Source organism: Pleurodeles waltl, chromosome 12, assembly GCF_031143425.1.
Source record: "Pleurodeles waltl isolate 20211129_DDA chromosome 12, aPleWal1.hap1.20221129, whole genome shotgun sequence".
Classification (NCBI taxonomy): Eukaryota; Metazoa; Chordata; class Amphibia; order Caudata; family Salamandridae; genus Pleurodeles; species Pleurodeles waltl.
Genome location: NC_090451.1, coordinates 209,181,362 through 210,334,794, shown reverse-complemented (window position 1 = coordinate 210,334,794; position 1,153,433 = coordinate 209,181,362). Strand labels below are relative to the sequence as shown.

General features: G+C 45.3%; 1 protein-coding gene across 2 annotated transcripts; it reads right to left on the bottom strand.

Annotated features, from left to right (window-relative positions):
- Window positions 1-542,009: 542,009 nt before the first annotated feature.
- CPNE7 (copine 7) lies at window positions 542,010-1,148,107 on the bottom strand. 2 transcript variants are annotated; one of them, XM_069216819.1, is made up of 16 exons: window positions 1,147,951-1,148,107; window positions 1,081,202-1,082,154; window positions 914,069-914,251; window positions 861,481-861,555; window positions 829,432-829,506; window positions 781,868-781,951; window positions 667,477-667,566; window positions 654,702-654,800; window positions 649,088-649,174; window positions 645,790-645,849; window positions 641,175-641,308; window positions 579,399-579,453; window positions 571,410-571,461; window positions 569,696-569,829; window positions 559,000-559,236; window positions 542,010-546,344 (listed from the first exon to the last, which is right to left on the bottom strand). In XM_069216819.1, exons 2-16 carry the CDS (start codon window positions 1,081,379-1,081,381, stop codon window positions 546,207-546,209), a joined length of 1,683 nt encoding a protein of 560 aa, XP_069072920.1. In that variant the 5' UTR covers window positions 1,081,382-1,082,154; window positions 1,147,951-1,148,107; the 3' UTR covers window positions 542,010-546,206. The 2 variants fall into 2 exon arrangements, with proteins under 2 accessions (XP_069072920.1, XP_069072921.1); XM_069216820.1 differs by lacking the exon at window positions 1,147,951-1,148,107 and adding an exon at window positions 1,135,081-1,136,498.
- Between the last annotated feature and the right edge of the window lie 5,326 nt (window positions 1,148,108-1,153,433).

The window sequence follows — 1,153,433 nt, the reverse complement described above, 5'->3', positions numbered from 1 at the left end:
CATCCATACAAATCTACACAGAAGTATCAAAAACCCAATCAATAAAATGTAGGTATAAAATTTGGTCAGCAAATGTGGTCTTAATATGCATATGTATACATGTAAGGAACACATACAAACATGGAAATACAGTAATTCTCAATTTAAATATGCAGACTTCCCGCAACACAATCACCAACCCAAAGCATGTTTAGCAATAAGTAATGAGCCTAAGGTGCATGTATGATCCTATAAAAATCAGGAACAGATTTGAAAGACAGATGTGGTCAAATTATGTCTAGGAATATGTTCTTTGGCTAATAGTGGAGCTCTGCTCATATAGTCAGCCACTTTGCTTTTTACACCCAGTAAATACTGTAACTTATAGTTGTATATTAGTAACCTCCTTGTCAACCTTGCCAACCTTGTAGTAACCTTCTCCATATCTGCTGCTGACTATTTTAATGAAAGGTTTATGATCAGTACAGAAATTAAATTCTGACTCCAAATATATTGTCAAAAATGTGTCAAATCTACACACGTGCCAGCATTTCTGTCTCAAAAGTAAATAATTATTCTCCAGCAGACAAAAGGAAACACAAAGCACAATATATAGTTTCCTTGAGATCATCCTCACTCATTTGGAACAACACCACCCGCAAACCTCTTTCATGATTATCATTAGTTATAACAGCTTTGGCCTCAAGGTCAAAACCTGGAAGGGGAATGGCTGTACAAACATCATTCTGTATGCAGTCAAATGCTGATTACTTCAGTAATTGCCTAATATCAAACTTTTCCGCTGTGAAGTCTTTTAAAAATGTAGCATAAAACTCTGAGAGGCGAGGAAAGGACCTGCCATTTTCTTTTGCTGATGGTGGAGGAGCATTTCTAACAGCTTCTATTAGTTCTTCTTCAATGAGATTCACTTTCCACAAATTTCATGTCCCAAGTTGATACTGAGTTCAAGACAAAGTTAAATTTTTTATTAAACTCAGCCATGAGTACTTTGTCACTTAATCCACTCAAATCAGTTCTCAGTCTCTGGCCATGCTCTTGCCTGCTTTTCTCCATGACAAGGAGGCCATCTTCGTAGAAAATCACCCCTCCATGATTCCTAAAAGATTGCTACATTAATCGGTGTAATACTACAACCAAGGATGCCAGCTCGATTGGCATCCAATTACATTGGAGACACTCACATGGTATTATGAAGGCTATCAATGTTTTGCTATCAGGGTGATGTGGAACCCTCTTTTGTCGCAGCTAGCATCTCATTCATTTTGGAAAAGGAAACTTATCAGCCAATATATATTGAGAATTAGATCATATAAATATATGCATAGCCTAACTCCCTCATTGGCTTGACGTGGCACTTCCAAATGGGCTAGCTAATCACTTGCTTCCATACTCTCTATAATACTACAATTAACTAATTTGTCCAATTCCTCCCTGACTTCATCTTTGTTGCTAAAAGGAATGTTCCTCACCTCATACGTCTCTAGTTTGGAATTGGCTTTTAAGATTATTTTATGGTGAAAACATAAATCACCAACTTTTCCTGAGAATACATTAGGAAACTCTTCACAAATATATGGTGAAAAAATCATCACTAGTTAATAATAACAACACTTGATTAGAGCTTTTTGGGATTTCGGGGCTAATTAGGAGTTTGGTGGATGGGAATGCCGGTCTGCCAAACTCCTGACAGGGTGGCCGCCGCCTTTGTGTCTACCACCCCGCCAGAGTTATTAAGAGTTTCCCGCTAGGTCGGCGGGAGGAAACCTCAGTTTCTGTCTGCCAACCTAGCGGGAAACAGGGTACAGCATTGTCTTGTAATCGAGCCGGTGGCAATGCTGTAGCCCGCAGGGTGCACCAGCACCCTCCCAATGATCACTGTCTGCAAAGCAGACAGTGAACATTGCAAGGATACTGGGCAGAGGCGCCCCTGCACTGCCCATGACAAGCCCATGGGCAGTGCGAGGTCCCCCTGTGGCCCCTACACCTGTTCTCCACCAAACATTTCATGGCAGTGTTACCACCATGAAAAGACTGGTGGAGAACACGGTTGTAATCCACAGGGCAACACTGCATGCAGCACTGCCCTGATGGATTACGATCTCCACCACAGCCAGGCTGCGGGGATCACGGATCCTGGCAGTACGAGAGGTTCTTTGGTGGTCTGTGCGGTGGGTTTTACTGTGGCGGTCTTGATCGCCACCGAGAGTGTGGCGTTCTGAAGACCACCACACTCGTAATGAGGCCCTTAGTATGGTTGCTAAATGTTTTTGGTCTATACACTCAAGGGCAGCCATCTCTTTCTCCTCAACCTACAATTTAACTTCTAAATTTAAATTTTATGATATGATATGATATGATATGAAGAAGGTACTACGGGGCAGATGTATGGAAAGTGGCGCTGCACCGAGTGCAGCAGCACTTTCCCTGTGCCCCTTAGCGACCACCCACCATCACCATGTGTGTGCTGCTTTTAGAATATTGCGCACCATGGCGCAGAGAACGGGGCAGTAGCGTCATTTTTCATGACGCTATTGATGTACTCTGCAGGAATAGCGCCAAAATGTTGGCGCTGCTACTGCTGATTACATAGGGGCCTATTCTAAATAATGTAAGCCCACTTTTAACGCCTGCTCTGAGCAGGCATTAAAAGTGCCCTAAAAATGGCACAGGATAATCTCATAAATTTCAGGGTGCCAGTCGATCCTACAACCTCTTGTTGAGTATGTTGATTTTTTCATTAAACCATTTGTTCCACATGCAAGATCATACACAAAAGATAGTCTTGCAGTTATTATGCAAATTGAGGACCTAGAGTTCGATTCCAAAACTGACAATTTTGTGACAATGGATTTTGAAAGTCTTTATACGGACATTCCACAGTCAGGGGCATTAAAAGTGATTACTAAGGTTTTAGACGGTAGGGGCCTAGACCTCACAATGTACCTAAGGATGTCATTATGAACTGTGCAAGAATTACATTGGAATGGAACTATTTCTTGTTTAATGGTATATTCTTTGAGCAGACCAAAGGTGTAGTTATGGGAGCCATTTTTGCTCCAGATATAGCAAATTTGTATGTAGCTGATTATGAGGAGAGGGTACTTTATATTGATTCTAATCCATTTCTTGCCAATACGAAAATGTGAATATGATATATTGAAAATGTCTTCCTGGTATGGCATGGTTCTAGTACACATTTGTGTGGATTTCATAACTGGTTAAATATTCAAGATACTAATTAACATTTGACATTGGAGTACAATAGTCACTCTATCAACTTCTTGGATTTAAATTTTTTAGTTGAAGACGGTCATCTATGAGTTTGTTCACCAACCCTACATCAAGGAACACTCTTTTGAAATACAGTAGTCATTATCCTAGAAATCATATTTTTTTATTTTTATTAAATGCAATTTTTCCAGAAGGGAGGATTATTTCATTGGGCCAAAGATCTTTTGTTCTAAGTTAGTAAACAGAGGGTATCCCGACCGGCTGGTGAAATGATAATTGAAGAGAGCATAGTACTATGGTCGGGATTCCCTCTTAACGGAAAAAGAAAGACAGGCCTCAAATAGGGTCACTTGCGTGACCTCTTTTAGTACAGAATCCAATAGAATTAGAAGTATCATCTTTAAGAATTGTCATTTATTGAGCACTACTGAAATGTTTCAAGAGAGGCCATTATTTGCATTTAAGAGAGGAAGAAATTTTAGGGACTACTTGGTTCAAGCATATAATGACCCCAAACCCACATCATCGAGACATCTGTGGGATTTCAATCCGGTGGTAGGACATTATCCATGTAGTCAAAACTTGTATGATCAACGATGTATGCTGAACTTTGCAACATCATTCAAATTGTGGTTCTAAGAATGTAGAGTATTGCACAGAGTGTCCTTGTGCCCTTGTTTATATCAGTAAAACTACTCAAGAAGTGTGTAAAAGAATCATGCAAAATCAAATGCGTATCCGATGTAAGGTACAGAATGCTCCCTTGGTTAAACATCATTTGGAAATGTCACATGTTCCTCATGCTAGGAAATGGTTTGGGTTAGAAGTGATAAAATGTTCAAAGCACAGACATGATGTGGCTCGCCTGCTCACAAACCAAGAGAAGAGGTGGATCTGCTTGGCTTACTCAGTTCACAAGGGACTCAACCTACAGGTTGAATGGCAAGTTTTAGCTACATTATAGATGTGATGGGTGACAGGGTTTTGTGACCCTTGTAATTCCGATTGTGGCTCCTGATGAGATTTACAGATTGGTAGCTTAATATATCCCAGGTGCAGATAAGAGTAGTGTGTATTCCTTCTTCTGTGCATCTGTTTTCCTCCTTTGCTCACGCATTACATTTTGTACCCGGATTACATTCCTTTTGTGACTATGGGGCTCTGATGTGGGTATGAGTGGGCCTATGATTTATTGCTAGATTATGGGTTTCAGAGTTTTTGAGACATTTTGGTACTCTGTCCACCTATGGATTAGTCTCTAAAGAGTCATACTGGATTATATGAATTGCCTGCATCAGACTGCATACCTGTTATAGTTATTGAGGTACAGTTGGGCTTAGACACTTTTTTTGTTTTTCTAGTATAATTAGTCTGTCCTTCCTTGAGAGGTTGGGATTTTTTGTTTTTCTGTAGTTTTTCCTCAGCGGTAGTTTCGATTCAAGTTTGATATGACCTGTTTGATTCTCGCGGGTTATTCACATGAGGCTTAGGCATTTTTGCCTACCGCAATTAAGTCTATTCGGGGAGATGTTCATTCTTTGACCTTTGCAGTACGGCTGCCACGTTTTCAAGTAAGTGCCATGTGACATTCGGATCTTACGGGTTATTTAAATTAGGGTTTGACCTTTGCTTCCTATAGCGACTGAGCCAGGTGTCGGCGCCTGCAAGTACGGAGGAGCACTATCGGTGTTGAGGAGCGACTGCAAGCCTCAGTCGGATACCACACAACAACGCTGATTTGTTCAGATGCCATTGGATGAGGTGAGTCTTGTGTGTTTCTGTTTGAGACCGAAACATTGACGATATGTCCTCCATGATATGATTCTGCATAAAGTTGCATCAGTCTACTTTCCAATGATTGGAGTTGACACATGGACTGTGCAAATTATTTTTAATGTTCAGGAGGGAGTAGCCCTTCTATGGTTCCCCAATGACATGGATGGGGGATCTAAGGGGGCACCAGTGCATATTGTGTTCACTCGATTTACATACTGCCTTGAAAAGCTATTTGATACTGTGTTATTATAAAAGATTCTATTTTTGCAGATGAAACAACATGTACATTTTTGATTAATTTGTGTGTTACAACTCTATGCTGAGTATTAAATGAATTGTTAAGATACATGTACTGTTAATTAGAGAGTGAATGACACCTCCATGAACATTTTTTTTGAATAAACGATGTAATAGCACGTCATGAGTGATGTATTATGTGAAGTCATAAGCAGTGCATAGCGGAGTAGCAAGTTACAGTTAGCTCTGCTAAGTATAACAGGTGAATTTCTGTGTTTTTATTTTAGTTCAAAATGTTTATTTTGTCACAGTCACATATTCACCTAACTGTAACATTTGTTTGACCTTTGTTTTTTTCAGTGAATTTCTACGTTTTTTAACGTAAAGTAATATTTTATTACCATAGGTATAGAAATGCATATGTGTGTGTGTGTGTGTATATATATATATATATATATATATATATATATATATATATATATACTGAAAAAAAATCAAAGGTTGCAGGGATGTTATAGTTAGGTTCTGAATTTACTTGTACAAAATCATAGAAATTCTGCAGTAGTAGATAGTTCTTTCAAGCAACTTTAGCTTGCACACCAAAGTAACTATAACTCGCTCCCTTGCCATGCACAGTTTTCTTATCAATAATTTTATTGCAAATGTTGCAGTGATAATATCAGAGATGCCATACAAGATCTCATCAGTGATATAATATGTTGAGTAATTAGCTGTGCATGGCGAAGGCACGAGTTACAGTTACTTTAGGGTGCAGGTTATAGTTACTTGAAATAACTCTAACTATAACAGCAGAATATCTATGGCTTTGTGAAGGGAGCCCAAAGACAGATAAATAACACTGAATGGTACCTTAGGGTGAACAAAACATATTTGTTGGATTTACAACAGAGATATTTTAATTTAGTGCAGGAATGGTATGATGACCAACTATTGAATTGGGACGAATAACAGCGCTTAATAAATGAAACACCTATGACCCCGACATTTTATTTTGCTCCCAAAGGTACATAGGAGTGTGGTGAATCCTCCAGGATGCCCCATAGTTTCATGGAAGAACAGCTTATTTGAAAATATGTCTATATTTGGCAATCACTTCCTTTCTCTCTTTGTGAAAAATTTGAACTCATATGTTAAGGATAGTAAAGATTTTTTACAGAAAGTACAGAATCTTCACTGGGGAGAAGAGCATTGGCTGGTATGCTTGGATGTAAAAAATCTTTATACAAGTATAAGGAACACTGATGGTCTGAGAGCACGTAAGCATTTTTTGATGGCTAGGAGCATCCATATGTTAGAACATACACACATGATTCTCAAAATGGTTGAAATCTGCTTAGCAGAAAATGTTTTCATGTTGAAGGTGAATGGCTCAAACAAATCCAAAGGACTTCTACAGGTACTTGCTTCGCACCCAGTTATCCCAACCTGGTAGTTGGTTGGTGGGAGGAGCAGGTGCTCTGGAGCAGTGATCTGGCGAATTGGACGAGCAAAGTCGATGATTGGCTGAGATACAAAGATGATGTGTTCTTTGTGTGGGAAGGGAGTGAAACTGACTTGAAGGCCTTTCATAGAGAATTAAACAAGACTAATATGAACCTGAAGTTTTCGATGCAGTATAGCCAAAACACAATTTAATTTTTAGATCTGAGGTTATCCATTGTGAATGGAGTATTGATTACTGAGCTATTTAGAAAGAAAATAGTATGGAGTTTGATCTTACATGCTGCTAGTTGTCATCCCCCTGGTTTTAGGTGGAGAATCCCCTATAGCAAATTTCTGCAATCCAGAAGGCACTGCAATGTGGAGCAAACATATAAAAAAACTAAGGAACAGATGTCAAGAAGATTAGAAATAAGGAACTATCCTAAGAAGCCTTGAAATCAGCTAGTGTAACGGCAGATGTAATAAAGAGAGAATATGTGCTGTTTAGATCTCAATGTACCAGAAAAAAATGAAAAACAAGGTGGTGATGGCCCAGTAAGGTTTACAACTAAATACAATAATCAATCAGAAAAACTCAGACATATTTTGAAGAACAAGATTCAGAGCCTGATTATGACCTTGGTGGAGGGGATTACTTTGTCCCAAATGTGAGAGATATCCTGCCTGCCATATTACAAGTTCCATTGTATCCTATGGAACTTGTAACAGGGCGGACAGGATATCCATCACATTTGGGACAGAGTAATCCCCTCCGTCAAGGTTGTAATCAGCCTATTGGTGTTGAAAGATAGAGTAGGGAGTACCCCAAGGATCACTTACCAGAGATAACTTCCTCTAAAGGATGTGTTGGTACATAGTCACTGTACCCCAAGAGAAAACAACTAGTTGGAGCAGATGAAGGGCTTTAGCAGATGTGGGTGATGTAAGGCCTGTTAATATAGATGTAATACACACGAGGTCACCCTACAGAGAGTAAAGAAGAAATGGAGGATCCCCAGATTGATTTATTGTGGCACAGATTTTGTGATATATGCCATTGTTTGCCCTTGTCGGATGTTGTATATAGGATCCACCAACTTCTCAGTTAAGAATTGACTATTAGAACAACGGAGGGCCATCACAAATAATGATCAAAGCTATGGGACAGCGAAACATTAAACAAACAAAAAAAACATAATAATGACAGGAAACTAGCCAAGTAATTTGGTATTGACTTTGTTCCCAAGAATCCTCGAGGGGGGGGGGGTTGAATCTCTACTTTATGAAGATTGGAATCCCGATTTGTCCTGCAGGCCGGGTATGTAATTCCACAAGGAATGACTACTGATGAAGAATTACATTCACATCTGTAATAGAAGCTGGGGTCCTTTCCTACATTAAGCAATAGGACACTATAAATGAGACAATAACAGGAGTTTATGTTAAAAGAACTGAAAAGACATCTTAGGATTAGTATTTATTTGAAGAAAATGAAAGCATGAGATTTATTTTGGATATGTTTTTATAAATGTTTATAAGAATATGCTATATATTGGTGCATTGCAATATCAATAACAGAGTGCATTTAAATGTCCCTATAGGAAGGATGGGGGTGAAACAGGTGAGAGTTGAGCATAGTCAAAAGTTGCCATGGGAGAGGGGACAATTCCAACAAGAGCTCAAGATAAGAAAAATCAAGCTAGTAAAAAACAGCTTGAAATCAGGAAAGAAAAGTGAATGACATTTTTAAGTAAACCCTTAAAGGGTAGCCATGATGAAATAAAGAGTTCATGCGTACAATTATGTTGGTAATTGTAATAAGGAAATGGTACTATACCGTGATTTGTTGAGTGTAACTATCCTTTCTGTTCCAACTAGGCAATGGGAAGAATTAATAATAACAAAGACGTAAAAATAAAAACAGAGGTTTAGTTGTGCCGGTAGAAGTAATCGATGAATGATGAACATGAATAGGATGAGTGATTAACATATCCAGGATGTATAAATTGTTGGGTAATGTGATAAACACAATCATGAGATTTTTTTTAATTTGTGTGGGATACTATAAATGAGACAATAACAGGAGAGTATTTTGAGAGGAATGAAAAGACATTTTAGGATTAGTGTTTATCTGAAGACAATGAAAGCATGAGATTTAATTTTGGATAGTTGTTTTATGTTTTTTTAGAAGAACATAACATTTATTGGTGCATGGCAATATCAATAGCTGAGTGTATTTAAATTTCTCTATAGGAATGGGTGTGGAACACACAAGAGTTGAGCATAGTCAGAAGTTCTTGTGGGAGAAGAGAGAATTCCAACAAGAGATCAAGATAAGAAAAATTCTAGCTAGTAACAGACAGCTTGAAATCAAGAAAGAAAAGCTAATTAATGTTTTAAGTAAAATCTTCAAGTGGTAGCCATTATGAAATAAAGAATTCATGGTTACAATTATGTTGGAAAGTTTAATAGGGAAATGGTACTAAACCGAGATTTGTTGAGTGTAACTTTCTATTGTGTTCCAACTAGCTAATGGGAAGAATTAATAATAACAATGAAGACGTAAAAATATAAACAGAACTTAAGTTGTGCCAGTAGAAGTAATCAATGAATGATGCACATGAATTGGATGAGTTAGTAACATATCCAAGATGTATAAGTTGTTGGGTAATGTGATAAACTCAATCATGAGATGCTTTAATTTACATGGGATTTTTTGTATTAAAAAAATAGGTGTTCACTGTATGTCTGATGATTTTACATATTTGTGTTAATAGGGTAATGATGAAAACTTTTCCGGCTTGACAGCTAAAGAAATTGTAGTTTGAAAGTCTTTTCACCATTTCCCTTGGGTAGTTTGTGTGGGACGCACTGATGTGCTGTTTGTAATCAAGGAAAACAAACTCATGGCTATGTGAGCAAGACCCAGTGTGAGGTCAAAATATGTCTGCCTCTTTACATTTGAGAAATAAATTGTGATATCAAGTTGAATCCAAAGTGGATCGTTATTCGAACCTGAAGTGAGGAGAGTATCTTTGTGAAATATAATGACGGAGGTGGCTGCCCTCAAGCCCCATCCTGCTTGGCTGGGTGTCTACTCACTGTCGATCTCTTTTGAATACATATATCCATATATATATATATATATATATATATATATATATATATATATATATATATATATGTGTGTGTGTGTGTGTGTTTGTGTGTGTGTTTGTGTGTATGTGTATATATATATACATGTGTGTGTATGTATGTACAGGGAGTGCAGAATTATTAGGCAAGTTGTATTTTTGAGGATTAATTTTATTATTGAACAACAACCATGTTCTCAATGAACCCAAAAAACTCATTAATATCAAAGCTGAATATTTTTGGAAGTAGTTTTTAGTTTGTTTTTAGTTTTAGCTATGTTAGGGGGATATCTGTGTGTGCAGGTGACTATTACTGTGCATAATTATTAGGCAACTTAACAAAAAACAAATATATACCCATTTCAATTATTTATTATTACCAGTGAAACCAATATAACATCTCAACATTCACAAATATACATTTCTGACATTCAAAAACAAAACAAAAACAAATCAGTGACCAATATAGCCACCTTTCTTTGCAAGGACACTCAAAAGCCTGCCATCCATGGATTCTGTCAGTGTTTTGATCTGTTCACCATCAACATTGCGTGCAGAAGCAACCACAGCCTCCCAGACACTGTTCAGAGAGGTGTACTGTTTTCCCTCCTTGTAAATCTCACATTTGATGATGGACCACAGGTTCTCAATGGGGTTCAGATCAGGTGAAAAAGGAGGCCATGTCATTAGATTTCCTTCTTTTATACCCTTTCTTGCCAGCCACGCTGTGGAGTACTTGGACGCGTGTGATGGAGCATTGTCCTGCATGAAAATCATGTTTTCTTGAAGGATGCAGACTTCTTCCTGTACCACTGCTTGAAGAAGGTGTCTACCAGGAACTGGCAGTAGGACTGGGAGTTGAGCTTGACTCCATCCTCAACCCGAAAAGGCCCCACAAGCTCATCTTTGATGATACCAGCCCAAACCAGTACTCCACCTCCCACTTGCTGGCGTCTGAGTCGGACTGGAGCTCTCTGCCCTTTACCAATCCAGCCACGGTCCTATCCATCTGGCCCATCAAGACTCACTCTCATTTCATCAGTCCATAAAACCTTAGAAAATCAGTCTTGAGATATTTCTTGGCCCAGTCTTGACGTTTCAGCTTGTGTGTCTTGTTCAGTGGTGGTCGTCTTTCAGCCTTTCTTACCTTGGCCATGTCTCTGAGTATTGCACACCTTGTGCTTTTGGGCACTCCAGTGATGTTGCAGCTCTGAAATATGGCCAAACTGGTGGCAAGTGGCATCGTGGCAGCTGCACACTTGACTTTTCTCAGTTCATGGGCAGTTATTTTGCGCCTTGGTTTTTCCACACGCTTCTTGCGACCCTGTTGACTATTTTGAATGAAACGCTTGATTGTTCGATGATCACGCTTCAGAAGCTTTGCAATTTTAAGAGTGCTGCATCCCTCTGCAAGATATCTCACTATTTTTGACTTTTCTGAGCCTGTCAAGTCCTTCTTTTGACCCATTTTGCCAAAGGAAAGGAAGTTGCCTAATAATTATGCACACCTGATATAGGGTGTTGATGTCATTAGACCACACCCCTTCTCATTACAGAGATGCACATCACCTAATATGCTTAATTGGTAGTAGGCTTTCGAGCCTATACAGCTTGGAGTAAGACAACATGCATAAAGAGGATGATGTGGTCAAAATACTCATTTGCCTAATAATTCTGCACTCCCTGTATATATAATTATATATATATATGTATTTACATGCAATGCACCATTAGAATCAAAGCAATGAACCCCTGCATTTGTTACAAAGCTTCACAGATATAGGGGTTCATTGCTGTGATTCTAAAAGGTGCATCACATGTAAGTAGGTTTTACAAACATCATCAGAGTAACTAGCTCTGCTACAAGAAGAACCTATACCCCTCAGCAACCCTTGTCCTGCTATTGAGGTCAGGAAAAGTTCCCCAGGCTGCACAGCTCCACCTGTTGTGCCCATGTCCTTCTCCCCGCCCTCGCAGCTGCAGCTGAGAGTTCGAGGCCCTCCTCCACCTGCAGGCTCCTGCCTGCGTCTCATCCCTGGTGGTCAGTGGTGAGCCGTAAGTACTGTCTGTTTGCCTTTGTGTCTGTTTCCTTCCCTGTTTTCCTTTCTCTGTTTCTCTGTTATTCTCTGTATATTAGTGCCTTTTTATGAGCTTTTTCTCAGTTTTTGCTGCGTTTCTTGCCTTTTTTGGCTTTTTCCCCTGTGGTTCCCGCCGCTGCGTCCCCTGCGGCCCCGCTCCCCCTTGCGCGCCAATTCGCGCCTCCATCCCGCCTCACAGCTGGTCCTCCCTCCCACCTCCCTCTCTTAATGGCAGCCCATTCGCGGTGAGGAGAGCAACCCTTGATCTGCTATTGAGGTCAGGAGAAGCTCCCCATGCCGCACAGCTCCACCTGTTGTTCCCGTGTCCTTCTCCTCGCCCTCGTAGCTGCTGCTGCGAATTTGAGGCCCTCCTCCACCCGCAGGCTCCCATCCCTGGTGGTCAGTGGTGAGCCGTAAGTACTGTCTGTTTGCCTTTGTGTCTGTTTCCTTCCCTGTTTTCCTTTTTCTGTTTCTCTGTTTGTCTGTGTATTTGTGCCTGTTTTCGATTTTTTCTCTGATTTCGCTGCGTTTCTTGCCTTTTTTGGCTTTTTCCCCCGTGGTTCCCGCCGCTGCGTCCCCTGCGGCCCTGCCCCCCTTGCGCACCCATTCGTGCTTCCCTCCCGCCTCCCAGCTGCTCCTCCCTCACACCTCCTCCTCTAAATGGCGCCCATCTGCGCCTGTCGGTGCCTGGACCGTGCCCAACGCCAGACCCACTGGCTCCCACGACCCCCCGTCACCTGACGCCACTATGACGCCAACTCCCTCCACGCCCTCAACACCAGCCGATCTACCACCTGCTTCCAGGCCTCACCAAAGCTCACCCACTGACCCTTCTCCTGCCGGAGCTGCAGCTTCATCACCACCCCCAGCCACCACCTCACCCACCAGAACTGAATGCAACCACCTCAGATGCATCCTTCTCAACACCCGCTCAGTCCACAAGCATGCCATCGGACCTTCTCCACTCCTCCTTCCCGGACATCGCATTCCTGACGGAGACCTGGATGAACCCATCCTAAGCATCCAACATCGCCATAGCCATCCCAGATGGTTACAAGATCTCCCGCAGAGACCGCGCCAACAGACCGGGAGGAGGGATCGTCATCGTCCACAGGAACACCATCAGAATCTTAACCAACATCAAAGACACCTTCAGCACCGCCAAACACATGCACTTCCAAATCCACATCGATCCCAAGACCACCCTCAGAGGTACCCTCATCTACAGATGCCCCGGACCTCGACCTCAGTTCAGTGACTCCATCGCCGACGTCATCAGCACTTAAGCCCTTGCTTCTACAGACTATATCCTCCTCGGAGACCTGAACTTCCACCTCGAAAACACCAATGACAGCAACTCCAGCGCCCTGCTCGACAACCTCGCCAACCTCGGACTCAAACAGCTCATCACATCTCCCACTGACTCTGCCGGACACACACTCGACCCCATCTTCTCTGCCAGCAGCCACATCGCCTTCAGCCACACCATGAACTCCCCTGGACCGACCACCGCTGCATCCACTTCACCTTCGATAAACCCACCACTCACCACCACCCACAACTGATCCCCCTTCGCAGCTGGAAAAAGGTCACCAACGACCAGCTGATCTCCACCCGAGCCCAAGTCCCACCAGCCGACACCACCAACACTGACACAGCCGCCCACAACCTCAGGCAATGGATCGACGACTGCGCCAATGCTCTGGCCTAAATCAAGAAACCCTTGCACAACCACGCCATCAGAAAGGCCACCTGGTTCACCACCTACCTCAGGACTTCCAAACAGGCTTGCCGAAAACTCGAGAGGAAGTGGCACCAGGAACAGACACCAGCCACCCACACTGCCCTCAAGAACGCCATCTGCAAGCACCACCAACTCATCCGGACCACCAAGAGATCCTCCTTCAAGGAACATATCGACAACAACGCGCACAATAGCAAAGAACTCTTTAACACCGTGAAGGAACTCTCCAACCCCAGCTCCAGCACTAACGACATCCCACCGTCGCAAGACCTCTGCGACTCCCTCGCCACCTTCTTTCACCGCAAGATCGCAGACATCCACGACAGCTTCAACACCAAGACCCCACCAGCACTCACCAACACCTCCGACTCACCGCCTCCCAACCACACCAACCTCCTGCTCTCCTGGACACACGTCAATGATGCTGACACCACCAAATTAATGAGCACCATTCATTCCGGCTCACCATCTGACCCCTGCCCGCACTACATCTACAACAAAGCGAGCTCCATCATCGCCGTATGATCATCAACAGCTCCTTTGAGACCACCACCTTCCCGGAAATCTGGAAGCAAGCAGATATCAACGCCTTACTCAAGAAACCCAAGGCGGACCCTAAGGACCTCAAAACCTACCAGCCCATCTCCCTGCTTTCGTTCCCAGCGAAGGTTATCGAGAAGATCGTCAACAGGCAACTGACCCACCACCTTGAGGAAAACAACACTCTGGACCCATCCCAATCTGACTTTCGCAGCAATCACAGCACCAAGACCGCCCTTATCGCTGCCACCGACGACATCAGGACCTTCCTGGACAAAGGCGAAACCGCAGCCCTCATTCTCCTTGACCTCTCAGCCATTTTTGACACCGTCTGCCACCACACCCTGCGCACACGCCTGCACGACGCAGGGATTCGCGACAAAGCCCTGGACCGGATCACCTCCTTCCTCTCTGACAGAACCCAGAGAGTCCACCTCCCTCTATTCCGATCTGAAGCCACCAAGACCATCTGCGGCGTACCACAGAGCTCCACCCTTAGCCCGACACTATTCAACGTCTACATGGCACCGCTCGCCAACATCGTCCGATCTCACAACCTCAAAATTGTCTCATACGCCAACGACACTCAACTGATCCTCTCCCTGAACAAGAACCCCGCCATCACCAAAACAACCTTCCACAAAGGTATGAAGGCCATCGCCAATAGGATGAAGAACAGTCGCCTAAAGCTGAACTCAGATAAGACAGAGTTCCTCACCCTCGGCCCCACCCCCTCTGCCTGGGTTGCCTCCAGGTGGCCGTCCACGCTGGGAGCTGCACCAACACCCACCAACCATGCACGCAACCTGGGTTTCATCCTTGGCTCATCGCTCTCCATGACCCAACAAGTCAATGCTGTCTCATCCTCCTGCTTCAACACCCTCCGCATGCTCTGGGTGGATCCCTACCGAAACCAGATGGACGGTCACCCAGGCCCTCGTGAGCAGCAGACTAGACTACGTCAACGCTCTGTACGGGGGAACCACGGCCGTTCCCCAGAAAAGACTGCAACAGATACAGAACGCCTCCGCACGCCACATCCTCAACAACCCCCCACACAGCCACATCACAGGCCACCTGAGAGACCTACACTGGCTCCCCGTCAACAAAAGGATCACATTCAAACTCCTCACCCACGCCCACAAAGCACTCCACAATGCTGGACCAGCAGACCTCAATGATCGACTCACCTTCTACACCCTGAACTGTCAGCTCCGTTCTGCCGATCTCGCCACCGTTCCACGCATTCACAGGACAACAACCAGCAGCAGATCATTCTCCTACCTCGCTGCCAAGACCTGGAACACCCTCCCCATCCACCTACGTCAGACCAAGGACCTACTGACCTTCAGGAGACTCCTCAAGACCTGGCTGTTCGAGCAGTAGCAGCTTCTGCCACCCCTCAAGCACCTTGAGACCCTCACGGGTGAGTAGCGCGCTCTACAAATGCAATGATTGATTGATTGATTGATTATAGAATCAGACAGAATCTTAAATGCCACTCAACAGTCATTAGTTATGTGATTCAGTTGGAATGCCAAAGCTGTAAAAACAATGTATAGGACAAAAAGTGAATGACCACTGTACATGGCTCTGGAACCACAAATCTGCAATAATTAATAAGAAAATTACCACATTGTTGCCAATCATTTTAACATAGTGGATCATTTGCTATCACATTTGAAAATTTTCCTTGTGGAACTTATCTTAAAAGAAGAACTACTGGGCTCCAGAGAAAACGTCAGGACGTACTGTTTAAAATAGTTGCATCCTGGTGGACTGAACATCACTGGAAATACCACATGATTACTACATATCGCTAGAGATTTCAGGACTGCATTATTTCTACATTTCAAATGGAATCTTCACTCTTAATGCTTTTTTGAAAATCCAGCAGTGTCAGTTTTGCAGCCACTGAGCAAACAATCTTCTATTATCTGGGGAAGGCAGAAGCAGAAAAGGGGTGGTTGAAATATATTTTTGTTCTTTGGTGAGTCCATCTGTTTGAGTCACTTCTTTTTTGGATAGTTCATTTCTTTGTGACTCATTAAATGTGCTGGGACCCAGAGGTTTCTCTATTAGTAAAAATATAGTTATTGGCTCATTTTAAATATGTATTAATACACTTAATTAAAGTAACATATTTTAAAAAATATACAAATTAGAATTAATTAAAAACATAAGCATGTTTACTACAAATGAAATGAAAAAATATTTGGTGAGTGTGGATAAGTTTATTTTCAAATTAGTGTATAAAATGTGAATCTAAAAATTTAATTAATATGCTTAAATTATTTTAAAATGTAATACAGATTTAATCTGAGTAAGCTATGTGTTGTCGCTTTTTATTTTATTAGTTAATTCGTTCTAGGTTAGTAATATTTAAAATTAGTTTACATTTATATTTTCAATTAAAATATGTGTTTCTTATTTAAATAATGAACTTTAAAATTTTCACTAAATTTTTCTTGTGCCAAGATCTTTACTCTACAGTCAGGGGCCTCCACAAATAGCTGCAGACTTACTAATAGCAACATTAGAATTACAACATGGGTTATAAAAGGTTCCATACTCTCATTTGAGTTGTAAATCTCCTCTCAGAAATAGAATAAAAGTGGAGAGATACAGCTATGTGTAGGAGCAGAGCTACACGTGAATTGACCTACAAATGTAAATGTACCTTTGCAAAGCGGCCCCTCTTGTTTAAAGTGCTCCCGCTACCTTGAAAAGGTTTATGTGACTTTGATGTTCAAAATTTGGAACAAGTGTACTTCATTGGTGATCGGTACATACAAAAGGTCTAATACACATGCAGGGCAAAAGGAATGGATACTTGCATGGGTTTTATGTGTGCATTATCAATGCTTGAAATAATTTATTAAAAAGACATAAAACGCCTGCCCCCAAACAAGCACAGTCCTAATCAGTGTTTCCCAGGTGACTTAGTTTCTGTCTTGATAGAGTGTATCTTTGCTCATTAAGTTATTGCTGAAAGAAAGAGCAAAACTGTTAACATGTGGATTTTAAGAGCTGGAAAGACAAAAGTGGGGGATAAAGAAAACATTGAGAGTAAACAGAGTAAAGAAAAGAACGGTCCGAGATAGGTGAAACAAACCCCTCCAAATAAAGATGGCAACTAAGAATAGATTTAATTGCCCCCCCCACATCCTCCAACAGACGTCAGAGTGTGGAACAGCAGAGGGCACTGCAGAACAGCAGGAGGTGCATCAACAGAGTTGTATGGGAACCACAATACACCAATATTGGTCTGCTTCAGATCACGGTTGGGGGTACAGACAGAACTGTGTCCCAGCCCAGTGCTGGGATAACAGAAAGGCAGCGGGTGAGGAATGAGAACTGAGTGCTGTGTAATTCCTGGTATTGGAATTATTGGATGCTGCAGGTTAGGGTTGAGGTGCACTGACAGAGTTGTATGTGGGCTGTAGTACTGGAATAGTAATGGGCACACAAGCTCAGTAGTGAGGTTTGTTAATTGAGCTATGTGTGGAACCTAGTATTGGTGTGCCAGTGTTGCAGAGTGTTGGCCTGGAGGTGCCCTGGTGAAGCTGCGAGTGGGGCCCAGTATGAGAGTGCCATTGACTCTGAACCACAGAAGCGAGGAGTCCCGAAGGGCATGTATGTGAGTCTTAGTACTGAGATGAAATGTGCACTGAATGTTAGAATTAATGGATTCTGGCGAAGCTGTGGTGGTTCCCATCAACAGTGGAGTTGGATGTTAGACTTGAGGTGCACTGGCTGAAATGTGTTTTGCTTTTTTGGGTCAAGAACTGGCTTGGCAGTGGGACTGAATATTAGAATTGAGCTGCTGTAATGTAAGTGTATGTGAGCGGGGTCCAGGTACAGAAAAGAAAGTGACCTCCCTGGGGTAAACCTGAGGTGTACTGATGGACCTGCTCCCTAGGTCCTAGTACTGGAACAGCAAAGTGTACTGACTGTAAGAACTGAGGTGCTCTGGCAGACTGTGTGTGGGGTTTCCGGCACTGGCACAGCTGAGGGCTTGGATTGTGTGAACTGAAGTGCACTGATGGCTCTGCGAGTGGGATCCCAATTAGGATCATAAGTGGGCACTGTCTCTAAGGATCGCGAAGCCCTGTTAGAGCTGGGCAGCCTAGGCTATAAGCAATTACAAGCGATCCTCCGCCCTTGCTCTCAGCACACAGGCAGGCACATTTGGTAAAGAAAATCCAAGCCAAGGAAGGGCAGGAGCCAGGCAGCTGAGAGAGGGTGCAGAGAGCCCACAAAGACCAAATGTGACCAAGATACCAGCCTGATTTATAGCCCTGTTTACAGCTAAGTTCAGAGGAAGAATGCTCTGCAAATGAAAAGGGGAGCTTCCCCGGACAGGAGCAGGAAACAAAGTAAAAAAAAGTCCCCTACAGACCAGATGAACAGGACAAAGCGTAATTATACAGTAGTTGGTCCCTGCTCCCACACAGAAGAAGGAGGGACAAAGAAGCATAACTGACCACTAGCAAGCAAGGATTTTTAAATGACACTGAAACTAACAAATGAATTAGCTGGAAGCCCACCAAAGAAGTATACTTAAAAGTATACAAAAGGTCGGACACTTGCGCTTGACCTAAACAGGTGTTCCAATCTTTATAAGCATCAATTTGTGCCAGTGAAAGTGTGCCATTCTCCAACCACGGTGTCTTCTGGTTAATTATGGAGTTACTGCATTTTCCACTCAATCTATCATTTGCTGCATAATTTACAGATTTCAACAAACAATTTTCTAGCTCAAACCAATCAAAAGTAGATAAAAGGAACTGTATCATCACAATGCTGAGTATATACGAGTTTTAGCAACAAGAGTAGGAATAAGGAAGGGTGTGTTGATTGTCAGTCAACGTGAGAGCCATCCTGTATAATCAGGACAGAATAAGGGGCAGGAGCTAATAATCCAGATGGTAAATTAAGAGAGCATGGCAGTATCAACCGGGCATAGGAGTATGAGGAAGGCTTGATAACATCAAGACAGAATAGGTGTATCACGAAGGGATGATAGTATCTTGAGGGCATAAGACTATCAGGGGGCAACATTGTACAAAGAAGGCTTCAGAGTGTCAAAGAACATAAGAGAATCAAAATGGTAGGATAGTATCAAATGGGCATTAGGGTATCCTGTGAGTATATGAGTACCAAGAAAGCATGATAGTTTCAAGAGGTAATAAGAGTACCAACAAGACACAATGGTATCAAGAGGGCATAAGAGTGTCAAGATGGCATAAAAGTGTCAAGAGGTCATGATACTCACAACAAGACACAGGAATATCAAGAAGGCATGATAGTATAAAAGGGGCAAAGGTAAAGCAAGAGGGTGCAATGGTATTAAGGGGAATATGATTATCAGGACTGAATGATAGCACACAGAGGGCACAAGTCTTTCACTAAGGCATATAATTTTGTAAGAGGGCATAGGAGTATAAAATGGGCATAAGAGTCTCTTGAGCATGACAGTACGAAGAGGGCTTGAGATTACTAAGAGGTCACTAGAGTACCTACGTCCTGATGTACTAGGGTGCTTTGTTGCAATTCTGGGCTTTAGGCAGGGAAGGTATGTTATTCACAGTGTTGTAGGACATATACACAGAGGCACTGGACCTGTGCAGCAACGGACCAAACTATGTAGCGGGGATAACTTTAGCATGAGGTAGGAAAAGGTTAATTATGATATATAATTTGGCACACTCTGTGGCAGTATTATTTCAACATTCTGCCATTGTAACACACAATAATACTTTCTGCACAAAGGTTTCACTTTAGATGTACCAGTGTAACTCCTTTATACAATGCTGAGCAACTGAAGGGTAACCAGTTAACCTCTGTAAAAGTTTGACCGGTGGGGTACCATGTGTGATGCTTTTTTAAGCACCCTTTGATCAAATTTGGCAGCAAATATATTTTGGTTGAATTGTACAGATTGTGTCACGGTGATTTATGTGACTAGAGCAGTAAATACACAGCTATGTGGAAACGGTTTAGGAAGCCAAAACACACAATTCCAGTGGCCCTCTATATATTAGATATATATACACACTACTTTAATTTTGTGAGTTGTATTTAATTCTAATCTCCACTATGGAGCAATATTATGTCAGTACTTTGGCTCAAAAACACCAATTCAAATTTAGACCACACAGATTCATGGAAATTATGATTTTTCACATTTTTATTATGCAGCTATGGTCTTCTGAAAATTAGGGGTGGGCGATAAATTTCGCTCCACCGGCAGAGTTTGCAGAGCTTTGCTTACTCCGCGTTACACTTGTAACTTGGAGTTCCAGAAAATCTCTGCCAACCTCCGCGTGATGGAGTTTTTTCTCATGCGTAACTCACCAACATTAAGTTGGCAAGCGCAAGTGAGAACTGGCATCCCCTAGCACAGGGGTCTTCAAACTGGGGGGCAAGCCCCCCTAGGGGGTCCTCAAGTAATCCCAGGGGGGGCGCCAGGCTCTGGCCAAAAGAAGCATTTCACAGAAAACAGTGTTTTGTTTTAAGCAGAAACATGTTGTTGCATTTTTAAAATGGCACCAGTTCTTATCTGAAATGTTTAAATATATCTAGACATATTTAAACATTGCCATCTTTATAAAATATTTGTGAAACATACTGAAGTGGGGCCCAGTGATTTTTATTTTTCAACGGGGGGGCGCGGCATTAAAAGTTTGGAGACCTCTGGGCCTAGCACAATTTGCGGTGCTAGAATGGCACTTGGTGAGATTTTCTCAGCGTGGATGTTAATGGGCGGTCACGACCATTCACGGTGTGAAAGCTGCGGCTGAAGTAGACAATCTACTTGAGTGACAGCAAGCAAAGATGCAGCGCCCTCAGGCATGGCACGTGGTGATGTTCGTGCTGATTTTGCAGCCCAGAACAAGCTCCCGGTGCTAAAAATCAGCAGAAGCAGCACAATCTACCGAATTTCCACCCTCTCGCAGAAATCCACTGAATCTTGCGGAGTTTTTATGTAACTCCTTGGAATGCAGAGTGAAACTCCACAAATGTTGTCCACCTGTAGTGGAGATGCTGACATTTAGCCTATTTTGTGAAGTTTCTTCATTTTCCTACACTTATCCACTCACACAGTTCCCATCACAAATTTGGTAATATTTTTATCAAGCGTGGCAAGATTTCCTCACTAAGAATTGAGTTAACTACAAAACTATTTTTCCAATGTCTAAAACTGGGAGGATGTTGGTAATCTTTGTTTCTCTCTAAACAACTTAGGTCATAATTACACGTTGGACGGCGCAGGGGGATTGGCATTTCTGGGACAAGAATTAGTGATTCCAGACAGCAATTCCTACCGTGTAATTACGTGATATTCTGCCTGGAATGTGGAATAGCATGCTAGGTGAGTTTTACTGGGTGAAATCTACATGTGGATCCCACTTCTGTACAGAGTAATGAGCACTTTTGTACTCCCATTTACCACTTACTTTGAGCAGGTGTTAAATGGGGCTGGGGATCTCCACTTGTTGGAATGCTGGTGACAGGCCCCCTCTTACCACTGAGGGCTATCAATGGAGCCTGGAAGCACTTGTACCTGCAGTGTCTGCTCATTATGCAGCTGACTTCTAGCCAGTAAAACCGAACCTATTTATTACACATCTGGTAAACTAGGTGCAAGAAGCAATGGGCCTCCTGGGAATCGATAAAGAGGGTATCTCACCCGCTGATACCACTCTGCCTAACTCATAATCAGTTCCTTAAAAGAGATGTAAGAGTCTTCATCTTAATGTTAGAACACGTGCAGAAAACTGTGTGAACCCCAGATATTACTCGTAGTATTCAGCAGAATATGATAATTTTTCAAGTGCAAATACTTTTAAGAGTTAAGCCCCTGCCAAGTCCATTCTGGAGCTTTTCCCAATGAAGGTAGCTGCCAAGCTTGAATCTGCGTGTCATGAACTGACAGCTTTAAACCTCTAGGTGGCAATATTAATACAAAGTGGAATTCTGCCCCTTCACCCTGGGCTGTCTCGCCATCGTGTTTTGGATGGAATGTTGTATGGGAATGTGTAGCGAGCAGTTTCTGAATTGAATCCCTGGAATCAGCTAGAAGCTGCAGGCTTTTTAATATCTACCATCAAATTGTGAACAGAAACATTATTTCTCAGGAGTTTCTTTCTGTGGCGCTTCAAGCAAGACAACAACACTCACTGAAAACTTAACACCGCTAGATAGAGGGGGCAGACCTGCAGACAGAGGGTGCAAACACACTGAAGTACAACCCTCAGCACATCTTTTCACTGTTGATTGTGTTTTTAACAGTTAATTGCCAATTTAAGGACTTTAAAGGCTCTGTTTGCAGATGCAGCCTACCAGCCAGATGAAGGTTTGTGGCTCTGGGAGGCATGCCCAGACATATAATTATGCTACAGTATACAAGGAAGATTCACAAAAGCATTTTCAAGCATTGGAATTGGTACTACATACACTTACATGCCATTGGGAATCAGCCCCTAACTCCCAACTCCACAGTCCTTTCTAGTTGTACTGATTTGTTGGGACCAGGTCGAACTGGAAACAGAGGACCCATGGATGTATTTTAATTCATTTGTTTGCTCCTTCTACTAAAAGGGCGGAATAGTCTGACCGGGGCCATGAGAGTCCCAAAGGACAAGGGGACTAATGAAAACCTACACAAGACAAGATTTAAAGTCCAAGTCGTGAAGATTTATTTAAAACTAAGAAAGCAAAAGGCAAATGTTTAGTCAATTCAAATCAGCAAGAGGATAACATAAGATGATCCTAAAAAAATAATGAACTGTCATGGGGATTCTTCAGTGTAAAATCTCTGAGTACAAAGTTAGCACGAATACCATCATGAACTGTGTCCCCATTAACTAGGCCCAAAAATCTGGCAGCACATCTTATAGGCTCACCAGCAGAGAATCATGCCAGCCATATAAAATGAGGTGGTAAAATGGACTGAACTAACAAAGTTACAGAAACCAAACAGTAGTGTATAAGTTATATTATGTCAAACAGTCTCATTCTAGAACCCTTTAAAAATTAATAAACAATGAGAACTTCTAACGTACATACAAGGGGAAATGGCATAATGTGATAGAACAATGACCAATTAAAATGAATTAAAGTACGGTTGAACCAGGAGGTAGCTTTATCCATAAACATTTGCAGCATTACAAGCAGGCTTCTGAAGCAAATTAGTTGATACAGTGAAAATAAATAACACCATGGGAGAAGCACATTTGTGTCTATTTTCTCGAAAAGGAAAAGCAAAACATGAGAGGGTGAAGTCATGCACAGTGTTCAACCTTTAAAAGCCATGTCTCTTTGGCGGTCAATGTAACCGGAGAGCCGATAAATTGTTTTTGTGGTTTCTTATCCTTACTTAAATACACAAAAGTGGTCATTAATGTATATTAATAAATCTGCTTTTACGCAGCTTATCTCCGCTAACAGCCAGAGAGACACTATCGAATGACTATTGACTTTTTGGACCCCGGCACACAAGGTTATTTCATCAAACCTCTAAATTGTACACTTCTTACCTGGAGGCTTCAGTCGTGTACAGTTCCTTTTATTTACTGCCCCTGTTGCAGCAGAAGTATAATAAACGTTTAAAATAGCAACAACAACTCCAATAAACCCTGACTATGATCTACTGGCCTCTGCCTCACAAATGGCAGCTATTTCATGAAATGCCCTCTATTTACTGCAGGTGCAGTTGTGATAGAATCACATGACTTAATTGTGTGTGGTTCAAGAGCCAAAAGTGGTGATGTCATTAAAGTACCAGTCGTAGAAAGTGTATGCCCCTAAAGTAGAAACAGTGTCAAATTCTCCATATGTTTGTTGAGAGACAGAGCTAATTCCAGTAGGAATTATAAACGCATCTTCCATAAAGGCAAATGTGGGTGGTAACTGCACTTTTGTGAGAGAGGCATAGGAAAATGGCTTCTGTGGATTTCATCTTTCCTTGGAGAAGGAATCATCTGTGCAAACTCATCTCCCCTCTAGGCTTCCTTTTTCACTCCTTGGTCCCATTTCCACATTGGAGGAGGGGGTGCTATCGTTCCTAGGTACAATCACACATTCAAAAAAAGGATGATGCCTCTTCCCGAAACATTATTTTCACGTCTTCATCCCCACCGATAGGCCTCACTATATTCCACAGGTAAGCCTCAGTTTCAGCCGATAGATTTTCACCCATGCCTGCACAATCACCAAACTTACCTACCAGGACTGCCAAATCATTGGAGTTTGCTCTCTCATCCATGGGTAAGGCTCGGGATTCTGCTGCAGCCCACGAAGTCTCCTCTCTCCAGCACTATGTTTCCTGGATCGTTCTCTGGTTCCAATACTACCCTTTTTTTCCAGGGGACTCCCCAGTTAGGCTCTAAATGCCAGGCCTCCAGGTAAGGTTGACTCTGTTCCTCCCACTTAAGTCCCAGGGGGACCACAATAGGTCACTGCTCGCTTTGATTCGCCACATTATTCAATCAATAATATTGGACCTATGAAGGAATGATATCTTCACTTATTTCAGTGTGAGCTCACCATCATCTGCCTGCTAAGATGGAAGCCTCATGAGAAATTAGACTCATGAAAGGCTGCATAAAAGGAACAAATTGAAAGATTAGTCCAAAGGACGTAACCGTTCATCTGGGAAATTGAAATTTTAAAAATGGGGTGTCTCTTCTACATTTATATTCTGTGGCTTGAGCACCACTCCAGCACCATCAGGTCATACAAATATAGGGATTTCATAGATATGAAGGCAATGTCTCGTTGCTAGACCAACCATCAGAGGTGGAGAAGCCCGTCTGATTGGACCTCTAATTTGGCAAAATTAGGCAAGAATCAGAAAAAGTGGTTCCAAACATCGCCAGTCTACACTGATGGGCTCAAATGTAATTTGCCTCCTTCCACAGATTTTTGAGTTGATTGATAGTTTTGAGGCAAGCTCCCCCAGTTGTTTATCAAGCCTTATGTTTCTTGGGCAACACAAATTCAGCCCTTGGGATTTGAGACAGTGATGAGTATTGTGTTGTATCCAACCCAGAGGCACCTGAATTGGCAACCAAGGAGTAAGGTTTCCATGTGGAAAAGAAGCTCTTTAGTTCTTTAGTGTTCTGCCTTAGACAGAACATCACTAGATAGTTTGTACATTTAACAAGTTAGAGAATAAAGATTAAGCTTCAGGAAGCATACTAACTACAGGCTGGTTTTCACTATGTTTGGGGTCCTCCTCCCACAGCACTTGCCGGTAGTGGGACACAATCATTTTGGCCTTTACCAATGGGGAAAAATTACAGGAGATGCATCAGTTCTCTTTCTCATTCAGGGTGTTAATGAAGTTGTCGTCCCTAATAAACAAGAGTACAGTGTGCAGGGCTAATAGTTGCACTGAGGATTGGCTTGTCAGCACAATTTTCGTGGTGATGAAGAAGGATGACTGTGTTGCATATAGTGTAAAAGCTAATTCATTTGCAGTCACTTCAAGAACAAGAGGCTGTACCTTCTCTGAGACATTGGGGGTTATTCCAACTTTGGAGGAAGTGGTAATCTGTCCCAAAAGTGACGGTAAAGTGACGGATATACCACCAGCCGTATTACGAGTCCATTATATCCTATGGAACTCGTAATACGGCTGGTGGTAAATCCGTCACATATGGGACGGATTACCACCTCCTCCAAAGTTGGAATAACCCCCATTATCCTCAAGCATGCTTAGTTAATAAACCTAGACTGAAGGATGCTTTTCTGCTAGGGCAAAGCTCACGATGAGGGGCATAATAGTGGTCAATGTCTTAACAGCTTTTCCTGATGTGAGAGATCTGGAAACTTCTCATTTTGGCCTTTCAGATGATAACATATGGATGTGCTAAGCTTTATGATAAAAAATACGTTGATTCTAATACTTACTCACGGGCTTTCTCTCTTTTGGGATAGCATCTTAGAAAGTGTCCACAAATCTTTAACTAGTTAGGAAGAATACAAAAAGATGGAACTCAGGGATTGCCTTTGATTTCAAAAGGTGCATTGAAGATCTGCGGCCTATTCCCTATCTATAATGAGATTTTTTCCCACTGCTGCTACTTTTACTTCACTTTCAAAATATATCATCAAGTACCTCACAGAAACTCCTTTCCAGAGAATACATAGTCGTCTTTATCAGACACCATGAAATAATTTCAGTATTCGTTTTAACATATGGAACCTATCTTCGGGTGCCAGATGGATCTTGTCAGTAAATCAGAGATGAAATGTTGAAACTGGGGCATTTCCTACAGAGGAGGTCCGAAGTAGAATAGTGTTCTGCAGAGGAACCGGCCCTGCATATAAATGCTTTTGAACTATTGTCAGGGTCCTGTGGCATCCTCAGCCTAGAAAAGACATAGCAGTTTTTTCAGTGCCATTAAGGCCGGGCAATGTTTTGCTGTTGTGGCTCCAGGGTCCTTCAAATAATTTTTGGGGACCCTGGTCAAAACAGATTTTGTGGCCTCCTGTTCAGAACAATTTTAAATGCATTACCATTTTCAGCTAATTCAACCCCTCATCAAGACAAACAATATTGAATTATATGAAACTAAAAAATGCAGTAGAAAACCCAAAGAACATGGCTGCAATGTCACTTACCATCTTCAGAATGAGATGTTTGATTAAAAAAACTCTCCAAGGTCAGTTGAAAAAAGATTATAACCCATTTATTAATCTTCAAAGTGATGAGTGCCAAAGTGCAAAAAATGAGCATGGAGATCAAAGGTTCCTTCTAACACATTTCAGCCAAACTCCTCAACCTTTCTCTCAAAGAGACTGGACAGCCATGTTCAGTGAGGGGTTTAAATAATGTCAAATTCATTCAAAGACAATTTCTTAAAGTCACAGGAGGGTGATGTCATTGAGGATTGTAATTTATGTACAAAGTTATAGTTTTACTTTACATTCATAGTAGGCACATGCTACTCTATTATGTAACATATTAACTTTTATTTCAAATATACTGTTTACAGTTCTAATCAAACCACATCATGCAACATGATGTTTATCATAAAACCTGGCATGGAATCACTAATCCATTTTGTTCCAAAGCTACTAATTAATGGTTGTTTACACACATCTACCGTAAATTCTTAATAGAAATGTGAAATAATGTTGGGTCAATGGCATTTTATCAAAAGCACAATAAACCTCTAAAAATAACAAACACAACTTGTATAACCCTCACCAGTACTACATTGAGATTTATATAAATACACCTCAAGCAATCACCCTCACTACCTCAATTCAAGAAGAACCTAAATACCTGGCTCTTCGACTGAGCTGTTACTACACTCCCTTTAGCACCCTCAAGACCCTTATGGGTGATTAGCCACGCTTTAGAAGAACATTAATTGATTGATATAATTATATGGGAAATCCTCTTCTGTTTTAAGTCCACCTGAAAACATACAGCCTGATATATAGTTTGGCAGATAAGTAGTCAGAAACTGGGGCCCATGATAACAGCTGAAGGCTCATGCAGTGCAGCATACAGCAGCCAAACAGTACCAAAACAAAGCCTGAGCAGGCATTACACAGCGCCATTTGTTTCATCTCTTTTGTTGATTTTTGTGTCTTACAGCCACAATATTTTCCTTCATTGTAGGAACGCCACCATAAGGGTGTCTTGGTGGTTGTTTGTTGAACTACTGCAATAATATTACAATGCTTGAAATTACTTTAGTAGCATATTTGTCAAATATTCGTAATCACAAATAAATCCCCATTTTCAAATGACACTCTACCTGTAATAAGTAAAATCAAAGTCCCCTGGATGTTCTTTATTTCATCTGGTGTAATCTGATAATGTTCTCCTTAATTCTCTTCCCATGCCTTCTAATGCATCTCCTCTCTCTACGTACACTTTTCTGCCTACACAGTGACCTCCTGTTCTGCATAAGAGAAATGAGAACATACATCTAAAGAGAGGTTTGAAATTGATTGTGGTTTGGTAGAGAGAGGGTTGAAAGAGATGTGAAGAGAGGTGAGATTTAAGAAGATGGGGAAAACGTTAGGTGGGTTGAAGAAAGATATGGATGAGAAGGTTCTGAGGTAGGTGGAGGAGCATTACACATTGGTGAAATCAAAAAATGATCAGTGGGGGCAAAGACGGGGTGAGACAGAAATCAGATAGAGAGTGGTACAGAGTCAGGTGAAGATGTGAGAGACATGATCAGAGAGGTGGGGAAGGGAGGTACATTGAAAGAGAACTAAGGTAGAAATAGATGAGAGAAAGAAAGCTGAGATGAAGAGAAGGGATTTAGTTACACAGAAATGTAAAGATATGTAGAGGGAGATAAGGAAAGTTGGGTGAGATAGAACAAATTAGGTGACGTAAGGAGTGACATGAAACAGAAAGAAATGTGGGATAGAAAGAGGTAGACAAGAATCAAGAGAGTGGGCACTACAGAAGTAAGAGAGAAAGGGAAATATAAAAATGAGGTAGAGAGGGATGAGATACATCAACATAGGAAGGTAGGGAGAAAGTGAGAGAGAGAGGTAGGGAGAGAAAGAGATGATGTAGGGAAAGGAGAACTAGGCAACTGTCTGGGTTTAGGGTCAGTTCAGATTCACCTACTTCGGAATTGAGATGATCTGTCCTCTTTTAAGGGCATCTGGGAAGGTTCCTTGGCTGAGGTAGGAAATGATATTGTTTAAGAGGGGTCTGAGAGTATCTAGTTGAAAGAATTGGACAAAGGTTGAAGGAATGATCTCTTCTTACTATGGGATTCCCTTGGCTGAGTTCTTAATGTTAATAGGTTCACTGTGCAAGGGGGTGGGGGTAGTGAGGATGTCTGTTTACTCTTGTCAATTTACAATCTGATATTGTTAATCCTGTTGGTGAAGAAGGGATTGGTGGCACTGCACGTGTTGAATGACAGGGATTAGCTAGTCAGGCAGCAGCTGGATGCAGTGGCTAATGGCAGAGAAGTGAGCTAAAGGATGTTCCATCAGTGACAGTCGTGTAGAGTTTGGCTTTGGTTGTGGGGGGGGGAGGAATCCATGGGCTTTGAGTTTGGTGATGTAATTGAGGACATAGACCCAACTCCATTTCTTCTTGTGCTTGCATATGGGCACTTTTCTGTGAGTTCTTGGGTGTCAGAAGTGCTGAGGTTTTCTGTTTGGAGGATCATGTTTTTCAGTCTTGAATTGTAGACATGAGAGGGAATAGGTACAGAGAGAGAGAAGATACACAGAAGGTAGTTAACTTTTTAAAGAGGTATACTCAAGGTGGGGAGAGAGAAATCATAGAGCAAGAGATGGGTGATGTAGAGAAAGAGAAGTAGAAAAGTAGAGAAAGGTGAGAGACACAGTCAGGGTAAAGGTAGATGGGGGGAAGATTGCCATACAGATGAAGAAAGAGAAATAGGAGAGAGTTCTTACAGTAGTCATCACTTTATCAGGGTTCCTGCCGAATGCCAGAGGGGCCCTGGCAATAGCCCCCTTTACCGAAGCTTTAAAATACCCCGGTGCAGCAGATCAACTACACAGAAGAGGAATGACAAATGCTTTGATGTTTTCAAATCTCTCTTGCGAGTTCTGGGATTTGTTTCTATGCCATGGGATAGCGGTTCAAGCAGGCCATATCCCTGGTACCTCTGATCTAATGGCAGTTTGGTATTCCAGGTATCCCAATGATTCCAGCAACTAACACCTTCAACTACAGGTGTCTGCCCAAATTAAAGCAAATACCAGGCATCTTTGCTATAGGTCTATTCATGAAGGGAAGGAATGCTAGTACCATTCTTAGGATGGAGACCAGATTCCTCTGTCTACGCTTAAGGTCTCTGCTATGCCTCTTCTCAATCCACTGTGATACCTCGAACACAATCTTACACTTACACTGGGCCGCCCCAACCCTATTGACTGGGGCTTGAGTGAACAAACCCAGAATGGAATGTATTTGCATTTATACAAAAGTATAGGACTGCAAACAGTGTTCATAATGACCTGAAGGGTTTTGACCACCCTAAAGCCACCCGGAGGTGCCCCTAGGAGTAGTGCTAGGTTTACTGGTCTCTAGAGACCAGAGAGCTCGGACTGTTTAATTGTGATAGTACACAAACTCCCTGCCAACTCAACCCATGGTGATGTGCCCCTTCCTGGTTCAGCCATGGCAGCATAGCCTATTCAGAGATGCCCTAATTAACTATGAATCATGATTTAAGACCGTATTTAGAGGTTGGCAGATGGGATAGTCTGTCATAAAAGTGATATATAACCTGTCTGCCGTTTTTCAAGTGCCATTGTATATGACGCACGTGTAATACGACAGACGGGATAGTCGTCACATTTGTGAAGGTTTAACTCATTGGCTAAACTCTAAATCAGGCCCTTCATTTTGAATGATTTTGGCATCCGACTTATACCTGTCTTCAGAAGGTGTTTATTACTCAATTAATCTACGTCATTTTATGTGGTGTAAAACGCATTCCCATCACTGATAGTATCAAAAAATTAAATACTCAAATTGCCAATGTTTTTACAATTTTTGGTAAATGAATATACACATCGACCCCAGATAAAAACAATTGTCACCTCATTACGAAAAAAGAAAATTGAAACAGGAAAGATCCAATACAAAAGTTGTATTGGACTCAAAAATAGTGATAATGCTATTAATCAAAGATATAGTAATAGACCTACACTTTAGTTCAATTACACATGTAAATTTACCTTTGTGAATCGGGACCCCTGTTTAAAAGTTCCTGCTACCATGAAAAGTGTATGTGATTTTTATGTTAAACATTTTGAACGTGTGTTTTTATGCTAGATCCAAAGTGGCCGAAGTTACCGTGTTTTATTTTAAATACGTTATAAAAATTATAGGAATTAGTGTATGAACTTAATGAAATGCAAATATTTGTGAGGTTCTGAGATCTCTTTACCAAAGTCTGAACCGCACACATCAGGATTACCTACATACAAGGAGTCTGACACGCATTCTTTAGTTGGAAACCTGATTCATCTGCCCAGGCATCAAAATAACAAATACCTTTCCCCAGGCCGAGATCGGAGCCTTCTCTGTGCTTCTTATTCCACGATGATACCTCAAATTTAATCACTTATGGACTTATACCGAGTCTCCGCAAACCTGGTGGCTGGGGTTTGACTGAACCAACTCAGAATGTATTCGGTTAATAAACAAAAGTACAGATCTGTAATGAGTTTCCGTAATGACCTGGACGGAAGTGGTCGCCCTAAGACTCCCTGAGGAGCCCCTAAGGGCAGTGCCAGGTTTACTGCTCTAGGGACCAGAGTGTTTGGTCTCTTTAACGGTGGCAGTACACACGCTGCCTGGCAAGCCAGCCTATGCTGTTCACCATTCCTGATTCAGCCATGGCAGCTGAACCCATTCAATGATGACCTAATCAACCAAGAATCATAACTTAATCTTCAATGATATTGGCTTCCGGATTTATTTCTGACATCAGTGGGTACTGTTAACCAATTTGCCCACATTATTTATGTGGTATAACACACATGCCTGCTATGGAAATAAGTTAAAAACATTAAGGGGGTGATTCTGACCCCGGCGGTACTAGACCGCCGGGGCCAGGGTCGGCGGGAGCACCGCCAACAGGCTGGCGGTGCCCCGCAGGGCATTCTGACCGCGGCGGTTCAGCCGCGGTCAGAAGAGGAAAACCGGCGGTCTCCCGCCGGTTTTCCGCTGCCCTTCTAAATCGTCCATGGCGGCGCAGCTCGCTGCGCCGCCATGGGGATTCAGACACCCCATACCGCCATCCTGTTCCTGGCGGTTCGCCCGCCAGGAACAGGATGGCGGTATGGGGTGTCGTGGGGCCCCTGGGGGCCCCTGCAGTGCCCATGCCAATGGCATGGGCACTGCAGGGGCCCCCGTAAGCGGGCCCCACTTTGAATTTCACTGTCTGCATTGCAGACAGTGAAATTTGTGACTGGTGCAACTGCACCTGTCGCACCTTCCCACTCCGCCGGCTCAATTCTGAGCCGGCGTCCTCGTGGGAAGGGAGTTTCCCACTGGGCTGGCGGGCGGCCTTTTGGCGGTCGCCCGCCAGCCCAGTGGGAAACCCAGAATCACCGCAGCGGTCTAATGACCGCGGAGCGGTGTTCTGGAGGGGGGAACTCTGGCGGGCGGCCTCCGCCGCCCGTCAGAGTTAGAATGACCCCCGAAATGTTTTCGTTTCATTTTTTCAGAGCAGGCAGTGGTCCATAGGACCACTGCCTGCTCTGGAAAAATGTTTTTAATGCCATTCACAAAGGGGAAGGGGTCTCATGGGGACCCCATCCCTTTTGTGAATGGGTTAGCACCCATTTGAAATGGGTGCTAACTGCGAGTGCTTTGCAACCGCGTTCGCGGTCACAAAGCAATCTGGTACTGCACTGCACTGCGACTCGCAATTAGGAAGGGGACTCCCCTTCCTAATTGCGACTCGCAAACCCATTTTGCGATTCGGTAATCAGGTTACCGAATCGCAAAAGGGGTTTTGGGCATTGCCAAGTGCAGTTTGCATGTCGCAAACAACGAAATTCGCTGTTTGCGACGTGCAAACTGTGTGCTACATCTGGCCCCCAGTGCCCTAAGAAAAAAACAACCATTAAACAGTAAGGGCGCAATTCAAAATTTGCATTGGACACAACTAATAGTAATAACATCAATAATCATAGCTGTGGGAGTATATATGCATTAGAGTTGAACTACACATATAAATTTACCTTTGTGAATCGGCTCTCTTTTCAAAGTGCTCCTTCTACGAGTAAAGGTTTATGTGACTTTGAGTTCAAAATTTGGAACATGTGTGTTTTTGACCTAGAACCTAAGTGACAGAAGCTGCCTTTTTTTATTCTAAGATCAAAATATGATGGTATATTTCAATTTGTATAAATATTTTAAAAAATATATATTTGGGAATTGTATGACCTTAATTAAATGTAAATTTCTGTGAGATCCTTAGAGCGCTACAATGAAACAATCATAGCCACTCGTCAAGGACAGGTATAAAAAGAGGTCGAACACATAGAGGGAGGACAAGAGGAATTGCTACTTGCATGGGTTTTTCCTCTGATCATTGATGCCTGAAATGCTTTATTACAAAAGACAAAAGACCTCTGCCTCTGCGCAAGCACAGTCCTAATCAGTGTATCACTGGTGGTTTAGTTTCTGTCTTGATAGAAACCGTCTTTGCTCATTGAGTTATCTCTGCCCTTCACATTATTTGCTTAGTTAATGTTTGCATTGCACAGACATTATCCCTTATCATGTTCGAAAAGCTTTTTACATGGGAAACATTTGGCCATCACTTCAGTTATATGGGCAGTACCACATGTGTACTTGACTTCACATGAGATAAAACTAAAGGCAGCATAGAAATAAGATGTTGCAGTCTGTTTATGCATCAGTTTGTGCCACTAGAAGTGTGCCATTCTGCAGCCACGGGGTCTTCTGCTTGATCATGGAGTTACAACATAGTCAAGATATTCCACCATCTGCTGCACAGATGGAAGATTTCATAAAAAGGTTTCTAGCTCAAACTGATAAAAAGTAGGCACAAAACACCACATTGTCACGGGTATGGGTATTTAGGAGTGTTGGCAATGAGGGTAAAGGAAGGGTTTGTTCATTGTCAGTCAATGTGAGAGCCCTGCAATATAATCAGGACATACGAGTATCAAGAGGACCTAAGACTATCAAGAGAGGATGATACCCAGTTTAATGGCAGATGACAGACCTCGATGCTTGGCAAAATCAAGAGTTGTAAAAAAGTACATATATTTGCACAAACGACTATTTAAAAATATAGGGCCAGATGTATCAAAAAAGCCTTTTGCGCTTCGGAAATAGCGATTTTTAAGAAATCGCTATTTCTGAGTCACATAATGCTATGTATCATATTTGCGATTCGGTAATAGCGATTTCTTAAAAATCGCAAATGCTATTACCGAATCGCAAATTGCGATACAGCCCCCATTCGGCCCATATTTGAGAATTTTTTGCATTTCCCAAATTGCGAATTCCTAAAGGAAATTCGCAATTTGGGGAATGCAAACTCCAGGGTGCTGGGGGCCTAAGGCCTCCTCTGCTGCACCCCAAAACAATTTTGGAAGACATGTAAGGTGCACACATGCCAAAAGGGCATGTGTGTTACATGTCAATTTTAAAAATGCATTTTTAATGCATTTTTAAAATTTGCACATGGTTACCACCAAGTTCAACTTGGTGGTAATAGCGATTCCTTAATGCCCAATTCGCATTAAGGAGATGCTTCATACATGTGCTTAAGAAATCGCAAATAAGGATTTCTTATTTGCGATTTCTTATTTAGAGAATCGCAATTTGCGATTCTCTAAATGGGGTCGCAATTTTAAGGAATCACTATTTTAGCGATTCCTTAAAATTGCACTGCGAATGCCTTTCTTACATTCAGAAAGGTGATTTTGCATTCGCACACGGCCAAATTTTGCAATTCGCACCGTTTGCGATTACAAAGTTCTTTGATACATCTGGCCCATAGATCTTTACCAAGGACTACATGCACGTAATAATGGGTGGTGCAAGTCACTGGTAAGACTTGAAGGATTTCTGCCTTGTCCCTGAATTACAAATCTGGTACACTGTCTGAGTGTGTGCTGTGGCTCACACTTAACTAGGTGTATCTGACTACACCAGAGAATGCCCTGCAAACTCTGACAGCTTAAATTTGTACCCAAGATGGCCAATTAATGAAAGTCAAGGCTGAGGATTAAAGCTGCAGCACCATCTTTCATGGAGGCAAATCATGCCTTACAATTGAGGTGTAGCAGGGATCCCCTCACAGTCAGTTGTAGTGCCATACTGTACCTGTCTGCTGGGGGTTCTCTGGGGGGACATCTTCCTGGAGTGCACTACCTGCGAGCCGCCGGCACCTCCATGCGGTGCACAATCAGTTCACCTGTTGATGATGTATTTGCCATTGCCTGAGTGTCTGTAATATGGTGTGGCTGCAATAGCAAAGGGTTAACTCAATTGCACCCCCCCATGCATATGAGGAAATGTTCTCCTGTGGTCGGACTGATGCTTATTTTGCACCAGTGTGATTTGTGTTAGATAAGAGGCTGCACAAGCATGTGTGGGGCTCCATATGTAACATCCAAGTGCCACAGAGGCTCAAACAAATGGAGCACATGCACGTTGCACCCAGCGGCACATCCTATAATACAACCCCAGATCTGGAATCCTGAGTCCTCATACCCAGGATTTTTGAGACAATCAGGGACAGAGTAGGTTAGATATACAAGGCTGCCTTTACTGTTATTGTTAGGTGGTCATTTTAAAAGCCATGGCCTGTCAATGCAATATGTCTTCTTCTCTTACTCAGAGGCTCTGGCTAGGAGTACAAATTAGACAGTGAAGTTGGTCAAAGCCATAACTGATTGTCTTCCAGGCAAAACCCCTAGTTTAATAATCCCATCATGAAATTAAGAGTTGAATGCAACTGAAGAACAATGGTGGATTCAGGATGCCAACTTTATGTGCCAAGCTGAAGGGTACTCGGTCAGGAAACCAGTGCCAGGGCCGACAGAGTTATTTAAAGTTCAGAGTTCAGTTTAGGATGTACAAGGCCACCATATTTCTGGGGAGGATAGTATTGAAGTGGATCAATAATCACACTGGCACCCCTAAGACTACCAGACTTTAGATAGTCGTCCTCCACCTTCGCATTAGCTGTTCATTTTAGCTCTCTCTGCCAAGATGGCGGAGAGAGCAGGCGGGTAACTCTCTGCTCCTCTGTGGCCCGCTGGTCAATGCCAGTGATCCTGCTCAGCATTACTGCAGGGGTGCATCTTACGCAGCCCAAGAGACTTATTAAGAAGGCCTGGGCAGGTTACTCACCTCGGACCACTAGTGTAGCAAGTTTCGGCAGCTCGGTGCTGAGCAGAACAGCGCAGGCAGAGGAACACAGGAGCAGGTCCAAAGGAGGTCCAGTGGTGGCAATCAACTGGAGGCCCCGGCCTGGGTGATGATGCAGCTAGGGGGAGGCGAGGAATCACGGTGCCTCCCTGCTTTGTGGACACCCTTTGTGGCCACCCGTGCCGTCAACGAGAGGAGGCCCTGAGATTGTGAGTCAAGGAAGGCGCTGCGGCCCAGAGAGACTCGATGGAGGCACGGGTGGTGAGGAGCCAGTGGTGCTTCCTGGTGGCCGTCGCTGCAACACCTCTCCCTCCCTGAGAGGCATCTAGTGGGGCCCAGTGCAGCACGTTGAGAGTGCAGAGGCCTACAACAAGAAGCTGGGGGGCTTAGTGGAGCAGCTGACCCCGGCCTCGGTGGCTCCTGCAGGTTGGATTGCCAAGGGGACAGTAGTTGTGCTGGGATTGCTGGCCCTGGCTGGCAGATGAGCGACTGGGACCTGCTGCCAGATGCTGATCTGAGGGTGAGCAGGGAGTGCTGTGCTGACCACGCTGTAACAGGTGTGGAGTTTGGTGAAGGTGCGCAGCCATGGAAGGGGGCAGAGTGGATAGCGCCTGGATTGGAGAACGTTGGGGCCTGGCACTGTGCTCCTGACCCTGGAGACCCAGGCCCCGGTCCTGCGGGAAAATGGTACTAGACGGAGGACTAGCTGCTGCGGTTGCTGTGCAGCCCTCATCCTGCGCTTGATGAGCTCCTGGAATCCCCCTTCCAGGGTCACAGCAGTAGAAAGGGAGTTCTCGGATGTCCCGACCAGCATATCTGATGCACAACTGAGGTTAACTACGATTGAGGATAAAGTCCACACTCTTGAACGACGCACAGAAGATGCTGAAAACCGTTCCATGAGAAACAATATTCATATTGTAGGGGTGCCTGAGAACATAGAAGACCGCAACATGATTGCCTTCCTGAAGAACTGGAAAAAAAATGTTCTTGCTCCCACTAGCCTATCACTATTTTCTGCTCTAAAACGCGCTCATAGGGTCCCTCCTCACCAGCCCCGCCCAAGCCACCACCATGAGTGGTCATCACAAGACTGCTATACTATAAAGATAGGAACTCCATCCTGGCTCAGGCTCAAAAGGAGGGGAACATTACAATGGGCAACAGTAAGATTATGGTGTTCTCTGATTATTCAAGGAAGTTCAGAATCAGTGGAACACGTTTATGTCAGTAAAACTTAAACTTTGTCAAGTGAAAGTTTTGTACGCCATCCTTTACCCTGCCCATGTTAGAGCTGAGTCACAGGGCACCACTCTCTTTTTTAATACACCCCAAGAAGCGTGGACATAGATTGAGGCGCAGTCCATCTGGGAGCCCCGGGGAACCCAAGACTCTTGGAAGCTAGATTTAAAACTACCGAAAAGAAAGAAGAGGATGTTTCCTGGGGCTTCCCCTTTGTCCAAGGAGGCCCGGAGGCCCAGGTGGCAGGCACTCGAAGACTTTGCAGCATTCCAAACTGGGGTGCTGTCTAGCCATGTACTATCACAAGAAGACCCAGATGGACCAGGAGAGGTTAATGGATCCACCTTGAGTAATGTTACGTTTACATCAGACCACTCATGCCCGTCTGACTCTGAACTACAGCTCCCCATTGTCACACCTCGAACCGCAGATGACTTAATTTGAGGACTGACCTTCTTGGGGCCCTGCAGTTGCCATGACTAGATATCTTCTAAGCCTCTAATGGGCGGGTGATGGCAACTTGTTCACTGCACATCTTATTATGAATGTCTGCCGCACTCAGGGGCAGTGGCTATCCCTGCCAGAGTAGCTCGAACCTACACACTAAGGTTAACCTCTCTCATGAAGAGCCCTATCTAGCTCCTTTGTTGGCACAGCAGGCTGCACCAGCCCATCGCCCCACACCACCACTCAAATTGGGGAATGGACGATACCACCAAGTTACCTTAGTTTGGACAGGGAGAGTTCACCAACGGTCCTGGGGAGGGGAGGTGGATTGTTCTACTGTTGTTTTATTTATTTGGGGATTGTTTTGTGCGCAGCGTGGTAGATTGTCTCCTTCATGTATCGAGCATCACTAGGTCTCAGTCTCACATTACTCAGGTGACGAGAGCCCCGTTAGGCCTGTTTTCTCTTAAGCCACAACATGGCTATTTCTACACCTTATAACATAATCTCCTGGAATATAAGGGGGATTCATTCCCTGATTAAAAGCTATCAGGTCTTTTCATACTTATTCCGCCTTCCTTCAGGAAACGCACACTTTACAGAAAGAGGGTCTTGCCTTGCAGCATCGACTGAGAGAACAAGCATATTATACAACATATTCCACCTATGTCAGAGGGGTTTTAATTTGGTTCAGACCCAGGGTCACGTTCCAATGCATGGTCCATAAGGTAGACCCCAGGGGGTGGTATGTTGCAATAATGGGCCGACTGGACAGGAAAAACATTGCGATCATTAACATTTATGCCCCGAATATCAACCAAGCTAGTTTCTTTGCTGAACTGTCCCGACAGCTCTCCCTCTACTTGACAGTTGAAGTGCTCATCGGGGGTGGGGGAATTTTAATTGTGCTGGAGATCTGGACATAGATAGATTGCACCCACCACTGATTGATTCCCTGGTGCATAAACTAGCCCGCACATACACGACCTGGCGAGAAAACTGGAATCTGGTAGACTCCTGGTGTACTTTACACCCACAGAGCAGGGACTACTCCTATTACTCACCTATCTATGATCTTCATGTGCGTTTAGATACGTTTCTGGGCACCCCACCCGTACACCAGAAAATATATAGCATACCTTGCCAAAATTATCTCTGACCATAATCCAGTTCTGCTTCACTTGAATTGGGGCAACTATCCGCCCCCAACACCCACTTGGAAGCTTAAGCCAGAAGCCTTGGCTGACCCCATTTTCAGGACGCAGAATGGCTTATATATCCAACACTACTTCATTGATAATAACTAGACCACCGAATCTAGAAGCAGTGAGTGGGCCGCGTTTAGGACGGCCCTGTTGGGCCGTTGCATGGCTGAGAAGATTGGGTTCCTGCTAACCTTGATTCATAAGGTTCAATCTGCTGAAACCACTCTGTGACATATTGAACTGGATAGGTCGAGGGAACTGGGGGATCACGAGACTCTCCTTGAAGCTAAGGAAAAAGTAGCCGAGCAAGTGGAATGGCTCCGCTGGTTCGACTACCGAAATAACTTGGTTAAGGCACATGCTACCAGGGACAAGGCAGGTCAGCTATTGGCCTGGTTGGCGCATCCTAATATTAGGGGCACCCCGACAGTGGAGATACGAATGGATTCTGGTCACTCAGTGCACAGACAGGCTGGCATCAATAGAATGTTTTACGATTATTATTCTATGCTATACAAAAGCAAATCCGAAGTCACCTCTGACGAGATCACAGCCTTTCTCATGCCACTCACATTCCCCGGGCTGACGCTGGAGTAGGCTGAGCAATTGGGGGGATGAGGTTACTTTGCCTGAGGTGAGCACAGCCATCAAACATATGGCACGACGAAAAACCCTGGTAACTGATGTCTTCCTGATAGAGTTTTATGCCACCTTTATGCAGCAGCTGGTGGAGGTTTTCAATGAAGCTGAGGCACGGAAGGTGCTCCCGCCTACTGCCAGGGAAGCTCTAATAGTACCACTACTAAATTTGATTTACACCTCCACCACTTTCTTGTACATGGGGCCCTGATAACAACAATAAGGCTGCACTAGGGGGTGGGCTGGATGGAACCACCCACTCACAATGGATGTACATACATTACTATAGCTGCGGCACAGTGAAGGCAGTTAAATACCTATACCATAGGACATGCATGGACTCCCTTCCGCCTTTAGCTACCACACGGCAGAAGTGGGAAACAGACATAGGCAGATCTTTTACTGAGGACAGCTAGAAAATATACCCAATGTAACAAGAAATGCCAGATTCAAATTCATCAATATTTACATCTTACACAAAACCTATCTAACTCCTCACAGGTTAAATAAAATGTTTAATTTGGCAGATATTAGATGTCCAAAATGTGATCTCGTAGGGGCTGACTTCTTTCATATGCTCTGGAGTTGCCCACTGCTTACCTATCATTGGCAGGAGATAGTGAACATCCTCTCGGACCTAGCTTCCCCACACCCCGAAGACAAAAATATTCAGCAAGTTCATGAATCTGGGCTTTATCATGGCTAGGTGAGCGATCACCCGTAATTGGAGGTCAGCTACGGGCCCTCAACTGACAACATGGCAAAAGGAACTCCTGCGATGGGCAGATTATGAGGGGTAAACATTGTTCCTAGAAGCCCCGCCAGAATGGTCGTCCTTCAGAGGGGCCTATGGCATTTGCGGCACTGGTGGAAGAGCTTAAACAAGCCCTATCAAATCAAATCAAATCAAATCATTAACATTTATAAAGCGCGCTACTCACCCGTGCGGGTCTCAAGGCGCTAGGGGAAAGGGGGGGTTACTGCTGCTCGAATAGCCAGGTTTTTTAGGAGTCTCCGGAAAGCGGAGTGGTCCTGGGTGGTCCTGAGGCTGGTGGGGAGGGAGTTCCAGGTCTTGGCCACCAGGAAGGAGAAAGATCTCCCACCCGCCGTGGAGCGGCGGATGCGAGGGACGGCAGCGAGTGCGAGACCAGAGGAACGGAGGAGGCGGGTGGGGACGTAGAAGCTGAGGCGTCGGTTGAGGTATTCCGGTCCCTTGTTGTGGAGGGCTTTGTGTGCGTGGGTGAGAAGTCGAAAGGTGATCCTTTTGCTGACTGGGAGCCAATGCAGGTGTCTCAGGTGTGCGGAGATGTGGCTGTTGCGGGGTACGTCGAGGATGAGGCGTGCCGATGCGTTTTTAATGCGTTGCAGGCGATTTTGGAGTTTGGCTGTGGTCCCGGCGTAGAGGGTGTTGCCGTAGTCCAGGCGGCTTGTGACGAGGGCGTGGGTCACGGTTTTTCTAGTGTCGGCGGGGATCCAGCGGAAGATCTTGCGGAGCATGCGGAGGGTGAGGAAGCAGGAGGAGGACACGGCATTGACTTGCTTGGTCATGGTGGGAAGAGGGTCCAAGATGAAGCCGAGGTTGCAGGCGTGGTTTGTGGGGGTCGGTGCGGTGCCGAGGGCCGTGGGCCACCAGGAGTCGTCCCAGGCGGACGGGGTGTTGCCGAGGATGAGGACTTCCGTTTTTTCAGAGTTCTGCTTTAGGCGGCTGAGCCTCATCCAATCTGCGACATCCTTCATACCCTCTTGTAGGTTGGTCTTGGCGCTGGCGGGGTCCTTGGTGAGGGAGAGTATAAGTTGGGTGTCGTTGGCGTAGGAGGTGATGATGATGTCGTGCTTGCGAACGATGTTGGCGAGGGGGCTCATGTAGACATTGAAGAGTGTCGGGCTGAGCGATGAGCCTTGAGGTACGCCGTAGATGATCTCGGTGGGTTCTGAGCGAAACGGAGGGAGGTAAACTCTTTGGGAACGTTCTACGAGGTCCCCGACTCATTCTACATAGATGCAGCGCGGGAGTGAATAACAGCGGAGATCTGGCGCTTTAGGGCTTCTCACTTTACAGTCTCAATTGTTTATTAATTGATGTGCTGGGGAAGTTGAGGCATGTTACCATACCACACTGCGCGTGGCGGGAGGGGTTGAGGGCGGATAGGGAATGTTGGGATTGCCATGTGTGGTTCAGTTGTTCCCGATCCAATACTGCTAAATGGTCATGTGATTACTGTGAACTGTGCACACTAATGGTTTTCCAATGTTTTTTTTGGGGAAAACAATAAAATTTGTTTAAAAAACTGTTCAGTTTGAAGAGGTTTAATCTTGCTCTTTAACCCTCCTGTGTGAGCGGTGATTGGCGTGGATAACACAGTGTATGATTGGGATTCCTCAGATTGTCTACCATTGGGAGGATGCGTTGCAATGTCTGACTTTAGTCAATAGTGCTAACAAATGGGCTGTAGCTCGCAAATGAAGGACGGATTGAATGTATTATCAACAAAATACGTTTGCTCCACCTTCTGAAACTGATTGATGAGTCTGATCTATTTACTATGATTGTTATCATTGTATTGCATTGCCAAAATTACTTGTGCTTTTTACTCTATGCTGCAATGCGTGTAAATCTAGTTTTGGATAAAAGCAAAAAGAGAATAAAAAGTGCATCATTTCAAAAGGCGTCATATTAATTAAAGCATACACTCATTCCCAAACATATGCAAATACTAATAAGATGATAATGTGTAGATTTCACATACACATCATTACACTTTTCGATAGAAACACACTGCTAATCTTTGTTCACATTTTATACACGTTCCATGCAAGCTTCTGTGATTCATTTAATCTTGCATCACTGGTCCTGACGCACAAAAAGCAACGGATAATCTGATTGTTTGCTCCAACACCGAAAAATACAAGCGGCATATCAGCAGAGGGTTTTCCATCTCTCAGCCTTATGAAGGCTCTTCCTCCTGCCTCCTGTACCTTTCTGTTTAACTGATGCAAGTTTTCCCAGATCAAAGTGTTGCATGAAGGGTGGAGTAGAAAATGTGTTTGAGTGATCCAGTACTTGTGCCATCACATTGACTTTCATCTCTCTCTCCCTGCCATTTTGCTCACATTTCTCTAATAGGACGTACACTGAATCTTGCTCTGCTGAGAAGAAAGAGGTCACTCTAAGCAACGTCCTTCATCAAGTATATCCCTATGCCTGGCGACGAGTTGATATTATGGTCGCGAATAAGGGGTGGTTTCTCCGATCAGTTGAGGCTGGTGAGCAGACTGTCAGAACGGAAGGCCTTCTTGAGAACAAGTGGGCAGCTATTAGTTAACCCATTCAATGCCGAGGGGGAATTTTCTGAAAGCATGCCTTGGGGTCATCCATACTTAAGACCTCCATCAGGAACATAACCCCTTTTCTGCTTTACGGTTATAATCTATACGGCACTGGAGTTCAGGGGTGCAGCTTCCATTGGTGCAGCAGGTGCAGTGGCACCAGGGATCAGAGGCTTTTGGATCCCACTGAACCATCATTACGACTATGTTCATAGTTCAAGTTGCAGCCAGGAGGGCCATTTCCTTCCTTGCACCAGGGCCCATGACATACTGGCTACACCACTGCTGAAGGCGTGACTGTGGAAGCAGGATAACACAGCTCTCATCTCTTGTTATCTGTCCAGGTCAAGACAGCTTGATCAGAAAAGGGGGTTCAAGGGATGGTGGTGAAAGCCTTGACAATATATGTTGGCATTCTGGTTATCGTGCTGCTAATAAGATCTCGCTCTCTCTTTCTCTGCTCTCTCTCTGTCCCCTATCTTTTTCTGTCCTACAATTGCAGTGCATCTGTATTCGTCTCTTCCGATTTCTCTCCTTTTCTCTCTGGGTCTGTCCTTATCTCTCTCCTCCACCTCCCATCCTTTCACTGTCTGTATATCTCTTTCAACTATTATCTATATTTCCTCTTTACTTATCTCATAATCTCTCTCTCTTCTTTCCTCTCTCTCTCTTTTTCTGAATGTATCGCTCTTCCTTCTCCCTCTCTCAGTTTCTGTTGCTCTCAGTCTTCGTCTCTGTACCTCTATCTAGCCCGGTCAATCTCATTATTTCTCCCCTTCACTTCTCCCTGTGGCTTTCTACATCTTCCCCCTCTTCTTCCATGTCTCTCTCTCTTTCCCTCACTCCTCCCGTCTGTCTCTTCTCCTCCGTCTTCCCTCTTTTTTATTCCCTTTTCTCTCTCCCTCTCTCCATCTGCCACCTCTCTCTTACCCTCTCTTTATTTGTTTTTATTTCTCTTTCTCTTCCCCTCTCCCTCATCACTCCCTCTGTCCCTGCGCCTCTATGTTTCTCTGTACATTTCACTCCCTCACTCACTCTTACTTATTCTCACACTCTCTCTCTACACCTCTCTGTCGTTCTGTTGCTCTTTCTTTCTGCTTCTGTGTCTCTCTTTCTCTCATTCTATTCTCACTCTTTTTTTCACTTGTCTGTTTCTCTATAGTTCTCTCTGCTTCCGTGCGTGATTGATCAATTCCTGAAGCATTATCAGTATATTTGTTGGATGTCACTTCATCTGCCTTCCATAACTCATAACCATGTGAAGCCTACGGAGGTTGTGGATGGGAGACAAGCAAAGACATTAGACCCACATTTGCGCCTGCAATGCAGACAAAGATGTGATATATCAGCGAGAAAAGTACAGAGCGCTATTAAAACGCACGCACCAACTGGTTATAGCAATCAAGGCTTTTCCACCTGCGTTTGTGTGCACCTATTGTAATGCAAACAGAAATACTGAGAGAGACAGCCGCACACAGAAATACACAGAGCATTGTTATATAGCAATTACATGTAGAGGCAAAGAGGTGTGGGGGTTAGACACGAAGATTGCTAGGTTGGCAGATCTAAAGACAGATAGAAAAAGGCAGACAGAGGATAGATAGTAAGACTGACAAAACTGTAAAAGTGATGGACAGGCATCATTCTATAACTAAAACCCTTATTTCACCACATGCTATAGGGCACACCCCATATGACAGCCACTTAGAAAACAGCAAGTGAAACTCACATTAGGAATAACAGACCTGCAAAAGTTAGTTACAGGCATGTGCCATAGCAGTAAATCAAGTGGGAAAGCTAGTTTTGTAGACTCAGAGGACTACAGACAGGCTAAAGGTCAGAAATGTAGAAAGATTTCTAAGTAGACATAGGAAAATATGAGGACATAAATAAAGTTAGGTAAAAAGATAGCCACGGTTAGGAAAATAGAAGACAGACAAACATATATACAGCTAGACCGGTGGAAAGACTAGCACACAGCTAAACACATAAAAGGACAGACAGGTAACCAGAGCTAGATAGCTCGAGAGGCAGACATGCAGACCGTCTGGCAGAAAAGCGACAGGCAGACAGCTAGGCAGGAATAAAGTCAAATAGGAAGACACAAGGCAGCATACAGTAAAACGGTCCGCAGCGATAAGGAAGGAGAAATGAGTAAAAAAGCCGACTGTTAACAATAAAGATTGCAAAGAGATCTTTTGTATGCATTTTATGATAAAGAGAACAAACTTGCCAGCGGCGAGTGTTATATTGAATTCACAAGAACAACAATGCACCCAGGGGCCAATAATACATAAGACAGGAGGAGAGCAGGGAAGAGAAAACTTGACAATGCAGAGAAGATTACAGACTAGCGATAAACGCCAAAAGAAGGCAGAAAGAAACATAACACAAGGTACACTTAGAACAAGGATTGGCAAAGCTAATAGCTTTAACTTTTCTATAGCGAAAGGAAAGGGTGAGCATGAAACAGGTACAGCAGAGGCAAGAGTAATGGACGTTTTAAGCACACAAGAGGACCAGATATTACAACTGCTTCAGTTTGTGTTGTCCCTAGCATCAGACCCAGTCAATGATTGTTCTTTATTCCCTCACACATTGACTTGAGCGTCTTCATCATGTTGGTCTAAATAATGGAGCAAGAGATATCAGCTGGGTGGAAGACTCTGTTCCCTTTTTGGCTCCATTTGTGCTATATAAGCTCAACATAAATACAACAGAATCTCTTTCAAGGACACTCTACCACATTGCAGTAACAATTCTACTACCTGGTGTTAGACCTGACAGCTTTAGAGTGGTCTTCCCCCCAACTTTTTGCCTACCTCCTCCATTTTTGACTCAATTTGTGCTGGTATTAGGGATCTGGCATTTTCTGACTTTAGCCTTTTGGTGCCCGCTGCCTGTCTCTAATCACTTGTCTAGGGTGGGTGACAGCTGGGCTTTGTGTATTCCCTCTAGACAGCCACACACAATTGGAAATAAGGTTTGAATTGATGGGCCATCCTGGGAGGATCAGAGGGAGGAGCTGAGGACAGCATCACTCACATCTGATTATGCTGTGTTGTGTCCTATTACCACTCAAAGGGCTGCATAACCCCCCTGTAGTGAGTCTGAAGCTAGGGCAGAAGGGCAGGACCTCAGTGCACTTCAATGGCCTGTCTCAGAAGTCTTCCCCACTTCAAAGGCCCACCTGAGTATAAGTAATGGACCTCTGATGCCACCAACTCAGTTCACTTCTTGACCTGTGAATACTCTGCCAGGAAGAAGTACTGCTGGGATGCTGAAGGACTGATACTCTGCTGGACTGTTTCTTTGCTGGATTCCTGCCATGATGTGCTGCTCTGCTGTCTTCCCTTCTCCTGCCTGGGTGAGAAGGACTGGACCTGCATCACTTGAACCCAGAGAGACTCCAAGGGCTGGCTGACCTTCTGATCTAAACTGTCAGAGACATAAAAGACTTCCAACCACCCTGCTACTGCACCTGGACTATGCTATCTGTGAGTCTGCTCTGCCAAGTGGTGCAACCCCAGTCCTGAACCCTTGGAAGTGGGCCTAAGGTGTTTGCTCCAGCAGAACTGGCACGTCCTCTGTTGCGAGACCAGAACCAAGGTATCACCACTGCTGTGTGGATTAGAATTGGCTTATCACCACTAATGAGGGGGTCAGAGCTGATGCAACAGATTTGAATCATCACATCTTGGGACCAGAGCATTGCCTTCAGAACCACCACTGCACTGTGCTTTCTCCGGCGCCAGCACCTCTCATAGCTCATCGGCAGAAGCTTTGACAATGAAACTACAGCTCCACATCGTAGCCTCAGTGCTCATTAGAACAGATGCATCGTCTCAGCTGTGCAATGCATCCCTGGCACCAGCTTTCACATCACAAGTCCTGTCGATGGGATCCTCAATGACGACACAACAGAACCTTGCATTGAAGCCTCACAGGATCCCCAAATCAGCACATCGTCTTGGCTGCACAATGCATCTGTGTTTCTGATCTATGCAATGCTCCACAACCACGATTGAAGATACTTTCATTCAACAAGCCTAACTGGGTCCCAGTTAGCTGTCCCGTGCTCCATAGCAGTCAGTCTGAATGTTTGACTTTCTCCCGGTCCACTGGGACCAGATTGCCACAGTTGACGCTTCTTGCTTTTAAGCACTATTGTCTAGTTCATTCTTTAAAATTAATAATTAAAATTCTTCTTATTGGATTTTTGTCATTTTAGTATTCTTTTATTTGTTAAATTTTGCTCTATTCTTCTACCCTGGTGTAGAATTGTTTTGTGTGGTGTTTTCACTCTTTTACTGTTTGAATGTGTTGCAAAAATATTTTACACACTACCTCTAAGTTAAGCCTGACTGTTCTGTGCCAAACTACCAGAGGGTGAGCACAGGTTAATTTAGGGTTTGCCTGAAACTTACCTTGACTAGGGCTGTGGTTGGTACTTGACCAGGGCTCAAACCCCAATCAGCCAACAACCCACTTTCTAACACCTGGCTTTGAGGCTAGGTTCAAGTAATGGAAATACCACATACATGCATATGGACAGGCAGAGAAATGCAAGTTTCTAAAACAGAAATGGTTTAATGACCAGTATAATCAATAAGGGATGACTATGCTGTGAGTTCAATCCAGCAGTAGAGGACACGGCCTACCATCTTCTCTTCTCTCCCATCACAGTTTCCCTGGTCCATTTACATCTTATGTTCTACGCAACAGGCACTTTTGCCTCCTCATTTGAGACTTCAACATGAGTGTGAAAAGTTTCAAAGTCAACCAACACACTACTTTGTGTTCTTCTGTAAACAGCATGAGCCTTGTGAACCATGACGCTTACTAAGCATAAAAAAGAGAGGCCACTTTGGGAGGCATATCCATTTGACTTGGTTTTGTCCAGCCATGCTTCTTCTGTTGCTTACAGCCATTGCTTGTGGTATTCTCAAATGGTACCGAAACACAAAGCATCTTTCATTTTCTCATTCTATGTGCTGGACCTGCAAGAAAGTTTTGATCATGATGACTTTTCATTGATGGAAATGAGTACTGCTCTACAATCTTTGCAAAACCTCCTTTGTTCAAGTTAACTCTGTAAATAGAAACACATGGTGGATCACCTAATGTGCTCTTGGCTATTAAAGAGATTTACTGCAGAGCACTTGTTTTGAGGTCCTAAACAGAGAGTAGTGTTCTACTATCAACGTATGTCCTGTACACTGCCTGTCAAATGTTGAATGGGAAGGAAATCTGTGCTGTGAACGTGTAATAGGGAAAGAGAACAAAGGTAAGGCTTGGCCAAATTGGCTGGCTAGATTACTGCAGTGTGGCCTGGTCAAGCATGAGATCTGTGTCCCTTCACAAAGGTAGGTGAAGTGTTCTAATTTCAAAGAAGTGAAGTTACATTTATTTTCCCTGCAGCCAGATGTACCACCCAAAAAGGCCAGGACATCAGGATAGGCATTCAGTTCATGCCTCCCTCCGCTACCACTAAGGACTGCCATTTACAGTCTGTGGCATAATCCATTCCCTCTAATCACAGAAACCATTAACCAAACAGTAAACCAAATCTAGGCTAAGGCACCAATCTAATCAAAGAGTGTTATCCCAGTTAGGGAGGACCCAGTTGTTTGTGTCCTAATATGTGTACAGGACCTACAAATTATGCAAAATTGTAAGGCAAGGACTCACACACCAACCTTGGTGCCATGCTTCATCATCGGGTCGGCACATTTACCAAGAATACCTATAATGAAAAATAAGCTCACCATAGTGCAGGGAGTTCTATTTGGCAAAGCGAGGTTATGGGATTCAAAGTGAAGGATAAACACCTTCAAGGTATTCTCCTTCATTACAGGAGGGCCCCAAGATGAATGAGTAACAGAGAGTAAGTAATGTTATGGAATGTTTATTCCTTACACATCATACGGGTCAACATTTATCAGCCATTCACTGGCCCCTGAACAGGGTCTCTGACTTTCATCAGGACCACAATCCTTAGTCTTTTACTGGCTCTGTGTTCATACACTCTCCAGCAGTCACACAGTGAAAAAATCATGGATTAGGTGCCTGGAAACTCTTGTTTTTTTCATGTCACTTGGGGGTCCTGTAATACATAAATAAAAAGTAACCACAAAGAAAGGACATATGAAAAACATAACAATAGGTGCTTTTTTTTCTTGTTGCACACATTGGTGATATTTGTGCCACTGAACTGCATAAACAGGATGCTGAGGCATTTGCTCACACTCACTGATTTGCAGTAGGTTCCTCTCATGTTCACTTTGGAGTAACACAACCACATCAAGCTTTACCTGATAGCACTCCTCTGGTACCCCGTGACGTTCAGGACTAAATTCAAAGTTCTATGCACCATCCTTTAAAGGTCCTGGGACAAGTGAGAAGGATGTAAGGCAAGGTAAAAACTGCTGGTCAACTAAAGCTCTAAATACAAAACAAAAGCGGCAAATCTCCATCACTATGATCTAGAAAGCAATTCATATCCATGATTGCACAGGGGAGTTACATAATTTCCTGGAATCTTCAGAATACGAAGCTGTTCAAATTACCATATGGCAGAGAATTGGAACTAGGCAAAACATCAAATTAGGCCTGAAGGGTAGGCACCAGCCATGGACTATAATGTTAAGCTTTATCCACATGCCACTTGAACATTCCCACATCTAAGTGATGCTCTGCTGATCAACCTTCTGGGCCAGATCCATGGAGCTTAAAGTTAATCATTGAAGGCAAGTGACAAGGATGAAGGCTTCGTGTCTCAGGCAGTCCTCAGTCTACCAGGGTAATGACCAATGAGGGAATCCTGCATGTTCCCCTTCTCTGCATATTCATTAACGGGCAATTAGTACAGCACACTGTGAATCGCCCAGTATGTTTACTATTCATTGCCAAAATCTTTTGCATTAATATAAATATTAATCAGGGTAGATACTGCAATACACACATGGTGGTAAGAATGAAAAGGAAACAACAGGGTGTCATTTAGACCCAACATTAGAACTAAAATAGTCATACATACAATTTGCTTGATTTTAACACCAGCATCTAGCAGCTGTTGAGTGAAAATTGGACTCAAACATTTGTCTGCTCAAGCAAGTAGCATTGGGTCCTACCCAGTGCTTAATTTGTGCTTGTTGTTTCTGGTGCTGAGCACCGGCACTTATTTTAGAGGGCTGGTGCTTATTCTACTGCCTAAACCATTTGCTGCGAGCAAAATACACATTTGGGAAAGACAGAGGAAGAGAAAAACGAAAAAGCGTCAAAATGGGAGAAAACAGAAAGCTGCAAGAGTGAGCAGATCTCTAAATCTGGTGCAAAAAAAGATGGAGAACCTTTTATGCAGGGGTGTCTTTCATGGTATTAAATGGGGCTGGTCTTACCATGTCACAGACCCAAAATTAAAACTTTGAAACAATAACTTTAAAAATCCCCAGATAATCCAAGTCAGCTGTGCAGGTCCTTTTTCATCTTAAATTCCCTAAGAGTGGTTGCTTTTTCCAGTTGTTGTGTTTCTGTAGTTTTTTCGATCAACATAAGACTCTTATATGTACTGTGCACTGAGTACTGAGCCAACTCTAGGTGTCTGGGTGTGTTTAGGTTATGGGTGAGTGTTCATGACAGGTCATGATTGAGTGCTAGGGAGCTGAGGCTGAGAGCTGTGCACATTTCTCACCATGCCCGTGTTAGAAATTGGGTTACTTGCTGACTGGAGTGTGAGCCTTGTTCAAGCAGCAACTACAATCCTAGACTTGGGAAGGCACAGGCAACTCCAAGTTAACCTGTGCTCATCCCCTGGTAGCTTGGCACAGAGCAGCCAGGCTTAATTTAGAGGCAATGAGGAAATGTGTAACGTATTTGTGCAACACTTCAAACAGTAGAACAGTGAAAACACCCCACTAAAAGATCCCACAACAGGTTAGAAAATTGGAGAAAATTCAACACTTAAACAAAATCAAAACAACAAAAATCCAATCAGTAGAATGGGAGTTGTGAATTTTTAAAGAATAAACTGTAAAATTGTGCCTGGGAACAGAAAGCAGTAACCACAGCTAGTCCAGCAGAGTGGCAGTCCTTATAGCAGCACAGCAATCCTACTATCTGGCAGAGTGTCCACAAGTCTATATGTGTAAGGAAGTGGTGGTGTCTAAGGTCTTTCTTCTATACACAGTTGTGCCTATGAAGTGGGGGGAAGCTTCTAGAGGCATGCCTTTTAAGTGCACAAATGCCCTCCCTTCCTGGACCTGGCTCCTGATGAACTACAGGGGGGTATGCATTTGTCTGGAGGCAGGCCACAGTCTCTTCAAATGTAAGTGGGGATGTGCCTAGCTCCGCTCTCCCATCTTACCAGTGATGGCCCATCCCACCACACCTAAGCTTCCACTGTGTGTGGCTGTCTAGGAGAGATATACAAAGCCCAACTGCCAACTACACCCAGTCATGTGATCAAAGACAGGCTGGCTGCAGGCACCAATTGTTTAAGGCAAGAAAATGCCAACTTTCTGAAAGTTAAAAATACACAGGACAACCCATTACTCCCCCAGGAACTCGGTACAGACAACATATAAATAACAAATGTTCCTAGAGGAATTATTTTGATAGAATTTGTGTTAAATCAAAACGGTCACATAGGTCCAATTTACAATAAATGGAACATACACATCCGTACTGTTCAAGTAAACTATATTGGCAAAAGATTAAACTAAAAATATAAGTATACAAAAAAAAAAACAGTGATCATCAACACTGTGCACTGCCCCACTTAGATCACATTATATAAGTATATATAATATCATCTGAAAAACCCAGGGAGGAGGTCCAAGCCACCTCTTAACAAAAGCCTAAAATTATTTAACACAAATTGTATCAAAATAATTCCTCTAGGAGCCATTGTTATTTATACATTTTCTAAAAGTGGCATTTTCAGAATTGTAATTTAAAATCAGACCTTTCCATAAATTAGGATTTCAAATTAGGATTCCAGAGACACAAAACATGAACCAGCCATCTCTTCCCATTTGGAAATTACACTTATAAAATGTAGTAAAGCAACTCCAATGTTATCCTATTGGCAAAATAGGCCTTGTAGTAGCGAAAAATGAATTTAAGAGTTTTTCACTACCAGGACATGTTAAACTTAACTGTACATGTCAATTTTTTTAAATACAATGCACTCTGCCCTCTGGGTTGTCCAAGGCCTACTTTAAAGATGACTTATGTGCATTAAAAAGAAAGGTTTGGGCCTGGCAAACAGTGTATTTTGCCAGGTCGACATGGCAGTTTAAAACTGCACACACAAGGTCTGCAATGGCAGGCCTGAGACAGGTTTAAAGGGCTACTCAAGTGGGTGGCACAATCAGTGCTGCAGGCCCACAAGTAGATTTTAATTTATAGGCCCTTTGCACATGTACAACTTTACTAGGGACATATAAGTAAATTTCATATGCGATTGGGTATAAACCAAGGTTACCATGTTTTGAGTAGAGAGCACAAACATGTTAGCACTGGTTAGCAGTGGTAGAGTGTGTAGAGTCCTAAAGCAAACAAAAACAAATTCAGCAAAAATAGGGTGAGGAAGGCAAAAAGGTCTGGGGATGACACTGCAGAAAGGACCACGTCCAACAGCATGTCAGTGAGTCTTAAGGATGTTTAGTCTCCATGCTCATACAACTTTTGGTCTCTCGTAGAGCGCAAACAGTGATAGTAACATATGTGCCAACTGTGATTATCAATTTGTGTGAAGGAGGTAATTACAGATATGAAATATTGACAGTGCCAAAGGAAATGCAAATGCTGTGCTTTGAAATTAAGAGAGATACAGAGTGAGAAGAAGAAGGAAAATGGAGTTAAAATGGTGATGAAGAGTAGGCAGATGTGGGAGAAAAGGGCATAAGTTACTATCTGTAGAAGACAGTGGTGTGAAGACGAGAGAAGGAATGCTTGAGACACTCTGTTCACTAATACAACTTCCACAGACCATGGGAGTGTTTAATTCACAGTCAGCAATATTATTGTTGCTCGTTTATCTTATACTGCTAACAAGCATTGGCAAAGCCAATAGACTTGGCTTGTTTTAGGTGTATGTCTGTTACTGTGCGGTTTGTTTTGATGCAATAGCAAAAGGTTCACAGAGAGGCACCAAAATACCAGTTGAGCAGCAGGGTATGGGAAGCACAAGATTTTAGCTTGCATGTTTTAAGTCACGCCATTAGTTATATAGGCCACCCCTCTTGGAAAGTATTCTTAGTTACACTTCCTAAGTCATACCTCACTAAGAGACTCCCACGTTTTTCTTTCCACCTAAAGCACTGGTATATTTTCAATAAGGTAGAAATGGGAATATAAGAAAATAAACCAGCGAGCAGAAGAAAACAGAATCAAAGAAAAAGGACGAGAAAGAAGAAAAACACAAATATCTTGGAATTATGAAAGTGAAAATTGGAGGAGAGAACCAGTAACGGTGACCCCAAGGCCCAGCGCGAATGGTTTGCAAAAACGGAGTGCAGGCACATTTGCTAAGGACAGGTGGGAGACAAGCTCACATGAAGCATACGCCACTACCTCATGAAGCGGTGACTCCTGCAATGGCGGCCTGTCAGCTGGGACTCTCAGAGCCCGTGCCACTGCGAACATCCAGTCGAGCGAATCTGGGCTGCCAGCTAATTAGGAGGTTCTGGCGCAGCGCGCGGAAGCTCGAGGGGATTGCGCGCGACATCACTTTGCTCTTATCGCGCCCCTTGGGGTGCGACCGAGTCACAGTCTAAGCCGGTTTTCTCGTCTTATCCTTTCAAGGTCTAAAAATATGACTTTTTCTTGAATCATAACGTGTAATTTCTGATCATTTTATTAAAGCCTGTCCCCAAAGCTCAGAAAGTACCTCACAGCACAGCGTAGGGTAGAGAGGTGGAGAGAAGAAAGTCTGCTTGAAGCATTCCAGTTTCCAGCACCTGCATGGGCTGTCACTTCACTGGCTCGACATTCCTGGCTCTCACAGACCACCATCAGCCATTTCGAGTGTCCCAATTTCATTTGTATCGAATTATACGCCATTCTCTGATGTGAGCAGAAGTCAATCTCCATTGTGTGACTGATGGTGATGAGAAAATACATTTCTGAAGTTTTCCAGAGATGGAGGGAGTATGTTTTTACTTATGTGCAGGGCCAATGGAATTCTGTACAGAGTTTTACGCATCATTATGGATTTCCCTCATTTGTCACATAAACCATTATCTGCTGCATAATCTGCAGATTTCCACCAAAAAAAGGATCAAACAAATCAAAAGTTACTTAAAACGTGGCGACACATGTAACATAGGACTGGAACGTCCTTCACAAAGATCAATTCATTATTTCTGTTGCTTTTTGCTATATTTGGGTTTGAACTGGCACCAATGAGGTGAAACCTTTGCCCAAATAGTGATAACATGTTAAAATGACAAAACAAGCAATACTATGACAAAATGTATCTCAATATGCCATATATTTGTCTTTTGTTAGCATACAATTTGACCCTGCCGCGTAATTTGTCTCTTCCCTGCCAAATAAGTGTAGTGGCCCTGCATTATATGTGACTTTCTGTGTCAAACGTGGACTAAGCAAGTACCAGCCTTGGAGCGCTTTACACTACTAAATTCTATAAGGGAGGAACATAGTATTTTCAACTCATACATATCGGTACAGTGCCTAGAGCCATCTAACATTTTTCAAAGCTATGTACGTAAAAATTGACAGATAAAATAGAGGCTACACGTGCATAAATAGGTGCAGACCGACAGATGGCACACGCAGTTTAAATGTAAATATAGATTGTACGGGGATTATATTTTTTATTCACTTTACCCTATGTCTTGGTTCTATCATGACATCACGCTATGAAATGTAGACATCAAAAGGTAATATTTCTGCACTTTTACATAACTAGATTCAGTTCTGAGAAGAGAAACATTCACACTTGTTGGAAAACAGGTTAAAAATGTTTGACTAGGTATAATTATAGTATTTCACGTGAAGGTAGTTAATCCAGGGTTGCACCCTTCAACCAGTAATGCTTAGCAGCATCAAATATACCTGAAAGCGGATTCTGCAGAAAATCACAAATTGTTAATTCAATGACGCGTAGCAACCAAACTAGGGGCCAGATGCAGGAAATGATTAGCGAGTCGCAAACGGCAAAAATGGCCGTTTTCGACTCGCTAATCGCATTTCCCGATGCAGAAATGCATATTGCGAGTCGGGACCGACTCGCAATATGCATTTCAGAATCGCAAATAGGAAGGGGTGTTCCCTTCCTATTTGCGATTCGGCGTGGCATGCAATATCATTTGCAACCGCATATGCGGTCGCAAATGGTATCGCAGTTACCATCCACTTCAAGTGGATGGTAACCCACTCGCAAATTGGAAGGGGTCCCCATGGGACCCCTTCCCCTTTGCGAATGGACCCAAAACCATTTTTTCAGGGCAGGTAGTGGTCCAAGGGACCACTACCTGCCCTGAAAAAATACCGAATCTAAAGGTTTCGTTTTTTTTTTTAAGTGCAGCTCGTTTTCCTTTAAGGAAAACGGGCTACACTTAAAAAAAAAACACTGCTTTATTGATAAAGCAGTCACGAACATGGAGGTCTGCTGACGACAGCAGGCCTCCATGTTTGCGAGTGCCTAGACTCGCTATGCGGCCGCAATTTGCGACCCACCTCATTAATATTAATGAGGTGGGTCATTGCGACCCCATAGCGACTCGCAGACGGTGTCTGAGACACCGTTCTGCATACCAATTTGCGAGTTGCAAATTGCGAGTCGCAGGGACTCGCAATTTGCAAGTCGCAAATTGGCATTTTCCTACATCTGGCCCTTGGTGCGCTGTGCAAGGAGGACCAACTAGCGCAAGCCACATCTACCTAAATGATGATGCTGTTCTCATTGCTTGAGCTCGCTTTACATGATGCACAGTCTTGCAATATTGTGCAGTGCATATCCTTCCAGTGCAGATTCCTCTGCCTACAGAACCTCGGAAGAATCGCATGTTTTGGATGTGTGCTGTACATTTCAACACACATGCAATACCTGGGTGTTTGGGAGAAATCAAAACATTTCCCCTTGTTATAGCTTGCTTCAAGGAGGTGTTCATGTATGACACAAAGCCCAGTCTGGCTCTTTTAGAAGTTTGGGCTGGGCATCAAGACCTGCATGTGTTTGCTCTGATCCCCTCAAGTAGTGCTCAAGTAACGCCACCAAGAGACACAACAGCTTATACCACTTTTTGCGCTAAAGAAAGAGCATCCTTCAGGCACAAAACACCCTTTGCATTGGAAAGTGAATATCAGTGCAGCATGTAGCAATGACAAAGAGCCAAATAAATCTGAGCCATTATCTTGTATCATAGACGGGGCCACTGGAATTGTGCGGCGGGGGAGCACCATATTATGCAGCAGGGATAGGTAAATTATGCAGCATACTGCAGCAAATTTTTAAAAATATCACTTCATTATTTTATAATTTTCACACATGGTAATACTGGCTGGGCAAAGATTTCAGCTCATGACCTGCTACCTGACCTGCTACAGCTACCTGTTTAACAACAAAATACAGAAATAGGCAACTAAAAATGACCAGTTGATCTTTGTGAAGGGCCTTCCACTGCACGTAAACATCAGAATGTTTTTAATAATTTTGATTCGTATGATTTAGAAACTATTTTTTTAACACAAACTTTATTGCATTTGAGATAATAGCAGTTATGGTACAGTACAGTGTCATATCAGTAGTAAACTGCATTACAAAGAATATGTTAGGTGCACACCTCATTGTAAGAGTGAAGGTTTACCAAAAAAATATATTCTGTAGTGATCATTCAGTATTATCAAACAAAACCCCGCTACTCCCCATAACATAACAAACAGTCAGAGTCACCGGTCATGAAGGTTAACAATGAGGTTTCAGCTTGTGACACAATACGGGGAACCCCATACATCACCAATTGAAAAGGGGGCTCTGGCAACAGTATTGGTAGAGATAATTAGGGCACTGAACAGGGCTTGCCCAACTCGGCATTAGGGAAACAGTGCATGACAGACTGTCAATTCGAGGGACAGAGGGCTTTAAGTTATGTCCCATCGTATGATTCCCAATCAGTAAGATAGTAGGGGGTGTCCAGCCTTACAATTCTCCTTCTGCCTCTTCCATCTGTCCCTTGAATTGTTCCAATAACATATCCCATTCTAAGAAGATGGGTGTCTTGCGTAAACCTCTATATTCTTCCCTTTGTAATGCCCCGCTCTCCACCAGCCCCCAGTTAGCAACTTCCTCATGCTACTGCTCTACCAGAGGTGCCACAGGCAACGTTCATCGCTATGTTATTTCTTGTTTGCCAGGAGTATGGCAAGGTCTGTGAAGCGTGTTGTCACTTTTGAACCTTTGGGTAGAGGCTGTAAGCCTAGTATACACGAGCCTGGTGTGCGCCAGTAATCATGTCCAGTAATTTCATCAGTGATTGTGCAATATCTGACCAATACTTCTATAGGAAGGGGCAGCCCCACACCATACGTAGTAGGTCTGCAGTGACTATGTGACAGCAGGGCATGATGCTGTAGCGGTGAGGAACATTCTATTGATCCTATATGGTGTGAGCTATGCTCAGTGTAGTATTAGGAATTAGATGAATTTAAATTTAAATTCAAATCTCGAGTTGGAAGATGCCTTTTTAGGAAATTCCAACAAAAAGTGCCACTCCCTGTCAGTGAACTCATGGGACAAATCTACCTCCCATTTCACTTTTAACGTCTCTAGGGGACCCCAAGATGTGCCCAAAACCAGTGATAAAGCCAGTCCAATGTCTGCCAGGCCCCGTCATATGGAGTGCCTGAATCAATTCCTGTGTACCAGGTTCCTACCCCTCTGTTGCCCAGTGTTGGTGAACGTATTGCAGAATACTTGGATGCGTTAAGAACAGAGTGGTCAGCAACTCATGAGTATGCACAAAGTCGGAATGTGGCATTAATACGCCATTTGCAAACAGTGAGGACACTGTCAGTGTTCTGTCCTGTTCCCATGTGTATACTCACTATGCTGCCAGCATGCCCAGGGTGATGGAAAGGCCCCACAAAGGGATTTTTGGTGCATAGAATTTTGGGGAGTCTGTGTAGCACAAAGCCATCTTCAAGTAGGCAAGGGCCACTCGCGATAGTAGCCAGGTCGTGCGGGGAACAGAGTTTCTCGGGCATATCAGTTGATGCAGCTGCCCTCGACCGATCTGATCTGCTGTAAAGCCAATTTCCTTTCAATTAAGTCCAGCCAGCTAGTACGCTAACCATTGCAACTGTCAATATGCTTTGATGTCCGGGGCACCCATCCCCCCACCCCATCTGTCGGCAACTGTAGTTTGGCCAATCTAACTCTGCGACAGCCACCTCCCCAGGCCAATTCGAGTAATAATGTGTTCAACAACCAAAGCACAGAACCGGCACTATGAGAGGAAAATTAACAAAGTGGTACAACTGTTGTATTAAAATAACCATCTTCACCAGTGCCAGACTGCCAGCTACCAAAAGTGGTAATGTAGTCCACAATCCTACCTGGGTTCTGAGTGAGTTAATCACATGCATGAGGTTCACATCTAACAAATCCTGTGGCTCAAGGTAGACATGGATGCCTAAGTAATAAAATGTGTAAAGTGCCAACTATATGGTGTTGTTTCCAAGTGCAAGGGTAGACTGTACATGGGTGTCTGCAAAGGAGAAAGCGCATGTTATGTTGGCATTAATGAGCAGTTCAGACAGGTCCCCGAAAACAGATAACATGTGGGCTATCCCTTCCAAGTCCACCTGCAGATCTCTCAAGTACAAGACCATGTCATCTGCGTACAGAGATATGGCGTGTAACATACCATCTATAGGAATTCCCTAGTCCACTGCCTCCTGACGAAACAACTGAGCCATAGGCTAAATTGTAAACACAAAAAGCAGTGGGGATAACGGACAACATTTTCGGGTCCAACGAGATATCACATATGAAGCCGAGATATAGAGGATCATTTGATCGCTTGCCGTGGGCTCTGAATATTGGACGCGTACCCATTTGATAGATGTTGGCTGTATCCCATTTGGGCCTGCACAGCCAGCATAACTTCTCATCCTAGATTATCAAAGGCTTGACATATATCAAGGGAAAGACAGCCGGAGACTAGATAGTGATCCTGTACGGCATCAATTATTCGAAACAGTCGATGTATATTCAGTGACGTGTTTCGCCATGGAGCAAAGCCCCACTGGTCTGTGTGTAGCAAGCGTGGGAGCCTAGGCAGCAGCCGGCACTTGAGGACTTTACTCAGGATTTTATTTTTGGTATTCAGTAATGATAAGGGTCTATATGAGAATAATTCTGTGGGTGGTTTGACTGCTTTCAGTTGAGAGGTAATCACAGCTTGTCTTGTGGGGGGGCTACCTTTTTCTAAAGAAGCTGTGTATTGCTTTTTTAGTTGCAGTAACAAATCTGTGAAATACGTAGACGAGAATTCGATTGGGAGTCCGCCCGAACTTGGTATTTTATTGCGGGCCAGTTCTTTGTTGACCCAATGCATTTCACCTGCTGTTATGAGGGCCATAATGGTCTCCCGATCAGCAGCGGGCACTCTAGGCAAGCGCGTCCGGTCCAGGAATTGAGCCGTATCTATGGGATCTGGTGGTAGAGGAGCGGCATACAGGGCAGTGTAAACGTCATGGAAAGCTGTATTAATCACTAGTTATGTTAGTGCGGAGTCCTGGGCAGGTGTGTTGATTGTTCTGCCTGGATGAGAGGGGCCAGCAAGGTTCCCAGTTTGTCCCCTTCTCTGTGTGTTTTTGCAAATATGTCCCATAGGGTATTAATCTGAGGCATTCTAGAAGTTCTGCATGTGTGATCCTAGCTGCTTGTAATGGTGCCAGATCTTTGTCTTGTCCAGCCACTGCTTGCTCAAGTATGGTCATGCTGTTTCTCACTTTCTCAAGCTCGCCCAGGACTTCCCTGAGGGCTCCAACTAGGGTAAAGATTGAGGTGCACCTTGAACACCTCCCACTCCACCAGTGCAGAAGAGGCCATCCCAGAGTTTTCAGAAAAGTAGTTATCTATTGCAGTGGCTAATGTTTTCGAAAGACTGAATCCTCTAGGAGCAGCAGCTACATACACCAGGTGGGGATGGGGGCAGGTACTCGGCCCCAGGTCAGTGTTGTTTCTAGGGAATTGTGGCTGGAGAACGTTTTAGCTAAGTAAGTGGCATGGGTGATGCTGGTTTGCAGGTGAGTGGAGCACACAAGCCTATTGAGGTGGGAGTGCAGTGTGTGAGGAAACGAAAGGAACAAATATTCACTTATTCCTGCATTCTGGTTACGCTAGGAGTTTGAAAGGTCCCACCCTGTAACCCATTGTTGCAGGGCCTTAGCCTGTCGTATCGGGGCCGTGACTGGCAAAGGGGGGTGCGAGCAGTCCAGAGTGATGTCTATTACCACATTAAAGTCCCCACTCAGCACACATGGGTATTGTGTCCAGTCTGCTAGCACAGCCAATAGGTGGGACCAATACTTGTCCTGGTCTGTGCTGGGCGCATATATGCAGCCTATTACCAGTGGTGCACAATCCAGGGTCCCCTTCACTAGCACATACCGCCCCTGTGTATCAATTCAGGTATCCTGCACAGCAAAAGGAACTCCCTTCCAGAGCCAATTCGCTGCTCTACAAGCAAAGATCGAATAGGACATATGGAACAACTGACCTCTTCACCTCCTTCACAGCTTCTGAGCATCTGATGCTGTGAGATGTGTTTCCCGTAAATAAACAATCTGTGCCCATCTCTGATGCAACTGGGCTAGTACCCTGGGCTGTTTATGGATCGTGCCCAGCCAGGCCTGTGAGTGTAGCCACAGCCTAGTTTGCCCACAAAGGCAGCAACCAGAGTTCATCAGCACGCGGCACTCCTTGGGCAGTCAGGCAGGTCCTGAGGACCCCACGAGGAGTTGGACATTTCACCTGTCTCTCCTCACCTCTAAGGGACGACCACTGCAATCAGACTGTGTGTCGACCATGCAGGCTGTACATTCACCTGGATCCATGTGAGAGAAGGGTGTGCACTCCACCCCCGCCTGAAATAAACAGCTCCGTACTACTGCAACTTTGCCAAGTGTTCTGGCCCTCATGGCTGGAAAACCAGCAGCATACTGGGCACCAGCCCTCTGCACTTGGGATAGGGCCTAGTAAACATGTGGGCCCGGCCGATGTCTCCTCCTTCGGTCGTGGAGCAGTTAATGTTGGCACCTTCGGTTGTCCGCGGTCTCAGTATTGCCTAAAGGGATTGCCGGGCTCTGTGGGAATATTAGTGTGGCCCAGTCATAGCCAGATGCTGCTTTTCATTGCAGGATTAAAAAGATTTAGGTGTCTGGGCCTGGGAGCCACTCCTCTTGGATGGATGGACATGGTCCTGAGTTAGGAACTATTTTTTTGTGGCAATCTGCAGATTATGCAACAGATGGTGGATTAAATGGAAAATATAGCATATCCTTAAGTATGCCAAAAAAGTAGCGGCTGCAGAACTGCATAAATCCGGTGGGCCTGGTAATAGAATTAGACATTTTTTGTGAACAAAGCATCAACTCAATGCATATTGATCTCTGTATGCGGTACCAGTCTCCTTTCATTTTCTCGCAATCTGCACAAAGATGCAGCACTTTGGCGTTTACAGTTAATGACTAACAAACAGATGGGTCTCTGTAGGAAAGTGCCATCTTTTAAATAGTGTACCTCAACATTTTTTGCTCTATCTGTTATTGGTGACTGTAAGATTCTGTGCACTTTAGCCCTGCTAACCAGTAGTAAAGTGTTGGCGCTCTCCTTTAAACATGTGTGAATTGGCATAACCCTATTTCACACATTTAACTTACCCATAAGTTCCTAGTATATTGTACAAAGTGTACCCGAGGCTTGTAAGTTAAATGCACCTAGTGGACTGCAGCACCTATTGTGCAATCCAATACAATATTAGTGTAAAACATGATTTCAGGCCTACCATTGTAGCTTTACTAAAGCAGCTTTTAAACTCTAACTCAACCTGTCAAAATAAACCATTTTGACAGGTCTGAACCTTTGTTTTAAATATTATTAAATCACCCGTAAGTAAGCCTTAGAGCACATAAGAGAAGGGGCCTGGTATTCAAAAGTATAACATGTAGAAATTTATTATTTTTACAGTGACTAGCACCTAAAATATATTTTCACTGTAGCAAGCATGGCTGTTCCATGGAGAAACATTGGGATGCACTATTATATTTAATGGACCAATCTTCAGCTAGGAAACACCTCGAAATGTCATTCTTGGATTCTTTGCAGTATTTTAAAAAAAGACAATTTACTAGTGAAGGAGGTTTTTAAATAAATATTAAGGAAAAGGTACTTTAAGAAAATTATTTTTCCCTCCCTAAAGCCTATGGAGGTTAATTTGCATTGGTCTCCAGCTGCAGCCCTCTGAGTTCTCAAGCCCTGCATGAGCTGTGATAACTGTTCCCAGAGCAGAGTCAAGTGCCAGGGCATGGGGAAGTGTTTCTGTTCCTCTGGCTGGATGTCCATTTGGGCTGTGCACATGAACCTAATTACCTTCAAAGAAACCTCTCCTGTCAGGCAACACCTGGGTATGCCCCTTCTGTTTTACCCTCAGTCAGGCAGACTCCAATCCAAGTGAGGAGGGAGCTGACCCCGGAACTGATTTGAAGTGACTATAGAGGGAAGGAAGTGTTGCTCATTTTCCCAGCCAGCCATCTAGCGTAGTCATATATGCTTTGCATAGGGGTAGGAGGGTTTCACCCTCTTGAATTTAGGCAGAGAGGGGCTCTGTATGGTTGTTTGTAGTAATACACACATGAAATTCTGTAAAAGTGGATGGCATAATCCCTGGGAACCTTTACCCATTTAGCACAAGCTAGAACACTTGTGATACATACTACATGTTAGACCTGACAACCTTCTGTATGGTCTTCCCCCTCCTGCTTGCTGAAATTCCGTTTTGTTGGATTTAGGACACTGTGTACTTTACAACTGCTAACATTTGCTAAAATGTGTGTGCTCTCTCTTTTTAGCATGGTAAAATTACTTTGCACCTGATTGGTACATTTAATTTACATTTGAGTCCGTAGTAATGCAGCATTACATGTACCCAGGGTCTGTATATTAAATGGTAGTATTGGGCATGCAGCACTTATTATGCCACCCACTTAAGTAAATCTCAGGCCTGCCATTGCAGCCTTTGTGCAGTTTTAAACTGCTGAGTGACCTGGAAAAATAAATGTTTTGCCAGGCCTGCCCTAAACCTCCCTTTTTAATACATATACAGCACCCTATGGTAGGCCCTAAACAACTCACAGGCCAGGATGAATTGTATTTAAAAAGTAGGGCATGTGTTTTCAAGTTTCACATGTCCTGGTAGTGAAAAGTCCCATATTTGGTTTTCACTACTGCAAGGCCTACCTCTCTCAATTGATAACATTGGGTTATCTTATTACATTTATTAAGTGTTAACTTCTGAATTGGGACAGGCAGTGCTTAATTTATAAAACCATATGTGTCAGGGCCCTCATCAGGAGCATAGTGCAACTTGCACCACCCATTGCCCCTGCCAGACCTTCCAGTGACAGTACCAACACAACTCCTAACCATCACACTTTAACAAGTGGGACAATTCAGACCATCCCAGGCTCACAAAGCTTTAAGAATGTCTTGAGTGGCCATTTCTTCATGTGAGGTATTAGTCATTGTTAATGTATGGTGAACTGATAAACAACTCTTGTTGTGCTCATCTGTAAATTACACAGACAGAGCCATGATGTGACAGACTATCACAAGTGCCGGTGTTGACAACTAAGTGCCAGTGCTGAGCAATGGAAACTACTTGCTCAAATGAAGGACTAGGGACAGGTAGATAGGTCATGTTTAGTCTCTAAGGAATTGTAATTTAAAATTCTCTTTAATAGTAAATTTGGGTTTTAAGTCACAATTCCAAAAATACCATTTTTAGAAAGTTGCTGTTTTCTTGTCCTAACCATTTGGTGCCTGTAGTCTGTGTCCTGGGCCACATGACTCGGGACAGTTGGTAGCTCCTTTGATTATTTTTCCTAGACAGTGAGTCAAAGGGAGACTAAGTATTGCTAGGATGAGCCATCCTGCCAGGATGGGCGAGGCGGAGCTGTTCTCCCCCCCACTTACAGTCCAAAGGCAGCCTTCAGCACACTCACAAATTAACATGAAACCAGCCTTTTGTCACCCTAGACCACTTGGAACCTGGTCAGGGGAAGGAAGGACATTTCCTAAACCTGATGAGAGAGATAGCCTAGAATTTTCTCCCACTTCAAAGAATGGTACCAATTACAAATATTGGACCTTTAGATCAACTCTTCAGAAGACTCCTGTACCTGTAGGAGAAGTCAATAGGACTTCCTTGTTCCCCAGAGGACTCCCTGCTGTTTGATACATGCCTTGTTTCTCAGAAGACCGACCTGCTGCTTGCAGCCTGCCATGTTCTTCAGAGGACTGCCCTGCTACTTGAAATCTGCCTTGCTGAAGGGGAACTGGACCATCTCCTTGTTTCCATGAAGACCTTAGTGCCGTCGGTAGGTGCTTCAGTGCTGCACAGAGGTAGTATGCGCTAAACAAATACTATACTAATGTAGTACACGCATCACACACAGAGTGCAACGTAAGGGAGAGAAATTGGCATAACAGGCAGAGCTGCTGACTTTGGTGCTGGGGAACCAGGTCCGAGTCTTGGCATCAGGTCAACTTCCTGTGATTCTGGGCAAATCACTTAATCTCCCCAGGCCTACCAAAAATGAATGTGTCCTTGTGTAACATAACCAGTGATCATGTAAAATGCTCCAATCTTTGGGAGAGTTTGCGCAACATAAAACTGCAAAAAAAACAAATTAATTAACCTTTGTCAGGTGCAGATACTGCAAAGAAACAGCGAGATACCCGAATACAAGGTAGAGGAAGAAACAACAAACCACCCCAAAGCGCAAAGTGGCAATGCTGAAGAAAAAAGTAGTGCACCAACACTAAGGTATATGGCACATGTAAAAGGGACAGTCTCCAAGGCGGTACAAAAACAGCCTCAAGGCGGGACAATTGTGAAGCATTTACCTAACAAACCAAAGATATTTTGAAAGGCAGGCCAAGGACCAAATGAAAGTGATGGGCGTGTGATGGGCGTGCTGAAAGCCAACAGAAGCAGATTACAACATGTCGAGAGACAGCACATGCGCGATGCCTAGGCTCAGCCTAAAAATCAAAAGGAAACTTTTCATTTTTCTTTTTTAAATGAATTCCGTTTTCCTTTAAGGAAAACAGCCTGCATTTTTAAAAAAAACATTGCTTTATTTAAAAACAATCACAGATATGGTGGTCTGCTGACCCCAGCAGGCCACCATCCATGTGATTTTTGTGATTCCCAATGAGTCACAAAGCAAGACCTACCTCATGAATATCAATGAGGTAGGTCTATTTTTGCGACCCACTGGAAATCACAGGAAGTGTAAAGCACACTTTCGTGCATGGATGGTTGTGATTACCATTAGAAAATTGCAAAAATTTGCTATTTGGTAATTGCTAACCTGAACCTGCGCTATGTTAGTTGTACCAACACTCTTTATGTTCAAACATTAACATATAACATAGGAGAGACACATCAGAGCATGTGACAAGTCCTCTTTTTTAATTTGGGATACAAAAACTATGCAGTCCAGGATTCAAAAAGCAGGTCCTGATGCATAAAATGATGCACTGATATCGCCCAAAGGCGTAAAGACAGTTTTATTAGTGGAAGATAATCTTTATTTAATTCTCGTGAACATCAACATGCTATACAGCCAGTGCTTTCCTACCAGAAATAATAGGACGTCTTGACAGCTTATGTGTTCACTGTAAACAATTTTTTCTTATTTCCTTGTTTATTAAATTAGTACAAGATCATCCAAACCACCTGCAACATCTGTTGTGCATATTCTTTGGCTGACAATGCAGGGACTGTCACCTTTTTTGTTTATGTTGTTTTATTGTTATTATTATTGTTATTATTCTAATTCTAATTATTATCATTATTATTATTATAATTATTATTATAGTCTTTTAAACAAGAATAGCACAAAAGTGCATCCATTTTTGTAATTCGTCACATGAAAGCTGTTCTAAAAAAGATACAATTTGATACAGCACTTAAAAAGCAACCTGCAGCACAAACAATTATTATTATTCCTACTTTTAAGGGCTTGTAACCCTTGTAGTGCAGTTCACAAACTCTTTCAGATATTTTCCAGGGTTTTCAAACCTCAGGACCTCGCTGGGGTTCACTAACTCTGACCTAAGGTCAACAAAAACTTTAGTGAAATCTATTATTTCATAATAACTGAAGGCGGGGAGGTTGTGGGGGTCAGGGTGCACCGCCTGGGAATAGGGGTCAGGGGATGTAGCTCTTGCCCTGTTATGGCTCATTTATTGCTTTCAAGGATGCAGGGATAAAGCCATGAATTCCTATAAAGGTGGCCCAACAACATTTTCAGATTTGAGGCCAACCATTCAGAGGCTTTTGGCCAACGGTAGTTTGTGCCTGCCATACCCTTTGACTTTCCAGCGGTTAAGGATCAGTAAATTGGTCCTCTTAGCCCTTTTGTTTTGCCCAAGGATGATGAGGGCTTCCCAAAAAACAGGGGAAGTGGGCATGCACTCCTACATCATGCTTCCAACTAAGAAATTATCTTTGTGCAAAATACTCTCCCTAACCATAAATTAGATTGTACACTTTTTTTTTATATATTCAACATGCTAACCTAAATTTACAGCTACCAGCATTTAGGTCAAGCAACATGCACCATTCCAACGCAGGAAAAAGAAGAAACATAAATAGTTTTATTGCATTTTTCTTACAAACAAAAACGTATATAGTCACATAAATGTTTTTTCAAAAACAAACATTAACAGATCCTATGTAATGTACAAATGGGTTATATCCACTGATTGTTTTCAATCATGTGTAGACACGTGCAATCAGTAAATGCTTCATTCATTGAGGTGTTCTTCGACGATACTGTTATGGTGACCTCATTTGGTGTAGTTGTCCATTATAATGATTTAGTGCAGGCAACTTATAAAGTCCATATGGCACAGAGTTCTTCCATATATTTGCCTACACGTTTCAGTCGTTGAACTATGGGACAATATCTCAATGAGATCTTCCTTGGGGCCCAAAATGTGCTTTTTTTAAAGCAAGTCAGGAAACTCCAGTGGTTTGGTACTTTGTATGACGCTGAACATCTCAGCAAAAACATTTCTTACGTTTGGAAAACACTTTGGACCTGATTATAAGTCAGTCAGTGCATTTTGACCCGTGTGTAATCTCTTGCTCAAGAAAGGGTCGGACTTATGAGTTGGAAGGTATTTAATGGTTCCATTAATTATTGGATGTGTTAAATACTTTAAACTTCATTCGATTTTGGCAAGTCAAATCTGCTGAAATATAATGGTGGAAACCATACAATATTTATTGTATCATGAAGATTTTGGTGCGTTATACACCAGAAACTGGTCATAGGTGCTATTTATCTCACTCGACAAAGAATGTACTGTAGTGTTAGTTTCTTTTCTCCATTAGTTTTCACATGCATATATTTTTTTATATATAATATGTTATTTCCTTGTGGGTTTTAACAATGCTTGTTTACATGTTAGTGTTCTATTTGGAACTGTGAATGTATTGGTCATCGCATGGCTGTAGAATCGAGGGATGTCGTTTGTCTGGGTCACTCTCAAGCCTGCTGATGGCTGATGCAGTCGTGGGTCTTTCCTCTCCAATAAACCTACGCTTTTAGTTTAAGAAGCTTGGAGTTTGTTTTTGTGACCTCCTTTGGATCATCGCCTTTCCAGTTTGAGTCCTCTATACTACATATCTTGGAACCAGGAATGAGGTGTTCCTCTATGCTGCGCCTGTTCTGACCCACTGGAAGAAATCCAAGTCACATCATGCACGCTATTTTTGTTTACCTGCTACTTGCTAGGACATTATGTTTATCTTGATCTATTCCAGTTGGAATATCGTGATCTGTCTGACTTAGAAGGTAACGCTCTTACCTGGTGGACTGTTTGTTTTCAAATTGTGGTCTGTATTCTACTCTTTACTCAAGGATCATTTTACTTCTGAAGGGTTTCGTTACTCGACACCCACTTCTCTGCTGCCTGTGGTGGCGTTCAGTATGATGCCTGAAGTCATTCTTGAGCCGAACAGCATAGAGCGTCATCACCTGAAGTCATCTTGGTTCCGTACAGTGTAGAGTGTCCTCACGCCGCATTAAATCACTGTACATAGTGGCCAAATTGGATTTCCAATCAGGTTACTTACGGCCGTGTTGCGTTGTTATTTACAAGTGATTAGCTTTACTTTATGTCATTTTTGCCCAGCGTTTCAACTAGAAGAATACTGATCAGCATAAGGATTCACAGCTACAAAATTACCTTTTGAACTTAAGGTACTGCATCAGCAATTTTTTAAAATGTATTTATCTGTGGCGTCTTCCTTAGTTATACTTTTGGGAATGCTTTTGTTTCATCTTACTATCTGCTGACAGCCACATTTAAAAAAACACAACACCTGTGTCAGTTTACTTCTTGGATATGGCTACCAATCGAAGAGTACTGCAGCCTCTACCATTTTTACAATAAAGAGGGAAACCAGGCATCAAATGAAGCAAGTGGTTGCGCATTTTTTAAAACTATCTAGCTGCAGTAGACACTTGCGAATATCAAACTGCCAGGAAGATGGCAATATTTTTTAATCATTTGCGAGTGGCTGGTCAACATGTGTTTGACAACTTACATCCCATTCCTGCACCTCAGGGTGATGATATATCATGGAATATATAGAAGAGAAGGAAAGAATGAAGAAACAGTATTCTGATGATTCAAGTGTGCTGTTGGAAAGATAAGATTTTGATATGTGCAAACAAACTTGTGATGAGACTGTGGAAGAGTATGTGGCTAAAGTGAGGGTTTTGGCATCCAAATGTGACTTTGGGAACAATGAAGACACTTATATACGTAACCAGTTTGTGTTATATTGTTATTCTACAAAAAATCAGGAACATCTTTTGGCATGTCATAATCCTACCCTTGATATAGTGAAAAGTATATAGAGATCCATCTTTACCTCTAAAGTGTTAGCAGATAATGGGGGCAGCCTTCCTTAAACTGTGTGCTTGAAGAGGATGTGGTATGTGCTGTAAATAACAAATATGTTAGAACAAAGAACGATATACAAGGGCAAGGAGTACGTGATCAGAGAATATGTTATCATTGTGGCTTAAAGAATCATATTGGTAATAGCCTTTCTTGTCCAACCATTAATAAGAAGTGTAATTGTTGTTGCAAAATTGGGCATTTTCAAGGAGTCTGTAGAGGTTCTTTTAGGGGGAATGGTCGTTCTAGAAATGTGAGCATTAGTATTGTGAACACCAATGAATTGCAAGAGGAAACTTTGAAGTGTGTTAACCAGTTTTCACATATGTTGTTGACAGTGGAGATGTCTGATTCTCTTCACAGTAGGTCGGGAAAATGTATCAAAGGACCTATGTGTAAAGCAATTATTGATGGTAGATGCATCACTGTTGTGGCTGATTCCGGAGCACCTGTCACTATATTAACTGATGAAACTTACTACAGATTCTGGCCCAAACATGACCTTGTCCTAACATCAGCCCTAAAGCATTTGGAGATCAAGATACTGATCTTTTGGGGTTCTTTTGGTCTTCTTTACAGGGTTTGGGTAGATCTACTATGACAAAAATGTATGTGGGTGTCAAAGGCAGGGACATTGTAGGATGGAAAGACCTGGCCAAACTAGGTATTATTTTATGTCCTGGTCAAGATGTTCATTTGGTATTGGGAGATATACCTGATTCGAGTATTAGAGATCCTATTTTCAAAGTTGATGTATGCTGCATTGTTCTAGATCACATGATTGGGTTGTTCCCTGAGGTGTTTCTAAACCAGGTGGGCATGGTGCGTGGACTTGAGCATAGTATAAAGCTAAGGAAGAATGCTGTCCCTGTGATGCACAAAGTTAGACAGGTACCATTGAGTGTTAGAAAAAACCTGAAAGAGATTGCAGAACCTGGAGTCTCATGGAATTATAGTTCCAACGGATTCCTCAGAGTGGACTTCTCCGGTGGTGCTTACAAAAAAAACCTCTGGTGAGTACAGGTTATGTGTGGACCTAAGATCTTTGAATCAAAATATATTGGTGAATTGTCATCCACTTCCCTACATTCAAGAAATGATTGCTAATGTGAGGCCTTCAAAATATAGATTGATCTTCACTCAGTGTATCATCAAATACCCTTGAGTGAAGATTCTCAGGCATTAACTACATTTGGCACTCCATTTAGGGCATTCAAATACTTGTGGTTACCATTTGGACTTGCGTATGCCGCAAGTGTCTTTCAAAAAATTATGGTTACCCTGTTTGGAGACATGCCTCACATTCAGGTTTTTCAAGATGATATTTTGATCTTTACAGAGACACAGTAAGAACATGTTCACATTTTGGAAAGAGTATTACATACATTACAATACAGAGGTATGACAGTCAAACCCAGTAAGTGTAAATTGATGGTACAAGAAGTAGAATATTTAGGTCACACTATTTCACAGAAAAGCATAAAACCAAAGTTTTGTATCCTGGAAGCTATAAAGAATGTTCCTCCTCCTGTTGACAAGGATGCTCTACGATCATATTTGGGGCTCTGTGAGTATTATGCCAGATTGTTCCTGGATACGGATTAGCTGTACAACCATTGAGATCGGTACTCAAAAAAGGTAACAAATTAACAAATTTGAATGGAGTAATGAAGTCAACACTGCTTTTGAGAATATCAAGAATTTAGTGGTCACAGCTTCAGCTCTACAGGTTATTGTACTTTCCAGAAAACCATACATTGCTGCGGAGGCTACTTTAAAAGGACTTGAAGCAGTGTTTGGGCAGTGGGTAAATGACCAAGAGATCATCGTTCCTTTCACTTCTAGAAGTCTTTCTGATGCTGAACTTAATTACAGTACCATTGAGAAAGAGGTTTTGGCTTGTGTGTGGGCAGTACAGAAGTTTAAAATCTACATTTGGGGAACCACATGTTTAGTGCATACTGACCACAAACCTCTTGTCTATCTTTTAAATGGTAATGGATTGGGAAAAGCATCTGCTCGTTTAGTACATTTATTGTCTTAGCTGCAAGAATATGATCTAGAGGTGAAATATATACAAGAAGGCAAAAATGTTAGAGCAGACTGTCTATCCCCTATACCTCTGCCACATAATCAAAAGCTGGAAGTAGATTGTGAAGATGAGTGTTTTGCAGCTATCGTGGGTGTACTAGCTGCATGAGATGGTCACATTATACAAGATGAATGGGTTTCAGCTATGTCAAAGGATGAAATCTTAGCTAAAGTATTACAATTTATCAAATTTGGTTGGCCTTCTGAGAAAAAATTAACTGGTGAGCTCAGATCGTTTGGGCAAATCGCCAAGGAATTAACTTGCGAGAATAACATTTGTTTAAGAGGTGATGTTTTTGGTCCACATGGAACTCAGGGACAGAATCATTACGATTGCTCATGAGGGACATATGGGTGTATCAGCTACTTGCAAAAAATTTAGATTGACTTATTGGTCACCAGGATTAGACAAACAAGTGACACATTTTAGTGATTAAATGTCCCCAATGTATTGTTTCTGACAAACATTGGAAGCTTACCACTAAGCCTTTACTTCAAGTGCAGTTTACTGAAGGTGCTTGGGAGAAACTAGCCTTAGATTTTTTCAGGACCTTTTAGTCTGTTACCAAGAGAAAAAATATATCTATTAGTAGACATAGATTATTTCTCAAAATGGATTTACTACACTTTTGTTGAGGCTGCCAATTCTAACACAGCAATTTCCTTCTTGGATAGAATTTTTAGAACAGAAGGATCTCCAAGTACCATTGTTACAGACAATGGTATGCACTTTGTGTCAATACAAATGACTGAGTTCATGAACACACATAACATCAAACATGCACAAATGACTTTGTACAGTACTGCTTGTAATGGTTTAGTTGAAAGGGCCAATTGAATATTGAAAGAGGGAATTCAAATGGCCATAGCAGCTAATATTGATGTTACACAATTTTTGCAAGAAAAGAAGTGGGAGTAACTCCGCATTCTACAACTGGATTTACACCTTTTAGACTTCTTGGAGGTAGAGACCCCAGGGCAAAATATACTCCAGAGAGGATGTTTGACTTGTTAAAGAACAAGTATGAAACACATAGTGAAATTAATGAAACCGCCATGAGGAGCAGAGTACTAAATAAGCAACAAAATGAAAAAAAATATGACAACAACAACAGTGCTAAAGGAATAGTTATCAATGTGAATTATTGGGTTTCAAGTTAGAAGAGGAGAGTCTAAATATTCTCTACCTGTGAAAGTTATCAGGTCCAGCAAAGCTTTTGTGTTATTGGAAGGGAAAGGGTGGTGTATGTACTTCAATAAGGAATCCAATGTTGCCTACCAATGTTGTTGAGTTGTATAATAAAACTGTTTGGATGCTTTCTCATGAGAACATAAACAACACCACAGTGATGACAGGTGTTCAGAGGGAGGCTTATAGTCCTGGTACTATGCTGAAACCTGTGTTCTCACGTAGCTCATGGTCTATTAATTTACCTGATAAGTTTCATGATTACATGATGTATTAGTTTTACTTCTCAATGACCAATACTTGTAATGATTTTTTGTTTTCTTTATTTTCTTTTATTTATTTTGAATTTTGTGTTCTATCGGAAAGGAGATGATGTGGTGTTAGTTTCTTTTCTCCATTAGTTTTCACATGCTTATATGTTTTTATATATAGTATATTAGTTCCTCGTGGGTTTTAGAAATGCTTGTTTATATGATAGTGTTCTATTTGGAACTGTGACTGTATTGGTCATCGTATGGCTCTAGAACTCAGGGATGCCGTTAGCCTGGGTCACTCGAGAACCTGCTGATGACTGATGCAGTTGTGGGTCTTTCCTCCCCAATAAACTTACACTCCTAATTGAAGAAGCTTGAAGATTATTTTTGTGATCTCCTTTAGATCATCGCCTTTGCAGTTGGAGACCTCTATACTACACGTACACCTTGGTATAGTTAAGTATTAGGTGCAATAAACAGCACCTATACTCGTAACAAGGGCCATAGTTCTTTGGTGCTGAGCTGCCATCTACTAGAGTCACGTTGCACTTGCAAAGTCCTCCACGAGCAGAAAGATGTTACCTTAAGAATTCTCCCAGTTGTTTTTTTTTTTTTTGGCAGTTCACGTAGTGGATGAAAAAACTCCCCCAGTCTTTGTTTGGTCAGAAAATGGCTTCTATTGCTTGTCACTATACTTTAGCCATGGTTGGTCTAATTAATCCAATTTGGAAATGATATGGGAGTGGGTGCCATCTGATGTGTTCATCTGTGCTGGCCAAGAAAGAACAGGTCTGGGTCACCTGTCACCCGTCTCTGTGCCCTGTTTCTACTTACAGTTGTGGTTTACATGTGCTCTTTGTGTTTGTGAAACCCCCACGATTAACTGAAACAGTTGAGCTTTGAAAAATCGGCACCAATTTCTGAATACAAAATTACATCTGCAAATTCCAAAGGTTTGTAGAATTCATGAGTTTACCATCCAGTAAAATCATTTTTCCCATTTTTGCACAATTTTTCCTTACTTCTGGTTATGTGTCCACCAGTGCTTACTTTGTAAAAAATGTGTGCCTGTGTCCAAGGCTTTGCTCAAAAATCCTCAGCCGGGTCTATTAAGTGTGGGTACACCACCCAATACAAAGGTTGCTTACACTTGAATCCACCTCACGCCTCTTTAATCCTCTACCAACCTCTCCCTGTCCTTTTATCTGATTCCTGCTACTCCATTTCTGACAGAGTTCCCATATTTCTCTTCTTTTTTCCTCCCCGTGTGGTTCGTTTTACCTCTCCTACTCTTGATCAATGTCTGGTGAGGGAAAATAGGTGTCAGTCCCCAAACATAAGTGTTGGTGTGCCACATCAGCTCAGCTTAAACTCTGGATACCACCCCACTTTGTGATGTAGAACTGGTAATCAGGTTTCCTCCTCTCTGTGTACATATTTTGTCTGTACAAAAAACTCACAAACTTGGGTGAGGTTGGTGCGGGGTGGAACAATTCAATCACTTCATCAGATAATTACATTTGGTATTTAGATTTCAGCTGAAATCACGGTTGCGACGGAGTAACCCTTCCCCAAGATCTAAATCAGGCCCAATATCTTTTGCTGGTAGAAGAATGAATCAGAGTCAATAAATATAATAGAAAAGCAGTGTCCATTCAATGGATAGACCAATTCTCAAATGCATTTCATGCTGCAAAATAACCTGCATAAGTAATGATGTAAAGAGGCACTTCTCAGCTCTTATCTAGCTCTTCTCTCTCACCAGTGGTGTGCTGTTTTCATTAAAGGGGCCATCGGGTAAATTATGTCACAAGAGGTCTCAAAACCCAAGCCGGTCATAAGAAAATGAACAATCTTTAACCTTTTTTACAAATAACTTACATTGATTGTTACGAATGGATGAGTAGGTAGGGAGGGATGCTCGTTTCTGCTTTCTGGGCCACTGTTCTAAGCATGAAGAATAGGCAAGGGCCACTGCCAATAACTTGCTATATTTTATTACTTTCTTAGTCATTATATTTGCTCTTCTTTTAGAAACAAGTGACTCTTGTGAATTTCAGAGACCATCAAACCACTACCATAGCTAAAATATAATTACTGGTACTTTTAGTTCCAATACAGTTTTCCAGATAGTCAACAGGCCTTGGCTCAACCATATTAAAATGGTCAAGATGGCCATATATATCACTCTGGTCCTTATAAATTATGTTTAAAATGGATCTTTAGATTCCGATATCTTGAGTTGTTGATCCTGGTTGAAAAGTAGTAGCCCATTACTGGTGCAGCCGAATTTCGTGGTTCTCGAATTCCTGGATTTATGAATACCAAGGTTACCCAGCCCTAAGTCCACCTCATACCGCTTTCTTTCATATCCTTACATGTCCAGTCTTTTTTTCTCATTCTGGAATGGTTTTTTCATCCCTTATTTTGCTCTGTGTCACTTTTTTCTATCTTTCTCTTCCTCCTTTCTCCCTTTTCTGCCTTACTCTCTTTATTGCTCTGTGTCAAAGTCTAAAGATGTAAAATGAGTCCTGGCCCCCAGACATGAGTGCTGGAATACATATAGGCACTCATAGACTCAACCACAGCTGCACCCTGAGCGAGAAGAAGCTGCTTCTGTGAAGTCACATGCACAAATTCACTGCGCATTTACGAAGAGTGCACCGAAGCAGGACATTCATGTATTTTGACAATCAACCGCTGCACTTTTTCAGAAATATTGCAGCTGATCACAACCTGAATGAAGCTATCCCTTTGCACTATTTCTCTTGTAGCTGATAGTATTGTATTGAGTTCCATTAAAATTAATGACCAGCCTCATGGGTTGCTCCATAAGTCCATGTAAAGATTAGATTGAAAACACTAGTATTTGTTCATATTTTAAGGGTGCCTGCCACTAGGAGTGTTGTGTTATCAGACTGCCCTAAAATAAGAATGACAGATGCCATTGTTGAACTCTTGGAAGTCATCGTCGTACTTTAAGATGGGAACTTAGTTGGAGGAGGTCCTGCTGAGCAAGGTATTCTGACCTTATTAGGGAAACTGAGCCCGATGCCCCGCACAATGGGGTGACCCAATCATCCCGCCTGACTTTAATCACATCGTTCTTAATTACGGGTTGTCACTTTTTACAATAATGAAATGAAATGTGAAACCTTGACATAAGGAACACTTATGGATTTTTTAGATGTGGGTCTGGGGGGGAATTGTTGTACCACCAGAAGCAGGTCTCACAGGAGCGAATTTCACCTGAGTTGCATTTCATCGACTGGGAAGTTCTAAACTCCTTTCCTTTCTCTCTTCAAATTGACCTCTGCTGGAATCAGAATCAATGTAATTTATTAATTACCCTGTTTAAATTATTTCTGCCAGGAAGGCTTTCTCCTGGTTCCCAATGATGAATCTTTGAGTGACTGAATAGTGCAGCTATGATTTCCCCATTCATTTTCCTCTTTCAGCTACACAGTAGCAACAGGCAGGGCCTCCTCAAAGAAATCACAACAGGTTTCCTTAAGCTGCAGATTTTACATAGCCTTAAGTTTTCAGTTGACCCATCAGGGCATGGCAGCATCTAGGGCAATACAGTAGAAGGTTGGTTGACCAGTACGCCACCAGCCTGGAGTACAGGAATGTTCCCACAAAGAAAGAATGCAGCAGAATTGACAATTACCAGGGAGGAGGGCTGCAAAGACGTTTCCACCATCCCTGTGTATTCTGGGAATCCAGTAGAGGAGAAGTGTAAGGAAAAGGGAATTATTCCTTTGGATTGGGGTATAGTGTGTGTGTGTGTGTGTGTGTGTGTGCGTGCATAGTTTGTGTGCTTCTGTGGCATTGCAATTGTATCACAAATTCATTGAATGTTTTGAATGCGGGTTATGTGAACAAGTTCAATGTATGCTTTCAGTATTATATCTAAGTGTGTCCTATTTTTAGTTATTTTTGTAAAGGGCTCACTTCTACTAATTAGCTGCTTTAGCAGACTTTCAGGGAAAGGGGAGGCGAGCGCTATAAATGGTTGGGTGTGAACAAGGCTTACTATGTCACGAGCTCGAGGTGAGTCAATGCATAATTATTTTTGGAGTGCTTTGGACTTATCTTTTTACAAAAAGTTAGCAACTAGATCCCTATTTAGTGGCCACTGAAAGACCCTTACTGCTGCAAGACTTGATCAACTTTGTGTTCTTGGCTTTGATCCCTGATAACTCTGAAGGCCCATGTCACTCATTGGTCAAAACGTCTCACTCCTGGGAGTGTGAAGATTGCAAACTAGTCAGCCAAAGGATAATATTGCGTGTGCAATTTGTAAAAGGTTAAACGCCAGAATCCAAAGTTATTTTCAGATGCCAGGTTCCGGTGCTGCGACTGTTGGATTGCATATACCAAAGCTGTCTAGACGTGGTCCAACCTTATGCCTCTTTAATCCTCAAACGTACACTCTATGCCCCTTCATCTCTTGTTGGTTCTTTTTCATCTCTATTTTCTTAATTATTCACCGTTGTTAGAAATGGGGTCTCTAGTTGGCAGTCAGTTTACACCCTGCCCAAGTAGGGACCCTCACTCTAGTAAGGGTAAGGGAGTCACACTCCTAAAATAACCCCTGCTCACACCCTTGGTAGCTTGGCACGAGCAGTGAGGCTTATCTGAGAGGCAATGTGTTAAATATTTGTACCCACACAGAGTAACACAGCAAAAACACTACAAATGGACACCACACCAGTTTAGAAAAATAGCCAATATTTATCTAAGTAAAACAAAATGAAAACAACAAAAATCTGACATACACAAGCAAAGATATGAACTTTAAAATATTAAATCCCAATAAAAGCACTTAGAAACACAATATCTCCAACTGATTCTATCACAGTGTCATGAAAAAGTTGTTCCAAACAGTCCAACGGTGGAGGACTGCGCTGCCGGTCAAGGGGTCCCACGGACCCCACGATGCATTACCTTTGAAAACGATGAAACAACAATGTTGCATGGAGTCGGGGAGGTGAGGGTTTGGTTCCTTACTGTGAGGCAGGGGAGGTGAGGCACCTGCATCTCACAGCTGCAGGGGAGGTGATACAGCATTGGTGGTGAGGCGTTGGACCCTTACAATCAGGTGGGGTCAAGGAATCCAGCAAGTTAAGATGCAATGGGGCAACCTCTCATGGTTATGGTCACACCACAGGGCCACAGGTACCATGGCGCAGTCGAGTGTCACGGACATCGGTGACATTGCACTCGGGATTCACAATGTTGCAGGACTTCAGAGGCACTGCAGCGGTTTTGGGGCTGTGGGTTCAGTTGCGGTCGTCACACTCCAGTGGTGACCATGGCTTTGGTGCAGGCAGCGGCATGTAGTCGGGCAGCGGTGCCAGTTCTGGAGTCGTCTGAAGTCGATATGCCTGCTTTGTCTTCTTTTTAGGCCAGCTTTAACTCCCAATGGCCCAGGAAGTGGAATGGGCACCATCTGGTGAGTCAGGGTCCTCAGCAGGAGATCCCAGAGGCTGGCAGGTGAAGTCTTTGATGTCCTGAGACTTCTTAACAGGAGGCAAGCTCAGTCCAAACCCTTGGAGAAACTTCACAAACAGGCTACACAGCAAAGTCCAGTCTTTGGTCTCTCCAAAGCAGAAGTAGCAACTGCATGCCAACCAAGCAAAGCACACGCAGCAAAGGGGCAGTACTCCTCCTCACAGCTCTTCAGCTCTTTTCCTTGGCAGAGGTTTCTCTTGATCCAGAAGTATTCTAAAGTTGTGGGGCCAGCAGTCCAATACTTATACTTATTTCTGCCTTTGAAGCAGGCAAACTTCAGAGGAAAGTCTTTGTAGTGCACAAAACCCTGCCTCGTCCTGTCCTGGCCCCCCACACACCCTGGAGACTGTATTGTGTAAGGAGAGGCACAACCCAATTCAGGCACAAGTGTCAGCTCCTCCCTCCACTCTAGCCCAGGAAGACCCATCAGGACATGCAGGACACACCTCAGCTCCCTTTGTGTTACTGTCTAGAGTGGATTCACAAACAGCCCAACTGTCAGTCTGACCCAGGTGTGTATTCAGCAGCCAGGCAGAGGTACAAAATGGTTAAGCAGCAAAATGCCCATTTTCTAAAAGTGGCATTTTCAAACTTACAATTTGAAAACTAACTTCACTAAAATATATATTTTCAACTGTGAGTTCAGAGACCCCAAACTCCACATCTCCATCTGCTCCCAATAGGAATTACACTTAAAAGATGTTAAAAGGCAATCCCCATGTTAACCTATGTGAGAGATAGGCCTTGCAATAGTGAAAACCAAATGTGGCAGTATTTCACTATCAGGACATGTAAATCACATCAGTACATGTCCTACCTGTTAAATACACTGCACCCTACCCATGGGGCTACCTAGGGCCTACCTGAGGGGTGCCTTGGATGTACTAAAAGGGAGGTTTGGGTCTGGTAAGTGGGTACACTTGCCAGATATCCATGGCAGTTCAAAACTGCACACACAGACACTGCAGTGGCAGGTCTGAGACATGTTTACAAGGCTACTCATGTGGGTGGCACAATTAGTGCTGAAGGACCACTAGTAGTTTTTGATTTACAGGCCCTGGGCACACATGGTGCACTATATTAGGGACGTATTAGTAAATCAGATATGCCAATCATGGTTAACCAATCATGATCACAATTTACACAGGGAGCCCTTGCACTTTAGCACTAGCACTGTTCAGCAGTGGTAAAGTGCACAGAGTAGCAAAACCAGCAAAAAATGAAATCCTGCACACAGTCAAAAATACAGGAGGCAGAGTCAAAAGGACAGGGGAAAACACATCAAGGATGACAGGTCTAACAACTTTTTTCCCATTTCTCTTTCCTCTATTTTCACTCTTTTCTGCCTTTTTGTCTCTTGTTCTGGGCCAATGCCTGATGATGAAAATTAAATCCCAGTGCCCAAAAATAAGTGCCACTGAACAGCACCTGCAACCACCAGCTTAACTTAAGCACTGACTATCCCCTTCTACAAGATTTGATTGGATTATTCTAAAATATATAGTAAAAAAACAAAATGTACCAATGGAACTGGTAGCCTGAATGTCTTGCAGTTATTGAACACATTTAGTGATTTTGAGGACAGAATATCAGTAAAGGAAAGTGAAAAGTGCATATCTGTGAGTGTTGTATGTGTGTGTGTGGTGTTTTGTGTGTATGTCGATATGCATGTATGTTCATGATAACTGTTGGCCATGAGCTGAATATGGGCAGTTTATGCTGTGATGATTTGGAATCCAAATGTTGGTGATAAATGTGCATTAAGTGTGTGTTAAATCTATGTGTGTATGTTCAATGTGTCTTGTTTGTGTTGAAATTCTTGATCACTGCGGGAATGATTTCAAGTTGGGCCGGCAATCACCATAAAAGGATTATAAGTGTCAATTCCTTCTGAGCACATATCCACCTACAAAAAGCAATTGAAAATATCCCTCGGAAACCACCGGATTTTAGGAAAAACGTGCGAAAAACAGTGGGGTTCCCCGCCTTCCCCATGTAATAGCGAATTCACATCAGTGGCACACAATACAGTTTCTGTGTCAGGTGGAATTTTAAGATGTTTTAGTCCGTTCAGAAAATTCAGTGGTATCCCTGATGTAAGGTGAGGTCATCTGAATCAATCGTTGTAAAGATTCATCTATTTGTTTACCAATTGGTTCATGACTCTAATCCCATCCAGATACAATCTATCGGAAAGGAGGATATTGGGAATTTTAATTTACTTTTCGTAACATACAAAGGTATGACCGGTGTGGAAATGTAACTTTGAAATTTCTTAGTGTTGCAGGTCAAAATTTCCGCCTTTGAAGAAATACTGACTCCGAAATACATTGGGCATGGTTGGAACGAGATGAGAAATATTATGCATTTAGCAAATTATTATATGAAGATTACAGGTGTGAAACAACAGAATGAATAGAAAGTTGACGAAAAGAATGATTTAAATAAAATGTTGGCTAAAGAGTACAAGGAAGTGGAGCGTCCCACCCCTTCCATTATTGTGTGTTCAAGGATTATATGACCTTTGCATGTAGCTTATAGTTTTATACATAGAAGGATGTGGACAGATGGCCTACTTGAGCAGCACGTTAAGAATGAACATTTTTTAAGAGTGATCACTCACTGTGTGCTTAATGGACATCATATTTTTTTGAAAATTATAATGAACCAGTAAAGGCACAGCAGTAACATCCCAAATCAGGTATTTCATCTATTTCCGTGCATTACTGGCCCAATTGTACTGGATAATGCTGCATGCATGGCCCTTGTGTACGTTTGTGCTTTTTGTCTGTGTCATTGCATGCATTTTTTGTTGTGTCTACACGGCTTGGTTTACAGCTTAGTGGCATGGTCTAGGCAGTGCTTGAAATGGAAAAATAGAAGTGCAGGTAGCCTGTACCATAGTGCCTGCTTAATTCTGAATAGTGCCGGTACTCTCAAATTAAAAGTATTACCTTTTTCTTGAGAAGTGCAGGTACTCTCGCTCTCAAAATAAAAAAAAGTGCTGGTACTCCATACCGGACTGTACCGGCCCATTTAATGCACTGGGCCCAGTTCTACATTTTTATCGTGTACAAACGCGGTGTTGTTTACTAGGGGCCCAAAGGCAGCCAATCAGATCACTCGGTTGCTTCAGTGCACTCTTTTGGACGGAGCCCTCTGGTGTGTGAGGAAGAAGCTGGTATGTGTTCTCTACTGTCCCCCACTCACAACCTTCCTTGATCCGTCGGGGATTAAGCAAAGATTGCTGCCCGTGTACTTCATATCATCTTTCTCCAAACTACCTAGGACCGGGGCCAGTTAATCCAGCACAGATGTTAAATTACATTTTTGCAAAGATTAAAAAGCAAGCCTTTTCCACTAATCCAGAAAATGTTGTTTTCGTTCAGATTGGTTACCGCTTGCAAGAGGTGTCTCGTGCACTCTGACATCTGGATTAATCAAATAGAGATTAAAGGACAGGGAGCTCTCAGGAAGACAAAATACAAGGCTAAGACTTGCTGGGCCTGTGATTACCTTCTTGAGTCGGGATGGGCATAGGCTTGTAGGGGCAGCTTCAGATAGGGAACCCCTTAACTGCTCTATCAAGTTTGTAGCGCGGTTTACCCCTCTAGGTGCGCTTTAGCAGTTGCTGCACCCATTTATCTTGCATGCTTGTGACTGATGCATGAGGATCCCCCGCCATCTTGGATCATGCACGTGGAAGCCACGTCCATCTTGCGAGGTGTAAGTTTAAATTGAATAATATGTGCAACGCACAATTACCATTACTGTAGCAGGGGTATGGGGGCCCAAGGATGTGGGAGGGACACTGTGGCACAATTATGGCAGTATTTTATCGCTCAGCCAGAGGGCAGTGGGTCAATTTCCATTGCTTGAAATATAGCACATGGAACCCTTGCTCTACTGTTAGAGGTGGAGGAGCCAACAAATTAACAAGAAGAGCCGAGCCAGAGCAGAGACAAGTGTCTGGATTGGCTCTTAGATCCCCCACACGAGCTGAACCATGAAAATGTTTGTTATGTGAATTATATAACAAACAACAGGTAAAATATGGTAAAGCCTCTTCACAATTTAAAAATGTGTAGTTCTTACCATGTGGAAGCTTTGACATTAATGTCACATTATGTCACAGTACTGAGAAGAACTTATTAAAGGTGATAGTCTTCAAACATGAACCAATAGTGAATTAAGAGGCAAGGCATTGTCATGCAAACCATGTACAAGGCCAATATTATTATGGAGCAACATCACTTTCTATTAAATCAAACACAATAGTTTTTTGTACAAATGTTATTCATTTCTGAACTGACATATTTGAAAGTGAATTCATGTGCAACAATGAAGAAAAAGGAGTTTTGATCAAATGAAATGTTTGCCTGAGATCACACAATTTAAAAGGGAAAGCCACTATTTATCCAGGGTTTCTGTATTCACTTTGTACAAATCAGCCACGAATTGGGTTTTTTAACTTTGTTTTGCTGCAATGCTCTATTTTTTCTTTTTTGTGCACTTTTCTACAGTTTTTTTGTAGCAAAAACTGGTCCGAAGGTATTAGAGTGCTTTACATGAGCAACAGTTACATTACACAAGGTCACATTCATTTTTAATCGGCACAGAAAGATTAAGGTCCTCATTTACTAGGCCCTATCAGCACACTGCACCACCGGAGCATCATTTTTTTGATGCTCTGGTGGCTGTGACACAGCGTGCCATCCCATATTTACAAGGCCAGAACAAGCCACCTTACATGGATTTTCATGGCCCTGTTAAAATGGACCCTTTTCATGCAAAACACATAACAAGGGTCGTTCCATGGGTGTATTGCCTGTGGTGTTCCCATGCACCACCCATGGAGCTCAAAGGGATCTGGCACATTCTCAGATTTACAAATCTAGGATTGCGTCAGATTGCTATGTCACCTCAAGAGTGGCATAAGAACGACGCAATGGGAAGAAATATCTTTATTCCACCTCGATTTTTCCCCTTTCTATGTGTGCTAAGTGCTATATCTTGTAGATATGGTGCATTTCTGCCCTTTTTCAGTGGTGCACGGTGGTGCTGCAAGGCACTTGCTGGGCCGCCCTGAGTCACAGGGCTCATAAATGAGGCCCTAAGTGTTTTGCCCAGAATCAGACGATGTTGAGGTGATGCAGACACTCAAAGCTGATTCCCCAGTTCCAAAGTCAGCATCTCTGCCTGTAACGCAACCTCCTAGGTAAAGGGTGCATGGCAAGCAGAAGCCACCTGAAAGCTCGGCTCATTGTGGGCTTGAGCATTCAGTAACTCACCTACCTCAGTCCACTTCTATGAGTGGCAACCATTGGATGCTTGTCTGACAGCATCCCATACATGATCATTATAGTAATGGTGGCAGTAGACCTAAGTCAATCCACAAGGCAACAATACGTATATGATACTCAGTTTAGAAAGATATGACATGTTTTTCAGAAATGACTATGTTTCGTGCGGGAGCACAGATGCCTTCTTCAACATGTAAACATTTGAACCATGGATGTGCAGCATAGTTCTGGCAAGGCAGCATTTAAGAAAAACGTACCTTTACCTGACCTTTCGGACCCTCAGGATCTGCAGGTCTTTGCAGTTAAATTATTTGCTGAACAGGAGTCAACTGAACCTGATGAGATCACTACTGATTGCCGAAGAACACTTTATGATTTGCCTGAGCATCCCTTGATTTACCGTCCAGGAGAATGGAAGAATGCTTAATGAGCCACTGTGAGACAGTGTTGGATTGTGTGTTAGCATGTGTGTGTTTGTATGAGTGAGTGTGTTTGAAGAACCATGTCTGTGCCTATTTTTGCTTCTTTGTGCGTATGTGTTTTGTGTTATGCCTAATTCATGGGGGGGGGGGGGGGTGGAAACCCGGTAGATCTCCTAGCTCCCAAAGGATAGTTACTGCCTTTTACGAGAATAAGGTAACTGGCAGGTGTCTCTCATGCCATCTTTACTGGGTTGAGCTCAAGTGAAGTCACAGAATCTCTCATTCACATGTGGCATGTAAGGAGGCCAGCAACCCCGAAATAAGTCAGTAAACACGATAGGTAGTATTTTACTATATGTCTATCTGTTACAGACTACTTGTATGTAATTCATGTGCATTAGAATGATTGTAAACATTATGAACAGCTCAACAACAAATGCATTTTAGTGCAAGGTCAAATACGTCTCAATCATATTTCAGCACACATCCGTATAATAGTTGAGATAGTTTATGTGTACAATAATTTTGTATTATGCCAACACATGTAATGTTTCCTTGTATAAATTACGGTGCTTTCATTTTCGAAATAGTAACTCCATGTTTCTGCCCTCACTCAAGCAACCAGTCTTAGTGGCTTGCCCACCCGTTACATCACCATCTTATTTACCGTTTCCAGTCATTGCTTTTAGTGGAGTGAGAAGGGCGAGCTCATGCTCGCCCCCTGTGTCATTACGCAGGATATTTAAACATGACATTTTGTATACACAGAAGCTCATGGCTACTTTCCTTCCCTCTTCCTGCTGTACGGAACACAATAGGTCAACTGCCTCATAGCTATGTATGAGCTGCTGTTCCAGAGAATAGAAAATGTCCTTCTCGATCAAGTTAGTGTGAGTTATTGAAAACGTGGCTATCCATGTGCGTCTATTAAATGCAAAAATATACAAAAATGCCATCATTGGTCTGCTGTATGCTTTTAAGCTTTTCATTTGCCTCTCACATGAATAGTATTTGATCACCAAAAGCACTGATAAATCAGCAAGCGTTATATGCAAACTGAACTGTATTGTATGCAACTCTAAAAAACATAAAAGTCCTGATGCACATGTGTGTTAGTGTGTTGGTGGGAGTAATACCTGACATTATGATGATAAAAACCTGGCTTTTAATGTGGTAAATACTAGGCCTCTATGAAAAATATAATTCCACTTGCAGAATTGGTGGAATTTGATAACTCTGTGTTAAGCTTGTCGTGCAGAGGTGCTGCCAAATTCCGCCGCATGGCAGAATTATTCTGCCGTTTGGACCTCATGATGTTCATGGGAACAACACAAGGCACCATCATGTGTGCTTGGCACAATTTCCGGTTGCCACAGAGCCTTCCAGCACCATTTTGTAATGCCAGCGGTCACGAGCAGTCAGGCTGCTTCTCGAATAGATTTTGCACTTGAGAAGCAACTAAATCAACTTGAAAATACCTTTTCAAGTGAATATTGTACTCAAAGGGATGGTTCAGGTCGTTTTTGAGGTGCATTGATTTGGTAAATGCCAAGCAGTGGCTTAAATGTAAAACTCCTTTATTTAAGTGGCTGTGTTCTGCAGGCATGGCGGACTGTAACTGTGGACATGTCACATGATGGACGCACTCGGCTGTCATGACAATTGACAGTTGTGAGATTGATCAGCCAGGTACATGCAGCTACTTGTCTGCGAATGGTGGTATATAAAATTGTTCTCACTTCTCAGTTAATCGCACATGACTGAACCAGCCTATGCTCTTGCTCTGTCCTCTAAGTCCTCATCCACCATGAAGCTTACCTTCTTCTTGACTGTAGAATAACAACAACATTTACTTTTTGCAATTCACAGGCCCCTTCTTATTCTGCAAAAAAACACCATAACACTCCTGCTTAGATTCTGGACCAGTTCAGTCCTGCACCCAAAATGGACATTCCAAGAAGAAGGATGCAGGGGCACCATCCATTTTGGCATTTACATACAGTGTAATTTTTCTTTTCTTAACAATCACAATTTTTAAAACTGTGTGAGTCCTCCCTAATTTGTATTTTTCAAATCTAGGTAACAGAATACTTGGATAACTTGGGAATCTGAGGCTGAAGGACTGTTCAAAATGCATTTATTAACTAAACTGTGTAATTCCTTAATTTCCTCCCAGAACAGAGATGATGATGATGTGCTGCTCATAGACCTGATGAATGTTGTATTTGTCTTTGTCACACCTTTCTCAAAATCCCCATTCCCATCCATTCATCAAACCCCTAACACACATTCCCCAGGCTGTGTGATATCTTGAGTGACCAGTGACTTATGAATTTAAACTATAAATAGATCACACTCTTGGCGAGACGGATGTAGTGAAAGCGACACTGACATATTGCACGATCTTTTTACCTATACAGTAGCCAACTACAGCTCTAATTATCCACCCAGACACGAAAGGGATAAAATCATTATAGTGCAGAGTCAGACCAATGTCTGTAACACAACAGGTAGCACTAGTGTGCAATATATGGCCTAATTCAAAGAGGTAAAGTTACACTTTTGGTATAAGTTTACTCTTGCAGTTTAACTGAGCTTAACTTAACTTAACTTATGAGTAGTAAGCTTATGAGCACTAACTAACACTTAGTAATAGTAACTCCTTTTATAGTGATAGGGATTACTTACTACTCGCAGAGTTACCACCTGTAAAGTTACTGAGGGAAACTTTACTAGTCGTACTCGTAAACTTAAACTGAAGGAGTGTAACCTTACCTTTGTGCATCAGGCCCTGTGTTGGTATCAAAATCTACGTAACATGAAGTAACCAAACCTTCTTCTGAGTCCTGATTTAAGGATTATGTAAATATAGTTTTTTCAAATAAATTAAATATTTACTAGTTCCCTGGATCGCTTAGAGGTTATTACTGCTAGTTCTGTAATATGATTTTTTGTGTCTCAATGGTCTGGTCTCAACCTTTGATTACCCACTGACTCTCTGTTTTGTTGGAGTTTAGATGTCTGTGGTGGATTATCTTTTTGAATAATTCCACAGTTGGAGTTAATCTCATTTGGAGTAGGTGGGAGTGGGACTCCATTTGTGATGTCTTCCCTGTTAGCACAAGAACACTGATATCACCACCAGTAAGAAGCCCCTTTGTGAAATCCTATAATAAGTTTTGGGAAGATTGTCAGAGGTAGCTATTATTGCTTAATCTATTCAGGTAAGAACGTGAAGAACTGGTTAATGACTTAGTACTGAAGTTGTACTTTGGAAGGAGAGATAATATTACATTTTTGGGTATGTTGTTTGCTTACCCCATTAGTGGTCAATATTAATTTCAGAGAGAAGGACAAGAGAGGAAACTACACTAACTAGTATACACTATAATTGATAGGCAGATGGGTGCTGCAAAACCTCATCAAGCAATAAAGTGAAACAGAATTAACCTGTTTTTGTTCCCAGAAAGTGCCGCTCTGGGGGTGGGGTATAATTAATTACTGGACTACAGGAAGAAGTAAGTCACCTACAGAAGAATACATACATAGCAAGGGACTTCAGATAGAGAAAGTCTAGGGGGAAAAGTTGATTTATAATGTGACAATTTCAGAGGCCAGCTCTTGTTTCAAAACCTCAATGCTGTACTATGCCAACTAGCAATGGAAAGACAGATAATGACAAAGAAAAAAATTAAAGCTCATTTATTTTTTACATTTCAAACTCAACTTCTCCATCCAAAACAGGCACACCCTACTCCCCAAGCAAGAAAAAAAAAACTTCCACCCTTTCCCCAACTTCCTTTCCTTCCTAACCTCTCCTCCCACAACATACCCTCCCACCAAAACAAATGTTCAATAAAAAATGGCTTTGAGGGCACCCAGTTCTATGGTGAGGTTGGCCGTCTTCTGGGCCATGTTCTTCTGCCAGTGCCAGAGCAGTGCCGTCTTGCTTCTCAGCCAGGCCATCTCATGCGAAGATGCACCAGCTCTCATAGGACGTGATGGAGAAGGTGGTTGGATGTTGATGACAAGAAGGGAAGGATCCTGGTACAGGCGGCAATAGACCACAGCTGCAGGGAGGCTGTGACATGGCTGGGTTGGAGGCAGGCATGGCTGGCAGCCCAAGTAACTGAAGGGCTGTGCCTCCCCCTCTTCTCCCTCCAAAGCCACTGGCCAGCTATAATCAGCAGCCACAGCCTCCAACTTTGCTGCTGCAGCGAGATTGCTATCTCCTGCCATGATGGGAGTTTCTGCTTGTCAGCTGCAATAGCAGAACTAACTATATCAAGAAAGTAAGAACAAAAACATGAATTGGGATGTTCCACACAAAAATGTGTTTATACTTTTTATAGTGGCACAGTAGCATAACATTGCTGATCCCTTAGGGCCATTGAAATTTAATTTGGATGTGATGATTGATTAGTCACACCCTGGGCCAAGTTTTTCACACCCATGTTTCATATCATGGTACTGACTGCAAGGAACTAAGCCAGAACTAGGCCTGGCTGGAACTTCCAGAGTTTCACTCTGTGGAATTCTGCAGAGCTATCCTAAGAACTCTGTGAGGTTCTGCAAAGTTCTGTGAATGGCAGAATTTTGGTACGTTGCGCTGCTTGTTAGTGCCAGGAGCTTGTCCCCTGCTCTAAAATCTCCAACCAGGTAGGCTAGGTCCCGGGAGCAACTTTTTAATGATTATATATGTGGTAATATATATATATATATATATATTAACTTAAAAACCCAAATGTTACTGCAATGTTATAGTTAGGTTTCGGATTTACTTGCACAAAACCATAGAAATTCAGCCGTTATAGTTAGGGTTATTTCAAGAAACTATAGCTCGCACCCTAACGTAACTATAATTCGCACCCCCACCATCCACAGTTTATTCTTCAGTAATTTGACTGCTAATGTTTCATTTATATTTTTAATGACATTATAGAAGATGTCTTGAGTGCTTTAAGATCTGGGGTAATTAGCAGTGCTGAAATCTGCATACCGAAAGCTACCTCTCTGCAAAATTTGGTGTAATTCTGCCTAGTGGTTCGGGCTGTAGTCATGTTCAAAGCTCCTATTGGAATTAACCTGAGAAATGCACTCTTTTTGAAACCCCTCTTTTTCTTGGCCCCCGCTTGACAGATCACTCTGAAACCTCCCATGCACAACAAGATTTGTTTGGAAAAATTGATGAAGATTTATCAATCAAGAGGTAAAAAGATATAGGCAAGTTAAAAAATGCTTTTTCAAAAGAAACTTGTTTCTAACTATGACTACCTACTGGCGGCCTCCAATAGGTAATGTATATATATATATATATATATATATATATATATATATGTGTGTGTGTGTGAGTGATATATATATATATATATATACGTATATATGTGTGTGTCTGTGTGTGTGTGTATATATATATATATATTTCCCAAAGAGTCACTGCATAGCAACGGGAACCAATGTTTGTCAGCCTCTTGCCGCAAGAATGACTCCGGCACCATCAATCAGTTTGAAAGGTATCTCCTTTATTCCATAATGTGAAGTACACAGTGCAGAAAATGCTATCCAAACACTAATGGCCTGGTTTCCATGTGAAACAACCTCATCTCTCCTGAGAAGTCCAGTTTTGGTCCCCCCACCATTTGTACTTCGTCCCCCGAACTTGCATCGGAGCTTTCAATGCTTGAAGATACTCTATATGTTGCAATTGTTCTGTCCATATTTTGCTTACTGTTGAAGGAATCAAAACGTTTTGCAAAGGTGAATATCCTTCCTGTTGAATAGTCTACTTTATCTCTATTAAACTTCTTTGCTTTTTTAAATTGTATCTCTTTTTCATGTTTCTCCAATCTCTTTTTCATTTCTCCTGTCATCTTGTTCACATCTTCAGTATCCTGTATGGACTGTATCTTCTCTTCAAGATCCTTGATTTGTAATAGAGTTTTCTCCAATTTCAGCTCTGCTTGTGTTATAAGCATACGCATCAGTTTCATGGAGCATTCCGTTGTATCCATTTGCCATTGTCTAGGTAAATCTGTGTCCATACATATATACATCATGTAAACTTACCTCACCTGTGATTATGCTGCTTGAACAAAAATATTAGAATTTTTTTTAAACTAAAATATTATTTACTCACTGAACCTTGCAACCTCAACACCCAGCTGGTTGAGCAGGTCCTGCTCCTCATCCAGGATATCTGTCCAGCAGTGTGTCAGCTACTGCTGGGTGTGTGCTATGACAGTCCAGCAGGCTCAGATATTGCAGCACCCACCCTAGAGCACCCGAAGCTCCCACAGGGCACAGCCTTACACATGCTGCCTGCATGAGGGGGAAGTGGTGCTCCACCCACAAAATGAGTGTGGCCACCTCCACCTCAATAAAGATGGGGCAAGGCTGCACCCCTGTCCACTGCCTCACATACAGGAGGTGCGTGTGGCACTGCCTGCTTCTACTGCTATGATGGGAAGGAAGAATTAAGGAGGATTGGAGTTGGGAGAGGAGTTGAATGGGAGGAAGTCTGACTGAGATCGTTAGAAAACAGGAGGATAGGTCTTGGAAGGAAAAGTAAAAACAATGTACAAAAAGTCACAAAACCCAGACCAAAGCGTAAAATTAACACAGGAAAAGTGAGACAGTAACACAAGCAAGTAAATAAAAGTTGTGATTGGGAATTTGGAGGTCAGATGGGGGTAGAATGGGTTACATAGGATTAAGAGTGGAGCAGGCAGCCAGCAGGGAGTAAGAGGAGCAGGCAAAACAAAATGACAGTGCCCTTGCGCACCACCTGGTGCCTTTCACACTCATTTTTCAGCGCAACATGTGCTATTGGCATGAAAAAAACAGCACAAATGGCAGGGTGAGCATTATCTGCCTATTGGTGGAATTCCGCAGAATCTCGCAGAATTTTTTTGTAACTCCACGGAATTCCACAGAGTGGAACTCAGCAAGTTCTGCCCAGGCCTAGTAAGTACCTAAATGTATTAAATTAATGACAGACGTAAGATAGGAGTACCTGGGCATATTACATCATAAATTCTAAAAGGGTGTGAGTAGCAAGGCATATGATGGCAGTGGCTGCCAAATAATGGCTGTACTTGGGCCATTATTTGAAAATATTGTCTAAAAAATAGTTGGAACACTTGGACATACAATGCTGGAATGTGCTATCAATGAGTGGAATATAGTGGTAGTACTAAAACACAAGCTTGTAATTGCTAGCAAGAAGTGAGAGTACTTGGCCTTATGAAGGCAGTACTTGGAATGTGGAAGGCTTATTGATGCAGTACATATGGCAATGACTGGGGCATGGTGGAAGTGCCTGGGCAGACTGGAATGCCTAGAGATATGTCAAGATTTTTTTTTAATGTAAAGCATATTTTATAAATATTATATCTTCATACCTGACAGATGGTGGAGCTATCCAGGCATATGACAGCAATGCATGCAAACACTAGTAGTATTTGGAAATATAATGGTAATGTTTTGCGTGCGCCTCCACTATATAGCATCTGATTAAAAAATACTGTTATATGGGAAGAATACCCAGGGAAATTCTCATCAAAGACATTTTTTAACTTAGGGGGGAGTATCACTCTGAGAAAAGTTATCCCCGTCTGAGACTAGACAAATCAGTAGCTCTTTGTTATCTCCTTTGTATAAATTGCCATCCCCAATGATTTTCGATAATTGATCTAAAAACCAGTCAACTCGCAAAACCTATCTAATTTCTGTACTAGTGCTTGGAAGGAAGTGGCTGGCTCTATTAAAAAGCATTAGATATCATTAGCACAAAGAGTTAGTTTAATTTCCCCAGATTTTTTTACGAGCAGCCTTCATTTGTGGGTTTGCTTGAACATTTAGAAAAAAGGGTTCCATAGAAAGAGCAAAGAGGGATGGTGACATAGGGCCCTACCTAACTATATTGGATGTGTAGAAGGAGATGTGATTTTCAATCAAGCTGCTGGAACTTAAAAATTATCCAAAATTATTCTCTACATGTGGGGGCTCAAGATCGTCTTCTTCAGGGTTTCTGTTAGATATGCCCAATCGGCTCTGTCAACTGCCTTTTCCACATCTAGCGCGGGAAGAAATAATTGATTGTTTTTGATGTTGCATTTGTCCATTCTGCTTAGGACAAATCTAGTGTTATCCCTTTTCTTCCGATCCTTAATAAAACTGGCTTGAAACTGTGAAATAAGGCAAGGCCATAGATTATTTTTTCTAGTTGTAAGAATTTATGTAAGTATGTTAACATCCGTGTTCAAAAGGGCTGTCAGTCTGAATGACCCACAGTCTTGCAGTTCTTTATCTGGTTTCAACAGGAGTGTCAACAGAGCCTCTTTCATAGTTGAAGTGACTGATTGCATCTTACTGAAGAAGTTGAAGACCTTGGCTATCAAAGAGGTTTTGACCGTTAACGTTGAGTAAGCTGTCAATCGAATAGAAAATCTACTCAAGCTGTAGCAAAACCCACTTGAGCTGTAGCACCCTCTGGTGGAGTGCGTGGTGCTGTTTGCGCTGATTTTTCAATGCAGAACGAGCTCCCGGCACTAAAAATCAATGCAAGCAGTGCAACATGCTGATTTCCACATGTTTGCGGAATTCTGCTGAATCTCGCAGAGCTTTCATGTAACTGGATATAATTCCACAACTCACCGAGTTCTGCCCCTTCCCTGCTTTAAACCATGAGGGACATACCCTCTGTAATTACAAAATGGCCACTGCCACTTGTTAACCTGATGAGAGTCCTGTGGATTCATGGAATACTTAGGTTCCTTGACTGAACTCACATGTCTCACATAGTACATTAATTGAAGATGCAAGGCTTCTGTACAAGTGACACTAATACAATGCACTGTCTCTGTATGGAGTTTTCCAAAGGCAATTTTAAAATCTAGAGATGCCAAGAACAATTTATGCTTCTAAGCATTTCTCCAGTACCTACATTCCATTGTAAACCCTGTCTATTCCCAACCCAAATTTTCCGCTCTGCTAATCAAACCTGAATCCTGATTTTGTAGCATATTTCCTCACAGAGTGACCATGGACCAAGTAGGAAGAGTGGTCTGTAGTAGGTCATAATGTTGCTTCCTCATCTTTAACAAAACAGAATCTAGTCAATGTGCTTCCAACAGTATGAGGTAGCCTGGTAGAGCCATGAAATAAGTGCTTTCCAGTAACACTGGTGCCTTCAGGACCAAACATTCTGGAAGAAGATGAATCAGTGATACCATAGCTTTACCTGGGCAGACCTCCCAATAGCTTTCATATCTAAAATGTGTGGTTCACAAAGATTATTTGTAGGTATCTATTCTATTTAACATTAATATTCCATTCTGTGATGTATGTTGTTGAACCACATCAATGGCATTAAGTCATCCCCAGAATGATTCATTTTTACATTCATTGATGGGGTCTTTGAATGCTAGGTTCAGCACTGAATTCCTATAGGTCATGCCAACTCTCCTTTTAATAGATGAGGATGTATCACCCGCTTGTACTGACAACAAATGTTTATAGATAAGGCGTGTCCAGCATCGGCCCAAGAGGGCCAAATCCATGTCAGACTTCTGGAATAGCCATATCACATAAACATACATACAGGCCCTCATTACAACCCTGGCGGTCAAAGTCCGCCAGGGCAGTTTCGACGGAAGCACCGCCAACATGCTGGCGGTGCTTCCCATGTGATTATGACCGCGGCGGAAGTGCCGCGGTCGCACCACCGGGACCGGCGGTTTCCCTCCACATTGGTCCTGGCGGTTGTAATCCCCCAGCACAGCGCTGCTTGGAGCGCTGCCCAGGGGATTACGAGTCCCCCTCCCGCCAGCCTTTTCGTGGCCGGATGAACCACCATAAAAAAGCTGGTGGAAAGGGGAGTCGCGGGGCCCATGCCTCTGGCATGGGCAGTGCAGGGGCCCCCTGCCACGGCCCCATGGAGATTTTCACTGTCCATTTGGAGCCAGCTCCTGTGTTGCGGCCGAGATCCCCGCTGGGCCGGCAGGCGGAAACTAGGTTTTCGCCCGCCGGCCCAGCAGGGATCTCCAAATGGCCACCGCAGGAGTGCAGCCGCATTGGCGGTCACGTGGCGAATTCAAGCGCCGCCCGCCAAAATTGTAATGAGGGCCACAATGTTCTAACTGCAAATCATTTACATAATCAGTGATATCATATAAATCAGAACTAGCAGTAGCTCTATTGTACCTAACTATGAGACTGCAGACAACAAACCCGGAGCTGCTATTATGACGATTTTCCTAAATGGGATCTACTTGTGCAGTGAATGTCTTCAAATTAAATGTGATTATTCATCCAAAAAAGTGACCTTTGAAGCCTTTTATTTAATAGCTGAGGTGAAAACAGACAGAATTTTTATCAGTGATTAACATTCAGGTACGTTTGGAACAAATGCAACATCTAACCTATCCCTGGGATGTTACCACGCCTGATAGATTCTCAGATGTCCACAGGAACTAACATCACCCATCACATGCCCACACAATACCCCATGCACTCCCATCTTCCCACCAGTTGCCTCTTGCTCTCATTATACCACGCAAGGTCCCGCCCCATCTTCTTCCTATCAGAATACGCTGCATCCACTCGCAGCCAGCTGTTGTACATCAAGGTCCACAAAAGTGAAAACAAATTTTACTCAGTTTCATAAATAGACAAACTCATCCGGAATAACCATCAGAAACCTCTGTTAGTTCTAGTCATGAACCCAACATTCAATGGGTTTCCCCAACACAGGAAGCGTTGAAAAGGAGGATCGAGGGGGGAGGAAAGAATTGTAAAAACATGATTGGCCCTCACTAAATTGCACGCACTATATGACACCGGCGCTTTCCCTTTTTATCCCCACTCTCATGTCACATAGTCTACTGACTCAAAATGCATTCTCCTCGCACCTGATAGCGTGTCCAGTCTTTATAAATTACTTGTACTTGGACACGCCGGAGGTCGGTGAACCTTTTAACCGAGTTGGGTTCTCCTCATCCAAATATAGTCGGATCTTTCAAATCAATGGTCAATAATCATTATAATCAATACCCAATGCTCAATTAATTAGATCAAACAACTCATTAAGAATCAATAACAATCGGTATTTTGATGCACCATGACCTTTCAGTCATGAATAACCACACCAGTTTATTAGAAGTTAATGAATTTATTTCCCTATATTAACAAAGCTAGTATGATATAAGTGAGTCTCAAAATCAAATGGTATACATATACGAACATTACTATCTGTCCATAGCGGCGGAAGAAACGCAATCTACGCAAAATCTGGATTATAATGCACTCGGTTATAGCAATACAAATCACTAGTATAAGCAACTGAATTTGACTAATTGCATACATCGGTCAGCATAACAAGATTTCAATTTAGCATGGTGCATCACATGAATACCTCAACTAACCTCTAATTAGCATTGGCATGTGGGGCTTCATGCAAAATGAATTTAGTTAACACAAATTTAGAAAACTCCTAACTTGGGCCCTATCAAAATAAGCAGTTGGTACATAGGAAGGAAAACACAATGCATAATACAATTATCCTTTCATATTTACCAAATACAATCAACATTCAAGAAAAGTCTTCATCCTTCAGGTATCGGTTCGATCAGCATGGGGCAGATTTCAGAGGGGCAAAGTTAAGGGCAAGTTTCCTTGCGACAGCAAGGAGAATGGGGCAAAGGTTATTGCATGGGCAAGACGGGGCAAAATTAAAGTGAAAGTCTCTAGGGTGAGAATTCTTAAAGTCTCTTTCTCTGCGACAGAGAAAAGGCATCAGAGGGCTAGTCCCAAAATGGAGTCTTGGATCAGACTTCAAAATGGCATCGTAGAAAATGGCTGACTTCTCTTTGTCCGGTGGGTTTAAGTAAGAAACATTCCAAATTCTTCAGGGTCTTCCATTGGAGGGTTCATAGGGTGGCTTCCTTTTGACCAATGAATAGTGTCTTTCTCCTAGTACTCATTTATGCATAAGGCTACCTTGGAGCCTTGGAACACAAGTTGCAACAAAGTTTGCCAATTATTTCTGTATCAGTACTTTTATTGTCCGCACCTGCAGAAACTGACCTTGCTTCAAAAGGGATGAAACTAGCCCAGCACGAAACCTTGAGATAAGTGTATTAGTCATCTCTACTGGAAAAATACAACCTTAAAGTAAAATAATGTCTTTGTTAATACAAGTGAAAACCATGCAGTTAAATTTGAGACCAGGCAACTAGGCCAAAGCCTCTGCTAAATTTAAGCTAAGCATATAACAGTTTTGATAAGAAAATCATAGAATACATTTGCAATTATGACGGATTACTACATTTTCAATTCTTCATGATTAATTAAGCTCATTTATAATAATGGCGAACTACCCCGTGGGCACAATTTCCCACGTACATTATTTTTCTTTGTTAAAATCACACTACCGTATACGATTTTGATGACATGATATATGAATATTTGTTAGTCCTTCTTTTTCTGTGTCATCATACCCTGTGCTGTATCTCTTGGCATTTCATGCCAAACGACCCCATCAACCACTAAAATATACTACACAAAGACAACCCATAACTGACATCCCTCCCTCAGAGGTTTAGCTGGCAGGTTGCAGGACCCGCCCCAACTTTATCCCTCTTGACAAACCATATTGCACTGACTGGCTGATCCCCAGCCCCCTGGAGACTGTCCACGGGCAAACCCACAATCGCAAAGTTGCACACTGCATGCTGAAGAGCTGGATAATTGGAAAACAAGTGCGAAATGAAATAAGAAAAACATTACAGTCCCTTGCATCATATACTCAGTTGAAAATGATGGTTTTCTAAGTTTAATTGCAACTACACCATTCTTCACTTCAAACACGTTATTTGACGTGATGTGGTGTCATGTCATGTGATATTATGCAGCATTACGTTAGTTAAGTTACTATATGTAAAGCTAAATATAAACTTTTTCCATGTCCTCATGGCGCTAAGGGACTTTTTAAGGGTCAGTGCTTGTTGTCTTGCCCACATGAGTCTTGTGCCCAGGTTTACGTATTCAATGTCTCCAGATGGATTACTGTGCCAGTGTCTGAGTTGTCTTGGCCGGCTGATAACATCCCGCCTTGAGTAACCGAATACTGTATGTTATATTAATTAATATTGTACTGCTGTCATATCTCAGAATGGCGGGGACATGTGAATTACTAATGAGAGATGGAAGGAAAGTCTGCAATTAGGTCTCAATCTAGAACTGACTCCTCATTTGTTGATTTTAGAATTTTTTAGTAGCACTGGAGTTGAAAAGAGCCATATTCTTGAGGGTGTGTGGTAGATCATATTTTCATAAAGAAACATAAGGGCTGTGTTAGAGAATAGTTGATATATTATGATCAATATCTTACATTTCACCCATTGAGGCACTGAAAGCAAATGGAGTATCTTGTATGCTACATGATCTCTGCACTGAAGGACCATCAAGATTGGCTGCTCTATTCTGCAGCCTTAGCAAACAGCAAAACAGATTATTTGGGAGTTTTTAGTACAACTCGTCTGTATTTGCAGCACAACAATGTCAAGGTAGTGCTCCACGCTGTCTCAGCAAATGCATCAAATACGGAATTAGCACACCAACTGATTGGAGGAGAAATGCCTTGACCACTGACCCTCGGGTACCACAATCAGATAACTAAGGGTTATGAACTGAGAGAGATGCAATTGGACAACTGACTGTATCAGGAAACCAAACATAGAGAAATCACTGACTGGACGCATCCAGCAACTAGATAGCAACATTTTAGTAGGATTGGTTGTTTTATTCACCAAACTAATGTACTGGCTGCACACATTACTCACAAAGAGGGCAGAAGGAACCATAGGTTAAGTATCATCCGAATTTAATGAGAGGGATAAATGGATGTAAATTAACATTAGATAGTGCTAGATAGGGAGTAGATAGTGCTAGAAAGGGGGCTCTGCCCTGTGGTCTTCTGTATGGAGATGCAGGAAAGTCCTGACTGTGGGTATGTACCTAAGAGCGGGCTGGTCAGTAAGGAGGGATTGGTACTATCGCAGTGCTCCACGCTGTTATCCCAGATAGACCAGACACGTCACTAAAATCCAATGGTCTGGGAGACCCTATGCTATGCATGAACACAGTAGCATTAGAGGGATGTTATTTCATTGCTCAGTGTAATAGTGGAGACTATTGAAAATTGCAGCAGAGTTATTTTAGATGGTTGATCTGGATTTTTAGCCTGCCTGAAGCCAAGCCAGTGGGGGCTGAGCACGTTGATGACCATAATAAACATTTGTAGTTGGAGTGTGACTGCTCATTCAACCACTTTGGTGGCTAAGATATATTCAAAAGGAGCCTAAACTTTTCAGGTAGGTGGATTACATTTACACTCCCTAAAAATCAGAAAGTTAGCGCTTTTTGTAGTCTCCAAATATGATTAATTCCCTCAAAGAAAAATTTATAAATGTCAATTCATGCTCTGCTATCACAGACTTTAAAGTAGCTCAGAGTAACTACCAATGGCTCAAATAAGCTTAAGCAGTCCCCCTATTATTTTTTGTTTTTCTTAGTGAGGCACCGTAAGTGCAATGGAAATGCCCAGGTATGGATACCATAGTCTCTGTGCTACAGGACTCAAACTGAACTCTACTGGGGAGGTCAAATAAGGCTGAAACCTTTCCCGGTTTGCCTGGGTTGCCATTCAGAGCAGACGTGCCCAGCAGTTTGGACCAACTTGTTCCTGTGGGAGTATGGTGAAGACTGATTTGCATATGGTTTGCCCTTTCTACATTGGCACAGTTTGGAAAAAAACAATGCACGGGAATGCGGCCCAAAGTTATTACTAATACTGTAATACAACATCGTTTTGTTGTTCTCATTAACATACTGTGCTCTTAGAAGAGGACAGATGAATTCATCAAATATCAGTGAACCACTGCCATTGGAACGTGTGCTCAGATCTCCATCCGTGATGCACATATAACACCTCACAAAGCTGAAGCCGCCCCCATGCTTATCTCTAAGTAGAGGCCAAGGACTTAATCTCTGTGATTATCAGCGAGGATACAACCTCCAGTGTTAAAGCCAAGGCAAGTGTTAATGCCTGGCAGGGTTCCCCATCTAATTAAAATACAGCCTGGCTCCGAGCCTTATTTGTTTCAGCTGCAGCGGCCTGCGGCCCAGGAGCGCCTTACTAAATTGCATTATGGCGAGTTCTCAGTGGCAGACATTATTGGCATGTGGGAGAAAAAGGCACCGGATGAATATTGGTTTCTTTCTGAACTGTCTACTGTTTGCCACAAACCTGGTCATTCTCCTTTACTCTTTACAATAAATATATATTTTGGAGGCAACCATCAAAATACCTTTTTTTTTAAAAAAATGAATCGTGACTACTAATTGGGAACTTATCCAAATCTACGAAGAAAAATGAGAAACCTATATAGCTTGGACGCATGCAGGCAATTGAAGATATTTGCCTCATTTGTGTAGTCCAAGTATTGTGTAACGTGCATCATAGCGGCATGGTTTATACACCAGTTCTTCTAAGCCTGTGCTTGTCTAATGCATGCAGTTCATTGGTTACTCAAGTCAGAGGATAAGAAACAAGCATTTGCAATGCAATGGGTCTCGCGTTTGCTCGAGTTAGAGCTATTAACATAGTAATTTCCTAACCGGACTTTTCTTGCCACATAAATTGAAAATTTTAAGTAAAACAGTTTCACATAACTAACCGGACTTTTCTTGCATTATAAACTGAAAAGTAAAAGTTTCACATAAGCAAGCCGACGGCCGTCATCAGCGCAAAGCAAACACACAAAAAGAAATAAAAGTTTGCTGGCAGTGAAACCTATCAGCAAATGTGCAATTATCTATATAACCGGCAAAAGTGCAATTACCTATGTAACAAGATTGATGTCATGCAAAGCACTAGACTACTGCTCAGCGAGATCGCGCTGCAAAATGAAGAGAAAAAGTAGTCCAGAAACCAGACGGAAAACATCAAGCCTCCTATGTTTTCAGTAGCTGGCCGGTGCGCTCGAGGAGGGCAAGCGGATTTTAAAAGGCAAGCGCACAAACCAATGAAAGTAACTGACATGACATGGGCGAGGTTAGAAGCCCAAACAGAGATTACAACAGGGAAAGGAATGATTTACATATCTTTGTGTACACTATTCTTTTGAGAATTGTAAATAAATACTCCACACATGCATAAACTTCCTAGATATATTCTCAAAGTCTGTAGAGACACTGCACACATTTCTCCCACTTTTTACACTTTTTACACTTGCTTTCTTGAGAAGGAAGTGAGTTGTGGCTTGTTAAGTGCAGTCCATGACCTTAGCATGTCCGCTGACACAGCTGGATGATAGTTCTTATCACTTTGATGTAATCGGTGCACGTGTTTCATATCTAATGTGCACTGATCCCACACTCACATGCAGGTAGTGCATGTGCATTCACATGTTGTGAATCATTCGAACACTGAAAATGGTTCCAGGTAAAAGTTTATCTGCACCCAATAAATAATTATGTGAGTCGACTCCTGATGTTCAAAAACGTGACATATCTGTTGGGAGTGTGTTTTTTATGTAAAGTTCATAGGCGGGTGCATTTTCACCTTGACATAGTGTTTCTACAGTGCATGATTCGTCTTTTTAAAACTGACCTATTTGCAAATAGTTAATACCATGATAATCTTGTGTTATGTATTCTGAACTTATACATTGGTAACTTTTTCATCGCACTAATTTATGTGTGCTTGCTGTTTTTGTGACGAAATCTTACTTTCATCTGGTTCCAGAATCCTTCGCTAGCGCATGTATAAAGAGAGGTTATTAAAGAAGATGTGGAAAAAGGAATAGCGTAATTCTCACACTTTTCCGTTTGAAAACGAACGGAGGCGTGCATTAACTAGCGTCTGTAACAAGTGGTCGGGCAATGGCAACGTATTTACTATTTAAAAGGCCCAGATACGTAGTGTTCAATTAGTTTGCCTCGCGCCCGTGCAACCTTTAGTGAACGTGGGCTCAAGTTTCTTATTCGGAAAACTGTTGGGTGAACGCGGGGGTGCAGCATGTGCTCGTCTCTGAGGCGTCGTGGAACAGCGCGTGTCCCTGTCCAGGGTGCTGAAAAGGCTGCGTTTGTTCTGGTAAGGCTGGCAGAGGCAGCGACTGAGAGTAAAGCTATTTAAGAAGGAACAGCAGAACAGACCAGAGTTTACTTTGTAAAAGAGTGAGTGTCAGGGCACAAAGCGCTGATCAAAAGCCCAGGCTTGTGCTATAAAATGTCGAATACCAACGCTGCATAGTCTTGAATCGACCTCATGCATCTTTAACCCACCACCCTTAGACCCTTTGTCTCACTCTTTTAGGTTCTTGCTTTCTTCCTTTGGTTTTCCGTTCTTCCTTTCCTCCATCTTATCCGTTTGGGTGTTTTTTCCTCTCTTGGTCTCAGGAAATGTCTGATGAGGAAAAGTAAGTGCCGGTCCCCAAACATGAGTGCCAGCAACCCTCACCAGCAACCACCAGCTCAAATTAAGCACTGGAAGAGGCTGTGCTCTGCTTTTATTCCTAAATGTCATCTAATATTAGTCTGGCTACAAAGGCCTCTGTGTACATCTGCCAGCCTGTGGCCTGATAGTAATAATTATAATAGCACAGTAACAGCCCAATTCTGTTCTCGGAACCCAGCTACCGCTTCAATTACTTGTTGACTGTATCTTTACCTTTAGCCTGGTACAGCTGCATGCTGCATTTTGGGTATATTTGCAGCATCCATTGATCCACCCACCCATCCACCCACATCAGATCGCCTGTCTGCCCGTCTATCCATTAATCCTTCCTCAGCAGTAGTAGTAGTAGTAGAATAATTAAATCATTATCAGAATCAGAAATTCTGCACATAGAATGCATGGACATGTAAATATTGGGAAGGTGGGTCCTAAAATGCAGTAAGAGCTGATATTGTTTAGGTTCCTCAAAACTCCCAAACACATGTCAATGAGAGGCCTTCTGACTGCACTTCTATTTATCACATCTAGCTCCTTAATCCCATGATTAGCCTTCCCCAACCCAAAACTTTTATGTCCTGAGACAATTTGAAAGAGTTTTATTGAACCCTTTCAACTCTTAGTCCTATGACCAGAATCGCTTTGTCTATTAGTCCCAGAGAACAGAGGGAAAAGTGTAACATCAGCATGTGTAAAGCAAACAACATTGGTGTATGATCTAAACATTTTCACACCTACCAGCACATGAATTGTAGTATTAAAAACATATTGGGCAAGGAGAAAGAGTTGAAGGACACAAACTGCCCCCTATCCAACCAGCACTTGAACAATGGAACCAAAATCAGATGCATAAATATTGGTTTTATTTCATCAAGCAGATGTAGCAGAAAGTGACTGTGGCAATTTGAGTGCATATAGTGAGAGCTAAGTCAAGCCTAGTGATCTACCAGTGGAGATCAAATTATAAAAATGCCAAGAGGAGAAAGAATATTGATCCAAGGAGATCCAATGGATTGAATTTAAGTAAAAGGTACTCTATTTTTTATTGATTTACTAATAACAAACCAGTGGAGATCAAACTATAAAAATGCCAAGAGGAGAAAGAATATTGATCCAAGGAGATCCAATGGATGGAATTTAAGTAACAGGTACTCTATTTTTTATTGATTTACTAATAACAAATCACAGAGTTTGTTTTATGGATCTAGGGAGCCCTTCAGAAAGAGGGCCACAATTTTTGAAAAATAAATCTTAAGATATGGTTTCATAAAAATACCTGTGAAGGGAGATAACCCTGTTGAACTCTAAGGCCCATATTTATACTTTTTTTGCGCCGCAGTTGCGTCATTTTTTGATGCAAAAGCGGCGCAAACATACTAAATATAATTGTATTTTGTATGTTTGTGCCGATTTTGCATCAAAAAATGACGCAAATGCTGCACTAATAAAGTAAAATATGGGCCTAAGTTCCTTACCAGCCCCATGTAGTTCCTCATTACAAGTCAGACAGAGCAGTACCCCTAGGTATGAGATCACCTTACCCAATTCCAGGTAAGCCAGTGTTCTCATAACAGAATGACTGCTGTGGAAACACCTAGGTGGTCATTACAACATTGGCGGTAAAAGCCGCTTACCGCCGTGCAGAACACCGCCAACACACCGCCGCGGCTGCGGAATTCCGCCACAGCTATTATGACCCACATCTCGAAATCCGACAAAAGTCAGACACCCACACAAGTCCGACACACCAAAGGTCAGTGATAAACTGGCGAAAGCAAAACCTCCACCCTCACGCCAACAGGAATACGCCCACGCTATCACGACCCACGAATCCACGCGGCGGTCTTTCAACCGCGGTATTTCATTGGCGGTACACACCGCCGCGCTCAAAATACACACACATTGACAAAACACGGCCACATTGGACAATTCCAAATACACACACCTGATACACATACACACACCACTCCCACACACCCAATACAATATAAAACACACACTCACATCACCCACAAACCCCTATGACAAAAAATTCAGAAAGAAGGCCAAAGAGAGACACCACCATCCACAAACTAGCAGCCACAGGCACTCAACACCATCACCCACACAACTTCCACGCACAAGACACCACACACCACTACATATCACAACACTTATCACCACACACACCACCCCACACATCACCCACACCACCCCATGGCACGACAAAGACACCCCAGGTTCTCTGAGGAGGAGCTCAGGGTCATGGTGGAGGAAATCGTCCGGGTAGAGCTACAGCTATTTGGATCCCAGGTGCAGCACACCTCCATAGCTAGGAAGATGGAGCTATGGCGAAGAATAGTCAACAGGGTCAATACAGTGGGACAGCACCCAAGAAATCGGGACGACATCAGGAAGAGGTGGAACGACCTACGGGGGAAGGTGCGTTCCGTGGTCTCAAGACACCACATCACAGTACAGCGGACTGGCGGCGGACCCCCACCTCCTCCCCCACAACTAACAACATGGGAGGAGCAGGTCTTGGCGATTCTGCATCCTGAGGGCCTCACAGGAGTCGGTGGAGGAATGGACTCTGGTAAGTCAAACCTTGAACTATCATATCCCCCACCCTACCTGCATGCTATCACAGAGCCCCACCCTCGCCCCCTCCCCTATCACTCCAACTCCTCACAAATGTACTAATAACACAAACCACACATCCCAACACAAGCCCTGCATGACACAACAAAGCATGGACACCCATCACTAAAGCATGCCCACTGCACATACCCATAACACTACCCTCAACCATCATCACACAAGCCCCCACAAAGGAATGCAAGCACTGGGGGACACAGTCACCCACCCATTGCACACCATGACACACACAGATGCAATAATCATGCTTTTACACCCCTGCAGGACCACTACCCAACGTCACCAGACAGGAGGGTCCAGACATCTCCACCCCACCCACAGAAGAGGCCCACAGTGATGACAGCAGCTCTGTCCAACTGGATCTAGATGACCAGCCCGGCCCATCTGGGACCTCAGGACAGTCGGTTCCCCTCACACAGGCACAGCCCACCACAGACCTTCCACTCTCTGGTAACACCAGCACAGCACCCACCCAGCGGGCCCATACCTCCGTCCCCAGGACACATCAATCAGCTGTGTGTCCACCACTACAGGGAACCCAGGATAACCCACCACCCCAACAACAACAGGGACCTGGGGGCAGTGGCAGTGGGCACATGGTCCAGGGGACGGAGGCACAGGGACACAGGGGAACTGGGAGGGCTGCCGTGCGACAGGGGGCGGACTGGCCAAGGGAACCCACTCTCCACGAGGCCCTCTCCTCCATCATGGGAGCATACCACCACTCCCAGGAGACGATGGCAACGGTCCTGGCCAAGTTTCAGGAGACCCAGCGGCTGCAGGAGGAACAGTATTTGGGCTTCAGGGAGGAACTCAGAACCATCAGCTACGCCCTGGGCACCATCGTAGGGGTGCTGAAGGAAATACTTAACACCAGGAGGGACACTGTGGCACTACAAGAGGCCCCTGACACTAGCATGGACGATGAACTACCCACCACCTCCGCCGGCGCTAGTGGACAGGAGGCACCGCCACAGGACCACCACACCAGCACCCCACTCCCTGCAGACGGAGAACCACCCCGCAAGCGGTCCCTGAGATCCAGGAACAAGACAGAGCACGATGCCAAGACCCCCGGCACAAAATGAGACCACCCTGATTGTCAAAACACTGTCCCACTTTGTAACCCTGTCTATATTGGAACTGCCCCAGGTCCACTTCCTATGCCCATATGGGCAATGCACCTGTGAGACTAATAGACTGGACTCTGCCATGGACATTCCTCCACCATCCCCCCTCACCATTTTACTACCCCCTCCAATTTTGAGCACTTCAACAAACACCCTTGAAGCACAAAACAATCTGGAGTCAGTCTGTGATTTTGAAATTGTGTATTAGCAATGACAGTGACAAAATGCTTTTTCAAATGTAATCTCAACATACCTATGTCACACATCTCAAGTCCATGAGGAATGTGAGCAGATGACACACGTTGGAAACCACACCTGTGAAACCGTAAGGGAAAATGACAACTCAGTGACCATACACTGGTTGAAATCGACAGACAGGATAGAGGTAGAAGTGTAAAAGTATTTGTAGTAGGCAGGAATGTTTTCTCACCTGTGTGTCACTGGAAATATTGCTGGATGACTGAGTCCCTGTTGTCAATGACTTCTTCCTCTGCTTCCTCCTCATCACTGTCCACAGGCTCCACAGCTGCCACAACACCGCCATCTGTACCATCCTCCTGCAGAAAAGGCACCTGTCGTCTCAAAGCCAAGTTGTGAAGCATACAGCAGGCCACGATGATCTGGCACACCTTCTTTGGTGAGTAGAATAGGGATCCACCTGTCATATGGAGGCACCTGAACCTGGCCTTCAGGAGGCCGAAGGTGCGTTCGATCACCCTCCTAGTCCGCCCATGGGCCTCATTGTAGCGTTCCTCTGCCCTGGTCCTGGGATTCCTCACTGGGGTCAGTAGCCATGACAGGTTGGGGTAACCAGAGTCCCCCAATAGCCACACCCGGTGCCTCTGGAGTTGACCCATCACAGAAGGGATGCTGCTATTCCGCAGGATGTAGGCGTCATGCACTGAGCCAGGGAACATAGCATTTACCTGGGAGATGTACTGGTCTGCCAAACATACCATCTGTACATTCATGGAATGATAACTCTTCCGGTTCCTGTACACCTGTTCACTCCAGTGGGGGGGGACCAAAGCTACATTGGTCCCATCAGTGGCACCTATGATGTTGGGGATATGTCCAAGGGCATAGAAGTCACCTTTCACTGTAGGCAAGTCCTCCACCTGAGGGAAAACGATATAGCTCTGCATGTGTTTCAGAAGGGCAGACAACACTCTGGACAACACGTTGGAAATCATAGGCTGGGACATCCCTGATGCCATAGCCACTGTTGTTTGAAATGACCCACTTGCAAGGAAATGGAGCACTGATAGCACCTGCACTTGAGGGGGGATTCCTGTGGGATGGCGGATTGCTGACATCAGGTCAGGCTCCAACTGGGTACACAGTTCCTGGATTGTGGCACGGTCAAACCTGTAGGTGATGATCAAACTTCTTTCCTCCATTGTCGACAGGTCCACCAGCAGTCGGTACACCGGAGGATGCCGCCATCTCCTCACATGTCCCGGCGGACGGTGCCTATGAAGGACAACAGCGACCACGGAGTCAAACAACTCAGAGGTTTGTACCCACAGTCTACCCAGAACACCAATCATACACAAAATGTGGCCTGTATTTGTGTTGTGAGACAAGACCTAGATATGTGTGACGCAGTTGGTAATAAGGCCATGTGGGCCCCTGAAATGGCGGCTGCCTGACCTCTAAAGCGGGACATTGGGATGTGAGGTAACTGCGCTGGTGTTGTACACCGTCGCGGTAGGTGGTCGAAGACCGCGGCGCAATGCTGCATTGGTTAACATTGGACCCTATGGGTCCCAGGAGCCAATGACGATGTACGCCGGCGGTGATGGTACGCACCACTGCGGACGTGACCGCAAAGGACGTGACCGCCATTTTTTATCTGTTGAATCACTCGATACCTGATCTTCGACAGGAGAGGACCTACACTGCAAGTACTGCTGTGACCTCGGTCTGGAAGAGACAATGGCTCGTGCGTCCGGGGAAAGGGCCCCTGCCTTCACTGCAGAGGAGTTGGAGAAGCTCGTCGACGGGGTCCTCCCCCAGTACACGCTACTCTACAGTCCTCCAGACCAACAGGTAAGTACACAGGGAGCATGTTGTATGGGCTATGCCCGTGTGGAGAGTGCTTGTTGTAAGAAGGAAGGGGGCACAGTTCTGCGTGCATGAATGACTGTGAATGCATGTGCCACATGGCAAGGGTAGGGATGTGGGCCACTCACTTTGAAGGTGCAGTAGGTAATGACTTCTCTTCTTCCCCTGTACATGTCATGTAGGTCAGCGCCCACCAGAAGAAGGATATTTGGCGTGCCATCGCCAAGGACGTCAGGACCCTGGGGGTCCACCACAGACGGAGCACCCACTGCCGTAAAAGATGGGAGGACATTCGCCGCTGGAGCAAGAAGACGGCGGAGGCTCAGCTGGGGATGGCCTCCCAACGTGGGAGGGGTGCCCGTCGAACCATGACCCCCCTGATGTTCCGGATCCTAGCGGTGGCCTACCCTGAGTTGGATGGGCGCTTGAGGGCATCACAGCAGACACAAGTGGGTGAGTACACTATCATTCAGCGGACTTTGCGTGCAGTGAAGGTGTCTGGGTGGGGGAGGAAGGATGTTGGTTTTTCCTAGGCCAGGGCGAGTTCCTTAGGCTAGGCCCTTCCGTAAGGCAGGCCATGTGGCACCCACCCCACCTCTGTAGAGTGCCAAGTACAGGTATTCATGTCCCTGTGTCATCTATGTGTGCAGATGTCGTCCATAGCCTTGTAGGCCATTTCCCAGGAATTGCATCTGTAGAGCCCAACAGCGCGACGTAGTACAGGGGGCTGCTATGTCTGTATTGTCCGCCAACGGTAGCGGTAAGCCATGCACTCAACCTGTCTTTCTTCTGTCGTCCCCCCCCTTTTTGTGGTCTCCCTGTTCTTGTGTGCATTAGCATCATCAGGCGGAGGTACAGTGGCACCAGAGCACGAGGGAGCTGCATCCCACATGGCCATGGAGGGCCACACTACAGACTCAGAATACACCAGTGGGACAGAGGGCGAGGGGAGCACCACGGCGGTCATAGGATCTGCAACCAGCGACACGGACTCATCCTCCGATGGGAGCTCCCTTGTGGTGGCGGCAACATCTGTGCCCCCCACTTCTAAGGGTACAGCCACCACCCCCCCTACCAGCACCACCCTCCCAGCAGCCCCTCAGCCTTCGCCCCGTGCCCGCTCACCCAGGAGGGTGGGCATCACCTTCGCCCCAGGCACCTCAGCCCCTACCCCTGTCACCTCTGCTGCCCTCAGTGAGGAGGCCATTGACCTCCTCAGGTCCATCACTGTTGGGCAGTCTACCATTTTGAATGCCATCCAGGGTGTAGAAAGGGAGTTGCAACACACAAATGCATTCCTGGAGGGCATTCATTCTGGTCAGGCTGCCCTTCATCGAACCCTTCAAACTCTGGCCTCAGCACTGATGGCAGGCATTGTCCCTGTCTAGCCTCCCCCTCCAACTTCCTCCACCCACTCCCAATCCCCTGCACCTCTGCCTATCCCAAGCATACCATCAGACCAGCCTTCACACACCTCACCACACAAGGGAAGCTCTGGCAAACATAAGCACCACACATCCCACAGGCACTCACGCAAGCATCACACACATACAGACACACCAACATCCACTGCCTCCACTGTGTCCCCCTCCTCCTCGTCTCCCTCCTCCCTCCCAGTCTCGTCTACACTCACACCTGCATGCACTACCACTTCAGCCACTACTTACCGCACAAGCACACCCACCACCACACCCAGCTCAAGTGCACTGACCACCCCCACTACCATTTCCACGTCCCCTGTGTCCTCTCCCAGTGTGTCTGTGACGCCCCCTCCGAAGATACACAAACGCAGGCACACACCCACCCAACAGCCATCCACCTCACGACAGCCTCCAGCCCATGCACCTTCACCCAAATCCACTAAAGTTACACATCCTACAACCACCACCTCTTCCTCCACACCCAAATCCCCTCCAGCTACTCGTCCCAGTGTGTCCCAAAAACTTTTCCTGTCCACCCTTAACCTATTTCCCACCACCCCCCGTCCAACTCATAGGTCCTGTACTAGCACCTCAGTCAAAAAATCTCCGGGACCAGTGGTGCCTGTTGTTACAGGTTTGTGGAGTGCACCGGCCACCAGGCCAGCCAGTGTATCACGGAGCCACAGCACAGCTAGTCCCCCCCCCTGTGAAGCACCAGAAGTTGGACAGTACCCGGCGGGAGAGGGGGAAGACTCCAGCCAGCAAAGCCGCTCACAGGGGTCCCGGGGGGAGTGTCGACTCAGCTGTGACTCCTCCCAAGGTGGGCAAGGGGCAGAAGAAATCTCCAAAGTCTGGGAGGAGCAGCACGGCGGAGAACACCGCCATCATCCGCGCTGGCCAGGAGGCCTCCGTCAGCCCCATCGTCACTGCCCAGGAGGCCACTGCCAGAGTCACTGCCCAGGAGGCCAGCCCCATCGTCACTGCCCAGGAGGCCACCGCCAGAGTCACTGCCCAGGAGGCCAGCCTCATCGTCACTGCACAGGAGGCCACCGCCAGAGTCACTGTCCAGGAGGCCTCCGCTAGCCCCATCGTCACTGCCCAGGAGGCCTCCGCCAGCCCCATCGTCACTGCCCAGGAGGCCTCCGCCAGCCCCATCCTCAGTGCCCAGGAGGCCACCGCCAGCCTCATCGTCACTGCCCAGGAGGCCACCGCCAGAGTCACTGCCCAGGAGGCCAGCCTCATCGTCACTGCCCAGGAGCCCACCGCCAGAGTCACTGCCCAGGAGGCCACCGCCAGAATCACTGCCCAGGAGGCCAGCCTCATCGTCACTGCCCAGGAGGACACAGCCAGAGTCTCTGCCCAGGAGGCCAGCCTCATCGTCACTGCCCAGGAGGCCACCGCCAGAGTCACTGCCCAGGAGGCCACTGCCAGAGTCACTGCCCAGGAGGCCACCGCCAGAGTCACTGCCCAGGAGGCCACTGCCAGCCACAGCCTAGCTGGCCAGGAGGGCCCGCAAGCCACAGCCCAGCTGACCCATGAAGGACTGCCATCCACAGCCCTGCTGGGCAATGAAGGACCGTCTTGGCAAGGACCGCTGAACAGGGCAAAGACCGCCATGGAAAGCACCGCTGAACAGGTCTGACACTGGCAACTCAAGCACCGCTGAACAGGGCAAGCACCGCTGAACAGGGCGAAGACCGCCATGGAAAGCACCGCTGAACAGGTCTGACACTTGCAACTCAAACACCGCTGAACAGGGCAAGCACCGCCATGGAAAGCACCGCTGAACAGGTCTGACACTGGCAACTCAAGCATCGCTGAACAGGGCAAGCACCGCCATGGAAAGCACCGCTGAACAGGTCTGACACTGGGAACTCAAGCACCGCTGAACAGGGCAAGCACCGCTGAACAGGGCGAAGACCGCCATGGAAAGCACCGCTGAACAGGTCTGACACTGGCAACTCAAGCACCGCTGAACAGGGCAAGCACCGCCAAGTCAAGCACCACTAGCCCATGAGCGGCAGGGGCAGTGACGCAACAGGGACCGTCATGGGGTGAGTGATGCACTCTGGGCACCAGTCCCCCTCCAGAACCAGTGGAGACTTGCATCCACTCCATCTGTCCTGCACAGGATGAAGCACTCTGGGCACCAGTCCCCCTCCAGAACCAGTGGAGAACAGCATCCACTTGAGAGACTGTGGCTTAGCACTCCCCAAGATGGAACAGTGGGCAAGCCACCCACTGTAGAGACTTGAGAGACTGTGGCTTTGCACTCCCCAGGATGGAACAGTGGGCAAGCCACCCACTGTAGGGACTTGAGAGACTGTGGCTTAGCACTCCCCAGGATGGAACAATGGGAAAGCCACCCACTGTAGAGACTTGAGAGACTGTGGCTTTGCACTCCCCAGGATGGAACAGTGGGCAAGCCACCCACTGTAGAGACTTGAGAGACTGTGGCTTTGCACTCCCCAGGATGGAACAGTGGGCAAGCCACCCACTGTAGAGTCTTGAGAGACTGTGGCTTTGCACTCCCCAGGATGGAACAGTGGGCAAGCCACCCACTGTAGAGACTTGAGAGACTGTGGCTTTGCACTCCCCAGGATACATCAATGGGCATGGAGCCCCCTCGTGGATCTGGCGTGGTGCACTCATCCGGCGGAGGTGCCCCCCCTTCTCTTCCCCCTGAGGTGCCCGTTGTATTTCGATCTGATGCCCCTGCAGTGTTCTCTCCGTTTGGATCGGGTATCTTGTGTGGGCCTCGCCCATGCATTTTGGGCCCAGTGGTCCACGGACTATGAATGGTGCAATACCTGCACTACTAATCGTGGTGTATATTTTGTTTATTGTGTATATATATATGTACATATTTGCTTACTGTATTTTGATATATTACAATGGTTCCACTCATTTCCTTTTGTCTTTGCATTCTTCCGGGGGGGTTGGGGGGTGTTACTGTAATGTATAGATATGCATTGGTGTGTGTGTTGTAGTGGGTGAGGGTCGGGTTGGGGTGTTGAGTGTGTGTGTCCCTGTGTTTCTGCCTCCACCCTCCCCTATGTCGTAGGTGCAGTACTCACCGTGGTCTTTGCCGCCGGCGTTGATGTTCCTCGTAGAGGAGCAGGAAGACTAGTGCTGGCAGGATATGGAGTTCCGGCTCCATGGTGCCCTCCTTCCTCGTGGAGTGTGTAGAGGTGAGTGTTTTCCCTTTGAAATGGCTGTTTCCGCCGTGCTTTTATCCGCGGTTAATCCGCCCCGGAAAAGGTGGCGGATTGGTAGGTTGTGATACTGTGGGCGGTACATTGTCTTTCGCCTGTCTGTTGGCGGTTACCGCCGCACTGTTTGTTTCTACCGCCGTGGCGGTCGGAGTGTTAAAGTGGCTGTCTTTGTTGGCGGTTTCCGCCACGGTCATAATTGCAATTTTTTTACCGCCGGCCTGTTGGCGGTCTTACCGCCGCTTTAACACCGTCCGCCAGGGTTGTAATGACCACCTTAGTCCAGTTTTAATTGATGCCCATCTATGCATGGTAAATGCATCAGGGCTCTGGTGTAGGCAGAGGGCACTGGCACAGCTCTGCACCAACCTGACCCCTCCAAATGTACAGAGAAGAAAACAAAACTCCCTTCAACCCAGCAGCCCTGACCCTACCCTTCCACCAATAACCTCCCCACCTCACAGTCCTCTGACAGTAATCCACTGTGTCCCCCTCAACATGTATTTACTACCTGCTCAGATCAGGTGACACATTTGAGTAGAAAAATCCCTGGAATCAGTTTTTGCCCGGTAAAGTACATTCCCCATTCACATAACTTCAACTCAGAATGCCTGTGGTTAGGGGTAGAGAAATTAGATAGCATCACAATTCTGGCCCTAGTATCTCTCACCCTTAACTCTGGACAGCTATTAATAATGACAATGGTCAGTGATATTAAAAGTCATACATCGAAGCAGGGTACATTGGATACGTCCATTCGATTGAGTCCCTCACAGACAGGATTGCAGACAACAGCCCTTGTCCAAATGAAAGCCACTCCAGGTGACCTATCTGAAACATCAAATAGTACAGACATTATTCTACAGGCAATTATTTTCTTGAAAGAAGCCCTGGGAACCAAAACTGGTGAGGTGAAAACAGATGCCTCACTGCTTAGACAGGGTCCGAGAAATGCAGTTGAAAGGATTACTGAAACAGAGAGGGAGCTACAGTAAGTGGAAGATACAGTCTTGCCTGACATCAAAACCCAAAATATTGGAAGACTGCTTTGAAGATATTGAGGGTTGAGCGAGGAGGAACAACTCTGTTTCTTCAGATTTTATGAAATCGTCTTGAAGAAGAACATGAAAGCAATGAACATATACTACATGCTAGGAAACCCAAACAGATTAAGGTCGTTTTTTTTATGAATCATGCATTTGTCTTCAGAACTACCCGGAGGCAAATGGGAATGGGAGGAGGAATAGTCTGTCATGAGTCTAGTCCAATCTCCTGCAACGATATGGACAGAATCAATAGCTAAAGGAGCAACTTGACTAAAATACAGTAGAATCACATAAAGAGAGATATACTACCCTAGATCGGCCAACAGAAGAACACACGCATATCTAAAGGACACCATGGACACTCAAGACATGCAAATTACCTCCTGGTACCCTGGTCTCACACATGTATGAACTTGGGGCAATGAAGTTGACCTACCCTCAGCACAAGAAGATAATTGTTGGACCTGGTGCACTCTGCAGGGTCATCCCAAGAATTTTTGCCTTTTCCTTCAACTTTTTGCTGAACTTGGTTTTGTTGGCTTTAGGATTCTGAGTAGGTCTGGGCGGAGTAAACAGTCTGGCTCTGCAGAATTCTGTGGAGTTGAAAAGAAACTCAGTTTTATTCCATGACCCGCAGAGTCCTCCTGAATTTGCCCTTGTTGGAAGCACTGAGTGGGGTCAGCCTGACACTGCTTAGCGCTTCCGAGATAGGGTGCATTCAAGAGGGCCGTAGGCAGTGAAAGCTGCTGTTTCAGGCCTCTTGTGTACTGGCCTGACCCGTGTGCACTGCACACGGGGCAGGCTGGTGCACAAGAAGCCTGAAACAGTAGCTTTCTTTCACTGCCTACGGCCCTGGCCTGAATTCAGGCCAGGGCCGTAGGCAATGAAAGCTGCCATGCCTGTTGTGCACCTGCCACAGGACAGTCTGGTGCACAAGAGGCCTGAAACTGCAGCTTTCACTGCCTACGGCCCTGACCTGAATTCAGGCCAGGGCCATAAGCAGTGAAAGCTGCTGTTTCTCTCCTTGCTAGTGCACCAGTGTGCACAAACAACAACAAAAGAGAGTAAGTGATGAGGACTTACCTGGGTCTTCCCGGGGGTCCTCCTTTCCTTGTCGTCTGAAGGTGACAAGTCTCTCTCCACAGTGGCTGCCTTGCTCTGTGCTCTGGTGCCTGCTGCAGCCCAGTTATGGGCTGCACAGTGCAAGCACAGACTGTTATACCAATCAATCAATCAGTCGCATTTATAAAGCGCGCTACTCACCCGTAAGGGTCTCAAGGCGCTGTGGGGGGGGGGGTTCAATGCTCGAAGAGCCAGGTCTTGAGCTGCCGTCTGAAGTGAAGGTGGTCTTGTATGGCGCGAAGGTGGCTGGGAAGGGAGTTCCAGGTCTTCGCTGCTAGGTAAGAGAAGGACCTGCCTCCGGCAGTGGCTTTGCGAATGCGTGGTACGGCTGCCAGGGCTTGTCCGGTCGAGCGTAGGGTGCGAGGAGGAGTGTAGAAGGAGATGCGGTGGTTGATGAGTTCTGGTCCGCGGTTGTGCAGGGCTTTGTGTGCGTGGGTGAGGAGTCTGAAGGTTATCCTCTTGTTGACTGGGAGCCAGTGGAGTTTCCTCAGGTGTCCGGAGATGTGGTTGTGGCGGGGTATGTTCAGGATAAGTCGTGCAGCAGCGTTCTGGATTCGTTGTAGTTTCCTCTGTAGCTTGATGGTGATGCCGGCGTACAGAGCGTTCCCATAGTCCAAGCGACTGGTGACGAGGGCGTGGGTGACGGTCTTCCTGGTGTCGGTGGGGATCCAGCGGAAGATCTTGCGGAGCATGCGGAGGGTGTTGAAGCATGCTGAGGTCACCGAGTTGACCTGTCTGGTCATGGAGAGGGAAGAGTCCAGGATGAAACCGAGGTTGCGTGCGTGGTCGGTGGGTTGGGGAGTGCTGCCTAGGGCAGGAGGCCACCAGGAGTCGTCCCAGGCGGTAGGTGTAGGGCCGAGGATGAGGACCTCCGTTTTCTCTGTATTCAGTTTAAGCCGGCTGTCTGTCATCCAGTTCGCTACTTCCTTCATGCCTTCGTGTAGTCTGGTTCTTGCTGAGGTGGGGTCGTTGGTGAGGGATAGGATGAGCTGGGTGTCGTCTGCGTAGGATATGAGGTTGAGTCCGTGTTTGCGTGCGATGTTCGCCAGGGGGGTCATGTAGATGTTGAAGAGGGTGGGGCTGAGGGAGGATCCCTGGGGGACGCCGCAGATGATCTCCGTAGCCGTGGATCTGAAGGGGGGGAGGTGGACTCTCTGAGTTCTTCCGGAGAGGAAGGAGGTGATCCATTCCAGGGCCTTGCCTCTGATGCCGGCGTTGCTTAGGCGACGTATCAGGGTGCGGTGGCAGACCGTGTCGAATGCTGCAGAGAGGTCCAGGAGTATGAGGGCCACGGTTTCTCCTTTGTCGGTCAGGGATCTGATGTCGTCCGTGGCTGCGATGAGGGCGGTCTCGGTGCTGTGGTTAGCTCTGAAGCCGAACTGTGAGGGGTCGAGTGAGTCGTTGGTTTCCAGGGCGGTGGTGAGTTGAGCGTTGACGATTTTCTCGATCACTTTGGCGGGGAACGGTAGCGAGCGAGATGGGCCGGAAGTTTTTGAGTTCGGTGGGGTCTGCTGTTGGTTTCTTTAGGAGGGCGTTCAGTTCAGCGTGCTTCCAGTTCTCCGGGAAGGTGGCGGTGGAAAAAGATGTGTTGATGACGTCTCGGAGGTGGGGTGCGATGATGTTGTCGGCTTTGTTGAAGATGTGGTGCGGACAGGGGTCGGATGGTGATCCTGAGTGGATGGAGTTCATGACGCGGGTGGTTTCCTCAGTGGAGGTTGAGTTCCAGGTGTGGATGGTGGTGTTGTCGGTGGCGGGTTCCGGTGGAGGGTTCGAGTTGGTTGTGGTGAAGCTGTTGTAGATGTCGGTGATCTTGTGGTGGAAGAAAGCTGCGAGGGAGTCGCAGAGGTCCTGTGAGGGAGGGATGGAGTTGTTTTCGGCGTCGGGGTTGGAGAGCTCTTTGACGATGCCAAATAGTTCCTTGCTGTTGTGGGCGTTGCTGTCTAGTCTGTTCTGGAAGGCTGATTTTCGTGCTGCGCGGAGGAGTTGGTGGTGTTTGCGGGTGGCGTTTTTGAGAGCAGACATGTTTTCGTCGGTCTGGTTGAGGCGCCAAGTCTTCTCGAGGGTGCGGCATTCTTTTTTGGAGTCCTTGAGGTCGGGGGTAAACCAGGAATTTTTCTTGTGGCTGTTTCTGTTTGCTTGGGTCTTCAGGGGGGCCAGGAGGTTGGCGCAGTCTGAGATCCAGCTCGTGAGGTTGTTGGCGGCTTCGTTGGGGTCTGTAGTGCTGGTGGGTGGGTTCTGAGAGAGGGTCGATATGAGTTGTTCCGAGGAGATTCGGTTCCACTGTCTTCTTGGTGGTTGTTGGGCGTGGTGGTGTACGTTGGTTTTCTTGAAGCTGAAGTGGACACAGCTGTGGTCTGTCCAGGAGAGTACAGTGGTGTGGCTGAAAGAGATGTGTTTGCTGGAGGAGAAGATGGGGTCCAGCGTGTGTCCGGCGTAGTGGGTGGGGGTGTTGACTAGTTGTTTCAGTCCCAGGTTGGCGAGGTTGTCCAATAAGGCGGTGGTGTTGTTGTCGGTGCGATTCTCCAGGTGGAAGTTGAGGTCCCCTAGGAGGATGTAGTTGGTGGACGGGAGTGCGTGTGGGCTGATGAAGTCTGCGATGTCTTCGCTGAACTTTGTGCGTGGTCCTGGTGGTCTGTATATCAGGGTGCCTCTGAGGGTGGTCTTGGGGTCGCTGTTGATTGAGAAGTGGAGGTGCTCGGCGTCGGGCAGTGAGTTGTCGGTGTAGGTTGAGATGCGGATGGAGCTCTTGTGGGCGATGGCGATGCCTCCTCCGGTGCGGTTGGTGCGGTCTTTCCTGATGATTTTGTAGCCGTCGGGGATGGCTATGGCGATGTCGGGTGCCGAGGAGGGGTTCATCCAGGTCTCGGTGAGGAAGGCGATGTCCGGGTTTGTAGAGTCGATGAGGTTCCACAGTTCGATGGCGTGCCTGTGGACGGATCTGGTGTTGACCAGGATGCAGTTGAGGTTGTTTCTGGGCGAGTCGTTCCTGTTGGGTGTAGTGTGAGTTCGTAGGCAGGTGAAATGGCAGTTGCGGCAGGTGAAGGGTCCGTGGGTCCGCTTCGGGGTGGCGCGGCAGCAGGCCGGCGTGCGGCCGGGGTTGAGAGCAGTGAGGAAGGCGGAGTTGTGGGTCAGGCGGGGGAGGTGGGGGTCGCGGGGGCCAGGGGTTGTGGCGCTAGGCGCGGTCCAGGCGCGGACGGGCGCAGACGGGCTTGCCTTAGGCGCGCCTTCGGTGCGCCAGCGGCGCGCCCGCTGCGCGCGTCCGCTGCGCGGCCTCGCAGCGGCCGCCATTTAAGGGTAGCCGGGGAGGAGGGGTCAGCTGGGAGGCGGGAGGCGGGCGGGCGGGGGAATCTGGAGGCGGGAAAAAGAAAAAGCAGCGAAAAAGGCGGCAAAAAGAACGGCGGCAAAAAAAACGGCGAGAGGCCAGGTAAAACTCTAAAGGGAGGGGCTGAAAATGAGGGAGAACGGCAGGAGGGGGCACACGGCACTCAGGGGGACACGCACGGGATACACGGGAAGAAAGGAGGATTCCGGTCAGTCAGTCAGCACAAGCACTCGGGGTACACGGGTAAAGAGGGGGGACACTCGCACACACTCACAGGATGAGAACGGTGAGGAGGGCAGTCAGGGACTGGTGGCGCTGCGTGAGCAGGGGAGCGACCTACCCGAGGGTCAGTGGTCGCTACCTCTGCCTCGCAGCGGCCGCCATTTAAGGGTAGCCGGGGGGGAGGGGTCAGCTGGGAGACGGGAGGCGGGCGGGCGGGGGAATCTGGAGGCGGGAAAAAGAAAAAGCAGCGAAAAAGGCGGCAAAAAGAACGGCGGCAAAAAAAACGGCGAGAGGCCAGGTAAAACTCTAAAGGGAGGGGCTGAAAATGAGGGAGAACGGCAGGAGGGGGCACACGGCACTCAGGGGGACACGCACGGGATACACGGGAAGAAAGGAGGATTCCGGTCAGTCAGTCAGCACAAGCACTCGGGGTACACGGGTAAAGAGGGGGGACACTCGCACACACTCACAGGATGAGAACGGTGAGGAGTGCAGTCAGGGACTGGTGGCGCTGCGTGAGCAGGGGAGCGACCTACCCGAGGGTCAGTGGTCGCTACCTCTGCCTCGCAGCGGCCGCCATTTAAGGGTAGCCGGGGAGGAGGGGTCAGCTGGGAGGCGGGAGGCGGGCGGGCGGGGGAATCTGGAGGCGGGAAAAAGAAAAAGCAGCGAAAAAGGCGGCAAAAAGAACGGCGGCAAAAAAAACGGCGAGAGGCCAGGTAAAACTCTAAAGGGAGGGGCTGAAAATGAGGGAGAACGGCAGGAGGGGGCACACGGCACTCAGGGGGACACGCACGGGATACACGGGAAGAAAGGAGGATTCCGGTCAGTCAGTCAGCACAAGCACTCGGGGTACACGGGTAAAGAGGGGGGACACTCGCACACACTCACAGGATGAGAACGGTGAGGAGGGCAGTCAGGGACTGGTGGCGCTGCGTGAGCAGGGGAGCGACCTACCCTTTGGTCAGTGGTCGCTACCTCTGCCTCGCAGCGGCCGCCATTTAGGGTAGCCGGGGGGGAGGGGTCAGCTGGGAGGCGGGAGGCGGGCGGGCGGGGGAATCTGGAGGCGGGAAAAAGAAAAAGCAGCGAAAAAGGCGGCAAAAAGAACGGCGGCAAAAAAAACGGCAAGAGGCCAGGTAAAACTCTAAAGGGAGGGGCTGAAAATGAGGGAGAACGGCAGGAGGGGGCACACAGCACTCAGGGGGACACGCACGGGATACACGGGAAGAAAGGAGGATTCCGGTCAGTCAGTCAGCACAAGCACTCGGGGTACACGGGTAAAGAGGGGGGACACTCGCACACACTCACAGGATGAGAACGGTGAGGAGGGCAGTCAGGGACTGGTGGCGCTGCGTGAGCAGGGGAGCGACCTACCCGAGGGTCAGTGGTCGCTACCTCTGCCTCGCAGCGGCCGCCATTTAAGGGAAGCCGGGGAGGAGGGGTCAGCTGGGAGGCGGGAGGCGGGCGGGCGGGGGAATCTGGAGGCGGGAAAAAGAAAAAGCAGCGAAAAAGGCGGCAAAAAGAACGGCGGCAAAAAAAACGGCGAGAGGCCAGGTAAAACTCTAAAGGGAGGGGCTGAAAATGAGGGAGAACGGCAGGAGGGGGCACACGGCACTCAGGGGGACACGCACGGGATACACGGGAAGAAAGGAGGATTCCGGTCAGTCAGTCAGCACAAGCACTCGGGGTACACGGGTAAAGAGGGGGGACACTCGCACACACTCACAGGATGAGAACGGTGAGGAGGACAGTCAGGGACTGGTGGCGCTGCGTGAGCAGGGGAGCGACCTACCCGAGGGTCAGTGGTCGCTACCTCTGCCTCGCAGCGGCCGCCATTTAAGGGTAGCCGGGGAGGAGGGGTCAGCTGGGAGGCGGGAGGCGGGCGGGCGGGGGAATCTGGAGGCGGGAAAAAGAAAAAGCAGCGAAAAAGGCGGCAAAAAGAACGGCGGCAAAAAAAACGGCGAGAGGCCAGGTAAAACTCTAAAGGGAGGGGCTGAAAATGAGGGAGAACGGCAGGAGGGGGCACACGGCACTCAGGGGGACACGCACGGGATACACGGGAAGAAAGGAGGATTCCGGTCAGTCAGTCAGCACAAGCACTCGGGGTACACGGGTAAAGAGGGGGGACACTCGCACACACTCACAGGATGAGAACGGTGAGGAGGGCAGTCAGGGACTGGTGGCGCTGCGTGAGCAGGGGAGCGACCTACCCGAGGGTCAGTGGTCGCTACCTCTGCCTCGCAGCGGCCGCCATTTAAGGGTAGCCGGGGAGGAGGGGTCAGCTGGGAGGCGGGAAGCGGGCGGGCGGGGGAATCTGGAGGCGGGAAAAAGAAAAAGCAGCGAAAAAGGCGGCAAAAAGAACGGCGGCAAAAAAAACGGCGAGAGGCCAGGTAAAACTCTAAAGGGAGGGGCTGAAAATGAGGGAGAACGGCAGCAGGCTGCAGCATATACCGGGAGAGCTCTGCTCTGCTGGTGGGGCTAGCGGAGATTTTTAATAGTTCCGTGCTCTACACGGAGTTGCAAAAAACTCTGTTAGCTCCACCAGCAGAGCAGAGCGCCCCACACAGGCCTAATTTTAAGCATTTTACCATTGCTGACCAGTGCTAAAGTGCAGGTGCCTAATATGGTAAAATTGACTCATCCACAATTGTCATATTTGATTGACTTGTAAGTCCCTAGTAACATGCACTATTTGTGCCTAGGACCTGTAAATGAAATACTACTACACTGATTGTGCCACCCACTACAGTAGCCCTCTAAACATGTCTAAGGCATGCCACTGCAGAGCCTGTGTGTGCAGTTTCAACTGCATTTCAACCTGGCAAGAGCATCCACTTGTCAGGCCCAAACCTTCCTTTTTATTACATATACTTTCACCCCTATGTTAGGCCCTGGTTCGCCACAAGGGAAGGATACAGTGTATTTAAAGAGTTGGACATGTACGTTCAAGTTTAACATGATACTGCAAGGCCTATCTCTCCTATAGGTTAACATGGGGTTACCTTGAAGCAACATTTAAGTGTAATTTCCAATTGGGAAAAGATAGAAATTTGGAGTTTGGTGTCTCTTGACTCACAATTAAAAACCACAACTTATGGTGGAGTAGGATTTTAAATTGTAAGTCTAAAGATAGAAATTCAGGCCCTCATTACAACCCTGGCGGTCGGTGGTAAAGCGGCGGTAATACCGGCAACAGGCCGGCGGTGAAAAAAATGGAATTTTGACCACAGCGGAAAACGCCAACACAGACAGCCACTTTAACACTCAGACTGCCACGGCGCTAGCAACAAGCACTGCGGCGGTAACCGCCAACAGCCAGGCGGAAGATAATGTACCGCACACTGTATTATGAGAGGCCAATCCGCCACATTTTCCAGGATGGTACCAACGCCATCAAAAGCACGGCGGAAACAGTACACAGAAGGGAAACAACTCACCTCTCGACACTCAAGGAAGAACCACGACGCCATTGAGCCCGAGTTGCACATATTTCCCATGCTGGTCTACCTCCTCCTACACCAGGAACACGAATGGCGGCGAAGACGACCACGGTGAGTACCGCATCTATCACACAAGTGGGGGGGAGGAAAAAGAGACTGACACACACATGCAACACGCAACTCCCCCACCCCAAACACCATACACACAAACAGATACAACAACATTACATATCTATCCCGTAACCCTCTGGAATAACGCAAGGACAAAAGGAATTGATTAAAGTGAGTGTAATATTAAAAATTTAGATAAATACTTCCTTAAAGCACAAAACAGTATGTACAATATATACAAATGGAGGGACAACGCCCACTCCAAAATGTCCGTGGCCCACAAGGCCATAACACATTGGCCAAGGCCACACTTGATTCCTGCTTCAATACAGAGAGAACACTGCTGGGGCATCAGATCGAAGATACACAGGCACCTCAGGGGGAAGGGGAACGGGAACAGGAGTCACCTCAGCCGCAAGATGGTACACCACCACTGCTCCTGGAGGGTTCACCATGCCCTCTGCGATGTCCTGGGGAGTGCAAAGCCACAGTCTTTCAAGTGGGTGGTTTGCCCACTGCTTGGTCCTGGGGAGTGCAAAGCCACAGTCTCTCTAGTGGGTGGTTTTTCCACTGCTTGGTTCTGGGGAGTGCAAAGCCACCATCTCTCTAGTGGGTGGTTTGCCCACTGCTTGGTCCTGGGGAGTGCAAAGCCACAGTCTCTCAAGTGGGTGGTTTGCCCACTAATTGGTCCTGGGAAGTGCAAAGCCATAGTCTCTATAGTGGGTGGTTTGCCCACTGCTTGGTCCTGGGGAGTGCAAAGCCACAGTCTCTCAAGTGGGTGGTTTGCCTACTGCTTAGTCCTGGGGAGTACAAAGCCACAGTCTCTCAAGTGGGTGGTTTGCCCACTGTTGGTCCTGGGGAGTGCAAAGCCACAGTCTCTCTAGTGGGTGGTTTGCTCCCTGCTTGGTACTGGGGAGTGCAAAGCCACAGTCTCTCTAGTGGATGCCTTCTTCCACAGGTTCTGGAGGGTGGAGTCGTGAGGTAGAGGGGGTCTTGTGCCCAGTGTGCTTCATCCTGGCAAGGAGGGGGTGAGTGGATGCCTTCTTCCACTGGTTCTGGAGGGGGCCTTGTGCCCAGTGTGCTTCATTCTGGCAAGGAGGGGTGACTGGATGTCTTCTTCCACAGGCTCTGGAGGGTGCCTTGTGCCCAGTGTGGTTCATCCTGACAAGGAGGGGTGAGTGGATGCCTTCTTCCACTGGTTCTGGAGGGGGCCTTGTGCCAAGTGTGCTTCATCCTGGCAAGGATGCGGTGAGTGGATGCCTTCTTCCACAGGTGCTGGAGGGGGCCGTGTGCCCAGTGTGCTTCATCCTGGCAAGAAGGGGGCAAGTGGATGCCTTCTTCCACTGGTTCAGGAGGGGGCCTTGTGCCCAGTGTGCTTCATCCTGGCAAGGAGGGGGTGAGTGGATGCCTTCTTCCACTGGTTCCGGAGGGGTCCTTGTACCATGTGATGCAGATCCTGGATGGTGCAAGGTCACAGTCTCTCACCTGTGTGTCACACCTACAGTTGTTGCAGGGGCCAGTACGCACTACAGCCCATGTAGTCACGACTACACACTGCTTGCCGGAGGTGACGGCTGCTCAGTGGTGGCAGGTGGTGGGGCTGGCGGCGGTGCTATCAGTGGTGGGGGGAGGCTCCAACCCTTCCCCTGCAGCCTCGGAGGACTGCCCACTGGGGCTGCTGCTGTTGGCAGTGGTGCTGCTGGCAGTGGTGCAGGTGGCGGTGCAGGTGGCGGTGCTGGTGGCGGTGCAGGTGGCTGTGCTATCAGTGGTGAGGGGAGGCTCCAGCCCTTCCCCTGCAGCGTTGGACGGCTGCACACTGGGGCTGCTGGCAGTGGTGCAGGTGGCGGTGCAGGTGGCGGTGCTGGTGGCGGTGCAGGTGGCAATGCTGGCAATGGCAGGGAGAGGCTCCAGCTCTTCCCCTGCTGCCTCGGATAGCTGAAGTACCATGGCTGGTGTTGTTTGCCCAGATGCTGCTCCAGCCCCAGACACCAGATCCATCCTGTCTGCGGCGTCTGTTCCTTTTACATTGGCCTTGGCATGCGATGTTCCCTTCCTGCCCTTGGCAGCTGGTGGTGTCTCCTTGCTTCTGCCAGCTGGTGTTCCCTTCCTGCCCTTGCTAGTTGGTGGTCCCTTTTTGCCCTTGGCAGGTGGTGCAGGCATACTGACTGTGCTGATGGGTGCCTCCTTGGAGCCTCTAACAACTGCAGTAGCTGCAGAAACTACAGTGGCCGTGGACTGGGTGGCTGAGGTGCTGGGTTGGGTTCTGCTCACCCTGGCCCAAAATGAAGGACAGGGGGGGCAGGGAATAGGTCAAGGATGCAAAGGAAAAGCCTTTTAGGGTCACTGGGGCTGGAAGAGGGTGAAGGTTTGGGAGTGGAGGAAGAGGGAGTGGTTGTAGGAGGTGTCAGTCTGCTGTGTTTGGGTGCAGGTGCATGGGCTGGATGCTGTTGTGAGGTGGATGGCTCTTGGGTGTCTGAGTGCTTGCGTTTGTGTACTTTGGGAGGAGGGGGCACTGACACACTGGGAGAGGACACAGGGGACGTGTGCATGGATGTGGGGGTGGTGACTGCCAGTGAGGGGCATATAGTGATAGGCGTGCTGGTGATGGAGGTAGTGGATGAGGATGTAGTGCATGCAGGTGTGAGTGGAGATGCAACTGGGAGGGAGGTGGACGAGGAGGAGGAGGGGGACACAGTGGAGGCAGTGGATGTTGGTGTGTCTGCATCTGGATGGTGCTTGTGTGAGTGCCTGTGGGATGAAGTGTGGTGCTTGTGTTTGCCTGAGCCACTTCTGTGTGTTGATTTGGGTGCATGCTGGTTTGAAGGTGTGCTTGGGATAGGCTGGGGTTGAGGGGATTGGGACTGGGTATATGAAGTTGGAGGGGGGAGGCTAGAGACAGGGACAATGGCTGCCATCAGTGAGTAGGCCAGAGCCTGGAATGATCTCTGTTGGGCCGTCACACCAGAGTGATTGCCCTCCAGGAATGCATTTGTTTGCTGCAAATGCCCTGCTAGACCCTGGATGGCACTCAGTATGGTTGACTACCCAACAGAGAGGGATCTGAGGAGGTCAATAGCCTCCTGACTGAGGGCAGCAGGGCTGACTTGGGCAGGGCCTGAGGTGCCTGGGGCAAAGGAGATGCCCACCCTCCTGGGTGAGCTGGCACGGCCAACTCGCTGAGGGGCTGCTGGGAGGGTGGTGCTTGTAGGGGGGGGGTGGCGGCTGTACCTGTAGTTGAGGTGGCCACAGAGGTGTCCACCACCACCAGGGAACTTCCATCGGAGGAGGTGTCGCTGTCAGAACTGTCCCCTCCTGTCTCTTTCGTGGTGCTCTCCTCGCCCTCCGTCCCACTGGTGCCCTCACCGTCTGTGGATTCGGCCTCCAGGCCCATGTGGGATGCAGCTCCCTCCGTCATCGTGCCTCTGCTCCTCCGCTGAATGATGCTAATGAACACAAGGACAGGGTGACAAAACAAAAAGGGGGTGGAAGAGACAGAGGATACACTTGCCAATGCCAGCAACAACACTACAGTTGGCGTACACAACTCACAGGGAACAGCCCTATGCACTAGGCCATGCACTACCAGTTACAATGCTAGTCACCAGGCCATGGGGTACAATGCCTAACGCCATTAGCTGCACACCAGAAACCCACAGGACCCTGCCCAGTAGTAGATGCCCACAAGCATTATTGGGGTTGGAGTCCATCTGAGCTTGCCCATTATGGAACCTACCCTGCCATGTTCTCCCTAGCGTGGGGGCACCCACAGACCCACATCCCCCACCCAGGTAACACCTTAACGCATGCAACTTTATGATTCTGAATCTGTACTCACCCCCTTGTGGCTGCTGTGACGCCTTCAAGCACCCATCCAACTCCGGATAGGCCACCGCCAGGATGCGGAACATCAGGGGGGTCAGGGTACGACGGGCACCCCTTCCTCGTTGGGAGGCCATCCCCAGCTGGGCATCCGCCGTCTTCCTTGCCCAGTGGCGCAGGTCCTCCCACAGTGTGCGACAATGTGTGCCCCGCAAAGGGTCCGCACCTCCTTGGCAATGGCATGCCAGATACCCTTTTTCTGATGGGCACTGACCTGCAGAAAAAGATACATAAGAAAAGGTATTAGTCATACCGTCCGTACTGTTATACTCATGGCCCACCAAATCCCTCCCATGCCCTTTCGCACAGACATTGCCCACCAAACATACAGCACTCTGCCCTGGACCCCTCAGCCCCCCCTACACGAGGCTTACACACACAGCACTCCATACATTCATGCCCCACGCATCGTGCTCACAGTGTACTCACCTGTTTGTCTGGAGGACCATAAAGTAGAGGGTACTTGGGTAGGACCTCATCCACTAGTCTCTCCAACTCCTCAGAAGTGAAGGCAGGGGCCCTTTCCCCAGACACTCGAGCCATTGTCGCTTCCAGACACAGGTCACAGCAGGTCCTCTCCTGTTGAAGGTCAGGTAGCAAGTGAGTGAACAGATAGAAAATGGCGGTCACGTCCGTGGCGGTGCGTACCGTCACCACCGGCGTACATCACCATTGGCTCCTTGAACCCTTAGGCCCCAATGATAACCAAAGATGTGTTGCACGGCGGTCATCGACTGCCTCCCGGAATGACGCAAAACGTCAGCAGAATTACCTCATTTCCACTTGTCCCTCCTCACCATTTCAGGGGGGCACAGCAGACATAGGCACATCAACGGACCTACACGTTCACATTAAGTTTCTGTAAAAAAATGCTAGGCATATTAATCTGAGTATATGTTTGAATATGACCATCTGCTCACCGTTTTTCACTCTAGAGTTCAACCGGTGAGTATGAATAGGAGATGGACACATACTCCCGTGTACAGACCCCTGGTGGACCTGGCGACAATGGAGGACAGGCACATTATCCTAACCTACAGACTTGATAGGGCCACAATCCATGAGCTGTGTTCACAATTGCAGCCAGACCTGATCTCAGCTATCCGCCACCCCACTGGTATCCCCCCTCTTGTGCAGGTCCTGTCAGTGCTCCATTTCTTGTCAAGTGGGTCCTTCCAAGCGACAGTGGCCATGGCAGCAGGGATGTCACAGCCTATGTTCTCAAACGCGCTGACCAGAGTGTTATCTGCCCTGATGAAACACATGTGCAGCACCATCGTATTCTCCCAGGTGGAGGATTTGGCCACAGTGAAGGCTGACTTCTATGCACTGGGACATATCCCCAACATCCCCAGCTATTGATGGTACACATAGTGCCTTTGTCCCCCCCCAGAGAAATGAACAGGTGTTCAGAAATAGAAAGAGCTTTCACTCTCTGAATGTGCAGATAGTGTGCCTGGCGGACCAGTACATCTCCCATGTCAATGCAAAGTATCCTGGCTCTGTGCATGATGCCTTTATCTTGAGGAATATGTGATGTCTCAACTCCAGAGGCACAGGGTGTGGCTAATAGGTGAGCCCATGGTCCCCACCCAGTGTCTGTTGGTATATAGGTGTGGGTTTAGCCCTAAGGGTGAGTGTCTGGCTAACAGGTATCCCTCGATATATACAGGTGACTCTGGTTACCCCAACCTCTCATGCTACTGACCCCGGTGAGGAATGCCAGGACAAGGGCAGAGGAATGTTACAATGGGGCACATGGGTGAACAAAGAGGATCATTGAGTGGAATGGTGGTATGCTCCCAGGATGTTGGTGAGTGCCTCCTGGAGAGTCGGTTCCCTTGTCCTCCCCCTGTCAAACAGCAGTCCTCCCAGCGTTCCTGTTGTCCTGTGCCTCTGTCCCCTGAACCGTCTGCCCACTGCTACAGACCCCAGGTCCCTGATCGTCCTGTGTTTGTGGGGTTGCCTGGGGTCCCTGTAGTGGTGGGCACACTGCTGATTGATGTGTTCTGGGGACAGAGGGATGGGCCCGCTGTCCAGAGGTCCCTGATGGGCCAGGGTGGTCATCCTGATCCAGGCATGCTGAGCTGCTGTCATCACTGTGGGCCTCCTCTGTGGGGGGACTGGATGTTGCTGGCACCTCCTCTCCGGAGACGTTGTGTGGGGGTCCTGTGGGGATGTAAATGCAGTGTTATTGTTTTTGCGTGTGACATCTTGTGCATGGGTATGTTCCCCTCTATGGTTGTTATTACCAAGGCAGCTTTCGCTTGTGTGAGTTGTGATTTGGTTGGCTAAGTGATTGTCACTAGTGTGCATGCTGTGGTGATGGGGGTCCATGCAGGTCTGTGATAGGGGTCCATGCATTGGTGTTGCATGCAGGGCTTGGTATTGGGATGGGTGGGTTGTGATGGTGGGGTATATGTGAGGTGGTAGAGTGAGGGTAGGGGTGGGAGTTTGTGATGGTTGCAGGTGGGGGGGGGTGAAAGTAGTAAAGATTTTTCTTACCAGAGTACAGTCCTCCTGCTACTCCTGCCAGGCCTTCAGGATGCATGATCGGCAAGACTTGCTCCTCCCATGTTGTTAGTTGTGGGGGAGGAGGTGGGGGTCCACAGCCAGTCCTCTGTGCAGCTATCTGGTGTCTTGCAACCACGGAAAGCACCTTCCCCTGTAGGTCGTGCCACCTCTTCCTGATGTCATCCCTTGTTCTTGGGTGCTGTCCCACGGCATTGACCCTGTCCATGACTCTCCGCCATAGCTCCATCTTCCTAGCAATGGACGTCTGCAGCACCTGTGATCCGAATAGCTGTGGCTCTACCGGGATGATTTCCTCCACCATGACCCTTAGCTCCTCCTCTGAGAACCTCTGAGAACCTGGGGTGTCTTTGTGGTGCCATGGGTGTAGTGTGAGTGGTGTGTGTGAGGGTGTGTGGGGTGATGTTTTGGGGTGTGTGCTGTGAGGTACATGGATGGTGTATGGGTGATGGGATTCTGTGGCTCTGATTCTGTGGGTGCTCCTGGCGTGTCTCTCCCTCAGTTGTAAGAGGTTGTGGGTAATGTGGGTGGGTGTTTTATAGTGGTGTGGGTGTGGTTTGTGTTGTTTACATTTTCCAATGTGGTGTAGTTTTGTTAGTGTGTGTGCATTTGGAGCGCTGCGGTATGTACCGCCAATGGTTTACCGCAGTCGAATGTCCGCTGCGGTGATTCGTGAGTCATATTGCTGTGGGCGTATTTCTGTTGGCGTAACAGTGTGGGTTTTGGCACCGCCAGTTTATTACTGACCTTTGGGCTGGCAGACTTGCGTGTGTGTCTGTATAGTGGCGGATTTCTATGTGTGGTCATAATACGTGTAACAGTATACCACCACGGTCGCGGTATGTTGGCGGCAGTCAGCATGGCGGTAAGCGACACTTACCGCCAATGTCATAATGAGGGCCTCAGTGTCTCTCGACTCACAATTCAAAATCACAACTTATGGTGAAGTAGGATTTCAAATTGTAAATCTGAAAATGTCACTTTTAGAGAGTTGGCATTTCTTACTTTAACCATTCTTTGCCCCTTCCTGTCTCTGAATAAATGTCTGGGGTGGATGAAAGCTGGGCTCTGTGTATTCCCTCTAGACAGTCACATAAAGGGAGATGGGGTGTGATATTTGCATCCTGAAGGCACATCACCAGGCTAATGAGTCTTCCTGGGCTAACTGGGAGGGAGGAGTTGACAATGACCTAAATAAGGTCATGCCTGTCCTCAAAGGAAGGGCTGCATACCCTCATAGAGTGTCTGGAGCCAGGGAAGGAAAGGCAGGGACCTTGTGATTGCCAAAGGTCTCTTTGAGGTCTCTCCCACTTCAAACGTATATATGGGTATAAGTACTGAACCCAAAACCCCACCAAATCAGAACTCTACTGTAACCAAGGACATCATTACAGGAAGAAGAGCTGTTGTGCTTCAGGAGGGATTGACACTTTGCTATCTGCATTGCTGTGTTGGTCTGCTGCCTGCTGGTTGCTGTGCTACAGGAGTTACTGCCACATTGCAACTTGCTTTGCTGGGTTGGCCTGCTGCCTGCTGCTTCTTGCCTGGGCATCAGAAGGACTAAACCTGTTCTCAACATCCTTGGAACCAAGAGTCTCCAAGGGCCTGCTGGCTTGCCTCCTGTTTTGAAGCCTCACGGTCATCAAGGGCTTCACCACTACCATGGGACTCTGATCATCGTGAGTCCGGCAACTGAACTTTGACTTGCAGTAGATTGTGTCTGATCACCCGCTTGTGCTGTGCTCAAATGTGCATTTTGTTAGGAGAGAGATCGGGCACCTTTTTGCTTGCACTGGACTGTGCCTGTTCACTTGTGCTGTGCCTGTACACTTGTGCTGTGCTCTAAAAACATACTTTGTTGGGCGAGAGATCGGGCACCCTCCTGCCTTCCTGAGTCTGTGTCTGCTGCAGCCGAGAGATGGTACTTGTTGATTTGGAGCATTGCCAGGCAATGCCGGGCTTGCCTACCCTTCGGAAGGGAGACTGTTGCAGCGCTGCATGCACACTGACTCAGCGCTGCCCCACCAGATGACCACTGCATTGACAGCCCGTCTATGAGGTCTCACCCATAAGTAGTTTGCCTTGCTGGAGTCAAGCACCTGGAGAAGGTACTGTGCACAAATGATCGGTGTTGTCCGAGGAGACTCATTGAGGATGCTCATGTTGGTTAGGCACAGCTTGCACTACTACTTTTCAGCCACATAATTCCTGAGCCTCTTTTTGAGGTCAGACTCAATGCAACTCAGTCAGAGGGACCACGCATATCCTACAAAATGCTAGTGTTTTCCCAACACTCAAAACCCGTAAAGCATTATGATGTGATTGTCCTTTTGTATGTTCATAACTTTAAGAAAGACTTATTTTTAAATGTGCATATCTTACAAAGTAATCATTGGATTTTTGTCGTTTTGGTCTAGTTTTACTCAGATTAATAGTGTGTATTGTTCTAAACTGAATTGAAGTCTTGTTGTGGTGTTTTCAGTGTGTTACTGTAATTTAAGTGTTGCACAAATACTTTACACATTGCCTCTTTAGTTAAGCCTGACTGCTCTGTGCCAAACTACCAGAGGGTGAGCAGAGGTGGATTTGGGTTGTGTATCTGACTTACCTTGACGAGGATTGTGGTCCCTACTTTTATGGAGTGCACACCTCTGCCAACTAAAGACCCAGTTTATAACAATAATGATCCTACTGTGATGGACACATGACTGCTGTAATGTATATTCCCTGATGGGGATACTGCTAAAGTTACTCATACATATACATCTTATAACTTCATCAGAATACATGACAAATGGGTGCCATGACTAACATCAAAACACCTACCCTTGTTATTGTTGTTGTAAACACATATTTAGTTTTTGTTTAGGGATCTATTGGGACTGACTGGAGTGAGCTTAGCCTACTCATGGGGCTCCTCCTTATGGACCAAGTCCTTGGTCCGACAAGGATCAAAAGATGCTTCACTGCTGAAAGTATAGACAGGGAAGGAGATGTTTTAGTAGTTTTTAGGACAGATGGTTCAATACATTTAAGGTGCACACATTTATTAGTTAAACTAAAAACTAAAAATTACATGTGGTGCTCTTTAAATACCTTGCACCTCGTCTTTTGGGTTGTCCAGAAACTACCTTAGGGGTGGCATATATGTACAAAAAGGGAAGGGTTGGGTCTGACAAAAGAGTTACTTTGCCACTTCGAGATGGCAGTGTAAAACTGCACACACACGCCTTCCAATAGCAGGCCTGAGACATGGTTAAAGGGCCACTTAAGTGGGTTGCACTATCAGTGCTGCAGGCCAACAAACTAATCAAAAAGAAGGGGAGTATCCTGTCACCCTCAACTGCTTAGGATACTAATTAAACAATGCTCAAACAAAATTTTAGCAGAAGAGGGACAAATTAAGTAATTATTACACAAAACCAATAATAACTCCTGGTTCGGAGGAATAAAACTATTTTCCTTATTTATTATATTTGTAAATATACACACACGTATCAAGGTCAGAGTCAGACTTCCTACCTATACACAAAAGACACTACAGTGGATTAGAATACACTTAAATGTACATATTTACAATCATCCCAAACATGTAAAACATAAAATCCATACAATATAACTACATATGTGCCCTACTCCAACGATTTCTAGAAAAGTCACAACACAAAATATCATAAACGAAGTGATCAACAATTATATGGTGCCCAAGGATCTTGCACCCAGCTGTATACTGCCTTAATTTTCTTTATCCAAGGCAGTAAGAAGTGCTAGATAGGTTTCTTATGGAATCAATTGATTATTTGATCCGACTCCTTGGACCCATTGGAAATATGTCGACGCGTTTCGGCCTGACAACTATAGGCCTCATCAGGACTGTCGGAGAACACTGGCAACACTATAAAAATAAAAACGTACATTATACGTAGCCTCTTACATTCATCTTTTCCACCACCTAACACCCAATGTATCAAGAATCCATGTCAGAATACCTCTACTAGCCCCTTATTTACAAATCCATATTAATCTCAGACACCACCTATCGTGCCTAAAAAGTCACTTTAGAATGAACAATGTATTTGCAGGGCATGCCACTAAGCAGCATCTCATTTACAGGTGCTGGACACATGTAGTGCATTTTACTATGGACGTGTAAGTAAATTATGTATGACAATTGGAGATAAGCCAATGTTGCCATGTTTAGGGGAGCGAGCACAAGCACTTCAGCACAGGTTAGAAGTGGTGAAGTGCACAGAGTCCTAAAGTCAGTAAAAACGAGATCTGAAATGTGGAGGAGGTAGGCGAACAGTTGGGGAAAAAAACACCCTGAGGCTGTAAGGTCTAACAGGAACTAATATTTTAAAAAGGGTAAAAACTCGCAACCTAAAATGTATTAATTTTACTATTCGTGCAACGATAGGGCCACTCAGATGCATTGTTGCTGCTTTTAAAAAATAAACTTTTTGAGTTGCAATCGATGACATTTTAGACCCACAAATCACTGTGTTTTTAGGATGTATATGCATGTCTCGTGCATTGACAGGCCCGCTAAAATAATGAGACCAAATTAAACAGAAAGGTTGACTAAATTATGGTCAATGGAAGATAAATTATCTTAGTAATTAAGCAGCACCTCTTTCAATTACAAATAGTTCTGCAGAACAGTATAGTACATTTCATATTTACTACATATGTGATTTAGTAGAAAGCACAGTCAGGCCTACCGCGATGGAGTTCAATGGATTCAATTTTGGAAACAGATGCAACATGTTTGTGGATCTTCAGACATGTGTGTTCACTGTTAAAATACCCAGAGCTTTTAGAGTTTTATCAGAGACCTCAACATGATACTATTCTTTCTGTGTCATGATTTGTTTCAGTAATATGTACATAGAGTCCCCAAAGTAATACATGAATAAGTGAAACAAAACAAATCATGACACAGAAAGAATAGTTCTCCTCATTCTAATTGAAATCTATGTAAATATTTAAGGTTTTTTTTGGGCTGACGTATCAAACGGGTTTAACCCATTCTGTTTCTTTGGGAAACACATTGATACACAGGTTTCTTCATGCAAACACAACCGTTCTTTGTGGTCTTTTAGAGAAATGTGCTTTTAATGTTCTATGTTGTCACCTCTACACATGGCTGAGGTGACCAGTTAAATATATAAAGTGTCTGGCACAACAGTTCAACCTGTGTGGGAGAATTTTAAAACATTTTGATCTATTTGAGTTAAAATCACTTTTAGTTAAAACCTGTGAATTGTGCAGCAAAAGATGGTTGCAAAAAAAAACAGTATCCAAAAGTAACCTTCCGCAGATGCACAAATGTGTTTTTGGCACTAAATGACAATAATGGCCAGACTTTCTTTTTGTCTTTCTTTTAACTTCTTGATCTTGGAGCTTCCATATATTGCTTTCACATGTCATTGAAGCCTTTCAGCGGTGGTTTGTTCCCGTCATTTGAAATATTTTAGGATTTGTGGGTAGTCAGTATAGAGCCCCCTGGAATTCCCTACCATTAATTGTATCTCGGCCAGCAGCCAACCGTTCATTTTCTTCCCTTCCATCCTGAATTAATATGTTCATAGGGAGAAATTAGATTGAGGCATGAGGATAACTTAGTGGGTTAACAATATTGCAAATGCTCATTCAAGAGGCTGTAATGGCAGACCACTGAACAAGGATTGGAAATTCAGCACTCAAGCTCTGATAACTGGCTATGCATGAAACACAAGTATGTGTCACAGATGGGTCAGAGAAAGAATACAAGTAATGACGGGGAAGGACAGAAGAGGAAACAGGAATTAGAGAAAAGAAGGGGAGTTCTTGGCACTGCATGTTCTCGTTCTTGCATGGTTCGGCAGTGACTGGTTGCCGGGGTCTGAGCAATGGCCTGTGTGATCTCCTGCAGATTTGTCTCTCCAGGCTGTCGTGTAATACTGGCGGTGGCTGCGACTTTGGGGTCCTCTGTATAGGGCTTGCATAAAGCACTTGATAGTGGACATATATTAATATTACTGTTCAGTAATGAGGAATTGACACTATTCTAGAACTTTATTGTGCATTTCCTTAATGATTAAAATCTTATGACCCACCATACCAGTTCCTGTGGATAATCACACCAACACCAGAGAAATGTTGTTTCTTTGCTTCGTCTCGTGGTAGATTATTATTAAGTATTGCAATAGTGACAGCCGGGGTACCTCTGTTGGGTCTTTAGCCAGGTCTGATGCCAGGCCACTGGGGGCAGAGGAAGTTGTTAACCATAATAAAAGGCTATGGCAGGAATATAACTGCTCATTCTAGCAATTTGTTGGGTAGGATATATTTGAAAGGGTTCTTGTACTTCTTAGATCAGTGGATCAAAAAATCGAATATTTCGAAGGCTGAAAATTAGCACTTTTTGAGGTCCGCAGACATGGTTCCTTCCCAAAAAGAAAATTAATAAATCTCAGTATATGCGCATTATTTCTGGACTTGTATACATACTTGCGTAATTGCCAGTGGATAAAGCAAGCATTCCACCCATCACATTTTCTATTTCTTAGTGAGGCACCTTAAGTGCTGTTGACGTGGGTCCCTTACCCATAGCATAGCATTTGTGCGATAGGACTCAAGCTGCATCCTACCAAAGAGGCCCAATAAGGACGAAAAGTGTCCTGGGTTGTCTGGGTTCCCATTCAGAGCAAGCACGCACAGCACTCCACATCTCCCTGTTCCTGTTGGAGCAGGACAAAGGACAAAGGACATTTGTTCCTCTCTATAGTGCCACAGAATGCAAAAAATGATGGACTGGAATGTGACCTAAAATAGTTACCAATGGCTGAGATTAGTTCAAGCATTTCATCCAATCCTTTTTTCTTGTTCTCACTAATATATGGAGCTCAAGAAGACAGACCGTAGGGACAATGATGAGTTTATCAGACACCTGTGACGTGTGCCAAGATCTCCAAAAGTGATGTACATATAACACTTTGCCATTTTGAAGCTCACCAGCATTTTTGTCTCTTTGTAGAGGCTAGACGAGAAGGATGCCATCTTTGAGATAATCACAGAGGAGAGAATCTCCAGTGTTAAAACCAAAGCAAATGTTATTGTCGGCCAGGGCTTACAAGTAATTAAAATGCAGCCTGACTATGAGCCCTTTTTTGTTTGGTCACAGCTGCCTGCAGCCCATAAGGGCCTTCCTAAATTGAATTTTGGAGACTTCTCAGTGGCAAATATAATTGCTTTGTGAGAAAAAAAAGACACCTCATGAATGCTGGTATTTTTTGTCCACTTTTCTCCCTCTCACAAACATGATAATTTCTCCTACCCTTTAAAACAGATACATATTGTTTAAACCACATGCAAATTCCTTTTTGGATGGTACTTGAAATTGGGATCATATGTACTTTTGTATGTACATTGCAATTCTAGAGTGGGAACAGAGCCATAAGGTAGCGGAGTGCTGTAGAAGATCAAAGACAAGCATAAAGTCAGCAAGCGATTGGAGATAAAACTTCTTTGTAGATTGTTAATGCATTGTGATGTAGTGTTCTTGAAAGTGGTGAGCCTTCAACTCTTTTCTAAATTGGAGCTGGGGCAGTCCTGATAAATATGGCGTGTTGTTGCAGATCCTGGATGTATTGATGGAAAGGGCCTGCTGTCTTATTTTTTTTTCTTACACTTCTCAGTCTGCAGTGTGATGGTGTCCGAGGTGCTGGTGTGCTGAGAATCACTGGAGATGGTGAAGCTGAATGCAAGATAAGTGGGGTTGCTGGTTGTGATGAATTTGTAAATGACTAATTAAACAACAATGGCTTTCAGTGGTATCATTTTATAAGATATACATTGACGAGACAGAATTACATAAATGATGGGGAACATCTAAAATAATCAATGAGGAAAAATTAAGGAGATGGATGGTTTCGCACAAAAATGAGCGCAAGTAGGACTAATATTACCTATGATTCCTAATGATTGTGGCGTGGTTAATATAACTGAATCAATCATCCTCAGAGAAATCACCCATGTGCAAGTGCCAGAGGTAAAAATTAATACTCACTCTGGGTGGTGATGCCAATAAAACTTATTAGAAGAAGTGAGCAAAGTAATCTTATAAATTTTAGGAACCTGTATGTGTTCAAGAATAGAGAGTTAACAAAGAGAGCACTTAACCCCGAGTGGAAGGCCCACATTATTGAGGCGTGGTGCCACAAGCAGCATAGGATAGAGCATGTATGGAGTTCTACTGAATAGACTCCAGATGTGGGGAGAAAAACACTCCTTTGTGGCGCCATATAGCGCTGTAGTATGAACTGTCACAGTCACTATAAGAATAGGAAGCATGAGCTGCATGCTTCAATGCAGTGTATACTAGCGCTGCACAACTAGAGTTGGAATGTGAGGTGCATTCCAGAAACCGTCAGTGTCAAGGATAAAACTAAACTAACAGGTGAAGATATTGGATTGGGAAGAACTAATTCATGGTATACAACAAGCAGGGCACAACAGCAAAAACTTTCAAAATATTTTACAGCAATCAGAACCATCAGCATAATAATGAGAAATAAACATAATAGAATTCACAAGAAAGTCCACCAGCATTCTAGCAGCTGTTAGACCTGGCAGCCTTAGGGGGGTCACCCCCAACTTTTTCCTGCCTCCCTCCCTCCACTTTTTGACACTGTTTTCGCTGGTTTTAGGATTCTGCACACTTTACCACTGCTAACCAGTGCTAAAGTGCTTATGCTCTCTCCCTTAAAACATGGTGACGTTAGCTCATACCCAATGGCTTTTTTAATTTGCTTATAAGTCCCTAGTAAAGTGCACTACATGTGCCCAGGGCCTGTAGATTAAATGCTACTAGTGGGGCTGCAGCACTGATTGTGCCACACTCATAGGTAGTCCCTTAACCATGTATAATGCCTGCCATTGCAAGGCCTGTGTGTGCAGTTTCATAGCCAATTTGACTTGGCATTCAAAAGTACTTGCCAAGCCTTAAACCCCTCTTTTTCTACATATAAGTCACCCCTAAGGTAGGCCCTAGGTAACTCATAGGGCGGGATGCTATGTAGATAAAAGGTAGGACATACCTGTTTAGTTTGTATGTCCTGGTAGTATAAAACTCCTAAATTCGTATTTCACTGCTGTGAGGCCTGCTCCTTTCATAGGCTAACGTTAGGGCTACCCTCATATACTGTTTGAGTGGTAGATTCTGATCTGAAAGGAGTAACAGGGTCATATTTAGTATGGCCAGAATGGTAATACAAAATCCTGCTGACTGGTAAAGTTGGATTTACGATTACTATTTTAGAAATGCCACTTTTAGAAAGTGAGCATTTATGTGCACTTAAATCCCTCTGTGCATTACAATCCACATCTGGCTGGGCTCGTTGACAGCTCCCTTGTGCATTTCACTCAGACAACCCCAAATACAGGATGCTCAGTCACACCTACACACATCTGCATACTGAATGGGTTTTCCCGGGCTGGGAGCGTGGATGGCCCGACACTTACATGTCAGAGGACAGTGGCCTGCCCTCACACAATGGACTGCCAAACCCCCTACTGTGACCCTGGCAGACAGGATGGAACTGAAAGGGGACCTTGTGCACTTCTATGCCACTCTTTGAAGTCTCCGCCACTTCAAAGGCACATTTGGGTATTTAAACCGGATCTCTGGCCCTACCAACTCAGACACTTCTTGACAAGATACCTCCTGGGAAAGAAACTCTGAACCAGAACCTGCAACTTGCCAAGAGAAGCTGCATGGCTGCCCAAATGACTCACCTTGACTGCTTTGCTATAAAGGACTGCTGCCTTGCTGGTGCCCTGCTGCCTTGCTGGCCTCTGGCTCTGCTGAGAAGTGCTCTCCAAGGCCTTGGATAGAGCTTGCCTCCTGTTGCTGGAGTCTCAGGGCCAAAAAGACTTCACCTTCTGCAAAGAAATCCTTGTGTGCCGAAAATTCAATGCACAGCCTGCTGGAAACAATGGACAGCCTGCACCGCGATGAGAAAATTGCACACAAATAAACCGGAACAAAGCAGCCCGACTTCCTGAGTGAAGATCGACACAGATCCTCGGTTGCGACCTGAAATTCACTGCACAGCCCACTGGATCGACGCACAGCCGAGCCGGAATGACGCAGCATGACTCTCAGATGGAGAATCGACGCAGTGTCTGCCGTGCAACAGAAAATCTGATACAACGCACTACTGGAACAACGCAAGCCTGTGACTTTGCCCCGCACGCCCAGGATTTCCACGCATTGCCCCTGGGTGCCACAAAGATCCCCACACCACAGTGAAGAACCCGGACCGCACGTTGAAGAAACAACACAAGTCCTGTGTTGCGGGAAAAGAAACCACGCATCGTCTGTGGGCGCTGGAAAATTCAAACCACACCCTCTCATTTTCCACGCAACCTCCTCCTCTGCGATCCCCGTGTGTGTAGTTTTTGACACATACCAGGTACTTTGACAAACCAAGCATTAACTGTTTATTTCTTATCTAAAGACTATTTTACAACTCTGGAAATTCACATTTCAACTTATTGCAAATCTTGATTGTTTTGACCTTATTTTAACCAGATAAATATTCTACGTTTTTCTAAACCTGTGTGGTGTATTTGTGTGGTGTTTATACTGTGTTATTGCATGATTTATTGCACAAATACTTTACACATTGCCTTCTAAATTAAGCCTGACTGCTCAATGCCAAGCTACAAGGGGGTGGCACAGGTTCATTTCGATTGTGTGTGATTTACCCTGACTAGAGTGAGGGTCCTTGCTTGAACGGGGGTAACCTGACTGCCAACCAAAGACCCCATTTCTAACAGCAGCTATATATTGATATTCAAGTGCAAGTCCAGACAATTCTCAATGGGATTACAATTTTTAAGTGCATTTCCCTGTTATGCATCAGCCGTGGTTTATGAAGAGACTCTCAGTCTTGAAGTAATGACACAAATCTATGCCATGCTTCATTAGAGTTCAATCCTTTTTCAATAGAGCCATTCACAGTGATCCATTTACATTCCACCTTTTCCAGGAAGAGGGAAATGTTCCTACCTCTTTCTGGTAATTGTGTCACGTAACATACTTACCATATAATTGCCCTCATTGCAACATTGGCTGTAAAAGCCGCTTATCGCCATGCAGAAGACCGCCAACACACCACCACAGCTGCGGAATTCCGCCACAGCCATTACGAACCACTGCTCGGAACCTGCCAAAATTGAGACACCCACACAAGTCCGCCACACCAAAGGTCAGTGATAAACTGGCGAAAACAAAACCTCCACCGTCACGCCAACAGAAATACGCCCACACTATCACGACCCACGAATCCATGCGGCGGTCTTTCAACCGCGGTATTCCATTGGCGGTACACACCGCCACGCTCAAAATACACACACATTGACAAACCACTGCCACATTGGACAATTCGAAATACACACACCTGATACACATACACACACCACTCCCACACACCCATTACAATATAAAACTCACACCCATATCACCCACAAACCCCTATGACCAAAATACCGAAAGAAGGCCAGAGAGAGACACTACAAACTACTACCAAGCATCCAGAGGCACACAATACCATCACCCACATAACCTCCACGCACCTCACACAACACACCACTAAATATCACCCCACTTATCACTACACACACCACCCCACACATCACCCACACCACCCCATGGAACGGCAAAGACACCCCAGGTTCTCTGAGGAGGAGCTCAGGGTCATGGTGGAGGAAATCGTCCGGGTAGACCACAGCTATTCAGATCACAGGTGCAGCACACCTCCATAGCTAGGAGAATGGAGCTATGGCGAAGAATAGTGGACAGGGTTAACACAGTGGGACAGCACCCAAGAAATAGGGATGACATCAGGAAGCGGTGGAATGCCCTACGGGAGAAGTTGCGTTCCGTGGTCTCAAGACACCACCTTGCGGTTCAGCGGACTGGCGGCGGACCCCCTCCTCCTTCCCCACAACTAACAACATGGGAGGAGCAAGTCTTGGCGATTCTGCATCCTGAGGGCCTCGCAGGAGTAGATGGAGGAATGGACTCTGGTAAGGCAATGCTTTACTACTATATCCTCCACCCTACTTGCATGCCATCACATACCCCCACCCTCGCCCTCACACCCATCACTCCAACTCCTCACAAATGTCCCAATATCACAAACCACACATCCCAACACCAAGCCCTGCATGCAACAACAAAGCATGGACACCCATCACCAAAGCATGGCCACTGCACATACCCATACACCCCCCTAAACCACCATCACACAAGGTCCCACATAGGAATGCAAGCACTGGGGTACACGGTCACCCACCCATTACACACCATGGCACACACAGATGCAATAAACATCCTTTTATACCCCTGCAGGACCCCCACCCAACGTCACCGGACAGGAGCGTCCACACATGTCCACACCACCAACAGAAGAGGCCCACAGTGATGACAGCAGCTCTGTCCAACTGGATCTAGATGACCAGCCCGGCCCATCTGGGACCTCAGGACAGTCGGTTCCCCTCACACTGGCACAGGCCACCACAGAGCTTCCCCCCTCTGGAAACACCAGCACAGCACCCACCCAGTGGGCCCATACCTCTGTCCCCAGGACACGTCAATCAGCAGTGTGTCCACCACTACAGGGAACCCAGGCTAACCCACCACCCCAACAACAACAGGGACCTGGGGGCAGTGGCAGTGGGCACACGGTCCAGGGGACAGAGGCCCTGGAACACAGGGGAACTGGGAGGGCTGCTGTGCGACAGGGGGAGGACAGGCACAGGGAACCCACTCTCCACGAGGCCCTCTCCAACATCATGGGAGCCTACCACCATTCCCAGGAGACAATGGCAACGGTACTGGCCAAGTTTCAGGAGACCCAGCGGCTGCAGGAGGAACAGTATTTGGGCTTCAGGGAGGAACTCAGATCCATCAATTCCACCCTGGGCACCATTGTAGGGGTGCTGAAAGAAGTCCTCAACACCAGGAGGGACACTGTGGCACAACAAGGGGCCCCTGACACTCGCCTGGACGAGGAACTGCCCACTACCTCCGCCGGCGCTAGTGGACAGGAGGCACCACCACAGGACCACCACACCAGCACCCCACCCCCTGCAGAGGGAGAACCACCCCACAAACGGTCCCCTGAGATCCAGGACAAAGACAGAGAACGATGCCAAGACCCCCGCCAAGAAATGAGACCACCCTGATTGTCATCATTTTGTCCCACCTAGTCACCCTGTCCATCCTCACACTGCCCCAGCTCCACTTCCTATGCCCATTTGGGCAATGCACATGTGAGACTAATAGACTGGACTCTGCCATGGACATTCCTCCACCATCACCCCTCACCATTTTACAGCACCCTCCAATATTGAGCACTTAAATAAACACACTTAAAGCACAAAACAATCTGGAGTCTGTCTGAGATTTCGAAATAGTGTATTAGCAATTGCAGTGTCAAAATGCTCTTTCAATTGTACTGTCAACATTTCTATGTCACACAGCTCTAGTCCATGAGGAAACAAAGCAGATGTCACACAGTGGGACCCACATCTGTGAAATCGTAAGGGAAAGTGACAACTCAGTGACCATACACTGGGTGAAAAGTGCAGACAGTAGAGAGGTAGTAGTGTTAAAGTACATGTAGTAGGCAGGTTTGTATTCTTACCTGTGTCTCACTGGAAGTATTGCAGGATCACCGAGTTCCTGTTGTCGATGTCCTCTTCTTCTGCTTCCTCGTCTTCACTGTCCACAGGCTCCACAGCTGCCACAACACCTCCATCTGGACCATCCTCCTGCAGAAAAGGCACCCATCGTCGCAAAGCTAAGTTGTGAAGCACACAGCAGGCCACGATGATCTGGCACACCTTCTTTGGTGAGTAGAAAAGGGATCCACCTGTCATATGGAGGCACCTGAACCTGGCCTTCAGGAGGCCGAAGGTCCGCTCTATAATCCTCCAAGTTCACCCATGGGCCTCATCGTAGCGTTCCTCTGCCATTGTCCTGGGATTCCTCACTGGGGTCAGTAGCCATGACAGGTTGGGGTAACCAGAGTCACCTGCAAATGGCGAGGGACAACTGTTAGACACACACTAACCTGTAGGGATATACCCAGACAAGCATTCCCACTGACTTGCTTTCAGGTGCTCACCTAATAGCCACACACAGTGCCTCTGGAGTTGCCCCATCACATAAGTGATGCTGCTATTTCGCAGGATGTAAGCGTCATGCACTGAGCCAGGGAATTTGGCATTAACCTGGGAGATGTACTGGTCGGCCAAACACACCATCTGCACATTCATCGAATGATAACTCTTCCGGTTTCTGTACACCTGTTCACTCCTGCGGGGGTACCATAGCCACATGTGTCCCATCAGTGGCACCTATGATGTTGGGGATATGTCCCGGGGCATAGAAATCACCTTTCACTGTAGGCAAATCCTCCACCTGAGGGAAAACGATGTAGCTCCGCATGTGTTTCAGCAGGGCAGACAACACTCTGGAGAACACGTTGGAAGACATAGGCTGGGACATCCCTGATGCTATGGCCACTGTTGTTTGAAATGACCCACTTGCAAGGAAATGGAGTACTGACAGCACCTGCACTAGAGGGGGGATTCCTGTGGGATGGCGGATAGCTGACATAAGGTCTGGCTCCAACTTAGCACACAGTTCCAGGATTGTGGCACGATCAAGCCTGTAGGTGATGATCACATGTCTTTCCTCCATTCTCGACAGGTCCACCAGCGGTCTGTACACCGGAGGATGCCGCCATCTCCTCACATGTCCCAGTGGACGGTGCCTATGAAGGACAACAGCGAGCACAGAGTCAACCAACCCAGAGGTACATACCCACAGCTTACACAGAACACGATTCATAATCCGAAATTTGCATGTATGAGTGTTGAGGCAAGGCCTAGGTATATGTGACGCAGTTAAAAATTAAGCCATGTGGGCCCCTGAAATGGCGGCTGCCTGACCTGTAAAGTGTGACAATGGGATGTGAGGTAACTGCGCTGGTGTTGTACACCGTCGCGGTAGGCGGTCGAAGACCGCAGGCAATTCTGCATTGGTTAACATTGGACCCTATGGGTCCCAGGAGCCAATGACGATGTACGCCGGCGGTGACGATACCTGATCTTCGACAGGAGAGGACCTACACTGCAAGTGCTGCTGTGACCTCAGTCTCGAAGAGATAATGGCTTGTGCGTCTGGGGAAAGGGCCCCTGCCTTCACATCGGAGGAGTTGGAGAAACTCGTGGACGGGGTCCCCCCAGTACACGCTACTCTACGGTCCTCCAGACAAACAGGTAAGGACACTGGGAGCATGCTGTATGGGCTATGCCTGTGTGGAGTGGGGCGGATGAAAGATGGGGGGGGAGATTGAGGCGTGCATGAAACGACGGTGAGTGCATGTGCCACATGGCAAGGGTAGGGATGTGGGCCAATGACTGTGACGATGTAGTTGGTACTAACTTTTCTTTTTCCCCTGTACAATTCCTGTAGGTCAGCGGCCACCAGAAGAAGGATGTTTGGCGTGCCATCGACAAGGACGTCTGGACCCTGGGGGTCTATCACAGACGGAGCACCCACTGCCGTAAGAGATGGGAGGACATTTGCCGCTGGAGCAAGAAGACGGCGGAGGCCCAGCTGGGGATGGCCTCCCAACATGGGAGGAGTGACCGTCGCACCATGACCCCCCTGATGTTCAGGATCCTGGCGGTGGCGTACCCGGAGTTGGATGGGCACTTGAGGGCATCACAAGGGGGTGAGTACACTCTCATTCAGCTGATTCAGCGCGCAGTGGAGGTGTCTGGGTGGGGGAGGTGGGCTGTGGGTTTCCCTAGGCCAGGGCGAGTGTGCTAGTTAGGTCCTCTTCTTCTGGCAGACCCTGTGCCACCCCACCCCACCTGTGTACAGTGCCAACTACACCTAGTCAGGCTCCTGTGACATCCATGTGTGCAGATGTCGGCCATAGCCTTGTAGGCCATGTCCCAGGGTCTGAACAGTGGACCACAAGTGCGCAGCGTAGTGCAGGGGGCTTCTGTGTCTGTCGTGTCCACCAACGGTAGCGGTAATGCATGCACTCAACATGTCTTTCTTCTGTCGCCCCCCCCCCTTTTTGTGGTCTCCCTGTTCTTGTGTGCATTATCATCATCAGGCGGAGGAGCAGTGACACCAGAGCAGGAGGGAGCTGCATCCCACATGGCCCTGGAGGGCGAGACTACGGACTCGGAATTCACCAGTGGGACGGAGGGCGAGGGGAGCTCCACGGCGGGGACAGGAGCTGAGACCAGTGATACGGATTCGTCCTCTGATGGGAGCTCCCTTGTGGTGGTGACCACATCTGTGCCCCCCGCATCTACAGGTACAGCCGCCACCCCCCCTACCAGCACCGCCCTCCCAGCAGCCCCTCTTTCCCTAACCTCCCCCACCTGTCAGTCTCCTAGGGCCCGACTCTCCAGGTCCCAACCTAGCACCTCAGCCACAACATCTCCGGGACCAGTGGTGCCAGTAGTCACCGGATTGTGGAGTGCACCAGGCAGCAGGGCAGCCAGTGTGGCAAGGAGCTACAGCACGGACAGACCCCACCTGTCAAGCATCAAAAGTTGGCCAGTGCCCGGCGGGAGAGGGGGGAGACTCCAGCCACCAAAGCCGCTCCCAGGTGTACAGGTGGGAGTGTGGAGTCAGCTGCGACACCTTCCAAGGTGGGGAAGGGGCACAAGAAACTAAGCAAGTCTGGGAAGAGCAGCATGGCGGAGAAGACCGCCATCAGCCCCGCTGCCCAGGAGGCAACCGTCATCATCCCCGCTTCCCAGGAGGCCACCGCCATCAGCCCCGCTGCCCAGGAGGCCACCGCAATCAGCTCTGCTGCCCAGGATGCCACCGCCATCATGCCCACTGCCCAGGAGGCCACCGCCATCATCCCCGCTGCCCAGGAGGCCACCGCTATCATCCCCGCTGCCCAGGAGGCCACCGCCATTAGCCCTGCTGCCCAGGAGGCCACCGCCATCATCCCCGCTGCCCGGGAGGCCTCCGCCATCATCCCCGCTGCCCAGGAGGCCACTGCCATCAGCCCCGCTGGGCCAGAAAGGACTGCCAGCACCAGCCCCGCTGGGCCAGACAGGACCGCCAGCACCAGCCCCGCTGGGTCAGACACAACCGCCAGCACCAGCCCCGCTGGGCCAGAAAGGACCGCCAGCACCAGCCCCGCTGGGCCAGACAGGACTGCCAGCAACTGAGTTGCTGCCAAGGACCCCGCCGCAACATGCACCGCTGGACAGGACACTGCCGCCGCAAGCCCCGCTGAACAGGACACCACCGCCACAAGCACCGCTGAACAGGACACCGCCGCCACAAGCACCGCTGCCAAGGACACCACCGCCACAAGCACCGCTGGCCCATGAGCGCCAAGGGCACTGATGATACTGTGTCCGCCACGAGCAGGATGAAGCACTCTGGGCACAAATCCCCCTCCAGAACCATTGGAGATTTACATCCACTACCTCAGTCCTTGGCAGGATACATCCACTACCTCAGTCCTTGGCAGGATGAAGCACTCTGGGCACAACGCCCCCTCCAGAACCAGTGGAGAAAGGTATCCACTGCCTCTGTCCTTGGCAGGATGAAGCACTCTGGGCACAAAGCCCCTTCCAGAACCAGTGGAGATTTACATCCACTACCTCAGTCCTTGGCAGGATGAAGCACTCTGGGCACTCCCCAGGATTGAACAGTGGGCAACCTACCCACTGTAGAGACTTGAGAGACTGTGGCTTTGCACTCCCCAGGATTGAACAGTGGGCAAACCCCCCACTGTAGAGACTTGAGAGACTGTGGCTTTGCACTCTACAGGATTGAACAGTGGGCAACCTACCCATTGTAGAGACTTGAGAGTCTGTGGCTTTGCACTCCCCAGGATTGAACAGTGGGCAAACCACCCACTGTAGAGACTTGAGAGACTGTGGCTTTGCACTCCCTAGGATTGAACACTGGGCAAACCACCCACTGTATAGACTTAAGAGACTGTGGCTTTGCACTCCCAGGATTGAACAGTGGGCAAACCACCCACTGTATAGACTTGAGAGACTGTGGCTTTGCACTCCCCAGGATTGAACAGTGGGCAACCCACCCACTGTAGAGATTTGAGAGACTGTGGCTTTGCACTCCCCAGGATTGAACAGTGGGCATGAGGCCCCCGTCGTGGATTTGGCATTGTGCACTCAACCTGCTGAGGTGCCCCCCCTTTCCCTTCCCCCTGAGGTGCCTGTTTTATTGCTATCTGATGCCCCTGCAGTGTTCTCTCCATCATGTTCGGGTATTGAGTGTGGGCCTCGCCCATGTCATGTGGGCCCAGTGTTCCACGGACCTCAATGGAGCAATACCTGGACTACTATTCTTGGTGTATATATTTGTTAACAGTGTATATATATTTTTGCGTACTGGATTTTAATATATTACAATGGTTACACTCATTTCCTTTTGTCTTTGCATTCTTCTGGGGGGTTTGGGGGGTGTAACTGTAATGTATCATGCTGTATTAGTGTGTGTGTTGTAGTGGGTGAGGGTGGGGGTGGGGGTGTTGCGTGTTGCGTGTGTGTGTCCCTGTTTTTTTCCTCCCCCCTCCCCTGTGTCGTAGGTGCAGTACTCACCGTGGTCTTCGCCGCCGGCGTTCGTGCTCCTGGTAGAGGAGCAAGAAGATAAGGGCAGGGTAAATGTGCAGCTCTGGTTCCATGGCGTCCTGGTTCCTCGTGGGGTGTGTAGAGGTGAGCGTTTTCCCTTCGAAGTCATGTTCCCGCCCTGTTTTTGTTCTCTGTGAATCCGCCCCGGAAAAGGTGGCGGATTGGTAGGTTGTGATACTGTGGGCGGTACATTGTCCTCCGCCTGTCTGTTGGCGGTGACCGCCATGCTGTTTGTTTGTACCGCCGTGGCGGTCGGAGTGTTAAAGTGGCTGTCTTTGTTGGCGGTTTCCACCACGTTTGTAATACCATTTATTTTTCTGCCGGCCTTTTGGCGGTCTAACCGCCGCTTTAACACCGTCCGCCAGGGTTGTAATGACCACCAATGTCTTCATATGTGTGATTGGCTTCCATATAATGCATAAATTAAAGAGCAAGGACACTACAAACAATATAAAGCATTTGCTGTGTTACAAATTGACATTTGTTTAACTACAGACTAACAGCTTTTGTAAATGATTTAGCTTTTTTGAAGAGGGTGGGAGCCAGTGGCTCTGTTACATCCAGATCTACAAAGAAAAGAGAAAGATACATACACAAAGATTTTATGCATACATCAAAATTAACACATTTACATCGTTCATGTAATTTAAGCATTGCGTAATATGCATAAATATGCTCTGGGGGATATATTAGGGACACACACTGATTGTTCTAAGCCTGTGCTTGTGTAATGTAAGTAATGTATTATTTACTGTAGATTAAGAAAAACAAATGATTTACATATCTTTGAGAACACTAGTATTTTCATAATTATAAATAACTACTCCTCGGGTGCATGGACTTACTACCAATACCATAACTGTGGTGATCTTTCCTCCCAATTTTCACACTCACTACTCCTGTTTTGTTGAGATGGAAAGAATTGTGCGTGTTAAGTGTACTATGGATACCTCATTTCCTTCCTTGCGGATGCTCGTCACATTTTGCATTCTGAGACCTTAGCATCTGCATTGGCATGGCAGGATGGCAATTTTTTTTGTATATAATCTCAGAATGTGTTCCATAACTAATGCATACTCATTCCACACTCACATGCGTGTAGTGCGTGTGCACTGACATCTTGTGAATCATCGTACACTGAAAATAGTTCCAGATAATTTTTCTGCCAAATAAAACATTGGTTACTAAGAAATTATATTTCTTACATCAATCCTGCTGTACTGCTTCTTATTTCTTGCGAGTGGCTTTTCTCTGTGAAGACACAGGCGGGTGTTTTTATTCTTGGCACAGTGCTTCTACAATGCGCGGTTCAGTCTTTCTAGTGGTCTTTGTCTAGGTAAAGCCTAAGACTGACCTATTTGCAAACATTAATATGATTGGATATATATTCAGAACCATTACAATAGTAACATTGCCATGTGACCAATCTCTGCGTGCCAGCTTGGTTTGGGGAATTCAGCTGAGTGTCAGCGAGCATCTGTATCCTTCCCTAGCGCATTTCTATGAGGAGGTTAGTAGGAAAGATGTGCGAAAGTAACAGCAAACACTCTAGCCCAGGGATACTCAAAGTAAGGCCCGGGGGCGCATGCGGCCCTCCTGACCTTTAATTGCTGCCCCCTGGTGAACAGCAGAACTGGGCTGCTGTTCACTTGAAAGAGCAGGAACAGTCAGAAAGCTGTAAACTGGCATAATTTATTTACACATTAGCTATAGTAAGGGTAATAAAGTCTTGATGGCAGACAGAAGTCACATGAAGGCTCGGTTTGTTGTCCACATCTGCATCACGTACCCCTACGCCCACCTTTCATCACCCAGACGATCGCCCTACTGGCATAGGCGCCCCTCGGGCATGTCACAGACAGTACTTTGCGTCCCTGGGGAAATGTTTGAGAGTACCCATGCTCTAGCCTGTACCTTTGTAAACGAATCTAGGTCCTCATTTACAAAAGTTTTGCGCCAGTGCTCAGGCAATGCAAAAGAGTGTCTCAGTTTATTTACCATTTTAAAATTCTATGCGCGCAGTGCTGTATTGCTTTGCCTCGCGCCCGTGCAACCTTTAGGAAATGTGGGCGTAAATTCATTTTTCGGAAAACTGTTGTGTGAACGCGGCGGTGCAGCAACGCTCGTCCCTGGGGACGGCATAGAACAGCTCCGTGTCCCTGTCCAGGGTGCTGAACCTGGATGCGCCTGTGTTAAGCGTGGGACACAGAGGCAGCGATTACCAGAGGAAAACTAATAACCAGGAACGGCGGAAAAGTCTATTCTGGGTGTTTATTTCTAAATGTATTCTAATGTTGATGTGGCTGCTGAAGCCTCGGAGCGCATATGCTTCCAGTAGCCTAATAACGGTATACTTAATGATGATGATAATAATAATAGCAGAGTAACTTTCCAGTCCCACTCTCAGAACCCAGCTACCACTTCAACCACTTGTCGACTGTATCTATATCTTTAGCCTGGCACATATGTCTGTGCGTTCGGCTACTTTCATAGTATATTGATATCTATGATCACCATTATTGTTGTGGTGGTTGTTATTATTTCGCTCTTGGAACCAGCTACCCCTTCAACCACTTGTCAATTGTATCTTAGCTTATAGTCCTGTTCGGCCTTTAGTTCTGCTGCTTTCTGGCTCTATTCATAGTACAATAATATTAACAATAATAATTATTACTAATAATAATAATAATGATAATATTAATAGAGGAGTAACAGTCCATTCCACTCTTAGAACTCAGTTAACCCTTCAACTACTTATCGATTGTATCTTTACCTATTGTCCTGTACTGCACTTAATTCTGCTGCCTTTTAGTTATATTCATAGTATACTGCTATGACCACGACTACTACTAATAATGACGATAATTGTTATTATTGTTATTATTATTATTATTATTATTATTATTGGTAGAAATTGAGTTGGTGGTTGACTGGGGTGTGAGCCCTGGCCAAGCAGCAACCACAATCCTATTCAAGGTAAGAGCCAGGCAAACCCTAAATTAACCTGTGCTCATTCTATGGTAGCTTGGCACAGAGCAGTCAGGCTTAACTTAGAGGCACTATGTAAAGTAGTTGTGCAAAACTTCAAACAGTAAATTGATGAAAACATCACACAAAAAAATTCCACACCAGGTTAGAATTTATATATATATATATAAATTTAATAAATAAACAAGACAAAAATGATAAAAATCCAATAAATAGAACTTGAGTTATGAATTTTTTTTAATTAAACTGTGATCTAGCTCTTTGAAGCAAGAAGTGCCAACCAAGGACAAATGGTCACGTCATAGCGGGACAAATTCCAAAGTTCAGGCCAACTGCGATGGAGCACGGGCCGGCTACAGTAAATCCTGGTTGCCGAGCTTTGCAACGGTTCCGAACCACACAATAGAGGTGATGTGTCGGTTCCAAGATGCGGTGGTGCTATGTTGGTGCAATTTCTAGATGCATTGCCATGGATAATCCATGCACTTGGGCTTGCAAAGTGAAGTCTGTGGTTGAGGATGCATGGTGCAGATGAGGCGATGTGTCAGCTCATATGGGAGCAGAGGCTGAGATGAAGAGTTTTGGCATTGTAGTTGAGGCTGCTGTCGACGTGGATGCAGGGATCAGGCGTGGCAGTATCAGTGCAAAGGTGAAGTGCCGGTTCTAAGATGCAAGGTGCTGTGGTGATGGAGTCTGGTTGTGTCAGTTCTAACCCATCCAATAGAGATGATGCATCAGTTCTGATCCTCACAACATCGGCATTCATCAATTCTGCTCCGCAGCAGAGGATACCTTTGTTCCACTGGAGCAAAACACCTTAGGCCCACTTACAAGTGTTCAGGACTGGGGTGGCACCACATGGCAGGGTAAAGTTACAGATAGCAGAGTCCAACAGCAGGGTGGTTGGAAGTCTTTTTTGTCCCTGGGTCTTCGGATCAGAAGGCCAGCTAGCTAGCCCTTGAAGTCACTCTGGGTTTAAGTGATGTAGGTCCAGTCCTTCTAACCCAGGTAAAGGAACAATAGGCAGTCCAGCACAATAGCAGTCTTTTTCCTGAGAGAATATTCACAGGTCTAAAAGTGTACTCAAGTAGTGGTGTCTAAGCTCTAGCTCCTATACCCAGTGGTGCCTTTCAAGTGGGGGGGGAGACTTCAAAGACAGGCCTTTAAAGTGTACAGAGGCCCACCTCTTCCTGTCCGTGCTCCAGACTCACTATAGGGAACTAGGCAGTCCTTTGTGTGGGGACAGGTCAAAGCTCATTCATATGTAAGTGAGGCTGTGCTCAACTCCTCACTCCCATCCTCCCTGGATGTCCCATTAAGTCAGACCTAAGCTCCCATTGTGTGTGGTTGTCTAGGAGGAATATACAAAGTCCAGCTGTCACCCACCCCAGCCAAGTGATCAAAGACTGGCAGCAGGCACCAAATGACTAAAGTAAGAAAATGCCAACTTTCACCGTCAGTTGTGATTTTAAATTGTGATTCCAGAGAGACCAAACTCAAAAAGTTTGTGTCTTCCAGATCTGATTTACACTTATAAGATGAAATAAGGTAATTCCAATGTTGTCCTGTGGGAGAGACAGGCTTTGCTCTAGTGAAAAATGACTTTGGGAATGTTTTACTACTAGGACATGTAAAACTTAAAAGTACATTTCCTGCTTTTTAAATACATTGCACCCTGCACAGTCCAGTATGTATTAAAAAGAAAGTTTGGGCCTGGCAAAGGGTTTGTTTATCCAGGTAGACATGGCAGTTTAAAACTTCACACACAGGCTCTGCAGTGGCAGGCCTGAGACATGGTTAAGGGGCTACTTAAGTGGGTGGCAGAATCAGTGCTGCTGGACCACAAGTAGCATTTAATTTACACACCTTGGGCATTTGTAGTGAACTTTACTAGAGACTTATAGGTAAATTAAATATGCCAATTGGGTATAAGTCAATTTTACTAACTTTTAACAAGAGACCACAAGGACTTTACCACTGGGTAGTATTGGTAAAGCGCAGAGTCCTAAAGCCAACAAAATGAATACAGTAAAATTAGGAGGAGGATGACTTTGCCAAGAGGGCCATCTCCTAACAATTATTATTGTTAGTAGTAGTATTATTATTATGATTTGTAATAATAATAATAAGAAGAAGAAGAAAAAGAAAAAGAAGAATAAGCAGAAAAAGGAAAAGAATAATATAAACAAATGGGCATATAACCCTCTAGAAGATCCGGCATTGAGAATGGACCGGGATAAAATGGGAAAGAAAGGCTACTTCCAAGCACTATGTGGAAGGAGGGTAGAAGCTGGTTCCCACCAGCAACAACAATGGTCCTCTCTATCTGGCATAAGCTGAATAGAGAAATGAGATGGGAGAGGAGGCTAACTACGAAAACTCCCTTGAGGCTGGGCACAAGACTAGGCCTTGTATCAAGATTACCAGGGCTTAAAAAATAGGACGATATAGGCATCTCCTCCCTGCATAATGAATAGAAATCAAACTGTATTGTACCCCTTAAACACCTGTGGGTCAAATAAGGTACAGTAATGATGCAGACATTTAAATACCTACAACCGTGTCATGAATTGCAGGCCAGAATCCCACCAGGAGAGGAGATCAAAGTGGACTCCCCCTTAGGAAACAGGTTACTAGATGGCTGCATGAATACAAAGGTTATCTCCCTCACCTATGGCACACTGAAGAGGAATACACAGGGAGGACTAGAACAGCCGGGGGCACATTGGCAGAGAAACAATGGACAATTGGAGGGATGCACTTCAAGTCCCAAAAGAAGTGGACGTAAAGGCGAGCTTCCGCTTAGTCCAATTGAAAGTCTTACATAGAATTTATTATACCTGAATCTCCCAGCACCAAATCAGCAGGGTCAGGGATGATAAAAGCATGTAAAACTGTACTCAGAAAGACACTTTCCTCCACACACTGTGGGAATTCCCTAAAACCGCAACAATATATGGGGGAGCCATATGAACACTAGAAGAGGCTACAGGAATAGGTATTGCACAAGCCCCTTTAGTGCTTTTGTGAATCTGAAGGTAGTCAAACGTAACTTTATACAAACGATTATTGATCAATCTAGGATTCTTAATGGTGAATTGAGAAGTCTTAAAAAAATTGGGGCAGAACAGTATGCCCAAGGCTACAAGAATGGATGAAGGAATGGATGTGTATAGAGCAAGGAAAAGGCAGTCTTTGATGGAAGGGGCTGCCTCAAACAATTTGAAAACATGGGGGTAGTGGGATACAGGGACATGGTGAAACAGAGACCTCAAAAAAGAAACAAAGAGATGATGAGTCAGGTAGGGGGAGGACAAAAGGACAAGAGGGACGTATGACTACCGGAACAATGGCGAACAATGAGAAGATGTGCCCCAGGGAGCTGTGTCTGCAATTTGTACCTCGGGGATGGTGCGATGGGGGAGAAATGTATGAGGGTCACTGCAATGTTTTGTGATTTGTTACTGCCTGAAAACTTTCTATCAATCTAAAACCTAAATAAATATTTCAACAATAATAATAATAATATTAATATTAATAATAATAATAATAATAATAATAATAAGCAGAACGCGAAGAGCTTCTTTATGACAAATTCCGCACTAAATCAATGTCATTGAGTTGGTGAGTCTTAAAAAGACAAAAAGAGGTGGTAACGCTTAGGTCCCTCAAGACCAGAGAACACAAGTCACAAGCAGGCCTTCTGGCTGCACCTCTTCTTCTGACGACAATCTATTTCCTTAATTGAATGATTGGTTCTCTCCTAAACCCGTGCCCTGAGACCTTGTCACAGAGCTTTATTGAGTCCCCTTCAACTCTTAGTCCTATGATGGTTACCTCTTGGTCTATCAGTCCTACAGAGCAAAGGGAACAGTGTAATGGCAAGTTTAAACAGTGCCACATTTACCATCACATGAACTGCAGTATTAAATAGATGTTGTGCAGAAGCAAGAGCAAGAGTGGGATGACCCACACATTTCTAATGTCCGACTACTGCCTGGGCGATGGAATCAAAATCAGACGTAGAAATATAGGGTTTTCTTTGATGAAGCAGATGAAGCAAAAAGTGACTGACTCAGCAATTTGAGTGAATATAGCGAGAGCTGAGTCAAGCCTAGTTATTGAACACTGGAGATCAAAATACAAAAAATATCAAGACGACATAGAATCAGATCCAAGAAGAGCCAATGGATTGACTGAAAGTAATAGAAATCCTGTTTAACAGGATGTATTATTAATGAGTAAAAAAATGGCCGAGTTCTTTGTGGGACAAGGCTGTCCTTCGGATGGCGGAGCTCAATTAAAGAGGATATCTTAAAATGTAACTTGGCTTCATAAGCATAATCGTGAAGAGAGATACACACGCTGACCTCCAGGTCCCCAAGCAGCTTACCATAGGCCCCATTACAAGTTGGGTAGAGAAGTGTCCAGAGAGGCAATACCACCCCACCCACTTGTAAACGGGCCAATATCCCCACCAAAAATGACTGGTGTGGGCAAGGTTTTACATAGTCTTAATCCATGCCTGATTAACTATCAGGGTTCAAGGGCAGGCAAAGCAATCAGGACTATGGACTTTTGCAAATGAGGTAGGTTTTATTGACTCTAGTAATGTCATGTAAATGTCGTGTCAGTGGGGTAAAGACTCCCAGTTGTTCATGGGTCTTAAATTCAGAAGGGGCAAAATACCTTGTTTTTCTACAGAGGGATTCCGAATTTATTTATGAATGTTATCGACTTTATCCTTAGGTATCAACTCATTTACCCATAGAAACGTGTCATGTGCTTTGCATATATATTGCTTTGGAGCCCCTCACAGCATTCATTTATTCATATATTCATATATTCATTATAAAGGCATTATTTCATTTTATTGTACTCACTGTATAAAGTGAATCTTTATTATAGGTTGAAGGAGAATATATGTTGCATTGAATATCATGATTTATGAAGCACATTAGATTTAGACAAATGTGCAGGCGAAAATATTTTCTTTCGCACACCTTACATCACACATCCTAAGCCCTGTTTTTCCATAATAATATTGAGAGATTCGATATAAGTTTAATGCAAAGGCATTTTAGCACAAAAGGATCCTCAGATTTCCATAGGAGTATCAAAGATGCACACAATCTGCTTCAAAGTCATACACTGGCGTGGGTTACTGCTATTAATGAATTTCCCAGGCATAGCATGACAAACCAAATAAAGATATTGGCCAAGCTTCTGGAAGCAAGGGTGCAGAAGGAAAACATTGTTTAATCCATGAGATAAAGGAATGTGTGTAAGAGGCACTTCTGGTACTAACATAGACCTTTGCTAGGGGCTCAGAAAGGAGATATTATGATACAGATTGGTTCCAACAATGATTTGATTTACTGATAATCATCTGATTTGTTGCCATTTTTCTCATATTCACATTTATTGCATTTTTTTTCTTCATTTTTTATTTTATTTCTGTAATGACATACATTCATACTTAGTCACCCCTGATTTTTTCACTTTTAGCTAGACCATATATTTTTGCTGGTTTTAGAACTCTGTGCACTTAATCCCTGCTAATCATTGGTAGAGCCCCTCTGAGCCCCCTTTAAACATGGTCAAATTGGCATATTACGAATTTGTATATTTTAACTTACCTATAAGTCCCCAGTATATGGTACAAAGTGTGCCCAGGTTCTTTAAGTTAAATGTCATTGTAGCAGTGTAAAAACTGCAATTCAACCTGTCAAAATAATTTTTTTGGGCAGGTCAATAATTCCCCGTTAAATATTAATGTCACCATACGCAGGACTTGTAGCCAAAAAGGCAGGGTACATGGTATTTAAATGTAGGACATGTTGAAATGTGATGTTCAGTCAACATGTCCTTAACAAGACTCACACCCATAATCTATTTTTCACTGTTGCAGGCCTAGCAGTCCTATGAAGAAAATCGGAGTACAGATTGAAAATTCTAATAGAATATCTCAGGAATGGGCTTGGCTAAAAATTAAACAGCCATTTCTAATAGTTATTAAAAATCCAAACCAATGGTGAAGTCGGATTCTTTGCAAATATAAGAAAAGATAACTGTTAGAAAGTTACTTTTTCCCTTCCTGAAGTTCATAGAAGATTAATCTGTCACCCAGTAATCTGAGTTTGAAGAGGTGTGAAAACTTCTCCCAGAGTAGAGAACAAAGGCCTGGGTGTGATGAGGTGTTGTTGCTTCCTTGAAATGATGACCAGTAGGATTGGGCCCAGGAACTGGATTAACTTTATCCCGGACAATGAAGTGGACTCCAAGGGTCATAAGGCACCTATTAAGCCACAGGGACACAACAAACTACAAAAGGCCTTTTCCTGCAACTGCCCAGTTGATCAGCAGCAGCTGGAACCTGCTGCTTGGCCTATGGCTGACTTCATATAAGTCTATAAGAGCATACCTTGAGTGCCTGGGGGCTTTAGAATTGTATTTGTGTGATGGATTTGGGACTTAAAGCACTGAAATTAGAAGATAAAATGTTTGATCAGGAAAAAACCTGTTTGTCTGTAAAACCTGCCCTCCATCTCAGTCAGTGTCAAATTGCACCTACTGCAACCATTAACTAGCATTGGCACTGTTAGAAATGGGGTCTTTGGTTGGCAGTCAGGTTACCCCCCTGTCCAAGAAAGGACCCTCACTCTAGTCAGTGAAAAGGAGAATCACCCTTAGTTAACCCCCACTCACCCACTTGGTAGCTTGGCACAAGCAGGCAGGCTTAACTTCAAAGTCTAAGTGTAAAGTATTTGTACCAACACATACAGTAACTCAGTGAAAACACTACAAAATGACACAACACAGGTTTAGAAAATTAGGTAATATTTATCTAAACAAAATAAGACCAAAACAACAAAAATCCACCAAACACAAGTCAAGTTATGAATTAAAAAGCAAAAAGAGTCTTAAATCCTTTAGAAAGCAGTGCTAACACTGTTAGCGTGCAAAAGTACCTGGGTAGCATCAAAATAACACCTCATGGACAAGTGTACATCAGAAAAGGCCAGCAATGCGTTGATATCTCACTTGCAAGCGAGACCGTGAGTCGTTCCTCCTACGGTTGGGTCGGCGTGCATAGTTTTTCCTCTTCGCAGGAGAGCGATGCATCAATCCGGACAGGCACCTCAGGTCCGGGCAGGCTGTGCATTGTTTTTCCGTGCCCAGTGAGGTTTGCTTCAAAAATCTGGTTGCACGGTATCAGAAAACCGCGCTATGTGAGGTTGCAACATTAACAGCGCCCACCAGCGGGTGTTGCATGTCGTTTCTCCAGCTGCTTACATCGATCTTCCAGCCCCGATGCAGGTGAAGCATTGATTTCAGCAATGAAGCCAACGGCGCTTCCTTTCTCAGCCACGTCTCGGAAGACTGTCTGTGCGTGGATTTTCAGTCTTTCTCTGCCAGCTTCACCTTTCAAGGGCCCAGGAACTGGATAGGGCACCACGTGGCAGGGGAGGAGTCTCAGCAGAGAGTCCAGGTGCTGGCAGAGGAAGTCTTTGATGGCCCTGACACTTCAACAACAGGAGGCAAGCTCAGGACAAGCCCTTGGACATTTGTTCACAAGCAGGAACAACAAAAGTCTTTGTCCCCTTTCACAGGAAGAAGCATCAACTGCAGAATAGCTCCACAGGCAGGGCAGCACTTCTCTTCAGCTCTTCTCCTTGGCAGAGGTTCCTCTTGATTTCCAGAAGTGATCTAATTTTTCAGGGGGTTGGGTGCTCTTCTTATACCCATTTTGGCTTTTGAAGTAGACTTACTTCCATGAAAAGTCTCTCTTGTTTGTGAGATCCTGCCTTGCCCAGGCCAGGCCCGAGACACACACCAGGGTTTTGGAGACTGCATTGTGTGAGGGCAGGCACAACCCTTTCAGGTGTAAGTGACCACTCCTCCCCTCCCTCCTAGCACAGATGGCTCATCAGGATATGCAGGTTACAACCCAGCTCCCTTTGTGTCACTGTCTTGAGAGAGGTGCAAACAGCCCAACTGTCAAACTGACCCAGACAGGGAATCTACAAACCAGGAGAGTCAGAATGGCTTAAGCAAGAAAATGCTCACTTTCTAAAAGTGGCATTTTCAAACACCCAATCTCAAATCCAACTTTACTAAAATATGTATTTTTAAATTTTAAGTTCAGAGACCCCAAACTCCACATGTCCATCTGCTCCCAAAGGGACTCTACACTTTAATCATATTTAATGGTAGTCCCTATGTTAACCTATGAGAGAGATCGCCCTTGCAACAGTGAAAAACTAATTTTGCAGTATTTCACTGTCAGGACATATAAAACACACAAGTACATGTCCTACCTTTAACAAACTCTGCACCCTGCCAATGGGGTTACCTAGGGCCTTCCTTAGGGGTGTCTCACATGTAAGAAAAGGGAAGGTTTAGGCCTGGCAAGTGGGAACACTTGCCAAGTCGAATTGGCAGCTAAAAACTACACACACAGACACTGCAGTGGCAGGTCTGAGCCCTGTTACAGGGCTACTAGTGCGGGTGGCACAACCAGTGCTGCAGGCCCACTAGTAGCATTTGAGTTACAGGCCCTGGCACCTCTATTGCACTTTACTAGGGACTTATTAGTAAATCAAATATGCCAATCATGGAAATCCAATTACACATACATTTTACATAGGAGCACTTGCACTGTAGCATTGGATAGCAGTGGTAAAGTGCCCAAAGTAACAAAAACAGCAAAAACAGAGTCCAGCACACATCAACAACCTGGGAAACAGGCAAAAAGTTAGGGGAGACCACGCCAAGGATGCCAAGTCTAACAGGCACATTTTGCTTCTTGGTGTGAGTCCTAGTTAACACTTTAAAAAGTCACATTTCTGGTTTCCCTCATTGTTATTTTATTATTTTGGCATCATTTTAAATATAAATTTTTACTCTATTTCTCTAATTTGGTTTGGTAGTTTTTTGTGTTTCATTTCATATTACTGTATTATTGCACAAATAATTTACACATTGCTCTACGTTAAGCCTCTCTGCTGTGTGCCATAGCTACCTGGATGCTGAACTCAGTTTACCTTTAAGAGTTCACTCTGACAAGGGTTGTGATTATTCGTTTAGGGGGGTAGTCACACACCCCAATTAACAATCTAATTTCCTACACATACAATATGCACTAGAACACAGCTTAAACATTTCAGATCCATCTTTATCTAATTATTAAACACAATCATAAAACAGCAGTCTTCACATAAAATACACCATTCACATCATATTAGAGAAAAAGAATTAAGCTGAATAATATAAAAAAATCACAAAGTCACACCACTGTAATGCATTGTTTAAAAAAGCCCCCACAGAAGAACACACAGCAGGATTAGCTACCATACAAAGATAGTAAAATGCAGGCCTGCATTGCCGGAGCCCCAAGGTTTTTAAAAGCGGTAATAAAAACCTGCGTCTAAAACGTTCATAATATTTGCAAAAAAGGGTAAAGTGCATAAGAGTTTGGAGGGAAGTGTCATTGCTGGGGCACATCAGTATACATTAAATGTAGTACTGACCCAACGGGAAGCAAAGATTGCATCTGATGAAGCCCAGAGGAGCAGGAACCTGGTCAGGAGTGATCTTTCTCAAACATTTTAACCTGGGAAAGATAAGATTTGGTACCCTGACATGTCTTATACATAATATAGAGTCTCAGTGATGGTTTCTTAAGTTCCCTCACCTCTCGGCCTCCCTCTTTTCCAGTAAATGTGGGGATAACAAAAACACCGACCTTCCCAATCTGTTGGCTTTGCTTCTGATATAACTTAACCATGGAATTTTATAGCTGAGAACACATTCCAAACAGTCAGATATAGGGGGTTATTACAACTTTGGAGGAGGTGTTAATCCGTCCCAAAAGTGACGGTAAAGTGACGGATATACCACCAGCCGTATTACGAGTCCATTATATCCTATGGAACTCGTAAGACGGCTGGTGGTATATCCGTCACTTTACCGTCACTTTTGGGACAGATTAACACCTCCTCCAAAATTGTAATAACCCCCATAATCTCATTAATAAATTTAGTGTGCATATTCCCTTAAACTGAAATCCAGACGAGGAGTGGTGCAAGCTTGATATGGTCTTCCACAAAACCTAGGCCTAATTTGTTCTGAAAAACAATTGGGTACTACTATGCCCTACTTCGAGCAGCCACCTGCAAAGCCATTCTCTTCCTGCTGCAAACTGGGGCAGTCCCAATAGCCCCATGTAGATGCCTCAAGAGTTAAAATAAGTAAACACTCATGTTTCTTCATCTCCATTAAGGGCAAAATTGGTTTGTTGGCGACTCACGATGCCAGCTCAAAAACAACCCCTACTGAGACATTGAAGTGAGTACAACCCTTCAATAGACATGACAACCAGCTGCCCCTAAAGTCAAAAGTAATCCCCAAATATGAGAACTTATTGACACAGCTAATAATATGCCCCTTCATCACCATGGGCCCGGTTTTGCATTGGGGCTTTCCACACAGCATGTAATGTGTTGTGGATATATTAACTTGAAGGTCTAGGTCATCCATGTAATTGGCAAAGGCATTAATAAGCCCACGTAATCCATTAGGTGTTTGTGAAAGAAAAACCGCCTCATCAGTGTAAAGTAAACTGGCATGTGCTTACCTTTCAATATCCGGAGATCCTTTAATTGAGAAACAAAAAAAGGGTGCAGACCACCAATATATAAAATAAATAAAATAGGGGATAAAATACACCCCTGGTGCACACCTTCAAAAAGATTAGGGGTGGGTGAACAATTTTGCTCCACTGGTGGAGTCTGTGCAGTTTTGCCTACTCTGCTTGTTTCTGGTAAAACTCCACCAACCGATGAGTGGTGGAGTTTTTCCTTGCACATGTGTAGGGAGTTCGGTTCAGGTTGCAGTACCCCCCCACTTTTTGCCTGGTTTTTGGATGCAACTTTGACTGGAGTGCACTGGGGTCATGATAACCAGGTCCCCAGTGCCAGTGTTCTTTTTCCTAAAAACTGCACAGTTGTCTTTACAATTGGCAGCACCTTTAGCTACCACTAAAAGTCCCTAGTAAGTAGTACTGCTAGTATCCAGGGCATGGGGCACTGAAGGGAGACCCCTGAGGGCTGCAACACAAATTGTGCCACCCTCAGGGACCCTGTCACCAAGTGCATACTGCACTGCCATTGCAAGCGAAATGTCTTGGTGCAGAACTAAAATGAAAATATGACATGGCACACAGCATGTGTGCCATGTCCCCTACAACTGCATGCAATAGTAAGTCACCCCTCTAGCAGACCTTACAGCCCTAAGACAGGGTGCATTGTATTACATGTGAGGGCATATCTGCATGACCAGATTTGCCCCTGCTATGTCTTTGTCAATTCTCAGACATAGTAAGTCTCCCGGGAAGCCATTTAAAATGCATGTGCTGGACACTGGTCATTACGAGTTCCCCAGCTACATGATGGCTTCTCTGAATCCTGGGATGTTCAGTATCAAACATCTCAGAATAATAAACCCTCATTGACCCCAGTTATGGATTTATCATAGAATGCACACAGTGGGCACCTTAGAGGTGCCCCCTGAAAATCTACCAACTACTAGTATGTTAACTGACTGGCCATGACCAGTTAAGCCACCACAGACATGTTTCTGGACCCCCTACGGTGACAGCCAGTGCTCTCAAGGCCTAGAGACAAAAGCCTGCACTGGGCAGAGGTGTTACCTCCTCTCCCAGGCAGGATGGAGCTTCTGAGGCCTTATTGCCTTTGTAGTCCAACCCAGGCCTCTGCAAACGGTAGAGAAGAACAACCCCCAGTTCCTGGCCCCACTTTTGGTGGCATGACTGGCGGGAAAATTAGGCAGGTTAGGAGGAGTGCCCACTTCATGCCAGTCCCACCCTAAGGTGGACGAGCTGAACTATCTTTCAAATTCTTCAATATTGTGTGAAAGGAATTAGGCCAATAGGGTGAGGGCTATGCTGACTTCCCAAGGGAAGTGGAAATAGGAAGGGTGTAGTCATCCTAAAGGTGATGAGCCCATTGGCTACCACCTGTCACTCCCTGTAATGCTCCTAAATTCAGTATTTAGGGGGACCACTGAACCCTAGTACTCAGATTCCTGATAACCATGAAGAGCTGGACACTACAGCATTGCCCTAAAAGAGAACACTGATGGCACTACCTGACTTGGCCCAGCCTACCAGCTTGTCTGCAGCCCTCTATGATCCTGCACCAAAAGACGACCAGTCCTGCAGCCCAGCAACCTCCAAAGCCTTGGGTGGACTGCCTGCCTTCAATAAAGACCTAGATCTCCCAAAAACAGTCGACCTATTCAAAGAAAGCAACTCCAAAGACAAAGATTCCTGCCCTAAGGAACCACATAAGAACCCACCTCTGCATCTGACATCCACAACCCCAGTCCAAGTGGCCCACCAGTCCTGAGAAGGTTCCCCAGTGATTCTGAGCCTGAGTCTGCAGTGGGTTGACCCCTGCCGGACTCTCCCTCAAAGCCTGCAGACTCAATCCCAAGACTCCCTCTGACCGCGACCACCCAGTACGCTGGTTTCTGATGTCAAAGGACACCCCTCTATCCAGAGTCCCTGGACCTTGGGGAGCTGCACTGATGGTGTCCCTGAGTACCCCAAGATCAGAACGTATCCGGGCAGCTGTGGGTTTGCTTCATTCAGCCTCTTGGCCCAAGCCTGCAGCCTCTTTCCAAAACCGATCTCCCCATTGTTTAACACTGGGGGCCAGACCCTGTGCTAGCACTCTGCACCCAGCCGCCCCAGTGCCTCCAAAGGTGTAAGTTTGGTTCTACCTTGTGGTCCCCTTTGTACTTGCCTTAACCCCAGGAGGTTGACCCCAGACACCGCTTTACTCACCTGTGAGCAGTGCATCTTCAGTCACCCCCTGTCTCCATTGATTAACATTGGGAGCCCGACCCTGTGTTGGAACTGCACTCAGCTGCCCCCATGCCACTGAGGGTGTAAGTTTGGTGGCTCCCTTTGTGCTTGCCTTAATCCCAGGAGATCGACCCCGGATACTGCTTTACTCACCTGTGAGCAGCGCATCTTCGTGCATCCCCAGTCTCCATTGTTTAACATTGGGCACCTGAGACCAACTCTGACCTCTGCACCTGGACCCCTGTGCTGCTGCGGATGCACTCTTAGTGCTGGCTTGAACTATGCCTGTTGTTGACCTAAAACCCCGGAAACTGGATTTGTAAGTCGTGTACTTACCTGCAAAACTGCATTCTTGTTTTCCTCCCATAGGTTAACATTGAAGACCCTGAAAATTGCACTGTGTCAATTTTTTAACCTGAAAAGTATGTTTAATTTAAAAACTGCTTACCTTATAGTAAAGTTCTTTGGTTTGAAGCATATATAAAAGCAACTGTTATTTTCCTAAATTGGTCCTGGAATTATTATTTGAGGGTGTGTCTCATTAATTGCTTCTGTGAGTACAACAAATGCTTAACATGACTCCTTGTTAAGCATAACTGCTCACCCACACTACCACAAATAGAGCATTGGACCTATCTACTCTTGCCTCTGCAAACCAACTGGGGATTTACAGGACTCTGCACAGTGTAATTCTTTTTTGTACACTATATAGAAAAACAGCTTCCTACAACGCGGTTCACCAATGTTAATTTAGCAAGCAAGAATTTGTAAACCCAAGTGCGAATTTCAGGCACTATAACACCTCCAAGTGAGATTTCTTAACACAAACAATCACAGCAGGCCGTGACCATCAGTGTTGAGAAAGCTGCCACTTGAGTCGAAAATCTACTCAGGAGGCTTAAAGAAGCAGCACCCTCTGACACACAGCATGGTGCAGTTCACAGATTTTACAGCATTGAAGAAGCTTCCAGCACTAAAAACCAGCACAAGCAATGTGACATGCCCAATTCCACCTGCTCCTGGAACTCCGTGCAATCTTGAAGAGTTTTTCTGGAACTCAGCAGGATTCCATGAAGTGAAGCTCTGTGAGTTCTGCCTGGCCTAAAAAGATGAAAAAAGTTGGTGCGCTCACCCTGCACTCACCCTTAATACCATACCTAACAGATGCACTAACCCCCTCAAGCAATGCCTGTAGAAATTCAACTACCCCAGAGCTCTGAACGATTTACCAGATCAACGGTGCTACTAAGATCCATAAAAGCAAGGCACGAGGTTCCTTTTTTTGGCAATCGTATATATTTCCCAATCATCAAATGTGGGCTCAGTCACTGCTCTTGAGTCACAAGGCCTTCATGAAACCCATACTGCAGAAAGTTGAGAATATCATTTTCTTGGGCCCAGTACTCAATTCTGTTTAAAATTGTACATCTCACAATCTGGACCATTGAATCCAATAAAGAGAACGGCATCTAACACTTGCGAACCTCAATTTCCTAATTTTGATGGATTGCTGATATTCTTTCCTGGTGACTGCCACCAACTTCTTATATCTGGGTTCATAACTAAGTGCCAGGCGCAACTTCTCATTTGAAGCACTAGCTCGAGCTGTCAAGCCAACCTGGTTAAGGACTCCTTACAGGGCTGCAGATGCCATTAATCAAGTCCCTAACCAATCTATCCTGTTTCTCAATAGCCAGAAGAATTTCAGACAGAGAGGGGTAATCTACCAATAAATTATCCATAATTAAACCTCATTTAGATCCCACCAGATCAGTCATTATGGGGGGAATATGGGCTCTTCGTCCACCGACCCTAAACCCATTATCCTTTATGCCCAGGTCTAACGGCCCTGCTGGATTATAGAGGCACCTGAAAACAGGTACATCAAGTGCCAATTCCATAGTAATATGGCCACTATGCTCATGCTCGTTGACTCCACCAGCACAGACAAGTCAACTCAGATCCTCTTTAACAAAAATATAATCTATCACTGTACCTTGTCCCATCCCACAAAAGTTGGCATCTGCACAAGTAGATCACCCACCTTTTCAATTATATTGTTCAAACCAAAATTTAAGAGGGACTCCAAAGATTTCCGCCCCTTACAATCAACAGCCTGCTTGTGTCAGTGATTGTCCCTCTGTGAAAGGGGGCAGGTAAGGTGGTATTAGTACCTATTTTGGCATTAAAATCCCCACCTAACGTAGGATGGAATTCATTGGACATACTGGCTGATCTGTGTTTTAAGGTAGTCGGAACAGAAAATAAAAAATCGATCTCACAAACAGGGTTGTAAAAATGAATAACAAAAATGCTACACTTATTAAAAAGAATAACCCATACCATTAAAATCCCCTTATGTTTACATACAACTTGAACGGCCTTATAAACCGTGGCTATGTGAATCAAGTTCACCAGCTGCCTCCCAGGCTCTCTGATCGGGAACATCAATAGCAGGAAAAAAGAAACTATCATAACCATCCGATGTAATATCCCCCGAGGTCCATGTTTCCTGTGTGTCCACTATGTGAAAAATGAAAATATATTCAAACCAATCCTCATCTCAGGGCTTAGTCTGATACCCCGCAACATTCCAGCACACAAGCTGAAACAAAGAACCTGTCCTGTTAGGAGGATCCACAGGGCACAAAACTTGCAGCATCAGTACCCAGTGGCATAACAGAACTTGAGGGGGCCCCCCTACAAAATAAATGGAGGGGGGCCCCCACGCTGCGGACCCAGTCAGGAGCTCTAGTGCAAGTGCCTCAGGGCGCCCCCTTGGGGCTCCCCTTCACTGTGGGGGGCTTCAGGGGCTTTGATACACCACTGCCAGTATCCACTGAGCTGGTAGCACCTGGTCTAATTGGGAATTGCCAGTGGGTGGTAGTCAATGAATATCCTCTAAATCTGACAGGGCGGAGAACCTATTGCTCATCACAAGAGGTAGCCAACCGACCTCCACCCTTGCACTGAGCGGGAGTCGCTGTGGTACCATCTCTGACTTGGGTTGTAAATGTTTGTTTAAAAAAAAAACAGTGATACCAAATTGATGACAGAGGTCAGCTGTCTTTGCCAGGTATTAGAAAAGTTCAGGCGCTGAGCAAACCCTGGGTAACAGCAAATAATGATAATACAATCCCCTTTCAGCTGCTCATCCAAAGAGCCAATGAATCCAATTCTCCTAACAAATAAGACATCGTTATATCCCTTTGGGTGAACGTCAGAGTTCTGGCTTAGCCAAAAACAAACCTGGTTCTTAAGTTCCTCTGCTGATGGCGACATCAATGTAACATTTGTCAATACAGCAACATATGGGCAGCACTTCTGGAGAGATCTAGGTGTGAATGATTCCCATTAAACAAATCAGTACCTGGCCCTTCTTTCTCAGGACTAGTGTGTGGGCCTTCTGCAGTCCCAGTTAAGTTGCCTCTCCTAGCGTGAGACATTGCTATGATTTTGTTATTGCCCTCTTGGGTTATAGAGGGTATAGCATTAATGGAGCCAGGGATGGGTAGCTGCATCATTGGGTGTATCATTAAAAGGTATAGTAGGCATGAAACTTGTCGGCCCAGTCCAGCTTTGTGCAGTTTAAGTAGATCTGAAACAATTACCTCCAGAGAACTCAATTTTCCTTTAGGAGAACCATATTGGCTTAAATGATTTCCTAAAATTGCTCTACTAGATGGGGCAAAACAGATTTGATACTGTCATTAGCTATTGTTTCCTGTGGCCTCGTGAAACCCTTGGGCTAGAGCATCATTATCGGGGCACATTGGAACTTTCTTACTTGTGCTGCAGACTCGGTTAGACTGATGCTCCCGTTTGGTTGGGGGTGGGGTCTTCCTTTACTCGATGGTGAGGTAATCAGGCCATTAGAACCTATCCTTGACAACAGATAGTCCAGGCCCTCCGAAGCAGTCTTAGAACTAGTCACAGAAGCCAGAGCCCCCCCCCCGAAATCTGACATGCCCCAATACCTTTACCACATTTCACTGGTGATTGAACTGCTGCTCAGTGTAAGCTAAAAAAGGTAAACAGAGAGTACCCTTAAAGTAAATTCATTTGCCATTGTGTATCCTTCTTTTTATGATGTGTGAGACCTGAGACATTGCTCACATCAAGAAAGCATCCTCTCTCCTATAACCTGCCTGTCCCTACAGTCATCAGCCTAGACACTGCCCCCTCTTCCGATGCTTGGATTTACATCATTGAGTGGAACCCTTGGGATTCATGTGCTGGACAGTAGCAGCACACAATTCCATTGGTCAGTGAGTAATCAGAAATGTTAATACTAACCCTGAAGAAGGTGCTGCATGTCACACAAGTAGAAGCAGGCAACCTGGACATTCTGATTGCAAAACAGCAATGAACAGGAACTGAAAATCGAACTATTTAGGAAGTCGTTGTGTAGTATGATATCTGGACACATTTTTAAAAACAATATACATGGGGCTATAGCGTGGTGTGCTATTAACCAACGTGGTACACTTCCCAAGTTCTGTGTGAGGCGTTGTCGGGTAAAAAACAATCCAGTGTGCATTCATTGTGCCTATCATACAAGCCAAGGACCACTCAGATTTAAAAATGCTACTTTCTAAAGCCTCCTTTGTGGGAAACATCCTTTTTTACGACTTTTTTATTACGAAAGTCGTGGTTAACGAAAGCGCAACAATGCTTTCTTTAACCACAACTTCGTTTTTTTTTGTGCCTTAACTACGTATGTTCTGAACAAAGAACATCCGTGCTTAAGGTACAAAGAAGGGAGTTGGCGAAGGAGGACGACGCAGGTGACAAGGGGTTGACTAAGGTAAGTAGTGGGTTTAGGTTTTGGGGAGGGGGTGGGGGGTCAGGGGGTTTTAAGGTTTTGGGGTGGGGTTGGGGGGATGGGGCGTTTTTGGTTTTGGGGAGGGGGTAGGGGGTCAGGGGGTTTTAGATTTTGGGGTGGGGTGGGGTTGGGGGATGGGGCGTTTTTGGTTTTGGGGAGGGGTGGGGGGTCAGGGGGTTTTAGGTTTTGGGGTGGGGCGTTTTTGGTTTTGGGGAGGGGGTGGGGGTCAGGGGGTTTTAGGTTTTGGGGTGGGGTTGGGGGGATGGGGCGTTTTGGTTTTGGGGAGGGGGTGGGGGATCAGGGGGTTTTAGGTTTTGGGGTGGGGTTGGGGCGTTTTTGGTTTCGGGGAGGGGGTGGGGGGTCAGGGGGTTTTAGGTTTTGGGGTGGGGTTGGGGGGATGGGGCGTTTTGGTTTTGGGGAGGGGGTGGGGGGTCAGGGGGTTTTAGGTTTTGGGGTGGGGTTGGGGCGTTTTTGGTTTCGGGGAGGGGGTGGGGGGTCAGGGGGTTTTAGGTTTTGGGGTGGGGTTGGGGGGTGGGGCGTTTTTGGTTTTGGGGAGGGGGTGGGGGGTCAGGGGGTTTTAGTTTTTTGGGGTGGGGTTGGGGGGGTGGGGCGTTTTTGGTTTTGGGGAGGGGGTGGGGGGTCAGGGGGTTTTAGGTTTTGGGGTGGGGTTGGGGTATGCGGTGAGGGATGTAGGGTGAATGGTGCCTATTAGTAATGGTTTTATCAGGAATGCCTTTACAACGAAATATTGTTGTTAAGGCATTTGTGGTAAAATCATTAGTAGTAAGGACGAGGTCGGTGTTCCGACCTCGTTGTTAAGGTTAGTAGTTGTTTTTAATTCGGTGTTCCGTCGTATAATCCTCCTTTGTGAGTTAAAATTGATGCAACTATAGAACCAAGAATCATTGTATCTTGAAACTTTACAGTGCCCAATGTGTACAGCCAGGCCACTGGAATGCGAGGCAGTGCTGACCACATTATACAGCAGAGTCAGCTGAAATTAGCGGCAAGGAAAGATGCATTATCTAGCAATTATACGGCACGTCTTTCAATTGCGCTAATCCACATAGTACATTTTATATTTACTATGTACCTGGCACCTTAGGATTCAAGACACAGGGCCCTGGAAAAAGATGCAACATATTTGTCATTCTTTAAACATGTGAGTTCCCTGTTGAAATGCCTGCAGCTTTCAAAACTGCGTCTGAGAACTCAGTAAATAATGAAACAAAATAAATAATGACACAGAGAGAATCGTTCTACGCACAGTGACTGAACTGCATATAAATATTTGACGCTATTTATTTCTTCGTGTAAACAAAATTCATCCCCTTGGTTTGTTAGGGATGTTAGGTCTCACTGAAAAACATCATCCCCTCTAACAAGGAAGGTGGCTAATTACACTATGTGAAGTGTCTGGCGTAAGAGTTGACACTGTGTGCAGAAAGTTTAATACTTTTTAATCTTGAGTTGAAATCGTTAAAAAAAATCTGTGAATAATGCAGCAAATGGCGGATTATATCGTCAGTGAAACAAATCCATATCTACAAGGAAAATGCAGTGGTTGGAAAATAGTGTTTTTCTAGTTATCCCTGACCGTTGATGTACAAGAAAATTATGGCCGGGCTGTCATACTGTATTTCTATTTGCTTTTTAAGGTCGTGCCTACGAGTGCTTGCGCATGCGTCTCGCATGCCAGACGTTGTGTTCAGTATAGGGCTTGTATCCCGCCTGTCCCTCACCATTTGTTGGTTTGCGTGGCACTCTTCTTTACAGCTTCGTAATTCATCAAGGTATGTCTGCCATCATTTCCGTTTCTCTGTGTGGAGCAGAGATCAAGCAATAATTGATTTCACCTTAATTAGTCCCTCGCTTACGTTTTGATTTCACGCTTTTGCGGAGTAAACTGTAGCAGCCGTTGAACTCCTCTTTCCCTTGGTCTCACTCTACCACGGATGCCAATGCACCACCCATCAACCAGACGTGCTTGGCGAACACTGTAAGAACTATTGAAGAGATATTTCCGGAGCAGTGTGTTGTAATTCATCTTGCCTTGCAGCGCTAAATCTCCCTAGAAGGCTAACCTGTTCCCATCAGAAGCAGCCTGGAGCTGCCCTTGTGTTCCCCGAAGGAGTTGTGGTAGCGCCTTGGATGTTTACAGTGCAATTACACACTTCGAAATTAAAGGGAATTTTAAAACATTACAGTGCAACTCTGCTGAGAGGTGCTGTAAATGCAAAAGAAAGCACTTGCAGAGTGAGCTGCATGTATGAAAAAACAGAACAAGGGTGAAACCGGAGGACAACTATTCCCCATAATCTCTGCATTATCAAAATGTTTGCATTTGTCTAAGCGTGGGCACTGAAAGCGAGAGTGGGAAGATGGATGCTCATACCTCTTCTTTCAGAAACTGCACGGTACTCAGAAATTTCTAAAAGGCACTTTTTGGTCATAGCATTAGCTTAGTCCAGGTGTCTCCATCGGGTAGCTCGTGAGCTACAAGTAGTTCTCCAACTACCTGTAAGTATCTCTCCGTGGTCAGCTCACCTACTAATATAGAAGCATTTGCTAGGTTGAATTAATATATGCACAGCAGAATTAAAAAGCGCATATACGAGATGAAAATATGTGTATTTTGAGACCTCATAAGCTGATGTTTGGAGACAAATGGTTGAATGTTCAAAATTTATTTAAAGCTATTGAGTGATAAATCATTTGGTGCTGGAGAGACATATTACTTGTATTATTACCGTGGTGTGCTACTCGGATTACTGTTATGGCTTTTAAGTATTACCCATGTAGTGGCATTTCAAATTGATGATTCTTTTTTTACTTTGCTGCTGACAACCGTGCCGGATCCACTGATGTGATCACTGCTGACAATCTTCGATGGGGTGGTCACTTATACATCAAAAATATTAGTAGCTCAGGGTGATTTTTACTGAACATAAGTAGCTCTTATAACAGAAAAGGTTGGAGACCCCTGGCTTAGTCTCTAAATGCATTAACATCATGTAGTGAGTCTCTGAGCATTTCAGTGGGAATCTTGAAGCAGTAACGTAGCACTAAATGATGGTGCCCCCCGCAAATGTGATGAGGGGCCCCACGTCTCCCATGTCTCACAGATATGAATTTACCTTGGGCTGAATGGGACCCCCTGATGGTCTGGGACCCTTTAAATGGCTGGGGGGCCCTCTGTTCTGCAGGGGCTTCAAGGGCCTGCATTACACCCTGGTCTCGAAGCTGTATCCTATAAGGAAAGGAATCAAAAACTTTAGAGTCTAGTCACAACAGCATTTTGAAGTGCTCTTTTACTTACTCTTACATGCCTTCTTACAATTGCCCCCAAAACATCTAAAAGATTAATAAAATGGGAGTATTCAAGGAATATTCAATTTTAATAAGTACAAATAAAAAGGACTGTGGCAGAATTGTGCTTTTACCCGTGAAAAAGGAATGGTAGGGGTCTCTAAATGGGCGGCTTGGCAAACAAACATATCGAAGAAGCTTTTTGAAGAGACTTGACCTATGTAATCAAGGGTGTGACTCAGTACATGTGAACAAAAATTCTGTGATTCACACAACATGCCATCTGACCCGAATTCGAATGCCACTATTTGAGCTTTCTGTTATTTCATCCACAGATGTAACACAATAATGGGCATGCACTTAAAACAAGTCAGTCCTATTGGCCATGCCAATGCTTATTAGCACTAACAAGGACTTTGCTGTGAATAATTAGCATTGAGAATATATGATTTTGTTGAAAAGGACAGGGGCCCTCAGAGTGTCTCTATCACTCCTGTTCTCTCTTTCACACCACGTTCCTTTGCAGTCTTCTGGTCTCCATAGTCCCACCCTTTTTGTATTCACATCATTCTGAAATCCTTCTTTTCGTGTCTCTTTCCTCTTAAGCACCGCCGTTTTACTCTCTCATTTTTCACATACTTCCTTTCATCTCATCCTTTTAATCAGCCACCCACACACTCATGACCCACTCACTCACCTGTAAGCACTGCAATTTCTTTTCTTTTGATGCTATCGAGATTTGTTCAGCTGTATACTTCTTTCATACACTTTTCCCATTGGTTCACAGTTACAGTTGGTACATATGTGGCCATCACAAACTGCACTCTGCAGAGAAGCCGAGGATCGGATGCACTTTTCTTTTTATCTAAACACCTTTAAGGCCCACTGACCAGGACTATGAGGAACTCACACTGCCTTCAGCTCCAGAACTCTCATTCATGCTAAGTCATAAATACACACTCACAACTCAAACTCACCCAGATGGTTCCTAAATACATTGTACACCAATGATTTTATGACATTTTACTATGGGGCCAACACAATCTTGACACTTCGGTTTGCTCAGCAGTGACTGCTGTTTTTTAGGTCGAGCGAGCAAGCACTTTGCCCTGTTGTAAGTATTGTGGGTTTTTAACCATGCCTATGTGACATCGCTCATCGCTTTCACTTGTTCATGGGCTTGTCTTTTAAAAATCACTTATCATTGATAATTGCTTTACATTTGTCCTCCCTTGAGGCTGTCTTTGTCATGCCTTGCAGACTGCCCCTGTTACATGGATTATTCCATGATTGCCGATATACTTAAATGTGGACAAACTATTTTTTTTGTCTCTCCCCTTCATGCTGCATGGCGGCCATGGCGCTCACAGCGCAAACAGGCACAACAACGTGAACTCGATTGGTGGTTTTGAAGAGCTGGTCATATTGTTCACAGTTACTTAATCAGAGTCATTTCTTGTGGCTCTCCCCTTAAACACTTGAAATTGGTAAATGTCTACATAAAATAGAAAGTCTCAAAGTGAAAGCATCTCTCCCAGCACAGCAGCAGAGCCAATACTGCAATATTCACCGCACTGGGGAAAACTCAACCCATAATGCTTTGCAAGCATTCTTTTTAATAACATTGTTGCCCATAACTCAGCCTGTGGTGGTCCTAGGGCAATGGGGCCACCACAACAACATTCAGCACGACACGCTTTTTCTGTCTAGGTCATCTCTGGGTCTCCACACTGTGGGGACCCCAAAATAATAACCCCTCCCACCATTCAATGTCTTTTTAAGCATTCTCATGGCTGGAACTTTTATTTTCCTGCTGGGAATAGCTTGTGTTTTAAGGTCCTTTTTTGTAATATCATTGCTATAGGCCTGTTACTCCTGAAAATACGTAATGCACTATGCCCTTTAGGGGCTACATATATGGTTACTCTGCATTATTTATTGTAATTTTCTTTTTGTGTGGTTATGCTCTCTAGGGGCTAACTATATAGTCACATGACCCTGTTTCTTACAAATTCTATTTTCATTGTGGTGTCCTTTAGGGGCTGTTCTAAGCATTACAGTCATATCAACATATTAAACTATTTGTGGTACAGAAACTTGCCCCATATTGCTTTGCAGGCCATTACTGTTACAAAACATTTTTGCTCATAACTCAGCCTTTGGTGGCCCTGGGACAATGGGACCACCTCTCAAACATTGACCACAAAATGCTCTTTCTCTCTACATCATCTCTGGGTCCCTACACTATGTTAGTGGGGAATCCAAAGTAATAACCACTCCCGCCATTCAATTTTTAAAAGTTTTTTCATGGCTAGAGCTTTTGCTTTACACGTAGGAGAAATGTTATTTTAAAGGCCTTGTTTGTAATGTCAATACAGTAGGCCTGCTAGTCCTGAAAATGCCCTCTGGGGGCTAAGTGTATGGCTACACTGCATTACTTTCTCCTGTTTTTTTATGAGGTTATGCCCTCTGGGGCTAACAATATGGTTAAATGACCTTGTTTCTTAACAAATTATATTTTTGTTATGGTGCCCTCTCGGGACTGTTTTGAGCATTACAGTCTAATGCCAAAAGTTTATTTATTTTAAAGGTTCAACTTTTAATTGCATATGCTTTAATAATCTCTTCTTATTACAATTATGCCCATAATTCAGGCCAATTTAACTTTCTTATTACACTATGACTATTTGAACAATCTTGATATGTTTGGGTGACCTTTCTAGAATATTTCTCCTCTGTGGATGTCTTGTGTCTTTTTTGGGGGAATTGTGTTAGCCAGTCAGCAACTCTGATGGTGGGGTGGTGAAAGTGGTATTGTATTGGGATTAGCATGGCAGATTTAAATTAGGATGCTAAATGGCAACATTTTAATTTTTTGCTGCAGATAGAGGAAGCGGGTAAATTTAAGTGCTTTAGTTATACTGTATGCAGGCCCTTTGGAATTAAATGGCAGGAAAAGACAACATTATGAGGCATGGTTGACCAATTTATATGGCAAGAAAAGTCCAATTATGTATTTACAATGCCAATAGCTCTAACTCAAGCAAATGCGAGACCTATTGCATTGGAAATGCTTGTTGAATTGGACCTTCCAAATATCTTCTTTCCACATCCTCACACACTTCCATCGGTGTTTCGTACCTTTCCTCTTTTGCAATAATTTAGGATTTGTGTGTTTATTACAGCAACTCCTTGAATTCGCTACCAAAAAACTATCTCTCGACCACTACCTAGATGTACACTCTGTGTGCTTTCATTCTGAATGAATATGTTCATGGGGAGAATTTAGATTAAGTTGATTCGATTAGAAAATGAAAATCTTTATTCGGTACAGTCTTCTAAATAGGCCATAAAAGCGCAGAAACTAAAATACAACAATTGAATTAAAAACAATTAAAACATGAATAGAGCCATTCAATGTTAAAAACAGTGTGGTTAAAAAGATTGAGACATGGAGTCAACTTAGTAGGTTAACAATAAGTGCAAATGTTCATTCAAGAGGCAGTTATGGATGAATATTAAAGAAGGATTGGTAATTATGCACTCAAGCTCTAAGTGGCTCTGTATGAACCATGAAGTGTTGCCACAGATGAGTCAGTGAAATAATACAAATAATGAAGCGGGAGGACAGAGGAGGAAAACAGCAATTAGAAAAAAAGGAGAGGAGTTCTTGGCACTGCCTGTCCACATTCTGGCATGGATTGGGAGTGACTGGTTGCCAGGGTCTGCATGAGGGTCTGCCTAAAATCCCACAAATGCATCTCCGCAGGCTGTCATGTGTTATTGGTTATGGCTGAGGATTCAATTGTACGAAAGTGGCTTATTGCTACGAGGTATTGACCAGGTGATTACTTCTAGCATTTCAATGAAAACTGTATGCAATGCAGGCCAAGTCCCTTGAATACACCCATCTGTTGTCACATCATAAGTTCATCATGAAGGCATAACTTTATGCCGCCTGTTTCCAACTTTCGATGGTGATATTTTCACGACCTTTGGCCTGCAGGCCAAGAAAAGACTACTGATGTTCACAAGTAATGCACACTAGTGAAGAAACTCTCATTAATGTCTAGATACTCTGAGCAGATATAAAAATACTGCCTGGAATATACTGCTTGCCAAACTCAACAACTTTTAAGAGCTGGAAAACACATAACAAATTAGTAATACTACAGTAATATTTTGATAGGGAACATTAGAGGAGTTTTTAATACTCACTCTTCAATGAGGTGGACCACATAAAAGCACCACAGTTTAGCACATTATTGTGTATGGTATTGTGAGAAAGTAGCCTCTTTCCAGCATGGTTACCACCATTTTAGGCCTCTTTTTCAGTGTTTGTCAGTGTGTCTTTACTGTGTCACTGGGAGCCAGATAGTCAGGATCCCAGTGCTCATAGTTTGTGGCCTACATGTCAGTATGTTTCACTGTTTTGTCAGTATGCTTGATAGTGTCACTGGAGTTCTGCTAATCAGAACTCCAGTGCTTATGCTCTCTCTGGTTCCAAATTTGTACTTACATACTGTTAACCCAATATTCCACTCCAAGTTGATATACTGGACCCCCCTTATAAGTCCCTAGTATATGGTACCTAGGTACCCAGGGCATTGGGGTCCCAGGACGGCAGAACAATGCATTCCTTTAGGAGAGGGGTTTTACACCCTCTCCCTTTGGAAATAGGTGTTACAGGCATGGGATGGGTATCCTCCCAGAGCCTCTGGAAATGCTTTGAAGGGCACAGATGGTGCCCTCCTTGCATAAATCAGACTACACCATTTCAGGGATCCCCAGTCCCTCCTCTGGCACAAAACTGGACAAAGGAAAGGGGAGTGACCACTCACCTGTCCATCACTACCCCAGGGGCGGTGCCCAGAGCTCCTCCATAGTGTCCCTGGCTTCTGCCAACTTGTTTTTAGGATTGTCAGGGAACTCTGGGAGCATCTGAGTGGCCAGTGCCAGCAGGTGACATCAGAGACCCCTCCTGAGAGGTGCTTACTTAGTTAGGTGACTAATCCCCCTCTCAGGGCTATTTAGGGTCTCTCCTCTGGGTGTTTCCTCAGATTGGGATTGCAAGACATCAGCAGGACTCCTCTGCATCCTTTGCTTCACCTCCTACCGTTGGATCAACCACAGAACTGCTCCAGGAACTCTACAACTTGTAACAAAGTATCCAAGACAGCTACTGCAATTCTGTAACTCCAGCTCCTGACAGCAACTACAACAGTTTCCAGGTTGTGCATGCTCTGAGGACTGCCTGCCTTTCTCCTGCACCAGAAGAACTGAGGGAATCTCCTATGGAGTGACATAGTCACTTCCCTGCTTCAGCAGGCACCTCTCTGCAGCGACGTCTGGTACTCTGAGTCCTCTCTCCTGATGACTAGCGTGGGTCCTGGAACACAGGTGGTAGACTGTCCAAAGGTTCAACTGTCCAAATTTGGTGGAGATAAGAGCTTGCCTTCACATGCCAGACAGTACCCCTGTGCAATGAGTGTTTTGCAGCTCCTAGGGCTCTTGTGCACTTCTCCAAGAAATCCTTTGTGCACAGCCTAGCCCAGATCCCAAGCACTCTGTCCTGTGATGCTCAGCTCCCTGAGTTGTTCTCCGGAGGCGTGGGATCCCTTTGTGTAGTGCTGCGATGACTGCCATTTGCAACTCCTTTGTCTCCATGTTCTGGGACTCCTGTGGGTGCTGCCTGGTCTTCTGAGGGCTCTCTGATGTGCTGAGAACCCTCTCTGTCTCCTCAGTCCAAATTGAGACCCCCAGGTCCCTCCTGGGCGTGGGCAGCGCCTTTTCCTGCCAAATGCATCTCTTGCGTGAGCCAAGGCTTGTTGGCAGAATCCAATGATGAAAACCAGCCTGCATTCGTCTACTCGATGTGGGACATCACTTGCACCAAGCAGGAACCCACAGCTATCTTCTTTGGTGCATATCTGACTTTTTCTTCCAACTGGAGGTTTCACTTTTGCACCTTCATCCGGGTTGGCAAGGGCTCCTGTTCTCCCTGGACTCTTCAGCAGCTCTTAGACTTGGTCTCCTCTCTCCGCAGGTCTTCAGGTTCAGGAATCCATCATTGATGTCTTGCAGTCTTGCTTGGTTTTTGCATTATTCTTTATCACAACTTCCAGTGTGTTTGGAGGAAACTTTCTGTACTTTACTCCTGCTTTCCTGGGCTCTGGGGTGGGGTACTTTACTTACCTTTGGTGTTTTCTTACACTCCCAGCACCCCTCTACACACTACTCTTGCCTTGGTGGGAAACCGACATTCACATTCCACTATTTTAGTATGTGGTTTGTGTTTCCCCCAGGCCTATTGTAACCTATGGTGTTTTGCGTTATTTGCTCTATTTTATGACCGTTTACTTAACTGATTTTGGTTACTAGTGTGTATTTTGTGTATAATTATTACCTCCTAAGGGAATATAGGTGGTCATTCTGACCTCGGCGGTAAAAGGCGCCTACCGCCGGTCAGAAATCCTCCATAATTCCGCCGCGGTCGCGGTAACCCGCCACGGTCATTCTGACCCGCAGCAGCCAAACCTCCGAAAATCCGACAGCCACAACAGACCGCCAGACCAGCGGTCGGCGGAAAAGTGGAGGTGACCAAACCTCCACCGTCACGCCAACAGAAATACGCCCATGCCATTACGACCCACGAATCCACGCGGCGGTCTTTCAAACGCGGTTTTCCATTGGCGGTACACACCACCGCGGTCAGAATACACACAAACGAACAAAACTCAGCCACATTGGCCGATTTGAATTCCACACACCTGATACACATACACACACCACTCCCACACACACAATACAATATAAAACACACACCCACATCACCCACAAACCCCTACGACCAAAAATTCAGAAAGAAGCACTGAGAGACACATCAGCGATCACAGAATACCATCACACAGAGGCACACTACACCATCACCCACACAATATCCACACACAAAACAACACACACCACCACACTCAACACACTTAACTACACATACTCCACCCCACACATCATACACACCACTCCATGGCACCCCAAAGACACCCCCGCTTCTCAGACGAAGAACTCAGGGTCATGGTGGAGGAAATCGTTCGGGTAGAGCCCCAGCTCTTCGGCACACAGGTCCAATACACCAGCATTGCCCGGAGGACGGAGCTATGGCAGAGGATTGTCGACAGGGTCAACGCTGTGGGACAGCACTCCAGAAATCGGGAAGACATCAGGAAGCGATGGAACGACCTACGGGGGAAGGTGCGTTCCATGGTATCCAGGCACAACATCGCCGTGCAGAAGACTGGCGGAGGACCCCCACCTCAACCCCCACAATTTACAACATGGGAGGAGGAAGTCTTGAACATCCTGCATCCTGACGGCCTCGCAGGAGTCGGCGGAGGAATGGATACTGGTAAGTTGAAGCTTCACTACTGCTTCCCCCCCACCTGCATGCCAAATCATACCCCAACCCTCACCCCCATCCTCGAACCCCACCCTCACCCCCACCCCCATCCTCATCCCCACCCTCACCCCCACCACCATCCTCACCCCCACCCTCACCCCCACCACCATCCTCACCCCCACCCCCAGCACACCTATTCCCTGCCAATGTCTCACCATCACAACTCACACATCCCAAAACCTAGGCCTGCATGCGTCCACTAAGCATGGACACCCATCACCAAAGCATGCCCAATGCATATACACATCCCCCCCACAAGCCACCCTCACCAAAGCCCCCACACACGAATGCCAGCACTTGGGGACACGGGAACCCACAGATACACCCATATGCCACACATTGAAACTATAACCATACCTCTATACCCCTGAAGGACCCGACCGTCAACACACCGCCACGGAGGGCCCAGAATTCTCCACCCTCCCCCACCCAAGAGGCAGTCAGCGATGACAGCAGCTCTGTCGACCTGGACACTGATGACCAGCCCGGACCATCGGGGACCTCTGGACAGTCGGTTCCCCTCACACAGGCACAGGCCACTACAGACCCAAACCCCTCTGGGAACACCAGCACAGCTCCCACCCAGCGGGCCCATGCCTCTGTCTCCAGGGCGCGTCAATCTGCGGTGTGTCTACCACTACAGGGCACCCAGGATAACCCACCACCCCAACAACAACAGGGACCTGGGGGCAGTGGTAGTGGGCACACCGGCCAGGGGGCAGAGGCCCAGGGAAACAGGGCAACTCGGAGGGCAGCTGTGCGACAGGGGGGGGACGGGCCCAGGGAACCCACTCTCCACGAGGCCCTCACCACCATCATGGGAGCATACAACCGCTCCCAGGAGACGATGGCGACGGTACTGGCCCGGTTCCAGGAGATCCAGGTACTGCAGGAGGAACACTATCGGGGGTACAGGGAGGACATCAGAGCCCTCACCTCCACCCTGGTTACCATGGTAGGGCTGCTGCAGGACCTCATCAACACCAGGACGGACACTCAACAACAACAAAGGGCCCCTGCCACTATCCTGGACCAAGAACAGCCAACCACCTCCGCCGGCGCTAGTGGACAGGAGGCCCCCGCACAACAGCAGCCCACCAGACCCCCACCTCCTGCAGGAGAAGAACCACCCCGCAAGAGGGCCCTGAGATCTCGCAAGAAGACAGAGTAGGATGTCAAGACCCCCGCCAGCAAAGGATACCACCTGATGTCAGCCCACTGTCCCACATTGTCACCCTGTCCATCCTTGAACTGCCCATGCTCCATCTCTCCACAGGTCTCTGGACAATGCACCTGTGTGACTGTTACTCTGGACTCTGCCATGGACATTCCTTCACCATAGCCCCCACCCACTTGAAACCACCCATCCCATTTTGAGCACTGAAATAAACACCTATTTTGCACAAAACTATCTGGAGTCTGGCTGTGATTTCAAAATATTGTAATTGACATGACATTGCAAATATGTCCTTGTACATAGTGAAGTCAACAAACAGCTGCCACAAAGCTGTAGTCCATGGGGAAACGAAGCACAGGACTCGTAGTGGGGACCCCAGATCTGAAATAGGGAGGGAAAAGCCACAACTCAGTCATCATACACTGGGGCAAATAGACAGGCAGCAGAGATGCAGGAGAGTAGTTCACATTTACTAAATTATGTTTGAATTGTTACCTGTGTCCTATTGGAAGTACTGTTCAATGATTCTGTCCCTGTTGTCTGTTTCAGCCCCGTCGTCTTCCTCCTCGTCACTCTCCACAGGTTCCACAGCTGCCACAACACCACCGTCTCGACCATCCTCCTGCAGGAAAGGCACCTGGCGGCGCAAAGCCAGGTTGTGAAGCATGCAGCAGGCCACGATGATGTGACACACCTTCTTAGGTGAGTACATTAGGGATCCCCCTGTCATATGCAGGCACCGAAACCTGGCCTTTAGGAGGCCAAAGGTGCGTTCGATCACCCTCCTAGTACGCCCATGGGCCTCATTGTACCGTTCCTCTGCCCTGGTCCGGGGATTCCTTACTGGGGTCAGTAGCCACGACAGGTTGGGGTACCCAGAGTCCCCCAATAGCCATACACGGTGTCTCTCTAGCTGTTCCATCACGTAAGGGATGCTGCTATTCCTCAGGATGTAGGCGTCATGCACTGACCCTGGGAATTTGGCATTTACATGCGAGATGTACTGGTCAGCCAAACACACCACCTGGATGTTCATGGAATGGTAACTTTTTCTGTTCCTGTACACCTGCTCCCTGTCTCTTGGGGGAACCAAAGCCACATGGGTCCCATCAATGGCACCAATGACGTTGGGAATATGTCCAAGGGCGTAGAAATCACCCTTCACTGTAGCCAATTCGCCCACCTCAGGGAAAATGATGTAGCTCCTCACGTATTTCATCAGGGCAGACAACACTCTGGATAACACCTTCGAAAACATGGGCTGAGACATCCCAGAAGCAATTCCCACTGTTGTCTGAAATGACCCACTTGCCAAGAAATGGAGTACTGACAGGACCTGCACCAGAGGGGGAATCCCTGTGGGTTGGCGGATGGGGGACATCAGGTCGGGCTCCAGCTGGGCACACAGTTCATGTATAGTGGCACGGTCAAGCCGGTAGGTCAGGATAATGTGGCGTTCTTCCATTGTCGACAGGTCCACCAGCGGTCGGTACACGCGAGGATTAATCCGTCTCCTCGCCAAACCCAGCGGACGGTGCCTAGGAAGGACAACATGGAGCACAGAGTCAAGCAACCCACAGGTACGTACTCACAGCTTGCACAGTAAACGATTCTCTATGCAGTGAATGGCGTGTCTGAGTGGCTATGCAAGGCCTAGGCCTGTGTGACGCAGTTGAAATTGAGCCATGTGGACCCTCGAAATGGCGGCTGCCTGACCTGTGAAGTGTGACAATGGGATGTGAGGTCAATGCGCTGGCGTGGCAAACCGCGGCGGTCGGCGGTCGAAGACCGCGGCGCGAAGCCGCATTGGTTAACATTGAAGCCTATGGGTTTCAGGAGCCAATGGCGAAGGGCGCCGGCGGTGGCGGTACGCACCGCCGCGGTACGCACCGCCGCGGACGTGACCGCCATTTCCTATCTACTTATCCACTTGCGACTTGAACTTTCACAGGAGAGGACCTATACTGCAAGTGTTGCTGTGACCTCGGTCTGGAAGGGACAATGGCTGCTGCGACTGGGGAAAGGGCCCCTGCCTTCACTGGAGAGGAGTTGGAGAAACTTGTGGATGGGGTCCTCCCCCAGTATGCGCTACTCTACGGTCCTCCAGACCAACAAGTGAGTTTAATTCTATATGGATTTGGGGCCACTGGCTGGCTTGGGGGCCTGGCGGGGGGCCTGGCGGGGATGGGGGGCATGTTGGGGCTGGTGGGGGGCCTGGCGGGGATGGGGGGCATGTTGGGCCTGGCGGGGGGCCTGGCGGGGATGGGGGGCATGTTGGGGCTGGCGGGGGGCCTGGCGGGGATGGGGGGCATGTTGGGCCTGGCGGGGGGCCTGGCGGGGGGCCTGGCGGGGATGGGGGGCATGTTGGGCCTGGCGGGGGGCCTGGCGGGGGGCCTGGCGGGATGGGGGGCATGTTGGGGCTGGCGGGGGGCCTGGCGGGGATGGGGGGCATGTTGGGCCTGGCGGGGGGCCTGGCGGGGGGCTTGGCGGGGATGGGGGCATGTTGGGGCTGGCTGGGGGCCTGGCGGGGATGGGGGGCATGTTGGGCCTGGCGGGGGGCCTGGCGGGGGGCCTGGCGGGGATGGGGAGCATGTTGGGCCTGGCGGGGGGCCTGGCGGGGGGCCTGGCGGGGATGGGGGGCATGTTGGGGCTGGTGGGGGGCCTGGCGGGGATGGGGGGCATGTTGGGCCTGGCGGGGGGCCTGGCGGGGGGGATGGGGGGCATGTTGGGCCTGGCGGGGGGCCTGGCGGGGATGGGGGGCATGTTGGGCCTGGCGGGGGCCTGGCGGGGGGCCTGGCGGGGATGGGGGGCATGTTGGGCCTGGCGGGGGCCTGGCGGGGGGCCTGGCGGGGATGGGGGGCATGTTGGGCCTGGCGGTGGGCCTGGCAGGGGGCCTGGCGGGGGGCCTGGCGGGGATAGGGGGCGTTGGGCCACTGGCAACGAAAATGCAGACAAACTTGAACGTGGTATTTCTCCCTCCCTGTACGTGTCACATAGGTCCGCGCCCATGAGAAGATCGGGATTTGGCGTGCCATCGCCAAGGAAGTCCGGACCCTGGGGGTCCACCATCGACGGGGCACCCACTGCCGCAAGAGGTGGGAGGACATCCGCCGCGGGACCAAGAAGACCGCCGAGTCTCTGCTGGGGATGGCCTCCCAACGTAGGCGGGGTGCCTGCCGTCAACTGACCCCCCTGATGTTCCGGATCCTGGCGGTGGCCTACCCTGATTTGGATGGGCGCGTGAGGGCAGCACAGCAGACACAAGGGGGTGAGTACAAGCATTATCTACTCTGTTGTCGCGCAGTGGAGGTGTCTGGGTGGGGTAGGAGGGCTGTGGGTCCCCCTAGGCCAGGGCGATATCTGTAGGCTGGGCACCCCCGTAAGCTCCTGTGTCCCCAGCCACCACCCTCAGTAGTGTGTCAGTACAGCCATCCCTGGGCCGTGTCATCCATGGGTGCAGTTGTCAACTCTAGGCGTTTAGGGCATGTTCCACGGAATGCGTAGCGGACCCCAAGTGCGCAACTTAGTGCAGGGGGCATCTGTGTCTGTCATGTCCGCTAACTGTACCGGTGATCCATGTACTCAAAATCTCTTTATTTCTCTCTCCCCCCCCCTTTTTGTTTGTCTTTCTGTGCTTGTGTGCATCAGCATCATCAGGCGGAGGAGAAGTGGCATCGGGGCAGGAGGGAGCTGCATCTCACATGGCCCAGGAGGGCCATGCCACAGAGTCTGACTGGACCAGTGAGACGGAGGGCGAGGGGAGCTCCACAACGGGGACGACTGGACCCTGCAGCGACACGGACACGTCCTCGGAAGGGAGCTCCCTTGCGGGGGTGGCACCATCCGTGCCCCCCGCCATTACAGGTACAGCCGCCACCCAGCGCACCATCTCCGCCCTCCCAGCAGCCCCTCAGCGTTCGCCCCGTGCCCGCTCTGCCAGGAAGCCGGGCATCTCCTTCGCCCCAGGCACCTCAGGCCCTGCCCCTGTTACCCCCGCTGCCCTCAGTGAGGAGGTCATTGACCTCCTCCGAACGCTCATTGTTGGGCAGACTACCCTTTTGAATGCCATCCAGGGGGTGGAGAGGGAGGTTCATCGCAGCAATGCGTACCTGGAGGGCATTCATTCGGGTCAGGCTGCCCATCAGCGATCGTTCCAGGCTCTGGCCTCAGCACTGACGGCAGCCATTGTCCCTGTCTCCTGCCTCCCTCTACTAACTCCCTCCTCCCAGTCTCCTGTTCCTCTGCCTGTCCCACCCACACCATCAGACCAGCCTGCACACACCTCAACACCCAAGAGCAGCTCATCCAAACACAAGCACCACAGATCACGCAGACATTCACACAAGCAACATTCCGATGCAGACATGCCAACAGTCACTACCACCTCTGTGACCCCCACCTTCTCGTCTCCCACCTCCCTCCCTGTGACGTCTACACTCACACCTTCATTCACCTCACCATCAGCCAGTGTTTCCATCACCAGCATACCCTCCACTACAGTCCGCACACGTGCAGTCACCACCCCCACTGCCATTTACACGTCCCCTGTGTCCTCTCCCACTGTGTCTGTCACCCCCTCTTCCACACCACACAAACGCAGCCACCCACCCACCCAACAGCCATCCACCTCACGACAGCCTCCCGCTCCTGCACCTGCACCCAAAGACAGCAAACTTGTCTCGCCTACAACCACATCCTCTCCCTCCACTCCCATACCCACTGTACCTACCACTATCCATTGTCCCAAGAAAATCTATCTCTCTACTGCTACCTTCTTTCCTGACCCTGAGCCCCCCCTCCTTCTCGTCGGGGTAAAAAGAGCACCTCAGCCACCACCAGCCCTGCAGCCCCCTTGACAAGGGTGCAGGGGTATTGGAGCCCACCAGCCCGCAGGTCTGGATCTTCGCCCAGCAGCAAGGGGACAGCCAGCCCACCCCCTGGGAAGAGGAGCAGAAGGCGGAAGGGCCGCCGCCGGAGCCCGGATTCGATATCCCCCCAGGACACTAGCCAGCCACCGTCAACAGCCACAGCTCCAAAGGGAGGAAAGGGCCACAGACTCCCGACTAAGGAGGGCAAGGGCAGCAAGGCGGAGAAGTCAGGCAGCAGGCCTGCTGCCCATGGAGGACCCGTCACAGCTGCCCAGGAGGAGCCCGCAACCCCCATAGCCGCTGCCCCGGGAGGAACCGGCACAGCTGCCCCGGGAGAGCCCACCACCCCCATAGCCGCTGCCCAGGGAGGACCCAGCCCAGCTGCCCAGGAGGGCCCCACCACCCACAGCCCAGGTGGGCATTGAAGGAGCACCATCCCCGCTGCCCAGGAGGGCACCACCAGGCAATGAGCAGTTGGCCATAGAATGGCCGCCGTCTCCAGCACCGCTTCGCTGGGGACCGCCGTCTCAAGAACCGCTGAACTGGGCCCTTCAAGGCAAGAACCGCTGAACTGGGCCCTTCAAGGCAAGAACCGCTGAACTGGGCCCCGCCGTCTCCAGCACCGCTCCGCTGGGGACCGCCATCTCAAGAACCGCTGAACTGGGCCCTTCAAGGCAAGAACCGCTGAACTGGGCCCCGCCGTCTCCAGCACCGCTCCGCTGGGGACCGCCGTCTCAAGAACCGCTGAACTGGGCCCTTCAAGGCAAGAACCGCTGAACTGGGCCCCGCCGTCTCCAGCTCCGCTCCGCTGGGGACCGCCGTCTCAAGAACCGCTGAACTGGGCCCTTCAAGGCAAGAACCGCTGAACTGGGCCCTTCCAGGCAGGAACCGCTGGCCCTTTGGCAGACGTGGCAGGGCAGGATCTGTCTCGGGCAGGGCTGCAGGATGTCCTCTGGCCAACATGCCTCCTCCAGTGGCAGTGGAGTCTGTTATGGACTGTTTGGACTGTGGCTTTGCTCTCCCCAGGATGGCCCAGTGGGCAGGGCACCCACTGTATGGACTGTTTGGACTGTGGCTTTGCTCTCCCCAGGATGGCCCAGTGGGCAGGCCACCCACTGTATGGACTGTTTGGACTGTGGCTTTGCTCTCCCCAGGATGGCCCAGTGGGCAGGCCACCCACTGTATGGACTGTTTGGACTGTGGCTTTGCTCTCCCCAGGATGGCCCAGTGGGCAGGCCACCCACTGTATGGACTGTTTGGACTGTGGCTTTGCTCTCCCCAGGATGGCCAATGGTCATGGAGTCCCCTCGTGGATCTGGCGTCGTGTACTCAAGTGGCTGAGGTGCCCCCCCTTCCCTTCCCCCTGAGGTGCCTGTCCTTTTTTCTTTCTGATGCCCCTGCAGTGTTCTCTCCGTGGAGTTCTTGTCGTGGGACTGGGCCTTGCCCCTTTGCTCAGGACCCCTGTGGTCCACGGACAGTGGTTGGACTACATTTAGTAGCTGTATATATTTTGTACATAGTTTATTTATTTATTTGGATTACTGCTGTCCATTTTTCAATATATCTGCCTGTTTGAGATCTCTTCTTTTGGTCTTTGCATTATTTCGGAAGGGGGGGGTTTGTGGGTTGTGACAGTGATCTGTGGGAATGCATTGATGTGTGTGTTGTAGTGGGTGTGGGTGGGTGGGTGTGTGCCGGTAATCTTTTCCCTCCCCTGTGTCGTAGGTGCAGTACTCACCGATGTCTTCCGCGCCGCCGGGCGTGCTCCTGGTACAGGAGCAGGTATAGGAGTGCGGGGATGACCTGCAACTCGGGTTCCATACTGCCGGAATCTCGCGTGGAGTATGTGGAGGTGAGCGTTTTCCCGTTCGTAGTCTGTTTCCGCCGTGTTTTTATCGGCGGTGCTCCCGCCCCGGAAAAGGTGGCAGATTGGTGGGTCGTGATAGGGTGGGCGGTACATTGTCTGCCGCCTGGCTGTTGGCGGGGACCGCCGCGCTGTTTGTTTGTTCCGCCGTGGCGGGCGGAGTGTTAATGCGGCGGGCTGTGTTGGCGGTTCCTGCCAGGGTCAGAATTGCATATTTTGGACCGCCGGCCTGTTGGCGGGTTGGCCGCCGCTTTATCACCGACCGCCAGGGTCAGAATGAGGGCCATAGTCTCTAAGATATATTTGGCATTGTCTCACTAAAATAAAGTACCTTTATTTTTGCTAACACTGAGTATTGTCTTTCATGTGTGTAAGCACTGTGTGACTACAGTGGTATTACAAGAGCTTTGCATGTCTCCTAGTTCAGCCTTGGCTGCTCATCCACACTACCTCTAGAGAGCCTGGTTTCTAGACACTGACTACATTTCACTAATAAGGGATAACTGGGCCTAGTATAAGGTGTAAGTACCTTAGGTACCCACTACATACCAGGCCAGCCTCCTACAGTTATAAAACCAATAACTATATATTATATCGGTATTGCAACTCACTGAAGAGGTTCTATTACCACACAGAAGCAGGAGGCGGCAGGATCAGTGCCTTAGTTAGGTGACAAAGCTGCAAGGTGATATGCAATATCCTTAAACGGGTGACTTGTTCATCATAACATTCAGCCCGTTGCCCCAAGGGTGTCATTTGTACTGCACTAGTTTAATAGAAATCATGTTTGACACTTATAGCTAAACCTGACGTTTTGACCAAAAGCACTTTGCATGCTGCGATTTTTTAATTAAAAAGAACAATGTTAAAATGTAAACAACAAGCCACACAATGTGACATGTTGGAGAAAGTTCTATGGCTGACTTAAGCCTCACATCCGAGATGGGGTCACTTGCATAGAAAAGAGCAGTCCCAAAGTATTAACGAAAAGCCTATGCCCGGGTGTAAAACCTGCACCATTCTTGTATTATGGAAGTGACTATTGGAAGCAGCATATTCTTAAGTACCCCTTTGGGAAGAGAACCCCCTTCCCAAGTACTGACACACCGCTCCTCCATTATGTTCCTTATTTAGAATGAACCTGCTGGCCAGGAAAGCAATCTTGCTGCTTACACCTGCAGGTGAGCTCATTGTGCTGCTCCAGTCTGTCCAAGGGAGGGCAAGGCAACAACACTGTGGGGAAAGAGCTGTGTCCGTTGGTGTTGAAATGCAGAGTTACTGCAATGGTGCCAAGGCAAGAACCTCTAACTTCAGAATGTGTGAGGGTGGAGGCGTGCAGATAGCAGAGATGTCTCTCCGTGCCAGAAGAAGTAGAAGTTTGCCTGTTTCCCCTACATCGTGGAGGGTAATCAAACTGCTCTTAGTGCCTCATGAGAATCACCAAAAGCAAGGCCCAGATTGAGCCTGGACATTATAAGAGGCAGAGCTTTGAGTGAACCCGGATATTATCAGGAGCAAAGCTTTCAGATGGATGAACATGAAGAGTTTTGAGTGAGTCCCTCTAGTATGAGGAGGAGGGCTCTAGGTGAGTCTGTGTTTGTATGATGAGTTGTGAGTGAGTTTGGGTATTGTCAGGAAGAATGCTCAGAGTGAATCGGAGAGTTATCAAGATGAGGGGTCTGAGCAGTCTGGGAAATAATAAATGTAGATCTGTTACTAAGCCTGTGTATTTCAGAAGCACACAACTGACAAACTCTGTCAATTATCAGGAGACATCTAATGATAAAGCGTTGGCACTATTAATAAGGATAGATACTAAGGGTCTGATTTAGAGCTCAGCAGATAGGTTACTCCATAACAAACGTGATTGATAGCCATTTGCCATTTTAAAAGTGCTATATGCTATAGTGCACTTCTAATATAGCGGTCAGAGTAACACTCGCATTTGTGATGGAGAATAACATCCTCAAAACTCTCAATGAGGCCCTAAATCTGTATTGATAGAAGAAGAAATTTAAATAATTCAGTGCCATCAAGAGCAGAACTTTTATGTCAGTCTCGAGGCCTGGGTTATCAGGAGCAGGATCTTGAGCAGGTCGAACCAATGTCAATAAGAGGACTGAGTGGCTCTGGGTATTATCAATAACATGTTTCTGAGGATTCCTAGATTGCTTCTTTAGCAATGCTTAAGGCTGATCTAGTGATTTGAAGGTCAAGGATTTCATTATTAATAAGGTAGACTATGTTTTCTTAAGGTTACTACATTGAGTACCTTAAATTGGGTAATAGTGACAACTGCCACGTACATAGTTTAGAGATTACAGAAGAGTGGTATGACGTGCAAAATAAAAACACATTTTTACTATAAGAGATCTGGGTTAGTCTTTGCATTATCAATAGTTCCGCTAGTACAGCTAGTAGTGATTCTGAGAATTATCCAGAATAAATCAATTATACCGCATTATATCAAACAAGAATAGCACAACGGAATCTCACAAAGTGACTGCTTTATCTAAGCCTACAAAGATAAAACAAAGAAAGGAAATTTGGATTGAATACCCTTTCTTGTTCACCTTCGCAAAATATGCCAATCATCAGTATTATCCTAAAAGCTTTCAGGTGACACAGATTACCTATTAAAATGCACATTCCAATTGCTTCCATAAATCTCTCTTTACTCCAGCAGAATACTATGAAGAGAAAGTAATTCTATCACACTGTATTTGAATGTCATTATCTGTAGCTCAGTCAGACCGTGAGCACTATGTTGCCCCCATTTCATGAGAAACATTTTATCCTGGCACAATCTTCTAAGGGACATATCCCATTTCACAGTACTACTAAGGGCTTTGTTGCATGATACACAATAGTTATGGTGACACCCTTATTTGTGGTTCAGTGTACTTTATTCTATTTTTAACGACTTGACCAAAACATAGTGTTACTGATTTCCAAAACGTCTCCTGTTGCTCAGATAGAAATGATTTTGGTCTCTTCATATTTCAATTAGTCCATTCTCTGCCTTGTTCTTCTGGTCCTGCCCAGACAAGGGGTGGGGGAGGAGGGCCTAATACAATGATCAGTTTAGAACTAGGGGAGGGTAGGACGCACAAAGTTTCCTCTGGGGAATTCAGCGGAGTTTCATAAAAACACCACACGTTTCAGAAGAGATCTGCAACGGGTGGAAAATAAACACATCTTGCTGCTTGAGCTGCAATTTAATGCTGGTAGCACAAGCAGCAATGAAAAAGCAGCACAAACGGCACCATGTGGTGCGCAAGAGCAACAAGGCATTCTAGTTGATTTTGCTGCCACTCGAGTAGAAAATCTACTTGAGCGGCAGCAAATCTGCTCAAGAAGGATCGCTATGACCATGACTTCTCGTGCCCACTCACAACCACCCACATTGGAAAATCATGCTAGGGGATGCCAACTCTCACTTGCACTTGCCAGCTTGCATTTCTGGAACCTTGTGGGGAAAATGTTTGGCTGGTGCTCCACGTTACAAGAGTAACACAGGATCACCCAATTCTGTCAATTCCTTGGGCAGAATGAAAGATTGCTCCCACCTGGTAGCAACTGTATCTCCAGTTATTCTTGACACATTCTGCGGTAGTGTATGACAGATGGAATGAGGAGTGGAGTCATTCTCAGGTTTTAGTGAAGTACTCTGACATGTGCTTGTGCATGTTGTCTTAATCCTGCAAAGTGTTTTTTTCATAGTAACACAGATGCAGTAGAGTTGAGATCCCCATGCTTTAGCTTCTGGAACTGATGACATGAATCCTACTAATACATTTGTTATGTTTATACTAGCATATTGTTTTTACAGACAAACAGCTTGTTAAAATACTGTAATGGAATACAAGGGCAGGGGAGAGGGGTGGAAGGCAGGGAATACAAAGCAAATCAAGTTCAGTGGAGGAAACACATGATGGAAACAAGGAAATAAAATACAGAAAGAGCATCAAAAACAGCCAGAGAAATGTAAGAAATTATGCATAAGATGAGAAAATAAAGAATGATTGGGAGGTATTAACTGAAAAGGAGAAAGGGGTAGAGGTAGGTAGAAAGTATGAATGAAAGGAAGGCATAGTTTAAAGAATGAAGGCAATATGGAAGGAAGGAAAGTTGAAAGGGGGTAAAAGGAATAAAGTAAGAAATGGTACAAGGTTGGGTGGATATAAATGTGAAAGAATGGAGGGAAGAATGAAAGGTTAAATTTCTGAAAGGACATTTGGAAGGGTGAATGTATGAATGGATTGATAGAAGTATGGCCATAAGAGTGAAAAGATGAAAGAGAGAAAGATAGATGGCCAGGTGGATGGATTGGTGAGATAAATATGGTCCAGATAGAAGCATTGACTGGTCAGTGGATGACTGGAATAGTGAATGAATGGATGGTTGGGTAAAAGGATAGATGGATGATAAGATAGAAGGATGGAAAGGTGAAAGTTGAAAGCGGATGGGAGAATGAATTGATAGATGGAAAGTTGTAACTGTCAGAGACACCATTTTAGAAGGAGTTGGGCATTCTTGCTTCGTTTACCCTTTGTAAGTTGGGCATATGGTCGAAAGTGGGGGGTATATAAAATCCTGGCTACTCCCCAGCCCAGATGACAAGGACATTCCTACAAATGCATGGGAATGAAGGACAGAAGAGGCGGGTAATGAAGTCTATGGATTTTAATGGTGGGTAATCATGAGGATCTCAGGGTGAGTTCAAAATACTATGAAAAGCATAACCAAGAAGAGTGATGAGCTTTTGACACACCATGGGAAAGATGCAGATATTGATAAAAACTTTGACACAGAATGTAATGCTCTTTTTAAGAGGGGATAAAACTTGGGGCAAGATATAAAACATGTAAATTGTAAATAAGCATATTCTATATGATCATATACCCATGTATGGAGATCAAGAAGAATTCATGGGACACAGTGGCCCTCATCACATCATTGGCGGTAAAAGCCGCTTACTGCCGTGCAGAAGACCGCCAACACACCGCTGCGGCCGCGGAATTCCGCCACAGCTATTATGACCCACATTTCGGAATCCGCCAAAATTCAGACACCCACACAAGTCCGCCACACCAAAGGTCAGTGATAAACTGGCAAGAACAAAACCTCCACCGTCACGCCAACAGAAAAACGCCCACACTATCACAACACACTAATCCACGCGGCAGTCTTTCAACCGCGGTATTCCATTGGCGGTACACACCGCCACGCTCAAAATACACACACATATACAAAACACAGCCACATTGGACAGTTCGAAATACACACACCTGATACACATACACACACCACTCCCACACACCCATTACAATATAAAACACACACCCATATCACCCACAAACCCCTACGACAAAAAATTCCAAAAGATGGCCAGAGAGAGACAGCACCAGCAAGAACAACAGGATCCACAGGCACACAACACCATCACCCACAGAACTTCCACGCACCTCACACAACACACCACTACATATCAGCACCCTTATCACCACACACACCAACCCACACATCACCTACACCACCCCATGGCACGGCAAAGACACCCCAGGTTCTCGGAGGAGGAGCTCAGGGTCATGGTGGAGGAAATCGTCCGGGCAGAGCCACAGCTATTCGGATCACAGGTGCAGCACACCTCAATTGCAAGGAAGATGGAGCTATGGCGAAGAATAGTGGACAGGGTCAACGCAGTGGGACAGCACCCAAGAAATTGGGAGAACATCAGGAAGAGGTGGAACGACCTACGGGGAAGGTGTGTTCCGTAGTCTCAAGACACCACCTGGTGGTTCAGTGGACTGGCGCAGGACCCCCACCTCCTCACCCACAACTAACACCATGGGAGGAGCAGGTCTTGGAGATTCTGCATCCTGAGGGCCTCGCAGGAGTAGGTGGAGAAATGGACTCTGGTAAGACAAATCTTAACTATTACATCCCCCACCCTACCTGCATGCCATCACATACCCCCACCCTCACCCTCACCCCCAGCACTCCAACTCCTCACATATGTCCCAACATCACAAACCACCCATCCCAACACCAAGCCCTGCATGCAACAACAAAGCATGGACACCCATCACTAAAGCATGTCCACTGCACATACCCATACACCCCCCTAAGCCATCATCACACAAGGTCCACACAGGAATGCAAGCACTGGGGTACACGGTCACCCACCCATTGCACACCATGCCACACACATATGTAATAACCATCCTTTTATACCCCTCCAGGAGCCCTACCCAACGTCACCGGACAGGAGGGTCCACACATGTCCACACCACCAACAGAAGAGGCCCACAGTGATGACAGCAGCTCTGTCCAACTGGATCTAGATGACCAGCCCGGCCCATCGGGGACCTCGGGACAGTCGGTTCCCCTCATCCAGTCACAGGCCACCACAGACCTTCCCCCCTCTGGAAACACCAGCACAGCACCCACCCAGCGGGCCCATACCTCCGTCCCCAGGACACGTCAATCAGCTGTGTGTCCACCACTACAGGAAACCCAGGCTAACCCACCACCCCAACAACAACAGGGACCTGGGGCAGTGGCAGTGGGCACACGGTCCAGGGGACGGAGGCCCAGGAACACAGGAGAACTGGGAGGGCTGCTGTGCGACAGGGGGTGGACAGGCCAAGGGAACCCACTCTCCACAAGGCCCTCTCCTCCATCATGGGAGCCTACCACCACTCCCAGGAGACAATGGCAACGGTACTGGCCAAGTTTCAGGAGACCCAGCGCCTGCAGGAGGAACAGTACATGGGCTTCAGGGAGGAACTCAGAACCATCAGCTCCACCCTGGGCACCATCGTAGGGGTGATGAAGGAGCTTGTGAACACCAGGAGGGACACTGTAGCACTACAAGGGGCCCCTGACACTAGCATGGACGATGAACTGCCCACCACCTCCGCCGGTGCTAGTGGACAGGACACCCCGCCACAGGACCACCACACCAGCACCCCACCCCCTGCAGAGGGAGAACCACCCCGCAAACGGTCCCTGAGATCCAGGAACAAGACAGAGCACGATGCCAAGACCCCCGCCAAGAAATGAGACCACCCTGATTGTCATCCTACTGTCCCACTTTGTCACCCTGTCCATACTTAAACTGCCCCAGCTCCACTTCCTATGCCCATATGGGCAATGCACCTGTGACACTAATAGACTGGATTCCACCATGGACACTCCTCCGCCATCACCCCTCACCATTTCACTACCCCCTCCAATATTGAGCACTTAAATAAACACACTTAAAGCACAAAACAATCTGTAGTCTGTCTGTGATTTCGAAATAGTGTATTAGCAATTACAGTGACAAAATGCTGTTTCAATTGTAATTTCAACATACCTATGTCACACAGCTCTAGTCCATGATGAATCTAAGCAGATGTCACACAGTGGGACCCACATCTGTGAAATCGTAAGGGAAAGTGACAACTCAGTGACCATACACTGGGTGAAAACGACAGACAGTAGAGAGGTAGGAGTGTTAAAGTACATGTACGAGACAGGTCTGTACTCTTACCTGTGTCTCACTGGGAAATATTGCTGGATCATTGAGTCCCTGTTGTTCATGTCTTCTTCCTTTGCTTCCTCGTCTTCACTGTCCACAGGCTCCACAGCTGCCACAACACCGCCATCTGGACCATCCTCCTGCAGAAAAGGCACCTGTTGTCGCAAAGCCAAGTTGTGAAGCATAAAGCAGGCCACGATGATCTGGGACACCTTCTTTGGTGAGTAGAATAGGGATCCACCTGTCATATGGAAGCACCGGAACCTGGCCTTCAGGAGGCCGGAGATCCGCTCAATCACCCTCCTAGATCACCCATGGGCCTCATTGTAGCGTTCCTCTGCCCTTGTCCTGGGATTCCTCACTGGGGTCAGTAGCCATGACAGGTTGGGGTAACCAGAGTCACCTGCAAATGGCGAGGGACAACTGTTAGACACGCACTAACCTGGAAGGATATCCCCAGAACCAGACAACCATTCCCACAGTCTTGCTCCCAGGTGCTCACCTAATAGTCACACACGGTGCCTCTGGAGTTGACCCATCACATAAGGGATGCTGCTATTCCGCAGGATGTAGGCGTCATGCACTGAGCCAGGGAACATGGCATTCACATGGGAGATGTACTGGTCGGCCAAACATACCATCTGTACATTCATCGAATGATAACTCTTCCGGTTTCTGTACACCTGTTCACTCCTGTGGGGGGGGACCAAAGCCACATGTGTCCCATCAATGGCACCTATGATGTTGGGGATGTGTCCCAGGGCATATAAATCACCTTTCACTGTAGGCAAATCCTCCACCTGAGGGAAAACGATGTAGCTACGCATGTGTTTCAGAAGGGCAGACAACACTCTGGACAATACGTTGGAAAACATAGGCTGGGACATCCCTGATGCTATGGCCACTGTTGTTTGAAAAGACCCACTTGCAAGGAAAAGGAGCACTGACAGCACCTGCACTTGAGAGGGGATTCCTGTGGGATGGCGGATTGCTGACATCAGGTCTGGGTACACAGTTCCTGGATTGTGGCGCGGTCAAGCCTGTATGTGATAATCACATGTCGCTCCTCCATTGTCGACAGGTCCACCAACGGTCGGTACACCGGAGGATGCCGCCATCTCCTCACATGTCCCAGCGGACGGTGCCTATGAAGGACAACAGCGAGCACAGAGTCAAACAACTCAGAGGTACGTACCCACAGTTTACACAGAACACCATTCATACACAAAAGGTGGCCTGTATGTGTGTTGAGTCTAGTCCTAGGTATGTGTGACGCAGTTGAAAATGAAGCCATGTGGGCCCCTGAAATGGCGGCTGCCTGACCTCTAAAGTGGGACAATGGGATGTGAGGTAACTGCGCTGGCGTTGTACACCGTCGCGGTAGGCGGTCGAAGACCGCGGCGCAATGCTGCATTGGTTAACATTGGACCCTATGGGTCCCAGGAGCCAATGACGATGTACGCCGGCGGTGACGGTACGCACCGCCACGGACGTGACCGCCATTTTCTATCTGTTCAATCACTCGATACCTGATCTTCGACAGGAGAGGACCTACACTGCAAGTGCTGCTGTGACCTCGGTCTGGAAGAGACAATGGCTCGAGTGTCTGGGGAAAGGGCCCCTGCCTTCACATCGGAGGAGTTGAAGAAACTCGTGGATGGGGTCCTCACCCAGTACACACTACTCTAAGATCCTCCAGACAAACAGGTAAGTACACAGGGAGCATGTTGTATGGGCCATGCCTGTGTGGAGAGGGCTGGATGTAAGAAGGAAGGGGGTAGAGTGCTGCGTGCATGAAAGACTGTGAATGCATGTGCCACATGGCAAGGGTAGGGATGGGGGCCAATCAGTTTGACGGTGCAGTTGGTAATTACTAGCTCTTCCCCCTGTACATTTCATGTAGGTCAGCGCCCACCAGAAAAAACATATTTGGCGTGCCATCTCCAAGGACCTCCGGACCCTGGGGGTCTACCACAGACGGAGCACCCACTGCCGGAAAAGATGGGAGGACATTCGCCGCTGGAGCAAGAAGACGGCGGAGGCTCAGCTGGGGATGGCCTCCCAATGTGGGAGGGGTGCCCGTCGCACCATGACCCCCCTGATGTTCAGGATCCTGGCGGTGGCGTACCAGGAGTTGGATGGGCGCTTGAGGGCATCACAGCAGACATAAGGGGGTGAGTACACTATCATTCATCAGACTTTGCGCACAGTGAAGGTGTCTGGGTGGGGGAGGAGGGCTGTGGGTTTTCCCTAGGCCAGGGCGAGTTCCGTAGGCAAGGCCCCTCCGTAAGGCAGGCCATGTGGCACCCCACCCCACCTCTGTAGAGTGCCAAGTACACCTAGTCATGCCCCTGTGTCATCAATGTGTGCAGATGTCGTCCATAGCCTTGTAGGCCATTTCCCAGGAATTGAACAGTGGAGCCCAAGAGTGCGGCGTAGTGCAGGGGGCTTCTGTGTTTGTCGTGTCCGCCAACGGTAGCGGTAATGCATGCACTCAACATGTCTTTCTTCTGTCGTCCCCCCCTTTTTGTGGTCTCCCTGTTCTTGTGTGCATTAGCATCATCAGGCGAAGGAGCAGTGGCACCGGAGCACCAGGGGGCTGCATCCCACATGGCCAAGGAGGGCCACACTACGGACTCAGACTTCACCAGTGGGACGGAGGGCGAGGGGAGCTCCACGGCGGGGACAGGAACTGACACCAGTGACACGGACTCGTCCTCTGATGGGAGCTCCCTTGTGGTGGGGGCAACATCTGTGCCACCCCCATCTACAGGTACAGCCGCCATCCCCCCTTCCAGCACCGCCCTCCCAGCAGCCCCTCAGCCTTCGCCCTGTGCCCGCTCACCCAGGAGGGTGGGCATCACCTTCGCCCCAGGCACCTCAGGCCCTGCCCCAGTCACCCCTGCTGCCCTCAGTGAGGAGGCCATTGACCTCCTCAGGTCCCTCACTGTTGGGCAGTCTACCATTTGGAATGCCATCCAGGGTGTAGAAAGGCAGTTGCAACAAACAAATGCATTCCTGGAGGGCATTCATTCTGGTCAGGCGGCCCTTCAGCGAGCTTTTCAGACTCTGGCCTCAGCACTGATGGCAGCCATTGTCCCTGTGTTTAGCCTCCCCCTCCAACTTCCTCCACCCCGACCCAATTCCCTGTACCTCAGCCTATTCCAAGCACACCTACAGACCAGCATGCACACACGTCAACACACAAAGAAAGCTCAGGCAAACATAAGCACCACACATCCCACAGGCACTCACGCAAGCATCACACACATGCAGACACACCAACATCCACTGCCTCCACTGTGTCCCCCTCCTCCTCGTCTCCCTCCTCCCTCCCAGTCTCATCTACACTCACACCTGCATGCACTACCTCTACAGCCACTACGTCCCTCTCCAGCACACACACCACCACACCCCGCTCACGTGCAGTCACCACCCCACTACCATTCACACGTCCCCCGTGTCCTCTCCCAGTGTGTCTGTGACGCCCCCTGCCAAGATACACAAACGCAGGCACACACCCACCCAACAGCCATCCACCTCACGACAGCCTCCAGCGCATGCACCTTCACCCAAAGTCAGCAAACGTACACCTCCTACAACCACCACCTTTTCCTCCACTCCCAAACCCCCTCCAGCTACCCGTCCCAGTGTGTCCCAAAAACTTTTCCTGTCCAACCTTGACCTCTTTCCCACACCTCCCCCACCCCGTCTGTCTCCTAGGTCCCGAACTAGCACCTCAGCCACAACATCTCCGGGACCAGTGGTGCCTGTAGTCACCGGAATCTGGAGTGCACCGGCCACCAGGGCAGCCAGTGTGGCACGGAGCCACAGCACAGACAGTCCTCCACCTGTGATGCATCAGAAGTTGGCCAGTGCCCGGCGGGAGAGGGGGAAGACTCCAGCCACCAAAGCTGCTCCCAGCGGTCCCGGTGGGAGTGTGGAGTCAGCTGTGACACCTTCCAAGGTGGGGAAGGGCCACAAGAAACCCGGCAAGTCTGGGAAGAGCAGCATGGCGGAGAAGACCGCCATCATCCCCGCTGCCCAGGAGGCCACCTCCAGCACAAGCCCAGCTGCCCAGGACAGGCCCGCCAGCACAAGCCCAGCTGCCCAGGACAGGCCCGCCAGCACAAGCCCAGTTGCCCAGGACAGGCATGCCAGCACAAGCCCAGCTGCCCAGGACAGGCCTGCCAGCACAAGCCCAGCTGCCCAGGACAGGGCCGCCAGCACAAGCCCAGCTGCCCAGGACAGGACCACCAGCTCAAGCCCAGCTTCCCAGGACAGGCCCGCCAGCACAAGCCCAGCTGCCGAGGACAGGACCACCAGCACAAGCCCACCTGCCCAGGAGGGGCCCGCCAGCACCAGCCCACCTGTCCAGGAGGCCACCGCCAGCACAAGCCCCGCTGGGCCATGAAGGACCACCAGCAAAACCCCCGCTGGGCCATGAAGGACCGCCAGCAAAAGCCCCGCTGGGCCATGAAGGACCGCCAGCAGCTGAGTCCCTGCAATGGAGACCTCCACCTCAAGCACCGCTGAACAGGGCACCGCCATCTCAAGCACCGCTGAACAGGGCACCGCCGTCTCAAGCACCGCTGCACAGGGCACCGCCATCTCAAGCACCGCTGAACAGGGCACCGCCGTCTCAAGCACCGCTGAACAGGGCACTGCCATCTCAAGCACCGCTGAACAGGGCACCGCCATCTCAAACACCTCTAAACAGGGCACCGCTGTCTCAAGCATCGCTGGCCCATGAGCGGCAAGGGCACTGACGCAACTGAGTCCGTCACGGGGTGAATGATGCACTCTGGGCACAAAGCCCCCTCCAGAACCAGTGGAGACTGTCATCCACTACCTCTGTCCTTAGCAGGATGAAGCACTCTGGGCACCATGCCCCCTCCAGAACCAGTGGAGACTGTCATCCACTACCTCTGTCCTTAGCAGGATGAAGCACTCTGGGCACCATGCCCCCTCCAGAACCAGTGGAGACTGTTATCCACTTGAGAGACTGTGGCTTTGCACTCCCCAGGATATGGCAGTGGGCAAACCACCCACTGTAGAGACTTGAGAGACTGTGGCTTTGCACTCCCCAGGATTGAACAGTGGGCAACCCACCCACTGTAGAGACTTGAGAGACTTTGGCTTTGCACTCCCCAGGATTGAACAGTGTGGGCATGTGGCCCCCTCGTGGATTTGGCGTCGTGCACTCAAGCGGCTGAGGTGCCCCCCCTTTCCCTCCCCTTGAGGTGCCTGTTTAGTTACTCTCTGATGCCCCTGAAAAGGTGGCGGATTGGCCTGTCATAATAGTGTGGGCGGTACATTGTCTCCCGGCTGTCTGTTGGCGGTGACCGCCGCGCTGTTTGTTTGTACCGCCGTGGCGGTCGGAGTGTTAAAGTGGTTGTCTTTGTTGGTGGTTTCCGCCACGGTCGTAATTGCAATTTTTTTACCGCCGGCCTGTTGGCGGTCTTACCGCCGCTTTAACATCGACCGCCAGGGTTGTAATGACCACCAGTATGTCCTCCAATTCATTATACTGCTTAGATAAAACATTTCAGTCCCAGTGAGCTGCTAATATACCTGGGGTAAGTATCATTGTTGGAGAATATCAGTTGTTATCACACATGCCTTTACCACACATACCTACACCATACATACAGTACAACACACTCACCTTTACAACATGTTATATTACATCATGATACTTTGCAATGCAATGGCTGTTGTTTATATATATATATATATATATATATATATATATATATATATATATATATATATATATATACATATATATATATATATATATATGTATATATATATATACTGTATATATATATATACATACACACATGTATACCACCAAAAAACCCATACCCACCCTAAACCCTGAACCCTAAAAATTCCCTTATCACCTAAAAACCCAATACCTATCTATCTATCTATCTATCTATCTATCTATCTATCTATCTATCTATCTATCTATAATACACTTAGGCCCTGATTTAAAAGGGCCTAGCGCTATATATCGCCACATTGGCATAATTTTTTTTTTAGAGTAATGTCGTTATTTTTTTACACTAATGTGTCGATATTATGGAAAAAATGCTGCGCCACATTTGCAAAGTGGCACAATGCATGCATTGTGCCACTTTGTACCCCTTGTGCCACATTATGCCTGTGTCAGGCATAATGTATGCAAGGGGGGCTTTCCACTGTTAGGGGACCTGCAAAAATGGAGCAATTACATTTAAAAGATTTATTTGCGTCATTTCTAGCCGCATCTTTAACACCTGCACATAGCAGGTGTTAAAAGGAGACACACCATTGTTTTCAATGGGCCTCAATGTGCTTTGCTGGATTAGCGTCAACATTTTTGGTGCTAATCCTGCAAAGCGCCAAACTAGAGTCAAAAGTTTTGACGCTAGTTCCCTAACTACACCCATGGTGTGCCGTATGTTCAATACAGCGCACACATGGTGACTTTAGGGTGGGTGCTAAGGGGCGCAAGATAAGTTGCGCTGCATCCAATGCAGCGCCACATTTCTTTAAACTGCCCCTTAATACTTACCTGTACTAAATTGTAAAACCTTTACCATGCAGAGGTCTTTTACCATTCATGCCTTTACAAGCACATATCAATCAATCACTCAGGATTTATCAAAAGCGGCTAATCACCTTATAGGGCATCCAGAAGCTTTCAGGCGCTGGAGGCTTATATAAACAGCCAGGTCTTGAGGACACTTCAGAATTCCAGAAGTGAGGTGATGGTCCGGGGCTGTGTGGGGAGGCTGCTCCAGGTTTTTACCATTCATGCCTTTCGAATTAAATTCATTGCAAAGACATGCATGGTAAAGGCATATTTGTGGTAAAGGCATGCGTGGTAATGTCATGCGTGGTAAAGGCAAATGCGTGGTAATGGCTTCATGGTAACAGTCATGCGTAGTTATGACCGCATTGTAATGGCTGTTCACCTACCATTCCACTTTATGCCACCCCTCTCTATACCACACCACTGTACACTATTCCACTCTACGTGACTCTACTCTCTGCCACTCCACTCTCCACCAGCCAACTCTACTCTATTCCAATGTACAGAGCTCCACTGTACGCCACTCCACTCTACACTATTCCACTCAATGCCTCTCCAATATATGCCATTCCACTCTACACCACTTCACTCTACGCCTCTACACTCTTGGCCATTCCTCTATATGCCACTCCACTCTACACCACTCCACTCTATGCTATTCCACTGTATGTCACTCCACTCTATGATTTTCCACTCTACACCACTCCAGTCTATACCCAGGGACGTCTCCTCCCTAAGGGCAGAGGAGCGTTCCCCCCCTCTAGCAGCGAAAAACGTTTTCCACCAAAACTATGATAAACTTTGTTTATTATTGTTTTTGTGTAAAAGGCACGGGCCAAGGGAGTGACGAGCAATGAGGGGGAGTACTCAGCACTCCCCCTCACTGCGCATGTATGTTTGGCTGGCCTTCTCCAGCCGGCCAAACATACATGCGCAGTGGCCTCTCTCAAGCCCGGCAACACAGTCGGGCGCTCACAGCCAATCGTGACGCTACTCTGGGCAGCATCAGGATTGGCACACGGCAGGCTGGGAGCCTGTGCCTGCAGGCAGAGGAGCAGCCTGGTTCGGAAGGCGGCGACAGCCGAACAGGTCCGTCTTTTAATTTTTTTAATTTAATCCTCCCTCTCCCCCTGTTAATATCCCCTCCATCTCCCTGCACACCGCCCCGCCCCTTCACCGTCACGCGAGCCACGACTGTCTAACCACCACACTGTATGCCACTTCACTCTATGTCACTCGACTCTACGCCACTCCACTCTATCCTTTTCCATGCTATGGCATTTAACTCTACTTTATGACATGCTACTGGACTCTACAGCACTCCTTTCTATGTCACTCCACTGTAGGCCACTCCACTCTACTCTATGACACCTCACTTCACTCTACACCACTCCACTCTGATCTGCAACATGCTTCTCCACTGTTCATCACTCCAGTCTATGCCATTCTACTATAGGCTAGTCAACTATATGCCACTCCACTCTATGGTATTCCACTGTACCCCACTCCACTCCACTGTACTCCATTCCACTGTACGCTATTCCACTGTATGCAACTCCACTCTTCGCCACTCCACTCTATGCTTTTTCAATCTATGCCACTGCACAATATGCTATTTCACTGTGGCCCACTCCACTCCACACCACTCCACTCTACACTATTCCACTCTACTCCACTCAGGTCCAGGCCACTCTAATCTCTGCCACTTCAGTCTATGCCATTCCACTCTACGCCACTCAACTCTCTGCTAACTCTACATTTTTCCACTCTACGGTATTCCACTGTACTGCACACTCCTCTACAGCACTCCACTCTATGCCACTCAACTCTATGCCTCTCTACACTACTCCACTATACACTATTCTACTCTATCCCACTCCACTGTATGCCACTTCACTGTACACCAATTCACTGTATGTTGTTTCTAGGGGTGGGTGGTGAACTCCGCTCCGCTCGTGGAGTTTGCAGAGATTTTCCTACTCCATGCTCTGCTTAGAGCACAGAGTTCTGAAAAACTCCACGTAGATGAGCGGAGCTGAGTTTTTTCCTCACTTGAGCTCGTCAGTGATGAGTTGGCGAGCGCAAGCAAGTAAAATCTTACTCAAGGCCACCTCCTGGTGAGATTTCTTAATGCGAGCGGTTGCAGATGGTTGTGACCGCTCGCCTTGAGAAATGTTCCGTTCGCATTGAGGTAGCTGCCACTTGAGTAGAAAATCAACTCAAGTGGCAGAAAAGAAGCAGCCTCCTCTTGCACTGGGCAGGGAGCCGTTTGAGATGATTTTTCAGCACAGGACAAACACCTGGCACAAAAAATCAGCACAAACAGCGTGACCTAATGCACTCTGCCGCTTGCGGAACTCCACGTAGCACAGTGGAGTTTTTTGGCCACTCTGCCAACTCCTCCTGTATGCCACTCAGCTCTACACTACTCCACTCTATGCCATTCCAATCTATGCTATTGCACCCTACCCCACTCTACAGTGTTCCACTCTACACCACTTTGCTCTATGCCACTCCAATCTATGCTTCTCCACTCTGCACTATTCCCCTCTAACCCACTCCACTCTACGCCACTCCATTCCCCACTATTCCACTATACCCCACTCCACTCTATGCCACTCTATGCTCTTCCACTTCATGCCACTCAAGTCTACGCCACTTCACTCCACAACACTCCCCTGTATAGTATTCCACTGTATGCCACTCTACGCCACTCTACACCAGTCCATTGTATGGTATTCCACTCTACTGTATAACACGCTACTCAACTCTATGCCACTCCAGTCTATGCCAGTCCACTGTACGTCACTCTACTTTACTCTACAGCATGCAACACCATTCTATTCCACTCCACTGTACTCTACAACATGCCACTCCACTTTATGACATTTTGTCCACATGTATGCTAAACCACTCCACTCTACTTCACCCCACGCCACTCTGCTCGACATGCCACTGCACTCAATTACACTTTACTCCACTATACAGTATGCCACTCCACTCTACTGATCTGCACCACACTTACCTTACTCTACACCACTGAACAACACTCCACTCTCTGACACACAACTCCACTCTACAATGTGTCACTTAACTCAATGACATGCCACTCCACTGTATGATGCATCACTCACTCTACAACATGCCACTCTACTCTATGCTATTGTACTCTACACCACTCAGTTGTAGACCACTTACCTCTATCCCACTTCATACTAAACACTCTATTCTACGCTTTTGCACAGTACGCTGGCTCACTCCATGCCACTTCACTATATCCCACTCCACTCTATGCCACTCCATTCTATGTACTCCACTCTACAGTATTCCACACTATGACACCCCACTCTACATCAATCCACTCCATGCCACTTCACTTTATGCCACTCCATTCTACATCACTCCACAATGCGCTATTCCACTCTACACCTTTCCACTATATACCACTCCACTCTAGGCCACTCCTCATGCTCCACCACCGTATGCCATTCCACTCTATGTCATTCCACTCTGCACCACTCCACTGCTATTCAACTGCATGGCACTGTACACTACTCCACTCCTCTCTATGCCACTGCATGACACTCTGCTCCATTCTACACAACTTCCATGCCACTCAATCTACTTTACTGCACTATACTCTATAAAAGACCACTTCATTATGCAACTCTAGTCTAGTGTGCTCTATTACTCCACTTGACACCACTCCACTCTACACTATCCTATCCCACTCCACTCTACCACAATATACAACACTCTATTCTACTCCATGCTACTCCACTCTACAAGAATCTAATCAACCCTTTGGCACTCCACTGCACTACACTCTACAACATTTTCAAACGCTCTACTACATGCCAGTCCACTATATATGTATGACACGTCACTCCACTCTAGGTCACTTTACTCCACTGCCGGCTACACAATCCAATTTACTTCACCCCACTCTACTTTAGTTTACAAAATAACACTCCACTCTATGACACTTTATTCCTCTCTATACTATTCCACTCTAGTCAACTCAACTCCACTGTACTTCACTCTACAATACTTTGAATCACTGTACACTACTGTACCACACTCCACTCTACACCGCTTCACTCTACGACACTATGTTCAGCTCTACGCAATTCAACTCTACAAGACTGTATTAAACTCTGTGCCACACTATGACACTCTACTCCACTCTATCCCCCTACACTCTACTGTACAACACTTTGCTCCACTCCTTGGCCATGCATTCCCAAGTACAACACTCTAGTCCACTCTACGACCCTTCCAACATTTTACAACATACCACTCCACTCTACTGTTCGACACACCACTCCAGTTTATGACACTTAACTCGACTCTATGCTGAACCACTCCACTCTATGACACTTGTTGGACCTTCTTCCTTCTATTTTTATTGGCCTATGTTTGCTGGTTTTAGAACTCTGGGCAGTTTACCACTGCTGACCAGTGCTGAAGTACAAGTGCCCCCTGTCTAAATTGTATTGGTGATTGGTGTATCTATGGCATATTTGATTTACCAGTAAGTCCTTAGTATAGTGCACCAGGTGTGCCCATGGACTGTAAATCAAATGCTCCTAGTGGGCCTGCAGCACTGATTGTGCCATCCACATGAGTAGCCCTGCAAACACGTCTGAGGCCTGCCATTGCAGTGTCTATGTGGGCAGTTTTAAACTGCCATAACAACCTGGCAAGTGCACCCACGTTAGCAACACAAAAGGATGATGGACGGAGTGCTGAACAATGCAAACACTCACCCCCAGTCACAGATCTGGGTTTAATCCATCGTACTTTTGCTCACCATGCCACCCCAGTTTGGACCCAGCCATATGCAAATAAGTCTTGACCCCGTCCCTCATGGGAACAGTCCAGCCCGAACTGCCAAGTCAAGTTCTCACTGGACCGGAAACAAGCATCCTGGGACCGGTTTCAGGGTTTCACCCTTCATCAGCCAGGCTAGCTTGAATCCAGTGGCACAGTGAGCAAGGGACCCACGTCTGGGCATACCACTAAGGGCGCACAAAGCAACATCACAAAACAAAATAAAATGATGGACGGAGTGTTGAAACTTTTCAAACACTCACCCCCAGTCACAGATCTGGGTTTAATCCATTGTTATTTTGCCCAGACATGGGCCCCTTGCTCACTGTGCCACTGGATTCAAGCTAGCCTGGCTGATGAAGGGTGAAACCCTGAAACCAGTCCCAGGATGCTTGTTTCCTGCCCAGGGAGGACCTGGCCTAGCAGTTCGTGCTGGACTGTTCCCATGGGGAACAGGGTAAAGACTGATTTGCATATGGCTGGGTCCAAACTGGGGTGACGTGGCAAGCAAAATAACAATGGATTAAACCCAGATCTGTGACTGGGGGTGAGTGTTTGAAAAGTTTCAACACTCCGTCCATCATTTTATTTTGTTTTGTTATGTTGCTAAGTGTACCCACGTGCTAGGCCCAAACCTTCCTTTTTATTACATGTATGTCACCCCTAATCTACGCCCAAGGCTGCCCCATGGGCAGGGTGCAATGTATTTAGAAGGTAGGACATATATTGGTGTGTTTTGCATGTCTTGATAGGTAAATACTGTTACTTTCATTTTTCACTATTGCAAGACCTATCTTTCCCGTAGTGTAACAAGGGGATTGCCTTGAAATATCTTTTAAGTGTAATTTCTCATTGGGAGCAGATGGAGGTATGGAGTTTAGGATCTCTGTACTCACAATGTAAACATACATCTTTTGGTAAAATTTGTTTTTGAATTGTAAGTTTGAAAACACCACTTTTAGGAAGTGGGCATTTTCTTGCTTAACCATTCTGTGCCTCTGCCTGTCTGCTGAATACATGTCTGGGTGACAGATGGGCTGTTTGTGCATTCACTCTAGACAGTCACACAAAGGGAGCTGAGGTGTGCCCTGAACATCCTGATGGCCCATCACCAGGCTGAATGGCCTTCCTGAGCTAGAGTGGTGGAAGGAGCTGATACTTGCACCTGAATAGGACTGTGCCTGTCCTCACACAAAGCAGTCTCCAACCCTCTGGAGTGTGTCTGGGTCCAGGGCAGGGAAAGGCAGGGTCTTATGCACTACATAGACTTCTCTTTGAAGTTTGCCTACTTCAAAGACAGAAATGGGTATAAGTACTGGACCTCTGACATCACAGAATTTTTCTGAACTGAGGATGTTCTGCCAGGAAGAAGGGCTGGATGCTGTAGGAGGGACTGCCACTCTCCCTTTTGCTTTGTTGTGCTGGCCTGCTGCTTGCTGGTTCTGTCCTGGGAGTGAAAAGACTGGACTTGGCTTTTACATCCTACTTCTGAAGGTTCTCCGAGGACCTGGATTGAGCTTGCCTCCTGCTAAGAAGTCTCAGGGACATCAAATAATTCATCTGCCAGGGCCTGGGCTCTTCTGCTGAGAGTCCTAACTTGCCAAGTGGTGCCAACCCCAGTCCCTGGGCCCTTGGAAGTGGAAGTTGGCGATCTGAAAGAGAAAATCCACACATCAATGCACTGAATTGGAAAAATGTACGCACTGCCTGTCCCACGGCTGAAAAATAGATGCCGTGCCTGCCTCCAGGCTGCAGAATCGATGCAACTCCTGTTTCAACGTGGTCCCATCAATATAGCACATCTGAATTTTCCAAGCATCGTCCCTGGGTGCCACTTTTTCTTCAACCCCATACCGCAGTAAGGAACAGAGGTTACGTGTCTCGAAATCGATACATCGCCTTTCCTACGAGGAAAGAATCGATACATCACCTCCCCTGCCAGTAAGGAGCTGAGCAGCATCTCACTTGCAAGGAAAGAATCATTGCATCACCTCCACTGCGCAGTAAGGAACCAACACATTTCTTTGCTTTTCCGATGCCTCACCTCCCCTGTGGTCCGCATCAACTTTGTTTTTGACACATCCCAGGTACTTTCTGCTAAAGAGATACATCCATTGATTCCTATGGATTAAAACTTGATTAAACTTTTAAAAATAAATATTTTGACCTGAGTATGTTGGATTTTTGTCGTTTTGGTCTTGTTTTGCTCAGATAAAAAATTGCTATTTTTCTATACTGGTGTGGAGTCCGTTTGCTGTGTTGTCACTGTGTTACTGTGTGTGTGGCTACACATTCTTCACACATTGCCTCTGAGATAAGCCTAACTGCTTGAGCCAAGCTACCAAGGGGTGAGCAGGGGCTATCCTAGCTGTGTGACTCCCTTACCCTGACTAGAGTGAGGGTCCCTACTTGGACAGAGTGTAAACCACTGCCAACTCGAGATCCCATTTCTAACAACACGTCACTCCACTGTAAGCTACCCCACTCCACTGTACCCCACTCCACTCTTTGACATTACAGTCAATGACACTGCACTATCCAACACCCTCCTCCGCTGTAATGTATGACATTCCACTTAATGACACTACACTCGACGAAACTGGACTCCATGATTTGAAACATATTTTTATTCAAAGAAACATTACAGATCAATGAAAATTACAATGGTGAAAGCTTAGTATTAGTAATGAAAACTTTATTTTTTGTATCTAAACAAACCAAACTTAAACTACACAAACATTAGAAATTCTAAAGGTATAGTTATAACTAAATTTATAAGTTATTCACCACCTTCAAATTATTATAACTTAAGCACCTCCTTGCCCATCGTAGTGAACTCAGTAGCCACACTACATTAACTACATCTCGCACCTCCTCCATGCACTGCTTATACCCTTTCATATTAAATCACTTATTCCATCTGAAATCATAGCATTCATAACAACACTTATGACATCACAAATCACATAATTTGTGAGAACACAGTTCATGGAATGGTGGTGACACTAAATAGACAGCCTCTGAGATTGTTGATTCACAGCCACTGACTGTTGTCACTTCTCCTTCTTGGCCAACACTTCTCCTACCTGCCACATCACCCCTGAGGTACGCATGTAGCACAAACGTAACCAAAACGGGATGGAGTGCTTTACAGATACGCTGCCAAAAAGCAATGCAGGGCTGGCTGGCTTCTGGCAGCCGAAGTTGCATTTAGTGCATAGTGTTGTAGTGCTCTTTACCGGGGTGTGTTTTCAGCTGTTACCTGAACTATATAATGGTTAGGTTAGGGGTCACTGATGGAAACAGAGACATTGCTCCAGATCCTAGGTGGCAAATACTTCCCTCAACAGTGGGCTGGCAACGCTTCCTGTTTGCTTCATCCTCTCATCGTATTGCTTTATGCTTTCCCTCTTCTTTTCGCTCTAATTTGATGGGTTTTTTAAACTCCTCTTTGTTATACTGACTTTTTTGCTCACTTTTCCTGCCCCTTTCATCACTCAACTCCGTCTCTGCTTAACCCAGTCCTCCTACCCAGCACACACTGCAGGTGCGCTCCGCTCCCATGTATCCACCCCCGCCCCATCACTAACCCTCTTGTCTCTCATCCCTTCTCATGGGTTTCCTAACAGAAATTCCATATTACGGCTTCAATTCCCCTAATCCTTCAAGTTTCCAAGACGCCTCGTGTCGTTTAATAAACCCGTGTGCTTTAAAATGGACGGTTAATACAAGTCGAGAGCTGTATGCATTATACTTTTTCAATTTGCCAAGATCAAAATGAAATCAAAACCTGGTCTCTTTCCATCGCCTGGCGAAGAAAGACCCGGACAGGCTGATCTGCCAAACACTGGAAATGCCGAGGAGCCCTTTCCTAGCGATAATAAAACAATTTTCCCTTCTCCACGGAGAGCCTGCCAGTGAATTAGACAGCAGCTGTCACTCCATTTTAGAAGCGCTGTCAAGTAAAAGGTCTCAATCAAAACCTGGAATAGGAATGGAGAAGACTATTTTTCCGTAAATTGAGGTCGTCTAGAACTATGGCAGTGGCAGGCAGAAGCCCCAGCAGAGATTTTCTATTACCAAGCAATGCACCGATTTCGACCAATAGGGAACGCGCTCGTGCTACAATAAGAGGCAGCACAGAAACTCAACTAGAAGGTGCCCGAGGCTCGTCTGACAAAGGCTGGTGCCTGACTGGCGGCCATATGGTTGGTCGAGCTCCTTCCCAGACTTCACACTACCTTCTCTGGAGTTTCCTAAACTAATAATGTCATTTCTGAAACCGTGATGTATTTATTCTTTTTTCTGAGGCTATCATTAATTGATTGATAGGAATTCAAAAAGCACGAACCAAGTCATACATAAATGGTGTCAGCATGATATATAGGAGAGAACGTGGTATTGGAGCAAAGTCAACAACTGCTGACAAAACCAATAGGTTTGCCTTTAATGTGTCACTTTAATGATTGTCTGCCCGTGCAATTTGTGCATCGTGTCTGTGTAACCCAGCTCTTTCTGTGCCTCCTCTGTGTGTCATTTGTTTAATTCTTCTAGCTTAAGGTGCTGCATGGCACCAGTGTCAAGGGTTCGAGACTAAAGTGACTACTGCACCGTAGTTTTGTCACGCCACTGTGAAAATGAACTCTTGCCACAGCTTAGCTTGCATATGCCCTTATCCTTATTCAGCACTAACAAAATTGTTCTCCATAAGATATAATTCATGGAAGATAGTGTTCTATTACTGCACAATGGCATTGTACATAAAAAGCTGAGCAAAAGGTAAACTTGCGGGCAAAAGTTTTGCATGCATCTGTCATTGTGAAAAAAACAGCTTCAGAGATGGTTCATTCGCAGATAAAAAAAAGTGTGCATGTGGCGTCCAGCCTGGGTTAATCTGATTACAGTGACAATGATATCACAACGTGGTGAAAATGTTCTCATAATTCTAAGAAACATTTGCACAAGCATAGTGAAAGTTAATCCATGAAACATCACAAACCACCCACTAGAATCATTTACTGCTCATTGAAAGCTTGCTTTGGGGTGAGCCTGTCTTTCAAGAAAGCCTTCAAAATTGTCCTCTTCCTTTGAACCATAAAATACTTTAAATTGCCCACTTCATCAATAACTGTCTATGTAGCGCTTAGTCAAGCTGGTGTCCCTTCCAAAGGCTGCAAACAAAAGGTCTTGTTATTATCCAGTTCAGTGGTTTTAATGTATCAACCTCGAAAGGATGAAAGCCTGACTTCGCATTGCTGTGATTTAAACTCGTGATCTGCAGGTCAGAGCAGTCCTCGCCGCAGACTGCTCCTCTCACTGAGCCACCTGTAACCAATTCCGTGAGGAAATTGAATACCTAAGGCCGTTGGATGTAGGGTGTCCTGATATTTGTGGTGCTGAATAGATCGATATTAGTGTAGATTTTCACAATCATGTCGCGGATGGTCAGACATTTCGGTCAATATGCAATTTTTTTGTGCAGAAATTACAAAAAATGTTTTTCGGAAGTTCCCATACTTTTGTGCAAATGTTGACCGTCCCTAGTGAACAAGGCATGTAAGAAGCAGGTGGACACAGACTAATCTAAACATAAGAGAAATTATGTCACTGCAAAGGAGAGTTAACCAGGCATGGCTCGAGACTGGGCCAGGCCTTGGTCCTATGGAACACCAAAACAGAACTGGGTCACGCCTTCCAGGCTCTGAGCTTTTAAAACCTCACTAAAGCACCTTCCATAAGACAAAAACCGCTAATTGTTTTTCACTTCCACTTTTCCTTTCATTAAATGTCAGTACGTGCAGTGAAATAATCAAATGTACTAAAATGAAACACGAAGGTTGAAAAATGCCATTTTTCCATTTCAGAGGCTTTATCATATTTTCGCATGACATTTGTTAAATAAACTAAGGCCCATATTTATACTTTTTTAGCGCCGCATTTGCGCCGCTTTTTGATGCAAAAATGGCGCAAAATTACAAAATACAATGGTATTTTGCAAGTTTGCGCCGTTTTTGCGTTAAAAATGACGCAAATGCGGTGCTAAAAAAGTATAAATATGGGCCTAACTCTTTCCATGGCTTGGCTTCTTCTTTGGCTGTTGGCAGTGCTTAGTTTGTAAATAAAAAGGTGGGGTGCCCAAAGCCCGCCTCTTAAACATGAACTACTGCAATTAAATGTGCAAACACGGAACACTGAGGCAGCATAATCCTGAAGCCATCTCGGGCCTCTTCAATCCGTTTACAGCCACTACCTGCCCCTTTAGCTCACCCTTGCAGCTTTCTGCTTTCTACCTTTGTGATGCTTTTTTGTTTTTCTCTTCCTCCGTCTATCCCATATGTGTCTTTTGTTCGCAGTAAATGCTTGATCCAGAAGAAAAAGGCCCTCATTATAAACACGGTGGTAAACACCGTCGACCGCCGTGGCGACAGCGAACAGAAGACCTCCATTGACGGTGAACAGAAACCCGCCATATAATGATGAAAAAATCAGAAACCGACAAAAATGTCCCTGCCACCAGTCACCACCAGGACCTTGTCAGTTGAAATGCTGGACCTCCCACCCCACCACCGCCGAGCACACAAACTCCCCACCCTCCAAATAATTAAGCACATATCACCGCGGCGGTCAATGGAAGCCGAATGACCATTGATGGTACAGACCTCCACGGGTGGCAAGTGGACCCAACAGTAAGAAATGCATACATTGGCAAGTTTGAAACCCACACACCTGACACACATCCACAACACTATAAAACACTCACAGACACACCCCACAATCCTTTGCAACAAAATTAGGCCAACTAATATAGAGAACCCCAGATGCAGACACCGAACGCCACAATACACAATACATACACCCAACCACACAAGAGCACCCTCATCCAGATCCACACAAGAGACTATTCACAACACACACCATGGCACTCCCCCAAACACCCACGCTTCACAGAAAGGGAGGTAAGGACCATGGTCGAGATATTGAAGGTTGAGCCACAATTATTCAGGGCACAGGTCCAGCACACACCCATCGGCAGGAAGATGGAGCTATGGAAGACAATAGTCAACAGGGTCAATGCAGTGGGACACCATGCACACACCAGGGCCGACATCCGCAAGAGATGGAACGACCTGCGTGGGAAGGTCAGGTCCATGGCATCCAGGCACCACATTGCAGTCCAGAAGACTGGGGGAGGACCTCCACCAACACCACCCGACTGGGAGGAAAAGGTACTGGCCATCCTGCATCCTGAGGGACTCACTGGACTCACTGGAGGAATGGACTTGAGTAAGTCATCTACATTTACCCCATATCCATCACACCTGTAATGCATGCACCACCTCACCCCTCCAACTACCACCAGGACCACTACCCCACCTAGGCCACAATCACTACATCCAGGCCCCCTGCATGCCCACAAACCCACTATCAGGCCAACATTCCTCCCCTGTACACAGCCACCCACCCCTGCAAGGAATCACAATGGCCTACAGCACCCACAATGCACCTCCACATCCAAAGCAAAATGTAATGCTAACCTCACAAAAGCACCCTGCATGGCCCCAAAGTGTGAAAACCTGCACAAAACTGCCCAGTCCTGTGCACCCCATCCGATCATGCAATTGTAACAGACATGTCCATTCCTCCTAACACGCAATACCACTCATGCCACCCTGGCAGACAGGACAAGGAGTGGTAGTGCCCCACAGGGAGACAGAGGCACCTCCCAGGACACTGGGGATGGAACCCTGGACATTGACGATCACCCTGGCCTCTCACACAGTTCTGGACTGTCACCATCCAGCAGCCCCACCCAGGACACCATTGACACCCCTACCACCCAGCCAACAACATCAGCCCAGGGCAACCGTCCCCACACCTGTGTATCCAGGCCACAGACTGGTGGAACACATGGACAGAGGCCACAGTCACCCCCTACCAACAGGCAGGAAGATGATGGCCCCAGTACAAGTGGTACCGCCAGACCTGTGCAGGGGACACAGGCATAGGGGGTAAGGCCCAGTGGGAGGGCACCAGTGGCCCGGGGGAGGCCACAGGATGGATGCTGCAGCTCAGGATGTGATCTCTGAGGTCCTGGGAGCATATCACCATACCCAGGACAGATTGGCCCAGATAGTATCCACCCTGGATCAGAGTCAAATGATGCAGCTAGTACACCACCAAGAGGCCATGGAGCAGTGGAAACTGCACAATGCCACAATGGCCAGCATAGCAGGTGCGCTGCTGCACCTTGTCCCAACACAGCCTGAAGCCCACACAGACCAGGAAGCCCCTTCTACAGGCCAGGCTACAGACCAGACAACAACAGCATCAGCAGCAACTTCACATGTTCCACCCTCTGAGGACACACAGGGGACATCCATCTCAGCCCGTACAGGCCAACACCAGGCACCCAAACCGACCCTCAGGCCCAGATATGGCACTGGAACACCTGCCAAGACAAGGCCCCCTCAAAGAAGTGACTCTGGCAAGAACTGCCCTCCAAGTATCCCACTGAATCAACGACCAAACCATATGAAAACAACAACAAACTCTTGTAAACATACATGGACCTACCAGTACTGCCAACAAATGCTGCGACCTTGTTGCCATATTGTACAACCACCAATAGCTCACTCCCATCACTGTAATCTGCATGATTTAATCCCTGCACCAAACAAAACACCAGTTCACCGTTACAATGTCCCCTGTCATTATGTTGAAACAAAGTGAAGTATGGATGCAACTATATTATAACTCATTTATTACTATCTGAGTAGCAGGAAATGCACCACACGCATTACATGTTGTTGTGCCTACAGATGTGTTCAACTATTATACTATAATGTTACCTGTCCTATGCAGACCTGGTCACAGTGGCAATGACTATTGACCCAACACCCCCCCAGATGACAAGGCACACTGACAGTATGCTGCACAGACAGCAATCTCATCCAATAGTCCCACATAGTTACTGGAAGTAGAGTTGTATCAGTTGGGCCCAGGAATTAAAATCTCCCCCCTCCTCATCATCGCCGTCACTCTCATCCCCTCTCTGAGGAAGCTGTTCTGGATATACAGCACCCTCCTCCTCCTCCAAGAGGGGGATAGAATTCCTCACAGCCACGTTGTGCAGCATGCAGCAGGCCACCACTATTCTACACAACATTTCAAGCCCATAGGCCAGGGAACCACCAGAGATATGTAGGCAACGAAATCTAGCCTTCATGAGACCTATTGTGCGCTCTATCACCATCCTAGTATGTCCATGGGCCTCATTGTAATTCCTCTCTGCATCTGTTCCAGGATTCCTCACTGGTTTCAGGAGCCAACGCAAGTTGGGGTAGCCAGAATCACTTAGAAAATGGTGCAAAACAGGACAGTCAATAACAACCCTCAGAGGCAGAGAGCCTGGCTGTCTGCTATGTGGCAATAAGAGTCAGAAACACCTACCTATGATCCATCCTCTGTCCACTTGTAGTTGTTCCATCTTGTGTGGCACACTACTGTTCCTTAGCACAAAGGAATCATGGACTGATCCAGGGAACATGGCATTCACATGTGAGATGTACTGGTCTGCAGTACACTCCAATTGAATGTTCATGGAATGAAAGTTCTTCCTGTTTCTGTACACCTGTTCACTGACTCTTGGGGGGATGATAGCTATGTGGGTGCCATCAATGGCACCTATCACATGGGGTATGTTGTCAAAGGCATAGAAGTCTGACTTGATGGCAGGGGGGTCAGCACTTTGGGGAAACCTCACATAGGACTGCAAGTGTCGTACAATTGCATTCAGGAATCTGGAAAGTAAAATGCTAAACATTGGCTGTGAGAAACCTGCACCCATGCCCACTGTCACTTGAAATGAGCCTGTGGCCAGGAGATGGAGTGCAGAGAGCATCTGCACTTCAGTAGGGATGGCATGCTGATTACGATTAGCCGGTCTCAGTGCTGGATCCTGTAATGTACAATGTTCATGAATAGTAGCACGAGTGAGTCTGTAATTGATAATCATGTGACGCTCCACCATGGTCCGCAAATCAACAAGTGGTCTGTACACCGATGGAGCCCTCCCTCGCCACAAGGTTCGGTACCTAGGATGCGTTGAAAACACGTGTGAGGAACACACATACATCTGCACACATTGTTTCTCATTCAGCACTGCTGGCATGATTGTCGACGACACAAATGCTTAGTGTGTGTGACATTATAGCAACATGACCACAATGATATATCAGGACTGGTCAGGTGAGGTAATGTATATTGTTTCATGGCTATGGGTGTTTAGGGGACAATAGGGCCTGCATTGTGCTGATGAGGGTTTTACAAGTGCATAGTTAAGGTCAAAATATATGCCCCTTTAATCCAGAAGTGTTGTGGTGGAAGTGACCTCATACCGCTAGAAGTTGACGTAATAGCGTAAGGCGGTATTTACCAATGTACGCAAATTCAATGGTTAACATGGTTGTCAATGGCATTCTTAGCGTATCATAATCGCCGGTGGCGGTGATGGCGTACACACCGCCGCGGTGCGTACGCGAACTCATCACCCCAACTTCACTTGACTCCCTGATATTGTGCCTGCAGGTACTCCACTGAGTGTACTGCTGTGTCCTGCCTCTGGTCATGGAAATGGCACATGTTGCAGGGGAAAGGGCCCCGGCTTTCACCAACGAGGAATTGGAGAAGATTGTGGATGGGGTCCATCCCCTGTACGCCAAGCTCTACGGCCGGCTAGAGGTACAGGTCAGTAGGAGGATTGGGGGGCATGGATGTGTGTAATGGTGGTTGATGCCTGCATACATGTGTGCACCTGTGGCACTGTATGGCCCAGGATTTCTGACATGCTGCATGTGTGTGTGCTGTTAGGCTGTTTGAAATGTCTGTCCCATATTTGATGTGTAGCCAGTTGTAAATTATTGGCCATTGTCTGACATCAGTGATTCTTTTTCTGTGTGTCCCTTATTGGTAAGCGCCCACCAGAAGAGGGAACTTTGGCATGCCATCAACAAGGAGGTGCAAACCCTGGGGGTCTGCAACCGGCTGAGCACCCACTGCAGGAAAAGGTGGGACGACCTGCGGCGCTAGGCGAGGAAGAGCTGGAAGGTGCAGCTGGGGAAGTCTTTCCAACGAGGATGGGATGCCCGTCGGGCACTGACCTCTCTTATGCAACACACCCTGGCAGTGGCGTACCCAGACCTGGATGGGCACTTGAAGGCTGCACAGCAGTCACAAGGGGTTGAGTACACATACCATATTTTGGATCCTTGATGGATGTGTGTGTGTGCGTTCACATTTATGCTGTCTAGTGGCAGGGACTCTGCCTGATGTCCATCTACATAATGGCCCCCATGGGGAGTAGGGGTGTAGATTTATATAGCGCGGCTTATCACCCGTGAGGGTCTCAAGGTGCTGTCCATGGGCACAGGGAGATTAAGTGATTTGCCCAGAATCACAGGATGTAGCGCCGTCACGGAGGATCGAACCCCGATCTCTAGCTCCTGAGGCGGTTGCTCTGACCGCTGTGCTACATCCTCTCCCTAAAGGTTAATTCTGCAGTATGTCAGGTCCTTAAGTTCTGTTGGGAATGGCTGTAGAGCAGTGTTCTGGCCACTAGTCAGGGGTATAGCCATGTGTATAGCGATAGGTGCTGCCTGGTGGAATATTTTCAGTTTGGGTGTATGTGTGAACTAGTTCTGTACCTCCATTCAGCTATTACAAGTGTCTCTCCTGTTTGTCTCCCCATCCCTGTTCTCTTGTGTTGTCTGTGTACATCAGCATCATCTGGCGAGGGAGCTGAGGCACCGGCGAGTGGGGAGGCAGCGGCCCACAGATCATCGGAGGCAGAGTCGTCCGACGCCAAGGGGACCAGTGGGTTGGCGGGCAAGGGGAGCACCACGGGGAGGCAACTACCACTAGAGGTAGTGACTCTGATACCTCCTCCGATGGGAGCTCCCTGGCAGTGGCGGACCCTAGTGGGCCTACCCCTACTGTGTCATCTTCTGCCACCCCCATACCATCACCACCCTCCCAGTTGCTCCCCACCGAGTTGCCCGTGCCTGCTCACCCAGAAGGGTGAGCATCTCCTTCGCCCCAGGCACCTCACCCCCTGCCCCAGTCAGCCCTGCTGTACTCACGGAGGAGGCTATTGACCTCCTGAGAACCATCTCTGTAGGGCAGACAACCATTGTCAATGCCATCCAGGGGCTAGCATCAGAGGTGCAGCAGAACAATGCCTATCTGGATGGCATTTACAGTGCAGTGTCTGGCCTACAGAGATCTTTTCAGGCTTTGGCCTCCTCTTGGATGGCAGCCATTGTCCCTGGTCATTCCATCCCCCCTCCAACCATCTCTACCCCTTCCAGCACCCCACTCCCTTCACCCGTCCAAAGCACACATTCTGACACGCAGGCACACACCTCAACACACAAGAAGCACACTTCAAAACACAAGCACCACACCTCCCACCACAAGCATACACACAGCCAACATACACATGCACACACACCAACATCCACTTCCCCCAGTGTGTCCACCTCTTCCGCCTCCCTGTCTGTCCCCTGTACATGCACACTCACAGGCACTGCACCCTCATTCAGTGTTGCTGACCCTATACCTGCAGTCACCACAATAGCACACATCCATTCATGCACCCCAGACACCACACCTGCACTCACCACAGCTACTTTAGTTGACACATACAGCACACACACCAGACTTGCAGACACCCAGACAACATCCATTTACACTGGCAGCCTGTCACACATCCACAACGGCTCAGCATACTGTCCAGTCACCTGCACCCACGTCACGCACACCTACACCTGTCACGACCACTCCCAATACCTCCACTCCCATGCCTTCCTCCAGGTCCACCCCAATTGCACCTAAGAAACTTTTCCTATCCCCTGTTGACCTATTTGAACCCACTGGCTCACCCCGTCTCATCCCTAAACATGCTCACCTCCTTGCCCTGTCCACTCCTCCCACATCACAGCCTGCCCCTGTTCACCCTTCCCATTCCTGTGCTACCTTCCTGTGAGGAAGAGACCCCGTGCTGGCCCAGGAACATCTGCCACACCCAAGGCCAAGTCCGCTCCACCAGCTGCTGTCACAAAACCTAAGCACCCTCCTCCTCCCAAACGGAAATCTAACCCCACCCCTCCCAGTTGTAAATCGCCACCCCCTCCACCTCCTGCCTTGTTCCCTGAGGTGCCTGGATGGCCCATTGTTGCCCCTATTAGGTGGAGTACCATTGCACTTATGGGAGTCAAGTTGGGGTCATTGTAGCCCATCGGACTTCTTTACCTATGGACTGGCCATTGGCCTTATATGCACTTCTGTTGCTCAGTGAACAGAAGAAAGGTTAATGTGTGGCCTGTGTTGTTTAAGGCACACACTGGATCCGTGGTCTCTCGTTTCCTTGTTTGAGGGTGTTGGCCAGATGTATGTACTTTGGGCAGGTTGGATTTGCCTTGTGTCAGGTAAGTACCTCTTGCTGTGGGGTGTATGGCTTGTGCTGCTGTGAAGGGTTGTGGGAGCTTTGCAGGATAGGTGGAGTGGGTGGGTATGTAACTGTGCCCTTTCTTCCCTTGTTTAGTAGGTTGCAGGACTGACCGTCATTGTCTTCGTCGGCGGTCTCGGTCATGGAGGTATATGGCAAGGAGCAGGGCTTGCATGAGCTGCAACTCTCCCTCCATGTCTGCTTCGGCGTGTTGTGTGAGCCTCCGATGAGTGTTTCCTTATATTTGGTTCATTTCCGACTGGCTTTGCGTGGCAGTGATTCCGGCCCCGGAACTGACGGCGGTCTATTGCTTCATTATTTGACGGGCGGGTAGGGCCTTTCCGTCGGCCTGTGGGCGGACTCTGCCGTCATTGTTGGCACTCCTCTTCTGGCAGTGAGAGGTTTTCAGGATGCCTGTGTTTCAGTTGGTTCAATATTTGGCGGTTCAGACCGCACGTCTATTGGCGGTTGTTACCACCGGCGATGCAGTGTTTTCCGCTGTGTTCATGATGAGAGCCCTCAAAAATAAGTGCTGGTGCTCCACACAGGAAACAACAAGCACAAGTTAAGCACTGGCTGTTGGAGCCAAGCCAGAATCTGACTCGGCTCTGGGTGGCTTAGGTGGCCCACCTAAATGTGAATGTGCTATCTTGCCAGTCAGAGAAGGAATGGCAACCAGGGTGGGGTCAAGTGCAGGCTGTGCTCCAGCTGTATTCCTGCCATTCCAATTGGCTCCTGCTCCTGTGCCCCATAGCCACTCCATAATGCAAAGCAAAGAGCACTTTAAAACAAAAGCAGAAGGCTGGTTGGCAGCGATTTAGCTGAGGACAAGGAGTCAGGGCTGTAGGTCAAGAAACAAAGAAAATGCGGGATCTGGATACACTACAATTAGAAGGTGGAATGAAAAAAAGAGAAATTACACCCACGTACGCACAGAAGCATATATATATATATATATATATATGTACACACAGAAGTGAAAACAACTGTGGCCCAATGGAACGTTATTTACAGCAATTTCACTTATAAATGCACTCGCGCACACGTATTAATCAAATTGGAATTTCTACCATACCACAGTATAGTGAAATTCACATAAAAAAAATCACTGTTTACTGCCTAACAGATTCTATTTGGAGCAACTCTCCTTCCAATCAAGAGGTCTCTTTAATGTGATTTTACCTTACTGTCCAAATTTAAAACCTTACATCCTGGTTTTGATTAATTTTCTTCTTTTCAAACAAAAGAGCAATATATAGAAATACATATAGATGTACATATACATATACAGACATATGTGCTAATATTCGTTCGATGTTCTTGTTAAAGGTTATATGAGACTTTTTCTGAGGCCCTTTACATGCCCTTCTAAAAATCATCTCTAGAGACACCACTGCAGAGAAAGACTTATTGTTCAGATACTTCAGGCTTTTCCTTTTCATTCAGACCCTGCTGTCAGTTTCACTGCTCCATAACTCTCAGAACACATCCGTTTCATCTCAGTGACGAGTGACAAAGGGATGCAGCATCTGGTGCTAGGAAAGCTTCAAGCACTGAGTGTACTTCTGTCACTCAACAGCTGTGTGCTACACCCCTCCCGCCTGCACCGCTCGGTGAAAGGGGATCAGAGGCAAACAGTGGGAGATTGGGGGGTCTTTGCAATCATTCCATGTTTTGCATGCCTCGCTGGAGATCACCACCTGCTTGTAAAGAGTCCTAGTAAGGGAAGATAAGCAAAAGTCTAGTTGTAGAGTAACCTGCTAAAATGCAACATTGTTGTTTCGATTCACGAAACCCTTAGCAACAGCAGTGGAAAGTGGGGAAGGGTGTAAGTCCCTGGATCACACTCTTTTTTTATACTAAAAATGCATTATTGCACAGAACAGAACTCACAAAAAGCATTCTTATCTCCATTTGCCATACACACTATTATGTTACTGCCATCAAACTAAAGGCCCAGTTTATTGTTTGGTGGAGAGAGTACTCCGCAAAAATGACTACTCATCGTGACTGTGGTTCCTATATATGCCGGAGAGGTCCGTTGGGCCAATGGGCATCTCTAAATTTGACAGGCAGGGTACCATCACCATGGCGGAAGTAAACTACTCCAACAAGGAGATGGTACTAACACTGTCCGTCAAAGTCAAAATCGGGACGAAAAACATGAAATAACTTCTACTCATCCCACTTCTCTCAACAAATCGACCCACCTCCAACGTGGTTCTAATGGCCCCTCTTCTCCCAATACCACAACTTTCTCAACCTGTGCCTTTCTTATGATGCCTGCCTGTCCTGTCCGAGGCCTACCTGTCCTGATCCACCTTAACCAGCCCCATTTATCTATTCTATCTTCTTGCCACCCACAACCCTGAATTCCAGTGCACTGGCCATCTCGTTTGCACTTGGACCAGGGCTGCCCCGCTCCCTTTTACTCTATATTGCATGTACCTTATTTCCTCAACTTATTGTAAACTGTGAATTTCTATCCAAATTTGGTTTTCCAGTGACTTTTGAATGCCATAAGAGAATCCTCCCTGAGGTGTTTTCTGCCCGTCCCCACTATCATCTCAGGGGGCACTACACCATGCATTCATGTACATTGTCCACTACCCCGACCCCAATCGTGTGAAAAAAAAAACCTGCAACAATATTCCTACTTAACACAAAATGCTGAGACAACACAGCACATGCTCCAACCAAACTTTACCTATTGTAAATTACCTCATTGAATTTACTCTCTGATCCAGTGGCCCAAGCCACCAGTAGCTGCCCCATCGTCTTTCTGATACCTGTTATTGTAGAGGTGCTCACAACCAGTCTGTTACTGTTAGACCTGACAGCCTTTGGTTGGTCTTCCCCCATCTTTTTGCCCGCCTTCCTCCCTCTGTTTTTCTGACCTCGTTTTTGCTGGTTTTAGAACTCTGCGCACTTTACCACTGCTGACCAGTGTTAAAGTGCTTGTGCTCTCTCCCCCAAAAATGGTAACATTGGCTCTTAAAAATATTGGCATATTTAAGTTACCTAAAAGTCCCTAGTAAAGTGTACTACATGTGCCATGGGCCTGTAAATTAAATGCTACTAGTGGGCCTGCAGCACTGAGTGTGCCACTCACATAAGCAGCCCCTTAACCGTGCCATTGCAGAACCTGTCTGTGCATTTTTACTGTCACCTCAACTTCGCATTTAAAACCCTTTGCCAAGCCTTAAACTCCCCTTTCATTACATATGAGTCACCAGTAAGGTAGTCCCTATTTGACCCGCAGAGTAGGGTGCAGTGTACCTAAAAGGCAGGACATGTACTTTTAAGTATTATGGGCCTGATTACAACTTTGAAGGATGGTGTTAATCCGTCCCGAATGTGACGGATATACCACCTACCGTATTACAAGTCCATTATATCCTATGGAACTCGCAATACAGTAGGTGGTATATCCGTCACATTTGGGACGGATTAACCCCATCCTCCAAAGTTGTAATCAGGCCCTATATGTCTTGGTAGTGAAAAACTCTTGTGAAGCTTGCTCCTCTTATAGGCCAGGATTGGGAATTCCTTAATATAATTTTAAGATGTAATTCCTAATCAGAAAGGATTAGCTACATCATGTTTCATATCTTTGGAATGATAATGATAAATTCTCTTTACTGGTAAAGACAGATTTAACATTACTATTTTAGAAATGGCACTTTTAAAAAGTAGGCATTTCTCATTTCTCTGCTCGTACTTCTCTATGCGCCTTACAGCCTGTCTCCATTCCACATCTGATCTGTGCTGGTTGATAGCTCCCCTTGTGCATTCCATCTAGAAAGCCATAAACACATGAAACTTAACTGCATCTGCATTCATCTGCATACTGATGGGTCTTCCTGGGCAGGAAGGATGGTGGCCCTTCACTTTGTCTTCAAAGGCTAGTGGCTTGACCTCACACAAATGACTCCCCACAGTTCTCCTGGCAGACAGGACGGTGCTGAAAGGGGAACTGGTGCACTTCAAAACAACTCTCTGAAGTCTCCCCCACTTTAAAGGCACTTTTGGGTAGAAGTACTCGGTCTCTGACCCCATCAAATCAGACACTTCTGGACCTGGAACTGAATCACTGTCAGAAGGACTACTGTGCTGCTCAAAGGACTCAAGTGGACTGATTTTCTGGAAGGACTGTTGTTCTGCTTGTTTCCCTGCTGCTTACTGCTCTCTGACACTGCCTTCCCACCAGAGTGATCTCCAAGGGCTTGCTGGCATGCCCACTGTTCTCTGGAGTCTCACAGAGATCAAAGACTGCCTGCAACTCTCCTGGTGCTGCTGGACTCTGCCTCTGTGAGTCTCACCCTTGCCTGATGTGCACTCCTCCAAGTTCTGGGCCTCAGAAGTGGAATCTGCAGCAGCTTTCTGCACGAAGCGATGCATAGCCTCAAGTTCAGGAGAAAAATTGGCACATGGTTCTCCAACAGTGATGTAGCTCCTGGCTGACAACAGCAGATCCGCAGCTTGTGCGGCTCACTGACAACACTCTGAGTGGCCCAACAATGATATATCGCATACACCTTCATGGGGTACCGATGACATAGTGACCTGACTGCGTAGAAAACACCAACACATCACGCCCTCAGCATTGACGCTTTGCTCCATCCAAGATACTGTTTCAGCAGACCCTGTGTGAGTTCTGTAACTGGTTCACCCTCCATCACTGTCGGCCTGAACTTTGGATTTGCACTAGTCCCTCATGACCTCAAGTAACCCTTTTGACATCTAGTGACTTCTAAGCATTGTTTACACATATAGGCCCTCATTACAACCCTGGTGGTCGGTGATAAAGCGGCAGTAATACCGCCAACAGGCCGATGGTAACAAAAATGGAATTATGACCACGGCAGAAACCACTCAGACAGACAGCCACTTTAACACACCGACCGCCAGGGCGGAATCAACAAGCACCATGGCGGTAACTGCCAACAGCCGGGCGGAAGACAATGTACCGCCTACTCTATTATGACCGGCCTATCCACCACCTTTTCCGGGGCGGTATCAACGACATCAAAAGCCTGGTGGAAACAGATCTCAGAAGTCAAAGGACTTCCCTGTTGAGACTCAGGGAACAACCACGCCGGCGTGGAGCCTGAGTTGCAAGTTTTCCCCATGCTCGTCTACCTTCTGCTTCATTATGAACATAAACGCAGGCGAAGACGACCACATTGAGTACTTCCGCCTAGCACACAAGGGAGGGGGGAGGAAATAGAGAGTGACACACATGCAACACACACCCCCCCACCCCGACACCATACACACAACCAGATGCAGCAACATAACATATTTACCCCGTAACCCTCAGGAATAACGCAAGGATAAAATGATTTGAAGAAAGTGAGTGTAATACAATAAAATACTATGAATAAGTGCATCAAAATCCAAACGTATATACAAATTTACAAATGTAGGGACACTGCCCAGGCCTAAATGTCCGTGGGCCACAGGGCCACAACACATAGGCCAAGGCCCCACCTAACTTCTGCAACAATATGGAGAGAACACTGCAGGGGCATCAGGTTGAAAATAGACAGGCACCTCAGGGGGACGGTGAATGGGGGGCACCTCAGCCGGAAGATGGTACAACACCACTGGTCCTGGAGGGGGCAACATGCCCTGTGTGCTGTCCTGGGGAGTGCAAGGCCACAGTCTCTTAAGTGGGTGGTTTGCCCACTGGTTTGTCCTGAGGAGTGCAAGGCCACAGTCTCTGCAGTGGATGGCTTCTCCACTGACTTGTCCTGGGGAGTGCAAGACCACAATCTCTCTAGTAGATGGCTTCTCCACTGGTTCTGGAGGGGGGCATAGTGCCCAATGTGCTTCATCCTGGGAAGGATAGGGTGAGTGGATGGCTTCTTCCACTGGTTCTGGAGGGGGCATAGTGCCCAGTGTGCTTTATCCTGAGAAGGATGGGGTGAGTGTATGGCTTCTCCACTGGTTCTGGAGGGGGCACAGTGCCCTGTGATCTTCATCCTGGGAAGGATGGGGTGAGTGTGCTTCATCCTGGGAAGGATGGGGTGAGTGGATGGCTTCTCCACTGGTTCTGGAGGGGGCATTGTGCCCAGTGTGCTTCATCCTGGGAAGGATGGGGTGAGTGGATGGCTTCTTCCACTGGTTCTGGAGGGGGCATAGTGCCCAGTGTGCTTCATCCTGGGAAGGATGGGGTAAGTGGATGGGTTCTCCCCTGGTTCTGGAGGGGGCATTGTGCCCTGTGATGCGGATCTTGGGGTGTGCAAGGTCACAGTCTCTCACCTGGGTGTCAGACCCAAGGATTTGCAGGGGCCAGGCCGCACAGCAGCCCTTGGATGCAGGACTACACACTGTCCGCCGGCGGTGACGGCTGCTCAGTGGTGGCAGTAGCAGTTCTGGTGGCGGTGCTGGCAGTGGTGGGGGGAGGCTCCGGCCCTTCTCCTGCAGCCTTGGATGCTGGGGCTGCTGCTGCTGGCAGTGGTGCTGGTGGAGGTGCCAGCAGTGGTGGGGGGAGGCCCCAGCCCTTCCCCTGCAGCCTCGGACAGCTGCCCACTAGGGCTGCTGCTGCTGGCAGTGGTGCTGGTGGCAGTGCTGGCAGTGGTGGGGGGAGGCTCCAGTCCTTCCCCTGCAGCCTCTGACGGCTGAACCCCCATGGTTGGTGGTGGGGGTTCCGAATGAGTCCCAGCACCAGGCCTCCTGTCCTTCCTGCCTGCTGGTGCAGGCCCCTTGCCCTTCCTGTCAGCAGCCGTGGATTGCTCCTTGCCCTTCCCTGTTGCAGCTGGTGGTGCCTCCTTGCCCTTCCTTTACGCAGCTGGGGGTGCCTCCTTGCCCTTCCTTGATGCAGCTGGTGGTGCCTCCTTGCCCATCCTTTACGCAGCTGGGGGTGCCTCCTTGCTCTTCCTTGAAGCAGCTGTTGGTGCCTCCTTGGCCTTCCTTGCAGCACCTGGTGCAGGCACTCTTTCAGTGCGGCTGCCTGGTGCCCAGTATCCTCTCCCACCTAGAGTAGCTGTCGACACTACTGTGGCCGTGGACTGGGTGGTTGAGGTGCTCGTCTGGGTTCGGACAACCCTGACCCGACGTGAAGGATGGGGGGAGAGGTAGGGAAGAGGTCAATGGTGGAGAGGAAAAGCTTGTTAGGGACATTGGGGCGGGAAGAGGGTGAAGGTTTGGGAGTGGAGGAAGAGGAAGTGGTTTGGGAGGTGTCTGTCTGCTGATTTTGGGTGCAGGTGCATGGGCTGGATGCTGTTGTGAGGTGGATGGTTGTTGGGTGCTTGCGTTTGTGTACTTTGGTAGGAGGGGGCACAGACACAGTGGGAGAGGACACAGGGGACATGTGCATGGATGTGGGGGTGGTGACTGCCAGTGAGGGGCGTGTAGTGATAGGCCTGATGGTGATGTGGTTGTGGATGAGGATGCAGTGCATGCAGGTGTGAGTGTAGACACAACTGGGAGGGAGGTGGACGAGGAGGAGGGGGACACAGTGGAAGCAGTGGATGTTGGTATGTCTGCATCTGGATGGTGTTTGTTAGTGCCTGTGGGATGACGTGTGGTGCTTGTGTTTGCCTGAACCACTCCTGTGTGTTGTCTTGTGTGCATGCTGGTCTGCCTGTGTGCCTGGGATAGGTTGGGTTTCAGGGGAATGGGATTGGGTAGAGGAAGTTGGAGGGGGGAGGCTAGAAACAGGGACAATGGCTGCCATCTGAGAGGAGGCCAGAGCCAGGATTGATCTCTGTTGGGCCGCCATGCCAGTGTGAATGCCCTCCAGGAATGCATTGGTCTGTTGCATTTGGGCTGCCAGACCCTGGATGGCATTCACAACGGTTGACTGCCCAACAGAGATGGATCGCAGGAGGTCAATAGCCTCCTCACTCAGGGCAGCAGGGCTAACTGGGGCAGGGCCTGAGGTCCCTGGAGCGAAGCAGATGCCCACCCTCCTGGGTGAGCGGGCAAGGGAAACACGCTAAGGGGCTGTTGGGAGGGCGGTGCTGGTATGGGGGTGGCGGCTCTACTTATAGTTGGGGTGGGCACAGAGGTGTCCGCCACCACCAGGGAGCTTCCATCGGAGGAGGTATCACTGTCTGAACTGTCCCCTCCAGTCTCTGCCGTGGTGCTCCTCTCACCCTCCGTCCCACTGGTGACCTTACCGTTGGTAGATTCGGCCTCATGGGACCTGTGGGATGCAGCTCCCTCCGTCGCCGGTGCCTCTGCTCCTCTGCCAGATGTTGCTAATGCACATAAGGACAGGGTGACCAAAAAAAAAGCGGGAGGGAGGGGCAAAGGATACATTTGGTCGATGGTGGCAACAACACCACAGTTGGCGTACATGACACACACACAGGGAACACTTGTATGCACTAGGCAATGCACTACCAGTCACAATGTTAGTCACCAGCCCATGGACAGGGACACCTTACGCCAATTGCAGCATACCTGAGACTCACAGACACCTGCCCAGTAGTGGATGCCTACTAGCTTGGTTGGAGGAAGTTTACATCAGACCCTGCCCTAGATGGGACCTACCCTGCAATGCCCGGCCTGGCCTAGGGGCACCCACAGGCCCCACCCGGATACCACCCCACCACACGCAAGTAGTATATTGGGGCACTGTACTCACCCCCTTGTGGCTGCTGTGATGCCCCCAAGTGCCTACCCAGCTCCGGAGAGGCCACCGCCAGTATGTGGGCCATCAGGGGGGTCAGGGTTCGACAGGCTCCCCTTCCTCGTTGGGAGGCTGTCCCCAGCTGGGCCTTTTCCATGCCGAGCGTCTAGGGTCCTCCCACTGTTTCCGACAGTGGGTGCTCCACCTGCCGTAGACCCCCAGGGTCCGCAAGTCCTTGGCGATGGCATGCCATATACCATTCTTCTGATGGGCTCTGACTTGCAGAGAAATACACATAGGAAAAGGTATCAGTCAGACCTTCCTGCCTGTTACACTCATGGCCCACCATAGCCCTTCACATCCCCTTACGCACAGACATGACCAAACATACATGCAGCATGCTGCCCAGGCCCCTTCCACCAACCCCCCTCCACTACACAAGGCCTTCACTCACACCACTCCATGCATTCATGCCCCATGCATCGTGCTCACATTGTACTCACCTGTTGGTCTGGAGGCCCATACAGCGTTCGGTACTGGGGTAGGACCCCATCCACCAGTCCCTCCAACTCCGCCGCTGTAAAGGCAGGGGCCCTTTCCCCAGTTACACAAGCCATGGTCGGTTTCAGACACAGGTCACAGCAGCCCATGCAGTGTCGGTCCTCTCCTGTTGAAGGTCAGGTAGCAAGTGAGTGAACAGATAGAAAATGGTGGTCACGTCAGTGGCGGTGCGTACCGTCACCACTGGCGTACATCACCATTAGCCACTGTACCCGATAGGGCCCAATGATACCAATGAGGATTTGCACAGCGGTTCTCGACCGCCTCCCGCAACGGCACACAACATCAGCGGAATTGCCTCATTGCCACATGTCCCTCCATACAGGAGAGGTGGATGCCATTTAGGGGGAGGGCAGACCATGGCACCTATCTGCGTCACAATACACATACGCACCATTTGGACCTATCCAACAATATACTGTTACAATCACAACATGCAATTAAGTGTAGTGTTTGGAAATATGAGATATTGACCAGCTGCTCACCGTTTTGCCCCATAGATTGCAGCCACTGCAGATGAATAGGAGATGGAGTCATCCCCCGTGTACAGACCCCTGGAGAACTTGGCAACAATGCAGGACAGGCACGTTATCCTCACCTATGGACTGGATAGGGCCACAATTACAGAGCTGTGTTACCAATTGGAGCCTGACCTGATATCTGCTATCCGTCACCTTACCGGGCTCTCCCCTGTTGTGCAAGTCCTATCTCTGTTCCATTTCCTGGCAACTGGCTCCTTCCAAGTGACAGTGGGATTGGCAGCAGGAATGTGACAGCCAATGTTCTCAATAGTGCTGACCAGAGTGTTGTCTGCCCTGATTAAACACATGCACAGTACATCGCTTTCCCACAGGTGGAGGATTTGGTCACAGTGAAAGCTGATTTCTATGCAATGGGACATATCCCCAACATTATTGGGGCACTTGATGGTACACATATTGCATTTGCCCCCCCCCCGAGAAATGAACATGTGTTCAGAAATTGAAAGAGCTTTCACTCAATGAATGTGCAGATAGTTTGCCTGGCGGACCAGTACATCTCCCATGTCAATGCAAAGTATCCTGGGTCTGTGCATGATGCCTTTATCCTGAGGAATAGCAGCATCCCATATTTGATGGCTCAACTCCAGTGGCTAATAGGTGAGCCCTGGTTTCCACCCAGTGGATGTTGGTGTATGGGTATGGTGTGGGACCTAAGGGTTAGTGTGTGTGTCTAACATGTGTCCCTCGATATTTGCAGGTGACTCTGGTTTCCCCAACCTCTCATGGCTACTGACCCCTATGAGGTATCCCAGGACAAGGGCAGAGGAACGTTACAATGAGGCACATGGGTGAACAAGAAGAATTATAGAGAGGACAATCGGCCTCCTGAAGGCTAGGTTTCGTTGCCTCCATCTCACAGGTGGTTCCCTGTGCTACTCACCCAAGAAGGTCTTCCAGATCATCGTGGCATGCTGTACATTGCACAACCTTGCCTTACGTCACCAGGTGCCTTTTCTGCAGGAGGATGAGGCTGGAGATGGGCGTGTGGCAGTAGTGGACCCTGTGGACTGTGAAGATGAGGAGTCAGAGGATGAGGATGTGGACAACAGAAGTGGAACAATTTGTCAATACTTCCAATGACACACAGTTAAGACAGTGTAACTTCACTTTTAATTGACAGTTTTGTGTTTGACAGTCACTGGCAGGCTGATTTTTCCACTTCTATGGCCACTCACTGTACCTTTTGGCACTTCTATTTGCAGATACTTGTGCCCCACTATTGCTCTGTGTGTTGACTGCAGCCAAACACAGGTCATTCCTATGCATACATTACTGTGCAGTAGTATTGTAGTGTTTCAACCTTGTTAAACGAATACATAGTTAAATCATTTGACATATTCCATACTTGTATTTTTTCAAAGGGTGTTTATTTAAGTGCTAATAAGTAGAGGGGGATGTGCAATGGGCTGGGGTGATGGTGGAAGTAAAGTCCAGGATAAGGTCCGGTCTATGTGGATCACAGGTGCATTGTCCAAGGGGGCATAGGAAGGGGAGCAATGGCAGTTCAAGGTGGACAGGGTGACAGGGTGGGACACAAGGGTGACATTCAGGAGAGTCTTATTTCCTGGCGGGGGTCTTGGCAATAGTCTCTGGCTTCTGCCTGGATCGCAGGGAACGTTTGCGGGGTGGTTCTCCTTTTGCAGGGGGAGGGGAGCTGGTGGCCTGTTGATCCTGTGGTGGGACTTCCTATCCACTAGCAGCAGCGGATGTGGAGGGCTGTTCATCGGTTTGGCTAGTGGTAGGGGCCCAGTGGTGTCACACTGCCTCCCTCATAGTGTTGGCCATGTCTGCCAGCACCCCTGCAATGGTCACTAGGGTGGTGTTGATGTCCTTCAAGTCCTCCCTGATCCCCAGGTACTGTCCCTCCTGCAGCCTCTGGTTCTCCTGCATCTTGTCCAGTATCTGGCCCATCGTCTCCTGGGAATTGTGGTATACTTCCAGGATCGCGGTGAGTGCCTCCTGAAGAGTCGGTTCTCTGGGCATGTCTTCACCCTGTCGCACAGCACTCCTCCCAGCTTCCCTGTTGTCTGGTGCCTCTGACCCCTGAACTGTGTGCCCACTTCCACTGATCCTAGGTCCTGTGTTTGTGGGGTGGACTGGGGTCCCTGTAGTGGTGGACACACTGCTGATTGACATGTCCTGGGGACAGAGGTATGGGCCCGCTGGGTGGGTACTGTGCTGGTGTTTCCTGAGGCTGGAGGCTCTGTGGTGGCATGGGACTGTGCTTGAGTAACCGACTGTTCGGAGATCTCTGATGGGCAAGGTTGGTCATCCAGATCCAGGCATCCAGAGCTGGTGTCATCACTGTGGGCCTCTTCTGGGGGGGGACTGGATGTTGCTGGCACCTCCTCTCCGGTGACGTTGGCTGGGGGACCTGTGGGGATGTACATGCAGTGTTATTGTTTCTGCGAGTGACATCTTGTGTATGGGTGTGTTGCCCTCTATGGTTGTTACTGCCTGGCAGCTTTGCCTTGTGTGAGTTGTTCTTTGGTGGGCTAACTTCTTTCCCTCTAGTGTGCATGCTTTAGTGATATGTGTCCATGCAGGTCTGTGATGGGTGTCCATGCATTGGTGTTGCATGCAGGGCTTTGTATTGGGATGGGTGGGTTGTGATGGTGGGGTGTGTGGGAGGTGGTGGAGTGATGGGAGTGAGGGTAGGGGTATGTCATGGCATGCAGGTTGGGGGGTGAAAGTAGTAAAGAGTTGACTTACCAGGGTCCAGTCCTCCTCCTACTCCTGCCAGGCCCCCAGGATGCATGATTGCCAAGATTTGCTCCTCCCATGTTGTTAGTTGTGGGGGAGGAGGTGGGGTCCACTGCCAGCCCTCTGTACAGCTATTTGGTGTCTTGCTGCCACGGTACGCACCTTCCCCCGTAGGTCGTTCCACCTCTTCCTGATGTCATCCCTTGTTCTTGGGTGCTGTCCCACGGCGTTGACGCTGTCCATGATTCCCCACCATAGCTCCATCTTCCTAGCAATGGATGTCTGCTCCACCTGTGATCCGAATAGCTGTGGCTCTACCCGGATGATTTCCTCCACCATGACCCTTAGTTCCTCCTCTGAGAACCTGGGGTGTTGTTGTGGTGCCATGGGTGTAGTGTGAGTGGTGTGGGTGAGGGTGTGTAGGGTGAAGTGTTGGGGTGTGTGATGTAAGGTGCGTGGATGGTGGTGTGTGGCTGTGGTCTTGTCTGTGGTCTTGCTATCTCTCTTGTGGCACTTGTTTGTAGTCGTAATGGGTTGTGGGTAAAGTGGGTGTGTGTTTTATAGTGGTGTGGGTGTGTGGTTGTGGTGTGTGAATGGGTGTCAGGTGTGTAGTTTGAATTGTCCAATGTGGTGTTGTTTTGTATGTGTGTGTGTGTATTTTGAGTGCGGCGGTATGTAGAGCCAATGGTTTAGCGCCATTGAATGTCTGCTGTGGTGATTCGTGGGTCATAATGTTGTGGGTGTAATTCTGTTGGCGTAACGGTGTGGGTTTGGATACCGCCAGTTTATCACCGACCTTTGGGCTGGCGCACTTGTGTGTGTGGCTGTATAGTGACGGATTGCTGTGTGTGTGTCCTAATATGAGTAGCGGTAATCCGCCGCCGCTGCGGTATGTTGATGGCAGTCAGCATGGCAGTAAGCGGTACTTACCACCAATGTCATAATGAGGGCCATAATCTTTGAAAATTCATATCTCAAAACCCACTGGATGGATTTTTGTCATTTTGATCTTGTTTTAATCAGATAAATACTCTCCATGTTCCTAGCCTGTGGAGTCTTTTTGTGGTGTTCTCACTGTGTTACTGCATAAGTTATTGCACAAAAACTTTACACATTGCTTTTAAGTTAAGCCTGCCTCTTCTGTGCCAAGCTACATGAGGGAGATCACAGGATAATTTAGATTGTGTTGTGACTTACCCTGACTAGGATTGTGGTCCCTCCTAGGACAAGGTTCACACCTCTGACAACTTGAGACCCAATTTCTATCAGTTACCATACCACACCTCTCATTGCACCATCACTGAAAGGGCAATGATCACAAATTACCCCAGCATCCTTTAATCCTATACCAAATATTACCTTTACCCAGTACTCCACTTCCACTCCCTTCCCCTTTACTAGAGTCCAACACCACACATCCTGACCCTCTATAATACTGTGCCACTTGATGAGAATCAGAGCACTTGGAATGGTTGTGCATTTACTAATAAACCTATCTGTAAGACAGCCCTTAGTTGAAATCCACCATGCACTTTCAGTCAATCAATCAGGAATTTTAAAGCACGGCTAAGGTATCCAGGCGCTTGTAGGTCCCGGAGGCTTATTCCAATAGTCAGGTATTGAGGTCCCTTTGGAACTCCGGAAGTGAGCTGATGGTCCAGAGTTGCGTGGAGAGGCTGCACAAAAACTGTGGAAAAAGCAAGGAGAAAACACTAAAAATGAGGGAAAAGCAATGAGAATGCACACAAAAATAGGGGAGAATACAAGGAGCAATCAGTGAAAACAAGGGCAAAGAAATGAGAAGGCACAAAAATAGGGGTAAAGGAATGAAAACGCAGTGAGAATGAGGGAACAGGAAGGAGAAGGCACTCTAAAAACATAGGGAAAAGCAAGTAGAAGACAGAAGTAAGAGCGATGCAGCAGCACAAAGAGAGCTGGGTCTGGGATCTGCTCAGTGGGGTCACGCTGCAGCCTCCATTAAGTAGGTCCTCGGAGGAGGGAGAGGCGCTGGGTGGGGCTAGTTGAGAGGTGGGAAATAACAGGAGGCATGTGGGAGTACAATGAGGGAAAAAGGAAGGAGAAAGCAGTGAAAACTAGGGAAAACAAGGAGAAGGCACTCGTAAATGGGAAAAAAGCAAGGAGAAAGCAGAGAAAACAAGGGAAAAGCATGGAGAAGACACACAAAAAGTGGGGGAAAAGCAAGGATAAAGCAGTGAAAAGTAGGGAAAAGCAAGAAGAAGGCACACAAAAAACGGGGGAAAAGCAAGGAGAAAGTACTGAAAACAAGGAAAAAGCAAGAAAAAGGTGCACAAAAAGCGTGGAAAAAGCAAGGAGAAGATAGATGGAAGAGCAGTGCAGCAGTAAGGGGAGAGCTGTGCCTGGGACCTGCACCCATTCAACCCATCAATCTCTGTGGCTGTTCAATTCTTCCGGCTAGCAGGGGTTCAAAAGCATGAGCAAATTACACTGGAGGACAGCAGCAGTGCTTAATTTGTGCTTGTTGTTTCCTGTGCTGAGTACCGGCACTTATTTGTGGGGGCCGGGGCTTATTCTTCTGCCTCAAGCATTTGCTGCGAGCAAAAGACACATTTGGGAAAGACAGAAGAAGGAAAAACTAAAAAGCGCCATAAAGGGAGAAAGTAAAAAGTTGCAGGATGAGCTGAAGGGGCAGGGGTGGCCGTAAATGGGTTGAGGAGGCCAGAGGTGGCTTCAGGATTACGGTGCCTCACTATTCAGGGCTGGCAGATTTAATTACAGCAGCCTCGTGTTTAAGAGAAGGGCTTTGAGCTCTGGCATCTCTTTATTTACAAATTAAGCACTGACTGCCAGCCATGTGTACTTATGACAGTGGCTATGAAGGCACTTTTCAGTCTTGCCACAAACAAGTGTCCAGTTCACTCACACTACAGAGAAATCCTCATTCATTCTTGATCTAAATTCCTCATTTTAAAACAATCACACCAGCAAATAAATCTGTTCTGTGCTGTCCTTATTATGTCCAAATATTTAAATAGTACTATGCTTCTTTCCAGAAACCTTTCGCAGGAGGTAGTGGCATGGATTAAGAACACTGATGCCCAGGTCACTTGTTGGTGGGCACCTTTAGCTGCCTATTAAACACCAACCCTCTTTATACTATGTCTCTCTATGCCACTCAAACCATTGACTCCGTTCTTCCTTTTAATTTTATCTGAATAAAGATGTGAAAGCTTGACCCACAGATAATTTGGTATATTATTGAAAAATCTTCCTTCTCATGAAGTTGAACACTGTTTGTAACAAGAGCTCCATTGTTAGAAATTGAGTCTTTGGTTGACAGTCAGGTTACCCCCTCTTCAAGCAAGGACCCTCACTCTAGTTAGGGTAAAAGAAAATCACCCTCAACTAACCCCTGCTTAACCCCTTGGTAGCTTGGCAGAGCAGTAGGCTTAAATTCAGAGTGCTAAGTGTAAGGTATTTGTACCAACACACACAGTAACTCAATGAAAACACTACAAAATGACACAACACCAGTTTAGAAAAATAGGAAATATTTATCTAAACAAAACAAGACCAAAACGACAAACATCCGACATACACAAGTCAAGTTATGAATTTTTAAAGATTAAACTCAAAAATACCGCTTAGAAACACAAAATGCTTCGATGAGGTGTTAACACGTGACGGAGTCGTTCCCAACAAGCCGACACCAGCGGCACCGGACACGGAGTCGCGTAGACCCCCAAGTACAGTACCTTTGGTGAAGAGTGAAAACGAGTCGATGCTCGAAGTCGGGGATCGTGGCGTCTGTGCGAAAAGTTGATTCCGCGCACTTCAAGCGGTGTCGGTCAAGACTTGGTGGGGCGACTTCCACGGAGTCGCGGACTTCAGCAGGGCTGCAGCAGCGTCGGGCCTGCGAAGATCGCCGCGTTCCAGCGAAGATCACGGAGTCGGGTGCAGGCGGCATCACCAGATTCGGCAGCGCCGTCGGTCCAAAGTCGTCCGAAGTCGATTTTCTTGGATTTCCACCAGCTTTCCTTCCAGGGGCCCAGAGACTGGATAGGGCACCACTTGTCAGAGCAGGGAAAAAACATTACCGCCATGCCCTTCCGACAATTTTTCAAAACAAAGTACTTGTCACTTTATTTTATTTTGTACACTCCACTCAGTTCCTAGGGAAACTTTTTTATTACCTATTTTGCGTAATTTGCACACCCTTTCTTATAAAGAAGGATTGATTGGCATTCAAAGCCTTTCATCCAAACAAATGTGCAGCTCTATTTTAAGTTTGATCAAATCTGCTATGACCATTAGGAATCGATATGAATTAGCAACGTGACTATTTATTAAGGGAATTCAGATATTGTTTTACTGTTGTATACGATTTTATAAGTATTTATTATTCTATATTGATTCAGTAGGCTTAAGTGGTATGCTTAGATTTTATAGACTTGTAGATCGAAGAGTCTTGCCTTTGGATAATGTAATAAGTTCTGTATTTTATGATGATTTATATGTATGTATGTGTACTTTTATGGCAATACGCCGAATAAAGTTATTCTGACTGACTCTGACTGACTCCAGGTGCTGGCAGAGAGAAGTCTTTGCTGTCCCTGAGACTTCAAACAACAGGAGGCAAGCTCTAAATCAAGTCCTTGGAGATTTCTTCACAAGATGGAAGGCACACCAAGTCCAGTCTTTATCCTCTTACTCTGCCAGAAGCAGCAACTGCAGGATAGCTCCACAAAGCACAGTCACAGGCAGGGCAGCATTTCTCCTCAGCTCTTCAGCTCCTCGGCTCTTCTCCAGGCAGAGGTTCCTCTTGTTTCCAGAAGTGTTCTAAAGTCTGTGGTTTTGGGTGCCCTTCTCATACCCAATTTCTCCTTTGAAGTATGCCTACTTCAACGTAAAGTCTCTTCGGAATGTGAAATCCTGCCTTGCCCAGGCCAGGCCCCAGACACTCACCATTGTGTGAGTGCAGGCACATCCCTTTCAGGTGTGAGTGACCACTCCTCCCCTCCCTCCTAGCACAGACGGCTCATCAGGATAGGCAGGCTATACCCCAGCTCCCTTTGTGTCACTGTCTAGTGTGAGGTGCAACCATCCCAACTGTCAAACTGACCCAGACAGGGAATCCACAAACAGGCAGAGCCACAGAAATGGTATAAGCAAGAGAATGCTCACTTTCTAAAAGTGGCATTTTCAAACACACAGGCAGTCATTCTGACCCTGGCGGTCGGTGATAAAGCGGCGGCCAACCCGCAAACAGGCCGGCGGTCAAAAAAATGGTATTCTAACTCTGGCGGGAACCGCCAACACAGGCCGCCACATTAACACTCCGACCGCCACGGCGGGACCGACAAACAGCGCGGCGGTCACCGCCAACAGGCAGGCGGCAGACAATGTACCGCCCACCCTATCACAACTCACCAATCCGCCACCTTTTCCGGGGCGGGAGCCCCGACGATAAAAACACGGCGGAAACAGACTACGAACGGGAAAACGCTCACCTATACACACTCCACGAGGAAGGAGGACAGCATGGAGCCCGAATTACACATCCTACCAGCTATTGTCTACCTGCTCATCTACCAGGAGTACGAACGCCGGCGCAGACGACAACGGTGAGTACTGCACCTACGACACAGGGGAGGGGGGAGGAGAAAAGCTTACGGGCACACACATGCGCCATACAACCCACCACCCCCACCACAAATACCTACACCCCAATGCCGAAATACAAGTCAGAGTGACACCACACAAACCCCCCGGAATAATGCAAAGACACAATTGAAATGTTCGATAAAATATATGTATAAATAGCTCCATTGAAGGAATGGGAAATATGCCATATAAAAGATACAAAAATAAGGAATGAACATAGTCAACAAGATATCCATAGGCAAAAAGTCCGGCACATTCCGTCAAAGTTCCATAGTCCGTGGGCCAATGTGCACAAACACATGGGCAAAGCCCACACAGGAGACCAGATACCATTGGAGAGAACACTGCAGGGGCATCAGATGATAAAACTACAGGCACCTCAGGGGGAAGGGAAGGGGGGGCACCTCAGCCACATGAGTCCACGACGCCAGATCCACGAGAGGCCTCCATGCCCACTGTCCCATCCTGGGGGGTGCAAAGCCGCAGTCCATCAGATGGATTACCGACTCCACTGTTATTGGAGGAGGCATGGTGCCCCGAGTGCTTCCTGAAGCCCTGCTCGACACAGAACCGGCACTGTCAATGGGCCAGCGGTGCTTGAGATGAAGGGCCCAGCGGAGCGGGTGCTTGAGACGGCGGGGCCCAGCGGAGCGGTGCTTGACAGGAAGGGCCCAGCAGAGCGGTGCTTGACAGGAAGGGCCCAGCAGAGCGGTGCTTGAGACGGCGGGTCCCAGCGGAGCGGTGCTTGACAGGAAGGGCCCAGCGGAGCGGTGCTTGACAGGAAGGGCCCAGCGGAGCGGTGCTTGAGACGGCGGGGCCCAGCGGAGCGGTGCTTGACAGGAAGGGCCCAGCGGAGCGGTGCTTGACAGGAAGGGCCCAGCGGAGCGGTGCTTGAGATGGCGGGGCCCAGCGGAGCGGTGCTTGACAGGAAGGGCCCAGTGGAGCGGTGCTTGACAGGAAGGGCCCAGTGGAGCGGTGCTTCAGATGAAGGGCCCAGCGGAGCGGTGCTTGAGATGGCGGGGCCCTGTTCAGCGGTTCTTGTCCCGGCGGGGCCCGTTCAGCGGTTCTTGCCCCGGCGGGGCCCTGTTCAGCGGTGCTCCTCCCGGCGGGGCACGTTCAGCGGTTCTTCCCCCGGCGGGCCCCTGTTCAGCGGTGCTCCTCCCGGCGGGGCACGTTCAGCGGTTCTTGCCCCGGCAGGGCCCTGTTCAGCGGTGCTCCTCCCGGCGGGGCCCGTTCAGCGGATCTTGCCCCGGCGGGGCCCGTTCAGCGGTTCTTGTCCCGGCAGGGCCCGTTCAGCGGTTCTTGCCCCGACGGGGCCCTGTTCAGCGGTGCTCCTCCCGGCGGGGCCCTGTTCAGCGGTGCTCCTCCCGGCGGGGCCCTGTTCAGCGGATCTTGCCCCGGCGGGGCCCGTTCAGCGGTTCTTGTCCCGGCGGGGCCCGTTCAGCGGTTCTTGTCCCGGCGGGGCCCGTTCAGCGGTTCTTGCCCCGGAGTACCCCTGTTCAGCGGTGCTCCTCCCGGCGGTGCCCGTTCAGCGTTTTTTGCCCCGGCGGGGCCCTGTTCAGCGGTGCTCCTCCCGGCGGGGCCCGTTCAGCGGATCTTGCCCCGGCGGGGCCCGTTCAGCGGTTCTTGTCCCGGCGGGGCCCGTTCAGCGGTTCTTGTCCCGGCGGGGCCCGTTCAGCGGTTCTTGCCCCAGCGGGGCCCTGTTCAGCGGTGCTTCTCCCGGCGGGGCCCGTTCAGCGGTGCTTGTCCTGTGTGTCTAGGGAGCCAGACCTGGGCAAGACTTCCCGCTCATTCACCATCCGAACTTGCGGTCGCGGCGCCCTCCTGTGATGGAGTCCTGGGCCCATGGGTGTCGTCCGTCACACCCGGGATGGGGCTCGTGGGGCCCTCCTGGGCAGCTCGCCTGCTGCCTGACTTCTCCGCCCTGCTGCCCTTGCCCTCCTTCGCTGGAGCTCTGTGGCCCTTGCCTCCCTTGGATGATGTGGCAGGTGACGGGGCAAGGCTACTCTCCTTGGTGGCAGCCGTCTCAGGCTTGTCGCGCCGGGCCTTTTTCTTCTTTGTCCTCTTCCCGGGGGGGGGGCTGGCTGTCCCCTTGCTGCTGGCAGATGTTCCTGCCCTAGGATCTGGTGGACTCCAATAGCCCTGCACTATGGTCACAGTAGATGCAGGGCTGGTGGTGGCTGAGGTGCTTTTTTTGGTCTTACCAGATGGAGGGGGTGGGTCGGTGATTGGAACGAGTTCAAGGTTGGAAAGGAAAAGGACTTGGGGAGGACAGGGACGGGTAGGTGTAGTGGGTTTGGGAGTGGAGGAAGAGGATGTGGTTGTAGGAGAGTCAAGTGTGCTGTCTTCGGGTGCAGGTGCTTGTGACAGAGGCTGTCGTGAGGTGGATGGCTGTTGGGTGGGTGGCTGCCTGCGTTTGTGTGCTTTGGAAGAGGGGGTGACAGACACACTGGGAGAGGACACAGGGGACGTGTAAATGGCAGTGGGGGTGGTGACTGCACGTGTGCGGACTGTAATGGAGGGTGTGCTGGTGATGGAAGTACTGGCTGATGGTGGTGTGCATGCAGGTGTGAGTGGAGACGTCACAGGGAGGGAGGAGGGAGATGAGGAGGTGGGGGACACAGAGGTGGTAGTGACTGTTGGCATGTCTGCATCTGGATGTTGCTTGGGTGAATGCTTGTGTGATCTGTGGTGCTTATGTCTGGATGAGCTGCCCTTGGGTGTAGAGGTGTGTGCAGGCTGGTCTGATGGTGTGGATGGGATAGGCAGAGGAACAGGAGACTGGGACTGGGTGGAGGGAGTCAGAAGAGGGAGGCTGGAGACAGGGACAATGACTGCCGTCAGTGCTGAGGCCAGAGCGTTGAACGATCGCTGATGGGCAGCCTGACCCGAATGAATGCCCTCCAGGTATGCATTGCTCCGATGCACCTCCCTTTCTACACCCTGGATGGCATTCAAGAGGGTAGACTGCCCAACAATGAGTGTCCTGAGGAGGTCAATGACCTCCTCACTGAGGGCAGCAGGGGTAACTGGGGCAGGGCCTGAGGTGCCTGGGGCGAAGGAGATGCCCGCCTTCCTGGGCGAGCGGGCACGGAGCGAAGGCTGAGGGGCTGCTGGGAGGGCGGGGCTGGTGCGCTGGGTGGCGGCTGTACCTGTTGTGGCGGTGGGCACGGATGTTGCCGCCACCGCTAGGGAGCTCCCTTCCGAGGACGTGTCGGTGTCGCTGACGTCTCCACGGGTCCCCGTTGTGGAGCTCCACTCGCCCTCCGTCTCACTGGTGTACTCGGAATCTGTCGTATGGCCCTCCGGGGCCATGTGAGATGCAGCTCCCTCGTGCTCCAATGCCACTTCTCCTCTGCCAGATGATGCTAATGCACACATGAACAGGAAGACAAAGAAAATGGAGGGGGGGGGTGGAGAAATGAAGACAGGTTGAGTTCATGCATTGGCAACACCATTGTTGGAGAGGACAGACACAGAAGCCCCCTGAACTAGGCCGCGCAATGGGGGTACACTACTCGGTTATTGTGACTAGTCCTACGGGTCTATGGACGACAAATGCACACATGGGTGAGGCCGGACCATGGGTAGCTGTACTTGGCACCCTACAGAGGTGGGGGGCGGGGGCACAGGGCCGTGTCTAACGGAGGGGCCTAGCCTACAGAATGCGCCCTGGCCTGGAGATAGCCACAGCCCTCCTCCCCCACCCAGACACCTTCCCTGCGCGCAAAGATAGCAGAATGTGCTGATACTCACCCCCTTGTGTCTGCTGTGATGTCCTCACGCGCCCATCCAAATCGGGGTAGGCCACCGCCAGGATCCGGGACATCAGGGTGGTCAATTGGCGGCTGGCACCCCTCCTACGTTGGGAGGCCATCCCCAGCAGAGACTCGGCGGTCTTTCTGGTCCCGCGGCGGATGTCCTCCTACCTTTTTCGGCAGTGGGTGCCCCGTCTGTTGTGGACCCCCAGGACCCGGACGTCCTTGGCGATGGCACGCCAAATGTCGACCTTCTGATGGGCGCTGACCTATGTGACATGTACAGGGTGGTAAAAGAGATCGCATCAGTTTTCTGCCTGGTCAATGTGAGTGGCCCCCCCCTCCCCAACCTTGCCATGTGGCACATGCTCTCATCTTTCGTGCGTTGCAGTCCTCATTCGCTCCCCTCCCCACCATCTTACATACACCCCACTCAACACAGGCATAGCCCATTCAACGTGCACCCTGTGTACTAACCTGTTGGTCTGGAGGATCGTAGAGTAGCGCATACTGGGGGAGGACCCCATCAACAAGTTCCTCCAATTCTTCGGCAGTGAAGGCAGGGGCCCTTTCCCCAGTCGCAGCAGCCATTGTATCTCCCAGACCGAGGTCACAGCAGCACTTGCAGTATAGGTCCTCTCCTGTGGATGATCAGGTCTCGAGTGATTAATCAGATAGAAAATGGCGGTCACGCCCGCGGCGGTGCGTACCGCGGCAGTGCGTACCGCTGGCGCACATCGTCATTGGCTCCTGAGACCCAGAGGGTTCAATGTTAACCAATGCTGCTTTGCGCCGCGGTCTTCGACCGCCTACCGCCACGGTGTGCCACGCCAGCGCAGTGACCTCACATCCCACTGTCACACTTCACAGGTCAGGCAGCCACCATTTCAAGGGCCCACATGGCATGATTTCTACTGCGTCACACAGGCCTAGGCCTTGCATAGCCACTCATACAAGCCGTTCCATGCATAGCGATTTGTGTACTGTGCAAGGTGTGTTAATTAACCTGTGGGTTGCTTGACTCTGTGCTCCATGTTGTCCTTCCTAGGCACCGTCCGCTGGGACTTGCGAGGAGAAGGATGAATCCTCCCGTGTACCGACCGCTGGTGGACCTGTCGACAATGGAAGAACGACATATCATACTTACATACCGGCTTGACAGAGCAACTATACATGAACTATGTGCCCAGCTGGAGCCAGACCTGATGTCCCCCATCCGCCAACCCACGGGGATTCCCCCTCTGGTGCAGGTTCTGTCAGTACTCCATTTTTTGGCAAGTGGGTCTTTTCAGACAACAGTGGCCATGTCATCTGGGATGTCTCAGCCTATGTTTTCTAAGGTTTTGTCCAGAGTGGTGTCTGCCCTGATGAAATACATGCGGAGCTACATTATTTTCCCTGAGGTGGGCGAATTGGCTACAGTGAAGGGTGATTTCTATGCCCTTGGACATATCCCCAACATCATTGGTGCCATTGGTGCCATTGGACCCATGTGGCTTTGGTTCCCCCCAAAGACAGTGAGCAGGTGTACAGAAACAGAAAAAGTTATCATTCGATGAATGTCCAGGTGGTCTGTTTGGCTGACCAGTACATCTCCCATGTAAATGCCAAGTTGCCTGGGTCAGTGCATGACGCGTATTTCATGCGAAATAGCAGCATCCCTTATGTGATGGAACAGCTACAGAGACACCGTGTGTGGCTAATTGGTGACTCTGGTTACCCCAACCTGTCATGGCTACTGACCCCAGTGAGGAATCCCCGGACCAGGGCAGAGGAACGGTACAATGAGGCCCATGGGCGATCTAGGAGGATCATAGAAAGGACCTTCGGGGTCCTGAAGGCCAGGTTTAGGTGCCTGCATATGACAGGGGGATCCCTCATGTACTCTCCAAAGAAGGTGTGCCAGATCATCGTGGCCTGCTGTATGCTTCACAATCTTGCATTGCGATGCCAGGTGCCTTTTCTGCAGGAGGATGGTCCAGATGGTGGTGTTGTTACAGCTGTGGAGCCTGTGGAGAGTGAAGAGGAGGAAGACGACGGGGACGACACGGACAACAGGGATACAGTCATACAACAATACTTTCAGTAGCACACAGGTAAGGAACAGCCACCCCAATTTACATTTACTTGAGGCCTCATGCGTCTCCACTGTCTGTGTTTCCCCCCAGTTCCTGTTCACTGATTTGTGACTTTCCCTTCCCTTTTCAGAGCTGTATGACCCACTGCCTGACTTCAGCTTTGTTTACCCATGGACTAAAGCTTATTGAAATTGGTATGTTGTCATCACAAAGTAACTGGACATTATTGCACCGTTATGTGTAATACATTTGTTAAGAATACAAGCAGACTCCTGTTTTTTTAAGTGGAATAAGTGATTTATTTTAAGTGCTACATATAGGTAAATGATTGGGAAGCGGGGATGGGTGGGGGTGGAGTAATGTCCATGGCAGAGTCCAGTTCTCAGTCGCACAGGTGCATTGTCCATATGCCTGTGGAAGGATGGAGCAGGGGCAGTTCAAGGTTGGACAGGGTGACAATGTGGGACAGTGGGATGACATCAGGGGGTATCTTAGGCTGGCGGGGGTCTTGCAATCCTACTATGTCTTCTTGTGAGATCTCAGGTTCCGCTTGCGGGGTGGTTCTTCTTCTGCAGGAGGTGGGGTTCTGGTGGCCTGTCGTTGTGTGGGGGCCTCCTGTCCACTAGTGCCGGCGGAGGTGGTAGGCTGTTCCTGGCCTGGGCTAGTGACAGGGGCCCTTTGGGGTGCCACATGGTCCCGCAATGTGGTGACAATCTGGGTAAGGGCCAGGACGATGGTCCCCATTGCGGAACCGATGTTCCTCAGTTCCTCCCTGAACCCCATGTACCGTTCCTCCTGCAGTTCCTGGATCTCCTGGAACCGGGCCAGTACCGTCCCCATCGTCTCCTGGGAGCGGTGGTATGCTCCCATGATGGTGGAGAGGGCCTCTTGGAGAGTCGGTTCCCCGGGCCTGTCCCCCCCCTGTCGCAGAGCAGCCCTCCCAGTTCCCCTGTGTTCCTGGGCCTCTGTCCCCTGGACGGTGTGCCCACTACCACTGCCCCCAGGTCCCTGTTGTTGTTGGGGTGGTGGGTCAACCTGGGTGCCCTGTAGTGGTGGACACACCGCTGATTTACGTGTCCTGGAGACAGAGGCATGGGCCCGCTGGGTGGGAGCTGTGCTGGTGTTCCCAGAGGGGGTTGGGTCTGGTGTAGCCTGTGGCTGTCTGTGGGGAACCGACTGTCCAGAGGTCCCCGATGGGCCGGGCTGGTCGCCTGGCTCCAGGGAGACAGAGCTGCTGTCATCGCTGGGGGCCTCTTCTGGGGGTGGGATGGACATCTCTGGACCCTCTGTGGCGGTGTGGTGGCGTTCGGGTCCTGCAGGGGTATAAAGGTATGGTTATTGCTTCTGTGTGTGGCATTTCGTGTGATGGGTGGGTGTCCGTGTACCCATGTGCAGGCATTTCCTTGTGGGGGCTTTTGTGAGGGTGGCTTGTGGGGGTGATGTGTGTGTGCAGTGGGCATGCTTTGGTGATGGGTGTCCATGCTTTGTGGTCGCATGCAGTGCTTGGTGTTGGGATGGGTGGGTTGTGATGGTGAGCCTTTTGCTAGGGGTTGCTGTGATGGGGGAGGGGGTGAGGGTGGGGGTATGATTTGGCATGCAGGTGGGGTGGGGGTGGGAAACAGTAGTGAAGATTTGCCTTACCAGAGTCCATTCCTCCGCCTACTCCTGCGAGGCCCTCAGGATGCAGGATGTGCAAGACTTCCTCCTCCCACCCGGTAAATTCGGCGGGAGTAGGTGGGGGTCCGCCGCCAGTCTTCTGCACCGCAATGTTGTGCCTTGATACCATGGAACGCACCTTCCCCCGTAGGTTGTTCCATCTCTTCCTGATGTCCTCCCGATTGCGTGGATGCTGTCCCACCGCGTTAACCCTGTCCACTATCCTTTGCCATAGCTCCATCTTCCTGGCAATTGTGGTGTGCTGCACCTGTGCCCCGAAGAGCTGGGGCTCTACACAGACTATTTCCTCCACCATGACCCTGAGTTCGGCGTCACTGAACCTGGGGTGTCTTTCGGGTGCCATGGGGTGGTGTGGTTGAGGTGTGGGGTGGCGTTTGTGGTGCTGGGTGTGGTGCGTGGGGTGGTGTGTGGTGTTTGGTGCGTGGATTCTGTGTGGGTGATGGTGTTGTGTGCCTCTGTGTTGTGGGATTCTCTATTCTGTGCTCTGTCTCTCGCCTTCATCAATGTTTCGGGTCGTAGGGGCTTGTGGGTGATGTGGGTGTGTGCTTTATATTGTGTTGGGTGTGTGGGAGTGGTATTAGTATGTGTATCAGGTGTGCGTATTTCGAACTGACCAATGTTGCTGAGTTTTCTATGTGTGTGTGTATTTTGACCGCAGCGGTGTGTACCGCCAATGGAATACCGCGTTTGAAAGACCGCCGCGTGGATTTGTGGGTCGGAATGGTATGGGCGTTTTTCTGTTGGCGTGACGGTGGAGGTTTGGTCAGCGCCATTTTTTCGCTGTCCTTTGGTGTGGCGGATTTTTGTGGATGTCGGGTTTTTGGCGGTTTGCCAGTTGCGGGTCAGAATGACCGCGGCGGTTTACCGCGGCCGCGGCGGTGTTATGGCGGCCTTCTGGCCGGCGGTAAGCACCTTTTCCCGCCGAGGTCAGAATGACCCCCACAATCTTAAATTCCACTTTACTAAAAAGATGTATTTTTAAATTGTGAGCTCAGAGACCCCAAATTCCACATGTCCATCCGCTCCCAAAGGGAATCTACACTTTATTCAGATTCGAAGGTAGCTCCCATGTTAAACTATGAGAGGGACAGGCCTTGCAACAGTGAAAAACTAATTTAGCAATATTTCACTGGCAGGACATATAAAACACATTACTATGGGGGTCATTCTGACCCTGGCGGTCGGTGATAAAGCGGCGGCCAACCCGCCAACAGGCAGGCGGTCAAAAAAAAGGAATTCTGACCCTGGCGGGAACCGCCAACACAGCCCGCTACTTTAACACTCCGACCGCCACGGCGGGACAGACAAACAGCGCAGCGGTCACCGCCAACAAGCAGGCGGCAGACAATGTACCGCCCACCCTATCACAACTCACCAATCCGCCACCTTTTCCGGGGCGGGAGCCCCGCCGATAAAAACACGGCGGAAACAGACTACGAACGGGAAAACGCTCACCTCTACACACTCCACGAAGAAGGAGGACAGCATGGAACCCGAATTACACATCCTACCAGCTATTGTCTACCTGCTCATCTACCAGGAGTACGAACGCCGGCGCAGACGACAACGGTGCGTACTGCACCTACGACACAGGCGAGGGGGGAGGAGGAAAGCTTACAGGCACACACATGCGCCATACACCCACCCCCCCACCACAAATACCTACACCCCAATGCCGAGCAACAAGTCAGAGTGACACCACCCAAACCCCCCGGAATAATGCAAAGACACAATTAAAATGATCTATAAAATATATGTATAAATAGCTCCATTGAAGGTATGGGAAATATGCTATATAAAAGATACAAAAATAAGGAATGAACATAGTCAACAATATATACATAGGCAAAATGTCCTGCACATTCCGTCAAAGTTCCATAGTCCGTGGGCCAATGTGCACAAACACATGGGCAAAGCCCACACAGGAGACCAGATACCATTGGAGAGAACACTGCAGGGGCATCAGATGATAAAACTACAGGCACCTCAGGGGGAAGGGAAGGGGGGGCACCTCAGCCACATGAGTCCACGACGCCAGATCCACGAGGGGCCTCCATGCCCACTGTCCCATCCTGGGGAGTGCAAAGCCACAGTCTCACAAGTCCCTACAGTGGGTGGCTTGCCCACTGTACCATCGTGGGGAGTGCAAAGCCACAGTCTCTCAAGTCTCTACAGTGGGTGGGTTGCCCACTGGACCATCCTGGGAAGTGCCAAGCCACAGTCCATCAGATGGATTACCAACTCCACTGTTAATGGAGGAGGCATGGTGCCCAGAGTGCTTCCTGAAGCCCTGCTCGACACAGAACCGGCACTGTCAATGGGCCAGCGGTGCTTGAGATGAAGGGCCCAGCGGAGCGGTGCTTGAGACGGCGGGGCCCAGCGGAGCGGTGCCTGAGATGAAGGGCCCAGCAGAGCGGTGCTTGAGATGAAGGGCCCAGCGGAGCGGTGCTTGAGATGAAGGGCCCAGCGGAGCGGTGCTTGAGATGAAGGGCCCAGCGGAGCGGTGCTTGACAGGAAGAGCCCAGTGGAGCGGTGTTTGAGATGAAGGGCCCAGCGGAGCGGTGCTTGAGATGAAGGGCCCAGCGGAGCGGTGCTTGAGATGAAGGGCCCAGCGGAGCGGTGCTTGAGATGAAGGGCCCAGCGGAGCGGTGCTTGACAGGAAGGGCCCAGCGGAGCGGTGATTGACAGGAAGGGCCCAGCGGAGCGGTGCTTGACAGGAAGGGCCCAGCGGAGCGGTGCTTGAGATGAAGGGCCCAGCGGAGCGGTGCTTGAGATGAAGGGCCCAGCGGAGCGGTGCTTGAGATGAACGGCCCAGCGGGGCGGTGCTTGAGATGAAGGGCCCAGCGGAGCGGTGTTTGACAGGAAGGGCCCAGCGGAGCTGTGCTCGGGACGGCGGGGCCCAGCGGAGCGGTGCTTGAGACGGCGGGGCCTAGCGGAGCAGTGCTTGACAGGAAGGGCCCAGCGGAGCGGTGCTTGAGATGAAGGGCCCAGCGGAGCGGTGCTTGAGACGGCAGGCCCCTGTTCAGCGGTTCCTGTCCCGGCGGGGCCCTGTTCAGCGGTGCTCCTCCCGGCGGGCCCCTGTTCAGCGGTTCTTGTCCCGGCGGGGCCCTGTTCAGCGGTGCTCCTCCCGGCGGGGCCCTGTTCAGCAGTTCTTGTCCCGGCGGGCCCTGTTCAGCGGTTCTCCTCCCGGCGGGGCCCTGTTCAGCGGTGCTCCTCCCGGCGGGGCCCTGTTCAGCGGTGCTCCTCCCGGCGGGGCCCTGTTCAGCGGTGCTCCTCCCAGCGGGCCCCTGTTCAGCGGTGCTCCTCCCAGCGGGCCCCTGTTCATCGGTTCTTGTCCCGGCGGGGCCCTGTTCAGCGGTGCTCCTCCCGGCGGGGCCCTGTTCAGCGGTGCTCCTCCCGGCGGGCCCCTGTTCAGCGGTTCTTGTCCCGGCGGGGCCCTGTTCAGCGGTGCTCCTCCCGGCAGGGCCCTGTTCAGCGGTGCTCCTCCCGGCAGGGCCCTGTTCAGCGGTGCTCCTCCCGGCGGGCCCTGTTCAGCGGTGCTCCTCCCGGCGGGCCCCTGTTCAGCGGTGCTCCTCCCGGCGGGGCCCTGTTCAGCGGTGCTCCTCCCGGCGGGGCCCTGTTCAGCAGTGCTCCTCCCGGCGGGGCCCTGTTCAGCGGTTCTTGTCCCGACGGGCCCCTGTTCAGCTGTGCTTGTCCTGTGTGTCTAGGGAGCCAGACCTGAGCAAGACTTCCCGCTCATTCGCCATCCGAACTTGCGGTCGCGGCGCCCTCCTGTGATGGAGTCCTGGGCCCGTGGGTGTCGTCCGTCACACCCGGAATGGGGCTGGTGGGGCCATCCTGGGCAGCTCGCCTGCTGCCTGACTTCTCCGCCCTGCTGCCCTTGCCCTCCTTCGCTGAAGCTCTGTGGCCCTTGCCTCCCTTGGATGATGTGGCAGGTGACGGGGCAAGGCTACTGTCCTTGGTGGCAGCCGTCTCAGTCTTGTCGCGCCGGGCCTTTTTCTTTTTTGTCCTCTTCCCAGGGGGTGGGCTGGCTGTCCCCTTGCTGCTGGCCGATGTTCCTGCCCTAGGATCTGGTGTACTCCAATAGCCCTGCACTATGGTCACAGTAGATGCAGGGCTGGTGGTGGCTGAGGTGCTTTTTTTACTCTTACCAGATGGAGGGGGTGGGTCAGTGATTGGAACGAGCTCAAGGTTGGAAAGGAAAAGGACTTTGGAAGGACAGGGACGGGTAGGTGTAGTGGGTTTGGGAGTGGAGGAAGAGGATGTGGTTGTAGGAGAGTCAAGTGTGCTGTCTTTGGGTGCAGGTGCTTGTGACGGAGCCTGTCGTGAGGTGGATGGCTGTTGGGTGGGTGGCTGCCTGCGTTTGTGTGCTTTGGAAGAGGGGGTGACATACACACTGGGAGAGGACACAGGGGACGTGTAAATGGCAGTGGGGGTGGTGACTGCACGTGTGCGGACTGTAATGGAGGGTGTGCTGGTGATGGAAGTACTGGCTGATGGTGGTGTGCATGCAGGTGTGAGTGGAGATGTCACAGGGAGGGAGGAGGGAGATGAGGAGGTGGGGGACACAGAGGTGGTAGTGACTGTTGGCATGTCTGTATCTGGATGTTGCTTGAGTGAATGCTTGTGGGATCTGTGGTGCTTATGTCTGGATGAGCTGCCCTTGGGTGTAGAGGTGTGTGCAGGCTGGTCTGATGGTGTGGATGGGATAGGCAGAGGAACAGGAGACTGGGACTGGGTGGAGGGAGTCAGAAGAGGGAGGCTGGAGACAGGGACAATGGCTGCCGTCAGTGCTGAGGCCAGAGCGTTGAACGATCGCTGATGGGCAGCCTGACCCGAATGAATGCCCTCCAGGTATGCATTGCTCCGATGCACCTCCCTTTCTACACCCTGGATGGCATTCAAAAGGGTAGACTGCCCAACAATGAGTGTCCTGAGAAAGTCAATGACCTCCTCACTGAGGGCAGCAGGGGTAACTGGGGCAGGGCCTGAGGTGCCTGGGGCGAAGGAGATGCCCGCCTTCCTGGGCGAGCAGGCACGGAGCGAAGGCTGAGGGGCTGCTGGGAGGGCGGGGCTGGTGCGCTGGGTGGCGGCTGTACCTGTTGTGGCGGTGGGCACGGATGTTGCCGCCACCGCTAGGGAGCTCCCTTCCGAGGACGTGTCGGTGTCGCTGACGTCTCCACGGGTCCCCGTTGTGGAGCTCCACTCGCCCTCCGTCTCACTGGTGTACTCGGAGTCTGTTGTATGGCCCTCCGGGGCCATGTGAGATGCAGCTCCCTCGTGCGCCGATGCCACTTCTCCTCCGCCTGATGATGCTAATGCACACATGAACAGGAAGACAAAGAAAATGGGGGGGGGGGAGAAATGAAGACAGGTTGAGTGCATGCATTGGCAACACCGTTGTCGGAGAGGACAGACACAGAAGCCCCCTGAACTAGGCCGCGCAATCGGGGTACACTACTCAGTTATTGTGACTAGGCCTACAGGTCTATGGACGACAAATGCACACATGGGTGAGGCCGGACCATGGATAGCTGTACTTGGCACCCTACAGAGGTGGGGGGCGGGGGCACAGGGCCGTGTCTAACGGAGGGGCCTAGCCTACAGAATGCGCCCTGGCCTGGAGATAGCCACAGCCCTCCTCCCCCACCCAAACACCTTCCCTGCGCGCAAAGATAGCAGAATGTGCTGATACTCACCCCCTTGTGTCTGCTGTGATGTCCTCACGCGCCCATCCAAATCGGGGTAGGCCACCGCCAGGATCCGGGACATCAGGGGTGTCAATTGGCGGCTGGCACCCCTCCTACGTTGGGAGGCCATCCCCAGCAGAGACTCGGCAATCTTTCTGGTCCCGCGGCGGATGTCCTCCCACCTTTTTCGGCAGTGGGTGCCCCGTCTGTTGTGGACCCCCAGGGCCCAGACGTCCTTGGCGATGGCACGCCAAATGTCGATCTTTTGATGGGCGCTGACCTATGTGACATGTACAGGGTGGTAAAGGAAATCGCATCAGTTTTCTGCCTGGTCAATGTGAGTGGCCCCCCCCTCCCCAACCTTGCCATGTGGCACATGCTCTCATCTTTCGTGCGTTGCACTCCTCATTCGCTCCCCTCCCCACCATCTTACATACACCCCACTCAACACAGGCATAGCCCATTCAACGTGCACCCTGTGCACTAACCTGTTGGTCTGGAGGACCGTAGAGTAGCGCATACTGGGGGAGGACCCCATCAACAAGTCTCTCCAATTCTTCGGAAGTGAAGGCAGGGGCCCTTTCCCCAGTCGCAGCAGCCATTGTATCTCCCAGACCGAGGTCACAGCAGCACTTGCAGTATAGGTCCTCTCCTGTGGATGATCAGGTCTCGAGTGATTAATCAGATAGAAAATGGCGGTCACGCCCGCGGCGGTGCGTACCGCGACCGCCGGTGCACATCGTCATTGGCTCCTGAGACCCATAGGGTTCAATGTTAACCAATGCTGCTTTGCACCACGGTCTTCGACCGCCTACCGCCACGGTGTGCCACGCCAGCGCAGTGACCTCACATCCCACTGTCACACTTCACAGGTCAGGCAGCCGCCATTTCAAGGGCCCACATGGCATGATTTCTACTGCGTCACACAGGCCTAGGCCTTGCATTGCCACTCATACAAGCCGTTCAATGCATAGCGATTCATGTACTGTGCAAGCTGTGTGAACAAACCTGTGGGTTGCTTGACTCTGTGCTCCATGTTGTCCTTCCTAGGCACAGTCCGCTGGGACTTGCGAGGAGAAGGATGAATCCTCCCGTGTACCGACCGCTGGTGGACCTGTCGACAATGGAAGAACGACATATCATACTTACATACCGGCTTGACAGAGCAACTATACATGAACTATGTGCCCAGCTGGAACCAGACCTGATGTCTCCCATCCGCCAACCCACAGGGATCCCCCCTCTGGTGCAGGTTCTGTCAGTACTCCATTTTTTGGCAAGTGGGTCTTTTCAGACAACAGTGGCCATATCATCTGGGATGTCTCAGCCTATGTTTTCTAAGGTTTTGTCCAGAGTGTTGTCTGCCCTGATGAAATACATGCGGAGCTACATTATTTTCCCTGAGGTGGGCGAATTGGCTACAGTGAAGGGTGATTTCTATGCCCTTGGACATATCCCCAACATCATTGGTGCCATTGATGGGACCCATGTGGCTTTGGTTCGCTCCAAAGAAAGTGAGCAGGTGTACAGAAACAGAAAAAGTTATCATTCGATGAATGTCCAGGTGGTCTGTTTGGCTGACCAGTACATCTCCCATGTAAATGCCAAGTTCCCTGGGTCAGTGCATGACGCGTATGTCATGCGAAATAGCAGCATCCCTTATGTGATGGAACAGCTACAGAGACACCGTGTGTGGCTAATTGGTGACTCTGGTTACCCCAACCTGTCGTGGCTACTGACCCCAGTGAGGAATCCACGGACCAGGGCAGAGGAACGGTACAATGAGGCCCATGGGCGAACTAGGAGGATCATAGAAAGGACCTTCGGGGTCCTGAAGGCCAGGTTTAGGTGCCTGCATATGACAGGGGGATCCCTTATGTACTCACCAAAGAAGGTCTGTCAGATCATTGTGGCCTGCTGTATGCTTCACAATCTTGCATTGCGACGCCAGGTGCCTTTTCTGCATGAGGATGGTCCAGATGGTGGTGTTGTAGCAGCTGTGGAGCCTGTGGAGAGTGAAGAGGAGGAAGACGACGGGGACGACACGGACAACAGGGATACAGTCATACAACAATATTTTCAGTAGCACACAGGTAAGAATCAGCCACCCCATTTTACATTTACTTAAGGCCTCATGCGTCTCAACTGTCTGTGTTTCCCCCCAGTTCCTGTTAACTGATTTGTGACTTTCCCTTCCCTTTTCAGAGCTGTATGACCCACTGCCTGACTTCAGCTTTGTTTGCCCATGGACTAAAGCTTATTGAAAGTGGTATGTTGTCATCACAAAGTAACTGGACATTATTGCACTGTTATGTGTAATACATTTGTTAAGAATACAAGCAGACTCCTGTTTTTTTAAGTGGAATAAGTGATTTATTTTAAGTGCTACATATAGGTACATGATTGGGAAACGGTGATGGGTGGGGGTGGAGTAATGTCCATGGCAGAGTCCAGTTCTCAGTCGCACAGGTGCATTGTCCATATGCCTGGGGAAGGATGGAGCAGGGGCAGTTCAAGGTTGGACAGGGTGACAATGTGGGACAGTGGGATGACATCAGGGGGTATCTTAGGCTGGCGGGGGTCTTGCAATCCTACTCTGTCTTCTTGTGAGATCTCAGGTTCCGCTTGCGGGGTGGTTCTTCTTCTGCAGGAGGTGGGGTTCTGGTGGCCTGTCGTTGTGTGGGGGCCTACTGTCCACTAGCGCCGGCGGAGGTGGTAGGCTGTTCCTGGCCTGGGCTAGTGACAGGGGCCCTTTAGGGTGCCACATGATCCCGCAATGTGGTGACGATCTGTGTAAGGGCCAGGACGATGGTCCCCATTGCGGAACCGATGTTCCTCAGTTCCTCCCTGAACCCCATGTACCGTTCCTCCTGCAGTTCCTGGATCTCCTGGAACCGGGCCAGTACCGTCGCCATCGTCTCGGGTGGTATGCTCCCATGATGGAGGAGAGGGCCTCTTGGAGAGTCGGTTCCCGGGCCTGTCCCCCCCCCCCCTGTCGCACAGCAGCCCTCCCAGTTCCCCTGTGTTCCTGGGCCTCTGTCCCCTGGACGGTGTGCCCACTACCACTGCCACCAGGTCCCTGTTGTTGTTGGGGTGGTGGGTCAACCTGGGTTCACATGTAGTGGTGGACACACCGCTGATTTACGTGTCCTGGAGACATAGGCATGGGCCCGCTGGGTGGGAGCGGTGCTGGTGTTCCCAGAGGGGGTTGGGTCTGGTGTAGCCTGTGGCTGTCTGTGGGGAACCGACTGTCCAGAGGTCCCCGATGGGCCGGGCTGGTCATCTGGCTCCAGGGAGACAGAGCTGCTGTCATCGCTGGGGGCCTCTTCTGGGGGTGGGATGGACATCTCTGGACCCTCCGTGGCGGTGTGGTGGCTTTCGGGTCCTGCAGGGGTATAAAGGTATGGTTATTGCTTCTGTGTGTGGCATTTCGTGTGATGGGTGGGTGTCCGTGTACCCATGTGCAGGCATTTCCTTGTGGGGGCTTTTGTGAGGGTGGCTTGTGGGGGTGATGTGTGTGTGCAGTGGGCATGCTTTGGTGATGGGTGTCCATGCTTTGTGGTCGCATGCAGGGCTTGGTGTTGGGATGGGTGGGTTGTGATGGTGAGCCATTTGCTAGGTGTTGGTGTGATGGGGGAGGGGGTGAGGGTGGGGGTATGATTTGGCATGCAGGTGGGGTGGGGGTGGGAAGCAGTAGTGTAGATTTGCCTTACCAGAGTCCATTCCTCCGCCTACTCCTGCGAGGCCCTCAGGATGCAGGATGTGCAAGACTTCCTCCTCCCACGCGGTAAATTCGGGGGGAGTAGGTGGGGGTCCGCCGCCAGGCTTCTGCACCGCAATGTTGTGCCTTGATACCATAGAACGCACCTTCCCCCGTAGGTCGTTCCATCTCTTCCTGATGTCCTCCTGATTGCGTGGATGCTGTCCCACCTCGTTAACCCTGTCCACTATCCTTTGCCATAGCTCCATCTTCCTGGCAATTGTGGTGTGCTGCACCTGTGCCCCGAAGAGCTGGGGCTCTACACGGACTATTTCCTCCACCATGACCCTGAGTTCGGCGTCACTGAACCTGGGGTGTCTTTGGGGTGCCATGGGGTGGTGTGGTTGAGGTGTGGGGTGGCGTTTGTGGTGATGAGTGTGGTGCGTGTGGTGGTGTGTGGTGTTTGGTGCGTGGATTCTGTGTGGGTGATGGTGTTGTGTGCCTCTGTGTTGTGGGATTTTCTATTCTGTGCTCTCTCTCTAGCCTTCGTCAATGATTTCGGGTCGTAGGGGCTTGTGGGTGATGTGGGTGTGTGTTTTATATTGTGTTGGGTGTGTGGGAGTGGTGTTAGTATGTGTATCAGGTGTGTGTATTTCAAACTGACCAATGTGGCTGAGTTTTCTATGTGTGTGTGTATTTTGAGCGCGGCGGTGTGTACCGCCAATGGAATACCGCGTTTGAAAGACCGCTGCGTGGATTTGTGGGTCGGAATGGTGTGGGCGTATTTCTGTTGGCGTGACGGTGTAGGTTTGGTCATCGCCATTTTTTCGCTGAGCTTTGGTGTGGCGGACTTTTGTGGATGTCGGGTTTTTGGCGGTTTGCCAGTTGCGGGTCAGAATGACCGTGGCGGTTTACCGCGGCCGCGGCGGTGTTATGGCGGTCTTCTGACCGGCGGTAAGCGCCTTTTACCGCCGAGGTCAGAATGACCCCCTATATGTCCTACCTTAACCATACACTGCACCCTGCCCTGGGGGCTACCTGGGGCCTACCTTAGGGGTGCCTTACATGTAAGAAAAGGGAAGGTTTAGGCCTGGCAAGTGGGTACACTTGCCAAGTCAAATTCACAGTAAAAACTGCACACACAGACACTGCAATGGCAGGTCTGAGACATGATTACAGAGCTACTTATGTGGGTGGCACAACCAGTGCTGCAGGCCAACTAGTAGCATTTGATTTACAGGCCCTGGCACCTCTACTGCACTTTACTAGGGACTTACTAGTAAACCAAATATGCCAATCATGGATAAGCCAATTACATACACATTTTGTAAAGGAGCACTTGCACTTTAGCACTGGTTAGCAGTGGTAAAGTGCCCAGAGTAACAAAAACAGCAAAATCAGAGTCCAGCACACATCAACAACCTTGGGAACAGAGGCAAAAAGTTAAGGGAGACCACGCCAAGGATGAAAAGTCTAACATCAATCATTTTGGGAGCCCATTCAGACAGGTGCGATGCTCGTTCCAAATGAGAAATTAACCTACTAGCATAGCATGATACCGGTTCAAGGCTCATGGATTTACATCCTAAATATTGAATACCCTGGAGAGGGTACTCACACTTTCTAGTGTTGGTTCAGGTTTTTCACTGGGAGGGTGTGAACCTTTAATCCTTCTACTCCCCTATTTTGTTGGTGGTATAATTACCACTGAAACCACAACACAGACCCCATAAAGAATCCCACCTCATGGTTTAACCTCATGGTTCCTGAATACTCACCCCTCATGGACACATCTTGTGACTCATGAAGGTTGCAGCTAATTTGTAACCCTCAGACTGAATACTAAACGATCAAGGCCACACCACAAACCCCATGATTAACACTCAAACTTCCTGAATATTCACCACTCGAGTAACGAAAAGTTTGGAACTGTATACGGCACATAAGGTCAATAAATTGCACTATGTGGTAATGTTTCTCAGTTAAATTTTACTTAGATAGTTTGATGCACTGGTAGGGTGCCTTGACGCATAGCACTCGAGGAATATTTGTGAAGTAATCAGAGTCACCAGCCCAGATTGCACCTTTCACACGCTCAGGCAGTGGGGCCCAAAATGTGTACATTTTCTGTTTAACTGATTTTTGCATTACTGTTTTGGGGATCAAGAAGAGTCCATCTTATCTTTTTTCATCTGAGTATTTATTAGTTCTTTTAAGGATCCATGTGCTATGTTTTTCCTGCATTGCACTTCTTCAGGAGCATCACATAAATTACACTGCAACGTAAACCAAGATCATACTACTCATACAAACTAGGGGTGTGTGGGGAGCTCAGCTCCACTGGCAGAGCTAACTGAGTTTTTGGAAATCCGCGCTCTGCTTGGAGCACAGAGTTAGTCCAAAAATCCTACTAGCCCTGCCAGCGGAGCAGAGCTCACCCAGTGCGCACTGCAGCCCATAACTGGGCTGCAGTGTGCACTGGAGCCTGGGAGCAGAGGCCAGAGGGAGGCAGCCGCTGCAGACTCATCGACGAGGACCCCCTGAAAGACCCAGGTAAGTCCCCATCTCTTCTCATTGTTTATGCACACTGGTGCACAAACAAAGACTGAAAAGATTTCAGGCCAGGGCCCTAGGCAGTGAAAGTTGCTGTTTCAGGCCTCTTGCGCACCTGACTGTCCTGTGTGCACTGCACATGCGGAAGGCCATTGCACAACAGGCCTGGCAGCTTTTGCTGCCTATGGCCCTGACCTAAATTTAGGCCAGGGCTATAGGCAGCAAAAGAAAGCTGCTCTTTCAGGCCTCTTGTGCACCGGCCTGCCTCGTGTGCCCTGCACACAGGACAGGCCGGTGCACAAGAGGCCTAAAATGGCAGCTTTCACTGCCTACAGCCTTCTCCTGAATGCACCCGATCTTGGAAGCGCTAAGCAGGGTCAGGCCTGGCTAACCAGACCTGACCCTGCTTAGCGCTTCCGGGATCTGGTGCATTTAGGACTCCACGGGTCAGGGAACTCCACCTCCACAGAATTCCACCAAGATTTTAATTAACTCCACGGAATTCCACGGAGTTGCACTCCGTCAACTCCACCCAGTCCCAATATAAACAGAATATTAATGCACAACATATAATATTGTCCAATTTCTTTTCATATATTTCAGCTATCAGAAGCTACATCAAAAATAATTTTCTTCAAGACAAAGCCAATCCTGACACACTAGATTCATTTTTATAGATTTTTACAAAGTCACACAGAAGCATGTCATATACAGGCAAATACAAATGACGAGATCATGACATTTGTCACCATAAAGGGTCTGAGTGAGTATTGTACAACAAGAGGTCATGGTCCTAAATAATAAACAGGTCAATGAACAACAGAAACTGCCAGGTCATGACAGTCGTACATCCAATGCAGGAACTTAAGGAGCGGTAAATGTGTGTGCTGAGCCCTAGGATGAGCCCCCAGCCTAAAGAGTATCTTACAGTATGGAGGAGTAATGTCATGCACATATAGAGTCAGGACATGTCTTGTATAAAAACAACTGCAACTGGGCTTGGGAGCCCAAATCAAAGGGAAAGGCAGACTTGTAGGTTGTGCAGAGTGGCAGAGTAACAATATGGGTGACTGGTTTAGGGGCTCCCTTAGCTCATTGGTTCTTTTGTGAGTTCTTGCAATTCATGTAGCATATCATCCTATTCCATTACAATGGGAACCCTGCGATGGCTGTGGACTTCTCCCCGCTGAAGGGTCACGGGTTCCGCCTTTCCTCATTTAAGAGTTGCTGAGCACCAATACTGTAATCCTTTTAGTGTGCTGGCTTTCCAGTGCATTGCGTTGGGTCGCCAAACCATCACAATACCAGGTCTAAAAAGTGATTGGTAGCACTCCTTGTTTTTTTATGTTTGAATATAACCAAAAGTCCACACTCCATGGATTACATCTCCGTCCACCTTTTGATGTCAGTCAGTGCATCTGTGACTTCCCGACGCAGTATCGCCACCACCGGGCAGCTCCAAAACATGTGGGCCACATCAGTGTCATGCGCTCCATATCAATGGCAGACTGAGGTGGAGCCAAATGCCTTGTGTAAGCACACCGGTGTGAGATATGCTCTATGCAGGATATGATGCAGAATACATTGGAACTTAGCACTGCAGGAGAGTTTGTGTGGGTACGCTAAAACCCTATCCCAATCCTTCTGTATCAGGCTGCATGCTATGTAGCACTCCCACTTCGGCAATCCTGAGACACTGATGCTTTTCTTGCGCTGATCCATTAAGTTGTTTAGGGTTCCCAGTGACTGTGGGAGCTGAGAATCTAAACTTGGTGAATTCCGGTATGGAAAGAAGTAAGACTTCATGAGAACAAAATGGTTATAATGTCTCTGATAAGTAATAGATGTCCTATATCTGAGAGAAAAAGAGCAGAAATCTTCAATTCTCATTTGTCTAACAACTACTTCGGTGGTAATCCATGTCATTTCTGTATTGTGAGAAAGTCACTATTTTAGCATGGTTACCCCAATGTTTTGTGATTGATACTGGTGGTAACTGACCCTGACTGTGCCATGTGCTCTGCTGAACAGGCCCAGGACCAGTGCTATGAATAAAAGGTATATGGTAAAGTGTCACAATTACAATTGGCAATGACAGACTCCTGTAAGTCCCTGGTAGAGAACAGGGCAAGGGGGATTTAAACCACCTAGAAGTCCCTAGTATATAATATGGCAGGGAATTTTAGAGGCCCAGTAGATTTCATGCACTGGAGAGGGCACTGCTATGTTGCCTGCTGTCATTTTTAAAGGTAGCCCTGCCTTGCAGACTGTCTTTGAAAAGTAAATTGTGTGCAAATTCGACATTGGGAATTAAAGTAATTCCCAAGTGTTAAAGTCCCTTATTTTTACATATGTCCACTAGATGCCCCAGGGGTGGGCTGCCATGTAACTGTACGCAGGTACACTATAAAATATGTTTTATATGCCTTGATGTGGGAAACAAACTGCACCTATAATTTTTTCTAACTGTGGATGCTTACTCGATAGGCTAACATGGGAATATTTTCTATAGGCATAAGTATAACTAGGGAAGAGCTAAATATATCATGGAAGGACTCAAATGAATGGTCACGATAAATCCAACAACACAACTTGCCATTATTGAGTTTATCATAATTAGTACTTTTCCGTAAGCCAAATTCCAGCCTGCTAGTGGTCTCTCCTGATTGGTCAACCCTAACAGATTAGATAGGTGCTTTGGCTAGCTGATATGTGGCCTGCACTGAGCAGAGGTTATCTGATAGGGGAGGTTGGCAGATGCTGAGGCCAGGCCAGGAAGGGGACTGGGTAAATCAAACTCGGCTTCAAAAGGAAGCAAGTCAGAAAGGAATGCAGCCAAGCCTGCCCTCTCACCCTGTACCATACAGATAGATAGTGGGCTTAGGAAAGGAATTTGTAGCTGTCCAGGCTGAGTGTTCCTGGAAATGAGCCACACCAGAAGGTTGGTTTAGCCAGGTCTTGCTCCTCTGGAGGAAAATTGGCCATCTTGGAATGTTAAAGTGCAGTGCTTTTTTTGGAAAGAATATGCCGCGCTTTGGGGGAGGCTGTCATGCTTTTAGGTGGCACACTGCAGCTCATTGGATCAGAGCGCCCCCTGCCTGTCCTCCAAGATGGGTGAATAAAAGTGGCTGATCTGTATTGCAACTCAGATCTGTCACCTGAAACCACAACAAAAAGAGCTGCCCAGCTGGAACCCTGGTCTGCAACCCAGAGGACTGCACTCTGAAGTACTGCTGCTGTTGCACCCTACAACAACATCCCTAAGGACTCTGCCTTTCTTCAAAAAATACCCAGGAGTGGACTCCCTGAAAGCAACAGGTTAACAGAGTTTTCCTGCACCAACCTTCACAAAAGTCCCCAGCCTGTAGTGCTCAGAGTGGATTTTTAAGGATTTGGACAGGTGTGTTGTAGGAATTGTGGTCCCAACATCTCAAGGACCATCTCAAAGCTTATAGACCCTAGGATTAGTGTTGTGGATGCCGAAAGATCACTGCCTGGAAACTAGAAGAAGGGCTGCCCTGCTGACCCCCTGGTCTGCACCAAGAAGGACTGTACTCACAAGGACTGCATCTTCTGCTGCACACTCTGGGCTTCGCAAAAAAGGACTTTGCCTGGCTTCTAAAGAATTTGTGAGTGGATTCCATGTAAACAACAGGTATAAGGAAGCTATCAATAGTCACATGCATCAACTCCTGCCAGAAGAGCCCAGATTGACAGCATCAGTGAACTTTTAAGGATTTGGGCATGTGCATTGAGGGAATTGTAGTCCCCAAATCCCAAGGAATTACTCGGAGATTCTGGACCTTGGATTGGGATATGGACAACTTTTCTGCATCGGGAAACACCTCTGGAAGTAAGTGTAAAAGTGTTACATTGGGTACAGCTGGAACTCTTGACTGTGTCCCAGTCCAGTGCAACTTTTTTTGCAACCATTTGAGCGCTATTCACTTCTAAGCACTAGTTTTACTTTTAATCTTTAAAAATTCATATCTGGTTCCTTACATTCAATTTTCATCATTTTGGTGTATTGTAAACATAAAAATATTTCCTATTTTTTATAAATTGGTGTGGGATTTTTATTGTATGTTCTGTTTTACTGATTTACTGTATTGGTGTATTTAAATGCTTTACATGCCTCCTAAGTTAAGCCTGCCTGCTCGTTGCCAAGCAACCAGGGGATGAGCCAGGGGCCAATGTTTTGAGACCTTGACTGGATCGAACCCTCTCTGGGAGCATTTTTGCTATTGGTATCTCTGCTAATAACCAGCCTCCAACATAATTGGTGTTCAGCGGTGTGGATGGGGACTTGTGTTTGAATCACACCACAGAGTAAAGTGAGTTAAGATAAATCAAAATCAGTTAAATGGACTTAGAACAAAACTTTTGATTTTGGATTTTTAGAATTTGGGCTAAAACTGATTTTTAATCCATTCTTTTGATTTTTCCAAATTTGTTCTATTTCTGATTGTAAAGTTTGTGTGACCTAAAACTAGGGATACCATGGACCTTGATCTGGCAAAGCTGAACAAACTCAAGTTGGCTGAGCCTAGGGTTCAGTATAGGTCCAGGGAGTTACCTAATAGAAACAACATCAGGAAGGCTGAGTTGATTAGGTCCCTGAAAGGCCTGGGGCTGTCAGGATTACGGTCGGAGTCTGTTGGAGCTCCATGCAGAGCATGCCTCAAGGTCACAGAATATCTCCCTTTGGATGTAGTGTGCCAAGGCAGAGGAGCAGAAAAAGGCATACACCAGGAAAGAAAAGCTCTAGGTTGAGCACAGGAACAAGATAGTGAAGGCAGAGCAACCTTAGCATGAACAAACAGAGAATGAACAAAAAATGGACTACACAATGGCAACCACTAAGGTTGTACGAAGGTAAGGCTCAGAACTTCCCACAGTAACAGGGAATGTCAATGCCTCTGTGCAGATTACTCTTACAGATAATCACCCCACAAGCCCCATTGAAGGGAGGAAGCAAAAGCGATTCTGTCTCTGAACCCTTATGGCACAAACAAGGATTGTACTTACATACCTGAGACCAGCCATTGTGGGTTCAACTGGAGACAGTGGCAATTCCTGGAAAGCAGCAATGGCACACTGTCACAGATAAAGCACTTAAGACACCATACAGCACAAGACAAAGAATGGGGTAGGAATTGCCTCCCGGAACCCAGGAGCCTACCCCTGTACAAAGGAAAACACTTATACACAAGTGAGGACTAATAGTTCACTTACCAGACACAATAGCCCAAGAGGAAATTACAGAGCAAGTGCTAGAAAGAAGCCTAAGCACTGTAGCTAATAATTCAGGAACAAGTTACGCAAGGAACAGAATTGGAGAGCAAGTAAGTCATACAAGGATTCTAGGAAACTGTAACAAGCACGAGACTTGAACATCTAGAGACCTAATCCAAGGCATACAAGGATACTGGGAAACTGTAACAAGCAAGAGACTTGAACATCAAGAGAACTAATGCAAGGCATACAAGGATTCTAGAAAACTGTAACAAGCACGAGTCTCGAACTTCAGGAGAACTAAAAACTGCAAAACAATTACAGAGAAAGGGAACAGAAAATTGGGCAAAACCTAAGACACAAAGGTAAAATTACAGGAGTGATGGAAAAAGCAAAATGAATAAGTAATTGGAAAATAATAGCAGGAACAGAAGGAACAAACTAGGAACAGTTATTAAAGGAGCAGCTCAAGGGCTGCACCGAGAGTAGAAACAGCCAGAATAAAGGAAAAAGCAAGCAGGGCTGGGGACATCTGAAGTAGGCTGTACAGGCACAGGGCACAACAAACAGGGCTAGGAAAAATCTGCAGTAGGTTGTACAGGAACAGGACACAGCAAACAGAGCGGAAGCAAGCAGGAACAGGACTGGAAGTGCATTATGGGTCTTGAATTTCATGGAAACAAGTTTAGGTTTTCCGTAGCAAACAATATCGAAATGGGAAGCAAGCAGGAGTCAGAAAGGGACTCTGGATGAGTTTTAATGGTGATTTCCAGGCTGCAAATAATCCGTGTATAGAGTCCCCTAGAGGCAGAACGATGGAGTCATGACAGTATACCCCCTCTTAGCAGCCATCTCCAAAAGAGAAGGCAGTCTTTAGGCTGAAGAAGGTTGAAGAGAAAAAGCCACAGCATATAAATACAACATCAACCTTGGTTGACAAATTTACAGTCCTGCCACAAGTGAATCATCCAATGAGCAAAGCATTTATTAATGCCCATATGGGCTCTGATGTCTTTCCTCTTGATTGTTCGATTGACATGTGAGAAAGAGTCCAAAGAGTTGGTCTCTGGTGGAGTGGATTCAGTACTAAGCAGATCTGGAGTGGTATTAAGGGCAGTACACTTTAGAACATTGGGTTCCTGTAAAGTACTTTTTTCTTTGGAAAGAAAAAACATGATAGGCACATCTATAACAGCCAGCTCTGTAACACCTTCAGAACTGCAGGATAGTTCTGTTTCTGCAGCGTGATTTTCATTGATTGTGGTCTGGGGCTTGTGAGGCATAGAGACTTGGGAAATATGGTTAACTGGTTTTCGCAAGGTAAACATAAAAAGGTCAGACTTTTCTTCAGTTTTGGGTTGCTTCAGATTATCAATTACAGGGTCGACCAGCTTTTTCTACTCTGTAGAAACTGAATAAACAGCTGAAAATGTAGTAGTTATACAAGCTAATTCTTTAGGGTGATCTTCAGACAAGACAGAAATTTCTGCAATACAAAAACTCTGCTGTGTAGTCATGGAATCAGTAATGGTTTCTTTGCAAAGTGTTACTACCACTGGAAGCTGATCTGCAGCTTTGTTAACACTAGAAGGCTGTTCTTCAGGAGGAAACAGAACAAGAATCTCTTCAGAAGCTGTATTTGCATTCTTGTCTTAATTTTCAGCTCTAGCCTTCCAGTTGATGATGGTTTCTTGCAATAGGACACTGATTACAGTACTTATTATCAGATCTACGAATACAAGATTTGAATTAAAGTTGTTAGTTTTGGTGGGAGACATAACATTCTTTAATATTTGTACTTCTATTTCAGAATGCTAGTTTTCAGGAGTCTTTAATTTCAGGTACACAGCAGGTGCCATTGGTGTGGCCGGTTTTAACTCAGGATCAGACACCGGTAGGTCAAGGAGCTGTTCTTCACTAACCTTGGAGCTGGAGATAGGAAGCACAGAGAAAGTGAATAGCAAGTCAGGACCAGTGATTGAGGCTTCAACTGTGCCCAGTTCTAAGTGAAGGCTATCATTCCTTATGGCATGCTGTTGAGTCTCAGATTGCTGGCTCTCTTCATCATCTGAAACTTTCATCATTTGCTTTGGCACAGAAGGAACCTTTGAACTCTTTTAGAAGTCCACCATGTTCTTAGTAACTGCAGGGGTTTCTTCATGGTCAGAAAAATCCATTAACTCACTTAAAAGAGGAACTGTCTGTTTATTGTCTAAAAATTCCCTATTGTCTTTTGGTAGGCCAGGACTATCCTCGTCATCAGAACATTCTGGTGTGTGCATCATTTGAACAGCACGATCTGCAGGTTTATTCACCACGGGGTATGTACTACTTTACCACTAGATTCAAAATCTTCAACACTGTTACACAAAGTGCCCTTTATCGCCAGTAAATTCATATATTGCTTTCTTACTGTGCAACAATTTGAGTCTGCATCAGAATGCTCTTCTTCCTTTGGCTTTATTTGTTCTCGAAGACGGCTGAGACGCTTCCTTTAGATGACTCTGATTCATCCTTTAAATCAACAGGTATCTCATCTCCCAGAGATGTCAGTGAGTCATTCAAGTTTGCAGGGCTATTTTCTGAAGTACTACTCAAAGTGAGAGAGTCTGAAGAAGTGGCTGACATATTAGAAAATGGAGCTGTCTTTTGACCATAATTAATTGGAGGGACAATCTGATCTATTGTAGACTTTTTGAGTGGCTTTAGACATGGCATATGGAGAAGCATAATTTTCTTTGAGCCAAAGCTGGTGAGCATTTTCTTTTTTCAAGTTTTCAATTTGCTCTGCAGTAGTTTCTATAAGCTGCTTTGTTATTGCTTCTCTCTTATAGATAAATAGAATGTCTTGTTCTGTCAACAGTTTAATATGCATGGGTGAAAGAAGCCCATGTGCAAGATCAGCTGAGTACGTCCCAACATATTCATCATAAAAATCTTCTATCTGCTTTTGAATTGGCCTGAACTGCTCTTTTAGTGTGTGTATTTCCATGTTGTTTTCAAACCCACACAAGTTAGAAAAGGGTTTAGCAGAACTTTTAGGTGTTGAGACTGGTGTACTACTATCCAGTTTGGGACATTTGTGTTGAACTGATGCGTCCCACAGTTTTTTCTGATCTCTTGGATACAGGGTCTTTCATGCTGACTTGAGAGCTCTGGGGGACACTTAAAACCAGCCCGGGGGCGGGGTGCACTACAGTATCCAATAGTCCTAGCAGCAGGAGAGCCACCCACTGCCATTTTCGCACCCAGAGGCGCACTTAAGGAATGCCGCAATCCCACTGCGCGGGACACCTAAAACCAGCCCAGGGGGTCACACTACAGTATCCAGTAGTCTGAGTGGCAGGATAGCCGCCCACTGCCATTTTTGCACCTGTAGGCGCACTTAAGGAACGCTGCGACACCACTAGCACGTCTGTGCCCGTCCGCCGCCGTATGAGGCCGGGCTGAGTCCATCCTCTCTTACCCTGTGGACTTGGATACCGCTACCTGTATGGTAAGATTCTTCATGTAGAGTATCTGTAGGCTATCTGTTACCATGGATGAAAGAAAGCAGAACCAAACGGGGACTGGCACTAACACTAAATTCTCCAGTACTGCTACGTGATGACAAACTACCTTACTGATGCAATGGGAAAGTTAAATGAGGAGATTGTCAGCGCTGAAGCAAGACCTGTGGCCACTAAAAGTGCTATGGAAAGTGCCATTGCAGAAACAAATGCAGAAGTTGCCAACTTGACTAATGAACCAGAATTGCTAGAGGACTGTACATCTGGCACAGATTCTGTATTAATTTCACATTTGCTCAAGAGGTTACATAATAAGTTAGACAACATCAAATCTAAAATATTGATAGAAATTAAAGAAATAAAAGATTGTGTGATTAAGATCGAAGACTCTGTCAGCTCAGTATTAAAAGTTCCACCTGCATGGGTCATATGGCTCCGAGCGGAATCTAACAGGCATAGGTGCTTTGAACACCGTAATTGTTGGGAATATAAACTCTAAAACAAGAGAGACTAGCAGAATACACAACAGAAATGACCAGGCAGCACAGAGGGAATTTCCCCAACTGATTCTACCAAGAAGAAATCAAGATGTACAATTTGATGCAAACCATACATGGGAGAGTGTGAATAGAGGGATACCCCCAAAGGATCTTTTACATCTGCCCCCGGATGTAACTCTATACATATTCATACTAAAAAATGTACTCAAATTAAGATCAAATACTGTGGAGTCCTGGTTAGACTTACGCAATAAAGTTGCACACTGGATGTCAATGAAAATATGTGAACCAAATGTTCTGTACCAGGAGATTCTATTCGTGAGACGAGTCCAGTGGGTGGGGTATTTGAAAGAAGAAGAGGGAGACTGTATTGTGGTTAATTTTTGTCATCCTCCATTTGTAAAAAAACTCCTCCTAGATCTATATGAAAGGCAACAAACTTGCCTAGATATGAAGAGAGAGATTATTGCTGTCCCCCTTTTTTTTTTTTTTTTTATAGACCACAAGTCCTGTATGAGACAACTGGGTGATATAAGAGAATCAGCTAGTAACCTGGATGGCTTTGATAACCTAGAATGTTTTAATCGATGTAACCCTTTAGCAATAGCAAGGAATTGGACTGACAGATGGGGTGTACAAAGAGAAAGAGGGTGTCCTCCTCAGATGAAATCTCTACCACGACAGAAGAACTGACAACCAATACTCCTGTTTATGGTAGTCCTGCTGATAGCCCGCAGAGGGCCTCAACAATGACTTCATTTATTTTTTGTCATGGACTATAGCTGGGATAAAAAGTAAAATAGCTAACAAAGAATGACATACAATATTAGCCTCCTCACACATAGGCCCACATTTACACTCGGTTTATGCTGAATTAGCGTCATTTGTTTTTACACTGATTCAGTGCAAACCTAACTCCATATTTATACTTTGGCTCTAGACACATCTAGTGCCAAAGTTATGGAGTTTATGTCATTTTCTGGACATGGAAACCTACGTTGCATCAATGAGCTGCAAGGTAGGCGTTCCCTTGCAGAAAATGACGATATGGCATTAGCACCATATTTATCCCCCGTGCTAAAATCTAGCCCAGGGATGGGGGCCTTAAATAATATATAGATATGGGTAAGTATTTCTTTTTTCCCAAAGTGCCATAGGGGGGCCTAACTGGGGCCCCCCTACATGGCACTGGGCCCAATGAACATAAGTCCCCTCCTGTCTGAAATGAGACAGCAAGCATGTCTCCTGTCTTAACTGAGACAGGAGTCATGTCTATGGGTTCTAACTCTATAACAAACAAGAGGGACAGGGAGATCAATGGTCCAGTGTACTACCTCCCAAGCCTAGTCTATACAAGTATAAGGTACACTGTTCCAGAAAAAAGAAGACACAGGGTAACCCTATTGTTAGGAACAAGTACCCTCACACATCCAATTGGATGTCATGCTTCGTCATTGGGCATGCTCCTCGTCAGACCGGCGCTGCAATGTCTGATGGGTCCCCCATAAAGGGGGCTCTTTACCGGAGATCTTGTTCACTACTTAAGTGCCTTGAGAAGCAGAGAGGCTGGCAGTGCCATCTCACGAGATCAACAAAGGAAGTAGAGCAGGAAAAAATAAAATTGGCTCAAAACCAAGCTTTTCGCCATAAATTTATTGGATCAGCAGAAAGTTAAGGCCAAGAATAAAAAACAGGTGGAGTGTGTTGATAGTAATAATGCTCAACCACTCTCTCAATATAAATCGCACGGCGGATGGAAATTACCTAACACCCTCTCTAATCGGTCAATGGCATGGGGGAAGAACATTACCTACCACCCTCTCTAATGGGTCAACATGTTTTGCTTCTCATGGGTCAAAAGAATCCGGTGACGCTTCTTGAAAAAGATCAAAAATACTTCTCCATCTAGAAAAGGAAGACATTCCGGTGTCTAAGAATGTAAGTCTACTAGGCTCCGGTCACTTACTCTTTGGACTGCGCATCTAGTTAGTCTAGGAAGTAGCGGTCACCCTGTGAACAACAAGAAAAATGGTGAGAAGTGTCACATTTATAATGTTTGCCACAACATTTCATGCACACACAAATGTGAGTGACAATCAGTGAATAAAAAGTTCAAAAAGTGCTAGGTGGTAGTGTCGATAAACGTTGAAAGAAACTAACTGCCTTACCGTCCCAAATTATGACAACGGCTCCCTAGGAATCACTTGCCGGGAGGCAGTCTAGCCCTGCCCCACTATGTTAAGAAGGTCAAAAAAAGTAAATTAACTCAATGACCATGGGATAAAGCGGGGGTAAGGAAAGGCTGGGAAGGAAAGAAAAATGTCAAAAGAAAAAGCAAACATCATCTAGGGAGCTAAGTGCATCATCTCTGGAAGGAGGGTGGCCGTTCAGAAAGTCTTAAGTGCTAAGTTCAAAAATATTGTAGAGAAAGTCAGCCCAATCGGTTGAATGCCTGTAAAAATCCAGGGCTCTCTTTAATGGAACCAGCTACCCAAAATAACTGACCCCATAGCAAAGCGCTGTGCGGTGGCCACAGATAATTCTTGTTGGACTTTGTTCCTTACGCAGGGTCATACCCAGTCTTTTTGCCTCCTCCCTCCTGGTTTTTCTGATCTCTCGCTGTTGGCTCTAGGACTCTGAGCACTTTATCACTGCTGACCAGTGCTAAAGTGCAGGTGCTCTTCCATCTTAAGTTGGTATGATTGACTTATACCTGTTGTCATATTTAATTTACCTATAAGTCCCTTGTACAGTGGTATCTCTATACCCAAGGCCTGTAAAGTAAATACTACTAGTAGGACTGCAGCGCAGGGCCTGTATGCGCAGTTTTCTGCCACTGGACCTGATATCTAAGTTTACTTGCCAGGCCCAGAACTCCCCTTTTACTACATGTAAGTCACCCCTAAGGTACACCGTAGCGAGCCCTATGGGCAGGGTGTCGTGTATGTAGAAGGCAGGACATGTGCCAGGTTGCGTGGCCTGTCCTGGTAGTGAAAAACAGCGTAACGTGGTGTCTCACTGCTGTGAGTGCTGCCTTCTCATAGGATTGCATTAGAAATGCCCTACCTTATGTGTAAGGGGTATTGTCTGATTTATGAGGGGCAGCGTAGGCGTGTTTGGTATGGTTGTGATGGTGATAATAAATGCTGCTTACTGGTGTAGGTGTATGTTTTATTACTATCACACAAATGCCACTTCTAGAAAGTGAGCATTTATCTGTGCTTATGACTCTGGTGTTTTGCAGCTTGACTCCAATCCACGTCTGAGCAGAGTGACAGTTGGGGCTTTGTGCATACTTTTCAGACAGCCTGTACACAGGGAGGGTGGAGGTGTCACAGATGTGTATCTGCATACTGAATAGTCTTTCTGGGCTGAAAGAAGGGAGAGGCGGGGTATGCCTACATTTGTAAAGGCTGTGCCCTGGCCTCACACAATAGGGTCGTTAACCCCTCACTGATGTTTGGAGCCTGTGCTGAAGGAGAGAGGGGGCACTCCCAGAACCAGTTGTAACTGGCTGTAACCACCTTTCCCTACCAATGCAAAACATTTTAAGGACTGAGAATAAGTACAGGGGAATTTTCCCCACAATTTGGAGACTCTTAATCATCTTTGAACTGGACACAGAAATGCTGGAAGAACTCACCAGGAACCGCCATGGACTGCTGTTGCTGTGCTGACCTGTGACCTGCTTGGTCACTGAAAAGGACTTTCCACTGGCTGCATACTCCTTGTGCTGTCCTGTTGTTGGGCCCTCCACCTGTGCGCCTTTTCTGGTAACTTTGCTCCCCAGGGGCAGGGTGCTGTGGCCCCTGACCCCTGCATTTCACCCTGAAGCACGAGGGGTGCTTCACCTTGTTGAAAAGCTAAGCGTTCCTTAAAGGATTCACTTAGTGCTTGAAAGTGCTTCCCCTTGCTTCGTGCTGCTGACCGCGTTTATTCATCTTTTTTGGCAAAAGGAAATCACTGCCGCAGCCAGGCCCCGTGAATTACTGAAGCATGTCAGAGCGTGCTGGGTTTAGGCCCAGGGCACTTCAGGAGAAAGAGAGAAGCCGGCGTGCCCCCGGGGTACAGGCAGGCTCCCCTGTTGCCAAGGGGATCACCGCTGCGACCCGGGAAGGCACAGGATCGGCTCCGGAGAGGAGCCCAGGACGTGAGGGAGAGGCGCGGCCTCTCCCTGATTTTCACAGGCAGCTGCACCGGGGACTAGGGCGGCTGCCTCTAACCTTGCAGAACTCAGGGAAGGCACGGGGAGCACCTCCCTTCCCCGGTCTCTGCAGTAGGAGCAGGACGCTCTGTTTTTCTGTTATCAAAAGGGGCATTTTTAACTACGAAGGGAGACCTCAACAGAGGCCCCCTTCTGCATGCCCCTGATTGTTGTTGGACCTCGCCTGGCCCCCACCCCGAGGACAGGGTGTGAGGAGGCCGAGGCAGGCCCCCATCTAAACCGCGGGTCCCCGAAGGGGCCCGTTTTCTGCAAGGAGCACTGTGTGGCCCCCGTAGTTTGCGCAGAAGTGCCAGGGCCCCCCTCATGCTCTCCTAGGCACTAGGGGTGCCTGCATCATCAAAAACAGGTATTTCCTAGGAAATAAGATGTATCCTAAGTTCTTTCTACAGACTGGAGTATATATATTGCCCACCTGCTTGATGATGTTTTCATATGTATGTAAATGTTCCTTTTATGGACATACCATGCTAATATGTTTTTATGACTTGCCATATGTTGTCTAATGTTCCTACTATGGGCGTTTATGATATTCTTATGACAAGTTCTTTGGTGTAATAACGTGTTTCCTGACTACTGCTTGTGTTGCAGAATCGTGAGTAACCTGTGTGTTATGCTAGCTTGCAGAGTAACTAATATGACAACTGCTAAGGTAGTAGGATAGTACTGATATGTGATGTTTGGTCTAATAATTGTGTTCAATACAGTATATTTTTGTATAATCTGGTGTTGTGTTTCCTTTGTGGTAGGGAGATTGCATCACGTGTGTTGTGTGTGTTGTGCGTGTTGTGCAAACGCTTTACATATTGCCTCTGGGATAGGCCATACTGCTTGTGCGAAGGTAGCAAGGGGGCGAGCAGGGGTTATCTTGGATGTGTAACTCCCTTGCCCTGACTAGAGTGGGTGGGTTCTGCCTGGCTGAGGTGCATACTCTAGCCAACCAGAAACCCCATTTCTAACAATTCTGAATAGCAACAAGGAGAAAAACGGGTTTAAATCATCGTATTTCTCAAATTCAAACTCTGAAATTGTCCATTACAAAAACAGAATGCAGAAGAAAGTCTATGCAGCCCAAACAGGAGTAAATGACAATCGCGGTCACGCACTTACTATTATGCAGCTGGTACATCGCTGGGGACCTACCCTGTGGCAAAGTTCCTGAAAGTGATTTGAAAAAACACACAGCCCCGTAAAAGGACGCTCAAACCCGGAAGTCGGGTTCTGTCACGTGACTCCGGTAGGCTCACTCGAATCACATGAGAAGTCATAGAAATAAACAAGGGATTGAGGCAGAGCACGTCCTTGACTGGGTATTAGAAAGAATGGAAGGACTAAACGGAGTTCCTGTTTAGTCATCCATACCCACGATAATCATTTTCGGCCGTCTCATGCACAGACGGTAAAACATACAGAGGTTATTTAAAAGAGAGATTAGATAAGCTCATGGTCGCACGTTTGCAATTTGCTCAATAACATGTCATTAACACGTTAATTGGAATAGAGCGCATCTTAAGTCTGCATCGAATGTCTTTTTTATATATAAATAACGTAAGAATAGAAGTCAATGAAAAGTACCCAGCATCAATAGTGGTCAGAGCAGCCCTAAAACATTGTGTAGGTATAAGCATACATGGAAACAACTGCTTGGAGCCACAAGTAACTCAAAAGATGTTGAGAGATAGACTAACATAACATAAGGGAGAGTCTAAGCTTCAATGGACGTTTCCTTATTGTATGTCATCCAACAGTGAGTGACCAAGGCGAATGGGTGGCATGAGCTGGAGAAGCCAGGAGACATGCAACTTTAAACCACAGTCGGAAAAGTCCAATGAAAGGGTAGCGGTGGTTGATACAACATAGTGGATGTAGGTGTCTGTGGCATGATCATCGCTGGATTCCTTAAAGCAGAAGTTGTGACCAAGGGTATTTCATTGCTTAACCCTGGGATGTGTGTCCCTAGCTTAAGCACTCAGCATTGTTCTGCCTCAAATAAGGCCCTCTGATTGCTTCCTCTTGCCCCAAGAACGTCCACAACAACCCACCATAAGTCATCAGGACCATGGTGCATGTCTTTAAAGTGTACACTACGTTTGGTCGTAACATGGCCGCACCTGATATTACTGCGGTGTTCATTGATCCTGATTTTGACTGGCCTGGTAGTCATTCCAATGTAACGGAGCCCACATGGACAGGTGATCATGTAAACACAATTCCATGTGTTACAGTTTGTATGTTTGACTAATCGCTAAGTGCCTATCTGTTCCAAGTCGTGTCACCCGGTGTCTCATAAGAGAGCAGACATTGCACATCCCACATGGATGATGGCCTGAGACTGGGGGAAGGTTCCAGAGGGTAGTCTGTTTTGAGGTCTCTTGATCCCTCAATGGTCGAGTGTGGGCCACTATATCCTTAATATTGGAAGTCCTTTTGAATGCAAATAAAGGTTGCCGTACCTCTGCACCTTCACTCAGCAAGATAGACCATCTCTTGTTAATCAGTTTTTTAATATTATTAGACAGTAGAGTGTATCTGGACACACAGGTCAAACGAGGGTCAGGTTCCTTACTAGCAGTCCTAAGTAATGCTTCTCTATTGTTGTTCCTAGCCCTCTTGTGTGCAGTATTTACAACAGAGGGAGGGTAGTGTCTCTCAAGCAGCTTGGTCTTAAGATCACTAGCTTAGGTCTCAAACAACTGGGTCATGCCGCAATTACGGCGTAATCATAAAAATTTACCAAAGGGTAAGTTATCCCGTAAGGCTTTTGGGTGATGACTTTCATAGTGTAGCAAACAATTGTGGTCTGTGGCCTTGTGGTAAGTGTGTGAAGTCAATTTGCCGTTGTCAATACCGATTGTTAAATCCAAAAAGGAAATGTGTGTGGAAGAGATGGAGGATGTGAATTTCAGGAAGGGATCAAGAGTGTTGATCCATGTTGTAAAACGAGTGACACCCTCTAGCTCTCCTTGCCATACAATCAAGATATCGTCAATATACTATCACCATAGAATGTTCTCATGGAAGGGATTCCGGGTGGGGAGGTGTAGGGAGAACAGGGGTTCTAACGTCAGAAAATGACGGTTGTCTGGGCAGAGGCATTTTTTTTGCCTCTGCCCATACTAGCATCATCCTTTGATGCTAAACCCCCTGTTCCCCCTACACCTCCCCCACCCGGCTAGTGTCCCTTTTTATAACGCTAGCCAGGCCTTACTGCCGGCTAGCGTCATACCATAAATATGATGCCCGGCCGGCGTCTTGGTATTGCACTACCCGACGGTAAACTTTTTGACGCTGAACTGTGTTAGCGCAGTTCAGTGTCAAAAAGTATAAATATGGACCATAATTTGCCTACAAGAGACATGACATATGGGACCATTTTATTTCAAAGGATATTCCACATTTGCTACACCAGCTTCTCCTTCATCTAGTAAAAGAGCTAAATGGGTTCTATCTGTGCTAATTTCAACATTAATACCATCCATTTTGGTAAAATTATTTTCTAGTTTTCCCTATTTCCAGTTTTTTTACCTCCGGATAAAAGATACAATAGGAATAGTAGTAATTAACTATTATAATAATTAATATTCGATAACACTAAAAATGCAGTGGTATTTACTCTCCAGGAAGAATTACACATGTTTTTAAGCAATATTATACCACCGTATACTCTGGTATGGGTAGGAGATTTTAATACTGGTGCATGTCAGATTCTATGTCAGGACCGGAGGCTCAGATTATGCTTCTCTTTCCATGCTTTATTTTTAACAGCAGCCAATGAACATCATGGAAAGTAAAAAACTACATCACCCAATATTAGTAATAACACGTGATCAACCATAGAGGAGGAAGCCTATAAAGTGTTGAATCACACCAAGTCACTCCTCTTTCTTTGCTGCTTCGCAGCCAGATAAGTGTGATATTTTTTTCTTACTGTTTTACTGCGTGTTAGGAGCGGGCTTTTCCCCTCCTTATAAGCGTCCATGGATGCTTCTTAATTCGTGGAGTGGGAGCAAGGGAGCAGGACTCGCGCTCCTTCGCAGTTCTTGTCATGCCGTGGAGATGCTTTGTCTAAATTTAACTTTATTAAATTTTACGATCCGCGCTCTGCGTGAGCGCGTTTTATGGGACCCACGTCGTTTCGCACTTCTCTCAGTCTCTAGCCGCGTGTGTGCCTCCCTCTTCGGAGCCTTCGATCGATTCCTAGCGGCCGCGGTATTTTGTTCCACGAGCCCTTCCAGGATTCCTCACGCTCGGCGGAGCGTGTAAGAGAATCGCTGCCTGCCAGGAACCCGTCCGTCCCTTGCGCTCGTGCCGAGCGCTCGTCAAATTCCCTCAGGTCGGTTTTTCTTCCGGCCTGCGCTCGATCGGAGCGCTAAGAGGCAATCTTTCACGCTCATCGGAGCGTTGATTAGATCGGGTATTTAACTTCATTTCCTCACCCCGGTCCCTCAGCGCTCTTCGTGGAGCGCATTTTACGGTCAATCCTTTTATCTCTAATTGTTTAATTTTTCGTGTGGGGGTATTTCAGAGGCACTGCCTCCTAGACTTTCAGCGCATCTGCGCCATTTGACCCCTCGTTAAGAGGATATTTCTCTGAGGCTATGCCTTGTTTTTTCTAAGTGCTACAGCACTTTTAACCCCTGCATCTCCACAGGCTCAGCTCCCCCTACGCCCCGGGGCTTGTACACTGGGGTTGTAACAATTATTATTCAGGCTGGGCCTGGTTTAAAGGTTATTAACCCTTCAGGGCAGCTCCCTCCACATCTGAATTTATTGTAATTTGTTTCTGCCCTGATTTTCTTGTTATTGATATTACTGTTCCTCGAGAGCTACTTTTTTCCTGTTTTTCATTATGGCTGGTTATGATGACCAAGCAGAGGGCTTGTACTATTTTGATGATACTTCTGGCTCTTTTGACCAGGACTTGGTGTATGCTCTTGACGCGGGGATGCGTCATTCAGTCAGTCAGGCCTTGGTTCAGGCCATTCAGCCTATTAAGCATCATCTATTGGGTCTGGTCGATCAACAGACTTGGACAGCACCCGTAGGCGCCCCTGCATTGTGAGACCCTTCCTTTTCAGCAGACCCGCAACCTGCAAAACAAACATCTAACCCGCATGCTGCGGATTTCCAATCCCTGTTAAGGAACATGGCGAAAGAGCATGATTACAATGCAGGATCGCTAAAGAAAGCTGTGGATGCCTCAGCTTCTAACTCCGCTTCATCTGATCACTCTTCCGAGCAGGAGGACGCTCCTCCACGTAAACGCGAGAAGAAAGCACACCACCAGGAGGCCCCTACCCCTAAGGTGTTGACTTTCGAGCCAGAGGACATCGTGCACCCCAGATCTTCCTTGTGGTTACCACCCCCTGAGGTGGCAGATTATGTCGAAGCCCATATCAGACACAGGTTTGATAAAGACATTCGATCTAGATTAAGGTCTGAGTGCCCCAGACCTGATTTCCCCTCTAAGGTTACAGAGACACCAGAGTTAGATCCTACCCTTGTTACATTCCTTAAAAAATCAGCCAAGGATCCTAAGAAGGGTATTGATCGTGCCTGGCGTGGATGTCAAGACAAACTTTTAGACGTCTCCGGACCTCTAACCAAGATTCTGGAATTGGCCTTTCAAGCCAAAGAGTCGGGTGATCCCATTAACCCGGATATTCTTGTGGGTTGGGCTCAGAGAGCTCTATGTTTCTTGGGCAACGCTAATTGCGCTATCTCATCGGAGCGACGCAGATCGGTCTTGAGGAAACTAGACCCCAAACTGGCAGACCTCGCTGCCTCAGAATCGGGCCCCGTGGCTCAGGGTCTACTCTTTGGTTCTCCATTCATGAAGGAACTGGCAAAATTCGTATCCACCTACGCCAGTCTAGACAAGGCACAAGGATCCATTCGGAGAGTGCTGCGTCCACTTTTTCGTGGGGCCGGACGCTACAGAGGGCGTGCCTTCGGCCGTTTCAATCAGCAAAGCCCCTATCGTGGATCCTTCCAACAAGGAAGAGGGGGCTACCAGGGTTATGACCCCTCCTCGTCTACCTTCTACCCGTCAAGGCCGAGGTATGGTCGAGGCAGATTCCGCAGAGGAAAAGCCAGGGGACAACAATCTTTCTCCCAGGACTCGGGAGCCACAGGTGAGCTTGACTTTGAGTTCAGAAGTAATGTTGGGGGGCAGAACTCAGAGGTTTTTAGAGAATTGGCATCTAATCTCAGCAGATGCTTGGGTTTTAGAGACCGTGCAGGGGTTCAAAATGGAATTTTACGAGACTCCTTACCAAACATGTCTTCCCAAGCTGGGATATTTTTCCCATCAAGAACACAGTCTTATTGCCGCAGAAATTGCAGCTCTGCTCAAGAAGGGTGCAGTTATCAAGGCTCCCCTTCGCCCTTCAGGGTCTGTTAGTCCAGTCTTTCTAGTAGACAAAAAAGGGGGCGGCTCCCGTCTAGTTCTAAATTTAAAAGACTTCAACGTTTTTTGCTGTATCATCATTTCAAAATGGAGGGTATCCATTTACTAAGAGATGTTCTCCAAGAGGGGGACTGGTTGGTTCAATTAGATCTAAAGGATGCTTACTTGACCATTCCTATTTTTCCTCCACATCGGAGGTTCCTTCAATTCTATTGGGAGACCGATTATTACGAGTACAAGGTCCTCCCCTTTGGCCTGTCCTCTGCCCCTTGGTGTTTCACGAAGGTCATGCGTCCAGTAGTAGAATTCCTTCGCTCCCAGGGGGTCAGACTTATTGTGTATCTAGACGACATCTTAATCATGGCCCAAGATTGGGATCTCTTATTAGACCACCTCAATTGGTCAGTGTGTCTTCTCCAGAGTCTGGGTTTCATAATCAATGCTCAGAAATCTGTCCTGATTCCCTCACATCAGATGGACTTTCTGGGGTTCCAGATAGACTCTTTACGATCGCTTCTGATTCTTCCTTCGGGGAAGATCCGGTCAATCAAGAGAGAATTGAAGTCTCTATTATCCAGACAGACTGTTTCCTTGAGAGCGATTGCTCGCATGGTGGGCCTGCTATCTTCTTCGATTCAGGCAATTTTCCCGGGTCCTTTGCATTACCAGGCCCTTCAACGTCTGAAGATTTCTCATCTTCAGAAGGGTCTCAGTTATGCAGATCAGGTTCCCTTGTCGAAAGAGTCCCGTGCGGAGATACATTGGTGGCTCGATCATATGGAAGCCTGGAACGGCAGAGCCATATTCAGCTCTCTCCCGGATGTAGTGATAGAGTTCGACGCCAGCCGCTGGGGCTGGGGAGCCCGGTGCAGTTCAGTATCCACGGGGGGCAGATGGTCCAATTCGGAGTTGAATCTCCACATAAATTGCTTGGAACTCCTAGCAGGCGCTTTTGCAATCAGGAGTCTTTCCCCCATCAGGGCGAATTGTTGTATTCTTCTTCGCATGGACAATATCTCGGCAGTGAGATATGTCAACAAATTGGGGGGAACTCGGTCCCGCATTCTGGCAGAAATAGCCAAGGAATTCTGGCATTTTTGCCTTCAGCACAGGATATCTGTGGTGGCGGAGTACCTTCCGGGTTCCAGCAACTTAGTGGCTGATTGGAACTCTCGTCACCTGAGAGACTTCAGCGATTGGAGGTTACACCCCAGAGTTTTCCGGACTCTGTCTGCGAAGTGGGGTCCCTTTTCGATAGATCTGTTTGCATCTCGCCTCAATCGGCAGATGAAGCGGTTCTTCAGTTGGAGACCAGATCCAGAGGCATCGAAGACGGATGCGTTTCTTTAGGACTGGTTACAGGAGCGGAGTTATGCTTTTCCTCCTTTCTTGATGATACCCAGGGTTTTGGCCCAGATCAGGCGTCAACAAGCAGAGTTAGTTCTGGTGACGCCTCTTTGGAGATCGCAAGCTTGGTTTCCGATAGCAATGGAACTGAGTTGCGACCATCCGATCCTTCTCCCATTTCAAGAGAATCTCCTCCAGGACCCTCAGGGTCTGCTACATCCATTGATCCTGTCAGGCAAGCTATCCCTGATGGCGTGGCGTCTTTCAGGCAAAGATGGGTCATCCCAGGACTTTCGCAAGAGTCTTCCGACTTCATCACAGGTTCTTGGTCCTCCAGTACTCACAAGAGATACGCTTCGGCATGGAAGCGATGGAGTACTTGGTGTAGTTCTAGGAGTGCAGCTCCTTCTTCAGCAGGTGTCTGTTTGGTCCTGAATTTCCTTTCCTCCTTAGCGGCATCAGGTTTGGCTTACCGTTCTATCAATAATTACAGGTCCGCAATTTCAGCAGGGCATTTGCCAGTAGAGGGTAAACCCATTGGTGAGTCCCCTATGGTGTGTAAATTAATGAGGGGTATCAGGTTAGCTAATCCTCCTCGTCCACGCTATTCGGCCCTTTGGGATGTTAATGTTGTTCTTAGATTTTTAGAATCCTGGCCGGCTAATAGATATTTATCTAGGAAACAGTTATCAGCTAAACTCACCATGTTATTGTGTTTGATATCATGTAAGAGAGTGTCAGATGTTAGAGCTCTAGATCTAGCGGGGAGAGTTTTTTCTCCTGAAGGTGTTTCCTTCGCCATTTCGCGAAGGACCAAATGTAATTTGAAGTCAGTGACTTACCCTTGTTTTGTGGACAATCCCAAACTTTGTGTGGTTCAATGTCTTAAAGCTTACGAGGTAAGTACAGAAGAGTTTCGTTCGGATATGGGGGGTCAATTACTCATTTCATTAGTTAAACCATATCACCCTGTTTCCTCAGCCACTCTCGCTAGATGGATGCGTTGGTTGCTGAGTGAAGCAGGTGTTGATATTTCTAAATTTGGGGCACATTCTGCCAGAGGAGCTATGGCATCAAAGTCTTTGATTTTAGGTTCTCGTTTAGAGGACATTTTAAAGGCAGCAGATTGGTCTTCGCCTTCTACGTTTAAAACTTTTTATTATAAACCTATTGTGGATATAGCATCTGTTGTGGTGAATCAGCTTTGAACAAGCATAATCTGAACCTCCGGTCCTGACATAGAATAAAAAAAATTCTAGCATTCGCGCTAAGAATTTTTCAATTCTATTAAGGACACGGAGGCGAGGATTATCCCTCAGCACTGTATATAATACGATGTCAGAATGTCATGGTAAATTTGTTGATTTCATGTGCAAAAAATTACTGTACGTCAGTGCTATCCCACCCTATTGTTAATTATATAAGTATTTCTTATGTTATTCAGTTTTTATGGCCTGGATTTTTTCATTTTTTCTAGGAAATGATGAGAAGTAATGCGATCTACCACAATTTCGTTCTTCTTCCAGTCAAGTGGGCTGCTGTTCGTCTCTTTCGAGATTTCGTTTTCAAGTTGATTAAGACTTTGGTTTTTCTGTTACGAGTTGGATTTTGTTTTGATTTTGAATTTTGAATTTTGGACAAAGAAAGAGGAGTGACTTGGTGTGATTCAACACTTTATAGGCTTCCTCCTCTATGGTTGATCACGTGTTATTACTAATATTGGGTGATGTAGTTTTTTACTTTCCATGATGTTCATTGGCTGCTGTTAAAAATAAAGCATGGAAAGAGAAGCATAATCCTTGCCTCCGTGTCCTTAATAGAATTGAAAAATTCTTAGCGCGAATGCTAGAATTTTTTTTATTCTTATTGAGAAAGCATGTGGATATATGGATAATTGGGGAAATGTTCGATCTCATTTCCCATATGACAGTTACGGAGCTGCTCTCAATGAAAGGATATTTAGATATGAGTTGGAAGTGGTAGAACAAAAGGGGACCGCGGAAAAGGAGAAGATTCCAACGTTTAGGGGGTAAGGGCATTTTTCAATTATTGGCCATATATTAATTTCTCAGAATAGTGTCTCCATGATTGATCCACTTAGGATTGTGCCCTCTATTTTTAGCGATCATCATCCTTTGCTAATTGTATTGAGATTAGGAGAATCATATAAACCAGGTGAACGGTTAGCAATAAACCTAGATATTGAAAGGAAAAATTGAATTAGTTTGAGGTGGGTGGGTATAAATGAAGAAGAGATGATGCAGAAAATTGTTACTGGGCATGCACAAGAAATCCTAGTATGCACTAATTTAAACAATGTCCACAGGAACTTCGAGAGTATTTCCATAAGCTTAGTAAGGGCATCTCAGGAAGTTTAAAATTGAGGCTTGAAAATACAGGGAAAAAAACATGGCTGGTTTGACCATAATTGCTCACAAGCAAGTCAAGAACTTAAGTGAGTTCTACAGACCCGGCCCAGAAATAAAGAGGAAGTTATCATCAAGCGCTTCAATTATAAACTTGCATTGGAGAATAGAAAGGCTCAATTGAGGCCAAAGGCATGGGAAAATCTTCAGCAAGCAGCGATTTTGAGGAATAATACCAGATTTTTGAAAACTGTTCACCAGCCGCTCTTGGAAGACACAGATAATCCTGAAATTGTTACACACGTTCAATCGTCTGATTGGCTTTTTCATTTTGGTATGACTTTTAATCCTGATAACCTGGCCACGCATTCTTCAAACACTGAAGTAATTGAGAATAGGCCACCTTTTTCAAAAGCGATTAGTCTGGGAGAAGTAAGATCTGCCCTTATGAAATGCTCAAAAGCTAAGGCCCCTGGCCCTGATGGGTTCCCAATAGATGCCTACATGACATATATTGATTTATGGTGTCCCATTCTGACCCAAGTATGTATGGCAGCTGCAAAAGGATATATATTAACTTCAGGGACAGAAAATATAATCGTCCCCATTTTCAAAAAGGGAAATATGGGAGATCCTAAATGTCATTTACCTATTTGCCTCTTTGCATTCCTCAGTGAAATTACTAGAGAGAATACTCTTAGAAAGGTTGGAGACTTGGCAACTGATACTGATACTCACTGAGGCACAATTGGGAGTCAGGCCTGATGTTGGCTCTCTAGAACAATGTATTAACCTCAACTTAATAGTAAGTAAATACACATTAGCAAAAAAAGGCCATGCATTCCTATGTTTTGCAGACCTCAGCAGCGCTTTTGATCTAGTCAATCATGCAAAACTGTGGAAAGTCTTGACAGATCTGGGTGATCCCTCAGACATAGTTAGTTTCCTGGCACAATTATATAGCCACTTAACAGCTCAGGTGCAGTATGAGACAAACGAAGAGTGTACTCCTGGCTTTAGGATTGGGAGAGGTATCCGCCAGGGGTGTGTACTAGCCCTACTTTTATTCTCTCTTTATATTAACGGGGTGGATGCCCACTTATGACAGCTGGTAATCAATGTACCTAAAATAGGAAATCGCCCAGTCCCAGTCTTCCTGAACGCAGATGATGCGGTTCTATTATCATAGACCGCTAATGGTCTCCAGCATTTGATTGAGGGCTTTGTAGAATTTATGGAGGAAAGAGATATGTGCCTGAATTTGGGTAAAACTGGTGTAATGACCTCTGGACCAGGGAAGACTAGTGAGAAAGCCTACACCATTAAAGGTCAAAAATGTGTGGAGGTGAATAGTTTTACATATCTGGGTGTACACTTTTCTAACCTGGGCCTTTGGAATTGGCATCTAGAAATATTAAAAATGAAATGTGTAAAAGCAACAGAGGCTATTTTCAGGTTCTTGAAAAAATTGGTAATAAATCCGGTAGGGAAATTTTACAGATCTATAGAAGCAAAGCAGTTAGCAGTTTTATGTACGGCTCTGCCCCATTGGGGCTCATCAATAGATATGCAATCTTTACAAGTGATGGAGAATACATTTCTTGGCAGACCGCTTGCTGTGCCAAATAAAACTTCATCATATATGGTACAAAAGGAACTAAGATGTTCCTACTTAGAAGATTCTATATGCATAAATGCATTATTGGCATGGCATGGAGTTTGGTCTAAGGAAGGGACAAGCTTTACAAAAGAGATTATCAGAGATTGTCTAGCCTTAGAACACTGTGATAAAATCCCACGGTTTGCACATTTGAAGAATCTTTTGAAGAGTATAGATCTGACACCGGACCTGGGCGATCTATCTGGTATTCTTCATTTTAGTGAAAAAGAGTTGAAAAATCAATTATTGGGACAGAGAGAGAGAATGAAAGGGTTGCTAGGGAAAGCAGGAACCCCACAGGCATGCGATATATGAGCAGATATATAGATAGCACTGTTCAAAGCTACATGTTAATAATACCAAATACACAAGATAGATTTTTTCTAACTCAATTGCGTTTTAGGACATTGCACTTTGTAGTAGCTTTTCCTAAAATGGGAAAATGGAATAAGAACCTACCAAACTGTCCTTTTGTTAGTCAATTTTCCCAATTCACACAGCATTTTATCATGTCCTGCAAGTTGCATCATGATTTTTAAAACCATTGTTCATTGCTAACAAATTGTTTTATTGTAATGAAGCTTCTACATATTTATGCAAATTAGACACTGTAGACATTTGTTTTGCAGTTACAAAATTTATTGTTTGTGCTATACAACTTAGGAAAATGTATGTGCATTTGGAAAATCTATGTTATGAGAATGAATGATGGTTAATTTGTACATATTTGGAAATGTCTTTGTCTATTGTCAGCATACTGCACTGCTATAATGTAGTTTTTTACTTATTGTATATATTGGATATTGAAGATAGCTAATGTGTAATTATATATTTTTATCATTATTTGCAACAAAATTTACAAAAATTTGTATATATTTGGAGAATTCATGGTACGAGGATGAGTAATATGATGATACTTGGCTACAGGTGTTTTCTTGCAAACTATCTTGATTTAATTGTATATCTTTTATGGATTGATATCCGAATAAAGATTGATTTTGATTTGATTTGATTTGAGAGCTCTGCCTGACTTGCAGGTCTTTATAAGACTCAGCACAATGCTTGGAATTCTGAGGAGCTAACCAAGATGGACTAGAGCACACAACATAAAACAAGGGAATCTTTGGTGTGGTTTCTTCAGCAGTGTATTCTTGTGTGTTTGAAGAGTTCTTTGTTATGGTGGAGTCCTGGAAATGCACTTGAGATACACTAGCATGAGGCAAGGAATTAGCTGGTTTATCAAGAAGATGAGTGTCTTGAGCACATAGCAAAAACACTTCCACTGTTACAGAAATCCTCCCCTGTTTGAGCTAATAGAGTCTGCAAACAAACTCGTTATCTCCTTGTACAGACAGGGATTCGAGGTCATAATCACAATTATCTCAATAGTTTAACATTGATGGATCAGCAAGCCAATCAGTGTAGTACTGAGCTTGCAATCTTTGATTTTCTATCAACAAGTCCATCCTTTAAAATAAGGGCTCCTTTAGAGTTTCAAAGAATGTATAGGTTTGGAAAGGGGTGTCTTAACAAAATAGGAAAGCATCTTAGGTCTGTGTGTGCCTTTCTTGCCTAGAGAGCTTGACATTTTAGGTTTGTGTATTCTGTCAGGACTCTGGGTGGAGTCTGTTGGAACTCCAGGTGGAGCACCCCGCAAGATCACGGAATATCTCCCTATGGATGTAGTGTACAGAAGCAGAGGAGCAGAAAAATGCATAGACCAGGAAAGAACAGCTATAGGTTGAGCACGGGAACAAGATAGCGAAGGCAGAGCAACCCTAGTGTGAACAAACAGGGAATTAAAAAAATTGACAACACACTGGTTACCACTAAGGTTGTACAAAGGTAAGGCTCAGAACTTCCCACAGTAACAGGGAATTTCAATGCTTCTGTGCAGATTACTCCTACAGATAATCACCCCGCAAGCACCATAGAAAGCAGGCAGCAAAAGCAATTCTGTCTCTGAACCCTTAGGGCACAAACAAGGATTGTACTTACATACACAAGACACACTCTTGTGGGTCCAGCTGGAGACACAGTGGCAATTCCTGCAAAACAGCAATGGGACACTGTCACAGATAAAACACTCAAGACTACATACAGCACAAGACAAAGGATAGGGCAGGAAGTGACTCCCGGAAACCAGGTGCCAACCCTTGAACAAAGGAAAACACTTATACACAGGTGAGAGCTAATAGTACACTTACCAGACACAATAAACCAAGAGGAAATTACAGAGCAAGCACTAGAAAGAAGCCTAAGAACTGTAGCTAATATTTCAGGAGCAAGTTATGCAATGAACAAAACTGGAAAAAAGGCAAGTCATATAAGGATTCTAGGAAACTGTAACGAGCAAGAGACTTGAACATCAAGAGAACTAATACAAGGCATTCAAGGATTCTAGGAGCTGTAACAAGCAAGAGACTTGAACTTCAGGAGAACTAAAGACTGCAACAGAATCATAGAGAAAGGGAACAGAAACTAGGGCAAAATCTAAGACACAAAGGAGAAGTTATAGGAGTTAAGGAAGAAGCAAAATAAATAATTATTTGGAAAATAATATCATGAAGACAGGGAACAAACTAGGAACAATCAGAAAAGGAGCAGCTCAAGGGCTGCACCAAGAGTACAAACAGGTAGACTAAAGAAAAAAGCAAAAGCAAGCAGGGCTGGAGAAATCTGTATCAGGCTGCACTGGACTGATCCAACAGGGCTGAAGCAAGCAAAAACAGGACTGGAAAACCATACAACAAGGAAAAACGTAAATGCGCCAACAGGGAGCTTGAGTAAACGGCAGGTTATAAGTAGTTCCAGGCAGCAACAAGCCCAGGGCGGAGTCACATGGCTGCACTGCACAAGACTGATCACAGGTGTGTGCAATCTCAGTCTCTCACAAGCCCTGGAGTCGAGAATCCAGTACAGAGGAACAGCAGGACTATTCGTACAGAGAGCAATGGATAGCAGATTCCAGGTTTTATTTGTTGGAAGCTGGCCTGATGTGTGGTGGACACCTATAGTGTTGGCACCTTATACCAGGTCCAGGCAACCCATATTAGAGAATTAAGACTGTGTCTAGGAAGCAGGGCTCTCTAGAGGTAGCTGTGGATGAGCAGCCAAGACTTATCTAGGAGGAGTGCAAAGCATTTGCTATACCACTGCAGTCACACAGCAACTTATCACACCTGAAAGGAACCACACAGTGTTTAAAAAATAAACGTACTATGTTATAGAGTAACACAACTAGATTCCTTGCAAGCAGTCCGCCAACTGGAGGTAAGTATACTGTATATACATATATATATATATATATATATATATATATATATATATATATATATATATATCAGATAGATAGATAGATAGATAGATATACAATAATAATTAGGAATTAGCATAGAAAACAACAAGTAGTGGCAAGAATTGTAGAAAATAGCTAGAGCCCTAGGGGAGGGCCAAGCCATATACTACAATAGTGGAATGCAAAGTGAAGTCCCCCACCCAAGGTTTTGAAGTAGTTAGAGAGGAGCTGGGAGAAATCGGGACAACAAGAGGTGAGTACCTTTGTGTCCCCAGTGACCAGGAGAGCAGAGGTAAGTACCTGGTCTTCCCAAGGACTAACAGGAGGACTGTGCAAGAACAGGACCAGACCAGAGGAACCCACAGATGGATTCTGGAAGAAGAGGACCGGCAAATGAAGTCCAGTCAACGATGGAGTGTCCAGTCAGGGCAGGAGCCACTACCCACCCTTCTGTGGATGAAGATCCAGGTCGACGAGGAGAGATGAAAATCAGCTGTGGAGCCCAGAAGCTGCAGAGAAATCCTTGGAGCCATGCAGATGATGTCCCATGTCAGTCGCTAGGTTGCAGTTTGTCAGTGGTTAGGAGAACCACCAGCAAGCCTTGGCAAATGCAAGAGGAGGCAAAAGAAGAGTTGCAAGGGTGAAGAGGACCAGCAAGGACCAGGGGACTCGACCCTTGGAGGGGAAACCAGGCTGATCCTCAGCTGCCGGGAAAGCCAGCAGTTGCAGCCCCCATAGGCAACCCACTGGCAGCAAGCACTGTAAGTTGTAGTGAGGCCCAATCAGCATACCTGGAGAGGAGTCCCTCATTGCTTGAGCAGCAGAGGAGAGACTGTCCTTGCAAGGATGAGGTGCTGGTGGTCGGGTTATTCGGAGCCTGAAGATCCCTTGGAGCAGGAGGAAATAAGCCTTGGTTGCTGCAAGAGTCGTGGTGCACAGGGGTGCTGTCCTGCAAGGAGAGGCAGGGGCTCAACATTTCCAAAGCGGTCAGAGAGGACCAAGGGGACCACTCCAGACCACCACCGGTATTTCAGGATCCACACAGATCCAGAGGAGATCACATTCATGCAGCCAGTCGCGGTTGCTGTAGGTGCCCGCAGATGTAGGCGAGTGACTTCTTCACTCCAAGGGTGACTCCTTCTTGCTTCCTAGTGCTGCTGAAGTCTTGCCGACCCCAGAGGATGCATAAGCTTGGAAATGTTGCAGTTCCTGGAAGGAGCCAGGGAAACAATGCCAAGGTTGTCCAGTTGCGGTGCTGGTGGCCAGGAACAGAAGTAGACAATGCAGAGAAGTCCCGGTGGAGTCTTACATGCCGATTCTGGGGATCCACCTGCAAGGGAGTCCCTAATGGCCCTACCAGGGGATTGGTCACTTTGTACCCTGACGACCTATCAGAGCGGATCACTGACGTCACCTGCCTGACCTGGCCACTCAGATGCTCCAAGGGGCCTCTGCACATCTTGTTTTCAATATGGCAGAATCGAGTCGCCACCTGGAGGAACTCTGGGCACCACCCCTGAGGTGATGGACAGGGGAGTGGTAACTCCCCTTTCCTTTGTCCAGTTTCACGCCGGGGCAGTGACCCGGGGTCCCTGGGCTAGTGCAAACCAGTTTATGCAAGGAGGGCACCAAATCCTTTTAACACCTATTTCCAATTGTGGAGTGCACAAAGGTCCAAGGTAACCAAATTTGGAGGGAGAGATCACAATCCCTGGGGTCCTGGTTAGCATGATCCCAGTGAAAACAGGCTAAGCACACTGATAGCAGGCAAAAACTGGGGGTAACCATGCCAAAAAGAGGGCACTTTCCTACATAATTGACTACTAGGCAGTGTATTATGGGTCTTGAAGTCCGTGGAACAAGTATAGGTTTTCAGTAGCACACAATATCGAAATGGGAAGCAAGTAGGAGTCAGAAAGGGACTCTGGATGAGTTTTAATGATGATTTCCAGGCTGCGGATGATCCGTGTACAACATCCCTCGGAACAATGGAGTCGTTACATGGGCACAGACAGCTCCAGAGAATGAAGGAGAGTGGAAAGGTAGCCCCTCTAACATCCTCAACCAAGAGGAGGAGGATCACACCCTGTCCACAATGTCCAGTAACAGATTAGTGCTCCCAGCTAGGGGAGAGAGGGAAGGCTCTCCCAGAGATCAAATCTGTCTCTTGAAGGGGGAAAGTTTCAGGGTCATTTAGAAGCATCAGCTATAGAAAAGAGCTGGAAACTGAGGAGGGCAAGGTAAGAAGAGAGAAGAAATGGTAGCAAGAATAATGAAGAAGGTGCTGAGGTACCAAGGGGGGAAAGGAGGTAGGGGTAAACCCAGGCTTCCGAAGGGAATACTTCCTATGTACACTGAGGGAGATGATATTGATAGTTGACTGCATTTGAGAGGGGCCTTGAGATGCAAGAGGCCCACTCTAAGTATTGGGGTTCACTCCTGTTGGAAATGATTCCAATAGCTGGGAGGGATAGGATCCTGACCCTACAACGGGATGAGGCAAAATCCTTCTCTCACATGAAGCAGTGCTTACTCGATAAATTTGGTCTGACCCGAGAGCAGTACAGGGAGAAGTTCAGGGACACCCAGAGTGTGAGCACATAGTCCTGGGTAGACTTTGTAGATCTCTCAGTGAAGGCACTAGAGGGCTGGAATAAGGGTAACCAAGTGAGTACCTATGAGGGGCTGCATAACTTGATCGTTAAAGAGCACATCTTCAATGTGTACAAGAGAATTTATGCCAGTATCTAGTGGACTCAAAGTTGTCTGGTCCCAGGGAACTGGGGAGACAGCTGATGAGTGGGTAAGAACCCAGGTTTTTAATCAACACCAAGGATGTGATCAAAAGAAAGGAGATAAGGTTCCTTCCCAAGAGAAAGCCAATGGGAAAGAAGGTCAAAAACAGAAAGAGTCCTCACAAGACCCACCTAGAGTTGTACAAGAGGGTGGGACCCAGAGCCATGCCACTTTCATGAAGAAAGGGTATTTGGGGAAGAATTATGATCCTACAAAGCAAGAACGTTTTGTGACCTGATGAATCTCTGTGCTTGACTTATAAAGGAGTGCATGGCTAGGGTCCCAAATATTGGACCTCCAAATTATGTTGGTACAAACCAAAGAGACATCTTAGGTCTTCCACAGCCTATAGCATTCAGGTACCTCGGACTAACAGTGTGAAGTGGGGTGATAAAGCATTTTCTGTAGCTGCAGCTAAGTGCTGGAACTCCCTCCCTCTAAACATTAGGTCAGAAACTAGCTATTTACACTTTAGGAAATTGATTACAACATGGCTTTTTCCTAGTTCGTCCTCTTTTTCTTTTCTGTTGGTTGGGGTGTCTCCTGATGAGTTTGGCATCGTCTTCACCTATGCTAGCGCTTCGATGCTCTTTGTCAGCTGGAATGCGCTTTATAAATGCAACATACACACATACATGAAGGCAGGTCAGTGTTTTGACTGTACCTGCCAGGACTCAAGAGAGGAGATGCTGTTTGCACAAAGAAGCCCCCCACTTGTGGGCAGTCCACAGGGATTGTTAGTGTAGGTGTGGGGGTGGAGAGTGTCACAGACATAGGGAATTAATTAAGATAAGCAACCTTAGTGTCCATGAGTGGGTTGGAAATTGCTGCCCTGCCCCTTTGCCTCCTAGTAAGGAAAGGTACAGGTAAAGGCCTAAAATCAATGGAACAACGGTTGAGGCTCTGGGAGATACAGAAGCCAGTGTGACTTTGGTCAAAGAGAAACTGATTTATCCAGAGCAGAACATACCTGGTGTGTATCAACAGATAACCATTGCAGACAGCAGAGCAAACTTCCATCCCATGGCAATGGTTAGTTTAGAATAGGGAGGTGTAACAGGCCCTAAGCAGGTAGCTGTGTCTCCTGCACTTCCAGTGAGTGTCTACTGGAAAATGATCTTGAACCTTCTGACTGGTCAGGGATGGAGGGAGTGGTCCATGCAAGGATGCTGGATCTTCCTGAGTGGGTATGTGCTGTGACCAGGTCACACGCTGCTCAGCAGGGAAAGGCTAGACACTTGGATTCTGGAATAAAGGGCCAAGTATACAATGACAAGAGAAAGGGCAATGGGTCTGGCGAGCCATCCCAGAGAACTCCAGAGGTGCAGGAGGATCTGACCTCTGAGGGTGGGCATCCACCCCTGCAAGATCTGCCTGCTTGGCAGACATGATAGGAGCTGGTGGGCCCACCAGAGAGATGTTTTGCCAGGAACAGAGAGAGAGTGTCCCATTCTAGAGAGCTTGAGGCAGACTATCTCGAGGCAAGAGGAGGGTGATGTTAGTGGATCCCATAAAGTTTAGTGGGAGGAGGGAGTCCTACACACTGAGACCAGACATCTCAAAGAGAGAGCAACTAGGATGTTGGTGGTACCTCAAAGGTATAGAGAATTCCTCCTCACTTTTAGCCATGAAATCCCCTTAGCAGGTCACTTGGGTCAGAATAAGGCTTGGAAGTAGTTGGTGAACCATTTCTATTGACCCAACATGTCTGCAAAAATGAAGGAGTTCTGTAGCTCTTGTGCAACATCTCAGGGAAGTAGCAAGACAGGGGCATGCATAAGCCTCCCCTGATACCACTGCCAGTGGTTGGGTCTCCCTTTGAGGGGGTGGGGTTGCTATTGTTGGTTCCCTAAAAACACCAACTTAATCAGGAAACAGGTATATCTTGGTGGTAGTGGACCATGCCACAATGTACCCTGAGGCAATTTCCCTCAGAACAGTCACTACAGCTTCAGTGGCTAGGGTCCTACTTGGTATGTTCACCAGAGTGGGTTTCCCAAAGGAGGTTGTTTCAGTTATGGGCACATGTTCAGCTATCTGAAGGAGATGTGAGATTAATGTGGTGTTTCCTACAAGTTCACCACCCCATATCACCCCCACACTAATGGTCTGATGGAAAGATTCAAGAAGACCCTGAAGGACATGATCAATGGTTTATCTGACAAACTCAGGAGGAGATGGGATGTCCTCCTACCATGCTTACTGTTTGCCTACATGGAGGTTCCACAAAATGGGTTGGCTTTAGTCCCTTTGAATTGTTGTTTGGGCACCCTGTAAGAGGCCTTTTGTGCCTGGTGAAAGAGTCTTGGGAAAAGCCTCTCAAAGAAGCCAAGGACAATGTGCTAGACTATGAACTGGGACTGAGATATTGCATGGAAGAGTACATGTACAAAGCAAGCAGGAACTTGGAGGCCAGCCAAGAGCTCATGAAGCTCTGGTATGACGAGAAGACCACCATGCCTGAGTACCAACCAAGACAATTGTTGTGGGTGTTGGAGCCTGTGGCTCCCAGGGCACTCCAAAACAAATGGAATGTGCCCTATCCAGTCCTATTGAAGAAGGGTGAAGTTACCTATCTGGTAGACTTTAACACCCCCAGGAACCCTCAGAGAGTCCTACATGTGAATAGATTGAAACCCCACATGACAGGGCAGACATGACCAAGCTGATGGTCACAGATGAAGAAGGTGAAAAGGAAACTGAGTCACTGCCAGATTTCCTCTCCCACAATGTGCAAGATGAGTCAGTGGAGGGAGTTGTACTCTCTCCCAAATTGACATACCAACAGCACAGAGACTGCAAGCAGGTGCTGGGGCAGTTTGCTGGTTTGTTCACCCTGACACCTGGACTCACCACTTGGTGGGTACATGAGACTGACAGTGGCAACAGCCTCCCTGTCAATAGCAAGTTATACAGGTTGTCTGACCAGGTCAGAGCCAGTATCAAAGATGAGGTAGCTAAGATGCTGGAACTAGGGGTAATTGAGCCTTCTGACAGTCCATAGGCCAGTCCATTGGTGCTGGTACCCAACCCTAATCCCCAGGAGGAGAAGAAAGTGTTGAGGGCCTGTGTCTACTACAGAGGACTGAATGCAGCCACAAAGACTGATGCTCCCCCTATACATAGAGCTGATAATCTCATTGATAGGTTAGGGGCTGCTAAGTACCTGTGTACATTTGATTTGACTTCCGGCTACTGGCAGATTGCCCTAAGTGAAGGAGCCAAGGAGAGGTCAGCATTCTCCACACCAGAGGCACATTTTCAGTTTAAAGTAATACCCTTTTTGCTTAAAGAATGCCCCTTCCACCTTCCAAAGTTTGGTGACCAGGGTCCTGACTGGGCTGGAGCAGTTCAGTGCAGCTTATCTGTGTATAGTTCCCCTTGGGAGGATTACCTGACCCACCTGAAGGATGTGCTTCAGGCACTGCAGCAGGCAGGCCTGACTACTGAGTCCAGTTACCGTCAAATAGGGCATAGTTCAGTTGTGTACCTGGGTCACCTTGTAGGTGCAGGCAATGTATAACCACTCCAGGCTAAAATCAAACCATCTTGGATTGGACTGCTCATACACTCCGGACACAGGTCAGGGCCTTTCTTGATCTGACTGGGTATTATAAAAGATTTGTTTAGAATTATGGGACCATTGTGGCTCCCCTGCCAGAACTCACTTCAAAAAAGGGGCTAAAGAGATTCATATGGACCCCAGAGTGTCAGAAGGCCTTTGACATTCTGAAAGATGCTATGTGCTCAGCACCAGTGTTGCTGGCCCCTGAATACACAAAGGAATGTGGGGTTCAGACAGATGCTTCAGAGCATGGTATTGTGGCAGTGGTGGCACAGGTAAATGAAGATGGCCTTGATCAGTCAGTTGCCTTCATCAGCAGGTGACTGCTCCCCAGAGGGCAGAGATAGAGTGCCATTGAGAGGGAAACTTTGGCTGTGGTTTGGTTCCTGAAAAACCTGGGATCATACTTGTTTGGTACTTACTTTTGAGTTCAAACTGACCTCAGACCTCTCAGATGACTCATGTAGATGAGGGGAGGGGTGATTCCTAAATTGTTGAGGTGGTCCATTGCCCTACAGGGGATGGACTTCACAGTTAAACACAGACCAGAGTTGGCCCATTCTAATGCCAATGGATTTTCCAGGTTTTTCCATTTACCTAATGAGGACTATCAGGGTGTGGGTTAGTTACCCATCACCTTTCACTTGGGAGGGGGTCATGTGAGAAAGTCATCCTTTTAGCATGTTCACCCCAATGTTTTCTGATTGATACTGGTGGTAACTGACTGTGACTGTGCCCTGGGCTCTGCTAAACAGGGCCAGGCTCAGTGCTCTGAATAAAATTAATAAGGTAATGTATCACAATTATAATTGGTAATGACAGACTCCTGTAAGTCCCCAGTAGATGATAAGGTAAGAAAGATTTAAACTACCTATAAGTCCCTAGTATATAATAGGGCAGGGACGTTTAGAGTCCCAATAGATTTCCTGCACTGGAGTATGCACTGTGTTGTCTGTTGTCATTTTTAAGTGCAGATCTGCCTTGCAGACTGTCTTCAAAAAGTAGAATGTGTGCAAATTCGACTTTGTGTGTTAATTTCAGTTACTTTTACTTATAAGTCACCCAAAAGGTCTCCTCTAGATGCCACAGGGGTGGGGTGCCATGTAACTATAAGCAGGGACACTGTAAAAGATGTTTTATATGCCCTTGAAAGGGAAAACATGTTTTCCTCATTGTAGATACTTAGCTCCTTAGGCTAACATGGGAATATTTTACATAGGCATAAAAACTGCTAAGGAAGGAGCTAAATATCTCATGAAAGGACTCAAAGGAATGGCCATGATAAATACAACAACTTACCATTGTCAAATGTATCATAACTAGTACAGAAACCAAGTTATAAGACTTTCTTTTCTGTAAGCCAAATTCCAGCCTGCTAGTGGTCTCTCCTGATTGGTCAGCCTGAATAGGATTAGCCAAGCTGCTTGGATGAGATGATAAGTGGCCTGCACTGAGCAGAGGTTATCTGATGAGGGGGGTAGGCAGATGCTAAGGCCAGGCCAGGAAACCGTCTGGGTAAATGAAACTGCACTTTAAAAGGAAGCAATTCAGAAAGGAATCCAGCCAGGCCTGCCCGCACACCCTGTACCCCACAGATAGATAGTGGGCTTAGGAAAGGAATTTGCAGATGTCTGGAGGGAGTGTTCATGGAAACGAGCCACACCAGAAGGTTAATTTAGCCAGGTCATGCTCCTCTGGAAGAAAATCTTCCATCTTTGAATGTTAAAGGACAGTGCTTCATGGGACAAGAAGATACCACACTTTGGAGGAAGTTGTCATGGTTTTGGGTGGCACCATGCAGCTCATTGGATCAGAGTGCCCTCTGCCTGTCCCCAAAGATGATTGAAAAAAAAGTGACTGCTCTGCATTTCAACCCAGATCTGCAGCCTGAAACCACAAGAAGGAGGACTGCCCTGCTGGATCCCTGGTCTGCAACCCAGAGGACTACATTCTGAAGTACTGCTCCTGTTGCACACTGGAACAACAGCCCTAAGGACTTTGCCTTGCCTCAAAAAATACTCAGTAGTGGGCCCCCTGAAAGCAACTGGTTAGCAGAGCTTGCCTGCACCAACTTTCCTAAAGGTCCCAAGCCTGGAGTGCATCCAGTGGGCTTTTAAGGATTTGACCAGGTGCATTGTTGAAATTGCGGTTCCACCATCCCAAAGATCATCTCAGAGCTTCTAGAACCTTGGATTAGCATTATGAACACCCAAAGATCCCTGCCTGGAAACAAGAAAAAGAAGGACTGCCCTGCCGAACCCCTGGTTTGCACCAAGGAGGACTGCACTCACAAGGAGTGCATCTGCTGCACACTCTGGGCTTCACAAAATAGGACTTAGCTTGGCCTCTAAAACATTAGGGAGTGGATTCCCTGTAAACAATAGGACACTAGCAATTGTCACCTGCATCAACTCCTGCCAGAAGAGCCCAGCTGGACCGTGTAAAGTGGACTTTTAAGGATTTGGGTAGGTGCATTGTGGGAATTGTAGACCTAACATCCCAAGGAGCAACTCAGACATTCTGGACCTTAGATTAGGGTTGTGGGCCACTCTCCTGCATCAAGAAACACTTCTGGAAGCATGTGTAAAAGTGTTACAGTGGGGACAGCTGGAACTCTTGACTGTGTCCTGGTCCAGGGCAACCTTTTTTTAACCGTTTGAGCACTATTTGCTTCTAAGCGCTAGTTTTACTTTTAATCTTCAAAATTTCATATCTCTGGTTCCCTATATTGTTTTTTTGTCATTTTGGTGTCATTTCAAAGTTACAAATATTTCATGTTTTTATAAATTGGTGAGGGATTTTTATTTGTGTTGTGTCTTACTTATTTACTGCATGGTGTATTTAAGTGCTTTACATACCTGACATGTCACCTAAGTTATGCCTGCCTGCTCATTGCCAAACTACAAGGGGTTGAGCCAGAAGTTAATGTTTTGTGACCTTGACTGGACCTAACACTGTCTGGGGGCATTACTGCTAGTGGAGGTACCTCTACTAATAACCAGCCTCCAACATGCAGATAGCAGTGTTTTGTGATTGTGAGTTGCTGCAAAGGTTAACTGTATGCATGAAAAAAGCCATTTGTGTCTGAGTCATGCTAGGGATGCAGGGCTCAGACTTATGAAACAAGGCTGTCTTTATTTTCATGTATTCTCCTTAAGTGTAACATGTTGTTGTTTTACACCTGTAGGAAATGAGAGTTAGTAGGGGCTGACTTTAGTGTTGTCTGGTCTGGTGCCTCAGATTACGTCATGCCCTTACCACTCATGGCTATTCACTCCATTCAGAATCCCAGCTCAAGGTTTATCCTCAGAAATCCAGGGTACTCAACACTTACAGTCATGACTCAAAGTCCTGGAAGAGCCACCAGTTAAGGTTGTAGGTTAGAAGCTGTGTCAAATCACCCCACAGCCTCCTGTTAAGAATGAACACAGTTTTCATAAATCTTAGCAATGTGAAATGTTTATTTCCATTAATGCATTTAGCCCTACGAAGTGCAAAGATCAGCAGTCTCCCTCTATGAGGAACAGGAAGAAATCAAAGACTGCAGATTGATGGGCAAGATGAGCGTGAAAGGAGATATATTTGATCCCAATTTGTACAAAAAAAGGACATTTCTTCACTGTCTTCTGCGTGGTAAGTATGAGCACCAGAGCCGCGCAGGAAATGCTGACAGCTAAGGGTTTATTCTGTAATAGAAGTTAGCAGTAGCTCTTTCCGCGCAGCTTCCAATTTCAGGTGCCCAATGTGATTTAATAAAGCTGTCAAATAAATAATATTGATTCGCTGTTTCCGCAGCTGAACGTCCATCTGGCAATGTAGCGTGCAGAGCGGCCAAGGCGCCTAGCTCAAAGCTAAACTGTGGGGCTGCTTTCACCTGAAGCAGAGCAAAGCAGGCGTAATCCGCTCTCTTGCAGAAGGAGGTAAAGCTAGAGGATGAATGGAGCTGGTACAAGAGTCTGAAGATGGCCTGAGTCTGTGGAGTCATTGACTGAACCTGTGCCTTGGCTAAGGCCTGTCACACTCGTAGTTGTCTGACCATGTGAAAGGAGTGTGATCATGGACATCAATTGTCATTACATCTGTTGCGCCTTTTCAGTGCCCCTGGTGCTGTCCTGTTGCCCCTTGCTCCCTCCCTGACCATCAAAGCAGTAGCAGGAACAGAAGGTGGGTTAGCTTTCTCTTCCTTTCACTCTTTGCCCTTCCTCTGGCAACTCTGGAGCAGATAGGAGGTTCTTGAGGAGGAAAAAGTGCAGCTACAGGTCAGCACTGTTATGTCACCGGGGTCAAAGTGTGCGCGATGCCACTTCCCCTGTATCGACACCCATGGGTGAGGTGGCAGGAGCTACGAGATTACCCCCACCGAACAGATGATCAGTTCTGGGTAAAAAAGCTCAACGGACCCTCATGCAGCCACTGCCAGTGGGCCCCAGTTCTCCGTGATAGGGAATCCTGTAAGGCTTGTGTGTGAGTGCCATCTCAATGTCCTTTCAGCTGATAGGCTCTTCTTCAAGCTCCAGGATGCAGGTCAGGCTCAGGGGAGAGGGAGCTGTATTGGGGACCAACCATCTCACTGAGAATGTGACACAGACCATCAACGCGTTGAACTTATCCCACAGCTCTATCGCTACCCATGCGCCAAGTGGAACAAAAGCAGATGGGCTGCACACATCTAAAAGGCAATACAGAGTGAGCATTAACAGATATAAACAGTTACCTGATGAACAGTGCTGTTTAGCCTTCTATTGAGCTCACGTCTTCAAGAAGGTAAAGATATTCTGGTTCTGCTCACCCGTACCTGTGTCTGGTCAGGTGCAGATAAACATGTGTGCGTGTCAGGTCGTGGGAGCATGACTATTGTGCTCTTCTGTGGGGGCAGGTGTTAACTGCAGCACTTTGGCCACAGCCTACTTGATGCTGACAAACTGACCACCTTATCTTTAAGTTGCTGCAAATACGTGAAAGGTCTCAAACTACCACAGGAATTCTCAAAGATGAGGATGGGACAGATAACAGTAAGACATGAAACTAGGAGAGGCAGTGAGAACCAGAAGTGTGCAGGAAGGATTGAGGCCTGGGCTTTAAGTGAGCCGGATCCCTCAGGGTCTCTGATCCAGTAGTAATTAAAAACGGAGTTTGAGACAGGTCCTTTTGGACCCTGTATTGATGTCTTTAGCTGCAGCAGCAAAGAAACTAAGCAATTTCTGAACAATCAATGTAAAAATCGTTACAGTAATCCATGTCAGTGATTTAGTTCCTGTTTATATTTCACTTACTCTTGCATTCCCTCAGCATTTTATTTCCAGGATGCTGTGTTTCTGTAGTTGTTTTCCGTGTAGCATATTACTTTCGAATAATGCATACCTTGAACTGACCTTTAACTGACCAACTGAGTTGCCTCCTGGTGTTTATAACTGTCCACGATTGGGATCTCTGGAGTTGAGGCTAAAGGCAGTGCTAGTTTCTCACAATGCCTGTCAGTGGGTCAGAAAGGCCCTGTGCCAGGCACCGGGTCAGTGCAGGATCAAAACTGTCTTGCAGGGCAGTTTAGCATGATCGCATTTAATTCATGCAGGTTTAGGATGGTCATAACATTGCAGTAGCAGATTTAAAAGCAGTGGTCCCACCCATTGGATATAGCTTGAGTCATCTCAAGGCTTGGCAGTGATGTAGGGTGACCTTGACACATCAAGGGACAAGAATCAGGGTGGCTGCAGAGATTTTCCTCCTGCAACAGTGAAAGTCTACTGTGGTACTTTAATATGTATGCCAGGGCCCTTGTGAAATCTTCAGTGTAGGGCCGAGCAGCTGTGGACTTGCCTGAGGATATATTATGTTTTTAACAAGACAGATAACTTTAGATGGAGTACTTTAGATGGTATTTAGTGGAGGGAATAAGAACTCAACAATGTCAAATTGGAAAACGTAGTATTGGACCTATGGTTTGACTTACTCAGGAAGAAAGTCAGCTGATATTTTTGTAACTCCTGTTATATGTCACTATATAAAGGTCAGCAATATCGACTATCAAAAATATCATATTCTCTTTTTTCCCCTTTTATTTTTTGTTTTCCAAAGCGGCACGTACAAACAAGATTTTTCATTTCAGTACATTCACAAGACTTGATAAAAAGACATAGTTGGGAAAAGGTCAAAAATCAATATAGACCCCATAGTATCCCGTTCCACTGAATCATAAAACATACAGAGAGACAGGGCACGCCATTGGTGCATAAGTCATTCTATATGTGCATAAAAATAAACACTACACTCCAATCCCCTTGGAACTATGAAATCAAAACCTTATATTTTATAATTTTAAGGATCGGGGTTAACCAATCATCATACTCTAGATGTCCGGTCACACAATAGATCAAAGGGGACCAAATCTTTTTACCCCACTTCTCAGCCCCCCCCACTTACAGATGTACAAAGATCTTTCTAAATTATAAATGTCCAATAGTTGTCCTAGTCAAACCTGAAACGTGGGAAGTCCTATACTTTTCTACACTGTGGGTATTAACAATCAAGCTACTTTCATTGATATAAAGACAAAGTAGGTCTGGGTCAAGCCTCCTCTACAACTATTATGATAGCCGAAAAGCATCATACTGAAAGTAATGCATATCTCTTTCCCAAACAACTGCCTCCAGAATATGTCAATAGCATCCTTTAAAGATTGTAATTTCTGACTGCTATAGAACATGTGTGTCATATCGCCCGGGCCATGTCCTCGCCTAGGACACTTAGCCCCTCATTACGACCCTGACGGTCTTAAGACCGACAGGGCCTCGATGGTGGTCGGACTGCTGCCAATGTGGCGGACCGCCAGCACCGCCATTTCTTCTCCACTAAAGGGGCTGGCGATGCTGGCAGTCTTGATAGGCCAGGGCAGTGCTGCAAAAATCACTGCCTTGGGGTTTACGAGTCCCCTCTCTGCCAGTTTTTACATGGCAATAGCACTGCCATGTAAAGGCTGGTGGAGACAGGGTACACGGGGCCCCATGGGGACCCTGCACAGCCCATGCACTTGGCAAGGGCAGTGCAGGGGTCCCCATGCCGAGCAGCGTCATGCTTTTCACTGTCTGCAATTATGAGCCGGCGTCAATGCTGTGGGCTGTTTCCCACTGGGCCAGCAGGGGGAAGCTCTGTTCCCACTCGCTGACCCAGCGGGAAACTCTTAATAGCGGCCGGCGAAGGGGACCGCATTGGCGGTAACCCGAACGCGGGAGTTTGGCGGGCAACCTTTGCTGCCCGCCAAACTCATAATTAGGGCCTCATTGTCCTCCCTGATACCCCATCGAAACAACTTTATCATAGTAAAATAAAGACTAAAAAACATTTGTGGTGCTGGGCCCTTATATTTGATGAAAGCAGAACCTTCATTCCTAGTCCCATAGAGTGATATAAGTGCACATCCCCTTCCCCTAGCTTCCCTGCCCAATTAGATTCAACCTTCTCAAGGTCATTTGAAACTGTATCCATTAAAAGTGCATACTACTTATCTATCTTACAATCCGAGTGAATTATTACATCCAAAAGGGGATTTTTTTCCAATGAGAACGAGCCAGCACTTATTTTACTCAGAAATGCCCTTGCCTGTAGGTACTTGAAAAGAGAGCTGGCCACTAACCCAAAATCTTGTAGTTCCACAAATGAGATTAATTGGTCAGCAGAAGTAGGTCCCCTACTGTATTGAGGCCAGATTGTTCCCATGTTCCTATGGCCATAATATCATAAAAATTGGCTGGAAATAGCAAGGATCACCAAAGAAGGGCCGGACTCTCCAAGCACAACTCACACTCTTGAAAGCACTTTTTAAAAATATCTCAGTTCCACTTGCTGTCAGAGACAGCCCCAGACTGATCTACTGAGCGGAAGCTCATATATAGTAGGCGGGGCTGTGCCTTGTCCCTGATCCTCCATATTACTCTTTTCTCCAATGAACAATACCCCCATCTGTTATAAAAGAGCCGTCCAATAATAAAACAAAAAATTGGGGGGCTGCCCATCCTTCCCGTGGGAGAGTTAGAAATTTGAGAGGTCACCTAGCCTTCTTATATTGCAATATCAAATGTATACATATGGAATCCAACTTACGAAGCAGGGATTCATCAACCTCAAAAGGGATAGTGTGAAACTGATATAATACCTTGGGTAAAACTGACATTTTAACAACATTACATCTGCAGATAATTGATAGATGCAGTCTGTTAATAAGCCTCAATTCAGTACTGACTTTACTTATCACTGGGTCTAGGTTGATATGATATATAGTAGCGACCTAAGGGTTTATCTTGATCCCAAGATATGCAACTGTATCTGTCCTGCGAGTATTGATAAGACAATGTTTTCAGTACAGACAATTTGTTTTTTTCCTCCATATTGAGTAAATAGCCTGATGTTCTCCTAAATTCACCAGCTAATTGCTCTACCACAGTTATTGTGCTACTTGGATCAGAAGCTATTACTGCAATGTCATCCACGTCTGCTACTATCTTCATGTTGTAATTGTTAATTTGGAAGGGCTCTATCAGCAGACTTTGTGAAATGTGCTCAATAAATGAATCTATATAGAGAGCAAATAAAATTGGGAAGCAGGGACACCCCTGTCTTGTTCCTCTAGTTATATCGATTCTTCCTGACTCTTGGCCCATGAATTGAAGTCTAGCATAGGCAGTAAAGTGGATTGCCCTAATGGCATTTATCAAGCGTGAATGGATCCCCTTAAGTTTCAAAGTTTCCCATAAGTAGCTTCATGATACTCTGTTAAATGTTTTTCCTGCATTGAAGAGGATCATAGCCAGCTGGTCACCTGTTACCTCTGGAATGTCAAATAAGGTAATAGCGTGTCAAATGTGATCTGTTGTTCCTCTGCCAGTGAATAGAGCTTAGCATTAGAATTTATCAAAGAGATGAGCCGATACGAAGCTGGGTTGTACAAGGGTTTGTCTTTTTTTGGGAAGATCACAATGTCCATACCCTGCCAAGACAGAGGGGGTATCCTATTTTGCTGCATTCCATTAAACAAATGCAGTGGGAGCGGGGCTAATTCTAAATTCAACACCTTATAGAATTTGAGTGGGACTCTATCTGGGTCCACAGCCTTTCCTGAGGCCAGAGAGTATAATGCATTAACAACTTCCTCCAGAGTAATATCTGCTTCCAAATTCCCTATTTAAATCTGGATCTATCCTGCCCCGGTCTTCTTCTCATGACCCTACTTCTCTGCCCAAGGGGCTAGCTTGCAGGGTATCTTCATAGTATAACGTTCTATAAAACACTTCGAATACGCTGATGATATCTGTGACAAGCAATCCATCATTCCTTTTGATATTCAGAATATTATTCCTAGCCTCCCTTTGTCTTGTACACAGAGCTAAAAGTCTCTGATCAACTTCCCATGTTCATAACTTTCATATTTATGAGTCTGAAAACTTTTGCCACTGCCTTAATTTAATAGCTATTAATCTCAGCTTTTACCATTGCAATTTCCAGTTGAATTTACACATCCTCCTGCCCCTGCATGATTCTTTCCACATGAGTCTTTTCTAGCGTGGCTAACTTTTACTGTAGTCCCCTAACCTCCCTCCTGTGTTGCTTTCTTCCATGCACAATAAATCTAATGGCCTCCCCTCTCAGTCCCGCTTAAATAGTGTCCCAGACCATCCCCGGTGAGGCACTATATCTGTTCATATCAAAAAACTCAACCACCCATTTCTGCATGTCCTCAGCATATTGGTCATTTAATAGCAATTTCCTATCAAGGATCCACTTAGTCTTTGACTTATACTTGCCCTTCCCAGAGAATTCTAAAACTAAGGGATTCGGATCTGACAAAAGCCTGGAAAGTTTTTTTATTTTCCACATTTCCCACTGTCCCAGCGGAGGCAAAAAATGATCTAATCGAGCATACCTCCTAGGTGGAAAAGAAAAGTACGTGATTCCAGGATCAGGTGTCTTTTTGGCATCCCAAATGTCAACAAGCCCATTACTATCCATGAGTTATGCTAGAGCCCTATAGACTTGGAGTTCTCTCTCATGATATTTAATCATCAAATTCCTTCCACCTCGAGATGCAAATTTTGATCTCCACTGATTATCAATGGGACCAGCCATGTTGCTGGCTCTACTTCTAAATCTTCAAGTACTTTAGGATCGGGTCGTTCTCATTAGAGCCATAGACAGAACAAACCATCAACTCACCTGTTAGTCCTACAATCACCCACCTGCCCCACTTATCCACCAGCTTCCTCTTAGCCTGTCCCATTCTATTTTTGACAAGAATAACAATACCCCTAATCCTGGAGCTCTGAGTTTCACATGCTAATAAGGTATACCCCCTGATTGCCAGCAATTCCCTCTTTCCCCATGGGATATGCATTTCCTGTTCACATACATCCTCAGGACCAAAAGACCTAAGTATCTCTGTCACCCTCTGCTGCTTGAGCTTATCATTTAAGCCTTACACATTGACTGAACAGACAGTTAATTTACCTATTTGAGACCAAGGGTATATCCTTATGCCCGTTCCTTTGCATCGTTATTCTCCAGCAGTCCAAAAAAAAAACCTAATAGCTTGAAGCCCTTTGTACTACCTTTTTGCCCTGTTTGATTTTTGCTCACTCTTTGAGACATTTGTGTACCACCACCATACCTGAACTTACCCTCCACTTACTTCCCTCTCCGAACCCCACAATCAAACCACCTCCAACCCTTCCTAGAACACCTCGCCCCTCTCCATCCATCCAAACACCATCAACACTGGTGCCTTCCACCCCCAACCCTGAGAAGCAGACAGACCAAACATTGGTCTGTTGAGATGAGCGCAATCCATCTAGCCAGCCCCCCCGGACCACCCAGGTATATTTCACAGAAAAGACCTGATTCACACATTACATACCCCTACTGAACAAATAGCGTTAATAAAGATTAATAGAGGAGGTCTGAACAAAAAGGGAAAAAAGGGGAAAGAAACAAAAAAAGAGACAAAATCCCCTCCATCCATCTTGTGGGCTTAATCCAGGCACAGCTCTGAAGCTAGCCCTAGAACATAGACCCCCACCAGTCTATGGAGATTATCTACTTATTTCTGACAAAAAATCCTTTGCTTGTATTTCAGACATAAAAAACTGATTCTGATCCTTCCAGACCAATTTCAGATGTGCCAGCAGGGCCGGCTCTAGGGCTGTGTGACTGGTGACACCACTCCAGGTGCTGACTTCGGGTGGGGGCAGTGTTTTTGCAAGTATTTTATGATTTTGAAAGCACCTGCTGTAGCGTTCCTTGCCTCCATCAATTTTGAGGCAACAATAAAAATGCCAAAATAACTCTAGTGATTAATGTTCTGCCTGGAGAGAGATCAGAGTTTTGAGGGACACTGTTAAAGAGTGGTAGTGAGGCAATCTGTGGCAGAGGTGGTCATTGGGGAGGCACCAACAAACACTGTCACACAGGGCGCCACCAGCCCTGCATGCGGGGTTTAGTAAATAAGCCTGGGCTCCTTTATCCTGAGATGACTTGATCGGTTGTTGTAAGCGCCATTGCCTCTCCACAGTTAAGTGACAGAAATTGAGCATGAAAAAGTTTAGCTTCTGGTCTGGCCTTCCCAAAAATTGACTGTCTCAGTAGGAAATTGCCAATATATTAAAAATAACCTGTGGCTTCCTGTCTTCCCTGACTGGCTGCCTCTGAACAGTGGAATCCTGTGGGCATGTTGAATCTCCTGGTCCCAGTTCCCTCCATCCAACTCTGGAATTGTCTGCTAAAATTAATCCACTATAAATAAGCGGACATCCAACCCCTCTTTGCCTTCTGCTGCACCAAGCACCTGCAAATTGTTGTGCCTTTGGTGATTTTCCTGGTCGTCCAATTTCCACTAGATGTCAATTAGCTACGATTCGTGGGCGTCCACCTAGTCACAAACTCCTGCAATATCAGATTCCAGAGCGGCAGCTCTATGCTCAAGATCAGGTAGGTGCTTCATAATGGCATTGCATGACTTGGCAACCTTCTGGACCCCCCTGTGTAGTTTACGTATAGCTGCCTGACACTATGGCCATCCAGTCAAATCTCCTCTCAATGCTACATGACAGATTAAAAGATAGCCTCTACCGTAGGGTGGGTTTGAGCTAGAGCCATCGTTAGAAACGTCTGACATGCCACCTACCAATTGATCTGTTGATGAATAATACCAGTTGAGGGCCTTTCCACCAGAAACTTGACACCCAATCTTTTGAACTACTTTCTGTGTGGTAGGAGCACTGCTAATAGTATCATCGGGGTTGCTGTCACTAGTCTCGGTGAGGGATCCTGAGCCATCTGCAGACCATTCTGTCCCGTCCGATAAGGAAAAGAAACAATCATTGGTGTCAGGGTCTGAGCCAACCCTACATGCTCCAGTCTGTGAGCTTTTCTTATGCTTATGAGTTTTACCTGGGGAAGACACATTCTTAGAAGCTACTTCCTTCAGAGTATCGCTCGTAAGATACATGGCCTTAAACAAAGGGCCGCGATCACCAGCATCCCGCCATGGTGACTCTCCTAAAAGATTCACATCAGTGTTTGTCGTTATGCCTCTTTCCAAGTCTGATATAGGGCCTATGGGTTCTTGGGCTGACAGTTCAGTGCCACCTACATTCCCTTCCAATGGTGACAAATCAGTAGCACCATTAACATTGCTCTTAAGGGTCTTCAACTCTTGTACAGGTTTCTCTGCTGTAATGCCCCTTCCAAGATCAGGCTCAGTTTGTCCCATAGGCAAAAATTCTGGTGCAGAAGAAGGTAATTTCCCACTCGCCGAACTTCCTGCTATCGTTGTTGGCTGCCGCTGTTCTCCAGTTGATCTCATCGGCCATGTAAGAGCTCCAGAACTGAAGTGCTTGCTGCGCATTGAGCCGGGGAGAGGCCCGCCTATCCCCGTCTTCTCCCTCGCTGAGACAATCCTCCCAGCCTCTAGGAGGTGCCGTCCATTATGGCGTGCTGTGAATGCTGCTTGTCGGCTCTGCCACTCCTGAGCCTGCTGAGCCTGTCGAGATTTGGAGTGTAGCGGCTGTTAGGGAGGTGCCTTTGCCTTTCTGACTGCCTTGTCGTGTGCTGGCCATTTTGGAACCCATTTCGAATGTCAGACTGTAACCACGACAATGACTACAGCCGACGCAGCTCACCACAGCGACCAGTAGGTGTTTACAGCCATGTAAAAGTTCTCTCTGTACAAGCATACTATCCTGTCTCCTTAGTTTCTGCATTACAATGCTCCAAACCTCCACCACAGCCTCTTGTAGCATACTCTGCGTATTTCTTTTCATTTGCCATCAAACACCCATCTTCCTTCTCACCACCTTGCGCCATTCTCAGAAATCTAATATGCTCTACATCACCTATATTGCAAAAGTCAGGGCTGGCTTTAGCGCTGGTGGTGGCCAGTGCAACAATAATTTTTTCTGCCTCCCATGACCTCCTTCTTGGATTCCCTCACTACCACAGCACACAAGTGCCCCTCATCTCTCCATAGCCCCTCTCTCACATACATTTCATTTCTTTAAAAGCACTAAGCTTTACTAACAAAAATTCACATCTACTGAAACTAACCCTTTTTAGCAACACTGGTAATAAATAATGAAAGACTGGGTAAAAAAACATAAAGTCCTAACCTATTTTATTCAGTTTGCATGCAGCTCTTTAATGACAGTTTGTAAAAATCACTGTTCTATATTAGGGTTGTGTCCTATGAACTGTGGTAATGAAAGGATCTCTGTGACAACAGCAGTAATCAACTCCACTGTCCACATAAAATACAGAGCTGTGATCTGAACAGTATGCGTTCTTTGCAGCAGGCATATTAAACCTCTGCACTACTTTATAGTGAGTGAAAACTTTCATTTGACAAAACTTCTATATCTCTCTCTAACAGAAACATTAATCAAAGAGTTATTGTGACATTTTTATTGCTGCCCCCAAAGCTGGATGCTCAAGAAACTCTGCAGCAGGTGTTTTTAAATTGTAAGTTATTGCTAAACACAGCTTCAACCCCTCCCTGAGGTCAGCACCCCCTCCGTAGGTCAGCGCCCAGTGCAGCCGCACCAGTCCCACTGTCCTAAAGCCGGCCCTGGCTAAGGTAAGGATATATTTAATATTCTTAATTCCACATCTATTACCCTTGACAATTTCACGATAGTTGATATAGTGGATGCAATATTTTTGTCATGCAGTTTATCAAATTAAATATGGTGCTCCAGTGGCGCTGTGCACTGTGCCATTTTTACAAGGTGGCGGTAAGCCACTTTTCCTGGCTTAATGCCGCCTTGTAAATATGGGCCCCTCCAATGCAGTTTTCTATGGCAGAGGGACCTGCATTGGGTGTTGCTGTGGGCGGTCCACCACAACACCCATTGATTTTGATGCCGTCCCAGATTGACAAGGAATGGTAAATCTGAGGCAGCGCCAAAAACGAACGCCACTCCAGAGGTGGTGCTAGCATGCCGCAACGAGGATTAAGATTTTTATTTCTCTTTGTTTTTTTCTTTTTCTATGTGTGCTGCATTCTGCAGCACACACAGAAAGAGTAGAAGGTCATTAATGATTTTTTATGTGCAGGAAGGTATTCCTTCCTGCACAAAACAATAATAAAATAATGGCGATTTGCTACTTCTATGTGTGCTGCATTCTGCAGCACGCATTGAAGTGCCAAATCGCCATTGTAGATTGTTTATGTGCAGGAAGGGACACCTTCCTGCACATAAACAATCATTCCCTTCGACGCAAACACCTTTGCACCATGGTGCAAGGATGTCTGTGTTGGCGCTGGCAGCTAAATTTAGCGCTAGGGGAATTAAGGGATGCCCCGTCTTTTTGTAAATACCACCCATCCCTGCATTTCAGAACTGATGCAGAGCAGCGGTGCATATTTTGGTGCAGTGCAGCTCTGCACCAGTTCCATGTAAAAATGCCACTGTGTAATGGAAAGTATTACTTGCGGAATATGCGATGTACTTTCTAAGACGTTCAGGGAAATTCGTTCTGTAATTAAGAATGAGATGGTAAGTGAATTAAGAATAGGAACAAAGGCTATTCCTCGAAATAGATTGCATGAACAATTAATTAAGAATTCTGTACAAAATGTAAATAGGTTGCCCTTCAGAGGATGAAAGTGAACTACTGTGAGAAAATGTGGCCACTGTGAGCTCTATGTTAAAGTCTAAAATGTGCAGAAACCTAAGGAGTCCAATTAAGGAAAAAAATCTTTTAAAAACCACGACTAAGATGAAAATTAAGCAATGCAATGAAAGTGATGGAAAAAGACTGGACTATTTGGTGAATAAAAAGTGCAATGATGTACAATTTGACCAGAGGATAATGTCACAGAGTGTGGGTGCGAGTATATCTCAAAACAGAAATATAAAAGTGGGGCAGGTATCACAAAACAAAACAAAACGCAGCCAAAAATTAAAAGAATCTTCCTTGAAAATCAAAGGTCAATGTCTAACCTCTTTAATACCATTTGGTTTTACTGTAAAAAGACTAGGAATCTGGGTTGTTCCCCCAAGGTAAGTAACGGTTCTTAGCGTGACCTAAGTGAGATGATTATGCCAAGGGCAATAAAAGGGGATTTGTATGTTTGGTAGATCTTCTCAGGAGATTGGCCTGAAGGAGAAAGACGTCAACACAAAAAACAACAGCTAACTGCTCTCAGGTTTGGATAGTCTTAGTCATCAGCGATAAGAGAGCTGTATAAATGATGAGGAGGGAGAACAGACATCTTAGAAGAATTTAGGAGCTGCAACAAAATGATCCGTGATTATGTGCAATAGCAAATGAATGAAGAGATGTTTGTATAGCACAACTGCTGCTTCAAAAGAAGCCTTTGGCTGGGGATGGGGTGGAGGGCAGAAGAGCATTCCAGAGTCCAGGAGCAAGGGCAGAGAAATACCTGCTTCCGATCTGGTTTTACGGAATCTAGGGACGCACAATAGGTTAACATTGGGAAAGCAGAGTGCCCTAGATGAAGAGTAGTGTTCAAGCTTGACTCGGATGTGGATGGGACCCCTCTGGCGGAATGCTCTGTGAGTGATCATAAGTTTTTTTAATTTTATCCTTGACTTGATAGGAAGCCAGTGCAGTTATTTTAGCCCTTGTCTAATGGACATTCCAGAGGATGAGCCTGGCTGCAAAATGTTGGACTCATTGCAATGATGATAGCAGATTCTAGGGGGCACCTACGTAAAGTACATTGGCATAGTCCAGCCTGGAGGCGATAAGTGCATATACAATCCCTTTGCGGTGTCAGGGAAAGTTATTTAAGAAGCTTTCTCAGGTATTTTAATAGGCCAAAGCTGGTATCAGTGGTGGCGTTGGCCTGGGGTTTGAAGGAGAGTGCAGTCTCCAACCAGACTCCCAGATTTCTGACTACTGTGGAAGCGATGGGAGCATGCCCTAAGTTAGATGGCCAGAGACGCAGTGCGTCAAGCAGATCCACATATCAAGATTTCTGTTTTGTGAAGTGGGTGATACACTGTTTTTTTAAGGTCTTCAATTGTACTTCCTGTCTTTTTGCACTTTATCATTCTCCCTATTCTACTTGAGAGCACTTTATTCTTCGTCAATTCACACTTGCCTATTTCATACTAATGGGTTCTTCCTGGTGTCTTGATTGATTTTATTCCATGGCAGTTTATTTCTATGACTGTTAAAAAGATTGAGGGGGTGATTCTAACTTCGGCGGGCGGTGGAGGCCGCCCGCCAAAGTTCCCCCACCAAAATACCGCTCCGCGGTCGAAAGACCGCTGAGGGTATTTTGGGATTTGCCCTGGGCTGGCGGGCAGCCGCCAAAAGGCCGCCCGCCAGCCCAGGGCAAATCAACCTTCCCACGAGGACGACGGCTCAGAATTGAGCCAGCGTGGTGGGAAGGTGCGACGGGTGCAGTGGCACCCGTCGCGTATTTCAAAGTCTGCATAGCAGACACTGAAATACTTTGTGGGGCCCTCTTACGGGGGCCCCTGCAGTGCCCATACTATTGGCATGGGCACTGCAGGGGCCCCCAGGGGCCCCGCGGCACCCCCTACCGCCATCCTGTTCCTGGCGGGAGACCCGCCAGGAACAGGATGGCGGTAGGGGGTGTCAGCTCCGCCGCCATGGAGGATTCTGCAGGGCAGCGGGAAACCGGCGTGAGACCGCCGGTTTCCCGCATCTGACCGCGGCCGAACCGCCGCGGTCAGAATGCCCTGCGGGGCACCGCCGGTCTGTCGGCGGTGCTCCCGCCGACCCTCGGGGTCAGAATGACCCCCTGAATGTGATAAAATTAGCAACGTGCAAAGTACTTTATTTTGTTCCAATTTGTATTTCGCTCTTCAGATTCATTGATCATGTATTATATGTTGAGTAAGTCCCTTTGCATTTTATCACTTTTTATCATGCCATCGGGTGTACTGCTGCTTTAGATGTCCTTTAGCACCAATATTTGTCATCCTGTAAGCACTTTATCTAGCCTTCATTTGCACTTTGTTCTCCGATTTATTATAATGTAAGTCCTATACTCTCCGATGGTTCAACTTTTTCGAATTCAATGCTTGGCTGTTTTTTATATGGTGTATTTTTTGCATTCCAATCTGCCCAAATAAAAATATATATATATATTTTTTAAAGGATTTCTGTTTTGTCAGAATTGAGTTGTAAGCAGCTGTCGTGCATCCACTGAGCAATTGATTGAAGACAGCCCTGAAAGTCCCTGATTACAGTGTCATTGAGCTGATTGAAGGATAGCATTAGTTGAGTATCATCTTGTAATAGATGATATTCATACCCCAAATTCATGCAACAAGAGCTAGGGAAGCCAGAAAATGTTAAAAAGGGTTGGGCCCAAAGATGAGACCTGAGTGGTGCCGAACCCAATAGCTCTAATCTGGGAGGTAAAGGGAGCAAGAAGGACCGCCTGCTGTCTGTCTACTAGAAAGGAACAAAGCCATTTCAGAGCTTGGCCCATAATTCCCATCTGCTCCAGTCTTTGTAGGAGGATCCGGTGCGACACGGTATCGAAGGCTGCAGAGAGATCCAGCAAGATGCCTACCACCATGTTCTCTGAGTCAAGGTTGCCCCTGATATGTTCTGACTCCCAGAAGTGATAATTCCATGCTGAACACAGCATAGAAGCCCAGCTGGGTGGGATGTAAGATCTTGTTCTGTTCCACATGGTTGGTTATTTGATGGTTCACCAGTGATTCTAACATCTTGCCAAGGTGTGGAAGGAGAGAGATGGGCCTGGAATTGCTAAAAGTTCGTGGGTTAGCATTGCCTTTTTTAGCAGAGGGAAAACTAGTGCCTTTTTCAGCTTGACTGCACCCTGACACTTTCTAAAGACAGGTTAAAGAGAGTTGATTTGCGGGTTGACAGGGGCTGCCTTTGCAAGCGTAGAGGGGAGAATGGGATGAAGAGCCAAGCCAGATTTAATTTTGTGAATCATGTACTTCATGTTGGCTAGATTAGATTGAAAGACTCAAGCCACGCCACAGTTGTGACTGCGTAGGCAATGAAAGTTCTCTCGGCGTAGGGGAATCGGGTCATTTGTTGAATTTGGAGTAGATCTTTTCCACTTTTGAATGAAAAAATGCAGAAAGGTCCTTGGCCAGTGATTGGGATGTTGATCTGCTTTATTTGCAGGCCTCTGGTTGCAAAAGGTTATGACAATTTTGAAAAGCATTCTGGGGGCATTGTCAGCGGCTGCAATCTGCAGAGAAAAATAAATATTTTTTGCATTTTTAGTCTTTCTCCAGAACTGTCTGAGGGCAGTGCTAGAAACCCAATTGTCCTCAATGTAATAGTTCCTATTCCACTTTCAGACCAAAATGTCCACTGTCAGAATTTTGATTTTAAAATAATTGAGCATCACAAAAGTACAGAAACCACACACAAATTCAATTCTAAGTCTCTCTAACTAAGAAAATGAATCTGATTAATAAAAGCCTCTATGATGAAAGTCCAGGGCGGGAGCAGAGCAAATTGGATTACAGGACATAAAAACAACACTTAAGACTAGCTTGGTGTTTCAATAATAGCATCACAGACTACAAAACTGGTGACCATGAGGCAAGTATCCTCACACATTTTTAGTGGGTAATTAAAGATCTGAAAAAGTATCAATCAATTGTGGAGATCATTGTTGATACCGTACTTGTGGCCAGAATGGAGACATCTAGCTAAGTAGTCGCCTGTTCAAGTGGATGAAAGTGATTATGCCAGGTAGGGGTGGGCAATGAATTCCGCTCCTCTGGCAGAGTTAGAAGAGTTTTGCATACTCTGCACTCCGTACAGAGTGTGGAGTTCCGAAAACCTCTACAGGACAGAATTTTTCCTCTCTCAGAGCTCGCCAACATTAGGTTGGCGAGTGAGAAAAATCACACGCTAGACCACTTCCCAGCGAGATTTCTCAATGCAGGCGGTCATAACAGAAAATGTACTTGAGCGACAGAAAGAAGCAGCGCCCACTTGTGCTGCACGTTGTGCGGTTCACTGTCATTTTACATTTCGGGCAAACTCCTGGTGCTAAAAATCAGTTTGACCAGCACGACTTACTGCACTCTGCTGCTCGCAGAACTCCGTGGAGCCTGGTGGGATTTTTTTGGCACTCCGCGAAGTTCAGCATAGCAGGACTCCATGAACTCAACCCAGGCCTGATGCCAGGTCATTGCAAAGCATCCACTCTTCAGCTACCGACCCTCCCATTTTGCTCCAGCAAAAATCTACATTTGTCTGCTCCCTGAATGTCTCTCTGTTGTAGGCAAATGAGTCCACTAAAGTTAAGTCACTTCTCTTATATATTCCTAGTCAGACCACTACTTTTTCCATACACTCATGTCAAAGCATCTTAACTTGTAAGCCCCCTTAATTAAGACCATTTTCTAGGCCTACACCAAGCACAAATTGGGCTTGATCGTCTCGTCAAAGTTTAACTGTTTCTGTTCACCTTCCCGTATTTATTTTCTTTTTTAGTCAAGATGGCCTTTATTCTTTCCCCTTTTCAGTTATTTTTACTGTATGGATATTGTGTTTTGGTAATTCCTTTGTATACATGTTCCTCTGATCTCTTTCTGGTAAAGGCTATGCAGCTGAATATATAATAGTAAATGCAAATCGAAACCAAAAAGCGGTTTACTGTTCGGGGCCCTAATAGCAGATTGTCTCTTAAATAAACATGTGTCATCACAGAGCACTATGTATACGCACACATACTATTAACGCTAAAAAATAGCTAATCAGAGCATGTGACATGCAATCACAAAGGTGATGTTAGGACAGGAGACCGAGCCAGTTTGTGCCTACTTCACTGATGCACAATTTCACCTTGATGGGTGATGCCTGGACCCCTCCAACAATGAACCTACTCACTGCCGCATTGTTCCAGTCAATGGAAGACCTGGATCCTGAATGCCAAGTTTGGGGGGGTGAGGCAATGATCCTGCTAGGGAGGTTGGAGCAACAACAAAGTGCTTCACTTAAGGAGCATAGAGATACCAGTTTGGGAGTCTCATTTTACATAGTAGGGGAGAGGCACATTGAAACTGGCTACATTAGATTAGGCCTGGTTAGTTAACGTTAGACAGCTCTGGTTTTCATAAAGCTTAACATACACCAGTACATGTGTTAAGATACTGCTAATACGGCAACAATTCTGTATTTGCTAACAGCTATTGGGAATTGATGTGCCAACAGTAGTTCACATATCAGGATGGTGGTGGAATGTCGGTGATTGTATGAGGGTAGTATTTTATGTACTGCGGCAAATCTCGTATGGTATTGATGCTTTGCAAATCAGAACCTGTCATGACAATGATGATCGGTATGCAAAGCTGAGCATGAAGTGGAGGGCAGCGATGCTTTATGTATTGGGCTAAGAGTGGAACGTGGAGACTAGTATGACAGTTGTGACACGCATAGATGGATTAGGGGGAAACTGGCTTGTCAACGGTGTTTTACGTACTAGAACATCGAAAATGGCTTGACAATATGATTCCCTACCAGGACAGTGTGGAAACTGGGCGGGAAAGCTGGCATTGAATGCTAGAGAATTGTAGAATCTGCAAGGACAGTGGGACATGGTGTATTATTGTGCGCAATTTGTTGCAATCAATTACTTGGTGGGAGAAACCTCCATACCCTGCCACGCAGTCAGACTTGTTGCAATCTGGATATGGTGGAACATTTGTGGAAATGTCCCACCCTTCCTGACATACACGCAACAAATATAACACATGCAGCACCAGTGAAACTCTGATAATACATACGGGCTGTAGAGTCCGTGGGCATCAGAGTGTAGCAAACCTCTCTTATACACAGAGAACATGTACACCACGGGCAGCAATCGTACAAGCACTTTACACACAGAGAGTAGAAAAACGGGCAACAGCGTTTAAACTGCCCTCACGCAGTGAACAGGTACAGCAGGGAAATCAGCAGCAGAGGATTCACTCTCACACTGAATAGGGTTTCAGGGGCAGCTTCTGTGCGAGCTTCGCTAGCTGACAGTACCTATAGGACAAACTGCATCGGTCCAGTGCTTAATTTGTGCTTGTTGTTTCCGGTGTGGAGCATGGAACTTATTTTTGAGGGCCAGCGCTTATCTTTCTGCCGCAAGCATTTATTGCGAGCAAAAAACACATCTGGGAAAGACGGAGTAAGAGAAAAACGAAAAAGCGTTAGAAAGGGAGAAAGCAGAAAGCTGCAAGAGTGGGCCGAAGGGGCGGGGAGTGGCTTTAAATGGATTGAAGAGGCTTGAGATGGCTTCAGGATTACTCTGCCTCAGTATTCCATTTCTCACATTTAATTGCAGAGGCTGCATATTTAAGAGGAGGGTTTTGGGCACTGGCACCTTCTTATTTACAAATTAAGCACTGCATCAGTCCAAGTAAATGCCCATGCAGACAGACACACACAAATACACAGACATGCATACAAACACATACGGCAATTACAGCAATACTTGCAGCAGCATTAGAAGCTTAATTCCCTCCCTTAACTGGTAAATTCAAGTCTCTCAGCCACACACAGAATAGATGCAAGAACAGGACAGGCTACAGTAGGGCAAAGTAGCGGCAGGGCAAGGACACCTCAGGTGCAGAGCAGGTACAGACTGGGAGGAGCACTGGAAGTCTCCCTCGTTGCAGAAGAGGTACAGCACTGCAACAATCGTGTAATGCACACACTCTGTCTCTCGCACACACCAACACACACGCACTATCACTCTTAGCAGGGTGTACTGCCCTTCCAGCTGCAAATCAGGTGGAGCTCAAGTATCAGCAGCCTCACCCACTCAACAACTTACCCAGGGGCATCAGCCGTGTCAGCTTCTTCCCTGTCCAAAGCAGGTATATGAATGGTACCAGCCAGTGCTTAATTTGCCAATAAAAAGGTGCAGGTGCTCAAAGCTCTCCTCTTAAACACAGAACTGCTGCAATTAGAAGTGTGAGCACATAATACTGAGGCAAAGTAATTCTGAAGCCACCTCGGGTGTCTTCAATCCATTTACAGCCACTTCCTGCCCCTTTAGCTCACTCTTGCAGCTTCCTACTTTTCCCCTTTCTGATACTTTTTCATTTATTTCTTCCTCTGTCTTTCCCACATGTCTTTTGCTCGCAGTAAATGCTTGAGACAGAAATCTAAGCGCTGGCCCTCAGAAAATAGTGCCGGAAACAACAAGCACAAATTAAGCACTGGTACCAGCACTGAAGACTTCCCACACATACAAATGTTTCCATGCACACATAATGTAAAAGGCAGCAGCACTGTATGCTTTCATCACACACATAGCAACTTACCAATGCATGCTGATGCCACCACCGGATAAGTCCCCTGGTACCCACATACATTGGCATGGGGTTAGTCTTCTCCTCACCAGTCCAGTATTTCTGCCTATGGGGCCAGGCCTGCAACAATCTCAGCGCAGAACATGGTCTAGTGCCAAGCTAGCAGGCGGTGTTGTATGCAGCATCTGGTAAGAGTTACCTTGCATAAAGCTTTCCCTGACGATGGGCCACAGGGCATTGAGGAACGAAATAATCATGCAAACGTTTGTGTGAAACAAACATTCTTTGTAACACTCGAATACTTTCATTATGGGCGATGCACACATTTGATCACTTATACTTGTGATGAAATAAATGTGAAAATACACCTAAAGAGATTGCAGTTGCAAAATATTTTAAATAGCAAAGAAGTGGTGCCCTGGGGAACACTGTGGATGCATTCAGGCCGTGTTAGACTATCCATCCTTGGCGTGGTCTCCCTTAACTTTTTGCCACTGTTCCCCTGGTTGTTGATGTGTGCTGGACTCTGATTTTACTGTTTTTGTTTCTCTGGGCACTTTACCACTGCTAACCAGTGCTAAAGTGCAAGTGCTACTTCACAAAATGTGTATGTAATTGGCTTATCCATGACTGGCATATTTGATTTATTAGTAAGTCCCTTGTACAATGCACTAGTGGTGCCCGGGCCTGTAAATCAAATGCTGCTAGTGGGCCTGCAGCACTTGTTGTGCCACCCACATTAGTAGCTCTGTAATCATGTCTCAGACCTGCCACTGCAGTGTCTGTGTGTGCAGTTTTAACTGTAATTTCGACCTGGCAAGTGTACCCACTTGCCAGGCCTAAACCTTCCCTTTTCCTACATATAAGACACCCCTAGGTAGGCCCTAGGTAGCCCCAAGGGCAGCATGCAGTGTTTGGTTAAGGTAGGACATATAGTAATGTGTTTTATATGTCCTGACAGTGAAATATTGCTAAATTCGTGTTTTCGCTGTTGCAAGGCCTGTCCCTCTCATAGGTTAACATGGGGGCTACCTTTAAATCTGATTAAAGTGTAGATTCCCTTTGGGAGCAGATGGACATGTGGAGTTTGGGGTCTCTGAGCTCACAATTTAAAAATACATATTTTAATAGAGTTGATTTTAAGATTGTGTGTTTGAAAATGCCACTTTTAGAAAGTGAGCATTTTTTTGCTTATACCATTTCAGTGACTCTGCCTGTTTGTGGATTCCCTGTCTTGGTCAATTTGATAGTTGGGCTGGTTTCACCACACACTAGACAGTGACACAAAGGGAGCTGGGGTGTAGCCTGCATTTCCTGATGAGCCACCTGTGCTAGGAGGGAGGGGAGGAGTGGTCACATACATCTGAAAGGGCTGTGCCTGCCCTCACACAATGCAGTCTCTAACCCCCTGGTGAGTGTCTGAGGCCTGGCTTGGGCAAGGCAGGATTTCCCATTCAAAAGAGACTTTACTTTTAAGTAGGCCTACTTCAAAGGAGAAATTGGGTATAAGAAGGGCACCCAAAACCACAGACTTTAGAACACTTCTAGAAACAAGAGGAACCTCTGCCTGGAGAAGAGCTGAGGAAGAAGAGCTGCCCTGCCTGTGACTGTTCTTTGTGGAGCTATCCTGCAGTTGCTGCTTCTGCCAGAGTAAGAGGGCAAAGACTGGACTTTGTGTGCCTTCCATCTTGTGAAGATCTCCAAGGGCTTGATTTAGAGCTTGCCTCCTGTTGTTTGACGTCTCAGGGACAGCAAAGACTTCTCTCTGCCAGCACCTGGAGTCTCTGGAGAGACTCCTACTCTGCCCTGTAGTGCCCATCCAGTTCCTGGGACCCTGAAAGGAAAGCCTGGCAGCCTAAGAGGAGGAAATCCACACACAGAGCGCCGTGCGGGGAACAGATCGACGAAACTCTGATCTGCGGCTGAAGAAACAACACGCCGCCGGCTTTGCAGCTGAAAATTAGCGCTCGCCTGAAACACGAGTGAAGAATCGTGCTGGAGAAACGACGCGCAGCATCGCGGACGGAGACTCGGAGATCAGAAACCCACGCTGCGTGGTTTTTTAATCATCGTGCAGCTGGATTTCTGACGCAAGCACCGCTATGCCTGTAAAAACAACGCAAGGCCTGCCCGGACCCGAGAGTGCTGACCGGATCGACGCATTGCTCTCCTGCGGAGAGAAGAAATGACACGCCCGACCCGACGAAAGGAGAAACGATGCATGGTCTCGCTCGTAAGTGAAATCAATGCATCACAAGCCCTTTTTGACGCACACTCGCCTGTGTGGGGTTATTTTTGATGCACCCAAGGTACATTTTCACACTAACAGTGTTAGTGTGTGTTTAAAACTACATGAAGACTCTTTTTGCTTTTTAATTGATAACTTGACTGGTGTATTGTGGATTTTTGTCGTTTTGGTCTTGTTTTGTTTAGATAAATATTTCCTATTTTTCTAAACCTGTGTTGTGTCATTTTGTAGTGTTTTCATTAAGTTACTGTGTGTGTTGGCACAAATACTTTACACCTAGCACTCTGAAGTTAAGACTACTGCTCTGCCAAGCTACCAAGGGGGTAAGCAGGGGTTAGCTGAGGGTGATTCTCTTTTACCCTGACAAGAGTGGGGGTCCTTGCTTGCTCAGGGGGTAACCTGACTGTCAATCAAAGGCCCCATTTCTAACACGCCGGTATTTAATTTGCTATTTCCAACACAGCCATATTTGCGTCTATTCTGCATTCCATGCCACCAGCAAGTCCACACTGGGTGGACGATGGCACTTTGTCCATTCTGGTGCCTCCGCTGCTCACAGTGCCCAGTAATGGCAGAAAACAGAATAATAATCTGCGTGAGGCTGGGTTCTCTTGGGGGCTAGTTGGATGGGCCATTATCAACTTGGCATCCTCCTTTTACTTTAAACAATAACATATTCAGAAGTTGGCAAATAGATCCCAGAAAACCAGGACAGGTCCTGCAATCGAACCCAATCACATCCGTCTCCAGCTAGAGAAGACCACATCAGTGAGAGCAACAGTGGGTTACAGCTAGAAGGGAAATGTCTATGGGCCAATCTTCACCTCAGGACGGCCCCAACAACACCATATGTACACCCATTATGCATAATTTCTGTATTTTCAACTTATATTCTTTCACATCTTGACCAAAATAAGTAGGGGCAGCAGATCTGCCTACACACACAAAGCCACCGTATACCACCTTTTAACACTCAACCGGTGATGGACCGATGTCACACAGTGGAACAAAAAGTAAGCTGTAAATTGGAAACCCCTTAGTGGAGTCGGTTTCCAGCTTGTGTTTGGAGGCTCTGCTCAACTGATGTCCACTTGGCGCTTTTAAATCTTCCCAGGATATGTGCAGCAGACTGGATGATTTGAATTCTATTGTTGTGTTTTTGGAAGAGAAGTGAGTGGGTAGAAGTGCCTCAAAAGAGGCAGCGCTGTGCACAACGCGCTTCTCCCACCTTACAGAGTGAAAAAACAATTCTAAGTTGACAGGCTTAGGATGAGTAGGTGAGAAACTGCAGCTCGGGGTGAGATGGTGAAGGATTGTGTGGGAAACAGAGATCTGACTGGACTAAAGGATCTTGGCCCTGCTGAAGCCTCCCCCTACCGGACAGGACCAGCATGGAGCACCTTCCCAACTTTGAAACCTGTAAATATTTCTTCTACAGGTGAAGGGCTTAGAAATAGAAAGTGGGAGGAGACAACATTCCATCAGGGCTTGAAGTACCCGTCCTGCGCAATCGCAAAAATTGGCGAAAAGCCACAGGGTGGAGAATAAGCCCCGTGCCTACTCTAAAATCATGAGGTGATGTTATCTGGTACAAGAACCATGCTGCTTTCGTCCTGGAGGATTCTGTCAGCTACTGACCGGTTTGCACAAAAGAAAAAACACAAATAAGCCCAAAGTAAACACATCCAGCACAACGAAGTCGACAACGAAAACCCAAGCTCCATCAGGACGCTAGTGCGCGCAGGCCATGCCCATGCTCCAGAGAGCACTAAAACAATCCCACGCGATATCAACAATGACTTATATATTGAACAACAATGATAACCCTGCATTGCAGGGGAGATGATGCAAGGACATGTTATCACCTCCCTGGTTAGCGCTCACTCTGCTTGAGCCATCAGAAACAACACCTTTCTCCTAGGAGCCAGATGGACAAAATGTAAAATAGAAGCATCAAAGACAACTGCTGAAAACCTTACAGAAAGAAGTAAGTGGTATAAGATTGAGGGGCTTGCTGAAAACTAAAAAAGAGTTCTAGGGATCACAGTGGGTTATGATTGTGAAACAACTGGAAGTCATAGTGGGCCTGGATTGAGTTTCACTGCTACCATCTTTGTAAATGTTAAAGGCTTTTAGGTGCACACATTTTGCTTGGTGCTCTATATACTCAGTGGCAGAGCAAGGATTCTCTGAGCCCCAGTGCATGTCACTGCACCACTTGGATGGTTCATAAAAGAGAGTGATAACTGGGGATGTGGTGGGTCCCTTATGCCCTCCGGGCCCGGTACTCTTGCACTTGCTGCACTAATAATAGCTACGCACTTAGACTTGTTCAAAAGGATGCATACTCTTTGCTGCAGCTGCATTTATTTTTCAAATGCTGCTGTTCATGCTTTGCATTTTGTAATGTTCCTCGTTTCCTATGGTTTCAAAAGATCTAAAGCTGCTTGCAAATGGGTGGTATGCAGGCCTTACCTGAAACACAAACATATGAATGCTAACTCTAAATACATTATTAATATAGGGCAGCTCAGAAATAAACTTCTGGGTGCTCTGCCCCTCGTATACAGCATCTTTACTTTGCAGTGAGAATTGCCTCCGTCAACCAATGAGAAACCTGATGAGGATTTAGCATTTTTTCCAGGGACTAAAAGATATCCTAAGAGAAGGCTTTTTGTGGAGCAAAGCCTGTAATCTGTGATCAAAGGACTCTGGGTCAATGAATGCCACTCTGGGTCCAAGGATTAGTGTATGGTGTAATACAAATTCTTGGATTGCCCAGGGCAGTGCTGCTGCGTTATTGATTCGGATTCCCTTGAAGCAGCAGGTCACATGATTGTGTCATGCCGGCATATTTCTCTTTTAGACCCACTGCTTTCCTTTCTCCTGCATTTTAAAATTCATGGATTGACATTCTGGGTCACACAGAAGGCCATATTATATGGTTTATAGTAATTATCACGAAGTAATGACAACTGGCATTTTTAAGGATATGTCTCTTTAACTCATGATGGGGGAAAAGTACAGTGTTTTTTTAGGATTGTTTCCCCTAACGACTTGAGACAGGCGGTGTGGCAATCGGATGGCTTAGTACAAATGCAATTGCAAGCCTTTCAGCCATTGGTTCGATCCCGACCTTATGTCGATTCACCCAAATGACAATGGTACAGGAAGTGACGTCAGAGGCTCACTTTAGATTACACTCCACAGGATGTGATATCACATGACTTTTGATCCTAATGAGATGAGAGTCAGTGCTGTTATGTGACACTTGATACTGATGCCATCGGAGGACGTGACATCACCGAAGTAAAAAAAAAAAAAAAACAGGAAATTTTACTAGAGGCTCAACATCTGGATGTGCAGGTTCAGTGATAATCTGATTAGCACAATCATCACGTACCAGCTACTATATTATAGTTGCATTTATATAGTGTTTCATGTCCCTGACAGGGCCTCAAAGCATACTTGAGCAATGGTCTTGTGCTGCTCTGTGGGTGCTTGGATGCAGGAGAGCACGTTCAATGTGCATCTTGGTGTCCAGTGAAGAGTAAGGGCTAGAACTAGGGCTCTTGAGTTTTTCTTTTTGAATCGAGGATTACTTGCCTGGCGGGTGAGCCGTGAGGGCAGGGCTGATATGGTGCATAGATAGATGAAGGCTGATGCTGCAGTTTCGATTTTCTGCAGTCTTTTGAGCAATAAAAACAGGCCCAGATGTAGAATCTGTTTGCATAGTCAAGGCAACGGTTGATCATGGCTGTGCTAGCCTGCCCAGAGTTTCTAAGAGAAATCAACATAAGGAACAAAGCATTAGGGAATTTGCATCGTATAGAACGTGCTACTTTTGACTTGGATTGCTTAGGGCCCAGGCATGAACTGAAGGTCATGATCAGGCTCAAGTTGTTCACTTTCATCCGGGGCAGTGACTGATGTGCCAAGTCCTTGGAGACACATGGCCTTAGTAATCCCATTATCCACAATTTAGGTTCCTTGTTTTGACAAATGTGGTATGAGGAGGTTCCTCAGCATCTATTGGTCAATGGCTCAGAGACAATGCTCAAGTCCTGAGATGTCTAAGTCATATGAATTTCTGGAATTAGGATGATGTGAGTGTCTATTGCATAGTTGCAGCATTTTAGGTTGAAAGACGTGATGAAGTGGGCTGAGAACAGTTGAAGAAGAGCCATGAGATGATCAAGCCTTAAGGTACACTGATGTTGGTGCCGACAGGGGCCAGTGTAAATGGGATCAGTGAGATAATACTAGATCAGTTAGAAATGAAGGACACGATCCAGGATTGTTTTGTGCCATACTCCTTTAGTTTTAATAGGAGACTCTGCTGGTTGGCTCTCGCAACCACGGTGGACCAGTCAGGAATTGTCAATCCAATTCTGTCCATCGTGGTGTTTCTGATTGTAACGTCTGGGAGAGATACAAAAATCTTAGAACAACTTATAATTATTTTGTTATCTCCCTAAACAGAACAATTTCAAAAGAAACAAAATTAAAAGGTACCTTCTCATGTACCACGTCACACTGTTAACACAAATAGAACCACCTTACAAAAAGTACTGCATTGCACCATAAATAGGTGATACAGGTGCAATGCATTTGATTCGTTTTAGGGTCAGTTTGGCCAGCAGTCTTAGGCTGGCCGAACTGACATGCGCACTTAGGATTCTTCAACCCGGCTGTACAACACAACTGCGTTGGAGAAACTGAACAGACCCCAGTGCATTGTCTGAGGGGCAGACCAAGCTGCTCAGACCAATCCTAATGCTGCTTTCAATAGAGCTGCACCAGGATTGCATGGGGAGCTTGTGCTGGTGTCCCACTCACACATACGCACACACACACCTCAAACAGCCCCAAGCAGCAGAAAACAGGAACAGGACAAAACACACAAGCATGCAATCACTCACCGGACACTCACCTCCTTACAACCACCACCCCAACATACCCTGAGACACCACACTCACAGACCCATCCACCAATATATCACCAGACACCACATCCACACCCACCTACCCATCCACCACCCCAACATAGCCCCAGGCACCACACATACACAGACCCATCTACCACCTCACAATTCCCCCAGACACCACATCCACACCCACAGACCCATACACCACCCTCACCATCCCCATGGACAACACTCATACCCACAGACTTATCCACCACCCCAAGCATACCCAGCACATCCACATCACACACCACTAAGAACTGCAAACACCCACACTCACCCATAAAACAGACATCTACAAAACACAAGCATCATACTTCAGACACACAGACAGCAGCACCAGAAACACATACACCCACACCTGACACTTCCATACCCTCAAACTCACAACCCCTAATCCCTCATGTACACCCAACCCTGTTTCCCAAGGAAAGTTTCTTATTTGCCCTTGCCCTTACCCCTGTCAAAACCACCTGCTCCTAAAGCCAAAGGGAGCTCTTCCACACCCGGCCCATCCCTTCCACATCTAAATCCTCCCATGTGAAACCTGATTCCCCACCACTACACCCAGCCCTCCTTAAAAGGAAACCACAACCCCTCCTAAAACCAAGGACACCCCTCCCAAAGCCAAAGGGATCTTTTCCACACCCCAACCCATCCCTTACACATCAAATTCCTTCTCTGTGAAACCTGATCCCCCAACACTAAACCTAGCCATAACCCAAAGAAAACCAAAACCCCTCCCAAAGCCAAGGACGTCCCTCCCAAAGTGAGGTCCACCCCTCCAAAAACCAAAAACATCAGTCCCAAAACCGACCCCTCCCAAATGAAATCATTGAGGTGCCTGGACTGCCCATTAGATGCATCTTCCTGGGGAGGATCCCCTGACAGTGTTAATAGAGGCATGTTTAGTGGCACAGCAGTGTGCTGGAACACACACCATTTTCTTGGACTGGCCATTGGCCTTTTACTTTATTTCTTGATTGTTTAAAATAAAAGACAATTGCTAGTTTTCTTACACATTAGTCCTGACATTACTTTTCTACCATTTTGATGCTCATTGAAACTTTGGGATGGATGACTACAGTTGTGTTTGTTTCATCCTGATTGATGATCCTTTTGATGTGGTTGGTATGATCTTAACCAGTGCTATAGTCACGCAGGACAAAGGGGAAACGTTCAATGGATGGATATAGGGGATGTGATCCAATTGTGCATAACATTTCATTTAGTGGTATTTCATGTGACAAGTATTTCATCTTTGGTTGGCCAATGTCAACATCTATTGATTTACATTTTTCCCTGTGATGTAGGTTGAATATTTGTTTAACGTGTGGAAGCTAAGGATGTTTTTCTCCATACATGGAGGGTGTTCAGTTGTCATAACTTTGTATACATTTTAATGGTCATGTGTCCCTTTTCATGTCTATACCTTCTACCTACTTTAGTTAATGTATAACCCATGCTGCTGTATTTGCTTACATGAATTGCACTTACACATTCTCAAAATATGCACTTGGTTATACTATTGGTTGTCCCTGATATACTTCAAGGCACAGGTCCTGTGACAATAGAGCTTTTGAGGCATGTGCAGAGTGGAATTTGGCCTAGGGCACCAGCCTTCCAGGGGTCCCCCTGATAAAGGTATACCTATTCTGCAGGGAGTCTTTACATTGTGACCTTTGAATGTATCTCACACTGAATATTTAGTACCCCATTTACCTAACATTAACTTGAAATGTGGGTGATATATAGCTGTCCATTACAGAGATTTAGTAGAGAAGGTGTGTTTCAGTTTCGTGGCACATTCAGACAGATGTTTTATATCAAATCATAATGGGGCAGTTGGACCACCAACACTGCAGCATTGCATCTGACGTGGCCACCAAGGCGGTACCAGGACCGCCAAACTCGGTATCAAGCCCTTTGTCTTTTTGTTTTTTTATTTGTTTTGATCTATTTATTTTTTTTAGCATTATTTCACATTCTCTTCTGTGGGTTGTTAGGATTGTGCAGAAGTAGAGTGGGGAGAATTTTACATAATTTTACATAATTTTCTTTACATTAATGAATACATTTTAATGGATATGTTTAAGTACATTATAAGAGTATTTGTATGTTTATAGATATTAGTGTAAAAATACATTATTATGAACATTTTAATTGATTTTTATATAATTATTTAATGTTGTGATTAAAATATATCATAATAATTACTACATATTTTATCTAACACTTTACCAACTGTTGCTTGCTTTGAAGTAGGAGTACCAAATCTGACCACCCCCAACCCCAAATACTAATGCTTTCCCTACTGTTGCTTAGGTTGGTGTGAGAATAGTAAATATTGCAACTCCAAATTCCAATGCTTTCCCTACTCTACCGATGCTTAGGTTGGAGTTGGAATAGTAAATCTGACCCCTCCAAAGTCCAATGCTTTCAATAAAGTTGCTTTGATTGGAGTGGGAGTAGTAAATATGACCTCCCCAAAGTCGAGTTTAATTACACATTAAAAATAAAAAAACAGCACTTACTCACTGGCTGTGCGTCCTCTTCAGTGCTCTTCGCCTCCTCCGGCAGGAAGAGCTTCCCTAACCAATCCAGATGCTGCTATCATGCTGCCTGGTTTGGATGGAGTGGCCTGGATGGATGCTTCTTCAGGCCCTGTAGGCCTGCGCCTGGTCTCCACACAGCTGTCTTAAGACAGTTGAGTGGAGAGTGTTAAAATGGGCATGTCACTTTGGCTGGCTCAAAACAGCCAGCCAAAGTAACATATGCACTTTGGGGTGTCAACTGAAGTCACTGCTCCAGTCCTCTGCTGCTAATTCGCAGCAGAGGACACAGCACACATGTCTCTGGGCTGGTGCGCACTGCGCTGGTAAAAAAAAAAATGGTAAAAAAATCTTTTAATTGCCATTTTATTTCTGCCTGTGTGGCTCACAGCGGGTTGGGGCGATGCTCCCCCACCCCGAGAAGAAACCACCGCTGTGAGATACATGTAGATCCTAGAAGATTTGTGTAAATAGAGTTGCTGTAGCTATAGAGGAGAGTAGCAATGTGCTAGGTGAGCAATCTTGCTCCTTTCCATGGAAGAGGTGGCCCCACCTGGTATACTTTTAAGAAGATGGTAGAAATGTATACCTCTGTAATATATCTAAAGGCTAGACCGCATAGTTTTCGGGACCCACTTTTCACTTTCTAATTGAGAAAAGCGACATAACACACACATGAAGCTAAATATTTACTAGTTCCTGTATGTTTCACTGACCATTAGATTTGGAAGCAGAGACATTTTACACCATTATGCTGAGGTACTCGTATCAGTTGACTCTTCAGAATCATCTCACATGAGAGGCACCTGTGGCCAACCTTATCAATAGAGGATAATTATGTTATGAGATTATATGTATCTTGTAATTGTATCATTTGAAATTGCCTTATGAAGGTATATGAAACATAATCTACCAAAGGCTAATCAACTTGATGTATTGTTTATTTTATTATGTTCTGAACAAAAATATAAAAAAAGAAATCCACATTTTCAAGTTTCAACTGGTGACTTAAAGCAGCCAAAATATCTAGGTGAAGCTTAGGGGGAAAATGAGGAAGTACCTGTGGAATGGGTAATTCCTCATTTCTCAGTGATCTTCGACTTCTACTCCCCGATAACTGAGCATCCCTGGCATAACTGGCATTCCTGGTGACAGTAACTCTGGGCTGAAGTACAATAAAGGCGGATCTTGGCAACGAGGCCAAGAAAACCTAAAAACCAACATGCCGTTGACCTGTGCTCAAACACAAATGTGAGTCCATCAGATCGTCATACAATGTAGCTTTGATCTACATGAAAGCATTGCTATACGTTTACAAGATGAAGCATGTGTCTCTTCTTGTTAATTACTTTCCCTGTCATGGTAAACTCGTCATGACCTTTTATATACCATTTGCCTATTTTACTTTCTATGTTCTGTGTATGTGTGCACAAGGCCAAATAAATAAGGATCTCAAAAAACATGTCGAACTTGTTCCCCTTGATCCATTCTCCCAAGCAGCATTCCAAATGTGTCTACCTCATGCCCTGCCATGCCAGCCATTTCAATGTCTACCCCACACTGAAGGATGAATAATATGACAATTGATTCATCTGATCAGAAGTCTTGCCTGCTTCCATTGCCTCCATCCCCTCTCAATGTAAAGAAGAGTGTTTTCCAGAGTGAGCAGATTCTATGCATGCATGCACTATACAACTCAATGGGGCTGATTTAAGAGCCCTTAGCGCCATTGTAACAACACATTAGCATCATTCTTTTATGCTAATGTGGCATTAGATGGGCAAAAACGCCATGCCATATTTACAAAATGGCGCAATGCATGCATTGCACCACTTTGTAACCTGTTGCGCCACATTATGCCTGCATCATGCATAAAGTATGCAAATGGGACATTCCCCCAATAGTGGGGGCCCAAAAAATGGTGCAAAGAAATCTAAGAGATTTCTTTGCATCATTTTTTTCGGACCTTTTAACGCCTGCTTAAAGCAGGCGTTAAAAGGAGGCACATGATTATTTATAATGGGACTCAATGGGCTTTGAAGGATTAGTGTAAAAAAATGTGATGCTAATCCTCCAAAGCTCAGAACTAGCGTCAAATATTTTGGCACTAGTTCCCCTAACTACTGCCATGGTGCACACACAAGGTAGGGTTAGGGGGCGCTAAGGGTCACAAGAAAAGTGGTGCTGCACTCTGTGCAGCGCCACTTTTCTTAAATCAGACCCAATGTGTTTAACATGCAGTTACTGCTCCAGTGTCTGCTTACCATTTGGATGATGTATCTTGCGAAATGGGAATGGCGTACTCACAAAAGCACTGTCATCTCTAACTTTTCAGGATGTTCCAACAGGAATAGTTTTCAGAAAATTTGCCAAAAATTGGCAACATTTTTCAGAAAAATCACCAAGTTATTGAAGTCCAAATTAGTATGCACATACTTAAGTTATTACACCAAAATAAGATGTGTGCACCATTAAGGTATCCTGACATGCATCCCCAAAACATTCCCTCTCACGCTATTGACGTGATTCTCACTCGCACTAAAGTTGCCAACCCTTAATCCGTCTGCTCCTTCCCCTACTTTCAGTTTTCTTCAGGAATTAGATCATTAGAGAATTTACTTTCGCCTACCACATACACCTTTTTTTTTATTCTGCATATATTCTAAAAAATGTCTTATTTCAGATTTTGGTAATTTTACAAAAATTATACCATATGAGTGTGCTCTATTTGTGATGACAATGTTTTGCTTACACCAGATAGATCCCTTTAGTACTTCCGGGCATGCAGTTGTAGCCTTCTTTGCCCTTAATCCCGGGCCCCTTATACACCACCGTAAAAAAAAATTGTCCATAGATTTTCATTTTTTATATGTGTTTTTGTATCATTAGAGAAGTAATTTACCTTGGTCTGATTTTTTGGGGATGACATTTTTAAAAATGGGGGATGTGTTGCATTGATGATGTAATACTTCAGAAACCATGAGACCTATATACTTCATTTTGGTGTCAAAACATAGCTTTAGGGGGTCGAGTAGACTTAAAGAGTCAGAAAATTACTCCTCAGAGCAACCCTTCTGCCAGCTTACAAAATGGTGGCTATCATAGAGGAAGAGGAGACATATATAAAAATGAAACAAATAATAATGGTATTTTATCCTTTTATGTATACATAAAACAATGTTTATGATCAGAATATGAAATAAAGAATGTTTATCACTCCTGTTTTAGACATATTTTCATAGTTTACTTTATTTGTTTTGACAATCACTTGTGGTATGTGCAGAATGTTGAACATTTGAGAAGAGCATTTCAAAAGGGACATCTTTTTGTAGCACACGTTTTGCAAGTACATGTACATTAAAGTTCTGTGGGTAGAGGCTTTAGAAATTTCATAGGTTTTAGCACCCCATCAATATTTTCTCAACCAAATTCACATGGATCTTTCTCTATAAATGCATGATCCAAAACATTCGCACATCTTCTGGTCAAGTAAAACTATCTTTTAATGTGTCCACACACAGGAAACGCCCTGAAGGCTGACTCCGGAACAACGAAGTCGTGGGCAACGAAAGCCGAACTACGCTTTCCTTAACCACAATTTCGTTGTTTTGTGTCTTAACCACGCATGTGCTGAACAACGCACATGCGTGGTTAAGGCACAAACAAGGGAGTCAGCTGAGGAGGACGACGTGATGAGGCGACGACTCAGGTAAGTGGGGCGGGGGGGTAGGGGATTTAGTTTTAGGGGCGGGGTGGGGGGTTAGGGTATTTTCAGTTTTAGGGGCTGGGTGGGGGGTCGGGGTTTTAGTTTTAGGGGCGGGGTGGGGGGGTCAGGGTATTTTCAGCTTTAGGGGAGGGGCGAGGGTGGGGGGTCGGGGTTTTAGTTTTAGGGGCGGGGTGGGGGGTCTGGGTATTTTCAGTTTTAGGGGTGGAGGTTGGGGTTTTAGTTTTAGGGGCGGGTTGGGGGGTCGGGGTATTTTCAGTTTTAGGGGCGGGGTGGGGGTTGGGGTTTTATTTTTAGGGGCGGGGTGGGGGGTCGGGGTATTTTTAGTTTTAGGGGTGGGGTGGGGGTTGGGGTGGGGGTTGGGGTAGTTTGGGTTTTAGGGATGGGGTGGGGTTTGGGGTTGTTTTAGGGGTGGGGCTTGGGGTGGTGTTAGGTTTTAGGGGTGGGTTGGGGGGTCGGGTAATTTTAGGGGCGGGGTGGGGGGTTGGGGGGTTTAGGGGTTTAGGCTTAGGGGCAGGGTGGGGGTTCGGAGTAGTTTTAGGGGTGGGGGTTGGGTTACCTTAGGTTTCAGGGATGGGGTGGGGGTTGGTGTTGTTTTAGATTTTGGGGGTAGGGTGGAGGTCACGGTAATTTTAGGGAGGAGGTGGGGGTTGGGGTAGTTTTAGGGGCAAAGGTGGGGGGTTGGTGTGGTTTTAGGGGGAGATCACAGTAATTTTTATGGTTTGGGGTGGGTGGTCAGGGGGGATGCATGCAGGAACAATTCATGCCTATCACTAATGCCTTTACCAGGAATGCCTTTACAACGAAAAATCGTTGTTAAGGCATTCGTGGTAAAGGCATTAGTGGTAACAACGAGGTCGTTGTTCCGACCTTGTTGTTCAGGCATTCGTTGTTCCGGCAGGCGTCGTTCCGACATACATTCCTATGACACTGATGGAAGGTCACTTAGCAGGACTGATGTTTTCAACTCACAATACCGAAGATTGTCAAATGTGCGTCAGTCAGAACATGTTTTCAAAACACACACACGTTATTTTTCTACGTCTTTAAAGTTATATTCTTCTGTCTCAGCAAATCCTTTAAAAAAACTTCACAGGTTCAGCAGTTAAAACTCCAAGCTTTGTTCCAATTTTGCTCATAGTGCCATCCCCAGTAAGAATATGTGCCTGTATAAGAATAATGGGCATATCTGAATCAAGTTTTTGTACAGAATATGAAGCAGGATTAAGGCCCTTATTACAACCCTGGCGGTCGGTGATAAAGTGGCGGTAATACTGCCAACAGACTGGCAGTAAATATGGTCAAATTATGACCATGGTGGAAAGAGCTCAGATAGACAACCACTTTACCACACCAAGCACCAGGGTGGAAACAACAGCCACCAGGCAGAAGACAATGTTCCGCCCACTGTATTATGACAACCCAATCTGCCACCTTTTCTGGGGCGGTACCAACGACATCAAAAGCCTGGCGGAAACAGACCTCAGAAGGGAAAGGACTCACCATTGGAGACACAGGGAATAACCACGCCACCATGGAGCCCGAGCTGCAAATATTTCCGATTATATTTTACATCCTACTCCACCACGAACACCAACGACGGCGCAGATGACCAGGGTGAATACAGCTGTCTAGCACACAGGGGAGGGGGGGAAGAGAGTGACACACACACCAACACACACACCCCCACCCCCAAAACCATACACACAATCAGATGCAGTAAGAAAACATATTTAGCCTGTACCCCTCAGGAATAATGCAAGGACAACACGAATAGATGAAAGTGAGGGTTATTATATATACAGTAAAAATACGAACAGTCAATCTAAAAGTATATACATATGTACAATTCAAGGGACACTGCCCAGCCCTCAATGTGCATGGGCCACAGGACCACATGACAAAGTACAAGGCCCCACTTGTCTCCCTCACCAACACAAAGAGAACACTGCAGGGGCATCAGTTGGAAAATAGGCAGGCACCTCAGGGGGATGGGGGGCACCTCAGCCAGCAGATTGAACAACACCACTGGTTCTGGAGGGGGTAACATGCCCTGTGCTTGGTCCTGAGGAGTGCAAGGCCACAGTCTTTCAAGTGGGTGACTGGCACACTGGCTCTGGAGGGGGCAACATGCCCTGTGCTTCTGATCCTGGGGAGTGCAAGGAAACAGTCTTTCAAGTGGGTGACTTGCCCACTGGCTCTAGAGGGGGCAAAATGCCCTGTGCTTCTGATCCTGGGGAGTGCAAGGCCACAGTCCCTCAAGTGGATGACTTGCCCACTGGCTTTGGAGGGGGCAACATGCCCTGTGCTTCTGATCCTGGGGAGTGCAAGGCCACAGTCTCTCCAGTGGGTGTCTTCCCCACTGGTTCTAGATGGGGCATCATGCCCTGTGATCTTCATCCTGGGGAGGATGGGGTGAGTGGCTGTCTTACCCAATGGTTCTGGAGGGGGCATCGTGCCCTGTGATCTTCATCCTGGGGAGGATGGGGTGAGTGGGTGTCTGCTCCACTGGTTCTGGAGGGGGCATTGTGACCTGTGATCTTCATCCTGGGGAGGATGGGGTGAGTGGGTGTCTTCCTCACTGGTTCTGGAGGGGGTATCGTGCCCCGTGATGCAGATCTTGGGGAGTGAAAGGTCACAGTCTCTCAGCTGGGTGTCATACCCACAGGATTTGCAGGGGACAGCCGCACAACAGCCCATGGAGGCAGGTCTACAGAATGTCCGCCGGTGGTGGGGCTGCTCAGTGGTGGCAGTGGCGCTGCTGCTGGTGCTTGTGGTGGTTCTGGGGGTAAGCTCTTGCTCATCCCCTGCAGCCTCAGACAGCTGCCCACTGCTGCTGCTGGTGGTGGTTGTGGGGGGAAGCTCCTGCCCATCCCTTGCAGCCTTAGACAGCCGCCCACTGGTGGTGGTAGTGGTGCTGCTGCTGGTAGTGGTGGGGGGAGGCTCCAGCCCATCCCCTGCAGCCTCAGATGGCTGCATGGCCATGGTTGGTGGAGGGGGTTCTGACTGAGTCCAGCACCAGGCCCCTTGTCGTTCCTGCCTGCTGGTGCAGGCCCCTTGTCATTCCTGCCTGTTGGTGCAGGCCCCTTGCCCTTCCTGGAAGCAGCCGAGGATGACTCATTGCCCTTCCTGGCAGCAGCTGGGGATGGCACCTTGCCCTTCAGGTCAGTAGGTGGGGAGGGCTCCTTGCCCTTCTGGCCAGAACTTGGTGCAGGCACCCTTTCTGTGAGGCTGCTGGGTGCCCTGGATCCTTTACCACCACGAGTTGCTGTGGACACTACTGGGCCCGTGGACTGGGTGGCTGAGGTGCTTGCCTGGGTTTTAGCCACCCTGGCCAGATGTGAAGGACGGGGAGGGGTAGGGAAGAGGTCAATTGTGGAGAGGAAAAGCTTCTTGGGGACATTGGGGCGGGAAGAGGGAGAAGGTTTGGGAGTGGAGGAAGAGGGAGTGGTTGTGGGAGGTGTCTGTCTGCTTTGTTTGGGTGCAGGTGCATGGGCTGGAGACCGTTGTGAGGTGGATGGCTGTTAGGTGTCTGATTACTTAAGTTTGTGTACCTTGGGAGGGGCTGGGACAGACACAGTGGGAGAGGACACAGGGGACCTGTGCATGGCTGTTGGGGTGGTGTCTGCCAGTGAGGTGTTTGATCTGATAGGTGTGCTGGTGATGGTGGTAGTGGATGAGGATGTGGTGCATGCAGGTGTGAGTGTAGACGCAACTGGGAGGGAGGTGGAGGAGGAGGAGGTGGACACAGTGGAGGCAGTGGATGTTGGTATGTCTGCATCTGGATGGTGTTTGTGTGAGTGCCTGTGGGATGAAGTGTGGTGCTTGTGTTTGCCACTCTTGTGTGTTGTCTTGTGTGAATGCTGGTCTGCCTGTGTGCTTGGGAGCTGCTGGGGTTGAGGGGAATGGGACTGGGAAGAGGAAGTTGGAGGGGGGAGGGTGGAAACAGGGACAATGGCTGCCATCAGAGAGGAGGCCAGAGCCTGGATTGATGCCTGTTGGGCCGCCAAGCCAGTGTGAATGTCCTCTAGAAATGCTCCTGGATGGCATTCACAATGGTTGACTGCCCAACAGAAATGGATCTCAGGAGGTCAATAGCCTCCTCACTCAGGGCAGCAGGGCTAACTGGGGCAGGGCATGAGGTGCCTGGGGTGAAGGAGATGCCCACCCTCCTGGGTGAGCGGGCACGGGCAACTCGCTGAGGGGCTGCTGGGAGGGCAGTGCTGACACGGGGGTGGCGGCTATACCTGTAGCTGGGGTGGTCACAGAGGTGTCCGCCACCACCAGGGAGCTTCCATCAGAGGAGGTATTTGTATAGAACTGTCCCCTCCAGTCTCCGCCGTGGTGCTCCTCTCGCCCTCCATCCCACTGGTCACCAGGGCATGGGGAGGGACACATACCGCCAACTGCAGCATACCTGGGACCCATACAGCCCTACCCAGTAGTGGATGCCTACGAGCTAGGTAGGAGGAATATCACATCAGAACCCTGCCCTACATGGAACCTACTCTGCAATGTCAGGCCTGGCCTAGGGGCACCCACAGACACACATCCCCCACCCGGATACCACCCCACCAGGCGTAAGTAGTAATTGTTTTTTTTTTTAAGATCTCTTTTATTGCTTTATAATTGCATGAAAACACATACAGAACAAAATAACTTCCCATCTTTTTGTAACCCCCTCACCCCCTCCCTCTCCCCCTTCGCACTTCCCATCAGTTATACAGAGGTGTTTGTTCGGTTCACATATGAGTCACTTATTGGTCTCTTGTACGATCTTCAACAGGAATATCTTGGTCAATTATACATGATCTGATTCTGATAAATTTGCCTCTGCATCAGAGTTAGAAGTGTCAGGTGTTCTAAAATTGCCCAGTATCGTGTTCCAATGCTGAGCATTGTCTCTAGTTCCTAGGCCCCTGAGTGTTTCCCTTAGTAATACTGTCTCTTCAGTTTCCGCCCACTTGATTAATGCATTTCTCCAACGATTTATCTGTGGTCCCTTCGTATCTTTCCAGTGTGAAGTTATTTCTCTCCTTGCTAGTATCAGAGCTAGGTCTATGAATCGATTTGTGATTTTATGCTTACTGGGTCGAGGGAAATCTCCCAAAACCGCTACCATGGCTGATCGGGATAATGTTCTGCCCGTGCAGGTGGAGAGTGCCTCAAAAAACCCCGTCCAGTAGTCCCTGATTAGTGTGCAGCTCCAGAGCATGTGCAGCAACTCTGCTGCTAGTTCTGCACAACGGGGGCAGCTGGCGTTTTCTACACCATAAATCTTTGATATCATATAGGGGGTTAAGTAAGCTCTGTGATAAACATATATGTTTATTCATTTAAACCTGGCATTTCTGGAAACTGTATATATGTGTGTGGGTATTCTGGTCCACTGTGTGTCATCTATTGTAACATCTAGTTCCCCCTGCCATTTGGTCTTAAGTTTATTTAAGGGAAGACATATGCTGGTTAGTAGAGATATATATATCCCTGATATCAACTTCCCTTGGTCTCTTATAGTGCATATTAGGTCACAGGTATTATGTCTGGGGGGTTCTTCCAGTCCTGTGCCCCATTGTCTACGAAGAGTCCTAGCAATTGCGTTAAAGGTTAGGAACAGCCCTGATGGTATCTGGAACCTTTCCTGCAGTTCTGCATAATTGCACAGTTTCCCATTATTATATAGGGCCCCTATGGTGTCGATCTGAAGTGCCATGAATTGGGTAATACCTCTTATCACATGATTTCCTGTGACGGTTCCTATACAGATCAGGGGGGCCTCTGGTGAGTTCATTTTAGGTATTGTTCCCAACAGTGACGTGATGCTTCCCATTCTATCGGAAGTGGTTTATTCTGTTTCTTGGGGTTTAGTAGAATGCCCAGAATTCTATCACAGGAGCAATGGAGAGGAGCTCTCAGTGCTTCCCCCACTGGGGGTGCTCTGATGAATCGCGCCAGCCATTGGAGTTGGCTCGCCCAATAGTATATTTCAAAGTCAGGAACAGCCAAACCACCCTCTGCTGTTGTTCTCTGGAGGGTGCGCAATGCTATCCTTTGTCTGTTGGTTCCCCATATAAATCCTGTAATCAAGGACGAAATTGTTTTAAATACCACCCTCGGTATAATGAGTGGGATGGTTGCGAAATAATATAACATTCTAGGTAATACTATCATCTTAATCAGTGCAACTCTCCCAGTAACCGCTAGCGGAAGTGTCTGTCAGAATATCATGCTGTTTTTGATACTCCTAATCGTGCTCTGAATGTTCCCTTCTAGTAAATCCTCAGCGGAGTGATAGATATTGACCCCTAAATATTTGAATGTGGACGGGGACCACGGGAGACCCCGATTGTCCATTGGTTCTTCGATACCCCTAGTAGCTGGAAAAATGGACGACTTCCCCCAGTTTATCCGGAGCCCAGATGCAGCTCCAAAGTTGTCTAACATTGTCATTGCTCTTGGTAGATCGGTCTCTGCGTTCCGGAGGAAGAGTAACATGTCATCCGCATAGAGAGCAATATGGTGCGTCCAAGCATTGATTGTAATGCCTTCGTAGAACCTCTGGGACCTAGCTGATTGGGCAAGAGGCTCAACTGCCAACGCAAAAAGCAAAGGTGATAGCGGGCAGCCCTGTCTTGTACCACTACCTATGGCAAAGGAAGGGGATATTGTACGGCCAGTGCGTACTCTTGCTGTGGGGTTTGTGTAGAGAAGCCTTGTCCATTTGACAAACCCTTCTCCTAGTCCTAGCTGCAGCATCACTCGTTCTAGATAGTCCCATCGTCAAAAGCCTTCTCGACATCTATCGAGATGATTACTGCTCGATTTGCGTCAGAGGGCAGGGTATGAAGGAGTGAAATCAATCAACGGATATTTTGGGCAGTGCTTCGCTTTGGGATGAATCCCGATTGGTCCTGATGGATTAATGAGGACATGTATGGTAGAAGTCTGTTAGCCAGTACTCTGCTTAGTATTTTATAATCTAAGTTCAACATTGATAGTGGGCGAACTTCTGTGGGGGGTTTGGTGGGTTTCAGAAGGGGAATCATTATGGCCTCTGTAGTGGAAGGAGGCAAGCTGTTGTTATTCCATGCCTCTGCATATAAGATGCTGAGCTGGGAGGTTAATGAGTCCTGATACATAAGGTAGAACTACAAAGGAAGACCATCTGCTCCCGGTACCTTGCCCTTTGCCATACTCTGGATTGCAGTCTTTATTTCTGTAAGCGATATGGGAGTCGCCAGGGCTATTCTATCTTCCCCTTTCAATGTCGGGAGGTTGAGGTTCCCCAGATCTTGTGATTGAGCGTCACTAAGTACTTCGTTGGGAGGGGCATATAGCTCTGAGTAATATTTAAGAAAGGTGGCATTGATCTCCCTCTGTCCATATACTTTAATACCCGGGGTGGTCTCTAACTCCACCACTATGGTTTGATGTTGTGGCGGTTTGGCCAGCCAGGCCAGTAGGGCACCTGCTCTGTCGCCCTCTGCATGTTGCTTCTGCAAGAATTGTTTGTAGTCGAAACAAGCCAATCTAGTGTTAGTTTCTATTATTCTAGCCCTTGTCTCTTCTAGTTGTGTTGAGAGGTCAGGTTGTGTTGGGTGCTTACGTTCGAGATCTCTAAGGGAGCTCTCGAGATCGGTTAGTTCTATCTCTAGCACCTTCCGTACTCCCACAGTTGTGTTAATACAATATCCCCTGATCACTGTTTTAAAGGATTCCCATTCGACAGATCTGGACGAGGCAGTTCCAGTATTATTCTTGAAGAATTCCGTAATCTGCGTGCCCAGTTGGGCTCTAAAAGCTTCGTCTTCAAGTGACTCTGCTCTCAGACGCCAAGTGGATATCAAAGGTCTCTCGCCGCACCAGGCCAGAGAAATCAATAACGGATTATGATCTGAGATGGTGCGGCCAAGATACTCGGCCTTCGTCACCACAGACTGCACCTCTGGAGATGCCAAAAAGGTGTCCAGTCGTACATGTAGGTCGTGAACTGCTGAATAGTAAGAGTATTCTCTATTGGGGAAATTAAGTTTGCGCCAACAATCCGTTAATTGCCAGTGTTTTTGCCACTGCTGGAAGTGCAGTCCTGTTTTATGGGTTACGGATTGTGACAATGGTGGGTGCGATCTAACCATTGCGGTATCCATTACACAATTAAAGTCTCCTCCTATTAACGTAGTGTTAGTGAGAAGTGTGCTCATGATCAGTGATAATCTGTCTAGGAATCCTCCCTGTTCGTGATTTGGGGCGTATAGTCCTGCAAGAGTTACCTCTCTCCCGTCCAATCTACCAGAAATCACTACGTATCTCCCCTCAGTGTCGATCAAGGTATGAAGAACCTGTAATGGGACGCCTGGTCTGATCCATATCAACACTCCCCTCACAAACGCTGAGTGGGTAGTGGCGAATATTTGTCCCCTCCAGCGCTTTTTCAAGGCCTTGATCTCCTGCTCCAACAAGTGAGTTTCTTGTAAGATAGCTATGTGCACTCCCCTTCATTTAAGAAAGCTGTGAACCTTGTACCTCTTGGACATTTTATTTAGGCCCCTGACATTCCATGTGATTATGTTGTATTCTGTGGTCATAATTTAAGGAGGGATGTAGAGGCGGTCCGCTAATACCGCTCTATTACTACTACTGGACAAACCTATTGAGTTTCGTAATCTAAGGTGTGAACCGTTTGGGTTGCGAGATAGATGTGCCTGATAAACCCCGAAAACAACACAACCAAAATCAAACCCCTTTTGTAACTCCCTCTCCCCAGGACCGGTACCTACAACTCTCCCCGTCCAAACCATTACAACTATTGTAACCTTAATTATCAACCTATTGGAGGGAGGCGGGCCAGAGACCAAGAGGCAGCGTCCCGGACCCTTCCCCAGGCCCGATCATATATAATGTGCCTGTTAAGAAATTACATCTAGGTTCCTATCGCTCTATATTTACGGTTGTGTCCTATTAATGTCCCTAAACAGATTGAGGTTCCCCCACAATTGTCCGCTCACTTGCCAACTTATTCTTTTAGCAAGGTCAAATAATCTCGTCCGCCGTTCCTGGAGTGATCAAAGGCAAGCCGACGAGAGTGTCCTGGAAGGATATTGAGGAATGTTCGCAGTTTGAGTCAACGTCTGATGCAGCATCTGGGGTCCGGTGTGTATGAAAGTCTCCTCCGCTTAACCCTGCTGCTGTTTCCACCGCATCACGCATCTCCTGTTGTGACTGACGTTTCGATGGAGCCGCTTCTGTGGTCTTCTTCCGGGATCTGCTACGTTTCCTCCCGGGGTTTCGGAATGTCCGGTCACAGGTTGCTCTGCAGTGGATGTTCAATGATTGAAGCCATTCCATCGCCAGCTGATGTGTGAGAAAAAAATGGGTTCTGTTATCGTATTCCACTCGGAGTTTTGCCGGAAAGAGCATGGCATATTTTATACCATGCTCCCACATGGCTTGTTTTACTGCGATTTAGGATGCCCTTTGCTCCTCTGTTTCTCTCGTAAAGTCTGGGAATATCATAACCTTTTGGCCATCCAATTGAATCTCTCCTAGTTGGCGGGATTGTGACAGTACATAGTCTCTATCTTTCTGGTGAAGTAATCTAGCGATTATTGGCCGTGGCCTGACTCCTGGTGGAGGTGGTCCGCCAGGGATCCTGTGGGCTCGTTCCACCGCACAAAATGGTGAGAAGCCCTCTGATGCTATCGTGTCTCTGAGCCACTGTTCTAGGAATACTTCTGTATTAGCCGCGGAGGCCTCCTCTACCTCCGGAACCCCCACCAATCTGATGTTGTTCCGTCGGGCTCGGTTTTCTGCATCCTCCGCCCTTGCCTCCAATGTTTTCAGCCGGGTGGTCAGGTCTTTAATTTCTGAGGATGAGTCTTTGTGCGCCGCTAATACCCCTGTCAGCGTAGTCTCGTGCAAACCCACCGTTTCCTTTAATTTACGGTGGTCGTCTCGCAAAAGGGAAAGATCTGCGGTGAGGTTATCGATTTTGCACTCAAGTGCTTCCCGGGAATCTTTAATGGCCAGCAGCACAGTGTCCAGAGTTGTTTCTTGTTGTTCGTGCCCCGTTTGCGATTCTCTGGCGGGCGTTGGGGTGGATTCTCAGTGTGCGAGGAGTCCCCCGCTGGTGATTTGTCTTGTTTTTTTGGTTTTACCATTGTAACAGGTCTCAGACGCTTCTCTTCAATTTTTGAGACCTTCGGTCGTTATTATGGCAGGGTTTAAGCTTTGGGCCTGGATTGTGGCCCGAGGGTGCTGCACTACGCTGTATTCGCTGATGTTCCGCTTCGTACTGTTGCTCTCGTCGCTAGTGGCAAAAGTGTCTGAGTTCTTTGCGTCCTTCAATGGATGGTGTGGGAGATCTCACCTCCACGGGACCTTCGTATTCTCTCAGCCGAGGGCCGCGGCTGTAGCTGGTTCCCTGCTCTGTCACGGCCGCCATTTTATGTCGCGGCAGCCGCAAAATTGTCGGAGGGAATTTTTCGGGCGATCTCTGCCCCCAAGTGGAGCGCCGCGGTTCCTACTTGTGCTGCATATTCTCCAATCACTTCTCTATAGTTTTTAAGACCTCCGGTCGTTATTATGGCAGGATTTAAGCTTCGGGCCTGGATTGTGGCCTGAGGGCGTCACCCTACGTCGCATTCACTGATGTTCCGCTTCGTAATGTTGTTCTCGCCGTTGGTGGCGAAGGTATCTGAGCCCCTTGTGTCTTTCGATGGATGGTGTGAGGGTCCTCACCTCCACGAGACCCTCGTGTCCTCTCAGCCGAGGGCCGCAGCCGCAGCGATCTCACTGTTCTGTCGCGGCTGCCATTTTGGGTTGCAGCAGCCTCAAAGTTTTCGGGGGGAGTTTTCCAGGCGATCTCTGCTCCAGGGTGAGGCCGCGGTTCCTACTTGTGCTGTATATTCTCCGATCACTTCTCTTCAATCCCGGAGACCTCCGGTCGTCACTATGGCAGGATTTAAACTTCGGGCCTGAATTGGGGCCCAAGGGCGACACATTATGCCGCATTCGCTGATGTTCCGCTTTGTACTGTTGCTCTCGCCGTTTGTGGCGAAGGTGTCTGTGCCCCTCGTGCCCTCCAATGAATGGTGTGGGGGCCCTCACCTCCACGAGACCTTTGTATCCTTTCAGCCGCGGGCCGCAGCTGCAACGGGTTCACTGCTCTGTCGCGGCCGCCATTTTGGGTCACGGCAGCCGCAAAGTTGTCGGGGGGAGTTTTCCGGGTAAACTCTGCCCCAAAGTGTATCGCAGTCTCTACTCGTGCTGTATATTCTCCGATCACTTCTCTTCAATTTTTAAGACCTCTGTTCGTTATTATGGCAGGATTTAAGCTTCGGCCTGGATTGTGGTCCGAGAGCGCCGGACTACGCGTGCAGCTCCATTGGTCCCAGTCCACGCCCCCCTCCAGGCGTAAGTAGTAATGATGGGCACTGTACTCACCCCCTTGTGGCTGCTGTGATGCCCTCAAGCGCCCATCCAGCTCCGGATAGGCCACCACCAGTATGCAGGCCATCAGGGGGGTCAGGGTTCGATGGGCACCCCTTCCTCATTGGGAGGCCATCCCCAACTGGACCTCTGCCGTCTTCCGTGCCCAGCGTCTTAGATCATCCCACCGTTTGCGACAGTGGGTGCTCTGCCTGCCGTAGAACCCCAAGGTTCGCACGTCCTTGGAGATGGAATGCCATAAACCCTTCTTTTGATGGGCCCTGACCTGCAGAGGAAATGCACACAGGAAAAAGTATTATTCAGACCGTCCTGCCTGTTACACTCATGGCCCACCATACCCCTTCCCATCCCCATTTGCACAGACATGGCCCAGCACACAAGCTGCACGCCGCCCAGGGAACATCCATCAACCCCCCTACACGAGGCCTTCAGACACACCACTCCATGCATTCTTGCCCTACGCATCGTGCTCACAGTGTACTCACCTGTTGGACTGGAGGCCCATATAGCAGTCCGTACTGGGGTAGGACCCAATCTACCAGTCTCTCCAATTCCACTGAGGTGAAGGCAGGGGCCTTTCCCCAGTCACGCGTGCCATGGTAGGTTCCAGACACAGGTCACAGCGGCACATGCAGTGTAGGTCCTCTCCTTTTGAAGTTCAGGTAGCAAGTGAGTGATCAGATAGGAAATGGCTGAGACGTCCACAGTGGTGCATACCATCACCACTTGCGTACATCACCATTGGCCACTGTACCCCATAGGGGCCAATATTATCCAATGAGGCGTTGCACAGCGGTTCCCGACTGCCACTCGCAACAGTGCACAATGTCAGCGGAATTACCTCATTTCCACCTGTCCCTCCACACAGGATAGGCAGACACCATTTTGGGGGGAGGGCAGGCACTGGTTTTTAACTGCGTCACATTTAACAATTGGACATTCAAGACAAATGCCACTTATATATTTCAAATTAACATCATGCATTGTACTGATGTATCTACAATGTAAAGTTTGTGAGCGGCTCCTCACTCTTTTGCCCCATAGATTGCTACCGTTGCAGATGAATAGGAGATGGAGACATAACCCCATTTACAGACCCCTGGTAGATTTGGCAACAATGGAGGCAAGGCATATTATCCTCACCTACAGACTTGACACGGCCACAATCACGGAGCTGTGTGCCCAACTGGAGCCCAACCTGATATCTGCTATCCGTCACCCCACTGGGATCCCCCTTCTTGTGCAAGTCCTATCTGTGCTCCATTTCTTGGCACCTGGTTCTTTCCAAGTGACAGTGGGTGTCACGACTCACGTGCTGCTTGCGCCTGGAGTTTGCAGATCTTGAGGCGTGGATCTTGAGGGTTCGACTTTGGCCCAAAAAGGGGCGACTCTTTCTGGTAGCCACGGTGCTGTAGGCGAGGAAACGCCAAGGACAGACCGTGACCGTGAGAAAGTAGCGCCAGAGGGAAAAAAAACCTTCAGAAGAAGAGGAAAAAACCTCCAAGATGATTCGCAGGGGATTCCTGGAACAAGAACAGAGGAACAGGAATCAAAGGAACTGACGTAACACAGAAATGGCGAAATCCAGAGCCAAGGGCTAGGAAATCAGGAGCGAGGACACTAACTGAAACAGAGAGTGTTGCAGCGCAAAGAGGAAGAGAAAAACCACCCTTAAATACCATAAAACAGGAAGTGACCCACAGGAAGAAAAAGGACACCATCTTGAATAGGGAAAAGTAGATAGAATAGACTGGAGCAGAAACCATAGAGAATAGGGAAGGAGGAATGCTGGGAAGACAGAGGTAACCTGGGAAGGGGAAAAGACATAAAGGACAGAGGAGAAAACAGACCCAAAAAGGAAGAAAGACAGAAAAGAAGAAAAAGGAGCCCCAAACAGGTAAGAGGGGTCAGGAGACCCCAACAAGACGGAGGGAGAGCGCAGCGCGAGGCCCCTAGTAAGTCCTGGGGCCTCGCAGGGTGCAAGAAAGGCTCGGGGCGCGCCGCGTCTTAGAGACGCGGAGCGCGGCCCAAGCCGAACGCGCGGCTTGTGCCGAACGCTCGGCTCGCGCCGCGCGGTGCGGCGCGACAGTAGGCCCCCCTCCCGAAGGCCCTGGTTTGAAAGGAAATAAACGGTGAAAGCGCTGAGTCAGAAGAGGAGCATGAACCGAAGATGCATCTTACCAAGAACACTCACTGAGAGGATAACCCTTCCAATGAATCAGATACTGCAGACGGGTGTGAAAAAGACGAGAGTCACAAATCTCCTGAACCTCATATTCAGGAACATCATCCACTAAGACAGGAGGAGGACAGGAAAACTGACGGGAGTACGGATCTGGTACATAAGGTTTGAGTTGGGAGACATGGAAGACTGGATGAATCTTCCATGTGTGAGGCAAGTGAAGACGGACAGTGACAGGATTAAGCAACTGGAGAATACGGAAAGGCCCGTAATAGCGAGGTGTGAATTTGTTCTGAGAAAGACGTGAGGGTAAGAATTTAGAAGAAAGCCAAACTTTATCCTGTGGATGGTAGTCCGGAGTGGCCCTACGTTTCTTGTCTGCTACTTTCTTCATATATCTCTTGGTGTGTAAGAGATTAGAACGAATCAGTCTATGGATTTGTAGAAGACGTTTGGAAAAATGAGTAATAGCGGGTAAGGGAGTGGGAGACAGAGAAGAAGTAGGAAAAGAGGTAGGATGAAAACCATAAGAACAGAAAAAAGGAGTGGTCTTGGAGGCACTATGGACTGAGTTATTATAAGAGAATTCAGCGATAGGGAGATAAGTGTTCCAGTTGCTTTGAGTTGAGTTGCAAAAACAACGAAGGTATTGTTCTAAGCCTTGGTTCAGACGCTCGGTCTGTCCATTGGTCTGAGGATGGAAGCCCGATGACAGAGCTCTATCGATGTTTAGTGTCTTACAAAAATACCTCCAAAACCGGGAAATGTACTGAGGTTCTCTATCAGATATAAGAGTATGAGGAAGTCCATGAAGACGGAAGATATGTTCAATGAATATCTGGCTTAATTCTTGGGATGTAGGTAGCTTTTTCAAGGCAGTGAAGTGAGCCATCTTAGTAAAAGAGTCCACAGTGACCATGATTACCCGGTTTCCTGCTGAGAGTGGTAACGAACACATGAAATCGGTGGAGATGGTGTGCCATGGAGTTGGCGGAACCGGCAAGGGCTGGAGTAAACCCGCAGGTCTGGTTCGGGGAATCTTGACTTGAGCGCATGTGGGACAAGCCTGAACGTATGTTTCAATATCCTTTTTCCAAGTAGGCCACCAGAAAAATCGTGATAACAGTTCTTGTGTGGCCTTGATGCCTCTATGACCAGCAACCGGTGAATCATGACACATTTGTAATGCCTTTTCTCTCACTCTGTTAGTGGGGATGAATAACAGATCGTGATAATAATAGTATCCTTGTCTCTTATGTAAAAGAGGCCTTAAGTTCTCTATTTCATCATCAGATAGATTGGGGTACTCCAGTTGTACCTCCTCCAGAAAAGACTGGGCTACCCCAATGATCTTACTAGGTTCCAGTAGGGGTTGAGCTGGGACAGGAGTACAATCTGGATAACGACGCGATAGAGCATCAGCCAGAATGTTTTGAGAGCCAGGAATATATGTAATGTAGAAATCATACTGGCTGAAGAAGAAGGCCCAACGAGCTTGACGACTATTTTGGCATACAAAATTTCGTAAACATTGTAAGTTTCGATGGTCTGTTCTCACTTCAAAAGGTTCCTTGGAACCCATCAGAAACTGCCTCCATTCAATACAAGCTGTTTTCAGAGCCAACAATTCTCTTTCCAATACTGAGTAATGTTGTTCTGCAATAGAGAGTATATGAGACAAATAGAAAACAGGATGTTCAAGACCATCGTCCTCTTGTTGTTGGAGTAGAACGGCACCAATGGCTTTTTCAGAAGCATCGGTGACGACAATAAATCGTTTGTTGGTATCTGGATGTCTTAAGATGGGAGCTTGTGTAAATGCCTTCTTTAATTCCTGAAAAGCTGTTTCAGCAGTTTTAGTCCAGACAAACCCTTTAATAAGATTTTCCTTCTTTAAAGTGTGAGTTATATGGCTAGTTTGTTTAGCAAAGTCTGCGATGAATTGTCGATAGAAGTTCGCCAATCCTAGAAAGCATTGTGTTTCTTTAATGGAAGATGGAGAAGGCCAATCTAGGATAGCTTGTACCTTTTCTTGATCCATGGCTACTCCGGTGGTACTTAAATGATATCCTAGATATTTGACTTCTGTCTGGTCAAACTCACACTTTTCGGGTTTGCAAAATAGTTGATGTGCCCGGAGTCGTTGAAGGACTTGTTTAACATGGGAAGAATGGAGTTCGGGATTTCTGGAATAAATAAGAATATCATCAAGGTAGATTACAACTGTCTGATTCAGGAGATCCGAGAATACTGAGTCCATAAATCTCTGAAAAATTGCCGGGGCATTAGTAAGACCGAAAGGCATTACCCTGTATTCAAAGTGACCAAATGGAGTCCTAAAGGCCGTTTTCCACTCATCTCCTTCTTTAATGCGTAAGAGGTGATAGGCTCCCCGTAGATCTAGTTTGGTAAACCGTTGGGCCCCTCTGACCGCCTCTAAAATGTCCCTTATGAGAGGCAAAGGATAACGATCTTTAATAGTTATTTTATTCAGGCCTCGAAAATCCAGGCAAGGGCGAAGGTCCTTTGTCTTCTTGGGTACGAAAAAGAGAGGAGCCCCGGCCGGAGAAGACGATGGAACAATAAGACCACTTTGAATATTTTCATCCAAATACTCCTTTAGTACTTCCTTTTCAGTTTCCGTGAGGGAATACATCCTGCCAAAAGGAACGATAGTGCCAGGTTCCAAGGGAATAGCACAATCGTAATCTCGATGTGGAGGTAACACAGGTTTGGAAGGTTTTTGGAAGACGTCTTGAAAATCCAAATAGTGTTCAGGAACTCCTTGGACTGTATTTATGGTCGAACCGGTGGTACCCTCCGTGATTATTGACCTCTTAGGCGACCAATATTTGTCTGAAGCAAAACAGTGCTCGTGACAGAACTGTGAAGACAAGGAAACCGTCCGGGTAGCCCAGTTCACATATGGATTATGTCTGATGAACCACGGGATTCCAAGAATGATGGTATGGTTGGGGGAAGTTATAAGATCAAAGGAAATGTGTTCCTGATGGTTACTGATCTGTAGATTCAGCATCAGGGTAGTTGTATCTACTGGACCCGATGATATCAAAGATCCATCCACCGTGTGAACTTGTTCTGGAACCTCCTTAGGTTGTATAGGAACTTGTTGAGTGGTGGCCCACTTCTTATCCATATAAATGCCACTAGCTCCACAATCTAGTAGTGCCATAGTCTTCTCTTGACGGCCATCAGGTAATTGTAACATTACTGGTAAAATGAACAAGGATGTGGTATTGTCGTTGAAAGAACTGATGGAAGGTATAGCTGCTAATCCCGTCCCCTCCCTTCTTACAGAGGACGGGAAGCGGCGTTTCCCGATGGCCTTGATGGACGTACTGGACAGGTACGCAGTATGTGGCCGGCAGATCCGCAGTATAAACACAAACCCTTCTTTCGTCTATCTTCTCGTTCGCTAGGGGAGAGAGGGCCTCGAGTTGTATCCACCTGCATGGGTTCTCCTTCGGTGTCTCTGACAGGAGGGCGAGGTTCCTCAGAACGATGCGGAAAAACTCGTGAGGTGCTTGGTTGAAAAGACCCTCTGCTCTTTCTCTTCTCTGCTCTCCGTTCCTGAAGGCGATACTCGATGGAGAGGGCTTGATCCATCAGGCCACGAAGATCTTCCACTCTGGTGGAATGTACTAGTTCATCTTTGATTTCTTCTTTGAGTCCTCTACGAAACAAAGTCACCAAAGTACGTTCCACCCAGGTGGTCTCTGCCGCTAGTTGACGAAAGCGTGTAATGTATTGAAGGACATCTTGTGAACCTTGATGAATATCGCATAAGGCCTCTTCTGCTGAAGCCTCCAATCCCGGACGACTAAACATCAGCTTGAAGCGGTTCACAAAGGCGGAATAATCCGACAATACCGGATCGTTAGATGATACCATCGGGGTTGCCCAGGCCAAGGCAGGACCAGATAAGGCACTGATGAGATAACCCACCTTTGTTCTGTCATGGGAGAATTGGGTGGGTCGGAAGGCAAAGTACACTGTCAAGGAGTCAAGGAACTCTCGCAGCTTGGTTGGTTCACCCGAAAAACGATGGGTAGAGGCGGAGAGCGTCGGGACATCACCACTGCGGAAAGCCAAGGCCTGTCGCAGCGCAGCATTCTCACTGCGTAGTTGCTGTAATTCTTGAGCTTGTTGCTGAATTGTAGTTAGCAGAGCTTGATCCGGATCCGCAGCAGCTACCACAGTGTCTTCCATGGTGTTAGAAGACGTCGGAATGGTTAGGCGCTGCAATCTGTCACGACTCACGTGCTGCTTGCGCCTGGAGTTTGCAGATCTTGAGGCGTGGATCTTGAGGGTTCGACTTTGGCCCAAAAAGGGGCGACTCTTTCTGGTAGCCACGGTGCTGTAGGCGAGGAAACGCCAAGGACAGACCGTGACCGTGAGAAAGTAGCGCCAGAGGGAAAAAACCCCTTCAGAAGAAGAGGAAAAAACCTCCCAGATGATTCGCAGGGGATTCCTGGAACAAGAACAGAGGAACAGGAATCAAAGGAACTGACGTAACACAGAAATGGCGAAATCCAGAGCCAAGGGCTAGGAAATCAGGAGCGAGGACACTAACTGAAACAGAGAGTGTTGCAGCGCAAAGAGGAAGAGAAAAACCACCCTTAAATACCATAAAACAGGAAGTGACCCACAGGAAGAAAAAGGACACCATCTTGAATAGGGAAAAGTAGATAGAATAGACTGGAGCAGAAACCATAGAGAATAGGGAAGGAGGAATGCTGGGAAGACAGAGGTAACCTGGGAAGGGGAAAAGACATAAAGGACAGAGGAGAAAACAGACCCAAAAAGGAAGAAAGACAGAAAAGAAGAAAAAGGAGCCCCAAACAGGTAAGAGGGGTCAGGAGACCCCAACAAGACGGAGGGAGAGCGCAGCGCGAGGCCCCTAGTAAGTCCTGGGGCCTCGCAGGGTGCAAGAAAGGCTCGGGCGCGCCGCGTCTTAGAGACGCGGAGCGCGGCCCGAGCCGAACGCGCGGCTTGTGCCGAACGCTCGGCTCGCGCCGCGCGGTGCGGCGCGACAGTGGGCTTGACAGCAGGAATGTCACAGCCAATGTTCTCAATAGTGCTGACAAGAGTGTTGTCTGCCCTGACTAAACACATGTGCAGCTACATTGCTTTCCCCCAGGTGGAGGATTTGGCCACAATGAAGTCTGACCTCTATGCAATGGGACATATCCCCAACATAATTGGGGCAATTGATGGCACACATATTGCATTTGACCCCCCTGGCAAAATGAACAGGTGTTCAGAAATCGAAAGAGTTTTCAGTCTATGAATGTGCAGATGGTGTGCTTGGCGGACCAGTACATATCCCAAGTCAATGCAAAGTATCCAGGGTCAGTGCATGATGCCTTTATCCTGAGAATTTTTTCAAATACAAAGATAATTGGTATAGACAAATTAAAGTTGTAGCGATGGGGTGCAGCTTTGCACCTGAAATAGCTAATTTAATGATGGACTGCTTCGAACAGAAATTGATTTATCCATACTCTAATCCAGTGGTTCCCAACCTTTTGATTTCTGTGGACCCCCACTTTAACATTAATGGAACCCAAGGACCCCCACTGAATCATCATTAGAATCTGGGGACCCCCGCCTGAGTCATTACTGGAAGCTGGGGACCTAATTTGTCAATATTTGTTAATATTTTTTAATTTTCTAGGCTCTCGCGGACCCCCTGAGAAGGCTTTGCGGACCCCCAGGGGTCCCCGGACCACAGGTTGGGAACCGCTGCTCTAATCCTTTTAGAAAAAGCATCGTCAAATGGTACAGATACATTGACAATGTGTTCTTGATCTGGGAGGGTACTGCAGAAGTACTTAGTTCATTCCACAGTTGGCTTGATCAACGCACAGCTGATTTCAAATTTACCATAAATAAAGACAACAAAAGAATCAATTTTCTAGATCTATGGATTTTAGCGAGAAACGGCCAGTTAGAAGTGAGCCTCTATAAGAAACCCACAGACCGTAATACACTACTACACTTTTCAAGTGGACATCCCAGGGCACTAAGAGAGAATTTGCCATATGGCCAGTTCCTCTGCATCAGAGGGAACTGCAGTGATAAAGAGTATTATTTTAATAATGCTATGGAATTAACAAAAAAACTGCTAAATAGGGGTTACCCCAAAAACTAGTGAAAGCAGCTGTCAAAAGAGCCTGGTACACCCCCAGAGAGACACTCCTAGTCCCTAAAGAAAAAACTAAAGAAACTCCCCTCGTCTGCGTAATCACCTTTAGCCCGAAGGCCAACAAGATCCGGTCCATCATAGAGCGGAACTGGAAGATAGTTAAAGTTAAATAATTTATTGTATTATGTGCCCTTTGTCAAAAAGTATATATTGGACAAACGTCTCAGGTGGTCAAGACTTGGATCCTGCAACACAGATCGAGGATAAAATGTTCTACAAGAGGGGCACCATTGGTGGAACATTTCACAGAAATGAAACAAACAGCAGAGGACATTCGCTGGATTGTGCTGGCTGTAGTACAAACAAAGACAGAAGGACAATCTACAACCGATAAACTGTTTAGAGTGGAATCCTGGCTTACTAAAAAATATCAAACAGCCCGGCAAGGACTAAATGACATTGATGAAATTCGGGCACTAATCTAAAAAGTTTGTACTGTTCTGTTACTGATTTTTCCTATTTTTCTTAATTGTTCATCTGCATTTCTAGGTGACTCTGTTTCCATGCAGGTGCCACCGTTTTTGTAAACAGTTTCAACAGTCCTATGTTTATCTATGAATAAGGGATTGAGCCACACAAGATACCAGAGCTCTGGCACTATTAATTTACCTGCAGAGCTATAAGTGAATGGTCACACATGCCCGTTTTCCTAGTAGCTCCCTTTTAGCATTTTAATATCCCATAGGAGGACGTTTCCCTCTACACAAAGCAAAGTGAGTGCCTTGCTAGTTCTCCTAAGCCTCTCCAAGATGGCCGATCCTTTTTTCAGGGTTACCCCGCCCCCTTCAAATTACTCGATAAGCCAACGCAACGGCTTTATAAGCGCCAAGATGTTTAGCTCGGCTCAGAAACTGTTCCCTCGACGTTCGCCAGCCACGCGATAACCCGCTGCTAAATGAGGAGAGTTACTACAGAAGCACCGCGTAGAGGCTACGCGCAGATTTGCGCTACAACTGGGGGACTCTGCATAATTCATTTTGACAGTAAGTGTGGTGCCCAACCAGTTTTTCGCTCATTTCAGAGATATGTTCTGGCAAGTCTCTTCGATTTGAGTTGTTTACTTTACTTTAGTGGTGTCTAGCAAGGCTATTGATTATTCGATATATCCCTATATTTAGGTTTTCCTCAGACGAGGAACCTTTTGACTGCCACAAGTTCTAGAAAACAATGAAGGTAAATGACGCCCCGACCCAGCGAGTATTTTCACTACCATAAGTTGTTTATCATGTTTGAGGGGACCGTGAGCACGTGTGGCACACGAGTTGTTTCAGCCATTATTTCTGCCATTATTTTAGATTCTTATTTTAGATTCTTGTAAGCACCCTGGACTCAGCATGGCTATCCAGACTTACAGGTTGGGGTATTATGTATTTAGTTTGTCACATAATTTGCACTGGGTGGCCAATTGTTTGGCATTTTTAAGTCTTTCTTAATGCTTTGAGCTTATGGTGTATATTTCGGTTTATTATTAGGCAACATTGTCCCTTTCTAGTCCTGATGAGGCCCAGAATTGAAGGGGTCGAAACGAGTCGACACCTTTTGGAACGTGTCGAGGTTGGGTAAAAAGCGTATTAGACCCTCCAGAACTGCATCACACAGTGCAAGGAACCCCAAGAAGAAGTTTATCAGGGTCCAGCACTTGTGGGTATAGCTATCCACAACCATCGCTTTTGAGTGGATTCAAACTTTAAGAGATTTATGTACCACTACCTCCAACGGAGGAAATTCAGTTGGGACAATTTCCAGACAATGTATTTTTGTTATGTTTTGTGATTGGTTTGCATTTAATCATATGTTCCGTAATTGTTGATATTGTGTAAATGTATCCTTGGCACTATGTTCCAGCTGTGTTGGGACATTCCGTTCATCTGAGTTTTTCTCTCTCTTCGTCCTGCTTGATTTTATGTGAATACATTTTGTAAAGAAATTATCTCTAAGAGAGTATTCATCACTTCTCTTTGCAGAAAATAGAGCTATTAATCCCGGCCTTTTGACCAATCTTGTGTTATAAATTGTTTCCTTACCCAGGTCAGGTAGGGTTTGTTGGGTTAATCTTTTCTTCATTACATTTATCCTGAGGAATAGCAGTATCCCAAATGTGATGGCCCAACTACAGAGGCACAGGGTGTGGCTAATAGGTGTGCCCTGGTTCCCACCCAGTGGTTGTTGGTTTATGGGTATGGTGTGGGCCATATGGCATAGTGTGTGGCTAAATGTTGTCCCTCAATATTTGCAAGTGACTCAGGTTACCCTAACCTATCATGGCTACTGACCCCTGTGAGGAATCCCAGGACAAGGGCAGAGGAATGTTACAATGAGGCACATGGGCGAACAAGAAGGATAATTGAACGTACCTTTGGCCTCCTGAAGGCCAGGTCTCAGTGCCTCCATCTAACAGGTGGATTCCTCTGCTACTCACCCAAGAAGGTCAGCCAGATAATTGTGGCATGCTGCATGTTGCAAAACCTTGCCTTGAGACACCAGGTGCCTTTTCTGCAAGAGGAGGAGGCTGGAGATGGCCGTGTGGCAGCATTGTACCCTGTGGGCAGTGAAGATGAGGTGGCAGAGGATGAGGATGAGGCAACAGAACTGCAGTGATTCATCAATACTTCCAATGACACACAGGTAAGACAGTGTAACTTCACTTTTCATTGTAATTTTTTTGTTTGTCATTGTCACTGGCATGCTGTGATTTCCCACTTCTATGCCCACTCACTGTACCCTTTGGCAACTCTTTTTGCAGATGTTGGTGCCCCACTATCGCTCCTGATGTGTTCACTGGAGCAACTACAGGTCTATCCTATGTGAACATTACTGTACAGTTGATTTGCCATGTTTGAACCTTGTTAAACGAATACATACTTAAATCATTTAACATGCTCCATACTTGGAGGGGTGGGGTGTGTGGAAGGTGGTGGAGTAATGGGTATAGAGTTGACTTACCAGAGTCCAGTCCTCCTCCTTCTCCGGCCCTCAGGATGCATGATTGCCAAGAATTGCTCCTCCCATGTTGTTAGTTGTGGGGGAGGAGGTGGGGGTCCACCACCAGTCCTCTGTACAGCGAGTTGATCTCTTGCTGCTATGGAAAGTACCTTCCCCCGTAGGTCATTCCACCTCTTTCTGAGGTCGTCGCTTATTCTTGGGTGCTGTCCCAGGGCGTTGAACCTGTCCACGATCTTCAGCCATAGCTCCATCTTCCTAGCAATGGATATCTGCTGCACCTGTGCTCCGAATAGCTGTGGCTCTACCCTGATGATTTCCTCCACCATGACCCTTAGGTCCTTTTCTGAGAATCTGGGGTGTCTTTATGGTGCCATGGGTGTTGTGTGAGTAGTGTGGGTGAGGGTGTGTAGGATGATGTGTTGGGGTATGTGTTGTAAGGTGTGTGGGTGGTGTATAGTTGATGGTGGTGCGTGGATCTGGTCTTGTCTTTGGTCGTGGTGTCTATCTCATGGCAATTGTCTGTATTCGTAAAGGGTTGTGGGTAGTGTGGGTGTGCATTTTATAGTGGTGTGGGTGTGGTGTGTGTATGGGTGTCAGGTGTGTGTAGTTTGAATTGTCCAATGTGGTGTTGTTTTGTTTGAGAGTGTGTATTTTGAGCGCGACGGTATGTACCGCCAATGGTTTACCACCATTGAATGTCCACTGTGGTGATTCGTGGGTCATAATGTGATGGGTGTAGTTCTTTTGGTGTAATGGTGTGGGTTTGGATACTGCCAGTTTATCACTGACCTTTGGTGTGGCGGACTTGTGTGTGTGGCTGAATAGTGACGGATTGGTATGTGTGTGTCATAATGTGGTGAACGGATATCCGCCGCCGCGGCGGTATGTTGGCGGCAGTCACCGCGGCGGTAAGTGGAATTTACCGCCAATGTCATAATGTGGGCCTAAGTGTCTTTTCTCGCCTGTTCCATAAGGTATCCATAACTCTGGCACTCCTTGACTCATGAACTTTACAACAAATCAAAGTAGCACAATAATAACATCTGTCATTTGACAGTGGAATGACTTTATTGAAATCATTTCAAACAGCCCATTCAACATGTGGCACAACACGAAGCTTCCTCCAATTTGCTGTTAAGTTCTTGAACAATATGGCCCATACCTTTTAAATACATCTCTGCAGGAACCAACTCCTCATTGACAATCATTCCAGTTGCAATAATTGCAAATTCAGTGTTCACAGAAGCATCAGCAATGTTTTTGCAAGTTAATGTCTCAAAGTTCATCTTGTTTGATGCTGATGACCAGAATTTATCAAGTTGCACAGGTATAGGAGTCAAATTTTTGATGCAGGCAAGGTCAATTGGTCCACTTGTAGACATTCGTCTTATTATCTCACATTCTTCGACAAATAGTTTAAGATAACTGCCAAAGACAATGTGCAGTTCTTGCAAGGAGCATACTGACTTTGATATCTGTAGAATAGTCTGAATGACCGCTCAGAAGTTTTGCATGAATTAAATCTTGGCCATTGTCAATTGTGACATATAGTACACAACAACAGCAGTTTTCAATTTGGACACTTTTTCGAATTGAAATTCTTGAGGTGAAAGTTTTTTTTCAAGCTCTTGTATAAGTTTGTTGCAGCATCTCCATCAAATAATGTGTTTGTTGGAAGAAGATCATGCAACAGGATGTCCTTGATAACTTAATCCCTTTATTTTGCTAAATCCATCTTTCTATATGCGTGCAAAAGTTGGTTTTTTATAACCTGTTTTGTAGTGGCTGGTTGGATGAAACTCTTACTATCGCAATTAAAGCGTGGAGGTTTAGCTTTAGTGTTTACGTCAAACAGCTTTTTCTCTTTCAATACATGTCTCTCCTGCTTCAGTTCTGTGTATAGTTTGGATCCATGTTCTTGGACATATAGGGGGTCATATACTTTGCTTTGCAGACAGTGAACATTGCGATGGTGCAGGTGCACCCTGCACTCTACAGCATTGCAGCTGGCTTGATTTCAAGCCGGAGACAATGCTGTAGGCTGTTTCCCGCTAGGTCAGCAGGTGGAAACTCAGGTTTCCGCCCACAGACCTAGCTAGAAACTCTTAATGGGGCTGGCAGGGAGGTATCCTGTATGGCGACAACCTTACCGGAGGAAGTTCGTTGGACAGTGTAAACCGTCCGCCAAACTCATGATGAGCCCCATAATGTCTTTGAATGAATTTTCTCTAGACGTATGGTTTTTCCACCTCTCACTTCTTCACTCTTTCCGAAAAACAGGACACACATATCAGGTAGTTTATGCAATCGAATTTGCAAAACACAGTAATCAGTGACTCCACAGTCTCTAGTGCAGCTCCCAATCACCTTCCCTATAAGCGTGTACCAAGTTTTTTACTAGAGCTATTGCGTGTAAAACATTTCCCCAGTACTTGCAAAGTTCAGATTTTTCTTCACATTCTTTGTAGAAATCTACAAACCTGGTTTTCAGGTTTTCTGATTTTGAAATGACTGTATTGAACATTGCCTGGCTTTGCATTATGTCTTTTGAATGAAGTACACCCAGTGACTTGTTCACTTCTGAGATAAGATATGCAAAACCTAATTTGTCATTCTTTTTCCAGAAAGCTCTCCAATGCAATGTTTCTATAGCCTCAGATATGGTGAGCATACCTTGTAATGTATGAACATAATGAATTCCGCTCAATACTGACTGGACTGTTTTGCTTCCAAAGAGTTCAGCCTCAGTAAGTGCATTGTCTATGCCACATCCACTGACATACCTTCCTACACACTGCAACACACCCATCATTAGCTAAAGATCATCAAGTGCTGCTGGATTGCTCAAACAAATATCAGCTAAAATACAGAAAACACCTTCATTGTAGAAAATTGGTAGGATAGGCTGGTCTTCAAGCTGAGCAAGCAAATTTTGGAATTTTTTTAGAGCTGTGTATACTGTTGCGTAGTTTGTGACTGGAGATGGTATTACTGGTAAAAACACAACATTCTTCTGTGGGATGGTATTCTGGTAGATCAGATCATAAATTTAAGCCCACAGAGGACTTGGCTTTTCTACTTCAGTCCTCACCGAATAAGCAATATGATAAATTCAGGTAAATCAGCTTTGTGGACCGCAGCATCATGTAGAAGAAGATCCATGTCCTCAGCCACTTTGAATCTTTCTGGTAGACTTGGACATGTTGACGGCTTGTGGTGATTTTCCTTACGTTGGCAGGGCAGTTGGGTTCTAAGTTTGAAACTTTGTTTGTTTATGGCTATAGCTGACTCAGCTAGTTTTCCAGCAGCTACTTCATTGGTACAATCTTGAAAAAGCACCATCGCAGTATCATGTGTGTTGGATGTTGCAGACAAAGAAGAGCTGTCTTCAAAATCAAAATTATTAAAAGCAGCAATTATAAATCCTTTCCAGGTAAAGTGACTTGGAAGTGGTGTGCTGTTGGATTCACAAGAATTTACAGCATGAGCTACTAACAAGTTCCTGCTCTGTACTATGTCATTGTAACTTGTTGATACACCAATCCTACTAATTGAAGTGATTAGCTCTCTACTTTAGCACTTGTCATAGATTGCGCAGGCCGTCATCCTGTGTAGCAGGGTTCTCTTTTTGTTGTGATGTAATTCATAAAACATGATTTGGAAAAGACAGTACATTTGAACAGCATAAGCCTGTCGGTTCATGGGATTGTCTTCCACTTCTTCACTTACATCTTCAAAGCCAACATCAATGTTGTCGGCTTCCATTCCAAACTCAAGAACGTTAGTTTGTAACAGTTTTGCTTTGATGATATTAAAAAATGATGTCAAAAATATTGAGACAACATCAGACATTCTTGTTGATTCCCATGGTTTGCAGAGCTCTGATGAGTCACAAAATTTGTCATTAAGTCCAAAATCTAAGTCTTTCAGGACATTTTTTAAAATGGTTCCTGCTGATTTTACTGCATTGTGTGATCTTATTTTGACAGCAAGAACTTCAGGAGTAAAAAGAGCTGAGAACACTATCCTTTGCTCATTCTTTTTAATGCGCTGACAAAAATGAACTCTGTCATTGTACATTCTCACAAGAAAAATCTTAATTTCATTATCATGCATGAATACAGTATCATCAATGTTGACCATTATTCCTCTGATCTCCCTAAGTATAAACCTGTAGCCAGCACTCAAGAGTAGCTTTAAAAGTTGCTTTTTCAAAGAGTGGAAACTTAACTGAAGATTGGTGGTTACCTTGCTGCTGAGAGCTTGTTGTACATTTGTATTTTGAATGTATGCAGTCATGCAGTTCAGGTGGTCATACAAATCTGCTGCAAATACATTCACCTTGGTGTTTAGATCAGCTACTCAGTTGAAAACGTCATCTTGGAAGAAACTAGCTGCAGATAAAACATATTTGCCCTTTGAGACTCACATATTGTGTATGTTGTTCTTTTGTCAATCCCTTTGGCCCTTGTTCAGGCTAAGGCACATATAACACTTTGAAGATCCTCTGCTTTCTGATCAGTTGTTGGAGGTGAACCAGGGGTAGCCTTTGATCTTCTGAGTGGATGGGCATTGGTTTTTATTGTAGTTTCTTTCTCAGAAGTCTCAGATTCTTGTTTTTATTTTTCTGGTTTCTGCTATTTTTTACAATTTTTCTCCAGGCTTTTTGTTTCCATTGTATATGACTTGTAACACTTGTTGTTATAATGATAAAATATGTGATCCTCTTCAGTCATCAGTTTCAATCTTTTGTGAACTTCGTCTTGCCATATCTCTGCAGCACCTTAAACTCTCTTCTGTCCAGCCACAGTGATGTTACTTTTCTTTTGGATTAGTTTGGCATATGACACATTTTTGTTTGTTGAAGGAGTCCTCTGATTTTGTAGTTAACAGCGCTCAGGAGGTAAAGATACTCTGCTACCACCTGCTTCACTCATGTTTACAAATTTGAATTAACAGAAAACCTGAAACAAAAACAATTTAAAAATAAATTACCAATCTAATGGCTAAAATACATCATTATAGAGCTGCCATTTTGGAAAATGGCAGAATGGTTGCTCTGATGAGTCATTTTCAGTCTCTATAAGATTACTTGACCTCCAAAACATGTGTTCGGACATCAAAATGAAGAATATAGGCCTCATGCTTCCTGAAATAATACACCATCAGTACAACAAATATACAATTTTTTTAAATGTTGTCCAGAACAAATCAACCCTGATTAGCAATGTGTACCCAAGCTAAATTATTTCTCTAATGATACATAAACACAAATCAAAAATAAAAATCTCTGGACAACAATTTTTTAAAGAGGTATATTGGGCCCAGGACTACCTGAGAAGGATAGAGAACTTAGAGCAATCTAACAAATTCTTCCACTGATAATAATGTAGAGGCATTATAGAGACAAGCAATCATTCCTGCCAGAGACCTAGTATAGAGGTGTTCACTCCATCCTCAGCCCGAGTATTATCAACACAAACTCTTGTATCAATAGTTCTGAGATGCTGCAGAGTGTATAAGGTATAAACATACCCACTGTAGGTAAAGCAACAGACAAACTGGCAGTATATCTTTCAATATCTTTCTGAAGACTTTTCTTTCTGCTCATGTGCAGAATATCAGGGCTTTTTATAGTGGTTTCCACAAGACGGAAAGTGTGAACAAATCACTTGTTACCTTGGTGTCCGAAAGAGGCAGTCAGAATGGAAGCAAGGTGTGACCCTTGCTTTGCATACACGGAGACAGTGTATGCGGTGGTAAACAAATGCAAACTTCATGAATAAGTAATTCTATCTTAATGCACAAAGTCCAGACTTTAATGAAAGACACGTGGGTCACGATAGCCATAGCTAAAAACCTAAAAGGGTGCCAACTATAGAGAATAAGATATACCACAGTTGTATAGGTGATATACTCCCCATTATCTATTTTTCATCGGACGTGAGGGCATATGAAAAGCGTAATAGAGTGGATTCTTGCAAAGATGTCCATCCACCAGCTGACAATATATTTACAAAGTATGCGGACACTAGAACCTTTTTAAGGTTTGACAGCGCAGCTGTCCCCAAAATGTGTTATTATCAATTCATTCGTATAGTAAATACATAGATTGGGATTTAGTAACGCCCAACCGGAGTATGCCTCTCTCACATCTTACTTTTGGATGCTTGGTGTATCATTTTTCACCTGCTGAGTGTTTGCATCGCAGTACACAAGGGACTATTTTACATCTCTAATATACTTGGAATTCAATAAATTATTCATCTCATAGATGCACAGTTTTTTATTGCCGCAGGCGTTTTAACAATATTTTAGTTACAGTTGAAAATGTACTCCAGATGCTTCTTTCTCAGCCCAATTTTTCTGAGAACATTAATCTCATGAATTTATTTTTGATAGGTGCCAAGTGCAACCTGAAACAGAAACAAGCATTGGCAACTCCAGCAGGTCCCGTGTTGGTTGCCTACGTTCGGCTTTGCCAGTGTTTCTGCTGTTAGTGGATGCCTTTTCATAAAATTGGTCAAGACTCACAAAGAAGTAAGACGATGACCGAAATGAACGGATTCCTTCCGTTATCCCGTATCCTGTGGTGGGTGGGACAAAATGTACATGACATAACAACAGACCAATGAATGAATGAACAGAGCTGGGTGAAAGCCACTATTGATAATTATATTGTATAAATAAGATTCTATCAAAATCAAAAGGTCTTGGCTGACGTCAAACCTAATAATGAGGTAGAATACACTCGGGGAAAAGGGCAAACCATATGGGCCTTCCTGTCTTCATCTGCTGAACTGCAACCTGTGAGTTTTCATCCCCTCCATCGAGACATATCTATCTCTTGGCCAAAACATTTATTTCTTTATTGTATTATTTCTGCATAATGTTCACAGCTTCATATGATTAATACAGCAGACAGTTTATTTCTGCCTGGGGCAACCTTTGCACTTTAATAACAACATATTTCCCAAGCCTGTACAATTATGGTTAATTGTGCAATAGATTCAAATTAACTCGTTTAATGTGGTTAGAAAATCATTTCTGTTCCCTATTAGAAGGTAATAGCCAATCCTCTGTTCCATCAGGGCAAGGGGGTATGCAAACACTGGGCGCTTTGGGATAAAGCTGGTATATGCGGCTTTAATTAGCCCAATCATCTCATCAAATAATTTAAGCCTGAGTCCTGAAGGCTAGATTCTGTAATGTTTAGATGATCTGCTGTGGGGCTGCAGCAATTTTCAGAGTGAGAATGCTCGCCGATGGTGCCAGCCCATTAAAATCATGGGGTGTCGAAAATGTTCGATATTGATGTACGAGAGTGTGCAGAAAATTAACAAAACACTTGCAACAACAATGGCGCAAATCGTGTCCTGCATTCTGAAGTACATACTGAAACATAAGTGGGTAAATATGGATTGTTTCACTAAAAGGTGAAAGGCTGCCGAACACAATAGCAAGTCCCTTTACACAGTGGCATATAGCAGAAATGACGATGCAGATTGTGACAATAAGTAGTAAAGCTAGTTAAAATTAGCAATAGGTCAGGGTATTTTATAATTATGTAAAAGTGTTTTTTTTATTGATTGGCAAGTTTAATGTGGTTGTTTGGGTGGGCAAGTGAGTGGGTGAATGCGAGAATGTGTCAGTGATTAAATGGAAGAGATCATTGATGATCAAGTGAATGAGCGAGTAGGTGAGTGCTTGAATGGATAACTATATGTATGGCTGGATGGTCAGATGACTGTCTGAGCCCATGAATAGATGGGTGTATATAGACAGGTTTTCAGTTTACAAGCTGAGGTCTCAGGTCAGGGCCGGCTTTATCGCTTGTGGCGCCCGATGCAACAGTCTTTGTTGGCAGCCTCCAAATGACCTTCCAAATTCCCTCACTAACGCCCTCCAGCAGAACTCCATATCTCTCCATAGTCCCCGTCTCACGTGAATATCATGTGCTTTATGGTGCTACTCATACCAGTGTAAGGGGTCACAGCACATTACATCATATACACAATCTAGAGAGACAATGAAAGTGTGCAAATCAGTGTATAGGAAGTGTTACACAAGACAATGAGGGCTGCAAAGTGTAGGAGTCACATGACATCCTTACTGGTTGGCAGTGTACTTAAAGAAGGGATGGTTGCTATTGAGGGCTGAAGTGGGTGTTGCCCCACTAACAGTAAACAAAAGAAAAACCCACAGAGTTGCTTTGCTGAAAGGCTCTGTGGTGCTTTGTTTCAGGCAGTACGCACCGTGAAAGTGGCTGCAGCTACTCTGGTGTGAGGCAGGGCGAGAGTTTACTCGGCTGGAGGTAGAAGGGAGTATTGTCTTGTCAGGATGATGGGCACAGCATTTTGCATGTCAGTGTATTTGCTGCAGCAGCCGCTGCACATGTCAAGTGGGGAACAGGGGAACGAAGGGAAAATGGGAAAACAATTAGAAAAAAATAAAAAATAAAAATAGTACCTTTCCCGCCAACTCCTGCCACCTCGCTGGTTGCTCCTCTTCTTGTGGTGTACCAGCATTCACTGGGACACCAGTACTGGCTCCCCAGCAATCCTGGTGCTGCTTTCATGCTAAACATAGCATGAAAGCAGTGCCAGGATTAGTCTGAGCGGCTTCGACTGCTGCTCAGGCACAACCCTGGGGCCTGTGAAGCTTCTCCAGCCCGGCTGTTCAACACAGCCGTGCTGAAGAAACTTAAGTGCGCCTGTGTGTTTGGCCGGCCAGAGGCGGCTGGCAGAACACACATGCTCACTTAGGAGCACTCCACTCCCCCCCCTCTCGTGGCCCAGCCCTCCCTTCAGTGCTGGCTGAGTCAGCAGATGAAAAAATAGTGTAACTATAGATTCATTTTTTATCTCCTAGCTCTTTGCCAGGGGGCGACGCTCCGCCCTCATTGCAGAGGAGCCGCCCCTGTGTATTTGCTTCTTAAAGGGTGGTAAGACCTGTGGCCTGGAGGGGGGGCCCACACAGCACCGGAGACAAGAGAGGCAGGGTGGATTAGACCTATATGTACGAATCTCTCCCCCACCGCTTGCTGTCCTGGAATGCTTTTGTTTCAAGGAGGACGGGCTGCAGGAGGGACCCACAGTGTATTTGGCTGTTGGCACAAAGAAAGTAGTAGTAGCTGGTGCAGATCATTTCGCTCGTAACTCACCATTGTGGCCTTGCTCCTGTCACCACCGTTGCCTCCAGCAGCAGAAGTGCAGACCCAGCAGTCCTGCCAAACGCCCACCTTTTGTAGCTGCCATGTGCCTTGGTGTATTAGAGCCAGGCTGTAGCCCCAGCCCGCACATCTCCATTGGCCTGCTGCTTGTCTCATGGGAGAGCGTGACTTCCGCCTTAGGTAGGTAAAACCAACAGCTAACACATCATAGGACTATTGCTGTGAAAGGCGTGTTGCTGTTTGTAAGTTAGCCACCTGAAGTCCGTCTAACAATGCCCCTGACCCCTAGCCCATTGAAAGAGAAGTTTGCATGATATAAAGCGAAATGTGATCTCATTCCAGGCCTTTTACTTGCATTTCACTGAGGTAAGTCACACATGTCCCCCTTTTGCAGTTAATGAAAGCCCTCTCTTGTGTGGAGTGTGCATATTTCAACTACATGATTACTCTGTACAGAGGCTTTAAAAGCAGCGACGGCCCCTAGAAGTGTCCATGCCTGCTTCCTGTTTTTATTGCCCAATGCAATGAAGAGAGGCGGGCAGATTAATCACAGCTGCTGGGAAAAGGAACGCGGAGGGTTCCGTCATAGCCTCTCAGCGCTTTAATTGATGTAACCTTAAATGTCTGGTCTTCAGAAAGAGGGTGCCGCTCTACAGGTTTTCAATGGACTTAATGTATGATTATGGATATCTACGATTCTACAGATTCCTGTGTGTTCTTCAAGTCTCTCCATTTTCTCTATGTATGAATGTAGTGTGACTGGTGTGACTGTATGACTGCAGAGTGAGTGGTGTATGTATGTGAGTGCAGGTTTAGTGGTACGCCTGTATGGGTGCATTATGAGCAGTGTGCCTGTATGAGTGTAGGGTGAGCACTGTAACTGTATGCGTGCAGGGTGACGCCTGTGCATGTATGAGTGCAGGGTGAGTGGTAGACCTGTACGAGTGCAGGGGGAGTGGTATGCCTCTGAGTGCAGGGTGACCCCTGTGCATGTATGAGTGCAGGGTGAGTGGTAGACCTGTACGAGTGCAGGGGGAGTGATATGCCTCAGAGTGCAGGGTGACCCCTGTGCATGTATGAGTGCAGGGTGAGTGGGAGATCTGTACGAGTGAAGGGTGAGTGGTATGCCTCTGAGTGCAGGGTCACCCCTGTGCATGTATGAGTGCAGGGTGAGTGGGAGACCTGTACGAGTGCAGGGGGAGTGGTATGCCCCAGAGTGCAGGGTCACCCCTGTGCATGTATGAGTGCAGGGTGAGTGGGAGACCTGTACGAGTGCAGGGGGAGTGGTATGCCTCTGAGTGCAGGGTCACCCCTGTGCATGTATGAGTGCAGGGTGAGTGGGAGACCTGTACGAGTGCAGGGGGAGTGGTATGCCTCTGAGTGCAGGGTCACCCCTGTGCATGTATGAGTGCAGGGTGAGTGGGAGACCTGTACGAGTGCAGGGGGAGTGGTATGCCTCTGAGTGCAGGGTCACCCCTGTGCATGTATGAGTGCAGGGTGAGTGGTAGACCTGTACGAGTGCAGGGGGAGTGGTATGCCTCAGAGTGCAGGGTCACCCCTGTGCATGTATGAGTGCAGGGTGAGTGGTAGACCTGTACGAGTGAAGGGTGAGTGGTATGCCTCAGAGTGCAGGGTCACCCCTGTGCATGTATGAGTGCACGGTGAGTGGTAGACCTGTACGAGTGCAGGGGGAGTGGTATGCCTCTGAGTGCAGGGTCACCCCTGTGCATGTATGAGTGCAGGGTGAGTGGTAGACCTGTACGAGTGCAGGGGGAGTGGTATGCCTCTGAGTGCAGGGTCACCCCTGTGCATGTATGAGTGCAGGGTGAGTGGTAGACCTGTACGAGTGCAGGGGGAGTGGTATGCCTCTGAGTGCAGGGTCACCCCTGTGCATGTATGAGTGCAGGGTGAGTGGTAGACCTGTACGAGTGCAGGGGGAGTGGTATGCCTCAGAGTGCAGGGTGACCCCTGTGCATGTATGAGTGCAGGGTGAGTGGTAGACCTGTACGAGTGCAGGGGGAGTGGTATGCCTCTGAGTGCAGGGTCACCCCTGTGCATGTATGAGTGCAGGGTGAGTGGTAGACCTGTACGAGTGCAGGGGGAGTGGTATGCCTCTGAGTGCAGGGTCACCCCTGTGCATGTATGAGTGCAGGGTGAGTGGTAGATCTGTACGAGTGCAGGGGGAGTGGTATGCCTCTGAGTGCAGGGTCACCCCTGTGCATGTATGAGTGCAGAATGAGTAATGTAATTCCACTCTGTTACTGGGGATGCTGTTTAAGTGCAGGTTGACGGGTTCACCTTGTGGGTGCTGGGGGACCAGTATGCATGCTTGAGTGCAGGATGAGTGAAACAATATGAGTCTGTAACTGCAGGGTGAACGGGGTGATATGTATGAGTGTAGGGTGAGTAATGTGCCTGCATGAGTGCAAGGCGTGTGGCAAGTCTTTGTGAGTCCATTTGCATTATAAAAATGGTAGCAAGCTTTCTTGAAAGATATACTGGAATTACATCATGTACACCTATCGCTATTCTAAATTTCTTGTGAGGGGATAACACCCGGCACCCCGATCCATGTTTGATTCAAGCCCACTCACACATTATATTCAACTCATAGCTTTCGGCCCCACCACTTTTAAAATGCACAAGCCGCCACTAACTTTAAGACTGCTTGGTCTGGAGAAGCACAAACCGAGCATCTAAAATCTAACACATTGTTTGGGTTGGCTTTACTAGTACGGATTTATTTCTACCGAAAAAAACCTCAATAGCCTCATTGGGCTAATGAAAAACTGGGAAAACATAACTTTATAACCCATACCTTGCAGTTTATATGCAGGTCTGATGACAATTTATCCCTCACTGTGATTTATTCGAATTGTAACTTCTGAACTGAAAGTAACAAAATGATTTCAATGAAAAAATAGACACCAAGTGAACTATCTACATATAAGATAATTCTGTGATCAGCATGTACATGTTCTTTGCAGCAGGCTTATCAAGCCTCTGTGCTACTTTAAAATAAGTCAAAACTGCAACTACACAAAACTCAGATCTCTCTCCAGCAAATATATTAATTACTAGATATACCTTGACATTTTTATCCTTGCCTTAAAATTGCCAGACAACGAATGAACTCTGCAGTGGGTGTTTTTAAAGCTGTAAGGTAAGTTAAAACACAGCATTGCCCCCTTCCCCCATCTAAGCTTGGCAGCTGGTGGGATGGCACCCACCAGACCTCCCTAAACCCAGCCTTGCCTGAAGTGGTTGTAGGAACTTTATTAAAAATAAGACTACTCATGCAAATATCACAGCAGGACTGGTTACTGTGTCATATTCATTACACTGCAATATATTGCATTGCACTGTGTTGTACTCTATAACATTGTATGGCATTGCATTTGATAATATTGGAATGGGTTGTATGGCACTGTTGCATTGATGCATACTATTGTATTGTCCAGTATTTTTCAACATACAGTACTGCAATAAATAGTATTATTGTACAGCTTTGAAGAAGTGGTCTATATTGAATTGTATACCATTTTCCATTGATGTGTAGCACTGGTTTGTACTAAATATTGCACAGTGTTGCATTGTTGCACATTGTTGGTTTATACAAGATTGTTGCATTGTATATTATTGAATTGTTCTATAGTAAGTTTTTGTATTGCATTGGATGGTATGGTAGTATACTTTTCATAGTATTGCTCAGTAAGGTATCAGTAAAGGGCAGGTCCAGCTACGTGTGGGCAGTGAAGAGCCACAGGAGGTGACTGTCAAGGTTGAAAACTCAACAGATGTCAGATGGACCCAGCCTTTGAGGCTGGCAGGAAACGGAATCAGAGACTAGACCAGAGAAGAGGAAGAGCTAAGCATCAGCTGCGCACTGCACTGCAAATCGAGAATGGGCCCACCTGTGCGACAACTAGTTGTGCAGGACTACTTCCAATCAGCAAGACCACTTCAATATTAACGTCATACTAAAACTAAAACTAAACTAAAATGTAATAGTAAAAAACATTGTCAAAGACAATAGTTCTCACTTTTAAAAAATGTTACTCAACCTTTTGGCTTTACTTGGTAAATAACTGTAGAAATATAGCAACTTTACAAATAATTGAGGTATGTAACAGAGAAGAATCTTAATGTCGCCAACAGGCAAATAAACAAGCACAAGTTTAATAAGAATGCTTTCTTTTCCTCAAACAGAGCACATACATCATATAAAGTGTAGACAGTGTATTATGCAAGTGGATGTTCTGTTTCATTCAAAACATACTTTCATCTAAATATTGAAAGAAGAGTGGCCAGGCACACCAATAGCATGAATCCTGATAATGTTCAAGAATAAATAGAAAGTTCGTTCTTGGAAGATGATGTGTAGATATTTATTATAAGTGCAGGTAGAAAGTAGAAATCTCAATCAAAAGACTGAGTTGTACAAAATGACCATGTGTCCAGAGCAGCCAGATGGTGATAAATGGTCAAAGTTACAATAGGATGTTCGAATGTAACAATAAGTCCATACAGCAAAACAGCCAACACGTGTTTCGTCTTCAAGACTTTGTCAAGGCTTCAGATGTATATAAAACATTATATGTAAACACTAAAGGTACATAGATCAAGCTGCTGGTAGTCATGAGTCCTTGGGAGAAATCAAATAGTATAGGCAAATGATGGCCATGATAAGCCTCAAGTATTTGTGGAGCAAATAAACCCGTGCCGTGCGCGTCGGGGTTTTGGCAGAAAATACTTGAGGCTTATCATGGCCATCATTTGCCTATACTATTTGATTTCTCCCAAAGACTCATGACTAACAGCAGCTTGATCTATGTACCTTTCGTGTTTACATATAGGTGGTCATTACGACCCTGGCGGTTGGAGACCGCCAGGGGTAATGTAGCGTCCGTACCGCTAACAGGCTGGCGGTACAGAGGCCCTCATTATGACCGCGGCGGTAGCGCCGCGGTCGCACCGCCGGGGCCGGCGGTTTCCCGCCATTTTAGCCCCGGCAGTGATAATCCGCCAGGGGAGCGCTGCCCTGGGGAATATGACATCCCTACCGCCAGCCTGTTTCTGGCGGTTTGCACCGCCAGGAAGAGGCTGGCGGTTAGGGGTGTCCTGGGGCCCCTGGGGGCCCCTGCACTGCCCATGCCACTGGCCTGGGCAGTGCAGGGGCCCCCTAACAGGGCCCCGGCCAGCTTTTCACTGTCTGCATAGCAGACAGTGAAAAGCGCGACGGGTGCAACTGCACCCCTCGCACGGCCGCAACACCGCCGGCTCCATTAGGAGCCGGCTCCTATGTTGCGGCCTCATCCCCGCTGGGCCGGCGGGCGCAAACTTGGTTTGCGCCCGCCGGCCCAGTGGGAATGTCATAATGGGGGCCACGCAAGTGCGGCCGCATTGGCGGCCGCACGGCGGTTACCGCCTGGCGGGAGGCAATGACCCCCATAATGTTTTATATACATCTGAAGCCTTGACAAAGTCTTGAAGACGAAACACGTGTTGGCTGTTTTGCTGTATGGACTTATTGTTACATTCGAACATCCTATTGTAACTTTGACCATTTATCACCATCTGGCTGCTCTGGACACTTGGTCATTTTGTACAAGGCAGTCTTTTGATTGAGATTTCTACTTTCTACCTGCACTTATAATAAATATCTACACATCATCTTCCAAGAACAAACTTTCGATATATTCTTGAATATTATCAGGATCAGGCTTCATGCTATTGGTGTGCCCTGGCCACTCTTCTTTCAATATTTAGGCAACCACCCACTCTTCAGTGTGTGGCCCTCCGACACCTGTGGTGGCAGGTGTTAGGGCTAGCCTGGCACCCAACACCATATTGTTTAAATTTTATGACTTCGCTCGGATTTCACTATTGACATACGCTTTGCAGATGTGCAAGCACGCTCTGGCATCCGCCACCTTCTTCGCCTGACATACTTTCATCTAAGCCAGTGGTTCCGAACCTTTTGACTTCTGTGGACCCCACTTTATCAGTACCTGAACCCGGGACCCCACTTAATCATTATTAGAATCTGGGGACCCCCCAATGAGTCCTTACTGAAAGCTAAGGACCTAATCTGTTGCATTTTCTAAGCAGCTGTGGACCCCCTGAGGAGGCTTTGCAGACCCCCAGGGGTCCCCGGACCACAGGCTGGGAACCACTGATCTAAGCAAATCAGCACCATTCCAAGATGGCTGCGCATTATATTACATATAGCCATTCCTGAATTTAATTCCGGTAGCCACCATGAAAATGAAGGTTATGCTTATTTTAAATACACATACTCCATGAAAAAAACTGTTGTTAATGTTAAGTTATTCTTTACTCTCCACATAAGACTTTAATATATGCTTAAAAAACTAAGAAATTGCTAAGAAGTTATGGTTACCCAACAAAACCAAAATAACCCTGCTGTTGGCTAGTTATGTGCAGTTGAGAAAACAATTATTTCCATAAAAATGCATTTTCAAAGGAATCTCTGAAAAAAAGAAATAATGTTAATGTAATATGTGTATAAGAATAATATTTAAAAACTGTACAAATACATCTAATATATATTTCTCCCAATATAGGCACACATATAGATGCATGTGAGAATGTAGGCTTTGAAGTGTAGGTTATTTAAAATATATTTGAACATATAGCATGAAATAAGGTTTCAGCATAACATTTAAAGGAAAAGTTAAAGGAATAAAGGTAACTGTTAACCTAAAATGTTAAATGACTAATATTTAAACACACCATGCCAATTTGAAAGTGTGCATTTTCCACTTTGGGCATCCTGGTGCTGAGGAGCAGTTGTTTATTGTCACCTAATTCAATAGTACTCATTTTATCAACCTCAGAAGAATGAAAGGCTGAATTGACCCTATTTGAACTTGTGGCCGTACCGTCAAGCGCAAATATGTGGGGCCAGATTCACAAAGGAAAACTTAGACATTTGGGCCCTCATTACAACATTGGTGGTAAAAGCCGCTTACCGCCGTGCAGAAGGCCGCCAACACACCGCCACGGCTGCGGAATTCCACCACAGCAATTATGACCCACAGTTCTGAATCCGCCAAAATCTAGACACCAACACAAGTCCGCCACACCAAAGGTCAGTGATAAACCGGCGAGAACAAAACCTCCACCGTCATGCCAACAGAAATAAGCCCACACTATCACAACCCACGAATCCACGCGGCGGTCTTTCAACCGCGGTATTCCATTGGCGGTACACACCGCCGCGCTCAAAATACACACACATTTACAAACCACAGCCACATTGGACAAATCGAAATACACACACCTGATACACATACACACACCACTCCCACACACTCAATACAATATAAAACACACACCCACATCACCCACAAACCCTTACGACAACAAATCACGAATGAAAGCCAGAGAGAGACAGCACCAACAAGAACAACAGCATCCACAGGCACACAACACCATCACCCACAGAACGTCCACGCACCTCAAACAACACCCCACTACATATCAGCACACTTATCACCCCACCCTCCACCCCACACATCACCTACACCACCCCATGGCACGGCAAAGACACCCCAGGTTCTCGGAGGAGGAGTTCAGGGTCATGGTGGAGGAAATCATCCGGGTAGAGCCACAGCTATTCGGATCACAGGTGCAGCACACCTCCATTGCAAGGAAGATGGAGCTATGGCAAAGAATAGTGGACAGGGTCAAATCAGTGGGACAGCACCCAGGAAATCGTGAGGACATCAAGAAGAGGTGGAATGACCTACGGGGGAAGGTGCGTTCCGTGGTCTCAAGACACCACCTGGCGGTTCAGTGGACTGGCGGTGGACCCCCACCTCCTCCCCCACAACTAACAACATGGGGGGAGCAGGTCTTGGCGATTCTGCATCCTGAGGGCTTTGCAGGAGTAGGTGGAGGAATGGACTCTGGTAAGACAAATCTTAACTATTACATCCCCCACCCTACCTGCATGCCAGCACATACCCCCACCCTCACCCTCACCCCCAACACTCCAACTCCTCACATATGTCCCAACATCACAAACCACCCATCCCAATACCAAGGCATGCATGCAACAACAAAACATGGACACCCATAACTAAAGCATACCCACTGCACATACCCATACACCCCCCTAAACCATCATCACACAAGGTCCCACACAGGAATGCAAGCACTGGGCTACACGGTCACCCACCCTTTGCACACCATGGCACACACAGATGTAATAAACATCCTTTTATACCCCTGTAGGACCCCTACCCAACGTCACCGGACAGGAGGGTCCACACATGTCCACACCACCAACAGAAGAAGCCCACAGTGATGACAGCACCTCTGTCCAACTGGATCTAGATGACCAGCCCGGCCCATCGGGGACCTCGGGACAGTCGGTTCCCCTCACACAGTCACAGGCCACTACAGAGCTTCCACCCTCTGGAAACACCAGCACAGCACCAACCCAGCGAGCCCATACCTCCGGCCCCAGGACACGTCAATCAGCTGTGTGTCCACCAATACAGGGAACCGAGGCTAACCCACCACCCCAACAACAACAGGGACCTGGGGGCAGTGGGCACACGGTACAGGGGACGGAGGCCCAGGAACACAGGGGAACTGGGAGGGCTGCTGTGCGACAGGGGGAGGACAGGCCAAGGGAACCCACTCTCCACGAGGCCCTCTCCTCCATCAAGAGAGCCTACCACCACTCCCAGGAGATGATGGAAACGGTACTGGCCAAGTTTCAGGAGACCCAGCGGCTGCAGGAGGAACAGTATATGGGCTTCAGGGAGGAACTCAGAACCATCAGCTCCACCCTGGGCACCATCGTAGGGGTGCTGAAGGAAGTACTCAACACCAGGAGGGACACTGTGGCACTACAAGGGGCCCCTGACACTAGCATGGACGATGAACTGCCCACCACCTCCACCGGCGCTAGTAGACAGGACGCCCCGCCACAGGACCACCACACCAGCACCTCACCCCCTGCAGAGGGAGAACCACCCCGCAAACGGCCCCTGAGATCCAGGAACAAGACAGAGCACGATGCCAAGACCCCCGCCAAGAAATGAGACCAACCTGATTGTCATCCTACTGTCCCACTTTGTCACCCTGTCCATACTTAACCTGCCCCAGCTCCACTTCCTATGCCCATATGGGCAATGCACCTGTAAGACTAATAGACTGGACTCTGCCATGGACATTCCTCCGCCATCACCCCTCACCATTTTACTACCCCCTCCAATATTGAGCACTTAAATAAACACACTTAAAGCACAAAACAATCTGGAGTCTGTCTGTGATTTCGAAATAGTGTATTAGCAATTACTGTGACAAAATGCTCTTTCAATTGTAATGTCAACATACCTATGTCACACAGCTCTAGTCCATGAGGAATCTAAGCAGATGTCACACAGTGGGACCCACATCTGTGAAATTGTAAGGGAAAGTGACAACTCAGTGACCATACACTGGGTGAAAACGACAGACAGTAGAGAGGCAGTAGTGTTTAAGTACATGTAGTAGGCAGGTCTGTACTCTTACCTGTGTCTCACTGGAAATATTGCTGGATCACTGAGTCCCTGTTGTTCATGTCTTCTTCCTCTGCTTCCTCATCTTCAATGTCCACAGGCTCCACAGCTGCCACAACACTGCCATCTGGACCATCCTCCTGCAGAAAAGGCACCTGTCGTCGCAAAGCCAAGTTGTGAAGCAAACAGCAGGCCACGATGATCTGGCACACCTTCTTTGGTGAGTAGAATAGGGATCCACCTGTCATATGGAGGCACCGGAACCTGGCCTTCAGGAGGCCGAAGGTCTGCTCGATCACCCTCCTTGTTCGCCCATGGGCCGCATTGTAGCGTTCCTCTGCCCTTGTCCTGGGATTCCTCACTGGGGTCAGTAGCCATGACAGGTTGGGGTAACCAGAGTCACCTGTAAATGGCGAGGGACAACTGTTAGACACGCACTAACCTGTAGGGATATCCCCAGGCCCAGACAACCATTCCCACTGTCTTGCTTCCAGGTGCTCACCTAATAGCCACACACGGTGCCACTGGAGTTGACCCATCACATAAGGGATGCTGCTATTCCGCAGGATGTAGGCGTCATGCACTGAGCCAGGGAACATGGCATTCACATGGGAGATGTACTGGTCTGCCAAACATACCATCTGTACATTCATTGAATGATAACTCTTCCGGTTTCTGTACACCTGTTCACTCCTGTGGGGGGGTACCATAGCCACATGGGTCCCATCAATGTCACCTATGATGTTGGGGATATGTCCCAGGGCATAGAAATCACCTTTCACTGTAGGAAAATCCTCCACCTGAGGGAAAACGATCTAGCTCCGCATGTGTTTCAGCAGGGCAGACAACACTCTGGACAACACGTTGGAAAACATAGGCTGGGACATCCCTGATGCTATGGCCACTGTTGTTTGAAATGACCCACTTGCAAGGAAATGGAGCACTGACAGCACCTGCACTTGAGGGGGGATTCCTGTGGGATGGCGGATTGCTGACATCAGGTCTGGCTCCAACTTGGTACACAGTTTCTGGATTGTGGCACGGTCAAGCCTGTATGTGATAATCACATGTCTTTCCTCCATTGTCGACAGGTCCACCAATGGTCGGTACACCGGAGGATGACGCCATATCCTCACATGTCCCAGTGGACGGTGCCTATGAAGGACAACAGCGAGCACAGAGTCAAACAACTCAGAGGTACATACCCACAGTTTACACCGAACACCATTCATACACAAAAAGTGGCCTGTATGTGTGTTGAGTCTAGGCTTAGGTATGTGTGACGCAGTTGAAAATGAAGCCATATGGGCCCCTGAAATGGCGGCTGCCTGACCTCTAAAGTGTGACAATGGGATGTGAGGTAACTGCGCTAGCATTGTACACCGTTGCGGTAGGCGGTCGAAGACCGCGGCGCAATGCTGCATTGGTTAACATTGGACCCTATGGGTCCCAGGAGCCAATGACGATGTACGCCGGCGGTGACGGTACGCACCGCCGCGGACGTGACCGCCATTTTCTATCTGTTGAATCACTCGATACCTGATCTTCAACAGGAGAGGACGTACACTGCAAGTGCTGCTGTGACATTGGTCTGGAAGAGACAATGGTTCGAGTGTCTGGGGAAAGGGCCCCTGCCTTCACATCGGAGGATTTGGAGAAACTCGTGAATGGGGTCCTCCCCCAGTACACGCTACTCTATGGTCCTCCAGACAAACAGGTAAGTACACAGGGAGCATGATGTATGAGCTATGCCTGTGTGGAGAGGGCTGGATGTAAGAAGGAAGGGGGGAGAGTGCGGCGTGCATGAAATGACAGTGAATGCATGTGCCACATGGCAAGGGTAGGGATGGGGGCCAATCACTTTGACGCTGCAGTTCGTAATAACTTACTGTTCCCCTTGTACATTTCACGTAGGTCAGCGCCCACCAGAAAAAACATATTTGGTGTGCCATCGCAAAGGACGTCCGGACCCTGGGGGTCTACCACAGATGGAGCACCCACTGCCGGAAAAGATGGGAGGACATTTGCAGCTGGAGCAAGAAGACGGCGGAGGCTCAGCTGGGGATGGCCTCCTAACGTGGGAGGAGTGCCCGTCGCACCATGACCCCCCTGATGTTCAGGATCCTGGCGGTGGCCTACCCGGAGTTGGATGGGCGCTTGAGGGCATCACAGCAGCAACAAGGGGGTGAGTACACTCTCATTCTGCTGACTTTGCGCGCAGTGGAGGGGTCTGGATGGGGGAGGTGGGCTGTGGGTTTCCCTAGGCCAGGGCCAGTTCCGTAGGCAAGGTCCCTCCGTAAGGCAGGCCATGTGGCACCCCACCCCACCTCTGTAGAGTGACAAGTACACCTAGTCATGCCCCTGTGTCATCTATGTGTGCAGATGTCGTCCATAGCCTTTTAGGCCATTTCCCAGGAATTGAACAGTGGAGCCCAAGAGCGCGGCATAGTGCAGGCGGCTTCTGTGTCTGTCTTGTCCGCCAACGGCAGCGGTAATACATGCACTCAACATGACTTTCTTCTGTCGTCCCCCCCTTTTTGTGGTCACCCTGTTCTTGTGTGCATTAGCATCATCAGGCGGAGGAGCAGTGGCACCGGAGCACCAGGGGGCTGCATCCCACATGGCCATGGAGGGCCACACTACGGACTCGAACTCCACCAGTGGGACGAAGTGCAAGGGGAGCTCCACGACGGGGACAGGAGCTGAGACCAGTGACACGGACTCGTCCTCTGATGGGAGCTCCCTTGTGGTGGTGGCAAAATCTGTGCCACCCCCACCTACAGGTACGGCTGGCACCACCCCTTCCAGCACTGCCCTCCCAGCAGCCCCTCAGCCTTCGCCCCATGCCCTCTCACCCGGGAGGGTGGGCATCACCTTCGCCCCAGGCACCTCAGGCCCTGCCCCAGTCACCCTGATGCCCTCAGTGAGGAGGCCGTTGACCTCCTCAGGTCCCTCACTTTTGGGCAGTCTACCATTTTGAATGCCATCCAGGGTGTAGAAAGGCAGTTGCAACAAACAAATGCATTCCTGGAGGGCATTCATTCTGGTCAGGCGGCCCTTCAGCGAGCTTTTCAGACTCTGGCCTCAGCACTGATGGCAGCCATTGTCCCTGTGTCTAGCCTCCCCCCTCCAACTTCCTCCACCCCGACCCAGTCCCCTGTACCTCTGCCTATCCCAAGCACACCTACAGACCAGCATGCACACACGTCAACACACAAGGGAAGCTCAGGTAAACATAAGCACCACACATCCCACAGGCACTCACGCAAGCATCACACACATGCAGACACACCAACATCCACTCCCTCCACTGTGACCCCTTCCTCCTCATCTCCCTCCTCCCTCCCTGTCTCGTCTACACTCACACCTGCATGCACTACCTCTACAGCCACTACGTCCCTCTCCAGCACACCCATCACCACACCCCGCTCACGTGCAGTCACCACCCCCACTACTATTCACACATCCCCTGTGTCCTCTCCCAGTGTGTCTGTGACGCCACCTCCCAAGATACACAAACGCAGGCACACACCCACCCAACAGCCATCCACCTCACGACAGCCTCCAGCGCATACACCTTCACCCAAAGTCAGCAAACGAACACCTCCTACAAACACCACCTCTTCCTCCACTCCCAAACCCCCTCCAGCTACCCGTCCCAGTGTGTCCCAAAAACTTTTCCAGTCCAACCTTGACCTCTTTCCCACACCTCACCCACCCCGTCCGTCTCATAGGTCCCAAACTAGCACCTCAGCCACAACATCTCCGGGACCAGTGATGCCTGTAGTCACAGGAATCTGGAGTGCACCGGCCACCAGGGCAGCCAGTGTGGCACGGAGCCACAGCACAGACAGTCCCCCACCTGTCAAGCATCAGAAGTTGGCCAGTGCCCGGCAGGAGAGGGGGAAGACTCCAGCCACCAAAGCCGCTCCCAGGGGTCCCGGTGGGAGTGTGGAGTCAGCTGTGACACCTTCCAAGGTGGGGAAGGGCCACAAGAAACCCAGCAAGTCTGGGAAAAGCAGCACAGCGGAGAAGACCGCCATCATCCCCACTGCCCAGGAGGCCACCTCCAGCACCAGTCCAGCTGCCCAGGACAGGCCGGCCAGCACCAGCCCACCTGCCCAGGACAGGCCTGCCAGCACCAGACCAGCTGCCCAGGACAGGACCGCCAGCACAAGCCCAGCGGCCCAGGACAGGACCGCCAGCACCAGCCCACCTGCCCAGGAGGCCACCGCCAGCACAAGCCCACCTGCCCAGGAGGCCACAGCCAGCAAAAGCCGCACTGGTCCATGAAGGACCGCCAGCACAAGCCCCGCTGGGCCATGAAGGACCTCTAGCAAAAGCCCCGCTGGGCCATGAAGGACCGCCAGCAAAAGCCCCGCTTGGCCATGAAGGACCGCCAGCAAAAGCCCCGCTGGGCCATGAAGGACCGCCAGCAAAAGCCCCGCTGGGCCATGAAGGACCGCCAGCAGCTGAGTCCCTGCAATGGAGACCGCTGTCTCAAGCACCGCTGCACAGGGCACCGCCGTCTCAAGCACCGCTGAACAGGGCACCGCCGTCTCAAGCACCGCTGAACAGGGCACCGCCACCTCAAGCACCACTGCACAGGGCACCGCCGTCTCAAGCACCACTGAACAGGGCACCGCCGCCTCAAGCACCGCTGAACAGGGCACCGCCGTCTCAAGCACTGCTGAACAGGGCACCGCCGTCTCAAGCACCGCTGAACAGGGCACACCGTCTCAAGCACCGCTGAACAGTGCACCGCCGTCTCAAGCACCGCTGGCCCATGAGCGGCAAGGGCACTGATGCAACTGAGTCCGTCACGGGGTGAATGATGCACTCTGAGCACAAAGCCCCCTCCAGAACCAGTGGAGAAAGGCATCCACTACCTCTGTCCTTAGCAGGATGAAACTCTCTGGGCACCATGCCCCCTCCAGAACCAGTGGAGAAACGCATCCACTACCTCTGTCCTTAGCAGGATGAAGCACTCTGGGCACAAAGCCCCCTCCAGAACTAGTGGAGAAAGGCATCCACCACCTCTGTCCTTAGCAGGATGAAGCACTCTGGGCACAAAGCCCCCTCCAGAACCAGTGGAGAAAGGCATCCACTACCTCTGTCCTTAGCAGGATTAAGCACTCTGGGCGCAAAGCCCCCTCCAGAACCAGTGGAGAAAGGAATCCACTACCTCTGTCCTTAGCAGGATGAAGCACTCTGGGCACCATGCCCCCTCCAGAACCAGTGGAGACTGTCATCCACTTGAGAGACTGTGGCTTTGCAGTCCCCAGGATTGAACAGTGGGCAACCCACACACTGTAGAGACTTGTGAGACTGTGGCTTTGCACTCCCCAGGATTGAACAGTGGGCAAACCACCCACTGTAGAGACTTGTGAGACTGTGGCTTTTCACTTCCCAGGATTGAACAGTGGGCAACCCACCCACTGTAGAGACTTGTTAGACTGTGGCTTTGCACTCCCCAGGATTGAACAGTGGGCAAACCACCCACTGTAGAGACTTGAGAGACTGTGGCTTTGCACTCCCCAGGATTGAACAGTGGGCAAACCACCCACTGTAGAGACTTGAGAGACTGTGGCTTTGCACTCCCCAGGATGTAACAGTGGGCATGTGGCCCCCTCATGGATTTGGCGTTGTGTTCTCAACCGGCTGAGGTGCCCCCTTTCCCTCCCTCTGAGGTGCCTGTTTACTTGCTCTCTGATGCCCCTGCAGTGTTCTCTCCGTCATGGTCGGGGATCGTGTGTGGGCCTCGCCCATACCGTGTGGTCCCAGTGTTCCACTGACTTTATTAGAGCACTACCTGGACTACTATGCTTGGTATATATTTTGTACATGGTGTATATATATATTTCTGCCTACTTGCTTTAAATATATTACAATGGTTACACTCATTTTCTATTGTCTTTGCATTCTTCCGGGGGGTTTGGGGGTGTAACTGTGATGTACTGATATGCATTAGTGTGTGTGTTGTAGTGGGTGAGGGTGGGGGTGTTGCGTGTTGCGTGTGTGTGTGTTCCTGTTTTTTCCCTCCCCCCTCCCCTGTGTCGTAGGTGCAGTACTCACTGTGGTCTTCGCCGCCGGCGTTCGTGCTCCTGGTAGAGGAGCAGGAAGACTATTGCAGGTAGAATTTGGAGTTCCGGATCCATGGCATCCTCGTTCCTCGTGGGGTGTGTAGAGGTGAGCGTTTTTCCTTCGGTACTCCTGTTTCCGCTGTGTTTTTATCCACGGTGAATCCATCCCGGAAAAGGTGGTGGATTGGCCTGTCATAATAGTGTGGGCATTACATTGTCCTTCGCCTGTCTGTTGGCGGTGACCGCCAAGCTGTTTGTTTGTACCGCCGTGGCGGTCGGATTGTTAAAGTGGCTGTCTTTGTTGGCGGTTTCCGCCACGGTCGTAATAGCAACATTTTTCCGCCGGCCTGTTGGCGGTCTTACCGCTGCTTTTACACCATCCGCCAGGGTTGTAATGACCACCTTGGTCTAAACTTAGACTACTCGTAAATGCCAACTCTAATAATGGGTGATCACACAAGAGTAAATGGCGCTGCTTGTCATGTATCCAATATATTTCAAATACTACTGATGGTGCACTGAGAAGAAGATCACCCTCTGCTTCTTGATCTCAGTGACGAATCACTGATAATTACGTGCATATATATAAGGCACACATCCAACATCAAGTCCATTAAGTCAATGTCCATATCTTTATTCCATAATTCGACCACAATTATGTGTATCCTTATTCTTGAAATCTTGAATTTCCAGTCAATTAGCATTCAGTCACTACCAGAGTTCGCCAAAATCCATGCCATCCATGCCAACACGTGTTTCCTCAGGGTTGTACCCCATTACTTCCTCAAGGCTGTAATTATACATATATTTTAAATTATCAATACAATCCATATAAAGCACAAAGTCAATGAACAAAACATAATTTGTGTTCATACCTCATGCAAAGAGTGAGAAATATACATTTTAGTAATTCATGCCAATCCTCCTAAAAAAATATAATAATATGTGAAGTCTGTGTATTCCAAAAGTGCTACTTTAACACACTATTAATAATAATGCGTGTATGAAAATCATCATGCAATTACAATAAAGAGAATAAAGAAGCAAACAGGCATTTTTAGCTAGAGAACTCAGTGCTTATTCCATATTTACAAAATAGTTCACCTCCTTTATAAAACCAGAATCTATTTTACACATAGATATTGCCTTATTGGTCATTTTAGATCGCAGTCTGGTTCCCCAATGTGTCTAGTTATAAATGCCTGTTTGCTTCTTTATTCTCTTTATTGTAATTGCATGATGATTGTGAAGAATTTAATAAGTGAACATTAAAAATCAGGGAAATTGCTGCATTTTAAAAAAAAGTAGACAGAAGTCTTTCTGTTAATCAAAAAAAATGGAGAAGAAATGGATCTAAACCAACAAAAATAGTGCTATGATGTGGTAGACATGGGACCTCATAATTATCATAGTTACCCAGCAGCCCTGAGGAGTGTAGATGCTCTATTTTCAGACAAGTGGAGTTAAAGCAATGGAAACAAGCATTTTGAATGCAATAGTCTCGTGTTTGCTCGAGTTAGAGTTCCTAGCATTGCAAATTACTGTCTGGACTTTTCTTGCCACACAGACTAAAAATAACAAGAGGAAGAGAGCTAGAGCAAGCTGTCCCTGGAAAAGCCCCCCACTGCTGTTGAATTTGTTTGCAGAGGGAGCTGGTGGAGAGGAGGGGCTGATTATACACCCCCAGTGTTAGACAAACAGGCCAATACTGAAAGAAATAGTCTGCTTCAGAAGAGATAAACAGGACATAGAGTAATTATACAGTAGTTTATGATGCTCCCAAAGAGAAAAAGGCAGTACAAAGAGGCAGAAATGACCACTAGCAAGCAAGGAGTTTTGAATAACCGTGGAACCAACAAATTAAATCACTGGAACTCACAGTATAAGTATACTTAAAAAGTATACAGCACGTCAAACGCTACGCTTGACCTAAATCAAAAGTACACAACACGTCGAACATTACGCTCGACCTAAAAAGTGCTGTGTAATAGTTTTTTTTTAATGGCGGGTGGGCATCAGGGGAGGTAGGCTGAGAGAGAATTGATAATGGAAGGGAGGGAGGTAGAGTAAAGAAAAGTGCTATGACGTAGCCAGTCCACGTCATAGCAATGTTTTTCTAATGGCAGGTGAGGGGAACATGGACAACGGTAGAAAGGATGATAGGAGGGAGGGAGAAAACAGCCTGCTACTGATACGTTGTACCTGATTTAGCAGAGCCTGCAACAAGACCTTGTAATAATGATCCTTATCCCACAGTCCCCAGGATTTTGGAGGTACTGCTTATTGAGAAGATGTGGAATTAAAAGTAAATAAAAAGTTCTACGACGCAGCCAGCGCCGGCTGTGTCATAGGGTTTTTTTGTTTGTTATGGGGGGACCTAAACAACGGGAGAGTGGAGGGCTGGAAATATTACCTGAATCACAACACGAGCGGTCAGAAACTAATTCGAATGAATCAATCTGTGCTTAGTCCCTGCCAACAAAAATAAAAGGAAGTGATACATGGTCAGTGCTATGGAAACAGCAAAGATGAGTGAAAATCAAGCCATCGAATAATAAGCAAGGGGTCTGCTCCAAGCCCTTTACTGTAAGCAATACCTCTCCCAGCAACAACACATGCACGATGTTATGCGAGACCTAGTTAAATTATTTTGCAGATGTAGCAAGAGTGCCCCCATCCCCATCCCCACCAGTATGGCATCTACAGTTACAGATGCGCCTCTGCACCGAAACAGTAACATCCCCGGTAGATAGCACTCAATATGGTATTGTGTTCTTTTAGGGAGAACAAAATACGCAGCGAGGACGAATGACAGCGCCGCCATCCAAACTTCATTATTGGGCCCTCAGTCTGCAGCTGCCAGATTCCTAAAAGACATATTCCATCCCTTGTGCTTAGAAGACCGTCTCTCAGGGCGACTCACAAGCTCTCCTGCATGTGCATTGGAATCTCCCTGCTCATAACCCCAAACGCTCCAAAGAGGCTTGGGTCAATGTTTTAGAGTAACAGAGCAAAACACTGGCAATGTTTGTCCAAACAAATTAGAACCAGCCCTCTGAAAACAACAGCGAGGGACAGTATGGAGCACTTGTAAAAAGGCAGTGAAAAGTGTTACACAGCAGCAAACTCTAAGGAATGACATTTATAGCACTTTTCCTCCAACGAAAACAGTTTAGTGAAGGTGAGGCTTTCAAAGGGGCAAAAGCAAAATATACACATATTTCATAGACACTGTTGCACTGTCGGGTCCACTACGTTTAAGTTATCTCATATAAAAATAAAGGAGAACATGTTACAATTGCAAAGACAAAATTCAAACTTTTTACTCAAAAGTGCATACTGTCCCTCCAAAAATCTGGAAACTAGAAAATTATTAGCGCAGCTGAAGGTGAGAGTGATGCAGTCGTTATCTATTTAGAGGCTGAAATACATTGAGGGAGGCCATTTGCATCTAAACTTATCCAACTATGAGAACTTTTACACATCGACTGAAAACAAACTGAAAACAAAGCATTGCCAGTGGGGTTGAATGTTCTGTGACATGTGCTCCCATAGCAGGGTTTCCTTTCAATGGCCACCACTCCAGTAGTCATTGTTTGACAGGTTCATCTACATGTGGAGAGTGCATTAAAGCACAGACCACTTTCCTGAAAAATTCTTGACTTTGCTAAACAATACCAAACTCTTGTGATTTTGAAAAAGCTGATTGAGACCCAGGGGGGCGATTTTGAGACATTTACTTTCCTATTGGATTAAAGCATTTTCCAGGGTCAGCCCAGGTCCTGACAGTGAGGGCGAGGCAGTCCATTTAAGGTCTGGTGAAAGATGCACATGCCAAAGCTATTGCAGTTCATTGTAATTTTTAGAAGCATTTATTTAGGGCATATATCGAACTTTACCTATATTATAGAACATTCTCTGTCTATCCTTAAAATAATGTTTTTGTCCAAATCAACAAAAAGCACTTGTCTCAAAGGAAAAAAAAATGGGCCAGATGTACAAAGCCATTTTGCATTTCTTAACGGTCCGAATCGCTATTTTGTGCTGTTAAGAAATGTGAAATGGGCTTTTCAGTTGTACAAAGCCCTTTAAAGAGTCACAAATTGCAATTTCTCAGTAGAAATCGCAATTTGCGATCCTCTGAATAGTAACTCGCAAATAGGGATTGACTATTTGCGATTCCTATTCAGATATACCAAGAATTTCCTAAATGCGAATTGGGCATTTAAGAAATGCAATTTCCATCAACTTCAAGTTGATGGTAACCATGTGCAATTTAAAAACAAAACACCACAAAAATGCTTTTTTAAACGTGCAGTAGAGAATTGGGCATATGTGTGTGCACCACTATTTTTGGGGTGCATTTCTGGTGGCCTTTTGCCCATAGACCTCCTTGGTTTTGCTTTCCCCAAATAGGAAGTCACTATTTGGGAAATACAAAACCAGCCCATTGTCACAAATGGCATGGAATTTCTTATTTGTGATTTCCTAATAGCTATTCCAACTTTGTTGGAATCCCTATTAGGAAGTTGGTATCTTGGTACATAGCATTTTGTATTTCTGTGAAGTCACAATTTAGAAAATGTAAAATTGCATCTAAGTACATCTGGCCCAACACAGAGATTTTAGCTGTGTGCAAATGTGCAACACATTTGCATACTCTGAAATCAAATAATACGTATTCATAACATCAAAAATACTCCCCTCTCTATCAGCGCACACTTCAGAAGCAGATCACCAAAACTTGAGCCTGGGCCCAGCATTGCTATGAAAACTAATCGATAAGTGAAAAGACATGCTCATGATTACCAGTTAACACAGGGAGCTCGTGGTTACTGAAAAAACAGAAGTATTATCCTTTAGGGTGAAATAGGTCCTCAAGTTTTCCTAAGTACAAGCTTAGATAGAGTTCTATGTCAAATGATAAAATCAGGCACTTTGCCATATAAACAAATTGCAACAGTTTGCAAACACAATATTTGCAAAAGACACAAACCCCACCCCACTAAAAAAAGCACATACAGGAGGCATGTTCACATACATTCAACTGCATTTGAGTAGGCGCCGTACGCCCCAGGGCTCCGGTGCTACTGCACTGGCTGCACCATTGATAGCTAAGCCTGTAGGTCCTACCTTATCAATAACTGTCCTCTAGCTATAATACAGTGCTTTATTTCTGATATAGAGTGTGTAGGCTTTGTAAAGATTGTGTTTCAAACTTCTGTATGTGAAATGTCTTATGTTAATGGTATATCTTACAATATTACTGTGAATCAAAGTGATAAACCAGGACAAATAGGAACGAAAAAGAAACGTTTGAGAAAAGGTAACTTGCCACACTTAATACTATTAATGTTTAAATAAAAGCAACAGACGAAGAGCTCTTTGTGCTCATATAGTAAGGCTCACATTTTAAACATACAAAACCATTGAAATTCACCAGTTATAGTTATAGTTACCTCATGTAACAATAACTCTATGCTAAGGTAACTATAACTCGCGCCCCAGCCATGTGCAGTTTTTTTCATAAAAATATTTACTGTAAATATTACATTTATATTATCAATGATGCTATAAAAGATGTAATGAGTGCCATAATTTGTGGGGTAATTAGCAGTGCATAGCGGGGGCGCGAGTTATAGTTACCTTAGGTTATGAGTTATTGTTACTTGAGATAACTCTAACTATAACTGGTGAATTTCCATGGTTTTGTATGTTTTAAAATGTGAGGCAAACTGTAACGTCCCTGTAACCTTTGGGTTTCTAGGTGAATGTCTATGGTTTATTTTAATTCATATCCTAAATGTAACATCCCCGTAACCTGTGTTTTTTTCAGTGAATTTCTATGGGCTTTTAACGTATAGTAATTTTCATTACTATACGTTATTCCAACCTTGGCCACAGCAAGTGGGTGTATGAGGGTGTCAGTGGGTCTGTGAGGCAGGGGGTGAGAGTTTAAGTGAGTCCCTGAGTGGGCGTGTGAGTGTCTGAGTGGGTCTGTGAGTGGGTGTGGGAGGGTCTGAGTGGGGCTGTGAGTGGATGCACAAGTGTCTGAGTGGGTCTGTGAGTGGGTATGTGAGTGTCTAAGTAGGGTCTGTTAGTGACTGTGTAAGGATCTGAGTTGGTGTGAGTGGGAGAAAGATCGAAAGAGAGAAAGTGAGAGGGAGAGAGATAGAGAGTTTTTTAGGCTTTGATAGATGATATACTTAGAAAGAGATATTTCTGCACAAGTTGAAAAGAAAAAAAATATTTGTCAATTAAAAAGAGTAAACTCACCTTTCAGTATAAGCCTTAAACATTTGCAATTAAAAATAAATTAAAGGAGGAAAATGACTTCAGACACACGTGGAGTCAAACCCTCAACTCTCAGTGTGAAGGTCTCTGACCTTCACCATTAGGCTATATATTTTTTGTGCTCCGTTTTTTGTGCCATTTATGGGCTATCTGGGACTGTGGGGGGAGCCTCAAGCCCATCCTGGCGGTGCCAGCTGACTCCTGCTTCCTGTTTGAGCCTGAATTTCTCCAGGAAGCAAGGAGCTACTTTTAAAAGTAGCTACCCACTTGCTGGAGCAATATTTTCATCTGTCTTCCCTGCACGCATATAATTGAAAAAAACTACAGCATGGCTTTTGGTCCAGAAAGAAGCCTTCTTGTTGTTTGTTTTAAATCTGTTCAGTGGTTTTTGAGTTATTAAAAGCAAACTAAATATAGATATCTGAAGGCACAAACAATTTGCAAATAACTATGCGATGTATTCGCAAACCCTCAAGCCACAGGAATGCTCTCATTAACTGGCCGCAACCTCATCAGAAAGTTGTGGCTGCCATTTTGTAAGAAGGGGAATGATCTCTGGGGCTGCAATGAAGTGGAAAAAATGGGCAAGGTGGGATTAGGGCTGATTGCGAAGGTACTCTGACCCCATTAATGAAATGCGAAAGTGATAACGTGACAGGTTATGTGTTTAAAAAACTGCAATGGTGTTTTTTTTTGTTACGATGTGGAAATTCGTGAATCCATCACAATGCTAGCATGGGCCCGCTGTGTAGCGTTATGCCAAATTCGTGAATATCGGAAAACACATTGGCACACTGAACCACCCACTTAAACAGCCATGCACATACTCACAGAGGCACTCAGATACTTATGCACCCACTCACAGCCCTTCTCAGGCACTTCTGCATCCACTCACAGACCCACTCATACACTAAGGCACCCACTCAGAGATCAATTTAGACACATACACACCCACAGACAGACCCACTCAGACACTCATGCATCCACTCACAGACCCACTCAGATACTTATGCACCCACTCTCGAATCCACTCAGAGACTCACACACCCACTTTCAGACCCACTCAGACACTCACACACCCACTCACAGACCCACTTAGATACTTATGCACCCACTCTCAAACCCACTCAGAGACTCACACACCCACTTTCAGATCCACTCAGACACTCACGCACCCACTCACAGACCCAGTCAGACATAGACGCACCCACTCACAGATCTACTCAGACCCTCACGCACCCATTCACAGACACACTGACACTCATGCATCCACATGTAAACTCACTCAGAGACTCATGCACTTACTCACAGATGACTCAGACACTCATGCACCCAATCACAGACCCACTCAGACAATCACGTACCTACTCACAGACCCACTCAGATAGTCAGACATCCACTCACAGACCTACTCAAAGAGTCATGCATCCACTCACAGAATCACTCAGAGGTGCATGCATTCACTCACAGACTTACTCAGAGACCCATGCACCCACTGACAGACCCACTGAGGTACTCATGCACACACTCACAGACCTACTCAGATTCTTATGCATGCAGAATACCACCGCCGGTGTCACATCTACTGAGTTGTTAGTTGTTTGTGCTACGTGTTGTGTGCTGAAGGGTACTCTGATTTCATTAGAAGAAACTATACTAATGTTATTAAAAGTGGTCAGCACTATCATTGGCATGCAACAGCTCAGTAGATGGGACACAAAGCAGTGGTATTATGCATGTGTGTGTAATCAGCACAGATGTAGAAGAAATATATATATATATATATTTATATATATATATACACACATATAAAAATATATTTATATACGTGTATATATATGTGTGCGTATATATATATATATTTATATATATATATATATACATCCAGTGGTCTCTGCCAAATCTTTGGCAGAGTAACCCTCTCATAATTGTATTTTACAAAGTATATTAAGCAGTGAATACCAAGTAGGTGTCATCACTTACCTGTAAGTGGTATGTAGCGTCTTTGAGTGCAAATTATTCTCATAGCACCACAGGAGTGGTATCACAGAGGTAGATCCTTGGTCCTGATGAAAAGCCAAGGGGGTGGCTTGAAACAAGTTGACCCTTAGGAAGGGAGATACATAGCTATATAGCTATCTTCCCTTCCCACTCCCCATTTTTAACCATACCAATTAGAGGTTAGAATTAATAGTAGTTTACCTTCTAGGCAGGTATTTTTAAAGTTTTTCTTTTTCACATATAAGTAGAACAACACCCTACTCCTATTATTATCATTCTACACCACTCTAATATATCTATAAGTGCTCCCACATATTTTGTAGGTCCCAGCATGCCTCATTCTGCAAGGGAACTGGATAGGCCCAATGATGAAGCATGCCACCAAGGCGAAACCCTGGTTGGTTATGGCTTCATAAGAAAACAAGTCTTTTCTTCACTTTGTGGAGTGTTATTACCATTATTATTACTTCAGCAAACGGACTGGCTCCCAGTTGTTTGGTTATGTATTGGTAAGAGGATGAGCCTTTCTGTCCCTTTAGCTCCCTTACTTTCTGGTAGCAACATCTCTGTACACAAGCATCGAGTACACTGATGGAATCCGTGCTGTGGAACATTACCTGAGAAGTCAGCCAATCAGGTTGTACAGACATTCCATAATGTTATTGTCTATGAATAAGTGGTGTCTGGAAAATAACTACTTTCTTTTCAACAATGAGATTTTCAAGCAAGTACAAGGAACAGTGATGGGCACCTGGTTCGCTCCCAGCTATGCATGTTTGCGTATGGGTTGGTGGGAGGAACAGGTGCTCATTAACAACCAGGGGAGGATGTGCGAGGATCATGCTTTTTGCTGGCTAAGGTATATTGATGACCTTTTTGTGATATGGAAGGGTACCAGGTTGATGCAGAAAAATTAATTGAGTCCTTTAATAATATTAATTTGAACCTGCATTTCAGTGGAAATATTGATGCCACGTGAGTAGAATTTTTTGATTTACAAATTTATGTACAGGAAGGAAGGTTACAAACCAGGCTATTCCAAAAAAGACATCTGGGATCAACTCGACATGCCCAAAGTTTTCACCTCATCATGTAAAAGCCAGCATCCTCTATGAGGAAATGTGAGGTCAAGGAGAAACTGTAGTCCTATAAAGGATTGTGAAGTAGACAGGAATGAAATGATGTCTAGATTTATTCAAAGAGGACACAGTAAGGAAACCCTTCACCTCACAGCAGCAAGAGTTGAGCAGACAGAGTCCCTGCTCTTTGAGACAAATAAGCACAGTAACAACAAACAGAGGGGTAACAAATCAACAGGTAATGTTTCCATGAGGCTCGTGACATCTTACAACATGCAGGAGAGGCAATTGAGAGGCATCTTCAGGAAATATTGTCATTTGATAAGAAATGATACAGTTTTGGGTCCAGTTGTTCATAAAACTCCTGCCATTGCCTATCATAGAGTGTACTCGATGAGGGATGTCCTAGTAAAAAGCAGTCTGGAAAAGGTACAAGCTACAAATTTGCCTCTTAAAGCACAGGTTTTTTACAAATGCCATAGGTGCAAGGCTTGCATGGTTGGCATGAACACAATAGAATACTCTATACCTTTTATGGATAAGCCACAGAAACTTCAGGTTACTTATAACTGCAGGACTCAGTATGCTGTTTATGTTTTGGCATGCAAGTGTAGACTTTGTTATGTTGAGAGTTCAGTCTTGCAAATAATCCACATATGAATTGTGCAGCACTTTGGGGCAATATCAAACAGGGATGTTTCATACCATGTGGCCGGACATGTCAATGAGTGCCATAATGGCAATGTTAATAGTCTCAGATATTTTGTGATTGATGCAGTGACATTGCATCCAAGAGGCGGTAGACGCGAAAGGATGCTCCGTCAAACAGAATGTAGATACATCATGAGTCTAGATACAAAATCCCTAAGTGGGCTAAATACTGAAGAGGAATTCTATACATTTTTGTAAATAACAAGATGTTGATGAGTTTGTTGGTAGTGGGATGAAGAAGCAGATTTGATCTATGCAGCTCCTTCAATGCACATGAATTGGTGTTAAAGAGTTTTAAAAACTGTTCCCCAAAAAGGTTTGTTAGGTTATCAATGATCAAAGTGTGTCTTATGGGGAGGATATGATTGACATTATTACAATTATATGAAATATTGTTTTCACTGATGGTATAACATGTGGATACATGGCATAAATGCCCACTGATGCACAATTGTTTGGTAAATAAGCATGAAACTATACCGTATGATCAAAAAGAGTGATCATAATCAGAATGAAATTGTAAGAATGCCCATTGGTGCACAATTTTGTTGGTATCACGAATAGGACACATCATTTCATTCCTGTACGTGGAGAATGTTACCTCATAGGATGTATGAATCAAGTTGAGAGATGCAGGCTGCATAGTGGATTAATGAGGGTCAAGAGCATTGTTGGGAGTTGCACTGCCATGTGTATGTATGGTACATCGATACTATCTAATATGCGATGAATTCTAAACTGGATCACATAGTTGTGCATTGTTCTTTTTAAACTGATTTGTATATTTGTATTGTTTATGTAAACATTTTCTTATTGGTGTATAATGTCACACAGGCTGTAAGTCTTTCTTTTGTGATTATTGTCATGTGATGGGTACATAAATTCACCAAAATGGTGCAGCACGTTGGGTGAGCAAGGTCACGTGGGTCACTGAAATGAGCAATGGTTTTTACTTCACACTGATGAATGCTGATCGGGAACAAATAACAATCATGATTCTTTTTTTTTTTTTTTTACCTTTTTTTATTGGTATTTTGACATAAACACATACAACCAAGCAGCAAACTCTTGGGACCAATAGTGCATGAAAAGTACCCATTCTAACTATAGGTGTTACCAAATCAAGTGTCTGCAGTTGCTAGTGAGTTGGTGCCTTCATGAGGACTCTTCCCCCCCACCGTACCAGCCCTCCTCCCACCCACCAGCATCTGCTCATTCCATACTTCCCTGTTTTTAAAGTATTATGGCTTCCGTGACCGTGGTATGGACCCAGGTTTAGAGCTCTGCAGTTTAATTCTGCTCTTGATCCCCTTCTTCATTGAGCACTAAGGATGTTGTGGAGGAATTCAGTGATGTAGATTGCAGATCTTTCAAGGAGTCTAACAAGCATTCTGAGGTTCCAGCTCTCTCTATTGGCCTGCAGCCCCTCGCTGCCTCCAGATGAGTGTCCTACCCTCCGCCCATCTTATCAGTGTTTCTCTCCATCTTCCCAGATGTGGGCTCACCTGATCCTGCCAATGTAGGGTGATTTCTCAGTTTGCTAGAATCAAAGCTAGGTCTATGTATTTTTTTGTTACCTTTTTAGTGTTGGAGTGGGGAAATTCTCCCAGTAGCCACCAGTGGAGAGATAGGCAATCCACGTTTCGTCACCTCTGCAATATTTTGGAACAGTCCCTCCCAGTAGTGCTTAAGTTGGGGGCACACCCATAGCATATGTGCGAGGTCTGCTTCCTTCTCTATTCAATGGGGACACCCACTATTCACTGCGTCAAACATCTTGGATATCCTTTTGGGCTTGACAACCCGCAAGTGTTGGTGGCTCTGCCACCCCTTTTTTCCAGTGTCGCTGTATGATGGTTATCAGTGATCTGTGTAGTAGAAACAACTCCAGGGGGAGGTCGAAATTATTTGCAAGGGCTTTGAAAGTCAAGAGCTCCCCATTTCTGTACAGATCCCCCATTGTTGAGACATTGTACTCCATCAGTCGGAAGAGCCTGGCCTCCCGGAAGTGTGGAGAGTCCAGTGATGGGCATTTCAGGTTCGTAAGGCAAGGCCGGCCTAGTGCGCTGTAAACTGTGTAGCCAACAATTGCGCAGTATGCATTTTCGGTGGGCTCGCAGGGTGTCGCCCTTTATTGTTTAGCAGGTGCCGAAGCAGGCCATTTCCAGACGTTTCTGTTTGGTGCCCCAATCCGGGAAGCAGAGTCGCTGTATGCATCTCTTGTGCGAGTCATTGTAACTGGCGCATCAGATAATAAAATTGCACATCCGGTGCGGCTAGCCCTCACTCACTGGTGGGACGCTGGAGTTTAGTTAGGGCCACTCTGCGACTGCCTGAGACGCAGTTTAGGCCCACCATTATGCAGTTAATCTCCCGAAACAGAGAGCAAGAAAGAAATAGTGGTAGAGTGGCAAGGTAATATGTTAGTCTAGGCAGGGCCACCATTTTAATCTTTACCCCGCCACCGACAATGGAAGCGTTTACCAAAATAGGACATCCAATTTTAATTTCTGAATTGCCCAACCCACATTGTCCTCTAGAAAATCCTTGGGCCCGTGGTTTATTTGGACTTTGAGGTAACGAAAGGTGGAGGCCACCCACAAGAGCCCACACATGTTCTCTACCGGAGGAGCGCCTTTCTGCAGTGGAAAATTATGGGATTTCTGCCAGCTAATACGTAGTCCAGAGAGGTCTCCAAATTTCCTAAGCAGCTCCATCACACCTGCCAATTCCAGGTCCGCATTGTGTAGGAAGAGCACCATATCATCTGCATACAGTGTGAGTCTGTACATTTGACCCTCAATGCTTAACCCCCTGAAGTAGTCGCCTGTTCTCGCAATCTTTGCCAGAGGCTCTATCGATGTGGCAAATAATAGGGGTGCTAGAGGACAACCCTGTTTGGTCCCCCTGCCCACTGAATATGGCTCTGATATCGTCCGGACATGGGCCGTTGAATTCCTGTATAGCATTTTTGTCCACTTGATAAATCCCTGTCCTGAGCCCATCTTCTCCATCACTTGGTATAGGTAGTCCCACCGGAGACTATCAAAGGCTTTCTCTATATCAACCGATATAATCACTGCTTTCTGCGAGTCTGGGGATTGATGCTGAAGGACAGAAATTAAGCGCCTGATATTGATGGCCGTATTACGACGAGGAAGGAATCCGGTCTGATCCGGATGAATCAACCTGGTCGTATATGGTAAAAGGCGCATGGCTAGGATCTTACTTAATATTTTGTAATCTGTGTTCATCATAGATAGTGGGCAGTATGATAGCACATCATCAGCAGGGCGCCCGGGTTTTAGAAGTGGTATAACTACGGCTTTGTTTGCGGAAGGGGGCAGAGTTCCCATCTTCAGCACTTCTGAATAGAGTGCGCTAAGTCAAGGAGCTAGTAAATCATTATATGCGCTATAAAATTCCACTAATTTCTAGGGGGGAAATATCATCTCCTAAGGCCTGGAGTTCTGCCTCGTCTAGCTGTGGAAGATGCAGTTCTACCAGGCCTCTTAGTTGAGCGGGGGATATGTCCTCTGCCGGAGAGGCATTTAGCAAGGAATAGTGGGCAGTAAATCTAGCATTTATCTCCACTTGCCGGAATAGCGGGGCACCCCTTCCATCCTCAATTTCCATCACCAGTGAGTTTTGTTGGGGAGGGGTCGACTGCCACACCAGTAGAGCACCCAATTTGTCCCCCTCTGCTTGCATCCAGGTTATAAAATTTTTACGATCAAAACACCTTATTCGTTCAACTGCTACCACAACTTTTTCCCTGGCCTCCACAAGAAAGGGAGACAGTTCCAGAACACCCAGTCTCTCCCGTTCAAATGCTCTGAGTCTACCTTCGCTGTCCTCAATTTCTTTCTCAAGGGTCCTCTTAACCCCCACTACACTGACCATGCACTAACTCCTAATCACCATTTTGAAGGCCTCCCATTGCACTTGAGTTTCCTCATTGTCAATAAAATAGGTCCGAATGGTCTCGTCAATCGAATGCCGGAAGGCTCTATCTTCCAATGTTTCCACTCTGAGCTGCCAATCCGGTGTTAGAGGGCACGCTCTGTGCCACACTATTGTAAGCAGTGAAGGGTTGTGATCTGAAATCATGCGGCAGAGGTTTCCGCAGCTTGGGCAGTGCTGTTGACCTTGGGTGATGCTAAAAAAAATCCAGTCGGACATGGAGGTCATGTAAACTCAAATAGAATGAGTAATCCAGTTCCATGGGATGAAGATATCTCCATGAATCCATGAGGCCCCATGGTGTTGCCAATCAGTGAACTCTTCGGTTGATCGATGCGTAGGGGATCGTTGCAGCGGGGTGTGATTTATCAAGTTCCGTGCTAGAGACACAATTGAACTCTCCTCCAATAATAGTTGCCTGTGTTAGCTGAGGCCCTAGTGTATGGAAAGTGATGCCAAAAAGGATCCCTGTTCATGGTTAGGTGCGTAAACCCCCCCCTATCATGATGTTTCTTCCCTCTAACTTTACAGAAATCAATGCGTAGCAGCCCTCCGAGTCTATTGTAGCATTTGTTATTTGAAAGGGGACCCCGGGCCAAATCCATATTAGGACCCCCTGTCAAATGCTGAGTATGTTGTAGCATATACCTTCCCACGCCATCTCTTGGCTATAGCCTTGGCCTCTGGACCTGTAAGATGTGTTTCCTGGATAACAGCTATATGTATACCTCGTCTCTAAAGTTGGGAGTAGACTTTGTTACGTTTACCCATGCTGTTCAATCCCCGGACGTTCCACGTCAGGAAATTGTATGTTAGGGGGTACACCATGTGGTGTTCTTGGCTGAAGAGTTTATGTCCCTCCGCCCCTGTGACCTAAGTCCGGAAGTCTCAGGTGTGACACTCATGTATACTGTAGATACGGAAGTGTTTGAGCAGATGCAACCTCTTTGTTCAAACATGTGAATAACAAAACAGATAACCCCCGGTTATCTGATCTAGACTGACTAAATGATGTTTCTCCCTCAGTGTTCCCCATTACAGTTGCTACGGCTCACAGAAGCAAACGACAAAGGGCTCTGAATTCCATCGTACCCCTGAGAGCTAGGTCCACATTTGTGCTCTCTGAACTTAACATTTTGGGGGTCATTACAACATGCGGCCGCCAATGCGGCCACACTCCCGCGGTGCCCATTTGGACATCCCCGCTGGGCTGGCGGGCGGAAACCAAGTTTCCGCCCGCCGGCCCAGCGGGGATGTGGGCTGCAACATGGGAGCCGGCTCCAAATGGCTCCTGTCTCGCCTGTCCCCATGACTCCCAGTACCGCCAGCCTTTTCCTGGCGGTTCAGACCGCCAGAAAAAGGCTGGCGGTCGGGGAATCGTAATCCCCTGGATTACAACCGCCGGGGCCATTGTGGCGAAAAAAACGCCGGCCCGGTGGTGCGACCGCGGGAATATGCCAGGAAGCACCGCCAGCCTGTTGGCGGTGCTTCCGTCGAAACAGCCCTGGCGGTCTTGGACCGCCAGGGTTGTAATGACCCTCTATGTCTTGGAGTGTGGCTGGATTAAAGAAAAAGATGGGAGATCCCGGATGGGTCAACCTTATCTCTAAGCAAGATTTATGTCTTTTTCAGGAAACCTGGGCGGAAGAGATAATATATGTTGAGGGGTTCACAACTTATTTTGTCGCAGCTCAACCTGCCTCTGGAGGCTTTGGTAGACCAATGGGTGGGCTTATGATTTTAGAAATTGCAATGCGACCATTCTGCACTATCCCTTAACTCGCTAGATCTATTGGGTGTCAGACTTACATTTCAGCCTGGTTTTACAGTGACATTGGTCACAATGTGTACGCGAGGTCCGTGCCCCCCAGCATGGAATCGAGGGTACTTGCTCAGCTAGCTGAGCATATGGAACTTTTGCATCCATCCAACCATCTGGTGATAGGGGAGGATATAAACTGTTCCTTCGTATTCAAGAACCTTATAGGCAATTTTACAACTGAAGAAGATTAATCTTGGGGTATCCCCCAAGCGAAGGACGATACTTTTAGCATCGGTTCTTGTGTTGCCACGCAGATGGCCTCCCTTTGCCTACGTTTTGGACTCAGGGAATGCAATGGTCGGACTAGATCTGATTCAAATCGTGCCCCCACTTTCAAGCGTGGGTGTTCTTCCAGCATTATTGACTATTTTTTTGTCGACATCAGGCTCTGGTCAAACACTCTGGATATTAAGGTGGAACCCCGCCATGATAGCGACCACCACCCCCTATGTCTTACTCTATCCAATAAAGCTTTTGGGAGAACACAACATCTAGAGACCACTGAAGTTACGATCCCTTGCCCGAACTCTAGGCAAACTCGTGTCAGTTGGCCAAAAGTTACATCTAATCCATTCTTGATCAAACAAATGTATTCTTCCTTTCTACAGCTGTTCTCTGGTTTTGACAAGCAAGAGGTCGATAGTATTCCAATCTTGAAAATCCATGTTGAATTGACAACCATTCTCCGTTTTTTTTTTAATTAAGAAACCACTGTTAGGCATACTCTTGATACCATCCGATCTAGAGAATGGTTTAATAAAGATTGCGACCTTGCGAGGCTCAATCTCAAATTGGCCCTCCACAAGCACTCACAGGAGGAGATCAGGGCCGCTAGATTTAGTTACACCAAGGCCCTGGATCTAGCGAAGAAAAATTGGGAATTTGAGATCTTGCAGAAGTTGCTGGAGGCAGTCGAAAATCAAGACGAGGGCATAGAGAGGGTAATGTCACTCCAAATCTTCATATCCAGCCCGAAAGATGGGTGGCTCATTTCTCCGAGATCTATGCTTCATCCATGCAGCAGGACCATGAGGACCACAGGGGCGTTGAACGCAGACCTCTCACTGAAGGTCCTACGGAGGACATTGTTTTCACAATTGCTGAAACCACAACAGCTATTGGTTCTCTGAAATCCGCTAAGGCTCCTGGTCCTGATAAGATACCGGGGGACCTGTTTAAGTCAGAACCCGTTATTTGGGTGTGGTATATTAATACATTATCGATTGCCATCGCAGCAGGTGGCCTTATTCCGGATTCGTGGCCCGGGCCGAAATTATCCCTATCTATAAAAAAGGAGATGTGGGACTGCCCGTAAATTACCGCCCAATTAGTCTCATTGATAATCTCCAAAAGATTTTCTCTAAGCAAGTCCTAGACAGTCTTATGGACTGGGTCCAAGCCAATCAGGTCCTATCTCCCCTCCAGGCTGGTTTCCGCTCAAGAATTAGCACTATGGACCAAGTTTTTAGATTCTTCCTGCTACTCTGGAAATACGTTACTTTGGCTAAACAAAACTTGTATGTTGCTTTTGTTGACCTAAAGTCCGCTTTCGATCTCGTTCCAAGACAGAAATTGTGGGAAGTCCTAAAAAGAATTGGTGTCCAGAGGAATTTGGTGCACCTAATTCAAAGATTGCACAAGAACACCTATGCTCGAGTAAGATGGGGTATTCAGGGGGAACTTACCGATCGTATTAATATCAGGCGGGGATACGCCAGGGCTGTTTCCTGGCACCCACTCTTTTTTCCTTGTTCATTAATGAGGTGGTGCAAGCTGTAACTGATTGTCAAAAAGATGCCCCTTCATTGAACAATTCAAAAGTTCAAATTCTTTTATTTGCTGATGACCCCCTCTTGATCTCTAAAACACCTATGGGCCTTCAGGTCCTCCTGGATAGGTTCAGTGTGTTCTGTGCAGACCATGGATTGGAACTTAATTCTAGTAAAACAAAACTTATGATCTTTGGTCTTGGTTGCACAAAACATTGTAACATCTTATATAACGAAGTTCCTCTGAGCAAGGTATGCTCTATTGATTATCTAGGGGTGAGAATCAGCAATGATATGAACTGGCAGGCCCAGGTAGGAAAAAGCCTAGCTCTCTTAGCACACAGGTCAGGGGCAATTTTGCGTTTTCAAAAATCTAATACTATGAAAGTTGTTTCCCCAGCTATTAAAATGTATCTAGCAAAGGCTCAGAGCGCCACGGTTTATGGCGCTGAGGTTTGGGGTTGCTTCAAAAGTAGCAAGTTATCTGTGGGGGAAAATAACTTTGTAAGATCGCTCTTGGCATGTCCTCGTAGTACGCCCTTAGTTCCAGTGTTGTTGGACTTAGGGTTCCCCCACATTTCTGATGTAATAGCTCTAAGGCCCTTAACTTTTTGGGTTTGTATCTGGACCACCCCTGAATTAGTCGTATATAAGGAGTCCTTGCAAGACTTATTGGATAGACCAAACGTACTTTCTATCCCTTGGTTCAAGTACATTTCGGAATGGTTCCATACCTTGGGACTCAGTGATTTTTGGAGCCAGCCAAATAATTTAAGGAGGGTTCACAAGGATCATTTAAAATCAGTTTACTGGTCCCATGTTAGGGAAAAATATCTGTTATGTACTTCACATGGTAGGTTGACGTCTCAATTTCTCGATTACAAGTGGTTTCCCCACTTTGAACCCTTCTTAGATTTGATGACCGATCAACTAAGCAAAAGTTTGTATGTCCGGTTCAGGTATGGATGTCTCCCCCTGAAGTCTTTTACCAGTTCATGGTGCTCCACCCCGCTAACTGATCAATGCCCAAGTTGTAACGGCTCTGTGGAAACTGTAGTGCACTTTATGTTTATTTGTCCTGCCTATGGCCTTGTCCGGCGGAAATGGCTCCGCCCCGCTTGCAGGAATATGGGGTTGAGAACGTGCAAAGATGCCCTAAGGTTGATGTTGAGAGATTGCTCCTCCTTCCTAACTTGTGCGGTCAGCAAGTTCCTTGCGTCCACATGGCATATACGTACACATTTCTTAAAAAATCACAGTGATTTGTTATTAATTGAACCCTGATTTTAAATTTATTTAATTCAATTACTGTTTATACGATAGCCTTAACTCAATGAATTTTTTACAAAATTATTGATGAGGGAATTAAAGGCAGCTAATAAAAAGAAACTTTGACGTTTCCCCCTCATATATAGGATGGGAGACATATGTGAAGATTTATATCAACATTTTTTGTATACTCGCAGATCTCTCATTTTATCCTCATTATTTACTTTTAAACTTTGTTATTATACATTTATTATGTATAGACCATGGTTTTACTGTTGTAAGTTATTGCGTTGATGGTTTAATTAGACTGAATAAAGCTTGTGTGACTTGACTTGAAAACAGATAACCAAACATCCCAACTCCTCTTCCCCAGGACCAGTTATCACAACCATCCCCGTCCAAACTTTCAATAACGTTTCTAACAGTTCAAAGAGGGGGGTCAGTACAAGGAACCCCAGAGCAGACTCCGCTGAGCTTGCCCCCCTCAATCTGATTCATCAGGATAATTCTTTGTTCCCCAGCCATCGTGAGGATTGACCCCGTGCAGTCCCAGCACTGAATATGGCACCCCAGGGGCTGAGGTATCGTCTCATTCCTTCCATAGTTGAGGACAGTTTAAGGACCTCCTCACAAGTGCGTTGATAATGACTCTTGTGGCTCAAAAGCATCTTCTATAATATTGGACAGTTCTTCTGTATCCTCCAGAGATGGGTTGACCAACTGATGTCGTTCAGATCACGACACTGTCATATTATCTTGTTTGAGGTGCCAGTCGTTACTTTTGGTGGTGGGTCAGATGTGTCTTGGGAGGAGACAGAGGCACTGCCAGACAAGTCCCAGTCTGACATAATTTCTGTTTGATGGGACAAGCCCGGCTTCTGTCTGTTGATGAACGCCGCTATGTCCACTGCCTCCTGCATCTCCAACAACACCTGTGACTGTGGCGGCACTGCAGCAGTCGTTTTACATCCAGGACTCTTGTGTGAACCTTTGTAGAATCTCGGTTCCTTCACCAAGGCAGGGAAACTTGAATCTAGCCATTCCCACACCTATTGGGGGAGGTAAAGAAAAGTGCGTTGTTGTTGGTATTGATCCATAGCTTGGCAAGGAACAACAAAGGATACTTAATTCCCTGATCCCTGAGCCGTTTTCTGGCCTCAGCAAATGATGCTCTTTGCCTCTGAGTGTCTCTTGTGAAGTCTGCGAAGATCATTATTCGGTGGTCCCCTATTCTTATCTCTCCCCTCAATCTGGCCTGAGTGAGGATGTGATCCCGGTCTTTAAAGTGGTGCAACTTACCGACTACCAGCCGGGGTCTTGCACCCGGCGGTGGGGGCCAGGATGGCACTCAACGGGGATGCAGTATGGGGAGAATCCTTCAGGGGCAACTTTCTTGCTTATCCATTGTTCGAGAAATGCAGTCATATTTGCCGCTTTCTCCTCTAAGTTTTCTGGTAGGCCCACTAGTCGTAAATTGCTTATTTGTGCCCTGTTTTATGTACTTCTGCTCGTGTCTCCAGAGTTTTGATGCGTGCTACCATTTCGATCAAGGTGGTGATTAGCTGCTGGCAATCTGGAGTAAGTTGTTCCAGGGACATTTCACTAGCGGTGACTCTGTCCAAGATCCGATGATGATCGTCCCTCAGGAAAATCAGGTCAATGGCGATTGTGTCCATTTTCTGTTCAAGGGCCTCACAGGACGTTGCTATGGCCTGGAGAATAGTGTTGAGGGTTGTTTCAGGATGCAAGTCCCGGTTTGGAGATGCTGGTCCAGTGCCACCACTCTTGTAATGCGGGCCCAGCGTGGCATCCCGGTCCATACCCTCTCACTTTTTGATGTTGCCCATTTTATGCACTGTTTGACAACCTCAGTGTCCAGATGTCTGCACGGGTTGTTCTTATTTTAGTATTTTTCTTTTGGGGGGGACTTCGCTAGGTGTTGCTTTGATTTCTGCATGTCCAGACCGTTGCCTTTGATGTACGGCACTGCAGGAGAATGGTGACGGATTCAGGGGCATGTCCCGTCATTCTGCCACTAGCCCGACTTCTCCCAGCCCTTGTTTGTCTTTTGAGCTGGGACTCAGGTTTAGGCCTCGGCTTCTCGTAGTTCCAGTCCCATGCATTTGGGTTGGTCACCCCGCATCGCGTTCCAATGGTGCGAGTATTCCCAAAGGGTCCCACTCAAAATCTGCACCACCTCACTCTAGTCTCAAATGTTCCGGGGGGGGGGGCTGTCTTCAGTTTCCTCTCCTCAGGACACCTTTAAAGTCCTGGCACCATCATCTGGATCGCGGAGTGCCGCCTCGGCCCACCAGCGGCACTGTCCGATTGCAGCCGTGTACTCCAGGCCGGTACCATGGCTGCACTGTCCGACCCCACTCACCCGGAGTCCAGCGTTGTTTACTCCTCCGGTGATCAGCAGGCAGCACCGCCAGGCATACCGCCAGCTCTTGCCACTCCAGTCCACTCCACTCCGCACCTCCGCTCCCTCACTCAATTGCAGCAGGTCCTCCAGTCCTTCCCATCGTCCCACAAGTCTCCGACTAGGCTCCACAGCCCACTCCACTCTTGGGCGTACTGGGCAACCACCTGCCTTATGCACTATGCCAGTGCATCATCATCGTGCTCGGCGTCCCCTTCAGATTTTTCCTGCACTCCCATTTCTGGCGATAGCCACAGGCCCCGCTCAATCCACGTGGGTCCGACAGGGAGATTCCAGAGGATGAAACTGCACAGGTAAGACCCAGAGTAAAATTGCTTTTGGTACCGGAGGTCTGGGAGCAGTTTGGATCGGCAGGGGACTCAGGATCTCGACTGATGTCCGGAAGCAACCGGGAGCCTCGCTCCAAGTGTACTACTCCATAGATTCCAGGCCACGCCCCCAGTCTGTGCCTGTTCCTTGATGTATTTTCGTGATGAAGGGTTGAACAAATATATATATATATATATATATATATATATATATATATATATATATATATATATATATGACTTAATGCCCATCATACTCAATCAATAAGCCTCATGTGGTGTAAATGCGACACTGCACACGTGTATCACACACCCATACAGTAATAGTGTAGTGTTACAGTGTTACACAGTGAGAGCTTCTCCCACAACTCTTACCCAAACTAAGGGTCCTCTGAACCCCATGGAGGAAGGCCCCAGGTACCTTTGTAATCACACTCTAGGTAGGAATAAGGAAAGAAAATCAAAGGTCTAGCAGTAAAATCTTCAGTAAAAAAAGTGGCAGCACATCATTAAACATATCTATGTCCCCACCTACTACACCAGGTGCGTTCCCTCCATCCACCTACTGTTCACAGCTCTTCCTTCCAGCGAAGAAGTTGGCATATTATACTCCTGTTAGTCATGGGGTTTCTGGTTGACAGAGGTATGCACCCTGTCCAAGCAGGAATCACAATCCTAGTCAGGGTAAGTCAGATACAGACTAAAAGTTAACCTGTGTTGACCCCTGGTAGCTTGGGACAAAGCTTCAAACAGTAAAAACAGTGAAAACACCACACAAAATGATACCACACCTAGTTAGAAAAATAAATCTTAATTTAATGAACAAAACAAGACCAAAATGGCAAAAATCCAATTAGTAGAAGTCGAAATTTGAATTTTTTTAGATTAAACGTAGTTATAGTGTCTAAAAGCATAACACTAAAGAAGCATTGAGAGAAAATTTGGCAGGAGCATCCTTTAACGATTGGTTGCGGGAAGAGTAAACAATGCTCTGTCACTAGTAGTTAAGCATATTAGAACCATGGCACTCATTCATTTGATCCTCCAGTACAGTGGCCACAAAAGATTTGAAAACCCACGCACAAATGATTGTCTTGACAACCAATTATGTTCTTCAGAAATAAGGAATATCAGAAGATACTCCAATGGAATAATTCAGATTGATTGGGAATGTAAGAAAACATGGGCCAGATGTAGCAAAATGCAAAATTGCGACTTGCAATTTGCGAGTCCATCCGACTCGCAAATTGCAAGTCGCAATTTGCTATGCAGTACGGTGTCTCAGACACCGACTGCGACTCGCAATGGGGTTGCAATGACCCACCTCATCAATATTCATGAGGTGGGTCGCAAATTGCGGCCCCATTGCGAGTATAGGCACTCGCAAACATGGAGGCCTGCTGTAGTCAGCAGACCTCCGTGTTCGTGACTGCTTTAAATAAAGCAGTTTTTTTTTTTTTAAGTGTAGCCCGTTTTCCTTAAAGGAAAACGAGCTGCACTTAAAAAAAAAAACGAAACCTTTAGTTTCGGTATTTTTTCAGGGCAGGGAGTGGTCCCTTGGACCACTCCCTGCCCTGAAAAAATATTTTGGGGTCCATTCACAAAGTGGAAGGGGTCCCATGGGGACCCCTTCCAATTTGCGAGTGGGTTACCATCCACTTGAAGTGGATGGTAACTGCGAGTTCATTTGCGACCGCGTACGCGGTCGCAAATGGAATTGCATCCCACTGCAGTGGAGACTTGTGGGACGATGGGAAGGACTGGAGGACCTGCTGCAATTGAGTGAGGGAGCGGAGGTGCGGAGTGGAGTGGACTGGAGTGGCAAGAGCTGGCGGTATGCCTGGCGGTGCTGCCTGCAGTGGTCCCCCACTTCATTGTGGGGGACCACTACTTCATTGTGACTCCCTGCTCCTGTTCCTTTTGCTATGTGTTTCTCTCTTATGTTCATTCAGATCTGTTGCGGTTCTGTTCACCTGTTATCTAGAACTTGGATTTTGTTCCTGGTCCACTTCCACATTACTTATCGAACATGTGTGTGCCAGCAAGGACATAGAATAATGTTTACCCAATTACAGAGTGCCTTCCGTTGAACCATCACTCCACTTAACATCACTTAAATGACTTAATAGCGAGCCCACCAACCCGTGGTGCCCCTCCAGTGCTTTGTCTCCTCTCCTTAGAATTATGGTCTCTATGAAGACCTTCAGTTGTGTCTTGTACTGACCTAGGTTGGAAAATTAGGATTTGCTTCGACCTCTTTGCTCCCTGAGACCCTAACATTGAAAAGGATGAAAGGCCAAAAAAGTCCTCTTAGGATGGATGGCACTATCATTGCTCCTTGCTCTTTCTCTGCTAATAGTCCCAAGTGCTACTCCTGTGTCCGCTTACTAGCTTCCCGGCTGATTGCCAAAAATTACGATTTCACTCAGAACAATTTAACAAATGTAGAGGACACATTCTGCAATGTTGGTTCCAGGTCACCGTTTCCTGCTTTCTTTTATCCTTTGAAATGTACTATGTTAGGTCTGCACTTTCCTTTGGCTCATAGGATTCAATAAAAAGGAATAGATAAATGCTTCCTAACAAAGTCACGACTTTTAGTTACAAACTCTTCAATTTGGAAACTTAATTATTTAAAAAAATGTATACCGGAAGCACAAACACCCATGGAGATATTCTAAATTTCATGACTATCAGAGAGAACTCTATGATACAGAATTTTAGTTTTTCGCAGAGCAAGTTGGTAAATTTCTATAAAAATACTGACAGTAGCAGAGCCACATCAGGACCCCAGCACTTGTGACATGAGAAACAAATGAGACTGACGTCACGGGCGCCTGGAAGAGTTTGAAACAAATGGGACTGACGTCATGGACACCTGAAAGTGATTTTATGAAGCCGACGATGCCAAGGCAGCTCATTCAGTTGCCATCAAGCACCTTATGTTGTGACTGAAGGATCTGGGCCTAGTCTGATTTCTTGGGCTATTTCAGAGGATAGGGATACCTCGGGAAGAAGAGTCCATTAGCATGAATATTTTACCGATGTTTCTCTACCCCGTCCTTCCTCTTTCACTGATGGTTTTGCTATTGTCTTTCAAAAACGGTTCAAATAGGCTAGAATGCAAAATTATGTGTTTTTAATCACGTTACCTACATTTATATTAAAAAGGAGTGGCAAAGAATTGATTGCAGGAAATGGTCGTGACACATAGAATCTGCTATTTTTGGTATTCATCTATGTGGCTTGGTATAACTGCCTGTGAATCACATGTTTATGAGAGCTCAATCCAGGTTAAGAGTCTCTCACTAAAGCTGACATTTACGGTTAGGTAGAGTCAGAGTCCTACTGTAAGGTGGCAGATCTCACACAGTACAAAACTGGCGTGTCCCTGGCCTCATTTAAAGGTGGAAGATTCACAAGGTTTCCCGCAGCGGAGCCTCAGCTGGCACCATCCCAGAAATGTGGCCCAACTGTTACAGGGCTCCCAGGTCAATGCAACCAAAGGCCCGTTCTATGTTGCATATTTCTCCTGCCTGGGGCATTCGTGGTCAAGAAAGCTTCTTGTATTTCAGAGCATTTGCTTTTACTTTTGCCAAAAATCAATTAAGACTTTGGGGGTCTTTACAACTTTGGCAGTCCCACTGTGGGACCACCAAAGCTGTGGGCAGGACTCTACCGTCATGCCAGCGATGCCCCCGTCGTATCACAATGTTCCTGCCGGGCTAACCGATGGGAACATTGTACTACGATGTTCCAGCTGGGCCGATCTGCAGGAACAATGTTCTGGTGTAGGTCTCAGCTCCCTGAAGGGAGTCAAGGCCAATCCCATAATAAAACAGCACCCCCGGAATGCACACTGTCTGCACACCAGACAGTGCGCATTCTGAGGTTGCTGGGCAGGGAGGCCCCCAGCACTGTGTTTCCGAAGCAGGAGTTGTGATCAGCACGGTGGCGCTGAGTTCAGTGCAGCTGTGGCTGACCATGACTCCGACCACCGCCAGCCCATCGGGAACCTTGTTCCCAGCCGGGATGGCAGTCCAACCGTCAGGGTTGTAATGTGGCAGTCAGACTGCCTGGAATGTGGCAGTCTGACTGTCACTGCAAGTCTGGGGATCCTTGGAGCACCAGACGTATAATGAGGCCCTTTGTTTTTTCTTTGTTTTCTTTTTATATGAAAATGTGTAGGCTGGACTCAATGACGTGGTTGTTTCCCAACATCGCCCTTAGGACAAAAGTGCGCGTGTTGCATTGGCAGTAGCATTTCACCAAGATAGTTTCTGCTAGCATGGCAAGGATCTCTAATTATGGTGGGCGGTCATCTGTCAGGATGGTGGAGATGCAGGCTTCAGGCACACAAGCAGGCTGGTAGGCCACCTGCCCATATCTAAAGGGACATTTCTGCAAGGTTGTGTCCATTAAGGTTGATTCAGAATGATTAAGAGTTCTCTTGAACCAATGGTAACATAAATCTCCTTTCTCTAAATGGTGTAGTGGATAGTCTGTGGTGCCAGGAAACATGCACATCAACTCTAATAACAAAATGTTGACTATATTAAAGGGACATTGAGATAAAAAGTAGCTAGACAGGTAGCCAACGCTGAATCGCTAGTAAACATTTGTAAGACATTACTGAAGAGAGAAGAGTTCTAAAACTCATCAGTTACATTATGCTGCCAAGTAGCAGTGTGATAAATGGATTCATTCACAAATCTGAGCTGAAGAATGAAAAAGAAAAAAATGTGTGTTCTTCATTGTTTGGTCAGAGCTATAAAATATTAGGCCTGGACGAAATGTAAATTATGCCTGCGTTAATACCCTAATTTTGTCAATTTCACATTATGCTTGTTTTGCAAAATTCCCAAAATTATGTCATTATGCCATTTAAAGAATTGATGCTTCATTCACAGCAAATATTTACTGCAATTGTGCAATTTGTTGGAAAACATTCCCACAAACTAATTTGAACAACAGAACACAAGTGGCTCTTGATCACAGTTCTTTTGTTTATATGCTTCCTGGAGTCAAAAATTGACATGAGGACGCATTTTGCTCTAAAATATAGCACAAAATGACGGATTTGAATTTCACACAATTAAGAGTAATTGCATGTACGTTTGCTGTAATTTCATGTAGTTACATTAAAGTAAGTTACACAAATTTCGCACAACCCTATAAAACATTCAGGAGTAATGCATGCTTTTAAAATATGTCATGTTATTTGGACTTTAAACAAGTAACAATGCTTCAGGCTTTGGAGACCCTGATAAACGCCTCCCAGGCCATTTTCTTCTGACCCCTTAACAGCTCTACCTTGATGAAGTTGACTGATTCTCTTTCTCTTCACTCCATCTAGTCCAGGATCCTTGGTGCTACCACATAGGAGGACTGCTGAGGCTGGCTATCCAGATAGGCTCCAACCCTTAGCCTTCTTAAGGCCTCTTTTCCAGAGTCTTCCCTGTGCTCATCAGTTGCCATATGTGTCTGGCCCGAGCCCCTTGCGCCTCTCCTGTGCCTTCCCGTCTCCCCAACTGTTCCCATCACTCTGAACTGTGTAACCGTGCAAATCAGGTGCCTCCGCATCAGCCACCTTAACACTCTCCTGTCGTTCATTTTTAATGCAGGAATGAAGTGAAAGTCAGCCAATGCAAATGTCAGTCACTCCAGCCCCTGCCGCCATGCACTGCAGCACAGGCCCCCGTAACTGGCACCTCAACTGTACCCTTGTGAGCCCCCGACAAATAGGGGTTATGGCTTACCACTGTCTGTATGATGAAGACCCACAGGGTTCCGTTGGTGGTGGAACGCGACACCGGCACATTGCCTACTCTATGGGCAGCTTGATTAATTTTTGGGAGCAGGCATGGTGCGGCAAAGATGTTTTGCTCCCAGAACTTGTGCCTCTGGGGGGAGTGATATGCCATGTGCCTGACGCCTTTCGGACCTGCTCGGCATGCATAACACTGCAAGATACACTTGGTCCCACAGGGCTTAGCATGTTTTGTTCCTTGTGAAATTCCATCTGGAAAATTACTTTCAGTTTCATAGTATCCTCTCAATACCAATGCAAAGGATGTCTTTGGATCTTTCCAGAATATTTTTCTGAATGGCATTGGCAGAGGTCACCCTTTAACCCGTAGAAGAGAAGTCTGCAGCTCTGTTTACTTCAGAAGAAGATGTGTGCTGCTATGGGTGGGCGGCAAACTCCGCCACGCTGCGGTCAGTGGAGTTTTTGCCAAGCTCCACACCCCAAGCAGAGCACAGAGTGGGCAAAACTCAGTGAACTCAGCCAGGGGAGCAGAGTTTTCCACTCACCCCTAGTTCTGAACTTCCTCCTTATCTGCCCTTTAACTGGACTTAAACACATCTGATGCAAAGTAAATAGAGAAATGCAATAATAATTAATCATAGAGTCAGCTCAAAAAAAGGTGGTGTAGGGTTGAGTAGAGGCTCACTACAAGGCAGCTATAAAATGTAAATGTACAGCCAGAGTTTTTGTAAATAGATGCGCACAATAATATTTCAATAAGTAAATATATATGACGTAAACATTAAGGTCAAATAAGTGAGCAAACATAGAAATCATGATAACGAATAAAAACGATAAAGTACCAATGCTAGAAATAAAGACTATTTACAGACCGTGATCACCAGTTGTTCAATGGCACCACTATATTCCACCAACAGGAAACACAAAACTACACATTGTAGACACTTGCGAGGGGAAGAACGGCTCGCAAACTTGTATCGTTCGTAATTGTTTCCCAATGTGAAAAATACAATGTAAAAAGGAGGATCACAATCCGCCCAACAAACTGGTAACTTTGTATCAGTTTTGCAAAACTGTTACCATTTGGAAACCTTCTAATACTGTAAACAGCAAAACCAAAAACATCACAGTGGCAAAAGAAATAGTAATATCAAACTAAGCCTACTATGGAAAACAAGAGCGCTTAGGAGCATTGGTGTTTTAGATTTCAGAAAAAGTGGTGTCACTGTAATACAGCTGGGAAGATAACCTATATACGGGGTACTTCCCTGTAAAGGGGGATATGTCAAGACCTGGAGCATTTAGCTGCTCAATGGTAGCGGTTCCACACTCAAGGGGACAGGAAAAGGACATGCAGCAAATTGTCTCAAAAGCCAGGTGGAACACTGCAGCACAAGTGCAGATTGCAGAGTCACCATTAAGTTAACTGGCACTTGCATCAACTGGCTTCTTTGGGTAGCCCTCTTCTGGTCTGTAGTGAGAGCTGGAGATTGTTTCTCTACATTGTGATCATTTCTCTGGTTTTCTTGGTTGATGCTGGGTGTCTATACTGCCAATGTTAGTAGCAACAACAGTGCAGGCCACCAAAGCTTCAGCAGGGCCTTCCGGCGTGATCCCATTCAAGAGGAAATGGGCAGTACTCTGTTTCAAATTCGGAGCAATCCGGGTCCAAGAAGGTCTTTCTCCAAGAAGGTGTTTAATAAGCACTATGGACCGAAAGGAGAGCTCAAACCTAAAGTTCTAAATCCTGATTTTTGGACAGTAGATCACTGGCAATGTGGTTTGGTGCACTACAAATGTTTGTAAATTTAACACATTAATTTGAAGCAGATCTTGCCATCTCAAATACCTTTCTGGGAAGGACGCCTATAGGCCTCTTTCCAAAATGCACACTGGTGGCAATCGCCTACATGCAGTTTGCTATGCATATCCTCAAAGGGCAGGGCCTGAAGACAAAGGAAGTAGGAGAGAAAAAAAGACATTCAGGGTGGGCTTTTAGCGGATTCATTCGTCCATCTCGCAAATACTATTCTCACACGATCAGGGAAGGTCAACTCTACTCACAGGTGCACTGATAGTAATCACGAACAATCCTCTATGTACGCTTCTTCTGATCAGGATCACTGCAAAACCAATGTTTATAATGTTCACAAACATTTTCACTCTTAAAAATGAAAACACAAATGGACCACCTTCCACCCCATGCCTATGAAGTTGAAAAGGAGGCTAGCAGGTATCACCTCTGGTTAAAGCTGTTGAACCCCAAACGAAAATGTTGCCACTCATCAGAACCAGTCGGGTGGGGGCTGAGCAGTGGCTACTCTCTTGAGACTACACAGTGAGGAGTTGAATCGAAGGCCTTCTCATCATAGGGAATAGTGTGTCTCTGAAGAGCACAAGATCTGTAATGTGAATGCCCTTTTGGGGTCATGGTCATGTAAACCCCATACAAATATTGTGCACACTTCTGCCCCTCGCTTCCCTTTCTCTACTATACCCTGAGGACCCGGGCTGGTCGCAGCACCTAATCCCTGCTGCTTGTTAGGAGCCCACTGAAATCTCGTGGGCCTGGGTGGGACATCCTCCATTCCCTCTCACAACGGCGCTCGATTCAGAGCACATGTGGGGGACCTGCTTGGCTAAGGGGCACTGGCACATAACAATTGGGCCGCTGCAAAGCAATTAATATATTGCCAACTTCAAGACACATACTTTGGGCCTTCCCAGCCACGCTTTGATGTGTTGAGAATACTGCAGCAGCCTGCTCCTTGCTGTCCCTATAAGCTTCAGTCAACACCCAGCACACAGCATCTTACCCGACATGCAGACACACACTCACATTGGTGCTCAAATTGGTGCACGTGGGAGGGGAAGGGCCATGCCGACCTTCCAGGCCTGTCCTGCTTGGAGCCCAGTGAATTGGGCATACACCCTATTGTTCCATTCCCCCTTGCATCGATGCTGGGGTGAAAGTCCAGAGGGGAGACTCCTTCAGGTACTTGTGCCCTTTGACCAATCCCCCAACCCCTGGTAACTACACAAGAGGACCAGCCCAGACAGTTTTCTTGATATCCGTAAGAAGACGAGGGCTAAGGTTCCCTCCAAGCGCCTCACAATTGCCCGGGGGTAACACCCTGTGTTTTCCATCATGGGCAGACTCCGATCAGTCACTCTGGGCCCCTCCTCGACCAGCGCTGCCCCACCATTAACCATCCCAGAAAAGCCATTAGGAGGATCCGCCCTGGCAATATCCACTACAAAAAAGTTAGATCAAGTATTGGCTGCCATTGAACACTTCTGTGTCTCAATAGAGACATGACTCGGTACCCTGGCTACCAAGCTCAGCTTCCTCCGCTATGATCACCTTAAACCCTCAGACAAGGTCACAGAAGGAGAGGAAAAATATAACTACCCTGCTGCCCATCATGGCTGACAACAAATGTACTATCCGGGATCTATCAGAGTGAGTCCTGTAGGAAAGGGCAGAGGACATTGAAGGCTGCTCTAAGGGAAGCAATGTGAGACTACTGGGGTTACCTGAATTAGTGGAGAGAAAGGATCCCATTGCCTACCTGGAAAACTGGTTTAGGTCATTTCTAGCTGTGATCTCACCCCCTTCTTACCACTGGAGAGGGTGTACTGAGGACCAACTGATCAGCCTCCTCCCAGGTCCTCTCAATATCCGATGTTGGCAAAATTACTCCATCTCAAGGACCAGGACTCCATTCTCCATGCAGCTCACCGTACTGGCCCTCTTCGAGTCGAGGATAAAGTGGTCATGTTGGTCCTTGATAACACAAGGGAAATTGAGTGGCAACAAGCCTCTTTTCTAAAAGTTAAAAGAGTCCAATACTTACTCCTGTTCCCAGCATGCCTCAAAATAACGTTCAATAGCACTTCACACTTCACTGATCCCAAAGATGCCTGGGAGTGGGCAGATCAACCCTGTGGCACGACCGCCCCACATCGTCCTGTCCAGACCTCAACTGCCCCCAAATCACGCCAGAAACAGCAGAGTAAACCCCAACACATCTCTGCATCAGGATCCTCTCCAATCACACCTCTGAATTTGGAACAGATCATAGAAAATAAGCGCTGGGCTCTACCAGCGACTGCCGGCATGGGAACCACCACCGTTGACATAGACAAAGACAAGGGCCCACACATTTTTACTATGAATGATGACACTCTCCCCTCAGACAGCTCGCAACAGAGCTAATCGACTCCACCAAGTGTAACCCCACAAACTACAGACTCACTTATATAAGTGACTCCACCAGATGTTGCCTCAGCTAATGTAACCTGACTGTATACATTTTTTCATCATACTATGGTGTTATGATTTACTGTTGAATATTTAACCCAATGTTTTCTTACCATACCTCCTGCAGCTCTCACAGGGAGTAGACAGTCACCTTTCCTTAGCACCTCCTGGGCTCTCCACACATGGACACTGCACAACCCCTCCCCCTGGCGATCCTCCACTCAAGATAAAATTTGATTCCTTACTTCCTTCTCCTAGGTGTCACAACAGGAGAGCCTCAGGTGGCTCTTGGCTGAAGGCAGCCCCCTCACCCCCACAAATTGTTGTCCTTACAAATATGGACCCAAGAGGGAGAGTCTTGTCACTTAAAGTTTGGTCACCCACCACTATATCCTTGGTCTCCAGATATAGATGTCTTGTTTGGGTGTACTGCCTGTTACAGTAGGCTCCCCCTGTTCAATTTCTTTCATCCACACAATGGTTCTATACCCTCAGTTACCCCCTATTGATTGATTTACCACTGCCGGGCAAGAATATACACTTCCCACACAATGGATGGGTGCTAACAGTGAGATGAAACCCTTAGCAACAAGCCCGCCTCCACCAGACCTTTCAGACATCATGCAGCATCATGCTACTTAAAATCACTGATTGTTGCCTCCTCAGGATAAATGTATGTGGTGTGCACACAGCACGCAAGCGATACACAGTCTATTCCTCCATAAAATGTCAGAAAGCCCAGATGCCCAGATAGTCCTATTGCAGGAGACACACAATACAAAGGAAGAACTCACGTGCCTTCATACGCGTTGGAAGAGCATAATCCACACAACTACATACTCAGCATATGCATGGGGTGTCCTAATCTTGATTTGGACAGATATCCCCTTTCAGGTGTTAGATACTATCATAGTTAAGGAGGGACACTATGTACTTCTGGAGGGTCGTCTAGATGGTTGACTCCTATTCCTCGGAAGCATAAACACCCCAAATTCCGACCAAGGACAATTCTAAGATGCCCTCTCTGTGACCCTAGCCCACAAAACTACACTCCCTTGGATTCTTGGAGTGGAATATAATTGTGTATTGGAGTAGGCCTTTGATAGATCCCATACTCCTCTGCCACACTCTCCTCCCCATATGCAAGCTGCGGGACTCCAGAACTGGATGCATCATTGGTCCTTGCTAGATGCATGGCAATCGCACAATCTCACCTCTAAATTGTACTCCTTTTATTCAGCACCTCACAAATTTCATGTGTGCCTTGACCGTTTCCTTTGCTTGGCTTTCTAAGTGCCTCAGATATGCCACACCAACTATTTAGGCTGCATAGATTCAGATCATGATGGACACACCATTGACTTGCGGTGGATGACCCCTAGAATTCTGATGCCTATTTGGAATCTCCAGCGCAACTGCCTGGAAGACCCCATCTTCCCTGATTAGCACCGCCACTACTTCACTGACAATCATAACACAGCATCCACTACGATGATCAAGTAGGATGCCTTCAAGGTAGTGCTCGGAGGCGACTGCATTCAGCAGATAGTAGGAGTCCAAAAGACACTCAATAGGGAGATCACAGCTGCTGAACACAAGCTTACAGAACTGTTGAAAGCAGCAGATCCCAATCCTGTGTTGACCATACAACCTGTGGCAGCAAAAATGTAATTTGCTGCGCTATTAGAGTGCCTTAGTTGCTTTAATTATACTGTCCATGTGGCAAAAGTCCACAGGAAAGGTGATAAATCTGGCCCCCTTCTGGCCTGTCTGGTACAACAAGGTTACACAGTCACACCTAATCAGCAAGATAATATCATCCACCGACAATACAGTCCATACACAATAGAAGGAGATACTCCAATCCATTTACGACTTCTATTCAACAGTTTACAGTGCTCTATCTAACTCTTTAGAGGTGCACTCACCATGCTTCCTAACCAGGACTGAGAGGACCCGAATTCCTAACAATACCAGCCAAGCCCTTGATGCTAAAATAACCGTGGAAGATGTGGCTCAAGCAATCCTAGACTTAGTCTGAAACCAGGTGCTAGACAGCCTACCTCTTGAATATTTAGCATCTTTGCAACGCTCCTGGCCCCCTCCCTGGCTGCAATGTACAAAGCTGCAGAGGAACTCCTTGCCCCGTGTGAATCCCTTTCAGTTTCTCTGTGCAAACCAGTCAGAGCCCCCCTACCATTATCATCATATCAGTGTTAGCGAGTGAGGGTGCGGATTATAAAATACTTGCGAAAATCCTTGCTTATCATTATGTTCACATCCTCCCGGAATTAATTCTTATAGATCATAATGGATTTGTTCCAGGACGTAGCACATCACAAGATATCCACTGCTTCTTCCATGTCCAAGACCATATATGGGGATGATTTCCACAAGCTGCATGCCTAATACTGGACCTTGAGAAGGAGTTTGATACGCTGACATGGCTATACCTCTTCCTTGTGCTCACTGGCCTGGAAGTGGGCCCTAGATTGGTGGCTTATACCAAACTACTTTACACTAAACAGACTTCTAGGTTGTTTGCTCTACCTCTTTCCCAGTACATCAGGGGATCAGACAGGGGTGTCCTCTGTCACCTCTACTATTTGCTCCAACATTGGAGCCCGTGGCCATACAACTGAGGATGGAGGGTCGTTATTGGGATATACCAATGGTGGATAGGACCAACTCCATGTAATTATATGTAGACGACTTGCTGATGTATCTCTGGGACGTCACCTTGGATCACTCCCCTATTCGAAACAGCTTGACTAAGTTTGCCGCAGCTGCAGGACTGCAAGTTGTTAGACTTGGCATCCTTGGTGTGGTCTCCCCTAACTTTGTTGCCTGTGTTTCCCAGGTTGTTGATGTGTGCTGGACTCTGTTTTTGCTGTTTTTGTTCTTGGTACTTTACCACTGCTATCCAGTGCTAAAGTGCAAGTGCTCCTATGTAAAATGTATGTGTAATTGACTTACCATGATTGGCCTATTTGAGGTACTACTAAGTCCCTAGTACAGTGCACTAGATGTGTCCAGGGCCTGTAAATCAAATGCTACTAGTGGGCCTGCAGCATTGGTTGTACCACCCACATAAGTGGCCCTGTAAACATGGCTCAGACCTGCCACTTCAGTGCCTGTGAGTGCAGTTTTAAACTGCCAATTCGACTTGGATAGTGTACCCACTTTCCAGGCCTAAAACTTCCCTTTTTATACATGTAAGGCACCCCTAGGGTAGGCCCTAGGTAGCCCCATGGGCAGTGTATGTTAAAGATGGGACATGTACTTCTGTGTTTTACATGTCCTAACAGTGAAATACTGCCAACTTCGGTTTTCACTGTTGCAAGGCCTATCTCTCTCATAGGTTAACATGGGGGCTGCCTTTAAATGCTATTAAAGTGCAGATTACCATAGGGAGCAGATAGAAAAATTGAGTTTAGGGTCTCTGAGCTCACAATTTAAAAATGCATCTTTTAGTGAAGTTGTTTTTTAGATTGTGTGTTTGAAAATGCCACTTTTAGAAAAAAGGCATTTTCTTGCTTGAACCGTTCTGTGACTCTGCCTGTTTGTTGATTCCCTGTCTTGGTCTGTTTGACAGTTGGGCTGTTTGCACCTCTCTCAAGACAGTGACACAAGGGGAGCTGGGGTGTAGCTTGCATATCCTGATGAGCCATCTGTGCTAGGAGGGAGGGAGGAGTGGCCACTTACACATGAAACGGCTGTGCCTGCCCTCACACAATGCAGTCTCCAATCACCTGGTGCGTGTCTGGGACCTGGCCTGGGCAAGGCAGGATCTTACAAACAAGAGAGACGTTCCTTTGAAGTAGGCCTACTTCAAAGGCAGGAAGGGGTATAAGAAGAGCCCCCAAAACCTCTGAAAATTAGATCACTTCTGGAATCAAGAGGAACCTCTGCCAAGGAGAGGAGCTGAAGAGCTGAGGAGAAGTGTTGCCGCTGCCTGTGACTGTGCTTTGTTGGGCTATCCTGTAGTTGTTGCTTCTTCCTGTGAAAGGGGGCAAAGAGTGGACTTTGTGGTATATTTCTGCTTGAGAAGAATCTGCAAGGGCTTGGACTGAGCTTGCCCGTGTTCTGAAGTCTCGGGGCCATCAAAGACTTCCCCTACCAGCACCTGGACTCTCTGCTGAGACTCCTGCCCTGACAAGTGGTACCCTATTCAGTCCTTGGGCCCTTGAAAGGAAAAGCTGGTGAAAATCAGACGACTTCGGACGACTCCAGACCGATGCCACTGCCGAATACCGTGACGCCGCCTGCAACTGACTCTGTGGTCCTTGCTGAAGTGAGGCGACCCTCGCAGACCTGACACCGCTGCAGCCCCTCTGAAGACTGCAACTCTGTGGAAGTCACTGCACCATGTTGTGACCGCCGGATAGCAACTCCCCCCAAAGTGTACAGATTCAACGTTTCGCACAGACGCGCCTCACCTCTACTACTCCATAGCAAGGACCCGAAGCCTCTTTGTGATGCCTCCGCTCCTTCGCCCCGCAGCACCAGAACTGACACCGCCTCGGATCAAGTGACGCCGCAATCCCCGACTTCATGCACCAGCTTGTTCTCACATTTTACTAAGGTACTGTACCTGGGGGTCTGTGTGACTCCATACCCGGCGCCATTGACATCGGATTGTTGGGAACGACTCCGTCACTACGCCGTGTTATCACCTCATTGAAGCATTTTGTGTTTCGAAGCGCTATTTTTGAGTTTAATCTTTAAAAATTCATAACTTGACTTGTGTATCTCTGATTTTTGTCGTTTTGGTCTTGTTTTGTTTAAATATTGGCTTTTTTTCTAAACCTGTGTTGAGTCATTTTGTGGTGTTTTTACTATATTACTGCGTGTGTTGGTACAAATACTTTACACCTGTTTCTGAAGTTAAGTCTGCCTGCTCGTGCTAAGCTACCAAGGGGGCGAGAGGGGGTTAACTGAGGGTGATTCTCCTTTACCCTGACTAGAGTGAGGGTCCTTGCTTGGACAGGGGATAACATGACTGCCAACCAAATACCCCATTTCTAACATTGGTGATCAGCGGTGAGGGTTGGACTTGTATTTGTATTTGACATAAAGTGATTATTTCTACACTACTGTTTTCAGTGCAGACCATTACGTGACTACATTCTACTTGTCTTTGTGATTTTTGCTTTTTTCTCTTTTTTGTATTTTTCCTTAATTCCAGTTGGTGGTAATCCTTTATTGACTTTTGAACTTCATTTGAGAACTTGTTTTCTGCCTTTGGAACTTTGCACTTTTAACTCTTCATCATGTCTCAATTTCGAGATACATCAACTCAAGCTGCTTTTGATTTAGTGAAACTGGAAAATTACACAGTTGCCCAACTTAAACAGTTCTGTACGGATCTTGCCTGTCCCATTAAGAGCACCGCCAGGAAGGAGGAGCTGCAAAAGTCACTGAGGGCCTGGGTGACAGCCAAGGAAGCTGAGGGGCACACAGAGGATGAGGATGAGGTTGAAGAGGCGCATAGTTTTCACAATGTTATAGTGAGTGGGCCTGTTATGTCCACGGGGAGGGCCTCCAGGGCAGGTAGCAGTGTGTCATCCGAGGGCCTGACTCCTGAAAAGTTGCAGGACAGACAGGCAGAGAGGGCTCAGCAGTTGGAGTTGGAGAAATGAGGATGGCTATAGAACAGAAAAAGTTATTGTTGGCTCATGAGCTCATCTTGAGGGAGCTGGATCAGAGGAGCCAGTCTAGTAGGGATGGTGGCAGCAATAACCCAGTGCAGCCTAAGAGGAGGGTGCACATTCCTAAAGACCTAGTGAAGGATTACAAGAGGGAAAATGACATACTGTTGTGGTCCAAGGGGTATGAGTCTGGTCTCCATACGAATCTAGTCCCTGAAGCTCATTGGGGGACAGGTCTGTGGAAGCACTTCAAGGTAGAGGGAAGGGACACCCTGACATCCTTAGGGGAAACTGGGGGAGTTTTCTAAAGGGTCCCAGGATCAGGATTCTCAGCCCCCCACTGAGTTGGTACAAATACTTTACACATTGCTTCTGAAGTTGAACCTGCCTGCTCGTGCCAAGCTACCAAGGGGGTGAGCGGGGGTTAACTGAGGTTGAGTCTCCTTTACCCTGATTAGAGTGAGGGTCCTTGCTTGGACAGGGGGTATCCTGACTGCCAACCAAAGACCTAATTTCTAATATATATACCCCCTGAATCCCGCCCAACCTGCACGACCTGTCTATCTGGGTGAAACTCCCCTACCTTCAGTTTATTTTCATCCAGTTCAACATGGTTTATGAACCAAATTCCTACCCTACGTTTATTCCTCCCATTGTTACAGTGCATAAATAATTCCTTCACAGTCTCTTTGATCCTTGATGTGTACAGTTACTAAGTTTTGCTAGCTACGGATTATCGGAAAGCAAATGTTCCACTTACTGTCAATTACAGAATTTGTCACCGATATCATGTAATGCACTGGGACATGTTCTTGAAAAGCCCAATAAAAGTGATTTTAACAAAAGTATTGTGCACGCTCCCTCAGGTATAACTTTTTGGATCAGGGGTCTTCAATCTTTTCTGTAATAAGAGCTACTTAAGTTCAGTGAAATTCCTCCTGAGATACTAATCATATTACAGATGTAATAGTAACCACAGAAGACAAGAATACACTAGTGGCCACCGGACGCAAAATTACTGGCAGTGATCACCTCAGTGCATCAGGCATAGTTGCCAGGAGTAATGTAAAAATGCTTTGGATAAAACATAACAGCCATAGATGCAATTCTTCTTTCACCAACTAATGATAATAAGTCTCCCCAAAAAAACATTTGTTTTTTTTTTGCACTTAAATATCATGTTTGAATATATTATGGAAATTCACCCACTTTTCCCCAAATATCAATTTATGAGTTTTGAAAATACACTCATTTTTGTCTAGAATACACACTTTTCAATTTATGTATACATACATTAGCTCAACCAAGCACAATCTTCTAATTCAGTTCCCTGCCCTGCACACAGGAGAGCTACTTACAGGTAACTGGAGAGCTACCATTAGCTCACAAGCTACTCATTTGAAAAGTCTATTTTGGATACTCACAAACATTTATAAGGTTATTTCCCACCTTTATCTGCAGGGGTAATGTACAACTTGAAGAAACAGAGGGAAGCGTTGTACAAAATATAGGAAGAATAGCACGTCAATTACATTGACTGTCTCGGGGAAGGGTGGAGGAAAGAAACGCATTTTAAGAAAAATATCTGTAAGTGAGAAAATACACCATTTCTAAACTTATTTTAAAGATGTGCCAAATTCTTACGATTTTTTATTTAATTCAATCTATGAAATAAACCTAGGACAGCCTCATACACATAGATATATTTGTTGTGGTAGTCATAAACATCACATGATTTAGGTTAACGAATTAACCCAACCTCACCTCACATGCGTGCAGATGCACAAGGAACAGGTGGCGACTTGCACAAAAGTCACATTAGTAGTGTGGCTGTAGTGATAACAAAAATTATTATGACTTGTCACTTATATAATGCTTGATACTGTAGTGTTCTCTTGTGAAGCTCTATACATAAAAGGTGCTACAGCAATCTAGCTTGATAGCATTCTGCTTTTGACATTGAAAGGATGAAAGGCTGAGTTGACCCCGAAAGAAGTTGTATCGGTGTCCTACAAGCAATCAGATCTCAGCCTGGAGCCATCTTACCAGCTGACTCAGTGACCACCCTAAGCCCTGAGTATGGGTAGGTCAGAGTTTTCCAGCTCCTCTACAGACCCCTGGTTGAGAAGGGATCGCAATGCTGAGTTGTGTGCTACTTACCTCATCCGCTGTTCAGAAAAAAATACCAGAATGTTTTAAAATAAGAACAGGTAGACCTTCCTTAGAATAAAGGATAAAGATGCTTAGGAAACATCAGAGCTGTGAGGTTTCTTGTTTACCTTTCAGTGGTAAACAAGAAAACAATCTTGGCCATTTGGGGATTTAGATAAATGTTAAATATTTAAAAGAGGATTCCTGAATGAATATGTTAACTCGAGGGTAACTAATTGCCCCATGAAAAATCCTTAACATAGACAATAATGAAAGCTTATAGATACAAGAAGAGCAGTCATACACTAGCCGCAGCTAACCACAGCAAGTCAAGGCCGCCGATGAAGGTTTCACAGGAACAAGACAGAGACAGATGTCACTTCCTTCGACGCTCTGCCCCAATGACAAGTAGAGCTATCGTGGTATGTTTCTGTATTTACATATGGTTGGGCGGACACCAGGTTTTATAGGATTGTTAAATAGAATTGTAGGAGACAATGGCTGCCTTTCGTGCACATGGCTTGCTGCAGGCCTGGCTCCAGGCCACCTACCCTCCTGCACCTACCTGAGCGTCTGTTCGCATGGTGTCAGGAATTCACGTTAAGCTGGAAGTGTGCTTTCTGATAGCGAGCAGCAATTTGTATCAGAGATGGGTTGGAGCCAAAAAACAAACTGTGTACAAGTTACAGAAAAGGAACAATTAGGTAATCGTCACTGATCCTGCAGATGACTCCCAAAAGAGCCACCTTGCCGCAGCAACTAATGGCTCGTGATGACCCATTTTGTTCAACTATTGCAGCGAGGTCTCAATAACACGTAAGTGAGTACGGATTTATACGAGCAATCAGGCCTTCCACAGAGGTCTTGATCTTAGGCCTAAAACAGTCTATATGCCATCATGTTGCCCTTAGAGCTGGGTTTCGATGCTTAATTAGATCCTGCGAGGCCCATAATTACAGGACGTTCTTGTTCCACAGACATGCCCTTCCTCTTAGAGAAGAGATAATCCCTTCTTCGGAGACAAGCTCATCAGTCCTGGAAAGAGCAGGAGGGATGGCTTTAATCTACTCCATTGTGCAGCATTTATGAAAGGGCTTTGGCCTCATTCCAGGGGTCACAGAGCTTACCTCCTGGAGGACCCCGGCCCCCACACCCAGCTTCAAACATCTCTGTCGTTTCTGCTCATTTTGATTTATCTCTTTACTTATAATATTTCAGCAAGACATTAAAAACTTGCCATATTCATATGTCACTGACGAAATCCAGGCAGCAAGGCTATCTTAGGGGCCAGTTGTCATTTTAAAAAGCTCTTTGCACTGGCTTGTCTTCTCAGATTCGATTTGTTTGTATTCTCGCTTTTTTTGTTTATTTGTGTATTTTTAGGTTTTAGTGTATGTTTGAATAGCATCTTGAAGCTTGCTTCCTGGCATATGATCACTATATGAATTTAATAAACAAACAAATAAAATACCACAATTCGAGTACCCTAGAGGACCTCTTTATAACTAGTGATAGACGAGGTAGAATGTCATAGTTTTAATGCAGTTAAGAGAGCATGTGGGTATCACAAACCGTGATTGTGACAAATTAAGCTCCCCAAACGTTTTCAAGGATAGTTTTTCTATAAACAAACTCCCACAGATATGTTCCTCTATCTTCTGGAGAATTTCCCCATTTCTGATGGCCACATCTTCAAACCAGGTGACAAAACAAGGGATGTTTGAAAACAAGTCCTGTGAAGAGTCATAAATAGAAATATAGGTGCATCTCTGAGCTGTCACAAGATATCTAGGGTGACCCCTGCTAGTTGTTACCCCAAAAAATGGCAGGAGGGTGGTGGTTGGTTGCACAGTGTTAGATGCACATATTCTGTTGGGTCATGTCCCTCATCGCCATACCGCTCCCTGTTTTCCTGTTGTGTAGTAGTAGCGCTAACAGGTGTCCACACACTATCGGTGACTGTGGTGGCAGATGTGTGTGGTCCTGTCAGAGTAAACGTGAGCAGGCTACTACCTGATATAACTTTATTCCACATATCACCTATTCCAGAGGCCAACTTTACATTGGTAGCAGGTGAAATGATTAACCGAAAAGGTATACAGGCTGCAGATCACAGAGTGGGGGACTGAGGCCCTCATTATGAACATGGCAAAAATCACCACTCCGCCGGCGGTTGCAGTAACTACCACCAACAGGCTGGCGGTCCGGATCGCCAAATAATGAAGCACATGAGAAACAAGTAGCAGTCCATCCACACACCGCCATCATTTGAGTGTTGACAACGACGAAAGAGGCCGAATAAGAGGTACTTACCAGACACAAGGCAACAAAGACTTTCCCAAAGTACACACATGTGCACCCCACACCCCCACAATGAAACGATGAACCACATCTCCATATTGTGCCAACAGCACCACTGGCCACACAAACTTTAATACAAACATAAAATATAGTAATGTCCAAAGAAGGACATTGACCAGTCCATGGAGGATTCCATGAAGGGCCCAAATGGGCCAGACTTGACTCCCACATCTGCACAGGGTACTCCACCGTAAAGGGACATCAATGGGGCAGCTAGGCACCTCAGGGAACAGGGGCAGGAGGTGGTGGGGGTGGGGACTTACGCCTGGAAGGGGGGGCTTGGGCTAAGGTTTGGGAGGTGGAGGGAGTTTGGGATTGCCCTTGAAAGGTGGGGTAGTGGTCCTGGAGGTAGTTGGAGGGGTGGGGTGGTACACGCATTACAGGTGTGGTGGATATGAAGTAATTGTAGATGACTTACCCAAGTTCAGCCCTCCAGTGAGTCCAGTGAGGCCCTCCAGGTGCTGGATAGCCAGTACCTTCTCCTCCCAGTCGTTGTAGTCGGGGTTGTAGGTGGGGGTCCTCCCCAGTCTTCTGTACTACAATGTTGTGCCTGGATGCCATAGACATCACCTTCCCACGCAAGTTGTTCCATCTCTTGTGGATGTGGTCCCTTGTGCGCGGATGGTTTCACACTGTGTTGACCTTGTTTATAATCGTCTGCCATAACTCCATCGTCCTGGTGATGGGTGTGTGCTGGTCCTGTGCCCCAAAGATGTGTGGGTCAACCTTCAGTATTTAGTCCACCATGGTCCTTAGCTCCCTATCTGTGAACTGTGGGTGCTTAGAGGGTGCCATGGTGTGTGTTATGGGCTTGGTGTTCTGGGTGTATTGGTGGGGGTGCTTTTGTGTATATGTGTGTGACTTTTGTTATGTTGTGTACAGTGTATGCGTGTAGTGTTGTCAGTCTGATTTGTGCAATTGGCGTTGCAAAGGATTGTTGGGATGTATATGTGAGTTTTTATAGTGTTGTGGATGTGTGTCAGGTGTGTGGGTTTCCAACTTAACAATGTGTGCATTTCTTGCTGTTGGGTCCCATTGCAGGCCGTGGCAGTCCGTACCGCCAATGGTAATTCGACATCCACTATCCGCCACAGTGATTTGTGCATAATTATTTGGTGGGCGGAGGATTTGTCTGCTCGGTGGTGGCGGGGTGGTGTGTACTGCCTTTCTGCCATCTTGGGCCCTGGCGGTGGCTGGAGATTGCAGAATTTTTGGAGGTTTCTGTTTTTGGCATCATTATATGGCGGTATGCTGTTCACCGCCACTGGCGGTCTTCTGTTCACCTTTGCCACGGTGGTCGGCAGTGGTTCCCGCCATGTTCGTAATGACCACCTAAGTATGGAAGGGTGCTGCTATGTCATTCAGCACCTTGCTACGAGGAGGATGCAACTTTAGTAAAGAAGGAACACCTTGCCCAAAAACAATAAGAAAATGGTCTGCAGCACACTTGGAGCGTAACAACAGTCAATAAAGTAAATGAACATGAGCTCAGAGAGTTGTTTATTATGTATTTCGAGATGGAACTTGTGCTTATGTTACTTTTGCACAGGTTATATATCACAGTTTGCAAATGTGGACACTGAACCTTTCATAGTAACAATATGTAATACATGTTTTTTCTGTCCTAGTAGCAAGACGGGCAACAATATCAATTAGCAGCCGAAAAATGATGTCATGACTGTCCAGAGAAATTGTGATAGAAAAAGGGACTCCTGACAAGTTTTTCATCGATAACACTCTTTCAAGGGTGTAACAATGTATTCAAGAAAATGTTAAGTTACCAGTATTAAATGAGATTCCAAAGGAAGTGCCTCCTGTCTCTAAGCCGGCAGAGCTTCTAATGAAGGTTATGGGGAGGGTATATTCCATCCATAGATAAAGGTCAAACAGAGTAGACTTGGACCAACAGTGGAAGGACACTCACACAGTGGAACTCCTGAGACCTTGGATTTGCACCTATCATTGCACAGTATTTTAAGTGTAGCATAGCCTTGGGATTTACTTTTTACTTGTATGGCCTCCCAGAGCCTGGTGCAGGCACAAGAGGTGGTCTTTGAAATTAATGCAAAAGCAGCAGGCATTCCTCTTACACAGCGTCCTTCAGTGGCATTGTCAGTTCACTATACTCTAGAGAACATTAATAAACATTTTGGGGCATAGTTAAGAGCCCCTAGCGCCTCCTTGTGCCACATTAGCGTCATTTTATTAACATTAATTTGGCCCAACGAGGCCAAAATCCCTGGGCCATATTTACAAAGTGGTGCAATGCATGCATTGCACCACTTTGTGACCCTTTGCGCTACATTATGCCTGTGCTTAGCACAATGTATGCAAAGGGCCCTGTTGGGGGGAGGGGGGGTGAAAAAATGGTGCAAAGAAATCTAATAGACTTCTTCCCATCATTTTTTTAGGCACTTTTAACGCCTGGTCAATGCAGACATTAAAAGGAGGCATACCATTGATTACAATGGGTCTTAATGGGATTTGCAGGATTAGCATCAAACTTTTTGATGCTAATCCTGTAAAGTTCCTGACTAGCATAAAAAATTATGTCACTAGTCCCCTTACTACCGCCATGGTGCGCTGTATTTTAAATCCGGAGCACACATTTTAGGGTTGGGGGGTGCAAAGTGGCACAAGAAAAGTGGTGCTGCACTGTGTGCAGCGCCACTTTTGTTAAATATGCCCCTTTATTTCAGTCATAATTGTATCCCGGTGGCAGATGGTTCACAGGTTGAAGGGGCAACAGGAAGATGAGGCTGACTGTTACAAGATAGCAGGGTCCGCAGCAGATGGAGTGAGCCAAACAAATATGGAAGTGGGCACTAGCAGATTTATCTGACAGATAGAGCTGCCAATGGAATGTGGAGCAATTACAGCCAGTCGTGGCTTGCGGGGATTACAGGGGGTGAGGCGCACACGTATGCACGGGAGGTATTAATCAAATTTAAAAATGAATCTAAATAAACATACCTGCACACCGCGCCACCGTTCCTCTGTCTCCTCAGCAGCAAGCAGGCACAGGCTTCCAGCTTGCCCTGCGGCCAATTCTGACGCTGCACAGAGCAGCGTTATGATTAGGTGGGAGCACCCAGCCAGGGCGCTCCCAGACAGACTTGTAACCTGTGCCTGCTCTCTCCAGCCCGCAACACAGTGCCAGGCTGGAGAGAGCAGAGTGTGCACATGTATTTGGCCAGCCCGAGACAGCTGGCCAAACACACATGTGCCCTGAAGGGAGTGCACAGTGCACTCCCCTCAGTGCTCGTCATCCCCAGTGCCCCGTCCCTTTAACAACGAAAGGATAGTAAACTTAGTTTAAGGATTTGCAGTGGTTGCTGCAAGCAGGGGGCGACACTCCTCTGCCATAGCGGAGGAGCCACCACTGGTTACAGCTTGGAGCAGTTTTGAGGAGGGGGCAGTCTACAGTACTGGTGGTATGAAAACTTAGCATGGGTTTAGCCAGCAGCAAAGAAGGGCCAGCCTGCATATACAGGTAGAGTAGGTGGGCAAGCTGTCGGAGTGGGGGCAAGAGGGGGCAAAGTATGTGGCATAGCCTTCACCTAAAGCCTCATTCTGCACTTCCCAAACTATTATTCTCAATGACTTCCAACATGTATAGTGAGCAGTATCAGAATGCTGCATGAGGTTTCTGTGCATACTCTAAACTCTCATGCGGTTTCAGTGGGAAACATCATCAGCAACGCAGTCAATGTAATGCTATGCATTGACCACGCTGCCATTACCATGCATATGCGTGGTAATGGCAGCTCTGCAGATAGTGAACATCGCAACGGGTGCTAATGCACCCTATGCACTACAGTATTGTCATCGGCTCTATTACAAGCTGGAGACAATGCTCTAGGCCGTTTCCCGCTGGGCTAGCGGGAAACTCTTAATTGGGCCCACAGGAAGCCGGCCACACTGGTGGCAACCTGTCCGTCCGGACTTTGGCTGACGGGCTTTTCCATCCACCGAAGTCTTAATGACCCCTTATATGTTAAGAGTGAGTGGCCTAGTGAAACAAAGGAGCAGATTTGCCAGGAGCCTGAGTTAGACTTTGGCAAATGGGAATTTACTCCACCAGGACAATAGAGTAAAGTACTCCGTCACCCTGAGGAAGTACCTACTGCGCACTTTTGAGATGTCCAGCAATACAGCAGGTAACATGGTAGTCCCTGTAAATGCACTGAAAGTTTGACGGACAGATCTATAAATATTACAGAGCCATAGGTCACACTTTCAACTGTTTATTTTTTATTTTCAAAAACAAAATCCCAAAGCAGGATTTTGTATTGTGAAAATAAAAACAATGACCCCCCCCAATCACCTAGATTTTCTCCCATGGCATAGGGGTCATTTTGCAATTTTCACTGCCCCTTAGAGCCAAGTAATGGACAGTGAAAACTTTCTATATGTCTGTTCATTCTGCATAGGTTAGATGGATAAATGGCAAAACCACTAACATCCATTGCTCTGTTGGTCCATTGGAGGTGTATGCCATCTACGCAGACAGTGATGTCTCCACAGTTGACATACTGAAGGTCCACCCAAATCTAAATGAGGCGGATAGATCTTTAGTTTGGAAGACAGAGTGCTCCATCACATTTGTGACAGAGTACCCTCTCAGCCAAACTCTAAATCGGGTCCTATGTTCTCATGCTGAATAGTAACCAAAGGTGCTTCTTTGTGTGAAAAGGAGAGCATGCACAACAGCATTATATCTACTAAAATATCGTGCTGTTGCTCTCTTGTGTAGTGCTGGTGTACCTGGGGTTGCCTTGTGTCAATGCACACATTCATGCACCATCACACAAGAGTGTGTGTGTGATGCCAAGCCTAGGTTTTATACAGAGATGACATGCCTTCAGCACAAAATTATATGCTTTGACAAAGTTTAACACTTTACCAACTTTGCCTGTGTGCTGCACTGTACAGCAAACATATGGGACCTGATTACGACCTTGGCAGAAGGATTACTCCGTCCCAGATGTGATGGATATCCAGCCCGCTGTATTACAAGCTCCATTATATCCTATGGAACTAGTAATACAGGGGCTGGGATATCCGTCACATTTGGCATGGAGTAAACCCCCTCTGCCAAGGTCATATTCAGGCCCGCAATGTTGGAGAGGTTCGGAGGAAATACATTGTTTCTCCAACTTTATGGCTGACTTAAGGAGGCATCATTTTTTGATGCAAATCCTTTCATAACAGTTAGTAGGCAGTGATTCGTGTAAGAATCAGTGAGTGGATGCATGGAAACATCCATGTACCACCCATGGCGTGTCTCCTTGACACAAAATATCACATGATGGTACTTTGTGTTACTATAAGGTTACTCTCCACTGCAATTCAGAATTTGTGCTGGATAGTAAAACCCAAGACAACACTTTGCACCAGATTTTATCTCTTTTCTTATTCAAACCAGGTTCAAAGGGTTTGTAGAGATGTCCCATAAACTCAGAATTTTAAATGTAACACAATTATTGGGATGTCATAATGCTATAATAGTATTCCTACCTGAAGGAACCCTTTTTAACAACCTTAGAAATATGAAAGATTGGGAAAGAACAATATGTTTCTAAATCTATGCCTTGCAAATTGCATGCATCTCTTTGATGCCAGTTCATAGCTCAATGTGCTATACTAGAATGATTGTAGCTTATGATCTCTAAATAATTAAAGGATCTTTGTGTCGAAAGCAGTGACCCAATTAGCCACCTACACAAAATACAAATCTGTGATTTTCTTGTTACACATTTGCTTTAACATTAATCCTCTATGGTACTTTCTCATGAGTCAAAACTGTGACTAGACAAATCACAGATCTCACCGGTCAGTGCACTAACCACCAGAATTATTGGGCTGTTGTTACAGAATGTTGGGGTATACAAAAATCTCTGAAGGCTGCTCTTATCTCACATCAGCACGTCAAATGACAGCCCCTTAAGCTTGGCGTCCATGGCAACGGCACCTGTTGCACCACCCCAAAGCCGAACTGATTCCACTAAAATTATTGTAAGCTGTTCAACTCTTTAATCAAAAGTTTCCCAGTGCATCAGAATTTTTTTATTGTCTCTGTTGAGTTTATCTGTAATTTGTTTGATAACTTGCCATTTCAAATGGCTGACTGACAAAAATTGGTAGATGTTTATGGGTAAACCTTCTATGCACAGATGCTAGAGCTTTTTTAGTTATGTCACAGATGTATTATATATTACAATAGTCTCATTACAATAATTCATTCACATTAAGACATGGGGCACAGTCAAAACAACAGAACGAATATTAGATTATATTTTCTTGTCACCCATACTCATAGTTTATATTGTTTGTTCTTTTGTTACTTTGAAAGTCATGGGGCCAGAGTCACAAAAGTAAATTTTCTATTATAGATCAACTCATATGCAGATCTGCTCCTAGATCTAGATGCAATTCTCAACTATATTTTCATATTCAAAATTTCTGAGTAGAGATTTAAAAGTAGATATATATTTACATGTGTCCGCCCCCTCACTAAAGGGGATTGCACTTCCGACAAATTAACTTATGAGCGTGAACTTATGAAAAGTAACTTTTCACTTGCTGTTGGAGATCTTCGACACTTGGGTGGACATGTCTCTATGGGAAAGTTTAGGGTAATTTAATTAATTTAGTTGATTTAATCTAAAAATGTATAAATGTATATCAATGTAAAATGTAAAGATAAATAATTTAAAATAATTGAAATCAACATTGGACTAAAAAAATGAAACGTTACAGTGTGCTAACTTCTTAAATAAATGTGTATTAAATATTACCATTATTTAAATATATTATTTTAATTTATAAATATTTTTTCAACCTTAATTGAAACAAAATTTGGCAACCACACTAATATTTTTATTTGCATTCAATTTGTAATAAACAGGGTTAATGTTATGTATTTAATTAATGTAAATACTTTTTATGTTTCTAAAATCAGCTAAAATGTTAAAGTATATTATTGTCAAAATTTAGTGCATTATTCGATGCAAAAACACATTAATCAATAATTATACTTAATGTTTTAGCACAAAACATATACAAATATAATGTAAGTACAGAGCTAATTTAATATTAATTAATATGGGGTGTTAGTTTAAATCCCTGCTTCCACTGTTGTCTCTGGTAGTTTGCTGCAGTGACAGTGGTTAGTCATGTGTGGTGCTTGACTAGAACGGAACACAGTTAAGTCTGTTTGCATTAGGTCTGTAGTAACTTTGAAAGTATAGTTTGTGATGTGCGATAGCCCTACTCTTATGTGGGTGATGGTTTTGTATGAGTATGTCCATCCTTAACCCCTCCCTAATTTTCCCTAGCCCCCCATTTTGAATAATTATTTTCAGTTTTCCAACCGCTCCCCCAACACCTGCCACATTTAGTACAAAACCGTAAACTTGTGTGTTGAGGTCTCCAACACTGGGGTGGGATCTCCACACAGAAACGCTACCAAATGTGGAGATCTCCAAAAGTATGCTTGTAAATTGCATTTAGTAGTAAGTAAGAAGAACTACTTGAATAGAACGTGACATACTTGAAAATGCAGTTTAGAGTGTGGCCCATGGAGTTTGCTACTTCTAATTTAAATGAACTAGACACTCTCATGGAATTGAGATGTAAACATTTTGTTAAGCTTATCACCAGAATTCTCAGTCTCCCATTGGAACCAGGGTTTTTTAAATGACAGAAACAGGTTAATATGTATGCCATGGGAGGGACAAAGAAGGCCAATCTCCAGGTTCAAAGTCAGCACTCTAGCCAGCAGAATATGTCTGCCCCGATTCTCACTGCTTTGGGCATTGCCTTACTCTTTCAAGCATAACCTTACTCATTGCATGCAAGTGGTTTCACTTGAATCACAATATCAATTCCTTGGTTTGAGCATCATTCCTTGGTATATGTTCTCACTCATGTACAATGGGTCTAAGATCTTGGAAGCAGCCTCACTTGTAGAGTGTTAGTCTCCCAATTCAGAGAACACCCGACTGCAGACGTAAAGATACTACTTGTAAATGCCCTTTGTGAATTCCCAAAGTCGTAAACTTAGACGCTTGGTCTAAGTTTAGACAAAACATCTAAGTTTACCTTTGTGAATCTGGCCCATTATGTGGTGGTGACCCATTTGTTTTTTTGGTAGTCCCTAGTATGCCGTGATGTGGTGTTAATATGCTTGACACTTTGGAGACTGCTGTGTAAAGTAGCATTATTTATTTATGTAATTGAAAATGCAATTCAGAAACCTCGGGCCAGAAGTCTCTGCCTCTCCCCACCAATCTTTTTTGTGTGGAGATTTCCACCAGCTTGAAGCACATAAAATAAAAAATAAAAATAAAAATTGAATTAACACTTTCTTTATTTTTCTACTTTTATTATTAATTATTTTAAATAAAACATTTAAAACATTAATTTTAATTCACTATACCATAGTTGATAATGTATTTACAAAATCATTTCATAAACAAAAAATACATAACTTTTATCCAAGACTGTGTCACATTCAAACCAATGATACTTTAGAAAGTGGTGGAAGGAAAACATTATATTGTAAAAGGTGGTGGAGTGAAAATTAATATTCTAACCAATAATAACAATACTTTATTTTTGCTAATAAAAATCTTAAAAGCAGCACATGCATAAATACATTAAAACATTTTATCACATTAAAAAATTCAATACACAGTGCTGAAAGACCTTCTTAAAAGTTAGTATGAATATAGACATTTTAAAATAGCTTAAGCTAGGAACAGGAATGAATAAAATGCAAATACAATTTATGAAACGGACTAATTCTATTAATGAAAAAATATTTAACTAAAAATTAAAAATATGAAATAGTTTCAAATTAATTCACGTGACACGTTTTAGTACAGGTGTGTTGTCCCTTTTTACTGTTATAATTCTAGGTAAATAGGAGTTAGGGAAATGTGTTTTCATTAGTTTTAATAAAAAAAATGTAGTTATGTTTTAATAATTAAAAAATAATTTCCTTAAAAGTCGTTATTACTTTCTAAAGTACGATCTCCACCCTGGTGGCAGAGATCTCCACAAAGAGGCACAAAGTTACTAACAGTAACTTTACAACATAAATCTAGTCATAGGAGTTGCCACCGCTCACTTGTTGATGGAGACATAAGTATACATCGAGGTGTAAATCTACACATGAAAATGGTGAATTCTATCCATGAGGCAATGCACACCTAGGTATAGGCGTAGATCTATACATGAGAAGTTCTACAAATACAAACTGGCTTTGGTGAATAGAGCGTGTTACATTAGTATGTTGTACACCTTTCTGTGACGATAGTCCAGTTTACAGACATTAGTAGCGACGGTATAACTTAGAAAGAGTACTAGGCAAAGGCAAACAGTTATGTCAACTATTTTCTAATAAAGTGTCATCAATTTGGTAACTCTTGCTGCTCCCAGTAAGCATCTTCTGATAGTATTAGTGAATAATGTAAAGGGTTCTATAAATAAGGTAATTATACCTTACCCCCATAATGCCGACTTGCCTTTTACTCGATAAATACAGTTTGAATGGCAGCCAGCTTATCTCATGATAATGGCTTCTGGTACATCGGAAAAACTGTGCATGTTTCTGGTAAAATATGTGGCTATTTTACACTTAAAGTCTGGAGGAAGAATACTAGACAGCTGTGCCAGTCTGTCACGTCTTTTTAGCTCAGCCTTTCTGTATTAATATTTTGACATCTCGCACAACCACATTCACACTCTAGAGACGAGCTGCTCATACATCAGTAAAATGCACCCAGTTCAGAAAGAAAGAATTGAAATTACCTGAATTAGGCCCTCATTGCAAATTGTTTGGAATAGGGTGGCACATTCACCACACGTGGTTTATTACTTTACCCCAGGGTGAGGCATTTACCACATGTGGTATGTGCCTACATTTTCGAGTTTTCATCAAGAAATGAATCATAGCACAAAGGTTTGTAACAACCGATTTCTGCATGTTTTGCCTTTTTCCCTTGTAGTTTCTCCCAATAAATGTTGGCATCACACAACTCATCATTCCAATCTCAGTGCAAACTCTTCTTTGAACAGTAACTTACATAGGCAACTTACTCATACGAGCATGTGTACTTAGAAAAGTGCTCCCAGTGGTATAAATGGAGTACAAAAACAGTAAATAAAAATTAAGAAAAAAAGAAAAAGTAGGTGTACCCCTGGGCGTGCTTCTAACACGGGCATTCAATGAGGATCGTTGATCGCATCCACAAACGAGGTGTGCTGTTTGCTCTTTGTTTCTTTAATTCAAATGATCACACCCTTGAATCTGCAGATCAGAGTAACTATACTAAAGATCACGTCATTAAATCTATTAGCTTTTGAAATTTGTAATGTGGAATAATTAAGGTGATGTCTTAACCTCCCTAGATTCTATACAAGTATCCATTCTCTCAATGTTGGATAAAGAAATCCACTCATACAGTCAAGTGTATATAAACAGTCCTGTGCTCGCCACCTTCCTTGGATCCATACTTATAAGTGAAAATTATTCTCTCCAGAGCAAAAGAAAAAGATTGCAAAAAAAAAACAAATCCAAACTAAGGACTTGATTTAGATTGCGGCAGGCGGGTTACTCCGTCACAATGGTTACTTATATCCCGTCTGCCGAAATATAAATCTAATTGTTTCCAATAGGATTTATATTTCAGTGGACGGGATATTGGTCACTGTTGTGACAGAGTAGGCTGTCTGCCGAAATCAGGCCCTAAGTTACACAGACATTTAAATACAGGCCATCTTAAAGGGAATACAATCCCATTGGGCCTACACATTATGAAGTCTCATGTGATTTTCACCGGCAACCACATGTATCGAGACAATTTCAACATATTTCTAATCAATGCTCCAGACAGTGGATATTGTTAGATACATACAGCATTATGACATGCTGAGAAGTTGTCCAAAACAATAGAAGAAAAAGAAAAGGAGTTTCTCAGAGCAGTAAGTCTGCCAAACATCAATGAAGCTTCGGCCAAACCCATAACAGAATATCAGACTGTAACTTTAAACAGGAAACTCACAAAAGTACATAAGAAGAACATTACCTGCCCATACTTCCCGTGGGATTATTGTCACACATTATAACAAGGACAACAAAATCCTAATTCCATTCCACCTCAGAGAACATAAATAACCAAATTAAGTGGTTCAGTGACACTGAATACAATTTAAATCCCAAATCAGGCATAGGTAGAAGTTCTCTTCCATCAGGACCCACAAGCACCAAGTTTGAACAGCCTCCTAATTTTTTTAGGGTAAAGCAGAGATGAAGGTTGTGTGAGAGTCAGATGAAGACAATCCATGAATTACCAAGTGTGAGTATGGTACACCAGATGCAATCACTACCAATGGTAGTTCCACCCACAGTTCAGATGGCAATTCAAAGTATTGTTTATCCCCTACACAGATAGAAGTCTTCCATAAGGGGCTTTGTTTTGCTCCCACTACTAATCTGATTATTCCAAAATTCAAATGGGGCTGCTCAAACTCTCCATGAAAAGGTGGATTACACTTTTCTTTCAGAAGAGAGACAACTCACAACCCCAACACTTCACACCCTTCAGAGCAACATTTAACTTCTGCCTCTACAAATTCTTCTCCAGCTGAGGTACGTCCCTTTGGAAATTTTGCTATGAAATGATTTGACACATTATGCAATCAGAGATCGTATATTAGATACAATAAAAGCAAGACAGAGGAAGAAGCCCTCCTATCCCTCAAGTCAAATCACAACACCATCATAAATTCTACAGGTAAGGGGAAGGAATAGTTATCATGAAAACATCGGACTATAACTGGGAAGTACAGAGACACCTTGCCAACCACAACCATGCAAACAACTTATCAAACTCCTTCTCTGAAGTATCATCGCTCATCAAGCAAATCACAGATTCTGGCTTTTGGAGCAAACACAAACACTAGTTCCTCAACAACTGGGGGGCACACATGCCCAAAGTCCACAAGTTTCCATACATCCACCCAGATGGCCTGTAATAGCAGGCTGTGGTACTGTTTTACTAAATCAGACTGAAAACCTTCCATTAAATTCCACCTAACAACTGCTAGCTACATTGGAGACAAAAGCACTATAAATCAAAATCCCAAAAATTAAGCCCTCCAAATGTTAGAGAACATTCTGGACCCAAACTCCAATACTACAGGGGGGTCCATTAATTTCATACTCACTTTGGTGGAAATACCATTTGAAATAATCTTTTTTATTTCAAAGATAATTATTTTTACCACATTATAGATGCAGCAATTGAACCCATCTCAACCTCAAATTTTGTGAAGCTATAAATGAACTGTTATGAACACAAATACATATTTTAATTACAATGTCCTTTCTTACCCCACATATCCTTTCGGAAGAGGTACTTAGACAGCATGTTCATGATATGGTCTGGAGATGAAGGAGCCCTCACATTTTTTTTAACTGGCTTATTTTTTGCAGTAGTGACATCCATTTCACCTTGTGGTGCCACAGTGAAAGTATCAACTTCATATACCTCAAAGATAAAAGTAAAGAAGGTCAACTTCACACCACACTATATTGTAAACCTACATACCCGAACACCACTCTTACATACTCCACCATCCACAAATTCTATGTCACAGCTTACCTTTTGGACAATTTCTATGCTTTAAAAGGAATTACACTTCCAAAAAGACTACTTCTGAAAATCCAAATGCTCATTAAAACCTACAGAGAGGAACTGTTAGTCTCTTTCACATGAGAAAAGAACCTTGGTGACCACATTATCAGGGCACAAACATAGAATACCATCAAAGTGAAGCAATCATTGATCACTTGTGTCTGTGTTTCCAATAATTGGCTTCTACGGATGTGGGCTTTGCATGGCATATAACAGAATGTTTAACACAAATGTCTTTCAACTTGGCACAATTTGTGTATCTCTCAATAATGCTACCAATTGTCACAGTAGTAATGTTTATGTAATCTGGTGCCCTTGCCAACTCAGAATTGGACAAACAGCACAGAAGGTCAAATCTAGTATTCTACAACCCAAAAGAAGGACCAGATGTGAAATGGAAAATTCACAGTTAGTGAAACATTTCGCAATGGGCGATCACAGTGTGGGCTCACTAAAATGGCAAGTAAATGAACTGGTCACACCTAACCTATGAGATGGCAATGTAAATGGGGGCTTGTGCTTCAGAGACAGCAAATGGATCACCCCCCTGAACTCTATGAATAAGTGTTTCAATGTTTTGAGAACTATAATCTCCTGATTTAGTAAAACTTTTATAGTTTTGGGGCACTCACACATTTTTCTGGGTTTTGTGTATATGACCATATTCTTTTACGCAACAACACAATGCGTTTCTCACGGTATTTGTGTGAGTATGTCTGCTACCAGCTTATATTAATTAAATTCCATGTGTATTTTTATCACCAGCAATGTGTATGAAATATTTGTATGTGGCAATCATACTCGTATCCCTCTGCTATTTCTGTAAACAACTGCATGGGTTTTCTGTGCTGTCAAAATCAGGAATGAGAATGTTTGCATTGTCACTATCATTAGAAATACCTTTCCTAGTTATCTGCATTTTTATCAATGTTCACCATCACATGCACCTTCTTATGACCCCAATGTAGCCAGAGAGCTCTTAGTCCACTTTCTGCTCCCCCTACTCACACGGTACCCGCTATCCTTCCTTGACTGATTTTTATGTGCATCTCTGGCCATGTTTTTTATGTTGCTCTAGTGGTCGGGTGGTCATCTCCACACTGGCTCTTCCTCAGTGCTCTAGACGTGAGGAGCACTCCAATGCATTGACTACATCCTATCAACTGGCACACAACACTCACTCAAGTCCTGTCGTGCTGGAACACAAACAATGATCAACCCCGCTCTTCACACATAACGCTTCCACATCCATAAGCATCCCACACTGTTGGAATAAGTGTCCAACTAACTGCTTCCATCAGGGCGCTCTGACATGGGATTTTAATCACTCCTAGCAACCTACTACTGAAACCAACCACTCTCCACAACAAGCAGCTTCACAATCCTAGTGGTTTTTCAAAAAGGGGAATGGCTTAGCGTTCTAGGCAACAGTTACCTCTGTAGAACCAGAACTAGTAAATTGACCTATTACTGTCTCCCCGAGCCCCCACTTGCCTTGAGTCACATCCTGGACATTGTTGAGCTCACAAGACCTGTTCCTTTCAGGCCTTCTTCCTTGGTACCGCAGGTGGAATATTCACTACTTATGTAACCGCCACTGATTTCCCATTGCAGAGTTTGGGGGAAGGCAGTAGCTTTACCTTTTGGGCCATCTTCACAAGCATACTCCCCTCCCTTGAAAAGCTAAGCCTTCTCCGGCTTTCCAAAATGACAGATCAACTATTTAGGAATGTTTCATGTTTGTTTCTTTAATATTAGGTTCAAAGACCCTGGAACAGCAGCGTTAAACAGCTGTATTCACTATGAAAATGCCCAGTAGTTGCCACGTTCTACCCCATTCTACTTGGAAAAGGCCTCACAGTCTCCTACTTCTGTTAGCTTTTCAGCAAACATGAGGAGTAGGCAAAGAGAGGCTCAGCTAAGGTAGTGCGTGCTATTAAAAACCTTCACATGACTCTCAAATATGTGGGCAGTTCGCAGGGGTGATGAGAGAGCATCCCCGTCCCCCACCAGTAGACATGGTCCAATTGAAAGGTTTTAGCCATGGAACTCAGATACTTCAAATCTAGTCCAGCATTTACACGCAAGCAAACTATGTTGGTAAAAACACTGCATTAAAAATCTGTTTTAGGGTCCGAACACAATGATATTTCAAAGCAAGGCCTTGCTTTCTCCCTTGCCACCGGAACAACCACCAGCTCAGTTGTGGCACAGTGGGTAATTCAGAATTTGTGGAACCAAGAGAGGTGGTATTTGGTCCTAACCTCCACATGTAACCAAATTGTTTGTTATTTGCAGTCACTTTTTGAATATATTCAACTTCTCTCTTTTTTCCAAAGACTGAAAATTATGCCCCTCGTGACCACCCGTCCGACACACACACACACTTGCAGAATCCAAAGAGGGGCCACTGAGTCTCCCATATGGGTATTCGTTGGCCTTGGGCTTAACGGGGGTCCACTGAAGGGTTGGGAATTCCCTGCTTTGCAACCATCTGATCCCTTCATCTTCTCTGAACAGATTGTTCACAGTGCTGTACATCCCAAACGGCCGCTCGCTAGAAGCTTCCCAGCCCTCCTGTTTGTCTTACATACCATGACCGATAAGCTGCTCTGAGAAAAGTAATCTGGCATTAGGTTTCACTGGTCCCTCAGCCTCCATCATGCTCCAAGAGAAGCAAAAAGCATACATTTGGTGTCCTTCACTAGCTGAGAGTGGGATGCAGAACAGGCTCATCAAAGGCAGAACAATCCTACAAATCGGGACCTGTGGCCAGCCAGGTGTATGTGACCATTTTTTGACAAAATGAGTAAATGGTACAAAGCGGTACATTTATATCAGTCATGGAATTAGGTAAGCACATTTCATTGAAACATACATTCCCAGAGTTCTTGCAAGTATCATTTTCTCAGGTCTTCACTTAGTGAATGTTAGGAGAGTAAACGTGCAACGTCTGCCAACTCACAGGTTTGAAAAATGCAAAGTTTGTAAAGTTTATAAAAACGAGAAAAGGGGGAAACAATAGAAGACCTTCGCGATAGCAGGATATAGGTCTTGCAGTGTCACAGTGCTGCGAAGCCCCACTCTGTAGCAGCCATATATAGATAATCCTCATTGCCCTAGCTCCTGTTGGCACCAGAAAACACAAATTATCATACACTTTATTCGCACCTGCAAAAACCTGCGACCAACTCTACTCTTTTAAAGGCGAGAAAACACACAAAAATTACTTTTCTACATTGTATTCACTATTAAAGCTAATTTTGCAGTAATACTTTGATTATCTCTTGATTTATCGAAATTATCAGAATCATGCTGTTACCAGAAACTGTCTCGCATACCCTAAACGAAGCCCTCAGTGGATAACCAAAATGAAGTATTCACCTACCTCTCACCTTCTTCAATTGCCTCAATGCCTAAATGCAATCACTCTATGACCTTTGCTACCTACTATTATATACTATTTAAACTAAAACTGTGGTAGCAGGACACGTGTCTTTACCTAGCATATATTCAATTACTTAACACGTTGGAGATGATTCATGAAATTGTCACAAAGTTGTCACTCTGTACGATCCACAACTTTCATGTAGTTACTTTTTGAGGATTTACTAACTTTGCGATGAGTATGATTAGAAACCTGCGTAATTTTTAGATTTCGATTGTGCATCAACTTCCCTTAAATCTACTACTCTTGATTGTACAAAGAAAGAGAAAACATCTATTTTGTATTCAAAGAAATGCACACACATTTTTGCTCTGTTTTTGATCCATTTAGAAAACATTTTTACATGAAAAAAGTACTCCTCTTGACAATAAATCAGAGGTAAGTTTACTTTCACACCCTTAATCTACACGTATGTCAACTTTTCTTTTAGAGAAACTCTATGGACACTTTTATGTTGGGAAATATAATTTGGAATGTTGGTGAACACATGTGGCAGCGACCTCTGTATGGAACCAATAGGAGAGGCAGAGGTGGAGGTCTCTCTGAACGTTAGTATGTGAGTATCATTTCGTTATACCTGAGTAGTGTTATCGTACTACTACTAAAAGTGCTAAAAAGTGCTAATTATTCATAAGCCCCTGTGCATCTTCTGTGGACTCTACTCAGTACAGGGGGATCCAATATACTGGCTCTTGGCGCTATTCCATAGCCTAATACTTACTTTAAATGGCATGGCACCACAGACGATCTGAGTAATGCATGATTCATGCCCATGAAGGTGACAGGGATCTCACATTTTCTTCATCATACCAATACTAGGACAGAGCCGTGAGAAAGTCCCATCTGCATGGATGACACACATAATAGTTGTTTTGGTTCCTTGGATATAAGTACTGGACCCTGGACCACTACAAGTGTTTTCTTTAAGATTGCATTTATCATACATTTTGCTCTAGCAATAGATATTTGAAACTCCATATAGGGTGTGCAACCATACAATTTTAAGTTTGGCGTTGTTGGTGCTGTGTACACACACATCCGTGTGTTTCACATTCCAACTGCACAAACTGACACCTCTGTGTGGCTCGAAGAATCTCCTGGGTTATCACTCCAATGAAAAAGTAAACACCTAGAATAAACTACTTCTAGAGACTTGAATTATCTTGGCGTGCAATAAAACTCACCACTGCCACTTTGTAATAATTTCTTACATTTTAAAAAGTGATGGCACAATGTGGACTCTCCTTTTCCCTTAATATTACAAATCTTCCCCTTCAAATTACTTTGTTGAGCTGGACGCAATCAAAACTGGTGTGTGGTGGAGTCACAGCTGCCCTCCTCTCCTTCACTGGAACTTGCTCTGGATGTCACTCAGCTGTATCTACGCCATGTTGTACATCAGGTAAAGGTCATGTGGGCTGTAATGCAATACCAGTGCTTAATCTGAGCTTGTGGTTGAACGGGGAGGGGAAAAGGACCAGCATGTATGTTTTGTTTTCAGACATTCCCTGAGAGCATCAGAAGGAAAAAGACACAAAGGGGAAAGAAGGAGGAAGGGGTAGATGGAAAAAATGTCACGAAGGAAAAAACCCACAATAGTGAGATAAATAGGCATGGAGTGTCTGCCAGTGTCCTAAAGAGTCGTGGGGTGGATTTAAGACTATGCAGCCTTGGCTTTCATTGCACTGGTATTTAATATTGCCGGCCATGGAATTTGAATAGAGCTTTGGTCACTGGCACTCACTCTTTTACAAATTTAGTATTGCCCAGTGCTGCCCACTTACCAGGGACAGCTGCTGGCAAGAAGGACTGGTGGGGCAGCGTGCAGAGCAGGGAGAGGGGGTCACTAATTTTAAAAAATAAATAAATAACACTTACCTGCCAAGCCACCTCGTCTCCGACGCTCCCGCCAACTTGGCCTTGCTCCCCTCCCTACCCAATCCAGACGCTTCTCTGATGCTGTTACACAGCATGAGAGGAGTGCCGGGATTGGCCTGAGCGGGCTGAAATGCTGCTCAGTGAGGGAGGGGGAGCCTGTGCTTGGTCTCCACCCAGCTGTGTTTACACAGCTGAGTGGAGAGTTCTAAGTGCGCATGTCAGTTTGGCCGGCCTCGGACGTCCGGCCAAGCCGACATGTGCACTTAGAGTGCACCTAGCACTCCCCCTCCCTGCCCGCTGATGCGGAGGATGCTGGCCCCTCCCCACCCTACCTAAACAGAAAAATAAAATGATAATAAAATACTTTTATTATCATTTTATTTTTATGCTTCCTTGCTTCGTTTCCACAGTGGGGCGATGCTCCTCTGCCATAGTGGAGGGGCCGCCCCTGCCACTTACCATTTTTTACCTTTCACAAAACTCTCATTTAAGCATAGTGACAATGATTTTATTATCATGCTTCTCAAAGCACAAGAGAGAGGCAGATCGGTTGCAAGTGAATTCCTGTCAAAATGTTGTGGCTCCTAAAGGTGTGAACAACCAGAAGCAAATCACAACACACATTGTCACTGGTAAACAAGATTCTCAGAACCATAAAGGAAGCCCATGTATAGCAATGTACAAATGGTTGAAATGTGATATAAAAGGGCACTTAACACAGTAGTAACTTGATTTTATGCAGTATCTAAGAGCTGTAAATAATGTGATACTATTACCAAAATAATGGAACTCAGTTTATAACTTAAGAAGAGTAAACAATTGTATTGCCCCTGCCAGGATGTGAACAGATCACATGAGTCATTAGCAGGAAGCTTGACTTCACTGAGCTATCTTGCCAGCTTTTTGGAAGATAGAGTTGTGGGTGGGGGTTGGGAGGCTTTGGCCAGTCCAAGTAATGAAGCACAAGGCTTGGGAGGGAGAAGCAAGGATCTACATAGGCTGGGGTGCACCTGGGGATGTTCCACCATGCACACATTACAGTAGAGGAATGAATTAGCTCTGATAGCCAAGTTACCTTTTTGTTAGGTCTGGTGTTAGCCAAGACCTTTTGATTTTACCAAAGTTTTATGTTTAATATACTTACTTAAAAAGGCTTTCTGCCATCTCTCTTCGCTCAATGGTCTGTGGTTGAGTCATTCCCCAGCTGCTTCCTCCCAGTACAGCATTTCATTTTGAGTGACTGCATTTTCCTCTTTCACAATATGCTTACCCACACAGAAGGAGTTCCCCTTTAGTCCCAGTGATGTCTGATGTGATAGTAGAACACATTTAAAGTGAGCACAGGGCACACTACAACTTCATCAGTTCCTGTCCCCTTCCAATGTTGTGGTAAATTCCTTTTGAAGTGTACTTCTGCTATTTCCTAGCTTACCATATTGTGTCCTGGATTTGAATTCACCAATGGTTCATTGATACAGTTTGCCAAGGAAGAAAACCAAACGTTATTGTGTTTAATTTACAGCACAGCAACAGTTTTATTTAAACATAGGAGGGGTTAAGTTGAGTGAATTCCCTTTCCTTCTTCTTTCTATCTTCTTCTTTCTTTCCTTCCTTCTTTCTTTCCTTTTTTCTTTCCTCTCTTACTCTTTTGTCTTCTTTTTACAGCTTTCATTTTTGCCTTCATTCTGACTTTCATTCATTCATTCTTTCCTTCTTTCTTTCTTTCTTTCTTTCTTTCTTTCTTTCTTTCTTGTCTTTCTTTCTTTCTTGTCTTTCCTTCTTCTTTCCTTCCTTCTTTCCTTCTCTTTCCTACTTTCTTTTGTCCCTCTTTCTTTCTCTTTTGCCTACTTTCTTTTTATCTTTGCTTTTTCATTCTTTATTTCCATCTTTCTGTTTTGCCCACTTGCCTTATTACTTTCATTATTTCCTTTCTTTTGCTTTTTGAATTTCGTTGCTTTCTCTTTCATTCTCTTCTTTTCATTTTCCACCTTTGTTTCTTTACTTCTTGCCTTCTTCTTTCTTTTTTCCATCTTTCTATTTTGTCTTTCTTTGTTTTTGCCTTCTTTTTCTCTTTTTCCTTTTTTCCATCTTTCTTTCTTTCCTCATTTCTTTTTTGATTTCCTTTGATCTTTCTTTCTGTTTTACTGTCTTCACTTTTTCTTACATTCTTTTTTCTTTTTGCCTTCTTTCCTTTACCCTTTCTTTTTGTCTTTTATCATTTTTTCATTCCTTTTTTGTTTATTTTTCCTTATTTCTTTCTTTTTCACCTTCTTTTTTCTTAGTATTTTCTTTCTTCTTTTTCTCTATTCTTTTCTTCTCTCCCTTCTTTCTTTTGGATTCTTTCTTTTTTCTTTCATTCTTTCTTTTTTAACCTCTTTCCTTCTTTCCTTCTTTATTTCTTTTTTGCCTTTTTTCTTTCTTGCCTTATTTCCTTAATTCTTTCCTTTTCCTTCTTTCAACCTTCTTTCCTCCCTCCCTTCTTTCTTCCTTTTTGCCTTCCTTCCTTTCATTTTAGCACACGACACACAATGTAGCTCTCTTCAGTGCCGAATGTACCATGATAATATGTAGCTTTTTCCAAGCAGAAACAACGTTTACCTTTACCCCATGTTTTTTTATGTTTAATGATGGCCCAGTAGCTTCCTGAACAATAAAGCTTTGCAAAAACATTATGAAATTGAGCTTCTGGTTGACTGGGTTGTGATCTGTAGTGCAAGCAGCAACCACAATTCTTGTCAGGGTAAGGCACAAGCAAACCCAAATTAATCTGTGCTTAGCCCCCAGTAATTCGGCAAAGAGCAGTCAGGCTAATCTTAGGGGCAATGTGTAAAGTATTTGTGCAACAGTAAAACATGAAAAACACCATACAAAAGGATCCCACACCAGGTTAGAAAAATAGATCTGAATTTAATAAATAAAACAAGAACAAAATGAGAAACATCCAATCAGAAGAACCAGAGATAAGAATTTGTAAAGAATAAAGTGTAAAATAGTGTATAAAGCAGAAAGCAGACTCAGCTATCTAGTCGTGCTGGACTGGGTCAAAGTCAAAAGTTTAGTCCGACCACGATGGAGCGCAGGTCGGATACAATCCCAGATTAGTCACGCTGAAGTGGGAGCAAGGAGAGTGTCATGGGTGGTTGTTGGCATGGCGCGAAGAGCGAGCTGGGCATTGCAGACAGGCATGCTGGTGCTTCATGTTGATGGTCCCCCACAAGTGGCCGATGCTGCTTTGTGAAGAAATGAGCTGGCGGGGGCTCGCACTGATTTCCAGTTAAAGCGCCGTGGTCTGGGTGCGAACAGGCCCATTTGTAGTAACAAACAGCCCAACAGCTTAATTTCAGTTCAGTTCAAAATCTTTATTTTGGCTAAATTAGCAATACAAGAATACAAGGCATAAAAACATTTCATCAATGAACCAACAGTTAAAATTACTGTTCATATACAAGTCCAAAGAAATACATATAATCAAAATTAATTGAACCATTAATAAATATATATCTGTTAAAAACAAAATAAAATAGAAGAAAAAAAAGTTTAAAATCAAACAGTAGAGGACCCCACCTCAATTCTTCAAGTGGACATCTTCTTCTTCTGAGCCTCTACATGTACATCAGGAACCTGGAAACATTGAAGACGACACACTCCCTAGTGTCGCTTCTTAAAATTCCAAAAGCTGACCTAATGTTCCTAAGATGCAGATTGCAACAAACCGAAAGGATCCACTTCTTCCTATAACCCTGGTAGGTTGGGGGCAGAAGAGACTGACATGCTCTGTAAATTCTACTTCCCGTGGGCAAACTGGGAAAGTTCTGATAAGATCAGGATCTCCATGGTTCCATGCACCTGTAAACAATTGAATGGGAAGAATACCTATACGAAATTTAATGTAAAGAGTTTTTGCAAAAGGCGGTTCAACCTCATCCAAAAAGGGTTTCATGCTATAATAATCTTTAAACTCCAAAAAAGTGACTGTCATTGCTTAATTTGAGCCAGTGGCTTCTGGTGCGAGGCACCGGCACTTATATTTTGGCATCGGGCATGTACTGCGAGCAAAAGACACATGGGAAAGACGGAGGAAGAAAAAAATGAGAAAGCATCACAAAGGGAGAAAGCAGAAAGCTGCAAGAATGAGCTAAAGGGGGAGTGGCTCCAAAGGGATTAAAGAGACCCAAGATGGCTTTAGAATTATGCTGCCTCAGTATTCTGTGCTCACACATTGAAATGTAGCAGCCACGTGTTTCAAAGGAGAGCTTTGGGCACCAGCACATCTTTTTTTTACAAACTAAGCACTGGAGACAGTAAGACAGCCTAGCGTGCAAAATCTTAAAATATGACCATCAATATACTGACGGAAAGCACCTTTTAACTTCTGCTTTGGGACTAATATAGCATCTGCTGGTGAAAAACAAAGATTCTCAAATCCATTCTCCCTTAATCGATCCTGGACCATCCTCGGCCACAGGATCTTACTGGCCCTGTCCAGCCCCATTACCTCTTCTAGAGCTCTACAAAAGGGTGTGAACTCAGGGGCAGACTATAACCACCACAAGTACAACAATGTTTGTAACCCAACTATATCATTAAATTGTTTTAGGCCATAATTTAGCCACACTGGGCACAGTGGAGTACTTGTTGGGAGAGTGCTAGACTCCACATAAATTAATTTTCCACTTGTTTGAGGGGCCTAGTGTCTAAATGGCCCCACAATTCTCCACCATACAGAGGAGTCCCTAAGGCCTGGCACTTAAAGATCTCAAGGGCTGGTGAGATAGGGCGACAGGAAGTGTTACTCTGCACCCCCAAAATACCCTCACAATATTGCTCAAGCTTCAGACCATGTTTCTTGATTTCAGCGAGCTGAGCCAAACCAAGGGTCCAGGACCTGAGGGGCTCACTTGGGGGTCAGGAACTTGCTGCAGCTGGGACCAGGAGCTGGTTGGGGAGCCTTTTATGTCCCTGAGGTTCAGATCAGAAAGCCAGCAGAGTTGCCCTTGGAGTCACTCTGGGCTCCTGGGCTCTAGATTATATTTTCTGTCCAGTCCTCCTTCCCCTGGCAAGAGGGCAGCAGGCAACAGGTCATCATAACAGAACAACAGTTCCTTTAGGGCAGTAGTTCAGCAGAGTGGCAGACCTTGTAGCACCACATCAGTTATTCTTCCTAGCAGAGTATCTATAGGTCCAGATGTGTACTGAAGAGTTGGTGTCTGAGGTCCTTCTTTAATACGCAGTTGTGCGTTTGAAATGGGGAGAAGCTTCTAGATGTGTGCCTTTGAAGTTCACAGATGCCTTGTCTTCTCTGTCCTCACTCCAGACTAGCTACAGGGGGAATGTAGCCATTTGTGTGGAGGCAGGACATAGCCTATTCAAGTGTAAGTGGGTCTGGGTCTAGCACCTCTTACCCATCCTGCCAGTGATGGCCCATCCAGTCACACCTACACTCCCCATTGTGTGTGGCTGTCTAGGAGAAATACAGAAAACCCAACTGTTAGCTACACCCATTCATGTGACCCAGAGACAGACTGCAGGCATGAAATAGCTAAGATAATACAGTGCCAACGTTCTAAAAGTGGCATTTGTAGAACTGCAATTTAAAATCCAACTTCACTATAAGTTAGGATTTTAAATTGTGATTCCAGAGGCACCAAACATGAATTGATGATCAATTCCCATTTTGAAATTGCACTTATAAAATGTAATAGGGCAACTCCAATGTTATCACATAGTAGACATATGCCTTGCAGTAGTGAAAAATGAGTGGAAGTGTTTTTCACTACCAGTACATGTATATCTTAAAGGTACATGTTCTGCTATATACATTGAACCCTGCCCTCTGGGCTGTCCACCGAGGGGTGACATATGTATTAAAAAGGAAGGTTCCTGCCTGGCAAAATGTTTACTTGCCAGATTAAAATGGCAGATTAAACTTCACACACAGGCTCTGCAATGGCAGGCCTGGGACACATTTAAAAGGCTACTTAAGTAGTTGGCACAATCACTGCTGCAGGCCAACAAGTAGCATTGGATTTACAGGCCTTAGGCACATGTAGTGCCACTATACTGGGGACTTACAAGTACATTAAATATACCAAATGGGTATAAGCTAATGTTACCAGGTTTTAGGGAAAGAGCACAAGCACTTTAGCACTGGTTAGCAGTGGTAAAAAGTGCAGAGTCATAAGGCCAGCAAAAACAAGGTCTGCAAAACAGGAGATCTGAATGGAAAAAGTTAGGGGAAGCCACTCCAAGGATGCCGGGTCTAGAAAAATACTTGACAAAACAATAATTGCCGAAAGGGCTGGCAGCTAGTGTTGTTTAGGCAGAGTAACAAAATTTACAGCATATAAACTTGTATTCCCGATGTAAGGCCACTATATTTTTATTTTATTTCATTTACTAGAAATACAAGCTGCTTTTCACTACGAAATGTGAATGGTAATAGTCACTAACAGCTAGCTACCAAAGCTAAGAAGGATGTACACCATTCTGACTGCTAATGGATCATGCAACAAATTGCTTAACACACCGCAGCTGAAAACAGTCCACTAGGGCTGCAGGAAGCAACACAGAAGTGGTACTATCTACCCAGAATACAATGAATTGCGCTGTCTGTTGAAAATTATGGGTGAAGAATTCCACGTAATTTGCAGAGGCGCAATTCCATGAAATTTCAGAAAAATTATGAAAGATTAAGCGTAATCACCATAAATGCAGAACCCGCATGTGGTGCAAAATTTTAGCAGATGCAAGAACATATTTTACATTAAAAAACACAAGTGCTGCAACAGCAGATGCTCGAGTTCTGGCCATTTGTGTTGTTCTCACATTAACTTGTTGCCAGAAACAACGAGGGGCATATTTATACTCTGTTTGCGCCGGATTTGCGTCATTATTTTTATGCAAATCGGGCGCAAACTTAACTCCATATTTATACTTTGGCGCTAGACCCGTCTAGTGCCAAATTTATGGAGTTTGAATCATTTTTTTACCGTGGACACCTACCTTGCGTGAATGAGATGCAAGGTATGCGTTCCAGGGCAAAAAATTACTCTAAGGCGTTTGCGCCTTATTTATACTCACGTGCAAAAATGACGCACAGGAATGGGAGGGCCTTAAAAAAGGACTCTAAACTAGTTTAGAGTCATTTTTTAACACCTGGGTCACGGCAAGCGTTACGAGCCCGTGGGCTCATTTCCATGGTCTCCGACCATGGAAGCAGTCCACAGGTGCCCTTCCCTGCCCCCAGGGACACCCCCTGCCACCCTCACCCACCCCTGAAGGACACCCATGGATGGGGGGACCCATATATGGTAAGTAGAGGTAAGTATTATTATTTTTTTTTTTAAGTGGCATAGGGGGGCCCAACTTAGGCCCCCCTACATGCCAATGTGCCCAATGGCCATGCCCAGGGGACAGAAGTCCCCTGGGCATGGCCATTGGGCAGGAGGCCATGCCTCCTGTCTTTGCTAAGACAGGAGCCATTTCCATGGGGGTTGTGTGTCAAAAAATGATGCTAGTCAGGTTAAAGTCAATATTTTTTACTCTAACTTGACTTGCACCATTCTTTGGCGCACAATCCCCATTCCTCCCTATGCCTCCGCTGCCCGGTTAGCGTCATTTATTTTGACATTAACCAGGCCGCAGCGCCGGCTATCGTCATTCCATAAATAAGGCGCCCGACTGGCGCGTCGGAATGGCGGTAGCCCGCGTTAAACTTTTTTACGCAAATCTGCGCTACTGCAGGTTTGCATCAAAAAGTATAAATATAGGCCCAAGTAACTACATGACATGGCGTTATAGCGTAACTTTGGGCTTGCCTAACAAGCGCACCAAGCCTTATTCTGACAGATTCACAAGCAGGGAAACCTGTTGTGCACTGCAAATACAACCTCACTCCTCCGATCATTTACCAAATGGGTTCCATAAGCAGTATTCAGAACTGTGATGAACACAGACAGTCCGGGCCCAACGCAAGCCTAAATCTGCTATCACAGACTAACAAGATAGCTCCTGTAATTTCAGCATTTGCCATGTTTTTCTACTTTGAACGTACAACATACTGCACAGTTTCTCTAAACTATTTTTTTGAGATCATTCTCCAACGTGTGTACTTCCTTAAGCTCTTCTACACAGAAAACAGTAATTTGCACTCCAGTTTTAGAAACCTCCAACAAGCAAACAGCGAGAAGCCACCGAGACAGCCAACAGCACCATAAGAACAGATAGCAGCTCTGTACCATTCCAGAGGAAACCCATAACTCTGGAGTACACATTCAATGGCTCTACACTCGGATGTCGTGGGTGGTTCCAAACCCTGGCTCCCACTCGGGGCTTCCCAGCAACACACCACATAATCACAGCAAACACCACTATGTTAGTTTCAGACAGCTGAGTGACAGCACACCACTGTGCAAATAGCAGACGCTTGAGCAATACAAAGACTGCTAAAACATAGCTGTGTATATACATTTGTAGACCTTTATCCTTTCTAAGAATGTGATAATGTTGGGCCGTTGTAAAGATGAAACACACTCTGTGAGCTAAGCTGGTACATTCTGTCCCAAATTTCACATTTTGGCATTCTGTGGTTTTTGACCCCAAGAGACATGCATTCGCAAGACCACTCATGGGATTGCTCCACATTTTGGCTTGGTCTTAGTCAGAGTAGTCTTTTTTGATGAGCTTGCATCACACCCAAAGAGGAACCTAATTCGTAGTCAAGGAGGGCATTTCGACTTGATATGCTATAGGAAGGCAGACACACATTGAGTTTTACATGTACCCCCAGAAAAGGGCCATCTCTTGTAAATTTCAATAATCCCCCCATTATGGGCTTCATTCACTTCCCTTAGTGTAATCAGTGGCGTAACATATACCCCCGCAACCCCTGAGGTGCAGGGGGCCACTGAGCTCCTGGGTCCCCTCAGCACAGTACCCTGGCATGAGAGCTCCTGACCGAGTCCGGAGAGGGGGTCCCCTCAATTTTACTTATACCCCTGAGTGAGAGATCAGAGTATTCTGTGTTATCTTTGTGCTGAAGTTGGTTCATGTGTATAAAAGGGTGACTAAAGTGAGAAGACATTGACCACAACAACACATGATGGTGGTGTCCCTCTATTTCTGTCATGTAAGTAGGACTAGAATCCAATGAAATCTTTGTTCTGAAATAGCCCTAGCAAGCAGTATCAGAAAGTCCCTTTTTATTGCCAGCTTGGCTGGGATGCCCATTAATGGCCAATACACATTCCAAAGATAATTGTTGTCTTCAGCTGTCCCGCCAGGATGAAGCCTACAAAAGTGATTTTGTTGTCTGCATATTCTGGATATGAATGAAGATGTCCTTTAGTTCATATTAGATTTCTGTCAATGTTATGTGCTCTGGATAAACACTGGCCATCTGAGCCCAGGTCATAAAAAATTCACAAATCTGACTTGAGTCTACCGGACAGCTGATGAAAACTGCAAGCCAAGACCGGGATCCTGCTTGTGCCAATTCCTTGGAGGCTGAGCCCACCTCAAGCTTGAAAGTCTCAAAGAACCGCTTGAAACACGTGTTCCACCAAAAGAAGAGAAGCTAGTGTACTGTGAAAGAAGCAGACCCTGGCTTGGAGACTATTGTCAAGACCCAACTGAGACTGCAGCCTGAGAAAAGGCCCAACTTCAGTCTTGAAGTTCAGTTCAAGCAAGTCCTAGAACCAAAAAGACCTTCATCTCATTCAGTAAGAAAAAAACAACAAGAACAGAAATACTCTTCTTCGTTGTTCTCTCCCCATATCTTCTCCCCACCTCTAGCTCTTTCTTCACACCTCGTCTCTTCTACATTTCGAACCTATGGTATTACCTTTGGCACTTCCATTTTTGTATGTATTTTTTATCCCCCCCTCACTCGCACCTTAGAATTTCAACGTTTATTACATCTGAAAATCCAAACGTCTCTCACGTTTCTGTGCATAGATCTTCAAATCCTTTCTGTAGTCTCCTCTCCTCTAGCTGTACGGTCTTCGCTTGTCTAGCACAGCCACGCTGTCTTATTTCCATTCTATAGTCAATGGTACAATGCAATAATCAAGCTATATTTTACAAGTACAATCTACAATTACTCGTTCTCCCCTGCTCCTCTTTCTATCTAGTTGCACGTCGCTTGGTCTTCGTTTTGACTTGTGTTTTTTAATCTACCCATGCTTTAGATCCTTCTTATCTGTCACGACTTGCTTCCCTCTAATCTGTGCTCATCCACTCTGCTTTTCAACCCTAGTTTGATTGGCTGTCCCCTTCAATCGTCCACCGCCACCTTGTGCTCAGCCTCGTTTTCATTTCTTTTCTGGGGCTGCATGGAACTTATAACATCCAGGTCACGTCTGTTCAACGGGTCCTCCGACTTTTAAACGTTTTTCAGACTCTGGGGACCAATTAATTCCATTACTGAGGTCAGTCCATTTGAGTACTCCTGATAGAAATGTACAGAGGGTTCCGTTCTAATTGTTGAAAGGCGGTAATGCAATGGCACTTTACAAAGGAACCTCATATTAAGTGTACTAAAGGAGAGGCAATTGTTATCAAAGGGCGCAGTTTATTTCTTCTATACAATATTCAGATTTTACACAGCCTCTTTTGGTTCTTACTGGCTCTGTACTGCAATTACCTCTGTGTGAATTTTCAGTGTAATTATTTTGTTTATTCAGACTTAATCTTTCTCAGAAATTGTAGAAATTGATTCTCGCTGTATGATGTATTATCAGCACTTTATGGTCTAATGGTTGTATTCTTCAGATGCCTGCTTCAATGTTCTAATTGATGCCCAAAGAGGCTTTCCAGCTGTGTTCTAAAAGACATTTCTATTTCACTATTAGCTTGCACCACACATGCAATTTTGGGCTCACGCTGGCCAAGATTAAGCATTTTAACTGTTAAATGCTAATCCTAGATGGAGTTTGTGTGTCAGCATTTGCCTGGTTTAAACATTTGATGCAGGGGCTCACTTTAGTATTTTTGCCGGCTGCAAAGAATTGGCCTCCCACCATCTATATAGTTTCTGCCAATCTGATGGGACAGGACATGGCAAGAATACTTTAGCGCACATCTAATGCCACTTGAGCCGCTGTGTCATTACAGCTTGCTTCACATTGATTTTCTGTGAAACAAAATGGCAGTGGCCCTGACTGTCCGTGAGTACCTAGTCCGTGGGGGTCACTTGCTTGCGACCACCATGCATGCATGATCAATCGGCATTGGGAGCCCACCTGAAATAAAGTCTGCCATCTGACATTTACACAGCAGCAGCTTCATGATAGATAGGCCCCAGCTAAAGACTTTCATTGCCAGGGCCAGAGGGAGCCCCCCATCCCTTTGGAAACAATACTTGTTACTTCCAAATGGCAAGTGGGACCGCAAGTGTGGCATATGCAGGAAATCTGCTGGTTTGCAGTGGATGTACCACACCCACCACGCTCTAAGTGACCCCCCCAAAGCATTTTTGAAGTTGTAAATGGCAGTCGACCAGGTAATAACCCTCTGATGATTGATGACAGCTTAATTTAGGGGATGAATATTATGGCAGCCAAGCAACACAGCTCTGTCCTTTTCACATAGCCTCAATTATTGGGTGATTCTTCAAGCCAGTAATGAAGACCAGGAACCTTGGGAGGATGTTTCACTCATTGGGGTACTTCACATCAGTGTAGTCTTTGCTGTAGTCCAGGGTTTGCACTTTCAACAAAACTCACTCAAAAAGGTGCTTCTTCCAGTGCACACCAAACATCATGTTGAACTTGCACGAACAGTGATCTTTACAAGTATTGTAACACTGCTGACACTGGACTCCACAGATCCTTGATCCAGAAACTACACAGACATCAGAACAAGCCATGAAGAGCATGCCAAAACCTCAAGAAAAATGAACACATAATCCTTCTTTTTAAAGAGCTCTCCTAGCCCCCACTGGTGTAAATGAATACAACTGCTTGGTGTGAGTCTGAGTCTTAAAAAAAAGGAATCTACATCCATAGGCATATCAACTTGTATGGGTGCAAATTTACTCAGTCTGAGAATTCATAAAGGTTTCCCAAATGACATTTAGAAACCTGTGACAGTCTCAGATCACTACAATGTGGATGCATTTATGTACCTTTAATTGTACATGGTAGTGGTTTGTGTAAAGGGAAATGTCCTTACATTTTTGCAACTTTTCTCACACGATAAAACATTTTCACCTACATCTCAACAACTTTGTGGGTGTCCCCTTTTCTTTTCTTCCCTAGGTAGGAGTTTTCCCCTGCCATTGTTACAAGTAAATATCATACATTTCAAGGGTGCGAATTGGTTGGGGATAAGTTTGTGAATACCCAAAAACGTGTACGTTTGTGAGAGTTCAAAAACTTCTAGGGCATCCTGCTCCAAGAATAGATTTCCTCCAATGTAAATCTTTGCCTGAGTAAATCCTTTCACAAGTTTAAAACCACTCTTTGTGAATTCCAGAAGTGAATTCACAAAACTTAGTAGCATGTTTAGGCATGTGTAAATGCCTTTGTGCTTTGCACGCTGTCTTTATACACATGTGTATTGGAACCTGTCACTATAACAAGCAAGACCTTTTTAGGCTTCAAAGTACTCGAAAAATAGTGCTGTGTCGTATGTGCCGCTCCCGTCCACAAGCTTACACCTGCATACCCCCCAACTAAACCAAAAATGTTACAGTGTGAGGAAGGGGTAGGGCCTCCTGCTGAGAAGTACTCAAAAGACTCTTTAGCCCCCACCCCTCGTAAAAAAAAAGCCTGCTTAGGCGGGTGCCAATGTCCTGAGGTGTTTTTACACCCCATGCCCTTGAAGAAGAGCGGGAAATGCACTATTTGCAGTGGTTTTCAGCTCATTTTCCCCACCACCATATATCGGTTCTCACAGGTTGGCCATACGAAGGGAGTCGATATCATGTGACGCACAGTGGTACTGTGTGTTTTGGTAGGTCTGGACCTGGTTTGTGGTTACTCCTATTTGACCAATTTAAAGAGGGTCAAATGAAAAAAAGATTTTGGAACCTATTTAAAAAGTGCCCCATTGAAACATCGAAAGGCAAGGGAATACTGGCAAAGATGTTACTCATACCATATGCAGGGGCTGCTCCACCGCTATGGCGGAGGATCGTTGCCCACCGGCCAGCAGCAGCAGCTGCAGACCTTTAAAAATAAAATAATAAATGGTGTTTATTATTGTTTTATTTTTAAAGGTGCAGGGCTATATGGGTGACGAGCATTGAGGGGAGTGCATATGGCACTCCCCTCAGTGCACATGTATCTTTGGCCGGCAAAAGTGCAATTATCCATTTAACCGTCAAAAGTGCAATTACCTATGTAACAGGATCGATGTCATGCAAAGCGCTAGACTACTGCCCAGCGAGAACGCGCTGCAAAATAAAGAGAAAAAGTAGTCCAGAAACCAGATGGAAAACATCGAGCCTCGTATGTTCTCAGTAGTTGGTTGGTGCACCCGAGGAGGGCTAAACACCAGAAAAGGTATGACGTATGCATGCCTTTCACTAATGATTTTAAAAGGCAAGCCCAGGAACCCATTAAAGTGACTGATGTGACATGGGTGTGGTTAGAAGACCAAAGAGAGATTACAACAGGGCTTTGTGCTCACCCGTAAAAAAGAACATCAAATCGATATGCACAATTTTTGCTGTTAATTTTAGGGGATGAAGCAAAAGGTGTTTGTGCCAGGTCAAACAAGGCCCAAACTGAATTTATTTTATTTGTCATGCTTTTACATAATAAGAAAAGGAGAAAATATGTTTTCCCCACTTCACAGTCTGAAAAATGGGACAATGTTTGAGATAATACCAATGTGTTCATTTTTACTGCAATAGCAAAACAATGCAAAATTAACGTGCTATGTGTTTTTTTAAGAAAGGATACGCCTGCTATGGGCTATGTGTTAAAACAATTATGATACACATGCATTGATTTATATGCACGTAAAAAACTTCCAGTGCGTGTGGCAATGGTTTGTCAATTGCTTTTGCCATTAGTGTAACTATCGGCCTGGTGTGTAACACTATTTTGTGGTCGCAAACACTGCAATGCACAAAGCAAGTGTGTTTGCGACTGCAAAGTAGTTTTTAAGTACACACTAAATCTTTGTTAGCCATTGGTAATTTTTTCTGACTCTGAAATTGTGATTGGGTACCAATTTGTAATTTGTAAGGGTTGTGTTGTAGGCATCCTATCCAAATTGTTAATCTGTATAAAATAATGTTTTGCAACTGTAATCCACTCTCAACGCATTAAAAAATTACAGAATCCCTAAATATGGTGGTAATGTATTTGAAAAAGGGAATGGATCCATTGAGCAACCCTACTCCTTTGTGAATCTTTAAAAAAAAACTTTGGAAGTGGATAGTGATCCAGTTTACCACTGCCAATTCTAAAATAAACTATAAAAACTGAACTTTTTTAAGTGCAGCTGCATTTCCTTTATGGAAAATGGGATGCATTAAAAAAAACTTTCTTTACTGAGCGGTGATCACAGACATGCAGTCTACTACCCATTGCAGTACAACAAACATGGCTTCCAATCGGAGTAAGTCACATTGTGACTTACGGCATAAACATTAATGAGCTAGTTTGGATTGCAACCCACTCCAAATCCTTTTTGGCAAAATTACCTAATGTACAAAGAACAGTTCACAAAAGAACACTCTGGCCACAATACTGGTCACAAATTGCAATATCTGAAATCAAAATGTTCATACAATAAGCCTAGATTATTTAGTAATTTAAGTCACCAAACCCTCTTCAATAACAGATGAGCCAACTGTTGACATAATTCCATATTACCAAAGCAGCACAACCACGCAAATATTTGTTGCTCTGGTTTTGGCACAAGTGATGGCTTATGTAATGTTGCACCAGCTCCTCTAAAGAAGTCTGGCTGCAAGATTCGAGTTTGGTGGCAATTTTCTTCACAGTGTTTTCAGATGGATTCTAATCATAACTGATGTTGAATCCCATTAGGATCCCTTATCTCTCTGGCTCATTCATTCTGAAAAGGCATTCTTAACACTCATGGTGGACCTAACTCACATATTTTGCCATGGTCAACATTACAGCAATAATCGGTGAGATCACGCTGAATTATGTGAGGAGGGTAAACCAGCATTTAGAACTATTTTCATAGCGTTAAATGCTACAGAATATGAACAACAGCAGCCAGCAGTTGCTTGCACTCGCTAAGTGCATTGTTCCTGTGCTCCTGCAGTAGGATTTTTGTGGCAAACTACTCATAATAACACGAACATGCATAAATGTGTATTTTTTGGTAATTTTGCGTCAAAAGAGAAATGCAAAACCACCACAATTACCCTGATTACTCTGGCATAATTAAAATTGCATTCAGTCCTACTCAACACTTGAGTTGCATTATACGCGCATGTTCTGCAAAATACTTGTATATTACAACACAGAATCTAACACTTCTAAAGAGAGTGAACAGATGCAGCATACGAATACCTGAGAAATCGCTGAGACAAGCACTACAATCTGAAAGGTGGTAGAGGAAATATGTGCACATAATAGTGAAAAACAAACAGACAAGAAGCCCCAAAGAAATTAACTCAATACACCGCAGTTACAAGGCAATGCACGATGGAACGAACAGGAGCACCAGCGCAGAACACTGAAACACTAAGGGCCGTATTTATACTCCGTTTGCGCCGAATTTGCGTCGTTTTTTTCGACGCAAATTCGACGCTAAACTAACGCCAACTAACGCCATATTTATACTATGGCGTTAGAGGCGTATAGCGCCAAAGTTCCCGGAATGTGCGTCATTTTTTAGCGTGAACCCCTTCCTTGCGTTAATGATATGCAAGGGAGGCGTTCCCGTCTAAAAAATGACTCCCAGGCCTTTACGTGGTATTTATACTCCCGGGCAAAAGAGACGCCCGGGAGTGGGCGTGGCTAAAAACGGCGCATTTGCGCCGCTTTTTAACGCCTGGGTCAGGCATGGCGTTAAGGGACAAGTGGGCTCAAAATGAGCCCAGAGTGCCCTCCCCTGCCCCCAGGGACCCCCCCTGCCACCCTTGCCCACCCCAGGAGGACACCCAAGGCTGGAGGGACCCACCCCAGGGACATTCAGGTAAGTTCAGGTAAGTATTTTTTTTTTTTTTTAATAATTTTTTTTGGCATAGGGGGGCCTGATTTGTGCCCCCCTACATGCCACTATGCCCAATGACCATGCCCAGGGGACAGAAGTCCCCTGGGCATGGCCATTGGGCAAGGGGGCATGACTCCTATCTTTACAATGATAGGAGTCATGTTGATGGGGGATGGGCGTCGTTAAAAAATGGCGCAAGTCGGGTTAAGACGATTTTTTTGCCTCAACCTGACTTGCCCCATTTTAAGACGCCCTAACGTCATTTTTGCCCAACGCCGGCGCTGCCTGGTCTACGTGGTTTTTTTCCACGCACACCAGGCAGCGCCGGTCTGCTTGCGCCGGCTAACGCCATTCCATAAATACGGCGCCCGCATGGCGCTTCAGAATGGCGTTAGACGGCGCAAAATTTTTTGACGCTAAACTGCGTTAGCGCAGTTTAGCGTCAAAAAGTATAAATATGGGCCTAAATACACATTAGAAGATTGCAACTTTGGCAGTGATGAAGGCACAAAAACAACCCATCAACTTAAAACAGGCACAATAATGGATGAAATGACATTGATCTGGGCAGGTTTGAAAAAAGTTGCAGAAAAAGCAAGAGGAAATTAAAAAGCAGTAGAAACCCAAGAAATACATGTAAAAAAGTTCAGCGACCGTATATTTGAATTACAATAAAGCAACTGTAATTTACAGGAAAGGGTAGAATATGTTGGAGGGAATTTGAAGAAAAACTCCCTCAGCTTCCTAGGTTTCCCGGAATGAGTGGACGAGCCCTCTTCGGGGCTATTCCTCAAGTAACGGGTTCTTGAAACATTAAGAACAAAAGGGCGCCAAAGTTGTTCAACAGAGAGGGCACATCAGGTTCTGTTCCCAAGGCCTAGACCCGTCATGCAGCCGAGAGCGATTACAGCCCTGTTCCTTAATTACCAGGACAGGGTTGCAATCCTACAAGCAACACAAAAAAATCCTGGGCACAATATGACAGTAGAAAGCTACAAGTCTTCCCTGACTACACACAGCTCGTTTAAAACAATGCTGCTCCTCTGAAGTGGTGAAAGGGAAACGGGAAGAACTTCCTCCGAAATATATGTTATTCTTCCTGTTAAAGTGAAAGACAGGCACGACTTATTTCTCCACACCAGAAGGGGCATGGGGCTGGCTTAAATGATGGGAAAGCTACCAAAGATGTTTATAACTGTTAGAACATGAAGAGACAGAAGAGCGATGCAATCACAACAAACACTGACTACCACAGGGGCCCATATGGATACAGGGGAAGAGGAGACCGGAACGAAAAGAGTGACAATGAAAGCAGATTAAACCACGGGGATGAAATGGTAAAAGTAGACACTGGAAGGAAGGAGAAAATGAACACACAATAGCCAACAAAGAACCATATCTACACCCTCCTAAAAATCTGTATGTATTTTTCTGGAGGCAGAAATGGGGGGCCTTTGCCCCCTGTTGCAGACAGAGGTAGAGAGATCCATCACTAGAAAGTTGTTTCCTGCTTCAAATATATGTTATTGTTGTTAAAAATATTTACCACAGTAGATATTAGTTTAAATGGTTCCCGAGGAGCAGGAATATTGCAGACGTTCTAAGGGGAAAGGGAGATAAATAATAACATTTGTGGAACTGGGACTGCCATCTATGACTGTGAGGCCAAAATAAGTTCCATAGGAGGAAGAGAACTTGTTTACTGCATAGAAAACACTAAGGTATAGTGAAAACACACTAAAACCATATTATAAGAAGAATGGACAGCAGTGGATGTTAGAAAGCACTGACCGGGTAATGTACAACATAGCACAGACACAGTCAAAATAATGACTTGCAGTGTACGTATGTGGCCTAATAACTTTAAGAAGTGACCAAGATTCTTGACTTACCTAAACCACCAAACAGTGGGCATTGCCATGCTCCAAGAGACCCATTCATTCAAAGTAGAACACAAAGAAGTAGCAAAAATTGGACTTTGGATCTATACTACTCCTCATATTCATTATACGAGAGGGGTAGCAATAAGGGAGGTGACCTGTGTACCATAATATAGAACACACCTCCATACAGATGAGGAGGGAAGGTGAGTGGTACTGCTAGGCACATTCAATGAGTATGACATTGGCCTAGTGAACACTGAAGCCCAAATGTGGCAGATATCAATTCCTACCCGGAGTTTTAGAGATTATCGCTCCTGGTCTTGATAAGCCGATAATATGGGCAGATGATTTCAACAATGTAATTATTGACACACTAGTTAGATATCCCATAGAATACAGTATATGAGTGGACCAACCACACAATTCAGGGAGGTTATAGAAAACTTAAACCTGGTACACATCTGGGGGAACTTCATTTTTTTAATCACCCTCCATAACCCCCACTGCAGAAAGTACATCTTCGACTTCCGAGACATTTGAAATAGGGTGCTCATATGTAAATTATCTAGCTAGACTATGGGGGGGGTCATCATGAACATGGCAGGAATCCCCGCCGTGTTCATGCTGGCGGTCTTATCACAGACCGCCAGCCCCCTTGAGACCCCGTTGGCTGAACAATATACATTTCGCTGGGCCGGGACATTGCTGACGGCTCCATGCAATGCCGCTGTGCGGCACCCGTCTCGCAGATCACTGCCCGTAAATCGGGCAGTGACCTGCGTGACGGGGCACTACATGGGGGCCCCTGCACTGCCCATGCCAAGTTCATGGGCAGTGCAGGGGCCCCCAGGGGTGCCCCAAAGCACCCCTTCCACCAGCCTTTCCTCTGTGGGGGAACCCACCAGGGAAAGGCTAGCGGAACAAGGGTCTTTATTCGGAGCCTGTCATATAAAGTATTCCCCATTGTCAGGCTGCCTGTCGGTGGTAGCCAGGCAGTGGCAGCCCTCCCTTGTTCAGAATATGGCGGTCCAGACCGCCATGCCGGTGGCGGTAATTTCTGCCACCGCCGGCATGGCGGTCTGAACTGCCATGTTCAAAATGAGGGCCAATGTTTGGACCATGCACCACTTTGCCTAGTACATGAACTGGACCATCTGAAACCTGAAGTGCCAATATGGACATTAGAGTGGAAACACTGACAGACACAATATTTAGAGGAGACACATGGCAGGTACTGATAGAATACTTAAAAAAACAACCTAAGGAACAACCACTACTAGTACTAAATAGTAGGATACCAGCAAGGTGGTTATGAGAGGCACCTGTACAGGCATAACAGCAGGGGTGGTTAGATGTCTGGAGAAAGACATGGACAAAACTGAACAGGAAGTACTGACACAAAAAAAAAGAGATACTACATAAACTATTATCACTAGACACAGTGACATACATAACCTTCATAGAATAGCACATATGGAATACATGCTGGTTGACAAAGAACGAGGATACACAGATGTGACACTGAACATTGAGAAACTACTTGATAATGTGGTGTGGTAGTTCCTTTTCCAGGTACTAGGCATGTACAGTTTAGCCCCCCACATCATAATGCCATGAATCATGCTCTTAACAGGTAGACAACAGCACAAGTGAAGACTGGCAAACTCGTATTAAACAGGAGGATATTGGAGTAGGGCACACAACCAGGGTCCCCACTATCCCAAGTATTGTTTGCCCAGCAGTAGAACTCTTAGAGCAAGATGCAGACAGGAACTGTCAAAATGGGAGACCACAGTGGGAGCCACCACCCACGTAACATCACAATACGCAGACAACACATGAATATTTCTAAAAGCCCAGAGACATCAGTACCAAAAGTGCTCCAAATACTAGAAGAATTTAATAAGGTCTTTGGGCTGCGTATAAACTGTAATAAATCAAAGTTGTTTCCTTAGAATGATGAGCACATAAAAAAACAAATATACTCGAACATGAGATTGAATTGAGAAACAAAGGAATCCAAATATCCAGGTATATATTGACACACAATACTAGAAAGTGTATTCAAGCAAAATTTAGATACAATATTGATAAATATTAGACATCAGGCAGAGTTATGGAAGAAATAGCAGCTCTGATTGATAGGCAGAAACGCTTTGATAAAAAATAGTTGTAGGACCGAGATGCCTAGATGCATTTCAGGGAATTGATGTTTTGGTGCATAGGAAAGCATCCAGGAAACTCTACAGTAAATTGCCTTAGATCTAATCTGGGCAGGTAAGAAATTGATAACCTGGTTTAATACCCTACAGCTGCCATATGAAGTGAGGAATATGGGGGTCTCTGGAAGCTTAATACTTGACCTCACAGATTCAGCATCTGCCACAGTGGTGGGCAGCTTAGGAAAAGAGGCTGTTAAGGTAACATTGTGGTGCAACACATGGGACTGTCAAAGCCTGGGCATGCGGGAGTGGAACGTCACTTAAAAACACTTGTGGCACATTTTTGGCAGTGGCTCATTTGGCAAGCTCTGCAAATCACCTCAGGCCAGATTTATCAATACTTCATGAAACACAGCAAGACAACTTGCTTCACTATGCTGCATGAAAGGAAGAGGGCAGGAATGTGCAATATTTACCAATATATGGCTCATTCCTGATCTCTGACGGCGCTTGTGTACTAAGTGCAGTCTAGCGCCATCAAAAGCACCCTGGCACCGTTGCAGGGATGATTGTTTTTGTGCAGGAAGGGACACCTTCCAGCCGGGATGTCATGAACCCCTTGCTTTACCAGTTAAAGCAAGGGTAAAGTTCTTGATGGGACTCTTTTGTCTGCAGTCTGGCAGAAAAAAGCCTCTAATTTACGTGAATGGGTGGGTGTTTGGTTGGTTGGTTGATTGGTTCAGTGAGTGAGAGGACTGATGGATAGGTATGTGAGTGAAAAGGTGGATGGGTGAGCGAAAGGGTGAATAGATGGATGAATGAATGAGTGAAAAATGGATGCAAGGATGCATCTGTGAAAGAATAAATGGATGAGTGATAGGGGTGTATGCATGGATAAAAATGTTGATGGATGGATGGATAAGTGTAAGAATTGATGAATGGATTAAAGGGAGGGTGGATTGATGGATGAAAGGGTGAATGGATGGATGACTGGAAGGGTAAACAAATGATGAGAAAGGATGGATGCATGAGTGAAAGGGTGGCGGATGGGTGTGGTGGAAGGGTGGATCACACCCCATCTCAAAAGACTACACTGGCTTCTGGTTCACAAGAGATGCCAGTTCAGCATGCTGACCCATGCCTACACAGCCCTGCACAACAATGGACCAGCATACACCAACAAATGTCTGACCTTCCATCAACTGAAGAGACACCTCCAATCAGCTTCCCTCTTCCTCGCAGACACCCCACGGGTCTGTTGAGCCAACAGCAGAGGACAGTCTTTCTCGCACCCACAAACCAAGACGTGGTACAACCTCCTCCTGCACTTCAGGACCCCACTGTCACTCCAGCTATTCAAAAGGGGACTAAAGACGTGGATGTTCGAATGATCATTCCTCCATGCAGCAGCATACAGCTCCAGTGCCTCGAGACCCTCATGGGTGATTTGCCAAGCTCTATAAATATTTGATTGATTGATAGCTGGATAGAATGAAAGGGTAGATAGATGGTGAGCAGATGGAAGGATGAATGAATGAGTGAAAGGCTGGATGCTGGGATGTCATGAACCCCCAACTTTAAAAGCTACATGAGTATGTAGTTCTTGATGGGCCTCTTCTGTCTGGAACTTGGCAGACAAAGAGGAGTGAGTGAGTGAGTGAGTGAGTGAGTGAAAGGATGAATGTGTGAGTGAAAAGGTGGATGGATGGTTGAGTGAAAGGATGGTTGATGGGTAGGTGGATGGAATAATGACTTAAAGGATGGATGAAAAATGTATGAGTGAAAGAATGGATGCATTAGTGAAAGGGCAGATGGCTGGATGAAAGGTTGAAATTATGAAAGGATGGATGGATGAGTGGAAAAAATGATGGATGAGTGATAGTGGGAGTGGATGAATGGATGGATGGCAAAGTGAAAGGGTGGATGGATGAGTGAGTGAAAGGGTGGATGTTGGATGTGATGAAAGGATGGATGGATGAGAGAAAGCCTAAATGGATGAGTGAAAACAATTGATGGATGAGTGAAAGAATGCATGAATTAAATGGTGGATGGATGAGTGAAAGCGAGGGTGGATGAATGAAAAAATAGAAGGGTGAAAGGAAGTGTGGATGGATGAAAGATTGGATGTGTGTATGAGTGAATGGATGTCTGTGTGAAAGGGAGGGTGGATGGAAGGACAGATCAGTGAAAGCATGAATGAGTGAGTGAGTGGATGGATGAATGAAAGGGTGGGTGGATTGATGGATGGATAAGTGGTTGGGTGGGAGGATGAGTGAAATGATGGGTGCTTTGATGAATGAGTAAAAGGATGGATGGATGGATGAGTGAAAGAAAGGACAGATGAATGGAGTGCAAGGATGGATGGAGTGAAAGGGTGAATGGATGACAGAAAGGATAGATGGATTGATGGATGGATGAGTGAAAGTGTGGCTAGAGAGATAGATGAGTGAAAGAATTCATGGATAGATAGATGAATGGATGGATAGGCTTGGAGATGGATACATGGGTTTGGATATGGAGGAGGGGATGGATGGAAAGACTGAATGATAGATGAAAGATTGAATGGATGACAGAATATAAAAGTGAAATTGTGGATATCAGCAGGTGGAAGGAAGGATGAATGTGTAGATACTTGGATGGAAAAGACAAGATATTTCTTCTTGGGAGGGTTGTGATGACTTGCTTTGATTGCTTGAGGCCATAACAGCTTTGGTTCGAGGTAGGGGGTATTTTAATTTTCTGGCTACTCCCTTGCCTTTTTGCACAAATACAATCCTTAGAGGCCTTTTTTATGTTTTTAAGTACTTTGCAGCACAATTAGAAAGATGAAAGAACAAGGAGAAATAAAGCTATTTCTTCTCATTGCACCTCCCCCGGGGAAGGCATAGAATTTTGACACATTCCCAGGTTTTCCAGTATTGGTAAATCTGGGAGTGCACCAAAATCCATTGGTGGATGCGGGTTCCCATGCTCCATTCTCGAAACACCTTCCCAGGGCAGGTTAACGCAAGCCAGCGACTTGAGCTGCCTTGAGTAACTCCAGGTTTACAAAGCAACACAGGGCCACCCAAGGTGGCTTTGCATTGTTCGGTAGATCTGAAATAAGGATTGGGTTGCTCTTGCAACAAAATGAGTGACGCAAGGACAAGGCAATACAATTATAAATCTGGCCCTTTGTTTTCAGAACAAGTGCCATTATGGTGTCTCAAGTAATTTAGACAATTGTACCAAGATGTCAAGGAAGTGGGATGGATAGGAGCAGGTACGCAATACATGGGGTACATACATATACAAAAGAATTTGCCAAGGCAACAGTACACTTTGACATGTGCTGGGGGTGAGGGACACTTCCTGAAAAAGGTGTCAAGAAAGACGTTAGTGGCAATGATAGCACTGACAATAGAAGGGAAACCATTAACACCATTATTCAGGATCATCAAGTCAGATGGCATGAGTGTCGAGTCACTAAAATGCCAGGGGTAGCAGAGTGATGTAATTTACCTTTTGACCTTAATGACATCAAAGGAAATGACATCATATGACCCCTGACCCTGATTCCTTTCCAGAACAGCATGTCAATGTAGGAGGATGGCCTGGTTTGTAGTGGGTACCTATGGTACTTACACCTCATACCAGGTCCAGTTATCACTTATTAGTGAAATGTAGGCAATGTCTAGAAGCCAGGCTCTCTAGAGGTAGCTGTAGCTGAGCAGCCAAGGCTTATCTAGGAGATATGCAATACCACTGTAGTCACACAGTACTCACACACATGAAAGAAAACACTCAGGCCCTCATTATGACCCTGGCGGTAAATATCGCGTACCTCCACGCTGACGGCCGCCAACATACCGCAGGGGGGGCGAATAGCCATTCGCCATATTATGACACACACAACAATCCAACAGAATACTGCTACATACAAAAATCTGCCAGCACAAAGGTCAGTGCAAAAGTGGCGCTCCCAACACCCATACCGTTACTCCAACAGAGCAACACCCATCACATTATGACCCACGCATCACTACGGCGGACATTCAATGGCGGTGAACCATTGGTGGACACCCACATAGAAAATAACACTAGATTGGCCAATACTAAAAACACACACCTGACACTCATACACACACCACACACACCCACAGCACTATGAAACACACACCCACTTTACGATTACAAAACATTGCCATCAGACTGACACCAAGACCACCTAGACAACTAGACACACACCACTTACACGCATACATCCCTCACGCACCCCACTACACACACTCCACCACATTACTCAACACACTCTCACCAACACACACCACACAACATCCATGTCACCCCAAAGGCACCCCTGTTTCACTGAGGAGAAGTCAAGGGTCATGGTGGAGGAAATTGTTAGGGTAGAGCCACAGCTGTTTGGAGCACAGGTACAGCAAATGCCCATAGCAAGGAAGATGGACCTATGGCGGAGAATCGTGGACAGGGTGAACGCTGTGGGACAGCTTCCAAGAACAAGGGACAACATCAGGCAGAGGTGGAACGACCTATGGGGGAAGGTACGTTCCTTAGCAGCAAGGCAACAGCTCGCCATACAGAGGACTGGCGGTGGACCCCCACCTCGTCCCCCACAGCTCACAGCATGGAGGAGCAAGTCCTGGCAATACTGCACCCTGAGGGACTCACTGGAGCAGCCGGAGGACTGGACACTGGTAAGTCAACATTTAACACTGAACACCCCCCATACCTGCATGCCATCACACCCCCCTCACCCTCACTCCCATCACTCCACTCCATCCCACACACTGCACCTACACATATGACTAACCCCAATGCCCAGCCCTGCATGCCCTGCATGGACACCCATCACTGAAGCAAGCACAGCATAGGGGAACTAACAATCGCACAATACATCACCATACACAAGCAAAGGTGGCAGGGCAACACCAATGATAGAGGGGAAGCCAGAGATGTACAATATGTCACACACATTAAGCATAATATGTCACTTACATCCCCACAGGTACCCCAGCCAATGTCAGTGGAGAGGAGGTGCCACGACTTTCCAGTCCCCCAACAGAATATGCCCCCAGTGATGACATTAACTCTGGACTTCAGGATCTGGATGACGTACCTGGCCCATAAGGGACCACTGGACAGCCGGTCACCCAAGGCCACTCACAAATCACCAAGAGCCTCCCCCCTCAGTATTCAACACCACAGCACCCACCCAGCGCACCCACACCTCTGTCCCCAGGACATGTCAATCAGCAGTGTCCCCACCTGTACAGGGACCCCAGGTCTCACCTCTTACCGAAGACAATCAGGGCCCTGGGGTCAGTGGCAGTGGGCACACCATTCAGGGGACAGGGGCATAGGCCAACAGGGACACTAGGAGGACTGCTGTGCACCAGGAGGAGGACAGGACCAGGGAACCGGCTCTCCAGATGGCGCTCTCTGAGATCCTGGGAGCCTACCAACATTTCCAGGACATGATAGGCCAGATCCTTGACAAAGGAGAACAGGCGGCTGCAGGAGGGACAGTATCAGGGGATCAGGGAGGACTTGCAGCCCATTAACACCACCCTGATCTCCATAGCAGGGGTGCTGGCAGACATGGCAAACATCATGAGGGAGGCAACAGCACACCAGCGGGCCGCTACCACCAACCAGTCCATTGACCAGCCCTCTCTCTCCGCTGCTGCTAGTGGGCTGGAGGCCCCGCCACAGGACCCACAGGCCACCAGCACCCCTCCCCAGCAGAAGGTAAACCACCCTACAAATGTTCCCGTGTCACCCAGACAGAAGCCAGAGACACTTGCCAAGACCACCACCAGGAAATGAGACTCTCCTGATTGTCCCCCTTGTGTCCCACTCAGTCATCTTGTCCACCTTGACCTGCCGTTGCTCCCCTTCCTATGGCCCCTTGGACATGGGACCTGTGTAACAAACAGACTGGAACAATACCCTGGACTTTACTCCATCATCACCCCATTCCATTGCACCTTCCTATAAATTTCTTAGCACTACAATAAACACCCTTGAACACAACTCGACTACTTGTTTGTCATGTGTTGAAAATGTGTATTTATGGAAACAGTTGCATCCATTACAAATGAACTGTACATTGTGAGAGCATAGAAATAATGCCCTGTAGCTGGCTGTAGTCAGCACATCAGTACACAGTTGTCATGGCACCATCTGTAAAATGACAAACCATAGGTGACAGTAAGTAGAGGTAAAAGGAAGTTAGTCCCATCATGCCACAGCCACACAGAATGCACCAATAGTCATAGGAATGTGAAGTTGCATTGTTTCACCTGTGTGTCATTGTAAGTACTTATTGATAACTGATGTTCTGTTGTCCTCATCCTCATTCTCAGCCTCTTCATTCTCACTGTCATCAGGGTCTACTGCTGCCACAGGGGCATCTCCTGACTCCTCCTCCTGCAGAAAAGGTACAGGGCGTCTGAGGACCAGGTTGTGCAACATGCAGCATGCCACTACAATCTGGCAGACCTTCTTGGGTGAGTAGCACAGGGATCCACCTGTCAGATGGAGGCACCTGAACCTGGCCTTCAGGAGGCCGAAGGTCCTCTCGATGATCCGTCTGGTTCACCCATGTGCCTCATTATAACGTCCTTGTCCTGGCATTGCTCACAGGGGTCAGCAGTACGATAAGTTTGGGTAGCCAGAGTCACCTGAAAGTATTGAGGGAGCACATTTAGCCTCACACAATCGTATGGGGTCAACACCAGAGGCAGACACTAACATACACTGGGTGGGGACCATGGCTCACCTATTAGCCACACCCTGTGCCTCTGTAGTTGGGCCATCACATTTGGGATGCTGCTATTCCTCAGGACAAAGGTATCATTCACTGACCCAGGATACTTAGCAGTGACGTGGGAGATGTAGTGGACCACCAGGCACACCATCTGCACATTCAGTGAGTGGAAACTCTTACGATTCCTGTACACCTGTTCATTCTGACAGAGGGGACAAACGCAATATGTGTCCCGTCAATCGCCCCAATAATATTGGGGATATGTTCCATTGCATAGAATCTGGCCTTCACAGTGGCCAAATCTTCCACCTGGGGGAAAGAAATGTAGCTGCACATGTGTTTTATGAGGGCAGACAACTCTCTTGCCAGCACGATTGAGAACATTGGCTGTGACATTCCTGCTGCCAAGCCCACTGTCACTTGGAAAGAGACAGTTGCCAGGAAATGGAGCACTGATGGCACTTGCACAAGAGGGGGATCTCAGTCGAATGATGGAATGGTGAGACCAGGTCAGGCTCCAACTGGGCACACAGCTCTGTGATTGTGGCCCTGTCCAGTCTATAGGTGAGAATAATGTGCCTATCCTCCAGTGTAGCAAGGTCCACCAGGGGTCTGTGCACAGGAGTATGTCTCCACCTCTTATTCATCTGCAGCAGTAGGTATCTAAGGGACACAAGAGTCAGTAGGCTGTCACAATTGGAACAACAAAACCACAACTGCAGTCCACATGGTGCACTTATGTATTGGGACAGTGTTAATGGCGAAGTATGTGCCAATCTAATCTGAGATGCAGTAATTGTCGATATGGCTGTTCCCCCCCATGAAATGGCGACCGCCTGTCCTGTATGTAGGGACAGGTGGAATTGAGATAATTCTGCTGATGTTGTGCGTCGTTGCAGAAGGCGTTCTTGCACCGCCGTGTAAGTCATCATTGGATAATATGGGGCTCTATGGAGTACACTGGCAGAAGGGGATCTATGCCGGCGGTGACGGTGTACACCGCTGTGGATGAGACCGCCATTTTCTATCTGATTCCTCACTTGTTTCCTGACCTTCAACAGGAGAACACCTACACTGCGTGTGGTGCGGTGACCTGTGTCTGGAACCTATCATGGCCCGTGTGACCAGGGAAAGAGCCCCAGCCTTCACTTCGGAGGAGTTGGAGCAACTGGTGGATGTGGTCCTACCCCAGTAAGAACAGCTGTATGGGCCTCCAGAGCAACAGGTGAGTACACTTCGGGCTCAATGCATGGAGTTGTGTGTGCAAGCATCGTGTCATCGGGGGTGGGAAAATGTCTTAAGGTGGTGTACATGTTGTGCGTTGGGCTATGTGTGTGCCAATGGTGATGGAAACGGGCATGGTGGGCCATTTCTGTCATAGGCTCCACTGTTTGTTTAATGGTGTTCTCCTGTCTGTATTGCCTCTGCAGTTCAGCACCCATCAAAAAAAGCCAATATGGCATGCCATCACCAAGGGCATACGGACCCTGGGGGTCTATGGCAGGCAGACCACCCACTGTCAGAAATGGTGGGAGGACCTGAGACGCTGGGCATGGAAGACCGCGGAGGCCCAGCTGTGGATGGCCTCCCAACGAGGAAGGGGTGCCTGGCGGACCCTGAGCCCCCGCTGGCCTGTAAACTGGTGGTAGCCTACCCTGAACTTCATGGGCATTTGAGGGTATCCAGCAGCCACAAGGGGTTGAGTACAGTGGGCATCATTACATATTTTGGCTGGTGGGGTGATATCCGGGTGGTGGATGTGTGCTAGTGGGTGCCCCTAAAGCCAGGCCAGACATTGCAGCGTGGGTCATCTGAAAGGTAATGGTGTATGGCAAATACAGGTAACCAGCTTGTTAGCAGTCCTTTTCAGCCAGGGCATTATGAGTCCCAGAAGTGCTGCAGTTGGTGGTGTGTGCTCATCATCTAGCCATATCACTGGTAGTGCAATGCATAGTGCTCAAGCCTGTTCCCTGTGTGTGTGACGGTGATGTGTATGCTAATATTGGTGTTGGTGCAGTCATTGACCCAGTGTATTCTTTGTCTCTCTCTCCCCTTTCTTGTTTTGTCACCCTTTCATTGTGTGCATTAGCATCATCTGGCAGAGGAGTAGGGGTATCAGCGACAGAGGGAGCTACATCCCACAGGACCAGGTGGCAGAGTCCACCAATACTGAGGGAACCAGTGGGATGGAAGGCGAGAGGAGCACCACGGCTAAGACTGGAGGAGACAACACAGACTCAGATACCTCCTCCGATGGGAGCTACCTGGTGGAGGCGGACACCTCTGTGACCACCCCAGCTGCAGGTACAGCCGCCACACCTCGTACCAGCACCGCCCTCCCAGCAGCCCCTCAGCAAGTTGCCCGTGCTCGCTCACCAAGGAGGGTGGGCATCTCCTTCGCCCCAGGCACCACAGGCCCTGCCTAAGTGAGCCCTGCTGCCCTGAGTGAGGAGGCTATTGACCTCCTGAGATCCATCTCTGTAGGGCAATCAACCATTCTGAATGCCATCCAGGGGCTGGCATCCCAGATGCAGCAATTCAATGCATTCCTGGAGGGCATTCACAGTGGATTGGCAGCCCAACAAAGATTGATCCAGGCTCTGGCCTCCTCTCTGATGGCAGCCATTGTCCCTGTTTCTACCGTCCCCCCTCCAACTTCCACTTCCCAGTCCCATTCTCCTCAACCCCAACCCATCCCAGGTACACATACAGACGAGCATGCACATAAGCCAACACCCAAGAGTGGCACAGGCAAACACAAGCACCACACTTCATCCCACAAGCACTCACGCAAACACCATACAGTTGCAGACACAACAACATACACTGCCTCCACTGTCTCTCCCTCCTCCTCCGCCTCCCTCCCAGTCATGTCCACACTCATACCTGCATACACTACATCAACATCCACTACCAGCATCACCACACCAAGCAGAACACACACCTCACTGGCAGACACCTCCACAACAGCCATGCACGTGTCCCCTCTGTCCTCTCCCACCCTGTCTGTCCCTCCCTCCTAAAGGACACAAACGCATGCACTCACACACCCAACAGCCATCCACCTCACGTCAGCATACAGCCCATGCACCTGTACCCAAACCCTGAAAACATACACCTCCTACAACCTCTCCCTCAACCTCCACTCCCATTACTCCTCCCTCTTCCCGCCCCAACGTCCTTCAAAAGCTTTCCCTTTCCCAACTTGACCTCTTCTCTCCCTGTCCTGCCCGTATGAGCAGGGTACCAAAGACTCAGCCCAGCACCTCAGCCAAACAGTCCACGGGGACAGTGGTAGCACCACCTACTCGTGGTGGTAAGGATACCACACCTCCATCGAAGAAGGGGAAGGAGGCTGCACCTTCTGGCAAGAAGAGGAAAGAGCCTGCACCACCATCCAGGAAGGGGAAGAGCCCATCCATCCCTGCCAGGAATGGTAAGGGATCCACGCCCCATGTAATGGAGGAGACAAAGCCCTCAACTCCAGCGGAGGCTGTCAGGGTGACACCTTCAACACTACCAGCTGACACAGGCCCCCACCGCCAGCTGCAATGGCAGAGGATCCCCAGGAGGCTCCTCCATCCCCCACTACACTGCAGCCATCAGCAAGTGTGGAGGCTGCCCAGGAGGCTCCTCCATCCACCACTACACTGCAGCCATCAGCAAGTGCAGAGGCTGCCCAGGAGGCTCTTCCATCTACCACTACACTGCAGCCACCAGCAAGTGCAGAGGTTGCCCAGGAGGCACCTCCATCTGCCAGCACACTGCAGCCATCACCGCCAGTGGAGGCCATGTAGGCCTCCCTCCAGGGGCTGCTGTAGAAGTTGCTCCCTCCAGAACCAGTGGGAAAGTGACCCACTCCAGAGACTGTGGCCTTGCACTTCCCAGGACAGAGCGATTGGCATGTTGCCCCCTCCAGAACCAGTGGGCAAGTCACCCACCTGAGAGACGGTGGCCTTGCACTCCCCAGGACAGAGCAATGGGCACGTTGCCCCCTCCAGAAGCAGTGGGAAAGTCACCCACCTGAGAGACTGTGGCCTTGCACTCCCCAGGACAGAGCAATGGGCATGGAGCCTCCTCCAGAACCAGTGGGAAAGACACCCACCTGAGAGACTGTGGCCTTGCACTCCCCAGCACAGAGCAATGGGCATGGAGTCCCCTCCAGAACCAGTGGGACAGTCACCCACCTGAAGGACTTTGGCATTGCACTCCCCAGCACAGAGAAATGGGCATATGGCCCTCTTCAGAATCAGTGGGCAAGTCACCCACCTGAGAGACAGTGGGCTTGCACCCCACAGGACAGAGCAGTGGGCATGGATCCCCCTCCAGAACCAGTGGGAAAGTCACCCACCTGAGAAACTGTGGCCTTGCACTCCCCAGCACAGAGACATGGGCATGTTGCCCCCTTCAGAACCAGTGGGAAAGTCACCCATCTGTCAGACTGTGGCCTTGCATTTCCCAGGACAGAGCAATGTGAATGTTGCCCTCTCCAGAACCAGTGGGCAAGTCATCCACTCCAGAGACTATGGCCTTGCACTCCCCAGGACAGAGCAATAGCAATGTTGCCCCCTCCAGAACCAGTGGGAAAGTCACCCACCTGAGAGACTGTGGCCTTGCACTCCCCACCACAGAGAAATTGGCATGTTGCCCTCCAGAACCAGTGGGCAAGTCACCCACATGAGAGACTGTGGCCTTGCACTCCCCAGCAAAGAGCAATGGGCATGGAGCCCCCTCCAGAACCAGTGGGAAAGTCACCCACCTGAGAGACTGTGGCCTTGCACTCCCCAGCACAGAGACATGGCCATGTTGCCCCCTTCAGAACCAGTGGGAAAGGCACGCACCTGAGAGACTGAGGCCTTGCACTTCCCAGGACAGAGCAATGGGCATGTTGCCCTCTCCAGAACCAGTGGGCAAGTCACCCACTCTAGAGACTGTGGCCTTGCACTCCCCAGGACAGAGCAATAGGCATGTTGGCCCCTCCAGAACCAGTGGGAAAGACACCCACCTGAGAGACTGTGGCCTTGCACTCTCCAGCACAGAGCAATGGGCATGTTGCCCTCCAGAACCAGTGGGAAAGTCACCCACCTGAGAGACTGTGGCCTTGCACTTCCCAGGACAGAGCAATGGGCATGTTGCCCTCTCCAGAATTATTGGTCAAGTCACCCACTCCAGAGATTGTGGCCTTGCACTACCCAGGGCAGAGCAATGGGCATGGAGCCCCATCCAGAACCAATGGGCTTGTTCCCGCATCCGGCTGAGGTGCCCCCCTCACTCGGAGGTGCCTGTCCATTTGAAAACTGATGCCCCTGCAGAGTACTATCTGGATGTGGGCATGATTCGAGATGGGCCTTAGACTGTGCCCTGTGGCACTGGGCAGTGTCCCTTTGTGTACATGTGCACATATCTGTATAATTGACAAATCAAATTAGTTATTTAGATGTTGATTTGATTACAATCACTTTCATCCATTCCTGTTGTCCTTGTATTATTATTCTGTTTTTCGGGGACAAATTGTTTTTAGTGTGCAGCTGGTTGTGTGTATGGTGTGTGTGTGTGTCAGGTGTGTGACGCGCGTGTGTGTGTCACTCTCGTTTTCCTCCCTCCCTCCCTTGTGTGCTAGGTGGCTGTACTCTCCGTCATCATCTTCGTCGGCGTTGGTGTTCCAGGTGGAGTATAATGTAGAAAACCATTGGGAGAACTTGCAGTTCAGGTTCCATGGTGGCATTGTTCTTCCCTGAGTCCCCGATGGTGAGTCCTTTCTCTTCTGTGATGTGTTTCGGTCAGGCTTTCGATGGCGTTGGTACTGCCCTGGAAAAGGTATTGGAATGCAGGCTCAAAATATGGTGGGCGGTACGCTGTCTTCCGCTTGGCTGTTGTTGGCTACCACCGTTGTGAGTGTTGTGTCTGCCCTGGCAGTTGGTGTGGTACATTGGCTGTCTATGGGAGTTATCACCGCCATGGTCATAATTTGGCGGTACTTACCACCAGCCTGCTGACGGTATTGCAGCCACTTTATCACTCACCGCCAGGGTCATAATGAGGGCCTCAGTGTTACAAAAATAAAGGTACTTTATTTTAGTGACACAAATGCCAAAAATACCATACAGACTATCCTCCCCTAGGAGGTAAGTAATACACAAATTATATACACTAGTATGCAAAAACAGGTGTCAAAACAGTTAGAAAACAGTGCAAAAGTGAAAATCACAATAGTTAGAAATGGGCCAAGGGGGAACACAAACCATATACTAAGAAAGTAGAATGCAAATGTCGGTTTCCCACCTAGGCAAGTGTAGTGTGTATAGGGTCACTTGGAGTACTAGAAAACACCAAAGGTAAGTACTAGAACCCACCCTAGAGCCCAGGAAAGTAGGAGTAAAGTATAGGAAATTTCCCTTAACACACAGAAACACGAGAAAGAAGAATGTGCAAGAACCAGAAGAGACTGCAAACAACAGTGGATTCCTGGACCTGAAGACCTGTGAAAGAAGGGGACCAAGTCCAAGAAGCCCAGAAGAGTCCAGGGAGAACAGGAGCCCCTGCTAACTCGGATGAAGGTGCAAAAGAAGAACCACTGGTGGAGAACAACAGTCATTACTGCACCCAAGAAGATAGATGTGGGTCCTGGTTGGTGCAGACAATGTCTCGCCCTGGATGAAAGATTGCAGTCTGGTTTGCATCTCTGGAGTCCACCCTCAAGCTTTGGCACATGCAAAGCTCATTGTTAGCGGAAAATGGCGCTGACCAGGAACTGGAGGGTCCTGGTGGACTCTACCCAGGGGGGAGTCAGATGGGGCTCTCAGTAACTCAGAGAACCCACAGAACAGCTGGCAGCATGCACAGGAGTCCCACAGCATGGGGACAAAGAAGGTGCAAAAGGAGGACCACGCAGCACTACAACAAAGGATCCCACGCTGCTGGAGGACCATTCTGGAAGTCATGCATCACAGGATAGAGTGCTGGGGGCCAGAGATACACGGTGCACAAAGAACTTCATGGAAGGATGCCAACAAGCCTTGGCAGCTGCAAAACACATGGTGCACAGTGGTACTGTCTTGCGTGGGGAGGCAAACTCTTACCTCCACCAAAGTTGGACAGTAGGAAGTCAGGAACATCAGAACTACTTCAGTCTACCACCTGTGATGCAGGATCCACGCAACTAGTCTGGATAGGGGACCTACGTCGCCAGTCATCGATGCAGAGAGGTGCCTACTGAAGCAGGGGAGTGACTCCTTCACTCCAAGGGAGATTCCTTCATTCTTCTCGTGCAGGCTGAAGACAGGCTGTCCTCTGAGGATGCACGACTGGGAAACAGTTGCAGTTGCTGGCAGGAGCTGAAGATACAATGTTGCAGAAGTCATCTTTGCTTCTTTGTTGCAGTATGTAGAGTTCCTGGAGGGTCCAGATGCAGTTTCTTTGGTAAGAAGGTGAAGTAGAGGATGCAGAGGATTCCTACTGGAGTCTTGCAATCCAAATCTGAAGAACCACCCACGGGAGAGACCCTAAATAGCCCTGAAAGGGGGAATGGTCAGCTGAACAGGTAAGCACCTATCAGGGGAGGGCTCTGACGTCACCTGCTGGCACTAGCCACTCAGATGCTCCCAGAGTTCTCTGCCAACTTGGAAACTAAGATGGCAAAATCCAGGGACCCTCTGGAGGAGCTCTGAGCACCACCCCTGGGGTGGTGATGGTCAGGGGAGTGGTCACTCCCATTTCCTTTGTCCAGCGTCATGCCAGACCAGGGACTGGGGGTCCCTGAACTAGTGTAGACAGGATTATGCAATGAGGGCACCAAATGTGCCCTTCAAAGCATTTCCAGTAGATTGGGGAGGCTACCCCTCCCAAGCCTGTAACACCTATTTCGAAAGGGAGAGGGTGTAACACCCCTCTCCCAAAGGAAATCCTTTGCTCTGCCTTCCTGGGCTTGAGCTTTTCAAACAACAGGACAGCAGAAGCCTGTCTGAGAGGTGACAGCAGCTGGAGCTGCCTGGAAAACCTCAGAAGACTGGAATAGCAATTCTGGGGGTCCTCTAAGGAGCCCACAGAGTGCATGGAAGCAAATAACCAATGCTTGCATAAGCCTTGGGGCAGTTTTGTGAAGATTCATCAAACTGCGCTAAAGTTATTAGCAAAACAAAAATCACTCTTCACATGAAACCTCAAACTTATGACTTATAACTACACAATGGTTACCGTCACTCTGTGTATATATAGAAGATATAAAGGAAGTATTTTCTTACGGTCTCATGAGACACCTGTGAGACAGTCTAGCAAGAGTTCCAGGAGAGGAAGAACACCCTAAAAAAGGATTCTTATTAAATTAAAATACCAAAAAGCACAAAACATATATAGTTGTTGAAAATTGTTACCAAAAATAGCTTTTTTGAGAGCTACCCTATAGTTTCATGATCTATGTTGTTTGTACTGTTTCCCTTTTTTTCATTTTTGCAAACTCTCACGAGACTCTAGTGAGAGCAGGAGCACCTAAACGCTTGCTCTCGCAAGATTGTAACATTTTTATCATAATTAACCATCACTTTCTCTCAAAAACAAGCACCACAATACCTGTTCCTAATAACAGAATGTTTTGTGAACTCATCTAATCACAATCCCACAAAAGTCCTGCAAGATCATAGAAATTTGTTAAAAATAATATATATTTGTATTCTTCACAGTAGTTATCTCTTAGACACTCCCTCTGTAAATCTAGGAGGACAACATGCCCTTCTGCTGCCACCTAATTTAACTTTTCACTTCATTTCCACAGCACCTCCAGTTTTTCACAGTAAACAGTAGTGGCAGCCATTTCATTTTTAACATTCCAACAGCCAGCCAATAAGAGTGCTCAGTCTCACAAGACTCTTGGAACCCTCTCGCTCTTGTGAGAGTGTGATGGCTCACAGGCAAAATGGGCCTATTGACCAACCACAGGCCCCCATTTTTAAATTTGCTCTCTTGCAGAAGGTTCACTGGACTCTTGCGAGTCAACTGTCCAAATATACAATAATTTTTTACCCTTAATTGCTCAAAAACTACTGAACATATTTACACCAAATAACAAAAATCGCAATCCGTGGACCAAGATCTAGCTTCCTGCCGAATTAAGTGTGTCTGTTCTGCAGTTTTGCTGTCGCCTTTTCAAAAGAAGTCTATGGAAAAGGCATGGGGATTTTATGTTTTGGGACCCCTGTTTTTTCTCGCCTCCCGCTTGAAGGATCACTCCAAAACTTAATAGGAAAGAGTTGAGCTAGATGAACATTTATGTTAGAAGGTTTCATGAAGATACATCAAACAGGACCAAAGTTAGCAAATCAAAAAATGCTCCAAATATAGAAGTAAATCGATATACAACACAAATGAAATATATTTATTCCATTAGTGCCTTCTCTCAAAACAGCACTATGGAATAAATATATTTCATAGATAAACAAAAACATAGAAGCGCAGACCTTGCGTTTATTCTATTCAAGCGCCTAATTGCAATACAGTGGAAATCACCCAGTACACCTAGCATACACCGTTGGACACAAGAGATGCTACACCGGTCTAAAGCTGAAACACAAGTGTTACAGACACTACGCGACAGTGGAGTGGAAACCAAAGGAGCAGATATATGGGACACCATCATAGAACAGATGGAGCAAAAAGACGACATCCGCCCCCCTTGAAGCAGATAAACGGCCAATTCAGTAACAAGCATGTTGGAATACCACTTACCAGTGACATCTAACCAACATGCAAATAATAGACTTAAAACTACAACTGATTTGAACTATGCACCTCCTCCTCCCCTCCTCGGCCACGCCTCCCCCCTCCTCTCCTGAAGGATCATCTCCTCACAATACTGGACACAAACAGGCAACACACACAAATATGACAATCAATACATGGCACCACCTGCTACTAAGCTTTACAGTGGGTTTTTCTTGTTGGTTTGAATTTTTTTTTTTTTGTTCTCTTTGCTTCGCTTCCTTCTAAATTCCGTTGCCTTATTTGGCAGCAGATCGTATATTGAACACTCTATCGACATAATATGTAGATTGCAATGTAACGTTAAATGTAAAGATAAAGGGGGTCATTCTGAGCTTGGCAGGCGGCGGGAGCCGCCCGCCAAGCGGGAACCGTCAGAATACCGCTGCGCGGTCAAAAGACCGCCGCGGTTATTCTGAGTTTCCCGCTGGGCTGGCGGGCGACCGCCAGAAGGCCGCCCGCCAGCCCAGCAGGAAACCCCCTTCCATGAGGATGCCGGCTCCGAATGGAGCCGGCGGAGTGGAAGGGGTGCGACGGGTGCAGTTGCACCCGTCGCGATTTTCAGTGTCTGCTTGGCAGACACTGAAAATCTTGGTGGGGCCCTGTTAGGGGGCCCCTGCAGTGCCCATGCCACTGGCATGGGCACTGCAGGGGCCCCCAGGGGCCCCACGACACCCGTTACCGCCAACCAGGTTCTGGCGGTCAAAACCGCCAGAACCAAGCTGGCGGTAAGGGGGTCGGAATCCCCATGGCGGCGCTGCTTGCAGCGCCGCCATGGAGGATTCCCTTGGGCAGTGGGAAACCAGCGGGAAACCGGCGGGACACCGCCGGTTTCCCGTTTCTGACCGCGGCTGTTCCGCCGCGGTCAGAATGCCCATGGGAGCACCGCCAGCCTGTTGGCGGTGCTCCCGCGGTCGTTGGCCCTGGCGGTCCATGACCGCCAGGGTCAGAATGACCCCCAAAATGTTGAGAAAGCGGAGATATATTCAGCTAAATGTACATGTTGTTAAATTAATAAACAGATTTAAAAAAAATATATATATATATATTTGATAAGCAATTTCAGAGCGGCTTGCTGGTGTCAATTTCAGTCTCTTTTTGATGCCCTATTAGAAGTTAAAGCAAACGGCCAGCAAACCTGTGACCAAGCCCTATCCACGGGGCCAAAAAATTAATGGATTTACACCAGATTTGGCCGAAAGTCTGGTCTTGGTCTAGAAAGAATGCTTTTTGTGATTTGGTGTTGATCCGTTCAGTACATTTTGAGCAATTATTTGCTCAAAAACTTTGTATATCTAGGGACTTAGGGTCTCCATGGATTCAACAGAGCTCAAAATGAGATCTGATTGTCTGCCACCACATCAACCAGGAAGGGATGGCAACCCCTGAGTCCTACAAAAAACATAATTGGTAGGGATACCCAGACCCCCGAGGCCTAGTGCCAAAAACCTTTTTTTAATTTTGCCACAAATTTTGTTTTAATCCATAGCCTGGGGATGACAGTGCATATTGCAAGTTGGGGAGGGGGTTATGTGCCCCCCCTCAGACCCTCTTTGATGCTCGAGAACCCCATGCCCCCAGGTCAGAGACTGAAAATATAGGAGGGGGCAACTAGCCTCCCTCCCAGGGACCTTATAAGGTATCAGGGATCCCATCTTCTCAGGGTCATAATGTGTTAAAAAAGAGAGAGGGGCCATCTGGCCCCGTACCTGAGTCTAAAAAGACCCCAGGGACCCTATCCCCTAGGACTGCAATGTATAACCAAAGGGCAGGGGAGCCATGTGTACCCCCCTACCCGAACCAAAACAAAAGCCCCAGGAACCCCCTTGCCTGGGGCTATAAAACCAAATAAAAGGAAGGGGCCACCTCCCTGAGCCTAAGAAGGCCCCGGAAATACCCCATCCTGTGCAGTCACACTTAAGTTTAAAGGGTAAAGGGCTGCACAGTCCCCTCCCTGAGCCTTCAAAGGCTCTGTGGACTTCATCTCCTGGGGCCAGTTCAGTTACTGTGTCCTGGGGAGCCCACTACCACAACACAGTAGTTTCTCTGGAAACATATGTTTGCTCCCACAGGCTGGGAGCAGACTCCTGTTCTGTTTCCTTCCTTGCACTCCCACTCCTATCTAGAGGGAGCAAGCAGAAAATACATGTTCCCTACGGGTCAGATCTATTCCACCTCCTGCACTATGTGGGGAGCTGGCTTGGGCTGTGGGGGCTCTGTGGCTTCCTCCACAGTCCCCAATATGGTAGTTGGTGGATGAACTGGGTGAACACTGTGCACCCAAATGTATTTAAGGTAGGTCAAGGGGGTGGGGTTCCAGAAGGTCATAATCAGCCCGGGAGGGGAGCCACATAGCCCCTCCCCTTTTTTAATAACAAGCCAGGCCCTGTGGCCAACCCACTGCTGCTCAGTGCAGCATGGAGTTGGCTGCCTCCGGGACCCAAGCACTGCTAATAATACCACATATTATATCGCTCATGACATCTTCTATGACATCATTGATAATTAACATTTGCAATTCAATTATTGATAAGAAAACTGTTCCTGGCAGGGCTTGAGTTAGAGTTAACTTAGGGCACAAATTAAAGTTAGACAGCTTGAGATAAATATAACTATAACTGGTGAATTTTTGTGTTCTGTGAGCTTAAAATGTTTCATCAGCATATTGACAGCCCAAACCACTCTGTAGAGCTGTGCCATTTTCAAGGCTATTAGGGTTATGTGACATATAGGACCAAATTATTTGGCAAGGTTATCTAAATTATCAGCACGTGAGGCAAATTATGCAGCACATTCTCTGGCAGTATTACTTTCATCCATTAGAACTATGAACAATATTTTTGTGAAATCTACAAAGTATGCAAATTATCTGACAAATTATTTGGCAAATCCACTAAATCCATAATAATGCAGTTTGTGCCATAAATTCTGCTGTAATACAAATGCAAAAATCTACTGGACCTCTCCATTGTTTTATCAACAATTTATTCATGAAATGAAAGCTAAACATTTACTGACGATCAGTTCCCACTGTTATCTACTCTTTAAAGAAAATAGACCATGAAATGAACTGGGCCAAAATAAACATGAAATATAAAAACCACATATTGTGTAATATGGTATTATTTTGCCATCTTGGAGGTCTGGTGACCTTTACAAACCCCTGGGTATTTGGCATAGTTGTTTATGATGTTACCAAAACCTCTCAGTGGCAATATTGGATCATATGATGAATATTACATGTGATGATGTTTGTGGCCACACAAATAGTCTGCAAACTACCAAAGTGGTTCCAACAAGACCCCACAGGTATGGGTGGACGGAACTTGTGGAGCTTCACTCCGTGGAATTCTGTGGAGTTACATAAAAATGGCGCAAGATTCCGTGGACGGGTGGAAATTAGTATGTTGCACTGATTTTTAGCACCAGGAGCTTGTTCCATGCAGAGAAATGAGCCCAAACGGCACCACGTGGCATGCCAGAGGGAGTTTCTGCTAGAGTTGGCTTTACTGCAGCTCGAGTAGATTTTCTACTTGAGTGTCAGCTTTTCCAATGCTAACGGTTGCAACTGCCAGCGATTGCCTGCTTTGGGAAAATCTCTCCCAGTGCCTTCCTTGCACCCGAAAATTGTGCTGGGGGATGCCAATTGTCACTGGCCACCTTACTGTTGGTGAGACGTGTGCTACAAAATACTCTGCCACTTGGCAGTTGGCAGAATTTGTCGGAACTCTGCTTTACATGCGTACTGTAGAATAGCCAAACCTCTGTGAACTCTGCTGGTGGAGCAGAGTTTATCGCCCACCCCTACCCACATGTTGCAGACTCCTCAAACTTTCTGCTATTGTTCAAAACTATCTAACCTTCTTAGACCACCTTCAATAGTTATTGTGCTTTTTTCAGGTCTAGTGCCTAGGGTCAACGTTTTCTGTGTTTCCAGTCCACAACCATAAAAAATACTCTGCTGACTGCCAGCAGATTTATGCGCCATTTAAAAGTTACAACATTGAATTATGTGCTCATGAAACTGACCATTTGTTTGTGGGTTGGTGTCAGATTCAAATTTAGGGGCCTCTATAGGGACCTTACATGTTTTTTTTTTTTTAAAGCACTGACTCTGTGTTCTCTATTGCAAGATTGCAGTACACCTAAAAATGAGGACAGGACTTCCTGCATAGTGTAGGAAACTTCATTGTAGTCAGCGGACTATTTTCCAGAATAAAGAGCATTATTAGTTTTTCATTGGTTGAAGGTTTGCATAATCTTCCACCACATCAAAAAAGGAAACAGTCTCTTCCTTGGAAACAAGAAGCACAACCATCATTTGTGAAATGCAAGAGACCTGAGCAGATGCGCTTGGAAACGACTGCTGTTTTCGAGATCTGAGCCACAAGAACCAAGATATACTTGGGATATTTTTTTGATCAGCTTCTAATATGCTACTGATACGCAGCAAGGTGTCATCTGCAAAGGGGAGACTAATGCACCGGAGAAGAACACCAGTGACTCCACTGTATGGGGGTCCTTCAGCTATCCAGGCAAGGAGAAGCTTAATTATTGGAGGGTCACGTGCAAGATCTGTGACCTGAAGGTGAGCAGAGGGGGCCAGAGAGGACTCTACTCGTTGACAATATAACTGTGAGGCTAAACCTCAAGTCAAACCATGAGCAAGAGTATTTGATGTGCCAGGATGAAAGATTGACAGCTATAACTGAAGCAGAGAATGCTGAAACTCTGCTCAAAGCTCTTGTGAAGGTGCTGCAGAAGACTCAGCAGGAAAGCGATCCGCACCTGAAAACGTTTGTCTTACACTGCATGGAGAGCAACAACAATGCATACATTGGAGAGCAGAGCCCAAGATTTGGAACTGAAGAGATAAAAAAATATTATACAAATCTACTGGAAAAAAGTGGTCATTTGCCACAATAGTAAAAAACTAAAACACCAAAAGAACCACCAAATTCTTACCCAAAAAAGGCTCTTTTGAGAACAACCAGCAAACCACAAACAAAGAGCGTGTCTATAAATCCTACGCCCAACATGGCTGCCTACTATGAGCTGGGCGCAAGACCTGGCTGCAGACTGGCCCCCATGGCCAAACACTGCTGGGCACAGCCACATCAGGTTGGGACCCTCCAGCAAACATCCATTGTGGACATCCGAAGGTTGTGCTCAGCGAGGGTTGGTCAGCCACTGAGGACAGGACACAGGGCCTGGCTCGTGAATTTCAGTGTTGTTTTGGTTTTAATATGTAACCATAACTATACTTTAACTGTGGTTTTTTAATTGAAGATATATGTATATTTTCACTGAAAAACAACAGTTAAAGATTCGTTCAGAGAGGAAAAAACTGAAAATATCCTGAATGTGGCTGCTATAGTGTGCAACACACATTGCTCATTGTACCTGATGCCTCTGCAATGCTCAGTACACCCCCTTGCTGCTGGCTCAAAAAGGAAGCTGTAAAAGAGCAAAAAAAAATATTGGTTGCAAATCCTAATGGCAAATCTTTAGGTTTTTGAGAGTTTTTTGCTCTCTGAACCATAAGTAATCTGAACTGATGTTTTTCAGAATGTATTTTTTAAAGATATACTATATCCAAAGTTCCACCTGCGTGGCTGTGTTTAACCTTGCCATGGGTGGCAAACCCCGGTTGTACTCGTTTCCTTATGCTCTGCTCCCTCATTTTTTGTGATTTTTTTTAGATTTCCATCTACTAATTCCACTCTTCTGTGTTTTCCGTATGTCTGGGTAATTGTCTACTTCCCTTTGTGGGCTAACGCTGCTCATCAGTTATCTCATTTTCTAGGTATTGTCTGTTTCACGAGTTCCATGAACCCGATGAGGAGTCTGTGGGTCTAAGCAGACACCAGCTACCAAGTCTGCAGTCCATAGTCAATGGTCTCGGTACTGAGACTGTGGAGTAAGGAAGGAGATAAAACAGGGATCACAAATTTCATGTCCATGTTACTGCCACCAAGGACACAACCCTTTTTAATGTAGTGCATTTGCAGCCTCAATGGCAAAACTCCAGACTATACAAACCAATGTGGATCCCCTTTTGTAGTCCTTGGTCTCAGTGCCAAGAGTACATGCTCTGGGCCATGGACCTGGAGGGTCCGTGCCTAGCGGGGTTTGTGGTCTAGTTGTTGAGGCAATGGATTAAGGACACCATTTTGGGAGTCTCAAAAATAGCCTGTAAACTGCAGACACATTTGAGGGCCACATACAACCAAAAGAACAACTTTCCCCACAGTCAATGGCCCATTTACATTTTCCCTGGCACCACATTTAAGTTTTAGGGGCTGTTCATATTGAACTTTTTTCCTTTAGTGCACAGAGTTCCTCTCACAAAACTATGGACCAAGCATGCTTAGCATCAAGGGCCGGCCTTCCGGGTAGTCAGTGGTTTATTTTACATTTTAAAGATTATTATGGTCACCTGTTTGGTTAAGAAAGATATAAAATGAACCTTCTATCGTATAGAAAACTACGAAACTGAAAGCAACATGAGGCACATCCTTTACTTCTAGAAAAGCAACAGATCTGCACAGTTGCATGAGGGGGAGACTGCTGTTCACAAACAAGTACCATGGCAGGCAAGGTGCATCAAGAAATTGCAGGACCATCTACATCTGCATCTGCCTAGGAAGACGTGATCTGAACTGGAGAGACAGTGAAACCAGAGAACAGCATGAAGCACCCCATTGGTTGGGAGTTCTTCAGCCACTCCTCAGGTGAGAAGAAACTCAATGCCCAGACAGAGCCCTGCAAGCTTTGGAAGCAGAAGCTTAGCAGATGCCACTGATAACGCGTCCAGTCCTTATAAATTACTTGTACCTGGACACGTTGGAGGTCGGTGAACCTTTTAGCCAAGTTGGGCTCTCCTCATCCTAGAATAGTCGGGTCACTTAAATCTATGATCAATAACTATTTTAATCGAGACCCAATACTCTTATTACTAGATCAAAATAACACGTTAGGAATCAAATAACAGTTGGTATTTCGACGCAACATGACCTTTCAGTCATGAATAACTACACCAGTTTATTAAAAGTTAATGAGTTTATTTCCCTATATTTACAAAGCTAAAACAATAGATATGAGTCTAAAAATCAAATGATATATGTATACGAACATTACTAGCTATCCACAACGGCGGAAGAAACGCAATCTACGCAAAATCTGAATTATAATACACTTGGTTATAGCAATGCAAATCACTAATATGAGTAACTGAATTTGACTAATTACATACATCGGTCAGCATAACAAGATTTCAATTCAACATGGTGTGTCAAGTGAATACCTCGACTAACCTCTAATTAGCATTGGCATGTGGGGCTTCATGCAAAACGAATTTAGTCAACACAAATTTGGAAAACTTCTAGCTTGGGCCCTATCAAAATAGCAGTTGGTACCTAAAAGGAAAAACACAATGCATAATACAATTATCCTTTCATAATTACCAAATACAATCAGCATACAAGGAAAGTCTTCGTCCTTCAGGTACCGGTTAGATCAGCATGGGGCAGATTTCAAAGGGGGGCAGAGTTAAGGGCAAGTTTCCTTGCGGCAGCAAGGAGAGGGGGGCAAAGTTACTGCATGGGCAAGACAGGGCAAATTAAAGTTAAAGTCTCTAGGGTGAGAATTCTTAAAGTCTCTTTCTCTGGAATAGAGAAAAGGGCATCAAGATGTCATCCAAGATAGTGTCTGCCATTTGGCTTCAAAGATGGCATCAAGGAAAAATGGCTAACTTCTCTTTGTCCGATGGGTTTAAGTAAGAAACATCCCAAATACTCTAGGGTCTTCCATTGGAGGGTTCATAGGGTGGCTTCAAATTGACCAATGAATAGTGTCTTTCTCCTAGTACTCATTTATGCATACATCGTCCTTGGAGCCTTGGAACACAATTTGCAACAAAGTTTGCCAATTATTTCGGTATCAGTACTTTTATTGTCCGCACCTGCAGAAACTGACCTTGTATCAAAGGGGATGAAACCGGCCTAGCACGAAACCTTGGAGATAAGTGTATTAGTCATCTCTACTGGAAAAATACAGAATAAGGTCTTTTTTTTGTTACTCAAAGTGAAAACCACGCAGTTAAATTTGAGACCAGGCGACTAGGCCAAAGCCTCTACAAAATTTAAACTAAGCATAAAATAGTTTAAACAAGAAAATCATAGAACACATTTGCAATTATGACGGATTACTACATTTTTCAATTCTTCATGATTAATTAAGCTCATTTATAATAATGGCAAACTACCCCGAGGGCACAATTTCCCACGTACATTATTTTCTTTACTAAAATCACACTACATTATACGATTTGGGTTACATGATATATGAATATATGTTGGTCCTTCTTTTTCTGCGTCATCACCACCGAGGACTGTACACCTTCGGGATATCGAGCATGCAACAATATCTCAGGTCAAACCATGAGAAGGAGTACATGAGGCACCTATCTAGGAGGTCTAGTGCAGAGGCAGAGGTGGGTTAAGCTCTGGCAAGTGCCTCATATGAGGTGCTGGGAAGAGAAAGGCTGTACCTCAACTCAAAGGTTTTAACTCTATTTTGTGTGAAGTGCAAAGTTCTCATATGGCGTAGTGAACAAAGCAAGAAAATAGGAGAGACGAATATGGTAGAATATTTTAGGAAATTTCAATATTGAAAACAAAAAAGTTTACAGGTGGCCATTCGCCACAGATTATTTAAAAAAAATGTGTGAACATCAAAGGAACCACAAAAACAAAATTTTAAAAAAAGTTTTTCTTAGACCCGTCTACAAAAATGAAGGTTAGTGTTAACCTCATTTAACTTCTTGTCCTAGCAAGCCCAACTTTGATGGGTTGGGTGCAGAGCCTGGCCTCGAACCAGGCACTGGGGCCAATGCCAATGCCCACCACCGAAGGAAAACCACAAGTAAAAATTCCAGATGCCAGGCCATGAGCCCAACTAAGTATGGGTGGTCAAAGTCTGCAGAGCACCGCCTTTAGCCATGCATGGGGAGGATTGGTCTCAGCAGGGCCTGGTCAACCCTCCACCCAGCCCAGCTGAGATCATCTGCAGGATGCTTAACATCCACACCTTCTGAGATGTTGGTGTTTTAATTGAACTGTGTTGAAACTTTAGTGGTAATGGCTAGTGTATATCCAGAAAAAAAATGTATTAGTGAAACTTCTCCTAATGTTCTTCCACCTTTTTACTCCCATTGCATATTCACCGCAACACACGTTCGTTTTGCAGTACACACAGTGGAATGCAAAGATGCTGAGTGAGAGTTGTTCTGCTACTTCAAATGCTTCAACAGCTCTGCATGGACAGTTTCTCGTAGCCCTTTGTCTTGTAACTACTCTTGACATTGCCGAAGAAAGAAATTTGCAAGCTCCTCCTTGTGCTTTGCCTTGAGGTGCTTTTGCATGGTTAATATCCCAAAATAGTACAAACTTATTTGCCTCCTACTGAGGTTTATGTTGCACAGTTTGCACATCACCCTTGAGGCATTCATTTGCTTCTCTCCAGGCCGATGGATAAAAAACGCCCAAACTCTGGAGTGTTTTGTTCTATCTTCCTCCGACAGCTCAGTAGAGTAGGACCTGAAATTCCACACCTTATACTGGCTAATGGCCTCATATGTCAAACAGCAATGTGAATGCTACTGAAATCCCTTGAGGGAGAACCCCGAACCCTTTGCATTATTGGCTGCATTCCTTTGAGAAATATGACACCCAATATCATGGTATTGTACCAGGAAAGGGAGGGAGCCCCCACAAGTAACTTTGATTCAGTTTTTAAAATGGCTCCACCCCCATTTTCCTAAGTGTTAGCCAACCTCCCCCCCCCCGAAGTTTGGTCCAGTTTCACCCCTCGTCTCCACTCTCTCCCCTGTGACGACTCCATTGTTGAGAAGCAGATGATGTTCCTAAAACCGCCCTCTCAGCTGAGGGAGACATTGCTCTAAATAGTAAAGCAGCAGTGGCTCTCAGTAGGAAGATAGCTGTAGTAAGTTATTGCTATGAAATAGGCACCTTTTGGAGTGGTGGAAAGATATTTTAACTGAATAGTTTTAAACCTGCAGCTAAGTCTGCAAGTGTAACCCATCCATTTAATCATTATTCAAAATAGGCTTTCCCCCGTGGTGCTTTGGTATTTTTTCTTTTATATTCATGTAAATGTCTGCAAACATAAGAACTATGGGCCATGTGTACGAACACTTTTTCCCATAGACACAGAATGGGTAAAAACCTTTGCTACATCTGGCCCTATGTGCTTTAAGTCCAGTGTGCATACAGCTAAACGATGCATGCACGTTTTTTATTTTTCATTATTTGCAATTGACTGCTTTTTTTGCATTATTGTGAACATTCACAAATATATACATAGTTAGGGTATGAGCATGAACAGTCACATTTCTTCTTGCACCTCCAAAATACTGAAAGATCTTTATAAAAGTAAAATTGTTAGAATGTTTTTTTCACTGGTTTTAGAGTTTTGCACAGGAAATCTTTTTAGATAGTATTTATGAAAGAGACCTCCTCTACAACTACAATCTGTTTGACTACTTTGTAGAAACTTTTACATGCTCAAGGTGATCCTTCAATCAATCAATCAATCAATCAGGATTTATAAAGTGCAGCAAATCACCCATGAGGGCCTCACGATGCTTGAAAAGCTGGCTGCTCCGCAGTTCTCTGTTCACTTGAATAGCCAGGCCTTGAAACCTTTCCTGAATTCTACGTGGTGATGAGGCACTCTTGAGGTGCAGGGGAAGGTAATTCCAGGCCTTGGCGGCCAGATGAGAGAAGGAGCGTCCTACCCTGTTGGCTAAGCAGATTCAGGGGGTGTCTGTGAGGAAGAAGGAGGTGGATCGCAAGTGTCTGGTCGCTTGGTGGAAGGTCATTTGTTTATTGTACGCTGTTCCTTCATTGTGCAGGGTTTTGTATGCGTGAGTCAGCATCTTGAACTGGCATCTCTTCAGGAGCCAGAGTAGTTCCTTGAGATACAGGGTGACCTGAGTCCATCTTGAGAGGTTGAGGATGAGTCCTGTTGCAGAGTTTTGGATTGCCGGTAGTCTCTTCAGGAGGTTTACAGTGATTCCTATGTAGAAAGTGTTTCCGTAGTGTTTCATGCTGGTGACAAGGGCCTGAGTGATGGTTCTTCTGGTGTTGATAGGTAGCCATCTGAAGATCTTATGAAGCATGAGTAGGGTGTGGAAGCAGGCGAATGAGACTGCATTGACCTGTTTCTGCATGGATAACTTGCTGTCTAGGATGATTCCAATGTTGCGGGCATGGTCTGTCGACACGGGATTAGGTACAAGTTCTGCAACCCACCAGGTGTTGTTCCCTGTCGAGGTGTTGCACCCAAAGATGAGGACTTCTGTCTTGCCTATGTTGAGGTGAAGACAGTTGTTCTTCTTTCAGTCTGCGACGTTCATCTTGCATGTGTGAAAGTTGGCTCTGGTGGTTGAGGGGTCTTCTGGCAGCAAGCGAATGAGCTGGATGTCGTTGACGTAGGAGATGGTGTTTAGTCCATGCAAACTGACGGTGTAGGCCAGGGGGGTCATGTATGTGTTGAACAGGGTGGGGCTGAAGGGTGATCTTTGTGGGATACCGCATATGATTTTCTTAAAATTCGAGGTGTATGGTGGGAGACGAATTCTCTGGATTCTTCCGGCGAGGTCTGAGGTGATCCATTTGAGGGTGTCTCCTTGGATTCCAATTTGGTGAAGTCTGTTAATCAAGGTTGTGGGAGACAGTTCCAAAGGCAGATGACAGTTACAGGAGGATGAGGGCTGCTGTTCTACCAACATTCGGGAGGGCCCTGATGTCATTTATGGCTGCGATCAGGGCTATCTCGGTGCTGTGGTTGGCTCGAAATCCAGATTGAGAGGGGTCCAGGAGGTTGTGGTGTTCCAGGTGTTTGGTAAGTTGCTGGTTGATTGCCTTTTCGAGAACCTTCGCAGTAAAAGGGAGCAGGGAGATGAGTAGTTCTTGGGTTCTGCTGGGTTGGTGGATGTTTTCTTCAATTGGGGCCTTACTTCAGTGTGTTTCCATTCCTTGGGGAAAGAGGCCGCAGTGATGGAGATGTTCAGGACTTTCTTGAGCTGTTCGCCAATTGTCTTGCTCCAGAGGTTGTAGATGTGGTGGGGACATGGGTCCATGGGTGCTCCTAAGTGTATAGAGTTAATGATGGAGATAGTGGATTGAGTTGTGAGAGGGTCCCAGTGGGTGATCAGGAGTTCAGGGTTTTTGTTTGTGGGTGTGAGTAGGTTGATGCTGTTGGTGGCAGGTGGTTGGGGTTTAACGTTTTCGTAGATGGTGGAGATCTTGTCATGGAAGAAATACGTCAAGGTGCTGGGCAGTTCTAGGGAGGGAGTGATGTTGTTTCCAGTGATTTTGGGGTCAAAGAATTCCTTCACAATTGTGAAAGCTCCTTGCTGTATTTTGTTCTAGCTACTATGTGGTCTGCCAGGATGTTTTTCTTAGTTTCTTTAAGGAGGTGGTGGTACTGGTTAACAGCTGTACTGGTTGACAGCTGTTTTGAAGGTGGTGTGGTCTTCTGTCTTTTTACTCACACACCACTATCTTTCTAGTTGCCTGCAGTTTCTTCTGGTAGATTTCAGCTCTGCGGTGAACCAGCTGGCTCTTCTTGCAGGTACTTTGGGTTTGGCAGGCTTGGCAGGTGCAAATGTGTCAGTGCATTCCATGACCCACTGGGAGAAGTTTCTCATGGCCTGATCTGGGTCAGATGTCTTTTCCTAGTTTCTGTGCATGGAGCTGGAGGACATGGTACCAGTGTTAGTCTGACCTGAGATGGTGAAAGGTACCATGTAGTGGTGAGTCCAGGTGAGCTGTGAGACATGGTTGTACTTGATTCTGGCACTGGATGTAAAGACGGGGTACAGTGTGTGTCCTGCAATGTGGGTGGGATAGGTGACAAGTTGTTTGAGGCTACGTTGCTCATGCTTTCCAGGTGGTAAGTTGTGTTGGTGCCGATGGGGTCATCGAGGTGGAAGTTGAGGTCCCATAGGAAGATGTAGTGCTCGGAGTTTATGGTGATCTGGGAAATAAAGTCAGGGATGGTGTTGCAATAGCTGCGGTGAGATACCAGTGGTCTGTATGCAAGAGTCCCTGTGATGGTGTTTTTTCTGTCTGCATGAAGTTGGAAATTGAGATCATCCCTTATCAGGGTCGAGTTATCTGAAGAGGTTGTGCATACCATTTCTACCAAATTTGATGCAAACTAGTGTAATGTGACCAAAGATATTAAGGGTACAAAAATGGGATTTCGTATGTACTTCCTGTAAGCTGCCACCTTGTGGCCAAGGAGGATGCCTCCTTAAAGGTGGTACTAACAACAAAATCCATGCAGGCAACCAAACTGCAGTAGTGTTGAATTATTTGTAACCAAATTTGGTTGTAGTGCATAATAGTAGATGCGGGCTGCGATTAGCCCTGCCTGTAACCCTGGAAAAGCAAAACATAACGAGAAAATCACTAAGTAAGACGAAAAATCTAGGTCAGGTTGGAATGGTGAGGGCAAGAAAAAAAAAGTAGAACACTGCTTCCTTCAGAAAATGTCAGGTTCTGTATAAATGTCAGCAGAGTTAGCATCCAAATTTAGCTCGCTCATTTCACGTGGTAGGGGACTATTCATCAGATCTCACAGAGGCCCAGGCTCTGTTCTACAGCAGAGGGAAATGTTGATATGTTTGTGTTATTGGGAATTTTAGTCTGCACTGAAAAACGTGATAAATCTACTGATTTGCAACAGAGCGTTTGGAGAGAGGTCTGCGGCCAGAGTTATGTTTGTGAACAGCAATTTGTATATTTTTATCGATATTTTTATATTAATAAATTGCGAATTCCTCCCAGCCTTAAGAAATATGAAGAGACTGAACTAAGCAAACAGTTGGTGACGGACCAGTGCATACACATCATCAACAGTGACTGGCATCGACCAAAGAATAGCAGTGCATCAATAGCTTTGGGAACAGTGTTAATCATATAGCAGAAAATGACACAGGGTTATTGTGGGAGGCGGCCATTTTAGGTGTCAAGGTCCCATTCCGTCAGTGACACCACATGATTAGACTTTGAGTCAGGACGTCGGAGTTACTGAATGTCAGTGAGTACTGACAGGCAAAGTACCCGGTACAGAAGCTTCATTTTCTCTTTTACTCACATTTAGTTTATGGTGGAAGAAATTGAAAAAGTCCATGACAATTTTCTAAAAGGTTGACCAAATACTGAAACAGGAGTTCTAAAAAAATCTTTCATTTTTGTCTGTTTTAATGCCACCTCCTTCTTGTGAGACACATTTCTAAGCTAGAATCGCTTTTTTGTTAAAGTGGGAAATAAGCAGTGCTTCATGTGAGCTGGTGGGTGTAGGTGGGGCGGAAAGGAGGAGGAAGAGAAAGACAGTACAACAGTGTCAAAGTGGGAGAGAGGGGTTGAAAAAGAACACACTTGAGTGAGGTGAAGGGGCAGGGAGTGTGAGGTGAAGGGGCAGGGGCAGGGAGCCTTTGGTTGCAGAGAGTGTCTGGGAAGAAAGAAGTATGAGGTGTAATCAAGACTATGCAGCTTTGGTATTAGGTACCCCAAAATTTGAGAGTGCTCCGCAGGCTTCTGAGCAAAACCTTGGGCCAGGTACTTTTCTACTACAAATTTAGCACCTGATAGAAGCACTTCAAAATTACTCATTATGTATGTGTAAACGTTAGTGTGAGAGCACCCAACACATTTTAAGCAAACTTTACAGAATTGAAACTGTGTCAATAAAAAAAGGCTAGACTTTGATGATGTTTTCTCTTTTAAGTTGTGTCACTAATTTCTATAAAAGTACCATAAGGTCAGAGAGCCATCCCATGGCGGAAAAACAATTCTGAAATGTAGTATCCTTGTCCTTATGAAAGGCTGAGACACTGTTCATACTTTGGTAACATTGTATTAAAATTGCTGGAGCCATTTTTTCCCAGGCTGATCCGGGGCTGGAGTTTCGCCATTAGCCTGTGGGCTAGCAGCTGCACAAGTCAATCAGGCTTGTTTCTTCCTTTCTTCCTAGGTTTTTTCCTCAATCTCCTCACTCTGAGACCTAAAGAAAGGTGAAATGTCTGCAGGATGCACTCATTGGTTAATTGCTATGGGGCATTCTTCTGAAGAGAGTTGGAATGGAGTAGTCCTCTAAAAAGAGTTGCTTTTATGGAAGAAACCTTTCAGTTTCGTGGCCCCAGCCTCCCAGGAAGCATTTAATAGGCTGACTCTCCTAAAATGTTCATCATCTCACAAATAGAATCTCAAACTGGACTAGTAGACACGCCTGAGTAACTTTTACAAACTTGGCAATCCGAGTTAACAACAAATAAGCATATGTTCTAGGTTACCAATGCCTTGCTTACAATTCCAACGAGGATCGGACAGTCGGAGGTCCGTCTGTCACCAGAAGTACTTTGTTCCATTTGTTTGGGATTGGAGGCTTTTATGGATTTATTTGATTTGATGAATTTATAAAGTTTGGAGGCAGGTAGCCAAATTTTTCACTGTATTTACCAGAGAGGGCAAATGTGGCTGATTTAATTTTCCCAATTTGGATAGCCTGGTTTATAATCGTTACCATTTGAGGAATTCAATATTTTGGGGATCATAATTTGCCTAGAGTTCTGAGAAGGTAAGGGGCTTCCACACATCTGCTGGATCATTAGGAAAGGGTGCACTTTTCAGGGCCTAGACATCCCACTTTGTTCTTTATCAGGATTGTCCTGTTGTCGCGCAGTGCTAGAATAGTAGGGTTAGCAATGGGCCTGCAAGAGTTTTGTCTAGTTGAAGAAGCGCAAATGGGGGGCTCAATATTGCTTCATTGTGGAGAGGGTACGTTAAATCTCTATCAATTTCTAGCCAGGCTGGGAGATCATTAGGAGGGGGTGAGAACCTCAGTGGCGTTTGCCTTGCTAAGAATGCAGATTGGTAATTGAGCCAGTTTTGTGGGCGACAGCTCCTTGAATGATCGTACCTATGGAGTTTTTCCTTTCTATCTATAGCTCTTTTAGAATACAACAAAAAAAGAAAGAGCGTAGTTTATGCAGAGTGCCATTGAATGCTAGTGAGAGTCTGATCAGCATCATACTGCATAGGAAATTGACTATTGGTGTGATCATCATTTAATTTCACGGTTTCCAGCCTTCCCATCATGGTATGGCTTTGGGGGCCATGTGTCTAAGGGCTCATTTACTTTATTTTTGTTATTCATTGTATTTTACTGTGTCGTTTAGCTCTTTGAAAAAGCCACATGCTTCAATTTATCACTGAAGTCCATGGGATTTGCGTAGTTGTGAGGTGCAAGAGATGTCAGGGGGGTCGATCTCCATTTTCCTCCTTCTTGACACAACAGCCAGTGGTCTCTGAGTATTTCTATAAGATGTACCCTAGAGGTAGTATCTAGTTCTCTGGGTCAGTTGTAAACTAATACATCCTTTATGGATCAGTGTATATCTCCATGACATTTTGCAAATACAAATAAAACTTGACCTTATCCCAACATCATTAGCAATACATGCACCCCCGCAAGTGCCCAGCTTACTGACCACACAATTAGCATTTAGAGATCTGATGCTCGCAGTTGGTAACAAACTCATGCTCTGAATGGGAATTCCCAGAACCTATTTACATACTCATATGGTGGGCATGGCTGACATATCTCATAGGGGCCCAACTACCACTGCAAACATTGCAACACAATGCAAAGTCCTCCCACATACATGATACAAACTCAGCACCTACCTTCAGAAGAATGACCCTCTTTAACTCTTCCAAACATTTGACCCAGGGATTTCCCTATTTTACACCTTAACCCATCACTCCATTCGGTGATGAAAAAAAACCTTCACCCACCAGCCTTAGGACTCCCCTTTCATAGATGCAATACCACTCTGTCCCGAACTCCTTTTTCTTCCCTTTCACCGTCTAGTCTGCACCTGCACCTGCTTCCTTTTTTCCTATCAGTTTGGACTTCCAGGGTGATTCTCTCAACTCAACTACCTGCTAGGTCTTTACAATTAAAGCTATTTATTTATGCACTTCATTGCGTACACTGTAACCAACAGGCTTCATTATAGACTTATGTCCTGATTTTGATCTTGGAAGATGGCTCGTCCTCTGCTAGGGCAACAGAGTAAATTACTGCATAAGCCTGGTGAGGTGTCACCAACCAAATTTTAAAATGTCCATCAGCTTGGTGGACATTTCAAGCATTGACAGGAACTGCTGTCAATTTGGTTCTTGCCAATGTATTGTAACTTTGTTGGACAGCTCAGTCAAATCTGATTTCAAAGCTACAATTCTTTTTTATTTTCAAAAAGAAAAAGAAAAAAAACAATGCATTTCCCTGGCCATGGGAGTTCCCTCCCATGGTGAGGGGGGATTGCTCACTTTTCAGTTCCCCTTGCTATCAGGTTTTTCCTGGTGGTGATGGGCATTGAAAATTGCTATATGTCGCCCCATCTAAAATATGGTCTTTCTATTATAACTCCCATTGTACTCCCCACTGCACCTATTATATTTACCAGTTTATACACCCCATAGTTTGATCATCAGAAGATTTGCTTGCCTGTCTTTGTTTAGTATTTCTATGCTTAAACTTAATAAACACGTTGCACGCAAAAAACCTTGGTGATCTGGGGCTACTGCAATAAGAATGTATGCAGCAATTGTTGCACTCTTGAACACTAACCACACATGTGAGGAGACAGGAAAGACTCACACCAGGGGTGTAGCTATCAATAGTACAGTATATCCAATGGTAATTGAGCCCAAGCATGGCTGTATTTTATTCCCATCCAGCAGATAGGTGTCCCATTTTTCTTGCATGAACCATGGCCCACGGTGCTCTTGCACCATGAGTGGCTGATGTAGATGAAAACATCATACAGTAACATTTTAAGAGCACAGGGAAAGAGATCCTTCTTTCAGCAGCAAGGCTTGCAGTAACTAAGGGCCTTCTTTATTATTTGTCAAGCCGCCAGTCTTACGGCAGAGGGACGCCCACCACATCTAGGGATCCCATTTTCCCTGGCAGGGATTCCTGTGATGAAAGTACACCCACTGATGCTGCTGGAAAGACAAAAAAAGGTGTCCCTGACATGCCAGGAGATTTCTCCATGTAATTCTGGAACCTCTGGATTTTCCTTCTTCTGACTATTGTTCCTAGTGTCATGGTCATGAACGTTGATTCACTAAAATGGCAGGGGTTGTGGAGGTGACATCATGAACTCAATGGCATCATAGGAAATGATGTCATAAAACATTTTACCCTGTGATAAATGCACAGTTCATACCATAACTCATCAGTATCTAACACAAATATCTATTGTAGGTACAGCTTGTACATTATTAGAGATACTGGCATGATGTGCAAATGAGACATTATGCTTTTCTTTTCATTCAAAGTGGAGGACATAGTGCAATGAAATATAGAACAGTACTAGGAACCAAACGCGTTTTTTCCAAAAAAGGTTGCAACTTAATGATTCCACTAGTGTATACTAAAAATGGTAAATGTAATTATATATGACAGGAAAACACTTTAAAATAAAGTACAGTTACTTTTTATGTCCACGTCTATTATCCTATGTGACTATATACTGAATATGAGGTATGTTATTCAGTAACAGTATTCGTTATAGTTGTTAGACCATTTTGATTTATGACTGTTGGAGGCTGGTTATTAGTAGAGGTAAGTATACACCTACCACTAGCAATAATACCCTCAGATATAGTTAGGCTCAGTCAAGGTCTCAAAACATTAGCCCCTGGCTCAACCCCTGGTAGCTTGGTAACGAGCAGTCATAAGAGCATATCTTAAGAGTCAGGTATAAAGCATTTAAATACACCAATACAGTAAATAAGTAAGACAAATACCACATCATTTCATAAAAAAAGGAAATATTTTTAACTTTAAAATGACACAAAAATCCAATATATGGGACCAGAGATATGAATTTTGAAAGAATAAAAGTAAAACTCGCATTTAGAAGCAAACAGCACTGAAAGGGAAGGTCAAGAGTTCCAGTGGTCCACAATGTAACACTTTTACACTTACTTCCTGAAGTAACTACAGTTCCCACAATGCACCTGGCCAAATCCATGCACGTCCACTGGATGCACTCCAGGCTGGGGCCTTGTCTGAAAGCTGGTGCAGGGAAGATTTTTTAACCTGTTGATTTCAGGGAGTCCGTTCTCGAGTTATTTTAAAGCAAGGCAAAGTCCTTGGGACTTTTGTTCCAATGTGCAACAGGAGCAATACTTCAGTATGGAGTTCTCTGAGTTGCAGACCAGGGTTCCAGCAGGGCAGTACTTCTTCTTCTTGTGGGGTAAGGCAGCAGATCTGAATTCCAATGCAGATCAGCTACTTTAATTCAATCATTTTGGGGGACAGGCAGTTGGCATTCTTGCCCGATGAGCATCAGGGTGTCACCCAGAAGCACAACAGCTTCCTCCAAAGTGTAGCATTTTCATGTCCCATAAAGCACTGCACTTTATTATTCCAAGATGGATAATTTTCCTCCAGAGGAGCAAGACCTGGCTAAACCAACCTACTGGGGTAGCTCACTTCTATTAATTTCCTAAGCCCACTATCTATCTGTGGGGTACACGTTGAAAGGGCAGGCCTGGCTGCATTCCTTTCTGACTGGCCTTTTGAAGCCTCAGCGTGATTTTCCCAGCTCTCTTCCAGGCCTCAGCGCTCCCACCACCATCCCCATCAGATAGCCTTTGCTCAGGTCAGGCCACTTATCAGCTCATCCATGCAGTCTGGCTAATCTTGTTAGGGTAATCAATCGGGAGAGACGACTAGTAGGCTGGAAGTTGGATTACAGAAAAGTAAGTATTGTAATTTATTTTCTGTAGTATTTATGATAAATTCAAGAAGGTCAATTTGTTGGATTTATCATTATCATTCATTTGAGTAATTTATGACAGATTTAGCTCCCTCCTACACATACGTATGCTTATGGAAAATATTCCCATTTTACCCTATGAGCTAAGTGTCTACAATTGGGGAAAATTAAAGGTGCAGTTTTTCCTTCACCAGGGCATATAAAACAACTTTTAAAATGTTCCTGCTTATAGTTACATGGCATTCCACCCCTGGGGCATCTAGAGAAGACCTTAGGGGCAACTTATGTGCAAATATAAAGTCGTTTATCATTTGGGAAGTACCTTAAATCCAAGGTCAAATTGGAATTTCCACACATTTTACTTTCTAAAGACAGTTTGCAGGACAGGGCTGCCTTTAAAAATGACAGCAGGCACCACATTAGTGCACACTGCAGTTTAAGAAATATTCTGGACCTCTAAACTCCCCTGCCCTGTTTTATTCTAGGGACTTATAGGTAGTTTAAATCCCTCTTGCCTTATTATCTTCTGGGGGCTACAGGGACTGTCATTGCCAGTTGGAATTGTAACATTGTACTATTTAACCATATACCTTTTATTCAGAGCACTGGTCATGGGCCTGATTAGCAGAGCACATGGCACAGTCATGATCAATTACTACCAGTATCAGTCAGAAACAGTGGGGTGAACATGCTGAAAGGGTGATTTCTCACAATGACTACTTAAAGGCACTGTCATTGTATAAAAGATAAATGTGACGGTTTTGCTTAACCTCGGGCACTCCACGCTACGCAGAGTAGCGCAGAGTTCCTGAACTCTGCACTGTGGCATGGAACAGAGTGTGTTCACACTCACGAGATTGGATTTTGGCGCTCTCTCATGGCTGCTAGCGAGCGTGCACGAGACTCATGTTGTTTCCAATGGCACCGACGGCCAAAATAGGGCACCTCGCATGCGCAAACTCCCTTCTGAGGTAGATTTTCCATTCCATAGCCACTAAAACTAGTCAAAAAGAGATTTTGACTAGATTCTCTTCTCCAATGGACCCTACAATTTGTTTTTCAGATTGAGAAGCCTTTTTTTCTCAAGCAGGAAGGAAGTACGTCAGATAGTCCAACCTCCTGTTCCTGTCAAGGAGGCACCTCCCAGTGCTTTGTCCATCTCCTGGTCACTTTTCACTTGGATTTCGAGGTAGAAGGATCACTCACTTTGTCTCCTGGATATACCTTTGGATAAGGACTTTGTATTTTTTAAATCATACAAATAAGTTCAAAAACCATTGTATAAGGGAGTTGTTTGTTTGCTTGGGCATGCGCCAGTATTTCTTTGTTCTTTAATTTGAAATTTGATTTTACAATTTTTTAGTGTTGGATGGGCTGGAGTTTAAGTATAGGCCTAATTATTATTTATTTTGCATTTCCTTGATTTGTTTACCTTTTGTAAAGGAAATTTATTGCACAGGTCAGTACCTTTTCTACATGTTTGTAACATTTGCAATATTATTTTAATATGTGGCCTAGATTTCCAAAGGGCCCTTTAGCCAGTAGGCCCAGTACTAGTGGTCATCAGTGCATGAAATAAATGTTTCAGTGGTATGGTATGTTTTTCAAACTTCATGTAGGACAGGGATGGCATTGGATTACATTTCAAATGTTGGCTATTGTTTGCATTTAATTTGTTTTTGCAAAAAGTGTATATCTTTTAGGGTAATAAGATTTGATGGCATAGGAGAGTGTTGTTTGACCACGTGGCTGGCAGCCATTTTGTGAATGCAGCCGGTGACCCTTTGCTATAGCTTGCATGTGTTCCTTGTTTGCCATGCCTCCTTGCTCCTTGTTGTTGTTGCTTCACCATGTGGCTGGCTGGCAGCCAATCTGTCCATCCAACCAGTGTCCCTTGCCATAGACTTGCATGTGGTCTTTTTTTGCCATGCCTTCTTGCTACTTGTTGTTGTTATTTGACCACGTGCCTGGCTGGCAGCCATTTTGTCCATCCAACCAGTATCCCTTGCCATAGGCTTGTATGTGTTCTTTGTTCTCCATGCCTTCTTGTTTGCAGGTGTTGTTTGACCATGGTCATGTGGCTGGCAGCCATTTAGTGCATGAAGCCAGTGTCCCTTTGCCATAGGCTTGCATGTGTCCTTCTTTGTATTCCTTGCTCCTTGTTGTTTGACCATGTGGCTGGCAGTCATTCTGTGGAAGTTGGCACAGAGGAGTTTAACATTACTATCCAACCTGCTCAGAGGGATGTGGCACAGGCAGCACCACCCGCTCCCATGTGTGTAAGGCCTCAGCAGAGACCTGCATCAACCTGTACCTCAGCAGAAGTATGCACTGCAGAGAGGCACTTGACACACCCACCTTCATCCAGTTCTTCTTCAGGCATCGGCAGTGGCCCAATAAATAAGTACAATCCCCAAAGACTTTTTTACGATTAGCAAATAGGAGGAGAAAATTGCCATATGTTCCATTTGCCACGCTGGTGTTCATGGAGGAAAGCCAGGTTCACATTATGGTAGAGAAGGCCAGACGACCCATATGAAAAACAAATCATGTAATCTGGTGGGAGGAAGATCTTAAAAAAATGGCTCAGGATGATCAAGGTGGTGAAGGTGAGGAGAACCAGGAAACATCAGCTACAGCTGGTCAAATCACAGTGGAAGGTGAGGAAGAAGACAGTGACCTCCTCATACAAAGTAGCCCTCTCCTAGCAGTGTGCCAGAATCACCTGCCTCAACAACCTGACAATGGCACAGCAAGACTCAGAGTCACATGGAGACACCGCAGCATATAGTGACTGTACCACAACTTGCATTGAGTCTACCACCACCTACATGTCAAAAGTCACCTATGTCAGTGGCCCCACAAGAGAAGAAAATCCAGGCTACAATTATGGGATGTTTACGCAGGAGGGGCTCTATGACCGCAACCACCCAATGGCACGTTTGTACAGTGAGAAACTGCCAAAAATGTTAACTCTGGACCTCCTCCCTTTTTTGTGGAAGGAGAGGGATTCTTAGAGTTTGTGACTGCCCTCTGCCTGAAATGGAAGTTTCCAAGTTGGACCTATGTTGCCAGAGTTGCTGTTCCAGCGCTACTTCACGATGTGCTGCAATTGGTTGGACAAGCTGTGCACCAAAGTGTTGTCCACACTATCCACCTGACGGCAGACATGTGGACTGATTACATGTGCATCACTGCACACTGGATCTCTTTTCTGGGGGTAAAGCAAAAGCTATCTACAGGTTTTGGCCCTGAAGATATTTCTAAGAGCCTTCGGCGGCATGGAACAGTAGCCATGTGCGCCATGGAGAAATCACACACAGCTGCAAACATCTTGGGTGTATTTAATAGCAAGGTGACTGATTGGCTGCGACCCAGAGGCTGCCAAGTTGCATTTGTTGCCACGGACAATGGCAGTAACATAGTCAAGGCTATGGCAGATGGTTGCTATTCAGGGTTCTGTGTTTGCTGGACTGTATCAACCTGGCTGTACAAGAGTTTCTTAAAAAAGAAGACATAGGGCCTAATTACAACCCTGGAGGTCTGGAGACCATCAGGGCCACCGTGGCGGTCTCACCGCTGATGGGCCGGCAGTCAAGACCACCACATAATGAGTGTGGCGGTTTGATCTCTGCCAAACTGCCACATCTCTGCTGGTACCAGGGCAGTAGGACAGCCGGGCCAGAGGACAGCACCCTCAGGCCGGCTGTTCACTGCAAAACTCCAGCAGTATAATGAGTCGGATTTCCGCCAGTGTTTCTGCGGTGGTGGCACCTCCACAAAAACCCTGGCGAAAAGGCTGCCTGCGACAAGAAATTCCTCTCCTGTCGCTGGCAGATGACTCCCCCTACCCCCTGCAAATACAATGCCTCCCACCCCCTTCCATGACAGTACCCCTCTCATCACCCCCTTCCATGTCAGCACTCCCCACCCCCACCCCCCTTCCATGACAGCACACCCCCTTCCCCTTCTGTGACAGCACCCCTTTCCGTGACAGCACTCCCTTCCCCACCCCCCTTCTGTGATAGCCCCCCATCCCTGCATACATGCACACACACATCCACATGCACCCTGCATACACCAACACTTACATACACGCATACACCAACACTTACGTACACGCATACACCAACAAGCATACATACACTCATTCACCAACACGCATTCACACAAACATTCCAACACGCACTCACTTCATCAGTCATACACGCATTCACACTTACATTCACACATGCATACACACACGCAGACATACACCCACTCACACACACACAACAACCCCCACCCTCCCACCACATTCTCTGCCGGACGATCAACTTACCTTGTCCAGCGAGGAGGTCTTCTGCCACGGAACGGGACCCGGTGCTTCCACCACTGGCAGCGCCCTGCCATCAAGACACAGCCATGCCGTATTACTGCTTATAATACGGCAGACGGAGTACTTCTGTCATGGCGGTGAAGGCGGTGGAAGCACCTCTGCGTCGCCGAACGCCAGCACAACTGCTGTAGAATTTCCACCCAAATTGTGGTCAGAATTCTTCAGTACTCGTAATCTAGTGGTTGGAAGACCACCAGCACTGGCAGTCTTCTGGTTCCCGCAGTTTCGGCGGCCCTTTGTAAAAGACCAGTGAGGTCATAGTGAGGGCCATAGTCAGCAGCATACTGACCACCTGCAGGGGCATCTGTACTAATTTCAGCTATTCTTTTAAAGCCCAGAAACAGTTGCAGATTATTCAGCATGATAGCAGAGTACCATTTAAAGCCCTGATACAGGAGGTGCCAACACGTTGGAGCTCAACCTATTATATATTGCAATGTCTGTTTGAGCAGTACAAACAGATCAATGACTATGGCCCTCATTACAACCCTGGCGGTCGGTGTTAAGAATGCCAACAGACCGGCGGTAAAAAAAATTGAACGCCAATATATACAGCCACTTTAACACTCCGACCGCCACGGCGGTACAAATAAACAGCATGGCAGTCACCGCCAACAAACAGGCGGAAGACAATGTACTGCCCACACCATTATGAGAGGCCGGAACTCGAAATTCTCCCTGCGATAGTCTTCCTGCTCCTCTACCAGGAGCACGACCGATGGCGGCGACGACCACGGTGAGTACTGCACCTATGACACAGGGGAGGGAGGAGGAAAATGAGAGTGACACACACACGCAACAAGCAACACCCCCACCCCCACCCTCACACACAACAACACACACATCAATACATGCTGAAACATTACATTCCCCCCAGCCCCCCTGGAAGAACGCAAGGACAAAAGGAAATGAGTTGAACTATTGTAATCAGAAAAAATTCATTACTCAAAAGTATATATACGCTATTAACAAATATGTACACCAAGAATTCAAGTCCATGTACTGCACCTACATAGTCCATGGACCACTAGGCCCAAAATGCATGGGCGAGGCCCACACTCAATACCCGATCCAAACGGAGAGAACACTGCAGGGGCATCAGATCGAAATAAAACAGGCACCTCAGGGGGAAGGGAAAGGGGGCACCTCAGCTGGATGAGTGCACAACGCCAGCTCCACGAGGGGGCTCCATGCCCATTGAGGTATCCTGGGGAGTGCAAAGCCACAGTCTCACAAGTCTCTCCAGTGGTTGGTTTGCCCACTGCTTTATCCTGGGGTGTGCAAAGCCATAGTCTCACAAGTCTCTCCAGTGGGTGGTTTGCCCACTGCTGCATCCTCGAGAGTGCAAAGCCACAGTCTCACTAGTCTCTCCAGTGAGTGGTTTGCCCACTGCTTTATCATGGGGAGTGCAAAGCCACAGTCTCACAAGTCTCTCCAGTGGGTGGTTTGCCCACTGCTTTATCCTGGGGAGTGCAAAGCCATAGTCTCACAAGTCTCTCCAGTGGGTGGTTTGCCCACTGCTGCATCCTCTGGAGTGCAAAGCCACAGTCTCACTAGTCTCTCCAGTGAGTGGTTTGCCCACTGCTTTATCCTGGGGAGTGCAAAGCCACAGTCTCACAAGTCTCTTAAGTGGGTGGTTTGCCCACTGCTGCATCCTAGGGAGTGCAAAGCCACAGTCTCTCAAGTGGATAACAGTCTCCACTGGTTCTGGAGGGGGCCTGGTGCCCAGAGTGCTTCATCCTGCCAAGGACTGAGGTAGTGGATGTGATACTCCACTGGTTCTGGAGGGGGCTTGGTGCCCACAGTGCTTCATCCTGCCAAGGACAGAGGTAGTGGATGCCTTTCTCCACTGGTTCTGGAGGGGGCTTTGTGCCCAGAGTGCTTCATCCTGCCAAGGACAGAGGTAGTGGATGCCTTTCTCCACTGGTTCTGGAGGGGGCGTTGTGCCCAGAGTGCTTCATTCTGCCAAGGACTGAGGTAGTGGATACCTTTCTCCACTGGTTCTGGAGGGGGCTTTGTGCCCAGAGTGATTCATCCTGCCAAGGCCTGGGGCAGTGGATGCCTTTCTCCTCTGGTTCTGGAGGGGGCTTTGTGCCCAGAGAGCTTCATCCTGCCAAGGACTGAGGTAGTGGATGCCTTTCTCCTCTGGTTCTGGAGGGGGCTTTGTGCCCAGAGTACTTCATCCTGCCAAGGACAGAGGTAGTGGATGCCTTTCTCCACTGGTTCTGGAGGGGGCTTTGTGCCCAGAGTGCTTTATCCTGCCAAGGACAGAGGTAGTGGATGCCTTTCTCCACTGGTTCTGGAGGGGGCTTTGTGCCCAGAGTGCTTCATCCTGCCAAGGACAGAGGTAGTGGATGCCTTTCTCCACTGGTTCTGGAGGGGGCCTGGTGCCCAGAGTGCTTCATCCTGCCAAGGACTGAGGTAGTGGATGTGATACTCCACTGGTTCTGAAGGGGGCTTGGTGCCCAGAGTGCTTCATCCTGCCAAGGACTGAGGTAGTGGATGTGATACTCCACTGGTTCTGGAGGGGGCTTGGTGCTCAGAGTGCTTCATCCTGCCAAGGACAGAGGTATTGGATCTGACACTCCACTGATGGTGGGGCAACATGGAAGCTGTCCAGGCCCCTGAAACTGACCACCAGCCTCGTACGAATGACCTCTGGGGATGGCAGCCATGTCTGCGGTGGTGCCACTGGCTCAGGATGTGGCCGCTGGCGGTGGGCTCAGTAGTGGCGGTGCTTGCAGCGCTCATTGAGCAGCGGTGCTGGCGGGGGCTCACTGAGCGTGCTGCTGGCGGTGGTGCCCTGAGCGGCGGTGCTGGTGGGGGGCTCACTGAGCGTGCTGTTGGCGGCAGTGTCCTGAGCGGCAGTGCTGGTGGAGGGCTCACTGAGCGTGCTGTTGGCGGCGGTGTCCTGAGCGGTGGTGCTGGTGGGGGGCTCACTGAGCGTGCTGCTGGCGGCGGTGTCCTGAGCGGCGGTGCTGGTGGGGGGCTCACTGAGCGTGCTCCTGGCGGCGGTGTCCTGAACAGCTGTCCTGAGAGGCAGTGCTGGTGGGGGGCTCACTGAGCGTGCAGGTGGCGGCGGTGTCTTGAGCAGCGGTGCTGGTGGAGGGCTCACTGAGCTTGCTGCTGGCAGCGGTGTCCTGAGCGCCACTGCCCATGGCGGGGGTGCATGTGGCGGTGCCAGTGGCGGTCTTGTCCGCCGTGCAGGTTGGTGGCGACTTCCCTTTCTTTCTCTGGCCCTTCCCCACCTTGGATGGTGGCGCGGCTGTCTTGCGACTCCCAACTGTTGTCCTGGCGGAGCCCTGGGTGGCAGGTGTTTTGGCCCTCTCTCTCTCCGGGCTGTGGGCAACTTCTTTTGTTTTGGAGGTGGGGGAATGTCCTTGGCCTCGCTCCTTGGGACACTGGCTGCCCTGCTGGTTGGCGCACTCCAGAAGCCGGTTACTGCTGGCTCCACTGTTCCCGGTGATGCGGTGGCTGAGGTGTTGGGTTGGGACCTGGAAAGGCGGGCCCTATGGGACAGAAGGGGTGGGGGAGGTGAAGGGAAGAGGTCAAGGTTTGACAGGAAAAGTTTTTAGACACACTGGGATGGGTAGATGGAGGGGGTTTGGGAGTGGAGGAAGAGGTAGTGGTTGTAGGAGGTGTTCGTTTGCTGACTTTGGGTGAAGGTGCATGGGCTGGAGGCTGTTGTGAGGTGGATGGCTGTTGGGTGGGTGTGTGACTGCGTTTGTATAGTTTGGGAGGAGGGCTCACAGACACACTGGGAGAGGACACAGAGGATGTGTGAATGGTAGTGGGGGTGGTGAGTGCACGTGAGCGGTGTGTGGTGATGGGCATGCTGGTGATGGAGGTAGTGGCTGAAGATGTAGTGCATGCAGGTGTGAGTGGAGACATGACAGGGAGGGAGGAGGGAGACGTGGAGGAGGAAGACACAGTGGAGGCAGTGGATGTTGGTATGTGTGCATGGGTATGATGCTTGTGTGAGTGCCTGTGGGATGTGTGGTGCTTATGTTTGCCAGAGCTACCCTTATGTGTTGAGGTGTGAGCATGCTGGTCTGATGGTGTGCTTGGGACAGGCCGAGGTACTGGGGGTTGGGTCTGGGTGAAGGAAGTTGGAGGGGGGAGGTTGGACACAGGAACAATGGATGCCATCAGTGCTGAGGCCCAAGTCTGAAATGCTCTTTGTTGGGCTGCCTGGCCAGAATGAATGTGCTCCAGGTTCGCATTTGTCTGTTGCAACTGCCTCTCTACACCCTGGATGGCATTCAGAATGGTAGACTGCCCAACAGTGAGGGATCTGAGGAGGTCAAAGGCCTCCTCACTGAGGGCAGCAGGGCTGACTGGGGCAGGGGATGAGGTGCCTGGGGCGAAGGAGATGCCCACCCTCCTGGGTGAGTGGCCACGGGGCACACGCTGAGGGGCTGATTGGAGGGCGCTGCTGGTAGGGGGGGTGGCGGCTGTACCTGTAGATGCAGTGGGCAGAGAGGGGCCCACCACCGCAAGAGAGCTCCCATCAGAGGAGGAGTCGGTGTTGCTGGTCTCAGTTCCTGTCCCCGCCATGGAGCTCCCCTCGCCCTCTGTCCCACTGGTGAAATCTCAGTCCATAATCTCGCCCTGCAGGGCCATGCGGGATGCAGCTCTCTCCTGCTCGAGTGGCACAGCTCCTCCGCCTGATGATGCTAATGCACACAAGAACAGGGAGACCACAAAGAGGGGGGAAAGAAAGTAGAAAGACATGTTCAGTGCATGCAATACCGCTACCGTTGGCGGACACTACAGACACAGCAGCCCTCTGCACAACGCCATGCACTTTGAGTTCCCTAACTGATCACAGGGACATGGGGTACAAGGCCTATGCCCAATTGCTGCACACATGCAAGTCACAGGAGCCTGACTAGGTGTAGATGGCTCTTACCACTGGTGGGGATGGGGTGCCACTGAGCCTGCCTCACAAAGTGTCCTTGCCTACAAGGCTCGCCCTAGCCTTGTAGAACCCACAGCCCACCTCCCCCACCCAGACCCCTCCAATGCACGCTGAATCAGATGGATGTGAGTGTACTCACCCCCTTGTGGCTGCTGTGATGCCCTCAAGCGCCCATCCAACTCTGGATACGCCACTGCCAGGATCCGGAACATCAGGGGGGTCATGGTGTGATGGGCACCCCTCCCACGTTGGGAGGCCATCCCCAACTGGGCCTCCGCCGTCTTCTTGCTCCAGGGGCGAATGTCCTCCCATCTTTTCCGGCAGTGGGTGCTCCGTCTGTGGTGGACCCCCAGGGCCACGACGTCCTTGGTGACGGCACGCCAAATATCCTTCTTCTGGTGGGCGCTGACCTACAGGAATAGTACAGGGGAAAAGGAAAAACTATAAAATTCCAGACCGTCACAGTCATTGGCCCACATTCCCACCCTTGCCCTGACGCACATCCACTCACCGTTGTTTCATGCACGCCTCATTCCCCCCCCATCTCCCATCCACACCACTCCAAACAGGCATTGCCCATACAGCATGCTCACAGTGTACTCACCTGTTTGGAGGACCGTAGAGTAGCGTGTACTGGGGGAGGACCCCATCCACTAGTTTCTCCAGCTCCTCTAATGTGAAGGCAGGGTCCTTTCCCCAGACACTTGAGCCATTGTCGCTTCCAGACTGAGGTCACAGCAGCACTTGCAGTGTAGTTCCTCTCCTGTCGAAGATCAGGTATCAATAGATCCGTCCGTGGCAGTGCGTACCATCACCGCCGGCGTACATCGTCATTGGCTCCTGGGACCCATAGTGTCCAATGTTAACCAATGCAGGATTGCGCCGCGGTCTTCGACCGCCTACCGCGACCGTGTAGAACGCCAGCGCAGTTACCTCATATCCCCTTGTCCCACATTATAGGTCAGGCAGCTGCCATTTCAAGGGGGGCACATGGCATTAATTTTAAATGTGTCACACCAATGTAGGCCTTGCATACACACTAAGACAGGCACATAGCGGATGGAAAAATGTGTGCAATAAAGTTGTTTATTTCGTACCTCAGTGTTGGCTGACCCTCTGTTCGCTGTTCTGATCCATAGAGCACGTCCGCTGGGGCAGGTGAGGAGATGGCGGCATCCTCCGGTGTACAGACCGCTGGTGGACCTGTCAATATAGAAGAGCGACATGTAATAGTCACCTACAGACTTGATCGTGCCACAATCCAGGAACTGTGTGCCCAGTTGGAGCCAGACCTGATGTCAGCTATCCGCCATCCCACAGGAATCCCCCCTCTAGTGCAGGTCCTGTCAGTACTCCATTTCCTGGCAAGTGGGTCCTTTCAAACTACAGTGGCCATTGCATCAAGCATGTCCCAGCCAATGTTCTCTAACGTGTAGTCCAGAGTGTTGTCTGCCCTGCTGAAACACATGCACAGCTACAACATTTTCCCTCAGGTGGAGGATTTGCCTACAGTGAAAGGTGACTTCTATGCCCTGGGGCATATCCCCAACATCATAGGTGCCATTGACTGGACACATGTGGCCTTGGTCCCCCCCGCAGGAGTGAACAGGTGTACAGAAACCGGAAGAGTTACCATTCAATGAATGAGCAGATGGTGTGTTTGGCCGACCAGTACATCTCCCATGTGAACGCCAAGTTTCCTGGCTCAGTGCATGACGCTTACATTCTAAGGAATAGCAGCATCCCTTATGTGATGGGGCAACTCCAGAGGCACCGTGTGTGGCTATTAGGTGAGGACATGGACCCAATACAGTGTGAATAGTTGTCTGGGTCTGGGGTTGTCCCTAAGGGTTTGTGTGAGTCTAACAGTTGTCCCTCGACATTTGCAGGTGACTCTGGCTGCCCCAACCTGTCATGGCTACTGACCCCAGTGAGTAATCCCAGGACAAGGGCAGAGGAACGCTACAATGAGGCACATGGGCGAACTAGGAGGGTTATAGAGAGGACCTTCGGCCTTCTGAAGGCCAGGTTCAGGTGCCTCCATATGACAGGTGGTTCCCTATACTACTCACCAAAGAAGGTGTGCCAGATCATTGTGGCCTGCTGTGTGCTGCACAACTTGGCTTTGCGATGACAGGTGCCTTTTCTGCAGGAGGATGGTCCTGAAGGAGGTGTTGTGGCAGCTGTGGAGCCTGTGGACAGTGAAGAAGAGGAGGCAGAAGAAGAGGACATAGACAACAGAAACACCATGATCCATCAATACTTCCAGTGAGACACAGGTAAGAAGACATCACTGCCTCCTACATCTGATAAAATTGTTAAATCTCTTATCTTTCTGTCACTTTCACCCTGATTTGTCACTTTGCCTTTTGATTTCACAGATGTGGGTCCCACTGTGTGACCTCTGCTATGTTATCTCATGGACTAGAGCTGTGTGACATAGGTATGTTGACAATACAATGGACATTGCTATTTCCCTCAGTTATTGCAAATACACAATTGTGAAAGCACAGACTGACTCCAGATTGTTTTGTGATTTAAGGGTGTTTATTTAAGTGCTAAATAGTGGAGGGGGTTGTAAAATGGCCAGGGGTGATGGTATAGGAATGTCCATGGCAGAGTCCATTCTATTTGTCTCACAGGTGCATTGTCCAAAGGGGCATAGGAAGTGGAGCTAGGGCAGTTTATGGATGGACAGGGTGACAAAGTGGGACAGAAAGATGACAATCAGGGTGGTCTAATTTCTTGGCGGGGGTCTTGGCATTGTTCTCTGTCTTCGTCCTGGATCTCAGGGACCGTTTGCGGGGTGGTTCTCCATCTGCAGGGGGTGGGGTGCTGGTGTTGTGGTCCTGTGGCTGTGCCTCCTGTCCACTAGCGATTTTTTCTCCGCCTGGCGTTCTGTGCGTGGATTTCTTCCTCTTAGGCTTCTCCTTTCAGGGTCCCAGGGACTGGATGGGCACCACTTGGCAGACTAGGAGTCTCTCCAGAGACACTAGGTGCTGGCAGAGAGAAGTCTTTGTTGTCCCTGAGACTTCAAACAACAGGAGGCAAGCTCTAAATCAAGCTCTTGGAGATCTTCACAAGATGGAAGGCACACAAAGTCCAGTCTTTCCCCTCTTACTCTCGCAGAAGCAGCAACTGCATGATAGCTCCACAAAGCACTTGCAGGGCAGCTCTTCTTCCTCAGCTCTTCAGCTCTTCTCCAGACAGAGGTTCCTCTTGGTTTCCAGAAGTGTTCTCTAGTCTGTGGTTTTGGGTGCCCTTCTCATACCCAATTTCTCCTTTGAAGTAGGCCTACTTCAAAGCAAAGTCTCTCTTGAATGTGAAATCCTGCCTTGCCCAGGCCAGGCCTCAGAAATTCACCTGGGGGTTGGAGACTGCATTGTGTGAGGGCAGGCACAGACCTTTCATGTGTGAGTGACCACTCCTCCCCTACCTCCTAGAACAGATGGCTCATCAGGAAATGCAGACTACACCCCAGCTCCCTTTGTGTCACTGTCTAGTGTGAGGTGCTACCAGCCCAACTGTCAAACCGACCCAGACAGAGAATCCACAAGCAGGCGGAGTCACAGAAATGGTATAAGCAAGAAAATGCTCACTTTCTAAAAGTGGCATTTTCAAACACACAATCTTAAAATCAACTTTACTGAAATATGTATTTTTAAATTGTGAGCTCAGAGACTCCAAACTCCACATGTCCATTGGCTCCCAAAGGGAATCTACATTTTATTGAGATTGAAAGGTAGCCCCCATGTTAACCTATGAGAGGGACAGGCCTTGCAACAGTGAAAAACTAATTGAGCAATATTTCACTGTCAGGACATATAAAACACATTGCTATGGCCCTCATTACAACCCTGGTGGTCAGTGTTAAAGCGGCGGTAATAATGCCAACAGGCCGGCGGTAAGAAAAATGGAATCACGACCACAGTGGAAACTGCCAACATAGACAGCCACTTTAACACTCCGACTGCCACGGCAGTAGCAACAAACACCGCGGCGGTAACCGCCGACAGACAGGCGAAGGACAATGTACCACCCACCCAATTGCAACACACCCATCCACCAGCTTTTCCGGGGCGGTACCAATGCCATCAAAATCACTGCTGAAACAGAACACAGAAGGGAAACCACTCACCTCTCGACACTCAACGAAGAACCAGGACGCCATAGAGCCCAAACTACAGGTGTTACCAATGTTAGTGTATCTTCTCATCTACCAGGAGTACAAACAGCGGTGGCGACGACCACAGTGAGTACTGCACCAAGCACACAGGGGAGGGAGGGAGGAAAAAGAGAGTGACACACACACGCAACACCCCATCCCTCACCCCCACCTCCAACACCATACACACAAACACATGCATCAACATTACATATACACCCCATAACCCTCTGGAAGAACGCAAGGACAAAAGGAATTGAGTAAAATGAGTGCCATATTAGAAATAGTCAGATATACGTTACAAACTCATAAACAGTATTTACTATATATATAATATGTACATAAGGCGGTACATTGTCCACTCAAAATGTCCGTGGGCCACTGGGCCAAAATGCATAGGCCAAGCCCACACTTGACTCCTGCCTCAATACGGAGAGAACACTGTAGTGGCATCAGGTCGAAAACACACAGGAATCTCAGGTGGATGGGGGAAGGGGGGGGGCACCTCAGCCGGAAGATGGTACTATGCCACTGTTCCTGGAGGGGGATCCATGCCCACAGCGATGTCCTGGGGAATGCAAAGCCACAGTCTCTCAAGTCTCTCAAGTGGGTGGTTGCCCACTGTTTGGTCCTGGGGAGTGCAAAGCCACAGTCGCTCTAGTGGGTGGTTTGCCCACTGCTTGGTCCTGGGGAGTGCAAAGCCATAGTCTCTCTAGTGGGTGGTTTTCCCACTGCTTGGTCCTGAGGAGTGCAAAGGCACAGTGTCTCTAGTGGGTGGTTTGCCCACTGCTTGGTCCTGGTGAGTGCAAAGCCACAGCCTCTCAAGTGGGTGTCATGTTCCACTGGTTTTGGAGGGGGCTTAATGCCCAGTCTGCTTCATCCTGCCAAGGATAGGGTGAGTGGATGCCTTTCTTCACTGGTTCTGGAGGGGGCTTTGTGCCCAGTCTGCTTCATCCTGCCAAGGATAAGGTGAGTGGATGCCTTTCTCCACTGGTTCTGGAGGGGGCTTTATGCCCAGTGATGTAACACTTGGGGGGTGGCAGTTCACAGTCCCTCACCTGGGTGTCTGAGCCATGAGATTTGCAGTGAGAAGGATACATGATAGTCCATGGAGGCAGGGTTAGAGTCCATCCGGCGGCGGTTACGGCTGCACAGTGGTGGTAGTGCCAGTGCTGGTGGGGCTGCTGCCAGTGGTGGAGAGAGGCTCCAGCCCTTCTCCTGCAGCCTCTGACGGCTGCCCACTGGGGCTTCTGCCAGTGGTGCTACTGTTAGCGGTGCAGGTGGCGATGTAGGTGGCGGTGCTTGCGGCGGTGCTAACAGCAGTGTAGGTGGTGGTTCTGGTCACGGTGCAGGTGCCGGTGCTGCCAGTGGTGGGGCGAGGCTCCAGCCCTTCTCATGCAGCCTCGGGCGGCTGCCCACTGGGTCTGCTGCTGCTGACAGTAGTGGTGCTTGCGGCGGTGCAGGTGGCGGCGCTTGTGGCGGGGATGCTGTGGTGCTGGCCATGGTGCAGGTGGCGGTGCTGGCAGTTGTGCTGGTAGCCACCAGCTTTCTCCTGCAGCCTCAGATGGCTGAAGTGCCTTGCCTGTTGTTTTGTGCCCCTTCCTGACCTTGGCAGATGGTGGTGTCACCTTGGGTCTGACAGCTGGAGTCTTTGAGGTGGGCTTGCTGGATGGTTGTGGCTCCTTCCCCTTGCTGGATGCTGTCCCCTTCTTCAACTTGCCAGGTGGCGGAATGGTTTTGGCCTTGGCAGGGTTTGGTGGCACACTGGCTGGCCTGGCGGGTGTCCCCTTTGAGCCTCTGACAGCTGCAGGAACCACAGCGGACGTAGATTTGGTGGCTGAGGTGCTGGGCAGGGTTTTGGCCACCCTGGCCCGAGGGGAAGGGCAGGGGGGAGGTGTAGGGAACAGGTCAATGTTTGCCAGGAAAAGCTTCTCAGGGACACTGGGGCAGGAAAAGGGAGAAGGTTTGGGAGTCGAGGAAGAGGGAGTGGTTGTAGGAGGTGTCTGTCTGCTGAGTTTGGGTGCAGGTGCATGGGCTGGATGCTGGTGTGAGTTGGATGGTTGTTGGGTGGGTGCTTGCATTTGTGTACTTGGGGAGGAGGGGTCACAGACACACTGGTCGAGGACACAGGGGATGTGTGCATGGATGTGGGGGTGGTGACTGCCAGTGAGGGGTGTGTAGTGATGGGTGTGCTGGTGATGGAGGTAGTGGATGAGGATGTAGTGCATGTAGGTGTGAGTGGAGATGCTACTGGGAGGGAGTTGGACGACAAGGATGAGAGGGACACAGTGGAGGCAGTGGATGTTGGTGTGTCTGCATGGAGATGGTGCTTGTGTGAATGCCTGTGAGATGAAGTGTGGTGCTTGTGTTTGCCTGAGCCACTTCCGTGTGTTGATTTGGGTGAATGCTGGTCTGAAGGTTTGCTTGGGATAGGCTGGGGTTGAGGGGATTGGGACTGGGTAGAGGACGTTGGAGGGGGAGGCTAGAGACAGGGACAATGGCTGCCATCAGTGCTGAGGCCAGAACCTGAAATGCTCTCTGTTGGGCCGCCACACCAGAGTGAATGCCCTCCAGGTATGCATTTATTTGTTGCAAATGCCTCTTGACACCCTGGATGGGATTCAGAATGGTTGACTGCCCAACAGTGAGGGATCTCAGGAGGTCAATAGCCTCTTCACTGAGGGCAACAGGGTTGACTGGGGCATTGCCTGAGGTGCCTGGGGTGAAGGAGATGACCACCCTCCTGTGTGAGCGGGCACGGGAAATATGCTGAGGGGCTGCTGGGAGGGTGGTGCTGGAAAGGGGGTGGTGGCTGTACCTGTTGTTGGGATGGGCACAGAGGTGTCCACCACCACCAGGGAGCTTCCATCGGAGGAGGAGTCGCTGTCTGTGGTGTCCCCTCCAGTCCCCATCGTTGTGCTCCCCTCACCCTCCGTCCCACTGGTGCCCTCAACGTCGGTGGATTCGGCCTCCAGGCCCATGTGGGATGCAGCTCCCTCCGTCGCCGGTACACAAGGACAGGGTGACAAAACAAAGAGGGAGGGGAGATACAGAGGATACACTTGGTCAATGCCAGCAACAACACTACCTTTGGCATACACAACCCACAGGGAACAGCCCTATGCACTATTCCATGCACTACCAGTTACAATGCTAGTCACCAGCCCATGGGGTACAATGCCTAACCCCATCAGCTGCACTCCTGAAACCAACAGGTCCCTGCCCAGTAGTAGATGCCCACTAACACTATTGGGTTTGGAGTGCTTAAGAGCCTGCCCAACAAGGGACTTATCCTGCCATGTTTGCCTGGCCTAGGGCACCCACAGTCACTATTCCCACCCAGGTAAAACCTTGATGCGTGCAAAGTAATGAATCTGAATTTGTACTCACCCCCTTGTGGCTGCTGTGATGCCCTCAATCGCCCATCCAACTCCTCGTTGGGAGGGCAGCCCCAGCTGGGCCTCTGCCGTCTTCCTTGCCCAGCGGCGCAAGTCCTCCCACCGTTTGCGACAATGGGTGCTCCGCCTGTCAAAGACCCCCAGGGTCTGCACCTCCTTGGCGATGCATGCCAAATATCCTTTTCTGGTGGGCGCTGACCTGCAGGAAAAAGACAGCAGAAGAGGGAATTAGTTCACTGTCCGGACCGTCACACTCATGGCCCACCATATCCCTCCCATCCCCTGATGCACATACATTGACCACCATGCATGCAGCACTCTGGCCAGTACCCCTTGGCCCCCCCCCTCACATGAGGCTTACACACACAGCACTCCATCCATTCATGGCCACGCATCATGCTCACAGTGTACTCACCTGTTTGTCTGGAGGACCGTAGAGTAAAGTATACTGGGGTAGGACCCCATCCACCAGTCTCTCCAACTCCTCCACAGTGAAGGCAGGGGCCCTTTCCCCAGACACATGAGCTATTGTCACTCCCAGACACAGGTCACAGCAGCACTTGCAGTGTAGGTCCTCTCCTGTTGAAGGTCAGGTAGCAAGTGAGTGAATAGATAGAAAATGCCAGTCACGTCCGCGGCGGTGCGTGCCGTCACCGCCGGCGTACATCGCCATTGGCCCCTGGAACCCTTAGGGCCCAATGATAACCAATGCGAAGTTGCGTGGCGGTCGTCAACCTCCTACAGCAACAACGCACAACGTCAGCGGAATTACCTCATTTCCAGTTGTCCTTCCTCACAGGTCAGGCAGCCTCCATTTCAGGGGGACACAGGCCATGGCACCTAACTGTGTCGCAGCTGACATTGGCACAGCAACTGACTCTCCGATTCATATACTGGTTCTGTAAATGTAGAAATGCATCATTATTGCAATAGATGTGTGATTATAAACCTTTGCTCACCGTTTTCCTCCATAGGCTTCGACCGCTGAGGATGAATATGCGATGGACACATCTTCCAATGTAAAGACCCCTGGTGGACCTTGAGACAATGGAGGACAGACACATTATCCGATCCTACAGACTTGATCGGGCCACAATCCAAGAACTGTGTGCCCAATTGAAGCCAGACCTGATGTCAGCTATCCGCCAGCCCACAGGTATCCCCCCTTTAGTGCAGGTCCTGTCAGTGCTCCATTTCCTGGCAAGTGGTTCCTTCCAAACAACAGTGGCCATGGCATCAGGGATGTCTCAGCCAATGTTCTCCAACGTGTTGACCAGAGTGTTGTCTACCCTGCTGAAACACATACGCAGCTACATTGTATTCCCACAGGTGGAGAATTTGGCCACAGTGAAAGCTGACTTCTATGCCCTGGGACATATCCCCAACATCATTGGTGCCATTGATGGTACACATGTAGCATTTGTCCCCCACCCCGGAGAAATAAACAAGTGTTCAGGAATAGAAAAAGCTATCACTCTATGAATGTGCAGATGGTGTGTTTGGCGGACCAGTACATCTCCCATGTGAATGCCAAGTATCCTGGCTCTGTGCATGACGCCTTTTTCTTGAGGAATAGCAGCATCCCATATGTGATGGCTCAACTCCAGAGGCACCGGGTGTGGCTAATAGGTGAGCCCAAGGTCCCCACCCAGTATATGTTGGTGTCTGGGTATGGGGTTGTCCCTAAGTGTTAGTGTGTGTCTAACATTTGTCCCTCGATGTTTTCAGGTGACTCTGGTTACCCTAACCTCTCACGGCTAATGACTCCAATGAGGAATGCCAGGACAAGGGCAGAGGAACGTTAAAATGAGGCACATGGGCGAACAAGGAGGATAATTGAAAGAACCTTTGGCCTCCTGAAGGCCAGGTTCGGGTGCCTCCATCTGACAGGTGGATCCCTGTACTACTCACCCAAGAAGGTGTGCCGGATCATCGTTCCATGTTGCATGTTGCACAACCTGGCCTTGAGACGCCAGGTGCCTTTTCTGCAGGAGGATGAGCCTGGAGATGGTCTTGTGGCACTGGTGGAGCCTGAGGACAGTGAGGAAGAGGAGGTCAGAGGAAGAAGATGTAGACAACAGGAGTAATATCATACTGCCGTATTTCCAGTGACACACAGGTAAGACACTGTAACTTCACTTTACCATTCAGTTTTCAGTTGGACATTGTACAGGGCAGCCTGATTTCCCTATGTCTATGGCCACTTACTGTACCCTTTGGCATCTCTATTTTCAGATCTCTGTGGCCCACTCAGGCTCCTGGTATGTTTACTGCTGCCCACTAAAGCGCATACCAATGTATATATAACTGTACATATGACTTGCAATGTTTTAAGAATGTTGTGCTAATACATATTTCAATCATTTGACAGACTCCAGATTGGTATTTGCTCCAAGGGTGTTTATTTAAGTGCTAATATGTAGAGGGGGATGTGCAATGGGCTGGGCTGATGGTGGAGGAAAGTCCAGGGTAGAGTCCAGTCTCTTGGTATTACAGGTGCATTGTCCAATGGGGCATAGGAAAGGGAGCAATGGCAGTTCAAGGTGGACAGGGTGACAGAGTGGGACAGAAGGGTGACTATAAGGAGAGCCTTATTTCCTGGCGGGGGTCTTGGCAATGTTCTCTGGCTTCTGCCTGGATTGCAGGGACTGTTTGCAGGGTGGTTCTCCTTCTGCAGGGGGTGGGGTGCTGGTGGCCTGTTGTTCCTGTGGCAGGGCCTCCTGTCCACTAGCGCAGGTGGAGGTGGAGGGCTGTTCTTCGGTGTGGCTAGTGTCAGAGGCCCGTTGGTGTGCCACTGCCTCCCTCATGGTGTTGGCCATGTCTGCCAGCACTCCTGCAATGGTGACCAGGATGGTGTAGATGTGTTTGAGGTCCTCCCTGATCCCCAGGTACTGTCCTTTCTGCAGCCGCTGGGTCTCCTGCAACTTGGCCAGTATCTGGCCCATGGTCTCCTGGGAATTGTGGTATGCTCCCAGGATGTTGGTGAGTGCCTCCTGGAGAGTGGGTTCCCTGGGTCTGTCCTCTGTCCCACAGCAGTCCACCCAGCTTCCCTGTTGTCCCGTGCCTCTGTCCCCTGGACCATGTGCCCACTGCCACTGACCCCAGGTCCCTGATCGTCCTGTGTTTGTGGGGTTGCCTGGGGTCCCTGTAGTGGGGGACAAACTGCTGATTGACGTGTCCTGGGGACCGTGGCATGGGCCCGCTTGGTGGGTGCTGTGCTGGTGTTTCCTGAAGGGGGAGGCTCTGTGGTTGTCTGTGACTGTGGCAGCGTAACCGACTGTCCAGAAGTCCCTGATAGGCCAGTTTGGTCATCATGATCCATGCGTGCAGCGCTGCTGTCATCATTGTGGGCCTGCTCGGGGGGCTGGATGTTTGTGGCAACTCCTCTCCGGTGACGTTGAGTAGGGGTCCTGTGGGGATGGAAATGCAGTGTTATTGTATCTGCGTGTGCCATCTTGTACATGGGTGTGTTGCCGTGTATGGTTGTGATTGCCCTGTCAGCTTTGTCTTGTGTGCGTGGTGATTTTGTGGGCTAGGTGATTCTCTCTAATAGGCATGCTGTGGTGATGGGTGTCCATGCAGGTCTGCGATGGGGGTCCATGGATTGTTGAGGCATGCAGAGCTTAGTATTGGGATGGGTGGGTTGTGATAGTGGGGTATATGTGAGGTGGTGGAGTGATGGGGGTGAGGGTAGGGGTAGGATTTTGTGATGGCATGCAGGTAGGATGGGGGATATAGTAGTAAAGATTTGACTTACCAGAGTCCAGTCCTCCAGCTACTCCTGCGAGGCCCTCAGGATGCATGATCGCCAAGACTTGCTCCTCCCATGTTGTTAGTTGTGGGGGAGGAGGTGGGGGTCCACCGCTAGTCCTCTGTACTGCTACCTGGTGTCTTGCAACCACAGAACGCACATTCCCCCGTAGGTCGTTCCAACTCTTCCTGATGTCATCCCTTGTTCTTGGGTGCTGTCCCACTGCGTTGACCCTGACCACGATTCTCCATCTTCCTGGCAATGGACATCTGCTGCACCTGTGATCCGAATAGCTGTGGCTCTACCCGGATGATTTCCTCTACCATGACCCTTAGCTCCTCCTCTGAAAACCTGGGGTGTCTTTGGGGTGCCATGGATGTGGTGTGCGTGATGTGTGTGAGGATGTGTGGGGTGATGTGTGGGGTGCTGTGTCGGGGTGTGTGGTGTGAGGTGCGTTGATGGTGTATGGGTGATAGTGTTCTGTGGCTCAGATTGTGTGGGTGCTCCTGGCTTGTGTCTCTCTCTGTTGGAAATCATTTTTTTCATTGAAAGGGTTGTGAGTAATGTGGGTGTGTGTTTTATAGTGGTGTGAGTGTGTGGGTGTGGTGTGTGTATGTGTGTCAGGTGTGTGTAGTTTGAATTGTCCAGTGTGGTGTAGTTTTGTCAGTGTGTGTGTATTTTGAACACGGCGGTGTGTACCGCCAATGGTTTACCGCGGTTGAAAGAGCACTGGGGTGATTTACTGGTCCTGATACTGTGGGCATATTCGTGTTGGCGTAACGGTGTGGGTTTTGCTATTGGCAGTTTATCACTGACCTTTGGTGTGGCGGACTTGTGAGGGTGTCTGTAGAGTGGCGGATTTCTCAGTTTGGGTCATAATACCCGTAGCGGTATACCACCATGGTCACAGTATCTTGTCGGCCGTCAGCACAGCGGTAGGCGCCATTTACCGCCAAGGTTGTAATGAGGGCCAATATGTTCTACCTCAACCATACACTGCACCCTGCCCTTGGGGCTACCTAGGGCCTACCTTAGGGGTGTCTGACATGTAATAAAAGGGAAGTTTAGGCCTGGCAAGTGGGTACACTTGCCAAGTCAAATTTACAGTTAAAACTGCACACAAAGACACTGCAGTGGCAGGTCTGAGGCATGATTACAGAGCTACTTATGTGGGTGGCACAACCAGTGCTGCAGGCCCACTAGTAGCATTTCATTTACAGGCCCTGGGCACCTCTACTGCACTGTACTAGGGACTTACTAATAAATCAAATATACCAATCATGGATAAGCCAATTACATACACATTTTGTAAAGGAGCACTTGCACTTTAGCACTGGTCAGCAGTGGTAAAGTGCCTAGAGTAACAAAAACAGAAAAATCAGATTCCAGCACACATCAACAACCTGGGGAACAGAGGCAAAAAGTTAAGGGAGACCACGCCAAAGATGAAAAGTCTAACAAGTCTGCATTGCAATGGCTTCTTAAATATTCAGCCAAAGCGAGTGCCTACCTACGAGAACGATGATGTAGCGCCAAGCATCTGCCTAGCTCTAACTGGATCACATAATAATATTCTTAACATAAGCTAAATGTATCTTACCTCTCAGTGGAAGCCTCATGCTATTCGGAAAAAATATTCGGCAAACACAATAAAAATATAATACTCACCAAGCTCCGGGATCTCGATGCCTAGCAGGTCGAGCAGGTCCTGATTGCGGTTGATTATATCTACCCATCGGTGCATCAGCTGCTGGGTGGCGCACTGGTCCTGGGTGGCGGCCCTGACCAATTGGCACACCCTAGCCCAATCCTGCTGATGCTCCTACAGGGGTAAACGCTCCTAGGCCTACCGCATGATGCCAGCAATGAGGGGAGGTGGTGCCGCACATTTAAAAGGTGTTGCCTCCTTCTCCCTGCTAAAGATTGGCAGAGGCTGCGCCCCCTGATGGCAGCACCGCCCACAAGGCAGGTGCAGCTGTTGCCCTGCTCTGCCATGGTGCTGGGTAAGGTAGGGTTAAGATAAGAAGAGCAGAAAAGAAACAGGAGAAAAAGGAAGGAATGAAGAAATAAAGGAAAAATAAACAAAAATACACAAAAATTACAAAAAAACAAAAAAAAAACAACGTACAAATAATCAGACACAAAAAGGCACACTAATACAATAAATTAAAAATAGGGGTAGATTAAGTGTAAGGGTGGAGGATTACAAAGATTGAGGTTGGATGAATAGTTGAAGGCCCAGCTCCATAAAGAGAGTGAAAAACAAGATGGCCATTGTAAGAAGCTGGCTCTGCATATACTATATCAAAATGAGATATAGTATGCACTGAGTCCAGGGGTTCTCCAGAGGCTTGACAGAGGCCGAAATAGATAATACTAATGCTCTATTTGTGGTAGTGTGGTCGAGCAGTTAGGCTTATCAGAGTGTAGTGTTAAGCATTTGTTGTACACACACAAACAATAGAAGAAACACACACTCAATGACTTAACTCCAAACCAATAGGATTTTATACAGAAAAATATATTTTGTTAATTTATTTCTAGAACCACAAGTTCAGTTTGCAGATAAGTACATAAAATAAAAGGTACTTTGCATATATATGATCAGGACTTTGAATAGAATCGACAATGTATGCAGTTTTTCTTAAAATGGCAAAAATCTGTTTTAAAAGTGGACACTGCATTTTTCAACAGTTCCTAGGGAAAGAAAAGATAGCACAGTTATGCAGGTAAGTGTCAGGATACTTCAATTCGATTTCCTCAGAGGCAGAAGATAACTCCTCAGTCTCGACCTGAGCTACTCACAACAAATATTAATCCTTCGTGCCGAGTACCCCGGAGGGGGAAAGGGGAATGGGATGGTAGAGAGACTGCCACAGAGATGATGAACGTCAGTACTCAGTCTGCCTCTTCACATCTAAGATTGGATACAGCACCTGCAAGAGTCACAGTCGCAATTACTAGGGACATACAACATCAGTTTTTCACTTTCTACTCTCAACACTTAATTCTCTTTAATTCTATTATTTCTTCACTCACCCTGAGTTCTCTGTGGCCTTGCTTCTCTCTATAAATGATAGCTCTTCTTAAAAAAATGCTTATTACTGATTCTGGAAGAACTTCTCAACCTTTGTTAGAGATTGGTTTTATGTTGCTATATATATATATTTTGTTGGTGATAATGCGTTCTTCAAATCAGCTGATGTTATTTAATTTCTCCTGTCTTATTGTGACTTCTGTCAATACTTGTATTTGTAAATGCTTGTTTATTAAAGTTTGTTTCTCCTTTTTTACTTCGACATTTGTTGATAACTTGTATTTGTAAATGCTTGTTTATTACAGTTAGTTTCTCCTTCCTTACTTCGACATCTGTCGATAACTTGTAGTCGTAAATGCTTGTTTATTTAAGTTTGTTTCTCTTTTAAACTCTATTTTGGTTTATTACCATTGAATTTGTAAATGCTTATTTGTTAACAGTTCGTTTCTCCTTTAAACTTGGCCTTTGTTTATAACCTTGACATTTGTAGATACTTGCTCCTTTAAAGTTTGTATTTTCTTTGACTTTAATATCTTAAACAAGAACCTTGTAAACATAAGGTTAATTCATACATTAACTCTGTAGCCTTGCCGACTTCCACGGGAACGGTCTACTATCAAACTCTTCGAATAAGCCTTGACAATATTTATCTGTTTTCTGTAATATAATCTTCAAATGTAATTTTACCTCACAGGAGTTTCTGTTCTGAAGCGCGCTCTCTCTCCACATAGCTGATTCCTGTCAGACCTCAGTTGAAGTGCAAGGCTTCCAGCTGGAGAGCTCGTAACCTAGCAACCAACCGATTGCAAGACTAGAACTGTAACTAACCTTCAGGACTCACAGCGGCCATCTTGGATCTTCTCTTTTGATTCTTCCTTTGAAATAAGCGCAAGATTACTCTGCAAACCTTCTTCCAGTTTGGGCTTTGCTGTCTCCACTGAGGATATCTCTGCTTTTCTCATGCACTTCTTTGATTTGACTTGGCAAGTTTGTGTGGTCATGACAGTAAGTATACAACTTACAGTTATTATCTCCAAGGTGTAGGTAGTCAGTCATTGGGGGTTCAAGTTAATCCCAAACACCCACCACCAGAAACACGGGGCTGGTCGGGTGCAGAGGTCAAAGAGGCATCAAAATAACGTGGGCTCCTATGGATACAGGCAGCACTCGGAACTTGGTCTGCTGGCAGGTACGTACCCGCGGTTTCGGGAAGCAGAGCAGGGGGTTCAAGAGAGCACTGGAGGGGCCCCAAGTAGGCACCAAACAGGCACCCTCAGAAGCACTAGGGTGGCCGGGTGCAGGGTGCAAACAGAACATTGGCTTTTCAATGCAATTCTATGAGGGGACCCGAGGATCACTCTGAGGCTTGCAGATGAGGTCCAGGGGGGCTTATCGGGCAAACCACTGGCTGGGCAGGGAGGAGTGCCTCCTGCTGGTCACTACTGCACTGGGGGTCGGTTTCTCCAAGGCCTGGGGGCTGTGAGTGCAGTGGTACTTCAGGCGCCGACTATCTTTGTCCAGAGCTCGTGGTCGGGGAGTCCTCGGGATTCCCTCTGCAGGCGTCATCATGGAGGTTTGGAGGGGTCAACCCAGGTCTTGCTCACAATTGCCTGGGTACCCTTTCTTGCTGGGTGGACCACCTGGGCACGGGCTGTGGGCGTCGGGTGCACTGGGGTCAGGACTCACGCATCTAGAGTGAGGTAGGAGTCATTAGTTGTAGGTTTCTTCAGACAGAGCCACTGTCCTCGGGGGTTCTTGGTCCTTTAGGGTGCAGGACAGTCCTCTAAAGTTGGCAGAGGTCGCTGGGCCCACTGGATGCGACACCAGTCTTTTTGCAGGTTCTCTGAAGCAGGAGACAGACCGGAAGGGCTGGGGCCAAAGCAGTTTTTGTCTTCCTTCTTCTCTGCTTGGGGTTTCAGCTTAGCAATCCTTCTTTTTCTTGTAGGTTGCCAGGAATCTGGTTAGCTGGGTTCAGAGAAGCCCTTAAATACAAGAATTAGGGATGTTACAGGGATCAGAGGGCAGTAGCCGATGGCCACTGTCCCAGAGGGTGGCTACATCCTCCTTGTGTCCACTCTCTTTGGGGAGGGGGACCCATTTCTATCCCTATTGGTCCCTGTCCTCGAAACCAAGATGGAGAATTCTGCAGGGAGGGGGTCACTTTAGCTCTGGACACCTTAAGGGTGGTCCCAGCTGAAGTGGAAATTTCTCCTTGTTTTTCTTAATTTTCCCACCAAACTGGCCCCCCAAAGAGGGGGCTTGTCTCGGGGGCAGGCATCTCCACTAGCTGGAGTGCCCTGGGGCACTGTAACACGAGGCCTGAGCCTTTGAGGCTCACCGCCAGGTGTTACAGTTCCTGCAGGGGGTGGTGTGAAGCAGGTTTTTTTTCTGGCCTTAGAGGGCACAAAGGCCCTCACCCCACGGGGTCAGAAACTCATCTGCTAGTGGCAGGCTGGCACAAACCACTAGAGGATTGGGTAAAATACAGGGGGCATCTCTAAGATGCCCTCTGTGTGCATTTTCTAATAAATCCCACACTGGCATCAGTGGGGGTTTATTGTGCTGAGAAGTTTGATACCAAACTTCCCAGTATTCAGTGTAGCCATAATGGAACTGTGGACTTTGTTTTGACAAACCTCCAGACCATATACTTAATATGGCCACACTGCACTTACAATGTCTAAAAATGGACTTAGACAGAGGGGGTGGGGCATATTGCTCATGCAGCTATGCCCTCACCTGTGGTATAGTTCAACCTGCCTTAAGCTACTTAGCTATGCCACAGGCAGTATTTTGTGGGCAGGGCACCCTGAGGGAGATGCCATGTCGAGTTTGCCTTTTTCTCCCCACCAACACATACAATCTTCAATGGCAGTGTGCATGTGTTAGGTGAGGGGTCCCTTGGGTGGGGGGGGGGGGTGGGGAGGGCAACACATGCTGCAGCCCTTATGGACCGTCCCTGGTCACAGGGCCCTTGGTACCACTGGTAACTTTTACAAGGGACTTATCTGTGTGTCAGAGGTGTGCCAATTGTGGGAACAATGGTTCTTTTTTAGGGAAAGAACACTGGTGCTGGGGCCTGGTTAGCAGGATCACAACACAATCTTAGCCAAGTCAGCATCAATATCAGGCAAAAAGTGGGGGGGTAACTCTAACAAGTGGCAGTTTCCTACAGCCGTGCTCATGCAATTGCTGTGGTGCCTTTCATGCGCAATTTTGGTGGCGAGTACATACTTCACATTGTGTTTGATGTCATACGCAATGCGAAAGGGCACAATGGAGAACTCTGCCTGCTCGTGGAAATCTGTGTAGCACAACAGAACTTTTTAGACACTTTGTGGAGTTCTGTGTAACACGATTCTACGTACTCCGCCTAGATCTAAAAATGAAAAGTTATTTAACTATGTGTGTTCTTAATTTAATTTGTCCTTTATTCAGAAGAGTGAGCATTGCTCATCTCAATTTATTTTATAGTACTGGATCACAGTCTGAGCAGCAGAAAGTAACCAGCGCTCATCAAGAGCCTGTTTACCTTCTGCTCTTAGGACAGCTTTTACCTCATCTGAGTACAGGGTTCACAAAGTCAGTGCCAGGAGTCGCAAGGAGCAAGCCAGGGGGTCACTTCTCCAACCCCTTTTGACCCCTAAATGTCGCCCATGGTTATGGTCTGCGGGAGGAACATTTTGTGGTGTTAGCCACACCATAGGTAGCTACCGCCCCCTGATCTGTGATCTAACCACCAGATTCATGGTTTCATGGAGGTGTCTAAGTCTCCGATATTGAAAATCCAGCAGTTCCTCAACCTCTAAATAAGCAGGGAAACTGTGCGGAATATTGCCTTGTTATGATGGTACTGCTGCCCCTGCAAAAGAGGCTCTAAGTCATTTCTAAGCATGATATTATCATTGAGGTGAAAGCGAGCTGGATGCATGCTCCTTTTAATCCCATTAAGTGGCAGTGGTGTACTGGAAAAATGGGGCTACTTCCTGGCGAATGGGAAAGTGGGTGGATGCCTTGAATCTGCAAGCCCTGGCTATCAATCAGCATAGGATAGACTGATAGACCAGGTAAGGGAATGGGTGCAAATGTTCTATGAGAGAGAGAGTAGCGCGTTGTTATGGGGATTGACAGCTTTTTGTGAGGAAGGTGTCCTATTTTCTGCAGGTCTCTCTTCAGGAGTAGGCCCTGGCATGGAAAGGTCACCCCAAGAGGGGACTAAATCAGCAGATGATGCCAAGAGCAATCAGCTGTGATTTAGACCTGGCAAGAACAATTGGTGGGTGATATAATTATTTACTCTGGTACCCAAAGGGTTCCGTAGAAGGGACAGGAAACTTGCAGGTGACATAGTTTGGAGGGAGTGGAACAATATGTAGAGATTAGGTCAATATCAAGGCTACCAGCTCACTATGTGGGTGAGACACCATGGCCCTCATTACAACCCTGGCGGTCGGTGGTAAAGTGGTGGTAATACTGCCAACAGGCCGGCTGTAAAAAAAACTGAATCATGACCACGGCAGAAACCGCCAACACATACAGCCACTTTAACACACCGACTGCCATGGCGGTAGCAACAAACACTGCGGTGGTAACCGCCAACAGCCAGGCGGAAGACAATGTACCGCCCACTGCATTACAAGATGCCTCCCGACACCTTTTCCTGGGCCGTACCAACGCCATCAAAAGCACGGCGGAACCAGAACACTGAAGGGAAACGACTCTCCTCTCGACACTCAAGGAAGAACCACGATGCCATGGAGCCCGAACTTCAGGTGTTCCCCATGCTGGTCTACCTTCTCATACACCAGGAACACCAACGCCGGCAAGGAAGGGCAGAGGAAAAAGAGAGTGACACACACACACGCAACATCCCCACCCCCAACACCATACACACAAACACATGCAACAACATTACGTATACACCCCGTAACCCTCAGGAATAACGCAAGGACAAAAGGAATGGAGTAAAATGAGTGTAATATTAGTAATTTTGAGAAATACGTTCATGAAGCAATAAACAGTATGTACAATTTATATAATATATACAAAAGGAGGGACAATGCCCACTCAAAAATGTCTGTGGCCACTGGCCTGAAACACATAGGCCAAGGCAAAACTTGACTCCTGCCTCAATACGGAGAGAACACTGCAGGGGCATCAGATTGAAAACGCACAGGCACCTCAAGGGGAAGGGGAATGGGGGGCACCTCAGCCGTAAGATGGTACAACACCACTGCTCCTGCAGGGGGCTACATGCCCTCTTCGATGTCCTGGGGAGTGGAAAGCCACAGTTTCTCAAGTGGGTGGTGTGCCCACTGCTTGGTCCAGTGGAGTGCAAGGCCACAGTCTCTCGAGTGGGTGATGTGCCCACTGCTTGGTCCTGGGGAGTGCAAGGCCACAGTCTCTCAAGTGGGTAGTTTGCCCACTGCTTGGTCCTGGGGAGTGCAAGGCCACAGTCTCTCAAGTTGGTGGTTTGCCCACTGCTTGGTCCTGGGGAGTGCAAGGCCACAGTCCCTCAAGTGGATGGCCCCTTCCACTTGTTCTGGAGGGGGCCTTGTGCCCAGTGTGCTTCATCCTGGCAAGGAGGGCCTGAGTGGATGCCTTCTTCCATTGGTGCTGGAGGGGGCCGTGTGCTTCATTCTGGCAAGGATGGGCTGAGTGGATGGCTTCTTCCACTGGTTCTGGAGGGGGGCTTGTGCCAGTGTGCTTCATCCTGGCAAGGAGGGGCTGAGTGGATGGCTTCTTCCACTGGTTCTGGACGGGGCCTTGTGCCCAGTGTGCTTCATCCTGGAAGGGGCAAGGTCACAGTCTCTCACCTTGGTGTCATACCGGCAGGTGTAGCAGGGGCCAGATGCACTACAGCCCATGTAGTCACCACTACACACTGCTCGCTGGTGGTGACGGCTGCTCAGTGGATGGCAGTTGTGCTGCAGGTGGTGGTGCTGGCAGTGGTGGTGGTAGCCTCCGGGCCTTCACCTGCAGCCTCGGACGGCTGCCCACTGGAGCTGCTGCTGCTGGCAGTGGTGCTGCTGGCCGCGGTACATGTGGCAGAGCTGCCCGCTTTGCAGGTGGTGGTGCTGGCGGCGGTGTTGGCTACGGTGCAGGTGGCGGTTCTGACAGTGGTGGTGGTAGCCTCCAGGCCTTCACCTGCAGCCTCAGACGGCTGCTCAGTGGGGCTGCTGCTGCTGGCAGTGGTGCTTCTGCCCGCTGTGCATGTAGCGGTGCTGGCCACAGTGCAGGTGACGGTGCTGGCCGCGGTGCAGGTGGCGGTGCTGGCAGTGGTGGTGGTAGCCTCCAGGCCTTCACCTGCAGCCTCAGACAGCTGAAGTGCCATGGCTGGTGTTCTATGCCCCTTCCTACCCTTGGTAGATGGTGGTGCCTCCTTGCTTCTGCCAGCTGGTCTCTTTGTCTTGCCCTTGCTGGCTGGTTGTGCCTCCTTCCCCATGCTGGCTGGTGTCCCCTTCTTGCCCTTGTTAGGTGGCGGACCCTTCTTGGCCTTGGCAGGTGTTGCTGGCACACTGGCTGGACTGACGGGTGCCTCCTTGGAGCCTCTCACTCCTGCAATAGCTGCAGAAACCACAGTGTCCGTGGACTGGGTGGCTGAGGTGCTGGGCTGGATTCTGGCCACCCTGGCCCGAGGTGAAGGATGGGGGGAGGGGTTGGGAACAGGTCAATGTTGGCGAAGAAAAGCTTCTTAGGGACACTGGGGCAGGAAGAGGGTGAAGGTTTGGGAGTGGAGGAAGAGGGAGTGGTTGTCGGAGGTGTCAGTCTGCTGAGTTTGGTTGCAGGTGCATAGGCTGGATGCTGTTGTGAGGTGAATGGCTGTTGGGTGTCTGAGTGCTTGCATTTGTGTACTTTGGGAGGAGGAGTCACAGACAGAGTGGGAGAGGACACAGGGGACGTGTGCATGGATGTGGAGGTGATGACTGCCAGTGAGGGGTGTGTAGTGATAGGCGTGCTGGTGATGGAGGTAGTGGATGAGGATGTAGTGCATGCATGTGTGAGTGGAGACTCTACTGGGAGGGAGGGGCACGAGGAGGAGGAGGAGGACACAGTGGAGGCAGTGGATGTTGGTGTGTCTGCATGTGGATGGTGCTTGTGTGAGTGCCTATGAGATGAAGTGTGGTGCTTGTGTTTGCCTGAACCACTTCTGTGTGTTGATTTGGGTGATTGCTGGTCTGAAGGAGTGCTTGGGATAGGCTGTGGTTGAGGGGATTGGGACTGGGTAGAGGAAGTTGGAGGGGGAGCTGGAGACAGGGACAATGGCTGCCATCAGTGCATTAGCCAGAGCCTGGAATGCTCTCTGTTGGGCTGCCACGCCAGAGTGAATGCCCTCCAGGTATGCATTTGTTTGTTGCAAATGCCCTGCTACAACCTGGATAGCATTCAGTATGGTTGACTGCCCAACAGAGAGGGATCTCAGGAGGTCAATAGCCTCCTCACTGAGGGTTGCAGAGCTGACTGGGGCAGGGCCTGAGGTGCCTGGGGCAAAGGAGATGCCCACCCTCCTGGGTGAGCAGGGATGGGAGACACGCTGAGGGGCTGCTGGGAGGACGGTGCTAATACAGGGGTGGCGGCTGTACCTGTAGTTGGGGTGGGCACAGAGGTGTCCGCCACCACCAGGGAGCTTCCATCGGAGGAGGAGTCGCTGTCAGTAGTGTCCCCTCCTGTCTCCATCGTGGTACTCCCCTCCCCTCCGTCCCACTGGTGCCCTCACCATCGGTGGATTCGGCCTCCAGACCCATGTGAGATGCAGCTCCCTCCGTCGCCAGTGCCTCTGCTCCCCCACCAGTTGATGCTAATGCACACAAGGACAGGGTGACAAAACAAAAAGGGGGGGGAGACAGAGGATACACTTGGTCAATGCCAGCAACAACACTACCGTTGGCGTACCCAACACACAGGGAACAGCCCTATGCACTAGGCCATGCACTACCAGTTACACTGCTAGTCACCAGCCCATGGGGTACAATGCCTAACGCCATTAGCTGCACACCTGAAACCCACAGGACCCTGCCCAGTAGTAGATGGCCACTAACACTTTTGGGGTTGGAGTGTATGTTCGCCCTGGCCTAGGGGCACCCACAGCCCACATCCCCCATCCAGGTAATACCTGAATGCGCGCAAAGTCATGATTCAGAATCTGTACTTACCCCCTTGTGGCTGCTGTGATGCCTTCAAGCGCCCATACAACTCCGGATAGGCCACCGCCAGGATGCGGAACATCAGGGGGGGTCAGGGTACCACGGGCACCCCTTCCTCGTTGGGAGGCCAGCCCCAGCTGGGCCTCTGCCATCTTCCTTGCCCATCGGCGCAAGTCCTCCTACTGTTTGCGGCAGTGGGTGCTCCGCCTGTCAAACACCCCCAGGTTCCGCACCTCCGTGGCGATGGCACGCCAAATACCCTTTCACTGATGGGCGCTGACCTGCAGAAAAAAAAACAGCAGAAATGTATTAGTCATACCGTCCGGACTGTCATACTCACGGCCCACCATATCCCTCCCATCCCCTTACGCAACGACATTAACCACCATACATGCAGCACTCTGCCCAGGACCCCTCAGCACCCCCCACACGGGGCTTACACACACAGCAATCCATACATTCATGGCCCACGCATCATGCTCACAGTGTACTCACCTGTTTGTCTGGAGAACCATAGAGTAAAGTGTACTGGGGTAGGACCCCACCACTAGTCTCTCCAACTCCTCGGAAGTGAAGGCAGGGGCTCTTTCCCCAGACACTTGAGCCATTGTCGCTTCCAGACGCAGGTCACAGCAGCACTTGCAATGTAGGTCCTCTCCTGTTGAAGTTTCAGGAAGGAAGTGAGTGCACAGAAAGAAAATGGCGGTCACGTCTGTGGCAGTGCGTACTGTCACCGCCGGCGTACATCGCCATTGGCTCCTGGAACCCATAGGGACCAATGATAACCAATGTGATGTTGCGCAGAGGTCGTCGACCGCCGACTGCAACAGCGCACAACGCCAGCGGAATTACCTCATTTCCACTTGTCTCTCCTCAGAGGTCAGGCAGCCGCCATTTCAGGGGGGCACAGACCATGGCACCTAACTGCGTCACAGCAGACATTGGCACATCAACTGACTTACGAGTTCACATACTGTTTCTGTAAAGGAAGAATTGAATATTAATTATGACTTATGTGTGAATATGACCTTCTGCTCACCGTTTTTCACCCTAGAGTTCAACTGCTGCAGATGAATAGGAGATGGAGACATCACCCCATGTACAGACCCCTGGTGGACCTGGCAACAATGGAGGACAGGCACATTATCCTGATCTACAGACTCGATAGGGCCACAATCCAAGAATTGTGTGCCCAATTGGAGCCAGACCTCATTTCAGCTATCTTCCACCCCACCCCCCTCTAGTGCAGGTCCTGTCAGTGCTCCGTTTCCTGGCAAGTGGTACTTTCCAAGCGACAGTGGCCATGACATCAGGGATGTCACAGCCTATGTTCTCCAACGTGCTGAACAGAGTGTTGTCTGCCCTGCTGAAACACATGCGCAGCTACATTGTATTCCCCCAGGTGGAGGATTTGGCCACAGTGAAGGCTGACTTCTATGCACTGAGACATATCCCCAACATCAATGGTGCCATTGATGGTACACATATTGCATTTGTCACCCCCCCCCCCCCGGAGAAATGAACAAGTGTTCAGAAATAGGAAAAGCTTACACTCTGAATATGCAGATGGTGTGTTTGGCAGACCAGTACATCTTCCACGTCAATGCCAAGTATCATTGGCTCTGTGCATGATGCCTTTATCTTGAGCAGCATCCCATATGTGATGTCTCAACTCCAGAGGCACCGGGTGTGGCTGATAGGTGAGCCCATGGCCCCCACCCAGTTGATGTAGTTATATGGGTGTGCGTTTGGCCCTAAGGGTGAGTGTGTGGCTAACCGGTATCCCTCGAATATTTGCAGGTGACTCTGGTTATCCCAACCTCTCATGGCTACTGATCCCAGTGAGGAATACCAGGACAAGTGCAGAGGAATGTTACAATGAGGCACATGGTGAACAAGGAGGATCATTGAGAGGACCTTGGGCCTCCTGAAGGCCAGATTCTTTTGCCTCCATCTGACAGGTGGATCCTTGTACTACTCACCCAAGAAGGTGTGCCAGATCATCGTGGCATGCTGCATGTTGCACAACCTGGCCTTGAGGCGCCAGGTGCCTTTTCTGCAGGAGGATGAGCCTGGGTATGGTTGTGTGGCAGCCTGTGGACAGTGACGAAGAGGAAACAGAGGAAGAAGATATGGACAACAGAAGTAAACTAATTCAACAGTACTTCCAGTGACACACAGGTAGGACACTGTAACTTCACCTTCCATTGCAGTTTTGTGTTTGACATTGAACATGGCAGCCTGATTACCCTATGGCTATGGCCACTTACTGTACCCTTTGGCATCTCTATTTTCAGATCTCTGTGCCCCACTCTGGCTCCTGGTGTGTTTACTGCTGCCCACTACAGGTCATACCTATATAAATATTACAGTACATTTTAATTGTAATGTTTACAGTTTGATAACTAATAAATATGTCAAACAATTGACAGACTCCATACTTTTAATTTGTTCCAAGGGTGTTTATTTATGTGCTAATAAGTGTGGGGGGTGGGGTGTATTGCAAAGGGCTGGGTTACTGATGGAGTAAAGTCCAGGGTAGAGTCCAGTCTATTTGTATCACAGGTGCATTGTCCAAGGGGGCATAGGAAGGGGAGTAATGACAGTTCAAGGTGGCCAGTGTGACAGAGTGGGACAGAAGGGTGACAATCAGGAGAGTCGTATTTCCTGGCGGGGTCTTAACAATGTTCTCTGGCTTCTGGGACCGTTTTCAGGGTGGTTCTCCTTCTGCAGGGGGTGGGGTGCTGGTGGCCTGTTGGTCCTGTGGCGGGGCCTCCTGTCCAAAAGCGCCAGTGGAGGTGGAGGGCTGTTCATCATTATGGCTAGTGTCAGGGGCCAGTTGGTGTGCCACTGCCTCCATCATTGTGTTGGCCATGTCTGCCAGCACCCCTGCAATGGTGACCAGGTGTGGATGTCCCTCAGGTCCTCCCTGCTCCCCAGGTACTGTCCCTCCTGCAGCCACTGGGTCTCCTGCAACTTGACCAGTATCTGGTCAAGGCTAGAGGTAGGAGTTTGTGATGGCATTCAGGTGAGGGGGGGGATAAAGTAGTAAAGATTTGACTTACCAGAGTCTAGTTCTCCTGCTACTCCTTCCAGGCCCTCAGGATGCATTATTGCCAAGACTTGCTCCTCCCATGTTGTTAGTTGTGGGGTCCACTGCCAGTCCTCTGTACAGCTATCTGGTGTCTTGCTACTACGGAACGTACCTTCCCCCGTAGGTTGTTCCACCTCTTCATGATGTCATCCCTTGTTCTTGGGTGCTGTCCCACGGTGTTGACCCTGTCCACGACTCTCCGCCATAGCTCCATCTTCCTAGCAATGGACGTCTGCTGCACCTGTGATCTGAATAGCTGTGGCTCTACCTGGATGATTTCCTCCACCATGACCCATAGCTTCTCCTCAGAGAATCTGGGGTGTCGTTGTGGTGGCATGGGTGTGTGTGAGAGTGTGTGGGGTGATGTGTTGGGGTGTGTGCTGTGAGGTGCGTGGATGGTGTATAGGTGAAGGTGTTTTGTGGCTCAGATTCAGTGGGTGCTCTTGGCTTGTCTCTCTCTCACTTGCCAAAATCTTTGGGTCGTAAAGGGTTGTGGGTATTGTGGGTGTGTGTTTTATAGTGTTGTGGGTGTGGTTTGTGTATCAGGTGTGTGTATTTTGAATTTTCCAAAGTGGTGTTGTTTTGTATGTGTGTGTGTATTTTAGGGTGGCAGCATATACCACCAATGGTTTACAACGGTTGAATGACCGCCCTTAGTGATTCGTGGGTCATGATGCTGTGGGCGTATTTCTGTTGGCGTAACGTGTGGGTTTTGGTACCGCCAGCTTATCACTGACCTTTGGGCTGGCGGACTTGTATGGGTGTCTGTATAGTGCTGGATTTCTATGTGTGGGTCATAATACCATAATGGGTAATAGTGGTATACCGCCGCGGTCAGGGTATGTTGGCGGCAGTCAGCATGGCAGTAAGCGTCACTTACTGCCAATGTTGTAATGAGGGCCTATGTCAGTCTACTAGGCTTGGGTGGGTGCTGTGCTATCCTGAGCCGTGACAGACGTTCTGCCTGGCACCAACCTAGATGGCTTATGCTTTGGCATCACACTAATCCAACCTTGATGTCAGTTTCATGGAAAAGTGAAACAAGAGTTCTTTCCCAGAACCACCGGTCTTCGTTTCTCCAGCAGGAATGTTCTGTCTGTGCTAGTTAGAGGGTCTGCACATGGAGGGATGGTTCTCATTGAGAGACTAGGGTGTTTCAGGCTCATGGAGTTCAGTTACATCATGTACGCTGTGGTCTCTAGACCTGAGAGAGTCCCCATAAGTGTACCATCCGAGAATGTTGTCTAGAAAGATTTGAATAGGTCTAATCCATGAATTCCCTTTATGTGTTCCACAGTCATGGTGCAGCTCACGTCACTGATTTGCATGTTTCCCAGCACAGAAATACAAGTAAAAATATTTCAATTAAAGGTAGAAATATCTGTCTCCAAGGGTGGAAAAAGGAAGGGAAACATACCTCTCTGAAGTCACTAACTACAAAAGCCAGTTGGATGTATGTCGGAACGACGACTGCCGGAACAATGAATGCCTGAACAACGAGGTTGGAACAACGACCTCGTTGTTACCACTAATGCCTTTCCCACGAAGGCCTTAACAACGATTTTTCATTGTAAAGGCATTCCTGGTAAAGGCATAAGTGATAGGCATCCATTGCTCCTGCATGCGTCCCCACTGGCCCCCCACCCCTAAAAATTACTGTGACCCCCCACCCCCCTAAAACCACCCCAACCCCCCACCCTTGCCCCTAAAACTACCCTGCCCGTAAAACTGACCCCCACCCTACCCCCACAACCTAAAACAATCCCAACCCCTACCCCATCCCTGAAACCTGAAGTACCCCACCACTAAAACTACTCCGAGCCCCACACCCTGCCCCTAAACCTAAATGCCCCCACCCTGCCCCTAAAATTACCCAACCCACCCCTAAAACCTAAAACCCCAACCCCCACCCCACCCCTAAAACTAACCCCCACCCTACCCCCAAAACCTAAAACAACCCCAACCCCCATCCCATCCCTGAAACCTAAAGTACCCCAACCCCCACCCCTAAAACTACTCCGAGCCCGCCACCCCGCCCCCAAACCAGAAAAAACCCCAACCCCCCACCCCCTCCCCCCTAAACCTAAAACCCTGACCCCCCACCCCCACCCCTGCCCCTAAACCAGAAAATACCTCAACCCCCCACCCCCGGCCCTAAACCAGAAAATACCCCGACCCCCCACCCCTGCCCCTAAACCAGAAAATACCCCGACCCCCCACCCCACCCCAAACCTCAAACCCCGACCCCCCAACCCAGCCCCCAAACCAGAAAATAACCCGACCCCCACCCCCAGCCCTAAACCTAAAACCCCGACCCCGCACCCCTGCCCCTAAACCAGAAAATACCCCGACCCCCCACCCCGAGCCCTAAACCTAAAACCCGCCCCCCCACACCGCCCCACTTACTTGAGTCGTCACCCTCGTTGCGTCCTCCTCCTCAGCCGACTCCCTTGTTTGTGCCTTAACCACGCATGTGCGTTGTTCAGCACATGCGTGGTTAAGGCACAAAACAACGAAGTCGTGATCAAGGAAAGCGTTGTTCCACAACACACCAATTGCAACACACGTAATTGCGTTTACATGATTACTTGCTCTTGTGGCCTCCGCTACATTGGCATGACTTCTAGACCGGTCAAGAATAGTATTAACGAGCACCGAAGTAACATCAGGGGTGACCGTGCAACTACAAAACTCAGTGTACATTTCTCAGAAGCACAACATGGCCCTGATGATTTATGGTGGGTGGTTCTTGAGTCCCTGAGACTGACAGGCAATGACTCTAGGTCCCTTTTCACTATTGAACAATGCTGGGTTTTTAAATTAAAATCACATGTCTTGGGGTTGAATGACGAAATCCCTTGGACACAGTTAGCACATTGATTATCTTCTGTGTATTCTACTGGCCACTTATATCAGGGTCCACCGACGACAGGATGCTATATTTTCCATTGGATACGTTGGTATTTATATTTTTTTATTTTGTTTATTAAATCATGTATGTTGGCACCAGTATCGTCTTCTTAGTCAAGTTTATTTCACTGAGTTAAAAGCACATGAATGATAGTATTCCACATAACTAGTCCTTTTACAGTGTTTGGGTGTGCCTCGTGATAAACGATGGCCCTTTGTTTGTTTCCAGTGTTCCTACTCTCCATGTGACAAGGAACGACCAATAGGAGTCCCAGGAATATTTCCAGGTTGCATACAAATACAATTCTCTTTTTTCCCTTTTTACAAACAAATACTCTGAGCACGTTCCATAATATATTTTTTCTGTAAGAATACATCCCCCGGGTATTTCCCCGGTCTTTGGCAGATGTGTTGAGTTGTTTCCTCGCAACACGCAACAGCTTCCCCGTCGTTGTTAGCGCTCCCCTCCCACGTGAGAAAAAGCGACCAATCAGAGCTCTAGAGTCACTTCCTGGTTCCGTGCTGCTCATTCGTGACTTTCTTTAAATAGACGCTCTGAACGCGTTCCTTCATCTTTGCAGGAACACGTCCCCCTGGTAGGTTCCCGGCTACTGGCAGGCGATATGCGAGTAAGTACTTCCTCGCAGTGACTAGACCTTGACTTCTCTGACATAGTTTTTAGTGATTATGTGATCACTTTATTGAACCGACTTGAGGTTAGGCTGCTTGTCTCAATTGTTGAGCCATCCTTTGTTTACTTGACGTTGTGGGGTAAACATTTAGAATTTATTACTAGTCGGCACTCTATTGTACCTCTGTAATGCCATCTGAGTGCCGTTGGGCGATGACACCACTGATTATTTGTTTCTATCCCCTGAAATTATGAAGAGTCGTGTGCTGAGTATTACATTTTCAAAGAGGGTTCTATTCTTAGTGTGTGCAGTTGAGGAAGGGTTTTTTTTACCTGAGACACTGAAATTCTCTTCTCTTTATCTTTTCAAATATATTTTGTTCAGTAATGTGCACCTGTTGGTGGGCACGTGTGTTCCTAGGGAGCCGTCATCATAATCTGGGACGGTAAGCCTGTGCATATTTAATCATCCATGTTTTCCACACTACTTTTGAGTACAATGTTACTATGGTGTTTTTCTAATTGCTACTAGACTGTTGTATATGCATCACATTTTATGGCAAGCGTTATTGCTTTTGTCCTTACTCCACAGGGTGACCTTTTGACTATACTAACCAGGGGTGCAGTTGGTTGAAGAAAGTGACCAAAGTTTAGTATGCTTACCAATTGAAGTCACATTGAAGTCTTTGTACTGTTCTTAGGAGAAGTTAAGAAATGTATTTTTGGTCCTGATGAGGCATCATTGGATCCTTGGTGACCCCTGAGATGCGAAACATGACGACCCAGTATTAGAAGAGATAGGATAATGTCCTGTTTTTTCTCGATTTAACTGATGTAAGAGTACATATGAGCATTATCTCTTTCAGCACTCTCTTTCGGCTTTTAATCTTGGCCTATGCCTACTTCTGACTTGATAAATTTGATGTTTGTCAGCATAGAGCCAATTTTATCATTTGTTTTTCCGCTCTCCTGCCTGTGCCTAAAAACTTTTTTGGCACATTTACATTGGGAAAAATACCTCCGTTTAAGAGCCCCCCTTTTTAGGGGTGCCCGTCAGACATTGCAGCGGTGCTCTGACGAGGAGCAGGCCCAGTGATGAAGCTTGACATCCTATGGGATGTGTGAGGGCTATTACTCCTGACAAGAGAGTCTCCCTGTGTCTCCTTCTTGCCTTGTAGAAACAGCGTACCTTATACTGGTTGCGGAGGTCTACTGATGTCAGCCAAGGGTAAAGGACCTTGGGAGGCATGTATTGGGGATTAGGAATTCACCCCAGCAGGGCTTAGGCAGGTCCAGTTGCAGGTCCAGGTGGAACCAGTGCAGCAGGTCAAGTGGATAGTGGCAGAGAGGTCTCTTAAGCTTGTTGCCTACTTGTAGCTCAAAAAGAAGGTCAGCCAAATGGTCCTTGGAGTCCCTCAGGGAGCCTGACATGAAGGGGACAAATTGAGTATTTTTTTCTCAGAGAGCAGGGCCGTGCTCAAGCAGCAAAACAGCCATCTGGGGGTCAAGGCAGGCATCAAGTAGCAGGGCAGTCCTCTGGGAAACAAGGCAGGTCTCATGCAAAAGGGCAGTCCTCTGGATAACAAGGCAGTCCTTCTTCCTTGACATCACTTCTGGTGGTCCTGGGTTCAAAGAGATGGTTCACTTTTCCTTCAAGCAGCAGGGCAGACCTCTGGTAGCAGCACAGCAGTCCCCTCGGGGTCAAGGAAGTACTTTTGATGTCTTCCAGAGGTCTGGGAGTGTTCTCAAGAGTGGCTCTAGAGGTCCAATATTAATACCTCATGCCAGCTTTTGAAGTGGGGTGATTCCCTATGCTACCTCCACATATGGGTCTGGAAAGATCTTCCCTTCCCCTGTCAACTCTCCCAGAAGTCTGAGATGACCTGGTGTCAGATTCCTTTGTGTGTGCGGGAGACCGAGTGTCCTGGAGTGCAAATGTGGTTTGGTACAGCTCTTCCCCAGTCATCCGGTCAGGATGGCACATCCTGCCCACAGCAAGTTCCTTTTGTGTCAATGTCTGGAAGGAATACACAAACCCCAACAGCAGAGTGAGTCGCAGTTATGTGACCCAGAATTCTGGCAAAGAACACAAATGGTTAGAACAAGAAAAAGCCAACTTTGTAAAAGTGGCATTTTAGGATTTTGAATTAAAATTTGACTTTACCAATAAAGAGGATATTAAATTACAGTTCATTTGAGAGTAAACACCATGGGCCTGATTTAGATGTTGGTGGTAAACCTTCCTGCCGGCTTGGTGCTCTGCTAGCCCTATTTAGATGTTGGCAGGACAATCGATTGAAGAGCACCATACTTTCACCGATTCTGCCAGGCTTGGGATCCTACGTCGACAGAGTAATGGGAAATAATGGCTGGTGGCGGGTCTGCAGCCACTGTTCCCTACGAGCAGATTCCGATCTGTCTTTCTGCCAGGCCGACTGTGGTGAAAAAACCTCCAACCAAAGGCTGACAGGTTAGGGAGAAAGGAGATAAAAACCCTCCTGTTATCCTGTTTTCTGCTACCTTTCCCACAGGAACACGACTGGAGGACCCCGCAAATGCTGCTGACACCTGCTCATGAAGAATCCAACCCCGTCTTCACTGAACACGAAGGTGCCCAGTATATGGAACATGTAAATCAATGGGTGACGCTTTACCATCAAACACAACCCAACAGTTAACATAAATGTAGCTAAGGGCCAGATGTAACACCATTTGTTTTGCGACTCGCAATTTACGATTTCTTTGTGAATGGCAAATTATGAGTTGCAAAACAAAAGTACAACAGTGTCTGAGACACTGTTAGCTATTCCCAGATGGGTCAGAAAGGACCTGCCTCATTAATATTCATGAGGCAGGTCGCAATTTGCGACCCCTTTGGGAATGGCCGCACTCATTGGGATGGTGGCCTGCTTGGGTCAGCAGACCACCATGTCTGTGACTGCTATTTGAATAAAGCACTTTTTTTTTTTTTAATGCAGCCCGCTTCCTCTTGAAGGAAAACGAGATGCATTTCAAAAAGAAAAATGAAACATTTCAGTTTTGTTTTTTCCTAGTAGGTGGTTTTACCGCTATGAAAAGGCTGGAGGAGAACAGGTGCAGGAAGCCATGGGGGGGCCCCTGCACTGCTCATGCACTTGGCACGGGCAGTGCAAGGGTCCTCCTGCCCAGCACCATCACAATGTTCACTGTCTGCTGTGCAGACAGTGAACATTGTGAAGGTGCTGGTGCACCCTGAAGCAGCAGCATTGCCGCTGGCTCGATTACGAGCCAGAGACAATGCTGCTGTCTGTTTCCCACTAGGCTGACGGGCTGAAAACTCGGTTTCCACCCATCAGCCTAGCAGGAAACTCCTAATAGGTCTGGCAGGGTGGTCGTCAATACAGCAGCGGCCACCCTGTCGGGAGTTTGGCAGACGGGATTTTCTGTCTGCCAACTTCAAAAAGAAGTCCTATGTATTTGAGGTCCATATTAATTTAGAAAAAAATATAAAACTCCAAATATAAACATTATTACTTAACATAAACATGGCTAGTGGCTCAGATTAATCATAAATCTGATAGCCAGTAGTTTAAAGCATTATATTGATAATTGATCACACCAACCATACAGTTGAACAGCCCTCTCGCCATTCACACGGTTATGATGATGGAAAGCCAGGTTTACTTGCAAGAAGCCTCAGCAAACAAATGTCATTAGTAGGGCTTGAATTTGGGATGATAGTTATTTATAGCCTCATCTTGGGATCAAAAAAACAGACAGCAGTGAGACCATGGCTGTAAAACCATTTTCCACATACATTTATCCTTTGTGCTCTCAACTCTTGAAGTCAGCCAAAGAGGAGGTACTCAGTAACAGGCGTGGTGAAGCTAAGAGTCTTCAACTTCACAACATCCCACTTAAAAAAAACAAAAAAAAACTCTGTCTCATGTCTTTATTGTTGGAAATTCCGAGGTTGGACCTCTGGCAATTGAAAATGTGTATAACCCAGCTGAGAGCCAACTATTGTATTTTCCTGCTGTCATGCAGGTGACAGTAAAGAAACACAATTCTTTGCAGTTGATGTCTCAAAGATGTGTGGGACTTCCGGCTGTAAGTTATATAATAAAGTGGAATATGTCCATCTTAGATGAAGTCCTTGACTTTGTGGATGTAGACGATCAGTGGTTCCATACTTTACCACAGATGAGGGAGTTACATGGAAGCCAAACTACTGAAGCAAGAGTAAAACATCCCACGAGTGTCAGCACAAATGATAATAAAAAATGTGTAAATTAACAGCTTTTGATGGAATGCCTAATCATTTTTTCCTTCTTTTGCTGAACCCATTTTTGTTGGCCTTAGTACTCTGCACACTTCATCCCTACTAAACAGTGGTAAAGTGCTTGTGTTCTCGCTTTTAAACATTGTAGAACTGGCATACACATGATTGTCACCTTTAATTTACTCTTACGTCCCTAGTACATGGTACTGCAGGAACCCAGGGGCCTGTCAATTAAATGCTAACAGTGAACTGCAGCACTCATTGTGCCACCCACTAAATTAACCCTACAAAACATGCCCCAGGTCTGCCACTGCAGCCGAGGTGTACGTTTTAAACTGACATTTCAACGTAGAAAATAACCCTTTTGGCAGGCCTAAATATTTATTTTTAATGATTGTAAGTCCTCTCTAAGGTAGGCCCTAAATGTGACGCCGCAACGACCGGCGGCGTCCCACTTGCGGGCTGCTGTCCGATTGGCGGTCCTCGTCTCGGATGGCCGTTTCTGCTGCAGGCTGCTTTTCGGGTCATGACCTGTTTTTCGGGCTGCAGCGTGACCTGAAAATTTCCCTTTGGGCTCTGTTTCACACTGCGCCCACCTTTTACCCCCCCCCCCCCCCTAGTTTTACTTATCTGTTTTTTACTGTTTTCCTTCATTTTTTCTTTTTTTCTCTATTTTTTTTTGTTTCTTCTTGGCCATATTTTCTCTTTCCCAGGAGTCTGTGTTTCCTTCCCTGCACACCTTTCTCCCTACTTTTTATACTATGGCTATTTTTCCATTTACTTTAATTTGGCTTTTCCCAATCCAAGATGATGTCTTCATTACTTCCTGCATGTCACTTCCTGTTTGTCAGTATATAAGCACAGTTGGTTTTCTAATCCTTGCATTGCAAACACTTCCATTCCGGTTGTGCTAATCGCACCTGTATCCTGTGATTTTGGACTTCACCTGCTTTCCCCCGTCTGCAGTTTTTGTTCCAGACTTTGTGTGCCTCACTTTTTTTTCTTTATATCTTTCCCAGGAATTCCTTGATCTGAGGTTTTTCCCAACTTTGGGCTTTTTCCTCTGGGACTCCTTCGGGAGGTTACGGCCTGCTTGGTGTTCTATTATCAGCAGCACTGTGGCTACTGGGAAGGGTCGCCCCTACCTTGGTCAATCCAGAACAAGCAAGAAACCTGATGGTGCCCAGAGACTGGCAGATTACAGCGGTAAGAAGCATTCAGGTAGTGACAGATTGCAACACCAAACACTTCTGCGTTGCTCTGGAACCATGGAAGGACCACCCGAAGATGTTGTGGAAACTACACAGTCTATGCGTCATACCGTACAGCAACAGGCACAGGAATTACAACTGTGTGCCAAAAATACTGCTCTGAGACTAGCTCTGGTGTCTCGATCCATTGACGTACCTACCATTTCCGCCTCAACACCACATTATTCTGAAGATCCTAACAAGCTAATGGAATTTTTGGACCCTTTAATAGTGTATTTTGCAGTTCAACCCTCTCAATTTACCCAGGATAAGACCAAGGTTGGTTATTTGATAAGTTCCCTGTCTGGCCCAGCCTTAGCCTGGGCAACCCCCTTAGTAGCTGCCAATGACTATTATACAACTATTCATATTTTCTTCAAGCCTTTAAACTAATGTTCGAAATACCTGGACTGGAAACCGCTGCTGAAGAGGCGTTATGTGAGATACAACAAGGGAATCAGGATGCCCTGATTTACATAACCCGTTTCAAATGACTAGCAGCTGAAACCACATGGGTTGATCGCACTTTTGTGACACTCTTCCGTCGAGGGTTATAAGACGAAATAAAGGATAAACTGGTGCTTTCCACCCAGGTAGAATCATTAAAAGAACTGATGGACCGTGCACTTAATATTGAGTACCGTTTACGAGTACGTAGATTGGAGAAACGAAGGTCCAGGTTTCGGTCCCAATCAGTAGCAATGCGCTCTTCTTCATGCCGCCCTGAAGAAAACCAACCAGAGAAACCAGCCTCCACAAAAGAAGAACCCATGCAAACTGATGTAGTTCATGGACTGTTTTCTGAAGCAGAACGTGAAAACAGATGACGCAAAGGTTAGTGTCTTTATTGTGACAGTGCAGGTCATCTAATTCGAATGTGTTAAATCCGTCCCACCAGACCGTCGGGAAACGCCAACTCCTGTCTCCTGTGAGAAGGTAGGGTACGGGAGGCATTGAGATACCTTCCATCTGCTCCTCCAGAGAAGATACCACAGCTCTTTTTATATTTTCAGTAATTCTACAGTGCCCTAAACAGGAAGAACAAGTATTCGCGTTATTGGATTGTGGAGCCAGTGGGATGTTCCTCGATGAGAAATGGGTTAAGGAAAAAGGAAAACTTTGCGTTCCTAAAGAGATCCCCAAACATGTTCAAACAGTAGATGGCTGTCCTTTAACTTCTGGACCAGTGGTGGATACTACTCCTACCCTTTGCCTGCAATTTGGAAGACATAAGGAATAGGTTGCCTTTGCCTTGATATCTTCTCCTAAACATACTATGATTCTGGGTATTCCTTGGCTAACACAACATAATCCATATATAAATCAGGAAACACGGACTATATCACTCTCATGCCACTTTTGTCAATTACATTGCTATTCAACAGATTCCTATTGGTCTCCGAAAAGGTCAATTTTCTCTTCCAATGAAGCAAGCAGTACCATTAATATGATTCAAGGAATATCCAGATGCTATCAAGGATACTCGAACGTGTTTCAGAAACCTCAAAAACCCATTTTACCTCCTCATCGGGATTATGACTGTGTTATTCCTTTGATACCTGGGGAGGTAGTTCCATTCGGAAGAATGTATTCCTTATCAGAGCAGGAAAGAAAAGTACTTAAGGAAGACATAGATGAAAACATCCAAAGCGGATTGATTGTTCCCTCTTCATCACCTGCCGGGGCTCCTCTTTTCTTTGTACCAAAGAAGACTAAAGATCTCCGCCCCTGTATTGACTTTCGAGAGTTGAATAGAATTACCATCAAGGATAGGTATCTCGTAACTCTTATTAAGGATATTTTGGAAGCAGTCCAAGGAGCCAAGATATTTACCAAGTTAGATCTGCGGGGTACATATCATCTTTCACGGATTAAGTAAGGTGATGAATGGAATACCGCTTTTCGTACTCCATTAGGCCATTTTGAACACCGCGTCCTGCCTTTTGGTCTGAGTAATGCACCTTCCATATTCCAAAGGTTTATGGATTCGGTTTCTCCGTTCTTTAGAACCAAAGTGTTGTCATCTATCTAGATGACATTCTGGTGTATTCAGGTTGTCCTGAACACCATACTAAGCATGTTTTTCACGTTCTGGAAAGACTCCAACAAAACAATCTGTATTGTAAGCCTGAAAAGTGTGAGCTCAACAAGACCGAGGTTCAATATCTTGGTTTCTGTATCAACCAAGTTGGCATCACCATGGACCCAGAAAAGTTACAAACTATATTAGATTGGCCTTCTCCAGCTTCTGTTAAGGAGACACAGTGCTTCTAGGGTTATCCAATTTCTACAAACAATTTATAAAGGACTTTGCCCAACAGCAAGGTCAGATAACCCAGACCATCAAAAAAGAAAGTCTAAAGAAGGGTTTAATTTGGACAGAAGAAGCAGAAAGAGCTTTTCAGCGTCTAAAACGTGCCTTTACACAAGCTCCGATATTACGTCATCCTGACACTACAAAGTAATGTATAGTGGTCAATGATGCTTCGGATAGAGCTATTGGAGCTGTGTTACTACAAAGACAAGATGATGATGGCCTAGAACATCCTGTCTTTTACCTATCCCATGTGCTGTCAGATGCAGAACAAAACTATTCCGTGTTGGGGAGGGAATTACTAGCATGAAAAGCTGCCTGCAAGGAATGGAGACATTTTCTAATAGGTTCACAGGAGACGTTTGAAGTTAGAACAGACCATCGCAATCTACAATGTCACTGAAGTTTTCAATGCCGGAAGAGTCGGCAAGCCAGATGGGCTTTCTTTTTTAGTCAATACGATTTTGTAGTAACATACATACCTGGAACCCAAAATGTTGTAGCAGATGCTTTATCCTGCCGATATCCAGAGAGCACAAATACTACTTATCCACACATCATAGAGCCATGTCTAATGGTGGGAGTCATTCAATCCTTTCTCGACCGTGTGAAAGCAGAGTATCAGAATTTACCCATGGAAGAATGGAACCCTTTAAGTTCCCACTTACAGAAGAATCAGGAGTATTACTATGATAAAAACACCTTATTTTTGCCTACTAAGAAGGTGCAAACTGAAGCCATGCAAATGTGTCACAACTCCCCTATTGCTGGACATCGTGGAATTAGGAACACACAAGAACTGCTCCTCCGCTCCTTTTGATGGCCCACATTGAAATCTGATGCTGAAACATATGCAAGATCTTGCCCCATATGTGCTCAAACTAAGACACCTCGGACTAAGCCAGCTGGTTTATTGATTCCCTTGCCTATGCCATCCGTTCCTTGGCATACGTTGGCCACAGATTATTTATGTTCATTGCCATCCTCTGCGGGCAATCAGGTCATAATGGTAACGGTTGACTCTTTTACTAAGATGGTTAATTTTTCTGCCCTAAAGAAATTACCCACCACTAAGGAAATGAGTCAAGACTTTCTACGAGATAAATTTTGATGGCATGGCCTCCCTCAAGTAAACATTTCCAATCGAGGACCTCAATATGTGTCCTGTTTTTGGAGTAACATTTTGTAAGTTTTTACGTATTGAGGTGACTCTATCGTCCGGGTTCCATCTTCAGACCAATGGTCAAACAGAACGCCTAAATCAAGTATTACAACAATATCTAGGCTGCTTTTCTAATGCAACTCAAACTAATTGGTCTTCATATCTACCATTGGCTAAATTTCCCTATAATAATACAGTTCATATTGCAACAAAGTATACACCTTTTTTTGTACTTATGGTTTCCACCCCACTGCTTTTCCTACCGTCACTAATAAGGATTCATCTGTTCCCGTAGTTACGTCAGTTGTTCGAAATCTCCGTCATGTTCAGGACCTGCTATGTTCTAATCTCTTAGCTACAAAATGTTATGAAGAAGGTAGCAAATACTCGGCATAGTCCTGCACCATCTTACCAGCCTGTGAACAAGGTCTGGCTTTCTTCTAAGTTTTTGCCTTTTCGCCTATCCCAGAATAAGTTCAAACCCCGTTACTATGGCCCTTTTAGAATTCTGCAGGTATTAAACCCAGTCTCAGTTCGACTTCGTGTACAATTGTCTTGGAGGGTTCATCCTGTTTTCATGTATCTCAGCTCAAACCTTTTATTCCTGATCCCTACAAGAGAAATGCCCAATGTCTCCTCCTCCTTTGGTTGATGGCCATCCTGAGTATGAAGAACAAGAGATATGCGATTCTCGCCTTTTCCGGAATTGTCTCCAATTCTTGATTCGCTGGAAAGGATACCCCATTAGTGATTGTTCTTGGGAGGATGCTTCTTCAGTCTGTGCTCCTTGCTTGGTCCGCACATTTTTTCAGCATTTTCCAGACAAGCCTGGGGCTTCGGAGAGGGGATCTACTGTGACGCCGCGATGACCAGCGGCGTCCCACTTGCGGGCCGCGGTTCAATCAGCAGTTTGTCTCGGGCGGCCGTTTCTGCCGCTAGTCGCTTTTCGGGTCGCAACCTGTTTTTGGGCCACAGCGCAACCTGAAACTTTCCCTTTGGGCTCTTTTTCACACTGCGCCCACCTTTTACCCCCCTACTTTTACTTCCCTATTTTTTTTACTGTTTTTCCTTCTTTTCTCTTTTTCTTTTTTGTTTCTTCTTGGCCATCTTTTCTCTTTCCCAGGAGTCTGTGTTTCCTTCCCTGCATGCCTTGCTCCCTACATTTTATACTACAGCTATTTATCCATTTACTTTAATGTGGATTTTCCCAATCCAAGATGGTGTCTTCATTACTTCCTGCATGTCACTTCCTGTTTGTCAGTACATAAGCACAGTTGGTCTTCTGTTCCTCACGTTGCAAACACTTCTTTTCCAGTTGTGCTCCTCGCTCCTGTATCCTGTGATTTTGGACTTCACCTGCTTTTCCCTGTCTACAATTTTTGTTCCAGACTTTTTGTGCCTCACTTTTTCTTTTCTTTATATCTTTCCCAGGAGTTCTATTATCTGAGATTTTTCCCAAGTTTGGGTTTTTTACTCTGGGACTCCTTCTGGAGGTTATGCCCTGCTTGGTATTCTATTATCAGCAGCACAGTGGCTACTGGAAAAGGTCGCCCCTACCTTGGTCAATCCAGAACAAGCAAGAAACCTGGTGGTGCCCAGAGACTGGCAGATTACAGCTGTAAGAAGCGTTCAGGTCGTAACACTAAATGCCTATATGGAAGGGTGCTTGTTATTTAAAAAGTATGACATGTATATTTAATGTCTTATATGCCTTAGCAATGAAAACCTCCAAAGTGATTCCCTGTGGCAAGGCTGACTCTCCCATAGACTAACACAGGTTCACCCAATAACATTTAATAAGGGCTAAATTCAGTTTGGGAGCAGCTAGGGAAATATTTCAAAGATTGAATTTAATAGTAATTTGAAATCCAACTTAGTAGTACTGTTGGAGTTTATATTACTATTTTGGAAATTACACTTTTACAAAGTTGTCATTTTCCTGCTTAAACTTAAAAGGATTTTGCCACTGTCACCTGATTCCTGATGCTCCCCATGAGTGTTATGTGTATTCCTCAAATTACTCTGAGTGTGTAAGAGTGGTGTTCCACTCATGAGCATGATAGGCTGGGGCCTGTTCTCAGCCCTTTCCTAAACTTCAAAGGATAGTTGGGGGCTGTACCTAGCCCCTTCCTGACCTCAAAGGATGCCTATCCTGTCACTGGCAGACGCAGCTCACATTTAGGCCTTCCTATAGCCTGCTTGGCCCCGTACCCAATGAGGGAAGGAACTGACCAGAACTAGTTTACGGGGTAGGCAAACAATTGTTCTCCTCCCACAGTTTGTCACAGGGCATAAAAGTGGACCCCACAGATATGTCCTGTGACCATTTCTGGACTTGTAAAGAATCAGAAGTTCTGCTCTTCTGTCTGAAAAACCTGAAGGAAGACTGGACCTGATTCCCTTGAACTCACGACCCCAGAAGAGACACAGTTGGCTGGCCTCCTGTTTGAACTACAGGACACAACAAGCTTCCAGAGCAGAGACTTCTATCCATGTAACTGCCCAGCTAACCAGTTCCAACTAGACCTGCCCTGGCCCATACTGCTGATCTCTGTTGGAGCGAGTGCTAACCCTCAAGTGGTGCTTTCCAGGTCCTGGACCCTTGACTAGTGTTGGAGTGTAGCTTGTACCAAACTGCAAAAGCTCAGGCTTAGAAACTTTGTGCCATCATTTCATCCAGATAACTGGGGGGGGCCAGGACCACCATCAAGTTGAAGCTGTCAACGTCGAATTGCCGGTCGGCTTCAAGTTGCTGGTTTGCCCAGCTGAAGGAGATCTGATTCCAGAAACGTTTCTAAGTCTGAACATAGATAGCTTCATCTGGAACAATGGCAAACAGCATCTCATCGACATTGCGGCCTTCCTTGGCACAGACTTTGGACTTTGCCAGCTCAGATCTTTCCTGCCTTCATCAACAACAACACTGAGACCCCACTCTTCAGCAACCCGCCACTATCAAGCCCCGCTCTGATTCCTGATTGCAGCTTGCCCCACTGGCGATTCATTGATGACCACTTTTTCTCCATAAATGTTGCTAAGTCAGAAGGTAAACCTTCCACAAGGGATGAATCTGGCCTATGCTCCATCATAATCAGCCTTAACTTTTGACTTTGACCATGTCTAGCATGAGCAGATGACAGCAGTTGGCACTTCCTTCTTTTTGGTGCTATTTTTTATTAAAGCTTTGAAAACTCATATCTTTGGTTCTGCGTATTGGATTTTTATCATTTTAGTGCAATTTTATTTGGTCTGACATTTTTATTGTGTGGTGTTTTCGCCGTACTACTGTTTTAATACCACATAAATACTTTATACATTACCTTTAAGTTATGCCTGACTGTTCTGTTCCAAGCTACCAGAAGGTTTAGCATAGTTTTATTTAATGAAATTTGTGGTTCACACTGGATTATTTGTTGAAGGGGGTGTGGACTCACTTTAAATATTAATCACCAGGATTATTTCAAGGACTCATGTGATTATTTTCTGAAGTGTGTCCACACCCAAATCAACAAATAATCCAATTTCTAGCAAAAACAAATTATGAAAAATAAGAAACACAAAGGTCCATAAATTAACTCATTCAATTTCATTTTGAGGCTTGATTTATAAATGCCTGAACATTTCAGATTGTGTGTTTTAGAAAACGCAGGTACATGTGAAAAAGGGACGTGTTTTCTCGCAAGCCTTGGAAGTATGTTATTTCTGTATTTGTTTTATTGGCAGTAAAAAGGTATCACTGTTTGCAAGATACAGAAATCTTTCTTCTACAGACATCGCGGGAAGCAACCTTTTTGAGAAATATTAGTTCAGTCTTGGAGAATACTGGACTGTTTGTTTTGTCTCTAGAAGGAGGCCACTGTCAAAGTTAAGCTGATAACATTCTGATACAGAAGCAGTTTAGGCAGAGATAAAGAAGCCGGTGCTCCACTGTGTGGTATTTTAGAGGGCTGTTATTAGAAGACATTCACAATACAAAAAGGCAAAAGACAATGTTGAGGAAGTACAGAGAAAAGCGAGTAAACCAGTCAAAGAGTTCAACAGAGAAAGGAGTAGAAGATTTGTATTCAAAAGCAAAGGAGAAGACGGGGCAACATGGAAGCTTAACAGTTATTAAGTACTCATCGTTTAAGGTCATACACAGTAATACTACCATTAATGATTACAAACAGAAAGTAGACCTTCAGGTAAGGTAATTGAAAAAAACATTGTAACCGACAGGGCAGTTTAGCATTAAAGTTCACTGTGATTGGGTTTGAATAACAGGGTGGAATGTTGAGGATAACAATTTAGTGATCATTTACGCTCTCTTGCAGTGGGTTGGCCATGATGACAGTCAAGATCCTTCTCAAGAAGTTAATCTTGATACATATACACACATCTTAGTTTTCAGCATTTGTAGAAAGAAGCAAGTTGTGGTCCCCTCCACACCAGGCTAGGACACCTTCCATCCCTTGGGACTTGCAAATTATATCATTTTATTTCACCACTTTAGGGAAGCACCAACAAGAATGTCTTACTCTACTCTTTGGTAAAGTTGGATTCTAGGTGCAACACCGTAGGAAAGACACAATCTAAAGCTGACCCTATCCAATGTGGTAAATAAGTTTAAGAGTTCCACTATATCAGATAGGAAAGTCAACAAATACATGATTTCCACTCTTCCCCAGGGGAATGGAAGCTCAATAACTCTGCTCCACCCCATGAGGTAGAAAAGTTCTAGTTAAAAAATCCAACCCTTGAGGAAGGTAATTTATACAGCTCCAGTTCCCTTATATAGGCACTTTCAATGAACCTTATGGGAAGGTCTAGCTCAAGAACTGCACTTAATCTCATGTAGGAAATAAGTTTCATATTTCCAATTCACTATTTTGTAAGTCCATTTACGGGATCTATTGTGCTCCTTAAGACAGGCAACATCTAGCATCTAGAGATTCACTCCACCTACTTTGAGGAAAACATGTTGTACAATTCCACTCCCACTTGCAGGGAAGACACGTTCTAGAATACCACTTAACTGAACGGATATGGGCATTCCCTCAGATATATTTGACAATTCTGCCCACCCGCAAACCTTGAGGAAAGTTAGTTCAAGAGTTCTACTTTAACCCATGGGAAAGGCATGCTCTACAATTTCTTTCCACCCAGTATACAAGGTAAATTCTAAGCTCAGGGTACATAGAATTGATTCAGAAACAGCAGGTCCACAAGGAGGGGGCTATTCTGCTGCCTTAGTGCTGCAAGGCAGGTTGAACATGGAGAAAGTCAACAGGAAGTCTTTCTTACCTATGAATAATATGTATATAGGCAATTGTTTGTTAGATGGTAGTGGGGGATTGAACTGACAGCATGGTCACGATAGCTCATTCATTTACAGAGTTAGTGGGATACAGGAAAGAGACTGTAATAATAAAGTGCAGGAATAAACTGGGTGCAGGACACAGGAAGTTCATTCATAAAATGGGAGGGCAACAACACAGGGAAGGGACTGTAACACTAAAGTGCAGGACTAAACTGGGTTTGGGGTAAGAATGTTAATTCATAAAAAGGGGCAGCAGGAACACAGTTAAGGGACAGAAATACTGCAGTGCAGCACTCACCTTCCAAGGTCTTCTACACCATGCCTATGACAACCAGTCTAGAAACAACTTCCTCTACTAAACAAAGCTAAACATTCCTCCCGGAAAATTACTTCAAAGCTGACATTCAAGTGCTTGTAATCTTATCCTGGATGTGATAACCCCGACTTTACTGCCTCTCAGGCAACACAAATGACCACATGAAGGGCATCCTGCATGCTGCAGAATGCTTCATCAATGGTCTGAAGAAATATGGTCACATCATCAATCCTAATGGAACTACACTGGCTTCTCTTGCCAGCCTGCATCATCCTCAAAACTAACTCCACCATCAGCAAAGCCATCCCAACCATTAACCTGCCTATGTGGATCCCAAGCTCTTGATCTTCAGTGATTCTCAGCAATCCACGTCTCGGGCGCCATGAGGCAGGGGATGAAGATGCGCAAAGAAAAAAATAAAGGAAGCGATCCTCCTTTAGCTGCGCACCCAGTATCTAAAATGACATGCATGTATCTTACTGGACAATCCCAACCCTGCAGCAAATTAAGAAAGTGTTGAAGACACACGCCTTTGAAGAATACTACATCCTAATACAATAAAAGTCCACTTCTGCTCTCAGAACCCATCTATTGCCCCAACCACTCATTCACCTTACCTTTGCTCTTGACCCTGTACAATGCTCCACTGCCTTTAAGCCATGCAAATATCACATATATACGGGCAGGCATACATGTCTAAGGATAACCATCTTAAATTGTTTTAGTTACAAGTTTGAGATGAACTGCATCCACATTCAAGGGTCTGCAGGTGCCTCAAAAATAAAGTGCTTGTAGTGGTGGTGTGGAAATAGCAGAAAATGAAATCATAATATGAAGAATCTGTAAACAAAAGCATCACAACTGGCGAATGGTGCCCCACTGCCCTCAGAGTGCCAGATGTACCATGTTGTTCCTCAGCAATTTGGAAGCTTTGTTCTGAGACCGTGAACAAATTCTACCCAAATTAGTGCTAAATTTGGCTCCCTTCTACCTCCGTTATTCAAACTGGTCATTGCGAAGCTGACCTCAATCTCTGGAACTTGGTTTCTGAACCTAGCATAAAATAGCAATCATTTACCACCATTTGTTTCATCTACATTTATACCAATGTCATTGTAATGCTGATGTTATGGCATTGTGGGACCCAGGCATGGGTTTACCAGTGTGCTTTTCCATTCATGAACTCAATGTTCATTTTGCCTTACTCTTCTTTGTATTTGGACATAGCTAAATACAAGAAGGCTTTTTGTCTTGAATAAAATGATCTAGCCTGTGCTGAGACATTTGCCTTATATGATGGCCAAGTTTTATGCAAGCCCACAAAAAGGAACATCCCTAAGTCATTCAAATAATAGTGGCAGCATTGTGGTTCCTTATAGGTGTTGGCTAATTGTTCCAGAGTTACTGTGTCACCCACTCTCCTTGTAAGTGAACCCACTTCTTACATTCAGGTGTAGTCTTGTATCTATTAAAGATATATATATATATAAATATATACAAAAGGTACCCTGCATGCTATCCCTGTTTTCAAGGACCTGATTGCTAGAAAATCTTGTTTCGTTAGTACCAAAGGACTAGCACTTATTTACCTTCAGTACAGTATAACATGTTATGCCATTCAAACCTACTGTAAGACACGAATAAATAAAAATACAGGGGAAATGCAGGAAACCTTCACAAGGAAGGCCAACACATATTTTGTCCCATGCTTGTTGCTCCAATGCATCCTGGTTCACTCTGGCACCATCCTGCCCTCACCGCTCCCCCACCATGTCCCACATCCAGCATATGATTTACTCGGAGCATCTCTTTGCAACCTATCAAAAGTCTGGCATAGGATTTTGTCCCACAAGTACAGCATATGGAGCTTCTGTCCACTTAGAGGAGAGAGAAGTGATGGTAAAAGAGTTTGCTGCAGAGCACACCTTAGTTACTCCATGGTCATGCCACAGCCTCCAATGTGAAGTTAATTCTTTGCTTCCTGCAGCCGCTCACTACTAGAGTGAAGTCAGCTGTCATTCATCAATGCTATATTTCCAGTCCTGGCATGGGGTCCATCATAAATTTCTCTTCTATCCGACTTCAAAGAATCTCCTGGATGAGACTGGCTTCTGACCCCTCACCTCCTCTTGGAGTTCCTCTTACAGTTTGAGTTCCTCTTTGAGTTTGAGCTCCTCTTTGAGTTCCTCTTTGAGTTCTTATGAACGACTGAACTGATGAATGAAGGGAGAAGGATGGGATTTAGGCCAGAGAGGCTTCACTGGGGTGAATTGAGAGCAGAGTCGGGAGAGTCCATCCGAGGGCAACGAGGAGGAAAGGCTTTGTAGCTGTAGTACTCCACCACTTGCTTGGGCACTTCAGCCAGCACACATTTTGCCAGGGCAGCCGGGGAAGCCTACAATACAAAAGAGGTAATGGTTTATTTCATACATACTACAACTGTGATATCAAGTCTTATCAGTCAACAAATAGTTTGGAGTTAGTGCAAGGATTTCATGGTAGAAATGAATTTACCATTGGGACATTGAATTCCCAGTTTATGTGTGCAGTGCATTTTCAGACTGACAATTCTGTTTGCAAATAGTCCTGTAGTGCTATAGTAATAAAAATTGAACCTAGATACTACACATATTTATAGGCACCTTACATTTGTGTGGATTAGTTGGGTCAATCATGCCACTTTAGAGTATCTACAAATAGAAGGTACCAGTTGTTCAGTTAATTATATATTGGTTTAGAAGAAGCAGTAGTCACATAGGATTGGGTAAATACTTCTCTTTCAGAAACCATCTTTGTTCAAGAGACAGAAGTATGTTATCAATTTAATGTATCCTGCTCAATGCAAGTATTGTAATTATGTTACTTGTATAGGTCCAATTCGTAAAGCTTTTACCACATGCAAGTCTGAATTACAAGCTTGATTTACCAGTGTAAATTAGTCATAAGAGCTGACTATGAATTCATAGATCTATTTACTAACAAGGAATACTACAGAGTAATGACTTAATATTGTGTGTTATACATTGTCGAAATAAACAGGAAAGTTGATGTACATCCACATACTCTCATATTCACAAACTCTTTCCTGACCTATTCTCAAAAAGGAAGTAGTCAAACTTTTACTCCTGACAACAAAACAAGAAATGACTCCCTTTCAAGCATGGGAAGGAGAATGAAGAACCCTCAAACATGGTGGCGGCCCAAGGGAAGAGGTTTCGCCATGTGAAAAAATATTTTCGAACAGAGAAACAATCCGTAAAAAACAAAGGGGTAATTACGTACCTGGGAAGGCATTCCACTGTGTGTCACACTCCTACCATGGCTCACATCCCACTTAGGCCTTCCTGCGAGTCTTACTCGGACAGGCAGAATGCATATTCGGCTGGTGCAGGAGGTGCCTTCACAGTTAAAACTCACCTCACAGGGCGGCTTGCTGGTACAATATTGGGGCACGTTGTTCTTCTTCTTGGAGAAATGCCCTGCCAAGGAGCCGACAATGTCTCATCCTTAGGTCGCCTTCTTCCTGTACCAAGGCATTCTGGGACTTAGGTGGTACCTGTTACAAGATGGCCACCATGTAATTCTTCCCTATGGCCCTATTCCTAATCCAACATGGTGACACAGATTCTTGATGTAACTTCCTGCTTTTTCCCTATAAAAAGGAGGAATGGAGGAAACTCATCTGCTTCCTGTGTCACAGTTTTTCGAGTACCGGATTTTGTCATGTTCCTTGCTTCTGGTTCTTTTCCTGGTGCCTTTGCTCCTGAACTCGTAATAGTTTCTTTCTTCCTTCTTTCTCCCTGTGCAGTCTCTCGATAACTGCTCCTCTTTTCTGGTTTTCTGCTCTTCCTCAGCAGTTTCCTAGTCCTGAACCCAGTTCTTCTCATTGAAGGCATTGTTGGTTCTCTTGTCACTGTGTTTTCAAGCAGCCAGAAGTATGGCTTCACCAACTACATGTTTCTTTTTGCCTTTGTGGCTTTTTCCTCTTTGAAGATCCTTCCTGAAGGCATTACCTGCTTGACATACCCTTGTTGGTGGCATTGTGGCTACTAGAATATGTTACCCTTACCTCAAGCAAACCAAGTCTGTGAAGATCAGACTGTCCAGAGCTGAAGACAGCGTCACAAGTTCATCTAGATGTCGGCAGAGTGACAGTACATAATTAAACACTATCTACAATTACGTCTGAGAAAATACCTTGGCATTTTTATAACCTGGCTTTCACAACCCTTTCAAGGAGTAATCGTAGAAACCTACAACTGTCAGAAGCTTCTATAAGTGTTCTTGGAAAGGTTTATGAGTTCCTGAAACAAGTAAATCTGCCCATATAAAGTATTTATAGACTTTCCTTGAGAATCAGATCTCTAGATTGCACATACTAAACAACATCTACAAACACAACATCTACAAACACAGTTTATTCATGGACTACTTTAATGGGTTTTGTCACCAAATGGCAACTTCAGAGCAACATGGGCCACATGCACAAAGCATGGCTGTGGTCGCAAATCTGTCCTTTTTTTATCACAAACATGTTTTTAGTGAACAAACACCAAACTGCACTTCTACAGAACTGCAGCAATTTGGGTTTGTGATTTGGTATTTGGAAGGGGCATGTTTACAGCGTTCCTTCCGAGTACCAAATCATAGCGATATGTATTAATGTTTTGCAACTGAAATATGGTCACAAAACAATAATATCTTACCAACAACTCAAAGGAGATGGTAACCTGTTTGCATAAGGGAAGGAGTCCCCAAATGACATCTTCCATTTTGGTAATGTAAAAAAAAGCTTGTTAAGATCAGGCAATGATTCTACAGACCACTGCCTATTCTCAAAAAATGACAGTTAAAATGTTTAATTGCATTTTTTGAAACATATCCTTTTTTCCTTTATGTGAAACGGGCTGTATTTTGATAAAAGATAGCTTTCTTTAAAAACTATCATAAACATCCCTGTTATGGCTATTATTCCTAATGGGCCCCAGACTGTGATCTACCTCATTAATATTCATGAGATAGATCGATTTGTGACCCATTAGGAATCCCTAATTTAAAAAAATAGTCTAATACATTAAGAATAGCAGTTCCCTAATTTTGATTCGCAGAAAATCATGATTTTGGAAATTGCTATCTCCAATGTTAGTACATCTGGCCCAATGAGAGTAAGAAAAATCAAGGAACAATAATGAAGGCAGGAGAGAAGCTGATCGTAGATGTGAAGCATAAGGGCCAGAGAAGGTAAGGAGAAAAAGTTCATAAGCAGATCGAGGTCAGGGTATGGCGATGGTTCTTATAATTGCTGTTTACTCGAGTTTCCTGCCAAAAATCTGATAGCATGTAAATTAATTTTGCTCTGTTTACTCTCTTTCAGTCTTTGAGTAGAGGTTGATACTTCTGATGTTTCCGAACTCCTCAGGGTTCTGTGTAAGATAGGGCAATTTTTCTGCTGAATCCTTTTTGTGTCTTCTTAGTACTACATAAATTATCTTTGGTGTGTAATTGACTTCTTTATTTTCAATTTTAGGAATTTGCTGAAATTTAACAATGCAAGTATGAATGTACTTATTCTAATTGCTCTCGTCCGACTATATTCCCACTTTCATACATCACTCATAAATAAAGGCAGTGGCTCTTAACATGTTGTCCATCGATGCCTGGAAGTTGGCTGAACCTACTCAGGGGGACTGTGACTGCTTAGAAAATTAAGTAACAATTGTACATTAAGGAAGGACACATTAATAAAAAAGCCCATATTTAAACTTCTAAAGATTTTAAATACTCTATCAATGTGAAAGAATTTGAAATAGGAAGCTCAAAAAGTAAGTTGAAATCCTTATCTTGATTCATGGAAGCAGCGTAAGTACAGTATACAGAATCTAGTAGGGGAAATTGATGTGTTCAATTGAAGCAGCACTGGCATGTCCCAACAAAAAGAAAGCATGCATTAGGAGCTAAAAAGACAATGTGATATGCTGTCATTTAGCATATAACTTTGCCTTTCCCAAAAAATAATTCTTGAAAAACTCAAACCTTACAAATAAAAGTAGTTTTAATGTTTACATTTCTTTTGTTAACTACATAGAATATTTTAGCATGTGTGTATTTGTTTGATTTATATTTATTTTTGTATTTATATGTATTATTTGGAGGTTAAAATCATAGAAATTGCATAGGTGAGGGTCCACTACTTCCAGCACTAATTCAGTGGGGGTCTACCGAAGTCAAAAGGTTAAGAACGGCTGGTTTAGGTTAAGGCTAGTATTAGGGCTCCATAGTCCTGAGGAAGAAAACTCAACAATCGGGTCTTAAATGTTGGCAGGAATATGTTGATCTAAGAATGAGGGAACAATGGGCAATTCATAACTCCCGAACATCTCTTTTAATCGTATCATTGGCCCCTATTATAGGATATGGGTGACCCACTGAGTAATTTTAATAGTATATACTGAACCCCAATTACTACTGTATGCCAGTTACATATGAGTTTCTAATCATGTTTGAGCCCATTCATGCAATCTCTTGCCCTGAGTGTGGACAGTTCTCTGTTACAAGGCATGTCATTACTAGTTGATGATGGCTCTTTATCCATAGTAATACTTAAACAATAGGAGTCCTTATCACAACTCGGTTTTTGGTTTACCATGTCATTAGTTTTCGATAAATTTGCAAATTACCAAGCAAATGGTTGATTGTAGGGCAAGTACAGCAAATTTGTATTTATTAAACAAATTCTGCCAGTGGCTCTATATAGCCTTCAATTGGAGAGTTATAGATGTCTAATGTCAGGGTGATGGAACAGAAGGTCTTCTCTTTGTAACTCTTTATAATAAGGCACATAAAATACAATGTCTTCTCCAGAGACCTTAGGTTGATTTAAGGTTAGGATAATGACTACTGGAGTATAGGATTGTGTACGGCTGACCTATGGTCCTTTAAGGCCAGGAAGATAAAATATGAGTTCTTATCTTCTCTCATAAGATGACTTAATTAAGTCCAGACAAGTGGAATGTTTGACCTTGGCTCTGTGACCTGTGGCCCTTTTGTGTAGCACAAGGAAAATATGTTTTATCACCCTTTCCAAGGAAGGGAGACTAAATAGGGTTAATAGCATAGTACAAGCGAGGGTGGTGGGCTCCTGAAAAGTGGCTGTGTTAGAATATCCTGCTTTCAAGTAATTTACAAAACTAGAAATAGTTCCTAAATAATACATGTGCTCCCACTTTGTTTAGTCCGTCTGTTTTCTTTTTTTGTCAGTTTTCTCTCTTAAAATGTCCCAAAGAGTGAAACAGATTGCATAAATTAGGGAGGAATTACATCTGGAGACACGAGGTGGGCAAAAGGTTAATCTGTCGAAGCTGTGGTCTGTTTCAGAGAGCACTGGGATGTAAGCATTGTGGACTGTCGAGTTAAATAGCTTCCTTTTAAGCAGGCGTGATATTGGAGAAATGCTGCATTCCAGAGGGAATTACTTTTAGACAATACACCGTTAAAAGCCATGAGGAGAGGTTTGTTGGCAGAAAATGTTGGTGTCCCCACCAAGGCGGCCTATCTCTTCACCCGAGCATGGAGTAACCGTGGTAGTTTAAGGGTATTTAAGCGAGAGTGTGCTTTACCAACAACAGTAATGGATTACAGAGAAGGGAAAACTTAAGGCATTTTCATGGTTGGGCTGGGCCTTCGGGCGGTCTGGCACTGAAAGAAGGGCCAGCTTGAAATGACCAGTTTTTTTGATACCCTAGGCCGTGACGAGACCAAAGAAACCCAGCCAAACACTGGCAATTTTAACGCCGGCACATTGGCAGGTGTCAGAATGCTCGAAAAGCCAACACAGGGTTGTGTTAGTGTTTTGCATAAAACAGCGCCTTCAGAGTAGCACTTTGGTCAATGCAAGAGTACCACTTTTTAACACTTTCTTAAAATACTGGGGGAAGTTTTTACTTTATCCACAATATTCCATGAATGCAGTTAAAATAGTGGTTAGACTAATAGGGACTATTTTGGAAGAAGCTGCATTTTCCTTAAATGTTCTAGGACTGGGGTTAAGATGGAAAATGTGCCCGCCCCCCCCGCCCCCCAGTGTCCGCAATGCCCACTACTGCTTTGAGGGTGCGCATAATATACAGCACCCTTTTATTTTTTGATTGTTCCTTAGGTATGTGGAGCACTAAAAGCCTTTGATACTGTTTCATTGTGGTTTATCAAAATATATGGCCCAGAAGACAGCCTTTGAGGCGCCAGTATATTAAACTATGGTTTATGTACATCACTATGTGGTAAAACAAGCATTGGTGTACTACTGCACTTTGTTAGGTGTTCTTACACCTTCATTACTCCATGGCAAGGTTTTATCTTAAATCAGGCAGATTTATGTGATTGGATACAGTGGTATCTCTAGATCAATCAAGTTATAGTGGTACATGTACAGCTTTAGATACGATCCTTTATTGTACGCCTGTTGCATAGGCTTATCTACACATTTTACCAGACTTCATTCATTTTCAGATTCTATAACCTAGTATCTGTACACTCTGGTGTAATGTTCCGTTGCTACAGTGGATTTACCCATGGTGTCTGTGCACTATAATTAGGGTTTCTGGAATTATGTGGCAATAGAAAACCAAAATATGCAGCAAATCTGCCTAAATTATGCAGCAATGAAAGTCAAATTATGTGGCACATTCTTTGACATTATCTTGTTGCTTTTTTCAACACACTTTAATATAGAAGACCTCAAGATACTATAGATTATTAATTGTTTCTTAAGAAACAAATTGAAACGCACTTAGCAATTGCCACTCCTAATGTTACTAACACATAATGCCTTTGTTCTACATACAAGCACAGAAAATAACTTTTATTCACCGACTCCCACTAACCATCAGAGTACAATATAGTGTCTATAGTATACGGAGTTGTAAAACAAACTTCCATTTTTACACATCTGATAAGGGCGTATTTTATTCCAAGCATCCAAAACATGTTTTAAAACTTGTCTTCATTTTCAAATGTACTCCACGTCCACAACACTAGCCCCTGGAAGCACTTTTCTATCTCGAAACAGCATGCAGTTATTTCTTGTATCATACTTATAAAATGTAATTGTCTCCCTAGGAGATAGTGTATGTTTCAACATATTAGAAAACGTAAATGATTAGGATTGTTCAACGCTCTGAGTGCCCTGTAGAAACAATTAGGTGGTTCAATTATGTGGTTTCGAAGGTGAACAAAGAATGAGTCATTATTTCGTCTTGTTTGAATTTCATTTAACTATGAAATAACTTTTTTTTCATGCTGCAGACCGAAGTCATTTTCCGGACCGTCAACTGATGCATTGATTGTCTCTGGGCAACATGTTCGCCGTTTTAGTATCTGAATGCAGCAATCAACAGCTGAAAGAGAACCAGCTACCTTTTCCAAAGTGCTCGTCACTGTGGTGCATCGCGTGTGATGTGGTTGTTTGCTCATTTTCGAACCCACTGAGCTGAAAAGAAAATTAGGAATATTTCCAAAGTATGTTGCAGATGTTGAACTGTGTGGCTAGTGTCCCATCAATATTAACATTGAAATTCTTGAGATTTCAGAATCTCATAATTCCACTTGTCTTGACTACAATGCAGGATCCGTGCATTTTGCAGGAACTTGTGTACTGCTGCAGTCGTTATCTTGTGTCATTTGTGCATTATTTAGTTCTGTCTGTAAACTATAAAGTAGTATTATGTGACATCATACAGGATATCTTTACACTATTGCTCAGTACTCTAATTTTTGTAGATTCTGCGTAATACCTTCACAAGACGGTATAAGTAACACACAGTGGTTTGTGTATTGTAGAGGGTGCTACTCTTAAGTATCCTTCTATTTGTAGTGGTATTTGTACAGCCAGTGGAATTATGCAGCTAAAGAGGACCAAATCATGAAGCAGATCTGACTAAATTCTGCGGCAGGAAAAGGCATATTAAGCAGCATAATGCGGAACATTCTGTGACAGTATTACACCACTATCTTGTCATTTTAACACACACTTTTAATATCGGTGTATCACCTAACTACAGCTACCACCAGCAACTGAAACGAAACCAATTAGGCTTTGCAAAGGATCTGCTACTAGGGGTCACCATGTGTGGTGCTTTATGTTTTTTATAACGTTTGGTCCTTTTAAGCTAAAAACAATATTGTGTTGAATATTCAAACTATGCAGCAGGTGGTGGATTATGTGGTAAGTGTGAGAGATCTTTAAATATACCTAAACATTGTGACTACAAAATAACATTTACCTAGTTACCCTAATGCATTCTTCTGTGGTCTGTGTGCATTATACAATAGCACCTTTACATTCTGGCGGAGTATTTTACTATATTACCTAGAGGTACTGACAAACTCTAACCAGGGCCACTGAAATTATGCGGTGGGGAGACTAAATTATGTGACATGGTTGAATAAATTATGCAGTAACGAAAGACAAAGTGTGTGCATAATGCAGCACATTTTGTGATAGTATTACTCCATTATTTTATCGTTTTTAGTTTTTGCGCACATGCTGGCCAAAGGTTTACCATCATTATTACCAGTTTAACACCCAAATGCAGCAATAAGAAACAAAAAGAAGACCAGTATTATTATATTTGCAAACGGTCTTTCTCTGCGGGGCAACAAGTGTTGTTTCGTTTTTAGTTAACCTTTGATCCGTTTGAGCTAGAAACGTCTTTTTTTGTTAAAGTCTGCAGATTATGCATCAAATTATGCATTATTTGGCAAATGTGGCAACTCCATAATTCTGTGGGAATCACTGAAGCCACAAAATCACATAATTCTAGACGCCCTGACCATAATCAGCGTCACTTTTATATGTTTATCCTGCCACGGTGGCAAATTCCATATAATTATGTATTTGTCACATTGGTCACATGATCGCTTGCAGAATGTGCAGATTCACTCAAAAAACTTTCTAGCTTGTATAGTGCAAAACTATTACTATTAGGAGGTGAGAATTATCTTCTAGATTATGTTAATATCTTAATAACCCAGAAATTCTACTGCTTCTGATGGATTAAGGGCTTTTTCCTCCAGAAGGCGCCAAAACTCCTGGATGTTTGTACACATTTAATATCTGGTTGAAGGGAGTGTTGTGCTAGAATGATTAAAGCAGCTTGTTAATGCTTACTTGAAACAAATATGAGAAAAAAAATCTTATGCAAGAAAGTATTAAGAATGTATTACATTAAGCGTCTATTTTGAGGTCTGATGTATTAAATCTTAAATTCCCACCTAGTCAGAACGTCAAAATAAATGTAGACATCTGACTGTTTTTTTTAAATAGTGGGCATCAAGAAAAATTTGCATGATTTGTCACGAGAAACATGCACATGAAGATTATAGTGCTGAGTGCAACATTATAATTGTTGTTCAAAAACTAACCTAATCGGAGAATATTAAAATAATCGAGCCCTCTTATTTACTTGCCAAGCAAAATGATGCTTCACTGTCGAATATTGTTATTTAGTACATCTTCAGCCATGTGTACACTTTTCTTTCTCAAAAATTTCTATTTTCTAAATCAACTTCATGTTTTTCGCAGCACATAATAGTGTAAAATGTCATTATAGGTAGGTGAGCACGAAGGTGTAACTATACCTCCATGGGCTAGTGTTAGAAATTGGGTCTTTGGTTGTCAATCAGGTTACCCCCGTCCAAGCAAGGACCCTCACTCTGGTCAGGGTAATGGAGAAACACACTTAGATAACCCCTGCTTACCCCCTTGGTAGCTTGGCACAAGCAGTCAGGCTTATTAGCACAGAAGCAATGTGTAAAGTATTTGTATCAACACACACAGTAATACAGTGAAAACACTACAAAACGGACACCACACCAGTTAAGAAAAATAGGTAATATTTATTTAAATCAAACAAAACCAAAATGACAATAATCCAACATACACAAGTTAAAATATGGATTTCCAAAAGAATCAGAGTCTTACTCCATAGAAAACAATAGAAAACGTTGATTTTGCACAAAGTACCTGGTTAGTGGAAAAAATAAAGCTGCATGGGTGTCGGAAAAGGCAGCGATGCATCCATTCCTTCCTTGCAAGGGAGGCCGTGTATCATTTCTTCTCCGGTTGGGTTGGCAATACATCGTTTTTCTCCCTCGCAAGACATCGATGCATCGATTTCCAGATGGGGCACCTCGGATCCGCGCAGAGTCAGGTTGACTTTGACGCCCAGGGATGATGCGTGGAAAATCCAGTTGCACAGTGTTAGAAAACCGCACTGCTTGGGTTTTCCATCATCAGCAGCCTCAAGCGGGTGTTGCGTGTCGTTTCTCCAGCCCCGATGCAGGTGCAGCGTCGATTTTTAGCCAGGAAGCTGGCGGCGTGTTATTTATCAGTTGCGTTGCAGATGGTGCATCGAAAATTTCCCTGCACAGCTTTCTGTGTGTGGATTTTCAGCTCTTGTCTGCCAACTTCACTTTTTAAGTGCCCAGGGACCACTTGGCAGGCCAGGAGTCTCAGCAGAGAGTCCAGATGTTAGCAGAGGAAGTCTTTGATGGCCCTGAGACTTCAAAACAGGAGGCAAGTTCAGTTCAAGCTTTTGGAGATTCTTCACAAGCAGGAATATACCACAAAGTCCAGTCTTTGCCCCCTTTCACAGGCAGAAGCAGCAACTGTAGGATACCCCAACAAAGCACAGTGACAGGCAGATGCAGCACTCTTCCTCAGCTCTTCAACTCTTCTCCTTGGCAGAAGTACCTATTTGTTCCAGAAGTTACCTAATTTTCAGGGGTTCTGGGTTCAATACTTTTACCACTTTCTGCCTTTGAATTAGGCCCACTTCAAGGGAAAGTCTCTGTTGTTCACAAGATCCTGCCTTGCCCAGGCCAGGCCCCATACACACACCAGGGGGTTGAAGACTTCACTGCAGGCTACACCCAGCTCCCTTTGTCTCACTGTCTAGAGGGATTCACAAACAGCCCAACTGTCAAACTGACCCAGACAGGCAATCCACAAACAAGCAGAGTCACAGAATAAGTTTTAAGCTAAAAAATGCCTACTTTCACAAAGTGGCATTTTCAAACTAACAATCTAAAAACGAACTTCACTAAAAGATGTATTTTTAAATTGTGAGTTCATAGGCCCCAAACTCCATATTTCCATCTGCTCTCCGAGGGAATCTGCACTTTAAAGTTATTTAAAGGCAGCCACCATGTTAACCTGTGAGAGAGATAGGCCTTGCAACAGTGAAGACTGAATTAAGCAGTATTTCACTGTTAGGACATGTAAAACACATCAGTACATGTCCCGCCTTTAACATGCACTTCACCCTGCCCTTGGGGCTAACTAGGGCCTACCTTAGGAGTGCCTTACATGAACAAAAAGGGGCCTGGCAAGTAGGTACACTTACCAAGTCGAATTGGCAGTTTAAAACTGCACACACAGACACTGCAGTGGCAGGTCTGAGCCATGTACACAGGGCTACTAACGTGGGTGACATAACCAGTGCTGCAGGCCCACTAGAAGAATTTGATTTATGGGCCCTGGGTACCTCTAGTGCACTTTACTAGGTACTTACGAGTAAGTCAAATCGGCCAATCATGGATAAGCCAATTACACATACATTTTACATAGGAACACTTGCACTTTATCACTGGTTAGCAGTGGTAAAGTGCCCAGAGTAGCAAAATAGAGTCCAGCACACATCAACAATCTGGGAAGCAGAGGCAAAAAATTAGGGTAGACCACGTCACGGATGCCAAGACTAACAGCCAGCAAATGTGCAGAATTTAGTATATTACCCAAGTCTACCAACGCTTGGCATAGTTTAGCGTTGCCCTTCCTTGCAGATGGAAGCTCCATCAAACAGGGACCAGGCATCTTAATGCAGGGATTTGTTTTACCCCAGCTGTCTTCGAAATGGCAATGGAGAGACAAAATGGCCACCACTCAGGTTCATAATCGCCTTTCACCTCTACCGGAAGTCCCACCCTGAAACTACTGGCAGCAGGGAGGAGACGGAGAATGCCACCTCAAGTGAGTATGTCTAAGTTGCTCAACTGTTGCTGTATCTTTAGAGACACAGTAGCAAACTTCAGCAGCACCACAGGGTAATGTACAGTTTTAGCCATAGTGTTTTTTTTTTTTAAACATTGCTAGCTTTGCGGTTTGCAGACTTGATATAGTTTAAAAAAATAATTTAGCAATTTGCATAATCACAAAAAAGCTTGATAATTACGCTTTGAAATTTGATGCATTATTTGCTCTTCCCATGCTGCAGTAAACATGCCACATAATTTAGTCCTGTGTTGCCGCATCATGTCAGTGGCTATGATAATACTGTAGTGTTTTGTAGTTTGTGTGCATCAATGGGATCTTTACACAATAATGTGCTTCATGCTAGTATCCATACGTAACACCGTACTATCTCTACATTACAACACATTTCCCTGTTGTCCTGGAGCAATTTACTGAACGTCTTCTACGCTGTAGTCTGGTTTTCACTACAGTATCACTCCCCTCTTGTAATATTAGCGACTTATGAAGTTGAATGTCTACGCTAATATTCAGGGCATGATTCACAAAGGTAAACTTTCACTTTTGTGTAAGTTTACGATTTTTGGGGAATTCACAAACCACAAGTTAATAGTAAGTTTACGACTTCGAAGCTTCCACAGTTGAGGCTGAGAACACCGCACTTAAAACAATAGGACAGGTCTATCTTTTTATGTGCAGGTTCTCCGCCACGATTGCGGAGTTTCCGCAGTTATAAGCTCAATATTAACTTTTTGTTTGCGAATACAAACAAAATGTAGACTTCCACAAAGTGTAAGTTTAACTTTGTGAATTAGGCCCTCAGAGTTGGTTGCTGGTAGTGCACGGTACAGTAATATCTGAACACTGTATTGAAGTTTGTAGTTCTTAGCAGTGATGTTTGCACATCTGCTGTAGTATGAGTATTATACTGACTGATAACTATGTACTACAGAGTAAAGTGTTGGAGTCCCAGCGCACTGCTCTCTCTTACTGGTTCACCATTCTTCTGTATTTTAAAACTTACATTTTTAAACTCTCTGAAGGGTACAAACTGCACAATGTCCCTCAGCGCTGGTTCGCCTTTTGGAGATCGAAGGATACCATCATCGCCATCCAAGATCTGCATGTCGGTGAAGTCGGCGTTTCCCACCCCAACAATTATGATGGACATGGGTAGGTAGGAGGCACGGACAATCGCCTCCCTGGTGTCAGCCATGTCAGTGACCACTCCATCCGTCAGTATCAACAGAATAAAATATTGCTATGGAGAAGAGCAAGAATAAGGGATTGTGAGAAGAGAATAATCTTTGGAACATAAACTTAGAAGATAACAAATGATTTACAATAGATGGCTGGTGCAAAACAACAAAGAACCGCACTTACCACTATCATCAGCTGTCATCACATAACAAAGAAGTCAGTAAAAATTGAAAGAGGTGCACAAGTATGAGGGAGAAGCCATCACACACCCTCTTTTAAGGACTCAATCATTGGTGGTAAAATAAATGTTACTGAGTGCTCTGTGTATACACATAACTTCAATTTCTTGATGGTCACATGATATTGGTCAGTATCCAACTTTCATCCTTATTTAGAAAGATTAAAGATGGACCAAAATACAGTTTATGTTCAGTCTTTTATTGTTTCATGCTTTTTGTAAAATCAGTTTGATTGTAGCTGATGAAACATTTAGCACAAAAAGCCAACGCATCCTGTCCTCTTGGGAATTCTTCATGTATTCATCGTACTGCATGTAAGTCTATGTCTAAAATGTATTTGGTAATGTGTTACCCTTGATAAGGGAATTACTAGTTAATTTAGGAGTAATGCTTGAAAGCATGCTGTCAGTGTTCCATTTTAGACTTGGACTTAAATGCAGTATGATGAAAACCCTAGCGAGACTTTAACAACTGACATGAACTAATAAACCCTGAAAAAGTCCCAAGAAGGCAAAAGACGTTGGATTTTTTTTAGATGGATGTTTCTTTTATTACAATCAAGTTCATTTTACAAGAAGCATGAAAAAATAAAGGATTGAACATAAAATATGCCTTACATAGCTGCCGTGATACTGAGTTACCACTTTCGCCTATAGTCCACTACCTACAGATATGGAAGGCCAGTAGAGGTACAATCAAAGGTCCTTACTTCTTACTGATTGTTATACAATATTCCATACCCATTACTACTGACTTATGTTCATGGTGGGAATATTGTCTACAGATGCTATTAAGGAAAGGGGAATGTGAGGCGGTGATGGACGATTATAATAAAGGGCTGATGGAATCCAATTTGAAATTTGATTACTATAAACTGAGACATAGGTGGCATTGGTCTCCTACTGGGCTCCACAGGGCCAACCTGAGATATGATTCACTATGCTGATGGTGCAAGGCACTGGACTGTGACATTGTGCATATCATATGGACTTGTTCCCCTATGCACAGTTATTGGCATTGTGTGAGAAAATATATTTTAGTCCAACAAGACTTAACCTTGAAATTAGATTTATTCCATAACATGATTGGTCTACCAGACCTACTCTGCCACTTCACCAGCTGGGTGGCCACTGCACTGGTGGTGGCTAAGATGTGGATTTAGAAATACTGTGAAACAGACAAAATCCCCCACTTCCCAGGAGTGGCTAGAAGACATGCTCACAATGGCCACATTCAAGAAATTGATATATAAAATTAACAACAAACTCCTCCAATTTGAAGAAGTTTGGTGCTGATTCCTTAACAGGTTGACACAATGAGGCAGGGACTTAGAAAACCCTGAGGACACCACAATCATGTTCTTACAAATGGGGAGGCTCCACATTTCCCCTCTCTCTCCCCATTAATGTATCTTACAGGGACACCCATTAGGAGGCATGCAAGCTAACCCCCCCTCTCCTGTGTTGGGAAATTGTGCAACATGTATTCTAGCATTTTAATATTACTGCCTGACGGACATGGGATGGCCCTACTCCACAACTGGTCCTCACCTGACATTGTTAAGATACGTGATGGAATTTTCCACCAGTTTTTCTAGCATTCTGCTTCTAGGTTTCCAGTTCTTTTGCTATTCCACCCCCAGTGCCACTACTAAGTCTATGCACTGTATGAAATGCTGGTTTTCAATGTTTATGACCCCTGAAAACATCATATGGGGGATATGGCTTGTGACTGTTACAATGTTGGTTGAAGGTAATGTGTCCCTAGGGGACTTTCCTTATCTTATCTTTAGGTTTGCACCCAAAAACCAGTCCATTCTCCAAGCCCCTACACCTCCCCTCCCATGAAAAAGATGTTCTCGTTATAGTAATGGACACTGTATTTCAATACTATTTGGATGTTTCTCTGTAATGTTTATCGTTACATATTTCATGTACGTTTCTCAATACAGGAATGTGAGACAAAGAAAGGATTAAACATAAACTGTATTCTGGACAATTTTTAATCTTTCCAAATAAGTATGAAGAGTGGATGCCGATCGATATCATATGATCATTAAGCAATTGAAGTTATTTGTATACACAGAGTGCTGAGTAGCATTTCATTATTAAACCTAGAAAGTGTCTTCAGCAAGATGTCAGCCAAGAATGAGCCTTGAGAACATAGGCCAAGAACAATGTCGACAGAGAACTGGATCTAAACAAAGCTCAGAAGCAAGGACCAAAACAGATTCCAAAAGGGTGGAGAGAGGGGTTAGTGGGATCAGAAGACCACCAAGAGCATACATCTTAAGGAGAAATAGGCCAAACCAAAACTTGTGAGCCTAGAAAAAAATAACGCTTTTCTGAGTTGTATAACAGCAGTTTGCCTTTACCTTTGAAGCCTATGACCAACAATGAGGTGATTCTACTCTTTTCATTTCCATCACTAAAACTAAATGATCTGAGGTTCCCTAGATGACCCCATCACTGTCTTCTGCTCACCACATTTGGTGGAGGTTGGGGTTTCACCAGGTTAAACCACTGTGAGACATATCATAGCCACTGTGCAATGTTTCTTCAGTTACAAACCACTAAGGGTAAACGCTGGGCCTAATGGCATAGTGGGCAAATGCCTCAACTCTAGCAGCATGTGTGTGCCTTCTTGGCCACAGGTTCAGCTTCATTCAGCATTTCATCCTTCAGAGACTGATAAAATTGGTATCGTTGAATGGGGTATCAAGAAACTTCTATCACTCTGTACCAGGATTCCCCAAGTGGTAAACATGTGCCTTAAAACATATTATGTAGTGTAAGGACAATGCCTTATCTTGAGGACCAAACAGCGTCTATTAGTTCAGTCAATGGTTTGAATACATGTCGGAATCACTGAAGTTATCCAACCTACCTTTCCTGAAATTAGTTAATTGTCTTTCTCTATCTCTTTGATTGACCTGACTAACTCTTTAGCATCGGTATCACAAAACAAAACCACTCTCTAATCGCTTACATCCTAAATGGCATGGCTATGCCCTCTACTTCTTAACTGGCATGATAGTGGTCCTGCCATCCAAACTGGCATGACGGTGATTCCTATAGCCCTATTAGCATGATAGTGGTTCCTACATCTTAACTGGCATAATAGAGATCCTTACAGTTTAACTAGTCTGGCAGTAGCTCCTATGTCCTAACTGGCATGACAGTGGCCTTACTCCCTAACTGGCAGGACAGGGATCCCTATAGCCCAACTGGCATGACAGCAAGTCCTACCTCCTAACCAGCATGGCAGGGGTTCCTATATTCTAACTGGCAAGCCAGTGGCCCCTACATCCTAAATGGCATGATGGAGGTCCCCATATCCCAACCAGTATGCCCATAAACCCTACATAACCAGCATGGCAATAGTTCCTATATCCTAATTGTCATGACATTGGCCCCTACACCCAAACTAAGAGATTTAAGTGGGATGAAAAAAGTGAAGGTGCCTCCAAGAGTTGTAGGACCAATGTAATTAGTGGCATGGTTTAAAACGGTAAACTACATTTCTGTGATTGCCATAGTATCACTGGACCAGTACTTTGGTTCCTCTCTGAGCCCTTTGTTATTGCTTCCAGATATATACTACACAAGAACTTACAAACACCTACAACCAGCAAGGGCTATTGGCTTTGTCAATGTTTGTTAGCTGTTTAAGATAAATCAGAAAAAAGGATGTATTTGTTGTAATACAATGGATCATGTTTCAATTCTGAAATTGTGAGTGTGAATTAAACATTACCAGGGCCTGTGGGAGGGGTAGTAGTCCATAGAGCGTCTCAATCACTCCTGTTATGTTCACTCTGTTAGACATGTACCCTTTATTGCTCCACATGTCCTTCATCTACATATCTTCCACCTCCTCTCTTTCCTCCTTAGCATCCTCTTTTCACTCTCTCCGGAATGCATTTCCTTGCATCGTCTTCACTTCATCACTCCAAACCCACAAAGCACTTATCCAACTCTAAGCACTGCATTTTTTTTTTAACTTCACCTTGTAAATATTCTGACAGCTGTGTACCTCCTTCACAAACATTTGCACAGAATCACAGGTGTAAATGGAATATGTGACCATTGCTCTGAGCTTTCTGCAGAGAGGCCAAACATTGGTTTACCATATATTGTGAACATCTTTTTGACCCAGTGATAGGCGCTGTAAGAAACTCGGACCGCCTTCAACCTCAACTTCAGAGTGCTTAATTGTGGCCCTTTATAAATACCTGGGCAGTATGAAGTGCCCCCGGGTACAATGGGTACAATGGGTACGTGCTCACTTTGCACACCGTGGGTACTTTGGTATTGCAGAAGGGGCCGCCGATGCTTGTGCGGCCCCTTCTGTAATACCGATAGTGCACGTGCACATATAGCGCCAGCGCTATCACCAGAGGGTGTTTCCTCATGGGGGCTTGGCCTCATGCAAATGAGGGAATCCCTTCGCTTCTGCATCCATGTCATATCATTGACACGGGCACACAGGCAAAAAAGCTGTCAGGGGGCGCACTGACAGTGTGCCCCTTGAAGGCAGCCCTCTAGAGGGGGCAGCGGGGGTCCTATGGACACACCATACATATCCTTGCAGGCCGGCACAGTCACTCACTGCACCTGCTGCGAGAGAATCTCTAATCCCTTTTTAAAGTGCAGATGGGTTGCTGTCTGGACAGTGAAGAAAGGAGCGGCTTTAAAGCAGTAGCTCTGTTTTTTACATTAATGCTCTGCCTGGGAGGAGCGCAAGTTCGCCGCTGTCCTGGGGGCAGCGCATTTATGCTAATCCGGCCATTTACCTTGTTTGCAATGGGTACACCTTTTAAAAGGTGCTCCGGTGCAAACAAGGAAATTGCACTGAATGTTTGATACAGCCCCTGGAGTCGACTCAATTCATGCACTATAGAAGAGTAATATTCCACACAAAACGAAATACAGAAAGACAACATACTGGAAATAGCTAACACTCTCAGGGAATGCTTAAACTATAAACAGAAACTAAATTGCTGTCATGGATTACTTTAACGTTTTTTACAGTTACAGAATGTAATCAGTGATTTTGCCTGCAACGTTAAGGATACAAATTTAAGGTCCTTTAAGAACCCGTTTCAATGTCTGCTTTAATTACTACCGGGTCTAACACCTGGAGGGACCCGAACCACTTTAAGGCCTGTCCTCAATGTCATGACAGTGGACATGAGCAGTATTTGCAACCTGACCATAACAAGCATGCATGAATTGATCCAGAAGTATCCTTAGTTGTGAGAATAATACAGGCTGTTAAGTTCTACATAAAATGGCACCTAAGTACAATGTGACCCAAGCAACTAATATAGCCAGGGAGTGCCAAAGGTGTCGCATAATGCACTCTGATGTACAACAGGTTGGGTGTAAGGATAGACTGCTATTCTTAATAAAATGTCTGCCAAGAAATATGAATATTGAGTGGAGGGCGCCCCTGTGGAATAAAGGCATGATGATCTTGATCATGGTCGTCACAAGGTCGGCATTCTTTTAATTACCCGTACTGTTTCCATCAAGGTTTTATGATTCAACATGATTATAATGTTTTACACAAGAACAGGATGCTCGCAAAGATATCCACACCATGATTGTTTCCACAAATGAGCACATGTTCCTGTTTCCTCCATGGAGATCTCAAGGCCCGGACCACTAACTGGTGACTCGTATTACGTCTTCCTCACACACCAGAGCAAAACACGAAGAAGGCCATTTGTGTCCTTCAGGGTATGTCATGGAGTCCAGCATTAGTCCACGAGAACTGAACTCTTGCCTCAGAACTCAAGATAAGGTGTCATACTAGAGATATAAAGGGGGGTAATTTGCATTGTCAGTGGTTATTCTGAAAATATGTTAAAGACGCCCTATTCCTAGACCAGCACTGGACAAAACTGGTCCAGTTCTCATTCCATCTGAAAGCATAAAGTTGATGTGCACCTGTCCAGGGTGTTCACAACCCTGTGGTCAGTTCTTACCAGGAGGACAGTCAAAGTTAGATAGCCACCATGAAGGATAAGTACAGGTTATTAAGTTCCTGTAATCAAGTGTGTGGGGTCTGTATGGCCAGGCTGGCCTTTTATCCCATTGGGCCTTTTCTCGGTGGGCTGGGGCCCTTGCAGGCTGATTTTGAAAGTTCAAGGCCTCTGCTGTGGCCTCTGTCACTTTCCCCAATTCTCCAAGGTTATTGCAGCTGGCACGGGTTAGGTTTTTGAGAGAAAAAGGAATGGAGAGAGAGCAAGGGCGAAGAGCGAATTGATGGATGGAGAGAGAGAGAGAAAGAACAAGGAGAGGGAGGGGGTGGAGCTGGGATGAGCATTTCAACCAGGGCTAATTTTGGTTCCCCCGTCCAGCCCGGGGTTACTAGATTCAAATGGTAGAGAAATCTACCTGACACTTTTTCTTTTCAGGTAGTATCGCAAAGTGATATCCCATTCTTTGTATGTATTTAAGTATTTATGAAGTGCAAACTTGTACAGGAACAACAGAATGCCATACCAGGCCATCTCCCAAAATTATGATTGAAGATTAGCTAGAGAGTAGATGGGAGAGGCGCTACTGTAGTCAATATATGGTGGTAAGGGGGACTTTAAGATGTTAAGATGTTGCATTGTTTAAAGAGAAGAATTTTCAGATCTTTGCTGAATTGTAGGTGGTTTGCGGTAATTCTGATGTTCATGGTGATGCTGTTCCAGATTTTAGGTGCATCGATGGAGAAGACCTGTTTCCTGTGTTTTTATGTGTTCCATTTCTTTGTCAGTGTTCTGGCTACTACTGTTTCGTGATCTACCCATGATGGTTAGTTTGTCAGATGTAGATCTTACAGTTAGCCTTGAAGATCATGTTGGCATTCAAGAAGAGCTGTGCAGTTCCTTTAGGGTCGGGATAGTATGTTTGAATTTCTTCAGGCTTTTAATTAGGCATGCTGCAGTGTTCAGAATCACTCACGAGGGACAATAAGGTGTCTGGGATGCTGTGGAACACAGTCTTGCCTTAAAGGTGTGCGAGATTTGTGTAATTTACTTTTGCGTAGTTTCAGGACATTTCAGGAAAATTATGTAAAATTACATGTAATTATATGAAGTGAAAATGAGTTATTTAGCTGTGTCCATTAGTGTGAAATCCATAGGTGTATCAATGATAAAGCAAGGAAGCACTGCCTCCTAAAAAATATGCAAAAAAACCAATTGCCTTGAACAGCAGAAGCACGTGTTCTGCTTCTTCTCGTTGTTGCTGTGCACCCACTCTATAAGTTTTTAGCAACCAGTAGTGTAATTATGCAATGTGCCATAATTTTGTGAATTTATTGTAATATGCAAATTCCTAAAATTACTTGAATTATGCTACCGTAATTTAAATTACTCCGTGGCCTAGTTGCTTTCATCCTAGTGCAAGAGTACCAAGGCTTGTACAGTCGTTTGAATTCAGGTACAGAGAAGAAAGTGTCCAATTCAGTAATTTGGTTTTTTTGGGGGCGGGGCTGCAAGACTTTAATTCATCCACACAGTATCCCAGAAGACATCTGAAATGCAGCGGTGCTGATGAAGAAAGGCTGGTTGCTGGATATTCAATATTTTACTGAAAAAAACAATCACAGGGTATTTGACCATTCAAAGCTCAGGATTTCCGCCGAGGGTAGGGGTTCTCTCCACATTGGCCTAAAGTCTGACGTATTACAGTCATCTTCAGAGCTTTCTTCAGCAAAGACAATCTTTGCCAATTAAACAAATATATCCCAGCTGGGAACAGAAGAGAGGAGTCTTAATTACTACTGAGAGTTTGGGAGAATTTTTCAACAGAATTAATGCTCAAAGCAGCACAAAGCATTACAAACAGTGGATTTAGGGCAGTGAAATCTTTTTTTTTTTCAATCTTTCTGAAGTATGGGATTTCTTTTAAAGCCGGGAGCTTTTTTAATAATTTACTGAATTTCTCAAGCGCTCACGTTTGTGGCCCATTTTGGAGGACTGTGAAACCCTAGCAGTCAGCAAAATAACTCATACATCTTCTTTCATATAGAACGGGGAACTTGCTCAAGGGAGGCAGGCCGACGTGGAAAGTGCAATTAAATAATTAATATTCTCCCAATTAGATACTTTAATGGATGCGTTACCCAGGGGGGCTTCCGCTGTCTCTGAAAGGCAGGAAGAACATTGAACAGAAAAAAACATAAAAATAAACATCTTTCTCCACGTTTCACCTACCTAGCTACTGCAATTACCACGGGGCTATCTATGAATAGTGCTTGCGGTGCCTGTCATGGATGTCATTTAGGGGTCGCCCGGGGTCGCAACTGCGACCCCTGGTACTGTATATGCGACCCCTGGCCTCAAAGGTGGCAAAATCAGTGCCAGGAACAATGTGGCAGCTCCTCCTCATGGCATCATTTGGAGCTCCAGTTTCCTTGTTTTTACAATGTTTTTATTACAGTAATAGTGAATAATAGTATTCGAAGTCATTCCAATAAAAAATGGAGTGCAATTAGCTGGAGTGGGAACCTTTCTGATAGGTGAGGTAAGTGGCAAATGCTCTTAAATGTATGTTGTGTGCATGTGTGCACATGAGAGTGCATTTATGTGAGAAAAAGTGTTTGATGTGTGATCATGTATGTACATGCAAGCATGTGTGTGTGAGAAAATGTAAATGTCAAATAGTGTGTGATGTCACTTCGGTTACCCCTGGCATTTTGGTGAATTGACTTTCATGGTGCCTGTTAGTATGAATCTCAATCATCAACTTTCTGATCTGTGTATCAAAATGTTACTTTTTGTTTCCCTCCACTTCTGTGGCTTTGGAACATTTAAAAAAAACAGTGATGCCACATTCTGTTAAATACACATTTAAAGAGAAGAACTAAACGGATAGATGAATAAATAGATCGGTGGATGAATGAAATTTACTCACATGGTGCATACACATGCTGTCCTCATAGTCATATGGATTATTCAAAGAGGAGGGATTTATTGGTGAAGCTAAATCTGAGATAGTGGGCGTACTGATTCTCTACCAAAGCTTTGGAGTATCTTATGTAGGAGGAACTCAGTCATCCTGTTTTTTGTCTCCTGGATCTCATGGTGAAAAGAAGATTTTATCTGGCGGACAGGACCAGTGGGCGAATTTGGTGGATCATGTAACAGGACCCATCCTCATGTAAGAGCACCTGACAACAGGCAAATTGTCTAAAAGAACACAAGATAATAAGTACTTGTATATTTATGTATTTATTTATGACGCGCTATGCATACAGGTGAAGGTGGTAAGAGCTGGAAAGAGAGGGAGGAGCGAATGTTGTAAATGTCCTTGCTACCACTTTTGCCTATTTTGCTCAGAACATTTGTAAAGCATGTTTATGTATTTCATTGATATTTATCAAATTACAGTTAAGGCGTATAGTAAATAACAAGTAATAGGTAATGATTGTTGGTGCTTAATAAATAAACAGTATAAGGTGCTTAGTGTTTTCCCTCCCTTGCACAAAGAGGCCAATTCAAGTAATTTTTGCATTCTGGCTTGATTTCCACAACAGTACAACAGTGACTACAAACATAACAAAATCACCTTAAAGGCGTAATTTGCAATCTATGCTACTTATTATCATATTGTTCTTGCTACATCAATCGATCAATCCATCCATCCATCCGTCCAGCCTGCCAGCCAGCCATCCATCCACCCATTCATCTATATCATATTAGCCAGTCATCCATGCCTTACTCCTTCCACCCATCAATCAACCTGCCCACCCATCCATTCATTCACCCATCCATACTCTTTCCATCTATCCAGTCAACCGTTCATCCATCTACGAATTACAATACATTGGTACTTCTTTACTAAAGTGCACTATTTCATTATTTTCATTGCACAACAGAGCCAATACTCAATGGATGTGTACTAAAAATCCTTAGCCCTTGAGTGTGTATCATCAGGTGCAGAGGTTGGCTTATTAGGGCTTTTTTCTGTTTGTCTTCTGCACTAGCAGGCTGCGGGCTGAAGTGTGTTAAAATATAAATTTGAAGAGTGAGGACCTGATTTAGATGTTGGTGGAGAAGAATACTTTGTCACAAATGTGACGGATATCTTGTCTGCCATATTACGATACCATGATATCCTATGGGGATTGTAATTCATCAGGATATCCGACATGTTTGTGGCAGGGTATTCCATCCGCCGAGATCTAAATCAGGCCTAAGGTATGCCAAGTGGTCTGCTGCTATACCCAGGGCTTATTTACATCTCTCTTTTTGCAATATAAAGTTGGATGACATACCGATGCCTCCTTCGTCCTCTCCTCTCCTGCTGCAACCTTCGCGACCCTGGAGATGAGTGGTGCCACATTGGTTGGCCCATAAAGTTGAATTTTCGGCAAGCAGTTCTGGTAGGATTCCACAATGCCTTGAATCCCTGAAGGAAAGAACAAGAAAACTGAAATAAGGAGAGGTAAAAACTCCACAGACCTTAGATTCAGAGATGTTTCTGCTACAAATAAAACAGATCAGTCAGCCAGTCAACAGTACATTTTATCTTGGTTTAAAAGCATAAAATAATATAAACGTTTTATGGATCACATTTCTTCATAATTTGCTCAACAACTTTCCTATTTATCTTAGTAGAGCAGTTCCAACACAAAGCGCACACTCTACTTAGGCACATAAATGAGCACTTCTAATATTGCGCTATTTACTTGTGCCCCTCGATCTAGAACATAGACCAACTTCCCAAGGCTCAAAATGGACCTCGTGGCGGGTGCTGTCAAGAAAATAACCAAACATGCTCCAACCACAATATTTAGAGTCTCATACATATTTAATAAAATACACATAAAATACTAGTGACATTTGTTAATATAGTTTATCATCCATTAGACTTGAAACATTATCAAAATCATTTGGTCCAAAAATAACATAGAAAACAACTGTATACAATCAAAATACTAAAAAGGTTACTGTGACGACGCAGCATTTTAGTGGCTCCTTGACCTTTATCCCACCTTTTTCAGGACGAATAACTGAATTAAAACTACTATCATTCTCTTGGATTTTATATCATGTATATTGTTTCTTTCCAAATGAGGTAAGAAACTAATATTTAAGACTTTGCAGCTCAAATTTTATGTCGGCAAACGGGGAAGTCTACTGTTCCTTTCCTGCCCAAGCAAGACCGCTGCTATGATAATGCAGATCTCAGAAGTTAATAAATTGATTCATATAGCAGAATTTTCTATTACCTACCTGTTGGGCATGGTTCACACAGTTTGTTGTATCTGCTAATTTATGAACTGACAGACTGTGTTCATGCTGAACCCTAATTTTAACAAGAAGCATAGGGCACCATACTGGCAGCCTGCAAGACCTGTGTGCAAGGCTTAAATATTAGTTTCATATCTCATTTAGTCATTGGACCTGAAGAAGGTTATTTTTTTAGATCAAAGTTATATCTGTTGTTCTTGAATTGATAATTAAGCATCCACATAACAATAATTTGGATTTTAACAATACGTCCGGGGGAAAACCTTTGTATTGGTTTGGCTGAACCCTATCCCCTGTGGCTTTATACAAGGGGTTACTCTCTAAATTGTTGTTGTAAAAAAAAAAATCACCATATAATGACAGTGCAGCAGGAAACTCATTGGGCAAGCATATTCGTTAGAGCTTTCATTTGTTTATCAAATTGTCTACGGAGAAGGACAGGGATGCCAAACTAAGATGGTCACTCGTTGTGTTGCTGCTGATAGAATTCTGAGACCTACCAAGACCACCCTAAAGTCCTTTTTCTTGGAAATTTATCTTTATTTCTAGTAAAAGTCAGATAATCTGACTTGTACCTATTTTTATTTAGCCTAGTTTGAAAAGGTTATGAATACGTATGGAGTTTGTTGGTGTCACGTTGCCCTTGGTAGTCCAGCTTTCAGATGGGCTTTCTCCTGCTCACATTCATCATTTAAATAAGTGGTATGAGCAAATCTCCAGTGCAGGCGCACGTACCTTCACATTCATCGTCGTCAGGGTTGAAGTTGATGGCAAAATCGTGAGAAACCTGAAATGGAAGAAAGCATTGTATCAAAACAAAACAAGCATAGGAGGCACATAATAACAGAAACACTGGCAGTGTCCATGTTGAACACGGATGGCTCAGATGAATCACAGTTTCTCTTTCTCCAATAGGGCTATGTTGTTCGAAAGGCAGGGACATGTGCACTCTGGGAGAAAGTCAAGCGTAGGCCATCCTGACAAGGTAATTGGCAGAAGAACTATTCTAAACCAATTGACCACTGCCTTGAGTAACATGCACAATATGATTGGTTAGTACCCTTAGTTGTATTTGTTTTGAAGGATGGCACTCACCGGAACACGAAGTTACTTAGTAGAACTACTTGACAGGTGCTAATTAAAAGCATCTAACAAATAGTGTTAGGAGGTAGGTCCAAGAAAGTCAAAACAAAAACTTACCAGATTTATAGGTCAATCACTATATTTATAAATGTTTTCATTCAAGATTTACATTTTGTAAATTTTCTTTACAGGACTGGCTTGAAAATTTAGCATGAACTCCTAGCTGTTCTTGGCCTATGTTGGATACAACTGATCTAAAACACACATTATCTTGCTCCTTTACAAATTGAAAGTTGCTCCATTACTTTTTCAAATGTCCAAGGGCTTGAAGCCTCATCAACAATGGTAAAAATGTGAGCTACAGTTTTAAGGTAAAACACAAAATAAATCTATTATTCTGGCCAACCCAGAGCAATCACAACCATCCTTGGATATTTGCCAGAAACAGGACGCAGGTAGTACTTCATGAAGAATAAATGCTTAAATACCAGCCAGTGTTGTAACCACAAACCGCCTGTCCATGCCTCCTGGAAGCGTCTATATTTTTGGCTTTTTTATTTTTATTTAAATAGTTAGACAGACAAACATTTATAAACATCTTCCACTGTGGTTCTCTTCCTAACAGTTCTGCACCACACTTTCTTCGCCTCATTGCGAATCTTTTTTGCCAGGTTTTGTGAATTTCACAAAAGAAAATCCTTAAACAATAACCTACATTTTTATCTGTTACAATCTCTATTGCTTAACAGAGCTTTATTAAATGCAGCATTTCACTAGAGCTTACTCTGATGCGTTTGCTATTTGGCATATGCATTTCACACGCTATAGCACCTTTCGATGGAAAGGTGATCTTCCATGAGGTACAGAAGAGGCTTTAACTGTTGAGTAGGCAGGAACATGAGTGTCTATGTAGAGACTGAAGCACATAGATAAAAAAAAGCTATCAATGACTGGTCGGAACAGTAGCTCCATGGCACAATAATTTACTTAACATTTAAATAATAAAGCAGAAGAAACAAATAATTGTAAGATTTGTTGTACAGAGTTGGGGACTTTGGGCTAGATGTATCAAGCTCCCGGTTTGCATCTCTTAAATAGCGAATTTTAAGAAATCGCTATTTAAAGAAATGCAAAATGGGATGTATGAAATTTGCGAGTCGGTAATAACGATTTCTTAAAATTCTCAATCCCTATTACCGAATCGCAAATATTGAATGGGACTCCATTCATCCCTATGGGCCTGTAGGCCCATAGGTGCGAATGGTTTTGCATTTCCCAATTTGCGAATTCCAGTTAGGAATTCGCAAATTAGGTAATGCAAACCCCAGGGTGCTGGGGGTCTAAGGCCCCCTCTGACGCACCCCAAAAAAATATTTGCGGACATGTGAAGCACACACATGCCCTAGGGGCATGTGTGTGCTACATGTCATTTATAAAAAATGCATTTATAATGCACTTTTAAAAATTGCACATGCATACCACCAACTGGGATTTGGTGGTAATTGCATTTCCTAAATGCCCAATTCGCTTTTAGGAAATGCTTGATACATGTGCTTTGGAAATTTCAAATAGGAATTCCCTATTTGATATTTTCTATTTAGAGAATCGCAATTTGTATTTCTCTAGATGGGGGTTGCAATTTTAAGGAATCACTATTTTTGCGATTCCTTAAAATTGCACAGTGAATGCCTTTCATACATCTTGAAAGGCATTTTTGCATTTGCAAAGGGCCGAATTTTGCAATTCGCACCGTTTGCGAATGCAAAATTGCTTGATACATTTGGCCATTTATTACACCTGACTCTGGATATCATCTGCTCTCTTCGAATGTGCTATTTTCCATACAAATTAGCCCTCTTGACCCATTGGGGACCTTGTAAAAGGTGCGATTCCTCAAACTACACAGGGATTGGAAACACATTCCATACTCAATGGCAAAAGTGAAATTTAAATAGAATAAGAATCGAAGTCTCCAAAAACAAAAAAAGTTTGTTGCCAGAAAAGCAGACAGTGCTAGGAGTGAAACACAGAAAAATAATTTAAATTAAAGATGTGTAGGCCTCCCGGCCATTAATCTGTTCAGCAAAGGAGAGACAGAACTCCTTGGAAATGCAATCTCAGATTAGAAAAAATAGAAGAAAGCAAAACAAATGGTCGCATTCTTTGGAGTGCAATAAGACTAATTGAGAATCATTTCCAGGACAACCTAACCGAGCTTCCTATGAAGTTGCAACATTCAAACCTGAGAATTATTTAACGAACTGCCGGCATTTAGAAAAAAAAAACACTTGCAAGAACATTGAGATGTATATGCTCAACTGTATCTACACATGCCCGGGCTTTGCAAAGAGCTTCGGTTTTTGCTGTGGTACCAGTCCTTAATTTGAGCCAGTGTTTGCCAGGGCTCACCAGCGAGCCTAATTTTAGAGCTCCATTATTAAATGAGGGACTTAGGTTCATGATTGCAGTGACTGCGCACTGGTGAGACACTTTGCACAAAAGCACCACTTCTTCTGTCCTACTTGTGCTAATTATGAGTGACACACATTTATTTAATCAATCAATCAGTGAACTTGTACAGAGCGACTTATCACCCATGAGGGTATCAAAGCACCACAGGGTCCAGGGTCTCAGGTGCACAGCCAGGTTTTTAGCATCCTTTGGAACTCCTGTAGAGTAGGGGAGGTCCTGAGGTGCAGGGGGAGCTCATTGCAGGCTTTGCCTGAGAGGTAAGAGGATGATCAGTCCTCCTGCTTGGCTGCGTGGTATGGGGGATGTAAGGGCCAGCATGAGGGAGGGGGAGTGGAAGTGTCTTGAGGGCTTGTGAAATATTAGGCAGTGGCTGATGTAGATGGGTCCAGAGCAATGTAGGGCTTTGAAAGTGTGGGTTAGGAGCTTGATCTGGCATCTCTTCTGAACTGGCGTGTTTTTTAAGGTGGGGGTGATGTTGGTGTGATGAGGGACATCCAGGATGATTCTTGCTGCAGCATTCTGGATGTTCTCTAGTCTTTGAACTCAGTGGGCCTTGATACCCACATAGAGGTTGTTTCCACAGTCCAGTTGACTGGTGATAAGGCATGGATTTTGGGAAACCACTAGAAAATATTACATAACGTGCAGTATGAAGAAGCAGGAGGATGACACTGCATTGACTCAGGACCTCATGTTCAATTTTCTCTCCACGATGATACAGAGGTTCCTGCCATGCTCAGCTGGGGTTGGAGTGTGCCCTAGTTCTGTGAACCACCAGGAGGTATACAAGGGGGAGTTGTCTCTGCAGACGATCAAGACTTCCGTCTTGTCTGTGTTGAACTTGAGGCAGTTATCCCTCATTCAGCTGGCAATGCTGGTCATGCATTGGTGGAAGTTGGTTCTGTCAACGGTGGAGTTTTTAGAGAGGAAGAGGATGAGTTGCATGTCCTCAGCATAGTACTGATAAATTTGAGTCTGTGGTATCTCACTATGTTGACAATGGGGGATTTGACAATGTTGAAGAGGGCAGGATGAGTGATGAGCCTCGAGGGATCCCGCAGGTAAGTGGTTGGGCTTGGAGGTGTAGGGTGGAAGGTAGACTCATTGTGTTTTGTCGGTGAGGAAGGAGGAGAACCATCTGAGGGCAGATCTTGGATGCCTATATTGTGAAGTGTGGTGATGAGCATGTGGTGGTAGTTGGTGTCATATGTCACTGAGAGAGCGAGGAGGATAAGGGCAGCTATCTCTCCTTTGTTGAGGAAGGCCCGGATGTTGTCTGTGTCCTTGATCAGGGCTGTCTCTGTGCTGTGGTTGTTGCAGAATCTGGATTGGGAGCTGTCCAGAAGTTAATTGTGTTCCAGGTAGATATTAAGTTGTTGATTGATTACTTTTTGTATAACTTTGGCCTGGAAAGAAAGCAGGGAGATGGGTCTATAGTTGCTGAGTTCACTGGGGTCTGCTGAAGGTTTCTTCAGCAGAGGTTTGATGTCTGTGTGCTTTCAGGCTTCTGGGAAGGTGTCAGAATTCAGTGAGGTGTTAAGTAAGGTAGAGGAGCTTGAGGCCAATCCTGGATTCTCTAAGGTTGAAGAAGTAGTGAGGTCATGGTTCGGATGGGGCCCCTAAGTGGAAGGATGTGATGATGGTGAAGGTGTCCTAAATGACGAAGTGGTTGCACGTGGTTAGCCTTTGGATGGTCATGTGTGTGGAGGTATGGCAGTTGACAAAGTTTTCCGGCTTGAGTTGGGAGTTGAAGTTTCTGTAGAGTTTGGCAATTTTTTTGTGGAAGAAATCTGTGAGTCATTGCATAGGTCCTGAGAGGGAGAGATGTTGCTTGTCATGGTTTCAGGGTTGGTGGATTCCTTGACTATGCAGAAGCGCGCCTTTCAGTTGTTGGGGTTAGCTTTGATGCACGATGAAAGAGCTTTTTTCTTTGTGTTACCTAGCTGGCGGTAGTAAAGAATGAGGGCTGATTTGTAGGCGGTTTGTCATGGGGTCTTTGTTGGTGCGCCACCTTCTCTCCAGGTGCTTGCAGTGGCGCTTGGCTGTTCTGCGGTCCTCGGCATACTAGCTGGCTTGCTTGGTGGATCTTCTGTGTTTCTTGTTCATGATGGGGGCAACAATGTTACCGCAGCCAGTGATCCAGGTATTGAAGTTTCTGACATCCTGGTTCACGTTGTTGTGGTGTTTGGGTGGGTTGAGGGTGTCGGTCCATTGTGTCTCTGAGGCCTAGTTCCAGCTGAGACAGGGGGTATTGGGTTGCGTCAGGAGGGCATGGGGGTTTTTGATGATGATGTGGACAATGGACTGTTCGGTCAATGTGAGTTTGGTGCAATGGCTGTATTTGATGTGGTCGCTGGAGGTGAATATGTCAAGCATGTCTCCTGTGATGTGTATGGGGTAATGTACGAGTTAGGTGAGGCTGATGTTATTCAGACTGTCGAGGAGATTGGTGGAGTTAGGTTCCGTGTTGTCATCGAGGTGGAAGTTGAGGTCCCCCCGAAACATGTAGTCCATTGGGTTGATAGTAAGGGGGTTGATGAAATTGTTGACAAGGTTGAAGAAGGTGTTTTGAGGTCCCAGTGTAGGGTATGTGAGGGTTCCCCTAATGGTGGACTTCTCATCCATTTGGATAGTCAAGTTGAGGTGTTCCATTGTGGGGATGGTGTCATCCGTGGAAGAGGTGCATTTGATGGAATGCCTGTGGAATATGGTGATTCATCTGCCTGGTATGTTGATGCGGTTGCGGTGGGTGATTCTGTATCCTGCCATTATGGCGGTGGTGATGCCAGGGGATGACAAGAAGTTGAGCGAAGTCTTGGTGACGTAGACAATTTCGAGTGCAAGAGTGTCAATAAGGTTCCAGACTTCAGTGGGGTGCTTGCTGAGTGAGCGAGTGTTGAGGAGGGTGCATGTGTGCTCGTGGTAGGTAGCTGGTGTTGCACTTTGAGTTGGGTATTGCGGAGATTGATGGGAGTGTGCATGTTGTGGCAGATGAAGTGGCAGAAGGTGCAGGTGAAAGATCCTACCAGGGAGTCTGGTGCGGAGCAGTGGCAGTGTTTGTGGCATTGTCCAGGTTTGAAGTTGCGGATGGCGGTAGAAGTGTAGCTGTGGATGGCAGTTGGACCAGGGTTTCAGGCACTGGGCATGGTCCAGCAAAGAAGGGTGCAGAAGGACTTGCCTTTGGCACACCTTTAGTGCGCCAGTGGCGCACCCAAACTGTGGCTGCTACTAAGGAGTTCCTGGGAGGTAGAAGGGGTGGCTGGGGCTGATGAAAAGGCAGGAAGGCAAAGCAGGAAAGGAGAGAGTGAGGGAGGAGGAGGCACAGGAAAAGAGGGAGAGGTGGAAGTGGTAGGAGTAGGAGAAAGGAGCAGGAAAAGAGCAACAAGGGACAGCAGCAAAAGCAGCCTAAAAGGGCCCAATGGGGGCAGAAAAATAGCAAAAAGAATGAAGGAATAAAGTGAGAATGAAGCAAAAGACTGAAGAGTAGGAAGAAGCTTGAGAAGAGTGACACAGAAGCAGGAAGAGGAAGAAGAATGCATCAGATGGGAGAGGACCTAAAAGAATGCGGATACTGGAGCTGATCAAGGGCCAGCAGAGGTAGGTGGAGGAATGGGCCTTGATACCTGCTCAGTGAGGCCATACTGAAGTCACCATTATGTAGGTCCTGGCAGGTGGGACAGGTGCTAGGAGGTTGTGGGCAGGACTGTCGACAAGGCAGGAAGGCGAAGCAGGAGCAGGAGCAGGTAAGGAGAGGGGGAGGCAGGAGGAGAAGCAAGAGGAGGGGGAGGTAGAGGTGGCGGGAACAGGAGAAAGGAGCCATAAAAGCGCAAAAATTGGGCAGCAGAAATAGTGGACTAAATAGGTCCAAAGAGGGCAGAAAATGGAAAATGAATGAAGGAGTAAGGTGAGAATAAAGCAATAGGTTAAAAGTGAAGTGCAGAGTAAGACAAATGGGCTGCAAATGGATGGGAAAGAAAGCAGTAAGAGGCTTGAGAAGACAGTAGCACAGAAGAAGGAAGAGGAAGAATGCAGCAGAGGAGAAAGGGCCTGGAAGAACGTAGATCCTGGAGCTGTCAGAGAGTCAACTGAAGTAGTTGGAGGGCTAGGCCCAGGCACTGCTACCAGAAAAAAATATATAGCATCTGCCCACCACCTCACCAGGCAGGAAGAGGCTCTGTTTTCCTCCTACTGGCTGAGTTGAGCAAGAGAGATGCAGGCCAAGTACTTTCCTTCTTGCGGATTGATCCTAGTGACATGGGACAAGCCATCTAGTCTGGTACGGTCTTGGTCAACTTTAGACTTTAAAACTTCAAAACAAACAGCAGCTGCCAAACTAAATCATGATCACTTATTTGGTCACCAAAAATACCAAAATGCAAAAGGAAAAGGAAAACAGCACAAGATAAGCTTGGTACTGAGTCATCTCTACTTAATCTTGTTAACTTGAAACAAAAGGGAACATGTGATTCATGCACTGATAATTCTACAGTGCTCTGCAAACCCACTTGAGGATCAATGGAGGGCTGTATGTTGTATTAGGACTGACATAAATACTACGTCATGGAAAGACGTGCCCTGTTATAGGTGTCACTGAGGATTGCAGTGGCCACAACGAAACAGCGTTGACAACTATCATCTAAGAAAATATTTGTGCTTTGATGTTGTAGTAGTAGTAGTAGTATTTCTAATATTAATTTATTGAGTTATGTATTTTTTTTTTTACAAATTAAACACAAGGTTTGCAAAATGTCTTCATCCAAATTTTAGAGCTCTCAGTTATTGGCTCAATGTCTAAGTGGTTCACCTAGCCTAGGATTTTTGTTATTTGCATTCTACTACTTGTAGTCTTGTTTATGCTATTATACCACAGTACTATACATATTTGAATGCAGAAAAATTATGAGCTCCCCAGGCATGGGATTTAGAAACATGAGTTACCTGTGATTTTGCAGGTATAACAATGGTGGTCTTTCCTTTTTTTGGGTAGGGCCCTCCCCACTGGAGCACAACATACTCCTAGTGTGGTATAGTTTGTTTAATTTCTAAATGTTTCTCACTACATAAAGTTATACTCTGTTGTTGGGTCTTCTCTGATCAAGATGAAAATCAAACAAGCAAATAGTCCAATCTTTTCTTCTCGCTATGGCTCTGCCATCAGTGGATTCTTACCTCATACTTTGGAGGAATCCTTGCGCCGAATCCTAAAGCTGAGAACTTCTTGTCACTGGAGGGAGGAGAAAGAAAAGTTTAGACATGAAGAGTTGCAACAAAATCCTATATCATGCCAGGACAATCCTTGAGCATGCAATGAACCAATAGGTGTTTAGGTAATTATGCCAACAGGTTTGATGTCATCACAAGTACTGTTATCCATTTCTGCTTTATGACCAACATTACTTTACATTCTGGGGCCATTGGCCCAATACTCAACAATCTAATTGTTTTTACAGATTACACCAAAACAAATCAAATCTTTATTCAGCTTTGTGCAGCACAACCATAAACAAAAACAAATTAAAAAGACATGAAAAATGTTAAACACTTTTAAAAAGCCTGCACTTAATCAGCAATTCATAAACCATGCGTGATTTAAAAAACTAAAATTCTATCTCGATATGATCTCCACATGCCAAATGCAAGACCATCTGTAGCCGTCCGTGCAAGGACCGAGCCCAGTGGCAGGAACACTGGCCATCCAGACACCCATAGATACTCCTCTGCACAACTGAAAGCCCTTAACCCAGGACTCCGCAACAACAAACGCTACCTCTCCTCACCTTCATCAACGGCAGGACCTTTCACCCACCACTACTGCTTCTTCACCTGCAACGCAGCACTGCCTGCCCTAATGGAACCCTTCAACACACCAACATCACAGACAGCAACCGCCACAGAACCACTCCACTGCCTCCTATTCAACGCTCAATCTCACTGCAGGTAGGCCACAGAAATCTGGGACACAGTTACCACCCTCACTCTTGACTTTGTCTTCACTACTGAGACCTCTCACAACCCCTCCTCCACCCCCAATACCACCACTGCAACACCCAATAGATACAAGATGACACACCGGGACTGCACCAACAAACACAGAGGTGACATCGTCATTACCCACAGAGAAACCATCCACTGCACCACCCCTGAAAACGACACCAATCATGGAGCATCTCAACTTCCAACTCCAAACCAACAGGAGAACAATCATCAGAAGCACCCTTGCATAGGGACCCCAACTCCATGCCCCCGCTTCTGCAACACCACTCCCAAATACATTGCCACACTCACTATCAAATCCAAGCACTACATCTTCATTGGTGACATCAACCTCCATCTCGATGACCCCGTAGACACCATCATTGCCAAACTTCTTGGAAAGCATAAGTGATATCAGTCTCACTCAACTGGTCACCGACGCTACACATAGCGCAGGACATATACCTGACTCAGTCTTCGCTGCCAGTGTAGCAGAGAAAAGTACAGACATTTCATCAAGCTCACCGTGACCGACCATGCCATCACCCACTTTACCATTGACGGATCACCTCACTCCACCACCAAGACCTCCACTTCCTTCCACCGCAGCTGGAGCAAAGTGAAAAAGACCTAATGGTCTGAAACCTCATCACCAGCTATCCCGACCCTGCATCAAACCTCAATTAGGCCGTCAAGAACCTCTACCCCTGGATCACCAAATGTGCCAACAAAGTTGCCGCAATCAAGCCTGCCAAGTCCAGTAAACACATCAAGCAAGCCAGCTGGTACGCACCAGAATTCAGGGCCTCAAAACGCAACTACAAACATCTAGTGAGACAAGGGCACACCAGCAAAAATTCCACAGACCGAGCCATCTTCAAAACAGTCCTCCAACAAATACCATCAATGCCTAAAAGACATGAAAAAACATGTCCTCGCAGACCGCATTGAAGACAGCGCCAACCACAGCATAGAACTCTTCAACATCGTCAGAGAGGTCTCCTGCCTGTCAGCCAAAGACATCATGGTACCCCGTCAAAGGATCTCTGCAACACCATGGCAGACCACTTCCACAACAAGATATCCACCATCGACCATAACTTTGAACCCCAACCCACAGACCTCCACAGCCTCCTCACGCCAACCGACACCACCCACAACCTTCTACTCACCACATGGGAGCAGCTGACCACACAGAGCAGCTCAGCAGTCATCAACTCCAACCACTCCAGAGCACCCACAGACCCTTGTCCCCACCACTCCTTCAACTTCAGAAGCAACTAAATCAGTGCTTAACTCACCTCCATTCTTAACCCCTTCATCACCACGGCCACGTTCCCTGATCAATGGAAACATGCAGAGGTCAGACTCCTCCTCAAGAAACCCTCTTCTGACCCCAGAGATCTCAAGGTTTACCACCCCATCTCTCTGCTCCCCTTCCACACCAAAGTACTCAAGAAGGCCATCAACTAGCAATTCATTGAATATCTGGAGAACTGTGACCTGCTCGACTCCTCCCAGACCAGATTCCATGCCAACCACAGAACTGAGACCACCCTGATTGCTACCACCAATGACATCAGAACCCTCCTAGACTGCAGAGACACTGCAGCCCTGATCCTCATTGATCTCTCAGCAGCATTCAACACCGTATCCCACCACACCTGCCATATTGGGATCCAGAAAGAAGCCCCTAAATGGATCTCATCCTTCCTCAGAGGATGAACACAGAGAGTCCGTCTACCACCCTTCTTGTGGGACCCCAAGAACATCACCTGCAGCACTCCGCAAGGTTAATCCCGCAGCCCCACCCTGTTCAACACCTACATGATGCCCCTGGCCGACATCGTCAGAACCCATGACCTCAACATCATTTTCTACACAGAATACACCTTGGTTGTCCTCTCACTCTCAGAAGATCCCCTCCACCATCAGGCCCAACTTCCACACCTGCATGCCGAGCATCACCAAATGGATGAAGACCAACTGCCTGATGCTCCATGTGGTCAAGATGGAAGCGCTGATCTTTGGAAAGATCTCTAGATGACTCGCAGTTAACATCAGAAAAGCCATTACCCAAGCTCTAGTTACCAGACAATTCGATTATGGCAAATCTCTCTACGCAGGAATCTCTACCCAACTCCTGAAGAGACACCAGATGATACAGAACTCAACTGCCAGACTCATCCTCAACCTCTCCAAATGGACCCACATCACCCCCCACCTCAGGAACCTCCACAGGTTCTGTGTCCTGAAAATATGCCAATTCAAGATACTGGTACACACCTACAATGCCCTTCACAACCAAGAACCAGCATGCATCAACCACTGCCTGAAACACCACCAACCCTCCAGACACCTGCACTCTACCCCCTCACTCATACTCCCAGCATCTGTTAAAGTTACAACAGAGGACACTCCTACTCCTACCACGCTGCCAAAGCCAGGAATAACCCTCCCCTCCACCCCAATACTGCATTCTCTTTCACGGAATTCAGGAAAGGATTCATGACCTAGCTCTTTGACTGATCGCAGCAGAATCCTAGTGATTGGATAGCCTCATGAGTGATTAGCAGTGTTCTACAAATCCTGATTGATGGATTGATTGGTGGATTGGCATACAATTAGACAATTTTCCTACTTCTCACAGAACTATTAAAAACATACAATGGCTGAGAAAATAGGTAAAGTTGGCAAAGATTGTAAGATAACAAAAGCAGGTCTACACTGTGTAAAATCTAAATTGCTGTTTTATAAAACGGGCTCTTAATAATCTATAAAAATTAACAAAACAAAAAAATGAAAATGCAAAGTATTTTGTACAGAACTTCCATCACAAGGACAGACCTTATTTTCTTTGAACCATTAACCAGATTTGGAATATGTCACAAAAAAGTGCACAGTACTTAATCAGAAACAAGTTATAGTCAAACAATTGTGTCTATTTCAAGAATATAAAAGATAAAACCGGATGCCTTCGGCTACTGGAATTAGCGTGTGGGCTCGAAATGCTTTCTTAGCCTTTTAATTGACGTGTCATTTTGGTTTTTGTAAGAATGGTGGTAATATTGCCCTCAGAGATATCAAAGCTTATGCCCAGGGTGTTATGACAACATCTAATAAATTCTACCCAAGGGATTTTGTAGGGGCAGTCCAGGGAGAGACAGCGAGTTAGTAACGACCTATTCAAAGTAGCTTCAGGTCTCATAAAAATTGAATACCTAAAGTGCATAGTGCTTGATATATCTATATTCTTAATATGATAAAGGCCTATTTCCTTATGGGAGGTAAATGCAGGAGTGGATTGAGGAACAGCAAGCAGTCTTGTGGCTACAGAATGTTCTGCCCTTTTAAATGACTGACAGTCAGTATAACCCAAGAAACTGGAGCCATCATAGAATTGGAAACACTCCTGCTATTCTGTATTGGGAGTTTCTTGCTAATGAGCCTCAACACCAATTTTGATGCCAACCTGAAAAAAGATGAAGCAGTTTTATTTAGCTGCTGGTTCTTAATGAGCATTTGAGGAACCCAGTTCCTGATGTCGCCAAAACAAGATCCCTAAGTAACAGAAAGTAGAGTCTTTAGGACTCTGGATATTGTTGATGATAAAATGGCTAGTTTTGTAAGGTTTACCCTTAAACATAGATTTGTTATAAATGTTATGAACGAGTTCAATAACAATTGTAGGATATTGGCTGTGCATGTCATAAGGACAGTATAACCTGTATACATAACAACAGGAATTGATCTTGTCCCTATCCTAGGTAAATAAGTGGTGGAATTAAGAAGGGCACATACTTATCTATGTATTAAAAGTAGAACCAAGAAAGGAGTCAAGATGCATCCTTGTCTTACTCCCCTTTTCACCCAGAAAGATCTTGTGCAATCTCCCCCTGGGCCGTAACGGACCTTAGTAGTAGCATTCTGATAAAAATGATTCAGAAGATGAATAGTTTGCAGATTAGTTCCTAGCAAGCTCATTATGTACCCTAGCTTGATTGATACAATCAACCTCACTGCTAAGGTCCATGAATCCTAGGAAGAGAAAGATCTTCTTGGCCTCAGTGTATTTGCCCACTAACAGCTCCAAGTTTATAGATGGTTCCAGGGTCCATAGACCCTTTTTAAAACTGAACTGCAAATCTGAGATAATGGAGTGATCTTTAACCCATGTTTGCAGTTTCTCCAAGAGCACCCTCCCCAAATGTTAACATAGGTGTCCAGGAACAGAAATCGTCCGATAGCAGTGTGGGCCAGATTTATCTCTCTACTTAAAGATAGGGATAATAGTTGAATTCCTCTATTTGAGGGAAACACAACTTTGCTGGCAACTATTAGGACGTTGGTTAGTAGTGGGACCCATAATGCAAGATTATCCATAAGCAAATTCATGGAAACGCCATTAAGTCAAGCAGCTTTCCATGCTTAACTCTAAAGGTGAAACTACATGTCTGATAATGCAAAGTGCATTTGTCCAAAACGTCAGGACTAGCCAGGGCATCAGTAGGTGCTTCTGATGGCTTGGGAACATGTAATACGTCCACCACTCTGATCAAGGTCATTGTTGTATCCCTAAGGTTTGCAAGTCCTTCTGGAGCTCATAAACTGTTCACTGTGTAAAAGATATGGCCACACACGGTTTAAAGATAACTCCACACCACTGGAACAACTTTTCCAGCACGCGGCCTTCCTTTTACATGTTGTTGTTTTCAGGTGTGTTGGTCCAACTGAACCAACCTATGATGACAACTCCCAAAATGCACTTATTTGGTAGTAGAAAAGTCACATTTGGAGAAATGTCTCACCGTCAAATAGCCATAAGGTAAGACATTTCACATGTGGGTGCTGGCTATCCTTCTAACACATGTGGTGTAGGAATTTGAAACATAAGAAACAAGAAGAAGTAACGATCTTAAAAACAGTTCTTCCCATGACCTCTTCCCAAGGCAGGCTACTATGGGCTGGGGCACTGGGAGCCATCCCTAATTTTTCAGCCAACATAACTAATCATGCTGTGTCCTAATGTTTCTGCCAACATAACTAAGTATGCTTGGTAGTGTGATGTCTGTTGCCCCAGCCATTACTTTAGGGTTCTTAGGTTACTGCATCAGTTTCACTGCCCTGAAGTACTCGATTGCTAAGAAGATGTTGGCAAGAGGAGCAAGCTACAGCCTCAGGAAGGCGGGGAACCTCATGGAGCAGTGTCAGATGACAAATGACCACAGAGCAAAACAGCAACAGAGGGAAACAAACTGCAGGGTGCACAAGGGACAGGGAAACAACACAAAGGAACAAGAACAGCCTCACTAACTGGGTGTTAGTCTCACATCTTGAAACAAAAGACACATTTATCGGGTGAGTCTCCCTTCTTGAGAACAGTTTATTTCACTTAGTTCCTTTGGGGCTCTGCCATGCCATGCACAATGAACCTCTTTGGGTGGAATCTCATGCACTGGAGTAAAATCTCATTCATGAGGTGTCACTAATACTTGTTGGCACATGATACCACTCATTCAGTATGATATTTCAGTCTGCAAGCACTTTATGTATATATATTTTGTGTCTAAGCAGTACAAACCTAGTGGGGAGCAACAAAGCACTATTCATGACTGGGGGAGTGTAAGATATTGTGTACAACAGGTTGGCATTTACTTCAAATTCCATTTCACATTTGAAATACATACATCTTTATGCACAGAGAGAGGAAGTGATTCTGCTAGAGTTACACATAATTCAATTTGGTTGAACGCATATGCAGAGATTCAAATCCAGATCTCCAGTTTCCGTGGTCAACAGTGATCAACTTGGACACATCTCCTTCCGTTTATCACCCACTGGCCGTGGGTCTCAGTTCTTGGAGTGCAATATCACTCACTCACTGGGAGTGACTCTAACACACTGGTGACACTCATCTAGTGTGAGTCCCACATCTTGGTGCAGAGTCTCACTTGTTTATTGTGAATTCGTCCTTTCGGAGTGCCATCTGTCTCACTGGTTGAGTCACATTTTTGGAGTGCAGCCAGTCTAAATAAAAATAATAATAATAATAATAATAATAACAATCATCATTGTTATTATTATTATTATGGAAAATGCACAGAGATACATGCCTCATAAATGTATTATATTCCCTCAGAACATATAGTATTAGTTTAACTTTTCAATTAAAGAATCAGGAAATAATTGAATTCCTAAAATAGCAGCCATATTTTTTTAAAGAATCCAACTTCTGACTAAACTTCCTCGTTAATCTCACTGAATTTAAGAGTTGTTCTCCAAAGCCTTCAGTACAATCTCTGTAAAATCTCACTCCAGTGGGCCTTTAGCCTTGAAATCTCCAATAATGAGGCCTTGTGTAAAGCCCATGAGGTCATGGATTTATCAGTGGCACTCAAAGGAGTCAAACAGGTGAAGGTCCAGGGGCAGCTGAAGAACATGCAAGACTCTATACCACAGATGGCCCAACAATCCAATCAAATCTGAAGGCAATGCCAGGCTAGGAGACAAAACAATGCAAGAAGGATAAAACAGAGGTCAGACTTTCTCTTCGCCCTCACCTATTCTATTCTATTCTATTCACCATGCTTATAAAGCACACTGCTACCCGAAACCAGGCTTCCCAGCCCTAGAGAATGAACAGTGATGGAAGAAAACAGAACGAATTATGAAAAAAGATGAAGTTTTAGCTGCTCCCTAAAGTTCACAAAATTGCTTTCTCAGATTAAGAGGCAGAGAGATAGAGAGCTTGAGAGCAAGATATGCAAACGAACATCCCCCACATCTGGCTCTGATTATTCTGTGCACAGCCAGAAGATCAAGGTTATTGGATCTGAAAACCCTACTCGGTTGATATGGCGGGATCAACTGATGAACTACTTTAGGGCCCACCTTGTGTTTGGCCCGATGTACAAGGCAAAGTGGCTTCAACTGAACTGTGATGCTTATTGGCAGCCAATGGAGGGATTTTAGAGCTTCACTAGCCGACTGCGATTTCGGAATACCTTAAAGTGTCCAGGCTGCAGCATTCTGAATAGTTTGACGTTTCCCAATCGCCGCCTTAGGACTACCTAGTTAGAATGAATTACTGTGTTAGACTTTTCATCCTTGGCGTAGTCTCCCTTAACTTTTTGCCTGTTTCCCAGGTTGTTGATGTGTGCTGGACTTTGTTTATGCTGTTTTTGTTACTCTGGGCACTTACCACTGCTAACCAGAGCTAAAGTGCTCATATACAAAATGTATATGCAATTGGTTCATTCATGACTGGCATATATGATTTACTAGTACGTCTCTAGTACAGTGCACTAGAGGTGCCCAGGACCTGTAAATCAAATGCTACTAGTGGGCCTGCAGCACTGGTTGTGCCACCCACATTAGTAGCTTTGTAAACATGGCTCAGGCATGCCACTGCAGTGTCTGTGTGTGCAGTTTAAAACTGTAAATTCAACTTGGCAAGTGTACCCACTTGCTAGGCCTAAATCTTCCCTTTTTTTACATGTAAGACGTCCCTTAGATAGGCCCTAGGTAGACCCAAAGGCAGGGTGCAGCATATGGTTAAGGTAGGACATATAGTAATGTGTTTTATATGTGTTTTATATGTCCTGACATTGAAATACTGATAAATTTGTTTTTCACTGTTGCAAGGTCTGTCCCTCTCATAGGTTAACATGGGGGCTACCTTTAAATGTGATTAAAGTGTAGATTCCTTTTGGGAGTGGATAGACATGTGGAGATTGGGGTCTCTGAGCTCACAATTTAAAAATACATATTTTAGTAAAGTTGATTTTGAGACTGTGTTTTTGAAGATGGCACTTTTAGAAAGTGGGCATTTTCTTGCTTAAACCATTTCTCTGAATCTGCCTGTTGTGGATTCCCTGTCTGGGTCAGTTTGACAATCGGACTGCTTGCACCTCTCTCTAGACAGTGATACAAAGGGAGCTGGGGTGTAGTCTGCACTTCCTGATGAGCCATCTGTGCTAGGAGGGAGGGGAGAGTGGTCACTCACACCAGAAAGGGCTGTGCCTGCCCTCACACAATGCAGTCTCCAACCCCCTGGTGTGTGTCTGGGGCCTGGCATGGACAAGGCAGGATTTCACAAACAAGAGAAACTTTGCTTTGAAGTAAGACTACTTCAAAGGGCAAAATGGGTATAAGAACTGCACCCAAAACCACAGACTTTAGAACACTTCTGGAAACCAAGAGGAACTGCTGCCTGGAGAAGAGCTGAAGAGCTGAGGAAGAAGAGCTGCCCTACCTGTGACTGTGCTTTATGGAGCTATCCTGCAGTTGCTGCTTCTGCCTGTGCTAGCGGATAAAGAATGGACTTTGTGTGCCTTCCTTCTTGTGAAGAACTCTCCAAGGGCTTGATTTAGAGCTTGCCTCCTGTTATTGAAGTCTCAGGGACAGCAAAGACTTCTCTCTTCCAGCACCTGGAGCCTCTGCTAAGGCTCCTACTCTGCCAAGTGGTGTTCATCCAGTTCCTGGGGCCCTGAAAGGAGAAGCTGGGAGGAGAAGAGTGGGAAATCCACACACAGACCACAGTGCGAGGAAAAGATCGACGCAACTCTGATCTGCGGCTGAAAAATCGACGCGCATCCTGCTTCGTGGCTGAAATCGATGCTCGCCTGTTGTGCGGCTGGAAGATCAACGTACACAGCTGAAGAAACGATGGCAGCATCGCTGACGGAGATCGCAACCCGTGCTGTGTGGTTTTCGGATCATCGTGCAGCTGGATTTGCGCCGCAAACACCGCTGGGCATGTAAAAATTACGCAAGGCCTGCCCGGACCCAGGAGTGCTGACCGGATCAACGCATCGCTCTCCTGCGGAGAGAAGAAATGACGCACGCCGACCCGAGTAAAGGAGAAACGACGCACACCGACCCGAGTGAAGGAGAAACAACACAAGTTCTCGCTCGTGAGTGATATCAACGTATCGCAATCCCTTTTTGATGATCAGTCGCTGTGCGGGGTTATTTTTGATGCACCCAGGTACATTTCCACGCTAACAGCATTAACGTTGTGTTTAAAATTACATGATGACTCTTTTAGCATTTTTATTGATAACTTGACTTGTGTATTGTGGATTTTTGTCATTTTGGTCTTGTCTTGTTTTGTTTAGATAAATATTCTCTATTTTTCTAAACCTGTGTTGTGTCATTTTGTAGTGTTTTCATTAAGTTACTGTGTGTGTTGGTACAAATACTTTACACCTAGCACTCTGAAGTTAAGCCTGTCTGCTCGTGCAAAGCTACCAAGGGGTTGAGCGATGGTTAGCTGAGGGTGATTCTCTTTTACCCTGACTAGAGTGAGGGTCCTTGCTTGGACAGGGGGTAACCTGACTGTCAACCAAAAACCCCATTTCTAACAATTACCATAATCAAGGCGTGATTGGATCAGCCCCTGGATCACTATTCTTCTTGATTTGACCGGAGGCCATCTGAGAGTTGTCCTCAGGGCTCTCAGGGGACCAAAGCAGCTGACAGCCAACTTGTTCACCTGCAAAGCCTAAGATTTTGAACACTGTTACTATCCCTAGCAACATTAGAATGACTCCAATTCACATACAGTACAGGGAAAGGCAAAAAGCTCACCTTTTGAAGGCCCACTACAGCTGAATACATTTACCTCTTCCTAGAACACTACTACTCACCTACTGCTTGTATAGGGGTCTGTTATTTCCAGTCAGGATTGCTCTATAGAAATACTAAATCATTCATGCAGACATGCACACAGATACTTTTGCTTGGAGGGATCAACAGAAAGGGCATGGTTCCTGTTGAAATATGGTTGCATCTACACCCTCGCCTAGTGCCAGGTTTCAGGAGTAATACCTGATTTCAACAACACTGCGGACTCCTCAGGAACAAAAAGCGACAGTGCAGAAGGATAGTTGGGATAAGAATAGAAATAGACAGGTGGTAGCGTGATGAACAAACTAAAAGAGAAGAGGAACACAGATGGGAGCAATGAAAAGAGACAGTGATGGAAAAATGCAGGCAGAAAAATTAAACGCGACAGTGGTTCAACAATGCAGATAAAAGAATGAAAACAGACAGTCGTGGGCAGGCAGAAGAATGATAAGAGACAGTGCTGGAACAATGCAGGCAGAAGAATGAAAAGAGACAGTGCTGGAACAATGAAGATGAAAGAATGAAAACAGACAGTCATGGAACAATGCAGGCAGAAGAATGAAAAGAGACAGTGCTGGAACAATGCAGGTAGAAGAATGAAAAGAGACAGTGCTGGAACAATTCAGGTAGAAGAATGAAAAGAGACAGTGCTGGAACAATGCGGGTAGAAGAATGAAAAGAGACAGTGCTGGAACAATGCAGGTAGAAGAATGAAAACAGACAGTCATGGAACAATGCGGGCAGAAGAATGAAAAGAGACAGTCCTGGAACAATGCAGGCAGAAGAATGAAAAGAGACAGTGCTGGAACAATGCAGGTAGAAAAATGAAAAGAGGCAGTGCTGGAACAATGCAGGTAGAAGAATGAAAAGAGACAGTGCTGGAACAATGCAGGTAGAAGAATGAAAAGAAACAGTGATGGAAAATTGCAGGCAGAACAATGAAACGAGACAGTGGAGGAACAATGCAGACAGAAGAATGAACAAAGAGACTGTGCAGAAAGAGGAATGAAAAGAGACAGTGGTGGAACAAAGCAAAAGGAGAAATGAAAACTAGACAGTGCTGGAGCAATGCGGATGGGGGACTGAAAAAAGATAGTGGGGGAACAATGCAGGTGAAAGAATGAAAAGAGACAGTTGTGGAACAATGCAGCAAGAAGAATGGAAGGAGAGAGTGCTGGAACAATGCAGATGGATAAATGAAAAGAGACAGTGCTGGAACAATGCAGGTAGGAGAATGAAAAAAGACATTGGTGGATCAATGCAGATGGAAGAATAAAAAGAAACAGCGGCGGAACATGGCAGAAAGAAGATTGGAAAGAGACAGTGGGGAACAATGCATTCAGAAGAACGAAAAGAGACAGAGGAGGAACAATGCAGATGAAAGAACGAAAAAGTAAAGTGGTGTAACAATGCAGACAGAAGAATCAAAAGAGACAGCGCTGAAACAAAGCAAGCACAAGAATGAAAAGAGACAGTCCTTGAACAATGCAGACAAAATTATGAAAAGAGACATTGCTGGAACAATGCAGGCAGAACAATGAAAAGAGACAGTGGAGGAACAATGCAGATAGAAAACTGAAAAGAGACAGTGCTAGAACAATGCAGATGGAAGACTGAAATGAGACACTGCTGGTACGATGCAAGCAAAAGAATGAAAATAGTCTGTGCTGTAGCAATGCTGACAGAAGAATGAAAAGAGACAGTGCTGGAACAATGCAAAAGGAAGAATGAAAAGAGACAGGGATTGACCCATGTAGGCAGAAGAGTGAAAAGGCAATGCAGATGGAAGACCGAAAAGAGACAGTGTAGGAACAATGCAGATGGAAGAATGAAAAGAGACGGGCTGGAACAATGCATGCGGAAGAAGGAAAAGAGACAGTCCTGCAACAATGCAGATAAAAGAATGAAAAGAGACAGTGGAGGTATAATGCAGATTGAAGAATGAAAAGAGACAGTGCTGGAACGATGCAGATGGAAGAATGAAAATAGACAGTGCTGTAAAAACACAGGCACAAGAATGAAAAGAGACAGTCCTAATGCAGTGCAGATAGAAGAATGAGAAGAATCAGTGCTAGAACAATGCAGGAAGAAGAATCGGGCCCAGAGGCAAACGTGTCCTGAGGCATGGAGGAAAAATGCAGATGGAAGAATGAAGGGACACAGTGGAGGAACAATGCAGGCGGAGGAATAAAAAGGGACAGTGGAGGAGTAATGCAGACAGAAGAATGAAAAGATACAGTGCTGGAGAAATGCAGATGGAAGAATCAAAAGAGACAGCAGGGGAGCAATGGAAAAGGAGGAAAGAAAAGAGATAGTGGTGGAACAACGCTGATGGCGATGAAAAGAGACAGTGGTGGGCCAATGTAGGCGGGAGAATGAAAAGAGAGAGTGGAGGAACAATGCAGGCAGAAAAATGAAAAGAGACAATGCCAGAACAATGCAGGCAGAAGAATGAAAAGAGACAGTGCTGGAACAATGCAGGTAGAAGAATGAAAAGAGACAGTGCTGGAACAATGCAGGTAGAAGAATGAAAAGAGACAGTGCTGGAACAATGCAGGTAGAAGAATGAAAAGAAACAGTGATGGAAAATTGCAGGCAGAAAAATGAAAAGAGACAGTGGTGGAACTATGCAAACTGAAGAATGAAAGAAGACTGTGTATGAACACTGCAGACGAAAGACTGAAATGCAACAGTAGGTGAAAAACAACCAATCTGGGCATCCAGAGGGTCAAAACATGTTGCAGGAAGTCAACTGCAGCTATACGATGACCCACAATTCTCAGGTGCCAATGTGCCTCTCACCAGAATCCCTAAAAGCACAAGCGGTAAAAGAATTTGCAAACAGTCCCCTAAACAAAATCTGGTTTCGTGTTTGTTTTTTGTTTTTAATTTATGTAGCGATTAGTACCATGACTCTGCCTTTTCTGAGCTATTTAAAATGACCCATTTTAATGATCCTTAATTTAGCGACCTCAGAAGGATTGAACGGTGAGTCTACTTGCCTGGATTCATACTCGGCGACTTCACGTTACTGCAGATGTCAGCAACAAGCAATACGTCGCTGAGCCATTGTACCTTTGAAGGTGTTTCAACACAGTAAAAAATCTATTTTACCATTCTCAAACACTGAAAGCTGACTCATTTTGGATGCAGGGCTAAGTAAAACTATATATCACTTTGCAGTTGCCTGTGTGCTTGGCATAGGAGGACAAAAGGCGAACTTGTTTACAGAATTCTCAGAAGTGTACTTGCTGAAAAGAAAAAAAAACGGAACGTGCTTGTCTTATTTAGAAAAATAGCTAATGTCTTCTTTTCAGACTGGAAATCTCCTGCCACCAAAGTTCCTTTGAACATACCGTCAAGTGTTAATTCATGGCCCTGACAGCCAAGAATTCTTCTCTTTAAGCTGCATAAAACGTTCAAATGTTTGACTATTTTGTTCCTCCATCCAAAAATAAACCAATCACCAGAAAAGCAGAAATGCAAATGCTATCCTGTGTTAAGTAATTTCTTCCCATTGTCCTTAAACAGCTTGCACAAAGAAGAGTTCAGCTAATTGCACTCAATGCAGGAATCAGCGCTCTGACTGTTTTAGGACAAAAGGAAATAATGGCTTGAAAGAAGACTACCGAGGCTGCCTCTCTCCCTTCTGTCTCCAGGATCACTCCTGGTCACTTGGCTGCCAGCTAATCAGCCAGTTTCCACAGTCTAGCCCTTCCGATGTTGAGGCACTTAGGAGGAAGTGTACAGTGCAAGGTGGAACACTCAGGTGATGGTCTAGGAGGGCTGGGGAAGAGACGATCATGTATCAAGTTATGTCAGCACAGTAAAAGTATGAACATCCTAGCTTTGTGTTCATAAGTCGGTAGCTCCAATCCCAGCTCAGTTAACTGACACAGTATGTGATCTTTGCCAAATCTCCAATTGTAAGGTGATAGTATCACGAGTGCACAAACAGCAGTTCCACAACGTATCTTGTTGACAGAAGGAATAAGAGTGGCGTGGAGGGGGCAGTTTGCCTCCCAAGTCACTGTTGACCAGGGGCCATATTACACATAGTGGCCTAGAGGTGCCATGCACCTGCTTTTTGAACCTCAATGGCACTGTGGTATTACAGAAGGAGCCACAGAGGCTTGTGGGGCCTCTTCTGTAATACTGATAGCGCTGGCACGCATGCATAGCCAGTGCTATTGTAAGGTGGAATTCCCTTATTTGCATTGGGGTGTGGGGTGTGAGAGACTCACTATGGCTCTGTGCCCACACCGTATTACGGATGCAGGTGCAGAGGCAAATATGCCCTTTGGAAATAAACAGTCAGTGAGCCACAAAAGGTGGCTTGCTGTCAGTGCACCCCATGAAGGCAGCACTCCAGAGAGAGTGAAAAGAGGTACATGGACTCCCCAGACATCCCCTTGCTGGTGGGCGTAGTCACTCACTGCATCGGCATGCAAGAGGACCTCTGTCCGCCTGCACTGTGAAACACTGAGTGGCTTGTAAGCAGCAGTACAGATTTCATGGAATGCAGTGTTTCCAGGGCAGCAGAGAAATCATATTAGGGCACACAATCCCACACTTTTGAACGGTATGCCATGGCACCAACAGAGACAATTCCCCCATGTGTAATGTGGACCCAAGACTTTTCTGATCACTACAGAATTTACTCTCAGATGGTTTCGGAGGACCAGCTGAAGAGGTGTCTGAAGACCAAGGTGCGGTATTAATGGCTGGCTGGTGCTTTCTAAAGCCTGGGTGCTTTTGTCTCCAGATGTCCAGTGTGACTAACTACAGGTGGGCAAGTCAGAAAATTCTTACAGAGAGCCGAGTAAGGGACCTGGCTTCACTCTAAGAAACAAAACACAGGCTGAGTCATAAAAAAGATTGTACCAGATACACCAAAGGACCTGTAAAAACATAATAAAGACTCATTCTTATTAAAAAATTGATACTTTCTTGAAAAAATATGTTTCAATTTACCACATCAGATTATATCACTTCATTGACATTTATTAAAAGTAAATGTTTTTGTGGGGAGGGTGGATCCTAGCTGTCTGTGTTCACAGGTGCTCCACAGCAGCTTTAACCCCGGGTCGCATCGACCCAACTAGAGTGGGAAACAAATCCCCTCAATATGGTGGCTGAGAGACTACAGCGCCTGTAGGACTGATGAGGGTGGCCTTCAGGACTCCCAAGGCTACTGAGAGATCAAAACATCAATGTGACAGGGCATATCTGAGACGGTAGCACCAGTTAGAAAGGCAGGGCAGTGTGACTTAGATGGTAATTGGGTAGTACAAACCTGGACAAAAGACAGCGGAGATGGTGGACTTGTCAGCAAGCTATGCAGGGATTTTGGTTGCCAGTTTTGTAAATGATGCACTTGGCTTGAAAGACAGTGCTGGCCAGCAAGAGGTGCTAGGAGAGTTTTATCAGGATTGGGGTGATGTGGTTATATTTCTTAAGGCCATGGGTGAGAAGTGCTGCAGCATTTAGGAAGTCCTTAACAGGCCAGTGTGGAATCTGGGAGGCCCTAAAAAAAAAAACTGCCATTTACTGTATATGCTTAACCAGAAATATTGCTCTAAAAATATGATATATTATCGTTGAAAAGCTGCTAACTCTACCTATGTGCTACTCGCTTTTTTGTTTTCTGTTGAGTCTAATAAAAAAGAGTTAAATGAACAAGTTTTTAGTTATTACCTTCTCCCTATCTCCAGTACTCTGGCAAAACTGTATGACTGATCCAAAAGAAGTCTGTTTATGGAGTGCTATGTATTGTTGGCCAGTACTGATTTTGTACGCCTGTCTTTTAAACCATATGGAGGTTTGCTTTTTATGTAGTATATGTCCTGAATTACATTTCTGCAGGCTGGTCTCAGATATGAGGCTCAATTAAAGTGAAGTGATGTCTGTAGGATCACACAATTTGGTCAATTGGGAAGCTGCGGCTTGGATTTGAACACAATTTTCCTTGATAGGCACTGCATTATTGAAGAACTGGATATCTTTCTCTGCCCATTTAACACCCAAAGACAACAATTTATGTTCAAATATTTCTTGACCTAACTACACATATTAAATAATAATAATACAATCTAACTTGAAATTGAATTCTTGAACAACTTTACGTGTAAAGAAGGACAGAAGATTATTTTTATTACAGTATCCTTTAATACCCATAAGGAGGAGGAGGTTCAGCATTTTAATGTCAACAATTACATTGATTAATGAAAACAATGCATAGGTGTCTTGTTCTCTTCCACCTGGTCTTCAGTGAGAGACATTCGACTTGCAGATCAGCTGGACTTCAGATACATAAAGCATGAAAGGTCCTTTTTAGATTTGGGTGCTCAGATGTCATGTGTCTAGTGCTTTTTCTCTTTTAAAACTGCAATAGTGAGGGAAAATGGCAGCACCTGGGATGGTCGGTCCCCATAGGACTAGGGCGAGCCAGTCAGGCTCAAGAATTGCTCGGCTTGAATACCTCTAGGCACACCTGTTGGTTGCTGAAGGTGCAACATGTGCCTTTCGAGACCTTGCTTGGGTGTTTGAGGGCTGAGTGAAGATTTAAAATGGGCTGAGGTAACTGAAGAAAGGCTTATGGTCTTCTTAAGGGCATACTATTGGTATCCTAGGACACACCAAGGGCCTAGGATGGCCATTTGGGAGTGTTTGAGAGGCAGCGGAGTGTGGAGACATTCCGAGGTTTCTAAGACCATGAGGGCACACCAGTAAGAGTCTTCAGCAGCTGATCTAGACAGTTTAATTATCAGCAGGTGGGATTTAAAGGTGTTAGAAATGGGGTTTTTGGTTGACAGGTTACCCGCTGTTCAAGCAACGACCCTCACTCTAGTCAGGGTAAAAGAGATTCACCATCAGCTAACCCCTGCTTACCCCCTTGGTAGCTTGGCAGAGCAGTAGGCTTAACTTCAGAGTGCTAGGTGTAAAGTATTTGTACCAACACACAGAGTAACTTAATGAAAACACTACAAAATGACACAACACCAGCTTAGAAAAATAGGAAATATTTATCTAAACAAAACAAGACCAAAACGACAAAAATCCGACATACAGAAGTCAAGTTATGAATTTTTAAAGATTAAAGTCAAAAATAGCGCTTAGAAACACTAAATGCTTCAATGAGGTGTTAACACGGTGTCGTGACGGAGTCGTTCCCAACAAGCCGACACCAGCGGCGCCGGACACGGAGTCACGTAGACCCCCAAGTACAGTACCTTTGGTGAAGAGTGAAAACAAGTCGATGCGCGAAGTTGGGGATCGAGGCGTTTGTGCGAAACGTTGAATCCGCTCACTTCAAGCGGCGTCGGTCACGACGTGGTGCGGTGACTTCCACAGAGTCGCAGACTTCAGCGGGGCTGCAGTGGCGTCGAGCCTGAGAAGGTCGTCACGTTCCAGCGAAGCTCACGGAGTTGGTCGCAGGCGGCGTCACCTGATTCAGCAGCGGCCTCGGTCCGAAGTCGTCCGAAGTAGATTTCCTTGGATTTCCACCAGCTTTCCTTTCAAGGGCCCAGCGACTGGATAGGGCACCACTTGTCAGAGCAGGAGTCTCTCCAGGAACTCCAGGTGCTGGCAGAGAGAAGTCTTTGCTGTTCCTGAGACTTCAAACAACAGGAGGCAAGCTCTAAATCAAGCCCTTGGAGATTTCTTCACAAGATGGAAGGCACACAAAGTCCAGTCTTTGCCCTCTTACTCTGGCAGAAGCAGCAACTGCATGATAGCTCCACAAAGCACAGTCCCAGGCAGGGCAGTACTGTTCCTCAGCTCTTCAGCTCTTCTCCAGGCAGAGGTTCCTCTTGATGTCCAGAAGTGATCTAAAGTCTGTGGTTTTGGGTGCCCTTCTTATACCCAATTTCTCCTTTGAAGTAGGCCTATTTCAAAGTAAAGTCTCTTTTGAATGTGAAATCTGTCTTTCCCAGGCCAGGCCCCAGACACTCACCAGGGGGTTGGAGATTGCATTGTGTGAGGGCAGGCACAGCCCTTTCAGGTGTGAATGACCACTCCTCCCCTCCCTCCTAGCACAGATGGCTCATCAGGCTATGCAGGCTACACCCCAGCTCCCTTTGTGTCACTGTCTAGTGTGAGGTGCAAATAGCCCAACTGTCAAACTGACCCAGACAGGGAATCCACAAACAGGCAGAGTCACAGAAATGGTATAAGCAAGAAAATGCTCACTTTCTAAAAGTGCTATTTTCAAACACACAATCTTAAAATCAACTTTACTAAAAGATGTATTTCTAAATTGTGAGCTCAGAGACCCCAAACTCCAGATGTTCATCCGCTCCCAAAGGGAATCTACACTCTAATCAGATTTAAAGGTAGCCCCCATGTTAACCTATGAGAGGGACAGGCCTTGCAACAGTGAAAAACGAATTTATCAATATTTCCCGTCAGGACATATAAAACACACTACTATATGTCCTACCTTAACCATACACTGCACCCTGCCCTTGGGGCTACCTAGGGCCTACCTTAGGGGTGCCTTACATGTAAGAAAAGGGAAGGTTTAGGCCTGGCAAGTGGGTACACTTGCCAAGTCGAATTTACAGTTAAAACTGCACACACAGACACTGCAGTGGCCGGTCTGAGACATGATTACAGAGCTACTTATGCGGGTGGCACAACCAGTGCTGCAGGCCCACTAGTAGCATTTGATTTACAGGCCCTGGCACCTCTAGTGCACTTTACTAGGGACTCACTAGTAAATCAAATATGCCAATCATGGATAAACCAATCAACAATACAATTTACACAGAGAGCATATGCACTTTAGCACTGGTTAGCAGGGGTAAAGTGCTCAGAGTTCAAAAGCCAACAGCAACAGGCCAGAAAAAATAGGAGACAGGAGGCAAAAAGATTGGGGATGACCCTGCATAAGCAAAAAAGTCTAACAAAAGGTATGCCGGGGTATAGCTGCGTATGTCTATGGGCCAGATGGTGGTATTTAAGTGGCAGGGTAAGGGCTGCGTGTTGATCTCTAAGGACTGGTTTGGGGTTTCTAAGGTTTAACTCAGCTGTCTGAAGGAAGAGTGGGGGGTGTCTAGAGGCTAGCAGCAGATGCATGAGGGACACCTGGGGGCATAAAATTCCAGGTAGGGATATCTGAAGTGGCTGAAGGCTGGCTGGAGGAGAAATAGACCAATTAGTATTTCTGAAGGCTGGCTGAATTCGAAGTTCTGTGAGACTATGCTGATGCTCTCAGAGCTGATTCAGGAAGTGTAAGTTTGAGAGTAGATTGCCGGTGGGTCTGAAGGTACAGAAAACGTTTCTTGTGTCTGGCTGAGAGCCTCTGAGAACTTGCTGTTGGTGACTGTGGGTAAGCCAAGTATCTCCAAGGGCTGTAGGGAGATATTGAAGAGCAGCTAAGATGGACGTGTCCAACAGAAAACTGAGGTCCATTGAGGGATCAGCAATACAAGGCTCTCTGCAGGTAACCAAATACCATTTGAGAGCCTTTGAACTGTTGAAGGCAGATCAGATGTGTCTAATAGCCAGCTAACGACCAGTGGATGTCCAAAGGCTGGCCGTACTGGCATTTGGTCACAAACTCACGTTTTTATTTGGTAAAGAGTTAACGGAGATCGCAGTTTGGATTTCATACATACCAATATTCTTGTTTGCCATTGCAAATGGTCAGAGTCCACGAATCAACTCAACTGCAAACGCAGAAAAGCTTGGTACATCTGGCCCTAGGTTCTTTCAGTTTCAGTGTGCACCCACTGTACTGGGTAAAAAGCCCCTGTACCTGGCACACTCCACAGCGAATCATATGGAGGTGATTTTCCACAATACACAGCACATGATTCTCTTGGTTTATATGTCAATTAAAACTTATGTTGCTTCTTTTTCGTGGAGAAATATCTCAAGGAGGCCACAGTAAGTCTATCTGTAAATTAGCTGCGTGTGTCAATTTGTAATGTAATTTCATGTGTTTTCACTACATCCTTTTAAATTCTGATTTCCATAATCTGATTCCGTGTCTTCTCTGTTTTATAACTTTTCCAGCTCTCAGTTTGAGATGGCTCATACATGTCAACAGTTCGAAGTTATGTGGGAGAAACCCATTTGTTCAGCGGAAGCATTATTTTGTTTTAGCTTTTTACCCCTGAAGACGTCCTTGGCTCAAACAGACGTTAATGGGAAATTATATTCCTCTCGTTTTATTCTAGGGGCTCCTTATGGTGTTCCCATGTGACACCAAGTGTAAAAGAAATAACTGTTCTGGGAGCACGGTCCTTCTTGTTAAGTGGAAAATGGTATGTGTAGCGCCTTCTGCCAGTCTTGACATTTCTTTTGATCAATGGCACGTTGCATGCTAGGATTTTTGAGACCACACTCACAATATTAAAACTGAAAGATAATAGTCACGTTGTGTATGTGAAGGTAACTAAAAAGCACGGGCTGGCTGCGCTTGCCATAGAAGACAAGGTACCAATTGGGAGCTGGTGAAAATGTAATCGGTTGTTTACTAGAGCACATGTTCCTCCCAGGCTACAGGTTGTCGGTGTGATGGGGTGTCTTGTTTTAATCTGTCGATTTTAAATACGTATTTTGTGTATTCCATTTAGAGGCTTAGTTCAAATTTAAAATCTAGATCTGGATCAAAATACGCACAATCAAAGACATACACAGGAAAAACAGACCAATAAAACAGAATACAAAATGCAGGACTATGGGCAGAAAGGCAGAGAAATAAAAAAGATAAGGGATATTTAATCTAAATGTACATATATATTCTTAACTTCATAATACTGTTGTAGTCGACATTCTGCACTCAATATTTCAGCAGAATAATATTAAAAAACTACATATTGTGGTGCCACACCCTACATTCCAGTCATCAAGTGGAATACTGGATCAAATCTTACAATGAAGAATCTAAAGTTACATAATTTAGGGATTTTGACAAAACTCCATGTACCAAAGTACATAGATACCAAACACAAACAAAGGAATATCTCATAGGTCTGAAAGTTCCTAAACAATCAGAAAGACAGAGAGAAGCAAGCAATAACAATAAAACTGAAGAAGAGGTGGCTGCAACCATTTGCCTCTGAAGCTAAATAAATCTAGTTTTACTCCTTTTAAGAAGGCATGTACATAACAAACAATGGGGGTCATTTTGACCCTGGCGGTACGAGACCGCCAGGGCTAAAATGACAGAAGCACCGCCAACAGGCTGGCGGTGCTTCCTGGCCTATTACGACCGCGGCAGATGCGCCGCGGTATTACGCCACTTTAGCCCCAGTGGTGATAATCCACCTGGGCAGCGCTGCTTGTAGCGCTGCCCAGGGAATTACGAGTCCCCAACCGCCAGACTTTTTCTGGCAGTTTGCACCGCCAGGAAAAGGCTGGCGGAACGGGGAGTCGTGGGGCCCCTGAGGGCCCTGGCACTGCCCATGCCACTGGCATGGGCAGTGCAGGGGCCCCCTGACAGGGTCCATGGAGCTTTTCACTGTCTGCATAGCAGACAGTGAAAAGCGCGACGGGTGCAACTGCACCCGTCGCACGGCCGCAACAACGCTGGCTCCATTTGGAGCCGGCTCCTATGTGGCGGCCGCACGGCGGTCAGATCTTGCCGCCCGCCAAGGTCGTAATGACCCCCTATGTGTCAAAAGCGTTGGTTAGCCTTCTTCCTAAATGAGGTAAAGATCACTAGCACTGTGTTTCTTACATGGCTAGTACCATTGTAAATTGTAGATTTACTTATTCTTTCTGATCGCACAAGACCAGCCATCTGGAAAAGATCCTTTTAGGTCTCACATATCAAGGCAAGGTTTGCGTAATTTGGTTTCACGCAATTATGTAAAAGTTTGACGAATTTACACAAAATTACGTGTGATTATGTGAAATGCAAATCCATGATTTCACACTATATGTTAGTACAAAATGCATTCAATTCGTTTTTGACATGAGTGCATATAAACAAGCCCCACAAACAGCCGAACTGTAAGTTTATACAGCGAAAGGTGAGTTTTGCAGGATTTTTTTTACTCCAAATGGCTGTATTTACACAAAGTGCCATAATGGCATTATTTTGGGAATTTCTCTTAGCATGCATAAAATTATTGGAACTACACTGGCAAAATTAGAATTTTGCTTAAGCCTAATATTCAGACCAAGCAGATATCATGCAAGGATGACAAGACTTTGAAAACTTTAGGAAAACAAGCCATTTTCTCAGGATTATAAGTTTAAAAATGTATTGCTAGTTAGCATGTCCTGATGCGTAAAGCCACTTCCGTGAGTAGTCTTGAAGTTCTTGATATCAACCCTGCACATCATGAGTTGGGTCTGGAAAAAAATATTTGGAATTTTTGTAAATGATTAGAGACCCTTATGTAGGGTCTGGGAGAATGTGTTACCCCCCGGGTCTCTTTGCTTAAAATGCAGCACCGACGAGACTATCTGCATTAGTGAGTTAAAACCTGAGGAAATAGGTAAACACTAATTAGAAAGTGAGTGGCCTGCCACTGGGGACCTTGTGTTTAATCATGTGCTAAAGAAGAAATTATAGCTTATATTACTGATCAATTAATGTCACTGCCACATCTAATTCATGAACTACAGCACTTTTCTTGACCATCACAGGACTTGGGGAAAGTTTGAATAAACTTCATAGGTGAATTACCCATCACTACTTGGAAATATTTGGACAGGTGGACACACTCGGTTATCTTCAGGATAGGCAAAATAAATGTAGTTCCGATGAATATACTGACCCACTTATTCGTAGCTTTCTATATGATAGTCTACACTTCTTAATTACCAACCATACCTAACTTAGCTAGCATAGCCAAGCTAGCATAACTAACATACCCTCCTATCACACTAACAATACATTACCTTCCATAACGTGCCTACCTACCAACCCACCATACCTACTGCACATACCAGGCCTTTCCTACCATATCTCTGTACCATACCTAAGCAACCTAACCTATTGCAGCTAACCGACCTCCACCTTTTCAGTGCATATATATTATGGCTGCCCTGATGTGTGGGGCACTTTGTCCCTAAGGAACGCTAGGAAAGGTTTAAGGTGCTTCAGCCTGCTACAGAGTTCGATTCTAACTCAAGAGGCCTCAATTACTGGCCTGAGGTTAGGCAGCCTACCTTGGGAAAGTGCTGATTGCAGCTTTTGAATCACACAGAAAAAATAGCTAAATACCAATAGCACACTTATCACTGAAATGTCCTGCGAATGAATGAACGCAAGGCAGAAAAACAAAATGTAAGTGGTAGCTTTATTACCAGTTGAGTAGAACAGTTTTTGAGGATTTCGAACACAGCAGATTAGTTTCAGCTCTAAAGCTGATAGGAAAGGAGTTCCACTTTGTTGGTGTCGCTACAGAGAAAACCCTGTCGCCAACAAGAATACTGAGAATGACAATTACATGCTGAGAATTAGGGCAAGGGTTGAGACTGGACAGGTCCCAAGAGAATGTCTCTCTCTTACCTCTCTCGATGCTACAGTTTACCACCTTTATCTTCACTACTCATTTAAGCTCCCCATCCCCTCTTTTTCCGCCTCTGGTTTGTTCTACCTCTTTTTATCTTTTTCTGTCTCTCTAACTTTCACTCTCTCGGTCTGGTCACTGTTGTTCCTCATTGCCATTCCTTCTTGCCCTCTTTCTCTCTTCACTACTATTTCTCAGTCTGGTCCTCTTTGTGTGCTATTTTTTATTTTCTTTCACACCTATCTCTCACCTTCTTCACTGCTTTTCCTCTTCACTTTTTTCTCAAAATGACCGTTTCCATGCTTTTTTTCTGAGTCACTCTCTATTATTGGCTATTTCTCTCCCCTTCTGCGTCTGTTCCTCTTTATTCGCTGCTATTTTACAATCTTTCCCTCGTATTTGTTCCCTCCTTCTGCCATTTCTCGGCTCTTATCTAATTTTCTGTCTTTACTGCTATTTCCTGCCTCTTCCCTCTCTTTTTCTCTCTTCCCCACTATCTCGCAACTCTTTCATCGCGTTTTCTCCCGTTTCTCTTCTACCATTTCCTGGTTTTCTTGCATTTTGCAGCTCTTTCTGATCTTTTCTGTTCTCTGCTATTCAACCATTTTGTCTTTCTCTTCTCGGTTTATTCTCCATCCTTTTCTCCACCATTCTGTTGTTTAACAGATGGGGGGATCCGCAAATATGAGAGAGAAAGCCAAAGTCACCTAATGAAGAGCCGAGGCTGGCTCTGAGAGAAATCATTTTTCTCTCTTTCGAAAAATAATTATTCAGCACGTGACTCATTTTTATTCATGCCTGGGAGGGGGCGAACCATCGCCAATTAGAAGCCAATTAAGTTAGACTTTGTCATTTTGTTTATCAAGGAAAAGGAATTAGCTAGGGCAGGAATGGGGTGGGCTCTTCCATTTTGTTCTTTCTCAATGTTTTCCTCTGTGAATAAATGTCAAATCTGTCATTATGCGTACAGAGCCAATGAGCGCGTGCAGCCTCTAGTCAAGAGCCAGAACCGACTCAAAAGCTCTGCTTCAAGAGAAGCTTTTACAGAAACTCGAACCCACTGAAAAATGCATTCAGTGGAAGATGCAATTACCAACAGACTCATCTACCGATAAATGTCTTCATTAGAAACAGTCACAGAAAGATGCAATCACCAAAAGATGTATTTGCCTTTTTTACAGAAGTTAAGTCACCTGAAGATGCTGTTACCAAGAGAAACATTCGTCAAAGGGGGAACTGACCAAAATGTCGAATCATAGAAAGGTGTAATCACCGAAAGATGCTTCGTCGAAAAACAGCATTACCATAAGATGCATTTCATGGAAGCCGGATTCAAAGAAAGATGTTTTCATCGAATGATGTATTAAATGTAAGATGCTTTCACCTAAAGTTAAAATCCCTGAAAGACGTGATCACTGAAAGATGTGATTAGTGAAAGAATCATTTGCCGAAAGGGGCATTGGCCTCACGATGCTTTGACCTGAGATGGATTAAAAAAAAGATGTTCTTAGGGAAGGATGCATTCAGTGGAAGTTGAAATTGCTAAAATATCACCTAAAAAACACTTCCCAAACTATACCAGCAGAGGAAAATACAACCAGTGAATAATATATTCACCAAAAGAGTTAACTATCAAAAATACCACCGCCAGGGGAGGGGGCAGAATCAGGAACCCACCCACCCCTCCCGCTGCAGCCTGTGCAACAACACCGGCACTGGAGCCCCCGCCGAGGGGATCTCAGTGTGGGGTACGGCGAGAGGGGCAGGGCCTTGGAGGTATCGGAGGCATCGGAGGCATCGGAGGTATCGGAGCAGCAGCAGCCCCGGAGTTGAGTGAGCCCGGGCGGAATAAGTGCAGGCGCTGGGTGGGCAGGTGTGCACCGCCACGAGAGGAAGTCTCCCGCTAGCGAAAACTAGGAAAACTAGGAAGTTATCCTGTTATCCTGTTCTATTTTGGAAAAGAGGAAGGAACCGAGGGTCCCGACAGGTAAAAGGAAAAAGGAACGGAAGTAGCGCCTTGTGGCCTGTGTGTTGCGGAATCTCCCTGATAGTCACTGGGAGTCATTACCACGAAGGCAGAGAATGCTATGTTCTGGCTGATGCACCTTCGCAGTGGATTCAAACGGGGAATAAATCGAGATAACCGGCTGACGTGTATTGTTGTGGGGGCACTTTGATAAATAGGCAACCAGTCGATTCATTGAGGAATACTTCCACTAGATAATTGACGACCCTGCTGTTCCCATCATGTCCAAACTGAGGTCCTCTAAAATGGCTACAAATAATGACTCGAAGACCTTGGATAACTATCTGTTTAAAGTAGTTAGTAAAATTAACAAAGATAGGAGATCATCATTAAGTAGGGTTAGTCCAGAAACATCTCCCATAAGGCAGTGCTTACCCCCTACATCAATGTCTCAGAGTGTCTCGACTATTTCCAACAATGAGAACGATTTAAATATTGATGTTTCTGTGGTAGAGCAGGCTTGTTGTTCCGAACCAATTCAAGTACAGGATTGGACATTACCATCAAGGTCTCCTCTTATTCAATCTCCCACTAGGAGAGCGGTACGTGCCTGTAGGAAGGGGCCTGTCAAGAAAGCAGGGTGTCGGAAGCCAAAAAAAGCTGGCCCAACAGCTACCAATAGGGGAAATGTCCCTGAGTCCACCAATATTATTGAGGGGACTAGTCTGCACTCAAGTCAAATTGATCTTCTGGTTACAACTCTTGAATCTAAATTGGAAGCATTGGTCAGTCCCCTGGTGGCCAAGGTAGAATTAGTGCTTCTTAGGGTTACTAGACTGGAGGGCCTTGTAGAATCTTGCCTGACTCGGTCTACTGTTCCACTGAGTACCCACTTAGACTCAATAGGCTCTATGGATAACCGCTCAGTGGGTTCAGTTACACACTCTATAGTCAGTAATAGGGTGGAGGGCTTGGGGGTTACTGTTCAGGCCCCACCGACTGTAAGTGTGTCGACTGCCTCATCCTCGTCTACATCGTTAGTAGGGTCGGCTAGTGTACAAAATACATTTAGTCAACCACGATCCATACAAAGGAGTACTCAGGACTCTATACGAGGGTCAGTCATTGATAGAAGAAGTATAACTAGGCGACATAATTCTATTAATCTCCCACCAGAATGTGCACCATATATTGTGGTTCTAACAAATGTCCCAGAGGTTGATATGTGCTTGAATGGTTCTGTGGTAGAAACGTATCCTGCTCTCAAAAACAAGACGCTTGCTTGGTTGAATAAGAACTGTGGATTTCCTTGTGCCTTTGCAAATGACATTTTATTTACCCGCAGAGTTAGCTGGATTGGTAATGGCCCTAAAAATAGAGGTGGAGACTGTATTATTATAAATTTTAAATACCCACAACACGTGGCAACAGTGCTTCTGAGAGCTGCAATTTTGCCAACTCTAGAAAATGCGGTTCTTGCTAGACCTCTTGGCTTCTTTTATAATTATGGGGCCAATATTCAATGTCGCCCGTTGTATGTGCAAGGGCAATGTTCAAATGAGAACGGAAGAGGTATGGATGTCTGTACCCCGAATGTATTTGTGAATATGTCCCGGTCTCAAATTAGGGGGGAGTCAAGTCGTCATCAGCTGAATTACAGGCAGACCGTTAACACTTTACCTCTTCACAATCGGTTTGCTGCCTTATCCTCTATGGAGGAAAATGATTGACTGCCAAATGTCTTGGGAAATTCTTCCCAGTCTTCAGCATCGTCCATCAGGATTGCCACATGGAACATTGCTGGCTTAAAGGGCAAGTCTGGGATAGCCGAATGGGAAAGGACACTAAAATCTTTTGACGTCATTGCTTTACAAGAGACTTGGGATCAAACGAATAGCTTTTCCCTAGATGGCTTTTGTAATTTTTGCATTCCAGCTACAAATAGTGTGGCAGGAAGACCTAAGGGGGGTTTATTAAGCCTTTTCAAACTGGATATGAAAGGCATTTTAACTCAATGCCCCTCGGGCTCAGTAAATTGTCTAATTGTTGAGCTTTCCACCCAGGATAAGGGTAAGATTCTTTTTATAAATTTTTATAATTCGCACGCTAATGATTGCACCAGTCAAAACTTGGATGACTTGGATACATTTTTGTCAGTCTATAGTATAAATGTTAATACTTTTGAGGTAATATTATTAGGGGACTTTAACATACATCCATGTACCCTACCCTGTATTAGGAGGGATGAGGAAGGCCCTCCCTTTTCCTCAACTGCTCATCCAGAACATACCAGGCAGGGGGATTATCTTGAGCTTTTCCTCGCTAAATGGAACTTATATGAGTCTGGCTGTGGAGATGGGAATAGTAGGTCCCCTACGTTTAAGGGCAAAGAAAATGGTACTATTATAGATTACATTTATTTGTCTTCCTTTTTGTTAAATAGTGTTTTAAATTATTGTACTGAGGTGTCAGTTTTTAGTGATCATAATCCTGTTGTACTTGTTTTTAAGAATACTGAACTGATTTCTCTAAAATTAGTTGCAGAGCGTGGGGGCTTGAACCTTAAAGTCAAAGACCAGAATCGTAGATTGAAGTGGACAAAAATAGTCCCTGAAACTTTTTTTCAGGAGGTCTTATCTAAAGTGGAGGATGAAATCTCTATATGTCTAGCGGAAAATCCAGATCCCAAGGAGGTTATAGTAGCATTTGATCAGATTTGCTTAGAAATTAATCGTAGTCTCCAGGCTAAATTTAGCCAGAAGGCGCTAGAGGGCAATAGATGGTTTGATAAGGAATGCTCTAAAGCACATGGTGTATTAATAAAGGCATTAAAAACTATTCCTAAAGATCGATTAAAAATAATAAATGCTAGGAAAGTGTATAAAAAAACTATTCTAGAGAGGAAAAGGACTCTGAAAGATAATGCCTTGGCCCAACTTTTGGATCCAGATACCCTAAAAAACAGTGCTTTATTCTGGAAAATAATAAATCAGCCCTTTCTTTCTGATGAAACTAACACTCCTTTAGAGGCAAATATTCCAGATGAGGGTTGGATAAAACACTTTAGTCAGATATACTCTAATATTGGTCCTCCTGGTGGAATTTTAGCAGATGAAGTTGGGGAAATCTCCCCTGACAAGGTTGCAGTTATTTTTTCAGTCGCAGATGTTGAAAGGGCTATAGACTTAACCACAAAAAACAAAGCCCCGGGCCCAGATGGGGTACCTGGGGACGTTTTTAAAAGTTTTCCAAAATTTTGGTCTAAGGTATTATGCAAGGTTTTTAATAATCTTGCATTTGATAAAATCCCGCCTTCTTGGAAGAAATCTATAATTAAACCAGTGTTTAAAAAGGGTAATAGGCAAGACCCATCTTGTTACAGGCCGATTTCACTGATTGATTCCTCAGTGAAAATTTTAGGTCGAGTTATCTTAAATAAATTGAACGATTGGTTAACAGAGAAAGGGGTCCTAGCAGATGTGCAGTATGGTTTTAGACCCAAAAGGAGTACTATAGATCAAGGCCTGAATTTGTATTTATTAATAGAGAAATACACGAAGGCGAAGGAGGGTTCCATGTATCTGGGGTTCATGGACCTCTCGTCAGCCTTTGATTTTGTAAATCGATCTAAATTATGGAAAATCTTACTTGACATGGGACTGGACAAGGCTCTTGTTAACCTCTTAGTAGATTTACATACTGACCTAACAGCTTCTGTTAGAGTTACTACTGCGGGGCGATGCACTAGCCACTTTAACTCAGAAAGGGGAGTCAGGCAGGGGTGCATTCTGGCTCCCCTCCTTTTTACTATTTATATAAATGCCTTGGAATCCACACTAAAAGATGCTACCCAGGACACCCCACGGATAGGAGAACTCGGTATTCCGGTTCTCCTATACGCGGACGATGCTGTCCTGCTTTCTCGTACTGGTGTTGGTCTTCAACGATTATTGAACGCCTTTGAGGTTTTTATGACTTCCCTGGATTTAAAGATTAATGTTAAAAAGTCCCAGATTATGATCATGGGTAAGGGTAATAAAAATAAACTCCCCAAAATGTTTACTTGTGGGAGGCAAGAACTGTGTAGAGTAGCAATATTTCCATACTTAGGGATCACTTTCGATGAGAAAGGCTCTTGGGGCCCCCAGATAAAAAATAGAAATGTTGCCCTTGCAAAGTCGTCTTCTGCTCTGCGGGGTTTTATGAATAAACTGGGGGCGAGGCCAATTGTTAGTTTGCTAAAAATTTATGTAGCAAAATGCCTTGCAATAGCAACGTATGGAAGTGCGATATGGGGCCATTGCTCTATGGAAAGTATACAGATCACGGAAAATAAATTTCTAAGATCGGTTCTCTCTCTTCCCCAGTCTACTCCCACACACATTGTCCATACTGAATTGGGTGTGGGCTATATTTTAGACTTGATCAAACTGGCCCCCGTTCTAGCCTGGCTAAAGATTTGGCTGAATCAAGAAATTCCGCTCAACCATTCCATTTTAAAAGATTGCCTGCAGCTGGATAAAGTAAATAAAATAGCGTGGCTAGTTTATATCAAAAATTGTTTTGTTAGATTAGGGAGATCGGATCTTTTTTATTCCCCGGAATCAATAACTGTTAAAGATATTGGATTGATTAAAAGCATGATGAAAGATCTGTTATGTTTAGAAAGAGAACAAGTTGAATATGAGAAACCAATGGTGCGGGCCAGTATCATTTTGAGTACTTATGTGGGCCCTGAATTATATTTGTCTATTGTAAATCAACCCTTGCACCGGTTTCTACTCACACGCTTTCGGTTTAACCTGATCCATCTAACTCTTGGCCATTTTCAAACCTGGTCTCTTCCGGAAAAAGGAACGCCGTGTAATTGTGATAATTTTTCGATCCAGAATACAATGCATTTTATGTTATTCTGTGATCATTACGCGGCCTTAAGAAAGACATTTTTGTTCCCAATTTTAAAGGAGGAGGGGTTTATACAGGTTAAACCTGCCCTCTTGTTCTTACAGTTATTGCAGACCCCTAGGATTATGTTCCATGTTGCTAGTTTTTTAGTGGGAGCTGTTAGGGTTAAGAAAAAGAAGTTCGCCATCAATCCGATTATTTTATTGTAATGAATTGAGTGATTAATTAACTTCTTATAGGAAATGTAATTTTTGCGAATTTGGGAGAATATTAATGATTCACGTTAAATGATGTTTCTAGGATGTTTTACTTTATTGACCCTCCTCTTACACATTGTAGATAATATGAATTGTTGATTGCTTGTAATTCTTGATTGTTCTGTTTTTATGCCTTTTTATGATATTTATTTATCGAAATAAAGTACTTTGACTGACCCCCACTGAAATAATGGGAGATGTAATTAATGAAAGCAACATTCCACAAATTTCCCAAAACACCATCGTCAAAAGAGGCCATCTCAAGAACAGCTGACTAAACGATATTAACCACAGATAATGTCACTGAGAGCTGCTTTGACCTGAAGGTAAATGAACTGACGAAAACCGTGTCACAGAAATATATAGCTATCAAAAGATTCATCCGCCGAAGGATGTATAGATATTTAGATCCATTCATCAAAAGAAATAGTAATCTTGAGATGTATTCAACGGAAAGGCACTATCTGAAATAAGCATTTACCAAAGTTGTGGTCAAAGGAATATGTATTCACTGATACATGGATTCTACAGAAGATAGAACTGAAGGAACATCTTTTGAAAAAATAAGCTTTCAATAAAAAATCAATGACAGACAGATGTATTCTTCGAAAACTGCAATCAGTTGAATATGTAATCTTTGAATGATTCATTCACTCAAGATGCAAAGCCATATATGTATTCTATGAATGATGCATTGACTGAAAATTGCAAAAGATCAAACCGAGAAGTGGGTTTGAAGAAATCAACTGTGTAAGTTGACTACACGACTCGATGTTTCAGGATGTTAAGTGGGTGTCAGCTAGACTGACTATACAAGACCGGTTGGACCCTCTTTGGTCATTTATGGATATATGGGACCTATTCCAATAGTCGTTTTTGATAAGCAGGATTTAATATGGATTTAATAGCTACAAGTGCGGTCAGGACAAGGTCCTTCGAGGTGACGAGTTGTATCCAAGACTTGGGGTGTTTCTGATATTGAGGTTGAGGGGATGTAAGTGTGGGGATCAAAGGGTGACCCAGAGCAGCAGCATGCTAAGATCACTCGTTGAGTATGACACTGACAATTGGCAAGATCCCAAACTTTTGAGTTAAGAGGGGGCAGGCAGTGGAAGGGAGAACAGACAACAACTCCAGTCTTTGACCTTTCAGCAGTGACTGACTCCATCTTGCAGAATAGGTTCCTCACACGAGTGTGTTAGGTCCTTGTGTAGCAGGAGTTGAGAAGTGGGTAGGCATCCAACCCCTCGCTATTATTGATTTCATGCACTACCACTCTATTTCATTGCCCTCAGAGCGCGTTGAGTTTCCTAATGCTACTCTGGTATTCTGGTTTACAGGGATCAAAGAGAAGACATCAGCAAGCCCTGTGCTGATCAGAACATTGTCAGAGAGTCCACAGGTCATGCTCGGTGACAAGGGTGCTCAGGTCAGCCACCTCCACCTGCACCATAATTTCCATGAAGTGGAAGCAGCACAACGATCCAGAAACTCCTATTTAAGCAATACCATTACCTGGGATTGTACCTTGATCCTGAACTTCGACAGGTTGATATACATGTGATGGCTTGTCTTATCCCAACATCCATTCAAAGTGATGAACTTCCAGAGGAGAGAGTGGGGAGGAAGGGAGGAACTTTCATGTCCTGTTACAATATTCTGAATCATTATGTGAATTATAATAGGCAAAATAGATGCTGCAAGTTTAGAGTGAGAAAATGCTACTTATTGCATGGTCACCCCCCTTTTCTGTGAAATTGTGTTGATTTTTAGACTCTGCACACTAGGGCACTAATGTCCTGTGTCCCGTGTATGTGCTATGATCCCTTAAACATGCATAAATTGGATTGGCATAGTTAATTCTCCATAGTATATGGTGCAGAAACCACCTATTTTACGGAAAGGTAAAGAAAGTTAAATGTCACTTGTGGACTGCAGCATGTATTGTGCCATCCAATGGTGTGATAAGGAAAACAGGGTTTCAGGCCTACCATTGTAGCCTGACTGCTGAGGTTTCAATCTGTAGCCCAACCAGTTATAATAACCGATTTGGCATGGGAAAAATCTTTCTTTTAAAAATGAATCCTCTGTGTATGACTTGTAGCCCACAAGGTGGGGTGCGTGGTATTTAAAAGTGGGGTTTGCAGATATATACAGGTATCATGTTAAAACAGTGAAAAGCCCCTCAAAAGCTATTTTCACTGGAGATAGCTCCGGCTGTCCTATAAGGAAAACTAGAGTGCAGATTAAAATATTAATTCTGTCATCTCATGTATGGGACCGGGTAGAAAAACTGATTGAACCATCATTTTAAATATTTATGATAAATTCAATCTAACAGCAAAATTAGATTTCATATAGATATTTAGGAATACTAACGTTTTTCAAAAGTTACCCTTTCCCTGTCGAAGCTCCTTGAACCTGATTTATATTAGCCTCCTACCAGTGGCCCTCTCAGTCCTTAACCCTAATGAGGAGTGAAAACTGCTCCTAAAGCAGAAACCATGGTCTGGGTGTGGAGAGGTGTTTTTCTTTGCCTTGCAAGAAAGCCAGTTATGGTAGACCCAGGAACAGAAATAACTTGTAAAAGGCCTGCCCTTTCACAGGTAAACATAAAAGGAGACCTGAGGCAGGCAAATCTTTGTTCCTGCAGCCAGGCATACTCCAAATCCTTTGGGAGGAAAGCTACTCCCAGAACTACTTGTGAGTGACCAAAAAGGAAGGGGCTACTCATTTTCCTGGGTGGTTACACAGGCTCTGCACAAGGTAGGAAGGGTTTCCCGATCTTGTATTTTAGGAGCAAGGTGCATTGTGGGATTGCTTGCAGAACAGCAGAAAGACATTGCTAAAAATGTGGGTAGGGTTGCTCCCTGCATCATTTATCCCACTTGTTAGTGAGGAATCAGAAGTCATTCCCACCCATCAGCTAGTGCTATCCATAAATGTGGTACTCCAAGGCACTCTCCTAAGAACCAGTTGGAACCTGTAGGCAAACAGAAGGATTGCACCTGCTGTTTGAGACCTGTGGAACTGAGGGGCTGGACTTTCTACCCCTTATACCCATGGCAAAGAAGTGGACTCCAACGATCAGTTGGCTGACCTCCTGTGTGACTACAGGAACACAACAATGTGCAAGAGGCCTTTTCTTGAAGTGCCCACCTGACCAATTAGAACTAGACATGAACTGGACCTTGCTGGTGGCCTCTGCTAGAGTCTTAACCCTTACTTGTTTTCCCTGAGGTCCTAGGATCCTTGGCTGAGTGCAACTGGACTTCTCCTACAACCACTGAAAAATTGAGATTTAGAGACCCTTTTTGACTTCCAGCAACTGGAGGACTACGACCAACCATTTGAAGCGATCTGGCCAAAGCACAACTTTGCTGGACTGAAGAAACAGGTTTCTCCCACTTTGAGCTTCTCTGCAGCAGCAAATTAATTTCAGCTAGCACATAGTGAGAATGTATCCTGTGTTGTGAAAGTAATTATCGGATACAGCCTGCAGCCTACCCTCCCTGAAAGATTCTGAGCTTTAAAAAAGAGACCAAGTCCAAACGGAGAAATCTTGACTTGGCAAAGGTGCAAAAAGTATCTGGCTGATGAGTAGGTCTACCTCTTGCACACACAAAAATCCTCCTTACAACACAGGCACCCTTGCACAATGGTGCAGGGGTGCCTGCATTGGCTCTAGGCAGCCCGAACAGCGTTGGCACAGGGAAAAGGCAGGAATGCCCCGTATTCTTTTAAATATGACACATTCCTGCCCTTTCCCTGTCACGCAGAGCAGCAAGTGACTTGCAGCACTTTGTGACTTTCTCATCAGTATGTCCCTAAGCCTTAAATCCTTGACTGGGATAGATCTGCATGGTCAATCAGACCAGTATTACACCATGGTCGGCCGGAAATCACACCTAGGTCCCAGTCCCAGTCATCTACAAACGGCAACTACTGATTGACGCTTTATTTTCCCTTAGTGCTTTTTGTCTTAAATCCTTAAAAGTTCATATCTCTGGCTCCCTTTATTGGATTTTTGGCATTTTGGAATCATTAGGTTTATTAAACGTTTGCATATATTGGAGTGGAGTTTTTATTGTGTTTTGTTTTGGACTTTTTAACTGGTACGGTACTTCTAAATGCTTTACACGTTTTCTCAAGTTAAGCCTGATTGCTCTGTGCCATAGCAACCAGGAGTTGGGCTCAGACTGACATTATTGAAACATTTGCCTGGACCTAAGAGAATAGTGCCTTAATTACTTGTGGTGGACTACCATCTACCCCGATAAATAATTAACTTATATTTAGTGAGAAGCCTGTCAATAATGGCAACCATTATTGAATGATGCATCTATAAAACTATATAGACAAAGCCAAAGTGGGAAAACATCTGAAACCATGGTATAGTTCTATTATGCTGTTGTTTAGAGTAATTTGAAATCAGGAAGGATGAGGGGAGAAAGAAATTGAATGAAGAATCAAAAGTCAAACCAGAAGCAGATATTATTCTGATGTTTTGCAACTGAATGTCAGAGAATATAGTACAGGGTTCAGTAAAAAACACTGAAACCATAACACCAGCATTACTCCCTTAAACCTCAACCTTCAAATGCACTTTCTAAGGATCTTGGGAAGACAGTTATGTTGTATTGTGTTGTGTTGTTTTATGTGGCATTAAGTTGTGTTATAGTACAATGTGAAGATCACTTTATCTCCAATATGTTTCCAGACACAGGCACAGTATGCTAAACAAGATGCATATTAGGGCAGAACTAGCAGGGATAGTGTTTGAATTTATTGTCAGAAATCCAGTATATTAATAGTTTCTTTGGTGAACACCAAAAGTAGAAGCTTTGTTTTAATCCTTGTTTTGCTTGTGGGCCTTAGGGAACTTTGTGCCCAAAAGAACACTTAGGGCCTGATTTAGAGTTTGGCAGAGAGGTTACTCCTTCACAATGGTGACGAACATCCTATCCACTGAAAAATAAATCCCACAGGATACAATGGGATTTATATTTCGACGGACGGAATATCTGTCAGCTTTGGTGATGGAGTAACACTTCCACCAAACACTAAATCAGGCCCTTTTATTCTTAACTACTGGAGTCTATCAGGCAATATACAATGGCTGCATTATTCATAGTCCTGTAATTGTTTATATGTTGTTTGCAATGTCAAAAAAATTCAAATAACTCAGCATGACAAAGGCCTCAGAGTAACGGGTAAAGAAGAGAGAAGTCAAGGCCAGTCTCTAAGGAACATGAGCATTATTTCACATTGTAATTTGATGTGAATGGTGAGAGCCAATATATTAGATTCTATCAATAAGAAATGGCTTTAACCAACTCAGGGCCTGAATTAGACTTTGGAGGAGAGGCTAATCCATTGCCTTAGGGTCGGAGTACCTGGTCTGCCAAAGAGAAGTTCTGCACACCTCATTTAGAGTCGGGCAGTATGTAGATGACATACACTGCCAATGGCCAGACAAAGTAGAAGATAGCAGAGGTTTGGCCATGTGTCTGCCCAACCTATTTAGAGTGGGGGAGGACATGGGCAGTTTTTGCTTTAACATAGAAAAGGTGGCAGTATGTGGCAGCAAAAAACTTTAAATGACCGACATGCCAAGGAGTTTGCTATTTATTTTTATCTTCAAAAACAAAATCCCCCTTTGGGATTGTGTTTTCGAAAATCCAAAATGCTGAAAGTTGGATGTATGGCTCTGTCACATTGATGGAGCCATCTGTCAAACTTTGAATGCATTTACAGGACCCGCTGTGATGGAGGTTCCTGGAAAAGCAAGAGATAGCTGCTGGGCCAGTGGGCATCTCTAAGTTTGACTGGCAGAGTACCCTCGCCAAGGTGGGACTAAAGTAATCAACAATGGTGACAGTCCAAACTTTGTCTACAAAACTCAAAATAAAGACCTAAATCCCAGTATTGTGCAACCAATTGCTGCCTCTTGCTATCTGAATATAGTATAGTTGAAAGTATTAAATGCCACAGATAGAGCTAAAAGAACAAGAGAGTGACAGCACCATCTTAGTCCACCAGCTTTCCCACCTTATCCAAAACATGAACCAGTGCAGATTTACACCTCTTCTGAGCAAAAGATGCACTGGAAAGAGTCCAGTATACCTACCAATTCAAATAATTTCATTACCATGCAGCAAAATGTACCAAGGAGGTGACTTATGATTTGTCCTATAAGAGATCAGACCTGTTCGGTCAAAAGACAACACTTAATTCAAAGCAGTTAGGACTACATCATGGATGAGACAGCAACTGATTATTCCTGCAATTTATTGGGCTTGCAATTGCAGGGTATTAGTACTCCTCCTAGAAGACCTTTGCAGATTTAAGGTATTTCAAGTTTGTAAGCAGGGCTATGGTCTGTGTGGCACTGAATGGAATAGGAAAGTTTGAACCTCGGGAGTGTGGCTACCTGAGATCATGGATGGGGCACACTGTTTGACATAGTTTCTTCCATGAAAATCAATGTTTTTTTAAATCTCAACAGAAATATATGGTTTTCCTTGCACTTCTGTTGTAACCTGTTATCAATTAAGCGGGACATTTTTTAAAAACAGAAATTCATTTTTAAGAGACCATTAACCTTAGGGCACGGGGTTCATTGAATTAAAAAACAGGGAATGCTGTTTTCATTTTTCTAGATAAGACAGAATCTCAGGTTTTAAACACAGGGTATTGATAGTTACAATTGAATCAATTACCTGGGCTATCTGGATATCACACTGTCCCAAGTGGTATTTCTTTGTCAAATTTCCGAGTTGACGTTCCCTCCCATCATGTTGATTTTTGTCTAATTCACTTTTTTCGAGATATGGCCCCAAATTCAACAGTAATTTTATTGGAGAATTCTGATGTTTGCTATATATATCTGACAAATAAAATAGTACACCAGGATACAAGACACTGGGCATCTCCACCTTTTACCTCTTTAACAACCAAATCAAATTGATGGTAGACAAGTCATTAGCTAGGACTCAGGCAACCCAGTTGGGTGTAACATGTATATGGCACGTATTGTCCCTTCCCAAAAACAAATTTCCTCAGGACAGTTCTTATATATTTGCTGTTACTGTTAAGCAACCTATTTTGGACATAATTCTAGCTTCCAGAGGTAAACAATTCAGATCTTTTAATGTGAGGGTGATGTAATCTGATTTCTTGGCTCCAATGCCCAATTGGACTGAAGTTGACAATTTGGAAAAACCTGCAGGTAATGTGTTGTGTCCATCCATGTGAGATTGTACTAATACTTGTACTGTTGTTCTGAAATCTGATGGTAAAATGGCGGGTTGGATCTTTCTCAGTAGAGTAAAGGAGTTAGTTTTAGGGTCTGATTTAGGTTGGCGGAGGGGTTACTCCATCACAATGGTGATGGATATCCCATCCACTGAAATATAAATCCCATTATATCCTATAGGATTTATATTTTGGTGGACAGGATATCCGTCACCGTTGTGACGGAGTGACCCCTTTGCCAACGCAAAAATTAGGCCTTTAGTCTGTTTGGAGAGGTGTTCCATTATATTAAGAGTTTGATCAATAATAAACCCAAAAGTTTTCTTTAATGGGACTAGGAAGGGAGGTGTCCACATTGAAGAGCATAGAGTCTGTTGAATTTTAAAATAAAAGTAGAAACAAGGATGAGGTAAGAAGTCTTTTTATTCAGTAATCTACTCTCCTCAACTGCACTTCACCAACTGAGATGAAATCTCAACATAGTAAACCAAGCTTCTCTTGGAATGTGCTATTTGACATTCACGATGGGGAGAAGGAACATTCCAACTGAGAAGGGAATTATATAGCATTGTCTTATATGCAACACATCTCCCGCCCTCAAAAATATCAAGATATAAATAATTACCTAATATACAATTATATGTCACAGTTAATGAATACTTGAACAGATATAAAACAGAGAGACTAATTAAAGTGGCTTGTGTCTAGTTAGCCTAACTGTTGTCCAAATTTGTCCATTACTCAATTCTACTACAGCGCAATCAATTTTAGTCATTTGATGGAGAGGATCGTAATTGCTTGGATTATGATGCTCTTTTGTAATTCTTCCTACTTGTACCAAATCACCAATTTTTCAAATTTGATCCTTTAATCCATGTTTGTTATCATACCAGTTCCAGAATTTCTTTTGATGTTGGTGTACTTTCTCTTGGGCATTGTTAGGGTCTACGATCACTTGTTTACCCCCTACCAACCAATTGGGGATCAATTTGGTGGTAGATTCTCCACCTTTGACTTAGACAAAAGGGTATACTTATTAATGAGATTAGTTGGAGTGTCATACAACCATATACAGTCATGCAGGGACTTCTCTACATGTTGACCATTCACTACAGCAAACTGAACATGTTATTTTATCATACAATTTGACCTCTCCAATAGGTCGTTAACTTTGGGGCAGTGCAAAGATGTTTTCTCAAGTTTGATATTAAATGCTTGTACAAAATCTTTCATTTCTTGGGAAGTTAACTGGACACCACTGAAACCAATGTAGAAGGTACTTCTTCTTTACTAAATGCATCTTTTGAAAATTAAATTAAAACAGCAGTAGTAGTACGGTGCACTAATTATGTGATTATCCAATGTGAAGTATAGTCTATTAGGACAAGCATGAATTTTGTATAAGTTCCCATTCCTTCCATAGGCCCAATTCTGTCTATTGCCAACTTACTCCAAGGCTTAAGCTGCACTTCTATCAGAGACAAAGTGCTTTGCGTGTAATGTTACTCTTGTCACTACTTGCACAACTACTACAGTCTTTTACCTTTTGTTCAAAAATAGAGTCCATCCTGGGAAACCGGAATTTACTGCTTATCTTGTTTTTAGTTAGGCTTCTGCCTAGGTGTCCCTCATGTGCTTAGTCAATGATTTTCTCTTTTCATTCTTCAAGTGGAACAATTTTCTCATTACGGCATATTTTCCCTCCTTGGATGTTTAGCTCATGTCTCACTTCCCAATCATCTCTCAACTCTTCTTTAGGTTCACTGTACTTCGTAGGTCATCCCTCAACAATTAAGTTCTTTAGTTGACTTAGATTAAAATCTTTTCTCATGGATTCATTCCATTAGTCTTCTGACAATGCAGGTATGGCAAAAATAGGATGGTCCCTTAATTACTCATGCATTTCCTGTTCTAAAGGAGCCCTTGAAAGATAGTCAGCAAGTTTGTTTTCTCCTGGCACATATTCTAATTTAAAACAGTAGTTTTCAAGGCTAAGTATCCATTTGCCAATTTGAGGTGTACTGCATTCAGCTCCCTTCATGGAACGCATGCATGTAAGTAACTTATGATCAGTGTGTATTGTAAACTTTATACCCCACAAATATAATTTAAAATGGTTTACAGTCCAATAGCAGGCTAGAGCCTCTCTTTCAATCACAGAATAATTACTTTCTGCTTTGGTTAGACATCTAGAAGCAAAAGCAATTTATTTTTATGCCCTCCTCTTTTTTCGATAAAGTTGCCCCCATACCCCTGTTGCTGGCATCTTTTGTGAGCATTGTTTTCTTTTTGGGGTCAAATGTGCCCAAGGCAGGTGTATTGATAATCTCTTCTCTGATTTTGTCAATTAACTTTTTGTGTGGCTCTGCCCAAACACATTCTTTGTTTTGTTTTTCAATAGTGCACATAGTTCATCACATTTGTCAGCAAAGTTTCTCACATACTTTGACATGTTTTCAATCAGACCCATAAAGGAACTTAATTCATTTTTACTTTTGGGGTAATGAGCGTCTTTTACAGCTTGAATTAAACTGTTTTTTGGTCTGAAACCTTCCTTTGAACTTGTATGACCTAAGTAGTCTACCAGACCAACTTTTATTTGGCATTTTGTTTCTTCACAGTCAGACCTTGCATCCATTAATCTTTTGAATATCTCATGTATCACTCTGTCTTGGTCATCAATCGAGAAACCATATCTGTATATCATATTTAAAATAAACAGTATTGCGCACACATTTTAAATTTTGGTGCATAATCTTTTGGAAAACTGTGGCCGCAGATGCAAGCCCAAATGGCATCCTTAAAAACATGTAGGCTCCCATAGGAGTTATGAATGCTGTTAAGGGTCTGGATTCATGGTGTAGATCTACTTCGTGGTAAGCCACGAAAGATCTACAACACTGAAATATCTTCCTTCCTCCATAGCACTTAGCATTCCATATATGTCAGGAAGTGGATGTCTTTCTACCCAGATATTCCTATTTAAACTGTGCAAGTCAACACATAAACACATCCCTTCTCAATTGGCTTTAGATGCAATAACTATGGGAGCTAGCCACTCAGAGAATTCTATTGGTTGAAAAATTCCCATCTCACACAACTTATTTAATTATTTTTTCTAGAGGTTGTTTCATCATATTGGGGACAGGGCGTGGTTTGTGCACAACTGGTTTGGCTCCATCTTTTAAACTAATTTTCATGTTGGTACTCACGTAATTGACCCAGTGTATCTGAAAAACGTTCATGGAATTCACTTCATACATCCATGCTTCCTATTGCTCTGTCAATGAGGAGCACTTGTTCCTTATTGTGGGGGTTATTCCTAGCTCCTTCTGATGATTGCCAGCCTAATAGATTGGAGCCTATTTTCTACAACATATATTTTCCCAATTGTGGACCTCTCTTTACAATTCGCTGTATGTTCAATAGATTGTGCAATATCTATCACGTCTCTAAAGAAGGATTCTTAGACAGTAACTTTCCTTGAATATGGGAATTATTTGTGCATCTAATTATTAGTCTCTTATTAAAGAATCTGTGAGATTACCAAATTCACACAACTTTGTTAAACCCCTCACCACTGCACTGTCATTTGTGATACTATCTTGTTTCCCTTGAATTCTATTCAGAAATGTATGCCTCTCTAAATCTACATTTATTTTGTCTCCAAAGTTTGCTTCAAGTTTCATAAAGTTTACCTTGTAAACATCTAATTCTTCCTATTTACCTTCTCTCCCACCTTCTGGTTCTGGTAAAGTTTCATAAATATTGTGCTCTTGGACACCTAAATTATGCAACAGTATGTGCTGCTTGAGAGCTGCACTGAACTTTTCTCTTCCTATCGCAATCAGGTATGATTCAAATAATATCATCCAATCTTTCCAATGTATGTCAGGTTCTCCGATTTCATTTAAAGGGGAAGGAGGTTGTTTCATGCTTGCTGCAGCCTTTATTGTTAATGGCATTTAAAGTTGTAGAATACGGATTAAGATAAACTATAAATTACTATCTCACATACTGTACAATAAAGATGAATACTCCTTACAATATAAGAAGAATATGTTACACTAAAACTTGTATATAATATTCCTAAATCCTTTTAACATCCTAAATATTCTTAGTTATAACATTACTTTACCATCACTTTACCACACGATATGTCAGTCACACAGTTGAACGCTGTTGTATTTACTATTCATATATGGTCTTAAATACATGCATTCATGAAGTGTGTGTGTCACTGTTTACTGCAGTTCATTGGTAACACACCCTAATTGACAAGTACCGATGGTGTGTGTGTCACCGTCAAGACTGCACAAGGATAAAGTTAACCTTCTAATGTATCTATATAATTGTCTACGTACAACTTGAAGCTCAGATATGTTAATAATTAGGGCTGCAAGTTGTAAATTAAATAATGCTGAATTTCGAAGGTGTGTGTGTGCGCCACAGTGCGGACTGAATAAAAAGGATGGTAACCCACCGCAATTAATGTACACGAAATATGTCACTGAAGAAACAAAATAATGGCACAAGAATTAGTTACCATTAATGTTGGTAGAATGAGGCCTCGCGATGTGGTGTTACTCACTATCAAAACAGCCAAGTAATTACTAGTATACAGAAAGTAGGTGTTTGAGAAGAATCTTTTCTTCTGCTTAATGCGGTTTGAACACTTCTGATTCCTCTGGACACCGTTGGGCTGCTGGCCCACGAAGATGGCTGTGAAGTTGCTGGCACACAGAAAATAAATTAATCCCCAAGAACCTTTCCGTCGGCTGCAAAGCAGGATGAAATACTTCAGAGTCAGCAAAAGGATACAGCTGCAAAGTTGCTGGCCCACGGAACAAGAGTTAAGTCCTCCTCCTCACGGACGTATTTGTGAACATGACTCCAACTTCTTCAACAGTATGCAATCAAAAGTTGCCACCTCACGATGTTACGTTGTGTAGATTAGCATCTCTGATGAGGCGTGCAATGCCAAAAGAGGCGAGGAACTGCTATTATAATTTAAAAACTACTCCTTAGATCCACCACTTAGTTAGTAATGATGACAGAAAGGAGATGGTCTTCGGTTGAATTTGTCGTCACCGAAATTTGCTGTCACAAAATATGTTACTACTCAAAGACCATGTTCTAAAAAAAAGCATTCAGTGAAAGATGAATTCATCAAGACAAATTCATCAAAAGATGTATTCACAGAAGAATACACTCTGTGAAAGCTACATATGTATAAACCAAAAGATGCATTCACTTAAAGATGCATTTACCAAATATATCATTACAAAAACATGAAACTGAAGTAGGATAACACTGAAAAGTTTATTAATTTAAGAAGTCTTTACTGAAAGATGCATTCATTAAAATATGCATTTAAAAAAAAAAATCTTACACTAAAAAATGCCTTCATGAAAAGAAGAATTCAACAATCCAAAGATGTACAATACAAACGAAGAATTCAACAATTGACAGAAACATGTAATCATGAAAGATGCATTTAATGAAAATATGTAACCACAGAAAGATGTCCTTGCCTTATGATCTCATCACTCACAGATGTAATCACTGAACGATAACAAAAGTTGTAATATCTGTTCCTGAAGGATGGAAACACTGCAGGAGGTATTCACTTAATGATGCAGCCATTGAAGGATGACTTCACTGAACAGTATGCTAAGCGATAGGTGCCTTTGCTGAATCATTCATACATAGAAAGATGCATTAACATAAAATATGCATTCTCCAAAAGAAATATTCATAGAAAGATGCATTCGTACAAACCTACATTCATTGCAAGATACAAAGAATGAAAGAAGCATCTGCTGGAAGATGTTTCCAGCAGAAGATGAAATCACAGAATGATCCATTCATCAAATAATGTGTTCACCAAAAGATGCTATGACTAAAAAGCATTCATTCACTGAAAGATGAATTTATTGAAAAACGCTGTCACTAAAAATGTATTCAACAAAATCAATGGTCATCAAAACAAGTATTTGTCTAAAGATGTATTCACAAAATATTCAGTCATGTAATGAAATATTGGAAGATGCATTCACAGAAATATTTAATTACTATAAGACACATTCAGAGAAAGATCCAATGACTGAAACACACATTCCGTAAAGATGGAATTACTTATAAATAGTTACTGAAAGATGCTGTGCCTGATAGACAGCCACTAAATGTTGCAATTATTGGGAGATGGACTCACTGGAAGGTACATAAATTCAAAGTTGCAGTCACTGAAAGATAGATTCCCCAAAATATACATTTACAAAAGATGCATTTACCAATTCACCCTCCTGTTGATGAAGTAAAGACCATCTTTTCTGGCTACTCTTTCCTGTTACTGCTAAGTTTGTTAAAGGAACCATCTGAAAATACTCTTCCTAGTAAAAACGAAAGCACAAAGTAAACCAACTGCACAGTCCCCACCTTTCTCGAAACGTTTTCATAATGTTCTGTGCTAGGCGGCATTGATTCCCAGTGTGAATAACGGTAGCAGTGTCCTAACCTACCCTTTCTATAAAGTTAACTGTCTTTTCTTGACAAGCATTTGAAAAAAGTCTGAGAAAACTTGTGAAAGTTAATAGAAATCGAATCGGAATGGACACCCTAACTTCACATTCACTTATGCAATGATCCTGTGACCATAAAATATGCCTTACTCTTGATACAGTAATGTGTAAAAGAGACCCACAATGAAAACAAAATGAGCACTTCGAAAAGACACATATCAGGATAAATAAAAAAAAAGAGATGATTTACGACTCATGGAAAGGCATTTCTTCCAATTACAACCCAAGATGCGGTATTTAGCATCAAGGCTAGGTTGTCAGACACATCCATATGCCACCTAGATCATTTAGTTTTAAACCTTGTTCAAGGTTTTCATCAGCAATGAAACGCATCATTTTTAATCCAGTGATCTGAGACTGATCACTCTACACCTTGAAGGCCTGATTTTGAGAAGGTTTGTAACATATAATCCTGGTCCTTCATGATTTGGTCCTCCTGTCACGGGCCTCACAATCCTGATCCTCCTGGTGATCCTGATCCTCTTGGTCCTTTTCCTCTTCCTTGTCTTCCACCTCCTGCTCCTCCACCTCCTGCTTCTCCTTAAGACTTAAGAACAAGAGCCGGCAAGTTTTGACTGTTGTGCTACTCATACACCCTCTCCATGGTACCAAGGCCCTCTCCTGAGTTTTCCGCAAAGCTTCAAGGCTTGTATTTTAGGGTGAATTCTAATGTCAATTGACTCAGCTAATGTAGAATAGACCCCCAGTATTACTATCCTCACATGAACCCGATTCTGTCTATTCAACTCTCAGATCAACTCTCAAACTCCAGGACAGCTATCTTAGAGATCAATAATGCAGTAATACCCCTGTCAGGCTATGAAGTTAAGACTTGTTCCCCAGCCTCAAACTGCTATATATTCCAAAATCACCATTATACGGTTGTTGTGTGGCTCTTACTCTCGTCTTTCTATTCTCTTTTTCATGTAAATCCCACCACGACTTATGCCGTGAAGTTGTGAAGTCTGGAAAGGAGGGCCAGATTTCAGAAAGTTACGTGCAGAAACCTATAAAGTTATATAGTTCTGTTCAGTTGTGCGTGTGACTGTGCATTGATACTGGTGGCATCAGGAGGACTCTGATACATATGGTCAGAATTCTCAAGGACAAATAGTTTTGTAAATTGCTACTCAGTTTAAAACCCAAGAAAGCCAACACAGCCTTCAATGTTTGCAAGAGAAGTTGTTCCAAAATCTACAAACTGGGTAAAAGAAACACCTTTTATATACAGCATAAAGAGTTAGCACAACTGCAGTAGGGAAGCACTATAAACAAGCATTGGCAAAATCAATGGGTCTTGTTTGCATTTCAGTCCTAGTTAACACACAAAAAAAGCTGCTGCAGTGGAAAATAAGACAAAAGGTTGGTTTCTGCAAATAATGCATCTTTGAGAGAAATTATTTAATGGGTGATAGCTCAGTATCCTTTAGACATTTTAAATAGTCCCTCATTCATTCCAGAGCAGGCAGTCTATAGGAGGCAGAATGACACAGGAAACAGCCAATAGCACGGGGTGAGAGAAAAATACTCTTCTGGGTAGAGTTAAAGCTCACACTACATTGTATGGTTCAAATCTGTTTTATTACTTGTTTAACATGAGTAGCACACAACAAATATGCCAACATTTCGTACTGTATTTGGGACTCTATATTTTGAAGAATTTAGCCGTGCCTCACCAAGAATCCTGCTGCACAGTTCTGCGAGAACCACTGTCCGGTGTATGGGCTCGGGCCCTGGAGCAGCCACACAGCCAAGAGGTTAAGATGATCATCTCCCGGGTCCTGTTCTTAGTACATCTTAACCAAGCACCATATATGCCCTACCCTTCAGCTGTGCGTGGTGGGCTCGAGATGGGGGCCAGAGTCCACGCAACCTAGCTGCTCGCTACCTTCAGCCATGCGCTGTGACCTATGTAAACTAGGCCTGCTAAAGGCTTGACGTTGGAATATTATATCTCATAAAGTTGGTGCAAATAGGTATAAAGGAACCAAGGATGCATGATAGATAGATAGATAGATAGATAGATAGATAGATAGATAGATAGATAGATAGATAGATAGATAGATAGATAGATAGATAGATAGAATAGAAATAAATGCACATAGAACGTGAAGGACACAGAAAAGTAAAATGAGTTTCGGAATTGGAATGAGATGACAGAGAGGGAGGAACGCGTTGTTTTACTCAAAATCCTTACAGCAACAAAGGGGATCATCCGCATTGACATTTTGCACCCGCGCACCTGCTGCTTTTATTTTGAATCACGGACGAAAACCCTTGATTAAGGACGACTGGGGGCTGTGTGCAGTCATTCACAGGAACTGATTAATGTCTACAACAGAGCGGGAGAGGGAGTAAGAGCAAAAATTTAATAATTTTAGAGCAACACACTGAGCGGGAGGGGAAGATGACAGGGAGGGTAGAGTGAGGGGAAGAAACCATATAATATTTTAAGAAGTGAAAAAGAGAAAAGAAAGTCTGATAAGAGTTCTGTAGACTGTGACAAGAAGGAAAATAAAATTAGCTGGAAAGAGAAAACTGAGCCAGAGAAAACATTGACACAGGTAATTTAGAACCCAGAATATGACTGAAAGTTGTGAAACTGGCAGAAATGAAATGTATGGTTGTACGAAGTTGCATAGCCTAAAGACATAATTTATTTTTGTTAATTTATTTAAGCTTAATGAATAGCTACTCATTTACTCATTGTTAAAAATAAATACGCACAGCACTGGAGAGTAGTTACCTGTGCCGCTCTGTGGGTCAACCTCCTGCCCTCTTGTTAAAAAAAATCTCCAGTCTCCCTCATCCACTGCCCAACCTGCAAAAACCTTCTCAATCATCTCTGGGGCACACCATGCCCGTCCTCCCCAAGACCAGTTTTGGTGCCTGAAACCTCCCCCAAGCTTCTACTCACCGATTTACCCCGAGCAATGCACCGGCTTCCATCCTCCTCACCCACTGGTGATCGTGCCAAGTTGTAGTATTAGTCCTGCAGCATTCACCTTGTCATTTCCTGCTCCAGGATTTTCGGACTAAAGGTCACCCTGGAGTAGGAAATGGAAAGGATTTTTTGCAGCAAAGGTCTATATGAAGAAAGTAGGGCAAATTTCAAGTACCAGTAGCAGTCGAAATGTGTCCCATTTTCTCCAACTACGCATGTGCAGCAACATAGTTGTGCATTCCTAGGAAACTGGCATCCATGCCATCTGTGCCTCAATCACAAAAAACACCCGGGAAAGGGTAGGGATTGGGTCCTTTATTCGCGGGAGGCTGGGCCACAGGTACAAACCCACTAGAAATATATAAAACCTCACGTGGACAACACTGACTTTATTCGTATTATTTATCAGAGGAACATTTAACCGATGGAGCAAAATCAATGCACATTGAAATATTGAACTCAAGAAAGTTGCCCTGTGTTCGTTTCATACACAGAACGAACATAAGATAAATCACCCGTGAATCAATGTGTGCAATTTAAAAACAGCTGGATTCATAAATAATGGGCCAGTTCCACAATTTGTTTTCAGCGGTATAAGGGCCAGAGGTCACTAAGTTCAGACAGAGAAGGGTGTTAGCTGTCCAGAACCCAGTGCTAAAACGCAGATTAAGAAGTGCAAAGGGCTGACAACCATTTATTTCATAAAGAGGTGTCTGTCCACGCCTCGGCTGCTCTCCAGCGCTACAACAGACTACAGTACTGCAGTAGATTTGCTAAGTAACGTGGTAGTTAGTTGCTAAGTCTTATTACCTCGTAAGTAAAAAGTGGTATGCATATCTGGAGCGGAAACTCACTTCTGTCCAATAATAGCCACTATCTAATAGGGCCAAGTATTAGTTGGTCAGTAATGCATGCCGTCAATCTCACGTGGAGTGACATGGTCAGAAATCTTCATCAAGATCTAGCAGTGCATTCTAAAGGAGGCAGACAGTGAACACAACAAAGATGTATTTAGAGTAGGCCGATCTGCACAAATCCACTGCCTGGTGCATAGTGGGGACAGAGCATCCCTACTTGCCTGGTCAGTACCTCTGGCCCCTTTAATTAAACAAGCCACTTAAGAAAGTGCTCTCCCACTATGAATACGTTTAACTTTTAGTCTTACTAAGCACTCCTAGTCCAACAGAAGCCCTGCCAGTGAACGGGGTCAAACCAGACCCATTGATTAATTAAACACCAACATGAAGTCTATGAGTTGATATTTACCAGGGACCTGACTTTCATTCTGTTAGAAATGGGGACTTTGGTTGGCAGTCAGGTTACCCCCTGTCCAAGCAAGGACCCACACTATAGTCAGGGCAAAGGAGAAACACACCTGATTAACCCCCACTCACCCCCTTGGTAGCTTGGCACAAGCAGGAAGGCTTAACCCAGAAGCCATGTGTAAAGTAGTTGCACCAACACACAGAGTAACAAAGTGAAAACACTACAAAATGGACACCACACCATTTTAGAAAAATAGGTAATATTTATCTAAATCAAAAGACCAAAATGACAAAAATCCAACATATACAAGTCAAGATATGAATTTTCAGAGGAATAAGAGTCCTACTCCATAGAAAACAATGGAAACATTGACTTTTCAGAAACTACCTGGTTTGCATCAAAAATAAAGCCGCACAGGCGAGCGCGCATCAGAAAATTCAGCAATGCGTTGATTTCTTACTCTCAAGTGAGGAGGTGCATCATTTCTTCTCCGGTTGGGTAGGTGATGCGTCGTTTTTCTGTCCTGCAAGAGACTGATGTGTTGATTTCCAGATGGGGCACCTCGGATCCGAGCAGGTTCATGATGACTTTGATGCCCAGAGACGATGCGTAAGAAATCCGGTTGCACAGTGTTAGAAAATCACGCTGTGTGGGGTTTGCGTCATTATCAGCAGCCGCAGTCGGGTTTTGTGTTGTTTCTCCATCCACTCTGTGTCGATCTCCCAGCCGCCATGCAGGTGGAGCGTCAAATTCAGCCGCAAAGTGGGTGGTGCGTCATTTATCAGCCGCCTTCCAGATGGTGGCTTGAAAATTTCCCGCACGGTGTACTGTGCGTTAATTTCAGTCCTTGTTCTGCCAACTTTACCTCTCAAGGGCCCAGGGACTGGATAGGGCACCACTTGGCAGGGCAGGAGTCTCAGCAGAGAGTCCAGGTGCTGGCAGAGGAAGTCTTTAAAGTCCTTAGAGATTCTTCTCAAGCAGGAATGCACAACAAAGTCCAGTCTTTGTCCCCTTTCACAGGCAGAAGCAGCAACTGCAGGATAGCCCCACAAAGCACAATCACAGGCAGGTGCAGCACTTCTCCTCAGCTCTTCAGCTCTTCTCCTTATCAGAGCTTCCTCTTGGTTCCAGAAGTAAACCAAAAGTCTGGGGTTTTGGGTCCACTACTTATACCCCTTTCTGCCTTTGAAGTAGGCAAACTTCAAAGGAAGGTCTCTGTTGTTCCCAAGATCCTGCCTTGCCCAGGCTAAGCACCAAGCACACACCAGGGTTTTTTGAGAAGGAATTGTGTGGGGCAGGCACAACCCATTCATGTATAAATGACCATTCCTCCCTCCACTCTAGCTCAGATGGCTATTCAGAATTTGCAGGCTACACCACAGCTCCCTTTGTGTCACTGTCCAGTGGAGAATCACAAACAGCTCAGCTGTCAGTCTGACCCAGACAGGGAATCCATAAACAGGCAGAGTCACAGAATGGTTAAAGCAATAAAATGCCTACTTTCTAAAAGTGGCATTTTCAAACTAACAATTTAAAAACCAACTTCACTAACAGATGTATTTTTAAATTGTGAGTTCAGAGACCCCAAACTCCACATTCCTTACTGCTCTCAAAGGGAAACTGCACTTTAAGAATATTTAAAGCCAGCCCCCTTGTTAACCTATGAGAGAGACAGGCCTTACAATAGTGAAAACCCAAATTCAGCAGTATTTTCCTGTTAGGACATGTAAAACATACCAGTACATGTCCCACCTTTAACATACACTGCACCCTGCCCCTGGGGCTACCTATGGCCTTCCTGAGGGGTGCCTTACATGTAAAAAAAAAAAAGGGAACGTTTAGACCTGGCAAGGGAGTACACTTGCCAAGTCATATTGGCAGTTTAAAACTGTACACACAGACACTGTAGTGGCAGGTCTGAGACATGTTTACAGAGCTACTCATGTAGGTGGCACAACCAGTGCTGCAGGACCAATAGTAGCATTTGATTTACAGGCCTTAGAACACTTTACTAGGAACTTACTAGTAAATCAAATATGCCAATCATGGAAAAGCCAATTACACATACACTCTACACAAGAGCACTTGCACTTTAGCACTAGTCAGCAGTGGTAAAGTGCCCAGAATACCAAAAACAGCAAAAACAGAGTCCAGCACACTGTCAAAACATGGGAAGCAGAGGCAAAAAAGACAGGGGAGACTATACCAAGGATGGCAGGTCTAACACATTCTGTGATTTAATTTTAGCTTGTGGTCGATACTGTTTATCTAAATTTAAGGAAAATGGGCTGCATAAAAACAAAAATGGCTGCATTTAAAAAGCAATCACAGACATGTTGGTCTGCGGACCCCAGCAGGCCACCATCCCCATCCCTATGAGTGAAGGCCACTCCCAAGGGGTTGCAAATTGTGACATGCTTCATGAATATTGATGGGGCAGGTCCCTTGCCATCCTTTTGGGAATTGCAAACAGTTTTTCCTTTTGGGAATTGCAAACAGTTTTTGATTTCCTAATTGCGAATCACAAAGAATCATCAACTGGAATCTTTGTACATCTGGCCCCAGGTACCAAAGCTCTTCTGTTCCTAGTGACTCTATATAAAGTTCTGGCAACACTGACAATAATTGTAGAACCCCTCAGGCTATTACGACTCTATCGTGCCATCTCTAAGGGGCGCTATAAAGGAACTGTCTGTAGCCTGGGAATCACCTTGAACACTCATCTAGACCCCTTACTGACTCCTGTTTGTTTCCCTTTTCGCTATTTTATGCTTTTGTAGAATTACATTTGCTTCCTGGGACTGCAAATCCCATGATGCACAGCCTGGTAGTCAGGAAAGCCTGGATTCTGCTATACATTGTTATCTATGGGAGAAGTCCAGTTGCTCCTTTTTACTGGATTCTCTCCTCCAGGACTTGCGAGTGTCTGAAACTACACACCCCTGAGACCTCTCCTGTGCAGCCCAGTCATGTGATTCCACCTGGGGTTTGCTGCAGCCTGGAACTGCTTATAAGCAGCCATTTCCTCAAGATACTCGTCGTGTATTGAAATTTGATTCCTTTTTGTTCCAGACCCTTTATCGAATGGTGTTCCAGTCTTGTTCCTGTTCTGTTTCAGCTTGAACCTGCTTTCTGTTTTCCTGCCCTGTTCCTGCTTGTTCCACCCAGAGTCTGCTCCCTGTCTCTTAGCCTTGTTCCTGTTTGTTTCTTCCAGAACCTGCTCCCTGTTTCTCAGTCCTGTTTCCTGCTTGTTCTAGCTCCCTGTATTCCAATCCTATTCTTGCTTGTGCCAGCCAGAGCCTGCTCTCTGTTTCCCATTCCTGTTTCTACTTGTTCCAGCCATAGCTTGTGCTCTGTTTTTCAGTCCTATTCCTGCCTTTGCTTCAGCCTAAGCCTATTCCCAGTTTCTGCCTCTGCCTCCTAGTTTGTTCCTTCTGTTTCTGTTTCCTCTTGGGTATTTGTGTCTGGTAAGAGTACTATCAGTCTTCACCTGTGTATAAGTGTTTTCCTTTGTACTGGGGTTGGCTCTGGTTTCCAGGATGCAATTCCAGCCCCCATCCTTTGTCTAGTTTTATAAGTAGTCTTTAGTGCCTAACAGTGACAGTGTGCTATTGCTGTTTTTCCAGGAATTGCCACCGTGTTTGCAGCTGGACCCACAAGGGCTTGTTTTGTGTATGCAAGTACAATCCTTGTTTGTGCTCTAAGGGTCCAGAGACAGAATCACTTCTGCTGCCTCCTTCTATGAGGCTTGGGGGGTGACTATCTGTAAGAGAAATCTGCACAGAGGCATTGACGTTCCCTGTTGCTGTAGGAAGTTCTGAGCCCTACCCTGTGTACAACCTTAGTGGTAACCCCAGTGTGTTTGTCCATTAGTAATCCTTTTCCTCTTTGTTGACACTAAGGTTGCTCTGCCTTTACTTTTCTGTTTCCTGTGCCGGTCCATAGCTGTCCTTTCTCGTGTATGCCTTTAGCTGCTCTTCTGCCCCAGTACACTACCTCATTGGGATATTCTGTGACCTCAAGGGGTGCCCCAATCAGAGTCCTGATCAGACCCACCTGAAACCGTGACAGAATGCACGACCCAAAAATGTAAAGCTCCCCAAGCAGTAAAGGCACACACAGACTTAAAATGTTTTCCTATCATGTTAAGACACCCCTTTCTAAGCCTATACATTCGCTGAAGACCTCTAAAAAAGGCCTTAGTTTAAAGGATAGACTTGTTAAAGAAAATCAAAGATTGCAAATTCAGTACTACATTGCGTGGCTTGCTGATCCACCAATGTTCAACTATTATCATATCTGTGATTATGACCCCCAATCCCTGTCTGTAGAAGAATTACAAAGAAATAATGAGTTTTTGGAGATTCTATTACCTCAAACAGGGGAGAATGTTCTTAACAGTGAAAGTGCTTTTGCTACCTCTGCACAAGACACTTAGGGGGTCATTATGACCCTGGCGGAAGGCGGAGAAGTGGCGGTAAGACCGCCAACAGGCTGGCAGTCTTTTTTTTTGTATTATGACCATGGCGGTTACCGCCATGGTCATCCGCCGGTTCTCCGTTCCGCCCGCCGGGCTGGAGACCTGGGTCTCCAGCCCGGCGGCCGTCTCTATACCGCCGGCGGTATTTTGACCCGGCTTACTGCCGTGGATTTCCTGCGGTTTGAACCGCCATGAAATCCATGGCGGTAAGCACTATCAGTGCCAAGGAATTCCTTTCCTGGCACTGATAGGGGTCTCCCCACCCCAACTCCCTCCCCTACACCCCCCACCACCCCTGCCACCCCCCAAAGATGGCAGGGCCCCACCCCGACCCCCAACATTACATCACCCATACCCACACGACACGCACGCAGGCACCACCTACACACTTACACGCACACACGCAGACGTACCTGCCTACATCCACACACACAGTCAGACACGCACACCCACATACAAACATACACGCACAAATCCATACAGACATACCCACAGACATACACGCACTCATTCCCAAAACACCAACACCCCCGCAAGCATACACGCACTCACACACCCCCTCTACATACACAGACGCACACCCCCATGCACCCACCCAACACACAACACCCCCACCCCTCCCCTAACGGACGATCGACTTACCTGTTCCATCGATCCTCCGGGGGGGAACGGGAGCCATGGGGGCAGCTCCGCCGACACCACACCGCCAACAGAACACCGCCACAGTGAATCACAGGACGGGATTCGCTGGGCGGTGTTCTGTTGGCGTGGCGGTGGAGGTGGAGCAACCTCCACTTCCCCGCCTCCCGCCAGTATGGCTGTTGGCAGCTCTCTGTCCGTAAAAGGACGGAGAGCTGCCAACGGTCATAATAGGCCGAGCGGCAAACCGCCACCCTTGGCCGTCTTCCACACGGCGGTCTTGAAAAAAGACCGCAGAGGTTGTAATGACCACCTTACTCTCTAGAAAAACTGGATAATTCCTTGCCTCATGCTAGTGCATCCCGAGTTCATTTCCAGGACTCTGCTATAACAAAGAACCCTCACACTGTCCAAGAAGCCACCATAGAGATCCCCTTGTTTTCTGATGGGTGCTTCAGCCCATCTAGGTCAGTTTCTCAGAATTCAAAGTGCAGTGCTGAGTCTTATAAAGACCTACCAGTCCCTCAGAGCCTTCAAGTCAGCAGGATAGACTCTGTATCAAAGGGATCAGTAAGGACTGTGGAATTCCTGAGTTCAACTCAAAAGGCATGTGCTCTTCCCAAACTAGAGGTTAATACACCAGTCTCAATCCCTAAAAGCTCTGCTAAATCCTTTTCTATTCTGAGTGGGTTTGATAACGATATGGACATACACACACTAAAAGAGCAGATCTGTCAGATTAAAAGGCAGATATGGGACTTCTATGATGAATATGTTGTAATATACACTAGAAATCTTGCATGTGGGCTCTTTTCATCGATGCATATTTCACTGTTGCCAGAACCAGACAATCTGCTTATCTGTAAGTTAAAAGTAACAAAGCAGCTGATGGAAACTACTGCAAGGCAATTTGAAAACCTGAAAAAAGAAAATGATCACCAGCTTTGGCTCAAAGAACAGTATGCTACTTCATGTGCCTCTCCAAGGACTACTATAGAGCAGATTTTCCCTTCTAATAATGACTGTCAAAAGACAACTCCAGTTATAAATATATCAGCCTCTTCTTCAGATTCAGACTCTCTCTCAGTTTGTAGTTCTCCAGAGAATATCCCTGTACAGTTGACTGAATCTCTGACATCTCTGAGAGATTTGACACCTCTTGATTCAAAGGCTTCAGAAGGAAGTGTCTCAGCCCCTCTTTCGGAACAAATAAAGCCAAAGGAAGAAGAGAGTTCTGATGCAGACTCCAATAGCTGCACCAAAAGAAATCAAGACATGACTTTACTGGAGACTAAGGGCAAATTGTGCAACAGTGTTGAAGAATCTGAATCTAATGATGATAGTGGTTCCTGCCATGTGGTGAACAAACCTGCAGAGAGTACTGTTCAAATGAGGCCCACACCAGAATTTTCAGATTGTGGGGATACTCCTGCCCTTTCAAACGAGATCATAGAATTTTCAGATAATGAAGAGACAGTTCCTGTTCCAAGTGAATTAAGGGATTTTTCTGACCATGAAGAAATACCTGCAGTTACTAAGAATGGAATGGACTTCTCAGAAAGTCTAAAAATCTCTTCAATGTCAAAACAAACCATGGAGATTTCAGACAAGGAAGAAGGCCAGCAATCTGAAACTGAACAGCATGTCATAAGAAATTATAGCCTTCTTCTAGAACTGGACACAGTTGCAGCCTCAACCACTGATCCCAACTTGCTGTTCCCTGCCACTGTGTTTCCTGTTTCCAGCTCAATGGTTAGTGAAGAACAGATCTTTGATCTACCAGTATCTGATCTTGATGTAAAAGCAGCCACACCAATGCCACCTGCTGTGTCTCTGAAATTAAAGACTCCTGAAAACCAGCACTCTGAAACAGAAGTATTGAAGAAAGTAATGCCTCCCACCAAAATTAAAGACATAAACTTGAATCTTGTATTCGAAGATCTGATGATAAGTACTGTACTTAGTGTTCTATTGCAGAGAAACCATCATCAATTCAAAGGCTAGAGCTGAAAATTTAGATAACAATGTAAAGGCGATTTCTGAAGAGACTCCAGTTCTACTTCTTTCCAAAGAACAACCTTTCAGTGGTAACAGAGTTGAAGATCAACTACCTGTAGTAGAAACACTTCGCAAAGAAGCCATTTCTGATACCACGAATACACCACAGAGCACTTGCAATGCAGAAATCTCAGTCTTGTCTGAAGATCACCCTAAAGAGTTAGATTGTGGGACTTCTACATTTTCAGTTGGTAATCCAGTTTCTAAAGATATAAAAAAACTCTTGTTGATCCTGTAACTGATACTCTGAAGTCATCCAAAACTAAAGAAAATTCTGACTTTTTCATGTGCACCTTGAGAACACCAGTTACCCATGTCTCTCAAGTCTCTATGCTTTGGAAGCCTCAGACCACAATCAATGCAAATACTGCTGCAGAAACAGACATATCAAGCTTGTCGGAAGGTGTTACAGACCTGGGGGTTACTAATATGCCAATTATCTCATCCAAAGAAGAAAGTACTGAACAGGAAACTCATGTTCTAAAGAGTACTGCCCATAATGCCATTCCAGATCTCCTTGCTCCTGAATCCACTTCACCAGAAACCAACTCCATGCACTCCTCCCATATCAATTGAACAATAAAGAGGAAAGACATTGGAGCCCATTTGAGTATTAATACATGCTTTGCTCATTGGAAGATTCACCTGTGGCAGGACTGTAAACTTATCAACCAAGGTTGGTGCTGGATTTTCTTGCTGTGGCTTTTCCTCTTCAACTTTTTTCAGCCAAAGGATTGCCTTCTCTTCTTGATCAGACTGGTGGTGGGGGGGTATACTGTTATGACTCTGTCGTCCCATGTCTAGGAGGCAATATATAGGGACTGTCTGTAGCCTGGGAATCACCTTGAACACTCATCTATAATCCCTTTCTGACTCCCGTTTGTTTCCTTTTTCGCTATTTTATGCTTTTGTAGAACTACATTTGTTTCCTGGGACTGCAAATCCCATAATGCACAGCCTGGTACTCAGGAAAGCCTGGATTCTGCTACATTGTTTTCTATGGGAGAAGTCCAGTTGCTCCTTTTTACTGGATTCTCTCCTCCAGGACTTGCGAGTGTCTGAAACTACACACACCTGAGACCTCTCCTGTGCAGCCGAGTCATTTGATTCCCCCTGGGGTTTGCTGCAGCCTGGAACTGATTATAAGCAGCCTTTTCCTCAAGATTCTCGTCGTGCATTGGAGTTTGATTCCTTAGTGTTCCAGACCCTTTATCAGATGGTGTTCCAGTCCTGTTCCTATTCTGTTTCAGCTTGAACTTGCTTTCTGTTTTTCTGCCCTGTTCCTGCTTGTTCCAGCCAGAGTCTGTTCCCTGTCTCTTAGCCTTGTTCCTGTTTGTTTCTTCCAGAACCTGCTCCCTGTTTCTCAGTCCTGTTCCTGCCCTTTTTCAGCCTGAACCTGCTCTCAGTTTCCCAGTCCTATTTCCTGCTTGTTCCAACTCCCAGTATTCCAGTTCTGTTCTTGCTTGTTCCAGCCAGAGCCTGCTCTCTGTTTCCCATTCCTGTTTCTGTTTGTTCCAGCCAGAGCTTGTGCTCTGTTTTCCAGTCCTATTCCTGCCTTTGCTTCAGCCTGATCCTGTTCCCAGTTCCTGCCTCTGCCTCATTGGTTTGTTCCTTCTGTTTCCATTTCCTCTTGGGTATTTGTGTCTGGTAAGTGTACTATCAGTCTTCACCTGTGTATAAGTGTTTTCCTTTGTACCGGGGTTGGCTCCTGGTTTCCAGGAGACAATTCCAGCCACCATCCTTTCTCTAGTGTTATATGTAGCCTTTAGTGCCTAACAGTGACAATGTACTATTGCTGTTTTCCAGGAATCGCCACTGTGTTTCCAGCTGGACCCACAAGGGCTTGTCTTGTGTATGTAAGTACAATCCTTGTTTGTGCTTCAAGGGTCCAGAGACAGAATCACTTCTGCTGCCTCCTTCTATGGGGCTTGGGGGTGACTATCTGTAAGAGCAATCTGCACAGAGGCATTGACATTCCCTATTGCTGTGGGAAGTTCTGAGCCCTACCCTGTGTACAACCATAGTGGTAACCCCAGTGTGTTTGTCTATTAGTAATCCATTCCTCTTTGTTCACACTAAGGTTGCTCTGCTTTTACTTTCCTGTTTCCTGTGCCTGTTCATAGCTGTCCTTTCCCGTGTATGCCTTTAGCTGCTCTTCTGCCCGTGTGATATTGGGGATATTCTGTGACCTCAAGGGGTGCCCCAACCAAAGTCCTGATCAGACCCACCTGAAACCATGACACATCCATCTTATCAACAGCCATTGCCCCCGTGGTCAGTTATTCAGAACTTTTAAGCTGACTCATGTTATTCCAAAAAAGGACAAGCAGGCACTTTAAATTCGGCTAACTACTATTAAAGGTCAAACCTACTCTAACCATCAAAAGTAATGATGTGAGCTGAGATTGCCCAAATTCAAACATTTGTGGAGAACAACAACACTCTGGATCATGGCTAGGAAATATTTGCCCACCAAGATTGACTTTGTGTTAGCTGCCATCTTGTAACATCTACAAGGGAAGGTGGGTGATGGAAATGTTGTAGTGTTTTTTTTAAGCTGCCAGGTGCTTTAGACACCATCAACCATAACATCCAATTGCATTATCCTAGACTTCATGAGGGCACTGTGTGTCTATGGCACAATTCAGCTGTGGGAGCCATCATTTTCCTCTGTGGTGCTTCAGGTCACTACCTTATACCAAACCTTTTTCACCTTTTGCTACTCACTAATCTTATTTTTACTTTAAGCGAAAATGTTCATAATTTTGCAGAAGATACCCAAATGTTGTTCCATCTGCAACTATCAAGAGAGTTGCTATGGCAAAGGTGTGCTGAGTTCTAAATAGGAATGACAACTGGATGAACTTAAACTAGTTAAAGACGAAACCTATTAACAGTGGAGATCATGTTAGTTTCTACTGCAACTGAGAGAAACGTCAGCAGAACAGTGGCTTTGATGTCTATCTGAATAGGCTCACATATTTAAAAACAAGCGTGCCCTTGCAATCAGGAAGTCCTATTTTGGGCTCCACCACCCTACTAGTTGAGAACTACTTCTAATAAGGGAAACAAACAAACAGTTGCCCTATATGTCTCTGTCCTTCCCCCCCAGCCCCTCAAAAGAATAGGGGCTTTCTGTGTTTGATGACTGCATCTAGGGTTCTCTTCAATGATAATATCTCACTGAAACCATAGATTGTAGCAGAGGGCAAGAATGCCTTCCATTTAAGACTGATGAAGATCCTCCCACCACCAGCTTTTCCTCATAAGGGTCAAGTAATAATTGTATTGTTTTGTCACATTTACACTACACAGAAATTGTACATTTATGAATCTCAAAATATTTGATCTATAGACATCAAAAAATAAACAAGCATTTGCAATACAATAGGTATCACATTTGCTTGAGTTAGAGCTATTGGCATTGTAAATGCATACTTTTCTTGCCACATTTAGTGGTCAACCCTGTTGCATAATTTGGTCCTCTCTGCCACATAATTACAGTGGTCCTGCATATAGCTATAGCACTTCCATTTACCTTCTTCCTTTATCTGCAGAATAAAATGAAAATATTGCTATTATTTATTATATGTATTTATATTATTATATTGGGGTCCCACCTAACCTAGTGTGGGACCCATAGATGACCTAGACAGATAGAGCATGTAGTGCTGACCATTTTGATGGTGGTCTCATGAGTTACGGGCAAAAATGTTTTGTAAAAGGAATGCCCCTCAAAGCATCATAGGGCGAGTTTCCGAGTGCAGCGAATAGTGTATTATCTTGACTGCAATGCTGAGTACAGCCTCTAGAGGGCACAACTATAAAAATATCATTTGTAAGAAACAGTCATGCAATCATACAGTCAGCCACTAGAGAGCATAACCAGATGACAACGGAATGGCAGAACGTAATGCAGTGTAACCATATATTTATCCCCTAAAGGGTGTAGTGCCTTACACATTTTCAGGCCTAGCAGATCTACTGCAATACTATTACAAACAAGACCCTTACAACACAACCTATTGTCAGCTGTAAAACAAAAGTTCCAGCCTTCAGAGAACTTAAAAAGACACTGAATGGTAGGAGAGGTTACTATTTTGGGGTCCCCCAACCTATTGTTGGGACCCAGAGATGACCTACACAGAAAAAGTACATTGTGCAGAATGGTTTAGTGGTTGTCCCATTGTCCTAGGACCACCACAGGCTGAATTATGGGCTAAAATGTTTTTAAAGCAATGCTCCTCAAAGCGTTATGGGGCGAGTTCCCCGAGTACAGTGAATATTGTAGCATCAGCTCTCTCTCTGTGACAAGAGAGCCGCATTGAGGATTTCTGTGTTTTTTTTGTTTGAAATGTGCCAGATTGTATATTTTTCAACTGCAATACTAAGTGGTACTCATGTAAAGCACTGCTACAATTGAGTTTGCGCTATATGAAACTTCCCAAAAAACAAAAAGAACACCCCTCCAGCTTGCAGCGTTTGGACCCAGACACCACAAAGAAACAGTAGCATGGCGAAAAACGAAGACATACCGACACGGCGCACAAACTGTAGAGGCAAATGAAAATAGAAAAAAGTAGTGCTCCAAACTAAGGTATATGGCCCATCATGCAGTAATCCATGTATCAGGGTCAGTCTCCAAAGTGTTAACAAAGCAGCCTCAAGGTGGGATAAACGTAAAGTATTTACCTACAAAATCAAGGGAATTTTGAAAGGATGGCCAAGGAGTGAATGAAAATGATGGATATGAGATGGGCATGGAGAAAGCCCAAAGAAGTAGATTACAACATGTCAAACACAGCACATGCGCGCTGCCTAGGCTCGACCTACAGTATATTGTTCCTTAAGCATTCTATTGAGTGACAGTGGCAACTCGTTTTCGGTTCACAGTATTATGCATGCATGTCACACTGTTACTAATATTGCATGGGATTAAAAATTTACTGACACAAATTCCAGCTATAACCCCAGGCCAACAGCAATAAGACTTTGAAAATAAAGCCAAATAAGCATTGGCACAGCCATCAGGTCTTACCTCTGCCAACCTGCAATTTTTTGCACACATATACAAAAGACATTAGAAGCATAATAGAATAAAAAGCACAAATGGTGTCATCTAACAGAGGTGTGTATAAATTGCAAGTAAAAAAAGATCCTTCAAAAGAGTGTGAGTGTGTGTGTGTAGATGTATGTACGTGTTTTCGTGCACGTGTGTGTAGATGTATGTACGTGTTTTTGTGCACGTGTGCAGGCGCTCAAATGTGTGCTCATGTGTGTGTACTGTATGAACCGTTTGAATCAAAAGACCACGCTTGTAGACCACTCTTGTTATGAGAGTCCAGCACTATGGTAGACTTGGTGCGTAGAACTCAAAGAGAAGGTGGGGCTAAAAGGCACTGGTACTGAAAGACAACGGGACGTAGAACTGTAGAAACAACAGAACTAGGAATGAGAAGGAGAAAGAGAGCGGAAACAGAGAATAAAAGAAGATGAGTTTGAGGTTAACAATACCTGTCATAATCCTGGCAGATCTCTCCTACAGCAATCAGCGCCTTCAGATACTCGTTGGGCTGGTAGGGGTTGATATAATGCAAAGAGCAGCTGTTTCGAGGATCTCCGTTTGAGGCTGTGAAGTCAATGGCTACCTGATGAAGAGAGAACCAACATTTATCAAATGATCAGACATAAGTGCCAATGCACAGTGGGGGTGATTAGAGGGATTACACATCGACATCCTTCAAGCACTGAGAAGGGACAGGAGTGTTATTGTTATGGTTGTCTCCTCTGCCTCTTAAATGCAAGACAGAGAGTCTTACTTCAGATAGAACTTAGAGTGTTTCTATAAGGGCATGCGCTAGCCATAGAATTCATCATTAGGTCATCATGAAGGATAACAGTGTGTGGGAGAGCTCTTTCTCTGTCTAGGTGTCTCCTGTTAAGGTGGCACTGCCCTGTGGACTCTTGCTCAGTGGAAAAACTTACTTATTCTGTTTTAAGCCATAGGATCTTCTGATCAAATATTGGCTCTATTCCTCATGCCAAAATTTTCTCCACCTATATATTTTAAGAGGCTTTACCAATTTTTCTATCAACTAGTCTATGATTAAAATTCTATTTTCAAACCATGAACAAAGTGAAGCCACTTTACAAAGCTGTATGTATAACATACAACTGTGTGGGAAACTGAATATACAGAAACAAGATTAGTCAGTGAAGTATTCAATCAGATTCATGAAATTCCGCTGCCAGATCTTCAAATCCTAACTTTGGCTCATCCCCACCCATAGGAGATCTTCGCCTGCCACACTATTTTTGCAAAGTAGTTATATGTAGTTATTTCAGGATGCTGAATCTGATGGGGAAATTGCATTGGAATGGAAAAGTTAGTTGAAAATCAATACAAATGTCAAATTGGCTACAAATCTCAATGCTGCTATGAAACATAAAATATCTTATTCTGACACTCCTCAGAAAATATGTACATTTAATTAGCATAGTCTTCTCTTCTACACCCCATACACAGAAGTTTGCCTTTAGAATTCAGTTTCTTGTATTGACTCTTATCCCACCTTGCAAAGGTAATGGATTTTAGAGTGGCAAAGAGGAAATCTGGAGAGAAGGTTTCATATCTGAAGTGAACATAAAGATATCCGGGTCCCTTCCCCTTCCTCAATTTGGAAATCCAGAAGCTGTCTTCATATACCAACTCTTTCAAACACAAAAAGTGGAGAGGAAGGGAGAAATTAGAGAGCAGTGACATCACCCCTCCTACCAACAAGCAATACAAACAAATATGACTGCTCCAACTAGGGAAACCTAATTCTGGTTCCCACAACAAAGGATCCACAACACACAAGAAGGTCATATCACAACAATTATGATCCTACCTTAGGTCAGATTAATATTTCACGGGCCTCCCAAAATTAAGGGATCTCTCATTTCCTGGTCAGGGAGAGGGGCAACGCCTTTTATAGTCACACAATTTTCAAAAGTTGCGTTGGTCTGTAGTACCTATTCCGCCCGTCGCTATTTCGAACTGACTTAAGGTAGGATCTTATGTATGAGGTTTCCTTGCTTATTAGATTGAAGAAGTATTAAATTAGGTAACTAGGGTATGTAGAGATCCCTGGCCCTGTTAAATGCCTGAGACCCAAAGTGGCTTATAAAAATGGGCAGAAACATGTTGGCTGGTTAACAGGTGATTCTAAACATAATTGCTGTGATATCGCCTTTTTGTGTTTTAACAATACATGTGTTCCCCACTAATAAAGGCAAAATGCCGGGGGTAATACATAAGGTATTTTTATTGTAAAAGTCTGGATCCCGGTATTTTATCCACTAATTACTTATCAGGAACTCCCTCCTGCTCTGAGGTGACAGGTGGTTTAGTTTGCCCTGGTGGCATTGTCCCTCCCAGGGTGGGGAGAGGAAGCCGAGGATGAAGCATGACACTATTAGGTGTGTGAGGCTTCCTCTTTCACTAAAGGAATGACCCTTTTGTGGCCACTAGAAAGCATTAACTAACCCCGATTGGTGGATCCTTTGGTGTGGGAACCGGAATTAGGTTTTCCTAGCTGGAGCAGTCATAATTGTTCATATACCAACAATCTATCTTTCTCTCCTTGGACCAGGCTGTGGTGCTGTTCCTTCTTTCAGTCATCTCAACCTGTTATTTCATCTGACCTGCGGCTCAGTCTGGGGAGCAAGTGAAAGTAAATCCCCTCCTTCGCTTTCTCCCTGCCTTAGTTCAAGCTCACTCTCTTTCTTTATTACTTCTTTTTTTGGTTTCTTGCATCCAGATTTACTCTTTCTTTTCCTGCAGTGGGGTGTGGCTTGCTAATACCTACAGCTCCATTTGATGAATTCCCATGAAACTTTCCCAAAAAACCTCAATCAACTTCAGCTCCTTCCTGGAAAGGTTCAGGGTGATCTGTCAAGTGGGTCAGAGGAAAAAGGGGGGTTCCAAAACGCAATTTCCCCAGGCAGTTTTCCATAGGAGAATTGAACAGCAATAGCAGAAAACTGGCTGAAAAATGTTGCACCAAGTTTGGCAAAAAAGCTAGATTTTGGTCTACATACTGTGCTTTTTGTGATTTCGTGTAAATCCGTTGAGTAGTTTTTGAGGAATTAAGGTTAAAAATATTTGTATATCTGGATGGTTGGGGATGGGTGTGTTCTCAGGAAGCTCACAAGAGTCCACAATAATGCATCTTCAAATAATAGAGCAAATAGATTGGCTGAGGGTTTTTTTTTATCCAGTCAGCCATCTCACTTAAAATGTTACATTTAACCGGACATTTTCACCTATTACATCACTTTGTTTTTTTCCAGTGAAATTCTACTGTTTGTTTTGTAATGTAATTAAGTTATTATTACCATGTCCCTCACTACAACATCACTTTAACCCTTGTTTTTTTTATTTAAATAATGTCATATGTTATTACCATATGTAACTATGCCAACTCCCTGTCAGGCCCTGCCTTTCACCGAAATCCTTGGGGCAGCCTAGCCCCAGATACAAACGGCCTTTGGACGTGCAGGGCATAGGGCTGGCTGTGGGGTTTTTCCTAGCCTTGCACTCAACACACGTGGATGACCACACATCTGTGCAATGGCCTCTATGGCTGCCACCCTGTCATGGACAGCTTTTATACCTGCACAGCATGCTGTTGGCCACATGGTCTAGCCTCAAGCCATGCCTAGTGCCCAACCCCTGACTCCCCCCACCTTGCACGGTCTTCGGCTATGCATACCTGAGGTTGGCTATCAGGCCTGGCCCATACGCAGCCAGCCTACCACAGACATGCATGCCATCTTTTTTCCAATGGTTTTCAAATCCAGTGGGACTCTCGCAGGAGTCACCGCAGGCTCTTGTGCTCCTGTGGAACTTCAGCAGAAGTGAGTGGATCACATTGGCTTCAACTTAATTCCAGCAGGACTGCGGAAACCCAAATCTTTGTTTTAATTTGGTCCTATGCAGGGGTCCCAGTGGGACCGTCAACAAGGTCCATGGGATCAGGATATCCCCATCCGGTCTCCTCATACCTTTTTGTTTTTAATTTTCAGGACAAAGGGACGGAGTCCAGGTGTTCTGTAAAAGAACCTGCAAGATTTCTCTTCATGTTGCGGCCATCCAATTAGACTGCAAGCTCCCCATTGGATTTGCGAGACGGCCAATGAGAAGAAAAAAACCCTTGGCCAATCAGGTCACTCTGTTATTTAAAGTTGCATGACTGCATGATTCCTACAAACCCAACCGTCCAGATATCTATAAATTTGGAACATTAATTTCTCAAAAACTACTGAACGGATATACAAATCACAAAAAGCACTCTTTGTGGGTAAATATCTAGCTTCCGTTTAGCCGTTTTGGCTGTAGTGGTGTCTAAAACTTTCTGAGGAAAATTAAATGGGAACTTGCATTTTGGGGCCATCTCTTTTCTTGACTCCCACTTGAAGGGTCACACCGAAACTTTCCAGAAAGGAGCTAAGATGAATGAACTTTGATAGTAAGATTAGTGAACATCGGAGAGGCTATAGAGATGCTGGAAGAACAAGGAGAGAAATTAGATTATGAAGCACAAGAAAGGTTATGAAGAACAGGCAGAATATAGATATATAATAGGACATAGTAAAGCACTGTGAGGGAAAAAGGCAGGGGGAAATGTATATAGAGAGTCTGGGGATAATATAGTGAGATGGGATTAAAAGGAGGTAATGGCAGCTATCAGGGAAATATCTATAGATGCTGCCTCCTCACATTTTTTATTAAACTCTGACATGGAAGTTTTATTTCCCAGTTTATTCCCCAGTTTGCAAAAATTAAACCCAGAGGATGACAGACAAAACATATCAGTGCTACAGGTCTGAACTTTAAAAAGCACTTTAATAACAGTCGAGCAGATTTGGTGAGATACCTCTGTCTTCAATTTGAAAAACAAACAAATTTGCTTGCATACACATATCTCTGGTATTGTATGCCAAATGCATGGGTTCTATTCACTCATTCTTTCTTTCATTTTCCAGTTTTGTACTCCTAGTAGCGGTAGAAACCAGGGTCTATCCATCCAAGTGAAGAAACAAAGGAATCAGTGTTTGGAATAGTTTCATGAGTAGACTGACTTACGGTGAAGTTGATCTGGCATCCACCCATAATGTAATCGAGGAAGGAGTAAACTCTGTGAATCTAAATGAAAAAAAAACAGCATTAAATGTTTTGCAAGCAAGTTTCTTCTCCACAATATTTGAGCTGGTAGGGTGACAGGAAGGCCTTGCAGCATTCCAGAACAAAACTTTGAGAAAACCTCAAGGAACTGAAGTCTGAGAAGTAAGCCGAGATCTGTACATTTCTGGTAAAGAACACCTCATTGCTTTGCCTCAGTACCACCTGGACCTTCTGATATTTTTTCACAAGGACAAATTAGGATTTGTATGCCTTCCCACCAATCTTCCGATGTAGTTGCCGGATGTAACATGGTAAACCCTAAGTAGTGTCCTGCTCTAATTTTGCTCTTACTCTAAAGTTACTGTCCTTTGTCTGTTTTAAGCATTTAGAAATAACCTTCCTAACCGTGTGCCCTCCACGTTTTCTGCATGGATGTTCGACCTATGTAACCCTCCTTGAAAGAGAGCTTCTTTCCTTACCTTAATCCTGACAATTTTCACAGTTCAAAGCAACAATCAGAGAAATATAATTCATGGATGTTAATGAGAGGTGATATTCCTTGCTTTCCCTCTGGTTCCTTTGGCAGAGTCCTTGCTGCCAGTGCCTCAGGTGTCATAAATGAGTGCCAGGAAAATAAATGCAGAGTAGTCTATAACTCCTATTTATTCTCCGATGTTTCTACTCTCTTCCTTTCCATCTTCCTCTACGGCAGCAAAGAGGAGATTGTTGGGAGCTACTGGGATAAGGGGCCAATACTGAGATATTATCAAGGATTAAATGGTTTGGGGTGTGAACACATGATCTGAGATAAGAATGAAGATGTCACTCGCTTTAAATATTTAAAATAATTTAGAATAGGCCTTGGTAAATTCCTGAATTTTGCATCACTCAAAATTTGTGAAATTTCTCAAAAGTATATACAGTGCCATTTCATTTTTTTTTACTCAAAAGCACATCTTGCATAACAAAGCTATGTGAGATACTAGCAGGAGACTCGTTTACACAGAAAATGTCTTGAAGTGACATTTTCTACTCAAACCTGTCTACTGTCAGTATTTTGCAACACAATTTTATGTAAAGTGAGCTCTCTAGTAAAAACATGATGCAAGATACCGGGAAATAGCATTTCACTACTAAAGCATACATTTAAGAAACTTTAAAGGAATTTCGAAAGATTTAATGTGCATCAGGAAGTTATGAATCTTAACAGGCCATACTCACTCAGACTTCCATCTTTCTGGCATCAATAAAATAAGTACCACATAGGAGTGAAATAATAACTGCCATCATTTAGGTATAAAAAAAGCAATTGAGGGTGTGGAATATTTGATAAGTAGGATGAATATGAATATAATTTATGTTTTCTGACCTTCAGCACAATGAGAAAAGCGCTAGAATGTAGTCTTGTGAGAAGGTTTCTTGAGCTTCAGACCACAAATGTGACTGGAGGCCCCTTCTCTAGTTTTTATGGTTACACCAGCAGGTGAGGTAGCCAGGGGCGAAGCTTGGTCAGTAAGATTGAGGAAGTGTGAGCCTCAGATTTTCTGACAAGCAGGCTGGCCTATAATGTTTAAATACATGATAGGACAAGTAGGGTGCATGGTAGAGGCCCAAAGGGCAGTGAAAAGCGAGAGGAATGTGGGTTGGTAATAGTACTAAGTGAAGAAAAACACGATATTTTCTAACATTACCAATATTTGTGACAACTTTAAAAACTAATTTTGTATGGGGTTGTAGAACCCCAAACACCCCCCTGAAGCTACTCCCCAGGAGGTAGCCTGCTTTATCGAGATTATATCACAAAAGTAAGCAAGTCAGACTTTATGACATATAAACAGAGGATGCACTGGACCCTGAAAAGAGTAGGGCCTGGTGAAAATAGCCACAGTGGCTCTCCCTTTTAAGACCCTGCTTGGATCAGGTGGACAGTGTGTCTTCTGACTTCTATAGAAGGCACTAATATTTCTTCCTACATGCATGTTTACCGCAGATAAAGACTTGTTATGAATATTGTGTCTTTTCTATTGTGGGTATCCTTGTGTTAGCGTTACATATGCCTCTCAATCAATCTCAATGCTGAATATGTGTGATTAATATGACATATTTAGTTTACATTATTATGTTCTGCAATCTGTGAATCAAGCGCACATGACTATATCTGTTGCATTTATCTAATCTCTGACTGCTTAATTTTCATTAGCTTTCTATTGATTTCTAAGAGTTTCTAGAATGTTGAAAACTATACGTCTCATTTATTGTTGTTATTAAAAAGAACACAATCTTGTAGAAATAAAATAATTGAAAGGGCATCAGACCACTTCCTGTTAATTGTTTTTTGCTAATAGTTTCTAACAATAATGAGATTATGTAAGAAAAGTTGAGCACAGAGAATAAAGAGTAGAGGCGAATATTCATACCAGGAGACTCTCTGGCAGGCCATTCAGTATCATACCTCAGGCCCAATTGCAGAATACCAGGACAAGGGGCATTTAGGATTTGCTCACTGACTTATCAGTGCAGCTGGCTTCATGAAACGAGAATAGCAGACCTTGTTATTTCATTGAACAAGAACTCTATTGCTCAAACAGGTATGAGGGTGTGTAACATCTCTGAAACTTAAAACAGGTTTAATTTTCTGCTGTGCTAGAATTACATTAGTGCTTGGAAGTAGCAGAATGAGGGTAGTATTGCTATAAAGGTGTAATAGCAATCATGTTGGAGTGGTTCCTCTTTTTTAACCCTTTGGTTAACAATTTTGCTGCCCTTTTATTTGTTTTCAATGTGGCTACTATTCATAGTGTGTGCACTTGACTAAGATTTTGATTTAAAATGTATCTTTAAAATGTATCATTCATGTTCTAGTGTTCTTGAGTGTGTTATTACTTAATGAAAGAAGTTGTGGGAGTACCATTAATTATCCCTGTACGTCTCACGGAATTGATCATTATCAGGACACCCATCTCTCTCAAATAGGGCTCAGTGGATTTTGGGATGGTTGCAGTACAACTGTTTATTTCATTCAGATTAGCACATTAACTGAATCATTAGTGCCAAAAGGTCTAAAAAAACGACCTCTGTGTCTTTAGAAAATCTAGAGAATGGATCAGACTGCCAGTTCTACCATGCCTGTCCACATCCTGCTTCCAACAATCATTCTCTGCATCCTTAATCTCTATCTTTTTTCTTGCACCAAACTTGGTAAGATTCGCACTTACATTACAATGTGTAAAAATGAGAAAGAAATGTCTGCCTCTTTCACCTTCAGGTCTGTGAGGATCACAATGCCAGAATTCTTGTAATTTCTTTTCTTAATTTTATACTTGGGGTTCATACAATCCCACTGCACCTACACGAAGAAACAAGGAAACAGAGATGAAAGATGTGAGTAGAATGGGCAAATCTGAACAGCGGTTGCAAGACATGGCTATGCTTAGAAACTGGTGGCACATTTTAGAGTATAGAGAACCAAAGGTGACAGACAGATGTTTCTGAATTCCAACGATAGGGTTAGTTATCAAATAGCATTCTGCAAGACCCTCAGACTTGTAAACACTGAAATTGTGTCACTCAATTTGAGTCGGCAGATTAGGGATTATTCCATCTTTGGCACAGTGATTTTATAGACAAAAAGAAGCTGCTAATAACTTGGATATGATACATGTTTTTACTTCAGTCATCTCAAATCAAGGGGGTATGAGCTAGATTCAAAGATTCTGTGGTGTTAGAGTGCGAGTTCCTGCTGCGTCGAAGTTGAGGATCCATGTGCCGGGGCTTCCGATGTGGAAACCAGGGTTGAGGATGTATTGTGCAGTCGAAGTGATGCGTCAGTCCCAATGAGTGCAGAGACTGAGATGCGGACTTTCAGAATTGAGGCAGCTGATGGGGCTGCGATGACATTGTGCCGGGAAAAGCGTTGCAGTGTCAGTTCCGAAAGTGATGTCCTGGTTCTGTTCCATGCAAGAACAGCTATGCTTTAATTCTGCTCCCACAGTTCCACTGGGGCAAACACCTTAGGCTCTCTTCCAAGGATCCAGGACTGGAGTGGTCGCCTTGGCAGAACAGACTCCCAGCTGAAAGAGTTCTGGTGCAGGAGCAGGGTGGTTGGAAGTCTTTTATGTTCCTGAGACTTTGGATCAGGAGGCCAGTCAGCTAGCACTTGCAGTCACTTTGGGTTCAAGTGATGCAGGTCCAGACCTTCTCATCCAGACAGGGGAGCAGCATACAGCAGGGCAGCACAGCAAGGCAAAACAGCAATCTAGCAGTGTGGAAGTCCTTTAGAAGCATAGCAGTCCTTCTTCCTGGCAGAGTATTCACAGGTCCAGAACTGTACTGCATTGGTGGTGTCAGAGGTCCAATACTTATACCCAGTTGAGCCTTTGAAGTGGGGGAGACTTCAAAGACAGGCCTTTAAAGAGCACAGTGTTCCTGCCCTGGCTCCAGACTCATTACAAGGAGTTATGCAGCCCTTTGTGTTGGGGACAGGACACAGTCTATTCAGGATTATGTGAGGCTTTGGGCAGGTCCTCCCTCCCATCCATCTAGGTCAAGGAAGTCACATCTAAGCTCCCACTGTGTGTGGATGTCTAGGGGAAATACACAAAGCCCAGCAGTCACCCACCCCAGAAACGTGAATAGAGACAGGCAGCAGGCACCAAATGGCTAAAGAAAGAAAATGCCAACTTTCTAAAAGTGGCATTTTCAGAATTGGAATTTAAAATCCGACTTCACCATAAGTCATGATTTAAAATTGTGATTCCAGAGACACCAAACAAAAACTATCTCTTTCAGATTGTGAATTATACTTATAAAATGTAATAAGGTAATCCCAACATTATCCTATGGGCAATGGCGTAGTGAAATATCAAGGGGCCAAACCTGCAAAGTACATAGAGGCGTAACAAAACTGGATGCCTCCCCCTCCCCCCACAGAGAGCATGGAGGGGGCTACCCCTTTGGACTCACTCAGGAGATGTGCTGAAGTGTCCCCCTGGAGCTTGGGCCCACCCCCTGCACCGCGGGGACTGCAGGTGCCTTTGCAACACCCTTGAAAGTACATGGAGGGTCCTCTACCCCCAGACCAAGTGAGGAGCTCTCAGACCAGGGGCTTGCCACCCGTACCCAGTGCCAGCTGTGCTGGGGAGGCTGGGCCCCTGGAGCTCACCCCCCCACTGCAGGTGCTGCAGCAGGCTAATGCAACACCACTGCCTATTGGAGAGAAAGGCCATGCTGTAGTGAAAAAGGACTGGGCGTTTTTCACTACCAGGATATGTAAAACCTAAAAAAGTACATGCCTTGCCTTTTAAGTAAATTGCACCATGCCCTCTGGGTTGTCCAGGGCCTAACTTAAGGGTGACTTATATGTATAAAAAGGGAAAGTTTGAGCCTCACAAAAGGGTTACTTTGCCAAGTCAGCACAGCTCTGTAAAACTGCACATACAGGCTCCTCAATGGCAAGCCTGAGACATGGTTAAAGGGCTGTTTAAGTTGGTGGCACAGATACAAGTAGCATTTCATTTACAGGCTCTGGGCACATGTACTGCACTTTACTAGGGACTTATAAGTAAATTAAATATGCCAGTTGGGGATAAGCCAATGTTACCATGTATTAGGGAGAGAGCACAAGCTCTTTAGCACTGATTAGCAGTGGTACAGTGTATAGAGTCCTGAGGCCAGCAAAAATTAGGTTTGCAAAGTGAAGGAGGTCAGCAGAAGGTTCGGGGGAAGACCACCCTAAGGCTCTCAGGTCTAACAACAACCATACCATATTGTATTCTTAGGCATGCATCAATTCCTATGTGCCCAGGATCCACAGCTAGTGTGGAATGGCCTCGGATAATCAAACAATTCTTTCTTTTACTGGAGGCAGTGATCAGGCAGCAATGAATAACTACCCTGTAGAGAGGCAATCAACTCTCTGAAAGCTTTCACTTTCATCCATAATAGAGTGCCTAGCAAGCTCCAGCTACACTAAGAAATATCAGAAGTCTTGAGAAAGAACAGGTCACACTGCAAGCAGCACTTGGGGATTGAGAGAGTGCATAACTCAGGGGCCTGCAGTAGAGACACAGACAATCAGGTTGGAAGGTGACACCTGAGACAACAAATCCACCCACTTGCAGCCTGACCACACCACCTCTAATTATAACTGCATATACCATATTATTACAGGATACACTGTAAATGTCTTTAGTTGTGCCCATATCATAGGGCATTACCAGGTGCAAAATCAACAGTTTAGTAAGTCATTAATCTCGGGTGGTCTAAGTCAGTTATACTTGATAGACAAGAGACAATGACTGCAATGGTATTAAAGGCCATGGAAATTACTCTGGTAATAGATTTATTATTCAGTTGAATGAGACCTATAGATCCATAGCTAGACGAGTGAGCAGCCTAGGGGTTTGAGAGTAGGAAGAATGGAGGGGTAGAAGATCTGAGAACAGGTAAGAAGGCAGAGGCTGATGCAGTTGAGAGGAGAGCTCCACCACCATGCTAATACTCCATATTCAATGTTTCCTGAGGATTATTGCTAAGTGACAAAAGGTTCAACCATGAGAGAAAAGTGCTCGACAGATCTAATGAACATAGAGATATGGACGACGCTCTCTCAATAACAATAGGCATCAGCAAAAAGCCATTTGTAGTGGATGAAGCAGTCCTCGGTTGTGTTGCACTGGATGAAGAACACCTTTGAAGTATTTTGTAGTGAGAAGAACAGATAATTTTTTAACCAAGGGTCATTCCCCTGCCTTTGTAAGGCAGAGTAAGGAGTAAAGGGCTTTGTAAAACAGTAAAGCAAACTAGCTAAGAGCAAATGAGGAGAGGAATTTGAAGATGCTGGAAGAAAATTAATTTAAAGGATCTAAGAGGGAATCACTTATCAGAGAACCACGGTAATTTCTACAAGCAATTGCAAAGAAATAAACAAGAAGATAATGCAGAAAGAGAGAGCTCCTGGTGGATTAAGGGGCAAAGGTTTTGATTGCTTGAATCTTCTCAGGTTGCATAGTAAGTAGCTGCAAAAGTGAACCTGTGATATGTCAAGAAACTAGAGATAGAATTATGTTTTAGAGCTCGGGGACCAAGTGTAAAAGAAGGCTATGCGTGTTGGAAAATAGGAGGAATTGTTAGCATTGTGCGTTTGTGACATAAATGGGGTTTTCACTAGAGGTGGACATAACTTGCGTAATTCCGTGTAGTGTAATCAGGCAGAACTACCTAAGATTTCCACCAGATTATGCATAATTATTCAGAAAGAGTTATTCTGCGCTTTGCACTATTTCTTAGCACAAAAATGCTCCTCACGTCCAAACTGGACGTAACAGTGCATTTTGTGGTAAGAAACAGAGCTAAATGCAGCAAAACACGATTAGTGAGCACTAACAATCTTGATAAATGTGCTCTTGAGGTAGAATATTTTCCCCAAATGACTCTTATTTACACAAGCAGGAAAAATCGCTTTATTATCAGTAAGTCTGCATCAAAGAGTAACGCAGAATTACTGAGATTACTCCAATTACTCCAGGGTAATTGAAATTCCATCCAGCCTAGTTTTCACTAAAGTACAGACAAGGAACGGTTGCTGGTGAGGCTGTGAGGAAAGAACAATGTAGCAACAACCTGTTACTGTGCCCAAGAGTGCGGTGAGGTTAAAATGACATAAGCAAAGTGAGCACTGGGAGGGAAGGAGATGTTTAAGAGTCCTTGCAGCTTCTCAACGGAGGAGCTGGTTGGGCCTGGACTGTGGGAGGCGGCTGTAATTGAAATAAACTCTAAGGTAGGGGAGTTAGAAACACTGCCGTTAGATGCAAGATAGGGGTTGCAAGAAGATGACGAACATTGCGAGGAAGATATAGACGTGGGTGAAGTACGACAGGGTGGTGTTAATTGCTAGTGGAGAAGGGCAAAGCTGTCAGAGCGTGGGTATGAGTGGACATATACTTTGGTGGGGAGAGGGTGCAGGAGCCAGGGAGTTTGAGAGGGGATGGGTGCCTGGTGGTGAGGAGGGCATGGGAGAGACAAGGTTTGGGAACTGAGGCCCCGTTTCTAAACAGGTAGTAGCTTAACCATGACACAGTGAGAAGATTCTGATTGTGCCACTTATACAAAGATGCGCAATCCGGCAAAATTCTAGAAATATGGGTGCAAGTACAGAAATGTATCAAATACTTCTGGAACAACCCTAAAGGTAATCATTTCTAGTTGTTTTTCTCACAAGAGGCATGTAAGGCCTGTACTTTTGACATGGGCAGTGATGCATAGCGGGCTGCTAGTTGAAACTGAAGGGCACCATGAGTAGTTCCTCCAATTGTCGATGCTCGCCTGTGAGCTCCACTTAGGGGGATTTTAAGGTCATACATGACAGCCTCTGTCTAGACACAGAATGGAGGTTGAGTGTGGGCTGAGGACAGTGGTTGAGTGAGATTTCTCCCAAATATGGCAGGTCAAAGTAGGGAAGCGTAAAGGCAGTGTATACCACTCATGGAAACCCCCCTTTATTGTTGAATGGTACTGCCCAGATTGCACTATGGCTGCTCTTATTACCTCGTCCAGTTGCTCTTAGTTAAATGCCACTTTAATGCAAAGTCCTTCGAAGCCATGTGTAAACAGGCACCTAAGATATACACATACTAGAAAATAATGAAATACAAAGCCTGCCACAGCTCAAAATTGAATTAGCCTTCCTTGAACTCTAAATGTACAATCATTATTTATATAACATCCACCACAAAATATATTTAGGAGATGTCTGACTTGTTTTGTGACTAAAATGTCATAGTTTAGCATTTTCACAAAGACCTTTCAGAAGGATTTTCAAGATGTAAAAGGTCGATGGTTATAGCACATTTTGTGACCTTTAGAAATCAAAGCACCTTATTTTCACCGATAGCCTTCTGCATTTCCTCGAATGTTGCATAAAATTCTCCAATGAAGTCGTGCTTTCCCCTGGAGTCGTAATCCCAGACAAGACACTAGGGAATAAAATGCAAACAAAAGTTAATGAAATCGGATGGCGCAGCATGGTGAAGCTGCAGTAAGACAGTGGTGAGGAAGCAGAGAAATCAATATTTTGAAAAAGGATTAAAGGGATAAAGGGAGTAAAAGAACATGAAGATATAAAAATACCCTAGAGCTTCAGGAAGCAGCAAGAAGAAAGCAAGGCAGGAAGACGGCTGAAGTACTGAAGGAAAGGAGGAGGAAGGGGCGAAGCAAAAGAAAGGAGGAAAAGGGTAAAGTACAGAAAGGAAAGAAAGGGAGAAAAGAGCAAGTGAATGAAAGCGAATGTGGGGAAAGAGCTTTAAAAGCAAAGGAAAACGAGAAGGAATACAAGAACTCATTAAGAATAAATGAAGGATGAGGGAAGTAATGACAAAAGGTGGGGAGGGAGGAAGAAATGAAGCAAAGGAGAGAGGGGGCAATGAGGAACAGGAGAAGGGAGGAAGGAAGAACTTTAAGACAGAAGAAAATAAGGAAGAAAGTAAGCAATAGCAGGTACGAGAAAGGGAGGAGGGAAGGGATGGGGAAGGAAATAAGGGACAAAGGAAGGGAGGAAGGATGGAAGAAAGGAAGAGAGAAGAAAGAAAGAAAAGAAAGGAAAGAAAAAAGAAAGAAAGAAGGAAGGAAAGAAGGAAGAAGGAAAGAAAGAGAGAAAGAAAGAAAGAGAGAAAGAAAGAAAGAGAGAAAGAGAGAAAGAAAGAAAGAAAGAAAGAAAGAAAGAAAGAAAGAAAGAAAGAAAGAAAGAAAGAAAGAAAGAAAGAAAGAAAGAAAGGGGTTTTGGAGTGAAGAAGGAAAATGAAAGGAGAGAGACTGTCAGGAAAGTAGGAAGGTGGAAAGGAAAGAAAGAAAGAGGGCTAGATGGTGGATATGCAGAGCAGTCCACTTGTTCCCCGCCAGCACCCTTCTGTTCTATTTAACTGAAGTACCAGCACAGCGCGCTCGCGCCTTGCCTCCTTCAGAAGGAGAAGGTCTGCGTCTTGTGTTTTTTAACCCGTTACACAAGTGACGTACCCAGTCGGTAGTAGCAATTGAAGTCTTCGATGCGCCCCATCCCACGGAGAGTCTTCTGTGGGACTGGGTGACGTCTCAGCATCCTGAACAGCAGCAGCAACACCGGGGCCGAGCTAAGGACACTACGCACTCTCAGCTCATGCACCCAGGAGTACTCCCCAGACCGCTGCCCGGCTCGTGTTCCTCTCATTAAATGCTACTCCAGACTAGAGTGTCCTCACGTACTGGCGTGTGTCCTTTGAGATGAGCACAGATTTGGTGCCAGGCTCACCATGCACAAGGCACATCAAGGTGTACCATGCCTCTGACCTGGGGATCTTCTGTCCACATCGGCCGAATCCATCTGGATGAGGTGACCTGTTCTCCAGGTGCTTCCTCTTTCCACTAAGTGGTGGGTTCTTTTGGTACTGTTAGGTTGCCTGCTTAACCTTTACCTCTCTTAGACCAATGACAATCAATTTTAAGGGTGCAGAAATGGGACTCATGGAGCCTAACTTTGAGTCTGGCCTTTAGCTGTCTAGACAGCCTCGTTTGAAAAAATTCTAATTAAAAATGCATACACTTATATACATAAATGGCGGGCTTTTGGATCAGCGCTCTTCATCCATTGGTCTATCTACCTGCCAATCACATCTTGCTTAAGCCCCACCACGGCATACAGCATGGGGCAGTGGTCAAGCCCATTTCTGCCTTTGGGGTTCTTACACTGTGAGCATTTTGCCCAATCACATGTGCAACATTCGCCTAAAATGAAGTGCACTTCAGTGCCAGGGCGGGAGGACTAACAATTTGCTCTGCAAACTATTATTTCTTTCTATGCTTTATCCTTTTTTCTAGATATTTTGCATGTTTAAACCTTATAATGCCGTTCGTTTTCACCAATAAGGATACTTTTCCTTAGGAAAATAGAGGTAGTATCCATGTTCTATGTACACCTGTCTGCAAGGAAGCAGCAGTGCTTTTCTATGAAAAATATACATTGTGATTAATTTATTTCACATTTTAAATGTTTATTGCATGCATATGGCTGCCACACTTGGGTGGTGAAATATTTTATTTTTCTTTGTATTTCTTTTAATGTTTGTGGTATATGCTCCGAATAACAATAAAACAAAATGAAGCACTGGAACAACTTGCCAAACTCAGGCATGTGGCTTTACCAGTGCTTGTTTTCCATGATGAATGTGTACTTAGCAGGCTTTGGTTTTGTTATTAACCTACTTCAAATTTACCAACCAGCATAACCATTTGCAAATTGCTGTGCATAATGGCACAGAAATTAGCCAATTACAGGTAATAGTAATAAATGAAAGCTAAAAATAGCTTTAAACTTGAAGTGGAATCCATTAGCAAGCTGGTGTGTTGCCTCTCTTTTTTAAGAATGTATATAGTCCTGAGAGTGAAAATCTTTTAAAGGCGAGCAGCAACCCTGTTCCTGCATGCCATTTTGTTCTCCGGTAACCTCCTCTGGAAGGCCATTTCCTAATTTGAGCCGAGTGTTGAGTGTGAGAAGGGGGGCTGGGGCGTTAGTGGGCACAGACACTCATTTTTCAGGACCAGCAATTATATTTCAGCATCAGACATTTTCTTAGGGGCAAGACGGGACAACACACAGAAGAGAACGACGGAGGGAGAGAAAGACGTCGAAACCGTCACAAAGGGAGAAAGCAGGAACATGCCAGAGTGGAAAAAGGGGGCAGGAAGTGTCCCTAGTGGAATGAAGAGGCCTTAGGTGGATTCAAGATTACCAGCTTTGGTATTTTGCACACCAACGTTTAATTGCACCAGTCACAGGCTTCTGAGCAGAGTTCGGCACCAGCACTAATTCTTTTACAAATTAAGCAGTGTGAAGGCTCAGAAACGGCATATGTGACACTTCTTAGTGAAGCTGCTGCTCTCCACACTGCATATAGTGTGAGCAGTGAGGCACTGGTACATTTATCTTACTAGCTTAGACCCCTCTGTAGATGAGGATGCCATAATATACTGGCATACCGATATATGGATGGCAGTGACAGCTGCCACTGAAAGGGGAAGGCGGGACGGAACAGGGGAGTTAAAAAAATAATAAAAAATAAAAAAGCCACTTACCCTTTTGGGAAGACGCGTTTGTCTCCCCTCCGTCTTCTTCTCGGCAGCACACAGGCTCCCATCCAATCACGACAGTGCTGTAACCAGCATGACAGCAGCGTTGTGATAGTTCTGAGCAGCCCGATTCGCCGCGCAGACTAGAAGTGGGAGCCTGTACATGTTGTCCAACATTGCCGGCCGAACAGATGTGCACTTTATGTGCACATACCCCTCCTCCAGCCCTCCCCTGGCCCCTCCAGCCCAGCCCCACCCTGCCCCCTTTCTTTCAGGAAAAATAAAATGCTAATAACATCGCGTTATTATCAGTTTATTTTTCCTTTTACAAAAATCCAGCAGGGTGACGCTCCTCCGCCTTAGCGAAGGAGCCGCCCCTGAGATTTAGCTCAGCACAGTTTCTACCACGTAGCTGCTGTCTTTGTTTAATGACTGCAGAGCGCATGCTTGTCTGTTGTTTTGTTTTTTAGATAGATATGTCTGTTTACAGCACACATCATGGGTGTGTGAACTGCAATGCGCCCAGAGACACCCAAGCGTCCACCTAGTGCGACCACTCTAGAGCAGCAGCACTTTACTGCCTGTTGAATATTGGCATTATTGCATCAGGGTGAGCAGCATCCACTCAAGTGTGACTCTGAGGACATGCTTCCAAAGCAACAGCTGGGTTTTCTGGGTAAATCCTGGAGAACCTTGCTGGGACCAACTAGTTGATCTGGATTAAAAAAATGTTCCAAGGCGCTAAACGTAGTGGAGTAGGAAGAGATGTTCGAGTACACTGTTAATCACGTGCATAAATTGTGCTGATTTATTTCAGTGCCTATTTTAAGATATGTCACTTCTGACGGACTCAGAGACCTGCACTCGCTCTAGAACACCACTTAGATGCATACTACACCACGCAGACTGCAGTGTTTCTTTCTCTTTACCTTGTTTGCAGAGAAGTGTGGCACAATGGTTAGAGCGGCAGACCTCTGATGCAGAGATCTGGACCAGGACCAGGGTTCTATTCCCCACCTTGGTGGGTCTTGGGCTCAATTCCCTTGGACCAGATAATTCTTGCCTCAGTGCCTAATCTAATTAATGGCTCCCACTCTGTAACTCTGGGTAATAGCTTGTTTACACAACGGCCCTTAAAATGCTTGGATGCCTGGCTTCACCCTGGGGCTGTCCAGGAGTGGGCGCCTCACATGGAAAAGCCAGGAGGGGTTCCACAGCGGTATGCGTACAGCGCCTTGAGACCCTAACGAGTGAGTAGTGCGCTATACAAGTGCAAAGTTTACAGTTTTTTGCATTAGATTATAGGATCGTAGCGGTTATACACATTTTCAACTCTCACCTAGAGACAGCTAGATCTGCCTAGCCAGCCTCAAATTTATGTAATACAAACACACAGATATACATACATAAAGCTTCATTCCGCAAACCCTTTACATCCATTGGTCTGCTCAAGTGCCATTCACATTTGCTTTTGCCCACTACAGCACACAATATGGTGCAATGGGTCAGCCCACTTCATCCAGTGGCTGTCTTGCACCATAAGTGACAACTTTTGCCTGAAAAGGAGGGAACATCAGTGCCAGGTGTGGTGTGCCTGAGCAGCTGGGTCACTGGCTGTCAGTTCCTATCAAGCAAAAGTAGACAGCTTTGTCTCGGGGGTAGGCACCATGGGACATAGTGGGTCCCGGCCCTGGGGTATGGTGGTACCCAGGACAGATAATGGCTCCATGAGGTGGTCCCCAGGGCCGGAGGCCTGTAATGGACCCACTTCCTTCTTCTATTTTAGCCCCGGGAGGTGTTTGTCCCCGCGGCTGTGTGTGGGTGGCATGGCCCCCTCCTGTACTGTACTTATTGAAAGCCCCAGGGAGGAGGCATCCCTGGGGGCTGTGGGGGGGCCACGCAGCCCCTCTGCACTGTATTTATGGAAAGCCCAGTGGAGTTGGTGATCCCGGGGGCTTCAGGGGTGGCGCATGGCCCCCACACTGTATTTATGGAAAGCCCCAAGAGGTGGCAGTCCCCAGAGCTGCGAGGTCCAGATGCCCCCCCCCACACAATTATGATGAAGTACCGGGGAGGTCTTTGTCTCCGGAGCTGCAGGTTAAGGGGAGCACTCCCCCTGCATGCAATTTGAACAAAGCTTCAGAGTGGTGGCAGTCCTCGGGGCAAATAGAAGCCCTAGAAGGGGGCCCGTGTGCCCATCTCCTTATATTTTCAGTGCCCCAGGATCTGCCCCACCCGGGAGATTTAATATACAAGCACGGGAGACCCTGCTTGTTTGTTTTTTAATTTTTACCGTGTATTCACAACAATGTTGCAAATTTGCAGTACAATGTTTATAAAAAAGTATTTTTTGCTCTGGCGGGGTCCCTCTGGTTCTCCAGCACCAGAGCTAAGGGGTCAGGGTGTCTCTACCCTGGCCACTTTTCCTTTTTTTGCGCTTTTTGTGGGACTCGGCTGAAGGTGAGTCCCAAGATGGCTGCCAGCACCTCCTGGTTGAAGTGTTGGCAGTCAATCAGAGCTCTGCATTTCCCTTCACAAGCTTGTCAGTATTCTCAAAGTTGTTGCGGCCAGAGATATACAAATTTGGATTTCTTTAAATTTCTCAAAACCTACTGAACTGATTTACACCATATAAGAAAAAGCACAATCTGAGAACCGAAAGCTAGCGTTCTGCCAAATTTGGGTGTAATTTCGTCAAGTGGTTCGGGCTGTAGTCGTGTTCAAAAGTCATGGGAAACAGAACTTTTTTGACCCCTCTTTTTCTCAGCCCCTGCTTGACGGATCACCCCAAATCTTTCTGTGCACAATAAGAATCACTGGGGCACTTTTCTTTTGGAAACGTTTGTGAAGATTCATCAAACGGTACCAAAGATATGGATGTCAAAAAATGCTTTTTCTATGGAAACATGACCCTAACTATAACTACCAGGTGGTGAGCGCCACTAGGTAATATATATGTATAAAATCCATTTAGATTCACTGTCTAAAAGTGTATTTTGTGGAAATCCGGAAAATGTGCCTTGTGTTTAAGTCTTCAGGACCAATTTTGGGCTGTTCTAAAGACTCAAAGTAGCCTCACAAAATTAAGCTTGTTTATGCTGTGGATGAAGCATTTGTATAGAAAAGTACTGTGCTGTGGCCACTGCCGCTTATGGAATCCCAGTAGTATTTACAGGGAGAATCAATGTGAAATACTGAGCGGTGCCAGCACACATTGGTTTAAAAGATTTTATTCTAATGGGGTTTGTAGTGCAGGGAGACATATAGATGGAAGGCAGGACTGTAAAGTTATGGAGAACAATCTGCATAATGCTTCAATGCTTTTCAGGGCTAGGGTGGTCCAAGTGTCTGGTGTATGTGGCAAGGATGACTGTAGGGCAAATGTAAAGACAAATGTTGCACTGGTTTGTTGACATTATCAGCAGCAGCTCCTCCGCTATGGCGGAGGAGCATTGCCCCCACTGCCAGCAGCCCCCCGCTAGCAGATGAAAATTGAAAAATAAAATGATAATAAACAATGTTTATGTTTGTTTTTCAAAGGGTGGGACCATGGGGGATGACAGGCAGGGAGAGGGGAGTGGTGTTTGGCTGGCGACCTCAGGACGGCCAAACACACATGCGCACTGAGCTCTGACCAACCCGAATTGTGTTGCCAGCAGCATGAGAGCAGAGTTAGGATTGGCCGCAGGCCTGGCTGGGAGCATGTGCCTGGGAGCCTGCAGTGAGTGCAGAAGAGCGGCGATTCGGCGGTGGGCAGAGGTAAGTTTTTTGTTTTTTAATTCCTATTTTTGTTGTTTTTTTTTTTGCGCCCAGGCCCACCACTTTGCCCCAATAGCAGCAGCCGCTGCACATTATGCCAGTTAAAAGACTCTATCGGTGTGAGAAGTCTCAACATTCTATGCCAAGCAATGTTGTCAAATCTAAAAAAATGAAATCCATACTCCAACTCAAGGCTGCAAGTGTGTCACTCAGCAGCTGCCTACATTGGAGGAACAGAGTGCCATACTTCTAATTTCTCTCCTGCAGGAAGTCGAAAGGTGGGACTTTCAGCAAAGAATGCACAGCTACCGAGAGGAAGATATTATGTTTCCCAGCTGTGCCGGGGCTACTGCTGATTCAGCTTTAAATCAAAACATCAATCGAGACTTATATCAGCTTATTTAAAGAGAAACATGATTGCTCACCAAAGGTGGTCCTTGTAATCACATCTTGTTCCAATGCTGTACGTGTACTATCCTTTATGTGAGTTTTATATGTAGTGGTGGAACTGAAAGATTACATAAAAAGGGGACTTTGCTCACATCAAACCAAACTGTGCCTTGGCTCTTAAATGAATTAACCACTTCAATATAAACACATATTAGCTTTTTTAAAATAAAACAATGTTTAGGTTTCTAATCACAAATATGTAACTTTAATATTTTTCTAATACATTTCTGTAAATTGCATGGGTAAACTATATATTTCTCAATAAATTCTGTAGCCAGTAACATAAAAGTTAATGTATCACAAAGGCTTCATTTCTGATTGTTTCACATGGTCAAGCCATAAGAATTCCAACTTGTCTTGCTCAAGAATAGCTTTCAAAATAATGTTTAGCTGCTGGAAATCTGAAAACACTTTTTTAATCACGTTTGAATACTCCTCTTAACTTTGATCATTTAGATCTGTGTTAGGGCAGGCAATATACATTAGTTGTCAAGAGCATGCTATTATATGTGCTACTGAACAGGCCTGACAGTTGATAAAAAATGATTGTGTTTTTCATTTCTATTGTAACTAAATTATTTCTTTTGGTGAGAACAACATGTACAAGTTGAGCATATGTAGCACACATAGAGCCATTTTGGTGGGGAGGGAAACTATTTATTTATTTATTTTAGAGGGGTAGCATTTAATTCTCTGTGAGACCAACAATTAAAGCACTGCCTTTCTCATTGTGTGAAAAGACAAGGGCTTGGACTTGTAAAAATATTGTCTATGTAATTGTAAGGAAATGTCTCCTTTTGCATGTTCCCTCCTATATTTGTGGACTAATGTTGCTGATTTTTCGAATCTAAAAGTGCACTGAGGCCTGCTAACTAGTCCTCAGTGCCAGTGTTCTGATCCTATACAAATTAGAAGCCAAATTGGATACACTCAATTGGTAAGAATTGACTTACTTACAAGTCCCTAGTATATGGTACCGAGGGTACCTAGGGCATGTAAGGCAGAGTGTCCACTCAGAGATGCAGTACTATTTGTGCCACCCTGTGTGTGACAAAGTACAAAATGGCTCCCAGCTTGCCACTGCAGACCAGAAGGACAGTGTGTACACTGCCAATTCGACTTTGCATTTCATACCAAAGACATCCTACCTCTTAACAAAATATATGTCTCTCAACCCGGCTAACTCCTAAATCGGACTACCTAACTGGATCATGTAAGGTATCATGTAAGAGATCATGTAAGGTATTACATTAATTGTGGCATTAACCCCAATGTGATGCCCAGATCAAATTTAATACTACAATTAAAGTTTAGCAACTTTTAGAAAGTTGCCACTCTGTACTCCAGTTAGCCTCACAAAGGCCCTGTCACACAGACAGTTTTCTTCCCACCTGGGGAGATGTGTGAATGACTCCCAGGAACAACGGCAATTGCCACAGAGTGAGGTGTTACCTCCTCTCCCTGGATGGCCACTCAGGGGGTTAGCTCAAAAGGCAAGCGTCAAACAGTGGTGTAACAAAACTTGAGGTGGCCATCCTGCACAGTACAAGTAGGGGCCTTCCTCTGGACTCACTCAGGAGCTCTCAGGCCAGGGTACTGTGCTGAGGAGGACACTGGAGCGCAGGGCCTCCCGCACCACGGGGGCTGCAGGGGCCTTTGTTACGTCACTGGCTTCAAAGGTAAAGCCGCCTTCGTAAGGGAAACAGCACCAAAACCGCTGAGAAGGATGCATTTTGTTCCTGCAGACAATATGGAAACAGGGTCAAGGAGGGAAAACTCACCCCCAAACCTGTTTTACAGTGGACATGTAGCCCTCTGGCATCACACTTGTAGGGTGGGTTACTAAGCTCCTAATGATTGAGGAATGGTTGTGTCATCTTGAAAGTGGCAAGAGAGGTGGCAGTCTGGAATAGCCAGATGCCACATACCACAGGAAGGAGGGGACCCAGTTGACCATTGGCTAGTCACCATGTGGTCTCCTCAGGGCACTTTCCTGGGATAAATATGGTATCTCTGGTACCCTGACCCTCTGATCACACTGTAATTGGAGAGAGGACCAAAGAAGGACTGTCTTGTTGTCCCGGAACCCACACAAGGAGAGACTATACCATCAGAAGTACTTCACCTGCTGCACTTTGGGCTAGCATAGTCTGGACTGGGCCTATTGCTCCTGGCTCAGGAAAAGGTTAGCTCTCAGCCCCAACCTACAGCAGTGACTCAAAGAATCAGTTGGCTGATCTCCTTGAATCAGCGCCAAGGATCCAAGAGCTGAAGAAACCCAAACTGACAAGTTGGTAGCAGAAGTTTTGTCTCTAACAGTTGCCGGGCACCCAAGAGGACTAACCAGAGATAAAAAACAATTTCACCCAAGTTTGCCTAAGCCAGGAATGCTATCCAAGTCTCCATTCATTGCACCCAAGGGACACCAGCCACCACCTAAGGATTTTGTCCCAACCTTGGTGCAGATTGACCAGCAGCTCAGCATTGACTGGTCTGCTACAGCATTGTAGAGGACTTTGAGGGACTCTGTGGCCAAGTTCATCTCACTTCACCCATGGACTGAGGAGCAACCACACAGACACCCCCTTCAACCACTCTACAATCAGAGCATCATTTGAGAATCTTTTGCCAGCATCCTACAGACCACTCAGTTGATGTTTATGATGGCTGTCCTGTAAAGTTTGAATCTTGCTTTAAAAATGCTCTGGTTCCCAGGTAGCTGTCCAAAGTGTCCACTCTGGCTCCCTAGACCTCTGTCCTGCCAGAATTGGTCATCCAGCCCTGGCCCAAATAGTCAAACTAGCTGTTTCAAACTTTTCAAAAGGTCCAAAGTGTTTGTTGACCATTGCTTTTTGCAGCTGCATTTAAACATAACATTATCTTCTAAAATCTATATCTCCTGAACCCTCTGGTGGATTTTGCTCTTTAAGGATTCAAACAATTCATAAAAATATCATCTATATTTATAAGTTGGTTTCTTCTTTCTTTCACTTGTTGGAGATTTCTTATTTTGTTGTTTGGTGCTGTTAAATACTTTACACATATTTCCTTCGCCAAGCCTTCCTGTACGAAGCCAGAGCTACCCAGGGTTGAGCTGAAGGTTGAGGAAACAAGTACTGACTGGATCCAAGGTTGTATCTGTGAGTGTACTGCACAATAAGGCCCCAAAACCATATCATATAGTAAACCCAAATCCTCACTGTACTGTATCCATCTACCATTGTGGTTTTAAATTCAACAACAATTTTGTGCAGGTCCTTGAAGTACAATCTTAAAAATAGGCTGGTATAAGAAGAAGCAAACCTAACGTTCTCTTTTAATTCTTCTCACCCAAGAAACATACAAAGGGTAAGCATTTATGGCATAAAACGAGATGGCAGAACAACTGTTGGGTACAGGATTTGAATAATTTAATTTGGTGGATAACTACAGTAAAATATTTGCTGTTTAGGCAGTGATTTGCTAAACAGATTGATAGTTAAATCAATTCAGAAGATTTGCATGTGGTTTTAACATTTGTACGCAAATTATTTTAATTTGAAACATAACGTTTTGGAGAAGCTTTAAGCAAAATATGGAAGTCTTTGTATACCTTTAAGGTGAAAATTATGGAATGAATGGGAGCTGTTCTAACTATATACTAGAAAATATGTTCATGCAAAACATGTGTCGGATAAGTCTGGCAGGTTATGATTAATGTTTATGATTAAGTTGTTAATTAAGTGAAGTTTAAGCACAGAAGAATAACCATGAAATAATAACATTTCTGCATTACTCCTTGCTGCGTTTTAATCTAAATGTGCGTTTCCTACTAAGAAAAATATGCTACCTGCTAAAAACCTACATCCTATTTTTTGCAAGCGTATGACAACGCAAGTACAGTTCTGCTTTTGTGGCATGTCTGTGTTTTTATTTTAGGCAATTCAGCTGGTGAAAAAGAGTGTGGAGCTGAAACAGAACTCATCTTTAAATGCCTTTGCTTATATTTTAAGAAACATAATTGAAAGATAGCTGTTGTGAATGTACATGCATATCTAATTGTGTGAGATAGAAATATGAGAAAGTACATTCAACGATGGCAATCGTGGATACACGTGCATCGAGGGTGGCCATCTTTGAAAGGAGTTTCTAAAATAAAAAAGACACAAAGAAAGATGCCCACTTATCATGCATGCACAGGCTTAGCCGCTATCTTGAAATGGTTGAAAAAGCATTTTAAGATGAACACTTAAAACTCAGTGGCGACTCCTCCGCTGAAGTGCGTCGCCCCACTGCTTTGTGCAGTGAAGAAAAAGGAAACATTTTATGATAATAACGTGAAGTTATTATCATTTTATTTTTCCGTGGGGAGCCAGGTTAGGCACCATAAGTGTGCATGCCCGTTTGGCCGGCTGTAGAGGACAAAGTGCACAGGGTCCTACTCCCTGCCGAAACGCCAAAGCAGGCCACTCAGGCCAATCATAACACTGCTGTCATGCTGGTGACAGCAGTGTCATGATCGGAGGGGAGTCTGTAAGTCTGTATGCTTCTGGGAGTCGGGGACAAAGGAGAGAGGGAACCATCTCTCCCAACGTACAAGATAAGTGTTTTTTTTTATACCCCCGCCCTGCCACCCCATTGAGAAGGAGCCACCACTGCAACTACTAGTGTGGCAGCCAGCCTTCAAAGTGCAAGGGAGCTACAGAGACTGAGGTTGCAAGTAAACATTGTGCGAGGCGTGGGAGAAGGGTTAATGAAGAGAATGGAATGGGGAGCAGGGAGAGAAAGAGAAAGGAGGAAATAGTCCCTTATTTCACAGCAAAGAAAGGTGTGACATAAGCAGTGTAAGGATACATCACCCACTCAAACACTGGGAAAATGAAATGCTGCTGGGCAGAACACTCACACAAAAAAGGGAGCAAAGCCATTGAAATGGGACCATTGACATGAGAAAGCCAAGTAAAACCATCCAATCAAGAGCAAGGTGCTGACCTAAAACTCACTCTAAATATATGTAATGAATTGGAAACAATAGGTTTCCATAATTTAGCTTTAGCTGTTAGTAGCCCAGGCCTAAAATAGTCTGGTCTGCCTTTATTGTTTGTTTAGCACATACAATGACTTGCTTTAGGAGAACAAATAGACAACATCAGCTGCAGTGAAATCCCCTCTCATGTCCTGTTTTTCTGACGGCCGTTTCTAAAGATCCCATCTCCTCTTACACTCACATAGAAATATGTACCTTGATGGCACATAAAGACCGAAAGACGTATGTAGTCTGCTAAACTATTCTCTACCCACAGACCATAAGTGGTCCCCACCTTTATTCTTGCTCAGGAATGACAGCCAAGCTTTGTGCATGCTTACCCTCAGTTGCCTCCTTTCCTCACAGCAGCACAGGGAGCTGAGAGAAACCTTGAAGGACTCCCACACTGGATTCAGATTGTTCTTAACGACCTAAAAGACATTAAGAAAGTGATGCAGTTGGTTCATCTGGCAGCACATTATATAATTCAATGCTATTTGGGCAGTAGTCTTTTGAACATAATTATGTCATATAAATGAATCAGACTTTACCCATTGGTCAGACTGTTTTCTTAGTAATGAAACCTGGAGACAGAACTGAATAGGCTGCATAAATTGTTAGAACACTGATATGTACTGGCACTACAAGCAGGACCTACATGAACACAGGCCAGTGCTTTGGACCCCACTTTGAATAGGTTGGAAAGTGCTATACAGAAACCATACAATATAACACAATACAATGCAATACAATACAATACAATCCATCACTAATAGTGCCTTATCAGACAACAGGCTTCATTATATCTATCCCCACACCATCTTGGAGATTGACATTTGTAAAGCTTGCATCTATTAGTTACACAAAGCAAGGTTGTAAGTGGTTCTTTTTGTCTTGACTTCTTATTTGTAATTAGGTTGATTAGCATGGTATAAGTTTACTGGAAAGACATTTTCATGGCTGCAGTTGACCCACTTTCTATGCCAGGTGTTGCTGGTTTTTCGAATGTGCAAGGGGCCTGCTAACCAGACCTCAGTGGCAATGTTCTCACCCTATGAAAATTGCATGTCGAACTAGATACACCCAACTGGCAAGGACTGACTTACTTAGAAGTCCCTAGTATATAGTACTCAGGTCATGTAAGGCAGAGTGTCCACTCAGGGGTACAGCGCTATTTATGCCACTCTGCAAAATGACTCCCAGCCTGCCACTGCAGACTGAAAGGACATTGTTTTCACTGGCATTTCAACTTTGCCTTTAACACCAATAGCAAAGCCACCCAATCCCTTAACAATAAATAAGTCTCTCCTAAGGAAGGCCTATATCACCCTAGGGCAGGGAGCTGTATTTTGTGAAGTAGGACATATATTTGTAATATGTCTTAACAGCAACACTTCCAAATTGTCATTTTATCATCATTTTTCTGTGGATAAAGTTAGTTGCCCTATTGCCTACACTGGGTTACCGGTTGGCACCCCAACCCAGCTAACTCCTGACTGGGACTACCTAACTGGGCCGTGTAAAGTATCAAAATAATCAATGCCCACTCAAATTTAAGACCACAATTAAAGTTTAGCAATTTCAGAAAGTGTACTCCAGTTAGGCTAGTGGCCTCATAAAGGCCCTGGCACACAGACAGCAATGTGACTCCTGGGGAGACATGTGAATGCCTCCCCAGCCCAGGAAAAAAGGCGGTTGCTGCAGAGTGAGGTGCCACCTCCTCTCCCAGGATGATCACTCACGGTGTTAGCCCAAAAGATGAGCTTCAAAGGTGAAGCTGCCTTTGTGAGGGAAGTAGAACCAACACCCTGGAGCAGGATGCCTTTTGTTTCTGTAGACAAAGTGGAAACAGGGTCAAGGAGGAAAGACTCACCTCCAAACCGGTTCCACTGTGGGAGTGTATCCCTCTGGTAGACACACCTCTAGGGTTGGGCTGCCAGGCTCCTGACGACCGAGGAAAGGTCTTGGCACCGTGATAGGGGCAAGAATGTGGCACTCTGGGATAACCACCCATCACTGGAACTTCATCACTAGATAAGAGGCAACCCAGTAGTCCATTAGCTAGTGATCACGTTGTAACCTCAGTGCACTTTCCTGGGTTAAATATGGCACCCCTGACACCCTGACCCTCAGATCATTCTGGAATTGGAGACAGGACTTAAGACGGCTTTCACAAGGAATGCACCAGCACACTAAGTAGTTGCCTTCAGTGCCAGGGAGTACTGTGGCAATGTGTGTTTTTTTAGACCAAAAAAACTTTTTTTGCCTGTAGATTGGTGAGGCATATACTCAAACAATAACGTTTTGCAAAAACCATGAGAAGATGAAACAAGAATTGCCAGAAGGGTGGCGGCCAACACCAGACCTATTGGCTTTACAATTGCTTGTTTCAAAATGGTGTCACTGTGAGTCATTTATATATTCAGCTACCCAAAGGTCTCCTTTCTCATGTGATGCTTACAGATAGTCCATGTTTAACCCCTGTCCTTCTGGTTTTATTAAACACCTTTTCTAACAACAAACATGCATGAACAATGCCATGGCATAAACCATAAAGTCAGTTGCACAGAATGTAGTATGCTATTTATTACCATTGTTGAGGGTGGGGAGGGGTGTAATGATCTACTCAAGGCTTCACTGCCCATGGTCATGAAGCCACCCCACCCTAAAAAATGGTACTAGCACACTGTGCACATACAAACATATATATGTATGTATATATATATATATATATATATATATATATATATATATATATATATATAACTACACACACACACACATGTATATATGTATACATGCACACACACACACATATATATATGTATATGTGTATATAGATAGATAGATAGATAGATAGATAGATAGATAGATAGATAGATAGATAGATAGATAAAGATATATTTTATACCTACTGGTGGCCGTCAGTAGGTAGTTATAGTTAGGACCTAATTTTCATAGGAAAATTATTTTTTTATTTTTCTAATAATAATGGTGCTATCTGACAAATGTTCACAAAATGTTCAAATCTAGCTCACCAGTCACTTTAGCTGCTGTCTGGAAAGTTTGAGGGAATTCGTTGGGTTGGGGCAGAGAAAAAAGGGGGTTCCCAAAATTGAATTTCCCATAAGGATTTTAGGCATGACTACAGTCCAAACTGCTGAATGGAATTACACCAAATTTGGTAGAAAGAGGGCTTTTTACAATTTGATTTAAATCTGTTCACTATTTTTTGAGTAATTAAAGAAAAAAGATGTATATATATATCTATAGACGTGGAGGGTCCTTGTATCCCACAGATCTCAAAGTGCGATCTGATTGGCTGCCACCACTTCAACTAGGAAGTTGTGGAAGCCATCTAAGGACTCAATACTCAGTCCAGAGTCCTAAACAAAATGCAAAGAAAGACACAAGGTAGCAGGGTAAGAATACCCTGACTCCCCTAAGCCTAGTGTTTTTTTTTATTTCATGCAAATTCACAGACAATCCACAAACTCTTTGCAAAAAAAACAAAAAAAAAACAAGTGCAGTCTCCCGCGCTTGTTTTTTTTAAAGCTCTCCCCTCCCCCAATGGGCCAGGTCCCAGTGGTACAAATGTTTGTATTTTGGTGAAGGGGGTTAGCTTGGCCCCCCTCCCCAGGCCGATTTCAGCCCCAGGGACCCCATCCCTTGAGACCCAGCCATTTTTCAGAAGCGAAGTCGGGAATGCGGCCTCCTGCCCTAGGCTAATTTTGACCGTGGGGACCCCATCCCTCATGGGCAGGCTCAGGCTATGTCCCAGGATGCCCAGTCCCAGGACAAAGTGGTTTCCCTGCCAGCACTGGCATGGGCAGGGTAACCTGTGCATACTCTCACCTGGTGAGAGCAATTTCAAATTTCCTGCCAAGCGAGGGAAAACACAAAGTTCACTCGCAACTGCCGAGACCTTCAAAATGTTCCCTCTTGCTGGGAGTGGACTTCAGATCGGACCAGAATTTTGCTCCAGACCGCAGGGAGCAGCATTTTTAGCTGCTCCCTGCGGGGGAAAGCAATGCTGGCTTCTGCTGGATGCAGGCAGCTCCACCAGTGTCCCCCATCTAGGATATGGTGGGTGTCCTGGGTGGGTACCAGGGCACCCGCCCTTTGTTGACAAGGCCCCAGGAATGGGGTCCCCGGTACGCGCAGTCCCCCTCCAACTTGAATATTTTGCCAGGCCCAGGAGGGGTCCTCGGGCCGAAATCGGCCCAGAAAAGGGGATGCTCTGCCCCCTTCCACCTTTATGTATTCAGCCGGGCCAGGGAGTTGGGGTCCCTAGGGAAAAAAACAGCCAGAAAGGGGTTCCGTGTGCCCCCCTCTTCCTTAAATATAGCGCCGGGTCACACAGGAAGGGATCTCTGGATCCAAAGGGACCCAGGGATTGGGGCCCCATCCCTCCTCTCCCTACAAAATGTGGTGCCAGACTCCATGAGATGTGGTCCCCAGGGCCAAAAGCAGTCCTAGAAGAGGGACCAGATGCCTCCTCCCCATGCACTGGTCCCTGGGGAATGGGGTCCCTGGAGCCAAGTTCAGCCCAGGGAGTGTTGGCTGCATGCCCCCAACCTCTAATTTTAATCAGTGGCCCTGAGGGGTGCTAATTAAAAATTACTTAGCGTTAAGAAAAATCCCTAGATATTTATGGAAAAATCCAAGGTTACAAGGACTTTATAGTTAGGTTCACATTTTACACAAACAAAACCACAGAAATTCAGCAGTTATAGTTATTTGAAGTAACTATAACTCATGCCACAAGTTAACTATAACTTGCGTTCTCACCATGCATTGCTAATTACTCCACATATTACGAAAGTCATGATACCTTCTATGACATCATTGATAATATCACTGCAAAATCTACAGTGATATTGTTGATGAAAAAACTGTGCACGGCCGGGCTTAGGGCATGAGTTATGGTTACTTGAGATAACTATAACTGCTGAATTTATATGGGTTTGTGAGTGTAAAATCTAAACTTAAATAAATATATATATATGTATTTTCTAATTTTATTTTTTTTCCACTGAAAAAAACAAAGGTTACTGGGACGTTATAGTTAGGAAATAGAATTAAGAAAAAATAGAATTTAACTTAAAAAACTAAAGGTTACAGGAACGGTATAGTTAGGTTCTGAATTTACCCCAACAAAACCATAGAAATTCAGCAGTTAAAGTTAGAGTTATTTCATGTAACTATAACTTGCGCTCAAAGATAACTATAACTTGTGGCCCCACCATGCACAGTTTTCTCTGCAATAATTTCACTGCTAATGTTTCACTGATATTTTTAATTATGTTATAAAAGTTGTCATGAGTGTTGTAATATCTGAGGTAATTAGCAGTGCATGGCAAGGGTGGGAGTTATAGGTACCTTCGGGCGCAAGTTACAGTCACTTGAAATAACTAACTATAACTACTGAATTTCTATGGTTTTGTGTGAGTAAATTCAGAATTCATTGTACTATTGTGCCTGTTTCCATCGCTTTTATTGTGCCCTGTCTTTACTGTTTATATCGATTTTTTTTGTGCCTTGTTCTTATTGTGCCTTGTTTCGACGTATTTCTCTGCCCATTTTGTGCCTTTTTGCCCCTTGTGCGCTCCTCTGCCAGCTCTCCCCGAGCCGACCCTCTGCCTTCCCCGCCGCTGCGTCCCTGCAGCCCCGTCCCCCCTCGTGCCCCCAATCCTTTTCCCTCCCGCCCCCGCCTCCCAGCTGCTCCTCCCTCCCACCTCCCCCTCTTAGTAGCGGTCGCTGCGCGACCGTGCAGAGGGAATGCCGTTGGCGCGCCAGAGGCGCACCGGAGGCAAGCCTGTCTGTGCCCGTCCGTGCCTGGACCGCGCCCAGCACCAGTCCCCCTGGCCCCCCTAGCCAAGACCCCCCAGACAACACTACTCCTCACATACACTCCACTCCCTCAACCCAGGACCACGCCCCGCCTGCACCCAAACCAGCCCCACACACACACAGGGTCCCTTCACCTGCTACGCCTGCCTATTCTCCTGCTCCTCCTCTCACACCCCCAACATCCACACGTCCCACACCAACCCCAGCGCCCCCAACACCAAACACAACAACCTCAACGCAACTAACTCCCGCACAGCCACTGCACCCACCAACCGGCCCCACCACAAAAAAACACACAACCTGAACACACCCCACGTCAACACCACCACGACCCACAGTGACACCCCGAGCACCCTCACCAACACTATCGCTCAACACAACAACACCCCCCACAACCATCTCAACTGCTTGCTCCTAAACACCTGCTCCCTACACAAACATACCATAGAACTCTGGGACCTCATCACATCACACTCACCTGACATCGTCTTCCCCACGGAAACCTGGACAAACCACTCATCTGAACCCGACATAGCTACAGCCACCCCTGAGGGCTACAAACTCCAACGCAAAGACCGCCTTAACAAACCAGGAGGTGGCATCGCCATCCTGCACAAAGACACCATTAAGGTCACCACCAACACCCACGACACCCTCAACAACACAGAACACATGCACTTCCTAATCCACATAACAACAAAACCACCCTCAGAGGTACACTCGTAAACAGACCCCTAGGGCCATGCCCCCACTTCTGTGACACCATCGCTGACACCATCAGCCTGCACGCCCTCATCTCCACAGACTACATCCTCCTTGGCGATTTCAGCTTTCACCTGGAAACCCCCCACGACCCCAACCCTCTTCCCTCCTAGACAACCTCACCAACCTCAGACTCAAGCAACTGGTCACAGCACCCACTCATTCAGCAGGACACACACTTGATGTAATCTTCACTTCGAGCCAACACATAACCTAAACCCACACCACCAAACTCAGTTGGACCGACCACCACTGCGTCCACTTCTCCTTCGCCAAACCCCCAACACACCACCACCAACCCATCACCCCCTATCGCATGTGGGACAAGATCCCCACAGAACGCCTGAACTCCCAACTGGCACGGAACCCCCTCCTCTAACACCAACAACCCAAACACTGCAGCACATAACCTCACAAAATGGATCACCACCTGCGCAGATTCACTCGCCCCCTCAGAAAAAACATTACCACCCGCAACATCAAGAACGACCCATGGTTCAATGCTGAATTCCAAGATTCCAAGTGCAAATGCTGCAAAGCGGAGAAAGCCTGGCGACAAGAACCCTCCATTACAAACTTCTCCACCCTCAAAACCTCCACTCTCAACCACCACCAACTCATACGCACCACCAAAAGAGCAGACTATAAGGAACACATAGACAAGAACTCCCAAAACAGCAAACAAAGTCTTTACCGTCATCAAAGAGCTCTCCAAACCCAAAGCCAGCAACCTATAACCCATGCACACACAAACCCTCTGCAACTCCCTCTCAAACCACGTCCACTGCAAAATCCTGGACATACACAACAGCTTCATACCACACACACCCACCACACCCCCCCCCCACCCGTCCAACACAAACCCCCTTCACACACCCCCAGCCTACTTACCACCTGGGCCCCAGCCACCGACGAAGAAATGGAAAAAACAATGAATTCCATCCACTCTAGATCACCCTCCGACCCCTGCCCCCATCGGATCTACAACAAAGCTAGCACAACCATCGCCCCAAAACTTCAAGACATAATCAACAGCTCTTTTATATAGCTTGTTGTCTTGCAAAACCACGAAACTGTGAATTGTGATGTGCTTTTATGGTATTTATTTTTACCGAAATAAAGCTAACGAACGATAATCAACAGCTCATTCAACACCGCCACCTTCCCAGACCCCTGGAAGCACGCGGAAGTCACCGCACTCCTAAAAAAAAACAAAGCTGACCTAGACGACCTCTCCAACTACCGCCCCATCTCTCTCCTCCCTTTCCCTGCCAAGGTCGCTGAGAAACTAGTGAACGTCTGTCTATCCCACTTCCTCGAGGAAAACCACACACTCGACCCCTCCCAATCTGGGTTCCGCAAGAACCATAGCACGGAAACCACCCTCATCGCATGCACTGACGACATCAGAACCAGAGTCAACAAGGGCGAGACCATCGCACTCATACTCCTGGACCTCTCCGCAGCCTTTGACACTGTCTACCACCAAACACTCCATACACACCTCCACAACTCAACACAAAGCCCTAGACTGGCTCATCTCCTTCCTCACCGATAGAACCCAAAAAGTCCGCCTTCCACCCTTTCAATCCACTGCCACCAAAATCATCAGCGGAGTCCCCCAAGGATCCTCCCTCAGCCCCACACTCTTCAACATTTACATGATCCCACTAGCTAACATCCTCCAACCACACGGAATCACCATCCTCTCCTACGCAGACGACACCCAACTCATCTTCTCCCTCACCCGTAACCCTACCACTGCCAAAACCAACCTCCACGCTGCACTCCTTGACACCTCCCCCTGGATGACAGCTAACCACCTCAAGCTCAACTCCAACAAAACCGAGATCATGATTTTCGGTCCCCACAAAACCATATGGGATGCCTCCTGGTGGCCCACCGCCCTAGGCCCCGCACCTACCCCCACAAACCACACACTCAACCTCAGCATCATCCTGGACCCCCTCCCTCTCAATGACCCAGCAAATCAACACCGTCACCTCCTCCTGTTTCAACACACTGCGCATGCTGAAAAAAACCTTCAAATGGATTCCCACAGAGACCAGAAAGACCGTCACTCACGCACTTATCAGCAGCAGGCTAGACTACGGTAACGCCCTCTACGCCGGCACCACACTCAAACTCGAGCGCAAACTCCAGAGAATCCAGAACACAGCCACGCGCCTCATCATGAACCTCCCCCGCCACGAACACATCTCACCACACCTCAAATCCCTTCACTGGCTCCCCATAGACAAAAGGATCACTTTCAAAATCCTCATCCACACACACAAATCCCTCCACACACCGGCCCAACCTACCTCAACGAAAGAGTAAACTTCCACACTCCCACCTGCCACCTCCGATCAGTCGATCTCGCACTCGCCACAGTCCCCCGCATCCAACACACCACCACAGGAGGCAGATCCTTCTCCTATCTAGCCACCAAGGCCTGGAACTCTCTCTCCACCAACCTCCGCAAGACCCAAGACCTCCTGCTCTTCAGAAAAAACCTCAAAACATGGCTATTCGAACAGTGATCTTCCCCCTCCCCCCCACCAGCGCCTTGAGACCCTCACGGGTGAGTAGCGCGCTATATACATTGTTTGATTGATTGATTGATTGATTGAATCTAACTATAAAATCCTAGTAACCTTTGTTTTTTAAGTGAATTTCTATCTTTTTAAATTCTATTTTCTAACTATATTGTCCCTGTAACCTTTGTTTTTTTGAGTGAATTTCTATTTTTTTTAACATAAAGTAATTTTAATTATTGTATATTAATCCAACCACCACCGTGCATGGCCTTCAGATGTTCATGGCAGGACTGGCAGCAGGGCCTGGCCTATGGCCAGGCTTTGCTGCCAACCCCCTATAACCACCCAACCCCATGCCATGCATGACCTTCAGCCAGGCTTTGCAGCCAATCCCCTATACCCACTCAACCCAGAGCCATGCACAGCCTTTGCCCGTGCGCTGCAGGAGTTGGCTACAGGACCAGTCTTGCAGCCAGGCCCCACAACAGACCACCTACAACCATCCCATGCCACTCACAATGGAAAATGTTCTGACAAATAGAAAAAAAAGAAATATTTGACAAGTAAAAAGAGTGAGATCACCTTTCTGTATGTACGTTAGATTTTTGAAGTTAAAAAGAATTTAAAGCTGAGAAATGACAACTGGCACACCTATACTGGAACCCTCAACATTCTGTGGGAGGGTCTTAGACCTTAACCACTAGGCCACAGAGGATTTCTTAGTGTGTAGCATCCAGGCATGTCTATGACATTAAATCCAATAATGGTGATGGGGAAAAGGACATAAATGTTCCATCACTAGGAATGTTTACCATTCTGACCAAAAGTAAATAAACCAACACACTGCCATGAGATAGCAGGACTTGAACCTTCAACCGACTGAGTGACAGTCTAAGAGCTTTCCCAGTAGGCCGGATGAGACTCTTCTGCTGTGCATCAAAATATAACTATAATATGCCAACCAAACACCTTGCTTGTGTGCTACTTTGAAGTCATTTTATGGAGGAACCATTGCTTTTGTTATTACAGTGGTCTTCAGCACAGGACCACAGGGGGAGCCTGAAGGCCCCCTCGGTCCTACCCAGCTCCCCACGTCCTACAGGAGCCGGCATTGCTCCTACAAGCAGAGAGCTGGTTCAAATAGCACCTCCCTGCTTGTTGAAGCAATCTCTTCATCTCTTTCCCTGCACACATATTTGCATGCACGGAAAGAGATGGAAACCCAGCTTTCAGCAAGCAGGAGCTGTTTTTCTGTTCCCGCTTGCTGAAAGCAGAGATATGTTTGCTTTTGGTTGCTCGAAGCTGTCAGCTGCTGCCAAGCAAAAGCAAACATCTACCTCCCTAGGGAAGGCACCTTGGGAGGTCTGCAGGTTCCCCCCTATTATTTATTCTGTATGTTACCCTGGGGAAGTGGTGGCCACTGGAGTGCCACACAGCCCCCACATATTAATAAGTTATAGCCCTGGGGAGGTGGCGGATCCCAAGGGGGTCCTCAGGACCCCTCTATTAAATTGATATGCTGCCCCAGGAAGGTGGTGGTCCTTGCGGCCCAGAGGGTCCTTAGGCCCCCCCATTATTATATATATAATTAATGAGCCCAGGGAAGTTGGTGGACCCCGGGGAACAGCGGGCAGAACAGCCCCTGTATATTTTTTCATATAGCCTTGGGGAGGTGGTGGTCTCTGGGACTTTACTAAGCCCTAAGAGGGGGGCCCGTGTGCCGCCCTCCTATTTTGCCCACAATGCCCCCAGGACCTGGCGCACCCACAGGCACAATTAAAACCAATCAGGGAAAAAATTGGCAATATTTGTGATTTTTGCTGTCATTTACAAAAAATGTTTTTTAGCTCAGGTGGGGCCCTGGGGGGCCCTGGCACCAAGGACAGAGGGGTAGGGTAAGAGTACCCTACCCCTTTTTCTTTTTTTTGTGCGTTTTTTGGGACTCAGCTGATAAGTCTCAAAAAGGCTGCCAACACTTCCTGGTTGAAGTGTTGGCAGCCAATCAGATCTCTGCATGAGATCGGGAGGGTTCGCGAAGCTCTAAATATACAAATGTGGTTTTCCTTTAATTTCTCTGAAACTACTGAATGGATTTACAACAAATCACATAAAGCGTAATCTGCATGCTGAAAGCTACCCTTCTGCTAAATTTGGCATAGTTCCATCCAGTGGCTCGGACTGTAGTCATTTTCAAAACTCCTTTTGGAATTAACATGGGAAATGCAACTTTTTTTCCCCCCACCCCATTTTCTCAACTCCCGCTTGATGGATCACTCTGAAATCTCTCATGCACAACAAGATTCTTGAGCACACATTTTTGAAAAACATTGAGAAGATTCGTCAAATAGTGACAAAGATTAAGGTAAGTCAAAGACGCTTTTTCTATGGAAACGAGGTCCTAACTACAGCTACCTGCTGGCGACTGCCGGCAGGTTTTATATATATATATATATATAAATAGTTATAAATATGTATACACATACATACATTTATACATTTAGCAGTTATTTTTTCTATTTAGATTCATGTTCTCGTCCGTATTTTAAACTTGGAAATAAAGGAATCTTTGTGCGCATCATCACACACCGATGGTCAATGGACTCTATTCTCTGTTCCACCATAAACGCTGAAGAGGATATATATATATATCTGCACTGCACAAAACTTTCCGTTTAGTATTTTTGCTTTGGAGAAATTAGCATTTAAAATGTGTTCTGTTTTGGGTATGAAGAGGTTAATTTTCAGAGACAGCAGGAACTTTAATTGTGGAGTCTCCACATAGAAATTACAAATTAAATCTAAAAACAAAAGTTACTATTGGACTGGAAGCTTTTTTCAGCATTGTGCATTACTGATTCATTAACCTGGCTGCAGATTCATAAATTTGCCTTATTCCGATTAGTTAACCATTGCAGAAACATTTCAGTTGAGGCTGCCATTACCCAACATGGAGGCTGAACACTATGTTGAGATGAAGGAAAAAATGGTGAACTTATCCTGACCTCCACACCCATGTTGGAATATGGGTGTGGGTGGTGCAAAAGCACATAGCAATAAGATATATATATTTTTTTAATCGCAGGATTGGTGAAAACTATACTGATTTTGGAATCTTGGACCCTGCAAGGATCCTCAGGACTCCGAGAGTGTCAAGGATTTATAAATCCTACCATGGGATTTGGGGAAAAAAACTGTGCACTACTGATGTGCTTGGCATACCTGGGCATTGGCTAAATTCAGTAGATTGGTGGGAGGGCCTAAGTGTGGTTCAGTCACTGCTGCCCATATTCCCCCGCTCCAACCTCCCAGTGGCAAATTCAGTCCTCCAGGCAACCCCTGCTGGACATAGCTGAAGTCTATGTGCACAGGGGACCTGTCTCCTGTGGATGGTTTGCACTGGATCTGGCCAAAGTTCAGGTATAGTGGCCCACCCCCTGCCATTCAAAGCCAAAGTCTGTGAGCAATGTGAGTTGGCCACCTGTGGAGGGTTGGATGCAGTGCCTGACCAGAGGCCGGAGCATGTGGCCAGCACCCAAGGTTCACAGCCAAAATACATGCACGGAGGATGTTAGCTGCTCATGATTGGTTTGTTGCAGGGAAATGTCGCATATGGTATATGTTAAAAAATCACTGAAAAAACAAAGGTTATTGTAGTTAGCATTAGTTATAACACATTAACATGTGTGTAAATAAAGCTTTACAAATTCACCTAAAAACCACAGTTAAACTGGTGGTATGGTTACAAATTAAAACTACAAAAAAACACTGAAACTAGCATGTTTTGCTTAGGACCACAATCCATAACTAACACCCCAGGCATGCAAACCATAACTCGTACTCCGAATGCAAAGCTTATGCTCTTACAATAGTTATACCAATAGATAACAATTCCTAAAGAAAAATGCAATTTAATAGCAGTAAATACTGAAACTAATAAGTGATATTTCAGTTTTAGTTATATCTACCAACGTAGAGAGGGTAATGTGATATGCAAGCTCATCTGTAAGATGATTCACACCATTTGTAATATTATCTGTTTCATTAATTGAACTGCAGATGAGTATAGGGAAGGCAAGGATATTTCTATTTCCTACAGCCAACTATACTGCAGCTGGATAACAAGGCTGCCATCTCCATCCTAAGAACGGAGATCTTGTTCTTCAAGTGGCTAAATACTTTTCACACGTTGACAAGTGCTGCAGGGCCAGGGCTCAGATTGATAAATTATGTTGCACTAATGTTTCTTTCAAGGTTGTTTGGCACTAAGGAAAAATGAAAAAGGCTTTTAATCTTGCGGTAAAGATGCCTTCACCATTATAATGGTGCATTTATTGGTGCTAGTTAGTGAAAAGCTGTATTTTAAATAAACTATTGAGCCTCACCATGTTTAAGTTAGTCCTTGGTAAAATGGAAATGATTCTAAAATGTTGCACTATTTGGAGCATGACTGACCAAGCAGCAAGAAGACCGCATTCCAAGGTGGCTCTGCTGGCAGCACTGACTATCGGACATAATCCGCACAATTGGGGCTCCCTGACCTGCTAAAAATGACCAGCGGCCTTGCCTGGATGGAGATCCTGTGCTTTGGAACGACAGTTGGCCGCTGAGCTTTTGGGAGGTGGGCTGCGGGACTTGGGCGGACGGTTGGGCCCATGGCATGTGGCGATTGGAGCGGATCAGTGGCTGGGCCTTACCCACACAGATCCCCTTGAGCCGTGTGTGCTGTGGATGCCTGCTGCATGCCCGGGTGCTGGCCGGGTGTTCCTGGCCAGCGGCAGCAGTAAACTTAGGCGGCTGAGCGATTTCACATGGCCGCCCACGCTGCCTGCTGGGGGGCCACTGGCCAGTGGAGACTGCCCCAGTACCTGATGAACTCCAAAGAGGTCTACGGGCTGCGTTCCCCCAGAGATGAACTGCGCTGCCTCCGGGCTGTTCTGCGATGGTGTGACTGCACTCCACTCACCTTGGCAGGCCAGTTAAGAAAATCATCTTTATGCAACCCACTTTATGGACTGGGCCAGTGCTGGTGTCCCCGCCCAGGCAGGAGCCCTGTACTCTGGAGAAACACGCCCTTCCTGCCACTACTGCTGAGAATCAACAAGAATTTGAGTGAGCTTATCTTTGCTATAAACTGACCATTGTGGTAGGCCTCTGAGAACGCTCGCATATATACCTATCAGACTTTCCAACGGACACAGTCTTGGTTCTCCTCGGCCATCTGTCTGGACCTGTGAATGCTGCTGGATCCCCCAGACTGGGAAGCATTTGCGCTGGCAAACATGGTGCTAAGCAACAAAAACTGTCATTTGATCAAAAACGTGCTGCCCACCAGGTTGAATGGGAGTCTGTCCAGGGCCCTTCAGCCAGACCCCACTAAAGAGGACGTCCAGCAAGAGTCTGGTATCAGAGAAATTCTTATTGACGTTAAATCTAGCCTTAAGGCCATAGATGCCAAACTGGATCTACTCACTAGCAAGCTGGAAGATTTACAAAAGGGAGTTGACACACGAAAACTGACTGGATGCACTTGAAAACAGAGTTTCTGATGCAGACGATAAGGAAGCGGATGCCAAGGAACACCTATTGATAATGGATAGAGTTTTTGAATTGATCAAAGCCAAGAACAAAGACTTGGAGGTGCGCTCCAGGCACAATAATCTCTGCCTCACTGGTATACCAGAATCAACAGCTATATCCATGATGGAGGACTTTGCTGACACTCCTTAGAGCCCTCTTTGCTGAGGACCTCTCCACTGTCTTTACTGTGGAGCATGCCCAGTGCACTTTGGTGAGGCACCCCTCCCCCCAGGGCACCTTCTCATCCTGTAATAGCTCATCTACTGAATTAAAAAGACAGCGATACAGTGTTACGGTGAGCCCAGGAGTGTTGTCCTCTATAATACCAAGAAGGCACTGTCTCCCTTTCCCAGACTTCACCCTGACGGTGCAGGCAGCATGGTGGGAATTCCTACCAGTTAAACATCTTTTTTTTTTTTTTTTTTTTTAAGGACACGCAGCGGGTTACATGTTTGCAATAATAAAGAGGAAAAAAAAAAAGCATAAATACATCAATATTGTCGTACAGGTGAAGCAAACATTCTAAACAAGAGTCAATGATAATAGTTTCTACTCTTAAGAATCTCATAAATGTACTTATATTGTCGGCACGTTCTCGGGGCCCAAGAGCCATACGGAGAGAGGTGCCCAAGCTCTAGTGAATCTTTTACAGGCCGCTGCTCCTTTTCAATCAATCAATCAATCATAAAATTTATAAAGCGCGCTATGTACCCGTCAGGGTTTCGAGGCGCTGGGGGGGGGGGGAGCGCTGCTGATTTAGTGGTCGAAGAGCCAGGTCTTGAGAAGCCTTCTGAATGCGAGGAGGTCCTGGGTCTGGCGGAGAGATGTGGGGAGAGAGTTCCAGGTCTTGGCGGCGAGGAAGGAGAAGGATCTGCCGCCGGATGTCTTGCGCTGGATTCGGGGTACGATGGCGAGGGCGAGGTTGGCGGATCGGAGTTGACGCGTTGGAGTGTAGAAGTTAAGTCTGGTGTTGAGGTAGGAGGGTCCGGTGTTGTGAAGTGCCTTGTGAGCGTGGGTCAGGAGTTTAAAGGTGATCCTCTTGTCTACCGGGAGCCAGTGGAGTTCCTTTAGGTGAGGGGAGATGTGACTTCGGCGGGGTATGTTGAGGATCAGTCGGGCGGAGGCATTTTGGATACGTTGGAGTCGTTTGATGTCTTTGGTTGGGATGCCTGTGTAGAGTGCATTGCCGTAGTCAAGTCTGCTGCTGACGAGGGCCTGGGTCACCGTCTTTCTGGTTTCTGTTGGAATCCACTTGAAGATTCTGCGGAGCATTCGAAGGGTGTTGAAACAGGAGGAGGAGACGGCGCTGACCTAAGTTCATACAGGCTATTCTCCAGGTGATACATAGATAAGAGTTGTGAAAACCATTGATTGAACCGTGGGGTATCAACGTCACGCCACAGAGATGCTATGCAGTTACGAAATACTGACATTGCTATGAACAGAAAGTATCTATCTCGACTATTGCAGACTGAATGATCAACTCCCAGTAAAACCATTTGAGGTGTCAGATAGATAGACTGTTTCAAGATTTTCTTCAATATATCAGATATCCCAGTAATCAAACTTCCCAGTTTTACACACTGAAAGAACATATGACAGAGATCTGCTTTCGGGCAACCGCATCGTGGACACATAATTCCCGCCGTTTTGCCCCAGCTCGCAATCTTAGCAGGTGTATAATATAAATTATACAATACCATAAAATGTTGAGCTTGCGGGCCAGCAGACACTAAAACAGTCCGTGCCATTTCCATAGACTCACAAACCTCTGTCTCTTTAGCTCCAACCCGTGCTTCCCATTTTTTAACCAATGTCGCCAGGTCATCTTGTATAGAATTTAAAAGCAGTGGATACAGGTTTTTAATACCGCAGCTAGTGGGGTGTCGTGAGACTTCCATTAGCTTAATCTTATCCGTGTGCCAACCTTGGGTCATACTAGTTAGTAAAAAGGCTCTAATCTGTAAAAAATTTAAAAAGTCTATTTTTTCCAGCGCAAATTCCGCACTCAGTTCCTCAAATGATTTGAGGTGGCTGCCAGAATGAAACAAGTCCCCGACTTTGTGAATACCCCGATTACTCCACCTCAAGCAATAGTGGTCTTTAAATATTGCTGGAAGCGTGGGGGTAATCCACAGGGGAGTGTAGTGGCAGATTCGTCCTATACCTATCTTGCGCTTAACCTGGGTCCATGCCTTAAATGCAGCATAAATTACCTTAAATTTAACCTTTTTATAGTAGCTGGAAGACTGCGTCTGCTTCTTTGCCCAGAATCAGGGTATATATCGAAGGGAGAGCATCTTGCCCGGGTCTATCCGTAACATAAAGTATCTGTGCATACTGAAGCACTGCTGCCAAATAATAAAGTTTAAAATTGGGAAGTGCCGACCCCCCTTGCTCTCTTGGGAGAGTCATATAATGGAAAGTCCGGCGCGGTTTTGTATAGGACCAAATGAAGCTATTAACCAATCCCTCTATTAATTTAAACCAATCTTGCCCAATCTCTAGGGGGATTGTTCTAAAGAGGTAGAGTACTTTGGGTAGAAACACCATTTTTATCACATTACAGCGTCCCATGAGTGACAAGTGTAGATAGTCTTTGTTAAAATTGGGGCCATGTTTATTTTCACAACTTCGTCAAGGTTTGCTGTAAGTTTAACACCTAAATATTGTACCTGTGTCAGCACCCGCTCGTCCTTAAAATCTACTGATTCATTCACCAATATTTGGCATTTACTCTTGTTCAGCAAATAACCAGATCTTTTCCCAAACTGCAGGGCTTCCTGCTCTATTTCCAATATAGCAGTCCTGGGGTCCGTGGTCACCACCGCGATATCGTCTGCATATGCTAAAATCTTAGTACACCCCCCTTTCAATGAGGCTGGCATGATCCAACCATTCCGGATCATTTTCCTGATCAAGGGATCAATATATAGCGCAAAAAGCAGTGGTGAACACGGGCACCCTTGTCGCGTGCCTCTCTGAATATTGATTGAGGACGACTTTAGCCCGGCAACTTGTATCGTAGCCGTTGGGTTTTGGTAAAGCTGTTGAATTGCCTTGACAAACCCAGGACCGATGTTATTTTTACGCAGGATAGACCATAAAAAGGTCCAATGGACCCGATCGAAGGCTTTTTCCGCGTCTAACAAGATTACTGCCATGGGAAGCCTGGCTATTGCACTAACATCAAGTAACGTAATAACTCGTCTTATATGATCTGCCGTGCTTTTCCCCGGGATGAAGCCATGCTGCCATGGAGATACTAAGCCTGAGATTACCAAACTCAAGCGGCTAGCAAGTATTTTAGCGTAGATTTTGGCATCGCTGTTAATTAAAGAGATTGGGCGATATGAACCAGGCTGAGTGGGTTCCTTGTCCTTTTTCAAAAAAACTACTATCTTAGCCTCCCCCCAGGAGGCCGGTTGAGGAGCCCCTGCTTGTACTTCAATAAATAAGTTAAGTAGCTGTTTACATATCTCCACAAAAAAAACTTTATAGAATTCTAGTGGAATTAGATCCCCCCCTGCCGCCTTCCCACTTGCCAAGGCACGAGTTGCTACATCCAATTCCTCCAATGTCATAGGTGCTTCTAAAGCTGCCTTATCTTCCTCTCTTAACTGACCTGATATCTCATTGCCCGCGGCATCGATCCCTTCCTCTTCTTGGGGCTGTTCTTCCTGGGTATATAATTTTTGATAGAATTGTCTAAAGACTTCCATAATCTCAGGACCGTTGTGTACCATCCGCCCTTCTTCATTCACTAAGCTTTTAATACTCCCAAATACCTGCTTTTGTCTTATTCTTAAGGCCAGCTGTTGGCCCACTTTCCCGCTATACTCATAGCATTTCTGACGGTATACTAAAAATTTTGCAGCAGCCTTATCCATGAAAATCTTGGCGGCTTCTGCCTTAATGATATTCACATCACACAGAATGTTTGAAATATCTACTCCACTGCGGATCACTTCCCCTAGTCGCTGCTCAGCTTTAACCAGCTTTGTCTGAACTAATTTTAGCTGATCCGTGCGTATTTTCTCCTTTCTTAACCCATAACTCAGGGTTTCTCCTCTGACAGCAGCTTTAAAAGTATCCCAAACTATCTGACAAGAAGCAGAACCCTGATTTATCTTAAAAAATTCAGGGATCCGTTCCTTCATTTTATGGATATACACTGGATCAGCTAATAGTGTCCTATCAAATGTCCAAGATCTCGGCTGCCGGCCCTTTCTCCCTGTCTCCAAAGCCAAAACCAATGGGTTGTGGTCTGATATAATTCTAGGAAGTCTATTGACCCCTATTTGGTTTTGTAGAGAGGCTGTCACAAAAAAGTAGTCTAACCTGACTAATTTCTTATGCGGAGCAGAGAAAAAAGTGGACCCTGAATCCTGCGAGCAACACAACTGCCAGACGTCGATCAAGCCATGATTAATGGCCAATGACTGAAGTGCCCTAAAAACTTTGTATTTTCTACCCAGATAGGGTGTTTGTTCCTGAATGGGTTCTTTACTATCTAAATGTATATTGAAATCTCCACACATTATGATAGGTGTTGCCCAATTCGTAAGTTCTAAATTAAGCCAATCCAGTATCTCTGGATCATCTGTGTTAGATCCATAAATAGAACATAGAGTGAACCTTAGTCCCTTAGCCGAGCATTCCAACAGAGCAAGCCTGCCAAGATTATCAGCAAATTGTTTATGTATAACCAGAGTACTGATCCGAGTTAATATCGCTACCCCTCTAGTGGTTGTGTGTTGTCGTGTAAAAACCGCTAACTTCCACCCATAAAACTCCATTAGCTGCTTTTGTGTACCTGGAATATGTGTTTCCTGCATACAAATAATATCGACATTCCATGACTTGAAAACCTCTCCTACAAACTGCCGCTTCTTGTTATTATTGAGCCCACAAACGTTCACTGTGGCGATACGTATTTCACTTTGCTGTCCCATTTTTATGGATGCTGATCCTTCTAGTTCCCCTGTATGCCTTGTTCGACTTTGCTGCTTTCACACCCTGACACCTTTTCCACTGATAAGAGCCATCCCTGCACCCCCTGCTGCGTGTCCCATTATCCTTTTTGTCCCTGTGACCCCCCCACCCTCCTCTAACCCACCCCCCAACCCTTACCCCTACCAATTGAATCGCCAGGCTTCTGAGCCTGTAAGATGGTAATTGCCAGTCCCGTTAGCCCACCCATACGTAAAACACCTTCACACACTTATGGCCTGCCAATCAATACACGCGGCCCCTCATCTTCACCCTCCCGATCAAAACCCTTAACCGATAGATGTTCAAAAAAACACCCCAATCAGTATCACATACATTTACATATAAACAACTATTCACGGCAGTCCCTCCCCCCCCTTCTCCCGTACCACCTGCACTTGACCGGTTTTCAGCTGCTGTACATATTCCCCCGCCTTAATTTCTGAAAGAAAAAATCTTGTAGGTGTTTTGTAGACAACTTTTAGACATGCAGGGCTTAGCAAGTAGGCTTCCGCCCCCAACTCTTGAAATTGAGCAATCATCTGCCTAAGTCGCCACCGTCTTTCTACAGTGGCATGTGCGAAGTCTGGCCTACTAAAAAATGATACACCTTCCACCGTCACCTTTGAGTTGGGGCGAGCTTTTTCAAACACAGCCTGTCTCAGTAAAAAATTACCAAAATACACTATAAAGGCCCGTGGGTAACTCTGGTCTCTATTAGTAGCAGTCAAAGCTTGTTTTTTCTTCATTAACGGAAAACGGTGTGCTCTCTGAATCTCCTTTTCCCAATCCCAACCATTCAAGTCTGGGAATGCTTGCTTAAAAAGTGAAGCTATATAAGCCCTAGTATCCTGCCCCTCGAGGTCCTCTGCTATACCCAAGATCCTCAAGTTATTCCGCCGCTGACGGTTTTCAGCATCTTCCAGTTTCCATTGAATATCCGAGATCTGCTGCCCTTGTGTCGTCGTCTGTGCTGTTGCTGCTTTAACTTCGATTTCCAGCTCCTCCGTTCGAGTCTCCATGGTGGCGATGCGTACACCAATATCCTGGCAGGATTTGACCACTCTTTTAATAGATAGTTGTAGCTGTCTGCTAGCTGCTTTCATTTTCCTGCTCTCCCTCTGAGTCTGTTCATGATTCTGAACCATTGTCCTGTAGATAAGATCCAAAGAAGGAGGTTCTGCAAGGTCGCCCGTGGGGGGGGGGACCAGAGTACTACAGGCCGAATCCCTTTTTCGAAAAGGCCTGTTGGGTGGCCGTATAATCCCACTGCATTTCACCATCCTCCTCTTGAGGCTTGATCGGGTCTCTCCTAAGCTTGGCCCCTGAGCTGCTCCTGGCTTCAGTTTGCTCAGCTGATTTTCTTCTGCATGTTAAGTAGTTCGATATCCAGATACTTGCAGCAGAGCTACTCTCGATATCTGAATCTGTTAAAGGAATTTCTTCGTCCAAATCTGAGTCTTTAGACTGATCGGAGAGAGAAAAAAAAACTCTCTGCTGTATCAAATGGCCCCTGATCGGTATTTATTGGTTTTGCCTCTTTTCCCCTCTGGGCAGGAGCTGGGGGGGTAGTCTCATATATCGTTGAGGACTTGGCCATATCGTCAATTTGTTGCAAATTTAACTTGCAGCTTGATGGACTAGATTGTACTACACATTTCTCTGGAATGGATTCCTGAGACCTCTGATTTGACTCCTTAAGTTCCTGCTCGGATAGCTTCGCACACCCCATTGGGGGGAGGGCCACCCCCTCCCCGCTATTTCCTGGGCTTGTACTGGCGGTCTCTTGACAGGGTGGCTCCCTCCCCCCTGCATCGAACATAGGAGTGAATGCTTCAGGAGATGTAAATGCAACAGGTACATGCTCATCATTGACTCCTAACACGTTTGGTTGCGCATCACAAGCTGCCTTTTCCGTGGACCTTTGCTTAGGCCGCATCACGCTAGAAAACATTGTTGGAACAGAGTACCTTGCGTCTTTTTCCATGTCGGTTGTTTTGTGCGGGCCCCCTTTCACTTGAAGATTGCTGTGCTCCTTTGATCCGGGAACCGGTAGCTTTTTATCCTTTCTGGTTCCTCCTGGGTCTTGGTTCTGCCGTGCCCGTAAGGAGCGAGGGGTTCTGTTTGTCTTCGGCGCCATCCGAGCATCCCACACGCCCCAAACACCAACTAATATTGCCAGGAAGCGGCGGGAATCGCGCTTAGCCGAGAGGGGTAAGAGCGCGGGTCTGGAGCGAGCGTCACGCTCGCATATTCTTGCGGGGCCCACCGGTGCCTGCCGTTGCGGCCCCGATCCTGGCAGGGACCACCAGAAAGCCGAAAAGCGCCCGCAGCGGTCCGACAAACAAAGCTACTTCACTGATGTCAAAGCAGCAATGAAATGCGCCAAAACTGCCACGAAGAGTGGGAGGACCCCCATGAACCGAGGTGCAGCACAGATGAACCTGGCCTTAGTGATAATGACTGAATTCCTTTATCCTCACTGGCTTGGGATCTGACACCACTCCACACGGAGGCAGCCCAAGCATGTATAATTTAACCTGGACTATAAAAGACATGTATTAAAATGCCTGCACAGTGGTACCACAGATGCCGCAGCCTAGTGGGACATGTTTACCTGTAGGAGACCCTGTGACATGGTGGACCCGCACATTCTAAGTCCGGCCACCCGACCAACATGGGAGGGGACGTTCCCGGTCAAGCCACATCCCCAAGGATGTTTCCCAACTTGCTCTTGGTTATCATTTTGTTCTATCGGGGTGGAAGGGGAGAAGGTCTACTCAACCAGGTTTGGGGGTTGGAGTGGGAGGTAAGGGCTGTGTTTCATGTTGTTTGTTGTTTTTTTCTGAGCTTCATCATTATAAACTGAGTCATGACAACCACGCAGATCAAACATGTTTCTACCTACTCCATCCTCTACATGCAGTTTGGCCCCGCGCACGTAGGGGCATAGGCAGGTAATCTCCTGCATCAGATGGAACATCCGAGGCCTCAGTGATCGCAGGAAGACACACCTATTACACTTATATCTCATGTGACACAAAATTGACATATGCTTCTTAAAGGAGACACACCTAGTTAATGCATTGGACCCTGTTCTGAAGGCCCGATGTTGTGGAAAGACATATGCATCATAATATTCTAATTATGCCGGGGGGTTGCTATCATATTAAGAAGAGGACTACACTGGCAGCTAACTAGCTCAACAACAGACAGAGAGGTCCACTTTATCATACTCGCTGGCACACTACACAGACACCCAGTGGCACTCACCACCATATATGGGACAAATACAGATGACCTGGACTTTTTTTCTGAGGTTTGGAGACTAATTCCAAGGCTCAGTCTCTGCTCGCTTATATTGGGTTGTGACTTTAATGTAGTATTACAAGATGCATTAGATCGTCGTGGCAGCGGCAGGAGTTTTCTTCCCCGTGCTGCTAAAGCTTTACACGCTATCATATTGGCCAGCTATCTCCTGGATATATGGCGACAAGTGCACCCCACATCCTGTGAAGGCACATGTCTATCAACATACCAAAATGCCTGGTTTTGCTTAGACTTCTGGCTTCTGTCGCAGGATGTCTTCACCTGGGTTGTGGAAATTTCACACCTCCCGCACATGGTGTTTGATCACGCCCGGGTCAAGTTAACACTGCAAGTTCAACATGCTCCGTCAAGAGCATACATGTGGCGGCTACCGCCTGGGGCGCTGCGAGTTGCAGCGTTTCGCAAATGGATCCAAACCGCAATAATAGAATATTTTGAACACAACAAAGGCTTGGTCTAATCTTCCTCCACGTGATGGGAAGCATTTAAAGTAGTGATTCAAGGGGCTTGCATGTCCCTCCAATCTGGAGTTCTAAAGGCAATACCTTCTATATTGAAGTGTGAGATTTGCACGCTGCAATTGGAGTGCTTCCAAATGGGGGAAACCTCCACACTAGCCAATATCCCCTGTGAAATCCCAGAGTACGGCAAAGAAGCAAACAGGGAAACACACTATTTATTCAAAGAAACTCATGCATGCTGATGTGGTGAGGGTGAGCGCCCAAGTAAGACATTAGCGGGACTTCTTTGCAAGCCACACACATTCACATATGTCCCACAACTACTGGACTCTAATTCACAGCCAGTTTCCTCTGCTACAGAGCTCCTGGAGGTGACATTAGCCTTTTACTCTCACTTATACTGGCAAACAGTTACACTAGACTCATCTGATTTAAACACATACTTCAACACCATACAATTGCTCTGACTAGGCCCAGCACATTGTGAATAAATAGATGCACCCATAACAGTCAACGAGATCCTACAGGTCATTAGGGCCTTCCAGGAAGACCAGGCACTGGGTCTTGATGGCTTGACTACTACTTTTTATAAAGAATATGCCCCTCTCCTTGCTCCGCACTTACTAGTGATGTACCAAGACTCCCTGGCTATGGGGACACTACCACCCATTTTGAGGGAAGCATTCATTGTTACGCTACTTAAAACGAGCAAGCTGGCCGAATATTGCAACTCCTACAGGCCCACTCTCACTCATGAACATTGATAATAAGATAAATGTCAAAATATTGGCAAACCATCTGTTCTCCTTGCTGACACTGATTGCCTGGATCAATCGGGCTTTATTCCGGAAAGGTCCACCTCCCACAATCTTCACACTATATTTGCCCACATGCACCTTCTTGTGCCCCACGTCCCCACGCTGGTGTCATTGTAGATGCAACTAAGGCATTTGATTCTCTGGAATGGGACTACCTCTTTTCCCTCCTTGCACGCATCGGGATGAGTCCGCAGTTTATAAAACAAATCAGACTCCTTTACACGGGCCCAGTTGCTCGTGTGTGGCTGGATGGACTCCTATCAGATCCATTCCCGATCACCCGTGGTACACGGCAGGGATGTCCAGTATGCCCCTTCTGTTCACTATTGCGATGGAGCCCTTAGCTGCAAGACGTTGTCAACACCATGCAAATAGGGGTATAGGTTTTAGCACCAGGGGTCTTGTGGTCTCTATGTACGTAGATGACGTTCCTTTATATGTCTGTAACCCAAGGGAAAACCTTAATCCACTTACCCGTGAGGTAGTGAGATTTGGCAGATATTCAGGAATCTCTGGCAATGGGTCCAAGGCCATTATTCTTCCACGTACAGACTCTACACTACTCTTTCTATGTGAATATCCACTAAAATGGGTGATGGAACCCATTAAGTATCTTGGCACATGACTCAGTAGAGATGTGAAGGAGATATGGAGAGCCAACTATGGCAGCACCTTAGATTGGTTTGAGGGTAGAATACCTATATGGTCTGATTATACTACCCAAACTGCTGTATCTCTTCATTAACTTACCGTTTCCCCTCTCAATCCAGTTCTTCAAAAGGCCACGGTCCAACCTGATTTTGTTGTACTGGGACAGGAAACTTGCACAAGTTTCCTATGAAAGGAAACCGCAATTGCAAGGTGGAATGGGGGCCCCGGATATGGTCCTATATGTACTATGCAGGCACATTTCCTGCAGTATTGGATCCATCCCACACCATATCAGCCGCATGTGGCTATCGAGACTAACCACGCATCTCCTTGGCCCCTGTCGACTGCCCTCTTTCTCCCAAACAAGGCACCCAGAGGCAAAATTGACACAGTTGAGTGTGTGAGATGAGCATGGGAGGGGTTGTGTAAATGCACTAGTCTGGCAATGCTCTATGCCCTTCTGCCCCACTAGTCAATAACCCATACCCCCCCCTCATTCCCTCCACAAGGTAAGCGAGCCATAACACGCACCTGGCTGCAAATCATTATAACATTCTCAGATTTATACCCGGATGATCAAATCTTGCCACCCTTTCAGAGCCCAACAGGATCACCTCCCACGTTTTCAGATACCCTCATCTATTTACAGCTATGGACCACATGTAGAGCAAAGCTCAACACGTTCCTGAGCCTCCTGCTGCTGCTCCCGCCAGTGCAGCACATGTTCACATTCACCTCCCCCACAAATTGATCACTAGACTTTACAACCACACACAGACTCATGCCCCAGTTGTGACCCCAAGATCACGGGACACGTGGAGCGCAGACATTGACTACCTTTTGACAAAGGAAATGTGGAATTACTGCTGTAATCAATTGACAATGTTATCACCAAATTACAGGCTGCATCTTATACACTTCAAATTCCTGCATTGTTTAAACCACACCCCTATACAACTTTTTAAGATGGGACTTTCCCCCCATAACAGAGGTCTGCGATACTACGAACCGCAGGCCAGTTTCCTCTATCTTGCCTGGCAGTGTCCCCCAGTGGCATACTCCTGGACAGTAGTATATGACATAATACATGTAATGACGGGTACGATGCTCTATTATATGCTCCTTTGATCAGCCTACTTGGCTATTTTGTAGACGCACACCCTCAGGACTGCTAACTTATTGTCATGCTGTTATCACTAGCTAAGCGCAGAGTGGCCATGCACTGGGGTAGGAAACCAGCTCCCACCGTAAAGACATGGTTGGAGTACAGCACTTCTGTTAAGAACAGCTAATTACTGAGAACTCATGCCACCCCGATCCCGACCCATAGATATTTGGGAACCATTCCTGTCATACCTACACCAAAATAATGAGACCCAGGCTACTGTGGAGGATATAGCTGGGGTGGAGGGGGGATGCTGGACAGCCCTGTGCTTGGGGCTAATGCCTAGTACCTCTAGGATAACTGAGAGGATGTGCCATATCGGGAGACGTTAACTGAGTTTGTTTTCCTGTCTCATTGCAGGAAAGATGTAGTAAGCAAGCGCCATTGGGGTCAACTAACAGTCCAGTAGGAAGCTTTCACATGTTAGAAAATTATAACTTCACAAATGATAATGCAATTATGAAGTATGCTGTGTCACTGTAAAAATTTACCGTGATATATGCTCATGTTTTGCCTGTTCTAATCTTGAAAACTCCAATAAAAACAATTTAAAAAATAAAAATGTTAATTATATGGTTTTATATAGCTTTCACCCGTGAGAAGCTGGTCCATACAGAAAATGCCTAACGAAGAGACATTCTCTGTTCTGTGTCCTAATGGCATCACGTGTGAAACTGACAAACTAAATGTTGGGCTAAAAGTGTAATTTGGCATAATTTACATGAAAATTCACGAATCATGAACAAATACAGCGCAGTTTTGAGAGCCCTACCTTCTATGCATCTTGGCTGGATAAGTAGGGCATTCGAGAATGGCGGAGTAAGCACAGAAAAGACCATCTATTAATCTATTAGCGCAAAATTTCCAGGATATTGAGTGGATTTGACCTGTGGGGAGGGGGGTGGGGGGCTTTGAGATCCAGTAGCAGCAGGGGCCAAAAGGCAAAGTTGTCAAATGTAATATTTGGGGGTGCAGACATGGGAGATAATTCTAGCCCCAGATAAAAGTAAAAGTCATGTTAAAGTATGATGAACAACTCACTATCCATGTATCCTGCACAGGGTGCCCATGTCACTGAGGCAACAAATAGGTGTCATGAGGTTAAAGAGAGATTCCCCACTCCGGATACAAACACCGTGCTACTCCATCCAGCTAAGGGTGTTATTAAAGTAAAAGGAAGACATTCCTAGCCGGAGACGATTAAGGTCCTCTTAGAATTTATACCTTTGCGTTGACATTGGTTTAGCACTCTAAAAAGAGGTGACTGAGATTCACTAAGATTCCCATTTAGTGTATGATATCAGTTGAGTTAAAGGTCGCCACAATGTCAGGCACCTTATCGACATGTATTTGTCTGCCCCCATTGATTAATGAAGGTTCCATCTCGCTCTCCGAATCTACTCTGATCAGCTCCTTTGGGTCAGGATAGAGTTTCAGGCCACAAGAAGCCCTCCTTGTCATGACTAATTCATATGATCTGGCCGCCCTTAGCCTAACCTCTAGGAACTCTTGCAGCTTCCAGGGTCGATAGAAGAACACATACACTTGTAAGAGAGAGTGACTGAGCGTGGACACATGTTCTGAAGACTAGAAACACATTCCAAAACACTTAAAATCACAGGAAAGTTGACAATCTCACAAAGCAAGGTAAATCAATCTGATAAACTTAAGAAAAATTCAAATCTATAGTAAAGTGTGTAAGGGCTTAAAATCTTCACTGGGCAATTTTTTTTGCCTTTTGATCAAAGCAATGAAGGGCCCATAAATGATCATGCAGTAATTATGTTTGCCTCGTGACCCCAAGGGAATCCATTGAAGAGGAGTGGCATTCACTTCCGTATTTTGGCGTTTTGTCGAGGTGGTGGAAGGGGGTGGGTGAAAAGTGCTGTAACACTAACGCGACGCCAAAGTGCAGTGAAGGGCTTCTGCACTTTTCATTGGAAACTCGGTGGGAAGGAGGCGGCTGAAGGACAAATATTAACCACAGAAACCTCGTGCTAGCAAAATATAATGTCCAAAATATTGAGAGCCAAAATATCTAGAATATAAGTGCAAAGAGGTGAGTATAGATTTACTGTTATTAACTCCACATCTACCTACCTTGAAGATATATATATCCGTACAGGCCATTTGTTGCATTAACGTATAGTAATTAAAATTACTTTACGTTAAAAAAAACGTCGAAATTCATTGAAGAAAACAAGGGTCATAGGGATATTTTAGTTAGGAAATAGAATAAAAAAACCTTTGAAAGTCACTTAAAAAACCAATGGTTACAAGGACGCTATAGTTAGGTCCAGAATTTACTCGCAAAGAACCTCAGTTAGAGTTATTTCAAGTAACTATAAATCATAACCTAGGGTAATTTTAACTCATGCCATTGACACCTTTTTCTACTATAACTGCTGAATTTCGAGTAATTTCAGAACCTAACTATAACGCACCTGCAACCTTTGCTTATCTATCTATCTATCTATCTATCTATCTATCTATCTATCTATCTATCTATCTATCTATCTATCAAAGTACACATATACAGGGTTAAGTAAACCTACTTACCTTCTTGTATTTTGTTTTTCAATATCTGGGCCACAAAATTTGGCTAACACACTATTCTACAGTCCATATTATGGTAGAATACAGAGCAGCTGGTTTCAGCAGTTACCAATATAGAATGCCACTGCTCCCTGAAAGGCATTAGGGTGCGCCAGAGCAGTGCTTAAATAAATTGAGCTGATGGTTACTCATGGAAGCCACCGTACTAGTTTTTGGGGACCAGCACTTATTTTTTCTCATCAAACATTTCCTAAGAGCAAGAGAAGAAAAAACACACAAACGGGAAGAAGAGAAAGATGGAAAAAAAAACATCACAAAAGGACTAAGCAGGAACCAGCAAGAGCAAGATAAAGGGGCAGTGAAGGTCTGGTAGTGGATTAAAGAAGGATGAGGTGTGTTCCAAAATACGCAACCTTGATCTTTGAGGCGTGACATTTAATAGCACCAGCAGCAGGCTTCTGAGCAGTGCTATGGGCACCAGCACTTATTATTTTACAAATTAAGCACTGCGCCAGAGGAAGGCTAGCAGCACATGAGCTGCACAGATGGAGGAAGCGAATTTGAAAGATGGGAGAGATGAGAGTGGTGGTTAGTAAAAAGAGAGCACACTCGCTTGTTGAGGGGGTGGCGCAGAGACCATCTTTATTGCAGCTTCTGGCATGTCTGCTATGACAGTGGAAAGCAGAGAGATGCCAAAAACTGACATAGATACCCAGGTTGAGCAGCAAGCCCCAAGATGTGTGGTGGATCAGGGAATGGTCTACATACGTAAAGGAGGCAGTTTCAATTATGCCAGAGTTTAAGAGGTGCCCAAGACCAATATGGTGGTGTTGGTGAAAGAAAATGTGGAGGATGATGGGGCAATGTTTACCGGGGGAGCGGATGGGGAAGATGCCGGCAGGCCGGATAGAGGTGTAGCTGCTAAAACTGAAAGAAGGAAAACAGTTACTGTGTTTTTGGCATCAGGCAAATTGGATATGAAGAGAAAGAGTGACGTGTCTACTTCCCGCACAGTGGCCAGTTGATCGGAGGAGTGCAGTTTCAATCATTTTGAGAGCAGGGAAAATCATACAGCGCCATGTTCCAAGGAAGAAAGTGCATCAACAGTAAAAGAGGAATTCTAGGACATTACCGAGTTTCCCAATGTGATCAATACCATAGATTAGAAATACATTCTTTAATGCACTTCCACAAATGGAATTTCTATGTAGAACTGGGAAAAATGCAGCCGGTTTGCCATGTACACATTGTGGTCTAAGTTGGGGTATCAAGGAATGCCACCCAAAGGTGGGGAAAAGGAATCAGGAGTTCTTCCCACGGCCATATACTTGAGGATGATTTCTTCATGAGTCAAGAAACATGGACTTTATTGTACTCACCATGCTCATATACATAATTCACATTCTATATGTGGTGATCTAATGAGGTGAAAGAACACAGTGTATATTCACTCACTATACGCCGCTCAACAGCATTCCAATACAACCCATCATGAATCTAAGAGAATGTTACCTGTCTCCCTTGGTATTTTACATACATTTTGCAGACATATGCATAGGTCAGATGGGGGCACTGCTTGATGCATAGAGGTGCCATTACTACATGTGGCTTTATTAATGATGATGCTAAAGGCACGTGGTAGGAGTAACCTATAGATTCTCTCTCCCACCAAACCAAGGCTCTTGGCTTCTTCTGTGAAATACGGTCCTAGCCTTATTGCACATTCCACACATTACTTCTAGAACAGAGTTATTCACATGTTTTTGCTCTGGGCCCCCCTAAGTGAAATGTTTTGAAGTCAGACTCCCTCTTCCAAAACTTTATGTTAAAGATTGGGTGAGCAGGAGGAAAAGGGCTGAGCGCAGGGCATATGGCTTATGAGATCACTTCAGGAGTGCTTTTTCTATAGCTCATAAACCACACTAAATATGAGACTTGTAAAAGAGCAAATGCATCAAACAAAAATAGGTATTGACTCAAAAATATTGCTTCCCATAATTGGGGTGTTGTAAGACCCTTGCACTCCTGGACCACAATTCAACGACACATGCCACATTTATGATGACTGCATTCGTAGGTAGCAGGCACTCTCCTCTGCCTCGTATACCCCTTTGCCACTATGCCAGACCGTCACTCCAATCTTGAACCAGGCCCTCTGTCCCTTTCAGAAAAAACAGAGCTCCCTCCTGATGTCTTTCCTTTTTCTGCAAGGGAGCCCTCGGCCCTAATGCTCCAAAGGAAAATAAGTTCTCATGCCAGTTTTTTAAACTGAGACAGTCATAATTGTGATGCAGTGATCCTCTCCGACTGCTGTGCCTCAGTGCTGCTACACTTGCTTTACTGCTGTTGGGTACTGCCTCGCAAAGAGGGCAGTCTCCTCTGCTTTTTGTTAAAAACATGGGTTCCTATCTAGCCACACCCCCTCCTCTGTCATCTCTATGAGGCCAAACAGAGGTGTCTCCACTACTTTAATGTTTCCCTCCCCTGGCCCATTGCTCCTGGGCCCAACGCAACACAGGCAGGTGTGCAGTGGACCCTAACACAATGCACAGAAGGATAGTAAATAGCCATATTTAAGGTAGAGCTGGGTCCTCAGACATCTGGGCCCTGCTGCCATTGGTCCTGCAGTACCAATGATTCTTTCTGCCACGTTGTGTTAAAAAGCAGCAAGGGTGACCTGGCCTCGAATGCTTACAAGGAAAATTGGCCCCCACTCCACCTCATGGTAATACAGCCATAAATGAGCAGCGGTGGCCATTTACACACCTGGCAGCAGTACTGGCTGTACCAATAGATGGTCCTTGTTTTTCTTTTTCTTGTTTAAACGTATACAGTCCTCTTTCTTGCTTCCTCAGGGCATCTCTCTGAGGAGGCAGTCTCTTGACATTTTTAAACATAAAAATGAGCCCCGCACAGTGCTTCCTCTTCTGGGCCACCTCTCTGACAATATCTATGAATTATCCTCTTGTTTCTTTCTCCTGGGCCATCACGCTGAGGCCCCAGGAATCGACAGGATCAGGGCTCTGCATCTGAGTACAACCCTGTTAGCCTCCTCCTTGCCGACCACTGGAAACCCGATTTGCAAAAACAACTGCCCCTTAATCGTCAATGCAGACTTGGAGGAGCCTCTGTCTGAAAGCGAGGGTGGGGTGGCAGGGCAGAAACAAGGCTTCTTACCAGCCAGGGTTCATAACCTAAAAGAGCGCATTTACCACAGGTTAGCTTACCTCGCTTTTATTTTTCAATTAAACTGTTTGTGCATTATTTTATATGCATTAGGCGACAGTGAAAAAACAAAATATTTAGTACTTTTTCTGTAGCTACCTTCTTGTACCTCAGTGACTCCCCCAGCCCCCACCGCACTCCGAATCACAGTTCCCATTCTTTTGAGTCCACTTATCAAGGGCCTCCTGTAAATGAAGACAGCCTGGAATTGTGGCAAATGAACAAGGTCGCGGTTCAAGGGCATCCTCGTTTACATGTAACTGCAGAGGCCCCCGGCCCCGCCCTCAGAAGCCATCCACGGCCCCCAGGGAGGCGCACCCCATTCTTTGAAGACCTCTGAAGGAAGTGCATGGGTAACCAGTGCCTGGATTCCCCAAACTCATTTAGTCATTACAGGGACTGCGCTGCTTCAGCTTGTCTTCTTTAAGATGAGTTAAAAAGTTAAAACTTCCCACACATGGGTGGGTAACATGTATGGTATATTTCATCACTGTATGGCATCCTCGGCAACTGGTGCAGTATTAAAACCAGTGGAAACCTTTTTCTGCTGTAGTTTTCTACAACATATTGGGCTGTGGAGGCTGTGAGGTCTTGCCTAAAATGGCAGCTTTCAGTTAGCTCACAACAAAATAAACTGCTTTCTTGTGGTAGTTACTGCAGTGCTTAATTTGTGCTTGTTGTTACCGGTGTGAAGCACCGGCACTTATTTTTGAGGGCCGGCGCTTATTCTTCTGCCTCAAGCATTTGCTGCGAGCAAAAGACACATATGGGAAAGAGAGAGGAAGAGAAAAACGAAAAAGCGTCACAAATGCAGGAAGCAGAAAGGTACAGGAGTGAGCTGAAGGGGCAGGGAGTGGCTTTATATGGATTAAAGAGGACCGATATGGCTTCAGGATTACGCTGCCTCAGAATTCCGCCATTTAATTGCAGCAGCAGCGTGTTTAAGAGCAGGGCTTTGGGCACCGGCACCTTTTTATTTACAAATTAAGCACTGAGTTACTGACTCCAGCAGAATAACTCGCGTGGTCAAGGTGCTGACTTTCCAAATTAGCACACTCATTCAGGCAGGCATCTGTTGAAAAAGCTCTGAATGTGTCTGGACAACGGGGAGAAATACACCTGTTAAAAGGGACATGAAAAGAAAGGGCAGGGTAAGAAAGGGCCACACCACCTGTCAAAATACTATGATGTCATTTAATGAAAGGCTGTCTTTCTTTACTCACATTTAATAATGGACAGACACAAACTGTGGACAATTAGGCTCTTGTTATGAGTAGGCCAGAAAAAGGACTGGATTTTCCCCACCCAGAGTTACCAATATCAGGGATACCAGTAACTCTTGGGATGTGGAAAGTTCAGCCCATTATCAGTTAGACCCCAAAGGTCCACTAAGAAATGATAATCAGTAATTCCAGGTCCAATTCCGTTTAGTAATTCCTCAATTTTCACATAATTTTTACACACAGATTTCAGCTGTTTTCAGCAGCCAATATTTCTGTATGAAAAAGACGAAAGCATACTATTCCAATGGGACCACTAACTGCTGTCTTTGATCCTTATGGAATTAAGAGGCCACTCGTGAGAAATAGTAAGGGGCATTGGAACAATGCAGTAATGGAGAAACACAATATCTGTTATTGTTGATTAAATTATGCAGCGAAAAAGGCAAATTATGTGGCAGAAGGTGGTACATTCTATTGCAGTATTATTTCACTGTCTGGTTATTTTGTTACACATTAATTCTGTCTGCCCAAAAGGTTCACCTCATAAGCATCAGTCCAGCACCTAAAAACATCAATCAGCCATTACTGAAAGTTGACCTTTGCAAAGGGTCTGCCCCTGTAGAAATTATGTAAATTGATGGATTACATGTCGCATTTAGTAGATCCACAATCATGCCAAAAATGCTGTGGTTGCCGAATTGCAGTATTCCTGTGGCCCTCCTTTTAATATTGACATCTAATAGTATAATAATAGGGATTCAGTTCAGGGTGGTCTAAATATTTGGAGCAGGCAGTGTAAGATCACAACAGTAATGCTTGGTGTCCACCATGTTCTGCTCAAAGCACACAGCCCTAGGAAAAAAAGCTCTTAGGTAAGATTCTAAGTAGCAGCCTTCTAACCAGAAAAACATTTGAAAGTTCCATTGACATGGTTGCAAAGGATGACCCATTTATGTCCACCTGGCTTCTAATGTAGTGTGGAGGACATCAATGGGCCATTTAGCAGAGGAGCATGCACCAGACGTTTCTCCTCTTGTGGGTGCCTGTAGGAGCAGGCCAGGAAATACTTCTGCATCAGTCCTCACCTCTCACACCTGTCAGTGACATTAGTGTGCCCATAACAAGCAGGTAAGGGCAGCTCTGAGTGAATCCACTGGGATATCACCACCAGTCACCATCTCTACATTTGAGGGAGGCATCACTTCAAAAGGGAGAATCTTTCCTTTTCAGCAATGCCTTTTTCAATCACATCCCCTCTTGTGTATCACAAAAACATTATGATTCACAAGAAGAGATCAAACAAAACACTGGTGATTTATTGTTTTTGGGGGGAATTTTTGTGGATGAGGGCATCCCATTGGAATAGGCCACCCATAGGGTGCCAAAAAAGAATACATGAGATTTTCCCTTTGCTTGGACGGGGTCTGGTCAAGCCTTGAGGGGGGCACGACTGGCCCTTCCAGGAAATGGAAAATTTGGTAGTCATTTTTTCTGCTTGTGCAGCTCAGGGTATTTACTTGGCACCCCCTGGGCAGCACAACCTTTGGTTGAGGCATTGCTGGAAAGCAGAGAGTTTCCCACTTTTCAGTGAAGCTTGTTTCAAACAAATCCTTGGTTGTGGATTGAGAGTGCACTGCGATCCATGAGTAGGGTCTCCACTGGACACCAAGTATCTTTTTTCTTTTTGATGGTGGCCAGAGGAATAGGTCCACACCCCCAGAGGCCAAACATAATTTATTGATTTTCCCTTCCCTTGAGTGGGCTATCAAGCCCCCAAGGAGGAGGTGGGAGGGTCAGGGAAGTCAAAATGTGTTAGTCATTCCTCTTTTTCACTACATATGTTGCCATGTATGAAATTAAATGTGAAGGGCTCAATAAATGATCACTAGCTAAAGTATTCTGGCACACTGCCCACTGCTGTGGTGGGTGGAAGTAAAATGTGAATGGCTGAATAAGTGACCAGTGCCTGATGTGGGCTGTCACATTGCTGTATGCTTGTGTAGGCAGAAGCAAAATGTGAATGGCTCAATAAGAGATCAGTGGCTGCAGTGGGCTCACCCATTACCCAATGACATTTGCTGTGTTGGGGTGGGGGTAAATGCATATGGCACATCAACTGTTCAGTGACTGAAATGGGGTCACTGACTGCCCCATGATGTATGCTGAGGTGGGTAGAAATGAAACTTCAGTAGGCCATTATTGGAAGCCTTATTGCTGTTGAAGCAGTAGCTTCTACTTCATCTTTTCTTGAGGATGTTGCAAAGTTGGAGGAGTGGCAATTTACTGACAAACTTTCTGCAACAGAGCAAAAGAGCCACTGATATCATTGATAAATAATTTGTTCCCAGCAAAAAAAAGAGGCAGGAGAGTACACACTGTAAAGTGTTGGATTTAATGCAGCTAGTGAGTTGAAAGAAGTCTTTATGAGTAAGTTGCCACAGGGATGGGTTGGTAAAGGAACATCTGGAATACCCACGGAATTAGTCAGCACTCGAAGCGAGACAGACACATTAGGAGTTACTGCCTCACCACTAGGCATATAGGTCATACTTTTGGCCTGCTTACCAACTTTCTCCTCTGTCAGAACATGATGGGTAGTCCACTCGTTGTATTATTAATGAAATTTCGTCAATGTACTGCACATACAGTCGACAGGACATGTGCCATGTTTTGAAGGAGTACCTTGTTCACCAAACCGTAAAGTACTCAGTCTTTCTAGAAGTAATTTCTACAGAACTTAGTAGAGTCTGCCACAGTATGGTTACCCCAATTTTACCCTGTAGATAAACATACACTGTCTAACAAATAGGTCCCAAAGGCATTATCAAACACCCCTAATTTACTTCTGAAAATTAAAAGGAGTTGGGTATAGTGCTGGGAGTGGCCTAAAGGTTAATGAAAGACGTGTCTTTCTGAGTTTAAGCAGGCTATGACATGAATGTGTTAATAAAAGTGTACCTGACAACCTTGCTGCAGTAGGACTCTGGGTGAGGCAGACATGAACATGTAGTCAAAGCTTAGCCCAGGCTTGTTTTCATAGGGATATTGTGTAGGTAGACGCCAGATGGTCAAGGAAGGAGTGAAACTTCAGTTAACATACTAACCCCCCAAAAGTGTCTGGCAGTATGTTTGTAGTGGCAATTTTGTGGATGTTGGCTAATGGAATGTGTGGGCGCTTGGCTGGCAGTACTGGTGGCTCTTGGTAGCTGGAATGTGTGGCTGTTGGTGGACAGAATGTGTAGTTGTTGGTTGGCAGTATGCGTGGCAGTAGGTTAGTGTTATGTGTAGCTCGTGACAGGCAGTATGTTTGTATAGGCGTGCCAGAGGTGTATTTGTATGAAAGTTGGATGATGATTGGTTGAGTGGCAGTGTGACTGCTCTTTCAGTTCTGTGTAAATGTGATGTGCCCTTTAATGAAGGCGACTTGTTGATGTGAGTGTTGTATGTGTTAGGTTAGTGGCAGATAGTGCGAATGGCTATGTGTGAAGTGCAGTAGAGGTGTGTGAATGGAACCTATAGTGGTTAGTGCCTTGACGTGGCTTTACAGTTCACTACCACTAATTGAGGAGCTTACTATTCTGACACTGTTATTAGTATTAACTCTTTGACCCTATTACTACTGACAGTGCCAAAACTGGCCATGATAAGTCTGTACTTCAGTAGTGGATTGTTGGACCTGGCTTTTTGACGGGGACATCCCCAAACTTTTTGCCTCCTTCCTCCTATTTTTTCTGACCTGTTGTTGTTGGCTTTTGACCTCTGGGCACTTTACCACTGCTAACCAGTGCTAAAGTGCATATGCTCTCTGGGTAAATTGTACTACTGATTGGTTTATCCATGATTGACTATTTAATTTACTTGTAAGTCCCTGGTAGAGTGCACTACATGTGCCTAGGGCAGGTAGATTAAATGCTACTAGTGGGCCTGCAGCACTGGTTGTGCCACCCACCTCAGTAGCCCCTTAAACCTGTCTCAGGCCTGCCATTGCAAGGCCTGTGTGTGCAGTTTCACTGCCACTTCGACTTGGCATTTAAAAGTACTTGCCAAGCCTAGAACTCCCCTTTTACTACATATAAGTCATCCCTAATGTGTGCCCTAGGTAACCCCTAGAGCAGGGTGCTGTGTAGGTAAAAGGCAGGACATGTACCTGTGTAGTTATATGTCCTGGTAGTGTGAAACTCCTAACTTCGTTTTTACACTACTGTGAGGCCTGCTCCTTTCATAGGCTAACATTGGGGCTGCCCTCATACACTGTTGAAGTGGCAGCTGCTGATCTGAAAGGAGCAGGAAGGTCATATTTAGTATGGCCAGAATGGTAATACAAAATCCTGCTGACTGGTGAAGTCGAATTTAATATTACTATTCTAGAAATGCCACTTTTAGAAAGTGAGCATTTCTTTGCACTAAAAACTTGTTGTGCCCTTCAATCCACGTCTGGCTAGGTTTAGTTGACAGCTCCTTGTGCATTCACTCAGACACACCCCAAACACAGGGTACTCAGCCTCACTTACATACATCTGCATTTTGAATGGGTCTTCCTGGGCTGGGAGGGTGGAGGGCCTGCCCTCACACAAAGGACTGCCACACCCCCTACTGGGACTCTGGCAGACAGGATTGAGCTGAAAGGGAACTTGGTGCATTTCTTAGAGACTCTTTGAAGTCACCCCCACTTCAAAGGCACAACTTAGTAGAACACAGGGCCTCTGCCCTACCTCATCAGACACTTGCTGGAGAAGAAACCTGAACCAGAAACTACATCCTGCCAAGAAGAACTGCCTGGCTGCTCAAAGGACTCACCTGTCTGCTTTTCTACAAAGGACTGCTGCCTTGCTGTTGGCCTGCTGCCTTGCTGAACTCTTGCCTGGCTGTAAAAGTGCTCTCCAAGGGCTTGGATAGAGCTTGCCTCCTGTTCCCTGAAGTCGCAGGACCAAAAAGACTTCACTCTTCCTCTTGGACGCTCCGTGCGCCGAACTTTTCGACGCACAGCTTGTTCCGCGGCAAGAAAAACGCCGCACACCGACGCTGATCAACGCGACACCTTCGGGACGACCGAAACTTTGACGCACGGCCTCGCAAGGACAACGCCGCCCGACTTCCCGGGAGAAATCGACGCGACGCCTGCCGTGAGATCAAAACTTTGACGCACGGCCTCGCAAGGACAACGCCGCCCGACTCCGCAGGAGAAATCGACGCGACGCCTGCCGTGCGATCAAAACTTTGACGCACGGCCTCGCAAGGACAACGCCGCCCGACTCCGCAGGAGAAATCGACGCGACGCCTGCCGTGAGATCAAAACTTTGACGCACGGCCTCGCAAGGACAACGCCGCCCGACTCCGCAGGAGAAATCGACGCGACGCCTGCCGTGAGATCGAAACTTCGACGCGCAGCCCCGCAGAACGACGCGCAGCCGGAAAACAAGCAGGAAAATCCCTGCACAGACCCGGGACATCTGGTAATCCCCGCGACCCACAGAAAGAGACTGTCCGCGCGCCGGAAAACGACGCCCGACTTCCCCGCGTGGAAAATAACGACGCAAGTCCGTGTGTGCTGGGGAGAAATCGACGCACACACCCTTTTTCCACGCACCTCTTCCTTTGTGGCCCTCTGAGGAGATTTTCCACCAGAAACCAGGTACTTTGTGTTTGAAAGAGACTCTGTTTACTTTCTAAAGACTTAAGACACTTTATATCACTTTTCAGTGATATCTTTACAAATTCATATTGCATCTTTGATTGTTTTGACCTGAATATACCCAGATAAATATTATATATTTTTCTAAATACTGTGTGGTGTATTTTTGTGGTGTTATGCTATGGTGTTGTATGATTTATTGCACAAATGCTTTACACATTGCCTTCTAAGTTAAGCCTGACTGCTCGTGCCAAGCTACCGGAGGGTGAGCACAGGCTGATTTTGGATTGTGTGTGACTTACCCTGACTAGAGTGAGGGTTCTTGCTTGGACAGAGGGTAACCTAACTGCCAACCAAAAACCCCATTTCTAACATTGGTGATCAGCGGTGAGGATAGGACTTGTGTTTGTGCAGTGACATACAGTAGCTAAGTATTTCACTACCTACCCACAGTTGAAGGTCAACTTGATTTTTCATCTTCTCTGATGTCCTCCTGGATATACTATTGATATTTTGGACTTTGGATTTTGGTTTTTGCTGATAAGATCTTATCAAAATGGGATTGTGTACCTACTCATTCTTTGTTCGTACGGACCACCTCACTAAGGCTGACCTAAGGAAGCTTTGCAGAAAATGGGGCCTTCCTGTAGCAAGGAGATCTACTAAGGCAGAGATGCTCCATCACTACATAGTCTGGGGGGAGGAAAGATGGGCAGAGAGAGAGGCAGCAAGAAACCAAATGACTAAGTACCCCTCAGAGGAGGAGGAGGACTACTCACATGAGGAGGAAGACTGCTCACATGAGGATGAAGACTACTCAGATGAGGAAAGAGAACCAGTGGGAGATGAATGGCTCCTAGCTCTAGAGCGGTGTCTAGAAGAGCTAGATGAGCAGCTTGAAAGGGCTGAGGCAGCAAGTCTCTTAGCCCTGGAAGAAGAAAAGATTGCAGCTCAAGAGCTGAGCTGTAAAGAGCTGAAACTGGAGGCCGGAAGGGCTGAGTCCAGTTCAGATGGTGGCAGCAAAAATCTTGCATCCAGTACTGCTGAAGAAGGGCACAAGCCCAGAGATGTGGTGCCCAACTTGAAGAAGGGAGTTGACACACCCCAGGCGGTTCAAGGGTATGAGGTAGTTCCCGTTATGCACAGGGTCCCTGAGAAGGATTGGGGAACTGGCACAGGGAGTCATATTCCTACTGGGGGGAGGGACACTTTACTGACTCTAGCAGAGAGTGACAGAGAAAAGGGTTCCCCCCTGGTGGACGTCCTGGATATAGAGTGTAGAGACATCCCAGAAGAGTTTGGGTTGAGTGTCAGGGACAGACAGATACTGTCTCACCAGTCTCAGGAGGGCGAAGTAGAGTGCTTTTCCAAGGTTGAGTTACTGGGTGGTTGGGTGAAGGGTACTGTGGTTAATACATGTGAAGGGCAGGGTGATGTAATTGCTGGAGAGCATATGTCTGGTCCTTATTTTCCAGAGCTACCCAACACCAGGTGGAGTGTGAGTTCTCTGACCCCAGGGAACTTACAATGGAGGCAGACTTCTGGGTGAGTACCAGAGAGTCTGAAGAGGCATTTGGGGGTGCTCCTGAAGGGAGTGGTCTAGGTGGTTCCCAACCGAGTGTGGTGGGAGAGGATTGTAGTGTCCCAGGTAGGTCCCAGGTCCTAGAGGGTTCCCTGAGGGAACACCAGGAGGGAAGCCTAGCCTGTACCGTAGGGCCACCTTTTGAGGGAAGCCCCGCAGTGTCAGAAGAACTTGGGGGGGGTGACTGTAGCCAGCATCCCAACAGTTCTGGTGTCTGGCAGTACCCCTCCTAGTGAGGGGGTGCAGAAGTCCAGACATAGGGTTGAGAGGGGGTTGCAGACCCCAGTGGAGGACCTTGAGAGTCAGGGGACAGCTCTGAGAGCAGAGCCCCCCAGGAATGACCCAGGTGAAACCGTTTCTGGTTTGGGGGAAACCCAGACTCTGCCGGATGGGCAGAGGTCGGGAGACCTGCGCCAACCAGACTCTAGTGTGGCCCTTGGGGACGGTGTGTCCCTTGTGGGGGGTGAGAGTGCCCCCCAGGAAGTCCTGGCATGCCAGGCAAAGATTCAACCTCAGGGTGGTGACTCTGGGTTGGATACCCAGGTTCAGAGGTTAAACTCTGACCTGGTGGGAGGTAGATGTGCCTCCCAAGAAGTCCTGCTGTGCCAGGCAATTGTCCAACCTCAGGGTGTTGACTCTGGGTTGGATGACCAGGTTCAGAGGTTAAACTCTGACCTGGTGGGGGGTAGGTGTGCCCCCAGAAAGTCCTGGCGTGCCAGGCAATTGCCCAACCTCAGGGTGGTGACCCTGGGTTGGGGAACCACTCTCAGAGGTTAAACTCTGACCTGGTGGGAGGTAGGTGTGCCTCCCTGGAAGTCCTGGCCTGCCAGGCAATGGTTCAACCTCAGGGTGGTGACTCTGGGTTGGCTAACCAGGTTCAGGGGATAAGCTCTGACCTGATGGGGGGTAGGCGTGCCCCCCAGAAAGTCCTGGTGTACCAGGCAGTGGTCCAACCTCAGAGTGCTGACTCTGGGTTGGATAACCGGGTTCAGAGGTTAAACTCTGACCTGGTGGGGGGTAGGTGTGCCCCCCAGAAAGTCCTGGCGTGCCAGGCAATTGTTCAACCTCAGAGTGCTGACTCTGGGTTGGATAACCGGGTTCAGAGGTTAAACTCTGACCTGGTGGGGGGTAGGTGTGCCCCCCAGAAAGTCCTGGCGTGCCAGGCAATTGCCCAACCTCAGGGTGGTGACCCTGGGTTGGGGAACCAGGCTCAGAGGTTAAACTCTGACCTGGTGGGAGGTAGGTGTGCCTCCCAGAAAGTCCTGGTGCGCCAGGCAATTGTTCAACTTCAGGGTGGTGACTCTGAGTTGAATGGCCAAGTTCAGAGGTTAAACTCTGACCTGGTGGAGGGTCAGTGTGCCCTCCAGGAAGTCCTGGCGTGCCAGGCAATTGTTCAACTTCAGGGTGGTGACTCTGAGTTGAATGGTCAGGTGCAGAGGTTAAACTCTGACCTGGTGGAGGGTCAGTGTGCCCTCCAGGAAGTCCTGGCGTGCCAGGCAATTGTTCAACTTCAGGGTGGTGACTCTGAGTTGAATGGTCAGGTGCAGAGGTTAAACTCTGACCTGGTGGGGGGTAGGAGTGCCTCCCAGGAAGTCCTGGTTTGCCAGGCAGTGATCCAGTCTGAGGGTACAGACCCTGGGCTGGAAGACCAGGTTCAGTGTGTCCCCCCGGACCTGGAGGGAGGGGCTACTAATAACAGTGCCCCTACCATGTTGTCTTCTGAGGAGGCCACTCCTAGTTGGAGGGTGCTGGACCCCAGAAGGGAGGGCAGGGGGAGGGAAGCCTCACCCCGGGCCCTAGTCCAACCTGAAGGTACAGGCCCCAGGTTGGAGGGCCAGTTGCAGGTTAACAGCCCTGCACTGGTGGAGGAATGGTACAGGGTGACTTCTGTAAGCACCCTGACCATGTTGGACTCTGGGGGTACCGCTCCAGGAGGGAGGGTACAAAGCCCCAGAGGGGAGGACCAGGTTCAGGCTGTCATCCCTGACCTGGTGGAAGGGAGAGTGGTTAAAGGGTGCCCAGCACCTGGGGCTACCGCCCCCCACTCTCCACAGCCACAGTGGTTGGAGAGCTTTGAGAGGCCTGGGGCCTGGCTCTCATCCCTGGCAGCTGTTAGTAATCACTGTGGCTTGCTGTCCGGGTGGACAGAGTTATCCCTGGGGAGGGGACAAGTGTCACACCCCAGGGGTAGAGTGGGCAACACCACTGTGTTGGTCATGGTGGTACTATCCTGCTCCTGGGATACATCTGTGAGCAAAGTAAGGTTAGGTGCTGCACAGATGGGATCCGCAGGTAAGGAGAAATGTTCCCCATGGGTTGGCTTAGTGGGCCCTGAGAGTATGGACAGAGTGATCCAATTGGAGTCAGGAAGGCGAAGAACTGGAGCATGCCCCTGCTGTTGTGGGCCTGTGTCCTTGTTCTGTCGCCTCAAACAGGGAAGTACATCAGGATAGTGATTGTTCTCCCCTGGCTTTAGGCTGGTAGGGGGTCATGTTGGACCTGGCTTTTTGACGGGGACATCCCCAAACTTTTTGCCTCCTTCCTCCTATTTTTTCTGACCTGTTGTTGTTGGCTTTTGACCTCTGGGCACTTTACCACTGCTAACCAGTGCTAAAGTGCATATGCTCTCTGGGTAAATTGTACTACTGATTGGTTTATCCATGATTGACTATTTAATTTACTTGTAAGTCCCTGGTAGAGTGCACTACATGTGCCTAGGGCAGGTAGATTAAATGCTACTAGTGGGCCTGCAGCACTGGTTGTGCCACCCACCTCAGTAGCCCCTTAAACCTGTCTCAGGCCTGCCATTGCAAGGCCTGTGTGTGCAGTTTCACTGCCACTTCGACTTGGCATTTAAAAGTACTTGCCAAGCCTAGAACTCCCCTTTTACTACATATAAGTCATCCCTAATGTGTGCCCTAGGTAACCCCTAGAGCAGGGTGCTGTGTAGGTAAAAGGCAGGACATGTACCTGTGTAGTTATATGTCCTGGTAGTGTGAAACTCCTAACTTCGTTTTTACACTACTGTGAGGCCTGCTCCTTTCATAGGCTAACATTGGGGCTGCCCTCATACACTGTTGAAGTGGCAGCTGCTGATCTGAAAGGAGCAGGAAGGTCATATTTAGTATGGCCAGAATGGTAATACAAAATCCTGCTGACTGGTGAAGTCGGATTTAATATTACTATTCTAGAAATGCCACTTTTAGAAAGTGAGCATTTCTTTGCACTAAAAACTTGTTGTGCCCTTCAATCCACGTCTGGCTAGGTTTAGTTGACAGCTCCTTGTGCATTCACTTAGACACACCCCAAACACAGGGTACTCAGCCTCACTTGCATACATCTGCATTTTGAATGGGTCTTCCTGGGCTGGGAGGGTGGAGGGCCTGCCCTCACACAAAGGACTGCCACACCCCCTACTGGGACTCTGGCAGACAGGATTGAGCTGAAAGGGAACTTGGTGCATTTCTTAGAGACTCTTTGAAGTCACCCCCACTTCAAAGGCACAACTTAGTAGAAAACAGGGCCTCTGCCCTACCTCATCAGACACTTGCTGGAGAAGAAACCTGAACCAGAAACTACATCCTGCCAAGAAGAACTGCCTGGCTGCTCAAAGGACTCACCTGTCTGCTTTTCTACAAAGGACTGCTGCCTTGCTGTTGGCCTGCTGCCTTGCTGAACTCTTGCCTGGCTGTAAAAGTGCTCTCCAAGGGCTTGGATAGAGCTTGCCTCCTGTTCCCTGAAGTCTCAGGACCAAAAAGACTTCACTCTTCCTCTTGGACGCTCCGTGCGCCGAACTTTTCGATGCACAGCTTGTTCCGCGGCAAGAAAAACACCGCACACCGACACTGATCAACGCGACACCTTCGGGACGACCGAAACTTTGACGCACGGCCTCGCAAGGACAACGCCGCCCGACTTCCCGGGAGAAATCGCTGCGACGCCTGCCGTGAGATCAAAACTTTGACGCACGGCCTCGCAAGGACAACGCCGCCCGACTCCGCAGGAGAAATCGACGCGACGCCTGCCGTGCGATCAAAACTTTGACGCACGGCCTCGCAAGGACAACGCCGCCCGACTCCGCAGGAGAAATCGACGCAACGCCTGCCGTGAGATCAAAACTTTGACGCACGGCCTCGCAAGGACAACGCCGCCCGACTCCGCAGGAGAAATCGACGCGACGCCTGCCGTGAGATCGAAACTTCGACGCGCAGCCCCGCAGAACGACGCGCAGCCGGAAAACAAGCAGGAAAATCCCCGCACAGACCCGGGACATCTGGTAATCCCCGCGACCCACAGAAAGAGACTGTCCGCGCGCCGGAAAACGACGCCCGACTTCCCCGCGTGGAAAATAACGACGCAAGTCCGTGTGTGCTGGGGAGAAATCGACGCACACACTCTTTTTCCACGCACCTCTTCCTTTGTGGCCCTCTGAGGAGATTTTCCACCAGAAACCAGGTACTTTGTGTTTGAAAGAGACTCTGTTTACTTTCTAAAGACTTAAGACACTTTATATCACTTTTCAGTGATATCTTTACAAATTCATATTGCATCTTTGATCGTTTTGACCTGAATATACCCAGATAAATATTATATATTTTTCTAAATACTGTGTGGTGTATTTTTGTGGTGTTATGCTATGGTGTTGTATGATTTATTGCACAAATGCTTTACACATTGCCTTCTAAGTTAAGCCTGACTGCTCGTGCCAAGCTACCGGAGGGTGAGCACAGGCTGATTTTGGATTGTGTGTGACTTACCCTGACTAGAGTGAGGGTTCTTGCTTGGACAGAGGGCAACCTAACTGCCAACCAAAAACCCCATTTCTAACATGGATGAACTCCAAAGGAACAATAGCAACCTTGACGTTTCTTTAAACGGAACACCCAAAAGAGTCCATGGTGGTGTAACTTGTGTGGATCCCACTCACTTACCCACAATGTCATGTAAACCACAAACTTTGCCTAAATGGTTAAAATCACGCTTTTCCCTCACACGTCTCTGGCAGACACTTCTGGAATATATTGGAATCTACAAAATTCCTACTATCCAGCTTTCCCACACCTTACTATCTAAAATTGTTACCCCAGTTGTGCTCTCTGCATAGAGCGAAAGAAAAGGCCCCAAAAAGCAATGTGGAGACATTGGAAGTGAAGATAACTTAAATACTTGGGCCCAGGCTTGACCATCACACAGAGATACCTACCAAACCCAGACATTTTTGATAACTAAACACCAAGGGGAGTCGGGGTGGTGTGCCTTGCATGGATCCCACAATGTTTTCTACCCAACATTACCCAGCAAACCTCAAACTGTGCCTAAATTCATGCGTGTACCTCAAAGTTCAGTGAGGGAAACTTTGACAATCTGTCTCAATAAGAAAGGTATCCCACTTGTGTATCCGAGCTTAGTGCCTGAGAAAGGAACAGATCAAACCAGGGACAAGATGAATGAACAAAGAGAATTAGGAATGTTGTCAGTCAGCACAAATTCCAGAAATGGGTTTCCCTGGGTGTTGGCCGAGCCCAGACCTAAGTACTGCAGCTAACCCCATCACCAAATCAGGTCACTTTTTGACAGAAAATGTTGATCTCATTGTGTTGTGTTTTAGGGTTTCCTATCAGGGGTGTTAGGCTGTGCCACACAAATGGGATAGCATTTTTATTGGGACAAGGGTGAGAACGCTCAGTGGTAGGAATTTTGTGGATCCATGCAGAATCTAAACGTTTTTCTTACAGACATAATGTGTGATTTTAGTCAAAATGGCATTGTGGGTAGGAAAACTTTGTGGAATCTATGCAAGCCATGCTACCCTAGGCTTAGCCATATGTCTGGTTTAAAAAACTGCCTACTTTTGGTAGGTTTTCCTCTATGGCGGTCAAGCACAGGTCCAACTACAGCAGTAACTCTCAGAGCCAATTCAGGGCTTTTTCTGACAGGAAATGTTGATGTTTCCTTAGTGGTTCTTTGGGTATGTTGTTTCATGGGTGTTAGGCTGAATCACACAAGTTAGGTAGTGTTTTTACTGGGAGAAGTGTGGGAACGTTGAGTGGTGGGAATTGTGTGGATCCCTTCAGATTTCAGAAGTTTCCATCACAGAAACATAAGGAAAATTGTATGCAAAGCTTGAGGTTTGAAGGACCTTGTGGGTAGAAAATGCCCAGGGATCCATGCAAGGCACACCACCGTAAACTTCCGTGGGTGTCTAATTTTCAAAGATGTTTGGTTTTGATAGCTTTGGATGGGTAGCGATAGAGCCAAGACTTAAATTACGTAGCTACCCTAACAACCAAATTAGGTCATCTTTTGACAGGAAATGCTGATGTTTCCACAGTGTGTTTTGAGGCCTATTGTTATCATGGGCACTAAGCAGCCACACAAGTGGTGTAGTGTTTTTATCAGAAGAAGTATGGGAACATGGAATAGTATAACATTTGCTATTATAAATTTCTCTTAATTATTGGCTTTCAAATGGAAGCCCTTACGCAAAAAAAGATCGTAAACTGCCACCTGAATCAAATGATAGTATGGCTAACCACAAATTCAGAGGTGTACAAATACCTACAACTTCTAAATTTAACATCATGTACATTTTTTAAAGATCTTAGGTTTCTTTCATACCAATGTTTTATTTAATTAGATTTTACCATATGTATTGCTACATGGACGGCACACCATGAAAAATCATTACAAGCTGCACCTCACTTGTTGGCTCTAAGTATTAGGTGTTTTTGAACAACCAACAAACACTACAAATCTCTCAAGCCTGAAGGGTCTGACAGAAGTAAACACGTTACTTCCGTAAATCGGCCATCGGGGCAAAAACGTACATATGAAAATGTTGTAACCAATTACTGCTTTGTCCTACTTATCTGCATTATTTAACGATCAGTTTCTTTAGAAAATTGTGAGTAATATGCACAAATGATCCCTTGCTTATTTGGTAATGTCTAGATTTCAGAAATGTGTAACTTTTTGGGTCCAAACATTGGTTTCACACCAGTTTTATGACTATCAGTAATAAAAAAGCAAAATCTATGGTTAAAGAAATCGGAATTCTTTTACAACTCTTTTTGTTCCTAAAAGCTGGTAAGGTGGTGATCCCAGTACAGCAAACGTTTTGTTGATGTCATTGTCAGGGAAAAAAATCATATGCTTTCTTTTGCCTCACTGTTTCCCACTTTTCCAGCAAAGGCTTGCTATATTTTGACTGTGTTCTTGTTTATTTCCAGTGGGATCAACAAATCTTGGGGACCTTTAGAATTCCCAGGATGTGGGAAAAATATGGCAATCTGGACTGCAAATCGTTTGTGGAAAAAAAGTTATGAAGGACTAAGTGCAAGTGCACCAAACATCAAAAAAAGGGAAAAGGGCTCAGTTGGGGGTGTTGTGTTGTGGGTGGTAGGGAAGCCTCAGCAACTAACGGGTATATTGGGAGGCTTCAAAACAAGAGTTCACATGCAAATATGATCAGAAAGGTAGAAATAGTCATCACAAATACAGTGCTTTAAGTAGGGTCTTAAATACTTGAGCTGTTTGCAATTCCATCCTTTAACAAGTACTATTCCCCAGTGGGATAATACCAGGATGGTGATATATATATCAAGCTGTCATGTAGTAACTGTACATACAGCAGCACTGAGCTTTAAACTCTGTAAATCAGGTTCACGCTAAGGCCGTCCAAATCAGCCTGGGATTACTTTTTAAGTCCATTAGTGCAACCAATAAAGGCCACATTCATTCTCGGACTAATCTGTAAATTCAGACACATACAGGACAAAGGAACTATGTCATATTCAATGTATAGTTCCTATATATTTTTTATTGTTTGGGCATGTGACAGGTCAACTGACAAGGAACATTGAAGTGTTCCAAGAACATCTGTATTGCAGCAGAAGCAACTGCATGAGGAAGTGCTAGACCTAAACCCATATTGTCTGTGTGGGGTCAGGTGGAGACAACATAAGAGAAACCAAAGTGTGATAGTAAGGAGGTGGACACATGTCGGTAATGCCGACATTACTTACTGCATGCATCTGTGCGCATGTAAGGCTACAAATTGACACATATTCCCAAGCACATTAACAGGGATCACCAGTAGCGGCTCCAGGTATGGAGAGTGGTGGGGGGGGATGGGGGGGGAGTGCATGCACTACAAAAGTAGGTTAACTATATTCATGCCGACATGCGTTACATTAGCATTTTAAACTTAAAATGTTTAACTATAAAACAGTAATGTAATGCATGTCGGCGAGTAACGCATACATACAGTTAAACATGTAAAGTACATTTGAAAAAGAAAAAAAGAAATGAAAAGTAATGTATCTTGCTGCACGTCCCGGCTCTGGTCCCGGTGTTCTCTCCTCCAGCCTAGGCACAGCCAACTCCCCTAACCAATCCTGCCACTGCTCTCACAGCATGAGAGGACCACCAGGATTGGATGGAGTGGGATCCCACAGTACTCCAAAGGGCAGTGGGGACCTGTGCTTGTTCTCAAACCAGCAGTCCAAGACAAAAGTGCGCATGTCTGGCTGACAGTCGCAAGACAGCCGGCCAAAGGGACATGCGTGCTTTAAACGAGTGCACAGGCAGCCAACCACTCCTCCCTGCTGCTGCACATGACTCAGCAGGCCCTGACACTTCTTGACATTCAGCTCGGGATGCTGGTTTGCTGAGTCAATGAAAAATAAAATCGTCATAATGTGTTTTACCATTTTATTTTTCATCCGGGGCATTTTCATTAGAGGGGTGACGCTCCTCCACCATAACGGAGGAGCCGCCCCTGGGATCACTCCTTACACAGTGAACATAATAAATAATGATGATAAGTGTGTTAAAGTAAGCATGATAAATATATGCTAGCATGACTTTATCCCTCTCACTTTTCTCTGCTTCACGTCATGCTTAATTAAGCACATTCACAAGTTCACGACAACTCTATAAAATACACACACTTCCAACCATACATAACTAAGTAGTCTCTTACTCAGTCACCCAGAAAGCAGTTTGAGGACTTGCAAGGGTTAAGACGCACTCTACAAATCCCACAACACAATAAATTATTATATTACATTACATCAAATTACTTCTCATGCTTAGCAGTTTTACACGAAAATAAAGAGGTTTGCATATAGTCATGTTTTGAACTTCCAGTTCCAGTATCATCACTAAGCCACTAAACAGCACCTCCTCAAGTGAGATCCAAACAGAGGTAATTCAAGCTCAAGGGCAAATGTTCATATGGAACCAAAGGCATTCATTGTAACATATTGTCAGGATTTCACTGGGAGAGTGCAGTGGGAGAGATTCAAATTCTAAGTCTGTTGACCTGATATTAAAATTTCCATCATCTGATTCACAGAGGCAAAAGATTGGAAACTCCGAAGGATTTGTTAATGGTGCGTAAGAGAGCTAGACTACTGTCCTCTGCATGGGTGGGAACCTCCAGATTAGCAAGCACTCTTCTGGGCCCTTTGTGGTAGAACATATTTAACCCACTACACACAGGCCTCTTTGTCTTGCAACAATTCTATTGGTTCTCCTCTTTCGTTTAGTTTGTTCACCCGACCATGCGTCCTTCAATATATTTTTTTTTTAACCTTTTTTAACTACATTGCAGAATTGTCAGACTCTGAGAAATATACCTCTAGCCTCATTGATGTAGACCAATTTTTAAAACTAGAACATTTCAAATATTTAAGAAGCTACCTACAGCAGACTAGATATGTCATTTTTTCTGACTATATCTTCTGTCTCCATGCCCTCCATGGCTTATTTATAGGCGGAAGTTGAGCAAAGGATTAGCATCACTCATTTCGAGTGCATCAGTTATGATCCTGGGGAAGATGGACAGATGGAGAGAGTTAAATCAATCATTTTAGCAGTTCGTTAGGTGTTTCCTAATGAATCACAGTCTGAATTGTTCAGGTGGAAGAATTTTTTTACAGTAACTCCTTACATACTTTTCTAGGAAAATCCCCCTTATTGCGAATCATCACCATATGCTGCCCATCTCCATTTCTTCCCTGGAAATACCTTCAGTTTCTCAATTACTGCATCGAGTCCACCCAGGGCACCAGAAAGCCAGTACTGCAATATCAAGTGAAGGCCAAGTCAGAATACAAAAATTATGATAATTTACAGTACTGACCTCTTCCTTCATATTATTGTGGGGATACTGTGTGACTTTTCAATAAAATCTTTTCTAATCCAAGATCTTATCCAAAAGGTTCATCCAAATTTTGTCTCTCTTTAAAATACAATTTCATCTTTAGTGTGAAATTAATGGTTAGATTATTTATGCCAGGGGGTTCCCAACCTGTGGTCCAGGGACCCCTGGGGGTCCGCGAAGCCTTCTCTGGGGGTCCGCGAGGGCCTAGAAAATTAAAAATATTAACAAATATTGACAAATTAGGTCCCCAGCTTCCAGTAATGACTCATGCGTGGGGTCCCCGGATTCCCATGATGATTCAGTGGGGGTCCCTGGGTTCCATTAATGTTAAAGTGGGGGTCCACAGAAATCAAAAGGTTGGTAACCACTGATTTATGACACTGAAATGGGGAATACACCTTTCCCAAGTGAAACCTGATAATACGGGGACAGCGATCTTGTCACCTGTTCTTTTGGTGAATGGGACCCCAGAGTATGAGATAGAATCCATCAAATATTAAAGAATACATCATGGGCAATTGCAATATCTGGTAGCTTAGGAGGGGTATAACGTTTTGGAAAGATTCTGGGAACCAGATTCTTTGTTTATATGTTTTAATAGATCACTTCCAAAAACATTTCCCTCACATTCCAAATGGACATAGTGAAAAATCTTGGATGCCGGGTAATATTGTCAAAATTTCAGGCATCGAGTGAACAAGGCAAAGGGCCAAGTTATAAATCATTTTCCCTCATATTAATCTTTGAATCACTTGATTCAGACAGGGAAGAGACTGGAAACTCTGGAAGAATGGGCAATGGAAATCTAGGCCACTAACTCAGCAAACTAACTTCTGGATCATTAGTGTAGAGCTGTTCTCTCTGCCTGGCATTGATTCACAGTTGTATTGGCTCTCTGCTTTCATTTAGCTCATCTTCTCTTCCTGCATCCTACAACATTTTTGCTTTTTACCCTTTTTGCTTCCCTTGCAGCAGTTTTTAGCTATAGCCCTCTTTTAGTCTGTCCCTGATTGTTCGACTTGTCATCCTTGGTGTTGTTTCCCCTAACTTTTTTTGCCTTCTGACCTCCTATTTTTCTGACTTAATTTTTTATGAATTTAGGATGCTGTACACTTTACCACTGCTAACCAGTGCTAAATTGCAGGTGCTCTGTACTCCAAACATGGTGATACTGGCTTATCAGCAACTTACATATTTAAGTGACTTGTAAGTCCCTAGAAAAGTGCACTGTACGTGCCCAGGGCCTGTAAATTAAATGATACTAGAGGTTCTGCAGCACTAATTGTACCTCCCACTACAGAAGCCCTTTAAACATGTCTCAGGCCTACCACTGCAGAGCCTGTGTGTGCAGTTTTGAACTGCCATTTCGACCTGGCACGTGCACCGACATGCCAGGCCCAAACTTTCCTTTTTATTGCATAGATGTCACTCCTAAGGTAGGCCCTAGTTAGCCCCAAGGGCAGGGTGCAATGTATTTAAACAGTTGGACATGTACGTTGAAGTCTGACATGTCCTGGTAGTGAAAGACTATTCAATTTGTTTTTCAATACAGCAAGGCATATCTCTCCCATAGGTTAACATTGGGATTAGCCTGAAACAGCCCTTAAGTGGAATTTCCAATAGGGGCAAGATAGACATGTGTAGTTTTGTGTCTGGACAACTTATGGTGAAGTCAGATTTTATATTGTAATTGTGAAAGAGCCACTTTTAAAAAGTAGTCATTTTCTTAATTTAACCATTTTGTTTAACCAGTTTGTCCCTGAATACACATCTGGGGTGGCTGACAGCTGGGTTTTGTGCATTCTCTCTAGACAGCCACACACAAAGGGAGCTTGGGTGTGATATTTACATACTGATGGCCATCACCAGGCTGATGGGCCTTCCTGGGCTAGATGGGAGGGGGGAGCTGCCACTCACACATGAATATGGCTGTGCCTGTCCCCACACTAATAGCTGCATAACCCCTTGTAGAGTGTTTGGAGCCAGGGAAGTAAAGGCAGGGACCTTGTGCACTTCAAAGGCTTCTCTTTGAAGTCTTGCCCACTTTAAAGGCTCAAATGGACCCCAAATCCCACTAATTCAGAACTCTGCCTAGGACATTCTGCCAGGAGGAAGAGCTACTATGCTGCCAGGAGAGACCATCACTTTACTAACTGCATTGCTGTGCTGCGCGAAGGCATGCCACTTTGCTACCTGCTTTGCCATGTTGGCCTGCTGCATGTGGTATGTGGAATTCTGCGATATCCACACATCACAGGAACTTCATCACTAGGTAGGAGGGGACCCAGTAGCCCATTGGCTAGTGACTGTGTGGTCCCCTCAGGGCCCTTTCTTGGGCTAAACATGTAACCTCACTCTGAAATTGGAGATAGGACAAAAGAAGGACTATCCAGCTGCACTTGGACCCATACAAAGAGAGGTAGCACTGTCAGAAGGACTGCACCTGCTGCACTTTTGGCTAGCAAAGTTTGGACTGTGCCTACAGGCTCCTGGCTCAAGGAAAAGATTATTCCCAGCCTACAGCAGTGACTTCAAGGATCAGTCAGCGGATCTTCCTGGAACCTGCTCCAGGGACACATGAGCTGAAGTTGCCCAAATCAACAAGTTGGTAGCCACTGCAGAAGTTTTGCTGCTACCAGTCCCCGAGCACCCGAAAGAACAAATCCGAGATAGTCAAAGTTACAACCAAGACCAAGTCTGCCTGACCTGGGAGTGCTATTCAAGTCCAGATTTGTTGCACCTAAGGGACACTAACCCCATCTAAGGATCTCCCCCTAACTGAGGTGCTGAGTGACCAGTAGCCCAGTATCAGCTGGCCTGCTACTGTAACATAAAGAACTTTGAGAGACCCTGGTCTATGACACTCTGGTGGGAACATAACTATCCAAAGTGTTCACTCTGGCCCCCTCGACTTCTGTCCTGATAGAATTGGTCACCCAACCTGGGCCAGAGTAACCAAAGTAACTGTTTCAAACTTTTCAGAAGGTTTCCGAAGTTTTGTTTGACCAATGCTTATTTGCGGTCGCATTTAAAAATGATAATATCTTCTAAAATTAGTATCTCAATAACCCTCCCGTGGATCTTATTCATCAAGGTCTCTAAAAATTCATAAACATATAATCAATTGTTGTAAATTGTATAAATTGATATTTCCTTTCTTTCATATGCCATGACTTTCTTATTTCATTGTTTGATACTGTTAAATGCTTTACACATAGTTCCTTTGCCAAGCCTTCCTGCTCACAGCCACAGCTACCCAGGGCTGAGCTTAGGGTTAATGAAACATACCTGACTAGACCTAAGATGGTATTCGCGAGGATACTGCATGATAAGGCACAACAGCCACATCACATAGTACACCCAAATCCTCACACTGTGCAGGTGGATGATGGGAAATCCATTGATATCCCCTCCTGTACAGATGGATGATCACAAATCCAATGATGTCATTTCCTATGTAGGTGAATGATGGGAAATCCAGTGATGTCACTTTCCATGCAGGTGGATGATGAAAATGAGTCCTCTCTTTTAAGGACAATTCTGGCAGGAAATCAGTGATGCTACTTCCTGTGAAGATGGATAATAGGACATCCAGTGATGTCACTTCCGATGCAGATGGATGATGGAAAATTCATTGATGTCACTTCCTGTGCAGAAGGATGATGGAAATGGGTCCTGTTACTTGGCTTCTTCTTTGAACTGCACTAATGACGGGAATGCCGTTATGAATTTAATCCTGATATGTGTGTGTGCCATTAGATAAAAAACATTCATCTAAGTATAAAAGGGGGTTCCCATAGAAATAATTTAGGAAACATAAATTAATAATCATTAGTTGTGTCAAAAGAAGCCAAGCTACATAACTCAATGATCAAACATATATATGTACATATATAAGGGAGTACTCTGCACTGGTCACCACAAAATGTGGAGAATGTATTACGATAACACTACTTAGGGGGTCATTCTGACCCTGGCGGTAAAATCTGCCAGGGCCAACGACCGCGGGAGCACCGCCAACAGGCTGGCGGTGCTCCCTTGGGCATTCTGACCGCGGCGGTACAGCCGCGGTCAGAAACGGAAAACCGGCGGTGTACCGCCGGTTCTCCGCTGCCCTGGGGAATCCTCCATGGCGGCGCATGGGGATTCCGACCCCCCATACCGCCATCCTGTTCCTGGCGGTTTTGGCTGCCAGGAAGAGGATGGCGGTATGGGGTGTCGTGGGGCCCCCGTAACAGGGCCCCACCAAGATTTTCAGTGTCTGCCATTCAGACACTGAAAATCGCGACGGGTGCTACTGCACCCGTCGCACCCCTTCCACTCCGCCGGCTCCATTCGGAGCCGGCATCCTCATGGAAGGGTGTTTCCCGCTGGGCTGGCGGGCGGCCTTCTGGCGGTCGCCCGCCAGCCCAGCGGGAAAGCCAGAATAACCGCGGCGGTCTTTTGACCGCGCAGCGGTATTCTGCCGGCGGGACTTTGGCGGGCGGCCTCCGCCGCCCGCCAAAGTCAGAATGAGGGCCTTAATGTGTAATAGCAGTAATGTATAAGTGCATAGGGTCATAACAGAAACATTCATTGACATTAGCCACATATTTATTACATGTAAAAATTCATTGGTGTGTAGGTGGCATCAGTCAGTGAAGTATCTATTCAGCCAAAAAGTGTTCATCAGTAATCTTTGTATTCCTCATGATCGAGGCAATTTGTAAAGAGTTTGAGGCCAATGTGAATATTCATTAATAGTTTGGTCTAGTAAGTCAACACTATATTATTTCATTTTCAGGAGTATGTGTCACCGTACAAAAATGGCAACCCTTTAGGCCCTACTGTAGAAAAATACATTGATAGCCATGTATCTATGAGAGAACAAGAAGCACAGAAGTAGAACAGAAGGAGTGAAATAATACAATGCACACTTTGGACCATTCTCCAGCCAACAGTGCAAACAGGTGAACTAATCGCAAGCTCAATATGAATGTTAGCTCATCACCTATGTCACAGGAAACGAGCACACTGACGAAAGTGGCCTTGTTCTGCTGGAAGAAGTGCTCACGTGAGTGGGAGTAGGGAAGGCCTATTCCCCTGCATTACCGCTAAGCATGTTGAGGGTAGAAACGACTGCTGGGAACTGGGTGAACTCAGATCTGGAGGCGTGGACGAAGGCTGGAGTAGAGACAATAGGAGACCTGTTCTGTGGTGGGGTGTGGAGCTCATTTACTGAGCTGGTAGACAATAAAAGGATCCCCAGGGGACAGTTCCTCGTGCACCAGAGACTAACCCATATCGTAAGAGAACACTAGGCAACGATTATCGCGGAACCTACCACACACCGGGGTTTACACCTACTACTGAAAATGGGTGCAGACACCCACCTAATCACAAAATTATATAGAATACAAATCGAGGACACATTAGATCAGCTGAGACCACTGAGAAATAGATGGGAAGGGACCCTCGAACGAGAACTATCAGATACGGAATGGAGGAAGCTATTGGCATACCCAAAGAAAGTATCAAGGAACACCCGCCTGAGATACATCCAGTACAACTACACACACAGGACATACCTCACCCCACAACGTTTAACCCGTATATATGGATGTGCCCCTAATAGATGCCCCAAGTGTGGTACCGTGGACGCCGATCTTGACCACATGATCTGGCATTGCCCAGAGGTCCGGGCTGGATGGGGAACGGTGGTGAGTGATTTGGAGAAGCTGTTGGGAACGTAAATACCACAAACCCCGGCAGTGTGCCTGGTGGGCTTGAAACAGGGATTAACAATAGGGAAGGTGCAGGAGCACTACTTAGATACTACACTAGTACTATTTAGGAGACTTATTGCTATAGATTGGAAATCACCCACGGGCCCAGCCATGACTGAGTGGAGACGCGAGGTACTGAGGTGGGCAGGAACCGAATTACAGGTCCTGAAGAGCGAATAGGCGAGAGGCTTGCGCCAGACACCAATAGCCCCTGTCTGGGAGGAGGTACTGACAAAGTGGAGGCGAGAAGTGATGGGTGAAGACAGTGACACAGGAGATCTGGGTTAACAGGTCAGCTAGACAACTGCTATAACGGAGGGACGGACCCACCATAAGAATTAATTAATAACATAGAGGGCGAGCTGCGGAAATATGAAACCACCAGAAAGCAGGGGGGAGGCACAGTACATAGGATGGATGCAGAAGGGGGAGACGGAGAATAGCAGAGTGATAGTCAGGTGACCCAATACATAAGGAAGGAATGACAGGTACTGGGTGAGGGTCAACCACTGCAGAGGCACTGCTCCATTACGACACCCCTCACAAACAGACTACAGGAAATTACGGCACCATCATGTTTATGTTCATGTTCATGTTAATGTTAAAGCTGGCAGGACAGCATGTAAGGAACCGCTAGTGAAGGTACGTGATCGGAGCCCGAATATTGGATCAGACATAAGTAAAAGGCGGATAAGAATAATAAGGTGCTCTAATGTAACCGAGACACAACAAACTAAATACCAGCCTTAACATAGATTAAGGAGTAATGATGTTTAAAGTGTAAAGCAATGATTAAGAACGACCATGCCTTGAAAATTATAACCTGTACAACAGCAAAATGATAATAAAATATTTAATAAATAAAAATAAAAAATGTAATAAAAAAAAACTTTTTGCCAATTTCTTAATGGTAACTGTTACCTAAATTCTTATTTTACTCTTGTACCAGACTGGCAACCTAAACTGTTGACTGTTAATACACGTTATGCGTACTGAGACCCTCATTATTAGAAACATCCTTATAAGTATTCAGTCGTGAGTGGGAGTTAACAATCTAATAAGGGTTCCAGGTTCTGTGGGAATTCTGAGCTTCCCTTCACTTTTGCCAGACGGCTTTTGGCACCTAAACCTGAATGGAAGAGAAACAGACAGGAATCGGTGGCTTAACACCAATTCTGGTTATTCTCCATTCCTGAGGGTGAAACGTATAAGTGGCTGGTAGTGACCTCCAGAACCCCACAGATGCTCTAAGGGAGCCAAGCGCCCTACCAAGGTTTCCTTCCCATAAGTCCCTCAGATCGTGATAAACCTGAATCCCTAAGTACTTAAATGTAGTAGGAGCCCATACTACGGCCCCTGGGAATGCAGAGGGTTGGGCGCATCCTATTGCCATCGGGAAAACAAATGTTTTGCCTCTATTAAGTTGTAATCCTGAGAGACCTCCGAAGCGATCCAGTGCCTGTAAGGCCCAGGGCAGTCCAATTTCCCCGTCTTTAGTGTAAATTAGGATATTGTCAGCATATAGTGAGATGTTGTGTTCGGTTCCTCCACATGTCACTCCCCTGCCCTCACCTTCCATTCGCATGTACGTGGCCAGAGTTTTGATAGCCAGGGCAAACAATAGCGGCGATAAGGGACATCCTTGTCTGGTGCCCCTATGTATGGGGTAGGGGCATGAGATGGTTTTCCCCGTCTTCACTCTCGCTTATGGGGCTGTGTAGAGAAGATCCACCCACTTTACCCACTTGTCTCCCATGCCCATCCTTAGCATTACCGTCCTCAGGTAGTCCCAGCGGATCGAATCAAAGGCTTTCTCAAAGTCTATGTCCAGTAACATCCCTTTTGGGGATTTCACTGCTCCTGGCATCTGTAGGATAGCGAAGAGACGTCGGAGATTAAGTAATGTATTACGGTTCGGTACAAACCCATTTTGGTCCGCATGTACCAGGGTGGATATGTGCTGAAGCAGACGGTTAGCCAGTATTTTGCAAAGAATTTAAAAATCGCTGTTCAGCATTGAAAGCGGTCTGAAGTTGGTGACTGACGAGGAATACCTCTTCAGTACGTCTTAGGTAGAGGGATCACTACTGCTTCCCTGAGTGTGTCTGGGAGTAGGCCACCGCGTAATGCTTCTGCGTAGAGTTCCAACAGCTGTGGGGCCAGTAACTTGGGATATTTCTTATAAAAGTCCATTGGCAACCCATCAGTGCCTGATGTTTTCCCTGGGGCCAACTGCAAGATGCCCTCCAGTACCTCCTCCGTTGTCACCGGGCCCCGTAACTCTTCACCATCTCCACTGGCCAGGGTCGGCAGCGGGAGTGGTCGTAAGAATTCCCTTAGTCTGTCCTCATCTAGTTCATCTGGCTCCCTGTACAGGTAAGAATAGTACTCTTTGAAGGCATCGTTTATGGGTCCGGGTTTAAATCTGTGGGCCCCTTTCATGTCATGTACGCTTACTATGGGTGCGTCTTATCCCGACTGTCTGGCCTATGCTATAACCCCTCGTCGCTACCTTTAGTGCTTCCCATTCCATTTACCTGGAGGAAGTTGACCCCTTATTTATGTTAATTTGATCTGTTAAATGAGATCGGAGAGCCTCTCTGAATGCCTGATCTTCCAATGCTGTGGGCGATAGCCTCCACAGCGGTATGGGGGGCCTATCCTCAGTCGCTCTCCACTTTACTAGTAATGGATTATGGTCCGATATGGTTCGCCCCAGGTACTCAGTGTGGGTCATACCTCTCGCTATTCCAGGAGTGCACACCACCCTATCGATTCTGGTGTGTATCTGGTGTAGGGCAGAGTAGAATGAGTAGTCCTTATCGTTTGGGTGTTGTTCTCGCCAGATATCTACCATTCCCCATGCTTTCACCCACTCACTCACTTACTTAGCTATTTTATGTGTCACTGCGCCCCGCAGTGGGGGTGAAGAGCGGTCCAAATCTACGTCCAGGACACTATTAAAGTCTCCTCCTAGTAATAGTTCCCCATGCTGTTGGCGGGTGATGCGACTCGAAAGGCATTGCAAGAAGGGGGCCTGATCTTGGTTAGGGGCATTGATGCTTCCTAGAATTATTGGGATCCCGTGGAGCCTCCCTTCCAATACTACAAATCTGCCCTTTTGGTCTACGTCTATGGATATCGCCTCAAAGGGCACGCCGGCACGAATCCAGATTAGTGCGCCCTTGGAGTAGGCAGAATACCTGGTAGCAAACACCTGCCCTCGCCATCTGCGTCTCAGCTTCTCCACCTCACTCGTGGTTAAGTGAGTTTCTTGGAGCATCGCTACGTGTATGCCTCTCCTCTACAAGTGGGACAGTATTTTATGTCTTTTTGCAGGTGAACCCATGCCCCGTATATTCCATGTTAAAAGATTACAGTCGGCCATCTAGCTATGTCATGTGAGGGATGTGGGTCCCACCCCCTTTCATTGTCCTCCCTTTCGCTTTGTGTGCTCCAGCGACCCTCATGTGTGTAACCTTTTTTCTTCAGGCACCATCTGATCTCAAACTTACGTAACCCCAACTCCCCCACCCCAGGGCACCTCCCTAACTGTAGGATGCCCAAAAAAAACATGCAATCAAGCAACGTATTCCAACAAATACACTTAGTTCTCGCCATTTCTCTGATTGGACGAGAAGCCTGTCGGGGGGGGGGTGGTGCGAAGTCCATTGGGGCCATTCTTCTGGTCAGTGTGCCCCACCCCAGAGTCCATCAGCACCCTGGTCACCCCAGTTCATCCGCTGTCTGTGGTGTCACTTTTGGTTGACTCTCCAAGCAGCAGGAGCCCTCTACTGACAATGCCGCCGTGCCGTCCGAGTCAATGTCATCATTTCTCTTCGGAGAGGCCTCTATGCCCATTGAAGCCGCTGCCCTCAGGGCCTACTTCTTACTCAGGTCTTTCTGAGTTTGCGATGGCCCGGACCGGGGGCGGGATTGGCTCCGAATCCTCCCATCTGGCCCTCCAGCCCGTCTTCTCCTTCCTCCCCGGGCCTCCAACCACTCCTATGCTTCCTCTGGGTTTGGAAAAAACGTGGTCTTGCCCTCAACCATCACCTTCAGCCTGGCTGGGAAGAGGAGTGAGTATTGGATTCCCTCTTCTCTCAACGCTCTCTTTACCGCCAGAAAGAAGGATCTCCTTATTTGAACCTCGAAGATGAAATCCGGAAAGAGGGTCACTTCTCCATTGTCCACTATGTAAGGGCCTGCCTCCCTGGCCCTCTGGAGCAGGATATCCCTGTCTCTATAGTGCAGCAGGCTTGCTATCACCACCCTTGGCGGTCTACCAGGTGCTGGAGGTCTCGGGGGGACCCGGTGCGCTCTCTTCAGAGCAAAGAACAGCGTCAGCCGACCCAGGGCCACCGTCTTATGCATCCATTCCTCCAGGTATTCCACCATATTTGTGCCTCTTATCCTTCCGGTAGCCCCACCACTCGCACATTGTTCCTTCGACTCCTCCCCTCAGCATCCTCTGCACTTTGCTCCAGTCGTGTTATTCTCTCTGTTAAATGTAGCACAGTGGACTCCAGATCCTTTTGTCTCAGAGCTATGTCTGTCAGTGTGGTCTCCGTGTCTTTGACCCTGTCTGTTAACTTTTGGTGGTCTGCTCGGAGGAGACCAACTTCCACTGCGACCTGATTGATGTCGCGTTGTAGGATGTTTTTTGTGTCTTCAATTGCTCCTAGGATTTTGTCTAGTGTGTCCAGCATTGTAGGCTGTGCTGGTTCACGCGTGTTAGGTGTTGGGCGGTCCATTCTTTTCCCTCCGTGGCGGCTTTTTGAGGTCATCAGCCCTGATAGATCGGTGTCCGGTTCTCTGCCGTGGCCAACAGCCTATGCTTAGGTGTCACTTGGTCCCCCTGGTCTCACATGAGCTTTCCCTGCGATCTGTGGAGGCCCACTGGTGTTCTGACTGGGCGTTGCCCTCCTCACTGAGACTATTGCTGCCCGCGATTGTTCTTATTGGCCTACACCAGGGTCACTCGGGTCCTTGGATGTAGACACTTCATCTGAGGCCTGTGCGGGCCCCCTCGCGCCTCCCAGCGTAACTCGTTTAGTGCCTCTGGACTACTTGGCCCTCTTCCTCTCCCGGTGTCCACCCGTGGTAGCCGTCAGCGGTCTGGCCCTCCCAGGGTTCTCCTGTCTTCTCCCGCAGCACGTAGTAAAAGCAAAGAGAAGGAGAGTGCTGCCAAGGGCCTGTCAACTGCATTCAATGGGCCCGGTCCTGTCGCCCACCATGGGCTCTTTGCGCCGTTTCGGGCTTGCGGGGGTCAGGTGGATCCTTTATGCCGCTTCTTTTTTTTTTGGTTTTGTTTGGTTAGCACCACTCCTCAGTTCAGAAAGGAGGGTCCAGGTTCGCCCCCCCCGCTCACGTGGTCCTCCCTACTGGGGGATAGAGCACCCGCCGGCCCTCCCAGTCACTTCGTCAGGGCGGTTCCGTGGCCGCCGCCTCCTGGTTCTCAGTAGTATTCGCAGGGCCGCCCCCCCCAGTTCCAGGGGGCCCAGGGGCGAAGGGCCGTCCCTCTCCTACAATCCCTGCTCTGCTGCCCTACACCAGGATGTCCTTGCCGCCTCTCTGCCCAGAAGGGCCTGGGAAATATCTTGATTTCCGACTTCTCCTTATCTGGTACTTCCCTTTCTTTTAGGTGGGGCCCAGGGTCATCCCTCTCCACAGGGCCCCAGCCGGGACCCTGCTCACCTGGTCTCTCCTCGATCCTGGGGGAGGGGGAGCCACCACCAGCCCCCTCAGGCGCTCCTCCGGCTCCGTTCTGTAGTCCTCTCCGCCCTGCTTACTTCTGGGGTGGGCCCCCCTCCTCGACCCCAGAGGGCCCACAATGAATGGTCGGCGATCTCCTCTGCCGCTCACCAGGGGCAGCGCCGGCACTCCATAGCACCTCGGGTCCCCGGCACGTTCTTAGGGCTCCAGGGTACGGCAGCGCCTTGCCGCTCCCGCTTGCGCCGGGACCAATCAACTCTTCGTCGCGCACCTCCGCTATCTCAGCGCAGCGTTGTGCTGGTCTGCTTTGCCGGCAGTTCCGGGGCTGGGCCCCGTTTCAGCAGGGAATTAACAGACACTGCTTACTGCTCCTCCCCTCAGCTCCAGAGGGCCCGCTATTGGCGGCCGCCGCTCTACTCTGCCATCTATGCGGGGCTCGCACCCGGTGCACCACAGCAACTCGAGCCCCCGGCTCGTTTTTAGGGCTCCAGTGATCGGAGGCTCTTTGTCGCTCCCGCTCGCGCCGGGGCCAAACGACACTTCATCGCGCACGACCGCTAGTTCTCCAACTATCCTAAAGATGAGGTTCATGTGAAATAAAGCTGGTGCCAAAATTCTCCTATAAAGACATTTTTTTAAAACTCATAGAGGTGTTAAAAAACCTTTAGTCAGTGTAAGAGCAACAGCTTTAGGTTGATCGCAGAAGGGTGGCTCTAATCTTAATATAGAATCCATGGAAGCACATGGAGCAATGTTAGTCTAGAACAAAATCTGCACAGTAAAACACAGAGTGGTGTTGATCTATATCAAATGTATTCACAGAAGCACCTGGGGTATTGCTAAACTAGACTAGGACAAATTAAGCAAAGCAAAACATACAGGAATGTAAATCAAATTGAGAATGTCTACAATGAGTTAATTAACCAAATATAATTACGGAATAGAATTGAGTCTATTACAGACATTTTGCAGAGAAATGTTGTGTTTGTGCTTCTTGGAACATTCACAAAAAAGCTTCTTTTAGAACAAAACAGGACCTTGAAAATGAGAAACGGGAGGGTGTCACAGAGATTATTGCCAGTAATATTAGAGAGCTGCTGCTGTATTGCAATTTTGGAAACACAGGTCAGTATCCCTGAATATTAGATATAAACACATTTAGAATTTGTACCTGTGTACCTATGCGTGTCAGTGACTTGGCCAAAGAGGGCATGAAAGAGCTGAAATTGGATTATAAATTCAAAGCTGTTCTGAGCAGGGGCCCCAAAATACATTTAGTCCAAGGTCTCCAAAATCCTTAAGATGTCCTTAAGAACTCCTAATTCTCTCCGCTCACCAACTCACTTCTCACCTAAAATAAAAAATTCTAAATCAATTATTGAGCCTACTTGGGATTCTGGTTCCTTAAAAAGCAAACCCAGGGAGAGCATTAGCATTACAGTAAGACTGAGCGGGTCCGAGCCCCTGTTAGCGGAGATTTAGCATGCAAAAAGTCTGCAGTTTCAGGTTTGCTTGCCATGGAGCTAGCAAAGCCAAATCCCTCTGGTTGTTCATAAGTGCTTGTGATCGCTTACTTTCCTGCCAGCTGGGAAATAATCAGCATATCCTGAATTTATTCCTTGTGCTGTATATTGCATCCTCAGTTACAAAAAATCATCCCTGGTCCTATGATCGGCTGTCCATTCCCGAAAACCCTTTGACATAACTTTTAATTGCTTCAGACTTTTCATAAGTAACTCCCTCCAGAATTGACACAGGTGCATGAATAACTCAGAAGCCAGAGTCTTGGGACACAACTATGAAGGCCAGAAAGGGATCAAAACAGTATATTTCAATTGCAACAGTGAAGCTTTCTCAGCATAGGTCCCCAACCCAATTTTCTATTAAGCAATAAATCTATGATTCTTCAGTTTTTTACCTCCGGGAGACTTCATATCCTTTCATCTAGTGAAGGATCTCTGTAATAATTTTCAGCTCAGTTCTTCAGACCCTTAAGATTGAGCAGCTCTCCTTATAGAGATAAAATAGGAATGGATAAAGTGAAAGGATGCTTCATAATCACTCCAAGTCCATTTTGCATTGTGAAACTTAACTCAGCTGCTCTACATCAGCCTCAAAACTGTACCATGTAGCAAAGCTCTGGAGCTACAAGCAGCTGTCAAACCTCTAGCTTGGTACATATTGGCACTGTCACTGAAAAACGTGAGGAGAGCGGGATGGAGAGGATTAACCAATACAGCAGATGCTCCTCCTCACAATTTGGATACATGGTCAAGAGATACTCCTATTGCGGTTAGGAATCATTACTAGACATTCATGCAATAGTAACATTTATGTAACAACATAGCACAACCTAAGAGGTACTATTTATTCTAGTCAACGCCAGAAATGTGAACGAAAAATATTAAACAGTCATGTTATTAGACCTGGGTGCAACTCGCAGAGTTTTACTCTGCAGAATTCCACGGAGCTACAAAAAACTATGCAAGATTTTGTGTAATTACAAGAATAGGCAGAAATTGCCACTTTGTTCTGCTCGTGTTGTGATGTAGAGCCAGGAGCTTGTTGCACGCTAAAAATCAGTGTGAGTGGCACCAAATGGCACACCAGAGGACAAAGCTTCTTAAGTAGATTTTGTTGCCACTCGAGTAGATTTTCTACTCGAGCTGCAGCTTTCCGATTGCGAACAGTCGTCCCCACTCCCAATTGCCCACATTGGAGAAATCTCTCCAGGTGCCCTCCTAGTGACTGAAAATCACATTAGGGAACTCCAAATCTCGCACATGCACACCAATTTACTGTTTTTGAGCCATGTATGAGAAAATTCTCCAGCAGTCAGCAGTTGGCTGAATATGGTCGGAACTCTGCTTTACAAGCTTAACACAGAGTGGCCAAAATTCTGCCAATTCCGCCAGTAGAGTGGAATATATTGCCCATTCCTACTTATTACCCACTAGCCCAGTTGGCCACTATTTACTAAAAGAGTCCTTACAACACAAGACCATGACATAACATTGGAAACAAGGAAGGATAGCTCTCGGCTCCGAAATCAAACTATGAACCTAGCCAATTATCATGTGATTGCAACCACTTCTGCCTTGCTGAGGTCATAAAAAATTGAACAAATGATTTTTTGATTAAATAAAAAACTTCTTAGTGAAGTGAGTGAATTATCGGAGTATTTACATGGTTACCTATACCAGAGCACCTATGTATTAAATAAATATGCAGTGATCATTTACAATAAAAAAATAATAATTACATAACTGTTTAAATAAATAAAGCACACAATTAAATAAATAGCATAACAATTTGAGTCACATTATTAAAACACTGCAGAAGGCTGATGGGGTGATGGAAGCATCAATATGATGGTTTAAATTTTTTATTAGAAGCTGACAAATTCACCAGCGAGAATTGTTAGCACCCACAACAAATTGTGGGGTTGCCTTAGGTAAATGTATTGTCACAAATACCTGGGTTTATTTACGTTAAACAACACATGAACTTCTGAAAGAAGATAGCTATGGGTTTTTGTACTCAACTCTTTTTAATAATCTTCAATCATAATGAAGACTCCTTGTCTTTTTGTAATCATTTTTACTGAAATATGAATTGGATGTAGGGTTGAGCCTCTTACTGGTGGATTCTTTATCACATTTTTTTGAATTAGTAAAAAATAAGTGATGACTTTCCCAATGAAGTTTTTGCTAGACCAGCTTATTTACTCCATTTAAGCAGAATACCAGCTCCCGTTAACCTTTTAGAAGTTTTAAACGTCATCAAATGCTAGATCTTGAAATATATATCCACTAGTAAAATATGCATGTCAGCTTGCAACTCTTGTGCCATACTTTTCTTAACATCAAAGAACACAGCAGTCTTCTTATTCACAATGTAGTTGCTATGGGAAATGTGGAAACATGGAGCAACATCAGATAACAGTAGAAAGCGTCATACAGCTATACGTCCTGGAAGAACAGTGCAGTTCATAAAGCCTGCTAAAGAACCAGAGGCGAAGAGATTACTCGGAAACAGAATGTATGACTAGCAAGGTCATAGCTAAGCTAGGAAAACCTGTGCTTATGAGCCTGAAGGAATTTCAGACTTTAAGCACATAGGCATGTAGTCTGTTGTCTCAGTACATTGCAAAAGTGATTGTAGAATGGGAGCAGGAGATGAAATTAGCCTAGGTATGCACAAACGGATAAGTGATTTTAGGAGCAGAGCAATAGGGCACACACATACAAATACACATGCACTCCAGAGTAGTGAATGGTTAGTTTGTTAAGCATTATTTAACTGCAATAAAGAATGTGTAAGAAATAGGTTAAAGTTTAAGGGACAAAGGTGATGTTGTTTTACATCAAGAATGTAATTGCTAAACCTAGATAACCTTTTGTAATTGTTGGTACTGCCATATAAGTGGTTGCCTGTGAAGCACCAAATTGAGACAACTGTTTAATTGTGTGGGCTTGCCACTCTCTCCCTGCTATGACAGTAAAGGACTATTTTTGCATTACCAAAAGGAGTCTGTCTTTTTCTTTATTCTTAAGTTACCCTGCAACATAACCAATAGTTCTTCCTTTACAGGGACTGTTCCTCTAGAAATTAAATCTCTGATTACACATTTACAACTGAAAGCTGAATCAAAGCAAGCCAGTGAATTGTCCTTTAGGACTAAGTGGCTGGAAACAAACTTCAAGAGATCATCTGGAAATATTTGTGGAAAATAACCGTCTACCAAACAACCATCAAGCTGGCATTCATCCTTCAATGGGCTCAGATGCTGCTGTGACCTCTGTTGTGCACAATATGAGAATGATTATGGATACCACCTGTGTCCGTGCATCCACATACTTACTTTGTGAACTCTGTGAGCTATATCATACACTGGTGACCACCCTCTCCTTTTACAAGCTCAAACCAGGATGTAGCACTGCAGTAGATCTAATCTTTTTTTCCTCTGACTGTAAGTAAATGTTCCTATGTGGGTCCTCACTTCTGCCCCTAAACGGGTGTTTGGGGGAGGGTTGCAATGGCCTTTCCTATCTTTCTTGGCATATGATCTTTTCTGATGCCCCCTGGCTTGACTGGTAGAGGATCTCAAGCTTTTGTTTTATGTACACATGTTTAGATGTATACTGACTACACACAGATCCTGTTTAACATCCAATAGCCCATTCAGCATGATAACTCATGCCTCCCTCCAGCTCTTGAGGTGGTATAATGGGGCAAAGAAATATGTTTTTAAGCTTAATTCCTCAAAACCTAAGACCATGCTGACCTGGAGTAATGTCTTATCTTGGAATTGCAGTATGTGGCCTGATTTGGTATTACTCAAGTGGTTAGATATCTTTGGATGCTGCTTGATTGTGGCTTATACCTTAATCATTATTTTACATCAACATATAACAACTGCTTTTACCATTTCTGAATTTTGCTTGGTCTAGTTCCCTTCCTTTTTCTCCCTCAAAAAATGTTGTGGTCATTGCTTTTGCCCAGGCACATCTGGATTTAGGAAATTTTATGCATCTCAGCCTCTCAGAAAAAAAAAACTTTCAACAAACAACAAAATATCCAGAATGCAGAAGTAAGGAGAGTGTTTTGACTAAAGATATTTCTGCCAAATTGACACCAACTTCAGCGGCTTTCCTTCAACAAGCTACATTGTCCTAAATATGTGTGCTTCATACATCACATTCTCTATGATATTTTCTTTTTTCAGGTTAAGATTTCTGAAGTTAAGCTCACCTTCTAAATGTCTTCAAGTTGTAACTAAATCTAAAACTCATGAGAGTGAGGCAATGTCCGTTAGGGGGGGGGGTGGCAGGCCGGAGGGGTTAATCCAGGGAGTTTACCTGGTAAAAATGCTGCTGTATTCTGTGTGATACATGGTGCTAACATGGGTTTTGTTGTGTCTTTACAAAATAAACATAGTTTTACAAAAAAAGAAGGATTTTTCAGAGTACACAGCACCTTGCTTTGTAACGCTCTGTGGAAAGCACTAACAGAAGAACAAATGCGTCTTCTTTTAAGAGAAAACCTAATATCTTTGTTATTTAACAGATATAACAGAGAGATGATTTTAAAACGTTTTCAGCAGAAGTACTGCCTAAGAGTGTAAAGCGCCAATTGTGGCCACTTTGGTCATGCTGGACCTTGTCAAAGTCAAAAGTTAAGGCCTGCCTCAATGGAGAGCGGGCCGGTCACAGTGACCAGGTTTGCCCAAGTGGAAAGTTAATCTTCTAACTTTTCACAGTTTCAGGTGTGAATCCCTTTTTGATGAGGTTGTCAGTGGTCAGGTTGCAGGTCGGATCCAGTGAGGGAGCTCATTGATGGCATTTTGCTGGATTCCCAGGCCTCAGTCAGAACTTTGTGTTAGCTGTGCAGGTGTCATCATTGGAAAAAGCTGGTTTACCTGATCAGAACTTTGCATTGGTGGGAAACGAGGAGCAGTTGTTGTTGACGTGAAGAGCTCTGGGTGATGAAGTCCAGAGTCAGTTGGGAGGGTCGGGTCCGCAGTCAGATGCAGGTCTGTTGGCATCAATGAAGTGAGGTCACATTTGTGAAGAGACCTGGGACAGATCTACTGATGCATGGAGCACAGAACCTCTGGTTTTTCACTCATAGTCCAGTCCTTCTAGTTCTTATTGTTGGAAGAGTACACTCTAAGACCAGCCAAGGGTCAGGGACCTGTGAGGCATAACTTGGGGGGTTAAGGTTCACTCCAGCAGAGGCTAGCAGCAATGTTCAGTCAGGTCAAATTGGTACTCTTCAGCCAGGCAGTTTCAGAGAAAGGCCTCTGGACGGTTGTTGCATTTGTAGCTCAAACAGGAGGTCAGTCAACTGACCCTTGGAGTCACTTCTGGGGTCCTGGGTTCAAGGCATGTAGGTCCAGACTTCCTTCAGACTTCAGACAGCAGTCCTTCTTCTTAGTCTCCAATGGTCAGGTGATGAGAGGTTCTGAGGTTGCCAGTCTTATACCCAGTGCCAGCCTGTGTGTGGGGGGCACCCCCTTTATCTTACCCTAAACTGGTTTTGGTCAGTTCTTCTATTTTTCCTGGATTTGGGTCCAAACTGTCTAGAGGAACAAAGGGCAGGCAGGCCAAAGTGTGGGCTGCATTTGCCAGTAACAGAGCAGGCATCTTCAGAAGCCAGGAAGGGGCTGGTTGCAGCCCTCAGGCTACCCTTTGAAACTCAGGGTGTGCTGAGTACAACCCCTAGGCCATCCTCTCAGGAGAAGAACACTTTTTTCCACACCCAAGGCGCTTTTGTGCCCTGTCTGGAAGGAATTAACATCACACCACAGAATAGTTATTAACAGTCATGTGACCCTGGACACTGGCAGAAAGGCATGTTTGGTTTAGGCAGAAACATGCCAACTTTCTAAAAATGGCATTTTCAAAATAATAATTTAAAACTCAAATTTCCTATTAAAGATAGTTTTAAATTATAATTGAAATGAGGGGAAGAAGTATTTATCCAGCTGTTCCTAAACTGAAGTTATCACTTATTAAATGTAATAATAGAGTAACCCAAAGTTAGTCTTTGGGAGAGCTACCCTTGCTGCAGTGATAATCGACTTTGGAACTTTTTAGTGCCAGGACATGTAAAATGTGTATCCTACTTTTTAAATACCATGCACCCTGCTCTATCAGCCTTTAAGGCCTTCTGTAGGCATGACTTTTAAAAGGGAAGGTTTAGGTCTGGCAAATGGTTTATTTTACAGGGCAAAATGTCAGTTTAAAACTGCACTACAGGCTGCCAATGGCAGCCCTGAGACATGTTATAGAGTGCCACTTTATTGGGAGGCATGAGTGCTGCAGCCTAATTGTAGCATTTAATTTACAAGCCCTAGGTACATGTACTACCATTTACGAGGGACTTATAAATAAAGTAAATGTACTAATCAGGTGTGTGTTAATTTTACCATATTTGGAAGAAAGGACACAAGCACTTTACTACTGGTTAGCAGGGGTAAAGTGTGCAGAGTCCTGAAGTCAGCATAACCTTGTTCAGAAGAGGAAGTCGAAAATCTCAGGTGACCCTACAGAAAGGGTTAGGTCCAACAACTATCAGAGTGCCAAAATCAGGGTGACGTAAGTAGATTAAGTGGGAAAGACCCACTTCTAACTTAAGAAAATTTGTTGATGCCATGGGAAGTAATCACTTTGGTTTATGAGTCATGCTTATAGACAGCTTGTCCACCGAAGCATCATGGTGCTTGTAAACTGTTGGACTACTGAAACAAACAATGGGAAAGAAACTTGTAAACTGTTGGACTACTGAAGAAGCAATGGGAAAGAAACTGTGTTTACTCATGTACAATCTTAGAAGCAGTGTGTAAACATAGTGATAACTCATGCATCTGAAGATTTAATGCCAAACAACTTGTGCAGAGAACCAGTGCTTATTCATGAACCATCAAAGAAGTAGTGGAACTGAATTAGAGCTAACTCATGGACCACCAAAGAAGTAGTGGAGCTGAATCAGTGCCAACTGGTATAAGAAATAATTAGTGGACCAGTGAAGCAGCAGTGGGATAGAAAGAGGAATATTAACAGATGAGTAGGCAAAGAAGCATTGGAAAGGAACAGCGCAAACTCCTAGACCAAAGAAGGGGGAGGTGGCCAGGATATGTTCCACCTGATGAACTCATAAAGCACTACTAGAAAGAAGCTGCTGCAACTTTTGAACTATGAAGTAGGTCCCTTTTAGTGATAAAATTCTGATCATAAATGATTTGTAACTACGGTGTGGGGAGATCAATATGATGCACTGAGTAAAGTCACATAAGCAACATGTGTTATGTACAAAAGCATATGTTTCACAGACATAGTGGAAATACTATGGCCCTCATTATGACATTGGCGGTAAGTCCCTCTTACCGCCATGCTGATTGCCACCAACATACCTCCGGCGCAGCAGATTACCGCTACCCATAATATGACACACACATAGCAATCTGTCACTATACAGCCACACACACAAGTCCGCCAGACCAAAGGTCAGTGATAAACTGGCGGTACCAAAACCCACACCTTTACGCCAACTCAACTACGCCCACAGCATTATGACACACAAATCACCGCAGCGGACATTCAACCACGGTAAACCACTGGCGGTACATACTTCCACGCTCAAAATACACACACACACACATATAAAACAACACTACATTGGACAATTCAAACTACACACACCTGACACACATACACACACCACACCCACACACCAACACCACTATAAAACACACACACACTACTCACATCCCTTTACGACTAAAAGAAATTGACAACTGAGAGAGAGAGACACCAAGAGCACCCACAGAACCAGAGCCACATTACACCATCACCCATACACCATCCACGCACCTTAGAGCACACACACCAACACATCACCCCACACACCCTCACACACACCACTCGCACTACACCCATGGCACCACAAAGACACCCCAGGTTCTCAGAGGAGGAGCTAAGGGTCATGGTGGAGGAAATCATCCTGGTAGAGCCACAGCTATTTGGACCACAGATGCAGCAGACATCCATTGCAAGGAAGATGGCGATATGGCGGTAAATCGTGGACAGGGTCAACGCCGTGGGATAGCGCCCAATAATAAAGGATGACATCAGGAAGAGGTTGACTGACCTACGGGGGAAGTCGCGTTCCATGGTAGCAAGACACCAGATAGCAGTACAGAGGACTGGCGGTGGACCCCCACCTCCTCCCCCACAACTAACAACATGGGAGGAGCAAGTCTTGGCAATCATGCATCCTGAGGGCCTGGCAGGAGTAGCAGGAGGACTGGACTCTGGTAAGTCAACTCTTTACTACTTTCACTCCCCCCCCCCCACCTGCATGCCATTACATACCCCCACCCCTACCCTCACTCCCATCACTCCACCACCTCACATACACCCCACTATCATAACCCACCCATCCCAATACCAAGCCCTGCACGTAACACAAATGCACGGACACCCATCACAGACCTGCATGGACACCCATCACTAAAGCATGCACATTATAGAGAGTCACCTAGCCCACAAAATCACTACTCCACAAGGCAAAGCTGACAGGGCAATCACAACCATAGAGGGCAACTCACCCATGCACAAGATGTCACACGCAGAAACAATAACACTGCATTTACATCCCCACAGGTTCCCCACCCAACGTCACCGGAGAGGAGGTGCCAGCAACATCCAGTCCCCCCACAGAAGAGGCCCACAGTGATGACAGCAGCTCTGGACACCTAAATCTGGATGACCAACCTGGCCCATCAGGGATCTCCGGACAGTCAGTTACCCAGGCACAGCCCCATACCACCACAGAGCCTCCCCCCTCAGGAGACACCAGCACAGCACCCACCCAGCTGGCCCATACCTCTGTCCCCATGACATGTCAATCAGCAGTGTGTCCACCACTACAGGGACCCCAGGCCACCCCACAAACACAGGAGGATCAGGGACCTGGGGTCAGTGGAAGTGGGCACACCGTTCAGGGGACAGAGGCACAGGACATCAGAGAAGCTGGGAGGACTGCTGTGCAACTGGGGGAGGACAGACCCAGGTAGCTGACTCTCCAGGAGGCACTCACCAACATCCTGGGAGCACACCACCATTCCCAGGAGACGATGGGCCAGATACTAGACAAGTTGCAGGAGACACAGCAGCTGCAGGAGGGACAGTACCTGGGGGTCAGAGAGGACCTGAAGGACATCCACACCACCCTGGTCACCATTGCAGGGGTGCTGGCAGACATGGCCAACACTATGAGGGAGGCAGGGGCACACCACCGGGCCCCTGACACTAGCCACACCGATGAACAGCCCTCCACCTCCGATCCCGCTAGTGGACAGGAGGCCCCGCCACAGGAACAACAGGCCACTAGCACCCCTTCCCTGCAGAAGGAGAACCACCACACAAACGGTCCCTGCGATCCAGGCAGAAGCCAGAGAACACTGCCAAGACCCACGCCAGGAAATAGAACTCCCCTGATTGTCACCCTTGTGTCCCACTCTGTCACCCTGTCCACCTTGAAATGCCATTGCACCACTTCCTATGCCCCCTTGGACAATTCACCTGTGATACAAATAGACTGGACTCTATCCTGGACATTCCTCCACCATCACCCCAGCCCATTGCACATACCCCTCTACTTATTGGCACTTATGTATGGAGTCTGTCAAATGATTGAACTATGTATTAGTTTAACAAGCTTTATACACTGCAATACAACTATACAGGAATGTATACATAGCAATGACCTGTAGTAGGCTGCACTCAACACACCAGGTGCCAGAGTGGGGCACAGTGATCTGACAATAGAGATGCCAAAGGGTACAGTAAGTGGCCATAGAATTGGGAGAATCTGCCTGCCATGTACAATGTCCAACACAAAACTGTCAATGTAAAGTGAAGTTACAGTGTCTTACCTGTGTTTCACTGTAAGTACTGTCGTATTATTTCTGTTCTCTTGTCCTCATCCTCTGCCTCCTCATCTTCACTGTCCAGAGGGTCCACTGCTGCCACACGTCCATCTCCAGCCTCATCCTCATGCAGAAAAGGCACCGGGCGCCTCAAGGCAAGGTTATGCAACATGCAGCATGCCACGATTATCTGACAGACCTTCCTGGGTGAGTAGTACAGGGATCTACCAGTTAGATGGAGGCAACGAAACCTGGCCTTCAGGAGGCAAAAGGTCCTCTTGATAATCCTTCTTGTCCACCCATGTGCCTCATTGTAATGTTCCTCTAGCCATGAGAGGTTGGGGTAACCAGAGTCACCTGCAAATATCAAGGGATACCTGTTAGACACACAGTAACTCTTATGGCCCACACCATACCCATACACCAACATCCACTGGGTGGGAACCAGGGCTCACCTATTAGCCACACCCGGTGCCTCTGGAGTTGAGCCATCACATACGGAATGCTGCTATTCCTCAGGATGATGGCATCATGCACAGAGCCAGGATACTTTGTACTGGTCCGCCAGGCACACTATCTGCACATTCATGGAGTGAAAGCTCTTTCGATTTCTGAACACCTGTTCATTTCTCCGTGGAGGGTGGGTGGGGGACAACAAATGCAATATGTGTACCATCAATAGCCCCAATTATGTTGGGGATATGTCCCATTGCATAGAAGTCAGCTTTCACTGTGGCCAAATCCTCCACCTGGGGTAAAACGATGTAGCTGCACATGTGTTTAATCAGGGCAGACAACACTCTGGTCAGCACTATTGAGAACATTGGCTGTGACATTCCTGCTGTCAAGCCCACTGTCACTTGGAAGGAGCCAGTTGCCAAGTCATGGAGCACAGATAGGACTTGCACAAGAGGGGGGATACCGGTGGGCTGGCGGATAGCAGATATCAGGTCAGGCTCCAATTGGGCACACAGCTCTGCGATTGTGGCCCTGTCCAGTCTATAGGTGAGGATAGTGTGCCTGTCCTCCATTGTTGCCAAGTCCACCAGGGGTCTGTACACGGGGGGATCCCTCCATCTCCTACTCATCTGCAGCAGTTGTAATCTAGGGGGCAAAACAAGGAGCAGCTGGTCAGTATTCCACATTTCCAAACACTACACTGCATTGCATGTTGAGACAGTAACAGTATATTGTTGTATAGGCCCAAATGGTGCCTTTGTGTACTATGACGCTGTTAGGTGCCATGGCCTGCATCCCCCCTGAAATGGCCTCCGCCTGTCCTGTGTGGATGGACATGTGGAAATGAGATAATGCAGCTGACGTTGTGTGCCGTTGCAGGAGGCGGTCGAGTACCACTGTGCAACTCCTCATTGGTTGTTATTGGGCCCTATGGGTTACAGTGGCCAATGGTGATGTACGCCGGCGGTGACGGTATGCACCGCCGCAGACGTGACTGCCATTTTCTATCTGTTCACTCACTTGCTACCTGACCTTCAACAGGAGAGGACCTACACTGCAAGTGCTGCTGTGACCTGTGCCTGGAACCAACCATGGCTCGTGACACTGGGGAAAAGGCCCCTGCCTTCACTGCTGCAGAGTTGGAGGGACTGGTGGATGAGGTCCTACCCCAGTTCCGAATGCTGTATGGGCCTCCAGACCAACAGGTCAGTACACTGTGAGCACGATGCATGGGGCATGAATACATAGAGTGCTGTGTGTGAGGGCCTCATGTGGGGGGGGGGTTAGTGGATGGGCCCTGGGCAGCCTGCTGCATGTATGGTGGGAAATGTCTGTGTGTTAGGGGATGTGAAGGCTATGGTGGGACATGAGTGTAACAGGCCGGACGGTCTGACTGATACCTTTTTCTACGTGTATTTTTCTTCAGGTCAGCGCCCATCAGAAAAAAGGTATATGGTGTGCCATCTCCAAGGACATGCAGACCCTGGGGGTCTATGGCAGGCAGAGCACCCACTGTCACAAACAGTGGGAGGACCTGAGACACTGGGCAAGGAAGACGGTGGAGGCCCAGCTGGGGATGGCCTGAAGAGGTGCCTGTCGAACCCTGACCCCCCTGATGGCCCGCATACTGGCTGTGGCCTATCCGGAGCTGGATGGGTGCTTGAGGGCATCACAGCAGCCACAAGGGGGTGAGTACAGTTTCCCAATAAACTACTTGTGCGTGGTCTCCGGGTGGGGGATGTGGGCCTGTGGGTGCCCCTGGGCCAAGGGGGACATTGCAGGGTAGGTCCCATATTGGACCAAGCTAGTAGGCACCCACTACTAAGCAGGGGTCTGTGGGTCTCAGGTATGCTGCTATTGGTGTTAGGTATTCCAGTCCATGGCCTGATGACTAGCATTGTGACTAGTTATGCATTGCCTAGTGCGTAGGGCTGTTACCTGTGTGTGTGTTTGTGTGTGTGGTGTGCGCCAACGTTGGTGTTGGAGCAGCCATTGACCAACTGTATCCTTTGTCTCTTCCCCCCCTTTTTGTTTTGTCACCCTGTCCTTATGTGCAGTAGCGTCATCTGGCGGAGGAGCAGAGGCACTGGCGACGGAGGGAGCTGCATCCCACAGGGCAAATGAGGCCGAATCAACCAACAGTGAGGGCACCAGTGGGATGGAGGACAAGGGGTGCACCACGGCGGAGACAGGAGGGGACAGTTCTGACAGTGATTCCTCCTCCGATGGAAGCTCCCTGGTGGTGGACGACACCTCTGTGCTCACCCCAACTACAGGTACAGCCGCCACCCCCTGTACCAGCACCACCACCTGTGTCCTCTCCCACTGTGTCTGTGCCCCTTTCTTCCAGCAGCCCCTCAGTGTGTTTACCGTGCCCGCTCACCCAGGAGAGTGGGCATCTCCTCCGCCACAGGCACCTCAGGCCCTGCCCCAGTCAGCCCTGCTGCCCTGAGTGAGGAGGCTATTGACCTCCTGTGATCCATCTCTGTTGGGCAGTAGACCATTGTGAATGCCATCCAGGGGCTGGCAGCCCATTTGAAACAAACTAATGCATTCCTGGAGGGCATTCACTCTGGCATGGCGCCCAAACAGAGCTCAATCCAGACTCTGGTCTCCTCTCTGATGGCAGCCATTGTCCCTGTTTCTAGCCTCCCCCCTCCAACTTCCTCTACCCAGTCCCATTCCCCTCAACCCCAACCTTTCCCAAGCACACAGGCAGACCAGCATGCACACAAGACAACACACAGGAGTGGCTCAAGCAAACAGAAGCACCACACATCATCCCACAGGCACTCAAACAAACACTATCCAGATGCAGACATATCAACATCCACTGCCTCCACTATGGCCCCCTCCTCCTCGTTCTCCACCTTCCTCCCAGTAGCGTCTCCACTCACATCTGCATGCACTACATGCTCATCCACTACCTCCATCACCATCACGCCTACCAAGCCTATCACTACACACCCCTCACTGGCAGTCACCACCTCCACATCCATACACACGTCTCATGTGTCCTCTCCCACTGTGTCTGTGCCCCCTCCTCCTTAAGTACACAAACTCAAGCACTCAGACACACAACAGCCATCCACCTCACAACAGCATCCAGCCCATGCACCTGCACCCAAACTCAGCAGACAGACACCTCCTACAACCACTCCCTCTTCCTCAACTCCCAAACCTTCCCCCTCTTCCCACCCCAATGTCCCTAAGAATCTTTTCCTCTCCACCATTGACCTCTTCCCTACCCCGCCCCCCTGTCCTTCACGTCAGGCCAGGGTGGTAAGAACCCAGGTGAGCACCTCAGCCACCCAGTCCACGGCCATAGTAGTGTCGACAGCTACTGCAGGTGGGAGAGGGTCCAGGGAACCAGGCAGCATCACTGAAAGGGTGCCTGCACCAGGTTCGTCAAGGAAGGGCAAGGAGGCACCACCACCTGCCAAAGGTAAGGGCTAGGAGGCACCACCAGCTGCCAAAGGGAAGGGCAAGGAGGCACCACCAGCTGCCAAAGGGAATGGCAAGGAGGCACCACCAGCTGCCAAAGGGAAGGGCAAGGGGCTTGCACCAGCAGGCAGGAAGGACAGGAGGCCTGGTGCTGGGAATGATTCTGAGCCCCACCACCAACCATGGCGGTTCAGCCATCCGAGGCTGAATGGGATGGGCTGGCGCCTCCCCCCACCACTGCTAGCACCACCACCAGCACTGCCACCAGCACCACTGCCAGCAGCAGCAGCCCCAGTGGGCAGCCGTCCGAGGCTGCAGGGGATGGGCTGGAGCCTCCCCCCACCACTGCCAGCACCGACACCAGCACCACCAGCAGCAGCCTCTGTGGGCAGCCGTCTGAGGCTGCAGGGGATGGGCTGGAGCCTCCCCCCACCACTTCCAGCACAGACACCAGCACCACCACCACCACCAGCAGCCCCAGTGGGCAGCCGTCCGAGGCTGAAGGGGATGGGCTGGAGCCTCCCCCCACCACTGCCAGCACCTCCACCAGCAGCAGCAGCCCCAGTGGGCAGCCGTCTGAGGCTGCAGGGGATGGGCTGGGGCATTCCCCCACCACTGCCAGCCCCGACACCAGCACCGCCACTGCCATCACTGAGCAGCCGTTACCACCAGCGGGAAGTGTGTAGTCCTGCCTCCATGGGTTGTAGTGCGTCCTGGACCTGGCAAATCCTGTAGGTGTGACACCCAGGTGAGAGACTGTGACCTTGCACTCCCCAAGTGCTGCATCACAGGGCACAAGGCCCTCTCCAGAACCAGTGGAAGAGGCCATCCACTCATCCCATCCTTGCCAGGATGAAGCACACTGGGCACAAGGTCCCCACCAGAACCAGTGAAAGAAGCCATCCACTCACCCCATCCTTGCCAGGATGAAGCAGACTGGGCACAAGGCCCCCTCCAGAACTAGTGGAGAAGCCATCCACTTGAGAGACTGTGGCCTTGCAATCCCCAGGACCAAGCCGTGGGCAAATCACCCACTAGAGAGACTGTGGCTTTGCACTCCCCAGGATGAAGCAGTGGGCAAACCACCCACTAGAGAGACTGTGGCTTTGCATTCCCTAGGACCAAGCAGTGGGCAAACCACCCACTAGAGAGACGGTGGTTTGGCAATCCCCAGGACCAAGCAGTGGGCAAACCACCCACTAGAGAGACTGTGGCCTTGCACTCCCCATGACCAAGCAGTGGGCAAACCACCCACTAGAGAGACTGTGGCTTTGCACTCACCAGGACAGAGTAATGGGCATGTTGCCCCCTCCAGGACCAGTGGCGTTGTACCATCTTCTGCTGAGGTGCCCCCCATTCCCCACCCCCCTGAGGTGCCTGTATATTTTCGACTTGCAGTGTTCTCTCCGTGTTGTTGCAGGAGTGAGGTGGAGCCTTGGCCTATGTGTTGTGGCCCTGTGGCCCACGGACATTGAGGACTGGGCAGTGTCCCTCCATTTGGAAATATGTATATACATTTTGAATTTGAAGCATGTAGTTATACTATTGTGCCTTATTACACTCAATTTAATCAAATCCTTTTGTCCTTGCATTATTCCTGAGGGTTACGGGGTGGATATGTAATCTTAGTGCATCTGGTTGTGTGTATGGTGTTGGGGGTGGGGGTGTTGCATGTGTGTGTCACTCTCTTTCCCCCCCCTCCCTTGTGTGCTAGGTGGCAGTACTCACCGTGGTCGTCTTCGCCGGCGTTGATGTTCGTAATGCAGGAAAAGGTATACAAGCATGGGGAAGATGTGCAACTCGGGCTCCACGGCATCGTGGTTGTTCCCTGAGTGTCCAGAGGTGAGCCCTTTGACTTCTGTGTTCTGTTTCCACCATGCTTTTGATGTTGTTGGTACTGCCCCGGAAAAGGTGGCAGATAGATGTGTCATAATAGTGTGGGCGGTACATTGTCTTACGCCTGGCTGTTGGCGGTTACCGCCATGGTGCTTGTTTGCTACCGCTGTGGCAGTCAGTGTGTTAAAGTGGCTGTTTGTGTGAGCGGTTTCCGCCGTGGTCATAATTCCATTTTTGTTACCGCCGGCCTGTTGGTGGTATTAACGCCGCTTTATCACTGACCACCAAGGTAGTAATGAGGGCCGAAATCCCTAACATTCAGCATTAGACCCATCCTTGGTCAACAGAGGGAGTAAATATCGCTTGCTATTGAATCCTGTGTAATTAGCAACTGAGAGCATATAGAAACATAGACAGGCAACAGTGAATAATGGAAGCTTCTGAAGGTGTTCTGGGTGTTATCAAATAAACAAAAGTGAAGCTCAAGTTGTCTATGATGTCATTTGGAAATCTGGGGTAAGAAACATCCCCATTGTTTAGTCTTTACCCATCTATCATTTATGTTATGTAATATTATGACCTCTTGTCCATGGCCCACAGTGTGAAAGATACCTATCTACTTGACACCCATCAACCACGTCTGTGCCTTCCCTCTATTTCCTTAGCGCTGCTCTCAGCTCTCCATGGAATATGGAGTCTGTGCTGCACTGACATGCTCTCCGAGAGCCCTCTCAGTGCAGCCAGGAATTCCTTTATTATGTTACAACAATGGGAAAAAATGTTTGTTGCCCACTTTTGCTAAGCCATAGCAGTGAATAAATAGATTTAGAATCTAGTATTCTGTCTGCAGGACTCCAGGCTCAACATTTCAAAACAATTTTTAATCTGCATCCTACCTCAGCAAATATTGTTAGGGAGAGGGGTGGGGGTATGGCAAGGCCTTGCTGCCTGTGATGCAGAGCGAAAGAAGCAGATCTTGTTGCTGCCCTGTGCTTGATCCATTCAAGTTGGAAGTGGCTTGATTTCAGGGGGTAGTACTTTATTCTGGGTGTGGACGATGATACTGAAATACGGGGCTTTGGGAGATATTCTGAATTTCTCTATCTCTCAATGGCTGTATTGTGTTGCTGCTGCTTGGCTCAACCCGCTTCCACCCACATTTGGCCAACGGCTAGTGCGACTGCTTTAACAGCCAACTTGAAGAGCAGCTTATATATAAGGAAGGGTAAGAAGAGCAGGAAGAGAGGAAAGCAGAATTGGGTCCACCTGCAACGCTGAGCAGGGAGATTCTCAGTTGATATGGGGTAGCTTCGATCTAGAAATAAAAGGCCAGATCTACAAGAAGGTGGCGCATCGGTCCTGATCGCCTATCAACACCATGGTAGCGCTGTATTTACAATACGGCACACCATGGCACTCATTTCCACAATAGTGTCATAATTTATGGCGCTAGTGTGGTTCTTCCTAGCGCAGCAAAGTACTATGTATTGGTTATTATGAGCCCGTCACTTTAACACCTGCCCTGTGTATGCATTAAAAATGACAGAAAAAATGATGCAGTGAAATCTTGTAGATTTCACTGTGCCATGTTGCGGCCTCCCAGTGCTAGAACGCCCCCCTTGCATACATTATGCTTGGCACAGGCATAATGTGGCGCAAGTGGTTACAAAGTGGCGCAATGCATGCAGTAAGCCACTTTGTAAATATGGCGAATGGGAATGGCCTCCTTAATGCCACATTAGCATCAGAAAAAATGGCACTAATGTGGCATAAGGAGGCACAAGGGCCTTGGAAATCTGGGCCATAGTATTTTATGATAAATTGAAATTTATTGAACGTCTCTCTTTGGGAGACTTATATCCTATTTTAAGGCTGGAAATATGTCATTTCTTTTACGAATCCATAGTGATTTATGAGTGGAGTAGAAGATGTTATTTATGGGATTTATAATTACATTTATGGGATGTATAATGAATTATGCTCCGATGAGGAGTTTTTATGTTGCATGCTGATTATAAATCAGGATTTTTCTTTGTCACTTTTTTTCCTACACATCACATTATTTTTTCTCTTCTTGTGTATATAATAAAAAATATAATAAAAGAAGAATATAAAATATGGTATTCACAATTCTGTGCTCAAGGTGAGCCATGCATGACAATAGGGATTCCAGAATCTTTGTTCGCTTGATGCTCAGCATGGTTTTGATACATATTAATTCATCATTCACTGGACAACCCCTTTATACATTCTCTGCTTGGAGTCATAATTTATACATTTGTCTGAAAGAGGTACTGCATCTGATCTATGGGGAAAGTTATGCTATCAAGTATAGCGGATTCAAAACCCATTTGTGCTCTGTGCTGCCTTATAAGCAGATACAAATTAACCTTGTTTTTCACTGTTCTGACAGATTAAGTTTGTGGCTGTTTCACATGTTTTCCCACTTCCCCCATGGTCTCATGAGACTTTAGAGAAACTGTAAAAATGCAGTTACTGATCTGCCACCTCCCGACCCTCAAAGGAGGTGGAGGGATATTGGACTATGAATCCTCACCTCTGCTGCCTTCCTCCTATTGGTGGAACGAAGGTGGTGGGGAACAGCAGCTAATGCTGTGGTGCCAATACCCGCTATCTTCCCTCCATCTGTGGGTCTGTCCAGGCCTAGAGGCAAACAGTAACTGCAGTGCTTAATTTGTAAATAAAAATGTGCCGGTGTCCAAAGCCCTCCTCTTAAACACGCAGCTGCTGCATTTAATGTGCGAGCACGGAATACTGAGGCAGCTAAATCCTGAAGCCACCTCGTGCCTCTTCAATCCATTTACAGCCAATCCGTGCTCCTTCAGCTCACCCTTGCACGCTTTTTCGTTTTTCCCTTCCTCTGTCTTTCCCATGTGTCTTATGCTCACAGCAAATGCTTGAGGCAGAAGAATAAGGCCCGCCCCTCAAAAATAAGCGCCGGTGCTCAGCGCCGGAAACAAGAAGCACAAATTAAGCACTGAGTAGCTGTCTCTTCATGCTCTGCAGCAGCTCTTGGTCATGGAGCTGCTATCCAGCACGGTGCCTGCACCGCTCCTCAGGGAGAGAGGGATCAGCGTGGTAAGGGAGTTAGGGGCTACTGCCCCATGAGAGAAGGGGAATGGTGGACGACTGCTATGTACTCAACTAATAATATATTGGAAGGGAAAGAAAAGGGGGCTGCTAAGGAGGGATGTGGTAGAACACCTGGACAGTTATTAACAATCCTCTGTGGAAAAGAATCCGGGTTCCTTATATACAGACCCACCGATTAATTAGACCCTCTGTAAGCTGATTCCATGGGCAGCTGTGCGGGAAGGAGTCACGGTGATTGACTACCCAGATAATATTTTCCCCATGCCTTTGAGTTACATTTTTGTCACCATTTAGAAGCTGTATCCTGTGCAGCACTGCACAAAAGACATTCCGTCTGTCTGAAGATAGCATCACGCAGAGCTAATTAGCAGTGCTGACTTTGTGCCTGCAGAAAGGAACATTTCTACACCTTCTCCTGGATACGGAAGAAGCACAGTGCACTTTCTAAGCTGTGATTTTTATTTCTGATTTTCTGTACAAAGGCTTTTCAGGTGACAGTGACCTTTCAGATGTCACTGGTTGTGAGAGTTCCCTATTCCCACATAGAACAAGTCACGCCCAGTGCTTCATTAGTTGCTAACATGCTCCTCTCAAAGCAGTGTGCAGGGGAGGGCTGTCTCCTGACAACATAGAGCAGGATGATGATAATTGCCAAGTGATTTACCCAGACACTAAAGCATATTTCCCAAATGTCTGTGCGCGTGAGTGTGTGTGTCTGTGCGCACGTGGGTTTGTCTGTGTGTGTGTGCACTGTATGCATGTGGTTTACAACACCACAGTTTGGTATACTCGAAGGAATTGTGAACTTTATTAAGATTATATTCACTATTCTAAGAATGATGATTATGATGCTATTGATGAAGTCAAAACACATCATCTATGACGTCATTTGTGAGGATATCTTTTGGGTTGTGCAAAGTTTTTTTAGACAAGAGCGTTCTTACTTAGATCCCGATTATTAACTGAACCTGTAGCTCACAGAGTTCTCCTCTCCATTTTGTATGCAACTGATTACCTTGCTTAGCTTTTCCTTGCAAGTGACTCATCTTGCATCACAAAAGCTCGCAAAAGTCCAGGTTTTCATCTTGCAGATAAACTCACCATCACAAATGATTCTCGGCACACTAGCAGGCAGGAAACTATCATACTGTGGACTAAGAAGTGTAAAATTGAAAAAAATAGACAGCGGGCCTTCTCCATCTATGCACCCAGAATCTGGAACAACATCTCTGGATCTGGATCAGTCAGGACCACCCAACACTGCTCCAATTTAGGAAAGAGTTAGTCTCACTTCTTTAAAGAAACCTACATTATAATGCATTAACTACCCACAACTCAGCTTCCTTTCCTACTACTCGTTGACCTTATGCTTTGCTTGTCTGTGACCCTGTACAGCACTCTGCTGCTTCTGGCTAGATTCAATTTTTAGAAATACAATATATATATTTTTTATATATAGATATACATATATATATATAAAACATACTGGCGGTCGACAGTAGGTGGGTATACTTAGGACCTAGTTTCCATGGGAAAAGCATTTTTTGTTTTTCTAATAACTTTGGTGCTGTTTGAGAAATCTTCATGAAACTTACAAAACTAGTTTGCCACTCACTTCAGCTGCTGTCTTGAAAGTTTTGTGATGTTTCGTCAAGCGGGGGCCAGGAAAAAGGGATGGGTCCCAAAATGTGTTTTCCCCATGCAATTTTAGACGCAACTACAGCCTGAACTGCTGGTCAGAATTACACCAAAATTGTCAGAAAGCTAATCTTTGTCCAGAAAGATCTCTTTTTGTAAGTTGATGTGTGAATCTATTTAGTAGTTTTTGAGTTATTAAAGAAAAAAGATTCATGTCTATAGATAAGTGGAATCATTGATCCACGAGCCAACAGCAATGCCACTCACAGATCCTAAAAACCATTAGCACACCCACTCACACACCCTCACAGCTACTCAGACGCCCATTCACAGACCCATGTAGACCCATGTAGCCTCTCACACACCCTCTCAGAGACCCACACAGCCACTCACACATGGACTCACACACCCAATCATACACTCCACACCCACGTCCGCACCACTAAAACCACACACACCCAGTTACACACCTATACAGCCACTCACACCTACACTCACAGACCCATAGCGTTGGGTTGGTTGTATGCAGGGGGCTGTAATTGCATTACAATGGTTGAGTTAATATATGATAATTAAATATTACTTTATGTTAAAAAAAAAACTCAAAATGTACTGAAAAAACAAAGGTTACAGCCAGGGAAGTTATAGTTACAATTAGATTTAGCACACACAAAACCATAGAAAATCAGCAGTTATAGTTATACTTATCACAAGAAAATATAACTTGTGCCTTACTATAAATTGTGTCCCCACCATGCACAGTTTTCTCATCAATAATTTTATTGCAAATGTTGCAGTGATATTATCAGTGATGTCATAGAAGATCTCATGATTGACTGATGTTGCATGTGGAGTAATTAGCAGTGCATGGTAAGGGTTTGAGTTATAACCTAACCATAACGTCCCTGTAATCTTTGTTTTTTAGGGAATATAAAAATCTGAGTTTGGCTGTGAAGAAGATCATTAGATGAAAATGCATTGCCACCATTAAACTTAATTGAACTCAGTTCTGGAGTGCACATTTTGAGTTATTACGGACAGATATAGGGCCTCATTATGAGTCTGGCGGGCTGCGGAGGCCAATTCGGTTTTCCACCTGCTGGCCCTATTATGAGTTTCCCGCTGAGCCAGCGGGTGGGGAAACAGTGTTTCCACACACTGGCCTAGCGGGAAACTACCCACAACATTGACGGCGGCAAGTAATCAAGCCAGCGGCAATGTTGCAGTGCGTTGGGTGCAACAGCACCCGTCACGCTTTTCCTGCCCTAATTCATGCAGTGAAAAGCACGATGGGGCTGCCCATGGTGGCCCCTGCACTGCCCATGTCAAGTGCATGGGCAGTGCGGGGGCCCCCATGGGGCCCCTGGCACCCCATGTCCACCAGCCTTTGCAAACACAGGACTCATGGGCAGCGCTGCTTGCAGCGCTGCCCTGGCAGATTAAGACTGCTGGCACCGCCAGGCTGTCGGCCAGCGAAAAGGTGGCAGTGCAGGCAGTGGAACCGTGGTGCTTTTGCCATGGTCATAATGTGGCTTTCGGACTTCTGCATTGGCGGCGGTCAAACTGCCACAGCGAGTCTGGCATTCCTAGGAGCGCCAGACTCGTAATTAGTGCCCTATTGTTTGATGGTATGAGAAACTAACAAAAAAATAATAATATATACATATAAATATATATATATATATATATATATATATTTTTTTTTTTTTTGTTGGCAGTACCATTTTTCGGATGAAGAAACGGATTTTAGAACATTGGCGAGCCATCAAGAATAATGATGTGACATATCTGGCGGCTTGCCACTGTAACTTGGTGCATGCAGGCATGGTTGATAAAATGTAATTTTTTGGAATAGACAGGGTGTTACAAACCCCGAGGGGGGAGCGATAGGAAGAGGAGACTCAGAAAGCTGGAATCTGAATATATAATCCATCTCAAAAGGCAACACCCCTGGGGTTTAAACAAGGATGAGGAACTTTTTGTGCACATTGGATAATGTACATTGTATTGGCTTTAATGATAATTGAAGACTGAGCCATCTTGGATTTCCTAAATTGACTTGCGTTATAATTGTGGCCCACTCACCAGAAAGAGGACATTGATATGATGTTATTTTCATTTATTTAAAATAAGAGTAGGAAATGTGGATATATGACTTTATAGTTATCATTGGTGGGACATTTGGATTATAGTATTTGATGATTTATTTGTATGGATTTCGATATCCTGTCGTTCTTTTTTAGGCAGGCATAATTTATAATATATGTTAAATGATATGTGCAATCATGGTCCCACATATTTTAGGAGATTTATTTACATTTTTTGACATAGGATTTATTTAGGATGTTTTCTATGTTTATGATGATTAATGGTATATATTTTAAGAGGAGGAGGGGCCTCTGTAATGACTTGGGCTACTGAAGAAGACCGTAATGTTTGAAACGCGTTGCTATGCTATTGCAAGTCGTTTTTTAAAAGGATCTTATGGTTTAGAATAAACATTGCAGTTGCTTGGAGTGCCGGTATTTGGATTTCATTTTTATAAAATATATATATGGGTCCTGCGCCCATAACGGTGCACCAGCTTCGTGAGACTAGCACAGGAAGAAGAGCAGGAGTTGTTTGTTTGTTTATATATATATATATATATATATATATATATATATATATATATACACACACATTTATATATTTTCAGAACCACGGGATGAAATTACACCAAATTTAGCAGTAAGCTAGATCTTGGTCTGCAAAGCGTGCTTTTTGTAATTTGGTGTCAATTTGTTCAGTAGTTTTGGAGATATTAAAGGAAAATAAAACTGTATATTTAGGGACGCAGATCCACTGTGGTGGATCCATGTATACACAAGACAAAGCAAGGCCCTGATTGGCTGGCCACAACCAGAGAAAAGTTATGGCCACCAATTTTTTTATTGGCTCGGTGCGGGATGGAAAAAATAAAAAGGAAAAATGATATAAGGAGTCAAGATAGAGGTATCCTGACCCCATACAACAGATGGAGAGGGACCCGGAGGGACGCCTCAATGGCAACATTTTCCCTAAAAGTTTTTTTGGGCTGATCTACTGTGGATCTGTTGACCCACCATTGGTCTCAGCATGGCCCCTCCTGTGTAAATTAGCAACAGACCCATGAATCTGGAGCTCAATGAAGATAAAATCCACTCACACACTCACTCACCAACCATGCATGGGGTAAAGTGGGGGGTTGGCTGCAGAGCCTGGCCACAGGCCAGAACCTGTGGCTAACTCCCTGCCATCACAGCCGAAGGCTTTGCTTGGCTTGAGGTTCACTGCACGCGGAGGGTTGGCTGCACGAGGGAGGTTGGGCCCAACCCCCGATGCATTAAAAAAAAAAAAGAAATTGATTGAAAAAAACAGAGGTTGCAGGGACATTATAGACAGGAATTAGCATTTAAAAAACCTTAGAAATTCACATAAAACACGAAAGTTACAGGGATGTTATAGTTAGGTTCAAAATGTACACACACAAAACCATAGAAAGTCAGCTGTTATAATTAGATTATTTCAAGAAACCATTACTTGTGCCATAAGGTAACTATATAACGTATACCCTAGCCATGCACAGCTAATTACCCCCAAATTCATGACATCTTCTTTGGCATCACTGAAATTATGACTGCAACATTTGCAATACAATTATTGATGAGAAAACTCTGCATGGTGGGGAAGCGATTTATAGTTACTTGAAATAAAATTAACTACAACAGCTGACTTTCTATTGTTTTGTGCATGTAAATCCTGAACCTAACTAGAATTGTGAATTTATATATATATATAAGCATCCCTCAAGCTAAGCTATAGGTGCTTGAATGTTTTGTTAAGAAGTCTGCATACAAGTGGATGTACGACATCTGCAGAACAGGTGGAAATTACTATAGACTACTTTACAATATGAAGTTATGTGTGACATCATGAGCTGTGGATAGCAGAGGGAAATGAGGTTTTATACTACTAACTCAAACTTTCAAATATGGGATTGTTTTGGGGTTTTGTGCCAGAAAATTGACATCTGTTAAACCGAAATTTTCTCTGGGATGCAGTGAGGTTTTTTTTTATGAAAGGTTAATGGCTTAGCAGCAAATCTTCAAGTTATTGAATGAAAGTTTTCTCTTGTGAATTTATTTTTTAATTTAACGTTCTACTTTGAAAGTGCTTGCAAGGCACGAGGCCATGCCTAGTAGTAGCCTGAACTGCTCCCAATGGGCAAAAACATGTTTGCAGTAAATGCTGGAAATCAAACATATACCACGTTCTGTGTGATTATATTGCATGCAGGGATGTGCAGTACACATTGGGCAGAGAATACAGCAATGCATGGACTGTGAGAAAGTACTGTGCATCTTTGGCTGGACACCAAATACACGGAATATGACCTGATGAAGTAGTTAATTTAAACTGGGCACAGGGCATGCCCTACACACTGAACACATTAAGGATGGAACAAACATGACATTGCCACGACTGTCAACTGGACATGGCTGAAGACTCAGGGCAAGGCCTGAGCACTGATCACACTAAGCAAAGTCTGCAGCCATGCCATGTATGCACTGCTTAAACTGCCTAACCCTTGGCCATTCCCTGTATGTAGCACATGTTGGGTACACTACAGAAAAGGTACAGATTGTGTTTGTGCCCTGTAAGGCTTGAGTCTAGAGCATAGACTTTAGCAAAGCGTTGCATGCCGTATATACTTGATATTAATCATAGAGGGCATGGATTGGATCTCTGCACGCTTGCTCAGTTGGGTTACTCCTCACTCAGTACAGACCGCAGAGCTATCTCTCACCTCTTACAAGCAGGAGAGTAATCCCTCACCTTTGACAGATCAATACCTTTCTCTCATGAATCATAAAGCCTTCATTGCAGACAAGCAAACTAATCTTCATCTGACTGAGAGAGGAGAGCTCCCTTTCGCCTTTAAAACAGCAGAGCTAGTCCTAATTGGTTATAGGCAGCATGTCTGTGCCTTACTTCACAGAGATATGTCTGGGCAGGTGTCTCTGCCCAGTTATCTGTATAACTGCTTTAGTTGTCTGTTTTCTGTCTGCCTGCCAATACCACTCCGTCTAACCCAGGTAGCCCAAGGCATAAAGCTCAGGGAGCTCAGGGATTAAAGACAGAAGAACAGATGGCTTTGGGGAAAGGGGATCACCAGGTTTGACTGGATGGGGGCTGAAAACAAGGTACAAGCAAGCATGGGGACAGATAGACAGAGGGACTCTCTTGCTGAGTAACACTGGACTGGGAACACTACCCATGACAAAACAGGGTGTTGCAGTGAGGAATGACAGAATCAGTGAGTAACAGGGACAAATCTGTTCCAAGTACAAGGAGAGAGGGAAACAAGAACTTGTGTTCTTGAGTGGCCTGTTTCCAACATAGATCAAGAACAATACAAGGCCATTTGAGGAACAGAATATCCACAAACACTGAACTAGAAATATTTCGACCCACAGCCACCTACGTCATTTGTAAGGGCACAAGATCCATTGCCTCTACAGGACAGCATTAATAGAGCAGACACTGGTTACATGGAGGGTTTGAAGCCAAGAGCCTGTTCTCGAATCACCAAGCAAAGGCAACCCCTTTGTTCCAGACAGTCCTACTGGTTAGGTTGCACTTTCACAAGACTTACCTCCTGTTTAGGAGCACCTCTGTGAGAGCAACAACACACAACCTCCAAACCATCCATCCATCCACCCATACTGACTGAGGTGGCTCAGAAGCGAAAACCCAGAGTGCAAAATATCTTGTGGCTGAATCGTAATCACAAGGTGATTTCTGCACACAGTGGCAATAGGTCAAGTAGTTAACAAACACTGCATTATACAACTAACATAACATATGGTCCCTGGGAATGTGGATCCAAAATGAGTCCACAGACCACTAAGGGAAGTTTATAATTTTGGAGTTACCAGAAGAGCCAGAAGAAAAACAAAAATGTGGAATCCTTCCCGATCTCGGCATGCGGACCTTGAGAGAAATCTGAAGTAACCGGATCAAAATGTAGTATCTTCCCTTGGGAGTGTATGCCAGTTTTATTAGACTCTATGGCATATCCTGCTGCCACTAACTTGAGTGTGACACACTACCTCATAATAGATCCAAGATTATGGGGGTCATTCTGACCCCGGCGGTCTAAGACCGCCGGGGCCAGGGTCGGCGGGAGCACCGCCGACAGGCCGGCGGTGCCCCGCAGGGCATTCTGACCACGGCGGTTCGGCCGTGGTCAGAAGAGGCAAACCCCGCCAGGAACAGGATGGCGGTAGGGGGTGCCGCGGGGCCCCTGGGGGCCCCTGCCGTGCCCATGCCAATGGCATGGGCACGGCAGGGGCCCCCGTAAGAGGGCCCTGCAAAGTATTTCAGTGTCTGCTAAGCAGACACTGAAATACGCGATGGGTGCAACTGCACCCGTCGCACCCCTGCAACTCCGCCGGCTCAATTCTGAGCCGGCGTCCTCGTTGCAGGGGCATTTCCTCTGGGCCGGCGGGCGCTCTTTTGGAGAGCGCCCGCCGGCCCAGAGGAAATGTCTAAATGGCCGCCGCGGTCTTTTGACCGCGGTGCGGTCATTCAGCGGCGGTACCTTTGCGGACGGCCTCCGCCGTCCGCCAGGGTCATAATCAGGCCCTATGTCTGAATAGAACATTTTTGTTCGGCTTCAACTAGTCAGTTTTCGTCAATTTACAAAATAGGTTGAACAGCTTTTTTGGACTACTCATAACTTTGCCCCATTTGACCAATTAGTAAAAAATATTTACCCCAGAAACATTTCTCCATGTAATTTATTCCAAGCACGTTTGGAGCAGATTTACTATGGTGAGTTATTGGGCCATCCCAAAGATTTGCTTCACACTCAAATTCACACAGGAATGTTTCTGGGATTGAGACTGTAAAAACTGTCCCACACAATGTCCTGAACTCAAAAGTCACCATAGGCAGCCGTCTGGTGCAACTGCAAATTCATCCAGCATTTCTTTTAGATATTTCTAAAGAAAACGTGAAACATGATATCTGGCCCATTATTTGCAAGACTGGATCCACAGTTCCAGTTTTGATGTGTACTGGAAATCTGATTAGCAGCAACTAGCTGAACATTTTTTTATCTGACCATAGCTTAGGTATGAAAGGTGGAAATTCCAATTTTTAGAAGAAACATGCTGGATTTTGTTAGTTGGTTAGTGGGTTTGACAAACCTTTAGGGGAGAGTTATAAACAATTAACATCATCATGATTCAAAATTGGTCTTTTGACTTACCATTTCTTTATTGGATCCACTTCAATACCCCTTGGCAACTTGGACAAATGACTGTGGACCCCGAAGTTCGCTCAATATAAGGCAATGTTGTACTGTGCATATAGCATACATATTACGCTCAGCAAATACACAGGTAACCTCCTTCATGCAATACACCCAGAGCGTGCTTGTGGCTAGGCTCTGTATGTGCATTGGATGTGTACTGCAGACATGATATAGCTACAAGTAATGACACGTTGGCAGTACACAAAGGGCACAGCCAACACCTAGAGATACTCATAGGTCATGAAGTAGAGAGCATCATTTACAAGTGCTTATGTAGAATTCTACAACATAATGGGCATATTCCATAAAATTTTGGGTTTCATGTAGGCAAGCAGAGAAATTAGACAATAAAGAAAAAACAAAACATAAAACATTATATGAAATCCTCACTTCCCACCCTAACCCCAAACTGCCATCAGCCATCAACATCTCCATCTACCTATATGATAATGAGCAGCGTATCACTGACTTTGTTGCCCTGAAATAAAAACGCATGGGATTTAGCATGATTGACTCGGAGACCAGCCAAGTCACCAAAAGAGTGGAGTAAATTACATATGGGAGTTGAAACCATATTAAAGTTACGAGCATACACAATAATATCATCCGCATACATGGAGACAGCTTGAAGCTGAGGCGCCTGGATATGCCCCAATCACCAGCCATTTGCCTGAGGTTCTGTCCCAGGAGTTCCATTGCTAAAACTAATAGAATAAGAGAGGTGACAGTGAGCATCCTTGTCTAGTACCACGAAATATCAGGTATTGGGACAATATATGTGCTCCTGTCAATGCTCTTGCAGTGGAGTTTGACCCATCCGATAAACGTGGGAGGCACATTGAATTTAATCAGTGCTGCAAACATGTATTCCCGCCTGAGTGTTGAATGCTTGTTGTTGATCGAGGGAAAGGCAGCCTGCTGTGAGATAATGCTCCCTCACCACCTTCATGACCTGGTACAGGCATTGAATATTCAGCAAGGTGCTGCACCGTGGAAGAATTCCATACTGATCAGCATGTATTAACTCTATTTTTTATTCTGTGTTTAGGAGGGATAGAGGTCTATAGGAAGAAATGTCTTACGGGTTACGGTCAGGTTTAAGTAAGAATGTGACAAGGGCTTGCCATGTAGTAGGTGTCAGGGAACCTGCCTGTAATGAGGCATTGAAAAGTTTCTCCAATTGTGTAATTCATTGGGAGGCGAATAATGCATAAAATTTGATAGGTAGGCCATCCATCCTGGATGTCATATTTCGTACAAGCTCACCAATAGCATGGCAGAGTTCGCCTGGGGTTCAAGGGGCACCTAGCTCTTCTCTAAGTTGAGCCAAGACTTGGAGTAAATGTAAATTATTAAGGAAGGTGTCAATGTTATCATAAGACTGAAGAGTGCAAGTCCCACAGAGCCCGGTGTAATATTCTCCAAAGGCCGAATTAATAGTAAGTTGGATTGTGCAGTGAATATTGGTAGCTGTAAGACCTGAGAGTATAGGTGTAGATGGAGGTGCCTGGCAAATCATACGGGCCAGAAGCCTACCTGCCTTATCATAGGAAACACCACTAACAATGCGGTCAATGCAACGCTATGCATTGACCACGCTCCATTACCATGCATATGCGTTTAGTAAGCATGTGTTTAGCACGCATGCCTTTACCAAGCATATGCGTGGTAACGGCAGCAAGAGCAGTCCAGGCAGAAGAGGAAGGAGCAGTAACCAGAGGAGAGAGAGGTAATGGGAGGAGGTTGTGGTAGTTTTTAGGACAGGGTCCGGGGGTCGGGTTAGTTTTTAGGACATGGTGCAGTAGGTTTTAGGGTTCAGGGCGGGGGTTTGGGGTAGTGTTTAGGACAGGGTAGGTTTAGGGTGAGGTGTCAGGGTAATTTGTAGGACATAGCAGGGTAGCTTTTAGGGCAGGGCAGGGTAGCTTTTAGGGTTTAGGGTGGGGTAGTTTTCAGGAAAGGGCACGGTAGGCTTTAGGGTTTAGGGTGGAGGTAGTTTTTAGGACAGGGCAGGGTAGATTGTAGGACAGGGTAGGCTTTAGGGTTTTAGGTGGGGGTGGGGGTTGGGTAGTTTTTAGGACAGGGTAGGTTTTAGGACGGGGCAGAGTAGCTTTTATGGTTGAGGGCAAAGGCGGGGGGTCGGGTAGTTTTTTGGAAAGGGTACGACAGTTTTAAGGACAGGGTAGGTTTTAGGGTTTAGGGCGGGGGTCGGAGTAGTTTTTAGGACAGGGAGGGGTAGATTTTAGGACAGGGTAGGTTTTATGGTTTAGGGCTGAGTGGGGAGTCGGGGTAGTTTTTAAGACAGGGCGGGGTAGGTTTTAGGACAGAGCAGAGTAGCTTTTAGGGTTTAGGGGCGAGGTAGTTTTTAAACAGGGCAGGGTAGGTTTTAGTGTTAAAGGTTGGAGCGGGGTGTAGTTTTTAGGACAGGGCGGGGTAGGTTTTAGGACAGGGTAGATTTTAGGGCTTGGGGCGGGAGGTCAGGGTAGTTTTAGGTTTCAGGGTTGGGGGTCAGGGTGTTTTTTAGGGCAGGGAGGGGTAGTTTTTAGAACAGGGTAGGTTTTACGGTTTAGGGTGGGGGGGTCGGGGTAGTTTTTATGACAGGGTGGGGTAGGTTTTCGGACGGGGCAGGTAGCTGTTAGGGTTTAGTATGGGGGTGAGGGGTCAGGGTAGTTTTTAGGACAGAGTAGGGTATAGTTAGGGTTTAGCTGGAGGGGAGTCGGTGAGTTTTTAAGACAAGGTGTGGTCGTTTTTAGGACAGGGCGGGGTAGGTTTTAGGGTAAGGTGGGGTTGAAGGGGCAGTTTTAAGGGCTTGGGCAGGTGGAGTATGGTGTCAGGTGTAGGGGGTAGGGCAGGGGAGAATTTACCATGCATGTTCCTTTACCAAACATGCTTTTACAACGAAATTCGTTGTAAAGGCATGCATGGTAAAGACCACGTTATATAGACATGCGTGATATACGCATGCGATGTTCCATTATACATCCCCTTATCACCATCTGTGTGTAGACATTATCTTCTTGAACCTGTACGCGCTCTAAGAGCTCTGTGTATGTAATTCCAGGTCTTGTAGCTTGTCTGCGTGAGTGTCATTGTGCACTATCTCAAGTTCAAGCAACCCCAGTTGTATTTCAGTGTCTTTAAGGTCCGGTCATTCTAACAGAGGGGATGAAGCAGCAGCAGAATTTTCAGCAAAGTATGTGGTGATGGTGGTAGCCAGGGTGTCCTTCAACACAATGTCCTACAATAGAGTAAGTTATAAGCACCATGTTGGGATAGGGGTTGGGACCCTGCTGCAGGCCATAGTCAATTCCAGGGAGTTATGGTCAGATAACGTTTTACCCAGGTATGATGTGTCAATGACCCACGCTAGGCCAAAGGATGCGGTCTAGCTGGGCATGTAGTTTATGTAGGGGAGAAGAGAAGGAGTGTTCACTAATCCCTTCAATGTGAGCACTCCAAGCTTCCAGCAAGGGTCAACCTGTCACCTAGACTCTTGGGGTCTTAGTCTATCTGACCGATCTGGCGCTCTGGAGAGGACGGTGGGAACGGTTGAGGTATATGTCAATGACTGCACTGAAATCTCCGCAATCTACCACAGATAGTGTGACCATTCAGCAAGTGAAGAGGACAAATGTACCAAAAAGACATCCTATTCTGTATTAGGAGCATACATAAAGCCCAACACCATTGAGAGTCCCACTGACAAAAACATATAGACCATTTGCATCTATTTTGGTATCACATGCTTCACATGGTATACCCACCCTTAACCAAACAGCAGCTCCATGTGCAAAGGCTATCTATGGGGTAGTGAATAATTTACTCCTCCATTTCATCCTAAGTTTGACTGTCTCAGCAAAGAGAAGGTGCATTTCTTGCAAATAAACTATATTAGCCCTACAGCAGGCGAGCAGGGCAAGGATCCTATGATATTTGTGAACAGATCCCATGCCCCTGACATTCCAAGTTAAGATCCATACTTACATATAACAGTCGACATTCAAGCAAAAAACATGTAGTATATATAACTGAACCACTCATCAGGCATACTATGCAGCATGAGACTAGTGGATTTTAATGATGGCAAAATAGAAAAAAATATATATATATTAGATCCAGCAAAGAACGATTGTTCGACCAAAACTGCAAAACCACATTTACAGGTTATTATACACTGTGTGTGCAACTGCTGTGGGGGTAGGACAACAACGGACTTAAGGGAGAACAATATTCAACAAAACTGAAAAGGTGTGGTACATCCGCAGACATGGCAAAGGAAATCACATTAAGAAAGTACAGTAGAAGATAAATAATACACTTGTCTGGAGGAGTGAAAGCCTGTGGGTTTCATCAGCAAGGTCTCACCAGAGTGCACCAAGCTGGCATGATAATAGCACAGAATGACAGCTAATGTGACTGCATGTTTAAATTACATTGTCTGTGGTTTGCGGTGTCACTGAGGGAAAAAGAGCCATGCTGCACTAGAATCCGAGTCAGAAGCATCAGTTGCTGAGGAACTAGAATGGTATATCAGCTGTTGTTGCGTCCTAATGGAATACACCTTTGAGATCACAGCTCGTCAACCCTCCAAGGACTTTTGTGGAGAGGGGGCCACTTGTGATGATATTAGTTGAGGGACCTCACTCCAGCGCTATCCAAGAGGCTACCGCACAACCTGAGACGATGGTTCCAAGGCAGGTGGACAATGTACAATTGGGGAATGCTGTTCCAACCAGTCCTACACAGCCTCTGGGATGTCAATGAACACAGTTTGTTGATCATGTACGGCTCTCAGCCGAGCCGGAAACAACAGTTCATAGGGGAGGCCCTCTGTCCTGAGTTGTTTTTTGCCATTAGAAACAATGCCTACCGGTGTTGGACTGCTAATGTGTAGTCTGAGAGCTGGGCTATGTTTCTATTATCCATTATTATTGGTGCATTCTCCATGGCTTATTTTAGCACCATATCTCCGTCTCTGAAATTGAGAATATGGGCTATCATAGGTCTCGGCTGTGCCCCTCCCACGGCTGGACGCCGCACCAGTACCCCTTGTGCTCTCTCCACAGTGAATAAAGCAGAGAGTCCTTATGGGGCTATACTTGTCTCCAGCCAAGTTTTGATGAACAATGTGGCATTGGGCCTTTCTGTACCCTCCTGAAAGCCAAGAATGCACATATAATTGTGCCATGCTTGGCCTTCAGAGTCCTTTGCCCTGTCTTGTAAAATCCTCAATTATTAACAGAGGTTATCCATAGTGGCAGAGGGTGTCACCTGTTGTGGAACCAACATGGACAAGGCTATTTCTGGGGAGTCAACCCTATCTGATAACTTATGGTGGTCATCCCTTAGTAGACTTAAGTCTGCTGTTGGTGTACAAATACAGTGTTCAATAGCGTCTCTGGAACCCTGTATTTCTTTCAAGATAATGCCCAGTTTATAAGGAGTAGGGTCCAGCACCGTGGGTGGAACACAATCCTCCCCTGTTGCGGGCTGGTGAACCATCAGATTGGCCATGCTGAGAGTCCCTCCGGCTCGGCAATGGTGCTGTACGGGTGTTTTTATTGCGACCCATGGTGTATCCCAGCTGCAGGAGATGAAGACACAAGGGTGTTTGCAGGTAGGTGTTAGAACAAAAGCAGGTATAGTCGGCCCAACAGTCTCTATATGTGGACCAAGACCTTCCCCAACAGGCAACTAAGCCCTATACGGGTCATACAAGATTTACTACATTCATCGCTGGGCTCAGGATGGTGTTTTAGTCAGAAACCTGATGTTAGTACTGTTGGACAGGAAGAAGAGGTCCCTCCAAATTGATGACTATCCTAGAATTTCCAGTAAAGAACAGAGAAAAACAACATATATGCTGATTGCATGTCTAGGTTACCTGTACCCGGGGGGGTCTTATAAGCAAAGACAATGATGAATGTGAGGTGGCGTTTACATTGCATGATATCAATCTGATTGGATTGAAACATCCCATGATTTAAGAAACCAAGTGGAATGATGAGATGGGAAAGGATGATGAACTGAGTCATTTGTTTAAGTTCATCAATGGTGGCTGGCCTGTTGAATGAAAGGTTCCTAATTGGTTAGTAGGGTTTTTGAAAGGTTCCTAAGAGGTTAGTAGGGTTTTTCAAAGTGCGAGAGGAATTAGACATTGAAAATGGAATTGCAGTAGGGGGTGACAAATTCATTTCACCTATCGCTCTTAGGAAAATGGTCATTGATTGTGCTCATGAAGAGCATTTAGGCATTTTATTTACTAGAAGACAGGTTAGGGAAAACGTTTTGTGGTCTGGTGCAGATACTGTGGTGGAGCATCAAGTAAAGGCATGTCGGGAATGTGCCACCAGTGACAAAACTGCCCAGTCGCTCATTCCGGATTCATAAGCTGTTAAATTCCCAGAGGAACCATGGAGGAAACTTGGAGTGGTTATAATTGGACCTTTTTCCATTTTGCCCAGCCAGGAGGCTTTTGGCATAGTCACGGTTGACTATTTTTCCAAGTGGCCTGAAATCAAAATGGTGAGAGAAGTCCCTTCAGAAAGTGTTGTAGATTTTCTAGATAATGTGTTCTGTAGAGAAGGAATTCCTCATGAATCGGTGACAGATAATGGGCCCCAGTTTGTTAGCAGCTACATCCAGAACAATCTAGAGAGATGTTGTATTGTGCATAAAAAAATCTCAGTATTCTATCCTGAATCAAATGGTCAAGTGAAAAGGTTCAATAGAGTCATTAAGAAAGCCATTCAGCTGTCTGTCAAGGGTGGTCTGGACTGGAGGAAGGTGTTGCAGTCTATGTTACTGGTTTACAAATCATCTTGTAATTCTGTGACATCTGTTAGCCCCTTTGAACTGGAATGGGGGCGTAAGCCAAGCACCAATTTGGTCCCATGTTAGTTGAAGAATAAGAAAAAAAGGTGGCACGGAATTAGCTGAAGTGGATTTTAAGGAGATCAGGAGGATTGTGGATGTGTACAAACAGAGACTGAAAAATGCTTTAGAAAACAGAAGAGACTTATCTAGTGTCAATGTTGGGGTTGTGGTCCATTAAAAAAAAGAAGAATGTGAGCAAGGGCTTACTTTATTGGTCAGATCCTATCACTGAAGTACTTAGGAATACGGTAAATGTGGAAGGAGGAAGTGTGTGGAATTGTAACGGGTTTTCATTGTGTAAGGAAGAAGTTTACAGTTGTATCAAGGAGATGAAAAAGGCAATGTGTTTTTGGAGATGGGTGACAATAGAGGTGCAGGAGATACTGTTTGGGATGCAGCTCCTACCACTAGCGCATGTGTTGGCCCTTCTTCTGTGCTTTCCAGCAAAACTAACCGACTGGATCAAGAAAGGAGGGTAGGATAAGCAAAACACCTATTAAGCTCCAGGACTATGGGGGTCATTCTGACCCTGGCGGCCGGTGACCGCCAGGGTCACCGACCACGGGACCACCGCCGACAGGCTGGCGGTGCTCCCTCGAGCATTCTGACCGCGGCGGTTCAGCCGCGGTCAGAAGCGGAAAGTCGGCGGTCTCCCGCCGACTTTCCGCAGCTCGGGGGAATCCTCCATGGCGGCGGAGCGCGCTCCGCCGCCATGGGGATTCAGACACCCCCTACCGCCATCCTGTTCATGGCGGGAAACCCGCCATGAACAGGATGGCGGTAGGGGGTGCCGCGGGGCCCCTGTGGGCCCCTGCAGTGCCCATGCCAATGGCATGGGCACTGCAGGGGCCCCCGTAAGAGGGCCCCGCAAAGTATTTCAGTGTCTGCTATGCAGACACTGAAATACGCGACGGGTGCCACTGCACCAGTCGCACCTTCCCACTACGCCGGCTCAGTTCTGAGCCGGCGTCCTCGTGGGAAGGTTGATTTGCCCTGGGCTGGCGGGCGGCCTTTTGGCGGCCGTCCGCCAGCCCAGGGCAAATCTCAGAATCACCGCAGCGGTCTTTCGACCGCGGTGCGGTGTTCTGACGGGGTTACTTTGGCGGGCGGCCTCCGCCGCCCGCCAAAGTAAGAATGAGCCCGTATGTGTTGAAGTAATGTAATCTCAGTGTATTTTGCAATACAGTAATAGAGGTGATATAATAACACAGAAAAAATGTTTTCCTTGAAAGAGGAGGTGTTGTGTGTTCTAGAGGGTGCATGAGCATGACGTTATACTTAGCACGGTGCTTGTGTTATCATTAAATAATGGCAAGTTGTATAACTGTAACTATGCATGTTAGGAATGGCAAGTATGAGCGCAGTATTTGTATGTTGTTGCGCTTCAGTTAAATGATGCAAATGTGTTTCGAAGGGTTGCTTATGTTTGGAGCGGTAGAAGCATGGGATGGAATAGGGTAAGGAGATATAAGGCAGGAGCGGATGTCGGCCAGCATTCAACACTTGGAACTGGCTTTATGATGTTTTTGAACTGGAGTCAATAAACTGCGAACCCTTACCTCAACGTTGGCATTCCTGTGGAGTCTTTGTCCTGCCACCCATCAAGACCCTCTTTACAGTAACCTGATATCCAACAGGACAGAGTCCTGCAGAGATATGAGGTCATATATGCCAACATTATAAATTGAGAAAGTAGGACATTTGAAAAACAATCTGTGAATTGTTTTTCCCTATTGGAAGCAATTTTCGATGGGACACAGCTAAAAAAAAAAAAAGCAATTCTTTCAAAAATTAGGAATCTTCCGACTGAATCATTGGCATGCATGTGAGACTCACTGTTGCCACCAGTCGCTGCTGGTGTTGGGGCAAAGTGGTGAGGCGGGGAGGGGGTTTGCAAAACAAAAACCCAACAAAAAAAACACTTACCGGAATGCCCGCTACATCGCCGCTCTTCCGGCTTCACTGCAGGCACAGGCTCCGAGAATGCCCTGTGGCAAATCCTAATGCTGCTCTCATGCAGCTGGATGCATGACAGCAGTGTCAGGATTGGCCTGAGCACCCTCGATTTGCACTCCCAGAGAAACTGGGAGCCTATGCCTCCTGCCTCTAACCCAGCAACACAGCTCGGGTTGGAGACAGCTCAGTGCACATGCCGGTTTGGCAGTCCTGAGACGGCTGTCCAAACCTACATGCGCACTGACAAGAGTGTACACCACTCCCCCTTGTGCCTGTGTTCCCCCAAGGCCCTGTCCCCTAGAAAAATAAAACAATAATAAACATGGTTTGTTATCACTTTATTTTCCAAGTTTTGCAGCTGTTGCTGCTGGGGGGGGAGGGAGTGGGGGGAGGGGTGACGCTCCTCCACCATAGCAGAGGAGCCACTGCTGGTTGTCACTTCACATGAAATTAAATTTTATAGAGCGCACTATTACTCTAAATCTTGTCCTCATGTTTTGGTAGCTCTTGTTGGTCACTACCCGTTCCCCCTATCGTCAAAGGTAATGCTCATATTTGAGACAGAGATAATATGCTGTTAAAACAATAATGCTTCCATGCGGAGGCAGTACCGTAAATATCCGACCGAACTCAGCCCTACCCTGTTGATAAGGAGACTAACTGCTGTGCGCACTAGAGAGCAAGGCCCAAAAATTGGAATTTGAATAGGAAAATGAGTGCTACCATCTTGTACATTGTTTGTGTCTTTTATGAATGCATCAACGATGCAATGTGACAATGTGGACATCATCCCATTGGGGTTACCGCCTGGCCATTTTTTTCCTGGCGGGACCAGTATTATAATGTCCTAGCTGGAATGAAAAGTAGGAAAATCACATATAGCTGTTATTTTTTCCTCTTATCAGTATAAGCAGAAAACACTTTAAAATGTGTTCTGGAGCTGCTTTTATTATTCATGATTGATAAAGTAAACAAAGAGACAGCAAAGCCATGTTAAAAATGAATTTAAATCATAAACAAATGGCTGGTGTTTTTCTATGTGAAAGTTGGCAATCCCATGTTTAAGTAACCAGATCTGAGTTATAGTTGCTGACTTCTTGGCTGGAGGACAATGCAATGCAATTAATATCCTGGACTTGGAAATGAAAGAGCTGCACGCGCACACACTGAGTGCACCACAGAGCTATGCAAACCCCAGCATACACTTCAATTCTATGCCCTGTTCTCCCAGGCAACCTGTCACCTGTAAGCAGAAGAGAAAGGAGGACTGAGGGAGAGGAGATATGGAGAGCAAAGGAGAGAGACAGAAACACAAGGAGAGACTCATATTAAAGGAGAGATGTGAGGCTTAGAGGACGAATCTACTGATATATTTAGGTGGGGGGTCTGGTTCAGGGATAATGGGAATGGAGGAGGAAGGGAGGGATGGAAGATGTGAAGTAAGGATGGATGCGAAGAAGAAATATGAGAGAAAAACTGATTATGGCAGGGAGGAGAGATGAAAGGAAAGAGGAAACGAGAGTAAGGTCACGATCCAGTTTGTGAGCCTGATTCACAGATGTAAATTTACACTTTTGTCTATGTTTACTAAATGTTTGGTATTCACAATCTACAAGACTGCACATAAAAAGATAAGCCTGTCCTATCTTTTTATGCGCGAGGTTCTCCGCCCTGACTGTGGCTTCTCCGCAGTTTTAAAATTACTATTAGTAAAATTAAACTTGTAGCTTGTGAATAACAAAAAAAAAAAAAAACTTAAACAAAAGTGAATCAAACTGCATCAGACCTCTGCGCCAGCATTCACAATTCCAGAATGCAAGGTTGTTTTAAAGGCCGCTCCTTTCCTTAAGAGTGATGGCCTGCTTACAAAACCAAAAGTGGCCATTCAGGGAATGACGTCAAGGGGTAGTATCCTGCTGTGGTCCCCTGGACCGCTTTCCTCTCTCTAAGTCACCACCGACAAGATAGGGTGGAAGATGATTCTCAAGGACAGTTTCAACTTTTCCAAAAAGGGATTCACCCCATGGAATCTGCTCAATGGTCTTTGACCAAAACTGTGGTCGTAAAATATCCATCCATCTCATTTATTTAAGATTACAGTGAGATTTGCAGTACATTCCAGGCCCCGCCTATTTGCGATTCTTAATCACACACAAACCAGTTCGTGAATTGTGAACATATTTCGGATTCACAAAGTACACTCAGTATATTGGGACTCATTCTTTTGTGTTCACAAAGTCTCTGATTTTGTGAATTGCAGGCTGTGTGATTACAAAATAGTTTAGTACATTGAGCCTGAAGAGTAGCACTTTGTCCCCGCGTAAGCGTTCTAAGGCTCATTTGTTGTGCATATTTTGGGTGAGTGAGTGAGTGGCCATTCACCTCGCTAAAATGAGGAGCTATATTCAGATTTTTTTCACCTCACTTCCTGACTGTGGCACCTACAGTCTCCCAAGCAGGGGTCCATGCAGTCCCTGTAGTGCAGGGGTCCCAACCCTTCGGGGAGGGGGGTGGCATTTAGTCCAACGCCTATGAATATCTGCGAGTCATGGAAGATTAAGGGGCCCCTCTTGGCATTCTGCAGGGGGTTCCATCATTTTGCATTATTCCACTGCGAGTCCAAAGCAGATCATAGGGAGCTCTCTTCTCTATCCTAAGGGGTCTGAGGGCTTCCCCTCCAACTCTATGGTGTCGAAAATAAACCATTGTGGCAAGGACGGGGTCACGACGTAGATAACCACTAACACATCACTAAGGGCCATGTGTACTAAAGCATTTTCCCATAGGCACAGAATGGGTAAAACCCTTTGCTACATCTGGCCCTAGGTGCGGCACCACGTGGAAGGCTCGCAGGGTCGCAGCAACATCACGCATATTCCTGTATGGAAGGGGTCAGGAAGAAAGTCATGAAAGAAGAAAACAAACAAAGAATGAGGGAAGAAAAGGGGGCAGGAAGGGAGGCAGGAAGGGAGGAGTTAGATCCATTTTTGAAAATATTATTCTTTACACCCTTACAAAATGTAAGGGATATTTACGTCTTCATTCCAAGCACATTATGTCTTTTAAGATCTCACTTTAATTCAATATTGATTTTTTGTTACAGACATTTAGAAAGGTTATGATCCCGATCAAAAATGGAAATTTCAAAATGTTTTTGTCAAACACTGAACATCTTTCTTTTCTGAATGAATTGCATACAAGAAATTTGGATGAATCTCGGGAAAAACAAACATTTGCAAAAGAAAATAATTTTGACTAATAGGTTTGATCAATTATGAGCCAAATAATTGAAAACTGGCTTGGTAAAGACCTGTAATGCCCAAAGGGTCACTGTTTAGCCTCTTCTGCTGTTTAATATGACAATGCCAGGTGGTGGGGGGAAGGGAGGGGGGACAGAGCAGGGCAAGAAATTAAATAAAGAATGAAGAAGTGTAGAATAAAGACTCAGAGTATCTGATTCGCAGTTGTTTCTAAACAACGAAATGACAGGAACAAAAGGGCAAGAAATAATGACGATTTGCCGGCAGCAAAGCAATGACACAGACCTGCACTTTGATGTCTCCGTTGATAATGACTCCCGCCTGGATAATTGAGACTGCAATCCAAACAGCCTCCAAAACATTTGAAATAATAGTGCTAAAAAGCGTGATGGAAACAATATTTTTCTGACTCCCCACAGAGGTGCAAAAACAGCGGAAATGTCACTGGAGAATGAGATAGTGTTGCCGTCACCAATGCTCATCCCCAGTTAGCACTGAAATGATGAACTCAGTGCCTTTTCCGGCTATTCAAAGCGACAGGCCAAGCAACCATAACCACAGAACCACTGCATTCAAATGATTTCAGAGAAAACATAACCTGTCAAGTTCTTCACATAATGGTTCTTTTTCCCTAATAGCATGGCCGAATTTCAATGACTGCTATAGATATATATATATATATATATATATATATATATATATATATATATATATATATATATATATAAATATATATATTGCTATCAATAGTCTATGTTATATGTAAAGCTCAAGCTGTCCCTGTGGCTGGGCCCACTCTATAAATACCACAAAGAAATAAACAAAGACATAAAGAACAGAAAGTATAACTACAAAACACATTTTTAAAATGTGCATTACACAGCTGCAGGTCAGTTGTAACAAATCTCCCTGTACAAACAGTTCAAAAAGTATCTAGTCAAGGTGAATTCTTCTAATTTAAAATCCAAAAACAACATGGATACACATTTCTTAAAAGAGCTCTTTAACATAAACAATTTTCAGAATTACACGTAAGGTCCCTACAGAAACCTAATAAAACAGTGATGCAGGTAACTGAGCAGAGAAAATCCAAACGATCCGAAAAAATGCTTAATGCTCATGAACCCTCAACAACCTTAGATATGTATGAACCTACATAAGAAAGATTAGCTAACCTGTTAGAATTCCGTTACCTGCATCATTCCTGCTGAACTCAGAAAAGGGGATATAATAAATAAAACTATTACAGCCCTCATCTAGCCCTACCCACCTCACCTGGTAAAATAATACTAAGAAGCCCTTATCCATCGCTGGTCCTTGAGTACAAACTCCTCCTGCTGTTCAGCTCCCTAGCGATCTTGCATGAGAAAGACCACGCCCATCCTCTACTTAAAAAATAAATGCCTAACAGGAACTTCCAAAAAGTTACTGACCCACCACAATGATCTTTTTCTTGTCTAAAGAATAAGAAATATAGTATCTCTGGAGAGGTAAAAACGTACAACACAAATCCACTGAATGACTTCCAGTCATGATTCAGATGACGCAATAACACAGACTTTATCACTTTCAGGTTTATTGACTATACATAACGGATCATCGACACAGAACAACCCTGACTTTTACTGCTTAACCTATCTGTGCATTCAACACAGCGGACCATGAGCTCATTCGCCATATATTGAAGCAAAGAATAGGCTTCTATGCACTGTCATAAGTTCCATTTAAACCTTGAAAGCCAATCTCAACGTGTCAAAATCGCAAACCCTATATTAACCTGAACTTCAGCCCCATTGAGTGTTGCTCAAGGTTCCATCCTTGCCCCTTTGTTGAACTGCCCCTATTTTCACATGAGCAAAACTCAGAACTCCATAATGAATGAATTGGTAAACCAATATATTTTGGTCTATTCCCTGATACAGTATCATACACAATATACTTGGGGGTTGTTGTAAAAGTAAGACTCAACCTAAACTCACACATAACCAAGCTGGTTACAAAACACATAACTCCAAAGGCTAGTGGGACACATTCAAACGTTTATTCCCAAATCTAATTTTTTCCCCAAAATTAAACAAAATAAGACAAAGTTTCAGGAAGTGCTCTTGGGTGAAAGTTGAATGTGTGGTTATTCTAAGGTTTAAAAGTCATGTAGGATTCCACCAGGGGGCTAAAGGAGAACATATATAGGCAATTCAATTCTACTGTTGTGCTCAAACTAGTAGGCCATTAAAGGAATTTTCCTGAAATTTCAAGCTTGTAAACTCTTGTGAATTTCACAAAATTTCCCTTACATCAAATAAGCAAATTTCATGACATTCTACATGTGTACAAAAATGTTACCAGGAGCTACCTAAAATGTTCTATTCAGTTTCAAGCCATTGTTCATATTGGCTACGGAAATGTCCCACTAAGCAGACCATTAAAATATTTGATCACATCTCCACACGTCTTAACTCTCTAAATTGCTCCCAACTAGATCTAAATGATAACGTGTCACATGCATTTTTACATCACTCCACTATCAAGCATCTTGCAGAAAAACTTAAAGAGCCTCATTATGACTTTGGCAGTCCCACCACGGGACCGTCAAAGCCGGGGGAGGATGCCACCGCCATGACAGTGATGTTGCCCCTCGAGCATATTACAATATTCCCACTGGGCCGACAGGCGAGAACATTGCCATACTCCTCCCTGCTGGGCTGACCGGCATGAACAGCACTAGGATATTGGCCTGAACTCCTTTAAGTAAGCTAAGGCCAATATCCTAGCACTCCAGGACCCTCGGAATGTGCACTGTCTGCAAACAGATAGTGCACATTCCATTGGTGCTGGGCAGGGGAGCCTGTTCACTGCCAAGCCATGGGCAGTGCAGCCCCCTCCGTGCTCCCCAGCACTGGCTTTCTGCCAGCCTTTTCATGGCAGGGTCCCCGCCATGAAAAGGCTGGCAGAAAGTGGGGCTGTAACCAGCCAGACAGGTCTGACTTCAGCACCACCCTGGCTGGTTACAACTCTGATCCCTGTCACCATGTCAGGAACCATCTTCTCAGCGGGGACAGTGGCCCCCTGGTGGGCCTGCCCTCCAGGGTCTTAATGTGGTTGCCACAGTTCCGGTGGTCTGCCCGTCACCGTGAGCCTAGTGGTCCTTGGACCACCAGACTTGTAATCAGGTCCAACGTCTCTGGCGGCATCAGAGATATCGGAAGCAACACTACCCTGTGTTTCGAAGTAGAAAGTGAAGACTTTTCCAATTTCATTAAACGCCTAAAAAACACACAGATTTGTCCAGTAAAATTATTATTTCAAAGCTGTGAAAACACATTCCCTATTATATTATTGCTGTACCACCGCTGTTTTCTTTCCATTTCCAGGTTTTATCTCATTTTATGTTATTATTTCCTTATTCAATATTATGCTTTCTTTACTATGGCATTTGATGTGCTGTTTTTAAACTTCTTTGTAATCACTGTAACAATCATTAGCTCCCCTCATAAAGTACTCTTTGCTTAAATGTTTTGCTTTACAATCTGATCCTTTTCCATTGTCACCCTAGCTGCATCTACCTAACACTCTTGACCTCAATACTAATACATCAGCTGGAATCCACCTCTTCCTCTAAATCAGCATTTCTCAACTATATGCATTCTTTGATTGGATTTCTTTTGCTTTTCCTTGCTGCACATGGCTCATGCTCGGCGCTAACAATCAAAAAATTGAACTTGGATACTATGTTGCAACTGAGAAAATATGATTTGCTGGACAACACCCATTTCAATATGAATGTGCTGTTTTATCAGGGAACACCTGAACACATCCTTTAAAACATATTGATACAAATATGCGCAGACTCCAGGCACTTCTGAAATAAGTAGACATCATTGCCATTACAAGCAGAATGATCAATGGAGCACCAGACCACAGGGAATGTCATCATCACCTGAGACAGGTAGCTAAACCGAAGTGACTTTACAAGCGCTTGTCCATGGTGAGGAGTTGGGTTTAAATTTGCCTTTTCAGTTCTATTTCAGAACATTTGAAGGGGTCAAAGTAGAGATTGCATTATGCATGTGGTGTTTTATAGCACAAACCTAGCCAATAGGCAGAGGAAAGCTGTCCATGGCCAACACCATGCATAAAGGCAACACATGACAGGAGAAGTAGCTGCTTTGTGGACACTTAATGCATTGTGATGTAATATTCTATAAAGAGGTGGATCTCAAACTGTTTTCTAAATTGGAGCAGCGTTTGGGCAATCCTAAATGATATGGGAATGTTGTTCCAGATCCTGGGTGCATAGATGGAAAATTCCTGCTGCCTTGTTTTTTTGTTTTCACAATTCTTAGGCTGCAGTCCGATGGTGTCCTGGCTGCAGGTGTGCCGAGAAACACCAGAGATGTTGAGCTTGTCTCCAAGATAGGATGGGTGGTGGTCGTCATGACATCTCATAAGGAAGGGTTCAACTACACTAAAAATATATTTTGACCTTCATGATCAACAGTCGCTACACAAGCGATGGAACTGATATGAACTATAGGAAACAACAAGCAGTAAAATGCCAATAGGTCTGGCTGTAGAGAAATGTTGTATGCAGTGAGAAAAAAAGGCTAGCAAATAGCATGGGCACAAGTATCTATTTATGTGGAAGTAAAGAACTGCAGAATTATATTGATGCTAGATAAAAGGTCAGGTGAAAAATGCACTGTCAAGCCAGACATAAACATCTATTTAGGTTAGTGACTGCCCTCCTCCTACTTGTGCTGCTGCCAGAGAAAAACATCATAAATGATCTAATTATTTAAGACCTTTAATAACATTGTTGGACCTGGCCCTTTCTGCAGGGTCACCCCAAATCCTTTTGCCTGTCTCCTCCTATGATTTACTGATTTTTTTTTCTTGGCTTAGGGATTCTGTGCACCTTACCACTGCTAACCAGAGCTGTGTGTGTGTGTGCTCACTCCCCTAAACATGGTTTGACTGGAATATACCTAATTGGCATCTTTAATTTGATTATAATTCCCCTGCAGAGTGGTATACCATTTGCCCAGGCCTGTAAATTAAATGCTACCAGTGGGCCTCCAGCACTTATTGTGCCACCCATCTAAGTAGCACTCTAAAAATTGTCCCAGGTCTGCCAGATTGAATGCAATGTTCCACTGTCATGTTGACTCGGCTTTTAAACCCCCTTGCAAAGCTTTAAATTACCCTTTTATTAAATATGTATTCCATAAGGTAGGCTCTAGGTAGCTTATACGGCAGGGTGCTGTGTAATTAAAAGGGTGAACATGCACTTCTAAGTATTAAATATCCTGGTAGTGAAAAACTCCCAAATGCATTTGTCATTACTGTGAAGCATACACATATCATAGGTTAACACTGAGGATTCCTGATTACATTTAATAAGCTGTAATTTCTAAATGAGAGGAGGTGGATATCTCATGTTTGGTACCTGTGAAATTGTAATGATAAACCCTCTTTAAAGGTAAGGTCATATTTTTCATTACAATTGTGAAAGTGCCACTTTTAGAAAGTTGTCATTTTCCTGCCCTTAGCACTTTTGTGCCTGTAACCTGTCTTGAGTCACATGAATGGGTGTAGCTAACAGATTTTGTGAATTCCTTCCAGACAGTCACACAGTAGATGTGCCTCAATGGGCCATCAACTGGCAGAATGGGGGGCGGATGTGGGTACAGCCCCACTTACACCTGAACAGCATGTGTCCTGTCTCCACACAAAAAGCCTAACGGCCCAAAAAGCTTCACTTCACTGCAGCAAGCTTGCAGCCATGGCAGGGGAATCAGGAAATTACATGCACTTCAAAGAACCTTTCCAAAATGTTTTCCCACCTTCCAGGAAAAGGGCAGCAGGGTGTAAAAATAGGACCTTCATACCCACTTTTAAGTTCACTACTGGACTTGTGGAAGGACTCTCAGAGGACTGCCTGCTGCTGTGATCTGCTGTACACAATGCCATACTGCTGCTGTACCTGGAAGGACTGCTTCTCTGCCTGGAACCTGCCTTCATCCCTCAGAGGCCAGCCCCACTGTTGAGCCCAGCATCTACACCTGCACCCAGGACTTCCAGAAGTAACTTGAAGGGCTAGTTTGCTGGCCTCCTGCTCAGAGCCACAGGGACATAACAGGCTCCCACCATCTTGAACCCCACTTGGACCCAGCCGGGGCGAGTTCTGGACCCCTAAGAGGTCTCCATCCGCTCCTGAACCCTTGGTTGTAGTGCTAGGGGTGCCCAGGTGGCCATTTTCCAAAACTGAGGACTTAGACAAAATTTGGCCATTAAGTGCTCCGAGAACCAGTAAAAGACTAGGAGTAACCAGCTTGCCTATCTGCCCAAGGTGCATCACCAGTCAGTTTGATTTTGCTGCCTCTCCTGCTATGTTCTTCTCTGCAGCAGCAAATCCATTTCATTAGTCCTTCAAAGGGCTATCCGGCCTAATGGAACTGTCTGCGGCTGCAGCCCTTTGCCTCATCCTACTGAAGATTTTCGGCGACTAAGTCCGAAGGTAAAAATCTTCACCGTGGCTTTACTCCATGGCTATCTAACAATGATGCTCCCTCCTCGGACACTCCTGCAGCATTGTCCCACTGAACTTGTACCTTTTCAGACATTTTTCTTCAAGAATTGTTTTAAGTCCGAAAGTAAGCACTGACCGGCCCCAATCCACCTCTTGTACCCGAACTGCACTTCATTGTGGTTGGTCTTTACTTTTGACTTTGACCTGGTCTTTCACGGCTAGATGTCCGCGATTGGTGCTTTGAGCTTATAGGCACCAGATTTCACTTAAAACTTTACAAATTCATAACTTGGGTTCGAATGATTGGATTTTTGTTGTTTTTGAGTCAAATAATTTAATAAAATTTACTCTGTTTTTCTTGTGTTGTGTTTTCACTTTGTTACTGTTTGCGTGATGCATAAAGACTTTACACATTGCCTCTAAATTAAGCCTGATTGCTTTTTGCGGCAAGCTACCCATGGTTAAGCACAAGTTAATTTAGGGAGGTTTTGTTGTTCACCCTGCAAGGGACTGTGGCTATTGCGTGACCATGGTTCACAACTAAGTCAACCAACAACCCAATTTCTCACAAGCATTATAATGTTACGTGCATGGTCCTGAAAGTTCAGAGTCAGGCAGCTGGATTAATAAATAAAATGATCCCTGCTGTGTGGAGAGCAAGCACTTTTTCGTGGAAGCACACAAATTCTGCTCAATCAAAACATGAGGTCCTGACTCCCGGCATGTGGGCGGAGCCAAAGCCCCTCTCTAGAGGTGCTCACATAATTATCTGGGGACAGCTGTGTTGTCAAGACAGACCATAGAAAGGATGCATCAATGCTGAATTGTAAGCGTTTGTTAATAATGCTAATACAATGAGCAAACACTTTCTTTCACATAACTTCTTCCAGGTTGCTTTTGCTCAAGCTTGTCTTGAACAGAAACCACAGACCGTTTATGCTATTGTATTGGTCCTAATTTATTGGTAAAAGATATCTAGTCAAGCGTCGCAAATTCAATGCTCTGGCATTCTTTGGGGCGCCGTTCAGGTACTCTAAGCAATAAAACGTAAGTTATATAAATAAATAAGTCCATTCTAGATGCTGCCTGACAACTCCTGACATGCCTCTCTCGAGCCAGTCAGGAAGAAAAAGACCAAACAGTGTGTTCTCACGAGAGCCGGGGGCATTGTGACAGCTGGGGGAGGGGTCTGCTGTGAAACCCTGAACTGCCAGCCAGCAGGCATCCAGCTTGTAAGCCAACGCACCTGTTTGTGACAGATGCCCATCACTCTCTCTTTCCTTTAGGGAGCAGCGCGCGGTCATGTCCTGCGCGTGACCAGGGACTATGGCATTTCATTCCCCCACGGCTTTAATATCAAATCAACAAACCCAGCCCCTGACGGGCTGCAACATCGTTAGTGTGTCATTACCAGCACTTTGCAGCACGGCTGCTGCACTTCTAATACGACAGTGTCAGCACTATAATACCTCATAATGGGATTCTGCCAGCATTTCCAAACAGCACTTTACTATAATACGGCAATGCAGCGCTTAGCATCAAACATTCAATAGTTCGAATGCGACTGTAATGACACTTCACAACCGTAATGCAAATCTTCTACTTGGATGATGGTGGCACTTCGATATCGCTAATCAGATAGTGTCGGCACTTGCCCTCAACTTACAGTTCTGACTTAACAGTATCAGCACTTATCAACAGCACTCGCATTTTTGAAGCAGGTTAACTGTGGTAATTGCTAGTACGACTCTAACCCATCTATTGGGTCAAAACAGGCACTTCCCATGACCATTTCAATACTTCCATTTGACCTCAGCTAGCTCTTACCAACAACTCTACAATTCCCCAAATTGGACAGTTGTCAGCAACTGACAACAGCACTGCAGTTCTTCTCATGGGTCACACGGGCACACAAGAGCAGTGCTACAATATCTCTAATGGTACAGGTGATTACCAGCTGTGGTGCCACTCTTCTAGTGAGGTAGTGCCATGACTTGCAGGCAGCTCTGCATTACCTCTAAATGGACAACATGATATCTCTAATCAGCATGGACATTCATCTAAGGAACCTTATTAACAGTTGCCAGCGGTATTGTAAATGTTCCACTGTGACAATACTGCTGCAGTTCCGCGAACTGAGCAGGAACAACACTTCACGTCATCACTTCAGTTCTCACTGTAAAGTGAGGCTCTTTTTAGCGCCATTGTTATACCTCCAGTTGAACAGTACAAAATGTTTGTCAACACAACTGCAATTCTTCTAATGGGAATGTACCAGCTCTGGCTAGCAGGACTGCATTAACTTTAATTGGACAGCACAGGCACTTAATGACACCAGGGCACTACCTTTAATGGGGCGGCACCAGCACTTTCCAGCAGCACTTCTCAGCAGCATTGCAGGTCGTCTAATGGGACAACGAGTGGCGTAACAAAAAATGATAGGCCCGCTGCAGAAGTTAATAAGTGGCCCCGAATCCCCCATATTTTACAGATATTCCTTGGCCTTGGGCTGAATGGGGCGCTCTTGAAGAGTCAAGGCCCTCAGTGCCACGGGGCCTGTGTTACGACCCCGGGGTCAGCACTGGGAGTGCATTACTTCGCCTCGGATGGTTCTGCCACTTCTCTGCTACAATGTAAATCTATCTCTTGGGATGGTACCAGCACGGATAGAAAGTCTCCAGAAGGTGGCTGGTTAGCAACTGGAATTACATTCACACTATGCCATATAATCATATAATTACTCCAAGCACTTCCAACAGGAATCAATTCACATTCACTGGTGCATTTTGTTTTTATACTCATCTGAAAATAACTTACAGAAATCTAGCAAGGACTGTTTGAGGGGACCTTTGTACAGTTTTGTTGATATTCTTGTGATCACTTCATAACGATCACTTTGCAGATCTCATTCAAAACATTACATCCCTTTGCAGGTTATTTTTTGTAGAGGGCGGGGTTTGATACTGAGAGCATTCAGCAAGATGAAAACTTATTTCTGCTCCTTCTTGACCCACAATAGAACAGAGACAGAACGTTTAGGTCAAAATGTACGTTTTCGGACCATTTTTGGCACTGAAAAGAAGAGTAGTGGAACAACAGTTTATCTACACAGCAGAGGGCTGGAACATCTAAAGGCCTCACTCCGTGTGGCACCTATTTTGGGAGATAATGCATCACCTGGTTAATACAAATACTGTGAGGAACAGCATTTACCAAGAGAGGTGTTACCTCTGCATTCCAAGTTTTGCACCTAAGATCAGGGATAACATAGTGATTCTACATTTTGCTCCCCATTCTGAGCTATGCAGTATTTTTCACCAGAAATGTTTGTGGGGAAAATGCAGAAATGCAGCAATACCACACATGCAGGAAGTAGTAGGTGTTCAATGGTGATGTATTGTATCTCCTTGTGCTGACAGGTCAATGTTACTGAACGACTGAACAGGGTCTTGCATTGTAGCTGTACAGAAGAACCTTTGAAGATGTCAGACCATACTCAGCCTTTATTACAATCATAGTTCAGAGTGGGTGGGATCGGAGGGGCAAGACGTCCCCATACTTCCCCTACATTTCTTAAAAAGAGGGCCCTACCTGGACGGTTAATTCTGATAGTTTAAATGCTTCAGCTGAAGTGTCATTCAGTGAGTCTCCTGTGCTGTGAAAGTGAAGCTGGGCAGAGGGCTAAACAAGCCTTTCTGCTGGGGTTCCGGCTTGACTGAAAAAAATGCAAATGTACTCTACGAGTTAATCTGAAAATGTAAAGGGTAATCTGCAAATGTAAAGTATACTTGGGAACTGGTACTGGATTTAATTGATGGAATCACTCCAAGCTTTGTGATAACAAAGATTTATTCTTTTTGAGTGGTAATGCAAAGCGTTAACTACTGAGATATGAAGTGTGTGTTTTAATTGTAATTTCATTTGTCTAGCATTTACTACACCTAGATGTGTTTAAGGGACAGTAATATAAACAAATGCATGACATGCAGCCTGAGAATTACTAAAATCTATATTTTGGAAGCACCATTATAGCTTTAACCTCTTTGCACATTATATATACTGTATGTAATGAAAGGTTAAAATAATGACTTACATATTCACAGTGCTTTCTGTCACAGGCTGTGACCTCGTAGCACTGAAAATACACAGGTAACTACTCCCCACTGCACCAACCAAGATTTGATTCTGTGGTGTTCTAGTGACACACAGACCCCTGCAGGGCATTAACTAAGTGAGCTTTCATAATGTACTACAGTGCATTTCCAATTGAGAAGTAACTTTTTCATTTACTTTTCATTTAAACTGCGTGTTATTTTATATGTGCCTACCTAACGGTAAAAGACAAAAAACCTTACAGAAGTTTTTTGTTTTTTAGCCACACCTTTGATCCTGCCCCCATGTTAACTTACCCCACCCCCAATGCATACAGCATCACATTTCCCATACTTTTTTAAGTGCACTTCGCCCACTGATTCCAATAATGCTTTTCGTTATTCTATTAATTGCATGTCACTTCGAATTACTAGTCAGCATTACCCTTAAGCCACAAGATGCATCAAATCAATAGTAGCAAAGCTCCGTGTTCTACTGGTGTCCAGTACTCATGACAGAAGCTTCAACAGTGGCTAAGCGCTGCACCTCCTACAGCTCGCCACTTGTTTTCAAAAGCTTGATGGAAGACACATATGGTGGTATGTTGCAGGGTTCTACATTTTCTGTGTTTTACAGCCTGCGCCATTCTTCCCTTTCTTTCCTTTATGCCACAAGCTACTTAATTCAACAAATACCATTGTATGCCAGATATATACACCGGGCCCACCATCACTCACCTCCGTCCTGTAGACCAGCTGCTCAGTCTGATCATCATTGACTCGATAGATCTCCAGAAAGGGGTCTGATTTACTAAACAGATCCTAAAAAAGATAGAACACAAAGTAATCAGCGCATCAGACACAAAACTGGCCACTGCCCACATAATCTGGCATGATAGTTTGCGACTGATGTTAGTTTGCGATTGTTCAGTGACAATGTTTAAGTCCATTTCAATGATTCCCCCTGGATCTTCTAGATGAAGCAACTTAAAACTTAACAGACAACTCAATGTAAGTGTAAGCAGATACTTACCTACAATATAGTATTTAGGTCGATGTAATGGATGTAATATTACGGTAGAACGACGTTAATGACCTTGATATAGCAATATACAGCAAATATTGGGATACCAATAAACAATCAAAATTTGGTATTCCTAAACTAAAAATATTAAGGTCGTAGTTAGAGAATAAGGATAGGTTGCCAACTTTAAAAAGAAAACACTGTAGTTTTTATCCTGCTGTCTCACTTGACCAATGACCCTTGAGAGAATCACATTATCTGCCTATGCCTTAGTTCCCTTATGTTTTGAAATGGGGTGCATATAGTACAAGCCTTAAGACTAGTCGTAGGTGCTATAAAGAGTGGACTCTTTTTTCAGACTAGACCTTCCTAGAGGTGGTTCAATTTGCAAATTAGCCTTATAGCAGGGTCACTGAAGGGGCATCAGGAGCACCAGGAGCACTTCCAAATGTACTCTGATGACACGCTAATCCACTTCTATATAATAACATATCAAACAATTTTACCACCCTGACTTCATGTTTGACCTTGTGCTCCACTTGATGAAACCAAGATTATTCTGCATTAATGGATTAAGATTGAGATGATCAGTTCTGAGTTTGTTTCATTCTGAACCTTAATTCTCCCACCAGGTCTACGCATTGGTTAAAGGAACCAACCTCCATCTACCCCCTAATGTAAAATCACCCACTGCTCCAAACTAACCACCCTATAGAGCTGAGAAGAGGCCTTGCCATGTCTTACCCTAATTACAGTAATATTGTAGACAGTGGCCTTCCCAAGAAACTCGTTATCAAACTAATAAACTACAGAAAGAAGCATCCAGAATACGGTTTAACATCCACAAGTGTGACTACATCAAGCCATCAGGAGAGCTCCCTTTGTGACTTTCAGTCAAAGGCAGGGTCAAGGGGAGTGTCTCTTCATCTTCCACAAAGCACAATGGAGCACACTACACCCCAGCTAGAAACATCTGAACTTCAGTCGCCCACTTGAACCTTCAGCGATCATTACAGAGGATGAAACACAGAAGAAGAACCCAGGGAGACAAGGCCCAAGACAGTGGAAAACCCTTGCCTTGAGATCTGAAACCAACTACAATTGTTTCAGGAAGTGGCTGAAAACTGAACTATTATGACATGAGTTTTACATTAATTCCACACAGACCAGAGGCTGCACCCAGGAAATGTCTGACACTCGCTATATTCAAATGCACTCTACCTTCATTCATTTCCTAGCTGTACAGGCATCTTCATTAGCACTCTGAAGTCACTTAAAGGTACCACACGGTGTTAAAAAATCATAAATAACTAATAAACCTACGGGATAAAATAGCCTATTGTTGTACGTTATGCAAAACTTGCAAGTGGCAAACGAGTTCCAGGATCACAGAGATCACCATCCTTTGTAAGGTCAAGTTGCTTCAAATGTCTTAGGGCCAGATGTACCAAAAATCCAAATTGCGACTTGCAATTTGCGAGTCCCTGCGACTCGCAAATTGCAAGTCGCAATTTGGTATGCAGAAAGGTGTCTCAGACACCTTCTGCAACTCGCAATGGGGTCGCAAAGACCCACCTCATTAATATTAATGAGGTGGGTCGCAGTTTGCGACCCCATTGCGAGTTGGAGCACTCACGGGGATGGTGGCCTGCTGGAGTCAGCAGACCACCATGTCCGTGACTGCTTTTTATTAAAGCAGTTTTTTTTTTTCCAAGTGTAGCCCGTTTTCCTTAAAGGAAAACGAGCTGCACTAAGAAAAAAAAACGAAACCTTTAATTTCGGATTTTTTCAGGGCTCTGAAAAAATATTTTTGGGTCCACTCACAAAGGGGAAGGGGTCCCATGGGGACCCCTTCCAGTTTGCGAGTGGGTTACCATCCACTTCAAGTGGATGGTAAAATGGAATTGCATACCACTGCGAGTCGCAAATAGGAAGGGAACACCCCTTCCTATTTGCGAGTCGGAAATGCATTTTGCGAGTCGGTTCCGACTCGCAAAATGCATTTCTGCATAGCAAAACACGTTTGCGACTCGCAAACGGCGATTTTCGCCGTTTGCGACTCGCAAACTGTTTGCTACATCTGGCCCCAAGTCACATAGGGAAGGAAACAGTAGAGTCAACTTCAAATACAGTAGAGTGTCACGCAAAATCAGGAGGTAAAGCCTCTAAATGGAAACAACATTTACATTAGGCTCAATCTCCTGAATAACCGATGTGTAGGAGAAAACCTGAAACTGTGAGCTGTAAGCATAATTACCGCAAACATTTAATAGTCATATTGTCGACCCAGTTTATGGTTGTTTAATCCAGCTTTTGGGCATCCATAATAGAGTAAACCCACCTCTAACTAGACTCTTTCCACAAACGGATCAGCTATGTGTAAGTCAGATCAAGACACCATAAATCACTCCTACCACAATCTTTTAAACTACATAGTTCGTGTCCTGCTCCGTTTGGTACAAAAGCTATTGGCGACGGAGGTAATATTTTAAATACCTACCATAGAAAAAACACTCTGCAGCTCATGAGCTTTGGCAAATGTTTTAATTCAGTTAGACACATGGGCTACTGAGGTGGCCTACAAGGCATGCTTTAACTTGTCCAGATGAAATGCTACTCTTCGTCAAAATGTGCAAGGTCCTCTAGTTAAACAAAGATAGGTACATGTTTCTTTATCAGCCAATCCGCGAGATGTGTCAGAGTAAGAAAGTTTATAGCAAAAATCGGTAAAGGGCGCTTTTTTTCAGGAAGTGTTCAGCGGGCAGTTAACAATGTTCTTAGCAAGCAGGTCCTGGCAGTTGCAGTGTGACATCACCACTCATCTCTAATATGTTGTTATCACCAGGGAGTGGTGTTTTAATTTTGATATTGCAAATTAGTATCTCATAATAACTACAATACAATAGGGATATTATTTTGAAATGTATATTCAGGTAGCGGGTACCTCCCGTCTACTGTACAAGTTTGCTCACGGAGGTGTCTTCCTACCTCAATTATATTGTAGCCCAGCCTCGTGTGTCACTGTCCACAGTGGTAGCCAGGGGTTGTTTTCAGGCTATCAAAAACTACTTTTTCTTGTCCTATTACTGCAATCTGATCAAATGTCCCTTTCTAGAACCACTGATCTCACCTCTTGGGTCAGAAATCATATAAAGGAAGCACCACTGGTTATGGTGGCAAACTAAAGCCCATATTTATACTTTTTTTTAACTGCATTTGCGTCATTTTTTGATGCAAATGCGGCGCAAACTTACAAAATATAATTGTATTCTGTAAGATTGAGCAGCTTTTGTGTCAAAAATGACGCAAATGCGGTGCAAAAAAAGTATAAATATGGGCCTAGGTGCAGGGAGTCTAACTACTATGAGAGCCAGTATCTAATGTGAAATTTCCTCTCTAAAAGGTAAGCAGGACTTAGGACCTGCTTTGTAGTTTGTACTATCTCTAGAATGACTTCCTATCTTCAAAGCCTTGCATGGAACTCTTTGTGTTCAGTGATTATCTAGTTAACCTAGAAGTGAAGAGGGCGAGTAAACGCAGTTAATCCACGGCGTAAAACAATAAAATCTCTAGAGGGGTGGTAGACAGTGATACAGCCAATTGGCTGTCAAACTTTATTTATGAAAACAACATGCCTTCAGGCAAAGGGACACATTTAGAAGATTGATATTTCAAGCAAATACTTCCTAATGTGTTTTTTTCACTGAATAACAGTTTTGTGATCCATCGCAAATCTTTTTTTCCTGTGTCTTTGTTGCCTTTGTTACCTTATCTGTAAAAATTGGAGAACTAATAAACAGGTTACTACCTTCATATGGTTATATGTCAGAAATAGTCTGACATAAATATTGTGTCCTAAGTATACTTTACAAAATTTTGTGATATTGGGTGTGCAGTTTTTATTATCAACTCTAATTAAAATTACTTTTGTGAACGATATATAGAGCACAATTTTTATGCCAGACGAAATTATGATAATATTCTGGTACTGTACCCTCTAGGTAAGGAATTCCTGTTGCAAAATGGGTAATTAGGTTTGTATAGATAGATTTTGACTTTTACTATCTTTGCTGTGTGTATAGGAGATTGTTGTACTCCAGTGAAAACATTACATTGTGGTCATAAATTGCAGTGCTGAAGTAATTAGGTTTACAACTTGAAAGTTTCTTGGAAGCTAAATGTTGCTCTCTCAAGGAGTATGCTTTTATTTGCTAGTTGGTGCTCATTTGTGAGATCTTTCACTCACGTCATGCTGAAAATCCCAGGCAAACCTTAAGATACAGGGCCAGGTGCAACATTTTTTAGGCAATCCCATGCTAGATGATTAATTTAACAACCAGAAAGGAGGGGTCAAAATACAAACCTCACCAAAGTTGTCCAATATAACACTGGGGTGCAGATCTCAGGCCAAAGCCTTTGGTTTAAAGGTATTATGAGAACCCTTCATCCGCAACTCAGAGCCAATGGTTTAAACTCTGGTTGCCAAACATAATCTAATGAATGTCCTAGATGGAACGTTGCTATAACACCACTTTGCTTCTATCTGGCAACACTGTGGGGGTCATTATCACCCCGGCGGTCCCGGACCGCCCCGCCGGTGGTGACGGTAGTACCGCCAACAGGCTGGCGGTGTGAACTGGTGTATTATGACCGTGGCGCATTCGCCACGGTCATACCGCCGGTACCGCCAGGCAGCAGCCTGGCGGTTATAATCCGCCAGGGCCACGCAGCCCTGGGGATTATGAAATCCCATCCGCCAGCCTGTCCATGGCGGTAAACACCGCCATGGAAAGGCTGGCGGTAAGGGGGACTCGGGGTGCCCCTGGGGGCCCCTGCACTGCCCTGCACTTGGCATGGGCAGTGCAGGGGCCCCTAGGCACAGCCCCATCGCGCATTTCACTGCCCGAATTATGGGCAGTGAAATTCACGATGGGTGCTGCTTGAAGCCGGCTCGTAATGGGTGCTCGATTACGAGCCGGCTTCAATGTTTTTGTGACTTTTCTGCTGGGCCAGCGGGAGGAAACGCTGTTTCCGTCCGCTTGCCCAGCGGAATTGTCATAGTAGGGTGCCAAACATACCGCAAGCACTGGTGGTATTTTGGCACCCGTGGCATCGGCTGACATCATAATGACCCCCTATATATTTTCTACAAACTGAGGCACTTTTGCCTCTTGCTTCTATTGCCATACTAAGAAAAATGCAAATATATATTTTACTTACTTCCTTAGGCATTTAAAATGAGGCAGAGTGTGATGGAAAAGACATCGAGAAATTTGGTCTAATTTAGAGTCTGTTGGAGAGGGTACTCTCCTGCAACACAGTACCCTCTCTGCCAAACTCTTAGTAAGCTCACCCAATTTTAGGTTGAGAGACTGCCAGGTTTACATCGCCAGACTAAAGTTCACTCCATCAGTCTACACCTTCCCTTGATAGTCCAACAGCGTAGGGTCTATTAGATGAGGTATCGACTAGGCATTTAACCCTCCCTCCTTCACCTACCTCCATGGGAACGCACCATCCACGAATTAAACTGTTGGCTATGCGGGAAGGTTCATTGCACCTGTAGGGAACTACTGGCAGAGGGGAAAGTAATGCTGCGACCCCTCTTCAATCAAAGCGGAATCCGATCTTGTAGGCAGGCAGTCCTGGCTTGCTTTTTACCTACAAACATTTAAACTACAGCTCTGTGAGATACATTTTCAAGGTCGAAAAGAAACTATTGGCAGTGCAAGACTGCGATCTATAGAGGCACTTAGGCAGGGATGATGTACACGTGCTCATTCAAGGTTGTAAAAGGGAACTTCACAAATACCTGCCCTGGTTCCAACAATCAAGCACATTTTAATTGCCTTTTAGTGTTGTGCCCGATCCCGTTCAACAGCTTATCCCGTAAGCTAATTTGCAATGTTATCGTTTTTCCTTGCTTAGAGTATTTCGTCACTCCAGCGTCTAGCTTTCATTTGCACCTATTGCTTGCGTACTGCACTTTCCACTTTGGGCTTTCCATCCACCAGGCTGTAAGTGAATAGAAATACCTATCTGTATTAAAATTAGCCTTGTTGTACTAGGGGCAGCCGAATTGTAACTTTATTGCTTCTTTTCTTGTTTTTAGCACTTTGAATGCACGGTTTTGTAAGAATATTGATCTGTATTCGTTTATGATCTATCTATCTATCCATCTATCAATCCATCTATCTATCCATCTATCTATCTATCTATCTATCTATTTATCTATCTGCTTAGCTATCTATCGGAGGAAACTCATAACATCATCAGCCCTATTTATGTTGGGCAGCCTTATTTGTTTAGTTGCCATTGTGTTTGTATTTTCCTGACCTTGAGGTAGAGGAAAAAAGTAATGAACCCCTCATACCATCTGCGAAAACTCCCATGGTGTGAAGGCCATTAGGTTTTTATTTTTCATAACTAAAGTTTGGCATTGGGAGGTTGTTTTTTTTTAAATAACAAACTTTGGCAAAAGTTTGACAGCCACTATCATGTTTCACAGAGCCATCCATAAAACTTTTCCAACATGACTGGAACCTGCATTATGGCGGTCCCAGTCAATGTATAGAGAAGTCCATAAGGCTGCAGACATCTCTCATTTTGGTGGGTCGAGTGAAGGCAGAGTGTTGGACGAAACGTCCTCCACCACCCTGTTTGCCTTCACTCCATATACCAAACCCTAAATCAGATCCTAAATTCACTGGGAGAGTCAAAGGTGTGTAAGGCGATAAATTCTACCTGCTAAAGACTTGATCATGGCAAGCTGGCAGCATAGTAGGATTGTAATCCAAAAGTTGTGCTTGGGAAATAATGTTCAATCAGCATATTGTGCATAATCCATAAATGCCCCCAGCTCTTGCAGTTAGTTTCTCTTCTCTGGGGTGCATATATATAAGTAATGAGTCGGAATTTAGATTTGGAATTAATCTCATAATTTATTGTTGCTTGATAGTTTGGTATATTTTATTTTATAGAATGATTAAATTGATTTATATGGTTGGTTGGTTCCTTGGTCGATTAAATGAGTGATGAAGTGATTGCTTGATTGATTGATAGGTCAGCTGATTGATTAAGGGATTAACGTATTAACGATCATCAAAGTGCTTCAATCATCAACCAAGAGTCCTGAGAGTGAAACTGAGGATAAAAGTGTTACATATGGGCAGTATTTTGAAGACGAACTGTAGGTGATAGGACAGGCATTGCAGAATTAAGGGCTTGATTTAGGGTTTGGTGGACAGTGCTCAGTCCATCAGGGAGGCAGAGGACATTTCCTCCAACAACCTGATGGACTACCTTCTGCAAATTTAGAGATGACCACTGGCCCAGTGGTCATCTCTGTACACTGAAAAGAACCACCATCACGTCACAAAGTTTGATGGATGGCTGCTGTCGGTTTTGACAGCCATCCACTAAACTTTTCCAAACTTTTTGTTTTCTGAAACAAACTCCTAGAGCAGGAGTTTGTTTCTCAAAAAATATTTAGTCTCACACAATAGGAGTGTTATCTCAGGTTGCAGGGGTCATTTTAGTTTTTTCTGTCCTTCATCACCTGGTTTTTCCTGGAGGTGACGGGCACAAGAAAAAACACATCAAATTGTCTACCGTAAATGGGGTGGATAGTGTAACATTGGTGTGTGATAAGAGTATTGAAAAACAATATGTTGTGTTACAAAAATATTGTTACAAGAATATTGAGTGCAAAAATATTGTGATGGTAGGTTTTTAAGAGTAAGCAACGTTTTACTATACTTAACTCCACACCTAAGTACTTTGACGATATATATATCATCAAGGTGCATAGATGTGCAATTAAGAATAGTAAATCTACACTTACCTATTTGCACTTATCTTCTCGATTTTCTGTTTCGCAACCTTTTTGCAATGATATTTTTGCCATATGATATTTTTACCCTTGATATTCTGTCACACAACCATAACGTTCTTACAGACGGAGCCAACGAAAAAATCTGAAGGTCAACCCGTACTGACAAGGTACTATCTGGCATTTGCAATGGAGTACCCTCTTTGCAAAGCACTAAATGAGTGTAGGAGGCTGGCCTGGCTTGTAGTGGGTACCAAGGGGTACTTACACTCTGTACCAGGTCCAGTTATCCCTCATTAGTGTAGAAGAGGTGTTTCTAGCAGCTTAGGCTGATAGAAGGTAGCTATGGCAGAGCAGCTTAGGCTGAACTAGGAGACATGCAAAGTTCCTACTATACCACTGGTGTCATATGCACAATATCATAAGAAAACACAATACACAGATATACTAAAAATAAAGGTACTTTATTTTTATGACAATATGCCAAAAGTATCTCAGTGAGTACCCTCAGTATGAGGATGCCAAATATACACAAGATATATGTACACAATACCAAAATTATGCAGTAATAGCAAAAGAAAGTAATGCAAGCAGTGTAAAGTTACAATAGATTGCAATAGGAGCACATAGGTATAGGGGCAACACAAACCATATACTCCAAAAGTGGAATGCGAACCACCAATGGACCCCAAACCTATGTGAGCTTGTAGAGGGTCGCTGGGACTGTAAGAAAACAGTGAGGGTTAGAAAAATAGCCCACCCCAAGACCCTGAAAAGTAGGTGTAAAGTGCACCTATATTCCCCAGAGAGCACAGAAGTCGTGATAGGGGAATTCTGCAAGAAAGAACAACACCAGCAAGGCAACCAAAGTGGATTTCCAGACGAGAGTACCTGTGGAACAAGGGGACCAAGTCCAAGAGTTGCGACAAAATCGAGATTGGGCAGATGCCCAGGAAATGCCAGCTGAGGGTGCAAAGAAGCTGCCACAGGATGGTAGAAGCTGTGGATTCTGCAAGAACGAAGAGGGCTAGAAACTTCCCCTTTGGAGGATGGATGTCGCACGTTGTGTAGAAGCTTGCAAAGGTGTTCCCACGCAGAAAGACCGCAAACAAGCCTTGCTGGCTGCAAGGGTCGCGGTTAGGGTTTTTGGATGCGGCTGTGGCCCAGGAGGGACCAGGATGTCGCCACTTATGTGAGGAGACAGAGGGGGCATCCAGCAAGACAAGGAGCCCTCTCAAAAGCAGACAGCACTCGCTGAAGTGCCGGAACAGGCACTACGAAGAAGAGTGAACTGGAGCTCACCCGAAGTCACAAAAGGAGATCCCACGACGCCAGAGGACAACTCAGGAGGTTGTGCACTGCAGGATAGAGTGTCGGGGACCCAGGCTTGGCTGTGCACAAAGGAAATCCTGGAAGAGTGCACAGGAGCCGGAGCGTCTGCAAATCACGCTGTACCCAGCAATGCAGTCTAGCGTGGGGAGGCAAGGACTTACCTCCACCAAACTTGGACTGAAGAGTCACTGGACTGTGGGAGTCACTTGGACAGAGTTGCTGAGTTCCAGGGACCACGCTCGTCGTGCTGAGATGGGACCCAGAGGACCGGTGATGCAGTCTTTTGTTGCCTGCGGTTGCAGGGGGAAGATTCCGTCGACCCACAGGAGATTTCTTCGGAGCTTCTAGTGCAGAGAGGAGGCAGACTACCCCCACAGCATGCACCAAAAGGAAAACAGTCGAGAAGGCGGCAGGATCAGCGATACAAGGTTGCAGTAGTCGTCTTTGCTACTTTGTTGTGGTTTTGCAGGAGTCCTGAGCAGTCAGCGGTCGATTCCTTGGCAGAAGGTGAAGAGAGAGATGCAGAGGAACTCTGATGAGCTCTTGCATTCGTTATCTCAAGAATTCCCCAAAGCAGAGACCCTAAATATCCAGAAAAGGAGGTTTGGCTACTTAGGAAGGAGGATAGGCTAGCAACACAGGTAAGAGCCTATCAGGAGGAGTCTCTGACGTCACCTGCTGGCACTGGCCACTCAGAGCAGTCCAGTGTGCCAGCAGCACCTCTGTTTCCAAGATGGCAGAGGTCTGGAGCACACTGGAAGAGCTCTGGGCACCTCCCCTGGGAGGTGCAGGTCAGAGGAGTGGTCACTCCCCTTTCCTTTGTCCAGTTTCGCGCCAGAGCAGGGCTGGGGGATCCCTGAACCGGTGTAGACTGGCTTATGCAGAGATGGGCACCATCTGTGCCCATCAAAGCATTTCCAGAGGCTGGGGGAGGCTACTCCTCCCCAGCCCTGACACCTTTTTCCAAAGGGAGAGGGTGAAACACCCTCTCTCTGAGGAAGTCCTTTGTTCTGCCTTCCTGGGCCAAGCCTGGCTGGACCCCAGGAGGGCAGAAACCTGTCTGGGGGGTTGGCAGCAGCAGCAGCTGCAGTGAAACCCCGGGAAAGGTAGTTTGGCAGTACCCGGGTCTGTGTTAGAGACCCGGGGGATCATGGAGTTGTCTCCCCAATGCCAGGATGGCATTGGGGTGACAATTTCATGATCTTAGACATGTTACATGGCCATGTTCGGAGTTACCATTGTGACGCTATACATAGGTAGTGACCTATGTATAGTGCACGCGTGTAATGGTGTCCCCGCACTCACAAAGTCCGGGGAATTTTGCCCTAAACGATGTGGGGGCACCTTGGCTAGTGCCAGGGTGCCCACACACTAAGTAACTTTGCACCCAACCTTCACCAGGTGAAGGTTAGACATATAGGTGACTTCTAAGTTACTTAAGTGCAGTGTAAAATGGCTGTGAAATAATGTGGGCATTTTTTCACTCAGGCTGCAGTGGCAGGCCTGTGTAAGAATTGTCAGAGCTCCCTATGGGTGGCAAAAGAAATGCTGCAGCCCATAGGGATCTCCTGGAACCCCAATACCCTGGGTACCCCAGTACCATATACTAGGGAATTATAAGGGTGTTCCAGTATGCCAATGTGAATTGGTGAAATTGGTCACTAGCCTGCTAGTGACAAATTGGAAAGCAGAGAGAGCATAACCACTGAGGTTCTGGTTAGCAGAGCCTCAGTGAGACAGTTAGTCATCACACAGGGAACACATACAGGGCACACTTATGAGCACTGGGGCCCTGGCTGGCAGGGTCCCAGTGACACATACACTAAAACAACATATATACAGTGAAATATGGGGGTAACATGCCAGGCAAGATGGTACTTTCCTACAATGAGGCCTTAGTGTTTTAAATTAACACATAAGGAATGCCCTTTAATGAATATTAGTGAATAAAGAAAAACAATGGCAGTTAAAGTAATATTACTAGTTATATTTATTTTAATTATGACAATTTATAAAGTGCAAACTTAATTATCTCTAGGAGCTTAAACAATATGTATGTCTTATCCAACTCAGTGTTTCTCATCTGATTCTACTTTCTTCCCCTCACATAAGTGAGGGGTAAGGACATTAGTTGGTTGCTAAGGTGGCTAAGGCTACCAGGATCCTGCCAGTGAAAGACATGTTTCCTCGAGGTGACCTTAAATCCATAGAGACTTTTTAGGTGTCAAAGCGGGAACTTCAAAGAAGATTCAAGATTTGAAATGGAGATGACATATGGGATATATGCTTTCAGTTATGTGGTGATGGTATAGGATCTACATTGTTTTGGCAGTGACTACGTTCTGTTGTACTTTTGGGCTTGTTTAGACGGCGATAGTGTGTCACAGAAAAAGGTTAGGTTTCAGTTGTCCCCAGGGCCGGACAGGCCTTTTAAGTTGCTGGGCATTTCCCCAGTTGGCTGGAGCCCTTGGAGGCTGGCTTTGAAAACCCAGGACCGCTGCTGGTGCCTCTGTCACTGTCCCCAGCTCCCTGGGCTTGATTGCTGCAGGTAAGCTCAGACTTCCAGAAACAGAGAACGAGAAGAGGGGGAGGGGAAAGTAGAGAGAAAGCGATCAAAGAGGGAGAAGGAGGGAGGAGAGAGTAAAGAGAGAAAATGAATGGCTGGAGAGAGAAATAGATTGCACGCCAAGAAGGGAGAGAGGCAGAATTTCATTGAAATAGCATCTAAGGCCAGGGTGGAGTTCACTATTCTGTTTTATAAAAATATTGGGACATTTGACCTCGCTTTTGGTTGGAAGTTAAGACTCTTTCATGTAGCACGGGAAAGATGTACATAAAAGATGAATATGTGCATCTAATAGTTCGAGGTGAAGATGATAAGGGGTTTCCTGCGTAACTGTTGTGTTCGTTCCGTGGCTCTGCCGCTGCCTTGATGCAGCAAGTATCTACTTTCTTATTACCAGTAATACTGCACGGAAATGACGCAGCCTTGTGCATGTTCTCATCCGATGTGGAGTGTGGGTGGATGACTGATGCAGTCTCTGCCTGGAGGCAGTTTGTCTTGATGGATGTTAATATTAAGTATGATACAGAATGATGCTCAGACCAATAATTGTGTTCATTTGAATATTTTATGACGACTTGATGAAATGAGAAATGATAGAATGGTCCTATCTATAAGGAGAAATGAAATAAAGCTTTTATGATCCCCTTAATTTGGGAGAAGATGTTTAACTGATTGACGTGCAGGGTGCAGTCACAGAGGGAGGGCTTGCTGAGCACTGCTGGTAAATGAGGAACTCTGCTCTAATTGTATTCAGAGTGCTAATGATTCCGTGAAAGGAGAGGGGGTGATAGATATGAAGGTGGAGTGTGTTTTCCCATGGAAGTGGCAATTCACATTCAGGGGCATATTTATACTCCCTTTGCGCCGGAATTGCGTCGTTTTTTTTAACGCAATTTCGATGCAAAACTAACTCCATATGTATACTTTGGCGTTAGACGCGTCTAGTGCCAAAGTCCATGGAGTTTGCGTCATTTTTTAGCGTGGACACCTACTTTGCGTTAATGAGATGCAAGGTAGGCGTTCACGTCTAAAAAATCGACTCCGAGGCATGTGCGTCGGATTTATACTCCCGGGCAAAATTCACGCCCGGGAGTGGGCGGGTCAAAAAAAATGACGTACGGTCGCTTTTGCGCCGTTTTTTTGCGCCTGCAAAAAGCAGGCGTTAAGGGACCTGGGGGCTCTGAAGGAGCCCAGAGGTGCCCTCCCATGCCCCCAGGGACCCCCCCTGTCACCCTTGCCCACCCCAGGAGGACACCCAAGGCTGGAGGGACCCATCCCAAGGACATTAAGGTAAGTTCAGGTAAATGTTTTTTTTTTTTTTTTTTGTGGCATGGGGGGCCTGATTTGTGCCCCCCTACATGCCACTATGCCCAATGACCATGCCCAGGGGACAGAAGTCCCCTGGGCATGGCCATTGGGCAAGGGGGCATGACTCCTGTCTTTGCTAAGACAGGAGTCATTTCTATGGGGGTTGGGAGTGAAAAAAAATGGCGCACATCGGGTTGAGGCGAAAAAATTGCCTCAACCTGACTTGCCCCATTTCTTGACGCCCAAGCCCCATATCCCCCTACGCCGGCGCTGCCTGGTGTACGTCGCTTTTTTCCACGCACACCAGGCAGCGCCGGCGGCTAACGCCGGCTAACGTCAGTGATTAAATACGGCGCCCGCATGGCGCTTCAGAATGGCGTTAGCCGGCGCTAATTTTTTTGACGCAAAACTGCGTTAGCACAGTTTTGCTTCAAAAAGTATAAATATGGCCCTCAATGCTTGGAAAAGGCGGCACCAGGACATAACTTCGATAGCTAATAGAATGCCCTAGGGTGTTTACTAACTGTTGTCATTTTGTGTTTATCTATATAGCAGTAAACTCTTGCTGGGTCAACTGAGCACTTTCTAGATGGTGCTTAGGGACTCTGTTTGGCTGTTATGTAGTTATGGGTAGACCTGGTTCTTGACTTATCTGCCTACCCTCCTGTGGTGGCTGCCACTAAACAGGGGTGTGAGATGGACGGTACGGTGTGGAGGGAGTTGCTTTTTTTTTAAACTTTAAAAACCCACTTACCTTCTCCTTTGGGAGATGCGGTTCTTCTCCCTTCCTTCCTCGCCCTCTTACCGGCAGCACACAGGCTCCCAGCCAATCACAACGCTGCTGTAACGAGCATGACAGCAGTGTTGTGATTGGTCCGAGTGGCCTGCTTCTGCGCTCAGATTGGGAGTAGGAGCTTGTGTATGCTTTCCACTCGGCTGTGAAATACATCGGGTAGAGAACATGCAGAGTGTGCATGTCTGTTTGGACAGCCCAAAATGGCCGGCCAAATTGACTTGTGCACTTTATGGTGCACATACTCCTCCTCCAGCCCTACTCCAGCACTCTCCAGCCAAGCCACGCCCCAGCCCCTTGCTCCCAGGAAAAATAAAATGATAACAACATAGCATTATCATCATTTTATTTTTCCTTTTGGTAAAAAAAATCCAGTGGGGCGGCGCTGAGCCACCACTGCTAGCCTCTTTAGTATGGAAGACGAGATGTTCACTTCCCTCCTTACTACCTCCCAGTACAAGTGAATGTTTCATCCTCCACGTAAAAGGAGGAAATCCCTCTGATGTTCACAGTAGACAAGAGGCTGCGCATCACAGAAAGTACCAGAGGGTGCACCAGGTTTTTACATCTACTCCTTGAGCCCCTGGGCTGCTTTGCTTTTGCACCTGTGCTGTATTACAGACATGAGTACAGAGGCAAAAAACCTGTAAGGAGGCACACTAACCTTACGCCACATAAACGGTGTGTAGTCAGACCTTGCCCAGTGGGTGCCCCTTGGGATGGAAACATGGGTGCCATGGGGTTGCCCTGGTACCTCTCTCTTTAAAGAGAAGCCATTCCTCTTTCAGTGAAAGATGGAGACACAGTTACAACCTACGACTCTATCTTTGACAAATGTGTTCTACTCAGCGCAGGTGTGCACTGTCAGATTTGATGCCTGTGCTGAGGTCAGTGCTTTAATTATGTAAATGTGCATACTGCTCTGGTCTTTGTCAGGCACACCTAATTACAGGTGCACCACAGAGTACAAAGGAAGAGTGCAGACAATTGTAATTTGGATCCTGAATTTTTATTTTTTTTAATGGGATGGGATCCATTCTTTTGCTAGAATCAGGTCACTGCCCTAACTCCGGAGGCCAAACAGTCATTTGCCACCACCTTTGCCCATGGGCCTTCAGCCTGTGTACTACAGACAGTCTCATGGCCAGTGAGAGGAAATTTGGATTTCTTTGAACACAGTTTTGACATTCAGGCTGACAGAGACGTGTTAGCCCCCCAGTTTTGCCCCACCCTTATTGCAGAATCACTGTCCAGTGCCAATGGCTAGATGCTGATACCAATTCCTGTTTCCTAATGGGATTTCTGCCCCTTTTGGCAGGAATGTAGGGAGTGAACCTTCCAAGCATCCCCTAAGGGAACAGAATGATTGTATGGTACTTGTGGCTACAATCCCGTACAGGGACAGACAAGCTCCACACGTTATTCTGAGCCTCACTTTTCTTTTACCATTGGTCTAGTTGGATTACCAACAATGGATGGGAAGATAGGAGTAAACAATCCAATTTACCCACCCAGGAGTCTGAAAGCCCAGAAGACTACAAGGGAAAAAAATGTGAAAAGGAATGAGGCGGGGTATTGGGCCATCTTGCCATTGGGTCCAGACTGTATTTCTGCCTGTCAGCCCATGTGTCAAAGCAACACCCAAAGACATCTTCCTTCCCCTCACTTACAATGGGAAATGGATACACTGTTTAGGCCTTAGGTTGCCCAGCAACCATGAAATCCTATAAACCTGAGATACTACTGAAACCTCGAGAACCAGGGACATCCAAAGTGATGTGGCTTATGTGGATCATATCATGTTTTTGTACCCAGAATGCCCAGCGAACAAGAAGGTATGGGAAAAAAATATGTTTCACTCAACTACGTGGCAAAAATCCCAAGCACTTCCATTCAATGATCAAGTCTTACCACCCTGTGTTCCCACACTTCTCTTTATTCAAATGATATCACCCATATTTTAGTGGAATACAACCGTAACCATATGAAGATCTCATTGACATTACATTGGCTTCAGAATGTCCAAGCGCTGGCCTGATGACAGCTCATTCACACAAAAGGGGGTTGACATTTTTTATTGGGAGAAGTGTGTAAATGCTGAGTTGAAAATCAGTTACTTTAGCAAAAGTATGACATTTACTGGGTGTTCTGGATAAGGCAACCTAGGTAGATCCACACAAGTTACACTAACATGGAATTTTGAGGGTGTCTATTTTTTAGATTTTCAGAGGAAAAATCTTGATGTTGTCTTGTTCCATTTCGGGGTCTTTCCTGTTGTAGGTATCTATGCACATGTGGGGTACAGTTTTTATCAGGAGAAAAGTGGGATTACAAAATAGGAGAGCATTTGTTATTATCAATTGAATTGTACTCAATTTGTGGCTTCCAAATGTAAGCCAGTGTGCAACATGGAACACATTTAGCAACAAGCCCACTGAAGCACATGATATTATGCATAACCTCAAATTTGCAGTTGTACAAATAACTACTATTTCTAAATTAATAATTCTGGATATCTTTCAAGAAAGCTTAGGCCTCCTTCATACTCATTTTTCATTCATTTGATTTTACCATATGACAACTCATGGTAGGCACACAATGAAAAATCATTATGAGCTACAGCCCAATTGACGGCTCTGGGTATCACATGTTTTGGACAACCAATAAACACTATTTGTCTATGTAACCATAAGAGTCTAAAATACATAACAGTACATCACCTTTGTAGATCAGCAATTGGGGCTAACAACTGGAGACGAAAGACCCTCATCTATTTCTGTTTTTTTCCTACTTACTTGCATTAGGTTTTGATTCAGCAATTTGTTTGGAAAAAACATGAGTGATGTACACAATTCATTACTTGCTCAATTTAGAAATGTATCTGTTTTTCAGATATTATGCGCTTTCAGGGTTCACCCATAGTTATCAAAGACCTTCCCATCCCAAACCTCAAGGAGACATAAACAGCAAAAACAGGAAATGTTGACTACAAAATAAAATAAATTGCAAAAACTGTGGTGAAAAAAAATATATTTTTTCAACTCTGCCTGCTCCTGAAAGTTGGGAAGAGGTTGATCTTCACACAACAAACTTTTTGTTGAGGTTATATTAGGAATAAAAAAAAACAATTTATTGCGTCATTTTAGCTATTTTCTTGGTTCCTTGCAGGGGAATCGAAAAACACTGGATATCTTTACAATCCTCAGCAAGTGGAGAAAAAGAACAAAGATTTAGCCTGGTTATCTTTTGCGGAATTTAAGTTATGAGGTCTGAAGCATGAACTGCTTCAAACATCAAACAAGTGTTCAGCACTTCGAAGGAAAAGTCCTCAAGACCAAAGAGGCAAGGGCTTATAGGTCTGATTGTTTGTTGATCTATTCAACAAATCTGTTGTAGGTGGCTGGGGTCAGATGCTGGAACCCTCAAAAGGTGAGCATCAAGGAATACCAATGTGAACTGGGTTTCACGGACAGAAAGTTATCCCAAGGGAACAACTCAGGTTCTTTTGAAAGGATAAGTTGCACCATTTAAATACCCTTTGATGTCAGGTGAATCACCAAAAAAATTCAAAGACTGTACAGATAAATTGGTTGGAACAGGCCTTTACGGGTGTAAATATATTCTCTATTTCACTCTGTAACCGTACACACAATCATGTTGGGTCAATCCTCCCCTCTGAAGTCTGGTGCCCCAAAACATAATGTCATACATAAACACCAAACACGAAAAATTATCGGAAGAATACTTGCAAATAGTCTAATCCCTAGCAATTGCCAGGGGTATCATTCCAACCCATTATCTTTTTTGCTTGCTATGCCACCTCAGATTAGATCCAGCTATTTGCAAATCAGCCTGCTCCAATAGGAATGGTCCAGCCCAAACTGTAAAGCCATGTCATCTCTGAACTAGACCACAAGCAACCCAAGACCTGTTGGTTTTCAGGACTTGATGTAACGCCTTAAGTGGCCAAGGGTATGCCTAGATCTCGTCAGTCCTGTGCTCACTGTGCCACTGAAACCAAGCTACACTCCAATGAAGAGTCAAACCCGTGTATGTGTTGCATGTGTTCCATTTCAAAGAGGACCTTGCTTGATAGTTCAGGGTAGACTGTTTCTGTTAGAACAGGCTCAAGGATGATTTGCATATGGCTGGATCTAAACTGAGGAGGCATAGAAGGCAAAACAAAAACAATTGGTTGCAATGCAACCACAAGCGATTGTCAATGAGAATACTATTTGAAAGTTTTCCTCATCACTCGTGTGTTTAATGTAACACGCTAAGTGGCCAAGGATATGCCCAGACATGGGACTCAAGCTCACTGTGCCACTGGAACCAAGCTGCACCTCACTGAAGAGCCCAACTAAGGCAAAATCGGTGTTGGGTTGCTTGTGTTCCTGTTCAGAGATGACCTTGTTGTCAGTTCGGGCTGACTGTTCCTACAGGAGTAGCAGTAGCTGATTTGCCTATGAATGGGACTAACATGAGGTTACATAGTGGGCACATAAAAAACAGTGGGTTGGAATGTGACGTCAAGCAATTGCTACTGATTTGACTATTTGCAAGCATCTCACCACTTTTTGTGTGTTTCATATATAAGCACCCTTTTGCATGCTTGTTCGGCACTATGTTCTCTGCTTTTCTTTCATTCCATCTGAGCTATATTTCACGTTTCCAGGATTATAAATAAAAACATTTCTATGATAATAATTCTGACAGACATCTTTTGATTACAGAGCCAGGAGTCAAGGAGGCCTGCCTCTGATTTCATTCAAGCCAGCATTTTATTACTTCATGGCCCAAGGCGCATTAAAAATTATAACAGATCAGAATCTATCTCTCCTGCTGTCTAATTATCTCTGCTGAAATTCTATTGACTCTGGAGTGGAGAAGAAATTCATGACAGTAGTGAGTTGTAAAAGCCACAGGAAGAAGAGAGTGGGATTGGGGAGAGATGAAAGGAGAGCAGGCATACAATGTACAGGGAAGATAGCTAGGAACCAGGCAGTTTGTAAACATTTGGACCCAACTCATCTGGTCTCCCATGCTCATCACATCAACGGGGCAAATTCATGAACTGCATTTAGTAGCACTACAGTGATACACATATCACAAAATACTGTGCACAAAGCTACATGAGGAGACTACATACACAATTCGCCTATGTTTTCTGTGCGCAGCTCTTCATTCCAGTTGCAGAAATCTCTGCACACGTAAGTATATAATTTAGTTGTGAATGTAGGCAAAACGGGAGGGAGGCTGGAAATGAGGAATAATTATTACAAAAAGGAGGAGTTTAGACAGGAGTAAGGAGGGGTTGAGGGAGAGTTAAGGAGGTGTTTAGGAAAAAACATGAACCCACCCACAAAAGAGTATGTGCATTCCTATGCACAAATGCCACTCCTAAAAGGAGTAGTAAGGGGATGTTTTGGGAGGGTTAAGTTGAGGTTTAGAGAGGGACAGTTACCCATCCACAAAAGAACAAGCACATTTCTATTCACAAACTGTACCTCTAAAATGATTAAGGCTGATAAAGGGATTCAGTACACTTATAAATGCACCTCAGCTCAGACCTGGGGTAAGTCCAGTAACACACATGGCCATCTACTGGTACAGCAACACCTTCCAATGGAGAATAATGGAGGAAGAGACTTAAATTAGAACCCCATAGGAAATAATGTTAAAATAAATTAATTTATTTGGACTTTTACAAATATGTATACATTTAATTTAATTATAAAAAGTAAATCAGAATAAAACAAAAACATTGTTATTATAAAATAATTATTAATCTTTTTTAATTTAAAAATAAATGTAACTATTAAAAAACAAATTAAAATATTTCACATTAATTCTGTTCATAACTTTTAGTGATTTGTAATACATAATAAATAAACCTTTTAATTTGGGATTGGATTTTTATTAAATAAATATTCAAAAACTAATTGCAATTCCATTTAATATATTTAAATTAATTAAATATTTAATTCAAAATTAAGTTGATAGTTTCTCTAGCATTTGTTTTACATTTTGGTCCACCTTTAAATTAAATATATAAGTATTACAATAGTATTTTGCATAAAATATTTTTATTATTTCTTTTAAAGTTTAATAAGCATTTTACATTTTCCTTACACTTTACCATAGAGAAACTCCGTCCCAGTGGTAAAGACCTCCAACAACTTGTGAAAACTTACCAGGATTAATTTTGCACTCATAAATTGAGCTCCACCCCCAATTTAGGGGGTGGAGACATGTAAGTCTACACTATGTAGTAATAGTAGACTCGGAAATGGTGAATAGCCAAAAGTAGTAAATGTATTGCAAAGTGTAAGTGCAAATGAACATGTATAGATTTACATTTGTGAATAGTTCCCATTATGTGGTGTATAGGGATGGGACAAAGAAAAGGCCTGTAAAGGTAGATTCTGAACAGCAAAGAGATATTTGCAGGCCCCACACTGAGAGAAACAATTAATGCAGTCTGTAGTGGAGAAAAATGGTGGGATTCTGGGAGCACTAAAGTCTAACTAGTGCATTTGGTGTGCCTTATAATCTGATACTCCTCTTTGAAGGGTCATTAATCCACAGCATGAATACTCCACTGCATACTCTTCTCAGGACACCCTTGTGGCTCTCCTTTGCCTTCTCCCCTTTTTGTGCAAGACTGCAGGCCTCAGAAATGTAGCTGCCATGACTCTCTGTCAGGGCCAGCCAGTGCTCAGTTGTGGCGCACAAATGGACCCTGACGCAGTTGATTGTCCCGGGCCCTGGGCACAAGTTTATGTTAACAGCGGGAACTACCCTTCACCCACTCAACTGGCTCCTGGTACAGTTGAGGAAAACATTCAAATCTCTCGCTAGTTCATCGCTGTGTTCACGGTACTACCCCATGTTTTATGCCTCAGAGGTTTTCTACTAAAATCCTTGTGTGAACCTGTGTTTTTTTTTAATCTCTAGCACTCATAATGAAAGGACCGGTAATTGGTGTGACATTTGTATCACCTCATAAAATTTGTCTCCGCTGATTCAGAATTTATCTGGTGCAGTGTATACTTCCCAATTACGAGGGTTTGGGCAATAGCATGCAGATTTTGGTGCTTACCTGTTGATGATTAGCACAACACTAATAACTATGATCTCAGTGGTAACAGGAGTTATAGCCCATACTGCATATAACCAAACTGCTCACAATGAGGTCCTCTGCCTTTCGTGAACCCTTCGCATTGGCCAACCCCACACTGGTGCCCGTACTTTCTCAAACCTTGCCCCCTTCCCTGCAATGTTGAAGAAAAAAATTAAAACCCATCTGTTAAATCTCTGACGTCTGCTTCTTTTTTCCCCGTTGATTCTTTCCCAGTGCCAACATTCATTCAGATGTATGTGCACATCACAAAAGTACATAACATAAAATACTCAATTACAAGTCATGGAAACATGCAGCTAAACAGAGCTAATGGAGACATGATTACAGAGAGGAAAAACGAACCTGCCCAACAGGGTGGAAGGGAAGGAGCGAGACACAACATTGGACCATTGAGAAGACAAGAAAAGAGAGAAGATACTATCAGTGTGCTCAGGGATATACCTCAGTGTTAGAAATGGGGTCTCTGGTTGACAGTCAGGTTACCCCCTGTTCAAGCAAGGACCCTCACTCTAGTTAGGATAAAAGAGAATCACCCTCAGCTAACCCCTGCTTACCCCCTTGGTAGCTTGGCAGAGCAGTAGGCTTAACCTCAGAGTGCTGGGCGTAAAGTATTTGTACCAACACACACAGTAACTTAATGAAAACACTACAAAATGACACAACACCAGTTTAGAAAAATAGGAAATATTTATCTAGACAAAACAAGACCAAAACGACAAAAATCCAACATACACAAGTCAAGTTATGATTTTTTAAAGGTTTAAAATAAAAAGAGTCTTTAGGTAGTTGTAACACCACACTAGCGCTGCTAGCGTGAAAATGTACCTGGTTTGCGGCAAAAATAACCCCGCACGGGCGGTGCGCGTCGAAAATAACCCTGCACGGTTATATGCGTCGAAAACAACTCGGCACGGCGATGCGCGTCGAAACAGCCAGCCACGCGACGGTCCGAAAGTCCCGCGGCGCAGGTTGCGATCTCTCAGCCTTCGTCAGCGATGCTGCGCGTCGTTTCTCCTGCTCCGGGCGTCGATTCTCCGGTCGCGTTTCCTGCGGCGTCGTTTCTCAGCTGCGGAGCCGGCGTCGCGTCGTTTTCTCAGCCGCGATCGGATTCGCGTCGATCTTTTCTCCGCACGGCGCTCGGTGCGTGTATTTTTGTCCTTAGGCTGCCAGCCTCTCCTTTCAGGGTCCCAGGAACTGGAAGGGCACCACAGAGCAGAGTAGGGGTCTCTCCAGAGACTCCAGGTGCTGGCAGGAAGAAGTCTTTGCTATCCCTGAGACTTCAACAACAGGAGGCAAGCTCTACATCAAGCCCTTGGAGATTTCTTCTTCAAGATGGAAGGCACACAAAGTCCAGTCTTTGCCCTCTTACTCAGGCAGAAGCAGCACTGCAGGAAAGCTCCACAAAGCACAGTCACAGGCAGGGCAGCACTTGTTCCTCAGCGATCAGCTCTTCTCCAGGCAGAGGTTCCCCTTGATTCCAGAAGTGTTTCTAAAGTTTGTAAGTTTGGGTGCCCTTCTTATACCCATTTTAGCCTTTGAAGTCACCTTTCTTCAAAGGGGACTCACACCTCCTTGTGAAATCCTGCCTTGCCCAGGCAAGGCCTCAGACACACACCAGGGGGCTGGAGACAGCATTGTCAGAGGCAGGCACAGTCCTTTCAGATGAGAGTGACCACTCCACCCCTCCCTCCTAGCAGAGATGGCTAATCAGGAAATGCAGATCACACCCCAGCTCCCTTTGTGTTACTGTCTGGTGTGAGGTGAAAAACAACCCAACTGTCAAACTGACCCAGACAGGGAATCCACAAACAAGGCAGAGTCACAGAATGGTTTAAGCAAGAAAATGCTCACTTTCTAAAAGTGGCATTTCCAAACTCACAATCTTAAAATCAACTTTACTAAAAGATGTGTTTTTAAATTGTGAGTTCAGGGATCCCAAACTCCACATGTCCATCTACTCTCTAGGGGAATCTACACTTTAATCATATTTAAAGGTAGCCCCCATACTATCCTATGAGAGAGACAGACCTTGCAACAGTGAAAACGAAATTGGTAGTATTTCACTGTTAGGACATATAAACCACATTACTATATGTCCTACCTTATCCATACACTGCACCCTGCCCTTGGGGCTACCTAGGGCCTACCTTAGGGGTGCCTTACATGTAAGGAAAGGGAAGGTTTAGACCTGGCAAGTGGGTACACTTGCCAAGTCGAATTTACAGTGTAAGAATACACATACAGACACTGCAGTGGCAGGTCTGAGACATGACTACAGAGCTACTTATGTGGGTGGCACAACCAGTGCTGCAGGCCCACTAGTAGCATTTGATTTACAGGCCCTGGCACCTCTAGTGCACCTTACTAGGGACTTACTAGTAAATCAAATATGCCAATCATGGATAAACCACTTACATACAATTTAAACAGGAGAGCATATGCACTTTAGCACTGGTTAGCAGTGGTAAAGTGCTCAGAGTTGAAAAGCCAACAGCAACATGTCAGAAAAATATAGGAGGCAGGAGGCAAAAAAGTCTGGGGATGACCCTGCATAAGCAAAAGTCCAACACGACCCCCTACCAGCCTAAAGCCAGGGGAGAACAATCAATACCTTGATGTACTTCCCTGATTGGGGCGATAGAACAGGGACCCAGGCCCACAACAGCAGGGGCATGTTCCAGTTCTACGCCTTCCTGACTCCAGTTGGATCCCTCTGTCCATTCTCTCAGGGCCCACTAAGCTAACCCATGGGGAACCCTTCTCCACATCTACAGACACCATCTGTGCAACACCTAACTTTACTTTGCTCACAGATGTATTGCAATGGGCAGATAGTACCACCAGGGCCAACACAGTGGTGTTGCCCACTCCACCCCTGGGGTGTGACTCTCGTCCTTCCCCCCCCAGGGGCAACTCTGTCCACCAGGACAGCAAGCCACAGTGGCCCCAGACAACTGTCAGGGATGAGAGCCCGACCTCAGGCCTCTCTAACCACTGTGACTGTGGAGAGTGGGGGGTGGTAGCCCCAGGTGCCTGGCACCCTTTGACCACTCTCTCTTCCACCAGGTCAGGGATGACAACCTGACCCTGGTCCTCCCCTCTGGGGCTCTGTACCCTCCCTGCAGAAGCGGCACCCCCAGAGTCAAAAACTGTCAGGGTGCTTGTAGAAGCAGTCCTGCACAATTCTTCCATCAGTGCAGGGATGTTAACCTGCAACTGATCCTCCAACCTGGGGTCTGTACCTTCAGGTTGGACCAGGGCCAGGGGTGAGGCTTCCCTCCCCCTGCCCTCTCTTCTGGGGTCCTGAACCACCCAACTAGGAGTGGCCCCCCCAGAAGACAACATGGCAGGGGCACTGTTAGCAGTAGCCCCTTCCTCCAGGTCAGGGGGGACACCCTTAACCTGGCCTCCCAATCCAGGGTCTGTACCCACAGACTGGATCACTGCCTGGCAAACCAGGACTTCCTGGGGGGCATACCTACCCCCTACCAGGTCAGAGTTTACCCTCTGAACCTGGTCATCCAACCCAGGGTCACCACCCTGCGGTTGAACCACTGCCTGGCACACCAGGACTTCCTTGGGAGCACACTTACCCCCCATCAGGTCAGAGTTTACCCCCTGAACCTGATCATTCAACCCAGGGTCACCACCCTGCGGTTGAACCATTGCCTGGCACACCAGGACTTCCAGGGGGGCACACTTACCCCCCTCAAGGGACACACTGTCCCGAAGGGCCACACAAGAGTCTGGCTGGCGCAGGTCCCCTGACCTCTGCCCATCTGACAGAGTCTGGATTCCCCCCAACCCAGAAATGGTCTCACCAAGGTCATTCATGGGGGGCTCTGCTCTCAGAGCTGACCCCTGACCCTCCAGGTTCTCCACTGGGGTCCGCAACCCCCTCTCAACCCTCTGTCTGGACTTCTGCACCCCCTCACTAGGAGTGGTACTGCCAGACACCAGAACTGGTGGGACGCTGGCTACAGCGGCCCCCCCAAGTTCTCCTGACACTGTGGGGTCTCCCTCAACAGATGGCCCTATGGTACAGGCTAGGCTCCCCTCCTGGTGTTCCCGCAGGGAACCCTCCAGGACCTGGGACCGGATCTCGGGCACCTTGGGCCTCAACCCATCCCCATTCCCTCTCCTCTGAGACTGGACATGGGGTCCCTCACCCATCCCACTACACTGGGACCTACCTGGGACACTACAATCCTTCCCTACCTCACCTGGTTGGGAACTACCTAGACCACTCCTCTCAGGAGCACCCCCAAATGCCTCTTCAGACTCTCTGGTACTCACCCAGAAGTCTGCCTCCATTGTAAGCTCCCTGGGGTCAGAGAACTCACACTCCACCTGGTGTTGGCATAGCTCTGGAAAATAAGGACTAGACATATGCTCTCCAGCAATTACATCACTCAGCCCCTCACATGAATTAACCAAAGTACCCTTCACCCAACCATCCAGTGACTCTGCTTTGACAAAGCACCCCACATCACCCTCCTGAGACTGGTGAGACAGTACCTGACTGTCCCTGACACTCAACCCACACTCTTCTGGGATGTCTTCACACTCCATAACCAGGACTTCTACCTGGGGGGAACCCCTCTCCCTGTCACTCTCACCTAGAGTCAGTAGAGTGTCCCTCCCACCAGTAGGAATATGACTCCCCATGCCAGTTCCCCAATCCACCTCAGGGACCCTGTGCATCACTGGAGCTACCTCATACCCCTGAACCTCCTGGCGTGTGTTAACTCCCTCCTTCAAGTAGGGCACCACCTCTCTGGGCATGTGCACTTCTGCAGCATCACTGGATATACAATTGTTGCTGCCACCATTCCAGCTGGACTCAGCCCTCATGACTTCCAGCTCTTTCAATTTAAGCTCGTAAGCATAAATCATTTTTTTAATCTCTAAGTCCCTCCTCCTTTCTGCCAGGACTAAGGCTCTCTTCTCCTCGGCCCTCTTAAGCTCTTCCAGACTCCGGATTCGAGCTAGGAGCCTATCATCTCTTTCTGTTCCCTCCTCAGGGCCACTGCCCTCCTCTTTGGAGTAGTCCTCCTCCTCAGAGTAGTTATCCTCCTCAGACTCATTTGGTGGTGTTGCCTGACAACGTTTCAATTCATCCTGAAACAGGGCTGACTCAAGATCCTCCCTTCTGGATTCCTTGTTCACAGCCAGTCCCCTTTCCATGCAGAATGCTTTAAGCTGCCACTTTTTATACATAGATAGGTGCCAGAAATTGACTTCCATTTCTGCAAAGGCTTCACAACCAAAAACCAAAGTCCAAAAATATTAGCAATACTTCCAGGAGGACATCAGAGAACAAAAAGCAGAATCACAAGACAAGTAGTATGTGGTCACGTAGTGGTCTGAGATCAAAAACAGTAGTGTACACTCAATTACTGTATGTCAAGTACAAATACAAGTCCAATCCCGACCGCTGGTCACCAATGTTAGAAATGGGGTCTCTGGTTGACAGTCAGGTTACCCCCTGTTCAAGCAAGGACCCTCACTCTAGTTAGGATAAAAGAGAATCACCCTCAGCTAACCCCTGCTTACCCCCTTGGTAGCTTGGCAGAGCAGTAGGCTTAACCTCAGAGTGCTGGGCGTAAAGTATTTGTACCAACACACACAGTAACTTAATGAAAACACTACAAAATGACACAACACCAGTTTAGAAAAATAGGAAATATTTATCTAGACAAAACAAGACCAAAACGACAAAAATCCAACATACACAAGTCAAGTTATGATTTTTTAAAGGTTTAAAATAAAAAGAGTCTTTAGGTAGTTGTAACACCACACTAGCGCTGCTAGCGTGAAAATGTACCTGGTTTGCGGCAAAAATAACCCCGCACGGGCGGTGCGCGTCGAAAATAACCCTGCACGGTTATATGCGTCGAAAACAACTCGGCACGGCGATGCGCGTCGAAACAGCCAGCCACGCGACGGTCCGAAAGTCCCGCGGCGCAGGTTGCGATCTCTCAGCCTTCGTCAGCGATGCTGCGCGTCGTTTCTCCTGCTCCGGGCGTCGATTCTCCGGTCGCGTTTCCTGCGGCGTCGTTTCTCAGCTGCGGAGCCGGCGTCGCGTCGTTTTCTCAGCCGCGATCGGATTCGCGTCGATCTTTTCTCCGCACGGCGCTCGGTGCGTGTATTTTTGTCCTTAGGCTGCCAGCCTCTCCTTTCAGGGTCCCAGGAACTGGAAGGGCACCACAGAGCAGAGTAGGGGTCTCTCCAGAGACTCCAGGTGCTGGCAGGAAGAAGTCTTTGCTATCCCTGAGACTTCAACAACAGGAGGCAAGCTCTACATCAAGCCCTTGGAGATTTCTTCTTCAAGATGGAAGGCACACAAAGTCCAGTCTTTGCCCTCTTACTCAGGCAGAAGCAGCACTGCAGGAAAGCTCCACAAAGCACAGTCACAGGCAGGGCAGCACTTGTTCCTCAGCGATCAGCTCTTCTCCAGGCAGAGGTTCCCCTTGATTCCAGAAGTGTTTCTAAAGTTTGTAAGTTTGGGTGCCCTTCTTATACCCATTTTAGCCTTTGAAGTCACCTTTCTTCAAAGGGGACTCACACCTCCTTGTGAAATCCTGCCTTGCCCAGGCAAGGCCTCAGACACACACCAGGGGGCTGGAGACAGCATTGTCAGAGGCAGGCACAGTCCTTTCAGATGAGAGTGACCACTCCACCCCTCCCTCCTAGCAGAGATGGCTAATCAGGAAATGCAGATCACACCCCAGCTCCCTTTGTGTTACTGTCTGGTGTGAGGTGAAAAACAACCCAACTGTCAAACTGACCCAGACAGGGAATCCACAAACAAGGCAGAGTCACAGAATGGTTTAAGCAAGAAAATGCTCACTTTCTAAAAGTGGCATTTCCAAACTCACAATCTTAAAATCAACTTTACTAAAAGATGTGTTTTTAAATTGTGAGTTCAGGGATCCCAAACTCCACATGTCCATCTACTCTCTAGGGGAATCTACACTTTAATCATATTTAAAGGTAGCCCCCATACTATCCTATGAGAGAGACAGACCTTGCAACAGTGAAAACGAAATTGGTAGTATTTCACTGTTAGGACATATAAACCACATTACTATATGTCCTACCTTATCCATACACTGCACCCTGCCCTTGGGGCTACCTAGGGCCTACCTTAGGGGTGCCTTACATGTAAGGAAAGGGAAGGTTTAGACCTGGCAAGTGGGTACACTTGCCAAGTCGAATTTACAGTGTAAGAATACACATACAGACACTGCAGTGGCAGGTCTGAGACATGACTACAGAGCTACTTATGTGGGTGGCACAACCAGTGCTGCAGGCCCACTAGTAGCATTTGATTTACAGGCCCTGGCACCTCTAGTGCACCTTACTAGGGACTTACTAGTAAATCAAATATGCCAATCATGGATAAACCACTTACATACAATTTAAACAGGAGAGCATATGCACTTTAGCACTGGTTAGCAGTGGTAAAGTGCTCAGAGTTGAAAAGCCAACAGCAACATGTCAGAAAAATATAGGAGGCAGGAGGCAAAAAAGTCTGGGGATGACCCTGCATAAGCAAAAGTCCAACACTCAGGATGGCACTTTTGCCATCATGGAGAGAGCACTTCTGGAGCATGGAAGAAAGAACTACTTTCAGGTAGTAAGATATCCCTACCGCCGGAGATTCAGGAAGATGAGGCAATGCCTGATGTTTGTGACCACATGTGAGGGCAGTAAAGGACAAGGTACTGTGAAATGTCAACATCAACCATGAAAACTGTCCAAGGCAAAGATAAACACCTATTATTGGTATCCATGAGAATGAGGAAAAAGAACCACCCAGCAAACTTCATCCTGGAAGGTGGAGTGTCACAAGTTTGTCAAGTGGAACAAAATAGTTAACAAGAAATCGATGTTAGTCACAGTTGCTCAAATCACATAGACATTGATTCATCTACAGAAAGCAGTAGTTGATGAGCAGCAAGACCTCATGGTGACTGTCATCATTGAGGAATCAAGAGCCCAAGACCAAGCATAACCTTTATAGTAGCTGTTATGAAGAAAAGTATAACCAAGTTTGGCTGTGTGTGGGCATACATAAGTCTGATATGACAGCAGAAAAGAACAGCCCTCTTGGCCTGCTCATATATAACACGATCTCTCACCTCAATGGGGAAATAAATATGCTCAAAACAGGGAACTAACAAGTCATAGCTTCAGCTTTAAGTCTATGAGTGCCCATGTCAACTTGTGATGCTCATCAAGCACAATGCGTTTTTGAAGAATTTTGTTGTATCTTTCACCACACACATTTTTCTGAGGAGGTAAACAATCATCTTGGCAATTTTTAAGATTGATGATATATTTTATATTTGGTAAGTTACACCCCGAAAAGTATGCCAGCATCCACAAGAAGTAAATCTTACAATCAACCATTCAACATGAGCTCTGCAAAACTAATCTCAAATTCTGTGGACATATTTTTTTCAGATAAAGGAATGCAACCAAATCCGGATGAAACTGTGGCGCTAATAAAAGCCCCAGTGCCAAGCAACTTCAGCACAATACAGCCTTTCTTTGGAGCGGTCACTGTTAACATGTTAACCGAGTAAGGATGCCTGTGCAGATGGTGGTCCAAGTGCAAGAAAGCACCCGGCTAACCAAGATTAAAATGTCTAATCTGGATAGTTGACCTACTTTGACCCACAAATCTACACCAAAAGGAGGCTGGGTATATACTACATCAGTATTGCAAAGTAAGTGACTCTAGGCAAATGGTTCTCTACACCAGCAAGAGACTTGTAGGTGTTGAGAAGTTCTAAGCTTGTCAATAGAAAGCCCTTCTCAGAAATGGGCATTTGAAGATCAGCACCGGTTTATAAATTGAAGGTCATCTTATCATAATGACTGAATATCTGATCTTTGTGATGAAGCATTATGCTGCAGCTACATTACCAAAGAACCGAGCCATAGACCGAACCATACACGTTGTGACTAATAGAAAACACAACCGCGGGGTCCACCCCTTGTCTAGGACCCTTTCAGGGTCCACGAATGTGGTACCATATCCTCAATGGCAAAGTGACATAACGATTGAAGTGTGCCAGGGAGCTGGTTTGTGCCAACAGCAGCTAGACTGTTAACTACTTTAACAGGGACCATGGGGATGATGTAACTTAGCAAGGTATTAGAATGTGCTAGCTCGTTAGCAAAAATAGTTCTGAACATCTCTGACATGTTTTTACATGACCTTTTTAGATGTGTGTATGAAAAGGTCACAGGGAGGGATTTTGATACTTCACAGAACATTCAGTAAAGGGTGAATCTCTGATTAAGCGCGGTACTAGATGTACTATTTTGCATTCATTACGGAGCAGCAATTTAAGCCGTATTATACAGGAGCGATTTAGTCGCACTGGTTATTTTCAGAAACTTCTTTTATTGACATGATGGTGGGAGGAGTAGAAAAGAGTCCTTGACAGATTCTGCGTTTGGTACGTGATGTGGTATTAGAAATGTTTTTGCAATTATTAAAGAGCTTGAATATGCAAGCGTTCTATGTATTGCATTATCCCTTATGTACACTTGGCGTGGGTAAAACTTTTACTATTGATAAATACAACAGCAAGTCATATTTTAATTTCTTTCCACCACCTTATATTTTATACCTTATGTTTTTATTATTTTTTAATGTTTACTGCTCATTTCTTTAGGTTTACATTTGAAGCATCTAGTTAATTGAATGGGCAAGCACTACTAAGGACCTGATTACAGTTGGCTCGGTTATTGCGATATGAGCAGTAACTCATTTTAATTCGTATATTGTTAGACCTCACATCCTAGGCGTGGTTTTTCCCCACCTTTTGCCTACACGCTTCCTGTTTTTCTGAATTAGTTTTTGTTTTCCTTAGGAATCTGTGCACTTTACCACTGCTAACTAGTGCTACAGTGCTCTCTCCTCTAAAATGCTAAAATTGGCTTTCACCCAATTGACACACTTATTTTAATTATAATAAGTCCCTAATAAGGTGGTATTACATATACCCAGGACCTGTAAATTTTAACGCTACTAGTGATCCCGCAGCACTTATTGTGCCACCCACGAAAGTAGCTTTGTCTAAACATGCCTGGTGACTGCTGTCTGAGGAGCAAGAGAGGACCCGCTCTTTTCAATGCAGACTAACTGAAGTGACTCCAAGGGTCAGCTGACTGGACTCCTGCTCAGAGCTACAAGGACAGAACAAGTTCCTGGGGCCTCCCTGCAACTTTTCGTACTACAGTGACCGCCAGCAATGACTGGCAACATGGTATTCGACCTTCGCACCACAACATCAACAGCCTGGTGTGACCGCTAAAGGGAAGCTCCAGCAATGACCATATGAAAAGCATAAAAGGATCTTCATGTTACATTGTCGACCGTCCATGATGCTTACCTGCTTTTCATGCTACAGCAGCACCATCCATGATGCTCTTCTTGCTCCCCGCAGCCTCCTCAACCATGAACTGAACTCTTCATGCCAGATTTTGATATGATAACTCTTTCAGCGGGACTTACTTGGTCCCTGTATCCTGCCCGTCATCCAACATGGTCGGTACGAACTAGTAACTTTCATCTGGACTCGCACGAATAGATAACCATGACTGGCACTTGTGTTTTTCAGTGAAATTGCATATCTCAGGTGCTACCTGTTGGACTTCTGGTGTTTTTGTGTCAAATAATTTTGTACGTTTTAGTCTATTTTTTTAAATTCGTTTGGATTTTTCTTGTGCTGCGTTTTCTCTTTATTACTGTGTGTGTGCTTCTTTGCCAAGCTACCAGACGGTTAAGCACAGGTTGATTTAGTGACTTTTGTGGTTCACCCTGACAAAGATTGCAGCTCCTGCTTAAGAATGGTTAACACCCCCCTCCACCAATAACCCCGTTTCTCAAGCACATAATTGCAAGCTGTGCAATAAGCCTCGCAATGCTGCATAGGTTTCAGCAGGTAAAATCTGGCAAAACTTATGGTGGCAGAAATGTCTGATAAAATATAAGACATGTGGATTGTGGTGTGCTAAGCACCAACATCTGGTTGTAATGCTCTATTTCTAGTTCAGTAATTGTAACTGGGTGCAATTTAGCACATCAGATATATTCTGTTTCCTGCGGTGTTAGAATATATCTGATATAATAAATATATCATCCTTTTAAAAGCTAACCCTAATCAGGTCCTTAATGCTAACATGTGTGGTGATTGAATAATTTCGACTTATTTTGTTAATTTATGTGTACTTATTATTTAATGTAATCTTACACTTTTGACAAATTCAGAAGAGAAAGTGAGGTAAACTCTTTTGTGGATTCCAGCCCTGTGAAGAAGTAATGCCTCAGTTACTTACCTGATAATTGCAATACTCAGAGTCCTCTTCCCTCACTTCTATTAATTACAACTGTGAGGCAATCCCGCCTCACCAGACACCCCCCATGTGACAAGTCACCCTTTCAAAAGAGACTCTCCAGTGGCACAACCCAAGAAAACAACCGTTTTGGATGGCCCGGCACACCAGGGAGGGAGGGGTGTAATGAAAAGAAGCGAGGGAAGAGGACTCAGAATAATGCAACTACCAGGTAAGTAATTGAGGCAATACCTCCGCGTCCTCTCCCTCGCTTCTCTTCATTGCAACTATGAGAAGTACAAAGCAATATAGGACAACCAAAACACTATACACAAACTCAAATTTATTAAAGCAGAAAATCAGAAAGGAACCACTATTGAGAAGGCACAGTGGACAAAACCTTACACACAAACACCTGATCCAGAGTCACCTTCTCACCAATGTGATAATGAGAAGCACAAGTCAAAGGGGAAGACCATGTTGCTGCCCTGCAGATCTCAGCAATGGAAGCCCCTTGTATCTCAGCCCAACAGGCAGACATAGATCGAGTAGATCGACCCTGCACCTCTACCGGAGACAACTGGACAGAAGCCTTGTAAGCCAGAGAGATCAAGGTCGGAACCCACTGACACAAAGAAGAAGTGGAAGGGTGCAACCCCATATGTACAGGACCAAAATTCACAAAGACAGAATCACAAATTCGGAAAGAGGCTACCCTATCTAAATAAACTAGGAGAGCCCTCCTGACATCCAGACAATGCAACCGCAATTCCTCAGCAGATGTAGGGCAATTAAAAAAGTAGGGCAATATCACCTCCTGGTCCCAATGAAAAGAAGAATCAACCTTGGGATGAAAAGAGGCAAGAAGCCGCAAAACAATGCGATCATCAAAAATCCTACAAAAATGGTGCTTAAAAGACAAAGCGTCCAGTTCACCCAAACGCCGAGTAGAGCACACAGCCAACAAGAAGAACGTCTTCATGGGCAACAATCGAAGATCCACAAAATCCAGAGGTTCAAAGGGAGGATCCATCAAAGTCTCTAAAACCAAGGAAAGATCCCAAGAGGGGAAATGCCTACAAGGAGAAGGAAGAACATTCCTCAACCCCTTAAACAAACGGCCCACCAAACCATCAGGATCGGATAGATTACTCCAAGCACTCTGAAAGGACTTAACCGCAGCCCACTGAATTTTAAGTGTGGCAACCTTCAACCCCAAAGAAGCACCATCCTGTAGAAACAGCATCACCATGAATACGTCACAGGAAGTAGGATCCAAACCCTTACCCTGACACATCTACTGTAGGAACGTATTAGTAGAGGAGCACCTTGCCGCCTGTAGAGTGGGAGCCAGGCTGGGCGGAATCCCTTTTTGCGACAGGCCTAACCTTTCAACTTCCAGGCCGTTAACCTAATTCTGGACAGAACTTCCACCTGCAACACTGGGAACGACAGAGGAGGAGGAACCAGTGGTAACCTCCACTCTCTCTCCTGCCTCAATTCCACCAGAAGAGGTTACCATGATGAGCAGGGCCATTCTGGGGCACCCAACAGAACCGAGGCCCCCTCCTTCCTCACCCTGAGAAAGAACTAGAGAAGCAGAGTAAAGGGAGGGAAGGCGTAAAGAAGACCCTGAGGCCACCTGCAAGACAGGGCATCCACTCCCCATGCCACACAATCCCTGTTCCGGGAACAAAAACTCAGCACCTTGGCATTGGAGGGACTGGCAAACAGGTCCGGTACCGGGAGCCCCCACCGAGCCGTACGTTTCGCAAACATCTCTGGACGGAAACAAAACTCCACAGGTGTCAGACTCGCCCAGCTGAGTTTGTCTGCCAAAGTATTGGACACCCCCTGGATGTGAATTGCAGACTGGGCCAACAAAAGAGACTCCGCTCAGTGAAACAGCTTGCCTCAATCCAAGCCAGAGACAGAGACTTGGCCCCCCCATGCCTGTTCACATAAGCCATGGCCGTACCATTATCTATCTGAATTAGAACTACCTGCCCTTGCAGGAACTGAGATAAAGCCAGCAGAGACAGTCGAACCACCTCCAGTTGGAAGACCTCCTGTTCTGAGACTGGGACCAAGAACCACTGACCAAATGTACCCTCATTCATGACTGCCCAACCTGACAGTCTGGCATCGGAGGTTACAGTCCTGGGAGGGTGAAGGGAGAGTGTAATATCCCTCAACAGATGCTCCTCCACTAACCACCAACCCAGGTCCCGCTGACCCGGGGTGACACAGGAATTGGATATGACAGGTGATGCAACACCAGGGCCCAATGAGCCATTATTTTGTGCAAGTCATATAGAGCCCAGGGAACCAGAAACACAGCTGCTGCCAAATCTCCTTGAACCTGCAGCTACAGAGACACCAGAGGACCAAGCAGGGCCAAAAGATTCACAATGTGGATCCTGATCTCCACCACCTGCCCCTCTGGTAGGGTGACCAACTCCAAATCTGTACAAAACCTTGCTCCAATAAACAAATGGTCCTGCCCAGAAGTAAGATTTGATTTTCCCAGATTTACAAAAAAACCTACATACTTAATATTCAGATTGTACTCCTGTAGCCGACATAACCATTTGGCAATTCTTTAGTAGAAAATAACTCAATTAAGGATTTGTGATGGATGGGCAACTCAAATTCAGTAACCCACACATGTAGTAATATGTGCACACCCCGCCAACATGCCAACACCTCTTTCTCAATTGTGAAATATGTACTTTCAGCTCCCTTCAGCATCTGCGATGCAAATGCAACCACCGTCTCTTGGTTATTATTCTTTCTTTGCATCAATTCCCCTCCAAGAGTATATGCACTGGCATCCACCACTATTATAGTCTTGTCTTGGGGATCAAATGGATTAAAGACCACAGAGTTGAAAATGGACTGTTTGATTTATTCAAATACCAACCAACATTCACCTGTCCACTGATACAGCATACCCTCTTTCTACAACTGGCACAACACATGCATCTTGTCCGAAAAATGTTCCATACATTTGGAATATTACTCACCAAGCTCAAGAAAAGAATTGAGCTATTCTTTATCATCAGGCAAAGTTACCTTCTTGATAGCTTCCACCAGTTTGATTTTGGGTTTTATCCTATCCTTTGACAGAGAGTGTCCCAGCCGCTCCACCTCAGTTACACCAAACTTCCACTTCTCAATACTGACCGTCAACACTGCACATTCCAATTTCTTCACCATTCCATTTCAGAACATGATCATGTTGTTCCATGTCCAAACCCCACACCAGTATACCATCCTGGAAGAACAATACTTTGGTAAGACCCTTCAAAATGAAATGCTTTGCATCACCCTTTGGAAACCTGCTGAAGCAGGGACTAAAACAAATAGCATTTGCATAAACTTGAAAGCTCCCTTCGGCACTGCAAAGGATGTAAACTGTTTTAATTCAGGATGTAACCTTACTTGACGGAATTCACTTAACAAATTCAGGGATTAAAAATACCTGGCACCTCTTATGTTCATAAGCATTTAATTAATACATGGAAAGAGGTGATGGTCAGCCCAGATACACACCTTAAGATCTCTTAAAGCAGCACACATCTGCAACTTTCTGTTAGACTTCCGAATTTCATTTATACAATCAGGCTAAGCCATTCTGACAATTAAATAGGCTCAATCATACCAGAACTACACAATCTGTTAAGTTCCTCTTTCAACTGGTCACCTAGAGCCAAAGAAACATTACTCAGTTTGTGTACTTTAGGACAACAACCTTCTTTTGGCATAAATCTATGCTAAAACTTTTCCAAAAACCCTCACTGTTCGGCAACAGTCTAGGATGTTTTTTACTCCACTTCTTCTTATCAGCTCCTTCCATTATTAGTAGAATCTGATCCAGATGGTTGGGATTTAAAGTCATGCCCAAAGCTTTTTGTTCTCTCCACCTCATTAATGTTTTTCCTTTTTTTATTACTTACATTTTACCACATGACGACCTGTCCTTGTATTCTAGTATACCATTAAAATATCCCACCATGGGTAGCTTCAGCCCACATTGCCCTTCTGGTTCTACCTCTGTGGGTAGTGACCTACACTCCTTCAGTTTTCCCCAAACAGGTTTAGCTGTTATGGTATAGGGAGAGCAAGAACCAGCAACATCAAAACGTCATTCTCATTAATCCTTACAACACACTTCAGAGGATGATATGCTTATTTTATTTCCCCTACAATGCATTCTGGTTCAACTTTTACATTCTCACTCACAACCAATACTTCCACCCTCCATGTGCCAGCAAACTCCGGTATATGAGTCAAACTCATGTTCATTCACATTCATTTTTGGCTCCTTTCTTGCACACAAAAAGCCAAAACGAACTCAGATGCTTCCACAGTACCTGTCTGTCGTAGAAGACACTTGTAGTCACAACAAATGTTACTCAGCCACACATATTTGTGTCCACAGGTAACGTTCAGGGGTTGGGCACATCACACTGCATCAGCAGACCTGGATCTTATCCTCGTCGCCAATTTTGGAAAGAAAATCATCCAAATAGAGCAGTTAAAGTTGTTTATTGCAGCAGTTCAGTTATAACCATCCAACCCCTTTAATGTCTCTGGAATCTCCACCCATTCCATGGAGTCTTGCCAGCTGTCATCTACTGAATCAAAACATAACATTTAACCAACACCATGTTACAAATTTTAATCGTCATCCTACCTGCACCCAAAACTTAAATTTATTTAAATCTTGCACCCAAACCTTACTCAAACACCAGAATAAAACCTTAACTTATCTCTTACCACAGTCTTTACCCTGAACTCAACCTACCCTTAAGCCTGAGCCCAGCTTCAATTTTGATGTTTACCCTTACACCAACACTAATCTGACCATCATTCAAGCTTTAACCTTAACCTTGATACTCACCTTTTTTTTGCATGAGATGCACAGGGTTGCATTTTGCAAAGGGATACATTTGAGCTAAATTACAGCCCCTATGCCTGTTTTGCATTTTACATAATGACGAGTAATTTTGTCTGATATTAAATCACACTCCAACGGAGACAGAAGCCCTCATTCCAAGTTTGGCTGTCCACACGCCAAACTCTTTGTGCCTTCAGGCTGCATGGCCTGAACCCTGCCAGCCCTATTAGGAGTTCACCGCTGTTTCTGCCTATCGGCCCTGCAGTGAACAGGGCCTTAACATTGACACCGGCTCCTAATGGAGCCGGCGCCAATGTGGCGGTGTGGCAGGTGCAGCAGTCACGCATTCCACTGCCAGTAATTCGGGCAGTGGATTGTGCAAGGGGGCTATGCATGGGGCCCCCTACACTGCCCATGCCAGGTGCAAGAGCAGTGCAGGCCCCCCCTATCCCCATTGCACCAGCCTTTCCACGGCGGTGTGAACCGCCATGGAAAGGCTGGCGGATGGGGACTCGTAATCCCCTGGCAGATTAAAACCACTGGGACCACCAGGCTGCCGGCTGGTGGCAGCCTGGAGGTGTTGGTGGTCCACCACTGCCATAATGTGGTGGTCTCACCGCCAGCCTGTTGGTGGTGGGACCGCCACCGCGAGTTTGGCGGCCATGCGACTGCCAGGCTCGTAATGAGAGCCAGAGTGTGTTGAACCCCCACTGCAGACATCTGCTACAATGTCTAAGGAAGGTGAGGCTTTAGAATGAGGTACACACCAATGAATAAGGTTCTTGTTGGATCTTTTAAGTGGGAATTTCGTATGTTGTTATGCATATACCTTATATTGTAGTGCCTTGACCAACAATGAATCTAAAGCTCATAGTTTTAACATGTAGTTGCAAAAATCTCCCATGGTGAGAAAAGTGCCAATATTCTAATGCGTGGTCAATAAAGTTTTTACAAATGAGAATAGGGCCATAAATTCTAGAAAAAATTGCATTTTGAGGGAGCATATTTGTGGATAAGTATGTTGTTTAGAAAAATGATTGGATTAATTTAGTAGTTAGATTTTGAGTATAGAGCTGGGCAGTCTTTTACGTTTTACAGCTCAATAGTACAATTCTTCTTATGTCAACGTTTTCAATTGAGAGATAAATACCCAACCATTGACAATGCTTCAGTTGGTCATAGAAGTAAGTTTAAAAATTCAAAAATGTTCTTCAAGCCATTTAGGTGATTTATAAAATCAATATTATATCTCTCAGACAAGAAATGAAAGGTTTAGCAATCTGGTGACATGCAGTTTAAATGTCAGTATATTAAATGGATTAGAAAGACATTACCAATGTATACAAACAGAGACACCATTTGGGTAATGGTTTATATAAAGGAAATATTTATATATGACAAAGCAATAAGCCTTTAGTGGGAAATATGAGGTCTCCAAAGTAAAAAAACACAAACTAATATTGCAAATGTCAAGGTTTCAAGAACAATACAAGCATAATAATATGCTATTTATTTTTATGGTGTGTGCAGGAAAAAAATCTTTGGAAGTCAACTTGGTTTTTTTTAATTTCAAAATTTACATGTATAACTCTGAACGTATGTTGAATCCTGAAGAAGGTGAGGTTAACCAACAGAGTCACTGAAACGCTGTGTCAATAATTTGCATAGATACATCGTTGCTTTCACATTATATAGTGTACTGATGAGTAACAACCCACAAGTTGGGCAATCATGAATTAGAAGGGTGGTAAAATGTAGAATGTTTGGGAACTGAATGATTGGTGTGAGTGTTGATAGTTGCAAAATGGTTACAGATTTTTTAAATACCTGTATGATTTTTAATGTCAAATGTATTCGTGAAAACTAAATTGTAAAGTTTTCTTAAAATGTTGCTACTCACACTAAATGAAAAATAAATATAATATTTTTGATAAAAATTTAAATGAGAAAACCCCAACCTTTTTCTTAGCCATGATCCTAACCCTGCTTAACCCTTAGCTTGAATATAATGTAAAACAAACATTAGCTCTTGTGTCAAGCCTATCCTTAATTCTTACTCCACATCCTAATTTTAGTATTTAACTTAATGATGTCCCTAACCATTATTTCATACTTTACTCTCAACCTTTCACAATTTAATTTAAATGTGTTCTCAGATTTGAATTTATCCAATGTTTTTCAACTGAGTAGTTTATCAGCTAAATGTTCTCATTTAAATGTTTTCCATGTAAGGAACTGGGATGAATGGCAGGATACTGTGCTAGCTCCCATCCTGTTGCTTTTGTCCCCATTCCAGCAGTCTAGTTTCAAAATCTCTCAAGCTGGTACTGAATATGTGAAGGAGACCTGCTTAAAACACGCTGGAAGGCACCCTAGTCAAAAGTCACACTTGTTCTGGATTGATGAGTTGCATTAAAGTAAATGAACGTATAATGAATAAATGATTATTTCATTGGGGGAATGTAATCAAGCTCAGTCACAGTGTGAGTTCATGCCTTGATATGGCAAGGTGGTGGATATTAGCAAACCTCCTTAAGTTTAACAAAAGGGAAGCTGTGCTGATAAAGCCCGGCTCCCTACTTTGTACTCCTCATTTTGACTTGGATCTATTGAATTGTACTAGAGAATTGCCAATACAGCAATAGACAAGTCTACTGGGGAAGATGGTCAGTGTTCTAGTGACTGGCTCGGAAGAACATGACCGGAAGAAAAGAGCCAAGGATGATGCAGGAAAGGAGAATGTGGGAGGCGACACAGAGGACGCAGCAGTGGAGCAGATTCTTGGCGAGGAGAATGCAGAAGAACTTGGGAGAGAGATCGAAGTGGGGAAGACAACACCCCACACCCAGGCAACCAAGACAGTGGAGAAAGATGCAGGAGGACTTCGGCTTGCCAGCGACCTGAAAGAAGGAGGAGTTGTGGATTGGGACACCGCGACCCTAAACCAGGCTTGTTGCTGCAGGCAAGGGACTTGGGTATTGCTCAGGGGTGGGCCCGAGGGTGGGGAGTGTTTGGAAGGGAGGAGGACCAGGCAGAGCGAGGAACCAAGGGGCTGAGTGAACTAAACCACAGTACCAGCACTAAGGTGTGGTGTTTGCAGCTCATTTACAGTGGTGTCAGAAGTGGGATATCATGGCTACAAACCATGCCATGGCCAGTCACCATGGAGGATATGATCAAGCAGCTAGCAAAAAGGCAAGGACATCTGCAGCTGGTGTGGAAAGAGTAGGCACAAAAAAGTTCAGCAGGACATGGAGACTTTAAAAACTGTGCTAAAACTCCAAGCAACATTAATCATCAATAATCAACTGGTGCACACCACTGCTATATTGCGCTGTACAGATGTTATTGCTAATGCCCGGTCCATCCCAACGTTCCCAGTACAGTACCGCAGAAGTACCTAGCTGGAGAGGATCCAGATTTCTTCTTTACAAACATTTAGAGAGTGGTAACCACCTCTGCCTGGTCCCTGAACTGTTAGGGGCAATACGTGGCTCCTTTGCTGTCTGAGGAATTGCAAATAGCCTATCAGGCTGCTAATACTTTGAGAACTACCCCATAACCCACAATTAAAAAGGCCATATTGGAGCGGCTGGGATACAACATGGAATATTACAAAGTAAAGTTCAGAAAAGAAATGTGAGGCCCTGGAAACAATCCTCAGACATTATACTATCTGGTACATGATTTGAAGAATAAATGGTTCCAGCCTATTAACTCCAATAAGGAAGAATTAGTCAATAAAATGTTTCTAGAATAGTTTTTGGATTCCTTACCCTCATGCACATAAGTATGGATTCGGCAACACCCAAATTTTATGATTAATATAGCAATTGAATTGTCTTGCTCATACCACAGCTCTCCAGAAATTAAGAATTTATGACCAATTTGCCCAAAGGACCTGGTCCGTATAATACTAATGCAATACCTTTTCCAAAACCAGTAGCACAATTGTTTGCTAGTAGTAAACCATCAATTAAACCATTGGGGGGATAGTTCCACTCTAGGACATAAATGTTTTAATTGTGCAGAGTGGGGCCATATTGAGAGAAATTGCCCGAAAAAAGTTCTGAACCGATGGAAGTAGGGTACAATAGAGTAAGTGTGCTATGAATGACATAGCAAGGTTGCATTAATTAATGGCAACCAAATTAAAGCATTTGTTGATTATGGGTGTCATTTCTCAGTCATAGAAGAGAGATGGGTAACCCCCTAATCAAACAGAGAGAGACAGGCAAGTAGCTATAACCTGTGTACATGGGGACAAAAAAACCCACCAAACGACAACCATAGCTTTCGTGATATATGGAGAAGAGAGGGAAACTAGAGTAGGGATTATCCCTAACCTGGTGGAGGACATGATCTTGGGAACAGACTATCCTAACTTCCAGGATTATAATATAACTCAAGGAACATAGACTGGTTGTTCCATTCCAAACAGCAGGGATTGAGATAGGTAAGGTCTGCGAGAGGATATCAAGGCAAGACATGCGCAGGGAGAAGCACTTATTTGCTAACAGCATCTACAACAGCCCAATAAATCTGTCTGTATCTATAAATCACAGCTGGGAACACCACCATAGTTTCAGGGCAGCCCAGAGGGAGGGAGGACAACAACATAGACTCCACCTGGAAACAAGCTAGCCACGAAGAGAAAGACCAGGTAAGACCTCACTTCCTAATAAAGGAAAGTCTATTGCATCAGGTGACAGGAAAGAATGGAAAAACAAAGATGCAGTTGATTGTGCTTTGTCTATTTCGTACCCAAATGTTGCACCTGGCCCACTGTCAACTAGGAGGTGGGCATTACTGAAGAGAGAAAACTGGGGAGGACCTGTTGAGAAGATTTTATTGGCCAGGGTTGTATAGTGACAGAAGGAAATTCCTTGCATCATATGGACAGTTCCAATTGGTTTACCCCACGGAATTGCCAAAGCCACTTTAAAACCCCTACCTATTCACAGAGTGGGCATGGATCTGGTAGGGCCCTTTTTACCAACCGGTTGGGAACACCAGTATATATTGGTATTCATAGATTATGCAACCCAGTGCCCCGAGGCCTTTCCATGATCTAGTATGACTACTACATTGGTGGCCCAAGTCATAATCACTTTTTTTCCAAATTGGGCTTCCTAAAGAGTTGTTGATAGATCAGGGGACCTTTCTTCATGTCTAAACTGATGGCTCAAGTAGTACTTGGACTATTTAAATTACAGACATCAGTATTTCATCCCCAGATTGGCACTCTGGTAGAACGGTATAACTGTACCATCAAGACTGTGTTGAGGAAAATGATGGACGAGACTGGTAAAGACTGGGATAAAAAACATCAACTGGTTCTATATGCCATTCGGTGCCAGGCCCAGAGCACGAAAGGTATTTCCCCTATTGAGTTATTATTTGGGAGGCAACCCTGTACACTTTTAGACATGGCAGCTGAACATTTGGAAGAGGAGACAAACAAGAGCAATGAGTTGCTAGACTGTGCAATGACCCTTAGGAAGAAAGTCACTTTCTCATGGCACCAAGACCGGGAAAACTTAGAAAAGGCTGGACCATCCCACTAACAGACCTGACCGCAAGTACTCTTTACATCCCAGTTTTTCATTATAAATGTTCAGAAAACTAGGCTAATTTGCAAATCAGTTGACTTTGAAACTTTACATACACCTTCTTCTGTCTTCATGCCAAGTTTGGTGTAATTCCATTCAGCAATTTATATTGAAGTAGCATTTCTGATTATAAGTTTATATGAAACTTAGAATCAGAAATGCTACATTCATATCACCCTCAATAACTAACTGCATGCTGCAGAGACACTGATTCTGTTAAATATATGACAGTCATCAGTATAAGGTAAGTCGAGACCTCCATTGAAAATTGATTTTCAGTGTAGTTTCTGCATACATTTCACAGATAATATAAAATCATTCTTCAAAGCAATAACAAGTACCCCTGTCCCCATTTCAGACTTTGTAGAGAGGAAGCAGCTTCACATTGGAAGAGAAAGCCAAATCAGGATGCCTGCCAGCAGGGTACCACCACCACACCACCTACTGTACTCTGACCTACATCCATAACAAGTAGCCTTTTTTCCAGCATTAAAATTATTCCAATAGTGTCATATGCAGAAAGAAGCAAAAGCTGTTCTGCAGGAGAGCACAGGAGCGGCGAAGCAGCTAGAGTTCAAGAGGAGTTTGCAACAGTGTCATCTTGTGTATTTTGAGGCCTTCGGCAAGAAATATTTATTGGGCACATGTTACGGAGAACTTTTACTTTTATTATCCATTTTCCACTAATTCAATCCCCACAATGCCAAGCGATATTGAGTTATATGTTAAAGGATGAGATAGAGAAATAGACAGACATAAGAAAGAGTAAAAGTTTACTTTTCCAGGGACTCCTTCATGAGAGCCCTGGGTAATTGCTTCTTTGCCCATGCCTTCAAACATTGCTGGTTTTCAAACACGGTTAATTCACACAAGGACTAACAGGTGCTATTTCAAAAGATCCTAAGAGCCTGTCCAGCAGGAATCTTATGTCCACTATAGGAGGGAAAGCCATTCTTGAGTGCTGCCCCTGAAGTGTGAAAAGCTGGCTCTCTGGTTCCTACTATCTTTAGTTGTTCCACGTCGGGTGCAATACATACGTCTGTCCTTGGGCCTCCACTTATACACAGAATTCTACCCCTATGGTTTGTTTTTAAAACATTTCATATAGGATGGACAGATAGCCTTTTGACTTAGTATGTGAGCATATCATGTAAGACTAAAAGAAAAAAATACATGAAATGCCTCTTCAAACAATAGTCACCTCTTACTAAAACCACATTAGGTGGGGTGGAGCTTGGAGGCAAACCAAATGATTACATTTTCCAAGGTCCTTCAGCCTGCTTTGAGTTGTTTCTGGCTATCTGAGTCCCTGGTTTTAGCGGGACTGGCTGTTCAAACAAAGAGCTAGAGAAAACCAAAAATAGAGGGACGGTGGTGGTTTCCCTTGGAGATGGCTGGTCTTAAGTTGGCTGCTGGTGGTGCACTGGAGACATGGGATTGACTCTGACCTGTAAGAGGCAGTGGCTGTGAACATTCCTGGGATCCATGCACACACTGAAGCTGCCATCCAGATCCCCTAGCCCCTCAGACACTGCAGGGGGGATAAGATCATTGCAATTCTTCAAGAGCCAGATCTCTCTGATACTACGTTAAAAAAGGTGAGAACTCTGAAACAGAATGTGCAGGAAAAAGGAAGGCATATCCTCTAGACATCTAGAGGTCACACCATCATCCTTATATCCAGCATGTGTGAGGGATGACAATCCATACGTATTTTCTCAAATGGACTCAGCACACTTATTTTTAAATCTATAGTAGGTCAGCAGATGCAGACAAATTCAAAGCAGATAATGGAAAAAGGTACTGGGGCTTGCTTCCCCAGTTTCTCAGAAATACAATTGAGGACCTTGGAGTGGTGTCTTTTATGTTTATTTTTGCTACCAGGGAGTGCAGAAGTGTTACATGTTCTTCTTGTATTCCTTCTCAGCACCTTCCCATGTGCCCACTTTCCCAGATATGTTTCCCTGATATCAATAACCACTCCCCCCCAAACACACAGCTTTTCCTCTTCCCCACTTCCATATGGGGAGCTGATATTGTCTTTTGATGTATAGAACAAATATAAAGAAGGAAAGTTGAACAGCAGCGACCCTTTTCTTCAAATGAGGCAGGTGGGATTGATAGTAAAACTCTCTATTATCTTTGTGGTTGATACCCCTGGATGTTGAAGCTAGCAGTATGGGCTGATAAATTCTATTGATCTTCCCTCAGAAAAAGGATTTAAACCTAACACCGTACTAGTCTTATAAGGATGAATTCTTCAACATGCAGTCCTGAATCTTAATTATTAAACCTTCACCTCTATCTTATCTAATGAATGCTTGATATCAGTCAGGCCTGGGTGATTTATTTCTGTGATGCCCAAGAATACTAATTGGGTGTCCTGGAAAAAATGTGGGAAACCCCCAAACAGTCACAGGTGCCACAGGAGTCACAAATCTCCACCTGAGCTATTGTCCAGATTCTGTAGCCTCACACAGAATTCCGATCTTATTTTGCATGCCATGATAGGAAGGTCTAGAGCACAGCAAAAAGTTTTTAGCTCTTGACTACCAGACAGCGCAAGCTTCCTGCTTGTGAAAAACCTCTTCTGGTTTACCACAAATGTACACTGTGCTTCCAGCCCATTCATTGATTTCCATTAGTTGGCTTTATTGTCACTCTCATTTGCTTGCTTCCTATTTGATGGCTTTCCTTTCTCGTCTTGTGTTTGTTCCTCCTTTGGAGCATAGTCTCATTGACTAAGCTCTCATAGGAGTGCTTCTAACATCTGAGAATTCAAAAGGCTTCACAGAGCAACCATCAATGTGTATATCAATTTACATTTTTCAATGAGGATTGGTCCGTGAATAACTGTTGATGGGGGTCACCAAAACTTTGTAGCAGCCATCTGATTTTCAAATTGCATGAACATTTAGGGGATTAGATAATGAATGGCACAAATTCTCACTTCTCTTTTCAAGGCCTTAATCATTACTAAAATGAGAAAGCTGACAGCGCTATAGAAGGTGTACATCTTAAACATGCTCCCTGTCTATGTAGTATTATATCATAACATTAACTGGCCAAGGTTTCATGAGCTTTCTTTGAACCCATTTCCCCTTACTAAAAAGCAAAATGCGTGATTTGAATGGCGAGTTCCAAGGTGTCAGACTGCAGGTCCTTGAGATAATCCTTGCCTCAAATCAATGTACCAGAAGCAAAGAAAGAAAAACTACTGTGTTTCAACAATAGTGCAATTCATAAGCTACCAGAGGTAGGGCGACATACAGGGAAATCTAGTGTTTCCCCAAAAGGCCTTTGCCTCAGAACATTCAGTAAGGCGGGGGTGCACTTTCCTCCAGTCACGCTAAAAATCTGACTGCACCATGCTGCTGGCAAAAGCTCCCCTCTGAGTTAGTGAGTACCATGTGTATCATATCAACACTCTATACTGGTGCCAGTAGCGGTTGTGCTTCTCTCATTATGCTTCATAATGCCATTCATTTTCAACTGTTGATTGTTTTATGGTTTAACCACACTAAAGGTTTCTATAATACAACTTTCCTCATAGGATTGCTACTATTGACCTTGAGAAAATTGCATTGCCTTTTTCATGAGGCAAGTCAAGCACAGCTCTCTCCACCATTCCAAGAAACTGGATGTTTTTCCTACTTCCACAATCTCATTATCCGTATTCAGGCAATGGCAGGGCCTACCAAGGCAGGCTCGATAATCTCGGACTGGGTGGAAGGTGAATATTCAAATATGATTCTCTGCCTATCAACAAAGAGATTTGAAAATGTGGAATCTAAATTGACCCAGCCTCTTACAGATCCTAAATATATGTATCATTATACTGGCATCATTGCAGGGCAAATACCTGAAGGAATCATACTAAGCGATCTACACATGAACAAAAGCAAATATATCCACAACAAAGTTCTGAGTATGTAAATAATTGAATCATGGTAAGAGTACATTTGTACTCACTTTTTAACGCTTTCATATCACCTTTTGTATTCAGTTCTCCACTTCACTTATGCATAATCCTTATGTCCGTTATTACCATGTGTAACATATTGATCATGTAGCATTGAGACATGCATTGTAGTACTTTGATAACGATAAATGGCATGCATTGGCACTCCCCACTGTCTAGCTAAATAATGAGTTATTTAGGTGTAAGTAATGCACAGAATTTCTTCTGTAAGATTTTAGGGCCTCTACCAATTCCTCCCAAATGCTTATCCATTTGTTATTTAAGAGATCTGCAATCTCCTGAGCTTTCATTTTATGGCTGTGCCTATCTATATCCTAATTGATTAAATGCAGGTGGTACATCAGATTTTCTCATCTGTACAATGTATCTGTAATCCTCATACATTTAAGGCCCCATCCAAATGTAATTTACATGTTTCCAGCCTCTTCAGAGCACCTGGCAGCGAATACCTTATCATCCAGCTTCTTCGCGCAGAACGCAAGCTCAACATAGCCATTATTCCCAGAAATCTCTTCTGCAACCACCTGGGAGAAGAATAACAATGAAAGATGGGTTAAAACGAGCAGGAGTTACATTGAGCATTAAATTGCTTCAACAGTCACAAAGCTTTTGTAGGAAAGGCATAGAGCAACGTATGTATTCGACAGCCATTGGCATTAAGCAAAACTGGTAAAAACTAAAGACCTCTCCACTCAGAGCTGTTGAAAAGAGAGAGCTCATTCAACCTGCAGATGCATCTGTTCAAGAGGGTTCTACAAGAACCTCAACTCTTCTTTGCTCACTGTCATTTCAGGAAGACACATACGTCGATTCAATACCTCTCTAGGCACAGACTTTCGATCAATTTATCTAGCTACTGATAATCGTGTGAGATATGCATGAATACTTTGGAAGTCTCCGGTGACTGCATTTTAACAATAAACAGTGCTTAATTTGAGCCAGTGGTTGCAAGTTGGGGCTACAGACACTTATTTTTCGTCAAAAGACATTTACCAAGAGCAAGAGAGGTAAAAACACACAGATCGGGAAGACAAAGGAAGAGAAAGACAGCAAAACCATCACAAAGGGAGAAAGCAGAAACCTGCAGGAGAGGGATAAAGGGACAGGGGCTGTCTAGTAGAGGATTAAAGAGGTATGAGGTGGATTTGGGATTGAACATGGTAATTGGCGCAACAACATTTAATTGGGCTTCTGAGCATAGCTCTGGGCAACCACACTCATTCTTTCACATTATTAAGCACTGATAACAAAGCCATGCTTATTGTTGTTGGCTGCATACCTGCCTAGGTATTTATTCACTCCTTTGTAAGAAGCCTCTTTCAAAATGTTGGTACGTTTTACATAAAATTCCTGTTTTCCTTTTTATCCTCTTCTACAAGGACCATACACTTTTGTTAACATCAAAGAAAGTATATTGGTGCAACCCAAACGTAGATGTGTAGTGACATTCTCAAGTTGTAAAACTGTAAAATATGTAATGTTTTCATAGTTTATTATTGTGTTATCTTTCAGAAAAGAAAATATATACATATACTACCAGGATTATATTATTCTTTATATCCGTAGCATTACAGTATAAAACAACGTAGGTTTTCAAAGGGGTTGTAGTCTTAATAGGTGCTATATTAATGTTTCCATGTGCTTTATCTGCAATTACTGGGCAAATTATTGATTATAAAATACTTTTCACTGGGTAACAGATACCGATCCCAAGAACACTGGGCAGCATAGCAAAGAGATACTTTTTCTTTATTCTCTAAATGATAAGAATATGGGGGTAATTATGAGTTCAGCGAGCAGCGGTGCCCCCCTTAACCGCCAGTGCGTTGAAGCCCCCAATGGCCCTATTATGATTTACCCACTGGGAGCTAGCGCCAATGTGGTGGTGCGGCAGGTGCAACAGCACCTGTCACGCATTTCACTGCCCGTAATTTCGGGCAGTGAAATGGACGACGGGGCTGTGCATGGGGGCCAAGTGCCAAGTGCATGGCCAGTGCAGAGGCCCCCATGGGGGCCTGAGTCACCCATTCCGCCAGCCTTTCCCTGGTGGTGTAAACTCCAAGAAAAGGCTGGCGTAATGAGACTCATAATCCCCAGGGCAGCACTCCTTGCAGCGCTGCCCTGTCAGATCTGAAACGTGGAGACCGCCCGGCTGCCTGGTGGCGGCAGCCTAGCGGTGGCAGCGTTTCCACAGTGGCTTCTCCATCAGGGTCATAATATGGCAGGTGGACCGCCACTACAGCGGTGGTCCACCCGCCATCCATGAGTCTGGCGATGCACGAACCACCAGACCCATAATGAAAGCCTATGTGTCTAGAACATCCTGCGTGCTGACAGAACTTGAGTTAAATCAGCAGGGCAGCGCTGAGTTACAAGACCGCCAGTCTCTTAGTTTCAGTCGGACCACCAATGCTGTGGTGGTCTGACTGCCACATTACAAGTTTGGCGGTCAGACCGCCATCTCCACCAGGATCCTGACAGGGTGAGGGCAGTCTTAGTTGCAATCAGCCAGGGCTGATTACAACCTTGTTCTCCACCAGCCTTTTCATGGTGGTTTCACTGCCATGAGTAGGCTGGTGGAGGACAGGTGCAGGGGGCCACGGGGGCCCCTGCACTGCCCATGCCCAGGGCATGGGCCCCCCTGCAAAGCAGACAGTGTGCATTCAGAGGGTGCTGAATGGCCCTCTCTGTGCTACGAGACAGCACTCGGCTCTCTCGTAGCAAGGTTCCACCAGTCAGACTGACAGGAATGCTCTATTTCAAGGTTTCTGCCGGTCAGCCAGGTCCGGCCAGCAGAAACCTTGTAATACGGCGGGGGAAACATCACTGCTATGGCAGTTGGGTCCTAGTTTAGCGGTCCCACGTTAGGACCACCAACCTCGTAATGAGCTCCTAATACTCTTTACTGTGAGAGTTAGGTCATGGCACTCTGCATGTCAAGATGTTCAACACTGGGTGAGACCACTGTTATTTTGGGGTAGGAGGGCTTTTTGGCTAATGTCCCTTGGACAAAACATTTTGTGCTGAATTAATAATTGCATGGACCCACAGACTCTTACCAGGAATGAAATAAGTGTAATTCAGATGTGGATTGGAACCTTATTGTCATTGCTATAAGAACTGAAGAGCCTCTTGATTCAATTTAAAAGCAAACAACAAAAGCGTGCACCAATTCTTCATTGTACAGTCTTATTTGGTTTCCTCATTGGTACTCAGTTTTTGAGCACCCACGGGTTACATAGTGCTCCTTTTTGTCTGCACCTCATAAAATGTGAGTTTCAATATACTTTGTTGGCACAAGCAGCGGCGTGGTCAATATGTCGATATAACATGCATTCTCAACTTAATACAAGGTTGTATTCAGACTGTCACCTTAACCATATTCACTAGAATTATAGACTCAGCCCATACTAAAGACCTGAGATATCCTGAAGGCAGCAGAGAATACCTAAACCTTTCCCTTGGTGGATAATGTATGCACAGGAGACCCACTTATTGTAAAATGCAGAGTTTCACCCAGTGCTTGAAATGGAAAAATAGAAGAGCAGGTACTCTGTACCTGCTTCTTTCTGAGAAGTGTCGGTACTCTCCAATTAAAAGTATTATGTTTTTCTTGAGAAGTGCAGGTACTCTACCTCTCAAAATAAAAAAGTGCTAATACTCAGTACCAGACCATTTAAAGCACTGATTTCACCACACAAAAAAGTTACAATTGGATTTTAGGTTTGTCTGGGCACGACTGTGTGCTTTTCTGTGTGCTTCCTTCTCTTAACTTCCACTTTACAACATGGAAATAAAAAACGATTCATTTTTTAAATAAAGCTCTGACTGAAAATCAGGTACAATGTGTGTAATTTCTTATGTCATACAAAATCTGAGTTCCAAGACCGCAACCACTTTTTGGAGTAAACTTTGACTGCTTGCCCTCATTACCCTTCCAGAGACAAATGTTCAGAAGGTTTCTTATCTTGCTGATGTCCTATAATACCTAAGGCCTTCAGACACCAATGTTAAAAGACATTACAATCCACCAGAACCTGGCAGGTTGATTGAGGAATCTTACAAGTATTCTGTCGCCCTCCTGACCCTTGTACTGATCCAATTCTTCCAATCAATAGGGAAAAAAGGAGTAAGGGACTCAATTTCAGAGACAGATCTGGTGCTTCCCCAAAAAACTGGAAGCGTCTGCCAATTATATTTCCTCTAAGGACGAATTGCCATGTGACACGTGGCTAACACAGCTAACAAACTACACATGTTGATCCTTGCCAGTAGATTAGCACAGGTCCTACCCGACATCATACATGAAGCTTAATCTGTGATCATCAATCATAGGCAGTCACCTGACAACAATATATGGATTTCTCATCCTGTCCAAAAACATGACAATAAAAAAATGCAAATAACAGTGCTCAGATCAGATGCCAAGAAAGCTTTTGACAGGGTAAATTGGCTGTTCATGAGGAAAGTGATGGAGAAATTTGTTGTAGGCAACTCAGTGGTAAAAAATGTTCATACCAACATATGCAAAACAGAGAGCAGGGATAACCATTACATATATCTATTTGAAGGGCTCATGATAGGAAGGGGAACAAGACAATGCTGGCCACTGTCACCCAATCCATGCACTGGCCATCAAACTGTTGGGATTTGCAGTGTGGCAACTGTACAGTAGCAGGGATTACATTTTACATAAAATCTGCACAAAATCTACTCTCTATGACAGACCAAATATAGCAATCATTACCCCACTGATAACACTCTTGAAGGTCTTTGAAGAGGCCTCAGGTTGCACAACCAATACTTCTAGAGCAAGTGCTCCCTTCCAAACAACAGGTAAGCCTTGATATATTTTGGGGTGCTCAGAATTTTCAACTAAAAGTGCTCCATGATTTTGGTGAAGTTCACCAGCAGAGTACAAGATGGTGCTGGTCAGGGGTTCCACACAAAGTGCACCCCAACCAAGGTCAGGTGTCTAGCTATTGCCGCCCATAACAGGCTATGCGGAGGCCCATGATAGGTGGCATTATCTTGCAGTTCAATGACACAGGCAGTTTTATAAATAGAAAGCGCTTCCTGCTTTGAGATAGGGTCACATGACAAGCCTGTCAGCTGATGTTCCTTGTGATGATGTGCTGGGAGAACAAACAGTGTCCTGCTTGACTACAGTGTTTACAAAATAGTCCATTTAAATGCATCTCTTGTGGAATATTCTGGCCCCTGGTAAAACTGCATGGCACATGCACCAATAAGGACGCCATCATATGAATGATGAGCAGCACTGTCTGAAGATGTCAGGCAATGAATAAAATACCAGATGTGAAAATGGCACTTTTAACTACATACACATTTTCACATTTTTCTGTAGATTAAAATGATTTACCAGCCTGTGTTACCCTACAGGTGCAAACAAAGTGAGAATTAGAAGTTCCATTTAAATTGCTATCTTTAGTTTTGCTGAGTCTATTGTGTACAGTGAGATGGACGTACTGATGGTTAGATGAGTGGGCGGGACCTGATTGTCAGTGATGCCTAACAAAGGACCTCTGGCTGTGTGCAACTGCAGCCGCTCTCAGCGTGGGTGGGTATGTCTATCATACTCCAAGGGCTCAACGTGCTCTTGTCACAACGTGTTCTGGAGTGTTAGCTTTAGAACAACCATGATAGAGAATTACAACAAAAATGACAGAGCATGGTAATGAGTACGCCTGGGCAAACACTTAAATCATTTCGGCGTAATTTGTGTAATGAACTGCATGTTACGCTTGTTGCGTGAAATTTGAGAGATTATGCCGTTACACTCCTTTTTGCAATTATAAGCTATTTGCAATAAAGATGTACCAAGAACGGTGCCTTCGTGGTAAGAAATAGTTGCGAATGCAGAGGAACAACAGAATGCAAGCAGGCTGTCGGTCGTAGTGCTTTTGTTTAAATTTGTTCTAGTGCCAAAAATTGATGCAAGGACGCAACTCATGCGAACATATAGCACGAAATGATGGATGTGCCGTTCACATAAATATGCATCATTTTAATGAAATTTTGAGAACATTGCACACAGTTCCCCAGAAATAGCACAACAGCAACATTCTACTGCTCAGAAATTTGACAGCAGAAAAATAACTCAAACCCAAAAGGGCGGGCTTGTGCCATAATCTGCATCTGACTTCAACAAATAAAAATACATTGTCCTCCTCCCTAGTATGAATGATGCGTGGAGTTTAGCTGTTGCACCATGCTAATGCAGCATGTGTTATTTCCTTTGGCAGTACTTTTAAGAATATAATTCTTGTCATCACATAAAGCATTTAGGGGCCACTCCTTCACTCTAAAGAGCCAGTCACTCAGATTGTATGTCTCCCACATCTGTTAAACCAGTTTTTGCATGGGAATTTTCATACCTGCAGGGACAAGTAACTAAAGAGTAATGGAAACATTTGAGGTGTAAGGAAAATAATGTACTTAGTTTCCGTTTAAAATCTAGTGCAAAATGCTACCAAGACCACACATTATTCACTTTAAAAATCAAAACAAAACAAACTAAAAACTCTCAATAACATAAGAAATTGTTATTTTGTATACAAAATCAACCGGCTAAGGTTGATACATGCAGCCTACTTAAAATAGACATTGCACCTTAAATTCTAAACGCCATGTTTTCATGCCTGTGCTTTCTTTTAACAAATCATTGCATTCTGAGTTTAGTAGTTTTTGTTTGCATCAATTAAACCAGTTCCAGTAACACCTCCTAGTAATTATTTGAGAATGTCCATACACATGGAGCTATTTGGCAGCTCAAAGCAGGTCATATGTTTGTGCAATATAGATACTAAATAGTGATGATGCATGTGTGTATGATTAAAATAAGGATACCGGAGGCATGGTCTGGCCACGCAGCGTGATGGCCGCCTGATCCCTTCGCTCCGCGAGGGGACAGGGCCGGGCTGCGGGCGAGGGCGTAGCGGGGGCTTGAACATCCACCCCCCCGGGGGGCGTGAGGCTATCCTGGCGATGTCAGGCGGGCGGTGCCGTCTTTGAGGACTGATGTGGAGCGGGGGCTCCTGTGAGACGGACACAGAGGAGCGGCGGTCCTCTCCTGGGGCCGCGGAACCACGGGGTTCCGGCGCGGCCCGGGGGCAGTGGCGACGTACCGGAGCTCTTTCTTTTGTGGGCCCTTTATCGCCACCCCTCCCCACCATCATGCCGCTCGCCCTCCCTCCCCCAACCCGACCCAGGAGCCCTCAATAGACCGTATCCTTCTGGAAATTTCAGTAGTTGGCTGTAGACTGGAGGGGATGGACAATGCAATGGCTTCAATGGGGGCGGAAACGAAATCCATCCGTACGGAAATCGCAAGCTTTCAGACATGCGTCCTGGGACTAGAACAGCGAGTGTCAACGGTAGATGCCCACGCTTCTTCTTTCCAGGACAGAGATCAGGAACTCCTCTTCCTTAGTAGCAAATTAATGGACTTGGAAGACAGGAGCCGAAGAGACAACGTTCGATTTATGGGATTTCCTGAAAACATCGAGGGGGAGGACCTCCACAGATTCCTACGAGACACTCTGCCCAGGCTGACCGACACTGTCTTTGAACCACCCCTGGAGTTTTAAAGAGCCCATAGACTGGCCCGTCAACTCATATAGAAAGCGCGTTCCCAAGGTCCCTGTCAGCTAGACGGACACACAATTCAAATGTTGCCAGACTTCTCCAAGGAAACCAGCGACTGACATAGGGCATTCTTGGCCCTCCATCCGCGACTGCGCCTGCTGGAAGTGAAGTACGGGCTGTTCGACCTGGCGAGAATGTGGATAACTAAAAATGGCATTTCCAAAGACTTCTACGACCCAGAAGACCTGTGTGCCTTCCTGGATGGCTTGTCCCTTACAGAGTCTTCCACCCTGACCCCTCATAGAGAAATGATGGCTACAGATCAGAACACTTCCTTGCAAGACCTTGCCCCAGGAGGGTCAGGGTCCGACCATCAATCTACTATCCCCTGCACCAGGGGGCGAGACCTGGAGAGACTTCTTCACAGCCACAATGATAGGGGACAGGTGCTGCATGCGGTGGCGCTCTATACACAAGTGGGGGACAGAGACAAATCCCGCTCTCCTTTAAAACCCCTATCAGAGACCACCTGAACCTGCCCTATCCTTTGTGACAGTTGGAACTGAGAACATTGAGATCATGATCTCTCCGTGGCCTGCAACAGTGGACCCTCTGTGAACCCGCCAACTGGCTGAGTACAGCTCTTTTCATTTCTCTATATTGTTAATTGTTCTCCCTCCGTATGATACCCTTGTTCTTTTTGCCAAGCAAAGTGTTCTGTACTTACCAAATGAAGGCCTAGCAGAAGTGACCTGTGTAATTTGATAATGCCTGCTTATACTATGTTGGATTTGAGGTCATGTGGGACAGCTCATGCTTATTAAGCCTTATGACACTGCAATAGTTTTAACAACATAGCTGTTAATTCAGTAAGGAATGCAATGCAGATTGGTTATTTCCTATGGACATGCCTTCGTTTAAAAAAAAAAAAAAAAGATTCCCTGGCCCGATGCTGTTTTCACTCACTCTCTCTCTTTAAATTTAAATCTAGACATAGTCACTTGTGCCTCACTCCTCTCCCCCCCTTCCCCCCCCCCCCCGGTGTGCCTGCCCACCGGCAGTGCGGCGCTGCAGTGCCTTGCCCCTTCCTTCCTGTCCCCCCTCGTTAGGGCATATCAAGTCAAACGATACCTTTTTGCGGCGCATCCGCCTCCCGGGGGGAGCCCGATGCCGGGACCATTGGAAACTGGTACCAATGGACAAAGCGGCCCTGCGTTGCGCCCCCGTCCCTGGCCACGGTCCGGCCGACCTTGCCTCGCGCTACGGCTGGTGCGATCTGGGGATAGACCTGCAGATTAAAGTTTAGGTTTTCTGGGGCTCTGGTTAGCTCCACTCTCTTTCTCCTCCCTCCTCCTGCCTTCTTTCCTTCTTTCTCTCTTTCTTTCTCTTATTTTTGTCTTCTCCTCTGTCTCTTCTTAATTCCCACTCCCTACTCTCATACAATTCTTCTACACCCTTATTTCCTGCCTCACGCTCGCTCCACCCCCCTCCTCCCTGGTGTCCCTCCCTATTCTATCCCGTCCCTCCTTATTTTCATTACCCCCTCTATACTCTACTGATCCACCCACATGTTACTTTACCCTAACTTACACAACACCCCGCGTCGTCTATACTCTGGCCCATACATTTCTGCTCTCTCTCTATTTATCTTTCGTCCTCCCACCCCTCATAGTTCCCTCCCATGGATAGACACACGCATACCCTGCCTGCCTCGTCACGGATAGCCTCTTAGAACGTCTTACCCACTTCATTAAACGGAAGAAAATACTCTTGTACCTTAACACCAAACGAGTGGACAAAGCCTTCCTCCAGGAAACTCACCTGACTTAACTTGAATCTGATAAGCTACGAAGGGACTGGGTAGGGACCGCGCTATCCAGCTGTAGCACCCTCCACTGGAGGATCAGAGTACAGCGCCAAGGAAATGTGGAACTACAATATTACTACGAAGAAGCCTACCCTTCACAATTGCCAAATCATGGACCGACCCGGAGGGACGATACGTATTCGCCGAATTAAAGCTGGGAGGCATTTCGCTATGTGTGGGATCAGTCTACTCACCAATAGGCCACAAGAGACAATTCTTCCTCCGCATCAACCGTCTACTAACAGAGATCGGAGCAGCCCGGTACATTATTGGCGGGGACTGGAACCTGACCCGCAATGCCGTACTAGACAGGACAGGGCATTTGGACTCTATTAATAACGGAGATAGAGCCTTGCACTCCAATGTAATGCATGATAACGGCCTGGTGGATCCATGGAGTCTGATGCACCCGAGTGATAGAGAGTATACCTTCTTATCTCCGGTCCACAGCACCCAGTCCCGATTGGACTACTTCCTTGTTTCAGACAACCTCATAGCACGAACCTAGGATTTCTACATACTGAGTGGGGGCCTATCAGACCACTCCCTGATCTTATTAACCCTTCAGCTGGGCATACTGTCCTCAGGCCACAAACCGTGGCACTTCGCTACCCAACGCTACCGAACCCCTCAGGGGAAGGCACAGCTTCAAGCACATCAGTGTCACCGAAAAGGATACTCTGGGCCGCGGCCAAAGCAACGATACGGGGTCAGATGATGCGCGACAGCGCACTGCCAAATAAAGAAAGGGCGGAGCGACAAACGACCTTAGAGACCAATATTACACGTCTGACGCAACGTTATACAACCCATCCCTCCCTCTATACCTGCAGAGATATGGAGAGGGCCCGTATGGCCCTGAATGAACTCTTTACTTCTCAGGTGGAATATGCGCTGCAGCGCCTGCAGGGTCGTCATTACGGGCAGGGGAAGAAGGCTGGCCGCCTCTTGGCCGCACAACTTCATCAAAGAGCGTCGGCCATCAAGACTCAGTCGGGGGAAGATCCTCACACACCCGCAGAACATAGTGGACGAATTCGCAACCTCTACCGCAGCCTCTATATTTCGGAACTACAGACCACCCCACCCAAATAGAGGCTTTTCTCAGTACTGTCACCCTGCCCTCCCTGTCCGATGAAGGCCGAGAAATGCTAGTGGGAGACATCACCCGTCAAGAAATTTCAAAGGCTGTCTCCGGTCTCCCGTATCACAAATCGCCAGGTGAAGACGGATTCCCTGCGGAATTCTATAAATGGGGGGGAGGAGATGCTTCATGTTCTGCACGGAGCACTGGACGAAGCCTGCCAGACTAATTTGCTGTGTACGATATCCAACTCCGCCATCATTGCTGTTATACCAATACCGGGCCAGGACCCTCTGCTCTGCGGCAGCTACCGGCCAATATCCCTCCTGAACGGTGATATTAAAATATTAGCCTGCGTCCTATCGGCCTGTTTACGCAGGGTCATTCCGGTCCTCATACACCAGTCGCAGGTCGGCTTCGTGCCGGGCCGCAACTCACGGAATCACCTTCGTACACTGTGTCATGCCCTCTGGGGGGTCCGGAACATGCCTGAGGCCACCTTAGCACTATCCCTTGATGCCGAAAAAGCATTTGACCGTATAGAATGGCCATACCTTTTCGCAACGTTAACAAAATTCGGTCTGGGTGACCGATTTATTTCCAAAGTACGTCTATTGTATAACCAGCCCACTGCATGGGTCAACTGTGGAGGCTTCCTCTCAGACCCTTTTCCTGTTGGCAGGGGAACAAGGCAAGGCTGCCCGCTCTCCCCCTTCTGTTTCTATTGGCACTCGAGCCACTGACGGCTACGATCCGCATATCCTCTGGGATAACGGGTATCCCACTGCTGGGCGACGTCACCTCTAAGCTCTACCTGTATGCCGACGATATCCTGCTTACCTTAACTGACCTGGACTATGCTCTGGCCCTACATCTTTCACCAATGGCTGCCACTCTGAATAGCCCTGCGGATTCGCCCCAATAGGTTTCAGTAGAGAGGGAACTGCTCGCCCACAGGGGAGGCCTCAATGGACTGTACCACAGGGCCACTGTCCCCCACGATGACCAGAACCCGATCCTGAAGGCAACAAGCGTAGCATGAAGGAGGGCCCACAGCCTTTTAGGGGTTCACCTCTACCTACACGCTCAGGCTCCCCTATGGTATAACAACAGTATACACATGGGGGGGTCGGCCCTGAACTGGTCGCAGTGGAGAGATGCCGGCATGTCTAGCCTAGGCCAGATATTGGAGACCAGCAGGCTCAAACCCTTCACTAGCCTGGTAGAGGAATTTCATCTCCACCCCAGGCAGAAGTGGAAGTATTTCCAACTCCAGAACTATATGCGTCAAAATCCTGACACTATTCATTGGGGACTGCAGCCCTCGCCCATAATTGCCTACCTGAAGACATAGGGGAAACATAAAGGCGTCATGGCTGGCCTGTGTGAAGTCCTTACCAGCCACCTATTCTCTCGACCTGTTTTGGACAAGCTGCGTCTACAATGGCAAACCCGCCTCCAGCTGACTTTTGAAGAGGAGGACTGGACGGACACGGTGGAAGCGTTGGCTAGAGGGACCCGCGAGGCTCGCCTAAAGTTCTGCCTTTTCAAGATTCTACATGATTGGTATTGGATCCCGATGAAGTTACATAAGGCCGGCCTCCTCCCGCATTCGTTGTGCTGGCGTTGTACGGAACCGCGTTGTGACCTGCTCCACGTGCTCGGCAGCTGCCCATCTGTACAACCCCTATGGAAGGTGGTGGAGCATGTCCTGGCAGACTCCATGCAGCTTCCAACCCCCTTACCCCTGTGTTGCTCATACTGCATATGACATGACCCCTCTCCCGGCCCTATCACGAATACAAAAAAGACTCCTACACACAGCCTTGGCAACTGCCAAAATATGCATCCTGCAACACTGGAGGTCTGTGACACCACCCACGCCCGAGGAATGGATTGTGGCTGTGTTTAACATTGCAGCACATGAGAGAGTCATCTTTAATCTTCAAGATCAGGCTGCCATCTTTGCCCAGGTAGGGGCCCCCTTCCTCCCTGATGTTTTATCAACAACATAACCAGTACCGCTGCTCGCCAGCTGGCCCCATGCATATGCCTCCTACTCCCCTCCTCTCTTCCCTATCATCCTCCCCTTCTTCTCTCTCTTCCTTCCTCCCCCACCCACACCCCCCCTTTGTACTTAATTATTCTCTATCATCCCATATTATCCCCTTTCTCTGGTTTTCTTTAGCCCTGGGATCAATGCACCTGACTGGACCTCACACCACCTCCCACATCCCCCTCTATTCCCTCTTACCTGCCAATCTATCTATTTCTTCTTAGTCACCCTCCCTCCCCCCACCTCTCTCTCCCCCCCGACACCAGGTACTCCTTCTTTTTTTTTTTCTTTCTTCTCTCCTCTCATTTCTCTTCTCCTCTATCTCCCCGCTGCTTATACATTATATCGTTTCTCATATTCCCCCTCCCCCCTCTCTCCCTACCTCTTGCTTACTAGTCTAAGACATGGGCGCGCTACTCCTATACCATCCTTATTACTGCACCCCTTATTACTGCAATACCAGACTACGAGGGAACAACTTATATTGTCCCCACTTATACAGTTCCATATAGCCCCCCCAACTACTGTCAGAAAAACCACAACTATAACAAATACAAACCTCCCTCCCTAATCTGATCAAGCCAGGGAGAAGACGATAAACGGAGACGCTGGGACAGGGGCATACAAACAAACTTTGGAAACGTGCCTGAAGTCGTCAGCTATCTCCCTCCACACCCCTGCCCCTCCCCTTCTACCAGCAGACATATGGAAGTTCTACATCTCCATGCCCGTCCCTACCCCCCTCTCCTCCCATTATTCCCCATCCCCTACCTCCCATTCCCCATCCCCCCACCCTAGCACGTGTTGGTAATTTTTTCTTGATTTGCTGATTATTAGCAATTGCCAATGTTGTTATTGTTGTTATTAGAAGCATTAGCTCTATCATTATCATTATTGCTCTGATCCCCTGCTCTTTATAGTGGGTCCCTATTTCTTCGCCACTCCTCCCCCTCTTTTCTTTTTCTTTACCTTTCTCTTTCTTCTCTCCTCCTTCCCCCGTCCCGATAAAGGTTGAGACCCACAATCAATGAGCCGTGTGACCAGCACCTATAGACCTATTGTGGACGACACCTCTATGCTCTCTTAAGAACATGTTATTTTCGGATAGCTGTTTGCTAATTCAATCCATGCCGACTGATTTTTCTTTTCACCGTGTAAAGTTGTAACATGTCACACTTTATTGGCTTGGTATACTCTCTACTGTTAAATGTAACAAAAAATGATAACAAAAAAATAAAGATGCCAAGAAATGAACGAGCCTCCTCCTGTGCAGTGTTTTGTGACTTCCAGATGACCAATCGAGTGGGCAAGGATTGGCTGCGTATATATACTAATCCATCACCCAGTACATACATTGTTCCAATAAGAGGTCAACATTCAAATCCACATTAATACTCTACTCCTTTCCCAACCTCACACATATGATTTCCATGCTGATCACGACTTCACTTTCCGTCAGTCTTTCCATGGTGGTGAAAGGCTGGTGGAAAGCCAGGGCGGGGGCCACAGGGGGACCCCTGCACTGCCCATGACCATGTCGTGGGTAGTGCTGGGGCCCCACCAACCGGCACCCTCAGAATGCGCACTATCTGCATTCCGAGGGTACTGGTGTGTTTCAAAATTAGACTCAGCTTATTAAGGGAGCCGGGGCCAATGCCGCCACACTGCTTCCGCCTGTCAGCCAGGTGGAAACATTATAATACGATGGGGGGTGAGGCCTCAGGCTTGATGGCAGCCTCATCCCTGTGGCTTGTGTGGTCTGACGGTCGGACCACCAAATTCATAATCAGGCCCCAAGTAAACACAGTGCCTAACTTCTGTAGCTTTTAAGCCTCACAAAACAACCCTTTAGAGTCCTGCTTTTAAGCATTAAATGAATGACTCTCCAATTTGCCTTGTAACCCACATTGTGGGGTGCCTTGTGTTTAAAAGTAGTACACGTAAGAAACTAGTGAGAGCATGTACCTCAATGGCTAGCCCTGAAAAGCTATTTTCACTGCAGAGGGATGCAGTTGTTCCTCTGATAAAAACTAAAGCTTAGATTAAATACTATTTCCAGTGCTTAAGATGAGCCGATGTGGCCACCAGCACTTATTTTTGGGAGACTGGCACTTATTTTTCAACATTAGATATTTATCAAGTGCAAGAGAGGGAGAAACACACCACTGGGAAAGATGTGGGAAGAGAAACACGCTAAAACCATCACAAAAGAAGAAAACAGGAGACTGCTGGATTAAGATAACAGGACAGAGAGTGTCTGGTAGTTAATTAAAGACTACCAGCCTCGGTATTTGGAACTGAGCTTGGGGCATCAGAACTCTTCATTTTATAAATTAAGCACTGACTATTTCTACTAAACTCTGAATTGAGATAAGCTACTGAAATGATTCAACCACTACATTTAATATTTATTAAAACTTTAAAACAATTGTAAAGTAGAATTTTTGATAAATATGCAGGAAAGTCACTTTTAAAAAGATAGACTTTGTCTAATGAAGCGCCAATAGTCTATTTAGAATCAGCCTGCTAGCAGATGGACCCTGCTTCCACTTACTTACTGAGACAATGGCTTGGACCTTTTGGTAAGAAGAACTGGGTGGTATGTGTCTCCTCTCAGATCAACAAGGGCATCTGGAGTGTTCAGGAACTTCATTAACTTGAATGAGACCAGGGTGAGGCCTGCCCTCTCATGATTAAATGTAAAGGGAGAGTTAGAGAAGAGAAGCCTTTGTTCCCTGGGTCAACAATATCTGGCTTCGCACCAAAACAGTGGGATGGAGAGCTTGTCCCAGAACCATTCTGATAAGGTTGAGGAGGAGGGGGCTGCTCATTTCCCTAAACATATCCCTGACTGAGACACGAGTCACCTTCAAGGGCAGAAGGGAGCTTCCATAGTAGATTGTACTCAGAAAAGTGCACTGTGGGATCGATTGTACGAAGGCAGACCGGATGTGCTACAAAAGTGTGAGGGACTGTCCTTGGGAACTTTCCTAATTGGTTAGAGAATGCTCAGGAGTCACCCTCTGCCACTGGGTAGTGAATCCTAAAAAGTGGCACCTCGCCTCCAGCTCCTGAGAACATATCTGGACCTGTGGAAGAGTAGAAGATGACTGGACCTGCTGCCTCTGACCTGTGTGTAGACCTGAGGTGCTAGGCTTGCTCTAAATTGTGCACACCTCAGAGAAGTTGACTCTAAGGGCCAGTTGACTGACCTCCGGTGTGGCTATGTGGACATTAAGCAGAGCTGTGAGAGGCCTTTTTCCTGGGATAACCAGCTGACTAGTATCAACTGACCCTGACTGCTACTCTGCTGCTGGCCTTTGGTAGAGTGTATCTTGGCCGCTAAGTGTTACCCCAGAGGTCCTGGAAGCCCTAGAAGAATACAAGAAGAGCTACTCCAGGAAGTCTGAAAAGCTAGGAATTACAACATTTTTTGACTTATAAAAGCCTTTAGGAGAGCCAGCAAGACCTTGCAGCAAAGGTGTCCAACATTGAGAAGACTTTATCGGATACATCTTCTAGGCTTGCCCCCTGAAATATTTTTGGGCTCCAAAAAAAAGAGACTAATGATGTCATTACAACACTGGCAGTCCTAGGACTGGCAATGGCATGGTAGCCATTGGACTGCCCATTCCAGGCGATCCGACTGCCACATTACAGCCCTGGCGGTCAGGCCACCAGGGGACCACCGTCTCTGCCAGGAGCAGGGTTCCTGATGGGCTGATGGTGGTCTTGTAAGCAGCAAAAGCGCTGAGTTCAGCGCCACTGTGCTGATCATGAGTCTGGTTTCTGCCAGCCTTTTCATGGCAGGCACTCTGCTATGAAAAGGCTGGCAGAAACACGGTGCAGGGGGCCACATGGGGGACCCTTCCCTGCCCACGATCATGTTGGGGACAATGCAGGGGTCCCCCTACTTTGCAGACAGTGTGCATTCCAAATGTGCTGTAGTGCTACCCTTGAGGGAGCAGAGACCAATACCGTAGCACTGGTCCCATCGGGCTGACTAGCGGGAACGTTGTAATACGATGTTCCCACTGGTCATCCCGATGGGGACATCGTAATTCAACAGGGGTTGAGGCAGCCGGGATGACGGACCCCTCATACCCATGAGTTTCACCAGTCAGCTTATCCGACTGTCAAATTCTTAATGAGCACCTAAGTTTAAAGGTAGGAACTTGTTTTTCGGTACATTATAGGGTTTTAAGAATGTGCATTTAATATTGTTTTCATTAATATAATTGTAATAATTATTGTTTTTTTATTAAGGTAATATATATTTGCTAGTATATTAATTTTAGTTGTTAGTATAATTGGTATTCATTTCTTAAAATATAGTTTGCAATTTTTAACTTTTTTTTATTTATTTGGAAATGTATAATGCAAAAGTGGGTTGCTGGGTTTGCAGGGAAACAGGGTGAGAAACTAACTAAATCCTAACTATTTAATTTCATTGTTATTTTTTATTATTAAACATTTAATTGACTATTATCACAAACTGTTCAATTTGTTTATTGTTATTTTAATTAAGTTTATTTGTTAAATTAAATGTATATTTTATTCTTTAAATGTATGTTTCTAATTTACATTTTAGCAGCGGGTTGTTAGGTTTGTAGGGGAACAGTGTGGGAAGGAAATTGAGTTATAAATAATTGAAATTATATGTTATTTACTTGTTTATTGTAAATTAAATATTTAATTGATTACTATTTTTTAAATGTTTAATTATTTGATTGTTATTTGATTTATTTATGTTTAATTTGTAAATGATAATGTATATATTTGTTTATATATTTCTATTGTAATTTATATTTGTGTAGTATGTTTTGGGGTTTTTAGGGCACTAGGGGTGGTTATTGAATTTCTTTTTTTTATTAATTGCTAATCTTAATCTTTTTAATTGATAATTATGTCTATTTCTAAATCTTTATTTATTATCTTAATTATTAGTTTCATTTGAATTATTTATTGCTATGTTTTGATAGTAATATGTGTAAAAAGTGTAGTTTAAAGAATTGTATTTGTTTTGTTTCAATAATATTTCAATCTAAATATTTTTTAATTTATCATTTTCTGGGTGTGTGTTTCTTAGAGGTCAGGAAGAAAAGCACACTTAATTTATATTTTTTGTTATAACGTATCACAAACACACACTCACCAGCAATTTTGTGACTGTCTATGTAGGCTAGTGTTTTAGAGCGACAGTTTAGCCAGTAGCAGAGATGGCATCTCGTTGGATGACTGCTGCTCAAGCCCTCACTCGGGTTATAGAGGACAGCTCTGACGTAGGATCAGAGACTGAGACAGCAGATACTGAGACAGCATCTGATGGATAGGACAATGGCGCAGACTCTGGGAGTGAATTTTCAGTCAGAGGAGTACCATTCAAGCACGCACCTGCTCAATGGGTTGGGCTAACCCGCTATTGTCCCGCTGCACAGACTGTGCTTGCAAAGGGACAGCAGGACTGTCCTCATCACCTCCCTCGTAATCAATGGAAGAGGAGTTAGTGAGCCCAAAAATATTTGATGTGTCCATGTTGCGTTTTGGGGCGTTTCCTGATGTGGGCACTAGGTCTACCCACACAAGTGAGACACCATTTTTATTGGAAGACTTGGGGGAATGCTGGGTGGCAGGAAATGTGTGGCTCTTCTCAGATTCCAGAACTTTCCATCACCAAAATATGAGGAAAATGTGTTTTTTTTGCCAAATTTTGAGGTTTGAAAAGGATGCTGGGTAACAGAACCTGGTGACAGCCCCACAGGTCACCCCATTCTGAGTTCCCCTAGGTGTTTAGTTTCCAAAAATATATAGGTTTGCTAGGTTTCCCTGGGTGCCGGATGAGTCAGAGGCCAAAATCCACAGCTAGGCACTTTGCAAAAAACATCCATTTTCATTGGAAAAATGTGATGTGTCCACGTTGTGTTTTGGGGCATTTACTGTCACGGACACTAGGCTTACCCACACAAGTGAGGTACCATTTTTATCGGGAGACTTGGGGAAATGCTGGGTGGAAGGAAGTTTGCGGCTCTTCTCAGATTCCAGAACTTTGCAGCACCGAAATCTGAGGGAAAATAGTTTTTTGCCAACTTTTGAGGTTTGCAAAGGATTCTGAGTAACAGAACTTCGTGAGGACCCCAGAAGTCACCCCATCATGGATTTCCCTAGGTATCTAGTTTTAAAACATGCACAGGTTTTGTAGGTTTCCCTATGTGCCGGCTGAGCTAGAGGCCAAAATCCACAGCTAGGCACTTTCCAAAAAACACACCAGATTTCAATGTAAAAATGTGATGTGTCCATGTTGCGTTTCTTGTTGTGGGCATTAGGCTTACCCACGCAAGTGAGATACCATTTTTATAGGGAGACTAGGGGAAACACATAATAGCAGAACAAGTGTTATTGCCCCTTGTCTTTCTCTACATTTTTTCCTTCCAAATGTAAGACAGTGTGTAAAAAACACGTCTATTTGAGAAATGCCCTGTAAGTCACATGATAGTATGGGCACCCCAGAATTCAGAGATGTGCAAATAACCACTACTTCACAACACCTTATCATGTGCCCATTTTGGAAATACAAAGGTTTCTTTGACACCTATTTTCCACTCTTTATATTTCACCAAATGAATTGCTTTACACCAAGTATACAATGAAAAGCCATTGCAAGGTGCAGCTCCTTTATTGGCTCTGGGTACCAAGGGTTCTTGATGAACCTACAAGCCCTATATGTCCCCGCAACCAGAAGAGTCCAGCAGACGTAACAGTATATTACTTTTGAAAATATGACATCGCAGGAAAAAGTTACAGAGTAAAACGTGGACAAAAATGGCTGTTTTTTACCTCAAATTCAATATTTTTTTATTTCAGCTGTTATTTTCTGTAGGAAAACCTTGTAGGATCTACACAAACAACCACTTGCTGTATTAAGAACTTTGTCTACTTTTCAGAAATGATCCAGCATTGGTTTCACACCCATTTCTGTCACTAAGTTGAAGGAGGCTAAAAGCACATAAAATAGTAAAAATGGGGTGTGTCCCGGTAAAATGGCACAATTGTGTTGAAATATCTGGTTTTCTGATTCAAGTCTGCCTGTTCCTGAAAGCTGGGAAGATGGTGATTGTAGCAATGCAAACCCCTTGTTGGTGCCATTTTCAGGGGAAACAAAAATCATGCTTTTTTCAGCAGCCCTTTTCCCATTTTTCTGAAAAAAACAACATTTTAGCTGTACTTTGGGTAATTTCTTGGTCTCCTCCAGGGGAACCCACAAACTCTGGGTACCTTTAGAATCCCTAGGATGTTGGAAAAAAAGGACACAAATTTGGCATGGATAGCTTTTGTGGGCAAAACGTTATGAGGAGTGGGCATATAAAATTTGACCCCTGCAAAAACTTTCCCTACTGTTGTTTGGACTAGAGTAGGTATAGTAAACCTAACTCCTCCAAAGTCCAACACTTTCCCTACTGTTGCTTAGATGAGAGTGGAATAGTAAATCTAGCCCCTCTGAATTCCAACACTTTCCCTACCAATGCATACACTAGAGTGGGAATAGTAACCTAAACTTTCCAAATTCCAACACTTTCTTTACTGTTGGTTAGATGGAAGTGAGAATATTAATTATAACCCTTCCCATGCTTAATGCTTTCTCTACTGTTGCTTAGATTGGATTTTGAAAAGTAAATATAATCCCTCCAAAGTCCGACTTCTTTCTGCTGATTACTTGGAATGAGAATAGTAAAACTAAACCCTCTAAAGACCAAGGTTTACAATACGTTTGCTTATATTTTAATAAATCTAACCCTTTGCAAGTCCAATACCTTCCCCACTGTTGCATAAATGTCTGAGAGAATAGTAAAAATAACACTTCCAAAGTCCAACAGCTTCTCTAATGTTGGTTAGAGTGAATATTAAATTCATTTTATGTTGCTGTTTAATTTAATTTGTTTTTTTGTAATATTTTGTTTTTGGAATTGTTTATATTGTTTTTATAATTTGTTTTTATTATTTTTTTATATTTATTACATCACTTCAATTTTTAAATTAATATTTTACTATATATGCTTTCCTGTTAATAATATTTATGTATTTTTAAAATTGTAAAACTCTTACTCGATTTTTACAACAATATATATGTTTATATTATTTGTATTTTAGTCTAAAGTAGAGAATAAAACTATCTGTCTATGTTTATTTTAACATTTGAATAAGGTTGCATATTTTTTAGGGGTGTACATATTTTTGGTACATTTTTATTTTACTGTTGGTATTTAAAAATAAAAGCATTTAAAAAGTTGAGTAGTTATTTTGTTAGAATTTCAAAGTGTGAATATATCTATTTAAATACATTTATATGTACAACTGTGTGCTGCGAACAATGATTAAAACTATAAAATTTGTAAGAATTATATTATTTTTAACAAATTACTCACTTTAAATAAATTACTTCAAATGTGATCATTATAAAAAAAAAAACATGAACCCATTTTGGGCAATAATCTCTGCCATGATATTTTAACAGAATATTTTTTTAATTTCTATTACGTATATAGAAGCACAATTTTTTGGTAAGTAATATTTTTTAGATGATATTCAAGTCACACAATATTTGTGTTCACAATATATTGTCATATAACCGTCTGTGAGCATGGATGCGAGTATATCTGTTTGGGTAAGAGTACCTCTCTATTTGTGAAGGAAAGGGGGCTTTCACGGATACTATTAAACAGAAACAATGACTTTGATTATGCTTGATAAACCTAAAGGATTCGGCACAACTAACCACCACATCCTATATGAGTCCCAGAGGCAAACAAAGGCTGTCATTGGGTCCACAAGGAGTCGTGCCCTTCCTCACTGACCACCTCCTCATAGTTAACTGAGTGCTTATGTCTATTTGATCACCAAAATAGCCCATTGCGTTCCATAGATCAAATCCGCTATGTGGTCACTAAAACAAATCCTAGCCACTACAAGACTAGCTTCCACATGAAAACCAATGGCACGCAGCTAAACTCATACTCAATGCAAAGGCTTGATGACTGCCTCATGCAAATCCTGATGCATGTCCACTGTTTGTCTCTAAAATGTCTCTAAGATGAAGATCATATTTCTGGTGGTTGAAAGGGGTCACAAAATGGCCATTGGAATATCTTCCTGCAACAATATTAAATCCACAATATCAATTATCACTGTTACTGTCAAGGTAAGTAGATGTGGAGTTAAGACTAATAAATCTATACTTCCTGAAATACTTTATCCTTTTCATCATTGTGACATCTAATATTGTGGATGCAATATTTTTGCAGGCCAATATTTCAACACTGGTATTGTATCATTAAACCCTCTTGGAGCCAGCAGAACAAGAACCACGCCATTTCACTCCTGCCATAACTGGGTGTACACAGAATCTCTAAGTACAAGGTCAGTCACATGGATGTCATCTTTCATGATGAACCGTCCCAGTACTTCCTACTTAACAAAGCCTGCTGTGTATCACCGTAGACTTGTACACAGTAGCCTCTCATTCATACTCATGCTACACAGTATTGCACTGGAACGTGCAGTCATTAGGCTTCTGAATGTTTATCCATGGTAGGCTTCCCACCTAAATGTTGAGCAATTTGCAGCAGGTCTTAATCTTTGTGACTTGCATCAACTGCAGATAAAGAAGTCAAACTATATCAATCAAGCCATGAAATCATTAAACTAACTGCTAAAGAAATAGCCCAATGAATTCAAGGTCTTAAATCTGTGTGGCAAGACACCTTGCTACTTTTTCAGTGTGATCTCATTCTCAGCATAGTTTTCAAGGAGACACCCAAGACAGGACTCTCAAAACTTTTTGACCATTTGCTTCAAAATGCACATCCATTTTATGGCTCGATCTTTACACTACCAAGCATCCTCTTTCAGGGGTGTCTTGCTATCCATCTCCATCACAAACCAAATCATTGGAAGTCAAGAAGAGCAATGTTCCACTGCCTGCAAGCCCCAGCATATGCTCCTCCTCTCTATCTTTGAACGTCTCTAGTCACCTATCCTTTCTCTCTTAATGACCACTCTAGTCGGATGAGGAGGTTCTTTGACAATCAAGTTTTATAAAAATGAATGCATTAAAATATGTATGCAGATATTGGTATCTATACAGCAGGAAGCTTCCTGGGAAGCCACTGAGATCTGCAAAATATTGGAGATTTACATTTTTTAATTGAACAATTAAATTATCTTTCACATATCTACAATTTCTTCACTTTTCATGTTTGCGATTTCAGGCGAAGGTGGGCTAAGTGATTTGCTGTGAATCACACAATTTTCAGGCAAGCTCCAGAGTTGGGATTAGAACCCAGCAGCCCATGTTACCAAACTGGGGTCTTGGAGTCATAATTTGTGCATGTGTTCACGTAGATCTCGAGGGGAGTGGGAACTGAGGGATTGGCTGACTGTGCGACCCCCAAGCAAACAAGTGGTGCATTTTGGTCAATTTGGCCATGGTAACTCCTCGGGGATAAAAGGGTCTGGAAGAGGACTCGGCTTGTTGAGTGAAGGCGGAGGTTGAGGCAAAGCTAGGCATCCTAACAGCTCAACGAATATAGCTAATAGACAGCTCTAGTATACCCTTGGGACAGAAGACAAAGAGAAGTTGCCCTGGTTTGGCTATGTCAAGCCGAGGTGAGGCTGTCTTTTATATTCATCTGTAGTATTTTCTGCCCAATAAGGAGCTTAAAGTGGTTCCTTTTGGCCGTGAGGGATTGTCCTGATGAGACTGGGACGTACCTGTAATAATGTGGCTTTGCTTTCTTGGTGGACCTTTCTTGGAGGCCTTTGGAACTACTGGACACCATAGAGGGTAGCTTTTTTGTTACTAAGGCACTGAATAGTGATTATCAGTGTTTATCAAGGTGCCCTGGCTCGGCCCACTTAAGAGGAATCTCCTGTATTCATTGGAGTAGGAGTGTGTCATGTTCAAGTTGTGGAAGTAGAGGAGTCTGTTCCCTGAGGATAAACCTAAAGAACTTTGTCCTGGTACTGAACAAATGGATTTGAGTGTGAGCTGAAAATTGTTTGGCATCCAACTTCCTCTGAAATCGCCCCTGATAATAGGAGGCGTTCTGCAAGATATTGAGAGCTACGGAAGTGGCCAGAGTGTTTGGGCCCCCTGAAGGGAAGGTCCTTCATCTTATGGAAGCAAGTGCTCATATCCACTCATCTCTTGAGTAGCTCTAGGCCTTGGTAGCTGGGACTTGATGACCTTGGGACATGGGGGGTGTAATGGTATTGTAGGATATGTTAGAGTCTACCCAATGGTGAAGGCAGTTTTGGTGTGGTTTGTAGCGGGTTGAATGCTCCTCCTTATTCATTTAAGTATCAATTTTAAAATAGAAAAAGTACAAAACTGAATGCACTTGCTCATTTCAAATAAAATCTGTAATGACCAGCGAATAAAAGGGAAAGCTTTAAAACAACTAAAAAGGGGTTCAAAGGAGGCAAAAACAAGGGCAGTATGTGGATTGGAGTTTAATAGGGTTCTTTAAATGATTTGGATAATAGATCTCCACTATCAAACTCCATCAGGAAATTTGTTTGCGAAATGGGAACAAAATTAGTAAATAATTGTGTTGAGGTTGATACCCAGACAGAAGCAGCTGGATGCAGCACCCATGACATTGCCAAGCGCCTTTATCAGGTTGCAATATGTGACTTAGATGCTTTTGTTTTGTGCAGCCCTTTTAAGGGTTTAATAGAATTAAGACTTTTGTCCTCCCATTATTTACAGCAAATAATACATGAGAATACATTAAAGTCTACAAGTATTATAACGGGTGACAGTTCAGATAGGCAGCAAATGTTTGTAGTCAGGGAAATGTATGTTGCGATCAATTTTCTCAAAATTAATATAGCATACAGTCTTTATCTTCACTGAATCTGAACCCTACATCTCCATCAGCTCTATGGGATGTATAATTGCTTTTACAAGTAACTCTGAGATGCATTTTGGAAGTATTGATAGTGGTAATTGAAAATCAGCAAACTGAATCCCAACTGGGGAATTACAAAAGGTGAACATTTGTCTGCTGACACTAATTAGACCTGGAAATGAGGAACTAAATGGAGAGCAGCAGCTAAAGTCTCTGAAAATCAGAATCTAAAGAAAGGTATAAAACACATCCCAAGTTTAACAAACAGCAGTTCATCGGATTTGAAAGCTGTGAGATTTAGGGCCAGATGTAGCAAAGGGTTTTACCCATTCTGTGTCAATGGGAAAATGTGTTCGTTCATATGGCCCTTAAAGTCACAGACGACGAGAGGGAAGTTACAAAAGTGGAAAGTTCATCTCACTTGATTGGAGACCTTCTACACAAAGTGGAAGATGATCTGAATAAGTTAGGTTTATCAATAGACGTGGGACCAGAACTATATGTTTAAAGAAATCATGGGGTTGGGGCTTTATTACACCACAGTGGATTAGTAAAAAAATAGGTGCACTTACGGAATCCTATTGACATGTACACCCTGAACTTTAGAGGGATATATCAGACTAAATTAGGTTCAAAATCTAGAATTATTAATGGAAATTTACATAATGCTTTTGCAAAGAACGGAATCCATATGAGACTCAACAAAGTAGGTTAGCATTATTCACCCAGCATCATTGCTTGTATAACCTTATTGATGATGAATGTGGTTTGAAAATATAATGCTTCTGCATAAGGTTCAGAATCATCTTGCAATCTAAGTTTCTGTAGTTCCAACATACATGGTCTAGAGAACTACAAAACAATGGAGATATTTGAGCATGTATTATGCAACTGCCATATTATTCTGCAGGAGACATGATCGCAAGAGAACCTTAATATTGATGGTTGTACTTCTACTGAGGAGCCAGGGCATGCTTGTGGAGAAGGAAAACTATGTGGGGAACTCCTTCCATTAATTTCTTCAAGAATTATAAATCAAGTGTGAAACATTGACTGTAAAAGTGAGTAGGTACAAACAACAATTGCTGTATTGCAAGTTGCCCCAGGGGACAAACTGAAGTTAATATTGGTAAATGTGTATATTCATGAAGAGCTAAAACAAAGGTTGGTAACTGGTCTGGAAGATCTTGAACTTCATTCACAAGAGCTAAGGGAAGAATACTCAGAATGGCTATCAAATGACAACTGATAATGTATTATTTGACACTCTTCATGTGTACAATATAGCGAATGCTGTATTTCCAATAGTGCCTTGATGTAATTATTCAAATGTTATAGGTAGCTGACCAAGTAAGTTTAAATGGGCATTTTCAATCAGATAAGCTGGCCAAAAAGACTTTCCAGTGAAGTTCTTATCAAGGCCCAATAGACTATGAGCTAGTACCCTATGAGGTGTTCAATGTTTTTAATGATTTCAATAAGGAGCATTATGAAGGAAGCAATCATTTAGCACTTCAGGGGACTCGCCATTTATAGGAAGTCGCCATAAGTGACAAAGCCCATGGTGTTTGACATGGATTTCCCAGGAACATTAAAAACCCATTTAGGGGATCAACAGCTTCAGGCCTTGAGTGAACTACAGTTCGGTTCCCAGCCACATAACAACTCTCTCATTTTAAAGGATAAATCTATATGGGTATTTTCCCTTGTTGGTAATGTGGTTGCACATATACAGGTCCAGGCCAGGGAAAATGGGACCACACTATGCAGAAAATCATTACTGGGGTGGTTTGGTATTGATTGTAGAGATCTTAAGAAAACATAGCATAAAAAGCAGTCAGGTCCCGAAAGAGGCATAGGGTTTGTTAATTCTGCTCAGATAAGTACACTGAAAAAAGTACAGGGACCTTATTAAAAATAAGAAGTCACTTTAAACCTTAGATGGAATGAGATATTGGAAGTTACATATATATATTTATGGGAGATCCTAACCGATTGTGGGGTTTGGTAAACAATATATGTGGTGTACATGCTACATTTGTGTCCCACATCATAAGAGAAGATGCTTGGGCCTCATATTTGTAAACTCTTTATGGCCCTCTCCCTTCTGGTATCTCAAAATGGAAGTATGAAACGGATTCTGAGTTAGCAGAGCTATTTTCCCAGACAATAACAAATAACATCATTTAATCGCTCAATTTAAGTAGAGTAGTTTGGCCTGATGACATAGCCATATCAATAATAAAGGTAAATGGTGAATGGTGAGTAGAAAATCTAATAGTTTTCTTTCAGTGCATAATTAAAACAAGATTCATTCTGAATCCTGGAGGGTGGTATATTAAGAATCCATCATTAAAGAAGGAAGATTCGAGCAATCCTGCCAACTATAGGCTCATAATCCTTTTAGATGTTTCCACGAAGTTCTTCTTTAAAGTGCTGTTGGGTAAATTGGAGGAATGGGCTTCTGTTAAATAAAATTCTACCAGTGAACCAGGAGGGTTTCGGGCAGGCCACTGCACAATTAATCATTGTTTTGTATTATGGTCAATTGGGAAACGTCCACAGAAATAAATAAGAAAGTGTGTTTGTGAGAAATGGGGTCTTTGGTTGGCAGTCAGGTTACCCCCTCTCCAAGCAAGGACCCTCACTCTAGTCAGGGTAAAAGAGAATCACCCTTAGCTAACCCCCGCTCACCCGCTTGGTAGCTTGGCACAAGCAGCAGTCTTAACTTCAGAGTACTAGATGTAAAGTATTTGGACCAACACACTCAGTAACTTAATGAAAACACTACAAAATGACACAACACAGGTTTAGGCAAATTGAAAATATTTATCTAAACAATACAAGACCAAAACGACAAAAATCCACAATACACAAGTCAAGTTATCAATTAAAAACCAAAAAGAAATTTTAAACACAATGCTAATGCTGTTATCATGGATATGTACCTTGGGTGCGTCAAAAATAACTCTGCACGGGCAAGTGTGCACCAAAAAGGGCTTGTAAAGTGTCGATTTCACTCACGAGTGAGACCTTGCGTTGTTTCTCCTTTAGTCGGGTTGGCTTGCGTCGTCTCTTCTCTCCGCAGGAGAGCGATGCGTCGATCTGGTCAGCACTCTTGCGTAGTTTTTACATGCCCAGAGCTGTTTGCGTCAGAAATTCAGCCGCACGATAGTCCGAAAACCACGTAGCTCGGGTTGCGATCTCACCCGCTTCTGCCAGCAATCCTGCGCATCGTTTCTCCAGCAACGCGCGTCGATCTTCCGGTCGTGTTGCAGGTGAGCATCGATTTTCAGCCGCGAAGCCGTCAGCTCGTTGATTTTTCACCCACAGATTGGAGTTGCGTCGATCTTTTCCCGCATGACGGTCTGTGCATGGATTTCTCACTCTTGGGTTGCCAGCTTCTCTTCTCAGGGCCCCAGGAACTGGATGAGCACCACTTGGCAGAGTAGGAGTCTCTCCAGAGGCTCCAGGTTCTGGTAGAGAGAAGTCTTTGCTGTCCCTGAGGCTTCAAACAACAGGAGGCAAGCTCTAAATCAAGCCCTTGGAGATCTTCACAAGAAGGAAGGCAACACAAAGTCCAGTCTTTGGCCTCTAGTACAGGCAGAAGCAGCAACTGGAGGATGGCTCCACAAAGCACAGTCACAAGCAGGGCAGCTCTTCTTCCTCAGCTCTTCAGCTCTTCTCCTCTTGGTTTCCAGAAGTGTTCTAAAGTCTGTGGTTCTGGGTGCCCTTCTTATACCCATTTTGCCCTTTGAAGTAGGCTTACTTCAAAGGAAAGTCCCTCTTGTTCATGAAATCCTGCCTTGCCCAAGCCAAGCCCCAGACACACACCAGGGGGCTGGAGACTGCACTGTGTGAGGGCAGGCACAGCCCTTTCAGGTGTAAGTGACCACTCCCCCACTCCCTCCTAGCACAGAAGGCTCATCAGGAAATGCAGACTACACCCCAGCTCCCTTTGTGTCACTGTCTAGTGAGAGGTGCAACCAGCCCAACTGACAAACTGACCCAGACAGGGAGTCACAAAAATGGTTTAAGCAAGAAAACGCTCACTTTCTAAAAATGGCATTTTCAAACACACAGGGGGTGATTCTCACCCTGGCGGGCGGCGGAGGCCGCCCGCCAGAGTTCCCCCCTCCAAAATACCGCTCTGCGGTCGCAAGACCGCTGAGGGTATTTTGGGTTTTGCACTGGGCTGGCGGGCGACCGCCAAAAGGCCGCCCGCCAGCCCAGTGCAAAACGGCCTTCCCACTAGGACGCCGGCTCAGAATTGAGCCGGCGGAGTGGGAAGGTGCGACGGGTGCAGTGGCACCCGTCGCGTATTTCAGTGTCTGCATAGCAGACACTGAAATACAAGGTGGGGCCCTCTTACGGGGGCCCCTGCAGAATGCGCTCCGCCGCCATGGAGGATTCACAAGGGCAGCGGAAAACCGGCGGGAGACCGCCGGTTTTCCGCATCTGACCGCGGCCGAACCGCCGCGGTCAGAATGCCCTGCGGGGCACCGCCGGCCTGTCGGCGGTGCTCCCGCCGACCCTGGCCCCGGCGGTCTCTGACCGCCGGGGTCAGAATGACCCCCACAGTCTTAAAATCAACTTTATTTAAATTGTAAGCTCAGAGACCCTAAACTCTACATATCTATCCACTCCCAAAGGAAATCTACACTTTAATCATATCTAAAGGTAGCCCCCATGTTAACCTATGAGAGGGACAGGCCTTGCAACAGTGAACAACAGATTTAGCAGTATTTCCCTGTCAGGACATATAAAACACATTACCACATGTCCTACCTTAACCGTACACTGTACCCTGCCCTTGGGCTACCTAGGGACTACCTTAGGGGTGCCTTACATGTAAAAAAAGGGAAGGTTTAGGTTTGGCAAGTGGGTACACTTGCCAAGTCGAATTTACAGTTTAAAGCTGCACACACAGACACTGCAGTGGCAGGTCTGAGACATGATTACAGAGCTACATAGGTGGGTGGCACAACCAGTGCTGCAGGCCCACTAGTAGCATCTGGTTTACAGGCTCTGGACACCTCTAGTGTACTTTACTAGGAACTTACTAGTAAATCAAATATGCCAATCATGGATAAACCAATTACGCACCCATTTTGTATAGGAGCACTTGCACCTTAGCACTGGTTAGCAGTGGTAAAGTGCCAAGAGTAACAAAAACAGCACAAACAGAGTCCAGCACACATCAACAACCTGGGAAACAGAGGCAAAAAGTTAAGGGAGAACATGCCAAGGACTAAAAGTCTAACAGTGATGCTTCAGAACAGCTTTGGACTCTGTAGATCGTGGTGGGATATGGAAAAACTGTTAGCCTGGAATGTACCACATGGTTTGCTGTACTCAATACAACCCTGTCATGCCTCGAATTAGACTCAGGTTGAATGGGACTCCTCTGGACCGTCTCTAGGTAATTCTGGCGCCTTTCCATACTTATCTTGTTTACCAAGTCCAACTCTTCGATCTGAAATTTTAATGTTCAAAGTAGGATGTAATCTCGCTTTCCAGGTACTGAGTATAGTGGTAATATTTAAAGTAAAGGGGAGAACTTGAATAAGTGACCATAGGATACATGGACTCGTAATACGGCTGGTGGTATATCCGTCACTTTACCGTCACTTTTGGGACGGATTAACACCTCCTCCAAAGTTGTAATCAGGCCCAAAATGTACAAGTACACGTGTAAATGTCTTGTATTTTTAACGTTGATTCATACTTTTTTAAAGCAATGTTTTTTAAAAAACAGGATTTATAGGATACATTATGCTGTCTGAGTTTTTATTGTGCTGTGGGAATGTGTTTAAGATCGGTGAGGAAATGGAATAATCGTGATTTAATATGATGTGAAATCCTTTTTTTAACCTTAATTCTATGTACTTGATTATCGACAGCCTCCTAATAAACTATTTGATTCCTTCATACTTGGTGGCTTAGTCACTTAACAACATCTCCCAGAAATGAATAAATAAAAATGTTTTTGCATTGGCTGTTTCGAAGCTTATATGTTTGCTTGTCTGTAGATATGAGTGCATGTGTGTCTTTTGATTGGTGTACATGGACATTGGCCTGCCTGGTCGATGTGCAGTGTTACCTATATGTTCTGTACACTGAGGAGAGAGTATGTCTGTTGATCTGCATGTAAATGTCACATATATTGCCATTTCTAAATGCTAAGTCTAAACATAGAAAAACGGAGTGTTGAACAAGGGTGGGAACCATGTGATATGACTCAGGATTGATTACAGTGAGAGTGAATACTCGTGAGAGGCTTTTCCTATCGCACAGAGGTAGATTGCCTGGTTAACTTCACAACCTTTCAGCATCACGGCAGGAGTACCACAAGGGTCAACCATTACCTTTGTACTCATCAATGTCTGACTCAGCCCACAGACGGATCTCAGCAATCCTTCAACTTGACATGCTACAGTTATGTTGGTTTACCAAAATAAGGGCCACACGTATGTGTGGGAGGTGGGAGAAAAAATATTCTGTGGTGGGGACAGTGGATACTGTCTCCCTTATGAATTACTTTTACAAAAGTTATCTTACCACACTCTGCTCAACTTTTCTAAAAAAATGACAAACCTGCCCTTTTCAACCAGTGAAATATAAAATTGCTTACAAATCGGGTCAAGTGTGGGGAGGGGGTTACTATCCCTATAGTATATAGATAAGTCAGCATATTTCAGCTCCATCACACGGCCCTCACAGGATCCCGGGCTTTCATCAGGAATGTTTATCAATCCCTGTTATTTCAATGTGAAAGTCATGGTTTTGTAGGCTGTTTATGTCAATTCCATCACTTACTGATAGTCACAAATGTAGGACATAGACAAACATGCAAGAAAGTGAGAAGCTGGCCTAGTTACCAGGGCCTCTAGTAGAGAGGCAAGCATGTGTGCCTTACTGCAGGATCATAGGACAAAAACAATAAATACATATATGAAAAAATAAACACAAGCCAATGCAGAAATTCGTTATCTCAGAATGTTTGGACTGACTATTTTAGGATTATGTAAACATAGTTCACCCCCACTATGCATGTCATATCATGCATCTTCCATTTGTAATCATAGGAAGGATTATAGTGACTTGTGGTCGATCACGCATTAATCAAAATTGTGTTCGTTGTTGCTTGCTGCATGCTCTCTGTTGCAAAAAGGTTTTATCTTTCTCTTGCGAACATTCAGTCATCCAGTAGTATATGGGGAAAAACACATAAAAGCACATAATGTGAGGTTCTAAAAAGGTGTCCTCCAGTCATCTTAGAAGAGTGGTGTACTTAGCGTGATGGACTTTTCAAAGGTAGTATGGTTCTTAGCCTCCACGGTGTCCCCTACAGCCCTGCGCTCGAAAACTTGAATAAGGCGACGAAAAAGTGAGTCGGTTTAATTATCATTTTAATGGCCTGCGTGCACAGCTCTATAAGGCATTCCATAGTGTGAGCTACAAAGAAGGGCTCTAGTATGATTGGCCCTCCGGTAGTGTTCAGAAAGGTTGAGTTTTATTGAAATGAAAGTTATCCCACTGTGGGAAGAAAAAACGTTGCAAGAAGACCAATAATGGGAAAACTTTGCAAAATGTACAAATGGCAAAAATCTGAAACTTTACACAAATTCATGGGTGAAAAAAAAAGATTGACACATTCATAGTTCGGCCCCCTTCCCCCATCACCACATATTTTACACAATCAAAGAAGCAAATGAAACATCTTGTTTTTGTACAGTTTAGTGTCACCCACGAACTGGCTCCTGGGTCTCTGCAGTGCATCCGAAGTACAAACAGGAAACAGCCGGGTTGCACTGTGTTTTTACATATGTGAAGAAGACTCTAACTGCTGACACACAGACGATTAAATAGGCCTCAAAATTATGACCAGGAAAAAATCAAGCAGTGGATGAAGAAGTCCCAGACAGAGAGGATTCGGCGCTTTTTACAGGCGTGTTTGCTTTTAATGTGACATACCGTGATGGTCGACTTCCCGGCGTACTTGCCGTACTTCAGGAACAGGCCTTTGCTGATTTTCTTCTGTGCCACAATCTGAAAACAGAAAATAATAGGTATGGCTTACTTTTGAGAATCAGATCAGGGGCTCAGTGGTGTATATACGGTGTATATACACACTGGGTGATCTTGTAATCACTTGGTCCAGGAAAGGACTGTGTGGTGCTGAGGCAGGGTGCCTGACTCTGAATACTAGGTTCGACTCAAGTGCTTAGATAATGCAGGCAAAGACTGTACACTGCACTATTCCAATTATATGTAGTTAGCGCAGACCCGCAGATTGTAAAGACTTCACCATCTGCATATTGCTTATTTAATGCAGATACAGACTGTAAACGCCGAACTGATTGGATAGTGTCCTTAGCTAAAGTAGGAAGAGACTGATGACACTACACTCCTGTTATCACATGCTTAGTTAATGCAGGTACAGACTGTAAACATGGAGCACTTTGTAGCATGTGCTTAGTTAATGCAGACCCTGCTGGTGTCACATGCTTAGTTAATGCAGATACAAACTGTAAACATGGAGCACTTTGTAGCATGTGCTTAGTTAATGCAGACCCTGCTGGTGTCACATGCTTAGTTAATGCAGATACAAACTGTAAACATGGAGCACTTTGATGCATGTGCTTAGTTAATTCGCACCCTGCTCGTGTCAAATGCTTAGTTAATGCAGATTCAGACTGTAAATGCTCAACTCAATGGATAGTGTCCTTAGCTAAATTAGGAAGAGACAGATGACACTACACTCCTACTATCACATGCTTTGTTAATGCAGATACAGACTATAAACATGGAGCTCTTTGTATCATGTGCTAGGTTAATGCAGACACGGGCTGCTAGCACTGTACTGCTGGTGTCGCATGCTTCATTAATGCAGATCCAGACTGTAAACGCTGAACTCACTGGGTAATGTACTTAGCTGAAGTAGGAAGAGACTGATAACACTACGCTCCTGCTATCACATGCTTAGTTAATGCAGACACGGGCTGTAAACATGGAGCTCTTTGTATCACATGCTTAGTTAATGCAGACACGGGCTGTAAACATGGAGCTCTTTGTATCACATGCTTAGTTAATGCAAACACGGGCTGTAAACATGGAGCTCTTTGTAGCATGTTCTTAGTTAACGCAGACACGGGCTGTAAACATGGAGCTCCTTGTATCATGTGCTTAGTTAATGCAGACAGGGGCTGCTAACACTTTACTGCTGGTGTTGCATGCTTCATTAATGCAGACATGGGCTGTAAACGCTGAACTCACTGGGTAATGCCCTTAGCTAAATTAGGAAGAGACTGATAACACTACACTCCTGCTATCACATGCTTAGTTAATGAAGATCCAGATGGTAAGCACAGAACTTACTGGACAATGTCCTTAGCTAAAGTAGGAAGATGCTGATGACTACACTTCTGCTATCACATGCTTAGTTAATGCAGATACGGACTGTAAACATGGAGCTCTTTGTATCACATGCTTAGTTAATGCAGATACGGACTGTAAACCTGGAGCTCTTTGTAGCATGTGCTTAGTTAAGGTAGACTTGGATTGCTAATAGTGTATTGCTGATATAACATGCTTAGCACACATCGTAAACAGTGATTTTTATGACGAGGCAGGAAGCTAGCTTTATCAATAACATCCTTTAATCACCACTGTGCAGCATTTTAAAGAAATACCGGAACACTGTAATACGACATGAAAACATGATATCAATAGAACATTCCTGTACTGTACGAAGTACACAGCACACTGACACGTATTCATAATAAGTGCTAATACATTTCCAAGCATCCCTCAGCAATCAAATAATCAGAAGCCAAATTTATATTTGTCTTTGTGGCAGACTTCAAAACTTCCCAACCAAGAAGCCCCAGACTATTACTGTTAAAGTCTTCATTAATGCGCGGCCAGACCAGGGATGCTCTAGACATTGTGAAGAACCTGCTTGGGAATAAAGGTGGCACACCTGAACAGTAATTGCCTTTTTTCCATTTGCCATGTATTAATCAAGTATTTTCTTTACAAAGATTTCCATCATTTTTTTCAACCACCCAACATGTGGTCCATCTAAGTGGCCTGTCTTAGTGGCCTTTAAAGTTACTTTTTGTGCGCTGCTTCAGCCCTACCTGTCCCAAAGTACAACAATGGCCACTAAACTTGTAGAATGCATTTGAACTCTGCTCTATTTTGTGTAGAATGCCCCAAAACTCTCATGATAGCACAATGAGTTAAATATGCTCAGCTGATATCTGGTGTGACCAGCAGATCACAAGTTCAAATCCTAGCTAGACTACTTCTGAAGACATTATAGGTGGGACCATTACACTTGGTAACAGTAACGCTTGTCCCTTAAAGCACTAGAAATGACAAAAACTGCAACAAGTTATGCATAACAGAAAATTATTACAAGATGGTGAATGGTCATTTCTTGTGTAAGTTTTTACGTTGCTATGTCGAGGAAGGGGTTCTGATTGGGCAAGCTGTGGCACTTTATTTTGGATCAAGACAATTATTTATAAAAACATTATGGTTGTAATTTTTTAGGCCCACATTGGTTTTGACATTTAAGTGTCTTCTGCGTGAAGACTGTAGTGAAATTTCCTTGGAATGCCTCACAATTCTGCATTTCTCTCATTTTTTTTATAACATTCAAGGCTTATTTTAAGCCTCTGTGAACGCTCTACAGAATTCCAGGAAAATACACAATGTGTAAAAATATCCCACAAGGCAAAACCCTTTTCAGAACATGAGCCAGTATTGAAAATACTTGTGCAAAAATATAAGGGCATATTTAAAAGCTCCTAGCGCCACCTTATGCCACATTAGCGTCATTTTATTTAATGCTAATGTGGCCGTACGAGGCCAAAATCCTAGCGCCATATTTACAAAGTGGCACAGTAAATGCATTGCACCACTTTGTAACCCTTTACGCTACATTATGCCTGCGCCTGGCATAATGTATTCAAAGGGGGTGTTCCCCCATTAGTGGTGTGCCAACAAAATGGCACAAGGAAATCTAACAGGTTTCCTTGCGTCATTTTTTACAGCAATTTAAATGCCTGCTCAGAGCAGGTGCTAAAAAGGGACTTCCATTATTTATAATGGGCCCCTATATACTCTGCAGGAGTAGCGCCAATATTTTGGTGCTACTCCTGTAGGGTACATTAGTAGCATCAATAAAAATGACGCTATTGCCCCCTACCCCACACCATGGTGCACCGTATCTTAGATATGGTGTACACATGGTGGCGGGGGGGCGCTAAGTGGCACAAGGAAAGTGGTGCTGCACTAGGTGCAGCACCACTTTAATTAAATATGCCCCATAGTTTTTCATCCAGCAATAATTAATTGAGGATGTGGAATATTTGATTTCACAGAAATGCCTTTGTAGATTTCTGGTAAAACGTTTTGGATGAAGTTCACAGGGTTTTTTTTCTGATAAGAATCTCATAATCAGCCTCTAAATTATCAAGAAAAAAAATGGTTCTTGTTCAATGGCAAATGTTTGTAAAAATGTTAGGGATTCCTTAAGAAATTTCCATGGCAAATTTAGCTGTCATTTTCTACACAGAAATGTTTTTGTTTTCCCCAATCTAGTCTCCACTGAAATGTCTATGAGAATTATTATAGGAACTTCACCATAAAATTCGACTCAAAAGTGAAAAAATATTTCTTGATATTGTGGAACTTTTCCTGGAAAGTGAAACAATGTTGTTGGAATGAAAAGTTCTCCTTTGGAGAGTATTAACCCACTATATGCATATATTACCAAGAGGGGCACCTCTGTTCATTTACAAAACTCAATTTCCCTCTGTAACAACACAAATTATAATGTATTATATTTACAACGGTAAATGGTTTAGGAGTTTGGTATGGAGGTGTTTTTTAGGGTTGAAGGAAGAACGGGTGGTTTATTGGGGCACTGAGGAGTTTTTAAGGTTCAAGGACGTTTAGCGCATGGCGGTAGTAAGGAGATTTTAGGGTGGATTCAGGGAACATGTACACACACACGCACACAAACACACATATACATTATTATATATATATATATGAATGTGTATGGTAATGTTAATGTGTTGAAATGGTGTTACAATGCATGGTTGGGGTATGTGCAGTAATGGTAAATATGTAAATATTTACATAAAATATATATGTAAATATATATGCATGTATGTAAATGTATTAAAGTGGTATTCATTCTACCTTGTGCAATGTAACAGCATGTGTTGTAGTGATGTGTTTTAGTAACCTATATTCTCTGGAGAGCCATACTACGCTCTGTCATGTTCCTGTTGTCCCCCCACCCCCGTGAACGTGTGTATGTGGTTTCAATCCCTATGAGGTATTCCCCTCATAGTTTTTTCATTATTTCAAAAGACACACCCTCTTACATCACACTTTTTTCATATAGAATTACCCATATTACAGCACATGATGTCTTATTAATTACCTGTCAATAAGACAAAGCGTGGCACTATCAAATGCTTTAATAAATGTTTTTACAACAAAATAGTGGCATATTTACAGGGGGGAATTAAAAAGAAAATCGATTATATTATTCCAAAAAGTTGAACATTAGGGGAAAGGCAATCATAAGGCTCCATGAAAAATATACTTTTGAGCCTTGTCCTTTAAAAAAAAAAAAAAAAAAAAGATTCGAGGGGAAACTGCATTTGCATCTGTGTCTGACATTCGAATGTTCAGTGCACACCTGCACAAAGCAACCCGCAAGATTAATTGTTTATGATTCCTAAATAAAAGTGGTGCGTTGTTGTGCACCTCTCTCCTTTGTGTACATCAGACCTCCAGGGCAAATTCCATCAGGGACCGGATCAGGAGATGGCAAGGAATGTGTGAAGAATTTCCTTTCAGAGCATTCCATATTTCTCATTAAAATTATAATTACTGCATTTAGTTTTCAAGTTTTCTCACATTTCTGCATCTGGGTTTTCATAGTGAAATCTACATTTCCATGCAACCCTTAGTCTGCTTCACAGAAATCAAAGATTCCGACATTTATCCAGGTGTAAAGTTCAGAGGCAAATTATTTAAAAGTTTGCTCAGAAGAAAAGGGCATATCCATTTCCAGTGCCAATGTTCGTGAAGAACATTTTTAAAGAAATGGGAGCCAAACAGTATATGTACAGAATACTGAAAATTAAACAATTAGCAAACAAAGTTACAAGTTTACAGGCAGCGTTCAAATCCGCTCTTTGGAAAGGATGCACGGGGTTAAATACTATCCTAAAGGGGTTTTCAAGTATATAGGAGGACTCTTTAGAGAAGGATCCTCCTGACATTTTTGAGAAAATAGATCTAAATTGTCAACTTTAAAACATAATTTCCAAATTCAATGACTGGAAAATTCATGGGATTAACTACAGTTCTGAAGGAGCACTTGTGCAATATTTCATTACTTTCTTAGAATGCCTGACAAGTCTCATCCTCCAAGGGCATATTTGGAGGGTTAATTCCTCCACCACAAAATAGTGGCAAAAATACATCAAAAAGAGCATTGATTTGCCAGATTGACCTAAAAATTGGTTAATAAGTGATGCAGAATTTAAAGGAAGTATGCATAATATGGACGTGCAATTTGTCATTTTCTAAATATATTTACTGCCTTTCTTCAATGCTGCTTTCCATCCTCTTCAATTATGTCACCCTAATGTCAGCTTTATGCTCTTGCAATGATACACATTTTGCGCCTCATTGTCCTTTTTTCATTTTAGGTAAATAAACAGTTTTTTTTTTTTTTTAATACCTTTCTATCAATCAAATATGTGCTTATCATTTTGATAAAGCTACAAGTTTGGTCCCTAGACAGGAGTTTGTAATTTTCATCAGACAGCCCCATTTGACATGAATCAGCCTCAGATGACCGTGTACGGCTAGCACTTATCAGGAATGTATACCATATGCTACTGGCAGCCCTTAAATGTAACTGATACCCACCACATTGCAGGATATCCATCAGATGCCTTTGGTGGATACAATATATCTGGTACATTTACCATCTCAGTATTCCCTGTGCTGTTGACCATTGAAGAAGTCTGTTGCCCAAGGTGGCATCTTCTGTGATGGAGCTAAGCCTCATCCTTTATGAAACCCTTGGCTTACAGTGGGTGCTTCATCACCTCTGACTTCTGCCAGTTGAACGGTGGTTTAAAAGGTCCTGAACTTTATTATTGGTAATTTAATAATTTCTATGGTGGAATTACTCTCTCAATGTTCCGTGTGCTGTCTGTGTAGCAGACAATTAATTGTAGGTTTGGCTCCCTGACACGATTTGCGGTCCTCCCTCACCTGTGTACAGTCAGCAGGTGCAGAAATGTGCTTTCATGAACTTCTAAAGTACTTGAATCTTTAGGAGCAGGCAAGGGTAGCTGTGAGTGCAGACTGTGCACACAGCTTTATGTCTATGATGATTGCACTACATGAGAGATACAAGTCTAGACATGATACAGAGTGCCAGGTGACCTTTACAGGACGGTGGTGGTGGGGGTCACTACCACAGAAAGGGACAAGGAAAACCCAGCAAACACTTACAGACCAAATCAGAGCTCTACCTTAATAAGAAGCAGAGCTGGGCTGTCACAAATTGCCCTCACCCACTTATTGTGGCATGCTTCATCATCAGGCTTTGGTTCAATATCCCAGCAGAAGCCAAAGTCAGGAATGGTGGTGGTCATCATGGATTCCTGGAGCATATATTGCTCATGTTTCAAAGTGTTCCTTGCTTGGCAACTGAAATATTTTGTCACTACATCTGTAATTCTTGATCCCAAATATGGGAACCCGAGTACTATTGCTTGGAATTATCGATCTCCGTTTGTATACAGAGAAGTATTCTGCGTCAATATTTGGAGTCTTCCTTCCAATGATTATGAACTTTGACTCTGCACTTATTCTTTCATGAGACAACCTGGAGCACCCTGGCTTGTACAGACTTTGTTTAGATTTTCTATCTGTAAAGTGGGATCAAAAAGGTAAGTCAACTCTCAGAGAATAACTTCAAGATATGTTTATTCAATAATAACATCCCATCCATCAGCCACAGCTAAACTCCAACTGCTGCTACAGAATCTCTACATCTCCAACCTCCGTGTTCCAAGTTCTGTTTCCATAACAAATGACTCAATTCTCAGAATCATTTGTTAGGAACACCACACATCTCCCTTCCACATTTTAAACAAACAAAAACAACATTTTATATAAAAATAATACCCCAAAACAAACTAAATTGTAATTGACTAGACGTTTAAACAACCACACAAATATGTGTTAATAATACAGTAAGACTAAATTCCCTGCCTATCAATTCTGAATATAATCTTTAAAATATTCAGGAGTAAATTTCTTCCTACTACTTTTCCTTTCTTTATATGAAACTCCTCTCTCATAACAGTCAATACCACTTTTAGACTCTAAAGATTGTTTTGGCTCTATGCTCCCTCCTTCTCCTGAAGAAACCAAGTTCTTCTCCAGCAAATCTTTCACAGGAACCACTCTGTTTATATTCCATATTCTTCCATCTGACGTTTTAACTGCATTCCTAAATCATTTGATAATCTCAAAGGACCAGTGTATTTTGACCACTTCGCACAGCCAACTGGAGGTTTCATTTTGACAACATTACCCACTTTGGCGTCCATCTTACAAACTCTTTTCCTTATGTCATAATCCTGTTTCCTTTTGAGTATTACATTTTCCTCTCTTCTTCTCCAGTCTGTTTCAAACAAGTTAAAATTGTTCTTTACCCAATCCATCCATCCTGGACACAACTTAGTATTGGGCACTCTTCTTCTGAAAAGCTCAAACGGAGACTTACCACTTGTCGTATGTGAAGAAAAGCAATAGGCAGTTATTCTCCTCATAAGTTCTTTTCTCCAATCAATACCATTTGCTCTTGCCAGTTGTATGCTCCCTTTAATATACCTATTGAATCTTTCCACAGCACCATTTGTCTCCGGATGATCAACCGCAGTTTTTTGTGTATAATGCCACAACTTTCCAGATATTTTTCTAATTCTTTTGAACAAAATTGAGGTCCGTTATCTCATACAATTGATTTAGGAAAACCTTCTTTCCTAAAGATGTCTTCCAAAAATAATTTCACACTGAAGGAAGAAATATTACTCGCGTTCTTAACCTCTACCCATCTGGAATACAAATCTAGTAAAACAATAAGATATGGAGTTGAATGTTTATTTTGTAAAGGACCAACAATATCAATTGCCACTTCATCCCACGGTAAATTCCTACAAATCATGGGTACATTACGAGTTTTCAATATCTTGTCACTAAATGAGCACTGGACACACTCCCAAACCATTTGTTCAATCTCCAAATCCATACCTGGCCACCAAATACTGGCTTCCAAATTTTCTTTTGTTTTCACAATCCCAAGATGACCATCATGTGCTTGGCTTATTATTTTCTTTCTCAACCTAAACTGTGGAACTAACCTCGTACCTCTCAATAACATTGACCTATCCATGGCCAATTCTTCTTTTATCAACTTCCAAACTTTTTACAGATTAATGAAATTCCCATTTTCCATTGCTTCAATAACTTTACATAATTCTGTATCTTCCTTCAGAGCATCTTTCCACTCCTGCTCCATTATGGCACCACTGGTAATTTCATCCATGTTACTGCTAATCTCACACACATCTTCCTCCAACACTAGTTCATCTCCACGTTCTTCCCCAGTTTCATTAACATCAACTAATCTTGAAAGGCAATCTGCACTCACATTCAATACACCAGGTAAATATACAACATTAAAATTAAAGTCTTGCAGTCCAATTATCCATCTTCTTGTTCTGGCAGATATGCAATTCAAACCTTTGCTTCCAAAAACTTCCTCTAGTGGCTTATGATCAGACAATACAACAAAATCCATTCCCCAAATTAAATGTCTAAGTTTTTTAAGAGCTCAGTCAATGGATAAAGATTCTCTTTCAATTACAGAATATTTTTTTTCTGCACCACTCAAAGTTTTTGACGCACACGCAATCAACATCTTTTTCCTTTATCTTCTTGCATAAGCACAGCCCCAAAACCCTTCACACTCGCATCAGAGACTACAAATGTTTGCCTGCCGGGTTTGAATGCCTGCTCCCTCATGGTGCTCCCTCTAACTCCTCTTTTATTGTTAGAAATTCTTCTTCACACCGCAGATCCCACTTTAATTCTCTCCTTTTTTTTAACAGACTCCTGATGTTCACCGATTTTTCTGCCAAATTCTTTATGTACCTGCCATAATACTCAACCATACCAAGAAAGGAACTAACCTCCTCCTTAGTCTGAGGAGTGACCAACTTCTTGATAGTATTAACCAAGTCTGGTTAGGGCCTTACTCCATCACCTGAGATCAGATGTCCCGAGTATTCGACCACAGCCAACCCACAATGACATTTCTTCCTTTTAAGAGTAAAACCTGAACGGTTTAAACATTCCAAAACCATATTCACCCAATTAAAATGTTCCTCTGCTGTGTCACCAAAAATCAAAACATCATCCTGACAACATTTCACACCCTTTAAGTCGTTCAGAACCTTGTTCATAACCCTTTGAAACACCAAAGCAGCTGAAACAAGACCAAAAGGCATCCTTTTAAACTTAAGTGCACCAAAAGGTGTTATAAATGCTGTCAGTTCTTGTGAACCTTCCTTCAACTCCACCTGGTGGTATGCAGATGCTAAATCTAGAGTTGAAAAATACTTTGCTCCTCCTATCACAGAATCTATTTCTTTTATATTTGGAAGAGGAAATTTGTCTACCACAATCTCTTTATTCAAGGCCCTAATCTCTCCATCACTCTTCTTTGCAACTACTATGGGAGCCAACCATTCTGTAGCTTTAACTTCCTCAATCACACCTAACTTTTCTAGCCTCTTCAGTCCTGCTACTACTAGCTCTTGTAATGCCAATGGAATCCTCCCCACCTTTGTCACTATAGGCACTGCATCTTTCTTCAACCTAATTTTATGCTTATATCCCTTGAGACAATCCAAGTTATCTGAAAATACGTCTGGAAACTTATGTACAAATTTGCACTCATAATCATCTATTTCCTGAACTTGTACCTGTGGTTGTGCATTTGGATTAAGCACTACACCTAATAACTTTTGATGTGTCCGTCCTAGAAGAATGTCACCTTTATTTGAGACATTGATTTTCCCTACAATATGCCTTCCTTTGAACTCCAGATGCCCTTCAAAGAAGCCCAAAATCTTAATAGGTTGGCCACCCACCATAACCTCCAGGGCACACGTCCATCTCCTTTAGTTTCCTGCTCTTTGTACCTATAGTATCAAAACTCCATTTCGAGATAATAGTCAACTGTGAACACAAATCAAAATGCATCAATAACCTGGCACCTTCCAGGAGAACAACTTCACTGGGATGTTCACACCTATCTGATTGTACCTCAACTTGAAAAACGATTTCCTGGGAAACTTCTGTAACTTCTCTCATCAGGTTACTAGTATTATTTTTCTTCTTTCTACTATGACAACACTTGTAAAAATGTCCTTTTTTGCCACACCCATTACAAATCACACTCAAAGCTGGGCAATTACTCATATTTGCTTTATGACCACTTTTACCACATCTAAAACACTCACTTTTAATTTTCACGATCTCTTCTTTTTTTTTCTCACCCACAACATCCTTGCTTCTCACCTCACGTAATACTTGTTCAATTTTCTCAGTTTCTCCAGATACTATTTTCTTAACCGCACTTAATTCCATGACACATTTCAACATGTGTCCAACTCTTTTTGTCACACTGATAACTTCCTCTAAAGGTGGTTCGTCTTTCAACCACAATTCTTATCTAATCTTATCACTACTACATTTCAGCACAAATTGATCACAAATCCTTTCATCCACCAAAGTCCCAAATTTGCATGAAGCTGCTAACTTCCTCAAACTTGTTATGTACTCCTCCACGGTCTCATCCTTCCCTTGCTCTCTCTTCCCAAAATAATATCTCTCCATAATCGTGCTTACCCTTGGTAAATAGTGTTTGTCCAACTTCATTACACAAATTTCAAACTCATTTACATTTCTCACTTCACACTGTTCAGATATGGTAAATTCTCTAATACTTCTTGTCCTTCGCCACCAAGACAATGCATTAGCAACGCATGCTTCCTCTCAGCACTCAGAGTTGGACCACACACCCCTGCATAATGAATGAACATCTTTTTCCATTTAGTCCATGGATAAATTGGTTCAACAGGGCTAGTTAAGAAAAATGGAGGTGGAGTCATGTTCTGCATTCTGACTAATCTTCCTTAGTAACAATACTGGGTCTTGAAATACAATATTATACTCTCTATTTACACACAGATATGAATTTGCATAAAAACTAAAAACCAATAAATAAATAAAAATTAAAAAAATAAAATAATAAGAGAAATATTTCCAAATTGAGATATGTCTCTTAACGTGTGCCTGTGATTGTGTATTCTTTGACAGGCAAAGGTGTGCCTGTCACCGTGTACCACTATGCCTTCCTCATAGTTTCAAATCATATTCCTTCAAAACTCCATCAAACATCATGAATTTTATAAACTTCCATCAACACTTTTCTTTTTTTTTTTTAAACAATTCAAATATTGAGTCAGAGTCTTGAAAGCACAACCAACTGCTTCAGCGTAATCCACTTTAACGCAACACTAATATGTTACACGTTGCCATGACACCAACACTCTCTCTGAAGAGAATTGTTTCTACGCTTCTACACAAACTAGCAGAGCCGCCCCTTTAAACTCCTCGATCGTTTCACAAATAAGAAGGAAAAAAAATAATCCTTTACTCGTTTCCTTGCGAGGAAACCTTCAACATGACAGCCCCTTTAATGCTGCCTGCCCCTTTAAGGCTCCTCGTATCGACTGACGCACGCCCCTCCTGACGATCCACAAAGTAATCTAGCCTCAAACGCATGTTGAAATCCTCCTTGTTCACAGACTGAAATCGGTGCCACACTAACACAATTTAACTGCCAATGCCGCTCCTCTAATCCTTAGTCGGCAGTAAGTCACCCATTTTCAACAGATGTACTGCGTCCGTACGTTCCCTATTTCGACGAATGCAGCTCCGCTTATCGTAGACTTCCCATGCAGTGTTGAGGTGTTACAACGCTCGTCACCAATGTAAAGTGGGATCAAAAAGGTAAGTCAACTCTCCAAGAATAACTTCAAGATATGTTTATTCAATAATAACGCCCCATCCATCAGCCACAGCTAAACTCCAATTGCCGCTACGGAATCTCTACATCTCCAACCTTCGTGTTCCAAGTTCTGTTTTCATAACAAATGACTCCATTCTCAGAATCATTTGTTAGGAACACCACAGTATAAGCCATATATGGCAGAAGGTACTGATTCTTTGCCCGTGGAGTAAGGACCACTGGAGGTCTGCAACACCTACTCAGGGGCTCTGCAACTGTTTGGAAAATGAAATAATTTTAGCAGATTAATAAATTATATACACAAAGCAAAATGTAAAACTGAAAAAAGTTAAAATGATCTGTAAATGCCAAAGAATTGGAGAGAAAAAGTTAAGTTGGTATTCTTCTGAGCATGGTTTGTGGTGGGAACAGCACAACTACAGCAAACAGTAGTATAAAAGATTGGTGACCTCAACTGAAGCACTGGTATTTTCTGACAAAAATAGTTGGTGTGTTAAGAGTTTAGAAATAAAACCAAAATTTGAAAAACTCCAACCTTCCCATTAAAATAAAAATATATATATATATATATTTTTTGTTTGTGAATTAAAGAAACTAGTTCCTAATTTGTGTATTTGTTTGATGTATTTTTGTGTATGTTTGTTTATGTTAATATCATAGAAATTGTTCAGATCAGAGTCTATGGATTCCAATAGTGATTCTGTGGAGGCCCAAAGAAGTCAAAAGATTACGACCTGCTGGCATAAGGTATTGGCATGGGTGTGGGAAGTGATTGGAAATGTACAATATCAATATGTATGCTTTATGTTGTAGCTTATAAACTTGTTACGTTGAGATTCATTTGGGTCACAGATTAATTTATGAAAATATTGAAGGTAGTTTTCTATCAGCAATATGTATTATTGCTCAGGATATTCTTGCACATACTTTAGTGGCTCAGTTACATTTTACTGCTAAGAAGTCATAGACTTCAACCTGGTACAGGGAGTTAAAAATACAGAGACAAATGATGTTGTATATTGTATGGGAATAGTTAGTTGGATTTAGAATGATGATCTGTTATTTTTCATTTTAGTTATCAAAGCTTCCTTAAGGTGTTCTTTTCACAACGCAGCCACAGGCCACTTGTGTTTCATGGTTTATACCACTTCATCTGGGTTTGAAACTTAGTTGTGAAGCTTTGTTAATTAAGTGTGGCCTCAAATCGCATTTACATCTTCTTCATTAGGAAACTCCCAGAATAAGGTATTGAGCAAACAATCTGATCCTTGAGTTGATACATTTGTGTGTACCTCTAAATATACTTGAAAATTGGCATTGATGTTAACCAGAATCACACCAGGATAGTAACTAGTGCAGGGAGGCAAAGCACTGAACTGTGATGCTGATATTCAAGTGTACTTTTACTATATCCAGTGTCTTTGTTCTCTCTCCCTCTCTCGTCCCATTCACCTTTCCCCAAATCTACTGCCGACCGGTATAATATCTCTGCATGGTTGGCAGTGGGCCCAATGGAATGTGGAGATTAGCATCGCTCCTGTTGGATCTGGATTGCCTGGATAGTGCAAATAAAACACTGACCACTGAGAAAGTGATGCTTGGAAAAATGTTAACATTAATTTAAATTAGCACAATTCATCTTAAGTGCTGTAAGAGAGCAATCTGGATAGAACACCATAAATGCTATGAAACCTAAATTAATAAAGCCTGCAACTCAACCCACAAATTATTTCATATTTATTGTTATCTAATTAATTGACCTCTACAGGACACTAGCGTCAATTATTCACAAGAATTTTATAATACACTTGGACATTTGTTTCCATCAGAAAATCGCATAGTTCAGAGATAGAATTTAATCTGAACCTATGTCTTAGATCTCCAACCGCACAGTATTTCGACAGCAAATAACATACACTCATTATGAGGACCTGAGTGGAAGACTTCATTCCATTTCAGTTGAATTTCCAATCCAGTTGGATTTGTAGAGCTCGTCTAACCACTTGTGAGGGTATCCAGGCTCTGGTATATGTTGCTGCCAGGTCTAACTCGAACAACCAAGACTTGAGCCTTCCTCAGAATTCCAGCAGGAAAGGTGAGGTCCACAGGTGAAGTGGGAGGCTGTTCCAGGCTTTCATGGCAAGGTAGGTGAATGAGCGTCCTTGGATGTTGCTTGACGAATGTGAGAGGACTGGGCGAGGAAGAGGGAGGTGGAACATAGGTGTCTGGACAGGAGGTGGAAATTCAGTAGGTGGTTGATATACTTGGGTCCTTGGTTCTGGAGGGCTTTGAAGGCATGAGTTTATCTTGACCTGGGATCTCTTCTGTATGGGGAGCCAGTGGAGCTTTGTGAGGTGGGGGGTAATGCAGGTCTGCCGCGTTTGCTATAGTTTGTAGTCTCTTGAGGAGTTGTGCGTGATCATTTCATAGAGTGCGTTGCTGTAGTCTAGTCTGCTGGTGATCAGGGCTTGAGTGACAGTACATCTGGAGTCCACGGGAGCCACTTAAGAATCTTGCAAAGCATGAGGACGTAGGAGGAGGAGACTGCGTTGGTCTGTTTCCTCATGGTGAGTCTATCATCCAGTATGATGCCAAGATTGCATGCGTGACTGTTAGGTGCTGGTGGAGTTTCTAGTTCAGGGGCCACCATGCTTTGTGGGTGTCTCTGAAGATGAGCACCTGAGCCTTGTCGGTGTTGAGGTGGATGCAGTTGGTTCTCATCCAGTCAATTATATTACTGCATTTGTGGAACTTTGTGAGCGTGGAGTCAGGGTCTTCGGATAGTTAGAGGATGAGTTGTGTGTCATCAGCGTAGGAGATGATATTCAATCCATGAGATCTAACGTTGTTGTCCAGTGGGGTCATGTAGATGTTGAACAGGGTGGGACTCAAGGATGAGCTTTGAGGGATGCAGCAGAGAGAGCTCTTTAGTTTGGAGGTGAAAGGCAGGAGGTGTATTTTCAGGGTTCTCCCTGTGAGGAAGGTCATCCAATTGATGGCATTTCCCCTGATTCCGATGTGATGCAGTCTTCTTATTAGGATGTTGTGAGATACTGTGTTGAATGGCGCTGAGAGGTCGAGCAAGATCAGGGTCCCTGTTTTTCCATGATCCTGGTGTGTTCTGGTGTCATCAGCAGTGGCCAGCAGAGCTGTTTTGGTGCTGTGGTTTGTGCGAAATCCTTATTGGGAGGTGTCCAGTAGGTTGTGGTTCTCGAGGTGCTCTGTGAGTTTGCAGTTGATGGCTTTCTTGAGTACCTTGGCGGGGAAGGGTAGCAGAGAGATGGGGCAGTGGTTTTTGAGTTTGCTGGGGTCTGCAGATGTTTTTTTAATAGAGGCTTGACTTCTGCTTGTTTCCATTCCTCAGGGAAGGTGGCTATGGTGTTTGATACATTGAAGATGGAGGTGAGTTTGTTGCTGATCGCCTTCCTGCCCCAGTTGAAGGTGTGATGAGGGCAGAGGTTCAGGGATGCTCCTGATTGGATGGAGCTCATGATGTCCACAGTGTCTTGAGTTGAGGGCTAGTCCCAGGCGGTCAGTAGGTGGTCATGATCTTCATCTGTGGGCTCAGACTGGGTGGGGAGGTCGTGGGTTTCGGTGTGAAGTTCCTGTAGATACTGTCAATCTTTCTGTGAAAGAAGTCTGCCAGGGTGTCACTGAGTTCCTGTGAGGGGGTGATGTTGTTTCCAGTGGCTGATGGTCTGGAAAACTCTTTGACAATTTGAAGAGTTTCTTGCTGTGGTTGGAGCTTGCTTTGATGCAGCTGCAGAGGGTGCTTCTTTTTGTCCTTTCCAGGAGTTGGTGGTATTGATTGAGTGTGGTTTTGAAGGTGGTTTGGTCTGCAAGATCTTTGCTGTTACGTCATTTCCTTTCGAGTTATTTGCAAGTGCACTTTGAGGTTCTTAGCTCAGTTGTGTACCACATGGCCTGTTTGAAGGATCTTTTGTTTTTGGTGGGTTTGTGAGGGGCGACAGTGTTGGTGCAGTTTGTGATCCAGGTGGAGATGTTTTTGACTACCTGTTCGAGGTTGGTGGCGGTCAGTGGGAGGGAGGGATTGAGAGTGTCAGTCCATTGGTCCTCTGAGATCCTGTTCCAGCTCTGGTGAGATATGGTGGGTGGTTTTGGGGTAACGCTGGGGCATCCAGTAATGGTAAAATGTACAATGGTTTGGTCTGTCCAGCTAAGTTCGGTGACATGGTTGTATTTGATTATTTTGCTGGCTGAGAAGATAGGGTTGAGACTACGCCCTATGATGTGGGTGGGGTCAGTTAGTCGTGGGGTAGGGCTGCGTTGATGCTTTCGCAGAGGTTGGCAGAGTTGATGTCAGTGAGGTCGTTAATATGGAAGTTTAGGTCTCTGAGGAAGATATAATTGTTGGACTCTTTGGCAAGTGGGGTGATGAAGTTGGGGGTTGCGTTGCAGAAGCTGGGGTGGGGTCCTGGAGTTCTGTAGGTGAGAGTGCCTCTGATGGTTGTATTGTTCTCTGTTCTGAGTTGGAAGATGAGGTGTTCCATCACAGGGGTGGCATTATCTGCCATGGTGGTGGTGCAGTGGATGTTTTACTTATGGATGATGGTGATTCCTGTCTGATGTTGACGCAGTCTTGGTGAATGGTCTTGTAGCCGTCTGGTGTGACAGTAGCTATGTTGGGTGTGGAGGTTGGTTTGAGCCAAGGGTAGGAATAATCTTACCTCTTTATTACTACCGCTAATGATTTTCAAAGCTTTAAATTTAAGATGAAAAGGCTTTTTCTGACCTTGTCATTTGATTCATAATGTAGCTTTTAATTACCTGTTCACCTATATTCTCCTTTAATTTTTTTATACGTAGATATGTTATAAATACTTTAAAATTAGGTTAACAACAGATTGTTCTTCAGCAGAGGAACTTGGAGTGGTTTTGAACTTCAGGGAAATTATTTAGTGTGCATATGACCCCACCTACACTGGGGGGGCTCATGCTAGATTTTATTTTGGATTTGTATTTACAACCTACAAATCAGTCAATTTTTTCTAAACACCACTTCCACAACTACCAGTATGGCTTAAATCACACTACATCATAGCGACCACTACCATACACACATCATGAACAATGTTCTTCTGAGCACAGATGAAGATGACCCCTGCCTCTTGATACTGTTGGACTTTTCAGCTGCCTTCAACATAGCTGAGTATGCCACCTTCATAGGCATGCTGGATTCTTGAGTGGGATTCTGCTGCAATGTCCTTCACTGGTTTTCCCCCGACCTTTACAATCAACACTAGTTTGTTTACATAGGCACCTCAAGGTCACAAAAGATATCTATCTCTTGTGGCTTCACAAGGTTCCATTCTCTCTCCTGCTATCTTCAACCTTTACATGGAGCTGCTTGGCACTCTGCTCACAGACAACAGCATATAGATGAGCTTATATGTCAATGATACACAACTCTACTTGAAAGTCTCCTTTACTTTAGACATCTAATGTCTCAAACACTGCTTGCATATCATCCAGACCTGGGTATCCAACACCTACCTGAAACTCATTGAACCAAGACAGAATCTGTGTTATTTGTCAAGAACAACAAACAAGTTCAAATACATTAATCCTAACTTTAACCAAATTCCAAGTCACTTGATTTACCCTTGACACCAACCTCAAGGAACACATTGCCAAAAAAAAAAAAAGCGGCCTGGTACCAGTCCTGTCTTTTAAAGAAATTCGAACTCCTTTTTCCCGAAAGCACCTTCAGAACTGCTGTTCAAGCCCTCGTACTCTGGCATCTGGATGGTGGTAATGCTCCAGTCCGGGCCTCCCAGATAACACACTGACACTCATTTGGGGCACCCCACATGCTACAGCACATCTCATCCAGGGCCTGAAGAAATATGAACACATCACCTCCATTCTGAATGAACATCATTGGCTCCCTTTGCCAACTTACACCATCTTCAGAACCAGCTGAATCATTTATAAAGCCATCAGCACCAGTATCTCTGCTCATCTTGCACCATTGCTGGTGGTTCCCGACAAAACTCCTGCCAGGACACCATAAGGATGATGGCCAGGAAGAGCAGCAGGATCTGGAATAATATCTCCACGTCCATCATCATCTCAACACTTCCTCAACTTCAGAGACAGATGAAGACACCTCATTAAAGAACACTACATCACAATGCCTTAACCATCCACAGTCAAACCTTTCCTATTATTTGTCTACATGCTTGTCTTTGACCATGTACAGTGATCCCCTGCCTTTTGGCTAGGTTCATGGTATGGAAATACCATATTCATATATACATACACGCACATTTTGAGTGAATATGTACTTTATATTTCAGATATTTATATTGTTTGCATTATTGTTTGTAACCTGGAGCCTTAAAGCTTGATATTCTTTGGCAGTTTTCCTCAGTTATACAATATGCCAGCAATGACTAAGAATATGCTTGAGCTTGCATGGATGATGTGAAGGATGCTAAAGATATGCCTAGAATGATCACCTTATTCTAAGGCTACTGTTTTTCAGTGGCGGCTGGTGATGGGGCAAAGTGGCGGGGCGGAGGCGGAGACAAAACAAAAGTAAAACAAATTTTAAAAGTACCTTTGCACCGCCGTTCTTTAGGTCTCTGCAGCACTGCAGACAGACACGGGCTCCCAACATGTCCTGCGGCCAATCCTGGCGCTGCTCAGAGCAGCTTTAGGACTGGCCTGAGCGCCCTGGCTTAGCACTCCCAGGCAGACTGGGAGCATGTGCCTGCTGTCTCTAGCCTGGCAACACAGTGCTGGGTTGAAGAGAGCACAGTGTGCATGTGTGTTTGGCTGTCCTGAGACGGACGGCCAAACACACATGAGCACTGAGGGGAGAGCACACCACCCCCCTCCATGGCTTTCATCCCCCATTGGCCCCTCCCCCTTGAAAAATAAAACAATAAAAAACATTTATTTAATGTTTTGCAGCTGCTGATGCTGGCAGTGAGGGGGTGACGCTCCTCTGCCAGAGCAGAGGAGCCTCTGCTGCTGTTTGTACCAGACATACCATTGCTTTTTTTCTGTTCTACCTCTTCCCTTAATTCAGATTATGTTCTTTCAGTTTCTCTTTCCTTTATTCCTTCCTGCTTTTTTCTTTATTACTTTTTTCCATTCTTTATTGCTTTCTTCCCATTTACTCCCTCTTTGTAGCTTCATTTCTTCCTTCATTTCTCCCTTTCTTTCTTCTTTTCTCATTACATTCAACCTTACTTGATCTCACCCTTTCTTCATTTTTCGTCTTGCCTTTCTTTTTTCTTCTTTCTTCTTTCATTCTTTTTATTCAATTTTCACTTTCTACTTTTTCTTCTTCCTGCCTCCTTTCTATCTTTTCATATACCTTTTTTCTCTTTTTAGTTCATTGTTTCTTCCTTTCTTTCTTTTCCATTTCTTTCTTTCTTCCTTCCTTTTATTTCCCTGTTTTTCCTTTGTTTTTTTCCATGCTTTCTTTCTTTCTTTCTTCATTCCTTTGTCCCCATGTCTGTTCTTTTTTCCTTGATTCCCTTCCATTTTTCTTCTTCCAATATCCTTTCCTTCATTTTTACTTGCTACAGATCCTCCTCCATTTCTTCCCTTCTTTATTCACCATTCCCCGGCCTCCTTCAGTCCTTCCTACCTTCCTTTTTGTTTTTTCTTTGGATCATTTCCTTCTTCCTTTCAAGATTTCGTTCCTCCTTCCTTCTCCCCCCTTTTTTCTTTTCTCACCCACCTTTCGTTCCTCTTCTCCATCATTATTTTTCTACCTTCATTTTTTATGTTCATTCCTCACACACTGGCCCTACATTTTTCTCTCATTTTTCTTTCCATTTTCTAAACGTTTATTTTGTTCTTTCTCTATGTCACTGAGTTTGCCTCCTGTGAGGCAACACCTCCTCCACACCTCCAAGACTGTTACAGTATTCCTTTTATGCTCTCTTCATACATCAGTCCTGTAAAGATTATGTACACAGATCTCCCCAAATGTCACTGTCGTTGGTGTAGTATGGGTGCACAAAATCCTTATTTGATAAGTATAAATTCATGTTATTCCCTTTATGTAAATTTACACCTGCAAATGGATCAAATCGCACATGATATTATCCTTACACATAAGAAACTTTGCTCCTAGGGTCGAGGAGAGTGTGGTCTAGGATGGGGGGGAGCGGAGGGGGATCAGGAGGAGGGGGAGCGTCTTTCACAGCTGGTGAAGAGTGTGACCTTGTGAATACTTACAAGTCTTTGTAAGGCACACTTGGAGATTTACTCCTGACAAGAGAGTAAGGGCCTGATTTAGATATTTGCGGTGATACCACCAAGCAGCGTCTGACCTGAGAACACCGTCAAGTCAACCGTTTTCCTACTGCCATATTTAGTTGTTACAGCTCTATAAGCGGTGGACTGGTGGTGGATTGCTGATGGAGGGAGACGGCAGCAGAACCCAATGGGCTTCCTACAATGGCAGGGGCAATGGAATAGAGGTAAGTGACACACACACTGTACCTTAGCCATATGTGTCTTCATGCACTACACAACACACCCTCATCCATTACAATTCCAACACAACACAACCCGTACATGCTGAAAACACACACTGACATACATCCATGACAAAACACACACATACACACCATTGACTCTGCACCTACACATGACACAATCACAACAGCCAACACAACTACACACACAGATACAACAATATCACCTACTACAGCTTCTTCTACCTGGCAATACAAATACACACAAACATGTACTGACTCACATACACAAACCTACCAGTACAGGTCCCCTTGCAATGCGCAAACATGGACACCATTATCCAGTGTGAGTGCACCCTCATTGTGGTGCCAGCATTTATTTGGCAATGAATAATGACCACAATGACATGCATGTAGGTGTGCAATATATGTGTTGTGCAAGTGTGTCTCCAGCCATGTGTGACACAATTGTCTCCCCAAATAAAGGATGTCACAATGATTTCAAAAAGTACTGTGACATGTATATGACTGCAGTGGTCCCGACCTACCATGCAGTGCCCGTCCAACGCACCCCGGCAATGAGGCATCCCTACCTTTGAGTCCGGCGATGGACGTTGTGTTTTCTCTGTAGGTCCGTGGCACTAGTGATGGCAGGTGTTGTCCAGTCATGTCCAGTCAAAAACAGAGGTGGAATCAGGAAAAAAGGTGAGATTTCACCGCTTTTAACCCCAATCCACCAAGTCAGAATTGGAGGTCGGACCTCCACTTTTTGCTTGGCGGTATGGCACATTCAAATCTTCATGGCGGAAAGGGTGGCTGGGATCCTGCTGGTAGGCACTTTTTCCTATCCTGCCGTCGGCGCAGGCAGTATTTTCTTGGCAGAAATGGAGGTTCGATTGTAGGCTTTTGCCTATGGGACTGCCAAAATATAATTACGGCGGGAAAACCATCACAGCAGCGGATGGGTTTTCAGTCGAAACCACAACAGCAGAACCGTTATCACCAAGATCTAAATCAGGCCCTAAATCTGTATTTAGCTCTATGAATGGGGAGTGAATACAGCCAAAATAGGTGAGAATGTAGGGGAAGGACTATCTCCATGGGGAGAAAAAAGAAAAACAAATGTTTGCTAATGTACCTTCACGATTCAGTTACCCATGAGTATATATACCGGTTGTTTATCTGTGAATGTTTAAGAGTTTATTAATGTGAATAATCCGTGAACACCATGACTGTCGCAGTTTCACTTAGGTTACTCGTGGAATTTTGTTTCACGTCGTTCCTGAAGTGTTTGAATACTTTGCTTTATAGCACGTACAATTCATTTTTGGTTTGATTTTTCATACATTATGGACTTTATTACTTCTTGGCACACAGATTTATTTTGAAATAATTGATGACTGTCCTGTACTGGGTTTACTGAATGCTAACATGAACAGGAGGGGACCTGTGAAGTAAGTACACTGGCTCTTCTTGTTCTTTCCTTAAAAGTTTATTTCCAGTTATAATGTACAGACAGAGATACATGAGCTTGCCATCCCCAAATCGGCACAACTCTGACCTTTCATATGAAAACATTCCAATCCCCAGTCACAGCCTGCCCCAACATTCCACTGCCCCAACATTCCACTGCCCCTGATGTCATAACATTCTTCTTTTACATACAAACCAATACATCACTACACATCCCCTTCCCTTAAAAAAAAAAAACCAAAAAACAAGAAAATAAATAAATAATAATATGTATATAAATAAATATATATATTTTTATTTAATCACACACAAAATTTTCTAATACCTTAGGTTTTCTCAAAACCCTGCCGAAACAACTTTTCGTCACTTCACCACAAACTACATTTTTATTCTGTTCACGCTCATTCACATTGCATTCAAATTCTCCCATATTAATACGAGTCTGGACACCTTCCTGAGAGCCCCTAGCTCCCAATTCCCCAATAACTCTAGAATCTTTGTTATCATCAATATCACACTCCAACCACCAATATTTGTTATTATTACCTTCCAGCAAATCATACTGCACAAATTGTTGTTTGCAAGGCTTAGCAATAGCAACGCGACTCATGTGACATACACTGCCATCATCCAAAATGACAGTATTTCTCATCACTTTCTTAATTCTTATAGGCTCGCCAAACTTGCTCTCACATTTAGCCACTTTCCTTACGGATTTCACTCTCACCCAATCTCCCACATTCAAATGTGCTTCTTTAGTGCCATATTTATTATTAAAATATTCCTTGTTCTTTTCTTGTGAATTCTTTATGCACTTTCTTACATGTTCCTTGCTCCAAAGTACTTGTCTGCTTCTTTGCATCCAACCAGGGTTAATCTTCGAAAATGGAATTCTACCTCGCATTATATCAAACGGACTTTGACCTATTGTCTCATGAGGTGTCACTCTATAAGCCCATAACATTTTCCTTAACTCAGAATCTATATTACTTTTGTTTCCATGCTTTGCAATTTGAATGATGCCCTTGAAAATCCTATTTATACGTTCCACTACAGCATTCCCCCTGGGATGATATAAAGCTGTAAACCTTTGTTCAATACCAGTCATTTTAGCAAAAGTTTTCATTTCCTCAGATTTAAATTGAACACCATTGTCCGTCAATAAAATTCTGGGAAATCCTTCCCTCAAAAATATTTCCTCCAAAAAATTAATCACTGCCTTGGTATCAATTTTTTGTAACACAGAAAATTCAATCCACCTTGAAAACAAATCAACTAAAACCACAATAAACTTTGAAGTCCCATCATGCCACGTAATAGGACCCATAATGTCTAAAGCAACTTCTTCCCATGGTATATTAGGACAACTTGAAGAAGAAATTGGCGGGTTAAGTGTCTTTTGAGATTTGTCACTATTCTCACACTCCATGCAGTCACGTACATATCTCTCAATTTCTACATCAATTTTTGGCCACCCATAAAGTACTTTAATTCCTCTTTTGGTGCGAGATATTCCTGAATGACCTTCATGTCCAATAGCAATAAGTTTATTTCTAATACCACAGGGGGGAATAATCTTCCCACCTCTACACACAAAATCACCTTCAATGCTCAATTCATCTCTCACTTCCCAAAAAGCTCTTAACATATCACTGCTTTTGACTTTCTTGTCATTATACCAGCCGAACATCACTTTGTTTTTAACTTCTTTCAACACTTCGTCTTTCTCATACTCCATGATCCATTCTTCTTTTTGCAATGAGCTTAAAGTATTCTCATCAAACACACCAGCTACACACCAGTCATTCCATGGATGTTGATCCAACTCTCTTAAAGGTAAGGACATTCTACTTAAAAAATCTACAGTAACATTTTTTACCCCAGGAACATACTGCACTTCATATAAGAAATCTTGTAGTCTCATAGATAGTCTAGCTATTCTCGCAGATGCTCTACATAAACCTTCTGTAGTTAACAATTTAGTAAGAGGCTTATGGTCAGTCCGTATGATGCATTTTTGCCCCCAAACAAATTTCCGAAAGTGTTCTAATGTCCATACACATGCCAAAGTTTCTCTCTCTATTACAGAGTATTTTTCCTCTGTGGGAGACAAAGAACGGGATGCAAATGCAACCACATATTCTTTACCCCCATTGTCACTTTGTGTTAATACACTACCAAGGCCCTTACCACTCGCATCCGTAGTGATAATAGAACAAGCTTTTGGATCGTACCCATGCAACATTGGAGCACTCACAAATGCATTCTTAATTTCCTGAAAAGCCTTCTGACAACTTACATTCCATTCAAATTTCACTTTGTTTTTTAGTAACAGTCTCATTTGGTAGGTTTTAGCTGAAAAATGTTCTACAAATTTCGAATAAAACTCGGCTAGACCTAAAAAGGATCTCAAATCATCTTTAGATGTGGGGCATGGGGCATTCTTAATAGCTTCCACCAACTTTTTTTTAGGTCTTATGCCTTCATGATCAATCTCATGTCCTAAATACGTTACTTTTCTTTGTGCAAATCTACATTTACTGATCTCTGCGGTCAAACCTTTTTCTTGTAAGATGTTCAAAACATTCCTCAATTCCTTATCATGATGTTTCTTGCTACTTCCCATAACTAAAATATCATCCTGAAAGAATGTAACATTAGGCAAATGTCCAAATAACTGCGCCATCAACCTTTGAAAGACGGCAGCCGCCGACGCCAAACCAAATGGCATACGTTTGAAACGAAAACCACCCCATGGTGTACAAAAAGTTGTAAGATGTCTGCTATGATAGTCCAACCTAACCTGGTGGTAAGCAGACGACAAGTCCAAAGTGGAAAACCATTTAGCATCTCTCGTGGCAGACAACATCTCATCAATACGAGGCAAAGGAAACTGATCTACTATGATATTATTGTTCAAACCTCTCAAATCCACACACAAACGCACTTTGCCATTAGCTTTACGCGCAACAACCAAAGGTGAAACCCACTCAGAAGCTTCAACTGGTTCTATAATCTGTGAATTTTGTAACCTGTCCAACTCTTTTTTTACCTCTTCCCTGACAATAAACGGAATATTCCGTACCTTATGAATTTTTGGTTTGGCATCCTTTTTGAGTCTAATCTGATGTATAAAGCCTTTCAGTTGACCTACTTGCCCATTGAACACTCCTGGAAACTCTTGTGTGACCCATTTCTTTGTGTCTTCTTCATCACACATTACTAAGACTTGCTCTACACTGTTAGGATCAAGCACAATATGCAGTTTCTTTTGGTCTTTCCAGCCTAATACCGACGGACCATCCTTAGCCACATATAATTTACATACGGCTTGCCTTTGCTTAAATTTGAATACCAGCAATCTAAAACCAATAATATCTATTCTATCACCAGTGTAACTTTCAGGCGAAATGTCAGAGGTTTCTAAATGTTCCCCTAAACTATGTACAAAATGCTTTTGCCATGTGCATTCTGAAACAATACTGTATGGGGAACCAGAGTCTGCTGCCACCTGCAACACAACTCCCCCAAATGATATCCAACACAAGGGTTTGTTTGACGTTTGTCCTGAAATGTTCAAAACCACAGTTTTGTGACCCCTCAGTTTATAATTTACGTCTTCATCACTGTCATCAGAACAGTCTTCCACCACTTCCTTAATGCAGGCCACTTTACTGTTCACCTTCTTCAGTTGTTTCTTCCTGCACACCCTAGCAAAATGGCCTACAATTCCACATTCCAAACACTTAGCATTTTTAGCTGGACACCCATCAAATTTTGCAGAATGAAAGGAACTCCCGCAACGGAAACACTCATTTCTGGATCGATCAGGCATGTTAGATTTTTGATTTTTTGCAAAAGTTTGATTTTTCTCTTTTTTAAAGTCATTATCCCGCTTATCCATGGACCATTTGTTGTGCTTGCGATCACTAACTTTGGCAACGACTTCTTCAAAGTTCTTATCCTGTGCCAAAGTGATTTTCTCACATCTTTCGGATAATTCTGCTTTCTTTACTAAAGCAATAATATCCTTTAGACTGGATTCGCCTTCAATCCACAACCTCTCTTGAATAGATTTGTTTTTAGTATACATTACAATCTGGTCCCGTACCAGTTCATCATGTAGACCAGCAAACCTACATGAGCTAGCTAAATGTTTTAAAGCAGAAACGTAGCTCTCTATGTCCTCGTGTTTCTCTTGTTTCCTGTGGAAAAATGTGTGACGAGTAACTGCAATGCAAACATCAGGAGAAAAATGATCATTTAAATCCAAAATAGCACTTTGAAACACATCTTCATCGCCTCTATCGTGTTTTTGTAGTTGATTGTAAATACGAAGACCTTCAGGGCCTAAACAGTGCATTAAGATCCTTTTTTTTCTTTCAGCAGAGATTAAACCATTGCAATCTTCCAAGTTTGCGATGTAATTCAAAAAATATTCCTTCCACTCCTTCCATTGTACAGCTGGTTCACCAGGAGACGCAAAAAATTCCTTTGGTGTACTCAACTGCAAAGAAAGCGACGTCCCTGTACCAGAAGAATCTCCACTCGAAGACATGGTGTACTAAAAATTATAGCTGAAAAATATAACTCTTTAGCTTACTTCTTCAGCAAGACATGTATCTCTGTTATAATAATTTCTGTTAGTATTCCTTTGTGCCGGATAAACTTCAGCAATGAAGTTGCTAAAAAAATTAAGAATAGTAAAAATAATACCATGTACTTGGTACTAATTAACATTAAAAGGGCGCTGTTCCTGCTCCCATGTAACTTCCAGCGCAAGAACCAGCACGTTCACAAGACATTGTTATTAAGCATTATGTTGTCCAGGCAACCAGTAACCAAACGGGGGTGCACGCGAGGACCGAGGCGATGAAAAATCTAACGTTTGAGCAGTACACACGCGCCTCAAACAAAGTAAACAAACGGCAACTGTATTAGAGAAAGAGAAAAATAAATAAATAATAATAAAAAATAAAAAAAACTTCCCTCACTTGCTTAAAATAAGTTGCCTTTAACAAAGCAGGTCCGAAAATAGCTGCTCTCCAATCCTCAGTCTGATGTCTGTAGCGTTGCCTTCCAATAATTGCAGTTTTCTCAGTCCAATGCTTGCTGCTTTACGATCCTGCTCGTCGCCATGTGAAGTAAGTACACTGGCTCTTCTTGTTCTTTCCTTAAAAGTTTATTTCCAGTTATAATGTACAGACAGAGATACATGAGCTTGCCATCCCCAAACCGGCACAACTCTGACCTTTCATATGAAAACATTCCAATCCCCAGTCACAGCCTGCCCCAACATTCCACTGCCCCAACATTCCACTGCCCCTGATGTCATAGCATTCTTCTTTTACATACAAACCAATACATCACTACAACCTGCATAGTCAAATCGCAGATTGTTGAGTAAATGTTTTCATTTTTTTCTGCTTGTCCAGTGGAAGGTATGACAACACAGCTTCGTTTTATTGACATTTTTGTCCATAAACACCATATCTAAGTGCATGAAAATAGCGTTAGAATATTTATAGGAAAGCTTATTACAAGGTCATTATAAATTTAATAATATGTAAAAATGGATATAATACATATTTCCAGTTTTACAAACCGTACATTCACAGCAGCCATTTCGCAGAAAAAAAGCTCCACCTATGCATTAAAATCACTTAACATTAACATGCACTTTCGAGGCTTGTTTACCCAATTGCTCAGCGCTCATGCAGTCTGTGGATTCCCATAAGCAAGTGAAAAGCAAATAGCCTCATTGATTCCTCTAACTCTAGCCACCACAATACAGTAAGATAGTATCAGTAATTGCTGAGTTGTTTTTGCAGTGGATGAGTAGTGACCTTCACGTTCCACAAAATAGTCCTTGAAAAGGCAAACCCCACTGAAGGTAAGAAATTCCTGTGGTTTGAATTCTGAATAGCATACGCCTTAATAACGGAGGTTTCTTCTGGAGGGCGAAGGGGAGTCTCCCACTCCCACCCGCCGCGAGATGCACAGGCAAAAAGGCGATGAAAAGCTTTCATTGCCATTTTATTTTTGCCGTGCAGCCCACATGTCATGCTGGGTGTGTCCTCTGCTGCCGATTGGCAGGAGTGGACTGGAGTACTGGCTTGACTGGAGGTTCCAAGGTGCACATGTCAATTTGGCCGAATGTTTTATGCGGGCCAAAGTGACGTGCACTTCGAAGCTCTCCACTCAGCTGTCTTGAGACAGCTGGGTGGAGACCCAGCACAGGCCTCCAGGGCCTGAAGGAGCGTCCAGCCAGGCCGCTCCATCCAATCCAGGCGCTGCTCTCGTGCTGGTTAACAGTACGAGAGCAGCATCTGGATTGGTTAGGGCAGCTCTTCTGGCATTAGCGAAGGAGAAGAGTACCGAGGAGGACGCACAGCCCATGAATAAGTGCTGTTTTTTTATTTTAAATATGAAGAGCATGTGTGTGTGTGTAATGCATGTATGTTTGTAATGCATGTAAAGGTAGTGGTTGTGTTTTTTTGTACTTATTATTATTGTTTGGGTATTTAGAGGGAGGGTGGTTTACATTGGGGTTTTGGAGGGATGGGATGTATTTTGTTCTTTTCTTGTTTTTTGGGGGGAAGTGGTGGGGCACTTCACTTGCCCCACTACTTTCAAAGGGTACCAGCCACCGCTGCTCATTTCTGCAAAAAAATCATGTGCCAATCATCTATTCCAACCACACTGAGTAGACCACATATTGCAGGCTGCCAATTATCATATGAAACCAAACTTCTTCATAAAAATCTTTCTTGAACTTCAGGCCAAGACAGCCTATTAAACTGAAGTCTGAATAAAGCATGGTCAAACATTTTTGCCTGAGGCCCAAATTAACCGAATTTCAGACACTTGCCGAGATGCTGCATATTTAATTAGATGCAGGAGTTCAGGTATCAACAGCACGGTAAGGGACTTTGTAAATACTTTGCAGGGCAGACCTTGCTAAGTCTGAACATTTCCCTGTCCCTTCCACATACAGCCCCACCAGCCACGATCCTGCTATCATCAGTGTACAAAATAGATGGATTATGTTTTCTGTTTGAGAAGATAGTCCTTCTATTATGTCTACTGCATGGGAAATGACAGAGGTTGAAGTTTGTCCCACAATTTCCCTTTGAAATTCCCCTAGGGAAGTATTAGGAAGCAAGAACTCAAAAATCATTGCCCAATGAGCAGGCACAAAAGGTTCTAAAGACAAAGTAATTCAAGGGTAAATAACTATGCCCTTTGGCCAGTCTTTGAGGGGCGAATAGGCACAGGGGGCTGGACTCAGGGCATGGCTAAAATGGTATGCCAAGATCCCAGAAGCTACTATGCACAGACAAAGGCTGTGCCCAGTTGGCTCAGTGAGCAGTGTAATGGACCAAATATGAAATCAAAGGGCCATCTTGTGCCAAGTTCTCACTGCCGCACCATAGGGTAGGGCTAGTCCTGGATAACCTGAGGTGAGGAGACTACAACAAAATTCTATAGACATAGGGAGTGTTCATAAAGTACTGGGATCAGGTTATTTGCAGCATTATGCACCAATCATGGCTAAAGACCAAGTCTTGCCCTCAGTAATTGTTGGGCATGATGAAATGTAATTCCCTGTGGCTACCAGGCTACGGGGCTTTTTAAAGTATTTCTTGTATATTGAGAATACTCAATTCCCCTGAATCACATTGTATAAGGCCCTGATTTACAGTTTGGCATAGGGGTTACTCCGTCACAATGGTGATGGATAACCTGTCCGCCAAAACCTAAATCCCATAGGATATAATAGGATTTAGATTTCCGCGGACAGGATATATGCTCCCTCCACAAGCACCACACCGAACTCTGGGACCTGATCGACCACCCGTCCAGATATCGCCTTCCTAACTCAGACCTGGACCAACCCTATCTCCAGACCAGACATCGCAATCCTGGATGGCTACTACTCCCTAAGGAAGGACCGACCCTCCCGTCTGGGTGGAGGACTGGCTGTCGTACACAAGTTCTCACTCCGCATCACATCAACACCGAAGAACACTGCACCACAATGGAACACCTACATTTCCTGATCCTCGCCACTCACAACTCCTCCCTCCGTGGCATACTGGTCTACAGACCACCTAGCCCTCACCAAGCCTTCATCAAAGCTGATGTAGACATTGCCAGGCCCCACGCCCTGGCGTCCACCAAATACCTCCTCCTGGGTGACTTGAATTTCCCCCTCGAGGACTGCAACAACCGGAACACCACTCCCCTACTCAACAATCTTGCAACCCTCAGCCTCAAGCAACTGATCACCATGCATGCCGCAGGACACACACTAGACCCCATTTGTACCTCAAGCAGCCGGATCACCTTCAAGAATACCTCCACTCTGGACTGTACCAACCATCACTGCATACACTTCATCATCACCGCACCCAACAGCCGCCTCCGCGTCACCAGGGCCCCTCACAGGAAATGGAAGCTGCCATTGCCACCAATCACCAACGCATCAATAACAAAAAAAAACTCACTCCGTGAACGCATTACCACGTCCCCGCACAACACGAGAGAACTCTTCGTGGTAATCAACAAATTCACCAATCTTCCCTCTGAAGCCACCAACATCCCCCATCGCAAGACCTCTGCGACAAACTGGCCACTTTCTTTCACCACAAGATTAAAGACATCTATGACAGCTTCCTCACCAGAACCCACCCAGCGTCAGAACCTACCACCAACCCAGCCCCCCAGAACCCAACCAAACCATCCACAGCTTGTCCACGCTCACCACAGAATATACTGAAATCATGAACAGCATTTACTCCAGAGCGCCAACAGACCCCTGTCCTCACCCCATCTATAAAAGAGCCAGTGCATCCATCGCCCCCGAACTCCGCAAAATGCTGAACTGCTCCATCACAACAGCCACCTTCCCCGAAGATTAGAAACACGCCAAAGTCTGCCCCCTCTTGAAGAAATCCACCCATCAGAGCTCAAGAACTTCCGACCTATCTCGCTGCTACCCTACCCAGCCAAAGTCCTGGAAAAAGCCATAAACTTGCAGCTGTGACAATTCCTCGAGGACAACAACTCTCTGGATACCTCTCAGTCTGGATTCCGCAGCATAACCTGTTTCTCCACTAACACACAGGCAGCAGATACTCCCTTGCTTGTAGGGGGTCCAGATGAAACAGAAAAATTATCCCCCTGTGTATCAGCTTCCTCCCCCTCCTCACATCCGGACCATAAAGCCTTATTAGAGCTAGCCATAACATTATCTAAGCTCTTGGCTTTAAAATATGTCCTCAGTGAGAGGGTTATTCTCTGCTGGGATAGGGGGAGGGGCTGCTTTCTCCTTCCCTCGAATTTCTTTTTTTGTTGTGGCAGTATGGCCCCCTTTCCACCCAGCTGAGTATCTGTAGAACTTTCAAGACCACTGCCCTGGCATGAAAATATGGGGGGGGAGCCCCCCTCCCTTTGGTTGTTACGCTTCACCGACTCCACAGGCTCCACATGCCCTCACCCGGTACCTGATCCACGACGAGCATTTCACCCTCAGACAGATTCAGAGGCTCAAACGTTGAGGGGGAGAGAGAATCCTTCCTTCCCACATAGAGTGGTAACTCACCAGGTCTGCTTTCCATGCTTTCCATGTTGCATGGGTGACCTGTGCTGCCCCTGCCTGGTCTGCCTCCAGTCGCCCCTCTCAGAGCAACCCTGTAGGTGAGAGCGTGCACTCTCCGAAACTCGAGAGCAGCGCGCTCCCAGCTTCCACCACTTTCTCTCCACACCGAAGTAACTCCCAATGCCGGCGTCTTCGTCCGTGTTGGAATGCAGTCTTGCAGCTTTCGAGACGGCATTCTGTTCAGGTGAGTAATCGGGAGGAATTTCCGTCCCACAATGTTTTCTTCCTCCTTCGCGCTTGTTTTCCGTGCTTGGTGGGGGGTCGTGCAGCGCCGCGACTGCTCTAGCAACGCAAGCGCTGCTGACCTACAGCCGCCATGTTCCCCTCCAATCAACCACAAACCTAGCATTTTCTTGCTTGAGCCATTTGGTGCCTGTTCCCTGTCTCTACTCACATGTCTGGGGTGGGGTGACAACTGGGCTTTGTGTAGACAGCTACACACAATGGGAGCTTAGGTGTGACTTGATGGGCCTTGATGGGCCATCCTGGGCAGAATAGGAAGGAGGAGCTGGACACAGGCTCCGCAGGACACAGGAGAGATCATCTGTCCTGTCCACACACAAAGGGCTGCATAACCCCCTGTAGTGAGTGTGGAGCCAGGGGAGGAGGGCAGGGACTCTGCACACTTCGAAGGGGTAGGGAGGGCTTGGACACTGCACACTTCAAAGGCATGTCTTTGATGTCTCCCCTACTTTAAAGGCCCAACTGGATGTAAGTACAGGACCTCTGACACCACCACTTCAGTGCAATTCTGGAACTTGTGGATGCTCAGCAAGGAGGTAGGACTGTTCTGCTAGAGGAAGTCCACTCTGGTGTAATGCTACTCTGCTGGACTTCTACTTTGATGTGCTGACCTGCTGCCCTGTTGCCTCGTAGTGAGAAGGACTGGACCTGAATCTCTCCATCTCAGAGTGACTCCAAGGGCTAATTGGCTGGACTTCTGATCTGAAGTCTCAGGGACATTAAGGAATTTCAAACACCCTGTTCCTGCACCTGGGGTCTGCCACCTGTTAGTCTGCCCTGCCAAGTGGTGCCACCTCAGTCTTGGACCCTTGGAAGTGGGCTAAGGTGTTTGCTCCAGTGGAACTGACACATCCTCTGCTCTGGGGGCAGAACTGGTGCATCACCACTACTGCTTGAGTCGGAACCAACACAACAGACTTGCATTGCTAAATCTTGGGACACTTTCCAAGGTCCTTGCATTCCTCATCGACAGCAGCCTTGATCGCAATGCCACAGCTCTGCATCACAGCCTCAGTGCTCATCAGAACCGACACATCCCCTCTACTGCGTCACGTATCTAAGATGGCACTTTCACATCGCAAGCCCCGTCACCAGGATCCTTGATTTTGAAGCATCAGTATCTTGCACTGCAGCCTTGCCACATCTTAAAACCAACACATCACCTCGGATGTGCGACGCATCTTTGTTTTTGAGCCACGCAACGCTCTGCAACCAGGATGTAAGGTACTTTGTTTCAGCTGGCGTAAGAAGGGACCGTGGAGGCATGCCGCCCTCTATCGCAGTTGGCCTGAACTTTTGACTTTGTCTTGGTCTGGCGTGGCTAGATATCTCCAGTTGGTGCTTCTTGCTTTTAGGTGCTGTTTTACAGTTTATTCTTTACAAATTCAGAACTCAAGTTCTGCTTACTAGATCTGTGCCATTTTGGTATTGTTTTATGTTTTATAAATCATGTTTTATTTTTCTAACCAGATGTAGGATCCTTTGTGTGGTGTTTCACTGTTTTACTGTTTGAAGTGTTGCACAAATACTTCACATATTGCCTTCAAGTTAAGCCTGACTACTGTGTGCCAAGCTACCAGAGAGAGAGCACAGGTTAATTTGGGGTTTGCATGTGCTTTACACTGACAATAATTGTGGGTGTTACTTGACCAGGGCTTACACCCTAGTCAACCAGCAACCCACTTTCTCACAACTATATCTCAGGATTACCTTTTTCTATTTTTATTAGTGCAGCAGCCAATCTTTCTCCAATTAGCCATTTTTCCACTAAAATCTTTCTGCAGTTCAGTCAGCAGTCTACTGTGCTTCAGACCTGATGGAGCATGTGCATATGTTCCCCGTGATACTGAAGTAGGCTGGCCATACGTATGTGCTTGTCTGCATTGGGATCATTCCCAAAGGCAGCCATGGTGCCTAATAGATATTAGAATGAAAGCACTTAGTTTACTCCTAGAAGTAAACTTTGACCTTAATATTAAATGTTCAAGTGTTAAAGGCTTGGACTCACTAAGATCCTGTAATATACCGCAGACAGCTTCAATGGATACAGGACTGACTCCTACTTCATCAATAGTTTCATTAGGTACAGTACTGATGTTAACCTCACCAGCAAATGTGAATAAAACATGTAGCTGTGTGCAACTTGATATGCACAATCTTTCAAAACACAAAACCGAGCTCTTTGATCTGCTCAGCAGTCATAGTTTTGGCATTCTATTTTTATCAGAGACACGAATGAATTAAGCATCAGATCCCACTTTAGGTAATAGCTACTCCACCTGGCTATAGGGCAATTAGAGCAGATCAGCCCAAGGAAAGGCCTGTGCATTGAAATGTTCTCCCTCAGCCAGTAATTTCTCCCTCACTTAGAGTGGGGTTATTTTATACAGATCTAATGGGGTTGACAGTGTGTTCACGTGGGGCTGATAGAATCTTCAGCCAATTTACTCCTGCTTAAGGATTTCAAATTCTGGATAGATTGTCCTGACCAGAAGGATACCGCTGATATCATCAATGGCTGTGTCTTTCTCGGACTCCCATGATAGATGGATTTCCCCACTTATAGTGCTGGTTGCACGCTTGCTTTTGTCCTTTTCACTACTTAACAATATTCAATCTTTAAAATCAGTTGACTTTCCTGTGGACATATCACTTTGATATTTCATCTAAGTGGAGATAAATAGATATCTCCAAAATATTAACTCTTGGGTGTCAAAAAGGAAAACGTACGGTGGGCAACCACAGGTGACAATATCAGTTCTAATTTTACAGGCCTGTTGATCTTTGAGCATACCATGTAACATATGAATTTTTTATCACAAATAAGTTAGATTTGGTAGTTTTTGTTAAATATCGCTTCCCCTGATTAACAAGACCATTTGCTCCTTTGATATTATACTGAGCTAGCAGAAGCCAATCAGAATTGCAAAAGATTAGTAAGTCTCTGAACAAAAACCTCTAATCCAGAGCATTAAAAATATATTCAGTAGTTGTTAGACCTATCAGCCTTGGGGTGGTCTTCACCAATCTTTTTGCCTACTTTGCCTCACGTATGCTGATCTGTTTTTGTTGGCCTTAGGACTCTGACACTTTACACAGCTAACTAGTGCCAAAGTGCATGTGCTCACTCCTCTAAAACAAGGTAAGATTGGTGGATACATAATTGACATACCAAATTTACTTATAAGTCCCTAGTAAAGTGCATTATATGTGCCCAGGTCCTGTAAATTAAATGCTACTATGGGGCCTGAAGCACTGATTGTTCCCTCCCACTTATGTATTCCTTTAAAAACCTAAGGCCTACCACTGCAGAGCCTGTGGGTGCAGTTTGACTGCCATGTTGACTTGGCATTTTAAACCCTTTGGACTCCCCTTTTATTACATATACGTCATCCCTAATGTAGGGCTATGTAGCCCATAGGCAGGGTGTTATGTAACTAAAAGGCAGGACATACACCTTTAAGCTTTACATGTCCTGGTAGTGAAAAACTTTCAAATTTGTTTTTCACTACTGTGAGGCCTACCCATCTCATAGGACAACATTGGGGATTCCTTATTATATTTAATAAAGTGTAATTCCTGATTGAGATAGAGTAGACCTATTATGTTTTGTACCTATGGAATTGTAAGGATAAATCCTCTTTATGGTAAAGTAGGATTTACTATTACAATTTGGAAAATGCCACTTTTAGAAAGTTGACCTTTTCCTGCTCTTAAACCTGTGTGCCTGCAACTTGTCTTCAACACATGTCTGGGCTGGGGTGTCAGCAGGTTTTGTGCATTCCCTTTAAAAAGTATCCTATAAAGGAAGGGTAGGTGTGACTGAGTGGCCCACAGCATGTTGATGGACCATCCTAGGTCAAATGGGATGGAGGAGATGACACACCTGAATTGGCAGTGACCTGCTCCCACACAAAGGACTGCTTATCCCCCGGCAGTGATTCTGGAACCAGAGCAGGAAGGGAGGACCGAAGAAGGGTGGTGTGCTGCTACAAGGACTGCCACCCAGCTAGATTGCAGCTCTGGAAGAACTGCTTTTCTGCTGTGGTGCCCTGCTGCCTTCTGCCGTGTTGAGGAAGGCCTGGACCTATCTCACTTGAACCCAGGGTGACTCCACATGCCTTCTGCCTTGCCTCCTGTTCTTTTGAAGTCTCAGGGACACAAAAGACTTCGACCCAATATCACCTATAGCACCTGGACTTTGTCTGCTGTAAGTCTTGTCCTGCCAAGTGGTGCCAATCCAGTCCTGGGCCCTTTGAAGTGGTTATAAAGTGCTGCAACTGCGATAATCCAGGCATAACTGCTTCTGCGATTTTTCAGAATGATGCATCCGCTTCATCTCGGTCAGCTTGAACTTTTAGATGTGACCTGGTCAAGTGCAACCGATAGTCCTGGTTGGTACTTTATCTTTCTAGATCTATAACTATATTTGCAGATATTCTATAAAAATTCATGTCTTGACTTCTACTTATTAGATTTTTGTCATTTTGGTCTTCTTTTGTTCATTATATTAAAGCTCTATTTTTCTAACCAGGCATGGTATCTCTTGATTGGTGTTTTCACTGTATTATTGGTTTAAGTGTTACACAAATACTTTACACATTGCCTCCTAAGTTAAGCATGCCTGCTACGTGCCAAGCTACCAGAGAATGAGCACAGGTTAATTTATGGTGTATACATGAATTACTCTGACTAGGACTGTGGTTCCTGCTTGGACAGGGTGCATACCTCTGCCAACCAGAAACCCAATTTCTAACAGCATTGCTTAGGACTTATAAAAATAAAAAAAAACGTAATAATTTAGACGCGCTTCAATCATAGACCTTTTGTAAATTCATGGCAGAATGTTGTCTATGGTAAAATCCATAACATTTTCACCCAATTTGCAGTTTTATACATGGTAAATATAAACATAGATGAAGGTCTCTCTGACCAAAATAGAACATCATTTGAACTGCTGACTCCAGATAATAGGAACAAACAATGAAGTCAGGCTCACCATTAAAGCCATGTAATTCACAAATTTAGCATCTGTTTAGGTTAGTCACATTTTTCGGTCCATCATAAATGCACCACTTTCATGGAAACAGGCGATTGTTACTCCTTTGCTGAAAAGTCAACTGCTGCTCCCTATGCGTCAAGTAATTATCACCTCATCTCTCAATTACCAATACCAAAAAATATTGTAGAAAAACATATCAACAGTTAAATTACTGCCTTTCAGAAGAGTAATGCAACCCTGGCTCCAACACAATCAGGCTTCAGATCTATGCACATACACTAGATGATGGACCAGAGTGGCAGAAAAGCACTAACTTTATGGGATCTTTCTGCTTCCTTTGATAGAATTTCTCATGACATTGTAAGCATTAGATTACATGAATGTAGAATGCAAGATCCAGCGCTGAACTAGATTTATACATACATTAACGATGCAAGTCAAGCAATTCAAATGTATCTGATTTGAAGCCAATAAACCTAGGGGTGCCACAGCAATCTTTTTAAAGCTTCAAAGGCATATTTACGACAGGGGTTGCATCGCTCTTGCACCACGCAACATGGTTTATGCGTGACGCAAGCACAACATTTGATTTATGAAGCTACACAAGGCTACCTTGTGTGGCCCTAAGTGGGTTCATAAATCTGGAGTAAAGCATCGCAGCGCAAATCACTGCATTGTGTTACTCTGTCCCAGGGAGGCGTTCCCACACAACATGCATGGATGGTAAACATGGAATGCGCCAAAATGCTATGCGTTCTCAGGTGAGCTGCAAAAAGAAGAAACTTTATTTCTCTTTTGTAGAAATGGGGTCTTTGGTTGGCAGTCAGGTTACCCCTTCAGCAAGGACCCACACTCAAGTCAGGGTAAGTCACACACAATCCAAATTATCCTGTGCCCACCCTCTGGTAGCTTGGCACTGAGCAGTCAGGCTTAACTTAGAAGGCAATGTGTAAAGTATTTGCACAATAAATCATACAATAACACAATATAGCACCACAAAAATACACCACAGTGTTTAGAAAAATATATAATATTTTTCTGATGAGATGCAGGTCAAAACGATTAAAATGCAATAAGTATATTTTGAGATAGCACTGAAAAGGGATATAAAGGGCCTGATTCAGACCCTGGCGGCCGGTGACCGCCAGGGTCACCGGCCACGGGAGCACCGCCGACAGACCGGCGGTGCTCCAAAGGGCATTCTGACCGCGGCGGTTCTGCCGCGGCCAGAAAGGGTAAACCGGCGGTCTCCCGCCGGTTTACCGCTGCCCTTGGAATCCCCCATGGCGGCGCAGCTTGCTGCGCCGCCATGGGGGATTCTGACACCCCCTACCGCCATCCTGTTCCTGGCGGTTCGCCCGCCAGGAACAGGATGGCGGTAGGGGGTGCTGCGGGGCCCCTGGGGGCCCCTGCCGTGCCCATGCCAATGGCATGGGCACGGCAGGGGCCCCCGTAAGAGGGCCCCACTGTGTATTTCAGTGTCTGCCTAGCAGACACTGAAATACGCGACGGGTGCAAACTGCACCCGTCGCACATGCCCACTCCGCCGGCTCCATTCGGAGCCGGCTTCCTCGTGGGGAGGGGTTTCCCGCTGGGCTGGCGGGCGGCCTTCTGGCGGTCGCCCGCCAGCCCAGCGGGAAAGCCAGAATGGCCTCCGCGGTCTTTCGACCGCAGAGCGGCCATATGGCGGTTCCCTCCAGGCGGGCGGCGACCGCCGCCCGCCGGGGTCAAAATGACCCCCAAAGTGTCTTAAGTCTTTTAAAAGCGAACAAAGTCTCTTTCAAGCACAAAGTACCTGGTTCCCATGAATAATCTCTGCAAAGACAGCAGAGGAGGAGATGCGTAGAAACAAAGGGGTGTGCGTCGATTTCTCGGGCCGTACATGGCGATGCGTCGTTTAGTTTTCACGCAGGGATGACTGTGCGTCGATTTCCGGTTGCAGGGTTTTCAGATGCCCCGGGGACAATGCGTGGATTTCCTGCGCTGGCAGGACGAAGTCACAGGAGCTGCGTCGATCCGGTGTGCATTGCGTCTAATTTTCTACCGCACTGCAGCCGATGTGTCGATTCCTCTCTGGGAGTCGGGCTGCATCATTTTGGCTCGGCTGTGCTTCGATCCAGTGGGGCGTGCATCAAATTTCCGGTTGCTACGCAGGCGCTGCGTCGATCATCTCATTGAGAAGTCGGGCTGCGTCATTCTGGTTCAGCGTGCGGTGAAATTTTCACTGCGGTGCAGGCTGTGCATCGTTTCTGGCAGGCTGTGCCTCAAATTTCACCACACAAGGAGTCCTTCTTGCAGAGATTAAGTCATTTTGGTCCTGAGGCTTCAGGGAACAGGAGGGAAGCTCTATCCAAGCCTTTGGAGAGAACTTCTTCACCACAGCCAGAGAGCAGCAAGGCAGCAGGGCAACAGCAAGACAGCATTCCTTCCCAGATACCAGACAGGTGAGCCCTTTGGGCAGCCAGGCAGTTCTTCTTGGCAGGATGCAGGTTCTGGTTCCAGTTTCTTCTCCAGGATGTGTCTGAGTTGGTAGGGGCAGAGGCCCTGTTTAAATACCCAAATGTACCTTTGAAGTGGGGGAGACTCCAAAGAGTGGCTTAAAAGTGCAAAAGGTCCCCTTTCAGTTCAATCCTGTCTGCCAGGGTCCCAGAAGGGGGTGTGGCAGTCCTTTGTGTGAGGGCAGGCTACTGTCCTTTGACATGCAAGTTGCAGGCCCTCCACTCTCCCAGCACAGGATGACCCATTCAAAATGCAGATGTATGCAAGTGAGGCTGAGTATCCTGTGTTTGGGGTGTGTCTGAGTGAATTCACAAGGACCTGTCATCTGAACCCAGACAGACGTGGATTGTAAGCCACAGAAAGATTTAAGTGCAGAGAAATGCTCACTTTCTAAAAGTGGCATTTCTAAAATAGTAATATTAAATCCAACTTCACCAGTAAGCAGGATTTTGAATCATCATTCTGGCCATACTAAATATGACCTTCCTACTCCTTTCAGATCAGCAGCTACCACTCAAACAATGTATGAGGGCAGCCCCAATGTTAGCCTATGAAGGGAGCAGGCCTCACAGCAGTGTAAAAACGAATTTAGGAGTTTTACACTACCAGGACATGTAAACTACCCAGGTACATCTCCTGCCTTTTGCCTACACAGCACCCTGCCCTATTGGATACCTAGGGGATATCTTAGGGGTGTCTTAAGGGTGCCTGCATTGGTGCTAGGCGGTGATAATGGTGCCAGCACATGGATAAAAGCAGGAATGTGCTGTATTGTTTTAAATATGGTGCATTCTTGCCCTTTCCCTGTCACACAGAACAGCAAGGTGATCTGGTGTGCTGCACTCGTGACCCGTCCATAAATATGACCCTCACTGTTTAGCATAAAGTTGTTCCACTGGCCTGTCTCATTTGACCCTCTGGGATCATGCGTATGGCCCATATGGATGACACTTAACGGATGATAAGAGTGAATGTCATGCTGGGAGAAAAAAAAGTAAGTTTAACACCTGTCACATTGAGGTGGTGTCCTGGATGACAACAAAAAATGTGTTTGAGCTCAATGCAAATAAGACTGAAGTTCTTACTGGTCCCAATTGCAATGTTATCTGGGATACAACATGGTGAACCTCAAAATTATGTACTCTTCCTGCCTCCATTGATTCTGTAAAACATTTAGGTCTGATAATAGATAATTCTCTAACAGTGAGACCACAATTAACAAACTGATCTCTTATTGCTTCTGCTGTCTTAAACTGCTTAAAATGACTAGAGTGATCATACACATGGATTGTAAGACAAAGAAATACTAGGCCATTATACTCTTGCCTTTAATTTACTGCAACACACTGCATGAAAGTGTTCCTAAAAAGCCATCCACAAACTACATCTTTTGCAAAACCGGACAGCTTGCGCTATGTTAGGACTGAATAGGTTTACTCAGATGTCTCCACTACTAGCTGTCCTTCATTGGCTTCTCCTTAGCAAATGTATCATGTGCAAGAGTCTCTGTATCTTTCATCAGACTTCCTAGAGTACCCACAAGGATCTGTTTATGTTCAAGAAAAAGTAGCTCCCTTTCTCCCAACAAAGATCATTTTGCTCTTGCGCTAGGGCACCAACAACAGTTGCACGCTTTAAAAGATCCAGGTGAGATGGCATATATTCATACACGTGATGCCTTAACATAAATGTATGCCTTATCTTTCACCAATATACTGCATGACCAAGTTTTAATGTCATTCGAGTATTTACATGAAGTGTTCTGTAGTCCTCACATGCATGCTATGTGTCATGGTTCTCAGAAGTCATTTTATTTAAAGTTGCACATTTGCACATTTTCTGCATCTCTTGTTAAAGCATAGTCTTGCTTTGAATTTTGGCAATCAATAGTATGATTTTTAGGACTTAATGAATTCAGCAGCATGTTTAAATATCTTTATCTTCACCTCAAGAACTCCTCACAGTTTTCCTATGAGAAGATCCGGCCTCCTTTTTTATCAGTTAGTTCAACTGTTAAAAGTTTCTTTCGCATGTTCATGTTTCAATTTACTTTTATTGAGAGTACAGTATATAAAAGCTTGCCTAAATGGAATAGAAAGTAGCATTATATGCTCCGAGTGGATTGTGAGCTGATGCTCTTGTCCATTTAAATGACAATTCTCCCTTGATTTCTTCTTAGCTACTTGCTTGTTTTTCCATAAAATCCAGGTAGACTTTTGGCCTTCCGACGTTTTTCGTTCTATTTCACACAGCTTGGGGGAGTGGTGTGGCAGTGAGGGAGGTAATGATCTCCTTTTTGGGGGTCACAGCTGAAGAAACGGAACTCGCTATCTTCTGAGTTAAGGACCGGACAGAATCATCCATAGTATAAGAAAACACTAAAAACTTTTGGCTTACAATGTGAATCATTGATCCACCTGATTGGTTGGATTCCTCATACCCACACCCATGACACCCTTGAGGCAATTGTTGCACTCTAGAAACATGTATAACATAAGATAAAATAACACAGTGTAACATAACATGTATCTTCTCACGGTCCCTCTTGTTATATATCTTATATGTATGTGCATATATTGACGAGAAGTGTGTAACATGGCAAACTGCAAAATTAAAAATAAACCGCAGTGTGGAAATCAGTAGGAATGGTCACTAGCATTGTAAAGATGCACTCTTGTTTCCATTGTCAAAGGACAAAAGGCACAAGCAATGGAAAGAGAAACGACTTCATGCACTGGCCTTGTGTTCAAGAGATGACATGAAAACTGTAATCACCAGCATGCAGTGATTGGAACCAATAAACTCTCCACGGGAGCAGTACAATAACCAAAGTTCCACAATTACCCACATGCAAGGACTCTTTCAATATACATCTGATCTAAAGTCCTGGTAGCCCTGTGCTTAGGCTCTGTGAGCTGGGTCACCTACTCCAGATTTCTGCTGGAAAAGACTTTACAAGATTCAAGTACAAAGTTTGAAAAACAAAAATGTTTGTGCTTGTGCAAACTAGTGCACCAATAATATGGGCAATCCTATTCTCCTTTCCATCTTTAAAAGTTTCCACCAATGCTTCATTGGGAAAAAGAGAGCAAATATCTTAGGGTCAAGGTGTCAAAGCATTTGGGAAATCAAGGGTCCATAAAATGAATAACATCACTTTGAACAGACTGTTCCCCAAACCCATGACATTCCTATTATTTGGAGTGTTCTCATGCTGGTGATATCATGATATATAGATGAGGTTGGATGTTGAAATTACCCATCTGCTCAGAAATTGCACTTTGCACATGCACTTTTACGCATTACACTTTCTTTGTATGCACCTTTTTCATTGCACTATGTTAGACCTGTCAGCCTCAGGTTGGTCTTTCCCCAAACTTTTTGCCTTCCTCCCTTTATTTTTGCTGATCTGGTTTTTGCTGGCCTTAGGACTCTGCACTTGACCACTGCTAACCAGTGCTAAAGTGCATGTCCTCACTCCTTAAAGCACGGTTACATTGGCTTATCTCCAATTGGCATATTTAATTTGCATGTAATTCCTTAGTACAGTAGAATCTGCACATTAATTTCTACATGTGAGCCTCCAGCACTGATTGTGCCAACCGCTGCAGTAGCCCTATAAAACATGTCTCAGTTTACCATTGCAGTCTGTGTGCAGTTTTAAACTGCCATTTCATCTGGGCAAACTAGACCTTTTGCCAGGCTCAAACCTTCCTTTATAATACATATAAGTCACCCCTAGGGTATGGCCTTGTTGGACTTTTCTGCTTATGCAGGGTCATCCCAAACTTTTTGCCTCCTGCCTCCTATTTGTTCTGACCTGTTGCTGTTGGCTTTTGAACTCTGAGCACTTTACCCCTGCTAACCAATGCTAAAGTTCATATGCTCTCTGTGTAAATTGTAATGTTGATTGGTTTATTCATGATTGGCATATTTGATTTACTAGTAAGTCCCTAGTAAGGTGCACTAGAGGTGCCAGGGCCTGTAAATCAAATGCTACTAGTGGGCCTGCAGCACTGGTTGTGCCACCCGCATAAGTAGCTCTGTAATCATGTCTCAGACCTGCCACTGCAGTGTCTGTGTATGCAGTTTTAACTGTAAATTCGACTTGGCAAGTGTACCCACTTGCCAGGCCTAAACCTTCCCTTTTCTAACATGTCAGACACCCCTAAGGTAGGCCCTAGGTAGCCCCAAGGGCAGGGTACAGTGTATGGTTAAGGTAGGACATATAGTAATGTGTTTTATATGTCCTGACAGTGAAATATTGCTAAATTCATTTTTCACTGTTGCAAGACCTGTCCCTCTCATAGGTTAACATGGGGGCTACCTTTAAATCTGATTAAAGTGTAGATTCCCTTTGGGAGCGGATGGACATGTGGAGTTTGGGGTCCCTGAGCTCACAATTTAAAAATACATCTTTTAGTAAAGTTGATTTTAAGATTGTGCGTTTGAAAATGCCACTTTTAGAAAGTGAGCATTTTCTTGCTTATACCATTTCTGTGACTCTGCCTGTTTGTGGATTCCCGGTCTGGGTCAGTTTGACAGTTGGGCTGGTTGCACCTCACACTAGACAGTGACACAAAGGGAGCTCGGGTGCAGTCTGCATTTCCTGATGAGCCATCTGTCCTAGGAGGGAGGGGAGGAGTGGTCACTTACACCTGAAAGGGCTGTGCCTGTCCTCACACAATGCCGTCTCCGACCCCCTGGTGAGTGTCTGGAGCTTCCACTGGGAAAGGCAGGATTTCACATTCAAAACAGACTTTACTTTGAAGTAGGCCTACTTCAAAGGATAAATTGGGCATAAGAAGGGCACCCAAAACCACAGACTTTAGAACACTTCTGGAAACAAGAGGAACCTCTGCCTGGAGAATAGCTGAAGAGCTGAGGTGAAGTGCTGCCCTACCTGTTACTGTGCTTCGTGGAGCTATCCTGCAGTTGCTGCTTCTGCCAGAGTAAGAGGGCAAAGACTGGACTTTGTGTGCCTTTCATCTTGTGAAGAAATCTCCAAGGGCTTGATTTAGAGCTTGCCTCCTGTTGTTTGAAGTCTCAGGGACAGCAATGACTTCTCTCTACCAGCACCTGGAGTCTCTGGAGAGACTCCTGCTCTGACAAGTGGTGCTCTATCCAGTCCCTGGGCCCTTGAAAGGAAAGCTGGTGGAAATTCAAGGAAATCGACTTTGGACGACTTCGGACCGATGCCGCTGCTGAATCCAGTGACGCCGCCTGCACCCGACTCCGTGATCTTCGCTGGAACGCGACGATCTTTGCAGGCCCGACGCCTCCTGTTGTTTGAAGTCTCAGGGACAGCAAAGACTTCTCTCTGCCAGCACCTGGAGTCTCTGGAGAGACTCCTGCTCTGACAAGTAGTGCCCTATCCAGTCCCTGGGCCCTTGAAAGGAAAGCTGGTGGAAATTCAAGGAAATCGACTTTGGATGACTTCGGACCGACGCCGCTGCTGAATCCGGTGACGCAGCCTGCACCCGACTCCGTGATCTTCGCTGGAACGCGACGATCTTTGCAGGCCCGATGCCGCTGCAGCCCCGCTGAAGTCCGAGACTCCGTGGAAGTAGCCACACCAAGTCGTGACTGATGCCGCTCGAAGTGCGCGGATTCAACATTTCGCACAGACGCGCAATACCCGAACTCGCGCAACGACTTGTTTTCACTCTTCACCAAAGGTTCTGTACTTGGGGGTCTACGCGACTCAGTGTCCGGCGCCGCTGGTGTCGGCTTGTTGGGAACGACTTCGCTACGACGCCGTGTTAACACCTCATCGAAGCATTTTGTGTTTATAAGTTCTATTTTTTAGTTTAATCTTTAAACATTCACTTGACTTGTGTATGTCGGATTTTTGTCGTTTTGGTCTTGTTTTGTTTAGATAAATATTTCCTATTTTTCTAAACTGGTGTTGTGTCATTTTGTAGTGTTTTCATTAAGTTACTGTGTGTGTTGGTACAAATACTTTACACCTAACACTCTGAAGTTAAGCCTACTGCTCTGCCGAGCTACCAAGGGATAAGCTGGGGTTAGCTGAGGGTGATTCTCTTTTACCCTGACTAGAGTGAGGGTCCTGCTTGAACAGGGAGTAACCTGACTGTCAACCAAAGACCCCATTTCTAACAGGCCTGGACAGCCCAGAGGACAGGGTCCACTGTATTTACAATATTTTATATGTTCTTTTAGGTTGTGCATATCCTGGTAGTTAAAAACTCTTAAACTCATTTTTGACTATTCCAAGGCCTACCTCTTCCTTAGGATAATATTTGAGTCACTTCTATTACATTTAATAAGCTGTGACTTCCAAATGAGAAGATAGTAAAGTCAGATTTTAAATTACATTTTTGAAAATACCACTTTCAGGAAGTTGCCACTTTCCTGCCTTAGCCGTTTAGTGGCTGTAGCCGTCTCAGAGTCACATGAGCAGGTGTAGCTAAGATTTGGGTTTTGTGTATTCTTCCGAGACAACCACACATAATAGAAATTGAGGAGAAATGCGAAACCCACAATGCATCCACATAAGATTCCAAACTTGTAGGCATATATTAATATATATCACGTAGAGTAAGATGGTAAGTCCAAGGAAGTTTTATTGTGGTTTTTGGACAGGTGATCAGAAAGCCGACACGTCTTTCGCCCCCTGTGGCAGGTTTCCCTGGGGGTTTTACAAGACTATAAATTATACATAATAATTAGGTCTACATTGAGTGAGGCTATGGAAAGCTGGCTTGTAGTTACTTAGGTGTGATAAGGAAAGAGAGTAGTACCATGATGTACCCAATAGTATTCGGTGTACTGTGAGCAAAGCAGAGAATAGAGTTAACACCCTATGTGAGGAAGGGTGTGCAAAAAACAAAAATTTCAATATCGGGAGAAACAGTACTGACATATACATGTTTTTCTCGGTTCGTTAAAGGAGCCAATAGTGCCATTCTACTTCTTTGTTAAGACCTCGTCGAACTGTATCAAAGCGAAGAATAAAACTCCTTTCACATTGTCGTAGTTTTAATTCAAGGTCTCCACCTCGAGGGTGTTGTTTTAGTTTTTGAAGACCGCAGAATTTGAAGGTTCGTGTGAAGGGATGGCATTTGACGAAATGTTCAACCAGTGGCAATTTTAAGTCATCTTTTTTTATATTGCAGTAATGTTCTTGGATTCTCAATTTTAATGCTCGAGTTGTACTTCCTACGTGGGCCTTATTGCAAGGGCAGATGATAAGATAAATTATGTTGGTACTCTCAACTGCTGATTGAACTCAGTATCTACAGGCTTCCTTTTTCAGTATACAGGTTAGACATTAACCCTCTGGGATCTGACATACGGACTAATGAATCCATTATCTACAAAGACTGAATTTGGGGATAACAGGTTAGATATCAATGTATTGTACATATGTTGGGTTTGACTTACCAACGCAACCATATGAGAGCTCCTAATACGTTGTTATCCTGAAAGTTATACCTTTTGGCATTATGTTGGATCAATGTAAACTGGTTAATGTGCTATATATACAAATATTTCCCTACACAGAATGAATATATTGACCGGCCAAAAATGTTTTCCACCATACTGGATTTTCTCAGATGATTTATTACTAGGTATGTGCTATCTCTTTCTCCACACATCTTTGATGCCGCAATAACCTATAATATACTCACCTGTGAGCCTGTATATTAAATAAGTGATGCTACTAACGTAACTTTGCCAGCACTTGCCCTTACAATCTACTGCATACCCCAATTAGCATGACTAAAGTTCACCGCTATCTGACTATATATTGCCTAATGTATGACCCTCATTTAATACCATTTGGGAATGTGATCACTACCTACTTACCTAGAGTCTTTTGCACACTCTTCCTCACATAGGGTGTTAACTCTATTCTCTGCTTTGCTCACAGTGCACCGAATACTATTGGGTTCATCATGATACTTCTGTCTTTCCTCATCACACCTAAGTAACTACACGCAAGCTTTCTATAGCCTCACTCAATGTTGACCTAATTATTATATATACTTTACAGCCTTGAAAAAGCCCCAGGCAAACCTGCCATAGGGGGCAAAACACGTGTCGGCTTTCTGCTCAAATATCTTCGATCCCCTGTCCAAAAACCACAATAAAACTTCCTTGGACTTACTATCTTGACTCTTCGTGATATATATTACTATATGCTTACAAGTTTGGAATCTTATATGTGGATGCATTGTGGGTTTCGCATTTCTCTTCAATCTCAAGAATTAAAGTGGGGCAAATTGGTCTATACCACATGTGATAACCCACATTCAATTCAGAACGGGTATTTTAAAGGATGAGAGAGATGGATCATAGGAACTCCGTTTTTGACTTACACATAATAGAAAGCTTAGGTCGACCGGGATGGGCCATTACTGGCAGTATGGAAGAGTGAAACTGGGCACAGCCCTACTTACACTTGAATGGGCTTGAATAGGCTGGGCCCTGCCTCCACACAAAGGGCTGCATACCTCACTGTAGTTCATCTGGAGCCAGGGTAGGTAGGACGCCTTTTTACTTCAGAGAGACACCACCTCCTCAGTGGGCCTGTGGATAATCAGCCAGGATACAGGACTTGTGTGCTGCTGAAAGGACTGGCATTATATACTGGACTGCTGCTATGATGGAACTGCTGCCCTACTGTCCTGACCTGCTGCATGCTACCCTCTTGCCTGGGTGAGAAGGACTGGACCTGCATCTGTTGAACTCAAGAACCCAAGGTGACTCCAAGGGCTAGGTGCCTGGCCTCCTGACTAGAACCTCATGGACAGAAGGCTTCAACAATCTTGAACTCAGCACCTGGACACTGCCATCCATGAGTCCTACCCTGCAAAATGGTGCCCCCCAGTCCTGGAGCCTTGGAAGTGGACCTGAAGGTGCTCTGCCAGCCAGTCTGTTGATCTAGCAGAACTAATGCATCTCCTCTGCTCCGAGGCACAACCCCAAACACTTCCGATGCATCACCTCTGCTGCGAGCATTCTCCTGATGCAAGGTCTCTGCACTGACCTTTCAGACCGCAACGGAACCTTTGCCTGTGCATAGCTTTCCCGATGCAAACCTTTGCATGGCAAATCTCTCTTCAAAAGCAGCCTCAACAATGACACAGGTTCTCGCATCGCAGCCTCACATCTCTTTGGAACCAACGTATCACCTCAACTCTACAATGCATCCTTGAAGCCGAACTTCACATCGTAAGACCTCATTGACAGAATCCTCTACAACACTGCAGGACTTAGCTTCGCAGCACCTCAGAACCAATGCATCACATCAGCTGTGTGACGCATTTTTGGAGAGGAACATCGCAACGCTCTGCAACCAGGACCTAAGGTACTCTTGTTCTGCGGGCCTAACTGGGTCCCTGTAGCCAGCCCATGCTCAATCACAATTGGCCTTAACTTGTGACTTTCTTCTGGTTCGGTGTGACCACATAAGCACTGTTGATGCTTTGTGCTTTTTGGAGCTATTTCCACTGAAAACATTGAATCTGCATATCTTCAGTTCTACTGATTGATTTTTGTCATTTTGGTCCTGTTTTATTTATTAAAAATAACTGTATTTTTCTAAATTTGAGTGGGGCCATTTTTTGGTTAATTTTCACTGTGGTACTGTATGACGTTTTGCACAAATACTTTACACATTGCCTCTAAATTAAGCCTGACTGCTCTGGGCCACGCTACCAGGGAGTTGGGCACAGGTTAAATTGGAGTTTGCTTGTGATTTCAAACTGACAAGGATCGTGGTTTCTGCTTAAGTAGGGTTTCACCCCTCTCAACCAGCAGCCCAATTTCCTATAGACTTTCACCCTTTCCTTATAATTGCACTTATCACTTTAAGCAGACTTAAAACCATGAAATTATTAGGAATGTAATGGATTTGGGCAATAGTCATTTCAGAGTAAAGTATTTTCATTTGGATGAACTACTGAATGGATTAGAAAATGGAGACCTGTCATAGTAATTCCAAGATGGTGCTGACTTGAGAACATAACGATGTATGAAGCATATCCCTATTCCTGTGATTGATTTATGACCACATTGTTTGATCCCCACATTGATGAATTTATTTCACAAATGTTTTAATAATATGTATAGAGGAAATCGTGTATCAATATGTTCTCCTCTAAGGTGTAGAGGATTATTGATAAAGTGAAATTGTAAGAAAAATGACAAACATACTGAATGAGTGTCTGCTTTTGTTGTCTATGGATGTCAATATTTCAGCAGGGATATGTCTGCCGAAGGCGTTTTTACTTTTCTGCCGAAACTCATTACAGGGAATGAACTTCATAGGCAGTTACTCCCTGGAGTACAGGTGTACGTCCTGGAACACATTTTTTTAAAATATATTTACGACTCGGGTTTGAGTTAAAAAAAAGATACATTTTCCCTTTTTCCTGCCATAGAAAATTTTCTCAGCTTTAACAAAATTGGTTTTACGCCAAACCTGGCGTTAAAGTATAACTTCACTCAAAAACCTTCCTTTTTTAATGTGAATCCACTTAGTAGTTTTGTGATAGTTGCCTTTGAAAAAGGTAATATTCAGGCTTCAAATGGTTAAAGTTTAAAGCTATATTGGCAGTTAAACCACCAAGGATAAAACCCACAACTTCTGCTAATTACATTTCATTTTTTCATAAGCTATGATGAAGTTATGAAGGGCTTGAAATGTTTATTCTGCCATCTTTACGTTTGTGAATTCACCTAAACCCACGAGTTGCATACCAGGGAAATAATTGTCACAGAGAAAAGAAAAGCCACTATGACCAGTTCTCAATCACTAAGTGGGTAGATAGGTACCCAGCGAAGTAAAACGTAGCTCAAAAAAGGAGAAAAATGCATTTGAGGCAAATGCAAATTTAGTGAAATGCAAATCAAAATGAAGAGCGCACAACTGCCTTTTTTGGATTCTAAAATGGGTGTCATTTGTTCAAGCTTGTGAGTTTGTGAGAATAGACAGATTTCACTAACACATAAATGAAAGTGAATGCAAATATATGGCACCAGTTTCTGCATGGTTAAAGGACCAAGAGAGTGAAATGGAGAAAGCCACATGCAAATCATTGGGAAACAATATTAAAACCATTTTCATACCGACCGACCACTGGATGAATAAATATTATTTCAGAAGCTTGGATCAAGGGTTTCAAGAAATTTGTGAATCTGAAACAGAATATTAAAAAGGTGAGGGCCTGCCTCCAGCTACCATGAGGCGTTGGTGTGAGGGCGCAGGAACTGGCAACAGGCTAAGCCCAATGTCCAGCCCCACTGCGTAGGTGGGAAAGCCGTGCTTGGCACGAGATAGACGGAAGGAGGTTGTGTGCGCGGCCTAGCTAAGGGCCAGTGCCCTTCTTCTACCCCCAGTGCGCATGTCTAAGGGGGAGAGCTGTGAGGCGTGGACAGAAAGACAACAAGAAATGGAGGTGGTGGGGCGCAGAGCTTGGTCTGCATCTAAACCCATCACATCGATCCGGTGGGGGCTTGACACTGGGCCCAAGACAGTGCTAATATTCCTAAAAAAACGGAAAGCTGCAGTTAAGTAATGGTATGGTTTAGGTAGTGCTACAAATATAACTTCCTCACAGCAAATACTTAAGACAACCACAAAAACACTTTCACGACGGTTCCCAACAAAACCTAAACCCCTGAGACTGCCCAATTACAATACAGACCACTAGACTAACCATAACTCACGACGAACCATGAAAGCTAGCTCACCCCAGACCGGGCTCATGACCGCACACACGAAATAAATGGCTTCACAAATGCCATCAATGCCATTATAGTGGCATTTCATATCACCTAAGTATTGATATTATCAGTGACATCAGTATTGGTGCATTATAATTGCTTAGCATATTTGTTGTTATGTGTGATTAGTAAGTATTGCATCCATTTGTACTGCTGCAGTAGATGGCAGAGTATTATATTATGTTCAGGGAAATCCATGTGTTTACACTCTTGCTATGACACCGAGACTGTTGCAGAAACTGTGAGAATATCCAGGCTTTACCTAATGATTCACGTGTTATGATTGAGCATATGTCTGGGTCTTGACAAAGTAATTTCCTTTGAGTAGCCTAGATGGAAGGCGCTGCTGACACTTCTGGCCTGGGTCTTCAAATCAGGGGCAGCTCCTCTGCAGGGGAGGAGGGGTGTCGCCCCCCTGGCTGAGTCAGCAGATGAAAAATAAAACAATAGCTTGCTATTGTTTTATCTTTCATCATCATTTTTCTTCATCTGGCTCAGTCAGCAGGTGCAGAGAGGGGCGGGTCTGGGTCACCGGGAGGTGGGAGGAAGCAAGAAGGGAGAGTGCGCTAAGTGCGCATGTGTGTTTGGCAGGCCGCCTGAGGCCGGGCAAACACACATGCGCATTTAGGCTTCTCCAACCCAGATTTAAACACAGCCTGTCTGGAAAAAACAGCCCAGACCCCAGGCTTGTGTCTGAGTAGCATTGACTGCCGCTCAGATCAATCCTGACGCTGCTTACTTGCCATGTTTAGCACCTAAGCAGCACCAGGATTGCTGGGGAGCCTGTGCTAGTGTCCCATCGAATACTGGGACACCACAAGAGCAGCGAGGTGGCAGAAGACAGCGGCGGGAGAAGGGCGGTGGAGGTAAGTGTTTTTGTTTTTTTTATGTTTCGCCAGTCGTCTCCCCCCCCCCCAGCACTCCCCCTTGACATATGCGGCAGCCGCTGCTGCTTCTCATCCTTGTCTGCAGTGCTGCAGAGATTTGTGCATAGAGCTGTGCTGGCATCCACAGTGGCCTACTGCTTATACAAGTACAACTGGAGCGGTCTAAGCAACAAGCAGTCGGAAGAGAGGGAGCAAGCATGGGCAAGTAGAAGTGGAAAGGGGCAAAACGGTCATGGGTTGCATTGTTTTCTTTCATTAAGAAGTCAAATTGGTAGAGAAGCAATTGAGAACGTTGCCTTTACACTCACATATTTCTAAGTGAATTGAAGTTCTATTGGTGGGAGACCTTACCTGTCCCAATGTGCACTCCACCCCACCAAGGAAATCATCATCACGGGGGCCGATGCTGCAGTGCCCATGAATATCATACACTTCGAAACGCAACTTCTGAACCTCCTCAAAGTAATAGTCCACGGTAAAGACCTTGGAGAAGACAGGGTGCAGGTTACTCTTAATGACCTCCGTCCTGTCCACCTAAAAACAGAAGCAGAAAAAAACAAGCCTCAAAGTTTGACCTCACAAAGCAGTCAGACAGTTAAGTTTTATGAAATACGAATACACAAAATTATGTGAATTTCATCTATGGTTCCCCAAACCCTCCCCTGACTACCAGTAGCAGCACCCAATATAGTTGGAAGCAGTACATTCTTTCCAATGGTTATAATAAACCAAAGGCTATCATTCATTTCTCTTGAAGCCCTTCTTAGTCAGTGAAGAATGGGTGTGGCATGGCCAATAATATTCTGACCAACAATTAAAGACTGTCTGGGCTATATGCATCCAGTGATACATTGCATTTACCTCCCAGTGACACAGTGACACCACTATTATTGACATCACCTGGGCATAGCATGTCAAGTAACTGTTGGACTTGGACCTTCTGTAGGATTATCTCCAAACTTTTTGGCTTCACTCTCTAGTTTTCTCAATCTGTTTTTGTTGGCGTTTAGGTCACTGTACACTTTTGCACTGCTAGCCAGCGCTAAAGTACTTGTGCTCTTTCCTCTAAATGTGATAAAGTTCACTTACATCGAATCAGAACATTTAATTTATTTGTAAGTCCTTAGTAAAGTGGCACTCGGGTATCCAGGGCCTGCAAATGAAACGCTACAACCTGCAGCCCACTTAAGTAGCTCCTAAAACATGTCTTAAGCCTGCCATTAAATCCACTGTGTACAGTTTTAAACTGCCATTTTAACTTAGCAAAATAAGCCTTTTGCCAAGGCAAAACCTTCCTTTTTAATACATATACATCCCCCTAGGGGAGGCCCTAAATAGCCAAGAGGGCATGGTGTGGTGTTTTTAAAAAGTTGCATATATATGTTTAACTTTTACATGTCTTGGTAGTGAAAAAATCTTAAATTCATTTTTCACTACTGCAAGGCCAGATTCGCCAATAGGATAACATTGGATTCAATTATTACATTTAAGTAATAACTTTCATTTGGGGGAGGTGGGAATGTAGCATTTGGTGTCTGTAATTTAAAGCCCTCTTTAATATGAAAGCCAGATTTTGAGTCACAATTCTGAAAATGCCACTTTAAAAAAGTTGACATTTTCTCGTCCTAACCATTTGGTGTCTGAAGTCTGCTTCCTGGGCCAATTGACTAGGTGTTGCTGTAAGTTGATCTTTGTGTATTTTCTTCCAGACTGTGAGACAAAGTGGAATATGTAATGGCAGGATGGGCCACCTCTGATGAAGGGGAGGAGCAGTCACCTACTAAACTTACACATCTCAAAGGTTCTGCCGGAGCATTCTCACAAAGGGTTTGACACCAGTCTTTTGTGACCCTGAACAAGTTGGGACCAGGGCAGGGAGGCAGGAAATGCCAGACACCTCCAGGGTTGGAAAGCTCAAGAACCTTCTCTTTTTTCAAAGTGGGCACCAGATAAATAGTGGACCCTCAGACCCACCTCTTCAGGACACCTCTGGACGTGTGTAAGACTCAGAAAAACTGTTTTGCTGCTCTGAAGAAGGCTGTGACTCTTCTGGCCTGCTGCCATGCTGCCTGAGTGAAAGGACTGGAAATGCATCTTGATCCCAGGACCACCAGAGTGATTCAAAGGGCTAGTTGGCTGGCCTCCTAATCAGAGCCTCAGGAACAGAAAACACTCCAACCACTCTGAACCCAGCATCTGGACTCTGTGTACTGTGAGCCCTAACCCCCAAGTGGTGCCACCCTAGTTCTAGGCCCTTGAAAGTGGGCGTGAAGGTGCTCCACCAGCCCAGCTATGGTCCTGTGAGCAGAACAGATCCATTGCTATGCACCTCTTCTCAGCTTCTTTGGAACTGCTGCAGTACGACACAGGAAGTAGCTTCGCAGCCCACAAAGTCCCCAGAACTGCTGAGCTGGGTGCATCCTCAACGCCAGCCTCCGTGTCGTAAGCCCCTCATTAGCGGCATCCTTAAGGATGATGCAGGACTCTGCATAGCAGCACCGCAGCTCCTCAGGACCACCACTGTGCCACACATCCTCAACATGGGATTTTGCAACGCTCTGCAAACCAGGAATTAAGTTACTTTGTCCAGCCCACACTCTATTGCGGTCGGCCTGAAGTTGTGTTTTTGCCCTGGTCCAGAGCTACCAGATAACCACAGTTGGCTCTTTGTGCTTCAAAACACAATTTTTATTTAAAACTTTAAAATTGCATATCTCCAGTTCTACTGATCGGACTTTTGCCATTTTGGCTCTCAAATAATTTATCACATTTTACTCTACTTTTCTAAATTGGTGTGGGATTTTTCTTACGTTGTGTTTCACTTTTTTAATTCTTGAAGTGCTGCATAAAACCTTTACATATTGCCTCTAAGTTAAGCTTGACTGCTTTTGTGCCAAGCTACCAGAAGGTTAAACATAGGTTAATTTGGGGTTTTCTGGTGTTCCACTCTGAGAAGAAATGTTTTTGCTGCTTGAATAGGGTGTCACCCACCTCAAACGGAAGCCCACCTTTCTAGACTAACAAACTCATGTCACCTCACCATTATTGAAGCCATGTTGGAATGAATGTGGCTAGTGGCAGTTTTCTGTCACCTCACAAATTGCTAAGGCACCACAGCTTGAGGGTTTTAATGACACATTCCTGTCACCTTACCGAAGTTTTGAAGCTATAGGTGCTGGGCATGTCTGTTGATACATTGACTTCAACCGTTGTTTAGATACATCCGGAGACATCTGCTGCAGAAAGAATCCATAGTCTCTGAGGGAAACTCTGGAGGTAAATAAGTATTCCCTCTGTTATTCCTAATTTCTCAGAGGTACCTCAGGGTTTCCACGTATAATCCCTAATAATTTTGCCTACTTGAGTTAAAGGTTCAGGGGCCACAACAACACACTAACTCGTGGGAGGGGGCCAACTTAAGGGGGCCAAACCATGCCACTCATAATGAGGGCCTTGAATAAAACACTGAGGGCTTGTCTTCGCTAGTCATACATTCCTATAGGCTCCCCCAGTGTCAAAAATATTTATAGCAAAGGTTTTACAAATTACTAATAGAATTAACAGTTGATAAATCTTTCATATGTTTGATTGAAAACATTATGCAGTATTTAAACTCAAAAAATGTAACCTAAATAATACACATTTTTGTTGAACATTTATTTATTTAGACGTTTTATAAAATACTGATTCTTGCCTGTGGGTACTTTAAAGCACTGAATGTAATTCTTAAAACCAATACATATGGCATGCAATGGCCTTAAAGGTTGTACTCCTGTGAAGTTATAACACAATTACTTGATTTAGCACATCGAAACTGTAACTCGCAGCAGCCTGTGTTCATTGTTATCTCAGCATTGCTTACAGAATGTACCTGTCTCTGACACCAAGACCCTTCACGCTTTGCCCACTGAGAAATGAAGGGGCATATTTAAGAAAAGTGCTGCTGCACAGAGGGTAGCAACACTTTTCTTGTGCCCCTCTAACGCCACAATGTGTGCGCCGTATTTAAAATACGGAGCACCATGGCGGTAGTTAGGGTACTAGTGTCAGAATTTTTGACACTGGTCCTGCAAAGCACCCAGAGGCCCATTGTAACCAATTGAAGCCCCCTTTTAACACCTGCTCTGAGCATGCGTTAAAAGTGCCAAAAAAATAACGCAAAGAAATCTTTTAGATTTCTTTGTGCCATTTTTTGGCCCCCTTAACGGGAGAACACCCCCTTTGCACACATTATGCCTGGCACAGACATAATGTAACGCAAAGGGTTACAAAGTGGTGCAATGCATGAATTGTGCCACTTTGTAAATATGGTGCAGCGTTTTTGGCCTTCTAACACCACATTAGCATCCAAAAATGATGCTAATGTGGTGTTAGAATGGTGCTAGGGGCTCTTAAATATGTCCCAAAGTCTGGAAATTGGCATTCCTAGCAGAAACCATTTACGTGGTTGTTACTCAAGAAGGCATTTTCCTACTTTCCAAGAGCTTAAGCTAAGGCAGCTGATTATACTTTGTGAGAATTCAGTCATGTGATCAATACTAGAAACGTGTGTGTATCCTGGTTTGAATTGGGGTCGTCTTCAGTTGGAGAACTTTTCTCCACTTCCAGTTTGAGGGGATCACCTTTTCAAATTGTTCTTTAATTCACAAACTATTGATCGACTTTGTTTTCGCAAAGTGCCTTTTACGGACACAACCGAACCCTGAGCCATAATCAGTTTTCTTCCACACTCAGTAGTACTCACACAAACACTTTTCGCAGATATGTCCTTATTGTTGTAGTCTACGCAATCTGTACAGTGTGTAAATGCTGTTTTGTGTACCCCTGGTCTCTAGCTAGCATCACACCATATAGACTGCCAAATTTCTGTAATAAATTGTCTTGGAATTAAATGAACTACTTGCTCCAGAAGGCGAAACCCATTACACCTTCAACCTTTTACCATGACGCAACTCGAATAGGTTTTTTTCCTTTTGAAAACGCTTTTGGTGGTCTTAGCCTGAAACTATAGATATGAATTTATCAAGCCAATGCTATTTTTTACCTATTAGAACTCTGGAATATTAAAAGCTCCATTAATAATAATGAAATGAGGGATGGCCCATTAAAGCTGTTAGAGATCTTCTGATCAACGTTCCAATGTTTGTCTTTATAAGTACCCCTTTTTAATTTAGAGCATGCTACCCACAATGTGCGCAATCTTCTAAAAGCCTAATAGCCATTCTGCATTGGGCTACAAGTAAACAACTTCATTATAAGCCAACCATTGTGGCTCGGGCCTGTACCCAGGTTCAGGTTGCCTTGTCAGTCGGCTGTAACAATTGTATGGAGCTGAGCTCTGGTTCCCAGAGTATTCAACACAGTTGGATATAACAGAAACTATACTTTGGGAAAAACCCTGTCTATTTGAATTTTGAATCCAATAAAATTAATACAAATGGAACTTGGATTGAAATCAAGGTGGATGGTTTCATGGATTGACATCTGCAAATAGTTATTTGTACTAAGCAGCACTCAACCTACGTCATTGTTGTCCAGAGTTCCAAGAGAGCTCATATTGAACAAATCTGGGATGAATACACATTACTCTACATTCTGTATGGAATGTGTGGAGAGGATGGAATAAGGGTTCACATGGACAATCACAGGCGGCGTTAAGAACCTTCAAATCATATAAAAACGCATACACAAAATATCTGGTTAGGCTGATGCAGACAATGTCTATGGCGTTAAATCTTTCAATCCATGCCTTACTTAGTATAATGAATGACACTCAAAAATTGGCACATTATGATATGCAAAACTGGTGTTTAATGAAAAAGGTACCAAAGAAAAAGTTTTGGACAGACACTTGAGTTTCATATAACTGGTGCGTAGAAAGATATGATGAACACCACCTTTGTTTGCAGATTGTTCTGCAGTAGTTAAATTGCCATTTTTGATCATGGACTTCTCCACTAATAGCCATAGAAACAAATATCCTTTTATACATCTGTGGTTAAAGTATGAACAAGTACTGTGTTCTTTCATGAATTGGAAAGACGTGTTGGCGATTGAATGTTTGATTACTTGTGTTCATGCTTTCCTAATAAATGTGTACATCTTTCAATAGATTTCTATACTATTTAATGAGTAATTGTTGTTTTTAAGGCTCATAACAACCACAAATATAGGAATGAAATTAACTTTCTCCGTTTATTTCGTAGAAATAATCAAACAACACTCATCCTATTAAAACAATGGAGTTTTTTTGTTTTTTTTGCAAAGAAATAATGTACTTTCTTTCACTCCAGGTTTTGACTGTTTGGGCTTTTTAAGCCTCACCTCCTATGCCACAAATGTCTTGAAAAAAAGTAAATAAGATGGCTTGATCTAATTAACTGCTATATATATTTAAGTTCAACCTGCACACCACATATTAAATTACCTATTTGAAAGGTCAGCCTGTCATCCTTCTAATCCTAATTAAATGAGGCTCGCTCCTTCGGATTACTGATACACCTCTGTTATTTACAGTTACATACCTAGGGCAATAGACATATCTCCTGTCTGTCAATCTCATTACTGTTTGATTTCCTTCGCCTCCCTTTTCAGCAAGAATTTGGGCTCCTATGGTGATTTCCAAAAACGACAACCCCTGATGCACTCACTGTAAGTCTGCCCTTCCGACCAGTGAGACACAAACACTGTCTAGTTACAATGTAGCCAAATGATTGTAGGAGAGATGTGCAAAGTATTTCTGTGCTCCTCTCGGGAACCCTTCAACTAAGTACGCATCTTTGTGTGCTTGGTGCCGCTTGTCCCTTAAGCTTCTCTTTATAACTTAAAATGGTGGGAGCTAGGAAGCCAATTGAGAGTGGGTTCCCAGGGATAATAAAGTAGGTCCATTTATCTGCAGTTTTCAAGTCATTCATAAAAAATACGTATATTGTTTTAATTATTACTATTGCAGCTATGAAAGAATTGTGCATGTTATCCCTATGGGACATTAATGTGCCTTTACAAACCTGGCACTTCGCCTCAAAACGTCAACTATTTTAGAAGTTCCCCTGTTTGTTTTATGCAGAGTTTATTACCGCGAGACCCTCTATTGTGGGACTCAGAGTCCACTGACGATCCTCCCAACAGATGCATTAAAAAAGGGGGTGACTGTCTCAGAACCAGCTGACTGGTGTTAGATCTCCTTCATGCTAGGGCAGGAAGAACATGAATGGTAAATTTGCCCATTAAAGTGCAAAGCAGTGGCTCACTTCTGTGAGCTTTCTTGTTGGTATGAAACCTCTCTTGCAAGCCAAGGAGTGCCATGTTTCTAGCAGGACTGAAAACTTCTCTTAGGGCACACTGGCCTGTTCATTGACTGATCCACAGAACCAGATGGATTCTTCTGTCATGAAGAGGGAGGTTCGAGACTCTCTTGTTAGAAGATTTCAAGTGCCTTGAAGAGCATTTCTTGGTAGGTATAATTCTCCCGCCCTAGCTGTGTGGCAAAAAAATGTATCCTTACCTTAACCCAAGAGCTCTCAGAAAGATACCAGCAGATTAATTTACATGATACGTTTAGGGTCAGTGCCTAAAAATAACACAGTCTGATTTGCCTATGACTGGGTCCAAAATGGAATGGCACGGTGAGCAAAAAAAATTATGGATTAAACCCAGATCTGTGACTGGGGTGAATGTTTGATTTGTTCTACATTCTGTCCATCAACTGCTCTTTTTGTGTAATGTGAAATAGGCAACAATCATGTCATAGATAATCTTGGGGTGGTAAAGAAGTCTATGACCAGACAGATCCAGGCATCTGAATCTGGGCTTGAGTGTGCTCTATGATGGCACATGTCCTTTTAGTTGATGTGGTGAAGACTTCTTCTGCTGAGGTCCTTGTAACACTGGTCCCTATTTTCAAGGCTACTGGAATTATGCAACAGGAAAGGACCAATTTATGCAGCAGAGTTGACTAAATTATGTGGCGAGGCGCAGCAAATTATGCAACCTAATGCAGCACATTTTGTGATAGTAGCACTTAATATTTTTTCTAGTTGTTCACATACTAACACTTTTTGGGCAAAGTGTTCTTCTCAATGGCACCAGTTTAATATCCAAATCAGTAGTAAGCAAATGAAAGATGATCGTCAACCTTTGAGTAGGTCCTTCCAATGTGTGCAACGTGGGTCACTGCAATTTCAGCAACGTTTGACCTGTTTGAGCTAATAACAAAATGTTTGTTGTTAATATCTTCATAAGTATGGAGAAAACCCCCTGGCTTCAGCATCTCATAATTAGAGAGGCCTTACTATGGTATAGCAATTGGTACAGATTGCTGACAGGTGTCTTGGAGCTGTTATTAATGATGGATTTTCACGGATTGTCATGCATAACTAAGAATATGCCATTCCTGTACACACTACTTTCAAAGTGTTAATTGATGGTATGGGGTATGACTATGTAGCCATGAGTATGTAATCATGTATAATGCCTTGTTACTGGAATAATACATTGATGAAGCAGTAGCTGGCATCAAAAGGTGCACCGGGTGCAAACAGGGACATTGCATCGTATCAGAAAGAATGCTCTGACCTGAAGGCAGCAGCGAACTCACACTGCTCTTGGGGAAGCGCAGTCTGGTAAAAAGTACGGATGAGCTGCTTTAAAGTTACTTTTTAAAGTTACTCTGTGGACTGCGCCCAGCACCAGGAACCCTGGCCCCCGCACCATCCACTGCTACAACCCCAACACCCTCCACACACTCAACATCAGACAATCCCCCACCTGCCACCATGCACCGCCAAGAGACACCAAGGAAGCCTTCACCTGTCGCCACTGCAGATTCACCATCCTCCGCAACTCTAATCCACCCTGAGGACCCACAAAGCAGAACACAATCTCAGCTGCATCCTGATCAACACGTGCTCCATCCACAGGCACGCTTTCGAGCTCTGGAACCTCATCAATACAACATCCCCAGATGTCGCCTTCCTCACGGAAACCTGGTTAAACCCCTCCTCGGCACCAGATATCGCCATCGCCATCCCTGATGGCTACAAGATCATCTGCAAAGACCGCATGAACCGACCAGGGGGAGGCATCGCCATCATCCACAAAAAGTCCCTGCGCCTCTCCACCAACACTGAAGACACCACGACCAACATGGAGCTCCTCCACTTCCAGATTGGAACTAACCCAAACACCACGCTGCAAGGCACCCTCATCTACAGGCCGCATGGACCCCACCCCCGTACTGCGACACCATCGCCGACCTCGCCACCACCCATGCCTTCGCTTCCAATGACAACCTCCTCCGCGGGGACCTCAACTTCCACCTGGGGAACCTCAACGACAACAACTCCATGACGCTGCTCGAAAACTTCGCCAACCTTGGACTCAAGCAACTCATAACTTCACCCACCCACTATACCGGACCCATACTCGACCCCATCTTCACCGCCAGAAATCATATTTCCGTCAGCCACACCACCAAACTCTAATTGACCAACCCCTGCTGCATCGACTTCACCTTCAGCAAACCACCCGACCAACACCTCACTCACCAACCCCTCCGCAGGAGCTGGAACAAGATCACCAAGGACCAGCTAGCCTCCAGCCTCAATAAAACACCCCCCACCCGAGATGACCTCCAGGCAAACACAGCTGCCCTAGACCTCAACAACTGGATCTCAGACGGCGCCAACACCTTAGCCCCCATCAACAAACCCTCCAACAGACGCACAACAACAAAAGCCAAATGGTTCACCGCCGCCCTCAAGAAATCCAAACAAAACTGCAGTCGCCTCAAAAGAAAATGGCTCACTGACAGGACCCCCAATAACCACGAAGCCTTCAAAAAAGCCATAAACACCCACCACCAACTCATCAGGCCCACCTAGAGGAACGCCTTCCAGGAACGCATCAACAACAACGCACACAACAGCAAAGAGCTCTTAGCGATCATCAGCGAACTGGCCAACCCCGGAGCAAACTCCCAGACATCCCACTCCCAAGAACAACCTCTCCACCTACTTCCACCGCAAGATCTCTGACATCTACGACGGCTTCCTGGCTCAGGACCACCCCAAGCCCACCACCGTCACACCCACCACCGAAGCCTCTCCGAATCCCCGCCACCTACTCTGTTGGTCCACCATCTCCGATGAAGAAACCCTCAACATCATGAACTCCATCCACTCCGGCTCACCCTCTGACCCCTGCCCCCACCACATCTTCAACAAAGCAGGCAGCACCATCGCTCCCAAACTCTGGGACATCATCAACCGTTCCTTCAAAACAGCCACCTTAACAGAAATCTGGAAACACGCCAAAATCAACCCCTTATTGAAGAAGCCCACCACAGGCACAGATAACCTCAAGAACTTCCAGCCCATCACTCTGCTCCCCTTCCCAGCTAAAGTAATCGAAAAAGCTGTCAACAGACAACTCACCAAACACTTTGAAGATAACAAAACCCTGGACCCTTCACAGTCAGGCTTCAAGAGCAACCATAGCACCGAGACCGCCTTCCTCGCTGCCACAGATGACTTTTGCATCCTCCTAGACAGGGGTGAGACCGCGGCTCTCATCCTCCTCGACCTGTCCGCCGCCTTCGACACCATCTCCCACCACACTCTATGGACTTGTCTCCATGACGCTGGCATTCACGACAGGGCACTAGAATGGATCACCTCCTTCCTCACCAACAGGACCCAAAAGGTCCGACTCCCCCCTTCTACTCATAGGCCACCAAGATCAACTGACGCATCCCACAAGGCTCCTCTCTGAGCTCCACTCTCTTCAACCTCTACATGGCACCACCAGCAGCCATCACCAGACAACATGCGCTCAACATCGTCTCATACGCCGACAACACACCGCCAATCATTTCCCTAACCAACGACCCCCACACAGCCAAAGCCAACCTCCACAACGGAATGAATGCAGTCGCCCCCTGGATGAAGGATAGCTGTCTCAAGCTAAACCCCGACAAAAGAGAAGTCCTCGTCATCTGCAACAACCTCTCCGCCTGGGATGACTCATGGTGGCCCACTGCTCTCGGAAGCACACTGGCCCCTACCGACCACGCCCACAACTTCAACTTCATCCTGGATTCAGCACTCTCAATGAACCGTCAGGTCAGCACAGTCTCCTCCCCCTACTTCCACACCATGAGCATGGTCCGGAAAATCTTAAAATGGATCCCAACCGAATCTAGTCCCCCAGGCTCTCCTCAGCAGCCGCCTGGACTCCGGCAAAGCACTCTACGCCGGTCTCATCAAGAACACCCCAGACACAGCCACACCTCCGCCCTACTGCGAGACGTGAACTGGCTCCCAATAGACAAGAGAATAACATTCAAGCTTCTCACGCATGCCTACAAAGCCCTTCACAGCATCGGACAAGAATACCTCAACCGCAGACTCCACTTCTACACGCCCACCAGACAGTTCCGCTCCGCCGACCTCGCCGCCATCCCACGAATCCAGAAGACCAAGACGGAGGAGGATCCTTCTCACACCTCGCCGCGAAGACCTGGAACTCCCTCCCCATCCACCTCAGAAGATCTCCAACCCTATCACAATTCAGGAAAGACCTCAAAACTTGGCTCTTCGACTGATCCCCAACTGATCCTTGATGACTGTTCCCTTGCTGCCCCCCCCCTCCAGCGCCTTGAGACCCTAGAAGGTCACTAGTCACGCTCTACAAATCTGCTAATTGATTGATTGACAGTGAAGGCAGCATGCGACCTACACTTTGAAGAGTAGAGAGAGATAACGTTGCAGCAGGTGCAGTTAGTGACTGCGCCCACCTGCAGGGGAATATCTGAGGGGTCAATAGGACCATCTTTCTCTCCACCAGAGGGATGCCTTTAGGAGGCGCACTAGGAGTGTGCCACGCTTTTTGTGGCACACTTTCAGTGTGCCTCTTGACAGCTTCTTTGCATTTGCACCCGCATCCATAATTCAGCACAGGTGCAGAGGCAAAAGCCTCCCTCATTTCCATGGGGCCACCCCCCATGCAAATGAGGGAATGCCTTCTTGAGATAGGGTTGTATGTGCTCCAGTGCTATCACTATTACAATAGGGGCCGCACAACCTTCAGCGGCCCCTGCTGTAATACCAAAGTGCCCCATGGGCACATGCCCATTGCACCCCAGGACACTTTCTGCAATACCGCCCCAGTTGTTCCAACATTCCTCAAAAAACAAACAAGAGTCTAATTTGCAGCAAAAATGCACCCAATGAAAATTTGACAAAATGATGCAGAATTTTGCAAATTTCAAATCATGCACATTTTATAAAAATCACAAATTATGGCCCCTAACGACGATGGTTAAATTTATACAGGGAATACAGGTTTTTTTGCTTCACTTGTAAGGATCTTCTGATCTGCAGAGGGAGTAAATATGGAGGAAACGAGCAGGTACTCTGATTGGCTGTCCTCTGGAATGAGTTTGTTTGCATTTCCGGTTCTTAAGTTTCCCCATGGCTTGGTTGGGTTGTCAATAAATAAGTATGCTACTGTTTTATGTATGAGTCTGTGACCTTAGTGCATGTTTTTAAAATATTGTCCAGAGCAAATGGACAATTGTCTTAGACAGCGGCAGCTCCTCCGCTAAGGCAGAGGAGCGTTGCCCCACTTCTTTATGCAGCAGACGAAAGAGAAAAATTAAATGCTAATAACGCGTTATTATCATTTTAATTTTTCTCGGGAGCAGGATTAGGGCAGGGCCCGGCTGGGCTCGGCTGGTTGTGAAGAGGGCTTTGTGCACTAAAGTGTGTATGACACTTTGGCCGGCTGTGTTCGCCCAGCCAAACAGTCATGCGCACTTTGAATTCCTCCACCCAGCTGTATTGAACAGCTGGGAGGAGAAAGTGCACAGTGCCCTACTCCCTCTCTGAGCGCCAAAGCAAGGCACTCAGACCAATCATGACGTTGCTGTCATGCTGTGACTGGAGGGGACTCTGGAAGCCTTGTGCTTCCGGGAGTCAGAGGAAGAAGGAGAGACGGAACTGTTTCTTTCAACATAAAGATACGTTTTTTTTTTTTTTAAACCTCCCACCCCTGCAGCCACCACTGTTGACAAGTGGCCGCCACTGGTGTTAGATACAGCAGGGCTTGAACTTCAGGTTTCTTGAAGCCCCCTAATCTAAAATAAGGGGCTGAGTAGTTAAGAAAACAGCTTCACCTTTCAACTTTCTCTGAGAAAATTGGACATAGCGGATTGTTAAAGAAATCTCTTTTCAGACATAACATATCTCTATAATTCAATGAGACATATACTTTATAGCACAACGTCCAGCTGCGCATTGGTGAGACTGTGTACGACCTACAGCCATATTAGGATCAAATAAGGGGCCGTAAGCCCGCATTACACACGCACAGCATTGGTAAATGGAAAATTATTTCTACCTGTAAAATCGCTATTGCTCAGATCCAGGGTGACCACCTGGCATTGAGGCAAATTCTGGACAGGACTGTAAAAAATTCAGGACAAAGGGTCAAAATTCAGGACAAAAATTCAGGACAAAGGGTCAAAATTCAGGACAAAAATTCAAGAACAAACGTCAGTTTTACAGACACACGCAAGAGAGGCCATGCCTCACTATGTTGTCAGTGCATTTATGTACTCTTTTTTAACATAGCACTATTTATTCACTGTGGACCTTTTGTGATTGCCTCCTGGTGTGCTACATTCAGGTGTCACATTACGTCCTTGTTCAGTAGTAAATTAATGCCCTTCACGGCAAGGCCATCACCCCTACCCAAATCTATCCGATCTTTCCTGAAGAGAAAGTAACAGCAAAATTTTGATTATGTTTCTGAACATTTCAAAACCCCTGGCAAACAGTTTGGGAAACATTAAGGTCATTAACCTTATGCTAGTTTAAACAAATTGAACAAAAACATCTGGCTTACCCCAACCACCCATGGACTTTCAACCTAATTATTTTTAAAGAGGCAGGGCAGATGGTGTGGGTGACAGTCTCACACCTAATGACAGGATGTGATGTACCTATAACTTGTCCGTAGTCTCACTGCACTAGAGTGTATGTTTGTGACTCTACATTTATCTCAGAAATGGGAGCCCGGACTACCAATCAAAGATAATAAAAGAGTAGGATGAAATCGGGATCAAATGGGAGATCCACGGCAAGTAATTCAAAGGGTTGTTGCTAACAACTGGATGAATAAAGAAGAAAAGAACAAGGTGGGACAATTCCTAAAATCAGACAAGATGGGTCCACCAAGACTATTTGAAGGTATTGGGTACCTGGGGAGTTGTCTGCACACAGGAGCGAAACAGAAGGGGCACTGTCAAGTGGTTGAACAATCAACACCCATCCACCTTGGCAAACTCTTCTGGTGCAATGGTTCACTGTTAGTGCTTGCAGACCCCTTGCAAGGTTGTGCAAGGCAGTTGCCCGCTTAGTCCATGTCTTTATATGGTTTTGAAATTGAGCAAAAGCCAAACTAGAGATCTGGGTTATCCCTAAGTGTCAAGTACACATAGAATCTTAAAAATATTTGGGATGTAAATTGCACAATTTTTTTTACACATTTTAAAATTTAATTTGTGTTTCTTTAACATTTGGCACTGTTTTCGCCTTCATACACAATTAGATCTCAGATTGAACTGGGAACCAGTTACCTTTTGATACCTAGTGATTAATATCTACCATTCTTACACTGATTTCCCCGATGAAAATCTCGGCAGAGCAAACGGTCTCTCCAAGCCCAGTTTGCTTTTTGGTCTTCTCTTCCGCTTTCTGTAGAGGCCATGTGGCACTAGCGAAGATGGTGTGCTATCCCAATGATAGTATTATTTTGCAAACCTTCCCCTGCTCATCCTTCATTCCGTCTTCAGACAGGCCACACATCTGATTTGGTCGCTGTGGCGCCATCGGGAGCTCTTTCCACTCTAAAGCTAACTGTTACTGCGGGTGGATTAGATATTCTGGACATAGAATGCTTTTATTCAGCTGCAGATGTCCAATGGGTGGCTCACTGGCTTTCTGCCCACCTCCCTGCATGAGATGGGGTTTACCAGTAAAGACTTTTAAGGAAGGCTTAATGCACTGCTCATCGTTTCCTACTGACCATTCTATGGATCACCATCGGGGGTTATCATGCATGGCTTTCTCTTGCCTTGCCAGAACCTGTAAACTCACTGACACGAAGAAACCCTATGCTCCTGCACTACCTTTGCTAAGCCTTCCCACTCGCACAGGATGGCTGTGCTCAGAGCAACTCCATCAGTGGCATGTTGCAGGTGTCTTAAAATTGGGGACTTTGTTTCTGAACAGTGAGCTACTAAATTTCCAAACCCTTATGGCAGACTACCATATTCACCCCGGTCAACTCCTTACTTATAACCACCTTAAATAATCATTAAATGCCCTATTTCATGTCTCCTACCTAGAACTAACCCTACAAGAGGTGTGCCAGAAGCTCTGTGCCTTAGGAAATGGTGGCAAACTGATAGAATGGGTGTACAGACCTATCCTGCAACATGGAAACCACTCCAGGTCTTCTTGTCATACTACCTGGGTGATTGATGTAGCCAAACCTCTGCAAGATATGGACTAAAATACTGGACTTTCCCCACAAAGTATCCCACAGCTGTCACTTTAAGTAAATTCATAGTGCTTCCTTGTGAATGCATTCTGCCCGTTGCTTGCCATTGGCCTTGTGGTTTGTAACTCACAATTTGTTGTTTCAATTTGCTGGCTTTATTTGTTTTAGGCTATGCAGTTGAATTTGTCCCTTCCCTTGCCAAAACCTTATTTACAGTATCCTGCTGAGTGCTCCCTTTCTGTAAACAGGCCTGTAAATCTTGTTCTTATCTTATCGTATTTGCTGTGCATTCAAAGAACAAAGTCAAATGTCAGGCTCTGTCTTTGGTGGGAACTTAGGGCCAGATGTAGGAAAAAAGCAATTTGCGACTTGCAAATTGCGAGTCCCTGCGACTCGCAATTTGCAAGTCGCAAATTGCTATGCAGTACGGTGTCTCAGACACCGACTGCAACTCGCAATGGGGTCGCAATGACCCACCTCATGAATATTCATGAGGTGGGTCGCAAATTGCGGCCCCATTGCGACTATAGGCACTCGCTAACATGGAGGCCTGCTGACGTCAGCAGACCTCCATGTTAGCGACCTGCTTTTAAATAAAGCAGGTTATTTTTTTTGAAGTGTAGCCCGTTTTCCCTAAGGGAAAACGAGCTGCACTTAAAAAAAAACCGAAACCTTTAGTTTCGGTTTTTTTTCAGGGCAGGGAGTGGTCCCTTGGACCACTCCCTGCCCTGAAAAAATATTTTGGGCTCCAGTCACAAACTGGAAGGGGTCCCATGGGGACCCCTTCCAATTTGCGATTGGGTTACCATCCACTTGAAGTGGATGGTAACTGCGATGCCATTTGCGACCGCATATGCGGTCGCAAATGGTATTGCATCCCAATGCGACTCGCAAATAGGAAGGGAGCACCCCTTCCTATTTGCGAGTCTGAAATGCATTTTGCGAGTCGGTAACGACTCGCAAAATGCATTTCTGCATTGGGATACGCGTTTTGCGACTCGCAAACGGCAAATATTGCCGTTTGCGAGTCGCAAAACGTTTGCTACAACTGGCCCTTAGTGCTTACTTTCCTTTCTCCGACTTCAAAGTGAGAGGATTTATGCAACAATCTTGCTGGATACTGGGGTTAGGAAAGAGTTTTTTCTATCACATGACAACATTTAAATAGACTTCAGAATATATCAGAATTGCACCCTACTCTGTATCACTCCACTTTACGTCACTCCATGCCACTGTTCTCTTCTCCATTCGGAACCACTCCACATTATGCCACTGCACTCTATGCTACTTCACACTATGGGGGTTATTACAACTTTGGAGGAGGTGTTAATCCGTCCCAAATGTGACGGATATACCACCAGCCGTATTACGAGTTCCATAGGATATAATGGACTCGTAATACGGCTGGTGGTATATCCGTCACTTTACCGTCACTTTTGGGACGGATTAACACCTCCTCCAAAGTTGTAATAACCCCCAATGCTTCTCTACTCTTCTCTGTACTACTCTACTCTAAGCCACCGCACTTTGCGCCTCTCTACACCACTGCGCTCTGCTCGTCTGCACGCAATATCACTCCAGTCTAGGCAACACCAATCTAATCCGCACAACTCCACTCTCTGCCACTCTGCAACGCTGCACTGTATGCCACTGCACTCTAAGCTAATACACTCTGGGGGTCATTCTGACCCTGGCGGTAAAAACCGCCAGGGCCAACGACCACGGGAGCACCGCCAACAGGCTGGCAGTGCTCCCATGGGCATTCTGACCGCGGCGGTACAGCCGCGGTCAGAAACGGAAAACCGCTGCCCTGGGGAATCCTCAAGCTGCGCCGCCATGGGGATTCCGAGCCCCATACCGCCATCCTGTTCCTGGCGGTTTGGGCCGCCAGGAAGAGGATGGCGGTATGGGGTGTCGTGGGGCCCCCGTAAAAGGGCCCCACAAAGATTTTCAGTGTCTGCCATGCAGACACTGAAAATCGCGACGGGTGCAACTGCACCCGTCGCACCCCTTCCACTCCGCCGGCTCCATTCGGAGCCGGCATCCTCATGGAAGGGTGTTTCCCGCTGGGCTGGCGGGCGGCCTTCTGGCGGTCGCCCGCCAGCCCAGCGGGAAACTCAGAATAACCGCGGCGGTCTTCTGACCGCGCAGCGGTATTCTGCCGGCGGGACTTTGGCGGGCGGCCTCCGCTATTATTGATAAATGCACTTCTGGGAGCTCAATATCTGCAGAATTTCTGAAAAAAAGCAGCTTATCCTAAGATTCTGAAAACCCCAAACCTACTTGCAAGGGAGAATCATGGTCAGTATGACTAGGTAGGTCTGTGCCTATGATTTTCTTAAGGTCACTGTGGCATGCCCAACTAAAAAACACAAGATGCGGCGTGCGTGAGGGTGTTGGGTGTCTTAGTGAGACCAAAAACAATATTTTAAAATCTTTGCTACAGCTGTGTGTTGTATAAAAGGAGCTTGAGAAATGAAACCTGCTATTGAAATCTTGGCCCCAATGTTACCCTTTGTGGAGGGAGGTGATAATAGACCCTCTTTATGTTACGTTATCTTATGTTTTATTTACAAAGCACCCCATACACTGGATCATCTTAGCGTTATCGAGCACATAACAGAGGAAACTGCTTAAAAAAAAGTGACAGCGAGAGCTCCCTTCAACCTTTCAGCCCAAGGCAACTTTGTAATCAGGATTATCTTCCATGTTGTGCATAGAAACCACTAACAAAAGAGAAATTAGTGGTATTATTACCTTGTAAATACTTTGCATGTGAAGTACTCGCAAAGGAATTCCTGGGATTTCTCCTTTTTTGGATATTGCTTCTAAACCCTCAGAAGGTAATTCTTGGAATTACCATGGTGCTTTGGTGTCCCGTGGCACTTGGGAACATACATCTCCCACGCATGTATCGCCATGTGTGGGGCAATCCCTTGTATACCCCAAGGCTCGGGCCGCCTGTGAACGCTGTCTCTGGCAGTCGAGCCCCCTCTGTAATCAAGGGCAATCAAGTCTGCCACAGTCATCTGTGGGCACCCTACAGGTCACTGGTTCAACATCTAGTAACATGGCTTGGAACACCTGCTGTATAAGTAAGTTTATGTGTTTGTGTCACATAGTGTCAACCTATTTACATGGAGCAGTGGAGACCTTCACAGAGAACATTTTTCTGTAAGCAGGAGCATCTCACTCTTAAACATGCTGCTCATTCCGCCATATTGTGTGCATGGAGCCAGGTTAAAAGCAGATCACGAAAAAATGAATGGACCCTATTCTGAAAGATATTTGCACATGTCAGTTCGACCTACAAACTCAAATTGCCTTTTTATTTAATTTGGTATGATTTAATTATATTTATTTCAAGTTTCTCAATAGCACGGGCCTTTGCCAGGAGGGTAGCAGAGCTCTTTGCATATAAAAAGATAGAACAGCTTCAATATAATAGAAGATCAGTTGTAGTATAGGACATGGTGGTGAGTAGTAAGTAGGGAGGGGGAGTGTAAAGAGGTATCCTCAGCAATGGATCAGGTTTTATTCTAATGGGTTTGGGGGATGGTTCTATGGACTTGGAGTTAGGCATAAAAAGGCTTGCTTTGGGGTTTTCCCTTTTATGAGTGTACAACAAATGTTCTAATTGGTTTGGCACTCATGTGGATTTACTCTCACAAAGACTTTGTGTGAGTAAATCTACGATCATGGATGGGGAGGAGGTGGGGATGCCGCGTGAGTTTGTTGACATTCAGAAATGTACGTGTTTGTGGGTGTTCTAAACTCCTCTATCATCCGATTCTGGAAAAAGTCAGAGATTTAATGACATTCCAGGATAAGAAGAGGAAGAGTACATCTGTAAAATTGATGGATGTCGGTGAAGGGGTTGTTCTCAGGGGCTTTTTTGCCCTGTAGTTAAAAAAATATTTTTTGGGAGGGTGGAAATTCTTCCTTTCTAGCAACGTGCAGTCGTGCTGTGTTCTCCCACACAGTGTCATTAGAGAGGTGGCTTCAAGAGAGAGGTACTTCAGTGTTCTGTCTACTCTCATAATTGCAGCACTCCTTCTGCGTGCCTGGGATGACCTTTTTATGGGCAAGCGCAAAGTGCTCCGTCCATTCTGTAATCTCTCTTTGCGCTTCAAACCACGCCCATGTCACGTCAGTCACTTACATTGGTACGTGGGCTTGCCTTTTAAAATCCGCTTGCTTTCATTTGTGAAAGGCATGCATACGTCATGCCTTTTCTGGTGTTTAGTCCACCTACACAGCACCGGTAAACTACAAAAAACATACGAGGCTCGATGTTTTCAGCATGGTGTCCAGACTACTTTACCTGTTATTTTCCACGCAGTGCGTTCATGCTGCATTTTACATAGTGCGATCGTGCTGCGTTTTTTTTCTTAACAGCGCTAATAGCTCTAACTCGAGCTATTGCGAGACCCGTTGCATTGAAAATTCTTGTTTCTAAATTGGAAGGGGTTCAAGCTGACATAAAGGAGGAACAGTTACTGCTCTGCAAGTCTCATTTACGGCTCCCACTACAACAAAGTGTTTCTGAAGCGTTTGGTCTGACCACTCCCAATCTGTCCACCAAATGTCTTTTGGAACTAAGCAAACTACCCAGGCCTGCAGCAGTGACAAGGCACTGCTTGAAGAATGCATTCTACTCTTTGATGGTACCTTGTTGTACATATTTTAGTCACTGCCCTATTCAATGCTTAAATTGCAACAAAATATAGAGGGACCCAAAATAATTCTTCATTGTCTGCTGTCATCACTGCCAAAAGTCAACTTGCTGAACATGAAGGTCTGATTTAGGGTTTGGCACATGCACCCAGCAAGCCAATGTGGTGGGAAACATTACATCTGGCACCCTGACGGCTACCTCCTGCTAAATTAAGAGAGAACTGTTGGTCCAGCAGTGTTCTCTGTGCCTCTGTCAGATTTGACAGCCACACACCAAACCTTTTGTGCTTCAGAAACAAACTAACAAGTGGAAGTTTGTTTCTCAAACAATAATAATGACCTCCTTACCTAGCGAGTTTTTCCCTCGGCGTTGGGGTCATTATATCTATGTTTTTCCAGTTTGTCACTGCCAGGTATTTCCTGGCAGTTAAGGACAGAAACAAAGACCTCAGAACGTCTCCCCTATAAAGGATAGGCAGTCAGATGACCCTGCTTTGATGACCAGCCCTCTGTCAGACCTTCAGAGCAAGCGTTCCATCTACAGAGCCAAGAGGGGCACCGACGATGGAAAGCAGGCAGTCTGCCTGACCCTCACTAGGGTGGGCACACTGAGGGTTTGTTGGACATAGTACTCCATCATGTTTGTGGGCCTCTAAATAGAGCCTATGTCAAGCTCTAAATAGAACCCATGTCTAAACTTGATTTCATTTCATGCCTTTTTCTTCCACCACTTAGCATCTCCTGGCATTTTTTTCTCATTCATGCAGGTTCTTTTTCTCTTTCTCTGTCCTTTTGTCACTATTTATTTGGCTTTCTCTTCGATGTATTGTTTCTCTTTTCTGTCGTTATCTCTCGCTGTGGGTCAAAGTCTGATTTAAGCGATGATCCTAAAAATAACTGAAAGTGCCCCCCATCTGCAACCATATGCATAAATGAAGCGCCGAATTGAACTTAATGTATTTACTAGTGTGCAAATCTACTCCTGCAACTAGATTTAAGTCTACACAGCTTCATTGTTAATATTTACCGAGAGCAAATTTACAACTAAGTGCAGACTTTAATGTTTCCAGCCACTGACATTACGGGAAGGAGAAATCAAAGACAGAATTTACGTGTGTAAAGTTACTGCTAGTAACTTTACACATGTAGGCAGAAATCTTTGACTTCTTGTTGGTGCTCTTCCTGTGTTAAAGCATAGGGAAAAACAGTGAAGTTTATTCATTCTTAAAGGAAATATAAAAAATATTTCAAAGTGAAATAAAAATGGAAATTAATTGAAAATGATTACTATTAACCTAAAATAATACAATAAAATGTTACAGCACATTAACTTATCATATTGAATGTTTATTAGATAATTAAAATATATTACATTTAAATTCATTTTTATCATAATCAAATACCGCTCTCAGCAGCATGTGAATAGTTAATTAACATTTACTAAATGTAAAAGTTATGTATTCTTGTATTCATTTATTATAATGTAACATTTTATTGCAAGTTTTTAAATCAGTTTTCCAAATTAAAATTTCATTTTTAATTTAATTACATTTTTTAACACTAAAAACATTGTCACATTTAATTTAAAATTTGAAATAAGTTAATGTATTTAATATTGTTTCTTACAGGATGTATTTAAGTCCCTATCTCCTTTATTTCCAAAGGGAGTGAGTTTTAGCACCTGAGACTGGCCATGTGTGTTGCCGGACTTATTCCAGTGCTGGGTTGGAATGCATTTTCCACCCACTGCCCCGTGTCCTGCTCACATCTGCACCTAAATGTAGGCTTATGTGCGCAGAGACCTCCATCACCTTGGTCGAGATCCACATAGAAAAGATAGAATGAGGCAGAATTCTCCGCATGTAGGATTTTGAATAGCATTTTATTAAGCCAGTCGTTCTACTGTATTTCTACTTACGTACTACAAAATGGAGTTTGTGAATAGGCCCCAGTGTACGAGACCTTCTCATTAACAGCTCTGCTTTTCTTTCAGTTATCGTCAATTCGCCAACTCCTGTCTTCCAGCTGCTTGCCTGTTCTGCAAGTGCAGATGTGAACATCCTGAGACGACACCAGGAATCAAAGGCTCGCCTGGGATTTGCTCTGATGAGCTGCTGTCTGAGGGCAGGAGCTTCTACCGATCTCACTGCAATGAGTTTTCAAAGCTCTTCTTTCAATGGCGCGGTTAAGGAGCCAGGGAAGGCTCTAGTAAAATTAGATTATCACAGGGGGCGATGCCTGTGCAGGAGTCTGACAGTACCTGCCGTATGAAAGTACTGTTTCAACACTGAAAGCGAGCTGTTTATTACTCATAGGAGAATACTGTGGTGACACAGACACTGTGCCATGTGGCATACCTGCAGCGTGGATGCTCACATGGTTAGCAAAGAATAGGCCTAATTAATGGTCTTCACTTCAGGTTGATGCACGTTTTCTAACAGATATGAGAAGTTCGGTGAGATCACCAGGAGGGCATATGCGGTGCCTGTTTCCAGGTGCATTCTTCCTGCCCCTCCAATCCCTTGTGCCCCGCACCTTTGGGTGCCACAAATACCCCCTGTGGTCCTGAGAAGTTTACAACTGCTCTCTCTCGCTGGTCTCTCCGGAAGTCTGAACTGGTGGCACCTGCTCCTGATATGCCCCACTGTATTGCAGATCACATGACCAGTCCAGTAGTACATAGTGGTACATAGTGGTAGATAGTACATACAGTGGAACAGAAGTGCATTAAAAAAACGAGGTTGATCAGCAAAAATTGAGTCTCAGTGTTAAAAAATGTATAAATAATAAATCACTCTCTATTTCACGTTAGGCGTAAATAAGCACTCAACTGACTAAAAATGTACTAGTCAAAACTTGAGAATAACCTCAGGCATAAGATTATATATTAATTTACACACCCTTGATCTACAAACTCTGTAATTTAACAGACCATTTACTGGCTGCAAGTCAATAGAAAACCACATCAGAAGAATTGCTCAATTTCTGTGACAATAATATAGGAAACACTACATCGAACTAACCACTACATCGCAAGGTAAGTTAAGTAAAAAGGGTGATTCTAGGCAGTGTACTGGATGGGATATTATCAGGGCCACTGGAATTATATGGCAGAGGAGGACCAAATTATGAGACAAGGTTGACTAGATTGAGCATCAATAGAAAGAAAATGATACAGCCTAATGCCCATTTTGTGAAATTTACTTCATATTTTTTTTTCAAATATAACCATTGTTGGGTAAGCTTCACCTCAAAACGTAACAGTGTAACATCAATACAACTGAACAATTTACGAGTCAACCTTTGCATAGGGTCTTCCACTGCGCAGCAATATGGGGTATGCAGTTTTAGTAACTTTTGATCCATTTGAGCTAAAAACATTTTTGCCTAATCTGCAGATTATACAGCAGATTGTGGATTATATGGCAAATCCATAATTATGTGCAAAACACCATGAGAGCAGAATGACATAATTTTAGTGCCCTTATTATTCACTATGTCGATATTTTCTATATGATATAATACAAACCTTCATAGGATTTCTCTAAAAAATAAAGGATTGTCAAGGAGCTAGTTGTGATGTGTGAAGTATCCCTCCAGACCTTGGAGGTCGAGGAGAGCAGTATCAACATCACAGAGGGTTACTAGTCCTCAGACGTTCTGAGGGTGACCTCTCTTTCTTTGTTCCTCTGTGGTTTTTGTGGGGTTGTGAGATGACTCTAGGCTTCCCTGACAGGCATGCCTCCTCCAACGCTGACGGGCTCTCCCTGGACATCATTATCTCTGCAGACCAGGAGGGGGCGCTGACGGGAGAGGTAGGAGGGAGACACATGCAGAAAGACTGTGTGGCCAGAGGGGCAGGTAAGGATGTGTGTTGGGTGGATCATGTCAGCTCAGGTGTAGGGGGTAGGCAGGGGCTGGGGAAAGTTGGTCGTAGATCTTATTACAGTTTTTCAAGTGTTTTTGTATATACTGCTTCATATCACACTTCTGCTCTACTGTGAGCCGTAATCACACGTGTTCCTATTGCCCAGTTTTATGGTAATTTACCAACATCGGAAAGATAGACCTGGCCTTACAGGTTTCACACTCGGCTTCCATAACACTGCAGAAGGCAGAGCAACCATCCAACTCACTGAGCTGTCTTGAGCAGTTGTTTAATCGCAAACTGGACGACAGTCGGAGCAGAGCTACTGAAGCCTTGCACTGCAAGGTCAGAATAGTTGGTGAAGGTGAAGTCATCAGGCCGTACTTTGATGCTTTTGTTCTTTGTAGCAAAGATCCAGTTAGTAGTTAAATAACAAGAGAATGCAGAGGTTGGAGCCATAATGTCTAATCCCGGCATTCTCACTCAACCCAACTGTATGACCTTAGGCAAATTCATTTATCTCCTGTCCCCTGTCTCTTGCCATCTATCTGTACCAACTTGGAATATGTATGGGAAAGCTTAGTGCATAAAGTAAACGAGTTTGTGCCCAGCTGTGTCTCTATGGCGCCCGGGCATGGCAGGCGGGCAGTGGAGGGGACAGGCACTCCAAGCATGAACTGCTGGCCTCAGGTAGTCATTTGATCATCTTTGGGGGGTGCAACAGGGGGTCCGAGGTTGATGGGCATTGTTTCTATGCCAGGTAGTCTGCTGAGGGTGACAGGCTGGACCCACGTCTGGACCTCCTGAGTGTTGGAGACAGAGAGGTGGTCTTAGTGGTTAAGAAGTTGGCACAAGTTATAATATTATATACTAGCACAATTGGGTGATCGTGGGCAAACTAGTTTATCTCCCAGTCACTGCCTCACTTCCTTCCATTACAATGAGTGAACGTGTATTGAAATGCTGAACACCTAATGTTGATTCCGTAGTTTCTGTGTCCTTCTGCTAGAGTGGGCCTGGCCTGACACCGGCCCTCCTTCTAGGCCGTTGTTTATCATGGTTAAAGGGACAGGAAAACTGGAATCACTAGAGACTCTGCGAGACACATTCGGGTGTTTTGGGGACCACAGAGTACTGGGGAGTGGGATGAGCCTGGACGTTTGGGGAACACACAAGAAGAACGTGACAACACTCATGTGCGTCTTAAAGAATACGTATATGGAATATCTCTTAAAACCAACTCAGAAAACGAAGAAAAAAGAGTTACCCTGCTGAACTCCTGTCTGCGAAATCTGATATATTACATGCCACTCTCTGCCAGCTGGGCAAGGGTCTGATAAACACTTCAGTGTTAGTACAGGCTTCAGAAACTAAACAAGAACTTTGCTGCCTGCCACAAATAAACGTATAGTATTGAAAATGCGACTGACTGTACTTTAAGCAACTTCGAAAAGTAATCGACGGAATTAAGGGGGTGAACCGAAAATGCGTTCACATGCTTCAAACATTGTTGAATTATGCCACATATGTGTTCATTCGTGCTCTGGGAGGAAGGGGTGACGCACTTGGATCAAGTGGTCCAGTGTCCTGCTCTCCATTACACTCAGTGCCCGCTGCACCCAACCTTAAGGAGAGGAGAATCTAACTGCAGCCATGTGCATGAATGAAAGGTCTTAAATGAGGCGTTTTTTGTTCTGTTTATTGATGAAAAATAATAGCTGTAAACCAAAATTCCGACACTTATAACTGTATAAATGTATTACCTATTCTGCATTGATATTGCTATACACACACATACACACACCACCACATAAAAACATACAGTAGTGTCACAGCGGCACTACCAGCGCTTTGATGTCAATGGCACTCTAAATACGGTGGATGGGACATCCTCCACCTTTTGGCTGATGTCCTGCTTCACCGAACACTAAATAAGGCGCTAAGTACAGTGTGTGAAGTTACAGCAGGGGGAAATGGGTAAAGCCAGGTGGTGGCCTGCGTCAGACACTAGCTTATGTTTAGCAATGTACCAATGTATGTATGTACGTATTTATGTACATATGTAGGTATATGTATGAATGTATGGATCTATGTATGTATATGTACGTTACAAGAAGGCCCATATTTATACTTTTTTTGCGCCGCATTTGCATACATTTTTTTACACAAAAGTAGCGTAAACGTACAAAATACAATTATATTTTGTAAGTTTGCTCCGCTGTTGCGTCAAAAAATGATGCAAATGATGCGCAAAAAAGTATAAATATGGACCTAGGTGACTCCAGTTGTACTAATGAACCATCAGTATCAAGGTATAGCTTCTTGTTATACAATCATTGTGTGTAAAGAGATAGGGTATAAGTTCAACAGTCTACGAAATTAGAAACATTACAACGCCTGCTCCCAAAATTGACAAAAACATGTGCAGCATAATTCTAAAAAATCAGTTGCACCTGTAACTTTGACTGACTTGCACACACAAGCATTTTTATGAGTGAAACCACAATTTTGCTAGTCTCAAATGACGGTTTTGGAATTGAGATAGGATTTACCCACACAAAGATTTTTATGTAAATTCATGAGCGGGGAGGGGAAAGTGGGCGTCACAGACTGGCAATGTCTCGAGACTTACAAATATATGCTTTTGTTGGAAATTACAAGCTCCTATCCAAGCCCTTCCCACTCTGAGAAAGGATAGAGGTTCTTTCCTGTAAAGAGAAGGGATTAAATCTTCCTGGGTGGGAAAGCGCGGAAACACAAAACAGATGGGAGTCCAACTAAACTGGCTTGATTTCTTCACGTGTAATACCATACACCTGTATATTCGTGCATGAGAAAAAGGAATTTACTAAAGACTTCCTGAAAAACTGTGACTGTGCAAATTTCATTACACTACACTCTGAAAATTCGACAATTTGTTCAGTGAGAGGACAGGCCAGGTGTATGATCTTCAAGTCTTGACCTTGCATCCTGAGTACTACCTGGAGCTCCAGGTGTAATGAGTGGCACATGACTTGTCCTGCACTGTCTAACAAGTTGACATTACATTTGTGGCAATCTTCAAACTTAGGGGGTCATTCTGACTTTGGCGGGCGGCGGAGGCCGCCCGCCAAAGTCCTGCCGTCAGAATACCGCTGCGCGGTCAAAAGACCGCCGCGGTAATTCTGAGTTTCCCGCTGGGCTGGCGGGCGACCGCCAGAAGGCCGCCCGCCAGCCCAGGGGGAAACCCCCTTCCATGAGGATGCCGGCTCCGAATGGAGCCGGCGGAGTGGAAGGGGTGCGACCGGTGCAGTTGCACCCGTCGCGATTTTCAGTGTCTGCTTGGCAGACACTGAAAAATCTTGGTGGGGCCCTGTTAGGGGGCCCCACGACACCCGTTACCGCCAGCCAGGTTCTGGCGGTCAAAACCGCCAGAACCAGGCTGGCGGTAAGGGGGTCGGAATCCCCATGGCGGCGCTGCCTGCAGCGCCGCCATGGAGGATTCCCTAGGGCAGCGGGAAACCGGCGGGACACCGCCGGTTTCCCGTTTCTGACCGCGGCTGTACCGCCGCGGTCAGAATGCCTATGGATGCACCGCCAGCCTGTTGGCGGTGCATCCGCGGTCCCCGGTCGGAGTGACCCCCTTAGTGTTTTCCGGATTCAAATCATCTGTTATTCTGCCCTTCCATAGCATCAGTAGACAGGTCCTCCCACACACTCATTACATTATCGTGCGTCATCTATAATTATAGATAAGTGGCACATCCTGGCAATACCCAAGTAAGCCTCTGTAACAGAATAGTTGTGATTGGTTGCCAAAGATTAGCCTGTCTGTGACAAGCATGTACTAGATGTGTAGTTACACAAAAGGATGATGGACGGAATGCTGAACAATGCAAACATTCACCCCCAGTCACAGATCTTGGTTTAATCCATTGTTCTTTTGTTCACCACGCCACCCCAGTTTGGACCCAGCCATATGCAAATCAGTCTTGACTCTGTTCCTCATGAGAATAGTCCAGCTCGAACTGCCTGGCCAGGTTCTCCCTGGACCGGAAACAGGCATCCTGGGACCGGTTTCAGGGAATCACCCTTCATCAGCCAGGCTAGTTTGAATCCAGTGGCACAGTGAGCCCGGGACCCACGTCTGGGCATACCCTTCCCACTTAGGGCAACTTTAGTAACACAAAAGGATGATGGACAGGGCTGAACAATGCAAACACTCACCCTCAGTCACAGACCTGGGTTTAATCCATTGTTCTTTTGCTCACCAGGCCACCCCAGTTTGGACCCAGCCATATTCAAATCATTCTTAACTCTGTTCTTCATGGGAACAGTCCAGCCCGAACTGCCAGGCCAGGTCCTCCCTGTACTGGAACCAAGCATCCTAGGACCAGTTTCAGGGTATCACCCTTCATCAGCCAGGCTAGCTTGATGTCACAGCCAAGGTTTGAGGCTCTAAATCTCCGTCCTAGTCTCACAATGACCTTGGATGAAATTATGTTCTCGTTCTTCTGTCACTTAGCACTTACCTTTTCATTTTAATGATTTGGAGACAATACTCCTCTTCTCCATCTTTACATATACCTTGAAACGTCTCCCCCCAGTATCATTTGACACAATGTTTCTGTTTTCCTGTCATTGTTAACTAGATGCAAAGTATGAAATACTTTTTTAATTTGATCTCTTTCAAACATATTTGCTTGAAAATTTGAAAAGCAAAAGTAGTAGAGTAGAACTGAACTTGTTATTTGGTGGAAACCTATTTGTTTTAAAAAGTAAATGATCCATGTCAAATTAATTGCAACTGAAAGAGAAAGGGTTCAAAAAGGAAGACACCCCCAGAAGTCCGTCTACACCCATCAATGGCTGGAAGAGGGCGGGCCACCTTATTTTCATCTGCGACTTGAAGGTAGGTAACCATTGTGAAATAGTCCTGTAGAGCTCTTTGGAAGGAATTAAATGGGGAAACATGAGGTAACATCTGTAGCTCCCCCCACCGGCCCTACCAGCTCTACTCTTGATGGGTTTCTGCAGCAGGCGGTGGGTGTATTATATACTGAAATGTAATTGACTGAGAGACGTTTGTCGTTGTCCTCACCCCCAGCTGCTCAATCTGATTTGCCTCAAGTTTTTATAGCTGGGAACAGGCAGGTCCAAAATAGATCGTAACAAGTAGATGGAATCTGTCCCACACCTGAGCCAAGTAGTTTTACAATCCCTGTCAACCCTCCAGTGTTTGCTTGTGGCAGTGAGGATCGACCTGCATTTAAAAGAGAAGAAAGGAAAAGGGAGGGGCTAAGGTTAAGAGACAGCGACAACCCCTGCCAGAATATCCACAATCTCCATCTATTCAACTACTACTAAACCAAGGGGGTCCTAATTGAGAACTAGAAGATATAGGGGGTCATTTTGACCCTGGCGGTCCGAGACCACCAGGGCAAAAATGACGGAAGCACCGCCAACAGGCTGGCGGTGCTTCCAGGCGTATTACGACCGCGGCAAGGGCAGTGCAGGGGCCCCCTGACAGGGCCCCATGCGGCTTTTTACTCTCTGCATAGCAGACAGTGAAAAGCGCGACAGGTGCAACTGCACCAGTCGCACGGCCGCAACACCACCGGCTCCATGTGGAGCCGGCTCCTATGTTGCGGCCATGATCCCCGCTGGGCCAGCGGGCGGAAACTAGGTTTCCGCCCGCCAGCCCAGCGGGGATCTCCAAATGGCCACGGCGGGGTGCAGCCGCATTGGCGGCCGCACAGCGGTCAGATCTTGGTGGGTGGCTGATACCGCCCGCCAAGGTCGTAATGACCCCCAAAATCATACCGGAAGATCTATGCTCCTGCATATCAATCATCTTCAAGAAAGCCCTAAAACCGATAGTGAACCATTTGGATAAAATTGAAGAGCATCTTTCTGTCTTGAGTAGTGCCGTCAGGAAGGGCCCCCCTCCAATAACTGATCCTATTGCATCCTCATCAAAAGATGTAGCCCAAACAAGGGCACTCTGTCAATCGGCCGGGCCAATAGTTTCATTTACTGGGAAGGAAATTAGGACCCACAGGAAAGAAATGTGAATGAAGGGAGTTACATCTGGAGGAAACTCATGTCCCCCAAACGGAGCGGACAATCTCTACTCTGCCCAGAATACCATTGACAGATGTGTAAGAATGTCTAAAGCTCAGGCCTGTGGGCAGGTGTATGTGAATCACAAAATCTTCCACTTACGGCGACAAGCCGCTCTGTATTTGCTGGTTCCAAAAGGTATCTGCACATAAGAAGTGGCTCCAAGGAAGACCACGACCATTTCAAGAACAAGGTGGTGCACTGGTTCAATAAAAATTCAAGCAGCACAGGGCTAACACATGATCAAATAAATCATGTACAGACAATTGACTGGGTGGGTACAATGGCAAAAATGGACGATACTGATTTTGTAGCTATAAACTTCGGAAGAGAGATGTGGGTAAAAAAAAAGTTTGATTAGGCTTAATCGTCATAACCAGCTACAAACTAGAATAGAAGCCCTGCCTTCAGGCTTCTTCTACAGACCACCCTCTACACTGCTACATCTATGTGCTTCTTCTTCACACCCAATTTCCTACTCAGTGGCAACATCAAACAGATATAAGCCAATTTCACAATTAGACCAAGTGGACTGTCTCACCCTTGAGCCTCAGACGACTGATCCCTCCCTCGCTTTACATGTAGACTCTAAAGGGTTAGACCTAAACAAGTCTTTAGAGGAGAGGGGAGTAATCTGGTCTGATGGAATATCGTGAGGATACGTAAAAAACTTGAAAACCGGGACTGGATACATTTTATATGCATCTGGAGATATTATATGCTTAGAGGAAACTTGGATGGTGGATTTTTTCCATTGGAAGGGATATCATGCTTTCTGGAGCCAGTCCCACCGTCTCCAGGAGCAGGGCAAAGGGTGGCCTGGTGACTTTATTTTCTGTTCAAATCCTTCTTCTAAGGTTTTCAAGATTTAGTCCTCCTCCTTTTTTCTGGTTCTTTTATCATCTGCTGAGAAACAGTATGATGTCATGTTGATTAACTATAACTACAATAGTGTCAAGGACCAAGACCCTGAGGTTATCAATCCCGTCGATGATTTTGTAACTTAATTCTTCTTGAGTACAAAATGTAAGACTATGCTAATCTGGGCTGGTGATTTCAACATCAAACTTTTTAAGGTGAACGCAACACATTTGAGTGTATACACAAACTCATACGAGGGTAATCTTACCCATTTCATGCACCCAAATGATATAGCTGGTGGGAGCAGCTTACTCCCAACTTTTACAGGCACCAACCAGGGAAGAACAATTGATTTTATCTTTGTGACTGCAGGTTTAGTACATGTAATTCAGGACTTTAAGGTTGTGGCCAAATGCATGAATGACATTAGCCCCTTTATTTAGTGGTGAAACTTTAGTTAGAGGTCCTAGAAGCATATAAACACAGTGGCAAGGTATACCCAGATAGAAAGGGTCTTACGTTAAAATGGGGCAAAGTGAATCCAGATATTTTTTTGAAGTTGTGCAGCATTTGGCCACTGTTTCTACCTGTCTGTCAGAAAATGCTCTGGGTCAGTGTATCCATCGGGGGTTTGAGGGTCTATGCAAACCCATCTCTGCTCATCGCATCACTGATATTCCCTGGAGAGAAAAGGCCCCTTTCAGATGGTTTCATGCTGGATCTACAGCAGCTCACAAGTTATTTAAAACATTATTACGTACCCATCCTCGCCCAATAAAACAAATTAAAACTGCAAGGCAATCATATAAAACAAAATATAGGCGAGAAAACGAGAGATTACAGCCCTTGGGATGATCGTCGGAAAGCAGCTGCCTTATAAAACAATAAGCGCTTTTGGGAGACAATCAAAAGGCGCTACTTTGCAGAGTCCACTACTCCAAGGATCGAGGTAGTGATCCCTGTTGATAAAGGGATGGCTCATTTTACAACTATTTTTCAGTTAGATGTGAACTCTCTCTCCAAGGCTCTCCCAAATGACAATCTAGCACAGAGTGAACCGGGAATTATGGGTTCTACTATAAATATTGAATACATTGAGTCAAATTAAAAAACGTGCACTGGGGAAAGTGCCAGGCCCAGATGGGATCACGCAGACATTTTCAAATCTGATTTAGATATGTGGGCCCATTTGTTAACAAATGTATTTAAACAGTTTTAAGGGAATTCTGTCCTGACTCGTGGAAGTCAGCTGGCATTACATCAATTTTTAAAAAAGGGGATAGGCATTCTCCATCATACTATAGACGCATATCCTTAATCTCTAGTATGGAAATTCTTGGCAGAGTGCTCTTGGAGCTGTTGGAAACATGGGACAATGATCCAAAAATGTTTTTTAGTGTGCAATTTGGTTTCAGATCAGGGGTGGGCACAGTCGGTCAATGTCTTAATCTTAACCTTATAATTGGCAAATATGTTCAGGCAAAAAAGGGTCTCTGCATTTAGCCTTAATAGACCTATCCACTGCTTTTGATCTGGTAAACCGTGCAAAAGTTTGGTCTGTGATGGAAGATATTTCCTTGCATGTTTTTATCCTATACAAAAATATTTGCCCTAGCAATGTGCTACTGGTAGCGAAGTGATTGTAGCATTTTGTGTTCTGTGTAATGCTCTTTTATGGATCTATTTTGAATCTGAATAAAGGTTTCTATGATGATGATGATGATGATGATGATGATGATGAACCCCGTTCTGTGTGGGTGCCGTAGCCTCATATAGACACAGAACTGTCCACTAATTGGCCTATGAAATTCATTTGTTTTACTTTCCTGTCATGATACCATGTAGGCACAACTGCTTTTTGTACAGAACCTGAAGATGTGCAGACAAAATAGGCTTCTTAACTATGCAATGGAAATACTGGCCCTTTGCCAAAAGGCTCTTCTACGCAATATTTTGCAATACGTTCCCGTGCATGCCTCTCTAGTGACACTGAAAACTTCCAAGTAAGCTTCTTCTGAGTCCTTTTTATAACACTGATCTTCAGGCTGCACCTTAACCCTGCCATTGCAGTCTGTTCAGAAAAAGAGCTGCTTTTAAGTCCCGCTGGCAAAAGCTTACTCGTCTGCCAGAATCATTGTTACAGCAAAATACTGAGGACAGTGAAGGACATTTTGTGCTGTTCTGCGCAATTAAACATTTTACTCTTTCTTCAGTGGTGACAAGGCTAAAAAATAAGATCTTCTTTGCAATCTCACTACAGAGTGTCCCTGATACACCTGCTATCTCCCGGAAATCCCAGTGGTGTCACCAGGGGCAGCCCCTCCATTATGGAAGAGGAGTGCCGCCCCACTGCTGAAAGGCAGCAGAAAGATAAAATGCTAACACAGCTATTGTAGGGTGGAGTGGGACCGTCCTCGTCACCGGGGGAGGAGTAGTATGCACTCTAGGTCCGAGGCTGGCCAAACGGACATGAGCACTTAGAACTCTCTACCTGGACTGTGTTGCTCAGCGTGGGTGAAGAACCAGTGCAGGCTCCCAGTCCCCAACTGAGCATCATTTCAGCCCACACAGACCAATCCAGGTGCCTCACTCATGCTGGGTAACAGCATGAGAGACGTGTCAGGATTGGATGGGGAGAAAAGAAGCAGAGAAGCACTGAGGTGGTGAGGAACACCGAGGCGACATGCAGTGGGTGAGTGTGTTTTTTAATTATAACCCTCCAGTCTCCTCTGCATGAACCTCCCCATCCCACCAAGCGTTATTGCCAGCAGCTGCCGCTGGATGTCACAGCACTTCCACAGCAGGAAAAATAGCCACACCCATATTGATCACCAAAGGAGGAACAACAGGAGCAACAACAGTTGTTACAACAGCAGTGACTACAGATGCTGCAAAAGAATGAGAAGAGCAGCAACCATAGCTGTCGCAATGTCATTGATAACAACAGCAGCTGCCAGCACAGCAGACAAAACAAAAGCAACTAATGCTATAAGCACTGCATGAACTACAGCAGTGCACTAAGGCATGTACAGCAGCAGTAACAGCTACATGACAGGGTCAACAGCAACAAATAGTTGTTACCACAGCAAAGCCAATATACCTTCATGTCAGGGACAACAACATTCACAGCAGCAAGGATCACAAATGCAACTGTCTCTGATTCAAAGGAGTGACCAAAGAAGCAACTATATCTACATCTACCACGACAGCAAGAAATACATTAGCAATAACAGCTGTCATGATACACAACTTTGCCAGGGACAAACATAGCTACCAGCACAGCGGAGATGACAGCAGCAGCAATCAATGTAACCACAGCAAGGGCCAAAGTAACAACCACATCTAAAACCATAGCACGGACAACAAAAGTGTTGGGAGTGGGTAAACAGGCATGTACCATTGCCCGAGTGCCCAACAGCTTGTAAAACTGGTATTTGACCGTGTGCCATGCTGATCAAGCATGTACACAGAGACCTGCACCTGGCCATGGTGATGCAAAATTCAGAGCCTGTTAATGGTCTACAGGGGCACCAAGTGTGCCCTCCTAGCTGGATTACAACTAATGTCTATGTAGTAGGTTAATCTATAAAGCAATGGTGGCAACATACCAAGTTCTGTTAATTATTAGTTGTGACTGGACCATTTTTCTGTGTCAGAGTAGACTGAGGTCTACTGGCACCACCTATATAAAGCTCGTCTTTAGTGTGCACCCCAGTCCCCTGTGCTGATGTTCTGTGTGCATGTCAAGTGTGTGTATGTGCAGTTCATGTGTAGCATGTGTGGCAGTAGCACTCTGTGACGGTGAGAGTCTCAGTCTTCGACCAACGGAATTTATTTTGGATAGGCCCTGGTTTAGCATGGCACAAGATGGAGGCCGGATACAGCTTCAACAGGCAGGGGACATTTATTGATTGGATTCCTCTGACTGTTGGGAAGAGCTGGGAAGAGACTCAGACACTGAAGTGAGGGAGAAAAGAGACAGGGTTAATCTTGGAAAATCAATAATAGGCTAGTGATTATTTCCTCCTTAGTAGTGACATTTTGTAAATGGTAGTGGTGAGGGGTGGTACACACATTTCTGTTGTTCACAGATAGGCAATTTCTACGGCGGGTCTCTTTTTTTCTTTCATTGGTTACTGCTTCAGGAAGGCTAGTGGCAGCCAGATGCCGAGACTGCACAATTGATTGTTCCCTTGCTTTAGATACTCGTGCTATGAACCAGCATTATTGCTACATATTGTGAGAGCCATCGCTCTGCAAAAAGGCTACAGTAAAGAGGCAGCCAGAAAATGACATTTGAAAGACAGCCACCCCATACAGGATCCAAAGCCTTCAAGAGTGGATTCACATTCCCTGTCTACAAAATTAGTATAGAACTGGGCCCCAAACTATGTGCTTTGTTCTAGTTACCAGTTCTTTTTGACCAAGGAAGGGATTGATCCACAGAGTACCTGAAAAACTGTTGTGTGGCTAGGGCCAGCAGAGATGAAAGCATGTTTGCTAGAGGAGCTAAGGTTCAGCTAGCAACGTTAGGTCGGCTGCCTACGGACAGGAGGAGAAGAGTACCAGGCTCTGCAGGAGAAAAGACTGTCCAGAAGGAGAAACCCAGTGTGTTCCAGTTGTGTGGAACAACCAGGAGAACCTGTTTGCCATATGAGTGAACACGGGAGTGACCTGTTTTGTATTGGGTCTTCCTGAGCAGTTTGAGTGATGATTTGCACTAAGCCATTCAAGTGAGCAACAGCATTGTGTCACCCAACACTCTGCCATGTCTCAAAAGGCTGGTGCTCCCCCTGCCTGACATCAGAACTACACTGAGAAGAACCACCATCATCACTGATGTGGCAGCCAAGATTCAGACCCCAACTGCCCAATACAGCTAACAACAGAACACCCAGTCCACAAGGTGCAACTGCAATGGCCAAGCACCGATCTACAACTGGTCTAGGAGGACACAACTGCTGAAGCCAAGCGCCGCTGTGCTGGCCAAGCTTAAGCTTTTCACCACAAGCAATGCGCAACCCAAGTGAGACTGACACAGCAAATCTACACAACTAAAGTCAATGCTACAAGAACAGGCATCACTAGAACCCCAGCTTCAATGAGCGCAGTCTACCTGCAAACCGACTGAAAGACTGAGTGAACAAAGAAATCTGCCACATGAAAAATTGTTTTTTTTTACACATGTGAACATTTTGTGGCAAAAGTCATTGAACCTATCTACCAATTAGCCAGATGGGTAATCCAGAGCAAACTGCACCTGTGATTGATCAATGCATGTGCCACATGACATGCCAATGAACAGTTGAAATTAGAACTTCTAGTATGGGGAAGAGATCAAAACCAGAGGGGGTGTAACACCTTACTGGGGTTCAGAGATGCTGTTACATCTTGGAAATACATATTTATTGAACTGTCTGGTATTTTCTTTTGATGTAAGATTAAAGTACTTTTTAAACTAAATATAGCCCTAGACAAGAGAGCACATTATTTTGTCTGTTAATTTACTCTTGATTTCTGAGCTGTTGCTCCGCGGTCTGCGGACCTGAGAAGCCTTTGATAGCTTTCCCATGCTAACCTCAAAGTCAAGTGAAGAAAGGATGTACTTGGCACAGTTTGCAGTGCCATAGTATGGAGCCCGGGAAGCCAGCGGAAGACGACCCCATGGCTGTGGCCCAGTAGCTCCCATCTGCCCTATGCCACGTGCCCCTGAACAGGGCTGGGCAAACTGTTACACATGCTGTCAGGAAGGCGACAACATCAGTGATCACAGCTGTAACCAAAGCAGCAACAATTGTAGTAACAACAGCTGCCACAGCAGCACCGACAACAGCAGTGACAACATGAGCCGCAACAGCACGGATCACAGCAGCATCAACTGCCACCGCAGTATTCATAAAAGCTACCACAACAGCCACTATCACAACAGCTACCACAACAGAAACTAAGGTAGCAAGCCGAGCCGGGTCCACAGCAGTAATGACAATGGGGCCACAGCTGCCACCATGGCAGGGAGCAGAGTAGGGACAAGAGCTGTACCACAGCAGGTTCCACATCATCAACTAAAGCTGCCATAACACCAGCAACAATGAGTTACAGTTTCTACCACAACAAGGATCACAGGAGCAATAACTGACTACAGCCACTACCACAACAGCAACAACAGCTGTGCTAATAGTTGCAAACAGAGCAGGAACAGCAGCCATGACAGTTATTTAGACTACAGCTGTAACCTTAGCAGGGACCAGAGTAGAGGCCACAGCTGTTTCCACACCAGAGGTTACGGCACTGACTACAGCTGTAACCACAGCAAAGGCAACAGCTGGCACCGCGGTAGAGGCAACAGCTGCAATCACAACCGTAAACTCCACAGAGTCTACAGCAACAACCATATCAGCTAATAAGTAGGGGCAACAGGAGCAATAAGAACTGTCACAGAAGAAGAGACTACTACTGCCTCGACTGTAGTGATCACTGCAGGAACCCAGGTGTGACCACAGCTGACTCCCTAGCCTAGAAAACAACTGCCAAATTGGACTAAATAAGTGCAGCAAACACAGTTGTGGCCTCTGAGAAAATCAAAAACTGAGTGGAATTCTTGACTTCATCTCAATCACTGCAAGTTACTCTGGACCACATTACAGTATATTGCTTGTTTTGCTCATTGTGCACAAACAAACAGGGACCAATCACATACAAACCAACCGTGGCCCTATTCCAATAAGTACAGGCCATGCTAACTTCTAAGCCATGTCCACTCTGAATGGAAGCGTAAGAAACCTCAGACAGTTTTGGACTGTTGGACCTTGCCATAAATAACACAGTGAGCATAAAGACCACATCTTGGCATACCCTTTGTATTTGAGGCATTTCATTGAGAAAAACAAACAAGCATTGGCGAAGCCAATAAATCTTGATTTAATGTATTAACATTTCTTAATACACACGAGCACATATGTGCAAAGTCTATTTGTGCCTAACCTTTGTGTATCTTGCCCACTTATCTACCTCCTATGTCTCGCCCTGATTGTCCTATGAGGTGACATAAAATGCCTGTGCGTATTTGTGCAGGCATGTGTAAGCATGCATTAGCACAATAAAGTCTGGCCTACTGGCTTTGTCAATGTCTATTCCACTTTGCCCTGTAGAAGTGTACAGTAGACCATATTTGACTTTCTTTGTTGATGATTGTGCTGTAGTTTTACTTTCAACTTAAGTTAATAGTTAAACATTGGTAGAGTGGAGGCTATAAATTGCAACTGCTAGGTTTCAGATGGTAAACATCCAATTGTGTCAACTGTCAGCAACCCATGATCTGTTGACCATTAAGCCACAGGTCTGCCAGGACAGGGTGACAGTAGCCCTGCCCTAATAAGGGCAGGATTGCCACCACTGATTTTCTGTGCCCTGTCCCACCAAGCTAGGATATCGCCCCCTGAGCCAGGTTTATCACTGCATTACTTTAAACAAATACACTTTACACAAGTTGAAAGTCTTGCTCTGGGCAGTTGTAAAGTGTAACCTTCACTTTGGCGTTGTCCTCATACAAGTTGTGAAACTGACCCCTAAGTCCAGTGAGAGCTGACGTGAGGGATGCATTTCGATAATAAATAACAAAGAGGATAAGTATGAACCTTGGGGACCCCACACTTAAAAGCTGCTTTAAAAGTGCACATGTTGCCCAGTCCAAATATTACTGCTCCTGTTACTTACAAAAGAACTAGAGGCCTAATTACGATCTTGGCAGATGGAACACTCTGTCACAAACATGACAGATATTCCATCCCTCATATTTCATTCTCAACAGGATGTAATGGGATCGTAATAGGGTGGACGGGGTAGCTGTCACGTTTTTGACAGAGTAACCTGGTCCACCAAGATCATAATCAGGCCCTAAATCATTGCTTACATTTTTGACTGCCCACTACTTCTTCCACGCTACAGCGCAGATAGCTGTGATCAATTCTATTGACTATACATTAATAAAATTGCAGCATCAACCTGTTCCTTGATTTCAGAAATTATGACTGGACATCCTGCAATGCTGTTTCAGTGTCCCTGTCAGGGGGAAAGTTGGTATTGGACTGTAGGCTGTACAATTGGTTTCTGTAGAAGTCAGTTTTGTTAATTAGTGAGTACACCAATGCATATTGTTGTCATAGGGCTAGATTGGACTAAACCTCTTAAAACAATGTGTAATAGTTGGAAGAAATTAATTGATACATTACTATGAGGGGTCATGTAGTTCCTCAAAGTGGGCCATGTTTAGGCTTTAACTAGGCCTGGGTGGAATTTTAATTGCACCGGAGTAATTTCAGTATTTTCAGTAATTACATTTAATAACATGATTATGCACGCTCATGTAAATAAGAGTAATTTGGGGGGAAAAATCCTACCACAAGAGCACATTTAGTGAGCCTCTTGCACTGCTGTTCCTGTTCTTTTGCATTTACAGCTATTTCTTAGCACAAAATGCATCCTCGCGTTCATTTTGGACTTGAGGTGGAATTTTTGTACTAAGAAAATTGCGCTAAACGGAACATTACTCTTCTCCCAGGAATTCCGCATGATTAAGCTGCACCGAACTGTGCGAGGTCTGCCACCACTAATTTTAAAAAGTGATAAAAATTGCATCTGCAAATAATAATCTTGCATCTATCAGATGTTTGCATTGAATCACAAGGAGCAGTTGAATAACTAGTGGTAAATACAATGGAAACAGTGCTGCAGTTTTTTGAGGATCCTGAATAGTTGTTTCAGCCTCAATGATTTTCGGGATAACAAAGTTGTTTTTGTGTGCACGTAAAACATTTTTATTATTTCATTTGTGGTGCTTTTCTTTGATTCAGGCAATGCATCTTTAAAAGGATTATTTGTCGAAGTGTGGTAGTGCTAGTGTAATTTAGTTTTTAAATTCTCAATCCTCAATTCAGTTAGGTACCAATTCTGTATTTCTTCCGTGATTTACAGCTTTCTTTTTAGGGGTGAGTGGCAAATTCTGCAAGATCTTCTAAGAAAAGAGAGTTGCATTTCCTTTTGGGTGTTCGGATTGTTGTGCCGAACCTCTTATTTCTGGCAAACGTTTAATTTAACTCGGATCTCAACTCCTCATTTGAGTAGCTTAAAATATACTATGATATAATGCTACTGGTCAATAGCCTCTTCATGCACATCTATAATATGCTATTTTCAGAAGTCAATCCTGCATTTGTCACTTATTGACTTAAATAAAGTAAGTCATTTGAATATATCTAATCACATAGCATCTGCACTCAAAGGTCTACATTGGCTCCCTGGCAGAAAGCATACAATTTAATCTTCCGGTATCACCATTTTCAAAGGACTGCCACGCGGACGCTCTAAATACCTTGTAGCCTTTTCCCACTGCACACTCAAACCATACCATGAGATACAGGGAAGCCAAATTTGATCACAAATGCTAGAATCATCTGCAAGGAACATGGAAGAGGCCAATGCTTAATTTGAGCCAGTGGTTTCCAGTGCAGGGCACCAGCACTTATTTCTGAGGGCCGGCACTTCGTTTTCTGCATCAGTCATTTACTGTGAGCAAAAGACACATATGGGATAGGTGGAGGAACAGAAAAATGAAAGAGCGTCACAAAGGAAGATAGTAGAAAGCTGCAAGTGTGAGCTGAAGGGGCAGGGAGTGGCTGTAAATGGATGAAAGAGATCGAGATGGCTTTAGGGTTATGCTGCTTCATTATTCTGTGCTCGCACATTTAATTGCAGCAGTCGCGTGTTTCAGAGGAGAGATTTACGCATCGGCACGTTTTTATTTACAAAATAAGCACTGGAAGAGGATCAGTCCTGCGATTTCTGTACAAATGTTGGACTTGATAAAATCAGAGCACAAGAATATTAGAAGGCTACCAACTTTCAGAAACAAGTATTGGCCAAATGCTCTCATCTGTGGGACTTTAACTTTTCCCTTTGCTTTTTGTGGTGTTATACAGCATTCTGACGCTGTGTAGAACCACCAAAATGAAAAATAAAAAAGGTGCAATGGCAGTGGTGTCATTCCACTAATGCACACATGCCTCAAAATCAGGTGCGGGCAGGAGTGTCGCCCCCCCGCCAACAGCAGCCGCTGCAAACCTTTTACTACAAAACGATAATAAACAGTGTTTATTATCATTTTGCAGTAAACGGGGCGGGCCACAGGCTGTGGCGAGCACTGAGGGGAGTGCAATGTGCACTCCCGTCAAAGTGCATGTATGTTTGGCCAGCCGTCTAGGGCCAGCCAAACACACATGCGCACAGTGCTCTCTCCAGCACGGCACTGTGTTGCCGGGCTGAAGAGATCATGCACATTCTCGCATCTATCTGGGAATGCCCTGGTTGGGCACTTCCAGCCAACTCTAACGCTGCTCTAAGCAGCGTCAGGATTGGCCGCAGGGCAGCCTGGGAGCCGGTGCCTGCAGCAGAGAAGCCAGAGGAGCGGCACGGTGGTGGCGGCAGTGGCGATCCAGGTAAGTGTTTCCCATTCATCCCACCCATGCACGTGCCGCCTCGCCCCTAAAAAGCACTGCACCCCTGCTCAAAACACATACGAGTACAAGCAGAATTACGTGGAAGCCATTTGCTTTTTTTTTTATCTACCAATCTAAGATAGTGGCCACCATTTAGATCACTAAATAAAAAATGAAGCTAGTTTCTTTAGAAGTACTAATTTTAAAAAAGTACAGCAGGTGGTGGGGCAGGGTGGGTATTAATGAATGAGTGAGTGGGGTAAGGGGAAAAGCAGCAAGTAGAGGGCATGTGGAAGCACAATTGGGAGAGCACAGCAAAAGCAAGAGAAAGCGAGCAAGAGGGAGTGCAAGGTGGCTAGAGAAAACCAGATGGATGAGAGAGACAAAGCATTTCCGGTTGGTGGATGGCAGAGAAGCACAAGAACGCTAGAGAGCAACATCAGAGGAGGAGAGAAGCACACAGGAGAGACAATTGAAAAACAAATGCACTTGTAGAGTGCTTACCCCCCAAAAAAAATAAGACAGCAGGGTGGGTGGTAGGGAGAATATTACAGTACACAGACGAAATAGCGCAACGTATAGCACGCACAGAGAAGCACTTAAAGAGGACAACCAAAAAACACATGCACTCTTGTGGAGTGCTTAAGCAAAAAAGAACAAAGGGCCAGATGTACGACCCAGAGTTTTGCCAATCACAATTTGCGACTCATTTGTGAGTTGCAAATTGCGAGTCTCAAAACCATATGTACAGTAGTGTACTTCACACTGTTTGTGATTCCCAATGTTGTCGCAAAAGACCTTCCTCATTAATATTCATAAGGTAGGACCCCTTCCCGTTTGCGAAAGGGTTAGCACCAATTTGAAATTGGTGCTAACTGCGATTATTTTGTGACCGCATTCACAGTCACAAAACAATCATACATTGACTTGCAAACCTATTTTACAATTCAGTAAATTGATTATTGAATTGCAAAATAGGATTTGTACATACCAAATGCTTTTTTCTTGTCGCAAATGGCCCGATTCGCAGAATCGGGATGTTTGTGACAAGAAAAAAGCTACTTACACGTGGCCCAAAGTTCCCTAAAAGTGAGCAGTGGAAGGACACAAGAACATACATGATGCTCCAGGGAGAAATAGATGCAAGATAGACAAGGCAAGCCATTGAATAAGCAGCAAGAACAGAGTCGGACTGGGAGAGAAAATAGGCCAGGGCACAAACATAAAGGAGGCCCCAGTAGCGAACCAGGTAGCTAAAAGAGTGGCCCATGATTGCAAGTTTGGTTATTTTTGAACTAGTAAAGATTCTCTGTATGAGTGTCTTACAAAGTATGAAACACTGCATGAATCAGAGACATTTTAATGCAGGGGTAAAGTGGGACCTGGCCCAGGCCTCAGCCTTTCTAGGGGCCCCCTGTTAAAGCCAGCTCTGTTCTGCTGAGTATTACTATGATTACCTTGAATAATTCTTAAACCATTTAAAATACTTTTTTTCCTTTAATGTATTTCAATTGTGGGTGATGTGGAGAGTCTATTAAAGACATTCTGTAGAGAAATAATAGTTTTTTTCATAGAACATCCATAACAAAGTTTCTTTTAAATAAAAAAAGGGACATCATATATGAGAAATGGGAGGGTGTCACAGAGATGATTTGCAGTAATATCAGTGAACTGCTGCTGTAGTATAATATTGAAAACGCACATCAGTATCCCTGAATATTAGATGTAAACACATTTAGAATTTTAACGAGTGTGCCTGTGCACTCTCATTGTCTTGGACACAAAGGGTATGAAAGAGCTGAAATAAGTTAATAAATTCGAAGCTGTTCCGAGCAGGAGACCCCAAAATACGTTTGACCCAGGCCCCCCAAAATTCGTAAAATGTCCCTGTCATTGATATGATCTTGCTTCAGGAGCTGTTTGTATTAATATCAGAGAAATCACCAGTATAACTGGCCCAGCAGACCATACAACAGGCAAACAAACAGGTATAAAAACCACCTCAATGTCTGATCGCCCTATAGCCAAGGCCGTACTGGCCGTACTGGACAACCGGCGTTTCCCCAGGAGGAAGGAAGGGTGGGGGGCTGCTTTTGTTACTGGAGGCTGCTTTTGTAACAGTGCAGTAATTTTAAAAGCACTGCAGAGATTCTTGTTTATTCAACAGTTTAAAGGCAACAATAAAAGTGCCAAGATAACATTGGTAATTAATGTACCTCCTGGAGAGAGGTCGGGGGTTAGTCTAGTAACAGTGTTGAGTCATCTAAGGTAGCATAGAGGGTTAATATCCCTGCTACAAAGAATGTGTACAATGCAGATCACAGAACAGTATTTTATGTACAATGCTCAGTGGGATACTACTTTTGTCACAGAGCTCCTTTTGTGACTGTGCAGCTCATAAATTACAATCACAGTCTAGCACAGGGAGCTAGAAATTGCCATTAAAGAGCTGTATGCATACTGTATGGCACAACTTAAGAAAATGATGGGCCTTATTTAGTAGGAAAAGGCATAGAGCAGTGCCGCAAGCAAAGTTGCTGCACCGAGCTTCGTCATTTCCCAAACACAGGGATGCACCGTATTTACAAGAATACAGTGCATCCCCTCGTTTTCTCCTGCGCTGGCGCTAAATCAGCTACCTTACGAAAACGCATCCACCCTTGCCCCATGGCACAAGGGTGGCTGTGTTGTGGGGGTGATTGTTTATGTGCAGGAAGAAACACCTTCCTGCACATAAACAATCATTAATGGTGATTTGCTCCTTCTACGTGATACAGCACACGTAGAAAGGTGCAAAAAACTAGGCAAAATAAAAGTAATTCTTGTTGTTGTGCCCCTAGAGTGGGGTTAGTTTTTGGCATTGCCTCAGGCTTACAATTTCTTGTAAATCTGGGGCAGCATCAAAAAGCAATGGGTGTTGTGTGGGTACGCCCACAGCAACACCCATTGCACACCCCTTTGCCACTAAAAAACTGCATGGGGCGGTCCATATTTACAAGGCCGTGTTAAACCACACAAAGTGACTTAACACTACCTTGTAGATATGAAGCAAGGCACAGCACCACCGGAGCGGCACTAAAAGTGATCCTCTGGTGGTGCAAGGGCCACCCTTTGATTATCCTAATTTTGCTAAAAAAGGGTTTGTTTGGGAAGAAATAAATAGTTGTTAGTGAAGTCCACCCTAACCACTGTGTTACATTCTGAATCCTGAGTTTATGCTTCCCCAGATCAAGCATTCTTAAAAAATGCCTATGATTATGGATGACATGTGAATCTTACACCTTTTAGTCCCCTTTCTCAACATTTCTATACACTGATTAACACATATGATTAATTGTCTGTGTGTGTGTGTGATGAAAAGTGCTCCGACACCTTACGCTGGTACGAGAGAGGTTATAAAACAAATGAAATACATGTGAGAGAGGGACAGTGAAGAGATGAGAGGCACTGTTAGAGGGTGATGGGGAGGGAATCAATGAAGAGCCCCAATAAAGAATGCTGTATCCTGGTGCAGGGTAAGGTCATCATTTACTATGCTTTAAGAACTAATACAATTGAATATATAATGAAAAATGTGCTGTAGAAAGCAGTGTTTTAGCATTTGTTCCCAAATGTTCTTGCGGGGGTAGAATCCACGCCCGACACACTCATTGTAATAGTCAGGCTCACTTGCTTTGCACCCTATGGGGGCTGGTCTGACAAAATTTGCCAGGGTTGCTTTGGGGTATGACTTTTTTATCAGGAGACTGAGGGGAACGTTGGATGGTAGGAAATGTGTGCCGGCACGGTGATCCCACACGGAAATGTTTGCAGGGGATTCTGGGTAAGAAAACGTTGGAGGATCTATGCAAGTCACACCTCCCTGGGCTCCCCTGGGTATCTAGTTTTCAGATATATCTATGTTTGGTAGGTTTCCCTAGATGGGCACCAAGCTGGGACCAAAAACACAGGCTACCACCCCCTTGCAAAACCAGGTTGTTTTGTGAGGGATAATTTTGATGTCTTCACAATACATTTTGGGCAATTTCTTGTTGCGGGCACTAGACCTACCCACACAAGTGAGGTACCACTTTTATGAGGCGACCTGGGGATATGCTGGATGGAAGGAAGTTTGTGACTCCATGCAGATTCCAGAACTTTCTATCACAGAAAGGTGTTTTTAGTGAATATTTGAGGTGTGCAAGGGATTCTGGGTAAAAGGACAAGGTGTGAGCCATGTAAGTCAACCCACCCTGGATACCCCTAGGTGTCTAGTTTTAAAAAATGTATAGGTTGGCTAGGTTTCCTTAGGTGCCGGCTGACCTAGGGTCCAAAATCTCATGCTCCCAACATTGGAAAAAACGTGTCAGTTCTCAGTAGAGAACTGTGCTGTGTCCTTGTTGCATTTTGAGCTGTTTCCTGTTGCAGGCACTAGGACTAGTCACTCAAGTAAGGTACCATTTTTATTGAGAGGCCTGGGGTAATGCTGAGTGAGAGGAAGTGTGTGGCTCCCCGCAGATTCCAGAACTTCCCATCACATAGATATGAGTAAAATTGTTTCTTTTGTCAAAGTTTAAGGTTTGCAAAGGATTTCGGGTAAAAAAAATGTGCTGAGAGCCAGGCAAGTCAGTCTGCTGTGGATACCCCCAGGTGCCTAGTTTTAAAAAATGTACAGGTTTTCTAGGTTAAACTAAGGGCCAGCTGAGCTAGGGCCCAAAATCCACAGCTAGGACCATTGCAAAAAAAGGGTCAGTGTACAGTGGAAAAAAGTGATGCGTCCACATTGCATTTTGGGCCATTTTCTATCGCGAGCACTAGGTCTACCCTCAGAAATGAGGGACCATTTTTATTGGGAGACTTAGAGGAACACAGAATAGTAGGATAAGTTTTATTGCCAATTGTCTTTCTATGCATTTGTGCCTTCCAAATGTAAGAAAGTGTGTAAAAAAATGAGTCTTTTTTTAGAAAAGCCCTCTAATTTACATGGTAGTATCGATGCCCAAAAAGTTAGAGATGTGCACATAACTACTGCTTCTAAACTCCATGTCTTGTGCGCAATTCAGAAATACGTAGGTGTTCTTGATACCTATTTTTCACTCTTTATATTTTACCAAATGAATTGCTGTATACTCGGTTCACAATAAAAAAAACATTGCAAGGTGCAGCTCAGTTATTGGGTCTTGGTACCTCATGTTCTTGGTGAACCTCCAAGCCCTATCTATATATATCCCACAACCAAAAGGGTCCGGCATGTGTAACAGTATGTTGCTTTAAAAAATCTGCCATAATTAGAAGAAGTTGCAGAAGAAAATGTAGACACAAATTGTTGTTTTTTTCAAATCAATTTCAATATTTTTTAATTTCAACTGTTACTTTCTATAGGAAAACCTTGAAAGATATACACAAATGACACCTTTCTAAATTTATAATTTTTACTACTTTTCACACATGTATAGTTTTTCAAGATCCACCATTGGCTGTATGCCCATTTCTACCACTAACTGGAAGGAGGTTGAAATAAAAAAAATAAAAAAAATGGGCTATGTCCCAGTAAAATGCCAAAACTGTGTTGAAAAAATTGGTTTTCTGACTCAAGTCTGCCTGTTCCTGAAAACTGGGAAGATGGTGATTTTATCACAGCAAATCATTTGTTGATGCCTTTTGCAGGGAAAAAACAGATGCATTCTTCTGCAGCACTTTTTCCCATTTAAAAAAAAAACATAATTTAGCTGTATTTTAGCCAGTGTCTTGGTCCCCGCCAGAGGAATCCACAAACTCTGTGTACCTTTAAAATCCCCAGGATATTTTTTTTTTTAAAAGGGTGCAAGTTTGGCATGGATACCTTATGAGGACAAAAAGTTATGGAGGCCTAAGCTTGAACTACTTAAAGCCAAAGAAGGCTCAGCAGGGGGGGAAGGAGAATGCCTAGCACCGAAGGCATTAATGTGAGTGATGTGGAAGCAGAGAAATGCTGTTTGTTTCATGCAACCTCCATAAAAAGTATCTTTTAGACAAAAACAGGACCTCGCATATGAGAAAACTGTTGCTGTGAGTGATTTGTGAGTAATATTAGTGAGCTGCTGCTGTGTTACAATATTGAAAACAGATGCCCGTCACTATCATGAATATTAGACATAAACATATTCAGATTTTGGACCAGTGCACCTGTGCACTGTCAGTGATCTGGCCAAAGAGGGCATGAAAGAGCTGTAATTAGATTATAAATTCAAAGCTGTTCCAAGCAACCCCCCAAAAACCTTAGGATGTCCCTGACTTGATTATCCGAAAAGCTAACAAAAGGTAGTTTTCAACCAGACAGCTTAACTGTCTTGTAGGCTTCACCTAAAAAGTGATATGGGGATTTTTAAATAGGTGTTGTCTTCATGTAATAGATCATCTAAGGACCCCAGACTTAAACAGGGACCGGGCCTTACTCAAGTGCAGGTCAATGCGGGATGAAGGCCAATGCTGAATACCCACCTAGAGGTTACCAACATATATGCAGTGCTTAATTTGAGTCGGTGGTTGCAAGTGGGGGGACTGGCACTTTATTTTAGGGGCTGGCTCTTATTTCTCACCATCAGACATTTCCCAAGACCAACGTAGAGAAAAACAAACAAAACGAAAAAAAAGGAGGAAGAGAAATACAGAAAATGTGTCGCCAAGGGAGAAAGTATATGCCTGTGAGAGGGAGATAACAAAGCGGGGAGTGTCTTGCTGTGAACTGAAGAGGCCTGAAGTAAATTCAAGACTGCGCAGCCTTGCTATTCGCGCTCTGACATTTCATAGTGCCAACTTCAGTGTCTGAGCAGTGCTTTGAGCACCAGCACATCTAACGTTACAAATAAAGCACTGCATATGTCATGCCACAGTGGGCATGGGGGTGGTCTGGTCTTGACTTATTTCATAGAAGATGCTTCTTTAGGAAATGGTTTCCAGCACATCACTGTATTACCAAATCCAAAATAAATAAAAGAACGCTGTTTGATCAACTGCTTGAAATTAATCCATTGCAGATCCCCCCGAAGAAGAGTTGGCATTGTGTCTATGTAAAATAGCAAAGAGTTTGCTGGATGCGGTGATGTTTGAACAAAGGATTCTAAGGAGGACACGGCCACCCTCAGAGATGAAGCCACTCCATCCTATAATAAAAGAGTTTTATCAGGCATAAAGACAGTGGTGGCATCATTTCTTCATCAATTAAAAAGTATAAGCTGACATTTTACTTTTGTGCACCCCAGCAATATCACGACGAAAAACAGAACTCTTCATTGCTTGTATTCTGTGAACTTATTGCGTAGAAACATGCTTTCATCAGACTTCTATTCAATCACTAGACATACTTTTATGTAGTTTATATGTCATGGGGGCTCCATCTGCTTTTACAATTACATTAACGCCTTTTTCATTGACCGATATATGATGAAGGTTAGAGTTGACCACACCATATAGTTGACTATTGGTATAATGCACCCATCACCCAAGGTACACAGCAAAAGTACCCGTAGGTATACTTGTAACGTGCAGCAAACGCACTTATGATGTACAATAGGATGCTAAATGTTACTTCCCACTCAAAAACACTCACTACGCAAGATCTTTGTAATTACAGGTGTAAATGGCCGTTCTCAAACGGAACATGCTAGATGGCACCCTCACACTCTCTCATGCACTACACAGCACCAAAGCCATATGGTTGGCAAAGCACTGCCCTTTACCAGTAGAGAGGATTTATCATTACTATTCCAATGATATGAAACATAATGTACGTACTCAGTTCTGGTTAGGAATTACAGCTTAAACATATATTAATAAATTCCCAAGGCTGGCCTATGAGAGGAGTTGGCCCCACAGTAGTGAAAAAAGACTTTGGGAGTTTTTCACTACCAGGACATGTAAAACGTAAACATACATGTCCTGACATTTACTTACATAGCACCCTGCCCTTTGGGCTACCTAGGGTCTACCTTAGGGGTGACGTATATGTAATAAAAGGGAAGTATAAGGCTTGGAAAGAGGTTTTAAATGCCAAATTGATGCAGCAGTGAAACTGCACACACAGGCTCTGCAGTGGCAGCCCTGAGACCTTTTTGCAGGGCTACTTAAGTGGGTGCCACAATCAGTGCTGCAGGCACACTGGTAGCATTTCATTTACAGGCCCTGGGTATATGGTATACCACTTCACAAGGGACTTACAAGTAAATTATTTATGCCAATTGTAGGTACACCAATGTTACCATGTTTAATGGAGACGCACATGCACTTTAGCACTGGTCTACACCGGTAAAGTGCTCAGAGTCCTAAGGCCAAAAAAAGGATACAGCAAAACCAGGAGGTGAAAGGCAAAACATCTGAGGGAAGACCACTCAAAGGATGCCAACACTGAAAATGGACGACTACCCACTCTGTGCAACAACAAAATGCAAGGTTCTTCCACACATGCATCCATGCACACTACAAACACTACTTGGATTAAATAACATGAGCCATCACTACAATACTTCTAAATAAATATAAATAAACCAAGGGCAACTAATCACAACACTCACACAACCGTGCACACAGCAGTCAGAGGAAATTCCAGAATTCTACAAAAAAGGCACCCGGATTAAACCGAAGGCCCCACGGTTCTATATAAATGGGAGAAATGTGCAATACAATGCAGACAACATAACATAAACTTTAACCAATAGTTTACAGACAGATATATCCACTAGTCGCATTCCGCCTTTGAGCTATTCTCTATTATTGTTGTTTTTGCCTAATGAGAACAGCATTTACGTCAAAATGCATCTGGCGACATAGTTGAGGTGGCCAGGTAGCAGCTGGTATTGTTTTATGAAGCGACATTTCTTACCAGTTTTCCTAAAACACAGATGGCCTTCTAGTGATAAATAATTTGAAGTCATTGGTGCCTGAAGAGAAAAGCTGGGAAATCTGACAGCTGAGAGTATTATTGGCTGAGTATAGATTCCATGCAAAAATATGTTGAGTGAATATATTAGTAATGAAAGTGTGAAAACGGTGAAACAAGCATTGACAAAGGCAATAGGTCTCGCCTTTTTGTTTTGCCAATACTTTTTGCCGATGCCGACAATGAGTTGCAGGAGAAGCAACGAGTGAGCTTCGGAAATGCAATAAGGAAAGTGCTTTAGCAGTTTTGAGGGATAACTGTACATGCAGAAGAGAGCTAGAAAACTAGGGGGGTGTGGGTATCTCTGTTCCGCTGGTGGAGCTAACAGAGTTTTTGGAACCCCGCGATCTGTTTGGAGCATGGAGTAAGTCCAAAAACTCTATTAGCCCTGCCAGCAGAGCAGAGCTCACCCCATGCGAACAGCAGACAGTCTGCGCTTGCGCTGTGCAGCCCATAACTGGGTTGCACCACGCACCGGAGCACTCAGGGAAGCAGCCACTGCAGGGAGAGACCCGTCGGACGGTGGGGACAGGAGGAGCCCTGGGAAGACTCAGGTAAGTCCTTGTCTCTTTTATCATTGTTTGTACACACTGATGCACAAACAAGTACTGAAACTGCAGCTTTCACTGCCTACGGCCCTGTCCTGAATTCAGGCCAGGGCCGTAGGCAGTGAAAGGTGACATTTCAGGCCTCTTGTGCACAGTAATTGTCCCATGTGCACTGCACACGGAGCAGGCCAGTGCACAACAGGCATGGCAGCTTTCGCTGCCTATGGCCCTGGCCTGAATTCAAGCCAGGGCCATTGGCAGCAAAAGAAAGCTGCTGTTTCAGGCCTCCTGTGCACCTGCCTGCCCCGAGTGCACTGCACACAGGACAGGACAATGCACAAGAGGCCTGAAACTGCAGCTTCCACGGCCTACGGCCCTTTTCTGAATGCGCTTGATCTTGGAAGCGCTAAGCAGGGTCAGGCCTGGCTGACGAGGCCCGACCCTGCTTAGCGCTTCTGAGATCAGGCACATCCAGGACTCTGTGGTTCACAGAACTCTGCTTCTGCAGAATTCCACTGATTTATTTTTCATCTCCAGGGAATTCCGCGGAGTCGAACTCCATGAACTCTGCTCAGTCCTAAAGACAATGTATGCACTCCATTTGAGTGCTGAAACAAAAAGGGGAAAAAACGCAGTTCCTTGATGTGGATCTCTCGATGAATAAAATACATCCAGTTATGTTACAGGATATGGACAACCACAAAAAGAGGAAAGAAAGCCATTGACCAATGATAAGCAATGGACTCAGTTGACACCCACTGTAATTATTGGCTTTGCCTACTATTTGTCTTTGACCACAGACAGCTAGAAGTTGTCTGTAGACCAGACGCAAATATAACAGAGGCAAAAAATGCAAGTCTTACATTTTATGCAGCTAGCAGCAGCACCTAGAGAAAAGAACACCGGTCTAGGGTTATATGGTCAGAAAAATGGACTAGGGCTAAAGTCCCAGCTACCACTTTCCGTGTCACCTGAAGTAAGGGTACACTGAGGGACAAAATAGGAGAGCAATATATAGCAACCAGGCTGCCAAGCTCTGTGCAATGATCAGCAAAAATGCCTCAGGTAACAGGGAGAAAACATTTTGTAGCAGAACAGTGTTTAAATGTGTGACAGATGGTGGTCTGGCAGCAAAGGTGAAACTGTCCTCGCAGCTTCTGCTGCCACAATTTCCTGTTGCTGTAGAAGAATGAAGAGTCAGGCTGATGGATGAAATCAAACAAGGTCTCATGGGTGAGAGATCTTTCAATAGTTATGGCAATGTTATTTAGAACTCACAGTCAGCTCACTGTTAGGCTGATGGCATCGCCTCTATTCTTTGTTGCAGTAATTATTTTTCTATACTTTTTTGGAACAACTATGGGCCCATTCCTACAAGGTAGCCAGGACTTAATTTGTTTTAAAAAACGAAATAAATGAAGGGATCTGTGTTTTGTATCTTAGAACTGCCGCAGGCACTTCTGCAGTCCAGGCTTGTCCAATACCAAGGCTGCCTGGTCTTAATTCCACCCCATGCCTTTCTTCCACAACCCATCACTTCAGGGCTCTTTATTTCACTCTTGAAGGCTCGTGCCTTAAGCTAACTATAGCTTGCATCCTCGTCATGCACTGCCAAGTACCCCACAAATTACGGCACTCGTGACATCTTTGGTAACATCATTAATATCAATGTAATATTTGCAGTAACATTTTTGATGAAAAAACTATGCATAGAGGGGGTGCAAGTTATTGTTACCTTAGGGTGCGAATTATAGTTACTTGATGTTAGAAATGGGGTCTTTGGTTGACAGTCAGGTTACCCCCTGTTCAAACAAGGACCCTCACTCTAGTCAGGGTAAACGAGAATCACCCTCAGCTAATCCCTGCTTACCCCCTTGGTAGCTTGGCAGAGCATTAGGCTTCACTTCAGAGTGCTAGGTGTAAAGTATTTGTACCAACACACACAGTAACTTAGTGACAACACTACAAAATGACACAACACCAGTTTGGAAAAATAGAAAATATTTATCTAAACAAAACAAGACCAAAACGACAAAAATCCAACATACACAAGTCAAGTTATGAATTTTTTAAGATAAACTCAAAAATAGCGCTTAGAAACATAAAATGCTTCGATGAGGTGTTAACAAGGCGTCGAAACGAAGTAGTTCCCAATAATCTGGCACCAGCGGCGCCGGACACGGAGTCGCGTAGACCCCCAGGTACAGTACCTTGTTGAAGAAATGAAAACGAGCCGATGCATGAAGTCGGGGGTTGCGGCGTCTGTGCGAAACGTTGAATCCACGCACTTCGAGCGGCGTCAGTCATGACGTGGTGTAGCGACTTCCACGGAGTCGCGGACTTAGGCAGGGCTGAGCGATGTTGGGCCTGCGAAGGTCGTCGCATTCCTGCAAAGATCATGGAGTCGGGTGCATCGCGTCACCGGATTCAGCAGCAGCGTCTCTCCAAAGTCGTCCAAAGTCGATTTCCTTGGATTTTCACCAGCTTTCCTTTCAAGGGCCCAGGGGCTGGATAGGGCACCACTTGTCAGAGCAGGAGTCTCTCCAGAGACTCCAGGTGCTGGTAGAGAGAAGTCTTTGCTGTCCCTCAGACTTCAAACAACAGGAGACAAGCTCTAAATCAAGCCCTTGGAGATTTCTTCACAAGATGGAAGGCACACAAAGTCCAGTCTTTGCCCTCTTACTCTGGCAGAAGAAGCAACTGCAGGATAGCTCCACAAAGCACAGTAACAGGTAGGGCAGCTCTTCTTCCTCTGCTCTTCAGCTCTTCTCCAGGCAGAGGTTCCTCTTGTTTTCAGAAGTGTTCTAAAGTCTGTGACTTTGGGTGCACTTCTTATACCCACTTTCTCCTTTGAAGTAGGCCTACTTCAAAGTAAAGTCTCTTTTGAATGTGAAATCCTGCCTTGCCCAGGCCAGATACCCAGACACTCACCAGGGTGTTGGAGACTGCATTGTGTGAGGGCAGGCACAGCCCTTTCAGGTGTGAGTGACCACTTCTACCTTCCCTCCTAGCACAGATGGCTCATCAGGATGTGCAGGCTACACCCCAGGTCCCTTTGTGTCAGCGTCTAGTGTGAGGTGCAACCAGCCCAACTGTCAAACTGACCCAGACAGGGAATCCACAAACAGGCAGAGTCACAGAAATGGTATAAGCAAGAAAATGCTCACTTTCTAAAAGAGGCATTTTCAAACACACAATCTTAAAATCAACTTTACTAAAAGATGTATTTTTAAATTGTGAGCTCAGAGACCCCAAACTCCACATGTCCATCCGCTCCCAAAGGGAATCTACACTTTAATCAGATTTAAAGGTAGCCCCCATGTTAACCTATGAGAGGGACAGACATTGCAACAATGAAAAACGAATTTAGCAATATTTCACTGTCAGGACATATGAAACACATTACTATATGTCCTACCTTAACCATACATTGCACCCTGCCCTTGGGGCTATCTAGGGCCTACCTTAGGGGTGTCTGACATGTAGGAAAAGGGAAGGGTTAGGCCTGGCAAGTGGGTACACTTGCCAAGTCGAATTTACAGTTAAAACTGCACACACAGACACTGCAATGGCAGGTCTGAGACATGATTACAGAGCTACTTATGTTGGTAGCACAACCAGTGCTGCAGGCCCACAAGTAGCCTTTCAATTCAATTCAAAGGAACTTTATTGCGGCTACAGGAGCCATAAAAGCGCAAGCAGTAATAAATACAAATAAATACACAAAATGATAATTATAACAATAAATATAATGATAAAAGGGGAAAAACAAAAATAAAATTGAATAAAATGCACTCGCACAGTACGATGGGACAGTCTTAGTTGGAGTCTTTATACAGATAAGAATTTCCCTATGACAAGCCAACTAGCTCCGAGGAATTTGGCGTCGGCGATCACTAGCGTTGGCCTAGTGTCTGATCTGAGGATTCGCAGGGCTAGCTCAGAGCTGCGGACTCCCAGTAGTCTGCATGCCGGGGCCAACCATTTCCTGCGAGGGGCGGTGTACGCAGGGCAGGCAAAAAGGACGTGAGGGAGATTCTCGACGGGGGCTTTGCAAGCTAGGCAGGCGGTTGATTCATTGCGTGACCAGCTGCAGGTGAAAAATCTTAATGGGAGTGTTCCAATGCGGAGCTGAAAGTACAGTTTCCGTTCCCTTGGGGCCGTGATTAAGTCCCAAAAAGCCTCATACTTGCATGACTCTTTTAGGTTGGCAAAGTCACAAGATAATGTGGTGTGAAGTGCAGTCCTTGTATCTTTGTGATTTGCCATTTGCCAATATAGTTTCTTTAGTTTGCTTTTCGAGGGGAAGACGGACGTAGTTGGTGAGTTCCAGAGATGACCGAGCCCGAGTGAGTACAGTGACCCCTTGATGTATCGTAGCCAGGGGATTCTGTGAAGATGGCCGGCTTTTAAAATGACCTGAAGAGCTTTAGTAAAGGTATCGCGCTCTGGGGTGGTCCAGAGACGCCGCCAGTACAGCAGAGGACACAGGCGGGCTTTATGACCAATGCGTTTGATGCCGAGATCCTTAAAAAGGGGGAACAGTGGGGTGCTTGGCGGAAGGGACACAAGGTTTCTCAGGAAGTTGTTTACAGCTATGGTTATGTCTTGGATTTTGGTGTAGCCCCATAGTTCAGCCCCGTAAAGCACTGAGATCACGGCCTGGGCTTCGTATATCTGCATTGCTGGGCGAATAGGTTTTGTGTGTGAGAGGTGAAAGTTTTTTAGTAGTACCCCTGTTGTTTGTTTTAGTTTTAAGGCTTGTTTTCCTATGTGTGATTTCCAAGACATGTTGTCAGTAAATGTAATGCCCAGGTAGCTGAAAATGCCCACCTTCTCAAGTGTGGAGCCCTCTAGAGTAAACTTCCCTCTGAAAGATCTATGGGGATTATGGGTCATTGGTTTTGTTTTCGAGGCATTGATTTCAAGTCCCTGCGTTGAGCAGAATTTCTCAAAACACGAGAGGCATTTCCTTAGACCGCTAGGGGTCTTGGATATCAGAAGAGTATCATCAGCAAAGAGTAAGACTGGGATTTTTTGTGTGCCAAGTGAAGGTGCGTCAGCCTGCACTCTGAGGAGGGAGGGGACGATTTCATTGATATACAGAGAAAAGAGGGTCGGGGCAAGGACGCACCCTTGCCGCACACCCCTAGATACGAGGATTCTGTCAGTTAGTTGCCCATTGTTGCCCCACCTGACTCGTGCGTAGTTGTCCTCGTGGAGTCGTATCAATATGGCTAGGATATGCTCCGGGATTCCCATCCGTCCCATAGTTTGTTGCGAGGTACTAGGTCAAAAGCAGACTTTAGGTCCACAAAAGCTACATAAAGGCTGCCTTTACCAATGAACACTGTTTTCCAGTATAATAGTAGGAATCTGAGGGCTTGATCACTAGTGGATATTTTCTTCCGGAAACCGGCTTGTAGGGGACTAAGGATATCATGTTCAGTCATCCAGTCTTCGATCTTTCCTAGGAGGCAGTGGCAGAAGACTTTTTGCACACAGTCAATTAAACTAATAGGTCTATAGTTGCAAGGGAGTGATCTGTCGCCCTTTTTAAAGGTAGGAATAACAATAGCCGCTTTCCAGGACTCGGGGATTGGCGCCCCAGATGCTATTGCGTTCGCTATAATGGTGAGGTATCTTGACCAGGATGCTAAGTCGGTTGAGAACAGGTCTGTTGGGACACAGTCCGATCCAGGGGCCCTGACGCATTTTAAGGTGCTTAGGGAATAGGTTATGTCACTTTGGGAGAACAACTGGGGTACTGCGGTGGTGGGTGCTAATGAGGGGTTTAGGTGGGGGCCCATGCGCACAGGAGTGGGGCTATCATGGTCAGGGGAGTACAGGCTGCTAAAATGAACTACCTAGTCTTTTGGGGCAATATTGGTTGTGATGTCCAAACCACTGGTTTCTGGGCCTCGCGCTGCCAGGGACCAGAACAGACTATAGTTCCTCTCGCGCACAGCGTCACTGAGTGCTGTCCACCATTTATCATCTTGGTCACGCTTCGCTTTGCGTATTGCTGACTTGTAGGACTTCCTAGCTACGCGGATGGCGGTGGCGTCCTTGGATTTAATAGCTTGGATTAAGCGCTTGTTTAGGGACCGACACGTCTTATTGAACCAGCGGTTCCTACCTATGGGTCGTTTGCCATCATGGGCTGTGGGTACTGAGAAGTGGGCTGTGATATCCCTGAAACAAGAGGTGAGGATTAAGCTTATTTCCTGGTAGGGGATTGCGGGACCCGCCTCTAGGTCCATTAGTGTGGATTTTAGGGTGTTATTAGCTGCGTTGATGAGTGCGGGCCGAGCCGCGACCTTGTCCCACTTTAAGTGTTGTTTATTGTTAACCAGGCTAATACCCTCTGGTGCTACTGCTGGGGAGTTAAACGTAGGCGGGAGATTACCTAGAGCTAATGTGTGAGCAGAGAGAGGGTTATGATCACTTTCAGTTCTTTCAACAATCGTCATATCAATGACTAGAGGCCATACTCTTATGTCGAATAGACAATAGTCAATTCTGCTGGTGTGGTTGGTTTTGTTGAATGTGTGACGGCCTTTGGCGTCTGATTTGGTTCTGCCATTTAACGCCCTGAGCCCGAACTCCATGGTCAGTGACTTGACTTGGACAGCGACCTGCGTCCATCTCTTGATGGGTGGGATGGACAGGGCGGGGATAGATCCATGCTTGATCCTCCTCGTTTGTGGACCTGAGATCATCCCAGTCAAGGGGTTTGAATGTGACATTGAAGTTCCCTGCCACAATGGTTTTATGATGGCGGGGATAGTTTTGTAAAAGGGCTGCCAGGGCGCAGAGGGTTTTGGAGACTTGACCCCCCCTGACCCCTCGAGTGTAGATATTAAAAATGTTCACCACAGAGTCAGGCCCAAAAGATAGACGAAGGCCTAACAGGTCGGGAGAATCGGTGGGTAGCTGTGATATATGGCAGCTAAGTGATGTTTTAATCCAGATGGTCAGGCCCCCTGAGGGCCTGCCTCTCATACTGGCCACAGCGGGGATGTGGAAGTTTGAGTAGCCTGTTTGAAAAAGTGGGTCGAGTGACCATGTCTCTTGGAAAAGACATATGTCATGTTCATCAATAAAGGAGGAGAAGGATGGAAGGGGGAGAATAGATTTCAAACCTGCCACGTTCCATGAGACAAGTCGTACCCCAGTGAGTGGTTGAGCTATCCTGTCTAAATGCCTGGTGTTTGCATGGTTGGCTATCAAAGGTTGATTTGGCGGGTGTGGTTGAGTGGGAAGAAGTGGGTCAATACCAATGTTTTCCCGTGAGGCCTGAGGTGATTGGTGATGTTCCTCTATTGGAACTGACCTGGTCCTGGTGCGGGAGGTGCTTGCAGGCCTAGCCATCAGATCTTGGTTTGGTGGACAATACGCCCGTAAGATGAAAGATGCATCATTGTCGTGTTTACACAGTAGACTGACAGTGGTCTTAGTGGGATTGTCATGGATAGGGGAGAGAATACATGGACAGACAATGGTAGGGCTTAAGGCAGACCTGGGGGTGATAGATGTTAGATGGTTGCATGGTTTATCAGCATAGATTTTAGATGGAGCTGAAAGTTAATCATTTTCGCCAAGGGTAGATACATTTTTTGCTGGGCGGTAGCTCGGGCAGTCTCCGTAGTACGTAGGTGGCCTAGGGTATTTAAACTGGATGCGTGAGTATGCTGGTGGGCTTGTTCTTGCATCTAGGGCCACCAGATTGTTCACCATGGTCCCGTCCTTGAGTGTCAGTTTTAAAATGTCAAAATGTGTTCCCGGGTCTGGCCATCGTACTACATTAATTATGTCTTTGCGTATTATGGAGCGACAGCCTCTAACATGGCGAATCCAATGGATTGCCTTGTTTTTGATAGAGTCTGCCCCTTCCTTATGTGTCGATGTGTTTAACTTGGGAACGTTAACCATTAGAACTATATTACCTGTATCAGTGGCAGGCTGTGCAGAGTATTTTGAGGCAGTATTGCTCATGGGTTTGGGGGTTTTGTGATGGACGTCTAGTGAATTTCCTACGCCTAAACTGTGGAAAGAGGGAGTCTGGTATAAGTTCTTGGTCTTATCACCGACTGGGAGGAGGCCGACACAGCTGGGTGCTGAGAGATTGGGCAGATTTGTCGTGATGCCTGGTAAGGTTGGGTTTTGGGTAAGGTTCGTGGTGGCCGTGTTATTTGCAAGAGTTAACTGTTTTACTATTGTAATTAAGGAGTTGACCATAAGCTTGAGTTCTATGACTTCCTTTTTTAGATCTTGTATGCATTGAATATGCTGTGGGTTTATGTGAGTTGAATGCGTGTTTGCACTTGCTGGCCCATCCGCCCGGGTGCCTGGGTCGATGTCATCATGTGATTCTGGGGTGTTGATTAAAGCATTAAAGCGGTAACTGCACTGGATGAAATCGTTAGAGCCCAGAGGTAGCTCTTCCACTAGAGATGGAGCAGTGTGGGTGATAACATTCCTGCTCTCTCCCTGCCCTGTAGTGGCTGTGTCTTGTTGCCCACATTTCACAAAAATCTCAGCGATTTTCTTAGGACCATCCTTCCTGTTGGTTGGTGAGGGCTCCCCCCCAGTATCAATAGAATTATTTCCCTGGGGGCTAGTTAATATTCCATTACATTCACCCAGGAGAGAGTCGATTCTGTCCATAACGCAGTTGCCAGCTGCATGCTTGTGTCTTTTTCGCTTGGCTTTTAGCACAACCCCTGCCCCAGCCTCTATTGCTTTCCTTTTGCCCATCTGGAATGGATATTAGTGCAAGATTGATCTACAGAGTGTCAAATTTAATAAAGCAGCTTACGGGGGGCACAGTATTGGCAATAGCGCGTAGGGCTAAGTCCAATGAGGCCTACTTGGATGGTAAATGTCAGGGGGGTGGCCCAGCCTCTGCCAGCCGCTGACGGGCGCAGGACGGGCCCGCCCGCGCACGTCCCGAGTGGCGGGAGCGCTACGCTGAATTTAAAGGGCTCCTGCCCTGTGTTGGCCCAATGAGAGAAGTCGGCAAAGTCAAGCGCGTCCCAAGTGGCGGGAGCGCTACGCTGAATTTAAAGGGCTCCTGCCCTGTGTTGGCCCAATGAGAGAAGTCGGCAAAGTCAAGCGCGTCCCGAGTGGCGGGAGCGCTACGCTGAATTTAAAGGGCTCCTGCCATGTGTTGGCCCAATGAGAGAAGTCGGCAAAGTCAAGCGCGTAGCATTTGATTTACAGGCCCTGGCACCTCCAGTGCACTTTACTAGGGACTTACTAGTAAATCAAATATGCCAATCATGAATAAGCCAATTACAAACACATTTTGTAATGGAGCACAGCAAAAACAGCAAAATCAGAGTCCAGCACACATCAACAACCTGGGGAACAGAGGCAAAAAATTAAGGGAGACCATGCCACAGATGAAAAGTCTAACACTTGAGATAACTCTAACAGGTGAATTTCTATGGTTTTGTACTTTCAAAATGTGAGCCTAACTATAACGTCCCTGTACCCTGTGTTTTTTATGTGAATATATATATATATATATACATATATATATATATATATATATCAAGTAGACTCACATGTGACATGTTCAATCAGCCCTGAACCCACTGAGGTAACAGCCTCACTCCATGTCAAAAGGGACACTATTGTCAGACCAGGGCTTTTGAGTGACAACCTTAATGCATCCTGAGTGTGGTACTCTTGCACTGGTTCATTTAACTAGTTAGACGAACCCAACTGATAGCAATGACTTGTTTACGAAACGTGAAAGACTGGAAACAGTTTCTGTGTGATTGCATGGCCTGACACAGAGACTCTAAATATTGCTGTTTAACCAACAGCACTTTGAATTCTGGGGCTTGTAGTTACTATACGGAATACAATTATGTTATGAAAAGTCCTAGCTTTGAAAGTGAGGTGGTTAAAAATCAAGAACTGGTTGAGGGTGTTACCCATAACATGGGTCCTCTTGACTGCTATGGAGGCAGAAGCATGGAAGGGTCAGGGGTACTACGGTGTTACCATGCCATGGCACTGGTTGGCTCCTCCACCAAAGTCTCCAACATTTAGGGGTGGGAAGAGGATTCTTCAGGGGCACTTCACACAGTATAATTAATAAGGATCATGACAAAGCATCAACATGAAGACCGTCAGCAGTACAGGGAGTGCAGAATTATTAGGCAAGTTGTATTTTTGAGGATTAATTTTATTATTGAACAACAACCATGTTCTCAATGAACCCAAAAAACTCATTAATATCAAAGCTGAATATTTTTGGAAGTAGTTTTCAGTTTGTTTTTAGTTTTAGCTATATTAGGGGGATATCTGTGTGTGCAGGTGACTATTCCTGTGCATAATTATTAGGCAACTTAACAAAAAAAAATATACCCATTTCAATTATTTATAATTACCAGTGAAACCAATATAACATCTCAACATTCACAAATATACATTTCTGACATTCAAAAACAAAACAAAAACAAATCAGTGACCAATATAGCCACCTTTCTTTGCAAGGACACTCAAAAGCCTGCCATCCATGGATTCTGTCAGTGTTTTGATCTGTTCACCATCAACATTGCGTGCAGCAGCAACCACAGCCTCCCAGACACTGTTCAGAGAGGTGTACTGTTTTCCCTCCTTGTAAATCTCACATTTGATGATGGACCACAGGTTCTCAATGGGGTTCAGATCAGGTGAACAAGGAGGCCATGTCATTAGATTTCCTTCTTTTATACCCTTTCTTGCCAGCCACGCTGTGGAGTACTTGGACGCGTGTGATGGAGCATTGTCCTGCATGAAAATCATGTTTTTCTTGAAGGATGCAGACTTCTTCCTGTACCACTGCTTGAAGAAGGTGTCTTCCAGGAACTGGCAGTAGGACTGGGAGTTGAGCTTGACCCCATCCTCAACCCGAAAAGGCCCCACAAGCTCATCTTTGATGATACCAGCCCAAACCAGTACTCCACCTCCACCTTGCTGGCGTCTGAGTCGGACTGGAGCTCTCTGCCCTTTACCAATCCAGCCACGGGCCCATCCATCTGGCCCATCAAGACTCACTCTCATTTCATCAGTCCATAAAACCTTAGAAAAATCAGTCTTGAGATATTTCTTGGCCCAGTCTTGACGTTTCAGCTTGTGTGTCTTGTTCAGTGGTGGTCGTCTTTCAGCCTTTCTTACCTTGGCCATGTCTCTGAGTATTGCACACCTTGTGCTTTTGGGCACTCCAGTGATGTTGCAGCTCTGAAATATGGCCAAACTGGTGGCAAGTGGCATCGTGGCAGCTGCACGCTTGACTTTTCTCAGTTCATGGGCAGTTATTTTGCGCCTTGGTTTTTCCACACGCTTCTTGCGACCCTGTTGACTATTTTGAATGAAACGCTTGATTGTTCGATGATCACGCTTCAGAAGCTTTGCAATTTTAAGAGTGCTGCATCCCTCTGCAAGATATCTCACTATTTTTGACTTTTCTGAGCCTGTCAAGTCCTTCTTTTGACCCATTTTGCCAAAGGAAAGGAAGTTGCCTAATAATTATGCACACCTGATATAGGGTGTTGATGTCATTAGACCACACCCCTTCTCATTACAGAGATGCACATCACCTAATATGCTTAATTGGTAGTAGGCTTTCGAGCCTATACAGCTTGGAGAAAGACAACATGCATAAAGAGGATGATGTGGTCAAAATACTCATTTGCCTAATAATTCTGCACTCCCTGTAAAGGTGGGCGCATTTGTGACCCAATAATGGGGGCCACATCCACACCCTGTTATACAGCAGTAGGTTGACCAGATTTTTAAAAAGGACACTGAAGAAAAATTTTGGCCCTCATTTCAAGTTTAAAGAATGTCATGTGGGGATATCAGGGCGGAGGGGGCAGAGTTTCCAATTCCCGTTGGGCAACCTCACATCAAAATCTGGCAATTACAAGATTCGCTCCCAGAATGGGGAATAACTAAACTTACCTCGGAATACCCGTCCGTTTGTAAAGTTTTTTTCCCTTATCCCGGTGACAATTTCTCTGAAATGTCCTCCTGCTCAAAGCACAGCGGTGTTTCCGGGCAAAAAACTAAGGGTGGCGACTGCCAATCGTAATGATGGCTTACATGGACAGTACTTGATGCCCGCAGTGCCGGGGCCCTCACCCACTACCTAGGTGTTCCTGTGTATTAATGCTGGCTCTCGAGGGGCATTAGAACCCCATGTGCTCATTCGGAACTTGGCCTCTGTTCTGAGAGTGGCTCTTCACAGGAGAAACTATTGGTACCGACTGCAGCGGTGTGTTTTGGAGACCTGGTAGGTCATCTTCTGTTCTAACCAGGGACTGTTCTTGGACCACAAGCTGGACTTCTTTCGATCAATATATCAGCTTTTGCTGATATCAAATTCATGTGTCAAATCAGGGTCCAGAAGGTTTACATCCATGACACATTTCCAGGAAACACACAAACTGTATAAATTACATTCATTTAGAGTCATGCTGTGTAAGAACCTTTTTTATGTGGCCAACCTGAAAACGTGGTATGCACCCACCCACCCCTGGGCTAACATGGACACCCCAGTACTATAGTACACGGAGAAGGCCCATATCCCAGCATGTGGTAAGAGACCACACTCTCACTGGTTTACATGTTCCAGTCGTACAGCAGTAGCTTGCAGGGAGATAGCTCAATTGGTTAAACATCTATTTCAGAGATTTGTGTTTAATCAGATACCTCAAATGTTGGAGGCAAGGCTACTCGGCCTTTCGTGGTTCTGGAACAGATAAAAGGCTGGTCGTTCAGTTGGGGGAAGGGTTGGGTAACATATGATTATCCACATCCATAAAGTGTATTTTGCCTTCCTTTCTCCCACCTTCTCTTCACAAACTCTCACTTTCACTTTCTCGGTGTAACCTCCATCCATTAACCTCGTGCCGTCTCACTCTCTTTTCAAACTCGTTTCCTTTGATAGCCTTTCTCTCCCATCACTTTCCCTCCAGTCCTCTTATCTCTCCTCTCTTCGCGCCCTCCTCCTTCCCTCGCTCTCTCCCTCCCCGTGTCATTATTTCCCACTTTGCACTGTAGCATAATTGCCTTAATATCACAGCCACCCCTACAGTACAATTCATGTTGTTGTTTTTTTTTTTATCGTTCTAATGAATCCCGCCAGCAGCGCGTGCTTCCCCCACGGGGGCTGTTTGAAGTCTCCTCTGAACAAGCAGGTGTTTCTCGGTCTCCCCTTCCCCGCTGTTCCTTTTCTGTCAGGCACGGATTTCTCTCAGAGGCTCTGTTCCCACACACTCCCTGGTGGGCGCTGCAGTCGCCTGTTTCGTATCACTTCTTTCCCTCACTCGTGAAGTTAGCTCTTGCCTTTGTGGCATCCGCTCCCTCTTCGCGCTCTCAAACTCTGCCGTCTCTTTTCTTCCTCTGTGTAGGTCTCACTCTCTCCTTCTAGTCCTCTCTCTATTTCGCTTTCATTCCATCGCTCTCTATTACTGATCATTTTTTTACGTATATCTCTCCTTGCCATGGCTTTCTCTCACTTCTCTTTTTCTGATTCTCTTTCTTTCTCTCTCTCAGGGAGGGTAAGAGTAAAACTGTTGTTATGGGAAGGCTTCACTTTCCACTTAAAAGGTGTTTTAGGTCTGGCTACAGACAGCTTTAGTAGTTGGATATCTCTTGTCATCAACAATTCAAAAAATTACAATCAGAAGTACAGAGAAAGAATCACTCATTGGCTTTGATGGTTTTTTTCGTGGCTTGGCATTGCTTGGGTGGGCTGTCCATCAAGGCAATGAAATTTTCCAGCTGGTTGTGTTTACGTACTCGGTGTCTACCAGACTCTGTACCCTAATTTGATCAGCGAACTCCAAACAATTCAGTGAAAAGGGAGTAAATGACCGGCACAAAGAGGGTTGGTTGGCCTGCGGGTTGTGTACATGACCTCACCAAAAACAATCCCTTATCCCAGCTTCAATTGAACAGAGTCAAATTCATGTGCAGCGGCCTTCGTCTCCTTAGTGGTTGGGCATAGGGACTTGTCACAGGCCAGAATGTGCGTCCAATGAATTATGCAGGTGGCTGAAGATTGTGCGAAACCGGATTTAAGGGCCATGCGTTTGGGAGCAGATTTCGGATATCCCGTCCACCGAAATCTAAATCCCATAGGATATGATGGGATTTAGATTTCAGCACACAGGATACCCATCACCATTTGACGGAGGATCTTGTCTGCCAATATCTAAATCAGGCCCTAAATCCTGTGGCCTAAACTTTTGCTCAAACTATACTGATTGGTGCTATTGAATGGTGTAGGTGCTAAATACCACCGCTATGTAGTTTTCATTCCACCTCATGCCTCTTTTATCCACCAGACACACCTTGCCCCATTATCTCACTCTTATGGGTTATTTTTCATCCCTGTATTCTTTCTTGGTCACTGTTTTCCGTCTTCCCCCCCTCTTATTGCTCCCCCTTTTGTGTTTTCCTCACTTTTGATGAGGAAGAACAAGTGTCAGTCCCCAAAAATAAGTACCGGTGGGTCACACCTGCGAACACTGGCTCAAATAAAGAGCTGTATTTCCAAGACGAGTCAGCAGACGTTACTTATACAACAAGCATTGGCAAAGCCAATAGGTTTGACCTTTGTTTTTTTCTTTTGCATTCTATCTTACTAAGTATTATAAATATTAGAAAAAGGGTATAATAATGTTTGTTTTAAATTTAATAAACCGTGAATAGTTGTTTATGTTGTGGTGTAAGTTGAATTAATATCCAAGGGTTCCAAAATAATAATTTGTACCTTATTTAATATGGCATTGAATTAGAATATAGTAATGTGTAGTTAGTACACTGCACCTGCTGCACCAAACACAAAGAAACACAGTTGGGACTGCTTGTTTAGTAGTAAAATATCGTAATATTTGGTGTCTAGAGGAGTTATAACAACTTTTGGCCCCGGTGCCACTGCACCTGCTGCACCATTCAATTCATGACCCTAGTGCCTGTAAGATAACAGCACTTGTGACTGCTGGTTTAGTTGTAAAATATAGCAATAATCAGTGTTTAGTGAGGCGTCTAGTGCTTTTGTTCCTGGTGCCACTGCACCTGCTGACCCATTGAAATCATGACTCTAGTGCCTGCTAGATAAATGTCATTGTAGCAGCCTGTTTAGTAGTAAAATATAGAAATATTTGGTGTTTAGAGGGGTTGCTAGAGCTTTGCGCCCCAGTGTCACTATACCTGCTGTGCCATTAAAATCATGGCCCTAGTGCCTGCAAGATAACCAGCGGCATTGGACTTGTATTTCTACGGTGCATCCCTAATCCTGAGACACTATTTGCCCTCATGTTCTCATGATTGTTGATCATGAACTGGCAGAGCAAAGAAAGATGCAGCAAAGTAATACAAGCCAGGACAAAACAGCAACCAGAGCAGGATGTCCCTGCGAACAAGCTAGAAGGAAAATAATGTGAAATTGATCCACTTCTCCAGAGAGTAGCTGTGTACTGCATAGACCAGCAGTTACCAATCTGTGGTCTGCAGCCCCCCCCCATGGGTCCGTGACACATTCCCAGGGGGCCCACAGGTCTGGGCCAGCAGGAAGGCACTTCTCCAGCTGGAGTCTCTGACAGAAACACATGTGTTTTTATATTTATTACTTTCTTAAAGTTCCTTGTACATCCAGCAGCTTTTGGGCAAAAATAAAAGCGTCAAGATCACTCTGGTGATTAATGTACCCACTAGAGAGAGATGGGAGTTTTGTCTAGTGGCAGTTGTGACTAATCTAAGGTAGCGCAGATGTTTACTATTTCTACTGCAAAGAACAGTATTTTATGTGCATGGCAAAGTGGGTTACTGTTTTTGACAGAGATTCTTTTGTTATTGTGCAATTCTTAATGTACAATCGTAATTTAGCACAGTGAGCTATGAACTACCATCAAAGCGCTGCATGCAAACTGCATCTGCATGGCACAAATTAAAAAGCTATGTTTTTTTCCCAGTCTTTAATTTGCCTTATGCTGCTAAAAAATATATGTTCGCGTATAAATACATTCTTCTTATTAAAGTCAACGCTAACCACTGTGTTATGCTCTGAATCCTGAATCCTGAGTTTTTTTGCTTCTCCAGCCTAAGCACTCTCAGAAAATGCCTACCAGTGTGGATGACATGTGAATCCTATACCTTGGAGTCCCCTGTAAAGTGCTCTGACACCCTACATTGGTATGAGAGGTGCTATAAAACAAATTAATTATTTATGACAGAGAGGCTATGGAGACATGAGAGGCCCTTATGGTTTTACTTCCTTTGCCCACCAATATTTATGTGAAAAGGCTTTCTCAAAGTGTACTTGCCTAAAAATAAACACATAAATGGCTTGGGAAATGTAGAATCTGGACTAAGGAATCAGCTTTCCTAAATAAAACTAAACATTGAAAAGTTAGTCGCAGAGATGCAGAGCCAACCTTCTGATTAAAATGTTTTTAATTTTTGCATATTTTTTCAAAATAAAATAATTATATCTTTAGTAATTAGAGTATTTGTTTGTTGTGTACCTGTTTGTGTATTTTTTGCAAATTACTGTTTTAATGTTTGAAATATAAATAGTACAAAGTGCTTGGGGTTCCCCGGCTTTCAGTAGTGTTTAAGTAGGGGTCATCAGGAGTCAAAATGTTGGGAACCTCTGGCATAGACAGTAAAACAAACTTCTGAGGTGGAAAACAATCCACCAGAATCCTTTCTGACATTCTCAACTGCCACATGCAGAATTCTCACACGTAACATTGTTTCATTCTTCAAGAAACATTTGTGTTGCAGTTTTAAAGATCCACTTAAGCGTACTGAAAAAATATACGTCCTCCAGTGCCCTGCCCAATTCCAAGTGATTTCAGTAAAGCAACCTGGCCGTGGCCAGTGACCACAGACCCGTAGAGCAAAATCCTCCTTGACCTTGCTAATGACACATGTGGGCTATGTTGTCCTCCCACCAAACAGCCTGTGACCTTCATTAATGGCTGTAGAGGTTTCTTGACCCCCTGAAATCAATACTTCTGGTCCTGCCTGAGGAGCATAGAGAGTTGTGCTGCTCCTCTGTCTAGCTTTACCCAAGGAACCTCTGCACCCATCAGATACAATCATGCCCCGGCCTTGTTCTGTGGCTTGGGATTGCTGCCCTGTGTATGTGTATTGTGTACCTTTGTCTTGCTCAAGGAGCAGGGAGGCACTTGCTTCACAAAAGACAAATGTCTCTGTCTGGCAGTGGTGTAACAAAGGCTCCTGCAGCCCCTGCAGTGGGGGAGGCGGGGCACCGAGATCAAGGGGCCCCCCTCAGCACTGTACCCTGGCCTGAGAGCTCCGAGTGAGTCTGGAGGGAGGCCCCCCTGTGTACTTTGCAGGGTGGGGGGGCTCAAGTTTTGTTACGCCACTGCTGTCTGGATGATAATTGCAAGCATGATGCTGGGGGTGCTGTCACCTGCCTGAGGCCTCCTTCCACCCACAAACAATGCGGGTGAATGAGGCAGCTGCCACCTGTCCAGTGCCTTGTCATCACGAGTAAGAACCCTTGTGAAGGAGGGCTGGAAGATGACAGCTGTCCCAGTCCTGATCAGAGAAGTAATATTATGTTTACAGCTGCGAAGAGGAAATAAGGGATGCTGTCAGTTACCTCAAGGGAGTTACTCCCTCCTGCCCCTCAGGCAAGGATACTGGGATATGCTGATACGCCCTTTCCCATGCCTTGGGCAGGGTAATGGAGGAGTTCAGGTGTGAGGTCTCACAAATCAATAGCCATAATGAACCCATCGACTAAATAAAACAAATAAAGATTATATAGAAAAATATATCTAAAAAATTATATATAAAAATAAATCGTTTTTCAGAGCATGGCCACCGAAAGAGAATAATACATATTTTGTAATAAGATTTAAAAAAAAGTAATGTGTTTTTTTAGACTTCTCTTGATGTTCGTGACCACCGTGAAATAGTTTTAAAGAAAGGAAACAACATGGCCCTTTCACCTTTGTGGGTTCAAGACCTGACGTTGGACGGTGGTTCTGTACTTTTTAGTTATTCCTGGTAGTAGGTGAGCTTCGGCAGAGATCTTTAAAAACTGTTTCTCTTTCTTGTTTTTTTGCAATGCTCTGTTGAATGAACAATCCCAATCGAGCAGTTTCTTGTGTTTTTTCAAGCATACTTGTGGCGGTATTAGTGCTTAATTTGTAAATAAAAACGTACGGGTGCCCAAAGCCCTACTCTTAAACATGCAGTTGCTGCAATTAAATGTGCGAACACAGAATACTGAGGCAGCGTAACCCTGAAGCCATCTCAGGCCTCTTCAATCCATTTACAGCCACTCCCTGCCCCTCCAGCTAACTCTTGCAGCTTTCTGCTTTCTCCCTTTGTGACGCGTTTTTGTTTTTCTCTTCCTCTGTCTTTCCAATATGTGTCTTTTGCTCACAGTAAATGATTGAGGCCAAAAAATAAGTACCGGCCCTCAAAAATAAGTACCAGTGCCTCGCACCGGAAACAACAAGCACAAATTAGGCACTGTATGGCTTGCTACCTAAGACTGATTTAAGCCCTAGTTTTAGGTGGTGTTGTGGTTCATTGACTCCCCCACTGTAACCCTAGAATCCGATAAAACCTTAGGGGAACCATGTCCCTCTGTCAGGTGTTGCTCTTGAGCCCCTATTACGTCAATATTTTGAAATCTGTATGATTTTTACTGCTCCATTCTCAAATAAATATGCTAAAGGTTTGTATGTTACAGATGTGTACTGCTGAAATATTTCAGGAACTTCTAATGGTCTATCAAACAGGCCTCAGCCCCTTTTGACAGGTTCAGGTATTCACCTTCCCAAAATTGTGGCAAAGTAGTCAGTTAAGAGTAAATTTTCCCTAAAATGTTGGAAGTTCCATTGAGGATACCAGAGGTTCAGTTTGTATAGTATTTTGTTTTTCATAGCGTCTTCCTTCACTTTGACATTTCGCTTCCTTTCATTTTTCTATCCTCTCCCATTCACTTAGATTTTCAGCCATATGTAGGGTGGAAAAATAAAGGATGCACAAATGCCAAAATCTCAAGCAAAATGAAGCAGACTTATGCAGATTTTACAGGCTCATTCAACAAGGATATTGCTCTATCTTAAAGACTTGGATTTCAGAGTTCAATGGTGTGTATCACTCACATAGTAGCTTTGATTATGTAGCTGAAAATGCAATCATGCTGTCCCCAAACATCAGCTTGTCAATGTATGAAAAGACAACATTCTTTTTGATCAAAAGCAACCTTTCCATTTTAGAAAACAACACCAGTACTTCGAAATAAAAAATTGGCATTTTCATAAAAATAAACATTATTTTTTGCCTGGAGTTCTGAGTTTTCAAATTTTAGTAATTGCATGTATGGTGTCCAAATTTCAGCTTGCCTTTTAATGAAATACACTAACCTGTACTACACACATGGATAGATTTTTCCTCAACTGCCCATGTATCATGGATGGATATCCAGTTTATGGTAGGAAATATACCATTACACAAGAGGAGGAAAGCACCACGTCCAGATGTCCACAATATCCCAAGAATTACCACTGTTATTCCAAGACCAGCACTGTACCAGGGGTGGGAACCATGGCACAAAGGATGACCACAATATACATCTATAATGCAGGGCCAGCGTTCTAAAAGGTATAGGCACCATTTGCCAAAGATCTGCCAGAGATGTTCACAATGGGCTAAGGATCAGCAGTATTATGCAAGGTCCAGAATTATACACATGGTGGCTCAATCACAATAGGAATGCCCACAATATGTCAATAATGTTCACTATGGTGTGAAAACATTGACCCCACTGTGCCACAGATTTGTGTGGCACTGTTCCTACCATTTGCTTGGGGGTGCATGTACAGTACTCTGTTGCAGAGCAGAAGGTTAATAAATAAGGTTCTTGTTGACCCCAAAGAACACAAACATGCGTGATGGGCTGCATATGGATGATAATCTCATCAAGTGATGTGTATGACTTTTCTTTCTCCATCACTTCAAGCATCTGGACCAATTGGTGCTGCCTAGCACCACACCTTTGCAGAGCCTTTGAATGAGAGGGAATATTTGAGGAGGACTCTGCAAGAACAGCTACCTGTGCATGCTGCTCCTCCATAAAATGTTCCTGTAAAAGCTAAAATATAGTCCACATATTGACAATTCAACAAAATCCCTAAATCTTCACATTCCCAGTCATTCCTCTGTGTACTTGGAATGATATTCCAGTTTGTCTTCTATATCTATGTTATTCCAAGCATTTGTAAGCATATATGTTCTGTAGAAGAGGCAGTCAACAAGGCCCTGACCAGGGACCCAACCTGGAGGCTACTGTAGCAGAAGGTGGCATGCAGCTGAACTGTGTTGTCTTTGAAATAGATATAAGTATCAGACAGTTCTGGAACTGCCACACAATTCTGACTGGACTCGCACTGATAACTGAAATGATATATAATGCACCTCCACAACTCAAACTCCATACAGATGTGCCATACCTTTGAGAGAAACAAAGACAGTACCCAGGCACTGAAAGGCCATTCACATCTACCTACTCATGGGTGGAGAGTAGTGGGGATATATTTGTTTGTTGATTAGGAGATGCTTAGAATTTCTTGGTAGGGGGGATTAAGCTCTGTTTAGATAAGGATGTATTCATTGTTAGGGGAATAAGGCAGTCACAATCGATTTTCAGGTAACTGTCACCAAGATCCCTTTAGTTCAGCTCCTCCATGTGAATAAAGGTTAGAAAGTCCACACTGTGCTTCCCCCCACAGTACCCCCACCACCCCCTACCCTCCATCCTGTCCAGCCCTCTTGCTTCACCCTCTCCACCACCTTCACTGAGAAAGTTCCTCTAACCTTTTAAACATTCTCAAGGTATTCACAGGTGTCTTTAAAGTATGACTTGACAATGAGTTGAACGTCTGTCCTATATCCCTTTAGGCTCACAGCAGGGCTTAGGAAGAATTAGGCCATTTAGCTTTTGACAAATTCAGTGTACTAAACTCAGACCTCAGTTAGAGGTAGGGGAACCACTAGGTCTTTGATGGCAGAGTCTCTGCTTACTCTACTGCCAAACACCTATGACCCAGTGGTTCATCCACCACAGGACTAACAACTCAGTATGTTGGATGGCGTTCCCTATTTACATGTTTCCTGTCTTGAACTGCCTTGAACTGCACATCATGTCTTTGAGTGTTTCTCGGAAACAGACCCCCCAATGGTTTTCCACTGAATGTGCTTCCATTGGTCAGGCAGAGCATTCGAAAGAGGACATGCTGAGGCCTTTGCTATCTCACAGGACCAAAGATTCCCATACTTCTTAAACACTAAATTGTGCAGACTTCTGTTTTATTATTTTATAAGAAAACCCTCAACCACTGCTAATACCCCAACCAGCACATCCACTGATTTAGAAATCAAACATCTAAAGGGAGCACCCTGTGTGCATGAAAAGGTCAATACAACAAATGCTTAAATTAAACCATAAACCAAATTCAATTTAATGAAACAGTGTGTAAACAAATATCTAATGATAAACCTAATTACTATTTTAACTTGAACAGGTCAGGAAAATTACTTGCTAACTGTCTATATAAAAAAGTCAGAGGGAGAATGGAAGATTGTGAACCTCTTACAATAGTATATCTGATTAACACTTAGCCTTTTATTTCAAGTTATATGAGAGGTCAGCAGAGATTCAATTTGATATCAATAATAATTTTTGACAATCTTGTAATTTACCCATTGTCTGCAAACCTCATAGGATAAAGATGCATTAGAAGCCGCTAGAAGATTAAGTCCCTCACTACGACTTTGGCGGTCTCACTTAAAGACCGCTAAAGCCGCGTGCGCCACTATACTGCCAGTACTGGCGGTATATGTGGCTCCCTATTATGACTTTTCCGCTGGGCCAGCGGAAAAGTCACATCAACATTGCAGCCGGCTCATAATAGAGCCGGCGGCAATGTTGATGTGCAGCGGGTGCAGCAGCACCTGTCGCACATTTCACTGCCCGAAATTCGGGCAGTGAAATGCGCGATGGGGCTGTGCCTGGGGGCCCCTGCACTGCCCATGCTAAATGCATGGGCAGTGCAGGGGCCCCCAGGGGAACCCTGAGTCCCCCTTACCGCCAGCCTGTCCATGGCGGTCTTTACCGCCATGGACAGGCTGGCGGTTGGGGACTCATAATCCCCAGGGTAGCACTGCTTGCACCGCTGCCCTGGGGATTATGACTGCCTGGCGGTCAAGTGGAGGGGCCGGCGTAATGGCCGTGGCTAATGTACCACGGTCATAATACACTGCCGGTACACCGCCAGCCTGTTGGCGGTTTTACCGCCAGTGTACCGCCGGCCGCCAGGGCCGTAATGAGGCCCTAAATGACATATTCAATGCATCGGTATTCTTAAACCAAAAAATAACCAGGCCCAGATAGTATCCAAGTCAACTTTTCTAGAGTTTGTTCCCACAATATTTATGATCGTTGTTTACTGATTTCTATCAAGCTGTTTTGGTATTGTGCTGATTTACTAAAGCCCTTATATTTGTTGTCTCTAAAGCACATAAAGACTATACTCTTCTGTACAATTATATACCAAGTTCCTTCATAAATCAAGACTGTAAATTGCATTTTATACAATGAGTTTGGGACAAAGGAAATCAAATGTTTTAGAACTATTCACCCAGGTCAGTCTGACTTTATGAAAGGAAAATTATTTTCACATAATGCTTTATTGAAATGCTTTAAAGTTATTGACGCCCTGATACTAAGTCAGTATTTTACAAAGTTAATTTGTAATTCCTATTTAAGTTATGCAATGTTTTCAGTGTTGCCTTCATGTTTTTAATATGTTAAAGTTTTATATGTTAAATCTACTGCAATGATTTTTATGAATGGTATCACCTCCAAATCGTTTGGCTTGTTTAAAGACAGTATGAAAGGCTGTTCTTTATTACCACATATATTTTAATCATAATTCAGTATTTTCTTTGTTTAACCCAACTCACCCCTGAGAATAACAATATTGTTATCAAAGATACAATCCTTTAAACTTTGTCTTATGCAGATAATGTGATTTTATTAATTAGTGAACCTTTTATTAGAATATCCAGTTGTACACCAAATAATTAAAAAGTATGCTGAAGTCCCAAGGTATACACTAAATACTAACAACATTGAGATCTTCCCTATAGGTGTTCATTGCACAGCATGTTTGTTACATAATACTGGTGTTTATATGATCCATAGACAAAATTAAATACCTTGGTACTATTTTCTCTACTTCTAATAAATCTCAAAAGAGATACTGGAATACTTAAACGTAAGGAAAAACAATGTTTTTCTTTACATCACAATTGGGGGGATTTAAGCCCATTAAAGTAGTTAAAGCTCAGTAAATAAATATAATATTCCTGCGTTGCTTCATTATACAAAAAATGGCAACTTATTTTGTAATTGCAGATGGAAAAACAAACTTCAGAAGATTAGCTATAAAAGCAGCGGAGGAGTGAGTCTAACAGATTTTATTGTAATATTGCAATACCTCATCTTAGTGTTAAATGTTCAAAAATATTTCTTTATGGTACAATGCATTTCTAAAATTATTTAAGAACAGTCTATTCTGGAAATCGTGTATTAATGCTGGTATTTTCTTTTTACAAGGCATATTTCACAGTAATAGGTTTTTGTCTTTTGTAGAGCTACAAAGAAAATCTAAGATACATTGTTCGGAAGGCATGAAATATTTTAGTACAATTCTTGAAGTATCTCCTAGTATTCTTCCAAATACAACATTTTTAATAGTAGAGCTATAGTCAAATGTATATGTCGAGCCATATCACCTGGTGCATAAAAGAACTTTCCAACATGGCCATGTATAATTTTGATTTCATAAAACGATTTTCAGAATAGTGAGTTTTTATTAGCATCGTTATTGAAAATTGGGCCCAAATATGATCTTGTATCAGTCAGTCAGTCAAGATTCTTTATTCGGCAAATGCCATAAAAGCACAAAGAATTTTATACAAATTAAAAATTGAAATACATAAAAAATATATATATATATATATATACAAAGTATAATTTACAAAACATTTCAGCAGCATAACCCAAATCCAAGGCTAATTACACTACGATATCAGCCAAAACATGTCAAGTCCTGCTACCAATAACAAATCTAATAAGATTTAAAACAGAATAATAAATTTAGTACCCTTCAAGTTTATGCAAAGTCATAGCAGCCTTATAATGCAAAAGGTTTGTCTAAATTATAAAAACAATATAAAAAAATTTAAATCGTTAAAAGTATCCAGGACAAAATAACAAAAGCTCAGTTATATCAGAAATCACGAATGCATTTTAGAGTCATATCTGTTTCCAGGTTAAACTATTGTACAACTGTATCAGCAGATTCATATCATTTCCTGATAGCAATAGCAGATCTAATAAAATTTAATACAGGATAACAGATTTGAATTTCTGGCAGTTTTTGAATGTAAGTCATAGCATCCTTGTAATGCATGAACTTTAGTGTACTTAAAAGAGGCAATATAAAAGCATTTCTAGGGGTAGTATAAAGTGTACAAAATAGAAAAAAGTGACATGTGCTCTGCTTAGATCTGGCATCACAAGGAAAAGGTGGTAACTCTTTTTGCCAAATACATTGTTTGGGGAACGCACTCTATAATGAATTAAGTTTAATCTGAATAAAGTTAGAAAGGAGCATATTAATGGACTCGAGCATTATGTTAAATAAGGTTCCATAGTAATCACGGTTGAAATCTGGACATAAGGTTCAAAGGTTTTCAATTTCAGGGCACTATGAAATCTGAGGCTCAGGGTATAATCAGTATGCTGTTGTTTCACCACCTCCTTTGCATTTATAGGCAAGGACTCTGGATCTGTAAACATGTTCTCAAGCCCCAGATTTTGAAAAGATGTTTGCAAATATGAGAGCCAAGGAATTCTATTTGATTTAGCCAAATGTAAACAATCAGTCATACAATCTTGTGCCAAGCTAGCTGCCTGGTTTCTCCAGCATCGAAGCCACAGCAGAAGTGGGGCGACAGCAATCAAATCCTCTATATGCCGTAAAGCCAGTTCCTCATGGCAGATGATATTTACTGCATTCTTAGGTACCATCAGTAGTCTGTGGGCAAATTTGTTCTCAACGCGTTGAAGCAAGTCTACTTTAAGGTAACCCTACAAACCTGCCCCATATGTAGCTGCTGATCTTACATTTGATGTGGGAGTTCCATAACATAGACATAGAGGAACCCATGTGCATACCTAAATAGTCTTTCACCTTAGTAATAATATTTCCTCCCATGGTAAATTGCTTAAACCTCGTATTTTAGGGGCCACATGTCATTACATACACCTTTGAGAAATTTACTTTCAAATCAAGGTCCTGCATAAAAGTTAAAAAAAGATCCAACAGGCCTTGATGACCGTTAGCTCTATGCCCAATTAATACAGCATCATCTGCGTATAGTAAAACTGGGAGCTGTCTCTGACTCATCTTAGGGAAATTCTTTCCATGTTTTATTAAAAAATCATAGAGCCCATTAATATATATCAAAATAAAAATGGGGCTAAGATACATCCCTGCCTTACTCCTCGTCTTGATGGAATGGCAGGGTTCTCTCACCATGCAAGCCAAACTGAACTGAGACCTTTAGGTCTGTATGTAAACGTTTTATTAACTCCAACAGGTTCAGATCAATCCCCAGGGTTTCCATAATTTGCCAAAGTTTCCCTCTATTTACCAGATCAAAAGCGCTTGAGAGATCAATAAATGCCATATGGATAGATTATTTTTTGGCAATTACATATTTGCTAAGTATGAGATGCAAATTTAGTGCTTGTTCTACTGTGCCTAGGCCCGGACTAAAGCCATATTGAATTGGGAAGAGAATCTCTGCCTCCGTCACCTAGTCCTCCAACCGTGAAAGGATCACACTCCCCAGTATCTTAGCCGTAGAATCAATAAGGGAGATTGGCCTATAACAAGTAGGATCTTGTCTATTACCCCTTTTAAATATAGGGATAGTAATGGCCAACTTCCATGAAGAAGGAATGTTACTCTACTACACTTCTTAGCACATTTGTGACTAATGGACCTCAAAGATTTGGCATAGATTTTAAAATGTCTACAGGGATCCCCAACTGGTCCAGGTGCCTTTCCTGGCCTTGAGCGATTTATTGCTGTAGTAACCTCATGAAAGTCAATGCAAATATCCAGAATGTTCCCATTAGATTCTGCAGTTTTCTGCTTAATGCTTTCATCCTCCTCAATCGGAAAAAATTTCCTGGGTGGAATACTCTTGTAAAATGATTCACCCAAACAGCTTCTGAGATTAAGCAATCGTCAACTTTAATATTGTGATCAGAAAAATACGGGTGGTTTACCACCTTCCAAAATGTTGATGTGTCCTTCAGTTCAGTAGCTACCAGAAGCTCTTCCCGTGCGTCAGTTCTAATTTTCTGTTTCCTCTCTTCTAGTGTTGCCCTGTACTGAGCCTTTGCCGTTTTAACTAGATCGCGGGAAAAGGGAATAGTCCTAAGGGCTTTTTTTAGGTTTTTGTGAGCAGCTGTACATGCAGAATTAAACCATTGATGTACCACTGGACCCGGAAAAAACCTATCCGTTACCAGTGCGTCAGAGATGGCATTACTTAAATGTTCATATTCTTGGACTATAAGTTCATGGGTTAACTGATGTGACAGACAGATATTAATGGAGTCTAACTTTGATTTTATAATTTCCTGATTGAATGAATATGGATCTACTTTTTCCCATTTCATGCGTACACCAGAGTTTTTATTAAAACAGAATTTCTTCTCACTTCTCTATTCTTTCAATCCAGTTTGATGTTATAAGCTTAATCAATGCATAGGGGATTATGTTCACTGGCGCAATGGGGTATTATCTTGAAATCATAGATTAAATGAAAATCTAAAGAACTAATAAGAATAAAATCAATGATACTCCCTTTGGAATTCCCTGTGAATATGGGGATTTTTTGGCTGTTTGCAGACGCTTTTCCCCTTGCATATACAAGATCAAACTTACATATAAAAGAGTTTAAAACTTCACCTTCATTTGAATGAGTAAAGTGGGTTAACATCTCTCTACCCTCAGTAGGAATGCTGCACAAATGTGGAGCTTCCTGATGGCATAGGGGTGTATTAAAATCTCCTACCCATAGCATGACTAGCTCTTTATCCTGTAGCCGAGTAGAAGAATCAATAAAATCTATTACATCCTCAAGGCTTCCTTCAGGAGACCACGTGGTATATTATTGTAAACGTTTATTAATAGGATACCTTTACTCCCCTCAATTAATAGTAAAACAATCATAAAATAAGATGAGGACCAGATTAAAGTTGCCTCCATTTTTGGTAATTGTAATGAAACAAGAACTAGAAGGGCCCCTTTTGCCCTTCCCGCTATGGAGGTTATTGCTGGTTGATGTAAGGATAAATAGGGATCCAATAAAAAAGTGTCCTTTGACCAAGTCTCTTGAAAACAAATTATGCCATATGTAAAAATAACTTTCAACCAATCTGGGTTTTTTATTTTAGACAGGAGCCCTGCAATGCTCAACTAATTAATGTTAAAGGTTTATGTCCTAATCCTGATATTGATTCTTTCATTGTAATGACATGAGCCTTGACACTAGGAGGAGTACCTGTCAAGACCACCCCTTCTTCTAGTGGAAATGTGTCATGGCCTTCGCCAACCTTTAGCCCCTCCAGATCATGGCTACCATGCCTATCTGTATCTGTGAGTCAATCATTCTCATCTATGGAATTAAGAACCTGGAAGCAATTGATAGTGGGAACACTTGTCCGAACTTGTGACATACCAACCCTAGATTATGTTTACAATGAACTGCAGTGGAACATAAAAGTGAAGTAGTCGGGTCATAGAAGTGACTTAATGGATACATTTGAATCCCTTCTTTAGTCCTGGCACAATAATCCGGATCAGCCAACAAGTGCTTGACTAAACAGGGATTAACAAAATTAATCACAACACAGTCACCCTCAAACTTTCCTTGATGGACCAACCCATTTCACTCTACGTGCCATAAGAATCTTATTATTTAAATCCTCTTGATGTTTAAATTTAGTCCTCAACCAATAAGCAGACTTCCTCATTAAGGCTTGAGTATCTTCATTATTATAACTGTCCAAAGGGGGCACGTTTACTAAAACCAAAACATACGGCGTACATTCGGGAGGTAAATGCAATGTCTCTCCACGGTTCTTAATGGGATGAATAGAAGGGGGGTTTAGACACCCAGGGTGAGCCTCCTTTCGATTGTCCAAAGATAGCTTATGCTCAATATATGAGGATCCAAGACCATCTGAGAGTTGAGCCAAAGATGAACTAATTCCATTTGGTGGAGGATTAAGTACTGCGTTTTAATTTTGGGTCACAGAGTCTAATCACATTGTTACATAAATAATCCAGTCTCTTAGTTAACAAATTAATAAATTTCTCCTCCAAAGCTGCACAAAATGGTTTAAGTATGGAGTCAATTATATGGGTGGGATCATTTAAGATATTAGTCTTCTCGCTACATTCACCTGTTGTGTCAAAAGCTACCAGTTGTCTAACATTATTTCCTGGTTGTATATAACTTCTCTTTTTAGACTCTAAAGCTCGTTTTACATTCTTAGCCCTTCTTCCCTCTCTCCTCTTTTTCAAAGGTGGAAAATCCACCTGAGAACAATCAAGGGTTAAGTTTATATTTGGTTCCTTGGTTTTACTTAAATCTTGCAAGGATGGAACACAAAGTCCATGCTGTAAAATGCCTGAGTTAGAATCCTCAAAGGTGACTGTTCCACTTGTGTAGAATTTATAAAAACAGTGGGTTCCAGGGGTGGCCTCAGAGCAGATTTCTGGACAGCCCCAATCTTTTCCTCTACTTGCTCTAATTCAGATTCTATAGCCCCCATCACAGATAATAAGTAGCAAGTAATTGACATTTGGGCTAAAGAGCCCAGTCCATCCTCCCCTTTTTGCACACTATTCTTTCTTTTCCCCATTAAGTGGATAATTCACATACCTTGGGAATTTTACGTGTAGCAAAACACTTAGACACCTCTAAATGGAGCGACCCCGACCTATAGCAAGGAGGCACTTTCAAGGGGCGTAGGGCCTGGCTCCCCCCCTACAGCAGCGCCTCCTGGCAGTACTTAGTGTGACCTGGAGTCCTCTCCAGGGATGGTGGCGATAAAATTAACAGGAGTATATATATAAATGATGTCCCAGACCACGTCCTCTCCCGATGGATCTTCCTTCTCCTTCTCCTCTGCCTAATCCACGTATATGCGTTATTTCTCAAGGCCAAGAGGGATGGCCCAGCCTCAGTTGGTCCCAGACAGGTGCAGACGTGCCCACCCTTGGCCGACGTGCGACCCACGCCGCGGGAATGAAAAGCGCTATTTAGTGCATCTGGTGCATCCTCTTGCATCCTCCGGTGCCACCCCCTGTGACCCTGGGGGCAGCGAAGCAAAAAATCAGGTGTCCCGCGCCGTGGGAATGAAAAGCGCTATATAGCACATCTGGTGCGTCCTCCGGTGCCGCCCCCTGTGACCCTGGGGGCAGCAAGGCAAAAAATCAGATGGCCCCTTGTATCATTTTGGTTGGTATCCACTTTAGTTATTTTAAACTAATGTTTGTATTATATAAATATCTCTGGATATCACCTAAACTGTTTACAGCAAAACTAATGAATAACACACTATCCTGGCATTCCAAAAATGAGACATGATCTTCAAAACATTTGATATATGAGTATCCAATTATTTTTTAACTTTGCTCTAAAGTTTGGAAGATAGTTGTTCAAATTCTTGATATTTCAGAAAATAGTTCTTATGAATTAATTATAAGTAAAATCTATTCTTTACCTTGTCCACAAATTATCTCACATAGAAAAATATTAGATTTCTGGTTGCTTCCGCCTGCATTCAAATGTATTTCCTATGATTGAAAAGATGCTGAGCTTTTTCTACTGTCCCCACTTGGAGGACTTGGATTTTTTACAACTAAAGGTTTTAATCTTGCTCTTAATAAGTTACAAGCACCTTTGTTAGTTTTTCATATGTTTTGAAAACTACTTGATATTTATGTGTCTATCAACTCTATTGATGTATATCATTAATCTTAAATATCTGTAGTCATTACAGATGTACATTGGTGCATGTATTTACATTTTTGTTATACGAGTAGCCCTAACTTTCATTTTCATTTTATCATGTGCTGATCATTCTAAATCATTAATTTTAATATATGTGTATTATAGCATTGATAATAGATACAAATTATATTAATTAGTAGTATTTGTTTAATATTTTTTTTTACAAACACTTAATAAACAATTTTTAATGCATTGGTATTTTTAGTCAAGCATCTAGTAAATATAAAGTGCACCATACATGGAACTCATTCAACTGCTGCTGTAGAATAACTAGAGCATGGGAGAAATAAAGAGAATAAGTGAGGAGAACATTTCTGCATTGCAGATATTTATTTCTTGCTTTTGGATTACATTTTAGCTGTATGAAAATGTGTCCTGGGTTCTTGCCATTATTGCTTGTTCACCAGGCTTGCGTATGATCACTATCTCCAATCTGTGAATGTTAAGTAAATGTGTTCAGTTAAAGTGCCGGGAAAGAGAGATAATAGGTCCATCAAAACCGCAATCAATTGGGCCTTTGCTGAATAAATTGTGCAATTTGATTAATTGTAAAGAAGTGGCTGTTTTGGAACACATGTTGTGGTGATTAATAGGGTTGAGAGAATTCAGTAAACCAAATAATTATCTATCATAAAGGAGAAACTTGCAACTATGGTTTGTCAGGGAGACCAGAGAAATGTAAGATAGGTATTTGCCCAAAAGAGATCTATAATAAAACAGCATGATCTGCCATTTTCCTATAGACATGTAATAATTAAACAGAAAGTCAAGGCACTTAACATTAGTTGAAACTAAAGGTACATCTAAAGACTAAAATCCAGTGGCAGCATGTGTACCAAGCGATAAAAACAAAACCTGACAAATGAGCTCAAAGAGCATAGTGTGTGAGTGTGTGACACTTGATGAATCTATATGCAAACAGGTGCATGAGTTATTCTCCAAATCTAACTAGGGAGAGTGGGATTATGGAAGGGATGCACTAACAGATTTTTCATTTGTTGAGGACTGCCAGAAAGTTTCCTTCAAGAAAGTCACACATGGGTGGGATAGTGTGTGCTCCCTCATTGTTGACTGTGGTATGTATCCATTGCTCACAAGGGGTGAATCCTTGAATGAGTCACGATGAACCTCCCATTCCTCAACAGTGGTAATAAACAGCATATTGCACTCCGCGCATCTGCATATATGACTTGTGCCGTGGCATTTCTCACATGTATTTGTTTTAAAAAAGATATTTAACTAAGGTCAATATTCAAAAGGTTTAATTTGAGAAGTGACATAAAATCACATATGCATATGTGTATATATACACATACATATTCACATTCAGAGTGGCCAGAAAATACAAATTTTAAATATATCAGACTGTAGTTCATCCCCATCATTTGTAGTAAAAAAGAAAATGCACATTTTGGACAGGTTTTACAGAACACAAACTCAATGTTCTGCATATCGTAGCATATTTGCAAATATATGAAAAACACGCAGACTCTGTATGTTAGTTTGCAATCTCACAGTGACAGAAATGTGCTGAATGTGCCTGTATTTCATTGCTAAATTGCAGACATCTCAATACGTATGCGCACACAAAATTAAAAAAACACAGCGGGGGAAAAGCTTACTGTTCAACTGGCTAGACTCAAATAACTTTTAGGTGAGCATGAAAACTATCCTTTACGGCTAGCTTTAGTGGTAAATTCACCAGATTTAAGACCTGTGCTACATATATAATAAATATCAAACACTCTCTGCACACTATTGCCGCGCTGACAATTTCCTCTTGGGCATTGCAAGGTGCACTTTATCATGTTTATGAAAGAAGATGCTGCATTTCCCAGAATGTTATGGGATATGGCTGAATAAGTGCTCAAAGAAGATGCATTCATTGTCTGGTGTAGAAAGGCAGTAGTGTTCTGGCTGTTTTGAGTGAACTGCTTGAACTGAATGTTATAGAGTGCATTTAAAAGAGTGCTTTTTACCTGGTGTTTGTTGAGAGCTGGGGGAACCGGGGAATTTCCCTAGTAGTTTAAGTGGAAGAAGGTAAGTAGGGCTAAAATGTTTAAATGACTGTATTGTCCTAGAGTCTCCACCCTGTAACTTATTGAGAGGGGACCCTGATGTGCCATGCCTTAAGGCCAAAGCAGGTGTCACCGTGCATGTCTCATAAACTGGAAGCAGAGAGACCATTTTGTTTCAAGAAAGCACTAAGTTATAGCAAACATGAAAATGATCGATTGGAAGTAAAATGATGTTGTAGTGTTGATTTTCTTTTTGTTTACATATTTTATTACATTTTTGTGACCTGCCCAATACTTATATTCAATAAAATGAAATATAGCTCAAAGCAAACTATACACTTCATCTGTTTCCAGTTATCAAGGCTCGGAGACGCGCTTTTTCTGCAGACTTCGACCGGCTCACCATCTTTACAGGGTCCCAAACCGAGGCTTATCAAGGCCATCCTTGCTTACCCTCGTTCACTGGATCATCTTTACCTACTGCCAGCTAATCAAATCTCTACTACTCGCGCACAACACCATTGATTCTGCCCATTACCCATTTTCCTGGCCAATTGGCCCAGCCTTGATAAAGTCACTTGTGTGACGAAACACGTGTTGGCTGTTCTTGGAAGACTACGTTAATCTGTGACTAATTGGGCCTACAAATAAAGACACTTGCATCACCTACTGAGGACTCTTCAGATTTGTTACCCACGTCCGGAACCTGAACACCAGGGACACTTGTCCTTAATTCGAACTTTGTTTTTACCATCCTGTGTGCCGTGGTCATTCTGTTGTTATTAAACATGTGACTTTTAGAATGGTGGCCAACTCTTTGGGCCTGGTGATCCTGTCATCAACCTTAAAACCATAATATAGCTCTTAAAGCTTACATTTACAAATAATTATTTTGACTACTGTAAGAGCATTTTGAATATTTGCATTAGTACCATAACTCAACATTTCTTTCTTAAGATCTGTATTAAGGATTGTTGGCCTCATTATGAGTGTGGCAGTCTTCAGACCACCACACTTGTGGTGGCAGTGGGACTGTTGCGCTCCAGGCATTCCGACCGCCACATTACGATCCCCGGTGGCAGGACCGCCCAAAGACCCACTGTCACCGTCAGGAACATTGTCCCTGATGGGCTGATGGTGGTCTGAGTTGTGCTAAGCCACGGCGCCGCTGAACTCAGCACCTCCCTGCTGATTACAACTCAGCTTTCTGCCAGCCTTTCCATGGCAGTCACACTGCCGTGGCAAGGCTGTTGGAAAGTTAGTGCCAGGGCCCCCCCTGCTCAGCACCACTGGAAATCACACTGTCTGCTTTTCAGACAGAGCATATTCCGATGGTGCTGTTGTGCTACGGTATTGGCCTCTGCTCCGAGGCCAAAACCGTAGCACTGTTCCCGCTGGTCAGCCCGGCCGGAAAGTAGTAATACAATGTTCCCACCAGTCAGCCCAGCGGGGACGTTGTGATATGACTGGGATGGACACCGCCGGGATAGCGGTGGCGTCCTCCCTGCGGCATTGGCGGCCCCGTGGTGGGACCGCCAATGTCGTAACTAGGCCCTATATATTTACAGGAGAGTTGCAGATCAGAATCTGCTATCATTGTGTTTGCAATATTATCTATTTTAAAAGTCTTCAATTGTATCAAAAAGCATCAGCATATTTTCATTATACCCCAATTATTTCTGACATTTTCAAAGCAAATGTAATTTCAATAATTTTAACTTTCTAGTTTTCAGCTGAATCCAAATCAACCTGAAACAATCCATAACAGGCATAGCCACAAGCTTTGTAGACCCTCCCCCTAGTTATTTAAACATGTCTACATATCATCCATTGTACTTAGTCTCATGGCTATGTAAAGGTCTGAAAGGGCACATTTACTCCAATGTCCTTCATATATTTGATCTATTAATTTACCCCAAGGGCTCTCATTCAGGTTAATCCTTCTTGTGATTAGGAATCCCTCCACTACTGATTTTGAAGGCATATATTTGAATGGACCTAAAATCCCCAAGTCATTGAACCTATTCAAAGTCTTAAATGATATCAATTGTTCATTCTTAACTAGGTCATATGAATTATACCTTTGGCAATCCATGTTTTCTTCTGCCCATGTTTATTAAGAACAGTAATTTCTTCTTTTGCCCAAAATGGAAATTAACTTGTGCTCATCAAACATTATCATGTCTCCTATTTAGGTCACTGCATAGTGCATGTGAATGCAATACTCTTTGGACTCTCACATTCATCTTAAATTTCCAATTTCCTAAAAGGCATACACTCTCTGGAATGTCACACAAATATGATAAGCAATTTTTATCTCCGTTTTCAAACAGTTTGCTGTTTTTGTCAAATGAAACACTCATAGTATGTATTAGTGTTGAGTAAACTAATACACCCCCCCCGAAGTGTGAAGAAATCACTATAGTAATTGAGCGGAATATTGGCGAACCAAACAACGGCGGGTAAGACTGTATTCTTAGTCACATATTTGATATTCTGGCTTAAAACAAAGTTACTCATGGAATGACTTGGGTAGGGGATGTGAAGCAATGTGATAAACCATTATCAACACTAGTGCACCTTATGACACATAAGTATTTCTTGATTAGCAAATCAGACCGAGAGAACCAGAAGACATTTCCTAATTAGCATAAAAATAAAGGGGTAACATAAGGGCTTTCCACTGAAATAAACACTAGTAGTAGGAATGCAATTGACAGCCTCACAGGGAAGGAGATTGACAACCTCAAGCAACTGAAACACTGAAAAATATTAAGGAAGCTGTTTCCTCCCATCCTTCAGGTCTACTGATCATAAAATTATTTCCACGCACAGTACCTCAGCAGTACCCACAAAGAAAACATTGTGTGGGGACTATGCCACAACTTTGGAGATGGTATTTATTTGCAAAATGGAAAATGGACTAATCTTCTACTATTAGTAAATAGTACGACCACTTTGGTACCGAATGATGTTGAACTGTACCTATTTCAGCTTTACTTTGATATGTACCCTCACATATCTCGAAACAAATAGAAATCTTGGTCAGTGAGTAGGGGTGGGCGGAGCTCGAAGAGTTCCACTCTGGGGAATTCCACAGAGTTGATTTAAAACTCCGTGGAATTCCGAGGAGTTCCTCATGCTACAATAGTAAAGAGGTTACCATTTTCCTTCCCTCAGGCATGTAGCTGTTATTCATGCTGAAGCAGCCCCATCAGGGCCCAGGGGTGTGAGGTGTCTTTGCAATCCAATTATTGCTGACTTTTTCTAGCCAACCGGAGGAAACTGGGGTCCATTTCCCTTGCTCGTCATAGGGCCCATTTCACCTTTCCTATGTCACCCCCTACTGTTGAGGTATCCAAGGGCAAGCCAGATGTAGCAATTGCTACCCTTAACTATCATCAACTGACACCCATGCTGAGGGTGCATCCCAAGTCCCACATCCATATTACTGATTACAGCAGTAAAAATGCAAAGGTAGTTTGTTTTAATGGTGTTAATATACTTGTGGTAGTTGTGTCTGTGAACAAGGGTTTTTTGAGGCAATACTTGAAGATGGAAACAGTGGATCATGCTTCATGTGGATGGGAAGATTATTCCAGACCTTAATTGTGTTTCAAGAAATGGATTGTTAATTGTGGACGTCTTACAAGTAGGATCTTCATGACACACAATTGTCTTGCCTCTGAGATCTCTAGAATTACCACAGACTTTGATTTTTGTGTGTTGGACCTGCAGGGTTACTCCCAAACGTTTTACCTTCTTCCTCTTATATTTTCTGACCAGTTTGTGTTGGCTTTGGGACTCTGGGCACTTTACCACTGCTAATCAGTGCTAAAGTGCATATGCTATCTGCCTAAATTATAATGGTGATTGGTTTCTCCATGACTGGCATATCTGATTTACTAGTAAGTCTTTAGTATAGTGCACCATGTGTGCCCAGGGTCTGTAAATCAAATGCTACTAGTGGGCCTGCAGCACCGATTGTTCAACCCACATAAGTACCCCTGTAAACATCTCTCAGACCTCCCACTGCAGTGTCTGTGCGTGCAGTTTTAAACTGCCATTTCGACCTGGCAAGTGCACTCACTTGCAAGGTCCAAACCTTCCATTTTATTACATCAAGTCACCCCTAACGTAGGCTCAAGGTAGCCCCATGGGCAAGGTGCAGTGTATTTAAAAGGTAGGACATGTACTGGTGTGTTTTACATGTCCTGAAAGTGAAATACTGCTAAATTCGGTTTTCACTATGGCAAGAACTATTTCTCTCATATGGTAACATGGGGATTGCCTTAAAACATCTTTTAATTTCTCACTGGGAGCAGAGCAGTTAGCGATGTGGAGTTTGGGATCTCTGAACTCACAATTTACTAATACAGCTTTTGGTGAGGTTGTATTTCGAGTTGTAAGTTTGAAAATGTCACTTTTAGAAAGTGAGCATTTTTTTGCTTAACCATTCTGTGCCTCTGGCTGTCTCCTGAATACAAGTCTGGGTCAGGATGACAGATGGACTGTTTGTGTATTCACTCTAGACAGTCACACAAAGGGAGCTGAGGTGTGCCCTGCAAATCCGGATGGCCCATCACTGGGCTGATGGGTCTTCCTGAGTTAGAGTGGTGGGTGGAGCTGACACTTGCACCTGAATAGGACTGAGTCTGTCCTTAAACAAAGCAGTCTCTGAGCCCCTGGAGTGTGTCTGGGGCCGGGGCAGGGAAAGTCAGGGTCTTTTGTACTTCTCTTTGAAGTTTGCCTACTTAAAAGACAGAAATGGGTGTAAGTACTGGACCTCTGACACCACATAGTTAGAACACTTCTGGACTGTGGACATTCTGTCACGAAGAAGAGCTGGATGCTGTAGGAGGGACTGCCAGTCTACCTGTTGCTTTGTTGTGCTGGCCTGCTACATGCTGCTTCTGTCCTGGGAGTGAAAGGACTGGACTATGCTTTTTGCATCCTGCTTTCTAAGGTTCTCCAAGGGCTTGAGCTGAGCTTGCTTCAGGTTTAGAAGTCTCAGGGACATCAAAGACTTCATCTACCAGTGCCTGGGCTCTTCTGTTGAGAGTCCTGACTTGCCAAGTACTGCCAGTCCAATCCCTGGGCCCTTTATAGTGTGAGCTGGTGACCTGAAGGAGAAAATCCACACACAGACGCACCGCGGCTGCAGAATCGACACAGTGCCTGTTTTGCCACGGCTCCATCAACATAGTGCACCTGGATTTTCCATGCATTGTCACCAGGGCGTCAATTTCTTATCGACCCCATACCACAGTAAGGAATTGAGGCTGCATGTCGGGAAATCAATGCATTGCCTCTCCTGTGAGGAAAGAATTGACGCATCTACTCCCCTGCACAGTAAATAACCGACTCATCACTTTGCTTTTCAGCACCTCACCTCCCCTGTGGCCGGCATTGACTTTGTTTTTGAAGCATCCCATGTACTTTGTGATAAAAAGATACAGATTCCTAAGGATTACGATTCTTTGAAATCTTTAAAAGTTATATCTTTACCTGTTAATGTTCGATTGTTGTTGTTTTGGTCTTGTTTTACTCAGATAAATATTGGCTATTTTTCTAAACTGGTGTGGAGTACTTTTGTGGTGCTTTCACTGTGTTAGTGTGTGTGTGTGTGTGTGTGTGTGTGCGCGCACAAATACTTTACACATTGCCTCTGAGATAAGCCTGACTGCTTGAGCCAAGCTACCAAGGGGGTGAGCAGGGTTTATCTCAGCTGTGTGGCTCTCTTACCTTAACTAGAGCAAGGGTCTCTACTTGGACAAGGTATAAACCATTGTCAACTCAAGGCTCCATTTCTAACATTCTGCAAGATATTTTGGGGAGGCAAGCAGCAGTGATTGAGAATGCTAAGAGATGTCAGGAGGAGCAAATTAAGAGAGGTAATTACTAGGTAAGGTCGTAATTTGATCAAACTTTGCAGCAACAGATATAAGGCGGGCAGCAGTGGGAAACATTGATTTAAGGGTGAGCCATTCAAACATTCGTAAGGAGTTTTTATAGTCAACATGTGAAATAACAAGAGATTGGACTGAGATATTTTTAGCCTGTGGTTTGTGTATGAAAGATGTAATGTTTTTTCATAGTCTTGGCTGGTATCCTACACGTTTGGCTAGATACCTGAGGCAAGAATCTTGAACCTAAAAAGCAATTTTGATAGGGTGGAGCAGAACCTTTAACAGAATGCAGAAAAAGTCTGGAATAGTATGCATGCTCATTCGCAGCTGAACGCTTACTTGATATGTAGTGTTACACGTTTGCATAATCATGGCTGCAGACTTACATGGTCTGTAGTGTTACAAGTATGCACAATCGTAGCTAAAGATTTACATGGTCTGTAGTGTTACACATGTGCGTAACCGAGGCTGAAGGCCTATATGGCGTGTAGTGCTATATGTATGAATAACCATAGAAGAAGACTTACATGGTACGTAGTGTTACACGCATGTATTATCGTGGCTGAAGATCTACATGGGCTGTAGTGTTATACATATGCGTAATTGTGACTGACGACTTGTATACACCAGATAACTAAACAGGCAAAAGAGATGGGTCTTTATTTCATTGCCTGTCTGATTCTCTCTGTACAGCGGCCATTTCACAGTTTTCAAAGTTTGTTATTTCACCATCTTTGTTCTGTCCTCGACACCTGCGCGCAGCTGAGGTGGGGGTAGCCTGGAGCGCCCCCTCTTTATTCCCTTTGTGTTTCTCGTTATTTCCTCAGCCCTATTCCATTCACCTCCCACTTCATAGTTGCATTAAATCATTTTTGAGGGCGTGGAAGTTAATTTTCAACTGGAACATCCTTTGTCTGAAAAATGTACCTTTTTCAAGCAATTCAGTACTTTCTCTCTGCTATTGTCTGGCGCTAAAACGAAGCTTTCTGGCAGATGTTAGCATGGTGCGCTGTTGTCTCTCACAGCGTGTGGGGCGGCGCACGTCTCATCCCCAAACAGGAGCCTGAAAAGCCGAAAATGGCCGACCGTCAGACTCCAGGTGTTAAAATTACTTAAAAAGCACTTTCGATGTATGAGACTATTTGATCCAGGTAACAAAGTGCCGCAGTGATGTTCCCCGGTGGCGAAGCCTCGCATGCCAGGCATCTGAATTGCGAGAACTCGCCACAACGGAATATAAAGACGATTGTGAGCTGTAAACTCCGAGTTTCAATGATTCTAACTTCTAATAATGAGAATAAGACGATAATTATCTTATTGCTTGGAAAAATAAGGAAAGAGATTAAAGCTGGCAACTGTAACATATTTCACAGAAACCTCTCTTGATAAAATAGAATACTCTTAAAGACAAAGGGCCATATTTATACTCCGTTTGCGCCGAAATTGCGTCGTTTTTTTTGACGCAATTTCGACGCAAAACTAACGCCAACTAACGCCATATTTATACTATGGCGTTAGAGGCGAATAGCGCCAAAGTTCCCGGAATGTGCGTCATTTTTTAGCGTGAACCCCTTCCTTGCGTTAATGATATGCAAGGGAGGCGTTCCCGTCTAAAAAATGACACCCAGGCCTTTACGTGGTATTTATACTCCCGGGCAAAAGAGACGCCCGGGAGTTGGCGTGGCAAAAAACGGCGCATTTGCGCCACTTTTTAACGCCTGCTCAGGGCAGGCGTTAAGGGGCCTGTGGGCTCAAAATGAGCCCACAGGTGCCCTCCCATGCCCCCAGGGACCCCCCCTGCCACCCTTGCCCACCCCAGGAGGACCCCCAAGGATGGAGGGACCCACCCCAGGGACATTCAGGTAAGTTCAGGTAAGTATAATTTTTTATTTTTTATATTTTTTTTTGGTGGCATAGGGGGGCCTTATTTGTGCCCCCCTACATGCCACTATGCCCAATGACCATGCCCAGGGGACAGAAGTCCCCTGGGCATGGCCATTGGGCAAGGGGGCATGACTCCTATCTTTACAATGATTTACAATTGATGGGGGATGGGCGTCGTTAAAAAATGGCGCAAGTCGGGTTAAGACGATTTTTTCGACGTAACCTGACTTGCCCCATTTTAAGACGCCCATGCGCCATTTTCCCCCTACGCCGGCGCTGTCTGGTCTACGTGGTTTTTTCCCACGCAAACCAGGCAGCGCCGGTCTGATTGCGCCGTCTAACGCCATTCCATAAATACGGCGCCCGCTTGGCGCTTCAGAATGGCGTTAGACGGCGCAAAACTTTTTGACGCTAAACTGCGTTAGCGCAGTTTAGCGTCAAAAAGTATAAATATGGGCCAAAGTTGCACCAAAATTATTTGTGATGGAAAAAATGTTCTCGCTTTCACCTTCCAAGATTCAGTCTTTAGTTTTTGGCCTTGGGAGAAAATAATATTTGAAATGGGCTGTAAGTGGTTGGCGCACGGTCATTTTCTTGAAGGTGGGACTCCCTGTAAGATTCCAAGCAGAGGTCTGATGGAGTCATTGCCAGCCCCTTCACTCATCAGACTGCCCCATCTGCTGTAAAAAGAAAGCCCTCATCAGGGCCCAGACCGGACTCTGGTCAATCAGAGCAAACCGGGCCTATTTGGTGACTTTGGGCTGCTTGGCTATAAACACCAAGCTGAGCCAATCCCCCTCCTCAGTCAGAGCTTCCGAGCCACAGAGTGCCCAAGACAGGGCTCCGCAGGGACATGGACCCAGCCGGCCCAGGTCTGCGAGCCCACTGAGCCAGTCGCCCAGGGTCTGGAAGCTGCCCACTGGGACCCTGGGCTCCCTCCCTCAGGTCTCCGTGTCGCAAAGCACAGTGGTCCCTGGCTGGGTCAGGACGCTATGACGGCCTGGCTGGTGGGGAAGCTAAAACTGGGCACCGGATGAGAGCTCTGGCCGACCGTGGGTGGAAACCCCACTCCAGTTTGCCAACACCCACCTCAGCCCCACCGGCATCATAATCAACCATTTACCATTTATCAGTTACGTAAACATCGTAAACATTGTGGGATCCACACAAAACACACCACATATTATTCCAGTTTCCTACAAGACGACAAGAAGGTGTTCACTGCAGAGAGAAACATTATTGCACACCCACCAACTAGTCATTCACAGGCATACTGGTTGGATTTGGCACAAGAGTAAGTAAATGGTTCATAAAAAATAACTTTATTCATCAATGACTTTACAAAATTAAATCCGTAAATGTAATTGATAAATCAACCATTTACAAGTGCTTCTAAAGTAAACCTTGCGGGAGTCACACAAAACACATCACATATTTTTCCCTGCTCTGATGACGTGGGTGTGCTGTGCCTATGTCATCGGATCGCCGAGGGGGGTTCGGGGGTGGTGGCAGAAGGTGGAAGGCAGAAGTAATTTGGCGATGAGGATGGGATCCTGCGCAGGGGGCAGTTGAACTCCTCGCCCCTGTTTCTTCGTGCCATCATTGGTGTTCCGGTTCACGTTGAAGGCGTGTGGAAGGCGTTGTGCCCCGAAGCAACTGCAAGGGTTTGTGTGTCCCTGAAGACACCGGTGCACGCTCACGCTCATGCTAAAAGAAGCACCGGTCTCAAGTTAGTACCTGTCTCGGGTACGATCTTCAATCAGAAGTTGCCTCCTGACCCAACGGCCGTACGTGGCCAGAGACGGAGTGACAGGAGCCTGCGAGCCTTGTCGGGGAGGAGTTTAGAGGTGGAGCAACATGGCGTGTGGGAGAGCAGATCTCCATGACACCAACGCGACGCGAATAGCGTGAGGCCGTTCCCTTTGTTTTGATCCTGTATACAACGCTGAGTGCCTAGCGACTGCTGCACGAAATTTGGGCTTCGAGCAGCATTTAGGCCGCGGGTACAGCGAGGGACCGGAAGAGATTTCTTGAGGGGAGAGTCGAGTATTCCACGCATACAAGCCTCCACGGTATAAATACATTTAAAAAAAGGAAAAATGTTTTAAATCCGTTCAAAGACGATCGTTATTGTCTAATTTAAGATAAGAACCATAAATCTAGTAGACTTCAAAGTTGGAGACTGTTATTGTGGGACAAAATGGTTTTGTAATTTTGAAATATTGTCATATCTCCACTTATACAAGTTTGTACAGTATAAGTTTTTATACCAAGTGTGGATGATCGTTAATGTGAATTTCAGACTAGGAACTATAACTTCAGTTGACCGCAGAGTGGGAAACCGTTTTTGTTGGATATAATAATTTTTTTAACTTTCTTGAACTGCAGCCTATACAAGTAAATTGGGTAACATGGCTGCCGCTAGTATGTCCCAACCTCCTCCGTTCCTGAATGAGGTAGGGGAACCTAGCCTACCATGGAAAGACTGGGTTAAGTTATTTGAATCGTACCTGATCGCTATAGGTGGGGAAAAATTTTCACCACTGAGGAAACAGCATATAATTCTTCATAATTTAAGCAAACAAGGACGGAAAGTTTATGATAATTTAACTTTACCTGAGGAAGAGGAAGAGGAGGGTGATGAGCTAAATGAATATTAAAAAGCTCTCAAGAAGCTGGAATGTCATTTTGGTGTAAGAGTTAACATTGTACTGGAAAGACACAAGTTTTTTAGCAGAACACAAAGCAAGGACGAAAAGGTTTCAAGTTACATTGCCAGCTTGAAAGGTTTAGCTACAACCTGGGATTTTGGAAATCTTGACGATTCCTTAATTAGAGATCAATTGGTGAGATGCACCAACAATATAAAAGTACAGGAAAAACTATTGGTCTTAAACCCCACTTAAAAAGAGGCTATTGAAGTTGCCAAGGGTATTGAACACACTACAGAGTGCATGAAATTAATTAAAAACATTTCCATAGAGGAAGAAGTTAAGGAAAGTGAAGTTTAGCTCTAGACAGGAAAGTAGAGAATCAACCGTTGACGAGGAAGCTAGGGTCCATGAAGTCTCGCAAAAGAAAAATACTCCTGAGGGAATGAAAAGTAAGTGCTATAGGTGTGGTAATTGCAGACATCTAGCCAACAACCCAACATGCCCGCTCGAAGTTGTATATGCCGAAAATGTGGTGCCAGTGGACATTATGCAAGGGTATGTAAAAGTGACACGATTGGACACAGTGAAAGGAGAGTAGTGCGTAGCATAGAGGATTCCCAAGATCTCCAGGGTAAATTCGTACTACAAGTGAAGGAAAGTAATGAGACCAAAGGTAAAAATTAGGCATATCCTTCCTGTGATATTACTCTGGATGGTGAGTGTGTTAGAGTATTTGTAGACTCATGTTCCCCGTTCACTTTTATAAATATTGGCACTTATGAAAGAGAATTCGAGAAGAAAGGATATGTACTTCAACCAGTGGACATTTCCCCAGGGGGGTATAATAATGATCCCATACCTTTGAAGGGGATGTTAAACATGCACATAACATTTAAGGGCAGACAAACTACAGGCAAGGTATATTTTACCGGCAAGGGATCCAATTTGTTAGGCTGGGAAAATCAGTGAGAACTGGGCATACGTCTAGATCCTAACATGAAGGAACCAGTACTACTAGTGGAGGCTTTAGGTAGCGAATATACTATATGCAAAGAGTTTTCCGAAGTTTTTGAAGATAAATTGGGTCGACTAAAGAACTACCACCATAAAATTGTCATAAAGGAAGGGGCAGTCCCAGTTGCTGACAGGGTAAGACCGGTTCCACTCCTTATGCAGGAACCCTTGAAACAGGAACGTAACAATCTGGAACTGTTGGGGGTCATAGAACCTATTGAAAGCTTCTTGTGGTTGGCACCCATTGTTATAGCCAGGAAATCAGGGGGCAAGGGCATTCGCGTGTGTGTTGACTTAAGAAATTTGAACGCCAATATTTGGGTAGAGAGGTTTCCTTTGCCCAGGATTAATGAAATGTTAAGCACCATGGGTCCAGCCAGATTTTTTAGCATCATAGACCTATCCTCGGCCTACCACCAAGTTGAGCTACACCCTTCTTCACGATCTCTCACCTCTTTCATCACGCCGTTCGGAGCTTTCAGATATTGCAGAATGCCATTTGGCCTGGCATCAGCGGCGGCGGTTTTCCAACATCTTGCAATGCATTAATCGGGTATTGTGTTTCCAGGACGATGTGCTGATTTATGGTGCGAGCAAAGATGAACATGATGATAAATTAAGGGAAGTGTTCAAGGCTTTGAGTCAAGCTGGCATGACGATTAAAAGAGAGAAGTGTCAGATGTGCGTAGAATCGGTAGAATACCTAGGACACAAGTTCACGAAAGAAGGCATTCAACCCAAACATGATTTGGTAGAGGCTGTAAAGGAAGCGCTAGCCCCCACTAGTAAACAAGAACTAAAATCATTTCTGGGCCTGGTTGAATAGATGGCGAAATTTGTACAGAATTTTGCCATTGTCACAGCTCCCATGAGGGTACTCTTAAAGAAAGATGTTCCCTTTGTATGGAAAGCCGAGTGCCAATCAGCATTCAATAAAGTAAAGGAAGCAATTGTTCAATCCCCACAATTAGGAAATTTTGATTCTAAATTAAAAACGTGGGTGACTACAGATGCTAGTGGCCAGGGGTTGGGAACGACATTGTTTCAAAGTGTCAACGGACAGGAAAGAATTGTAGCCTTTGCATCAAGAGCATTAAATGGGGCAGAGGCGAACTACTCTACAATTGAGAGGGAAACCTTAGCATCTTTTTGGGCCATAACACATTTCAAATTCTTTTTATGGGGCTTACCTTTCACAATTAGGACTGATCACAAACCCCTTGTCAACATATTCACCACCCAAGGTAGAGAACGCACCACTCCATGCATACCAAAATGGATTATGGGCCTCAAGGGTTACAATTTTGACGTGATATATGTCCCAGGTAATAAGAATACCATAGCTGATTACTTGTCCAGGTCAACTAGGAGTGGTCCCATAGAAATGGATGTGCAGGATGGTAGGTTGGAATTACAGACATCTGAACCAGTGTTATTAGTGGAATTAGAGAGTCTTACTAAGGAAGGATGGGTGGAAGAGACCAGGAATGACCGGATATTACAATTACTCCAGGGAAAAACCATTGGAGGTTGGCCAAACAAGCTAAAGGACGTAGAAGAAGATCTGAAGGGATACTGGGACATCAGGTCAGAACTCCACATTTCTGATGGGCTGATCATGAGAGGAGAGAGAGTTGTACCCCCTAGTAAGTTGTGGGATAAATTAGTGACGCTGCACATGAAGGACATTGAGGACGAAGCCTTACAAAAAACAAATTACGAGCCACATATTGGTTTCCAAAGATGGATTGGTATGTTGAATGTGCGGAAAGAGATTGTATCGGGTGTGCCATGAGTGACAAAACTAAGTTGATGCACAAAACTCCATTGTCACCTATAAGTGTCCCTGAAAAACCCTGGGATAAATTAGGACTAGACATATTAGGTCCTGTGAGTCATCTGGGTGGCAGGGGACATTACATTTTGTGCTAATTGATTATCATTCGCACTGGACAATGTTCAAAATCGTGAACCAAATAACGACAATGGATGCTGTTGACTTTTTATCAGAAGCATTCATGAGGGAAGGGGTTCCCAGTACACTTGTCACTGACAACGGGGTGCAGTTTACTTCAGAAGTCATGAAAGATTTCCTTAAGAATTGGGGTGTTCAACATTTCCGTACTGCCTTGTATAACCCCCGGGCTAATGGTTTAGTCGAGAGAATGAACAGAATGTTTAAGGAGTGCATTCAAAGGGCAAGGGTTTCACGCATGTCTGGGGAATCCACACTTAACCAAATTTTATGGTCGTACCACACCACTCCTATTGCAGCTACAGGGCTATCACCATTCCAGTCCTTAAAAGGAAGGCAACCGGGACCTAAGCTGAACCCCAATTGGTTGAAAGGAGGAGAGCAAGTGTATGAGCAAAGGGAAGCGTTTGCTGAATGTATCAGACAAAAACAGGAAAAATACAGGAGATGGCACAACAACAAAAAATGGCACTAAGGACAGGCTGTGGCATGTTGGGCAGTGGGTCAGGGTCAAGCTCCAGTTTCGCACACAGAATAATTGCAGCAAATTTTCCAATCCACTAAGAATTAGAGAAATTTACAAGAATGTTGTCAGGTTAGAGGATGGCAAAATCTGGAGTATGGACCGTATTGTATGTCACCCTGAAACAAAGAACTTGTTGGGAGGAAATTCTGGAGTAGGAAGTAATGACTCAAATCCAACAGACGTACGGCATAGGAGCAGCAACACCCGAACCAGGAGAAGCCCAGCATGGCACAAGGACTTTGTTTTCCCACATTAAGGAGGGGAGATATGTTATAAGCATGCTACATAGAAAATGAGGTGATCTGAAACAAGTTTTATTAGCCTACTTTTACATAAGCAACCTTATGTTACAAATGTTATTATTGTAGTAGTAGTAGTAGTAGTTCTTTTAAAACTATCATTCAACCTGTTGTTAATGTTTAATCAATGGTACACTCCCAAGCTTCCTTAGAACCTTGTGTCAATGGATTGACCGGGAGCTCCCCTGGGAATGTTTCGTTGTAGAGTCTTGGTGAGCGGCGGATGGCTGGTGAGGAGTTCGGTGCAATAAAATTAATTTGATCCAAATTAGTGTTGCTAGTGTCGTTTACTACAACACGTAATATTTTGTAAACCAGCACTTATCTTCTGTTCACAAGTTAAGCACAGCCTCTGGGAGACAGATTTTTTGGATCATGGGAAAACAGGTCACAGCGCACAAAAGGGCAGAGGCCTCTTTCCTTAGCCTAACGTGTGCTTTGTAGAGATTCAACAAACCACATTTCCTTGCCCTTTCCGATCTGGGGTCTGACAATCGAAGGATATCCTAAAGTAGAGCTCTTACCTGCACCAAACTCAGGGACTGTCTTGATAAATTTGGAGATATGGAGGGGAAGCAAAACCCTATGCGAAGTTGGTCAGATATCACACAAGATTTTGAACATGTGCGATGATTGCTGGCACCCAAGGTTTATTAAGAAAAACTGTGTTCTGGATCACAGTCTGGAACATTTGTTAGTGACAAAGCCAGAGACAAAAATTGTGATTTATCTGAAGTCACACATGGATGACTAACAAAGCAAACAAAAGCTTGCATTGACAGGGGAAGCTTGTAAGGGGTAGGGCAAGGGCACCACCTGCCCATTAATTATAAGGACTGTCCGTAAATTGAGCAGCATGTCCATTGTCTGTTGTTGTGTAATATTTTTTTTCCATCGAAAACGTGTAATTGCCCTGCTCTTTGACTACCTTTGGATCTCTGCGCCATTGCTTAACTTGTAAATAAAATAAAGTGCCAGTGCCCAACATAATGCTAGGAGCTGCCAAATGCTTGTACCAACCCCACATAATAACTATCATGCTCCTACCTATGTGACAAGTTGGACTATTGCAGGTCACGCAAAGCAAGTAATAAGGAACTGGCCGCTCTGGTATTCTTCTTCTTTGAGTTATACTTACATTGTTAAACACTCTGCCGATGTGCTTTGTTGAAAAAAATGCATGCAGTGCCACCATGTGGTAGACTGTGATAATTATGTGCCTGTGTCAAGAAATGCATGCCAGTGCCAAGCACTGGCAAACAACGGCACAAATGAAGCTCTGTTCTGCCCTAGTGGGCAGCTGGAATGGCTCTCCTGGAATCCCATCCACTCGACTAGAAGAGCACCTCAAGCCCCCCTCAGCAGTCACAGACAGAACCAGCAGCTTGATCAGCAGAGCTACTGCTGCGTTAGAAATATGTCTTGGACTTCCCCCTTTGGGTCCCAAACCCACTGAAGGGATTCAGTCTGTTTATTTTGCCCTCAGCTTTGACTACTTGTGGTCACAACTTCAAGTTAGAGGCTCATCAGCATAGAAAGTTAAATGTAAACTACACTTGCAAACTAAACAGAAACGTTTAAGTTCCGGCAAAATAAGCACAACAAAAAGGGGAGCCGAGGGAAGCAATGGGACGTGATAAAAAGAGAAAGGAAATAATGCACTAACGAGACAGGTGAAAGGGTGTAGGCAAATGACAAAAAGCACAAGATTAAAAGGAGAAAGAAAACAGTTTTGCCCTTTCATTAATGAAGCATTTTCGAGTCTTCATGAAGAATCTGCAGAGGTACAACTGGGACTGTAGCAAGCTTTTCTTAATTTATAGGGGTACATATGTGCCAGGTCACCATAACAGACCTGTCAACATTTCAAGACATAAATGAGGATGGCATTTCTGCTGTGCTGGTAACTCTCTGGGCTTTCGTGAGGTACCTTGGGTTGTTTCCAGGGAGGCACATTTGTAACTCCACAGGAATTCCTTAGTAGATAGAAATGTAAATCCACCGATTAACTGGCCACTGCTACACTACCAAACACTTTCTTCTTCCTATACCTCCTGTGGAAAGTTTAATGGAAAAGGAAATTGAGGAGAAGGCGAAACATAGATGTAGACTACTGATTCTTAGCATTAGAAGATGTAGTTTGCATCCTGTTGTCTCCATTTGACCTAACTGCGTGATGCTGGGCAAATCTCCTTGTGTTTCAGATTCCTACATTGGTAGTGCTTAATGGGGGTACAGTTTGTTGCATGTGCGAAAAAAAGAATATTAATTTGGAGATCAAAAAATGTTTAGCCACACAAGAGGCATTAAGATGAAAAGAGCATGTTCAAGAACAAATACAGAGGGGAGTGGATGAGCGGCTGCTAAGATAGCTGATGCTCCAACCCCACATTGATGAATCCTCAAACATCGCATTCACATGAGACCCATCACTTATGGAAGTAGGCTCGTTGCACTTACAGTCTCACTGCCATGCTGAGCCACCCTGCGCCACAAGAAAGGGTAGGAATGCGCTGTATCTACAAGATATGGCGCATTTCTGTCCTCTCCCCCTGCGCTAACGCACAAATTGCTGTCATGCGCCAATGCTGGCACCCTTGCACCATAGTGCAAGGGTGCCTGCATTGTGTGGATGGTTTTTTTTGTGCAGGAAGGGACACCTTCCTGTAGGAAAACAAACAGAAGTGGTGTTTTCCTCTTTCTATGTGTGCTGCAGAATGTCACAAACAGCCAGACGCTATCCCATCCCAGGCTGACGACCCACCTGCCGATGAACAGAGACTCTCAGGTGGCAATAGAGGTGGGTGGCAAGTAGGATTGGTGTTAGACTTTTCATCCTTGGCGTGGTCTCACTTAACTTTTTGCCTCTGTTTCCCAGGTTGTTGATGTATGCTGGACTCTGATTTTGCTGTTTTTGTTACTCTGGGCACTCTACCACTGCTAACCAGTGCTAAAGTGCAAATGCTCCTATACAAAATGTGTATGTAATTGGTTTATCAATGATTGGCATATTTGATTTACTAGTAAGTCCCTAGTACAGTGCACTAGAGGTGCCCAGGGCCTGTAAATCAAATGCTATGAGTGGGCCTGCAGCACTGGTTGTGCCACCTACATAAGTAGCTCTGTAATCATGTCTCAGACCTGCCATTGCAGTGTCTGTGTGTGCAGTTTTAAATGTAAATTCGACTTGGCAAGTGTACCCACTTGCCAGGCCTAACCCTTCCCTTTTCTTACATGTCAGACACCCCTAAGGTAGGCCCTAGGTAGCCCCAAGGGCAGGGTGCAATGTATGGTTAAGGTAGGACATATAGTAATGTGTTTTATATGTCCTGACAGTGAAATATTGCTAAATTCCTTTTTCACTGTTGCAATGTCTGTCCCTCTCATAAGTTAACCTGGGGGCTACCTTTAAATATGATTAAAGTGTAGATTCCCTTTGGGAGCGGATGGACATGTGGAGTTTGGGGTCTCTGAGCTCACAATTTAAAAATACATATTTTAGTAAAGTTTATTTTAAGATTGTGGGTTTGAAAATGCCACTATTAGAAAGTGAGCATTTTCTTGCTTATACCATTTCTGTGACTCTGCCTGTTTGTGGATTCCCTGTCTGGGTCAGATTGACAGTTGGGCTGGTTGCACCTCACACTAGACAGTGACACAAAGGGAGCTGGGGTGTAGTCTGCATTTCCTGATGAGCCATCTGTGCTAGGAGGGAGGGAAGGAGTGGTCACTCACACCTGAAAGGGCTGTGCCTGCCCTCACACAATGCAGTCTCCAACCCCCTGGTGAGTGTCTGGGGCCTGGCCTGGGCAAGGCAGGATTTCACATTCAAGAGATACTTTGCTTTGAAGTAGGCCTACTTCAAAGGAGAAATTGGGTATAAAAAGGGCACCCAAAACCACAGACTTTAGAACACTTCTGGAAACCAAGAGAAACCTCTGCCTGGAGAAGAGCAGAAGAGCTGAGGAAGAAGAGCTGCCCTGCCTGTGACTGTGCTTTGTGGAGCTATCCTGCAGTTGCTTCTTCTGCCAGAGTAAGAGGGCAAAGACTGGACTTTGTGTGCCTTCCATATTGTGAAGATCTCCAAGGGCTTGATTTAGAGCTTGCCTCCTGTTATTTGAAGTCTCAAGGACAGCAAAGACTTCTCTCTGCCAGCACCTGGAGTCTCTGGAGAGACTCCTACTCTGCCGAGTGGTGCCCATCCAGTTCCTGGGACCCTGAAAGGAGAAGCTGGCAGCCTAAGAGGAAGAAATCCATGCACAGAACGCCGTGCGGGGAAAAGATCGACGCAACTCCGATCTGCGGCTGGGAAATTGACGCGTCGCGGGTAAATATCAATGCTCGCCTGCAAAGTGACTGAAGAATTGATGCACGGAGCTGAAGAAACGACGTGCAGCATCACTGACGAAAGCTGGTGAGATCACAACCCGCGCTCATGGTTTTTGGATCATCGTGCGGCTGGATTTCCGATGTAAGTACCGCTGGGCGTGTAAAAACAACGCAAAGCCTGCCCGGACCTGAGAGTGCTGACCGTTTAGACACATCGCTCTTCTGCGGAGAGAAGAAAAAACGCACCCGACCCGACGAAAGGAGAAACGACGCAAGGTCTTGTGAGTGAGTGAAATTGACGTATCGCAAGCCCTTTTGATGAACACTCGCCCGTGCTGGGTTATTTTCGATGCACCCAAGTTATATTTTCACGCTAACAGTGTTAGTGTGTGTTTAAAACTACATGAAGACTCTTTTTGCTTTTTAATTGATAACTTGACTTGTGTATTGTGGATTTTTGTTGTTTTGGTCTTGTTTTGTTTAGATAAATATTCTCTATTTTTCTAAACCTGTGTTGTGTCATTTTGTAGTGTCTTCATGAAGTTTGTGTGTGTGTTGGTACAAATACTTTACACCTAGCACTCTGAAGTTAAGCCTACTGCTTGTGCCAAGCTACCAAGGGGCTAAGCAGGGGTTGGCTGAGGGCGATTCTCTTTTACCCTGACTAGAGTGAGGGTCCTTGCTTGGACAGGGGGCAACCTGACTGCCAACCAACCATTTCTAACAAGTGGGCAATAAATTTTGCTCCGCCACAGAAGTTGGTGGAATTTTTGCCATTCTGCATTATGCTTGTGACTCAGAGTTATGGTCAGATTCCGCCAACTGGTGCCTGGCAGATTTGTTTTTTCTCATGTGCAGCTCACCAATGGTAAGTTGGCAAACACAAATGTGAATTGGCATCCCGTAGCATGAGGCACTAGGACTGCACCTGGACAGAGTTTCTCACCGCAAATGGTCACAACCATTAGCAGTGACAAAGCTGCTGCTCAAATAGAAAATCTACTCAAGCGGTAGCACCCTCTGGCACACTGCGTGGTGCTGTTTGTGCTCATTTGTCAGCATAGAATGAGCTCCTGGCTCTAAAAATCAGTACAAGCAGTGAAATGTGCCCATTTCCACCCATTCACAGACTCACAAGATGTTTTCATGTAACTCTGCGCAATCCAAAGGAGTGCAACTCTGCCAGTTCCGTCCACTCCTATTGGCCTGCCCGGAGCCAAAGGCAGAGTCACCATACTACCTAGCACTCCTGCAAGGACAGAGCTGCAACTCAAAAGGGCTGTGAACTGCAGCAACCGGAAACTATGAGCGAGGGTGTCAAATGATGAACTTGACCTGGTTCATGTGGAGATAACTACAGCGGTCTCCCTGTGTTAGGCAAACAACCCACCTGTTTTAAGTGGGTTTTTCATACGAGGTGGACGGCTGGATTGGCGGGGAGGTGCCACTGCCATCCTCTACTGGTGAGATTAACAAAATCTATTGAAGTGTTGAAAGAAGCAAGATAAATCATGCGTTTTGAGTTACTGAGAACTGCCAATAGACTGGCAGACCCACACACACAAAGAACTCTAGAAACAGACTGGGTGGACGATGGCACTACAAGTGTATACCAGTAATGGCCAACTCATTGTTGCACTAATCTGCTCACAAAAAAATGCAATCAAGCTCACATCATAGACTAGTAGTTCGGCCTATACTACAGAGCATGGGACATATACATGTATATTAAAACAATATGACTGACTCTAGGCACTTGGTTCAGGTACGAAAATTATAGAGGAGTAGTGGTGGATGAACACCCGCAGACCTCCTTTCCTTACTACTGACCAAATAGGCACAAATACATTAAGCTAAGTGTTAGAAATGGGGGTTCTTGTTGGCTAGGGTATGTACCTAAGCCAGGCAGAACCCACCCACTCTAGTCAGGGCAAGGGAGTTACACGTCCAAGATAACCCCTGCTCACCCCCTTGGCAGCTTGACATGAGCAGTCAGGCCTAACCCAGAGGCAAGGTGTAAAGCGTTTGCACAACACACACAACACACACAACACACGTGACGCACTATCCCCACCACAAGAGAAACACAACACAAAGTTATATGAAAATATACTGTATTGTACACAACGCAATTATTAGACCAAACACAACATGTCAGTAATATCCTGCTACCCAAGCATTGTCAGAACGTTACACAATAGTTTCTCTGCAGAACCAGCAGTAGTCACATTTAACACACAGGTTACTTATTATTCTGCAACATAAGCATTCGTCAGGAATCACATTACTACACAAATGCACTTGTCATAGAAATATTACAAATTCCCATATCAGGAACGTCATAAAACATGTAGCAAGTCAGGAAAACATATTAGCATGTTATGCCCATAAAAGGAACACCAGAAAACATATATGAAACGCCTCATGAAAATAGGCAGGTTAACAAATAGACCATGAATGTCCATAAAAGGAACCTATGAAATATGTTTGTCCTTTAAAAGTACCTGTTTTTATGATGCAAGGCACTCCCAGTGCCATAAAGAACAAAGGGTGGCCCCCAGCGCTCTACCTATGCGCAAATGGGGACCTCACAATGACTTGGGGGAAGAGAGGCAGCACACACCCCTCTGTTTTTATAATGGGCCCCTCCTGGGGCCCATGATCTCTGGGGGGGGCCTTGGGCCTCAACTGGCCCTCCAGAGGGGGGGCGAAAGCCAGCACAACGATTAGGGGCCACAAGGGGGGACCTGCTGCACGGGGGCCTCCGGCGAGGTTTCTGCCCCACCCGCGGGTTCTGCAAATGCACTTGGGGCTCCAAAAGGGGCGGTGGGCCTCTTCTGAGGATCCATCCCCGCCTGGCTTCTACGGCAGGCACGAAGACTCCACGGGGGCAGGGGAGCCTACAATGAGGCTTCCTTCCCCCCTGCTGGTTCTGGCAAATACAGCGAGGGGCTCCGGTGGGGCGGGGAGCCGCCAATGAGGCTTCCTTCCCCGCCCGACATCCTCAGCTTCCAAAAGGCCCACCCGGGCCGCAGCGGTGAGCATGCACCAAAGTAGGTGCCTGCTTGTGCCCCGGGGCGCTTCTCAGAACGAGCTTCGCCCCAGTGCACGGTAGGAGCGCACTCACTCCTTTTCCTCAATGAATGGTGCCCCGGGTGTCCCAGAGACAGCGCACCACTCGCGTGTGATAGAAGCATCCCACCCAGGCTGTGGTGGTTTTTCCAGAGACAACAAAACACGCGCTTAGCCAATTGCAGAAAGTGTTACCACAGAAGCCCTTTTAAAGCACTGCAGGAAACTATAGCAACACACTGTCCAGGAGCAATGGGCTTCAGGCAGGCACAGTCCTCAGATGCCTCAGCCCATGGAGAGCACTCACGAGGTGCTAAGCAGCTTGCTGCAGGGTTCCAGGGCCACAGCACCCAGCCCCTGGGGGACAACACTCAAAGAAAAGGAGCACACATGGCAGGGCCCAGCAGCAGGCCAGCGCAAGGGGGATGCAGGCAGATAGCAGTCTTTTCCTAGTGACCCAGCAACTCACAGGGCAGCACAGCAGCAGCAGTCCATGGCGGTTCCTGGTGAGTCCCTTCCAGCATTCCGTGTCTAGTTCAAAGTAAGTTCCAAAGTGTCATCAAATTGTGGGAAAAACTCCCCTGTACTTATACTCAGTTACAACTGGTTCTGGAAGCGCCCCCTCTCTCCTCCAGCACAGGCTCCAAACATCAATTGGGGGTAAAATACCCTATTGTGTGAGGCCAGGGCACAGCCTTTACAAATGCAGGTGTGCCCCGCCTCTCCCTTCTCTCAGCCCAGGAAGACTATTCAGTATGCAGATGCACCTCTGTGACACCTCCACCCTCCCTGTGTACAGGCTGTCTGAAAAGTATGCACAAAGCCCAACTGTCAATCTACTTAGACGTGGATTGGAGTCAGGGTGCAAAACACTAGAGTTATAAGCACAGAGAAATGCTCACTTTCTAGAAGAGGCATTTCTGTAATAGTAATAAAAAATCCACTTACACCAGTAAGCAGCATTTCTCACCACCATTACCACCATACCAAAACATGCCTACGCTACCCCTCATAAATCAGACAATACCCCCTGTACATAAGGCAGGGTATTTCCAATGCAATCCTATGAGAAGGCAGCACTCACAGCAGTGAGAAACCAAATAGGCTGTTTGTCACTACCAGGACAGGCCACGCTACCTGGCACATGTCCTGCCTTCGATATACATAGCACCCTGCCCATAGGGCAAGCTAGGGCCCACCATAGAGGTGACATAATACAGTAAAAGGGGAGTTCTGGGCCTGGAAAGTAAATTTAGATGCCAGGTCCCTGTGCCACAAAACTGCGCACACAGGCCCTGCGCTAGCAGGCCTGAGACAGGTTGGAAAGCCTACTTCAGTGGGTGGCGCAAGCAACACTGCAGACCCACCAGTAACAATTAATTTACAGGCCCTGGGTATAGAGATACCACTATACAAGGGACATACAGGTAAATTAAATATGCCAAATAGGTATAAGCCAACCATACCAACTTTAGAAGGGAGAGCACCTGCACTTTAGCACTGGTCAGCAGTGATAAAGTGCTCAGAGTCCTAGAGCCAACAGCGAGAGGTCAGAAAAAATAGGAGGAAGGAGGCAAAAAGTCAGGGGATTAACCTGACACAAGGGCCAGGTCCAACAATAAGCATACTGGGAGGGAGACACTAACAAAGACGAAGAAGCAGGCACGGCTCCTTATATATATATTTTTTTTTTTTTACTTAGCTGGATGTCGCCATCGCTCTCTGCCATTCTTTGCTGCACTTCAGGCTCCCAGCCTGCCATGCGGTCAATCATGACGCTGCTCAAAGCAGGGATATGATTGGCTGGAGCGCCCTGGCTGGGCACTCCAATGTAGACTGGGAGCCTGGGACAGCTCTCTTCAACTTGGCTACGCAGTGCCAGGTTGGAGAGAGCCCAAGACGGCTGACCAAACATACATGCGCACTGAGGGGAGTGCTCTGTGCACTCCGCTCGGTGCTCATCACCCCCCTCCCCCGGCCCGACCCCTTGAAAATAAAACAATAATAAACATAGTTTATTATAGTTTTATTTTTAGAGTTTGCAGCTCCTGCTGCTGGCAGGGGGGGCGATGCTCCTCCACCCCAATGGAGGAGTCACCACTGTGTAGCAGTTAAAACCATGTTTCTTGTTTTATGGCAGGGACAAAATGCCCCTTCCTGTAATTCTGGTATAATAAATACTTGTTTCCCTGGTTCTCAGCAGATGGCAAATCCTCTTCCTCGTAGCTCTTAAGTGAAAGTGCACTCCTGAAACATGGCAAGTAGAAAATTCCCTTTTTTAGATCTGTAGGAGGGTAAGGAGCTGTATTTCTGTATTTCTTAAGAGCTAGTAAAAGTCCCTTTTGGTTCTGGTATGTCTCCATCCCCTGAACTATTAGAAGTTGTAAATACCCACTCTTGTTTTTTTGCAAGTGGAACACCCCTCTGCATGATTCTTAGATGGTGAATTTCTATTTGGGTTCATGTCTGCCTGTAAAACCCCAAGTCCACAATATGTCAAAAAGTACCTCCAGTCTACCTTGGGTAACATGATTTCCCACAATATGCAAGGAATTACCACTGTCATGTCAGAGTCTGATGTGTCTATCAAGCTGACAAACAAACCACCCCTGCCCTCACTCCATCGCCCACCACCCAGCTCACTGCTTAGCAGGGAATACCTTTAATGAAGTGTGGGCCATCAAATCTAGTGATGGTCACTCAGGCTTATGGCGTTTCATCAATAAAAACATATGTTTACCAGTAAAATCAATGATAGGTTAAAGGTACTGCAAATGTGGGCATGAACTGAAGGTCTACTTGAGAGTGTAGTCACGGAAAGAGCTTTACAGATGTTCTGAACTGCTGTACTGTTACTTCAAAGCTGGAGAGAACAGGCGGAGTGGAGAGAGGAGGTGTTCTGGGGTGCACAGTGGATTGAATGTGTGGTCCACTGTTCTGTGGCTGCTTTATTTGCGTCTGCTGTCTTTTTGCTTACTGTAATATTACTGCTTGATCTCTTCAGATGTGTTCATAAAATTGACCTTTTGTCCCGAATTTTGTCCTGCATTTTGACCTTTTTTCCTATATTTTGACAGTCACTGTTCTAAATTCGCCTCCTCGCCACGTGGTCAGCATGGGTACAGCCGCTTTCATTTTCATGATCTTTATAGCAACGAACGTGGAGAGGCCTGTGGGGAAGCCGATTCAGGCTGTGGCATCTGAAACGCGGGAGCAGTGGGACTCAGTCAGCATCAAGGCAGGTGGCTGCCTCTTCCCCAAGCCCACCGGCCCTGCATGACATGCGAACGTCTGGGTTGTGTGTGATCCCCCCTGGCCCCGGCTGCATTCCTGCTTGATAAGCAGCTAGCCCTGCCACATATCCCACTGGCACTCCTAAAATATGTCCGGCTCTTCCCAGTACTGCACCAGGGATGCTTGATATGCCTGTTTGACATGCAACCACTGCTTAATTTGTGCTTGTTGTTTCCGGTGCTAAGCACCGGCACTTATTTTTGAGGGCCGGGGCTTATCCTTCTGCCTCAAGCATTTGCTGCGAGCAGAAGACACATATGGGACAGACAGAGGAAGGGAAAAACGTAAAAGCGTCACAAAAGGAGAAAGTAGAAAGCTGCTATAGTGAGCTGAAGGGGCAGGGAGTGGCTTTGTATGGACTGAAGAGGGTTGAGATGGCTTCAGGATTACCTCGCCTCAGTATTCCGTGTTCATACATTTAATTGCAGCAGCCGCGTGTTTACGAGGAGGGCTTTGGGCACCGGCACCTTTATATTTACAAATTAAGCACTGCATGCAACTGACTGTACCCCAGGCCTTCGTGGCCCTTCAGATACACGGCCTGTCAGGAACACTGTGCAGCAGTGAATTCAAAGGAAAAACATGCTTCTTTCATTTATTTTTAATGTGAGGAGGGCTGGAAGGGCACGCACTCAGCGTGAGGTGAGAATGGATAGAGAGAAAAGGATCCGGCCCGCACCGAGGGCTGGAAAATCTGTTCAGATTCATTTTCACATTATGTGTTATCTGGCTGACTCACCCTGGCAGCACTTGCATTACGTGTCCCTTCAGAGCATGCTCTGAGCTCAGACACGGAGCAAGGAACACGACTGGAGTACAAACAAACAGCAGAAGGCTCAGAGGAGGGGGAATTGGAGAGAAACAAGCATTCGGAAAACCAATTGGTCTAGTTTTCATGTGCTTACGCATTCAGCGTTAGCACACTGGAGTGATATGCACAGAAGAGAGCCAGCAGGCGGGGACAGAGCGGGCTATAATTGTTAAGTAGTCCCTGGTGCGATCACTGTAAGCACTCCAGTGGAGGTGGCAGAATACATCCAAACATTCAATAGCTTTAGGTGAGAAGGAATCCTCCATTGAGCAAAGCCTCAAGGGATTGGCGGAAAGCGAACTGTCAAAGAAAGGTCGAACACAAAGCCCACGTTATGTATATTGTTAGCAACAGGTCTGTTGGCTTACAAGGGAAGACACCGTGAGAGAGAGGAGGGAAAGATGGCCCTGCATCTGCACTTATCTGATTTACTTACATACCACTCCCCCTACCCAGCGTCTCTGTCTCAACACAGTTTGAAGCAGCAGTTCCAACTGCATTGCCTCTGGGCAACAAATAAATAAGGGGAAGAGAGGAAGACACAGAAGAGCAAGAGATGATTTGTGAAAGCAATAAGTGCTGGCTAACATGATGCTGAAACATGCTGGGAAAAAACACCAGGAGAACAATTAACATGCCTCCTGCAGGACTGCTGCACACTCAGTACATATCTGAGAGCGGGCAAAAGTGGGCCGAGTCTTGAGCATTAGGTCCAGTAACCAGTCAAGTGGACGATTGTGCTGAGATGGCCCCAGCAAAGTGTCAGTGTCACTGTGTTAGTGTCCCTTTGTTTGACCTAGCGTATTCATATCAGTACTAGTGTTCTTCTGGCAAGAAGAGTGCTCCTATGTCAGTATCAAGGTCCTATAGCTGGTAAGGTAGCTCAGTGGACTAATGCATCAGTTTCAGACATCCGTGTGTAGGCTGAAGCCTGCAGATTTGAATACTGATGGGTCCATTCAGCCGTTTATTTTTCTGAGGTCAATAAAATGACTAACACTGAGTAGATAATAATTAATACCTGTTATCAAAGGGTACAGAAGGCTATAAAAGTGTAGTAGTAAGCATTATTGCCAGGTACTCACTGTTATAGAACATTACAGCCTGGCCTGATCCCCTGGATTAAAAAATCTCCATCACCCATAAAAACTCTCAACCCACAGCACCACGTGCCATGCATGCCTGAACAAATCTGACCTAAGCTGTGATATCCACAGTGTGTGGTTGGGAGGGTATTGTTATTGGTTTGATCCTATATGGGAAATCTCTTCATGTTGTGCGGAATGACCACCAAGGTGCAGTCATCGTGTCATGGGACACAGTGCCTGCCGGTGTGATGGGTGAAGTTGAGGGTTAGACGTGCAGATTATAATTATAATAGGGACTAACCATCTTAGACACAAGAGCAGCACGATGCTTTCTATCCGTATAGCAAAATGGAGGGTAATCAGAAAAAAAGGCCCAGTATCCAAATGGTGACATGCACCGGCAGAGATCCTGTTGAATGAGTAACAGGATGATACCAAGAGAGCAAGAATGATGGTTGGTGAAAAAAACACTAGTCAAGCACCATTTTATTTTATTTTTTATGTATTTATTTTTTTAGGGCGGGGATACTGCATACTACTGAATAAAAATATCCTGTGAAGTAGAAAGGAAATGGAAGAGTAATCAAGGCTGACCCCTGCAAGACTGGCACCCTGCAGATACGAGGGTGCGAGACAAAGCTCTTGGTAGATTTCTGCCCCAATAGTGCAAGAGCGAAGTCACCTGCCTCGTATTACCATGCTGTCCTCACTCTTCCATGTGAGCCCATTACTTTTCTTGTAACTCAGAGACCCTCATTCTTTCGAGTTTACATAAGGAGGCATCCCGCTGACCTTCTAGAAGTCCCTCCCAGAACAGATTCCACTTTTATTACTATTAATGAATGACATATCAGGGTAAAAAAGAGACAATTTGATAAAAGGAGACTTACCCATCTTCCCTTATTTCGGCTAAGAAAGCACCACTGAACCAATTTGGTAGTTCTCAAATTGTTCAATCTAAGCCCAGACCTTCCCTGACCTGTGAGCTTTTTGAAAACACCTTTGATATATGTCTCTCAAAACTAACTTTCTTTCAAATCTTTTCTGCTCTGTCTGGTCCATTCCCGCTCTCATCCTTCCCTTCATTAACTCTGCTCTCATTAGGGCCACACAGCCCTTTTAATCCACCCAGGATCTCCCTAGTGAGACGGTGCTTTTGAAGGCCGGTTCTGAAAGCCCAGGGCCGCTCCTGGTGCCTTGAGTCTTCAAAAAACAGAGAATGAGAGGGAGGGGTAGGGTAGGTAGATAGAGAGAAGAGTAGGAGAGGAGAAGAGATAACATGAATAGAAAGAAATTGCATGAGATGACAAAGGGATGGGGGATAGTTTTGGCATTTCTTCCAGAGCTGCTTTGGGTTCCCCAGTCCGGGCCTCCATCTCACCTCTAGCCAGAGACCTCTGAATTAAAACATCAGTAGCTAATAGGTGTATTTTCTCATTTTCAACCCCTCTGAATGCAGGCTCCAGCCAGCTGAGTGTGCTGATCGAGTCTTCTGGCTACTGCAATGTAAGTTTGCTTGGGGGAGCAGAGCCTTTGCCTTCTTTGTTTTTCAAGAACTCTGGTCATGATCCATACAGGCACTTTGTAGGGAAAAATAACTTACTACATCAAGCCTCTTCGCTATGTCTCAGATATTATTGACTCTTAGCCACATCTTGCTACCTCTTTGCACTGTGAAGATATGACCCACAATCTGCCTTTATCAGCATTTGAAGATGAAAGTATGCTGAACGCTGCCAGCCAGGAAAAAGCAAACTCCTCCCTATACATTAATGTGCCACCGCGGCTACCACGGTGTTCCTTTTTCGTACCGCAGTCGGGCTGGCAGTGCGCATTTCGGGACGCCGAAACTGATGCGGCCTGTTTTTTCGTGCTCATTTGGCGTTTTGTACTGCGGTGCGGCCCAGGAGGCACATTTTGTGCTCCAGGTCGCACCACGGCTCCTGGCAGCTTCCCTGACTTTCTCTTCCCACTTACCTTTCTTTTTTTTCTTCTTTTTTCTTCTTTTACTTCTGTCTTCATGTCTTCTTTCTTCTTGGTCTTCCATATTGTCTTCTTCTTTGGTGTTTGTCTTCCCAGCATGACTTGTTCCTTTTCCTTTTCTACTTGGTCTTTTTTCTCCTTCATTTCTATTTGGCCTTTCCCAATCCAAGATGGTGCCGTACGTTCTTTTTTTGTCACTTCCTGTTTCATGGTATATAAGCACTTCAGTTCCCTCCTTCCTTGTGTTGCAAACACTTCCATCTTGGTGGTCCTCGCTCCTCTTTCCAGTTTTCCACTCGCTCCAGTTTCCAGTTTTCTTCTCGCTCCTGCTTTTTCCCTGCAGAATCGGCTTCTATTTTTTGCCTTTTTCATTGTTTGTTCCTCTTTTTCAGGAGTTCTTGTGATATCGGTTGCTTCCCATTACTTGGGTTTTTTCCCTCTGGGCTCCTTCTGGAGGGTACAGTCTTCCTTGGCGTTTTTTCTAGTCGGCAACACCGTGGCTACTAGAAGGGGTCGCCCTTATCTCGGCAAGTCCAGAACCAGTAAGAAACCAGGCGTCCCTCTAAGTACTGCAGCCTACGGCAGTAAGAGACATGCAGACCGTCACAATTAAGGATGGTCACCAAGAGTAAATGAGAAGGTACAAGCATGAAAGAGCGATAAGGGGAGAGAGGGACTTTGCAAAACTAAAAAATAAGAGAAAGCTTCAAACAGAACTGGAGTAGGAAGGTGGAAGGGAAAGGAAATGGAAATAGGATAAGAAGAGAGAAATTGCAAGTCATGAAATAAAACACATTACAAAATGGTGGACTTAAGAATGTGCATAGAAATCTAGAAATAGCAAAAGAGTAAAAAAAAGAATGTCACGAAGAGATGAAGAGTCGGGAAAACAAAAGAGAGCAATAAAGATACATTGCAAAAGAATAAATGAAAGAAAGGTTCATATGGGAAAAACTGATCAAGAGCACTTTCTAAAGAGTTACTGCGAATAGAAAGACAGAAGCGAGATTGGAGAAAGGGATGAACACGCAGAGGTATAAACGGGACAAAAGACGGAAGGGGGCACGTCAAATGCATGGTAGAAGGATCGATGCCGGAAACACATAAAAAGACAATAAACAGATGGAAGACAGAAATGAAGAAGGAAGAATAAGGAATCAATTAAATAAATCCGAACGAAAAGATGGGACTAGGGGCGGCAAAAGAAATAAGGCGAGAAACGACGTGAGGAAATAAATCAGAAAAAGCAAGACTTTGCTAACTCGAATAGTATCTAAATTGAAAAGTTACATAAGAGGGACAGAAAAAAAGAGGAAGAAAAAAAGCGAAGCCAACATAATAGGAGGGAATGAAGCGGCAAACACTTGTTCCTGGAAGGTTAGCATCCATCTGTTCCCTTCGAATTCAATGATTCACGCCATAATGGAGCTTCTTTCTCTTAACAGCCTGGGAACGCAACCGCGTCAGCTGTAGGGAAAAGGCTCCAAGTAATTACCGTGTACCATTCATGAAGAAATAATAAAAAAAATATAAGAAGTCTTCGCTGTCGGATTTGCCGCAGGAAACTCGAACGGAATTAAACTTAACCGTGGTTTCTTTGTCTTGTGAACTTCTTCTGTGGCCTGGGTTTATTGCGCAGACAAAGAAAAGCCTTGGCTTCCACAGACCCTCGGAGGGATGCTTGGGAGCACAGGAAGGCTTGGTGCCTGCGCGTGATCCCAATACGTCCCGTGCTGCGTTCCATTGTGCAGCGTTGGTTTACATTATATACCTTTAAGGACCCTTGGGTAGTACTAGACTAAACCAGCCCTGGGTGTGTGGAGGAGGCATTGCAATGGTGAGGAAGAGGCGGCCACTGACTCGGGTTTGAAGGTTACCTGAGTGGACTGATTTTCAAGGTCCTTTGAAAGTCAAGCGGCTAGTATCAGGTGGTAGGACGACTCTCCCAAGAAGCATTGGGAAAAACGGGGTGTTTGAAAATAGGTTGTAGGGAGATCACAGGTTTATTCAAATGTTGCAGAAAGAAAGGCTAATTGTGACGTTATGGGTGACCTCTCTGTGGAAGCCTTTAGGTGTGATGGTGATGAGCCTGAGCAAACTTTGCACAATGACCCCAGCCTAGCAGTGTCGGGAGGTGCTGTGTGGCATTGCAGTACAGAGCCATAAGTCTTGCTTGTGGGGAGGCAGGTGGGCCCTGCTTTGGCATCTGGGATGTTCATTCATCATGTGACAGGGTCACATGGATGTTGGGCATCTTCTACCCGCCAACATTCTGCCCTTTTACCTCCTGGTACAAAAAATGTTGTCTGAGTCTGCAAGGGAATCCCACAGAGGTCTGTATCACATTAAGGATTCCTCTGCCGACAGGTCCTTCCATAGCTGGGCTCACAATATGTTGGGTGGTTCTTGGGCAGAAGATACAACCACAGCTTGTGATCATGAGTATTTCTGCCATGTCAGTTACTCTTGGAGGTCGCATTGCTTACTTTTGAGTTTATTCTTTTCATCTTACTGATTGTTGAGCTATCAAAGGCTGGCATGATTGGTAATCAACAACAGCAGTTTCTGACTGTAGAGCTCAACAAGTTGTCCATATATAAGCTGGGAGCTGATAATTAGCAATTACTTGGGATCCAGTCTACCTTAGCTTGGGCATCCCTCCACCCCAAGGTATCTCACTGGGTCTGTTGGACAGCCAGAGGCTGGTTGGTCCAATGACTTTGGTATGTCTTGGTAATTTGTGTTCATGATATTTACTTCAATTATAGGGCACCCACTTCAATTAAACAGCCTCCCACTCCACCTTAATTGTAGTCTTCAGTATTTTGAGTATGTACAGTGAGTCTGCTGACCCAGCCTGAAGGGAAAGGCTCAGCAAGCATGGGTTTTGGGTGATTTTAGGTGTTTCCCCACACATACCTAAATATAACTGTCAGGTGTTTATAAAAGGGTGGCTGACTCTCTTCTGGTTTGAGCTATAAACTGAGGTTTCTTAAATTTTTTGCAGTCATGCTGTCAGTTTCTTCCATAGTTTTACCAGTAACAAGTGAGTTACACTTCACACTGGGCTGTTGGAGTTGATTTTGTGGTAGTCGTCCCCAAGTTTAGAGTTGTTTCTCACTGCACCCTAAAATATTGCTCAATGTGCGTTTTCTCCCAATTATACAAACGTGGATTCTTTTATGGGGGTCCCATTTTAACTGGCCTAGTAGATTGGCAACCAGCTTCACAAGAAGGAAGAATTTATCTCCTGTTATCTGTAGAAGGAAGCCGATGCACTCACATTCGCACCTCTTCAGGTGAACATGCTGAGCCTTGGCATAGGTGATGGCTGCGCTCTAAAAAGAGGGATATATACCAGTCCACTCCCTTCCATTAGACCACCTGAGTGGGGGCCTGAGGCGATTTCCACCACAATTGTTTTTTGCTAATCGCAAAATCGTGATATCCTGGGGGTCTGAAGTTTATTAGTGGAAAATACAAACATGCAGAATTTGTGTGTGTTAAATTCCAGGTCTGTACGTAATTGCTCATTTGACAGTCACAACTCAGAATAGGATATATTTACTACTTGTGTTACAGAACAAACCCTTTGGAAAAGTGAGGAATCCAAAATGGGGTGCTATTAAAATAAGTATTAGGAAACATCGGAAGTGTGCTAATTAAGGAATGGGGTTTTGGGAAATGGAAAGTGTTTTAACTGACCTATACCAAACAAATTTAGGGATATAAACCTAGGGAGGATGATGTGGTCCAGTGCATCAATCTCCCTACATGAACCTCTAACTGAATCAAGATGCACTGTTCCAAAAGAACAGACTCCATTCCACCCATTAGGGTAGGGGTCTTTTCAGTCACCACATGCATTAACCTTACAGGAACAGTGGCCCTTACTCACCATTTTGTGACATGCTTCATCATCCGGCCATGCTCCTCATCAGGCCAGCACTGCAAGGCCTGATGGGCCCTACTAGATGACTCTTTGTCAGAGATCTTTTTAAGAAAGAATGCCAGTAGTGAGTGGATGTGAGAGGGGCTGGAAAACTGCTAAAATTGGCTAAAGGTGCCCAAGAACACTTCCTTTAATATAACCTGGCACCCCTGCCAAGGTTAAAAACAAATAAGGGGGAAGTACAGAAAACAATGATCTGGTTCCCTACCAACAACTAAATGAATGACTACCACTCGAATTATAGATTTAGATGTTATGGAACTTGCCTAACCAAATGTGGAAATTGTGCATAATTAGTGTGCAATTGTAATTGTAGGAAACTGCAAAATGTTCATAATGTTCCAATACAGAACACTGGAAAGTGACTAGGAAAATGCTGGATAATTTTGAAATACTGCAAGGTAAATTGCTTGTTACTACCAATGAACATGGTCTTAAAATCCCACCGGTATATGACCAGTGTTATTGGCCTTAAGCCACTTCCATTCCCAGAAGCTTCCGGAAGCACACATCACACCTTTTTTACAAACAATCTGCATTCCATTTGACCTGGATCCGCCATTTATTTTGTGACTGAAAATAGATGTCAAGAAGTTACGTTTATTAACTTTTAGTTCTCATTAAAATCTATCATTATTGCTCTTTAGGACGGCTAATTAAGATGTTCTAGGTGTATCATTTGTCATATGAGTAGCATTAAAATTGCAATTTATGTTGCAACCATTTTGCCAATACTTGTACAGCAAAAAGGTTGGCAAGTTACAAATGTCACTTACTGTTTTCTTTGGCATGCAAATTTATCTCATTGCACACAAAAGGCCATAAGCCTAGTTGATAGTGACTTCTTACATCACAAACCAAGTCCCTTCCTTAGTCTTTGCAGTTAGTGGCATAGCAAGTGCTGAGATGGTAATGTCCCCTGAACTATAATATACCCCTCAATTCCCAACTGAATGATAGCCTGGCATCCTAATTTTTATGTCAGCTCTTGTGCCATACTAGTCTAGCTTGTGCAAAGAGGCCTAGGCCTGTCCTTACCAATGCTAGATCCATAAACTGCCCTGTGACTTTGAGGGGCACACCACACATGGTTCATAGTGGACAGAAGATTATTGTTCCTGTCATAGATTGAGCACATAAATCAGTGGTGACAGAATACCCTGTTTTGTGAATCCTTAGTGTGGCCACATTGTTTTATCTTTGCCAGTGAGAGTAAAGCCTATTGACTCCCCTTGAGTAAAGTCCTTCTGTTATGTGAAATGCAGGACCTTGTGCTGCAATTCTGGGTGGATGTTGACTACATGCATTTGTACAGTGTGTTACTAGGACTTTAGGTGTGTTTTAGTCTGAGTACTGAAGCAAGTGGGATATATTTTGGATGTGCAGCTTTCCTACACAGTTGAAGGATATTGTCTCAATTCCTGTGCCTGGTGGATGGCGATCCAGACACTGAAGTGAGGAGAATGGCGAAACAGCTACTTTTAGAAATTCCATGAAGACTTTAATAAATGTGGGCTGCTGATTGTCCTGAGCAACGCCTTTTGGATGATGGTATGGATGAAGAACAAGATGCAGTTTCTGTTGTTGAAGGTGACGAAGCTTCAAGGTCAAGTCTACCCTTTTGTCTGTCCCTGATTTCTTCAGGAAGGGGGATAACAGCTAGGTTCAGGAACCTGATACATCATTGTGCCTATATAAAGGGTGCTCCTGCTAGGAGACAGCCTCAGTGAAACCTGCTGTGAGATGCATCACTTTACACAAGGGCTGTGATTGGAGAGCAGCATGAGAAGGACGATTGAAAGAGATTCACCCAAAGTTCTTCTTAAGTTTGAGACAGTGAATCCACATCCCCTTTTTAGAAAAGGGATCCAAACACCCTACTTGGCACCTATTCCCCATTCTTCAGGGAAAGGAAGAGAGTTCTCAATAGGGTACTTAGAGTGTTGTTGTGTGGCCAGGGCTGGTCCCTGACAGCCAGTCTCCCTGAGGTAAGGGGATATCACCTGCAGTCTGCAATTTTGAGGAGGAGCTGATGTTGAGAATCCAATTTCTTTCTCAGAGAAAACCCTTTGTGCCTCGCCCTACAGGAGAAGATACTGTCTAATGGAGAAGTCAGCATGTTCGTGGCATGGGGAACACCAGGAGAAAGTTGACTCCCTCAGAGAGGAAGCCAGTCCTGACAAGTGTTGCAAGCGAGACCCTAGATCTCTCTCCAAGGGTTCATGTCAAGCATTTCACCTAAAGGACATCTCAAGTACCGCCAACCATGTGACCCCTCACAGTCGTGGCTGGCCACAATTCAGCGATGTTGACATGAAAAGGATTGAAAACCACAATGCTGCTGGGTGAGAGACGATTGTTCTATGAAGACTGCAACCTCAGAAGCACATGCCTGTGGTAGCCTGAATCTCCAGGAAGTTCACAACTACATGTGACAGAATTCATCTTCATCCGCCCAGAAGATGGTTGCAACCACTTTGCAGCAGGATACACTTGCATCAACCCAGAAGAAGGGTGCAACTGTCAAAGGCACAGGAATGACTATGTCAAAGCCAACTGAGTTGCATTTGTCTGTCACAAGCAAATATTGCCAATAGTGAAGATAAAGGCTGTATCTAATCCCCCTCTTGACAGTGAAAGAAACAACAAGGGAGTGTCATGGGTCTCTGCCTGCGGTCTGGACAGAGAAACTGCAACACGCTGACTTGAGTACTGCGCTGTTACTTCACTGATGAAACACCTGCTCTTTGAGTAATTGTAACCATTGTACTTGCATATGCGTACATAAAACAAAATCACATCTATTGTATAAGCACTTGTTCATACATTTCTATTGGCATCTGTTGGAGGCAGCACATTCTGGTTGGCTTAGGCAAGGCCCTAGCCAGGCAGAACCTACCACTCCCATCAGGGGTGGGTGATTACACTCCCTGTATAACCTGCGCTCAGCCTTGGGAATCTTCCCACAGAGCAGTCAAGCTTTTCACAGAAGCAGTGTGTAAAGCACTGGCACAGCACGACCACACAATAAGTACACTGAACGTCACAAACAAGACTTCACACAAGGTGTATGTAAAATAAAGGTTATATTCAACACACACATGAAATAACACCACTTGTACATCGTGTAACTCTCAGCATAAATACAGTCAGAAAAATCACTAATAGTACGAGGCCCAACAGTGCTAATACAAAATCTGCGGTATGTACTCATGAGAAAAATCATATTTTCCCTCCCGCAGCCATGTGCGGTACTACTGCATTGGCAGCTCGAGACCCACCCCAACGATCACCCTAAACAGTTGCAGGATGCATCCCAGTTCACAACAATAGCAGCAATGTATACATCCAGAGACTATAGCACTTTGGAAGTAGCTCACACCAATAAACATCAATGTTAACCACAATAGTAAACAACATGCACAGCAATGTTGCCATGCGGTGAAATCAAGCCCAGACCTTTACCCCCACACACTCACTCTGCACCACTACGCGATGCCATGAATGTCAGCCACACTTGCCTACATGTACTAGCACACACTCACTTCCAGCATCCTAATGCAGTGCTCTGACAACCGGCAGGCGAGGTCTAAATAAGCTCACAGACCCCTCTTGGACCCAAACCTTCCTCCACCCTCCAACCAATTCCCACCCCCCTCAGAGTTAGTAATGAAGCAACCATTCCCTGGATAAGGAACTGGTGGTAACACTCAGTCAAGCTCCCATGGCAGAGGTACGGGGAAGAAGGAGAGAATGGCTGATCAGGCTACAGTCTGCAATTAGAGGTTTGTTCCCCACTCAGGAAGTTCACTCAGGGGTCTCCACACCAATCTTCTGGGGCGGTCCCCAGTCTGCAATGCGCAGGAAGAGGGTAGCCTTGGAACACGCAGTTCACACTGGTGCCCAGCTAAGCCAGACACTCCACTTCACATATAGTTACCAATTCAGCACCTCCCAGAACAGGAGGCACTACGTCTGAGGCACGATTACTGGGGCCGCCCCAGGCATCCTGTGTGCAGAAGAGGAGTTTACCAAGTTCCGTGCACTCCTTGTATGGGCATAAGGTCTGGTGCACTATGACCTGAGTCTACCGGACACTTCTGAACACAGACCCAAAGTGCTCAATGCAGGGCCTCCCTTGGATGAGGCCCAATGTCTGGTGCCTGACGACTTGAGTTGCTCCTGACAATTCCTCATATACACAACAAATTACCAGTGAAGTGCCTCCTGGAAATGAGGCTCAGCATCTGGTGCATAATGACTTGAGTCACACCAGACAATCCCACTACCCACAAAAACTTAACAGTGCTCTGCCTCCTTGGACTGAGGCATAACATCTGGTTTGCAATGACTTGAGTCGCACCAGACAATCCTGCTGCACACAAAAGGTTACCACTGCTGTGCCTCCCTAGAATGAGGCACAACGTCTGGTACATGATGACTTGAGTCTCACCAGAGAATCACACTGCACAGGAAAAGTTACCATTGCAGCACTTTCCTGGAATGAGACACCATGCATGGTGCGTGATGACTTGAGTCGCACAAGGCACTTCTGAACACCCAATCAGTTCCCGTTCCGCACCTCCCTGGAATGAGGCACAATGTCACTTGCATGGTGACTTGAGCTGCACCAGACAAATCCGGTTCACACACAGAGACAACAGTTCAGCTGTACAGCGCAAGGAAGAAAACAGCATTGCTCCGGATACGCCCCCACCTCGGAGGGTCGCAACCAGTGATACCAATGCCGCACAAAATGAGCATGCAATCAGTGGTTGCATGAGAGAAATGTGGCACACTCAACAATAGTGGGCCATGCGAGGTCCCACAACCAGTAATCCAATCACTACCAGCGAAAATCTTATCCGTGACATGGCTCCATGATGAAGCGCCACATTTCTTGAATGTGGGCTGTATTTGGCAGGTCCCACATCAGGCAAACCCAGTCTCCAGGTCCAATACTTAGTTCAATGCTACACCGCTGCTAGAAGGCAGAATCCAGCATACGACATAGACACATAAGAGGGCAACTCTCTCCAGATGACACAGTAGATGGTGTAGGTCCCTCGCAGGAGATCTGTGATGTCCCTGAGACCTCCACACAGAACAGGGGGAAAGCAAACAAGCCCTTGGAGAGCACATTTCAGAGTGTCACACTGCAGCAAGCAGTGTAACCAGGACAGCCACAATGCAGGAAGGGTGCACAATCCCTCGCCAGTACAATAAATACTCCTGTGCATAACAGATTCCTCTGGCAGTGTGCACCACACAGTATGAGGACTCTGTCCTGCGCTTCTGTATGTGTATCTCTCAATTGATGAAGTGTGGTCCCCTTAGTTATACTGAAGAGTGCCTTTGAAGTTGGGGGTGGTTCAAAGGATTCCCCTTTGAACCACAGCTGTCTCCCCTAAATTTCAGTCCTGTCTGCCATGGGGCCCTGGCATGTAGATTATTATCTTTACTGGGGCCATGATCTGGCTCTGAGAGGCCAAATGTCAAAACCTCTCCCTCCATTCTATCCAGCCAGGCCATCAGATGGCAAAGGTCTATCACTTCGGTTGTCCAAGTTTTGTAACTGTTGCTAGGGAATGCACAGATGTGTTTTCCACCAGTCCCCAGTGAAATAAAGCTTGCATTAAAAAGGCACACAAAAGGGATTCTAGAAGTGGCATTTCCAAGGTATTACTGACAAAACTACCTTTAACCTTTGGAAAGGGTTTGTCATTGGGGATCTAATGATACTACACACAATGAATCTGTTCCATTGCAATCCACTATTGCAGCTAGGATTAATTATAAACGTTCCCCCATACTAATATATAGGTAGAGCACCTCTAAATGGCAGTGAAAACACTCATGGGCATTCTTCACTAAATGGGCACATGTGCCCTGGCACATGCACAAGCCTGCAGAGGCGGGCTGGACACAAACTTTGAGAACACCCTAAGGGTGCAAGTGTGAAGGACATATATAAAGGCCCTAAGGTGCAAATGTGCACATACTGGCAAGTTGTGTCCGGCTCAGTATACATATGAAAACACCAATGTGCATGTGTGTACATACTGGCAAGCCATGCTAGGCTCAAGTATATATATCAAAACACTAATATGCAAGTGTGCACCTATAATCAAGCCATGCTAAGCTCAGGATATACACAAAAGCACTAGTGTGCAATTGTGCACACACAGGTAGGCTCCCCTTCCTAACTTATGTAGGGAGGGCGTGTGCACACTTTCACACTGTAATCACAGTGGGAAAGTGCCCAAGGCCCTAAGGCCACTCAAACAGGATCAGCAAAACCTCAAGGAAGAGCCAATCTCCTCAATAGGGAAACTAATGTGGGAGTTCTCCCCTATCAGGATGTGGGGCACTATTGTGTGCCTGCCCTGCCTACCATCTGCTCCACCCTCGGGGGGGTTCTCCAGGGGTAGTGGAAGGCCTACTCAGTGCTGGTCCGAATGGGGAAGATTCCACCCAAAGCATAGGCGCACCTGTGCCTCCCCAGGTCTGCACTACCAGGCCTATTACATGTTGCTCAGGCTTCTCTAGTGGGCGACACACAATGCAACGTCCCACTAGTGGTCAGAGTCATACCTGCCCTGGGTATGTGGTTTACCTTTTTACAGGGCACTCCTGGGTACAGCACCCCAACCAATCACGGAGGCACTTCTACCTGGCAGGAACAGGAAGGGTGCGTGCATGTTCCCCCTGCGGTATGGTGGGAAAGTGCCCAGAGTCCCAAGGCCACGCACAGAGAGGAAAAAGCAAAAAGCTCCTGGGAAATCCACTAAGAAGGGCCATGTCCAACATTACCTCTATTTTGCATGAAAAGTGGCTATACTACTAATGCAGACTGTGCACGTCCTTGCTGGTCTATGAACTTGACTGCATATGCTGTTGGAACCACTTTTAACTGGTTAAGAAGGACCACTCATTTGTTATCACCTTTAGTGGCCATGTTCCTAGGAACAACAGAGGATCCTTTTTTCTCTCCTGACGTATTTTCTTAACAGAAGCCACAATATCTGTGTTGACCAACAAGGAGCCCATTAAGGGAAATAACTGGAAGTTAGTTTGTTTTAACAGTTACACATGGGCTTTCAGTCCATCAGAAAACCTTGTCTTCTTGCAGCTCGCCATGCCACAGAGAATGGAACAATATAGAACGTAATTACAAGATGCACAGTACAGTAGCAACCATAAAACTGCAAGCTATTTTATAACTGTAGTGCAGTATATCTGCACCAGTACTGTGGAATGTTAGATTCTTCATCATTGTCTTCCTAACCTTCTCTGCCTCCTTCTTTATCTAGTTCTCTCTTTTTTCTTATGCTCTGCTTTGAAGTCTGATGATGAAAAACAAGTCCAATCAGCCTAAGAATGGAGGCAAAGTAACTATTCAGTTTATGACCATAACCACTCAACTATGTCCAAAGAGGTGGCTCAAACACTTTAAAGGATCATTGACTAGATATGAATTTGAGATGAGATGCAAGGTTTGTTTCCAATCATACATCTTCATCCCATAGATCCAATACAACGTCAGATGTCATCTGGTCATTTACTACTGTGGAAAGCATTGAACAAAAAACAGAAACAGAATATGGCTTGTGGGTATGGAACGATAGTTTGTGAGTGGTAGGCATGTCATCCAGTGAGATGGAAGGGTGTACAATTTATAGTGGAGAGTGTAATTGACCAACTTGTACATTATATGCTTTGGATCACAGATCTATGTCTCTGCATCAAAAGCTCAACAAACCTTGATACTATCTATTAACAAGTCCTAATTTACACCATCACTTTTAGAAGGGATTTCAAAAGTACTTCCCTTCAATTGTTCTCTTGTACTTAAAAAAGAGAGTCAAATTCATCCAGATTAACTCTCCCAAGTCCAAACACATCTCCATAACATGTGGATGCCACAGGGCTCCATTCTTTTGACAGTGACTTTCAATCAGCATATGGAGCCCTTCGAGTGGTGGCAAGTTCTTTCTAAATGTTTTCTTTGGATGAAACAATGACTATTTGTGTGACTGCATCACCACATTTCAAGTTTCATGTCAAAAGCCCGCATCAAGCTCTATTTTACAAACAAGAAATTTGTACTAATCAAAAGTGACAGTGAGCAATAATGAACAAAACAGGCTTTGAACAATGAACATTGACAGCTTTACTCTGCATCTTCCCAACAGTGCTACCTGCCTAGTTTGTGCATAAATCCTTTCCTCTTCGAAAACACACTGAAAACACACTGAACAGAAAACACATGACTACATGGCACAACTGCAGAACTACAATCCAATAAATAGTCTTGTCCCACATGGAGAAAGGCAATAACATACTAGCTGACAATCCTGAGGTGCAGCTCATCCCCCCCAAGGAGTGTAATTCATAACGCAGTCATCTGATCAAAGGTCTTTGTAATTATAGCAAAATAAACCTCAGATGAAGAAAGGTCTATATTGGGATTTGATATCCCTTAGTTTCTTCTCTTTGGATCCATTACATTTAAAGCTTGCTGCGTGCGTGCTTGCATGCGTGCATGCGTCTGTGTGTGGGTGCGTAATACATTACCTGTCCACTTAGTTTCATCAGACCAACACCGCGGGAATCTAAAACGTTTCTTTTTATCCCGGCATGGTGCTTTCATCTGTCGAACCTCTCAGAACCCCATGTGCCCTATGAGGTACAGGACTAGTCTAAAAAAAGAAATGAAGGAATCGAAAATGATCCTTGTGTTTTGAGGTTTTCAAGTCCATTCTGTGTTTTTTCAGTAAACTAGTGGTTAGTTATCTAGGTTTGAACATATAAGCATACATTCTTATGTACACCAATGTTATTGTTCTTTATATATTATTTTGCGCATCATTGTGTGTAGCAATCAATTCTGTAATCAAATAGGGAAGTTGTTTCTTATTATTTTTAAATAACTTGTTGCTTCATTTATGGGTGCAAGTTTCATGGTTCTAGCAGGCCCAGAAGCCATTTTATTCAGAGAAGTATATTTACACATTTCTGCAAAGAGTAACGTTGTATCTAGTGTTTAGCAACTAGAATCAGGATTTTAGGAGAACAATGAAATCAGTATTCTATTCATGAATGCCATCTTCTCCTCAAGGACGCCTTGTGCTTCCTCTAGGAGAAGATCCTGTCACCTGCCCATTAAATAAGTTCTAGCTCAAAATAACAAGTTTATGTCACAAGCTTAAGGAACATAGGCCCTCATTACAACTTCGGCGGTCTTTCACAAAGACCGCCAAAGCTGCGGGCGCCAGTATACTGCCAGTGCTGGCGGTATATCTGGCTCCATATTATGACTTTTCTGCTGGGCCAGTGGACGGTAACAGTATTTCCATCCGCTGGCCCAGCTGAAAAGTCACATCAACATTGCAGCCGGCTTGTGATTATGCCCGGCGGCAATTTTGATGTGCAGCGGGTGCAGTAGCACCCGTCATGCATTTCACTGCCAAGTGCATGGGCAGTGCAGGGGCCCCCAGGGGCACCCCAAGTCCCCCTTACCGCCAGCCTTTCCATAGCTGTGTTTACCGCCGTGGACAGGCTGGAGGTTGGGGATGGCCGTGGCTAATGTGCCATGGTCATAATAGCTGGCGGAACACAGCCAGCCTGTTGGCGGTGTTACCGCCAGCTTACCGCCGGCCACCAGGGTCGCAATGAGGCCCATAGACTTGTATTGAGAGAAACCATATATGAACTGTCCTAAATCTCATGTATTTTACCATTACATTTACCAGCTGGCCAGTTTTTGAGAGAGTGCTCTGGCTGGTTGAAGTGACAATCTTCTCTTGATCATTTGTAGTGCTCTCCTCATTTTTGCATTTAACACAAGTTAGACTTTTTAGCTTCCGGATATGTTGTGTTTTATTTTAACACTAGAACAAAAAGAGGGAGAAGGAGCATAAAATGCTGGGCCTGCCCTCCTACAAAATAAGTATCCTTATTTTATAAAACTAAGCATTTCACAAAGATGTGTAGTCTTAATTACTGGGTTGTCAGACAGCGTTTCTCAAATTCAGAAATGTATCAAAAATACATAATTCAATTGAAACATTGATTAATTAATGTTGCAGTAATTATAATCTGTCCATAACCCACAAGGTACAGACAAGTACTAGAGACATGTGAAGGAGTGATTTCACCTAATCTAACAATATATTTAGGAGGTGTAATTCTTTATTTGCTTAAAGGAATATTGTAGAAGTTCTGAATTTTGCCCAAAAAGAAAAGCTCTTTCAAAAACACTGAATCATCTGACGTTAGTAAGAACCTGGCAGGACACATCTAAAAAACATCTGTCTGAAACTCATAACCTGCAAAGTCTAAATTAAATCCAGGTAAATGGTAAACAACTTTAGTCACTCTCATATTGCAGTGGCCCTAGCTCACGAGGAGCAGTAATGCACTAAGAATCATGTGTTACTACAGTTCCTCGTCTTATAGGTAACTCAGGGACTAACATAATAGATAGCTTTGACTACAAGCAGCCAATGCCATGCAAATCAAGGAGGTGTAGACTTGCACAGATCATGAGCAGTTCAATAGCTCTCTTGAAAGCCTGGATAGCCCTGCAGCAGAGTTTATATGCCCCAGGGCAAGAAAACGGAAGGCACCTACACAGGAAGTTCTACACAACGTAGAAGAAGACAATGCAACTCAAACTGGCAACTAGGCAACAAAACGGTGGAAATATTCTCCAAATGCAGCAACAAGGAATTAACTATTCCAGTGAGCCCAATACAAAGGGTGGGGTTATGCAGAAGTATTTAACTCTGCAGAGGCAAAAGCTACCTCTCAATGTAATATAATAGTCTGAAAATGTCAAAACAGTATGAGTAGAGGCAAACGAAATTCAAAAGAAGCCCAAAAAGTAAAGTATCTCCTTGTTGTGTTTTCTTCAAAATGAAATGTCTTCATGTTTTCACCATCAACTGAACCTTTTTACAGCTGGTAGCTTTCTTTCATTGCTGTAATGTTACAAATTATAACATTTTCCCAGAAAGAATCTCAATTATGTATTACAACTTCAGCTCACATTATAATATTGTTCATCGTAACAATCCACATAATGGTCTATAAATTGTTCAACCTATAAAATCACATCAGAGGTAGTTCCACAAAATGATAGACTTACCTCTATTATGAAATCCTACATAAAGATCGCACTGTATAAATTCACTCAAAGAGCACTGTGTCCAGTGGCGGCCGGTAATTTTAGGAAACAGGAGGCGGACGGGACACACATACACACTGACTTACACCCATTCAGTCAAACACACACACACACACATTACTAAACATACACGCATGCACACACCAAACGTTAATTTAAAAAAATTACACTTACCTGCAGCTAGGTCTCAGAGGTCCTAGGTGGGTTGGGACCGCTGCAGCAGTCCCATCTTCATCACAGAGTGGGATGGGGTCTTTGAGACTGCTGACCCCACACATTTTGTGAGGAGGTGTCACTCATTAACACTCAGCCCTTTGCGCTTCAGGGCTTAAAACTCAAGCGCCCAGGTTGGAGGCAATGAGTGACACCATCCCTTGTCAGCAAGGGGCAGGGGGGCCTTGACGACGTTTGCTGAGCTGAGGAGGTCATTACCACAGGAGCTGTGACCTTCTCAGCCTAGCAAAGTTCAGCTCAAGCACCCAGGAGCCTGCACATTCAGCACATATCTAGTTCCTGGCTGCCTGACCCGAAAATGAGGAGTGTCTGTTGGACTGACCTTTGCTCAGCCTGACATACACTCTCCTTGAGGGGCAGAAGGTGAGGGGGTGAGGCCTCTCAGCCCCTATGGACCGGCTGTGACTGTGTCATAGATATATTCAACAGATATTTTAATAGCTCTCAATCAAGCAGAATCTATACAGATAGATTGTGAACTAGAACTCAAAATTACAGTAGACGAACTAACAGAATATGTGTAGAAGGCTGACCGTCTATGTAGTGCATAAAACTAGGTACACTGTGTAGGGGGTCCAGGCAATCACACATTGGTTTCCAGGGGCAAAAACCAGATCACCTCATTCTCCAATTTTCTGAGGTAGCTGGTCGAGCAGTTAGGCCAATCTAGGTGGAATGCTAAGCATTTGTTGTACTCACAGCATCAATAATGCCCCACACACACTCAAGGAATAACTCAAGACCAATTTTATAAAAATACTTCTGATTTTTTTATAATTTTTAAGACCAAGATGGTCAAGATACGTTACGCAATTTTTCAGTTATGATCTTTCAAAGTTTTAATAAAGTTAGTCTTTCTGTGCGTAATTATGCACCATAGGAATCAATAGGCAATCACTTTTAAAAATGTTTTAAAAAATCGTACAGTTGAGTTACCACTCTCATTTTGCAGGATGGTCGAAGCAGTCGGTGTGCACACTGTGCCAGCTGGAGAGCCTCGGGTGGCTCCCAGTTCTGGCGGGAGCAAAGCTGGAAAGTCTCTTGGCACAGGCACAGGGTCATTTGGAGGGGGCACCTGGAAAAGGAGATGGTTTGCAGATTTAAAGGAGGTGCCTTAGGGACCCCTTGGGCTGTCGAGATCACATGGGGTTAGGAACCCAGAAAGCACAACTGGTTCCTCGTTGCAAGGCGCAGGGCGGCCGAATGCAAGACGATTTGGTGATCCAGGAGCTGTGCGCAATGGATCACTTTGGAGCTTGAAGTAAGGTTCTTTGAGGGCAAACCACAGGACAACGGTGGCACTCTGACAGGAGCTCTGGGGTGTTCCTGAAGTCTCTTGACTGGGACTTCCTCCTGGTCCAGTTGCAGCTCTGGGGGAGCTGGTTTTCTTGGAGTCCAATGTGCACTGGCCAGTACCTGGGTACCTGGGTTATTAACATGACTCAGCCACTGGAGTGTGCAGTGCCACCAAAGTGAGCAAACTTGTAGGTCTCATCTTGGCTGTTGTCGGTGTGTTGTTGGGTCTGGCTGCGACTTCTGGTTCCCGAGATATTGGCCAGTCAGTGAAGTGACCCTCACTGGCTTATTGGTTCTTGCTGCTTTCTTGAGTGGTGCCTCCGCTCAGGAGGGAGATCTTGGGCTATTTGTGAAGCCAGGAGGTCCTTGGGGTCGTTGGAGATCAGTCCAGTGGTCAGCTCTTACATAACGGCAATTGTCGGGGCACAGATGCACCAGGCAGGGTTTTGGCTCCTCTTCTAAAGGAGCAGGTCCTCAGTTCTCTTGCTGTGGTCTTCTTTGTGGCTGTCTTCTTCTTTGTCCTTTCAAATCTGGTTTCTTGGTCTAGGGGTGCCCACTAAATACTGAATTTAGTGGGCGTATTAGGGGAAACTTAGTAGTGTCCAATGGGACACTTACCTTTGGGTGGCTACACCCACCATAGTGACTACTTCCTGTGGGAAGGGTCACTTCCCTAAACCTCATTGGCTATTTTCCTCCATTCCAAGATGGAGGAAACTGAATTTGAGGGTCCACCCGCAGGCAACACCTTAAGAGGGGTGCATGCCAGGTGAGGCCACTCCTCCTACCCTTTGTTAGGTTTCCCACCAAAACTGGGGGTTTGCAAAGAGGGATGCCAGCTGCTGCTAGCAGCAGGCTTGGGGGTCAAGCTTCAAGGGCGGTAAGCCCTTTGAAGCTCACCGCCAGGACAGTGTACATTCCTGAGGGAGAGGGTGTTCGCTCCTCCACCCAGGAAGGGCATTGTCTTACAAACCGGAGAGGCTAGCCTCTCCCCAAAGGTTAGTATATTGGCTATCTGGAGGTGGCAGCTGGATAAACCAGTCAGCAACCATACCAGGTTAGGTTAGCTTTTCCAGGGGGCACCTCTAGGGTACATTTAGGGATAAATCCTGTACCGGCACCAGTTTAGATGTATCATTCTGAATTGTTTGAAACCAAACAACCCAGGGTTCAGGGTGGTCACCATGTAGCTGGGAAACTCGTATTTGACCATTGTAAAGCACATGTACTTAAATGGCTGCCCTCTTCACTCACTATGTCCCGGTTTGGCAAGGACACAGTGGGGGCATATTGCTCATACAGCTATGCCCTCACATATAATAAGGAGCACCCTGCCTTAGGGGTGTAGGGCCTGCCAGAGGGGTGACTTACCCATATCAAATGCAGTGTATGGTGAACAGGGCACACAGGCAGGGTGCCATGTCGAGTTTGTATTTTAGGTTTGCACCACAACACCCAGCATGCAATGGCAGTGCTGGGTGCATCTGGAGGCATAGCTCTAGAGTGTGGCACAACCAGTGCTGCTGCCCTCAGGGGCCTACCCCTAGTACCCAATGCCCTGGGTATAGAAGTACCCACTTACTACGGATCTAGATAAACAGAGTTAAAAAGCATGTGAGTCCATGAATATCTGCACCAAAACACTGCAGCATTATCATTGATTACTCCCTTATGCCCTGCACACTGATCAAGATGTGCCTGTTATAAATTCAGTCTATTTCTATCTATTGGATTGATTAGCTAACAAATGGAATTCTTAATAGTATCTATTCTTTCTGAATTAGTCCTGTCACTAACAGGATTAGGCACACCTTTTCCACCTTGGGCTGTATTATGGAAAGTGCCCCGGGGGCCTAACAGACATGTGCGCCCCCTTTGCGCGCCTCTGGGGCACTTTGGTATTTCAGAAAGGGCCGTAGACGCTTGTGCAGCCCTTTCTGGAACACAAAGAGCGCTGGTACACACACAGTGCCAGCTCTGTCACCAGAGGGTGTTTCCTCAATTGCAGGGCGGGTGTGGCCCTAGGCAAATGAGGAATTCCATGTGCCTCTGCGCCCGAGCCGTATTATATATGCGGGCTCAGAGGCAAAGAATCTGACAGGAGGTTCACTGACAGTGCGTGACCCAAAAGGTGGCACACTGTCAGTGCGCCCCCTGATGGCAGCCCTTTATGGGGGAACAGTGGGCCCTATGGACCCCCAATTCATTTTCCTCTGATAATGATCCCTTCTGCCACCAGCCTTTCTCTGGCAGGGTCCCCCGCCAGGAAAAGGCTGGTGAAAGGGGTGCTCCAGGGCCCCCCTGGGGGATCCTGCAATGCCCATGCACTTGGCACTTGGTCCCTGTGCAGTGCCCCATCGCGCACGTCACTGCCCGATTTACAGGCAGTGATCTGCGTGACGGGTGCAGCTGCACCCACCGTACACCAACATTGGTGGCGGCTCCATTTGGAGCCACTGTCAATGTTACAGCCCAGCAGGGAAAGCATTATACGGCCGGCAGGGGGGTAGTCGCGCTGGCTGTCATCTATTGACCGCCAGCGCAGACCGCCGAGATCGTAATGAGGGCCCAAATGTCTAATTGAAGTACAGTGAAAAAGAAGACTACAGACCTCGAGATGGACAGCGAAAACAAAAAACTATCACATTTTACATGTAAACTGTATGAATTAAACCTCTAGACTATTTATTAGCCTTGGGTTAGCTTGTGGTCTATTTCTATAATCTATCTGGATAGATCATGCCTGATAATCTCAAAACCATATATATATTTTTTTTGTATGGAAGTCTATTATATTGCTAAGTTAACCTGTTTTGGTGTCTTATAAATTACTAAATGCAGACGATAGATACATGAATGAGGAAGCTTGGAATTTTTGGTGACTTCACATTGCACATTTATTTCTAAATACGACACAGAAGCACAACAAGAAATAGATGTGTTTAACAACTCATCAGTGAAACCGCTACTGGTCAGATCATATTCACATTCCACTCATCACCTCTTGTGCCACAATGCACTTACATATGACACACTAAATGTTCGAACCACACCAAACATTTGCTATAAAGGTTGTTCAGGAGCTGCATCACTGGGGGACTCACTGTCAAATAAAATTGCAGTTCCAGTAGAAGGGGGGAAATCCTGATTTCCCCACGCCACATGAATAAAGTGCCTTTCCACCTCTCGCAGCTCGGAATGTGTGCGGAACGCACCCGGGCAAAGCCTGGGCCAAGAATGGGACCTTCCAGGCTCATTGGAGCCCAGAGGAGGCTGGGCCACCCCTCTTTTGGCTGAACTTTGGGAGCCTTTGGACGATTTGACTTGGAGACTGTTGGCCCATCCATGATCCTCTAGGTACTGTGGTTGAACTGAAAGCAAATCTTGTTACAGTCATTTCTGTCCTCTCCCCGCCAGATTGTTTGTAGAGTGTTGAGAACTTAACGGGGAGTGAGTGGAGGGAAGGGAGTCTGCTCCCGTTTACTGTGCTGAGACATCCTCAGGTCCGCCGACCCTTGTGCTGATCACCTAGCTGGCATTGTATTGATAAAGAGGGACACTGAACTGGTACTGCAGAAAGCCTGACGGTAGGAAACGTGGGATCATGCTTTAGGCATGGACAGGGGAAGAAGGCTCACTTTGAGAAGGCCAACCAGAACATTATAATAGCAATAAGCGGGGACTTCTCATAGTGACTGTAGAGTGACTTGGCAGATGCAGCCTCCTCTTACATGTGCCATTGTATATTTTTAGATTTGGAATAGGGGTCAATACGTACCTAAAGGAGGGATTGGTAACTTTTGTAAGTCAGAGGAGTAGTCTGGGAACAGGGTAGTGTCGATTTGCCAGATCTCAACACTTTGAGAGGGGAACAGTGTGAAAGTGATTCATATAAAGTAAGGGGAAGCATAAGGCAACTAAGGCACCACTGGGAAAGTGGAAGACAACAAAGATATTGAGAAATGCAGAGGATAACTGCACAATGGCAGATATAGATGACCTAATAGGAGAGGTCGAGACAATGGTAAGTGCAAAGGCCAAGCCGATTAAGATATCTATCTTGAAAATTACTGCCTTTTATACAACGAAGGGGGGTACCTAGAAGAAAATTGAAATACAACAAAAATACGCAACAGGTGGTATTTTAATCCATCATTGATAATGGTAAATCTCTTGGCTTCACTCTGGACACTCGTTTTAATCTCCACAAACATGTCAATTCGATAGTGAGCAGGGCAAGTTAGTAACATTGATTGATTCACAGAATAAAACTATTCCTGCCTGAGAATGATCTCCAAGATGTGGCTCAGCACTGCTACTTTCCAGACTCTATTGTGGCAATGAATTTATATTGTCATTACTAAACTCCACCTTGCCACGCTGAAAGCCTCATTCATTGTTGATGCATGCTTGATCTCTGTGACTGGCCATTCAGAAGACCTTACCCATAACCTGGCTCCCCACTGATGGAAGAGTAATATGTAAACTTTAATGTTTGTTGCACAAACTCTTAAATGCTGACCATTTTCACTACTTGGTTCAGATGCTGAAAACCTCTGGGGATCATTAACTACTGTAGCTTGGAGCCCCTCTTACTGGGAACCCTTGTCTTCAATAAGAAATGTACTCTGAATCAGTCCTTATAGAGTGTGAATGCTATTCCGCCTCCTATTCGTGCCATCTCACCTTTCTCTCTTTCTCCCTTTGATCAGTACTGCCAATTGGAATCTTTGACTCAGTCTGGCTTTTCAATGCCTTTGAACCATAATGGATGAGGCCATCATTTTGCTTCTTAATTTTACTTGCTCCGGCAGGAGAAGTGCATCCATCTTTAGACATTTGTGAGTTTGATTTCTAAATGACATAAAGAACAACCCCACAGCCCCATGCAGTCTGGGATTAGGAGAAGGCAGCTACATTGCTCCATGTAATCATGTACACTGTTTCCAGTCCTGGTCCATGGAGCTTTAATTTGGAGGAACAAGGATACTTAAATATGTGCCAATTGAGTGTGTGGATCCTCTGCACACGATACATCACATGTAAATGCACATCATCCAGGATGTATGTTCAGCCATGCCCAATGGACAGCAATGGTACCAATCAGAAATGACCCTGTTGGCTGCTCAACAAAATTATGTTGGCTAAATGGACCGCACTTAAAGGCTGCACCCTCAGACTCCTTAAAGATGTATGTCTACCCAATGGAGTCTGTGTAGAGATACCATTATTGGTCTTTAAAAAATAGCAAGATGGCGACCATTGCAAATGCCATGAGTGATTTTGTTTTAGCCGATGCACACTTTCGTGAGATAAGAGGTTTTAGGATTTACCATGGCTTTGGTATTTACCAGAGGTGAATGACATTGTAGGGGTTTTAATATTTTCAACATTCGGCAGGTTTACGCGGCCTCCAAACATGTTATTAACAGCACTAGAGTCATGTTAACTAATTTAGTTCATAGTACTATATGTAGTATTTGTGAAACCGTGGACTTGACACTTTTACAATGATGATCCGTTTTGTGATGCGCACCAGTGAGCGCAATAATTCTGGCTATATCTCACAAGCGCACCTGAAAATACAATAACTTAAGCTGACGGTTGACCCGTGTCAGGACTTACATCCCTAATAATAAGATCTGGTCACTTCAACGCCTCAGGTCGTAATTTAACTCATCAGGTTATATTTATGTGGATGGTTGTTTTTATTGGCATGATCTACCGTTGTTTCAGCATGGCATAATATGTGCCGGGATACACATCCCTGAATATTTTAACTGGGCTAGTTCAGTGTACTAGTTCTTGAAGATGTCTTATATATTTTTGATATTGTGGTAGGTACTCCAATCACTATAAAATTGGGTGGCTACTGGTTGTTTATTATTTACTTAGGAAACATTTCCCCTGAAGAAGGGCTATGCCCGAAATACATTGGGATAAAGGAAATGTATGATGTGATGATACAACATTATGGGCCTCATTACAACACTGGCGGTCAAAGACCGCCAGGGCTGTTTCGGCGATTGTACCGCCAACAGGCTGGTGGTACAATCTGGTGTATTATGACCGCAGCGGTAGTGAGTGCCGCAGTCGCACCCAGGGGATTACGAGTCCCCTTCCCGCCAGCCTGTCCATGGCGGTAGAGACCGCCATGGAAAGGCTGGCGGGAAGGGGAGTCGCGTGGCTCCTGGGGGCCCCTGCACTGTCCATGCACTTGGCATGGGCAGTGCAGGGGCCCCCAAGCACAGCCCCACCCTGCTTTTCACTGTCTGCACAGCAGACAGTGAAAAGCGCGATGGGTGCAGCTGCACCCGTTGCACAGCAGCAACACTGCCAGCTCCATTAGGAGCCGGCTCCAATGTTACGGCCGACATCCCCGCTGGGCCGGCGGGCGGAAACTATGTTTCCACCCGCCAACCCAGCGGGATGTCTTAATGCGGCTGGCGGGATTGGGGCCGCCCAGGCGGCTGCTCGGTGGTAAAACCTTAGTGGGCGGGTAATGAGGGCCTATATATTCTGGAAGAGGATGGTCATACACAGACATGAGAATAAATTAAATTTACATTTTGAACTTATATGTGGAACTTTAATTATATTGTGGAAGAATGATATAAGAACTTGATACAAACTGTTGGATCAAGATTGACCCCTTTTGATGGAGTTCATGCAGGGGACGTTACTTCCAACAAGGGGGCGTGCAATCAATTCATTTTTTACTTACGTCCATGATCTTAAGGCTATAAGCCTGCCTAACGGAGTCTGGCCAGAGATCCCATGAGCTGATTGACCAATCCCAGAGCAGTGGCATGGAAAGCCACTGGAGGTGAAATAGTCTGCTTTTGGAAGCTGCACCATCAGACCTCTTGAGGCAGTATGTCTACCCAGTGGACCCTAGGAAGAGATCCGATGCAGCCATAGAGGTGACAGGCAGTTCCAGAGAGGTGGCACGGTGAGATGGCCCACTCGCAAGGGATGCATGGCAGGGCAATGGGTTCCAAAGTATGGGATGGAATGGATACTTATTGGCTCCTGGCCCGGTGCTAAAGACAAAGGGCTCCAATCCTAATTATACTTATTACCGAGCTGTGCCTAGTTTGCTGCTTCGTTTTATACACTGGAAGCATCATATCAGTATAAGACTCAACAAATTAAGTCTCACATTAAAAATGAAACACGTCTTCAACTGCAATCGTCTTATTTCAGTGATAAGTGGTGATCTTAGTTACACTGAAATGATCACCACACCTCCCAATAAAGATTTGTGAGTGATTTTTTTTTATTTTGAATCTCGTTTTATTGGGTCTTATATTACTGTGAGACTTTGTGGTGCTTCCTGTGTGTAGAATGTGCTGAACAAAGGATGCAGTACGGCCCCTGGAGTCTGCAGGCTCAGGTCATGAAGTGTGCAGAGTGACGTCATAGTTCACTGGGTGGTGAATGAGGAAGTGATGAATGGAGGTGGAGCCAGCAGCAGTGACTGTTAATCCACTTATATAACGACACGCATAGATATTCTAGACAACAATTAATGCATTATTTTGTTGTTTGCAGTAAATTTCATGGTAATCGTCAAAGAATAAATTAAGTAAAATAATCTGCCAAACACCCAATTACAAGCTAAAACACAGTAATAAAATAATTATTAATCACAGAAATGTTTAATTACTGCATTAATTAGATACCCACTGGTTAGTAGCTGTTGGCTCCAAGTGACAAGTTGTCAAAGCGAGCTAAAACCCTACACGATCTGCTCGATAAACATACATCGTGGTAGGTCATGCCTCAGACACTTACATCATGCTGGAACCATGTACGTTTAAAAAACTGGTTACGCAAATCTGTCAAAGAAGGACAATACAAAGAATTTGTTGAAGACATCCTAGTGCTAGGCCATATGCCAAGAGGATGTATTTTGTTATTCTGGGGATGCCAGGGGCAGTCGTGGCTCGCAGGGCACACAAGGGGCGGGGTGATGAACGGAGGGGGAAATAAATGTAATTTAAAAAAGCACTTACCTCAATCACTGCCGCTCCGCTCCTCAGTCGCAGGCTGCAGGCACAGGCTCCCAGCCTGCCCTGCGGCCAATCCTGATGCTGCTCAGAGCAGCGACAGGATTGACTGGGAGTGCCCAGCCAGGGTGCTCCCAGGCAGACTGGGAGTCTGCTCTCTCCTGCCCGGCACTGTGTTGCCGGGCTGGAGAGAGCACAGTGCGCATGTGTGTTTGGCCAGCCTGAGATGGCCGGCCAAACACACATGCGCTCTGAGGGGTAGTGCTGTGCACTCCCCCTCACTGCTCATCACCCCCTTGGCCCTGTCCTTTTACAAGAAAACGATAATAAATGCAGTTTATTATTGTTTTCTTGTAAAGGCTTTGCAGCTGCCGCTGCTGGTGGTGGGGGGGTTGCACCTACGCCCTAAAGGAGGAGCCGCCCCTGGCCAGTGGCTAGTTTGTTCACTTAGGTCCTGATAATGAGTGGGTCAGATTTCTGGGTTGCATGGAATTTACAGTATTTGGTAATTACCAGGTGTGAAAAAGTCCTATCTCTTAGTTACATTTCAGCTGGTCAAACCTGTTAGGAAATATAAAGGGAACAATGTACCACATTAACCATGGTATGCAGATTTTGGTTTGGTAAGCATCAAACTCCACGTTATTCCACAACATCTGGAATAGGTGGAATTTATCGCACCTAGTATGACCTTTTGTTTTGCAACCCACAATTTGTGATCTGTTTGCGAATCACAAAGTGTGACTCGTAAAACAAAATGTACAGCAGTGTTAACCACACTGTTTGCGATTCCCAAATGGGTCGCAAGGGACCTGCCTCGTGAAAATTCATGAGGCAAGTTGCAATTTGCAACCGATTTGGAAGTGGACGCACTCACAGGGATGGTGGCCTCCTGGGGTCAGCAGACCACAATATCTGTGACTGATTTTTCAAGAAAGCAGTATTTTTTTTAAATGGAGCCCATTTTCCTTAAAGGAAAACGGGATGCATTTCAAAATTAAAATGAGAAGTTTTCTTTTAATTTTTTCAGAGTAGGCAGTGGTCCATTGGCCCACTGTCTGCTCTGAAAAAACATGTTTTCTACCAATCACAAATGGGAAGGGATCTTGTAGGGACCCCTTCCTGTTTGCGAATGGGTGAACACCAATTTGAAAATGGTGTTAACTGCAATTGATTTACGACCGCAGCCTTAAATACAGTGATAGCCGGCGAGATTTCCCCCTCTAAAGTGTCTTTAATTTTCTTCCCTACCACTTCCGGAGGGCAGAGGCACTCTTTCCAATTTGTGCTGACCATTGTTGGTCGTCCGCTAATCTGATCCCCAAGTAATCGAACTGGCTGACTCGTTCTATAAGTTGGCCGCCTGCGGTCATTTTCCCCCTGAATTTCTTATGCGAGTTAAAAACCATAAATTTGGACTTATCTGAGTTTATTTCAAGGCCCCTCTTCTCACAGAACATAGAGAAAGCATCCAGTTGGGGTTCTTGAGATCAGTAGAGTGTTGTCTGCAAACATTAAAATAAGGACCGGAGCTCCTGCTAACTTAGGTGCATCGTGATTACATCTCATCAGCTGATCTACTGCACCGTTAATAAAGAGGCTGAACAGGGTAGGGGCTAGTACACAACCTTGCCTGACCCCTTTTACAATGGGTATAGCTTCTGTCAAGTTACCACCCTGTGACCATCGGACCTGGGCATAAGTTCCCTCGTGAAGGTGTCTCATCAATCTCAGTAATTCGTTGTTAATATTGTAAGACTCCAGGACATTCCACAGCAAGTCGTGTGGGACCAGATCGAAGGCAATCTTTAAATCAATAAAAGCTACGTACAGATGGTCTTTTTTTAGGTTCAGGTATTTCCAACAAAGGAGATTAAATCTAAATACCTGATCTATTGTACTTACTCCTTTCCTGAATCCTGTTTGAACATCATGGAGGACCTGGATATCCTCCATCCATGTCTAGAGTCTGGTCAATACCTTCTTACAAAATACCTTTTGGCTCACATCGATTAAACTTATTGGTCTATGCAACCTGAGACCCTTGCACATTTTGTATTTTTTTGCCCTAGATACTTGGTCCCTAGGAAAAAGTGGATTATCCCTTTATGTAGATCTTTTGAGATGAGAAATTATAAGGCATCTCTTAGCATACTGACAAATGACACAACTGATAAGGTAGTCTTCGCAGTCGTGAGGTATCTCCAATGTGCATGGGTGGTAGTAAGATCAAGAGAATACCTCTCTGACTGATTTGCAAATACGCAAAAACACCTGGTCAACTGCAGATTAACTCAAGGGACCTAAGCAGAAAGGCTACAACTGTGTAATTCTATTGAGTGTTTTAATGGGCTTTTATTCAATGTATATATGTTTGAATTAGTCTAACTTTTTAGAGTGGGGCAGGGATATTTATTGTATTGTATGGCACTTTTTTTCTACTTGATTTTTAACGACCATTGTGTGAATATATCATATTATTCTTATACAGATGCTTTTATTGCTTTTAGCCGAAATAAAGAATAAAGAAGATTTACGACCACATTCACGGTCACAAAATAATCATATGTCCCTCGGGACGCCCTTTCCTAGTGAGTCGGTAACTGGATACCGACTCACAAAGTAGGAGTCGTACATTGTGCAAAGCCATTTTGCAGTTGCAAATGGCAATTGTCGCCTTTTGCAACAGCAAAATCGCATTGTACATCTGGCCCTTAATGAATTTCCAAGCCTGGGGAGTCAAATTTTTCCATGTGCAATAAATTGTATGCTCCCTCCAACCCATTTGTAATCAGGGCCTCAATCTGAATAGACTAAGGGCCTGATTAAGAATTTGCTGGAGAGGTTACTCTGCCACAGACGTGGTGGGGAACCTGGTCTGCCAAACTGACAGTCAGTCGCTCTAGGTAAGATGGATCATCATGTTTCTGACAGCAATACCCCGCTTCCTCTGCCATCTGAAACTCTATACCAAAGACCTGGTGGAGTGGTAGCCATCAGTGTAAACGCATCACACCATGCACCCTATTTAGAGAGGACTGATGTACTTTTTGTCTGTTTGGTACCACCAAGGAAAGCCTGGCAGTCCAGTAAAAAAAGAAAAAATACCTGGGAGAAAACATTTAAGATGTCTGGGTCATTGGTACTTTGTCTCTTCAAAACCAAACTCCCATTTTGCAGCATGAAATGTTGCAGTCTACAAGTACATTTTCAGTGCCTTTACAGGAGCCACTCTAACATAGGTTACTCTTAAGGCACAGAGATCACTGCTGGACCAAGAGAGGTCTCTAGATATGGTGATAAGCCATCCGAACAGTAATCTGGCTAGGGTGGCGGAGGTAGGTACCTCATCCGCTAGTTTAGCATGCCGAGATAACCAGAGTGTGCATTGTGCTTTTTGGTGCTACTTTTAATTCAGATTTTAAAAAGTCATATCTCCTGTTCTACTTGTTTGATTTGTGTCATTTTTGCACATTTTATTTATTATAATATTCTCTATTTTTCTAAATTGGTTTAGGATGTTTCTTGTGTTATATTTTTACTTTGTTACTGCTTGAGTACTGTATAAATACTTTTCACGTTACCTCTAAGTAATGCTCAATAGCTTTGTGCCAGGCTACTAGAGGGTTAAGTAATACTTTATTTAGTGAAGTTTCTGGTTCACCCTGACAAGAATTGTGATTATTACTTGAGGCGGGTTCTTGCTCACCTCAACTACTACTTCAATGTCTTACAATGAAAGTGTATGTTAATTATGGACTTCAATGTTTTTAATTGCTTATCCCGATGCACCAAGTGTGCAAAATAAATTCCTAAGTAATTCCTAAATAATAGTATGATGCTACTTGTTTCAAGTTGGTGCCCATTAAATATCAAATCAATTGTTTTGTAGTATAAGGAAAAAGAAAAGAGGGCTGGTAGAGCTCCCAGGTGACTTCCTGTACGCCAAACTGCATGCATTTGGATCTGGACTTTCAAATAACAAATCAGTGCATTCTGGGAGTGCTAATGGTCATTTCTTGTGATTAGCTATTGTGCAAATCCATCTGATTATAATGGTTTTAAAAATGATAACCCAGGAATGGACGCCTGAGTATTCAGTGTGCATGGAAAGGTCTTTTCTAGTAACCCTTATAATTTGATATTAATCTCGGGACCCCTCAACCTATAAAGCAGAGGTGACCCATTATCTTGAGTTATGCTGTTGCAATGGTGGTTCTGCCTTTTATTTTACTTCCAGAACTAAACAAGCACTGGAAGCACAATGCATCTGGCTTGGCTTTAACACTTACAGCAGGCACACAGTGCTATCTTTTAATGTAGCACAAATTGTAGTCACTTTATCTTTGACATAATGGTATGACGTGCACAATATACACATCACAATATGTGGTAAGTCGGTAGTGTGGATCTTATCAGGTTGCCGACAGATAGTTAAAGCAATCCGTAGCTGGATGCCAGAGAAGGTTGCACAGATTTTCCCCTGGTACCACAGCAAAGCTGAGCATCCCATAATAAAACTAAGACTACAAGTTCCATAGTGCAAAACCAAAACCTTGTGTTAGATTTGTTCCTCACATATGGCCTTAATAAACGTGTAATCTCTGCTTCACCCTACTATCCACTTCCACATATTTTTTAATAGTTTAATTTTAATATTTTGAGCATGGATGTATTCTGACTTCCAAAATTAGGATATTAACTAGGAGTGGGCGCAACTCGTGTAATTACGTGTAGCGTAATCACACGGAATTACATATAAATTCCATGAGATTATGTGGATTTACACAAAAAGAGTAATTCAGCATTTAAAGCTATTTTCCTAGTGCAAATGTATCCCCTCACATCCAAAATGGACACGAGAATGCATTGTGTGCTTGGAAATAGTGCTAAATGCAACAGAACACGAATAGCCGCTCATGCTCATTAAATGTGCACATGGGGTAGAATTTTCCTCCAACTTACTTCAGACATTTAGCGCTGGATTCTAAATGGATGCGAGGATTCATTTTGCGCTAACAAATTGTGCTAAATGCAACAGAGCATAAACAGCAGCACTAGAAGGATCTCGAACTCTGTAAATGAGATATCGAGGTAGGATTTTTTCTCACAAATTACTTTTAGTTATGCATGCAGATGTAATTGTGTTATTATCAGTAATTATGCATTAAAGAGTAACACAGAATTACTGAAATCACTACAAAGACACAGACATAATTAAAATTACTTTCAGGTCTAAAACTGACTTTGAACATTGTTGGTATGCCATTTTTATCATTTCCTTTCTCAAACATCAACCTCAAACTATGAGTGTGGCTATTTCTGAAAATATGGAAAAAATTAACACTAATGCAAGGGTTGTAAAATCACCAAAAATCTGCAACTGTAAGGAAACCAAGACTAGACCCACCACTGTGATGGAATCAATAGAGCCAGAGGCCAAAATGGAGATTGTGGACTTCAATGAAGGAATTGCCTGTCAGCGTATCTAGCATCAGATTTCAAGGTAGCATCTTCAATAAGGAATAACTTAAATATTATCTACCTCTCTTCTCTGCAGAACGTGGAAATGTTCAGACTAAAGGTATCATTTCAAGTTTGGCAAAAATGGGAGGAATGTCATAAATTGGCAATTCTCCCACCCAACTAAACCTATGATTCTCTCAATTCAAAGAAAGGTAGTGGAACTACTGGATCTCCGGCAGTGGAGCCTTAGCTTGTTCTGCCATCAGAAACGTATGGCCAGTGGCTCATCCACAGTGTGGCTGTTGGCACCAACACCTCAGAAGGACCATCCTATTTACAACAGACCTTCTGATGTAGATTTCACCTGCCAGGTCATGCTTGCTTTGACAGACCTGGGCAAAAAAAAATCATCAGTGGCCCCCATGTGTGGGAAGATGGGAGGAAACCCCATGAGCATCATGACCATTAAGAACAATCACCAGCTTTCAGGGTTTATTTCTGAAACACACCTAAAAGCCAACTGGCTGATAAAACATGGTGGCCAATTGGCTTTATAGTTTGAAGAAAGCTCTTGTACTATGTTAGTAGGAGCACTTTCAGCAAAAACACACCTGCCAGACTGTAAATGACCCTGTAAGTAATCTGAGCTTTTCATGCTATGGATTCACACTATGGTGGTCTTTTTGAGTTTGGTGGGCAGAAAAGCCTGCCCGCCAAACTCCCGGGTCAGGTTGCCGCCTGTGTGGCGGCCTCAATCGGGCCCCATTACAAGTTCCCCACTGGGTCAGCAGGCGGAAACGGTGTTTCCGCCTGCTGACCCAGGGGGGATAAGCCCATAATTGAGCCAGCTGCAATGTTGCGGTGCGTAGGCTACAACAGCACCTGTTACGCTTTAGCAGACAGTGAAAAGCTCAACAAGGCTGTCTATGGGGGCCCCTGCAATGCCCATGCCAAGTGCATGGGCAGTGCTGGGGCCCCAGTGCATGGGCAGTGCAACCGCCATGTAAAAGCTGACGGAGAGGGGACTTGTAATGCAGCGCTGCCCTGGCGGATTAGGACCACCAGTACCGTCAGTCCCTCCCGTGGTCATAATGTGGTGGTGTGACCGCCGTCAAAGCAGTCAAACCACTGCTTTTGTGGCAGTCAGACCGCCACCACAGCCCTGGCAGTCAGAAGAACGCCAGGGTCATAATTAGGGCCTATATGACTACAACGACTGACATTCTGACAATGTTCATGTTGCTTTGCCCTTTCAATTGATAGGCTTACGAGACTATTGTAGTGTGCATGGTATGATTACAGTCAGTTAGTTCAAAGGATGTTGTATCCATGATAAATGAAAACATATTACCTGAACTTTCTGGACTTAGTTACATCAAATCACCAAGAACAACAGCTTGTTTAAAGGATCAGTGAAAATAATGTATACTGTCCCTGCGCAATATTTCAAAGCCCAACTTACATCGCAAGTAAATGAGCTTGTGTTTGTGGGTGCCCACGATTATGCATTTTACAGAAAGACCAGACGGTACCACTTAAATGCACGTAATTATTATTCTAATTTATTTATGTATTTATTTAATGGCTGATTTACGTAGCACACTATACACCCTGAATGGAACTCTTTGCTCTTCCGAATTCCTGACACTAGTAATAACAAGAGGGCAAAAGGCTAAAGGCAAGCTGCAGGTTTTTATTGCTGTAAATGTCTACACTAAGCTTAGACCATGGTTATTTGAATGAAAATAAGTCCATCCCATTATAATTAGATGAGCGACACAGGGCATTGCATGTGTGTCTGGGACTGCAGCTGTAACCTACTGTGAATCCGACATTAATACAATCCATCCTTGACTACATCCAGGACCCTCTCACTGACTACATGGAGAGTCTGTATACCATGATAGCCCCTCCATTTTCTAGGGGGAGAACCAGCACGCTCTCAGGGGGACCTGTAGTATGCAGACACAAGCTAAAAGCAGTACTCTATTGTAACTAGATTTGTGTCCTTGCGATCAATTGCTCTGCAGAGATCCAGATGTGACAGAAACAAGTAGTATTCATCAAAGACATTTTCTGAAGTCTTCTCAGATCGTTCACAGTCAGTAAGTAGGGATTTGCTAATTTAGATTAAGTTAGGAAATCCCGGCACCTACATGACTTATGCTGCACCAATGAGCTCATCAAGAGGTTTGTCCTAGCCAGTCGGTTTTAATTTGATATTTCAGCTAACTCGCTTCAAATTGCAGACCATTAGCCTCGTGAAGATTAACATTAAATACATTTGAGGTGCATTAGCATCTTCCATAACCTAGTTAACCCCATATGAGTGACTTGCATGAATTGAAATGGAATATTATAGATTTTAAGCTGTACAAATGCATCCTGTAGCATTCCATTCATCTGTAGGTTCTTAGATGGTTTACAGAGATATCAGAGATTCTCCCACTATCAAAATGAAGACAGCACACAGTGATTGCTTTTGTTTTCTCAGAAAATTGTGTCATTTTCTATTGTCCTCCTGCGAAATGTTACAACCCTGTAGAATGTTGCCTCGAAAACATTATTGGCAATATGAAGTGTTGGAAAAGTGTGAGCACAACCCAACCAACTCTGTCCACACACTGGGCGATTCAACTTGCTTAAAAAGTTCCAGTCGGGTTTCGGATCAGGATGCAGCAGTGAAATAGCCATCCTGCACATTATGGATAAAGCACTGAAAATCCTGGACCGAAATGACTCCTGCCTATGCATTCTCCTCAGGCCCCGCTCCAGGATTCGGAATCTGGGAGGGCCATGAAGAAGCATGGGTGGACCGTGATGATGAGTGGATTTGCATAGCATCTCCTGGGTGTCTGAAACCTAGGTTTAGCCATACTGCATAGTCTTGTACAGGGATGATCTGCATACTCTGCATACTGTGGGCGTAGTGCTTGCTAGTTTTACCACTATTTCCAAGGGTTTGTGTAGCAAAGGGCCAGATGGAGGAAGCAAAAAATTAGCGAGTCGGACATTGTGAGTCATTGCGACTCGCAATTTCATACTCGCTAAATGGGATCCAACAAAAAAAAGCGACATCAATTTGCGACTCGCAAATGATGTTGCACCACAGATTGCGAGTCCGCTGTTAGCGAGGTCGCTTTTTGCGACCTCGCTAAAAACGAACTCGCAATTTGCAAGTTGGGTATCGCAAATTGCGACTGTGCCACAAATTGCATGCAGGTGCAGCAAAACAGTTGGAAAAACACTTCCTGGCTCTTGCTGATGACATCAGAACCAGGAAGTCATTAAATACACCTGGGAGGAGGGATTTTCTAACTGCTGAGCAACTACCTGGAGGAACAGCTGCAACAATGGAAGACTCAGGCAGTGCAGGCAGGAAGAGAAAATTGAAATTCTCTGAAAAGGAACTTGAGGTGCTGACAGAGGAATGCTGCCAGCACCATGACCAGCTGTTTGGAAAGGCTGCCCCGAGTGTCCCAGACACTGAAAAGAGGAGAATTTGGCAAGACATCCAGGAGAGGGTCAATGCCATAGGGGTGAGCCACAGAAGCATCGAGGAAATTAAAAAACGGTGGTATGACCTGCGCTCCAGGACAAAGGAGAGGGTGGCAGAGCGCCTCAGGGAGATGAGGAGCACAGGAGGAGGCCCATCCACCATCCCACCACCCGCAGCCATGGAGGAACTGGTTGAACAGACCCTGGAGCCTGAGGCAGTGTCAGGAATGGGAGTACTGGACACGTCAGCGCAAGGGACATCAAAAAGTGAGTACCATGAAACATGCATGTACACCTACAAATGCTATAGCCACACCCAGCCAGTACACAGCAGCATGCACAACCAGACTAGCTCCATTCCAGACTAGCAACCACCAGAATGGTGCATTATGGGCAATGTAGTACAGTAGTCAGCTTATAGGCAATTGTTTATTAGGAGGCATGCAACAGATGTTAGATACTGACAGTGTGTTCCCTATGTCCCACAGGTCTCCCACAAGACACCCCCACTAGCCACACCATCCAGGGTGAAGAAAACAGGCCACAGGCAGGAGGCTGCAGCAGCCACTACAGGGCCTAGCATCACACCACCACAGTTCCCTCCAGATGAAGAAGTGGACATGGTGGAAAGAGACACAGCACCTGGTCCCAGCCACAGTGTGAGACAGCAAGACCCAGAAGCACCACTGCGTCACAGACGCAGACTCCATGTCCAGGCAGTGTCCCAGAAGGAAACAAGGGAGGCATCCATGTCTGCAGCTGAGGTATCCCTCCTATCTGGTCGGCGCCTGCAAACAAGGCAGTTGAGAATTATTTCTGGGGCAATGCAGAGGATGGAGCACAATTTTACACATGGCCTGGCAGAAGTGAACACACAGTTCACAGGTTTGAATGACAATGTCAGTGACCTAGCACTATCCATACGGCAACTGGTGACAGGACTGATGTCAGAGAGACAAAGTGCAAGGCGCCGTGAGCGGCAACTGGTGCAGAGATTGGACCGCATGGCTGCATCCATTGTCCGTCTTGCAGTGAACACCACAGGGCTGTCACGACGTACTGTGAGCTTGCAGGTGGACTTGGGCCACTTGACAGGGGATGTGGCTCGGGGACTGGGCTGCATTAGCCACGCTGTGGACATGCTGGAGCCCAGGCAGGTGACAAGGGGCATGGCTGAGACACCTCAGGACAGTGAGGAGGGGTCCACCATCAGCAGCGCATCTGCCACAGACACACGTGTCTTGCGGAGTGGCAGTGCATGTCAGGGGTCTGCTGACCCACCTAGCACAAGCCATGCTGGGCGTACCAGGAGGAGGTGTTAGGCCCAAACACTGCAGGACTCATGAGGCACATGGAGTTAATGTGTCCTCATTGAAGATGGACATGTGCAGCCCCTTACCAACAGTTCAGTTCTTTAGTTATTAGGTTCACTTATTAAAAAGTATTGTTTGATCCACTTCACAGCTGGGCTCTTTGTGTGTGACATTAGTGTGTGTGGTGACAGTTACCATGTACCTTCCAAAGTATTGGTTTGCAATGTGGTACCGTCTCTGTCTGCCTTGATTTGCAATGCTTCTAGCCCCAGGCTGGCGATGTGGTAGCTCTTGCTCGTCATCCTCCGATTCTGGGTCTTCAGGGGTGAGATGTAGCCCACATCTGGTGGCAATGTTGTGCAGTATAGCGCATGCGCCAACTATCTTGAAAGCTGTTATTGGGGCATACTGGAGCGCACCTCCACTTCTGTGGAGGCATCGGAACCTTGCCTTTAACAGTCCAAAGGTCCTCTCTATGACATTTCTGGTCCGCCTATGTGCACTGTTATATTGCCTCTCATTCTCATTGCTGGGTGTTACGTACGGGGTAAGTATCCATGGTCGTAGCGCATACGCACTGTCACCCGTGTGGCAAAATTTAACAATGTTAGCAGGGCATGGATGGTTTCCACAGTGACCTGTGTGTATGGCTTCAGGGTGTCTTCAGCAATACCTAATAGATATCCGTCTCCAAACTCCCCACGTTCTAGGCGTTGGTGTATCCCACTGTGCCTGAAAATGTAAGAGTCATGTGTACTCCCTGGAAATTTGGCTACCATGTCAGTGATAACATAATGGGTGTCACATACCAGCTGGATGTTCAGTGAGTGGGTACACTTCCAGTTGCAGAACAGATATTCCAGATTTGCAGGAGGGCATATTTGTATATGTGTCCCGTCTACACACCCTATTACATGTGGGAAGTTGGCAATTCTGTAGAATTCCAACTTGGTGCTGTTGATTTCTGCCTCATTCCTGGGTAGGTATATGTATCTGGACATGTGTGTGAGTATGGCATCTAGGAATGATCTGAAGAATCGTGAGAGTGCACTTTGGGATACCCCACCTGCCACTGCAATCACCCCCTGATAGCTACCCGAGGCCAAGAGGTGCAGTGAGCATAGCACTTGCACATGTGTGTGGATGGCGCAGCCGCGCACAGTCTGGCGTTGAAGCTGCGGATTGAGTAGATCAATTAATTCTAATATTGCTTTACTGCTGAGTCTGTATTTGTCATAAATCTCCTGCTCAGTTTGTTGGAAAAGTGTCTGCCTGGTTCTGTATATCCTCTCCTGTCTCTGGCTCCTCCTCCTCCTCTGCTGCGAGGCGTGGACTCTCCTCCTCATTGCTATGACATATATTTCAGCCATTTTGAGTAACCCAGATGCCTTCTAGGTCTCCTTTTATACTTTGTTTTTGGTTACCACCTGCTCTGACTTAGTGGTAATTCGGGTGTGCAAAATGGGCTTTTTGCGACCAGTCGCAATTTGCGAGTGGCTTTTTCATATGGTTTGCGACTCCCAAATTGCGTCTACCTATTTGCGGATCGCACAATGGGGTCGCAAATTTTGTGAGTCGGTAATGGCTCACGTCGCAATTTGCGATTCGGAAATGGGATTTTTGCATCCCATTTCCGATTTTGCGGGGTTGCAAATTGCGATTCGGGACATTTGCGACTCGCAAATTTTTGCTACATCTGGCCAAAAATTCTTTAACTCTTTTGCTCTCTCTGTCTCTCTTTCCTTTCTCTCTGTCTCACTCTCCTTTCTCTCTGCTGTACCCTCATTTCTCTACACCACATCCTCCTTTCTTTATGCTTCACCCTTATCTGTCTCCACCTCACCCTCTGCATCCTCATGCCTCAATCTTGTTTTTTCACCTTACCTTTCTCTTTCTCCATCTCATCCATCTTTTGCCATCTCATCCTCCTGTCTACCTGCAATGGCAACCTCTTTCCTCTCTCTCCACATCACCCTAATCTCTTTTTCCAATCACCCTTCTCTTTTTCTGACTCAGTCTCCTCTCTCTTTGCACTCGTTCGCCTTTCTTTCTCTACTATGCCTTTCTTTCATTCTCTCCCTCACTCAACTGCTTCTTCTCTTCACTTCTAAAACTTCAATCTCTCTTCCTCAGTCTCTTTGCCTGACCCTCCTGTCTCCCTCACACATTCTTACCTATCTCATGCCCTCTCTCTCTGCTTCAACACCCCTTCTGTGAAACACCAATTCCTCTCTCTCCATCTCAACCCTGACTCTCTCCACCTCACCATCTTCTGTCAGCCTCACCGTCACTGCTGCTGCCTATGGGGTAATACCTTTGTGTATTTAAAGAAAGCTTGAGCTGTTTCTGCACAAGCGATTGTGCTTTAATTGGTGTGCATAAATGGACTTTGGAATCTTGCTGCCCCACACCTGTTCTCCATGGATAGATCTAAATATTTCAAAAATCAGCAGCACCAAGGCCTGGACTATACAGTGTGTGTATGCAGAAGATCTGGAAAGACCTGGGGGACCTGCAAATTTGAATGCGATTGTAAAGGGCTGTGTGATTTTTGTCCATTTACTTCAAATAAATATTATAATAATTGAAAGAGCAATCAAATGTGGCAACTGGCTAAACATCATATGCACGCCTGTTTGCTCCTTTAGCTGCCCACTGTGCCAAGAGCATTGAAATTGAGGATTAAAACTTGAATTGTAATTTGATGATTAATTTTTCAACCAATATTGAACTGTCAGTCCTTTGAGTAGAAAGTATTTTAAGGGGAACAATGTGGAAATGTATAGCTCATGTGTGTGCCTCTAGCCTGAACAGTATATTATAAATTGTGACTGACAAATCCCCTCCTCTTCTTTTCTCCCTCTAGTCTCTTCTATTCCATCACATTCACCACCAATTATCCTCCTCCCCCTTTTGTTCCTCCACTTGCCTCTCATCACTCCTTCTCTGCCCCAACACAATTTAGTGTTTACTCACACCGCTCCTCTCTGATTACTTTCCTTTTTTCATCATCCTAATCCTTTATCAGCCTCATCCACCACCTTTGCCCTTTCCCACTGGACTCTCTCTATTCACCTCTCACCCCTTTCTCAGTTCAGATCTATCAATCACTCTAGTCACATCACCCACTTTGCTCATTGTTCTCCTGCTATATGCTTATTAATTAATCTCTAACATATCTTAAGCACATTCTCTACCTTATGAGACACATCACTCTCCTACTCCTCTCTAATCAGTCCTTTCGTCATATTTTTCTCACCCCTTCTACTCACCACTTTACTCTTCTTTCATCTACCTCTTGTCTTACCATCGTTTGTTATCCTTCCTTTTTTCCCCTACCCTCATCTTTTCTATCCTCAGACTCCCCTCTAATTAATCTCTGTACCATTCCCATCACCATTTCCTCTTGTCAAGAACCTAGAATTTTTGATTAAGTTTGCTGCCCTATAGAACCACAGTGGTGGAAGCTGTGGATGTAGGTTTTTCAGGACTTCTGATGAAAAGACACCATCACATCCATAGCTGTGAGTTAATTGATAGTTAATGAATCAGTGGTCTAAGTGGGTTTTGTGCTCAGCTTTTCAAATTGTGCCAAAACAATTATTTACAGCTCATATGTCTATTGCTTATCAGAACTCATGGACTGCTAGAAGCTCAGGATTTTTATATTGATGCAGGGCATACAATTTTTACACCTACTACTGTCCCAATCTTTAGTCAAGAATGAAAAGGCTGAATAGCAATATTTTAACTCAGCAGATTGTAGGAACATCTTAGCAGTAAGTGCATTAGTCCACTATAATATCTTACTGCTTTACGACTGAGGGTTTACAGTAGCCCTAAAATCCATTTCTAGCCATGTGCTTTAAAGAAATAATTTGTTGGGAGAGAATAAATGCACAGTTCCCTGTGCCCTAAAGGGTTCAGTCTCTGCCTTAAGGTCCTTCAACTTATGTTAGATTCAACTATTACCCATGGAGATTTGGAGTAGGCAGGACAGTGGCAGGACATGTTGTCAGCACTGACACAGAATGGTTGCCAATACTGTTCTTTGTATAACAGGATCTTGCACTGCCCGTGCCCATTTTGTATCTGGGTTATGTTACTGAAACTTGGAAAAATCTTTTCAATTCAGAAAAGTGAAAATGTGTGGCATAGGCAGTGATTTCTTTCATATAGCGCAACAAGTTAATCACTTGCTAGAAATGAGGTTTCTGGTTGGCTAGGGTATGCACCTCAGCCAGGCAGAACTTACCCACTCTAGTCAGGGCAAGGGAGTTACACGTCCAAGATAACCCCTGCTCACCCACTTGGTAGCTTGGCACGAGCAGTCAGGCTTATCCCAGAGGCAATGTGTAAGGCGTTTGCACAACACACAACACACGTGATGCAAAATCCCCACCACAAAGGAAACACAACACCAGAGTATGTGAAAATATACTGTATTGTACACAACACAATTATAAGACCAAATATCACATATCAATACTATCCTGCTACCTTAGCAGTTGTCAGAACATTACACATTAGTTACTCTGCAAACGAGCAGTAGTCACACCCAACACACAGGTTACTTAGTATTCTGCAGCATAAGCAGTAGTCAGGAAAACATGTTATTACACCAAAGCACTTGTCATAAGAATATCATACAATGTCCATAAAAGGAACATTAGAAAACATATGGCAAGTTAGAAAACATATTAGCATGTCATGCCCATAACAGGAACATTTTCATAACCAAATCAATAAAAGTCTGTAGAAAGAACTTTGGATTGTAGCTATATTGGTCCTTTAAACAGTACCTGGTTGGATGAAGGCACCTCCAGTGCCTAGAAGATGAACAATGGGGCCCCCGGCGCTCCTATGCGCAAAACGGGAGCCTCCCTTATCCTCTGGGGTCAGAGGAGGGCACATGCACCTCCTCTCTCTTATAGACAGGCCCCTTCGGGGACCGTGACTACTGGGGTCCCCCGGGCCTCAACTGGCCCTCACAGGGGAGCCAAAGCCAGCAAAACCAACTTAGGGCAGGAGGGGGGCGCCACGCACCCCCTCCGGTTTAATGACAGGCTCCTCGGGGGCCCACAATCTCTGGGGGCCCCCCACGGGCCTCCACTGGCTCTTCCACCAAAGGGGGGCCACAATAATGCCCGTTATAACTAGCAGCCGAAAAGGAGCATCCTGCTCCTAACGCAGAGGCTAGGGGGAAGGTGGCACTCCCCGCGCCTTCCCTGGTCCTGCCTGAAGCCACAAGAAGATCAGACCCCCTCCTGGGGCCCAAGCAGACACTCGCCCGCACCCGATGCGGTGCGCGAGTGTTCTTCCAGCATCCCGGGCCACCGCGGTGATCTTCTCAAAGATCGGAGGTGGCTAGTGCCCAGGGGGCGCACGGTACCCCGGGGGCACTGAAGAGTGCGTGAGGCTCGCATTCTGTAAATATCAGACGCCCGGGCTGCGGCGGTGATTCGGGGAATCAAAAAGAGCGCTTTTCAAAGCACCAAAACCATTCTTGAAGCCAGGGCTGCAGCGGTGATCATTTTTAAAGGGGCACAATGCAGCAAGGAGCCTATGAGCTCCCAAGGCTCCAAAAGCGCGCTGCAATCAGCGCTATGGCAGCCGCAACCATGGAGAAGCACCCCTCATGAAGAAATGGATACAGGAGTCAGGGGCCACAGCTTCCTGCACCCTGGGGAGCAGAATCTTAAGACAAGGTCCTCAGGTGGAGGGCCCAGCTACAGGCCAGCACAAGGGAAAGGCAGCAAGTGGCAAGTCCTTCACAGTGACCAGGCAGGTCACAGGTCAGGACAGCAGCAGCAGTCCATGGCGGTTCCTGGTAAGTCCTTTCAGCCTTTGGTGTCCAGTTCCAAGATGATTCCAAGAGTCTCCAAATTGTGGGGAAAATTCCCCTATACTATATCAGTCCTTATAATGTTTTGCAATGGTAGGGAGAGGAGGTTCCAGCCAGTTACAACTGGTTCTGGGAGTACCCCCTCTCTCCTTTCAGTACAGGCTCCAAACATCAGTGGGGGGTTAACGACCCTATTGTGTGAGGCCAGGGCACAGCCTTTACAAATCTAAAGCCCAGGAAGACTATTCAGTATTCAGTATGCAGATGCATCTCTGTGACACCTCCACCCTCCCTGTGTACAGGCTGTCTGAAAAGTATGCACAAAGCCCCAACTGTCACTGCCCAGACGTGGATTGGAGTCAAGCTGCAAAACACCAGAGTCATAAGCACAGATAAATGTGCACTTTCTAGAAGTGGCATTTCTGTGATAGTAATAAAAAATACACCCACACCAGTAAGCAGCATTTATTATCACCATCACAACCATACCAAACACGCCTACGCTACCCCTCATAAATCAGACAATACCCCTTACACATATATGAGAAGGCAGCACTCACAGCAGTGAGACACCAAGTTAGGCTGTTTGTCACTACCAGGACAGGCCATGCAATATGGCACATGTCCTGCCTTTCTACATACATAGCACCCTGCCCATAAGGCTAGCTAGGGACTACCTTAGGAGTGACTTACATGTAGTAAAAGGGGAGTTCTGGGCCTGGCAAGTACGTTTAGATGCCAGGTCCCTGTGGCAGAAAACTGCGCACACAGGCCCTGCGCTAGCAGGCCTGAGACAGGTTTGAAAGTCTACTTCAGTGGGTGGCTCAAGCAGCGCTGCAGGCCCACTAGTAGTATTTAATTTACAGGCCCTGGGTATAGAGATACCACTGTACAAGGGACTTATAGGTAAATTAAATATGCCAATTAGGTATAAGCCAATCATACCAACTTTAGATGGGAGAGCACCTGCACTTTAGCACTGGTCAGCAGTGATAAAGTGCTCAGGGTCCTAGAGCCAACAGCGAGAGGTCAGAAAAAAAATAGGAGGAAGGAGGCAAAAAGACTGGGGATGACCCTGCAAAAGCAAAAAGTCCAACATCACTCAATCAGTTTTTTTAAAGCACAACTACTCACCCGTGAGGGTCTCAAGGTGCTGGTGGTGGGTCTGGGCCTCATTCGAACAGCCATGTTTTGAGGTTCTTCCTGAAGATGGTGAAAAATGGGCTTTGTCTGAGGTGTGTGGGCAGGTTGTTCCAGCTCTTAGCTGTGAGGTATGCAAAAGATCTTTCTGCAGGTTGGTTTTCCGGATACATGGGATGGAAGCTAGCGCCTGCTGGGAGGGGCAGAGGGGTCTGACAGGGTCATGGATGGAGATGCAATGGTTCAGGTAGGTTTGTCCGATGTTGTTCAGGGCCTTGTAGGTGTGGATGAGTAGTTTGATTTTGATTCGCTTTTCAACTGGGAGCCAATGGAGGGTCCTCAGGTTTTGGGAGATGTGATCTTGGCAGGGGAGGTTCAGGATGACTCTTGTGGCAGCGTTTTGGATGAGTTGTAGTTTCCCGATGTTCTTTGTTGTGGTGCCGGCATAGAGTGCGTTGCTGTAGTCAAGCTTGCTAGTGACTAGGGCGTGGGTGATTATTTTGCGACAGTCGACCGGGTCCATTTGAAGATTTTGCGGAGCTGGCAGAGGATGTGCCAGCAGGAAGAGGTGACTACGTTTAACTGTTGTGTCACAGCAGGAAGAAACTAAAACTAGAACCACTACTAAACAATATATTGATTGTATGCTTATTTCCAATTACTTTTTTTAGGATGTCAAAATCCTTTTAGATTGTTTCTGCCGTGTTCAGGGCCAACTGTAACTGCTTGGCAAGGGAGGACCACATAATGCGGCAAGGTGTACTAAATTATGTAACAAGAAAATACAAATTATGTGGCCTAATGAGGAATATTTTGAAGCAGTATTCACCATTTTAAAATTTTTACACGTTAATTGTGTGGACAAATATTTCCCCTTACTAATATCAATTTAACATCTAAATACAGCAATCTGCAACAAAGAAGTGAGTTGCCTGTTCATGACAAAAAGCCTGCTACTGCATGGCAGCACATGTGGTAGGGTTTTGATCTGTTTGAACTAGAATTTTTTTTTAGTTAAAATCAGCGAATTATTGGCAGTATGTGGCAAATGCTGCCAATCCATAATCACGCAGAAATCACCCCATCTGCAGAATCACAACATTTATGTGACTCTGGCCATATGCCATCTATTAAGCATAGTGTAATTGGAGCTTGCAGCCCACTTTTAATATAACAGACATGTTGCTGCTATGCTTGCTTTTCACGTGTGCATTTAAACAGCCACCACCCCATGGACGTCACACCTATCCCAGGAACTTCGGATAGTCCACTGCATTTACCAATTAGGTTCACAAAGCGAGGCTGCAGGCCCACGTGAATCATTAGGAAAAGAAACAAAATATATTTTTGTACTTTCAAATGGAACTTGGGAGAGCCAGGGGGCTACCTTGGGTGGGCCTGGCCTACCTGGACCGCCTGGTGGAATCTGGCCTGAATCTTCTCGACCTTTACCTAGCGTATGATACAATGAACCACAACAATCTTTTACAGGTTTTAGAACACAGAATGGGGCTGTCAGGAAATGTCCTCAAGCGGTTCACCCCATTTCTTTAAAATCACTCGCACAAAAAAACTTTATTACATGATCACTAAATAGATTTAAAATCTCTTACAGATACAGCGTTTCTTCCACAGTCCTCAATCTCTATTTGGAAGCACTGCTGGAGATCCTCAAACAAGCAATCCTTGAGTACTAAGCTCTACCTGAAGATTTCCTCACTGAAGGATATCTCAGACTTAATGACACACTAGTAAAAACCCAATCCCAGTTGACATGAAACTACCTCAACATGAAGTCCCTAAAAACAGAATTCCTACTCATCTCCCCACTCAACACCTCCCCCTGCCATTCAAGAATAGATCAATCATCTCAGCGTTATAGAATGTCAACCCGTTATCATCAAATCAACACAATCACTTGAGATAACCATTGATAAGAACCTCAACGTGCATGAACACATTGTTTTACCAACACGCAGTGTGCTTTTCTATCTCAACCTCCTCAAGAAGATGAAACCATTTCTCCCAACAACTGACTTAGAAATGGCAGTTCAATCCCTAGTCTTATACAGACTGGGCTATGGGAGGGCAACACTAACAGGTTTACCAAAATCAAGAATTGAACCACACAAGTCAACACTCAATGCCTCAGCGAGACTGATAACAGGTTCGAGACGTTTCAACCATACCACACCCTCGCTCCGGTCTCTACATTGGCTCCCCTTCAAAGCCAAAATCCAAATGAAAACAGCTTGCCTGACTTACAAAGTTCTGCACTATGATTCACTGTTGTACCTAGCAGAAAAAATCACAATCTCAGAAGAAAACCACTACCTTTTGGGACACTAATTTCCTTCTGATGAAACCTCGGAGATTCAAGAAAAAGAAGACCTAAGCAGACACCTTCTCTGGATTTGCCCTGAGAATATGGAACTCCTTCCCATGAGAGCTTTGGGCATGCCCATCAACCATCACTATCAAGAACGAGGTTAAAAGGCTTTTACTAAAGAGTTACACTCCATAATAGCCCAGACCAGGATGGATGCCGTGACAGCTTGATACATTGCACCTACATACAACATTTGTTTTATTGCTGATGGACCATAGCCAGCAGAGCTTGGGGAGAGGATGATCTTAATGTTTTGTTCTTTTTGTAGTCCATGGTACTAGACGGAATGAAACAAATAATACTGTTTTTCTGTTTAGCTCTCTGACACTAAGTTGCTATATAACAATGGTTTCTCTGTGCATAGTACTTTGAGGGTCAAGTGTGCTCTATATATAACTCTACAAATAAAAATCAAATAAAATGAGCCTCTTTTAAGTCCTTCTGTTTTTAAAAAGTATTGTTTTTATCAGTACAAACCTGCACATACACAAATGGTGGCGTGTGAAGACAATAAAACAGTTTCTAGCAGATAACCTCAAGATGTCATTAGAAAAAGGCTCTTTTTGCCAATGCTGTGTCGCATAGTGCACAGAATGTGATTATTTCTGATTCAAAGAAGGCAGGAGCATTAGACTCAGGAAATGGCACTCCAAGAGCACTTCTTTAGAGTGTCTATATTTATTTGTATGTATGTGCAAAATTGGTACTAATGCACACATAACAATAAACCAACAAACCAATAAACAAGAGAGTGGAATACAAAGTGAACATGCCTCTATATTTGCTGTTTGAAAGGTGGTTGAGGTTTGACATTTACTTGTGGTCATGGTGCTCCTTGAAGAGATATATATGTCTTAAGATCCCTTTGGAACCTGTCTGATCGGCATCAGGATGATGTCCCAGATCCTCGGTCCGTAGCATGAGACATTAAACACCACTGAACAGGGTGTTGCCTACACCGAGATGACCAGTGCTTGGACACATGTGAAGCCTGGTTCAGATGGAAATGCCTTGACTCTGTGGTGCAGCAGAGATATCAAGGGGCATATTTACAAGAAAGTGGTGCATCATGGATGACGCGCCACTTTTCTTGCCCCGCCCTCCCGGCATCTAATGACACCATGGTTGTGCTGTATTTACAATACGGAGCACCATGACAGTTGTTAGCACAATAGCATCAATATTTTTGATGTTATTGTGGTGCTTTGCTACACTAGAGTCAAAAATGTTGTCGCTAGTGCATCAAAGCACAGAGGCCCGTTGAAAATAATAGTGCATCATTTTACCACCTGCTATGAGCTAGGAAATGTTGTTAGTTTCACTGTGCCATTTTTTCGGGCCTCCCAGCGTCGGAACACCCCCATTGTATACATTATGCCTGGCGCAGGCATAATGTGGCGCAAGGGGTCACAAAGTGGCGCAATGCAAGCATTGGGCCACTTTGTAAATGTGGCGCATCGGAAATACCTACCTAACGCCACATTAGCGTAAAAAAAATAATGCTAATGTGGCACAAGGAGGTGCAAGGGGCTTGTAAATATGCCCCCTAGTACCATGGAATCCGTGCCTATTTAGGAGAGTCATGGTCTCAAACTGAGGTTGGTGCCAATGCACAATTTTATGGATTAGGTGCTATTTCATGGATCTGAAACTCAGCTGTCAAAATAAGACTACATCAAGTGATCAAAGGCTACCCTCTGATCCAGCAAGCCTCAATCAAAGGAAATAACTGAAACTATAACTTTACATTTCAAGCAAAATGTAAATGTGTGGCGTGTGCTGGACTCACCTCTGTTGAGCAACAGTCCAAGATTTGATAAATGATTTTATAGGCATACTTTTAGATTTGTGCATTTTGTTTTAAAACAAGTTTGTTCTTCATGTATGCACGTCTGCTGTGTATGCAATTCGTGTGTCCAAATTAGGAAAAACTGAAACATTTTGGCTAAAATCACAAAAACACCTAACCCACGGCGTAATACAAAACCTATGAAATGTTTCTGGCGAAAAACTCACACAATGGTAAACAGGAAAATACATAATAGGAAACGGAGAACCGAGATGTACGTTCTTGAGATAGAAGACCATGGAACACATGCGGTACTGGGCTTTTAATTTCTTCACAGCACATGAAAAGATCCACATGGAAGGACATTTTTATTAGGAATTAACTGGAGAATAAAACCTCTTGGACTCCGCCTCCAACATACTATTTAAATGGGTGGATACCTTTACCAGTCACATAAAACAGCGTTTCCTACAGTGCAGCGTGCAGTCACAGCTTTATGCGTTATGTAATCTCCATATTCCACAGGTATAAGTACTTGCTTATTTTTTAAGACCTACCGGTTAAATTAAGGGTGCTTGCCTTCAGCTTGTGGATGTGGGTTCAGCTTCAGGTGAGCTGGGTGGTGGATGATTGTACTCCTATTGAACACATCTGTGTGCCTGCATGCACCTGTGCTTCGCTGTTTCTCAATGCCTTTCATCAACGTTTTATTATGGTATGGTGTGCAGGTCAATACATAGGGGGTCATTCCGACCCCGGCGATCAAGGACCGCCGGGGCCGGGGATGCGGGAGCACCGCCAACAGGCTGGCGGTGCTCCTCAGGACATTCTGACCGCAGCGGTTCAGCCGCGGTCAGAATAGGAAAACCGGCGGTCTCCCGCCGGTTTTCCGCTGTCCTGCAGAATCCTCCATGGCGGTGCAGCTTGCTGCGCCGCCATGGGGATTCTGACACCCCATACCGCCATCGACCCGCCAGGAACAGGATGGCGGTATGGGGTGTTGTGGGGCCACTGGGGGCCCCTGCAGTGCCCATGCCAATGGCATGGGCACTGCAGGGGCCCCCGTAAGAGGGCCCCACTTTGTATTTCAGTGTCTGCTTTGCAGACACTGAAATACGCGACGGGTGCCACTGCACCCATCGCACATACCCACTCCGCCGGCTCCCTCCAGGCGGGCGGCTCCGGCCGCCCGCGGGGGTCAGAATGACCCCCATAGTGAATTGTCAAGGACTGTGATTTTATTGTGCTTGTTATGTGAGGGGAGGGTCATGACTAGCAAAGAGGAGAAGCCTTGAGTGGGTTCTGACGCCCCTCCATTCGCACAACAATTCTAATGAAAAGCATTTTCCCGTCTATGCATTTGCACATATGGAGATTTTTTTTTATATTTAATTTATTTACCAAAGTCAGGCTACAAGGGATTACATTTATACAGTGAAGTAAAATCGCAATGAAGAGGCCTAATGACCATTGGATTTGTTTTCCTAGGTGAATTATTGCAGCATGCAATCTGTGAGGTAATAAACAGTTTTTAATTCGTAGTATTGTGATAATACACCTGTCATTCTGTACACGTATCATCAATAGAATACAAAATTAAAATAATAACATATTATTGTGCCACATTTTTCATTTTTTACACACACACACATTTAAACAAATAGATACATAGACAGACACACCCGATGGCGGTGAAAACAAAGGTGCTCCAATAACTCATCTTATTTGGAGCAACTGTACTAATAAATGTACATTCACACATTTTGTGCTACAGTGTGAAAGTCTAATTCTAGTTTAATTGCAAAGTGCCATAGCGCCATATTATACTCTGCACGTGTGTGTGTGTGTGTGTGTTTGTGTGCAGTGCAATATATTATTGCCATTGTTAAGCGTGGGAAAGGGCCATGACTCATTAGATGCCCCTTCCCTCCACTGACAATGAAAATAAATAGTAAATTTTCATGCTGTGCAACTTCTTATTTCGTTTACGCCCGACATTTTTTTTTTTAATGCTTATTCTTTTTAAAACATATAGGCCCATATTTATGAAAAATGGCGCACAACTTCGCTATGCAGTGGTGCATCATTTTCCTTAACGCCATTCCCTAACACCATCCGTGCACCATATTTATAAAATTACGCACGATGGCGCTAAGTAATGGCTAGCATCTCAAAAAAAGATGCTATCCGGTGAGGGATGGCGTATGGGGAAATGGCGCTAGTGGGTCAGAAATGATGCTAGGCTGGTTAGCGGAAAAATATCTGCCGCTAGTCAGTATATCGTCATTTTTTGACACACAAGCAGCCCAAAAATGGCTCCTGTCTAAGTATAGATAGGAGTCATTACCCCTAGCCCAATGGCTACCACAGGGGACCAGTGCCCCTGGGCAAGCCCTACATACCCAGTGCCAGGCAGGGGGCCCTATGTAAGGGGCCCCCAATGGCACACCACATACACAAACACTTACCTGCAACTTACCTGGGATTTGCTCCCTCTTCCTGTACTGTCCCTGTGGTGTGGGTGGTGGTGCTGCTTGGGCTTGGTCTGGGCATCTTTGTGCCCATTCCATGGTGTTTCCACATGGAAATGGGCCTACCTGCACTTTAACACCTGTTCTGACCAGGCTTTAAATAATTGCGCTAAATGGGCTTAGCACCACCATTTTGGCCCACCTCCCAGTTGCACGTAGTTTCTGCATCAGGAGTTAAATATAGCGCTGGGGGGCTAGCGTCATTTTTAGGAAGGGAACGCCTACCTTCCATCTCATTAGAGCAAGGTGGATTGGCGCTTCCTAAAAATGGAGCTAACTCCAAAACGTTGACGCTAGACAGGTATAAATTTGGAGTTAACTTAACGCTGCTTTAGCGCCAAAATAAATGGCGCTAAGGTGACGCAAACCTTCCATAGACATGGGCCATAATTCACTAAAACCACAATCACTTTGAAGATGCCTCTGGAAACGTTAGCTCAGCTATGGCAATAAAATGAAATTTGACCTTTGCACTGTAGTGATAAATAGGTGAATTTGTGTTTATTACTACTGTTGCTCAAAATAATGTGTTGTTGGGCCACACACACACAAACACAAACATACACACACACATATATATAAATATATATATATATATGTACCTAGTGGCAGTCGCCAAAAAGTAGTTGTAGTTAGGGCCACGTTTCCAGAGAAATAGCGTTTTTGACTTGCCTATATCTTTGGCATCATTTGACAAATCTCACAAAATTTCCCCCAAACAAGTGCCTGGGTGATTCTTGTTGTGCACGGAAAGTTCCAGGATGATCCGTCAAGCAGGGGCTGATAAAAAGGGGGTGTAAAAAACGTGTTGCATGTTAACTCCCATAGGACCTTTGAATATGACTACAGCCTGAACCACTGGACTGAATTACACCAAATTTGGCAGAAAGCTAGCTTTCTGTATGCAGATTATGCTTTCACTTATTTGGTGTAAATCCGTGCAGTCGTTTTTGAGATATTGAAGGGAAAATAAATTTGTATCTGTACGGCTGTAGTTCCTTCGCGAAATGAATTTCTTAATAATGAAAAGCTCTTGCAGGGAAATGCACAGCTCTGATTGGCTGCCAAAACTTCAACCAGGAAATGTTGGCAGCCATCTTGGGACTCGGCCTCAGCCAATCCCCCAACAAAAAAAAGACAAAAAATACCATAAAAAAGGAAAAGGAAAAAGGAATAGGAGCCTGGAGAGAGACAAGCTGATCCCATATCTCTGGTGCTGAGGTCCCAGAGGATCCCCACCAGAGCAAAAAAAAAACACTTTAAAAAATACAAATGACCATGATTTAGCAACGTAGTCGCACATTCACTGTAATAAGGTTTTAAAAAAACAGGCACTGTCCTTCGCACTTGTTTTTAAGGTCGAGCCCACAAAGTGCTCTGTTCCTGGTGTAATCTCTCTGTGGGCTTTTAACCACGCCATCGCTTTGGTTGGTTCGTGGTTTTGCCTTTTAAAATTCGCTTGATTTAATTAGTGAAAGGCATGCACACGTCATGCCTTTTCCAGTGTTTAGCCCTCCTTGAGCGCACCGGCCAACTACTGAAAACATACGAGGCTTCATGTTTTCCGTATGGTTTCTGGACTCATTTTTATCTTTACTTCGTAGGCAGCGTGATCTTGCTGGGCAGTAATCGAGCGCTTTGCATGACATTGACCCTGTTAAATGGATAATTACACTTTTGCTGGTTACATGGATAATTGCACTTTTGCCGATATGTTTCACTGCAAGCGAACTTCTGTTTCCTTTTGTGTGTCTGCTTCGCGCTCATGCTCATGGTGGCCGTTGGCTCGCTTATGTGAAACTGTTTTACTTTTCAGTTTATGTGGCAAGAAAAGTTTGGTTAGGAGTTTAAAATGCTAATAGCTCTAACTCAAGCAAATGCGAGACCAATTGCATTGCAAATGCTTGTTTAATAAGCCAAGTCACGGTGGCATGGAAAATATAAGGAGGGGGACATCTGGGTCCCCCTCCAGGGCTTATATTTGCGCCAGGGACTGCCACTTCCATGGGACTTTGTTCCTATTGGGTGAGGAGGAGCCTCTCATACCCCAGGGAACACCACCTCGTAGCGGGCAAAATGCCATAACTAATATAAGGGGTCCTGGGGACCTACCCATGGCTTTCTTGAGTATATGCAGAAGAGGCAAGTGGCCCCCGCAGCACTGGGGACCTCACCTCCCTGGGGCTTTTTTGAGTAGATGCTGTGGGGCAGTACAGCCCCCTCTCAGCACCGGGGTCTGCTTCCTCCCCAGGGCTTCATTGGAAGTCAGTGTGGGGGCCGCCGCAGCCCTGGGTAGCCACCTCTCCGGGGCTTGATTGTAATTTAGTGTGGGGGGGCCGCTCAGTGCCACCTCCCTGGTGCAGAATAGTAGATTGATGTGGGGGCTAAGTGACCCCCGGCAGCCTCAGGGACCGCCACCTTCCTGAGGCTTGATTGTAAATCTGTGTGGGGGGCCATGCAGCCCCCCACCCCACTGCCCTGCGGACTGCCACCTCCCCAAGGCAGAATAGTAAATTGATGTGGGGTGTCATGCCACCCCCCGCAGGCCCAGGGACCCCACCTCCCCGTGACTTGATTGTAATTCTGTGCAGAGGAGAAACACGCCCCCGCGCCCCGGGGGCCACCACCTCCCCAGGGCTAAATTGTAAAGTCGGAGGAGGGCTGCGCTGCCCCCGCTTGTGGAGCCTACAATGGCCCTGGGGACTGCCACTCCTCAGCGCCAGCTCCTGCTATGTACCATGGTCCCCACCCCTGGGACATAGCTGTTTGCTGTGACTTGGTGGGAGCTTTAATAGCTCCCACCAAGTCAGAGCAAACACTCCACTTGCAGTGAGAGAGAGCTGTTAAACAGCTCTCCCTCACTCTGAGCAGAGGTTTCCTCGATTTCTCTGCCCGCGGAGATGCATGCAGGGAAACAGAAGAAACATTGTCTCACAGAAAGAAAGCTGCTTTTGCAGCTCCCTCTCTGTGACATCAATGGCGGTTCCCACAGGAGGTGGGGAGCTGGCTGTCACCCAGGTCACATGGTGGGCCCCGGGGGATGGGGTCCTCAGGAACAAGATCAGCCTGGGAAGGGGGGATGTGCTGCCTCCCACCCCCAAAAAATGTAAATGTTTGGGTGGAACTTGGGGGATGGGGTCCCTAGGGCCGAGATCTACCTGGAGACGGGGCTGCGTGTCCCCCTACCCCAAAAAATAAAATGTTTAGGCTGGGCTTCAAGGGATGGGGTCCCTGGGGAAAAGATCAGCCCCCCTCAACCCAAACAAAAAAAATTATAAGGCTGGCCCCAGGCGCATGGGGTCTGCGGGGCCGAGATCAGCCTGGGAAGAGAGGCCATGTGGCCCCCCTCACACAAAGAAATTAATATATTAATGTCAGGCAAGGGGTGATGGGGTCCCTGGGCCCGAAATCAGCCAGGGGAGGGGGTACACATGATCCCCTCCGCCCCAGATTTTTTTTTTTTAGGAGGCCAGGTCCTGGGGTCTCTGGGACTGAAATTAGCCAGGGGAAGGGAGCCACGCAGACCTGCGGTCAGCTCTGGCTGTGCATGGCCAAAGGCCGTGCACAGCGTGGGGTTGGGCTCAGGGGCTCGCTTCAGGTCAGGCCCTGAGGCCAACCCCACTGCACACTGCAGAAGGACTTGCGCGGCGTAAGGTTGGGTGTTTATAGGGGGTTGGTCACATTGCCTGGCTACAGGTCAAGCCCTGCGGCTAAGCTCTGGTGTGTATGGTCAAAGGCTGTGCGCAGCAGTGTTTGGATCAACGTTTAGTATTGAAAATTACTTTATGTTAAAAAAACATAGAAATTCACTGACAAAACTATAATAAAGTAACTATAACTGTAACTAAGTAACTATAACTCGTGCCCTAAGGTAACTATAACTCACGCCCTTGCCATCCACTGCTAATTACCCCACAAATTACCGCTCTCATGATATCTTTGATAACATCATTAATAATATCAATGTAATATTTGCAGTAAAAGTTCTGACAAAAAAAATGCATGGCGGGGGAGCGAGTTATAGTTACCTTAGAGCATGAATTATAGTTACCTGAGATAACTCTATCTATAACAGGTGAATTTCTATGGTTTTGTACGTTTAAAATGTGAGCCTAACTGTAATGTCCCTATAACCTTTGTTTTTTCAGTGAATATATATACACACATATATATATATATAATATATATGTATAAATATACAATGGTATACATATATATATATATATATATATATATATATATATATATATATATATATAATGGTAGGTCAATGCACAGGTAGATGTGCTGCGTGCCTCAGCTTCTTGTGTGAAAGGAGCACTAGGTTTTTCTCTTTCGGCCTCAACCCCTTAATCACTGCATTTTCATAAAACGAAGCACAGCGGCTGCATGTCCACCCGTAAGAAAAATAGGGCAAGTGATACATCTCTGACAATAGCAAGGCCTATTAATAACCTGCCTCTTGGGGAGGGAAGGACTGAAGTCCGGCCAACAAAGAAGCAAACTCAATATCTTATTGATCCACTCTATATATACATATGTATATATCCCAGGTCCCTTTGAAGTCGTATTCCGGTTGCAGGTGAAAGAATTCTGAGACAGGTTGGTCAATAGGGCAATCAGAGATCATCCGAAGGGTCATTAACGCTAATAACCAGTAGTACTGGCGATGACGATGCAACTGCATAGATAGTGCTATTGTGAAATAACGTAGAGGGGAAGATATATAATTCTTACATTCAGGATTTAAGGGTCTTCGACAGCCTTTGACTCCGGAGAAGGCATCCTTGCATCAACATACCTTATAATCCGCAATTAAGAATAGCCAAGTGTGCCTTAAAAACACATTATTTCACCATTTAATTCTCTAGTTAACATTTTTACCCACCCGTGCAGTGGTTGTCAGGAAGAAAAAACAATTAGGTAAATGAAACGCACCACGTAGAACAATTCCAGTGTAAAAGGTGGTCCCTAGAGGGAAATCTCTAGAAAATAATTGGGAACAGGCTGGCACTCTATATATCACAGATGCAGAGCAATTACTAGAGGATCTGACAGGGCCCTCCCAAAGTCCCAAGATCTACTCGTGTGCAAGTCATTTTACATGACATTCAAGTTAAGAAGGAGTTTTGCCAACAAGCAAACTTCATTTTAAACCACTGATGTTTCAATCGTACCATAACCGGTTTCACATTAAGGGGTCTATGTTTTAGACAAAAAAAACAACCCTTTTTATCTAGTCCTGCTTCTCTAACCATCACCAACAATAAGCATTCCAGAATATTCCTTTCTTTGATGATGTCTTCCGAGCAGTGGTTCTTAACCAGTGGGCCGTGGACCCCATGGGATCCATGATACATATTAAGGGGGTCCGCAAATGTTTAGAAAATTAAGTAATATCAGCAGATTAAAATAGTACTTATAAATACAGAAGCACAATGTAAAACTGAGCACTTTTTAACATTCTGTAAATGTGAAGGAATTTGAAATTGTAGGCTATAAATAAGTCGGTATCATGTGCTCTATTTACTGGAGCAGCGCAAGGACGGCAAACCGTCTGTGGTATGGACCATCAGTGGCCGACAAAAGAGAGCCTGCGGCCAGAAGCAAAAAAGACAATGCAACATGGCAGAGTTTGGCACATCGCTTCCTCTTTTAGGCTTAAAAAACAAATTTAGAACAGCTACAACCACCCCATGAAAAGTAACATTTTGATTTGTCTACATTTGTTTTCAAATTAAGTAAAATATTTCTTCATTTATTTATTTGTTTGTTTCTTTATTTTTGTGCATTGTTTCAAAGTTCAAAATGTAGAAACTACTTAGGGTGAGGATCCCGGATTCCAGTAATTATTCACTGGGGTGGGAGGGGAGGTCCCTGAATTCCATTAACCAATCAGTGGGGGTCCACAGAAGTCAAAATATTGAGTCAAAAGATTAAGAATCCTTGTTCTTGCGTATTGAGTGTTATTGAGACATTACTCGTCAGGTGGCTATTGGAAGTGTTTGCAGCCTGATAGTAAGGAGTACTGCATCTATTAGGTCTCTACAGTACCTCTATGTATACACAATGGCTCATAGGAATCGGTATACAAATGGAGGCCCAGTGAACAGTTGGTGGAGTGGAAGGTGTCCAGCGTTTGGTCCATGAAGCATACAGTAATTCACCAGGTATAAAACCTATTGCCCCATTAAGGAATGGAGTGCCCCTGCCCCGGTGGCAATTGAGTACACTCTTATGTAGAGAATCATCATCTACTTGCTGCTTGATGAATGCATACAGCTGGCAATTGCAAATAAGAAATAATTAGTCTAGGGCCATTCAGTGACTCTCATAGTAAGTTTGAACTTGGGGCCTTTTTTAGATTTTGACGCACAGGATACTCCATCACAGTGGTGACAGTTATCCTGTCAACCAAAATATAAATCCCATTATTTCCTGTGGGATTTATAATTCTGTGGACGGATATCTGTCACCATTATGATGGAGTAACCCATTAGTTAAAATCGAAATGAGGGCCTTGGTAATCAAGTGAGTGATCTGGTAGGTGGGGCAGGGTCAAAGCATTTGGTTAATTCTCCCCCAGTACCCTCTTTATTCAGAGGCACTGGACTGTGTGGAAATCATTTGCAATACAGAGGATAATCTGTCCGGGTTCCACAACCTCTATTGTCGCCATGGTTGCTGTAGGAACAAACATTTCCACGAATAAATAATGAGATTGAAGAAAGAGGCACCTACCTCCATCCACTGGCCCTGGGACTGCATAAGGAGCACCACACATGGGTCTGATTTGTTCAGTGTGTCACGGTCGAGCAGGTTTTTGCAGCAGACTCGTAGCTCCACTTTCAAAACGCATGCTGAAGGGACCACCCCCAAAGGGGATTGGGTGGCCAGGTCTGAGATCTCATTGATATTCATGTTCTAATCCTAAGCCACGAGGAGAGGAAGGTAAAACAGATCTGTTTGCAACAGAACACCTTGGTTTACTGACTTGGTGTACTCAATGCTTAAAGAGCAAATGCATCAAGTATACAATTAAGATCGCTCTTAACGACAGCACAGTTCGTTCATATGCGAGACACTGGAAAACGCCTAGAGAAGAAGATGGGAGATGTGTTTTAGTAATTCTCTAGCATTTGTGTATATCCTAAAGAAAGGGTTGAGTAACAGATGGAAATCACTCCAATTAGCACCCTTCTTCTTGTTTGGCTTTGAACAATGGACCTCAAACCCGATCAACTAAACTGAACAAATTACCGCCAACTTACTGCCGATGGTCTGTCTCCCTCTTAAATTCAATTATTATTGTTGTGTTTTAGCAAATGGACTTTGTATGTCATAGCCGCACTCCAAAGGAGGTGATGAATGTCTTGGAAGAGATATTTGGAAGAATGACAACCTCAGACGTTCATGAGGGATGTCACTGGATGGGCCCTGTGTAGAGGCTTGTGTAGTCACTAAAGAGTAAAGAAACTGTAATTCGCCCAACTCTTGTGATGTTTTCTGGCAGGTGTGGCTGTAGGGGGTCTTCTCATGGAAGCTTTCCTGATGAGGCAGAGGAGAAGTCTCTGTTAAGAGTTGATGTATTGCCCTTGTCCCACAGATCTCAACGTGTTCACACTGATCTCAGTGGTGGTGGTCTGTCAGTGCCTGGATCATCTTCAACGCGATAAGGATTCCAAGGTGGTTATCTGTAAGTAGAAGAGTTTTGGGTTAGTTGAAAAGCCATACATGTGAGAAGCATCATACTTCAAAATTATTGTTATAGATCTCTTAAATGAAAATGTTATATTGTGATTAGCACTGTAATGCGATTAAACAGTTAGGCTACCGTATTCTATTGATAAGGTGTGTTATTTCTTTAGTTTGTTAACGAGATAGGACCAAAGACTAAACCACACACTGGCCCTTCCAGGCTTGCCTATCTGGTATGCCAGAGTGCCACACCATCCCGTAGGCCTGGCCAAGACTGGCTCTCCTTTCTAGTGAATTGTAAGATCTCAGGACGCACTGTCTACTGCTCACATGTGTTCGTGCCCTTTATGATTGACTTTCCTTCACCGCTTTGGAACCACAGTTCCAACTATCTTATTTTTCCCTTTCCATTGGTATCACAAGTCAGTGACAGGTTTTGGATTATTTGAAAACTACCATACTATATGTGCTGGCTCGTCTAGCATGTGCGGTATGAACTCTAAGAAGATCCATCTTTGTGCTCATGTTCTCCCATTTTTTCTTGGTTAGAACATTTGGTGTATCTGCATTTGTACAGGAAGTGGCCCGCTGAACTGGCCCGGCCAGACCCGCTTTGTTTGAAAGGATTACAATTTTTATTTTGCCAAAGTACCACAACTACCACCCTGGTAGGACAGCTCTCTCTGTGCAGGACTCTTATTTGTAGAAAGTACAGCTATGGGGAGAAGGAGTAAAGGATATTTTTGGCACACTGCCTCCCAAAATATAGTTTGTGATTTTAGATTAAATGTTGTTTTCCAACAACTCCTTCTGCAGAACCGATTTCTTCTGTGGGAAATGTAATTAAGCCTTAAATCCGCAGCCTTCAATAGTTATGTGCTAACACAGTCACATTTGAAGGCCTTAGTTATCCGGGTTTAAAAAACAGCGGTGAAGTTAACTTGCTATTACCATAAGTCTTATCACAATTTTGGAATGCAAAATACATTTTGCCTGAGCTCAGCTGAAATTCAGTCCACGAGGCATCCACATTCCTGTCTGTGACCGCCGTGGTCAGACAATGCCCAGGGTGAGAGAGTGGCTTGGTGTACCACCATTTCTAGTCGTCTAAGCATCCGCCCAGATTCAGTGGAACCAGGCACTGCTGACGTTCTGGGGTGAGTGGTGGTTCAGGTGAGGAGATTATTCTTGACATCTAGTGGGCTGAACTGGCGGGGATAGGATGGAGTTGAAAAATGTTCAGTACATTCAACTCAGGGGCAGCTTTGGTGCAACAAAATTATATTTCTGGACCAGAATCACATCACTTTGCTTCAAATCTAAGCATGGGAAGCCTGGGTACTTTTGTAGCATTAACTAGGGCATCATTGACTAGGCGTAAACACTTACTGGCTTATGTTCTAAAATACCCTCCCTGCCACACCCAAGTAAAGAATCTGCATGAAACTAAAGAGGAAAACAAGCTCACCAGCCAGCTGTACTAAAGATTTCCTGACATGAATATGTGAGAGCGTTATTTCCATCTCTAACCTGAATGTCTGGTCCAGGATTTTGCTCAAGGGCTGGATGCTACAGTCTCCTACTAATCCATAGAACTAACGGCTTTCAAGGTTTTGACAGAAAAGCTCACTTGCTGTTGTGGAACTTCCCACCTGTGGCTGGTGGATTCAGAGACCCTAAGGTAAAATAAGTTGTTGCTTGCCTGGGAAATTCCAGTTGATCAACTGAAAATTAACATTTCTTAGGGGCCTGAAAGTAAACACACGGAACCCCATTGTTTACAGCCAAACGTGGACTGGAGCCTGAGGGTTGAGCTCTGAAGATTAATTAACTATTCTTCAAGGTAGCATTGCTAGCAGGACTTATACAAAAAGTTGTGACTTGAAAAATATTTGACTTCTGATGACAGGGACACCCTGTCCAATTTACCAGAAAAGGCTGAAATCTAGAAGTCTTTATTTTAGCAGATTTCACGTTGCTGCTGGTGTGCTTATTGGGGGACACTTTTCTTGTCATAACTTCCATCCTTGCCCCACTGAAGAACTTTGAACTCCATAAAGGTTTCGCAGTGTGAAGGTAACATTTTACAGCTGTATCAACCATCAACACCTACCCAGTGACTTACTGCTGGGCCACGGAGGGTGTCTGCGTCCAGGTCAGCCACTTGGAAAACACTTTGACATATTTGTACCTTAGTGCATTTTCCACAAGAAAATAATGAGCACCTTTTCCAATGCTTCTTAGGTGGAGTTTTATTCTTTATGAATTTGATGCCGGGATCTGATTTGTTGCATCCGTGTCACATGCATTTTCTCTCAGGAAGTCTGCCCTTCTTATGTCATACAGTTTGATCTAGTGGTAGGCAGTCAAAACCCTTAGGAAGACTCTGCCCTCTTTCTTGCCAGGCCTATCCACCTGATTCTGCACATAAACTAGAGTACTGCACAGCACATCGCAAAAAAACTATTCCGATGCTCATAAGTTGGCAAATTCTTTACTCGGAACATACTCCACTTAAAAATGATTTCTGACACCTATAGCTAACTTGCTCTTAAACTCGAGATTGCCAACCCAACTTTCATCGCACGGCTCTTCATTTTGCAAGTTTGAAGCAAGGAACATTAATGTAAGGACACACAGACATGTGGATAGATCAAATCCTATATTCTGCACATTGTTTTGTCATGACTCAATTTTTGTAAAACTATGCTGTCTTGAATTCAGAGTACTACAACAGATCTTAGGCCCTGTTCCCCATTATGTTTAGAATTCACATCTTCAAGAGCAGTCATATAACAGTACACAGCGAATGTGTAATCATCACATTTAACAATCTCTCAATTCTACAGAAATAATGTATTTAACAAAGCAAAACAGTTTTCTAATATTCTACATTCTCACCTACATACATTTTTTTCTACAGATACAAAAGCAAGCTTTCGTATCTCACGCCCATGTGCCACAATCTCCTCACACTGTTTATGTGCCCCGAGCTCCTCTCGCCTGTCTTTACACAACAAGCTCATCACACTTTCTGTCTTTAAGCCGAAGATCTTTGCATTGTCTGTGCATGTTCAGGAGCATAGCTTAAAGGGCAGTGTTTAGGGTGTTACACCCCAGCTCCACAAATGTATTTTTGGGTAAATAATTGAGTACTAGTGCTTTCAGTCTGGTATGGTGAGGTGTCTGTCGGATTTCACCAATACATTTTACACACATGCAGAGAAAAAAATCACACACACTCTCTCCCTCTCTCAGTTTTCAAAGTCTTCAAAAAGATTTGTTGTTTTGCAAAACATTGTATTTTCTCTCACTTGGTACCCCTACCAATCCACTTTCCTCTCCCTTTCCACTGATCTTTAAGTCCCTCTTATGCATCCTGCTTGCCATGTAATGTATTTTAACATTATGGGGGTCATTACAACCCTGGCGGTCAAAGACCGCCAGGGCTGTTGTGGCGATTGCACCCCCAACAGGTTGGCGGTGCAATCCAGGGAATTTTGACCACGGTGGAAGCGCCGCGGTCACACCGCCCGGGCCGGCGGTTTCCCAACACATTTGCCCCGGCGGTGATAATCCGCCTGGGCAGCGCTGCTTGCAGCGCTGCCCAGGGGATTACGAGTCCCCGACCGCCAGCCTTTTCCTGGCAGTTTGAACCGCCAAGAAAAGGCTGGCAGTACGGGGAGTCGCAGGGCCCCTGGGGGCCCCTGCACTGCCCATGCCACTGGCATGGGCAGTGCAGGGGGCCCCTGACAGGGCCCCATGCAGCTTTTCACTGTCTGCACAGCAGACAGTGAAAAGCGCGACGGGTGCAACTGCACCCATCTCACGGCCCCAACACCGCCGGCTCCTGTGTTGCGGCCGAGAACCCTGCTGGGCCGGCGGGCGGAAACCAGGTTTCCGCCCGCCGGCCCAGCGGGGATCTCATAATGACCGCGGCGGGAGTGCGGACGCATTGGCGGCCGCCCGGCAGTCAGATCTTGGCGGGCGGCTTCAGCCGACCGCCAAGGTCATAATGAGGGCCTATATGCCAGGGTGATTGTTAGAAAATCTGAAGCTCACAACCCCCTGAATCTTACTGTCCAAGCAACGCTCCTGCCTATGTTCCCCGAGCTTCCACTGTGTATTTCCCTTTTCCCTAAGATACTTCTCCATGCTTCTTCTTAGAATCGAAGCTCCTCAGACTGAGCTCGAGTCACAAAGGTAAATTGCAGGTTTGTGTAATTTTACACTTTTTCAATATTCACAAAACTGAGTTGTAATAGTAAGTTTACGAGTGCGTGGATTCCATCGTCGTGGCGGAGAACTCCGCACATAAAAATATAAGCCTGTTCTATCTTTTTGTGTGTGGAGTTCTCTGCCCCCACTGCGGAGTCTCCACACTCGTAAACTTATTATGAAGGCACAAGTTACAGAAGTGATTCTGAATCCAATACAATACAGTGGAACGCACTTATAGAGCACACAGCTACCTCCAAAGAGGCATCCCAGTGCTAATTCTGAACCTCGCAAATTTTCTGTTGTTAGACTTGGCATCATTGGCATGGTCTCCCCTAACATTTTGCCTCTACTTCCCAGGTTGCTTCCATATGCTGGACTCTGTTTTTGCTGTTTTGTTTGCTCTGGACACTTTTCCACTGCTGACCAGTGCTAAACTGTAAATGTTCTCCATATAAATTATATGTGTATATTGGCTATCCATGATTGGCAAATTTAAATTACTAGTAAGTCCCTAGTAAAGTGTGCTAGAGGTGCGCAGAGCCTGTCAATCAAATGCTACTAGTGGGCCTGCAGCACTGGTTGTGCCACCCACATTAGTAGCCTGGTAAACATGGCTCAGAGCTGCCACTGCAGTGTCTGTGAGTGCAGTTTTAAACTGCCAATTCATCTTGGCAAGTGTTCCCACTTGCCAGGCCCAAACCTTCCCTTTTCATACATGTAAGGCTCCCCTAAGGTAGGCCCTAGGTAGCCCCATGGGCAGGGTGCAGTGTCTGTTAAAGGTGGGACATGTACTTATGTCTTTTACATGTCCTGACAGTGAAATACTGCCAAATTCGTTTTTCACTGTTGCAAAGCCTGTCTCTCCATAGGTTTACATGGGGGCTGCCTTTAAATATTATTTAAGCATAGATTCCCTTGGGAGCAGATAGACATGAGGAGTTTGGGGTCTCTGAACTCACAATTTAAAAATGCATATTTTAGTGAAATTGTTTTTTAGGTTGTGTGTTTGAAAATGCCACTTTTAGAAACTAGGCATTTTCTTGCTTAAACCATTCTGAGCCTCTGCTGGTTTGTGGATTCCCTGTCTGGATCAGTTTGACAGTTGGGCTGTTTGCACCTCCCCTCTAGACAGTGACACAAAGGGAGCTGGGATGTAGCCTGCATATCTTGATGGGACATCTGGGCTGAGGGGAGGAGTGGTCACTTACACCTGAAATGGCTGTGCCTGCCCTCACACAATGCAGTCTCCAAACGCTGGCGTGTGGCTGGGGCCGGCTTGGGCAAGGCAGGATCTTGAAAACAACAGACACTTCTCTTTGAAGTAGGCCTACTTCAAAGGCAGAAAGGGGCATAAGAAGAGCACCCAAAACCCCTGAAAATCAGATTACTTCTGGAACCAAGAGGTACCTCTGCCAAGGAGAAGAGCTGGAAAAGCTGCAGGAGGAGTACTGCCCCTTTGCCTGTGGCTGTGCTTTGCTGGGTTGGCCTGCAGTAGCTGCTTCTATCTGAGAGAGGACAAAGACTGACTTTTGCGTGACTTCCCACTGGTGAAGAATCTCCAAGGGTTTGAACTGAGCTTGCCTCCTGTTGTTGACGTCTCAGGGACAAGAAAGACTTCTCTCTGCCAGCAGTTGGGCTTTCTTGCTGGGAGTCCTGCATGCCAAGTGCTGCCCTAACCTGTCTATGGGCCCTTGAAAGGTGCAGTGGGTGAAAAAGGACAGAAATCCACACAAAGACTGCCATGCCGGGACACACCACCCGCCTCGCGGCTGATAAACAACACGCCGCCAGCCTCGGGCCTAAATTCGATGCTCCACCTGCATCGATGCAACACAACTGAAGAAACAAGGAGCACACCCGCAGCAGCTGCTGTAAACGATGCAAGCCCCCACGTAGCGCGGTTTCTTGACACTGTGCAACCGGATTTCAACGCAAGATCGCTGGGTTTGGAAAATCAACGCAAAGCCTGCAATGACCCTAGGTGCACGTCCAGGATCGAAGCAACGCTTTCTTGTGGGAGAGAAGAAATGACGCACGCTGACCCGACCGGAGGAGGAACGGCGCACTGTCTCGCTTGCGAGTGGGAAATCGACACATCGCTGGCCTTTTTCACCGCACACTCGCCTGTGCGGCTTTATTTTGACACAACGCTACCAAGGTACTTTTGTGCGCTAACAGCATTCTCACTGTTTTCTATGGATTCTGATTCTTTTTCAAATTCATATATGACTTGCGTATGTAGGATTTTCTGTTGTTTTGGTCTTATTTTGTTTAGATAAATATTACCTATTTTTCTAAACCTGTGTTGTGTCATTTTGTAGATGTTTTACTGGACTACAGTGTTGGTGTGTTGGTGCAAATACTTTACACATTGCTTCTGAAGTTAAGCCTGCCTGCTTGTGCCAAGCTACCAAGGGGGTCAGCGGGGGTTAACTGAGGGTGATTCTCCTTTAACCTGACTAGAGTGAGGGTCTTTGTTTTGACAGGGGGTAACCTGGCTGCCAATCAAAGACCCTATTTCTAACATCTATCCTCCCAGGACACTGCGCATGGTATAGGAAGAGTATGTCTACTTTCTTTATTGTTATATCTACTCTACACATTGCCTACTTCTGGGAGAGGAAAAAACAATGGATGGAATACTGGAACTGATTGCACCCTCTATTAATTACTAAGGTTGCATTCCAGTTAATCATTTTTTGCCCATTATGGCACTCTATACAAAGAACAGTCATATGCAAATCAGTCTTTCTCATGCTTCGATGGGAACAGTCCAACCAACAGTGTTGTCAGGGTCCTGCAGATGAGATAGCAAGCAACCCCACACCCTTTTCAGCCCTTGTTAGAAACTGAATTTTTAGTTAGCAGAGATAGGCACCCTGTTCAAGTAGGGACCACAATCTTAGTCAGGTAAAGTCAACAATTACATAACATAAATTAGCCTGTGCTCATCCTCTGGTAGCTTGGGCAAGAGCAGGCAGACCTAACTTAGAAGACAATGTGTAAAGCATTTGTGCAACACACACAACAATCACAGGAGGTACACCAAAAAAAGACCCCACACAGATGTAGAATAATAAAGCTAGTTTATCTGGTTAATTCAAGACCAGAATGATACAGGTCCAATTATCCAACGGTTAAATATTTGCTTTGCAAAATAAAAAAAACAAGATTGATAATCAATGATGAGATAAAAGAGGTGGTGCTGGTGATTCCTCAGCACGATTGTGCATTGATTCCACAGATTGAGGTAATGTCTGGGTTGTGCTCCTCTCAGGGAGAGTTTGAGTGATTCAAGGGCGCAGTCACCAGGGAAGCCAGCGTGGGACCCCGGAGGAACTGTGAGGCTGCCGGGTTTAGAAAGGCCACTCCTGGTCCTTGAAGAAAGCAGGCGATAAAGGTTACCAGAGCCGCTTCAGGTGATCGAAGATGCAAGCAGCAAGGTTTGGCAAAGCCGCTCGGGGTGATTGAAGCAGTGAGAGACAACATTTAGTGTGGCTGCTCCGGGTGACTGAAAATGCAAGTGGCAAAGTTGCTCGGGGCAATTGAAATAATGAGCGTGAAAGGCTTAGCAGAGCCACTCCGGGTGATCGAAGATGCAAGCAGCAAACTTTGGCAAAGCCACCGGGGGGATTGAAGTAGCGAGCGGCAAAGGCTTAGCAGGGCCGCTCTAGGTGATCAAAAATGCAAGCAGCAAAGTTTGGCAAAGCTGCTTGGGGTGATTGAAGTAGTGAGCAGCAAAGTTTAGCAGGGCAGCTCTGGGGAATCTAAGATGCAAGCGAGCAGCGAACGATAGCAAAAGCAGCTCGGAGTCACTCTGTGTTTGGTAAATGAGTCTTAGGCTACCAGACAGTGATCAGGAGGCAGCAGGGTGGTAGAGCAAAGCAGGGCAGCAGTTCCTGGGAGCAGTCAATACTGGCAGAGTAGCAATCCTGGCACACAGCAGTCTTTACTCCAGCAGCGTTTCCTGAAGTGTACTGATTTGAGTAGATCATGGACTCAGTACTTATACTAGAAAGTGCCTTTGATGTGGGGGATGATTACAAGGAGTTCTAGTGGAGTGCACAGATCTCCCTTTCAGGTCAGCTTCGGCTCCAGACTATCAGTGGGAGGTAATTAGCCCCTTTGTGTTCACTCTGGTCACTACCATTTGAGGTGTAAGTGAGAGCCCTTCCCAACCTCCTCCCCAGGAAGACCCATCAGTATGCAGATACATGCAGATACAACTGGGTATCCTGTGTTGTGGGTGTCTGAAGGGAATGCACGAGTGTAGCTGTCACCTAGCCCAAGCCAGACGTGTATTGGAGATAGCCTGTAGGCACACAGGGCAGTGAGTGCACAGAAATGCCCACTTTCTAAAAGTGGCCTTTCTAAAATAGTAATAATAAATTTGACTTTACCAGTAAAGATGTTGTATTACTACCATTTCAATGGTACTAAATATGATCAAGCTACTCCTCTCTCATCAGTAATTACAGCTTAAACGTATTATAAGGAATTCTCAATGCTGGCCTACGAGAGGGACACGCCTCACAGTAATGAAAAGCGACTTTAGGAGTTTTTCATTACCAGGACATGAAAACTTAAAAGTATATGTACTGCCTTTTACTTACATGACACACTGACCTATGGGCTCCCTAAGGCCTACTTTGGGGTGGCTTATATGTAAGGAAAGGGGGGTTTAAGGCTTGGCAATAGATTTTAAATGCCAAGTCAGGGGGGCAGTCAGACTGCACACACAGGCACTTCAGTGGCAGGCCTAAGCCATGTTTACAGAGCTACTCACATGGGTGGCAAAATCAGTGCTGCCAACGCATAACTAGCATTTAATTTACAGGCTCTGGGTGTATGCTATGCCACTTCACATGGAGTTACAGGTAAATTAAACATGCCGATTGGGGTTATACCAATGTTACCATGTTTTAGGGGAGAACCACATGCACTTTAGCAATGATCAGCAGTGGTAAGTTGCTCAAAGTCTTAAGGCCAACAAAACAATGGTCAGAAAAAATAGGAGGAGAAAGGCAAAACATTTGGGGATAACCCAGAAGGAAAGGCCATTTCCAGCAGCCCTTGTGGCCTCATCTATGAAGTGCAGCTTGAGTCCACTGGCACATAAATCACAGGACCAATGTCTGAACATATCCAGGACACTTAGGGCATCTCACCTTATATAAAAATACAAAAATTGGTGGAATACTTGAATTAATCTCTGCCAGTAGTAAATGGACAAGGTGCATTCCAAAACATCAGGTTTTATTTTGCCCACCATGCCTACTTTAGACAGAGACCAGACATATGCAAATTAGTCATTGTCCTGCTCCAATAGGAACAGCCCACCCCAATCTTCTTGCCTGATGCCCCTCAGACAAGAACACAAGCAACTCCAGATTAGTTTCAGATTTTTGGGCCTTATTACTGAGATTCACCTGAGCCAATGTACTCAGTACACCTTAAAAATCAAGTTGTTCCTCTCTGAGGCACAAATAGGCCAAAGGGGATCTGGGGTGGCCAGGTTTCCATTCAGAGGGGAGGTAGCCAGGCAGTTCCGGATAGATTGTTCCTACAGGATCAGGACTAAGCTTGATTTACATGAGGGTGTTTCTTGCCTGGAGTATCACCGTTGTCTAAAATGGGTTAGAATACACTTCAGAATAATTACCAATTAGCTGAGATTAATTCAAACATTCTACCCATCACCATTTTCCTTTTCTTCCTTACTACTGAAAGAACTACTTTCTGCCCATGCATGTCTCTCTGCTTCCCAAGAGGAAGTGTGTTCCATTCCTCCATCTCACCTCTTTCATTCTCTCCCAGTTTCTTCTTACTTGCATTACTAGCTGACTACACTACCCCCACCACCACCACTGCATCAGCAATGTGCCTGTTTCCACAAGAAAAAGCCTGGCTCTGGACTCAACAGTAATCCTCCAATCTCCTAGAAAGGACTTCTGGAGGGGGAGTATGATTAAGCAACCTCATGAGTCAGTCTAGATCAGGGAAAGAGAGGCATGGGGCTAAGGGAAAGTGAATGAGAAAACACACCACACCACTGAGGATATGACACAGGAGAAGCCACATGCAGGCCAGAGGTGAATGTGTTTGAATGAGCAATTTCAGAGTTCGAGCAGAAGTCCCTGTAATAACAAGTGGTACAATGACAATCCTATATCTAGATAATGTACATTAAAACACAAACAGGGAGAGGGAGGCAATTTGGGCTCACTTGATACTTCAGAAGAGATGGCAAGAGTGAGTACCAAGGGGACAAGGAAACACCTGGAGGCTCAGAGAATAGTCAGGCAAAGCAAAAACCGATGGAATCAATTGGCCCAAGGATGATGAAGTGTAGGATTCTAATTGTGGAATCAGAGACAAGGTATATAAGAGACCAGAAGAAACACGAAACAGGGAAGGGAACAAATACCAAACGTGAAAGTGCCCAATGCAGCAATAAACTAAGTGGGACCCATACAATAAGCAGAAAGTTGTCAGGCACCATCTTGATAGTTCACAGACCTTTTAGAGGTGTCAGGGGTTATTGTGCTCCCAGACAACTTTGGGAGTGGAGCAGAGTATCACATAAATACCTAATAGTTCATCATATTTGATATTCAACAGAGACCGTCCAAATGGATGATTTTTCCTTCAGTTCATTAATACACAGGAACTGTAATGGCGAATCCCAAAGGTTTGATCTCTAAACATCAATTTCCAGCCCTGCCAATCGTCCTTTCAAGAGGACTTCATCAGGAATGAAGATTTTCATCAACTTATCTCAATCTTCCTTCTACAAATCGTATATTGGCCAGCTTTAGCTGAAGACCATGATTCATATTCCCCATATAGGCCTTTAGCATGACATACGTAGGCAGAAGGTTTGGAAGGTTTTTGGAAATTATGTGGTGGTCTTTATATTTTATGCTAAAGTCCTACATAGGGAATATTAATCACGTGGTCCTCAGCGGATGCTGGTCAATATGCAATTTGTTGAAGGAAGATTGAGACAATTTGATGAAAATCTTTATCTCTGATGAAGTCTTCTTGAAAGGACAAAAAAAGTAGGCCAGGCTGGAAATTAATGTTTGGAAAATAAACCTTTGGGATTCAACATTATGGCTCCTGTGTATTAATGAACTGAAGGATGAATCATCTATCTGGGTGGACGGTGCTGAATATTTCCCTCCTGGGTACAAGGTCTATCTTCCTAGAGGCTGGAGACAGAACCTGGAGCCATTTTTGGTGCACAATCACTTCACTAATATTGGTGATTTAAATTTTAATTTTAATGATTCCCTAAGTAAAGACATGGTTTCCCGGCTTGACTTAATGTCTAACTTAGGTTTACTCCAGCAGGTCCATTTCCCTACCCATGTTGCAGGTCAAACTCTTGATGGTATGGTTATCAACCACAATGACGTGACTATTAATGGTGGTCATTCCCTTAGAGGGATAGAACATCTGGCTATCATCGTCACAGTCCTCTCTCTGCAGCCTCCATACAGGGTGACTGTTAATAAGTCCAAACCAGTTATTTGCAGAAATTTGGCAAAATTACATCGGAAAGCCTTAAACATGTGCTCAACCCGCCTGGTGCTAGACTACAACGCAGAAAGCTTCCAAGCATGGGTCAGTGCTGCCCTTGACACTATAGCCTCATGAAGGTCAAATGGCTCACTAGATTTAAACCTTCTGTGCCCTGGTATTCTGAAGTGCTTAAGGGCCTAACACAGGAATGTTGAAGACAGAAGCAGAGATGGAGATCTAACCTAGGCCCCATTGAAAAACAGCTGCATAAAGCTCTTTTACTGTGTTACAAACTAGCCTTTAAGTCAGCTAAAGGCTAGTTTATCCTTTTCATCATTCTTCACTAAAACAATGAGGGCAGCTAACAACTCCTCTAAATTACTTTTTAATTTAGTGAAAGATTTATCCATCCCCCATTTTCAGGTTCCCTGAAGCCAACTCAAGACTTCTGTGACACAGTCCCTCTCTACTTCTTGGCTAAAATTCTTGACATCTACTCGGCCTTTATGTTATCGGTTGAAAATGAGCACTTTCTGAAACCACTATCAGTTGCTCTCCACTCAATCAGCTTGCAGAATTTCTGCCCATCTCTCGGCAGCTAACCAAAGACCTACTGCTAAGCATAAAATCTGGATTTCCATCAGATTCCTGTTCTGCAAAGACTCTTCATCTTGTCCCGATTCGATCGCTAACTTTTTGCAGAATGTGTTCACTCTCACGCTGCAATCAGGAATCTTTCCTAATGCATGGAAAGAAGCAATTGTAACTCCTCTTCTTAAAAAAGCCAACGCAGACTTAAAAAAAACTCTGCCCATTAGCCCTGCTTCCAGCTCCTGCTAAGATACTTTAAGAATTAACGAAATAGGAATTAATCAAATTCATTAAAACTCATGATGTCTTTGCCCCTCGCAAAACAGCTTCAGGAGTGGCCAGAGTACAGAATCAGCTCTTGTTTTGGCTGCAGAGAGAATCTAGCACCAGACTGCTCAAGGGTGGCCATTCTGTTATGCTCGATTTATCCACAGCATTTGACGCCGTCTCTCCCACACAGATGGACCAACGTCTATGGCAAATTGGTGTTTGTGTTACCACCCTGAAGCTCCTTTGCTCTTTCCGAACCTATAGAACACAAATTTTCAGCTGCTGAGGTTTCAGGGGGTGAAGCCTTTAGCCTCCCAAGTTGAGTGCCCCATGGCTCATCTCTTAGCCCGGTTCTTTTTAATATATATGTGTCCCCAATGGCAGAAGTGCTGCACTCATTTGGGTTCCATGTACTATCATATGCCGACGACACCCACATCATCGTGTCCTTCTCAAATGACCCAACATCGGTGCCAGAGAAGTTCAACCAATACGTTACTAGTACTGGCAGGTGGATGAAAGACAATGCCCTAAAATTGAATGTTGAAAAAACTAAGGTTCTAGTGTTTGGCATGCAGGAATCCATCTGGTCCAAGATCTGGTGGCCGAAGGACTGTGGACCTCTTTCCACTCCGGTCCAATCTGCCAAAAACCTGGGTGACATCTTTGATAACAGCTTGAACTTTGACACTCAGGTCAGTCACACCACCAGCACCTGCTTCCTCATTATGAGGACTTTCTGGAAGATTTTTCCCTATATTCCCCTAGCATTGCCACAATCTGTCATCTTCACTCTGGTCACCTTGAAATTAGATTACTGCAATTCTTTATGTCTCAACATTAAAACCTCTTGCTTTAATAAGCTTCAAATTGCCCCAAACTTAGCAGCTTGTCTGGTCCTTAACATCCCCAGACATATCACTGTCGAGGATGGGATTCACTCCCTTCACTGCCTTACTGTCAAAAAACACCCTTCCCATCCACATCTCGGGACTTAACTCTGTTTCTGTCTTTACAAAACATCTGAAAACATGTATTTTTTTTCCAGCCCCCCTACTCATCCTCTGAACGACTACAGACCGCAACGTACTGCCTCCCAAAGTCTTTTGACACCTTTGGGTATAGTGCGCTCTTTAAAATGTGTTAACATAACAGAAAATTAACTATTAAGTATTTATGGGATACTCGGCTGCGCTCCCCAAGTTGGTTGGGATAGAGTCATAAAAGTTCAGGGTTCATGAGGACTCTATGAAGTGAAGTGCTATCCCCTTTCCTCGTTGAATTCTAGACTACCATTGCTTATGCGGTCGTGTAGGGCCATTACGCCTCTTTTTGGGGGTATTGGTTAATGTGCCCCCTCTACTGGCCCTGACCCGGAACTGTATGTTCTTTGCGCTGCGTCTTTTTATGATCCAGCCACCAAGATGCTGTGTCTTCGTATGAACCAGTCACCAAGAGCTGAGCCTCCAATTTTTCTTTGTGTGTTTCTCAGACAGAACGGTCCTGCACCTTTCTCTTTGCCGGTATGTCCCATGATGGGACCCTGCACTCTGGTGACTTTCATTCTGCTAAGTTGTGGCAGAAGCCAGCTCCATACCAGGCTACCAACTAACACATTCTGCACGGAATAACCTGTGAATCATCCATTCATCACAATCTTAACTTCTATGAGGATGTGTCTGTCAACAAGACAGGCAGGTGACTGGCCTCCTGCACTGCAGAGAAAGACTCAGAGCCTCTACCCACGCAGTTATGAGCCCGACACTCTCCCAGCACATCCTCTTAGCTCTGTCTTCTATCTGACAGGCTATTGCTGAGCAGGACAAGCTCGGTGGATTGTCTGTCTATGCAATCCTTGTCTACCGGCTTGTTTCTTGTACTGCAATTACTATCCTTGCGTTTCTCACCCAGAACTACAGATCAGAGAGGCAAATCGACTTTCAGAAGCATCCTTCACAAACGCTGCCGGGAAAAGGAGCTGAGAAATTACATATTTCGTGCAATGAAAGTATATAATTTCTTCGCCGCCCTCAGGTTTGCGGGGAGAGTGTGCCGGGACTAATTCATTCAAATGATGCTAGAGTGCGCAGACCGTGAGAGAAATACAATTGAAGATAGCGACGTTCTGTTCCAAAGTACAAACGAATTGGAATATTAGCACAAGATGCCCGGATACAACCAATCATACACTGCCCTTATGTGCTAATAAACACTGTCGCGCGACTAACTCTAGCATGCGTGTCTGCGTGCGCATGCGCACAGTTGCGGGCATGTATGCGTACATACGTGTGCATGTTTAACAGCATCTTAGCCAGTGTGTCATGGGCCATAGTGCCCGAAAGGAAGCAGCCTCCTAACTGCTCTATAAAATGTAAATACAGCAAAATTCAAGCTTTAGTGGACCCCGCATGCCTCGGGGCCCGGTTCGCTGCACCAATGGAAGTTACGCACCTGATGCTTAGTGATATTAAAGTATCCACATACATTGTTACTTGACTGGGAGACATCTTCAAATGCTCATCCCATGTGCGTAAACACGCACGTGACAGGCGCACGCGTGAGCTCTTCCTGCAGTGCTAATAGTAGTACAGAGGGCCCATGTTCACTCCAGCCAGCAACATCACTGGAAGGGAACTGTCAAGCTGTGGTACTGTTTCTTTTTAGCAGGCTTTGGCTGTGTTCCCTCTATCTTTCTCACGCTGTCTATTGCAAGCTCTTCGGCCTTGCACCTCTGGTCGAAGGCCTCTGTCATTAGCCCGCCTCTTTTGCTGGAATCGCAGGTTCATGTAAATAAACTTTCAGAGAACGGCACCAGCGTATGTGTGATTATTCCTCGAGTGTGAAGCTGTACCTGTCCTGCTGAACAGAGAGAGACAGTGTAAGTGTTTACACTTTGCAACATGTATGTCCCACAAAGTACATATGCACACTAGACCAGAAGATGGGACCACTCCTGTGCAGGTTAGCGTCAACCACCAGAACAAAATGTGCCACGCGAGGGAGTAGTTATTGCAAAGAGGCAAGAGTACAGAGGAAAAAAATGCACATCTTCTGCAATTTCATCTACGGTTGATGTAAGGTCAGGCATGTGTGAGAGGGCTGGGAGGCATCAGTGGCAGGTAAGGATCTCCCTCTGTTGGACATGTGCCTGACTGTCCAAGCACCGGGCATCATTTCAGGGGTAGCAGTCTTCAATAGCAATCACTAGATGTTCTTACTTTACGAGAGCATATGTTCTGAAAACTGACCTTATGTGTTATGCTCTTATATGGAATCCATTTTATTGTTCCTAAACTTGGTCATAGGGGGCCTTGCTTTATTCCAACACTGCGGATTAGTTCACGAGCCTATCAGTATGCTACCTCTCCCACCTGTCTACTTATCTGGTAAGCTCAATCAATCAATCAATCAATCAGGGATTTGTAGAGCGTGGCTATTCACCCGTGAGGGTCCCAAGGCGCTGGAGGAGTAAGAGGGGGGTGAAGAGGATCAGTCAAAGAGCCAGGTATTGAGCTCTTTCCTGAACTGAGACAGGGTGGGAGATTGCTGGAGGTGGATGGGGAGGGTGTTCCAAGTTTTGGCGGCGAGGTGGGAGAAGGATCTTCCTCCGGCTGTGGTTTTCCAGATTCAGGGGACCTTGGCGAGGGCCTGGTCGGCGTAGCAGAGTTGTCTGGTGGGAGTGTAGAAGGAGAGTCTGTGGTTGAGGTAGGCTGGTCCGGCGTCGTGTAGGGCCTTGTAGGTGTGGGTCAGGAGCTTGAAGGTGATTCCCTTGTCGATAGACAGCCATTGTAGGTCTCTTAGGAGGGCGGAGGTGTGGCTGTGTCTTTGGGCGTTATTGATGAGACGAGCGGAGGCGTTCTGGATGCGTTGTAGTCTTTTCCGGGTCTTGGCAGTGGTTCCGGCGTAGAGAGCATTGCCGTAGTCGAGGCGGCTGCTGACAAGGGCCTGGGTGACTGTCCTTCTGGCTTCGTGGGGATCCACTTGTAGATTTTTTGAAGCATGCGCAGGGTGTGGAAGCAACCTGATGAGACTGCGCTCACCTGTCGGTCCATTGACAGAGATGAATCTAAGATGACGCCAAGATTGCAGACGTGGTCGGTGGAGGTGGGGGCATTTCCGAAGGCCACCAGCACTCGTTCCAGGTGGAGGGTGTGGAGCCGAGGATGAGGACTTCTGTTTTGTCAGAGTTCGGTTTGAGGCAACTATCTTTCATCCAGGTGATGACTGCTTTCATTCCTTTGTGGAGATTGTTTTTGGTGGTGGTCGGGTTGTTGGTGAGAGAGACTATCAGTTGGGTGTTGTTGGTGTAGGAGATGATGTTGAGTGCGTGGCTTCTGATGATGGCAGCTAGGGGGGTCATGTAGAGGTTGAAGAGGGTGGGGCTCAGCGAGGATCCTTGGGGAACACCGCAGCTGATCTTGGTGGCTTCTGAGAGAAAGCAGGGGAGTCGGACCCTCTGTGTTCTGCCGGTGAGGAACGAGGAAAGCCATAACAGTGGTGAGTCTCGGATGCCAGCTTTGTGGAGGCAGGTACGTAGTGTGTCATGTGAGACTGTGTCAAAGGCGGCAGAAAGGTCCACGAAGATGAGGCCGACGGTCTCGCCACGGTTGAGAAGGATGCGAATGTCATCTGTGGCAGCGAGGAGGGCGGTCTCAGAGGTCTGGTTGCTTCTGAATCCAGACTGAGAGGGGTCCAGGATGTTGTTGGCCTCCAGGAAGGCAGTGAGTTGTTTGTTGACTGCCTTCTCAATTACTTTGGCCGGAAAGGGGAGCAGGGAGATGGGCCGGTAGTTCTTGAGGTCTGTCGGGTCAGCAGTGGGTTTCTTCAGTAGAGGTTTGATCTAGGCATGTTTCCAATTCTCTGGAAAGGTGGCAGTTTCGAAAGAGCCGTTGATGGTATGCTGAGGTTTGGGTGGATGATGTTGCTGGCTTTGTTGAAGATGAGGTGAGAGGCAGGGGTCGGTGGGAGCTCCTGAGTGGATGGTTGCCATGATGCTGCGGGTCTCTTTGTCGGTGATGTTGTTCCAGCGGAGGCGGGTGGGTGGTGATGCTTTGGTCGACCTGACTGTTCGTAAATTAGGAAGAATTCATCCACTCATAGGTTTTTCTCAAGACTTGATCTCCACTATCTAATGGTGGCAGCTCCCATCCTACTAAGGCTGTATTGCAATTCCAAATTATTGATGATAATTAATGAAGTCCCTCCAAGGGACCAGTGATTATGTGACACAAGACTGTCGTTTTGGAAGCGCTCATCTTTTTTCTGTTTCCTTCTACATCCACCTGGTTGTGTGTGTAGACTGCAGATTTCTCCAAGTTAGATGACATCATGGCTACTCAACACTCACTGATAAAAGCATGATGAATGCATTCATTTAGTTATTTCTACTTGACAAAGGGTCCAGCGCTGCAGGCCAAAAGAATGGCTCAGTACATAAAGCCTTGGCATGCTATATACAGTGTTCTGGAGCTCATGTGTTCGAAGATTGTCACGGTGGACTCAGCCTACCATCTCATAACTGGGTTCATTAACCTTCATCATGTCTGGGACAGTATGGAGGGAGTCTCTTGTATGTCAAGTTTGTACATTCTTACTGTGTGATGAATGGCTGATGAGTTCTGAAACCCATTAGACTGCACAGCTGGGTGTTGCACACAATGGTAGCAGCCACTGCACAGGGCTGGTTTTGTCTTTTGAACATGTCACACACCAAATACACACCTCCACCCTCCTCCACAAAACTAGTAGTCCTTGTGTGGTGAAACAGATATGGAGAGGGAAAAACTCAGCAGACTGAGGCTGTCTAGAACTCACAAGATCATCTCATCCATCTGCCCAGGATAACCACGATGATATCTGGGATGAGGAGCTGTGGACTGGGTTCCCATCTCAGTGGCTGGAAGAGGTTGCACTGATTCTGAACCATTTCAATCAGTTTCCTAGGTGCTCCAGCTCTGGGGATATCACTTAAAGCTTCAGTGTAGATCCCCTTCGTCCAGGCAAGTTGCCACTGGACCATTTTGTGCCTGTCACTCCCCATTCATGGGAGCTTCAACACCTTAATGTTTGATAACCCGTTTCAGAGATATACATCCCTTTTTCCTTGACAACATACAAAGGGTCACCTGGTGAGTGCTGGCCCACTAGCCCAGCCATTGTCCCCTACACATGCCCGGTGAGCTACTGAACATGGTCTCTAGTTGATTGGATTGTTCCCTACTAGACACCAGTGTGTGGCATTCAAGTCACCCCTGGAACCACCAACAAAAGACCAGAAGCACCTACAAATGTTAATGAAGCATAGACACTTTGTTTTGGTGCCGTGTTCTTGTACCAATGAGGTTTGGTTATATTTGTCAGAAAGCCTTAATCCGCAAACTGCCTGTGATTCAGAGGGCCTAACTAATCAGTTGCAACTGTGAAATATTGTATTCTTCCCTCTCACACATCTGCTCCATTGCTAACGCTGCAACCCACAGGCTTCAAAATGTATCCAAGGCCATCAAAAGGTCTCCCATAGGATAAGACTGGTCTTGGGGTTAGCTATTATTCTAGTACTTAGTATGAACGAGCTATAAATTGGCCCAGAAGGTGGTAGAACCTCTCGATTTTAAATGCATATCCTAATTTTAAATTTAGAATTTTTTACTTAGCTCTAATAAAGCCCCTTTTTTTTTTAAAAGCAAAGAGCTGCCTGGATATTCCATGTATTAACTGTTATCTAAAGTGGTGCACTGTTTCTGAGTTTATAATCCCACACTATCCCCTGGAGTAAATCTTGACTGATCGACCCACTGCCTTTAGTGAGTGCAAAAAGCAAGTCCTTGGGTGTTTAGTGTGAGTGCCATGAATTGTTTCCAGTGGTAAACAACAATAACCCTAGCATTTACTGCCTAGTGACCTCTCACCGCCTTGTCAAACCAGATAAGACTTCACAGGCTCCCATCCCATAGGGATTCAGTTCAACACAGTCCTAGTTTCTTACAATTTCACTTCTTGTCTTCCAGGATCTGCAGAAAGGCTCTGCAGTGCATTTTAAAATGACTCTTATTATACTTAGCTGTTTTGGTATTATTATATGCATGTATCTTTGGATGTTATTTGTTTGAGTCTATGGGCCTGATTTAGAGTTTGGCGGATGGCGTTACTCCGTCACAAAAGTGATGGATATCCCGTTCATTGTATTAGGGTTGCATTAGATCCTCTGGACATCATAACACGGCGGATGGAAAATCCGTTACGTTGTGGTGGAGTAGCCCGTCCGCCAAACTTTAAATCAGGCCAGAAGTCTTGGATATTCCTTGTTTGAATAAATAAAAACCAATAAAGGCTCTGAGCCAGTGCACCTCCATTTCTTTGAATTAGTTACCATGTCTTCTGGTGCTGCAGCGTAAACTAGGTGTGTACCATTTTCATTTAGATTCTTCATAATTCTTTACAGAACAGCCCAGTAACCTTGGATTTCCTTGTACAGAACAGCATTTATAGATCTGCATTCATCCTTAAATGTCACTTTTCCTTGGTCAAGGCTCAAGCTTAGTTGCTCTCAGTTCACGTTGCCGTGACTACACAGCACAAAAGAATGACCAGCTGTGGCCTTGTTTTGTCCCTATACCCTTTGAAACTGGAGCAGCGTAAATTTAGCTCCAGCCTACATATGTCATGTATAACATTTAAGCACTCGTATACGACATTTATACTCAAAGTGTGGTTTAACTTCAGTAACATGGGTGGTACATTTAAATGAATTAATAGCATGTAATCATTTCGTTCACTTAGAGTTTACATACATAGGTTTATTAGGTTGATTAAAAGACTGATGTAATCATATTCATTACATATTCACTTTTTGTAATAATTGTTTGCTTTCCCCTGATTCATCATACTTTAGAGTGCATCCATTTTGATTCTCAAGTTAACTTAGGTTGACATTCTATTGTATTAGACTCCTGATAATGAGGCCTGAGAGAAAAAAAAACTCAACAACAAACATGGAGCGATGATGGTGACAGAAAACCTCCTGTTCACAGTGCACCAGGAGGATGCAACACTCAAAGACAACATTTGTGTACCTCATTGTGTGGAAATGGGAACTTAGTAGGTATGTTGATTTCCCTCAAATGGGGTTTTGGGACTAGCTCCCAGTTGTTGGGAATGAGATATTGATGTTTTGGAAACTGTTGGTTGTACTTTTAATTGGTGTTAGGCAGACTTCATCCTGACTTTGAAAGGAAGCAGATCTCCGTCTGCTGGGTTTCCTCAAGTGTAAGGCTTCATGCTGAACACTTCTTCACTTCCTTCGAACCTCTATTGAAGATTTGAAACCATGCGGACACCTATGATTCCATTTTAGAAATCATTTAGGGTTTATCTGTCCTAGATTGTGTTTAGACTAGAAAGAGAAAGTTCCATTATGGATCACCTGCATTGGGGCTGCTAATATTGTGTATCTCATTTTAGTATGACTTAACTTACTGGAACATTTTTGTCCCCAGACTGTATTGTTGCATCTTTTAAATATGCTCCTGATTTCCAAATGTAGTGGTTGGATACATGTTTTAAATTAAACCTTTATGGTTGAGATAACTGATTCTTGGTTTTCATTGTGAAGCCTAGCAGGGCTTCACAGAGATTGAAATGTATTTCTGATGTGAGCATTCTCACAACGCTTCAAGTTGATTATCAAAGGTCCATATAGGTCCACACTGGAGAACTTGTTTGATGATTTCACCAAGAGACTGAGGTTCAGATATCCACAATCCATCATAATCAACTGGAAGCAATGCTCTAGTTCAGGTGTCAGTCTCTGATGCATCTATGGACGCAGATACACACCCTATCATCCGGGACTTTGGAAGTTGAAACCATGTACAGATCCAAACTCAAAAGATGTCCCAGCTCTGGAAGAACATGGGAGAAAAGGCTCCAGAATTGTGTTCTTCCATCACCTTGCATGCCAGGTGCAACAATAAAACAGCTGGGGCCATATTATACATAGTGGCCCCTGGCGCAACAGGTGAGTGCCTCACTTTGTGTGGCCCAAGGGCACTATTATATTACAGAAGTGGCCATAGATGCTTGTGTGGTCCCTTCTGTATTACTGATAATGCTGGCACATGTGTAGCACCAGTGCTATCTTGATTAGGCATTCCCTCATTTGAATGGGGTAGTGGACTCGTGCAAGTGAAGGAATCACTTTGCATCTTGCTTGGCCCAATTATATTTTGTACAGAGGCACAAATAGGCCCTTTGGAGGCGCACTGAGAGTGGCCCACAAAAAAGGTGGTGCATTGCTAGAGCGTTGCCTGATGTACCCCCCTAGACATCCCCCTTCAGGTTGGTGTAGTCACTCACTGTACCTGCAGCGGGGGAACCTCTGTGTCCCCTTTTAAGTGCATGTAACTGCTGTCTACGCTGTGAAGCACGGAGCAGCTTGGAAGCAGTTGAGAGAGCATAACTTGGCTGTGTCATTATGCGTTCCAGGAAGAGAAAATGAAATGCATTTGACAACATATATAATGTGTGTTTGAATGTATTCATGTAAATGGAGAAAGTGAGACCCATATTTATACTTTTTTTGCGCTGCATTTGCGTCATTTTTTAACACAAAAGCAGAGCAAACTTACAAAATACAATTATATTTTGTAAGTTTGTGCCGCTTTTGCATAAAAAAATGACACAAATGCGGTGCTAAAAAAGTAGAAATATGGGCCTGAAAGTCATGAACTGAAATTAATCTATATGAAGAGACAGAGAATCATCATATGCAAATCATATATATTTCATATTAATCAGTCAATTAATATTATGATTTTCTAGTTAATCAACATTTTCATAGCTTATTCCTCATTTATACTGTTTAAAGTGAAATACATGTATAATCATGTATTTGAATGTGCTTTAAGAGTCAGGCCAAAGCAAGCTGGGGGAAAGGCCTGAAATGGTTTTCTCATTTTTAACTTTCAATGTGAAAGTCTGCTTTGCTGTAAATTTCTTTGCTTGTGGGGGCATCAACAAGCCTGCTTTTAATGAAAGCTCATTGTTAGTTATAGATAAGGGGGTGTGAGGAGACAGGTTGCCAAGGGTGGGAGTGTGAACAAGGAGCTGTGCAGGAGAACTCCCCTCCAGAGTCCTGAAGATGAGAACAAATCTAAAGCCATCCCGATGCCTGAACCAAGAGATGAAAGCCTAATGAAAGGATACCATTCACAACTGTGTACAGACTATGGAAAGTTACTTGTGGTTTTGTCAACTATCTGAAGTTTGAGGTGATACGAATGTTTTAACTAGTTAGAGATTGGGACCCTTCTTGCCCCTTGGCTTGAGTGGACCTTTAGAAACTTAGAGAGCTACAGACCTCTGTTTCCTTATTGCTTGGTTGATGTTTGCTTTATGCTTCACACATCTCTCCTGCTGAAACTTCTACTGAGGTTTCTGCGATGCTGAAACTTTGCTTTATTCCCAATATTACAAATTTAGATCATGTTAGGGTTCCCGGGAGTTCATTAGAGTAGCTGAGTAGATGTAGTGTCAATGATTAGACAGGAGAACCAAAGCTTGAACTCTGAGCACCAAGTGTTATTCCTTATTTTCTGTATTGTTGCTACTGAAGTCTTGGTTTGTTTGATGTTGCTATGTTTCAACTTTGTTCAACACTTTAATTCACCTTTGGTAATTCTGCAGTTGTATAGCATGATTTTGAGGATCATTTATTTAAGTCTGGATTTTAATTTGTAAAACATCTCTTAAACTTTCAGCTTTGCTTCCGAGATTCAATGTGTGACCAAATGGGTTAAACTTTAAGTTTATGTTGAATGGTTTAATGTGTTTCTCTTCACCCCTCGGAACTTAGACAAAGATTCATCAGGCCCAAGAAATTAGAAATAGTGCTAGACGCTGGATCACAGTTGCTCCATTTTCTACTAAATGTGTTGTTCCCTAAGCAGCCATAAGTTTGTGGTTGCCCTGGGGGCAGTGCATCCTCAAAGATAGGGTGCATTGTCCTGGTCTCTGCCTGATGCACCTTTTGAAAGTTGTGCACCTGGTGCCAAATGGGACAGTTTTCCCATTCTGTAATTTGTGCCCTTGGTGCTGGAGTTGTATGACACCTCGTTATTATTTGACACACAGCTACTCATGGATCAAAGTTTTTGGGGAATATCACCAGGTATGGTATCAGGATGGCTTTTGCTGGCACAGCATAGCGCCAAGCGCCTGGTTAATGCACCTGAAGTGCATTAAGTGAATTCATTAAACTCGATATTTCCCTAGGTCAGTGCTTTATTTGTAGATAGTACAGCTCAGAAACAGTGACCAAGGTTTGCCTCTTTCTGGTTCTGAGCTGGGGTGTCTGAAACTAAGGCGCTATCTCAGTTAAATGAGCTCACGTTACGCTCTGACGGTTTATAAAGCTGGTGTTAAGCCCTGCACTGCACTAGCAGAGCCCTTCACAATACGACCTCCTGGTAGTGAAAATAACACGAGCCAATCTAATTAAATGTTTCCGGGTTGAGAGGGTGGATTCAAAGATGCCTGACTCAGTTTCCGGAACAAGGATGTTTTTAGACAGTGCAACGTGAAGAGCATCTAGCTGTACTTTCCACCCACTGATTCACAGAAGAAGCCGATCTGTACTGACATCCTTGACTTCAATGCTTTCGATGAATCAATCTTGTGCGGAGGCATCGTGTCTCCGCGTTCTCACAAGCAGGAGGCTCTAACCACGTGCCTGGGAGAAGACCAGAGCTATGGAGGTGGACCAGCCACATACTGGGGCAGGCCCCAAACAACAAAAGGCCAGGTCCAAAACAGAACGGGGCTAGTGGCGCAAAGAAACTTGAGGAGGCCCCCTGCAAAGCATATGGGGAGGGCTCCCTTCCGAAATCAGTCAGGAGCTCCCAGGCGAGGTTACTGTGCTGAGGGGACCCCTGGAGCTCCCCCGTGGTGCGTGCCCGATTCACAGAGCTAAAGATATGTTTACTGCCGAAAATGGCCCGACTTATGCCTCTCATGAATCTACAAAGAATACCTGGCAGGTGTAAATGGCTTTGCTACTGCTTAGTTACTATACAGCAGTGGTCTTCAAACTGTGGGGCGGGCCCCCCTAGGGGGGCCTCAAGTGATGGGGGAGGGTGGGGGGGAGGAGCGCCAGACTCTGGCAAAAAGAAGCATTACACAGATAACAGTGTTTTGTTTTAAGCAGAAACATGCTATTGCATTTTTAAAAAAAGGTAACAGTACTTACCTGCAATGTTTAAATACGTCTAGACATATTTAAACATTGCCATCTTTATAAAATATTTGTGAAAACTTCTGAGGGGGGCCCCAATGATTTGTATTTTTCAACTGGGGGGGCGCGGCATTAAAAAGTTTGGAGACCCCTGCTATACAGTGATGCAGTAATAAACCCCTCCAGAGGGAGAGGGGGTGGGGTTTGGGGAGGACTTGCAAGTTTGTTGAAATTCACAAATTTCTCCCCAATCTCTTTGCACCCAGGAAATGGTCAGAGATTTACCCAGGCAGCATTTTTCTAATGTGAAGATATACCTGCGCTTTAGGAAAACAACAGATGCAACATGGCATTACCAGTACTTTGTGAAACTGCTACTGGCGCTGCTTTCCAGACATACTTTTGAGAACTCACAATATTGGTACATCTACACTTGCGCAAAGTAGAATCCCTATGGGCGTAGATTCATGACTTTTCTGTGAGTACTGCCCTCTCTTTTTATCTTCTTTAATGAAGCCATTGAAGCAGTTTGAGGGATGACTGGTGAGCATTCTTTTCCATAGCCATCCATTTCTGGCCCTCCTCTAGTACAACCACCACCAGAACACAAAGGCGCCTCACACGTGGTGCAAACAACCTCTCTGCTCATAGCAAGGAAGGGCAAGGTCCAATGAGATTGCCAGAAAACGCTGCAAATGCACTCTTTCTGAGTCAATCCTAAGTGCTGAAGGACTGACGAAAGCTCTCCTTGAGGCCTTGTTCACCCAACCAAAGTACTCAATGCGGCCCTCTTGACCTGTACAGGCCCCTTGTTCAACATCAGTACTGGGCTGATGCTTAATCGATTCAGCACGAACATCAAAAAGACGTCCAATAAAGGGGCAAGCCTTTATTTAACGGTTAATTGAGTTAAATAAAGGCAGGAACTAGGCTGTCCTGCACAGCTTAACTTAAAGAACACTTTCATTAAAAAAAATCTCTTGCAACAAAAGTGTAAATTCTAAAAGTGTATTACAGTAAGACCCAGAATCGTTTCACCTTAGTACATACAATTATCAGTGCAAAGAGAAGTATATATTTTTTAATAGTGACAGTTTTCAAATATGGATTTACAAACATTAATTCTTCCCCCCACAATGACATCAATGCCAATAATGATGTGTGAGGCAAGTGTTTTCTTATATGCACTCTTTGGGTGGTCTAGGTTACTATTACACATGAAAAGCTTCATTAAATCAAACACAGGATATGTTTTTAAAGCACACATCCTGAAGTCATGTATTTCAATGCCCACTAGTATGTGAATGAAGAAAAGAGAGAAAACGTTAAATAAAACAATTGGCTAGGATCACACAATTTGATTGAGTGGGGAAGCTGGGCTTAATTCCAGGTTGTCTGGTTTCCCATTGGGCAATTCATCCACTAGATGTACATATGTAGCTTCTCCTAAATCCACCTCACTGCCATCCCCCAACCACCGACCGCCATTGTGCTGGCATCAATGCGGCCCTCGGTCACATCACAGACCAAGCTTTTTGGTCCCTGGGACATTGTTTGCAGGTACCCATGTGCTGGAGCTTATGAAAAGCAAAGCCCACAGATGTTTGTACCTGCTACCTCATCCTGCCACTTACTTTTTCTGTGAAAGTTCCCAAATGTCTTTGGGGTGTTTGACTGGCCCTTTATCTTACTTACTACCACGGCACCTAATGGCCTCCAGTAGGGCCCTTGGCTGATTCTGGGAGAAGGCTGACCCTAGGAAGGTCCCTGACAATTTGATCTTGAGGAAACAACCCTATTTGACTCTGTACCTATGCGTTTAGTGATTGGTGGGAGAGAACTTATTATTTAAAGGGGTAAAGGGGTGACGTCTTCCAGCTTCTCCCTTTGTAACCTCCAATAGACCCCTCTGCCATGGACCCATTTCCCTCTCTCCAAGAGCTTATGGGAATGCAACAGATGTTAGTTCAAGTGTGCTTTGTGTCTGGGTGTATGCACCCATGGATATATGTATGTATCTATATATATGTGTGAGTGTGTGTGTGTGTGTGTGTGTGTGTCTCAGTGTGTGCATGCAAGTGTGTGTGTGTGGTTATCAAGAGGGTGGTTGTATATATTACAGATGGTAGTCTCTCCCCTAGCAGTTGCACCGCTGGCCTTTGGGTTTCTTTTATGGTAGAGCTTCCATAACACTTCCCCTGGTCAGGTAATCCTTTTTGTTTCGTTTTACCTTCTGTCCACCCACCACACCTTCTTCCTGTGCTCTTAACAGGGTGAAATACACAAAACATTCTACTCGGGCAGCTCGCCTAGGAGGAAGCCTGCAAAATCTGCCCAACAACAATAGGAAGGAAACTTCTAATAGGGATTTTTTAAATCTTGTCTGGCATAGCTTTGGAAAAATTAATTAGACTCGGCCCAAGACAGTCTCACATTCCAAGGGGGGGTGAAAGCAAGTGACACTTTGTTAAAATGTGATCTGTCCTTCCCACGAACCCTCGTGTCCCTTGTAGCCGATGGTAGCCAGTAGCCTCTGTTATGCATTCGTAAGCAGTGGCCGCCATGTGCCTCAGGCCTGAATATCGTAAGAGTGGCCAAGAACTCATTGAGCCACACTTGAGGTCTCCCGTGACTCTGGTAGGCTGTACAGGGATTAAACAGGTGGCAGCACCTGTTTACCACATCCAGAGGAAGGTCAAGTGTGCGAACTGTAGGCCCGTCCGGACTGGATTACAGACAGTTTTAGGACTGAGTAAGTGCTTTGAAACTCTCACCCATAAGAGCAAGGGTGAACCAGAGACCTCAATGGGCTCACGACCCTGCCGCAGCTAGGCTGCTTTGCTGCATATTTGAGGTGTGGTGGGGAGGTGCATATGTGCCTTCATGAGAAGGCAAAGGCCTACTTATGTCCACCTATTATAAAAGCATGACTACTTGAATTAAGCGATTCTGCGCTCTCGTGTACTTATGGATTTGCCGCACTGGCCACGTAACGAATGATCTGCTGTGCAATCTGGAAATATCAACTAAAGTAATTTCTAACTCAACAGATCAAAAGTTACTAAAAAGAAAGTCGCACACTAAGAAAAAGACCCTTTGGTCACCTTTCACTGAATCGCTGCACTCAAGTCTGCTTAATTAGCATTTTCTTCTTGCATAATTTAGTCAACCATGCCTTATCATATATATATATACACATATATACAGAAAACACTTATTGCAAATTAATTCCAGTTGATCAGTTACAAATAGTTGATTCGATTCCTGCCATAGATTTTTTGGCACAGCTCATGATCTGCTATGACAGAATGCGAGAAGATTCATGTTGGAACTTGAAAGCTGATTACTGATGCCATATAATAGATACCGGATTTAGCTGGCATTTTGATTCAAGCATCAGAATTGCATTTCTTTTTTTCTACTTCATGAAATACATAATGTCAGTTTCATCAGGGTTTGTACTACTTATACCATGAAAAACATGCTTGTGTGGGCAGTAGAGATGTGCTCACTATATATCCTGAGACAGACTCCTTATTGCATTTAATATGTGTAAGCCCTGTCTGAAAGCAATGTAAGACCATACTTCACATGAGATCGTATAGGGTCCGAAACCAGGACACCAACGCAGCGAAGAGCTTTGCCAGTCAGCATCAAAGGAGATCAGGGTATAGGCATCTAACAGATATTACATGTAACACAATCTGCTTGATAATTCGTGGAAATCAGGGTTCGTTCTACAACTAGGAAATCAGGGTTCATCCTACAAATAGCGGGAAACAATATTCCTTGAACATTTTTCAGAGTTTTATCTAGATAGGAAAGCCGTCGAGGAAGAGTTTCACAAAATGATTGCCTGGTATTACAGAGTTAAAGAGCATGAAATATAATGTATTTATGTGGGGGGATATGCATTCCTATTAAGAAATTACGATGTTTATTTATGGTTTGGTGGAAGTGAGACATCTGCCATGAACAAGTCCCCCACCACCAGGGTCGAATTGGGACAAAAAACAGGTCCGAACACCAAAATAAAAATGCTTCACATTAGTCAAAAAGTGGTAATATCAAGGAAATCAACCATAAAAACTGGCCCACCTGGACATAAAACCGAACCAAAACTGCTAACAAAACGGCCCACGCACCGATCTATCAGGCCAGCCGGTCTGGCAGTGCCTGATTGCCCTGCAGGCCAGTCCGACCTTGCCCTCCACCAAATCTAGACATGAAAAAGCAGTGAGGGTCTTCATAGGCTAATGAAAAACCTGGTGCATGCCAGGGTCATGGGTTTTTTGTTTCACCAAAAATAAACTGCAGCTTTAGCAAGCCGTGGCAGACCTCCCAGCATCCCATCTTTGATTAAAAAAGTACTCCAGCTGGAAGCTTTCTTGGCAAAAATTCCACACGAGAAGGGCACGGGATGTATGTCAGGTGGTTGGCTGCCAGGGACTGCCAGAGAAGCAGGGAACTTGTCGCCCCCAACCATAAATAGGCCACCAAGGAATTGGTTTTCAACTCTGTTGAGGAAATAAAGTATTCTAAGTAATCCTTGTGAGATAATATGTCCATACATTGAAAGAAAAGGTTTCCGTGCCACAGCTGCCCTAGGATTTGCCCAGCTGGACTGCCCCCCCCCCACACACATTGAACCTGCATTGCCAAAGTCAATAAGACACGCCTTTGAGACCTTTTGACTTTGCCAATGGTTTTTGGCGATGCTGTACAACATCCCTGATGCTGTGCAGCACTATTAATTATTTTTAAAAGATACATCATTTTGTAGGCAATTAAATCACAGTTAGGTCACATTTTTTTCAAAACCGACCTGAGGTGGATTATTACATTCTTTTAGAAAGTATCACAAAAGTATTTTTTTCCCCCAAAGAGTGGGGGACACAATAAAGAGGGTGAGGGTGGGGCAAAGCAACACAGGGGCTCGGTGGAGGGAAAACAAGTAATGCGTAGCATGTGGATGGGGAAGCAAGCAACACAGGGGGCACAAGTGGGTGGGAAGCAACACAGATGATGCAGATGGGGGAAGCAACGTGAAAGGTGTCGATGGAGGAAGCAAAACGGAAGGGGCTGGTGGGCCAAGGAGAGGAATATAGGCGAAAGATTTCAACGTGAAGCACTGGAGGGGGGCATACAAGGGAGACAGCAGGACAATATACATGCTCTCCTGTGGAGTGCTTATGCAAAAATAAAAAAGTTGTTCCCTAAAATTGAGCAGGGGAAGGGCATAAGTAAGGAGGCTATGATCAGGGGAGGCACAGCTACAGGGTGAACAAAGCAAGCCATTGACTATAAAGCAAGCAAATTAGATTGACAATAATGTCAACAAATGGTAAACAATGGGTGGGCTTTAAGCCCACTGTAAGCTGATAATAGGGCTTTCAAAATCACTGTAGAGAAAACCTAAAAAGGCCACAGGACACGTACTAGTAGTAGTGATGTCAAAAGAATGAAAAAAGGGGGGGAAATTAGAAAATTGTTTATTTTTTATTTTTAGTGTGAGCCAGCTGTCAAATTAGTGTCTGGCCTAGAAAGCTGACAATCCTCCCACTTTTCCTGTCCTATATGTTGATGGCAACCTCAGTCATTTTCAAACAGTAGCATATCCAGTGGGTGATGGGCCCTAGAGCGAGGAAGGAGATTGCCCCCGGGCTTATGTTTGAATTACAAAATACAGCAATAATCAGGGGACCGTGGGCCCTCTCAGGCCTCTAAGCTCTTGTGCCACTGCACCTGCTGCACCAGTGGTAGCTATGCCCCTGATTTCAGGAAGGTAAGGTTAATTCAGCATTCTGCACTTCAATTCAGTTTAATGAGAAGACCTGCAGCATCAGCTGAAAGGAAGAATCAAGTCCAGCACGAAAATTATGTTTCTGTTATTTCTAAGGCTGGGATTAACCCCTTACCATGTTTGAAAGACATTCCGTACTATTGTGCATTAACATGTAAGGTGAGTAAAGGTACACAAAATCTCATGGAAAATTTATGAGCAGTAAATACCCAGCAGTCCGTCCTGGAAGTGTCTACAAGCGCTGATTGTGATCTACAATATACGTGCCTGTTCGAATAAATTATTTAAGTTATGTAGAAATGATACGGACTCTCTTTTACTATTGTCTCCCTGAAGCTTATGTCCACGGCCTGATATATCTGAAGAGGCCTCGCCTCAAGTGCAATACTTCCGCTACAGAATGTAGATAACCAAAGAACATGAATATTTCAACAGAGCTACCCGTAAGTTCCCTCTCTCCATTCTGTGCGTGAAAGCGTCTGCATGGAGTGTAAGCTCCCTGGAGGCTGAAACTATGAATCTAAGGTAGCTTCGTGGGTTAATCTTCCTGCTGCTAAAGTCTATGTGCAACCTGCAAGTCATAACTTCGAACCCCAATTGGAGACTCAACATTTTACTCTTGTGCAGTCAATAACGTAATGTGCAGCGCACCCGTTGCATATGTGTGGGCAGGCATGCATGACTCCTGACCAGGAAGCAGTTGACCAGCATTTTAGGTCATTACTCTACCAGGTCAGCAAGAGGTGTTACATTATTCGATCGGGACCAGGACTGATAGGCATTTACCCTGCCATTACAGTGGAAACAAGGATCTGGGTCCCCACAGATACCCAACACAGCAGCATCGGATCCACCATGTCTGCTCGATGATAGCTCTCCAAGGTATATCTCCCAAAAGCCTGTAGGGCCACCTTAGCTCTTCCTGGTCCCTGTTATTGCAGTATCATTCCACCGGGCCCAGTTCCCGGCACCCAGGAAACCTCCCCACCCATGCAAGACTCGTCGGCTGATCTCAAGATCTGTAGCCATGTCCAGCACTTGAAGGAGGGGTGTTGCCTACTCTTGTGGTACCCTGCTTCCTCACATGCCATCCGGCTCACAGCATGATCTGCCCCACCTAAATGACTGAGGGCACTGTATCTGTACTGTCATTGCTCACTTGCTATGTGCAAAGGTGTAGAGAAGCACCTACAATACCAGCTTGAGCCAGAAATAGTTTAAGGAACCAGCAAAGTGGGCAATTGTCCATGGGCCTCATCTTCCAAGGGGTCGCCTGTTGAAAATGAACTTTCTCTCTATTTGGTTTCTGTCTATTCTATTTCTCTATCGAAATCTCTCTACCTACCTCTATCTCTGATTCTGTCTATCTACCTAGTGTCCTTTTAAGGATTTCTGGGCTCCCAGCAGGCCATATTTCAGCTGTTTTTGTATGCTCTTGTTAAAGTTTAACATTTAATTTAGTATTGTTTGGCATCATATATTATTGAATTATCCGGAAAAGGGTAACAAAATAAAAATGTGTTTCATAAATAGACCTCTTATAATATGTCTTACCAGGATCCGCCAAAATCCTTAGGATGACACTGGCTTGAGCGGGGGTGTCACTGGACATATAAAATTGTTTATATGGCTTTTCGTTACTTTTAATTGTAACTTCCAGCTCACAAATCATAAACAAAGCTAATTATAATGCAGCAAGAATGAAGACATTATGGCAGAGTTGCGTGATTGTAGTTGTTGCCAGACAATTGTTTGAGTAGCACTCGAGAGGGGTTTTGGCTTCACTGACATGTTGGGAGCCAGGAGAACATGGTTTGATTGGGCAGAAGTTGTGTGCTTCCACAAAAAAAGTGCTTGCCCTCCACACAGCTGTGATCACTTTGTTTATTTATCGAGCTGCTTAAGATTGAACTTTCAGGTGAAGACAAATGACATTGTAATGCTCTTAAAGTGTCTTAGATAACTAGATAATTTATTGTGTTTTTATTTGACAGCAGCACAGCAGAGGAGAAGGCAGTCATTAACATACATGGTGTTTTAGGTCTGTGTTGATAATACAACTGTCAACCGATGTTTTAAGTCACACCAATTTTATTCTACAGTTCTTTGCTTCAACACAAATACCTATCCATTGCCATGCTTTCTACTTGAAGTGCTTCACGTTACCATACAACATAATTTTAAAGCCAGACCTATTGGCATTGACAGTGCTTGTTAATCACTTGGCAATGATGTAAGGAGTGAGGTTGTCATGCGATATTTTGCACAAAGCAGGGATGCACAAAATGAACAATTTACATAAATAACAGAGTAGAGAGTACACCCGCAGTGTCATAACAAGCTTCAGCTTGCACCCGTTCTTCATTGCAGCACTTGCAGCAGTGTGACACATTGTGGCTGAAGTAACAGGTTCAGGGTTTGGCTTTACGGCATTCTTTCTGATCATTAGGTTATACAGCATGGTTTGAGGCTCTGTCTCTGCCTCTTGGTGAGTCTTGACTGGTCCTGCCTCCTGTTGTTTGAGTATTGTGATTTGGTTGATGTGCTATGCAGTTAGCGGTCCCCGCCTACACAGCCTCTGGATTCAGACTCCTCACCAGTCCCTTATTGTGATGGAAAGGACAGCTAAAGTGTGGAGCTCCCAGTATAACAACTAACGGTGACTGACTGTATTAAATGATCACCTCTGGGCCAAATCCAGGCCACATGAGCATGAAAGAGTTATAGAACTGGGCCAGCTATTAAAGTAAGACAAGATCTCCCCCACAGCTTGTTTTTCTGGGGGCTGCGTTTTGGTCACCCGTGTTTTTGTCTGCTGTGCGAATGTATGAATGGAATTGTTCATTAGAAAAGCAAACTATACCCCCACAGAGTTATGTGCACTACATTACTAAGTGCTTATACTATTAAAAGATAAAATATTTCAATTTGCCTTTCCTTTGTCATTTATTATTCTGTAATCTGACTTTGAATATAAAAAAAGAAGTGTAATATAAAATGTTTTCTCAGATTTAAACAGATCAGGCACTATTCACGGCATGAACAACTCAAAGCATCTTGCGTTCATCATAAGGTCCCTACTTTGCTACAGGACAATAAAAAGCAAATGATAATAGCTTTATAGTGTCTTCACCCAGGTTTTCAGTCCTACTTTCCCCGGTCACCTGCAAGGCCCAGTTCCATATTTTTTGGTCTCGCCTAGACAGGGCACATGCTGTCTCTTTGAGACATGTTGTTTCCACTCTGTGTGCTTACAGCCCGCTCATTGCATTTTATTTGTTATTCCAAGCATCATTTGTAAATGTTAGCTTGTAAGTGGTCGTTCTCTCGTAAATGTCCCTCTTTTTCGTGTGTTGCTCCCTCTTGCAGAGCATGGCCCAATTACTTGTAGCCTTACAGTTTTTTTATGTCTAGATTTGTTTTTGGGCACTATTTTTTCTTTGCTTTCTGCAAGTGTTTCTGGAAGCTAGCCTTTGTTGTTAGTTTGTCTTTGGCAATGCTTTAAAACATATTGTCATTTATCTTCTTTCCATCTGCAAGGCTTGTTCATGTGTCCTCAGTAAAGTTTTAAAACCTTTTGTTATTTATTTGCTTGCAAGGCTTGTTTAGTTAAGCACTCTATTAGAGTGCATGTCATTTCCAGCGGTCTTCCATGAATACTTCCAACCCACTAGCACTCCGTGTCACTCTCTCGCTCTTATGGTTCAGTACCCCTGATCCTTCTTCCATGTTCATATCCTTCTCTCTGTCCTGCTGTTACTTCAACTCTTCCATCGCCCACACAAAATTAAAAAAACACAGCTGTTTTACAGGCTTTGTTTTTCTCATACAAATTATTTTTAATTCAGGTCTCTTAAAGATGTGCAAAATAGAAAAAACAATACTGGATCCTTTACATTAAATGCTCCACTCTACCGCGCTACCTCTTGTGAGCTTCCCCTCAATACAGAGACACATTATTGATAGTTTTATTTGCAGAGATGTATCTCTTGTCATTCAGTAGCTTGGCCACTTCCCGTATTCCTCCTCTAGGAAAGCATCGAAGGCAGAAGCTGTGCTCACATTGTACAATGGGGTTTGCTTGCTCTGGCTGCCTTGAGGAGGATTACTTTTCCTGCAGCAGGGTGATGTTTCTTTCTCTTTTTGGCAGCACCCTACCCCTTAAAATAACCAGTTTTCAGAACATAAAGAAAAAGAAAGCATGACACATACGATTTAGCTCTATGCACAGTCCCGTCAGTGGCATAACAAAGGACCCAGTAGCCCCCCACAGTGCAGAGGGGCCCTGAGCTCCAGGGGGCCTCCTCAGCTCAGTACTCTGACCTGAGAGTTCCTGAGTGGGTTCGGAGCGGGCCCCCCTCAAGTTTTGTTACCCCATTGAGTCCCATACCAATGTAACATGCTGGAAAATACTCTGACCCAAGGCCATCACCTGTCAAGTAGGATCTAACGTTGATAAGTCAGCTTACTTGTGAAAGACTTGACTCTGGTTCCTATCCCTATACTGCGACGACTGGCTCAAACTGGATGTAGAATATCATTTTCATGATGTGGCTTTAATATGAATGTTTCTTTTATCAACTGCTTTTATTTTTGACCAATGGTGCTTAAAGCCGTATCCTTCAAATCTTCTCTCTTATTGCTCCTTTTTTCACAGATGTTGCACTAGACACCTCAGGTTAAAGACATCTGTTATGCAAAGATATTTGGACCCTCGGTCAAAATTGCACTTTGCCATTTGGGCGCTCCCACTCAACTGAGAATAGGGACATTTTGGGGGTCATTCTGACCCTGGCGGTCCATGACCGCCATGGCGGAGGGCGGCGGAAGCACCGCCAACAGGCTGGCGGTGCTTCTTTGGCGATTCTGACCGCGGCGGTAAAGCCGCGGTCAGAAAAGGGGAGCCGGTGGTTTCCCGCCGGTTTCCCGCTGGCCCAGGGAATCCGCCATGGCGGCGCTGCTTGCAGCACCGCCATGGGGATTCCGACCGCCTTCCCGCCAGCCTGTTTCTGGCGGTGTCCACCGCCAGAACCAGGATGGCGGGAACGGGTGCCGTGGGGCCCCTGGGGGCCCCTGCACTGCCCATGCCACTGGCATGGGCAGTGCAGGGGCCCCCTAACAGGGCCCCACAAAGATTTTCACTGTCTGCTTAGCAGACACTGAAAATCGCGACGGGTGCCACTTCACCCGTCGCACCCCTTCAACTCCGCCGGCTCCATTCCGAGCCGGCTTCATTGTTGAAGGGGCTGTCCCGCTGGGCCGGCCGGCGGTCTTCTGGCGGTCGCCCGCCGGCCCAGCGGGAAAGCCGGAATGGCCGCCACGGTCTTTTGACCGCGGAGCGGTCTTTCGGCGGGAACCGCTTGGCGGGCGGCGACTGCCGACCGCCGCGGTCAGAATGACCGCCTTTGTCTGCTGTTTGTTACATTCTGTATTACTGTCCTGGTCATTCGCAGTGGCCTGTAAGCCAGGTTCCACCAGTGCTGTTAAGATAAAACAGGCCAGGGATAACTAGCTGGTACTCGATTTATGTTGGATATGCATCCAGTGCTGGGCAAAAAAGTTGGTCACGCTGCAAAATAAGTGGAATTCACCTATTATTTTCACAACCAGCATGCAGGAAAAACCTGGAACTTCTTCACTAAAATATTCTTCCCAGGAAAATGTGATTTGTTCTGGCCATCTCATAATTCTCCAAAGGTTCTGTCCATTTTTTGGTCAGTTGTTAATTCCCTCTGACATCATATATACAATCACAAAGTGGAGTCCTTATGATGATAAGTCTTTTTGCAGGGATTTAATGTTTAGGGACTTAAAATGGAATTTCACAATACAATTTGAATTTTTTAGGTAGCTATGAAAATAATGTTGACTTATTTGAATGCAATGAATGAAATAGGTAGGTGATTAATTAAAATGCACACAAAGCATTTGAGTAATTTTGGAGGTGCACACATACTTGGGGTATGCGAATACAAAATGACGAGGCCCGCCGAGTATTGCTTTTTCTCTTTAAAAAAAAAAAAATATTGCACAGCACCTGGGATAGGTGCATTAGACAGAACCTTGCAGACCCTGTGATTCCAATATGGGGACAAAATTCAACACAAAGCCAATGAATATCTGTGAGATATGGGACACTCAGGGAAAACATATCACATTCTGTAGGGGTTGGGACAATTACTTAGTGTTACACCTCTGATCAGAGATGCTGTACAGCATCACTAGACCCAATAGGTTCCAAAGGCAAGGCCTATTAGTTTTGCCAATGCTTGGTCGTTTTATTCTGGAGAACAACGATGGACAATGCAATAAGCCTGATGCTATGTTTAACAAAATGCTTGTGTGGAGCTTGAATGTTTGTTGTATATAGTTTGTAGGACGACTGTTTGTGGGAGGTGTAGAGGGCACTTCTAATCACCTTAATTATGGTGGAAAGCTGGAAACATGCCGAAATCAACGCCCTACTCAAAAAACCAAAGGCGGACCCCAAGGATCTGAAGAACTTCCGGCCCATCTCCCTGCTTCCATTCCCAGCTAAGGTCATTGAGAAAATAGTCAATACACAACTCACCCGGTACCTCGGAGACAACAACATCCTCGACCCCTCCCAGTCCGGCTTCAGACGAAACCACAGCACCGAGAACACCCTCCTCGCCGCCACAGACGACATCAGAAGTCATCTCGACAATGGAGAAACATCAACCCTCATCCTCCTTGACCTGTCGGCCGCCTTTGACACAGTCTGCCACCACACTCTGAAAATCTGCCTCCAAGAGCAGGCCCTCAACTGGACCACATCCTTCCTCTCCGGAAGAACCCAGAGAGTCCGCCTCCCCCCATTCCAATGCGAAGCCACCAACATCATCTGCGGCGTACCCCAGGGCTCATCCCTCAGCCCGACGCTGTTCAACATCTACATGGCCCCCCTCGCACAAGTGGCCCATCAACACAACCTCAACATCATCTCCTACTCTGACGACACTCAACTCATCCTTTCCCTCACCAAGGACCCACACACCGCCAAAACCAACCTCCACGAGGGCTTGAAGGCCGTCGCGACTGGATGAGAAGTAGCCGGCTGAAATTGAACTCGGACAAAACGGAGGTTCTCATCCTTGGGCCCACCCCCTCCGCCTGGGACGACTCGTGGTGGCCCGCCTCGTTAGGCACCCCGCCGACACCAACCGACCAAGCACGAAACCTCGGCTTCATCCTCGACTCATCCCTCTCCATGTCAAAACAAGTCAACGCCATCTCGTCCTCCTGTTACAACCCCCTCTGCATGCTTTGCAGAATCAACAAATGGATCCTAACCGAAACAAGAAAAACAGTAACTCAGGCCCTCGTCAGCAGCAGGCTCGACTACGGCAACGTACTCTACGCAGGCATCCCGTCCAAACACCTGCAGCGCCTCCAACGCATCCAAAACGCCTCCGCCCGACTCCTCCTCAACATCCCTCGCTGCAGCCACATCACCCCCCACCTAAGAGACCTACACTGGATCCCCGTCGACAAGAGGATCAACTTCAAGCTCCTCACCCACGCACACAAAGCACTTCACAACACCGGACCATCCTACCTGAACAGCAGACTCAGCTTCTACACCCCCACCCGGCAACTCCGCTCCGCCAACCTCGCCCTCGCCTCCATCCCCCGCATTCGGCGCAGATCCTCTGGCGGCAGATCTTTTTCCTACCTCGCCGCCAAAACCTGGAACACCCTCCCGGCTGACCTAAGACAGATCCAGGACCTGCTCACTTTCAGAAGACACCTCAAGACCTGGCTCTTCGAGCAGTAGCAGCACCCCCTCCTCTCCCCCAGCACCTTGAAACCCTCACGGGTATGTAGTGCGCTTTATAAATAGTCTGATTGATTGATTGATTGAACCTATGTAAACTACACAACGCAGGTCGATAAGTGCATATTATTTCACTTTATGATATTACATGGACATAACAGTCTTGTTCTACTACACATTAAGGCTTGAAATGTCACACATACAAATGCTGAACCAATAAAAAATGTCACACATAAGCAAGCTGAAAGCTTGGCATCAACGGAAATGGTGGCAAAGGAACAAAACATGGTAATAGAGAGAAAACTAAATTATGAATATCCTAAAAACGTTGTAAGTGAGAGATGAGTAAAGTAAGAGTTTCAGAAAAAAACAGGGAAGAAGAATGCAAAGAAGATAAGAAAGATGAGACTAAAAAAAGCAGGAGACAAAAAAGTTGAAAGGAACAAAAGAAAAATGGAAAGATGAAAAGAAAAATGAAAAGTATAAAACAGTAGGAAAGGAAAGAAGCGAAGAAGGAAAGTGTCCTTCCTTTCTGGACATTCCTTAAAGGCTTAGGACCTCATGCTTCGCTCACTCACTCAATGCTAACCATGTTGTGGGGTAATGTATTACGCCTCTCCTACTAAACATATTTCTAATTTACAGTGGTCTTAAAGCTTGCCCATTCTTCGCTATTGGTTAGCTTTAATGTCACTCTCATTTGCGTGCTTCCTATTCATTAAGGTGTATGGGCTTTCTTTCCTCTCCCTGGGTTTGTCTCTCTGCTGGAGCATGGATGACTTTTCATGCACTACTTTTTTAGTTTTGTTTGGGCACTTTATGACAATGCCTGTGTTTTCCAACGGTCTTCCTAGTGTGCTTCTCTTCCCCTTTCCACGCAGCTCTCGCTTACTAGTGTAACCCGCTTTGCTCCCATGTTGCCTCCACAACCCCCCACAAGTGTTGATTCCCTCACCCACTTTCCCCAAAAATTATTTTGCACTTTATCTTTTTATTTGATACTCCGAGTTGAATCAGCAAATAAAAATGGGAAAAAGTGGCTGCATCCTTTCGTAGATGCACACATTCATGGTGTGTGCACCTACAAAATGAGGATATAGGATTTTTTTTTCTAATTTAGCTATATTGCGCAGCATTAGGGATGCTGAACGGCATGGCTGAGAGGTAGTGGCAAAGCAAATAGTCCCCAAAAGAGAGACTTATTGGTTTTGCCGGTGATTGTTTTCCTGACTAATACCTTGGCTGTGTGTCTGTCCGCAGGGTCTTCCAGCAACATGACTCGTGCTTCATGAGCTATGAATCATAAGTCTTTCACATCAACATGTCTGCCCAAGCAGTCCTTGCTCCATGCAGCCAGGGCCAACTTGCCTGGAACACAGAGACTTTGGGCCTGATTCTAACTTTGGAGGACGGTGTTAAACCGTCCCAAAAGTGGCGGATATACCACCTACCGTATTACGAGTCCATTATATCCTATGGAACTCGTAATACGGTAGGTGGTATATCCGCCACTTTTGGGACGGTTTAACACCGTCCTCCAAAGTTAGAATCAGGCCCTTTGTGCCATGAGCCCACACCTGCAATGTTGTGCCACAATGTTCCTGCACAGCCCGCTCTACCTATGACCCCCATTGTCAGGCCTTAGACAATCCCACACTCAGCTTCCAGGGGTGATGATTCAACCTAAACATGTGGACTGATCCTCCAGGTGCGCACCTCACCATTAAATGCTGACCTCTGTCAGGCCACCATTAACAAGGTGTCCCTCTTCCACAAACGTGTCACATGGCAGCTCCCATGTGATCTCCCCTACCTTGCTTCCCACTGCATGCAATACAATATGACACTTTTGCCCAGAGAGACAAACCATTTTCCAGCCCCCATCTATTTACGTCAGCCACCACCACCTCTAATTTGCAAACCTAATAAACCGGTTATCACGTCAGCTATGCGATGCCCCACCACAAGCATGAATTACTACCATACATCATTCAAAGGGTCTCCAACTGCTCAAGGAGGGTGATACTCCCAGTCTGAAAAAATACAAAGAATGCAATTCACAGCCAGTGGACGAGCTATGACACGTCGGTATGTGAGGAAGGACATGCTGTGCCCCTGGGACTATCTGAAGCCTAAAACATAAGCAAAGGAAACACCATCATCTACAGTACCACAACACTTCTGCATTTTCTGACACCTTTGGATACTGCAGGCTTGATGTAGGCTTTCCGTCTGGGGAGGCTCAAAAATTATCTAGAAGCAGCTCTAATCTAAATGCTGAGGACAAATAAAAAGCTACTGTTCCCCATATGAGATCCATTGTCCCAAGCCTACTTAGAGACCTTCCAGGGGTCACCCACAAACCAGACTACAATGGCACAGTAAAAAATCATAACTCAGTACTTTCAAGCACAACAAAATCCAAACACTGCATGTTTAAAATTCAGCAAGGCCAACCAAAGACTACCACAACACATGGATCACTTCCATGCACAACTGTGTCACCTTATCTTCTCAGGCACAGTCAATGGCTCTCAACATGAAATGAGGACGCAAATCATGTATGGGTCCAATCTACCCACCTGCATGGATATATCCTGATTTGTACGCAGTAGTCACTACAATACATCAAGGGCACTGCTAGAGTACAAATACGAGCCAACATACAAGCCCCGTACATAAATTAGAAGCTGAGTTACCTTCCAATGGGATTGAAATCAACAATCTTTGCGGGTGGACATCTGTGAACTGCAACCACAACACAGAAGAGCGCACTGTGCCACCACATGACGGCTGACAGCCAGAACCCAAACTCATCTCGGTCACGAAGTGGTCACCATGCTCCAGCTGTAGAAAAAAACACTAATGCTGTGGGAACTGTCTATCCTTGAACAAGCAGAGCTTCACCTGTGCAGAAGGAACCATTTTTCTATTGCCAGCAGATCGGTCCCACCATGAACCACAAAGAACCACCATCTAGCCAAGAGATGAATAAAAACGGAGACTCAAGAAGAAGAAGCCCTGCACAGAGGAAACACAATCACAGCCCAAGACAATTTTTGATTCATGGGCTCAACCCATGATTCCCCTCTGTTTCGGTTTCGTACACCCATCATTGTATTGGCATCTTGAAAGGCTCAGTCAAGAAGCAACATCAAATAGGATGACTTTTATTCCAGGCCCTAGAAAAGTAACAGAGCATCTGTGTGTGTTATAATGTGGACACTATATCTCACCACGTCTCCTTGACCACCCTCCTTAAAAGTGCAACCTAACATATACACATATGCAAGTGTCTGACTTCTCACCCTGAGAGGGTAATTTTTCTCTAAAGTTGCTGTTACTGTCTCCCGTTGTAATCATAGGCGACCCCAAAAAACCCACATAAAATCCGAATTTGTGTTGACTTGTGCCTGCCAAACAAGACCAGCATATATCACCCACACTTGATTACATTTCAGTGGATCTTATTGGAGACACTCTGTTTTCAAAACGTGGTTAAATTGCAGGCTGACACTAGTTAAAACTAAATGTGGCATCAAGGCCAATTACAATCTTCTCCGCGCATATGGGTATCCGTCGCTACAAAAGACTGACTTAAGATATGTCATCCGCCGCCTGAGTGTTCCAAAACACCATCAAGTAATTACTGGTAGACCTTCAAAGAGCCCTTAATGTCAATGATGACATTCTAGTTAATGCCATCAATGAACAATAACGCCATAACAGACTATCTGCGCTGCTCCGACTCCCCCATGACATTGGTCTCAAACTAAGCAGCGACAAATGTCAATTTTTGATATGACGCATAGACTTCTTTGGATACAGACTCTCCGAAGAAATCTCCCTGGACCCAATCAAAGTAACAGCTATAAGAAAGGAGACAGTGCCATGCTCTGTGACAGAACTGAGAAGCTTTCTGGGCTTGTCAATTACTGCTGCAGACTTATTGAGTATCTAGCGACGAATATGCAACCAGTACGCGGATTGACAAGGTCAAATGTAACCTTGGCCTGGATGGCTAAACATCAATGGGCATTTGACAGGGTACAGAGCACATAATGCTAGCATACTTTGTCCCATAGTCACTATTTATTGATGCTAGTGAGGCTTGGCGTCATCCTTATGCAGATACCGGGGCAAGAGCAACAAAGAAGCATCCCCTCACGATGCTAGCCTCAACAGAGCAGAGGGATCCTCAAATGAAAAGAGGGGAACCAACCTTTTAGTGGGTCCTTCTCTATTTTGTACTATATCTAATGTGGCACTGACTCACAGTGGTAGCAGCTCACGAACTGTTAACCCATACCTTTAACATAGCGTCATCAATCAGAGGTTGCTGCCACTACATCATGACTATGAAGTGGCATATTATAGGGGCGTGGCGAATCCTGCTGACTTCTTCTTCCGCCACCTATGGCTTCTCACACTACCTCATGTGCATGACACGTGACTTTCAGAACACCACATCAGCTTCATACTGTGAAATACGCTTCCAAAGGCAAGAACGCTGCAGCAGTTGACCCAGGAAACCACTCAAGATACCTACCTTTAACAAGCCATGGAAGCATGCAGGACGTATGAGTTAGACTAGCTTTCAAAGTCCTTGCAAGGTGGCACACCACACAGAAGATGGGTGCTCGGGGCACTGGCGCAAGCCTGCTCCCTCACAAACTGTCAATCACTCTACAACAAATCATGCTATAAGGCAATGAAGACCATGGCGTTCCAACTGCTATGGTACTCTTTGGTCACACTTGCCCATGAAAGCCACCAAGGGGTCATTAAAACAAAAGCCTTGCTTCAATAATATTTATAGCTCATTGGCCTGGTTGCAGCTAAGTCATAGGTAGTTATATATGATGCCGGGTCGCAATGTTCAGAAACCACCAACCTGTAACATCACCACGCCAAGCCTCGTTGCTCCCTGGCACAAAGACTTTTGCTGAATTCTTGCAGTTCATTGCAGCAGAACACGTGGTGTCTACACTGGCCAAGAACTTCAGCACGACAAGCACAGCGATGGTGCTAAAATCAGACAATGCCCACTTAGGAGAGAAGGTTCAGTGGTACCAGTGCCCAGTGATGCCACGGCCCCAGTGAACCTGAATTATAGCTGTTTTACTACTAACCCAAGGGATGGAGTTGGGGCATGTTTCCTGCTTTCATTAAGGGCCATGCCAGCTTTGCTACACTGACAGTCAATCATTCCTCAGAAGAACGTCAGCTGCCTTCAGCCAATAGACAGGTTTCTATCACAAACTCGTCGTTCCCCACTAGCCACATGCCAATGGGGAAGTAGAATGGTTTATGAGTAACTTTACGAAAACATTACGAATAGCATGAGTGGCTCTTAATGGGCACCAGAAAACTGTTATGAGCATACTGGGCGAACCCAACACCCAGTGCTCCGGTCACCCAGAAACCCTTTCTCTGGGGATGGCAACGTGGTTGAAGATTACTCGCAATCAAGGCAAAAAGGAGAAAGGAGAGAAAAGAACCCCAGAATGCCACTGCATGCTAGACAAGACAGTCAGGAGATCTAGGCGCCAACTGCACACCTAATGAGGGATCTAGCCCTGGTGATTTGCACCAGGTAAAATCTACAAATTGCTGGGTCAAATTGTACACAAATGAGGTTAGCGGCCCTCCAGAGTAGGTGAAAATAATGTGTAAATTGCACACAATTCCCAACTCCAGTGGGTATAGATCAGAACTGAGAGCAATTGTGAGTCCTCTAAATACCCCACCCTGTGGAAGCAGCATTTACTAATACACAAGATCCCAACTCCGCTTTGGCCAGAGGTATTTTGCCGCAGTAAGCAGGAAAGGCTCCAGGATTGCAATAATAAGAAATAGGCGCAAGGTAAAGAGACGAAAATGAAAGCAGAACAGGCAATTAGGAGCTATACCATGATGATCTGTGGTGGCTCAGAGCAGAGCCCCTGTTTTTATGCACCTGAACTTTCTAAAGTGCATTCACTTGATATATTTCTCTGTATTAGCGCATACTTTTCATACAGCACTGAGAGGAAAACATTGTTCACTGTTTCAGAGCTGTCTAGTGATAGTGCACCCTACAAATACACATTACTTAATATAACTCAGATAAATACCGGTTGAATTAATGCATTGTAGACAGTGCAAGCGCATAACAACACGCGCTGGTCTGTGCACTGATACCACAGCTGATCATAATGAGGTGTACCTTAGAGCTTAGCGCCTGATTTTTCCGCCTAAGTGCATATTTCTCTTAGTGTTTTATTTTCAGACAGCACAGCTCAGAAACAGAGAATGGTAGAGACCGGCCTTTGGACAGTGGCCTATCAGACGGTGTCAGATGAACTGGTCTGAAATGTCCGTGTGTGAGGCGGTTTTTTGCTGTGAGTGAGCCTGTTTTAATATCTGCTGGGTCGGTTTTCACTGTTGACTTAATTGGTATTAAAACAAACATTGCCTGCAGCAAGCTCAAATTCATGCAGATGTCCATACCTCGCAAGACACATGTACAGCATGTCATTACGGGTTAAAAACGGACCCACTTTGCAGACATAAGCCACTTTTATTCCACTCAATAAAACTCTAACTCAAGAAGAATCCAGTCAAAAGATTTCATTTTACTCACTGAAACCACATAAAAAGCAGAGCTGTGGTCTGCACTGAGCCAGCAAAGTCCATCATGACATGGCCTCTGAAGGATCCTATAGACGGATGCATGTTACACTAGCAGCTCATGTTAGAAGGGGAGGGATCTAAGAGGCGGAGCCCACCCTGCATGTGTGTCCCCGTGAATACATGGCAGGGTGGCCACCATTTTAGGTCATTCCTGTGACCTGACCCTTGTGTCACCAAGTGTTTGTGATTGATATGCCACTTACCACTGTTTTAAATGAAGCCAGTGCCATTTAGTAGACTGGCATTCTTTACTGTTATTTACAGTGATGAGAAGCTGCAAACACTGAGAGTAGCTAGTGTGTAAAACAGGCCTCGTGGGTGGCATATAAAGCACAGCGGTGACTATAAAGTAGAAAGAAAGGTTTTGGGCAGGGGAACTTTATGCTGGCAACTGTATGACAAACTTCACCATTCTTTCAGGCCTTCCCAATTCATAACGTTTGAAATGTGCAAATAAATCACAGGTGCATCCTGGCTGCTCTTTCTTTCTTGATTAGTAAGCACTGGTGATGTGGTGGGGACATTCATCACAGTCTGTCCCATTTGTGCACAATAAGCAACTTTTTGCATGTTTATTTGTGTCATATTACCAGCTCTGGCAGAATACCTCACTTCTGATGTGCAGAGCAGGGGCGGCTCCTTCACAATGACGAAGGAGTGTCACCCAACTGGCTGAGCCAGCAGCTGAAAAATAAAAGGGATATTTCATTATCGTTTTATTTTTCAGCTGCTGGCTAAGCCAGCAGGTGCAAGGAGAGGCATGGCTGGTCCATTGGAGAGGAGAGGAGGGGGGAGTTGAGTCAGTGCACTAAGTGTGCATGTCAGTTTGGCCAGCCGTCTTAGGTCAGCCAAACTGACATGCTGTAGGAAGTTGGATCTGTATATACTATCTCAAAGTGAGAGATAGTGTGCACAGAGTCCAAGGGTTCCCCTCAGAGGTTGATAATGGCAAAATTAGATAATTCTAATGCTCTATTTTGTGGTAGTGTGGTCGAGCAGTAGGCTTATCAGAGGGTAGTGTTAAGCATTTGTTGTACACACCCAGGCAATAAATGAGGAACACACACTCAAAGACTTAACTCTAGGCCAATAGTTTTTATATAGAAAAATATATTTTCTTAATTTATTTTAGAACCACAAGATTCAAGATTTGAAGTAAATACATAAAATGCAAGGTACTCCACACAGGTAAGTAAGGAACTTTGAATTAAAGCAGTAGTACACACAGTATAGGTAAAATGGCAATAAGTTATTTTAAAAGTGGACACTGCAAAAATCAACAGTTCCTGGGGGAGGTAAGTATGGTTACGTTTCTGAGATAAGTAAAGCACTTACAAGTTCAGTTTCCAGGGCATAGGCAGCCCACCGTTGGGAGTTCAAGGCACCACAAAGTCACCGCACCAGCAACACAGGGCCGGTCAGGTACAGAGGTCAAAGGAGGGCCCAAAACACATAGGCACCTATGGAGAACAGGGGTGCTCTGATTCCGGTCTGCTGGCAGGTAAGTACCTGCATCCTCAGGGAGCAGACAAGGGGAGGGGGGTTGTAGAGCACTGGGGGGGACACAAACAGGCACACAAAACACACCCTCAGCGGCACAGGGGCGGCCAGGTGCAGTGTGCAAATTTGGCGTCGGGTTTGCTATAGGAAGCAATGGAGTGACCCGGGGGGTCACTTAGGCGATAAAGGCAGGGCACAGGGGGGCTTCTTGGGCCAGCCACCGACTGGGCTAGGCAGAGGGCTGCCTGATGGTCACTCCTGCACTGGAGTTTGGTTCCTCTCGGTCCTGGGGCCTGCAGGTGCAGTGCTTGGTCCAGGCGTCGGATTCTTTGTTCCAGGCAGTCGCAGTCAGGGGAGTCTCTGGACCCTCTCAGCAGGCATCGCTGTGGTGGTGCAGGGGGGTCATCCCAGGTTACTCACGAGGTCGCAGTCACCTGGGAGTCCTCTCTGTGGTGTTAGTTCTCTGGAGTTCGAGGCCGGTGGCATCGGGTGCAGAGTGTGAAGTCTCACACTTCCGGCGGGAAGAGTGAGTTCTTTAAAAGTTGCTTCAAAGTTGCAAAAATGTTGCTGTTGGTGAACAGTGCCACTGTTCTCTGGAGTTTCTTGGTCCTTCAGTTCAGGGCAGTCCTCAGAGTCTTCAGAGGTCACTGGTCCTTGTCGGATGCGTTGCTGTAAAGGTTCTTTGAGTCTGGAGACAGGCCGGTAGGGCTGGGGCCATGTCAGTTGTCGTCTCCGTCGTCTCTGCAGGGCTTTCAGGTCAGCAGTCCTTCTTCTTGGTGTAGGTTGCAGGAATCTGATTTCCTGGGTTCAGGGTCGCCCCTAAATACTGAATTTAGGGGGGTGTTTAGGTCAGGAGGGCGATAGCCAATGGCTACTATTCTGGAGGGTGACTACACCCTCTTAGTGCCTCCTCCCTGAGGGGAGGTGGGCACATCCCTAATCCTTTTGGGGGAATCCTCCAGTCTCAAGATGGAGGATTTCTAAAGGCAGGGGTCACCTCAGCTCAGGACACCTTAGGGGCTCTCCTAACTGGTGGGTGGCTCCTCCTTGTTTTTCTCATTATCCTCTCCTGCCTTGCCGCCAAAAGTGAGGGCAGTGGCCAGAGGGGCGGGCATCTCCACTAGCTGGGATGCGCTGGGGTGCTGTAACAAAAGGCATGAGCCTTTGAGGCTCACCGCCAGGTGTTACAGTTCCTGCAGGGGGAGGTGAGAAGCACCTCCACCCAGTACAGGCTTTGTTCCTGGCCACAGAGTGACGAAGGCACTCTCCCCATGTGGCCAGAAACTCATCTGGTTGTGGCAGGAGGGCAGAAACTGGTCAGCCTAGCACTAGGAGTCAGACTGGTATTCAGGGGGCAACTCTAAGATGCCCTCCGGGTGTATTTTACAATAAATCCCAGCCTGGCATCAGTGTGCATTTATTGTGCTGAGAAGTTTGATATCAAACTTCAAAGATTTCAGTGTAACCATTATGGAACTGTGGATTTTGTGTTTGACAAACTCCCAGACCATATACTCTTTATGGCTACCCTGCACTTACAATGTCTAAGGTTTTGCTTAGACACTGTAGGGGCATAGTGCTTATGCACATATGCCCTCACCTGTCGTATAGTGCACCCTGCCTTAGGGCTGTAAGGCCTGCTAGCGGGGTGACTTACCTATGCCACAGGCAGTGTGAGGTGGGCATGGCACTCTGAGGGGAGTGCCATATCGACTTAGTCATTTTCTCCCCTCCAGCACACAAAAGTTGTGAGGCAGTGTGCCTGTGCTGAGTGAGGTGTCCCCAGGGTGGCATAAGACATGCTGCAGCCATTAGAGACCTTCCCTGGCATCAGGGCCCTTGGTACCCGGGGTACCATTTACAAGGGACTTATCTGTGTGCCCGGGCTGTGCCAATTGTGGGAACAAAGGTACTGTTTAGGGAAAGAACACTGGTGCTGGGGTCTGGTTTAGCAGGGTCCCAGCACCCTTTTAATCATAAATGGCATCAACAAAAGGCAAAAAGGCAGGGGGTAACCATGCCAAGGAGGCATTTCCTTACACATGCGCACTTTGATTTCACCAAACCGGCTGTGTTGCACAGTAGGGTTGAAGAAACTGCACAAACCCCAGTGCACATTCTGAGGGGCAGGCCAAGCCGCTCAGACAATCCTGATGCTGCTCTCATGCTAGGTTAAGCATGCGAGCAATGCTAGCATTCACGGGGAGCCTGTGCTTGTGTCCCAGGGACTGCTGGGACACCAACACCATTGAGGAAGGAGGATCTAGGGGGACGGTGGCAGCGGTTCCAAAACAGGTACGTTTTAAAAATATTGATTTTATTGTCCTTCGTCCCCCCAACTCCCTCCCTAACCTTCCCCTTGAGATTTGTGGCAGCATCCACGGGGGCAGCACTCTCTGTAGTTCAAGTACTGAGCCCACAGACAGCTTTTCCAGGATATCTTCCTCATGACCTCCAGGACTGAGTGGGGCCAATACCATCTAGACCACCGGACTTCAACTAAGGGCCTCCTTCCGCATAAGCCTGTGTAAACTTTGTTTACGCCAATGTAATCTTATGTAACTTCGAGCCTTTTGTTTAACGATTGCTACGTGTAATGCTCTATTACCCAACGTCATGCAAATAAGATTTCACTTGGGTGAAAATCCGATTGTGGGGGCTCTGAAATAATATAAACTGCACATCAGCAGCCGTTGTTCGCTTCATGTATGATTTTGCAGTATTTTGTAGCAGTAAATATCCCCACACATCCATTTTGAATACCAGGTGCCGAACCAGCATTTTGCATAATAATGCTTGATATCATGTAATTTTGCATTTTTGGGCATTTTTCATAATTTCCAAAACAGATATTACACTAGATTCTCCCAGGCGTACTTGTGAGTGCCCCTGATTAGCCAACTATACGACTTACAGCCCCATCAGGAGCTCCAAGGTCTGTTGAATCTTCATGGACCTGGCATGTTTCCTCTGGAGATTTTGACAGCTGAAATCAGCCAGAATCCCTGGGTGAAATAGCCAATCTCCTCAGCAATTCATTTCTCAGTGGATTCTCAATGTTCAACCAGTATTCCTGGTTAATTCACCCACCGTAATGTACTTTCATAATGAGGCCCAAAGTAGTATCAACTGCAGATACAGTATTTAACTCCATACAGTTCTAATGATGCCCCTCAAGTCTTAACTGAGGATCCCCATATTATGTTCCACTTTGATATGTAATGTAATGTAAGGTGGCTTTGTAGAGCGCTGATTCTCACCCGTGAGGGTATCCAGACGCATGTCACTTATGTCACCTAAATGCAGCTTCAAATCACTGTGCTGTGTTGTCTGCATCTGTTACTCGAAAACATGAACATAACATTACTCCTACACTTGTGGCCTAGTAAGGGATAGAGTCTGAGGCTAAGAGATGCCTCACTACATGAAACAGAACTTCTCATTTCAAGTGACGGCAGCTTAGGGGTCGGCTCTGCATATCTGTACATTTCCAATATATATTTCCCATACATTCCAAGGGATGCCTACAGGTCACTTTACTTCTCTACTCATTTACAGCCCCTGGCCTTTGGGTAATGTATGCTGATGAACAATGATGACAATGAGATTTTAATATCTAAAGGCCATGTTGTGCCAAAACTGCATTGACAAGCCTTGGGAGACGGTAATCCCAAAACCACCAACCACTCATACAGAGAAGGTCCACCCCGAATGATGTTCAATCTAGCGTTCAATCTGGTTGTGGTACAGAATGTGCAGAACTAAAGGTCAGGGAAGAGCTCCACATAGCCAGAGATAAAGATGGCACCTGGGTGCTTATTACATTGAACTTATTCTACCATTGAATACTACTTCCTGACTCAATATGCTGGATTGGGTGGCACCAGTCTGGCTTGGAGTAGAACCTCTCTAGAATATTGCCCTCATGAGTGAAAGTTGCCTCTTTCCCACTGCAACCACCACCACTCCAAGTGGTTTATTCTCTTTCTTCCTGAGGCTCTTAAATATCTCTCTGACTCACCTCCCCACCCACTCACTCTAGTCACTTCTAGCTCACTTTCCCAGAACTACCATGAAAGTGACACCATCCCTGTGGGCCGTGTGAATCCATCACATCTGAATCCATGGAGACTCGCTCCACACCACCTCCGAAGGTTTGTGAATCAGGATTCTTGCTAGGCAAGGACCTTTCTGCTACTTAAAAAAGGAATGCAGTCACAAGAAGGTCGTCGTCTACCTACTGCTACCAAGAGTCTATTGTCCCTTTTATTCGTCTTCCAAGAATTTTCATTTAGCGTCTGCATTGAAGTATCCTACCTGGACTATCATAATAGTTTATATATGGGCTGCCTAAGGAGGCCCTAGAAGCGGTTGTATTCAGGATATAGGCCATCATTTTGACTTTGGCGTTTTTTTTAAAGACTGCCAAAGCCGGGGGTGCCAGAAGACTGCCAGTGTTGGTGGTCTTCCGCCCACCATATTACGAGTACTGCAGGATTTCCTCCACATTTTGGGTGGAAATCCTGCAGTAATTGTGCTGGCGGGCAGAGGCGCATGGGTGGTTCCACCACTGGCCCCGCTTAAAGGACTCCACCAGCCATATTACGACCTGTAATAAGGCCTGGTTGTGTCCTAATGGCGGGGCACTGCCGGTGGTAGAAGTGCCTGTTCCCGTTCCCTGCCGGACGACCGCCTCGCCGGACAAGGGAAGTCGGGCGTCTGACAGGGGAGGGGGTGGTAGGGTGGGGGGTGGTGTGTGTGCGTGTGTGAGTGGGTGTTGTCTGCATGTGTGCACATATGTGTGTGTGCGTGTATGGATCTTTGTATGGGTGTGTGCATGGGTGTGTGTATACGTATGTGAATGTATGTGTGTATGCGTGGTTGAATGCGTGTATGAATGTTGAGGTGAGTGTGTGTATGGATGCTTGTGAGTGAATGCGTGTATGTCAGTGTTGTTGCATGAGTGTCTGTGAGGTGCATGAATGAGTGCATACGAGGTGCGTGTGGGTGTCTGTGTGCTTGTATGTGGGGTAGGTGGGCTGCACTAAAAGGGGGTGGGGTGAGGGCGGACCTGTACTAGAAGGGGGGTGGGGAAAGGGGCGTTCCACTAGAAGGAGGGGTAGGGGGCACTGTACTAGACGGGGGTCAGGCGCTGTACTAGAAGGGGGGTGAGGGGTGCTGTTCTGGTAGGGGGTGGGGGTTTCTGGTATTATGGGTGGTGAGGGTCAGTAGACCGCTTGGGTCATTATGAGGGACATAGCGTCAAGGTACATATACATGAAGTGAAGTGAAGTACACCTATACTTATCTATATACAGTATACTTACCTTCATAATGTTTTGGTTATTGCTATTTATGCCTTGATATTTTGGCCACACAATACTAGGTGGTTAATATTCTGGTGGAATACTCTAGAAACACTGCTAAGTGCCCAAAACGAAGCTTCTCGTCTCTTTTTTAATTAAAAAGACATGACCACATCACACATGATCTCAAAGACCAGCACTGACTCCCGATGAAGTAGATGTCAAGTAAAGACTCTTCCGTTGTTTATAAGTCCACCCACAGTCTTCCACTGGGCCACATCACCAAGTCCTTTGTCCTAACAACATTCCAGACATCTGTGATCGGTCTTCTTGGATCTGATTGCTGTTTTCCTTAAAAACCTTAAGAAAATGGCCCTTGCTTCCTTAATCCGTAGCGCCTTCCCTTCCCCAAACCTGCATATCCCTTCACTCCTCAACCCCCTTACGCTTAACCCTAAACTACTTTCCTTAATTCTGATTCCCCAGCCTCCTTGTACCAACCCCTTCCCCTTATCCTTGCCTCCTTGTCTTTACACTATTAAAATCTTACACTTGCCCTACTCATTGCCCGTAATCCTGTGTCCCCTTACCCTCATACCTGCCCATCACTCAACCCTCTTACATTTAAAATCTCATCGTTAACCCCTTTCCTGATACACAATCCTATGCAAATATTATCCATATATTACTTATGTACTTTTCATTACTTACAAGGAAATAACAAATGATTAAATGGAGGCTACAGAGCCATGGGTTCTTTTCTGTACTTGTTAGATGAATATTTTTCCCGCGCCGAAAGGTGCGAACTGGTGTAGGCTGCAGGATGGCTCAGCGAGCTCGGCATCTCGATGAGACATATGCAGGCCAAAAGGTCGAATATGCAAAGTCAAGCTGAGCCTTTCATCCTTCCGAGACCGATACATTGAATACAATAAATGAGTTAATAGAAATAACTATGACTATATTAAGTGTTACATAAAAATACACGTATTGTTAGCTTGCCTGTGCTTGCAGCGCCAAGTGATTGATTTGCCCGTCCTCTGGGCGTTTTCCTCTTGGATCCACCAGTGGCGTAACGAAACTTGAGGGGAGCTGTCAGAGGCTGTGTTGTGCTGAGGGGCCTATCCGAGAGCTTACCACCCCCCCCCCCCCTCCCCCCCACCCCACGCACCGCGGGGGCTGCGGGGTCCTTTGTAACGCCACTGGGACCCACTGGTAAACTGCCGGAGCTGCAGGCCCAGGAGCAGCTCCTTCGGGCTTCAGGAGTTGCTCTTGTCACCCTGGCACTATTTTCATAGCCAGTCCCGAGGAGGCCGCCTCCCCCTCGCTGACAAGAGCCCGATCCATCCTGTGCCAGGGGGACAGCGGGTACACAAGCAGCGCCAGATCTGAAGGCGGCACAACCACGGGGCCGGCTGCCAGCAGCTCCGTCACTCGCGTTAATCAGTCACATTGTTTTCGTAAGATGTCGCGCTCGCGCGCCAAGGCCTCATTACCGACCGAGGCTACAGTGATTCTGCTAAACCCATTCCAGGAAGATAGAGTGACTTGCCCAAGATCACTCGGCTCTAGGCAGGCGTGGTTTCAAGCTGACGCCCAGTGTCGCTTTTAATCCAAGTCAAGCCCGCGGAGTTCTCAATGTATGTATTTCTGTCCACCAGTGCTGAGCCCATGGTTTGGTCATCTACGGTGACCACCTCACTTCAGGGAACGTCTCCAGACCCGAACATTTCCCTTTCAAACCATTATTCTCATGTGCACAAGTTTAAGTAAATCATTGGAAGCAATACCAAACTACAATGCCCAGAATGCATTAGGCTATCACTGCGGTCCAGAACTGGAACAGTGTCTGCACTGACCCGGAGAGATGGTCACCCCATCGTCAGCTGTGGTGCTTTGGTTCCTCGTCCGGGGAGCTCAATCGCTGCTCATTTTCCATCCAGTGAATAAGAAGTGTCGGGAGTGCAACAAACCCTCCCGGCCCTATACTCCCCCCGTAACCACTGCATACCGCGGTGAAAAGGGGGGAGCTTGGGTCCCTGTTGGACAGGGTTCACCTGAAGGGAGGGAGCTCTTATGGCCCTAGTGTCAGGGAGGAGCACCGGACAGGCCAGTGGTATCCCCACACTAGCGCCACCTTACACCAGCGGGTGTGTGACAAGAGGGTGTGCCAACCAGGCCAAAGGCATGCCCACCAAGTACCAACTTGTACCAAAGAAGAGTCACTTGCACAAAGAGTCTGCCCTTTTATTCCGAACTTGCCCCCACACGAATCATTTTGTACCAAGAAAACCGAATGCAAATTGGGGAACACTTTGCACAACACAAGTCATCGCCTTTCACGTCCTGATTGAAGTTTTTGATTGAAGTTTTTGAGCATCAAGGCAGCGAACTCGGAGGCCTGGAATAACTCTTTAATCCTTAGCAGGAAACAAAAATACACATATAACCATATGTACAACCATCTGGAAGCAAGGATAAAACATTTGTCATGGAAATGTTTATTTTCACTCCTCTGACTATTTCATTAATATTTTACACTGATTTCCAAACAACTAGTGTCACAAAAGTTGTGGACATCTTAGCGTCTGATATCTTGCATTTTAAAGTAGATCTTGGCAAGGCCCTTTCATTTAGGGTGGGCGGGGTCATGCTCTTCTGGAGGGGAGATTCTTATTGGAATCCAGTAGCCCTGCGGTAGGCACGTGGAACAAACCAGACACTGAGGCCCAGGGAAGCCATGTTACAACATAGCTGGGATGCACAGAAGAAAAGAAGCACATCACTTACCTCAAGAGTCTAAATCTAGGTAGGTATTCTGCTGAATACAAGATATTATATGATGTGGTTTAACCCTTTCTCTCTGAGGGTTTGAGAATTCCCGTTCATACATGTGAATAATTAGTCGTTGATTAAAAACATGTACTGTACACACTGATAATGGTCATGGCCAGGACACTAGAACAGTAGTGAAGATGGCTATGGTATTGTACATGTCAATGGCAGCCCCGGCAAGAAGAGTAGGGGCTTGCCAAAGATGCCTACGCTAATGTACCCACCAGCACTCTCTCTAGCTAGAAGAGCGGGTGAGAAGCAAAGGTGTCTGCAGTAATGGGGCGCTCTGGCACCGGGAAGTATGAAACCGCTTCAGTGTATTGTGCACTGCTATGCCGGCGTGGTGCAGAGGTATGAGGCAGTGCCAGAGAAGTGCCCAATACTGTACAGACCATCTACTGGAAGAGCGCGAGGAGACAGTGAAGAGGTCTACACCACTCTGCACACTACCACCGGCGTCTGCCAGAAGAGGCCTGTGACACTGTACTCTCCTATACCTGCTTCTGCCAGAAGAGGCCTGTGACACTGTACCCTCCTATACCTGCGTCTGCCAGAAGAGGCCTGTGACACTGTACCCTCCTATACCTGCGTCTGCCAGAAGAGGCCTGTGACACTGTACCCTCCTATACCTGCTTCTGCCAGAAGAGGCCTGTGACACTGTACCCTCCTATACCCGCTTCTGCCAGAAGAGGCCTGTGACACTGTACCCTCCTATACCTGCTTCTGCCAGAAGAGGCCTGTGGCACTGTACCCTCCTATACCCGCTTCTGCCAGAAGAGGCCTGTGGCACTGTACCCTCCTATACCTGCTTCTGACAGAAGAGGCCTGTGGTATTGTACACTCCTATACCCGCTTCAGCCAGAAGAGGCCTGTGGCACTGTACCTTCCTATACCCGCTTCTGCCAGATAAGGCCTGTGGCACTGTACCTTCCTATACCCGCTTCTGCCAGAAGAGGCCTGTGGCACTGTACCCTCCTATACCCGCTTCTGACAGAAGAGACTTCTGGTACTGTAGACTCCTATACCCGCTTCAGCCAGAAGAGGCATAAGGTACTGTACACTGCTATACCCGCATCTGACAGAAGAGGCCTGTGGTATTGCACACTGCTATACCTGCTTCTGACAGAAGAGGCCTGTGGTATTGTACACTCCTATACCTGCGTCTGCCAGAAGAGGCCTGTGACACTGTACCCTCCTATACCTGCGTCTGCCAGAAGAGGCCTGTGACACTGTACCCTCCTATACCTGCTTCTGCCAGAAGAGGCCTGTGACACTGTACCCTCCTATACCCGCTTCTGCCAGAAGAGGCCTGTGACACTGTACCCTCCTATACCTGCTTCTGCCAGAAGAGGCCTGTGGCACTGTACCCTCCTATACCCGCTTCTGCCAGAAGAGGCCTGTGGCACTGTACCCTCCTATACCTGCTTCTGACAGAAGAGGCCTGTGGTATTGTACACTCCTATACCCGCTTCAGCCAGAAGAGGCCTGTGGCACTGTACCTTCCTATACCCGCTTCTGCCAGATAAGGCCTGTGGCACTGTACCTTCCTATACCCGCTTCTGCCAGAAGAGGCCTGTGGCACTGTACCCTCCTATACCCGCTTCTGACAGAAGAGACTTCTGGTACTGTAGACTCCTATACCCGCTTCAGCCAGAAGAGGCATAAGGTACTGTACACTGCTATACCCGCATCTGACAGAAGAGGCCTGTGGTATTGCACACTGCTATACCTGCTTCTGACAGAAGAGGCCTGTGGTATTGTACACTCCTATACCCGCTTCTGCCAGAAGAGGCCTGTGGTATTGTACACTGCTACACCCGCTTCTGACAGAAGAGGCCTGTGGCACTGTATCCTCCTATACCTGCTTCTGACAGAAGAGGCCTGTGGTGTTGTACACTCCTATACCCGCTTCTGCCAGAAGAGGCCTGTGGTATTGTACACTGCTACACCCACTTCTGTCAGAAGAGGCCTATGGTATTGTAAACTACTATTCCCGCTTCTGTCAGAGGAGGACTATGGTATTGTACACTACTACACCCACTTCTGTCAGAAGAGGCCTGTGGTATTGTACACTGCTATACCCACTTCTGTCAGAGAAGGACTATGGTATTGTACACTACTACACCCACTTCTGTCAGAAGAGGCCTGTGGTATTGTACACTGCTATACCCACTTCTGTCAGAGGAGGACTATGGTATTGTACACTACTACACCCACTTCTGTCAGAACAGGCCTATGGTATTGTAAACTACTATTCCCGCTTCTGTCAGAGGAGGACTATGGTATTGTACACTACTACACCCACTTCTGTCAGAAGAGGCCTGTGGTATTGTACACTGCTATACCCGCTTCTGTCAGAGGAGGACTATGGTATTATACACTACTACACCCGCTTCTGTCAGAAGAGGTTTATGGTAACCCAGGAATGAGCAGAAGTCTTATGTTGCCACCTACTGGTAACACCAAGTTTATCCAAACTCCCTGAAAAAAGGGTAACTGTAGGGTGAGTGCCGCAGGAGGTACATTTGTATTTTATTTTCATTTTTTTCTGAGTGTAAGGGTAAAGTCACACATTACCAGGCAGTTGCCTAGGCGTCGTCCAGCCACAGGTGGCCTGATTGCCCCTAAAAATATTAAATATTGCCCCAGTAGGAGAACTGAGATGACTGTGTCAAAATATCTCTACCTCTCAGGCACCGGAAATGTTTACAACGCCTCGTGAGATGCACGAAGCCCCAATGTCCATGCTTCTGTCACACAATAGAGAGCTCCAAGCGGCGGGTGGGGGTTGAGGGGAACTGCACATCGCTGTGGTGTTAGCCGCTTCTTACAGCGGAAGACCCCTCGGCCTGTGTGCTTCAAGGAGCAGCCTTGGGTCCTCCCGGTCCGTAGGCCAGGGGGGTCTGGAGTATGTCCAGAAGAGCCAGATGTGTACCAAATGATGTATCAGGAGAGCCACATAGGATACATTCAATGTAATGAATATAAACGGAACTCGTGCACCTAGTGGTTGTCATGAAAATCCGAGATGGATCCGGTCTACCTGGGGGTACTTTGGATACCCCTGCCTTAGCGCAGCACTCCTTTTACTTTTTTTTGGCATTTTTATGTAGCACACACTCGACCCGAAGGTATTAAAGCGCTTTACATGAGTGCCAGTTGCTTTTTTGGTAGGCAAGGGGAGATTAAGTCATTTGCACAAAATCACAGGATGTTGAGCCGATGTCGAGACTTGCTCCTGGCTCTCCAGTTCCAAAGTCGGCGGCGCTAGCAGTCACGCCGCAGGCTTGCTTATCATAATAATTAGGGGCCTGATTGACAATCCCCTAGCGCCACGGTAGCGTCACTTTTCCTGACGCTCTGGCGGTGCTGTGTACTGCACCATATTTATAAGGCGGCGCTACGCCACTTTTTGGGGCTTAGCGTCACTTTGTAAATATGGCCCCCCCCCCACGCAGTTTTCTGCGGCAGAGGGGCGTATAATGGGTGTTGCTGTGGGCATTCCAGCTCAATACCTATTATGTTGGACACTGCACCAGATTTACAAGAAAATGTAAATCTGTGGCAGCGCCAAACACTAACGCCACCCCAGGGGTGGCATTAGCATGGCAGGAGGAGAGGGAATACTTCTATTCCACCTCATTTTTTGCTTTTTCCATGTGTGAATGCAGCACACATAGAAGGAGCATAAGGCCATGAATTAATGTTTATCTTCAGGAAAGTGTCCGTTCCTGCACATAAACAATCATTCAACAAGCATTTGCAATGCACCGGGTCTCATATTTATTTTAGTTAGAGGTATTAGAGTTGTAAACTCCTAACCGGACTTTTCTTGCCACATAAATTGAAAATGGAAATAGATGACAACACGCCGGAAAAGCAGCGCTTATGTGCTGCTATGTTCAACCTAAAAATGGCGCTTTGGTACATCTATGTGTGCTGCATTCTGCAGCATACATAGAAGTGCCAAATTACCATTATTGATGAAAGGTGTTCCTTCCTGCACATAAACAATCCCCCCCTCAACGCAGACACCCTTGCACTATGGTGCAAGGATGCTTGCGTTGGCGCAGGCTGCTAAATTCAGCACCGGCGCAGGTGGAAACACAGAGGCGCCCTGTATTTTTGTAAATACGGCACATCCCTGCGTTTCAAAAGTGGTGCAGCCCGGTGCTACAAATTTTGACGCTGCGCCACATTTTGTAAATCCGGGCCTTAGTGTTTTACTGTATTTCAGGGTAATAGCCCCCTTCTGCGACTTTTGTTACGTTGTATGAAAGTTGGAACATTACAGCGGAATAAGATTACAACCCAAAGTAATGAAGGGAGAATGGATTCTCCCAGCAGACGGGGCAGGGGGCAGTGTGCACTGCACATCCCTGCGGAGAGACGCCACTTTCTAGAGCAGCGGTCTCCAAACTTTTTAATGCCGCGCACCCCCCAGTTGAAAATAAAAATCATTGGGCCCCCCCTCAGAATTTTTCACAATTGTTTTATAAAAATGCCAATGTTTAAATATGTCTAGACCTATTTAAACATTGCAGTTAAGTACTGTTACCTTTTTAATAATGCAATCACAAGCTTCTGCTTAAAACAAAGGTGTGTTATCTGTATAATGCTTCTTTTGGCCAGTGTCTGGCGCCCCCCGGGATCACTTGAGGCCCCCTTAGGGGGGCCCGCCCCCCCAGTTTGAAGACCTCCGTTCTAGAGTATCCAGCCCCTCTGGGTGTAGCAGCGCCGTGAGACTTGACTGATATAAAATGTTGCAATATTAGATAATTGTTCCGCCACAGGATGTCGGTTTACGGTATATGCCATATAGAATGATTAATATTTAATAATATACGCATCACTGTACACTGTATGTAGTTGCCTAGTAAGCAGCCGATCTCTGGGGCATAGCTCCGGTGGAATCAATGCAAACATGAGAGATAGCTCTGCTGGTTGTTATATGATACGCGCAGTCTATCCTCAGCCTCTTTGCAGCTCTCCTCGGCACGGCGTGACCCTGGCCTGGGTCCAGCCGTGTGTGTCCGACCAGGAACAGACCGAATCTGATGCCTGTACAGTTTCCAAACACAACACTGAATTTTGCTGTCTGGGAACAGCTCGTGAAAGAGCTGGTGATAGTTCTGTTGTCTCATGAATCCAAGGCACAGCCCGTTTCTTGTGTTAATCCAGAATGCAGAATTTGTGTTCATTTGTTGACTATCTCTGCCGCCCAATGTATCAGAAAGCGTAACTCGTACACATTCAGGGGCTAGCTCTGCTGTCTCGTGTATCCTTCGTTGGATAGCTCTGTTGTCTCGTATATCATTCACAGGATAGTTCTGCTATCTCGTGTATCATTCGTTGGATAGCTCTGCTGTCTCGTGTATCATTCGCTGGATAGCTGTGCTGTTTCATGTATCGTTCACAGAATAGTTCTGCTGTTTCGTGTTTCATTGGTTGGATAGCTCTGCTGTCTCGTGTTTTATGCATTGGATAGTTCTACTGTCTCGTGTATCAGTCCGCACAAGCTGGAGGCATTAGGAGTGGTAGCTCCGCTGAGTAAAACATCTGCCTGTACAACACGTGAACAGTTAAGGGCTAAGTCTGCTGTCCAAAGTGGCAGCTTTAACGATCTGCACTGGCTGTGGGGAAAGCGCTGCTGTCTGTGGTATCAGCCTTTCCATTGTGCGCATATATTTGGGATAGCTCTGATGTTTGGAGAATCAGCCTGTTCATCATGTGCACATATAGGGGATGGCTCTGCTGTCCGGGGTATCAGCCCGTCCATTGTGTGCACATTTATGGGATAGCTCTGCTGTCTAAGCTATGAGCCTGTACATTGTGGGCAAATGTCGGTGATGGCTCTGCTGCCTTGGACATCACTGTGCACCTTGTGCCCATGTAGGGGATAACTCTGCTGTTTGGGGCGTCAGCCTGCACACCGTGTGCACAGATAGGGAATGGCTCCGCTGTCCGGGGTATCAGCCTGCACATTGCTTCCACACTTGGGCGATAGCTCTGCTGTCTAAGGTATGAGCCTGTGCGTTGTGTGCACACGCAGGGCATAGCTATGCTGCCTCGGTTATCAATTTGGGCATTGTGTACAAATGTAGGGGATAGCTCTGCTGTCTGGGTATCTGTCTGAACATTGTGTGGATAGCTCTGCTGTCTAGTTGTCAGCCTGCACATTGTGTGCACATGCAGGGGATAGCTCTGCAGTGCACAGCAGAAATAGTAAAGTGTTAAATGTGTCGGCTTGTGTATGTGGGAGAGCCGTCGGCTCCATAATTACGCGGCAGGCACATAGAAAAGCTGGGGAGAGCCGACCTTCCTGGTTCAAGAGCAGGCATGGCCAGTATACTTGCGAGAGAGGCCAGCTTCATAGTTCAACAACGGGCAACTTGTCTGAATTTGAGGGGACAGTCAATCTTCACTATTCAGCATCGGACACAACAGCACATTTGGGGGGGAGCTCGGCTTCTGGTTTCACCAGCAGACGCGATGTGTACGTTTGGGGAAGAGTGTATGTTTTTTTAATTGTGAAGGAGGCACACTCTGTCAATGTGTGGGAGGGATAAACTTTATAAATCCACAACAGGCACAATTTGCACATGTGGGGGAGAGTCAGGCTTCTTTGTTCATCCGCAGGCACGATGTTTACATTTTGGGGTGAAATAATCTTAACTATGCATGTAGTATAATTTGTAATTTGAGGGCAGTTCGTAATTGCACAGCAGGCACAGTGATTTGGGGAGAGCCGACCGAAACAGTTCAGCAGCAGGCCCAAGCAGCACTGGTGTCGGGTGAGCTTCTGAGTTAAGCAGCAGGCACAAGGCGTGCATGTGGGGAGGAGCGGTCTGAGAGTAATTCAGCATCAGGCACATTCTGCAGTTCATGGGGGAGGGGGGATTAGAAATGCAGCAGCAGGTACAATTTGCACATCAGGGGTAGAGTTCAGCTTCCTACTTCTCCAGCAGGCACCAAAGGTGTAGTTGTGGGCAGAGGGACGTGATAACTTTACCAGTAGGCGTGGTTTGTACCATGGGTGCTCGCAAACATCCGCAGGGGCCAGGAAGCTTGGTCTGTGGTGTGATTGTGGGCCGCACTGATAATAGCAAGATGGCAGCTAGCCGAGACGGGGCAGGGGTAAGGTGAGTGTATGAGATGCGAAACATGTAAATCGAGTGGTTGATTTGTACAATGTGAAACCAGAAAACATGGGATCAATCCCGGCTTCCCCACTTTACAAGACTGTCTGACCCCAAGCAATTGTTTTATTTCACTTTCCCTTCGTTGTCTTCACTGTCACATATAAGAGGACCTCGAAATATATGACTTCAGGGTGTGTGTGGTGCAAAACCTTTTCCAGTGTTTGATTTAATGAACTGTAATGTTTATGTACAATAGCAAGCCAGGTCACCCAAAGGGTGCCCATAACAACTGACTAGCCTCTTAGTTCACTATTGGCATTGTTGTCAAGGCGGAGGGAAGCATTGTCATGGCGGGGGAAGCATGAATGAGTCTAAAGACATGTCTGAAAACTATCACTTTAAAAAAATATATCCCTTTCAATGCACTAATACAGGCTGACGTACTAAGGCGAAACGCAAAAGACTCCATCCTATTTCTTCACCTGTGCTGCAAGTTATCTTTAAAAAATAATGGTGTTCCCAACATTAAGCGGTGCAGGGTACACCTGTTAATTAAACTTCAAATAAATGCTTCCCTATTTATTTACCATCTTTTTAATGTTACTGCCGAGTGGAGTAAACAGCAGTCCAGTGCTACTGCTGACCAGGGTGGGCGCATATAAAGGTCAGGAGGGCGTACTTTGAGTATCCCTGCTTTATACATCTGGGACACAGTTTGGCTTCTCGGCCCATCAGCCGACACCATTTCCACACTTGAACGAGAGATTAGGTTTATGTTACAAAAGCAGACGATTTTCACACTTGTGGGAGAGCTGTGCTTCACATTTTCACTAGCAGACAGGATTTCCACACTTAGGTAGAGGTGAGGTTCTGCTTCTTAGGCAAATACAATTTTCATAACGGGGAAGAGCTTTGCTTCACGTTTCACCACCAAGTACATCTGTCACACTTGAGCAGATAGTATCCACCCTTTGGAGAGATGGACGTCATATTTCCTTAGTTGACATAGTTTCCACACTTGGGGAGAGTTGGACGTCATATTTCACCAGCAGACACAGTTTCCAGCCTGGGGGGAGTTGGACGTCATATTTCACCACCAGACACAGTTTCCACACCTGGAGAGAAACGGACGTCATATTTCACCAGCAGACACTGTTCCCACGCCTGGTGGGAGTTGGACATCATATTTCATCAGCAGACACTGTTTCCAGCCCGGGGTGGGGGGGGGGGGGTTGGACGTCATATTTCATCAGCAGAGACAGTTTCCACACCTGGGGAGAGTTGGATGTCATATTTCACCAGCAGGCACAGTTTCCACTCTTGGGGAGAGCTGGGCGTCATCTTTCCTTAGCTGACATAGCATCCCCACTTGGGGAGAGCTGGGCTTCATATTCCATAAGTTGACACTTTCTACACTTGAGGAGAGTTGGACGTCATGTTTTCTATACTAGAGGAGAGCTGGACTCCTTATTTCACCAGCAGACACTGTTTCCAGCCTGGGGAGAGATGGGCGTCACATTTCCTCAGCAGACACAATTTCCACATCTGGGGAGAGTTGGACGTCATATTTCATCAGCAGACACTGTTTCCAGCCTGGGGAGAGTTGGGAGTCATATTTCATCAGCAGACACAGATTCCACTCATGGGGAGAGTTGAACATCATATGTAATCATCTGACACAGTTTCCACACTTGGGGAGAGTTGGGCGTCATATTTCCTTAGCTGGCATAGTCTCCCCACTTGGGGAGAGCTGGGCTTCATATTCCATAAATTGACACTTTCTACACTTGGGGAGAGCTGGACTCCTTATTTCATCAGCAGACACTGTTTCCAACTTGGGGGGAGTTGGACATCATATTTCACCAGCAGACACAGTTTCCAGCCTGGGGAGAGTTGGGAGTCATATTTCACCAGCAGACACAGTTTCCACTCACGGGGAGAGTTGAACATCATATTCAATCATCTGACACAGTTTTCACACTTGGGGAGAGCTGGGCTTCATATTCCATAAGCGGACACTTTCTACACAGAAGGAGAGCTGGGCGCCTTATTTCATCAGCTGGCACATCCAACACTTAGGGAGAGCCGAGCTTTCATCACATTTAAGCTCCAGGCACAATCTGTGCAGTGAGGTAGGTATAAACTGTCTAAAGGAGCGGTCAGCTTCCCAAATGACCAGCAGGTCTAATTCATGTATTTGGGGCCACCCTTCCCTTTCCTAATTCACCCCTTCCCCAGCCTGCTTGAACACAGAGTATACTTTTGCTACGGCTCCTGCCTGCGCGCACCTTGTACACGCAGCGAGGGTTCCCGCTCTCACAAGCAGGCTGCACGTTCACCGTTCACGTGCACGACTGCTCCGCTCTGTCAGACAGCGGAGGATGCAACCTGTCCAATCGAGAGCACGTTCACTGATCCAAGGCATGCTGTACTCCGGGTACCTCGGGTGTACCTTCCATGAGTGCAGCAGGTACAGTGGCACCAGACCAGCTCAACCCTAATTATTGGTGTATTTTACAATTCAACCAGCAGCTAGAGGGCCCATTTCCTTCCTTGCACTAGTGCCCATGGCACACCGGTTAAGCTGCTGCCGGGTATAGGACTGCTGTCTTAAAGCAACAGCATGTACAGTTTATGTGCACAACGAAATTGCTGCTGCCTGGTATATGTATCAGCGCGTGAAATCTCTGTCCGTGGGGGGTCGGTCTTCGGTTAAAGAGCGCTGCCTGCGCAACAAGGCACATTTCACTTTAAGGACATAGCTCCCTTGTTCAATTTATCAAAGACGCGATCTGTGCGCTCTTGGGCGCTAACTTTCCTACCTCAATAGCAGCCTTCGCCAACTATGTACACTTGAGGAAGGACTGCTCAACTGTACAGGGGCATCCGTGGGACTTGTAAGGGTTCTCTGCTGAGCCAAACAACGGTACGCACAACCTGTGCGCTTTGAGGGAACGCCCTGCTGTTAAATGTTCACTCATGTGTGTTACCAGTGCACACTTTGTATATACTGTGAACCGTGTGAGACAGCTCAGCTGTCCCGTTTATACGTAATCGATGTCACCCAAATGGTGCAGATAGTGGTCTTGGGGAGTTGCTTCAGACACCCCAAAGGAGATGAACAAAGCGGAACTCTTTGAAACACACTAAAACGTGCAATCTCCCCGTAAAGCGCCCTGATACCCTGCTCTCTGGGATTCAATGCAATCTCTTGTCACTTGCTTTACTTAAATTATGCAGCTAAGATGAATCATGACTTGAAGCATGCACAAAGCGCCTCGAAGCCTCGTCAGGGGTAGAAAGGGCTGCATAGGTACAATTTCCTATTTCAATGGCGATCATTTATACAGCACTCTAAAATGAATAAACAAAAGTTACCCCCAGGACATTTTAAAGTAGAGGGAAAAGCTTCCAAGGAGGATTTACCAGAACAGATTTCCGCCGTATGGGTAGCATCAGTGCGCGCCAAGAACACTTGTCCCCCTCCAGCCAGTTCTTACATCCGTCAAGGTGTGGTTCTGTCGTCTATTAAGTCAATTTCGTAGCTTTGCGACACCGGTGTCATCAGCTGTTATCACAGAGCCTGTTTCAAAGCGCTTCATGCCTCGATGCCGATGGGGAAATATCAATTTATTTTTATTGTTTCCGTTCGAGACGAGACAAACTCACTGCTTCTAGGCGCTAGGCAAATAAAGCAAAACTCCCGCCTAGCAATATTTCACTCGTCACCTTGTGCCAACGCTAGTTTTTGTACAAATGACCCCCTAAGTTCATAAGCACAGTTTGCTCTAACTTCTGCTCCAGGTGTAGAATATTGCCACTTTGGCATGTCAGAAACCTCGGCTTCCCTTCATCTGCCTCTTCGCATGTTCTGGGGTAAATGCGGTGTTCTTACCTGCTTCGCGGTGCCCTGGGGGTCCGATGCCCACTGGCAGCCTCGCTGAGTCCAGGGCGCAGCAGCAGCAGAGGCTCCGGGCTCCGACAGCACCACCTCTACCGGAGCGGAGTGGAGCACTGTGCTGCCAGCCGCCAGCGCCGGCACAGGCTGCACTGCCCCGCTTCTCCCCTAGGGGGAGACGGAGGCCACTTAACGCATGCACTGCCAGGCGCCTGCAGGAGTCGTTTCAGTGATTCCCACCCATAGCCCTCCTTGAACCATTTTCCAAGGACATGTTCACACCTTTCTGTGTCCCTGCCTTCGCAAAACCCGTGCTGCCCTGAGGGTCCGAATAAAGGGAGCACTAGCTGCCATTACCGAAGTTTTAATCCCTGCGTTCGACTAAGTGTGTGACTATTGGCAACTCAATAATAATGTTATTAAGAATAGGATTGCACAAGACCAGAGCCTTAATTGTTGACCCCGCACACAGCAGACTTGGCCTTTCATCCCGGCACTTGACTAACAAACACATCGTGTGAACCTGGGCAAACCACTTCACACCCTGTGACTGGTCCTATAAATATGTACAATGAAAATGGAAGGCTGTAAAAACAGCTGTGCGGTGGCCTGTCCTAATCACCTCCTTCCGACTCGCCGCCACATGCTGGTCCCTGTCACAGAGGAAGCCACCTATTCTTTAGTCCCTGGGGAGTGCTTGAAGACCCGACCCTCTTGAGAGCAGCCATTGCACGTGCCCGCTGGAAGCGCGTGTCCGGCAGACCTGAGTGGCAGCTCTTCGATAAAATCTTATGCTCGTGTCCGAGGCGCTCCTGCGACATAAAAGTGTTCTATGTTTTGTTCAACTACTCCCTCGAGTTAGGCTCATGCAAAGGACATCTTTACCCATTTTCCTTTTGTCTGAAAGGAAAATGTTCCCTTTTATTTAATATCCAAGTGGTTTATATTAGGGAGATTATTGCCTACCTCTGTTATTGGCAATGTTCCCTTCGTCCTGTGACCTTGTGTCTCTGCAATCCGGGACTCGCGTAACTAAATGAGATGTGATATATTAACCCGGAAGCAGACTTGATAAGCCAGAATGTATGGCTTCCCTCTCAACTAAAAGGTGTGATCGTGTGCAAATCACTCGTCAGGGAAAGCTCCTAAAATGTGATGTTGGGATCCAAGTACTAAGCGGCACCAAGTTGCAAGAGAAGGGCCAAATAACTGTGCCTTTTCATTAGCTAATAGGGAATCCTGCAACAGCAAAATTAAATTTATCCTGGGGCACTAAATATCTTTGCACTATTCCAGGTGAATCTTTAGATATAGCCACCCTCCAGTCCCCTTAACGAAACCCATTCGTATTCATCTAGCGAGCACTCCCCAACCCTCCTCTGTCGTTTAGCTGTTAAAATGAATATGCGTCACAGAAACCTCGTGTAACCTGCAGTTCTCAGGTTTTAATCCTGGCAGGGCTGGTTTAGCCTTTCATCCTTTCCATTACAGTAAATTGAAATGTGCATTAGTTACACCTGTTACGTACATCGTGAGAAAGTCCTGAGACGGAGTCAGAAAGCTGCTGTGCAAAGAGAGGCAGATGGTTCTGGCCGAGAGGACATGGCTGCTGTGACGTATGGTTAGTGTTAGGACACGAGAAAGACACGCCTACTCACAGAAACTGATTGAAACACGCCCTACATTGCTAGAGAAGACCACACTACAATTTAAAGCCCAGATGATCTCAACCAGCAATTGGGAGCCCGATGGAGTGGGGTTACAAAATTCACTGACGGGGGTTAATTCATGCAGCCTTTAGAGGATAATCCTTGGACCATAGTCAGATTGTGAACACGTGAGTGGCCAGCATGTGTTTACACAGGGAACTGTCAGGGAGGAGCAGTGCTTTATTTGTGAAACAGAAAATAGTGAAATAAGTACATGTGCCCAAAGTTTTCTTAGGAGCCCATCACTGACACTGTTAAATGTTGGGTTTGCCGAATACCAAGTCTTCCTAGCTTTGATTTCATCTCATGGTCTTTCTCCCACCACCCTAAACTCCTGCCTTTTGTATCTCACTCGTGTGGTTTCTTCTTCATTCCTGTGTTCTCTGTGTCACGGATTTTTTACCTTACACTTCCTCCCTCTTTCTCCGTTTACACCCTTTCTACCTCTCTTGCTCTGGGTCAAAGTCTGATGGAGAAAAATAAGTTATAGTCCCCAATAATGAGCGCCAGAGCCCCCATCTGCACAATTTAAGCAGTGGGGGGATGTAACACAGCTTTGTAAACATGTTTATCTAGATCGCAGCTAATAGGGGAACTGTGATCACTTACATTAAAGGGCACCTAAACCAGCAGGGGCGCCCCTAACCCCTTTAGAGCAGATGGCAGACCTGGCTTTAGCCTGACTGGGCTAATGATGTGTTATGCACAAAACACTAGTTTGAGACTCTTCCAAATGCCAGTCTCATGAGGGCACTGCCTCTCTCCATGTGGCATAGTGGCCTGTACCAAACAACCTGAATTACATGTGCCGGGTACAAAGATAGGAAATGTTAATAGTGATAGGAAAAGGGCAAATGTGCAATTCAATATTAACAAGCATTTGCAATGCAGTGTGTCTCGCGTTTGCTCGAGGTAGAGCTATTAACGTTGTAAATTTCTAACTGGAACTTTCTTGCCACACAAACTGAAAAAAAGTAAAACAGCTGACATACACGAGGCAATTCAAAGCACCGCCGTGAGCGCAAAGGATAGGGACAAAAGGAAAAAGAAGTTAGCTCACAGTCAAAGTTGTCGGCAATAGTGCAATTATCCAGGTAACAGGGTCGATGGCCAAGGTGGTAACAAAACCGCCCTAAGGAGGGACAAACGTAAGGCATTTACCAATAATAACAAAGGATTTTGAAAGGCAAGCCCATGGACGAGTGGTAGTAATGGGCATGCGGTGGGCGTGGTTAAAAGTTAAAAGCCCAGATACATACCAACTCGTCAGAAAAGCAGAGCTCGCGCCATGTTATGCTCGACCTAAAAAGGGATAAGTACATCAGGACAAGTATTTATCCTCACAAGTAGCTTAGCTGGGTGTTCTTCTCATACATAAACCATGAGCGAGCTGCAGGCTCAAGACTGAAATTCATATTTTCAAAGTCCAACAAGCACTCGCAAAACCAACAGGTCTGGCTCTTGCATAGTGTATATTCAAAAAGACACAATATGGAGTCATTTATGGATGCATACACACGTGAAGTCCCATACCATATACCTGGAATGAAAGGCAGATGCACAGCAAAATACCTACAGGAAGAAACACACGTAAATCAGCAGACATTGAGCATGAGTACACAAGGACTAGCAGAAATACAAATATGCAGACACACGTAAAACACACCCTAGAGCATTCAAACTGCCAACTATTGGCACATATTGAGAAGCAGGCACAGTGGTTTACAGAAACGCCTACAAGCAGTCAAACACATGTACCTTTTCACACAAGCAACGCAATAAGGGGCAGGTGTAATGGAACAATACTCATGCAGGCAAACATTAACCCATAAGCTGCATGCACGCAGGTGGATAATGCATGACTCCGACGGTGTGTTGCGAGTGAGCTGCTTCAGGCCAATGATAGAACTTCCTGGTGGAGGTAGGGCCACCAACACTGCACCAGCATATCCTGGAGCTGACAAGAACTGTGATATTGTACAAGGCTCTTCTTAGTTTAGTCACACGGTGCAAGTGAGTGTAATAGTGCAGCGTGAGTGTGACAGCACAATAGTAGGGAGTGTGATGGTGCAGCGTGACAGCGTAATGGTAGTGAGTGTGATTGTGCAGCATGAATGTGAATGCATAATGGTAGTGAGTGTGATGAGGCAGCGTGAGTGTGATAGCATAACAGTAGTGAGTGTGATGGTGCAGCGTGAGTGTGATAGCATAATGGTAGTGAGTGTGATGGTGCAGCGTGAGTGTGATAGCATAATGGTAGTGAGTGGGATGGTGCATTGTGAGTGTGATAGCATCATGGTAGTGAGTGTGACGTTGCAGCCTGATAGCGCAATGGTAGTGAGTATGATGGTGCAGCATGAGTGTGATAGTATAATGGAAGTGAGTGTGATGGTGCAGCGTGATAACACAATGGTAGTGAGTGTGATAGTGCAGCATGATTGTGAAAGCATATTGGTAGTGAAAGTGATGGTGCAGTATGATAGCGCAATGGTAGTGTATGTGAAGGTGCAGCATGAGTGTGTTAGCATAATGGAAGTGAGTGTGATGGTGCAGCGTGATACTGCAATGGTAGTGAGTGTAACAGTGCAGCGTTAGTGTGATAGCATAATGATAGTTTAATGGTACTGAGCGTGATGTTGCAGCATCAGTGTGATAGCCTAATGGTAGTGAGTGTGATGGTGCAGAGTGAGTGTGATAGCATAATGGGAGAGAGTGTGATAGTGCAGCATTGGTTTGATAGCTTAATGGTAGTAAGTGTGATGGTACAGCCTGGATGCAATTGCATAATGGTAGTGAGTGTGATAGTGCAGCATGAGTGTGATAATGTAATGGTATTGAGTGTGATGGTGCAACATGAGTGTGATAGCTTAATGGTAGTGAGTGTGATGGTGCAGAGTGAGTGTGATAGCATAATGGGAGAGAGTGTGATAGTGCAGCATTAGTTTGATAGCTTAATGGTGGTGAGTGTGATGGTGCAGCGTGAGTGTGATAGCATAATGGTAGTGAGTGTGATGGTGCAGCGTGAGTGTGATAGCATAATGGTAGTGAGTGGGATGGTGCATTGTGAGTGTGATAGCATCATGGTAGTGAGTTTGACGTTGCAGCCTGATAGCGCAATGGTAGTGAGTATGATGGTGCAGCATGAGTGTGATAGTATAATGGAAGTGAGTGTGATGGTGCAGCGTGATAGCACAATGTAGTGAGTGTGATAGTGCAGCATGATTGTGAAAGCATATTGGTAGTGAAAGTGATGGTGCAGTATGATAGCGCAATGGTAGTGTATGTGAAGGTGCAGCATGAGTGTGTTAGCATAATGGAAGTGAGTGTGATGGTGCAGCGTGATACTGCAATGGTAGTGAGTGTAACAGTGCAGCGTTAGTGTGATAGCATAATGATAGTTTAATGGTACTGAGCGTGATGTTGCAGCATCAGTGTGATAGCCTAATGGTAGTGAGTGTGATGGTGCAGAATGAGTGTGATAGCATAATGGGAGAGAGTGTGATAGTGCAGCATTAGTTTGATAGCTTAATGGTAGTAAGTGTGATGGTACAGCCTGGATGCAATTGCATAATGGTAGTGAGTGTGATAGTGCAGCATGAGTGTGATAATGTAATGGTATTGAGTGTGATGGTGCAACATGAGTGTGATAGCTTAATGGTAGTGAGTGTGATGGTGCAGAGTGAGTGTGATAGCATAATGGGAGAGAGTGTGATAGTGCAGCATTAGTTTGATAGCTTAATGGTGGTGAGTGTGATGGTACAGCCTGGCTGA

Excerpts from the sequence above, each read along its gene's own strand:
- CPNE7 (XM_069216819.1), bottom strand. The coding sequence starts at position 1,081,381 with ATGAATATCAATGAGATCTCAGACCTGGCCACCCAATCCCCTTTGGGG. Across the intron at positions 861,556-914,068 it reads TGGAGTGCACATTGGGACAG|ATTGTGGCACAGAAGAAAAT; the intron begins GTAAGGTCTCCC and ends TTCTGTTTTCAG. Across the intron at positions 559,237-569,695 it reads AGAGGACGAAGGAGGCATCG|CAATATTTTATTCTGTTGAT; the intron begins GTATGTCATCCA and ends TCTTCTCCATAG.